Genomic DNA, 1,074,164 nt, shown 5'->3' on the forward strand with positions numbered 1-1,074,164 from the left:
AAATTAAAACAGTTTTTGCAGCCCTTCCCAGGGAGACTGTAGCATCAGCTTGTTCGAGGTTCCAAAGCAGAATTGAAGCTGTGATCGATGCTAATGGTGGTTATTTTGAGTAAATCTTGTTGATAGTATTGTAATTAACTCTGCCTGTAATGTTTTTTTGTCAATTCATTAAATTTAATAGATACAAAGAAGATTTTCTTTTTCCTTACGAAACTGTCAAATTTATCCCGAACACCCTGTATATAGCAGAATCTTAAATAACAAACTAATGAAATATTCTGAAAACTTTATTCTAGAGGTACAGAATGGATTTAGAAAGGGATGATCATGTAGAGACCCACCCTTTTGCTTAAAATTAATAATAGAGAAAAGAAGAGAATATAATTTAGAAACACACATTGCAGTTATTGTCTTTGAAAAAGCATTTGACAAAGTTAAAAGAAACATTATTTAACTAATTAAAAGAAAGACAAATACCAAATAATATCCTAAAAGTTATCACAAGTATATATGAAAATAATCAAATACAAATAAGATTAAATCACGAGCTATCACAAGAGAGATAAACCAAGGGGTCCAACAGGGATGTCCCCTTTCAGCAACTCTTTTTAATATCTACTTAAATGAAATAATAATAAAATGGAGTAAAAATTTACATCAAGGAATTAAACTTTCATCTACAGTTAACTTAAACACACTCCTCTTTGCAGACGACCAAATAATAATTACAAATTCTGAAGATAACTTACAGAAAGCTATTTTAAATTTAAATGAGATATCCAAAGATTATGGTATGATAATATCAATGGAAAAATCAAAAACTATGGCCTTTAAAGGATAAGATCCAGCAAGAACTAAAATAGTAATAGATAACAAGATCTTTGAACAGGTGAATTCATTTAACTACCTAGGATGCATGATCACATACGAAAATGAAAAAGATATAAACGTAAAAATAGCAAAATACTTAAAAATAACAGGTGTAATAATTAACTCTATATTTAAACCAAACCTAGTTCAAAAACAAACCAGACTAAAAGTATACAATACATTAGCCCTACCAGTCTTATTGTATGAAAGTGAAATCTGGACAATAAAACAAAAAGACAAAGATTAATAACAGCAGAAATGAAGTTTATGAGAAAAACTGCAAGTATACTCTAACTGACCACAAAAGAAACGAAGAAATTATGAAAGAATTAAACCAAGAATCAGTAATAGAAAAAATTAAAAAATATAAACATAAATGGATGGAACACGTTCAAAGAATGAAAACAGAAAGATTACCAAAACAAGCCTTAAAGTACAAGCCATTAGGAAAAAGAAAACCAGGATGTCTTCTTAAACGATTCAAGAATGACTTCTAAGGCTGGAACAGGCCATGCTAGGCCTAAATCCTTGATGTGATTTAATTCTTGGGTGAACACCATTTTAGTGGAGTTTTATGTTATTTGTTAAGTACAATCTTTCTTTCTTCTTTAATAGCAAAAAAGGAACCAACACTGATTTTGCAAAGCATCTTAAAAATGGAAAATTTTTGAAAGTTTCATTAGACCATTTGTAGAATGCTCTACAAAAGAATCAGACTCTACTAGAGGACATAAAAAAATTTAAAAAAAATCAGGGAAGAAGAAGAGACAATAAGTAAACAAAGCTCTTTGATTATTCAGGCAGAAAATGTGGGTTGTTGAACATGCTAGTGAGTGTATAAATGTGAAAAAAAAAAAAAAATGAGAATATATGAAAAGATAAGCTGAATAAATTGGCACAAGCCATCCTATATTCTAGTGGAATCCGTGGTATGCAATCAGTTCAGCCACAGTAGTGTACATGCTTTGACCATGGCATTGGTTGTTTTGGCCATGGTCAAAGCATGTACACTACTGTGGCTGAACTGATGAGGCAAAGTGTATTATGAAATTGCATATGTTCTGGTTGGTTTGCCTATTTTATAGGATGAAAACCTTTCCACCTTTGTATGAAGACCTGCTAATAGTTCGACTGCTGTTAATTCCCTACCCTGAAATTGAGTTATCTGTCTCAGACTGGTTGTATGTTTGGTTTTCCCTTCACAAACATAAAGCCAAATTTGAACATGTTTTGATTATAATTACATATATACATCCTGATATAAAATGAATTTGAGTATTTTGTAGAGTTCATACTGCTGTGACATATGATGCTGAAAATGTTTAATTGATCCAGTTTCCAATGTTTGGTTTTATTTCTTAGAGTCAATGAAAGCTTACTGCACTAATATGAAACCAAAAAAGTAACAAATATTTCAGGCAAGGCTGAAGAATTAAGTACTTTAGCAAACAAAAAAGGAGAGAAATTAAAATTTTTGTGCTTCAAATTTTATATCCAATATTATCACATTTTGAAGATTTTTTGTAAAGTTAACAATTCACCAAAGCAACCAATCCTTCTCAAACCCATTTCTGTTGTATTCAAATAAATGAAACTTCTTATTGAAGAAGTTTCATTAAATACTTAAAAGTCTTTTGTTTTAGAAGCAAATATGTTGTTGATTTTGACACTCTTAAGTATTACTTTAAAAAAATATTAAAAAACTGATGATTTAATCTTTTTACATATATAAAACTAGTAAAAGACAGAATAGATAAAAGGAAAATGAATTCAATTAAAACTGTTGAAAGATGGCCTACCACATTTAAGTTTGTATAGTTATTTCATTAAAATAGATAGCAGTTTTGGTATTTTCAAGACATTCTAAGCACAACAGCACCTACAGAAAGAATATTTTCTGTTGCAAAGAACCATTTTTCATCATACAACCAATGAAAGGGACAAGAATGTCTTTTCAGGGATTTTCATGCAAATAATTCCTATACTTTTGTTTCCAATGATCCCAAATTTCTGCAAGAATAAATTTCTTGCAGTAATTTGTAACATGACAAAATACTGGATTGAGGAGATACGTATATGGTATGTTTAAAGTTTGTTAAGGCTTCTGATAGACTGCCACATGACAAGTTGATAAGTGGATCAGATAGGCTAAATAACAGATTAGCAAATTGGATATGGGATTAACTGTCAAATAAAGGTCAGCATTGTGTATGGGAATGGTATCCAAAAGGAGGAAGGCCACAGCATTGATCTGTTTTGGGGCCCTATTGCTGTTTACCTTGTGTGTTAATGGTTAACTTGAGATGTGCATATGATACAAAGTTGGAGAGAAGAATATGAGGAGTGGAGCACTGAAGTTGTGGCTATGCAAGGATCTGAGTAAATAGAATGGAGCTGCCAATTCAACATTACAAAGTAAAAGATTTTGAGATATCATAGATAAGGACAGGATGTCATGTATACAACTGGTGAGGAAATCTTGGAGGGAATCTGAGTGGTAGCAGAGGGATCTGATATATATGACTGCTATAATTATGATAACATTAAAACAGATTATGGCAGTGATAATGAGGATCTTGACATGTAGAAGAAAGGTTATGGATCCAGTGAATAAGTTCAGGATCATGCCCAGTATGAAGTAAACTAGATAATTGTTCATTCAGTGCAAGCAACAGATAACTGTAAACAGTTATCTGATTTTCTGAGATAAAAAATATTGTAGAGAAGATTGATGAGTGGTGTTAAGTTTCTGGAATGTCAGGTATTGAAAATAGAATGAGAGAGTGTCATTTGCTAAATAGGAGCAACAGAGTTGATATGACAGACACTTGATGGCTAATGGAATTGTTATCAGTTAAATGCAATGAGATGTTCATAAAAGAGAAGGAGAAAGGACCAGAACAAGAGACCATTCTTGGAAACTTTATAAGAAAGGTGTAAGCAGGGGAATGAAGGGTAGGTTCTTTGCTTGGAGAGCAGGATGCATTGCCTGAGAGTGTGGAAGCAATGCGAAAGGTGAGTTTAAGGCATAATTTATTGAGTTTTATATGACAGTGAGACTTTCTGCAATGAGGACTCAATGGAGAGTTCTAATGTCAATAATTTATTCATCCCAAAGTACCAATATTCAACAAATGAGGAGAAATCAGCTCCTTAAACAATAAGCAAAAATTAATTGCAAATAAAATTCTGTAACTGTTAATGAAAACATTTAATCAAATTATATACATATAACCTCAGCTGTTAATTTAGATAACTGGTATATGGCCCAGTGGGCAAGTACTACCCAAATGGTTTTTAAAGATAATTAAAATTTTCTTTCTCAGATTTCAGATATCCAGTTTTTTCCCTCTTCTCTCCTTTTCAATATAAAAATCTAATCATCTTAAACTATGCACTATCTCGATCACAGGAAATTAGTTTCTCTAATACATCTGTAATTTGGAAAATAAAAAAACTGACAGAAAAGGATTTTTGTCGAGTATAATAAGCCAATAAATTTTTTTCAATTCATCCATTTTCCACCAAAGAGGGTTTCTCCTGTGTATGTATCAAAACATGCTTTTTTAGATTATCAGATCTCGAAAAGGATTTTCCACACACATCACAACAAAATGGTTTCTCACGACTATGAACTAATAAATGCTTTTTAAGATCATATGATCGCGAAAAAGATTTGCCACATATTTCACAAGTGAAAGCTTTCTCCTGAGTATGAACTAAAAAATGTTTTTTTAAATGATCAGATCTTAAGAATGATTTACCACATATTTCACAACAAAAAGGTTTTTCTTCATTATGAACTAATATATGTGATTTCAAATTACGTAAGTGAAAAAATGTCTTTCCGCATGTTCCACAAGAAAAGTCTCTTATTTCAGTATGAGTTACTAGATGTTTTTTGAGATCACGGGATCGGCAGAAACTCTTTCCACATGTTACACAATAAAATGGCTTCTCCTCAACATGAACTAATTCATGAGATCGCAAGTTATGTGAGTGAGCAAAAGTCTTTCCACATGTTTCACAAGAAAAGGCTTTTTCATGAGTATGAATTGTTAGATGTTTCTTTAGATCACTTGATCGTGAAAAGCATCTGCCACATACTTCACAAGGAAATGGTTTTTCCTGATTATGAACTAATAAATGTGATTTCAAATTATCAGGCCTTGAAAATGCTTTGCCACATAATTCACAGGTATAGGGTTTTTCTTGACTATGAACTAATAAATGTTTTTTTACATCACACGATCGTGAAAAGCATTTCCCACATATTTCACAAGCAAAAGGCTTCTCCTGAGTATGAACTAAGTAATGTTTTTTCAAATTATCAGATCTTGAAAATGACCTAGCACATATTTCACATGCAAAGGGTTTTTCCTGAGTATGAACTAATAAATGCTTCTTCAAATCGCACAATCGTGAAAAAGACTTGCCACATGTCTCACAAGTTGATGTTTTGTTCTGAGTATGAACCAATAAATGGTTTTTCAGCCAAACAGGAGAGGAATATGTTTTGCCACATGTCACACACTGGAATGTTGGTTTTCTTTTTTTAAACTTTTCCATTGGAAAACACTTTTTAGAATTTCTTCCAGTAATACCATCATAAATGATTTGGCTATTTGGTTCTTGTGACATTGAATTTTCCTCTTGTTCACCACTAACATTTATGTGAAAGGATTCTACTTCTTGCAGAATATTTTCTTGGCATGGTTCCTCAAACACTTCCATGCTGTGAAAGGTCATCATTATGTATTTTTCAATATGCACTTTATGTTGAAAATGATTGATTTTTGTTTTGCTTAATATATACACATATATTTTGTTTAATGTAATCTAAGATATATTCTTCATGCAAAAAAATATACATTTATGTTTGAATACAGTCAATGTGCAGCACTGCTACTGATGGGATGATCATCTGCATTCTTTACCATGGATTAAATGTTATTCCTTATATCCTGAAATGGAAGAAAATAAACATACATTGTAGTATTACAGATTAGTGATTAAATCATCCATCCTCTCTCACACAATTTATATACAGAATGAATTTCAAAATATCAAATTTGTGGTTTATGGGAGAATATTCAACCTACAGCGTGGACACCACTACTGAATTTAATCGATCCTGCCAGAATATGAGAAAATTAGTTTTATAAAGTGAAGCTATCCAACATGATCAGGAATTCAAATACTCACTAGAAATGGTACACATATTTCTATATATGTACAAAATTCGATGTTCACATTAGCCAGTTGCTATTTAGGAAAGTCTTATCCTTATCAGGCTAAACAATTTTTAATTATTTTTTAATTTAATTTTTTTTGTGTATATATACCGAACTGTGACTGTGCTAGCATGCAGTTTGTTTCTCACTTACGAAATCCAGTTTCTTATTCATTTCTTTAAACAGTTAATTACACTGAAGATAATCTTGCAGTTAGCTTTAATGCAACTCAGGTAGTTTCAAAAAAGTGAAGAACAGCGATTTCAGAGCAAAATATTTAGTTATTTCGAATACTAATAAACTTTCTGATATCTGTGTTCTTATAAATTATATATTTAGTTTAATCCTTTATCCAAATATAAGCAAACAAAGTTTGCGCATGAAGTATCTTCAGAACTAGGGTAACTTGTGATAAAGGTGGACAAACCTTCACATCACTTGTCTTAGTATCCCATAATGCAAAGCACATCTTTTTGCAGACATGTATAATGGTATGCATTATGGGAAGGGTCACTACCCAGACCAGTTTCGACCTTTATTGAGGTCTCTTCAGTGGGAGCCACACCCAGAGGTGATACCAAGGTTGAAGCAATGAAGTCATATCTACCTATATGAGTTGCCAAAAGGTGTCACACCTTATTACCTGAAGGGACCACAATAAAGGCCAAAACCGGTCTGGGTAGTGACCCTTCCCATAATGCATAGCATTATATATGTCTGCAAGGAGATGTACTTTGCATTATGGGATACTAAGGCATGTGATGTGAAGCTATGTCCACCTTTACCACAAGTTGCCCCAGTCCTGAAGATACTTCAGGCGTAAACTTTGCTTATACTTGGATAAAGGATTAAACTAAATATATAATTTACAGTCTAACCAAGTGAAAAAATCTTCCATCTTCTTCTAATCCAGAGTAATTTAATAATGTGTGACACCTTTTGGCAACTCATATAGGTAGATATGACTTCTGTATTGCTTTAACCTTGGTATCATCTCTGGGTGTGGCTCCCACTGAAGAGACCTCAATAAAGGTCGAACCCAATCTGGGTAGTGACCCTTCCCATAATGCTATGCATTATGGGAAGGGTCACTCCTTGCACATCCCACAAGGAGATGTGCTTTGCATTATGGGATACTAAGGCAAGTGATGTGGAGCTTTGTCCACCTTTATCAAGAGTTTCCCCAGTCCTGAAGATACTTCAGGTGCAAACTTTGCTTACATTTGGATAAAGGATTAAACTAAATATATAATTTATAGTCTAACCAAGTGAAAAAAAAACTTCCAACATATGTTCTTATAGTATACACAATGTTACTTCTATTTTAGTACTATTCATTACTGTATTTGTCATATTATATATGACAATGTCATGGACATATGACATCTTCACTTTATTATTGCAATAATAACATCTCTAAAATCCTAGCTAAAAAAAAAATTATGAAATACACATCTCTAAATATTATTATTTCACTAACCTCCATGGAGTCAACAGACTCATCATGGGAGACACGTTCAACCAGCTACATGTCTATTATAATTAGCTTTGAAGTTATTTACACTACCTACATTCACAATGCACTGCAGCAATGCAGTCCACTAAGCTCTCCACAAAAAATCTATTCCTCATAACCTTCTTCACTTCACTACATCTTCCAGGGATGGCGCTCATTCTTAACATGCACTCTTTTTATAATTTTTTCTGTATTAATCTGACAGAGACCTTCAAGTTAGTTAAGGATTCTATCATATCTCCTTTTCTTCCTATCCACCAACTTCTGTAATCCACAGTCCCTCAAATGCTCTTCATAACACTTGAAGGGATCCGCAAGTGTTGGTCCATGTGTGGTTGTATCAACATCCTATACATCTTGGTACTTGAAAATTATATCAAAGTGAAAATTTTTTTCACTTGGTTATAAATTAAATTTGCTGAAAAATTATATTCTTGAAATTATATTAACCTTTTATCAAGTGTAACAAAGGAAGTTTGCATGTGAAATATCTTCATGAATATATTATTTGTACATAGCAGATAATTTCATCAATTGTGTCTTATAATGCAAAATACATCCTTTTGGACATGAATAATGTTAAGTATTATGGAAAGGGGCTGCAACCCAGTTTTGCCCAATATTGAAGTCTCATCAATAAGAGCTAGATCCAGAAGAGATACGAAAGTTGAATTAATGCAGAAAGTCATATTTCCCTTATACAAGTTGCAAAAAGGCGTATTACCTTATTAAAATTCTCTGGATTAGAGGCTGATATAGCAAGTTTTTTTATTTCACTTTTTATTGGTTACAAATTAGTTTGTGAAATTATGTTCATGTTTAATCCTTTACCGAAGTTTAAGCAACCAAACTTTGCATGTGAAGTATTTTCACGACTAGACTACTTGTACATAGAGACTGATGTCACATCAATTGCCTTAGTATCCCATTGCAAAGCACATCCTTTTGAATGTGTATAATGTTATGTATGATACGAAGGGTCACTACTTAGTTGGTTTCGACTTTTATTGAAGTCTCAAGCAGAAAACCAGGCAACCAAATGTGCAAGTAGCAGTCCACATGCAGCTTGACACAAGGGAACCACAACCTCTTTGCTTCTATATGTTAAGGTCCTTGCCATAATCTGTTATGATGTTCTTACAATTTCAGGAATGTAACCCACAAACTTCAAGTCTGTTCAGCATCACTCTCACCCTCCTTCAAAATTTCTCCATTAATTATATATTCTGCATCCCAACTGTGTTACCAAATTTCAAGACTTTGCAACATGACACTCATTACACTCACTTGCTCATTCACACAGTTTATAGAGATCTTCCTGCTAGGCCACACTGCTCTGCTACTCATAGCTCTTCCAAGCAAATAATTATCAGCAAACAACTGTATATCTCAAATAACTTATTTAATAATTTTAGTGTATTTTGCTTGAATTTTAATAGTTACAGGTTGAGCCCTCCTTGCATTAAACATGCATTATAACAAGCTATAATTTCAACTATTATCTTATTTTGTCTAACTATATGTTGAAAAGCCTTGAAGAATCCAGACTGATGTTAAATAATTTACTACTAATGCAATGGAATTCCGTATATTAACCTGATTACATGATGTCCACTAAAGTATTTATATTCCATATTGTAGTACTGGATCTAGAACAATTCAGCTAGCTATTGCATTCAATAGCTAGGTGTCGTATGAAAGTACTACAGATTTCAAAAACACAATATAACAGAAGTTCTAAAAAAATATGCATTTTTTAAATAATTTCTAAAAGCATTTGTCATTTTGTTTTTCATTGTTATTTTTTTATTTTAAATAATTATGGTCACAGGTTTACAAGATAAACCCAAATCCATTATGTTTAATTGTGCAATGCTATACATAATACATGTTTTCAGGCAACATGCTCCACTGCTCTAACCTAATTAGTTTTGCAAGTGGTCAACACAATGGTGTAAGTTTAGTTTCACCATTTATTAAGACACCACTTAGGAAGTAAATGTATCTTTACATCTATAAAAATATAACTTAACAGTACTTTATTATGCCTAAACTAAAAATTTTTGATTACTGTTATGACAATCTTTCTAATAACTGAGAAGGCTAGATTTATTATTCTCTATAAAATGTTAAATAAGAAATTACTAATCAAAATTACTAATCAAATTAATCAAAACTCATTAATATATTTCTATTAACTTAAACAAAAACAAGATATTATTATATTAAAGCTGATAATATAATTGTATTTTTAGGTTACCAAAAAAAAAAAAAAAAAACTGTTTTTCTATATTTGAATTTCATTACTTCATTGAAGCTCAAACATTCTTTTGAAGCCTACACAATATACTTATACCTCTATTTAGGCCCTTGAAGTGAGTCATGAGATAGGACAATGATTCAATCTAATTCATTCACCAGTTGCATCCACATTTCTTCTAATGACTTTTAAACTTCCAACAGAACTACACACTAAAATGGAATTCACACAGAAAAGAATGCAAGGCCACAATGACCACATCTGACAACTTCTCTCCTGGTAAATGTTTAATGGAGATATAAAACACACTGAATTAAGGCAAAACAGTACTGGCAGATATGTTACCTTTAAATGTAGATTCCTGCTAACTAATATTACCCTAAACCTCTGTGAAGCATATTCTTCATTGTTTACATTCCAAATAACAGTGTCAGGTTAGTTGATTGATTTAATCAGTCATCATCAAATTCCTGCCATGTACCCTCAAAGGGGTGTACAGGATATGATAGTACTACATGAAAAAATTACATCATTACTAACTTCCTATCTATAATTTTCCTCCAAATCAGTCTGTTACTTGTCAAGACTCCAACATTATCAGATCTTATATTTCTATCATCTAAGGCACTTTGTACCGTATCAATCCACCTATATCTTGGTCTTCCTATGGGTCGTTTTCCTGCCAACCTGGCAGAGAACACTTGTTTTGCTAATCCTTTCTCTCCCATTCTATTTAAGTGACCATACCACCTGAGATTAGCTCTGCTAATGCATTCCTGGATGCTGATAATGTCAAGTTCTTTCCTAATATCCTCATTTTTAATATGATATTGCCATTGATGCCATCTGTTCACGCCTCTAATCTTTCTCAGGACTCTCATATCTGCGGTCTCTAGTCTTTGGTCAAGTGTTTTACTTCTGACCTAGCTCTCAGATCCATAAGTTAAAACTGGTTTGAACACTGTCTTGTATACAGCTAATTTAGTGTTCTGACTAATTTCTCTCTTATTCTATATGAATTTATTCAATTGACTTTCCACCATACCAGCTTTGCTGATTTTGTTGTCTATTTCTATATTTAATTTACCATCTTCACTAAAAATCGTGCCTAAGTAGCTGAAATGTTTTACTTGTTCCACAGGGTCTCAATTCACAACATAGTTGACATTTTCAACGATTCTGCCTATTTTCATTGTCTTTGTCTTTTTAATGCTGACCTTCATACCATATCTATTACAACAGTTATTCAATTTAGTCAGGGAATCTTGCAAACTTGTAGTGGATTTATTTAGAAGTATATCATCGTCTGCAGAAAGCAAAGAGCTAACATTAACATCTCCAATTTTGATATCATGTTTAATACCACTTTCCTTCATAATGTGATCCATATAGATAATGTCTGAAAAATGGCTTATAAGCATTTCAACTAGGTCCTTCACTGTCAGAGGCATGACAGTCCAGGTGTTTCTCCTGGTATGTACTGACCACATATGCCCTCAGTTGGGCTCCCGAAGATTTCATGGATCACGGACAGGATTCCCAATCAAGCAGTGGTTTTGGTGTGCGTGTGAGGAGACGGTACGGCGTACCGTCAACTTTATCAACAGTAATAGATAACATAAGGATGCGGTATCGTTAATTCAACTTTTCCTGCTGGCTAAACATGCATACTGGCACCCATCGTTTTTACAAATAAAAAAACGCTGCAGTCAAGTGTACCCAAGTGTTACTAACTAAAACTGAACGTTTTCCTTTCGATAAAATCGGATCGTCGTCATCACCCGCAACGCAAACTTGTCTGTTTGCGCGTCCGCACACACACGTCAACCTTCATGTATTCTAAATCTACCGCTGGTTAACGCCTACTTCCTTTCCTAAGTGTGCCATTTAACAGCGGTTTTTACAGCACGCCTAGGAGATTAAAGCAAATCATAGGCGCTTTTGTTCATTTTTTATCCACCAGGATAAAGAATGAACAAAATCCACATTTTATTCCATTAATTCAGTTTTTATCCTGCTGGATACAGCGCCATTAATAGCAATAAATTGAAATTTAATGTGTGTGTGTGTTGGGGTAGGGGGAGTATCATGCCATTGAGTTAATTTTTCCTCAAAAGCTTACCAATGTTTTTCGAACTGAGATACAATTTTTCAACTTTCATATATTGCTCTGTAGCTTTCGGGAAAAGAAATCAAGAAAAATGTATCCTGGTAACACTACAAAAGTCAAGTTTATCGTTTAGCAAGATAGGAGATTACGATTTACAAACATACGCAAGGGCATGCTTAAATGATCGCAAAATGTCACATATTCTCACAAAGAACATATTTAATTACAGAACAGATAAACAAACTTACAAAACACGACTGGGGTGATAACGCATTATCACGAAGTATGCAATAAAAAGCTGCGAAGAAGTATAGATTAAACAAAATAACACACAATCACATTTTCCAAACACATCACCATACTCCAATCTGAAACGCGTAAGAATTACCTGTTTAAATGGCAGCGCCCTCACACTTTTTTTAAATTTCAGCTGGGAATCAAAGAGAGAGAGAGATGTAATCAACTTCAGAGATGTTCAGACAGACAACTACTCTTGAACTAATAAAGTTTATTCTTCCATATGGTGCACTGGATTGACGCTAAACTATTTTGTGCTTTATTCATAGTTCTCTTCATCGATGATCGGACTCCATGACGTTGCTACTTGCACACTACCCCTTGATTTTTCAAGAATTTTAATCTAGATTAATGCCAAACTGAATTATATAAAGAAGAACTACTGAAGGTATTCCGGTTTCAACCAGACATCTAAGGAGTGCTCTACAGTCAGAACAATGCTCTTTCTGGACACTAATAAAAATAGCACTTATAACTTCTTAATTCTGGATTTTACAAAAGGCATTTGAGAGGCAACCACATAAACTGGTGTATAAGTTAGTCAAATGTCATTAGAAAATCAGTTGGTTGGTTGGTTGATTGGATAGCAAACTGGCTTTCTAATAGATATCAAACGGTAGTTTATAGATGCTACGTCTCCCAGGAGGAGAGTTACCAGTGGAATCCCACAGGTAACTCTTCTAGATCCACTGCTGCTCAATTTGTTAATGATATTGTGAGTGGTCTGCAAGATGATATTCAGCTGTTTGCAGATGATGCTAAGCTGGGAAAAGTTATTAGAAATGATACAGATGTACTGGTGCTTCAGAGCGATTTGAATAAAGTGGGTATGGGGAGAGACAAGTGGGGATATCAATTTAACACCAGTAAATGTAAGGTTTTGCATTTTGGATCTCAAAAAAAGTAAAGCTCCGTATCATATTGGAGACGTTCTATTACAGGAGGTGGAAGAAGCGTGTGATAGAGATAAGGATGTGTCTCATTCCGTTGTGCAAGGCTTTGATTAGACAACATCTGAACTACTGGCATGGATTTGGTCACCAGAGTTCCTTGGCGAGAAGCAAGCTGTGGAAAAAGTTCAGAGGCGAATAACAATCGTAAATGAATTGTGGAATACTGACTATGAGTCTATGTGGAATACTGAATACTCCTCCCTTTAGCTAGTCAATAGCGGAAGAGAGGCGATATGATTGAGATACACCCTCTCTCCAAAAAGAAACAGAACTTTTCGAAAATAGAAGAAACTAGTTGCGCCACCTGATGTATCTTTTTGTTGTCGAAAGCAGCAACCTTCATTAGTGTTGTGTCAACTGTTTATGACAGTGGTTCTTAACCTGGGGTGCACACACTCCAGGTTAAGAACTATACTATCGAGAAAGCATTTCCAGGGATGCGAGAGAAGTTTCTAAATTTTCGATGCAAACTACCGCCTGTCAGAAACTAGCGAACGCTACGTCGACTTTTGGGACCCCCACTCCTACCCTCTCTACCTTTGCCTCAGCGCATTGCACTTACCAGCACATACATTACAATAAGAAACTGGTTGATACGCGCACATGTTCGCATACTCTGAGTACGAATGTTAACGTGGTAGTTTGACGCAGAAACGAATACTCATTTTCTTTAATTTACCAACAGTAATCAGTGACTAAAGCCCATACCTGATACGAACAATTGATTACATAAAGGTTTTCTGCAAATTTTGAAAAATTATAATTCTTATTTTATTGATTGTCGTAACTCTCGTTATATCGAAAAAACGCCAATGGAAAGACGATTATTTGGATTCACTTGTACAACAGAAAAAGATGGTTATGCAACGACCACAAAGCATTTTATGTTGCAAAATATTTTCAAACTCCAATCTTAAACCGTCAAAGTTGTTAGAGCATTTCAACAATCAGCATGGTGGTGAATCTGCAAGACATACTCATAACATCTTGAAGTATAAGAAGGCACAATTTGATTCCAGCGGTACTATCACAAAATTTGACGTTGCGGCAGTTCAAAAGCCCTTGTTAGAAGCTGCTTATCAAGTAACATATCTGTGTGTTAAGAAAGGAAAAGGTCATACAATAGCTGAGGAATTGATAAAACCATGTGTACTTGATATTGCAAAAACTGTATTGGGTTCTGAAGCACAAAGGAAAATTCAGCAGATTCCGTTATCGAACGATGTGATTCCAACGCGCATTCAAGATCTCAGTGTTGATATTTTACTGCAAGTAGTAGAAGATATCAAAGCCAGTCCTCTAAAAGTGAGTATTTGTACTGTATTTATTATTCTGAATTCGGTCCTCTTATAAATCATTTTTTTAATGCGGATTACCTAAGGTTGGACAGACCTGGTGTAGATGATGCAGTTTGTTGTAGTTGGTGGATTGAGTGGTGGAGATCTGTGGAGTAGGTGCCCTCCCTTGATGAGTCTTCGGCTCCATGGAGGTGTAATATCAACACAGCAAATAACTGTGTTTAGTGTCACCTTTTATTATTATTATTATAAAAGGTGACAATAAACACAGTTATTTGCTGTGTTGATATTCGTTTTCCAGCAGTAAACAAAAGCAAAGGAAATCTCAGAAGAAACGTATTTTTCTTTCCATTTAAACCAACTGCTTCTGCCATTTCTGGTGTCTTAGTTTTTCCCATACTTCTGTCTTAGTATTATACTTGACATTATATTCTTGTTTTAATTATATAACCAAGCCTAAAAGAAAAAAAAATGAGGTTGAAGTATCTACCCGACTAGTCTCTTACATATAATGCATAATATTTTGAGAGAGAGTTATATACTGAGCCAGGAAAACACCCAACTTAAATAAATGCAGAAGTTATTTATTTTCCATGTATAAATATTAAAATGGTGTATTATTCTAATTGTTAAATTCTATGAATATACGCCGCTTTTTTTTGAAAAGAAGTCAACTGATGCCATAGTGTGAGGAACAAGAATGGCGCCCACCTCAACAAGATGTAGGACCTCCATTTGCTGCGTTGACTGCAGCAATACAATGGGGCACACTTTCCACAAGCATACGATACCAGTCAATGGAAATTTTGGAGACCATTCTTTCTATATTCATGTAATAAGGTCCTGGACTGCTGTGGGGTGGCAGTTCCTTGACCTCACCTGAAGCTGCAATTCACCCCTCAGATGTTTAATAAGGTTGAGATCAGGGGTCTGTGCAGGCCAGTTAAGTGTGGTGACGTTCAGTAGCAGCCTTATGTCATGGTGCATTGTCATTCTGAAAGAGACAATGGTCATTTCCATAGAAATGCCACAAAGTAGGAAGCAATGCATTGTCTAGAATGTTCAGATATCCCAGGGTGTAGTCGGGCGAGGGCGACGCCCTGGTACTTTTCTTAAACTTTCTATAATAAAGTATAATAATGAGACTTATAAAATGCATTTCCAGCTTTCAGTTAGAAAATAGCAGCTTGCTGCTCTTGTCATTTTCCTTTCAGAAATCAAGGCAATCTCTCTGCCATATGACCGTCGCAATAATAATAATAATGCCGCTTACTACGTACTACGGTCGATTTTCTTGTGTTTACGGGATAAAAAAAAAACCCAAGTTTCCGGGAGGAAAATCTCCCTTGCCTGTGCCAGAGATCGACTAACTCTGGAATCGGTCGAAGAAAGACTTAGAAAAAGTTCCTCCAGTCGAAGACTCGATTTCAACTTAAGTTTGACTTCGAGTGACCAAGCACAGAGGACGCAAGCGTCACTTCCACTGACAACACAGGCCTCTTTTTGATTTCTGTATTGATTTAATTTAATGTAATGTGACGTACAGGAATGTTAAACATGATGATTAATAAATAACATAACACGGATTTACCTAATGTATATATTTAATTAGTATAAAATGTTACCGTAATATCAAATGAAACAACAAGAACCGAAACCTGTATATATTCAACAATGACCCCGCGAACGTTGTAAGGCGTCATGGAGTAATTATATCACGTTTCTAGTAAAGATAGCTTCAAGAAAAAAAAAATCAGCTATCTTTACCAAGATTAATTTAATTATATACAAAAACACATGTAAAGTGGGTTTAACTGGTCGGAGACTATTACTTTACAATAAAAAAAAAAAAAACTCCAACCAGTTAAACATAGTTTAAATTATTAATTTAAGTTAATTCTGGAATTAGAAGCACTGTTTCCCATTTAATTCATTCCATTACACGGTTTAGATTTTCTCGATGCTACAAGATCTCAAAACTCTCTTTTGTATAAAATTTACAAAAGATTATTACTTTCATGGAGAACTTTATTTTTTTTTTCAAAGAACTCGTTGTCTAGTGGCGAAAGCATGCTCCGCATGTCCCGGTTGCTATGACTTGTGGAACTTAACGTAGTCTAAATGCACATGACAAAGAACAGCTGCACATTTACCTGTTTGGCCAAAATACGATAATCCACTGGCACGGAATTTGATAAATTTCGGGGTGATCTAATGGCAGACGTTTATCTTTAAATGAGCAAAGAAAAGTAGATATCTTGTTGACTAGGACAAAAGGACACTTGCAGCCCATGGAACTAAGTGATTTGACTATATCTTCTGAGACGACTTTAAAATAAGGAAACCCTCGATGAGTCTGTCGACTCCTTGGAGTTGCCTGAAATAATAATAAGGAATGGTGACAAGACGGACCACCTGTGTAACAGTTTCGGTGAGAGGCAGATAACAATGAAACTCTATAATTATCTGTCGACATATGATTTCGGTAAAACTATTAGTAAGGAATGAGGACTTGTGACTGACTTCTTGGGAGAGCAGCAATTCAGTGGAGAATAGAGATGGAGCTCGATGTACTCAAGCCTTAATGACACCTGTTTTTTGACAATTGTTATGCATGAAAGATGAATGTAATGTCCGGTATGAATTTTTTTCTGAATACTGAGAAGTGAGGGCTACCATCTAAATGTTGAAGTAATAGAATATTTAAAAATACAATCCGATTGTGCTCTTCTAACTCACAAGTGAACCGATATGATGCACAGGATCTTGCTCTTTTTGACAAACTCTTGTACTTTAGACTGTATGGGACCCATATCAACAGCAAAAACATCATTATATCTGTACCATGCCTGTGTAGTTCAACAGAAGGGACCCTTGCATGCTCTGCGCTAGACCGCACAAAGATAGACTTAAGTTCAAGTATAGTCTTATTCGAAGAACTTATTCTATGCCTTTTTTGATCGGTTCTCAAATTAGTCAATCTTAGGCAGGGACAATTTTTTTTTTTTCGCCCTGTAAACTCAAGAAAATCGATTACGGAACCCACATTATTTCAGACAAAAACATATCCTGTTAGGTACCAAGAGATGGTAGCACATGTTTGCCTGTCTCTTCATCGATAGCCACTTATTATTAGTGATAGTCTTCAGCCAGCTATATCTGATTGGCTACCAGTTGAGATTGAACTGCTCAATCAGTCTCTAAAAACTAGGTAGCATTAAAAGGGCTCGCCTTCCTATAAGAGAATAAAAGGCATTAGCTGATTTATTTATATTTATTTACATATGTGCCATAAGGACGACTTAGGATGTTATTCAGTATTTTGTTCAAATATTTCCACGACATAGTTAGGTGGTGAGGGAGAAAGAGGACTAGCCATTCCTGAGGGCCCTCAATTTGTTGGTAAAGTTTATTTTGGAATGTGAAGCCAGAATGAATGCAAAGTCAAACAGGCTGTCAATATCTGCCAGAAAATAATGCTTGAGGAAATTAAATGTTTAATCTAAAGGAATACTGGGAATAAGGACACAATATCTAGGACAAGGTGATCACCTGGACAAAGAAGAATCTCTAATTTCCTTTCTTTTAATTGAGAACTATTTTTGACAAACGAAGAGGACTTTCCCGTGAATGCCAAAAGCAATTTGGAAAGGTGTTTCCCAATTTTGTAACATGGAAAACTAATGTAGTTTTATTCCACCACAATGGGAAAAATATACTAATAAATATATATACATAAGGTAAATCCATTATATGTTATTCATTAATCTTGGTATGTATGAGGTCATATTCCTACTAGGACATATTATATTTACCAATTCATACTTCAGCAATTCGATATTTTGAGTGAAGCTGAGGGTAATTGGATCTTCTAAATGCAAAATCACAGCAGTATTCCCTATGCCATAGGGCTTATGGGTTTCACTGTTATCTCATTCGATTTTCACCATCTGTGTGTGCACCTGACATAGCACATTGCTGCCACCAAAATGGTTCTATACACTGACGATACAGCAAAGAATGGTATGCTCTCTCTTTAACATAGATTAGCAATCGAAAAAATGAAAAACGCAATCTCGGATCAAGAAAACGATGGTTGACAAAATGGCAATTTGAATTGATGACAATGCAGATATGAGTAGTGAGCCGCCCTTCACAAGTTGGACATCCCTAGAAGGTGAAGTGATCATGCTTGTCATCCCCCATTCTACGGCAAACAGTAACCAAATACTTATGGATATAATCAGATAAAGGGCCTAGCTTTACGGATCGTGTCGATCATGTCTACTCGAAAGTAAAGAGGGCAATAGAACAACTATACCCATTTCTTAATTGGCGTAGAGTTTACGAACCTAACTTAAACTCCTCATTTACAAGATGCTGATCAAGCTAGTTCTGACACAAGCTCACCTACCTGGAGTTACATGGAAATATTCAAATGCCATCAAACTACAGATATTCCAAAACAATTCCTTACGAATAGCGTTCAACGTATTATGTTGTTTGTAAGAAACGTGCAGCTTTTACGATTGAGCACTTCGCTCGTTCATTGTGGATTACTTCTTCTCCTTAAGCTTCACAAACCCTTAAGGTTTTTAGCTGCACCACCGTTCTCGATTTTTTCCCTATCCTTTAGCTATTTCATGCGCATTTTAATGTTATCCATCTTCCATTTCGGTGATGTAAAATGGTTCTCCTCACTGGCCTGTTATCCTCCATTCGTTCCAGGTGATTTAACCATCTCATGCGACTAGCTCTGATTTCATTTACTATTAGTGGCTTCTTATAAAGTTCTTTATTTGTTTGCCTTCTCCACAAGATCATTAACTGGACCAAATATATTTCTTAAGATTTTGTTTTCGAAACGTTGCAATTGATCTTCATCACCTCTGTTATATTCCATGTCTCTGCACCATATAATACGACTGGCCTAATTAGCATTACTTTCAGATGAGAGGAGGTGCTGAAGTGAGAAATATGATTTATTACATGCTTGGATTCTATCTTTATTTCTGTTTTGATCTTATTATTATTATTATTAAGAGAGACCTCCAGGGCATCAGAGACTCATCGAGGGAGGCATCTACTATACACACCAGCTATCGTACTTAATTCTTGAATTCATTTACACTGCTTGCACTCCAATGGCAATCCATTCCAATCACGCACCACTACCACTCTATGAGAGGTAAACTATCCCTCACTCTCTTCTTGGCGGCCTTCATTCTGAGCTTCCAATGCCCTCTTGTCCTTTCCCCACCCTCCATAAATTGAAATCCTGTATGACCCTCTCAGAAGTTTGTAAGTCTCAATCATATCACACCTTTCTCCAGTTTGCTAGTCTCTGCAGTCTACAAGTTCTCAATCTGTCTTAATAATCAGTATTCCACGATGCTGATATCATTTTTAACTCATTTGTCTCCAATATATCAGAATCGCGATGGAAACCAGGAGACCTGACCTGCACACAATAGCCCAAGTGAGGTCTTATCAAGGCCTTGTAAAGAGACAAAATAACATCCTTATCTTTACTTGTGAACGTTCGTTTCAGCATTGCAATTATCTTTTGAGTTGTATTTGCAATCTTTGCCACATGGCCGCTAAACTTCAACTTCCTATCCATTAACACTCCAAGATCCATAGCCTCATCAGTTTCATCTATCCTTATACCACCAATATAACACGACATTCGATACCTAATCATGCCGAAGTGAATGACTTTACATTTACTGACATTGAACTAACACCCATTTTCCCATAGACACAATTCCATACTATTCAAATCATTCTGCAAAGACTGCATATCAGCAGCATTCCTGATTACCCTACCTATCTTTGCATCATTGGCAAATAACTGTATGCCACTTGTCAACTCCTTCCCAGTAACTTAATGTACAGATTGAATAACAGTGGACCAAGCACTGATCCTTGTGGTACACCACTTGTTACCTTAAACCTTACAGACTCAGATCCCCCATATACCACATTTTGATATCTGTCAGACAGCCATCCTCTTATCCATGCTAATATTGTATAACCCAACCCATTTTCTCCAATTTATGCAGCAGTCCTACCATTATCTTTAGTTATTAGATCCTAGGTATTTAAATTTTATTGAGGTTTTCAATATCATGTCAGTAAATTGAATAGTTGATGGCTTATTGAGATCATTATGTGTAGATACTTTTAAATATTCTGTTTCATTTTGGTTAATATTATTAAGACCTATTTTTTGTTATATGTTTTTATGTATAAAAGTTTGTTATATCATCTGCACTTTCTCCTATAATATCAATACCGTCTGCATACCCTAGGAATGTTGCAAAGCATGATACAGTACTTTTCGCTGTTTCTCGAATTACTTTTTCTAAAGCTATGTTGAACAGTATAGGTGACATTGTGGAAGTGTTTATTTACCTCTTCTGTGCAGTTTTTGGAACGCTTGTCCAGAGATATTTGTTAATTGTAATCCAACACCATGCAGTAGACAACAGATTTGAGATTTTTTGAGCCATTACCTCTCCCGATTTGGGGTTCTACCGGTTTGGTATGGGGTTGGGAAGGTTTGTGTATAATTATCAGAGTCATGTCTACTATAATTTACTGCTTGGCACATTAATTAGGATCGATGGAAGCATTTGCAAAGAATTTTGTAGTCCTAGTAAATATTTGTCCTGAGGAACATTGGCTTCTTGGTGAAGCTGTATGCCTTATGAAATTCTTGGTACCGTACGAACCATAACGCCTTGGGCATTATTCGTAATGCCCAAGGCGTTATCTCCAGGAAGATGAGCGTGATTGATCAGCATCTTATATACTAGGGGGATACGGCCCCCTAGTATATAACAGGGACTATGCCCCTAGGATATATAAGAAGCTGGCGCCTACAGCGCCCCCCCCCCCCCGTATTCCGGACTGGTAGGCTGGTTCTCCTTGAATTCTGATGACTCAAAGGGGGTGGGATCCTTCCCCCCCTGGTGCCTACAGCGCCCAACTCCCCAAGAAAAGCTAGCAGGAAAAGAAAAATATTGATTTTGGAAACAAAACTCAACATTATTAAGAATTTGGAAGGCGGAATGAAAATTTGTGAGCTAGTAAAGAAGTTCGTTCTACATGAATCCACAGTAAGAACAATCATAAAAGAAAGGTTTACAGATTTTGGAGGACGTAGTTTCTAACGAGGAACGAACTGTAGCCACAAGCAAGGAATAAAAAAAATCATTAGCTTGCTATGAAGAAATTTTGCTTGACAAGATAAAGACATTATGCCATCAGAGGAATCTATTAGTTTTTATGAAACCATTGACATCGAAATAACTAAATCAGGCCTGTGCAGTGGAAGTGGCACTTGCATCCTCTGTGCTTGGTCGCTTGAAGTCAGACTTAAGTTCAAAATAACTTTCTTTTTTTTTTTTTATGTACGACAAACTTCAATTATGATTATATTTCTTAAAAGACATAGGTGTTTTTGTAAACCTTTGTCCCAATTAACTAATATTTTGTATGTTTGTTAATATAAATTACATGCAAAATTATATCCCGAGTTACGCGAATTCGATTTACATGCTTTTTGTTGGTCCCATCTACCACGTAACTTCGGGGTATGACTGTGGGGGTGGGGGGGAAGAGACCTGTGTAGCTCAGTGGAAGTGGTGCTTGCTTCCTCTGTGCTTGGCCACTCGAAATAAAACCTAGGTTCGAGTATAGTCGCCGATTGGAAGAAATTTTTCTAAGCCTATCTTCGACTGCTTCCCGAGTTAGTCGATCTCTGAGACGGGCAGGCAGGTTTTTCTCCCAGAAAATCAAGTTTTTCATCCAATAAACTCAGCAGAATCTATCATCGATTTGAACTTAGGTTCAAATCGAGTCGCCAACTGGTGGAACTTTTACTAAGCCTTTCTTCGACCGATTCCCGAGATAGTCGATCTCTGGCACAGGCAAGGGAGATTTTCCTGACGGAAACTCGGGTTTTTCGTCCTGTGAACTCAAGAAAATCGACCGTCGTGCTTGTCTCTCCATCAGTAGCCACCTACAATTAGTGATAGACATGAGCCAGCTATCTCTGATTGACTACCGATGATTGAACTGCCCACTCAGTCTGCAAAAACTAGATAGGGTATAAAGGTCTCGCGTACTCCCTATTAGGGAATAAAAGGCATTAGCTGATTTACATATATATATATATATAGATAGAGAGAGAGGTGTTTAAGCTTTATAAGAAGGCATGATCGGCATGAGTGGTGAAGTGGAGCCATTTATTTAGTAGTATCCCACCTAATTACTATTTAGCACCCCATTTCATGGCAAACAGTAATTGGCTACTGTTTACCATGGAATGGGATGCCAAACATGACCACTACACCCAACAGACATGTAGCACACTTGTTTTTGCAGACATCAATTGTCTATTTTTTGTACTATTTTAGTTCTAAGATTGGATTTTGGAATTTTTCAGTTGCTAATACATGTCGGAAGGAGCATTCTTCCTTTATCGTACTATTGTCTGCGTGTAGTGCTGTTGTAATGGCGATTATACATAGCTAGGGCCATACTTATGCACAAGCGCATGAGGCTCTAGTTGGAGAAAAAAAAATTAAGGCCAATTCAAGGTCCCTTGAGCCTCTGGAAAAGTATAAGTATGGCCCTGTGCAGTGTGGCATGTCAGCCACAAAGATGACGAGGAACAGAAGAAATAACATGGAACCTTCAGGAATGCCCGATGTAATTTTGCCTTCAAACAATCTGATTCCCTCTAGCTTCATTCAGTTTATGATCGCTTAGATAAGATTAGGTAAGTGTAACAAAGAGTGGAATTTGGCCTCCAAGAATTCGAAAAGAAGCTCATTGTCATACGTTATCAAAGGCTTTGGAGAACATCATCCATAAATATCGGCTCTGTGTGCTGCTTCTAGATGATCTTATGCTGATGTTTTGAGAATTCGCTTTTTGGAGGAGGAAAATAAGCTCTCTTGCATATTTATCCTAGGCATGAAAGTAAGCTGATTGGGTGATTTATTTATTTTTTTTTTGGGGGGGGGGGGTTGTACTCCATTTCCTGGTTTTGGAATTATCAGCTACATTCCATCGTACAGGGAAGTAGTGGTAATATGATATATGATAGCAATAGTGTGCATTACGGTTTAATACGGTCATTATTTGATGATTTGGTTGGAAATTCCTTCTGAGCGTGGTGATGTCTATTCTTACGTTTAATGATTTTCTTGTATCTCGGTAGTGGGATGTCATTCTGATTAGGTTTTCGTACTCTGTTTTAGCATAGAACGTATCCTTATGTGTACTTTGTTGATGAAGTTTGAATCACGTGTGTGTGTGTGTAGTCTAGGCTGTCGGCAACAGCCTCTGCTTTTTATGGGCCACTGTAAACCATACCATGTTTTTGTTGTGCGAATGGTTCTAAAAACGTTTCACGCAACAAAAAGTTTTAAAATCATTTTAAAACTCTTATTCAGGTCGAATAAGAGTTTTCTGCATAGAGCAGTAGTAGGTCTGCACAACTGTAATAAAAATAAATAAAAAGAGGGAATGTTGATCACAGGGAATTAGGAGTGAAAGTACTGTGGTGGTTTATAACTTTACATACAAAGTCATAATCAGGTTATTGTTATTAGATAGGACAGTCCACTGACATAATGAAGAAAGAGACTGAGTGCAAGGGGGAAAAATTGATGGTAGAGTAAGGGAATAAAAAGACAATGAAATTTACAGTTAATGAGCAGCAAGAGGGGGAGCCTATGTAGCTAAGTGGATGTGGCGCTTGCACACCAGGGCGCTTGGCCACACGAAGGAAGACTTGGTTTCGAGTCTAGTCGCCGACTAGAGGAAACTTTTCTAATCCTTTTTTCGACCGGTTCCCGAGTTAGTCGATCTCTGGCACGGGCAAGCGGGTTTTTCGTCCCGTAAACTCAAGAAAATCGACATTAGAACCCACATTATTAATCAGGGTTACGGACCACGAGATGGCGGCACATTTGAGCCGTCTCTCTTCACTGTGTACTGCTTAATTAGTGATTAAGCAGTACACAGTGAAGATATTAATTAGATAGCCTTGGGCAATCTATCTCTGATTGGTACCAGTGGAGATTGAACTGCCCACTCAATCTCCAAAAGTTAGATAGGGCTAAATGGCCTCGCCTACTCCCCGTATACGGGAATAAAAAGGCGTTAGCTGATTTTTTTTAATGAGCAGCAAGAGGTGTAACTGGAAATCCAATTATAACATCCATGATTGCTCAAGATGTCTGTGCTCTACGCGATCGAATATTTTGAAAATATCGATAGATGAATAGGCAGATGTATGGAGATAGAAATATATGGAAACATACATTTTTATAGAAAAATATAGAAACAACTATTCCTTCACAATTTCCCAAGCACTAGTGATATCCCTGCCTTCCATGGAACTGCCCCAACTTGATATCCTAGAGTATTACAAACCTGTCCTTATAATTTCACATAGATTCCCTTTTCTTTGTTACTCTTGCATGTCTATTCATCTTCCAAGTCAAAACCACATGCTCTCTCTCCAACTGGTGGGAGGGGGATGTCATCTCATTTATTATCAGCTCTTCTGATGCTATAACCAAATCCACAACCTATACTACTGTAGTTAAAATCTCCCATAACAATCATTCTTCTTGCACTTGCCAAGCTCAACTGCCTAAACATCTCCTGCTCCTCACACTCAGTACTCCTTCACTTGTAGCAACACCTTCCCTAAACATCCTGTCTTGTCCACGTCTACCTCACACCATACGCTTTTAAAACCATTAGTGTCACTGCCTTCCAAAGTCTCCACTCTTAGCGATATAAGTCATCACTTATCACAAGAGTACTCCACCAATGCCTTTTCCCTTCCTATCCTGCCAAAAAATGCAGTACCCCGCTACTCCTATTCCTGTTATTATATCATCTTCCCTCAACCACGTATCAGAGATCCCAATAATATTTGGCCAGGCTGAGCTACCAGCACCACCTATTCATTTCCTTTATTCTGGAATTAATATAAAGCATAAAAATGTCACTGTTTCTATACCTATCATTATCCCCTCAAGGCTCCACTGGACTCAGCATTACCTGAGGTCATCCCCTGTTACCACCACCACCCAGGGAATTCTAGTTTCTCTGCATTGATACATCAACTCGTTCAGAAAACAGCACTCTCTCCAGATGTCTATGCCCTTCCTCATTCAGATGCAAGCAGTCTCTCGCATACAGTTCCTTTCTGTCCTCAAATGTCCTCCATGTATCCACATATCCCAATCCTCTCTTCTGACACATTCTGGCTATTCATTATTACTGCTCTTCTACTCAGCTGTCATTATCATACCTGGGCAACATACACTTTCTTCTGCATTTTCTTTTGTACAACCTCAAGCATGAATCAGATCTCATGCCACCTGATTTACACTGCCTCTCAAGTCATTCATGCCCAATATCACAATCATCTCATCCATCCTTCCACCTCACTTAACTGCAATAGCCACACTTTCTATCGTTCTTCCAGGTAAACACTCCTCGGGCATCCTTATCTTGCATACCACGGATCATCAAGTCTCCATACATGACACCTCTTACCAATCTTCCTTGATTGCTCACCTGCATCACTCACCCTCTCCTCTAACACTTTCTCTGTGTTCCGCTACTTACTTGCCATCTCTCTCGCATCCTTCTCATTCTCTCTCCCCCGACTGTGTCTATTCTCTCCTTTTTCTATCATTCTCATAACTCTCTCTCATCCCCTCTCTTCTCTCCTTTTCTATCGTTCCCATAATTCTCTCTCACTCCTACTCTGATTCGCCTAGCATTCATCTCTTCCATTTTCTTAATATCTTTCACACTTCTCATCTCATTCCTGAGACATTCCACCTTCTCTTACAGCTCATTTATCTCTCTCTGCAAGTTGGCCACTTTTGCTTGCCATTCATCCTCTAAATTAAGACCATCTTATTTCTTCATTCGTATTTTGCTTGTTATTCTCACCCTCTATCACGCTACTCATCTCTCTCTAGGTTGAAATTCTCCCAACTCTGATGCAACGAGGTTGGTTATGGTAATCTCTAACTCACTAAATTCTACCCATGGCCTACATTTTGCACATATATGTACTTCCCCCTTCTCTCACCACCATATACCCATGCCAGGACGCATACATACCAAAATATCCTGTAGTATGTTACACAAAATATAGTCCTTAAATAGAGGGAAGACATTGTGACATGCCATTTGTAATTGGAACTGCAGCTGCTGCTATCATTCAAATAGTGTCGAGGAACTACTATAATCATAATCAGTGCTGTTACAAGAGCCTGATCTTTCCTAATACTTTCAATGGCCTTCCAAATGGTGGGATGGTTATGACCCACAAGCCCCTGGAAAGAAAAATTCCAACTTTCACATAGGTTGGCGCGATTTCTCTCATCAATGGTTGCTTGATGAACATTCAATAAGTGTGGTGGAAACAAGGGAGGAATCTTTCTTATGCGAACTGAAAGAATTTTTCCATTAGGAACAGTAGAAGCAACAGCCATACACGTAGGTGTTACTGAAATGGTCCACAAGTGCTTCTAGACCTTCAACATCAGGTTTTGTTCATCACATAATCCATTCCATTGGGAAATTCGTGTATCGGCAGAAAAGCCAGTCCATCTAATATTCTACAAAAATGTTTACCCACTATCATTCCTGTATGCAGCAGTTGGCGCTAAACTTTGCACCTTTCACCATGTACTTTGGGTCAGTCAGATGGCAGAAACAGCTACAAGATGATATGTGAAGACTAGAAATAGAACTGGAGTTGTTTATAGGTTGACTGGCACTTTGCAGACAGAAAGGCATGCTGATATTATAGTAGATAGTCAGATGACGTATAATTGCTGAAACAGTCAAGACTATTGCAAAAGTGCCATATAGAAATCATGTGTTATTGCAGGTCAAAATTCAAATGCCTGGTGTGTTGCAAAAACTATAATTCTGTCAACTTAGGTCTGTTGTCATAGATTAGGAAATTTTGCTGTTCTGGAGCCTTGTTGCTTTTCCATTCCCCACTTATAAGTTTCAATTCTCGTAGGGATGATGGATCCTATGGCGATATCTCCTTTCTGCAGACGACGAACATATCATTCAGTACAGTCAACCAGTGGCACAACAGACTTCAAGGGCTGTTGATATATTGCTGCAACAATATATACAGATCTGGCACTTTTGGTCAAAGCAGATTTTATTTTGGCTGCTTTAACGTTGTAAGGATGTAGGTCATATCGGTGTTTAGTCACAGAAAGTAGTTGCTTCACCTCCAAATCAGTATATCTTTCACAAGAAAGTGCATTTCTCTGTGAACATTCCAAAAGGTATTCGTGTACTGTTGAAGCTTTTCTTCCTGTATAGGTAGCCATCTACACAGTTTATACTCCCTTGTTTTTGATTATCTCCATGGCGACTGAAACAATTGATTTTTTTGGTAACAGAGAATATAACAAAATTATAAAGAACACTAAAAACCTCAAAATAACATATTGTCACTGAAGTTATATCAGGGCGATTGAAGTGGAATGATGCCTCAGATTTCGCACCCGACTTGACATTAGGTAGATTCTGATTTTATCACTATTACGATATAGGTGTAGGCTACATGATCACTAAATAGTAACCTGAGAGCTACATTGAGACAATTATATTTTTCAGGAGCAATTTATTTCATTTAATTAATTATAGTATAATATTATATTTACAGAAAATATAACATATTATGAGAGCCTGTGTAGCTTAGTGGATGTGGCGTTTACACTTTACAGTGCTTGACTGCACAAAGGAAGACATTGCTTCAAATCTAGTCATGAACTAGAGGAAATTTTTTTAAGCTTTTTTTCGACCGGTTCCCGAGTTAATCGATCTCTGGCACTGGCAAGCGGGTTTTTTCTCTCGGAAACTCAAGAAAATCAACAGTAGAACCCACATCATTTCACATTAAATATATTGTTAGGAACCACGAGATGGCGGCACTTGTCGAGCCATCTCTCTTCCCTGCGTTGTAATAGCAGGCATGTATGTATGGTAGTGGTTACAGGTTTGTTATTTGTGAGAATTTTAAAAATTTATTGTTATTCTGAATTGTTGTGCGAACTATTTAGCATTGCTAATTTTAGAGGAAATATGGAAACTTTAAGATGCCGATAGTAAGGCTAATAACTTAGAATAAAACATAAATTCGGATTCGAAATATTAAATATGGATGCAAAGAGATTAAATAAAAAAATGGAGGACTGTTTGAAAGAAACAGTCATATTGCAGAAGTTGATATTTTAGGTCATAACTGTCACAAGAAGTCTAATTGAATATTGCAACATACCAAAGTACTTAGATTAACGTATGTTAAGTGCTGAACAATTGAACAATTAATGCAGTGATACAGGTCTTAAAAGCGGGTAGTCTGGCACCCATTTAAATTATATCGCTGGTATAGAAGTCAGGCAAGGTGTAAGATTGCTGAAGAAGTTAATACAAGGAAGTAATGCATCCCCCATCCTCCTTTTTGATATACATTAAGAATGTGATAAACAAGTCGCATTGCTTCCAGGATGTTAAGCGTTTCCGTTGTTACTAGAATGAACCAGTGTAAATTCTGATGTTAACTGATATCAGTTCCTCTGGTTGTAGCAAATTTCCTTGGTGGTGGAAACAGAGATGCTACCATGCATGCAACTAGACTTTCACTTGTGTGGAGTCTCAGAGGTTACTCTCACAGCAATGCAGTTTTAGTGACAACATACCCATAATAGCACATGAAACACCAATGCAGTTTTTAGATATAAGAACTGGTATTCGCAGCACAAGCTCTGCAGATGAAAGGAGTGTCAGCCTTTTGTGGACTCTCAGTGTAATGATAATTACGAGATTTTCAACATTTAGAAAAAGGCGTTATTTACATGATTATGGACTAACACAACTGGGAAAACTTCCTGTTAATAATAATGGACATATATAAATAACTGCCAACATTAATTTTTCAGTATTTTAATCAATGAGATCCCTGACGTTTTCTTCCATCGCTTTCTTAAACCAGCACCAGAAGCGATTTAAACTGAAAGCAGAGTTAATTCGTTTCTATTATGACTTAAATATCCATTTCTAATTTAAAGAGCAGTATCTGAAGAAGTATAACATAAACAGAGAATCATTAGGTTCAATCAGCTAAATATAATTAAGAATATTAACTGAGACACAATATGCAATAAAATGTTAGGTTTACTAATTAAATGAATTACAAATATTATTTCACAGATGTGAAATTCAAATACAGTGGCTGTCACGGGAGCATGATTATGCAAAATGATCTCAATATACAGCTGCAGGATTCAAAATAAAATATTCAAAAATAAATCTCACTCCAATTTTCATAATAGCACTTTGAAAAGCCTCAAATATGACATAGAAATAGGACAAATCAGTGCGTAGCAAATATCGAAAATTTACAAAAAATAAATATTTCTAAAAGAAATTATGTACTGATGTATGAAACTTCAGTTTATAAAGACGAAATAAATTAAGTTTTGTGGCACATTTCAGTAATAAATTAGGAAATCCTGTTTTGCCACGTCCGATCTTTACAAATATATATGTTACAGCAGAGATGAAGTGAAAAGCTCTGAGGAATCTCAGGTTGATTTGACAGTGTGTAAAAATAAAAGAATCTACCAATGCCTTTTTGGTAAAAAGAAAAATCAAAACCTTAGATTGAGAATTACCAGAAAATAATTTACGACTGGCAGAATCTCACCTATTTAGAAGAAAAGGTTGCACGACCACGAGTTGAACAAATGCTTGTTGTTAAAAGAAAACTTAATTTTGCACTATATTATTTTTAGAAAACCTTTCCTTTGGCGTATGCACTACTAAATGTCGTTTTAAATTACGTAACTGTGTGTAGGTCTTGCCACAAGTTTCACAAATAAAAGTTGCCTTCTCGGTATGTGCGATTACATGTCTCTTCAAAACATTCGCTCGAGAAAAAGTCTTCCCACAAGTATAACAAGAAAACGGTTTTTCTTGTGTATGAAATAATAAATGTGTTTTAAGGTGATCTCTTCGCGAGAAGGCTCTTCCACAGGTTTCACAAGTGAAGGGTCGTTCCTGAGTATGAACTCGTAAGTGCAGTTTCAATTTGGCTGATCGCAAAAAGGCCTTTCCGCAGATCACACAATTATATGGTTTTTCCGTCGTATGAACTAATAAATGACTTTTAAGACCACTTAATTGTATAAATTGATTTCCACATATATCACAGCAAAATCGTTTCTCTTGAGTGTGAATCAACAGGTGTGTTTTCAGATTACTTGATGACGAGAAGGCTTTGGCACAAATTTCACACGCGAATGGTTTCTCCTTGGTGTGAACTAATAAATGACCTTTTAGATCACCTGATCGTAAAAACTTCTTTCCACAAGTTGCACAAGTAAAGCGTTTCGCTTGAGTATGGATTAACTGATGTGTCTTAAGGTATCTTAGTCTTGAAAATGTCTTACCACACGTTCCACAAGGGAAGACTTCTTCTTCCGTCTGATCCAGTGATTCTGTTTTCAGTGTCGTGTTACAAGTACATGTTTTACCACATGCTTCGCATTTAACACATTCAGTACCAACCTCAGAAACATTCGATACTGATTCATCATTTATTTTGCAGGATGAGATACTGATTTCCTGTGGTTCGCTCTTTGCACATGATAAGAGTTTCTCTTGAGTATGAATCAACTGGTGCTTTTTCAGGTCCCTTAGCAGGGGAAACGTCTTATCACATGATTCACAAGGGAAGATTTGTTCCGGTGTTTCCTTACAAGAACACGTTTTACCACATGTTTCACATTTAATACGTTTAACAACTTCAGATAAATCAGGAGGCACTGGGTCATCAGTTGTTTCACTGGATGAGGATGAGTTACTATTTTCCTGTGGTTCGCTCGTTGAATTCTGCTGTACATCCATTGTATTCTTACCTTTTCCTAAAAAAATAAATAAAAAGCGTTGTATTTTATAGACATTGCACACGTACAACAATAAAAAATTAGGCATTGTTGTATGCTTCATTTACAAGGCATTAACTTAAATCAGCATGATTTAGAATGCAATTTAGAAACGGTTTCACAGAAATTGTAGGGTTATGTTCTGAAATCGTTATATATATAAAACGATTTCGGAACATAACCTTTATAATATCTACTCCATAATATAAAATAAGCCTTTTTATGTAACGTTTTTTAAAACTCAGGGCTACCCTGAGTGTCGAGTCATCAGAATTCAAGGAGAACCGGCCTACCAGTCCAGAAATAGAGGGGGGAACCCTTTCGAGTTATCAAAATTCGAGTCATCAGAATTCAAGGAGAACCGACCTACCACAAGTCCGGAACTCAGGGGGGGGGAGGAACCCTCTTCCGATCATCAGAATCCAAGGAGAACCGGCCTACCAGTCCAGAACTCAGGAGAGTTGGCCGCCGTAGTCCCCAGGAGGGGGAACCCTCCTTTCGAGTGATCAGAATTCAAGAAGAACGGCCTACCAGTCCGGAACTCAGGGGGTTACGCCGCAGTGGGAGCAGAATCCCCTTTCGAGCGTTCAAAATTCAAGGAAAACCGGCCTACCAGTCCGGAACTCGGGGGAAAGGGGGCTCCCGTTTGAAGACTCGACACGACAGCGAGGAAATGATAGTAAACAATTAAAAAGTGGGTCTCATAACTGCATTCTTGTCTAACATCACAGCTATTGAAGTAAATAATTTTGTTTTTCCATTTTCAATCGGACCTCATTAAAGAGGTCCGATTGAAACTCATTGAGAAATGTTTATTGATCTTAAATAACAAATTTCTTTAAATTTATATCACCCAGTAATCATTTTGAATTGTTTCGCCAATAATTCTGAACGATCCGGTATATAATAAAGCAAAAATTTAGCTAATATTTATTCCCCAGTAATTATACGGAGCTGTTTTATGAAATTCGCAACGCAAAGAAGAAAACATTTTCTTTATAATTAGCTTAACAGTTTAAAGATACTTATGTAACGAAATGTAAGCAAATTTTTCTTTTTGGCCTACATATTATTATGATAAAGAAATTAATAATAATCGAATAGTATTAATCGTAATATTAGTCAGGTGTATTAATGTTATAATAAAATTCGAAAGAACAGAATATATATTATAGATATACAACTCCATGTTGCATTAAGACCGACGTAATACAGTGAACTGCGAAAATATGAATGGTGTAAACGCCATTCATATTTTCCCTTTATATGAAATTAAATTTTTGAAACTGCTTAGATGATTTGTATACACATGTGTCATGAGGAATAATAATTTATTGCCTTTCTTCTCACCAGACGGTTACCATTCTAATTGCTTTTAAAAAAAAAAGTTTAAGAAATAGTACGATATTAAATTTGTTGCGATGGCCACGGAATTATTTAAATAAAATATCGCCAGTTTTTTTGCAAGCATATTGTGAAGAAAATAATAACAACAGAGGCTAATCATAAAAAAAATTCTTACCCCGTTTCTCATGTTTTCATGAGAAACGAGTACATATATCTCAGTTACAAGTTATCACAAAGGATTGCAATTAATTGATAAAGTTATTCGATTCATAACCACACTAAAGCTGATGGTGGCTCGGATGTGGCCTAGGGAGTCTTCAGTTGGATGTCTTTGGTACGTGCTGCACCAACAACTCTCAATGCATCCTGGTAGGTGGAATTCATGGCCGACCATTTACACCCATCATGAATCCCAATGGAGATGGCATCTACCAACAAGACAACTGTTCATCTCATAGGTCCAGGCAAGCTACTGCTTGATTCCAGGAGCATTCTGTTGACTTTGAAATGATGAAGTGGCCATCTAAAAGCCCTGATTTAAATCCCATCAGAAATCTTTGGGATACCGTTGAGCAGTGTTCAGGTCCGTGCCCCATTCCCGCTGAAATTGAGGGAATTGTGGACAGCTCTGGAGGATGCATGGATCGCCATACCTGTTTAACATTTTTGCAAGCCTGTGGAGTCTTTGCCTCGACGTTTGGTGTTACCGGGCCCAGAGGGTGCTTCCAATACGTTAATAGGCAGCTATTCCTAATTCAATGGCACACTCCATTGTATATATATTGCATAAATGTGTATGTACAACAGGTTTACAACCTTTCATGAATGAGTAGGGCAAAACTGCAGCAGACCCGTTTTACAACTGGTAAAAATTTTCGTTATGAATAAGCCCTTTACCGGAAGTTGCTGACTGAGATCAAGAAACAAACGAGAATAAAAGATTTTAATTAGTATGAGTTTTAAGTCACAAAATGTTCCACAGATGAGTTATTTTTTTAACCGTCCTTATGAGTATGTGCAGATCACTTCACAAGTGCAGAAGAAGGCTAGAGTTATGACTACTGTAATTTGCCTCGCGCTTCAAATTTGCGTCAATTTTCAATAAGCGCCCAGGGGGTTTGCTGTATACACAGTATATTATCTTTATATTATTACATATACTGCATATTTAATGTATATATATATAAAATAATTACATTGTATTGAAATAACATGTCAGAGCGCATAGCTGCAATTTTATCAGCTAGGGGGAGAGAGGGAACGAACTGTTAGAATGTTAGTTTAAACACACCCGTGTGATTGAAACATATTGATTAGGAGTGAGTGTGTGTATACACATACAGGATGATTCAAAAAGATGGACTCAATTTTGTAAGGTCTATATATAAAATATAGAACTAATGACAAATATGATGTAAACTATATTTGATTATACTCACAATAAAGTTTATAGATGTTCAATGTGCCCCCCCCCACCACGGACAACATCAAGACGGTAGCTGAATTCGTCTCACGTTCTCCTCCGATACACGCCGTACCGAGCTTTTTCCCTTACACAGACCTGTTTGCTCAAATTGATAATTCCAACGACAAATGCTCTTCCTCGTTGGGGGTTTAATGTTGAACCGATGACGAAACGCACTCCGCACCACAGTCGCCGACTCGGTTTTAATGAGCTCACGAACGGAAAAAAATTTGCGCTGCATAGTAGCCATTTTGCTCATAACTGACGCTGCTGCATACGGCTGTGCGCTCTAGTGGTAGTATTTCAAAGTTTAGGACTTCCTCTTTCAGATGTTATGTAGATCGTCGTACGAAACTGAGTTTATCTTTTAGAATCACCCTATATATATTGTGTGTTAAAATTGGCCAATTTATGAAACAAATATATACACTAACTCAGTTCACAAACTTATTACAATCGTTCTAACAGTTCGTAACCCCCCCCCCCCCCCCCAAACACACACAATAACGGAACTGTTGCTATGTAGCAGCATGGCACGGAATTCAAATCTGGCGAAAAAAGATACCCCCCCCCCCCTTTTTTTCCGCCTTCAACGAATGAAGCGATCTCCTCCTCTCTCAGATACAAAAGTATAATACACTGAGCGTCTACTTAGGGGATTATACAGTGAAGAGTTCATTGGATAGTCTGGGGAACTGCCATTCGTGTCCTACTTAAATTCCATAGGCTGCTTTCCAGGTTTTCGTGTATGGACTGCTCAGAAAAAACAACTCGTGTTCACTTCCAGCATTCTGACCAATGCACCCAATAACAGAACTGGTAATGATTATGTACAGAAGGATGAAAATTAGTGTAATTAACATAAATAGCTGTGCATTTATTTCTGAAATTTACTCGAGCATCTAATTTGCTTGATAAGAGAAACTTATAACAAAGAAGCTTTAAATTCTCATTGGAAACCAAGGAAGATCTAGAGCGGTTGATTCTAATTGGTTAGGAGGGAAAGTAAAATAGCAATATTTTACTCTCAAATTAATTACTTCATTATTAATTAATACTCAAAAAACCTCAGTTTAATATAAAATTAATAAAATTTGCGATTTAGAACACAATGTTCACATGATTCCATTTAATGAATTTCGGTCATTAGAATACATGTCTCAAGATCCGCCCAGTTTATTTCAATTTTGGTTTTAATGAACACGTAGTGGGGACAATTGATCGAAGCGTAGAACTCATAACTTGACCTTACTCGAATAATACAGATACACAACTCGATAGAGTTCCCTGAATGACATAACTATTGCAAACATGGTTTCTCAAACTGCCAATAATTGAAAATTCTGATGTCAACAATATTCGGCTGAAAAGCATCAATAACCGTACTGAGAGACCACGTAAGTCTAATGATATTTTGTGCATTGAGTATCAGGCAATCGTTTTCTTTATTAAACTACGTTCGCGAATACATATTTCTAATTAAATAATCTAGACATTTTTTAAATCCATACATTTGCTGTTTCTTTAATTCCAGCATTCAAGTTTTAACAAATTTTCCACATATATATATATACATATACACACATTCACACACACACATATATATATATATACACACACATACACACATCTTATTTTTCTTGTATCTTTTCATTTTCTACTTGTGTTTCAAACGTTCGGTAATCACGTACCCCTTTTAAAATTTTAGAAATACTGGCATATCTCATCACAGGCAAACGCAATTTTGGAGCAGGTATAACAGTATTTCATTCAAACTCTGATAATTATAAAAATAATAATTTTTTGGGTTATAATGAACTACAAACATGTGAAACATTTTTAGTTATATGCATACAAAATACATATAGTAGTTTTAATGAAGCGGAGAGTTGCGAGCCTTAAGTTCGGACTACGAGTTTAAACTTTTAATGCAGTTCGAACAAGATCGTGCTGTCAATCAAACTAAAAAATGTCTGTCATGCTAAGAAACTTATTTTTTTATTATTACTTTGTGATACCTCCAAGGAGTCCAAAGACTCGTCGAGGGAGGATACCTACTCTACAGCTTTCTGTCTCCATCCACCAACTACATCGAACTCCTACTACCATCATCAACGCCATCTGCCTGCCCATCACAACTAGTATTATTTGTCTGTAAATTGTGTGTCCTAAAGGCCGATTTGTCTGTATGCGGGTTGAAAAACCCAAGTTTCCAAAAACTTAACCACTGCTCCTGATATACTGATTGGCCTATAATTTGCTACTTCTGTCTTGACGCCTCCATTATGCAGTGGAATTATTTTACCATCTTTCCACCCTATTGGAACCTTAACAGACTTATTATTATTATTATTATTCCTGATACCTCCAAGGAGTCCGAAGACTCATCGCGGGAGGACATCTTCAACTGTCTCTACACCTTACCTCTACTACCAATCAACGCCATCTACCGACCACCTCCAACACCACCACAACTAGTAATTTTTGTCTGTAAATTGCGTGTGTTCTGAAGGGCCGATTTGTATGTATGCGGGATGAAAAACCCGAGTTTCCGGGAGAAAAAACCCTGCTACCTCCGTATGAGATCGGCTAACTCACCATCGATTGAAATCGACCAGATAAAGATTCCTCCCGTCGCGACGAGAATCGAACTTAGGCCTATTCAAATCGAAGGGCGCAATGTACCGTCGTTCTTCCAATTGCGCTACGGACTTAAATATATATACGAGTATAATGGATTTTTTTTTTGCTTTACTTTATAAATTCAAATCATTACTCAGTGTTTCCTTCTCTGCTACAAGTGATATATTAGTCATTTGTGTCCTTTCCCTTGTTTAGGTTTCCTTTATTTAAAGCTTTTATGTAATTTTTCTTTCTTATCGCTACTTCCAATCTTCCACATCACATATTTGATCCCACACACTTTTTTTATTTTTATTTTCATAACTCATCTTTTCTGTTTAGGAGTTTCTGTTCAATTTAGTTCTGCGTCATTTGAAAAGTAATTTCTAGTATACCTACGTCAAGTTATTAACATGATGATAGGTATATCCCAGTGGTGAACTGCTGCTAACTTATGATCTACCTAAATAGTAGGTTCGTGTTTTGGAGAAATGAGAGTTTACTTGTCGTACTCACCAATGAGATTCCCTGAAAAATCTTGTTTTTAAAATTATTTATTTTTATTAACTATTTTTCTCTTAACTGCTTTTTCAGTAAATTCTCTTTCAACCAAATTGGCTCTCAGAAGACAGTTGTCGAACAGTAATTGCTCATACAATGCTGACTAGTACTAGAGCCTACCAATCATCGTGCATCACTGTTTATTACACGTTCACTGGAAAAATCTTTATTGTGAATTGCAAAGAAAGCCAAGTCATGCATATATGAAGACAGAAGCATGTTTGGTGCAATAAATTACTACCCTTGCGATCAAATTACACGTTATCCCATGAACTAGTTATGCATACGTGCATTTATGAGCAGCCTTGGTTTTTTAAAAAAGCGGGATGGACTTGTGAATAAATAGTATAGTGACCCCTTCCCATTGCATAGGTGCAAGCATATTGTACTATGAATTACAGTAAATTACCTTAAAAATCCACTTCAAAATCACGGATAAGGAAAATTTTTTTCTAAATAATGAAATAAAATGTCACAACCAAAGGACCATAGACATTAAAATAAATAGGATATGAGAATTTAAAGAATACTGGAATGAAAAATTTGGTATGATTAAGAAAGATAATAAAGCATTATGCATTTTATGTTCCAAATCAGTTGTTTGTAGGACTTATTTTTAAAGAGACATTTTGAAACTGTTCATAAGAACTTAAGCAATAAAAGTAAGCAAGAACAAAGAGAATTAATTTCTCGTAAAGTGAGCAAAAAAACAACAACTGATACTTGGATGAAATTTATTCCACGCAGGCCTAGTACTAACTTAGTTGCTGCTAGTATTAAGGTTTCAGAAGTTAACTACTGGCCAGGACGTATATATACTTCCAAGTTATCATGGATGCAAAGTGCATATTAAAATTGTAATACCATTGATATTACATTGAAATATATGATGGACACAAAGATATGAGGATGTGTATTTGATCCGTAATGGCCGGTAAGGTGGTTAATGCACCACATGGAAAACTACTCAGTGATGGGAGTATATTAAAGATGCATGGCTAGAACGTGTTCCTTTCCTTTTTTTTTTTGACAATCTTTCACAGAAAAGGTGAAAATTATTCAGCACATTAAAGGTTTGTCTGTGAATAGAAAAACAGTTAATGATAGGATACTTAAGTTGGAAAGGAATACAGCAGAACAATTAACAAAAGATTTGGCTTCATGTAAGTTCTTTTCTATTTGTGTTGATGAGAGCACACACATCACATCATCAGGCTAGGCTAGCAATCTTTGTTTGATTGTGTAGGGTTGACGACGTATGCAAAGAAATGATTAACTTCGTAACACTACCTGATCATATCACTAGGGTAGAAATATGTAAAGCAGGTATGAACAAATTATCTGTTCGGCAAACTGATATTTCAAATGTGGTATCCGTTACCCAGCATGACAAGAAGCAGGATTTGTAAATCTCTTTGCAAAACATGTTGGTCATCCACTGATAGGTTTCATTGCATTACATGTGCAAAAGCTGACCTAAAGAAACTATAAGAAGTGATGCAAACAGTAACCAAGATGGTTAATTACATTTCTGCACATGCTTTGAATAAAAGACAATTTCAGAATTTATTGAATGAGGTGGATTCGGTATACAAAGGACTAACAATGTTCATTGGCTTAGTCGAGGTCTTGTTCTGAAACGATTGTTGAATGCCTGGATGAGATAAATCTCTTTTGACTAATCAACAAAGGATGATTTGAACCTAAAATTACAGGGCTGTGGGAAGACTCTTGGTGTTATATTTGATGATATAAAGGCATTTGAAATGAAACTGGAGTTTTTAAGAGGGATGAAGACAGTGAGAGATTTAGATATTTTCCAAACCTAAAGAAATACATCAATGATCTCCAAAAGGATGACAAAACTCAAAAAGCTATTTTTAAATGTCATTGTGTCAACTGTTGAGAAGCTCTCGAAGATTTGTTAAGTTCAGAGAATTAGAAGAGACTGCAAAGTTCATTAAATTTCCAAACACTATAAAACTGGATGAATTAAACTTGCAGATGTTTTTGTGGATAAATATGGATGATTTTGAAATGCAGTTGATTGATTTTCAAAGTAGTTCAATTTGGAGGCAGAGATTTGTTGACCTCAGAGTTGATTTGAAAAATATCGAAAAGGAGCAATTAAAGATGGGAGTAACAGAGCGAAGTGCAGAAAACGAGGTATTCAGGACTTGGAATACTATTCCAGAAACTTTTGTATGTTTAAAAACCCTTGAAACAGCATTACTATCCATCAGTAGCCTTACAGATGAAGCTAGTAGCTGAAACTAAGGTTACAAAATATAAACTAGTCATCAGTGATGCAGCAGCAGCAGAAGTCTAACTGATGCTAAATAAATAAAACATCCACTATTTTTCTTTCTCTACTTTTGATTTGATGTTTTCTGCTAAAAATCAACTTCTGTTTAACATATTATATAGGTAAAATAACATTTTATTTTATTTTATATGTAATTTAATAAAAGAATATCTTTAATTTCATTTTTTTTTATTGTGCTTTAGTCAAGTAAAACAATTATGAGATTGTTCACTGTAGTTGGGGGAGAGTTGTATAGTAGATGCCATCCCTCGATGAGTCTTTGGGCTGAAGGTGTTATGTAATAATAACAATAGGTAATTTTGGAAAAATATTGGAAAAACTTATGTCTGATTGATCTTTATAAAAAAAAAACAAAAATATTCAGGATTGTTTACTCTTTTGCTGATGTTAAAAATTGTGTACCTGTATATGGCAGCTAGAATTCTGCATGAAAGATTTGCCAATTTTGGCATGCATAATTAAAACGGTTGCCCATCCTGGTCTAGGAGGACTGATTCAGTCAGAACTGCCTTAGAATAATGAAATGTTAGATATGACAATATCAGAGTACTTACAAGTAATAGTCTAATTTGGAAGAAAATTGTGGAGAGGATATTAATAATAATGTAAACTTAATTATGTAGTGCTCTCATAGTAGCCTGAACACCCTTGGAGGAATATAAAGAAAGTGATGATGACAATTCTCAATGCAATGCTTTATTAAATTAAAAACAATAAATGGAGAAAATAAAAGTAAAATTATATATTCCTGGAGATTGCGGGCAGAAACTATTTCGACTCATGGTTTGTGACGAGTATGCAGTTGCTAGTTGATTTAACTATTTAGATTATCAGGACCTATTAAATTCAGTGTCATTATCTTTTGAACGATGGTTTGTAGATGGTGTAATCATAAAATAGAAATAACTAGTATTCTTATGTACTTCACCTGGCACAGAAACTAACTCATTTATGTAATACATATTTTCGATACAATGAACTGTTCAGAAATATTACCTTTAAACAAAAATTCTACTGAAAAAAAAAGTATCAATATATATGATTCATGAATGAGTAAAAATGTGAACACCACAAGCGAAAAGGGCTTGTTACCTGATCTAGCGCATGATCACAAATACATGTGAAACACAACTAGGAGTGAATAATGGGTTGCAGCTGTAGGCTACAATCCATTAATGTTCACGTGAGCACTAAATTAGTTTCTAATTTTTAATTTGTTGGTATGTCATGTTTTTGTCTTGATCTCTTTCATGCCAAAAAGCTATTTGGAATTCCTTGTTCAAAATCACATTCTCATTTTGTTTTTGCAATATTATTATTATTATTTTCCAAGACCTCATGGAGTCAAACACTCATCTGGGAGGTCCTTTTATCACACACACATCTCATCATACTGAGTCTTAAACACACTCAAATTCCTGCAGACACCACACTCTCAGGCAAGGCATTCCAATCATTCACAACTCTGCATGAAAAAAACCTGCCTCTCACTCCCCTACTCACACCCTCTTTATACAGTTTCCAGGGATGACCTCTGGTTCTCCCCTGATCTCCCACCATTCTCTGTAGAGCTTCTCCACCATTGATCTTATAACAACCCCTTACCAACTTGTAGGTCTCTATCATATCTCCCCTCTTCCTCCTCTCTACCAGACTCTGCAAATTACATCTTCTCAATCTTTCCTCATACTCAACATTCCAGAGGTCAGAAACTACCTTAGTCAGTTGCCTTTGGACCCTTTCCAACATCTCTTCATCCTTCTGAAAACCCAGTGACTAAATATGGGCACAATAGTCCATGTGTGGCCTAATCAAAGCCTTATACAACGGAACAAGAACCTCCCTACTTCTACACGTCAGTGTGCTCTGCATCATCCCCAGTAGCCTTTGTGTTGTCTTCACAATTTTGGCAATGTGTCCTCTAAATTTTAGATCCTTATCCACTATCACCCCCAGATCTCTTATTTCCTCTACCTCCAACAATATATTCTCACCAAGCATAAATTCTGCATCCCATCTTTGTTTTCCAAATTTTAAAATCTTACATTTTGCAACATTGAACTCGCATCCCCATTTCCGTGCCCAATCACTCAATTTATTCAAGTCTTCTTGCAAGGCCACAACATCTTCACTACTCTTTATGGTTCGTCCCAACTTTGAATCATCTGCAAACAAGTGAATATCTCCATCCAAATCTTTGCCAATATCATTAATATACAAGTTAAATAGTAATGGCCCTAAAACAGACCCCTGAGGCACTCCACTAGTGCCTTTCATTTTCCTGGATATTGCACTCCCATACACAACTTGTTGATACCTATCAGATAGCCAGTCTCCAATCCAATGCACTAATCTAATATCCAACCCCATCTGCTCTAGTTTGACTGTCAACTTATCATGAGATACGCTATCAAAAGCTTTTGCAAAATCCAAGTATATTACTGTGCATCCTTCTCCACTGTCCAAGGAAGCAGTCACTTTATTGTAATAAGTAAGTAGATTACTAAAACATGACCTCCCTTTAGCAAATCCATGCTGTCCATCAAAGATTATACCACTGTTGTCTACCCAACTCTGGATCCTAGTTCTCACAAGCTTCTGCAACAACTTAACCACAACACCTGACACACAGATAGGCGTGTAGTTTGATGCTTGAGTTCGATCACCTCCTTTATGACATGGCACAATCTTGCCCTCCTTAGGAACTTGGCCAAGTGCAAGACTCATATTAAAAAAATATGTCAAGGCAGGTGTCAACTCTCTGGCACTTTCCTTCAGAATATGCGGTGATATATTATCAAGTCCCACAGCCTTATTTACATCTAGTTTACTCAACTCCCCAAACACCTCTTGCTCACTTACAGTTAGTCTCTCTTCCCCATCAACAACTGCTCGCAACTCCATGAAGTCACATTCACAAGACTGAAAGATCTCTATGAACTGCTCATTAAGTATCTCCACCACATATTCTGCAACAGCTGTCTTTATACCATTTTCTCCAATCAATGTCATCCTTCCATAATCATTCTTTCTTTTGCTGGCTACATATCGAAAGAACTCCCTAGGATTCTTTTTGGCTTCATTAGCTAACTGCTGTTCATACCTCTCTTTAGCTACTCTCACCAGCCAAGTCACCCTCCTTGCCTTGTCTTTGTAGACCTCATGAAATTGGTTATTTCCACTTCTCTAATGCTGCCTCCACAATGCCCTTTTTCTCTGTATCACATCTGCTAGATAGTTTTTCAAAATCCCCCAAGCTGCAATGATCTCTTTTCCAGCTAACTCCTCATTCCATGCTACACCCGCAAGCTGTCTCCTGAGCTCTTCATAATCACCCCCCCCCTTGTAGTTCCCCACATACCCTTTTCTCACAGGGGTTCTCGCACTGCTGGCAACCACCCAGGTAATCACCTCGTGGTCACTCTCACCAATTGGTGGATGATTTGACACCTCATTTATAATTACATTCTCTGATGAGATGACCAAATCCAAGACCCTTAATCCTCGTGTGCCCTCTGTTACATACTGTCTGAGGTAGTTATCCCTCAAAAACTCATTCTCTTTACATCCAGTTGCTATCTCATCATTCCAGTCTATATTGCCATAATTAAAATCACCCATAACGATCGCCCTTTTCTTATTTGCTTGGCTAATTTGACTATACATTTCACTATCACCACCATCCACATTACCTGGTCTATAACAACATCCCACCAAGTATTTGATTCCATTCACCTCTATCTCACACCATACTGCCTCAAAACTACTGGCACTATTTCCGTCTTGCCATCTTCCGTCTGTATGGACATAACTCTTTCTCTATCATCAATAGCTTCTTCCAATCATGTCTCACTGATTCTGACAATCTTTGGGTGAACAGACGCAATTAGTGCAACCATTTCATCTGCCTTCTTTCTTATACTTCTAGCATTGGTATAGAAACACAACAGCTCATTTCTGGATCTACAGCTAGTTCCAATGATACCACTCACTCGATGTGATCTCTCCATACTAGACTGGGGTCATTTCCCTTTCTGCTTCTTCATTTTAGAACCCTTTTCAATTCCAACTGTTTCCTCTTGATCTCTGGTCATCCCATTCCTTTCCTGCCTACATATGCTCTCACCTCCTCTTGGAGCATCCACCTTTCTCATGTTGTGTGCCCCTGTCCACCCTGAGCCTCCCCGTTTCCCTGCTCCTCTTGCACACCCATTCTCTCATTTTCTATACTCATACCACTCACTTCCCCATTCATATCCACTTCTTCAATCTCTCCTGCTCTTCCACATCACTCCCCTCTCGATCTGATTCATTTTCTCTATTCACTTCTCTACCTTCCAGCAGCAGTCTCTCCAAGCGGCTCACACCATAACCACTCAAATGCAGTCCATCGCTCCCATACAGCTCACTTCGTGCCTCAAACTCATTCCACATATTAACAAACTGTCCTCCCATCTCCTCACACATTTCAGCCAGCATATCATTCATAATCCTTGCTCTCCGCCTCATTTCACCACAGTCATACCTAGGCAACACGCTATTTGGAATTCCTTGTTCAAAATCACATTCTCGTTTTGTTTTTGCAATAACAGCTTTATATATTATTATTATGTGACACCTCTAGGTAGTCCAGACTCATCAAGGGAGTGTGCCAACAGCAAACGATTGTTCCCTTCCAACTACTAACTGCACTCAAACTTGCTTAACTTTTTTCGTGAGCCATTAGTAGAAGAGCCTCTACTACCATTAGTAGTAGAGGCTATACTAATCGACCAACCTTTGCCACTCTCTGTCAAAAGACAATCACCCATATGCACTGAGATCAGTGGTTTAGTACAGTTCATATTCTGTTTTTCCTTATTCTTAACATGTTCCAATTTTTTTTTTTTATATCTCAAAGTTACATTTTGAAAAGTGCATATGCTAGCCTGCAATAACACATCCAATTACAAAATCTATTAGACTGCATACATGAAATCTTAGGCAAACATGTGATAAAAATACATGCTCACAATAAAGACCATCTAGCAACTAGTAAATTATTATGGTATTAATTTCTAGATTTCTTTATTCTAACCACCCAACAATATTCTTATAGAAGTTCAAGTGCTCCCTGATCAGATTATAAAGGTGGCTATTTAAGATTTCATTGATGCTTTCGGATTATATATATGTCTACCTTTCTGCAGATGTATGCACCTTTTTTTGAATTTTACAGTTTATCTCTAAGCATCAGACTATTCACACTACACTGACTTTCATCTCTCTTTAAAATAATTTGTACTAATATGTAAAGTTCCATGTTAAATCCATTGATTAATCTTCTCTGAATGCTCCAAAATGTTAATAATTCATCTCTATTAGAAATGTTTGTGAAGAAGCTTTTTAAAAAGTCAATCCCTCCACACTTTTTTTTATTTTTTAAAACAGGTTCTTATTCCTAGGTCTTATATGGTGTTTCATTTCACTACGCTTGACATTCAAGATTACATTTTCACACATTTAAATGAATCAGAATGAGATGTCTTTTAGTATATCAAAATGCGTGAATTCATTATAAACGGAAAAGTATAAACTATACAGAATGATGACTCTTTTACTTAAAAACATTTAAGTTTTTTCTAATATTTTTAAATTGTCTGTGGAAGTAAAAGTTAAGATTTGAATCCATAAATCAAACGCACGCAAAAGCATCCACAGGTTAAAAGCTTTGATGGATCTTTTTAAGCTTAAAAGTTTACGCTTGAAGTAGGAGTTTTTGGACAATCTGATTTAATAAAGGTTTCTGGAAGGGAAACGGGAAAACAGCCACAGCAAAAGTTTTTGTACTTAGTCATACAAATCAATAAAAACCCACATCTGTACATTCCGGTATATCTTACTATAAATATATTTAGTGTCTGTTCAAGCAGAATCCAATGCCCGAATGATTATTCTCACAAGAAGGGTTGAATATCTGGAGATAAATAAGAATAATTACCGTATATTTCCGTGTATAAGACGATCCCTATTTTTTGAACCCAAAATTAAATCAATATTTTAAACATAAAACATTCGATAGTTTTTAAAATATTCAAAGTATATGTAGTAATTAGATAATATTTTTAAGATACATACTAAGATGAATTTTCTGTGTTCTCATGGACAACCCTTCTCTCCTCATGAAGTTGAAGCACCATTTTGCCTTTCCTGTGAAATCAACAATGTTCATTTCTCTTGCAAACCTTTTTGCCTCATATTGAATAAGCTTGGTTGATACACATATCCCACTCTGGAGCTGCTTCATAATCCAAGTTTTAAGCCTCTGCTCCAAGTTTGGCCATTTTGCTGGTTTTCCTCTTAAGGCCCTCTTTTTTTCTGGCATCTCGAGTAGTTGTTTTTCCTGTTTTCTCCACTGTCTAATCATACACTCAGTGGGAGGAGGGCCAAACTGTCTCTCTGAAGCTTTATTTCCATGTTCTTTTGCGTAATTGACGACTTTTAACTTGAATTTTGAAGAATATGACAATCGTTTTTTATTTTGGGACATTTTTATGGGCTACTGTTGGAAATATTGTTAATGTATTAACTTACCTCGGACAACGAGTTGCAGACGAATGAATGCCTTCGGAGCTCTGATTGGTTTATTCAGAATCAGCCATTAATGACGCTAATCGACAGATTTAACAAAGGCTAGTGATTGGCGGAAGCCTGTTCGCTGAGACAAGATACCTGCAGTTTCGTCACGACACCGGCGGGTTTCTCAACCCGTTACCCCCTCCCCCCCGTGTATAAGACGACCCCCAATTTTTGGTCTAAAAATTTTAGAAAAAAGTATCGTCTTATACACGGAAAAATACGGTATATTAGAAGGTTCCCGTGTTTCTAATTTGACAGTCCGTAAATACCACTGTGGTTTTCCTTTCAGCTGCCACAAAAAGTTCACATTTACTACTAAGATGTCAATTAATTTATCCATAAGAACTCATATTCCTTTCTTGTATTTATTTTTTAAGATCTTAATAACTCTCACCTCTCTATTTGCATGCTTTTCATCGGGTTCAACTGCAATTATCGTCTCGCATTACAGTAATTTTTTTTTCATCAATGCGACTGCGCAAATGACGTCACGAAAGCAGAATATACCCAGCATCATGGCAGATAGAATTATAGGGAAGACTTCTAATTCACTTGATGCCTATTTAATATAATTTGCAGAAAAATACCTAAGGGTAGTTTAGTTTCAATGATGTTAAAAGGTATGTATACTTTGCTTATTCTTACTACTGCTAAAGTGAAAGGTTTCCTATCAGTGATTTACAAATAAGCGTGTTTAGGCTTACCGGTGTTGCTATTTTCTACCGACAACGAAAATGCCATTGCTGCTTCATTCTCTTTAGAGTGGAATATTGTTCTGACAAGATAGTTTAAAAATGTATCAACATTCCAATATTTATAAGCATCATTTCTTATTATAAAATAACAACACATTTTTCCCACAGCAAATTATGGAAGATGTTTAAATATTTAGACGTCTTTACTGGGACAGTATCTACTAATTACTTATGTAAAGGAATGTTTCTCACTTACGAATTATTGGATTTTTGGTTCCAAACAGCAGATAACTTCATCCAGAATTCAGTAGTGGTGGTGTCCTTATATCAATTTTCATAACTGAATCACTAAATGGTAATTTTTGTAAATTAAGTACTCAGCAATGCGAGTGCAAATAAAAATCTTCCATCTTTCTTACCAGTTCATGTAGTGGCGTAGATATCATCGGAAGTGACGTTACCCGTAATCTCAACACCAGGCCATATTCCGGTCTTGGTGGTGGATGTGTGGTTTGACGCAATATGCCATCATCCACTCGCCGGTGACATTTCGATGAGGTCCTCTCTCCTATGTATCCCCCCCCCCCAAAAAAAAACAAAAAAAAAACGGATTTATGAATAAGAAATATTATTTTCTGAGGGGACAAAGAGTAGTAAGTTATCTCCATAAAATGGTTTGCATATATTCACATGTATTTAATCTAATGTGCCGTGTTTTTTAGTGGAGTAGAATACCTTACCGCGATGAGTTTGGACTTCTTGGAGGTGTTACAAAATACAATTTCGACTCCGAGTGCTAACCGTTTGCTATACACAGTAGCTATTCCACAAATGCCATTGTGCATATGCCAATAAGATTAGATGGATAACTAATTCGATTAATTAATAAAATTTCAGTTAGAAATTTTCTCTTTTTAAATTAAACAATGTGGAATCATGAGCTGATGTATGAGAATTTTTATTTTTATGAGATCCCAAATGCAAAATGTAGTGGTATTTTTTTAGTATATTAGCTAAGGATTAGGCATCTCAGAAACTTCTATAAACTCTAAGAGTGGAACTTTTTCCAGCTACTTCAGGCCTCCATTGTGGTGGTCTCATATCGACCAATGAAATTAATCCTTCACCCAGAGATATTTACAACACCTATATGCATACAGGCTTATTAAAGCTGACAAAACAATCCAGAGGATCACTTTGATGTTCAAGAACACACTGAACAAGTAAAAATAAGGAAGCTATTAACCTCTTTACAAGGCTATGATTAGGACACATCTTGACCACTGTGTTCAGATTTTGTAACCTGGGTTTCTTGGGGATTAGGAAGTAACAGAGCAGATCCAGAGATGAGTGAAAAAACCTGGTGACAGGTCTATGGGATGTCCCATGTGAGGACAGACTGAAGATAAGAGAGACAAATTTCTTAAAGGGATTCTAGGAGATTGCTACAAAATAAGTTTTTCAATACATGAACAGAGAGAGAGAACTAGGAATAACATCCCTCAAATTGTGTACGAGTGTGATTAGTAAGTGTGTGTGTGTGTGGTGATATATATATATTTTTTGTTTGTTTGTTTGGAGAGTGATTGGAATAGATTGCCATAGGCAGTTGTTAGTGTTTTGACAGGAATGAGTTTAAGACAAGGTATGATAAGTATTGTGTAAATAACTGTTAGTGTAGGTCTCCTGTGATCAATCTTATGACGCCCTGGAAATACCCATAGATAGAAATCTTTTTCTTTCATCAATGTGCATCTTTTCAGAAAGAGAAATTTCTTACCAAACAATTTATAAGGTAAAATGCTCGTTTCATGAGTAGGTATGTTGAGTCATACATGAGTGGTTGGTTGGTTGGTTACATTATAGTATATTTGGAAGAGATTTGGGAAAGGAGGAACTTGTTCACATTGCATTTGATGGCCTATTCATTGGAGTTAAACTGTGAAGGGATGTTGGACAGTAGCTGCACATAGTTCAATGGATTTAGTATAAACAAGGAATTTTTGATGAAAATTTACCTATGGATATATTTATAGAAAATGCATGCACTAGGTACAGTACTAAATGCACATGCAAGAATGATTGGATAAGCGATGAGTCGTTAATCATTTGATTGTTCTATTCTGTATTTTGAGTATTTTAAGAGAGCTCTTGGGGACACCTCCCAGATGTGCAAGCAGTTCTAGATGAATGGATTTGCAATTTATATAGGGTTAATTGCTGTTCAGAGGTAAAGAAATGCCTCAAATGATAGAGGAATCTTAGGTTTTTGGATGGTGAGGAGGGAATGGTTCTAATACATTTATGCTGAGAAAGTCTTCATGGCAAGGTAATCCCAAGTAGAGATTTCATCTTGTTTAGAGATTTGGGTGTTGTGAAAGTTAAATCTAGAATTTTTTTTTTTTTTAAATGGGAAATAAGGTAGAATTTATGCAGGTATTGAATAGGGTAAAGATAGGGAACTGTCCACCATCATGTGCAGTGGGCATCCATAAACTGGCAACTTAGTTGCAGAAATTATGGGACACACTAAATGATGAGAGCTTCTTAATGTGCTGTTTGCCACACTCATTTGAAAGCCTTGGAAATACAGGGTGTTCGGGATAAATTTGACATATTTATAATTAATTATATTTTTCCGTAAGTTACATGTATTAACACACACTTCTCTTCATTTAAAAGTTTGGACCCTTCTTCATTCATATACAAGATGTCAGAAAGGATGGATAGCTGGAACCCACCTGAATCATGGAAGAGAATAACTTGTATCATGATGATTCGTGCCCGCCATCAAAATAAGGATATTACGACTGCTGCCCAATGCTCCCTGAATACAGTAAAAACAATCAGGCATGAACTAGAGACTTGCAATGGTGACTACGAGGATGTAGCAAGAAGAAAGATCCCTAGCAGACGATCTGATTGCGTTCGTACAGCAGAATTCCTCGCAAATCTGCAGGAACAGGTGTTGAAGAACCCTGGCATTGGAATTCGGGCTTTGTTCGTGGAGTTGCTAACTGTAGTCAAGCCCTGGATAACAAGGGTAGCCAATGGTAGGCCATATGTATGGCAGCAGGATTCGGCCCCTTGCCACACCTCTGGGAAAAGTCAAAAATGGTTGTCTGAAAATTTCTACGACTTCACCAGTCCAAATGTTTGGCCTCCAAACTCCCCAGACCTTAACCCCATGGATTATTTTGTATGGGGCACAGTTGAAAAAGACACCAATTGCACTTCCAGTAATACAAAAGCCCAGTTAATGGATAAAATTAAAACAGTTTTTGCGGCCCTTCCCAGGGAGACTGTAGCATCAGCTTGTTCGAGGTTCCGAAGCAGAATTGAAGCTGTGATCGATGCTAATGGTGGTTATTTTGAGTAAATCTTGTTGATAGTATTGTAATTAACTCTGCCTGTAATGTTTTTTTGTCAATTCATTAAATTTAATAGATACAAAGAAGATTTTCTTTTTCCTTACGAAACTGTCAAATTTATCCCGAACACCCTGTATATAGTGCATCCACTTGAGATTTGTCAAATTTTTTTTAGTATTTATCCAGAGGTGGGTGACATACATGAGCAGATCTCCTGTTTAACAGCACTGGCAGAACATATTGGCAATGTGTTGAAGATTCTCTTCATTACTATGGAGAGAACTGAGGTGAGATAGATTGAGTGACACTTTGATGGTAAGGATCTGTCAACCTTCTTGGGAATAGGTTAAATATGGGCTAATTTACAGGGTATCAAGCAGATGCTAGTGAAGTAAAGAGAGCATAAAGAGGTGACATGGAATAGGAGTCAAATCTTTAGAACAATTACAGGAATGCCATCAGGGCCAGGGGACTTCTTTGGTATCTGATTTGAACAGGATTTTTCTAATAATTTCTTGGTGAAAGATCAAATATACATGAGCAGTTTTTGTAAAATGTTCGTAAATGTCCCAAAGTAAAGAATCTTTATCGAATTGAATAAAATCTTGAAAGTCTAATTTTATCATTGATTAATTTAGATGATTAGCGATAATTTTCCCAATGATACGAATAGCTGGTAATTCGGTGTCCAAAAATAGTAAATGATTATCAATGTCGTACATTTTTGATGAAAATCTCTCAGCTTCTTCACAACTAATAGAGAAAACTTTACTTCCAACAACTCCTGTATCATCGAGTCTTAGTTCCCCATCTTGGCATTTCAGAATATAACAGTCACCAAGGTCCATTTTGTAGTCAACTCTTCTTTGCAAGTAGTTGTTTGGAGTGGTTGGAGGACATTTACCAAAATCATCTATGCAGACATTTAAGGAAAAGTATGATACAGGAGATTTTTCTGTTAATAATGATGCTGAAAGTTTATTTTTCACTTGGTTAGACTAACAAATTTAGTTTAATCCTTTATCCAAGTGTGAGCAAACAAAGTTTGCGCCTGAAAGTATCTTCAGGACTTGGGTAAGGTAGTACAACACCGGGAAACTCGTTGCAAAGGTGGACCAAGGGGACGGGAATTTAGCATCAATGGGGAAATACATGCTTCCATTCTGGAGAGGATTACTGTGATGCATTCAGAGCGTGTGCTTGGGGTGGATGACTGAGAGCAACAATCCAACCACGTGAATAAGGCATAGAAATCTCAATCAACCCACCTGTTGAGAATGGCTTTGTGAGTGTTGCTGAGTGGGGGAAGAGATTAGCATAAGGTTGTAGTCTGAATTTAAGGGAGATACAATGTTCACAGTATATTTGGAGCAATCACTAGTGAGGAAGTGGTCCAGCATGAACAATTGCATAAAGTCATTTGTGACTGCAAATGTCTCAGTAGTATGGTGTATAGAGTACTCTTGATTATTCAGTTTGAAGATTATCTGTGCAAAATTCTTCAATTTTACCAAGTATCTTATAAAATTATGCAGCATAAATATACAAAACATTTGGTTCTTAAAAATGAATGTGTGCCTCGTCCCAATGGTGTTTGCAGAAGCACACGATTGGGAGGTATTTGAGAAGAGCATTTTTCAGTCTGCATCCTAGCTAAAAGAACAGTCTGTGTATTCCTAAGGATCATGAAAATTTAATGACATAATTTTGCCCACTATACTGCTGAAAATGTCTCAAAAACAAGCAAAAATTATGGATTATCTAGTAGGTTATGTACAAATATGCTTAAGAGCCATCATTGTTAAAATTATAGTTGAAAAACAATGTAAAATTTTGATTCTCAGCCATGAAAGGATTAGTATAATTGGTAAGAATCCCCCCCCTTTTTTTTTTAAATATGATTTGGAAAGCTGCTCTAAAGATCTACCTCTATTTTACAAACCACTTCATGAGGCTCCAATAATCAGGGTAATGGTCCCATATGGACAACGAAATTCATCTCCTACCTAAAGACAGTCAGTCATTCATGCCCATAGTGGGATTCAAACAACAGTCTAACCACTCAGCCAACCAGACCAGCATGCCTTAAGAAGTTACTAAATGAAATGAGAAGTGACAGAACAATGATAAAAAAGTTTCAAGAGGAATGCAGTCAGAAGTACATATCAATTCTTTGAAGTAGAAAAAGCCATCAACCACCTAAAATATGGAAAAGACAGATGTAACAGATGATATTCAACTAAAAATGCTTAAATATGGATGTATAAATTTTTGGTAGCTGCACTGCACAATTCAGAAGATTGACTTCAGACAACTACAGTTGAACTTTCATAGTACCCACATATATATATATATATAATATGTGTGTGTGTGTGTGCTTGGGAAAAAAAAAAAAGAGAAATGAATCCGAATGTGAGAATTTCAGAGGAATTTCTCTCCAGATTTGTCCACGTGAGATTATATCTTGAAATACATAGTGATATGAGGTGTAAGTCAGTAATTAGAATTGAAGAAGGTACCACTATTGTTCATCATCTAAGTGGATTACATCATGAAGTGGCATTAGGCCCGATATCAAAACTGGAGATGTTAATCTTAACTCTTTCTCCTTTGTATAGATGTTTTACTCTTAAAATCTGATATAAGTCTGCAGAATTCCTTAACTCAACTCTATAACTGCTATAACAAATTTGGTATGAACACCAGCAAATAAAAACAGAGACCATGAAAATAGGCATGAATGTTGAAAACATCAACTGCATCTTGATTGAGAAAACTACAGAACATTTCAGCTATTTTGGCACAGTTTTTAGTGAAGATGGCAAAAATTAAATATGAAATAGACAACAAAATAAGCAAAGATGGTATGGAGTCAACTGAATATATTTATATGCAATGTATATTTTAAACAAAACACTAAAGTAGCTGTATACAAGGCAGTGTCTAAACCAATTTCAACTTAGGGATGTGATAGCTAGGTTAAAATTAATCAGACTGGAGACCACAGATATTAGAGTTTTGAGAAAAATTAGAGAAATAAAGAGATGACAGAATCATATTAAAAATGAAGCTATTAGGAAAGGACTTGACATTGTTAGTATTCAGGGATATGAGAGCAGAGCTAATCTCAAGTAGCATGGTCACGTAGAACTGGAGAAGAAATCTTAGTAAAACTGGTGTTTGAAAGAATGAAAATAACCAAGAGGAAGACCATCCACCTAGATTCACAGAATCTAGGTGGATTGATGCAGTTCGAAGTGCCTTAAAAGATAAACATTTAAGATCTGATGATACTGCAGTTCTGACAAATAACACTAATTTGGTGGGAAACTGTTGACAGGAAGTTAGTTCTACATAATTATTATTATTATTATTATGTAGAACTAACACAGCATAGAGGGTCATAGCAGAATCGTTCATGTCACAACTGATGATACTTCATGTCACAACCCCTCGGCTTGTTTACAAGCCATGAATTCTGCTACCAGAGATCTACAGTATAGCATAGTGCAATACAGTCTTCTAGTTTTCTACAGTTTTATAGTGCTTCTAGCATCTTCTTTATCAGAGACACAATTACTAAAACTCATTGCCTCTTATGGGAACTGACCCTGACAATCATCTCGCACAATACCGAGGGTCTCTACTGTGTAAAAGAAGATCTTATTGCAAAAATGTGTAAAGAATAAAAATGTGATATTTTATGTCTACAGGAGAGACACAAAGGACCTCAACAAGCCAGACCTAAAATTGCTGGAATGAAGCTCATAAAAGAAATACCGCATGAAAAGTATGTAAGTGCTATTTTCACTCGGCAGGAACTCCAGGTTACAGGATGCCTAACCACAAACTAAAATAATATAGAAATCCTTGAAATAGATGTGGGTAACATCAGTGTTTTCTCAGTATATAAACCACATAGTATAACCTTTGCTTTTGAAATATCCCAGTATTTGACACAAAGGAAATTGCTATTATTATAGGTGGCTTTAATAGTGATAGCACACAGTGGGGTTATAGTGAAACAAATCAGGATGGAGAGTTAGTTGAACAGTAGGCTGAAAGTAATCAAATGCCTTATACACGATCCTAAACAGCCATCATCATTTAACAGTGGAAGATGGAAAAGAGGTTATAACCCAGATCTTGGATTTGTTAGTAATAGAATAGCTAATCTGTACACTAAACAGGTACTTGCACCAATCCCAAGTTCACAACATAGACCAATAATGCTGCAAGTTTTCCACCAGTCCGACTTAAGGAGATCCCACTAAGAAGATGCTTTAATTTTACTCAAGAGAATTAGACATAAACCTGACCAACATTTCACTCAGACCAGAAAATTATGTAAAGTTCATCAAAGCTATTAGATGGTCTGCTACCAGACCATCTTAAAGCTTAGATATGAAGATATCTAAAAGCTTACATATGAAGCACATTAGCAGGAAAGTTGGCTCTTACTCAAAAATTATCTGGTGACTCCACAACAGCAGCAACCGAAGTTAATATAAATGCAAACCAAATTGCAACTCGGCTATCTCTGAATGGTAAACCAAGTACCGAAGGCAAAATACCTAAAGATTATATTAAAAAAGTTAGGGATTCAGAAAATAATCTCTTTGAAGTACCATTTACTAAAGAGGACCTAGAAAATGCCCTAAAAGAGTTAAAACCAGGAAAAGCTGCTGGTATAGATGATATCAGAAATGAGATACTAAGGAATCTGGGAGAAAAGGCAACAGAGTGGTTGTTAGAATTTTTCAACTTTTGTTGGAAATTCATATGGAGGCAAACGAAAGTAATACTTATCCTGAAACCAGGTAAACCTGCTGAGGACCCAAAGAGCTACAGGCCTATAGCTCTCCTATGCACAACACTGAAGCTCTATGAGAGTTAATCTTGCTTGCTTCTGAACAGACTAAGTTCAGAAATAGAGAAAGTGCTGATAAAAGAACAGACAGGATTTAGAACAGGACGATCAAGCACTGGACAAGTATTAAACTTAACACAGTTTATTGAGGATGACTTTGAAAGGGGGGGTTAACAACAGGAGCTGTATTTATAGATTTGACAGCAGTATATGACACACTAAATATTAGAAAGCTTATAGTCAAAATTTACAGCATGGCAAACATCTATTGGTCAGTGGAGATATTTAGGTCGCTGCTGTTCAGCAGGAGATTCTTTGTTGATTTCAAGGAAAAAAGAGCAGATGTAGTATCCAGAAAAATGGTCTACCTCAGGGAAGTGTGCTATCTCCCCTCTTCAATATATATACTAATGACCAACCTATAAACTCAGTCAAGAACATTTTTATATGCAGATAACTGGGCAATAGCTTATCAAGCAAAATACCTGGATGACATTGAGAAGCAGCTCACACAAGAGCTAGAAGCCCTTACAGTTTACTATAAGGAAAACCAGCTGAAACCAAATCCCAGTAAAACCCAAATGTGTGTTTTCCATCTCAATAATTGGGAGACAAGGAGAGAGTTGAATATAGAATGGAATGGTGTGAAACTGGTCAATTATCCATATCTAACTTACTGAGGTGTTATCCTAGCTAGGACCTTAAGTTATAAGTGAGACATAGAGAAGATAGCAACTAAAACTCAAACACATAATAATATTCTGCGCCGATTAATATCTCGGTGGGGTGCAAATACACAAGTACTGCACACCTCTGCTTCTCGACAGCTGAGTATGCTAGCCCTGGTTAGGAAAGATCATCACGTCAAAATTATTGATAAGGTTCTTAATGAAACATGTCGGCACGTTACCGGCTGCCTTAAGCCTACAAAAATTGACCATCTATACTCACTGTCTGGTATTGCACCTCCTCACATCAGAAGGACTACACAGAATAGATATGAGCAGAAACAACAACTAAATGATGAATAGTATTCTTTGTATGGACATGTTGCAGTACATAAGCTAAAATCAAGTAAAAGTTTTATTCCCTCAGTGGAACCGTTGGTTGATTCCATAAAAGCTACAAGTTCAACAATGTGGCAAGAACAATCTCTAGAGGCTCTGAACTTAAACGAATCTCTTCCTTCTGACTTACACCTAGACTGGCAAAGATGAAAGACATTGAATAGACTTCGTTCCGGAATGAGCAGAACAAAGCAGAATATGGCCAGATGGTGCCACACAGACAATGACAGCTGCTAATGTGGTGAAACACAAACCATGGATCATCTTTTGCAATGCTGCTTAATAGACGTTAATATATGTACCCGAGAAGATTTAATGCAATGTAATGAAACAGCTTTAAAGTATATTAGTCACTGGATGAGTGAAATTTGATATTTTATGTTTTTGCTTAATATTCATGTAAGTGGCATTTTTGTCTTTTAATGTATGCTTTTAATAATTTATATGTATGCTCTTACATTTTCGGTAGTTTGCACACGAAATTATTATTATTATTATGTGACACCTCCAGGGAGTCCAAAGACTCATCGAGGGAGTGTGTGCCAACAGCATCGACAATTGATCCTTCTAACTACTATCTGTGCTCAAACTTGTTTAACTTTTTGCTTGAGCCATTAGTAGCAGAGGCTCTACCAATCGACCAACCTTTGCTGTCAAAATAAATAAATTATTATGTGGCACCTCCAAGGACTCGCAGGAGGGCACAATACTACAGTTACCATCTCCCTTACTCCAAATACGTGACACCCATCAACACACACCACCACTAGTATATGCTCAAGAAGGTACACTTCCCTTCGTGCATAGTTGCATTTAAAGTTGTATCTTGTCAAGAAATCATTGCCCAGAATTAGTTTTATGTGTCGGAGAGACGTTCTGAATAGAACCAGAAACTCATGCCAAGCACACAGCTTGAACTCTGGGAAGTAAACTTTCAGACATACAGACTTTGTGACATGCGTTATCGAGGTTGAGACTCCATAAATTTTCACCGAGTCTTTGAGGTTTGTGACCTCGCTCTTCATATAAGGTTCTTCCACATCAGTTGGTAAAGTGGAATGTTGGTAAAGGGCAGTGTCTGTGGAAGATATTCCACAGACACTGCCCTTTACCAACATTCCACACGAACGCGCTCTCATTCTTTGCTCCTTGCTCCAGGTCCTAATCATACATATGAGACCTAGAGTCCTTGTTTAGATTTCTATTAGAGTGCCTCCTTTTGCTAAAACAATTTTGGGCAAGGTGCCCAATCTTATTACATTTGTAGCAGCTGGGAGGCTCTCTCCTGTCCTGCTGCTCACTGTTTTGTCTAGAATTTGATGGGAACTCCTCAGTCTCATTGGAGGTTATCTCTGCTAGTTTCTGCATAACTATATCCAGTTTAACAAGGAGGGGCTTCTGTAATTTTTCTATCTCCTCTCTGATTATCCTTGTGGTATCTTCAGTCATGAGGCCACTAGTCTTTAGGGAACCTTTAGCAACAAGGTTCCCATTTGTCTCATCATGTCGTCCAATCTTTCTATGATTGGTTTTTGAAGAAGTTCAACTTCTTGCTTAACAATTGATCGTACATTACATATCTCGGAGAAGGCTTCTGTCAGTTTATTGATTGCTTCGCTGCAGGCACCCTCATTCACCCTTCTTACTCTTTGACTTTTCCTTGCATTCTCTTTCGCGTTCGTGCTGCCTGAATAGACTGCAATCATCAACTAAGTTGACAAGACCAGGAACAGTTGTGGGACGGATATCTCCAAGCATTAGTTCCCGTTCCTTGACTGCATTATAACAGTAGTCTAGATTCAATATATATATTTTTTTTTCTCTAGAACCGAAACCTACTTGCTTGTGAAAAGAAATAATATATATATATATATCTTAATTCACAATCCTGTCGGCTGCACCACTTATGTTGTGTCCCAATCTCTTAAACTGAAAATTTTGTGTTCTGACTTTCTATCTTCCCTAAAGAGTCACGTGGTACCTTCAAGACACAAAGGGATTGCCTCAGAAGTGAGCCAAAGCCTAAGTGGCAAAGTTCTTGATATCTATCTTCTCATAGAGTTTCTAGGAATATTTATTTTTTTTCTGTGCCACCTAAAACAGTTACAATAAGTAAAGTTATCTTAACGAAGAAGAGTGATTTCAAGATGTACACAAGTGACTAATGTTTTTGGTCGTGACCCACAATGTAACTTATTACATAGACAAAAGAAATTTTATCGTTACCATACACTAAGGCTTTTCATACTCGTTCCTTCAATTTGGACTGCCTTCCTTTGGTCGGTCTTCCTTTTTGTTTACTTAGACGATTAGGTACCTTGGATTCTCCGATCATTCTGTAATCTCACACGATTCTGGCATAACTGTGGCATAGGACGATTTCTCCTTCAAGCTGAGTGTTTCCAAGGACTGCTAAAACTCTAGCATTGATGTACTCCTTCATTATACGGTCAGGAGCCTAAAACATCGCCAGCACGTGGATGGCATTTCCTGCTATCGTTGACCGGACTTTGAACATAGCTTACTGCTCTTCCCAGTCCGAGCACTCCGGGAGAGAGCCTCTCCTCCATGCAACTTTCTATCTGCCAGACGACCTCTGACCACCAGCCAAGGGAAGAAAAAATATATGAGAGCGATGCGGGGGGGTGTCCTAACTCTTTTAATACTATCTCCCCTACCAGTAATTACTGTAACCTTTGTAACACACCCAATGCGTAGCACTTCGCCCACGTGAGTCTCACTTCATACTGTTTGTTTCCGATTTTCTTCTGACCCTGCTCCGACACGTGCGGTGAGCATGCAATTGCCTGAAGCCATCTCTCCTTCTGTTGGCACACCTTTGTTCACAATATTTTATGCAAGTCGTTCCTCAGACAAGTATTGTAAATTTTAGGACATCTTTGTTCAATTTATACATTATTAACAGCCTTGAAAATCAAAAAATTATTATTTCCTCTAACAAATTACAATATCTTTCCTTTATGCTAACAATTTTATTTTATATCACATGTATATAGCACATATTTAGAAGACAAGCATATTTTTTATATTTCTTATAGGGTATTAGCTCTGTTAAACAATGATAAGTGGAATCTTAATATTCTAACTTATCAAGGTTTAACAATACACACACGAGGGTGGTCCGAAAAGTTCTAGGCTTCGACCATAGATTATTATTATGGGCAATTTCAAGGAGTCCATAGACTCATCGAGGGAGGCCCTAAACATCATGACAAGAACAACTATTCAACATCCACACAGTGTCCATTATACTTTGCCTTGAACTCATTCACAGTCATGGCACCCACAACAGACTCTGGCAACTTATTCCATTCATTCACCACTCTCGAAGTAAAAAACCTAGTTCTAACACCCTTTCTAACTGCACTCTTGCCCAGTTTCCATGGATGGCCCATAGTCCTCCCACCACCAGTCCTGTTCTGAAAAATATCCTCTGAATTAATCTTATAGGAACCCTTCAGTAATTTGAATGTCTCAATCATATCATCCCTTTTCTGCCATCAACCCACAAATCTTCATCCTGTTCTCATAAGGTACATTCCATAGACCTGCTATCAGTCACTCGTCTCCGGATCCTTTCCACCTCCTCCCCATCAAGAAGTAACCCTGGCACCCAGATCTGGGTACAGTAATCAAGATGGGGTCTTATCAAGGCTCGATACAGAGGAACAATAACTTGGTTGTCTCTGCTCATCAACGTATTCTTCAGTAACCAAGTGACTTGATGTGCTGATTTAGTAACTTTTGCAATGTGCCCTCTAAACTTCAACTCCCTATCCACCAACACTCCCAAATCCCTGTCCTCGTCAATCACCTGAAGTATAGTTCCACCAATGTGGTATACTGCTGCTAATCTTTTCACCCCAAAATGCATAACCTTACACTTTGCCACGTTAAATTGACATCCATTCACCTTAGCCTAGTCCTCCAGTCTATCCAAATCATCCTGCAAAATTTTGACATCATTATGCATTCACTATTGCTCTACCCCAACTTCACATCATCAGCAAGCAAATGAACAGTTCCTCTCAGATCCTTTCCTATATCATTAATGAACAAATTAAATAGTAGTGGTCCAAGAACAGAACCCTGCAGCACACCACTAGTCACAGGCTGTCTTTTGGACTCTACTCCTGAATAAACTGCTCTCTGATATCTCTCCATCAACCACTCTCCTATCCATCTCATCAACCCTATATACATCATCATATGCTGCAGTTTACTGATTAGAATTCCATGTGGTATCCTGTCAAAGGGCTTAGTAAGGTCCAGCAGTATCACTGTAAACCCATTACCTTTATCCAACTCAGCCATCACTGTATTATAAAATGTGAGCAAGTTATTGAGGCATGATCTATCTTCACAAAACATGCTTCCCCCACCCTCCATATCCATTTCCATCTATCCATTCCTGTATTTTTCTTTTGACTACTTTCTTCAAAATCTTGACAACGACTCCTGATATTTCGATCGGTCAGTAATTTGCAACAGCAGTCTTGGAACCTCCTTTATGCAGTGGAACTATTTTCCCCTCTTTCCACTCCCTCAAGATTAACCCAGACCTGAACTCAAACAAAATGGTCAAGGACACTGACAATTCTTTAGTCGCTTCACGTAAGACTTCACGAGCTGGTATACCATCCAATCCCACAGATGTATTCACATTAAGGTTTTGTAATATACTATTCACCTCCATTTCATTCACTTCAATTCCCATATAAGCTGTTGGTTTCTTCATTCTTGCAATATCATCACCTGGATGATATACACTTGCAAAGTGCTCGCTCAGTAATTCCACTATATCAACTGATTCAGTTACCTCCCTACCATTAGCATTCCTTAAAATCATTCTACCATATACATTTTTTCTTTTACTTGCAGCATATCGAAAAAACTGTTTGGGATTCTCTTTGGCTTGCGTGACTAATTTCCTTTCATAATCCGCTTTTGCTTTTCTTACCACGCTTGTTACTCTTCTGACCTATGCTTTATACTGTTCATGGTCATGCAGGTCACCTTTCTCCTTAAATTCCCTCCATAGTTGTTTCTTTTTTTGCAGCTGAAGCTTAATAGTGTTATTTATCCATTTAATCCTCTACTTGATTTACTGTCTGGACTCTGGGTGTACGGTCAGCCATTACGTCCTTGAAACGCTCATTTACTGCTTCCCATGCACTATCAACCTGCACCCCTTGCAATTTTACATGGCATTGCACTTATCCAAGCAATCTCCTAAGCTTGTCATACTTACCAGCCTGGTAATTCCACATGTACCCTTTCTTAATTGAAAATTCCACTCATTTAGCCACCTCCCAGGTCAAGAACTTATGATCATTCTCACCAATTGGTGGCAAAGTGGTCATATTCGATACAGTCAAATTCCCAGATGCAATTACTAGGTTAAGCACTCTCGAACCCCTAGTATATTCCATTACATGCTGTCTCAGATCCCTTAATAACTGCATAAAATCCATTTCCTTCCTTCCATGTGTCCTCTCCTCCTTCCAATCAATGTTACCATAGTTGAAATCCCCCATAATTATTACCCTTCCTCCACTCATTGCATCTATTTGCTTATGCATACTATCTCCACTATCTATTCCATCACCTGGTCTATAGCAGCACCCAATTGTATATGTTGTTCTGCTAGTCTCAATCTCACACCAAATAGCCTCAAATGTGCTCTTTTCACTATCCTGCAGTTCAACTTGTATTCTCCTTGGCTGCAGTTCATCAGCTATCATCAATAACACTTCTTGCCCCATTTTTTTTCTCTCTGTCCCTCCTGAACAGACTATACCACTTCACATTCTATCCCACTAGCAATATCATCTTTTGTCAGCCATGTCTCACTAATGCCAGTAACCTGTGGCCAGGAAGAGCCGACCAAGGCCAAAAATTCTTCCTTCTTGTTCCTAATACTCCTGGCATTAGTATACATGAAGTGCAGAAGACCGTTAGTCCCACCCCTATCTTGATGCCTTATACTAACTGTCCCATTCTGATTTGTTGTCCTTTGTACTAGCTTGGGCATATTATACACATTCTTACACTGAACTGCCTCACTTATGGCTGCATATAGATGGAAACACTATCGGCATGAATTTTTTTTTTCCAAGTTAGTATATCTGTCATAAGCATCCATGTGAAATTGCAAGTTATTCTCTCAAGTAGTTTGTTTTATTCAGCTGTCTGAAACAAAAGTGTTGTCTTATCCCTTGAAATGTATAAAATTGAGTATTGAGCGGTTATAAAATTCTTTGTAAAAGAAGGTTTAACACAAAAAGAAATTCATTTGAAGTTCATAAAAGTTTATGGACACACTTCTCCTTCATTTTCGACAATTAAGAAATGGACTGCCGAGTTTAAAGTGGCTATACCAGCCTTGAAGATGATCCACGTGAAGGACACCTGAAAAGTGTAACACCACCAGAAATCATTGATCAAGCACGATATGGTATTGGATGACCATATCGTGCACTCTTTGAGTACACACCAGAATCCACACAATAGTTACAACAGTGGATAGAAGCTGGTTGTTCAGTGCAAAGAAGACAAGGTCATGGCATTGGTGTTTTGGGATGCTAAAGGCATTTTGTGTATTAATTATCTTGAAAAGGGTAAAACAATAACCGGAGAATATTATTCCGATCTTTTAACCAGTCTAGATGAAAAAATTCGTAATAAAAGACAAGGTTTGCAGAAGACAAAATTATCTTTCATCAGGACAATGCACCTGCCCACAAAGGTGTTTTGGCAATGGGAAAATTAAGGGATCTGCACTATGAATTGTTGAAACAATTCATAGTGCAGATTCCACCCTATTACCCAGATTTGGCTCTCTCTCTGACTTCTATCTCTTCCTAAAACTGTTCCTCGCTTTAGAACCATTACAGGGACGGGATAATTGGGTGAATCAGGGAAGAATATTTCCACTGAAATATTCTTTCCTGATTTTTCTATTACTACCTTACATGAGTTGCTTATCTCTCAGAAGTTGTCTCTAAGACAGTTTCATATTATTTTCACATTGATAACCACAGAGAGCCAAAAATTCTTTATATTGTGAAGAATTTTTTTGCTCTCCGTGGTGGCTGTTGCAGTTATACATATGAAGTTATTTTTGTTGAATGGGGCTGACTTTCTTATGCATTCTTACTAATTCTCTATCCTTCTCAAAATTTGTTTCCTATCAGTAAAGATGTCCATGAAGTTTGCTGACAGAAAATATCATGGAAACTGAAGCATAGGATCTTCCTTTCTTGATACTCTGAGAGGACTAAAGGAAGAATAATTGATAAGCACTGCATCTAAGTGCTTAGATCATTTAAGAAATTTTTGGAATTCCTTTACCGAATGTGTACATGGAATGTCCTTGTACAGATGTGGTAGAAAACTCGAATTATTAACTCTCAGCACTACCAAATGCCTCTCAAATGCTCTTGCTGTGTATTCGGGAGGCATTTATTTGCTTCAGGAATAATTAATGGATGATATAATTAACATTTCACTGTTATTATGTAACCATCCATTTATTTTTCTGGAGAAACTTATGGAGATCTCAGATTCATGATTGATTTTTGACCTCTTCATATGACTAAGTAATGTCAAAGTTGGACCTGAATGACTACTACCAGGTAACTTTGAGAAAAAATAATAAACATTATTTTGCCTTTTCTACACTTTATTCTGGGTATGACAACCAGATAACCTCATGGTGCAAAGAACTCAGCAGAGTCTTTTTAGGCACTAATGAATTTAGTTATCTGGATTTCTAGGAACCAGTATTCTAGTACATCAAGATTCTTTATGATTCTTGATTTATTCAGTATTGAAAATCACATACTAAACTAATGAAGGTGTAATTCAGAAAATTCATGAAGCAAAACTGAAATTAAATACTTCAAAATGTAAGCTATTTTTTCATAAAGTAAATGAAATCAAACATGTTAGACACAGGTTATTAGACCTGACAAAAAAAAATATCATGATGATTATTTTTCTAAGTAACTAACCTTACTAATTTTAGGAAAATTAAAATATTATAGGCATTTTATCCCAACCCAATTGTTCAGTCTACCTCCATCCTCTTACTTTACAAAAAAAAAAAAAAAAGCAAAGTTTTCTCTTGAAGAAACATGCAACAGAAAGACACTGATGAACCTGCCTATTTCAATTCACCCTAAGTATGAATTAAAATTTATTATTTTGTTTGAACTTACGCTTCACAAAAGTGCATAGTTGCTGTGGTGGAGCAATTTGAAGGTAAATCGAAGCCTGTAGTATTCCTTTGTTGGAAGCTTAGTGGTTCAGAGTGGAATTCTAAGAGAGGAAGTATTGGCTCTAATTTATCCACTTAAGAAAACTGAAGAATTTATTATATAGCTAGCATATCAAGTCAGAACATAACCTCTGGCAGTTTTAAAAATATCAAGGATAACAACCAAAGAATGACCAGATGGATTTTGTAAGCTCAAGATTGACATAAGAGTGTCCTAGTCACCTGATACAAAATATAGATTACACTTTCTTTCTAGAGCTGACATGAATGATGCGAACAGGCATGATGCTACAAACAGTGTAGATCTTTTTCATTTTAAAGCTGGTAAGACACACTGGGACCTTATCCAAGTCCCTGATTAAACAAAAACACAAAATTCAAAAGTGGAATATTGATTCAATCAAGACTGCTCAGCATAAAGGTTTATTCTGGACTCCTATATGAAGTACAGATTTCAAATACAACCACTTGTACTGTACTTGTGTTCAATGAAATTTGATCCTACTTGATTCTTCTTGAATGAAGAACTGTTGTGCATAAAGGACAAAAGAAATATGATCAAATTACAGAGTGGTGGCTCCTTTTGAGATGATCCTGTGATATAAGTTAATATCATTCATTAAATGATGATGTCATCTTGGGTTTGAGAAAAGCTTAAAGCATATTAAAAACTTCAGAAAAATTGCATCCCCTGCAAAATTTGAAATTTCCAGGGAATTTTTTACATTAAGCAATTCTCTATCTTTAAACATGCCAGAATAGTTCATAAAAAAAAAAAACACTCATGGGTAGTTTTTATGGTGATATTAAGACATTCATTCAGTGCTCTTTTTCTTGAAAACTAAAAAAACCCTTTTCAAGGAAAAGCTCCTTTTTCAAGTAGTGCAAATGTCTGCAAGATCCTTTTCAGCATGTCGCAGCTGATGTGTTGGGACCTTTTGAAAAACTAACAAATGATTTTCACTTGTTGATGTTGACCTGGTATACTGAACTTTTGCTGTTCAGAATTATAAAACTTTAGCTGTGTGTTTTGTTGATGGTATAATTTGTATAGCTGTCCAGAAACACTTCTGACAGAATGCTACAGATTTGTAAGTTTTTTTTAATGTCACAAAATTATTTGCAACTGCTTATAAATCTTCATGCAATGGACTGTGTGAGAGAACAAACAAGCCACAACAACATTTTCAACCCCAGCATATGGCAAAGTAAAAGACTGGAACTTGCATTTATGTGGTGTCCTCGTTGCTACACTACACTACTCTCCAGTTCTGACATCAAAAAGAAGCATTGTTTGGATTTGACATTTTATTTTCTAATGACTTGCATTCTGATTATGTAAATACTGGATTTTAGGACATTTAATATTTGTTAATTGTAATAGAAAAATTTGATACCACTGGAGTCTGTTATTAAGAATGTTACTGTATGCATGAGAAGATTAGATAGTCAAAAGAAAGATTGTTGGGAGTAGGCGATTATGTGTTACTTCAAGAAAGACATGATGGGAGAAATAAAAGAAAACTGGATGTAAGAGCAACTGAACTACATAGAATTTCAGGAAAATGTCTCCACTAACAAAAGTGTAGATGATAAACATCCAGATTTTTTATTATAGCATCAGGCAGACTTAATCAAGTATTATGGTAAGGTACAGCCAGAGCCAACGCTAGGGTCTTTGCTGCCCGCATGCAGTTTCTATCCAAGCGTGCCTGTAACGATCCGGGAGTGTGTGGTTCTTTTACGATAATAAAAATTTTAATTATTTGAAATTTCTTAAATAAATTTTGACAGAACAGCCACACGTTGGTTCGCTAAATGTAATGAACCGGGGGTGTTGACTAGGCAGGATAATCATTAAAAACCTTCAGAACTATTCAAAAAATTCTCAAAAGTTAAAGCAAATTTTGATAAAGCCACTTCACTTTAATCGTTGAATATAATGATGCAGGGATTATAGCCTTCTCACCAACCCGAATCGCTAACAAAATTAAAATGAATTTTAAAGTTAAAATTTATTTTTATACACTCAGGGGCTCACTTTAGTGAGTACGGGTGTAGCAAACCCGAGGTACCTGATGCTGGACCATGCCTTACTTCATGTAATATAAATCTGTTATATTATCTGTAGACTAGTCCCTCCTCTTCCTCCCTTGATTCTTTCTTTCTTCTCTTCTTGCTCCTTCCCAAGAATGCTATTAGAGTATTTGAGGGGAATCTCTCCTATTTTTCTGTGTCATTTCGTCTTGTGCTAACAGGACATTATCAAACACTAACATGATCAGGCCATCAAAAAATGTTCATACCGCATCGTCTGTCGTGCGGGTTACCAAGGGACGCATTCGAGTTTTAGGCAGAGGGACCCGTTCGAAAAATATGTTACAGTCTCCCTTGGACACCACTCCTCAGCACTCTGCTAGAGGAAATTTCATCAATGGGCCCGCTACCCATTTGGGGAGGTGTTTAGGGGCAGTGCAAAGAAATGGTTCTGCAAAAGGATGGAAATGGCAACGACAACAGCACCAGACTATGGCTTTAGGCAACTGGAACATCTTCTCTCCTACAGGAAAGGAGTTGGAACTGGTTGAGGAAGCCAAGCGCTACTGGCTAGACTTAGTCGGGCTTTCTTCAACCAAGAGGAGAGGCTCTGGAACTGTCGACCTGGATAAGGGGTGGAAGCTCTACTACTCTGGTGTGAGCCCGACAATGTCTGCTCAGCCTGGTGTAGGGATACTCACAAGCCCCCAGCTGTCAGACTGTGTTGCTGAGTGGATCCCATTGAGGGGATGGGTATGTGTGTTAAGGCTTCAGATGAAAAACCATGATTTGGCTGTGGTGCAAGCCTATGCACCTAATCAGGGGTCAGAATACTCTGCCTTCCTAGAGGAAGTGGATGATGCTTTTGACTGGGTGCAGACATGGAATCAGTCCTGCTAATGGGTGACTTCAATGCACATGTTGGAACAGATGACCAGACATGGAGGGGTGTGGTTGGGAGGAATGGTGCCCCTGACCTTAATGCGAATGGGCTGAAATTATTGGACTTCAGCTGTACTAACAGCTTGTCCATAATGAATACCTTCTTCCAGCACCAAGAAGTCCATAAGTATACCTGGTACAGGGATACACTAGAACAAAGGTCTCTGATTGACTTCTTTATAGTCTCAGCAGACCTATTTTCCTCAGTGTTGGACGTTCGTGTGAGAAGAGGGGCAGAACTGTCAACTGACCACCACCTTGGTGTGTGCACTATACGGCTTCAGAAACCGGATGCTACCATCAATGCTGGTAGGCCTAAGCAGCTATACCGCATGAAATGGAAGACATTGGAAAATGAGGCCGCGAGGAAGAATTTTGCAGATGACATTTCCTCCAGGTTCAAAGAGATTCCCAAGCATACTGCAGATGTTGAGGAGGAATGGAAGTTGTTTAGAACAGCTGTCACTGCCTCTGCACTCTCATAGTGTGGCAGAAAGCGGCTCGGCGTGGCAATTGGCAGTGAGTAAAGGACACCTTGAAACCAAGAAGTCTGAAAAACTGTGGGCAAAAAAGGAGTCCTATCTAACATGGCTTAGAGTCAGGTCACCTGAGATGCGTTTGCAGTATGCTGAGGCACAAAAAGCTGCTGCTAAGGCAGAGACAGCAAAGCAAAAGGCTTGGGAATCCTTTGGAGAAAGATTAGACTCATCCTATGCAAATGCAAACAAAGTATTCTGGCAGACCATCCGTTGCCTTCGAGGGAGGAATTCGTGCACAGCAAGGGCAATTAAGGCCTCTGATGGTGACTTTTAACAACCAAGAAGGATATCCTCCATAGATGGAGGGAATACTTTGAGAGCCTTCTTAACCCAGGTGGCCCAGCAGTTGTGGACATCCAAGAGGTGCAGATCGGGGCAATGACTAGTCTCACAGCAGAAGACTTCCATTTAGCAATAAAATCGCTAAAATCGGGCAAGGCTGTTGGCAATGATGAAATTCGGCCCGAAATGCTAAAAGCCTTAAATCGAGACGGTGTTCTCTAGCTGACTCGAGTGTGTCAGGCTGCTTGGATATCTGGGCGAGCACTAAAGCAATGGCAGACGGGCATAATAATACCAGTTTTTAAGAAGGGAGACCAGAAGGATTGCAGTAACTATCGTGGCATCTCTCTGCTCAGCCTTCCTGGGAAAGTGTATGCTAAGTGCTTGGAAAGACGGTGCAGGAGCATAGTTGAGTCAAAGTTCCAGGAAGAACAATGTGGCTTTCATCCTGGTAGAAGCACAACTGACCAAATCTTCACTTTAAGGCAAGTCTTTGAGAAATCTTGGGAATATGCCAAGAATGTCTACACATGTTTTGTGGACTTGGAGAAGGCATATGACCGGGTTCCTCAGGATAAGCTTTGGCAAGTAGTACAGGAGTATGGAGTGGATGGTCAACTATTAGCTGCCATCAAGTCCCTGTATGAATGCCCAGAGTTTTGTGTCAGGGTAAACAGCACAAAGTTTGAACCTTTCACAGTCTCTGTTGGCCTCTGCCAAGGGTGTGTTCTCTCACCCCTCCTTTTCATAATATTTATGGATTGGACTGATAGGCACAGCCGAGGCAGTGAGTGTCAGAATTGGAAAATGTAGCATTGGACGTCTGCTTTTTACAGATGACCTCCAGCAGACCCTGGATAGGTTTGTAGCTGTTTATGCAGATGCCGGAATGAAGATCAGTGTGGCTAAAACTGAAACATTTGTGGTCTCAAAACAACCATCCCAGTGCACTCTAAATGTAAGTGGAGTCCCAATGAGGCAGGTGGAGAAGTTTAAATACCTTGGGTCCATATTCACGAATGATGGAAAATGGGACGTAGAGCTAGATACTCGAATTGGCTTAGCAAGCTCAATATTGCAGGAGCTTGGCCGTTCAGTAGTATTGAAGCAGAAGTTAAACCAGAAGGCAAAGCTGGCTGTCTTCAATAGTCTTTGTCCCCATCCTCACCTATGGTCATGAGAGTTGGGTAATGACCAAAAGAATGTGGACACGAATCCAAGTAGCTGAAATGAGGTTCCTTCGAGGGGTTGCGGGGCTGACAAAACTCGACAGTCAGTAGCTCTGCAATTCCGGAAACCCTCAATACTCAACCATTGCTTCTCCGTGATGAGAGATCACAGTTACGTTGGTACGGTCACCTGGTCAGAATGCCACAAGAGAGGCTCCCTCAGCAGGCCCTCTTTGCCAAGCCAGAGGGTGGGAGGCCACGCGGAAGGCCTAGGACTTGCTGGATAGATTATATCCAAAACCTTGGGTGGACACATTTGGGAATCCCACCAGAACACCTGAGCTTGGTGGCAGAGGATCGTGACCATTAGAAGTTCCTCTTGCAGCTGTTGCCCCCACAACCCAATTAGGAAGAGTGGGCCTTGAAGATATATGTATGTATGTTATTTGAACTTTATTTATTTATTTTAGAAATTTATTTGAACTAAAGTTTAAAAAATTCTTGCATTTTACAAGTTACTTGTAAAATGCAAAATAGTAACTTGTAGCAACAATAGTAACATGTAAAAAATTTTTAATAATTTTTATAATTGGAACTATCTTTCAGGAAAATAAAAGAAACTCAAGATAGATGAGAAAATAAGAAAAGAATTCAGAAATAATTAGAACATTTAATATAAGTATTCAAAAAATAACATCTTTACAGAATAACAGAAAAATTAAATTACATAAATATACTTGAAATTTTTTTTATTAAAATTTTAATGTTTTTGATTTCATATTCACAAAATTAGAAATAATGGTCTTAACGTCTAATTCCACACATATATCCTTTTCAATAGCTTAACGCCAAACTAACAAGCCTTTTTTGTAATATACTTGTTAAGCAGGTTTTAATCAAATTTTCAACTTGGAAAAGGAACGTTCACCGCTCGCTACACTAACAGTTAAGGTTAATAGTATTCTTAAAGCAATTGAAAAGTTAGGGAAAGATGAATTATTGGACACAATAAAATTAAGAATATCGAAAGGAATTTTGAATATTTAAATTATCCTTCCGAAAAATATCCCGGAAAGCACATAACTCGTCATATCGTTCTATTGCATTTATGTCTTTATTGTCGCAGTCCTTCAAGAGAATCTCTAAATCGTCACAATTTTTTAGTAAATCTTCGTTATTGATTTGTAGTAATCTATACAAGAAATTAAAATTAATATGTTTTTAGTTGTTCAAAACGTTCTATTAATGAACACATTGCAACGTCTATAAGTGTATAAAACATTCACTCTAAATTTATCTTCTGGCGATTGTGGCGTTCCGTCATGATGCTTGTACTCTAATTGTCGTGTCTTCTTTCGTCGTCGAACTTCCGTACCAGTTTTAAATTCTTGTTCTACATCCACCTCTTCACTCAGTTATTTTGCCGTTTTTATAACTTCTTTAAAATTTGTATCTGATCGATACTCTTGTAAGAATATTTTTAAGTTTTCGATAGATCCTAAAGCAAGTGTAATGTTCATATTTTTGTCTTGAAGCAGTTTACTCAGGGTTTATTTTGTTAAGTAAATCATGCCAAGTTATAAGAGAGCAAATAAATTTGTAGTCCTTTATTTTAGCACATAATTGTGCTTCATGCTGAGTTTATTAAAATTTTCATTATTTAAATTTCAAAAAGTGCAGCATAAATTTCTCCTAACTGATATCGTAGAGGGTGGATTGCATTAATTTTACTTTCCCATCGCGTTTCTGATGGCTGTTTCAATGTTAATTTTTTACGAACTTTAAAATGATTGCCCACCGTTTGTAAGAGAATGAAAAGAAATTGTATATTTCTTGAATAATTGCAAACTAATCGTATCTGCATTCACTTTGGCTGCATCGTTAATGATTAAATTTAGAGTATGAGCAGCACATGGCATGTAAAAAGCTCGAGGATTTTTGTTCAAAAGCAAATTTTGGAGCCCATATTTTTTCCGTTTCATATTTGCCCCATTGTCATACCTTTGACCTCGCATGTCTTCAATGGGAATGTTCCATTTTTCCAGTTGTTCCATTATTGTTGCATAAACCACGTCCTGTGGAATCTGATATATCTGCAAACCTAAAATGTTTTCTCTGATCATGATAATTCCATTGTCACAGGAAACAAAGCGAATAATAATGGTCATTTGTTCTGTTTTACTTGCACCAGGTGTGCAGTCTAAAATTATGGAATAATATTTAGATTTTCGAATTGATGATAAAATTGTATCCCTGATTGCGTTACTTAAAGTTTCCAATATTTCATTTTGACTTTCTTTACTCAAATAGTGTACACTATTGTTTCGTTGTAGGGCCCTTTCAACATGATTTTCCATAATGGGATCAAACATAGTAAACAGTTCGACTAACTTTAAAAAATTGCCATTATTTCTTTCATATAATTTATCAGATGATCTGCAAAAAAGCTAAATTTCGACTACCAAGGAATTTTATAATTTCAATCAAGCGTTCTAAAACACTTGACTTGTTTCTTTTCCATTTCATGCATGCTTTGAGTCTGGAAATCAATAGTAGTTTTGTTTTTTTAAATTTTTATCTAGTTCCTTCCATTTTAAGAAATTTTTCATGTGAGTTAAACTAGTCTCATGTCTATGTGAAGTTGTACTTACATTTTTCCAATAGTTGTAACCTTCAAGACTCAGTAGGTGTGGCAAGTTTGCCAAAAACAGAATTTAAAGTTTCGGAATAAATGAGCCATGTTCTTGGCATGAGCTCCTGTTTTCCATTTTTCTATTATAATACGTGTCGCCAAATTTATGACCATATGTATCTCTGGGATATATTATATTTTTATTTTGAACAGGCCCCATTTCAATTAAAACGACTCGTAATTTTTCATCAACATTTCCCCATTCACCTGGATCTTCTAAATTTACAGACACTAACAATGTGTTAGTTTTGTGGTCAACTACAACTAAATCTTGTTGTAGTTGACTAAATCCTAACTATTTTCACTTAAATCATGTTCAATTATCTTGTTCAATAGTTGCAATAGTACTTTCATGAAAACTGGATGATGTGCACGGTTCTTCAACTCTGATTTCTGATGTATCGAGTTGGCTACAATCTGCATCATAATATTTTAATATTTTAACAAATTTATTAAGAGCCCCAGTTTGTTTCTTAATATCTGACGATTTTGTGCACCGAATAACTTTTTTTTAAATTTTTGATTCCATTTCTATTTTATACCCACAAGAAATTGTTACACAACACGACAAAGAGACGAAATAATAGTCGGCACTGTGCTACTGTCAGTAGCCTACTGAGATACATACCATATGACTGGTTAGCAACAAATATTTTGTACGAACTGATAACTTCTGTGGCTTGATGGATATCAGTCCCGTGGACTCCGATCCCTTCATCGCTATGAATAATTCCCGGTTTAAAGGAAGAAATTTTTGAACACTTGGCTCGCCCTAATTACGGCTGTGTTGAAAGATTTCAATCTGTGATCAGGACCGCCTTTGGGTGTTTATGTTTTCATCTATCTTTTTCATCGTAATCTGATGACTCATGAATGAATAGGTTGGGATGGAGTGATGCCTGAGCAAAGTACTTGGTTGCTATCTGGAGGAGAAATGTAGGTAAGTCTTGCAGGTTTCCATCTTGATGGAGAATAGTGTTCCTTACAAACCACGGGGCATCAAAGATCATTTGGAGGCACTTGGTTTGGATTAATTGTAATCGTTTGATGTTGCTAGGAGAGGTGTGGCTCCATGCTGGCGAACCATAAGTCAGTATAGATCTGATGATTGCTTTGTTTTCTGGACTGACTTTGCTTCTACGGTTGAGTAGAGGGTAGAGCTGACTTATTGCTGAGTTTGCTTTGTTGCAAGCATGAGAGATGTGGGAGTTGAAGTTGAGATGATTATCTAGTTTGATTCCCAGGTATTTTACTTTTTGCCATGGGATATCAGTATTGAACATCGTGATTGCTCCATGATGGTCTGCTTTCTTCCTTGTAAATAGTATGGCTGTACTTTTATCTGCATTAACATCAATTCTCCATAACGAAACCATTTTTCAAGATTCTTTGCTGCATTTTGTAGTCTTTGTGTGGTCAGGTATGGTCTGAGTGATCTGGTCAGTATCGCCATGTCATCTGCATAAAATGCCATGGTGGTTGATGTCATGCTTGGGACGTCTGAGATAAAAATGTTAAAGAGCAACTACAAGAAGTATCACCTGCTGTGATCCTTCTTGTAGTTGATCTGAGCCCACGAAGTTTCACTTGAAATTTTTGGTCTTTTAGGTAAGAGTCCATGATTTGGATGAGGTTTAGTGAGTATTTTGCAGTAATTAGTTTGTGGATGAGGCCTTTGTGCCACACTTTATCGAAGGCCTTCACCACATCCAGGAAGATTGCACCTGTATGCTGCCTCCAGTTAAATCCGATAGTTATGTATTCTATAAGTCTGTGGAGTTGTGCAGTGTGTCAAGTTCAAAAACCAAATTGTTCTTTTGGGATTAGACCTAGATTGTCCGTTTCTCTTTGTAGACGTTTTAGAATTATTTTTTCAGCTATTTTCCCTAGGCCTGACAATAGGCTGATAGGTCTAATTCTGGGGGAACTGAGGTGCTTTTCCTGGTTTGTGGATAAGGATTACATCTGCCTGCTTCCAGCGAGCGTGAAGTAGTTGAGTCTTACCATTGCATTGATGATAGCCACTAGATGCATTATTGTTTTGTGAGGGAGTGCTTTTATACTTTTGTTTGAAATCTGATCAGAACCTGGTGCTTTTCTGTTATTGAGGTTCTTGATGATTTGGTATATTTCATTTGGCGTGGTATAGTTTGAGTTGTCACGGGTGGTAGAACGACGAAGTACATAGCATACTTGCTTGTGGATTTTTTCAATGAAGCGCAAGTCCACACAAGTGTAGTTTGGTTGAAATTGCAGCTCCAGAGAGTCTGCAAAAACTGCTGCTTTTTCATCATCTCGGTAGACTATACCTTTTTCTCCATGTATTGGTTTTATGTTGGGGTGATCGCTGCAAAGGGCTTTAGTCATTTTCCGTAGTGAGTTAACTTCAGTTTTTAAGGAGCTTAGTTTCCTCTCCCATTGCTGATTCTTATGGTCTTTGATTGCATATCGGACTAGGTTTGTTGCCCTGTTAAGCTCTTGTTTATCCTGAGGTGATAATGTTGCATGGTACAGACGTCTAATCCTGTTTTTGTTGCAGATAAGCTTTAGAATCTTCTGGGAGCAGGTTAGTTTGAGCTGGAACAGTAACGGTGGAGGCTGTTGCAAGGCCAGTTTGGATTGTGCTTTCCAGTTTATTGATCGCTATGTCTACTTCTTTGGGTGAGGAGATAGTTGGGACAGGGCCTGTGATGTTGCTGAGAGTTGAGTTGAGCTTCTTGAGATTTATGTAGGATTGTCTGGGGATGGTTTCTGCTTCTCTGCCTAGGCTAAGCAGAACTGGATTGTGGTCGGAGCTAAGATCATTAATAACCTGTAACTGGAATCGGTGTGGGGTGTTCCTGAAAATGGTGATATCCAGCACGTCAGGTTAGCCCAGTGGTCCGTAGTGTGTTGGTTCAACAGGACCTGCTATGGTGATGTTTCTTGTCATAGCGAATTTGTGTAGGCTCATCCCATTATTATTGGTGTTTCTACTGTTCCACGCAGGGTGTTTAGCATTTAGATCTCCCGCCACTATTGTTGCTTCGTTTGTGTTAAGGAGCTGGGAGAGGTCTGAGGCTAGAAGTGATTTGCCTGGAGGGTTGTAGACTGAATATAGTTTTAGACTGCCTGTGTTTTTTGTATGTATTTCAATTCCTGTTTCTTCCAGGTTTGTGGTTGCTGATTTCTTGATCTCATTGTATCTTATGCTTTTTTTAACAAATATTACTTATTTTAATATAACAGTTCCGCTATATTAAAATAAGTAATCCTTATTTATTTTAATATTGATCATTCTAAGAATTTTTTGTTTTTATGATAAAAATTTTGTTTCTTAAAAATTAACCTATGAACCGTTCCCTGGCGGCAGTGCCCACATGCTCTGCATGCCTGCTTCCACCAGCCCTAGGTACAGCAATCCCTCGATTAGTGCGTCATTTTTTTTTCGATACCCAAATTCGATTATTGTGCCTATATACATCTTAAAAATAAATGTTCAGGATTTTAAAAATTTTCGATCTATACATTTTTTATGGCTAACCATTTTAAAAAATCGCTCACAGGATGAAATAATTTAGTTTCCGATTTGAAACAGTTATAAAGTTATTTTTTAATGGCATACTACACTATTTCCATGTACATTATGTTCCAAATTTATGGCCAAAATTTATGTCGTCTGCTTTACATAGCATTTGGCTGATCATATCTTGTGCAATGTTTTCCTTATTTTTTTAATTTAAATTATTTTCCTAACCTTTAATCATAGTAAAAGAATTAGTGAGCAAAAAATAGAAATGTGAAAATTATTCGAAAAGTAATCTGAAATAATTCAATTTTCTGTATTATTGCAAGAAAAACTTGAAATAATACAGAAAATTGAACAAGGCGAGTCCAGAGTAAAGATAGGATGATATAGGAGCCTGTGTAGCTCAATGGATGTGGCGTTTGCACACCACGGCGCTTGGCCACACTAAGGAAGACTTGGTTTCGAGTCTAGTCGGCGACTAGAGGAAATTTTGGCATCAGCATTTAGACCTTTTCTGAATAATTAATTACAGACTATCATTGGTGTCCCCCATCAAATACACACATATACGTTTTTCTTCTCAATAGATGAGTATTGGAATTCTCAGTTTAGAGTCAAGAATGGCGACAGCCTTCAGAAATAAAAAGTTCTTATTTGAATGAACATCAAACGGCATTTTTTTAAAATAAATAAAAGGAGATTTTAATGGATTACAAGAACTTTTGTATGTAGTATAGAAAATTTTAATGATAATTTAAATTAACTTACATTCTCTCCAGAATGGTCTTCTGAATGCCAATAGATATTTCAAAATAGTTGAATTATAACCTTATATCCACAGCACAATGCACAAAAACACGTAGTTGAAAGAACGAAATTTCTGAGAATAACCTGAAAATCAAAATCTAGTTGACTACTTGTGTCCGTTTTGCCAAACAGACTGAAATTCACATGGGGATCATGCTAATGTTTCTTTTCCCATGGTAGTGAGCATAAACTCAACGTGTCTTTTTCATGTGTAATATCCGCCAGCGACCGGTAACTTTCCATCTCTCGATGCGGAGTTTTTGATATGTCCCTCTATTTTTTTATTTTTTATTTTTTTCAAATTGATTGGTTATTTTTCTCTATTTTACTTTTAAAATTCACTTAACTACATATTTAACTGAGTTAACTGAGCAAAATAAATAGATAAATAAATTGTGTGTGAATTTATATTTCCCACACTGTAGATTTTTCATTAGTGTTATCTTAAAGATGTGTCTCATTTCCAGTTGCAAGTTTGTTGTACATAGGTGAGAAGTTGTGTGTTTGGTTTGGAACTCTTTGTTAGCGTTTTCTTATATTTCAAATGAATATTAGCTCTGTATACTTTGTATAGTATACTTTGTTAATTTCTATGTTAACTTTTATTTGACTGAAATATATTTACAATATTGTATTTCTGAATGTAACATACAGAAACTAAATAAAGTGGAAAAAGACTTTTTTTTTAACTTTACTGGATACACAAAACACTACAACACACACAAACATTTTTTTTCTTTCTATCTTGTTCACATTTTCTAAAATAATTAACTACAGGAATATCAGTTTTACTGCTTTTTTTTTCTTTCACGTGATTTTCCCGTGTGACACACACCTGTGAAACTTTATTCATTCTGATCATGTTGCTGTAGTAAAATTAATGCTTACATTTTTATTTTTTCTATCAATACATATAATTCTAATCAGAATAAATGAGCAAAAAAAATGATTTTCCATCTCTGACTATTAATTTTACCTTCGATTCCTTGTGCTCTTAAACTATTTCTGTAACTGAAATTTATTTTATTTTATTTTTCAATTTAAGTTTAAATAACGGATATGAGACAAGGTTTTGAACTCTCTGTTAGCATTTTCTTTTAGAAACTTCTTTTGCCAGCACAACAAATAAATAGCTATTTCTTATTATTTCAAATGAATATTAGCTCTGTAGTATACTTTGTAATTAGTTTAATTCCATATTACCAAGTTCCAATCTTTTAAAACTTTAGACTATGTGGTGTGTTAAGGTGAGCATACAACTCCATGTGTCTTTTTCATCACTGATATCCTCCTTTTTGATGTTTTGTGTGGTCCTTCTGTGTTCTAATGACACCAACATTCTATTAAGAGATTATGAGTATGTGAATGAAATGTTTAGAGAAAAATCAAACAATGTCAATAGGTAGCATTAGACAATTTTTTAAAATAATTAATTACAGGATATCAATTTCCCCTTTTTTTTAATAAAGAAAGAAAGAAAGAAAAATTGTAAAGAAAAATAACATGTTTACCTTCAAATAAATATTTATGATCACAGGAAGCAAGAAATTCATTAGTTTTTCAAAGTTTTGAAATTCATACCCATATTGTTTCCATCATTTGATATCATTTAAATCAATAACAAGTCTGACTATAAAGTATGTTAATGTTTTTGATTTTTCTCTTCCTATGGCGAGCGATATTTGCATGTTGATTCACTTGTTATTCGCACACTACGATAACTTTTTATTTTCTACAGCAAACGTTTTAAGTTTTTGGTAATGTGATGGGTTCAAATATCTACTGTTTCTGTAAAATAACCAAATTCTAACAGTCATACTTAAAGTATGACTTTTTTCCTAGTCTGGTGGAGGTATCTACAGATATAGTTACAAAATTGTCACTTTTCAGGTGAAAATTTCACTAAAAATTCTGACTATTAATTTAATACCTAATTCCTTTTGCTTGCAAGAATTGCCACAGTTTCTTGAAATATTTGAGCTCTTACATGAACAAATAAGACTTTTAATTCACTGAGGGATTTTCAAAAAAAGTCTGGTTAGTTTGTGGCAAGAAATTTCACCAGGAAAAAAAAAAAAAAAAAATATATATATATATATATATATATATATATATATATATATATATATATATATATAAGGTCTTACTTAAATTTGCATAACACACCAACAACACCCATTTTCAACTCTTCCAAAACTAAGATCAGTTCTAATTCACCCAAAACAGGCTCATAACTATCTTCAGTTCCCTGGTGTATATAAGGTAATATGTGATTGTGGGAGGCCATAATATGGCCAGACTGAGAAGTCAATCCTCCTACGGCTAGAGGAACATCAGAAAGACATTTCATATAATAGAGTCAGAGCAAGTGCACTCCCAAGTCACGTCTTATTTTCAATGAACACAAACGATGAAAGCCGCCAACACGGAATTGATTGGGATGCAACATCGAACGTTTATATTTGTCATGATGAAGTGGAACGGCGCATAGTTGAATCCAAAGAAATTGCTCTAGACTCAGGGGCGAATGCTGGTCTTGAAATTCACGCTTGCTCTTATCATTCAGGGAGTGAGAGGTTCGATTAAAGTCGGATTAGTGGAATAATGAATTACTGACCATTTAAAACTATATATTTAAAAATGTATCTACGTTTAATCATACAAATAGAATATCATTTATAAAATAAATGTATCTTTTTCAATTTAGCTACTTGAATACAAATTCTACCGTACAGTTCTTTATGGACTGATCAATAACATCGGCATAAAAAGTTGGTTTTTATGCCAATGTTATTGTAACTTGATTTTCCCAAGCAACACACACTTGAAAAGGCTGGCTGAAGCTCATCGGCTAGAGCTACTTTGACTGCGTATGGCCTTGTGTTGAAGCAACAGAGTGAGAGGACGTGAAATGGCTCTGGGTGCGCATTATGAGGACCGGGAAGCTCCTGCAACCGAGCAAGCCAAGGTAGCTTTGACTAGACGAGCAAGCATCGGCCTTCGATACACAATGCAAAGCTCAATTATTGCCACGCAAGCCTAAGCCGTCTTCTGTCTACAAAAATAAATGCCTAAATGGAAAGCTTATAAATGGATGCATTTATTAACAAATAAATATTACTTCTTGCTCAATTAAGCATGGAGAATTCTCCCCTGCTTAGACTCGTCTCATATCTACAGCAATTTTAGTTATAGTCTACCAGACTCGCATAATTTTGCCATTAGGTACTGGCGTACGTGTGATCTGATACGCTCGCATTTGAATAACAGTGGAACTACAGAACGGACTATAATGACAATTCAAACCTAACAAGTCTGTTGTTATGGTTTTTGAGGCTTTTTAATTTGGTTTAAGTGTTACCACACCTGAAGAAGTCATTTTTGACTAAACATGTTGTGTGCTCCATTAAATTAACTTATCTATTTTCTCGGTTTCAGTCAGTCAAAAAAAACATGAATATATATATATATATTTTTTTTTTTTTCTCCTGCAAATACCTCCAATTCCGTTTATTCCAAGGCTCAGCTTCTCCACCGAGTCGCAGTCTACTTAAACAGAGATACAGTCTGTATATTTTTAAAATGGTGAGAGAAATTAAGTATAAAAAGTAAAATATAAGATTTCGGTGCAGATTATCGTATTTGTTATATTCAAATATTTTTTTGAAATCTACTGATAATTTTGTAGCGTATTTGGTAAATTACTACACTATATGAAAACAAAACACATTTTAAACCAAGATTGTTTATTAATCACAATATAATAACAAAAATGAAAACACAGAAATATGTTCACAGAAACAACTGTCTTCTTAAACTAAGGATATATAAACACTAAATAATAATGAAGAGTTACAGGAGATTTCTCAGAATGATATTATCTATTACAGAATATTAAAATATCATATAACTACCAATCACTTGTAGTTAATAGAAAGAGAATGAAATTAGAAACCATAACATGAATTGTTCGTCAATTAATAAAATCATAAAATGCTATGCAAATTAAGAAACAGCAACAAATTAAGAACAGAATTTATTCATTGTTTGAAAAATCAGATGTTTACTAAATGTTTTATGATTCGATTAATACTTTCAAAATATGAGGCTTTTATTTAGGAAACTCTTTCCGTAAAAACAAACTCTATTTAGAACAGAATCAATGCATTTCTTGGATGATTTACAGTAACATCTGAAAAGAATTCACCCACAGTTAAAATACACTAAAACATTCATTAGCGTAAAAAGGCCATAAAGGTGAACTAAAAATGTACTCTCAACGTTACTAATCCGTGAAAATCATGCGACACGTTAATTAACCAAGATAATATAATCTACTTAAAGCGGAAATTCTTATGACTTTTCAGTTTATGCGTTTTCGAAAAATGTCTGACATAAATTTTTATGCCAGACATTTTCAATTTATGCCAGACTTTTCTCCTTATTTTGTACTATCAAATGCCTTTCCAACTAAGTTATTGTATATTAATTAATAAATCGCTTTCAAATTGGGTGATTGCGATGATTAATAAAAAAATACGAAAGATACATCATGCATAACTAACATCCACTTGAAGTTTTTTTTTTTGAACACTAAAAATGCATTAATATAAATAACCACAGGGTCAGCAAAGATTTTCTGAAAACAATATTAAGTAATAATTAACATAATTAAATTACGATTAAAGATTGCTAAACAGCTGAAAAGAGAAAAGAAATACGTGTATAACTAACATGTACTTGAAGTTTCAAAAATATGATGGTGAATTGCAAATCATAGCATGCATTGTCTAAGATCGGTTCAATGATGAATTGTTCAGATTTAAAATCTAATCGATATTTAACAATCACAGCAACAAAATCAAAACTAATTCTTTTTTGTTTGAAAGATCAGATGATTACCAAATATTTTACTATTCTATAAGTATTTTCAAAATATGAAGCTTTAATTTCAGAACCTGTTCAGAAAAATGACGTGATGTAGAACACATCACGTCATTTTTCTGAACATTTGATTCTGAGCATTTGATGGTTTTCTAAATTGAGTCATTTAATTTTGAATATGTCTACAGTTAAAATATAATGAAAGAGAATTGGTTGGAATAAAACGAGTTAATTTATTGATGATGGAACACACCAATTACATATAATTCGCGACGGAATTGTATTTTGTAAGACTATGAAGGGATTCTCTTCATTTGAATTCAAAACATCCTACTGATTTTCCATAGTAGAGAACGTTGCTGAATGGAAAATCAGAAATTTTCCAGTTTGAATTTTAATAGCAAAACATTTAATTCCTGTTTAGAAGTAAAATGATTTATCGCAAACAAAGGACAAAACATCTGGAGAGATGAAATATGCGATCAAAATAAACATAGAAGGCGTTCATTGGTACACGTGCATGTAGGTAACCAGATCTGATTTACAAGGTTTCTGAACATATACAAGCAAATGGCTTATGCAAAGTATAGTATGAAAACGAAGCGTGATATTCCGGCTCCAATTCTACCGAAATATTTCTTATCATAATAATTTCTTTAACATTTTACACCTTATCATAATAACATCTATTTTTTTTGCAATCCTTCATATGTTGCGCATAAGAATCATGTATGCTGAGGATGTATTAAGAAATGTATTTTCAAGTTACTCACCAGTGAAAGTAACGCAACAAGATACAAAAGAGAAAATAGCCAATCTCAAGTGAATATTATTGTTTTCTGTTTATATATTTGGGAAAAACTTTGCCATAAACGTTCACACGAATTCTCTCCAGATTTTGAACTCATAAATGCCTTTCCAACTAATCTGTTCATGAAAACTTTTCCATCATGAAATACTTTCTTATTAGAAATCTTTTGAGAAAAATTAAACGCAGCAAGGCAAGAGTTTATGAACTGATAGATCGCTTTAGGATTTACTAGCTAGTCAAAACAATACACCTCATACATCAGAGAAAGACGGATTTTACTGAGTTTGAACCAGAAAATGGTTTTCCAAGTCGCATGATGTCGATAATGATTTACTGCAAATTTCACATTTCTCCTGAATGTGAACTTACCAATGGATTCAAGATTACACTCAGAAAATAACTTGCCAGTATCTAACAATATAATCATTTTCTCTGATTATGGATAATGATCTTTTGTTCAGGTTGGATGAATGTGAATATGCCTTTGCACAAAACTCAAAAGATCCTAGTATTTCTTCAGTGTGAACTCTTAAGTGGGATTTCTAGTGGCTTGTTCGAGGAAATGCCTTCCCACAAGTTTAACTGGGAACGGTTATTCTTGTGTGAACTAACAAATGGGTTTTCAAGTTGTACGACTGTGAAAATGCCATCCCACAAGTTTCACATCAGAATGGTTTTCTTTAGTGTAAATTAGCAAATGGATTTCTAAATCCCTTGAATGTGAAAATGCAAATATCTCCAATAACATACATTTATTCCTAGGCTCAGCTTCTCAACAACGTCACAGTCTACAGTCTAATAAAACGTAGATACAGTTTGTATATTTTCTTTATTGTGAACTATCAAAAGGGTTTTCAAGTTCCATGAATGTGAAAATGACTTCCCACAAATTTCACATGGGAATGGCCTTTCTTGAGTATGTACTAATAAATGAGATTTCAAGTGACTTCTCTGTGAAAATGCTTTCTCACAAATTTCACAGGAGAATGGTATTTCTGCGGTGTGAACTAAGAAATGGGTTTTCAAGTTGATAGACTGTGAAAATGCCTGACCACAAGTTTCACATGAGAATGGTTTTTCTTGCGTATGTACTAATAAATGAGATTTCAAGTGACTTTTCTGTGAAAATGTTTTCCCACAAATTTCACGAGAATGGTTTTTCTTGAGTGTGAACTAGCAAATGGGTTTTCAAGTTCCTTGAATGTGAAAATACCTTCCCACAAGTTTCACAAGGGAATGATTTTTCTTTAGTATGTACTACTAAATGGGATTTCAAATGACATCTCTGTGAAAATGCCTTTCCACAAATTTCACACGGGAATGGTCTTTGTTGAGTGAGAACTAACAAATGTCTTTTCAATTTACTTGATATGGAAAAGGCTTTGCCACACGTTGCACAAGAGCAAGACTTCTTACTCTTAAGGAATAAGTGATTTTTAATAGTACATGGTTTTGTAAATGTCTTACCAGAAATGTCATAAGATATTTCTTGTGGATGATTATGAAGTAATAAATGTCTTTTCAAGTAACCTGATTTCAAATATATCTTTCCACGGATATTACAAGACATCGTAATTGCTAATCATGATCTATCAATAGGTGTTTTCAGTTTACTTGATTTCGAAATCTTAATGTAAAAGATAAAAGAGGAAATTGAAAGGTTTTCCTTCTTCGTTCGAATTAAATCATCCTGTTTCTAAAATCTATTTCAAACTTTCCAACTAAATGATTTTTTAAGCATGCTTCATTAAACATTTTCTCCTTAAATTTTGAAAAATAAACTATTTTGATAATATATTTTGCATTGGATATTTTCTAGATTTAGGTTTGCGTAACTTATTTTGAGAATTTATTTTTTTTTTGAAATTCAGTGAGTCCTCATTTTTATTCTGGTTCAGTTTTCGAATTAAGCTTTTAACAATAAGAGCTACTTGAGGAATAATTTATACATTCGTGTTGACAGACGTGGAGCACCTTCAGGTTTTACAGTTGGCTTGTATCAGCTAATTGATTTCTTTTCCTAAAAAAATTAAATATGAATTGTAACCGACAGTTGATGCAGAGAAAAATATTACTTATATCAAAAACATTCTTTGGAATAGTCTTCATTTTACACAAAGTTGTAGCATATAATGTTCTGAATATATTAATTAAACTAGGTGCAATCCATTAATTATCGGAACTTTTGGACATAATTATACCCCATTTATAATAATCAAGTTTAGTGATTATTAATCTATATAAGAAAGGATTTATGGCATTTGCGTTTTAGCAATGGAGTGACTGTTTTTTATCGACGTAGTTTTGTTAGAGTGATAATTTGCTTCACTCTTTCCTTCAGGAATTAATGCGAAATTATAATGCAGAATGATAGGCTATAAATGATAAGCCTTATATTTATTTAAAACCTTGGGTGTATAAAAGCGTAAAGCACATGACTGCAAAATTTTATTTTTATGTGAAATAATGAGTCTTTTTACAAGATTCTTTTAACAATTGAAATTATTTTTATGCTAAATTCCTGGATATTGCTATGTGCAACGCCTCCAAAGTGAACATTTCTATACTTTTGGATGTGACATGTCTGTTCTATGCGATCTGTCATGGCTGTCCTATCCAATCACAGGTAATACGTCTCTGCGATATGGAGAAGCCTATCTTATCATGAAATCAGCACTCTCATTAGCTCTCTTAGATAGTTATTATTATCACGTGATAACTCGAGAATCTAACATATCATCGCGGTAGGAAACTCCATTCTGCGCAATCTCTGTCCATGCGACTTACACCTCTATCTAACCAAGCTACATTCTAAGAACTATACCATCTGCTGTCATGAATATCATTTTGCACTAGGTACGAATCTCCCTCCAAGCGAAATTTTAAAGAATACAGGAAAAATAATAAACAAAATAAAACATTCCGTATATGATCAGTAATGTCGTCTTCTCTTCAGAAAACTCACTAAAAGATTCCGCTCGTTATAACGAAAATCGGGGCCAAGTCTTTTCCAAATGAAGAATTCAGTATTACGTGGTTCTTCCAATTACACTGCAGAATCTATTTCCAGTTGTTGTTGCATAAATTCTATATTCCTCTCTCACATGTTATTTCGTCCTTTCTTTAAAGTGCTAAGTGATAATTTATCGTCCTGTGGTCATTTGAACTAAAATGACAAAGCCTGCTAACATCCTCCCTTCCTATTCGCACAGCACCGGCTCTCGACTATTTCTTTTGCCAAATTTACATTTATCTCACATAAGTAAGCCTGAAAAGCACTTCTGCTGTCATGTGAAGCCTCTAATTTTGATGGATATAATTTTGTATTGACAACAATACCATCTCTTCTGTTTGATGTTCTCTTCATCTTATCTGAATGAAATGCAACGTTGCATTTCATTCAGATAATATAAAATGCAATGAAAATGGAATAATGTTCACACAATATCCCTATTATCCCTATTTTCGACTTATTTTGTCAACCAAATTACACTGACGATATTTCTCAAGTTGAACGTTTATTTGCGCTGACGAAGTAGTCCAAATGAATCGAATATTGATGATTATACAAAGTGATGAATATGGAAATAAAAGTAATAATGGCAGATAGCAAATGCAATACTACGTATATTATAAAAATACTACAATTACTGTTGAAGAAATAATACAGAGAAGGATATGTTTAAAAAAAAGAAACTGGAAATAGGCTAGAAAATACTGTGCAATGTTGGTAACCAGGTGCTGTAGCTATACTGGTTACAATAAGAATGCAAAGGTAGTCACAGCAAAATTAAACTTCTGTATCTACACTTAACACGGCACGTACACGTAACAATATATAACATTTAGAGTGTTATCTGAAAATATACGTTTAAAATAAATATCAACTTTATTTATTGCCGTGAGTTAGTATGTATGTTAACGTTTTTTGTAGTAGTATTTCTTTAGATAGGCTTTTACGTTGGTAACAAATGACTATTAATTTATTTAAGGAATATGCAACGCATACTGGAATATTAATCAAAAGAAACTTGAATGAATACTTCCTATATCTTGCAATGTCACATTGCCATCTTCATGGGAACATAGAAATATGACACGTGCACGCAGAAACTACAAAAAGCAAATGAGGCAGAAGATAAGAAAGTAATTCTGTTCCTGAAGTCTTAACGGTGCCCCCCCCCCCCCCCAGCGGGATGTATTGGGTTGTCTTGGCCGTTGGGCTGATGTTCTCACGATGTAAGTCTCCAAAATTTGGGGAAGTCTCATGTACCCAAATTTGTTGAGGATTGAAACGTTTTTTTAGAGCTGAGGTTGATTCTATGAAGTCTTTCGTACTCGAACTTGCTGGGGTGTATTACTTTGGCTTTCTTCCAACTTATTCCGTGGCAGGTATCCAGAGCATGGTCTGCAAGCCCAGAGCGGCTGTACTGGTGAAACCGGATGTAGTCTTTGTGTTCTGAAATCCTGATATTCGTTGTCCTGCCCGTTTGGCCAAAGTAGGACAGTTTACAGCTGCAAGGGAGCTATTATATACCCCAGGTACGTCCAGGGGAAGTCATTGTCTTTGGTACAGCGGATAAGGGATGCCATATTTTTATATGGTTTGTAACAAGAAGTCAGGTCATATTTTTTTAAGGATTTTGGTTATTTCTTCCGAGGTGCTCCGGATGTAGGGAATGGTGATAGATTTAGTGTAATCTTTATTGTGAAGGGGGAGGGAGGTTGTGGTTTACTAATTTTAATATTTTTTGGATTTTTTGTGGGTTGTAGCCATTGACTAAGAAATTATTAAGGATGTGGTTTAGTTCCGTAGTTAGGGCATTGTCATCTGAACAGTTTAATTTTGCCCTGTTGCATAGTGTTTTAATAACTCCATATTTTTGTGAGGACTGGGTGAGATTGCTGGTGAATGTATCTGCCTATATGGGTGGGTTTTCTATAAACAGAGTAAACCAAGTATCCATCAGGTTGGCAAGTGATTAGAGTGTCTAGGAAAGGGAGGCTGTTGTTTTCCTCCTTTTCCAAGGTGAACAGGATTCTGGGGTGTTGGTTGTTTAAGTGTTAATATTCTAGTATACGTTGCAAATTCCTCAAATAATTTAATAGTATGTTCTGATGACATTTCTGTGTAGGTATTTGCAATAGGTATTAAGTACTGAAAAGCTTTGTGAAAAATTTCTTTGTTAACCTTGGAAACTGCATCATATACAAGGAAATTTATCATGCGATTCTTTCATATGCTATTATATTATATAAATAGATTCCATAATGGCAAACAAGCCTCAATTTGAATATGATAAGTAAGGCCATAGTAAGTAAGGCTTTGATTAAGGCACAGTTACAATTTTGAAAACCAGTACAATTCATTAAACGCCATTTAAGAGTTGTATTGTGACTTGAGTTATCTGTTAATGTGAAATCATAACACAACTATTGTGTTGTATACGACGCACGTCTAGAAAGAAAGTTCCCTTTTTAAATATTTTCACTGCAATGCTGTGATCGCAACGGTGCTCATTAGTGCCGATTTTGTTGATTTCTTAGCAAGGTGTTTGTGCCATTTTCAGACATTTTCGCTGTGCATATGCTTCTTGCTGTGTGTGTTTATAATATCTGAGAAAATGGAATCGCCCGCTGCATGTGCAATTAGGTTAGTGATCCGTTTTTGAATGCGAGGAAAGTTAAAGCAGCTGAAATTGATCGGCAAATTATTGTGGTTTATGGAGAACACGCAATGAGTGATTCAAACACAACAACTTCTCGCCACCTTCGGCTGGGATAAATTCTATCATCCCCCATATAATCATGACCGCGCGGCAAGCGACGTTCACCTTTTCAAACATCTGAAATCTTTCCTTGGTAGCCGAATGTTTCAAGACGAAGAGGAGGTCAAAGAAGCAGTCAATACGTGGTTTGCGTCACAGGCGGCAACTTTCTACGACGAAGGTATACAACTCTTGGTGCCCCGTTATGATGAGTGCCTGAACAATGGCGGAAATTATGTAGAAAAGTAGTGAAAGATGCCTACTTTAATTTCCAATATTTTTTTTTTTTTTGGAAGTATATATTTTTCTTTCTCTGACAGCCCATCGGAACTTACTTTCTGGACGTCCGCCGTATATTCATAGAGATTTTACGTCCAATAATTATAAACCACTGATTCAGTTGGACATATCATGGTTAGTCGGATTTTTAAAATCCTCAGAGGTTGTTTCTGTATATATTAATGCAGTTTGATCAGCGAACGATATCATTTTACCAAAACGCTTGTGCTTACTCAAATCATTAACATACAGGGTGATCAAAATAAAAATATCGATGTTTAGGCCTTGGGCAGCGCTATCCGTTAAACGAAATTTTGTTTGAATGCATTTATACACTGTCCATCATGCGGAAGTGAATATCAGAGAAAAACATGAGTCCAAATTTCACCAAACGGGCCACTGTATGATGTACCGAATGTATTTATGATAATATTTCGGTACATCATACAGTGGCCCGTTTGGGCCACTGCTCTTCCCAGTATGCCACAAACTACATTCTTAGCAGTGCGCTCAACGACAGAATTCAGCTGGACGGGAACTGATGATGCGCACATTATGAGTTATTCTGTATTTCAGAGTTGGCAAGTTATGATCACATCGTGATAAACCCTATCTTTGAGAAATCCCCAGAGCCCGAAGTTACGGGTGGCGATCAAATCACGTGAACGAGGCGGCCATGCAGTGGGCAACGAATGGTTGATTCCGCTGGCTTCCGTGAAATGCTATCAATGAACCTCTTGTACCGATCGACTGATGTGTGAAGGCACCCTATCCGATGTGATAATAACTGAATCCATGCAAAGCTGCGTCAGAAAAAAATTGTTTATGATATTGTCGGGTCCTGTGACCTTCTCAGTAACTGAGCAGGTCAGAGAATCCGACAGGTGAATGTCCTGAAAGAAGAATAGTGCGGGTTTATAGTTTCGTTTATCATTGCACCATTCTTCTTTGAAGTGAATGCATTGGATTTTTTGGATTGCATCCTGGTTTTGTGCAGCCCATAACCAACAATTGTGAATACCGACAGCTCTGTTCATGTAAAAGTGAGCCTCATCTCCCAACAAAAGCATCGATGGCCACGTAGCATCCGCACCACTCAAGCAAATGATGTTAAACCGAATGTCAATCGAATTTAAATGTCTGGCGGGTGGAACTCTTCTGTCGTTGTTATCTTGAATGGGTAGAAATGCAGAATCTTCCGTAGAATTTTCCACACAGTTGTCTACCGCTCATCCATGTGTCTTGATATAGCACGTGCACTGTAAGAACCAATGCTGTTTTTCATAGCCTGCTCCACAACGGGACTAGCAGCTCCATTCAATTGCTGTGAAGTGTCTGAGTTTCGATCTCTGCTACCTCTGATCCTGTTCCACCAAAATGATTAATCATTCATCGCAGAGCATGTGGAGATAGCGGTCCTCGTCAACATTTGTTAAGGCAACGACATTCGTAGAGTGCAGCAACAACGTTGCAATTGTTTAAGTAATACAGCTATACGACCGAAGAATATAAGGGCTAAGTTAGCGCCATCACTGTGTACAGTATTAACCACAAACAAGGGAAAACTCCATGTCCATCTTTTTAAACCCTACGGGCACTTGCCGAGTTGCATGATATGCGAATTCCGCGGATCTGCTGTTTACAACTCCCATGGCGAATGAATTTTGGGTTTATTCTATTTTATTATTTTTTTTTTGTGTCAGATATCTCTTCTGCACAATGTATTCCTGCAAAGTTTCGCTTCATTTGGGTCACTGGATGTCGCTTCACAAGGAATTAAACAGGGATAATTTAATTTTGATCATGCTGTATATTGAAAATAGAATAGGTACTAGCATTGAACTTTGAAGTACTCTGTATTTTATTATTTTTATTACACTATTGAAGTACCACAGCTTGTATATTGTTTTACTCCTATTCAATAGAATTTGAAACAATCATTATAATCTATTATAATACCATATCTAGATATTTTAGAAGGAATAAGAAATGATTAATCGAGTATCTTAGATATATCAAAAAAAAAAAAAAAGACTGAGTGCCTGCCTTTATTTTTACAACTTAACTGCTTTTGGGAACTCCAGCTTCCCTTTTTCCGTATCGAATCTGGATCTGAACCAGTACTGATTAGACGCATAAAAGGAGATGTAGTTCAGCTAGCTATTTAATCTTTTTTTTTTTTAATTAGCATTTCAATAAACTTTGAGGTTATTGATAATATAGATATTGGCCAGTAATATCTGATTTCATTTCTGGTATCTAGTTTCAATAACGAAAGAACTGAAGCAATCTTTAAGCTCTCTTTATAGAGAAACATTCTATGTTCCAAAGATGTATTAATATATATATAAAGAAACTTGAATTGTAGTGTTGTACATTTATGTGAATATATTCCCCCTCCCCCTTTTAATCCGATTAATACATTCAATACTTCGACCTCATTTATTTTTAAGTATTGAATGATTTTCGCTTAAAAATAAGTATTTCTAAGCGAAAATCTATAGTATTGAACACTGCTCAACGATTCTCATTTAGATCACTGCCTAAGAACCAGAAATAAAGTTACGTGCCAGATTATAATAAGTTAGCTGAATATCAGCAATGCAAAGCATCACATTAGTGTTTTTATTTATTTATTTATTATTAGAAGCACATACTTAAGTTTGTAAGTAGAATTTTGTATTAATAAATTGATTTAAAATAAATATGTACTGAATGTGCTTTAAAGTTACAACTTCCAATCCAGCAAAATTAAGGTTATGTGAAATTTGTCATAAGCCAGCCATCTGTTGTGCCCGTTTTATTGAAAACGTTGCAGAGCTCTAATATACAGCTAGACACATATATCTCGGGCAATTAGAACTCAATCTCTCACCACAAGACAGCAGTAATTTATAGTGACTTGCACTTTAAATCAGCATTTCATGTCCTTAACTGAAACAAGCTCTATCGAGTTATGCGCACTTTCAAAATACATATATATTCTGTAATTAATATTAGAACTACTTACGTCTTAGTTTCCACTGTAATTCCTTCAATCAATACAAATTGCAGAAACCAAAATTACGACTTTAAGACAACCTTCACGACGGTTCGCGCATCGCTGACCTTAAAACAAACACAACACCATAGTCAGACATTCCAACTTCGTATTTTTTTAAACAACATTACAGCGCCCCCTGCTAAGGTAAAATATAAGAATACGTTTATTAAAAATAACAAAATTAGAAAGAGAAGAAACCGGTACATATATATTGTACACGTAAATTGAGTTATAAAATGAGGGTACAAGATTTACTTTTTTTAGATTCATTACAATATTATTACTGAAATAAAGAGCCAAGAGGCTTCAATTCGGATACAAAATTATACAAATTAAGTGGATATTGAATCCAACATTATTTCAAAGCCACTGCGGACATTATTACATGTCTGCAAGCAGATGTGCTTTGCATTATGAAGAATTCTAAGGAAAGTGATCAGAACTTACTCACCTTTGTCACGAGTTGCCCCTGTCCTAAAAGGTTGCTTACGCTTGGATCCGCAGAAAGTTTTATAGTTTCTATATATATTCGGCACGAAAGTCTTGTAGTTTATATATATATATATATATATATATATATATATATATATATATATATATATATATATATTCGATTTCGAAATAATGTTGGATTCAATATCCACTTAATTGTACAATATTATTATTATTATTTATTAAAATATAGTACTATTGTAGTATATAGTTATAACAAAGTAACTATTTAGTGGTGTAGTAGTTGTACTGTATAATTGTGACAACTAGCACTGCATGAAATATTCCGAATAGTTTCCCGTGGAAGATAAGCTCTGCCTGTAACCCTACAGTATCCATTACACCGAGTCTAAATCCATTCATGTTGACCAGCATTTGTACCCTATCCAAAGAATTCAGATCACCGGCAACATACAAACTGAAAATACTTCATTTGGTGGTAATGCGCTGTAGATGGCGTGATAGCAGTAGTAGTATTGTCGTTGTGCGTATTTGGAAAATTTATTAGTAGGGTAGACCGTGATGTGTGTGTGTGTGTAGTGAATAAGAACACTAGAGTGTCTTCTCAAAATGTTTCCTTGGTGTGCTTGGAGATGTTTGCATGAAAAAAAGAAAAAATCATGCTTCCTTATTCACCAAATGTGGACTTCATTACACTTTAGTGGGAATGAATCATCGCTGTTCAGGCATACATATATTTATATGCAGTATACTGAATTCATTTAGAAAACAAATTTATTACAGAAGTATCCATTGCTATTTTAAAATCAATGATAACAATATCACTTGTACAATTTCTAATATAATTTCGCACAGCTTATTATTTGAAATAAATTCAGAATGATAATGGCAAGTGAAGAGAAATAAATACCTAGAACTTTGCATAGCGCTTCTCTAAGAACGCATCCTCATAATTTTAGAAGAGAAATGAAAGGGTTAAAGGTTTTAAAATACTTAATGTTAAATATATTACTCTGCCCGAATTACCAAAGGGTTTTCTGCAATAAATGACATTTCTTCGAATGGTGAAACTTTTATATTCTAATTTATATAATATCTAGTTTATAATTGGATATGAAACGGTTGTTCGAAGAAGCGAACGTTAAGACTAAGAAAGTAAAAATCCTCATTATTGCTAAAAACGTATAGTGTAAAGATAAAGGACACACGAAATTAATATTATGCATAAAGAAAATAAACGTAGCACAGAGCTATCTATAATCCAGCTAGCTTCGTTTAAAAGAAATGCGTCCGTTAATTATGGGATGTTTGTTTTTCTCATAACGCATTTTTTCGCTAAGAAAACGCGCTTTCAATAAAACTTTAATTCTCCCCGAAACTTCCAACATTAACATCATAATCTGTTGTAATCAGCGCAACTGCTGTTCTATTTTCTCTCATTAAGTCAAACTTATTATTCGTATATATCAGGGGTCTGCAACTTTTTTCAGTTTCGCGGGCAAAATTTAACTTTTATTTTTAATAATCAGGCCGCAAGCGTTTAATTAAGATAAAATAGTGAGTGAAAAAAAAAACATAAGTTATCAATTTTTATTATATCAATCTAAAAATAATAAAAATAAAAAAATCTAAATAAAAAACAATCTAAATAAAATAAACACAGAAACATTCAAATTACGAGTTACAAGATAAAGTACGACAGTCTAGTAATTACGTCTGATATATATTCTTTCATAACAGCAACACTTTTATACAAATAAGATAAAGGAGTTTATCTCAATCTTCAACAAAGAAGTCCTGCCTGTTCCATTCATCATTAAACCTTCTTCATCAGCAAATTTACGTTTGCTTGAACCCATTTTTTAAATTATTTTTAACAATTATATCTCCTCTGAAAATAATAGTTAATGTTATTAAATTATATTAAAATATTAAGCTGACCAGGGAACTCGACTGCAAAAGTTCGCCAAAATCTCGGTTGTCGTCGGATGAAGTCGCCTTTGTTATCCCTACTCGTGATGACTCACACGGTTGACTCGCGTCAAGTTGCACGGCGTATAGGTATAAAATTATTTTTAATTTATTCATATTATAAAATGTATTATTTAAATTTTCAATAATTCAACACATGGGTCATGTGCCATCTATGGTCAACCTTTTATGGGCAACCAAAAATGCACATTTGGGCAGCCGGTTGCCGACCCCCTGGTGTATACAAACGTTGCACAAGCGCATTACTGCCTGCCGCCTCAAATAACATGGCAGAGAAACGAATTTAAAATACTTCTATGTTGCTTTAAGCTATGAATGTGAAATCCTCGTCGGAAAGCTGAATAATTTCTTTTCTGAAGTTTTTTCAGTTAACAATTAGCTAATTTTGGAATGATATCTTTTTAAAAATAAATATCCTCATGGGCTCACTTTAGTGAGTACGGGCATGGCAAACTCGAGGTACCTGACGCTGGACCATGCCTTACTTCAGATTGACTGCATTTTGACTAGAAGAAATCATCTTAAGGCAGTAACAAATTGTAAGGTAATTCCAACAGATCAAGTTGCGCAGCAACACCGGCTGCTGTGCGCAGACTTTAAAATAAAGTCGAAAAAAAAAAAAGAAACTTTGGAAGCCATGGGATGAAGAAAATTAAGTTGGTTCGTTTAAAAGAAGAGAGTGTGAGGAACCGTTCCAGGGAGAAGTGTTAGAGAGGATTTCAGATGGACTGTAAAGTGTACAAGATTAGTGTAGACATAATTCCAAAGCATTCTAAGCTGTGCAATTGAGATGCTTGGTGAAACATCTGGAAAGATCAGAAGGAGGTTTGGTGGTGGAATAATAATGTACAAGAAGCAGTGATGGCTAAGAGGAAGGCAAAGCAGAAGTGGGACAAGTCAAGAGTGGAAGCGGATAGAGAGAAAAAGCGAGAAGCCAAGAGAGTTGTTGCAGAGGTGAAGGCCATGGCATATCAAGACCTTTATGATCAATCAGAAACAAAGGAAGGACAGAGAAAGATTTATCGATTGGCAAAATATAGAAATAAGGAATTAAAGGACATTGTAAATGTGAGACAGATCAAGGACTCTGGAGGAAGGTATTAAGGAGGGATGTGGATATACAGATGGAGAATATACTTTGAAGGGCTTTCGAATGAAGAAACTGCAAGGACTCACAGAGAAGATAGGGAGCCTTATGAGGGGAGGATGCAGAACATTAGTAGAGTGGAAGTGAAGGAAACCATGAAGAGGATGAAGAGTGGAAAATCGGTGGCCCATGGCAATATCCCAGTGGAGGAATGGAAGGCATTGGGAAAGAGGGAATTGACCTGCTGTGAGACCTGTTAATAAAAGTTTGTCGACAGGAAAATATACTTGAGGAATGGAGGGAAAGTGCTCTTGTCCCCATCTAGAAGAGTATAGAGGATGCACAAGACTGTAAGATTTACAGAGGAAAAAAGTTGATGTCCTACACAATGCAAATCCTACAGAGAGTTCTTGAAGGAAGACTGGGGAAAGAGGTGGAGATTGCACAGGAGCAATTTGGCTTCATAGCTGATCGATCGACGATAGATGCTATCTTTGGTTACAACAGATGATGGAAAAGTTTCGAGAGAAGCAACGAGAACTACATCTGGTATTTATTGATCTGGAGAAAGCGTATGATAGAATGCCAAGGCAAGAAGTCTGGAGGTGTCTGAGGCAGAATAAGGTACCAGAGAAATATGTCAGGTTGGTGCAACAGATATACAGAAATGTGAAGACAAGAAGTTCGAACCTGCCTGGGAGAGACAGAAAGTTTTCACTGACAGTATGAGACTGATCAGACAGAAGACTCCTTGTGGACATATATAATGGTATGCATTATGGGAAGGGTCACTACCCAGACTGGTTTCGAGCTTTATTGATGTCTCTTTAGATACCAAGGCAAGTGATGAGAGGTTATACGACCTTCGCCACGATTTTGCCCTATCCTGATGATATTTAAGGTGCAACTTTTGTTTGCTTAGTTAATCCTTGGATAAAGGATTAGCTAAGTATATAATGTCTTGTGTAACCAAGTGGAAAAAAACAAATATAACTTCCAACATATTTCTCCAATCCAGGGGATTTTAATAATAAAGTGAGACACCTTTTGGCAATTCATGTAAGAAAGAATGATTTCTGCATGACTTCAACCTTGGCATCACCTCTGCGCCTAGCTCCCACTTAATAGACCTCAATAAAGGTCGAAACCGATTGGTGACTTGACTCTGGGGAGAAGAGTTCCTGCCTAGGGGTAACGGATGGCAATGCTATAGCCTATGAAATTTCAACCGAGGCTCGGCTGCTGCTGTTGTCCCTCAAATAAGAGATGAGATATGAGCGGCTCTGCTCAGTGGTTGGGATTGGCCTTCCACTCGGTAGATCCAACCCTGAGCGATCATCTCGGTAACGGGATGATCCTGTTGCTGAGTGGAACAACGCTGATTTAAAAGATCCTTCGGGACATTCGTTGAGGGATCACGAGTTTTTGGAGAGGTACACGCACATAATTCAAGGGAACCGGTCTGGGTAGTGACCGGTCCCAAAACGCATGGCATTATACATGTCCGCGAGGAGATGTGCTTTGCGATATGGGATACTAAGGAAAGAATTTGCCACGAGTTGCCCTTGCCTTGCTCTTGCAATGTTTTGCACCTGACAATAATTCAGGCGCAAAGCTTTGTTTGCTTACACTTCGATAAAGGAATAACTAAGTATACTATTTATTGTTTTGTTTGTTAATTGCATGTACACTGCTTGGAAAGAGGTCAGACAGTCATCATATTGCGAGAAACAAACAACCATAACTCCAAACGTAATACAATATAGGAACTTCCATTCGCTGCTATGACTGCAGCAATCCTGAGTAGCATACTTTCCATAAGGGTATGATAGCGATCAAAAGGAATTTTAGACCGTTCTTCCTGTACGTATGTAATGAGGCCCTGGATTATTGTGGCACTGTCGTTCATTAACTTCACACATGTTCAATAGGATTGAAATCAGGGATCTTTGGAGACCAGTCAAGTGCAGTGACGTTCATGTTCGCAATTGACCGAGTTACAACAGCAGCCTTATGACACCATGCATGGTCTTGATGTAAGAGGCAATGGTCAGTTTCGTAAAAACGCCACAATATAGGAAACATTGCAATGTTCACATACCTATCGAATTTCACTATGCTTGACACTGCACACGGAGGTCAGAGGCCAAACCAGAAAAAACAGTTCCATGCCATCGCAATGGCAACACGTTCGAATTTCGTAGCTCAGCTCACTCACTTTGGTAGGAGATGTTCACCGAGCATCTGGTATACCCAAATCCGACCACCTGCTCGGTAGATGGAGTAATGTGATCCGCTCCATGCTACGTTCTTTGTATCACCAAAGAAAGACGACGCTGCATGTTGTTTCTGGTAATGTGGAGGTTGAATATTGCGGTCCTACCATGGAAACCCATGTTGTGAGCCGAAGTTTGGTGGATTCGGTTTCCAGTGAATGTCAAGAATTTCGCATTCAACGTGCCTTTCAACTAATGGTGGTTTTTATATATTATCCTTCAGAGCAACTTATGGTCATGTTTAGTGACTGTTTTGGGTCGTCCATTGCCGGCAGCAATTGCAGTTGATTCCCTGCCCGTCCATCCCGTTACTGTATCACTGATTTTTGACCTTGCATGGCCTAATCAACAATTTGCGCAACAAATAGGTCCGCCACATGGCATCCTATCACAACGCTTCTTTCAAACTCCGTCATTTCCCTTCTCGCAGCCATTTCACCTATGCTTACCGAACTGACTTTGGAGCATCTGATTACTTTAATTTGTATCCGCTACAAACACGAGATTCATTACATGGCACGATGCATCATGCTCATAGGGGTATTCCTTGACTTCATTCCAAGGAGTGTATTTTCTTAGGACATTGCATATCTGTAGGGCGTTGAATTTTCTCTTAAATTTAAAAATTCATTTATTATATATATTTAACTAAGGCAATTGTACCATCAACAGTACGATGTTTCTTTACGAAAGAAAGTGCTTATTGATAAAGTAAGGTAAGCAAGAATCTTAAACCTGAATGCGTGTAACGTTTTTCCTGCTTTCCCACCAGATATATCCCTAACGTTCTTCTTTATTAATCCGACATTTTTAAGACTTCATTTCTTCAAGATATTCCTCCTAATCATGTCGAAAGAAACTGGTGTAGAAGATTTATGTTCTGCGTAGATGTAATGAGTAGAGAGTAAGGGAAGAGACAAGTTTGAGTAAAACTCCTGGGAAATATGTGCTGATTGTCCTTTGTTTAGAATGAAACCACTCAAATGAATATTTTTCCTATCTGTCCAACATGTAATCCTAAGAAGCCACACCGAGCTTTTGTTTGAGAGAATTCGTTATATAGAAATTAAATGACGAGAGCTTAACTGTACCAAAACTAACTGGAATCAAATGCATGTTTGAAAATAAAGATGGTTTAGCAATGCACGTCTGACGCACTTGCATTATTTCACTATATAGGGAAGTAAGATTAAAACATCTCACTTCCCTATATTCATAATATTCGCAATGGTTTCTTTATGCAGGGATACATTAATCTGTATAAATAAATAATGTTTTTAACATCTTCTGGTTTATAGAAGGGAAAAAGCACGGAAAACGACATCTTATTGTCTACAATAAAATTTGTCGATAGGCAAATCAGCCTTGAGAACACACTTGATTTCTAGAGAAAAAATATTGTAATGGTGGTGATTGGCAGTAGATGGCGTTGTATGTAGATGATGATAATAATAGCGGTTCTGTGTAGTTTGTTTAGTTCTGTTGGATTAAATTGTGGAGACAGAGAGTTGGAGAACAGAGTGCACTTTCTCAAAGAGTCCTTAGACACCTTGGAGGTGTGTCCCGTAATAATAATAATAATAATAATAATATATTTATTTATTTATCATTATTATTTTTTTGTTTCAGATGAATTGCATACATAGTTGCTGTAGTAATTTATATATATATATATATATATATATATATATATATATATATATATATATATATATATATATATATATATATATATATATATATATATATATATATATATGTAGAAAGTATTTTTACCTTGGGTATAAATATATGTTAAAGATACCAAGCAATTTTAAACCTGGTTTTACTCCATTTCCCAAGTAAGCAAACAGACTAAAAGTCAAGTTTGCGCCTGCAATTGATGCAAGTCTAACTGATCCCACAGGTAGTGCAGGAACAGGGCAACTCGTGGCAAAGGTGGAACAAGCTCCGATCACTAATCTTAATATTTACCTTTAATGCCAAAACACATCTCCAAGAAGGGGATGTATGATGTTTTGTATTAAAGGCAAGGGGCCCCTACCCAGACCGGTTTCGACCTTTATTGAGGTCTCGTCAGTGGGAGCTAGGCTTAGAAATACCAAGATTTAGTAATACAGAGCTTGTAAGTATTTCGCCAAAACAAGTTACCATAAGGTGTTTTAACCTTATTAAATAAAAATCTCTGGAGGAGATATCAATGTAGAAAGTATTTTTACCTTGGGTATAAATATATGTTAAAGATACCAAGCAATTTTAAACCTGGTTTTACTCCATTTCCCAAGTAAGCAAACAGACTAAAAGTCAAGTTTGCACCTGCAATTGATGCAAGTCTAACTGATCCCACAGGTAGTGCAGGAACAGGGCAACTCGTGGCAAAGGTGGAACAAACTTGCATCAATTGCAGGCGCAAACTTGACTTTTAGTCTGTTTGCTTACTTGGGAAATGGAGTAAAACCAGGTTTAAAATTGCTTGGTATCTTTAACATATATTTATACCCAAGGTAAAAATACTTTCTACATTGATATCTCCTCCAGAGATTTTTATTTAATAAGGTTAAAACACCTTATGGTAACTTGTTTTGGCAAAATACTTACAAGCTCTGTATTACTAAATCTTGGTATTTCTAAGCCTAGCTCCCACTGACGAGACCTCAATAAAGGTCGAAACCGGTCTGGGTAGTGGCCCCTTGCCTTTAATACAAAACATCATACATCCCCTTCTTGGAGATGTGTTTTGGCATTAAAGGTAAATATTAAGATTAGTGATCGGAGCTTGTTCCACCTTTGCCACGAGTTGCCCTGTTCCTGCACTACCTGTGGGATCAGTTAGACTTGCATCAATTGCAGGCGCAAACTTGACTTTTAGTCTGTTTGCTTACTTGGGAAATGGAGTAAAACCAGGTTTAAAATTGCTTGGTATCTTTAACATATATATATATATATATATATATATATATATATATATATATATATATATATATATATATATATTATTATATATATATATATATATATATTATTATATATATATATATATATATATATATATATATATATATATTATTATATATATATATATATATATATTATTATATATATATATATATATATATATATATATATATAATATTTATAACGCATTGCAATTGTGTATAACAGATACTTGCAAGTTAATAATTTTCTTCTTCGAAGCTTAGCAGAGCTTATCTGAGGAAGATAATAGATGATAGATGGTGGTGGTTTCATGGTTATGTTCCTATACTGGACACAAGCCAGGTGTTGATTTTACTGTTAGTTGGTACGTGCTTGGAAGACTTCGACTGCTATTACAGTTTAACTTTTTTTTTCTTTTTTTGTGCAAATAGGGTTGGATTTAGATATGGTGTGTTTGTTTCTTTGTGTTCTTGTAGTGATAGTTTTTGAGAGGGGGGGTTGTCATAGGTTTGTGTGTGTGCATGTGTAGTGGGAGAGAGAGAAACAGGAATTGCTCTAATTTTTATTCTCGCTATAATATTTATATAGTACCTGTTTCAGCTCTCTGTATGTTCCTAGGTTTCTGTTGTCGAACGGCAGTTTGTTTATCATGTCAGGTACGTAGAAGTTTCGGGTGGCTTTGCCGTGATGATTGTTGTACGTATATGTTATGTAGTTTGTTGACTGTGGTCTTGTTATTTGATATGTTGTTCTGGTTACTCTATATGTTGGGCTGCAGTAGTGTTTTAACATGACTGTGTAGTGACATAAGTGTTTCACCTTAAATATTTTGTGTTTTGTCCATGCTTCCTGCATAAGAGTGGGTTGTTCCCAGAATATCAGTTTTATCATTTTATCCTGCAACCATTGTAGCCTGTCAAGTCTGTAGTCTGTGCAGAATGCGTATGATGTGATTGCATATCTTAAAATGCTTTCACATAATGCTTTAAATAGTATTTTTATGTGGGTTGGGGCAATGTCTTTTAATCTGTATAGTTTGCTTGCTATTATCCTAAGCTTGGTATGTAGGTAGTTTGTATGGCTATTCCAACTTTGATCAGCATCGAAGTGAAGTCCAAGATAGCGTGTTGTTTTCACCTGTGTGATGGTTGTGATTTTAGGTTCTGCACTTTGTGTATAGGAGGATGAATGTTTGATAGTGAGATATTTAGTTTCTGTGGGCAGGGTTTGGGGGTTTTTGAATATCGTTAGCTTTGTTTTTCCAGGGTTTATATATATGTCGTTTTCGGTTAACCAGTTAGTGATTTGATTGATGTCGTGTTGCATATTTGTGTAAGCGATATTTGCATTGGTGTGAATGGATACTATGGCCGTGTCGTCTGCATACTGGAAGATTTTACTTTTTAGGAGGAGTCAGCTTATGTCGTATGTGTATATGTTAAATAGAATGGGAGATAGGACAGCTCCTTTTGGTACTCCACAGGTTACATGTACCTCTTTGCTGTATGCTGATTCTATACGTGCGATGTGCTTTCTGTTTTTCGTGTATGCTATATGTTTAACTACTGGAGTAGACGACCTCCTATTCCGATATGGGTAAGTTTTGTTAACAAGGTTTTATGTGTTAGTGTGTCAAATGCTTTTGTTAGGTCAATGAATACCACTAATGTTATTCTGTTTTTATCCAATGCAGCATTTATTAGATCTGTGAAATCTTCCAGGAGTGTTGCTGTTCCTTTATTTTTTTGAAAGCCATATTGTGTTTTGGGTATGATTTGAAATTTTTCAACGTATGTGGAGAGTTTCTGATGTACAATGCGCTCCATGATTTGGTTGATTACAGACAGCGTGGCGATAGGTCTGTAATTACTTATTATGTTTCTTTTTCCCTGTTTGGGTATGGGTGTGATTAATGCAGTCTTCAGTGTTTCAGGTATGTGTCCCGTTTCGAAGATTTTATTTAACAGTTTTTGTATAACTGGAAGTAGGTCGGTTGAGTGTTTCTTGAGATCTTTTGGTCTGATTCCATCTATCCCCGGTCCTTTGTTAGGATTAATTTGTTAAATTGCCAGTGATAGTTCTTCCTTTGTTACTGTGGGGAACCACATCGACTGGGTTGCTCGTGGATCTAGTGGAGAATGGTCGATTGTGTGAGGAAAGGTTGTTTCTTGTAGCTTTTGGACAGAGTTTTCACGAAGTGCTGATTAAAGTTGTTTGCCAACTGTTTGAGGGATTTGGGATCGCAGGTAAAGCTGTGTTTTATTGTTTCTGAGGCAGTGGTTCTGTGTATATTGTCCAGCATTTCATTAATCAGGTGCCAGGTTTCCTTTACGTCATTCTGAGCTGTTGTTAATTTGTTACTGTAATAGTTTCTTTTTGCCGTTCTAATCTGGGTTGTTAGGAGATTCCGTTTTCTTTTGTATTCAGCTTTTAAAGCGATATTGTTCGGTGACTTCTTGTTTCCATAGGGCATCTTTTCTTTGTATGTCTGTTAGTATGTTGTCTGTTATCCATGGATTTTGTTTCATTTGTGGGCGTAAATTTATTTTTGTTAATGCTTTGTTATATATTTTGTTAAATGCAAGTTTAAGATTATTATATGCAGCTTTATCAGAGTCTAAAGATGCTATCTGCATCCAGTCTGTTTTTCTGATTTCATCGTTCACTATTGTTTCGTTTACAATGCTATGATACTGTTTTGTAGTCTCACTGATTTTTATGGGTTCTGGTTCAGTGTGTAATTGCAATGGTGTGAAATAATGGTCTGCCAGTTTGCATGTTATGACGGCTGCTGTGTGACTGTTTGGAGGGGCCCTTATGTTTATATGATCAATGCAGGTTGAGGTTGTTGTGTTTCCGACTATCTCTTCTCGTGTATACGACTGTATGGATGAGGTTATGTTATATGCCAATAATAGGTCTAGGTATTGTTCTGTGTTGTTATTTATGTTTCCTAATGTTTATATTAATGTCTCCTATTATTATCAAGTATTTTGAGGTGGCTACTTTCGTGGCTGAAAGCCATTTGTTTAGTTCTAGGAATTTTGTGGGTGCTTAAGTTGGGTAGTCTGTATATTGCGTTTAATATCAGGGCGTTTTCTTGTTTGAGGTTTTTAATTTCGATGCATATATTTTCTGCGTATTCTAATTTATAGTTTATTTCTGTTACTTCTAGTTTATGTTTGGTAAATATTATTATACCACCGCCTCGTTTTGTCTGTCTGCAGTGTTTGTGTTGTTGGAAGTGTGGCATTTGGTAGGAGGATGCCTCTTCGTTTGTCGTAGATACTTCAGTCAGTATTAAAATGTCTATTTCGTCTATATCTTCCTTCAGATAAGCTTGCAGGGTCAGCCAGTATTTTTGAATGTTTCTGATATTGATGTGGAGAATAGATAGTCCTTTTTTGGGGATTGTCAGTTGTTTCCATTCTGTTATTGATTTCAGAATGTGGCATTTATCATGTTCCGGGTGATTACGTCTGCTTGATGGTCTGCATTCATGTTGGTTGGTGTGCTGTTCCTTCTTTACGAGTTGTCAATATTCCTTTCAATGTGGCAGCCTGTTGAGGTCATCTACGGATTTTATTTCGATTGGTTTTGCGTCTCGAGTCTTTCTAAGGAATATTTTGCTGTCTCTTATGCATATAAACTGGTAATTGTTTTCTGTTTTTACTTTCCTTGCTTGGTAGAATATTTTCTGATAATATGGCGTAAGGTATTCGGACAAGTATATTGGGGTTTTGTCGTGGTCTCCTTTCAGATCCGGCTAGCTTTTATAAGTGTAGTTTTTGTTAGACTGTTGGTGAGTCGCACTACGACGGGAGAAGAACGGGTATTATTTTCTCTTTTCCTTTTTTGTGGTAACCGATGCACTGACTGGATGTCTCTTGATTCAATGGGAGAGTCGATTTTTTGGCTTAGTTGTATTACAGTGTCTCTTAGATGTTCCGTAGCTATTTCTGGGAGACCATTTATGAGGAGGTCATTTTTGTGCTGCTGTTGGTTTGTAATCTCGTACTGTTGCTTTAAAGAGTTTAGTTCTTGCCGTAGGTCCGTTGTCTCTTTAATTAAATTATGCTGTCTTTCAGTTAGCCCTTTGACGCAGTTTCTAATTTTCTCTAACGGTCTGTAATAATAATAATAATAATAATAATAATAATAATAATAATAATAATAATAATAATAATAATAATAATAACACATTATTATTATTACATCAATTCTGCTGTAGTCAAAGGCTAACAAATGTTTACGGAAAACCCTCTGTTGCCTGTAATATATGTATCATATTGAAGCTAAAAGTCATTCACTCTCTTAGCATTCTAAACATACTTCAGCAATGCATTCCACTCACCCACACTCTCCACCTAAACAAAATAATTCTCATCCTCTTATTCACCACTTCCTAGTGCAATTTCCAAGGATGACCACTAGTGGTCATCCTTGGAAACCTCGCCCCTTCCTTATTTTCACATTCTGAAGAGTCTCTCTCTTATCAATCAGGTAAATACATCTTAATCATATTGCCCTTTCGTCTTCTTTCAGACAAACTCTGCAGATTACTTGACTTCAATCTATATTTATATCTAACATTCCGCAGATCTGAAATCATTTTTGTCAACCACCTCACACCTTCTCCAAAATGTATCTTCATCCCCTCTAAACCCTGCTGACCACATTTGAGTACAATAGCCCTGATGCGGCCTGCTCATGGCTTTATACAGTAATGGAATCACCACTATTTTATCTCTGCTGTTCATAGATCGTCTTAACCCGGCGTTAGTAAGGTGGGGTGTCAGAGATCCCAAAGATATTAAATTGACTATAACTTTTTAACGCGTAGCAGTGAGTCATGCCTCAAAATAGCTTCCCCTCCCATAACCCGCTACTCGACACCATAGACGACAGGTTGTTGTGCGCAAGCAAGTTTAGTGTGCAGAGGTGTAAAGTGTGCTTGGGTCCACCAGACCCCACATTCCTAAAGTGTGAACTATATTTACATCCGAAACGTAAGTTGTTTTCATGATTATTCTACTAAAACATTATCGTTACTGCTGTGTCTTCTATATTTTTACATATATCAACTATAAGCAAATACGTTTTCGTAAATATTTAGAGGGTATTTTGAGAACAATATCTTTTTGGCAGATGAGTTACGAGCAGGAAGAACAGAGGTTACGTCAACTTATAGATGACGCTAAAAATAAAAATAAAGATGTTTAATTAGTTAAGTATTTTTGGGTAATAAAAATTTAATTTCGTGGATCTGCGTTTTTATTCTGTCAAATTACAGAACACGTAAACAACACGTAATCTGATATTGGTTAAAAAGATCAGATTTTTATAATACACTACATTATATGGGTGGGTCTGTGGGACCACACCTTACCACGTTTGTTACATTTTCCCACCTCACCAGCGCCGGGTTAATATTACAGCAATCCTCTGAGTTGTCTTAATCACTTTTGCAACATTCTCATTAAATTTCAAATTTGGATCCACCAACACTTTAAGATCAAGTGTTCCCTCAATGTACTCCAGCATACTTCCACATATACACTATGTCGTATCCTATCTACAGTTCCAAAAATTCAAAACCTCACAGTTAGCAATAAAATGCCAGAAGTACGAAGATAGTAGAGAATCTCGTTTTCCTTACGCTTAAAAAACAAATTAATTACAGTTGACTGTAGATACAACTGCTTTACAACACATGGATGCAACTATTGCAGTATTCACTTAGGTACTTACTGAGGGAACATAAACACTTCGTACTGTATTGCGTTGTGTGTTTGGTATTTCTGCAAATGTGCTTGAAACATCAAGACTCGGAAAACTGAAACCAGATTAGTTAACATAGTTTATGTATTTTATTAGAAAACTTAGCAGAAATGCTGTGTGGGAGGTAACTTGAATGTTGAACTTCCCGCAGTGGTACAAGTGAAAAGAAAAGAAAAAAAAATTGTGAAAAGAAAAAACTTTATCCGTTACAATATATCTTAGAAAAAGAAAGTTCAACTCACTTGTACGCTAAAAGAATTATATGCGAATTATTATTATTATGTGACACTTCCAAGGAGTACAAGTACTCATGACGGGCAGGCACTTCGCAACCCACATCTGACCGTCTTCCTGACGACTTAATTCTCGTATTATACACAATTATCGTCAACGCCATCTACCGCTCATTACCACCAACAAGAGTATTTTTTGTTTGCAAATTACATGCGGTCTGAAGGCCGATTTGCTTGCAAGCGGGATGAAAAACTCGAGTTTTCGGGATTAAAACACCCTGCTTCCTTCGTATGAGATTAACTCCCTCATCGTCAAATGAAAAAGCCCATTTTCCAATATACCGTCGTTCTTCCAATTGCACTACGGAGGCGCTTAATGTGCGTTCCTATAACAAAAACAAATCGGTTGTGATTCTTACATGCAAGTATGTATTACATACGAATAATCATTATGCAATTAAATGTTAGTTTATATATGCTTATGCAACAACAACACTCGAAACTTGATGTGTGCAGTCTACAACAAAAGAGTTAAACCTGCAATTTCGCTTTTGCATCGCACAAATATTTTGTTCATTTCAATATCATAAGATTACACAAGTTGAGAAAATCCAATATGCGCTAATTTAGTTTATTTCCAAGAATAAAAAAAAAAGACTTCACACACATCTGACTGAAATTAACAGATGAAATATGCTGTCGTATTTAGATTATGAAGTCCAAAATATTACTGGGGTTAATAAAAATCCATCTTATCAATAAACACCTATGTTGATTTTAGAAATGTATTTCTTTATTCGTAATCTAAGTTTAATCTAATAACTTTAATCAAAGATTCTTATATCGTCTTTTAATGCAAAATAAATTTAATTTACTAAAATAATCCGAAAGGCTTCAGTTCGGCGAAGCAAAATTATGTACGTAAAGTGGACATTAGATCCAGCATTATTTCAAAGCCGAATGTAGAAACTATGAAAGTATCGTAAAAAATAAGTTGACCAGAGAACTTACGGGAATCCGCTCACCGGCAATTACGGGTTGCCTTAGTGCGGACTACTTAGATAACAGAGGCGCCGCTCAAGCGTCTATATATTCGCTTTCGATTATTCAATTTTGATTATGTCAATTTTTCATATACATACATCTTCAAAGCCCACCTTTCCTAATTGGATTGTTGGGGCAACAGCTGCAAGAGTAACTTCCAATGGTCACGATCCTCCGCCACCAAGCTCAGGTGTTCTGGCGGGATTCCCAAACGTTTCCACCCAAGGTTTTGGATATAATCTATCCAGCGAGTCCTTGGCATTCCACGTGGCCTCCCACCCTGTGGGAGGCAAAGAGGCTTGGCAAAGAGGGTCTGCTGAGGAGCCTCTCTTGTGGCATTCTGACCAGGTGCCCGTACCAACGTAACTGTGATCTCTCAACACGGAGAAGCAGCGGTTGAGAATTGAGGGTTTCCCGAATTGCAGAGCTACTGACACTGTCCAGTCTTGTCATCCCCGCAAACCCCTCGAAGGAACTTCATTTCAGCCACTTGGATTCGTGTCGCATTCTTTTGGTCATTACCCAACTCTCATGACCGTAGGTGAGGATCGGGACATAGACTGTATTGAAGACAGCCAGCTTTGCCTTCTCGCTTAACTCCTGCTTCAATACTACCGAACGGCCAAACTCCCGCAATATTGAGCTTGCTAAGCCAATTCGAGTATCTAGCTCTACGTCACATTTTCCATCATTCGAGAATATGGACCCAAGGTATTTAAACTTCTCCACTTGCCTCATTGGGGCTCCACTTACATGCAGAGTGCAATGGGATGGTTGTCTTGAGACCACAAATGTTTCAGTTTTGGTCAAACTGATCTTCATTCCAGTATCTGCACAAACAGCTACAAACCTATCCAGGGTCTGCTGGAGGTCATCTGTGGAAGAGCTAAGCAGAACTAGGTCATCTGCCAAAAGCAGATGTCCAATGCTACATCTTCCAATTCTGACACGCTCACTGCCTCGGTTGTGCCTATCAATCCAGTCCATAAATATTATGAAAAGGAGGGGTGACAGAACACACCCTTGGCGTTGGCCAACGGAGACTGTGAAAGTTTCAGACTTTGTGCTGTTGATGGCAGCTAATAGTTGGCCATCCACTCCATACTTCTGTACTACTTGCCAAAGCTTATCCCGAGGAACCCGGTCATATTACTTCTCCAAGTCCACAAAACATGTGTAGATATTCTTTGCATATTCCCAAGATTTCTCAAAGACTTACCTTAAAGTGAAGGTTTAGTCAGTTGCTCTTCTACCAGGACGAAAGCCACATTGTTTTTCCTGGAACTTTCACTCAACTATGCTCCTGCACCGTCTTTCCAAGCACTTAGCATACACTTTCCCAGGCAGGCTGAGCAGAGAGATGCCACGATAGTTAATGCAATCCTTCTGGTCTCCCTTCTTAAAGACTGCTATAATTATGGCTGTTTGCCATTGCTTTGGTGCTCGCCCAGGTATCCAAGCAGCCTGACACACTCGAGTCAGCTAGAGAACACCGTCTCGATTTAAGGCTTTTAGCATTTCGGGCCGAATTTCATCATCGCCAGCAGCCTTGCCCGATTTTAGCGATTTTATTGCTAAATGAACCTCTTCTGGTGTGAGACTAGTCATTGCCTAGATCTGCACCGCTTGGATGTCCACAACTGCTGGGCCACCCGAGTTAAGAAGGCTCTCAAAGTATTCCCTCCATCTGTGGAGGATATCTTTCTCGGTTGTTAAAAGTTAAAAATTTTTCATATTATAAAATTAATTGATTGAAAAATGCTGAAGTTCGACTTTCTTCGTTACGAGAGGAATATTTATATCGACTTTTCGTATGAAGACGAGTTAGCCGATCTCCTGCAGAATCAGCAAGGATTTCTTCTGGTGATAGGATGCTAGATGGCATTGATGGTAATTGTGTGTAGTAAAGGGAGTGGAATTGGTGTCGAGGCTATATGGTGAAAAACATGCTATTAGAAAGCTAATGAAAGATCTGCGATTTTTGTTGATTTATTAAGTGTTTTCATCGATTTGATTGTGCATTTTTAGTATATCATTGTAGTTGTTTAGTGTAATTATTATACAACAGCATTCAATAACATAATTGCAGAAATATTATTAGTTTTACTACTTTAAGAATGGCGCCGAAGCTCGCCACAAGAGGGCGTTGTCTAAAGTTGTTACTACTAAGGTGAGCGTTCGTAGTAATGAACAAAAGTACAGTTGCAATGATGATGATATTTATCTAAGGATACATTGCCATTAAAAATATCTCAATTAAAAGAAATTATTAGAAAATCGACCAGAGAATTGGAAAAGGTGTTAAAATATTTGACTAAACTTAGACGAATCAAAACAAGAACGTTCAGGAAAGTACTGAACATTGTAATCATAATATTAATAAAAACAAGTCAGTTAAAGGTAAGTCAGTTAAAATATCACTGAAATTTGCGCTTGCCGAGGGAGTCACCGCTTCTAGTTTTCTGGGGGAGAAATTTGAAAATATTACAAACGCAATTGAAAAGTCAAAAAACAAATGCAAAAGATAAGGTACTTCTGGTAGGTATTAATAATTTAAGTAGTGACAAATATAGATGAGATTAGATACGAAAGGTCTGTTGGAAGAAGGGAGAAACAAATGCGACAAAGCAAAAATGACAGGACTGCTACCCAGATATGACAGTACCGAGTTAAGGAGGGTAATGATGGCAAATGATTTCACACGCAGACTGTGCAGAAGTGGATGCGAGTTTTTATATGTGCGGAGCGAGTTTGATGGCAGAAAAGATTTGTATAAGAGGGATGGCCTGCACTTTAATTCATTTGGCATCAGGAACCTGCTAAATTACTTCTTGGCATGAGACCTAATGCAGAGAGTCAGGGAAACTAGTCAAGGAAGAAATGGGGGAAAATGTGTGTGAATTTCAGCTGTGGTATGCAAACATGCTAAAGATATGATTGTCTTCGAACATGGTTATGTATGTGGGAAGGGGTGAAAAATATGCTTTGGATTATGACGTTTTGAGTATATCTCGGACGGAAAAAAAGAATGTTCTAGAACAAGGCCAAATAGATTGCATATCTAATTAAAAAATAGGTTAGGTGGTAATTTATTATGTCTCTACACAAATGCCAAGAGCTTCAAAAACAAACGGATTGAGTTCGTTGCCTTATTCAATATGTTGTGGCATACGATTGTTGGCATTAGTGAAACCTGGATATCAGAATCAGATGCGGTAAGTGGGATCGAGTGTGATGGGTATACTATTTTTAGGAATGACAGAAGAGTTACTAGAGGAGGAGTACTACTAATGATATCAGATGACTTAAGTCCAGTTACGGTAGAAACAAAAGAAAACAATGTTGGTAACAAAGTCCCCTGTAGCCATGAGTTTGATTCTATCTGATGTCAAGTGAAGTTTAACAATATGAAACATATAGTGGGGTATTGCAGCAGAGCTGGCGGCTCAGTTGCAAGGATAGAATAAATGACAATTTACCCTTTGAGCACCAAACGAGTGATAATTTTGGGTGAATTTAGTTTTCCACACATTGATTGGGCAGTAGAGACATCAGGATAAGAAAGAAGAGGAATTTACTGATTTGTTGTGAGAGTGTTGGATTATCTCATAGTGTCAGAAGGGGCTCTCTGGTAAGAATATGTATATTTTACGACCAGTTGGTGACATTGATCATGCTGTGCTTTCCTGCGAAGTATGTAATAGTATTCATGCTTCGGTTAACACAGGTTAAATGTTAAACTACAAAGCTGCAAATTATGACCAGCATAGGAGAATACTATCTTTGGTCCCACAGTATCAGTGACTGACTGGGAAAAATGTCAGCAATGTATGAAAATCTTTGAAGGAGTGCTTAAATAACGCAGTATCGGAATGTATCTCTAGTGTTCGAAGAATAAATACGTTGGGGGTGAAATGGATATACAACTTTGTTAAAAAAAAGAGATGCACAAGAAGAAGAAGTTGATGTGGAAAGAATATCGCGAGAATAAGAATGAGAGGAGTTATGAAATATATAAAACGCAGGGCAGAAAATAACGAGTATTGTGCCGAAAACTAAACCGGAATAGGAAACGAAATTGACCTCGTGAGCTAAAGGCAATCCAAAAGAATTTTATCGTTACGCCGCAAGCAAAGAAATAATGGATGTGAAGGAATTAATTTATTGAATGCAGATGGTATTCTAGTGTCGGAAACTAATGAGTTCGTTTCTGTTAATGAGTGCTCACTTTACTAAGATATATCAACCGGGTATTTGAAACATGTTGCACAGTGCTACTGCTACATTGGATGAAGAGTTACAGGTCCATGAAAATGAGTTTGAAGAAGTGTTGCATGACCGATAAGATTTTGTCTATAGGGACAGATGTAATATTAGCCCGTTTGCTAAAGGAATGTTCATTCAAATTGGCTAGGTTTTAACATGTTTGTATAACTTGAGTCTAAGCTCATGAATAATATCACAGGAATGAAAGCAATGTATGGTAGTCCCATTGTACAAGGGTGGTGCAAAAATTGATGTGTCTCACTACCGACCTATCGGTATCGCTGACGTGGTAGTGAAGATTCGCATCTTCACATGCTTCGTATCCATCATATATTTCAAGGTAATATCAAAGTTATTACAATTTTAATAGCTATTTAGCATCCATGAAAACCTTGATCTCCATAGACGTATTGGCCTGTAGCGTGGCTAACGAAGTGAAAGCGTCTTCCATAATCCATAGACTGATTTTTGTTCTAGCCAGGGATCTATGGAAGCGTTATACCTCTTAAAAAGCCGAGCAATTGAGTCACAGCTTCCACAGGTATAGCCTGGGCTGCCTCAGGTGTCTTGTGTTTCGCAGCGTTCGTCCCCTGCATTTGCATCAACTGCAGCTGTCATTATTCCGCTTCCTGGTATCTAGACAAATCAGTAGATTAAACTATTGAATAAGAATAAACAGGCGATATGGTTTTCTTACAAATATGGAAATTACTAAATATCTGTATTTCTGAAAATTCTTCAAATTACTTATATTGAAAGATGTTAATGTGATTACTTTCATTAATTTGAGGAAAGGAGAGAAAATACAACCCGTAGCACTCAGCATATTTCGGATGTATTATGTTATCAAGATTTCACTTAATACACAAAAGCCACCTTACCAACCCACTTAATTATGCCACACTTTTCTTAAATAAGGTGTGTGTGTGTGTGTGTGTGAGAGAGAGAGAGAGAGAGAGAGAGAGAGTGCGCATAAAATCTTCACGATGATCTTCATTCTTACATGTGTCATCACTTCAGTGAAGTTTATTTGCTGAGATAATTTAATTCTATTCTTTCTATTCAGAAGGTCTGTGTGTGTGTAAGATTCCAATTTTCTTTGTACAGTTGTTCTTTAAGAAAATGGCGTTTAAGAAGGACCTTTGTCTTTTTCCAAATGATTGGGAGTTTGATGGGGACGGCAAGTTCAGCAAGTAAAGATTGTTCAGCCACTAATATTATATTGCAATCGATATATTTGTTACGACGAATATGCTTGCAAGCTTAGATAAAGTAAGATTAACCACAAGTCGCAGTGAATTTCATGAATTCTGAATGAATTTCATAAATTCATTCAAAATGCTGTAGGCGGACGTTTATTCTTTGTACAAAGTGGGATTTCCTTTTGGTTCAGAATTGGATGATATTTCTGCGGCATAGCTGTTTTTCTTTCTGGACTTCGTGTTTTCATCATAAAGATTACAGATAATCATCCTGGAATTCCACTCCTCCTGAAGTAGAAAAAGATCATCCTCATTGAATTTCCTTTTATTTTTGAAAGGAAATTCAATGCCATTCTTTGCCAGTCAGATGGATGAACCCTTCAAATTTCCATCTTCCAAAAACTCGCACCGGACTTTAAATCCAAGATTAATCAGATTACCTTTCCTGTCATACATTTAGCACTATCAAGAGTTAATAATTATTCATCTTAATACTCATTAATCCTTATTAATATCTTAATGTCATTTTGGAGGTTTCATATCACCAAACTCAGAAAAATATCAACGGTATTGTCACGGATGTTTATGAAGGAATCTACTCAAATCTGTTGTTTTTCTTCACGCGACTAATAAACTTCTATTCTAAGCTCTACCAATTACGTATTTCTGTCTTAAGTTGGCAAGAGATTATTATACATACTCTGTTTTCGAAGTTTTTTTTTGTTTTTCATTCCTCTCAAATAACAAAAAAATATAATTCCATTTATATTTTTATTTAACAAACCCCTGCTACTGTCAGATAAAATGCGTTCAACACATTTTAATTATATTTTAATGCTTTTTCCGTACGAGTTTTATATTTCGTTTATGTGGAAACATTCGCAGTAATGGAGAAGTGGTTTTGAACTACGTCGGAAGCAATTATCTTATATTTTATCTGTTCATTTATCGTATTCTGTTTTGTGGAATCTTTGTTTGATTTTAAGAAAAACAATTCGTTTTCGGTTTTAGAAAATGCGATTTCTATCCCTAACAATGTATTTGCTTTTTCTCGACGTTTTCACAAATCATTTCTATACTTCTGGTATTCATTTCTCTGCCGCTGTTTGAATTGGCAATAGGAATCGAATTTCCAAATGACTCATATTTTCCCACTCTACCTTAGTAGAGCAGCTCGGAGTCCTTAGCCTAGAATGAGAGCAAATAATCTTCTTTATACATTGGTTGAGTTTGTGTCTATGAACTCATAATTTGCGTCCTATTCAAGAAATTTATCATGGTGTTTGGTATTAGACGCTACAGTTACGTTTTACTTGTCGATATCACTATTACTACAAAATTATGTCTATATCTACTCTGTACTATAAAATGATAAGCTGAAATTGGAAACGGATGTGACGTCAGCTTCAGACGGATGTAGGCTGTAACGTTTTTGTGTAATAATGTTTTTGTCAAGTTATTTGAAACGTTTTGAAACTCAGAGGCTACCCTGAGTGTCTTCAAAATTCAAGGAGAACCGGCCTGCCAGTCCGGAACACTTTTGTGGTTATTTTGTAGTTACTGATAATTTTGTAGCATATTTTGTAATATATATATATATAATAATGTTTGTAGGGAATTGGCTATTTCATGAATAAACCATTTCCTGTATTTGGTAGATTAAAACTATTCCTGATGTGTAGTGAAAATAGGAATACAGCATTTCTGTCGGAGATTTTTTTTCCATCGCTTCAAAACCATACTTAGTATGTTGTTGATATTAAACTTATTGTCATTTCTCCTGCAAGTATATCCAATAATTGAAGTTTATTCCAAGGCTCAACTACTCCACAGCGTCACAGTCTACAGTACATATATTCTACATATAAAGATATAAATGTAGATATAATCTGCATATTTTTAAAATTGTGAGAGAAATTAAGTATAAAAAGTAGAATGTAATATTTAGGTGTAGATTATTGTATTTGTTATATTCAAATATATTTTGAAATCTACTGATAATTTTGTAGCATATTTTGTAAATTATTACACTGTATATGAAAACACAACACATTTTAAACTAAGATTGTTTATTAATCACAACATAATAACATAAATCCAAATACAGAAATATGTTTACAGAAACAACTGCGTTCGCAAACTCTAAGGATATATAAACAAATAATAATCAATAGTTACAGAAGATTTCTCAGAATGATATTATCTACTACAAAATATCAAAATATCATTAATCGTAAGTAGACAAAGAAACTAGAAAAATAAATACACACATATAACTACCAACCACTTGTAGTTAATACAAAGAGAATGAAATCAGAAACAATAACCTGAATTGTTCGTCAATTAATAAAATCTTAAAATGCTATGCAAATTAACAAACACAGCAACAAATGAAGATTTAAATTTATTGACTGTTTGAAAAATCCAATATTTTATGACTAGATATATATTTTCAAAATATGAAGCTTTTATTTAGGAAACTCTTTTCGGAAAAACAAATTCTATTTAGAACGGAATCAATGCATTTCTTGGATGATTTACAGTAACATCAGAAAAAAAAATTCCCCCAGAGTTAAAATACATTAAAACATTTGTTACCATAAAAAGACTTTAATTCGTGTTTTCGCATTTTTACGAAAGGAAGTGGATCGTTTCTTTTCAAATCGATAGAACTCTGCTGATTTTCTGTAGAAAAGAACGATTCCGGATGCATATATATATTTACTTAATAATCCGATTTACGTTTCTGAAAGCATTATTCAAAAACGTGTGGAATGACCCGCATTAGTAGAAAAATTCCTTCTTAAAATTTTATAAAAAAATGATATTTAACAAAATGGGTTGATTAATAATTTCAGAAATCGCATATAACACAATAATGAATTAAAAATGTGTTTTCAACGTTGTTTATCCGTGAAAATCTTGCGATACGTTAATTAATCAAGATAGAATAATCTACCTAAAGTGGAAATTCTTACATGACTTTTCAGTTTACATATTTTTTAAAAATGTCTGGCATCAATTTTCAAAAGCAGTCTCCTTATTTGAAACTATCAAATGCTTTCCAAATAACTTATTATTTATTAATTAATACATCACTTTCAAATTGAACGATTGCGATGAATAATAAAAAAATTCGAAAGATACATACTTTTACTGATTATTAATAATAAATGTCATTTCATACTATTTGATGTAAAAATATCTTAACGCAGCTTTCAAATAAAAATTATTATACTTCAATGCGAACGAAATATGACTTATCACGTTACTTCATCGTGAAAATGAATTTCCAACAAGTTACTCAAGAGAATGGTATCTCCTATGTGTAAAGTAATAAATGTCTTTTCAATTTACTTGAAAATGAAAGGCTTTGCCAAACGTTGTATAAGAGAAGGATTTTCTTATTGCGAAGCAATAAGTTTTTATTAAGATTAGCAGACAACGTAATTCCTTACCCCATCCTCTAATTGAGTATTTTCTAGCGTAATTGTAAATTATTTCCCTGAATAAAAATACGATCAGTTTTAAAATAAGATTATTTATTAATCATGTGCAATAAGATCAATCAGAACAGCTTTACAAAAAATACGTTTAGAAGAGCAAATGCCTTCGAAAACTCTAAAAATGCATAAACGTAAATAATAAACACAAGGTAGTGGAGAAGTTTCTGAAAATAAAGTTAAGTGGATTAATTAACATTAAAATTAACATTCAATTAAAATTGACGTTTAATTAACATTAAAATACCATTAAATGTGACAAAACAGGAAAAAAGAGAAAAGAAATACATGCATAACTAACATCCACTTGATGATTTTTGAACATTAAAAATGCGAAAACATAAATAATTCCCAGAGGGTACAGCAGAGGTTTCTGATCATAAGTTTAAGTAATAATTGACATAATTGAATTACGATTAAAGATGACAAAACAGGTGAAAAGAGAAAATAAATACATGTATAACTAACATGCACTTGAAGTTTTAAAACACTAAAAATGCGAAAACATAAATAATTCCCAGAGGGTACAGCAGAGGTTTCTGATCATAAGTTTAAGTAATAATTGACATAATTGAATTACGATTAAAGATGACAAAACAGGTGAAAAGAGAAAATAAATACATGTATAACTAACATGCACTTGAAGTTTTAAAAAAGATGTAGCGTATTGCAAATCATAGCGTGCATTGTTTAACAACGGATCAATGGTGAATTGTTCAAATCCAGAATGCTAATCAATATTTACAATGACAGCAACAAATACAAAACTCCAATTCTATTTTTGTCTGAAAGATCAGATGATTACCAAATATTTTGCTATTCCACTAGCATTTTCAAAATATGAGGCTTTAATTTTGGAACCTGTTCCAGAAAAATGACAAAATGTAGAACACAATGAAATACATTTGATTGTGTTCTAAATTGGGTCATTTAATTTTTGAATATGTCTACAGTTAAAATACCATAAAAGAGAATTGATTGGAATAAAACGAGTTAATTTATTAATGATGGAACACCCAAATTAGATATAATTCGCGAAGGCATTGTATTTTGTAAGACTCTGAAAGGATTCTCTTTATTTGAATTCAAACATCGTACTGATTTTCGATACTAGAGAACGTTGCTGAATGGAAAATCAGAAATTTTCCAGTTTGAATTTTGATAGAAAAATATTTAATTCCTCTTTAGAAGTAAAATAATTTATCGCATACGAAGGGCAGAACATCTTGAGAGATTAAGTACTATCATAATAAACTCAGAAGGCGTTCATTGGTACACGTGCATGTAGGTAACCAGATCTGATTTACAAGGTTTCTGAACAAATACAAGCAAATGGCTTATGCAAAGTACAGTATGACAAACAGGTGTAATATTGGCGCTTCAATTCTACCAAAAATATTTCTTATCATAATGATTTCTTTAATATTTTAAACCTTATCATAATAACATCTATTTTTGTAATCATTCATATGTTGCGCATAAGAAAGACGTATACTGAGGATCTTCTAAGAAATGCATTTTCAAGTAATTCACCTGTGAAAGTAATGAAAAAAGATACAAAAGAAAAAATAGCCAATCTCAAGTGAACATTATTGCTTTCTGTTCATATATTTGGGAAAAACATTGCTATAAACGATCACAGGAATTGTCTCCAGATTTTGACTCTTTCCTTTTCCAACTAATCAGTTCACTAAAATCTTTCCATCATGAAATACTTTCTCATTAGAAACCTTTTCAGAAAAAATGGTCTTGCCTTACTGCGTTTAGGAACTGACAGATCGCTTTACGATTTCCTAGATAGTCAAAACAACAATACACCTCATACATAACAGGAAAACAGATTTTACTGAGTTTTCCAAGTCGCATAATGTTGAGGATAATTTGCCGAAATTTCACATTTCTCCTGAATGTGAAGTAATGGTTTCAAGATTACACTCAGAAAATAGCTTGCCAATATATAACAATATAATCATTTTTCCTGATTATGGACTAATATTATGTTCCGGTTGTATGCACATGAATAGGAATTTCCACAAAACTCACAAGAGAATAGTATTTTTTTTAGTGTGAACTCTTAAATGGGATTTCTAGTGCCCTGTCCGAGGAAATGCCCTCCCACAGGTTTGACAGGGGAATGAATTTCTTCAATGTGTCATAAAACATGAGTCTGAAATGCTTTCCCTCGTATTTTTTATGGGAATAGCTTTTCTTGAGTATGTACTAAAAATTGGATTTCAAGTCACTTCTCTGTGAAAATGCTTTCCCACAGGTTTCACAGGAGAATTGTTTTCCTTCACTGTGAACTATCAAATGAGTTTTCAAATTTTGTGATTGTGAAAATGCCTTCCCACAAGTTTCACAGCGGAATGGTTTTTCTTGAGTATGTACTACTAAATGGGATTTCAAATGACTTCTCCGTGAAAATGACTTCCCACAAGTTTCACATGAGAATGGTTTTTCTTTAGTGTGAACTAGGAAATGGATTTTCAAGTTCCTTGAATGTGGAAATGCCTTCCCACAAGTTTCACATGGGAATGGCTTTTCTTTAGTATGTACTACTAAATGGGATTTCAAATGACTTTTCTGTGAAAATGCTTTCCCACAGGTTTCACAGGAGAATTGTTTTCCTTCACTGTGAACTATCAAATGAGTTTTCAAATTTTGTGATTGTGAAAATGCCTTCCCACAAGTTTCACAGGGGAATGGTTTTTCTTGAGTATGTACTACTAAATGGGATTTCAAATGACTTCTCCGTGAAAATGACTTCCCACAAGTGTCACAAGGGAATGGTTTTTCTTTAGTATGTACTAATAAATGGGATTTGAAATTACTTCTCTGTGAAAATGCCTTCCCACAAGTTTCACAGGAGAATGGTTTTTCTTCAGTGTGAATTAACAAGTGGGTTTTCAAGCTGCTTAACTGTGAAAATGACTTACCACAAGTTTCACACGGGAATGGTCTTTCTTCAGTGTGAACTAACAAATGTCTTTTCAATTTACTTGATATGGAAAAGGCTTTACCACACGTTGCACAAGAGAGAGACTTCTTTCTCTGAAGGAATAAGTGATTTTTAATACTACATGATTTGGTTTTACCAGAAATTTCATAAGGTAATTCTTGTGAATTATTGTGAAGTAATAAATGCCTTTTCAGGTCACCTGATTTCAAATATATCATTCCACAGATATTACAAGACATCGTTTTCGCTAACCATGTTTCAGTTTATTGATTTCAAAATATCTTACTGTAAAAGAGGAAATGGAAAGGTGTTCCTTGTTTGTTCGAACTAAGTCAGTTTATAAAATCTGTTTCATATTTTCCAACTAAATGATTTTTTGAGCATGCATCATTAAACTTTTTATCCGTAAATGCTGAAAAATAAACTATTTGTCATATTGTCATATATTTTGCATTTGATATTTTCTAGATTTAGTTTTGCGTAACTTATTTTGAGAAGTTCTTTCTTAAACTGCAGTAAGTCCTCAATTTTACACTGGTTCAAATTTCGTATTAAGCTTTTAACAATAAGAGCTAGTTGAGGAATAATTTATACATTAATTTTGACAGACGTGGAGCACCTTCAGGTTTTCCAGTTTGCTTGTATCAGCTAATTGATTTCTTTTCCTAAAAAAATTAAATATGAATTGTAACCGACAGTTGATGCAGAGAAAAATATTACTTATATCACAAACATTCTTTGGAATATTCTTCATTTTACACAAAGTTGTAGCATATAATGTTCTGAATATATTAATTAAACTAGGTGCAATCCATTAATTATAGGAACTTTCGCACATAATTATACCACATTTATAATAATCAAGTTTAGTGATTATTAATCTATATAAGAAAGGATTTATGGCATTTGCGTTTTAGCAATGGAGTGACTGTTTTTTAATGATGTAGTTCTGTAAGAATGACAATTTTCTTCACTCTTTCCTTCAGGAATGAATACGAAATTATAATGCAGTATGATAGGCTATAAATAATAAGCTTTATATTTATTTTAAAAACGTTGGGTTTATAAAAATGACTGCCAAATTTCATTTTGATATGAATTAGTGAGTCTTTTTACAAGATTCTTTTAGCAATTGAAATTATTTTTATGCTGAATTCCTGGATATTGCTATGTGCAATGCCTCCTTAGTGAATAATGTTACACTTTTGGATGTGACATGTCTATCCTATGCGATCTGTCATGGCTGTCCTAAGCAATCACACGTCTCTACGATATGGAGAAGCCCATGTTATCGTGATATCAATACTCTCATTGGCTCTCTTAGATAGTTATTATTATCACGTGACAACTCGAGAGTTCAATATATCATCGCGGTAGGAAAGTCCATTCTACGCATTCTCTGTCCATGCGACTTAAACCTCTATCTAACCAAGCTACATCCTCACAACTATAACATCTGCTGTCATTTTTGTCATTTTGCACTAGGTACGAATCTACTTCCAAGCGAAATTTAAAAGAATGTAGAAAAAAAAATATACAAAAGCTAATTCCGTGTATGATCAGTAAAATCTTATTCACTTCAGAAAAACTCACTAAAAGATTCCGCTCGTTATAACGAAAATCGGGGCCAAGTCTTTTCCAACCAAAGAACTCAGTATTACGTGGTTCTTCCAATTACACTGCAGAATCGATTTCCGGTTATTGTTGCATAAATGCTATATTCCCCTCTCACATGTTATTTCGTCCTTTATTTAAAGTGCTAAGTGATAATTTATCGTCCTGTGGTCATTTGAGCTAAAATGACAAAGCCTGCTAACATCCTCCCTTCCTTTTCACACAGCACCGGCTCTCGACTATTTCTTTTGCCAAATTTACATTTATCTCACATAAGCAAGCCTGAAAAGCACTTCTGCTGTCAGTTGAAGCCTCTAATTTTGATGGATGTAATTTTGTATTGACAACAAAACCATCTCTTCTATTTTGATGTTCTCTTCATCTTATCTGAATGAATGCATTGCATTTCATTCAGATAAGATAAAATGCAATGAAAATGCAATAATATTCACACAATATCCTTATTATCCGTATTTCTACGACTTAGTTTGTCAACCAAATTACACTGAAGACTAATATTTCTCATGTTTAAACTTCATTTGTGCTGACGAAGTAGTCGAAATGAATAATATACTGATAATTATACAAATTGAGTACGTTGTAAGTATGCCTCACAAAATTGTAAGGCATACTTACAATTTTGAAAGTAGGAAAATAAAAGTGATAATAGCAGATAGCAAATGCAATACTACATATATTATCAAAATGCTACAATTACCGTTGAAATAATAATACAGAGATTGATATGTTAAAAAAAAAAAAAGAAACCGGAAATAGGCTAGAAAATCCAGTGCAATGTTCGTAACCAGGAGCTGTAGCCTTACTAGTTACAATAATACAAAAGTAGGCAGTCATTGCACAACTTTTGTTAAACTTCTCTATCTACACGTAACAGTATATAACATTTAGAGTGTTATCTTATGATATGCATTTAAAATAAATATTAACTTTATTTATTGCCCTGAGTTAGTATGTCACCCTTTTTTTTTAGTAGTATGTTCTCATGTCATTTCTGTGTAGGTATTTGCAATAGGTATTAAGTACTGAAAAGCTTCGTAAAAAATTTCTTTGTTAACCTTGGAAACTGCATTATATATAAAAAAATTTATCATGTTATTCTTTGGTATGCTATTCCATTATATAAATAGATTCCCTAATGGCATTAAGAATGGCAAACAAGTCTCAATTCGAATATGAAAAGTAAGGTCATAGCTCTGATTATTCGATTTTGTGTTCGTGTCAAAGGAAGAAGATTGTTGCAGTAATCTGCACCCAACAGGAGTACAATACTGCCGTAATGATTTTACTCATGAATAGTATCAGGTTCTTAATATACATTCCATTAATTCCGACTTTCAATTTGTTAAAAATAAGATTATGGGAGTTTTATTTGGTGTTGACTGTCGGTATGTAAACATTATATATATATATATGAAAAATATACGAGGGACGTCCAGAAAGTAAGTTCCCTCTTTAAATATTTTCACTGCAGCGCTGTGATCGCAATGGTGTGCATGCGTGCTGAGTTTGTTGATTCCTTAGCAAGGTGTTGGTGCCATTTTCAGACATTCTCGCAGTGCGTATGCCTCTTGCTATGTGTTTATAATGTTTAAGAAAATCGAATCGGCCGCCGCTTATGAAATTAGGTCAGTTATCTGTTTCTTGAATGCGAGGAACGTTAAAGCAGCTGAAATTCATCGGCAAATTATTTAGGTTTATGGAGAACACGCAATGAGTGATTCAAACACAACTTCTCGCCACCTTCGGCTGGGAACAATTCCATCATTCCCCATATAGTCCTGACTTTGCGCCAAGCAACTTTCACCTGTTCAAACATCTGAAATCTTTCCTTGGTGGCCGGCGGTTTCAAGTCGACGACGAGGTCAAAGAAACAGTCAACACGTGGTTTGCGTAACAGGCGGCAACTTTCTACGACGAAGGTATACAATTCTTGGTGACACGTTATGATGGGTGCCTGAACAATGGCGGAAATTATGTAGAAAGTTAGTGAAAGATGTCTACTTCAATTTCCAAGAAAGGTTTTTTTTTTTTTTTTTTTTTTTTGTATATATTTTTGTTTCTCGGACAGCCCATCGGAACTTACTTTCTGGACGTCAGTCGTATATATTAAATTTTATTGACAGAGATTTTAAGCCAAATAATTTTGAACCACCACTTATTTAGTTTGGACATACATATTTAATCGGATTTTTCAGATCCTCAGAGGTTTTTTCTGTATATATCATTGGCGCACCCAGGGAGGAGGCCATTGGGCCCTTCCCCCCCCCCCCCCCAAAGAAAAAGGGAAAAAAAACCACTAGAAAAATTTCCAAAAATCTTTTCCTAATTAAAATTCTTCTTTTTTTTTTAATTTATGTTCTGTCGCGTCTTCTATTTCTATAGTACTTATGAATTAGCGCTTCACATAAGGTGGGAATATCCTCTGGCTCTTGGGAATCACGGCCGCTGTGAACGCAAGGCGAACGAAGTAGTTCTCGGGCGATACTTTGTTTGTCCAAGCCGGGCCAGAGATCACGAGTATCATGTATTGGCGATTGTTGTGTCCCCTCAATATTATTCCTTGAATCACTATATCAAGCCGCTAGAAGTGAGGTATCCTCTACATGGGTCACGTGATATCTCTATCACAAAGAAATAGCTTCAGGGTAGAGCCAAAATTCCATGAGACAGTCCTCAAACCTTACCACTCTTAATCCCAAGAAATTCATATTTTTAGACTTTTAGATATTTTTAGATTAAAGATAATAACTCAATCAAGAAGTAAGTTAGAAGATCCTCATGTGACCTAGGGTTGCAGTCGTGTCCTCAAAATTATTCAATTAAATTTCCGCTCAGATCCGTAATGAGTTTCACAAGTGGTGCATCGAATTCTATACACAGAGTGATATATTTAGTTAAAGTCAAGCAACGTTTATTTGTTTCTAAATTTACAGTTTAATATACAAAAATATTCATCATTCCAAATAAGACACATTCTAATTAAATCAATTAATAAGCTTTACTTCATCAGATATGATCTCTGAACACATTTTTCCTCAAATAATTCACAAAAAAATAAATGAATCTATATCACTACTAAATTCCATTATTTAATTTCTATGCTAACAACTGGTAACATTAGCGATTCTCCAACATACATAGATTCAGATTCAGTTAGTAACCATTCACTCATGACCTCCTATAAGACACACACGCTATAGTCCTAATCTTAAATTGTATCTCAGTCCTTCACTAATAAATCTTCACATATCAATACACATTCAGATTGCATCCATATAAATAACAAATTTTACTTATCTCTACGCGATGGTACCTCTATCCGTCTGCATCTGCTTTAGTCTATCTTCTACTTCGTTCAGACATTTCCTTGGTTCCCTCAATCTACCTCAGGTCAAGACTTCATAGTGATTATCAGCTTAAACTTCGGGACGCGTGCTTCTGCTGACCCTTCAACGGCATGGTCTGCCGCTACTTTCCGGGAATCTAGGACAGGGTTACCCGCTGTAACATTGTCCTAGTCTTTAGGTTCGTTCGGCCATCCTCGAACCTGCACCAGGTTAAACCTTCACTACTCGAGGAAAACGTGAGAACTTCCACACGACGACGGACTACGAGTGTCTTGGGGGGGGAGGGGTAACTGTTTTATAGGTTCACGCTATCGGTAAACACGCAAACTCCGCTGTTCATCCGGCACCTTGATTTTCTATGTCACATGACCTCACGACGTCCGTTCTCTCCCTGCTTGTTCACTCCACGAGCCAAGCACGCGACCGCCGGGGGAAATCGTCAGCGTGTCCTTGGACATTGGACTATATTTCACACAGAATACGTTCTAGTGTTCCTTCTACAAATTATCCTTACATCCAATTTAACATCAACACAAAACCATAACTCTTAATTTAAACTTTGTCTCAGGCAACTTTCCTTTATACATATCTAATTCCCCTCTCCTTTTTTCTATTTTTTTTTACACTAAAATTTTCTATTGAGCTAATTAATTATTTCTTTCTTCTTAAATCAATGTATTCAATATTTTCTAAAGTTTACAACGGTACCTACTTAGAAGCAAGCATGTTTACTTCATTATTATACTGGGTTTTTACTTCTTTGCTCGTTAAACCAAGATAAGTGGAATTTTAACATTCTTAATTTATCATGGTATAACAAGATCACTGCAGATGCTCAGTCATAGGTTGTATGCAATGAGTAGTGTGTATTCTCAAATCATCTACTCAACTCCCCCCTCCCCCCAAGATTAAATCCTCAGTGCGCCACTGGTATATATTAATGCAGTTCGATGAGCGAACGATATCATTTTACCAAAACGCTTGCGCCCACGCAAATCGGGTGATCAGGGTGATCAAGGTGAACAAACAGGGTGATCAAAATAAAAATATCGATGTGTAGGCCTTGGGCAGCGGTATCCGTTAAATGAAATGCTGCGAAATTTTGTTCGAATGCATACATACACTGCCCATCAAGCGGAAGTGAATATCTGAGAAAAACGTGGTAACAAATTTCACCAAACGGGGCGCTGTATGATGTACCGAATGTGTTTACGATAATATTTCGTAATATTTACGATAATAATATGTGTGTGTAAGGAGAAAACCGACAGCAGCATAACCAGCATATTCACTTCCATTAAGCAGAACATCAAACAGCACAGTGGGCTGTGCTGTTTGATGTTCTGCTCTTCCCAGTATGCCACAAACTACATTCTTAGTATAATAAATTTAGTTCAATCCTTTGCGCCTGAAAGTATCTTCAGGACTGGGGTAAGGTGGTGGTACAACACCAGGGTACTCCTTGCAAAGGTGGAGCAAGCTAAATCCAGAGTAATTTATTAAAAAAGGGTGGCACGCCATTTGGCAACTCCTATAGGTAGAGATGACCTGCTAATGCTTCTGCCTGGTATCTCCACTTGGGCCTGGCTCCCACTGAAGAGACCTCAATAAAGGTCGAAACTAGTCTGGGTTGTGGCCCTTCCCTTAATGCATAACATTAGACATATCCGCAAGGAGATGTGTTTTGCATTATGGGAGATACTGAGATAGGAGTGTTGGTAGCTTGCTCCACCTTTGCAACGAGTTGCCCTGCTGTTGTACCACCTTACCCCAGTCCTGAAGATACTTTCAGGCACAAACTTTATTTGCTCACACTTGGATAAAGGATTAAACTAAATTTATTATACTCTAACCAAGTGAAAAATAAACTTTCTACATTCTTAGTAGTGCGCTCAACGGCAGAATTCAGCTGGACGGGATTGATGATGCGCACATTATGAGTTATTCTGTATTTCAGAGTTGGCAAGTTATGATGACATCGTGATAAACCCTATCTTTGAGAAATCCCCAGAGTCCGAAGTTACGGGTGGAGATTAAATCACGTGAATGAGGCGGCCGTGCAGTGGGCAACGAATGGCTGATTCCTCTGGCTTCCGTGAAATGCTATCAATGAACCTCTTGTACCGATCGACCGTTGTGTGGAGCACCCCATCCTGCGTGAAAATAACTGAATCCATGCAAAGCTGCGTCACAAAAAAATTTATGATATTGTCGGGTCCTGTGACCTACTCAGTAACTGAGCAGGTCACAGAATCCGACTGGTGAATGTCCTCAAAGAAGAATAGTGAGGGTTTACAGCTTCGTTTATCATTGCACCATTCTTCTTTGAGGTGAAGGCACATGATTTTTTGGATTGCATCCTGGTTTTGTGCAGCCCATAACCCGCAACTGTGAATATTACCAGCTCTGTTCATGTAAACGTGAGCCTCATTTCCCAACAAAAGCATCGACGGCCACGCAGCATCCGCACCACTCAAGCAAATGATGTTAAACCGAATGTCAATCGAATTTAAATGTCTGGGGGGGGGGGGTGGAACTCTTCTGTAGATGTTATCTTGAATGGGTAGAAATGCAGAATCTTCAGTAGAATTTTCCACACAGTTGTCTACGGCTCATCCATGTGTCTTGATATAGTACGTGCACTGTAGGAACCAATGCTGCTTTTCGTAGCCTGCTCCACAACGGGACTAGCAGCTTCATTCAATTGCTGTGAACTGTCTGAGTTTCGACTTCTGCCACCTCTGATCCTGTTTCTCCACAATGACTAATCATTCATCGCAGAGCACGTGGAGATAGTGGTCCTCGTCGACATTTGTTAAGGCAACGAAATTCGTAGAGTGCAGCAACAGCCTTGCAATTGTTTTAGTGGTACAGCTATACGAGCGAAGAATATAAGGGCAAAGTTAGAGCCATCACTGTGTACAGTATTAACCACAAACAAGGGAAAACTCCATGTCCATCTTTCTAAACTCTACGGGCGGGCACCTACCGAGTTGCATGATATGCAAATTCCATGGATATGCTGTTTACAACTCCCCTGGAGAATGAATTTTGGATTTCTTTTTCTCTCAGATATGGCTTCTACACAATGTTTCGCTGCATTTGGGTCACTGGATGTCGCTTCACAAGGCATTAAACAGGGATAATTTAATTTTGATTAAGCTGTTTATTGAAAATAGGATATGTACTAACACTGAACTTTAAAGAACTCTTTATTTTATTATTTTTATTACACTATTGAAGTGCCAAAGCTTGTATATTATTTACTCTTATTCAATAGGATTTGAAACAATCATTATGAACTATTATAATACCATATCTAGACGTTTCAGAAGGAATAAGAAATGATAAATCGAGTGTCTTAGATATTTCAAGAAAAATGACTGTGTGTTTGCCTTTATTTATACAACTAAACTACTTTTGGGAAGTGATTAGAGTAAAAGGATATGTAGTTTAGGTAGCTATTTAATGTTTTTTTTAAAATTAGTTTGAGGTTATTGATAATATAGATATTGGCCTGTAATTTCTGATTTCATTTCTGTTATCTAGTTTCAGTAACGAAAGAACTGAAGCAATCTTTAATTAAGCTCACTATAAACTTACTATGTTCCAAAGATTTATTGATATGTACAAAGAAACTTAAATTGTAGAGTTGGACATTTATGTGAACATATCCCCACTTTTAATCCGATTAATACATTCATTACTTCGACCTCATTTATTGCATATAGTTAAGATGAATTATAATTCATTAATAATTATTAATCACGGGAGATGACTTACGTACATCTTCCCCTCTGGAGGCCTAAATCAGAATTACCATAGTTGGTAAAGTCGATTATTCATTTCTAAAAAAAAAAAAAAAAAAAAAAAAAAAAAAAAAAAAAAAAAAAACTATTATTGGATGAGCCTTATTTCAGGCTCATCCAATAATACACATTTGGATGAGCCTGAAATAAGGCTCAAACAGCGGTGTCGTCACTATCCTCTGGGAATTCACGTGAATTTTGTTTGGTATTTGCAGTCACGGTGTTTACCAACCTCCATTCTTTACATTTTTTTATTTTGGGTATTTTTTTTATTTTTTATTTTTTATTTTTTTTTATTTTTGCTTTAAGTGATTACTGAAATTTTTATAGGCATTGTCAAAACCTAAACTGTAGGGATTCTTCGACGCTATGCTTATTGTATAATTTTACTTTAGTCCTAATCATTTTAAATTCATCTGTAATGCACCTTACGTGATTATCCTTTTTTTTTAGACTTCTTTTAATATATTATGATTTGCCATCTGCGTATTTAGTTATTTTGATGAGTTCCTCATATAATTTATTTACATTTAATAGATCATCTTCTGGTAGTTTTCAAATTTTTATATATTTCTCAAATATATTCAAGTTATCGCTACTTTCGATGATATCAACACAACCAGAATTGCTCATATCACTACTGTCCGGTAGATATAGAGGTGGTTTGTTATATTAGATAGACCGAAGACGGGTACCTCATAGGACAGTTCATTTCTTATATATATCTAGTTAATACAATTTTGTGAATTCTTGCTCATCTCGTATTACCTTCTGTATATGCAAGACACCCATGCGAAGATACTTTCATATTCTTCAATTTTGCTATTGTCCTTATTTAAATGCAAATTTATATCCCCTATATTATAATATTCTTATGTTTTCAATGTCTTTAGGCCATTATTTAACTCAGAGTAAATAAATCAACTGTTCCATCGTGTGCACGATATACAGCAATACACGCACTTCGTATAATGGATGTAATGCTGTATTTATAACGTACAGGATTATTCTACCTGGACGCTTATAGTCCCAACTGCCATGAAATGTATCGTCATTAACGTGAGAATATCCACCAATATCAAATTATTGGATTCATATCTCACTTAATACCAGTATATTTATACATCGTTCAATTTCTGAGGAGAGCAACATAAAGGGATCTAAATTTGCCCTTCACCACATAGTATTTGCATGGTATAAGTTTCCATGGCTTGAGTTGGAAGTAGTATTATAAAGAAGTTTTTATACAGGTTAGATTATATTTTTACAGTTGTCAGTCGCAGCTAATTCCAATGTATTCAAGTGATATGTAATACACATTTGGATGAGCCTTATTTCAGTTGGGCAGAGTTAGTTACCATTACTATTCAGCTGTCTGCCACCAACTTCTTTGATTTCGTTCGTTGAGGTAGTCTGGTGTTAATCCGTAATGTGTTTGTGAGTTGTCCTTCCGCATCAATAACTTACCATCTCTTAACACAAATACTTAACTGCACCCTTCTGCTTTTGTTCCCTTTTCCTTTGCTTGATAAAGAAGTTGATTGTTTAGTTTGTTCAATTACTCGTTATATAGGAAGTCACTGACTTTAAGTTGTTCATCAAACTGTTCGGTTGCAATCTGGTTGACATTTTTTACCTTAGCCATCCATTTGCTTTTAATATTTGTATCTCATTAGATAAAAACTGGGATTAGGCCAACGAATGCTGACAGTAATGTACCGGGTGATTATAAAATAACGTCAAGTGTTCAGAGCCCTCTAGCGAGTAATGAATTCGACGAAACACACCATGTTCCACTGTGTACGGTAGACGTACACAGTGGAACATGGGGATTCGATTTAACGAAACAAAAAAGTACAAAAAGTCGCCAACAGGGATATTTTGAGGCTGTTTACCGAGTAAAATGCATTAATTAGCATTATCACGTTTCTTGTGAGCGATCATGCAATAAAAGGTGAGCCTGTGAGATTTCTTATCATTCATAGACGAACTGCTTTTCGATTCCTCTTACCTTACGTGAGCGTGCTTTGTTCGTCAAACTCTATTATCAGCAGAACAATAATGCCAGTGCTTGTCTTCGTGATTTTCGGCGTATGAAAAATTTACGAAAAGGACCGATTAGCGAAACAAACTTACGAAAACTGATTCGGCGATTTGAAACTAGTGGAACTCTAGCAGCGCAGGTAGGCAGGGGACGCAAACCAATCAATCACCAAGTTGAACAAGTTGCAACTGCTATTGTGGAAGAGGAGATGACGAATGTGCAGGGTACCGGCAGCGCACGAGCAATATCTCAGCAAATGGATATCGTATACACAACGGCGTGGAAAATCCTACATCAGATGTTGAAGTTTTACCCCTATAAAATCAGTCATGTTCAAGAATTGCGCCCTGGTGATGCGACCGCACGAATCGACTTATCTTTGAGATTCTTAGCGCGCATGGAAGTGGATGATGCATGGCCGTGGCAGATTTTATGGAGTGACGAAGCGCACTTTTATCTGAACGGCGATATTAGCACACGCAACTGTCGCATTTGGGCGGCAACTAATCCGCACGTGTGCCTGCAGATGCCTATCCACTCGCCCAAAGTCCCAGTGTGGTGCGGATTTACGGCATCTTTTATCATCAGTCCATACTTTTACGAGGAAAATCGCCAAAACGGATCAGTGACCTGTTCCGTCAATGCTAACAGGCATGCCAATATGCTACAGAACTTTGTGTGGTTCCACAACTCAAAGAGGATGTCTCGATTCGACCATCTTCATGCAGGATGGTGCACCACCCCACATCGGACTTCAGGTACAGCGTGTTTTGCGACAACATTTCTCTGACAGAAGAATCATCAGTCGTGCATTTCCCACGCCATGGCCACCGAGATCGCCTGATCTCAATCCTTTTGACTTTTGGCTGTGGGGATTTCTTAAAAGCATTGTGTATCATGGACATGTACCTGATATTCTAACGTTGAAAGATCGAATAACGTTACACGTGCGACAAATCAATTCCTATATGTTGTGAGCCACTGTGGAAAATGTCGTGCACCGTATGCAGTTCCTGGAACATCAGAATGGTGGTCATATTGAACCTCATTTGTAATTAACAGTAAACGTCATGAAATTAATGTGTGCTGTCTCTCATTTGCCATTTACTCATTCATTAGTCACACCTACTAAAATTAATTTGGAAGCGCCAAATTTTCCCCTGTTGGCGACTTTTGGTACTATTTTTTCCGTTAAATCGAATTCCCATGTTCCACTGTGTACGTCTACCGAATATTGGTGTGTTTCGTCCAATACATTACTCGCTAGAGGGCTCTGAACACTTGAAGTTATTTTATAATCACCCGGTATATCAGAGCTATACTACCATTGATATCGCACGCTGCACCTGATTGGAAAGATGCACCAAAATCAAAGAAAAAGCAAGAAAACTAAAAACAAAGTTCACACCTTATTGACAGTTAGAACGCAGCTTATGCTATTGCCCGTCTAATACCAATCTTCCTGAAAATGCAAGAATTTTGTCTTATACATAAAGTCACTTCCGGAAGATACAACGGAAACGTCACTATATTATTATTATGTCACACGTCCAAGGAGTCCAAAGACTCATCGTGGGAGGGCACACACTATATAGATTCAAACTGCTACGAACTTTCGCTTCGCTATGATATATGACCTCATCCAGCAAAGAACACATATCTGAAGGACAAGGATATCTCCGAAAGCTGATGAAAATCAAATAATCTCTGACGGAAGTAAAATAAAAGGAAAAATCGGTTGTTCTTTCACAGTATATTACAGACAGGCCATTATATCATACAAGAACACTGTTTCAGACAGCATCCCGTGTGTTGTTCAAACAATCCACCAGATCAACTTGATACAGTTCAGGGGTCGACAACACGGGGCTCAGGGGCACCCAAGTACGCGTGAAGCATTTTGAAAGTGCTCGCCACTGTGCCCGATATTGGAGCGTAGAACAACCTTCCAATTTTTTCGTGCACACGAGAACCACTCACCACCAGTTATGGGTGAGGCACGTCTGTCGCACTAGGCTACTAGCCTGAATCCTGTTCTAGAGTGACAAAGTGACAATCAATTATATATTTGATATGTTTCTAATAATGCTATATATATATTTTACAATCCATAATGAATAATATAAACAAAAATATTTATTACTTTAATATAGATGGGGGAGAACAATTTGATTATATTTATTTTAAGCGAAAATCTACGTATTGATCACGGCTCAACGATTCTCATTTAGATCACTGCCTAAGAACAAGAAATTCAGTTACGTGCAAGATTATAATAATTTAGCTAAATATCTGCAATGCAAAGCATCATATTAATGTTTTTTTATTTATTATTATTAGAAGTACATACTTAAGGTTGTAAGCAGAATTTCGTATTAATAAATTGATTTAACACGTTCATTGCCAATCACGCGATGCGAGTCCTCACCAAACGGCCGATCACGCGTTATCGCGTGGACGTCGTTAACTAAATAAAAAAATAAAAAAAAATTTGCCCACCACACGAAATTCCAATTTTCAGCTTGGCAATGAAAATGCTAAAATAAATATGTACTGAATGTGCTTTAAGCTTACAACACTCCCCGCCAGCATTAAGGTCACGTACACTTCGTCTTCAGCCAGCCATTTCTTGTGCCCGTTTTATTGAAAACGTTGCAGACCTCTGATATACACCTAGACACATATATCTCGGACAATTACAGCTCAACGTCTCTCACCAAAAGGCAGGACAGCAATAATTTACAGTGACAGTAGAAGAGTTATATTTAATAATCTTATAAATTAGAGAAACACTGCACTCAAAATTGTCGTTTCAGCATCTTGCATAAAGTGTCTAATAATAATCTTATAAATTAGAGAAACCATGCACTTATAAATCAGCATTTCATGTCCTTAACTGAAACAAGCTCTATCGAGTTATGCGCACTCTCAAAATTCATATATATTCTGTAATTAATATCCGATCTACTTACGTCTTAGATTCCACTGTAATTCCTTCAATCAATACAAATTGCAGAAACCCAAATTACGTCTTTAAGACACCCTTTACGACGGTTTGCGAATCGCTGACATTAAAACAAACATAACGCCATTACCAGATATTCCGACTTCGTATTTTTTTTTAAACAACATGCTATACAGCGCCCCCTGCTAAAGTAAATTATAAGAATACATTTATTAAAAAATAACAAACTTAGAACGAGAAGAAACCGGTACATATATACTGTACACGTCAATTAAGTTATAAAATGAGGATACAAGATTTAATTTTCTTGGTTTAATTACAATATTTTAACTGAAATAAAGAGCCAAGGGGCTTCAATTCGGATACAAAATTATACAAATTAAGTGGATATTGAATCCAACATTATTTCAAAGCCACTGCGGACATTATTGCATGTCTGCAAGGAGATGTGTTTTGCATTATGAAGAATACCAAGGAAAGTGATCAGAACTTACTCTCCTTTGCCACGAGTTGCCCTTGTCCTGAAAGGTTGCTTACACTTGAATCCGCAGAAAGTTTTATAGTTTCTATATATATTCGACACAAAATTCGTGTAGTTTCTATATATATTCGATTTTAAAATAATGTTGGATTCAATATCCACTTATTTGTACAATAGTATTATTATTTTTTATTAAAATATAGTATTATTGTAGTATATAGATATATCAAAATAACTATTTAGTGATGTAGTTGTTGTACTGTATAATTATGACAACTAGCACTGCATGAAATATTCCGAGTAGTTTCACCTGGAAGGTAAGATCTGCCTGTAACATTACAGTATCTATTATAGAGAGTCTAAATCCATTCATATTGACCAGCATTTGTACCCAAGCCAAAGAATTCAGATAACAGGCAACATACAAATTAAAAATACTGCATTTCTTGGTGGTGCGCTGTAGATGGCGTGATAGCAGTGATTGTATTGTCGTTGTGTGTATTTGGAGAATTTATTAGTAGGGTAGACGGTGATGTGTGTAGTGAATAAGAAGAATAGGCTGTCTTCTCAAAATGTGTCCTTGGTGTGCTTGGAGATGTTTGCATGAAAAAAGGAAAAATCATGCTTTCTTATTCACCAAATGTTGACTTCATTACACTTCAGTGGGAATGAATTATCGCTAATAAACACACGCACATATTTATATGCAGTATACTGAATTCATTAGAAAACAAATTTATTACAAAAGTATCCATTGCTATTTTAAAATCAATGATAACAATATCACTTTTACAATTTCTAATATAATTTCGCACAGCTTATTATTTGAAATAAATTCAGAATGAAAATGGTAACTGAAGAGAAATATATACCTAGAACTTTGCATAGCACTTCTATAAGAAAGCATCCTCATAATTTTAGAAGGCGAAATGAAAGGGTTAAAGGTTTTAAGGTACAAAATGTTAAATATATTACTCTGCCCGATTTGCCAAGAGTTTTCTACAATAAATGACATTTCTTCAAATTAAGTTTAAGGGGATAATACATCCCTCATTATTTCAAAGCATAATAAGAAACTCAAAGACCGAAATCTAAGAGTTTCATGTCGAAGAACTTCCGGCGAATCCAAGCCTACCCAGGTCTACCGACTCACTGATGAGACCTCAATAAACGTTGAAACCAGTCAGTGACCTTCCCTCATAATGTAAAACAGTAATACATCTCCTAGGAGCTGCGTTTTACACTATAAGAAAATATTAAAAATAGTGATCGAAACTTGCTCCACCTTTGTTCCGAGTTGCCCTAGTGTTGTACTACCGAGTGATGACTTACGCTTGGACTCGCCTGAAACTCTTAGATTTCGATCATCGAGTTTCTTTTTCGGCATTGAAATAATGAGGGCTGTATTATCCCCTTAAATTTAATTTACGTCGCCGAAAAAATAGCCTCTTGGCTTTTCATTAATTTCTTCAAATTGTGAAACTTTTATATTCTAATTTATATAATATCTAGTTTTATAATTGGACATGAAAAGATTGTTGGAAGAAGCGATCGTTAAGACTAAGAAAGTAAAAATGGTTGTATATTACCCAGATATGATGAAAATGAGTGACGAAGAAGGGCTATGAGGAAATTGATTCGATGCGTACCTATATAGAACGAATGGATGCGAGTTTTTGGAGGTCTGGAATGTGTCTGATGAGTCTGATGGAAGATTAGATTTGCGTAAGAGGGACGGCTTACTCTTAAACGCGACTGGCATCAGAAGTCTAGAAAAAACGGTCAGGTAAACTGATTTGTGACGGGAGGAATGGTGAAAATCTGTGGGTATGAGCGGCAATGTTAGCTTACTGTGTTAATGATGGGAATGGTTATTATTATGGAAATGATTATAAAGAGAGACCGATTCTGTGTTCGCCAGGTTTGTACCTTTCAAGCATGTGTAGAACTAGATTGTAATAGAGATCTACAAATTGTCAAACAGAGTCATGCTGCCACAGAAAATAGTAATAATAATAATAATAAGAGCATACAAGTACCTTATTATGTCTGAACATGAATGCTAGGAGTTTCAAAAACAGATCTTTTGTAGGCATTAGAAGATTTAAGTGATTTTATTGAGCTGTTGCGGACCACTTCCTCAAGCAGTATCTGAAGGAACTCCTGCTCAAAGAATGTTAGATCTGATTATTAGTGTCAGAGAGAGTTTCAATTAAAAACTATTCAGCGTCTTTTTATGCGAGTGATCATGCGGTACTCACTTGGAAAGTGACCACGTTTATGAATGTTCCATTCAGTAAAGGTTACATGCTGAACTACAAAGCAGGAATTGATTACTACCTGAGAAGTATGCTGTGGTTCTTCGACATGGTATCCGTTGTTGGATGAGAAGGATATGGACAGTACATGGGAAGTGTTTAAAAATACCTAAATTATGTGATATCAGAATGTGTCTCTAGACCTCGAAGAATAAACGGAGTAGAAGTGAAATGGAGGTGTAATGTAATCTAATTAAGCACAAGATTCGTAGCAAAAAGTCGATGTGTGAGGAATATTGTTTGCATAGGGATGATGTCCGTTATGAAGATCATAAGCAGCATAGCAGAAGAGTCACAACTGTTCTACACAAAGCTGTTTCAGTATGATAAGAAACTAGCTCTGCAAGATAACGACAATTTTAAATTATTCTATTGATATGTGGCAAATAAAAGATGAATTTGAAAGAATAGCTCTATTGGAAGCTGATGATACGCAAGTACTGAAGCAGAAGTGATTGTAAACTATTAAGCAACCATTTTGTAAAAGCTATCAACCTGGTATATATAAAGCTATCAAATTGGTATATGCAACATTGAACTCGCCGCTATCTTTTCAATGTATTAGGAAACCCATGAGTATCAGAAGGAAGTACTAGGGCTGTTACACAAACAGAATAAGAATTCTGCAATAGGAACTGATAAGATATCAGCACGAATACTAAAAGAGTGTTCAGCTGAACTGCTATTCCCTTGACCCAGCTATATTGTTTGAGTCTCAGAACAGGATAGATTCCATAGGAATGGAAAGAATTTAGGGAAATCCCATTGCACAAAGGTGGTGCAATGACCGATGAATCCAACTATAGACTAATCAGGATCTGAGGAGTGGTGGTGAATATTTTGGAAAAGTTTATTAAGGCTGGTATTCAGAAATGGGTTGACAGTGAATCTCTACATTGGAATGAATAGCATGGCTTTACTAAGGGAAGGTCATGTTTTAGAAAATTGCTCACATTCTTAATAATGTTACCATTGAACGAGACAAGATAATGGATACACGATGATACTTTTCAATTTTGCTAAGGCTTTTGACAGAATGCAGAATGGATACTAAATTGGAGAATATCTGACTGAATTATAAATTATTAGCTTGGATAGAAAGATGGAAGACGGACTAATATTAAAAGGTCGTATATGGGATGTGAATTTTCAAGATTCAAGGTAATCAGTACTTCTAATATGCTGTATTTGCAAAATGATTTGAACAATTTAGAATTTTGGGCATCGGAAAATAGTTATCAGTACAATGTTAATAAACGTAAGGTGTGCACTTTGGTGTGATTATATATCCAATGTCGTATTATGTTGGTGGGATTATGCTAGGAGAAAGTGATCATGCTAAGAATGTTGGAGTTTTAGGAGACAGAACGTTGAAATTTAAGGGTCATATAGCGAAAAGTGTACACACAACTTAAAGAATAAGTGCAATGCTGAAACGAAACATATATAACGATAAAAAAGTTATTTTGCCTCTTTCCAAGGGCTTGATAATACTTAGCTTATAATATTGCGCACAGGTCTGGTCTCCTGGTTTCCATGGAGATTCTCATACATTGGAAAGAGTGCAAAAGAGTGTCAAAGGATGTCAAAAATGATATCAGGATTGTGGAATACTGATTATGAGGATAGGTTGAGTATTTGTAAGTTGTAGATAATAGCACACAGGAGAAAGAGGAGTATATGATTGAGACTTACAAACTTCTGAAAGGGTGGTACAGAATTTCAGTGGATGGAATTTTTCAATTTAAGGAGTTTTGGAAAAGTACTAGGAGCCATAATTAAAAGTTGAGAATTAATGCTGTCAAAATAAGGGGGGTGGACTTACATTTTCTCTCATAGAGTGGTGCGTGATTGGAATGGATCTGCCGTCGTATGTTGTGTGTGTGTGCGGGCAAGTAGCATGAATGAATTTAAGAACAGGTATAATAATAATAATAATAATAATAATAATAATAATAATAATAATAATAATAATAATAATAATAATTCTGTTCATTCGTCACGTATAACTAGTTTCTTCTAAAATTCACTGAAGAATATGGCAAATTTCGATATTTAGTGTTTATTGATGTAACAATAAATTACGATTTCTTATTTTAATTAAGGTATTAAATACGGAAAGTTAATTTTTTTTCATCATTTTAACGTTTTTGTGTTTAATTCATAAATAATTAAAACAAATTATTGCAGGGGTGAAGTATGGGTGTCAAATGAAATAGTTGGCCTGCCCTCTAGCGATTTAAGATGGAATCAGGGATGACAGAATTCCTCCAATGCCATTTCGGGAAGAAAGAATTGTTAGATGATTAATTAGTTTATTTATTCCGCGTATTGCTGTAGTAAAAATATAGCTTAACCCTTATTGTTGGAAGGAATAAGCTATGGGCGAATCACTCATAATCGCGAACACCTGCGCGTGGTGTGAATTTAAACGAGGAATACTGATCCATTATGTTATTTAGGTGGGAAATCATTCTTCTGGTGGAGAGTGCTGTGTGGGTTAATATGGGTGCAATTTCTCCTAAAAGATCTCAATTTTATTTTTTTAAAAAAAGAGGTAGGCTTTTATATTGTGTACTTGAAGTTTTTTTTTTTAATTTTGACTTTAGCAATGCATATACGCGCGCGTGCGTGCGTGCGTGCGTGTGTGCGTGTGTGTGTGTGTGTGTGTGTGTGTGTGTGTGTGTGTGTGTGTGTGTGTGTGTGTGTGTGTGTGTGTGTGTGTGTGTGTGTGTGTGTGTGTGTGTGTGTGTGTGTGTGTGTGTGTGTGTGTGTGTAACTGACTTTAACAACGAGAAAATAAATAAGAGATTTAATAAAGTTTCACTACTAGTTTCATCGGAAATGCCGACTTCATCAGGTGAATTGAATACAGTACCAGGGAGTAAACAACATCTTAAAAATATATTGTACTTTAGACACAGAGTTTAAAACAAGTGGCAGTTATGTTTGAAATTGATTCCGAGCGTTAGTTCTGGTGTGAAGCACTTTGCGTGTGAATGATATCACGAGTACACCAAAACTGGATTACAATTACAGTGCTATGTTTAGCGGGTAGGCTGTAACTGAGATTGCTGTTTAGATGGGTAGGGTCGACAGCTATTTCTTGGGATTCCAAGATACGTCTTTCTAATTGATCGGAGCATTTATGGATGTTTGAAGTTAAGTTCCAGTCTATTTGTTGTTGTCGTCCTTCAACATTGGTATTGGCAGAGAATAAAAGGTGGCTGGATAGGGCACTAACACGGGTTCTGTTGTAAGAATTGTCACGTTGGTGTTCTTCTAGGAGGGGAGAGAGAGAGAGAGAGAGAGATGGACTTTCTGTCTGGCTGTAATATGGTTTACCGCAACTGCAAATGATTTTGTATACTCTCCTGGAAACTGAAGAAGGTTGTGTATTATTTAGGTTGACTGAGGGAAGATCGGAGTTTTGAAAAGGTTGAGAAATATGTTTTAACATTAAATTTCTTCAGGATATTCGCCAGTTTAGGAGAAAGAGAACTTATATACAGTAAGGAGATGTAGGATGTGGGGTTTTAGTTATCTTCATTACTATGTTGATTATGTACACTGAGATGATTATAGATACGCTTAGGAAAATAACCGTTATTTAAGAAAGTCCTTTTGAGGTAACTAAGTTCTTTTTGAAGTTCCTCTTATTCTGAAAACAAGGACCTCGCCCAATGAACTAGTGTGGAAATAATTCCTAATTTTTGAGGGTGTGGTGAGATGAAACATGTAGGTATCTATTGGTGTGTTTTGGCTTTGTGAAGATAGAAATCTTGAGACCATCAGTTGTTCTAGTAAGTTTTATATCTAGAAAAGCCAAAACACCATTAACTCCTGGTTCGCATGTGAAGTTTATATTTTGATGAAAATGATGAAAATTGTTTAAATGATCCAGAAAGGTTTGTAAGTTTTCTGGGCCGTGATCCCAAATTAGGAAAATGTCGTCCATGTAACGCAGCCAGATTTTGGGTTTCAGTGTCGGAGAGAAAATGGCTTTTTCCTCAAAATCTTCAAGTAAAACGTTGTCTAGCACGGGATACAACGGACTACCCATTGCCAAACCGCTGTTCTGTTTGTAGATCTTGTATTCAAATAAGAAATAGCCTGATTCCACACAATGAACAAGTAAGGAGAAAATCTTTTTAGATAACTTGTTTTTTTAAAGACTAAGGACTTCCTGAATTGAAATGTTGGTGAATAGTGAGACTACGTCGAAGCTGGCCATTCTCCTCTTTCTTATTTCGTTAAGTTGGATGTTCTTGATCTTCGAAGCAAAATCAGCCAAGTTGTTGATATATGAAAAGGATTTTCCTATGAGATGGTTTAATGAGGAAGCGAAATATTTCGAAATATTTTATGCAAGGGAGTCAATGCCTTCAACCATTGGTCTGAGAAGATTGTTTTCTTTGTGGATCTTCGGAAGGCCATATAAACGGGGAATACCGTGGCGATAGGCAGATATTCCTAGGTAATTCTGAGGTGGATTTGAGAAGATTATTTGTTCGGTTATGTAGTTCTCTCGTGGGGTCTCTTTGAAGTTCAGAGTAAGTATTTCAATCTAATAATTAGATTCTAATAATTCACAGAACTTCAGGCGAAACAGTTCTATTCAGGATGACAGTGGCATTCCCTTTGTCAGCTGGCAAAATGATGATATCTTTATTATTCTGCAGTTGATGAATAGCTTTTCTCTCCGAATGGGAGCCGTTGTCAGTGGGAGTTCTACTGTTGTTGATTGCAAATGTAGCTTCTATCGTAAGTAGGTTTGTGTCCTATGTTGGTAGATTAGAGGCAGAATTTTGTATTTTGTTAAGAAAAAGTTCTTTAGAAATAGATCTAGGTGAAGGGACGAAATTAAGCCCTTAGTGCTAGTGCGCTATCCAGCTAAGTTTTATTCTCTGCCAATATGAATGTTAAAGGACGACAACATCAAATACACTGGAACTTAACGTCAAACATCCATAAATGCTTTGATGAATTATAAAGACGTATCTTGGAATCCAAAGACATAGCACTCGACCCTACCCATCTAAACAGCAATCTCAGTTACAGCCTTCCCGATTTACATTGCGCTGTATTTGTAATCCAGTTTTGGCGTACTCGTGATGTCATTCACAAGCAAAATGCTTCACGTCAGAACTAACGCTCGGACTCAATTTCAAACAGAATTACTACTTGATGTAAACTCTTTATATGTCTAAAGTATAATATATTTTTAATTTGTTTACTCCCTGGTACTGTATTCACCTGATGAAGTCGGCATTTTCGAAGAAACTAGTAGTGAAACCTTATTATATATATATATAATAAGGTTTATAATCCTAATTTATAATAACCCTATATATATATATATATATATAATATTAAATATATATTATATTATATATATATATATATATATATATATATAATATATATATATATATATATATATATATATATATATAATATAATATATAATATATATTATATATATATTATATATATATAATATAATATATAATATATATTATATATATATTATATATATATTATATATATATATATTATTTTACAAAAATAAAAAATAAATACACTGAAAAATCAATTTTACTGAACATTAGTTATGGTATAATCACGATACATTAACTTCGTACAGTATAAAATATTCTGAATCTGATCGATGCTTGATTGGTAAGAAATGTAGAACAAGAAAGATTAGTGTTTAGCACTTCTTGGTTTGTATTAGATAATCGATATTGGTATTAGTAAGGCGTGGTTGACTAAAGATGATGTAACCTTAGGAATAGAAAATAATAGCTATAGTTCTTTTAAGGCAGATAGTGCAAATAGTTATTACTTACTGATAAAATATCAGATGACTTGCAGCTGAAAAGAGTGCTCGCTCAACAGGAAATCAGTAGAACAGAAAATGGTGCTTTTGAGGTTGTCTGATATTAGATATAAGATAACATGGCCAAGTATTTGGTTGGCTACCGCTATAGGCCAAGGAATACAAAAGATGATGTGGGCGATATGTAACAGTAAATACATTCAATAAATAGAGGGAAGGTATTTATTTTTGGTGACTTTAATCACAGAGGAAAGGTCATGGGAGCGGAAGAAATTGGACTTCATGCAGCTTCTTTGGAATAATTACCAAAGCAGCTTGACGTGGAAGGTACAAGGGGATCTAGAATACTGGATCCTGTGGTTACATGTGAAAGTTTGTGTAAACCTAAGATGGATATATTGCCGCTAATCGGTGACAGCTCTGATTCAGTTTTTACCTAGGAGGTGGATAAGCATGTGTAATTTTCAGCAAAAAACCGTTTGATGGGGAATTACAAAGCTGGTAACTACGAGAAACTTGGAAAAATTCATTCGAAAAGTACCATAATAGGATATACTTCAGGAAAAAGGTGTCAGCAATGCTTGGAAAGTGGTAGAAGGATGTTTGAAGGAACAACTAGCTAACTGCATACCAGGAATTAAGATAATGAATAAACTGGGAATTAAATGGATGCGTTACAGCATTAAGTAGGATTTTAAAAGAAAGAGTAGCATGTGGAAGAAATTCATAGATATAGGTGGTAGAAAAGTGAATAAAGCAGACGAAGTCCTCGTCGTTGAATTATTGAATAACCATTTGTGGAAGTTTGTATCATCGAGGTGATGATATTACAGCAATATAACGACGAGGACTAATGTGGAAGTGAGGATAGAGGAATTCGAGATACACAGGACATTACAAGATCTGAATGCCGATAGTACTATGGATTTGGACTGTATAACAACTCTTGCATTACGAGAATGTGCTAGGGAATTAGTAGTCCCTTTGACTAGATAATTTAATCGGAGTATGAGATCATACAGTCCCTAGGAAAGGGAGAGAATTTAAAACTATTCCAAGAGTGGTTCCAAGACCTACGTAACTTATTTCTGACCAATTGGTATTTCAAGAGTGGTGCTCAAAGTAGTGGAGAAGTTTGTTCAAGACAAAATTCAGTAATGAGTGGATGGGAATGGGATATTGAGTAAAACACACATAAAATACGGGAAACGCGTATACTGACTGAAAGGAATATCCGTCAGAAATAATTGCCAGACAGGTCTACATAACATATATAAAAGGAATATCATGTTACGCTTCAGGGCAAAAGTAGGTAAACATGTTTTCGAAAACATCAAAAGAGTTATCGTTGTGTGGGATGCATGTAATGGAATTTATACTTCGGATAACTGCTATGATTTGTCAAATTTCAGCGTTCGTTTCAATCAAACCATTTTTTCTTGATAAACTTAGGTAAAAAATGTAAACTGTACAAAATTATACAAAAAAAAAATCAGCTAACGCATTTTTATTCCCGTATACGGGGAGTAGGCGAGGCCATTTAGCCCTATCTAACTTTTGGAGACTGAGTGGGCAGTTCAATCTCCACTGGTACCAATCAGAGATAGATGGCCCAAGGCTATCACTAATTAAGCGGTACTCAGTGAAGAGAGACGGCTCAAATGTGCCGCCATCTCGTGGTCCCTAACCCTAACACAATATATTTAATGTCTGAAATAATGTGGGTTCTACGGTCGATTTTCTTGAGTTTACAGGACGAAAAACCCGAGTTTCCGGGAGGAAAAACTTGCTTGCCCGTGCCAGAGATCGACTAACGCGGGAACCGTCGAAAAAAGGCTTAGAAAAATTTCCTCGAGTCGCCGACTAGACTCGAAACCAAGTCTTCCTTCGTGCGGCCAAGCGCCGTGGTTGGCAAACGCCACATCCACTGAGCTACACAGGCTCTACAAAATTATACAATGAGAAAAATAAAGTTTTGTATATATTATATAACAAAAAATTTCTAAGTACATAATATAATATAAAATAAATAAAAATCGAGAGACCTCATTTTACAAGAATGATATTGCAAAAAAAGGCTTTTTAATTATTGTAAAGAATCATATTCATACCTGAAATAAAGATAAAGAGCAAAAAGGCTTCAGTTTGGTGATGCAATAATTATAAAAATCAAGTGGATATTAAATCCGGCATTATTTTAAAGTCGAATATAGAAACTATGAAAGTTTCGCAAAAACAAGTTAACCAGACAGCTTACGGGAATATTTACGAATATAGGAATGAGAGACAGACCGAAGATTCTAAGCATTCTTAATATTTATTGTTTTCGCCCCAGAGCGGGCCACCTTAGAGAACATGAACGACAAGGGAACGATATATTCGCTTTCTACTTTGTTCCATTTTTGATAAGGTTTCACTGGCCTGATAGCTGTTTCGAACTGGTTGGTTCTCTTCGGAGACCAGGTAGAAACCTTATGAGAGAAAAACTCTCTTTCAATACTAAGGGGTTTGAAACGTCCGAGAGATGTAAGCTCTCTGGTCAAATTGCTTTTACGAAAGTTTCATAGTTTCTATATTAGGCTTTGAAATAATGCTGGCCCTAATATTCACTTGAGTTTTATAAAATTTATAGCCGTTTCCATTCTCTAATAAAATAAAGAATTTTTCTTTTTGATTGCTGAACCTGATACTCAGTTTTCCCAATATCTTCTGAAAATTTGAAGTTCCACATATGACTCTAAATAGAATCTTTTGAATGATATTCTAAGATAATTTTAAATCATTCACTTTCATTTTAAAATGTATAAATATCAAAACAGTATATATTAAGAGTCTGTGTCGTTTTAGAATCTTCGGAGTCTGCTGAAAATCCCATTGCCGGAGGAATAGGTCTCATTCTTCTATGGTGACCCACTCCATCTTCGGAGAGTGTTATATAGATAGTTGTATGAATGAATGTACGAAAGTGAAGGAGCACAATCTCAAACATCCATGCCCACGGCGAGAGTCGAACCCGCATCCTTTTTGTTGCAGAGCGGAAAAGCTGACGACTCGGCCAACCAGGCAGAGTGGTTAGAGTATCCGTATTATTTTTTATTTTGCTATTTTTACAATGAGAGATGATACCGCTACGTGATTGCTGTGAGTTTTAGCAATGATGTAGTGGTATAATCCCAGTTCTTGTTGCTTAATGAATTTTTATAGAGAGAGAGAATATTGATCTTTTTGCGATATTATATACGGTGTGCGAGTGTCCTTATTCTACTCTTTAGTCTTAGTACGACTTCAGTAATTCATGGAAATTTTACCAACACGTATTCTGTAGCTGTTAAGAAATCTTTAGTTTAGAAGGTTGTAGTATCGTATCTGCCATGGAGTACAACTTTTTTTTTTAACATGAATCTCATCACGAAAATTGTAAATCAACTGCACATTAGTACTCTAAGTAGACTAAGGGTTAAATAATCCGAAAACCTGTCTATGGATGGAACATTGAACAACGTTTCTAGCCGATTGCACTCTGTTCTCAGAGTAAGAATTATGGAAATAATGCTTATTTTGAACTGGCAGTGCCTCGGAACTTTTTTTTATGCCGCGGATTGAGTTTCGGTTATAGGCTGACATATATTAGGCCTCTGTAGCAATGATGAATTTCTCTGTGTAATGGTTCTTATTTTAGTGAACGTTTCTGCTATGCTGTCCCTTAGTAGTGATTCACAAATCCAATTATACATTGTTGTTGTTGTTGTTGTTATTCGAGTACTTCCCTAGAATACAAAGACTCATCGAGGAAGATCTAAACTATCCACAATATATCTGTCATACCTCTCGCTGGACATTATATTCTCGTTGTCTACAATATAATAATCTCAAACCATGACTGTAAAAAATGAAAGTGTTGAAAGCGTATCTCTTCAAACGCATATCTATTCACTTGCAAATGCACACAAATTTCTTGCATCTCTATAGATTATTCATTCGTAGTAAGAACACAAATGTTCCTTTTAAAATGTGCCTTTATTAAATCTACCCTGTTTGTCAACACGCAAAAACTGAAAAACAAAATTCAGTTATTATGTTGAGCATATCCCACCAACTTAATAGTATATTAGCTCATCAAAATGTGCATGCATGAAGGCATGATTCCCCTCTATCACGAGCACCTTTGACTTAGTTATAATCTTTAAAAGGATTAAGGTTTGAGCACCATTCCTTATTACGTTAAAAAAATCAAGGTTAGTTTCATGATTTTGGTATTCAACCGCCTAAAGTGTCCCAGGTGAATGACAAGTGCCCATTGGTTAAAAAGACCTGTTTTGAATCTCGTGAAGGACACGAAGATTATTTTGTAGACCATTAAACTAAGTTTTTAAGCTCTCTCGCACTAAAATGGAAGAGATCTTTTTCCCGCTTGGAAACTCCGATTTGTCATCCATCGAAATAGAGAATCTAGACGCTGAACGTAAAATTGAGCGACAATAATGACACACACACTTGCCTCATGGCCTTTTATTCGGCGTTCATTCAAAGTGCGGTGAGAATACAAAAGAACTTACTAAATGACTCACGCAACATATATATTTTCCTTGGAAATTATTTCGTTGTCTACAATTTAATCATCACAAACCATGACTGTGTAAAAAATGAAAGAAAATATCTTCAAAATTTTAAAATGGAAATAACCGTAATTAAATGAATTCCGTTTTCCCCTTTCGTGTTGGACAAATAAATTCACATTTAAGAAACCTGATGCCATCTATGATTAGCGAGGTTAACCCCACCTGCATAATTTATTAGCTGTAAATTCCCTGTATTTTCTTCTGGCCTTATTTCATCCTTTTTTGTAGGTAACTCACCTTCAACTGAAAAATCCCTGATAAAGGTTCTTAGCGCTGTAGATAGGATTCGAACCCAGATCCTTTGAACCAAGAAAATTCGTCTGTACCGAAAATAAACAGGTTTTCCGTATCTCCCTCGGTATAAAGGAATAAACAACTTAAAAATGAAATACTTCATTTATAGATCCAAATAGAAAAGTATTTACCAATACTGAAACTGTTGTCGTTTGATGCAGGATATCAAGTTTTGATGTCATTCCACCAAGGCAGTGGTAAGAAACCATAAGACAGGGTGTTATGTCTGTCCAATACTTGGGTGGATGTTTGTTTATATACTGCACAAAATTGCTCCATTAACTGTTATTGATACTTCACACCTGCATTACTATTATTGATGCAAAGAGCATGCTAACTTTAGGCCCTAAGTGCCAACTCGTTCCAATGAACATCTGAAGGGTTAGCACTAAGGGAGAAAAAATCTCCCGTCGCCAAATTAAAAGAAAAGTGAAGATTTTGTAAAATAAAATAAAATAACGGCAGTAAATTAATTCTGCGTGACTCAAACAGCACCCCCAGCTATGCAACACCTCAAATTTTATGTCACACTGTCAGGATAGCACGCGACACTAATATCGTCCGCTGGCTTGCTTGAGGTGGCTTAAATTTTGCACTTCAGCAATTCTAATATAGAATGATTTAATATACTGCCAACTTTCATTTTCTGGTTTCTTAATCAAATATGCTCTGAAAATTGGCGTTCATACTGAAATATACTCAGAAAATTGGCGCGTTCGGATTACAGTTATGTCGAGTTTCCGGTGATGTGTATTATAAAGATAAAGAAATGAACAACCAAAATAACTGTTTGCCGAGGAATTCACATAGCTATATAACTAGCAAAATGTATTACTTTGAATTGATAAAAATTCACCGATAATGGATATGACTGCTTTCATACTATACAGTAATAATTATATGTACACTACGTTAACCAACATATTATATAATTATCCAATAATTAATTCTTCCAGTAACAATTATGTACTTTTATATCGACTTATTTCAGATGCAGAATAACAGACAACGAACAATTATCCATCGCACTTTCAGCTCAACCCTTTTGTTCGAACGTTTCAGCAATCTTTGACTTTGCTTCACAATTACAGAAGCCATGCGACGGTGTGTTATGTCTGCCCAATACTTGAGTGTATGTGCAGAGGCCAGTTTGCTTGTTACTGTGGATCAAAGATCTGAGTTTCGAAAAAAAAAAAAGGAATTTGAAAACTAAAGTCTTTCCAAACAAACGGTACTTTTCGGTCTTCCGACTGCACCACAGAGTCGTCACTTCGGCTTCATGGTATTTTGCGATTGATTTCGGTGAAAGTGGAGGTAAATGAGTGGATAAACTTCCTCAATAGGGCCGGCCAGCAAGGTGTTGCCGACGAACTGTGTACGACATTCTGTCCTTCTGGCTATCTCTTAATCTTCATTCTGCATGGTTCCAGTATCCACTGCATGAGAACTTAAATGAAGAAAAGAAATTCCGATTATTCCACTTGATCCCTCAATGGGATTACCTATACGGAGAGACGCCAGTGCAGAGTAGTCGTTGACAGTGCATCGTTTCACCTCCCCTCTAAGCGGCAAATATCTGCAGCACTCGTGTCCACATCGACATCCTCGGGAACCAATTGCTCTGCTTTATTTTTGGCCCAAGATCGCTTTATTTTGAACACCCGTCCTCAATTGTGTTTCTCTCCTACTGATGATCTTTCTTTACATAGATGTTCAGATTTCAACTACGCAATCCCTGAGTAGAAATAATGGTGCAGTCCTTCAACCCTTCCGATATTCATTATTCTCTACAGCAGTGTGCTGCTCAGTTAGAATCGAAAGCATTTATCACTCATCCCTTTTCCTAAGCTGCTACTTACTTGACACCAACACGGAAATGAAAATGAAAATCTTCATCTGAATCTGTTAAATAAAAACATTCTTTATTGGACTATATCCTTCTTCTAGTCACTGATATCCGTGGACGGATGCGAATTATTATTGAAAATTAAAGCCTCTTAAAATACACTTATGTTCGTAGATACACCGTTGAATACCAAATGTCATACGTTGATATTAAAAGTGCCAATAGCGTGTTAATAGCAGATGGACATTGTTAGCATTATGATGTCAGCAGATGATGCTGCATTTAATAAACTGAGTGTGTAACCTTTTCAATTTTCGTATAAAAATGAACGCAGGAATTTTTTTAATAGTGAAACGAAGTCTACCTTTAAAGTATATGGACATGCTGAACAAACAACGAAAGGAAAATAAAAAAAAACCTTTTCCTGCTAGTTTTTTAATGAATTATTTAGTTTCTATTTAAGGTAGCATCTGACAACTACATGGGTTCGCTAAAATTAGAGGGAACACTGCTTGTAATCAACTCAAATTTCCTCCCCCCTCCCCCTTTGAATAGATGGAGGGAGGGAATTTCAATTTTTCAAATTTAGGAGTATTTTTCAATTAAGAGTACTAATGAATAACGAAAATTAAAAAAATAAATAAAAAATTCTACAACTTATTTATGGCTTAGGATTTGTAACCAATATGCAATTAATTATCAGCCTAATTACCTCAGTGATTAACATCATCTTCTTCTTGCTCTACAGCTTAAATTGAGCTTGGTATCCTGGATTTGTTGCCTTTAACCTTGCCTATCCAAAACCTAACTTCTCCAGTTTGGACATTGCAAAATGATGCATGCAACCTGACTACTGGTATCTATTAATCTTGTTATTGGTTTTCCTTCGTGGTCTTTTACCAAAAAAAAAGTGTACAACTTATGGTCTTTTTATAGTCATTTTCCATTGAAAAACATGTCCTTCCCACTGTAACATTTTGAGCTTGATTGAACTAGACACTAGGTCCTGTGTTGAAAATATGAGGTTCCACATCTGTAGGTAACTAATGAACAAATTCTTTATTTGTATATTTATATTTTAGTCTTCCAATGAATATCTTTTGTCCTAAATGACCAGGACGGCTAATAGCGGCCTGGTTAGCCGAGTGGTTAGCGTATCCGCTCTACAGCCAAAAGGCTGTGGGTTCGAATCCCGCCGTGGGCATAGATATTTGTGATTTTCTGTGAAAATACTAGTGGTGGTGGACAGTAGATGGCGTTGGTGTAGATGATGCGGTTAGTGAATGACGGGTGGATGAGGAGACGGGGAAATTTAGAGCATGTGCCCTTCGTAGATGAGTCTTTGGACTCCCTGGAGGTGTCTAATAATAAATAAACATGAAAGAGAATGAGAGTCCTGATTACTGTTCTTTATTCACTTCTACACTCTCATTTGGTTGGCTTGTAATAATTTCTCCTAAATATTTAAACTGTTCCACTTTCTCTATTTCTATATTCCCGAGTTTCACACTTGTATCAGATAAATCATTCCTCCTGATATTGATCATTATTTTGAATTTGTGCTTATTAATTTTGAATCCTGTCTTATGTGCTAATTTATCTAATTCCAGATATGTTTCTTCTTTCTGTTTGGTTAATGTCATGATGTCAATGTCTGCATATAGTGTGATTAACATGAGGATGGTTGTGAGTCTTTATTGCAGCACAAGATGTACACGGCCCACGGTGAGACCGCTGTCCTGTTTATTAGAGGCATGAAGTGGTTTGAAAGGTTCCAAGATTGGTCTCCATAACAGGGTTTCTGAACTATGTAAAAAATTAATAAAAATTAAAAAAAAAAGATGAAAGATAAACAGAAATCATTAACCCTCCAAAGAACAGCCTTACAAGCTTGGCTGAAGTAAGAATACCCACAGTTGCAGGGAATTTCCTAAATTCATTCAGAATGCTGGATTATACTGGAGTCGTAATTTTATTCTTTATAGAATCTAGGCTTTCCTTATAGTTCAGAATGTTGATGATACTTCTGCGGTATATTAAATTTTCTTTGTGGATTTCAGGATTTCATCCGAAAGATTACTGACATTCATCCTGGAATTCTACTCCTCCGGAAGTAGAAAAGAATCATTGCATTTCGTTTTATTTTTACACCTTTTTCATATTTTAAATACATATTATCTGTATTATCAAGAATGCTTAGGAAGGAATCTACTCAAATCTGTTAAGTATATTTCTTCAATTTTTCACCTGCCTAATAAGTTTCTTCCAATTTAGGTTCTAAGAGGTATGAATTTCTGTCTTAAGGTGAGATTTCTTTAGATTCTCACAACTATGAATTTATCTGATTTATATAAATTTTTTATATATATATATAAATTAGCCAAAATAACATTATATTATAAAATGAATGTACTACAGTTCAGACGCTTTTTCACGCCAAGGACAATTAGACTACGATAGATTTCTTGAGGAAGATGAAACGGGACTTGCGGAACTGAGGTTTTCCCCTAAACGTCGAATCCTTTGGAAAAATGTACTTTCCTACGCAAAAAAACGTTTTTCGTGTACACCAAATGTACAAGGAAAATATTCTACTCCCAGGGGCATAGAAAAGTACAGAGGTTATCCCTCCTATGAAAAATTATTCTTATCCGAATATCGTAGATTGACCAAGTCATTTTTTTAAAAATAATGTTCTTAATATTTCTTTAATAATTTTTAACATGAATTGTTTAAAAATGTCGTTAGGATTTCAAAGTACTTTTTATCGCCGTTTGCGTGTAGCTCACATGGTCTCATTGATGAGTCTTTGTTTTGTGACTCTATATACTTAATTTAATTTTCAGACTCATGAACCCCTTTGTACTTTGTCGGAAATTTATGGCAATAAATTCTCACATAAGTACTTAGTTTTTAATGGTTGTGTTTGTTACAGGTGTTTTTATGTGCAAAAAGTATTTTTGTGGTGCATCTCATCAGAATAAATTTAAATATCAGTTTATTAACTCGCAAAATCTCATTTGTTCATAGTTATTAGTTCTACGTCTGGTCACAGAAAGAAACTCATTGCGTCATGAATATCTTTATGTTAATTTTTATATGGAGTTTATTATCGTTGATTTTCTTACAGTATAATTCCTGTCGATTGTAATTTTTTGTATAGCTTTAGAATATTTAGTCACCTTTAAGAAAATTATTGTATTTATTCTTAACAATTCTTCCCACTTTTAACACTCGGTATTCAAGGTCATGTTTATTAGTTTCCAACTTTTTCATTTCTTTTGCAAAAGAACTTCAAATCATTTGTCCACAGCAGGGGCTGCTTCGCTTTGATTGTTTTTAGGATTATCATACACAGCATTTCATAATATCATATCATACATTTAAGATTATCATACATACTCTTTTTTCGAAGTTTTAATTTTTTTATCCGTCTCAAATAAAAAAACTTCCAGTTCCATTTATATTGTTATTTATCAAGTCGGTGCGACTGTCAGCTAAAATGGGGTCAATAGATTTTTCTTATAATTTTCCAGATGATTTTTTGTATTTCTTTTCTGTCGAAACATAGTCTATAGACTGGACTCTGTTTCGACGGAAACATAGTATGACTATGTCCGAAGCAAGTGAAACTATATCACAGTTACTATCTTATATTTGTTCATTTATTGGATTGTTATTGTGGAAATTCGTTTTCGTGGGAAACAATCAATTTCCGATTTCGAAAAATACCATTTCCATCATTAATATTTATCACATATTCCGAATGAAAATCAGGAAGGTATTTGCTCTTTTCTAAATAAAAGTAGAAATGTTTTCACAAAACATTTCTACACTTCTGGTATTCATTTCCCTTCGGCTGTATGTATCAGCAATAGGAATCGAATTTTCAAATAACTTATATATTTTTCTACTCTACCTTTGTAGTGCATGTCGGAGTCATTCGGAAGAATGAGACCAATTTGTTTTTTACATTGGTTGCATTTGTATCCATGAACTCATAATTTGCTTGCTATTCAAGATATTTATCGTGGTGTTTGGTGTTAAACGCGACAGTTACGTATTACTTTTCAATTGTCGTATTACTATTGCCTAAATATATTATCTTTTTAGTTATTTTATTTATGAAAAAGTATGCCGATTTTTTTTGCTTGTTTGGTTTGTTTTCTTAAGAAGAATTTCGTAGACAATACATGTACATTCAGATGAGGTCGACAGTGTCCATCCTGGTTTTTTGCCATAGACAAAGGGCCTTATTAATCCTAACGAGGGCATAGTACATTACGCATTGTTTCCTCATGTTGTAACATCATTTTATGTTTGGGTACCCAACACTGAATCTATTTTTTTTTTTTTGCTATACATTAATTACCTGCTGATCTTCTTTAGTCAAATATTTATTTACATCATAATTACGCAATACCATTACAAGGTGAAAATCACAGGATGATAAGCTTCGGTTGGTTCACCTGCAGTCCGTACAGGCCACTGCAGATTCTCCCCAGTTAACTAATTTTGAAACTTAAGCGAGTTTAGCGATATTCACAATTGCTAAATTTCTGAGAAAATGTGGATAATTGACCAAATATGCAGAAATATCTAGCTGCAGCCAGTCGATGGATATCCGTGGTTTATTACGGCAGTTCTTCATCCATAGAATATGACTGAAATAAAAGAAATCGAGAATTTACTTCATTTTTTCCTTTCAACTTGAATCAGGACTGCCAATCAGCAATCTTGATGGTCTTATTTCGTTGAAAGTTAATCTAGAAGAGGTAAGAAGTAGCAATTGCAATGCTACAGGTGCTAGTCAGGATGTCGAACTTGATTACTACCTAATACATGAATAGATTTTCACTTGCCACAGTTACATTAATTTGAATATATTCGTCGTCAAATATAGCAAAATAAATCATTTTATACAAAACATGAAGATCTCTTTAAATAGCCGTTCATTTAATAGTTCTTAAACATTAAGGAAATTGCCTGTTAAACAAAAACTTAAAAATCACGAAATCGGATACTTCTAGAAGTGGAAAGAAAACAAGGAAGAAAAAAATAGAAATTATTAGCTACGAATATCAAACCACGACTGACAGTTACACTAATAAACAGAAATTTCCGCAGAGCAGAGCAGATACTTCTTGAAAAAAAGATTCTTAGTCCACCCCCCCCCCCCCCCACCCCCCCCCCCCCCCACCCCCCCCCCCCCCCACCCCCCCCCCCCCCCACCCCCCCCCCCCCCCACCCCCCCCCCCCCCCACCCCCCCCCCCCCCCACCCCCCCCCCCCCCCACCCCCCCCCCCCCCCACCCCCCCCCCCCCCCACCCCCCCCCCCCCCCACCCCCCCCCCCCCCCACCCCCCCCCCCCCCCACCCCCCCCCCCCCCCACCCCCCCCCCCCCCCACCCCCCCCCCCCCCCACCCCCCCCCCCCCCCACCCCCCCCCCCCCCCACCCCCCCCCCCCCCCACCCCCCCCCCCCCCCACCCCCCCCCCCCCCCACCCCCCCCCCCCCCCACCCCCCCCCCCCCCCACCCCCCCCCCCCCCCACCCCCCCCCCCCCCCACCCCCCCCCCCCCCCACCCCCCCCCCCCCCCACCCCCCCCCCCCCCCACCCCCCCCCCCCCCCACCCCCCCCCCCCCCCACCCCCCCCCCCCCCCAAATCAAAGTAAGGTTCTTTTAAAAATACTATCTACATTCAAATAAAACGCTACATCAACATTTAATATCATTAAATACTATAATAGTATATTTATTATATTTGTTTCGTGATATCATTCTGAGTAATCGAATCAATATGTTTGTCCATCCAGTTGTGCATTTTAATTTGCAGGCAAGCAGACAGCTCGTTCTGCTTGCCTGCAAATTAGATGATTCATGCACTAACATTTCATGTGATATTTATTTCATTTTGCTTCCATCTCTGTAAATAGCAACTAATAATTATTTATTTAAATTTCTTAACCTTTTTTACAATGTATTGAAAAATGTTTCATTCTTATTTTAAAGTTTGCTGTAAGCAGTGAACGCTAATGCTAACAGCAAAGCAAATTCCTAAATATTTTTCATACCACTTGTTATCATTATATTTCGAGTTAAATAAACATCTTCAGCATTTTGTATAACATGTGTAATAATGCAACTGCAATAATAATAATCTCATAAATTGAGAGAAACCATGCACTTAAAACTTGCATTGCATGTACTTAACTAGGGGAAATCTCTATCGTGAGCTCTATATGCACACGTTAAATATATATATATATATATATATATATATTATTATTATTATTATTCCTGATACCTCCAAGGAGTCCGAAGACTCATCGCGGGAGGACATCTACAACTGTCTCTACACCTTACCTCTACTACGAATCAACGCCATCTACCGCCCACCTCCAACACCACCACAACTAGTAATTTTTGTCTGTAAATTGTGTGTGTTCTGAAGGGCTGATTTGTATGTATGCGGGATGAAAAACCCGAGTTTCCGGGAGAAAAAACCCCGCTACCTCCGTATGAGATCGGCTAACTCACCTTCGACTGAAATCGACCAGATAAAGATTCCTCCCGGAATATATATTTGGAAATAAATATCCAGACTACGCTTAGATTATACTGTAATTCCTGCCACTAATTCAAATTGCCAAAACCGAAATGACGTCTTCAAGACACCTTTTCCACCGGTATACATTATGTTTCACTTGAAACAAAAATAAAACCACTATCACCCAAAACGACTTCGTATTTTTTTTGAAGAGTATGCTGCACAGCGCCACCTGCTAAGTTAAAATTTAAGACTGCGTTTATTACAAATAACAAAATGAGAAAGGGCAGAAACCGCTACACATATATTATCTAATTGAAGTTACAAAATGACCGTACACTATTGACTTTTCTTACATTCATTATAATATAATGATTTGTTATTAAAATATGGTAGTATTATAGCATATAATTATACAAAAGTAATTATTTAGTAAGGTATTAGTTGTACTATATAATTATATCAAACTGCACTACTTCAAATATTCTTAGGGGTTTCGACATGGTAGGAACGGCCTGTAACCTAAAAGTATCTGTTATACAAGAGCTAAATTCATTCATACTGACTAGCATTAAAACCACATGGAAGGAAATGATAACAAACGCAATTTACAAACAAAAAATACTGTAGTCGGTGGTGATGGATTTTAGATAGAGATGACTGTAGTTTTCGTTACAAATTTCACAACATGATACCGAAGCCATTTTTTTAAAAAAATCTGCAGCAGCTTTGCTTGTGTGTTTGAAAATTGAAAGCGTATTAATTATTCCTATTAGAGTAGTAACACCCATTGCCATCCATCATGATATAGCGAGGATTATTGAGGTTGTTTGACAAGAGCTAAAAGGAAAACAGAGTCTGTGCTCGATAATGGAATGCCTTTTTGAGACTTGCAGTGTGCATGTGTTGGTGGCTTTTCTTAAATATACTTCTTCCAGCCTCTTCTACTTTTACTATGGGGCATAGTTAAAGAGCAGATAACGTCTAAAGTTTGTCCAGTACTGTAACAATGTTATAATCCAGTTCGTTTCCTGTCTGTTTTGATCTTCCCATGCTTTCTTACTTTCAATGCCTTCTTTGAATAATTCTAATTCAAACTTCTGTATGTACAAACAAATTGTACTGTTTGTACATAACAAATCCATTCTGTATGTATTTGTTATGTACAAATCATTCAAATTGTGGTTCAGGAAAAATTCTTACAAGTGCTTTAAGTTTTACCCGGCTTCAATGGTCTTTAAAATGGTGTTGGTTAGCATTGACTCTTGTTTTAATGATTTCGGAAGAGAATGTACGAATTATAGTCAATTCAGCAGGGCACTCTCCATGAAATTATCTGTAGAAGAGGCACAATGAACCTTAACGTCTGTGAAACAGAATTGAAGTGTGGGATGTGAGTGAGTGAGTGATATTCAGTAAGGCGGATTGCCCTCTTGTGAATAGAATCGGGCAATCTTAGGGAGCGGTTTGGTATAACAACCCCAAATATTATTATTATTATTATTATTATTATTATTATTATTAAGAGAGACCTACAGAGAGTGAGATACTCATTGACGCAGGACACATACTACACTCACCAGCTCACATACTTATTTTTCAATTCATTCATGCTACTTGCACAACTTAACATCCAATGGAAATCCATTCCAATCACGTACCACTACTACCGAATGAGAGGAAAAGCTACCCCTCACCCCTTCTTAGGAGAATTCCTTCTCATCTTCCAAGGCTGGGTAAAGGCAATTTTTCTATTGCCATCCTCCATAAAACGAAAACTTCCATCAATTGAAATCCTGTATGAACCTTTCAGAAGTTTGTAAGTTTGCAAATTCTCAATCTCTCTCTCTCGCTTCATAATCAGTATTCCACAATCCTGATATCATTTCAACACTCTCCTTTGTACTCTCTCCAATATATCAAAATCCTAACGGAAACCAGGAGACCAGACCTATGCACAATAGTTCACGTAAGGTCTTATCAAGGCCTTGGAAAGAGACAAAACGACACTTTTATCTTTATATGTTAAAGTTCATTTCAGCATTGCAATTATCTTTTGAGTTGTATTCGCAAGCTTTGCTACATGGTCGTTGAACTTCACCTTCCTATCTACTAGCACTCCAATATCATTAGCCTCATCCGTTTCTTCTAGCATAATCCAAATATGATACGACATTGGATATCTAATCAGGCCAAAGTGTATGACTTTACATTTACTTACATACATATTCCCATTCCCACAATTCCAACCTATTCAAATCATTCTGAAAGTACTGCATATCAGCAGCAATCCTCATTACCCTACCTATCTTCTCATCGTCAGCAAATAACTGTATTTTGCCTGTCAAATCCATCCCAATATCACGAATGTACAAATTGAATAGCAGTGTATCAAGGACTAATCCAAGTGATACACCACTGGTTACTGGTCAGTCCTTATTGCTGAATTCTTATTTAGTTTATGCAACAGCTCTAGTATCTCCCTTGACACACCTGAGTTTCTTCAGAAAATGAAGCAGTGAACTCAGTTTTGGTACACAAGGTTGATAGATTTTAGCAAAATGGACAATTTTTAGTTGAACCTCCTCTGAATCTCTACCCTTGCACCATCTGAATTCAGAAGAGTTGTTCTTTCATACTTATTCTTTCTTTTCTTGCAGCATATCGATATAATTCTCGTGGGTTGCCTTTAGCTCTAGAAGCTTATGACAACCCACGAGACTCATAACGAGATTTAGCTTCCCATACAATACATTGCATGAAACGAAATATTGTACAATACTTGTACAATATTTCGTTTCATGCCATGTAATAGTTGTATTGTGATTTAAGTTATTTGATAAAGTGAAATATATATAGAAAGTCTTGATATTGATTTTAAAGCCATTAATTCTGAACCACTGATTTATTTATAACGTATTACGGTTAATCCGATTTGTCAAATCCGCAATGGTTGTTTCTGTATATATTAATGCAGTTTCTTCAGCGAACGATATCATTTTGCCGAAACCTTTGGGCTCACGGAAATCATTAACATAAAGGATGATCAGTATAAGAATATCGATGTATAGGCCTCATGGAGCGCCATCTAGTGAACCAAATGCTGCGAAACATTGTCGGAATACATTGTCCTTCACGCGGAAGTGATACGTGAGAAAATTTCTTTTCCAAAATTTACCAACGGTCTGAGATGTGCCGAATGTATTTGTGATATTCCTCTGTGTGTAAGGCGCCGCAAAGCGACAGAAGCAAAACTAATATATTTTTAATTACTTCCATTTCATTATATTCACAAGCATTCCCGGCTGTGCTGCCCTTCCCAGATGCCACCAAATGCATGGTTAGTGTTGAACGGCAGAATTCAGCTGGACGAAACTGATGTCAAACACATTACGTGTTATTGTCTTTCAGGATTGGCAAGTGATCAGGATGATCCCGATAAATCCTATCTTTTGATCACCGAATGGCGAATGTCCTCAAAGAAAAAGTATGCAATGATAAGCGAAGTTATAAACCCGCTCCAGACAGTGACTACGGGTGAAGGCAAAGGAATCTGTTGGATGGCGTGCGGGTTTTGCGCAGTCCGTACCTAAACTGTGAATATTTCTCAGCTCTGTTCATATAAAAGTGAGCCTCATCTCCCAACAAAATAATCAATGGCCACGCAGCGTCCTTTCCACTCAAGCATAAAATATTAAAGCGAATGTGAATCAATTTTCAAGAATAGCGGGCGGAACTCGTGCTTCTTGATATTGCACGCGCACTGCAGGAAACAATGCTGTTTTTCTTGGCCTGCTCCGCAACGGAAGTTGCAAACTTCATTCGCTTGTCGTGAACTGACTGGTTTTCGACCTCTGCCACCTCTATCTACCAGCGAAGCTGTTTCTTCAAAATGACCAGTCACTCATCGCAAAGCACGTGGAGATAGTGGATCTCATCTTCATTTGTTAAGGCAACGAAACTGCCCTAGTGCAGCAACAGCAGCATTTGGGTCACTAGATGTCGCTTCACAATGACTTAAATAGAGATACTTCACTTTTGATCACCCTGTATAATGAATAAGATATGCAGTTATATATTTATTATACATATTACTAATTCTTTGGAAAATTTATAGAAAGCTTAAAGATTGCTTCACTTCTTCCGTTATTCAAAAGAGATAACAGAAATGAAATCGGAAATTATTAATCAATATATTTGCCATCTGCATATTTAATTATTTTGATGAGTTCTTCATATAATTTATTTCTTTTTAATAGACATCGTCTGGTAGTTTAAAATTCTTATATATTATTCAAATATATTCTAATTAATGCTAATTTGGATTATATTAATATTAACAGTATTGCTCATATCACTACACTCCGGTGGAGACAGATATTGTAGTATAGGGAGGTGAGCTGTTTTATTAGATGGATTGCAGAAGGATATCTCATTGGACAGTTCGTTTCTTATAAATATATAAATAATCAATACAATTTGGTAAATTGCTTGCTTCACTCGTATTACGTTCTGTGTATGCAAGAAACCCCTGTTAAGTTAATATACTTTTATATTCTTAACGTTTGCCAGTATTCTTATTTGAATGCAAATTCATATCACTCATTAGTAAAATACAGCAATCCCACGATTAATGCGTGTCCGATTAGTGTGTCATTTTCTTTTATACCCAAATTCGTGCGCCAATATACATCTTAAAAATAAATATTATGGATTTTAAATATTTTCTATCTATACATTTTTATGGCTAACTATCTTAAAAAATCACTCATCAAGATGAAATAATTTAGTTACCGAATTAAAACATTTTACAAAGTGATTTTTTTAATGCCCATACTACGCTATTTCGACAAAATTCATGTCGTCTGCTATTTACACAGCATTTTGATGACCATATCTCGTGCTTCCTTTCAATTGTTTTCCTTACTTTTTTTTATCATTTCATCTGGCGAGTACAGAGCAAAGATAGGACAAGAACACAAAAATCGGTGAATCAACTATACGAGAAATTTTAAGCAAAGCTGCTGAATATAAAGAGAAAGGTAAGGCTGCTTCAAGTTCATCAAGCATTGATCGAAATCAAAGTATTATAATGATTGAATTAGACACTTCTTTCTACATGGATCGAAGATTATAATCATAAAACGGATCTCACATAGCACTGACCTTATTAAATCAAAAGCATTAAGTCCCTTTGCAACCTTGAAAGAAAGGGCTATCTATGATGGAAAAGGCGAAGAATTGCACGCTAGTGCTGGGCGGTTTGAGCGTTTCAAAAATAGAAATAGCCTACATAATATTCTAATCACAGGCGAAGCTGCGAGTACAGATAAGGGGGTGGTTGCAAATTATCCAGAGATATTGAAGAAAATTGTGGAAGGCGTGGGTGGGGTGGGGGGGCTATTGTGACCAACAAATATTTAATGAAACGTTGATGAAACCAGCCTTGGAAGCAAATGCCTTCCAAGACTTTTCTGGCTAAACCACAGAAATGTCAGCCTGGTTATAAAGTCGCAAAGTCGAATGCAATTACTGCTAGCAATATGTGAACCGTTTGCTCGCATATTCCTCATTTTTGAAGTACGTTTGGGGTGAATCTGACCTGCTAAATTTACATGTACAGCGGGAAGATCATGAAGAACATGAAGATAATGTAATCGCCGACAAGCCCAAAGAAATTTCACAGAAAACTGAAACAATTGTTTCACAGAAATATTTTGAAAATATTTTTCGTACAACCGAAGTTTTTAAGCAGCAATGTTTAGAGACTGACCCTGATGAAGAGAGAAGCAATAAAATTTGCAGAAGTAGTAAAAGGAGGCAATAGGGCAGATCGTCAGTTCTATGAAAAAAATGAAACAGCATGCCGCCAAACTACGTTAGCTCAATTCTTTGTTAAGAAATACAATAATAAATTTATATTCTGAATATGTTTAACCGTCTTTCAGCTTCATAGTTTTCCTATAACTAAGCCCTGAGATATATCCTAATTCTTTTATAAAAATAAAATTAAGGGTCAAAAAGGAAATTTGAGGAAAGAATTATACTTTCTCGCATAGGTTATTATATTGAATTAGCGGTTTTCGATTAATGCGCCTATGCCTATTTTAAAGAAGACATGAGGCGCATTAATTGAGGAATTGCTAAATTCTAGTTTTAATATCTTCAGAACATTATTTTACTCAGAAAGAATAAATCAACTGTGCCACCGTGTGTACGATATATAGTCAATACAAGTTTATTTCTTACTATATCATAAATGATCACAGTTTGGCACTACGTATGTGATTATAGTGTATGTAGTTGAACAGTATTTTATTTTTAAAGTACAGGATGATTCCACCTGGATGCTTATAATCCCAACAGTCGTGAAAGGTATCGTAATCAACGTGACAATATCCACCAATTTCAAGTCATAAGTTTCATATCTCAAGTTTCATATAAGTTTCAAGTTTTTATAAGTCTCAAGTTTTCATATAAGTTTCATATCTTCTGAGAAGAGAAACATAAAATTATCTAAATTTGACCTTACCAAAATAATATTTGTATTGTATGAGTTGGAAGTAGTAACAAAAAACGTTTTTACACAGGTTACATTACAGAGGTTTTTTTTACAGCTGTCAGATGCAGCTGGATTAAAAGGTATTCAAGTGCTAGGTAATATTATTATTATTGTTGTTGTTGTTGTTAAGAGAGACCTCCAGGGATCAGAGACTCATCTAGGGAGGCCACATACTACAAGCACCAGCTATTATAATTATTCTTGAATTCATTCACATTGCTTGCACTCACAACATCCAATGGCAATCCATTCCAATCACGCACCACCCTATGAGAGAAAAATCTAGCCCTAACCCCCCCCCCCCCTTCTTAGCTCCCTGGGATTCCCTCTTGTAATTTTCCTATCCTCCATAATTGAAAAATTCTATCAATTGAAATCCTGTCTGACCCATTCAGAAGTTTGTAAGTGTCAATTATATCAACCCTCTTTCCCCTTTGTGCTAATGTCTACAGTCTACAAATTCTTAACCTGTCTTCATAATCAGTATTCCACAAACCTGATATCATTTTTAACACTCTTTCTCCAATATATTTTGCATGAGCATTGTTTTATTTATCCCATTTAGTTAACATTCAGCTTTCGGCTACTGATTTATGGTATCGTCCTCCTTCATGAAAAATTTACTATCTCTTACCATAAATAGTTAACTGCACCCTTTTCCTTTTGTTCTCTTGATAAAGAAGTTGTTTGTTGAGTTTGATGAAGTACTCGTTATATAGAAAGTCATTGGCTTTAGTTCATGAAACTGTTCGGTTGCAATTTGGTTGTGGTTTCTTGCTTCCAATACCATTTACTGTTAATATTTTTGTCATTGGATTAAAACCGGAATTAGGCCAACGAGCGCTGAGTGCATTATAATTATTACCTGACACCTCCAGGGAATCCATAGACTCATCGAGGGAGGGCACCTGCTCTACAACTCTGTCTCCACGAACTACAATGAACCGCAACTACAACCACGCCATCTACTGCCCACCAAGAACAACACTAGTATTTTCACAGACAACCAGAAACATCCATTCACACGGCGGAATTCGAACCAGCATCCTTTTGGCTGGAGAGCGGATATTACTACCCACTCGGTCAATCAGGCCGGCATATATAGCAGAGCTATACAACCATTGATATCGCATGTTGCACCAGTTAGGAAGAATGAACCAAAAAAAAAAAAAAAATCGGAAAACCTTAAAACAAATTTCAACACTTTACGTATTATTGAAGGATACTAGACAACATCTTTCGAGGCATCTTGTGCTATTGCCAATCTGATACCAATCTTTCTTCTTGAGAATGCTAGAATTTTGTCTTATAGATGAAGTCACTTCCGGAAGATACAACGCAAACATTAATATAGATTCAAACTGCTACAACTTTCGCTTCGCTACGACAATTGACTTCATCCAGAAAATAACACTTATATGAAGAAAACGGACATCTCCGAAAGCTTACCTAAATCACAATATTCCCTGACGTTGTTTGTTGTAAAATAGAAGGAAACATTGGCCGGTTGTTTTTTCATATTATATTACAGACAGTCCATTATATCATACAAGAATGCTGTTTCAACAGCATCCCCTGTGTTGTTCAAACAACAAAGCAGATCAACTGGATATAATTTGTTCAATTACATATCTGTGGCAATTATAACGTAACACGTCTCATCAAAAGGCAAGACAGCAATAATTTACACTGATAGTAGAAGCACTACAGATGGCTTAATATACAAATATAACAAATACTAGTTTCAAGTTTTACTCCTGTAACATATCGCGCGCGACATCCTAAATTCCTAACATTGCATTTTGTAATGATAATATATCAAGCTCAGTGTTTCTGATGTTTCAAGTATATAATATATATTTTCCCCCTGAATGATAAAAGCTGAATTTGATTTAGTGTTAATAATATTATAAATTGCAGAACCCTTCAAATGGTCATTTCAGAATCGTGCATAATATAATAATAATCATTATTATTATTTTATAAATTAGAGAATCCATGCGCTTAAAATCAGAATTCCATGTCCTCATATGCAATCGAGTTATGCGCACTTTAAAATTGCATATATTCTGTAATTAATATCGAAACTACTCACGTCTTAGATTTCACTGTACTTGCTTACACAATACAAATTTCAGAAACCAAAATTACATCTTTATGATACTCTATAGGGCAGTTTGCACATACGGCGCATCGAAAAAAACATAACGCAATTATCAGATATCCTGACTTCGTATTTCTTTAAAATAACATGCTGCACAGCGCCACCTGCTAAGGCAAAATTTAAGAATACATTTGTTAAAAATACCAAAATGAGAAATCACAGAAACCGGTACATATATAATGTATTGGGTAACTGAAGTTATGAAATTAGCGTATAGTATTCACTTTTCTTGCGATCATTACAATATTATGATTTTTTATTTAAAACATAGTAGTACTATAGTATACAATTCTAAGAAAGTAATTATTTACTAGTATAGTAGTTGTACTATACAATTATCACAACTGTCTAGCACTCCCTCAAATACTGCAAGTAGTTTCACCGCGAAAGATAAACTCTGCCTGTAACCTCACAGTATCTGTTATACAGAATCTAAATGCATTTATACTGACTAGCTTTGAACCATAGCTAAGCTGACCATATTTTGATTTTCCTAAACCGGAACGCTTCTATACAATAACCGGTATGACAATATATTAATATTGACTTTTAACTTTAAATTGTTTAATTGGCATCAAAATAATTGTGCATTTAAGCACGGTTCTTCCAAGAAAAGCAAACAAAACATGTTTACTGTTGACTTAAAAAAATTAAAAGTATTTTATTAATTATGTATGTTTTAAATGTCAATTTTGTTTTATGGAATAAAACTGTTACAACTTTAAAAACAGTTTTTATTCTATGAATGTTGATGAGATTAATGATAATTTTAAAATTTTAAACACTGTTCGTAATATTTTTATCCACTGTATTTCTTCTGGGCTGTAGTATACCACTCATATTTATCACTTGAATGAACCTTCTTTAAAAATTGTGTTGTTTTTTATTTTGTCGTAGAACTGTGTGCGGGTGAGTTCAATATTAATTTTACAATACAACAAACTCTTCACAGTTGATTCCAATATTCCGCTTTTTTCTTCTGACCATTGTTTATCATTGAAAATATTCTTTCGACTGGAGCAGAAGTACCAGGAAAGCAGAATATGTACTCTATGACACGAGAGGCTACACAAATTTATCTTTTGCCTCTTGAAATGGGAGAACAATCCAACCCATTTTTCTTCACTAGTCAAGTTTTCTTCTGTTTGCCCCTTATTTTCTTTTAAAATCTTCTCAGCAATCGCCAACTCATTAAAAAATTATCCAAATCTATAGCTTCAAACTCCCAACTGTCTCATTAACGTTTTCTGCAGACCTTTCTACATCAGGCATGATAAGGTGTTATTGTTGACCCAAGCAAAGGATCTGGTGTCCTCACCAAAGCTTTTTTGTCACATTTTTGTGTAAGAGATGCATCTCTCATAAAAGACAGTAACTTCTTGCATGACAACTGTACCATTAATCTGTCTTTCGTCTTGAAGTGATTGTAATAATTTTTTGGCTCCCTGTGGGAAAAATCTACTTTCTAGCCTTTCCTGAATGTTTGTTCTTAGTTTTCAAAGCTCAATGGTCACTTCAGTTTCAGTCACCTTCGTTGTTCTCACAGTCAAAATGGTTTCATGGCAGACACGGAGCTGTCCACGCACAAACCACAGGTACATTTCTCCACACTCACTGTCGAAAATATTACTTTTAATCACTGGACAGTGCTCTAGTGAGCAGAAGTAAGACTTCATACATATGAAGAAATCGTTCAATAGCTGGGAGGAGGGATAAGAATATTGTATTTCCATGTTTCAGTAATTTCTGTTTTTCACTAGCGCAAAGTCACAAGAAATCTTTCAGCTGAGATACGCGAACGGTATAAATGTAAAAATACTTGTACACGTTAACGATCAAAGCTTCAATGTCTATTGGAAAAACATCTACTGCATTTGTTGAACAATTGTGGACAATATGTACTCCACAGCCTTTCTTCAAACGTGCAAACAATTTTTGTTTTTTAACGACAGCGTTAAGTGATTCCGTCACTATTTCCGATGTCTCACCAGGGAGTGTTTCAACATCAAGAAGTTTAATCTTTATTCCATATTCAGCCATGAAGTACCTTACAAAGACTGTCAAAAATATAATTTATTTCCTGTTTGATGTGTCTGTTATAATTGTGACAAAATTACATTTTTCTAAGTCCTTGTAGAGTTCATCAATTACCATGGGTCCAATTACATTCAAGATGATAGCCTCACATTTTGTTCTGGAAAGTGCAAATTTTGGTTCAAAAAGTTTCGAAATCAGTCAATCAGAGGTAGTGATGGGCAGTAGATAGCATGATGGCAGTGGTATCGTTGTGCGCATTTAGAGATTTTAGTAGTAGAGAATACGGTAAGATGTGTGTAGTGGATAAGAGTAGAATAGAATGCCTTCCCACAATGTGTCGTCTGGTTGCTTGGAGGTGTTCACGTGATAAAAGAAAAAATCACACTACCTTATTCACCAACCAGATTTCTTCGTCCTGTTTTATCGTTTGAAAAATCTTTCCGATATCTTTTTCATAAATAACTCACAAATGTTTAAACGTCTCAGTTATCAACGCAACTGTAGATTCCATGTCTTGAATCTACCCTTGCCCTAGTAGAGAGAATCTAGGAAGAATGGATATGAATATGATATCTGTGGGGGAGGGGGTAAACATGGTTTTCTTAAAGATCGGGATTGTCTTAATAATTTGTTAACTTTTTACTGCATAATTGAGTGACAGCTGAGTTGCACAAGGGGAATGGCTATACTGCTGGTTTTTGTTAAGATTTTTGACAAGATCCACATGGAATACTATTACTCAAATTAGAAGAAATGGGGGTGGATATTAAACTGGTGATGTTGATATGGGAATGGCTTATGGAGTGGTACAAAAACGTAGCATATGGAGAAGTAGTGTACAGGATGAAGCAGGTGACCAGTGGTGTGGTGCAAGACTCTGTGCTAGGACATTACTGTTTAATTTGTATCTCAACGATATACGAAATAAGTTGACAGGAGATATTCAGTTATTTGCTGATGATGCAAATTTGGGTAGCATAATAATTAATTAAGCTTTTGTAGAGAGTTTTCAGGATGATTTAAATAAGCTGGCAGTATGGACAAACGATACTGGATTTCATATCAATCTGGAAGTGTAAAGATATGCATTTTGAGATTAAAAGATTACAATCTGTGTTACACAACCTGATGTGTAACACAGATTATATATACTCCACGAGATTGAAGAGGCTAGGGACTTGGCAGTGTGGTTGAATAGAGAGTTGAAGTTCACAGTTCATATTACTAAGGTGTCCAATATAGTGCATAAGATTGCTTGGCTATTGAATAAAATAATAACTTGTACAGAAAAAAAGATATTATTCTTCTTTATAAGTGTAAAGTACGTCCACATTGTTATGTCCACATTTGGATTAACGTGCTCGGGTCTGGTATCCTGAATTCATTGGGGATGAGGAAGTGGTAGAGAAGATTCAGAGGCAAGAGACCAAGTTGGTAAATAGTGTAAGGAATGTTCCTTATGTTGATAGATTGAGAGTTTGTGGATTACAGAATTTGGTTAATAGAAGGAGAATAGTGGATATGATAGAAACATTTAAGTTACTGTAAGGTTTTGTACGATTGATGCAGGGGAAATGATTCAGAAGTGAGCTAGTGGTGGAAGAACCAAGACGTTATCCCTGGAATCTAATTAAGAGTTTAATGAACAAGGGTATCAGGACTAGATTTTTCGTTTTGTAAGTAGTTATTGAATTAAATGCGTTGCCTCACGGTTATGATTACTTCGTCTATCATTGAGTTCAGGGAGAGGAATGATGGACATTGTATAGCTGTATTGTGTCACCGTATTGAGTCTACTGACTCCATGGTGATGTCAGTATAATAATAATAATAATAATAATAATAATAATAATAATAATAATAATAATAATAATAATCTGCAGCCGTACGTTGCGTTGAGTCAGCGGATTTCTGAATATCATTAATTTTGTCTTATCTGAGCTTAGGTGTATGGAGGTTTTCGTGAACCTGTCTGTGATCAGATTTATGTCATGTTGCATATTTGTTTGGGTTATGCTTGCTTTATTATGGATGGATATTTTAGATGTATCTTCTGTGTATTGGAAGATCTTGTCTTTGAGAGGTAGCTGGTTAATATCGTGCTCATAAATGTTGAATAGAGTTGGGGAGAGTACAGCTCCCTGTGGCACTCCATAGGTTACTTGTAGCTCGCTACTTCGGTTTGACCCGATACGTGTGATATGCTTTCTATTTTGAAGTTAGTTTGTAAACCACCTGACCAGAGGCCAGACTATTCCAACGTGCCTCAGCTTTTCCGACAAGGTTTGATGTGTGAGTGTATCAAGTGCTTTAGTTAGATCAATAAAGACTACTACCATGGCAATTTTGGTTTTGTCTAAGGCGGTATTAATTACTTCTGTAAAGTCATCCAAGAGAGATGTTGTTCCCCTATTTTTCTGAAAACCGTACAGAGTTTTGGAGATAATATGAACGTTCTCTGTATATGTTGCGAGTTTCCTTAATGCGATGCGCTCCATATTTTGATTTATAATTGGAGTGTTGCTATAGTCTGTAATTATTTATTAACCACGCTACCGGCCACAACGTATATATACGCCCACATTGCCATGGATGAGAAGTGCATATTAAAATTGTAATACCATTGATATTACATTGAAATTTATGATGGATACGAAGCTTTTGAGGATGCGTATTTGATATTTAATCCGGCAAGGTGGTTAAATTTCTTTTTCCATGTTTCTATATATGGATGTGATTATGGTAGTCTTAACGACTGCCATAATCACATCCATTTTTGGTATTTGTTCGATTTTTAATATTTTATTTATGATTTTGGTAGGATATGGCCTAATCTAGTGGCGTGTTGCTTGATATCCTTCTGTCTTGTGCCATCGACTCCTGCGCGTTTGTTTGGTTTGATTTGAGATATTACAGATAGAATTTCTGCTTCTTTTATGGCTGCTAACCATAATGTTTGTTTTGATTGCTGTCCAAGTGGAGGATCACGTTTAGTGATTGTAGGCATATTTCGGTGTAGTTCTTGGATGGAGTCTGCAAAGTATTGGTTAAAGTCATTTCCTAGTTGTTGGATATATTTTGCGTCTTTCATGAAGGTGTGTTTTATGGTTTCAGAGGGGACGGTATTGTGAATACAAGCTTGCATCTCGTTGATCTGATGTCAGGTTTGTTTCATGTGGTTTTTTGCAGAGGTTAATTTGTCTCTGTAGTAGTTTCTTTTTGCATTTCTTATTTGCGTTGTAATGCGAATCCTTGTTATCTTATATTCGGTTTTAAAGCTGCGTTATTTGGATATCGCTTTAATTGTGTCCACAGAACGTCCTTTCTGTGTATATCTTGGATTAAGTTTTGCGTTTTTCAAGAATTTTGGCTTGTTTTTGAACGAATTCTAACTTTCTTTGCAGCATTCTTGTATATTTCCTCCAGTGTTTGTTTAATGTTGTTGTGCAAGATACCTGGTGATGGCGTGTGTTCCCTGTTGATTTTTCTTATTTCATAGTTGATTATTTCTTGCTCTATTATCGTTTTTTTTTTTTTTTTCCATGTGTGCAGCATTGCATGGATATTGTATTAGTAGGCAGGTTTAGAGCCGTGAAGTAATGGTCTGATACTTTGCACTTTATGACTGCTGTAGTGTAACTATTTTGTGGTACCCGATATTTTATATGATATAGGCAAGAAGTAGTGATAGTATTTCCCACTATTCCTTCCATGATGTATATGATGGTATGGTTGTTATTAGGTTGTACATGGATAGCATGTCTAGGTATTGTACAGTGTTGTTCTGATTTTCGTTTGCAATATTTATGTTTATGTCACCGATTATCATTAGGAATTCGGTTGAGCATGTTTCTTGGCGTGAAAGCCAGCAATTGAGTTCGTGAAAGAATTTTATCATGTTTAAGTTTGGTGGCCTGTAAACAGCATTTAGCATTATAGGCTGCTGTCAATTGGCGGTATTAATTATTTCCATGCAAAAGGTTTCAGCATGCTCAAAATGATACATAGTCTCTTTAGCTATTAATATATGTTCGGTAAATTTTAATATTTCAACTCATCGTTTTGTTTGGCGGCGTGATCTATGATTTTGAAATCAATAACACCGGTGAAATTCTTCAGATAAGCTTGTAGCATTAACCAATATTTTTTAATGCTTCTGATATTAATATGCAGGATGAAGAAACCTCTCGTTTATACTGTGTGTTGTTTCCGTGTATCGAGAGAGTAAAAAGTACAATTGCTGATGTATTCTGGTGTTAGGACATCTACTGATGGTTTACATTCATTTTTTTGTGTTGAGGTTTTCTTTTTCATCTAATTAGGAGTCTTTTGTTTCACTATACTGTGGCAGCCTGTTTTTGTCTTCAAGGCTGTTGATTTGTTTCGAATTTGAAGTTTGTGACTTCCTCAAGAATATGTTGCTCTCTCTGATTAACAATAATTGATAATTTGTTTCTGTTTTTGCTTTCCTTGCTTGTTCCAACAGGTCCTGGTTGAATGGTATTAAATACTCAGATAGAAGGATTGGTGTATTGTCTTGAAATGTGTTTAAATCCTTGGAAATAATAATAATCATTTTGTTTTTAAAAATATATTTTATTGATTGCTAAAATATTTATACATACAATAAACATCTTGTGCGACATTGCACCTTATAATTTTACAGAATTCAGCACAAAGTGCTGCAATTCCTACATTGGATTTCAATTAAAATTTTAATAATACTTTTTTGCCTTTATATTATGTATTTACAACACATGTTCTTCTAATATTAACAACGAAGATTATACAGAAATTTCTGTATAATTTTTTATTATTTTATTTTATTTTTATTTTATTTTATTTTTAAGTTTGAGAAAGAGTGATTATACATACACATTTCTGCATTTGCTTATAAGGATTACTTCTAGATGAGTTAGGCAAGTTAATCCTACCTACTTCGAAGCTTGGGTTAGCTTTTATAAAGAGAGTGGGATTTAGCCTTCACTATTTGTGTTGTTGCTACTGTTTATGTATGGGATGTAGGCATTGGATGCTAGTGATTTGTGATGTGTATATTAGTGTTAATGGTATCTTAACTTTGTTGATATATTTTCCAGAGTTCGTTTTTTAATGTTCTGTAGTTATCTACGTGTTTTAACTTTCTTGGTAGGTTGTTGAGTTCCGTGGGTATCTGATGTGATCTCACAAAAGAACCGTATGAGTTGTTGAAGGGTGTGGGGATGTAGAGAGTTGTTGTAGGTCGTGTTATACGATATGTGTTTCTGTTGTTTCGATAGGTGATGTTGAAGTAATTCCTTGTTAATGTCATGTAGTGTTTCAGGTTTTTAATGCTCAGAATTCTGTGTATCGCCATGTGCTTGTCGGATATTGTTGTTACGTGTAAGGTGTCAAGATCACTGTTGACACGATTTTCTTGTGTAGTGTTTCTAATTTGGTTAGGTGGCTGTTTGATGTATTTGCATAGACTATTATTCCGTATCTTAGTAGGGATTCGCAGATACCGTGATATAGGAGTTTTTTTTATGTTGGGTGGAATAATGTCTTTAACTTGGAAGAGTTTTGCTGCGATGCTCCGGAGTTTGGTGTGTAGGTATTCTATATGTTTTGTCCATTTAAGGTGGGAATCTATATAGAGACCGAGGTATTTTGCGTGTGTTACAGGTTTGATTTCGGAACATTGACAGGTATTTTTGTTGTTAATGCAGCGGTGTGTGTGACAATGTATCGATAGTGATGCGGGGCGTATGATTCTTGGGTTGTGTATTATCAACATCTGTGTTTTGGTGCCGTTGATTAGAATTGCGTTTTGGTGGAAGTATGTTGTTATTTCGTTTAGGTCTTATTGTGCTTTGCAGAGAGCTGTTTAATGTCTGTGTGGATTGCTAGTAGTGCAGTGTCATCTGCGTATTGAATATTTGACTTCTTATGGATATGTTATGAACATCGTTAATGTATATGTTATGAACATCGTTAATGTATATGTTGAAAGAGTGGCTGATAATATGGCTCCTTGAGGTACACCGTGCTTTAATTGTATACTCCGACCGTGACATATACCTATTTTTGTTACTTGTGTTCTGTTTGAGAGGTAGTTCTTGAACCATGTATGCAGTGTTCCTCTTATACCTATTGAGTATAGTTTGGTGAGTAGTATGTCATGTTCAACTGTGTCAAATGCTTTGGTTAGGTCCAGCAGTATAAGGACGGCGTACTTGTTTTTGTGGAGAGCTTTGTTTATTGTATCGGTGATGTCTTCTAATAAAGTAATGGTGCTTTTTGTTTTCTGAAAGCCGTATTGGTTTCATGAGATGATGTTGTACTTCTGTAAATAGTTCTGTAGTCTGGTGTGTTGTTATTTTTTCTAGAATGTTTGAGATGACTGGTAGTGTAGCTATTGTCTGTAGTTCTGAGTATCGTTTCTTTTGCTGTGTTTGTATATTGGCGTAATTACTGCAGTTTTTAGTTGTTGTGGAATAATGCCTGTGTCGAATATATAATAATAATAATAATAATAATAATAATAATAATAATAATAATAATAATAATAATAATAATAATAATAATAATAATAATAATAATAATAATAATAATAATAATAATAATTTGTTGCTGGAAGAAAAAAAAACAGAGTTTTCAGGATAAAATTCCCTGCTACCTCCGTGGTTGATTGGTTACCTCACCTTCAGTTGAAAGAAGAAGGGGGAAAAAAAGAAAAAGCACGTAACGTATCCTAGGCTCGAACTTAGAACTTTTACCAATCTAAGAACGTAATGTACCGTTCGTTGTCCATATTACCTCCGTATGACATTTATGGAAATAGTAAGAGTCTTGGACACTTCAGGGAAAATATTAAAGACTATTGGCGGTCATTCGATATTTTGAAGGGCATTAACAACATCAAGGCAGCTTGGAACGAAGTGTCAGCAAAGTGTTTAAAAGGCGCATGGCGAAAATGTCTTCCAGCATTTATGCTTGACTTCGAGGAATTAGAGCAAGAGGAGAATGTTATTGAAGACGTTACCAAGCTTGCTCGAGAGGTGCGATTGGACGATATTGCAGTTGACGATGTGACAGAAGTCTTGGAGAGCGATGATAAACTGCTTTACAATGAAGACTGAAAAGAATTAGCCCAACAATTAAGTCAACAACCAAAGGAGGAGAAAGAAAACGAAGATTCTCTGAGAGAGATATAGAAACGACCGATTTACAGTGTATCCTTGCAAGCATAGAGACATTGACTGAACTTTTCGAAATGGACCACGATTGGGAAGGGAGTGCGAACGTAAAAAGGAGTGTAATCACATCTATTCGACCTTACACTGAACTCCTTAAAGAAAGAAAAAGAAAATCTAGGCAGTTAACAGTGGATACTTTTTTTTTTTCAAAAAAAAAATTGCAGGTGATCCGAAACCAGGAACTTCAACATAGAAATATCTTTTTGAAGGTTCATATTTTTTGTATATAATTTTGTTTTGTTTTCGTTATTAATAATTTTATTTGAACAAATATATGTGTATGTATTATCAAAGCTTTAAATATAATAATGTTACAAATTTTCATGTGCATATTATTCGACTGTGCGGAACAAAACTTTGTACCTCCCATTAAAATTGGGTTCGTTTTACGCCGGCTTTTTTTAGGAACGCGGAAGTGAGGCGTAAATCGAGGGCTGCCTGTACAGTGCTTACAGGAAACTATACACAGAGACATTTCGGTATGGAATATGCCCACCTCGGATCGCGATGTAGCTCAGGGTGACATATGTGTACCAAGTGATTCAGGAATTCTTGAGTAATCTGTCCCACTCCTGCTGCAGAGAAAGGATAACGGTCAGATTTCTTTTCAGAAGGGGGATTCCGATCAGCAATGCGTCTGCCTATGGCGTCCTAAACGTTTTATTGCGTTAATATCTGGGCAGCGTGCTGATTCGATTAATATCCTCTGTCTCCACTACTCGTCTGCGATATGTTATGGCAATATCGTCCATAAAAGTGAATTCTTCGCCTACAGAATTACGGAATAATCGAAGATGACGATGAAGAACTTCTATGCAATATCGTTCACCACTCATAGTCACTTTTTCCAGCACATGTTGCGCGATGCATCCATTACACACAATTCCTTCCCACAGCAAGATCCCAGCACCGCCGTATCCATCCCTTTCAAGAATATTCTAGCGTTGATGTGCAGTACTGCTTTTACGCCAGATCGATTGTGGTCCAGATTAGGGAGTAAAATCAAAAACAACTCTCATGTGTAAAGAGTGCATTACCCACTGGTGTCTTGTCCAATTAATTTTTATGGATAGAACAGCACTGCAAACATGCTCCACGATGTGTTGTGGATAAAGTGATGGAGCAGTCAGGCCTTCAGGTGTATTGACCTACCTGTCGCAGACATCTTGTACAGTTTGTCGAGAAATCCTGGTACAAAAGAACCAGCTTTTACCATGACCTGCCGTAGTACATCGATTACATTTTGCTGTTATAACCAAAATTCTCAATAGAATTTTCATGCTCAATGGAAGAGCAAGGGCAACCTCAGAGCAAACGTTTGGAACATATTCCATTGGGATCGAACGCTACTCAGAGGCTGAATACAATTCTACGAGAGATTCCAGACTCTCTAGCAATATCAGTAATTCTGTGCCCTTCTTCACGCTTTACAATAATTCACCCGCCGTGAAATTATCCAAATTACATCTTTGAGACACTATAAGACATTTTAACTTGCAACCTCTATTCTTTCATGCAAAGAGCTTCCTTTAAACACAATTCGTTTAGCGGAGCCATTTGCCTTTATCCTATTGAGTGCCACCACCTCGTCCATTTGCGCGCGATTCGAAAATTTGGATGTGTATCAACTTTCTATTCGTAATCATCACTTATTCAAATTGCCACATGCTAATTCGCCTGAAGTTTGCTGTTATAACTTGTAGAAACAGTGTTAATATTTAGCTTTGGTGAACTGTGTACAACATCTGCTCTATTTCTGGCTCCACAACGTTGCCTCATCTCCTAAAAACTGAATATCACCGTTTAAGCCCTTTACAATATTATAGAAGTAAATTTTAAACAACAATATCCTCAAACCGGATACCTGCACACCACACAACTTGCTGATACTTATAACACAGACAACCTCCGTTACAACTCACTAATCTATTTTCCATTCCCATCTTTTCCCATTTAAATAGTTTCTAACTTGGCAATCTATCGAAAGGTTTCGCAAAATCTAAATTTCCTACTGCATACGCATTCCCCTTGTCCAATGTATTTGTCACTTTGTTATAATATACTGTATAAAGGCAGATTGCTAAAACGCGATCTTCTTTAGTAAACCATGCTCTCCATCAAATAGATTTCTACTGTCTACTGTGATATGCTATCAAATTTCATCGCCATGTTGACAACAAGATTACTCAATTCCTTATATACCTCTCCTTCTCACTCACCATCAGTGGTTTGTCTCACATTCCCACTGCTTTGAGAGTAATATGCAATATGTTGCAATTACAAGGATGGAATAATTTAATGAACTGCTCAGTAAACACCTCTGCTATATCCTTCTTAGCGTTTAGCATTCTGCTATTATCACTGACCAATATCATCCTCCCATCACATTCTTCTTTCTACTGACCACTTATTAAAAAATCTCCTTAGGATTTCTTTTTGCATCGTTTGCTCACTGCTCCTCATATCGCACTTTTAGTACTCTTACTGAGTAGGTTTCCTTTCTTGCTCTTCGTATTTTTCATATAACTGATTATCTGAACTCATCTTGTGCCACCTCAACAATGCCTTCTTTTTCTTCCAGATTGTAAGCTTCACCTCTTTAGTCACACAATTTACACCTGCCTTATTTAAACTCCCGACCTTGGGAATACACTCAATCATTTCCTCTCCCAGATAGTTGCTTCATAAAGACCTAGGGTTTCTTTCAATCCAATTGCACATTCCAGAATATCGCTGCAAGTCGCATCATGATCTTGAAGCAATCACCTGCATATAGTTCCACATATAAACCTTCCCTCAAAAGTCTTGAAATGGATGTCCATCAGCGAAGTGATCAGATCACGGTCACTTTCACCAACTGGAAGAATGTGGTACACGTCATTTACAACAATCTTCTGAACGATAATCAAATCCAAGATCCTCGGTTCACGTGTGGCCTCTTTTACGTTCTGTTTAAGGTAGTTATACCTTAAAAACTCACAGAATTCATTCTCTTTGGTTCCTGATGCTGTCTCTTCATTTCAGTGTATTTTACCATAATTGAAAGCGCCATAATGATCACTCTCTCTTTTATTATGAGACACACCTATCTATCTAAACATATCCTTTTCATTATCTTCCACATCGCCAGATCTCTAGCAGCACCCTAATAAACATTTCATCCTGTCCACCTCGCTTCACACCGTATTGCTTCAGAAACCATTGTCAGTATTCGCTCCTGGAATCCGCACCCTAGATGAGCACAATATCTCTTCCATCGTTAATCGCACTCCTCCTCCAGTTTTGCCTTGTCTGTTTTCACGAAAGACCACACATATCCCACCATTTGTATTCATGTAAGAATGACATCTTCTTTCAAGTATGTCTGACTTATACCAACAATTTTTGGACGAATGAACTCTACGAACGCTACAATTACATTGCATTTGCTTCGAGTACTTCTGGCATTTGTAAACATAGGTACTAGCTCATTTCGTTTTCTATAAGCAGTCCCACTAACCCCACTTCTCAGATATGACCGCTCCCCGCTGTCTCCTGTCAATTGTCTATCATTACTGATATTACACCCGTCGCCATACCTAAATGTCAATTCCACATCCTCGACTATCTTAATACTTTCTTGCGCACTCACACATCTACTAGTGAAACAGTGGTCTGCACTTTTCACGCACTGTACACCCTGACTTCTCGTTTTTACTGGCCACTCTGGATTGATTCTCTCTCATTCTCTTCACCCGTGCCCTTCATCCCACCATTCAGAAACTTGCCTGCCTTACTCTCCTGCTCTTTCGCAACACTTCTTGCTTCATCACGTCTTCAATTACCTTTAGTCTTTCAGTCTTGCAAGAACAGTTTCTCCGACTGACTCACACCAAATCCATTAAAATTTTGCACATATCTTTTATACAGCTTATCCGTCCCTCAAGCTCATTCCACTTATTCACACAATGACTCCTTTCTTCTCAGACCGCTCTGTAGCATACCATTCGTAATCTTTGCTCGCCTTCTCAACTCATCATTGAGCAAAATGCTGACTACCTTGCCTATCACATAGTTATCGTTAACTTTCCTTAATATCATTAGGACATCCTACCTTACATATTTCTTGTTACCAGTCAAATCATTCGTGCAAACATCCGCTACCAATTCCTTTGCTTGGGTACCCCTCTTTTGCAATCCATCAACCACCCTGATCATTCTACTTTCTGGTAAACAGACCTTCCGTGCTTTTTTCCTCACCTCATATCTTATCATCGAATCTTCGTATATTACCATTCTCAGATCATTGGATATTTCTTTCCAATCTTTGGCCCCATTCTTCTTCACATTCCCATGCAAATCCGTTATTCTCCTCAGTTCATTCTTCTTACGTTTAATCTCTTGCCTCATCTTTACCAATTCCACCTTCATATTTGGTTCCACGAAAATTCATCAAAGACCAGTTAATCGAAAGACAGTTTATCGAAAAAGCAATTCGCAGAATAAACAATTAACCGAACAATTCATCGAACAACAATTAACCGAACAATTCATCGAACAACAATTCGTCGAAAATTCAATTCATCTAAAAAAAAAACAATTCACTTAAAAAGTTTCGATGAATTCTTTAATAATTAACCGAAAGGTAATATTTCTTGCAAACCATTGTTCAAAAGTGTTCGCTAATAATACCGAACGTTACTCAAGATACAAACCACATATGGAAGTGGTCAAATATGAGTAAAATTCATCCCATAATAATTACTGTATTGACGTCGCATATTACTACTAACAGTGATAATAATAATAAAAGAACCTTCGCAGTTCAGTTACTATAAACGAAGCCATTTAGTTAAAAAGACCTCTTCCTCCGGGAAACAGGCAAATCAGTCCCATGAACACACATATATACAGACATGAAAGAGTTATTGGATAAGAAAGACAATAAGAAACCATATTGTTCAATAATTATTCCGTAGTAAAATAGCATTGCTGTCCCAACAATCATTAGGTTTAGGAGGATGAGGAGGAATAGCATTAATCATCATTATTTTTACTACTACTACTACTGCTACTACTACTACTACTACTACTACTACTACTACTACTAATAATAATAATGATAATAATGCACGTTCTGTTACTACTAATATAATACACCTACTGTTTTTTTTTTTGAAGAATAATATTTTTATTATTATCATACTAAGTATTTACATATATACTCTGTATGATATACTGATTAAAGCATATTACATTTTTGCTCTGTACAAAACACTGTACACAACTCTAATCTTAATTTCTTTTAATATTTTTTCTTTGAATAAATATACATGTATTTTTTTCATTTATTTATTATTTATGATTATTTATTATTATACACTGTATTTACATATAAATTACAAGACTGCAGTCTATGATTATGAGGATTAGTTGATTGAGGCGGGCTAATCCCATCTACTTCGAAGCTAGGGTTAGCTTTTATGAAGAGAGTGGGATTAGTCTTCACTTCTTATGTTGTTTGGTACTGTTTAAGGATGGAATGCAGGCGTTGGATGCTGGTGATTTCTGATGTGTATATAAGTATTAAAGCTATATTCACTGTGTTGGTATAGCTTCAAGAGTTCGTGTTTTAATGTTCTGTAGTTGCTATCTGTTCTAAATTACTTGGTAGGTTGTTGAGTAGCATGGGTATCAGATGTGATCTAACAAAAGAGCCAATATGTGTTGTTGAAGGGTCTAGGGATGTAAAGAGTTGTTATGGGTAGTGTTGTGCGATACGATGGGTATTGTTCAAGTAATTCCTTAGTAACATTATGTATTGTTTCCGAATTTTAATGGTCAGGATTCTGTGTGTCGCCATAAACGTTTCGGATATTTGCTGTTGTATATAAGGTCTCCAAATGACTGTTGACACGATTTTCCTATGTAATATTTCTAATTTTGTTAGGTGGTTGTTTGATGTGTCTGCGTACACTGTTATAACTAGACTGATATATTTGAGTAGACTGCGAATCTCTACTCAGGTACGGTGTATATCGTATTCGAGTTCAGATTCGCAATTTTTTTTTTATGTTATATGGAATCATGTATTTTACTTGGAAGAGTTTTGCTGCAGTACTGCCGAGTTTAGTATGTAGATATTCTATGTTTTGTCCATTTAAGGTGGCAATCTATGTAAAGGCCAAGGTATTTTGCATGTGTAACAGGTTTGATTTGGGGACATTGGCAGCTATTTTTGTTGTTAATGTAGCGGAATGTGTGACAGTGGAGCGATAGTGTTGCGGGTCGCATGATTCTCGGATTATGTATAATTAGCATCTGCGTCTTGTGAAGTGTATTATTGCAGTCTTGTTGTGTTTTGGAGAGAGCAGTGTTGATGGCTGTGTGGACTGCTAGTAGCATCTGCGTACTGATATATTCGACTTCATGTGGCCAGGTTAGGAACGTCGTTAATGTAATAATAATAATAAAACTAATATTTTTGTTTAATAATAATAATTTTTTATTACATATGATACATACATTACATACATTTGGTTACACATGATACATATTTTTCTTTTAAAAAAATTGAACCCTTTTTTTATTATTAAAATTATGATTAATATGGCGATTACATATTTACAACACATAAGATTACCTATTTACAACAGGTTTGATTTTTTTTTTTTTTTTTTGTAACAAATGAAATTCGTACAGTTTTTTTTTATTTTTATTTTCTTTTTTCCCTCAGTATAATGTATTAATAATAGTAATAATAATAATAATAATAATACAGCATTTATTCATTGAACAATTAGTTATATATATTTACGATTTTGATTTTTTTTTTTAGTTTATTTAAGGGCTGCAACTACAGCAATGAAATGTGTATATAGGTTTGGATTTTTTTTTTTTTTTAAATCTTGGATGAGATGTAATTTCTCAGCTTTCATCCTCGAAGCTTATTTGTAACCTTATCTGAGGATGATACCAGTTAGTTATTATTTATTGGTTTGTTTGCTGTGTTGGGAAGTTACGAAGTCAAACCTATGTTTAATAGTCCTCATATTTATGAATTTAGGGACACAAAACACATGTGTTAAAAAGATGATTTTACTGATTAATAATAAAATAATAACTTTACGTTTCGACCCCTGTATGGAGGTCATCTTCAGAAGGATACATGTGTATAAGAACCAAGCTACATGCTGTTGCACTCTAAACAGGTAAATTACATCTACGTTGTTAACTAATCTTTTTTCTTAGCCTGCCCTCTAGTGATAAAAAAAAAGTAAAATAAAATAAAAACTACAATAAACTCTGCTAAAGTCCTCACGTGCTAGGATTATTCTGGAACTATACAGTTTATATTGTTATATTACGATTATCTTCTAAATTTGCAGGAGAAAAAAAAAAACACTTCACCAAGTCTTATTGTATTGAGATTTTTCTTCGTGGTTGCTATGAAGGTTGTAGATGGGTCCTCCACATTCTTGGAATGGTTATACCATCATTTTTATTCAGATTCGGATCATGTTTGAGCATTTCACATGCTTCCTTGAATTTCTGCTCGAACCAGGTTTTGGTGCGGTGTAGGGACTTGGTACCTTTTTTCAGTCAATTCTGTGGTATGCTTGGAGTGCGTGGTCAGAAAGGCATTTTTCTAAAATGGAGGTATTTTGTGACGTTTGTGTTCATCCTTTCTGATTGGGATGGTTCTCCCTGTTTCTCCTATGTATGGTATGTTGCATGTGCAATCTATTTTGTAAACCCCTGGGTGGGCTAGGTGTGGCAGGGGATCCTTGGAAGAACTGAGTAGGTGTCTTAATTTTGTCGGGGGTTTAAAGGTGGTTTTGATGTTGTATTTGTGTAGTGTTCTGTCTATTTTTTCTGAAATGTCTCTAACATATGGTATAGCAATACCATTCTTGAAATCTTTTTTGTTATTAGTGGTATTTTTGTGGAGGATCTTGTGAATGGTTTTTATACTGTATCCATTTTTTATAAAGGTATGTTTGATGGTCTCATATTCATGGTTAAGAGCTTGTTCATTTGAACAAATGGTTTGAGCTCTGTGTTTAAGGGTGCTTATGACCCCTAGTTTTTGTGTTGGGTGATGATAAGAAGTTTTGTGTATGTATTGGCCTGTGTGTGTAGGTTTACGGTAAACTGAGAAGGAGAGACAGCCTGAAGGAAGACGTGTGACAAGTGTGTCTAGGAACGGAAGAGAGTTGTTTTTTTTTCCCATTTCAATGGTGAATTGGATGCGTTTGTGTTGTTTGTTCAGGTGGCTAAAGAATGTATCTAGTACTTGGCGGCCGTGGGACGCCAATGACGAAAAATGGCGAAAATATCGTCGACTTACCAAAGCAAAATTTTGGGCTTTAGGCACGCCGATTTTTGAGCTCGTTGCTCAAAGTCTTCTATATAAAAGTTCGCAATTGCGGAGGAGAGTGGTGAGCCCATGGCTATACCCTCTTTTTGAAAGTAAAAATTGTTTTGCCACACGAAATATCCGGAGCTGAGTAAGTGGGCAAAGAGGGCCGTGATGTCGTGTGGAAATATGTTCTGTAAGAGTAAGATAGTATCATTGATTGGGACATTGGTGAAAAGGGAAGTTATGTCAAAGCTGACTAATAGATCTTGGTCGTTGAGTGTAATGTTTTTAATTTTGTTTATGAATTGTTGTGTATTTTTTATGTAGGAAGGGGAATGACCAACCAATTCTTTGAGTGTGGCCGCTAATTTCAATTCCTTCCAGAATTGGACGAAATGGCGTGTTTGTTTTGTGTACTTTTGGCAGGCCATAAATTCTGGGCACAGGCGCGCCCAGGATTTTTTTTTTCTTCTTTTTTTCTCCTGAACATTCAATAGCAACCTGTACTGTACAAATCCAGAAGATAATCCTAATATAAAAATATAAAATGTATAATTCCAGAAGAATCCTAGCACGTGAGGACTTTAGCAGAGTTTATTGTAGTTATTATTTTATTTTACTTTTCTCTTTTTTTTTTATCACTAGAAGGCAGGCTAAGAAAAAAGATTAGTTACCAACGTAGATGTAATTTTCCGACAGGGTTCGGAACGTAAAGTTATTATTTTATTATTAATCAGTAAAATAATCTTTTCAACACGTGTGTTTTGTGTCCCTAAATTCATAAATATGAATGCTGATCACCGTGTAACCTTAAAAGAAAGAATCACTATGTTTAATAGGTTTGATTTTCACTGCAGCGACGTTGATTGAAAAATTCGCGCACTCCATACGCACGCACGCACGCACGCACGCACACGCACGCACGCACACACACGCACACACACACGCACGCACACACGCACACACACACACGCACACACACACGCACGCACGCACACACGCACGCACACACACACGCACGCACGCACGCACACACACACACACACACACACACGCACGCACACACACACGCACGCACGCACACACACACGCACGCACGCACGCACACACATACGCACGCACGCACGCACACACACACACACACACACACACACACACACACACACACACACACACACACACACACACACACACACACACACACACACACACACACACACACACACACACACACACACACACACACACACACAATAACTTGGAATGTATTGATGCGTCGCTGAACTGAAAGCCTGAGCGAATATATTGTGTTTCATTAAGTTTGTATGGTATTTTGGGTGCGTGTTTCTTGTTCATAGTATGTCCTTAGAGCTCTTTTCAGGCTATTGTAGTTTGTAAGGTTTTTTGTAAGGTAATTTGTTTATCATGTCTGGGATGTAGAAGTTTCGCGTGGCCTTTCCGTAGTGATTATTGTATTTACATGTGATGCAATTAGTAGTCCGAGGTCTTGTTATACGGTATGTATTTCTAACTGTCCTGTAGTTGGCATCGAAACAATGTTTTAGCAAAGCTGCATAGTGACATAAATGTTTTGTTGTCAGTATTTCGTGTTCTGACATTGCAATGTATATAAGGTCGTTATTGTCTCTTTGTTCCCAAAAGATCAGTTTTATTATTTGATTTTGTACTGTAACGAGATTAATCTATTTAGTTTGTATGGTGCACAGAAAGCATACGTTGTTATAGCGTATCTTAGTATATTTTGGCATAGTGCTTTGTATATTAGTGTTTTTAGACGTATGGGGACTATATCTTTTAACCTGTAGAGTTTGCCACCACTTATTGTTCGAAGTTTGTTGTGTAGATGGTTTATGTGGCTATTCCAGTTCATATCTGCATCGAAGTAAATTCCAAGGTATCGTATTGTTTCAACCTGAGTGATTGTATTGGTTTTACTGTTCTGTGTGTTTTTTATGTTGGAGATTAGATGTTGGATGGTTATATGTTTGTTATAAACTGGTCAAGTCAGTAGATTTCTGAATATCATTAATTTTGTCTTATCTGAGTTTAGGTGTATGGAGTTTTTGGTGAGCCAGTCTATGATCAGATTTATGTCATGTTGCATATTTGTTTGGGCTATGCTTGCGTTATTATGGATGGATATTATTGCTGTATCGTATGCGTATTGGGTTATCTTACCTTTGAGTGGTAACTGATTAATATCGCGCGTGTAAATGTTGAATAAAGTGGAGAGAGTACAGCTCCGTGTGACACTCCACAAATTACTGGTAGCTCTGTACTTCGGTTTGAACCGATACGTATGATATGCTTTCTATTTTGAAGGTACTTTGTAAACCACCTGTGCAGAGGCCCATCTATTCCAACATGGCTGAACTTTTCTAACAAAGTTTGATGTGTGAGTGTATCAAACTGCTTTAGTTAGATCAATAAAGAATAAAGACTACCATGGCAATTCTGTTTTTGTATAAGGCGGTATTAATTACATCTGTAAAATCTTCCAAGGGTGATGTTGTTTCCTTACTTTTCTGAAAGTTCTCTGTATCTGAGTTTCTTTAGTACGATCCGCTCCATAATTTGATGGATAATTGGTAATGTTGCTATGGGTCTATAATTGCTGATTAAATTTCTTTTTCCATGTTTGTATATGGGTGTGATTATGACAGTCTTTAGCATACTTGGTATCTGTCCTGTTTTAAATATTTTATTTATTAAATTTAGTAGGATAGGGCCTAAACTAGTTGCGTGTTGCGTTATATCCTTAGGTCTTATACCATCCTTATAACATTCCCGGACCTTTTGTTTGGTTTAATTTCATGTATTACAGAGAGAATTCAGTTCTGCTTCTTTTATGGTTGGGAACCATAATGTCTGTTTTGATTGTGGTCCAAGTGGAGGATCTCGTTTTGTCATTGGGGGAATATTTCTGTGCAGTTCTTGGATGGAGTCTGCATAGTATTGGTTAAAGTCATTTGCTAGTTGTCGGATAGGTTTTGCTTCTTTCATGAAGATGTGTTTTATGGTTTCAGAGGGGGTGGTTTGGGGAGCACAATCTAGCGTCTCGTTGATCAGATGACAGGTTTGTTTCATGTTGTTTTGTGCAGAGGATAATTTTCTCTGTAGTAGTTTCTTTTTGCATTTCTTATTTTTGTTGTAAGGCGATTCATTGTTATCTTATATTCAGTTTTTAAAGCTGTGTTATTTGGATATTGCTTTAATTCTTTCCATAGAGCGTCATTTCTGTGTATTTCTAGTTTTACGTTTTGTATTATCCAAGGATATTGGGTTGTTCTCGAACGAATTCTGAGTTCCCAGTCGGTTTTTCTTATTTCGTGGTTGACTGTTTCTTCGTAGATTATTGTTTTATGTTGCTTTTCATCTGTGGGGGCATTGCATAGATATTATCTTAGCGCGCAGGTTTAGAGTCGTGAAGTAATGATCTGCTACTTTGCACTTTATGACTGATGCAGTGTAACTGTTTGGTGGTGCTCGGAGGTTTATATGATCTAGGCAGGAAGCAGTGATAGTATTTTCGAATATTTCTTCTCTAGTACATGATGTTATTGTTGGTATTAGGTTATAGATGGATTCTGTGTCTAGGTATTGTACAGTGTTGTTCTGGTTTTCGCTTGCAATATTTATGTTTATGTCGCCGATTATCATGAGGTATTCGGTTGAGCATGTTTCTTGGCGTGAAAGGAAACAGGTGAGTTCGTGCAAACATTTTACCATGTTTAAGTTTGGTGGCCTGTAAATAGCATTTAGTATTATTGGATGCTGTCTATTGGTGGTATTAGTAATTTCGATGCAAACTGATAGACAGCTTCTTTTGCTATTAATTTATGCTGTTAATTTATTAATTAATAATAATATTTCTAATTAGTTAATTCTTTGATGTAAAGGATTTCTCGGAATATAATAATAAAATATACAGGAATACAGCTTTAACAAAGCTGTATTCCTATATATTTGTCTCGAATGTATTCCAGAACACATTCGAGACTTCCCGTGATGAAATCGTGAATGTTTCCGAAAGGCCAATACGATTCAACAGTCTGTGCAATAGTGCCAGATATATACAATTTTCTAAAGATTTCATGACGTGTTTAAATTTGTGTGAATATTTAAAAATATCAATTCCTTTTTTTTTTTTTTTCTTTTAGTTTTGCTAACTTTTATGGGTTTTGTCAGAGTCTCAACAGAAGTGCAATGGCGGAAGGTGGAGGCACATAGGTTGAGAAACACTGGTGTTGTACAAAGAAAACATCCTAATCCCATTCACATAGAAAACGAGAAAAGTTATCTCTCCTATGGAAATTTGTTCATATCCATATATCATAGCTTGATGAAGTCTTTAAAAAAAATTAATGTACATGCATTGTTTAAAAAACTCGTTAGGACTTCAGCATATTTTATATCGCGAATGTCTTGTCATATGCGTATAGCTCACATGATCTCATTGATGAGTCTTCGTTGTGTTACTTTGCTTACTTAATTTGAATTTAATAGTCAGGAACATCATAGTTTTGTCGATAAAAGTTTGGCAATAAAATTCTCATGTAAGTCCTTCATTTTTAATGATTACGTTTATTACAGGTGTTTTTCTATGCCAAAAGTATTTCTCTGTGTTTCACATCGGATGAATTTTAAGTATCTGTTGATTTACTCACTAAAGCTCATTTGTTCATAGTTCTGTTTCTTCTGCTGGTCACAGAAAGAAACTCCATACGTCATCAATATCTTTACATCGATTTTTATACGGAGTTTATAATCGCCGATTTCCTTACTGTATGCTTTCCACTATTGAAAGATTTGTGAATAACTTTCAGAACATTTAGTCACCTTTACGAAAATGATTCTATTTATTCTTAACAATTCTTCTCACTTTTCACACTCGGTATTCAAGGTCATGTTTATTAGTTTCCAACTCTTTTATTTCTTCTGCAAAAATACTTCAAATGATTGCAGTCTACACAGAGGGTTGCTTCACTTTAATTCCGTTTTTAAGATTATCATACATAGTTCGCTATATAATACGTTTTCATTTTTTTATCTCTCTCAAAAAAAAACAAAATTCAAACTTGATTTACATTGTTATTTAACAAATCCGTGCCACTGTCAACTAAAATATGGTCAATAAATTTTTCCTATTTTTAATGCTTTTTCTATGTGATTTTACGTATTTCTTTTCTATCGAAACATACTCCAGTAATGGACAAGGTTGTTTTGAACTATTTCTGAAGCAAGTGAGACTATGCCGCTGTTATTATCTTATATATCACCTGTTCATTTATTGTGTTCTGTTTTCGTGAATCTTAGTTTGCTTTTGGTTTTAAAAAATGTAATTTCCATCATTAATATTTATCACATGTTACTAATTAAAATCGAGAATGTACTTGCTCTTATTTTGATGTTTTCACAAAACATTTCTACACTTCTGATGTTACTTTCCCTTACCCCGTTTGCATTTGCAATAGGAATCGAATTTCCAAATCATTCATATATTTTTCTTCTCTGTCTTTGTAGAACATGACAGAGTCCTTAAGCTGAATGAGACCAATTATTATTATTTTATTTATTTATTTATTTTTCAGGTCGGTTGTATTATTTGTGTCAATGAACTCATAAGTTGCGTGCTGTTCAAGAAATTGATCATGGTGTTCGGTATTAAACGCTACAGTTTATTGCCTAAATATATCTTCTGTTATTTTATTTATGAGTAACTATGCTGATTTTTGTTTTTGCTTGCTTATTTTGTTTCCGTAAGAAGAATTACGTAGACAATGTAGGTAAACTGAGATGAGATCGAAACTATTTGTCCTGGTTTCCTGTCCAAAACAGAAGGCCTTATTACCCTAACAAGGTGAATGACGAGGTGGAAATCACCGGATCAGAAGCTTCGGATGTTTCATGCAGTACTTAGAGGCTATTGCAGATTCTCTCCATTCAACAAGCTTCGAAACTTAAGCGACTCCAACAATATTCACAGACTGCTAAATCTCTGCTCTGCGAAAATGTATATAATTAGCCAAATATGCAGAAATATCGAGAAGCAACTGGTGGATGGGTGACCTGCATTGATTACAGCGGTCCATCATCTATACCAGCGTTTCTCAACCTTTCTAAGCCCAAGGACCAGTAAAATGCCTAAAACAATTCTACAGGCCACTAAGTTATGTAATTTTTTAAACAAACCTATGTTGGTAACACCCTATATTGGTGTTACCAATATAGGGTGAAAAACTGTGCCATTTATAACGTAATAAATCTAAAATCATGTTTTGAATACATATGGAAGCATAATTAATTAAATTGGAAGTAAACGATTAAAAGTATATCATCATAGAACAAAGTTTTAATTTTTATTAAAAAAATAAACAATGTGATATAGTTATGTGACTAGTTATTTTTAATGAGATGGTTGAGCTTCTCGGCTCTTGCAGAGTTGCTGGATATCTGGCTCAATATTGGTCAACTTCAGTCGAAGATCAGCACACACACTAAGACGATTTCTGTATTTTTATTTTTATTTGAAGGAGCGATGAAAATCCTTTCTCACAAAGATAGGTTGTAGAAAACTGCATGAGTATTTTCAATGCTTCTTCAGATAATTCGAGAAATTCACTTCTCACTGAAGGCGAGATCCAGAATCGAGCTAAACCAAGATCACGGAATTGCATTTTAAGCCCACTGTCACCTGAAAGCTCAATTAACTGTTCTATTTTCCATAACGAAAGGTCGTTCTCATGACTATAAGCCTGAAATGGATTGCGAACCCACAGAAATTTCTTATAAAAGTTATTCGCAAAATATGTTTCCAAATTCTGTTTCAGATTTTTAGGTGGTCACAAATCCTTTCTAGAAACTCAGAATGAAGAAAAATATCATTTTCCACTAAAAAGGATTCCAATGTCGGAAAAGGTGCAAATTGCCTATCTTTTACATAACTAATCTACAACACCAGTTTTTTTCTCGAATGCCTTTATTTTGTCGTAGGCATCAAGAACAGTTAAAGAATTTCTCTGATGGGAGAGATTTAGTTCATTTAATTACGAAAGAATGTCTGAAAGATAGGATAATGTTGATAACCAGGCTTCGTCAACAAGGAGTGATGCAAAATCAGAATGATGTTCATTTACAAACAATAAAACTTCATGCCTTAATTGAAATGACATTGTTAGTACTTTGGTCCTGAAAAGTCAGCAAATTTCAGAATGAAGCAGAAGTTGTATATATTCAGTGCCCATTTCATCGCAGTATACCGAGATTAACCTGTTAACGGTCGAGTCTTAATAAAATTAACTAGCTTTATGGCGTTGTATAGTACGGTTTTAAATTCTGGTGCCATTCCTTTGGAGGCTAACGCTTCCTTATGTATGAAACAATGTACCCAATTCATATCCGGAGCCACTTCCTTGATCTTAGATTCAACCCCACTATGCCTGCCTGCCTGTAAGAGAGCGAGCTCCATCTGAACAGAAGCCCATATACATGTATATTTCCCACTGGATTCCTTTGTATATTATGTAATTATTGGGAGTGTGAAATATTGCTTCTCCAGTTGTTCGGAATGACAAAGTTCTACAAAACTGAATATTGTCATGAATGTTGTTATCATGCGCATATCTTGTGTAGCATATTAACTGTGCATCATTTGAAGCATCAGTAGTCTCGTCTATTTGTTAAAGCATAATAAGGGCTGTTCTTACTCTTTCAGTTAACTGAGATTCTACGTCATCTGCCATATCATTTATTCTGCCACCGACAGTGTCATGAAAGAGGAATCAAATCAATATCTTTTAGTAACTTGTTGCCAAACATAGTTTTAAAAACATCTTTTATAGCTGGAAGTAGTAAATTTCCCCGATAGAATGAGGTTTTCCTGTTTTCGCTATGCGCAATCTAAAGAGATAGGATGCTTTCAGTGCCTTGGTATTAATCGAACCCCTGGCCGAAACTATATCTTTCCCATGATTAACTGCCGCTAACTGTCGCTGAAAAACTTCAGTTGGCTTATTTTTCATATCATAATGTTTGGTTTCTAAATATCGTCGGAGTTTCGCAGGTTTCATGGTAACACAAAACACATTGAATTTTCTGTTCACATTCATCGCCACACCAAGTAAACCCGAAATCCAAATATGAACTGTTGTATTTCCTACTGCATTTTTTCTTTGAACTTCAATATTAATAGTATTAGATTTACTCGCCGTTACAATAGGTGTATCGAAATTAGGGTTAGCATCAATTGTTTCATTTTCTTTTCTTTTCAAAGTCCTAGTTCTAAGCCACTTTTCCATTACTAAAAAAACCTTTCGAGAAATATATAAATAATGGGGTTACCCCAAAACAAAACAGCAAGGGAAGGCAGAAACAATAAAACCGTATCGTTTTTCACTTCACCCCTCTTTTATTACTCATCATCCTATCACTATTTGTAGGTTTTTTGAAGTATTTATTTTATTTCAATAATTTTTACTTATTCAATTTTAATTTGTTTTGTGTGGATAATTAAAAAATATATATATATTTGTTTATTTTTAGCTGCCTGCGGATCACCTGTCCCATCGTCGCAGACCATCTGTGGTCCGCGGACCACAGGTGGAGAAAGACTGATCTATACAATACCAGTGAAATAAAAGAAATCGAGAATTTTTCATTTTTCTTTATTTACTGGAATCATAATGCCTGCCTGCTAGCAATGTTGATTGCGTTATTTGGTCGAAGGTTAATCTAAAAGAGGAGAGAAGTAGCAATTGTAATGCTGCATGTGCGAAGGAGGAAGTCAAACTTGATTACTACGTAATACATGACAGGTTATCATTTACTTACAGTTACATTAATTTCGATATACTCTACTTCAAATATATATCCCTTCAGCAGAGTATATCATTTTATACAAAATATGAGGTTGCCTGTAAATAATCTTTCGTTTAAAACTTATCGACGTTAAGGAAATTATCCGTTAATCAAAGACATTAAAATGACGTAATCGGATACTTTCATAAGTCAAAGGAAAACAAGAAAGAAAACAATAGAAATTATAAGCTTCGAATATCAAAGCATCAGTGACTGTTACACTAATCAACAGAAATTTTTACAGAGCAGAGGAGATATTTCCGAAAAAAAGATTTTTAGTAATGACATTTCTCATGGGAAAAGCAATAATTAGACCGAAAGAAGAAAAGCTGATTATTCATTTGATTTTTCTTAATATACATTGATATTATTGATACTTTCTGTAGCGTATTTTGTAAATTATTGCACTGAATAACAAAAAGCAACACAGTTTAAACAAGAATGTTTATTAATCACAATGTAATATGATAAATCAACATGCAGAAATAGGTTTACAAAAGCAAACTGTATTTGTAAACTCTAAGGATTTATAAACACAAAACAATAATCAAAATGTACAGAAGATTTCTGAGAATGATATTAAATAATAACTAACAATAAAATATCATTAATCATGAATAAACAATAAAATTAGAAAACGAAATACACGCACATAACTACTACCCACTTGTAGTTAATACAAAGAGAATGAAATTGAAAACCATAACATGAATTGTTCATCGACTAATAAAATCATAAAATTCTATGCAAGATTAACAATCATGGCAACGAACTAAGAATTAATATTTTCAAAATATGATGCGTTTATTTATGAAAGTCATGCCGAAAAAAAAAAGATTCAGTTTACAACAGATTCAAAAGCATGTCTTGAATGATTCACAGTTATATCTGTAAAGAATTCACATACAGTTAAAATACATTAAAACATTCCTTAGCATAAAAAAGACTTTAATTTGTATTTTCGTATTTTGAGCTAATATTTGTTATTTTGCAATACAATGAACAGAATGGCTTCTTTTCAAATCGAAAGTACTGTGTTGATAAAATGTACTGTAAAAAAGTACGATTCCGGATATAAACATATTTACTTAATAATCTGATTGAAGTTTCTGAACGCATTATTCAAAAAAGTGTGGTATGATCCGCATTAATAATAAACTTTCTTTCTTAAATTCTACAAAAATGATATGTAAAAAAAAAATATTAATTATTTCAGAAATCGCATTAATAAAGTCATTTTATTTCATACGAAAATGTTTTCACTGTATATAATAACGATTTCTCTTGAATGTGAACTAAGAAATGTGTTTCCAATGTTATTTAAGCCGTGAGCATCATGTGACAAGTTAATTAACTAAGATAAAATAATCTACCTAAAGTGTAAATTATTATACGTCTTTTCAGTTTACATGTTTTTGATAAATATCTACTATTCATTTCAAACGTCTCCTCGTTTTGAACTACCAAATGCCTTTTCAATTAATTTGACCACGAATACGTTTTAACAAAAAAAAATGGTTTCTACTATGGGACAAGCAAGAAAATATTTGTTTGTGAAATAAACGTAATAAATGCTTTTTAAACGAAACTGAAAATGATTTTACACTCCAATTCGCTTAATCTAGAAAATAATCTGGTAAAAGTTTAACGAAAAATAATCATCTATGAATATGAATTAATAAATCTCGTTCAACAGAGTAATTTCTAAAAATTTAAAAAAATCGAAAGATACTTTTACTTATTAAAGTAATAAATGTCTTTTCATATTATTTGCATGTAAAAATACCTTCCACACCTTTCAAAAGAAAATTGTTTTTCTTGAGTGATTAAAAAATGACTTATCAAATTACTTCATTGCAAAAATGTTTTCCGACAAGTTATGCAAGACAATGGTGCCTCCAATGTGTAATGGAGGCACCATTTATTTAATTTTTTCATATTGAAAATTTCAAAATTTATTTCATATTGAAAAGGCTTTGCCATACGTTGCGTAAGAGAAATATTTCTTATTTTGAACCAATAAGTGGTTTTTAAAGATTAACAGATGAGGTATTTCCCCTAGCTCATCCGTTAATTGAGCATTTCTAGCGTATTTTTTTAAAAAGTATTTCGTAGAATAGCAATACGAAGGGTCAATTTTTAAAACCGAATTGTTTATTAATCACATATAATAAGATAAATCAGAACAGATTTAGAAATACGTTTACAAGAATAACTGTCTCTTTGTTAGCTATAAAATTACTTAAGCATTAATAAAAACAAGGCAGAGCAAAACTTTCTGACAATAATATCTGATAATTAACATTAAATAGTATTAATCGTCACAAAACATGAAAAAAATGAAACGAAATATATGTATAACTAACATCCAATTGAAGTTTTAAACAAGAGAATGATAAATTCCACATCATAGCATATATTGTTTCAATCATGAACTGTTGAATTAACGCAAAGGGCAAATCGAAAATTAACTATCATACAGTAATACAAATAAATGAGACTCTAATTCTTTATTATTCGAAATACAGGATGATTACCAAATATTTCTATTGATTTCCCCTTAGCTTAGCGTGAACTGAAAAAAAGCTTCAAGATTACCAAGTTTCGAAAATAGTTTCCCAAATTTGCAAGCTATTTGATTGAAAAAAAAAAGATTTTTGTAGAATATGAAATAAAAAATGATACTTCAAGTCACTTTTCCTTGAAAATGCCTTCCCACAGGTTTCGCAGGGAAAAGGTTTCTCCTTAGTGTGAATAACCAAATGAGTTTTCAAGTTGCATGACTGTGAAAATGTCTTCCCACAAGTTTCACAGGAGAATGGTTTTTCTTTAGTGTGAACTAGCAAATGGGTTTTCAAGTTACTACTTTTTGAAAATGCCTTTCCACAGGTTTCACAGCAAAAAGGTTTCTCCTTAGTGTGAAGAAACAAATGGGTTTTCAAGTTGCTTGACTGTGAAAATGTCTTCCTACAAATTTCACAGGAGTATGCCTTCTGTCCAGTGTGAACTAGCAAATGGATTTTGAAGTTCGGTGACTTGAAAAATGATTTCCCACAGGTTTCACAGGAGAAAGGTTTTTCTTTAGTGTGAACTAGCAAATGGGTTTTCAAGTTACAACTCTTTGAAAATGCCTTTCCACAGGTTTCGCAGGAAAAAGGTTTCTCCTTAGTGTGAACTACCAAATGGGTTTTCAAGTTGCATGACTGTGAAAATGCCTTCCCACAAGTTTCACAGGAGAATGATTTTTCTTTAGTGTGAACTAACAAATGAGTTTTCAAGTCATGTCTGTTTGAAAATGCCTCCCTACAGGTTTCACTGGAAAAACGTTTCTCCTTAGTGTGAACTTTCAAATGAGATTTCAAGTTACATGACTGGGAAAATGGCTTCCCACAAGTTTCGCAGGAGAATGGTTTTTCTTTAGTGTGAACTAACAAATGGGTTTACAAGTTACTTCTATTTGAAAATGCCTTCCCACAAGTTTCACAAGAGAAAGGTTTTTGTTGTGTGTGAACTAACAAATGAGATTTCAAGTTACTTCTGTTTGAAAATGCCTTTCCACAGGTTTCACAGGAAAAAGGTTTCTCCTTAGTGTGAACTATCAAATGGGTTTTCAAGTTACATGACTTACCACAAGTTTCATAAGAAAATGTTATTTCTTTATTGTGAACTAACAAATGTCTTTTCAATTGACTGGATAAGTAATATTCTTTGTCATACATTGCACAAGAGAAAGACTTCTTACTCTGAACGAAAAAATGCTTTTTTCAGATTACCAGGTTTTGTGAATGTCTTAAGACAACTTTCATAATACAACTGTTGTGAATGATTGTGAACTAATAAATTTCCTTTTAAATTACCTGATTTTAAATAAGTTTTTCCACAGATATCACTAGACATCGTTTTCAGCTCATTTAATTTCAAAATATCTTGCCGCAAAAGAGAAAATGGAAAGCTGTTCCTTATGTATCGGATATAAGTTCATTTAAGTAATCCTGTTTCTAAAATCTCTCTCAACGTTTCATACTTTAAATGATTTTTTTTGAACACCCGTCAGTAAACGTTGCTGTAGTTTTTTACAAAATCAAATATTTTTACCATATGTTCTGCAATGAATATTTCTAGATTTTGTTTTGCATAAATATTTTGAGGGTTTCTTTCAGTGAGCCTTTGTCTTTATACTGGTTCGATTATTACTATTAAGCTTTTAATAATAAGAACAATGAGAGGAATTTGTAGATTAATATGGACAGAAGGGCAACTCCTTCAGCTTTTCTTCTTTGCTTGTAGGAGTATCTGCAAATTTTTAATTTATTTCCTTTCCTGCAAAAAATTAAATACGGATTGTGATAAAAATTGTAAAATTTTATAGACATAGAATTAACTTATACCAAAAATGTTCTTTGGAATACTCTTCATTTCACACAACGTTGTAACACATAATGTTTTGAATATACTAATTAAACAATGTTCAGTCCATTAATTATATGAGTGTTTGCACTTGTTTACATTACAATTATAGTAATAGATTAGTAATTATAAATTTATATAATAAATGATTTTATTACGGGTTTTAGTAAAGGAGTCACTGATTTTTAATGACGTAGTTCTGTAAGTGTGATAATTTTCTTCGCTCTCTTCCCTTCAGTAATGAATACAAAACAAAATTATAATGCAGTATGGTAAGCTATAAATATTAAACCTCGTTATATTTATTTATTTTTAAAACGTGGTGTTTATAAAAATATAAAAATAAAAGTTTATTTTTATATCATTTAATGAATGTACTTTCACAAATTCTGTTAGCAATTGAAATTATTTTTATGCTGAATTCCTGGATACTGTTATGCACATCGTCTCCACTGTCAAACGTTTTAGACTTTTGGACATGTGACGTCACTACTGTGCGATCTCTATCCAATGAGATGTAAAACATTTCTCTCTGATATGGATAAGCATAAGGCTCTAAATAGAATAAATGAACCAAATACTGCGAAATATTGTAGGAATATCTTGTCCATCATGCGGAAATTAAATCTGAAAAAAAAGTGATTCCAAAATTCACCAACCGATGCGCTGTAGTATGTGCCAAATGTATTTATGATAATATTTCTGTAAGATAGAGAAAAGCGACAGAAGCATAACATAACTATTTTTATTCACTTCCATTAAGCATTCACTGGCTGTGGTGTTCAATGTGCTACCACAATCTGCATTCTTAGCAGTGTCTTCAATGGCAGAACTCAGCTGGACGTGACTGATGTTGGGCACATTATGCGTTATTCTGTCTTTCAGAGTTGGAAAGTTATCAGGATGATCCCGACGATGAAGGCAACAACGATTGAGATAGTGAATTTAGTCGACATTTGTTAAGGCAACAACATTCGCCCAGTGCCACAACAGCATTGCAATTCTTTCGTTAGTACGAACAAAGCACGTATGGCAGAGGGGTACACGACAACTGGGCGACGGCGACAGGGCGATGGACAAATGGGCGAACGGAATAAAAGATCAAATATGCAATTCTATTCTGTTGATCTATTACCAGGTAAATTTAAATATTTTTTTGAGAAATGAGTTAAAAGAACGGTATAAACATAAATTTGAAAAAATCTCACTTATAATTAAGTTTATTTTTATTGTGTAAAATTACGAATTGTATAGCAGTTATATTGAAATTTCCCATACAAAAAAATGAATCATTTTTTGTCTTTTTTTATATAAATATTTTATTAAATATTTATATAATATAAATATTAATAAATATTTATATTATATATTTTCGTTTATATCATATATCAAAATTTGTAGGATCGTTTACGAAAGAGATGGTTAAAAGAGTGGTCCGAAAATTATTTAAAAATGAAAAGTCATAATTGCACAGTATTAAAATAAAGAAAAAATATAGTTTTTTTAAAAAACTCATTTATTAATATTATTTTGTAATTAACAAACATATTTACAAATGTTACATATATACAATAAAACAAAAAAAGCATATGAAATTCAAAAAAATTTTTTGAATTTATTAATTCATATTATAATTATATGCAATACCACGTAAATATTCTATTATATTTTCCCTATCGTTATTAATAACATTTTCAAAATTCTTTGGTCAGCTTCATCGTAACGTCTGTGTTTGTGCTCATGTTGAAAACCTGCTACTGCTCTTTCATAATCAACATCATATGTTTTTTGAATTTTTTGTAGTCCATTTATAAAAATGCATAAATCTGGATGACTTGCGCTGTCGCCAAAGCTCAATTGCAGTTTTCGATGAGAGGCTTCTGAAAAATTATCTGTCCTATCGGTTCCATTTATTGTTCTTTGGTACACAGACCAAACGTTTGAGGGAAAAATCGGTGGAGCCCTGGTTCTGTTATTCCTTAGACGACCTATGCATGTGTTTGTAAACCATTCTAAAATTGGTTCAAATTCATTGGATAAATGATTCTCAAGTTCAGAAATAGCGTAAATAATATCTTGTTCTGGGACGAAAGCAAGCGAAGTGATCATTTTTGAATTTAAAGCGAATTGCGCATCAGAATTATATTTGGTTAAAAGACTGCATGAAGCTAAATTCTTACGAAGATTTTGTACGAGATGATAAAAGCAACCATGTATGTTAGCTTGTGGAAATACTATACGTAACGCTTCATGAATGGCAATTTCAAAATCAACATTTATATTTTCGGGATCTAGTAATGGCCACATTTCATGTATCATATAAAATAATTTTGTGTATGTTTCAAGAGTCTTATTAGTTAATAAACAATATAAAACAGGGAAAACAGGACCTCCATCCTTTCTAGCCAAAATAACAAAAATTTGAGCAAAAGGAGGGGGAGAAAGTAAAAATGTGCCATCCATAAATAATTCTTTCATGCTTTGGCTCCACACTGCATGGCTTTCACGACCAAAAATTAATATTCTCATGGGGTCGACCTGTTCTCATCCAGAATCAGTCAATAAAAAACGTTCAAATTGTGATGGACTGAATTCATAATTTAAGTATTCTTCAGGAATAATTATTGTTTCCCTAAAATCAGGATTAATTGGGACATTTAAATTTTTTTAATCTTCTTCTTCTTTGAATATTTCTGCACAGACTGCTATGTTTTGGAAGCATTCCTTCTACCGCAGAAGAAACATTTTGTAGAACTTGAGTTCTGATTTCTGATGAGTTGCTCATAGTCGTATTAGCTAATTTTTTGGCTTTTGTACTAATTTCTTGCGTTATTACTCTGGCAGCATTTCCAGACCTGCTACATGTGTGTTCCTGTTTTTCAGAAATTAGTGATCCATCACTGACACTTGTCCAGATTCTACCATTGCATCCTTTGTTTTTATTTTCGCATCGCCAAAATTGCAATGAACCATCCTTATCAATCTTGTCTTTAACATAAAGATACCCATTCCAAGCATATTTTTCCTTGTCTCTTTGACTTAATATTCTTGAATTATCCATTTCTGAAGAATAGAAACAAGAAATATAAATATAAAAATAAAATTAAAAAACGGTTTTCACTATTGATATAATTAAGAATTTTTTTAGTACTATTTTTCACTTGTTGGGACACAAATAAAATATTCATCATAATAATTGTACATAGCAATTTGTTTCATTTGAGAGATAATCAAGAGTTTGAAATTTATTTAAATTAATTTAGATGTAACGTATATAATTCAGTATACGATTAAGCTTATATGCTGGGAAATTAGTGATTATTATGGGGGATTTAATTATGGTGATATCGATTCAAAGGAGGAATTATCACGTGGCAAAAGGGAATTGAAATTCATACATCTTCTAAGAGATAATTACTTGAAATAGCACATAACTGAAGGGACTCGTGGTATGAGTGTGTTGGATCTGGTCAGAGGTTCAGAGAGCATATGCATAAGAAAGGTGTCCTCATCTCCAATTGGTGAGAGCGATCATGTGGTACTGACTTGGGAGGTTGCAAAATTTGTGGATTTCTCTCTTAAGAATGGATATTCAAAACTACAGGTTAGGTAACTTTAAAAAGCTTCGGAGTGAGCTTACAGCCGTCCCATGGCAGAAAATATTGCAGGGAAAAGATGTTAGCAGTGCATGGGATATATTTAGCGGTATCTGAGGGAGGCAATATTAGAATGTATTCCCGTGGTTAGGAAGATTATCTAGGTAGGCGTTAGGTAGATGAGTAGTAGTATCAGGCTTGATCTACAAAATAAGAAAACGTTATGGAGAATTTAAAAGGAGAAAGGTGATCAGTACACTCATGAGCAGTACAATCCTCAGGCTAGAAAGGTTACCATAGTAAGAAAAGCAAAATCCGATTATGTGAAGACCTTAGCTAAGGGAATGAGGGGTAATTCCAAACAGTTCTTTCGCTACGTGGCAAATAAAAGGAAGAATGATTTTGAAAGGATAACCTTAGTGGGTGCCGATGGTATCGAGGTGACCAAATCAGATGTAATAGTAGAGTTACTGAGTGAGCACTTTTCAAAAGTCTATCACCCAAGTAATGATATCTCTGTACCTGTAGCAATAACTAATGTGAGAATTCAAGTTAACGAACAGAGGTACTTAGAATATTGCATAATTTAAACGCAAACACTGCTCTTGGTTTAGATGGAATATCAGCTCGGGTGGTACGCGAATGTGCAAGGGAATTGGCAACTCCTCTTACTTGGTTATTTAACTTGAGTTTGAACTCTGGTATGGTCCCTAGGGAGTGAATGGAAGGCAAAATAGTTCATTTGCATAAAGGAGGCTCCAAGACTGCGGTTGTAAATGTCAGACCAATTACCATCTCTGGAGTGGTGGTAAAAGTACTGGAAAAGTGGGTTAAGGTCAGAATTGAGGATTGGGTGGATTAGAATATGATACTCTATAAGGGCCAACATGGTTTTGTTAAAGGTCTGTCCTGCCTTAGCAATTTATTAACTTTCTTATAATAGAGTGGCATCTGAGTTGGACAAGGGGAATGGCTACACAGTGATACTTCTGAAATTGCAAAGCTTTTGACAGGATACCCCATGGAAAACTGTTACGCAAATGAGAACAAATGGGGATGGATACTAAACTGGTGTTATGGATAAGAGAATGGCTTATGGAGAGATACCAGAAAGTAATGTATGAGGAGCAGAGCCCAGGATGAAGCAGGTGGCTAGTGGTGTGACTCATGGCTCTGTGCTTGGGCCGTTATTGTTTAATTTGTACATAAATGATATAGGAAATGACTTGAGATGTTTAGTTGTTTGCTGACGATGCAAAGTTGGGAAGCGCAATAAGAAATCAAGCCGATGTTGAGAGTTTGAAGGATGATTTAAATAAGCTGGCAAAATGGGCGAAGGGTAATGGATGTCAGTTCAATCTGGAAAAGTGTAAAGTTATGCATTTCGGGGTTAAAATATTACCAGCTGTGTACCACATTGATGGAACGGTACTCCAAGAGGACACATTGCTGAGGTGTCCAAGATTGCATAGGATTACTTGATTATTGAAGAACATACTAACATACAGAGATAAAGAGGTTATTATTCCTCTTTATAAGGCGTTGATACTTCCAAATGTGGATTACTGTGCTCAAGTTGGTCGCCTGGATTCCTTGGAGATGAGGAATTGGTGGAGAGGGCTCAGAGGAGAGTGACTATGTTGGTGAGTGGTGTAAAAAATGCTCCCTACATTGACAGATTGGGAACTTGTGAATTACAGAGGTTGGATGATAGGCAGAGAAGAGAGGATATGATAGAAACATTTAAATTACTAAAATGTTTTTATAAGATTGATGCAGGGGAAATATTTCAGCTGTGTGATAGTGATGGAAGAACAAAAGGTCATCCCTGGAAATTAAGTAAACGTGATTAACAGGGATGTCAGTACTAGATTTTTCGCTTGAATAGGGGTGAATAAATGGAATGCATTGCCTGGCTCAGTTGTCAGTGCTTCGTCTGTAAATGAGTTCAAGAGGTATGATAGATATTGTTCTGATAGTTTGGGTCTCCCGCGATGAGTCTTCTGACTCCATGGAGATACTCATATAATAATAATAATAAATTTTGAATACATACCTTTTATTTACTTAAAGTTGTTCTTTACACGTTGTAACTGTAACGTTGACACAAATATTGGAAACGATATAAAAAACAAACAACTAGTCTTACTGTTTAATAGAAGTCAAAATATCTTGCGAATGCGTATTGAACTAAATAACCGCACACAAAAGTGTGTGCGGTTATTTAGTTTCTCAACGTTTTTTGGATCATGCCCCACATCAATGTCTTAAAGATTTTGATGCCCCCCCCTCTAGCATAATAGTCAGCCAAGTTCTGAAAAAGTATAATATAAATATGTACATGTACATTTTCTAATTGCCCCCCAAAATATTCAAATTGCCCCCTGTGGGGCGTACGCCCCACGTTGCGAAACACTGCCTTACATAGTGAAGCTCAGAAATACTTCCTTACAAAATAATATTAATAAATGAATTAAAAAACTGCACTTTTTCTTTATTTTAATATTGTGCAATTATATCTTTTCATTTTTAAATCATTTTTGGAACACTCTTTTTAACCATCTCTTTCTTAAATTATCCTACAAATTTTGATATATGATATAAACAAAAATATATAATATAAACATCTATTAACTAGCTGACTAGATGGGAAATTTCAATATAACTTGTATACAATTCGAAATTCTACACAATAAAAATAAACTTAAGTATAAGCGAGATTTTTCAAATTCTACACAATAGAAATAAACTTAAATAAACTTAATTATAAGCAAGATTTTTCAAATTTTATGTTTATACCGTTCTTTTAACTCATCTTTACCTGGTAATAGATCAACGGAATAGAATTGCATATTTGATCTTTTATTCAGTCGCTTAGTTGTCCGTGGGCCAGTTGACCATGTTCCGGGCAAAGTTAGAGCCATCTCTGTGGACTGTATTAACCCGAACCAAGGGAAATATCTTGTGTCCATCATTTCCAAACCTCTTTGCACCTGCCGAGTTGTATTATATGGAAATTCCATGTATTTAGTGTTTACGCCCCTGGTGTGTGAATTTTGGATTTTTTTTTCTCAGATACCGCTTTTGCACAATGTATTCCTGCAAAGTTTTGCAGCATTTTGGTCAATGGATATAGGTATAGTTTAATTTTGATCACCCTGTATACTGAAAATAGGACAGGTACTAACTTTGAGCTTTGTAGGATTCAGTATTTTATTATTTTGTTACACTATGGAAGTGTAATAAAATAATAAAAGCTGATATGTGAAGCTGATCTATTGTTTATTCGTATTCAAATAGGATTTGAAACAATCATTAAAAACTATTATAATACCGTATCTACACATTTTCAGAAGGAATAAGAAATGATTAACCCAGCCGAATGCCTTAGACATTTCAGGAAAAATGCCTGATGTGTGAATTCCTTTATTTATACCAATAACTTTTTTTATGGAACTCTATCAGCACTTTTTGATTATCGAATCCGGATTTGAATCAGTACTGATTATTTGCGTAAAGTGGTATGTAATTTAGGTAGCTGTTAATCGCTTTTTATTAAAATTTCAATAACCATTGAGACTGTCGATATTATAGATATTGGTCTATAATTTCTGATTTCATTTCTGTTATCTCATTTGAATAACGGAAGAACTGAAGCAATCGTTAAGCTTTTTATAAATTTCTAATCTCCCAAAGGTTTATTAATATGTATAAAGAAACTTTGACTGTAACGTTTGGATATTTATAAATATATCTCCCCCGCCCCCACCTTTTAATCCCATTGATACAATCATTACTTCTTCCTCATTTATTGCATATAGTTAAGATGAATTATTACTTGACGGGAGATGACTTACGTACTTTGCCCTGTGTGCACTGCTAATTATCCTAATTAAAATCCTAATTACCATACTCGGCAAAACTGACCTTCATTTCGAAAAAATACAGCGGATTCATCACTGCCTTCTGGGAATTCATATGATTTTCTTTGGTATTTGCAGTGGTGGTGTTTACCAACCTCCATCCTTTACTTGTTTTTTTCTTTTGCGTATTTTATTTTTTGCATTGAGCAATTACCGAAATTTTTATAGGCCTTTTCAAAAACTAAACTTTAGGGATTGTTCCTATGCTTATTGTGTAATTTTACTTTAGTCCTAATCATTTTTAATTCGGCTATAATCCAGCGTATGAGATTATTCTTTTTTTTTTTTTTTTTTAGACTTCGTTTAATATGTTACAATTTACCACCTGCATATGTAATTATTTTGATGAGTGCCTCATATAATTTATTTACATTTAACAGGCATCGCCTGGTAGTTTGCAAATTCTTACATATTTCTCAAATAAATTCCGCTTAACGTTAATTTCGATGATATTGATATTAACAGTGTTCATATCACTACTGTCGGGTAGAGATAGATGTAGTAGTATAGAGAGGTGGTCTTAGATGATTGCAGAGGGATACCTCATTGGACAGTTCATTTCGTATAAATATATAAATAATCAATACAATTTGGTAAATTGCTTGCTTCTCTCGTATCACCTTCCGTGTATGCAAGAAACCTATGCGAAGATAATATACCTTTATATTCTTCAATTTTGCTATTATTCTTATTTAAATACAAATTCATATCACTCATTAGTAAACGTTTTATCTTTTAATGTCTTTAGAGGATTTTTTAACTCAGATAAAATAAATCAACTGTGCCATCGTGTGCAAGATATGTAGCCAATGCAAGTATATTTCTTACTATGTCATAAATTATCATCATTTCAGCTCTGCGTATAATGTATGTTATCCTGTATTTATAACGTACAGGATTATTCTGCCTATATTCTTAAATTCCCAACAGTCATGAAAGATATCGTAATCAACATGAGGATATTCACCAATTTTAAGTTATTGGATTCATATCTCACTTAATACTAGTATATCTACACATCGTTCAATTTCTGAGAAAAGCATATTAAAATTAACTAAATTTAACTTTAATCATATAATATTTGCATGGCATAAATTTACCTGATATGGGTAGAAGTAATATCAAATGTTTTTACACAGGGTAGATCACATTTGTTGTACAGTTGTCAGTAACAACTGGATCCAAGGTATTCAAGTGTTGGTCATATACATTTGAATGAGCCTTGTTTCCGTTGTGCACAGTTAGTTGCCATTCAGCTTTCGGTTACTGATTTCTTCTATTTCGTTCGCTGAGGTAATCTGGTGTTTTGATCCGTAATAGGTATCGTCCTTCCTCATGAAAAGTTTACTACATCTTAACATAAATACTTAAGTGCATCTTTTGCTTTTCTTCATAAAGAAGTTGCTTGTTGAGTTTGATCAAGTGCTCATTATATAGAAAGTCACTGGCTTTAGTTTTTCATCAAACTGGTTGACTTTTCTTGCCTCCGACATCCATTTACTTTTAATATTTTTGTATCATTGGATGAAAACTGGGATTAGGCCAACGAGCAATGATATTTACAGGGAGTTCATAGACTCATCGAGGGAGGGCATCTGCTCTACAACTCTACCTCCACCAACTACAACGAACCGCAACTATAACTACGCCATCTACTGCCTACCACCACCACCACCACTAGTGTTTTCACAGACAATCATAAACATCCATGCGTACGGCGGAATTCGAATCCGAAGCCTTTTGGCTGGAGAGCGGATATGCTAAATTTACACTCGGCCAATCAGGCCGGCATATATACCAGAACGATACTATCATTGATATCGCAAGCTGCACCCGCTTGGAAGGATGCACCAAAAAAAAAAAAAAAAAAATCAAGAAACCTTAAAACAAATTTCAATACCTTACGGGTAATTAAAGGATACAGGACAACATCTTTCGAGGCAGCTTGAGCTATTGCCGGTTAGATACACATCTTTCTTCCTGAAGATGCAAGAATTTTGTCTCATTCATGAAGTCACTTCCGGGAGATACAACGGAAATGTCAATCTAGATTCAAACTGCTATGAACTTCGCTTAATATGTGATCTCATCCAGTAAAGAACACACTTATGAAGGAAAAGCACATCTCTGAAAGCTGACGAAAATCACATATACTCTGACGGAAGTAAAACAGAGCCCTGTGTTGTTCAAACCACCAAGTAGATCAACTTGATATAATTTTTCATTTACATATCTCTGGCAATTAGAACTCAACACCTCCCATCAAAAGACACACCGTAATAATTTACAGTGACAGTAGAAGCAATACAGACGTATTAATAACAAATATATCAACTACTGGTTTCAGGTTTTAGTCGTATAAATATCGCGCGCGATATCCTAAATTCCTAACTTTATAGTTTGTAATGATTATATATCTAGCAATGCACGCCAACGTGTATCTAGCATATATGATATTTTGTCCTGAATTGAATTTAGTGTTAATAATGTTATAAATCACGGAAATCATACTCTTCAAATTGTCATTTAAGCATCGCGAACGAACTGTGTAATATAATAATAATAATCTTATAAATTAGAGAATCTGTGCACTTAAAATCAGCATTTCATGTCATTATCTGTAAGAAGTGATATCGAGTTATGCGTACTTTAAAAATACACATATTCTATAATTAATATCCAAATACTCACGTCTTAGATTTCACTGTAACTCCTTACAGACACCAAAATTACGGTTTAAGGCACCCTATACGACGGTTTGCACATCGCTACACTCAACACAAACATAACACCATTATCAAATAAACAGACTTCGTATTTCTTAAAAAACAACATGTAGCACAGCGCTACCTGCTAAAATAAAATTTAACAATATATTTATTAAAAATAACAAAATGAGAAAAGGCAGAAACCGGTACATATATATACTGTTTGCATAACTGAAGTTATAAAATGAGCGCACAGTATTCACGTTTCTTGCATTTATTACAATATTATTATAATATTTTATTAAAATATAGTAGTACTGTAATGTATAATTAAAAGAATGTAATTATTTAGTAGTATAGTAGTTGTATTATACAATTATGAGAACTAGTACCACATAAAATATTCCAAGTAGTTTCACAGTGAAAGGTAAGCTCTGCCTGTAACCTAACAGTATCTATTATACAGAATCTAAATTCATTAATACTGACTTTGAAAAATAGCCAATGAAACCGGAACAAACGCAATGTACAAACTAAAAATACTATATTTGGCTGTGATGAACGTGGTGGATAGCGTGCTGGCAGTAGTGTCATTGTGCTCATTTGGAGAAATTATTATTATTATTATTATTATTATTATTATTATTATTATTATTAAGGGCAACTCCAAGGAGTCCTTAGACTCGTCGAGGGAGGCCCTAAACATCATGTCAAAAACAACTATTCGTAGGTTGACCATATTTCCTTGAGACAAAAACGGGACATGGAGATGGCAAAAGCGGTACGTGGTATGAATGAAAAAGTAAGATGGTAAAAAACGAGTTTTATTACATAAACATATTGAGCTTACCATTATTCTTGGATGACAGAACCCATACAAAAATGTAGGTATACATAGATGGGGGACTGCATTTCACCATGATCGTACCATGAACGTTTCTCCGATGAAGTTATCTTATGTGTTTAAACGTCTCAATTATCTACGAATCTGTAGATTACTTGCCTTCAGTCTTCCCTGGTCCTGGTAGTTAATATTTCAAAATACCGGTTTTCTTAAGAGTCGGGCTTGGCTTAGTAATTATTAACATTTTACTGTATAATAGAGTAACAGCTGAGTTACACAAGGCAAATTGCTATACTGCTACATTATGGTAAGGAGTTTTGACAGGATCCGCACAGAATACTGTTACGCAAAGAACAAATTGCAATGGATATTAAACTGGTGATGTGAATTCGAGAATGACTTATGGAGTGGTACCAAAAAGTAGCGTTTTTGAAGAGCAGTGTACTGGATGAAGAAGATGACCCAGGTGTAGCAAAAGGCTCTATGTTTGAATCATTATTGTTTAATTTGTAGATAAAGGATACACGAAATAACTTGAAAGGAGATATTCAGTTATTTGCTGCTGATGCAAAGTTGGGTAGCATAATAATTAATCAAGCTTTTGTACAGAGCTTTCAGGATGGTTTAAATGAGCTGGCAGTATGGACGAACAATACTGGATTTCAGTTCAATGTGGAAAAGTATAAATACATGTATTTTGATTAAAAGATAAAAATCTGTGTTTCACACCATGATGGAACTCTACTCCACGAGATCGATGAGGTTTGTGACTTGGCATTGTTGCTAGATAGAAAGTGAAAGTTCAGAGGGCACCTTGCTAGGGTGCCTGAGATAACTCATAAGATTACTAGCCTATTATGATTATTATTATTACCACCCCAAGACCTCATGGAGTCAAAGACTCATCTGGGACACAATATCATGCAGCGAAAAGGAAATGATTATTCTACTTTATAATGCTTTGGTACGAACATATTTGGATAACTGTGGTCAGGTTTGGTCGCCTGTACTCATTGGAGATGAGGAAGTGGTAGAAACGATTCACAGGCGATTAACCAAGTTGGTGAATTGTGTAAGGAATATCCCTACATTGACGGATTGAGAGTTTGTGGTTTACAGAAGTTGGTTGATTTGCGGAAAACAGGAGATATGATAGGAACATTAAAGTTACTAAAAGGTTTTGTAGGAATGATTCAGGGTAAATATTTCAGAAATGGCCTAGTTGTGGAAGAACAAGAAGTTATCCCTGGAAATTAACTAAGAGTGAAGTTAACAAGAGTATGAGGACTAGTACGCTTGGAGAGTGTAGTGAATGAGTGGAATGCTTTGCCTGATGGTTATGAGTTTTTCGTCTATCATTGAGTTCAGGGAGAGATGTGATAGACATTGTGTGGCTCACCGCGATGAGTCTATAGATTCCATAGAGACGTTGTTATAATAATAATAATAATAATAATAATAATAATAATAATAATAATAATAAGAAGAAGAAGAAGAAGAAGAAGAAGAAGAAGAAGAAGAATTACTGAACGAGATTGTCGAACATGTAGTCAGTGCATTCAGCAAGATAGCTCAAACTGACTATAAATACCACCATGATCAATTGGCCAAAATAATTCATTGGCATGTATGCAAAAAATATGGCTTTTCTGCATCTGATAACTGGTGGTAACATAAAATCGAGACAGTATTGGAAAACGAAAGAGCAAAAATTCTCCGGCACTTTAGAATATAAACTGATCTGTATTTGGAACACAATAGATCTCACATTACAATTATCGAACATCGACAGGTTTGGATTATTGATATCGCAGTACCAGTGATAACAACATTAAAAACAAAGTACTGGAAAAAATTACTAAATATCGAGATCTGGCAATCGAAGTTGTCAAGCTGTGGCTTAAACACACCAAAGTTATTCCAATAGTTATCGGTGCACTTGGCACAATTTCAAAGATGCTATCCAACTATTTACAGCAATTAAACATCAACGAAGTGAACCCATATGACCTACAAAAAAAAACACCATTACTTGGAACAGTCCATATTTTACGACGCTACCTTACTGACTATTCTTAGATTCTTGGGTAGAATCGGAATTGTTCTGTATCACCAGTCAAATTGTTGTTTAAATAATATATTTTGTTTAAATAATGTTGTAAAAATCTTGTTTTGACTGTGCGTCAATTAGGTGAATAAATATTTATTTATTTATTTTTATTTTAAGTTTAATAATACTTTATCTTGTCTCTGATAAATTGGATACATATGATATATAATTTAAGCAATAATACTACATTTTATTTCATGTGTTTCGAGAACAATTTCTAATTAATATCATAATTTGCATAATGTGCAATGCTATAACAGGATAATACATGTATTAGTTACAATTATAATACCACCATCATTTACGTGTACTATTGTTAAAGTTAACATTGCAATGTAGTAACATTGCATGTTGAAAGTTAAAGTTTTTTTTTCTTTCAAAGTTTGACAAAATATGATCATTAATTTAAGGGGATAAAAAACCCTTATTATTTTACAGCTGTATGCGAAACTCTGATATCGAAACTACGATCTAAAAGTTTCATGCTGAAGAACTATCGGCGAATCCAAGCGTAAGTGAACACCTGGTAGTACAACACCAAGGCAACTCGGAGCAAAGGTGGAGCAAGCTCCCTGACTATCCTTGATATTTTCTCATAATGTAAAACACAGCTCATAGGAGATGTAATACTGCCTTACATTATGAGGAGAGGTCACTACTCAGACCAGTTTCAATATATGGCCACACCTTTCTGGCATTGGTAAAGTGAAGGTATGTAAGTTCTTTTCACTTAAACTTTGATATCATCCAGGTCTACCTACTCACTGATGTGACCTCAAAAAAGGTTGAAACCGGTGTGGCTAGTGACCTCTCCTCATAATGTAAGGCAGTATTACATCTCCTAGGAGCTGTGTTTTACATTATGAGAAATATCAAGGATAGTGAGGGAGTTTGCTCCACCTTTACTTCGAGTTGCCTTGGTGTTGTACTACCAGGTGTTCACTTACGCTTGGATTCGCCGATAGTCGTGAAACTCTTAGATCGCAGTTTTCGATCTCAGAGTTTCGCATACTGGCTGTAAAATAATAAGGAATTTTTATCCCCTTAATTTAATTAACTTCACCAGAAAAAATAGCCGTTTGGCTTTTTTATCTTAAAATATGATCACATATATACATATTATGGTCATTCATATGAATAATATATCAGCTAACGCGTTTTGATTCCCATATAGGGAGTAGGCGAGGCCATTTAGCCCCATCTAACTTTTGGAGACTGAGTGGGCAGTTCAATCTCCACTGGCAGCCAATCAGAGATAGCTGGCCGAAGGCTATTGCTAATTAAGCAGCACGCAGTGAAGAGAGACGGTTCAATAAGTGCCGCCATCTCGTGGGCCCTAACCCTAACACAATATATGGAAAAGATTGACATCAACTGGGTTTATATAGGTCGAATTTATTTGATTCTGAGTAAGAAATACCAACAAGTCGCCAACTTAGCTGTTTGGCTTCTTCAGGGTGAAAATAATAGATACAAAACAACTTAAACACTAAAACTGTTCATGAAGGAAAGAACCGAATACAATTGTATTTTTTACAAAAAACAGAAGAACGCCAACATCACACGTGATGTACGCTTTCTTAAGATCTCCGAACGAAAGACAGTCATGCTTTCTTCAAATATGCCAGCGTCTATAACATCCCCTGTTCGTCAGGATTAAACTATATTGGTCAGACCTCTAGAAGTTTGGAAATCAGAAAAAAAGAACACGTAGGATATATAAACAACAACAGAGGAGCCAATTCGGACTTGACAAACCATAATGGGACAAAAGCTCCATGCCCTATTTGGAGGAAGATTTCCTCTCCCGAATCATAAAAGAAGCCAAAAGAGTAATTCGTTCTAAACACAATCTCAATAGAAATCAATGATTAATTCTTCTTGATATTTGAAGACCCTCATAAGATCTTTAAGTGCGCCAGAGTTAAATCTCGCTGCTAATTACAGAACGGTCCTACATAACAACAGTTGACATCACACACGCTCCATGCGTGTGATGCACGCGTTCTTCTGTTTTTTGTAAAAAATACAACTGTATTCGGTTCTTTCCTTCATGAACAGTTTTAGTGTTTAAGTTGTTTTGTATCTCTTTTATTCACCCGGAAGAAGCCAAACAGCTAAGATGGCGAAACTTGTTGGTATTTCTTACTTAGCATCAAATAAATTCAAACAAATTCAAACAAATAAACGCCCTATATAAACCCACTTGATGTCAATCTTTTCCATAGTTCATATGGTCGAAAATAACATTAAATCATTACCTCACACAATATATTTAATATATATAATATCAGTTCTACGGTCGATTTTCTTGAATTTACGGGACGAAAAACCCTAGTTGCTGGGAGAAAAAACCCGCTTATCCGTGCCAGATAATATATAAGTAGGTTTAATATCAATAGTTTTTTTTTTAACTGTAACAATATTTTGTTTATCATATACAGGGTATTTACATGTATACAATAAAGCATACTATTAAAATTTCTCTTCAGTACAAAATATAGCGTACAGTGATTTTTTTTAATATACATAGACTTTTTTTTCTGTATCAATATCATAGTTTATTTTTATACAGCCTATATACATATACACAATTAATAATAATAATAGTAATTGTTTCTTTTGTTTCTTTGCGAGGCATTTCTGATTTCTTCCTCGAAGCTTTGCAGAGCATATCTGAGTAAGATAATAGATGGAGGTGGTTTCGTGGTTATGTTTCTTTACAGGTCGCAAGCCAGGTGTTGATTTTACAGTTTTTTGGTACATGCTTGGAAGACGTCAACTGCTATTACACAGTTTAACGGTTTTTTTTTTTTTTTTGCAAGTAGGGTTGGATTTGGACATGGTGTGTGTTTGTTTGTGTTCTTGTAGTGGTGTTTTTGAGAGGGGTTTGTGATGGGTTTGTGTGTGTGTGTGTGAGGGAAAGAGAGGGAGAGAGAGAAACAGGAATTTCTCTAATTTTCATTCTCGTAATGATATTTATGTAGCGCCTGTTTCAGCTCTCTGTATGTCCCTAGGTTACTGTCGTCGAACGGCAGTTTGTTTATCATGCAGGTATATAGAAGTTTCGGGTGACTTTTACGTAGTGATTGTGGTTGGTTGTGGTACTTACATGTTATGTAGTTTGTTGACTGTGGTCTTGTTATCTGATATGTTGTTCTGGTAACTCTATAGGTTGGACTGTAGTAATGTTTTAACATGACTGTGTAGTGACGTAGCTGTTTCACCTTAAATATTTTGTGTTCTGCTGTTCGTGCTTTCTGCATAAGTGTGGGTTGTTCCCAGAATATCAGTTTTACCATTTTATCTTCAACTATTGTAACCTACTAAGTCTGTAGTCTGTGCAGAATGCATATGATGTGATTGCGTATCTTAAAATGTTTTCACATAATGCTTTATAGATCAGTATTTTTATGTGTTGTGGCAACGTCTTTTAATCGGTATAGTTTGCTTGCTATTATCCTAATATTGGTGTGTAGGTAGTTCATATGGCTATTCCAACTTTGATCAGCATCGAAGTGAAGTCCGAGATGGCGTGTTGTTTTCACCTGTGTGATGGTTGTGGTTTTGGGTTCAGTGCTTTGTGTATAGGAAGATGAATGTCGGATAGTGAGATATTTAGTTTCTATGGGCAGGGTTTGGGGGTTTTTGAATATCATTAGATTTGTTTCACTTAAATTAAGGGGATATTAAATCCCACATAGTTGGATGTGGAAAAAAAAAATCATTAGATTTGTTTTTCTAGGGTTTATATATATGCCGTTTTCGGTTAACCAGGTAGTGATTTGATTGATGTCATGTTGCATATTTGTGTATGCAATATTTGCGTTGTTGTGAATGGATACTATGGCCGTGTCGTCTGCGTACTGAAAGATTTTACTTTTTAGGGGAAGGTGGCTTATGTCGCGTGTGTATATGTTAAATAGAATGGGAGATAGACAGCTTCTTGTGCTACTCCACAGGTTACCAGTACTTCTTTGCTGTATGCTGATCCTACACGTGTGATGTGCTTCCTGTTTTATATGTATTCTTTAAACCACTGGAGTAGACGACCTCCAATTCCGATATGGGTAAGTTTCGTTAACAAGGTTTTTTGTGTTAGTGTCTCAAATGCTTTAGTTAGGTCAATGAATACGACTAATGTTATTCAGTTTTTAGCCAATGCAGTGCTTATTAGGGTTGTGAAATCTTCCAGAAGTGTTGCTGTTCCTTTATTTTTTTTTTGAAAGCCATATTGTGTTTTGGGTATGATTCTAATTTTAATGTGGAGAGTTTGCAATGGGGGTGATTAAGGGCCAAAGCTGTATAACTGAGAGGACACCTCCACATAGCCTTTAAAGGAATGTGTAGAACCGACCAGGGCTTCTGATCTAATGTGCAATCCTCAACTTCTCGTGGTGCACCCTGTTAGGTATCTACCTGGATACTGAACGAACGAGGATAGGCTGGAAATTTGGGATTTAGCTGACCAAGTTGTATTCTTATTGGCTTAAACCACAATATTAAATGATGGAACAACATGACATTTTTTCATGCCGGCTGGGGCGATTCCCGGTTAAACAAGACCCCCGTTGTTTTCGCCAGGGAACCAGGGGAACAGCGAAAAGACAGCTACTGGATCAAATCTGAAAGCACACCCCAACTAAACATCACCAGAGTTAAAGATCGGTAGTATCAACTTACGAAGCTTGAATGGAAAAGAAATGGAGCTAGCTGAGGAATTAGATAAGTATCAGATCGACAAATTAGGGTGCTTGAAAGAAAAAAGACAAAAACTGCTGAGATCTTTCTGAGCAACAAATACAAAATATTATATTCAGACAATGACAATCAAGGAAAAGAATGAGTAGCCATATTGTTCAACACAAAATACGATACGAGGCTAATCTTCTTAAATGACAGGCAATTTCAAGTAGAGTAATGTGGGCAAATATCAGAATGGGGAACTAGACAATGAGATTATTTGTGCCTATGGTCCCACAAAAGGTTCTCCTAAGGTAGAAGTGGAGGAATTTTTTGACGCTTTAGAAAAGGCAACTGATACAATGAAAAAGGAAAAGTTGGTCCTAGTTGGGGATCTAAATAGCAGAGTAGGAAATGATTGTGAGACATACAAAAATATTTTGGGAAAATTTTGAGAAAAGAGCAAAGCTAATAATAATGGCAAATACCTGTTGGATTTCTGCTAAAGACACGGACTGGTTATTACTAACACCATGTTCCAACATCAAAATATGCACAAATTCACATGGAGAGAAGAGGCAAGGAATAAGAAAAGTCTCATTGACTATATTATTGTTGATAGTGATTGTTTCCTCTCTGGTGCAGGACACTAGAGTGTAGAGGGAATTTGAAATTGGAAATGATCACCATTTAGTCTTAAGCAGGATAAAATTGAATTTAATATTGAAAAGAATGGCATGTAAGAAAGTTTTAAAACGATTAAAAGTTGAGCAGCTCTCAGATATGAACTGTAGACTAAAATATACAAACATTATTCAAGAAAAAATGAAAGAGTTTGAGAATAGGAATCAAACCTTGGGGATTCGGTGGCAAGCTCTGAAGAAAATCCTGATTGATTTTGCCAGAGAGGAATGTGGTAAGGTTGTCTGCAAGGATAGAAAAATCAGAACTCCATGGTGGACAAGAAGTTAAAGAGGCAATGAAGGAAAAAAAAGAAAGCATATCAAAAGTTCCTGGAAAATAAGTCAGCTTTTGCTCTTAGAGAATACAGAGAGATATGTAAGAAAGCTAAACACTGTGCAAAACTAGCTAAACAAAAGTCATGGGAAGACTTCGGTAAGAACATAGAAAATAAATATTAAGAAGATGGCAATATATTCTGGAGGTTGTTGAAGAAGCTCAGAAATGGAGGAAAGAGTGCTGTAAAATCACTGCTCAGTTTCATCATCACTGCTAGTATCATTTAGCAATTTTTACTTTGAAAAATTGCTAAATGAAACTAGCAGTGATGAGAGCACAGTGATAAAACAACACTGACCAGGCATGCAACCGGTAAGAACATAGAAAATAAATATTAAGAAGATGGCAATATATTCTGGAGGTTGTTGAAGAAGCTCAGAAATGGAGGAAAGAGTGCTGTAAAATCACTGCTCAGTTTCATCATCACTGCTAGTATCATTTAGCAATTTTTACTTTGAAAAATTGCTAAATGAAACTAGCAGTGATGAGAGCACAGTGATAAAACAACACTGACCAGGCATGCAACCAGGAATACATATCCATGCTTGAAGTAGAAAAAGCCATCAAAAGTCTGAAATGTGGAAACTCAGCAGGAGTAGATGATATTCGACCAGAAATGCTCAAGTATGGAGGTATAAACGTTTTACAGTGGCTACACTGCATAGTTCAGAGGGCCTGAACAGAAGGACGAATTCCCGATGATTGGAGTAGAGCTCTCATAGTACCCATATATAAAAAGGGAAATAAAACTGAATGTGAGAATTACAGAGGTATTTCCCTACTGAGTGTTCCTGGCAAGATCTATGCAAGTATACTTGAGAAACGGTTGAGAAGAATTGTGGAAGAAAAGCTTGGTGAAGAACAAGCTGGATTCAGGCCAGTTAGAGGCTGTAAGGATCAGATCTTCACTTTACGACAAATAGTGGAGAAATCATGGGAATATAACAAAGATCTGTATTTAAGTTTTGTAGATCTGGAAAAAGCATACGACAAGGTGCCAAGAGAAAAGCTATTCAAAACGCTACAGTTGTATGGTGTAAGCGGATCATTATATCAAGCAATACTTAGTCTTTATTTGAGTTGTAAGTCAGCAGTTAGAATTGAAGGAAGTACAGGAAGATGGTTTAATGTTAAATCTGGTGTGAGGCAAGGATGTACATTATCCCCTCTGTTATTAATTATCTATATGTATCACATTATGAAGGAAAGTGCTATTAAACCTGATGTGAAAATTGGAGATGTTAATGTCAGCTCCTTGGATGATGTTATACTTCTAAATAAATCCGTTACAAGTCTGCAAGATTCCCTGACTAAATTGAATAACTGTTGTGATAGATATAGTAAGAAGGTCAGCAATAACAATACAAAGATAATGAATATAGGCAGAAGCCTTGAAAATATCAGCTGCATTGTGAATGCAGCTGATTTTTTCAAGTAAACTTGTAGAACAAGTAAAACATTTCAGCTACTTAGGCACGATTTTTGGTGAAGATGGTAAATTAAATATGGAAATAGACAACAGAAACTGGTATGGTAGGAATCAACTGAATAAATTTATATGGAATAAGAGAGATATTCATCAAAACACTAAATTAGCTGTATGCAAGACTGTGTTCAAACCAGTTTTAACTTATGGATCTGAGAGCTGGGTCAGAAGTAAAACACTTGACAAAAGATTACTGACCGCAGATATGAGAGTTCTGAGAAAGATTGAAGACTTGAACAGATGGCAGCAATGGCAAAGTCATATTAAAAACGAGGTTATTAGGGAAGAACTTGACATTGTCAGCATCCGGGAATGCGTTAGCAGAGCTAATCTCAGGTGGTATGGTCACTTAAACAGAATGGGCAAGGAAAGATTAGCAAAACAAGTGTTCTCTGCCAGGTTGGCAGGAAAATGACCCAGAGGAAGACCAAGATATAGGTAGATTGATACGGTAAAAAGTGCCTTAGAAGATAGATATATAAATATAAGATCTGACAATGTTGTAGCTTTGACAGGAAACAGATTGATTTGGCAGAAAATTGTAGGTAGGAAGTTAGTAATGATGTACGTTTTTCATGTAGTACTGTCATATCCTGTACACCCCTTAAGGGTATATACTGTATCAGGAATTTGATGATGATGATGATGATGATGATTAGTTTGCAATGCACGATGCGCTCCATCATTTGGTTGTTTACAGACAACGTGGCGATGGGGCTGTAATTACTTATTATATTTCTTTTTCCATGTTTGTGTATGGGTGTGATTAATGCAGTCTTTAGTGTTTCAGGTATGTGTCCCCTTTCGAAGAATTCATATAACAGTTTTTGTATAACTTGACATAGGTTGATTCAGTGTTTCTTGATGTCTTTTGGTCTGATTCCGTCTATCCCCGGTCCTTTGTTAGGGTTAATTTGTTGAATTGCAAGGGATTGCTCTTCTTGTGTTACTGTGGGGAACCACATCGACTGGGTTGCTTGTGGACCTAGTGGAGAATGTTCGTTTGTTTGAGGAAATGTTGTTCTTGCAGTTTTGGGATTTAATAATAATAATAATAATAATAATAATAATAATAATAATAATAATAATAATAATAATAATAATAATTTTAATAGAGTTTATTATCTTTCAAAGAAATTACATGAATATAGGGTTCATTTTGTCACATATTATTAAAATTATTATGATTAGGACAATGTAATATAATTAATGTTAAAATTAATAGTAACACTAACAAAAACAATTTACAGTTACAGTTTTACATTAAAACAGTTAAGCAGCTATTTTTGCATTTTGTTATTTACATTTTAATATTACAATTCCTTTTAATTCAAAATACACATTAATAATTCATTTTAATTCACAATACACATTAACAATTACTTTTTATTAACATGCAACAGATAATGATAAATGTTTTCATTTCACTTTTCACAATAATAATTAAAATAAAAAATCAACAGGAAAATGAACAATGAAAATTTATAATTTTACAACTTTACAAATCTGTACTGACCATGTTTCCAATTCGGTATATATATATATACGGGGTGTTCGGGATAAATTTGACATATTTATAATTAATTATATTTTTCCGTAAGTTACATGTATTAACACACACTTCTCTTCATTTAAAAGTTTGGACCCTTCTTCATTCATATACAAGATGTCAGAAAGGATGGATAGCTGGAACCCACCTGAATCATGGAAGAGAATAACTTGTATCATGATGATTCGTGCCCGCCATCAAAATAAGGATATTACGACTGCTGCCCAATGCTCCCTGAATACAGTAAAAACAATCAGGCATGAACTAGAGACTTGCAATGGTGACTACGAGGATGTAGCAAGAAGAAAGATCCCTAGCAGACGATCTGATTGCGTTCGTACAGCAGAATTCCTCGCAAATCTGCAGGAACAGGTGTTGAAGAACCCTGGCATTGGAATTCGGGCTTTGTTCGTGGAGTTGCTAACTGTAGTCAAGCCCTGGATAACAAGGGTAGCCAATGGTAGGCCGTATGTATGGCAGCAGGATTCGGCCCCTTGCCACACCTCTGGGAAAAGTCAAAAATGGTTGTCTGAAAATTTCTACGACTTCACCAGTCCAAATGTTTGGCCTCCAAACTCCCCAGACGTTAACCCCATGGATTATTTTGTATGGGGCGCAGTTGAAAAAGACACCAATCGCACTTCCAGTAATACAAAAGCCCAGTTAATGGATAAAATTAAAACAGTTTTTGCGGCCCTTCCCAGGGAGACTGTAGCATCAGCTTGTTCGAGGTTCCGAAGCAGAATTGAAGCTGTGATCGATGCTAATGGTGGTTATTTTGAGTAAATCTTGTTGATAGTATTGTAATTAACTCTGCCTGTAATGTTTTTTTGTCAATTCATTAAATTTAATAGATACAAAGAAGATTTTCTTTTTCCTTACGAAACTGTCAAATTTATCCCGAACACCCTGTATATATTGAAATTTTCAGGTATGTGTCCCGTTTCGAAGAATTTATTTAACAGTTACTAACAGTTATTGAGTTCCAAACAAACGTATACTACGCGCTGTCGCGAGTGCACTAGTACTGAACAGAGGCAACGTGTGCGTCAGAGAGATTGAAACTCGGGCTGTTGTTGATATGAGAGGAATCTAGAGAAATTTCACTGGATTCGACAATCTCTCTCTCTCGAGTTCATCATAGCACACATGGATGTTAGAAGCAGAGCCGGCGCTAGGGTCTTTGCCTCCCGCATGCAATGTCTATCTAAGCGCCCCTGTAACGATCCAGGCGTGCGTGGTTCTTTTACGATAATAAAAATTTAAATTATTTGAAATTTCTTAAATAAATTTTGACAGAAACACGTTGGTTCGCTCAATGTAACGAACAAGTGGGTGTTGACTAGGCAGGATAATCATTAAAAATCCGAATATTCAAAAAATTCTCAAAAGCTATTCTCAAACGTTAAAGCAAATTTTGATAAAGCCACTTCACTTTAATCGTTGAATATAATGATACAGGGATTATAGCCTACTCACGACCCAAATCGCTAACAAAATTAAAATGAATTTTAATTAAAGTTAAAATTTATTTGAACTAAAGTTTAAAAAATTCTTGCATTTTACTAAATTCTTAGCAAGTTGTAAAAATTTTTTAATAATTTTTATAATCGGAACTATCTTTCAGGAAAATAAAAGAAACTCAAAATAGATGAGAAAATAAGAAAAGAATTCGGAAATAATAATTAAAACATTTTATTAATATTAATATAAGTATTAAAAAAATAAAATCTTTACAGAATAACAGAAAATAAATTAAATTACATAAATATATTTGAAATTTTTTAATTAAAATCTTAGGGCTCTTGATTTCATATTCACCAAATTAGAAATAATGGTCTTAACGTCTAATTCCGCACATATATCATTTTCAATAGCTATTAACGCCAAACTAACAAGCCTTTTTTGTGACATACTTGTTCTTAAGTAGGTTTTAATCAATTTCAACTTGGAAAAGGAACGTTCACCGCTCGCTACACTAACAGGTAAGGTTAATAGTATTCTAATAGTATGCTTAATAGTATTCTTAAAGCAATTGAAAAGTTAGGGAAAGATAAATTATTGAACACAATAAAATTAAGAATATCGAAAGGGTTTTGAATATTTAAATTATTCTTTCGAAAAATATCCCGGAAAGCACATAACTCGTCATATAGTTCTATTGCATATACGTCTTTATTTTCGCCGTCCATCAAGAGAATCTCTAAATCGTCACAATTTTTTCGTAAATCTTCATTATTAATTTGTAGTAATCTATACAATAAATTGAAATTATCATAATATATTTTTAGTTGTTCAAAACGTTCTATTAACGAACACATTGCAACGTCTAGAAGTGTATAAAACACATTCACTGTAAATTTATCTTCTGGCGATTGTGGCGTTTCATCATGATGCTCGTAGTCAAATTGTCGTGTCTTCTTTCGTCGTCGAACTTCCGTACCAGTTTTAAATTCTTGTTTTCCATCCACCTCTTCACTCAGTTCTTTTGCCGTTTTTAGAACTTCTTTAAAATTTGTATCTGATCGATACTCTTGTAAGAATATTTTTAAGTTTTCGATAGATTCTAAAGCAAGTGTAATACTCATATTTTTGTCTTGAAGCATTTTACTCACAGGCTTTATTCTGTTAAGTAAATCATGCCAAATTATAAGAGAACAAATATAGTCCTTCATTTTAGCACATAGTGTTTGTGCTTCATGCTGAGTTTCTTTATTAAAATTTTCATTATTTAAAATTTCAAAAAATGCATCTTATATTTCTCCTAATTTTACTTTCCCATCGCGTTTCTGATGGCTATTTCAATGTTAAATTTTTTAAGAACTTTAAAAGGATTGTCCAACGTTTGTAAGAGAATGAAAAGAAATCATATATTTCTTGAATAATTGCAAAGAAACTAATTGTATTTGCATTCACTTTGGCTGCATCATTAATGATTAAATTTACAGTATGAGGGCACGTAAAAAGTTAGAGGATTTCTGTTCAAAAGCAAATTTTGGAGCCCATATTTTTTCCCTTTCATATTTCCCCCATTGTCATACCCTTGACCTCGCATGTCTTCAATGGGAATATTCCATTTTTCCAGTTGTTCCACTATTGTTGCACATAAACCACGTCCTGTGGAATCTGATATATCTGCAAAACCTAAAACGTTTTCCCTGATCTTGTCAATTCCACTGTCACAGGAAACAAAGCGAATAATAATGGTCATTTGTTCTGTTTTACTTGCATCAGGTGTGCAGTCTAAAATTATGGAATAGTATTTAGATTTTCGAATTGATAATAAAATTGTATCCCAGATTGCATTACTTAAAATTTGCAATATTTCATTTTGACTGTCTTTACTCAAATAGTGTACTCTATTGTTTCCTTGTAGGGCCCTTTCAACATGATTTTCCATAACGGGATCAAACTTAGCAAACAGTTCGACTAATTTTAAAAAATTGCCATTATTCCTTTCATATAATTTATCAGATGATCCACGAAAAGCTAAATTTTGACTACCAAGGAATTTTATAATTTCAATCAAGCATTCTAAAACACTCGTCCAATGTTTCTTTTCCATTTCATACATGCTTTGAGTCTGGCAATCAATAGTAATTTTGTTTTTTAAATTTTTATCAAGTTCCTTCCATTTTAAGAGATTTTTCATGTGAGTTAAACTAGTCTCAAGTCTATGAAAAGCCCATATGTATCTTCATATTTATCAAGTTCCTTCCATTTTAAGAGATTTTTCATGTGAGTTAAACTAGTCTCAAGTCTATGAAAAGTCCATATGTATCTCTGGGATATATTATATTTTTCTTTTGAACAGGCCCCATTTCAATTGAAACAACTCGTAATTTTTCATCACTATTTCCCAATTTACCTGGATCTTCTAAATTTACAGAGACTAACAATGTGTTAGTTTCGTGGTCAACTACAACTAAATCTTCTCCTAACTGTTTTTCACTTAAATCATGCGTCTTGTTATCTTGTTCAACAGTTGTAATAGTACTTTCATTCAAACTGGATGATGTGCACGGTTCGTCAACTCTGATTTCTGAAGTATCGAGTTGATTACAGTCTGCATCAGAATATTTTAACAAATTTATTAAGAGTCCCAGTTTGTTTCTTAATATCTGCTTCTTTCGCAGAATGACGCTTACGATTTTGTGCACCGGGTAACTTTTTTTTAAAATTTTTGATTTGATTTCTCTTTTATACCCACAAGAAATTATTACACAACACGACACAGAGACGAAATAATAGTCAGCACTGCGCTACTGTCAGTAGCCTATTGAGATGCGTACTGTTATAAATCTACTGTTGCTATCCTGTCATTACTGCGACATTGTAAAATTTTATTATTATTTTAACTTTGTATACTTGTAATTTCTATTAATTACTTGTGATGTCTTTTTTCTTTACTTTATACTTTATTCTCCGTTATTCTAATGTAGCTGTGCGCGCTTTCTCTCTCTCAGAATCTCTCTTGTTTATATTATTACGTGCTATGTTTACAAGAAAGTCAAAGAACATTTATTTACATTACTATGAAATGTACACGAATTTAAACATTAGGGAGATTGCTTTCTCTATCCTTCTATAAAAACTCTTCAGCAAAATTTAGAACCTTTTTCCTTCAACTTTAAAATACTTTCTTTAACACAAAACGTTATCTACTCTCAGTTTACAAATTTTACTTATTAAACTTCAAGCTTACTCGCAAACAGGGTACATAAATCTCTCTGTTAAGTTATCTTTACAAATTTGATATCGTCTTATAACCTGCCAATTGATTCTCTTAAGGACTCTTCTTAACCTTATTAAACATTGAACATATATCTTAAAAGTGTTTCTAATACAACTATAAGAAGAATTATATAAAAGTTTTGAACTTACAAAGGCTCTGTATCTCACAATTAGTCAAAAAGTCTTTCACTAAAAGTTCTATGGCAATTCTTTCATCTCAGATCTTCATCTGGAATTTTGGCTTCGGCTATATCAATTGGGAATGTAGCGGGATTCGTACAGTTCCGGAAAAATGTTATTGTACCACGGCGAAGAGAAACACTTACGACGAAGGTACTTCGGGAAATTTGTCTCGCCTTTTCTCCTCTACTCGAGCTCGCCGAAAATGCCTGGACGACTGCCGTCTCAAGTAGCTTGAATTGCCGCCTCTAAGAAACTGAAAATGCTACCTCCAAGAAAAATGAAACTGTTGTCAACTGTCAATCAGGATCCCTCTGGACTGGAAACTTTTCTCTTCTACGGCGTTTGGGACTTCCTTTCGGCAATTCGAAAGCCCTGTCTGTGGCCTAGAAGTTGTTTCTCTATAGCGACGACTCGAACCGAGAAGCTCCTTTCTGGAAGTGGAAAACTCCTCTCTCAACCAACGTCTGGATCTGGGATGCTCTCTGACGATGTCTGGAACCGAGCAGCTCTGTCTCTCTTCGGCAACGTCTGGGACCGGCAGCTTTAGCAATGTCTGGAACCAAGCTGCCTCCTCTTTGACAGCATCTGGAACCGGGCAGCCTCTCCTGTCTCTCTGTGGACATCTCTGGAACCGGCCCCCCCCTCTACTTCTGCAGCATTCTCTGGATCCGTGTAGCCCCTTCTGTTTGCTTCAGTCCCTTTTTATTATACCTCCTCTGAGACCTTGCATGAAGTTTGGCAACCCCCAAAGAATCTAAGATTCTTTCATTTTAAGTTTCAAGTTCGGCACACCTTTTGTTCTCCTCCGCTTTCTTTTAATTGTAAGTTGCCGGCCATCGGAAAGTTGTTTGAACCTTTCTGACTGACTTAGCAGATGTTTACACTTAGAGCCTGCAAGCCTTTCTCATACGAACAAATTTTAATAACAACCTTTCTAATGCGGCCATATAGATCTATTACATGCAGCTTCGGCGATATAAACATTGCCTCTGTTTTTAATACTCTAACATATTCTTATTAAAGCAGTATATACAGTTAACTTCCAGAGTGTTATTTACAATAACATCTAAAACAAACTATACAGACACAAAAGTTTATTTTTACAATATTCACATGGGACTTAACTTAAATAAACAATCGAATGTAATGTGCTTTGGAATATTTAAGCTACAATCGAGTTTTTACAGTACCATATGACTCGTTACGTACCAACAAAAGCTTTGCACGAAAATTCGTTTCTGCGCATAAAAACCGTTCACCGTTTCACTTTAGATTTTGGAGGAAAGCATATAGCCTGCTCTCGCTGCAAAATTGTAAACAGCCGGCAATATACAATTTTTTTAAAATTTTCATTCGGTGTATCCGGCCTTATTTATTTTAATATTGATCATTCTAAGAATTTTTTGTTTTTATGATAAAAATTTTGTTTCTTAAAAATGAACTTATGACCCGTGCCCCGGCATCCCCTTCGTAGCGACTCCCGCATTCACCGCATACTCTGCATGCTCGCTTCCGCCGGCCCTGGTTAGAAGTTTGAGTCCAGTTCACAACGTGTCGGCGGCCTTCGTCTGAGTGAGCTGAAAAGAGAACGTGGCTAGAGAGAAATTTTTAGAAAGCCTACTCATACTGATAGATATCTTCATGCTTCCTTCCATCACTGTCCCCCACAAAAATTTGGTATATTTGGTATAATAGCTAGGGATAGCTATTATGAAGAGTGTGTGATCAGCAGATATTATTTATGTTTGCTATTTTTTATAGGTTCTATAGGTTTTATAGGTGGAAGGTTCTTGAGTAGCGTGGGCCTGAGAAGTAATCTCACTGCAGAACTGTATGAGTTGTTGAAGGGTATTGGGGTATGAAGAGTTGTTGTGGGTCATGTTATGCGATACGTGTCTGTATTGTTACGATAAATGTCGTTGAAGTAATTCCTTAGTAACATTAAGGGAGTGTTTCAGATTTTTTATGCTCAGGATTTTGTGCATCGCCATATAGGGTTCTCTTATTGCTGTTATATGTGGGTCCTCCAAATCACTGTTGAAATAATTTTTAGATGTAATGTTTCCATTTTCGTTAGATGACTGTTTGATGTGTTAGCATAGATTGTTACCTCAGTAGCGATTCGCAGATACCGTGATATAGGAATTTTCTTACATTATACGGAATCATGTCTTTTACCTGGCAAAGTTCTGCTGCAATGATGCGGAGTTTAGTATGTAGGTATTCTATATGTTTTTGTTCATTTGTAGTGGCAATCGATGTAAAGGCCACGGTATTTTGCATGTGTTATGGGTGTAATTTCGGGACATTGGCAGCTATTTTTGTTGTTAATGCAGAGATATGTGTGTCAGAGCAGCAATAGTGGTGTGGGGCGCATGATTCTCGAAGTATGTATATTTAATATCTGCGTTTTCGTAGAAATAAGTTGCGATTTCATTCAGATCGTATTGTGCTTTGGAAACAGACGTGTTGATGTCTTTGTGGGCTGCCAGTTGTGCGGTGTCGTCTGCGTCTTGATATATTTTACTTCGTGTGGTCAAGTTGTGAAAGTCGTTAATATATACAGTATATGTTGAACAAGGTAGGAGATAATATAGTGCCTTGTGGGAATCCGTGTTTTATCTGTATATCCCCGCTGTAATGTGTGCTTATTTTTGTCACTCGTGTTCTGTTTGAGACATAATTCCTGAATCAGGTATGCAGTGTCCCAGTGTTCCTATTGAATGTAGTTTGGTCAGCAGTATATCATGTTCAATGTATCAAAGGCTTTAGTTAAGTCAATAAGGACAGCAAACTTGTTTTTATCGAAGCTATGTTCATGGCGTCTGTATATTTACAGACAAAAAATACTAGTTGTGGTGGGCGATAGATGGCGTTGATAGAAATGATTCGTAGTAGAAGTTCGATGTAGTGGTTGAGACAGTTGTAGGTATCCTCCCGCGATGAGTCCTCGGACTCCTTGGAGGTGTCAGGAATAATAATAATAATAATAATAATAATAATAATAATAATAATATATCTTCTAATAAGGTGATGGTGCTTATTGTTTTCTGGAAGCCGTATTGGTTTTGTAATATAATGTTGTACCTTTGTAAATAGTTGTGTAGTCTGCATTGTGTGCTATTTTTTCAAGAATTTTTGAGATGACTGGTAGGATAGCTATTGGGCTATAGTTCTGTTTATCGTTTCTTTTGCCATGTTTGTAAATTTGTGCATCGATTGGTGGTAAATGTTTGGCATGATTATTGCAGTTGTTAGTTGTTGTGGAATATTATTGGTATCGAATATTTGTTATATTCACGAGTCTCAGAAGTATAGCAGTTATTTGTTCAAGGTGTGTTGAAAGGTCTGCGAGTTTTATTTTTTCTATTCCTGAAATGTTTTTTTTTTTTTTTTTTTAAACTGTAAGAGCGTTTCCTTCAGTTCCTGTTTTGTTATTGGTGGAAAATATATGCTTTTCTGTTGATTTCGTGCTGGTAATTTTTGTTGAGTGTTGGTAGGTTATCTTTATTGATTTGTGTGATATTGTTTGTGAAGGGGTTGTTAAATAGGTCTGTTAGTTCCTTTTCGTTCATATCCTAACCAAAGCTTTTTACGATAAAATCTTGTGGTGAAGTTTACTTTTTCCTAGTTTGTAATTCTTTAAGTGTATCCCATATTTTCTTCATGTTTTCATTATATTTCATAAATGTTTGAAAGTAGTAGTAGTAGTGTCTTTTTTACCCAATTTTTGTTGTTAGTTGATTCTTTGTAGTCGAGTGTACTGGGTGACTTTTTTTAGTCTTTTCCATAGATCGTTCTTTACACTAATACTATTTAGAATGTCTCCATTTATCCATGGATTATAATTAGTTTGTTACTTCGTTTGTGATATTGTTTCTTTCTTCTTTTTTTTTTTTGTATATTTCTGTAAACATTAGTTGGAAGTTCTCATATAAAGTTACAGGCTCATTTATTTTAAATAATGAAACGAAGTTGAGAGAAAGTAGTGATCGGCAATTTTAACGTTAATTTCTGATAATGTATATGTATGGATGGGAGCTGTATGTTGATATGGTCAATGCATGATTGTGTTAGTGTATTGTCGAATATTTCTTCTCTTGTTGGGGAGTTTATGGTAGGGTTTATGTTGTACTTACTTAGTATATCAAGGTATGTGTTAGTGGTTGAAGAAGCGTGGTCAAGAGTATATCTATGTAAATGTCTCCTATTAGGATGAACCTATGTGTAGTACGGGGTTCAATGCAGCTTAGCCATGATTCTATTTCATGTAGATAGCTGAGTGAATTATTATCTTGGGGCTGTATATTATGTTTATTGTATATTTAATGCTCTGTTTGTGGCTATTTATGATTTTCGAAAATTAGTGTTTCCATCTGTTCGAAACGAGTTTGTTTTTCGGTCACACTGTATTTTATTTTTATAAATGCTACGATCCCACCTCCTCTTTTGTTTGGTCTACATAAGTAGTTGTAAGTCTGGTAATTATTAATGTTGTATGCATTAGTTTCTGTGTCGTTTATGAAACTTCGGTCAGTATTAATACATATGTGTTTGTTAAGGTGTAATTGAGCAGTGTTATCAAAGTAAGCCAGGATTTCTTTATAATTCTTATGTTTCTGTATGTGATAGTGAATTCGGTATTGGTGGAAATGTTGTCTGTCCATTTCTTCAAAGAGTCAAAGATTTTGAAGATTTTATTTTCTGACTGGATATGTTGGCCTAGATGTGAGATCTCGATGATATGGTTTGAAAGTAATTTTAAATCTTGTTCTTAAGGATGAGGAGAATTAATGTATTATATTAGTGTCGAATTAGTGCTAATATGTCGAGAGCGATGTATTTCCCATGTCCCCCCCCCCTCCTCCTTTTAATATAAGACTTGTGCTTCTAATGCCGTACGACAGTCGGATTGCGATAATTGTCTGGTTATGCATTTATTTATTTATTCATATGGAGTTTCCTCCCTTTTCTCCCCCGTCCCTATTGGGGCGAGTTGTGCCCCCACATGAGGGTTAAGTATTTATGGGTGTAGATCCGTGTGTGTTCATGGGACCTGTTTGCCTACTTGCGGGATGAAAAACCCTGCTGTACACACCCAAGACCGGCTAACTTGGCTATGGCTGAGGAAGATCCTTAAGCGCCTCACGTTGGCGACGGGAATCGAACCCAGGACACTCCTTCCCCAGGGATATGGTTGCGAAGCGCAAAGCCACTAGGTTAACCGCGCGGACTCTGGTTATACAGAACCGTAAAAATTGACAATTTTTATGATGTTGTGTAAACAGATGCAGTTTCTTTTGTTTTTGAATATAGGCATGTTACGCGATGTACAATAAATACAGACAGACTTGATAGAAGAGGATCATACGATTCTTCAGAAATAATCCGTAAACTTTATGCTACTTCTGATTTTTTTTCTTCACGAAGCGTGTCTTTTTTTTAATAGTTAGTTCAATATGTTTAGGAGCAACATCCCTTCTGTTAAATTCGTGGACTTGAATCGTGTAGATTTTTTAGTCATTAAAAACATTAAAATAATCGAATTTGTAAAGTAGATAGATAAGTAAAAAATGAGAGATGGATAATTTAATTCAGAAATATATATTATGCAATCATTCAGAAATATACGAACACACCATAGGGAAAAATTTTCGAAGTATGCCTCATTTACATTTTTATTTCCATTTGTGGTGACGTTAACACCATTTATAAAACACATTTCAGAACAAGTTCCTTTACTAAGGTTCTTAATTCGTGGTGTGATCAACTGCGAAATGAGGACTTCATTACAGTGCAGTGCCAATAAATCATCGGTGTATACACGCACGAATATTTATACATACCGAATGTATCTATTTATTTATTTCTTCATTCGTTTAGAAAATAAAAGAAATTTATTACAAAATTATCCATTGCTCTTTTCAGATCAATGATAACAATATCGCTTGTACCACTTCTATTATAATCTCGCCCAAAGTATTATTTGAAATAAATTCAGAACAAAATTAACACCTGAAGATAAAGAAGTACTAAAACTTTGCAAAACACTGCCCTAAGAACGCATGCAAAACAAGTACTTCAAAACCAAATAGAGGTTTTGAAGTACTTAATAATGAATATATTACTCTATGCGAATAACCAAAAGGCTTTCTTCGGTAATCTTTCGTTTTTTTCTTCAGTTGGATACGAAAAGGTTGTCGAAAAAGCGAGTGTTAAGAGCAGTGGCGGCTCGTGGCTTGAAATCGTGGGGGTGCTGCAACTTTCGAAATATACATACACACTGTAAGTACAGTGTTTACGTGTTTGGATAAAATATCAAAATTATTCAACTTAAGTGGATAGTGAATCCAATATTATTTCATAGCCGAATATAGAAATTACAAGAGTTTCATGCCGAGTATAGAGACTATAAAAGTTTCCGTGGGTATAAGCGTAAGCCAAACGTAAGGGAAACTCGTAGTAAAGGTGGAGTAAGATCCGATCACTGTCCTTAGTATTTTCCCATAATGCAAAACACATCACCTGGGGGGGGGGAGATTACTACCCAGACCGGTTTCGACCTTTTTTGAGGTCTCTTCAGTGGGAGCTAGACCAAGAATACTCAAGATGAAGTGATGCAGAATTTATGCTTTACGATACGAGTTGTTAAAAAAATGTCACCAAAGGTGTCATCAAAATTATAATAAAAATTTTAAAAAAAAAATAAACATGAAAATATATTGTTTTATTATCTATAAAATTATACAGTTTGGTATAATTCAAAATTACTTACAAATAAAAACCATTATCATAACCCCAATAATGTTCTAAAATAAACACTATAAAAAATGTCTTTAATTGTAATGTCCAAATACTTAAAGAGACGGAGTAAACACGATAAGCACCACGAACACTCTACTAAGACTATTTCTGTATGCGGAGACAGACTGTGGAAGAAGAAGAAATTAGTTTAAGAAGTTTACATCGACAATAGCTCTGAGCCAATGCTTCAAGCAATTACAGAAGAGGGCCTTCTAAAAGCAATAGGAAACAAATCCGATTTAAAAAAAAAAAACAGCAAAATAACCGATATGTGCGCTGGAAAAATAAACCCTTGCATGACGAATTTCTTCGAGATACTGAGGACAAAATTGATGTGAACAAGACTTGGCAATGGCTACAATACGGATACATTAAAAAGAAACAGAAGGATTTATTCTAGCAGCTCAAGAACAGGCATTACAAGCTAATTCAATCAAAGCAAAAATTTTGAACATTAATGATAACAGCAAATGCAGATCAGAAAATATGAGACTGTCGAACATCTAATCAGTGCCTGCAGCAAAATAGCTCAAACTGACTATAAATACCGCCATGATCAAGTGGCCAAAATAGTTCATTGGCATGTATGCAAAAATATGGCTTTTTTACTTCTGATAACTGGTGGCAGCATAAAATAGAGACAGTATTGGAAAACGAAACAGCAAAAATTCCCCGGGACTTTAGAATACAGATTGATCGGCATTTGGAACACAATAGACCTGACATCACAATTATCGAACATCGACAGGTTTGGGTTATCGATATCGCAGTACCTAGTGATAACAACATTAACCACAAAGAACTGGAAAAAATTACTAAATATCGAGATCTGGCAATCGAAGTTGGCCGATGGTTTAAACACACCAAAGTCCTCCCAATAGTTATCATAGTTATCGGTGCACTTGGCGCAACTTCAAAGAAGCTATCCAACTACTTACAGCAATTAAACATCAACGAATTGACTCCATATGACCTACAAAAAAAAAAAAAAAAAAAAAAAAACAGCATTACTTGGAACAGTCCATATTTTACACGCTACCTGACGGACTATTCTTAGATTCTTGGGTAGAATCTGAATTGTTCTGTATCAGCAGTCAAATTGGTATTTAAGTGATATCTTGTTTTGACTGTGTATCAATTATGTGAATAAAATAATAATAATAATTACAACAATAACAACAGTAATAATTAAATAGCATACAAGCCGTCTTCAAAAAACACCGAACTTTTGATATAAAGAATTTATTTCTCATTTTACATTTTAAGCACTTTACCCTTCAATGTGGTCCCCCCTCTACAGTCGCTACACCGTTTGCAACGTTTCTTTCATTGTTGGAATGCTTCCTGGAACGCACTTTCTATTATGACGCTCGGTTCTCTGTCGCAGTTTCCTGAATCTCCTCTATGGTTTGGAAACGACATCCTTTGAAAGTGGTTTTAAGTTTTGGCAAAAACACAAAACAATCTGCTAGGTCTACTGTATGTGCGGAGAATACAGTAGACCCAGCACAACGGACGTCTGATGTTTTTGCTGTGTCGCATTGTCTTGGTGATTTCGCATTGTCTTAATGAGAGTTTATTAACATTGATTAGGAATCTATCACTTCGCTTCAGAAAAATGAAAGTGAATTTATTAAGCTGTTGCGTGACAACTTCCTCAAGCACTATGTGACAGAAGGAACTCCTGGTGCTATATCTGATTATTAATGCAGAGGGTGGTTTCAGTTAATGACTGTTCTTTCTCCGGTTGGTAACAGTGATCATGCGGCACTCACTTGGGAAATTGAAGGTTTTGCACCATGAATTTTGGAACATCCATCCTAATCTCCAGATTTGGCTCCCTCTGACTTCTATCTCTTCCCCAAACTAAAACCTTTCCTAGCTGATCAGCGTTTTACTTCGAATCAAGAGGTGATTGCAACTGCAGAAGGTTATTTTGCAGATTTAACTGAGTACCACTACACACGGACAGGATAATTGCGCTGGAGCATCGCTGGAATAAATGTATTAGTCCTAAGGGAGATTATGTTAAAAAATAAAAATAATTTTGAAATTATAAATTCATTTTTTCATTGTTAGGCCCAGAACTATTCAGACCGCCCTCGTATGTTGGGTGGTGAGAGCTATATCATCAGTAAATTTTATTGACCTAGTTTTCTGTAGATCAGATGTGTATAAGTTGAATAAGATTGGTGTTAATACTGAGCCCTTTGGTAGAACCCTGTTCAGCTTTCTCAGTTTGCTCATTTTGTGTCCCGGTACCAGATGAAAGAATCTGTCAAAAAGCATGTTACCAATAAGTTGTATGATGGATTGGCATGGTACAACTTGTATAGCAACCCCTCTTTCCATACCGTGTGGTATGTGGCAGTAAGATCAACAAACACAACAGAAGTTGTGTTTGTTGACGGGAATCCGAATCCCCGTCTTTCCGACCAAAGTGCTTCATCTGTACCCACTGAGCTACCGATGCTCGACTGTCATATGTCAGAACCTAATTGACGCTATTCAGGAGTCTGGAAAATGTACTTTTTGAAATCTTTAATCCGCAAACTCATGATTTTTCTTCCATGACATTCAAACATCTCTGAAAGCCTGCTTCGACATGACTAGTAAGGCTTAGAATTTGGTACATACAACTGCGTTGAACCCTAAAGCCTGTTTGTTCAACAGGGATAACTTCAGATATTTTTTGACCATTTCTGTTAAGGAAGAATCTTCCAAGGAGCTTATAACAGCAAATGAGGAGTGCAATTGGGCAATAGCTCTTTGCTTGATCTTGAGGCTTTTTTGATATTAATATGGTTATTGTTTTGGTTTTCTTAAAGGATGTTAGAAAGTTACCAGTCTTTAAAATGTGAGAAAAGAATCTTGTTAGTCATCGACGAACATTTTTACCATAATTGACCAAGAATTCAGGATGAATACCATCGAAGCCCGATGCTGTGCCGGTTTAACCTGCTTTAAGGCCTCAGTTATTTCGTCTGTGGTAAATAAATTCTCTTGAAAATTGAGATCTATCAGCTGCACTTTGTTGTAAGTGATAATATGGATAATATGCACAACATCACACATGCAAATAAGGGGAGTTGGGAACAAAACTTCTGCATAAGAGCTAGAATTTTTTTAACACGTTCATTGCTAAGCTGAAAATTGGAATTTCGTGTGGTGTCCAAATTTTTTTTATTTTTTTATTTAGTTTTTATTGTGCTCAAAATAAGTTAAATATATTATGCTTTTATTATTATGTACATAGGATTTATGTACTCTAAATATCTATTACGCGATATCGCGTGATATGTAATTCGGTCAAATAAGTTATATATTTTACAAATAAAAAACATTTAAATATAATAATTATAACTTTAATTATCAGTCTTTTATAATCACATAGAATTTTTATAAATAACGTACAAATAGAAAAAAATAATTATCAAAAATCAACATTTATAGGGAACTTACTAAAAAAAAAAAAAAAAAAAACAATACTCAAAATAAATAAAAACCAAACTTTAAGCACGCTAAATAATAACTAAACAAAATCGTCGCATCGTCGCCTTGTCCGAACGCCGCCACTGTGCGCACTGGCTAACATAAACAATAGACAATGGCTGGCGGCCATCCCCATTCCACGAAAGTCGATCCCTTCCCTAGTGGCCAATATAAATATTACGCGCCGTTTCGCTGTGGCCGCTATACTATTCCGCTTAGAAACTTGATAGCGACGTCCACGCGATAACACGTGATCGGCCGGCAGATGAGAACTCACACCACGCGATATCGCGTGATTGACAATGAACGTGTTGGCGCGTTCATTGCCAATTTTGTCTCAAGACAAAGTAGCCTCAGCATTGTCTTGAGACAAAATGCTTGAAGAGAGCTCAACTGTGATTCCTAGCTGATTAACCAACTCATTACTCTGTTTTATGGATACGTTGCTTGGTCTTTTTCACATTTCCATGCTTTACTTGGAAGACAGCTGCTAAGGCATGGAATACAAAATGTCATAATTGTTAACTGCGTATTGTCTGGCAGTTTTTGTTTTCATCTGAAATCGAGTTATCCAATACCACGATTGGATAATATAATATAATACCAGATGAAATCATTCTTATAAAGGTTCTTCGCTTATGGAGGTTCTTCGTTAATGGAGGTCCACTGATGAGCAAACCTGATGCACACGTGCAGTGTTTTAAACTCTAGTATTTTTTAATGGAGAATGAATCCAAAATAATACAACACAGGGTCATTTTACAAGGTATTACTTCTCGAAAACGTAATCTACAATTTTCAAGTAATCAGCAACCGATGCAGCAGATTCTACTCTATCTACACCCAGCACAGCTGTACTATTTGCAGTAGTATCATCTGGTAGTCGGTGTGAAAAAGAATTTTGATTACATCTCGTAGATTTTAAAACGTCATTTAGCATTAAAATAAGGAATGCTCTACATTCTTAATTTTTAACAGAATCAGTACATAAAATCGCTATTACAATGGCTAAGCAGTAAACACAGAATACTTAGGATTTCGATTCACATCTGGAGCCACACCCGAATAATTTCCAGTACTCCCTGAAGCGCTCCACGTATCTATGAATGGAGATTCTCTCATGGCACTTACTTCATCCAGGATATTATTCACAATATAAGTGGATTTTATTTTTATTATTATCGTGCGACTTTCTGAAATCATTTAAATAATCCCATCTATTGGTATCAAATATTGCACCAATACTGTTTGGAGCTTCATTAACTAATGTAATAATTTTTGTACCTGATAATGTTCGAGTTTAGAGGAAATGGTCCTTGACGTTCTATCCACGTTAACTTTCCATCTTGAAACAATGACTGATTTAATTTCCACCTGTGTCGTAAATTATTTCACATCCTAATTTAAATCAGATGACCTGAAATCAAGTTTAATACTGGACGTAAACATATTCTCAATATTCATTTTCAACTTACAAAACTAGACATATTCTTATGGAAGTAATTACACTAACACAGCAATAAACTGCAGCCATCATCCATTGATATATGAAAGTCTACCGCAGTACAGTGTTTGGTGCAGTTGATATTATTACATATGAATAAACATCTCCTGTGCTGAAGGAGTAATTTCCCTTGCAGCAGTATGGATAGCAATGGATTAAACAAACGTCAAAAACACATTTGTAAATGCAATGAGAACAGGAGATATCCTAATATTCTTATCTCAGGTAATTTCTGATGAAAGGCAATACACAACATTGTATCAATTTGGATTCGCTTACCTTGAATCAAATGCAAGGAAAACGAATTAACTTAGTTATCTTTGAGAAGCAGTACTTTAATCCATAAAGGTCAATGCAATGCTGAAACTAGAAAAAGTCAAATCATATCAGTTTATTTGATTTCGATATATATATTTTTTATTTCGTAAAACCAACCTCAGATACTACTCAGGTTTACCGATTGGCAAAGCCATTTGATAATCTTTAGAATTTCTTCGATACAACTCGAATGTTTCGAAATGAAATTCCCACCCACCGCAATTCCACTTTTCAATATTTTTACACGAATTACTTTTTAGTGTTTTTCTGTTTTTCTGTTCGCGTAGTTTAACCCACGCGGTAAAACGTGGTATTTACGTGTGTGAATTGAATAACAAAATATCCTGCCTGAAAAGCCCATCCGAATCTTCAGGGAAAGACTCAGAAAGGCGATGCTTTCTCAGAACACACGGCCGAATTTTCCAGTACCTCTCCCTTCTTCATAGAAAAGCGTGCACGTGCGGAAATCAGTAGAGAATACGCCTTCGGTTACCACACCTCACCACAACCCAACCAAAATAAACCATCCTCGCCTCACCGCCGCAGGGTTTTAGCGTATTCAAAAGTCAACCTCCCAAGTGTCCGAAGTTGGTCAACGACTCCAACGCTTTGTTAAGCCTATGAAATAAAAGAAAAGAGATAGATATTCTCTTACCCAACCGTCAAAAAGTGCCTACACGATTCAGCATTTTTTTAACTTTCATGTTGATGAACCTTCTGAGTTCCCTAGTGAAACAGACACTTAAGGCAAACCTCACCAATTGAATTCCCATCGGAGGTAAATATATCCCTTAAAAGCTACGCATTTCCGCTCCACTCTCAATTTATGTACTCACACTCGAACGGTCTAAAATAGGCTTTGAACCTATGCCAGAGCTCAAAATTAAGGATTGTCCCACTTCATTTGTATTCTCAGAGGAATCTGGGATAGCCATATAAGAGACTATCACTGAGTTGCTGAACGAAAGGCTTTTTATATGTTTCCCGGCTCAGGTCATTAACAATAGTAGAAAACATGCTATTGTTTATTGTTGACGTGTTTAACATCTTTAGACCACTGTTTATATCTAAACAATGAAATGTAATTGTTCGTATATGCATACGTCATAAACCATGTGATCGCGTATCTTATTGCAATGACAAATGATTAAGGGGAAATTAATATATTGTTGAAATCGTAAAATTGTATTATTATCTGTAGAAATGCATTTTAATCACAGTTAAAACAACATCATACTTAATTCCTATCCAGATTTACGCTCACACGTAGACCTACACTTTTTACCATGTAGGCATTTGGAAACGAAATCCTACGGCATAGGTTGGTTACTCCTTATTCCTGGAAGTGTCCTATGTCTGTAGAAGAGTGTTCACGGGACAGGCTCCCCCGTTCTGGGGGACGAAAAACCCGTGTTTCCGGTTGAAAAAATTCCCTACCACCTTATGAATCCGCGATGCTTACACAACTTTCGTGGAAAGAGACCTGATAAAAGTTCCTCACGTCACTGAGGGGATGAGGGGAATGAAACGAAGGTCTTTCCGAACATAAGGCGGCTTCGTCTATACTGACTGAGCTATGGAGGCTCTTAAAAACACACAAACAGATATTTCATGATGTAAGAAGTATTACTAAAATGGAGGGTTTCATGCAGAATGGACGTTCATGTGCCGTCTTGGTGAGTTGCATTAGTTTTCTAAATAAGATTGAAACTCTAGTTGGAGAAAAAAAAATCATAAAATCAAAAAAAAATCAGCTAACGCCTTTTTATTCCCGTATACGGGAGTAGGCGAGGCCATTTAGCCCTATCTAACTTTTGGAGACTGAGTGGGCAGTTCAATCTCCACTGGTACCAATCAGAGATAGATGGCCCAAGGCTATCACTAATTAAGCGGTACTCAGTGAAGAGAGACGGCTCAAATGTGTCGCCATCTCGTGGTCCATAACCCTAACACAATATATTTAATGTCTGAAATAATGTGGGTTCTACGGTCGATTTTCTTGAGTTTACAGGACGAAAAACCCGAGTTTCCGGGAGGAAAAACCTGCTTGCCCGTGCCAGAGATCGACTAACTCGGGAACCAGTCGAAAAAAGGCTTAGAAATATTTCCTCTAGTCGCCGACTAGACTCGAAACCAAGTCTTCCTTCGTGCGGCCAAGCGCCGTGGTTGACAAACGCCACATTCACTGAGCTACACAGGCTCAGTGAATGTGGCTAGTTGGAGAAAAGTTCCAAAAATATTTTTTTCTTTCCAAACTAATTTGATTTAAAAGTAATCTAATCAGGAATAATCAGTTTCAATTTCAAGAAACAAAAACTGCCATGCAGATAATGAATTCGAACATGTACATTCAGTTTACGTTACCGGGAGTGTTTAATAAAAACCACTTTAAATGTGGTGATAGTGAAACGTGGACGTTTATGACCTTAGAAGTAAACAGCATAACACCACATTAGAACATTACGGTGTCGGAATGGAAATAAGCCTTTTATTCCCTGCTTGGAGGCCTGTAAAATCAAAATCAAATGACAGAGCACTTAGCTTATGTCGTTCAAGACGGTTGAAGCTCAGAAATGAATTAGAAGCACGCATGTGTGTGTGTGTGTGTGTGTGTGTGTGTGTGTGTGTGTGTGTGTGTGTGTGTGTGTGTGTGTGTGTGTGTGTGTGTGTAAGATATACACATTATTTATAAGTGGAAAACGCGGTTGGTGGTAGTGAAGAAAATCCAGGGCGAAAAACTAATATTTATAGATAATATATTATTAGTGTCTGAAACTGTTAGAAGCACACATTTCAAAACATACAATGAGTAAAACAATTCTAATATTAAGCTTTTAAAATTTAGCTGTCTGATGGAATGTTTTCTTGTAAAATTCTGAAATTGATACAAGTGGACTGTAATTAATATTGGCACTTAAAGAAAAATTTCATTAATTTCCACCGAAACTTTTCTGAAGGCTTGTATTTCGCATTTAATATTAACAGTCATCACACTCTGTGGAATTACAATAATAATGATGGAAATGGTGGACCATTAACAAACTGGGCTGATCAAAACAACCTTAATATTTGATCTAAAGGACAAAACAATCCTTTAATGCTGCAGCATGGAATAGGTAATAAAAACTGGACCTCTATTTTGTTACCCAAAGTTTGCAAAATCAGCTCCTAAACACATTAAAGAAGAGTCCTTGAAGATTTTCCAGACAGCCAACATCGCCTAATATTAGTAGAAATAGAAAGACAAATACCAATAATACGGTCATTTCCACGACTAACGTGGAATTTTTGAAATCGAACTGCAAGATTTTTCTCTAGAACTGGATAAAATAGTAAGATTGATACCACCTGTGAGTGAAAACTCCAACAGATTCATTGGAGTATGATATCAACAGCGAAGAAGTATATTCCAGTAGGTTTCCGAAGGGAATACATACCTGGCTGGAATAAAGACTGGGAACAACTCTATCTATTCTATTTATAATCTGGTAACTGCGACATGGCTAACGAATTACTCCAGAAGCTTGAAAAGCAGTGCATATGAAATCAAGTTGAAAGCATGGAGCCTATTAAAGAAGTTAGGTGGAAGAAACTCAGTCGCTCGTAAAGATCTTTTGCTGACTGTAGTAGTGGGGTCACTCTGAACCAAATAGGAGTTGGTTAAATGGTAAGGGAAATGACAGCGGAAACCTGACGTCACTGTCAGCTGTTCCCACGAAATTCCAAGCATTCGTACTGATGATGTTACTGGTATGACACTGTGAACCAAATAGGGGTAGGGTAAATGTTGGTGGGTGTGAGGTAGGACCCGTTCCATCATTGGTCGGACAGGCTGAAGCAGATCAAGATAAGATAAGGATTCGTGTCGTGATTGGTGGGTCACTATAAACCAAATAGGGCTAGGGTGAATGGGGGAAGAGGCTTCAGTGTCATGGGTGTGTGTGTGTATGTTGTTATGAACTGTAAATAAGTGACATAATTTGTTAGTTGTAAATAAGTGATGTCATTGTTTGGAAGTGGAAAAGGAAATTATATTAGTGGATAAGGATTCGTGTCGTGATTGGTGGAACACTTTAAACCAAATAGGGATAGGATAAATGGGGAAGCGACGTCAATGTCATGGTTGTGTGTTGTTATAAGATGTAGAAAAGTGTCGTAATTTGTTGAAATTATAGTAATGGATAAGGATTCGTGCCATGATAAGTAGGACGCTATGAACCAAATAGGGGTAGGATAAATGGGGAAGTGGCATCAATGTCATGGTTGTGTTGTTATAAGATGTAGAAAAGTGATGTAATTTGTTAATTATAAATAAGTGACGTTGTAAAATTCAACGTAGCTTAAAAATAAGAGATGGTGGCAACATTTAGATCTTTTCTGAATAATTAATTACAGACTATCGTTGCTTCGCCCCCCCCAAACCCACACACAAACACATACGTTTTTCTTTTCAATAGATTAGAATGGGAATTTTTAGTTTAGAGTCAAGTGATGGCGGTAGCATTTAGACATGTTCTGAATAATTAATTATAGGCTGTCATGGCTATCCCCTCAAACACATACTTTTTTTCTCATATACATAACTCATCTGAATATTTGATTTCCCTAAACTTTTAATATCTCAAAGTTCATTACGTTTTTCTAATTAATGTTATCTTTATTACAAAGAGTTTTGGCTATTGGAATTTTTAGTTTAGAGTCAAGAGATGGAGTCAGCATTTAGAGATAGAAATGAGTCCTTTTTTTAATGAAAAACCAAATGGCATTCTTTTTAAAAAATAAACGGAGATAAAAATGGATTACAAGAACTTTTGTATGTAGTTTAGAAAAATTCTAATGATAATATAGATTAATTTACTTTCTCTCCAGAATGGGTCTTCTTGGAACTAACGAATTTCTAAATGCAAATAGATATTTCAAAATAGTTGAATTATAACCATATATTCACACCGCAACACACGCAAACACAAGGATGAAAGAACGAAATTGCTGTTAATAACCTGAAAATGCAGGTTATTGACTCTGGTTCCTTTATTTTTCTGTTTCATTAATTTCATTCGGCCTGTGGGTTATGTTATGTTTTTCCCATGGTTCCTGTCCAAAGTGACATCCCAGAGTTGAATTGGAAACGCGTTTTGTCCTGGCTATGTGGGACTTTGCTGTGTTTGGGTTTTTTTCGAAATCTCGGGTAGCGATTTCTTATATTTCAAATGAATATTAGCTCCGTAGTATACTTTGTTAATTTCTATGTTATATTTTATTTGACGGAAATATTATTTACAATATTTTATTTCTGAATCTAACATACAGAAATTAAATAAAATGAAAAAGACACTCTATTTCTGTTTCTTACTCTTCTTATTTAACATTTGCGCTGATGTTCAAAGGGTATGATTTCCCACGGGTGAGTATGTGGCATTCACTTGATTTTCTCCATTTTGACATTATTTTGACATTTTGAAACAAGTTTAACTATGATTTTTGAGGAGAATCAGCAGTTTACTATTAAGTATGCACAAATGCAAAGAATGAAAGGTGATAAATCCCATGTTTGACTCATTTCCGTTAGGCACAGCTGACTGTTTGTCCTCTCAGCTGGGCATTTATTTCATTGTTGTGATATTTATATATATTTTAATTCAATTATTATATTAGGTATTTTTTCCAACACAAATAAATAATTATTTATTCTCACTTCAACTGAATATGTCATCTTTATTGCAATTCTATACAACTTCCAAAGATCATACCTCAGAATCCCGTATTTTTCTTTTCCCTTACTTCAGTCAGTATTGAGTAGAAAGGAAATGAAAAAAAATAAGGTTGTACGTAAACTGGTTGGTGGTTTTCTCTATTTTACTTTTAAAATTCAGTTTAACTACATATCCTAACCAGAATAACTCAGCAAAATAAATAAATAAATAAGTTGTGGTCTTACTTAAATTTCTGTAACACATTAATGACAAGTTGTTTATTTAAATTTACCCATTTTATTTGAGTGAAATATTGTTTACAAATTGTACTTACTGAATCAAACATACAGATAATAAACAAAATGAAAAATACACTCTATTTTTTGTTCCTTAATCTTTTTATTGTTAAATATGCACTGTTGTTCAAAGGAACGATTTCCCATGGTTGCACAATTGTCATCACGTGGTTTTCAACAATGTGACACTCATCTGAAAGTTTGCTCATTTGTGATCATCGGAATTTGTTACTGTAGTAAAATTAAGGGTTACATTTTTACTTTTTTAAAACCAATACATATATTTTTGAGCATTGATATAAGCACAAAATCTTTGGGTATGTTTCCAAAACATATAAAAGTACACAGAATATTTTCATATTTAGGGCAACCCAGATCATTTAAATTAACAACAGGAGTGCATATTAACATGCTAATGGTTTTCATTTTTCTCTTATTTGGCAAACAATATTTGATATTTGCATGTTGATTCTATTATCTAATCTCTTAGTTTGTCCAGAGATAGTGAACCAATTTCCCAGTTCAGCTGATGATTATATTTTATTAACCAAGAATTCTGTTTTTGCTCTTTCCGGTAATTCTTTCCTATGGGGAGATTTTATCAATGCATTTCTCACAAGAATTCCGTCAGAAATACAAATTTCTTTAGGAAATAAAGTTGAAGTCTTATTCAATAGAAATTGAATGTCAATAATACAAGTGATAAGTGAAACTTCGTATTTTTTATGCACTGTAGATTTTTCATTTTCTTTTTCCTTCATTCTTCTTATGTTACTTCATTTGTCACCACAAATAAGTAGTTATTTATGATTATTTCAGTGATTATTAGCTCTGATCTTATACTTTATGTTAACTTTCAGTTACAAGATTGCAAACAATTAGAACTTTACACAAAGAAAATTTCAAAGACTCTTAAGGCTCACTTGTTATTGTTACTTCACCAGACACAAAACACCAGAAAACAATAAAATAGTTGCAGTGAATGAATGATTGCATTAAGTTAAAAGACACTCGACTCAATTGGTTTTCCTTATGGTACTGTTTAACCTGAGTGTTTCTTCAAAAAATGTAACATTTGTGTAGATGACTCATGGAGATGTTCACTGCATACTGGTGATTATAATGTAGATGAGATCTTTCTTACTTTGTGACATCATAGGGCAAAGTCTATCTAGCTCGAATGGTTTTCTTTATCATTTATCCTTATTATGTTACGTCACATGTTTTTAAACTTTTATCATGTACAAATGAGTGAAAAGAAAAGAAAATGTAAATTCTCTTTATTTTTGAAACAACCATAAAATGTTCTGCTTATTTCTTTTTGTTACTTTGTACAAACAATAATTTATTCTGTCTTCTCACTCCCAAAAATTTATATTCATGTTATCTCCACATACGATACTTTTTATTTTCTATAGCAAACTTTTTAAGAGTTTTAGTAACATGATGGGTTAAAATATTTACTGTCTCTCTGTAAAATAACCAAATTCTAACAGTCATGCTGTTAGAATTTCGTATGACAGTTATATTCTTGTCTTGTGGAGGTATCTACAGATGTATTAACACGTTCGCTGCCAACTGCGAGTATACTCGTAGTTGGTCAACCAGCCACACAAGCCAGCTACGAGTATACTCGTATAATGCTTACCGCCGGCAACGAGATTACTGTACTGACCTTGAAGAAATGAAAATGCTTGGCTTGTGGAGCTAGCATCAAAACTGTGTATTCTCACAGATGGTATATGCTCTGCACAAGCCAACTACGAGTATACTCATATGACGCTTAACACCAGCAACGAGATTACCATACTGACCTTGTAGAAGTGAAATTGCTCACGTATGGGAACAGACTATGCCAAAGTAGCGTGGCAGCGAACGTGTTAACAAAACATCACCTTTCAGTTCATTTGTACTTGATTCACAAAACTACAATTCTGTTATTTGTTATGCCTATGTTTTTAATTCCCCGACACTAGAATAGTATGGGTGGAAAAGTTGTGAAATAAGTTTTGACTTGCAGTCCCTTGATTTTCATTTTTATCATGTACAATTGTGTGAAAAGAAAAGAAAAAAAATGTACCTTCTCTGTATTTTTGAAAACAGCATAAAACGTTTGCCTATTTCTTCTTGTTACATTGTATTTATCCTGTCTTCACACCCCCAAAATTTATATTTGTCTTATATGCAAAGCACAATACCTTTTTATTTTCTACTACAAACATTTTACGAGTTTTTGTAACATGATGGGTTAAAATTCTTTTGGTTTTTCTATTCTTATCTAATGGACACATCTAATATAGTAACAAATTGTCACTATTTAATTAATTTTGTACTTTATTCATTAAAAACCTACAATTACGTTATTTGGTAGGTTCCTGAACTTTTAGTAATGGAAATGAGGCAAAAAATGTTTTGGAACTCTCCATTAGTGATTACTTATTAGAAAATTCTTTTGCCACCATAAATAATTATTTCTTATTATTTATTTCAAATGAATATTAGTTCTGTAGTCTAGTTTGTTAATTTCTATGTTACAAAGGTCCAAACATTTAAAACTTTAGACTATAATGCTATGTTTAGGCGAGCATAAAACTTAAAGTGTCTTATCATGACTCAGTCCTTCTCTATTCTAATGACACCAACATTCGATTTGAGAATATCAGTTCAGGTTTTGAAGTATGTAAATGAAATTTTACAGGTAATTCGAACAATGTTTATTTTCTGAAACAATTAATTACATGATATCAGTTTTTTTCCCGTTCCCGGCACTAATTTGATAGTAGTGATTTTTTTACAATACTTAATCACTTAATGCACTCAACCGAGTGAACTCAGGTCCAAGAAACTGAATATTTTCCAAGTACCAGAGTTAATACGTGTGACCGTGAATATTGGTTTCACATATAAATATAACCGAATATACATGCTAGACAATTTTTATGTTATATTTATTACCCTATCATGGATAGTGATCGAGATTGGTTATTTAGTTCAGAAGATGAAAGTGGGAAATGCTTCGAGGCCATAAAACAATTTCTACATTTTTCAAATAATGATGAATTTGATCCAGCAAAATCCCTCGTCCAAAACTTACCCAAAGGAAATAGGCAGAAAAACAACCGCTCTCTGATTTTTAATTGGTGCGTTAAAGGGTTAAACAGAATTGCATTAAGGGATAAAGTTATGGATTTATATATCAAATTCCAAACAGAATAACTGAGTTCAATTTCATTGTGGAAAACACAAACACACATCTTTGTTCATTTAAGTTTAAAAAGGCATATTTATTTTGCTGAAATATTATTATTTACAGAGAAAAATTCGGATCATGTAATTCCAAAGAGTACAATGAAGGAAGTGTTTGTTGCTCACTGTTTCTTGGTTATTTTACATCAAAATAGCTGCTCATGCCAAAGAGTCTTAAGATCAGGTACCATAGGAAGCAGAGCTCCATACATTTGATATGGCATGAGTCTGGAAATGACACCATGGCTCCCTAAACTTTCCATGCATTTTTTGTCACCAGATATACACAATCAGTTTTTGCATAATGTTCATAAATGTCCCAAAATAAAGAATCTTTATCAAATTGAATAAAATCTTGAAAGTCTAATTTTACCATTGAAGAATTTAGATAATTAGCAATAATTCTTCCCATGATACAAATAGCTGGTAATTCAGTTTCCATAATATTAAATATTTTAATATTTTGGAATATTATATTTTTCCATAGTTTCCATAATGATAGTAAATGATTATCAATGTCATATATTTTTGGTAAAAATCTCTCAGCTTCTTTACAACTAATAGAAAAAACTTTACTTCCATCAGCTCCTGTATCATCAAGTATTAGTTTACCCATCTTGTCATTTCAGAATATAACAGTCACTGAGGTCCATTTCATAGTCAACTCTTCTTTGCAAGTAGCAAAGATATCAGACCACTTCCTGCATCCATTTTCCCAAATGGTCCTGGATAACCAGATTAGAATATACATATATTTTAAAATAATAGCTGTTTCCAACCTTTTAGAGATATGTGAAGAGTTTTGTCTCGTGCTATTTTCCTGAAGAAAGAAAATTTCAAAGACTTTTGTGGCTCACCCATTATTTTACTTTACTGGACACAAACACCATATCACATAATAACTGCACTGGATTAACGAATTGTAGTAACTGAAAATTCACACGACTTGATAGTTTTCTATCTTATAGTACTGTTTACTCTGACCATTTCTTCAAAAATGTAACTATTGTGCAGATGACTCATTGACATGTTTTTGTATGCTGGTGCATATAATGTTCATGTGATTTTTATCTTATTTTATGATGTCATGTTGAAAACCTTATCTCCGTGGCTCAAATGGTATTGTGTATTATTAATCCATATTATGTTAAGTACTTTTATCCTCAAACAGTGTTTTTTTATGTAAGAGCATGTGACTGGTTCTGTCACTCATATGTCTACAATTGTTGGGGTGGAAAAAAATATACAGCATTTGGTGGTGTAGAGTGGAAGGGTAGTTGAGAGGTTGATGGTGGTCTTCCCTGCAATGCTCCCCCACTCCCCACCCCACCTGTTTCCTCCAGAAGATGTCTTCTCAGAAAAAAGGGGATATGACTGACCTTCCCCATTTGCAGATATCTTTTAGTGATGTCACCTCAAACTGATACTGATAACTTGAGAGCAAAAAAATGCGTTTTTTATTAGGAGAAGCCACACATCTCCCTGGTTATCAGCTATTTATATGATGGGAAGAATTATTGGTAATCATCAAAATTCATCAATGGTAAAATTAGATTTTCAGGATTTTATTCAATTTGATAAAAATTCTTTATTTTGGGACATTTACGAACATTATACAAAAACTGCTTGTGCATATGTGGTGACAAAAGAATACACGGATAGTTTCAGGAGCCATGGTGTCATTTCCAGACTTAGACCATATCAAATATATATCGAACTGTGCTTCTTATGGTATCTGATCTTAAGACTCTTCTGCATGACCAGCTATTTTGATTTAATGTAACCAAGAAATAGAGAGTAATGAACATTTTCTTTATTGATCTCTTTGGAAAGTGTTAACAGTGTAAACAAAATATTGTGAAATATTTTAGGTAATTACATGTTTTGAAATTTTATCTGCAAATAATAACATTTCAGCAAAATAAAATATGCATTTGTAAACTAAATGAACAAAGATATGTGTTGTTTTTGTGTTTTCCACAGTGAAATTTTAACTAAGTTATTCTGTTTAGAAGTTGATATAAATCCATTACTTTATACCTTAATGCAATTCTGTTTAATTATGGTAAAAAAATTGCTACTGTGAAATTAATGCCGGGAATGAAAAAAAATGATATCATGTATTTAATTATTTTAGAAAATTGTTGAATACTACCTATTGACATTGTTGAGTTACCTGTAAACATTTCATTTACATGCTTGAAAACCCAAACTGATAATCTCAAATAGAATGTTGGTGTCATTAGAAAAGAGAAGGACCGTGCAAAAACATTAAAAGGGAGGATATGAGTCATGATAAGGAGTTTTATGCTTGCCTAAACATAACAAAAACAATATAAACAATCAGCTAACATCTTTTGATTCCCATATATAGACAAGTAGATGAAACTATTTTTAGCCCTATCTAACTTTACTAACAAAAACATTAACGTTCTAATATGTACTGCTGTTTTTGATTTAAATGATCTGGGTCATAGATTAGGTGTACAAATTTAAGTAAGACCATATATATATATATATATATATATATACATATATATATTAAGTCACAGTGAATTCACACACAATTTATTTATTTATATATTCTGCTCATTATTCTGGTTAGAATATGATTAGACTGAATTTTAAAAGTAAAATAGAGAAAAACATCCAATCGGTTCGAAAAAAAAATTGACTAGTGCAAATACCAAGTCTTAGTACAAACTGTCGCACTACATTGTGAAATTAGCAGAATGGAATAGCGGTGATTTTATTTCCAACCCTAGTTTTTCTCATTTTTTTCCCACTCAATATGTACTAAAGCAAAAGAAAAGAAAATACGGGATTCTGAAATATAATCTTTGGAAGTTGTATAGAATTGTAATAAAAATAACATATTCAGTTGAAGTGAGAATAAATAATTATTTATTTGTGTTGGAAAAAATACCTAATATAATAAATGAATTAAAATATATATCAATATCTCTACTGTGAAATAAATTCCCGGCTGAGAGCACAACAGTCAGTTGTGTCTGGCGAAAATGAGTCAAACAAGGGACTTGACACCTTTCATTCTTTGTATTTGTGCATACTTGATGGTAAACTGCTGCCTTTCCTGTAACGCCATAATAAAACTTGTTTTGAAATATCACATGGAGAAGATCATGTGAATTCCACATATGCGCCGTGGGAAACATGCACAACCCTGGGAAATCATACCCTTTGAACATCGGTGCAAATGTTAAATAACAATAAATTTAGTTTAATCCTTTATCGAAGTGTTAGCAAACAAAGTTTGTGCCTGAAGATACTTCAAGACTGAGGCAACTCATAGCAAAAGTGGACTTAACTATCACCACTCCTATCTCAGTATCTCCCATAATGCAAAGCACATCTCCTTGCAGATAGGTATAATGCTATGCATTAAGGGAAGTGTCACTACCCAGACTGGTTTACCAGGAGTGATGATAACTTGGTCCACCTTTGCTACGAGTTGCTTCTGTCTTGAAGTATCTTCAGGCACAAACTTTGTTTGCTAACACTTGGATAAAGGATTAAAGTAAATTTATTATAGTGTAAGCAAGTGTAAATTAAACTTCCAAAATGTTAAATAAGAAGAGTAAGAAACAAAAATAGAGTGTCTTTTTCACTTTATTTAATTTCTGTATGTTAGATACAGAAATAAAATATTGTAAATAATATTTCAGTCATATAAAATGTAACACATAAATTGACAAAGTATACTACAGAGCTAATATTCATTTGAAATATAAGAAATTACTAACGGAGAGTTCCAAACCCAAAAACAGGAAGTCACGCATACCATGACAAAAACGCATTTCCAATTCAACTCTATGGTGTCACCTTGGACATGAACCATGGGAAAATCATAGCATGACCCACAGTACGAATGAAATTAACGAAACGAAAAGAAAAATAAACGAAAAAGTGTCAACTACATTTTCAGGTTATTAGAAGCAATTTCGTTCTTTCACCTTTGTGTTTGTGTTATCATTCAACTATTTTGAAATATCCATTTGTATTCAGAAATTCGTTAATTTCAAGAAGAGCCATTCTGAAGAGAAAGTAAGTTAATCTATATTATCATTAGAATTTTTCTAGACTACATACAAATGTTCTTGTAATCCATTTTTATCTCGGTTTATTTTTTTAAAAAATGGTATTTGGTTTTTCATTAAAAAAGAACTGATTCTTCTCTCTAATGGCTTACCCCATCCGTTGACTGTAAATTAAAAATTCCAGTAGACAAAATCTTTTGTAACAAAGATAACATTAATTAGAAAAAGTAATGAACTTCAAGAAATTAAAATTTTAGAGAAATCAAAATATTTGGATGAGTTATGTATATAAGAAAAAAATATTCTGTTAGGGGACAGCAATATTAGCCTATAATTAATTATTCAGAAAATATCTAAATGCTGCCTTTATCTCTTGACTCTAAACTAAGAATTCCGATATTAATCTATTGAAAAGAAAAACGTATGTGAGTGTGAGTAGTGGCGCACCCAGGGAGGGGGAAGGGGGCCCTGGTCTTTCCCAAAAGAAAAAGGAAATAAACACTAGAAAATTTTCCAAAAATCTTTTCCTGATTAAAATTAATTTTTTTTATTTATGTTGTGCCGTCTATTTCTATACTACTTATCATGTAGTGGCGATCACTGCAGATGCTCAGTCATAGGTCATATGCAATGCGTAGTGTGTATTCGTAAATCGTCTACTCAACTCCCCCTCCCCCAGATTAAATCGTGAGTGCTCGGGCTCCACCAAGATTAAATCCTGAGTGCGCCACTGAGTGTGAGTGTTTGTGTTTGAGGGTGGGGGGGGGAGACAGCAATGATAGTTTGTAATTAATTATTCAGAAAATGTCTAAATGCTGCCGCCATGTCTTGACACTAAAACTGAAAATTCCCATACTCAATAACAGGAATGAAATACCACAAACCTATATTGGAAAATTCGTACTGCCAACTATAGACAGCCAAAGACAAAACTTGATGTCAATGACAGATGTTGCCCCCAGTGAAATTCCATGCCGTATCTTATCTCTAACCATCACCCACATTCCCATATGCAAACCATTCACTTATCTATATCTCATAACAACACACACCCATGACACTAACGTCTCTTCCCCAATTTACCCTACCCTTATTTGGTTTAAAATGTCCGACCAATCACAGCACGAATCCTTAACCACTACTATAACTTCCTTTTCCACTTCCACTCAATGACATCACTTATTAACAAATAACAAATTACGTTACTTATCTACAGCTGATAACAACACAAACCAATGACACTGACATCGCTTCTCCATTTTACCCTGCCTCTATTTGGTTTATAGTGTCCCATCAATCACGACAAGAACCCTTATCTTATCTTGATCTGCTTCAGACTGTCCGACCAATGACGGCACGGTTCCTATCTCACCCACCCCCCCAACATTTTCTCTACTACTATATGGTTCACAGTGTCTGATCAGTGACGTCAACAGTATGGAATGCTTGGAATTTCACGGGGAACAGCTGACGTCACGTTTCCGCTGTCACTTGCCTGACCATTTAACTTACCCCTATTTGGTTCAGAGTAACCCCACTACTACTGTCATCAAAGGATCTTTACGAGCGACTGGGTTACTTCCACTTAACGTTTTTAAAATAGGCTCCCTGCTTTTCTACTTGATTTTTTAAAGTCTAAGTCCTGTGTACTTTTTATCCATTTTATTCTTCGCTCATTTTCAAACTTCTGGAGTAATTCGTCAGCTATGTCGCAGTCACCAGATTCTATATAGAATAGATAGAGATATTCCCAGTCTTTATTCAAGACAGGAATGCATTCCTTTGGGAAACCCACTGGAATATACTTCTTCGCTATTGATATGACTGCTCCAGTGAATCTGTTGTAGTCTTCAGTCACAGGTGGTATCCATCTTACAATTTTATCCAGTTCTTGTGAAAATCCCTGCCAGTTCGCTTTCCTAAAATTCCATCTTGGTCGAGGAATGGACAGTATTATTGGTTTTTGTATTCCTACTTTTACCAATACTGGGCGATACTTGGTGTCTGGAAAATCTTCGATGACTCGTCTTTGATGTGTTTAGCAGCTGATTTTGAAAACTTGGGATAACAAAATAGAGGTCTAGGTTGAATTACCTCTTCCATGCTGCAGCATTAAAGGATTATTTTGTCGTTTAGATCAAATATTAAGCTAAGTTTGTTTTGATCGGCCCAGTTTGTTAATGGTTCACCATTTCCATCATTATTATTGGAATTCCACAGAGTGTGATGGCTGTTAATATTAAGTGCGAAATACAAACCTTCAGAAAAGTATCGGTAGAAATTAATGAAATTTTCTTATAAGTTCAACCTTGTATATACACTAACACACACACACATGCTTCTAATTCATTTCTGAGCTTCAACCGTACATTAAAAAAAGGGCTCTGCCCTTTATTTTACAGGCCTCCAAGCAGGGAATAAAAGGCTTATTCCCATTCCGACACCATAATGTTATAATGTGGTGTTATACTGTTTACTTCTAAGGTCATAAAGGTTCACGTTTTGCTATGAACACATTTAAGATTGTTTTTATTAAATATTCCAGTAACGTAAGCTTATTGTATCTATTCGAATCAATTATCTGCATGGCAGTTTTTGTTTCTTGAAAATAAAACTAATTATTCCTGATTAGATTACTTTTAAATCAAATTAGTTTGGAAAGAAAAAAATATTTTTGGAACTTTTCTCCAAGTAGAGTTTCAATCTTATTTAGAAAATTAATGCAACTCACCAAGACGGCACAAGAACGTCCATTCTGCATGAAACCCTCGATTTTAGTAATACTTCTTACATCATGAAATATATGTTTGTGTGTTTTTTAAGAGCCTCCATAGCTCAGTCAGTATAGACGAAGCCACCTTATGTTCGGAAAGACCTTCGTTTGATTCACCTCATCCCCTCAGTGACGTGAGGAACTTTTATCAGGTCTCTTTCCACGAAAGATGAGTAAGCATCGCCGATTTCATAAGGTGGTAGGGAATTTTTTCAACCGGAAACTCAGGTTTTTCGTCCCCCAGAACGGTGGAACCTGTCCCGTGAACACTCTTCTACAGACATAGGACATTTCCAGGAATAAGGAGTAACCAACCTATACCGTAGGATTTCGTTTCCGAATGCCTACATGGTAAAAAGTGTAGGTCTACGCGTGAGCGTAAATCTGGATAGGAATTAAGTATGATGTTGTTTTAACTGTGACTAAAATGTATTTCTACAGATAATATTTTGTAAAATAGTGCAATTTTACGATTTCAACAATATATTAATTTCCCCTTAATCATTTGTCATTGCAATAAGATACGCGATCACATGGTTTATGACGTATGCATATACGAACAATTACATTTCATTGTTTAGATATAAACAGTGGTCTAAAGATGTTAAACACGTCAACAATAAACAATAGCAGGTTTTCTACTATTGTTAATGACCTGAGCCGGGAAACATATAAAAAGCCTTTCGTTCAGCAACTCAGTGATAGTCTCTTATATGGCTATCCCAGATTCCTATGAGAATACAAATGAAGTGGGACAATCCTTAATCTTGAGCTCTAGCATAGGTTCAAGGCCTATTTTAGACCGTTCGAGTGTGAGTACATAAATTGAGAGTGGAGCGGAAATGCGTAGCTTTTAAGGGATATATTTACCCCCGATGGGAATTCAATTGGTGAGGTTTGCCTTAAGTGTCTGTTTCACTAGGGAACTCAGAAGGTTCATCAACATGAAAGTTAAGAAAATGCTGAATCGTGTAGGCACTTTTTTACGGTTGGGTAATAGAATATCAATCTCTTTTCTTTTATTTCATAGGCTATTACCCAATAGCGTGGGAGTCGTTGACCAACTTCGGACACTTGGGAGGTCGACTTTTGGATACGCTAAAACTCTGCGGTGGAGAGGCGAGGATGGTTTATTTCGGATGGGTTGTGGTGAGGTGAGGTAACTGAAGGCGTATTCTCTACTGATTTCCGCACATGCCCGCTTTTCTATGAAGAAGGGAGAGGAACTGGAAAATTCGGCCGTGTGTTCTGAGAAAGCATCGCCCCTCCAAGTCTTTCCCTGATGATTCGGATGGGCTTTTCAGGCAGGATATTTTGTTATTCAATTCACACACGTAAATACCACGTTTTACCGCGTGGGCTAAACTACGCGAACAGAAAAACTGAAAAACACTAAAAAGTAATTCGTGTAAAAATATTGAAAAGTGGAATTGCGGTGGGTGGGAATTTCATTTTTAAACATTCGAGTTGTATTCAAGAAATTCTAAAGATTATCAAATGGCTTTGCGAATTAGTAAACAGTAGTATCTGAGGTTGGTTTTACGAAATAAAAAATATATATATCGAAATCAAATAAACTGATATGATTTGACTTTTTCTCGTTTCAGCATTGCATTGACCTTTATGGATTAAAGTACGGCTTTTCAGTGATAATAAATTAAAAAGAATAAGTTAATTCGTTTTCCTTGAATTTGATTCAAGGTAAGTGAATCCAAATTGATTCAATGTTGTTTACTGCCTTTCATCAGAAATTACCTGAGATAAGAAGAATATTGGCTAAATTAGAACATCTCCTGTACTCATTGCATTTACAAAGGTGTTTTTGACGTTTGATTAATCCATTGCTAACCATGCTGCTGCAAGGGAAATTACTCCTTCAGCACAGGAGATGTTTATTGATATGTAATATCAACTGCACGAAACATATATAAGAATATGTCTAATTTTGTAAGTTGAAAATGTACATTGAGAATATGTTTTAGTCTAGTATTAGAACTTGAGTTCAAGAATTGCCATTTCATTTAAATTAGGATGTGAAATAATTTACGACACAAGTGGAAATTATTTCACTGTTTTATCATTGTTTCAAGATCAAAAGTTAAAGTGGATAGAATGGAAAGGACTGTGTTCTATATTGAAATATTATGTGGTGCAAACATTTATTACAGTATTTAATGGATCTTTAAACTGTATTGGTGCAATATGGTGTCAATGGATGATTTAAATGATTTCAGAAAGTGTGCAAAATATTTAATAAAAATAAAATCCACTTCTACTGTGAATAATATCCTGGATGAAGAAATTGCCATGAGACGATCACCGTTCATAGATATTTGGAGCACTTTAGGGAATACTTTAGATAATTTAGAAAATTATTTTAGTGTGAATTTCCATGAACTATTAGTGTGGCTATAGATATGAATCGAAATTCTATGTATTCTGTGTTTACTGTTTAGCCATTGTAATAGATATTTTATGTACTGATTCCAGGAGTGTTTAAAGAAAAAGAATGTAGAGTATTATTTTATATGTTGAGAGATGTTGGAAATTATGCGAGACGTAATCAAAAATATTTCCACAACTACCAGATGACACTACTTCAATTAATACATAGCTTTGCTGAGTGTGGATAGAGTAGAATCTGCTGCATCGGATGCTTATTATTTCAGAAATTGTAGACTAAGTTTTCAAGAAGTAATTCATTGTAAAATGACCCTGTGTTGTATTATTTTGGATTCTATCTCCATCAGGGCCGGATTAAGAACTAGAGGCCCTAAGCACTTACAAGATTTTGGTTCCCCATTTATATATATGTAATTCAAAATATAAACAATAATAAACCATAAAATAAATTTTTATTTTTCAAAATGAAACAAAAGTTATAGTAAGATGGAATATAATGTTTATTTTTGTATAATTCAACTTTATTTAGATTTGAAAAGTTTTCTCCTACTTTTTTTTAATTGCCAAGTATTTGATCAGATCCTCAAAATTAATCTTACGTAACACATCTGCTTCTATACTTAGTAGAGATAAGACATTCTACCTGCCTTGTTGCATAGTTGTTCTGATGGGATTTTTAATATACTTCAACTGAGAAAATTAACGCTCAGCTGAGCAATTTGTGACCATTATGTTAAAAATAATATTAAAAATATACGAAATGCAATGTCCACATTTGGAAAGGCACACTCCATATTGTCTTCTACAATTATTTTATAAAGTTCAGCATGAATAAATATTGTTTTTACATATTTTGTTTTATTGAACTTATGGCGCACACATGAGTGAAACTGCTGAAGCTCAGCTGAGAAATTAGTGTCCACGTCCTCTGGGTAAGCATCAATCAGCTTTTTATAACACTGAGAATACCTTTCAATTTCAGTAGATGATGAAGTCACTGAAGTAGCATTATGTGGCACATCACTTCGAAAAGAAAATCTCTCTGATATTTCTTTGTATATCTATCCTCTTCTTCTCATCGCAGTTTCAAGTTTATCAACAATTGTGTAAAAGGTGGTGATACGAAATTTATCTCTGGCATTCAGATATACTTCTGGAGCATCTCCGTCATTACGTACCTTCCTTCTGATATGTTTGCTAGTTTGAGCTGCCTTGTAATCAACATCTGGTAGCACTTCCTTTGTAGCTGCTTCATATCTTTCAAATTCATTTCGTGAAGTGCCCAATTGGTCAGCTAATGATCCATACAGATCTGCACATATTTTTCAGTTGACATTCTCATTCTATAGAACTTGGCTTACTCTATGAAACTTTTACAAAATCTCATCCCAAAAATTCAACATAAAAACGAATTCTAGCTCTTGCATCTTATTTGCAATATTACCTGCTTCTCTTCTAGTGTCTCCCTTTTGTGACTGATCTTCGGATATACAGTCTAACGCTTCTAAAATTTGAATGAAATGTTTCAAACTTTCTGCTGTTGCCACAGCATGTGCCTCCCATCTGGTATCAGAGAGGGATTTTAAGACATTTTCATTTCTAATACAACCTTTAAGAATTGTCCACCAGCTGGTTGAGGCTGAAAAAAAGGTATACAGCAATCGCACTGTAGAGAAGAAATTAACCGCATCTTGATAGCAGTCAACAGGACTTCAGTCTACCGAATTTAGTGAATGAGCTGCACAGGACACAATATAGCAAACTTGTTTGTTTCTAAACTTTTTGGCTATATCCCCCTTATAACGCCCAGACATATTAGCAGGGTTGTCATAAGACTGACACCTACATTTTGAAAAGTTTAGCTGACAAACTTTAACTAAGCACTGCACCACCTGATTTGCCATTTTCTCACCGGTATGGCTTTTCATTTCCAGAAAGGTCAAAAAGCGTTGAATAGGCTGTACATCTTTTAAGTACCTAAGTACAACACTTAACTGGTCGATATATGACAGATCTGGTGTTGAATCAACTGACAAACTAAAATAAACAGAATATTTTACTTCATCAACAATAAGCACGTGGAGCTTTTGGCCCATCAGTTGAATGAGTTCCTCACCGGTGGCTTTGGACAGATAAGAAGGATTTCCTTTTGCCACAATTTCCATATTTCGCATTGTGACCTGATAGAAATGGATCAAACTGACTTATGACCTCAAGCAGCCCTAAAAAGTTCCCATTTTTCAATGATCCAAATCTTTCTTCTGTTCCTCGAAAAGCCAAGCCACGTTCAGATAACGTGCGAATAACAGCTATGACATACCTCAGGATATGTTCTCAGTAAGCACACTCTTCCTGAATTTGTTTATCCAACTGTGGTCACGACCCTACACCCTGTCTGTGAGTTAAGTATGTTAGCATAGATCAGTGGTTCTCAAACGTTTTGAAGTAGGCGCATTTAAAATCCTACAAATAATTGCAGGCGCACTATATACAAATTTCTGAGAAATATGTTATAATAATTAAATCAAATATTACAGAAAAAAAATAATGCGATAAAAAAAATAAAATGAAACATGCCTTAAGTTTATTCATTCTTGTGTTTATGAGAAACATGAGCCTGATGTGTCCTAGCGATTGCTTCAATGTTTGAGCATATATTTGAAAGGTAAACTCTCATTTCTTCGTCAATACATTGAAGAGTTCCTCTCTTTTTACACTTAATTGCGGTTAGGGTAGAAAATCCTAATTCACATAAATATGATGTTGAAAATTGCAGTAAAATGTTCAAAGCTTTTTTAGATATTGACACATATTTTTCTTTTATAGAAATCAAGATGGCATCAAGAGACAATTCCTTATGTTTAATCATCAATCCACGATCAGTGGATATAGTTGCCAGTCCTTCTTCTTCTTCTGTTAATGTTAAAGCAAAATCACTTGAAGTTTCCATAAATGGATTTCTAATCCAATCGTATTGTTCAGTGTTAAGTGATGGAAAATAAAAACTCAATTTTTCTTCTAAACTTGTTAAATGTTCAACTATTATTGGAAGTGTTTCATTTATGCAAGTGTTACCTACCAAGGGAAACATTACCAAATTACCTTGAACAGCTTTTCTTTTCCAAATCTGTAGTTTTCTTTGAAGCGCTTTCATTTTGTCAGTGGGTGTGAGAATGTTTTCTTCTTTCCCTTGCATGCTAGTATTCAAAATATTGAGCTGCTGAAATATATCGGCCAAATACTGTAACCTGGCAATGCAAAATTCACACCGAAGGAGAGAATATTTTCTTCTTTCCCTTGCATGCTAGTATTCAAAATATTGAGCTAGAGGTTACAAACGAAGGAGGTTACAAAAATGTAATTTGCGTCTCTTCACAAAGCGCAAGAAGTTCTTGTCGTAGCTCGTGTACACGGGTAAGTACTTTGCCCCTTGACAGGTACCTCACCTCAGTGTGTAAAAGCAGCCGTCTGTGTTATGAATCCATATCGATACAAATCTTTTCGAATAATCGCGATTTGACAGGTCTTGTTTTAATAAAGTTTACCATCTGAACAATTTGATCTAAAACTTCACTTAATTTTTCTCCCAATGTTTTTGCCATTAAGGCCTCCCTATGAAGAAAGTAGTGGGTTACGATAACATTCTCATTTTGTTATTTTACAAAAGATGTAAGGACCTTAACACAGCCTACCATGGAAGGGGCTCCACCTGTACAAATGTCTATACACGACTTCCATGTTTACTGCCATTTATCAAGATAGCTATTAAAAATGTTAAAAACATCCTCACCTTTTGTAGAAACACTTAATTCTTTGCAAAAAAAGAAACTGATTTACTATTTGATCTTCATTAATAAAACGCACGAATGCTAACATTAACAACAAGTTGCTCCTCGTTGGTAATGTCTGTTGATCAACTTGCAATGCAAAATTTGAATACTGAAATTTATTACTGCATACATTTTTCTTGATATCAGAAAATATTTCTATAATACGCCTGTGAAGTGTATCGTTGGACAGAGCAATCTTGCTTATTTTCATTGCTGCTTCATTTCCTAGCATTGTCATGACCATTTTTTTGCATGCAGGCAAAATAAGTGACTCACCTAAAGTATAATCTTTCATATTTTTTGCTATCAGTTCTCAGACTTAATCAGAAGCGATTTGAGCTTTATCAGGAACAGTCATACTTTTAAAAGAATTTGCCGCTTTTGTTAGCTGTTCAGACAATCTCTTATGTTTAATCATAACAAGATAAATCTGAAAAAATTTACAGATTTATCTTGTAAATTAGAGTGTATAGTTTTAAAATGTTTACTCAATTTACTAGGAAACAATGATTCATTTGCCATTTTACATCCACATACTAAACATAGCGACAAAGGATGATCTTCACTTCCGGTCCAAGTGAAACCAAAGCTTAAATAACTTTCATTATATTTGCGAGTAGGCCGCGATTTTGCTTTCTTACTTGCACTTACTTTTGCTCACTTCCAGAATCTGATTCTTCAATATCACGCTTCTTTTTGAGAAATCCATCCATTTTATTTGGGTGTATTTATCTGAAAATAAGTAATATGCACATAACATCCACTTCCAACACTTTTAAAATAAGTATTATATACAACAAGAATAAATCATACTCTTGTTCTCTTTGCAAGAAAAACCGCTGTTATTAACGTAATAAAGATGTGTTGACAAAAAGAGCAGTATATCCGTAATGAAAAGGTATAATAGAGTAACTTTATTTATTTTTATATCTGGACACATATTTCTCTGGAATAAAACAGGGCGCACCCGGAAATCTTCTAGGGCGTACCCTTTGAGAACCACTAGCATAGAGTCTCGGTGAGTAGTGCTTTTTTCATGTTGATCAATTACAATAGTATTTTGGAAGTCACTGAACCCTTCTCTTGTAACAAAATGTGAGAATTTTTTAGGAGCAAACAGTTTACAAAAAAAAATCAAACATTAAACTGATCCCGTTGATGGTGAATATAATAACCTGTCTCTCTTGTATTCCTCACCTTTGGCTTTTGTCCCAACAAAACGTTTCTGCGAACAGTATCGTACTGGTTTGCCACTACTGAAATGTCGGTAAGAGTTTTCAAATGGCCCATTGTGGTGTTGGCAGTTACTGGGTCCACAAGCAGTCCAATAACCCATATCATCAGTAGAGAAATCAAGCCACAACCCTGGATCTTTTGTTATATTTACTTCATCTTTTACAGACTGAATCATTTCACCACCATCACCATGGCCCAATGAACTTTCATTTTCAACAATTATTTCAACCTCAGATTGTTTTGCAAAGCAACTTGCATCAATATTTGCAGTAGAGATATCAAGAGAATTTGCAGACAAAGTGAGGTCAGTAGTGAGACGTGCTAGATGAACCTGCTTGTGCCACCTTGATGATTCAAACATCATCATATTTTGGTTTTAAAGTGATCAAAGTGGTATTTATTTCCACTTCTGATGACGGAGATTGGCTCTAATCAGGAATTGGTATATAATGTTGTAGTACTTGTGTGAAGAAATCAGTCAGCTTTGCAGTCTTGGAATTTAATTCCAAAGTCTTCTCTTCTTTCTTTTTTGATAGTTTTCGCTTTTGTGCACAACTTAACTGAACACATTTCATCTTGGTTCTTGTAATCAGTTAAATGCAGCAATAAAAAGATTATTTTGTTGAATATTAGGTGGAAATCAACACAGTTACACATATCACAGGCAAAATCATGCGAACAATTTAATTTTCGGCTTACAGCTGAATCTTGTGATTTCTTGCTTTAATTGACTCTTATTTTACCATAGTCGCACTTCTGCAACAGCTGGGCCTTTTACTGGAGGCGCGTTTCTGAGACAACCATTGTTTGTCTCAGAAACGATGTGACACCTTGGCAAATATAAAACACGTGATTTGTTTTATATTTGCTTCTGGAGCCTTTTATAAGACATAACTTATTAAAACAAGATCTAAACCAAACAGGATAATAAAAAATAAAATGGTTACGTCAATTATAAAAAATTACCTCATTTGACTCAATAGTAGTGTCAGAAAGCGAAGTGAGCGATAATGCGGTGTAAACTAAAAGTCATTCACGTGGTTAGTGTTTTCTTAGGCCTTCTACACGTCATTATTTATTGAAACAAAGTTAGTAACAGTAAGAAAAGATAAAAATAATGAAAAACTAATTAAAATTTAATTTAAATTAAATTCGTCATCTAACTAAAGCAGAAATTCTGTGGTGCCCCCTTTCCATGATGCTCTAAGCACGAGCTAATTTTGCTTAATGGTTAATCCAGCCGTGATCTCCAATCAAAAATACCAGACTTTAAAAAAGCGTAAAAAGCGTGTGCATCAGGTGTGCTCGTCAATTGACCTCCATTAATTAGTAAAGCAGATATTTCATAGCGATACGTTATACTGCTGATAAAAACTAATAAAAAATGTCTTTGAAAATGTAATGTTTTATATTTTATAATAGTTTGAGATTGCTTGTTTATTAACAATGTTTAGCTCATATATTAGACTTCTTAAAGGCATAATAAAAATACAGAATTCAGCAGCTAATAATTAGGAAAGCATAAAATTAAATACGCTCGCCTGTGTAAGTCAAAAATAAACCTTCAATAAATAAACCATTACAGCTATCAAACAACAATCAATTCTGACCACTAAAATATATTTGGGTAGTCAGTTTTCTCCATTTGGTTATACTATAAATTAAAGATACCAAGAAATCATATACTTGGTTCAATCCTTTATCCAAGTGTATCCAGTTCATTAAATCCCAGTTGTTATCCGGTTCCTTTGTTAGATTCCAGTTCTTTTGTTAGTTTATCGTGTGTGCAATCCAAATGCTAATATTTTGTGATGATTTCTACAAAATATTGGATATTGGATTTCGCGCACGATAAACTAACATAGGCTTGAGTTTAAATTCGCCTTGTACATTGGCTCTTGCCAAAAGCGTAAGACGATCGTTAGATGCTTTGCATTGTGGTTGAGATGCTTCAGTTCTAGATTGGAAAGTTTTTGTAGGCATACGTTTCCAAAAGGGACCAATTTCTTTGACGTTCCGTATTTTCCGTTCGTCATCATCACTCTCCTGAATTATCCTTTGCAATTCTTCACGAAACGTGAGTGTTTATCAGCACTAGCAGTTTCCCCAGTTATTTTTAGTTTATGCAGTGCAGTTCGAATTTTAAATCGGTGTAACCATTCTAAACTCTCAGTAAAGCTTTCACAATCCTCTTGAAATTTGAAAGACCAAACGATCTCTCCGAGTAGTCATATACGAATTTCCATAGTTTGCACCTGAAATATAATCAGGAGTGGGAGAACTGGTATATATAGAAGGTAATGAATTTGAATCACTTGCCTTAGTCTCCCATAATGCAAAGCACATATACTTACGGGACTTATAATCCTGGGCGTTGTGGGAATTGTTACTACTCAGACCGATTTTCCTAGATAAAGGATTACACCGAGTATATAATTTCTTCGTATCTTTAACTTAAAGTATATCGGTGACCTGGATAATTTCGTCTTTCATTATCCATTTCTCATTTCTAAACTGATTCAGTTTAGAAATGAGATATTACTGTTTATTTAGATTCTGTCACTGTTTGGTTCGTTTAATAGTCAGTCAAAGTTTTCTTTTTATAGTTTAATTGATTCTGGAATAAATGAGCAAAATCCATTACACTACCGTGACAACATTATCTCATTATCCTGAGTAGAAATACATAATCGCAATAATTCCACCATATACCACCTTCTTAAAAATGTGCCTCCACATTAAATGCCACGTTATGTGACATTTTAAATTCCCACCAAACCACCCCATTATTCAATAAAGAAACATTTTTAGATCAACAGATGCCTTCTGGAAGCACTCAGATGATAAAAAATATATTCCACACAGTTGAAACCACAGAGGTGTGTCCAATATAGAAATGTTGCAGAATAATTTCCTTCATGAATTACACCGCGACCGGGACGAAACCTTTCTATAACCAGTTTAAAATACACTAAGTACTTTGCCCGTAAATTATCCACTCTCCCACTCTTTTTATACAGTGACAACAATGATATGCATAACAATTAGTTTTGTTTGTAATCATGGAAAGAAAACGTCTAGAATTTATTCATGCTGCAATGTTTGTTTGTTCTTTGTGACATAATAAATGACATCAGCACTGTTAGGTCTCGTGCAGGATATCATAGTCAACTGTATCAGCTATTGCTTTCCCCCAGTTTTGCATCATCAGCAATCAACTGAAATATCCACTCCTGAATCGTTCCCTATGTCAGTGATATACAAATTAAAGTTCGTTTTCTAGAACTCTCAGTTAACGGAGTAGTCACCATCAATCTCCTAGATCCTATTCTCCCATATACTACTCTCTGATGTATGTCTGTCACCCACTTCCATTCGTGCTGCTAATTTCATATCCATTTACCTTTCCTGTAGTTTTTGTAAATCGTTTTCCATTTAGCATTCTTTCAAATACCTTGGCAAAGTCGAGCAGTATCATGGTGTATCCATTACCTGAATCCAATTCTGCTGTCACTTTAATATAAATTGGTATATTTAAGGACCTTTGCAAATTCATCTTTCCCGCTATAGAGTCTTGCATTCTTATCCACCCACGGTAATATTTTACATTTCACCAACTTTTCAAATACTTGAACAATGACTACCAATATACTCATCATCAAATTCCTGCCATGTACCCTCAAGGGGTGTAGAGGATATGACAGTACTAAATGACAAAATTACATCATTACTAACTTCCTATCTACAATTTTCCTCCAAATTAGTGTGTTATTTGTCAAGACTCCAATATTATCAGATCTTATATTTCTATCGTCTAAGGCACTTTGTACCGTATCAATCCACCTATATCTTGGTCTTCCTCTGGGTTGTTTTCCTGTTAACCTGGCAGAGAACACTTGTTTTGCTAATCTTTCCTCTCCCATTCTATTTAAGTGATTATACCACCTGAGATTAGCTCTGCTAACGCATTCCTGGATGCTGGCAATGTCAATTTCTTTCCTAATATCCTCATTTTTATTTTTTTTGATACTGCCATTGATGCCATCTGTTCACACTTCTAATCTTTCTCAGGACTCTCATATCTGCGGTCTCTAGTCTTTGGTCAAGTGTTTTACTTCTGACCCAGCTCTCAGATCCATAAGTTAAAACTGGTTTGAAAACTGTCTTGTATACAGCTAATTTAGTGTTCCGACTAATTTCTTTCTTATTCCATATGAATTTATTCAATTGACTTCCCACCATACCATCTTTGCTGATTCTGTTGTCTATTTCTATATTTAATTATCGAAATTTAATAACTGGCGAAAACAACGCGCGCCTTGTTTAACCGGGCGACGCCCCAGCCTGCATGAAATTTTGTCATGTTGTACCATCATTTTTTATTTTGGTATAACCAAGAAGAATACAATTTGGTCGGCTAAATCCCAAATTGCCAGCCCATCCTCGTTCGTTCAGAATCAAAGTAGATACCCAACAGGTTGCACCACGAGAAGGTGAGGATTGGACATTAGGTCAGAAGCTCTGGTCGGTTCTCCGCATTCCTTTAAAGGCTATATGGAGGTCTCCTCTCAGTTATACAGCTTTGACCCTTACGCACTCCTACCAATATACTAAATGGTCTTGAAATATACTATCTGGTCTACCAACATACTAACACTGTCTTGAAACCAACTTTACTCAACGGTACTATCTTACATTCTTTCCACTCCTTTCGAAACTTAAGAGTTATGAACACCGTCGTCAGGAGGAATGCCAATTCTTTTACATATTCACGAAATACACTAGCAGGTACCCATCCAATCCCACCGCTGTGTTCACATTCATATTTTTAATAAGTTGAACACCTACTGATAATCGATCGCAGTGCTAAATATGCTACAGACACATAAGCGTTTTTGTTTCTGTTGTATTTATAACACAGAGAGGACCCTACATTAAGGAATTCAATTCCGCTCTTCTATACAAGGAGAGAACTGGAGCAGGTCCTGTACATATATCGAGTACTCTTCTGGTGATCAGTCATTTTCTTTGCTATCATGTCAACATTTATATTGCTCTGGAAACATAAGGTCACTTAACTCAGGAATTTCTTATTAGAGTATGTTCAATTTATTTGCCACTGAGTTGTGAGATAAATGAAAGGGAATTTCATAATCTTTTGTTTGTTGCAATGCTTGTGCCTATTCTTTTTATTAGTGACATTAAAAGTTACGATACTGTATGGGCTAATGTCATAAGGAATGAATGTACAAGGCTTAGAGAAAATGTGCAATGAAACATTTCGGTATCGAATGTGTTCACCTGATCGTCGACGCAGGTTTCTCAATGTTTTACCACGCTTAACACCAAGTGATTCCGCAGTTCTTGAGGCAAACTGCCCAACCCTCCTTCATAACAAGCACAATGACTGGTTTGTTTTCTGGAGGGAAATTTGAATGCATCTTCCTATTACGTCCCAAAAGTGTTCTATGAGGCTGAGATCTAGGTAGAGTGTCGGCCACTCGATTGAATTAATACCCTATGATTCCAGAAGTATCTCCACTGCTCATGTACGATGTGTTTTGGCATTGTCATTCATAAAATGATTTCTTCACCTACAGCAAAAACGATAAATCGAACACCACGTCGAAGATCTTCGGCGTAATATCGTTCATTAGCCATATTCACTTTTCTAGCTCTTGTAGCTTGGCCCTCTATTAAGCATAATACCTACCAACACCAACACCAATACCACCGCGGCTGTCCCTTTCAAGAACATTCTCGCGACACTAACCAATACCAATTTCACACGAGATCAAGTGCCGCGCAGAAACGGGGGAAAGACAATAAAAAGATTCTCATCTGTAAAGAGTCCATTAGCCCATTAGAGTCTCGTCCAATTGTAATGATTACAACACTATTGAAAACGTGCACTACGACGAGCTTTGGATAAACGGAAACACACTACAGTCCTTGGGCCTTATATGCCTAACTGTCGCAGTTATTTTGCCACAGTTGGTCAAGATATCGTTGCAACTGTGTTGAACGGAGGCAACTTGCAAGGTTCTCTGCCGTGCCTGATCGATTACATTTTGCTGCTATAACCAAAAATGTGTCTTCCATGTCAATGGTTTCAAGTTAAAACAAAGTTAACGTCACATGTTTAACTTACGACTGGGCTACTTGTACATAAAGAATAATGACTTGACATCAATTGCCTTGGTAATCCGTAGTACACATTATACACATATAACATAATGCACCCAGAAGTGAAAATATCCAACCTGATATATAGTTCTTCTGTTGAAAATAATTCTATTGTCTTTTAAGCAACCACATATCTGGCGAAAGAATCGTTACATATATCCAAGGTAAACATTGATCAATCCAATACATGGGTGGCCATCCTATACATACATACATACATACATACATACATACATACATACATACATAAACGTGTGTGGTCTGTACGTCTTTGGCCTAGACCATAAATGGCAACACTATCGGAACGATTTTTTTTCTTAGTTGGCACATCTGTCTCAATCATTCATGTTACATTGACTGGTTTATTTTATACGGCTGTCGGAAGCCAAATGTTGTCTGTGGCTTTGAAATAGACAAAATTGTTCGGTTATAAAATTCTTTGTAAAAGACAGTTTAACGCAAAAGAAAAAATTCATTCGAAGCTCATAAACCTTTATGTGCACACTTCTCCTTCGTTTAAACGTAACCGTATCATCCTTGAAGATGAACCACGTGACGGACGTCCAAAAACTGTGACAACATGAGAAAGCATTGATCAATTGCAAGATATGGGATTGTGTGAAATTGCTGAGACTATAGGCATTTCAAAAGAACGTGTAGGATATTTTGCATGAATAATTGCAAATGATAAACCTTTGCGCAAGACAAGATAGCTGCTGCGCTTGCTCAAGGCAGATTAAAAACGCACTCGCATGAAAATCACTGAAAACAGCTTGGGGGGTTTAAACGAAAACAAAAATGATTTTGTGCGTCGAATTATTATTATGGATGAGATTTGTATCCATCATTAAACACCAGAATCCAAACAGCAGTCAAAACAGTGGACAGAAGCAGGTTGTTCAGCCTATACCATGACCTTGTCCAAAGAAGACAAGGACAGGGTATCTTTATGATGTTAAAGGCATTTTGTTGATTATCTTGAAAAGGGTAAAACAATAACCGGGGAATATTATTAGGATCTTTTAACCAGAGTAGACGAAAAAATTCATGAGAAAATACCCTGTTTGCAGGGGGAAAAATCATCTTTCACTAGGACTCTGCACCTGTCTACAAAGGTGTTTTGGGAGTGGGAAAATTAAAGGATCTGCACTATAAATTGTTGTTACATCCGCCTTATTCTCTAGATTTGACTCCCACTGATCTTTATCTCTTCTCACAACTAGCATTTCCTCTCTGGTTATCGTTTCTCTTCAAATCAATGAGTGATTGCAGCTGTAGAGAGGATTTTGTAGATTTTACTGAGAAACACTACAGGGACGGGATAATGGCGCTGGTGCATCGCCAAAATACATGTATTAATCTAAAGAGAGATTATGTTCAAAATAAAAGTAATTTTGAAATTATAAATTCGTTTCTTCATTCTTAGTCTGAGAACTTTTCAGATCTGTAGTACTCTTTTCATGCACTGTAATTAATTTGTTTTAATTGTTTTGTAATGAGAAAAATAAGCCTTGATAAATTGTTAAAAATTTGTTTTTGAATGACAAAATTTGAGTTTGGGTAAATAACGAATTTGTCAATAACAGCTCACGGTACATTTCGTTTTCTAGATTTGCTTGTTCTGTAGGTATTTAAAAATTGAGAAATTTAAATTAAAATTAGCGCCACACAATCGCTAGTTTTAGAATTTTTTTTTTCTTCAAGTGGTGCTGTCTATTCCTGCTATTGCAAAATGGTCATTAGTTGCACCCCTTCTCTATCGTTGGAATAATAACTAAAATATGAATAACTTACAGAAAAGTGGCAATCTTTTGATAACTTAGTGCGTTACGTTACATTAGACCACCAGAAGAATGTCATAGTTTCGATTTTACCATCTATAATATGCAAATAGTTTAATAATATGTATAAACAATATTATATTTTATATCAGATTTTATAGAATCTTCTTAAGTAAATAAAATTTCACGGGTATAGTTACCAATTATATATGATATGAAATTACTATTCCTATGGATCCAATTAAAAATCATAATTTTTTTTTCTTCAATTCAAAAACTTCCTAACATCCAAAGGGATTCCATCCTGTCCATATCTTAAACCTTCTTCTAAAATCATTTGAGTGGAAAAAATGTATAATTTAAAAATATTCTAGACGACATGAATTTGCTGGTAAAACTATAGCCAAGGAAATAAATATTGAAAATCTATATTCAATCAATAATCAATATTTTGTACAAAAATGTTAAAAATTTTATATTCAATTTCATTTTAGACTGCTGATAAGAACTAATAAAAAATGTCTTTGAAAATGTAATATTTTATATTTTATAATAGTTTGAGAATGCATGTTTATTAAAAAGGTTTTGCTCATATATTAGCATAGATTTTTTAAAGGCATAACAAAAATATAAAATGCAGCAGCTAATAATTAGGAAAGCATAAAATTCAATACGCTTGCTTGTGGAAGTCAAAAATATATCTTCAATAAATAAGCCATTACAGCTATTCAACGACAATCAATGCTGATCACTACATTATATTGGGGTTGTAAGTTTTCTCCACTTGGTTATACTACAAACTAAAGATACCAAGAAATCATATACCTGGTTGAATCCTTTGTTATTATTTCCACAAGTTTATTCAGTTCAATATATCCCAGTTGTTTTCCGGTTCCTTTGTTAGATTCCTGTTCTTTTGTTAGCTTCTCGTGCGCGAAATCCAAATGCTAATATTTTGTGATGATTTCTACAAAATATTGGATTTTGGATTTTGCGCACGATAAACTAACATAGGCTTGAGTTTAAATTCGCCCTGTACATTGGCTCCTGCCAAAAGCGTAAGACGATCGTTAGATCCTTTGCATTGTGATTGAGATGTTTCAGTTCTAGATTGGAAAGTTTTTGTAGGCATACGTTTCCATCAGAGACCAATTTCTTCGAAGCTCATTGTTTTCCGATCGTCATTATCACTCTCCTCAATTATCCTTTGCAATTCTTCACGAAACGTAAGTTTTTATTTGTCAGCATTAGCAGTTTCCCCAGTTATTTTAGTTTATGCAGTGCAGTTCGATTTTTAACTCGGAGTAACCATCATAAACTCTCAGTAAAGCTTTCACAATCCTCTTGAAATTTGAAAGACCAAACGATCTTTAAGAGTAGTCATATATGAACTTCCATAGTTTGCAGCTGAAATATAATCTGGTATATATAGAAGCTAATGACTTTAAATCACCTGCCTTATTCTCCAATAATGCAGAGCACATACACTTACGGGACTAATGCTGTGCGTTGTGGGAATTGTTACTACTCAGACCGATTTTCCTAGATAAAGGATTACACCGAGTATATAATTTCTTCGTATCTTTAACTTAAAGTATATCGGTGACCTGGATAATTTCGTCTTTCATTATCCATTTCTCATTTCTAAACTGATTCAGTATTACTGTTTAATTCGATTCTGTCACTGGTTGGTTCGTTTAAGAGCCAGTCCAAGTTTTCTTTTTATACTTTAATTTATTGTGAATAAATGAGAAAAATCCATTACACTACCGTGACAACATTATCTCATTATCCTGAGTAGAAATATATAATCACAATACTCCCACCATATACCACACTCTTAAAAATGTGCCTCCACATAAAATACCACGTTATGTGACATTTTAAATTCCCACCAAACCACCCCATTATTCAATAAAGAAACATTTTTAGATCAACAGATGCCTTCTGGAAGCACTCAGATGATAAAAAATATATTCCACACAATTGAAACCACAGAGGTGTGTCCAATATAGAAATGTTGCAGAATAATTTCCTTCATGAATTACACCGCGTCCGGGACGAAACCTTTCTATAACCAGTTTAAAATACACTAAGTACTTTGCCCGTAAATTACCCACTCTTCCACTCCTTTTATACAGTAACAACAATGATATTCATAACAATTCGTTTTGTTTGTAATCATGGAAAGAAAACTTTTAGAATTTATTCATGCTGCAATGTTTGTTTGTTCTTTGTGACATAATAAATGACACCATCACTGTTAGGTCTTCCTGCAGGATATTATCATCAACTTCACCAGCTATTGCTTTACAATAATTTTACATCATCAGCAATCAACTGAATATGCACTAGTAAATCGTTCCCTATGTCAATGATATACAAATTAAAGACTATTTCCCCTGGTACCCTTAGTTAATTTACTTGTCTCCGTCATTCTGCAAGATTCTATTCCACCATATGCTACTCTACAATGTCTGTACGAGATATAAATTTCTTCCATTCATGCCTCCAATTTCATATCCATTTACCTTTGTTCTAGTTTTTTTTTTAAATCGTTTAGAATTCTTTGAAATGCCTTGGCAAAGTCGAGCAGTATCATGGTGTAGCCATTACCTGAATCCAACTTCGCTGTCACTTTATTATAATATATGAATAAATAAGATCCTTTGCAAAGCCATCTTGCCCGCTGTGAAGTATTGCATTATTATCCACCCACTGTTGTATTTTAATTTTCACCAACTTTTCAAATACTTGATCAATTGCTACCAATATATTAATTGGTCTGTAGTTTGCTAACACTGTCTTGAAGCCAAATTTATGCAACGGTACTATCTTACCCTGTTTACACTCCATTGAAACATAACGAGATATGAGCCTTAGATTGAATCCCTTCGCAATGAGCAATGCCAATTCTTTTGCATATTCACGAAATACCCGAGGTGGTATGTCTTCTAGTCCCACTGCTGTGTTCACATTCATATTTTTAATAAGCTGAACACCTACTGATAATCGACCTCAGTGCTAAATATGCTACAGACACATAAGCGTTTTTGTTTCTGTTGTATTTAAAGCCTAGAGAGGATCCTACCTTAAGGAATTTCGCTGTTGTCTTGAAGGACAGAACCGGAGCTGTTCCTTTCCATGGCGGAGTATTGTTGTAGTGATCAGTCATTCTCTTTGCCAGCATCTGCAATTTAATACTGCTCTGGAAGCATACGATCACTTATTTGAGGAATTTCTAATTAAATTGTGTTCGATTTATTTACAACTTAGTAGTGAGATAAATGAAAGGGACGTTCATAATCTTATATTTATTGCCATAATTGAGCTTATTCTTTTTATTGGTGATATTAAAGGTTGCGATACTCTATGGGTTAATGCTATAAGGAATGAATGTACAGGGCATACAGAAAATGTGCAAAGAAACATTTCAGTATCGAATATGTCCACCTGATCTTCGAAGCAGGTTTCTCAATGTTTTACCATGCTTAACACCAAGTGATTCCGCAGTTCTTGAAGCAAACTGGCCCACACCTCCTTTACAGGTACAATGATTGGTTTGTTTTCAAGAGGGATATTTCAAGCAATAATCTGTTGCGTCCCAAAAGTGTTCTATGATGCTGTGGTCCGGGTTGAATGCCGGCCACTCGATTGGATTAACACCCTCGGATTCCAGAAGTATCTCCACAACACATCGTGTACGATGTGTTGTAGCATTGTCATATTGTCATTCATAAAAATGATTTCTTCGCTAACAGCTCAACGGTACAATCGAACATCACGTCGAAGATATTCGGTGCAATATCGTTCACTAGCCATAGTCCCTTTTCCAGCGTGTGTAGCTCGGCCATCTATTAAGCATAAGCCTACCCACACAATGACCCCTACAATACCACATCTCTCCCTTTCTAGAACATTCTCGCGATGGTAACCAATATCAATTACACACGAGATCAAGTGTCGTGCAGAATCGAGGGAAAGACTATAAAACGATTCTCATCTGTAAAGAGTCCATTAGCCCATTGGTTTCTTGTCCAGTTGAAATAAACTCAACACTACTGTAAACGTGCTCTACCATGAGCTGTTGATAAAGGGGAACAGACTACAATCTTTCGGGCATATATGCGTACCTGTCACAGATACCTTGCCACAGTTGGTCAAGATATCTTTGCATTTGTGTTGAATGGAGGAGAATTACAAGCTGATCTGCCATGACACGTCGATTATATCTTGCTGTAAATACGAAACATCTGTCTTCCATGCCACTGGTTTCAAGTTAAAGCAATGTTTGTTCGTTAACTTCACATGTTTAACTGATGACTTGGCTACTTGTATATAGAGAATAATGACTTCACATCAATTAGCTTGTTATTCTATAATACATATTATGCACATATAACATAATGCACACAGACGTGAAGATAGCCAACCTGATATGCTGTTCTTCTTTTGAAAATAATCATTTTCTCTTTTGAGCAATCTGGTGAAGGAAGTGTTACATATATCCAAGGTGAACATTGATTATTCCAGTATATGGGTAGCCATCCTACATACACATACATATATAAACGTGGGGGGTCTGAAACGTTCTCGGCTCAGACCATAAATGGGGACACCATCGGCATGATTTCTTTCTAAGTTAGGACATCTGTCATAAGCCTCCATGTTAAATTTCATAGTTTATTTTATAGAGCAAAAGTGTTGTCTGTAGCTATGAAATGGATAAAATTGTGCGGTTATAAAATTCTTTGTAAAAGAAGGTTGAACGCAAAAGCGTTTAAAACGAAGGAGAAAAACATTTCACCTTCGTTTTAAACGTGAGCCTTGAAGATGATCCAAGTGAAGGACGTCCACAAAGTGCAAGAACACCACAAATCATTTATCAAGTGCACGGTATGGTATTGGATAAAATTGCTGAGACTATAAGCATTTCAAAAGAACGTGTAGGATATATTTTTCATGAAGAATAGAATATGAAAAGCTTTGCGCTAGATAGCTGCTGCGCTTACCCACAACAGATTAAAAACGCACTCGCATGAAAATCACTGAAAAGAGCTTGGAGAGTTATAACAAAAACAAAAATGAATTTGAGCGTCAAAGTTATTACTATGGATGTGATTTGAATTCTCCATCACACACCAGAATTCAAACAGCTGTCAAAACAGTGGACAGAACCAGGTAGTATAGCCGATACCATGGCATTGTTCAAGGAAGATAAGGACAGGGTATGGGTGATTTGGGATGCTAAAGGCCTTTTGTTGATTATCTTGAAAAGGGTAAAACAATAACTGGGGAATATTATTATGATCGTTAACCGGCGAAGACCAAAAAATTCGTGACCAAAAAAAGATCAGGTGGACATATTCGATACCGAAATGTTTCTTTGCACATTTTCTCTAAGCCTTATACATTCATTCCTTATGGCATTTGCCCATAGAGTATCGTAACCTATGAAATACCTCTTTACGGGCATTTCAATTACAGGTGAGTTTGATCTTGACAGGGTTTTTCCGCCAAGAATCTCGGGTATATTTTACAAAATTCGCAAACTAGCTTGAAGAAATATTCACAATTAGTAAACAGGATATACACCGAGCTTTTAGTCTGCGTTCGCTATAATCCAAACAACAACAAAATTGGCCCGTATACTACGTCATCATATATTATCAGTGATTTAAAAAATCCTTTTCGTCATCTGTTAAAAAAATCATCTTCGCCTAACCATTAATCATTTAGATCTGTCTTGAGACTCATCCTGCAATCTGGAAAGCGTGCGTTCAAAAAATTATTATACAAATGTTGTAAAGATTTAAAATACTTACATTAAAACAAAAATAGTTTACGTTTTGAACCTCAAAAATACCGAAGGATTTTTCTCTTTTGGACTCATAATGATGAGGATACATTCTTTTGCACATAATTTCCAATCTCAGTTTCAGAAATTTAATATGCCAATCATGCCAAAAAACATGGATAAAAACATGGATAATGCTAAAATAACGCACGCATATAAGAGGAGTTGGAAACAAAATTCATGCATAAGAGGTAGAATTTTTTTAAACAAAGTAGCCTCAGCAAAAGCATTGTCTTGAGTCAAAATGCTTTAAGAGGACTGAATGTGATTCGTAACTTATTAAGGAACTCGTTAGTCAGCTTTTATGGTTGGTTCTGTTCATTGATCATTTTCACATTTCCATGCTTTACCTGGATAAGAGTCGCTGAGGCCTGGAAGACAGAATATCATGATTGTTAATGCGTATTGTGCGGCAGTTTTCATCTGAAATCAAGTTATCCAACACTACGATTGGATAACTCGATTTCAGAAAAGTTCTCATAAAGGTTCATCGGTATTAGATGGGATTCAAACCCAGGTTCATACCTTATACCGACTAAGCTATGAAATATCGGCTTTACTAATTAATGGAGGTCAACTGACGAGCACATCTGATGCACACGCTTTTTACGCTTTTTTAAAGTCTGGTATTTTTGAATGGAGATCAGGGCTGGATTAACCATTAAGCAAAATATGCACGTGCTTAGAGCATCATGGAAAGGGGGCACCACAGAATTTCTGCTTTAGTTAGATGACGAATTTAATTTAAAATAACTTTTAATTAGTCTTTCATTGTTTTTACATTTTCTTCCTGTTACTAAATTTGTTTCAATAAATAATGACGGGTAGAAGGCCTAATAAAACACTATCCACGTGCATGACGGTTAGTTTACACCGTATTATCGCTCACAAAGCTTTTTGGCACTACCATTGAGTCAAATGAGATAATTTTTTATAATTAACGTAACAATTTTATTTTTTATTTTCCTGTCTATTTTAGATCTTGTTTTAATAAATTATGTCTTATAAAAGGTTCCAGAAGCAAATATAAAACAAATCACGTGTTTTATATTTGCCAAGGTGTCACATCGTTTCTGAGACAAACAATGGTTGTCTCACAACGCGCCTCCGGTAAAAGGCCTACCTGTTGCAGAAGTGCGACTATGGTAAAATAAGAGTCAATTAAAGCACGAAATCACAAGATTCAGCTGTAAGCCGAAAATTAAATTGTTCGCATGATTTTGCCTGCGATATATGTAACTGTGTTGATTTCCTCCTAATATTCAACAAATTAATCTTTTTATTTCTGTACTTAACAGATTACCAGAACCAAGATGAAACGTGTTCAGTTAAGTGGTGCACAAAAGCGAAAACTATCAAAAAAGAAAGATGAGAAGACTTTGGAATTAGATTCCAAGACTGCAAAGCTAACTGATTTCTTCACACAAGTACTAAAACATTATATACCAATTCCTGATCAGAGCCAATCTCCGTCATCAAAAGTGGAAACAAATACCATTTTGATCACTTTAAAATCAAAATATGATGATGTTTGAATCATCAAGGTGGCACAAGCAGGTTCATCTAGCACTTCTCACTACTGACCTCACATTGTCTGCAAAATCTCTTGATATCTCTACTTAAATGTTGATGCAAGTTGCTTTACAAAACATTCTGAGGTTGAAATAATTGTTGAAAATGAAAGTTTAGTGGGCCATGGTGATGGTGGTGAAATGATTCAGTCTGCAAAAGATGAAGTAAATATAACAAAAGATCAAGGGTTGTGGCTTGATTTCTCTACTGATGATGTGGGTTATTGGACTGCTTGTGGACCCAGTAAATGTCAACACCACAACGGGCCATTTGAAAACGCTTACCGACATTTCAATAGTGGCAGACCAGTACGATACTGTTCGCAGAAACTTTTTGTTGGGACAAAAGCCAATGGTGAGGAATACAAGAGAGACAGGTTATTATATTCACCATCAACGAGATCAGTTTATTGTTTTTTTTTGTAAACTGATTGCTCCTAAAAAATTCTCACATTTTGTTACAAGAGAAGGGTTCAGTGACTTCCAAAATACTATTCTAATTGATCAATATGAAAAAAGCACTACTCACCGTGAGTCTATGCCAGTGGTTCTCAAAGGGTGCGCCCTAGAAGATTTCTGGGTGCGCCCTGTTTTATTCCAGAGAAATATGTGTCCAGATATAAAAATAAATATAGTTACTTTATTATACCTTTTCATTACGGATATACCGCTATTTTTGTCAACACATCTTTATTATGTTAATAACAGCGGTTTTTCTTGAAAAGAGAACAAGAATATGATTTATTCTTGTTGTATATAATACTTATTTTACAAATGTTGGAAGTGAATGTTATGTGCATACTACTTATTTTCAGATAAATACACCCAAATGGATTTTTCAAAAAGAAGCGTGATATTGAAGAATCAGATTATGGAAGTGAGCGAAAGTGCAAGTAAGTAAGCAAAATCGAGGCCTATTCGCAAATACAATGAAAGTTATTTAAGCTTTGGTTTCACTTGGACCAGAAGTGAAGATCATCCTTTGCCGCTATGTTTAGTATGTGGATGTAAAATTGCAAATGAATCATTTTTTCCTAGTAAATTGAGTAAACATTTTAAAACTATACACTCTAATTTACAAGATAAATCTGTAAATTTTTTCAAGAGATTGTCTGAACAGCAAAGAAAAGCGGCAAATTCTTTTGAAAGTATAATGACTGTTTCTGATAATTTATGCAAGTGTTACCTACCAATGGAAACATTTCCAAATTACCTTGAACAGCTTTTCTTTTCCAAATCTGTAGTTTTTTCTGAAGCGCTTTCATTTTGTCAGTTGATGTGAGAATATTTTCTTCTTTCCCTTGCATGCTAGTATTCAAAATATTGAGCTGCTGAAATATATCGGCCAAATACTGTAAGCTGGCAATCCAAAATTCGCACCGAAGGAGGTTACAAAAATGTAATTGTTTCATCTCTTTAAAAAACACAAGAAGTTCTTGTCGTAGCTCGTGTACACGGGTAAGTACTTTCCCCCTTGACAGCCACCTCACCTCAGTGTGTAAAAGCAGCCGTCTGTGTTGTGAATCCAGATCGATACAAAGCTTTTCGAATAAACGCGATTTGACAGGTCTTGTTTTAATAAAGTTTACCATCTGAACAATTCGATCTAAAACTTCTCTTAATTTTTCTCCCAATGTTTTTGCATTCAAGGCCTCCCTATGAAGAAAGCAGTGGGTTACGATAACATTCTCATTTTGTTTTTTCACAAAATATGTAAGGCCCTTAACACAGCCTACCATGGAAGGGGCTCCATCTGTACAAATGTCTACACACGACTTCCATGTTTACTGCCATTTATCAAGATAGCTATTGAAAATGTTAAAAACATCCTCACCTTTTGTAGACACACTTAATTCTTTGCAAAAAAAGAAAATGATTTACTATTTTATCTTCATTAATAAAACGCACGAATGCTAAGAGTTGCGCCTTGTTCGTAATGTCTGTTGACTCATCAACTTGCAATGCAAAATTTGAATACTGAAATTTATTACTGCATACATTTTTCTCGATATCAGAAGACATTTCAATAATACGCCTGTGAAGTGCATCGTTGGACAGGGGAATCTTGCTTATTTTCATTGCTGCTTCATTTCCTAGCATTGTCATGACCATTTTTTTGCATGCAGGCAAAATAAGTGACTCACCTAAAGTATAATCTTTCATATTTTTTGTTATCAGTTCTGAGACTTGATAAGAAGCGATTTGAGCTTTATCAGAAACAGTAATTATACTTTTAAAAGAATTTGCAGCTTTTGTTTGCTGTTCAGACAATCTCTTGAAAAAATTTACAGATTTATCTTGTAAATTAGAGTGTATAGTTTTAAAATGTTTACTCAATTTACTAGGAAACAGTGATTCATTTGCCATTTTACATCCACATACTAAACATAGCGCCAAAGGATGATCTTCACTTCCGATCCAAGTGAAACCAAAGCTTAAATAACTTTCATTATATTTGCGAGTAGGCCGCGATTTTGCTTTCTTACTTGCACTTTCTTTTGCTCACTTCCAGAATCTGATTCTTCAATATCACGCTTCTTTTTGAAAAATCCATTTGGGTGTATTTATCTGAAAATAAGTAGTATGCATATAACATCCACTTCCAACACTTTTAAAATACGTATTATATACAACAAGAATAAATCATATTCTTGTTCTCTTTGCAAGAAAAACCGCTGTTATTAACATAATAAAGATGTGTTGACAAAAATAGCGGTATATCCGTAATGAAAAGGTATAATAAAGTAACTATATTTATTTTTATATCTGGACACATATTTCTCTGGAATAAAACAGGGCGCACCCAGAAATCTTCTAGGGCGCACCCTTTGAGAACCACTGGCATAGACTCACAGTGAGTAGTGCTTTTTTCATATTGATCAATTAGAATAGTATTTTGGAAGTCACTGAACCCTTCTCTTGTAACAAAATGTGAGAATTTTTTAGGAGCAATCAGTTTACAAAAAAAAACAATAAACTGATCTCGTTGATGGTGAATATAATAACCTGTCTCTCTTGTATTCCTCACCATTGGCTTTTGTCCCAACAAAAAGTTTCTGCGAACAGTATCGTACTGGTCTGCCACTATTGAAATGTCGGTAAGCGTTTTCAAATGGCTCGTTGTGGTGTTGACATTTACTGGGTCCACAAGCAGTCCAATAACCCACATCATCAGTAGAGAAATCAAGCCACAACCCTGGATCTTTTGTTATATTTACTTCATCTTTTGCAGACTGAATCATTTCACAACCATCACCATGGCCCACAAAACTTTCATTTTCAACAATTATTTCAACCTCAGAATGTTTTGTAAAGCAACTTGCATCAACATTTGCAGTAGAGATATCAAGAGAATTTGCAGACAAAGTGAGGTTAGTAATGAGACGTGCTAGATGAACCTGCTTGTGCCACCTTGATGATTCAAACATCATCATATTTTGATTTTAAAGTGATCAAAGTGGTATTTGTTTCCACTTCTGATGACGGAGATTGGCTCTGATCAGGAATTGGTATATAATGTTTTAGTACTTGTGGGAAGAAATCAGTCAGCTTTGCAGTCTTGGAATCGAATTCCAAAATCTTCTCTTTTTCTTTTTTGATAGTTTTCGCTTTTGTGCACCACTTAACTGAACACGTTTCATCTTGGTTCTGGTAATCTGTTAAATACAGAAATAAAAAGATTATTTTGTTAAATATTAGGTGGAAATCAACACAGTTACACATATCACAGGCATAATCACGGGAACAATTTAATTTTCGGCTTACAGTTGAATCTTGTGATTTCGTGCTTTAATTGACTCTTATTTTACCTTAGTCGCACTTCTGCAACAGGTAGGCGTTTTACCGGAGGCGCGTTTCTTAGACAACCACGTGATTTCTTTTATATTTGCTTCTGGAGCCTTTTATAAGACATAATTTATTAAAACAAGATCTAAAACAGACAGGAAAAAAAATGGTTACGTTAATTATAAAAAATTACCTCATTTGACTCAATGGTAGTGCCAGAAAGCGTCGTGAGCGATAATACGGTGTAAACTAACCGTCATGCACGTGGTTAGTGTTTTATTAGGCCTTCTACACGTCATTATTTATTGAAACAAAGTAAGTAAGATAAAAACAATGAAAAACTAATTAAAAGTTAATTTAAATTAAATTCGTCATGTAACTAAAGCAGAAATTCTGTGGTGCCCCTTTCCATGATGCTCTAAGCACGTGCTTATTTTGCTTAATGGTTAATCCAGCCCTGATCTCCATTCAAAAATACCAGACTTTAAAAAAGCGTAAAAAGCGTGTGCATCAGGTGTGCTCGTCAATTAACCTCCATTAATTAGTAAAGCAGATTTTTCATAGCTTATTCGGTATGAGCTATGAACCTGGGTTTGAATCCCATCTAATACCGATGAACCTTTATGAGAACTTTTCTGAAATCGAGTTATCCAATCGTAGTGTTGGATAACTTGATTTCAGATGAAACTGCCGGACAATACGCATTAACAATCATGATATTTTGTCTTCCAGGCCTCAGCGACTCTCTTCCAGGTAAAGCATGGAAATGTGAAAAAGATCAATGAACAGAACCAACCATAAAAGCTGACTAACGAGTTCCTTAATAAGTTACGAATCACATTCAGTCCTCTTAGAGCATTTTGACTCAAGACAATGCTTTTGCTGAGGCTACTTTTTTAAAAAAAAATTCTACCTCTTATGCAGGAATCCCCTTATTTGCATGTGTTATTTTAGCATATTAACCATGTTTTTTGGCATGATTGGCATGTTAAATTTCTGAAACTGAGATTGGAAATTATGAGCAAAAGAATGTACGGTATCATCATCATTACGAGTCTAAAAAAGAAAACTCCTTCGGTAAATACTTGTGAGGTTCAAAACGTAAACTATTTTTGTTTTAATGTAAGTATTTTAAACCATTGCAACATTATAATAATTACTTTGAACTCACGCTTTCCAGATTGCAGGATGAATCTCAAGACAGATCCAAATGATTAATGGTTAGGCGAAGATGTTTTTTTTAACAGATGACGAAAAGGATTTTTTTAATCACTGATAATATATGATGACGTAGTATAAGGGCAAATTTTGTTGTTGTTTGGATTATAGCGAACGCAGACTAAGAGCTCAGTGTATATCATGTTTACTAATTGTGAATATTCCTTCAGGCTAGTTTGCGAATTTTGTAAAATATACCCGAGATTCTTGGCGGAAAAACCCTGTCAAGGTCCAACTCTCCTGCAATTGAAATGCCCGTAAAGAGGTTATTTGCTTCCTAAATGGGATTCAAACCCAGGTCTTCCTAACCAAAGGGCATTGTCGATACTGATTTCGACATGGACTGCAATCTTCATGTGTGCGTGATAGTAATTATATTCCACCCAATGAAAGATCCAATGAACGCCGTTTCAATTATAGGCAGTTTACATTTGAACTTTCTAAACGATTGGTCATGCTTATTTATAACTATGATCCAGGAATGACAATTCTATGAACTGTTGTTTGGAAAGAAAGAAATAATTAGTTTGTAAACAGTTTTATGGTTAAGAGGAAAGACAACATGGCAATAAAGCGAACGAAGGAAGAAATCCAACATTAAGAATGGAGAAAACACTGGTTGTAGAGGCAGTAATTAACAAAGGGGAATAAAAGATATGCACAAGCAATTGAAAGAAGAGTTTCGATTGTTTACTAAAATTACTGGAAAAAAATAAGATACAATTGATGAGGAAGATAAAGTGAAGCTCAAGAAATTTTTTAGATAAGCAGCAAGTTAATGGAAGAGGAATGTATGATTTGTTGTAATCAAAAATTAAACGATTGTGAGCGTAATTTTGATTTAAATAATTAGTGTCTTATGGTCATGGGATTCAAGTTTTAAATAACTTGCAGGAAGAAGTAATGCAGTGTTTCCCATCCACTATTTCGTTGACGTTTGTAAAGGATTGTATACAATATCTTGCAATTCATCTTTCACGATAGCCGCCCCGTGCGTGTGTGCAGGTTGTACCAGTATAAAGGCGCCTGATCAGGAGGACGCCATTTCATTGAAAATTTCATTTTTATTTGCAAACTCTATTTTATTGAGGCGCTGATATATAACTTTGAACAAAGGCGACTTTTAATCTCCTGGGCAGCCTTTGTCTTTCACTGTTTCTTATCTTGCATAGCGTGTAAAATTAGCAACAATTTTTTATAGGTGCCTGTGCGCATCAGTGATAGCATCAGTAACCTCCTTACTTATTAATTAAAAATAAAATTATTAAAATTTTTATTTTCAAAATAAATCAGTTTGCGGCTCAGCCACTAATTGCTATGGGGGAAGACTGGTTGCCTGACACTTTTCAAAAAAAAAATGCTAATCATGGCAGGGCTCGATCATCCTGTTCTCTTTCGAAGTGAAAAGCTTTCGAGGATTTATTTATTTATTTAAAGAACTACTCATATATTTATTTTAAACATATAAATGTGTTCATCACAAAACTTAACCTATTCCTGCAATGTAATTACCTATCCTCACTGCTCCGTGCCCAAAATCCTGTTAACAGAAAATCCAGTAGTCGGGAAAACTGAAGTGAAGGATGATGTGGGACTAAGAGAAGCACAAGACATGTCAGGTAAAAAAGAAGGAAAATTATAATATTCCACTCGGAATAGAACGATCAACGGAATTAAAAGACAATTAATTCCGTTACTAATTAAAAGACAATCTGTGTATGACACACGTCTTAGATGATTTAATCATGAAATGTTTGTGGTTCATTATGGCAAAAGGTCGCCATGTTAAAAGTAGATTTTGTTTTAATCTATTTGTTGTTATTTCATGAGAAAATTGATTAATCTTTTCATATGCTCTCGTATTATAATTCAGCTTTTTTGGATTTTCTAAATAAGTCCTTGAGGGTATACCGTAATGAAGTATTTTTATCATGAGAATTTTTAGATTGATGGGTGGCTAGTTGATTGAGTAGTTAATTAAGAATAATGCGATCTCAGACAAAACGGGAATAACTAATCTCAAGGATCAATTTTTGGTGTCCTTCCTTTTAATAAGACGATTGAAGTTCTGAGTGATATGCAACTATGCCAATAATGCAATGATTAGAAGGATGGTTAAATATGAGGTAAGTAACCGTTTTCTCCATGAGGTGTCCATTTGTGTGATTGATGGATAATTACTGGACAAGGTGGACTAGGCAAAGCGATTGAGCAGCTTGATTTTTTTGTGGCTCCCACCCATAAAAGGCTTCTATAAACCTACTGACCTCCGTTCTGTCTGTGAGTTAAGAATTTTGTTATATATATTTTTATTTATTTTATTTAGTTTTGGCCAGGTCCGGAAACCCCACTCTAGCGACCCAACATGGCACTTTTTCAAGCCATTTCAGTCCTCCACTAAGCGGGCACTGGTTTCACACCAAACGAGGGAATCCATTTCCCGCTTGATAGATACCAGGTTGAAATGACTTACATGTAAGACGTTACCAAACACCGAATTCTGGGATAAGCAAGTGCTGACTCTACTACACACAGATTTTTTTATCATTTGGATTATTATATCCCAATATATATTCCTTAGTTTCGCGATAGAATGCAGTGCATCTAAAAAAAAAAAAGAATGAAAATATAGCTAAGGCTATAGGTGCAGTAAGTTGCTTTTTTAATTTCGTTAATGCACTACGTGCATTTTTTTCCAACTGTTATACAAGGAAAATAGTTACACTTTAAAAACTACAATGTTCGTGGAAGAAAAGCTAAATTCTCCGACCTGTAATGATAAACAAACTCATCCCAGAAGACGGATTGATTACCCAATTATCCGCATGGATTCTCCTTCTTGTGACATGCGCAGAAGTGTCGAAGCGTCTCGCATCTGTGATCGTGCAGTAATATTGCTCCAGAACATAAGTTACACATCTCGAAGCTATGTGCGATTTCCAAATTGATAAAAAAGTAATTAATAAAATAAAAATACAACTAAAAGAGTACTTCTCCCTTCGGAGAATGTAATCGTAAAGGTGATAGTGGATATATTATTTATGTTTTGATTCTAAGCGTTTCATGGAGATTACTAAATATTATTATGGAAAACACCTTTTAATTTCCATACCAAGGAAAAGCAACGGAAAGTTTATCTGTTACTTGTCGCATTCCCGAAATGTTGATCCTCAAATGCAATAAGTACTCAGTGTGGAATTAGTCTTTCGACACCGCAAGCTGCTGTATACTGAATGTCATACTATAATTAATAGGAGCGATCTAAGAGACCTGTGTTAAATTTTGAATGAAAAGTTTATTATATTGTAAAATATTTCATTCAGATTTAACAGGTACAAAAATTCCCGGAGAAAATGCTTGTGTATATAAGTATAAGTTGACAGAAGTTACAAGATAATCATTTAATTGTAAATTCTCCTATGTATTATATTATAATGTTAAATGTCCTTGTAAAACCGATAATGATTTGAATTTTAGTGAAAGTTATGTTAACATGAGAAAGTTAGATCTAAGTATACAACGAGATTATCCGCTTAAAGAAATCACCCCTGGCAGTCACGTTTGCGAGGTCCAAGTTGAACGCAAGGAGGAGAGAATGGTACCGAGTGCAAGAATTTTAAGTGCTGGCCGGAAAAGAGTGACGTAAGAGGGAGAACAGCTCAGCAAGGATATAAAGAGCTTGGCGATGCTAACTCGTGTTTTTTTTTTTTTTTTTTTTGTTCGGGATTCCTGTTCGAGTCGTTCCCAGAGACGTTGCGTGAGAGTCTTCGAAAAGAGCGATGTCCAGTGGCAGCCATGCGGCCAGATAGCGATCCAGTGCGGGCATAATCATCGGTACAGTGGAAAAGCTGGCACAAACCGATCAGAAGGTGGAACCACGTTGACCGAACCCGGAAGAGCAGCTTCGTCAACATCGGAAAAGGTGATTAGTGATCGTAATCGCTAGTTTGCCTATCTGAAGATGACTGACCGTAAGAGAGGGTAACAAGCATTGTGAATTTTTTGGAAGATCGAGAAAAAAGGCAAGAGAGATCCTGATGCTCGGTAATGTAGTAACGTTTCAATTCCTTTGTATGCAAGAAACAGTTAGTGTGCAATAATGTGTGGATATGCTCAGTGACTGGACGTACAAAACTGAACCAGGACTTTAGTATTTAATCAACTGGTAGATTGTCTTAGCTCTGAGTAAGAATTCATGTACAGTGTGATATTGAATTACTAAAATGTGTTATAGCCTGATAGTTCTTGAATCTAGAATAAGATAAATGCTTGTACAAGAATGTTAGTTGAATAAGATCAAGTCAGAAATTAAACTGGTAGTAGATATTGTCTCATATTGTTTATGACTAGGAGTATTTAGGTTACGTCTGGTTAATCATTTTCAATTTTGGAGGAGAGACTCAGTTTTGTTAAGTGATCTTATTATTTTTATATCGTATTAGAGTAATGAATAAACCTTTCTTTTTCTTACCTAACAAATTGCCTGATCTGTGAATTCAATGCATCACACATAAAAATAGAACCAGTGCGAGTTAACTTGTGGGGATAACTACGACTGCAGTAAGAGTAAATATATATAAAGTCTTTGTAATTGGGAATTTTAATTGCTTGATTATCGAATAGTGTGTCATTCTGAGTGTTAACTCCCTATGGCCTGTACACCACGCTTGTTTGCCCACCAAAATATGGTGCACAGCGAAAGGGATCCCTCTTCAAGGCCCCGCCAGATGTTATTTTTTCCCCCAACCAGAAACACTTTACCACTTAATGATGTACTGTCCTCACACCTCCCGAATATGGAACACGATTCAAACATTCATAAAACACAAACAACCCATTACAGAACACACATTATACGGGTTAAACGAAGGTAACGTTGTACTCGATTTGGACATACAGATGCGACAAAATTTACGGAAGGGAAACAGGACCAGACATACTCAAGAAAATAAACAACATATTAAAAGACACAATCACAGATACCATAAACAGAAACAAAATAACAAAACACCAATGGCGGCAAATAGGTCTCATCTCAGAATTCGAAGAACAACTGCAAATCATAGAAATAAAGGACCCACCATAAAAAGCGTATTGTAAACTTTTACATTAAACTGTATAGCCAATTGTACATTAATTGCTTTATGCTATAATTAGTTGTAGTTCTGTGCATAATATTTGTCAACTATAGAGGTTGTAGTTTAGTTTTATGTATCAAAAATGTCAATGACAGTTTATATAGTTGAAGAACTTGATGACATTTTACTGATCCGGTGGGTAACTCAAATCTCTGCCAAAATGTAACCCTCTCCTTCTATGTTAAAACAAACACTACATATGTAATATAGAGAGTTGCAATCTGAAAATGATAATAATGAAGCAATAAATCATGTAATGATATGCAAAACAAGTTTTAGTAAATTATATGTTAAGAATATTTATGATATGTAAAGTAACTACATGTGTATGTATAAATGTGGTATATGTAAATAGCACTCCCTATGGCCTATGTAGCTCAGTAGAAGTTACAGCCTAGGGAGATGGGGGAGGGGTGTAATAAATAACTTCCGAAACCCAACCAAGAGATGATATTCTTGGTTTCATCCTTTATCCAAGTGTGAGCAAACCGAGTTTGCGAGAGAAGTCACTTCATTACTGGGCTATTTGTATATAGAGGCTAATGACGCCACATCAGTTGCCTTACTATTCCATAATATAACGCATATATCCTGTACATGGAACTTGAAATACAATATTTAGAGTGCTTTTATTCATCTCTGGTCATAACGATGTATCCACCTATGATAGTTTATAATTTCAAATAATTTCAAAAAACTTGAAAACTACAAGTATGTCTATGCATATATATATACTCTATATATAAATCCTCCACTGGGTTTAAGCCTATAAAACACATTGTTTAGTACTTATTCTTGCCAACAGTCATATGACGTTGAATACACCCGCTGTCAAATCAGAGACACTTTCCGAATTCTTTACCCTACAATAAAAGAATACACACACTATTCTCCCACCAACGCTTCACGGTTAGACCGGATTTACGTTAGCGAACATCTAAAATCCACTGTAAGGGAAGTTTGTCACATAGCACTAAGCTTTAGTGACCATCATCTGGTCAAGGCTAAACTCTCCCTTGAGACTCACGACAGCCACACATACACGAACAGAAATTACCCGCTGTGGAAATTAAACAATAGCATCCTCCACACAGACAAATTTACTACAGACATAAAACAAATATTAGACAGCATAACTGACATTAAACATCCAGTGGATGCTTGGAACAAGTTTAAAGCACAAGTCAAAAAAGCGGCTATAAACATAGGGAAACACAAAAAATACAACACAAACAAAGAAAAATTAAACATAATAAAAGAACTCACAAAAAAATACAACACAGATAGATCCCTTCTACAAAACAAAACTGATATTAACGCCCTGAAAGCCAAATTGAGACAAATCGAAATTAAAGAGGCTGAAGGGGCATGGATTCGGGCGAAGACCAAAACTATGGAACAAGATGAAGGTAAAACTAAAGCTGGGTTTCTGTTTGAAGACTTAAGAAAGCAAAAAACCACCTTTCGTAAAATCAAACACGAGGGGACAGAGGTCGAGGGAGACGCAAATCTCCTCCGCCACTTCCACTCGGAGTATACAAAGATCTTCGCCCGAAAAGACAGTTACACAACAGAGACACAAAAACTACTAAAAAACTTCCCCACACTCAAGGAGACAGAAGCAGAACAAATAGACTCACCAATCACACCAACAGAATGCAAAAACACCATTAAAGCCCTTCCATTACACAAATCACCAGGACCGGATGGCCTCACTTCGGAATTCTATAAAGCGTACTACCCACTTTTTGAGACACTATTTGTGAACATGCTTTACGAAATACAAAAATCGGAAAGCATCCCAGACTATTTCAACCTTGGATACATAACACTTGTACCCAAAAAGAAAGACAACACAAACAATGGAAACACACAATGGCGAGGCATAACACTTCTCAATACAGACTTTAAAATCATGTCAAAAATATTGTCACACAGAATACAAACACACATTCATAAATTAATATCGCCATCCCAAACCTGCGGTATAAAAAGCAGGAAAATATCAGACAACATCCTACTGGCTCGTTGTGTATATGAGCATTATCAGACTACACAGCAGCCTTGTCTGATGATAAGTCTTGATATTGAAAAGGCCTTCGATTCAGTTAGCCACCACTATCTGAACGAAGTCCTTGTAGCTGCAGGCTTTGGGAAGACATTCCAAAACATAATATCTAACATATACAACACAGCACAGTCACGCCTCATAATTAACAATAAACTGTCAGCACCTGTTAAAATTGACTGTTCAGTCAGACAGGGAGACAGTTTATCTATGATTCTTTTCGCTCTTGCCTTAGAACCGGTGATACGCGCAATCTCAGAACATCCCGGCATAGCGGGTACTCACATAGGAGGTGAAGGACAAACAAAAGTGCTCGCCTATGCCGATGATGTAACATTAACGTTAACAACAGCCGAGTCCTTCGAGCTGGCTCTCGATATATTCCACACATTTCACAAAGCTTCAGGTCTAAAGTTAAATCTAAACAAATGTCATGCGTTGTTCGTCGGCAGGTGGGCAAATAAGCCAACCTTGCCGAACGAAATAAAAATCAACGAATATCTCCCACTCCTGGGAATCACAGTAGGAAACCAACAACAACAAAACGCACTATGGGAACTAGCCCTTAAAAAAATAATAGAGAAAATATCACAAATGAAAACCAGACAACTTTCGGTTAGGTCGAGAGCAAAAATATGCAACCAATACCTATTATCAAAGGTATGGTATCTGGTGGAAAACATTAATTATAACGGGAGACAAGTAGGAAAAATACACCGAGAGTGTGCAAAATTTATTTGGGGTTCAAAATACGAACCCCTAAGAAGGACCACAATTTTCCATGACGTTGAAGCCGGAGGACTTGGCCTGATCAACGTACACCTGAAAACTCTAAGTGCAAGAGCAAAGCTCATAGAGAGAGCGTACTCCGAAAGAAAAGCATGGAGCACATACATCATACATTATACACAAAGAATAATGCCAGACAAAATAATCTGTACCCTTCCCCAGTCGCATGGCAAAATACCCAAAATGTTCTATGAGATTGCGGAAGGATATAGGTTCATTAACAATTACATAACAATAAATGAATTCCTAAACATGAAACCCAAAACAGTGCAAATCAATCTCACGCGAGCCGTAATACCACCCCCTCAGCACCGTGAGATTGAAAGAGGACAAATAAAACAATCCCCAGTACTAAAAAAAGTATTCACACTACCCATTAACCCTAAACTTAAAACATTCTTTTACAAAGTACATCACGCCTGTTTACCCACAAAACTATGGTGCATAGGGAAAGGCATTCCACTGCACCATCCAGCCAAATGTCATTTTTGTCCCCAACCAGAAACACTATACCACATAATGCTCTACTGCCCTCATACGTCTAAAATATGGAACACTGTACAGCCTCATACACACTACAAACTACCCGTCACAGAACACACACTTTTCTGGCTAAACGATGGACACATTAAAAACACCACAGCAATAATCATCATTTCAGCGATGTATGCTATCTGGACCTGTAGATGCGATAAAGTTTATGGCAGAGAAGCAGGCCCAGATATAATTACAAAGCTGAACAACTACCTAAAACAAATCATTACAGACACTATACACAGAAAAAAGATTACAAGAAACCAATGGCGCAGAACAGGTCTCATAACAGAAGATGTGGATGAACAAGTAATTATACAAGAAATAAAAGACCCACCGTAAAACAACAAATCAAGCCCATCCCATATATACGCATACATACAAGAGATAATGATGTAGCAACAACCCAACTAATAAAAATACAGCCAAAAATACATGAAAGAAACTATATGTATAACAGGTAGAGAATATATATTATATGTATAGTAGTAACAGGTATATATGTATGTGTGTGTAAATATGTTTATATGTATATACATATATAAATATAGTATACAAAAGATATGTTATATTAAAAGAAAAAAATACTGCTCAGCTTATGTTAAAAGGACTTTAGGAAGAAACAGACACTGAGCAGATTATGATGTTAAAAAATATGGAAGAATAAATTGTTAAAATATACATATTGCTAAGATATATATATATATAAAAAAAAAAATGTAAATCAAAATGCCTAATAGAAAAAGCATTCTATGTACATGTGTATATATATTGTAAATAGTTGTATATATATTTATTTTGAATGTACTTAGACGCTTTGGTGTGAATAAAATATAATGATGTTGAATACACCGGTTCTCGTCTGATCACCGAAGTTAAGCAGCGTCGAGCTTGGTTAGTACGTGGGAGGGTGACCACCTGGGAATACCGAGTACCGTTGGCATAAGGTTTCTTTTTCCCCCGCTTCCTTATGAATTTAGGTAAATCATGATGTCATAATGTGTAATTTATTCTTAATTATTATTTAAGCTATAAAATAATATATTAGTAGTATAGCCTTTTGATAACGAAAGAAAATTATGTATACACTCACAAGCCAGAACATTATGATCACTTGCCTAGTAATGTGTTGGACCTCCTTCGGCGAGATAACTGCTTCCACCTGCCACGGAATCCTAGAATTCCACGAAAACTTGTAGGTGTTTCCCTTCAATGACTGTGAACGGACTTCAGTGAATGTGTAAAACAGTGATTTTTATTAAATGGACCTATTTCTAAAAAAAAAAAAAAAAAAAAAAAAAAAAAAGCTCAGTAGAAGTGGCATTTGCACCACATGGCGCTTGACTGCATGAATAAAGGATTTGGTGGTTCAAATCTAGTCGCCAACTAGAGAAAATTTTTCTAAGTTATTTTTGACCGGTTCCCGAGTTAGTCGATCTCTGGCACGGGCTGGTGGGTTTTTTCTCCCGGAAACTCGGGTTTTTCGTCCCGTAAACTCAAGAAAATCGACCGTCGAACCCACACTATTTTCAGACATTAAAAATATTGTGTTGGGGTTAGGGACCAAGAGATGGCAGCACTAGCTTGCCACCTTCTTCACTGCGTACCGATGAATCAGTGATAGCCTTGGGCAAGATATTTCTCTGATTGGCTACCAGTGGAGATTGAACTGCCCCTCAGTCTCCAAAAGTTAGATAGGGTAAACGGCCCGCCTACTCCCTATACGAGAACAAATAGGCGTTAGCTGATTTTTTTTTTTTTTAGACATCCTGACACAGAAGATTCTTCTGTCTAAGAATTTGGATGGCACAGCTTCAACAAACAAATTTTTCAATATTCTGACAAGGAGTTAATTCCAGATTTTTATCAAAGAAATTTGGCTCTAGCCGTGGGCAAATTTCTTTGTGTACTAAGTTTTGCACACGTGAGCAATTTAAATAGTGGCCACAGAGCAGAAAGGGTGAAAGAAAACGTGAGCAATATCAAGTAATAGGATTCACTAAACATAACAATCATTAGCTTTAACAATAACAAATTAAAAAGACACACACAAGGTAAGAATTTAAAGCTAAAGTAAAGAAATTTAACAATGGTACAGCCGACAGGATTTGATTTACTCGATTAATCAGAGTGTGGTAAATCAAAGTGAGTACGTTTTGGGTTAAGATTGGCAATTTAGGTACAAGGAGTTTTGATAACAGAAATTGTGTAAGAGGGAAAAATATAATGTGAACTTATATACAAGTATGGCTCAACCATCAAGTTCTGGAATGGATGATAGCGAATTCTTTCGGACCATTAATACATAGCAAGTCTTCCCGCAATTTTCTGAAGAGGAAGCCAACGACGTTTTAGCTTTCTTTAGCCATGTCGAAGAGTTAAGGAAGGTGGAAGGTGGACTGATTTTCAGCTCCTCATCTTACTGCATAGTAAACTTGTGGGGAAGGCAAAGAATTTCCTATATTCCTCCCCTATCTTGAAAGAAACTCTAGATTATTCTAAATTTAAGGAAGTGCTAATTTCCCAGTTTTCAAGATTGCGAAGTTTAGGGCAAAATTTATGGAAATTCCCGAGACGTACGTAAAAAAAACAGAGAAACCGTAACAGAATTCTATAATAGGTTGTTGACCCTTACTAACACCCTGAGCGTCTCAAACGAGGATAAGCCCCACCTAGACGGCGGTTTTTCATCAATTCAGGCTGGGAGTGAAGCAAGAGTTGAAGGAGACCACGTATAAAAAAATCACAAACCTTGAGGAATGTTTCATCACTGTAAAGGAGAAGGAACAAATGCTCAGAGACATTCGTCTTGCATCTACTTCCAGCTACATTAACGTAATTAAGGGAGCGAATAGTTCCACCTGCGAGAACAAAGCTGAGGAGGAACATAGCTCATATAAAGGGAAGACTATAGATCATAGGGATTATGAAGAAGAGAGATCACTCAACATCAATCAAGTGACTAACAATTAGACCAACACCACAAGAGAAAAGGGGCTAGCTAACATGGAAGAAGTGCGTTCAATTATCAAACAAGAAGTTGAACGACTACAACAGCCCATGATGGATCGTCTTGATGCTGTACTGAAACACCTGCCGGCAGTCACAGTTAAATCTTCGGAATCATCTATCCCTCAACCAGAGAGGACTAATGGATTTATCAGACAAGAGGTTGAAAGACTTCAAAAGCCTATGTTGAACCGTCTTGATGATGTAATGCAAAAGTTGGCGGCAGTGAATAATATTTCCCGGTTATTGTTTTACCCTTATCAAGATAATTAATAAACAAAATGGCTTTAGCATCCTAAAACACAGATGCCACGACCGTCCCTGCTGATGGAACCGATTTTGTCTACTTTGGCTCTGAACAACCTGCTTCTATCCACTGTTTTGACTGCTGTTTGGATTCTGGTGTGTTATGGTGAATCCAAGTCTCATCCATATTAATACATCGACGGACGAAATCAGTTTTATTCTTGTTCAAAAGCTCGAAGCACTGTTCAGAGATTTTCATGCGAGTGCGTTTTTGATCTGCTGTGAGCAAGCGCGGTATCCATCTTGGCAAAGCTTTTTCATTTGCAATTCTTCATGATAAAATATATCCTGCACGTCCTTTTAAAATGCCTATAGTCTCAGCAACATCAAGATTTCCCTAAATATATCTTTGGATAGAACATATGGAAACATTTCAAAAAACATCCGAAGAATAACCATTTAAAGATCAGAACCCGTAATAGCATCATATAAAAACTGTGTGGTTTTGCATAGGATTCTTCTGCTACTGCACTGCGATGTTCCACGTGAGCCTAGTCTACTCTGCAGCAGAATATTGTTCACTAGTATGGCTAAATAGCCCTCATATCAAGAAAATCGACATGCAAATAAATGCAGTGATGTGAACAGTAACACGCTGTATTAAATCCACTCCCATGTACTGGCTTCAAACTTTGAGCAGCATTGCGCCACCAAACCTGCGTAGACAAGATGGTCTCATAAAAGAGTACAAAAATAAATAAATTAATTAATTAACATCAATCACTTGTTACCAATACATGAAGACCTCCCACATTTAACCACCTTATTGGACATTATGGATCAAATATGCATCCTCATACTCTTCGTATCCATCATATATTTCAATATAATATCAATGGTACTACAATTCTAATATGCACTTCGCATCCATGATAACCTTGAAGTCTATATACATCTTGGCTGGTAGCTTGATTAATTATAACTCGCCTTAAATCCCGACGGGATTCCACTAATACTAGCTGAAGAACTAGTAAATAGCGTTTTCATCGTTATTTACTAGAAACGGGGAAAGAAAAATCGCTATCAGAATTAAACAAGTATGTCCTTCCCAACAAAATCCGAAAGGGATTGAGCTTCCACGTCATCTATGGAAAAGCTTAAATAGGATACGCACAGGACATGCTATCTGCATAGACAGCTTACACAAATGAGGAAGATCTGGGTCTGGCTCCCAGATCGACCTTTATTGATGAGACCTCAATAAAGGTCGAAACCGGTCTACGTAGTGGTTCTTCCCTTAATATATAACAGTATACATGTCCGCAAGGAGGTCAGCTTTGCATTGTGGTTTTTTTTTTGTATCTGATCACTAAGGCAAGTGATCAGAACTTATCCCACCTCTATCACCAGTTGCCCCAGTCCTGAAAATACTTCAGATGCAAACTTTGTTTGCTTACACTTGGATAAAGGATTAAACCAAATACTGTATATAACTGTGTATGTCAGAATCGACGAAACCGGGAACCGGTGGAATTAAGGCTTAGAAAAATATCTCCCTTGTCGGCGAACTTAGAAATGAACTTAAAATGGCCTTTCTTCCGGCAGCTTAGCGTTGAATGTAAGTGCATTTCCACAGGGCTACTCGAGACACTACCATAGAATTGATGGTTTATATAAAAGCTTTAAATATGTTGATTTTGCATTTCTATTATGCATGTATCCTGAAGAAGAATCATTTTGAATCAATAGTGATAATAAATCCTAATTTAATCAATAAAGCTTAACCTATAAAATTTAATCAATAAAGCTTAACTTAAGTATAACCCAGTATTAGTTAACAACTTTATTGTGAGATGCAGACAGCTCAGATGTCCATGAAAAGAATAATGCCACACTCAATTTACAGACAAACAAATACTGCTGACGGTGTTAATGGGCAATTGAAACCCATTGGTGCTAGTTGTGTGTAGTAGGAGAATTAAGTAGTAGGGGGACAGTTTCTTATACTTTTATATGTTTTGGGAAATATAACAAAAGATTTTGTGCTTATAAAAATGCTCAAAAATATATGTATTGGTTTAAAAAAATAAAAATGTAATCCTTAATTTTATTGCAGTAACAAATTCCCACGATCACAAATGAATAAACTTTCAGATATGTGTGTCACATTGTCGAAAACCACGTGATGGCAATTCTGCAACCATGGGAACTCCTTCCTTTGAACAACAGCACAAATTTAACGATAAGAAGATTTTTTTTTTCTACCTATTTTTCTACCCACTACAGGGTGAAGGCCTCTCCCATTGTGGGATGTTTGGGGTCTACTGCTCCCATGATGACCCAGTCCATATTGGGAGAGGACATAACAAATATCCATGCCTATGTGGGATTCGAACCCACAGCCTGTTGGCAGGGAAGCGGATATGCTAACCACTCGGCTAGCCAGGCCGGAAATAAGAAGATTAAGGAACAAAAATAGAGTGTAATTTTCACTTTCTTTATTTTCTGTATGTTAATAATTTCATTAATAATAATTTCGTTAATAATAGATTCAGTAAATACAATTTGTAAGTAATATTTCACTCAGATTTCACTAGAGAGCCTGTGTAGCTCAGTGGGTGTGGCGTTTGCCAACCACGGCGCTTGGCCGCACGAAGGAAGACTTGGTTACGAGTCTAGTCGGCGACTAGAGGAAATTTTTCTAAGCCGTTTTTCGCCCGGTTCCCGAGTTAGTCGATCTCTGGCACGGGCAAGCAGGTTTTTCCTCCCGGAAACTCGGGTTTTTCGTCCTGTAAACTCAAGAAAATCGACCGTAGAACCCACATTATTTCAGACATTAAATATATTGTGTTAGGGTTAGGGACCACGAGATGGCGGCACATTTGAGCCGTCTCTCTTCACTGAGTACCGCTTAATTAGTGATAGCCTTGGGCCATCTGTCTCTGATTGGGTACCAGTGGAGATTGAACTGCCCACTCAGTCTCCAAAAGTTAGATAGGGCTAAATGGCCTCGCCTACTCCCAGTATACGGGAATAAAAAGGCGTTAGCTGATTTTTTTTTATTTCACTCAAAATGTGTAAATTTAAATGAACTGGGTGTCATTGATGTGTTATACAAATTCAAGTAAGACCATATATATATATATATATATATTTGTGTGTGTGTGTGTGTGTGTGTGTGTGTGTGTGTGTGTGTGTGTGTGTGTGTGTGTGTTTTTGAAGTCACAGTGAATTCATACACAATTTGTTTATTTATTTATTTATTTTGCTCAGTTATTCTGATTAGAATATGCAGTTAAATTGAATTTTAAAAGTACAAAAGGCAACATAGAAATTAACAAAGTATACTACAGAGCTAATATTAATTTGAAATAACTGTTTATTTGTGGTGGCAAAAGACTTTTCTCCGTTATCGATTTCTAAGAAATCGATAACGGAGAATGAGATCAGAGGATGTCACACGTAGGCACGACAAAATTGCGAATGGAAGCGAGATATCTTAAAGATAACACAAATGAAAAATCTACAGTGGACGAAAAATAAATTCACACACAATTTATTTATTTATTTTGCTCAGTTATTGTGGTTTGAATATGTACTTAAACTGAATTTTAAAAATAAAATAGAAGAAACGAACCGATCAATTTGAGAAAAAAAAATAGTACCATATCAAAAACTCCGCATCGAGAGATGTGAATTTTCAGATCGCTGGCGGATATGTCATGAAAAGACACATTGAATTTTACGCTTACCGCCATGGGGAAAAAAACATTGCTTGAACCACACAGTGCGAATGAAATTAACGAAGAGTACCAAATGGACAGAAATCTAAAGGAAGAAGTAGTCAACTAGATTTTCAGGTTATTTACAGAAATTTTGTGCTTTCAACCCATGTGTGTTGAGCTGTGTATATATGGTTATAATGAATGGTGAGCTATGGAAATTTTATTGCATCGTCGAGCAAAAAAATCCGTATTTCACATAAAAACGTTTATTAATACAGCTTGTGTACAAATGCCAATCAAAAAGAGGGGACAATCAACCTGTAAAGGCTAAACAAATATTTCATGATCTAAACATGAAATATTTGCACACAACCATCTGTATTAATTTATCTTACATAAGAAAAACCTTTTTTAACTATCAAAATACAATAAGAATAAAATCTTTTATAATCGCACATATGAAACTCCACATTTTTTATAAACAAAATAAATTTCATTTGTTTGCGATAGAAGTTTTTATGACAAACAATCTATAAATAATAAATAAATATTATCTAAACACATTAATATTGAAATACGTTATATTTCTCTTTTGTTTTTATACTTCAAGTGATAATCAATGATACCAATCAAGGGACATTATTTTATAGCCCTATTTATTTATATGCAATCATCAAAAGTGGATTCTTATTTGTAAAATGGTAGTAACAGTAACTATAATATTTTATTTAATAAAATCACTTTGTTAGGTTATCGCATGAGTTTTTTGCTTAATATATTTAAAATTGTGTTTTTTTTCTTTTTTTTTTTAAAAAATAATAAAAAAGTAAACAAGAAGAACAAGGGGCTCGCAAAGTTGAGAAAAATTTAACAAAGGGCTCAGGCAAGCCCCCGTGAGTCCTTTATAGCTCACCACTAGATATTATTCAACTATTTTGGAATATCTATTGGTATTCAGAAGAGCCATTCTGGAGAGAATGTAAATTAATCTAAATTATCATTAGAATTTTTCTAGACTACATACAAAAGTTCTTGTAATCCATTAAATCTCTATTACGTTCTTTTTTTATTTTTTTAAAATGCCATTTGGTTTTTCTTTCAAAAAAGAACTCATTTTTTATCTCTAAACCCTGACGTCATCTCTTGACTCTAAACTAAAATTGCAATAGCCAAAAACTTTTGCAATAAAGATAACATTAATTAGAAAACGTAATGAACTTTAAGTTCTTAAATTTTAGACAAATGAAAATATTTGGATGTGCTATGTTTATGGGGGGAAAATTGTGCGGCTGAGGGGAAACTAGTAATAGCCTATAATTAATTATTCAGAAAAGGTCTAAATGCTACCGCCATCTCTTGATTCCAAACTAAGAATTCCCATACTCCTCTACTGACAAGAAAAACGTGTGTGTGTGTGTGTGTGTGTGTGTGTGTGTGTGTGAGAGAGAGAGAGAGAGAGAGAGAGAGAGAGAGAGAGAGAGGACACCAATGATAATTTCTAAATAATTATTCACAAAATGTCTAATTGTTGTTGCCATCTCTTTACTCTAAACTAAAATTCCCATACTCTAATGAAATACCCCAAACCTATATTGGAAAATTCGTGCTGCCAACTATAGAAGCGAAAACACAATGTGACGTCAATGACGAATGTATGTCACCCTGGGAAATTCCAAGATATCTTATCTGTAACCATCACCCACAATCCCATATGCAAACAAAAATTCATCACGTGATGTCACTGAAACATATGTTCCCCAGAAATTTTCAAACTCATAACGTCATGATTCCTTATCTCTAACCATCACCCACAATCCCATAAGCAAACCATTTACTTATCTACATCTTACAACAACACAGATCCACGACAGTGATGTTGCTTCCCCATTTACCTTACCCCTATTTGGTTTAAACTGCTCCACCAATCACGCCATGATTCCTTGTCTCTAACCATCATGCACAATACATATGCAAACCAAAACACACGACGTGACGTCAATGACATATGTTTCTCAGAAAAATTGCAAACAGTCCAAACTCATGATGTCACACACTGCATCACACACAATGACGTCAATATCTTATGAACCAATGACGTGATGATTCCTTATCTTATCTTGATCGTGACCTTGTTCAGAGTGGCCAGTATACTATGTATGCCATCTTTCTTTTGGATGATCACCTATGCTGCAAACAAAAGAAAGATGGCATCATCATATTTTGATAGAAATCAGTAAATTAAATTGTACATATTGAAATTGTCTTTTTCAAAACTTCGCATAGAAATAAATACCTTGGTCCTGTGGCTCTCGAAAGCTAGCTAGACAGTTTAAAATCAATGAAATAAACATACAAATGAAACACTATCAAAAAAGCCATTATCACAAACCCCACATCTAGATGTGAAGGGCCCATGGTCCTTGAAATGACCTGATCATTTAAAGCCTATGAAATAAACAAAAAATCATACTACCAAAAAAAACAAAAAAAAAGCCATTACCAGAAATGTGCATATTTAGAACGAAATACCTCAGGTCTGTGGCTCTCAAAAGGTAACCTGACCATCTAAATTCAGTGACATCAACATACAAAAACAAACGAAACACAAAGCAAAAAACAAATAATGTAATAAACATGTACACTACAGAAAATAAATAAAAGCCAACGCCAGATGAACCAAACGAAAAAATACAAATCACATTTTACAACAGAAAATAAAAAAAGCCCAGTTCATAAACGAAACAAACCCACCTCACAAACGAAGAAGCCTCGAAACCTAACCTGACACCATTTAGAGGCAGTTATACCAACAGGAAAAAATAAACGCGCATAAAAAATCAAATCACGAAATGAAGAAAAATATAAAATTCAAATAAAACACAAAAACAATATAAATCATTTTCTAATACTAAACGGGAAAAAAAAAACACATCACATTTTTCAAAACCAAATGGAACAAGCCTCTGGGTCCAGCACTAAGTTTTTACTTTGTTTCATACGCTGACGCCAATGTCGTTATATAGTTTATGTATTAAACAATCTATTATTTGATTATAATTATGTAACGAAAATTACAATTCTGTTTACGTAATATTTCCTTTTTAGACCTTATTTTACTTAAATGAATATAAAACAGTAAGAAATTCACAAATTTCTTGTTACTATTTCAGTGTGCAATAATTTAGTCAACAATGGCATTTATTGCTGATATTGGATAAAATTCGAAAATATTTATCTTAAAATAAATCCACTAATAGTTACTGCTTTTGAAGATTAGTAAATCTTCAAAATTGTGGGGGGGGGTTGAAGGGGTCATCTCCACTCTTAGCCAATCATGATAGCTAGATCAAGACTATCAGTGATTTTTTTAATTGGCATCCGGGTAAGAGATACAACAGACATGGGTCGCCCATTCTCAGTCCCCCTAATGCAATATGTTATAATCTAGAAAATGTGGATTACATGGAAGAGTTTTGTGAGTTGTAGGATTTAAAATCCGCGTTTCTGGTTTTGAATACCAAGCATTACTTGCTAGTGCCTAAGATTGACTAACTCAGGATCCAGTCAAAGAAAAACGTCGGAAAGTTCGTCTAGTCAGACTAGAATCGAACTTAGAACAATCTTTCTTTAGAACAGTGCGAGGGATACAAAAGCCACTTCCTCAGGTTACACGGGCACATTGCTTGACAAAAATAATTCACTAATAATAACATACATGTGAAATTAGCCGATAATGGAGGATTGTTTACCATGTATTGAGTCCTATTAATTACTTTGTGCTGAGTGAAAATGGCACCTAAATCATGTCTTTTAAAAATGTGATTTTTTGTTTGTACAGTAATATCTAATAGAAACAACTTAGAAAAAAACATTTAAAAAGAAAAGGAAAAACTGCATTTAAGTTTGTGTAGTAAACCATGAGTCTTCATAACTCAGCTGGTTTAGATGAGTCCTTCGATTAGAAAGACTGGGTTCGAATCCATTTTAAGACGTCAGGAACCATTCTTAGGCATTTTCAATCAATTGGTGAGTTAGGTCTCATACCACAGTGGAGAGGTTTCTCCTGGAAACTCATGTTTTTCACCCTTCGACAGTCAAACCTGCAAGAATAACACACACTCAATATACAAAATAGGACATTTCGGAAATAAGGATTAACCAACCTATTCCGATAGATTTGGTTTCTATCACCTTCACAATGAAGGTGGGTCTACGCGCTAGCTTAAATGAGAGAGGAAGTAAACCATAAGTTTATTAAGTCTTTAATTTTTCAGTTTTTAAATAATTTCATTTTTGAGATTCGAAATGTGCTCAGCCTCTATTATTGTAATTGAAATAAAGTAAGGGGCATCAATGATGTTAAAGGTTGCTAGAATGAGTAACACTTTTGTTTCTTAAAAACTCTATAGTGGAATAGGCGAATGCATTGATGCATAAATTTGTTCAGGTAAAAATAATGGGTTAAAATACACTGCATGGAAAGAAGCTAACGGACACAATAGTGTGACGAACAAACAGCCATGGCACCCACCTTAATAAGATGTAGGACCTCCTTTCGCTTCAATACCTGCAGCAATCCTACAGGGAATAATTTCCACAGATGTACAATAGCAATCAATAGGAATTTTGGACCATTCTTCCTGTAGACATGTGATGAGGTCCTGGATTTTGTAAGGCGTACGTCCTTTGATCTCAGCCAATGCTCATGTTCATCCCACAGATGTTCAATAGAGTTGATCAGGGCTCTTCAGAAGTCAATCAAGTGTGGTGATGTTCATGTCCATAGACCAAGCACTTACAGCAGCAGCTTTATGACACAGAGCAGTCTTGCTTTGAATGAGACCATGGTCATTTCCGCCAAAAGGCCACAAAGTAGGAAGCATTGCATCGTGAAGAATGTTCAAATACTTCTTGGAGTTTGATGTTCATGGCACCACAAACAGAGAAATGAGGCCAAACTAGCTAAAAACCAGACCATACCATCACTGTGCCAACTCTGCATTTCATAATTGGAGTTACACACTCTGGTAGGAGACTTCGACCAAGCATCTGCCACACCCACACCCATCTATCTGCTCCATAGAGTGTGCAGCATGATTCGTCACTCCATGCTTACAACTTTCCAAGTGTTCACACTCTTTGCACCACTCAAGATGACGCTTCATATTGGTTCTGATAATAAGGGGTTGTGTGCCTCTATTCTGAATGTTGTGCAGATTCATGTTCCAGCCAATGGCTGGAACTGCAGATTCAACGTGGCCACAGATGAATGGCAATTTTTACATATCCTTCACAGCACCTTACGGTCACGTTTGATGTGTGGGTCATCCACTCAGGATAACACTTGCATATGACTCCCTGTGTTTCCATCTCAGTATGGTATCACCGATTGTTAACCTAGGATGGCCCAATTTGTCAACAATTTGCCAAACAAATAGGCACCCATCATGGCATCCTATCGCAACGCCTCTTTCAAACTGTGCACTGACTTGGGTGCATCACCATCCTTCAGTTTATACTGACTACAAACAGGTGACTTATTGTCATGATGCACCTTCCTCATGGGGTTGTCCATTAACTTCTTTCTAAGCAACACATACACAAAACAAAACTCTACAGAAGATAATCGTCACTATTTATTTACGATTGAGTTAGCCAGTCTCATACAGAGACAAAAAGTGTTTTCCTCAGATAAAGTCAAGTGTTTAACCTTGAAATAGGTTAGATTCCAGTGAAGCAACTACACCTGAGATGCCTAAGTCTAATCACCTTGGACTCTGCATGATCAACAACCACCTCATGTAATTAGCTGTCAAATATATTTTCTTTTTTCTGACATGAAATGCATATTTTTGCCATCAATATGCATATCCATAATATTGCTAGATGACTTTTCTCAATGAGTATTGAAGAGACTGAGGTATTTTATTATCATGGTTATTTTATTTATCAGTGCGGCCAAAACTGAAACATTTGTGATCTCAAGACAACCATCCCAGTGCACTCTACATGTAAGTGGAGTCCCAACGAGGCAGGTGGAGAAGTTTAAATATCTTGGGTCCATATTCATGAATGATAGAAAGTGGGATGTAGAGCTAGATAATCAAATTGGCTTAGCAAGCTCAATATTGCAGGAGCTTGGCCGTTCGGTAGTATTGAAGCGGGAGTTAAGGCAGAAGGCAAAGCTGGCTGTCTTCAATACAGTCTATGTCCCCATCCTCACCTATGGTCATGAGAGTTGGGTAATGACCGAAAGAATGCAGACACGAATCCAAGCGGCTGAAATGAGGTTCCTTCAAGGGGCTGACAAGACTCAACAGAGTCAGAAGCTCTGCAATTCGGGAAACTTTCAATACTCGACCACTACTTCTCCATGTTGAGAGATCACAGTTACATTGGTACGAGCACCTGGTCAGAACGCCACAAGAGAGGCTCCCTCAGCAGGCCCTGTTTGCCAAGCCAGAGGGTGGGAGGCTACATGGAAGGCCAAGGACTCACTGGATAGATTATATCCAAAACCTTGGGTGGAGACGTTTGGGAATCCCACCAGAACACCTGAGCTTGGTGGCAGAGGATCGTGACCATTGGAAGTTCCTCTTGCAGCTGCTTCCCCCACAACCCGATTAGGAAAGGTGGGTCTTGAAGATGTATATTTTATTTTTACTTCAGGCTGCCTTGTGTAACTTTCTGGCAAATGTTTCTACTTCCATAATGCTAAACTATCAAGAATAAAGCTTGTTATAAGTTTAATTTTACTAGTCAATCAGAGGCATTTTCCATTTTTATTTTTAGCTAGTTTCCAATTTCGTTGATCTTTGATGCAATGAAGTCAATTATCTTCTGCCAAAGGTATGTTTTTAATGTGTTAAATCAGAAAAACTGACAACAGAACACTATATTTCAGACAACAATATATCAGTTATATTATTTGAGATAACATTCATTATTATTTAAGCGGCCACTCCATGGAATCTTAAAAGACTCATTGCGGGACACCCACTCTATACATATACCAGTTACGGTTTAGAAATTCTAATGACATCATTTATTTTCCATAATCTCCTTCCCAGTCTACAGAATATTCCATAGCCATGAACTCATTCACCTGTGACTACTTGAGACTGGCCGTCTATCACTTCCTAAGCGTTAGCGCTATGGATTTCATCCACCTCTTTTCGGAAGAAAATGCATTAGAAGAATTATATTATTTAACCTTACTCAGGTGAACTGTTTTAAAAGTTGTCCATGCTCTTAAAATTCATAATCCTTAATGTATGTCACTTATTCATAAGAGATTACTGATGTCCATGTTTTTTTACGTCACACATTGATGGTGGCATATAATTAAATTATTAATCTATTTGTAATATATTAATATTTCACTTCAGAATATATTAATAAGTATTAATAAAAAATTATAAAAAAATATATATAAAAAATTATACCCGAGTTACGCGAATTCGACTTATGTGCTTTTTGTTGGTCCCACCTACCGCATAACTTCAGGGTATGACTGTATATATATAGAAAGTTTTTTTACCTTGGGTATACAGGTTAAAGAAACCAAGCAATTTTTAAAACTTGGTTTTAATTATTTTTCCCAAATAAGTCAAGTTTGTGCCTGAACATAGTTCAGGTCTGAAGCAAATCATGGGAAAGGTAGAGTAAGCTCTGATCACTTTCCTTAGTATTTCCCCTAATGCAAAGAACATCCCCTTGCGGAGATGTATGATGCCGTGCATTAAAGGCAAGGGCCACTACCCAGACCGGTTTCGACCTTTATTGAGGTCTCATCAGTGGGAACCAGACCCAAAAATGCCCAGGTTGAAGTAATGCAGAGCTTATAAATTTTACCTAAACAAGTTGCCAAAAGGTGCTTTGACCTTATTAAATAAAAATCTCAGGATGAGAAAAGGATGTAGAAAGTTTTTTACCTTAGGTATACTATATGTTAAAGATACCAAGCAATTTTTAAAACTTGGTTTTAATCCTTTTTTCCCAAGTAAGCAAACAGACAAGTCAGTCAAATTTATGCCTGAATATATATATATATATATTTTAAATATTGAATGACTAGAAACCGAGAAAAATGAAAACAAAGTTTGATAGCACAACTAGTTTCAGCCTTCTTCAGGTGCACATTACAAAAGAAATAACTAGTAAAACATAGAGGAAATAATGTAAACATCACAGAAAGTTAGTGTGTATATCTTCTTCAATATTTGCAATTGAGCAGTTCTTCTTTTAGTAGCAAAACCTTTTCTTCTGTTCTGAGCCTTCTCTTTCAAGGTTGTGTACCTGTTTCCATTCAGCATGTCATCTAGCATTGTGTTCCTTACTCTTCGTCTGGGTCTATTTTTCCTTCAATGGCATCTCTGATGATTCCATTCCCTCTCAGAATATGTCCAATTCAGTTTCTCTTTCTTCTTTTTATCCTCCTTAACAGACTTCTTTCTTCTACTACTCTTTTTAAGACCTCCTCATTAGTTATTTTATCTGTCCATTTGATTTTTTTCATTCTCCTCCAAATCCACATCAGTTTACAAAATCTTAATTTCTTTTTTCTTCAATGTCCAAGTTTCAGCTGTATAGAGGACAACAATCCACATATAGCATTTTATTAGTCTTTTCTTTAGGTTTCTATCCATTTTATTTCTGAATAAATTTTTTTCTATTAAAGGAATCTCTTTCCGTCTTCCCATTGAAGTCTTTGCATTCAAAATTGTTCTCTCGGCTTCATTGTTGGGCATATGCATGCATATAGCATCTCGTGAACGCCGGTATTTGATTGTAGCACAATGACAGTCTGAAAGGTTGTAATTCAGGTTATTGTTGAGATCTAGGGGGCTGAGAATGATTTGTTTTGATTCTATTATCTTTCTAATTCATCGTGGCAACAGAAAATGATATTAGACTTGTCCCATAGGACTGTATGGCTAAGGTTTTCTTCGTTAAAATCGGCCAAGAACAGAACATGACTAGGCAAAGCACTGTCTCGTGTTCTCCTGTAACTGATGTTCTCTCTTATGTTCTTCAATGCGTAACTCGATCGATTTCTCTGTTTGGCCAAAGTATGGTATATCACAGTTGCACCAAATCTGATAAACACTGGGATATTTAAAGTTGTGATGTCTAGGTTTCAGACGGCTCACTAAGGAGCAGATTTTCGGAAGAGGAATAAATAAAGTGCTTATGTTGCATTTCCTAAGAACCTTGGCCAATTTGGGTGAGACAGAGCTTATGTATGGTATAGATATATTACCTTTCACCCTATTGGTCTCTTCATTATTGCAAGTGGGTGGATTTAATAGGAGTTCATCAATTTTTTTTTTTTTTTTTGAATAACAATTTAGTTGAAAAGTAGACCTGAGAAAATTGAGTTCTTTGTTAAGTTCTATCTCATCATCAAGAAGAGAGCAAGCATGATGTCCTATTGTAGAAATGATTCCAAACTTAAGAGGAGGATAATGATGGGATTGACCATGGAGATATGTTGGTGTGAGTAGCTTTTCCGATTTGGAGCCATGGCCATGAATCTCTCCTGAACTTCCTAGAACATCTAAATAATCAACATCCGAACATAAAATTTACGGCTGAGTTTGAAGCTAATGGCTCTCTTCCTTTTTTTGGACATCAAACTGACCTGTTCCTCAGAGAAATTAAAAATCTCGATTTACAGCAAAGCTACCCACACCATCAGATATCTGCACGGTAAATCCCACCATTATCCTCCTCAAAAGTTTGGAATCGTTTCTACACTAGGATAAGATAGAACTTTATTAAGTTCTATCTCTTCTTGATGAAGAGATAGAACTTAATAAAGAACTCAATTTTTTTCAGGTCTACTTTTCAACTAAATGGTTATTTACAAAAAACAACTGACAAATTCCTTAAACTCATTCACTGACAGTGTACTCTTAATTCCTTCTGGCAACTCATTCTACTTCTTTAGAATTTGACAAGAAAAAAATGTAATCCTCACTGCTACATACTATAGTACATGCTAATACTATCAAGCTGAGTTGTATCAATTACTTCATACTTCCAAAACAATTTGGTGCACAAAATAAAACTTTACATAGAATTAAAAAAAAAAAAAAAGAAAAGGCATCTGTACCATATCAATTTGTAACAACAACAACCAAAAAATACTTTTATTTCACAAATTGTATTTTACATAAAAACTTTAATACAGAAATACTGATCACATTCATAATTATTGTATTAAAAGAATATTCAGTGTTATCTATGTACTTCTCGTACGCTTAGAACCATCTTTTTCTTTTCTAATGAGGCCAAAAGTCTTATGGTGTCTTCAACAAGAAGATCAAATATTGAATTAGACAGCTGAATTTTCACTGATACTTCATCTTCATTATAGTTTACCCATTCGGGTTCTTCTTCCTTTAGCTCTTGAATAAGAATGTTATCAAGGAAGTCTCGCTTTTTACGACCAAATTTAAAGTCACAGGAGAAACTTCCTTTGCGGTCTGATGCTTTAGTAGCTGCCATACCCAGATGTGCAGACACTTTTTTCTTTACCACAGAGAGGAACTTTTCAGGATCATGGGGTAGAGGAGGTTTTTGGGTAAGTTTCCAGGCTTTTGACCATGTAGGCAATTGTTTTTGCTTTTCACTAGGAAATAAAAATGACACTAATTATTCAATCAAATCAGCTAATGCATCATTATTAATTATTATCATAATTAAATAGTATTTATTCATTTTTGCAAATAATTTGGCTTAAAATTAAACTATTTACAATAAAAAAAAAGACCATCTGTTACATGTTAAGCAATCTGTATTCTTGTTGAGTATGAAAATACTATTTTTTCAAAATGTTAGGATTTCAGTATTTAAATGTTTGAGAAATATGCTATTTAGTAGACTGAATAATATAATAAGAAACTTTATTATATGAGATTAAACATTTCCTGAAGTAATAAAGCCTCAAATGCCAGTGAGGCTTTATTACTTCAGGAAACATACAATAAGTCTACCTTCATGTCTAAAGGTTTCAATGGGTCTTTCATCAAGAAAATCATCAGTAATTACAGGAATGTGTCTTATGGAATTGAAAAGACAATACATCTCAAAACAGTAAGGGAGGGTAAAGTTCCTGGAAAAGGGAAGCGGTACATCTTCAATGAGATGGTTAGATGATTTGTCTGGGATGACTGGTCTTCAGGGATTTTAAGAGTTAAGAACATGAGTAGATGATCCTTCACCAGGAATACAGAAATTCACGTTCACAGAAAATTTTGTTAAAAAGCCAGAGTAACTGACTCATGGAAGATGGGGGGGGGGGCATGTTTAATCTCATAATTGGCATTATCTGGTCCTGCAGCAGCTGGATGACATTGAAGCAAAGCAGTTTTTTGTTCTTGTTTCATGAATGGGCCACTGCATGGTCCCAAACCATATGATGTGAACTTAATGTTTTTTCTAGTTTGTATTTTTCTAAGGCTAAGAACTTGTGGAGAGAGAGGGAGAAGAATTGCTGATGTTTTGTTGTAACTCTCCTGAGAGTATCTACAGTTACTTACAGATCAGCAACTGCACATGAATCGTGTTCCAGGATTGAAAGCTGGTGGTGATATATTTTCATTTTCTGAATTTTATCTCAGATCTACTTAATGATGGTTGATTTGGTTATAAAAAATGTGTACTGGATCCAGGAGTCATTTTATCTCTGACAGCAATATATATCACACTCAAGTCCAAGCATATTTGAAAGAAATTAGGTTTGATGTTGTGTGGTATCTGTGGAACACGATTCATGTGCAGTTTGTTCTGAGCCTTCCTGGCTCTTGTGCTTTAGCATTCCACCATGGTTAAGGAAAGGGTGAAAAACAATTAGAAGTTATGGGTACTGCAGCTTCTGTTATAAACTCTGTAACAGGTTCACTGTGAACTGATACAAGTTGGCTGTTACGAAATCACATTCTACTACGGAAGAAAAGGTGACCCATGTCAGTTTGCTCTATTTCCCATCATGATATCTGTGATAGGGTGCATGGTTGCTCATGCGGAAGAGTGGATATCATGGAAAAGTGATCACTTCCATACATGTTGTTATCAACTGATAACTTCATCTATCTTCTAACTTAAACAGTCAGAAGAGAGGTGGCAAACTGGCTGTGAAGTTAATGGCAGTGAATATTTGGTAGGCATATGAAAGAAGGTGTTGTTAATACTTACCAAGAAATCATGTTCTTTTTAATTCTTCACACAAGCATACAAAGTTTGCTTATGTTTCTGTCACCTTCCTATCACCAGCATTGATTAAAGTCATCCTTCCTCTGACCTGATACATAATGAAAGCAGCTTTTGCTTTATATCATTATTCATCCACTTAACCCTCACTTAGTTTATCTTCCTGACTGTAGGAATGCAGTCTGATACCACTTCTCAAGCTAAGTTCCCACGTGAAGTACCTTCACAACTTGTATATAGTGGGTGCTAACTTGACATTAATTGACTCAGTATTACACAATGAAAAAACTGAATGGAAAGGGTCTTTCTACAAAAAAACTTTTTACAACTATCTCTGATTCAGAATATTTTAATATGGTGATAAATCATTTTACTACTTGTATATGGAAAATATATGACTTATGCATTGATTTAACTCATCTTCTTGAGTCTAATTCCCACTGATGAGACTTCAATAAAGGGTGAAACTGGTCCAGATAGTGACCCTTCCCATAATGTTTATGAAATGCTGAAACAAATGGAGTGAACTCCACAGCTCTGTATACAAGTAGACTAGTTGTGAAGATACCTGTTCAAGTTTTGATTGCTTACACTTGGGTAAAGGATTGAACAAGAATATAATTTCTTGTTAAGTATAATATATTTTGTAACTAAGCAGAAAAGCTTTTTTATAAGAAGGTGATGCATCCTGTTTTTAAGATAGATTATTGTTGAGTATATGCTCTACAACCTTTTCCCTGATGTCAATACAAGCGTTGTCATGGTCATCTTGGGAAATATCTGTACCAGGTGGTAAATAAACACAGCATGTTGTAATAAGAGATCCTAGTGAGAGGAGTGGATGGCAACTCCTCTGTTGTCAGGTCCTTTCATGTCCTTACAGATGATGGTAATGTTCCATAATGCAGGAGGTTTGCCAGGCTATAAATATGTTTACTGTAGGTAAGAGTACATTGGTTTATACTTCTGCAGTAGAGCTTTGAGGTCATCAATATGCTTGTAGAATTCACAACATTCCACTACTACTATCTTCACTGGGCATCTACAGATGCCGTATGGTCACTCCGATGCTCGGTGATGTGCCACACCAGGCCTCACCATGTAGTCCTGTTGTTTGCTTTTCTGGCAGCATCAACTCTCTGAAGATCATTCAATCAATCAGAAGATCAGTCAATCCACACACGCCATCCATCCATCTCATTGATAGTCTACCCTGCCTCTTTTCCCAGGAACTTTACCTTCTATTACTGTTCTGAGAAGTCCCCCTTTCATCCTTTCTATGTGTCCAAAATATTTTAACTTTCTTCTGTCAATATCCTTAAGAAGCCTTAAAGTTCTGCTGATCTTTTCTAACACCCATTCATTTGTACACCTTTCAGTATATGATATCCTCAACAGCCTTCTGTAACATCACATCTCAAAAGCAACATTCCACTGCAGGAATAATTTCATTACTCCTTTTTTTAAAGTTACCTTTAATTAATATACTTTATATGCGTTGTTAATTCCGTAAACTAATTGCCAGTTATGTATGACCAACGCCTTGCTACTAGAATTACTCCTTTTTTGTGGATCTGTCTTGCTTCTGGATTTGTGGTCACAATTGTAGATAGCTTGTATAAATCTATTCCTCTTCAAGAAAAATATCCAAGACACCATCAAATTCTATTCTGTCCTTCTATTCTATTCTATGACACTGGATAGTTTATTATATTTTACTCTAGTGGATAGAGGAATCCTTCTCATCTATCAATTGTTCTGCAGGTGTGTCGTTTATTCTTTGAGGTGTATGGTCCTTTTTCTAACTAGTGCGGTTTCATATAGTGCAATAATTTTTGTGAGGTTTTCAAGAGTGAGGCCATATTCATTTTCTTTCTCTCCTTGATTCCATTCAGAATGCGAGTATATTAGTGTTCAGTTAGAAATTTTTTTTTTTTTTTTTTGGAAGAAGAAGGTTGGTTGATTGACTGATTTACAGTTTAACCACTCAAATGATCACAGAGATAAAATAAATAAAATATATAAGCTTTGTATCCATGTTTTTTCTAGTGTCTGAATGTTACATTAACTTCAGGGGACACCTCACATCTATGCAATTATTGATGTGTCAGCATGTCAAGGCCAGTTCGGTGGTTAATGGTACAAGGAGTACTCAAGGTTCATGTTGAACTTTAATGGAATAAATTATTATTATCTAAGACCTCCAAGTAGACAAGGACTCATCAAGGGAGGCTATAAATCATCCAAACGAGCTGCCATACCTGCCCTTAAATTCATTTATACTAGATGCACTCACTAACCCCAAAGGCAAACTATTCCACTCACTCACTGCTCTGTGAGAGAAAAATATAGCTCTTACCCCTTTCCTGACTGTCAACAAACTTAACTACCATGGATGTCACGGTGTTCTCTTCCCACCTTCCATATAACAAAAAATTTCATCAGACAATATCCTATAATATCCATTCAAACGTTTATAGACCTATATCATATCACCCCCTCTCTTTCTCCTGTTAACCAGACTCTGTAATCCACATACTCGCAATCTATCCTCATAATCTAAAACCCCATAATCAGGTTATAATCTTTGTAACTCTTCTTTGCACCCTTTCCACAGCCTCTTTATCCCCTTGGAATCCAGGAGACCAAATCTGTGCACAATAATCCAGGTGTGGTCTTATCAAAGCCTTATAAAGAGGCAAAATGACTTCCTATCCTTGCATGTCAAGGTTGACTTCAACATCGCAATTATCTTCAGAGTTGCATTTGCAACTTTTGCTATGTGACCTTTGAACTTCAAATTCCTATCCACCAATCTGCCAAGATCCCTTGCCTCCTCAGTTTCTTGTAGCATAACCCTGCTAATATAATATGCCCCCTGGAAATCTCATCATGCCAAAGTGCATAACTTTACATTTACTAACATTAAACTGATAGCCACTTTTGTTTGCCCAAATTTCCAGCCTATTCAAATCATTTTGTGAGTGCTAAATATCAGTAGCATTCTTGATTGCCCTGCCTATTTTTGCATCATCAGCAATCAATTGTACATATGATGTTAAACCTTGCCTGATGTAATTAATGTATGGATTGAACACTAATGGCCCAAGGACTTAATCCTGAGATACACCACTGGTCACCTTAAATCTGGCAGATTCATACACACTGTATACCATTTTATGATTTCTGTCTGTCAACCCTGATCCAAGTCAATAGTATATATTTGAATCCCTCATTCTCCAGTTTATGCAACAGCCTTTCGTGTGGTGTCCTATCAAATGCCTTACAAAAATTCACCATTATCATAGTGTATCCATTCCCTTCATCCAACTTGGTCGTAATATTGTTATAAAATATGAGCAAATTGCTAAAACATACCTTCCTTTATTAAACCCATTCTGCTCCTTGCACAGTATCGCTTGCTTGTCTACCCATTTCTTTATGCAAGTTCTTACCAACTTCTCTAAATCTTTTTTGTGATCTAAAATCACTATCACACCAGAGATACTGATAGGTCAGTAGTAAGAAACATCAGTTTTCGCACCACCCTTGTACAATGGAACTATCATACATTCCTTCCATTCCTGTGGTATCATTCCTGAGCTGAGACTCAAGTTATACAAACATGTGAAAGGCCTAGCCAATTCGGCTGAACATTCCTTTAGCAAACAGACTGATATTCCATCTGTCTTGATGATAAATTCTTATCCAGGTTATGCAACAGCTCGTCAACCTAATTTTCATGAACCTCTAACTCTTTATCCATGTAGCACTGTGCACCATGTTACATACACCTGGTTGATAAATCTTAGCAAAGTAAGCACTCATAAACTGAACAATCTCATTAGCTGCAAACAACAGAGTTAAATTATAATGGGAGGAGTGGTGAGAGTATTAGTATAAGAGAGACAATGTTATATAATTGTGTTAATGAGGGGAATGAGCATAATCATGGAAATTATTACAAGGGGAGAATGATTTCAACTTTATGTTCATCCGATTTGGACCTATCAAACATGTGCAAAGATGTCTACACATGTATAAGGCAGTAGAAATCTTTGCACATATTTGAGGTCCAATAAATAATATAATCAAATAATCTGAGGTCCCAACATATTGATCATGATAACAAACTCTATCCCTTTGTTTCTGATAATTCTGGCATTCATATATATAGATATAATAAGCTACCTGCACCTTCTTTTGTATACTCTTGTCTGCAGTCTGCATGACACAGTTGGACAAATTGCAGATCTCTGTCCTGCAGTCTGCAGACAAGAGTATACAAAAGAATGTGCAGTTAGCTTATTACGAATGACATAAGTATCAGAAACAAAGGGGTAGAGTTGGTTGTCATGGTCAATATGTTGTGAACTCAGATTGTAGATATTAGTGAGACCTGGCTATCAGATTCAGACATACTAACTGGTGTCAAGAGTACAGTATTTTTAGGAAGGATAGAGAGGACAGGATAGGAGAGCATACTGCTAATGCTATCAGAAGACTTGAATCCAGTTAGTGTTGAGAACTATGATTGTGCTACTAGTAACAGTATTTCATGTTGCAGTGAATTTGAAGCCATCTGGTGTGAGGTGGTATCTAACAAGATCAATTACATAGTGGGGTGTTGTTACAGACCTGGTGGATAGGATGCAAGTGATGAAGAAATGCACCACCAAATAGAGATGATGGGTGTGAAAAGAGTAATCATAATGGGAGACTTTAATTATCAAACATTGACTGGGTAACAGTAAAATCTCATGAGAAGAATGAAAATAAATTTATTGAGCTGTTGCAGGACAACTTCCTCAAAGCAGCATGTGACAGAAGGAACTCGAGGTCAAAGAGTGTTAGGGTCAGAGGGTGTTTCAGTTAAAGACAGAACTATTCTGCCTCCGGTTGGTGACAGTGATCATGCAGTACTCACTTTTCTTTGCAGTTTAGCATCTAACCTTTTCTAAATGAAAATTATGAATAACTGAGGAGTATATTGAGTTCAGCTGAAAGGTATTACTTGCTGGATGGGAAGAATATCAACAGTTCATGAGAAACATTTAAAAAATACTAAAATGATGCAACATCAGAATGTATCCTGAGAGTTTGAAGAATAAATAGGGTTGGAGTCAAATGGATGTGAAATTTTATCAAACAAGAGATTTGAGAAAAGTACAACATGAAAGAAATACCATGTGCATAATGATGATGACCATTATGAAAATTATAAGCAGCAGGCCAGAAAAATTGGAACTATTGTATGGAAAGCTAAGTCTGAGTATTAAAATAAACTGGCTCTGCAAGCTAAAGACAACCCACAAGAATTCTATCAATACGCTGCAAGTAAAAGAAAGAATGAATATGAAAGAATAACTCTTCTAAATGCAGATGGTGAGAGGGATAGAGATGCAGAAGAGGTTGTTCAACTAATGAGTGTCCACTTTGCTAATAGTTATCAACCTGATATATGTAACACTGAGTTCACTGTTACTGCTTCTGAAGAAACTCAGGTATATGAAGAGGAGGTATTAGAGCTGTTGGACAAACTGAATAAGAATTCAGCAATAGGGACTGATAGGATTAAGAAATGGGTTGACAGTGAATCGCTACTTTGCAATGAACAGCAGGGTTTATTAAGTGAAGGACATGTGTTAGCAACTTGCTCACATTCTATAATAATTCTTGTTGAGAGGCTTATACGCTGGTTAGACATAATAACTAATATTTAAGGAATTGACAGCGTATACTGGAAATATAGATTAAATAAACTTTAATATACACTTTGTATATTAAAGTTTATTTAATCTATATTTCCAGTATACGCTGTCAATTCCTTAAATATTAGTTATTATTCTATAATAATGTTACCATTGAATTAGACAAAGGGAATGAATTCACCATGATATTTTTAGATTATGCTAAGGCCATTGACAGAATACAGTATAGAAGACTGTTGCATAAACTGGAGAATATGGGTTTGGATTATAAAATATTAACATGGTTAAGAGGATGACTAACTGACAGATATCAAAAAGTGGTATACAGGGGATGTGAGTTTCCAAGATTTATGGAAACCAATAGTGTACCACAAGGATCAGTCCTTGGTCCACTGTTATTCAATCTGTACAATAATGATATTAGAAAGGATGTGAAAGGTAACTATTTGCTGATGATGCAAAGATAGGTAGAATAATCAGGAATGCTGCTGTTATGCAGTACTTGCAGAATGATTTAAATATGGATGTCAGTAAATGTAAAGTCATGCACTTCGATGTGATTAGATGTCCAATGTCTTATTATTATTACACCAAGATCCTATGGAGTCAAAGACTCATCTAGGAGGTCCTTTTATCACACACACAGCTCATCATACTGCACCTTAAACACTCAAATTCTCTGCAGACACCACACTCTCAGGCAAGGTATTTCAATCACTTAAAATGCTGCAAGCAAAATATTGCATCTTCTAAACCTTTCTTCTCATATTTGACATTCCAGAGGTTAGAAACTAGCTTAGTCAGTTGCCTCTGGACACTTTCCAACATCTTTTTGCCCTTTTGAAAACCAGGTGACCAAACCTGTGCACAGTAGTCTATGTGTGGCCTAATCAAAGCCATACACAATGGAACAAGAATCTCCCTACTTCTACTAGTCAGCATCCTCCGCATCATTCCCAGAAGTCTTTGTGCTGTCCTCACAATTTTGGCAATGTGTCCCTAAATATCAAATCTTTATCCACTATCACTCCAAGATCTCTTATTTTCTCCACCTCCAACAACATATCCCAACCAAGCATAAATTCTACATCCGATCATTGTTTCCCAAATTTTAAAACCTTACATTTTGCAACATTGAACTCGTATTACCATTCCCATTCACTAAATTTATTCAAGTCTTTTTGTAAGGCCACACTCTTCATAGTTCATCCCAACTTTGCATCATCTGCAAACAACTGAATATTTCAATCCAAATCTTCGCCAATATCATTAACATATAAGTTAAACAGTAATGGCCCTAAAACAGACCCCTGAGGTACACGTACACCGCTAGTGACTTTCCTCTTCAGGGATACTGCTTCCAACATACATAACTTGCTGATACCAATCAGATAGCCAATCTCCGATCCAATGTACTAATCTAATATCCAACCCTATCAGCTGTAGTTTGACTATCAACATATCATGCAGTAATCTATCAAAAGCCTTTGCAAAATCTAAGTATATTACTGTGTATCCCTCTCCTTTGTCCAAGGAAGCTGTCAACTTATTGTAATAAGTAAGTAAAACTAAAACATGACCTCATTTTAGCAAATCCATGCTGTCCATCAAAGATAATACTATTGTTGTCAACCCAATTCTGGATCCTAGTTCTCACAAGCTTTTCCAACAACTTAACCACTACACCTGACACACAGACTTATATTTAGATGCTTGAGTTCTATCACCACCCTTATGAAGCAGCACAATCTTGCCCTCCTTCCACTCCTTTGGAACTTGACCCAGTACAAAACTCACATTAAACAAATATGTCAAGGCAGATGTCAACTCCCTGGCACATTCCTTCAGAATATATGGTGATATATTGTCAAGTCCCACAGTCTTATTAACATTAAGTTTGCTCAACTTCCCATACACCTCTTGTTCACTTACAGTCAGTCTCTCTTCCCCATCATCAACTGCTCTCGATCTCTCCATGAAGTCACATTCACAAGAATGAAAGATCCCTTCTGAACTGCTCATTAAGTATCTCCACTATATCTTCTGCAAATGTCATCCTTCTATAATCTTCTTTTTTTTTTTTGGCTACCTACATATCAAAAGAACTCCCTAGGATTCTTTTTGGCTTCAATTAGCTAACTGCTGCTCATACCTCACTTTTGCTACCCTTACCAACCAAGTCACCCACCTTGACTGGTCTTTGTAATCCTCATGGAAATGATTATTACCACTTCTCTTATGCTGCCTCCATAATGCATTTTTCTCTGTATCGCATGCTTAATATCTTCATTCATCCATTTCACACCTATCTTATTTAACCTTCTGATGCTTGGAATACATTTAGCTGTTACTAGATAATTTTTGAATGTCACCCAAGCTGCAATGATCTCCTTTCCAGCCAATTCCTCATTCCATGCTACACCTGCAAGCTGTCTCCTGAGCTTCTCATAATCACCAGCCTTGTAGTTCCACATATACCCTTTCCTCACAGAGGTCCTCACACTACTGGCAACCACCCAGGCAATCACTTCATGGTCACTCTCACCAATTGGAGGGTGATCGGACACCTCATTTATAATTACATCCTCTGAGGAGATGATCAAATCCAAGACCCTCAATCCTCGTGTGCCCACTGTTACATACTGTCTGAGATAGTTGTTCCTCAAAAACTCAAACTCATTTTCTTTACTTCCAGTTACTATCTCATCATGCCAGTCTATATTGCCATGATTAAAATTATCCATAATGATTACCCTTTTCTTATTTGCTTGGCTAATTTGATTATGCATTTTATAGTCACTACCATCCACATTACCAGGTTTATAACAACATCCAATCAAGTATTTCATTCTATTCACCTCTGTCTCACACCATACTGCCTCAAAACCACTGGCACTATTTCCCTCTTGCATCTCTACTTTGCATGGACATAACGCTTTCTCTGTCATTGATAGCAGCACTAGCCCCCCCCCCCCTTTACCCTTTCTATCCTCACAAAACATATCATACCCTTCCATCTCTATTCCTGTCAAGTTGTTGTCCTCATCCAACCATGTCTCACTTAATCCAACAATTTTTGGGTAAACAGACTCTATTAATGCAACCATTTCATTTGTCTTCTTTCTTACACTTCTAGCATTTGTATACAACACTGTAGCTAATTCCTGGATCTATAGCTATTTCCACTGATACCACTCATTCGATGTGATTTCTCCATGCTCAACTCAAGCCATATCGATTTCTCCTTATTCATCTTAGAACTTGCTTCAAATCCAACTGTTTCCTCTTGATTCCAGATCATCCCCCCTTCCTTTCATGCCTACACTTGCATTCACATCCTCTTGGAGCATCCATCTTTCTCACGGCATGTTCCCCTGTCCACCCTGAGCCTCCCTGTTTCCCTGTCCATCTTGCACACCCATTCTTCCATTCTCTATACTGATGCTGCTCACTTCTTCTCCTGCTCTTCCACATTGCTCCCCACTTGATCAGATTCATTCTCTGCACTCACTTCTCTACCTTCCAGCAGCAGTCTCTCCAACCAACTCACATAAAACCACTCAAATGCAGTCCGCTCTTATACAGTTCACTACGTCCTGCAAACTCATTCCATAAGTTAACAAACTGCACTCCTTTCTCCTCGTACATTTCCGCTTACATATCATTCATAATCCTTGCTTTCTGCCTCATCTCATCACTGTCATACCTAGGCAATACGCTTACTACCTTTCCTATCACACTATTCTCTTCCATCTAAGCAATCTCCTGATACCCAATCTGACGTGTTCTTTGTTCACAGTCAAGTCATTTGGTACCTATTACAAGTACCAACTCTTTTGCTTGCTTACTTCTCATATCTAATGCCTCAATCACTCTACTCATTCTACCTCCAGTAAAACATACCTTGTGCATTCTCTCGTCCAGCACGTCTTTAATAATTGAATCACCATACAATGCCACTTGCAGGTCTTTCATTACCTCTTTTATACCAACATTATTTGCTTTCATCATTTTCACTCTCTCATTTTATATTGGCAGGATTATGCTAAAAAAAACCAAACTGATCAGGCCAGTGATCTTGGAGTGTTAGTAGAAGTTCAGGGGACATGTAGCAAAGATTGCAAATACAACTCAAAAGATTTTCAGAATTGCAATTCTGAAATGAATTTTAACATGTAAAGATAAAAGTGTCATTTTGTCTCTTTACAAGGCCTTTATAACCTCACTTCTACTACTGTGCACAGGTCTGGTCCCCATGGTTTCCATTGTGATTCTGATACAGTGGAGAGAGTGCAAAGGGGAATGTTAAAATTGATAGCAGGAATGTGGAATACAGATTATGAAGACAGACTGAGAATGTGTAGACTGCAGACACTAGTAAACAGGAGAAAGAGGGAGGGTGATATGATTGAGATGTACAACTTCCAAAAGGATCATAAAGGATTTTAGTTGATATTTTTCATTTTATGGAGGGTGGGGAAAGGACAAGCAGGCATACTTGGAAAGCTGAGAATCAATTCTGCTAAGAGGTAGGTGAGGACTAAATTTTTCTCTCATAGGGGGCATGATTAGAATGGATTGCCATTGGATGTGGTATGTGCAAGCAGTGTGAATGAATTCAAGAATAAGTATGACAGCTGGTATGTGTAGTATGTGGCATCCCTTGATGAGTCCCTTAATCCATGAAGGACTCTAATAATAATATTCATCAGTTCTGTAACCAGGAAGATTACTAACAGGATGCACTATAGCAAAGTGGAGGATGGACACCAACGTAAATATCCTGCTTGGTTCTCCACATTTCTTACAGTCCATGTCAGCATTCTCCAGCTTTGATTTGTGACTCATGTTAAACTTTTGTTTGATATTAATTTATTAAATTTTTTTATGTAACATTACATAAAGCACATAACATTTCAAGGTTTCAGAATTATTTTTTATAAGTTCTTTTTTTTATTATAAACATGCTCAAGCTTTGGCCTGCATTTAAAAATGAAAATATTTATTGATGAGATAAAGATGCCATGAAATTATTTTCTTTATCCATATTTTGTCATGAAGTATCTTCATGACTGGGCTACTTGTATATAGAGTATATAATGACTTCACATCAGTAATAATATTAATAATAATAAAAAAACCCTTCAACATTTGTTGATGAGATTGTACTGCTAACAGCAGAAACACGTACTGTTAACTCTGCTACCTATAGACATAAAAAGAGAACTATTATTGGTACAGAAACAAGGATGCATATCTGTCACATCATGTCAACATTAAACCAAAACTAGTGTATCCAGGAGAGTCTGTCTGTATACAATACAGACAGACTTTCCTGGATCGATGTTCCACTAAACATTGATAAATAGATGTTTTCACTTCTTCCACCAAAAATTCCAGTCAATGTGGAATTTTTGGTGGAAGAAGTGAATGTAGTGAGGTTGTTGGTTGAGGGTGAGACTAGCACATTCAAACATTTAACTTTTTCCAGACATGCTTGTAAGGTTCACATCATGACTATGCCAATCTAACTTTTGCATTTACATTTCCTCAATTTCTTTGCAGTCGATCCTCAACTGAACTGCTTGCATAAAACTTCCATGGTACAGAGTTTGTTGAATAATGATCATTCATAAGAATTATCCAAAACATTAATTTTTTCAGGTAACGTGACAAGGAGTCTTATTTCAAACTCAGAGAAGAATCCAGGAAATTAATAACATCATCAGTACCACAATTAACAGATGGAATTATATATACGCACACAAGGGGTGTTCAAAAAAGACTGAACTTTTTAAATAGTGTGTGTCAATCGGCACAGAGAGCATGCTGTGGCAGATTTTGACAACAAACTGCCGTTTTCCCAATTCTGCTATGAGCATTAGATGTCAAGTTACATCCGCTGGAGTGAGCACATGCACACATTCGTTGGCTTAGTGCCAAAGTGACAATGAAAGAGCTTTAAAGAACATGTGTGTGTGTGTGTGAAATTTTGCTGCAAACTCAGTAAAAATTTTACAGAGACATTTCAATTGCTAAACCAAGTATACAGGAAGGACTGGATGAGCCAAATGCAGTGCTATGATTGGTTTAAGTGTTTTAAAAAGAGCAGAACGTCGGTCAGTGAAGATCCCAGGCATGGATGGCCTTCCACATCAACAGACGATGACCATGTCGAGAGAGTTTGTGCTGTGATTTGTGGAAATCGTCGTTTAACTGTCCGAGAGGTTGCAGATGAAGTGGGCATCAGCATAGGATGTTGACATCAAATTTTGACTAAAAAAACTTCAGATACATTGTGTCAGTGCAAAATTCCTGCTGTGTTTGTTGAGTGATGATCATCTGTTGTGCCTCATCCACTCTATTCTCCAGACTTAGCTCCAGCAGACTTTTTCCTGTTTCCCAAACTTAAAACCAACTTTGGAAAGGACATTGCTTCCAAACCATAGAGGAGATTCAGGGAAAATGCAATAAGAGAACTGCACACCATCACAACATTCCAACAATGGAAGAAACATTGTGAACACTGTATCACCAGTAAAGGAGGGGGATGACTACTTTGAAGGTGCTTAAAATATTGTAAAATAAGCAAAAAAAAGTCTTTATAGCAAAAGTTTGGTTTTTGAATACAATATTTTTACAATATTGTATTCAAATTCAACAGAATACAATACATTTACAATATACATATATATATATATATATATATATATATATATATATTGTATATGATGTTTTTTCTACAAACCCCAAATCCACACACACATGCCCATTACATCTGAAGATTGTGTATTGTATCTCACTGCTTCATACCACAGCTTGCTAACCTATTGGTAAATTTCTGTAAACTCTACACTACACTACGTTATGCTGCACATTAAACTCAAGAATTGTTTCAGAGTGATGTTTAGCTTATATAAGCACGTGTTCATTGTCTTATATAAGGGCTAAGGCTAAGGAGTTCAGTATGTAATAATGTTCTGGCACAAATCTCTATAGCTATGGACTCCTGGTTGAGAGAATCTAAAACTTTTATAATCATCAATGACAGTTGATTTCAGATGTTTTGATTGTGCAGCAATCATATAAACTGACTGATAACTAACAAACTGACTATAATATCAACTCAATAGAAGTTGGTTAATTCTAAACCTGGTTCCATTTCTAGATGCCGAATTCCATAAATGACTGTACACAATTACAGTCATTTAGTATGTATTTTATTTCCTTTATATCTTGTGACACACTTTGCCACTGGCACAAGCTAATTTTCATAGTGAATTAGAAAACTGAATTCAATTAATACAAAAAAAAAAATCTGTTGTATGATTCTTTATTATATATATCAGATGGTGATATTATTACTCGATTAAAAAATGAAATAAATATTTGTTAGGTTATGAACAATCTATAGATTGTTCATGACAATAAACAGATTATTGTTCAGAATAATAAAATGATTATTTAATTAGAAGTTGGGCAATAAATCACATTCTATTCATCATAAAAAGATGCAAGCAAATCATAATAAGAGCTTACCTATATAGGCTTAGGGTAATTTCTTTAGTTAGATCAAATAAGAAATGTTTGTATTGCTTTTGAATTTCTGTTTCCTCTTCCTCTAAGTAACCATTATTTGGTATGACATCTGTGAGAGAGAATCCATTCTGATAACAATCTAGGAGTGCTTCTGCAGCTTTAGTAATTATATCATTTAGTTCTTTCTCAGTATGTGGAATTACAAAGAAAGGTTCCTGAGGCAATCTAATTATAGATTCTGCAATAGTAGCATTAGATGTGGTAATAACAGTTGTACTAGCCGTGGATTGTGGCAATGTATAAGGAGGTGGTGGCTTGTTAGGGATCTGACGATAATATAGATGATGCTGTTGTAAAAATAACTGTTCTTGTTGTTGATTAGCATTCAATACAAAATCATCTTCAAACCATTCTGGTTCTTCTACTGAGAGTCCAGTTTCTTGATCTGCAGTTTTTAGGAATATTCCCTATATGTAATAATCATATATTAAAAAAAGCACCAGAGATAGATTAAGTACAAGGTTATATATGTATTATATAAATTAATAAATTATAATAATTACATATATATCATACAGTTCCTTCAAAAAATAAATTTTACAGAGAAAAAAAAATTGCTGAAGTAAGAATTTTTTGAAACAGTGCACAAAAATTACTATGGACAGTGATGCAATTTATCCCATCAAAGTTAATGTAGTACATGCACTGCAGACAGACAACTCAAATACACAATAATACTAAGCATATAATATACAACAGTGGTTCTTAAGCTGTGGGTCATAACCCCTCCATGGGCAAACATTGATAAACACAAGTAAAATAAATATTTATTACAGAACTATTCAAATTATTACAAGCTACATTTTATATTCTATTCTATTAATTCTATATATTCTATTAATTGCAGAAATAAACATTGTAAAGGATAATTATACTGATTACATGATTTAAAAAGGGTTGCAGATTAAAAAAAAAAAAAAAAAGTTAAGATCCAGGAGGAAATGGGCAGAAGATTTTTTAAAGCCTTGAAAACATTACAGGCAAACAATTGCCTAACATGTGAAGCCAAGAAGAAGAAGAAGAAAAAAGTTAAGAACCTATGCTATACAAGATTGCTTCTTTCCTTTATATAATATATATTATGTGGCAAAAATTATATGAAACCTGAGTATTTCACAAACCTCAATAAACTGTTGGCCCACCTTTGACTATGAATATTGATGCCATACTCTTAGGATGACTCCAATAAATGTTCAACAAACAATTATTTTTGCTCATTCCTCCACCAAAATAATATTTAGTTTTTATATAGCAAATCTAGACAACAACCTGGTCTTACCTACAACCAGCATTCTAGCTGCTCTCAAATGTAGCCTACAGAATAGAGCTATGTTGCTACAGCACTTCCCATAACACAAAAAAAGCATGAGCATTTTTAATACTCAATTGTATTTTCAATAGAATCATCACAGCATATGCAACACAGAATTTCAAAATGTCAATAACAGTTTTGGGTGTTCAAATTTTTAATCATATGACTTTATTCCAAAAACAAGATGTATCACACCATCAGCATCACCAACCACCACATGTGGTGGTGATGATGTTGATGGTGGGATATATCTCGTATTTCTTGTATCTTGAACAGCACACAGGGTGATAGAGTTTGGTAAATAATATATTCTGGAAAATGCCACACTCTAACATATGGATCTGAAGAATGTGTACTGATCTGTCCCTCCATACCACAGCTTTTTCAACAGAATTTGTTTGTAATGCTTTTCATTCCAGCTAAAATATTCAGAGATCATGACAAACCTAAACAGATCCAAAATATCTGATGGAAATTTTGAGGATAAAAATTCTAAGGTGTCAGCCAGATAAGCATTATATACAATGGTAATCTTGTCTTTGTCAGTACTGGTAATAAGATTATTATTAATAATAATGAAGAGCCAAAGGCTTCAATTTGGCAACATGAACTTATTTAAGTTAAGGGATATTATATCCCATATTGTTTCTTAGCCGAATAAGAAACTCAAAGAGTTTCTTAAATAAGTTCATGTCGCCGAATTGAAGCCTTTGGCTCTTCATTATTATTAATAATTTAATAGGACACCTCTTGGCAATTTTCATAGAAGGGATGTAAGTTCTGTTCACTACAAACTTGCTATTAACTAGGTCTACCTACTCACTGATGAGACCTCAAAAAAGGTCGAAACCGGTCTGAGTAGTGACCTTCTCTCATAATGTTGAACAAAATACAGCTCCTAGGAGTTAAGTTCACATTATGGGTAAATCAAGAATAGTGATCGGAGCTTGCTCAACCCTTTACATGAGTTGCCTCAGCTTGCACTACCTTCAAAGGTTAGGTGCTGCACTATCCAGGTATTTGCTTATGCTTGGAATCGCTGAACTTTATATAGTTTCTATATTCGGCATAAAACTCTTTGAGTTTCTTATTCAGCTAAGAAACAATATGGGATATAATATCCCTTAACTTAAATAAGATTTTTTTTTTTTTTTTTGAAGATCACAAAGCTTTCAATTCTGCAAATGGTATATTTAGAGGTGGCAGTTTTGGATTATAAATAATTTTAGCAACTTCAAAATATAATTTATTTAGTTGTCATAAGAGAAACAAGAAATGTTGGATTCCATATTGTAAAAAATCCAAATCGTTTTGGGACAATTGAGAATTTATGATCTCAAACATTAAGTTTGTCATCCACTAGCAGAGAATTTGAGAAATTAATTATCCACTTTTCATCTGTTAATCATCTGAACTAATTCAGAAAGAAATTTCTATAATCAAAGAATATACTCTATAATCAAAGAACTACTCTCAATGGCTAAAACTCCAAAACAATATAGAAAATTATCAACTTCTTAACAATCCTCCATTAGAAGAGATGACATGACAAGTTCTCCATCCCATGCATTAAAGGTACTTCAGAACCTAACTATCTTGAAGAGGTTCAATATCTCTACCACATTCAAGGCTTTTAATTCCATTAACTCTATAATACCATCTTCAAAAGATAAAATTCAACCTTTACTGCTACTTGGAGTTATCCTACTTTGGACTTACAGGCCAATCTATGTCCAAATACATCTATGAACATCAGAGAAACATAGGATCACCAATACTAGCTAGCCACAGAATCCTCTGAGATCATACTAAATTATTACACAGATTACTGAGATAAAGAGCCAAATTATCCCCTAGGAGATGTTTTACATTATGGAAAAATACTAAGGACAGTAATTAGAGCTTACTCCACCTTTACTGTGAGTTGCCCCAGCATGAACCAGGTGTTGGCTTATCTTGGATTCGCTGAAACTTTATAGTTTCTATATTCAGCATGAAATTCTTAGATTTCCTATCTTAGAGTTTCTTATTCAGCTTTGAAATAATGTTGGATTCAATATCCACTTAATTTAAATAATTTTGCATCGCCGAAGTGAAGCCTTTTTGGCTCATTATCTCAATAATTTATTGGTGCACCTTTTGGCATCTCGTATGGTAAAGAATAACCTCTGCATCACTTCAACCTCAAAAATGGGTATCCAGGGAGGGTAATGGATGGCAATGCTGTAGCCAATGAAGTTCTAACTGAGGCTCAGCTATTGCTGTTACTCTTCTGCCATGATCAGAGCTTTATATAGCTCAATAACACCCTATCCTTACACTGTCCTCTACAGATAACGGGGAATATGAAAAACATTCTTGCTTCGCCCATCTAATCAGTCCTTTTAAGGATTTTAAGGACTCAATATTTTACATCTGGGTCTACCTACTCACTGATGAGACCTCAACAAAGGTCGAAACTGGTTTGAGTGAGGGGGGGGGGTAATGAATGGCAATGCTGTAGCCTGTGAAGTTAACTGAGGCACAGTTGTCGCTGTTACCCTTCCAAATGAGCACATCAGCAGCTCTGCTCGGTGGTGGGGGAGCCTGCCATGGTGCAGAGCCAAACAGTTCTCAGAGTCCTTCTCAGTGGCAGGGTGAGCCTATTACTGAGGGGCACAATGCTGAGTTTCTGACTTTCTGATCCTGCGGGTCGCTCATTATTGGATGATCCAGGGGATTTTATGAGTTTTTGGAGAGGTATCCTGCACTTAAACAGGGAAACCGATCTAAGTGGGGGATAATGAATGGCAATGTTGTAGCCTGTGAAGTTAACTGAGGCACGGCTGTTGCTGTTACCCTTCCAGATGAGCAAATGAGTGGCTCTGCTCGGTTGTGGGATAGCCTGCCATGGGGTAGAGCCAACCGGTTCTGAGTTTTTTGAGTTTGACCTGTACTTGAACATGCAACAAGGGCTGAAACTGGTCTGGGTAGTGACCTCTCCCCATAATGTATAACATCATACATCTCCTAGGAGATGTTTTACATTATGGGAATATATTAAGGACAGTGATCAGAGCTTACTCCACCTTTACTATGAGTTGCCCCAGCATGAACCAGGTGTTGGCTAATGCTTGGATTTGCCGAAACTTTATAGTTTCTATATTCGGCATGAAACTCTTAGATTTCTATCTTAGAGTTTCTTATTCGGCTTTGAAATAATGTTGGATTCAATATCCACTTAATTTAAATAATTATCACACAGATATGCACATAAATACAAAAATATTTTTAAAGAACAAGCCCAAGTTCTTTTATGTTACCCTCCTTAACCTTAATGATGGACTCTGCACCAAACTTTGGGAAGTTGTTATCAAGAACTATACCTCTTAATATTATTATTATGGGCAACTCCAAGGAGTCTTTAGACTCATCGAGAGAGGCCCTAAACATCATGTCAAGAACAACTATTCAACATTCACACAGTATCTATCATACTTTGCCTTGAACTCATTCACAGTCATGGAACACACAACAGACTCTGGCAGCCTATTCCACTCATTCACCACTCTCCAAGTAATTACATGTATTATAATAATAATTATTATTATTAATATTTGACCTCTATGGCTAGAGACTGTATTCAATATGTCTACATTCACAAACCACTCTCAGGCAATGCATTCTCCTCACCAACCATTTCATGCAAAGAACCTTCTCCTTATTCCTCTGCTCACACCCTCCTTATACAGTTTCCCTCTCCCATGTCAACCCAATAACAATCCCTGACCAGATTATATGCCTCAGTCATATCACCCCCCCCCGTGTCCTATTCACAAGGCTAGGCTTTCAATTTGCATTCTTTCATTTTGTCCTCACACTGTGCATTCCAAAGATCACTGACCACCTTTGTGAATCTTCTCTGAACCCTTTCTAACATATCTTCATCATGATGAAAACCTGGCTACTAAATCTGTGCACAATAATCCATATGAGGCCTGATCAAAGCCTTATACAATGGCATCAAAACCTCCTTATTTCTATCCAAAGTTTACCTACCCATTGTATACTTTGGATCCCATCATTGCTTACCAAATTTCAAAACCTTACAATTTACAACATTGTTGTAAATTGTAAGGTTTTGAAACAACTAACACTGTTCTACTTACTTGTCTAAGGTACTAGGACCTTTCAGGAGGACCCCATTCAAGTCCTCCTGAAAGGTCTTAACATCTGCTTGACACTGAATTGCTCTCCCCAGTTTTGCATCATCTGCAAACATCTGCATATCGCTAGTTAAACCCATCTCAATATTATTAATTGCACAATAATGGTTCCAAAATTGATCCCTGCAGCTCATCACTTTCCCTTTCACGAAATCCATCCCCCACATATACACTTTCTGATGCTTATTCGAGAGCCAGTCAGTGATCCAACTCAGAAGTCTGTTATCGAATCCCATTCTTTTTTCAATTTGTTTAACAGCTTGTCGTGTGGAAGTCTATCCTTAGATTTTGCAAAATCTTCTGCTTCTCACCAATCTCTCTAGTACCTTATGTGTACTAAAATGTAATCAACCTTTAGCCAATTACATATTTAACTATATTTAATGTCTAACATTATTTAAATGAATAGCACACAGTTATCCCTTCATCATACTTTGAAAATGTTCCTTTTTTGGTGCACAGAAGCATTCCAAATTTTTAGCCTGCCAGAATATGATCTTTGTAAATAAAATTTACATGAAGAAAAAAAAAATAATAATCAATTCCTGATATGTACTCTAAAGGGGTGTATCAGATCTAGATAGGGCTACATGAAACATTTATATTATTATTGACTTCTTATGAACATTTTTTTCAAAATCAGTGTCATTTGTCAACTTCAATGTTCTCAGAACTTATTCTAATGCCCTTCTAATTGTATCAATCCACTTAGATGATCTGGGTTTTTTCTATAGGTCTTTTTCCTGAAATCTTGGCATCAAAAACCTATTTTGCTGACCCTTACTTCTCCCATTCTGTTTAAGTGCAAAACCACACAATGAAGTACTCTACCCACATTTTCTTTAATTGTAACAATGTTACATTCCTTCCTAATAGCTTCATTTTTATATGATTCTGCCATTCATGCTATCTGTTCACTTTCCAATATTTCTCAGAACTTTTATATCTGTGGCCTTCATGCCTTGTTATTATAAATGAGGCATCAAATCTTCCTCCAGTTGGTGAGAGTGACCATGAAGTGATTACCTGGGTGGTTGCTAACCAGGTGAGGACTTCCATGGGGAAAGGGAATATATGGAACTTCAAGGCTAGTGATTATGAGTAGCTCAGGAGACAGCTTACAGGTGTAGCATGGAATGAGGTGTTGGGTGGAAAGGAGATCAGTGTTACTTTGGTCAGAAAGTTAAATAAGATAGGTGTGAAATGGATGAATGAAGAGATTAAGAATGCAATACAGAGGAAAAAAAAGCATTATGGAGGCAACATAAGAGGAGTGGTAATAATCAATTCCATGAGAAATACAAAGAACAGGAAAGGAGGGTGACTCAGTTGGTAAGGGTAACAAAAGTTCAGTATAATCAAAAGTTAGCTAATGAAGCCAAAAAAACATTCAGGGGTTTTTCGATATGTAGTCAACCAGCAAAATTAAAAATGATTAGGTAGAATGGCAATGATTGGAGAAAATGGTATAAAGGCAACTGCTGCAGAGGATATAGTTGAGGTATTTAATGAGCAGCTCATAAAGATCTTTCTTCCTTGTGAATGTGATATCATGGAGAGTATGAGAGCAGTGCATGAGGAGGAGAGGAGAGACTGACTGTGAGTGAGGAAAAGGTATATGGAAAATTAAGCAAGCCTGATATTAATAAGGCTGTGTGACTTGATGATATCTCAGTGCGTATTTTGAAGGAATGTGCCAGGGAGTTGATGTCTGCCTTGGCATATTTGTTTGATACGAGTCTTTCACTGGGGCAAGTTCTAATGGAGCAGAATGAAAGAGATTCTATCACTTCATAAAGGAGATGACAGAACTCAAGCATCAAATTATAACCTCCCTTTATCAAATCCATACATAGCACGGATTTGATAAAGGGAGGTTATGTTTATCTACTTAGGTAAAGGGAAAAAGAGCTGCACTGAATGAGGGAGTTGGATACACAGTGGTATACTTAGATTTTGCAGAGGCTTTGAAAGATTATGATATAAGTTGATAGTCAAACTAGAGGGGATGGGGGTTTGGATATCAGATTAGTGCATTGGATTAGAGATTGGCTGTCTGATAGGTATCAATAAGTTGTGTATGGGGTAGCAATATCCCAGAAGAAGAAAGTCACTAGGAGAGGGGCCTCAGGACATGTTTTAGGGTGCTGTTTATTAGTCTGTTATCTCTCATAACTCCAATACAATCAGTTCTTATGCTTGAAGCTTTTAATGTACTTCTAACTGCATCACTACACGTAGATCCTGGACTTCCTCTGGTTTCTTTTCCTGAAATCCTGCATCAAACACCTGTTTTGCTAACCTTACCTCTCCTAGGCTGTTTAAGCAACCTAACAACCTGAGATCAACACTGCTCACACCTTCTTGAATGCTAACAATGTCGAGCTAATATATCTTCTCCCTTTTTAATGTGATTCTGCGATTGATGACATCTCTAAAGCTGGATAATAATGACCTTTCCTTAACAATAACTTCTCTATCTCTGCTTGTTAGTGTATTCTGGCTATCCTCACAATATGCCGTTTAAATTTCAATTCCCTGTCTGCAATCATTGCCAAGTTCATGGTCTCAGTTTCCTGCAGTTTAGTTTCATCAATATAATACACAGTTTGTGATATCTTCATCCCAAAGTGCATCACCTCACATCTGACATTACTGGTATTTTTAATCATAAATATTGAATAGTTCATCAGTAAACTGACCTCGGCAGTGTTGTAACAGAGGTGGGAGAATACCAATCTAGAGAGACAAGGTGAGCGAAAGAGAGTAAGGTTAACGGAGCAGAATGTAAATTAAAAAAATAAAAGTGGGGTGTATGGTAAGTTTAAATCTTTGTGAAGTTTTCAGAGATGGAGTTAGTTGGAGGGATTTATCAGCCTGGCTGGCTGGCCGAGTGGTTAGTGTATCTGCTCTCCAGCCAAAAGGCTGCGGGTTTGAATCCCGCTGTGGGCATGGATGTTTGTGATTGTCTGTGGAAATACTAGTGGTCATGGTGGTTGGCAGCAGATGTCGTTAGTGTAGTTGCGATTAGTTGTAGCTGGTGGAGTGAGTGGTGGTGACAGAGAGTTGTAGAGTAGGTGCCCTCCCTCGATAAGTCCTCGGACTCCCTGGAGGTGTCATGTAATAATAATAATAAGGATGAATGGCAAGCAAGAGTGGGTAGCTTGCAGAAAGATAGATGCACTGAAAGAGGAGGCGGAATGTCTTGGGAATAAATTGAGAAGGTGAAAGAAGTGATTAAGTGATTGGAGACGATAAATGCAAAGCGAATCAGAGTAGGAGTGAGAGTTATGGGAATGACAGAATAGGAGAGAATAGAACTAGTAGAAGAGAGGGAATGAGAAAAAAGCAAGGGGGTGCTAGAACCAGGGAAGGAGAGATGGTGGGAAAAGGTAAGTAGGAGAACAAAGAAAGAAAGTGTTAGAGGAGAGAGACAGAGAGTGAAGGATGCAGATGAGCAAGGAAGGAAAAGATAGGTAAGAGGTGTGATGCATGGAGACTCAATGATCTGTGATGTGCAAGATAGAATGTCTGAGGAGTGTTTACCTAGAGGAATGATAGAAAGGGTGGCCATGGCAATTAAGTGAGGTGAAAGGGTAGATGAAATGATTGTGATGGTGGACATGAATGACTTGAGAGGTGGTGTGAATCAGGTGACAAGGGATCTGAGGTTCATACTAGAGATTGTACGAAAGAAGACTGAGAGAGGGAAGATAGTGTGTGTGGTGTCCAGGTATGATAATACAGAGCAGAGGAGAAGAGCATCAATAATGAATAGTATAATAGCCAGAATGTGTCAAAACACAGACTTGGAATATGTGGATGCTTGGAGGGCATTTGAGGACAGAAAGAAACTAAATGCGAGAGACTTTGCATTTGAATGAGAAAGGACATAGGCATCTGGAGAGAATGCTGTTCTCTGAACAAGTCAATGGAGGGAACTAGAATTATCAGGGTGGCCTCTCGTGTAATAGGTATAGAAACAGTGACAATGCACTGATTCTTTATACCATTGTCAGGAGTATCCAAAATAAAGAAGATTTATTTATTTTATTTATTTAGCATTTGGCTAAGAAGAATACATGCACATGCTACTACACACACACATACACACAAAAAAAGGATGTACGAGACAATAAAATGCATAAAATATGTATAAAAGAATACAATAGTGTGAAAGGTCATATGAATATAAAAATATACAAATAAGCATAAAATTAAAATTGAATGTGTAAGTTTGACAGCCAATCAATAGCATCTGTAGAAACTGTAATAAAGTCAGTTACAGGTCCAGTGTAGGCTCTGTGAGGACAGTCAAATATGATATGTTGTATAGTTTGGTTATCCTCATCACAATCACAAGATGAGTTTGGTCTTATTCCTCAAGTAAACAAGTAAGCTCTGCACCTACCATGGTTGGTGCTAACCTATGTAGGGAGGTCCATATTTTTCGAGGTAGGTCAAACTCTGATGGAGGACTGTTTAGGTTAAAGACTGTTTGCCAGATTAATGGTCTATTCTATGTGCTATGCTATTCTTGAATCATAGCCCTCAGTGACAAGTCACTTATAATAGGTGCCTCTATGATGTAAAGTTGTCAATATCAGAGTGTATAGAAAGCAATGGATTCCAGCAAATTTTGTGACATTTGCGAATTAGGATGTCTTAGCATTTTAGTTGTGGTGGTTGTATGTGGCTCAAAACTGGTAGCCAATATGATGGAGTTGTCTTGCACTGTTCAGCCAGACAGCTGAGCAGTATTCAGCAGTTGAGTAAACGAGGCTCAGGGCAGTGTCTTTAATGTGAGAGCACAGTCCCCCAGGTTGTTCAGGCAAGTTTATGCAGTATGTTATTTCTAGACTTCAGTTTGGCAGCAATATTGGAGAGATGTTTATTAAAGGAGTGGGTTCTGACCAGATTCTTCAGATTAAAATTGTGCAATAGCATGTTCCCATTTAGTGGCACTCTTAAGATGTCACATGCCATGCTATTTTTCAAATGGAAACAGCATGTTTCAGTCTTGGTAGTGCTTGGAATAAGACGGCACTTCTCAAAGAAGTGATTCAGCTCCTCTAGGTCACTAGTTAGTATGTGACCTATAGAATATATGTAGTATAGAAGTTCTGGTATTGGGATGTGATGCATATATCATCAGCATATGCAAAATTTCTATAGGAAGTCCTTGGAAGGTCATAAATATACAAATTGAATAGAACCTGAGTTTCTGGGAAAAAAAAACCCTACCTCCATATGAGACTGGTTAACTCACCTTTAGTCAAAAGAGACCAGATAAATGTCCCTCGTGTCTTAGACAGGAATCGAACCCGGGTCTTCTGACCAAAGCGCTTCGTCTATACTGATTGAGCTACAGAGGCTCTAATTTATTATGTTCATACACAAATGCCAGGAGCATCAGAAACAAAAGGGTTGAGTTCACTGCTTTATTGAATATGATGTGGCCTAAGATTACTGGCATTAGTGAAACCTGGCTATCAGAATATGGTAAGTGGGATCGAGTGTAATGGGTATACTATTGGTGGATAGGGAGTTGAAGTTTAGGGGGCACATTGCAAAAGTAACTAAAACAGCTCACCAAATCACTTGGCTTATGAAAAATACTTTAACATGCAGAGAGAAGCAAGTTGTTGTTCCTCTGTATCGAGCCTTGATAAGACCCCATCTGGACTTCTGTGCCCAGTTATGGGCACCAGGGTTTCTTCGTGATGGGGAGGAAGTGGAGAAGGTCCAGAGACGAGTGACCAAGATGATAGCAGGTCTGTGGAATGAACCTTATGAGAATAGGTTGAGGATTTGTGGGTTGCACAAATTGGATGATAGGCGAAGGAGGGGTGATATGATTGAGACATTCAAATTACTGAAGGGTTTTTATAAGATTGATCCAGAAGATATTTTTGAAAATATGACTGGTGATGGGAGGACTAGGGGCCATGCATGGAAGCTGGGCAAGAGCATGGTTGACAAGGGTGTTAGAGCTAGGTTTTTTACTTGGAGAGTGGTGAATGAGTGGAATAAGCTTCCAGAGTCTGTTGTGGGTGCTAGTGGGTATCTTGCCTTGAATGAGTTCAAGGCAAGATATGATAGATACTGTGTAAATGTTGAATAGTTGTTCCAGACATGATGTTAGGGCCTCCCTCGATGAGTCTGTCGACTCTTGGAGTTTCCCAGAACAATAATAATAATAATAATATTTTTAGGAATGACAGAAGAGATAGGAGAGGAAAAGTACTAGCAGTGGCGGCCCCGTGAAATTTTAAGTGAGAGTGCTGCCTATAAAAAATAATTTAAAAAAAATTCATTTTTTCCTAATCAGTAACCTATTAATAAATAAATTTACAGATTTATTAATAAATTGGTTACTAATTAGGAAAAAAAATAATTTTTTAAAAATTATTTTGTATAGGCAGCACCCCCATTTCAAACTTCATGGGCCGCCACTGAGTACTACTAATGATATCAGATGAATTAAGTCCAGTTAGGGTAGAAATGCAAGAAACCAATGATGGTAACAACAATGTCCCATATAGAGGTGTGAAGCGGAGGCCAACAAAATAAAATATATGTTTGGGTGTTAATACAGACCTGGCAGCAAAGTTGCAGGGGAAGAAGAATTGCATTGCCAATTTAGCCTTATGGGTACCAAATGAGTGATCATTATGGGTGACTTTAATTTTCCAAACATTGATTGAGTAGATGAGAAAAAAGAAACTCGAGATCAAAGTGGGTTGGATTTGTTCATAGTGTCAGAAGGGACCTCTGTTAAGAATATGGCTATTTTACCACAAGTTGGTGACAATTAACATGCTGTGCTTTCTTTGGAGATATCAAATTGTATTGATGCTCCGATCAGAACAGGTTACATGTTGAACTACAAAGCTGGAAATTATGATCAACTTAGGAGAATACTATCTTTGGTCCAATGGTATCAGTTACTAAATGAGAAAAATGTCAGCAATGTATGGGAATCTTTGAAAAAGTGCTTAAATGAGGCAGTATCTAAATGTATCCCTAGTGTTTGAAGAATAAATAGGTTGGGGGTGAAATGAACGTGCAACCTTATTAAGCAAGAGATCCACAAGAAGAAGATGATGTGGAAAGTACTGTTAGAATAAAAGTGAGAGGAGTTATGAAATAAATAAAGATCAGGTCAAGGCCATGCAAACTAAAGGCAATCCAAAAGAATTTTAGCATTATGCTGCAAGCAAAAGAAGGAAAGAATGTGACAAAACAACTTTATTGAATGCAGATGATATACTCCAATGTCAGAAGCTAATGAGATTGCTCGATAAATGAGTGTCCACTATGCTAAGATATATCAACCAGGTGTATGAAACATGGTGCACAGTGCTACTGCGACATTGGATAAAGAGTGAGTTAGAGGATTATGAAAATTAAGATGAAAAGCTGTTGCATAACCCGGATAAGAATTTGTCTGTCAGGACAGATGGAATATCAGCCTGTTTGCTAAAGGAATGTTCAGCCAAATTGGCTAGGCCTTTCACATATTTGTACAACTTGAGTCTCGGCTCAGGAATGATACCACAGGAATGGGAGGAATGTATGATAGTTCCATTGTACCAGGGTGTTCCAAAACTGATGTTCTAACTACTGACCTATCAGTATCTCTGGTATGGTAGTGAAGATTTTAGAGAAGTAAATAAAAAACTTGCAAACAGAAATGGGTAGACAAATAAGCTAAACTCTGCAAGGAGTAGAATGGGTTTACTAAAGGAAGGTCATGTTTTAGCAACTTACTCATATTTTATAACAATGTTACAGCCAAGTTGGATAATGGAAATGGAAGATTGGCATACAATGGGTATGAAATGAAAAGTAGCATACAATGGATATGAAATGGAAAGTGGTATACAATGGGTATGAAATGGAAAGTGGAATACAATGGGTATGAAATGGAAAGTGGAATACAATGGGTATGAAATGGAAAGTGGTATACAATGGATATGAATCTGCCAGATTTAAGGTGACTAGTGGTGTATCTCAGGGATGCCCTTGGGACATTAGTGTTCAATCCATAGATTAATGACATAAGGCAGGGTCTAACATCAGATGTGGAAATGTTTGCTACTGATGACACACAAACTGGCCTATAATTAGATACTTCCAGTCTGCTACCACCCTTATACAATGGCACTATCTTACATTCCTTCCATTCCATGGGCGCCTTTCTCGCAGCCAGACTTTCATTGAAAAGCCAGGTCAAGGGCACTGTCAGTTATTTAGCACATTCTCTCAAAACTCGTGGTGAAATACCATCCAGTTCCCCAGCTTTACTAACATCCAGCGTACTCAGTGTGTGGAACACACTCTCCTCCTGCACCTCTAAACCTCGAACCTGCTCTCAAGTATTCAAATTGACTCCTCCATGATGAAATACTCCAATAAAGTGTTCATTGAACAATTCCACTATGTCCTCTGCATCAGTCACTCTATTCCCATTTTTATCCCATGTGGATAAAATCAATGATGCCAAGATAGGGGGAAATCAGGGATGCTACTGATATTTAGCAATCACAAAATGATTTTAATAGGCTGGAAATGGCAATGTCATTCTTCCACAGTCATTTCTCCTCCTACTAGCCACATAGCTAAAAAATTCCCTAGGATTTTCCTTGGATCTAAGGGCCAATCTTTTCTCATATTCCAGTTTCGCTTTCCTTACCAAACTAGTCACTCTTCTGGCCTGTGTCTTATATTCTTCATGCATCTTCTCTTCACCTGTCTCCTTATATCTCTCTTCCGTAGCCTCTTTTTCAATGTAGCTCCTGTTTAATATTGTTTGTCATCCACTTTACTCCAAATTGTGTCCTCTTCTTCACTCGTGGAATACAGCTTACCATTGCTGCTAACAAATATTCCTTCACAATTTCCCAAGCACTAATGATATCCTGACCTTCCAATTCTTCCCTCCACAAAGCATCCCCAAGTTGACATCTAAGACTATTATAATCACCTGCTTTATAATTCCACATGTGTTCCTGTCTCTTTGATACTCCTTTATATATTTAGAATTTTACAATATATCATTATAGAGTTAGTTTAAATAAGAGAGCTTCTTCGTATTCTTCCACATGCATGTCAGCAAATCTTGCCATGAGGTAACATTCAAATTACAAAACCAGAAAAGCAACATTGCAAATGGATTAATTTGAAGAGTAATCATAAAGACTTGTATAAATCAAAGGAAGCATTGGGTCTCAATGGCAAAACACATCTTCAAAAGATGTTTGCATTACTAGTACAGAAACAAGTCCTCTTCACTACATGTACATAATAGTTCATGTACTCTGTACATTATACTATCAAACAGTGTAACAGGCAAAGTATGGGATAATGTAGATATCATAAGTCGATTATATTACATTAAAAAAAATTAAATAAAAAATTCTGCAGATTATGTCTTAAGAAATTATGTAGAATTTTTTTATATCAGTCCTACATGAAAGGTTGCAAAACCTATAACACATCTGTCCCATGTGCGAACAGAAACAAAATAATCAAAGGTTAACTTTCCTACTAGCCCAAGTGGGTGAAATACACATAAAATGTTTAAGATTTTCATGGATAAAAACATGAGCAGCATTCTGCCTTTTATCCTATAATTATCCTGCTCTGCCATTAATCTCTTAATCGCAGTTGTAGAACCATTAACAGATTAACTGTAATGGAGCAACCTTTGTGTTCATCTGACTTAAAATATACCTCTGTTTTACTTGAAATTTCCAAATTTCCTTTACTGTCTTTCAGCTTTTTGCTGTACAACATTTCTTTCTTTTTTTTTTTCTTTTTGTTCCCCAAGATAAAAAGTGAAATAATTATTCTGATGTTTTAACTTCTGTAAATTATGTTGTCCTGACATTTGAAATTTTTTTGGTGATGGAACATCCCTTCAAGAATTATCCAACTAGTTTACAGAGATGCAAAATAAATGAGATAATATTTAAGGATTATTAATTTGACATACCTGTGTGCATTTTTTGAAGATAAGATGATTGAGTACTCTAGATCAAGACTTGATTAGACCGAATTGGAATGTAATTAGCTGTTGAAGATAAAGCGCCAATACTCTGGATTTAAATATACTTATCAGATAGCCAAAACATTCATAAACTAATAATGAAGAAATGAATGAAACAAACTAAGAATTTTCAAGCTTTGAAAATAAAGAATAAAAAGAAACATAAAACCTGTAAACTGAAAAACTCTTCTTTGCTCCTTTTCGACAGCTTCTTTATTCCCTTGGAATCCAGGAGACCAAATCTGTACACAATGATCCAGGTGTGGTGTTATCAAAGCCTTATAAAGAGGCAAAATGACTTCCTCATCCTTACATGTCAAGGTTCACTTCAACATTGCAATTATCTTCTGAGTTGCATTTGTAACTTTTGCTATGTGACCTCTGAACTTCAAATTCCTATCCACCAATATGCCAAGATCCCTTGCCTCCTCAGTTTCTTGTAGCATAACCCTGCTAATATAATATGTCCCTGGAAATCTCATCACACCAAAGTGCATAACTCTACACTTGCTAACATTAAATTGATAGTCATTTTTGTTTGCCCAAATTTCCAGCCTATTAAAATCATTTTGTGATTGCTAAATATCAGTAGCATCCCTGATTGCCCTCTATCTTGGCAATATTGATTTTATCCATATGGGATAAAAATGGGAATAGAGTGACTGATGCAGAGGACATAGGCTGGAAATGAACACTTTATTGGAGTATTTCATCCTGGAGGAGTCAATTTGAATACTTGAGGGATAGAGCAGGTTCGAGGTTTAGAGGTGCAGGAGGAGAGTGTGCCACATACTGAGTACTCTGGATGTTAGTAAAGCTGTGGGACTGGATGGTATTTCACCACAAGTTTTGAGAGAATGTGCTAAGGAACTGACAGTGCCCTTGACCTGGCTTTTCAATGAAAGTCTGGCTGCAGGAACGGTGCCCATGGAATGGAAGAAATGTAAGATAGCGCCATTGCATAAGGGTGGCAGCAGACTGGAAGTGTCTAATTATAGGCCAGTTTGTGTGTCATCAGTAGTTATTAAGATCTTGGAGAATGTAGTGAGGGACCACATATAGCATTGGGCAGATGAGGGTAATGTTATCAGTGAGAGTCAACATGGATTTGTGAAGGGGCGCTCTTGTTTTAGCAATATGCTAGCCTTTTATGATAAAGTTACAAGAGCATTAGATGAGGGAAAGGCATATACTTCCATTTTTCTAGACTTAGCAAAGGCATTTGACAGGGTGCCACATGATAAGCTGATATTCAAATTGCAGCACATGGGTCTGGATGTCAGATTGGTCAACTGGATTAAGGATTGGCTGTCTGATAGGTATCAGAGAGTTGTGTATGGTGGAGCAATATCAAAGAGACAGAAAGTTACAAGTGGGGTTCCACAGGGCTCAGTATTGGAACCTATATTGTTTAACCTTTATATCAATGACATTGTCCATGGATTGCAAGGGGATATTCTGTTGTTTGCAGATGTGGTAGCCCTGCAAGAGGATTTGAATAAGCTAGATAGATGGACAAATGAATGGGGGGGGTATCAGTTTAATGCAGCAAAATGTAAGGTCTTGAGGTTTGGGACACATCGATGGGATGCTGCATACTCTATGGGAGGAGTTAAACTGGAGGAAGTAGGAGAGACAAAAGATCTGGGGTTGATGATTGATAGAAACCTGAAATTTAGGGGACATATTGTGAAGATAGTGAAGGTAACACAGAGGATTGCTGCAATAATGAGAAGGACACTGACCTGCCGAGATAAAATGGTTATAATTCCGTTGTATAAGACTCTGACCAGACCACACTTAGACTATTGTTCTCAGATCTGGTCTCCAGAATTTGAAGGGGATAAATTAACTGTGAAAAGGGCACAAAGGCGGATAACAAAGATAGTGTCGGGTCTGTACAATGTTAGTTATGAGGATCGGCTGAGGGAGTGTGGACTGCAAAGTTTGGTGGATAGAAGAAGGAGGGGTGATATGATAACTGTTGTGAGGTGGTTACAGGGTTGACACTGGGGAGTTCTTTTGCTTGCTTGGAAGTTACGAAAGGAAACTGTAAGAAAGAGAGTAAGGACTGGTTTCTTTGCATGGAGGATGGTTGAACCATGGAATGCATTGCCTGATGGAGTGGTGAGAGTGAGAACGGTCAATGCATTTAAGGAGTGGTATGATAGACTTTGTGTTTCCTAGGAGGGGACCTCCCTCAATGAGTCTTGATAGACTTGTGTTTCTTTGAAAGGACCTCCCACGTCTTTATTCAGGCCTCCATGAAGTCTTTTGACTCCATGGAGGCCTGAATAATAATAATAATATGTTGTCTGCGCCATTTGTAACATTCTTATAACTGTGCCTAGAAATCTATCCTGCTTTGTCTTTAACTTATTTATTATGATCAGCAGGGGCGGCTTGTGCATAGGCACTGCAGAACTGCAGCACCTCCAATTTTTCTCGATATATAAATATATTTATTAATTTATTTATATTTGCTTGTAATATTTAATTTTATCATCAACAATCCTATACAATTCTCTTATTTTGTATTAAAAATAATAAAAATCTATCTTGTAGCACTTAGGAGGGCGAAGGATGCTACTGACACTGAGTTTTCCACAGTGTCATATCGCTACGCACGAAAGCGTATGCACATCATAGCGAGATGAGAGCTATTAGCGTAATGTGGTACTGTCTGTCACGCAATTCCACTGTTATTTATATGCAGTTTGTGCCAGTAGTAGAATCTTCGCAGTGCTTACTGTGTTCACTCCATCAATTTAAATATTTGGACATTACAATTAAAGACAGCATTTGTTATAGTTTTTATTTTAGAACATTATTGGGGTTATGATAGTGGATTTTATTTTTAAGTAATTTTGAATTATACTAAACTGTATAATTTTATCGATAATAAACAATATTTTTTCATAAAACAAAACAAGAAGAATATATTTTATTTTTAAATAATTTTGAATTATACCAAACTGTATAATTTTATAAATAATAAACAATATTTTTTCATGTTTAATTTTTAAAAAATTTTTTACCATAATTTTGATATTTTATCCAAACACGTACATATTGTACTTACGTGTGTATACACTGTAAGTACATACAGTGTGTGTGTATATTTCGAAAGTTGCAGCACTCCACGATTTCAAGCCACAAGCTTTCACTGATGGTCAGCCTTCTTACTTTCTGACTGCTGCCATGTATATGTTTATGCTATGCCTTATCTCTCATGCTCTATAGTCTAGCAAATTTATTTGTTTATCAATTGCACCAGCTAGACTATGTATCGAGAGAGTATAAGATGTTATTCAAAGACAATACTGGTTTCTGAAATCATATGCGCATTCCCCGTTTTACTTAAATTTTACCCCTTTTTGTCAGTTGTGGCATTAAATAAAATCATGCATACTACTTGCACACAGGTACAGAATTTTTTTGGAGATAGTGCACTGACACAACTCACAGTTCAGTGCATTGTTTACGAACTATTTATTAAGATCCAAAGAACATTTACGATATACACACTAGATAGATAAAAATCCCTCATTCCTGTGAACCTTGATTCTGAATTATCATAGCACCTAAACTTAACATTATATGATCATGAGATATACACTGGTCTAATCTAATTAACTAATTTCTATACAATATCCCCTTGCACATCACATACAACAGATTCATGCAATATCTACACATACTTTCAGAAATACAGTTGCTTACACGTTTCCCTTTCACAAACAATCCTTTGCATTAATCAAATGTTCTACAGGAATCTTCCTAACCTTTCTTTCATTCACTGTGTTGATCTATTCCTTCCTAACGTCTTGTCACAATGTGTCCTTCATGTAGGCGATTCACGACCACAAACAGTTGAGATCTTCAGATACCAGCAAGCAGTGAGAATCCTGAAGGTAAATCAACGAAGTTTCTCTTTCTTTTTCCAGCCAAGGATGGTGATGATCACAGGCTAGAGTAAGCACTGAGAACCTGGGATAATTTTGCTTATTGCTGTGGTGCCTTATGTGTGTCTTAGCCTTCTTTGTTTTCTCTTTCGCATGCTTTTCGAACTTGTCAAGTACTTACCTCTGGGCATGTTGATGTCATCTTCGCATGCTTTTCGACTTCTTTGTCTTTCGTACTTGCTGACCTTTATGCGATGATGACGCCATCTTTTGCAAGTCTCTTTAACTTTTTCTCTCATGCTAATCCTCTTTGTTCTTTATTAATCTTACCGTATATTTGCCTGTTCATGTGTGACATTATAGTAACAAAGGAAATTCCTTTTTTTTTCTGAACACAATAACTTGCAGGGAATAATATTTCATTGAACATTTTGCATACATATCCTGAATTAAAACCATTGTAAAATCGAAAATGATAAGTGATGGAATTACTTATCACGAGAGATTTTACAATATTATTATTATTATTGCATCCTCCATGGAGTTGGCAGACTTAATATGGGAGTTTCATTCATATCCTTAACATTCCTTGCATTAACAACACTTTCTGGTAATGTGTTCCATTCACTCACAAATCTCCATATAAAAAATCTACTCTTCACCACACTTTTACATAACTTCCAGGGATGACCTCTGGTTTTCCCCCCACCTCTCATCTACTCTTTTTATAAATCCTATCTGGATTAATCAGATAATATCTTCTCACTAACTTAAATGTCATTATCACATCACCTCCTTTCTCCTATCCACTAAACTTTGCAATCCACATTTCTTCAACATCTCTCCATAGCCAGCATTTCAAAGTTCTAATAGTTACTTGTCGCTGGAACCTCTCCAATGTTTTCACGTCTCACTGAAAACTAGATGACCAAATTTGAGTACAATAGTCAGTGTCGTCTGACCAGTGCATTATACAGTGGCACGATGACTTCCTTACATGTTTGAGAACTTCTCATCATAGCAGCACAGTGATATGCATCCTTTGCAACACTTGCTAAATTTCAGTCTGTGTCAACCATCACTACCAAATCTCTAATCTCATCCACTTCCTGCAGTACAGCACAGTCAATACAGTACACAGCCTTATATTTCTGCACTTCAAAGTGCAACACCTTGCACTTACTAATATTAAAACTACAACTCCACTCCTCTGTCCAAGTGAAGAGTATTCAAATCATCCTCATGGGAATTAACATTAGCAGTGCTACTTATAATAATCCCCACCTTTGTATCATCAGCAAACAACTGAAGATCCAAGTCAGTCCACATGATATATCATTTACCATAAGTTAAACAGCAGAGGCCCAAGAACAGAATCCTGGGACAGACCACTGGTTGCCCTCCTTTTTTCGAGACACTCCTCCATTATACACAACTTGCTGGTATCATTCAGAGAGCCAATCTCCAATCCATCTAAATATACTATCTATTCCCATCCTTTGCAGCTTGTACACCAACTTATCATGTGGTAATCTATCATACGCTTTTGCAAAGCTTAAGAATATCACCGTGTACGATTCTCCCTCATCTAACACACTTATCTACCTAAAATGCAAATCAATTGCTAAATTTCCTTTATGTTGGTCAGCATACAAATGCATGCTGACCAACATAAAGAATGCCATGTCCATCAACCTAATCCTGTACTCTATTCCTACTAATCCCCCCAATACCTTGACTATAACTGCAGTCATACAGACTGGACTATAATTTGAAATTTCTTTCCTTGAACCATGCTTGTGGAGTGTACTATTTTATCTTCTTCCCATTCCTTACAAAGTCTACCCATTGCAGGACTTTCATTAAATAACCAGGTCAAGAGCATAACCAACTGTTGCATACCTTCTTTAAGAATACATGGTGATATGTTATCCATTCCCACAGCCTTATTGCCTAACCCAATCAACACCTGATACACTTCGGATCTTTCACTTCCAATTCTCCCAATACCTGCCTCCCTTCTATATATTGCACAGCATCACTTACACCAATATGATATACACTGATAAAGTGCTTGTTCAATAATTCTGCTATATTCTTTGCAACTGTTATTCTGCTGCCATGACTATCCACTAGCATCAAGCTGCCATAATTATTCTTTCTCTTGCTTGCCATATAGTGGAAAAATTCCCTTGAGGTAATCTTGGCCTGACCAGCCAATCTCCTATCATACTGTATCTTTTCTTTCTTTACTATGTTTGTCACCTTCCTAGAGTGCACTTCATAGATCCAATCACCACCAACTGTCTTGTACCTCCTCCACAACATTTTCTTTTCCAACACGGCTTGCTTGATTTCACTGTTCATCCATTTCATTCCTATTCGACAGGGTGGCCATAAAATAACTTTCCCTCTTTGGGGCATCTGTAGCTAAAACCAATAAACAGAATGAGACCAAATTTTATATTGAGAGTTTTGAAGGCATGGGGAGATGATTTCTGCAAAAAAAATATTTAGTACCAAAAGTCGTGATAGGGGAAATTTTGGTGCTGGTGGAGCCAGAAACAAGCAGATAATTACATTAAAGGCAGATAAAATGAAATAATAACATTTCAATGGTGTAAGCGACAGCCACGTCACTCATTCCAGCTGGATATGTGGTGCGTTACAATGATAATAAGAATAATAATAACAACTTGCGAGAGAGAAAGAAATTAATGTAGTGATCGAACTCACAAGAAATAATGTTTTATTCATCAGAATCAGGGTCCCCTGGACCACATACACAATTTTCAATGTGCTGACCTTTCTTGTGTACAACAAATTGCATCCGGTGTGCGACATGCTCTACAGCTGAGCATAAGGAGTCGGATTGGATGTTCATAACGGCCTGTTTTATGTTCTCTTTCAAGACATGCAAGTTTGGAATGCCACCAACATACACAACGGATTTCAAATATCCCCCACAGCCAAGAGTCACATGGAGTGATGTCCGGGGATCGAGATGGCCATGCCGTCAGAAGAACTGACTGATAACCCTCTCATTACTGAAATGCTGGTGTAAAAGGTGTGTACTGAACGTTCAATGTGTGGCTGTGTTCCATCCTGCATAAAATTTATGGAGCCTTCTAAATTCCTGAAGGGCCGCTATGGCATTGCACTGTTTAAGGTAAAACAACTTAATAAGTAAAGCACACTGAGGCAAGGTTGGATGTATATTGCGCAGAATTCGTCAGTCATTCTAATAACTGCCTGAACGTTCCCAATCCCTTTTTAAGTGGAATTGGTGGCGATGCTGTCACGTACACAAGTAAAATTTGATCAATCCTTTTTACCTGCATTTACTGAAATATTTGGCTGCTTTCGGCTCTGCCGGCTCAAAAATTTCCCCTATCAGCGACTTTTGATACTAAATCTTTTTTTCACAGAATTCATCTCCCCATGCCTTCGAAAGTCTCAATATAAAATGTGGTCTCATTCCGTGTATTAGCTTTAGCTACAGATACCTCCAAAGAGGGAAAATTAATTTATGGCCACCCTGTATTTACTTGCTTAACCCTTTGTTTGCAGTTATAGATTGCTTGTGTCAGATACTGTTTTGTGAATTTCCATGTACTGTCAACATCTTTTCTGCCCAGCCTCATCTACCCAACATATTGATGCTAAATGACTACAGAGATTCCTGCTTTATGTTTCCATATATATTCAGTTTTGGCAATAACCTCTTCTTGTTTCACCACTTCCTAAACAAGTACCTCATGATCACTTTCACTAATCGGCAGCACTTTACACTTTATTAACAACTACATCTTATTAAGTTATCACTAAATCCAAAACATTAAAGCCTCTAGTTGCTTCAGTCACATGCTGCTTAAGATATTTATCTCTCAGAAATTCAATAAACTCACTTTCCTTGTTCCCATACGCTATCTCCTCCTTCCATTCTATAATTACAGAAATATAGAATTCTCTTCTGTATTCCTGTAATTAAAGTCTCCCATTAGAATCACCTTTTTATATGCCCAACCAATTTGCCTAAATATCTCACAATCAGTATTCTCTACATTCCTGGCCTATAACAACATTCTATCAGATATACTAGCCTGTTAATTTTAACTTGACACCACACAGATTCAAAATCTGTGCATGCACTATCAACTTCCACACTTTGTGGACAGAATTCCCCCAAATCATTAACAGCACTCTCCCTCCTCTTTTCATATTTCTATCCTTCCAAAAATTATGTATCCCTCTATTTCAATTCCTGACATCATATCCTGCTCAGACATCCACTTTTCACTTCTTCCAATTATAATCAATGCCACATACTCAGCTCTCGTTTTGAATACTTCTTATATTTGTGTACAAGCATAACAATCCCTGTCTTTGAGGCCATTGTACCAGCACCAGCATTCTCTATTCTAGCTACTATACCACACCTCTCTCTTCAGTCTGACCATTCACATTTCCCTGATCATGACTCTGATTCCTACCTGTCTCATCCTCACCTTTATGCATTCCATCATTTTGTGCTTCTGCAACTACATCTTCAAGCTCGTATTCATCTCCCCCCTGTAGTACAATCCGTTTAGTTCCGCTATTTTGCTTCAAAAGTAGACTCTGATCATTTACTGCATTAACTTTTTAATTCTGTGCTTTCTCAGAAAATAATAGCCTTTCTAAATGTCCAATGTCAAACCCATTAACTTTAAACCATTCTGAATTTCCTTTAAATTCACTCCATAGATTTACATATTGAACCCCTTTTCCTCACAAAACTCAACCATCCTACATCTAGAAAGATGGCTGAGTTGTGTGAGGAAAAGGGGGTTCAATATGTAAATCTATGGAATGAATTTGAAGGAAAGTCAGAATGATCTCAGAAGTTCTGTGCGAAAAATGCAGAAACGAGGGGGAGGGGGAATTAGAGGGGAAAAAAGGAAACAAATAAACTGCTAATGATGTATCTATTACTGATGCAATTTTATATTTCAGACATGATAAATATAAAGAATTAAGGAGATGTTATGTACAGCCTACTCTCACTATAGCAAACAATGCTACAAACTTGCTCACTACAACATGGACCTATAGGTACATTAAAAAATTCGCTAACAAACTATCTAGTATAACAAACTATTCCTGTGGTCTCTACGAATTTGCTTTAGTGAGAGTCAACTATATAAATACATTTTCCCAATTTGAGGATGTATTTTCCTGAACTGCATCCTCAAAGGGCATACAGATTACTATAATTCTCCAACAAAGATTTCATACATTACGACTTTCTTACTAAGAATTACAAAATATAAACTAATGGTAAACTAACCTGATTTAACTGTTTATCTTTCATGGATCCTACAATATCATCAAGAGATGGTGCAGAAGGTTCTAGTGGCCATCCAAAGTCTCCAGCATCATCCATACCAGAAGCCAAAACCATAAGTTCTGGACGATAGGGTTTTTCCCAAGGGCACTTTTTGTCTTCAAGGCTTGCTAAAATACTTGTTACTTTCTGACTGACATCTAATGGGGAATGATGATATGAACTCTGTACCTTATCTGTTTCGAATTGTTTCTGTTTCATTATTCCAAGAACACAGTTTAACCCATCATCAATAAATTCTTTGCACAACACTTCTGATATGTCATTTACAGTTTTTGTTCTAGACATCTGTAACATACTGTCAACGGTAAACATATCCTGAACAGTGCTATTTTTTTCTTGTACTGGAGGCAGTTCTTCATGATTTTTAGAAATTACTTGAGGCAATAATGGTATATGATGAAATGCACTTAGAGAATCCTTTAATAAAACAGAGAAAATGCTGTTTGCCAACTGATCCACCATTTGTGTTTTATTCCGATTTCTCCAAGAACTAGGAGGATCTGAAATGCTAATTTTCTTATAATCTTCCTCTGTTTTAATAGGAATCACATCTGGTTTTCTGAATTCTTGAACATCAGTATTTAAATTGATTTTTACAGATGAGAAAGATTCTTGAAGTGATAATTTTTCTTCGTTCTCGTGAATTAGGTTAGATTCACACTGCAGAAGTTCATCAACTTCAAGAACAGGACTTTGTGATTTTTCTTCATCATCAGTAAATGAGGACAAAGACTGATCTTGTAGTTGTTTGCTGTCAGTTTCTGTAGATTCAGTAATACTTTTGACAATTTCAACTATTTCTGACAAGTCTCTACATTCATTTCCTGCTTCATTTTCAGCAATATTATCATGCACAACTTTATCTAAACTACTGAGATGCTCCAAATTGTTTTCATGCAGGACAGGTGATGCTACATTCTCTTTAGGACTCTCATATTTCTCCAAATATTTTTGTGAAAGTAATGAATTTTCCTGACAAGAAGGTGCTGTACTAATCGTAGAAGTAGATGGAGAAGAGACTGTATCACCTTCTGAAGTTGTATCTCTATTACTAGATAACACAGTTTCTTCTAACACTTCTTGTGAAGTATCTGGTTTGTTTTCTGCAATGAAATAACATAACATGAAACATATTTAAAAACATAGTAATTTTCCTTTACTATCATTAATAGGATCTTAGATTCAATAAAAAAATAGATATTTGTCAGAATATTGATTTCTCTTAAGTATAAATTGAGGATAGGAAAAAAAAATTGTCCTTTTTTAAAATAAATGACTCCTCTAAATGCCTTTTTATTCACCAAAGGGAGCAGATGAACCTGTTTTGTCCTAAATACTCCCTCCCCCAGAATTCATTGGACAGCTACTATCCATCCTCAGCCATCGCCAGCAGCTGAACTCACAGCTGCTGATGATTTTCAAGGTATCAGAACAGAAGTACCGCAGACAACTGCTGCCATCTTAAACCCTAATTTGGTATTATTGTCTGGAATAGTACGAGTTCTAAGATCAGTTTTTCTGAATGTGGAGTAAAAAACCCGAGGTTCTGGGAGGAGAAATCCAACTGTGGGTCACTTACAGAATCTGCAGAAAAAAAAGGCATAGGTAGAGTTCCCAGGCAACTAGAATCAAACCTATATTAATCTTCTTTTTTTTTTTTCCTGAAGCTCTAGCCTTATAGAATCAGAATTGTTGCCACATGAATTAACAGGAATAGAAATGATAAATTAGAAACCAATAACACTTCATATCGAAAAAATTTAAACACGAGATGTATGGTTTCTAATTTAATGGTTCTATTCCTAATAAATCTTTTAAAAATTTTAATCTTGTTAAGTTGTGTGTTTTCAGTTATTAAAAATAACCCAAAAAGTTGTGATAAAAACGAATACTTCATTTATTTAATAAAGCATTTTAATAAATCGTTATCAAACAGATACTATACTATAATGTCATTCACAAATACCACTGAAGGGAAACTCTCATAACCAATATGTTATTTAAATTTTTCATGCTTTTTCTTAAAAACTGGTGCAATGCACCTTCAGTTCCAATTCAATATATACTTTATCAATTGCTTTTATTAGAAAAATTATGATAGAATTTTCAGATGGATATAACAATTATATAATTTTTGAACAACAATTTTTAAACAACAAAAAAAAAAGTGATTAGAAGAATGGAGAAACTCTTGTAACAAACAATATGGTTAGGATTAGTCTTTCATCAAAAACTAGTAAATTTTCAATAATGACTTGAAAATGAAGATATAGTACGCCCACAGTTTGTAGATCTCTGCTTGGTGATTTGCCAAGAATAGTCGATTCATGCTGAAGGGGAGAAAGAAATGAAGGACGTAGGTCACCAACACGTGAAATCAAGTGCTTTATAGGTAAACTTTTCTTTTTGTAAGGACACAACATCTTCTCTACTCTTCATTGTTCATCCCAACTTTGCATCATCTGCAAACAACTGAATATCTCAATCCAAATCTTCACCAATATCATTAACATATAAGTTAAACAGTAATGGCCCTAAAACAGACCCCTGAGGCACTCCACTAGTGACTTTCCTTTTCCTGGATATCGCACCCCCATACACAACTTGTTGATACCTATCAGATAGCCAGTCTCCAATCCAATGCACTAATCTAATATCCAACCACATCTGCTCTAGTTTGACTGTCAACTTATCATGAGGTACTCTATCAAAAGCTTTTGTGAAATCCAAGTATATTACTGTGTATCCTTCTCCTCTGTCCAAGGAAGCAGTCACTTTATTGTAATCAGTAAGTAGATTACTAAAACATGACCTCCCTTTAGCAAATCCATGCTGTCCATCAAAAATAATACCATTGTTGTCAACCCAACTCTGGATCCTAGTTCTCACAAGCTTCTCCAACAACTTAACTACAACATTTGACACACTGATAAGCTTATATAGTGTGATGCTTGAGTTCGATCACCTCCTTTATGAAGTGACACAATCTTGCCTTCCTTCCACTCCTTAGGAACTTGACCAAGTGCAAAACTCGTATTAAAAAAAATGTCAAGCCAGGTGTCAACTCCCTGGCACATTCCTTCAGAATATGTGGTGATATATTATCAAGTCACACAGCCTTATTTACATCTAGTTTACTCAACTCCCCAAACACCTCTTGCTCACTTACAATGTCTCTCCTCCTCACCGTCAACTGCTCTCAATCTTTCCATGAAGTCACATTCACAAGGTTGAAAGATCTTTATGAACTGCTCATTAAGTATCTCCACCACACATTCTGCAACAGCTGTCTTTATACCATTTTCTCCAATCAATGTCATCCTTCCATAATCATTCTTTCTTTTGCTGGCTACATATCGAAAGAACTCCCTAGGATGCTTTTTTGGCTTCATTAGCTAACTGCTGTTCATACCTTTCTTTAGCTACTCTCTTTATTCTAATCTCTTTATTCATCCATCTCACGCCTACCTTATTTAACCTTCTCACCCTTGGAATACATTTAGACATTGCAGCTACTAGATAGTTTTTGAAAATCCCCAAGCTGCATTGATCTCTTTTCCAGCTAACTCCTCATTCCACGCTACACCTGCAAGCTGTCTCCTGAGCTCTTCATAATCACCCCACTTGTAGTTCCACATATACCCTTTTCTTACAGGGGTCCTCGTATTGCTGGCAACCACCCAGGTAATCACCTCATGGTCACTCTCACCAATTGGTGGATGATTTGACACCTCATTTATAATTACATCCTCTGATGACCAAATCCAAGACCTTAATCCTCGTGTACCCTCTGTTACATACTGTCTGAGGTAGTTATCCCTCAAAAACTCAAGAAACTCATTTTCTTTACTTCCAGTTGCTATCTCATCATTCCAGTGTATATTGCCATAATTAAAATCCCATAATGATCACCCTTTTCTTATTTGATTGGTTAATTTGACTATAAATTTCACTATCACCACCATCCACATTACTTGATCTATAACAAAAACCCACCAAGTATTGATTCCATTCAACCTCTATTTCACACCATACTGCTTCAAAACCACTGGCACTATTTCCGTCTTGCATCTCTACTTTGTATGAACATAACTCTTTCTCTATCATCAATAGCACTCCCCCTCCCTTATTACCCCTTCTTTCCTCACAAAACACATCATACCCGTTCATCTCTATTCCTGTCAGGATGTCATCCTCCTCCAACCATGTCTCACTTATTCAGACAATCTTTGGGTGAACAGATCAATTAGTGCAACCATTTCATCTGCCTTGTTTCTTATACTTCTAGCATTTGTATACAAACACAACAGCTCATTTCTGGATCTAGAGCTAGTTCCACTGATACCACTCACTTGATGTGATCTCTCCATGCTCGACTGGAGCCATTCCCCTTTCTGCTTCTTCATTTTAGACTCCGTTTCAATTTTAACTGTTTCCTCTTGATCCCTGGCTACACATGCTCTCACCTCCTATTGGGGCATCCACCTTTCTCATGCTGTGCACCCCTGTCCACCGCGAGCCTCCCCATCTCCCTGCTCCTCTTGCACACCCATTCTCTCATTTTCTATACTCATACCACTCACTTCCCCATTCATATCCACCTCTTCAATCTCTCCTGTCTTACTATCCTGCTCTTCCACATCATTCCCCCCCTCTTGATCTGATTCATTCTCTCTATTCACTTCTCTACCTTTCAGCAGCAGTCTCTCCAAGCAACTCACACCACATAACCACTCAAATGTAGTCCATTACTCCCATACAGCTCACTTCGTCCCTCAAACTCATTCCACACGTTAATGAACTGTACTCCCATCTCCTCACACATTTCAGCCAGCATATCATTCATAATCCTTGCTCTCCACCTCATTTCACCAGTCATACCTAGGCAACATACTGATTACCCTTCCTGTCACACTATTTTCTTTTATCCTTCCAAGCAGCTTCCTGATATCCATTCTGACACGCTCTTTGTCCTTCTATGGAAACAGTAGTCTGACTATGGAAAGGAGCATAAAAGTCTCAGAGATCTTCCTACTTGACACTGTTGAAGTGCCAAAGACATGGGGGTTGTGAATAGCTGAGAGAAAGGTGTTCAACTATAAATGAAACTTGGAGGAGATAGATCTGAATTACAAAGAAAAGCTATCATATTAACAGTATCTGGAAGGAGAACAAGTTAAGAAAAGATCTAAAGTGTTGGATGAGTGAAGAGGACTGTAAGAAATCCTGGCTGGGAAATAACAATCTGCTTCAGGTCACTGCTTATAGAAAATACCTCTGCTTCTCTTATATGGCATGAGATTTGTAAAGAAACTTGAGATTTGACAGTGGAATTGAAAAAATAGAGCCAGTAAGAGTTGTATATATCAAAATCATCAAGGAGGAAGATTCACTATTAGGGAATATGGTAATCAATCTTCATGGATAAGAAGTCAAAGATATCAATGATTTTCAGACTTAGGGACACAGTAGAGATAGCAGATGAACAACACATAATGAGGGAAGTAAATCTTACATACAAGGAAAAAAAAAATCAAGATTAAATATCCTCTAGCAAGGAATATTGAATTGCACAAAAGTGCAAATACCACCCTTGTGGCGGAAGGAATCTCACAGGTTGTAGTTAAGGTGAGTTAACATGAGCTCTGGCATGACAAAGATTTGAAGTTTGATCAAAAACAGAAAATCAGGTTTGGATGCTTGCAGGTAGTGCATATCATTTAATTTGGAAATGTTGAAGTAAATATGAAACAAATTTTTTCGTAAGTTTTTTGAAATATTTTAATATTTAGGAGTTTTTTGAAGGAGGTTTATGTCCTATTTTAACTGCAGTAACACTACATTTATTTAAGTTTACTGTTATGTTAGTACTTCAAAGTGAATGGAAGAAGAGTGGGGGGTAATGTACTGTGGGAGGATATCAACTCTTAGACATGTCATCTATACATCCAATCTCAATGCCATAACATGGCTTTGAGAGCACCCTCCCCTTGCATACCATTTCTCTCTCTCTAGGCACAAGCTGGCAACACAGATAACAATAAGATTGTGCCAAATCGTCAATAAATATCCTAAATGCATTATCATCTGATTTGACCCTGTATACTATCTGGCATTCTATGGAACTGCTTTATTACTGTACCCTAAAAAATTGGGTTGGTTCTGGATGTCCACATTATGCTTAGCATGCCCCTGATGGGCAATGAACATCATCTACCACATAGTAGATGTTGGCATTTCCTCCAACTATGAATGATCCTTTTACAGTGGAAAGCTTGCAGGATTTTCTATCCTATAGTATTTCACACCCCTATAGTTACTCTGAGGGTTGCTGACAAAGTTTTTATGAGAATATCATCCAAATGTAATTATTTTAGTGCTTTTGTGGATCCTGCTAACCCTTCTAAATCCTTCTCTATAAAGAAAGGTGATATTTTCCTTTTTGAAAATTCACTTGTTGCATGTATGATGAGAAAATGGTTTACATATAAAGCTAATGTTTTTCAGTTTCTACTTTTTTAACTTATGTTTCTATGGTTTATGTACTTGGTCTATGAGGAGATCCCTGATAAATTTTGAAAATGTTTAGTGCTTAAAGGAAGTTTACATTCAATGCAGACACCCTTATCTATCACAGTGCTACACATGGATGACAACTATCTGATAAGCAATAAATGTGCACTGAAATGGGACACAAATGTCACTCCATACATAAAAAAAAAAAGAATGCAGCAAGCCTTAAACCTTCCCCAGATCATTAAGAAAGAGAATTACTGAAATAGTATTGATTCCTTGCAGATGAGCTCACCAGCCAAATGATTCACATCATGCTGAAGCAAGACATTAGATTCCAGTGATAGTAGTTAAGAGAATAGGAAAGTACAGCAGATAGAAAAATAAAGAAAAATTATTATTATTATTATTATGTAACACCTCCAGGGAGTCCAAAGATTCATCGAGGAAGAGTGTGCCAACAGCATCGAACAATTGATCTCCTTCCAACTACTAACCGCACTCAAACTTTCTTAACTTTTTGTGAGCTATTAGTAGCAGAGGCTCTACCAATCGACCAACTTTTGCTTATGAAGGATGAATATTATGTGAAAGGCTACTCTGCCATGAACAGGTGTCTCACATGGAGGACATAATGGACAGAAGGGTTTTCGATTTGACTGTAGGATCAAAAGATGCAATTCTTACAGAAATAAGTGTATAATGGGTGTTGTATGAGTGTATATCAGTTGGGTGTATACTGTTCTAACTCGGGGGGGGGAGATTGAACTGGAATGCAGTAGCCTCAAGTAGGAGGAAAGAATTCATGCAGAATTACAAGGAAGATGATTATGATATTTAGGTGGGTGTTGCTATAGACCTGACAATATGGTGGACAGTGAGTAAGAAATGATGAGAATTGATTTGGAGCAATACTATGAATGAAAGAATTTAAAAAGCAGTGGCAAATTGTATATCTAGACTGAGAAGATAAATAGATTTCAGGAGAGGAACATGAAAATCAAACAGAAATTGCAGAAGAAGAAAGAGACAGATATAAAAAAAGTGGAACAGAATTACATAAAAAGTGCAATGCTCAAACTAGGCAAGTAACTGACAAAAGTAAGGAAGGAGAAATTAGAATATGGGAAGAGACTGGAACTGCAGTACAAAGAAACTACCAGAATTATTTTGTTCTGTAGCAAGCACAAAGACAAATAACAAGAGAAGAATGATCTTATTCAGTAGAGAAAGTAGGTTGAGATGCAGATGACACAGTAGAGCTCTTTAATGATCATTTTATCAGAATATTTCATTCTACTAAAACAGTCTACTCTCAGGAGGGAAGGTTGAAAGATTATAAACAAATAAAACAACACAATAATGATTGCAGTGAAAGAAGATCTGAGGAAGTAAGAAGTAATATGGAAGAGCAGGAAAGTAGGGTGGAAGAACTTATAAACAGAAACATAAGACAGATAGGAAAATAAGGATTCAGGATGGACAAAGAGACACTGTATGAAAAGTGTGGATACCTATTGCAGAAGTGGAAGTGTGGGATAGATGAGAAACGGCTGAGATGGCCTGGGAATAAGGTTTGGGGAGGGGTATAGGATCAGTGGTTAAAGAGAGAAATAACTTAAGGGAGGGTATATGGAGGAGTCATATCTGAGAAGTGGTGTCAGTGGGACTTTTTACAGAACCAGAAATGAGTTGTATTTATAATGGATGTCAGAAGCATCAGGAAAAATGGGAACACAATTATCATTGATTGATTAAGCTCATATGTCCAAACATTGTTGGAATAAGTTAGATATGGTTGGATAAGAATGACATCCTGACAGGAATATATGGAGGGATGTCAGAGGGAAGAAAGGGAGGAGGCATGCTGTTAATGACAGCAGAGGAGTTCTGGCCATCCAAGGTGGAAATACAATGGACAGATAGTAGCAGGGTTTTGAGGCAGTATGGTCTGAGGTAGAGGCAGATAGGATGGCATATTTAGGTGGGTGTTGCTATAGACTTGACAATATGGAAGACAGTGAGTAAGAAATGTATAAGAAAAGGGCGATCGTTATGGGTGATTTAATTATAATACAGACTGGACTGAAGAAATGATATCTGGAGGCAAAGAGAATTAATTTCTGGAGTTCTTGAGAGACAATTACCTTAAACAGTTGTAACAGAGGGCACATAAGGATCAAGAGTCTTGAATATTATCATCTCATTATAGAGGATGTTATTATAAATAAGGTGTCAAATCTTCCTCCATTTGGAGGAAGATTTGACACCCTGGTAGTGGCTAGCTATATGAGAACTTATGTAGAAAGGGATATACAGTCATACCCAGAAGTTACGAGGCAGGTGGGACCAACAAAAAGCATGTAAGTCAAATTCACGTAACTCGGGGTATAATTTTGCATGTAATTTATATATATATATACAAACATACAAAATATTAGTTAATTGGGACAAAGGTTTACAAAAACACCTATTTTTTAACAAATATAATCATAATTGTAGTTTGTCGTACATAAAAAAAAGAAAGTTATTTCGATGTCAATGGTTTCATGAAATCTAATAGATTCATCTGATGGCATAATGTCTTTTTCTTGTCACGAAAAATTTCTTCACAGCAAGCTAATGATTTTTTTATTCCTTACCTTGTGGCTACAATTCGTTCCTCGTTAGAATCTATGTCCTCCAAAATCTGTAAACCTTTCTTTTATGATTGTTCTTACTGTGGATTCCTGTAGATCGAACTTCTTTACTAGCTCACAAATTTTCATTCCGCCTTCAAAATCTTTAATAATGTTGAGTTTTGTTTCCAAAGTCAATGTTTTTCTTTTCTTGCTAGCCGTAGAAGAATCAGACTTGCTTCCTTTGGACGACATTATTATTTTTTATGTGATAAAATTTTTATCAAGAACATAACATTAAAACAATCGCAAGGTTTGTAGACTATAAAAATCATGTATGAATGGAGACCACACGAAACACATCAGTGCTTGCGACATTGGCGAATGCGGCCGGCGCCGGAAAGATACGACTAGTGGTGAGGCGTGAAGCAGGACTGGAATATGTACATATAAGAAACCACGTAACTCCGGATTTGCGTAAGTCGGGGTACGACTGTGTATGTGTGTATATATATATATATATATATAAAAAGGTTTAATGACTATTACTGAGAGAAAAGACGACAAGATATATTTAACAAGATACTACTAGTTTACTAGTTTCGTTACATGAACATCCTCAGATATCATAATCAAAGAAGTATATAAAAAATTACAGAGACTTAAAATTGTACTAACAGAACAAGTATAAAAAACAGTAGTGTGTTTGAAAAAAAAATGCAAGTATGAGTTCCAAACAAACGAATACTACGCGCTGTCGCGAGTGCGCCAGTACTGAACAGAAGCAACGTGTGCGTCAGAGAGATTGTAACTCAGGCTGTTGTTGATATGAGAAGAATCTAGAGAAATTTCCCTAGATTCAACAATCTTTCTTTTGAGTTCATCGTAGCACACATGGATGTTAGCAGTTTGAGTCCAGTTTACAATGTGCTGGCAGCCTTCGTCTGAGTTAGCTGAAAAGAGAACGTGGCTAGAGAGAGCGCTAGCTCTAGTCCTGTTATAGGAGATATCTCTACGGTGTTCATCCAAACATAGAAGGATGGATTTAGCAGTCTGTCCATAGTATGCTTTCTGCAATCACACAAAATCTTGTATACTCCTGGAAACTGAGTAGGAAGATGTTTCTGTTTATGTTTGCAAAGTAATGAACGAAGTTTTGGAAGCGTAGTGAAGCACGTTTTGAAGTTGAATTTCTTGAGAATCTTTGCCAGTTTTGGTGAAAGAGAGCTGATGTAAGGCAAGGAGACGAAGGCTCTTGGGGAAGAGGGATCTTCAGAAGTAGTTGAGTGCCTGGGGGAAAAAAATTTGTCAATTTTCTTTGGAGAGAAACCATTGTTAATAAACGTTTTTTTAAGAAAACAGAGTTCATTTTCAATTTCTGTTTCTTCTGTAAGTAATGATTTGGCTCTCGGTGTTAAAGTGGAAATAATACCACATTTTTGTGGGGGATAATGATGGGAGGAAGCATGAAGGTATCTGTCAGTATGAGTAGGCTTTCTAAAAATTGAGATTTTAATGCTCTCAGCACATCTGGTAAGTTTGAGGTCTAAAAAGGGAAGGCAGTCATCTGATTCCAGTTCGAGGGTGAAAGAGATTTTTTCATGGCACTTGTTTAGGTGGTCTAAAAAAATTGTATATACATACATATACATATACATACATATACAATTCTCTTCCCCAAGAGCCTCCATCTCCTTGCCTTACATCAGCTCTCTTTCACCAAAACGGGCAAAGATTCTCGAGAAATTCAACTTCAAAACGTGCTTCACTACGCTTCCAAAACTTCATTCATTACTTTGCAAACATAAACAGAAACATCTTCCTACTCAGTTTCCAGGAGTATACAAGATTTTGTGTGATTGCGGAAAGCCATACTATAGACAGACTGCTAAATCCATCCTTCTATGTTTGGATGAACACCGTAGAGATATCTCCTATAACAGGACTAGAGCTAGCGTTCTCTCTAGCCACGTTCTCTTTTCAGCTAACTCAGACGAAGGCGGCCAGCACATTGTAAACTGGACTCAAACTGCTAACATCCATGTGTGCTACGATGAACTCAAAAGAAAGATTGTTGAATCTAGGGAAATTTCTCTAGATTCTTCTCATATCAACAACAGCCTGAGTTACAATCTCTCTGATGCACACGTTGCTTCTGTTCAGTACTGGCGCACTCGCGACAGCGCGTAGTATTCGTTTGTTTGGAACTCATACTTGCATTTTTTTCAAACACGCTGCTGTTTTTTATACTTGTTCTGTTAGTACAATTTTAAGTCTCTGTAATTTTTTATATACTTCTTTGATTATGATACCTGAGGATGTTCATGTAATGAAACTAGTAAACTAGTAGTATCTTGTTAAATATATCTTGTCATCTTTTCTCTCGGTAATAGTCATTAAACCTTTTTTATAATATTCCAACCGAGTAAAAATGAATTTTGAAAAAAAAAAAAAAAATATATATATATATATACAGTAAACCCTTGCTGAACGTGGGGTTTACGTCATTAATATATTGCGCACGGCAAAATTGCGTTCCGCAAAGTAAACTTTCTATTGAAAAAAATGTGTTAGGTATAGTCCAAATTAAGAAAGTATGTATGTATAATTTAAACTAACCTAAATATTGTTGTAATTAAAAGGGAAAAATGAAACAAATGCTAATTGAAAGGATTTTTATTACTGCTTAACAAGTAGGTACATGATACAATTATTTTTTTAAAAAGCTAGTGATTTTTGCTTGGGACAATGACTGACGCAACTCTTTAAAAGTTTCGCGGTATGGAGTGCAGAGTTTTTCAATGCCTTTCATAAAGTGTCTTCTTCTTTCTTCATTTGGGTCAATCTCCATTGCAAAATCAGACAGTTCCTGTGCCTTTTTTAACAATTCATTTAACTTCTTGTAAGTTAAAGGTGCTTTATCATCTTCTTCACTATCGCTGCTTTCATTGTCGGCTGGTGTTACAAGATCATCCAATTCTTCATTTCTCGATCATCATTCTAAATTAATTCTTTGACTTCTCCTTCTTCCATATCTGAAAATCCTTTGCCGCCAATTGCTTTTGCAATTTGTATAATTTCTTTGGCTTCATTTTCAATCGATGGAAATCCTTTAAAATTGTTGACAACTTCTGGCCAGAACTGATGCCAGCAAGCATTCAATGTTGATGAATTCACTTGTTCCCATGCAAGTTTAATAATTTCTATGCAGTGGCTTATGTTGAATCACTTCCAAAATGCCATTAGCGTGTCGTGCTTTCCTTCGTCTAGTGCTTTATTTGGAGAGGTGGTAACATGCCTGACATAATAGGCTTTGAATGTTTTTATGATACCTTGGTCTTGGTCCATTGGTTGGATTAAGGAAGTGGTGTCAGGTGGGAGGAATAAAACCTTTACATTTGGATGCAATGCTGTGAGGGCTTCAGCATCGTGTCCTGGAGCATTATCGAGAATTAGGAGAACTTTAATAAAGCACAGGTTTTGCTGTTCTAAGTAATGTTTGACTTCTTTAATGAATGAATTTTCAAACCAGTGATTAAAGAGGGCTTTTGTTACTCAAGCTTTTCTATTCCACTTCCACACAACGGACAAAATGCTCAAAAATTTTTCCCTGCAATGCACGAGGCGTTTTAGATCGATAAACGAGCAGAGGCTTGCACTTGAAGTCGCCTGATGCATTTCCACAAAAAAGCAAAGTGAGTCTATGCTTAAAAGCTTTAAAACCTGGGGCAACCTTTTGTGTCTTTGTGATGTAGGTACGTTGTCCCATTTGCTTATAAAATAGGCCAGTCTCATCGACATTGAAAACTTGTTATGGAATGTAACCTCTCTCTTCAATGAATTTCAAAAATTGGGGTTTGAATTTCTCTGCTAAACAATGCTAGCACTGAATGGACAGCACAGCAGATAATGGTAATGATACAGAGGATATGACATGCACCGTGCAGGATTTGTTCATCTGGAAAAACCAGGTGAAAAAGGATGAAGAAATATTGGAAAGGTTCCAGTGGTGATTGACCAAGGTTGGTTCTGGTCTTTGGAATGCTGAATATGAAGAGATTGAGGAAAATGCAATTTGCAGAGTTTAGTGATTAGAGTAAGTGGGAACAGCTTCGATTAAAAACATATTGGAAAGCTCAAGTCAAAATGCAACCATACAACTTATAAAATTCAGACTTAGTTTATGGCATATATATATGGTTTTCTTTTTCATCATAGGTGAGTTAGGTTAACAAAACTGTAATATAAATTTCTGTAGGCATTTCATGAAATGTTTTTACAGTTGCACAGAAGAATATATTTAAGAAGAATTGGTAATAATCATTCTATTAAAATAAATATATTGTTCCATTTTGTACTATTTTTTCTCAGGATGAAAGAGAGTTGCACTTTAACATCTGATGTGGCCAATTAAGAGAAACAACTATATGATGTGGTTTAAGATTGAAAACATTTTTCATTATTATATTAACATCATTAGTTTATTGATATGAATGTCAATAACATTCTCAGAAAATTTACATAATTCTTAATCATGCAAAAGTACAACTGAGAAAAAAAAAACTATCTATATCCAATCTATTTTCATCCAAATACTCAGTTATTACCCTGCTGTCATTACTTCAGACTAGGGTTTTCTGAGTCTTAGCTATTTTCCCATTTGTGAGACCCTAGACATTTTTCCCAATACCCAGAATTATACGATTTCACTCACGAAAACGATTTTAAGTATATTTACTATTTATTTGATGATTAATATACAGTTTTTTTTAAAAAAAATGCATCAACAACTACTAAATGAATAGCATGATTAAGTTTTGATAAATTTTCAACTGAGCATTAACATCCAAATTTCTGCATCTTTCTCACTCCATCTGCTGTTGAAAGTTTAGGTAGACAGGAGTTTAGGACTTAAGTTTAGGTAGACAGGACTGTAGGTAGCTTGCTCCACCTTTGCAAGGAGTCGTCCTGGTGTTGTACCACCTTACCCCCAGTCCTGAAGATACTTTCAGGTGCAAACTTTGTTTGCTCACACTTGGATAAAGGATTAAACTAAATTTATTATATTCTAACCAAGTGAAAAATAAACTTTCAGCATCTTTCTCTAAATCCAGAGTAATTTATTAAAAAGGTGGCACACCAATTGGCAACTCCTATAGGTAGAGATGACCTGCTAATGCTTCTGGCAAGTATCTCCACTTGGGCCTGGCTCCCACTGATGAGACCTCAATAAAGGTCGAAACTAGTCTGGGTAGTGGCCTTTCCCTTAATGCATAACATCAGACATATCCGCAAGGAGATGTGTTTTGCATTAAAAGAGATACTGTGACAGGAGTGTAGGTATCTTGCTCCACCTTTGCAAGGAGTCACCTGGTGTTGTACCACCTTATCCCCAGTCCTGAAGATACTTTCAGGCGCAAACTTTGTTTGCTCACACTTGGATCAAGGATTAAACTAAATTTATTACACTCCATCTGTTGTTATAACAAAAAAACACACACATTTTTTGAAAATTATTCTAAATTCTTACATTCTTAAGGCCAGAACAAAAATTAAGAACATAAAGGAAGCAATTCAAAAACAGAAAAGAAAAGTAAACAAGATCGTAATTGTAGTAGGTACTAATGACTTAACTAGCAATAAGTTCAGTATGAGAGAGAAAATTAAAAGGCTGATGGAAGAATTGAGAGTGAAGAGTGATAAAGCAAAATCATCAGTATTTTACCTCAATATGATAAAAATGAATTAAGAAGAAAGGCTACAATGGCAAACAATTCAATGCGTAGGCTGTGCAGAAGGAATGGAAGCGAGTTTTTGGATGTGTGGAGTGAGTTTGATGGAAAATTGGATTTTCATAAGAGGGATGGCCTACACCTGAATGCATTCGGTATCAAGAATCTTGAAAAACTAATAACTGGTATGAGACCTAACACACAGAATCAGGGAAACTAAATTATAAAGGGAGGAATGGTGAGAATGTGAGTGTAAGAAAGAGAATGTTATATAACTGTGTTAATGATGGGAATGGGTTTTATCATGGAAATGTTGACGAGGAGAGAACAATTTTGACTTTGTGTTAGTCCAGTTCGGATTCATCAAACATGTGCAAAGATGTCTACATGTATAAAGCGAGAAGAATAGAGATCTGCAAGTTATTCAACTGTGTCATGGAGACTGTAGACAAGAGTATACAAAAGAACATGTAGGTAGATTATTATGTCTGTATACAAATGATAGGAGTATCAGAAACAAACAGTAGAGTGTGTTGCCTTGGTCAATATGTTGGGACCTCAGATTGTAGACATTAGTGAGACTTGGTGATCAGAATCAGACCTATTAGCTGGTATCGAGTGTAAAGGGTACAGCATTTTTAGGAAGGATAGAGAGAATAGGAGAGGAGGGGCATGCTGCTAATGTCGAGACATATAATTAAAGTACCTACTAACAGTATTTTGTGTGGCAGTGAGTTTGAAGCCATCTGGTGTGAGGTGGAATCTAACAAGATCAATTACACAGTGGGGTGTTGTTACACACCTGATGGATCAGTTGCTAGTGATGAAGAAATGCATCACCAAATAGAAAAGATGAGTGCAAAAAAGAGTAATCATTATGGGACACTTTAATTATCCAAATATTGATTGGATAGCAGTAGAATCTGATGAGAAGAATGAAAATGAATTTATTGAGCTGTTAATGGACAACTTCCTCAAGCAGCATGCGACAGAAGGAACTCGAGGTCAAAGAGTGTTAGATTTGATTATAGTGTCAGAGGACATTTCATTTAAAGACATAACTATTCTGCCTCCAGTTGGTGACAGTGATCATGCATTACTCACTTGGGAAGTGACTAAGTTTATGAATGTTCCATTCAGAAAAGGCACATGCTGAACTACAAAGCAGGAAATTTTGACCAACTGAGGAGTATACTGAGTTCAGTGGAATAACTGGATGAAAAGAATATCAACAGTGCATGGGAAGCATTTAAACAAAACTTAAATGTGTCCTGAGTTCGAAGAATAAACAAGGTAGGAGTCAAATAGATGTGTAATTTATTAAGCAAGAGATCCATAAGAAAGGGGTGATGTGGAAGGAATACTGTGTGCATAAGGATGATGTCCATTATGAAAATTATAAGCAGCAGGCTAGAATATTCACAACTGTTGAATGGAAAGCAAAATCTGAGTATTAAAAGAAACTGGCTCTGAGTGCTAAAGACAACTCATAAGAATTCTATCAACATGCTGCAAGTAAAAGAAAGAATGAAATTGAAAGAATAACTTTTCTAAATGCAGATGGTGTGAGGGTTACAGATGCAGAAGAGGTTGTTCAACTAATGAGTGCCCATTTTGTTAAAACATTGAGCTCACTGCTACCTCTGCACTAGATGAAGAAACTCATGTGCATGAGGTATTAGAGCTTTTGCACAAACTGAATAAGAATTCAACAACAGGGACTGATGGGATATCAACATGTATGCTAAAAGAGTGTTCAGCTGAAAACTGGCTATTCCTTTGACCAGGCTATTTAATATGAGTCTCAGAACAGGGAAGATTCTGCAGGAATGGAAAGAATGTATGGTAATTCCATTGCACAAGGGTGGTGCAAAGATTGATGCATCCCACTATTGACCAATTAGTATCTCAGGAGTGGTGGTGAAGATTTTAGAAAAATTGGTGAGGGCTCACATTCAGAAATAGGTTGACAGTGAATCTCTACTTTGCAATGAGCATCATGAGTTTACTAAGGGAAGGTCATGTCTTAGCAGCCTGCTCACATTCTATAACAATGTTACCATTGAATTAGACAAGGGGAATGGATACACCGTGATACTTTCAGATTTTGCTAAGGCTTTTGAAAGAAGTTGGAAAATATGGGTTTTGGTTATAGAATTTAGTGTGGATAAGAGGATGGCTGACTGACAGATATCAAAAAGTGATATTGAGAGATGTGAGTCTGCACGATTTAATGTAACCAGTGGTGTACTACAAGGATCAATGCTTGGTCCACTGTTATTCAATCTGTACATTAATGATATTGGGAAGGATTTGAAAAGTAACATGCAGCTATTTGCTGATGATGCAAAGATAGGTAGCATAATCAGGAATGCTGCTGATATGCAGTACTTGCAAAATGATTTGAATAGGCTGGAATTGTGGGCATGGGAAAATGGATGTCAGATCAATGTCAGTAAATGTAAAATCATTCACTTCGGCATGATTAGATATCCAATGTCATATTATAATGGTGGGATCTTGGAGTGTAAGTAGATAGGAAGTTGAAGTTTAGGGGCTATGTAGCAAAAGATTGCAAACACAACCCAAAAGATAATTGCAATGCTGTAACGAATGTTCACATGTAAAGTTAAGGATGTCATTTTGCCTCTTTACAAGGCCTCACTTGGACTACCGTGAGCAGGTCTGGTCTCCTGTTTTCCATTGTGATTCTGATATATTGGAGAGAGTGTGCTAAAAATGATATCAGGATTATGGAATACTTATTATGAAGACAGATTAAGAATTTGTAAACTGTAGACACTAGCAAACAGGAGAAAAATGGGTGATATGATTGAGACTTACAAACTCTGAATGGGTCATACAGTATTTCAGTTGATGGAGGGTTGGGAAAGGACAAGAGGAAGCTGAGAATGAATGTCGCTATGAAAGGGGGGGGGAGGGCTAGATTTTTCTCTGATAAGGTGGTGCATGATTGGAATGATTTGCCATTGGATGTTGTGTGTGCAAGTAGTGTGAATGAATTCAAGAATAAGTATGATAGCTGGTGCATGTAGTATGTGGCCTTCCTGGATGAGTACCTGACTCCCTGGAAGTCTCTCTCTTAATGATGATAATGATGATGATAATAATAATAATAAAATTAAACAACAATACAATATCTTTCATTTCCGATACTGGTCCTCTCCTCCAAAGTGAGACTAAGACTGTGATCAGATACTGTTAATTCTTTAATTTATAATATTTGCTCTTTTGTTTTTTTTTAATGTTCATAAAGTTCATATTTACCTTTAAGATATATGACTTGTTATTTGGTGAAGAGTATTTCGGTTATGAAACTGATTTGCATATAAAAACACCAGTCGCAATTGTTTAAATTGCAGTTACATCTTTTGAGGCAAACTGAGATAAAATTTCATTTAATTTTCTTGTTTCACAAATTTAAAATTTACTGATCAGCTTGAATCTCTTTGAGCTATTTGAAAGCTCCATATTTTCCTCAGCACTTCTTTTAAAATGTGATTTGTGCATACATTCTAATTGCTTAATCAATCCATTAGTGTTCTGCTTATGTTAAATCTGCTTTCGACAATAACTGCACTGAGTTGCTGCCTCATTTCTACATTTAGTAAAGTGTTTACAAACTTTGGATTAATTATTTTCATTTTGAAGCTAAATGAAAATATTAACATTATAAAATTAAGAAAAATTTTAATTATAAATAATAAATTTTATGCTACCAATGTGTTATCAAATGTGATCTGAATTTAAAAAAAAAAAAAAAGGAGAAAAGAAACACTTCACCATGCATTACAGCATGAAAGTCTGTTGACGACTGCTAGTGAGTCTTTTGTTTTTGTTTAGCTAACAAAATATCCTATGGCCTAGTGGATAGCATACCTGCTCTCTAACCAACAGGCTGTGGGTTTGAATCCTGCAATGGGAATGGATGCACATGACTGTCTTGAATTAGTAAGATTGTCTTACTAATTCTGTATGGAAAGGGCTGTGACCTTACCATTTCTTCAAGCAGAGACTTCACTCCCCAAAATTCTATGAGGTATGGGTGTGAACACACAGTGTCCAATAAGGATGTCAAACTGAAAACAGTTTTACATCCTTATTTGCATGGTCATCATTTGACATGGATGAAAAAGTAACAAATGATCTGATAAAAGGGGGTAATTCTGTGAGCAAACCAACTCAAAGTGGCTAAGTAATAAAAATATAAAAATAACTAATTAAAGTGCGCTGAAAGGCATCTGTTTCAGTGCATATTGCAGTCTTTAAACAGTTTCATTAATTTGTACTAAAATTTTAATAATCATTTATAATCTATATGATACAATACTCATTTTACTAAAATTAAAAATTATAAAAGATTTGCAAATTTAAATTTATGAAATGTCTCGAGCTGTTTTTTCCAGGATTTCAGATAAGAGAGATTCAAAAATTTCTCCAGAATACATTTAAAAAAAATGTTTTTTTAAAATTTTTTTTATTTTAAATGCAAAATGTTTATTACTCACCATCTTGGAATGAATATGAAGCGAGTGTTGAATGTGAGGGCAACTCTCTTTCATCAACACCACCAGAAGATTCTGAGCTAAGCCCTTCTTCAGTTTTCTTAAGGGTAGAGCCATTTTCGTTTCCCTAATAATACATTATTACAATAGAAATTTAGTCATATATTAAACATAATGATATTTGTGATATTGTTGATGATAATATTGAACAATAATAATATTAACAAAGTATAAAAGTGATCTAAGTAATCTATTTTTTTATAGAAGCATATAATAGTGCATGAAGTGTTCCTTTCCCAGTCCTAAGGCAAATCTATTTCCATGAAAGATTTGCCTCTCATCTTCATTGCCATATACTACTGAATTGCCCTTACAGTTCTCAAATCTAGTCCCTAAATTTCAGGTTCTTGTCTGACATCACAGGGAATGCCACATAGCTTACTAATATGCCTACAACCAACCTATTTATAATATGCTATGAATACTGCAACATCAGTTAACAATGTTACATATTCAGCCACATATTACTTCATATGTAGGTAGTCAAGTAGAGTAGAAGAGTAGAGTGTCCTCTTGCAATGAGTCCTCAGACTCCTTAGAGGTGTCATATAATAATAATAATATTATTATTATCATGAGATTTCCACAGATAAAAGTCTCACCATGAGAGGATCTCAATATCAAATTCAGAGCTAACTGATTTACTGTTTCTTTCAAAACTCTCACCAGTGCACAAAGCAAAAATTTGGCCATATATGGCCTGTACAATGGAACTATCACTTCTTTATTTTTTATGTATAAACATTCTCATTTTCATTGCCAAATCTCACTGAATTGTACTCACAATTCTCACATTTTGTTCCTAAATTTCAGATGCTTGTCTATCATTATCTTCTGGTCTTTTATTTTCTCCACCTCCTTCAATACATCCCCCACATATTATATACACAACATTACAATCCTTGCCTTCCAAATTTCAAACTTTACACTTTTGCAACAGTCAATTGAGAACCCTCTCATGTCGGCCACACTCATCTGCTCAAAGTGACAGACTATTCAGTTTCTCCTAGAGCCATATATCAGCTTTTCTCCTTCCTCTCTCCCATTGTATCTGCAACTGTAAATGAGGGGGGGGGGTTCTGGAAAGTTCTGATAAACATCCAGACAAAAATGTTATTAAAGCAACTGATATAACCACAAGAAAGAACTTACTAGTAGCAGAGTTATGTAGGTAACTTATGTTATTATATTCTTATATCCTTGTGGTCATATTAGTTGCTTTAATATCATTTTTGTTCTAGGTGTTTATCAGAACTTTCCAGACCGCCCCCACTCGTATATCTTATTTAAAGCTTTCACAAACAGACCCCCAACCATCATAACCCAATAGCAACTTTTGTCTTCTAGGTACTTTCCCATACATTGTCACTGCTGATACAATTAGAAAGGCAATCTCCAATCCAAATGACTAATCTATATCTATTACCAAGCCTAATCTTTCTCAATTTAAATACCATCTCGCCATATTGCAGTCTGTTAAAGACTTTTGCAAAATATAGATATACATGCATCTCTCTCTCTTTTATCAAGTGTGTTTCTATTGCTGTATCGAAATATATAAGTAAATTGCTAAAATATGAACTCGTCTTAATGAACCAGTGCTGATTTTCATAGGGAATAACCACGAAGATCTTAGCCCACTCCAATCTTTACCAATAGAGTATATATCTATATATGCATCCTGCAATTTGAAACATATCTTGACACCTCCCCTTTGTGATCTTCTCTTGTTAAACAAACATGCCAAAGTTGCTGCTAACTGTGTGCTCTCTCTCTCTCTCACAATGTGCAATGAAATATCAAGTTTTATCAACAATATCAACATTGGGTTTTTTCAGCTCCCACTTTCATCCCCACTTTCAATCATCACTTAAACATTATAGCATATCATTCTGCATAATTTGGATACTAACCATTTAAACAAAAATGAAAGTATAGCATATATTATTCTGTATAATTTAGATACCAACCATTTAAACAAAATGAAATTGAGTAATAGAGTTAAAGATTTTAAACAATTTAATCAAAATCCAGAATAAACTTGATATCAATAAGGCCAGGAAACTTGATGGTATATCACCGTATGTCTTGACGGAATGTTCCAAGGAGTAAACGATACTTTAATGTACATTTTTAACATGAGTCTTAGATTAGATTTTGTTAGAGACCTGGTAATGTGTATGGCAGCAACCATGAAGTGTATAATCAAATTAGCCAAGCAAATAAGAAAAGGGTGATCATTATGGATGATTTTAATTATGACAATATAGACTGGGATGATAAGATAGCAATTGGAAGTAAAGAACATGAGTTTCTTGAGTTTTTAAGGGAAAAACTATCTCAGGCAGTATGTAACAGAGGGCCCATGAGGATTGAGGGTCTTGGATTTGATCATCTCATAAGAGGATGTTATTATAAATGAGGTATCAAATCATCCTCCAGTTGGTGAGAGGGACCATGAAGTGATTACCTGGGTGGTTGCCAGCAGTGTGAGGACCTCTGTGAGGAAAAGGTATATGTGAAACTACAAGGCTGGTGTTTATGAGAAGTTCAAGAGACAGCTTGCAAGTGTAGCATGAAATGACGAGTTGGCTGGAAAGGAGATCAATGCAGCTTGGACGATACTTCAAGAATTATCTAATAAAAGCTAAATGTAGTCCAAGGGTCAGAAGTTTAAATAAAGTAGGTGTGAAATGGATGAATGAAGAGAATTAAGCATGCAATACAGAGAAAGAAGGCATTATGGAGGCAGCATAAGAGGAGTGGTAATAATCATTTCTATGAGTTCACAAGAAGGGTGATTTGGTTGGTAAGGATAGCAAAAATGAAGTATGAGCAGTAGTTAGCTAATGAAGCCAAAAAGAATCCTAGGGAGTTCTTTTAAATATATAGCCAGCAAAAAAAAAAAAAAAAAAAAAAGATTATGGATGGATGCCATTGATTGGAGAAAATGGTGTAAGAATCACTGCTGCAGAAGATATAGTTGAGATATTTAATGAGCAGTTCATAAAGGTCTTTCATTCTTATGAATGCTACATCATGGAGAGCTTGAGAGCAGTTGATGATGAGTAGGAGAGACCGACTGTAAGAAGTATTATGGGGAATTGAGAAAACTTGATGTTAATAAGGCTGTGTGACTTGATAATATATTACCATGTATTTTGAAGAAATGTGCTAGGGAGTTGGCATCTGCCTTAACATATTTGTTTAATATGAGTCTCGCACTGGGTCAAGTTCCAAAGGAGTGGAAGGAAAGAAAGACTGTGCCACTTCATAATGGAGGTGACAGAACTCAAGCATCAAATCATAGGAATATCTATGTGCCAGTTATTGTGGTTCAAGTGTTGGAGAAGCTAGTGAGAACAAGCATCCAAAATTGGGTTGACAACAATGGCATTATCTTTGATAGACAGCATAGATTTGTAAACAGAGGTCATATTTTAGTACAATAAGGCAATAGCTTCATTGGACAAAGGAGATGGATACACAGTAGTATACTTAGATTTTGCAAATGCTTTTGATAGATTACTGCATGATAAGTTAATAGTCAAACTAGAGCAGATGGGGTTGGATATTCAGACCTAGTTTTGGATCAGAGATTGGCTATCTGATAGTTATCAGCAACCAGTGTATGGGGAGCAATATCCCAGGAGAGGAAAGTCACTAGTGCTGTGCCTCAGGGGGTCTGATTTTGGGGCTATTGCTGTTTAACCTGTATGTTAATGATATTGGGAAAGATTTGGATGGGGGATATTCAGTTGTTTGCAGATGATGCAAAGTTGGGAAAAACTATAAGGAGTAGAGTAGAGTAGAGATGTTGTGGCCTTACAAGAATACTTGAACAGATTGAGTTAGTGGGCACAGAAGTGATGATACCAGTTCAATGTTGTGAAATATAATGTTTTAAATTTGAAAAACAAAGATGGGATGTAGAATTTATGCTTGGTGGGAATATATTGTTGGAGGTGGAGGAAATAAGAGATCTTGGGGTGATGGTGGATAAGGATCTAAAATTTAGAGGGCATGCTGTTAAAATTGTGAGGACAACTGAACAAATTCTGGGAATGATGTGGAGGACACTGACTTGTAGAAGTAAGGCGGATTTTTGTTCCATTGTATAAGGTACTGATTAGGCCACACATGGACTACTGTGCACAGATTTGGTCACCTGGTTTTCAAAAGGACGAAGAGATGTTGGAAAGAATCCAGAGGTAACTGACTAAGGTAGTTTCTGATCTCTTGAATGTTGAATATGAGGAAAGGTTGAGAAGATGCAATTTACAGAGTCCAGTGGATAGGAAGAAGAGGGGGTGATATAATAGAGACATACAAATTGGTAAGGGGTTATTATAGGAAGTTATATAAGGAGGGTGTGAGCAAGGGAGTGAGAAGCAGGTTTTTTGCATGAAGAGTTTGTAAATGATCGAAATGCATTGCCTGTGAGAGTGGTGTCTGCAGAGAATTTGAATGTGTTTAAGGTGCAGTATGACGAGCTGTATGTATGTATGACAAAGGAACCTCCTTGATGAGTCTTTGACTCCATAGGGTCTTATAATAATAATTATTATTATCCCAGGTCCCAAAGTAGTGTAAAGATGGCAAAATTGTTCTGCTTCATAAATGGGGTGATAAGACTAAGGCTTTGAATTATAGGCCAATCTGCTTGTCTGTAGTTGTGGTCAAGGTGTTGGAGAATTTAGCGAGAAGAAGGATTCAGAACTGGGTGGATAGCAGTAGTTCTCTTTAATGGACAGCATGGGTTTGACAAGGTTATAACAAGGTGACGAACACACTGCACAAGGGGGATGCATATACAGTGTATATTTGGATTTTGCAAAGGCTATGCCACAACAGCACTGTCATGTCATAGGTCTCGGGATCTCTTGTGTGTGGAGCTGATATATATAAAATATTTGTTTCACATATTTGTAATTTATTATAATCAAATGTTAAAAAATAAATACCTTTATAATTATTTGTGTTTGAATGAAATATTATAAATTCTTCAAATTGTCTTTGCCCAAGAAGGGGTATACCGGTGTTATGAAATTTTAAAAGAGGATGCATGGGTACTGCAAGTTTGGGACACACTGATCTAAGGCAATATAAACTTCCTGTTACATAATGTTGAATTACAGTGACTTCAAGCAGCTAATGAAGATTTTGTATACTTCTCAGTATACAAAATCTGCAGAATCTTAGTATAAAAAAAAAGTAAATGACTTTTAAATGAAGGTTACTGCTATCTTTTTTTTTTTTTCTTTATGTCAGAATAAAATACAGATGAAAACAAGAAACTATTCTCTAATTAAATCAATGCAGGAAGAGAAAGAAAATTGATCTGATCAAATGAACTAATTATAATAATAAAACAAAACAAAACATATAATCCACACATCTTAATCAGTATAATTCATTATGAAAATTTTAAGTACCTCAATTAAAGAGAGAGAACTATCTCCTGAAGAATTAAGATTCCTCCGAAGGCGCTTTGATTCAGCTACTCGTGGCTGTTTAATTTTTGGCTTTACAAGAGTATTATCAATACTGAGGCATGGTGAAGATGCCGCTTCAAGTTGTTGTTCTAAGTCTTGCTTAGTTTGTTGAATATACTGGTCATAAGCCTGATAAATAGATTAATATCAAAATATTATCAAAAATGGGAATACTTAGTACTGTATTATATAAATAAAAGTATAAAATATTTAATCCCTCTCATTTATTATTTACTATTCATATAGAATGATCAATCTTTATTAGGTGTGAAAATATTATAAAAAAATAATTAAATGTACTAAAATAATAAATAATTCTGAAATTTAAAAAAAACAATAACATTTCAGGATATTTATTTATCATTTATCTAAACATGTATGTACTATCAACAGAGAGTAATGGTTAATAGGAAAAAATAAGTCTTGTTGCTTAAAAATATGAAAAATATAATTTGTATTTAATTTATATATATATTATATAAATTATAATATAATAATAATATATAATATATATAAGTAATTTCATAAGTTGAGCCACATGAGCAAAAACTATGGCTGTTAAAATATAACTTATTAAGAAAGTAAATACTAATGTTCTACAAAAAAAAACAACTGAAGTCTCAATTGTTTTAGACACTATACAAGACACTATTGATAGTTTAAAATCATTAATATCAATGCATTAATAAGAAGAAATATAGCTATCCACGAAGCATGAGAAATGTATGATGCACAGATATACTGCTTACTTACTACACATTTATATGCAAACTATGACAATTAGCAGTATATACTTCCCACATAAAAACACCGATAAGCTTGCCTGACAATTATCAGAATGATAATTTCATGACTCACAGAATGCATATATTAGATGTAATGGATCTCAGAAGTTGCACAGATGCAGACTGTAGTAATGACTATTTCACAGTGCCCATGCATTGAATTCCCTTATGTTTTCTCCCATACCATACCCTTCATTTTTTGAAATCATTTGTCCCAACCAACACAATCATTTCTTTCAACTTTGCATGCTGACTTACTTATATCACAAATTTTTGTACCAGAGTGGTATGCTATTATCATTTGCTTGTCTAGCACATCCCCTAATAAGAATCAATCTAAATAACCATGTCCTTTTTTTTATCTTCCCATATTTTGTCTCTCATTTTGTCTTCTCTCTTAGTAATTCGAATATCAGGTTTGTTACCGCCCTACATCAGCATTTTTAAAGTCATCCTTCCAAAAGAACTCTTTAGAATTTCTTTTGGCCTTATATGCTGGCTTTCTCTCATAATTAGCTTTGGCCTTCCTTATAATATAGATCACTCAGTCTTCTTGTCTGTATCTTATATTGCTCATGGGAATGCTCATTAACTTTTTCTTTATAATTCCTCCAACCCCTTTCTTTGTATGCAACTCCTGCTTATTGAAAATATTCATTCATCTAATTCTTACTTGATTTATCTTTCTAACTCTAGGTATACACATTCTTATACTGCTTTCTTCAAACATCCCATGCTACTAAAATCTCTCCCTGCCAAATTCTACTATGGTGCTGCTGCAAGTTGACTCCTCAAGCTTGTCAAAATCACATGCTTTGGCTTTGTAATTTTTCACACATACACATATCCTTTCTTAACAGAAAATTCTGCATTTCTAGCAATCTCCAAGGTCAAGACTACATGATCACTTTCTCCAAGCAAAGGCAGCATAACTAGATTGTTTACGGTTATGCAGAATTTCAACCTGTACTCATTGTGTAATTTGTAAGTGCATATCATCCATCAACATTCTCCCTTATACCCCTTGAATTATAGCAGCAACCAATTACATATTTTGTCCTGTTGGTGTCTATCTCACACTAAATGGCTTCAAATGAACTGTCCTCTGCATCCCTATCCTCCTGATGTACTTCTAGTCTGTAAGAAGATTCGAGATTGAAACCACATTATGATGTAAATAAAGAGTTTAATAAAAATAAACAATTAAAACCTAACAAGTTTCTTAAGTCGTAAGGCTTACATCATGAGGGGTACTGGTACATCAAGAATGTCACAGACAAAGTGGCTATGTTGCTCTGAGAGTACAACATAAAAGTGGCTTTTTTACATTTACAAAAAATATCAAGATTACTACATCTACCAAAACCTCCACATCACCCCATGAAAAAACCAGGCGTTTATGGGATTCATTGTGGCATTTGTTAAGTATGACAAACAGGCAGGGCAGGAGAGATCTGCATGTCTGATCTCTATCTTCTTTTTTATGATGTAAAAGACGTCATAAAAAAGAAGAGAGCATAAATCAGGACTGGCATTCCACACAACTACTGCACGCCATCAAGTACTTTGGCTACAAACAAAAATGTCATATATTGATTGATCGTAACTGTTTTACAAGAAAATTTAACGAAACCTCACAAATGCTTAGGATCCCTATACAATGCAATAAAAATCAAGGCTTAATTTTACATCAAGTATGGTCTGCTTTCATCAAAAATTTAGCTGCCATGAACCTAGGATATAGAATGCATGATACCACAGAATGTGATAGCAACAGCTAGCAATGTTCAAGCATGAATACAGTAACGAATTTACCGTTTCTATTCTGGTTTATCAATTATATGTAACAGTTGTGAAGTTATCAAAAATATCTAAGATGTGCAATTAATTGTTAACAGGCTTTTGTTGTGTAAAACTTTTATGTACCAGTATCCCTGATGTTGCAAGTCTTACAACCTATGAAACTTGTCGAGTTTTAATTGTTTATTTTTTATTAAAAAAAAAATTATTTTTTATTAAACTCTTTATTTACATCATAACATGGTCTCAATACTGAAATCTTCCCACAGAAATTAATGTTTGTACTTTTATTCTTTTTGGCTTCAACTTCTCTACTTTCTTTAGCAAAACCCCTCCCCCCCATCCTGTCTTCTGTCCTCTCTGAATATATATCCTTTGAATTCTATTCTTATGACTATATCATCTTCAGTCAACAAAGTCTCTCACTAATGCCTATAATTTCTGGCCAAGTTGTGCTAACCAATGCCAAAAACTTCTCTTCCTTATTTTGAAGACTTCTTTCATTAATATACATAAACTGAAATATTTCCTTTAACTTGCAATCTCCTTTACACCTCATGTTACTTAGTCCACTAAAATTATGAAGCTGGGTGCTACATTTTGCATCATGTGATAACTTACCTCTAGGTTGCCTGGACCTATGCTCACCTGTATCCTCCCTACACATTCTCATTTCCCTGACTTTGAACTTCTGAATTCTCACTGAACAAAACTTTCTCAAAACTCCTAACACCAAATTCATTCAGATGCAAACCGTCCACCTTATATAAATACTTCCTGCCATTAAACTCACTTCACACATCCACAAACTGCACAGCATTCCTCCTGCACAATCTGTGCACTGACTCATTTGCGGTCATAGCTCCATCACAACTCACCTCCATCATACCATGGCAACAGACTCCAACTTTTACTTTCTCACTCTTCTTTTTCACATGCACTAGAAACTCTTTCACATACTATTATAATTACGGCTATTTTGCCTGCTTCGGTTTAGGAGTGCTCCTGTTTAAATGTCATTGGCTATTTACTCGTGGATTATTAGGGCGTTGTAGATGTAAATTTACCAAAAAGTATATGTAGCATAAGGAAGAGAAATTTATACATACCTTTTTCTGGGTGTTGTGGCTTTTCTTCTTTCTGCGATGTCCGAAAACTACTGAGTGTGCGTGGAGGGTAGGCAATTTGGGAGAATTAAATTAGAAAAACCCGTTTTTTATTCAGCAATATATATATAAACATATATATTATATTATTATGTTATATAGGATGGGGAAAGGTGTTGATTTGTTGTTGTTGATGGGGAAAGGGTTGATTTTTTATATAGGGAGGGGGAAGGGGAAAAGGGGGTTGACGGGGTGTGGTCCGTTACTAGCATCAACACATGACCGGTAGGACACGTGTTGATGCAGTCAAACAAAATGGCCGAGGCATGATTGTCGTTCAAGGAATGCAAGACCATTTTAAAGTGGTATTTCAAATTTGTGAATGTTGTTGAAATTCAATGACAATGGTGGCATGAGTTTGCAACACAACCTCCAACACGTTTGACAATTGCACGTATTCGTGATAAGTTTGAGACCCATGGTACCATGTGCACCAGGGAAGATCCAGGAGCCCTCACACAGCAACAAGTTCTGCTTCCTCGGCTGTGGTGATGAAACAGTTTACATGCTCACCACAGAAGTCTACCACACAATGTGCATGTGAGACAGGAGTTAGTACTGCAAGCATATGGTGCATTCTTAAAGCAGCTAAATGGAAAGTTTACATCCCAAGATTATTACATGCAATGAATGAAGATGATCCTGATCAAAGAATGCAGTATTGTAAGTCGTTTTGACACATGGTAGATGAGGATGACGAATTTGCGAGGAAGATGGTTTGGTCTGATGAAGCATGATTTAAGCTTAATGGAATGGTGAATCAGCATAATTGTGTTTACTGGGCTCTAGAAAATCCAGACGTTCATGTGGACAAGGCAGTCAATTTACCAGGGCTCAACGTCTAGTGCGGATTGTCGTCTAGGGGTTTAATATGACCATTCTTCTCTGAAGGTACTGTTACACAGTGACAGTGTACTTAGACAAGTATGTCTAAGTACACTGTCACTGTGTACTTAGACATGCTACAAACATCCATTTTACTTGCCATTCATGCACTTTATGGGAATGATCAATTTCTCTTCCAACAAGATGACACACCTTCTTCCTATCCTATTCCTAGAAATTGATAGGACAAAGAAGTGCAGTTGAGTTGCCCACACATTCTCCTGATTTAACATCCTTGGACCTATGGAGGACTAAAGGAAGTAGTGTATCATAGAAAACCAGCTACACTGGTGGCCCTACGGAAAGAAATTCAAACGGCATGCACAGCAATCCCACCAGACACTTTGGCCAATGTTGCCCAAGTAGTAGTTAGCTGTAATATACCCTCTGTCCAAAAAGAAACCAAACTTTTCGAAAATAGAAGAAACTAGTCTTGTTAAAATGCTCCAAGCACTGTTCAGAGATTTTCATGCAAGTGTGTTTTCTTTTTCATTCTGCCTTCAAAATCCTTAATAATGTTGAGTTTTGTTTCCAAAGTCAATGTTTTTCTTTTCTTGCCAGCAGTAGAAGAATTGGACTTGCTTCTTTTGGACGACATTATTATTTTTTTGTGTGATAAAATTTTTATCAAGAACATAACAATAAACAATCACAAGGTTTGTAGACCATAAAAATCTTGTATGAATGGAGGCCGTGCGAAACACGTTAGTGCTGGTTCACAGCATGTACGACACTGACGAATGCGGCTGGCGCCTGAAAGATACGACCAGTGGTGAGGCGTGAAGTGGGATGGGAATACGTACATTTAAGAAACCGCGTAACTCCGGATTCGCGTAAGTCGGGGTAGCATAAGTCAGGGTATGACTGTACTTGCATACTTTACTATATTGAAAAAAAGTAAGAAAATAGCAAAAATACACAAAATTTAAAAGTGCTTGTAAGTACTTAATTTCCTCTTGTATGCAACTTTATTTTGTCTCTATTTGAAGAAGCCAACAACAGTCTCCCATTATAGTAGCATTCTATTTTTCAAGGTACTATTCTCCATTACCATGCTATCCTGGTGGGAGTATTCATCCTACTCATCAATGACTGAACCAATTTTCACTGTGGTATTATATTAAAGGTTTATCAACCAGCTCTTTTATCATTTTGGATTTCTTGTTGCTAAAAAACCCTTCAACAAAAACTCTCTTCTAGTTTTATTTTAGCGAGACTATTTTCTCTTAACGTTTTAATACTTCCCTTAATCTGAGGTCCACAAATATACCTTCCTTAAGTTGAACTTTTGAAATGCATCCACTGCAATTAGGATCTGGAATGCAGGTCCATTTTTGGACCTGCATTCCAATTAACTAGCACTGAAAAGTTTTTTTAAAAATTTAATTACAGGTCCTCTAACTAAAGTTAAAAAAAATCACTCATGAAGTAGTATAAAACATTCTCAGAAAATTGTAATGACTTTAAAAGTGTTATACAATAATTTCTGTTAAGGTTAGAAAATCAGAGACAATCTCAGAGCTTCTTTGCTTGTATGCTAGATTTTTTTCTTTTCACATGACAACACCCAAACATTCTGATTGGTGATATGTAGTCTCTCTGCTCTTAGCTATGAATCTCTGTGATTTTTCCAGTTGACCAAAATAAGCACAGCTGTATGAACAGCAAATGCAATAAACACCTGGAGGAGAAAACATTCACAGATTTCTTTTGCAGGTACAAAGAGGTGAAAATAATTGTAATACTAATCAGAATACATTTATGTAGGATGCAGTTATTTAAAAATTCTAGAGATATTTTGATAAAACCTTTAACATGAGGAATCAAGATACACTGGATATTCTTTTGAGCACTAGTTATGTGGAATGTACAATGGCTTAAAATACTCTATATTCAGATGTATAACTATTAAAAAGAATTAATCCAATCATATTTTTTGTGTAAGAGAACTTCAGTTGAAGAAAGGTGTCACCTCTGTGTAGAAGTGTTCTAACAGTTCTTGACAACGTGAAAATAATATAATTAATTTCTTTAGACTCAGCCATCAGAAAGCAGCCATCAGAATGCCTTCATAAATGTGTCCAAAAATGTTAGACTATCACCATAGAGCAGCATGAATTTTTTTCGATTCATCATATTGGATTATTAGTATTATGTGTAATCCAAACCTCAAGGCTCACTTTAGTAAGTATGGAAGAGGCAAACCCGAGGCCCCTGATGCTGGACAGTGCCTCACTTCATGTAATATACATCTGTATATTATCTGTAGACTAGTCCCTACTCTTTCTTTCTTGTCATTCCTGCAGGCAGGAACGACAAGAAAGGGTCAATTCCGATAAATTCCATCCTATTTTTCTTCTTCAGAGCTTTGCGAGTAATTGTAAATTTCCCCTGGATAGGCTACCAACCTTTTGCAGGGGAGTTCAGTGGTGGGGCTGCCACCTTAAAGCCTCCAAACCTGCGTTTTGGGAGGGAAAGTAGACTCCCACTGCGTGAGAAGGAAAAAACATGGTATAATAGGAAAGATTCACCCCTAGCCCTCAACTACACTAATAGAATTGGGAGGAAGGAGTCGAGGGCTAGGGGTGAATCTTTCCTATATTCACCCCTAGCCCTCGACTACTCTAATAGCATTGGGAGCAAGGAGTCGAGGGCTAGGGGGTGAATCTTTCCCATTATACTATGTTTTTTCCATCTCATGCAGTGGGAGTCTACTTTCCCTCCCAAAACGCAGATTTGGAGGCTTTAAGGTGGCAACCCCACCACTGAACTCACTCTGCAAAAGGTTGGTAGCCTATCCAGGGGAAATTTACAATTACTCGCAAAGCTCTGAAGAAGAAAAATAGGATGGAATTTATCAGAATTGACCCTGCTAATGGACAAGGACTTCTTTTTGAGAAATTAAAAATAGCTACTCGGAATGTCCGTGGAATTAGACAAAATTGATGAGTTAAACCGAGAACTAAAAAATAGAAACATTGATATAGCAGCAGTAACTGAGACAAAACAGAAAAAGAAGGGATCTCAAATTTTGGAAGATTATGTCATGATCTTCTCTCAAGTTCCAGAAGACAAATGGGCTTCATCTGGGGTTGCAATTTGGATTAATAAAAAATGTAAAAACAAAATTTTAGATTATACTTGGGTATCAGAGAGAATAATCAAAGTTAGAATGAAAATTATGAATCAAACATTCAATATTTTTGGAATTTATGCGCCAGTAGATGGAAAAGAGGAAGAGACAGAAGAATTTTACGGAAAACTTCAGGAATGTATTGATGAAACAAATAAAAATGAAGCAACAATCTTGATGGGAGATTTCAATGCTAGAGTGGGAAATAACTCAATAACAGGATGCATTAGATTAAGGGAGAATCAGTAATCAATAACAATGGAATTTTATTAAGAGACTTATGCATATTTAACAGTCTAAAAATCAGCAATACTTTCTTCAGGCATAAAAATATACATAAGTACACATGGGAAGCAAGAGGAACTAAATCAATAATAGATTACATTATTATTAACAACAAACTAAATAATAATATCAAGGATACAAGGGTTTTTAGAGGAAGCAAAATTGATAGATCATATGTTAGTTGAAAGCAGATTTGAATTCATAATAAGAACCATATACTACAAAAGAAAAAAAGATAATGTACCAACATCTAATAAACAGTTTAAAATTCACCTCCTAGAACAGGAGAGTATCAGAAACTTATATAAAAGCAGAATAAGAGATAAAATAAAACCAACTACAAACCATATTGAAACTGACTGGAAAAATACCAAGGCAATCATATTAAAGCAGCAGAAGAAAATTTAGGATATAAATCAAGGAAAAACAAAAGGCTCAGAAGTTGGAATGATAACTTAAAGGAATTAACTGAAAGGAAAAAACCAGCTTTTAAAATCTATCTGCAGAGTAAAAACACTGCTGACTATATAGAATATAAGAAACTACGGACTGAAGTCAGAAAGCTTTCTAGAATTATACGCAGAGAAGATTGGAGTAAATATGTTAAATCATTAGAGCAGGATATCACTGGACCACAAAGAATAGGTTTTAAAATTTTCAGGCAACTATAAACAGCAGAAAATGACCAATTAAGAAATAATCTAATTTCCAAAGCAGATTGGATAGAACACTATAAAACATTGTGGAATGAAAAACAAAGAAATACAAAACGATGATAAAACACAAAATTGAAGATATCAATACACAGGAAAGTACAGAAGATATAGCAATGGAAGAATTAGAAAAAGAATTTAAAAACTCAAGAAATAGAAAAAGCCCAGACCTGGATGGAATACGCATTGAGCTCTTTAAATATGCAGACAACAGCTTAAAGAAAACCTACTTAAACTCTTCAATAATGTCTGGAAATATCAAAAGATCCCAAAAGAATGGGAAACTGGAACAGTAATAAATATTCACAAAAAAGGTCCCAAGAACAAATGTGGAAATAACAGAGGCATTACTCTCTTAATAACATATCTAAACTATATGCAAACATTTTAAAGAACAGACTAATTAAATATACAGAAAATTATTTAGAAGAAGAACAGTGTAGTTTAAGAAGAGGGAGAGAATGCACAGATGCTGCTTTCACAATGCAACAGATCATAGAAGAAAAAAAAAGAATTTAATCTGCTCACTTTACTTCTATTTATTGACTACAAAAAGACTTATGATAACTTGAACAGAAATCTACCCCGGAAAATATTACAAGATGACAAAATAGCTCCTCAATTAATTAATGCAATAAAAAGCCTATACAGAGAAACAAAAATTTGCATCAAATTTGCGGATGGAACATTATCAGAACCTACAACTATAAATACCAATCTTATTCAACATTTATATAAACAGAATCCTAAAATAATGGAAAATAGCTGTCAAAGATGGAGTTAAACTAACAAATAATATACAGCCTAAATACAATACTTTATGCAGATGATCAAGTACTAATTTCAAATTCAGAAGATAAACTCCAAATTGCAACTAACCATCTAAATGAAATAGCAAAAAAAATTTTTAATGAAAATCTCTGAAACAAAAACTATGGCGATGTGTAGAAACACCATTCAAAAAGATCCCCAAAAGAATGGAAAACTGGAGAAGTAATCAAAAGATCAAAATAACCAATTAAGAAATAATCTATTTTTCCAAAGAGGATTGGATAGAACACTATAAAACATCGTGGAATGAAAAACAAGAAATACAACACAATAACAAAATTCACAAAATTGAAGATATCAATACACAGGAAAGTACAGAAAAGTCAAAATTATGCTTAACAATAAAACAATAGAACAAGTTACAGAATTCAAATACTTGGGAAATATAATCTCGCATTACAATACTGATTCACAATTGGAAGCAAGAATACAAATTTACAACAGAATAAATGGCATAATTAAAAGAAATTTTGGAAAACAGATGACTAAAGAAACTCAATTAAGATTACATAACATGACCTCTAAACCATCTCTCAAATTTGGAAGTGAAACTTGGATTCTAAAACAAAGAAAGAAACAAAGACTAGAAGCAGCACAGATGAAGTTTCTAAGACCTCTCCTGGGACTCACTAGGTTAAATAAAAAGAAAAACAGAAATAAGAGAACGATTAGATACAAAAAAAATCATACAAGAAATAGAAGAATATGAGCAATGAATAACAATAGGATCCCCAAATTAGCATATAAATATAAACCTACAGGAAGAAGAGACCGTAGATGTCCAAGATTAAGGTGGAAAGATCAACTTCATCTGCAGAGCAGGAACAGGATATAAAAAGCCTATCCTGAATTGCTCAAATGACGACACTGTGTAATCCAGTCGTTTCTGACTCTTAGTGATCTTATGAACGAACGCTCTCCATCTCACTCAGCCTCCTGTCTTTTCTTTCAGCACTTGTAAGTTCCTTTATGTTGAACATCCAACTCTTTTGTGGTCTTCTCCTTTTCATGCCCTCAATCTTCCCCAACATAACTACCTTTTCCAATGATTCATCCACTTACATAATATATCCAAAGTACATTAACTTCTTTAGTGATCACTGTTTCAAGGAGCATTCTGTCTTTATATATTCTATAAAACCTTATTAGTCATTTTTCACAGTCCATAGGATTCTTAATAGTCTCCTTCAGGCCCACAATTCAAATGAATTAATTTACTTTCTGTCTTTCTTCTGAATGACCAGCTTTCACATCCATGCATCACCACTGGAAATACCATTGCTTTGTCATTTGACAATTCTAACTTTCATGGCCTTACTGACATCTGTATTATTATTATTATTACACTCTCCATGGAGTAAGCAGACTCATCTTGGGAGGTTCATTTAACTGACAACATATTTATCATACTGAATCTTAAAATCCTTAACACTTCTTTCATTAGCAACATATTCTGGTAATGTGTTCCATTCACTGACAATTCTCAAAATGTAAAAAATCTATTCCTCACTCCCCTTCTTCATCACATTCTCATACAACTTATAGGGATGGCCTCTGGTTCTTCCTGTCTTGCTTTCTACTCTTTTCATAATCCCCTCTGGAACATCTTTCATAATTTTTGTCAGGTTTAATATACTTTTTCCCCCCCATGGCTATCCTTTTAATTTCACCTTCACATTTGTCATCATTTCTTTTTCTGGACCCAAGTAAACCATAACTTTCAACCATGTCTATTTTATCTCACTCAATTATAAATATGTTTTTTTTTTTTTTTTTTTTTTTGATCGAAGGTGAATTAGCCGGTCTCATATAAAAGGTAGCAGGGTTTTTTATCTGGGAAACTCAGTTTTTCATCCTGCATACAGACAAATCAGCCTTGAGGACACATGCAATTTACAGACAAAAAATACTAGTGGTGGTGGTGGGCAGTAGATGATGGTAGTGGTGGTTCGCTGTATTTGGCATATTAAGTGGTGGAGACAGAAAGTAGCAGAGTAGGTATCCTCAATGAGTTTCTGGACTCCTCCAAGGCATCACATAATAATAATAAATTTATCTAAGTTGCCAGAAGCCATCATTTTTGTTTTATTGATGTTTAAATTAAACTGGTTTTATTGTTTTCCCTCTTAACCAACAGAAGCAACTGCTTCAGATATTCCTTAGTTTCTACTATTGTCTGCATATCTTAAATCATTTATTTATTTATTTATTTTTGCCACCAATCTTAATTCCTGCTGGGTCTTTGTCTAAGTCAGCCATTCACTATTTTGGTTGCTGTCTTAAAAGGTGGGATCCTGAAATAGATATAAAGACAAGGATTGAAGTTGCATGGCAGTCTTTCATGTAAATGAGAACCTTATTCTGCAATAAAGATCTAAACATAAAAGTCAGGTGCCAAATGCTGAAATGTTATGTCTGGTCCATTCTGCTCTATGGAGTTGAGACATGGACATTGAAGGCGATGACCATCAAGAAAGCTGAAGCTTTTGAGATGTGGCTATATAGACGAATGTTAAAGATATCATAGACAGAAAAAAATAACCAATGAAGATGACTTAAAATCCATTGGCAAAGACAAAGATCTCATACAAACATTCAAGAAATGAAAAACATCATATCTTGGCCACATCATAAGAAACAGCAAATATCAGTTTCTACAAACCATTTTGTAGAAGGAAGAATTGACAGCAAAGGAGCTAGAGGAAGAAAAAGAATATCTTGGCTTGACAACATCAAGACGTGGACAGGAAAGAGCAGCGTACAACTGCTCAGATCAATACAAGAACGTAGTTTGTTCGCCAAGATGGTTGCTGACGTTCGATAGAAGATGGCATCATCATAAGAAGAAGAGCAACAGTATACAACCCGGCTGTATCTCTATTTCCACTCGAACATTATCTGTTTCTCCAGAGACTGTTTTTAGCGCAGCTTTTTGGTTGTCATACAGCTCTCGAATCAAGAAAATTAGATGCTCAGGTATTCCCATTGTTTCATCATATTCCACAGTCTGTTGTAATCCATACATTCCTTCTACAAACCATTTTGTAGAAGGAAGAATTGACAGCAAAGGAGCTAGAGGAAGAAAAAGAATATCTTGGCTTGACAACATCAAGACGTGGACAGGAAAGAGCAGCGTACAACTGCTCAGATCAATACAAGAACGTAGTTTGTTCGCCAAGATGGTTGCTGACGTTCGATAGAAGATGGCATCATCATAAGAAGAAGAGCAACAGTATACAACCCAGCTGTATCTCTATTTCCACTCGAACATTATCTGTTTCTCCAGAGACTGTTTTTAGCGCAGCTTTTTGGTTGTCATACAGCTCTCGAATCAAGAAAATTAGATGCTCAGGTATTCCCATTGTTTCATCATATTCCACAGTCTGTTGTAATCCATACAATCAAAATCTTTCTTATAATCAATAAAACAAATAAATACATCCTTCTGAAATTCTCTTGTTCTTTCCACAAATCATCTTATGTTTACTATCTGGTCTCTGGTTCCTCTACCTCTCCTAAAGCCTGCCTGTTCTTCTGGCATTTCTCTATTCACATATAGCTTAAGCTTTTTTTTTGGATCACCTGCAGCATCAACTTTACTTGCATGTGATGCAAGTGATGATTCAAAAAAATCAAATTCAAAGAAATCAAAGTGATGGTTCTGTAATTCTCACAATCTCTGGGATTTAATTTTCTTGGAAATGGGATGAATATATTTCATTTAATATATTCACTACTTCATCCCCAGCTGCTTTCAATATCTCAAGTGACACTCCATCAGCTCCAGGAGCTTTTCCTTTTGGCAGCTGTTCTGTTGCTGATATCACTTCACTTTTCATTATCATGCGTTCCTCAACAATTTCTCTTCTTTCAAATTCTCTTTCAATATTAATATCCTTCTTGTATAAGCCCTTTATACCCTTTCCATCTTTTTTACACTTTTTTTTCTTCGATCAAATTTTTCCCTATTCCTAATCTGCAATAAAGATCTAAACATAAAAGTCAGGTGCCAAATGCTGAAATGTTATGTCTGGTCCATTCTGCTCTATGGAGTTGAGACATGGACATTGAACACGATGACCATTAAGAAAGCTGAAGTCTTTGAGATGTGGCTATATAGACGAATTAAAGATATCACAGACAGAAAAAAATAAATGAAGTTACAAGGGATAAACTTCCTTGTAACTTCATTTTCCTTTCTAAATAGATCTCTTGTTCTACCTGTGTTACTTTCTTCAATTTTCTTGCACCTTTTATTTAGATGTTTATTTTTCCTAGCCTGTCTCTGGAAATCTGCACTGAACTGTCTAACCATTTCTTTGTTTCTCTGAAGTTTCATTTTTCTTCTTTCTTTTGTTCTTCTGACACCATTTATCATCTTTCTTTCTTTCTTGTTGCTTTATTTAGATTCTTCTTTGCTTTGATTTCATTAGCTCTTCTTTATAGTTTTTAAAATCAATGTCCAATCAATAAATTCCAGTATATTGGGATGGATAAAAAGTGGATAAGAATGTGGTTGATATATATATATATATATAGAGAGAGAGAGAGAGATAACAGACAGCAGTTTATTAAAGAGTAGAATTCAGTAGAAGGCCTGTGACTAATGAGGGCCACAGATCTCTGCTCTCTCTCAGTCCATACAGTTTAATTTATACATGAATGATATAGGAAATGATCTGAGAGAAACTATTCAGTTGTCTGCCAATGATGCAAAATTTGGGATGATGTTAAAATTTTGCAGGATGATCTAAATAGTCTGGTAGTATAGGCAAAGGAGAACAAATATCAATTTAATGTGACAAAGTGTAAGGTTATGCATTTTGGGGTGAAAAAAATTACCAGCTGTGTACCATGATGAAACCATACTCCAGGAAATTGATGAAGCTAGGGATTTAGGGGTGTTAGTGAATACGGAGTTTAAGTTTAGAGGGAATATTGCAAAAGTGACTAAAACAGCTCATCGGATTATTTGGTTACTTAAGAACATCCTGACAAGCAGGTTATTATACCAGTTGTCAAGATGGGGTCTTACCAAGGCGCTGTGCAAAGATCTGGTCACTTGGGTTTCTTGGGGAAAAGGAGGTAGAGAGGATCCAGAAGCAAGTGACTGAGATTGGCAGGTTTATGGAATGCACCTTATGAGAATAGGATGAAGATTTATAGGTTACAGAAATTGGTTGAGAGGTAGACTGAGACACAGAAATTACTGAAGGGTTTTTACAGAATTAATTCAGAGAAAGTTTTTTGAAATAGATCTGATGGTGGAAAAACCAGGGGCAATCCTTTGAAACTGAGCAAGAGTGTAGTTAGCAAGGGTGTTAGAACTAGATTTTTTGCTCGGAGAGTAATGAATGAATGGAATAGGTTGCAAGAATTTGTTGTAGGTGACTCTGAATGAGTTCAAAGCAAAGTATGATAGATACTGCACAAATGTTGGATGGTGCTTGGCATGATGTTTAGGACTTCCCTCGATGAGTGTAAGGATTCCATGCAGTAGCCAATAATAATAATAATAATAATCTCATGATTTCTCAGCTGTTTGTATTAATGTGAAAATCTGATCTTAATGATTACTGCTTGTCCTGAATCCGGTCTATACTTCTGTTTCTGATCAACAATTTTTCTTAGCCTTTTCTGAAGTATGCTTTCATAAATCTTACCTGGAATTCTCAGTAGGAAAATTCCTCTGTAATTCTTGTTAACAGTTTTTTCTTTTTAGAATTGGTTACTATTGAAAGTTTTACTCCATTCATTTCAAATTCTACCTGATGATTAGGTCTTCAAAATTATTAGTGCAGCCACTGAAAAACTTTTTGATCTCCATATTTTAGCTTTTCTGGTTGAATGTCATCTACTCTTGCTGTCCTTTGACATTTTAGATTGTTTGATAGCTTTTTCTATCTCAAGCATTGATATATATTCCTGACTGCATTCCTCTTAAACAGTTTACATTCCCATTCTGCCACTGGTTTTTTCATATAACAGTCTTTCAAATTACTCCCAACAAATAGAATGCCTTTATTTTCAGCTTTTATGTAACAATTCTCATCTCTGATTCCTTTTACAGTATACTCTTTCCTCCATTTCTCAGCTTTTTCAATTGCTCCAGAATATTTTGCCACTTTCTCAATATCTCTCTATTCCAGGTTCTCACCAAAGTCTTCCCATGACTTTTTTAAGCCACTCGAACATATTGCTTTGCTTTCTAATTGTTTTCTGTATTCTCTGGTTGAGCATGCTGACTTACTTGCAGACAACTTCCAATAAGTCTACCATGGAGTTTGGATTTTTCTGCTCTTGTTCACTACATATCTCCCTGGATGAATCAATCAATGTTTTCTTAATAGTCTACCACTGAGTTTCCAAGCTTTCTTTTCATTCTTGTTTGATACGACTGATATAAGTATGATAGATATTATGGAAATGTTGGATAGTGCTTGACATAATGTTTAGAGCTTCTTTGATGAGTCTAAGGACTCCATGGAGTTGCCTGTATAATAGTAATAATACAAAGAGAGCCAACCAATAGAAGGCAAATATATGGATGCTTGAGCAAGCCATCATGTTTTCTATAAGGTCCATGCTAGGGCAACTCATAAATGCTGGCAAGTGTATTCCTGTAAGCTCTCTGGTCAAATTTCATATGAAACTTTCATAGTTTCTACATTCAGCTTTGAAACAATGCTGGATTTAATATCCACTTGATTTATATAATTCTGCATCGCCGAACTGAAGCCTTTTGGCTCTTTATTTTAATAAATACTTTATGCACTGACTGAGAGTTCGCTTATGAAAAATACACCTTTCCCACACTTCAAGTTCTTTAGTACTGAACAAGAGTTTTTACTCTCTTAAGGTTTCTGCCTGGTCTCTAAGGAGAACCAGACATCAGACCAGTGAAACCTTATTAAAATGGACCAATGGAAGGCAAATATATGGATGCTGCGGCAAGTGATCATGTTTTCTACAAGGTTCGCACTAGGACAACTCATAAATGCCGGCAAGTTTATTCCCATAAGCTCTCTGGTCAAATATATGAAACTTTCATAGTTTCTACATTCGGCTTTGAAATAATGCTGAATTTAATATCCACTTGGTTTATATAATAAATAATACAAAGTTTTGTAATTTGGAATATGAAGTTTTTGAAACTCTGCAAACAATATCTTCAAAGCAGAGTCATATAGACAGGTACACATAGAGTGAGACAGAGAGAGAAAGTGTGTGTATTTAATGTTGTTCTTATTCAAGATTCTTCACAAAACAGCTGGGATCAGCAAACCTAGCAATGCTGAGGAAAACATTATAAATTTTGTCTCTACAGTATAAACAGCCAGAATCGATAATAAAAATAACCATTATCATTTTCTGATGAAAATTTGCCAGAGATGTGCACCAACATTAATAGCCTAACATAATATTTCATAACTAGGTCCCAACGAGCCTCCGTGGCTGAGTCGGTATAGACAAAGAATGTTGGTCAGAAAGACCTCAGTTTGATTCCCGTCCATGACAAGAGGAACCTTTATCTGGTCTCTTTTGACTAAAGGTAGGTTAGCTGGGGGGGTGGGGGTTCAACCTGAAACTTGGGTTTTTCATCCCTTAGAACAGGCAAACCAGACCCATAAACACATGCAATGATAGACACAGGGCACACCAGGAGGCATAGGGCCAACCACCTTATCCTCAAGACAGTCATGGTTGTGAAGTCCCTCCCCAGCTAAAGAACCTCAATGGTTCATGAATGAAAAGTTTAAGAGAAGACAACTAGGTCCCAATAATTTTCTTCCAAACTTGTCTATTATTTATCATGTCTCTGATTTGTTCAAGTAGTATATTTTGTTTTTTTTTAAGTACTATATCTCATTTTCTGTTAAGATATTTTCCGTGTCACTTTTGTCAACAAAAGTTTTGCAGTTTTGTTTTACATCATTCTTTTCACTAGATTCCTGTGTTTTTGTGATTTCCATCTTGCTTGCTTATATTCCTGTTTTTTGGATTAAAAGAAAATGGTCTAAATATATGAGGGGGGGGGGGTACTCAAAAATAACTGGAATCTGAACTTGGAATGTGTGCATTTTCTAGGTACGGATGCTGCTGCTGCTAGGCTTTGCGAGTGTGCTAGGTTTTGTTAGAGCTTACAAGAAAGTTTGGCGATTTTGTAATGGTTGACCACAAGGAACAAAGAGTGTGCATGAAATTTTGTTTTCTATAGAGTAAAACTGCAGATGAAACTATTGTTATGCTTTGGCAAGCCTTTAAGGATGATGCATTAAGTAAAATGCAGGTCTATGAATGGTTTTTTCCATTTCAAAAATGGGGATATGTCAGTTGAAGACCAACCACGATCTGGCTGACCTTTGACAAGCAGAAATTATTATGAAAACATTGAAAAGCTATGCTAGCCAATCAATGAAGATTGTCAAAAGACCACTGAGCAAGTTTCTGATGAGATCAATTTGTCATGGAGTTTGTCAGCAAATTTTAACATAAGATTTGCAAATGAAATGTGTGTCCGTGAAATTTTTATTTTTGCCTCGTTTGCTCACAGAGGATAAAAAAAGAAAAAAAAATCATGTGAATGTTTGTCACGATTTGAGGGAGAAAAGTTCTTAATAACCAGAACATTCTTTCAAAAGTTGTGACCCAGAATGAGTCTTGGTGCTATGGTTATAATCCAGAAACAAAACAAGCATCAAGTCAATGGTTTTGAACAGTTCTTTATTTGGCACCTTATTATATGACTCTTTCAGATCTATAGACTTACATAAATAGAAGCTCTTGTTATGTTCTCAGAATTTCTCAACTTGTGCTTCCTCACATTTCTCTTCCACAATTTTTCTAAAAACATTCAGTATGGAATAGATATATTATGCATATATATGGCCTAGAATTCAGGAGTTGCCAGAACAATAGTCACTATAATTTCATTATTATTAGTTAGATTATTGAGTTTTGTTGTATCCAAATATTATTATTATATAGATATCTCGTTAGAGTCAAAAGATTAATCATGGAAGAAAACACTGATTGATTCAGCCAGAGAGGTATGTGGTGAAGTTGTCTGTAAGGATAGAAAAATCAGAACTCCATGGTGGACACAGGAAGTTAAAGAGGCAGCGAAGGAAAAGAAGAAAGCATATCAAAAGTTCCTGGCAAATAAGTCAGCTTGTGCTCTTAGAGAATACAGAGACAAATGTAAGAAAGCTAAACTCTGTGTAAAACTGGCTAAATAAAAGTCATGGGAGGACTTTGGCAAGAACATAGAAAATAAATATCAAGAAGGCAGCAAAGGAATTAGAGATGATAAAGGTGACATGAAAACAGGAGAAAAAGATATCCTTGAAGTATGGAGTAATTACTTTGAAAAACAGCTAAATGAAACAAGTAGTGATGACAGCACAGGTAAAAAAACACTGACCAGGCATGCAGCCAGGAATACATATCCAAAAGCCATCAAAAGCTTTTTGATGACTTTTGATGAAAGGCAGCATCAGTAGATGATATTTGCCAGAAATGCTCAAGTATTATTATTATTATTATTATTATTATTACGGGCAACTCCAGGGAGTCATTGGACTCATCGAGGGAGGCCCCAAATCATATTCATCACAACTATTTGACATTCATACAGTATCTATCATACCTCGCCTTAAACTCATTCACTGTCACAGCATCCACCACAGACTCAGAGAGCGCATTCCACTCATTCACTACTCTAAAAGTAAAGAACCCAGCTCTAACACCTTTACTAACCACACTTTTGCCCAGTTTCCATGGATGTCCCCTAGTCCTCCCACAACCAGCCCTGTACTCAAAAATATCTTCTGAATTAATTTTATAGAAACCCTTCAGTAATTTGAATGTCTCAATCATATCTCCCCTCCTCCGCCTATCAACCAATTTTTGCAACCCACAATTCCTCAACCTGTTCTCATACGGTTCATTCCACAGACCTGCTATCATCTTGGTCACTCGCCTCTGGATCCTCTCCACCTCCTCCCCATCAAGAAGAAACCTAGGTGACCAAATCTGAGCACAGTAGTCTAGATGGGGTCTTATCAAGGCTCGATACAGAGGAACAATAACCTGCTTGTCTCTGCTTGTCATCGTATTCTTCAGCAACCAAGTGATTTGATGAGCTGTTTTGGTCACTTTTGCAATATGTCCCCTAAATTTCAATTCCTTATCTACCAACACTCCTAAATCTTGTGCCTCATCAATTTCCTGGAGCACGGTTCCACCAATGCAGTAAACTGCCGCCAATCTTTTCACCCCAAAATGCATAACCTTACATTTTGCCACATTAAACTGACATCCATTCTCCTTAGCCCAGACCTCCAATCTATCCAAATCATCCTGCAAAATTTTGACGTCATCTGCATTCACTATTGCCCTACCCAACTTCGCATCATCCGCAAACAAATGAACTGTTCCTCTCAGATCATTTCCTATATCATTTATGAACAAATTAAACAGCAGTGGTCCAAGAACAGATCCTTGTGGCACACCACTAGTCACAGGCCGTCTTGTGGACTCTACTCCCGAGTAAACCACTCTCTGATATCTCTCCGTCAACCACCCTCCTATCCATCTCACCAACCCTATGTCCATTCCCATATGCTGCAATTTACTGATTAGAATTCCATGTTTGGTATGGAGGGATAAAAGTCTTACAGTGGCTGTACTGCATAGTTCAGAAGGCCTGGACAGAGGGACGAATTCCAGATGATTGGAGCAGAGCTCTCACAGTACCCATATATAAAACAGGAAATAAAACTGAATGTGAGAATTACAAAGGAATTTCTCTACTTAGTGTTCCTGGTAAGATATATGCAAGTATACTTGAGAAACAGTTGAAAAGCATTGTGAAAGAAGAGCTTGGTGAAGAATAAGAGCTGGATTCAGGTCAAATAGAAGCTGTCAGTATCAGATTTTCACTTCACGACAAATAGTTGAGACACCATGAGAATATAACAAAGATCCATGTTATTTAAGTTTTGTAGATCTGGAAAAGGTATATGACAAGTTGCCAAGAGAGTAGCTATTCAAAACGCTACAGTTATATGGTGTCAATGGAGATTATATCAAGCAATCCTTAGTCTTCATATGGTGTCAATGGGGATTATATCAAGCAATACTTAGTCTTTATTTGAGTTGTAAGCCAGCAGTTAGAATTTAAGGTAGTACAGGAAGATGGTTTAATGTTAAATCTGGTGTCAGCCAGAGATTGTTCCCCTCTGTTATCTATATGGATCACATTATGAAGGAAAGTGGTATTAAACCTGATATCAAAATTGGATATGTTAATGTCAGCTCTTTGCTTTATGCGGACGATGTTATACTTCTAAATAAATCTGCTAAAAGTCTGCAAGATTCCTTGAAAAAATTGAATAACTGTTGTAATAGAAGGTCAGCAGTAACAAGACAAAGACAATGAAAATAGGCACAATACAGTTTGAAAATATCAACTTTATTGTGAATGGAGAACCTACAGAACAAGTAAAACATTTCAGCTACTTAGGCACGATTTTTAGTGAAGATGGTAAATTAAATATGGAAAAAGACAACAGAATCAACAAAGCTGGTGTATGGTAAGAAGTCAACTGAATAAATTTATATGGAATAAGAGAGTAATTTATGAAAACACTAAATTAGCTGTATACAAGACAGTTTTCAAACCAATTTTAACTTATGGATCTGAGAGCTGGGTCAGAAGTAAAACATTTGACCAAAGACTAGAGACAGCAGATATGATAGTCCTGAGAAAGAGTAGGGGCCTGAACAGATGTCATCAATGGCAATATCATATTAAAAATGAGGATATTAAGAAAGACTTGACATTGTCAGCATCCAGAAATGCATTAGCAGAGCTAATCTCAGGTGGTATGGTCATGACTCACTTAAACAGAATGGGTGAGGAAAGATTAGCAAAACAAGTGTTCTCTGCCTAGTTGGCAGGAAATAAAACCCAGAGGAAGACCAAGATGTAGGTGGATTGATATGGTAAAAAGTGCCTTAGAAGAGAGAAATATAAGATCTGATAATGTTAGAGTCTTGACAGGTAACAGACTGATTTGGAGCAAAATTGTTGATAGGAAGTTAGTGATGATGTAAATTTTTCATGTAGTACTATCATATCCTATCCACCACTTGAGGGTATATATCAGGGAAAAAAAAAATTGATGATGATGATGAAGGGCAGCTATGGTCACACTGTGCCATAAACATGTGTAATAAATAAGGGCTTATATAGGTCTTATTTATTACACATGTTTATGGCACATAAACATGTGTAATAAAAACTATATATAAAAGTCAAAATAACAAAAATCATGAATGTAACATTTCTTAGAAGTACACTATTCAATAAATAAATAAGGCAACATAAAATCAGTGTCGAAAAACAAATGTAAAAGATGTGTAAGAAACAGATATAAAAAAGTATAAAAAATATTAAAATCCATAAAACGATCATAAATTCGAGGTTTTTTTTAAAACATATTTACAAAATGCAAACTAAAAAGGAATTAGATAAGTACCAGATCGACATAACAAAAAATGACCAAAACTGGTGAGATCTTTTTGAGCAATAAATACAAAATGTTATACTCAATCAATCTGACTTCATGATCAACAACAGATGCTATCTTTGGGTTACGGCAGATGATGGAAAAGTTTCAAGAGAAACAATGGGAGCTACAGCTGGTGTGATAGAGTGCCAAGGCAAGAAGTCTGGAGGTGTCTGAGGGAGAAGAAGGTACCGGAGAAATATGTCAGGTTGGTGCAAGAGATGTACAGAAATGTGAAGACAAGAGTTCAGACCTGCCTGGGAGAGACAAAGTTTTCAAGTGACAGTTGGCTTGCATCAAGGGTCAGCATTAAGTCCATTCCTATTTAATATTGTGATGGAGGTGAGAGAAGATGCGCCTTCAACAATGTTGTATGCAGATGACATCATGCTGTGTGCAGAATCAAGAGAAGAAGTGGCAGCTAAACTGAAAAGATGGAGAAAAGTACTGGAAGAGAGATGTATGAGATGTATGAGCAGAAGTAAGACAGAGTATATGTGTTGCAAAGTGGATGGCAGCCAGAAGACAGATCTGGAGCTGGAAGGAAATGTCATCAGGAAGGTTAGGGACTTTAGATTAGGTTCACCAGTGGAAGAGGGTGGAGAGGCTGAGAAGGAAGTAGGATGCAGGATACAAGCAGGATGGAGGAAATGGAGAGAGAGAGATGGCTGGAGTGCTATGTGATAAGAGGATGCCAATCAATCTAAAAGGCAAAATCTATAGGACGGTATTGAGACCAGCTATGATGTAAGCTATGGAAACTGTGGCCCTGAGGAAAAATAATATCAGCAGGATGGAGGTAGCAGAGATGAGAATGCTTAGGTGGATGTGCAATATGACCAGAAAGGTTCATCTGAGAAATTATTATGTGAGGGGAACGCTGATAGTTGCAAACTTAAGAGCGAAGATACAGGAGGCAAGGTTGAGATGGTTTGGTCATGTGATGAGGAGGGAGGATGAACATGTGGGAAGAAAGGTCATGCAGATGGATGTGCAGGGAGGAGGAAGTGCGGGTGGCCAAAGAAGAGATGGAGGGAGCTGGTTTCTAACCTAATTTTCTCTTCAATGCTACTAAGGCAGCTGCCATCCATACCTTTTATATAAAAAATGCAAGAGATAACCAGCAGCCAGGAGTCAGATCAACACTTCATATGGAATTAATGATGAATGCTGAATAACCAAATATTCTTTGAAGTTCATCACCAGAGAACAAGAGACATCAGCTAATGCAATGAAGAGTACAACGCAACTAGCATCTACCTCTCACTTTTCTGAGGAAAGAGATTTATCCTTTAAGCAAAGGGGATAAAAATCCCTTATTGTTTTTCAGCCAGTATGCGAAACTCTAAGATCAAAAACTACAATCTAAACGTCTCATGCCGATGAACTGTCGGTAGATCCAAGCGTAAGTGACCACTTGGTAGTGCCACACCAAGGCAACTCGATGCAAAGGTGCCGCAAGCTCCCTCACTATTCTTGATATTTTCTCATAATGTAAAAACACACAGCTCCTAGGAGATGTAGTACTGCTTTACATTATGAGGAGAGGTCACTACCCAGACCGGTTTCAACCTTTTTTGAGGTCTCATCAGTGAGTAGCTAGACCTATATGATATCAAAGTTTAAGTGAAAAGAACTTACATACCTTCGCTATACGAATGCCAGAAAGGTTAGTAAGTTCTTTTCATTTAAACTTTGATATCATCTAGGTCTAGCTACTCACTGATGAGACCTCAAAAAAGGTTGAAACTGGTCTGGGTAGTGACCTCTCCTCATAATGTAAAGCAGTACTACATCTCCTAGGAGCTGTGTGTTTTTACATTATGAGAAAATATCAAGAATAGTGAGGGAGTTTGTGGCACATTTGCATTGAGTTGCCTTGGTGTGGCACTACCAAGTGGTCACTTATGCTTGGATCCGCCGACATTTCGTCGGCATGAAACATTTAGATCGTAGTTTTCGATCTTAGAGTTTCGCATATTGGCTGAAAAACAATAAGGGATTTTTATCCCCTTTACTTATCAACCTCGCCAGAAAAAATAGCTGTTTGGCTTTTCATCTTAGATTTATCCTTTTTTAATTTTTTTTTCTTCTTTTTAATTGTATATTATTTAACATATAAGTATAACTGTAGACAGGCTATTGTTACACTTGAAAATGTATATTACTACTAAGTTAAATAAGAAAATAAATCACTGAACTATCTGTCTATCTATTTATATCTCTGTAATCAGTGTAGCTACCTCCAACTGTTTTTGTAAAGACACTTCTGTTTCTTTCAGTTGCTCTCTGTAACGTCGCTTTTGCTCCCGTTTTAATTTTTGTGCTTCTCTTTGTCGTTTTCGCAATTCATCTGTTAAGGCATGGATACGACCTTCAATATCACTTTGATCTGAAGCAGTTTCTAAAAGATAAATGAAATAATTACTTCAATGAAAAATCAGAAATCAAATGAATTTAAAATATTGAAGCACTGTCTTTTCATTTATTCAATGAATATCCTTCATCCTCTCTCCAAAGTTGAGGAGCATGTCATGCATGAATATTTTACATATTGGAAGCTGAAAATCAAGTATCAATAGTAAACTCACCATAGTATTATCTGACATATAATAGGCCAAATGAAAAAACATGATAACCACAGTAATAAATTTTAATGAAAAGAATAGATATTTCTTACTGAAATTAAGAGTAGATCATGATCAGTATGTGGAAACAACAAGTAATTCAAAGAACAAGAATATAAGGTAAATACAATACACTTTATCAAATAAAACAGTTGCTGCATGCTAGAGAAATAATACAGAAAAATAATCTACTTAAGATGAGATGAGAATCTCATCTTAAGTAGATTATATAAGATGAGATGTTTAGGAGATTCTCATACATAAGATGAGAATCTCCTAAACTTTCGGACAATCATTCCAATTCAGTATAAAAGGGTTTCTTTGAAAAGTTGTTCCTATTTAAAACTGCTTCTATGGACAAGATAAGCTTCATCCCACAGTATACAATGTTTAATATTAATAGTATGATGTGCCAGACCAGACCTTTGAGGTTTCAGGTTTTCAATTTAGCACTGATGTTCATTAATTCTTTTTTCCTTCAAAGTTGTTTGTTAGTATCATCACTTGAATGACCAGAAAGATTCTGTTCATTATTATGGAAAAAATTAAGATACAGAATGGGGTTAAGTATGAGAGCAAAATCATAACCTTTCCCTAGCACACCAGTCTCAGCATCAGTCAATGAGCATCCGGAAATGTTAATTAATCCACTTATTAGTAGAAATGTTTCTAGTGGCATATTTTTGCTTACAATATAACATTTCATATTATTATTATCCTAAGACTCTATAGAATCAGAGACTCACCTAGGAGGTCCCTTTTATCATACACAGACACCACACTCTCAGGCAATGCATTCTAATCATTCACAACTCTCTATGCAAAAAAACTGCTTCTTACTTATTTTTCATACTCTCCTTACATAGTTTCTAGAGGATGACCTCATGTTCTCCTTCATTTCCCACCATTTCACAAAAAAAAATGCTTCAGCATTAATCCTATAACAACTCCTTACTAAATTGCATGTCTCAAAGATTATTGAAAAGAAAATGAAAGAGTTTGAGAACAGGAATCAAACCTTGGAGATTCAGTGGCAAACTCTGAAGAAAACACTGATTGATTCTGCCAGAGAGGCATGTGGTGAGGTTGTGTGCAAGGATAAAAAAAATCAGAAATCCCTGGTGGACACAGGAAGTTAAAGAGGCAGTGAAGGAAAAGAAGAAAGCATATTAAAAGTTCCTGTCAAATAAGTCAGCTTTTACTCTTACAGAATACAGAGACAAATGTAAGAAAGCTAAACAGTGTGTAAAACTAGCTAAACAAAAGTCATATGAGGACTTTGGCAAGAATATAGAAAATAAATATCAAGGTGGCAAAATATTCTGGAGGTTGTTGAAGAAGCTTAGGAATGGAGGAAAGAGTGCTGTAAAAGGAGTTAGAGATGATAAAGGTGACATGAAAACAGGAGAAAAAGATATCCTTGAAGTATGGAGTAATTACTTTGAAAAACTGCTAAATGAAACAAGCAGCGATGACAGCACAGTGATAAAAAGCACTGACCAGGCATGCAGTCAGGAATACATATCCATACTTGAAGTAGAAAAACCAATCAAAGGCTTGAAATGTGGAAAGGCAGCAGGAGTAGATGATATTCAACCAGAAATGCTGAAGTATGGTGGTATAAAAGTCTTACAGTGGCTGCACTACATAGTTCAGAAAGCCTGGACAGAGGGACGAATTCCCGATGAATGGAGTAGAGCTCTCATAGTACCCATATATAGAAAGGGAAATAAAACTGCATGTGAGAATTACAGAGGTATTTCCCTACTGAGTGTTCCTGGCAAGATCTATGCAAGTATACTTGAGAAACGGTTGAGAAGAATTGTGGAAGAAAAGCTTGGTGAAGAACAAGCCGGATTCAGGCCAAATAGAGGCTGTAAGGATCAGATCTTCACTTTACGACAAATAGTCAAGAAAGCATGGGAATATAACAAAGATCTGTATTTAAGTTTTGTCGATTTGGAAAAGGCATATGACAAGGTGCCAAGAGAGAAGCTATTCAATACGCTACAGTTATATGGTGTCAATGGGGCATTATATCAAGCAATACTTAGTCTTTATTTGAGTTGTAAGTCAGCAGTTAGAATTGAAGGAAGTACAGGAAGATGGTTTAATGTTAAATCTGGTGTGAGACAAGGATGTACATTATCCCCTCTGTTATTCATTATCTATATGGATCACATTGTGAAGGAAAGTGGTATTAAACATGATATCAAAATTGGAGATGTTAATGTCAGCTCTTTGCTTTATGCAGATGATGTTATACTTCTAAATAAATCCACTACAAGTCTGCAAGATTCTCTGACTAAATTCAATTGCTGTTGTAATAGATATGGTATGAAGGTCAGCAATAAAAAGACAAAGACAATGAAAATAGGCAGAACTATTGCACCCTGTTAGTACCCATTAGGGGGAAGCTAAAGCTGCTATCAACCAAATGCAAGTGATCAAACGAAAATGCTCCCAAATTTCTGCCCTAAAGGAGCCTACCTGTGGCCATGCCTAAAAATAATATCATTTAATATTGAAGGTTTCTCCAGCATCAAGCAAGATCTCATTGCAAATATTTGCAGAGGTAATGACTGCAATGTGCTCTGCCTGCAAGAAACTCACAGAGGAGAAGGTGCTACAAGACCTCATCCATGGCATGAAACTTATCAAAGAAATACCCCATGATAAATATGATAGTGCAATATTTACAAAAGAGAACTTGATCCCATCATCCATTGACTCAATGAACAACAGAAACATTGAGATTATTACAATCACATTTAAAAATCTCAATTACCTCAGTCTATAAACCACCAGAAAAAAGCTTTTTCCTTCCCTGACATCCTCCTCAATAATAATGCACACATAACTAATGCTGTATTAGGTGACTTCAACAGCCATAGTGTTAACTGGGGTTACACAAAGTCCAACAAAGATGGAAAACATGTTGAAAAATGGGCTGAAAACCTTTCTCTAAACCTGATACATAATCCAAAATTCCCTGCTTCTTTCAACAGTGGCAGATGGAAGTGAGGCCATAACCCTGACCTCATATTTGTTAGCTCAAAATATCCAACATTTGTGTTAAAAAGGTCCAATTCCACATACTCAACATAGACCTATAATGCTTCAATTCAACCCAGCAATTATGCCTAACACAGTCCCTTACAGACGACAATTTAATTTCCAAAAAGCTAATTGGAAGGGTTTCATGGAAGATCTCGACCACTCCATAGAACAAGTCCCTCCAAACCCTCAAGAGTATCCTGAATTCATAAAAATACTGAGGAAAATCTCCACCAAACACATCCCCCCCGAGGGATGTGTTTGGTGGTTTGATGTTTGATGCCACACAAACTACATTCCAGGCCTTTTCAGTGACATACAAGCCCAGTATGCTGATTACTTACAACTTTACAACACAACCCCTTCTCTCAAGAGACTATCCAAGCAGGAGAAAAATTATGCTCCAAGATGGCAGAGGAAAGGCATTCCTCATGGAAAAAAAAATAGAAGCCCTTGATATGACCCATAGTAGCAGAAAGGCATGGAACTTTATCGACAGAATTAGGAAGGATTTCACTAAGTTATATGCGCATCTGCAGGTAATAGCTAATCAAATTGCTCACCAGCTGCTGCTGAATGGAAAATTCCCTAAAAAGCACACAAAAAAGAAGATACTTAGAACCCAAGTGAGGAACAAAATATCATTAACTCAGATTTCACCATCACTGAACTCAACGCCGTCATAAACCTATTAAAATCTAGAAAATCTGCAGGCCTTGATGATGTCTGTAAAGAACAGATTAAACATTTTGGAAACAGGACTAAAGAGTGGTTATTAAACCTATACAACACTTGCCTCAGAACCCTAAGGATACCAACTATCTGGAGGCATGCCAAAGTGTTGGCCTTTTTGAAACCAGGGAAAACTCCAACAGAAGCAAAAAATTACAGACTCAGCAAGCCCTTTAAACTCTATGAACGATTAATTTTGAATAGGCTACAACCCCTAATCGAACCCCATCTTATTGCTGAGCAGGCTGGCTTTAGACCAGGCAAATCTTGCACATCACAAATTCTCAACCTCACTCAAAATATAGAAAATGGTTATGAGCAAAAACTAACCACAGGAGCAGTCTTTGTAGATCTAACTGCAGCATATGATACCATAAACCATCTCACACACAAATAAAATGTACAGAATAACTAGAGACAATCGCTTTGTCCTCCTGATCCAATCACTCTTGGAAAACAGATGCTTTTACATGGACCTGGGGGGTAGAAAGAACCTGCTGGCACCTCCAAAAAAATGGCCTCCCCCGGGGAAATGTGTTATCATCATTACTTTTCAACATCTACATCAATGATCTCCCCATCTTTCCAGGAACTAGAAATTTTATCCATGCTGATGACCTTGCCATAGCTACTCAATCAAAAAATTTCAAGTCCATTGAAACTACTCTATCACTTGCCTTAAATAGTCCAACCACATACTATACCAGCAATCAACTAAAACCAAACCCCTTGAAAACCCAGAATGGCCTTTTCCACCTTAATAATAAAGAAACTAACAGGAAGCTACAGATTTCTTGGGAAGGCTCTAAAATAGGATATTCCTGGAACCCAATCTACCTCGGTGTGACGCTTGATTGCACCCTCTCATATAAAACACACATAGAAAAAACAAAGGCAAAAGTGAATGCAAGAAACAATATACTAAGAAAGCTTACCTCCTCCAAATGGAGTGCAGATCCTAACACACTGAGATTGTCTGCCTTGGCACTTTGCTATTCTGCTGAATACGCCTGCCAAGTATAGTCTAGATCCTACCATGCTGAAAAACTTGATCCAGCATTGAATGAAAGCTGCCGCTTAATTACAGGATGCCTAAAACCAACACCACTAAAAGACCTGTATACTTTGGCTGGTATTGCACCCTCTTCAATTCGAAGATCTGTATTCTCAGCTGATGAAAGAAGCAGATAAATGATTGATGAATGCCACCCACTATTCGGGTAGACTGCAGTGTCCCAAAGACTAAGGTCCTGACATAGCTTCCTGGCAACTGTTGAACCACTTAAAAACCTCCCAGAGACAAGAATTCAACAATGGCTTGTACTATATCCTGAAAATAATACTGGCATTCAAATAGCCGAACATCTTCCATGTGGTGCCCACTTGGACTGGAATACTTGGAAAAGCCTCAACAGACTGCAAACGACAGGACGATGCAAACAAAACCTCATCAAACGGGGCTATCTCACTGGCCCAGACAATTGTGAGTGTGTGGGACAACCTACTCCATGGAACATCTTTTTTCTTGCCCCTTTCTTCCATCACCTTGCACAAAAGAGGACCTTATATCCTGCACAGAAAGAGCAGCTGATTGTGCAAGATACTGGAGGAACATCTGACTATATTTATTGTATATAAGTTATGAACAGTTTCCTATTTTTCATATTTAATTATTATTTCCCTGTATAATTCACCTACCAAATCTAAGCTGATCTCATTGTAATGTATCCTAATTTGTTGTAAATCATGTTGTACCACTTACTTACTACTGTACCACTTGTGTTTGGATATGAAATAAATAAATAAACTTTCTTGTATCTACAGTACCGACACTCTTCATAATTTATTTATTTAAAAAAATTTTTTTTTTCTTTTTAAAAAACACCAACTAGAATGGATGTAGTATTTTACAGGTGTGACAAACCAAGTATTTCAGAAGGGAAAGTGGCTTTTAGAGTGTCGATTCATATTATTTTGATAATCAAGGAAAAGAAAAAAATCTGTAATGTGATTTTTTAAAATAAAAACACAAACTTTACAGTTTCCTTTATAACATCTAATAAATACCACTTACCTGAATGAGATATGGTATAAGAATCTTCTGATCCACTGGAATCGTGGCGACGATGGGTGTGAGGAATAAGAGGTGATCGTATGATGACACTATATTTTATCCTATTATTTTCCTGTTTTGTAATGCTTTCTTTTGAAAGTGAAGGACTTCCAGATGTGTTATGTTGATCACTGGTACTTAGTTCCCCAGATTCGAAGGATTCAGAATAAAATTCAACAGCTGAGCCTGATACTTTGCTTTGAGGGGTGCTAATAAACATGAATAATGTAAAATGAAACATTAAGAGAAAATTGGTAATGTAAATATTTTAATGAATAAATAAGATATTTAAAAGTCACATCAAATGGAGCACATTGCTTGCACATTAAATTTGTTCTTATCTTGTATATGAATAAATATTACTATACACATAAAGTGAACTTACACACAAACACACATGGATATCTCTCTCTCTCTCTCTCTCTCTCTCTCTCTATATATATATATATATATAGAGAGAGAGAGAGAGAGAGAGAGAGATATTTAAAAAATTATATATATATATATATATATATATATATAATTTTTTAAATAATGGCTTCGCACATGTAAACAATTGATTGACCTGAGGTTTTATGATGTAAGGGCAGCAAAGATCATACTCTGCCAGGACATGGGTTATAGTAGTACACAGGATGTTGATGGATAAATAAATAGTTACAAGGAGATATATTAGCAAACAATATATGTTTAGTATCTACAATGTGGTATCTAAAACGTCTTTCAATAAATTAATGTTTTATAAAAATCTAAAAATCTCATGCCCAAGTCTGATAACAGATGTTATCAGACTTGGACAGATATACTAACATTATAACATCAGTCAGTATAGACAAAGCCCTTTGGTTGAGAAGACCTGGGTTCGATTCCTGTCTATGATGTGAGGAACCTTTATCTGGTCTCTTTCGACTAAAGGTGAGTTAGCAGGTCTTATTCAGAAGTAGAGGGTTTTTTCATCCTGAAATTCGAATTTTTCATCCCTCAGAACAGGAAAACTGCCCCATGAACATACATGGATTTACATTCATAAAATATACATATGCAATACCTCATTAGGAAGTTCAACCAGCCCCTTCAAAGAAATGAAGGGAGAAAGGGAGGAACTCCATACAAATAAATAAATTAGATTTTGGAAAGTATAGATGACCAGTGTCCATCTCTTTCTTTGGAAAAATATCCAGTACATCTTTGGAAGTGTCAGGATCACTGGGTAAGTTCAAGTTGCTTTCAGTGGTTACTGAAGTATCCTTTTTTTTCTGTGAAAGGGTCTGATTGTTTACCTTTAGGTGATAGCCTTGCCATAATTTTGTTCACTAGTAGGTTCTAATCGCATGGAACCATTTTCGGAGTTGGACCATATATTGTGTGATTCACTCAACAGAGAAACAGTTACAATGTAGAATAGACATACTATGAGCTGTTGTTGATATTTTCTTAATTGTTTTCTTTTCAGCATAAGAGGATCTCAGAGAAGGTGCAGTGATGGCTAATTTTCTTTTTGCATCCTGATATGGTATATTTTGTTCGGTTTTCATTTTTTGCATTTCTATTTGTATCTTATCTTTCCGTTTCTGACATGCACAGGAGCATGCTGGATAATCTCCCTGACAGTTTACATATTCAGTTTTCTTGGCAGAGCAAGAATGGTTATCATGCTTTTTTTTACTACCACATTGGGCACAGGTGGAAGAGTCATGACAGGCAGTTTGGGTGTCTGTATTTATGGCATTTGAAGCATCTTAGTGGATTAGAGATGTACAGTCTAATAGGACAAATGAGATACCCTACTTTAACAGATGTTGGAGGCTTAGAAGTATAAAAGATAAGGATGATTGATCTGGTTGATAGGATGAGATTAAGATGTGCCTCATACCTGTCATCCCCTGATTTTTCAGTTTCTGAATATATCTCCTCATCAGGAACATCTAGGAGATCCTATTCTGATATCACTCCTCTACAGAAAATTAGTGTTTAATGGTGTAACTTATTGGTATTCAACCCATTGATCTTGCTCTGAGTAATTTTTTTGAATGTTGTTTCTACAAGAACATCGTAGAAACAACATTGGGAGAACAGGGGTCCTTCTAGACCCTTTTGAATGAAGAAGGATGACATTTTCACTATTGGCTTTTCACCTGTTGCACAGATGATTAGAAAAACTAGTACATTTGTACTGGTATTACATGTCTTTTGTTTCTTATTTCTGTTATCAAAAGGTGTGGCATTATTTGGTTGGGATTTAGTTAGGGCACCTCCTGAAACAATTAATTCATGCTTCAGAGGTTTTCTGTCCAGTACAAGAGCTCCCTACCCACCATGGAGCCAAACATCACTGCACACTTTCCAGCAAGTAATGACTGCGCTGTAAAGTGGAATGCCAAGGTTACCCCAGACACTATAAAGCACCACAGCAAGCCTTGGGCCCTGCCCTAGACCATTTACTGCAACACCTTTGACACTTGCAGGCAAACCCACTGGTTGATTGATCCTGTCAGGGCCATCGAGGGCTGCCCATTTTGCCAAAGCAGAGACGAAAGTAGTGCAAAACTACCAGGATTCTCCCTTCCAGATGTCCATGGGTCAACATTGCATGGCAATCATGGCAGTAAGATGCTGGATCTAAGCGATGGTCTGGAAGATAGGATAGTAAAAGAGACTCAGAAAAAGTAGCACAAAGAATATGTGAAGGAAAGCAAAGAAGAGAAAGAATGAAAAGGGGCCAGTGCTATCATCACTGGGAGGTCCCCTCCACCATGAACAGGTGACTCACATGTGTAAGAGAAAACTATATAGAATTTATTACAACTATATATTTTGCTCAATGTCACAAGCTTATTCACACAGAAAGCAGAAAAACTGATAACATTTAATTTCTGTATACAATGACTCATTATTGTTATTTAAGTTACTGAAGATGTTATTTAAAATCATATGCTATGTCTAATGCATGTCTCTATTAAATGTCTTGTAATCTCTCTCTCTCTCTCTTTCCGAGTTATTTTTGGGTTTTTGGATATTTGACTAGTTTCCAGTTCAGAACTTGCACTTATCGGGTTTGTATTTCACATTAGATTTTGGGAAGTATGGACAACCAATGTCTATAGATAAATAATTTTTTTCAAATTTTTGTTAATAATACTAAGATAGTTTATTGTATTTATTGTTTTATAAGTGTGTGAGATAGACTGAGTTATTTAGACATAAGTCAAATGTTATATGTCCTTAAATTAGATATATTGTGGGTATGGCACCTATGAATAGCGGAACAATGGCAACCAAGATGTTTTTGTTGAGTGAGCTAAATTTGCATGATTTTATGATGTGTAAAATTTGTGGAAAGGGATTTAAACTGGTGAGAGACTGTGTAATAAATGCTTTGAAAGTGAATGAGGAGAGAGCAAATTATGTGATTGTAGGATAGAGCATTGATACAGGACTGGAAAATGTAAATATCAGTGATACTCCCAAGAGTGCATAGCAGAAGTTCAAGAGAACATAGAGGACCTGAATAAAGAAACTGTATAGGACAAAGTGCAACTAAAAACAGAAAAAAACTAGAGATCTGATGCCGAAAAGAAAACTGTAAGAATTATCAAGAGAATGAGCGTAAGCAAATAATTATTTATGGTGATTCTATAATAATGGGAGTTCTTCATGAATGCACTAAAAATCTTGTTTCCCTGGTGCGAAAATTAATAATATTAACAATGCTGTCAGAATGCAGAAAGGGAAGGTGAAAGAATTGATTGATTTGGTTGGAACCAATGACCTGAGAGATGAGAAATATTTTATGAGGGAAGATGTGAAAGAGTTGCTAGAAGCAAAAAAGAACAACAATGATAACAAATGATGCAGTTTTGTGGACCTAGGTCTGAGTTTGAGGGATGGAAAGATTTGTATAATGCTGTGTTGATGGATTGCACTTAAATAGATTTGGAGTTAGTTGTTTCAAGAGAGCTTTGTTCACTGAGAGTGTAGAAGCACAAAGTCAAGAAACTAAAGCAATTACAGCAGACGCAGTCATGTGTGCGAAGGCACCCATGAAGCAAATGTGCATAAATGAACAAAAAATGTGGAATCTAGTCTCGCAGGCAATAATATTGAATGTAGCAGTCAATTCAGGATGTAAAGGTATTAATGAGACTTGGTTAACAGCAGATAACATAGTTACAGGGAAAGAATATGATGGATTTAGTATTTTCAGGGATAATAGAGCAGACAAGACGAGGTGGAGGAACTGCTGATGATAGCAGATGAATTACAGCCAACAAGACTAAAGTCAATTGTGCAGATAGCAGTTGAAGTCAATCTGATGTGAGATCGAGGTCAATCGGATGGAATATAAAACTGGTTCCTGCTATAGGTCCAGAAGGTGACAGGAATGATGTGGAAGACGTGCATCAGCAGATTAGTACAGTGAGTGCAAGTTGAGTAATTCTTATGGGAGACTTCAACTTCAAAGACCTAGATTGGAAGGAGGAAAGATCACGTGGTAGGAAGGATATGGAATTTAAGTATTTACATAAAGATAATTACTTGAAACAGAATGTGACAGAGAGGACTTGGATCCTATCATAAGCTCAAAAGCTGTCCCTAACTAAGGTGGCTCTAAATGGGGAAAGTGATCATGTAGTGTTGACTAGGGATATAGCAAAACATGGAAATTACAGTTCAGAAAGGGTATATGTGGAACTATAAGGCAGGTGATTATAATATACTTAAGAGGTACGTTGAAGCAGTACGATGGCATGAAGTTCTGCTAGGGAAAGATAAGTTCACGGTGTGTTGGATTATCTGGTGTGTTTTGAGTGTGTCGTCAAGGGATATCTGGAGGAAACAATATCACACTGTACACCCATGGTCATGAGGGTAAATCAGGTAGGAGTTAGTTGAATCACTAGTATCATTAAACATGAGCTACAAAAATACAAAATGTTGTGAAGGGATATAAGTTGAAAGGCGACCAGTATGGTAAGGAAGGCAAAATCAGATTATGAGATTATAATCAGATTATGACCATAGTATCTGGCTTTGAACCATATCGATTTTGTTGCACTTCAATTCTACAAAAAATCTATGAATCTATTTATTTATGAATATGCAAGTTATAATGAATAACAAACTTTTTCAACAGTTTTACAATTCTAATGTTTTCAGATTGTACATCATGTAAACAATATCCTACCAAAAGTCATGGAAGTGGGGATATAAAGGAAATATCTTCATTGACAGATATTATCATGTTATCCCATATTTATTATTATTATTATTCAGGCATCCATGGAGTCAAAAGACTCATTGCAGGAGGTCCTTCCTAAGAAACACAAAGTCTATCAAGACTCATCGTGGGAGGTCCCTCCTAGGAAACACAATGTCTATCATACCACTCCTTAAACCAGTGGTTCTCAAAGGGTGCACCCTAGAAGATTTCCAGGTGTGCCCTGTGGTATTCGAGAGAAATATCTGTCCAGATATAAAAATAAACATAGTTACTCTATTATACCTTCTCATTACGGATATACTGCTCTTTTTGTCAACACATCATTATTATGTTAACTAACAGCGGTTTTTCTTGCAAAGAGAACAAGAATATGGTTTATTCTTGTTGTATATAATACCTATTTTAAAAGTGTTGGAAGTGGATGTTATGTGCATATTACTTATTTTCAGACCCAAATAAAATGGAAAGATTTCTCAAAAAGAAGTGTGATATTGAAGAATCAGATTCTGGAAGTGAGCAAAAGTTAAGTGCCGCTATGTTTAGTATGTGGATGTAAAATGGCAAATGAATCATTGCTTCCTAGTCAATTGAATAAACCTTTTAAAACTATACACTCTAATTTACATGATAAATCTGTAAGTTTTTTCAAGAGATTGTTTGCCTGCATGCAGAAAAATGGTGATGACAATGCTAGGAAATGAAGCAGCAATGAAAATAAGCAAGATTCTCCTGTCCAATGATACAGTTCACAGGCGTATTATAGAAATGTCTTCTGATATCGAGAAAAATGTATGCAGTAATAAACTTTAGTATTCAAATTTTACATTGCAAGTTGATGAGTAAACAGTCATTACCAACAAGGAGCAATTCTTAGCATTCGTGCGTTTTATTAATGAAGATCAAATAGTAAATCAGTTTCTTTTTTGCAAAGAATTAAGTGTGTCTACAAAAGGTGAGGAGGTTTTTAACATTTTGAATAGCTATCTTGATAAATGGCAGTAAACATGGAAGTCGTGTGTAGGCATTTGTACAGATGGAGCCCCTTCCATGGTAGGCCGTGTTAAGGGCCTTACATCTTTTGTAAAAAAAAAAAATGAGAATGTAATCATAACTCACTGCTTTCTTCATAGGGAGGCCTTGATGGCAAAAACATTGGGAGAAAAATTAAGAGAAGTTTTAGATCAAGTTGTTCAGATGGTAAACTTTATTAAAACAAGACCAGTCAAATCGCGTTTATTCGAAAAGCTTTGTATCGATATGGATTCACAACACAGATGGCTGCTTTTACAAACTGAGGTGAGGTGGCTGTCAAGGGGGAAAGTACTTACCCGTGTACATGAGCTACGACAAGAACTTCTTGCATTTTTTGAAGAGATGAAACAATTACATTTTTGTAACCTCCTTTGGTGTGAATTTTGGATTACCAGGTTACAGTATTTGGCTGATATATTTCAGCAGCTCAATATTTTGAATACTAGCATGCAAGGGAAAGAAGAAAATATTCTCACATCCACTGACAAAATGAAAGCGTTTCAGAGAAAACTACAGATTTGGAAAAGAAAAGCTGTTGAAGATAATTTGGAAATGTTTCCATTGGTAAGTAACACTTGCATAAATGAAACACTTCCAATAATAGCTGAACATTTAACAAGTTTAGAAGAAAAACTGAGTTCTTATTTTCCATCACTTAACACTGAACAATATGATTGGATTAGAAACCCATTTATGGAAACTTCAAGTGATTTTGGTTTAACATTAACAGAAGAAGAAGAACTGGCAGCTATATTCACTGATTGTGGATTGATGATTAAACATAAGGAATTGTCTCTTGAAGCCTTTTGGATTTCTATAAAAGAAGAATATGTGTCAATATCTAAAAAAGCTTTGAACATTTTACTACAATTTTCAACATCATATTTATGTGAATTAGGATTTTCTACCCTCACCACAATTAAGTGTAAAAAGAGAGAAACTCTTCAATGTATTGACAAGGAAATGAGTTTATCTTTCAAATATGTGCCCAAACATTGAAGCAATCGCTAGGACACATCAGGCTCATGTTTCTCATAAACACAAGAATGAATAAACTTAAGGTAGGTTTCATTTTATTATTTTTTTATCACATTATTTTTTTTTCTGTAATATTTGACTTAATTATTATAACATATTTCTCAGAAATTTGTATATAGTGCGCCTACAATTATTTGTAGGATTTTAAATGTGCACCGACTTCAAAAAGTTTGAGAACCACTGCCTTAAACTCATTGACCATTCTCGCTCTCACCACTCCATCAGGTAATGCATTGCATGGTTCAACCACCCTCCATGCAAAGAAACCACTCTTCACGCTCTTTCTCACAGTTTCCTTTCATAATTTCCAGGGATGGCCCTTGTCATCACTCCTTCCTGCCGTTCAACCAAACGAAAGAATTCCCCAGTGTCAATCCTGTAACCACCTCCCAACAGTTTAAAAGTCTCAATCAGATCACCTCCCCTTCTTCTATCCACCAAACTCTGCAGTCCACATTCCCTCAGCTGATCCTCATAACTAACATTGTACAGTCCTGAAACCATCTTTGTTATCCACCTTTGTACCCTTTCCACAGTTAATTTATCCCCTTCAAATTCTGAGGACCAAATCTGAGAACAATAGTCTAAGTGTGGTCTGAACAGAGGCTTATACAATGGAACGATAAATCTTATCTCTACAGGTCAGTGTCCCTCTCATTATAGCAGCAATCTCCTATGTTACCTCCACCACCTTTGCAATATGTCCCCTAAATTTCATGTTTCTATCAATCATCAACCCCAGATCTCTTGTCTCCCCTACTTCCTCCAACATAGCTCCTCCAATAGAGTATGCAGCATCCCATCATTGTGTCCCAAACCTCAAGACCCTACATTTTGCTGCATTAAACCGAGACCCTCCCATTCATTTGCTTCCCATTCATCTAGTTTATTCAAATCCTCTTACAGGGCTACCACATCTGCACTATTACTAATAATCTTTCCCAGCTTCGCATCATCTACAAACAACTGAATATCTCCCTGCAATCCACTGACATTGTCATTGACATAACGGTTAAACAATATAGGTCCCAGTACTGAGCCCTGTGGGACCCCACTTGTAATCCTCTGCCTCCTTGAAACTACCTAACCATACACAACTCTCTGATACCTATCAGACAGCCAATCCTGAATCCAGTTGACCAACCTGACATCTAGACTCATGTGCGGCAACTTAAATATCAGCTTATCATGTGGCGCCCTGTCAAATGCCTTCGCTAAGTCCAAGAAAATGGTAGTATATGCCTTTCCCTCATCTAATGCTCTTGTAACTTTATCATAAAAGGCTAGCATATTGCTAAAACAAGAGCGCCCCTTCACAAATCCATGTTGACTCTCACTGATAACATTACCCTCATCTGCCCAATGCTATATGTGGTCCCTCACTACTTTCTCCAAGATCTTACTAACTACTCATGACACACAAACTGGCCTATAATTAGACACTTCCAGTCTGCTACCACCCTTATGCAATGGCACTATCTTCCATTCCATGGGCACCTTTCCTGTTGACTTTCATTGAAAAGCCAAGTCAAAAGAGCTGTCAGTTCTTTAGCACATTCTCTCAAACTTCGTGGTGAAATACCATCCAGTCCCACAGCTTTACTGACATCCAGAGTACTCAGTATTTGGAACACACTCTCCTCCTGCACCTCTAAACCTCGAACCTACCCTATCCCTCTAGTATTAAAATTTACTCCTCCAGGATGAAATATTCCAATAGTGTGTTCATTGAACAATTCCACTATGTCCTCTGCATCAGTCACTCTATTCACATTTTTATCCCACAATGTTATTCTTCCACAGTCATTTCTCCTCCTACTGCCCACATGGCTAAAAAATTCCCTAGGATTTTCTTTGGATCTTAGGGCCAATCTCTTCTCATATTCCAATTTCGCCTTCCTTACCATACTAGTCACTCTCCTGGCCTGTGTCTTATATTCTTCATGCATCTTCTCTTCACCTGTCTCCTTATATCTCTTCCATAGCCTCTTTTTCGCAATGTAGTTCCTGTTTAATAATGTTTGTCATCCACTTTACTCCAAATTGTGTCCTGTTCTTCACTCATGGAATACAGCTTACTATTGTTGCTAACAAATATTCCTTCACAATTTCCCAAGCACTAATGATATCCTGTCCTTCCAATTCATCCCTCCATGAAACTTCCCCAAGTTGACGTATAAGACTATTATAATCACCTGCTTTATAATTCCACATACATTCCTGTCTCTTTGATACTCCTGCATGTCTATTCTTCTTTCAAGTCAAAACCATATGGTCACTCTCTCCAACTGGTGGGAGAGAAGTCATCTCAGTTATTATCAACCTTTCTGATGCTATGACCAAATCCAAAACTCTTGCACCTCTTGTTCCCTCTATTACATGTTGCCTAAGACATTTGTCCCTCAAGAATTCTAGAAATTCCATTCTCTTATTGCTACATGCATCTCCCTCTCCCTAATTTATACTGTTGTAGTTAAAATATCCCATAACAATAATTCTTCTTGCACTTACTTGCCAAGCTCAACTGTCTAAACATCTACTGGTCTCCACCATCTGTGCTCCTTTGTCTAGCAACACCCCACTAAATATTCTGTCTTGTCCACCTCTACCTCATGCTATATGCTTTCAAAATCATTAGTGTCACCGTCTTCCAAAGCCTCCACTCTTAGAGGACATAAGTCTTCACTTACCATAAGCAGTACTCCACAACCACCACCACTACGCTTTCCCCTCCTATCCTGCCAAAAACTGCTGTACCCTGCTACTTCTATTCTTGTTATTATATCCTCTTCTGTCAACCATGTCTCAGTAATCCCAATAATCTTTAGCAATAAAGAATAATTTATTATGTCATGGAAGATTTTCTATTTATTATAGTAGAAAGTTGGTGGTAATGTGCTCCATTCCTTACTGATTGAAGCATTAATAATTTTGAAAAAAAAAGTCATGGAAGTGGGGGTATAAAGGAAATGTCTTCATTGACAGAAATTATCATGTTATCCCATATTTAGCAATAAAGAATAATTTATTATGTCATGGAAGATTTTCTATTCATTACAGTAGAAAGTTGGTGGCAATGTGCTCATTTCTCATTGATTGAAGCATTAATAATTTTGATTAATAAAGAGAATAGCTTTCTTGATAGTTACCTTAATTCTGCATTCCAGTTATCCTACCGATGAATAACATTCAGATTAGCTACGAAGTAGTGTATTGCATGTGTTGTGTTGTTATTAGCACTGCCAAAAGAAAGTCATTTTTTTCATATTTTAGTTAATAATATTAGCTTAACTCATTGTAGTTTATGTTTTAAATGGATGTGTGATTGACTGAGTTACTTAGATTGTAAATAAACTTTTTTTTTAATATGATTTTGTACAGCGCACTCTGTGTGCGTGTGTTTATGTATGTGAGATGTATTCATTGTGAAATGTGAAGGATTTATTGAAGGAGAGTGAAATTGGTAGGCAAATATCTATTAAGTGTTTCGAGAGCGAGTACCAGTTGAGTAGTGAGAACGAAGCAAATGTTAATAGAGTAAACAATATTGATGATAGAATGGAAATACAAGAGAACGATGGACCTAAATAAGGAAATAACACATACTTGCATGTTATCCTTCACAACACAAAGCATGAAATCAAAAAGTTACAGATGCGGCAAGAGATTATTAGCAGGGTCGAGAAGAGATGGTCCAAGGTAAGAATCAAATTCATGTGAACAAACGAGAAAAACTAAGAGAAAATTATGTATGGAGATTGGGATTAATAGGTCGTAATATAGTTAATTAAGCAAACTAGTTTTGTCAGACATACTAGTGGCTTCTTCTAGGTCAGGAAGAACAAAAAGTATACAATAAGCGGTAAACATGAACCATTACATAACTAAATCTGAACTTGTAGGAACCATTACATAAAAGTAAAAACACAGAAATACATGGAGCATAGAAGCTGGCATGGATCAGTCATTGTTAAGTGAGCATGCATGATAGTTGGCAGAAAAGTTGAAGTCTGATATGTGTGGAAAGATTTAATAAGAAACACTGAAACACTGAAGTTGTTGCAACTTCTATGTAAGTCCCATTCAATATTTTGGTGAGTGTGGGAGAAGTAGAAAGCTAGGCCTGAGCTGTCTTCTCTGTTGTTATTAATGTCTCCAATATGCACTTTTTTTTGTCTAATTTCCAAACTTCTAGATGTTTGCCTTACATAATCAAGGCCACAAAGAATAAGGAATATTGTAAACTCCAGGATGTTTGTTGAAAGGGTTGTGATCCTTAGGTGAACATAACAGAGCTCATATAGTGTCACAATGGGCTTGAAAGCCACTCTTATGCCACGAGATTGGTGATTTTGAGAGAAAGTTTGCCAATATAAGGGATGAAAACCAAGGCGCTATAGTGAATGTCAGGGATCTGTTGTGGAGAACTGGTAGAGAATAGTATTTGTACCATTTTCTTAGATTATCCATTGCTCCCCAATAGCTGGAGAAGAGAATGTAATTCTTCTTTTAGTGTTTCTTCATCTCTTGTAATAGAGATTGCCCTTTTTTTTTAGTGTATGTATAATACCTAATTTTTGCAATATATGGTGAAATGATGATAACCTGAATGAGTGGGCTTAGAGTATAGACTAAGAGAGAGAATCCTCCTGTTTTTTTTCATATATTTTTTTTTAAATGAAAACATCCAGGAAAGGTAATTTTTCTTTCATTTTCAAATTCTAAAGTGAATTTAATAGATGAAAGAAAATTGTGTAACTCAGCCACACTGTATTTCCAGATTCTAAATATGTATAGAGATGCAAGAATGCTAAACACTGTGTAAAACTAGCTAAACAAAAGTCATGGGAGGACTTTGGCAAGAATATAGAAAATAAATATCAAGAAGGTGGCAAAATATTCTGGAGGTTGTTGAAGAAGCTTAGGAATGGAGGAAAGAGTGCTGTAAAAGGAGTTAGAGATGATAAAGGTGACATGAAAACAAGAGAAAAAGATATCCTTGAAGTATGGAGTAATTACTTTGAAAAACTGCTAAATGAAACGAGCAGCAATGACAGCACAGTGGTAAAAAACACTGACCAGGCATGCAGTCAGGAATATATATCCATACTTGAAGTAGAAAAAGCCATCAAAGGCTTGAAATGTGGAAAGGCAGCAGGAGTAGATGATATTTGACCAGAAATGCTGAAGTGTGGTGGTATAAAAGTCTTACAGTGGCTGCACTGCATAGTTCAGAAAGCCTGGACAGAGGGACGAATTCCCGATGATTGGAGTAGAGCTCTCATAGTACCCATATATAAAAAGGGAAATAAAACTGCATGTGAGAATTACAGAGGTATTTTCCTATTGAATCTTCACTTTGCGACAAATAGTTGGGAAAGTATGGGAATATAACAAAGCTCTGTATTTAAGTTTTGTCGATTTGGAAAAGGCATATGACAAGGTGCCAAGAGAGAAGCTATTCAATACACTGCAGTTATATGGTGTCAATGGGGAAATATATCGAGCAATACTTAGTCTTTATTTGAGTTGTAAGTCAGCAGTTAGAATTGAAGGAAGTACAGGAAGATGGTTTAATGTTAAATCTGGTGTGAGACAAGGATGTACATTATCCCCTCTGTTATTCATTATCTATATGGATCACATTATGAAGGAAAGTGGTATTAAACATGATATCAAAATTGGAGATGTTAATGTCAGCTCTTTGCTTTATGCGGATGATGTTATACTTCTAAATAAATCCGCTACAAGTCTGCAAGATTCTCTGACTAAATCGAATAACTGTTGTAATAGATATGGTATGAAGGTCAGCAATAAAAAGACAAAGACAATGAAAATAGGCAGAATCACTGAAAATGTCAACTGTGTTGTGAATGGAGAACCTGTGGAACAAGTAAAACATTTCAGCTTCTTAGGCACGATTTTTAGTGGAGATGGTAAATTAAATATGGAAATAGACAACAGAATCAGCAAAGCTGTTATGGTGGGAAGCCAATTGAATAAATTCATATGGAATAAGAGAGAAATTAGTCGGAACACTAAATTAGCTGTATACAAGACAGTGTTCAAACCAGTTTTAACTTATGGATCTGAGAGCTGGGTCAGAAGTAAAACACTTGATCAAAGACTACAGACTGCAGATATGAGAGTCCTGAGAAAGATTAGAGGCATGAACAGATGGCATCAATGGCAATATCATATTAAAAACGAGGATATTAGGAAAGAACTTGACATTGTTAGCATCCAAGAATGCATTAGCAGAGCTCCTCTCAGGTGGTATAGTCACTTAAATAGAATGGGAGAGATAAGATTAGCAAAACAAGTGTTCTCTGCTAGGTTGGCAGGAAAATGACCCAGAGGAAGACCAAGATATAGGTGGATTGATACGATACAAAGTGCCTTAGACGATAGAAATATAAGATCTGATAATGTTGGAGTCTTGACAAGTAACAGACTGATTTGGAAGAAAATGGTAGATAGGAAGTTAGTAATGATGTAATTTTTTCATGTAGTACTATCATATCTTGTACACCCCTTGAGGTTACATGGCAGGAATTTGATGATGATGATGATGAAATATGTCATCTACATACCTCCATAAAAGTGACGGTTTGGGTTTTATAGATAACAGGAAATCTTTTTCAAAGTTTTCCATGAATAAGTCAGAACATGGAGGATATAAAGGGTTTCCATTGCAAGGCTAGATTAGTTGTTTGTAGATTTTCCCATTCCATCAGAAATAATTTGAGTTGAGACAATGACTAAATAGTTGAGAGATATCAGGAGAGAACAGATCATCTGCAAGTGCATAACTTAGCCTGTAGATGAAGGCAACTCAACTTTTCTTCTCCAGAAGCAGTTTTAAATATGAATGCCTTTTCAAAGCAAGTTGTGAAGCCCTTTTACATCTGCCTAACCTGGATTGGAATGATTGTCTCTCTCTCTCCCATAAGTTTGGGAGATTCTCATTTTATGTAAACATCAAAAATAGTTTTCATATTATTTATTAATATTAATTTCTAGCGAAAACTGTTTTTAATTGATAAACTGATTGTTGTATGTACCTAGTATTCCTGTTCTTTGGTTTACTTGTTTCTATACACTGATGATCTACTACTATTTTCAGTGCAAAACATTTGTACTTTCATTAAAGTATATTACTGTAGTTATTGTGTAATTTTGTTATTTATAATTATTCCACAGGTATCTTTAATGATTTGAATCTATGCTGCAAACATTATGGGATCAAATTTTTGTAATATCTGTATACAAACATCATGCAAATCTGAAGAATGTCTATTCCAGTTATGATCAAGAATGGTGTGTGCATGCATGTGTGTACATGATGCTTCTGTAGCAATATTAAATCATCTCACCTTGTCTTTGATCTACTAACTGCAATATCTTCTGGGACATTTGTTGTGACTGATTCTTCAGTTATATTTATCTCTTCTGCAACAGAGTTACCAGAGCTATAAAGAATCATATTTGAAATTTAAAAAACAAAATTGCTTATAATATTTTCTCATAAATGAAAACTAATAGCAAAGCAAAGAAGATCTAAAAGCATCTATTACTAATAATATTAAACTTAGAAGAACTACCTAACATTGCCTAGTGAAATTAAAATGTAATAGTTCAACATTTCACACATGACCAATTGGGAAAGAAGAGAAGCCTTGTGATATTATTTCCAATAAGTTACTATTACTGGATGCCACAAATCTTTGAAATGTCACTCCTTCTAACCTCTATAGACCTCAAAATGTGCACATCCGTTAAAAACTAGAAGTTAAAAATTTTTCTGATTCCTTTGCACATCCTTTCCTCCTCATATTTTAATATGGGATGTGGTAATGTGGGGAAGAGCACAAAGCTAAAAAGATTAATGTATCATAGACGAGAAAATTGTATGCTTTAAAAAAAAAATTCATGCTTAAAATTATTAATGTAATTTAATAATGTATGCTGGCGATTTTTGAATTTTTGAAAAATCGCCAATCATGTCATGACAATTTGATTGTTTCGGGTCAGATGTACTGTGTGGCGCATTATGACATTGGTTGTATTCTGTGATTACAATCAAAGGGATCACTGTAGTTGGACAACAATCAATAATCTGAATCCCTCAAATAAATTTTGAATTCAAGTGTTTTATCCAATTACAGACAGATTAATAAAGGAGCCCAATAAAGGATGAGCTGCCTATAATTCTCTTTAAGACAGATTTGACTTTCTTATTGACAAATCAATGTCAGAAAGCGTAACTGTTTCCAAAGCAAAGACTCTAGTCCACATATATAATCAAGATTTAGAAGATTCTTTTGTGGATGAATTTTCATTATTTTTAAAATTTTCCAGAGTGTAAAACAGTTTCAGAATTATTGTCAGCACAAATTCAATGAAATCTGGCTTCACAAATACAAATATTGCACTTTGAATTTACTTATCAATTTCGGGGATGAATGCAGAAGGTGAATGAGCACTTTCAACATTAAATAGTATAAAATTCATTTGCGATCTGGATTATCTCAATCAAAATTATCACCTTTATCAGTACTTCCTATAGAAAGTGAAATATTAAAACAACTGCCCATTGATGAAATTATAATAGAATTTGTGAATAAAAAATTCAGCAAAGTAAATAAGCCTTAAGAATTAATCTTATATGTTGAATGTGATTTTTATGTAAGAAATGTAATTGTTTGTTTGTGTCTTTTTTTTGTTTGTTTTTTAGAAAAATGTGATCCATGATTGTTTGTTTTCAAGAATTGTTGTTTAATAAACCTATTTCTCTTTTTAACAACTTCTATTTATAATTTTTGTGGATGAAAATATAGGCACTAATACTATTTAGATCAATGAGCATTACCTGCAAATTAATCATTCCCATATTAGTATTTATTCACAATACTTATATAAAATAATTTTATCCTTGGAAAATAGCATGTATTAGGACTTTTCAAGTGAAATGTGGAAAACTCTTATACCTTGGTAATTAACGGACTGATTGTTTCATTATTCACAATGGTATCGACTTTCTTATTGAAATGTCACTGTCCCAAGGGTCATCTTTGTAAACGTATACAAAGGGATTTCATCAGCACTAGTATCACTAATGATACTAATGCATCACTAATAATGAGCAGCTGAAGCACAAAACGCAGTTGTCCTTGTCAGTCAGATGTCAATCCCACCTTTTCATGATGTGGTCTCTCTCTCTTTTAGCAAGTATTTTTACAGCAAACAATACCTTTTTTGTTGGAAATGAAACCCTTGCTTATTAGAAACCTGAAATGACTGATGGCATGTTTGTTCTACAGAACAGAAGTTTGGTTTTCATTCCTCTTTCTTTTCTATGAAGTAAAAGTAATATCTTTCCAGAGCAAGTCAACCATACTGCAGAAAAAACCATTTGGGGATACAGCAGTAAAGCAGTTCCACAAGCTAGCAGTCAAACAGTACACATAACCAAACCTGGTCAAGAATCTTCCCAAACAGCTAGTGTATAATCTTCTGTGATGCACTCTGTCAATGCCTGGAGGATAATTCAAGCAGTGGCATGAGTGAGTTATTCTCAACCCACTCAAGAATGGCATATATAAAATTTAAATAACTGGTTGTGAAAATCACATTACTTAGAATGTTTGAGAGTCCAAATTTTATTAAATGAAGAGGAGGAATGGCATATGCAGTCATTAGTGAAACAAAAGATAGGATTTGAGGATGAGTCTCAATAGACTGCAGTATGGTGGCTGCTCTTCTAAGCATGACGACCAGACCAGTACCTAGGTCGTCTGCAGATGATTTGGTCAATATAGAATTTATGTATAGGAAAAAAACTCACAAAGCATTAAACATAGATTCATGTGCAATTTTTTTTTTTAAAAAAAACATGCTCTTGAATTTAGCATATAGAATATAATTATACATTATATAATATCAAATGAGAATGAAAATACAAGGATCATCTTTGCATTATTGTATGACTGGATCACCCTTCAGTAAGCCTTCTAGGAAAGACAGAAGGCTCACTCATCACTCTTAACCAAAATAAATATTTTCTGGAGCTATGTAAGGAAATCTTCTTTCAGAAAAGATTTATTTTGGTTAAGAATGATGAATGATCATATGAGGTGTGGTAATAAAGTGGTGAATGTCAGAAAACGTGTGAATACAGTCACAGAAGTGAGTGAATGAAATATGAAGAGTCTGAAAAAAACATAAATAAAGTGGTGGAAGCCGAGGAGAATGGTGAGGTGATCACAATGATAGAAATAGCACATTTATGCAAAGTCATTCACAGGAGAAAGTGTGAACCTAACCTGTGAAAGTCGAGAAGCAACTGACAAGTGGTATTGCAGATAAGATAAACAAAGAGCAGGTAAGAGGAAAAAAGCAGAAGAGTATGAAAGAATGAGAAATGCAGAGCAAAGAGATAGTATTGCGTGATGATTCTAGAATAAGAAATGTGCTTGATGAGATCATGACAAAATCATGTTTTTCTGTGCACCACAATTAAAGATGTTAGTGAACCTGAAGAAATATAGAGAGAGAGAAAGTGAAAAGAGTTGCTAGTGTTGACAAGTATGGGAGGGAAAAGTTACTAGAAGAAAATAAAAAGACTGCAAATCTGATGTTGCCGTGGTATGACAGGAGTGAAATAAGAAGACGACTTGAGATTGCAAATGAATCACTGTGCATGTTGTGCAAGAGGAAGTCAGCAGTTTGCTGATATTCTGGAGTGAATTTGATAGATGAAAGGACTTAAAGATATGACTGATGGACCACTTGAACTGATCTGGAATCAGGTGTATAGAGAAAATATTGTTCAGTGTAAGAATGCAAGTGCAAAATTAGGGAAACTAGGGTAACTGAAGTAACGTAGTAGGTGTGTGCAAGCACTCTTGAGTCGAGGGAGTGTGAGAATGGGAATGACCAAAGAATGCTGATTGTAGTTTATCAGGTCTCAAATCTGAAGGGCACAATAATTGAAAGATTCAAGCGTGCCTGTGGATGACCAAGGAGGATAATGAAATTCTAGTATATTCTGGGATCCCAGCAAGAATTCCCACTGCAAAAGGATTCCTAGTTGGAGAAAATACAACTGGATCCACTAGGGGAACTATAACCACTTGGATTACTGGAGGCCTGAAGTGGCAGATGGCATGTTTGATCTCCAGAGCAGGAGTTCTGGTTTCTGTTCCCCTCTCTTTTCCATACAGTGTGAGTGATATCCTTCAAGAGCATGCCAAACATACTCAGAGCCTATTTCGAGAGTACATCAGTAAAAATGGTGATGGCACAGGCCAGCCACCCGATAGTGCATGAGGCTTGAATCTGTTGGTAATGAATTGGAGGCTTCCCAGTCAAATGGTACATATCACTGCCACATACTCTGCCAGGTCATGCTTGGAGAGAGAGAGAGAGAGAGAGACAATTCAAGAAGTGGTATGTGGAAGGCACTGTTAAGAGCATGGTACAGGAAGGAGACTGGTTGCTCTCTGTATGGTGTCATGTCCAACAGTCTATCTCTTCTCACTGCATGTCCCTACTCCATCATTCTATCTAATCATAAATGAATGTATAATGAAACATAAACACTGATAGTGCAACAAAGAAATCTCCTTCAGACACCAATAACAGTATATTGATACAAACCATGCCAAATCTCTACAATAAAAACTCACTTTCACATTCGCTTCACTAGCATCTAAGGCATCAACACACATAAAGGACATTCACTCAGACCAAACCTATTACTCTTGACAGAAATCCAAACTGCACTGACATCTACTGTTGTTCATCAACCTAACAACATAATTCACTGTCTAAATTTCACACTTCACAGTTTCTTTTGCTACAAGAGTGGCATCTGTGCCTCTGTGAGATCTGACACAGCTTGCCAGAGGATGGCTAATTTAGTATCCCAAAGGTTCCTTGTCATTAGCAGAGCTAATCTCAGGTGGTATGGTCACTTAAACAGAATGGGAGAGGAAAGATTAGCAAAACAAGTGTTCTCTGCCAGGTTGGCAGGAGGAAGACCAAGATATAGGTGAATTTTGATACAGTAAAAAGTGCCTTAGAAGACAGAAATATAAGATCTGACAATGCTGGAGTCTTGACAGGTAACAGACTGATTTGGATGAAAATTGTATATAGGAAGTTAGTGATGATGTAAGTTTTTCTTGTAGTACTATCATATTATGTACATTCCTTGAGGGTACATGTCAGGAATTTGAGGTTCCTTGTCCCATTTAGCAATAGTGAACTGCTGCATTTATCAATCTTTATCTCAAACACCACCTTTACCTCTTGACCTTCCTCTTTGTGAAGCTTGGCCATCTGCAATCCGGTTATCCATATAATGAAGTCTTCTCCCTAGGTAACATTAGCATCCACAATTCCAACTATGCATTATGGGAAAGATCACTACCCCAGACTGGTTTAGTCCTTTATTATAGTCTCATATTATAGTTAGACCCAGGAAGATACTAAGGTAAAATCAATGCAGAAGTCTTTCTTTTTCTCTCTCATCTGTCAAATGATGGCTCATCCCTATGAACAAATTTTTGCCATCTAGCTCTATGTGTGGCTATTTCTGTCTCTGAAGCTCGACAGTTGTGACCTTTTTTTTTTTTTCCAAACACTGTAGCCAAGTTCTTTCTGGTCTGCCTCCAGTGATTCCGTTTAAGGATATGTTCAATACTCTCTGAAAGGATATTCTCTGGAAGTGTCTAAACAATCTTAATTGTAGTTTAAGAATCTGTGGTTTAATTCTTGCATGACTTGCTCATTTATTTTGTGTTCTGACGAGTGAATCTTATTTGTTTTTTCTTAAGTATTTCATTTTGAATGCTCTGATTTTCTGTATTTCTTTCTAAGTGAGTCCCCATGTCTTAGCTTCATATGTTGTTGTAGGTATAATAATGGTTTTGTAGTTTCAGCTTGAGTCTTTTTGAAATGCAGTTATTTTAGAATATTTTGCTTAATTTATAATTTATTCATATTAAAGCATTCTATATTAAGTCTGTATTTTACTGTTTCTGTGTTATTGAGGTTATGAGTAATGAGACTGCCAAGATATGTAAATTTCTTTACCATTGCTCAAGTATACGATTTTTTAGCTTTATGGAAATTTTTTCCTCATCCCTCCGTATTTTAATTTTTTTTTTTTTTTTTTTTGCTTAAATTGATTTTCATTCCAAAAGTTTAGCATTCTTCATTTAAATTTTTCATTGTCTTTTCTAATGATGCTCTCGATTCTGCAAGAATAATCATATCATCAGCACATTTAATATGGTTGATATTCATGGTATTTCATTGTGAACACAGTTCTTCAGCTATATTTTTGGATATTTTTTCGTGATAGATAATAATAAATAAATTTGATGAGAGGGCACCCCTGCATGACACCTTCTTCTACTTTGAATTTGTCTGTTTTTAATTTATGAAAATTGAGAATTGATTTGGAATCTTTATAATAATTTGTAATCAAGGTTTTTATTTCATAATCTAATGTAATAGATTTTAAGATGGTTATCATTTTGTACCTGAAGTCTTACCTTTTCCATATTATCCATATATTTTATATGGAAAATATGACTTCTGTATTACCTGCAAACTTTATTTATATATACATATGAGGGTGTGCTGAAAAATTGTGATAATCACCATGAAGCAACTGAAGTAGAACAATGTAACTTACAACTTAGACATTATTCTACATATTCCCCATGAAGTGTTATACACTTCTTACAATGCTGCTGCATCATTTGCAATCCTCTGAGAAAAACAGGAAACAAGTTTTTCAACTTGTTTATGGAAATATATGACCTATGCATTAATTCAACCTTTGTATCTCTTCTGGGTCTGGCATCCACTGATGATCCTCAATAAATATTCAAACCAGTCTGAGTAATGGCCCGTCCCATAATGCACAGTATTCTGAACATTTGAATGGAAGTGTGTTTTGTATTATGGGATACTAAGGCAAATATGTGAAACCATTAGCCTCTATATACAAGTATCCTAGACATGAAGATACTTCGCTTGCAAACTTGCTTATATTTGGATAACAGATCAAACAAGAATTTCTCGGCAAGTTTAATTTAAGAAAGATGGATGGATGATAATAGAATATGAGGGTGGACTGAAAAGTTCTTGGCCTAACAACGAAAAACAAATTTATTAATTTCAAAATTGCAGGCGTAGACTTCTGTGGCTAACTGGTTCAAAAGACATATTTCGGTGATTACACCCCATTTTTTATTATTCAGTTACACAATATGCTGAAATAATAGTTCCCGACAAATTTCGTAAATTTCAGATGGTTATGATTTGTATTTATTAATTTCTCTTGTTTAAACTTTAAGTTATACTATTTACCCCTGAAGATGTAAATCCTAAGATTTACAAAACTTGTCGGGAACTATTATTTCAGTATATTGTATAACTGAATAATAAAAAATGTGGTGTAATCACCGAAATATGTCTTTTGAATTTCAAAATTATTTTTATTTTTCAACATAATCTCCCTTAAGACTAATGCATTTATTCCAGTGATGCTCCATGCAAAATACCCCTCTACAGCTACAATCTACTTGATTTGAAGAAAAACACTGACTAGCAAGGAAGAATTTTAGTTTTGGGAAGAGAGAGAAGTCAGAGGGAGCCAAATCTGGGGAATAGGGTGGATGTTCCAACAATTCATTGTGCAGATCCCTTAATTTTCCCATAGGCAAAACACTTTTGTGGGCAGGTGCATTGTCCTTATTATTATTATTATTACGGGTATCTCCATGGAGTCAGTAGACTCATCGCGGGAGACCCAAACTAGCAAAACAATATCTGTCATATCTCTTCTTGAATTCATTTACAGACGAAGAGCTCACAACTAAGTCAGGCAATGAATTCCACTCATTCATCACCCTCCAGGCAAAAAACCTTGTTCTGACATCTTTGTTAACCACACTCTTCTTTAATTTCCACAGATGACCTCTTGTTCTTCCATCACTATCACACAGCTGAAACATTTCCCCTGCATCAATCCTATAAAAACCTTTTAGTAATTTGAATGTTTCTATCATATCCCCTCTTCTTTGCCTATCAACCAATCTCTGCAATCCACAAGCTCTCAATCTATCAATGTAGGGAGCATTTTTTATATTACTCACCAACTTGGTCACTCTTCTCTGAACCCTCTCCACAGCCTCCTCATCTCCAAGGAATCCAGGTGACCAGACCTGAGCACAGTAATCCAAACGTGGAAGTATCAATGCTTTATAAAGGGGAATAATAGCCTCTTTATCTCTGGATGTCAGTGTGTTCCTCAACAACCAAGTAATCCTATGTGCAATCTTGGACACCTTAGCAATGTGTCCTTTGAACTTCATCTCCCTATCTACCAATACCCCTAAGTCCCTAGCCTCATCAATCTCTTGGAGTACCTTTCCATCGATGTAGTACACAGCTGGTAATCTTTTAATCCCAAAATGCATGACTTTACACTTTTCCACATTGAACTGACATCCATTTTCTTTTGCCCATTTTACCAGCTTATTTAAATCCTCCTGCAAACTTTCAACATCAGCTTGATTTTTTATTGCACTACACAACTTTGCATCATCAGCAAACAACTGAATATCTCCCTTTAAGCCGTTTCCTATATCATTTATATACAAATTAAACAACATTGGCCCAAGCACAGAGCCCTGAGGCACACCACTGGTCACCTGCCTCATTCTGGACTCGGCTCCTCCATACACCACCTTATGGTATCTCTCCCTGAGCCATTCTCCTATCCATATCACCAATTTAATATCCATTTCCATCTGCTCCAATTTGCGTAACAGTGTTCTATGGGGTATCCTGTCAAAAGCCTTAGCAAAATTCAGAAGTACCACTGTGTAGCCAGTTCCTTTGTCCAACTCGGATGTTATCCTATTATGAATAGTTAATAGATTGCTAAGGCAGGATCTACCTTTAACAAAACCATGTTGGCCTCTATAGAGTAGTTATGAAAAATGATTTTTTTTTTTCTTCTGCAAACTGGGTCTTTTCTCACGAATTTTTTCACCTAGTTTGGTTAAAAGATTGGATTAATATTCCCTGGTTATTGTTTTACCCTTTTCAAGATAATTAATAAACAAAAAATCCCAAAATATCGATATCATGACATTTCCTGCTGATGGAACCGACTTTGTCTTCTTTGGCACTAAATAACCAGCTTCTGTCCACTATTTTGACTGCTGTTGGGATTCTGGTGTGTTATGATGAATCCAAGTCTCATTCATAGTAATAAATTGAAACACAAAATCAGTTTTATTTTGTTAAAACATTCCAAGCACTGTTCAGAGATTTTCATGCAAGTGTGGCACCCATCTTGCACAAAGCTTTTACATATGCAATTCTTCATGCAAAATATATCCTACACATTCTTTTGAAATGCCTATAGTCTCAGCAATTTCAAGCACTTGGACTCACCAGTCATCCAATACCATATTGTTTACTTGATCAATGATTTTGGGTGTTGTTACACTTTTCAGACGTCCTTCAGGTGGATCATCTTCAAGGCAGGTACAGCCTTGCTTAAACTCGGCAGCCCATTTCTTAATTGTTGAAAACGAAGGAGAAGATTGCCCATAAACTTTATGAACTTCAAATGAATTTCTTTTCAAATTAAACCTTATTTTACAAAGAATTTTATAACTGCATGATACTCAACATTATCCATTTCAAGGGAGATAAGACAACACTTTTGCTTCAGGCAGCTGCATAAAACAAATGACTTGCAATTTTACATGGATGCTTATGACAGATGTACCAACTTAGAAAAAAAATTGTGTCAGTAGTGTTGCCATCTATGGTTAAGGCATAGAACTTTTCAGACCACCCTCGTAAATGTAACCAACAATGGTGAAGTTCAGCAGGAAGATAAGGTCATAGAAGACAGCACATATCAGGTTTTGGGAAATGAGATACAGAGGATAACAGGATGAAACATACAGTTAGTTGATGCTGTATGCAGCAATTGATTCCTTTTTATAAATGAAAGATGCCAAAAAATTATATTCTTGGTTTTGTCCTTTATCCAAGTGTAAGTAAACAAAGTTTGCAAGTGAAGTCACTTCACGACCCGGTTACTTGTATATAGAGGCTAATGACTTCACATCAATTGCCTTAGCATCCCATAATTCAATGCACACATCCTTACGGACATGTATAATGCTAAGCATTCGGAGAAGGGCCACTACCGAGAAGTGCCAAGGTTGAAGTAATGCAGAAGTCATATTTCCATATACAAGTAGCCAAAAGGTGTCAAAAGCATTAGAGACAGATGTTGAAAGTTTTTTCACTTGGTTATACTATAAATTAAAGATGGCAAGAAATTATATTCTCGGTTTCATCCTTTATACAAGTGTAAGCAAACAAGTTTGTTCGTGAAATCATTTCACGACTGGGTTACTTATATATATATATATATAGGCTAATGACTTCACATCAATTGCCTTAGTATCCCATAATTATTAATGAGACCTCAATGAAGGTCAAATCCAATTGGGGTAGTGGCCCTTCTCATAATGCATAGCATTATACATGTCAGTAAGGATATGTGCATTGAATTATGGGATACTAAGGCAATTAATGTGAAGTCATTAGACTCTATATACAAGTAACCCAGTCATGAAGTGATTTCACGTGCAAACTTTGTTTGTTTACACTTGGATAAAGGATGAAACTGAGAATAAAATTTCTTGGCATCTTTTATTTATAGTATAACCAAGAGAAAAAACTTTCAACGTCTATCTCTGATCCCTTTTTACTTCAAATACTTCCTTTATGTTCTCTGGAATACAAAAGAAGATGGCATGTAGTGGTAAATTATGTTACTGAGCATAGGGAAGATAATTATTCTTGGGGATTCAGCTACTGGTGTACAGATAATGGAGAGAAACAGAATTTATTCATTACTTATTTACACATTTGTGTAAATAACTAACACTATGGCACAATTTTCTCTAAAAGAACAAAGAATTTATTTAGCTATTAAGAGATAATGACTGGAAACAGTGTGTGATGAAAGATATCAGAAGTTTTCCATAACTAAGATGGCCATTTTGCTTCTGATTGGGGAAGATCGTGCATTCTTGAACAAGGAAGTTGCCAAGGAATTTTCAGGTCAGAAGGGGTATATGTAGGATTACTGATAATGATAAACTTATGGGGAAACTTGAGAGTACTTCAATAGAAACTGTAAAAAAGACATTAGAAGTAAATGGGAAAGTAATAATATCTAAAAAGCATTTGAGGAAAGCAGTATAAAACTGCATACCAAAGGTCAGGAGTATAAATTGAGGGACACGGGAAGGCTGTGTCTCAATCACTTCCCAAGGTGCCAATTTCACGGTGGTGGCCTACAGGACATCCACAAGGTGAAAGATGAGGCCTTGAATTGGCTTTCCAGCATGGACCTTGACTTATAGTTGGTATGGTGGTGGCAGTGGTTATGGAGGAAACAGAAGATCACAGTTCTGTCTCACCACGAAGACGTTATTCTAGTAGTCATGCTCATAGTCCTCGTCATAGTATCAGCAGAACTCCTCATGTTAAAAGATGATGATACAGTGTGAAATGGGTCTCCTCTAATGGATCAAGTTTTCTCACACAAGACACAACTGCTCTCTACTTAAACCTTGGATACAGCCACTTTTATGTTGTGAAGTGTTGTGAGAACATGCAGTCTTGTCATACTTGGTGCAGCAGGACGATAATTGCCCCTGGCTTAATTATGACAAGTTACTTTTGCTTTATATTTAAACTTATTAAAAAAAAAAAAGACTTAGTAAGCAGGTTGTGCCTTTTATGTAATGAACTTTTATATGTTAAGATTTTCATCATTTGTTTCTGGAAATTGTGATTGTATTTTTCACTTACCAGTTTCATGTAGCCATAAGAATCAATAAATAAATCAGAACTTTTCAGACCCTCCCCATCTCATATATGTTATACTATACAGTTCCTCATACTTCAAACAAAAGGCAATCTTTTCATGTATGAATATAGTCATGACCAATGTAGCATTAGTAGAACTTCTCAAAGGAAATTCTACTGACAATATTATTGATTTGTCAGGCTATTAAGTTTGTAAACTTTATAATGGCAATAAAAAAATGGTCACACCTCAATTTTGAATCTTTTAAAGATGTAGCTACTTCTTCTGGTACAGTTTCAGAATCAGGAGGCTGTTGACTTTCTGTATGATATTCTGTTATACTAGTTTGTTCATTTACAAAATTCTCTTCAGTTGGTGTCAAAGTTCCAGAAGATATTCTTCTTACAGCTTGTGCTGGCATACTTTCCTCTGATTTCAAAGCTAAAAGAACAGTGTTTTTATTGAGTAAATCATTTAGTTTTCTTTGTTCAAAATAATTTAAAAGGATTTAATGTTTTATCTCTGAAAGACTTATGAATACTACTGCTAGTGCCAGTAAATAAAGACCACAATCAATAAGGTATCTGATGTTTAATTTATTTTATTTATTTACTGCCAACATTTTTCATCATTAATTTACCTGTGCCATCATCAATGGCATTCATAAAACAATATTTATATAAATGTACATATATTATAATTTAAATCAGTTCAGTCATTTGACCAGTATATGATTATAATGCATTTTATATCTTGTGCATTCAATGTAGCATCTGTGCTGTTTCTTCATTGCTGAGTTATGTATATGTTTATTTTTCACAAAAACTAAGTTCTGATGTCAGTGAAGTCTTAATGAATGAATTCCAGACTAGAGTTTCATTCTTTGTTTCCTGTTTATAATATGAAGTAAATTATCTAGTTTCTGATAAATTTATGGAAATATGTTCAAAACCTCAGCTATCATCCAACCTAACTCCTACTCATCCTGCCTAACTGAATTAGGTACTATACAGTTCCTTCAGTATTGGCTTAAATCGTACAGGCAGCACAATATAAATGTCATGCTGCTAGAGCATCACCCATTAAAATAAGAATCCTATAACTTTTGTCAGAGAACTGCAGTCAACAGTGAAAAGTCAACTACAGTATCAGCCCAAAACTCAACAGAACTGAAGATAGGCAGAATCAACATAAGAGCCCTTACTGAAAAAGGGGTGCAACTAGTTGAAGAAGTACAGAAATTCCATGCTGAATAACTGGTGTTCTCAATTCATCATAGTGAGAATTATAAGATGAATTGTTTGAATCCTGAATTGAAGTCATTACAGAATACAGAAAAAAATGTAAGAGTCATGGAAAGATGTTTATGAAGAATGTAGGAGACAGACATTATGAAGGATGTCAAAATGTTCTGGAGGCTACTGAAACTGATCAGAAATGGAGACAAGTGTACCATAAAAAGAATAATTGATGAAAGAAGTAACAAAACTGAATTTAAGATGTCTGGAATAAAGGATATAATGCAGTTATAGAAATCCACGAGGAATGGACCCAGAAGTAGAAATTGAAAATTTGAGTTAGAAAAGCCTATCAAAAAGTCAACTGGAATAGATGATATATGACCATTTATGTTCAAACATGCAGGTATAAAACTTTTACATTGCATGATTCAGATGGTTTGACAACAATGAATTCCAGGAAACTGGAGTTCCAGGAAAACAATGAATTCTAGGAAGCTCTCATCATATCCATCTGTGAAAAACAGAACACAGAAATTTCAGAGGCATTTTGTAATGAGTGTTTCAAGATTTACAAACACACTTGAGAAAAGAAAGGAAAAAAAAAAAAATATATATATATATATATATATATATATATATATAATTATTATTATTTGACTAAAGTTTATAAGGCAGAACACCGGAATAAATTGATAACATTTATTTTAATTGGCTACACAATGTTTATACTAGGATTTAGAGAAAGATGTTGAAAATTTATTTATCACTAGGTTAGACTATAATAGATTTAGTTTAATCCTTTATCCCAGTGAGAGCAAACAAAGTTTGCACCTGAAAGTATCTTCAGGACTAAATATAGTGTTGTACTATCTTATCGTAGATGGCCAATCTACGATAGATGGGGTAGATGGCCAATCCCTTTAATGCATAACAGTATACATATCCACATAGGAAATGTGTTTTGCATTATGGGAGATACTGGGTTAGAAGTGCCTGGTAGCTTGCTCCACCTTTGCCACGAGTTGCCTTGGTGTTGCACTACTTACTGGATAAGATAGTACAACACTATATTTAGTCCTGAAGATACTTTCAGGTGCAAACTTTGTTTGCTCTCACTGGGATAAAGGATTAAACTAAATCTATTATATAATGTTTATACTAATTTCACAGAATTTTTTCAGATGTAAAAATACAAACAAGTAGACAAAACAGAAAGAACTAACATTCTTATTATTACTATTATATGTGCAACTCTATGGAGTCCATAGACCCATCATTGAGAGAGGCCCTAAACATTATGTGGAACACTATCCAATATTTGTGCAATATCTGTTGTTTCAAGGATACTTGCGACATCTTATGTCGCATAAGATGATATAATATATTATGTCGCATAAGATGACATAATATCTTATGTGATATAATCACGTAATCACATTCTTGTGATTACGTGATTATATCATTTGTGCAATATCTATCACACTTTAATCTGTTCACAACAGACCCTGACAAAGTATTCCACTCATTCACCACTCTCTCCAACCAAAAATTCTAGACACTGAAAAATTTCCTGCGTATTAATTCTGTTAACACCCTTCAGTAATTTGCATATCTCAATCATATAACCTTTTCTGCCTGTCAACCAATTTCTGTAACCCACAAATTACAATTTGTGGGTTATAAATTGTAATTTGTAACCCACAAATCCAAGAAACCCAAGTGAACAGATCTGTGCACAATACTAAAGTGGGGTCTTACCTAGGTACTGTAAAGAGGTATAATAATCTGCTTATCTATGCTTGTCAATGTTTTTCAGTAACCAAGTAATCTGATGAGCTGTTTTAGCCACTTTTGCAATATGTCCTCTAAACTTAAACTCCCTACCCATTAACATTCCTAAATCCCTGGCTACATCATTTTCTGGAGTATAATTCCATCAACATGGTACACAGCTGGCAATCTTTTCGTTCCAAAATGCATAACCTTATACTCTGCTACATTATCTTTTCAACATCCAAATTTTAACAATCTTCCTTGACTATTGCTCTATCTGATTTTTCATCATCGGCAAACAACTGAATAGTTCCTCTCAGATCATTTCCTATATCATTAATATATAAATTAAAGAGTAGTCACCAAAGAACAGAGACCTGTGGCACCCCACTACTCACAGGCCTTCTATTGGATTCTTCTCCTGAATAAACTACATCTGGTATCTCTCCATCCCTAAGTGCTGAAGTTTACTGATTACAATTCCATGCAGTATCCTGTCAAAAGATTGCATAGTCCAGCAGTACAAGAGTGGTTCCATAAGTTTCTGGCCTGACTAACTTTTAAAGGTGATAGGAAGAAAACATGCATTTTTCAACATAATCGCTCTTTACTTCAACACAATTTTCACATCTTTGAATTAACATTTCTATGCCCTTGAAAAAATAATCTGTATTTTTGTCTGCAAAATGGCCTAAAACTGCATCTTTCATCTCAGTGTCATCTGCAAATTTTCTTCGTTGAAGGTCTTTCTTCAGTTTCGAGAAGAGATAGCAGTCACTGGGTGCTAGATCTGGGCTGTAGGGTGGTTCAATCTCCTGGAAGCCACAGTCCACTGCAGCCTTTTGCAACAATAGCTATATGGACTGTAGCACTGTCGTGAAGCAGGAGAATCCCATGACTCAGCATTCCTTGTCTCTTCTCCTTTATGGCATCACACAGTTTGTGCAGGAGTGAAGCATAATATTCTGCATTCACAGTGGTATTCCTTTCCTTGAAGTCAATCAGGAGAATTCTCCAGCAATCCCAAAAGATCCTTGCATGATCTTCTTGGTGGACTGAGTGACCTTGACTTTTGTCAGCAGTGCTTCGCCTGGTTTGGTTTGATATCCAAAAGGTAATCCACTCCATGGATTAACTTTTGGAAAGAGGATCATAATATAGGACCACAGTTTCAACCCTGGTGACAATGGATTCCAGCACTTCTCTCTGATTCCCTCAGCAAAGTTCTAAAAACTCATGGGAACAGGTCACACGATGCTCCTTCTGAATTGAAGAGAGAAGTCAGGGCATCCACCTCACACTGACCTTCATCATGTGAAGTTTCTCATGAATGATACAAAAGACATTATGACAGAAAGCTCCAACCTTACTGAGATTTCTTTGAACTTCAGCTGCCTGTCATTGAGCAGTTCCTCCTCAACAAAAGAGACATTTTTTTCAGTCATCACTTCCACAGGCTGACCATCATGAGGATCATCAAAGATGATCCTCATGATCCTCTTCCAAGGTGAAACTGTTTAGCCCATTCCTTCATGGTGAAATATGAAGGAGAAGCTTCCCCATAAACACCATCCAACTACTGTTTGATGGCACTTGGAGAAAGTCCTTCTTTGGTGAAAAACTTAATATTGGTACACTAAACTCACCATGCACTACTCAATGTTTAACATTATGGCTACTTAGCATGCAACATGTTAGTCAAATGAGTTATTCCTCCAAATGAATGATGCAAGTAGAGAGTTGAAATTGGTACACTAAACTTCCCATAGATGGTGGCATCTGTCACACATGGCATTTTAAAATTGGCGTGAATTTTGTATGTTAGGCCAGAAACTTTTCGAGCCTACCTCGTATCACCGTATTATAAAAGGTTAGTTACTGAGGCATTATCTTTTGAGGCAACAAAACTGTGTTGTCCCCATATAGTATCCTGGTACTGTCTACTAATTTCTGTATTTTTCCTTTAACCAATGTCTCCAATACCATGACCACAACTACTCAGATTCTGATTGTTCAGTAATTTGCCATCTCATTCTTGGAGCATCCTTTATGCAATGCAACTATTTTAACCTGTTTCCACTCAACGGCTCCCCTCTCCCCAAAAAAAGCTCCAGCTTCCCTGATTTTGTACATCCACTTTCACTCATTCAACAACACTTTTTCCAGAATCTGAATCCATTGGTTTGTGAGTACGGAAAAAGTCAGTGAACACCAAATACATTCAAATGCAGATCATCTTTCTTGTAAAAATCCTTTTGCCTGTCAAACTCACTCCACACATCGACAAACTCCACATTTCATCCTGCATAAGTTACACATTGATTCATTTGTCATTATGACCCCTCCCCCCTTCTCAACTCAATTATGTCATACTCTACTCTAGCAACAGATTCACTATCTTAACTTTCTCTCTCACTCTTTTCTTTTGCTACTTTCAGTAACGCTTTCATCTCTTTCCTCATACCATACTTATTTCCTTTCAAATCATTCATTCCAACCAAAACAATCAACATTTTACCATTATGCATTCTAATAGCCTAACATCGTTAATCTGTGCACCTAGAAAGCACAAAATCATCACTCTCTCGTCAAGCTCCCCTGTTATAACAGAAGACTGTCTCCTTACTTTTTCTTTCTCTTTTCTTGCACCTCTTTCTTTGTACTTAGCTGAACCACTCATGAGATTTCTGCATTCACATTACCTCACATTTCATCCTGTTGTGGCAGTCAGAGTAACAGTGTTATCTCCCTCATATGCCAGCTCTTCATTCTTCATCCTCTTCAACTGCCAATATTCATCCTCTTCAATTCCCTGCGCATAGTTTGGTGAGATATGGGTCAGGAATAGCCTTCATTAAATGTTATGGTCAATTGCTGCACACAGTTCTGTTTGTCCATAGAAGCCTTCTCATTTCCGAGAGATTGTCTTAGGACCACAGTTATGCCTCTCAGACAAGCAATATGGGTTATTTTTTATACTGATTCAACATCCAGGATAGCTCACCTTTTAAGAAACCAGTCATCTCTATTATTTTCAAAATCATGGCACTAGCCAGAGGGACATGCACAAAAAAAGTCCTTTATCAAACTCTCTTGTTTTTCCCATTGTGATCAGCATTACTGACTAGCAGCATTCTTATATAGTTGCCTAGAACATGTAGTAATGCACATGACAAAGTATTTTGCATATACATTGCATAAGATAAGAATGTCACCTGCTTAAACAAGACCACTGCTGTTTTCACCAGGGAGCCAGAGTGAATAAAAAGTAAGCTACAGGAAAAAACAGCATCAGAAGAATTAAAGATATGAACCATCAACATAAGAAGCATCAATAGAAAGAAAATTTGAGCTTGCAGAAGATCTGGAAAAAGTACAATGTAAATATAACTGGTGTTACTGAGACAAAGCAGACAAAAACAGTTGAGATCCTACTAAATAATAAATATATGATGTTATATTTAATCAATAACAGTCAAGGAAATGAAGGAGTAGTGATATCATTCAGACCAAACACAGAAATAAATTTCTTGGTGGAAAGTTAATTTTTGTGAATTTTGTTTTCAGCAAACTTCAAAATGCAGAAATAGACAATGAGACTTATTTGTTTGTGCCCATGAGAACCTTCTGTAGCAATAGAAAGTTCTCCTAAGAAGTGGGGAATTTCTAGAAATTTAGATAAAGCAGCTGATGTGAAGAAAAATAGAAAGTTGATCCTACTAAATAGCAGAGTAAGAAATGAATCCCACCTGGCATACATAAAAAAAAATTGGTAAAATTTGGAGAAAATGACAAGGCATAATGGTAAGTAAGTACTTGCTAGATTTCTGTTCAGAATATAGACTAGTCATTACTGGCACCATATTCCAACATAGAGATGTACAGAAGTTTATGTTGAGATAAAAACAATGGAAATAATGAATGGCTCACTGGCTGTTACTATCAATAGTAGTGTCTTCATGCTAGTTAAGGATACAAGAGTATGCAGAAGTTTTGAAATTAAAGTGATTATTACTTAGTTTTAAGTAGGATAAAGAAGAATATCACACCAAAAAGTTTTAAAAAGGATTAAAGTTTTTTTTAAGGGTATACTGCTATGCAAACATTATAAAAAATAAAACAGTTTGAAAACAAAAAACCAAACCTTAGAATATTAGTGGCAAAACTCTGAAGAAAACATTCAGCCATGGAGGCATATGGTGTGGTTGTATGTAAAGAGCAAAACAAGAACACTGTGGTGAACACAAGTTTAAAGAAACTCCTGGAAAAGAAGAAAGCATACAGAAAGTTCCTAGCAAATAAGTCAGCAGATACCCTAAACAACACAATGAAAAATATAAGAGAGCTAAGATATATGTAAAAGTTGCTAAACAAAAATTGTAGGAAGATTTTGGTAAGAATATAGAAGTTAATATTTGAAAAGTGGCAAAATGTTCTGGAGGCTACTGAACAGCTTAGAAATGGAGGAAAGAGTATTGTAAAAGGAATCAGAGATGATAAAGGTGACATGAAAACTGAAAATAAGGATATCTTCGATATCTGGAGTAACTACTTTCAAAGACTGTTAAAATGAAATAAGCAGTGACAGAACAGTAGTAGAAAATTTTCAAGAGGAATGCAAACAGGAGTACATATCAGTACTTGAGGTAGAAAAAAGCTGTCAAAAGCCTGAAATCTGGAAAGGTAGTTGAGCTCAAATAGAAGTTTAGGCTTGGCTACACTGCATAAATAAGAAGGGCTGGTCAGAAGGTTTAAATCTAGATGATTGCAGTAGAGATTTCTAGTTCCCATCTATAAAAAGGGAAATAAAACTGAATGGGGTCACTTAATGGTCAAAGCCAAATAACTGGGAGGAGATCTCTATATTACTGAAAAAAAAATGTTGGATTCAATATCCACTTAATTTGAATGGTCTCTATATTGCCTTTCAGGAATGTGGAGAACTGACTGAGGCGTCTAACCTCTCCAATCCCTGCCTGTCCAATCCTCACGTTCACATGATGCACTGTTAAGTAGGTATCTACTGAGCACTGAACAAACAAGGATGGGCTAGGACTTAGCTGCCCAAATTGTACTCTCTATTTTTGTTTAAACCACAAACACATATGATAGTACAATATGAAGGCATTTCATGCCAGCTGGGGGTGTTACCCAGTTAAACAAGGCCCTGATGTTTTCATCAGGGAACCAGGGCAAATAGCAAAAAGTTAGCTAGTGGAACAAGTTCCATCTCAACATCTAGAAAAAGAAGAATAAACCAAACATCAGAAGAACGGAAGATAGGAACCATCAATATAAGGAGTATTAATGGGAAGGAAATCAAACTTGCAAAAAAATTGGATAAGTACCATGTGGACATAACTGGCATTAGTGAGACAAGGAAGACAAAAATCATGTGAGATCTTATTAAATAATAAGTATAAGATGTTATATTCAGGCAATAACGATCAAGGAAAGGAAGGAATAACAATAGCATTCAACACCAAACATGAAGATGAACTTGACTGAAAGGCAGTTTCAAGTAGTTATGTATGCAAACTTCAAAATGGGGAAACAGACAATGAAACTTATTTGTGCCTATGGTCCCACAGAAGGTTTTAAGGAAGATGCAGAGGAATTTCTCGAGTCATTAGAACAGGCAGTTGACATAAAGAAAATGTGGTTCTTGTTGTAGATCTGAAAAGCAGAGTAGGAAATGAATCCCACTAGGCATATCAGAACATTTTGACAAAATTTGGAGAAAAGGGTACAGCTGATAATAATGGTAAGTATTTGCTGGACTTCTGCTCAGGACATGGACTAGTCATTACTAACACCATGTTCCAACATAAAGATGTGCACAATCTTTATGTTGTAATCAATAAGATATGAAATAAATAAGATGATATGTAATAAATAAAACATGAAATAAGAACTGCCTCACTGACTACATCATTGCTGACAGTGATATTTTCATGCTGGTTCAGGATATGAGTGTACAGAGGATTTGAAATTGGAAGTAACCATTACTCAGTCCTAAGGAGAATAAAAATGAATATCACATTGAAAAGACAGTATGTAAGAAAATGTTTAAAATAATTAAAGTTGAGCAGCTTTTACAGATAACCTGTAGACTCGATTATACAAATGATGTAAATTTTTCATGTAGTACTATCATATCCTGTACACCCCTTGAGGGTACATGGCAGGAATTTGATGATGATTATGATGACACTGAAGAAAAAAATGAAACAGACTGAAAACAAGAACCAAAACTTGGAGTCTCAGTGGCAAATTCTGAAGAAGACATTGATTGATTCGGCTAGGGAAGTATGAAGTTATGTGGTGAAGTTATCTGCAAGGATAGAAAAATAAGAATTCCATGGTGGATACAAGAAGTTAAAGGAGTCCTGGAAAAGAAGAAAGCATATCAAAAGTTTCTAGCAAATAAGTCAGCAGATATCCTAAAAGAATACATAGAAAAATGTAAGAGGGCTAAGGTATGTGTAAAAGTAGCTAAACAAAAAAGTCATAGGAAGACTGGTAAGAATATAGAGAATAAATATCAGGAAGGCGGTAAAATATTCTGGAGGCTATTGGAAAAGCTCAGAAATAGAGTAAAAAGTACTGAAAAAGAAATCAAAGATGACATTAAACTGGAGACAAGGATAAAGTAATTACTCCAGCCTAGATGGCTGGAGTAATTACTTTAAAATGTTAAACAAAACAATTAGTGACAGAACAATACTAGAATATTTTCAAGAAGAATGCAAAGAGAAGTACAGTACTTAACATCTGGAAAGGAAGATGGAATAGATAATATTCAACCAGAAATACTTAAGTATGAAGGTATAAAAGTTTTGCAGTGGCTACACTGCATAATTCAGAAGGTCAAATTACAGGTGAACTGGATTAGCGCTCTCATAGTTCCAATCTGTAAAAAAAAAAGGGAATAAAGTTGAATGTGAGAATTACAGAGAAATTTCTCTACTAAGTATTCCATGTAAGATTTGTGCAAGGATACTTGAAAAGAGGTTGAGAAAGACCGTAGTAGAGAAACTTGGAGAAGAACAATCTGGGTTCAGGGCTGACAGAGGTTGTCAAGATCAGATTTTTAACTTTATGACAAACAGTTGAGAAATCATGGGAATATGATAAGGATAAGTAACTAAGTTTTGCAGATCTGTGAAAGGCACATGACAAGGTGCCTAGAGAAAAGCTTTTTAAAACACTACAATTATATGAGGTAAATGGAACATTATAGGGCAATACATAGTTTATATCAGGGATGACCAACTATGTGTCCTTTTGGAACCAAAATAATTCCATTAAGACTTAAGAAGAGCTGCAACCTTTGACTGAAGCAATTGTATGGGAGTAAGTGAGTGTGCACATGGCGAGGTGGTAATGAGCTTGTAAGAACTGCTTTCACTAATTACACACCTAATTTTAAGGAGCTTACTAAGAAAATGGATATAAGGAAGACCTATACTAGTAAATAAGTAATTATTGTGTTTTGACTTTAAAATTATTTTAATTGTTCAAAGTAAACTTCATTTAATGTTTCAGATTAAACTTTTTTATTGCAGTAATTTTTATTAATCCTGTTTTTTTTTCTCTCTCTCTCTCTCTCTCTCTCTCTCCTCTCTTTTTTTTTTTATTTTGTTCCTCTTTTTTGTTGTCTCCTCTTCTCTTTTTGTTTATTCCTAGTAGATCGTGAAGAGCTGGGTGACGCGTAGATGTGAGCCGCATGCAGCTCACGAGCCATGTTGTGAACCCCTGGTCTATATTTAAGTTGTCAGTCAGCAGTCAGAATTGAAGGAAATACAGGAAGATGGTTTGATGCAAAAATCAGGGGGTAAGACAAGGTTGTACATTATCTCCACTCTTATTCATCATCTGTATGGATTCCATCATGAAAGAAAGTGGCATTAGAACTGGACATGTCAAACTTATTTCTCTGCTTTATGCAGATGATGCTGTACTCCTAAACACATCTAGTGCAAGTCTCCAGGATTCTCTAATTAAATTGAATAAAAACTGTAACAAATTTGGAATGAAAATCAGCAATAAAAATACAAAAATTATGAAAATAGGCAGAAACACTGAACATATCAACTGCATTTTGAATGGATAACCTATATAGAACAAGAAAATATTTCAGCTATTTAGGCACAGTTTTTAGTGAAGATGGGAGGTTAAATCTGGAAATAGACAACAGAATAAAAAAAGCTGGTATGGCGGGTAAGCAGCTGAATAAATTTATATGCAATAATAGAAAAATTAGCAAAAACATATCAAACTAGCAGTATACAAGACTGTGTTCAAACTAGTTTTAAGTTATGGATCTAAGAGTTGGGTTAGAAATAAGGCATTTGATCAAAGACTACAGATATGAAGGTTCTGAGAAAAATTAGGGGAGTGAACCGATGGCATCAATGGCAGAATCATATGAAAAATGAAAATATTAGAATGAAACCTGACATTGTTAGCATTCAAGAATGTCAGCAGAGCTCATCTAAGGTATAGCCACTTAAATGAGCTCTGCTGACATTCTTGAATGCTAAAATAGCAAAACAGGTGTTTGATGCCAAGATGGCAGGAAAGAATCCCAGAGGAAGACTAAGGTCTAGTTGAATTGATTCAGTCAGAAGTGTATGAGAAGCCTGAAATGTTAGATATGAGAGTATTGGAGTGCTCACAAGTAACGGACTAATTTGGAGGAAAACTGTTGATAGGAGATTAATAATAATCATGTAGTGCTGTCATAGTAACCTGACCACTCCTTGAAGGTACATATCAGAAGAAGTGATGAAATGATGTTTATGTACATCTGCATAAAGGTTTCTGATTTAGCAGAGAGAGAGAGTATGTGTATATCAGTTAATGATCACAATTTCTTTTGCAAAGAGATGGTATCTGTTTGGGAGCACTTTTAGGCTCTATGCCAGAAGTTACCTAATCCAGAATCATAATTCCCATCTCAATCTCTCCCATTTTTGATTTCTTTGGCTAAATGCTTTAAGTCAAATACTCAATTTTTGAGTGTTCAGCTATTCTGTCAAATTCCATAATAGTCCTTCAAGGCATCAACAACAAGCAAAAGAAAGCAAATAATTAATTATTGAACTTAATTTACTAATGTTTTGCTGGATTTTTAACTGGCATTTTCAGAGCACAAATTAGAAATGTGGTAAGATATGTAGCACTTGATTAAGTTGTTGCAGAAACAATTCAAACTGCAAATGAAAAGCAACCAGTGTCCTAACAAGGCATCCTCTCATATCATGACAAACAGAGTTAATTCAGAGAAGTCAAGCTAAATATAGTCTAAGTATGATTGTTTTCCAGATCTTAGGACAATTAATGCAGCCATACTTATTGAGGTCAGGAGAAATGTTTCATACCTGAAGCTGATTCTAAAAAAATTTCAGACTTTTAGTGTATTCTATACAGTAGTTGTTTTCTTTCATTTAATCCTGTGTGAAGGAATATATATTCCAGAGTATGGTTTGCCAGTCCTGTCTTGCCTTACAGATGATCACAAATGTAGTTTTGATGTTTTCAAGGAAGATGTAAACAGATCTACTAGTCTGTTCAAAGTAGGCTAAGTTGTAAACAGAAGGAACCTTATATACAGATATAGGGATGTGAACAGTTTTGTTGTGATCTTGAGTGTCAGGTGTGGCAGAGGTTGTGGGACATACAGCATTTTTCATATTTTGTAGGGGGTTGTAGCCATTGACTTAAAAAATATTAGGAAGATAACTAAGTTTTGTGGCAAAGGCTGTGTCATTAAAATAAACAGCTCTAGCTCTTTTTTTGTATAAGTGGTTTGAGGATACCATACTGTTGGGATGGATGGTAGTGTTGCTTATGTAACTATCTTCCAGTGTGTGTAGAATTACTATAAATAGAAAAAAGATAATGGATATTAGTGATGCAACTAGTGCATGTGTCTAGAAAAGTATGACAATTGTTTGTTTCTTTTTTTGTGGTGAAATATATTTTTTGGATGTTAGCTGTTTAAAGTATTTAATATGTGCAAACATATTTAGTTTGTACAACTGTGGCACTTAATTACATTGTTTCCAAAACAATTCAGATTGTAACTGAAAAGGAACCAATGTCCTAACAAGGCACCCTCTAGGAGTAGGATTTGGAGAAGTCAAGTTGAATGTAGTCTCAGAATGACAGACCACCACACACACACACACTTCTTCATCCTATAGTTGATAACATAGATAACTTACCCATAAACTTGCCAAGCAGTTAGCAAAATGACTTTTCTCCATCACTGGCAACTCATCCTTCTTCATTAAAAAATTCTACTTGCTTTAAATCCTCAATAATAATAATAAAAACTCTTAACCTAAAAAATTCAAGCATCATTATCAGCTTTGATATTACTTCATTATTTACCAGTGGACCTCTGATAGAATCTGTGCTCTGAGGAAGCTTGTTTTTGAAATCCAGACAGGAATATCTCTTTATAATGGTCAACATTGTTGAGAAGGAGTAAGTCTTGACTTAATAATCTGCTCACATTTTATAAAGTCCCAACTGAGTTAAATGAAGGAAATGACTACTCAGTTATACTGCTGAACTTTGCAAAGGCAAATTGAGTTGCCTGATGTACAGATATCAAAGAGTGGCATATGAGGGAGGTAAGTCTGGGAAAAGGTTGATGACTAGCGGTGTACCACTGGCCTCAGTACTTGGTCCTCTGTTGCTTAATTTGTACATCAATCATATAGCAAATGATTTATGTGGAAATATTTGACTGTTTGCTGATGATGTAAAGCTAGCATGATAAAGTGGAGATTCTGCAGGATGACTTACATGGACCTGCAGCATGGACAAAAGTAAATGGCACACAGCTTAAATAATCAAGTGTAAGGTCATGTACTCTGGGATGAAGAGATCACAAGTCAGTTGCAGGAAACTGATGAGACCAGAAATTTGGGAGTAATTGATTGTGGACAGGGAGTTGAAGTACAAAGGTCACATCACAAAGGTGGCCAAATCAATTATCCTCAATTATACAACATTATCCTCTACACATGACAAGTAGAGGATAATGAGATTGTAGTCCCCTTTATAAGGCTATATTGGATCCTCTTTATTACTGTAGAGAGGATAGGTCCAGAGGTGAGTGATGAAGACTGTGAAAGGTCTATGGAATGCTCCCTAGAAAGTATGTTAAAGGTTTGTGGGGTTCAAAAACTAGCTAATAAGGAAAAAATAAAATAAATATAAGTGACTAAAGGGAGTTTTATAGGATTGATGCTAAAGACTTTTTAAAATACATGGGTAGGAAGGAAAATAACAAGGGGTCATACCTGGAAATTGTATAAGAGTGTAGTTAGGAAGGATATCAGGACTAGATTTTTGCTTGGAGGATGGTGAATAGGTGGAATGGATTGCCAGAGGTGGTTGTGAGCACTTCATTATTGAATGAGTTCAGGGAGATGTATGATAAGTATTGCATAAACAACAGAGTAGGTCTTCCATGATGAGTCTTTGAATCTGTGGATATACCTGAGAAATAATAATAAAAAATGATAATAATAATAATAATATTATACGAAAGTAGTGGTTCTAAAGGCTGAAGCAAGATAAGCTAAATTTTATATTTATTGTAGTGATATTGTGTAGATTTAAAGTGAATTTCATTGTCTGAGAGCTGAAATTAATGCAGTGTTCAATAATGCTTCAATAAGGCTAATTTCTGTGTATATTCACTGTTTCAAGACAAGATGCTTTGAGAATGAGGTCATCATATACTGTAGATTGACACGAAAGTTAAATAATATAAACAGAATGGATTTTTCAAGAACGAGATGTTGCAGATGTAGGAAAGGCTCACTTCTCCCTTTGCAGATGCAAAGGGAGAAGTGAGCAAGTAGAGACTGCTTCTGTATTGCATATTGCACTCTTTTTATATACTTTATGACTACTGCTAGTTGGCATTCTTAGATAAGGTCCAACTTCAAACTGACTTTTCTACCTCTTTTATTCCTTTTATGAATGTGTAATGAAAATAACTCACAATTCTGTGATCCTGAAATTTTATATAACTAAATTCAAACAATTACCAGGTATTTATTCAAAAAAGTTATATCTGAATAATACCTGACAAATATACTTTTATGTTACAATGAGAAAAGTGGTGTTAAACACACACACACACACACACACACACACACACACACACACACACACACACACACACACACACACACACACACACACACACACACACAGTATAGAGAGAATATGTTTATTAATGCCAAACTTACAAATAACTTTTTGACTGGAACTGTTATAGACATATTTGTTTTTTCTCTCAGAGGAATCTACTATTTTTAAAGCTCTTTTTTCCATTTCTCTGACAGTTGCTTCTTCTTCATCCAACTTTTTCTGCCAGTTCAAAAGATGTTCTACATCTTTTTTTCGCTGCAACAACTTCTGTTCTCTTTTGGTTAAATACCTGTAAACATTTGTATAAACAAAATATATAGGCACTGATTCACATGGAACATGAATCATTTTAACCACTCAGTTATATATATATATATTGTGTAGAGTATATTTTATTTATTTATTGTGTAGAGTATATTTTATTTATTTATTGTGCAAAATATTTCTATTTCTAATATTTCAACAGGAACTAAGAATTCTACAAAAGTAATAAAGTGGTATAAAAAGTTTTAAGGTCACTTTAGTTTCAAAACCAATAATTAAAAGTTAACTCTATAATTCAGAGAACAGAATGTAAATTTTAATGTTCTGCATGGTGTGCCCCATTATTCCTTAGATATTCCATAGGTATTGATTTGTATACTGAATGAATAAGGATGGGTTAGCAAATCTGGGACATGTCCCTCCCCATAAAATTTTAATCTTATTGATGGAAACTATACATAGATCATGATAGCATAAAAGATTCCATTAATAAGATTAAAAGTGATAGAGGACCAAAATTTAAAACAAGTTAGGACAGTGTCAGGTTAGATGCTTCTGTTATTCAAGCAACCTTACCTTAAACGAATTAAGTTAGGCAACATTAAAGTAAGCATTAAAAAAGAAATGAAAAGAAGTGGAGCTCACAAAGGAATTAGAGAAATACCACGTTGATATAACTGGCATAAAAAGCCTAAAACAGATGGGATTCTTCTAAATAACCATGAGATAGTTCTTTCAGGCAATAGGGTTCAATCAAAGGATAGGATTCAATATGATACTAAATATGACAACAAACTTCATGAATGGGAGCCAATTTCAAATGAAGTAAGCAAAATTTCAAAATGGGAAACTAGATGAGAATTATTTGTATCCAAGATTATTCAGAAGGTTTTAGTAAGAAAGAAATCAAGGAAATTTTCAAATCATTAGACAAGTAGCTGTATAGAGAAAAAGCTGGTTCTCCTTAAACACCTAAATAGATGAGTAGAATATTTTCTTGTTTAATTTTCTTTTTTTTTTTATAAGAAACACTTTTACTTATAGAAAATGCTCCTCACATGTCTCACTTTAAGTGAGATGTGAGGAGCATTCCCTATAAGCGAAAGTCAGTTTTTAATGGATGAAGTTCTTCAGTATTTTCGTTGTTTCATAAGTAGGTCAGAGCTGCCTTACTTATTTTGGAAGGGGAAACATCAGAAGTTGCCTGATCTTCTGATGTTAGTGTCAGCATGCAACAAACAATGTCTTTCACAGCTAACCATGACAATATTAAATTTGCATACAATATCAGTCACACATCACACTGCTTTCAGTTTGTTCAATGATGCAAAGTTTCATAATTAAATCCTTTCCTTTATGGTTTTATTTGTATGGGGTTCCTCCTACTCCTTGACAATCCCTTCATTTCCTAACCAATCTCTCCAACCCCAGGTGTTGGAGAGATTGGTTAGGAATAGAATACAGGATTGGGTTGATTGACATAGCATTCTTTATGATGGTAAGCATGATTTGTAAAGGGCAGGTCCTGTTTTAGCAATTTACTTGCATTTCATGATAGGGTAATGGGTGTGTTAGATAAGCGAGAATCATATACAGTGATATTTTTTGAAAGTTTTTCCATTGGTTATACTATAAATTAAAGACGGCAAGAAATGATATTCTCAGTTTCATCCCTTATCCAAGTTTAAGCAAACAAAGTTTGCATGTGAAGTAATTTCACAAATAGATTACTTATATACAGACACTAATGACTTCACATCAATTGTCTTAGTATCCCATAATACAATGCACATATCCTTATGGAGATGCATAATGTTATGTATTATGGGAAATGCAACTACCCAAACCAGTTTCGACCTTTATTGAGGTCTCATCAGTAGGAGCCATACCCATGTGTGATATCAAGGTTGATGTAATGCAGAACTCATATTTCCATACATACAAATAGTCAAAAGGTGTCACACCTTATTACTAAAATACTCTGCATTAGAGGCAGACAGATGTTGAAAATTTTTTTAACATCTGTGATAATGAAGATTGTGATTGGAGATTGGCTCTCTGAATGATACCTGCAGGTTGTGCATGATGGAGCAGCATCTCAAAACTGGAGGGTAACTAGTGATGTACCCAGGGTTCTGTTTTTGGACCACTGCTGTTTAATTTGTTTGTAAACGATATATCATGTGGACTGACTGGGGATCTTCAGCTGTTTGCTGATGATGCAAAGTTGAAAGGAATTATAAGTAGCACCGCTAATGTTAATTCCCTTCAGGAAGATTTGAATAGACTTATACTTGGACAAACGACTGGGTTATTATTTTTATATCAATAAGTGCAAGGTGTTGCATTTTGGAGTGCAAAAATATAAGGCTGTGTACTACATCGATGGTGTCATACTGCAGGAAATGGATGAGATTAGAGATTTGGGAGTGATGGTTGACAGTAGACTGAAGTTTAGAGGACATATTGCTAGTGTTGCAAAGGCTGCACATCGTAGTACTGCTATGATAATTACTCTAACATGTAGGGATAGGAAAGTGGTTGTGCCACTGTATAAAGGTCAGATCATGCTTGGACTATTGTGTGCAAATCTGGTCACCTGGTTTTCAGTGTGATGTGGAGACAACGGAGAAGGTCCAGAAGCAAGTGACTAAGATAATATCAGGGCTTTGGACTGCTGGCTGGAGAGAAGTTGAACAAATGTGGATTGCAGAGTTTTGTGGATAGGAGGAAAAGAGGTGATATGATAGAAACATTTAACTTAGTGAGAAGAATTTATAAGATTAATCCAGATGAGATTATAAAAAGAGTAGAAGGTGAGAGGGGAAAAACCAGAGATTATCCCAAGTTATGCAAGAGTGTGGTGAAGAGGGATGTGAGGAATAGATTTTTTTTACATCTAGAATGGTCGGTGAATGGACCACATCACCAGAATGTATTGTTAATTCAAGGAGTGTTAAGGATTTTAAGATCTGGTATGATAAATATGTTGTCAGTTAAATGAACTTCCCACAATGAGTTTGTCGACTCCATGGGGAGAGTGCAATAATGATAATAAAAGTGGTCATAAACCTGAATGTTAATCTCAGCTCTTGCTTTATGCAAATAATGTTATACTCCTAATAAATCTGGTAAAATCTGCAGGATTCCCTATCTAAACTGAATAATCTGTAATAAATTTGGTATGAAAATCAACAACAAAAACACAAAGACTAAGCATTTTTGCTAGGATGGTGGGTAAAAGACCAGAGGAGGGCCAAGATGTAAGTGGACTGATACAGTAAGAAGTGCCTTAGAACAGTGTTTCTCAAACTTTTCTGGCTGTGGTCCATTTAGACAAGGTATATATATATATATATATATATATATATATATAACTCAGCAACCTGCTAGTTCCTATATCTCGCTCTTTAATGATAGGTCATATATTTTTACCACTAAAGGTGAGACTTCATATGCCTCTTAAGTGCAAAATTGTGGGGCAGATATCACAACATACAAAACCTTAATCTTTTTAGTGAAAAGTTAAGGTAGGAATGAGATATATACTATGAATTATGTCAAAAAGTGAGCCACTTCTGAAGTATTTAATTCTTTATTCAAGCATTTGTTCAGACATTCAAGGAATTGTCCTGGCAGGGATGGTATTTTTTTGCTGGCCTGGTTGGCCAAGTGGTTAGCGTATCCACTCTCCAGTCAAAAGGCTGTGGATTCGAATCTCGTAAAACAAAAAAAAGACTAAATGGTAAAAAAAAAAAAAAAAACTGAAATGCATGCACCTGTTAATTATAGGCAATAAAAAAAAAACCAACATATATCATAACAGACACAATCAAAATAAAAGGCAAATAATAATATTAATGTGATATTATTTTCAATGGATGCATTACTAAGCTAATAAATGATATAGCACTGAATTAAAGCTCAATGTTGAGAGGACAGCAATAACATTTGAAGCTGAAAGATAAGTTGTGTTCAGAAAATAACTGGTGATAGTGGATTAATTTTTAGTTGCTTACTGTTTATCAGTGCTTGTTTTTTTTCTAAGAGTTCCTTGTGTAATTACTAGAAAATAAAAGCTGTTTATCAGTGCTTATTTTTTTTCTAAGAGTTCCTTGTGTAATTACTAGAAAATAAAAGCTGTTACTTGCATTATATATTGTTCATTATGGTACCTGCACAAAGTATAACAATGAAAGGCAAATTCAATATATATATATATGGGTTTTGTTAGCTGCAATGCATGTGAGAGATGCATTCATTTCATTGGAAAGGATGAAAATTTACAGTATTAGTGAGTCTTTATGGATGTAGGATGATATAGTTATAAACATAGAATGCAATGGGTATAGTATTTCAGAGAGGACAGAGGGAACAGGATAGGAATGGAGTTGCTAATGACAGAAGAATTGAAGCCAAAGAATAGGAGTTCAGAAGAAAAACAGGATTGAAGAAAACAGAGCATTCCAGACTATCTGTTGTGAGAGAAGCCAATATAGGCCAGGGAGAATGAGGATGAAAAGCATTGGCAAATTAACACAATGAGTGCAAAGCAAATAATTATTATGGAAGGAGGAATAGTTACAGAGAAAGAGAGGGAAATGGAATTTATACAACTGCTAAGACATAATTACCCGAGACAGCATGTAATAGTGGGGGGGGATTAGGAGTTTTTGAAGAAAGCCGAGTCAGAAAGATAAATCAAGTAGGAGTTACATAGATGAACAGCATCATTAACTGAGATCTGAAAAAAAAAAAAAAAGGAGAAAACTGTGCACAGTATATAAAGCTTATGAAGAGCTCATGAGCAGTATAAGGCACAAGCACAAAGTAAAGACAGATAATAAGATGAAGCTAAGTGAGTAGGTCAAAGTAAGTTCCAAAGAGGTTGTTTTTTTTTTTTTTTCAGTGTGGCAAAAAGGAAGAATGACTAAGGAAGGATAATTTTAATGAATGCTGATGGTAAGGAAGTAATAGAATACTGAGTGAGATATTGCAGTGCCAGATGTAAAAATGACTGATGTACAAACAGAGGTAGATGAATTGGAGGTATTTTAGGACACTGCAAAACTTTACTGCAAATATGTATATGAGATTAGACAGGATATCAGCCTGTATATTACAAGAATATGCAAGGGAACTGAAAGCTTCTCAAACCAATCTGTTTAATTGGACTATCAGCTCTGGGGAAGTGCCAAGGGAATGGGGAAGAGGGTAAAACTGCACTGCATAAAGGAAGCTCCAAGACAGAGAATTCAAATTACAACCATCAGTAACTGAGAAGTATTAATAATAATAATAACAGTAATAATAGAACTATTGGAGAAGTTGGTAAAAGGCAGAATTGGGAATGGGTGGAAAGGGATATAATACTTTATGAGGGGGCAGCATAATTTGTGAAAAAAAAGGGACTTACTTGAGTAATTTGCTCACTTTTTATGGAAATGGTTCCACAGCAAAAGCATTTTGCTGTAGAACCCTTAGCTTAATGTGGCAAAGTGTAAGGTCATGCAATTTGGGAAGATATCATGAGCGGCATACTGCATGGATGTTTGTTATATAAACTTGAGCAGATTAAATTGGATATGAAACTGGCAATATGGAAAACATGTTGGCTAATGGATGACATCAAAAATATATGGGAGAAATTAATTCAAGAGAAGGTAGGTGAGAAGTTACAAATGATTCTGTAATTGGGTCACTATTTAATTTGTACATCAATGCTACAGGAAATAATTTAAAGGAGGGGAGGGTTTCTGGTTGTTTGCTGATGATGCAAATCTGGGAATAGCAACTAAATGTTACTCTTCCCAGATACTTGAGGATGATACCGAGATTCTGCAAAATGACTAAGACTGGCAGCATGAGCAAAGAATAATGACTGCTAGTTTAATGTGGCAAAGTTTAAGGTCATGCAATTTGGAAAGATATCATGAGCAGAATACTAAACTGATCAAAATAGAATACAGGAAATTGATAAGGCCAGGGATTTGGGTGTGATTGTGGATAGGGAGAGTAGAGGATATATTGCAAATGTGGCCAAAATGGCTCATCAGATTATTTGGATGTTAAAGAACACACTGGCAAGCAAGGAAAGGGAGGTCATTATTCTTCATTATAAAGTTTTAATAAGAACATGTCTGGATTACTGCACATAGAATCTGGTTGTCTGGATTTCTCAGGGATGAGGAGGTGGTGGGAGGATCCAGAGAAGAGTGACCCAGTTTTTGACAGGATTATGAGATGGCCCCGTGAGGACAGATCGAAGGCCCAAGTACAAATTTTGGTCAAGAAATACAAAAGAAAAAGGGAGATATGACAAAAACATATTATTATTACCATGTTATTTTAACAGTATCCAAATGTTATTTTAATTTTAATGGACACTTCACATTCATATAATCACTGACGTTTAAACATATCAAAGCTGGTATGGTAATTAAAAGGGTTTTACAGGGTTGACATAGATTTTCTTTTTCCAATACATGGGAGAGGTAAGAGCATGGGGGAGGGGCATCACTTCTGAAAACTGTTCAACAGTGTCATTAACAAGTGTATGTGTGAATTAGATTTTTTTTGCCTAGAGGGTGGTGAATGGGTTGCCAGAGACAGTTCTGAGCACTTCATTGGTGAATGAGTTCAAGAAGTACAATAGGTATTGGGTGAATAATGTATTGGGCCTCCCTGAGTTTCAACACCATGAAGATGCCTGAGAAAATAATTGTAATAAACAAAGCACAAAAAATAGGAGAAACCCTAGAACAAATCTAAAATTAAACAATCATTATTATGTATAAATAAATTTTGGACATTAATTCTGATATCATAAGCTATAATTCCCCTAAGTGAATCCCATCCTTTTATATCAGAAGAGTGTTTATTGTTAAGCAATCCACAAGTTGTTTTAGTTATGTACCGTTTACTAGCTTCAAGTCTTTTCAAGCCTTGCAAGATGGATTCTAATGAATGGCTGCTATGTTTTGAGAGGTGAGATGAAATTCCTTCTGCAGATTTAGATTTTATGGATGACTGCCTGCTGCTCAAAGAAGTGACAACTTCCTGGATTTGATTGGATTGTGAAGGCACACTAATATGAGTTTCAATAACAGATCCTAAAAAAATATATATAATATAAAATTAATAATAATTAAAAAATAAATTAATAACCATATGAAATTTCAGCTTACTAACAACAAAACAAATCTAAAATATAAATAAAGAGAGAGAGACCATGAATATTTTTGATGGTATGATATTTAATATGCATTTAAATTATGGGAGAGTCCAGCAAGGCTATATTTGGTTTTCCTAATTTTCTTACAATTTTATTTGTTGACCACTAATCTTTAATCAAGTGTGTATAATGAACATAATTATTCTCTTTTCTTGGTAATTATCTTGGTGCAAAGATAATTATTATTATTATTATTATACAGGTATCACCATGGAGTCCGAAAACTCATCACGGGAGACCCAATCTATCCACACAATCTATCATAACTCTCCTTGAACCCATTAACAGGAAAAGCACTCGCAACTGACTCTGGCAACCCATTCCACTTATTCACAACTCTCCAAGCAAAAAATCAAGTCTCACACCCCTACTAACTACACCTTTATTTAACTTCCAGAAATGACCCCTTGTTCTGTTCCCTCTAGCCAAGTGCTGAAACATCTCTCCTGTATCTATCCTATAAAACCTATTAAGCAACTTAAATATCTCTATCATATCCACTCTTTTTCTCCTTTCATCCAACTGCAATCCACACATATCTTAATCTATCCTCATAGGGAACATTCCAAAGGCCACTTATTCACATCCATGTTATTTTAACAGTATTCAAATGTTATTTTAATTTTAATGGACACTTCACATTCATATAATCACTGATGTTTAAACATTTGACATTTAAACCTCTGAATCCTCTTCACTGCTTCCTCAATCTCAAGAAACCCAGGGGGACTAGACTTGAGAACAGTAGTCCAGATGTGGGCATATCAATCCCAAAATGCATAACTTTGCATTTCTTAACATTAAATTGACACCCATCATTACCATGACACACACACACACACATCAATACCGTTTAAATCCAATTCAACAAACTAACACCCATTAACTTTTGCCCATACTGACAGCCTATTTAAATCATCTTGCAAACTCTTAACACTGCCTTGATTAACTATTACTCTACCTAATTTCACATCATCAGCATATCAAATAAGCATTTATTTACCACTAAAAATGGAAAAAAAATAGACTTATTTAAGTAATCATGATACTTAAGAATCAGTCCTGTTGACTTTAATTATTCCGAGGTTATTTCACAGAAACCATCAGCAATTTCCTGATATGTACCCCCAAGGTTACTATGACAACACTACATAATTAAGTTTACATTATTATTAATCTCCTATCAACAATTTCCCCCCAAATTAATCTATAACGTGAGCACTCCAATATTGTTATATCTAACATTTCATGCTTCTAAGGCAATTCTGGAGAGTGAGGCAAGTCCACGTCCCCATCGTGCTCCTTGGGACCTTCCATAGGGTACACTCCCTACAAGGATGCTAACAGACCTCTGTGAAGAACAACGGACAAATCAGCAGAGGAGGATTCATATCCCGGTGGTGAAATGTGCGGAAGAATCTTCAGAGGAGCAGACCTCTATAAACAACCCGGGCTCAGCTGGCTCCGGCTGTCAGTACCTGGTTAGGGCCCCTACCTAGGGTTACAAGGAAAATTAAAGGATTCAATCCTCTGACAAAGGGAAGCAGCTTTGTCAGTACTGACACAAGGTCGAAGTCTCATGATGATGGTAAAGCTTGTGATTAGAAAATTGCAGATGGCAATGCAGTTCATTGTGTCCATCTGTAATACTGTGAAGCAGAAAGCAAATGGAGAAACTACTGCTCTATTCTCTTCAGACTAACCACCATGGCGAGCAAATCTACACAAATGAACCCGAGTTCCTGGCATCCCCTTAAATGGGACAGGGGTGCGAAGAATCTCTGGGCTCAAAATGGTGCGTTCACTAAAACTAGGAACTTGGAATGTCAGAACCCTGTACGAAGCATGTAACTAAGAAATGCTATTCAGGAAATGAAAAGACTTGAAATTGAGATTTTAGGAATGAATGAAGTTAGGTGGCCAGGATCAGGCAAAACTCAAGTTAATGACATGACAATGTACCACTCTGGAAGTAGTGAAAACAAATATTAAAAGACCTAATGAAAAACACAAAAAAATATGATATTAACATTATCATGGGTGATTTCAATGCTAAAGTTGGGAAAGGTAGAAGTGAAGATATAGTTTGCGAACATGGACTGGGAACAATGAAATAAGAGAGGAGACTGTCTTAATTGATTCTGCCAAGAAGAGGAGCTAACAGTCACAAACACATGGTTTAAGCTACCATCCCGAAGGCTATATACTTGGGTGATCACCACAAGATAATAATACAAAGATAGTCAGAAACCAAATTGATTACTTGCTAATTAATCAACGATTTCGAAGTTCCATAAAGAGCACAAAAACCTATCCTAGTGTGGATATTGCTTCTGATCATAATCTGCTGGTGACAGTGTTAAAAATTAGACTGAAAGCTATACTTCAGAAACATCAACAAAAAAGGTTTAATTTAGGAAAGTTAAAAAACTCAGAGATAGGAAACAAATTGAGTCAAGATCTGAATCAAGAGACAAATTAAAATCTGTCTTCATAGAGAAAGGTACCAATACCTTATGTCCTGATAGAGCAGTAAAAAAGAAAGATTGGATAACTGGCAAAATTCTTTCTCTCATGGATCAACGCAGATCATATAAAAATCACAGTTCAACAAAATATAAAGAGGTTCAAAAAATTATTAAAGGTAAGATCAAAGAAGCAAAAGAAATCTGGATGAATGAAAAATGTAGAGAAATTGAAATTATACAAGAAAAGCATGACAGTTTTAATCTACACAAAAAGCTGAAAGAGACCTCAGGTATATTTAAGAAAAACAACTATGTGTCCTTTGAAACAAAAAAGGGAGAAATAATATCCGAAAAAGATGACAAAATACAATGGGTGAAATATGTAGAAGAACTCTTTTCTGATAACAGACAGAACCCAGAAAATACTTATGAACAGATGGACAGTCCATGCATTCTAAGATCAGAGGAAGAATGTGCACTGAACTCAGCTAAAAATGGTAAAGCCTTAAGCCCTGATAGAATACCAGCAGAAATAGTAAAGGTATTAGAAGATGACAACATTGCTATATTAGTAAAGCTATTTAATAAGGTCTACGATACAGGCATATTCCCACAAGACTGTTACAGTCGATCTTCATCATGCTACCTAAAAAAGCAAATGCGAAAACTTGATCTGACTATAGAATGATCAGCCTAATGAGTCATGTTCTCAAAATGTTCCTGAAAATAATTCAAAAAAGAATATACAGAAAATGTGAAGACACCATCAGTGATACCCAGTTCAGCTTTAGAAACAGTTTGGGAACAAGAGAGACTCTTTTCTGCTCTCAAATCTTATTCCAAAAATGTATTGATCAAAACAAGGAAGTATTCATTTGCTTCATTGACTTTGAGAAAGCATTTGATAAAGTCCAATATACTAAAATGATTGCACTATTAAAGAGAATTGGATTAGATGGTAAAGACATAAGGATCATTCAAAACTTATATTGGGACCAAAAGGCATCTGTTCAAGTTGATGACATTATTACAGACCCCATTAATATCAAACGAGGAGTAAGGCAAGGATGTGTGCTGTCACCTCTTCTTTTTAACATATATTCAGAAGCCATATTTCAAAAAAATCTTAAAAGGAAGGGAGGAAGGGATTAATGTAAATGGTGAAATCATCAGTAACATCCGATATGCTGATGACATAGCTCTCCTGGCTGACAATATTCAGGATCTTCAAAATCTTCTGTAACTAGCGAATAAAGAGAGTGAAAAAATGGGATTAAAAATAAATATCACCAAAACTAAATTCATGGTCATAAGCAAGAAACCAATTCTTAAAATCATTACTTTCTTTAAATGGGAAACGAATAGAAAGAGTGACAAAGTTTAAATATCTCGGATGTTGGTTAAATGAAGAATGCAATCCAGAAATGGAAATAAAAGTTAGAATTGAAATGGCAAGAAAAAATTTTCTCCTGATGAAATCAACACTATGTAACCACAACTTAAACTTGGAGCATGCATGGTTAAATGCTATGTATGGTCTATACTGCTGTACAGTGCAGAAACTTGGACCTTGAAGACAACGTCAATAAAAACGCTTGAAGCCTTTTGAGACGTAGTTATACAGACGAATGTTAAAAATCCCATGGACAGCAAAAACGTCCAATCAGGAAGTACTGGAACAAATGGGGAAATCACGTGAACTTTTAGATACCATAAAAAGAAGGAAAACTGCATATCTTGGTCACCTACTTCGTAATGAAAAATATAAAATACTTCAATTGTTTATAAAGAGGAAGATAAACAGAAGAAGAGGACAAGGAAGATGAAGAAAATCTTGGCTGGCAGACATCAGACAGTGGACTGACACGAGCTCTGAGGGACTGTTTAGAGTAGCTGAGATCGCTCAAAATTTGCCCAGGTGGTCGCCAACCTTCGATAGGAGATAGCACTCGAAGAAGAAGAAGGCAATTCTAACTTAATCAATCCACCTAGACCTTGATCTTCCACTGGGTCTTTTTCCAGCCATCTTGGCATCAAACACCTCTTTTGCTAACCTTTCTTCCTCACTCTATTTAAGTGGCATCTTAGACTTCTTGAATGCTAATAATGTCAAGTTTCTTTCTAATATGATTCTGCCATTGATGCCATCGATTGGCTACCCTAACTTTTATCAGAAACCTGATATCTGTGGTCTCTAGTCTTTGATCAAATGCTTTATTTCTAACCCAACTCTCAGATCCATAACTTAAAGTTGGTTTAAACACTGTTTTTTATACTGATAGTTTGGTGTTTTGGCTAATTTCTCTCTTATTCCATATAAATTTATTCAGCTGCCTATCCATCATACCAGCTTTGCTTATTCTGTTGTCTATTTCCAAATTTATCGCTCCCATCTTCACTAAAAACTGTCTAAATAGTTGAAATATTTTAATTCTTCTATAGGATCTCCATTCAGAACACAGCTGAAGTTTTCTATGCTCCTGCCTATTTTCATAGTTTTTGTCTTTTTAATGCTGATTTTCATGTCAAATTTATTACAGCTGCTATTCAATTTAGTAAATGAATCCTGCAGGACTTGCACTAGATGTGTTTAGGAGTGCAACATCGTCTTCATAAAGCAAAGAACTAAGTTTGACATCTCCGATTCTAATATCAGGTTTGATGCCACTTTCTTTCATAATGTGATCCATATAGATGATGAATAAGACTGGAGATAATGTGCATCCCTGTCTTACCCCTGATTTTACATCGAATCATCTTCCTGTATTTCCTTCAATTTCTAACTGCTGACTGACAACTTAAATACAGACTATGTATTGCTCTGTATAATGTTCCATTTACCTCATATAATTGTAGTGTTTTAAAAAGCTTTTCTCTAGGTACATTGTCATATGTCTTTCCCAGATCTACAAAACTTAAGTACTGATTCTTGTCATATTCCCAAGATTTTCCAACTATTTGTCTTATAGTGAAAATTTGATCTTTGCAACTTTTATTTGGCCTGAACCCAGCTTGTTCTTCTCAACAGAAATCTTATGTCTTATTTCTCACAAAAAAAAAAAAAAAACATTTTCTCCCAGTATTATTTTCAACAACACTCAAATTTCCAGACAAGATGAGATTTCTCTTCTTGGAATTACCCTGACATCAAACTTCTCCTGGTATCACAACCATTGCATCTTCAGTTCTAAAAAACTAGGATTTCTCTATCACTCAAGATGTTACTTCACCTCTAAACAGCTGTTAACCTTATACAAATCACAAATCTACCCAGCTATTGAATACTGCTCTGACATTTGGAGTGGGGGCCCCTAAGAGCTCCCTCAAAATGCTTGACTCAATACAGAGGAGAACAATTAGATTGATTAATGATCTCCATCTCTTAGCAACTCACTCTTCTCAATTCTGCACAGATGTTTGGTTTTTGCAATTTGTGTATACTACAAATATTTCCATGCCAAATGTTCATCTGAAATAGCATCAATAATTCCACCACTTAGCACCAAGCTCGTTGGAAATATGTGCAGCTGCCACTCAACATCCCTTCACAGTACACCTTGAAACCCATAGAACAAGTTTCTTTTTCTCCTCCTTCATCCCTGCTACTATTTTTGTATTTTTCCTGTATTGTGGAAAAATCTTCTCACTGATGTGTTTCCTGAGGAATACAATAAAGCTTTTAAATCAAATGCAAACAAGTCCAATCCATTACCCATATAGGTTGGTAATGGATTGGACTATAATACCTAGCGTACTATAGGTTGATCAACCAACCTCTCGTGTACGAGCTCAACATAAATAACACAAAGCCTATAACTCTTACTAGTGGCATGCAGACAGTATTTTATTTTTTTACTAAGGTTTAAAATACTATTTTTTTTAAGTGAAAAGATTCATATTTTAAATTAACTTTTTATATAACTTTTACTTGGGCATAGGAATATTTGGCAGAGAAATACTTAAGTGTACTGAGAAGGCAAACCTTTTAGATGCAGTGCATGACACTTCCTCTCCCTTATGTCATAATTAGCAAAGATTGGAGAATAGTACAAATAAAATGATGAAATTCCTTTGGTATTTGTAAATGCTATTATTTATTGTTATTATTACATGGGTATCACCAAAGGGTTTGAAATTATTTCATTTTAGGAGGCAGACTACTTTAAGGAGAAGTGTTATATGTCTCCTTAAAGTTGTTCACAGCAAAGTACTCATTATTACCTTTAGCAACCATTTCACTTATTTACCAATCTCCAGGCAAAAAAATCTAGTGTTCTTACATCTTTATTAACCACACATTTACAAAACTTCCAGGGGTGAACTCTTGTTCTCTCCTATCAAGTCATGTGTTGGAAAATTTCTTTACCATCTACTTTATAAAATCCCTTTGTCAGCTAAAGTTTTTTCTAACCCACAAACCTATCTTCATATGGAGCATTTCCCAAACCAGTCACAATTTTGGTCGCTCACATTAGAATCTTCTCCATTTTTAAGGAGAAGATTCTAAGATGAAAATGTGTGCACTTCAGCTCTCCCCATATTAGCATCACTGGCAAATAACTGGATTGGATAGTTCCCATCATTCCCAACATCCTTAATATACAAACTGAACAGTATGATCCAAGTACAGAGCCCTGTGGCACACTAGTGCATGTGCCTTCTCTTTGATTCCACCATATAACTCTCTGATATCTATCCACACCAAGCTATACATAAAATGAATTTCATGTCCATTGCCATCTGCTCCAACTCACATTACATGGTTTCATGCAGTATTCTGTCAAATGCCTTTGCAAAGTCCAAAAAGTGAGTAGGTTACTAAGATGAGACCTTTCCTCTACAAAAATTGTGCCGTTCTTGTCTTCCCTTCCCAACCAATCACAAAGTATCACATTCTTATCTTCTCCATTCCCGAATTCTACCCTTAACCAACTTTATCCAATGTCATAACAACCAGTTCTGAGATACTAACTGGTCTATAATTTGCTATGTTGAAAGATTTTCCACTTGGTTATATTATAAATTAAAGATGCCAATAAATTATGTTCTTGGTTTAATCCTTTATTCATGTGTAAGCAAACAAAGTTTGCACATGAAGTAACTTCACAACTGGGCAACTTGTATATAGCTAATGACTTCATATCACTTGCATTACGATGCATTATGGGATACTAAGAAAAGTGACGTGAAGTCCTTAGCTATATATGAGTTGTCCAGTTGTGAAGTTACTTTACATGCAAACTTTGATTGCTCACACTTAGATAATGGATTAAACCAAGAATATAAGAATATTGGTTGGCCGAGTGGTTAGTGTATCTGCTCTCCAGCCAAAAGGCTGTGGGTTCGAATCCCACTGTGGGCATGGATGTTTGTGATTGTCTGTGAAAATACTAGTGGTGGTGGTTGGCGATGCCATCCATCGCCAACCACCACCACTAGTATTTTCACAGTATGATGAAGGTAGTTGCGACTGGTGGAGATGAAGAGTTGTAGAGTAGGTGCCCTCCCTCGATGAGTCTTTGGACTCCCCGGAGGTGTTAAGTAGTAATAATAATAATAATAATAATAATTTATTGGTATCTTTAATTTATAGTATAATCAAGTGGAAAATCTTTCAACGTCTATCTCTAATCCAGAGAGTGATGTTAAAACAATCCAGAGTATTTTAGTAATAAGGTGTGGCACTTTTTGGCTACTTGTATATGGAAATATGACTTCTGCATTACTTCAACCTTGGTATCACTTCTGGGTCTGGCTCCGATTGATGAGACCTCAATAAAGATTGAAACTGGTCTGGGTAGTGATTCTTCCCATAATGCACAGCATTACACATGTCTGTAAGAATATGTGCTTTGAATTATGCGATACTAAGACAAGTGATGTGAAGTCATTAGCTACATATGAGTTACCCAGTCGTGAAGCTATTTCATGAGCAAACTTTGTTTGCTTACACTTGGATAAAGAATTAAACCAAGAATATAAGTTCCTGGCATCTTTAAATAATTTGCTATTTCAGTCTTGGAGTCTCTTTTATATAATGGAATTATTCTGATCTCTTTCCATTTCCATGGCACTTGATAGTGTTGAGATTTAGAATGGTTAGAGATGCTGTCATTACTCTTGCACTTTCTAGTAGCATAAATGCTGATACCTAATCCAACCCCATTGCTGAATTAATGAAAATTTCTTAAAAGAACACCTCAGGTTCATCTACTTCTATCACAATAGCCACTATGTCAATACAGAAAAATTATCCTTTAGTAATTCAGATATTTCTTCTGCTTCTGTCACCCCCACCATCAGCATTAAATTATATTAACATTATATAATAATTACTACAATGGTACACTTACATCAGAATTTTAATTGCATATAATTTTTACCCAAGTATCGAGAGCATCTTCGATATGAATTTAAAATCGAACAAGGTGGATGTAACAAAATGAAGAATCACAATAACAACATGCTAGTCATATGTGAATAAGGAAGAGAAGCATAGTTCAAACTGTTCTAAAGGCTTAATGACATTTTTATATGCAGTTATTTCGCAATTATTTGATTTTCGAATTAATAAAGATTTAATTAACTGAATCTTGAATGGATTAGTGTGCTAAATAACTTCTGGTATAGCACCATGTATTTGTACCTTCAGTTATCCAATCCTTAAATAATTCAATATGTTTCAGAAGTAAAAAATACATTAACTATAAATAGCTTTGTGAAAAAGAAGAACAATTTCCCATAAATTGGATAACTTAATCTTGTCACACCAATTTGGATTGGGATTCAGATTGAAGCAATGTAGAAAAGTTTCACAGCTATCTTTATACAAGTGCTTTATAAGAAAACAGCTTTTATGTAGGGCTTAGTCATTTTCCAAAGAGTCCTACATTTGGAAGAGTTGATATTCAGCAAATACGGATTTTTCTAGCTTGTGGAATCTAATATAATCTAGATGTTCATCAGGCTTGAAGAACTGATAGTTTGAACAAAGAATGATACAACACCCACCCACACACACACGGAATTTTATAGAAACCAGGTAGGCAAAATGGGGAAGTTTGTCCTTCACTGAGCTTAAAAAAGGAGGAAGTTTATTAATCAAGTGAGAAATCACTCTAAGAGTTTAAGTAATTTGGAGATTCATTCTGAGGCGCCTTTAATATATGGGATGGTGATATGACTGGTAACTTGGGAGAAATGATGAAGATACTCTATAACTGTTAATGGCCTTGTTTATAAACGACTCAGATATTCTGTCATGACATTGCCATCTTAGAAGGATGTGAAGCATCTCTCTAATTTGTGAAAATCATTCACAGGTAAATCCACATCCTTTATTAAAATAGTTTCCATTTAAATAAATCTTTGTACAAATGTCTTCTTAATTATCAAATTGGAGGCTTAATGGATTGTATATACAGCACTCAGAAAGGATTAAAACAGAATTTAATACTTCCTATGCTGTCAGTGCCATAAGCCTTGGCCACAATTTTGCGGTCGCTCCTAAAGAAGTGCCGGTGCATGACGTACAATATCGAATGCGGCATCTGTCGCTTAGCACCAGAGATAGCTAATAACATCAGACTTGTCGCCAAAATCCTTGCCCAGTCTCTGCGTCCAAAAAGTAATTTATCGTCCGCCCAACGCACTGCTCTGATAAAATTATGAAAAGAAAAAAGTATTGTCATCACCAGAGCAGATAAGGGTAATACCACAGTCGTTCTTAATACTATGGAATACAATCGGAAAATAGGGATTATCCTCCAAGATCGCTCTACCTACACCCTGCTAGAACACGACCCCACAAAAACACAAGTTAAAAAATTAAAAAACTTACTTAAAAAAGTGTCTTCCTGGCCTCCGGAAATCACTAAAAAACTCAAACCTTTCCGTCCCCCCCCCGAAATGTTCAGCTGAATTAGCTACATCTTTGACATGTTTGTGTAAGTTGCATCTTAGCTCAGGAAAGATACCACTGGAATAGAAAGAATGTATGATAGTTCCATTGTACAAAGGTCATGCAAATCTAACTACCTATCAGTATCTCTGGTGTGGTGGTGAAGATTTTGGAGAAGTTGTTAAGAACTCACATACACAAATGGGCAGACAGCCAAGCTATAATGTGCAAGGAACAGCGCAGGTTTACTAAATGGAGATCATATTTTAGTAATCTCTTCAATTTTATAACAATGTTATAGCTGAATTGGATAAAGGGAATGGATACACTATGATACTGTTGGATTTTGCCTAACGCATTTTGATAGGATACCATATAAAAGACTGTTGCATAAACTGGAGAATATGGGTTTGAAATACAAACTCTTGGATAAGTGGATGGTTGCCAGACAGGTATCAAAAAGTGGTATATGGTGGGTGTAAATCTGCTAGATTTAAGATCTGGAGTATGGTCTTTTCTGCTCCACCTCCACACTTCCCTGATTATGATGACCAACCTATGATATTGAGGTCCATTCCTGCCCTTCAAATATACCAGCCTGCCTCCATCCAGGAGATTAAAGCAGCTCTTCCATCCAATTTCTCTGCCTCCAGACCTGATGGCATTCCTGCGTCTAGGCTTTGGAAGGTGCCGTTGAAGATTCTTCAAGACTTAGTGGACATTCTCCTTTCCGGTAAAGTAATACCATCATACTTACGTGCTTCAAGAACTATCTTCATTCCGAAGAAAGAAACTTCAAGATGTGCATCAGACTTTAGACCTATTACCATCTCCCCTGTGTTACTTAGACTCTATCATAAAATATTAGTTAAACGACTTCAGCAACATATACAGCATGATTATAGACAGAGAGCTTTTGCCCCTTCAGATGGCTGTGCCGAGAATACATACCTTCTTTCTTCTCTTCTGATTCCCGATGCCACCTTAAGCCTCTATATATGGTGTCGCTGGACCTCCAAATGGCCTTCGATAGCGTCTTCCTTCCTGCTCTCCTTTGAGTGCTGTCTATTGCTGAATGTCTAGATCCCTTTCTTTCTTACGTTATGGAACTACACTTGGGTAGCTCCATCACTATCACTACAGGGTCAACTTCTGTTCCCGAAGTGCAGGTTGTTCGCCAGGGTGATTTTCTATCTCCCCTTTTCTTTAACTGCATCATAGATGAGTTTCTTCATTCTCTTCCTAGCCATATAGGCATTAAAGGAAGAAGCTCTCTAGGTGCTTCTTCCTTTAATGCTATGGCTTTTGAGGATAATCTTATTTTCGTAGTGTCTACTAAGATAGGCTTGCAGGAACTCCTTGACTGGGCAGTTGACGACTTCTCTATTCGAGGCCTTTCTATTAATGTAAAGAAGTCCTGCTCTTTAGTTTTTGTCCCCTCTGGTCGTGACAAGAAGCTTAAGTCGAGACTATAGAGTTTTTCCTGCATGCTTTGACCATCCTGGAAGAGTGGAGATACCTCGATATCATGTTCATCCCAAAGGGAATGTCTTCTGTCCCTTCTATCCTAGAAGATGGGATCTCTTTGAGGAAAGCTCCTCTCAAGCCCCAGCAAAGACTGTTTCTCCTTTCCTACTATCTCCTACCTCGCTTTTACCACAATTTGGTGCTTGGTAAGACATATATCTCGGTACTGTCCCGAATGAACAGGGCTATCCGTTCAGCCGTGAGATTATGGCTCTGACTGCCGCCTTACACTCCTACTGCATATTTCCATGCAAGGGTGAAGGATGGTGGGCTTGGGGTTCCATCACTTAGATGGCTGATCCCACGCCTGCAGCTGTCAAGAATCGTGCAGTTAGAACTATCTTCTTCCCTCATCTGCAGAGAGGCTTTCTATAGCCCATTAATACAAGAAGACTTTAGGTAGGCTAAAGGCTGGTTCCATTATCAAGGTACTTTAATCGAGTCAGCACCCACAGAACACAAAAGATGGGCATCTCTGTTGCACTGTTCTGTAGATGGTGCTCCTTTAAAAGAGTCATATCTGGTGCCTCCCCCAGCATGATTGGGTAAGGGATGGCACCAGACTCCTCCCTAGGTTTGAGTATATTGACCTTATCAGGATGAGGATCAATGCCCTGCCTACTCGAGCCCGCACAACTCAATGGGGTAGTGACGGCTCCAACTGTAGGGCTAGCTGCCACTACAGTGAGACATTGTCTCATATAGCCCAGTGTTGCTTCCTTACCCATGGGGTTCGCGTGAGGAGACATGATGCTGTGGTCTCCATTCTAAACAACCGCTTTAAGAACAAAGGTTGGGAGACTGCGGTGGAACCACATTATAGGACCTCCGTGGGTTTGTGTAAGCCGGACTTATTGATTAAAAGAGATGGTGACGTTTGGGTAGTTGATGCCCAGGTGGTAGGAACAGGGGCACCCACTAGCCTATAGCCATAATAATAAAGTAAATTATTATAAAAATAACCAAGATCTAGTTTGTAAGATATGGGAGGAGCATGGGGCAACTCCGAGGTTTACCAGCGCCACCATCTCTTTACATGGTGGATTGGAGTGCAGATAGTTATAAGGAAATATATAATATTTCCTTATAACTTATATTATATTATACTTTATATTACCTTATATTATATTTCCTTATATATATTATAAGGAAATAACTATATTTCCTTATAATATACATAAGGAAATATAGTTATAATTAAAACAGCTTGCGCTTATGCAGAAAGATATAAAAGTTCTTTCGTTGAGGGCCCTACAGGGCACACTGGTGGCATGGCGTTGCCACCAGAGAATGACTACAATGATAACTAGAACAGGCATAGGGTAAAACACGTGTAAAGGCTTAGGCCTATATCAAGTCTCGATGAAATGTCTGGACATGATATAAGGGTAGTACTGCCCATAACCAGTACAAAGATTAATAAAAAAAAAATTAAAAAAAATTACCAATGAAGTATAACTCAAGGGTTCAGTACTTAGGCCATTGTTGTCCAATCTAGAAAGGTTCTAACAGGATATGTGCAATTGTTTGCTAGTGATGTAAAGATAGGCTGGGCAATCAGGGATGCTATTGATCCAACACTTACAATATGATTTGAAAAGGCTGGAAATTGGGGCAAACAAAATGGCTATCAGTTTAATGTTAGTAAGTGCAAAGTAATATTATAATTATTAACCCAAGATCCCAAGAAACATTTCAGCTACTTAGGCACGATTTTTAGTGAAGATGGTCAATTAAATATGGAAACAGACAACAGAATCAACAAAGCTGGTATGGTAGGAAGTCAGTTGAATAAATTCATATGGAATAAGAGAGAAATTAGTCAGAACACTAAATTAGCTGTATATACAAGACAGTGTTCAAACCAGTTTTTTAAACTTATGGATCTGAGAGCTGGGTCAGAAGTAAAACACTTGACCAAAGACTAGAGACTGCAGATATGAGAGTCTTGAGAAAGATTAGGGGCACAAACAGATGGCTTCATGGTAATATCATATTAAAAATGAGGATATTAGGAAAGAACTTGACATTGTCAGCATCCAGGAATGTGTTAGCAGAGCTAATCTCAGGTGGTATGGTCACTTAAACAGAATGGGCAAGGAAAGATTAGCAAAACAAGTGTTCTCTGCCATGTTGGCAAGAAAACAACCCAGAGGAAGACCAAGATATAGGTGGATTGTGCCTTAGACGATAGAAATATAAGATCTGATAATGTTGGAGTCTTGACAAGTAACAGACTGATTTGGAGGAAAATTGTAGATAGGAAGTTAGTAATGATGTAAATTTTTCATGTAATACTATCATATCCTGTACACCCCTTGAGGGTATATGGCAGGAATTTGACGATGAACCCAAGATCCCAAGGAGTCACAACTCATCTAGGAATATTATGCACTTTGGTATGATGAGATTTCCAGTGGCATATTATAATAGCAGGTTTATATTAAAAGAAACTTATTTGAGACTAGGGATCTTGGAGTAATGGTGGTTACGGATTTGAAGTTGAAAGGTTACATAGCAAACACTGCAAATGCAACTCAGAGAATAATTGCAATGTCAAAGTGAACCTTGACATGTAAGAATAAAGAAATCATTTTGTGTCTTTAGGAGAAAGATGGGAGCTATAACAGCAATTTATAAACTTCTAAATGCGTTATAGGATATCATCTGATGAAATTTTTCATTATATGAAAGACGGGGAGAGAACATGAGGCATCCATGGAAGTTAAGTTTTTTCACGGATAAGAGCTAGATTCTTCTCTCACAGAATAGTGAGTGAGTGAAATACTTGGTCTGCTGAAGTGGTGAGTGCATCTAGTGTGAATGTGTTTAAAGGAAGGTATAACAGCTGTTTGGTTGATGTATAGCTTCTCTTGATGAATCCATGACTCCCTGGAGGTCTCAGATGATAATAATCATAATAATAATCCTCTTTCTTTGCAAATTACTTTATGGAATGGTCTGAAGTAACTGCTTTGTAACATTCATCCTAGACCCTGGGTATACATCCAAACTTCAAGACTTTCTCGTAAAGATGAATTCCATTCATTCTTGCATACAATTTACTCCAGAAATTGAAAACAATCAATGCATCCCTTCTTAGACCTGCTTATGCTTTGTCAATTAGATGGTTGACCAGGATTTTCTGTCTTTCCACATCACCATCCAAGTCAAAGCTTTAAGGACAGAGACAATACAATAATAATAGGAGATTGGAATGCTATAGTGGGAGAAGAGAGCAATGATAATGTTTCAGGAAGATTTGGAATGAAAGAGGAAAGCAATTAATAGAATTTTGTAAACAAAAACAGTTAGTTATAGCAAATACACTATTTCAAGTTCCAAAAAGAAGAAGATACACCTGGAAAGCGGAGATTCAAATAGATTATATATTAGTCAAGAAAAGATACAGAAACCAAATAAAAAATTGCAAAAGCTATCAAGGTGCAACATTAGTAGTGACCATAACCTTGCTTAATGAAAACAGAACTGAAATATAGGAAACAAATCCAAAGATACAAATCAATAAGATGGAACCTTGAAAAATTAAAGAGTAAAGAAGTAAAGAGAGGATACCAAAAGGCAACTGATCATAACATTCCAGAAAACATAAATAGTCAGAATAATATTGTATGATTAAAGAGTTAATTACAAATTCATCACATCAATTATTGAAAAATGCAGAAAAAGAAAAAAGAAAACACTGGATAACAGATGAAATACTTGGCCTTATGGATGAAAGAAGAAAATATAAAAATGCTGTTAAAGAAGAAGATGTGGCCAAATATAAATATCTTAAAAATCAAATAACAAGAAAATGTAGACAATCCAAAAAAGAATATCTAGAAGAACAGTGTAATAACATAGATGAATTATTTAAAAAAGAAAACATAGAGAAAGCCTATAAAGAAATTAACAAACTGACTTTCAAATTTAATGAGAACAGCAAAAACAATGCCATCAAAGATGAAAATGGAAAATTACTAATAGAATCTGAGGATATATTAATGGAATGGAAGAATTATCTTGAAAATCTCTATAATGGCAACGAACTTGATGTTGATATCAGCATAGAAAATCAAAATGAAGATAATCTAGGACCCCCAATAATGCAGGAAGAATTGGATAAAGCACTGTCCGAATTGAGTATGGGAAAAAGTCCAGGTGTAGATAATATTCCTATAGAACTGTAATAAGTTTAGTTTAATCCTTTATCCAAGTGTGAGCAAACAAAGTTTGCACCTGAAAGTATCTTCAGGACTGGGGTAAGGTAGTGCAACACCAGGCAACTCGTTGCAAAGGTGGAGAAGTTGCCTGGTGTTGCACTACCTTACCCCAATCCTGAAGATACTTTCAGGCGCAAACTTTGTTTGCTCACACTTGGATAAAGGATTAAACTAAACTTATTATAGTCTAACCAAGTGAAAAATAAACTCTCAACCTATAGAACTGCTACAAAATCTAGGTGATGAGACAAAAACCTTACTCTATCAATTAATAGCCCAAATCTATGATAGAGGAGAAATACCAAAGGAGTTTATGAAATCATAATACCAATTCCAAAAAAGAATAATGCAAGCAAATGCAGCCAATTTAGAACAATAGCTTTAATCCCACATGTTAGCAAAATTCTGCTAAAAATTATTCAAAATAGAATTTAATAGATTGTCTATTGGATGAAGACCAATTTGGATTCAGAAAGAATAAAGGAACAAGAGAGGCAATACTCTGTTTAAGAACAATAATAGAGAGAAGATTAGACTTTTGTCATTTGTTTCCTTGATTTAGAGAAAGCATTTGATAAAGTAAACCAGCAAATACTCCTAAATTGTCTAACTAATATCGGCATAGATTTGAGGGATAGGAAAATAATTTATCAAATTTAAAAAATCAAAATGGATGGATTAAAATCAATGATAAGGAGAAAATAATAAATATAAGGAGTGGAGTAAGACAAGGATGTATACTTTCACCACTTTTATTTAATTTATATATTGAAAAGACCATTCAGAAAACTAAAGATAAAATAAATAGTGGCATAAAGATAAATGGTGAGCAAGTCATGTGTATGAGATTTGCTGATGACATAGCCCTTGTAGCAGAAAACAGAAGAACGTTAAAAACAATGCTAGAATTACTAAATAATAACCTTGAAAAATATAAAATGAAAATCAACACAGATAAGACTAAAATCATTATTAAAGGCAAAATCCCTATCAATATACAGCATATAGACATCAACGGGAAACAAATAAAACAAGTGAAAAGCTTTAAATATTTAGGAAGCCTAATAACAGAAGATGGCAGAACAAGGGAAGACATCAGATCAAGAATAAACAATGCAAAAGCCCAATTCTCTAAGATGAAAAGCATTTTAACAGGAAACCTCAACCTACAATTGAAAAAAAAAATCAGTAAAGACATTGATATGGCGCATTGCACTGTATGAATGTGAAACCTGGATTCTAGGCAGAGAAGATGCAAGAAGATTGGAGGCTTTTGAAATGCAGTGCTGGTGCCACATGAACAAAATAAAATGGACAGAAAAAAAAAAAAAAAAACGAACAAGTCCTGAGAGAGATAAATGAAACAAGAACTCTAATTAAATTGATATCGATCAAAATTAGAAGGGATAGGTGGCTTGGACATAAACTTCGACATGGACTTGTGAAAAGAATAACTGAGGGCAAAATAGAGGGGAAAAGCTTTCTTGACCAAGTTAAAGACAGCATGGGTTTGAGGAGTTACCAGGAGGTTAAGAAGAAAGCCAATGACAGAGCGGAATGGAGGAAATTGCTACTGAGCTAACAGTCCCAAGACTGATGCAACTGATGATGATCCAAGTCAAAAATCAGGTATCACTAAAACTCTTATTTATCAAGCTCACCCACTGAGCATTACTAATATGAAATACATCTTGTCAAACTATGTCTATCGTCTCCTTGTCTAATGACGCCACTGAATCTTTTATAGACAAGTTCATTAATGGTTATGGAGTTGCTCTCTTGCTAGTCTCCCAAGTGGTTGTTAACTGTATCATTATCCAGTATGTCAAAGGCACATCTGAAAAAATCTCTTCTTAAATCTAATGATCTTCTCAGAGTGATTTTTAACCTGATTAATAAACTTTCCTCTTTTCTAAGCTTTGCAAAAGACAAACTTCCCCTTTGGCCTATCCTGATGTCCATTAAATTCTCTAGGCCTGTGGTTTATCACACTTCGGCCAAACTTGTAGATCTGTAGTTGTCTGTTATGATGAACATCCAAACTATATTAGATTCTATAAGCTGGAATGATCATAACTTGCTGAACCAACCAGCTGCAGGTCTGCCAGTTTGGCCGTGTGATAAACCATAGTTGCAGTGAATTGAGTCATCCTTCTTGCCTGCTTTGTGTTGCTCATGGGCCTGAATAACAGATAATGGATAATGATTCTGGCAAGATGGACTCAACCGGTGCTTTATTCTTTTATCAGTTTCTGAAAGAAAAAATGTAAATTAGTTACTTAAATATAAAGAGCCAGCAGGCTTCATTTCGGCGATATAAACATTAATTAAATTAAGGGGATATTAGATCCCACACTGTTTTAAAACCGAATAAGAAACTCAAAGATTCCAATCTTTGAGTTTCTTATTCGGTTTTAAAACAGTGTGGGATCTAATATCCCCTTAATTTAATTAATGTTTATATCGCCAAAATGAAGCCTGTTGGCTCTTTATATTTAAGTAACTAATTTAAGTAGGTGCACCTTTTGGACAACTGATATAGCAGAATATCGCTATACCGTTTAGTATTAATTTGGCCTAGCTACTCACTAATGAAGCTCAATAAAGGCTGAAACTGGTGTGGGTAGTGACCTCCCACCATAATGTAATAACAGCATACCTTTCCTAGGAAATGTGTTTTTACATTATGGAAAAGACCAAGAATAGCGATCAGAACTTTACCCACCTTTGCAACGAGTTGCCTGTGTTTGTACTACGTTCTAGGACTACTTGCATTCAGCTCATGCTAGTATTCGCAGATACTTTTATAGTTTTTTTATACTATATTCGGCATGAAACTCTCTGATTCCAATCTTTGAGTTTCTTATTCAGTTTTAAAACAATGTGGAATCTAATATCCCCTTAATTTAATTAATGTAAATTAGGTATGTTTAGTGAACAGTTGGCTTGCCCATTGTGGGCTGATTAGCAACATATTTCATACTTACCTGCACAGTATGTTTTGGAGCATTTGTGCCTTGAGGATGTGTTTTTCATAATCTGGCAGGTTACTGAATTCGCCAAAAAGTTTGGGCTGTTTGCATAGAGAAGTTGCAATATCTGGAATATCGGCTTCTCGGTGAAGTGTATTCCTCAAGAATCATTGGGCACTGAATGCCATGCAGATGCACTTCTTTTGTATAACTTCTATTTTCTTGCCATTCAAATATGCCATGTCACCAGTTTGGTGATTCACACATTAGTTCAGTAATAGGTAAAGTTGCTTTGTACTACTTTTTAATAGAATGCTAAGTTAATAAATATTATTATTTTCGTATCATTCTGTGTTGTGAATAAATATCATTGGCATGGTGTTGGACATACTGCGAGATGCACTGAGTGCAGTTTGGGAAGCAGCGTGGCCATTTCTGGTTCAGGACCATCTTAGCCAGTTCATGCATCTTCAGCATCTGTTTATAGTCCAGTTGATCCACCATTCACTTCTACTTTGATGGAAATGGTTAAAGTTAAAAAAGGATACTTTCCCAATACTTACCTACATCCGAAGACTGGAGAGTTAATCAAATGTTGAATCACGATCAAAAAGTGACTCCAATAGGATGTAATGAAAAGTCTCATGAGTCTGCTTATCACCTTTTCCCCAATAACATTTCCATTTTTTGGAGCTTTTGTTTAATGATGTTATTCATTATTCAATTCTCTTTCAACCAAAATACCCAAATCCTTGTATTCATTAACTTAATTTGCCTTCATGTTTCATTATCAATTAGAACATATCTGATAGATTCTACACTGGTGTCCAAAAACTAAGGACAAACTACAATTTTACCTGTACATGAAAAAAAAAAAAAATTTTCATCACTACAGCCAAATATGAACATAAATTTATTGTCAGCATACTAATAAATTATATTACACAAAAAATGTGTTATAAATTTTGAACAAATTTAATTGTGATACATTTTTTGCAAAAGTTTAAAATTTCCTAAGGACGTACCTAAGAAATTAATGTATATTGTTAATAGAAAACTATGCAGAGAAACATTTTCATATGGAATATGTCCACTCTGAACTGTGATGTAGCTCTCACAGTGTCATGCCATACTTAGCACCAAGCAATTCAGGAATTCTTAAAGCAAACTGGCCCATTCTCCTTCAGAGCAAGGATAAAGCCTTGTTTGTTTTATGGAGAGGAATTTCGAGCAGCAATGCATCTCCCTATTGTATTCCAAATGTGTTCTATGGAGTTGAGATCTGGGAGTGTGCTGGCCACTCAATTTGATTAATATTCTTGGTCTCCAGAAGTATCTCCACTGATCGTGTATGATGTGGTGTGGCATTGTCATCCATAATAATGAATTCTTTGCTTACAGCACTATGGAACAACAAAAGGAAGTTGAAGAACTTCGATGCAACATTGCTCGCCAGTCGTAGTCCCTTTATCCATCACTTGTAGCTCGGTGCATCCATTAAGCATAATGCTCAATGCAGTGGTAAGCAATGCCACTTTCATGTCAGATCAAATGTCATCTAGAATCAGAGGACAGATGAAAACGACTCTCATCTGTAGAGAGTACATTAACCATTGTGTCCGGTCCAATTATTATGGATACAACACCACTGAAAATGTGCTCTATGAGCTGTGAATAAAGGGACACAGACCAGGCCTTTGGGCATATAGGTCTACTTATCATAGATATCTTGCCACAGTTTGTCAAGATATCTGCATACCCATGCTTAATGCAGCTAACCTGCCATAGTGTGTCAATTAAGTTTTGCTGTTATAACCAAAAATCTGTCTTCATGCTCTGTAGTAGAGAGGGTGACCTCTTAGCAAATGTCTGGAAAACATTCCATTGGTTTGAAATGCTGCTGAGAGCTTGGATATAATGATGTGTAAGGTTCCAAACTTTCTGGAAATATCAGTAATTCTGCAGCCTTCAAGCTTTCTAATAATTCTTCCTCATGTGAAATCATCTAGATGATGTCTTTGAGATATTACAAGGCATCCAAGTTTGCAACTTTATTCCTTCAAGAAAAGAGCTTCCTTCGAACACAGCCTTTTATCTTGTTAAATGCTACCATGTGACTCTTTTGCGTGCGATTTAAAAATTTGAATGTGTACCTGCTTTCTACTCAAGATTGTCAGTTATACAAATTGTCACAAGCTGATTTGACCGAATTTGCAGTTTTAATCTTCAGAAATAGTGTTCGTCCTTAGGTTTTGTACACCAGTATATACAATAATTAGGCCTTCATATACTGCTAATGAAGAAAAAATTTAGTTTTATTAAGATATCTGGTTTTCCATATATTATTTAATCTTTTGAAAGCAACATTTTCTTTTGTCAATCTGTGTGTGTGTGATGCAGTCCACTTTCAGCATCAATTAGCTCATAATTATGTAAAATTCTTAAAAATTATTCTTAACTTCTTGTATGCAGGTCAATTAATTGATCTGCATACAAGAAGTTAAGAATATAGTATTTGTTATTCAATTTCAACTTTTGTTTTATTCATATTCATTTTAAGTTCAACTTTTTCAGCTGTCTTATACAATGTTTCTGATTCTGTTTGTATATCAGTGTATTTTGATTATATTAAATGTATGTCATCTGTAATATCAGAATCCATTTTATTTCTCTTTTTTATACTTGTAACATTTTTCCTAATCTAATCAATGATTATGTTAAAAATATTCCAGACATTATGCCACCATGTCTCATACTACGTCCTTATTCCAAATCATACTGATACTGTTTTGTGTGTAATAACAAAATATTTATTTTCTATATACATTTATTGCCACATATTTATTAGGAATTCCATTCCATTTTGATAGTATTAACTCTTTATCAAAACTCTCAAGAGCATTGACAAAATATATTAATTTAATTATAACAAAGTTCTAAATTCTATACCTTGTTAAATTATTTAAAGTAAAAGTGTGATGAACAGTACTTCCACCTGTCCTAAATATATTTTCTATTTCATTTTTAATTAATAATAAATATTATTTTCTTATCATTCTGTGTTGTCAATCAATACTGCTAAATAAATTAACACCTATATATAAAAATTAAAGTGGCTATTGACAGTATCCTAATTATCCTCCAATTTTCTATTTAGTGAGACTAGCTTTTGAGCCTCCATAGCTCAATCAGCATAGACGAAGCCATTTGATTGGAAAGACCCGGATTCAATTCCCGTCAGTCATGTGAGGGACCTTTATCTGGTCTCTTTTGACTAAAGGTGAGTTAGCCAGTCTCATACAGAAGGGAAGTTTTTCATCCCCCGGAACAGGCAAACCAGCTAGTGAATACACACATCTACAGACATAAGATTAACGGGAGGCATAGGGCTAACCATCTTATCATCTAAATACAGTTGTAGTTAAATGAATAGAAAAATCCTCGACATAGCAAGGTAAAAGAGGAGGAAAGGAATAAGAAGAAAAGACTGGCATTCTATGAATTTATAGATCATTATTTCTTTCCATTGTTCTAGGTATGTTTTCACTCTCTGACACTTTATTATACACTGCTTGCAATTTACCAGTAGCAATTTCTTTAGTCATCTTAAGTATGCAAATTGACAAGTTCCTGTAGAGTGTATGGAGGATAAGTTAGTGCCATTGCATAAAGGTGGTAGTGGAATGGGGATATCAAACAATAGACCTGTTTGTGCATTTCTATAGTTAGATTTTGGAGAAATTGGTAAGAATTCAAATGCAGAATTAGGCAGATGAGGGCAATATTATTTATGCAGGTTAGCATAGATTTGTTAAGTAGGAAACTCTTGTTTTAGTAATCTGTTTACCTTTTACAATAGAGTAACAAGCATAGTGGATGGGGGCAAGCATACACTGTCATTTTTTTTTTTTTTTTTTTTTTTGGATTTTGCAAAGGCATTTCACAAGGTGCACATGACAAGTTGGTTTTTTTACGTTGCAACACATGAGTATGGATATCAAGTTAATAGACTGAATTGGTAACTGACTTTCTGATAGATATCAAAGAGTTATATATGAGGGAGCAGTATCAGGGAGAAGGAAAGTTAAAAGTGGAGTTCCACAGGGTTCAGCACTGGGACCATCGCTGTTCAATCTTTATGTCAATGATATTGTCACAGAACTACAGGATGATGTTCAGTTGCTTCCAGATAATGTGAAGATTGGGAGGGTTATTAGGAATATAGCCAACCTGGTTGGCCAAGTCATTAGCATATCTGCTTTCTAGCCAAAAGCCTGCTGGTTCAATTCTTACCATGGGCATGGAGTTGGTGTAGATGATGATGATCGTAGTTGCAGTCATTGTAGTTGATGGATTGAGTGGTGGACATGGAGAGTTGTAGAATAGGTACTCTCACTCGATGAGTCTTTGGACTCCCTGGAGGTGTCACATAATAATAATATTGCTGATGTTTTGAATAAGCAGAAAAGGTAGGGAAACAAATAGGGATATCAGTTTAATGCAACAAAATGTAAGGTTTGAAATTTGGGATCCAGAGATGGGATGCTCCATACTCACTTGGTAGAGTTATACTTGAAGAAATGGAGAAAGCAAGGGATTTTGGAGTGATTCTAGGCATAAATCTGATGTTTAGAGAACGTATTGCAAAGGTACAGAGAATTAAAAAAAAAAAAAAAATCAGTTACAGAGATGGATAGCAAAAATTGAATCAGGAGTGTAGTGTTGATTATGAGGATAGACTGAGAGCACGGACATGAAGGAATGCACAGTTTGGAGGACTGAAGACAAAGGTGGGGGGTAGTGGTGGGGTCACATAATAATAATAATAATAATATTGCTGATGTTTTGAATAAGCAGAAAAGGTAGGGAAACGAATAGGGATATCAGTTTAATGCAACAAAATGTAAGGTTTGAAATTTGGGATCCAGAGATGGGATGCTCCATACTCACTTGGTAGAGTTATACTTGAAGAAATGGAGAAAGCAAGGGATTTTGGAGTGATTCTAGGCATAAATTTGATGTTTAGAGAACGTATTGCAAAGGTACAGAGAATTAAAAAAAAAAAAAAATCAGTTACAGAGATGGATAGCAAAAATTGAATCAGGAGTGTAGTGTTGATTATGAGGATAGACTGAGAGCACGGACATGAAGGAATGCACAGTTTGGAGGACTGAAGACAAAGGTGGGGGGTAGGGTGATGGAGATATTTCAGCTGTTGAGAGGTTATTAAAAGATAAACAGTGGGAAGATTTTTCATATAGTAGAACAAGAAGAAGGAATAAGGACAAGGCAAAAGGAAGTAGTAAATAAAAGGGTAAAAAGTAAGTGTTTTGTATGGAGAGTGTAGGAGCATAGAATGCATTGCTTGACAAGGTGGTTAATGTGCAAACAGTGGATGAGTTTAAGGAGTGATATGATAAATTTTTGTTTGCTAGTATTGATCTCCCATGATGAATCTTTTGACACTCCATGAAGATCAAAAAAATAAAATAATAATTTCTATTGCTATATTTTCATTACTGCATGCTTTTCCACTCTATTCCACTCATTATTCAGTTTTTCATTATAAACCATCAAGAAAAAGACTAGGTTGTCTGCTGAACAGACTTGCTTCTGAGTACACAACAGGCCAAAACTATTGAAGTATATGATGATGAGTTCTGGTATAGTATTTAAATCCATAATTATAGGTGGCTTTACCATTATTGTATACTTCTTATTATGCCAGTTCTATTGTTGAAGATTGCCGAAAGATGGAGAGAGCACTGTGATGAGATTTTAAATGTAGAAAACAATACAACTAAGAAGACTTACTAGTCTATAATCTGCCACTTTATGTGATGAACCACCATTATGAATAAGAATAATCCTTGCAGACTTTCAGTCCGAAGGTATTATTCCTAATCACAGCAATTAATTAAAAGTGATTAAAAGTGGATTAATTATCCTGATATAACATCTGAAAAAATATCTTCCTCCTGTATTATGTCATTAGGTAAATCTGAGCAGTATTGTTCCAAATGAACTAGTTATGTGTAATTCATTTTTACAGGAAGATCCAAAAGTCATGCACACCATAAAATAATTAATTAATTTTATGGATTGCATGAATATTAGTGACAAACTTTATAGAACTAAATTGATACAAACAAAGCTTCTAACCATATCTTTATAAAGCAAAAATAGATAACATTACATAAAAAACAAAGAGAGAAAATGTTCAAATGGCTGCTTCATTCTTGAATGTGATCTTTTTACCAAATTGGAGGCAACTCTTCAAAGCATGGAATTATTGACTGCTCCATTTGCTTCAGTGATGTTTGTCTTCAGTTCAGCAATTGTGTGAGGATTATTTTTTCTGATTTTAGGTAACTCCATAAGAAGAAATCTGGAGGTGAACAAATCTGGTGACCTTGGGGACCAAAGTCCTTTAGAAATCAGTTTGTAACCAGAAAACTCTTGCAAAAATTGCATTGTTTCGTTTCATGTATGGCAAATGGCACCATCCTGCTGAAAATAGCAATCGCATTCTTCAATCTCAAGGAAAGTCACAAAGTGGATGAAGTCTTGGTACAGTGCACTGTTCAATGTCATCTCAAAGAAAATGGGTCCAACAATGCAATGGCATGATAGTGCACATCACACTCTGAATTTCAGAGAATGCAAGGGTATTTCATGGAAAACATCAGGATTTTCTGATGACCGAATTCTTTTATTTTGGCTATTGATGATGTATCCACTTAGATGGAACCATGCTTCATCACTGAAGAAAATACTGTCCAGCTTGTGAACTCTATTTTCTTAAACAAATGATAGAAACCACCTGCAGTACACAATGTTTACTTATTCAGTGGTTTCAATTCCTGAACCGAGTGTTCACTCAGTTCAGAACGTTTTTGTGATGAAGCTTTAATTATTTGATGGTTCTCCAAGTGCTGCCATATGACATAGCTGTTTGTGCAGAGTTTATTAATACTCTTTGAAGGTGAATGTTGCAATACATCATCTACCACAGTCACTTTATCCTCAGTCAAAATGGAAGGTCTTCCATGCTGCTGTTTGTCTGTGACTCCATCATCATCATCATCATGCATATCAAGGATTTAGGCCTAGCATGGCCTGTTCTGGCCTTAGAAGTCATCGTTGAATCGTTTAAGAGGACGTCCTGGTTTTCTTTTTCCTAATGGCTTGTACTTTTAAGGCTTGTTTTGGTATTCTTTCTGTTTTCATTCTTTAAACATGTTCCATCCATTTATGTTTATATTTTTTAATTTTTTCTATTACTGGTTCTTGGTTTAATTCTTGTCTGCTACTCATAATTGTCAAATTCTGAGGAACAACAGAGTCAGGATACTTCTGATGAAACTGCACCAAAACATTTGCATAAGAATGATAGGCAAAATAAAATTCTAAAATAACTCATTGCTCCACGGAAAGTACGAGGGAAGGGGTCTGGAAAGTTCTGATTACACCTAGAACAAAAATGATATTATTCAGAGTTATGAAGGTAACTTACGATCTTACAGCCTCGTATGTACTTTCTTGTGGTTATATCAGTTGCTTTAATATCATTTTTGTTCTAAGTTTTACCAGAACTTTCCAGACCCCCCCCCAGTAACATTTTACTTTCCTTATAAACAAAATTATGCAGTGGCTGCTCAATACCTGACATCTGACAGATAGATAATACTGACCAATAATCCTAGGGTGCCATCTACAGCCGGAATGGATAACTGGAATTGAACACACTTCGATGCAGCTCAGTTTCAATTTTGATATGCATGACTTTTGGTTTACCCTGTATTATGCTCCTTTTTAACACATCTATAAACTTTTCAGATTAATCTTAGCATTCCCAGCTAGTCATAATTAGATTAGATTTTGCATTACAACTTTTAGCTAATGTTTAGTTAATACTAGTCATTGCTTATAGCCATCATCTACTTATCTGATAACTGATTTATCAGATTGTATCTCTTTCCATAGTTTTTCTCATAACATAGTTTAATCATCCAAGAGATCCCAGGTTTATTACAAAGTTTATTTCTAGGGACAAACATTAGATTATGTAAGATGTCCCTTGGTACTATCCATTTGGTCTCTTCCATTTAATATCTCTCAGTTACAACTTTTAATTCTATTAGCATATCATCAAAGTGTTAAATTGTGAATGAAACTATGTTGTGTAATTTATTTTTTTTCATTCACATTTAACATTGCTTATAATGTATTAATCATAATTTGTATAAAGATTATTTATTGTTCCTTAATTATGGATTACTATTTAAATATTTATTCTAAACTTAACCTACTATTAATTTATTAAATAATAATATGTGTAGAAATTTATGATAACTAAATATATATGTAAAGTAACGAAAAGTGTATTATAAATAATTGTATACGTAATGAAAGAGCGCTGATTAAGTAGCTCAAATATTCTGTTTATTCTTATTTGTGAAAATTTAACGTTATGTAATCACTTATGTAAGAGTAGAGCGTCGTATTACATTAGCGAAATGTTTACGTTCATGCGTTGTCATGGAGACGCATGAAATAAACAAGCACGAGTCGAAGAGTTCGTGACCTTCGGACTGAAAGGAGAAAAAAAAAATAGAAGATTTTTAATTAGAGAAGAGAGAGGAAGTTTTTGCGGAGCGGGAAGGAAGGTAGGATACAAGCAAAAGAAGTGGAAGAAAATTATAAGTTCTCTAGGGCAGAAATTCATGAGAATAGTGTTTAGAAGTGAGCCAAAACATAGTGAATCATATACTTAGCTGCAAGTGAAGTCAGCTGTGTTGTAAAGGAAAATTAATGCCATAACCGGATAAATAAAGAACTGGACATTCAATGGAAAATTCTGATTAGTTCCAGTTAGTCTAGGATTGCATCTTAATTCTATGTTGCCCTGAGAAGAATTATATTGAAATTAACTAGTTTCAGAGAAGTAAACAAGGAAAGATATCAGTGCCTTATTGATGTGTTTTTTTTTTTGAGTAGTGAAGCGCAATTAACAGTAGTTCAGTTAAAATAGTTGAAGAATTTTTATTAATGTGTTCCGCTAACGTAAATAAGTTAATTCATAAGGGTGCTCACAATTAATAGATGTATTGAAGATTGTATCTGGTAAGAGTAGTCATACTTGTTTGTTTATTCTAACATTAACATATCTTCGAAGTTCAAAGTCCGAAATAAGATTGCTTGGAATATTGTCTACCTTGATTAGTGCTTCCTGTGAATTTAAACATTAAGTACAGCTGATAGATATGTGGAGACTGATTAAATAAGAAATTTTGTTTTATTAACTTGAGTTAAGAAAGCTTGTGATTTTGAAGCTGTGAATTGTATGTGAAAGTTTAGAACATTGAATTGGCATGAGTGACTTAGCAAGATGTATTAAGTTGATTGTACTGTTTCATTTTAAAGCAGAATTCTCATATTTGTTATATATATCATATATTAAATGTTTTATTTTGTTAATCTAAATATTGTGTTTGCCTGAATTCCCTTTTATTGCACCGTTCATAAATATTCGAATCTTGCAGGAACCCCAAGTGGAATAGTAAATAATTCGGCCTAAATAAATGAGGAGACTGCTAACTTAATTAAGAATTGATCCTACTATTTTGTATAGACTAATCTAAAAATAGGGTGGCGCAGTATATTCTCTACTTTTGGATCGGTGATCAATTTGCAATTAGTTGTCATATTGATAAGAGTGACTTGAACCAAGATGGCGGATTTAGAACATAACATGAAAATAGAACGTCACGACAAAAGTTAGTTCTTTTGAAATTCTGCTCAGCTTTCTGATTATCATTTCTCACCTTATCTTAATTTACCTTTCAAGATTAAATGATCATTGTTACACAGGAAAATTTAAAAAATTAATATGATCCATCATTAATTTCTCACCACCAGTTAAGATCTGATCCAAAATCTTATCTGGAGTGGATAAAATGTATGGGAAATAACAACTTACCCATCCATGAGAACCTTCAAAATCTACCACCTATTTGCTTAAAGTCCCACAACCTGATCTGGAAAAATCAGCAACCAGATACATATTCTCCTGAATTGCTCTGGATTAGAGAAAAGTTGTTGGAAGTTTTTTCACTTGATTATGTATAAATTAAAGATACCAAGAAATTATATCCAAGGACTTTATCTAAGTCCTGAAGTATTTTCAGGACTGAGGCAACTTGTGATAAAGGTATTATGACTTCACATCACTTGCCTTAGCATAGCATTAAACATGTCTGCAAGGAGATGTGCTTTGCATTATGGGATACTCAGTCCTGAAAATATTTCAGGTGCAAACTTTGTTTGCTTACACTTGCATAAAGGATTAAACCAAGATATAATTTCTTGGTATCTTTAATTTATATTCTCCTGAAACTGAATGGAAGAATCACTGGCTTACTTCAATAATAAAAAAATCAGGCCATGCCAGATATGCTACCCTGATGTACAAGTGGAGCCTGCATCAATCCCCAACATGTGACTGTGTTGCTGATCAACAGACCGTCAATCATATTATTCAGAGTTTTCAGGGCACATTGAAGGACCTATTCCAGGTTACCCAGGATGCAATCCAATGGATTAGAGACAATCTGAACTTAAATTTGTGATTTTTAACATAAATAAGTTTTAGTATATGTATATATTTACTTTTCTATTTTTATCTTTCTATTTGCACAAACCCAACCCATACAAAATGTATTTTGTATACATATTGCTTTGGATAACTATTGGAAAGCTGCTCCAGAAATTTACTTTACTTTTCCTTATCTTTTTAAGTAACCGGCCCACAATATTATCGAATTTTCTCCACTAGCATAACGTACTTCTACCCTCACCAGTAAAATTCCATAAGATCTACAATGAAATTCTTGTCCTGAATAGGAATTCAATGTGTCAGTGTCTAAATTTTCTCTGATAAGCAATAACACACACCACCTCTTTTGCCTATTCGATCTCTTCTAATAACATTATAATTGCCATTATGCACTTTAACATCATGAATATCTTTATTAAGCTGAGACAGAAATCCACACAATATGTGGCTTAATTTCTCCAATTAATAATTTAAGTCACATAATCTTATTCTTTAAGCTTTGTATATTAATATATAAAGGCATGACTCCACTTAAGGCTTTAATGTTGTTTTTCCTCTGCATCCATCACTGTATTTTTAAGGATATTACATTCATCCATCTACTCACTGAACATCATCAGATGCCATACGATCACTCCTTTCCTTGGTGAGGTTCCACCAGTCCTCAACAGGTGTTCCTGCTATATGCTTTTCTGGAGGCTTCAACTATCTGAAGATAAGTTACTCCAGACACACCATCCACAATTGAAGGGGTAGACCTCAATTCATCTCACTGAAGGTTTACCCCATCCTCTTTCAGGAACTTTACCTTCTATTACTGTTTTGAGATAAGAAGTCCTATTTCCATCATTTCAATGTGTCCAAAGTATTTCAGCTGTCTTCTGTCAATATCTTTAATGAGATTTCAAGTTCTGCTGATCTTTTTTAGCAGCCATCCATTTGACTTCCTTTTAGTACATGATATCCTCCACAGTCTTCTGCAACACCACATCTCAAAGCAACTATCATTTTCCTATAAGACTTCTTCAGTTTCTATGTCTCACATCCATAAGTCACTGTTAAAAAATAGCTGCATCTGGAATCCCCAACTTTGTTATTGGAGATAAATCTATCCTTCCAGATTTTAGACAAGTGTCTGACTATTGTTTTAGCCATTTCTAGTCTTCTTCTCATGTCTCCTGAACAACAATTCTTCACATTAATAATGGATGGAGCCCAGGTATTTGAACTTGAGGACTTCCTCAATCCTTTCTCCATTACAGCACGTGTTTCTCAGAATCTTTCCTGTCTATATTTCCTTTCAGAATATCTTCGACATGCTAGGATTGAGTTGAAGTCCTTTGTTCTTACTGATTGTATTAACTTTGTTAAGGATTTCTCACAGTTCTTCCTTGTTATCACAAAGGAGTACTGTATCATCAGCATCCCAGATTACTGATCAATCTGCCACCTATCCTAATTCCTGTGTTAAGCTAATCCAATACTTCATGCATGATGTCCTCAGCATAGATACTAAAACAGTTGAGGAGAGAATAGGCATCCTCACCTAACTCCCTTGCTGACATATAGACTAATTATACCAAATTTAATTAATATTGAAAAAATATAAAACATGTCATTATGCTTTTTTGTGAATAGCACCAATTCACCCACACCCAAATCAGTCAAAGTGTTCTCCCAATATACTGTAAAAAACTCAGTGCACTTTAATTCCAGTATAGAAAACCTCACACTGATATAATGGTTGGTTTTGATGTCTCCTCTTTATTCGCCAATGTCCCACTTAAATATACCTCAGATCTCCTTCAAGTTGAATTTCTTCCCAATATCTCTGCCCAGTTTAAGTTCATCACGAACGCTGGTTATTTTTTCATTTGGCAAAGAAAATTCTACAATACAGACAGAGAGGACAGTCATAGGCCCTCTGCTTTCTTTCTCCTGACCCTCTCCCACCCTCCAGCTAACTATTTAACCCAGTACATTTGCTTAACACATCTAAACAACCAATTCTGTTCAAACCAGTTCACCTTAGAAGGGGAAACAACCACAGTCTCCCCTTCCTGGAGGCTTTGATTATATGCCAGCCTAATGAATCCCTAGCATTCTCAGTCTACACAAAACACCACATACTAGCAGATACATTCACCAACAGTCACCCCACCATCCCCCAGCCACATGGGATTATAAAAACCTATATAAAAGTGCAAAATAATCAGTTCTTATAACAATGCCCTCACTACTGAACTTGAGAGCATTTCAACACTTTCTTAGTCAATGGCTAAAGTCCCTTTCAAAAAATATTACCCCCAGAACAGACTGCACCAAATCTATAATCATTCCATATATTTGGGATACATCATGAAAAAAAACTAATAAAAATTCTAAAAAATAAATACAACATTACAACTACTTACAGACCATATTGGTAATTGGTGTCCTTTATCCACTTCAAAGACCAACCATAATTCCTAGACCTGCCAGATGTTTACCAGGTTCCTTGCATTTGTAAATTGTCTTATTATGGCCAAACAGGCAGGATAGCCAATCTCAGATTATTATTATTTTTTCTTTTGATTCACTATGAGTCAATTTGCTTGATTGATAATAACCAGGTTTTTAAATCATATGCAACTGTTTATTTATACAAGATGTATTTCCTCTTAGAGGAAATAGGTCTAGTTTAATAAACAACTGCATATGAGTTAAAGGAGGAAATAATCTAGCAAATGATAATTATTGAAAAAAGATCCTAAAAAGATTTAAATAGAACTGCAGGTTTTTGTGCTGATAGTTTGTATTTTTGCAAACTCTCAGTCATTTTCAAAACCTTTTACATTTCAAAGATAAACACTGTTTTTAAGTAATTGACTATGAGCAGATTTATATCAACTTTTAATGATTAATCAGTTTAATTCTTTTTTTATTCATTAAAACTGAACATTTCTCTGACATATTTTGCTGTCTGAAATATTTGAGTTTTTTGTGTTAAATATCTTCACAAAGATGCTGTCAGCCATACAGACAGCAAAGCATGCTGGAGAAACATTTCATTTTGATGAATAAAGAAGTCTATGAGTCAAATCTGGTTAATCATTAAGAGTTTAATCCTCTCTGAACTGTGCAACTGATGTAAATTGTGGGTGTTCTTTTGGGCAGTTTGCCTGTTTTGCGGGATGAAAAACTTGAGTTTCGGGAAAGAAAATCTTGCCAAGAGACAAAATAACTCACCTTCAGCTGAAAGGTTCTTCACATCATTGACATGATTTTAATCCAGATCTTTCCAACTAAAGGGTTTTGTCTATAGCTACAAAGGTTTGTATTTATTTAAAACATTTATTTAAAATCAACATTTTGTCAACAAAAATTAATGTTGAACATTATTCTGAAAAATACTTACGCTGAGATGACATATCTGAACTTCCTGAACTTGAAAGTACTTCAGGTATATCAGAATTTGAGATATCTTTCTGTTTTAAAGAAGACAAAATATTTGAAATAATATGAAAGCATGAGTAGAAGAAAAACCTGCATCTTAGAAATACTTTCAAATTCAACAAAATATTTTAGTACAATAAACCCTCATTATAGAAAATAATGTTACAGAACACTCACTAACTATTGTAATAAGAAAAAAAAAAATCCTACTAAGTTCCCATAAAGATGTAAACAAGAAGGTAGAACAATCACAACTGAATACATACAAGTGCATCATTAATATACTTGTATGCATTCAGGCAAAGAGACTTTTCTTGTAAATGTAAAGCACTCAACACAAATCTTTTGAAAAGAAACATCTTGATATTAAATATTTTTAAATCAACTGATTCTAATTATCATTTTTGTTTAAATATGATTTTATGAGGATAAAAAAACAATCTGCTATTTAATATATTATCTTCATCAAGGTATACAGCTTTTCTTTTAAATAACTCTTTCCTAATATGTTTTTTTAACATCTGATGGTTTTCTAGGCTGGCTGCTAAATAGTACACAAGAATGAATCGCATAGTAATGAATCGGGTAGCTTCCCAACTAGCTAGTAAATAATCCATCTACCAGATCACACCTGGAAAGAGAATCTATGTAGGATATATATGCACTGGAACATATCAAAGCCATACATGGACAGGAGACTGGATTGTTCTGTGTGGGGAACATGTTTATGAGTCTTTCACCTTCCATTATATACCCCTACTCTTCATTCAACTTCCTCTACAACAATGAAAAACAATATTATTATCATTATTATTATTATCAGACCTCCATGAAGTCCAAAGATTTTTTGTAGCACGTCCACAATCTCATGCAAAAAAATAAATTGTGACTTAAATGGATTCACCATCTATGCACTCTTACCAACCACTCTCCATGGAAAGAACCTAATCCTCACTTTCTTGCTTACACCTTCCTTATCCAACACACAAGGACTCATACTCTATCAGATTAATGTCTCTTCCAGATTAATCTGGTAACAATCCCTCACCAACTTATACAAAGTGTGTTCAAAAAAGCATGAACTTTTGCTATGAAGACTTTATTGCTCATTTTACAACATTTTAAGCACTGTCCCCCTTCAAATTAGTCTCCTCTGATAACTGATTTATTACTATGGGTGAGATTTGGATTCACCATTACACATCAGAATCCAAACAACAGTCAAAACAGTGGACAGAAGCCAGTTGTTTAGCGCCAAAGAAGACAAAGTCAGTTCTATCAGAAGGAAAGGTCATGGCATCGGTGTTTTGGGATGCTAAAGGCATTTTGCTTATTAATTATCTTGAAAAGGGTAAAACAATACCGGGGGAATATTATTCCAATCTTTTAACTAGACTAGACGAAAAAATTTCGTAAGAAAAGACCCAGTTTACATAAGAAAAAATCATCTTTCATCAGGACAATGCATCTGCCCACAAAAATGTTTGGCAATGGGAAAATTAAGGGATCTGCACTATGAATTGTTAGAACATCCACCCTATTCCCCAGATTTGGCTCCCTTTGACTTCTCTCTCTTCCCAAAATTAGAACTCTTCCTTGCTGGTCTTTTTTTTTTCGAATCAAGAGGTGATTGCAGCTGTAGAGGGGTATTTTGCAGATCTTACTGAGAACCACTACAAGGATGGGATAATGGCACTGGAGCATTGCTGGAATAAATGTATTAGTCTTAAGGGAGATTATGTTGAAAAATAAAAATAATTTTGAAATTATAAATTCGTTTTTTCACTGTTAGGCTGTGAACTTTTCAGACCACCCTCATATGTTGAATTACAAAACTGTTAAGTATACCAACTCAGGAAAAGACTAGTTGAGGCAATGCTATGGCATAAGAAACTGCAAGAGTTAGGTGTTGATAGTGCACGGATGATGGTAAAAAAAAATGTTGGGGGCAATTCAAAGAGAAAGGTGATGAGCAGTATAGAGCACAGGCTGGAATGATACCAGTATAGTAAAGAAAGCAAGATCTGAGTAAGAATATGAGAGGAAATTAGACATGCATGCCAAAGGCAATTCCAAAGAGTTCTTTCAGTATGTAGCAAGTAAAATGAAAAATTATGGAAGAATAATTTTTTCAAATGCCAGTGGTAGGGAGATAACTTAAGCAGACAAAATAAGTGAATTACTAAGTAATCACTTTTGCAATGATATATCATCCAGATGGAGATATTGCAGTAACAAGAGAAGGGCTGATGTATAAATAAAGATGAATTAGAAATGCATAGGCTATTACAAAACCTCAATGTGAATACAGCTACGGCATTGCATGGTATATGAGCTTGAGTATTACAAGAAAGTGCTATGGAATTGGCAGTGCCTTTGACCACATTGTTTAATGTAAGTCTCACCTCTGGATTAGTCCCAAGAGAGGAAAACAGTTTTATTGCCTTAAGGTAGCCCTAAGACAAGTAGCGAATTATCAGCTGATCAGCATCTCAGGAGTGGTAGTCAAAGTATTATTATTATTATTATTATTGTTGTTCTGGAAAACTCCAAGGAGTCGACAGACTCATCGAGGGAGTCTGTCGACTCCCTCGATGAGTCTGTCCCTTAACATCATGTCAAGAACAACTATTCGACATTCACACAGTATCTATCATACCTCACATTGAACTCATTCACAGTCATAGCACCCACAACAGACTCTGGCAGCTTATTCCACTCATTCACCACTCTCCAAGTAAAAAACCTAGCTCTAACACCCTTATCAACCACGCTCTTGCCCAGCTTCCATTCATGGTCCCTAGTCCTCCCACCACCAGTCATATTTTCAAAAATATCTTCTGGATCAATCTTATAGAAACCCTTCAGTAATTTGAATGTCTCAATCATATCACCCCTCCTTCACCTATCGACCAATTTCTGCAACCCACAAATCTTCAACCTATTCTCATAAGGTTCATTCCAGAGACCTGCTATCATCTTGGTCACTCGTCTCTGGATCCTCTCCACTTCCTCCCCATCACGAAGAAACCCTGGTGCCCATAACTGGGCACAGTAGCCCAAATGGGGTCTTATCAAGGCTCGATACAGAGTAACAACAACTTGTTTGTCTCTGCATGTTAAAGTATTTTTCAGAAGCCAAGTGATTGGTGAGCTGTTTTAGTCACTTTTGCAATGTGCCCCCTAAACTTCAATTCCCTATCCACCAACACTCCCAAATCCCTGGCCTCATCAATCTCCTGGAGTACAGTTCCACCAATGCGATATACTGCTGCTATTCTTTTCACCCCAAAGTGCATAACCTTACACTTTGGCATTAAATTGACATCCATTTTTCCTAGCCCAGTCCTCCAAACTATCCAAATCATCCTGTAAAATTTTGACATCCTGTGCACTCATAATTGCTCTACCCAACTTTGCATCATCAGCAAACAAGTGAACCCTTCCTCTCAAATCCTTTCCTATATCATTGATGAACAAATTGAAAAGCAGTGGTCCAAGAACAGAGCCCTGTGGCACACCACTAGTCACAAGCCATCTTTTAGACTCCACTCCTGAATAAACCACTCTCTGGTATCTCTCCTTCAACCACCCTCCTATCCATCTCACCAACCCTATATCTATCCCCATCTGCTCCAGTTTACTGATTAGGGTTCTATGTGGCATCCTATCAAAAGCCTTGGCAAGGTCCAGTAGTATTACTGTAAACCCATTACCCCTATCCAGTTCAGCCGTCACTGTGTTATAAAACGTGAGCAAGTTACTAAGGCATGATCTACCCTTCACAAAACCATGTTGTCCCCCATACAATATCCCATTTTCATCTATCCAATCCTGTATTCTTTTCTTGATTAATTTCTCTAAAACCTTGACAATGATTCCTGATATGCTAATCGGTCAGTAATTTACAACAGCAGTCTTGGAACCACCTTTATGCAGTGGAACTATTTTCCCCTCTTTCCACCCCCTCGGGACTAACCCAGACCCGAGACTCAAATTAAACAAAATGGTCAAGGGTACTGACAATTCTTTAGCTGCTTCTCGTACAACACGAGCTGGTATACCATCCAATCCCACAGATGTATTGACATTGAGGTTATGCAATAGACTACTCACCTCCACTTCATTCACCACAATTCCTGTATAATCTACTGGTACATTCGTTTCTGCAATGTGACCACCTGGATGATATATTCTTGCAAAGTGCTCACTCAGTAACTCAACTATCTCAACTGATTCAGTTATCTCCCTACCATCGGCATTCTTTAAAATCATTCTGCCATGTACATTTTTCCTTTTACTTGCTACATATCTAAAAAACTGTTTAGGATTCTCTTTAGCCTGCATGGCCAATGTTCTTTCGTAATCCTTTTTTGCTTTTATTACCACACTCATCACCCTTCTGGCCTGCGCTTTATACCGTTCATGTGCCTGCCAGTCACCTTTCTCCTTAAATTCCCTCCATAGTTGTTTCTTTTTTAGCAGCTCAAGCTTAATGGTGTTATTCATCCATTTAACCCCTAGTTGATTTATTATTCGGACTCTAGGTATACAGTCAGCCATTGCTTCATGCAAACTTCTTAACTACCTCCCATGCACTATCGACTTCTAGTCCTTGCAGTTGTACATGCCATGGCACTGAACCAATCAAACTCCTAAGCTTGTCATACTTTCCAGCACGATAATTTCACATGTACCCTGTCTTAATTGAAAATTCTACACCTTTAGCCACCTCCCAAGTCAAGACCCTATGATCACTCTCACCGATTGGTGAGAATGTGAAGTTGGTTAAGGGAAAAATACAGGAATGGATAGATAAGAATGGGATGCTATATGAAGGCAACATGGTTTTGTGAAAGGTAGGTGTCATGCCTCAGTAACTTACCTTTTTTTAATACAGTGATAGCTGAGTTAGATAAAGGTAATGACTATACAGTGATGCTGCTGGACTTTGCGAAGGAATTCTGATAAATAAATTACAGCAAATAGGGATTGATATGATGTTAGTGATATGGATAATAGGGTGGCTGATGAAGAGATACCAGACAGTAGGTTATTCAGAAGCTGAATCCATTAGAAGGCCTGACAAGTTACATGCTGTGGAGCTCTCTACTAGAGCTATTAGTATTCAATTCCTGTTTGGTTAAGTTCTGTTAAGTGGAAGTTTGTAATCAATACAAACATTAGTTTACATTACTAGTATTTGTACTAATTCTCCAGATATTAGTGAAATAAATGGATGTGGAAGTGTGTTTTATTGGATAAAATATTAATGTTATTTTTTGCTTTTTCAGGATGTATTTTTGTTATTTATTTATTTTTATTTTTTGTAATTTTTCATTTCTTTTGTGCTTTATTGCTTTTTTTCTGGAGATTTTTTTAATATATTCAGTGACACTCTGGTATTTGTTTGGTTATTTTTCATAGTTGAAATAGTGCAAGAATTTATAGATGTATAAATAAAGATGTGAATATTACATTTACAGAACAGGGATATGCATCAGAGATGAGGAATTTGTGCATGACTGCCACACAGGAAATGTCCAGATCCCATCCCAGAAGATCTTCAACAGTGTGTTGCCTGCACACCATCATATTTGGACTTTCTTCAGGTGCAACATGGCAGAGTAAGCAGTAGCTTCAGTAGGATTATTGCCAGCTGATTAGGAAGCCTCCACACATTTCCATTGAGTTTGGTCCCCTGTACAGTCTGTCTGCCAAACTGCAGAAACTGCTTTATTTCACATTGCTAATATTTGGAAATGAAAACATCACAATGGATTATGGCAATGATGAACGCTCTAAGCACTGTTCAGAGATGTTCATGCGAATGTGTTTTTGATCTGCTGTGAGCAAGAGCAGCACCCATCTTGCTCAAAGCTTTTTCATTTATAATTCTTCATGCTCTTTTGAAATGCCTATAGTCTCAGCAATTTCACGCACTTTGACTCACCAGTCATCCAATACCATATTGTGCACTTAATCAATGATTTTTGGTGTTGTTACACTTTTTGGATGTCCTTCATTTGGATCATCTTCAAGGCCGGGATGGCCACATTTAAACTTGGCAGCCCATTTCTTAATTGTCTAAAATGAAGGCAAAGAGTGCCCATAAACTTTTATGAACGTCGAAAGAAATTTCTTTTGGCATTAAACCTTCTTTTACAAAGAATTTTATAACCACACGATACTCGATTTTATCCATTTTAAGGGATACAGACAATACTTGCTTCAGACAGCTGTATAAAACAAACCACTTGATAGAATGACTTGCAATTTCACAACTTAGAAAAAAAAAAAAAATCTTGCCGATAGTGTTGCCATCTATGGTCGAAGCTGAGAACTTTTCAGACTACCCTTGTATGCATCCACTTAACTAAAAAAAATTCCACACATTTAGAATTTATAGATGTATAAATAAAGATGTGAATATTACATTTACAGAACAGGGATATGCATCAGAGATGAGGAATTTGTGCATGACTGCCACACAGGAAATGTCCAGATCCCATCCCAGAAGATCTTCAACAGTGTGTTGCCTGCACACCATCATATTTGGACTTTCTTCAGGTGCAACATGGCAGAGTAAGCAGTAGCTTCAGTAGGATTATTGCCAGCTGATTAGGAAGCCTCCACACATTTCCATTGAGTTTGGTCCCCTGTACAGTCTGTCTGCCAAACTGCAGAAACTGCTTTATTTCACATTGCTAATATTTGGAAATGAAAACATCACAATGGATTATGGCAATGATGAACGCTCTAAGCACTGTTCAGAGATGTTCATGCGAATGTGTTTTTGATCTGCTGTGAGCAAGAGCAGCACCCATCTTGCTCAAAGCTTTTTCATTTATAATTCTTCATGCTCTTTTGAAATGCCTATAGTCTCAGCAATTTCACGCACTTTGACTCACCGGTCATCCAATACCATATTGTGCACTTAATCAATGATTTTTGGTGTTGTTACACTTTTTGGATGTCCTTCATTTGGATCATCTTCAAGGCCGGGATGGCCACATTTAAACTTGGCAGCCCATTTCTTAATTGTCTAAAATGAAGGCAAAGAGTGCCCATAAACTTTTATGAACGTCGAAAGAAATTTCTTTTGGCATTAAACCTTCTTTTACAAAGAATTTTATAACCTCACGATACTCGATTTTATCCATTTTAAGGGATACAGACAATACTTGCTTCAGACAGCTGTATAAAACAAACCACTTGATAGAATGACTTGCAATTTCACAACTTAGAAAAAAAAAAAAAAAATCTTGCCGATAGTGTTGCCATCTATGGTCGAAGCTGAGAACTTTTCAGACTACCCTTGTATGCATCCACTTAACTAAAAAAAATTCCACACATTTAGCTATTGCCCAAGTAAAGACCAGATTATCGTTCTCACCATTTAGCAGCAATGTGGCCTTCTGATACAGACAAATCCTCTGATGCACTAGCACTTTCAAACCCCTGGTATCGTCTATCACATGCTACCTCAGGTAGTTATTCCTTAGTAACTGTATAAATTCCATTTCCTTTCTTCCAAGTTATGCTCCATAGTTGAATCCCCTCTCCCCATCCCCACAATAATTACTTGTCCTTCACTCATTGAGCTTATTTGCAAGCTAATGCATAGCATGCACACCATCCTTTACATCCCCTGGTCTATAGCAGCAAAATTTTGTATATATTACCCTGTTGACCTCAAATGCACTATTTTAAATGACTTCCAACTGAACTTGTATTCTTTTTGGCTGCAGTTCATCAGCTACCATCAACATCCCCCCCACACACACACCCAATTCTTTTCACTCTGTCCTCCCTGAAAATACTATAAGTTTCAGATTCAGCCCATTAACCCAGACTAATGTCCTCCTTTAATTGGCTTAATTATGTTAACTTGTCAAGTTCAGCCTTGTTCTGCTGTGTACATCACTTCATTAAGGGCTAGTCCTTTTTTCCTTCAAATATATATTTGGCCATTAATGGGCTAGTGATGCACAACACAGTCTTCCCCAGCCAAGTCAATCCTATCTTCTTGTGGTGTGGCCTGTTTCCATAAACAGTGTTCTCGTGAGTGGTGAGATGACTACTACTGCCTTAAAAACATATCCTCCCTAGGTGGAAGAAATGCCATCTAAGTGGGAGATAACTGGGCCAGTCACATGTGCAGAGATAGACAAGGAAACATGTTAACAAACAAAGAAGAAATAAAGAAACATTACTTCTGCAACTCACTATTATATACCAGCTGTAGAAGATGAATCTATTGAGTTACCATCAAGACAAGAAATATAGTACATTTATTCAGGAACATCAAATCCCCAAGAAATAAATAGAATCCTGGGGAGTTACTAAAAGCAGGCAGAAAAAAACTAGAAAACAAAATATGCAAATTTATTTTAACCATATGGAACAAAGAGCAAATATCAAAGCAACACACAAAGTATTTACTTCTATTTTGAAGAACAGATTAAATCCCATGTGGAGAAGATAACTGGTGTCTACCAAGCAGGTTTTCAGGAAAAACAAATCTACAATTGATCAGATACATATAGTTAAAACATTAGAGAAATGTGGGAATTTGATATAAATATTCATCAGGTTTTTGTTGATTTCTGACAAGTATATGATAGCATTAATAGACAAAATTTATAAGAGATTATAATATACTTTAGAATACCAGATAAGCTAGTAAGACTTATGAGATTAGCAGTGGAAAATTCAGAAACACAGGTTAAGCTATTGAAAGATCCTATTCCAATAACTTAAGAATTAAAACAAGGAGAGTCTAGCTTCAATACCTTTTTAAGTTAGCTCTGGAATACATTATTTGATCATTGCCACTAGACACTCCAATAAACAAATCAGTGCAGATTGTAGAATATGCAGATAATATTCACATCATGTCAAGAACCAAACAGAAAAGCATTTGGAATTAGAAAAACTAGCATATGAGATAGGGCTAAAATTTATTCAACAGAAAACTAAGATAATGATTAATACCAGCTAAAATCAATTAACTGATACAAGCATGAAAACTGTGTTGTGTTGTGTTCCATCGAGTCGTTTTCGACTCCTGGTGATTCTATGATTCTATGAACATACGCTCTCCATTCAGATTTGTCCCTGGCCATATCTTTCAGAATTTCCAGGCACATTACAGTTGCTTCTTTAACTCCATCCACCCATCTAATTTGGGTTTTCCTCTTCTCCTGCTTCCATCAACTTTAGCAAGCATCATTATCTTCTCCAGACTGCCATTTGCTCACATATCATGTCCAAAGTATGACAATTTTTGCTTGATGATAATAGCTTTGAGGGAAGAATCTGGCTTTATTCTGTCTATCGCTGATTTATTGGTTTGCTTTGCAGTCCATGGTATTCTTAGTAAGTGTCTCCAAACCCACAATTCAAAATGCATCTTCCTTCTTTCACTCTTTCTCAGGATCCAACTTTCACATCGATACAGTACTTACTATAGGGAATACCATTGCTTTCACAATTCTGATTTTTGTTGGAAGGCTAATATCTTTATCTTTAAAGATCTTGCTTAAATTTGTCATTGCTTTTGCATGAAAATTGGGAACCATTAAATAGAAAAAGTGGATCAATTTGCAAATTTAGGAGTAATGATCACAAGTCAACCAAATGAGATGGTATAAAGTGGAGAATTGAATAAAGAGGGGTAATCAGGCTTTTTATTCTCTCTTTTGTGTATTAAAAAAAAAAAAAGATATCCACTGCAAGACTAAATATATAAATATATAAATCAAAATATATAAAGTACAAATATATAAATCAACAATTCATCCAACTGTTACCTACGGATGTAAAATCTGGATATTTACAGTGAGGATAGAGAATTTAATTTCAGTTTTTGAAAGGAAAATTCTTAGAAAAATATTTGGCCATGAATGACAATAGTCTCTGGAGGATCAGATACAACCATCAGTGATATCAATTCTATAAAGAACCTACAATATCTGGTATAATCAACCTCAAAAAGAAGCAGTGGGAGGGAAATGTTTCTCGTAAGGAAGATGACAGTATTCTTAAGAAGACTAAAATGCTTAGTAAAAGACCAAGATACCATTAGTCAAGATAACATCATACTGCAGGTCCAAATTGGGGAAAGTAAGGTCCTGGGCAGACAGGATTGAATGCAACAAATCCAGGAGGCTGAAGAGCCATAGAAAGGGGGGGGGGGGAAGAAGATATACTCAATGGCTTGAGTCAAAAACTCCAACTTCTCATTTAGTTTATGATACAGCCTAAAACAAGTTTAAGAAAATTATCAATAAATCCAAAGCAGACTTTGTAAGTGTCAAACATAATAAACTTGTCTCCTGCTCAACTGCCATCAAGCTTTTTGGTCCCTTGCTAAGGCTGTTGCACATAACTTCTGTCCTTCCTTGTGTCCACTTCTCTCACATCATGATGGTACTATGGTATGTTATCCAAAGATAAAGCAGACTTCTTGGCATACGTCTTTTCCTACAGATCTTGTACAGACATGCTGTGAGCAGGTCATATATGAACTGATCACAGCATGTCTCCTCTGATTTTTAGCCAGAAAAATTCTCATTAGTCCTGATACTAATAAGTCTCCTAATCCAGATAGTATCCCTCCAATTGCTCAAAACTTGTGCTTTAGAATTAACACTCATCCAGTATCACCTAAATAAGATGTCATATTCATCTAGTATCTAACTAACAGCATGAAAACAAGCTTTTATCCAGCCTATACCTAAACAAGGGAGATAAAAGTCAGTTATCAACCTATCATCCCATTACATTCACCTCAATACTCTTGAAAGTGATGCAGAAAGTCAACAACCAGCTTCCTCACTACCTGGAGATTTATTAGCTATTCAGTGATCACTAATATGGATTCTGCTATTCTCTTTCTACAGCAGACCTCACTTAATTGCCTTCGGATACAGGGTATGGAAAGATTTGGAGAAACTCATGTGGTTGTTCTTGATATATCCAAGGCATTTAATTGCATATGTCATTAAGGGGTTTCTCAATAAGCTACCAGAATCTTCCCCTGTCCTCTGTGATTGGATTACCAGCTTCCTCTCTCTCTCTCACTCTCGTCCTCATTGTTCAATTTCATATCATGGTGGATGGCTTCCCCTCACTGGATTACTTTATTAATGTTGGAGTATCAGGGTGATATACCCTCATCCACACTCTTCCTCCTATTACATTGATGACCTTCCCTCTCTAACTTCAAATCCTATTCACAGTTTTGCCTCTATTCCTCTTCTTCATTTCTGTAGAACAGGAGTAGAATGTGCAAAGAATACAGAGCCCTGATGCAATTTTGTATTGATGGATAAATCTGAAGAGAGGAAATCATCTACTATGACACATAGTAAGAGATCAGAGAGAAAATTGTTGGAAGTTTTTCCACTTGGTTATACTATAAATTAAAGATACCAAGAAATTATGTTATTATTATTTGACACCTCCAGTGAGTTCAAGGACTCATCTAGGGAGGGCACCTGCTCTACAACATCGTCTCCACCATTCAATCACCAAATGACCACAACTACACCAATGGCATCTACCACTGACCACCACCACTAGTATTTCCACAGACAATCCATACCTATGGCAGGATTTGAACCCGCAGCCTTTTGGCTGGAAAGCAAATAAGCTATCCACTCGTCCAACTGGGCCACCCAAAAAAGTTTGGACTGAAGAGCCATGGAAATTCGCTTTGCTCTTGACATTTCTAAAGCATTTGATCAGATCAGGCATAGAAGCCTGTTCTCCAAACTGTCATGATCTTCTTTCTAGAATTTGTGAATGAGTTTTTTTTTTAAAAAGTTTGAAATTATATATTGGTTTTGAAATTATATTGGTTTAATCCTTTAGCCAAACATAAGCAAACAAAGTTTGCACCTGAAGTATTTTCAGGACTGGGGCAACTCATACAGACACCAAGGCAAGTGATGGGAAGTCATTAGCTTCTATATACGAGTTGCCCCAGTCCTGAAAATACTTTAGGCACAAACTTTGTTTGCTTACACTTGGATAAAGGATCGAATCAAGTACATAATTTCTTGGTATCTTTAATTTATTTTTAGAGAGAAGTCTCTAAAACAAATTAACTTATCTTTGTTGACAATTCAATTGCAAAGGCTAGAAGGAAGATCATGACAGCTTGGAGAACAGGATTCAATGCCTGATCTGATCAAATACCTTAGAAATGTCAAGAGCAAAGTGAATTTCTCATAATATTTCCATGGCTCTTCAGTCCAAAGGTGGGTGGGATAAGCTATACAATCAGCTGTGGATCAAGAGTGGCAAAATTCACAATGTCAGATATTAATAAGTTTTAGATTTGCCTTCAGGTGGTGAAGAATTTGCTGTTGATGATTTCCATGATTTTTGAGAGAACTGAGGTGAGAGCAACTGGATGATAGTTTGATGGCTGACTTTTATAATTTTATTGACTTTCATCCCCTTGTGCCTACATGGTTTTGTTCAGGATGTTTCATTAGTTTGTTATTGTGAGTGGGTCAGAGTCAACTGTATTTTAATTCTTTATTCCAAAATGTCATTTGATCTAATCTATCAAGTTTTTTAACTAGTCATTCCATGATTATATCAAATTCTTGATATAAAATGGGAAACTGAATAATCTCTTAATAATAGCAAGTTTTCTATAGCAACTTTTTATATATATATATATATATATATATACCTTGTCTTTAAAAACTGTCTACAGAAATGTTGCACACATAAAATTACTCTAACATGCAAGGATAAGGAAGTGGTTGTGCCACTGTATAAGACACTGGTCAGACCAAACTTGGAATACTGTGCTCAGATCTGGTCACCTGGTTTTCAATGTGATGTGGAGACATTGGAGAGGGTCCAGAGGTGAGTGACTAAGACAATATCAGGAGTTTAGAATACTGGCTACAAAAAGAGGCTGAAGAAATGTGGATTGCAGAGTTTGGTGGATGAGGTGGACGAGGGGTAATATGATAGAAATGTTTAAGTTAGTGAGAGGATTTTATCAGATTAATCCAGAGGGGATTATAAAAAGAGTAGAAGGTGAGAGGGGAAGAACCAGAGGTCATTCCTGGAAGTTATGTAAAAGTATGGTTAAGAAGGATGCAAGGAGTAGATTTTTTACATGGAGAATTGTCAGTAAATGGAATGAATTACCAGAATGTGTTGTTAATGCAAGAAGTGTTAAGGACTTGAAGATTCTATATGATAAATATGAAGTCAGTTGAATGAACCTCCCACAATGAGTCTGTCAACTCCATGAAAGGTGTAATAATAATAATAATATGTAGCTGTTCTAAAGTTAATTCTACACTCTAGTTCATATAAATAATAAAAATAAATCAAATTAACTTATCTTTTTTTTCATTCACAAGCTAGGTAAAGGGCAAACTACAAAAAAGGAAAATAAATAAAAATCAACTTATCCTTTTTTTTATTCTACAAACTACATAAAGGACAAACTACACAACAGCACCAACAACATCCAAAAAATTAAGCTACCATGCAATATGATACACCGCAATTGTAATGAGATATCTAATTTATCTGGTGGAAGCAATGGAACAGATCTTCCCAAAAGCAGATTTCATCCACACAGCCTTACAATTTCTCTTTATACTATATTAAATAATATCTAGTATGATCAAGGTAATGATGCCATACTTCTGAAATGAAATTCTTCAATAAAAATATCTAAAAATATGAATTTTCTCAGTGAAAGTAAATGTTTTTTTGTTCATTGAAGCAGCATTCACAGAAACCTAAGCAGTTAATTTCATACCATAGCTATGCTACAAATTACAATAAATCTTCTCTCAGAATCTAGCCCAAACGATCTACATACTGATATATATTATATGACAACTATTTATAGAATGTGGTTTCAGTATTGTTCTTTTTTAAAAAACAACACTTACTTTTGGATTCAAATCTTCATCAGTTGGCAATGATGATGTGGTAGATAGAGATGGTAAAATTGAAGCAACAGATTGTGAGCGCTCTTCTTTGCTTCTTGCATGTAATGGCAACTTTGGCTGCATTTGCTTATGTTCTAGATTATAATTGCAAAAATAAAATAAAAAAATAAACATATTATTTTATTAAATGAATATGTAATGCTAATGACAATATTTGTCGCTTTAACTGCAATACTTGGTTTATGCTTATGTGCCAATCTAATAAAAATGAAATGTGAAAATATATATAATATAATAAAACTTATATGGATAATTAAAATAACTTCTCCTTTTGAATACTAAAATTAAAGAAAACATTGAATAAACAACTAAACAAACCTAAAAGCATAATAAAATTAGTTTAATCCTTTATCTGTGTGAGCAATTAAAGTTTGCGCCTGAAAGTATCTTCAGGACTGGGGTAAGGTGGTACAACACCAGGACAACTCGTTGCAAAGGTGGAGCAAGCTACCAACTCTCCTATCTCGGTATCTCCTATAATGCAAAACACATCTCTTGCAGATATGTCTAATGTTATGCATTAAGGGAAGGGCCACTACCCAGACTAGTTTCGACCTTTATTGAGGCCTCTTCAGTGGGAGCCAGGCCCAAGTGGAGATACCAGGCAGAAGCATTAGCAGGTCATCTCTACCTATAGGAGTTGCCAAATGGTGTGCCACCCTTTTTTAATAAATTACTCTGGATTTAGAGAAAGATGTTGGAAGTTTATTTTTCACTTGGTTAGAGTATAATAAAATTAGTTTAATCCTTTATCCAAGTGTGAGCAAACAAAGTTTGCGCCTGAAAGTATCTTCAGGACTGGGGTAAGGTGGTACAACACCAGAGAAACTCGTTGCAAAGGTGGAGCAAGCTACCAACACTCCTATCTCAGTATCTCCTATAATGCAAAACACATCTCCTTGCGGATATGTCTAATGTTATGCATTAAGGGAAGGGCCACTACCCAGACTAGTTTCGACCTTTATTGAGGTAGAATGGGAGTTCATATCTCATCATCATCATTGGCCTCTTTAGAGTCAAAAAGTTGTGCTGAGAGCCAGCTTTGATAGTAAGAGAGGAGTAGAAAAGATAGAGTTGATAGTAGTAGGTAGTTAAAAGAGGCCTCAGTCGATCTACTTGGCCACACTCAAGAGTCATCGCCAAGCAGATCTCTGACATTTCCTCCCTCCATCCGTTCTTTTCAGCTCTCAACAGCCAGTCATCTCTTCAGATGTCTGGCCGGCGAAAGGAGTGAAAAACAAATGAAAGAGGACACTTAAAAAGAAGAACTGAGAAAGGACACAAGAAGTTACATATCACTAATAGCAAAGACAGAACGAAAAAAAACAACAACAACAACTGGGTGACATGAAAGACCAATTTAAACTGAGGAGAGTGAGGGAAGAGCCTGGCCTGGGTGATGCAGCCCACAAGGAGATGCACTGCCTCGGTGTAAGCCTTTTTTTTTTTTCCCCTTCCCTGGCAGATCGATACTAGGAGTCGACTGACTTGTTAGGCGAGGTTTAAATCCTCCTTCTGTCTATTGTTGTGGGTTTTAATGATGAGATGTGCTAATTTGTCTCCACGGACGTGGTTTAGCATGTAGAGGCCTCTGTGCAGTGCTAGTCCCACGTCATCCTCTGCATCGATAAAATCATTGATCTCTTCAGGAGTGATTTCATCTGTATTATCGACAAACATGTCGTTCCATTCTGCACTGACGACTCTTGGCCCATTTTGTCCTGTGATTATCAGCTGAATGTCTCCGAACGTTTCTATTGCTGTTCGTAGTATCGCCTCCTCCTCGGTGAAGTCCTTTAACAGATGCAATATGGGTGCATTGGCTTTTGCATGAGGAAACTTTGTCGGTTCTGATATTGCCTTTGTTTCAGCTTTGCCTGGAAATCCTCTATGAGATTTTTTTCCAGGATTGTGGGATTCTCCTATGGGTCTTAGATCGTCTCTTTGTTCCTGTTCATCTGTTTCTAAATGGGTGTCTGTTTTATTTCCTTTTTCTTCCTCCTCCTCTGAACTTGACGTTTCTGCTGGGCTGTCATAATTTGGTTTGGTTCTTTTATTTTCTTCTTCTTCTGGTGTGATAGGTCGTTTGGTGGCATTGGTGTTAGTCTCCGTTTCCATTTCATCCTCGGTTTCGATGATTTTTCTAGCATTTCGTTTTTCTTTTTTCTCTGTTTTTCCTTCTGTCTTGTTGCCAGTAGGTGGTTGAATTTTGTCATTTGTTATCACCATAACTGGGGTTGTAAGTGCTGGGAAAACGTCAGGATCTATAGTGGTAGTTTCTGTCACTGTCTTATCTGCAGTCAGGTAGTCATGACTTGTAGGCTCTGAACTCTTGGTTGAAATATTTGCTGGGATTGGCAAAATGGTGCCTCCTATTCTCTTGGCGTGTGTCCTGCTAGGACAAACGTTGACTTTGTGGGTAGTATCCTTGCATTTCAGACAGGGAGCTTCACACTGAGCTAGCACATGTCCTGCCCCCATGCAGTTCCTGCACTTGTTCTTGGGGCAGTCCGCACCTAAGTGTTCCAGTGATCCGCACCGAAAGCACTGTCTTTTTACGCCCGGGTAACTGACCATTACCCTGGCTGACCCGATCATGACAAAGTTTGGGATTTCTGCCTTCATCATGATCGAGAACGAAACTTCTCCTGACTTCCACTGAGGAAAATCAGCGTCCGTGCCAATTTTTATATCCCGGACGGCTCCCCATTTCGAGAAGACTTTTACTATTACATCCCTGTTTTCTTCTAAATATTCGAGCGGGAATCGATCAATTTTAACTGTTTTGGAAACGCTTCCCACCACAAAAGGATGATAAAGTTTCCCTTTGCATTCTACTCCATTCAGCAGTTTCTCCCATGTTGCAATGTCCGTGCAAACAACCTGAAATCTTCCACCCCCATAAGGTGTGAAACCGGAAATTTTGTCTGCCCCTACTTTATCAATAATGGTTCTAGCAAACGTTCTCTTCTCGATCTCTGTATCTATTTCGAACCCGAGGGTTCTTACCCTCGGTAAAACCGAAGACATTATTTAACGAAAGAAAGGAAGAAGACTTTCCAAGGATAGTCTATTCCTATAAAATAGCGGAATGCCGTGTATAGGCCTAAAAAAAAACCACAAAAAGAACAAGGGAATCTTACCAAGGCAGGACTTCAATCGGAGCTCTCTTTTTGGTTCTCCTAAACTGTTGCTGGAATCCGCTGGAACAGGTTTGAAGAAGGACTGGAACATGGAGCTTTCTCTTGGGGCCGCTGAAAACAGGTCTCATCAGTGGGAGCCAGGCCCATGTGGAGATACCAGGCAGAAGCATTAGCAGGTTATCTCTACCTATAGGAGTTGCCAAATGGTGTGCCACCCTTTTTTAATAAATTACTCTGGATTTAGAGAAAGATGTTGGAAGTTTATTTTTCACTTGGTTAGAGTATAATAAAATTAGTTCAATCCTTTATCCAAGTGTGAGCAAACAAAGTTTGCACCTGAAAGTATCTTCAGGACTGGGGTAAGGTGGTACAACACCAGGGCAACTCGTTGCAAAGGTGGAGCAAGATACCAACACTCCTATCTCAGTATCTCCTATAATGCAAAACACATCTCCTTGCGGATATGTCTAATGTTATGCATTAAGGGTAGGGCCACTACCCAGACTAGTTTCGCTCTTTATTGAGGTCTCTTCAGTGATAGCTTGCTCCACCTTTGCAACGAGTTTCCCTAGTGTTGTACCACCTTACCCCAGTCCTGAAGATACTTTCAGGCGCAAACTTTGTTTGCTCACACTTGGATAAAGGATTAAACTAATTTTATTATACTCTAACCAAGTGAAAAATAAACTTCCAAAAAACCTAAAAGCCTGCTCTGGCATCTATAGGACTAGACTATCGTTCCATTCTAGGTCTTCCTACATCTCTTTTCCTTTTAGGTTTATACTCACTTCCTTTAGTGGCCTTCCTTCTTCCATTCATTGTATATGTTCAGTCCAATTTTTTTTTTGTTTTATTTTATCGTTTATTGCCTGTATTTGTAATTTATTCCCCATTTCATCAATTTGTATTATACGAATCCTTGTACTTCTTTGGCTAACTAAAATCAACTTTCTTTTTGAATACTAAAATTAAAGTGAGCATTGAATAAACAACTAAACAAATCTAAAATAAGCAATGTGGTTTTTTTCTTTCAAAATATAGGCTAAAAGCCTGCTTTAATTGCTTTAAGAAATTCCATTCGTTAAAGTTATAAATTATAAATTCCATATTCTAAAAATTATTCCCCTTCACTTCTGACCATTTATTTATTTATTTATTATTATTTTGTTTCGTGACTTTAACTTCTTACTATTACAATTTATTTCCCTTACCCTTTGTTGGTCAGATACCTTCAGCTTTGTAGTTTTTTGGGGATTAGTGCACTGACAAATCAGCCTCTGTGTTGTTCCACAAAATTTAATGAAGCTCAAAAAGTATTTTACAATGTTTGATCTAACTCTACACATAGATACAAAAACAGTCATAGACAATTCCGTGAGAATCTATTTTGAACTTAAGTTTCCAAAATTCCTCACAATTCTTTTTCTAATATCCCATCTATAGTCTAGTACAATTTACAAGTCATTTCTACTTATAAAAACTTAGACATGACAAGCATGAGCTCAGTTAATATCAATTTAAGTTCACTATACATAACAGTCTGCTGACTCTTGTATTAGGCACTTATTAACGAATATGACATTAAACATTACTGAATAAGGAACAAGAACACATATACTTGAAATATCCAAGAACAATTATACATCCTTATAGGTACTTCAATGAGCTAATAGTCTACAGAATTCCTTCTTGCAAGACAGTCATTATTTATTTCTTTGTCTGTGCAATAATTCCTTTTTTTTTTTTTCTTCTTCTTGTCTTTCTGTTTCGTCCTTCCTGCCAATTTCTTTGTCTTGGTCACTGATTTCCTTTAATCCTCAGAGTTCCTTTTCTGGGTAATGTGTACAAGCTTAACCGAATGCAACTGCCTTTTCAGCTGAAAAACAAACTCCTCGCCGACAAATTTTTCTCTTTATTGCCAAGCTCCCACTGACGACATTTGGATTTCCTTGTGTGAGATGCTCCAACAATGATCAAAGGGAAGAAAAACACTTCCTGATGATTGACAGTAGACCCTACATGCTGACGATCCCAGGGAAGAAAAAGATCTTCCCTCCCTAAATGGCAAAGTTTTATATCTCCTTTCTTGCACCTAGTGTGCATGCGGGTCTCACAAGATTCCCATCTCGGAATCACGTTAACCATGAGATATGCTGACGTCACAACTCACACGACACTAATTTGAATAACACAGTGTTTCATAACAAAGTTATTACATACCAAAGAATTTAGCAATTTTGTAAATACTGACAATCTTTATACATATTTTCCTACTAGGTAAAACTTGTAAAAATGAACATGATACAACAACATTCATGTGATGTTTTACACTACCAACCTCATATCCATTCTCATTTGTTCCAATTTATGTAATAATTTTCAATGTGTATTCTGTCAAATGCCTTTGCAAAGTCCAGCAGTATCATGCTGTAGCCATTTCCTTTATCCAATTCCGCCTGTCACCTTATTATAAAATGTGAATAAATTACTGAGGCAGGATCTACCTTTTAAAAGCCATGCTGCCCCCTATACAGAGTATCATATTCCTATCCACCCATTCCTGAATTTTACTTTTAACCAACTTTTCTAATACTTTAACTACCATTCTAGAGATACTAACTGGTCTACTTCTGTCTGGGAGCCACTTTACATAATGGAGCTATCTTACTCTTTTTCCACTCCCTTGAAACCTTGCCAGAGTGGAGACTTAGATTAAACAACTTTGTCAGAGATGCTGCCAGTTCACTTACACATTCTCATAGCACAACACAAGCTTACATACTTTCCAGGCTGAGTGCTGTATTCACACTGACATTTTTCAATATACTGAGTACCTCCAGTTCACATACCTCAATTCTCACACCTGTCTCTGTCAAGTAATCACTTAGTAATTCAACTATTTCTTCTGCTTTTGTCACCTTCCTACTATCAGCGCTCAGTAATGTTATCTTTCTATAATCATTCTTTCTCTTACTTGCTACATAAGCGAAAGAACTTTTTTGGATTTACTTTGGCCTGCTTAGCTAATTTTCTCTAATAATCTGATTAAGCCTTCCTTACCATACTAGTTACCCATCTTGCACTTTATACTTCTCATGAGTATGCTGATCACTTTGTTTACATTTCTTCCACAATCCTTTTTTTTTTTTTTTGCAGCTCTTGCTTTATTCTGCTTACCCTGGGTATGCAGTTTGAGCCTTGCTCAAACAATTCCCGACTGCTTCCCATGCACTAATGACACCCATTCTACGTAGCTTTATGTCATGGAAGTACTCCAAGTTGGCTCCTAAGTTTTTCATAATTGCCAACATTGTAGTTTCCTTTCTTGACTGAAAATTCCACATGTTGATTTCACATTCATCATCATTAACCTAATATGTACTATCAAGGGGTGTACATGATAATATAATAGGATTAAGTTTACATTATCACTAATTGCCAATCAACAATCCACAAATTAGGCTATTGCTTGTCAGCACTCCAATACTGTCAGATCTTATATTTCTATCTTCTAGAGCAGTGCTTCCCAAACTTACAGATGCCAAGGCCCACTTTGTAAAAATTAAAATATTTCATGTCCCCCCCCATTGGAAAAAAAAATCTTAATACAGACAACAGACATATTATTGTAATATTTATTGTATTTATATTCAATACAATTTATATTCAAGATTTTGGTTTGTAATCTTTCTTGTGTTGCTTATCAATACTTTTGAAATTAAAGTTATATGAATAAGCATATATTTACTAATATTCATTAATCGCCAAAATACTCAAGAAGCAAAATTTGTTAACCAACACCAATGTGTGATTTTTTCCATTAAAATATAAAAACGACCAAAAAAGAAATAATAAATAATAAAAATTAGATACGTTTTTTAAATACGTTTTTTTTTTTAAATTTAAACATTTTAAATTTTATTTCATTATTTCACGGCTTCCCCTCTAAAAAAAAACTTACGGCTCCCAAGGGGGCCCGCAGCCCACAGTTTGGAAAGCGCTGTTCTAGAGCATTTCTAACTCTATCAGTCTACCTAGATCTTAGCCTTCCTCTGTGATGTGAGTCTTTAAGGATATTTGTGACATTAGGATTATAAAATATATACACGTTTCCACAAGAATATTATTTAATTTGCCAAATATTTCAGTCTGAATATTACAGACCATCTTTTTTTAAAAACTATTCCTATGTAGCTGAAGATGGTTTAGAATATTCCTCTGTGATAGTGAGTCCTCTCCTACTATTGGTATCAAAAACCTATTTTACTAAACTTTCCTATCCTGTTCTGATTAAGTGATGACACCATCTAAGATTTACTCCACTCACACATTCTTGAATTCTAACAATGTCAAGTTTCTCCATAATATCTTCACTTTTAATATGATTCTGCTATTGATGCTATCTGTTCACTTCTCAAATTTTTCTTAGAACTCTCAACAGTAGTTTCATCCACCGTTTTATTTCTAATCCAAATCTCAGATCTGTCTTGTATACTGCTAGTTTAGCTAAATTCTTTCTCATTTCATACATTTAATTCAGCTGTCTCCCAATCATACCAGCTTTGCTTATTATATTTGTCTATTCCCACATTTAAACTGCTATCTTCACTAAAAACTGAGCCTAAATACCTTAAATATTTCTTGTTCTACAGGTTTTCCATTGAGAATACAGTTGAAGTTCTCTATGTCCATGTCTATTTTCAATGTTTTGATCTTTTTATTGCTAATTTTCATGCCCAAATTGATGCAGCTGTTTTTCAATTTAGTTTAAAGAATCCTAAAAGCTTGCACTAGACTTATAGAGATGTACATCATCATCATATGCAAAAAGCAAATAACTCTTACATTTTCAATTCTGATATCAGGTTCAATTCCCCTTTCTTAAATAATGTAATCCATATAGATGATGAAAGAGTGGAAACAGAATACTCTCATGTCTCATCTAATTTTACATTAAATCACCTTCCTGTATTTCTTTCAATTCTAACTGATGACTTACAATTTAGACTATGTATTTGTCAACTATTTTTTTTGTAAATAGTTGACAAACTGAAGATGAAAAATACATCTTCAGTTTGTCATTGAGACTGCAAGGTTTGGTTCTAGTTTTTGAAATTTTTTATTTTTTTACTGAATAATATTTGTATTTTTAGTCAACGCTTCACTGTAAAAGCTATTTTACTTTAATTCTTTATAAAACTGTCTTACATATTTTTCTTTTCAGCATGATATTTATTTTTATCCTGCTTAAAACTAAGTGAAACTCTGCCATAGATGGAGCTTATGCTCATGCCTATGCTGGTCCTAAGCCTCATTAAAAGAGGAAGGTTGAGAGATGGGCTAATCACCTATTCTCATAAAAAATCCATAATTACAGAAACCACAAGTGAAGCAAAAAATCCATCGGGGGGGGGGGGGGTGCTATGACTTGTGGCACACCCAACAGACGAATATTTACAGGACCTTAGAAAGGAGCCGACATCTATGATGCAGGTGGGGCAAAGCTTTATGGAACCTCACTTGCAGATGAAGTTAATCACTCACCCTAAAATTAAACTTAAAATCAGAACATGGAACATTCACACAATGTATCAAATTGGAAAAACTAGGCAGATAGTCAACGAGATGAGTAAACATGGTCTTGATATCTTAGGAATTGCTGAAACAGGATGGACAGGTTTTGGTGAGATAAGAGCAACTGACAAATATTGCATATTGTATTCAGGAGATGATGAAAGATAAGAGAAAGAAGTTGCAGTGATTGTAAGTGAGAAAGCAAGGAAAAGTCTGATGGAATGGAACCCAATAAATAATAATCGAATAATTAAAGATAGATTTTTCTCCAGGTTCATGAAATTGACCATCGTACAAGCATATGCACCTACAAATGATGCAAAAGAAATAGAGAAAGCACAATTTTATGATCAACTCCAAAACGTGATTGATCAAGTCCCTCAACACGACTTGTTAATTTGGATGGGAGACATGAATGCTAAAGTAGGGAAAAGAAAGACGGAAGATGAACATGCTATAGGAAACAAAGAGAGTGGTGAACAAAATGAAAATGTAGAACTTTTTACATCCTTGTGTGAATTAAATAACCTCATCATAGGAGGTAGTATCTCAAACATAAGGAAATTCACAAACTAACATGGATCTGCCCTGATGGAAAAACAAAAAACCAGATCGATCATGTTGCTATATGTAATACTTTCAAGAGGATATTAATGTAAGGGTTAAAAGAGGAGCTGATGTAGCTTCAGACCATTTTCTGCTAACTGCAGTAGCTAAATTAAACTAGCAAGAAATTCAAAACTAAGAGAGAATAAAAAAATTAAATATAACATTGATAAACTGAAGGGAAAGAAAATAAAAGAAAAATTTACCAATGAACTGAAGAATAGATTCTCAGTTTTGGAAGAATCAAATGAAAATGAGATTGAAGCCAACTGGAAAAAGTGTAAAGAAGTCTTTAATAAAACTGCAGAAGATATTTTAGGAGTGACAAGTGGGAAGTCACACAAAGAATGTATTACAGGAAATACATTAAAACTAATTGAAGAAAGGAAGATGATAAAAAAGAAAATAATCAACTGCAAGTCAGAAAGATTATGTGGAGAATATCAGAAGCAATACCAAGAAGTACATAAGATGGTAAAGCGCTCCGTCAGAAATGACAAGAGAAACTATTATCAGGTGTTGGCTGAGGATCCTCAAAGAGCAAATGACACTGGAAATCTTGGAGAAGTTTATAAAATTATAAGGCAACTTGAAGGAACCTATCAGATGAATGAATGAGAGGTTAAAGATAAAAATGGTCAACTAGTAACTCAAGAGCAAGAAGTCCAACAAAGATGGAAAGAGCTTTCAAGAATTATTAAATGTTAAACATGACTGTATAAATCCAAATATTGTCCCTTTCGAAGAGATACCAAATCAATTCGAATTTCATGTAAACATGGGAGAGATCACAGAGAAAGAAATCATAGAAGCAATCAAGATCCAAAAGAATAGAAAAGCAAGTGGAAATGATAAACATTTGTGATGAACTGCTCAAAGCTGACCTAAAAACATCAGCAACTATACTGTATAAACTGTTTAATATCATATGGGTATCTGAGAAGGTTCCGAGTACCTGGAAAGAATCACAAATAGCCAAAATTCCAAAAAAAGGTGATCTTACAGAATGCACCAATTGGAGAGGAATCAGCCTATTGTCAGTACCATCAAAGATCTTCACTAGAATCATAATAAACAGAATAAAAAATAGCACTATAAAATTCTGAGAATAGAACAAGCAGGCTTTAGAAATGGAAGAAGCACAATGAATCAAATTTTTATTCTTAGAAACATAATTGAACAGAGTGTTGAACTAAATTCAACTATGTATCTCAATTTTATTGATTTTGCTATGCTTTCGACAGCATAGACAGAGAATGTCTAAGAAAAATTCTGAAAATTTATGGATTTCCTGACAAAATAATAAATATTATTATTTCAGAACACACGCAATTTACAGACAAAAAATACTAGCTGTGGTGGTCAGTAGATGGTGCTGATGTAGATGAATGGTAGTAGAGGTTCGGTGTAGTGGTGGAGACGGAGAGCTGTATAGTAGGTGTCCTCCCACAACGAGTCTTCGGGGTCCTTGGAGGCGTCATGAATAATAATAATAATAATAAATTTGTATGAGGGAAGTAAAGGACAAATTCCATTAAATGAAACCGCTTCCAAAAGTTTTTACATCAAAGCTGGTGTTAAGTGAGGTTGTGTCATGTCTGGAACACTTTTCATCATTGTCATAGATTGGATAATGCGGCATACCCTGAAAAACCTGAAAACTGGAATAAGATGGAACATTGACACCACATTAGAAGATTTGGACTATGCTGACGACATTGTACTACTATCATCTAGATTTGAAGACATGAAAATTAAGACAGCAAAGTTAGAGGAAACTGCTAAACAAATAGGCTTACATATCTCTACAGAAGGACTACATTTCAGAACACGAGGACTACATAGAAAATTAAAACATTAAAAATCAACAGTAAAAAGAATGACCCAATCTTTATAAATGGAATTCAAGTAGAAGTGACAAACACATTTAATTATCTCGGAGCAACTGTCAACATGGAAGGTGGTACCAACGAAGATTGCAACAAGAATAAAAATATCTTGCTATGCATTTAAAAGTTTACAGAAAATTTGGAAATCATCCAATATAAAACAAAACTTAAAGGTACAAATTTTTTACTCAACCGTTAAATCTATATTACTTTATGGAAGTGAATTATGTAAATTAAGCAAACAACAAGAAAATAAAATTGATGCCTTCCAAACAAAATGTCTTGGTAGAATTCTCAAAATTTACTGGCCAAATAAAATCTCAAATATTGAAATTTACAACAAAACAAAAACCAAACCCATTACAACAGAGTGAAAGAAATGCAGATGGACATGAATAGGCCATGTATTGAGAATGCCAATATCAGAACACACAAGAATAGCAATAAAAATTACCCCTTCACACAAGAGTAATCTTTGTTGTGAAGGGGTAAACAGGGCTAAACTTATATGTTCAAATGACAATGTCCAAGCTACAGAAATAAACCCCATTCTCAACACTTTCTCAGCCAATGGCTACCCCCACCAACCCCCCAAAAAAATCCAAAAAATATTGAAACCAATAAACCACAACACCCCCTCCCCCCCCTTCACAACAAGGATTACTCTAAATCCATCACCATTTCCTATATCCGAGGCACCTCGGAAAAAATTAACAAAAAATCCTAAAAAAACATGACTTAACTTCTTGTTACAGACCTTATAAAAAATTGGCATCCCTTATCCGCTCCACTAAAGACCAACCTCCCCCCCCCCCCCAGACCTACCTGGTGTATATACCAAGTCCCTTGCTGCTGTAAACTGTCCTACTTTGGCCAAACAGGCAGGACAGCTAATATCAGAATTTCAGAACACAAGGACTACATCCGGTTTCACCAATACAGCCACTCTGGTCTTGCAGAACCATGCTCTGGATACCCGCCATAGAATACGGTGGAAGAAAGCCATGATAATACACCATAGTAAATTCAAATACGAAAGGCTATTCATGGAATCAGCCTCAGCCCTAAGAAACAATCCAAACCTCAACAAATTTGGTTGCATGAGACTGCCCCAAATTTGGGAAACCTACATCAGAAGACCTTCAGCCCAATCGGCCCAAGAATATCAACATTGCCCGCTAGGGGACACCATCAGGACTTTTAGGAGAGAGAATAGCTTCCTGCTTCATTTCTCATTATTTGTTTGTTGTGCTTGTGTGCACGTGTCTTGTTTTTAAGTTCCTGTGATAATGGCAACGTGACGTTGCTGAAATATTGGAAGTGTATTAAAATTTATTTTAATGTATTTTCTATTGTACATTGTAATTTCCTTAAGCTATTTAGTAAGAACATAGTGTCAGTATTGGCAAGCCCATGTCGAGCAGAAATCCAGCAGACACTTACCATTATTAACTTTGCCCTTTTCTCCAAATTTTCTCAAAAACATTTCTATATGTCTGGGATTCATTTCCAACCCTACTGTTTAGATCTCCAACAAGCACCAAGTGTTTAATTTCCTTAATGTCAATGAACTGCCTTCTCTAATCAATTGAAAAATTTCTCTGCTTCTTTCTTAGTAGAATCTGAGTCCACAGGCACAAGTAAGTTTCAATGTCTAATTCTTCATTTTGAATACTCATACAACTCTTCTTGTAACTGCCAGACATCAAAAAGTTTATCTTCATGTCTGGTGTTGAATGCTATTGCTACTCCTTCCTTTCTCTGATGAATATTGTCCAAACATCATTATTATCATCAATTTCCTGATATTTATATAACCTGAACCTCCAAAAGATGTTCAGGTTATATAAATATTTGTATTTATACTTGTATATTGCTATGAGAGCAATACAAGATTAAGTTTACATTATTATTAATCTCCTATCAACAATTTTCCTTCAAATCAATCTATTACTTGTGAGCACTCCAATTTAATTATTTTTAATTATTAACTTTAATTATTTTTAAACTTTCTTACATATTGTTCTTTTCAAAGCAATGGTCATTTCCAATTTCAATACCTCCCTACCCTCTTGTATCCTGATCAAGTATGAAGATATCCATATCAACAATGACATAGTCAATGATTCTTTTCTTATTTTCTTCTCTCCATGCGAACTTGTGCATATCTTTGTGTTGAAACATGGTGTTAGTAATGACTAGTCCATGTAATGAACATATGTCCAGTAAATACTTACCATTATTATTAGCTTTGTCCATTTCTCAAAATGTTCTTATATGCCTGGTGGGATTCATTTCCTACTTTGCTGTTCAGATTTCAAGGACCACTTTTTCCATTTTCTTTATGTCAAATACATGTTCTAATATAACATTATATTTATTACTTAGCTGGATCTCACCTGTTTCAGTCTTCTCTATAACACTAATTATGTCCGTGTGGTACTTTTCTATATTTTATGCTTCTAAGGCACTTCTGAATCAATCCACCTAGACCTTGATCTTCCTCTGGGTCTTCATCCTGCCATCAAACACTTCTTTTGCTAACCTTTCTTCACACATTCTATTTAAGTGGCCATACTATTTTACACATTCTCAAATGCTAATAATGTCAAGTTCCTTTCTAATATTTTCATTTTTAATATGATTCTGCCACTGATGCCATCAGTTCACTACCCTAATTCTTCTCAGAACCCTCATATCTGACCTCTAGTCATTGATCAAGTGCTTTATTTCTAACCCAACTCTCAGATCCATAACCTAAAACTGGTCTAAACACTATTTTGTAAACCGATAGGTTCGTGTTTTGGCTAATTTCTCTCTTATTCCATATAAATTTATTCAAGTGGCTATCTACAAAACCAGCTGTGCTTATTCTGTTGTCTATTTCCAGATTTAAGCCACCATCTTCACTAAAAATTGTGCCTAAATAGCTTAAATATTTTACTTGTTCTTTAGGATCTCCATTCATAATGCAATTGAAATTTTATATTTTCATAGTTTTGGTATTTTTATTGCTGATTTCCATGACAAATCCATGACATGTTACAGGGTGTTATTCAATTTAGTAAGTGAATCCTGGAGACTTGCAAAGAGCTAAGTCTAACATCTCCAATTCTAATATCAGCTTGATGCCACTTTCTTTCATAATGTACATCCTTGTCTTACCCCTGATTTCACATCAAACCATCTTCCTGTATTTCGTTCAATTCTAACTGCTGACATACAACTTAAATATAGAATATGTATTGGTCTGTATAATGTTTGATTCACCACATATAATTGTAGTGTTTTGAAAAGCTTTTCTCTAGGAACCTTGTTATATGCCTTTTCCAGATCCACAAAACTTAAGACTTAAGTATGATCCTTGTTATATTCCACAATTATCTGTCTTAAAGTGAAAATCTGATCTTGACAACCTCTATTTGGTGTGAACCCAGCGTGTTCTCCAAGCTTCTCTTCCACAATGTTCCTCAACTTCTTTTCAAGTATGCTTACATAAATCTTATGTGGAACACTTGGTAGAGAAATTTCTCTGTAATTCTCACTTTTTTTTTTTTTTTTTTTTTTTTTTTTTTTTTTTTTTTTTTACAGATGGGTGCCATAAATGCTCTACTTCAATCACCTGGAATTTGACCTTCTGACCAGGCTGTCTCAATTATTCAATTATGCAGTGTAACCACCACAAAACTTTTATACCTCCATAATTAAGCATTTCTGGTCAAATATCATATATTCCAACTGCTTTTCCACATCTTTCCTCAAGTTTTCATATGTACTTCTCTTTGCATTCCTCTTAAAAATTTTCTAGTATGGTTCTGTCACTGCTTGGTTAGTTTAACAGTCTTTCAAAGTAATTACTCCAGACATCTAGGATATCCATATATTCAGTTTTCAGATTTCCTTTATCATCTTTGATTCCTTTTACAGTACTTTTTCCTCCATTTCTAAGCTCCTTGAATAGCTTCCAGATCATTTTGCCACCTTCCTGATATTTATTTTCTATATTCTTACCAAAGTCTTCTCACAATTTGTTTAGCTACTTTTAAACACAGCTTAGCTCTCTTACATTTTTCTCTGTGTTCTTTTAGGGCATCTACTGACTTATTTGCTAAGAACTTTTGGTATGCTTTTTTTTTCCAGGACTGCTTCTTTAACATCTAGTATCCACCATGGTGGACACAAGAAGTTAAAGAAGCCACCACATACCTCCATAGTTGAATCAACCAATGTCTTCTTCAGAATTTGCCACTGAGACTTCAAGGTTGGGTTCATGTTTTCAATTTGTTCATTTTTTTTCTTCAATAATGTTTGTATACTCAAGTTTGCAATTTGCTTGTAACAGCTGCTCTTAAAACTTTCTTATATACTGTTCTTTTCAAAGCAATGGTCATTTCCAAAGTAAATGATTCTTTTCTTATTTTTTGCATCTTCTCTCCATGTGAACTTGTGCACATCTTTGTGTTGAAACATGGTGTTAGTAATGACTAGTCCATGTGATGAACAGATGTCCAGTAAATACTTACCATTATTATTAGCTTTGTCCATTTCTCCAAATTTTCTCAAAATGTTCCTATATGCCTGGTGGGATTCCTTTCCTACTCTGCTGTTCAGATCTCCGTGTCATGAGCAGAATCCAGTAAATACTTACCGTTATTATTAGCTTTGCCCTTTTCTCCAAATTTTCCCAAAATGTTCTTATATGCCTGGTGGGATTCATTTCCTACTCTGCTGTTCAGATTTCAAGGACTTTTTCACTTTTTCCATTTTCTTTATGTCATATGCATGTTCTAATATAAAATTATATTTATTACTTAGCTGGATCTCGCCTGTTCCAGTCTTCTCTGTCTCTGTAACACTAATTATGTCCATGAGACATAATTAGTGTTACAGAGACAGTGTTACTTCTCTATTTATTCTGCCAGTTTGACTTCATTTCCATTGATACTTCTTACACTGATGGTACCTATTTTCAATTTTGTTGATAACGAGTGTGAATTTGTTCCAACAGCTGATTTTTCATTATTTTTCCTAGTTTACTCTCCAAAACAGCCAGGATCTTGTTTAACTGGACAATGCCTGAGAGCATGAAATTTCATTGTATTGTACCATCGTGACTGTTTCTTTCTGGTTTAGGTGAACACAGTTACGATCTGTTCAGCTAAGTCCCAAACTGCAAGCCCATCTTTTCTTGTTTAGTATCCAGAGGATACCAACTAATAAGGTGTACTACATGACAGTAAGGACTGGACATTAGGACAGAAATCCTAGTCATTTCTCTGTATTTCTTAAAGATTATATGAAGGTCTCCTCATCATATCTACCTTTGACCATTAAGCAAACCATTTGTTTTTCTTTTATGAATTATTAGGTTCACAAAGCTGATGCTTCTGTAAAGTATATGATGTGAGATTATATCAATGTATAGTTTAATCACTCAATTTTGCTGACAGAAATGGCATTATTTACTTGATAGCAATGGTTATTAATATTACTGTTATATAGGATTTTTTTTTTCTTATGGACTTTTTCTTATGTACTTTGCTTTATGGGGTACTAAGGCAGGTGATGTGAAGAGCCTCTATATACAAGTTGCCAAGTGCTGAAATTACTTCAGGCACAAACTTTGTTTGCTTACACTTGGATAAAGGATTAAACCAAGAATATAATTTCTTGGCATCTTTAATTTATAATATTTTTATGTTATACAGGAAACTGTAGGGAGCTAAAGGATTAATGAAGGAAGCTTGCTCAGTTCACAAATCCACCTAACATATTTCTTACACCTTCATCCTATAAAATCATTTTATCAGTTTGTCACATTATTTTTCTTCTTCTAATTCACCAGGGAATGGGAGCACACCTCTTAATGTGGCTGTCATTTCCAACTTGTAGTAGCAAAGATTTCACTGGTTCTTTCCTCCTACAACATAATGAAAGATTTCACCCATCTCCAAAGTCATTTTAACAGTTTATTTCCTTATATTATATCTCTCCCACCAAATTAGGGGAATGTGGGCTGCAAAACTATAGTTTGCAGCCCACATTCCCTTAATTTGGTCAACCAACATTCCACAGTCCCAAATTAATCTGATCACCAACTACAGAACAATTTTCACTGTTTCCTAATCCTCACTAAAATCTCTGAGATCAAATCTGAGCCAGCAATTTTGATGCAGCCATCAAAGGCCTAGTAAACAAACACCATAATTTTCTTATTAATACTGATCACTATTCATCTCAGTATTGCTGAGAAGAATTACTTAGAAATGCAGTGTACCTTCCAAAATTTTTCATCCAAAATGCATAACACTGCATTTGTCAACAGTAAAATGACATTCTTAAATTAAGCTTGCCAAGAAATTATATTTTTGTTTTATCCTTTACCCAAGTGTAAGCAAACCGTTTATGTACAAACTTTGCTCAAACTTGGATAAAGGATACAACAAGAATATGATTTTTTAGCAAGTTTAATTTAATTTGCAACCAAATGTAAACACTTTCTATGAAATGGCATTCATCATTGTCTCCAAGGATTTCACAACCTCAAGTTTCAAAAAATACATTAATAGGGCTCTTCTTTTTTTTTTTCTAAATCACCCACAAATAGCACTGATCTCATCTCACATGTGTGGAGTTAATTTAAAAAACTGCACACAGCAGAAGTCATGAATGATCATCAGAACTAATCTTATCTTCCTACCCAACTTTGCAACATTAGCATATAAGTGAATCATCTCTAAATTAAAGATACCAAGAAATTATACACTTGGTTTAATCTTTTATCCAAGTGTAGATAAACAAGTTTGTGCCTGAACTATTTTCAGGACTAGGCCAACTCGTATATAGAAGCTTATAACTTCACATCACTTGCCTTAGTATCCCATAATGTAAAGCACATATCCTTATGGGTATGTATAATGCTATGCATTATGGGAAGGGTCACTACCCAGATTAGTTTCGACCTTTATTGAGGTATGTCAGTAGGAGCCAGATCCAGAGGTGATACCAAGGTTGAAGTAATGCAGAAGTCATATTTTCACATACAAGTTGCCAAAAGGTGAAGTAATGCAGAAGTCATATTTTCACATACAAGTTGCCAAAAGGTGAAGTAATGCAGAAGTCATATTTTCATATACAAGTTGCCAAAAGGTGTCACATCTTATTATTAAAATACTCTGGATTAGAGAGTTGTTGGAAGTTTTTCCACTTGGTTAATTTATAATATAACCATTCTATATTATACATAAATATAATATGGAAGTATAAAAGTCTTACAGTGGCTAAACTGCATAATTCAAGAAAGCCTGATGAGAAGGTCAAATTCCATATAATTGGGAGCAGAGATATAATAGTACCTATATATAAAAGGGAAATAAAGGTGAATAAGTAAATTCGTCTGTAATTCTCACATCTGAAATGTGGAATTACAGAGGAATATCCATAGTAAGTGTAAGGTTTATGCAAGCATACTCGAGAAGAGGCTAAAAACAACTGTGAAAGAGAAACTTGGTTCAAGCTAAATGAGAGTTTTCCAAATCCCAGTATAGAGAACATTTTAATAACATTTAATTAAAATTTAGTGCTTTTTGCACAGAGAACCATTTATAACAATAAAAAATAAATGACAAACCAATTTAGAAAACTTTTTCTAATTAACTAATAAAATCTTTCATAAAAGTTTTTAAATATCTTCAAGATATACATACTAAGAATTTGATAAGCCAATGAACCAGGTCCAACTATATTTTCGTTAAGAGATGCACCTGTCCGATGTCTTTGAATAACAGCTCGGTATGTTTCTTTCATACATCGCAACTGGGCACGTTCCTGCCGAAATTGTTGTAATAATATATGCTGTTGTTTGCGCACTATTGGTAGTTTATCACTGGCTCCTTTCTCTTGCAATTTTCTGAAATAACAATTTTTAAAAAAATTAGCTGCATAAATTGAACAAAATATAATGGGAATTATTGTTCTTTGATTCATCAAGTGGTGATGCATCCCCCTCCCCCAACAATTCTTTATCAGAAAGAGACATTTAATATGAAAAAGATCTAAGCAACAGTAAGCAACAAGTACACAAACAATGGCAAACTCAAGCTTCTATATTAAAAAAGCTACATTTTTGGTTGATTTTGGTGTGATTTTTAGATTCTTGTTTAAGTATTATTTAAGAATTGTTACTTAAGTGCTCAATATAGTTAGAAGTAGTCTTTATGATAGTATTAACAGTTTGCAATTTTTCATTTTTGTTATTGTCATTGTTTCCACTTGGTGCTTAAATTCAACCTAAATTTCCTCTTCACTACATTTTAGACTAACATAATTCATCAGCTCAGCATTTCTCAGTCTGCTAGATTTGCTGCATGAACTCTGAAGAATGACCCAACTGTATCTGATGGCAGAAACAAAAGCTAGATTGACCACATTAAAAAATAAATTCAAGTTCTTTCCTAATATTTTTATTTTAAAATAATTTTAATACAATTCTGCCACTGATGCCATCTGTTCACTCTTCTAATTTCTCTCAAAAATTTTTTGATCAAATGTTTTATTTTGAACGAGGTTTGCAAATCCACGAGCTAAAATCTGTTTGAACACCGTAGCTACTTTGGTGTTATGAATAATTTTTTTATGTGACTTCCACTCATGGAAAGTTGTAAGCCTACAGTACATTAGTACAGTGAGTGGGCTAAGGATTTTTTTTTTTTATATTTCTTAGGAATTTTATAATTTTTTAAAATTATTTTTACATGATGATGATCCAGAAACCATGCTCTAAATACCAATGATGGAACTTTTTCAAGCCACTTCAAGGCTCCAATAAGCAGGATGGTGGGTGATGAAATTCATTCCCCACCTAAAAACTCACCAGCATCTGTGCCCCATGGCAGAATTCAAACTCACAGCCTGTTGGTTGGAGGTGCTATATATATGCTAACCACTTAGCCAACCAGGCTGGTTAATTTCTCCTTTATTCCATATAAATTTATTCAGTTGACTCCTATTATACCAGATTTGTTTATTTTGTTATCTACTTCCATATTTAATTTTCCATCTTCACTAAAAATTGAGCCTAAATAACTGAAATCATTTACCTGTCCTATAGGTTCCCATTCTGGATAATGTTTTCAATATTCCTGCCTAATTTCATAGTCTGTCTTTTTATTGCTGATTTTCATACCAAATTTGTTAGTGCAATTATTCATTCTCAACAAATAATCCTAAAGACATGCACTGAATTTTTTTTAGGAGTATATATATATATAATAGCTGCAAAAGGCTATATTTAATATCTTCAGTTTTGCTATCAGGTTTAATGCCACTTTTTTCATAATGTGATGCATATAAATGATAGATCATGTGCATAATTGTTAAACTTGATTTTACATCACATCATCTTCCTATAACTCCTTCAATTCTAACTGCTGACTTAAATACAAATACAGTCTATGTATTGCAAATATAGACTTTCTCTTGATTTCGTCATATTTCTTTTTCAGATCTACAAAAACTCAAATGAAGGTCTTCATTATATTCTGATGATTTCTCAACTATTTGTCTTAAAATGAAAAATCTGATACCAACAATCTCTATTTGGATTGAACCCAAATTGTGGAAGTTTCCTTTCCATAATTTTTCTTAGTCTCTTCTAAAGTATTTTTGGTTAAATCTTACCTGAAATTCCTCTGCAATTCACACATTCAGTTCTATTTCCATTTTTATAGATGGATCATATGACAGCTACACCTCAAATCATATGGAAGTCAACATCTGACCAAGACAAGCCATTCGAATTATGCCATCCAGCCACTGTTAAGCATTTATATCTCCATATCTCAATATTTCTTGTTGAATTTCATCTATTCCAACTGCCTTTCCATGTTTCAGTTTTTTATAACTTTTTCTATCTCATGTATTGAAACATACTCCAGATTACATTCCTCTCAAATATTTTCAATGAAAATTCCTTTATGGTCTCTTTCATTTAGCAATTCTATTGCCACGTAGCAAGTAAGAGGAAGAATGACTATGGAAGAATAACCTCAATGAGTGCTGATGGTGACAAAGTAACAGAAGCAGATACAACAATTGGGTTACTGAGTGACCAATCTGGATAACTAGGTATATCATCCAAATGAGATTACTGCTGTAATATATGTGACAGACACTGATGTGGGAATTGATGAATTGGAGGTTCTTAGGATATTGCAGAATCTCAATGTAAATACAGTTGTGGGATTAGATGGGATATCAGCTCAGGTTTTGCCAGAATGTGCCAGAATTTGCCAGAACTGGCAATGCGACTAGGGTCTTTAATTTAAGTCTCAGCTTTGGTAGAGTGCCAAGGGAGTGGGAAAGAGGGAAAAATAATTCCCTTCCATAAGGGAGGCTCGAAGACTGCAGCAGCAAATTATAGACCAATCAGTATCTCAGGCATGGTGATAAAAGTACTGGAAAAATTGGTCAAAAAGAGAATTTAAGAACTACTATTTAATTTGTATGTAAATGATATAGGAAACAATCTGAAAGTAAATATTTAGTTGTTTCTGGGGGACACAAAATTAGGTAGAATAATAGTTAATCGAGGTGATGCGGAGAGCTTGCAGGATAATTTAAATAGGCTGTCGGTATGGACAAAAGATGGCTCAGTTTAATGTGGGAAAAATGTAAAGTTATGCATTTTGGGATAAACAGATTGCAAGCTGGGTACCACATTCATGAAGTGTACTCCAGGAATAGATGAATCTAGAGAGTTGAGGGGTGGTGGTGGTAGACAGAGAGTTCAGAGGACAAATTCCTAAGGTTCACAAATTGACAACCTTGAGAGGATATATTGGACATAACAGAACATAAGTTTTCAGGACATATTGCTAAGGTTGCTAAAGTAGCTCATAACATTACTTGGCCATTCAAGAAACTAACAAGTAAAGATAAGGAAGTTATTATTCCACTTTATAAGGCCCTGATATGTCCACATCTGAATTACTCTGCTCAGTCTGGTCTCCTGGATTTCTTGGTAATGAGGACGTGGAGAGAATATTCAGAGGCAAACAACCAAGATGGTGAGTGGTCTGTGGAATGTTCCCTATGAGGATAGATGGAGATTGTGTGGATTGCAGAAGTTGGTTGATAGGAGAAAAAGAAAGGATATGATAGAAACATTTAAGTTACTTAAAGAGTTTTATAGGATTGATGCAGGGGAAATGTTTCAGCATTTGGCAAGAGGGACCTAAACAAGAGGTCATCCTTAGTAGTTGATGATTTTTTGGAGTGCTTATTAGGGGTGTGAGGACTAATTTTTTTCTTGAAGAGTTGTGAATGAGTAGAATGGGTTGCCAGTGAGTTATGAGCGCTTTGTCTGTTAATGAGTTCAAGAAGAGGTATGACAGATTGTGTGGGCAGTTTGGGTCTCCCACGATGAGTCTTCAGACTCCATGGAGGAGCCTGTTCAATAGAAAAATAATAATAACTGCATACCAAGAGTTAAGGGAATAAATAGAGTAGGAGTGAGATGGATAAAACAGTGAGATCAAGCAAGCAGTATTAGAAAACAGATTATGCAGGGAACAGATGCATGAAAAATATAACCTGCAGGCCAGAAAAGTGACAAGCATGGTTAAAAAAAAAAGGTAGAATATGAGAGGACATAAGCCAATTAGGTCAAAGCTAATTCAAGGGAATTTTTCTGCTATGTGACAAGCAAGATGAAAAATAATTATGGCATTACTGGATAGTTATAGTAGTAGAGTAAGCCTAGCAAATGATATAAGAGAAATTATTTAATGAACACTTCATCAGTGTATGTCACAGTAGTGTGAATAATGTTGTGCAACATGTAGAAGGGAGGCAAGAATTAGGAGAATTAAAGGTGAAAGAATCAGAGGTGCATTAAGTGTTGCTTGGGTTAGTTAATAAAGAATGTGCAAAAGAGTCAGTCAAGCCCTTTTGATCAAGTTATGTAATGAAAGTCTTGCAGTGAGGAAGATTCCTAAGGAGTGGATAGAAGGCAAAATAATACCTCTCCACAAGCATGGTTCTAGAATAGAAGTTTCTAATTACAGACTGATCTGTATATCTGCAATAGTGATCTAAGTATTGAAAAATTTGGTTAGAAATAGAATACAGAATTGAGTTGAATTGACATAAGATTCTCTATGATAGTTAGCATGGGTTTGTGAAGGGCAAGTCTTGTTTTAGCAATCTGCTTATATTTTATAAGATGACGAATGTGTTGGATAAGGGAGAATCATATATAATGATATTCTTGGACTCTGCAAAAGCATTTGATAGCTTATCACATGATAAGATGGCATACAAGCTGCAGAAAATAAGAATAGATAATATGTTGGTTAGATGGACTGGAGATTAACTCTCTGAAGATACCAGCAAGTTGTGTAGATGGAGCTGTTTCAGAAAAGGAAGGTGACCAGCAGTGTGTCTCAGGGTTCTGTTCCTGTTAAACAGCCCCCTGCTGTTTAATTTATTTATTAATGATATTTCGTGTGGACTGACTGGGATCTTCAAATGTTTGCCGATGCTGCAAAGTTAGGTAGAATTATCAGGAGTAATGCTGATGTTAATTCTCTACAAGAAGATTTGAATAAACTTTTAGCTTGGACAAATGAGTGGTGTGCAGTTTTAATATTAATAAATGTAAGGTGTTAGACTTTGGGATACATAGCTTTATATCTCTGTATCCCAAAGTCTAATGCCTTACATTTATCTTGGGATCCTGTGGTAGACAGTGGACTATAGTTCTGAGGGCATCAAAAGTGCTGCAAAGACTGCATATTGTATTGCTGCTATGATAAAAAGTACATTGATACGTAGGAATAAGGAAGTGGTGGTGCTTCTATATAAGGCATTGGTTAGACCACACGTGGACTACTGTGCTCAAGTTTGGTCATCTAGTTTTCATTGTGATGTGGAAACACTAGATAGAGAGAGATAAATTACCAAAGTGATATCAGGAGTCCGGAGTATTGGTTATGAAAAGTATTTGAGGGATTATAAGAAGAGTAGATGTTAGAATGGGAAGAACAGGAGGTCATTTCTGGAAGTTGTATAAAGAGTAGATTATTTACGTGAGGAGTTGTTAGTGAGTGGAATGCATTGCCAGAATGCATTGTGAATTTCAAGGAGTGTAAATAACTTCAAAGTTCATTACGAAAGACACATTGCTGGTTGAGTGAGCCCCTCTCATGATGAGTTTAATGACTATGGAGGTTACCAAAATAATAATAAGAAGAAGAAGAAATATTTAATCATGATCTCAAGTTAAATAAGAAATATAATTTAAAAATTACTTGAATGATAAATCATATGCCTACTTTTTGAATAAATCCAGGCATGAAAGTTCTGTTTTTGCTTTATCAATGAGAGCCTTCTCCTGCAACTGTAATAGAGCTAACTGGTGACGAGCTCTAGTATGCTCTTCATGCGTCATATGCCTTACCATATCAAGAGTGAAATGTGTGAAAGAGTCATCAGAAAATAAAGAATGAAGATCATCAGTATTGTGACTTGATTCGCTAAAGCTACTTAATTCATGAGATGAGAGCGTATCCTATAGGTTAGAGAACAAAAAAAAAAAAAAAAAAAAAAAAAAAAAAAAAAAAAAAAAAACACTTTTGAAATACATGATCATAATGTATTTTATATACATTAAGATTTATGGATTATAAAGGGGATGATTAAAAAGTAAGAATACACAGTCATTTTATAGGAAAAAAAATTTCATTTGAAAAAAATAAGTGGTAATATTCATTCATACAGATGGGTGTGCATTATTTTTGCATATAGCAACTATGGTGATTAAACACTTGTCAGCAAGATCTGACCGTAAACATAGAATTCCAGATCTTCTGCTCTCGGTAATTGTTAACCAACTTGTTGTTCTGCAAAATCTACTTCAAATCTGCAATAACCAAGATGCTTCTTGAAAAGATTAAATAGGTGGGAATCATTAGAGAAACAAGTCAGAGTTGTCAGTGGTGGCAGTTAATAAGGGAGAAGGGTGCTGTAATGCCATCTAAAATTAACAAGCAAGTTTGATAGCACAGAAAGCATAGGACTTGATGAATTTTGAATTAGAGCATTAGAAACATCCTTTACTTCCCTAACCTTTTGTGGATGGAACTGACACAGAAAAAAAAATAAGAAAAAAACATGTTGCAACTACTGTAGTGACCAAGGAGGAAAATAGTTTACAAGTGTAAATGTATATTATGTTTCAAAGTCACTTTTTTGTGCAAGATGACTGTGTTCTTACTCTCCCATCATTCATAATATACTTGTTAACTTAATAAATAATTTAATAATTATAATAATAATAATATATATATAACAAATAACCTTGATGTTTTACATATAGCATATGTAACAGCAAGTTCCGACATGTATTTATTATTATTATTTTGTGACACCTCCAGGGAGTCCAAAGACTCATCGAAGGAGGGCATTTACTCTACAGCTATCTATATCCACCACTCACAATCCACCAACTACACCAACGCCATCTACCACCCACCATTCGTATTTTCACAGACAATCACAAACATCCAAGCCCACGGCGGGATTCAAACCTGCAGCCTTTTGGAGAGAGAGCAGATACACTAACCACTTGGTCAGCCTGGCTGGCCGAGTGGTTAGCGTAATTATTTTTGCAATGAACATTATCCCTAGTAACATTGTCTCCTTAAGTGATGCTGCACAGATATATGGTAGTAATGGCTTTTGGTATCATTTGGCAGATGATATTCTATACCACATTACTGATGACCTGTGTTATGATGACATGTTTGGATTTCAACATCTCTCTTTTGGAGTGATTCACTGAAATTTAACTGCTAGTTAAATTTCAGTGAAGATTGTTTCACTGAAATTTAACTGCTAGATCATATGTCACTTTCATATTCTTCAAATCCCAACTTATAATTCACTGTGAGGAATTGTAAATTGAATTATACTTCCCAAGAAATTATATTCTAGATTTTGTTCTTTACCAAGAATGAGTAAGGGCAATTTGATGTAAAGTCATTTGTCTCTCTCATATATATAAGTAGCCTTGATGTGATGTTTCGTTTCATGCAAACTTTTTGTTTGCACATACATGGATGAAGTGTGAGTCAACAAAACTGTGAAGCTACTTCAAATGCAAAATTTTGTTTGCTCATACTTGGGTGAAGGAGAAAAACAAGAATAAGATTTCGTAACAAGTATATTTTCCAACTAAGTGAAAAAGTTTGCCACAGTCATAAAATGCATTCTAATGGCATCAACTTGGAATTTTGATATTATCTTCAATGTTTTCTACATGCCATTTTAAAACGAATAAATAAGTTGAATTAACCAAACAAACTGGAATAATATTGTGATATAATTTCTTTTCATCGTTATAACCTCATATTGAAGGAAGTACAGGAAGATGGTTTAATGTTAAATCTGGTATTAGACAAGGATGTACATTATCTCCTCTGTTATTCATTATCTATATGGATCAGATTATAAAGGAAAGTGGTATTAAATCTGATATCAAATTGGAGATGTTAATGTCAGCTCTTTGCTTTATGCAGATGATGTTATACTTCTAAATAAAATCTATTACAAGTCTGCAAGATTCCCTGACTAAATTGAATAACTGTTGTAATAGATATGGTATGAAGGTCAGCAATAACAAGACAAAGACAATGAAAATAGGCAGAAGCATTAAAAATATCAACTGGATTGTGAATGGAGAACCCATATAACAAGTAAAACATTTCAGCTACTTAGGCACAATTTATAGTGAAGATGGTAAATTAAATATAGATATAGACAACAGAATCAACAAAGCTGGTATGTTAGGAAGTCAACTGAATAAATTCATATGGAATAAGAGAGAAATTAGTCAACACACTAAATTAGCTGTATACAAGACAGTGTTCAAACCAGTTTTAACTTATGAATTTGAGAGCTGGGTCAGAAGTAAAACACTTGACCAGACTAGAGACCAGAGATATGAGATTCCTGAGAAAGATTAGGGACGTTAACAGATGGCATCAATGGCAATATCATATTAAAAATGAGGATGTTAGGAAACTTGACATTGTTAGCATCCAGGAATGTGTTAGCAGAGCTAATCTCAGGTCATATGGTCACTTAAACAGAATGGAATAGGAAAGATTAGCAAAACAAGTGTTTTCAGACAGGTTGACAGGAAAAAGACCCAGAGGATGATAAAAAAGTGCTTTAAAAGATAGAAATATAAGATATGACAATGTTAAAGTCTTGACAGGTAATAGACTGATTTGGAGGAAAATTGTACATAGGAAGTTAGTAATGATGCAAATTTTTCATGTAGTACTATCATATCCTGTATACCCCTTGAGGGTAAATGTCAGGAATTTGATGATGGACCATCAAATATCTGATTCATGATTTTTTCCAAATTCAATACAAATTTTACGTTTGCAAGTATACAATGTAGCATCTGTGAGTGTGAATGCTAAGCTGATGATCTGTGATTTTTTTGTACTGCCTAATGTATAGCTAACTGAGTGGGGGAGATACTTTTTTGATAAGCCTTCACAAGTGCATGTGGGTCAGCTGTACCATCTCTGTTCTGCTTCTATTTACTAACAAATTCAGTAATTTACATCATCTCATCAATGTTGCCTGCCTGCCTGCCTTGTAGCTCAGATGGTAAAAGCACTGCTTATTTGCTAAAATAGACTGGATTCAAATTCCACATAAAACATTCATAGATCTTTAAAAGCTGCTCTGGATGAGCTTATATAGCAGGGGTGGGTTCTTCGGTAATAAGAGTCGCATATAATACATTTTTGAATGTTCAAGAGCCGCAGAAAATTTTATTTTAAAATTGTATTTATAAATAATAAAAAATGCAACTATATAGTAGTTCTACTCGCCAAAGAAGAATATGTTTAATCTCTACTCATTGATGGCTTTGATTGATTCTTCATTTATGCAGTTAATAGTTTAAAATCTGGCTGGGAGGATATCAAAGCTGTTTTAAGAAGATCGGTGAGGTGGCTGTTAATGAGGATTGCATGATGTTTTGACTTGACAAATTTCATTATAGAGAAGAGAGATTCACAGCAGTAAGTTGTCCCAAAAACAGAGTACTTAGAAGCCAGTTTTTTGAAGAGTGGGATACTTTGCTTCTGCGATTTGTTTCCAAAAGTCAGTTACAAAAGAGCTTTTATGTACTAGCTTCAAAGTCATATCGTCCTGCAGCTCAATAAGCTCTGTCTCTATTGAAGCAACATCTGCAGTAAAAGGTGCAACAACAGGGCATCCATTGTTGATGACATCAATCACAAAAGGATTCACAAGAAATTCAAAACATGGTTTTAACTTTTTTTTAGTTTCTCAAACGTATTCTCAAAATCATTCTAAAGTGTTTCTAAGTTTCCTTCGTATTGTTCGTATTTCTCTTCTGTTACTCAGTCATTTTAAACAAGGTTTTTATAACTTTCACTAAAAATCAATCTTAATTATTTATTTATCAGAAAACTACTTATCTACAATAAAATTTACTAGTTATGTTCCGCTATCACCACAAGCATGTAACTTGTGTGAACTGCATGAAGAGTGATGACGCAGAGTCCAGGCAACAGAGGCAGTGGGTAATGCAGTGATCATAGTAGTCACTTTTGGAACTAATTTTGGCAGGAGCGACACAGGCCATAAAATGTCAAAACACTTTTTACCAACCAAATATGATAACAAAATCCATACTAACAACCCTTTTAGCCGGTACCATTTAAAAGCTAAAAATGTAAAGTTTCAAAATATATGTTTTTTACTTATCTTTAAAGCATTTATGAAATAAAATATTCTAATATTGGTACATACTATACTACTATAGATTATTAATATAAAAGTTTAGAAAAAATGACGATGAAAACCAATATTGTCTCGGGAGCCACACAGAGTAGCTTTGGGAGCTGCATGCAGCTTGCGAGCTGCAGTCTGCCCACCTCTGTTATATAGCTCCTTGAGTTTTTAAGGATTAAGTGTTTAAGATATTATTTTAGTTGCATGCTTCTTGACCTTCTCCATGATCTCATCATTTCATCAAATTCTGTTTTATCAAATATTGTACAGAAATTCAGAGGAAGTCTGATCAAAATTCAATATAACAAACAATATCTTCTTTCTTCCTATTCATTGGGGTCCTCATTTTTGCAGTAATACTTTTGCAATGTGTCTCCTGAATGTTGTCTCCCTATTTACTATCATCTCTCTCTCTCTTACTTCTTGCAGCAGTTCCATCAATACACTATGCACACTTTCTATCTCTTCAGTTAACTGATGCTAAAGGATAAAGCATAAAACTTGATACTCAATACCAATTTCTGTTTGTAGAGTCACTGTATTCATATTCTCATTAGGGAAAACATGACATATGACTTTTTCTAACTTTTCACAACTAGTACTATTAGCAAAGAGTCGAATATTCTGCTTAAACTATTAAAAGTAGTGATCTCAAGAAAAGAATTTTAAGGCATCTTTTTCTTAAGTATTTCTCAAATCCCACTGTCTTGATTAAAGTCATTGCTTTATGTTTCATAAGATGTAGTTCATTAGAGTTTACTCTTTTGAATACAAACGAAATATTTTTGGTATTATGAAATATCCTGAAAGTGTTCTTTTAATAATTCTACTAGTTTCTTTGAAATGATCAATTTTTTCACTATTTCCATTCATTCTCCATTTATTATTACTTTATTTATATTTACTTAATTTTTTACTGGCCATGTAAGGATTTCAAACAAAATATATTTTACAAGGTATCGTTTGTCATCATCATAACATTAAATACAGATATAGACCACACTGATCTTTTCTAGTCTCATTTTCCATTTGATATCCTATTCTGAGGTCTACTGGCCTTGTCTTGCCAGATGGTTTATATTTTATTAATTGTTTAGGATATCAGGTGTTGGCCATTCAGTTTACATGTTCTATCCAATTTTGTTTGTAATTGTTTAGTTTTTCTTCTATTGATTTTATTTTTAGTTCTTTTAAAATATTTTCATTCCTTTTTTTTTTGTCTAATTTTATTTGTTTATTTATTAACCAAATTTTGCTGCCATATATTAATGTTGGTGCTGCTGCAGTATTGTATATTTTCAAGTATGTTTCTTTTTTGTACAATATTCAGATTGAGAATTCTATTTATTAGGCCTCTAATCTGTAAAAATTTGAAGGCTTTAATTTCATGCCTTTTTCTCCTTCATACAATATTTCACATCCAAGATAATTAAAAGCATTTATTTGTTCTATTATTTTATTATTATCTGTTTTACTTCTAACTGGAGTTTGTCCATAAAATGTCATTATTTTAATTTTATCTATGGATATTTTCATCCCAAATTGTTCTACTATAAGGTTTAAATTATATATTACTCTTTGTACATTGTCTTATCTGGTACTATTACCTGCTCATCCCTATAAATAATTGCATAATTATTTTATTATTCTGGAAAATTTCTATATCTAGGTTACTTAAATTGTTCCACTTTATTAATATTTCATTAATACAATATTAAAAAGTGTCAGAGACAGAGGACATTCCTGTCTTACTCTTTGGTTTATAGATTATTTTTCAGACATTTTTTCATTTATTTTTATTTCATTATCTTTGTACGTATTCAATTCTGCCTGCAGTAAAATATCAGGTATATTTATTCTTTGTAATATCATATCAAACAATATGTCTTTTTACTTTATCAAATGCTTTTTTCATAATCTATAACCAAAAAGTGAGTTTCTAAATTAAATAATCTTCTTTTTCTCTCTTTAGTAGTTTTAAACAAAACAGCTGCATCCACTGTAGAGTGTCCTTTTCTAAATCCATTCGGACATTCTAATAATATTTTTCACTGTATATTTTCAATTTTTCATGAAGTATTCTACTACGAGGTGTGGCTATTAAATAACGAGACTGGTTGCAAAAATGTGGTTTATTATTACAATTGTACAACTTAATTGTTATCCCCTTCAACATACTTCCCTCCTCTATCTATACACCATTGTATACAGATTTTCCATTGTTGGAAGCAGTGCTGCAAGTCATCAGGTGTTATCTGCTTCAGTAGCACTGCCGTTTTCTCCTTTACCTCATCCACTGACTGAAAATGGGTGCCCTTCAATGTGGATTTCAACTTTGGAAAAAGGTAAAAGATTTTCCAGTATGATTCAGAAACAAAGAGACAATCGATGCACTGGAAAATTCCCACGTCACCGAGAATGAAAAAAGCAAGAATGAGTCAAAACTGAAGGCAATGTTGATCATTTTATTTTTTTATATCAATGGCGTGGTAATGACTGAATGGGTACCAGAGGGTCAGACAGTTAACCAACATTATTACCTTGAGGTTCTGGCCAAGATGAGAGAACGAGTGAGGAAGAAGAGACCAGATCTGTGGAAGAACAATGCTTGGATTCTCCATCAGGACAATGCTCCAGCCCACAGTGCACTATCTGTAAAGCAGTATCTGGCTGATAAGAAGATCCCAGTGTTGGACCATCCACCTTACTCACTGAACTTAGCTCCATGTGACTTTTACCTTTTTCCAAAGTTGAAATCTGCATTGAAGGGTGCCCATTTTCAGTCAGTGGATGAGGTAAAGGAGATAATACCTGATGACTTGCAGCACTGCTTCCAATAATGGAAAATTCGTATACAACGGTGTATAGATAGAGGAGGAGGAGAGTATGTTGAAGGGGGATAACAATTAAGCTGTACAATTGTAATAATAAACCACAATTTTGCAACCAGTCTCATTATTTAATAGCCACATATATTTTGCAACACATATTCAATAAACTAATACCTCTGTAATTCGCAAGCAGGTTTTCTTTTATCCCCCTTTTTTTTTTTAAAATATAGATTAACATATTACTATACCTGTATTCTATTGGTATTTGTCCATATGTATATATTTTATTTAAAAATTTTAATAATCCCCGATGAAATTTTTTTTCCCAGCAAATTTATACAGTTAGGTGTTTGTCCCATCTTCTCCTGCTGATTTACTATTTTTTATTTTACTTAGCTTGTCCTATAATTCTTTCAACGTTTCCAAAGATCCATAAAGTAATGTAAAAATTCTTTTAAATCTACTTTGAAATTATATTTAGTAGCATTCAGTCCATGCAGGATAATAGCCAATTATGTTTTCACTTAAAACTTGAGGCAGCTAAATGGCATTATGATCCTCTATAGATATGATGAGGACAGTGGTGTGAAAAGAGATGAGACAGATAATACGGAAGTAGCAAGAAAAGTGGCACATTATGTGCCACTTTTCTTGCTACTTCCGTATTATCTGTCTCATTATTTATTTATTTTCACTATTTATTTTCAAGTTATAAATCTCATTTGACAAGTTGACAATACTAAATGAAAAATAGGATGAAAATGAAATGGGCCTGGTAAGTATAGCAAAGGAGAGGCAGTTATTCTGAGTTATATATCACATAAACTTGAGGCAGCTAAATGACATTATGTTCCTCTATAGATATGATGAGGACAGTGGTGTGAAAAGAGATGAGACACATAATATGGAAGTAGCAAGAAAAGAATAAAAGTGGAGCATAATGTTAGAAATCTCATTTGACAAGTTTACAATACTAAATTGAAAAGAGGATGAAAATGAAATGAGAGTTATTCAGATATTTAAATTCAGATTGTTCACATTCTACCTTGTATTCAACCAGTCTTATCCAGCCTTATGCTTGTGATGATGACCTATTTATTTTCAAGTTGAAATACATGACTATTAAAGTCTAATACTTGATTCATCCTTACCCTTGCGTTCACATGTTAAGTTATGCTACATTTATGGCACAAGTATCTCTAAAAAATGAAAATATAGTTCAATTACTAAATTATACTAAGATTTCAAAGGATATAGATATAGTGAAAAATTCTTTCCACCACTTTAATTTTTTTTTAATGCGTCGCCAAAGTAAAAGATATCAAATTTCTTTCCTATGTTGAATATAGATACTTAAGAATGAGCAAGGACAGAAAAATCTAGAATAGTAATTGTCAAACTCAAATTCTGTTCTCTTTAATAAACGAGCACACACACATAATGGAGATCAATAATAATCAATAAACTGCATTTTTCATACCTGAAATACTTCATATAAATTCATTCTCCCCATTTTTGCTAAATCTACAATAACAACAGTTGCCCAACATCCATTTATAATTCAATCTAGTCTACTGAACTTTCTATCCCATTTAACTTTCATTCCATCTACATCTTTTCTCTGCAACAGCACCTCCATGAAATATTCCCTATGGGTACAACCTCCAGTTCTTCAAAAAGAGAATCAACAGTAACCTTCTTTCTTTGCCCCTGCTGCATACTGCATCAGTATCTGTTATTAGTTCTGCAACCACTAATGTATGAGGAGAATACATATATACATGCACTCCTTGGTTTATGTAAATTCAACTTATGCAAATTAACCTGAAAGGGGTATGAAAAAATTCAGGTCATAAAAATTTTACTTACCATGCATATGGCATTGACATGCTAAACAACAGTCATCCATAAGACAGATAGCCTATGATGTGCATGTGTGCACCTTCCTTATTATTAAACATGGTTGTGCTGTGTATTTGCATTCATACTTTTTCATAATATACTTTCATAATTTTTAATGTTTGTGTGCATGACTGGAAAAAGGAAACAGAAGTGGAAAAAGTGAATCCATGCATTAATGCACCAAATGATCTAGAGATGAAAATGAAAATTACAAAGGAGAAAAAAAATCAAGTACTTATCTGATAATTATCTTTTAAAAAATTCTGCACCAGGTACATAATGTTTCCTGCTGCATATTTAGAAGTCTTCAAAGTTGATTTAGTGTTGCAGCAGGCATTAAAGGGAAACTTATGGTAAAGCATCTTTACCATAAGTTTCCCTTGCTATGTGTGTGTGCACCAAGCTCTTGAATAAGACAATCCTGTAGCATTTTTTGTGATGAAAATTTCTGGATAATGCCAGTAAAAGAGATGTTAATGTTAATATGAAAGTTGCCAAATCAACTGGAGAGGACAGATCTTAATACCTCATGGTCTTAAAAAGTCCAAAGAAAAATATGACACTTTCATCCTGTTAGTTATGGAGAATTTTATGAAAAGAAGCCACTGTTCGGTCATCTCTTCATAGTTTCATACAGAAGGTTGAATGATGAAATCATTATTATTATCCTAAGAGACCCATGGAGTCACAGACGAGGTCCCTTTTGTCAGACACACAGCTCATCATACTGTGCCTTAAATACATTCAAATTTTCTGCAGATACCACACTCTCAGGCATTCCAATCATTTACAATTATCCATGCAAAAAACTTGCTTTTCAGCTGGAAGCAGGTTTTTTTGCATTCTCCTTATACAGATTCCAAGGGTGACCTCTCGTTCTCCTCCATTTTATGAAAAACCTCTTCAATGTTAATTCTATAATAACCCCCCTACCAATTTGTATGTCTCATATCACCCCCTTCCTCCTATCCACTAGACTGCAAATTGCATCTTCTCAACCTTTCTTCATACTCAACATTCCGGAGACCAGATACTACTTTAACTCATTTTGCAAGACCTCCTAGATTTTATGGCCTTCCAAAAATCCATAAGATTGACTATCCTCTTCGTCCAATAGTAGATTGCATTGATTCTCCTACTTACCGTATAGCCAAATATCTAGCTAAATTACTGAAATCTTACATTGGCAACTCCAGTTCGTTTTTAAAAAACTCCTCACATTTCTTAGAAAAATTAAAAGATGTCTCATTACAACCTACAGATCTTATGGTTAGTTTTGATATAGAATCTTTATACACCGATGTACCTCTTAAAGAAACTTTAAAACTACTTGCTGACATCTTTCCTCAAGATATTATAAAACTATTCGATTTCGTTATACATTCTGGTTATTTCATATGTCAAAACAAATTTTATAGCCAAGTAGAAGGAACAGCCATGGGAAGTCCTCTTTCTCCAGCTTTAGCCAACTTTTATTTAGAACATTTAGAAAAAGTCCTCTTCACATCTAGTTTCCCTCAACCATCTTTTTGGGTAAGATATATAGATGACATATTTGCTATTTGGCCTCACAGTAAAAACACTTTATCTTCCTTTTTAAACAGTATTAATTCCTTACATCATCGCATAAAGTTTACTATGGAATTAGAAGAAAACAACCAGTTATCTTTTTTAGACGTTCTCCTCATCCGATCATCTTCAAATATTCTTACAACTACAGTATACAGGAAACCAACATTCACAGGTCGTTATATTCTGAAAGAATCAGCCCATCATCCATGTCATAAAACAGGAATTATAAAATGTCTCATCAAAAGAGCCAAAACTAATTGTTCTACTTTTGATTATCTACAGAAAGAACTTTCTACTATCCAGCAACACATGAAACTCAATGGCTTTTCTGAAAAAAGTATTCAACGTCTTCTTACATCTTATAATCCTCCACAAAACAACAAAGATTCAATACGTCGAGTACCTATTCCTTATATCTCCGGTATTTCAGAACCTATCGCAAGAATTTTGAAGAAATATGATTTAACAGCTACGTATTCTCCTATTAACAAATTGTCTTCTCATTTTCCTTCTCCTAAAGACAAACGCTCAACTTTATCTCTTCCTGGAGTTTATCAAATTCCTTGCAACTGTGATCTCTCTTACTTTGGACAGACTGGACGTTCTCTTGAAAAAAGAATCCAAGAACATCAATCATCCATTCTTCACAATAAACCTGAAAAGTCTGGTTTGGCTCAACACGGGATTGAAACTGACCACAGCATCCTTTGGTCCAAAACGCGCCTCTTACATAGATCCCGTTATAGGTTCGAACGTTTGTTCAAGGAAAGCGTGGAGGCCTTGCTGCATCATCCCAACCTGAATCGTAATGACTGCATATCTATATCAAAAATCTGGGAAAGCCTAATCAAGATTACTCATTAATTTTTTTTTTTTTTTTTTTTTTTTTTTTTTTTTTTTTTTTTTTTAATAGCAAATTCAATCATGTTTCTACTTCAAAATATTTCGTTTCATACTTAGTGATATAACATCACGCGGCATGTTCTAATTTCAACGATCTATTGTTAGTATTCTAGCTTGTATATTTTTTAAACTGTTCTTGTAATACCACCGACGATGGTCTGCTATTTCCAGACCGAAATATTTGGTTAAATAAATATCTTTCTTGTGATTACGTGATTATATCATTCAGATACTACTTTAGTCAATTGCCTCTGGACCCTTTCTAATATCTCTTCATCCTTTTGAAAACTAGGTGACCAAATCTGTGCACTGTAGTCCATATGTGGCCTGATCAAGGTCTTATACAAGGGACCCAGCATCTTCTTAGGTCTATAAGTCAGTGTCCTCTGCATCATTGCTCAAATTCATTGTGTTGTCCTAATAATTTTGGCAATGTGTCTTCTGAATTTTATATCCTTATACACCATTACCCCAAGATGGTAGATAAGGATCTAAAAGGAGGTAGAGGAAACAAGGTCTCTTATTTATTCAACTCCCAACAATATATCACCACCAAGAGTAAATTCTACATCCTATCTTTGTTTTCCAAATTTGAAAATCTTACACATTTTGCAGCAATGAACTGGTATTCCCACTCCTGTGCCATTCACTCAGTCTATTCAAGTCTTCTTGTAAAGCCACAGCATCTGCTCTATTGCTCATAGTTCTCAACTTCGCATCATCTGTAAATAATTGAATACCATTCAAGCCCTTCTCGGTATCATTTACATACAGGTTAAACAGAAAGATCCCCAAAACAGACCAATGTTGCATACCACTAGTGACTTTCCTCTTCTGGGATATTGCTTCCCCATACACAACTTACTGATACTTATCAGATAGCCAATCTCCAATCCAATGAACTAGTCCCACAATGCAAAGTACATATCCTTACAGATATGTATAATGCTATGTATTATGGAAAGGGCCACTACCCAGACCAGTTTCAACCTTTATTGAGGCCTCATCAGTGAGAACCAGACCAAGATTGGAAAATGGAAAATTTATTACACTTAGATAATGGATTAAACCAAGAATATAATTTCCTGGCATATTTAATTTATAATATAGCCAAGTGGAAAAACTTTCAACATCTATCTCTAATCAAGAGTATTTTAATAATAAGTTGTGACACCTTTTGGCTACTTGTATATAGTACTATGACTTCTGCATTACTTCAACCTTAGTATCACTTCTTGGCATCTTTAATTCATGAAAATTAAACTAAAAAAAAAAGAGAGTCTTCCCACCCTCCAAACCTTGACAAAATCTACCAATTTCTCTCCAAGAAGCAAACAAAATTACAGAAAAAAAAAAAAAAATTCTGCCAAAACTGAAATCAAAGTTGTTGTATTAACCCATCTCCACAAATTCAATAATAAAATTAAGTCCACAACTCTGAAATAAAGAAACAACTGAACATCCCTTTTAGATAACTACACACAAAAAACTTGAAAGTAGCCCTTGGTTTCTTTAAACTGTTTTAAGGTCTCCATCTTATCAAATATAAATACAATCAAAAATTAATATGTCAACTAAAATTTTAAGATCTAAAATTATGAGGTTTCTGAAACTAATCCTGCCATTTATTAAGCCTCTTCATATCCATTCATTCAGTTCAAAAATTGCATTATTTGTAAAAGTGAGGTATACAATGGAAAATTTATTTATTTTATAAAGTAATTAATCAGTTGCATTTTTCTTATGGTATAATAACACAAAACAAAAGAATAACACAGATGTTAAAATGTACACCAATTTAATTAAATAATATTATATAGGACAGCTGTAACACATACAGATGGTCTTGAATTATTTTTCTCTTTGGATTGAAGATAATCATATATTCCAATTTTTATGAATTCACACAATTCTCTCTCTCTCTCTCTCTTCACATACACACATTACATAGAATTACCTGATCTGAGAGGCTAGGTGGGGAAAGAGATGATTCAGTCTTTGCAGGATAATGTTCTTTAATATTATGTCGGCGTTTATGTCCTTCATTTCGAGAGTTCTGTAAAAAAGTTTTTTCTAGCACTTCATCTTCTGTTAATGATTCTTCTGTGCTGGGATGAACACTTAGGCTTTCTGAAATAAAATTTATGTTATGATTTCAAATATAAATGGTGTTAGTCACTTTGACTATTTATTCATAGAATTCCAATTACATGTCCACTGTTAAGTACAGTAATCAAATACTATTAAGTGATACATGGATAAAAGAAGGAAGCTCGAAAACCAACAGAAATCCAACCAAGGTACTTTTGGTTTACTGATATTCATGCAACTTTCTTCCAAAAAGAAAATATGTTCAATATTTTTATTTAGAAAAATCAAGCAAACTGAGATTCTCATGAGAGCCAATTTCTCTAAGCAGAAGTACCATGCTATTAGTAATGCTACACGTTTGTCATGACCTATTAAATTTAATAGGTCATGACAAACAGGTTACTGTATGGGAAAGGAAGAAGATAGAAAGAAGACTAAAGAATGAAAATAGAAAAAAGAGCTTGTTTAAAAGATGGAAGAAGCTTGATGAAATCAGATCTAGGATTTTTTATCAATGCAATAGTGCAACATAGACTTCTTGTGCATTCATGGATATTTCTGTTTCACTGGCACAGGGCAGTTTTGATTTTGAGAATAATAATACAGGTGAATTTGTGAACATGCCTATGAGCTTTGAGAATGTGTATCCTGATATAGGTATTTTCTTTATTATAGGTAATTATCAAGAGAGAGAGAGAGAGAGGTTTGTCTTATATAAAAAAGGCTGTACTTTACTTGATGTGTTTCACATAGTAGAGGTGAAGCACAGGTGACTGATCTTTATACAGCTAAGTTCTCATTTCACTGCAAAAATCTCTGTAGGGTGATGGTGCAATGGACATTTTTTATATTACAGTCAACTCTCACTACAGCAAACACTACTATAGCAAATTCCCTCACTAAAACAAACTACTGAAAACTCTCTACCAGAGTCTTAAAGCAGCACTATACAAAAGAAATTCAATGTAACAAACTATTCCTGTGGTCCCTACATATTTGCTATATCAAAAGTTAACTGTATTTCTGTATACCACATTTTTGGAATGTGTCTGTCTTCTGCTACATAGGTAGAGGCTGGTGATTAGATGTAAATTATGTTGAATAATTCCTTGCACATCATTCTTTACATTATATTGTTTAGTGCAGAGGCGTGTCTGTTCTACTATTGTGGAACTTTCAGTTTTTAAGATGTTTATTTTAGAATACAGATTAATATGCATATAGTAACTCTCTTGATACTGTGACTCTCAATATCGCTCATTGGCATGACAACTCTAAATGTGCAATTTTAAAAGGAATGATTAAAGAAAAAGAAAATTTATGCACTAGATTTTTTTTTTTTTTTTAAATCAAGAAAATCCCTATAAACTCAAAGAGCTATCTTGCTCGTCTAGAGCAGGCTTTGATAAACACCCATGCCCAAGGTAGCATTTGAATCTACAACCTGTTGGTTGGAGAATAGGTATAATCAGGCCAGCATTCCCAGTAGCATTTTAAAATCTGAAGTATGCTTCTGGGATATTGTCCTAGAAGTAGCCAAATAATCTTTTAGTTACTATGATGTTCTTGAGACTTCAAAGAATTGGTATAAACTTGCCATTCTGTCTCACTTTTTTAGTTTTTCTTTTTATTTATGTCTTTCAACACCACCAAAATGCAGTCTTGCCATTTTTCTTGTGAAAGGGATCTCAGCTAACCTATTCTTATACTCAGTAACAAATCACCTAACGGGATCAGATCTCTCTCTACACTTGGACTAAGCATTCTTTTCTGCTCAAGATGCAATTTTTCATCTACCCAGCTATCAGCTCCATAAAACTTCCAAATCCATCTATTAGAATACTGTTCACATGTTTTGGGAAGCAAACCTAAACCTGCCTAAAAATTTTCATGCTGTCCATAGGAGAGCAATTCAGCTCACAAATGACTGCTCTTACAAACATGCTTCAACTATCTCACAGATGCACTGTTTCAGCTTTGTTTCTCTTCTATCATCTATTCCACCTAACTCTTCTCCTGGAACAGTCATCCTCAAGAAGTATTCTGAAACAAATACAACCTCCAACTCTTCAATAAAAACGTCCACAGATTACATCTTTCTCAATCCTCACCAGCACACCATTCACAGCACTGATGTTTTCTACCTATTGTGCATGCGTGCATGTCCTGTTCTGCATGTACTACTGATCTGTTCAATAAATATTCCATCTGTTCAACAAAAAAGCTATGTTATGTAAAACTATGTTTTACTAGAGTTATTTCTTATTGCTCTGCCTGCAGGAAGAACAATAACAATTGACTTAGTAACTACATATATCTCATATGTACACATTTTGATAGGTCCAAACTGTCCCTATCAAATTTAATGGTGTATTATTCCTGAATGAGGAGGCATACAAATCTCATCCAAAGTGTATTAAGATCTACTTCTTATGCCATTTATATTACAACATGTTCAATATGTTTACCTTCAACAACTACACTAAAACCTCGATATAACAGACTAATTCAGGCGAGTGGGGTGTCCTTAAATCCGAAAGTCTGTTATATAATAAAGTAGATTTTCCGAATGTGTATGTTTAAAAATTGACAAATGCGTACATACATAAACCATTCATCGTGAGTAAACAAATGCACACTAATGCGTGGCTTAGCACACATCGGAACATCGGCTGGCACGCGTTAAAACTGCTGAAGAAAGTCACGCCACGTGACAAAAGAACCAAATTACAGTGCTATTGGTGTGATCACGTGCTAATCATTCGCCGAACATGTTTTATGAGCAGTGACTCATTTATGTCGGCTAAATTACTACAGTATTGTTCCAATTTGGTGGCCTATTTGCCAAAATTTGTTAAAAATAACAGGAAATTAATAGCAAAAAATAACCTGTTAATTTAATTATAAGTAAATCTTGGTTTAAAAGCATTTTAAAATTAACAGGGTGTTAATTTTCATGTGACATATGGACCAGAAAGTTTGTCCATTAAATGTGAAGTCCGTAAAATAGAGGGTGTATTACTGCCCTCCCTAGTTGTGCATCATCGGTAAACAACTGAATACTTCCTCCCTCAAATCTTCCTCTATATCATAAATGTTCAAATTAAAGAGTAGTGGTACCAGTACAGAGCCTTGGGACACTCCACTGGTAACCCTCATTTGTCCTGATTCCACTCCATGGAATGGTGGTGACTGATAGACAGATATCAGAGTATGGGATATCTGTCTATCAGTCACCACCAATCCATGTTACCAACCTCATAACTATTCTCATTTGTTGGAACTTATGTACTACTAATTTTCAATATGGTATTCAGCCAAATGTCTTTGAAAAGTCCAGTAGTGTCATGGTGTAGCCATTTCCTTTATCCAGTTGTACTGTCACCTTATTATAAAATGTGAATAAATTAAAAGCCATGCTGCTTCCTATAATATTCCAATCCACCAATTCCTGAATTTTACTTTTAACCAACTTTTCCAATACTTTAACCACCACTCTAGAGATATTAATTGGTATGTAGTTTGCTACTTCTGTCTTGGAGGCATCTTCATGTAATGTAACTATTTTATCCTCTTTCAACTCACTTGGAACCTTGCCATTGCTGAGACTTAGATTAAACAACTTCTTCACTTCCAGTTCACCTGCACATTCTTGTAGTACACGAGCTAACACATGCATCCAGTCCTACTGCTGTATTCACATTGATATTTTTCAATATATTGAATGCCTCCAGTTCATCTACTTCAATGTTCACACCAGTCTCTGTCGCCCCAGTAACTGCAAAGTCGCCACCTGGATGATATATACCTTTGCAAAATGATCACTTATTGGCTGAACTATTTCTCCTGCTTCTGTCACTTTCCTCCATAATCATTCTTTCTCTTATTTGCTACGTAGTAAAAATTCTCTTCTGGATTTACTTGGTCTGCTTAGCTAATTTTCTCTCATAATCAGATGTAGCTTTCCTTACCATACTAGTCATCTTTCTTTCTTGTGCTTTATACTGCTCATGAGCATGCTGATCACTTGTTTATATTCCTACCACATGCTTCATTTTTTGCATCTCCTGCTTTATATTGCTACTCATCCACTTAATCCCTACTTGTTTTATCCTCCTGACCCTGGGTATGCACTGTGATACTGCCTTGCTTAAACAATCCTTGATCGCTTCCCATGCACTAATGGCATTCATTCCATGTAGATTCTTATGCCATGGCACTGCTCTAAGTTGCCTCCTAAGTTTACAGTTAGAAATAAACCTATCTTGACTGAAATTTCTGCATGTTGAGCAAACTCCCAGGATAAGACTGCATGGTCACCTGTTATATTTTTTATCGTCAGGTCTGTGCCATTGTTATATCTTTTATCTTTATTCCTATATCTTATTCCATGGCGATTTACTTTCTTATGTATACTTTGGATTCTATCTGCTATCTTTAACTTCATGTATCCCTAAGTCGTCTATCTTACTTGAACATGTGATCTTATCGCTTATCTAGCAAATTTCTCAATTTTGGGCCCCCCAGAAATACCTCTTCCCCTGATCACTATACGCTATCCTTATTCACTCAGGCAAATTTATTTACTGTGCCAGCCTGGCCTTAAGGGTAGAGTTAAACTCAGCCTGAGGATAGTTATAGGGTATCAGGTGCTACTGATATCATTTACTATAATTCAGAAGCCTAAGGTTTTCTAGTTTATTTGCAGTCGTGCCCCTTTTCTTTCTTAATTGGGATATCTCCGTGCACATATACGATCACAGGTTCGAAATTTTATGAAAGGTCAGTCAGCATGGTCAGAAATACAGGCATGAAAGGTATCAAACAATTTTAATGAATTCACTATCTAATATAATACAGGAACAAAACAATTTTTAATACTAAGTTAAACTCTTATTTTCCTCTCACTCTCTCATTCTTTAAATAAACATTGATTTCTAAATCTTCACAATTCAATTTTCTCAGAATCAAAAATTTGACATTTTTGTTTACAACTCATTAGGCCAGCTAGGCATTTAGCACATTAATATTTTCCCTCGAGTGGATCACGACAAAACATCTAATAAACTAATAGTTCTTAAAATCCAGTCCAAAGATATAGAGTTATTCACATAAATTTCAATTCTTCATACTTTCTTTTATCACATATTTGAAATACAGTCTTTTCCGTACTGTTAGTCAATTTCTCTAAAAGGGGCTAGAGCATATGAAAGTACTTATCTACACTGTTTCGGTTTCTCTCCATCCTTCCTTCTTTGTGAAGATTCTGGCTATCTTGATTCTACCACCACGTGGGATTCATGTGTTCTTCCTGAATCGGGCGCTGTTTCTTTGCTATGGATTTACATCAAGGCTTCTTCTCATTGACAGCCTACATTCGATCTTGCCGTGCTCTGTGGCGGTGCCATGCTGGAGCTTCTCGAAGGTCAGCTCTTAAAAAACCACGCTAACACTTGTAGCACAGGGTGAGAATACAGGAACAAACAAAACGGGGCTGTTTCTCTCCATGTTGCAGGTTTTATACGCTCCCCAAGAGCGCCACCTTTCCGAGTTTGATTTCTCCTATCGTCCTGCTGATTGGTCCTCGACTGGGTGACCTCACCGATCCTCATACAGGGCTTTCTAATTCCGGGAATGCATGCATCATGATATTTTCTCAGATGTAACACCCGTGGGCGCTTCCGCTCCTCTTGCAGCATTAGGGTGACCTTTGCCCCATCTTGCCGAATAATTTGCATTCTTTTAGGTATAGAATATCACTAATAATCTCTCTTACAATTGCCCCTTTTTGTTGACTTACAGTTACATTTGATATACAGATACATTAACTTCAATTCAAACAGTTCAAAATTTAATTTACAAGATGTTATTTCCTATAAAACATAGTCACACTGTGCTAAATGATAAGTATGCTTATTTAATTTATGTTTACTGTTAGACTCTGGAAGGGTAACCTCATTTAGAATGAGGTAGCCCATTTCAGATCTAACACACTCCAGTTGGAGGTAGAAATGCTACTGCAGTTATAAATAGATCTTCTGATGCTATTACCAGATCCAACACTCTCAAACACCTGGTCCCTTCCATCACATGCTGTTTCAGGTAATTATTCCTTAGTAACTATATAAATTCCATTTTGCCACGTGTCCTTTCCTGCCTCCAATCTCTTTCATCATAGTTGAAGTCTCCCATGATAATTGCTCAGTCTACACTCATTTTGCTAATCTGCTGTTAAATGTCACAAGATGGAATATGGTATATCACATTGATTGTAATGGTTTGCAGGAAATTGATGAGGCTAGGGACTTGGGGATAATGGTGGACAAAAAGTTAAAGTTCAAATGGCATATTGCAAAAGTTGGTAAAATAGCTCAATGAAGTACTTGGATGTTGAAGAGCACACTAACAAGTACAGATAAGGAAATTATTATCCCTCTTTATAAAGCCATATTATTATTATTACGGGCACTCCAGGGAGTCCTTAGATTCATCGAGGGAGGTCCTAAACATCATGTCCACACAACTATACGACATTCTCACAGTATCTATCATACCTTGCCTTGAACTCACTCACCATCATAGCACCCACAACAGACTCTGGCAACTTATTCCACTCATTTACCACTCTAAAAGTAAAGAACCCAGCTCTAACACCCTTGCTAACCACACTCTTGCCCAGCTTCCATAGGTTTCTCCTAGTTCTCCCACCACCAGTCCTGATCTCAAAAATATCCTCTGAATTAATCCTATAGAAACTCTCTAGCAATTTGAATGTCTCAATCATATCTCCCCTTTTCCATATATCAACCAATTTCTGCAACCCACAAATCTTCAACCTGTTCTCATAAGGTTCATTCCATAGACCTGCTATCATCTTGGTCACTCGCCTCTGGATCATCTCCACCTACTCACCATCAAGAAGTAAACCTAGGTGACCAAATCTGGGCACAGTAGTCGAGATGAGGTCTTATCAAGGCTCGGATCCTCTGAATTAATCCTATAGAAACTCTCTAGCAATTTGAATGTCTCAATCATATCTCCCCTTTTCCATATATCAACTAATTTCTGCAACCCACAAATCTTCAACCTGTTCTCATAAGGTTCATTCCATAGACCTGCTATCATCTTGGTCACTCGCCTCTGGATCATCTCCACCTACTCCCCATCAAGAAGTAAACCTAGGTGACCAAATCTGGGCACAGTAGTCGAGATGAGGTCTTATCAAGGCTCGATACAGAGGTACAATATCTTGCTTGTCTCTGTTCATCGAAGTATTGTTTAACAACCAAGTGAGTTGATGAGCTGATTTAGCCACTTTTGCAATGTGCCCCCTAAACTTCATCTCCCTATCCACCAACACTCCCAAGTCCCTGGCCTCATCAATCTCAGCGAATCCAAGCATAAGTGACCATCTGGTACAACCAAGTGGTCACTCACGCTTGGATTCACCGATAGTTCGTCGGCATGAAACTCTTAGATCGTGGTTTTCGATCTTAGAGTTTTGCATACTAGCTGTAAAATAATAATGGATTTTTATCTCCTTAATTTAATTAACTTTGCCAGAAAAAAAATAGCCATTTTGCTTTTCATCTTAGTTTAATATATTATATGTGCACACCTTTCTGGCATTCGTATAGTGAAGGTATGTAAGTTCTTTTCACTTAAACTTTGATATCATCCAGGTCTAGCCACTCACTGATGAGACCTCAAAAAAGGTTGAAACCGGTCTGGGTAGTGAGCTCTCCTAATAATGTAAAGCAATATTACATCTCCTAGGAGCTGTGTGTTTTTACATTATGAGAAAATATCAAGGATAGTGAGGGATCTTGCTCCACCTTTGCTTTAAGTTGCCTTGGTGTGGTACTAACAGGTAGTTTTCTTATAATTTATATTACATTTTAATGTGTTTACATGGTTATATAATTTACAAAGTATGTAGATTTAGATTATGCTAATTTATACTTCGTAATATTAATTAGTAATATAATTATTTTCTATGCAATAAATTAGAATTGCAAGTCATCATCATCATCATCAAATTCCTGCTATGTACCCTCAAGGGATGTACAGGATATGATAGTACTACATGAAAAATTTACATCATTACTAACTTCCTATCTACAATTTTCCTCCAAATCAGTCGGTTACCTGTGAAGACTCCAACATTATCAAATCTTATATTTCTATCTTCTAAGGCACTTTTTACCATATCAATCTACCTATATCTTGGTCTTCCTCTTGGTCTTTTTCCTGCCAACCTGGCAAAGAACACTTGTTTTGCTAATCTTTTCTCTCCCATTCTGTTTAAGTGCCCATACCACCTGAGATTAGCTGTGTTAATGCATTCCTGGATGCTGACAATGTCAAGTTCTTTCCTAATATCCTCATTTTTAATATGATATTGCCATTGATGCCCTCTGTTCATGCCCCTAATCTTTCTCATGACCTCATATTTGAAGTCTCTATTCTTTAATCAAGTGTTTTACTTCTGATGCAGCTCTCAGATCCATAATTTAAAATTGGTTTGAACACTGTCTTGTATACAGCTAATTTAGTGTTTTGACTAATTTCTCTCTTATTCCATATAAATTTATTCAATTGACTTCCTACCATACCAGCTTTGTTGATTCTGTTGTCTATTTTTTGTTTGTCTATTTGTTGTCTAATTGCACATCATTCAACATTTTCTTTGATTATTCTAATTTTTTATATTATTATAAAAATTATTATATCGGAGATGTAATAATAATAATAACAACAACTTCACACACCAGCAGTTAAAAACCCATAACACATCAGGACTGTGTGGAGACAAGTAATTAAGGAGAAATCTGAAACATGTTAATATCTTTCCTAAACTGGAGGTTAAGAGTCCTCAATAAAAACAGTGTAAGGAAAACTTTTTAGAGAACAGATTTTCTTTGATAATTCTAATTTTTTGATTCGGAGGTACAATATGAATTTTTCTTGTCATCCATATTTCACCTTATAGAAAGCAGCAAAAGGCTTGTATGTGAAGTATATTTACAATTATGCTAACTGTATAAAGATCAGATGACTTTGTACAAAGTTACTATTGGTAGCCCATAATTCACAGCATACTCCCTTAACTAATAATGTACATTATGGTGAAAGTCACTACCCAGATTTCTACATTTACTGAGGAAAAATTTATTCGGTATCCAAAAACTATTATAGTACATTGCTAGTGTTTTAAGAACCTTGTGAGTGATCAAAAAAGATATTTCAGTGCTCTATCTTCATTTATCCAGGATACTGAGTATAGTTCTACTGCCAGACAACATTATTTCAAACCTTAGTTTTCCTCAGCGACTGGTAGGCAAAACCTGCTTGCCTCAACAGTAAGCACCTTCTGGATAACCTTCATTAAGTTTTTTCATGAGAAGCAACACATGGAGACACTGAGAACTGAATGACTGCAGAAGTCTCTTATTTCTCATTACAAGTAGTAAAAAGGTGTATCATCATTATTACTGGAGAGAGTTGTAGCAAGCTTTTTCTGGATTTAACATATATTATACTTAACAAGAAATTACTTTTCTTTTCACTTATATTTTACCCAACTGTGAACACCAAACACTTAGACAAGTATATCTTCTGCTATTGAAAAAAGCTCTCAATTCTGCTCTACCAATAAAACTTCAATGAAATTGAAAACTGATCTAGGAAGTGTTTATCACCATAATGTATGGCATTATAAATGTCTTGTTCAAGGAGTGTTATGAATTATGAGATACAAAGAGTAATTTGATGTGAAGTCAACTTCTTTTTCTCTATGTGTGTGTGTGTGTGTGTGTGTGTGTGTGTGTGTGTGTGTGTGTGTGTGTGTGTATAAATACACACACACACACACACGCACATTTTTATGTGATGTATGGCAAGGAGATATAGCCTTTGGGGTCGTCCTGTATTTCTACATTGTTTTGTTGATGGTGGTATAGTTGTTTATTGATATTTTTTGAAGAGTAGCCATTGTTATTGAAGGTCCTTTTAAGATGTTGTAGCTCATTTTTTAGTTCCTCTTCATCTAACAGTACAGATCTAGCATAATGCACTAGAGTTGAGATGATGCTCATCTTCTGTGCAGGATAGTGATGTGAGGACGCATGGAGGTATCTGTCTGTGTGTGTATGTTTTCTAAAGATGGAGATTTTTATGGACTCAGGAGTTTTAGTAAGTTTAACGTCCAGGAAACATAGAGATCCATTTACTTCCATCTCCATGGTTAATTTGATGTCTTGATGGAAGTTGTTTAAGTGATTGAGAAAAGTGCGAAGATTCTCAATACCGTGTTCCCAGATGAGGAAAATGTCATCCACATATCTAAGCCAAATTTTTGGCTTAAAAGTAGAAGAGGAGATTGCCTTTTGTTCAAAGTCTTCAAAAAAGATATTCACTAGTATTGGAGAGAGAGGGGGCTGCCCATTGCTAATCCTTTATCCTGTTTGTCAAGTTTACCTTCAAATTCGAAATAGCCAGAGTTAACACAATGAGATAGCAGAGAAAACATCTTCTTTGAAATCTTGTTACTTAAAATATGGAGAACTTCTTGCGTTGGAATGTTTGTAAAGAGGGCTACTACGTCAAAGCTGACAAGGGGAATGCAACTGTAGTTCTAAATAAAACAGACCACCAGGAAAAAATCTTAACATTGTTAGAGTCGGATACTTATTCGGAAATTGATAGAGACCCAACAAGAGAAATACACAACAAAACTAATAACCTTCTACAAAAAGCTGCAGAACTTCCAAGAAACATATGCCTTTCTATTTGTTCATTACATCCACTCATTCCTAGGTTATATGGCTCCCAAAGGTACACAAAGAAAACTACCCACTGAGACCTATAGCAGATAGCATTGACTCACCCACCTATAGGTCATGAAAATATCTTGCATCATCCTTAAAAGCTTTTGCAGGAAATCTTCTCATAAAAAACTCAACAGACTTTGTCTCTAAAATTAAGAATATAGAACTCAAGTCTTCTGACATCATGGTGAGCTTTGACGTAGTAGCCCTCTTTACAAACATTCCGACGCAAGAAGTTCTCCATATTTTAAGTAACAAGATTTCAAAGAAGATGTTTTCTCTGCTATCTCATTGTGTTAACTATGGCTACTTTGAATTTGAAGGTAAACTTTACAAAGAGGATAAAGGATTAGCAATGGGCAGCCCTCTCTCTCCAGTACTAGCGAATATCTTTTTTGAAGACTTTGAACAAAAGGCAATCTCCTCTTCTACTTTTAAGCCAAAAATTTGGCTTAGATATGTGGATGACATTTTCCTCATCTGGGAACACGGTATTGAGAATCTTCACACTTTTCTCAATCACTTAAACAAACGGTATTGAGAATCTTCACACTTTTCTCAATCACTCAATCTTATCTCAATCACTTAAACAAACGGTATTGAGAATCTTCACACTTTTCTCAATCACTTAAACAAACTCCATCAAGACATCAAATTAACCATGGAAATGGAAGACAATGGATCTCTATGTTTCCTGGACGTTAAACTTACTAAAACACCTACGTCCATAAAAATTTCCATCTTTAGAAAACATACACACACAGACAGATATCTGTATGCGTTCTCACATCACTATCTGGCACAGAAGATAGGTATCATCTCAATTCTAGCACATCATGCTAGATCTGTACTGTCAGATGAAGAGGAACTAAAAAATGAGCTACAACATCTTAAAAGGACCTTCAAAAACAATGGCTACTCTTCAAAAAGTATCAATAAACAATTATACCACCATCAACAAAACAACATAGTAACACAGGATGACTGTCAACAAAACAACGTAGAAATACAGGACGACCCCAAAGGCTATATCTCTTTGCCATACATCAGCACGCTCTCCAAGAAACTGAGTAGAATTTGAAGAAAGTTTAACATAAAAATGTGCTTCTCTATTCTTCCCAAACTAAGATCAAGTTTAAGCAATCACAACCATCTACAATTCCCAGGTGTGTACAAAATCGTATGTGACTGCAGGAAACCATACTATGGCCAAACGGAAAAGTCCATCCTCCTAAGTCTCGAGGAACACCAAAGAGACATCGCTTACAAAAGAACTAGAGCTAGTGCCCTCTCATGCCTTGTCCTGTTTTCAGTAAACACAAATAATGAAGGCCGCCAACATGAGATAAACTAGACAACAACTTCAAACCTGCACATATGCCACGACGAGGTAGAATGCCACATAATCGAGTCTAAAGAGATTGTCATGGACCCTCTTCATTTAAACAGTAACCTCAGCTCTAATTTGCCTGACTCTTTTAGCTCTGCTGTCAGATATTGGCCCACTCGTGAAATCACACACGCACAGGTTTCTAGCAACAGAACTTTAACACGGACTGTAACTCCAGTTCAAAATAACTGTAGTTTATAGTCGATTTTATAGTTTATGGTTTTATAGTGACTCAATGTTTCTTTACAGTGTTTTTTATTGGCTCTGTATGTTCTATCACGCCTGAAAAAGTCGGCCACCCCGATTGAAACATGTTGCATATTTTAATAAATTTCATTACTTATTCTAATTTTCAGATCTAAGTCAGTATATAAAAAGCTTAAAGATCTCCCAATTCCATAAGTCATATATATATATATATATATATATATATATAAGAAACATGGCTCTGAATATATTTCGTGTACAAACTTTTGCTTGCTTATGCTAGCCATGGATAAAAACAAGACAACCCTTTCAGAGGACTTGCTACAACTATCTTAAATCCAGAGTAAAGTAATAATATAGTCATACACTATTCTGCTACTTATATATTGAGCAATATGACTTCTGCCATCCTGATAGCTCTCAAGCTAACTTCCATGTCTAGTTCTCACTGATGGAATTTCAATAAAGGTAAAAACCAGACCATGGTAGCAATCTGTCCAGGAGCCAAGCTCCTTATCAAAACTTGTGCAATGTGGTGCACTGTGTTAATGTAGGCTAACATTTCCCCTTACTATCATCAACCAGTCTTCTTAGGGCAAGTCAATCTTCTGCATATCACGTAAGTTCTTGGTCAACCAAGACAAGGCTGATCAGATATTATGCCACATTACGGTCATCCACGCAGGCAACTCCACACACATATATACACATGAAGTTGCCTGTAGATGTCTCAAGACAATTTTTTCTCCTTCAATAGAGCATGTTTGATTAAATGAGATGCAGCAGCCATTTTACCACAGTAAATGTTGTGAATGTCACAGCATGTAATGTGTTGAACTTGTGCTGCTACCTTCATATATTTAGTATACTATAACATTTAGCTCAATAAACATAAAAAGGCTTAGGTGGTGGCAATTATTCGTGTCACTATTTAGTGTCATAAATACAATATCACAAGAAATACAAAAGAAATAAGATTATTTATTAAATTAGCATCTTCAGCAAACAAAAAAATTGTTACAGTACACTAACAATCAAGTAGTAATGGAAGTAATTCAATTTGTGACATACACTAATCCAGTCCTATCTTGACATCCTCTAATGTTGGATCATATACAGAATTGGATAGATAAGGGCAATATTATTTATGCAGACCAGCATGGATTTGTTAAAAGGCACTTTTGTTTTATAATTTGGGTAACCTTTTATAATAGAGTAACAAAAGTAATGAATGAGGACAAGGCATACACTGTCATTTGTTTGGGTTTTTCAGAAGCATTTGAAAGGGTGCCACATGACAGGCTGATTTTTAAGTTGCAATATATGGGTATGGTTATCAGGATAGTGGATTGGTGACTGGCTCTCTGGTAGATATCAGAGAGTTGTATATGGGGGAGTAGTATCAGGAAGTAGGAAGGTTACAAGTGGAGTTCCACAGGGTTTGGTATTGAGGCCATTGCTGTTCAATCTTTATGTCAATAATATTATCACAGGACTACAGGGAGATGTTTAGTTATTTGCAGATAATGTGAAGCTTGGGAGGATTATTAGTAATAGTGCTGATGTTTTGGCTCTTTAAAAGGATTTGAACAGGCTGAAAACATGGGCAAATGAATGGAGATATCAGTTTAATGCAACAAAATGTAAGGTTTGAAATTTGGAATCCACAGATAAGATTCTTCATACTCACTTGGTGGAGTTAAAGTTGAAGAAATGGAGGAAGCAAGAGATCCTGGGGTGATTACAGACATAAATTTGATGTTTAGAGGACATATTGCAAAGACAGCTCAGAGAATTGTGGCAATACTGAGGATGACATTGACCATGAGAGATAAAAGAGTAGTGGTCTCATTGTATAAAGCTTAGGTCAGACCACATCAGGATTTCTGTACTCAAATCTGGAAACGAGGATTTGAAGGGGATGAAGTAACTTTGGAGAAGGTGCAGAGATAGATAAAAATTATATCATGACTGTACAACATTAATTATGAGCACAGAATGAGGGCACGCAGAGTTTAGTGGAGAGAAGACAAAAGTAGTGATATGATCAAGACATTTAAGCTATTGAAGGGTTATTATTGTTTTAACACTGCAGATTTTTTATATAGTAGAATGAGGGAATAAAGCCAAGACAAGGGAAGTTGGAATAGAGAGTGGCAAGTAAAAGGATAAGAAAAGTAAGTTTTTGCATGGAGATTGGTAGGAGCATGGAATGCACTGCCTGAGAGGATGGTAAACGTGTAGACAATGGATGAGTTTAAGGAGAATATGATGGACTATGTGTTGACCTCCCGCAATGAGTCTTGCAACTCCATGAAGGTCAGGAAATAATAATAATAAAAAATGGCTCATGACTCACTACCGTCTGCCTCCCAGATTTTTGGTAACTTAATGGAACCATACTTATGAAGTTTAGAGAGGTGCTCATTGCTATTGGTGACTACAAAAATGGCCACCTAGCATATCTGCTCCCCAGCCAAAAGGCTGCGGGTTCAAATCCCACCATGGGCATGGATGTTTCTGATTGTCTGTGGAAATGCTAGTGGTGGTGGGCGGTAGATGCCGTTGGTGGAGACAGAGAGCTGTGGAGCAGGTGCCCTCCCTCGATGAGACTTTGGACACCCTGAAGGTATCACGTAATAATAATTATCTTTTTCAAAGTAGATGTCAATAGATCTTCCTATAAGTTCACAGCAGGTTACTTTACAGGCAGATTACTTTATATACCTGAATGGATTATCTGATCTTAGGTGAATAGATACCTATTATATATTTAGGTTTAAGTTCTAATTGAAGCTAATTTTCTGGTTTATGGAATGAAGACAGCATTATAGATGAATTAAACATTGGTTTAATGACGATACTTCATCACTGTTAGATACCTCATTTCATATACAATATGAAAATTGCAATGTGCACACAAGCAATAAGTTGAAGTGATAAAACCAAAAAGTTTAGAGTATAATCACTTTCACTTGTTTATGCATTACCTGTGGGTGCATTGCAATTCTTATACTGCATCTCAAAATATACTCTTCCTCCCCTCCCTCCCTCTCAAAAAAATAACTATTTTCATCTCTGTGGCACACATGAAATATCTCGAAATGAAATATCATGAAATATTGGTCCTGTTACATGTTCAACTTGATGGTCAAGTAATTTGGCTTCAAAGAATTCCGATCTAATGTTCTGATAGGACATTTAATAATATTTGCATAGCATGCTATTTCTATAAACTGTATTTAATCTCTGGCTAGTTTGTCTGTATATTGGGATCAAAGATCCAAATTTCTGAGAAGGAAAATCCTTACTTCTATATATCATAAACTAACTCACCTTCAGTTGAAAAGTCCTTGCAAAGGACTCATTCTCTGTATTCTAGACAGAATTTGAACACAGGTCTTTCCAATCAAAGGCCATCATCTGGACTCACTGAGTTATGGATGCAATATTGTCTGAATTTTGTGCTGTCTTTGTTCTATTAAATTATGATGTGTGTGGCTTAAAAGTGGTATGGAGATTAAGAATTTGACAACCTTTTTAGATATATGTGGAATATAGGATGATATTGGTTTTGTATTGTTGTGTGATGGGGGAGGACATGTAGTATTCCATCTCTATTTTATAAGGGTTGTAGACATTGGCTAAAACATGTGGTGAAGGCATGTATTCTGAGTCAACAGCTGTATCAATAGATAGCTATCTTGAGAATACCATATTGATGGGATGAAAATGTGTTGGATTTCTATAAATAAAAAAAAGATATAACAGGTCACTTGATTAAGTGGTACATCACCTAGGTTACATTACCCTACTTATCAGAGGTCTGAAGATAAGTGCGAAGTATATTTTAACATGCTGGTTATTTAAATACATTAAAAATAAATGTAATGTATCTGGACCATGCGAAAAATAAACATTTCATCTACTTAAAACCAGATTATGGGTTGTAGTGTGGTTGTGTTCTGTTTTCATTATCTTTTTCTATTTATAGAAAGTCAACACACACACACACACACACACACACACACACACACACACACACACACACACACACACACACACACACACACACACACACACACACAGAGGATAAGACTATAAAGATGTCCCTATAAAATATAAAAAATGTACTCCCTCCTCATCCTCCATCTCAAAAAATAACTATTTTCATCTCCTAATATTCTGGAGTACATCTTTTCAGATGTACTCCAGAATACAGAGACAGAGGAAAACAGCTTGTTATGGTGGTTCATTTGGTACAGCAAAATTTCTTTTAGCATAGCATTGTATCTATGTTGCATTCACTAGACTTTTTAGTGTTATAGTGAGAGATGAATATATACAATCCAATTCATTCATCTAAGGGAAAAAACTCAATCCTATAACACATCCAGGAATGTAAAGTGCCTTGTACTTGCAGAATACAGAGAAAGGAAGATTTATTATTATTTCAAATCAATCCTACACACAAGAAGACAAAAAATCTATAACATAATAGTGCCATGTGAGAGCAGATGATTGGGAAAAAAGAAGGAATCTGCTAATGTGTTTCTTGAAGGACTGAAGGTTGTAGTCATTGGAGTAAATGGAGGAAGGTGGTTCCAAAGAACAGAAGTAGACAGAATGAAAAGAGATGAAAAGAAGTAGGTATGATAAGTTTGGATAAGTATGATAAGAATTGTTGACCAGCTGCTGGTCAACATTCATCGTGTGATAATCCAAAGATTACAGCAGTACACAAGGTGATAAAAAATAATAATAATAACTAAAAATAAAGAGATAAATATTCAGTGAATTACATGTTATGCACAAAAATCAAATTAAAATAAATAAGTTAAACAAAGTGGTATCTACACCACATAAATAATATTTATGATCAAATGCATTTGCATAAATTAACTTTTTGTAAAAAGTTAAAATTTCATCGAGTGTCAGTCTGATAAGATCTGCCTATGTGTATATATGGCTCACACAGATGTCATTCCTTTCTCTAATGAAGTAGCACTCCACCAGAACGTGACAAATGGCAAGACGCGTGTCCATTGTTCATAAACAGGTGGGTCATCCCTCAATACAAAAGTTGACTATGATCTGCAGAACCTAGCAAGAACAACTTCCTCTGTTCTGTTTCTAAGTTGAGTTGACTGCTAATGCTTAATTTCTAACTTAATCTCATGTAATTTATTTATCGCTGCTTCCTGCCATGAACACTGCATTGTTGAATTAGCTCTGTTTTTAATGTGTCTATAGTCTGTATGGGAGACTGACAAACACTACAAAGTATGGGATGACTTAGTGGGAGCCTCTGTAGTCTTATTTCCCTTAATTCAAATGGGAATTCAGCATAATCAATCACATATCAAAAGATGAATCCTTATTTTAAACAATAGCTGTTGAATATCACAAATCGACAAATCACTGGATGTAGATCACAGACATGAGAATGAGAGGGTTACTCACCACATACTGTAGAGGTGAGTAACCCTCTACAGTATGTGGTGAGAGGGTTACTCACCACATACTGTAGAGGGCTCAGATCCTCCCCCACTTGATGGTAAAGCAGTAAAACTATTATTTCGCAGGCTGGCACTGGTGGAAATGCACAGGACCAAATCAGTTAGTAACAAATCAGGAGGAATCGCAATCATCTAGTGCCAAATTCTACCACCAATTACATTGCCAATTTGTGATTGAGACTGAGCAGCAGCTACAAGAGGAACTGTTGAGGCCATAGGTGGAAAGGAGGTTTTCACTTCTAGCTGCATGCCACCATTCCTTATTAAATAAATAAAACATTAATTCTTATCAAAAATAAAAAAATAAAAAAATTCTGTACCCACTTCTCCAGAATTTGTGGCCTAAACAGCAACACAAATAATGTTCATTACCACCTACACATCTAAATCATAATTATTATTCCTAACAGAACACTAGCTGGCAACCATGGATTACCTGAACTGCCCAAACTACAGATCATACTTCCACCACAAGGGTGGCATTTATGCATTCATCAGAACCAACATTCCATGTCAGAGGATGCAAAACCTTGGCTCCTCCCTGTCTGAATTACTCTGGCACAAAATCTTCTTACCAAACGAACCTGTCTCTTTTGTCTGCTGTCTTTATCACTCACCAAACTCTAACAACCTGCTCTGACCTCTTCAACTAGCTATTTCTAAAGCTCAATTTTTTGCAGTCAGAATACCCTAATGTTGAGGTCATCCTTCTTGGGGACTTCAATTTTTTGCAACTCAAATTAGCTTCCCTTCTTCAACTTCACCAAACAAGCAAGGAGGTTGAGGTATTTGCAATTAGCAACAACCTATCACAAATCATCACTCTCCATCACTCCTGATCTCATCTTGACAAGCTCCCCTTCAAAATAAGCTATTCTCTATCAGTTCTCTTGATAGAGAACAGCATAACTCAAATAACTCAGACCACAACTTCATAAGTTTCCTTTGCCATGGAATGACCTTCATCTGACAGGTTTCCAGTCTTGTGTCTTTTGGTGCTAAAAGGATGCCAAATAGGATGATCTCCACTGCTTCAATTCTTCTGATCTGAATATCTGCTCAGACTGAACAGAATCATCCTCACTCCTCACAGGAATGAAGACCTTCATCCCTGATTCCATCCCAAATCCCCAGCCACCATCCAAGCCTTGGTTCTCAAAAATGTATACCAATTCAGTAAAAGAAAAACATACTCATGACCAAAACTCCAGCAGTTCACTCTGCCTATATCACAGCTCACAACAGCTATAAAAGAATATTAAACAAATCCAAATCAGGTTTTGAAAGAGTCAAATGGTGCAAACTTGTCTCCAAATTGTAGATGAGCCTTCTGGACTCTTTCCAAGTCCACTGGGTGCAAATTTTAACCACAAGGTTTGTCTACTCTCGCATCCAGATGGTACCATAGCCACCTCATCTAAACACAAGGATGACTTACAGGCATCACTCTTCTCTTCCAATTCCTGCACTGATGACTAGGATAAAGTTCCTCAAACCTTACCACTCCATGTCACCCATAGTCTTCAGGCAGAAAGAAATCTAAAAGAATCCTTAATAACTTGAACACAAATAAAGCATTTTTATTTGTGTTCTTTATAGTATTTCTATTATCCATGGATTCTATCCAGTTAAGGAGCATATTTTTATTTTTGTTGTTGCTTTGTTATATATTTTATTAAACATAAGTTTAAGATTGATATATATAATAGCAGAGTCTGATGGTGCAATCTGCATCCAGTCAATTTTTCTGATTTCATCATTTATTGTATTTTTGTTTATGATGCTATTATGCTGTTTTGTAGTCTCCATGAATTTTAAGGCTTCTGGTTTAGTATGAAGCTGAAGTGACATAATGGGCTGCCAGTTTGCACATTATGATGACTGCTGTATAGCTGTTTGGAGGGGCCCATAAATTTATGTGGTCAATACATGATGAGATGATTGTTTTCAACTAACTCTTCTCTTGTATACAACTGTAGAGATGTAGAATTATGTTGCCAGGGAGTCAAGGACTCATTGAGGGAGGCCATATATCACCCAAACCAGCTATAATAACTTCCCTTAAATTCATTCACACTAGATGCACTCACTACCCCTAAATGCAAACTAATCCACTAACTCATGCTTTGTGAGAGGAAAAACCTAGCTCTTATCCCTTTCTTGACTGCAAACAAACTTAACTTCCATGGATGCCCCTGTGTTCTCTTCTCACCTTCCATATAACAAAAATTTTTATTAGACAATATCCTATAACATTCATTCAGAAGTTTATAGACCTCTATCATATCACCCCTCTTTCTCCTGTTAACCAGACTGTAATCCACATACTCTCAATCTGTCCTCATAATCTAAATTCCATAATCCTGATATAATCTTTTTAACTCTTCTTTGCACTCTTTCCATAGCTTCTTTATCCTTTCTAAATCCCAGAGACTAAATCTGCACACAATAATACAAGTGTGGTCTTATCAAGTGCTTATGAAGAGGCAAAATGACTTCCTTATCCTTACATGCCAAGGTTCGCTTCAACATCGCAATAATCCTCCGAGTTGTATTTGTAACTTTTGTTAAGTGGCCTGTGAACTTCAAATTCATATCCATTATTACACCAAGATCCCTAGTCACATCAGTTTCTTTAGCATAACCTTGCTATTATAACATGCCACTAGAAATCTCATCATGCCAAATTGCATAACTTTACACTTACTAACATTAAATTGACAGCCAGTTTCATTTGCCCAAATTTCCAGCCTGTTCAAATCATTTTGTAAGTGCTGGATATCAGTAGCAGCCCTGATTGCCCTGCCTATCTTCACATCATCAGTAAACAATTGCGCATCTCCTGTTAGATCTTTCCTAATGTCATTAATGTATAGATTGAACAACAATGGCCGAAGGACTGGCAGATTAACACCCACTGTATACCACTTCTTGATATCTTTCTGTCAACCATCCAGTCATTCACGTCTTGAGTTTATATTCCAATTCCAGTTTATAGATCAAATTTGGCTGTAACATTGTTACATTGTTAAGTGTTGGCCAGATAATGAAGAAGTTGGCTGTTAATAACTATCTTCTTTACTTTTGAGAGAAATGAAGTGAAGGAAATAGGACATTATTTTATGGCAGACTTTTTATCTCCCTTTTGTAAGCGCAGGCTGGATAAATTCTTGATTTCATGCTGTTGGATAAATGTCAGATAAGTATGTCAACTTACATAAGGTGATACAGGATGGGTGTAAATTCTGAGACACAAGTTTGCAGCACAGCTGAATGGATACCATCTGCATGAGGATTCTCGAGGATTTTTTAAATTTCTTTCTAGCAAAAGACCAAAGGAGACATACAATGAATAGTTTGTGGTAAAAGCAGAATATGATTCTTCTTGGATGTTTATACAAGAGTTGAAGAAGACTGATGTCAGCATTTAGGTCAAGGGTCTTCAACCTTTCAGATAGTGCAGGCCGCATTAAAAATTTTAATGAAGCCCGAGGGTAACTGAGCTATACTGTGGTATTTAGAATTGTACGATGCTTTCCAGATTCGCAAGGAATGCTGTGCATTTGATACTTTACATAAAATCATATAAAAATAAACAAACTCAGCTTCAAGAGCATAGGTAGGAGTCGGATTCATGATAAGTAAATACAATCAATACTTGAAAAAATATAATTTAATGAAACATTCATTTTTTACCATGTCAATAGGCAAGTTGGCATCAATGCTGGAAGTCCCTATGCACAGAGTATTCTCCAGATGTTGGTCCGTAATCTGAATTCCTGTCTTGGACTTCACGTGCTTCATTCTGGAGAAGAACTGCTCACATAAGTATGTGCTTCCTAACAAAGTGCACATCTTCAAAACATGCCGGCAAAGATTAGGGAATGCGTCTTCAGAAATGTAGTCTTTGTAAAATGTAAGCAAGGGCAGATTGAATAATTTTTCACTCAAAGAAGAGTTGTTTTGGAGTTCAAGCAGCTCCATTTGTACTGAGCTTGGCATTTTGGCAGCATTGAAAATAAATCTAAAGAAGGCTGTTGGTTACGAAAATCACTAAATCTCTCTTTGAACTCACTTCGCAATACGGCTAATTTTATAGCGAGTTCATCAAGAGATGAACAATTTAGAAACACATATTGCATTTATTGACTTTGAAAAAGCATTTGACAAAGTTAAAAGAAGCATTTTATTTATTATATTAAAAGAAAGACAAATATCAAATAATACCCTAAAGCTATCATAAGTATATATGAAAATAATCAAATACAAATAAGATTAAATCACGAGCTATCATATATGAGAGAGATAAACCAAGGGGTCCGACAGGAATGCCCCCTCTCAGCAACTCTCTTTAATATTTACCTAAATGAAATAACAATAAAATGAATAAAAATTTCCATCAAGGTATTAAGCTTTCTCCTACTGTGAACTTAAACACTCTCCTTTTTGCCGACAACCAAATAATACTTACAAATTCTAAAGATAACTCACAGAAAGCTATTTTAGATCTAAATGAGATAGCCAAAGATTATGGTATGATAACATCAACAGAAAAATCAAAAACTATGGCCTTTAAAGGACATGATCCAGTAAGAACTAAAATAGTAATAGATAACAAGATCCTAGAACAGGATGTTCTAGGATCTAGATAACAAGATCCTAGAACAGGTGAATTCATTTAACTACCTAGGATGTATGATCACATATGAAAACGAAAAAGATATAAACCTAAAAATTGCAAAATATTTAAAAATAACAGGTGTAATTAACTCTATATTTAAACCAAACCTAGTTCAAAAACAAACCAGACTAAAAGTATACAATACATTAGCCCTACCAGTCTTATTGTATGAAAGTGAAATCTGGACAATAAAACAAAAAGACAAACACAGATTAATAACAGCAGAAATGAAGTTTATGAGAAAAACCGCAAGTATACTCTAATTGATCACAAAAGAAACAAAGAAATTATGAAAGAACCAAGAATCAGTAATAGAAAAAATTAAAAAATATAAACATAAATGGATGGAACACATTCAAAGAATGAAAATAGAAAGATTACCAAAACAAGCCTTAAAGTACAAGTCATTAGGAAAAAGAAAACCAGGACATCCTCTTAAAAGATTCAATGATGACCTCTAAGGCCACGCTAGGCCTAAATCCTTGATATGCATGATGATGATGATGATGATGACGAAGAGTTGGACTCAGCGAGAAGCTGAAAATAAGTTAAGTCTTTTTTTGCGAGTTGTGCCTCCCAAAGTTTGATTTGGCCATAAAAGCTTTGATGTGATCAAGCAGAGTGTGTACCAGTTGATCTTTGCATTGTAGCTGCGCGTTTAGGTCATTCAAAGGCAAAGTCTGTCATCCACTTCGGATCGTTAAATTCCGCAATCAGATTCCCCTTGGTTTGCATGTACTGCTGTATTTCACTCCTTCCTTAAGTCAAAGACTGTTTTAAGAACCTTCCCTCTGTTCAACCAACACATCACTATAATAAACCACATCATTGTGATCTGCTTCGCACTCTTGGGTAAAAAACTCTTGGAATTGACGATGAGTCAATCCTCTTGCCCTAATAATGTTGACGACAGTCACAATAACTTTCATGACATTCTCAAATCCAATAGTTTTCGCACACAAATTCTCCTGGTGGATTAAACTGTGGCAATGGACGAAGTCTTTTCCTTCTAGTTCTTTCCATAGCAGCACAACATACCCTTCGTTCTTTCCCACCATAGCAGGGGGCACCAACAGTTACCCTACCCTCGAGGTTGGTTAAGCCTCAGGTCGAACGCTGGAGCATTTTCTTGACTGCTTCAAGAATATCAGTGCCTTTTGTCATTCCCTTCATAGGTACAAGCACTAGCAGTTCTTCTGTCACATTGAATTGTTGATCAATGCCATGGACAAAGATAGCCAGTTGTGCTGTATCCTTCACATCTGTGCTCTCATCCAAAGCAAGTGAATATGACGTAAATTCGGATGACCATTTTTTTAAAGTTCCTTCAATATCATTGGCAAGTTCTTTGACACATCGTGCTACAGTTACCCCAGACAAACTCGGTCTTTTAAACACTTCCTTATTATTTGGGCACAGAATTTCTCCAGCAGCGATGAGACACTCTTTCACAAACTCGCCATCCAAGAAGGCTTTTGATTTTTTAGAAATTTTTTCAGCTATTACATAACTTACTTTTGATGCACACTTTGGTCTCTTCCCTCTGCCTTTTAAACGTATCCTGCTGGCATTTTAAATCAATTTGGAGATGGTTCACTTTGTCCACACGAAGCTGCCCTTGAAGGTGATCGAAATTGGATGCATGCTTTGTCTCATAGTATCGATTTATATTGTATTCTTTTGATATTGACACTGACTCACGAAAAATTAAACACACTGGCTGATCATCGATCGATACAAAAAAGTACAAATTGATCCACGTTTCATTAAAATCCCAACAAGAATCACTTGATTTAGGCTTTTTACTCATAGATGGCATAGCGATGGAAGGTGAACCCAAAAAATCCAAAATGGCCATATAACGGTTATTATCCACTGAATATGTCTCACACTAATGAAAAAAGTCTGGTAATATAAAACCACAATAGGCTATGGCTACATGACGAACCTGCGTGCGCTTATACATGAATATTACACTGTTCATGACTGACTGACTATGAATGAGATCCTCTTGTATTTATATGAAAATAATGAAGTATCGAGAACCTTTGAGATGTATCTGAATGGCACTAGACAGCGTGCTCGAATGAACTACTGCTTCAGCCATCTACCTGCAACGTTAGTACTAGTACTTAAGTATCGCTTGGCGCTGGTATATGGCTGAAGAAGCATGTCTATTTAATATTTATTTTTATAGGATTTATGTAAAGTATCAAATGCACAGCATTCCTTGTGAATCTGGAAAGATCTTACAATTCTAAATACTGCAATATAGGTTAGTGGCCAGCGGTCTTCATTGAAATTATTTTTTATTTAATCAAGTTTTAATGTTAAGTAGTTATTTTTTCAAAATGGCTGGCAGGACACAGGTGGCCCGAGGGCCATGCACTGAAGACCCCCTGATTTAGGTAAATGTACTATCTGGATTGGAGCGAGAGAAATGGAAGCATGAAAGAGCAGAAGTTGCATCCAACAGCCTTAACAGGGAACCAAGACTTGGCTGCCATTCGAGCAGCAGGCAATTTGTTTTTAATGCTTACAGTGTATGCTTTTGAATATTTTATTTTATTTATTATTATCATTTCTAACAAATGGTAGATTATATCATAGACTAAGTGTGAAACTGTGGTTACTGATTTTAGCCATTTAAAGGTATGCTGAAATTTTTTTTCTTAGATTGATATGTCACACTTGGAGAACCAAGGCTTGATATTGGTCAGGAGGTTTTATGAGGAGTATTAAACGAAGGCCCTCATTCCAGCAAGGATTGAGGGCCTTCGTTCTCAATCCAACCCACTCCAATATTCAATTGGAGTGGGTTGGATTATCAGGAGAACAGAAAAGAAACAGTAATCAGACCATGAAAGATCTCAGGAATTCTAGAGGTCATTACAATTGACATAATCACTGCAATGCATAAGGCTGAGACTTTATGAGGACAAGCTAATGTGTAGAAAAGGATTATGGACAAATTTATGGTTGTAGTTGTCCAACCTCAGGAAAATGGCTAACAATTACAGTGTAAATGAAAGGGGAAATGGTTAAGGGAAGGTTCTGGGTGTTGGGCAAAATGATGAGAATTATCTGATACTGGTTTGTAGGTGAAAAATATCTGCAAGATTGTTACATTGAAGTCTCCATGGAAGCTGATCTCACTGTTGGACGCATTAGATTTCATTAAATTAATCTTCAGCAATAACTAATCAGAAGTTCAATGTAGTCCTCAGCATTAGGACAGCAATAAAGGCAGAAGCTGAAAGCAATAAAATGAGGTAGGGAAATCTTACGGCAAAGCAGGTCATATGGAAAGAATTCAATGATAAATAAAAAATTCAACAGTGTTATTTTGAACTTTCCAATGGAAAATCATTAAAAGAGGACATAAAAAAACTAGATGAAGAATGCAACATCGATTCTAAGAATATCGTCAGGTGGCATCATTTCAAGCCTATAAATAAAAGAAAGGACAGAATGAACTTTCCATGCCTCATAAAAGTGACTTGCGACACTCCGACAAGCACAGCTCAATTAATATCAGAGATCAACAACAAGTTCAAAGGCACTTGCTCCAAATTGCGCATATGTGCTCAACCAAACCAAATGTTTGCACAGATGGAACAAGATCATCAGCTTCGAAGAGAACTTAAAGAAAAACGCCAAAATGGAGACACCAGTTGGATCATCAGCTACAAGCAAGTCAAACTGGTGCAAAAATCAAGTGACTCCACTAGTAGCCACCATGGAAACCAGTATGCAGGCACTGCATAGGAAATGTGCAAGACCCTTGTGGTCAAATATATGCTTCACAGAACCTTGCATATCCACTTCACCAAAATCCGTGGCCTAAACTCCAAACTTAATAGTGTCCACTACCACCTTCAGTCTACCAAACCCCACCTCCTTTTTCTGGCAAAAACTCAAATCTCACCTCCCCCCAGCACTATTTATCTCAACCTCCAAACTACTCACTCTTTAACAACTTTCATCCCAAAGGTCTGTGCATACATCCGCTCTGACATACCTTGCCAGAAAGCACCCAACCTAGAATCACCCAACTTTGACCTTCTTTGGTTGAAAATATCCCTTCCCCTAAGTCAAATTCATTTGCTGTCTCTATTGTTCCCCCCAACACAACCAAACACTCTGAGCTCTTTAATTGCCTCTCTTTAAAAATTGATTTTCTCCAATCTAACAGCGAAATTATCCACCTAGGAGATTTTAATGTTCACAACACCAGCTGTCTTTCCTCCTCCAGTTGTACAGATCTTTCGGCAGAGATGCTGAAACATTTGCCATCACTAACGACCTTACATAACTTGTTCAGATGCCAACTAGAATAAAAGATAACTCGAACCACTACCCAAACACCCTAGATCTCTTCCTCACTAATGACTCCTTCAAATACACAGTGAAAGTAGTGAGCCCCTAGAATTCTGACCACAATCTAGTGCTCATCTCCTCTCCCATGCAACAATGCTTACACAGACACTCCCATACAAGAGTAGTTTGGCATTATAACAGTGCCAAGTGGGACAGCTTCCACAACTTCTATGCCACATTCCCATGGTTGGACTATTGCTTCTGGCCTCCCAACCTAAACACATGCACCAAACTTATTACCAAAGTAATCCTCACTAGCATGGAAACATACATTCCACACAACTCTGAACTGCTATTCCCTAACTAAATCCTGGTTCTCCAAAAGATGTGCCATGGCTGTACAGATGAAACACCAGACATACCATAACTGGCTGAAATCAAAAACCCCATCCTCCTTTAGAGATTATGCCAAAGACTGAAATAGATGCAAAAAAAACAATCAATGCTTCCAAAGCAGAGTTTGAAAGAGCAAACAGCAGGAAACTAGCAGCCTGTCCAAATGGCTGCCGAGCCTTTTGATCTCTCACCAAAGCAACTGGCCATAACTTCTGCCCAACACTATTCCCACCTTTATCTTACCCAGATGGCTCTATTGCATCATCATCACCCACAGAAAAAAAAGTCAATCTTCTGGCTTCACACTTTCGATGCATGCATAACTGATGATAGTAAATGTCCCCCAACCATTCCAGACACCCAACATACAATGCCCCCTATATCCTTTTGCTAGAAAGAGATCAGAAAATTACGTCCAAATAAGACACAGAAAGGTTTCCTGGCCCTGATGGCATTCCCCCAATTATCCTGAAAGTTTGTGCATCAGAAATGACTCCTATCCTATGTCACCTACATATACTCTCTCACTCCACTGGAATCTATCCCACAAACTGGAAATTGGCCTATATTCAACTCATTCCCAAGAAGGGTGACAAGTCACTGCCATCCAACTGCCGCCCTATCTTGCTTACCTCTGTCCTCTCTAAAGTAATGGAAAAAATCATCAATTCCCAACTCCTACACTACCTTGAAGACACCCACCTAATAAACGACTGCCAGTATGGATTCCGTCACTGCCGATCAACAGGAGATCTGCTCAGATATGTCACCCAGCTCTGGACAAATGCCATGGAGAAGTTTGGTGAATCTCAAGTAGTTGCACTTTATATCTCCAAAGCCTTTGACCAGGTCTGGCACAAAGGCTTACTAAGCAAACCGCCATCATTTGGTCTGTCCCAGGATGTCTGTACTTAGATTGACAGCTTTTTGTCTGGACACACTCTGTGTGATGGCAGATGGTTCCCTATCCTCTCACTATTCAACTAATCCTGGGGTTCAACAAGGTTCTGTCCTCTCACCAGCCCTCTTCATGCTATATTTCAGTGACCTAGTTCAGTTGACCTCCAAGCCAACCCACTACCCATACATGGCACAAATGTACTATAGGTTGATCAACCAATCCTTTGTATATGGGCACAACATAAAAAAAAAGTGCTGTTCTTCTTATGGAAGAAGTGAAGTAGAATGTGGTTTGGACAGCTGAAGAGTTATAAAAGATACCAGTTGAGGTTCAGTAAGGAAATAGAGATCAAGTTTTCATGTGTGCAAGTGGTGAAGATCTTGTACATTGGAAAGGGGATGTGAATGAACGATGGTGAGAGTGAGGTGGTGATGGATTTAACATCATATAACATGAATAGAGATGTAGTAATTCTGATAGTATTGAATGTTAGTGAATGCTGAGTAAGGATAGAAAGGGGAAGAAAGAGAGAAAAAAAAATCAGGAGACTTAAAAGGCTAAGTGATGTGAAGCAAACAATATTAGAAATGAAAGAAAATGAGAGTGGGGACAAAAAGTAAAACCAGGGAATGAGATGCAGTTAAGAGGGAGATGGAAGGAAAGTAAAGGAACAAGATAAGAGGAAGGCAGGTAAAGTCAGAGAAAAAGGAAGGAGAGTATTAAGGGGGGGGGGGAAGACGCAGGTGAGAGTGGAATGAAGAGAAATGGGAGGAGTGCTTGCCTGCAGGTGCAACAAAGAGTGTGAACTATGGAAGCGAAGTAAGGTGAAAATGTGGATGAGGTGATAGTATAATCATGTAAAGGTTTCTGTGGTTAAGAAGTTCAATCAAATCATTTCGGTTTTGTAACCACATTTTTATTAAAAAAGGACTGTTTTTTAAAACTAAACAAGTACTAAAAAACAAACCTGGCAAGTTTCGTTGGTGGTCAGACTAATATCTTCAGGGGTAAAGATAACTAACAGTTTAAAGCACAAACTATAAGAAATTATGAAAAAAAAAAGTTCATTTATTGGTATTATGAACAACAAAAAAGTTCGTTAAAAAACCGAATAACAGATCTATACAACCATTAATACGTGTTAACTGGAAACAATGCTATTTGATGTCGCATTCAGTGGTTCACTTTCACTCTATCCGAGGTCTGAAATGGGTAAATTTTTAATAAACGCTGACCAAACTTGATTTAAAATTAAGCCTTGATTTTTGTTGCATTGTGTAGGAATTTTAATCATATTTGCTACCTCTTTGAATTTTCTTGTGAAATAGTTTTTTTTATCAATGTAGGACATGTTTTTTAGTTTTAAAAACAGTCTTTTTTTTAATAAAAATGTGGTCACAAAACTGGAATGATTTGATTGAGGTAATAGTATATTTGATAAGAATGACCTGAGAGGTAACATGAATTGAGTAGCAAGTGAGATTTGAAATTAGTGTTAAGAGGAATAATTGTGTAGCAGATTTATGATTTTTTTTTTAATGGCACAAGGACAGCAAAGGTCATACTGAGCCATATCAAAGGTTATAACAGTACACAAGGTAAGACGATCACAAACATTCATGTCCACAGTGGGATTTGACCCCACAACCTGTTGTCTGGAGAGAGAGAGAGTACAGTAATCACTCAGCTAACTAGGCAGGCTGTGTCGCAGAAAAGTCTAATAGAGAAGACAACGAGCATATTGCCCAGATAAGATAATGCAGATTTGAAGAGAAGAGAAGCAATACTGAATGACATGATAACAAGAATGTTTATTTGGAGTTAGGACTGAAGCAGCAACTAAAGACTATGATGTCAGTGTGTTATACGTGTTAATTGAACATGTTCTTCTGACTGGTTCATTCTGTTTTGTGAGCTGAAAAGATAACAAGAATGTGTCAAAAGAGAAAAAATATGTGGATACTTGAAGGATATTTGATGATGGATGGAAGCTGTGTGCAAGAAATGGATTATATTTCAATATGGAAGGATGAAGGCATTTCAAGAGACTGATTCTCTGAGCAAGTGAGATTGTTAGGGTAGAGAAACTAGAGTTGGGTGGATGGTAGCAAGTGTGGTTCTTGTGTGGATAATTACTTGGGAAATAGAAACATGTCATATTATGGCAGAGATAAATGGAGTCTGGGAGGAATAATAATAGGCATAAGGATAATGATGCACTGATGTTTCTTTTTACAAATGCCAGGAGCATCAGGAATAAAGAGAATGAATTGGGGAAAGTTACAGCTTAAACCAGTCCAGATTACTGAAAGCAGTGCAAGTGCTTAGCATAAAGTGTGCCAAAAGGTATAGAAGCAGAAGAATACAGCATATTTTGGTAGGATGAGAAAAATAAATGGAGTATTGGAATGTTACTTATAAGTGAAAAGTTGTATGAGTAGAGAATGCAGAAGAAAATGGCATTGATGATGAGAGTGCATGTGCAATAGAAGCAGGCAGAGCAGGATATTTCTATAGGCCACAGAACACACAGAGAGTGATGAGAAGGAAGAGCAGGAAATATTTAGACTGATTAATTTAGGTGGATGATCATTATGGGAGTTTTTAACTATGGTAATATAAATTAGGCAGAAAAAGAAACAATACCATAACAGAAGAACTGAATTCCTTGAATTCTTGAGGGAAAAATGTCTTGGGCAATATGTGATAGAAGTAACAGGCCAATCAAGAGTATTGTATTTAGTGCCAGCATCAGAGGATCTGATTTTAATTCAGATATTATGTAAGCTCCAGATGGTGAGCGACCATGTAGTTTTGACTTGGAGGATGAAATGGCATGGAAAAGTATCAAGGAGATAGGGAGAGTTTATGTGGAATTATATGGCAAGTAATTAATATAGTCACAGAAATCAGCTTGGGGTTACATGCATAGAATTTGAAGAGAAAGACATCAGCAGATACCTTTTTCACGCAGTTTGCAATATCAAACTGCATATGTCAGGCGAAAAAGATAATACAATTTGGTGTAAAGTGGATGACCAATGAAATCAAACAGGAATTGCAGTTGAAAAAGAGATTATGGAAAAAAGTATAAGGAGAGAGAAGTGGAGAGCAATTGCATGAAGAATATAAGGCTCGAGCTAGAAAGTAAGAAAGACAAAACTGAAATAAGAGAAGGATCGCTAATGCTGTGATCCAAAGAAATCCTTTCATTATGCAGCCAGAAATGCAGTTAGAAAGAGAAATGATTCTGGATGACACTGTTAGATTGGAATGGAATGAAGTGCACAATGCAGATGATATAGTGGAATTTTGTAGAAAATCTTCAGTAATGAGACTACATGTTTTTAGATATATAATAAGTTCTTGTTTGTATGTACCATTTGTGAAGTTCTGATAGCAACTGTTATGTGTAATTAATTGTCTGGAGTTTTTTTTTTTTTTTGTGTACAACTTTTGTTAGTACCCCTGATGATGTAAATTCAATAACTTATAAAACTTGTAGGGAATATGTTGCTTATTTTATTGAACTTGTTATGTGTGTAAAAACAGGTGGTCTCAATACCAAAAATTTTCTACAGAACTGCTAAACCATAGAAACTTACATATTCATTGCTATAGTGATTTAATGATCACTTTATTGGGATATTCCATAGTGAAAAAGATTTTAATCTTAGAGAGATGGGAATGATTGAAGATTTAGAAGTGCAGAGGAGAATGTACTTTGAATGCAAATATTCTGGAAGTCAATAAAATAGCAGGAATAGATGGGATGTATTTTATGTGCCAAGAAACTGACAGCACCAACAACATGGCTGTTCGATGAGCATCTGGCCACTGGAAAAGTCTTCAAGAAGTGGAAGGTGGATAGCAAAGTGTCAATGCATCAGGGTGAGGGTAGAATGGAGACATCTCTCTATGGACCAGTTTGTATTTCTTCTCCACCTGTTAACATTAAAGTAAGAGATAATATACAAAATTGAGCAGATGAGGGAAATATTATCTATGAGGGTTAGCATGGATTTGTTAAGGGACAGGATGCTCTTGTTTAAGTGATCTGGGTTGCCTTTTATAATAACCATTTTTTTTAATTTTTATTTTGAAAAGGCATTTTACAGGGTGCTGAACGATAAGTTTCTATCTAAGTTGAAATGAATGGCTTTAGATATCAGGTTAGTGAAATGGATTGGAAATCTAAAGCCATTCTCTGTGATATTTGTCAGACAAATATCACAGAATACTGTACTGGAGAGAGCATTATGAAGGAGAATGTAGGTTCAAAGCCGAGTTCTACACGTCTCAGTACTGGGACCATTAATATTCAATGGTCAGTGGAATGTAGAGAGAGAGAGATTAGTTGTTTGCAGATGATATGAAGCGAAAGGTTATTAGTATTAAAGATGATGTTGTGGCCCATTCAGGAGGATTTGAATAAGCTGGCAAAAGTGAGCAAATGAATAAGGATTCAGTTTCATGCAAATAAATGTAAGATCTTGAAATTTGGGATATACCAATGAGAAATTGCATACTCTATTGGTGGAACTACTAGAAGAAGTGAAGGAGGAGGCAAGGGATCTTGAGATGATGGACGATATAAATTTAAGGGACATATCGCAAAAAGTGGTTAAGGCAACCCAAAGGATTGTAGAAAGTTTTTGTTCACTTGGTTATAAAGTAAATTAAACTCAGCAAGAAATTATATTCTTGTTTAATCCTTTATCTAAGTGTAAGCAAACAAAGTTTGCATGTAAAATATCGTTTGAGAGGCTACTGACTTCACATCAATTGCATCAGCATCTATCTCATTATGAAGATCATACTTCCTTTTGGATATATGTATTGATTTGAATTATAGAAAGGGTCACTAAACAGATCAACAGACCCAGTAAAATACCAAGGTTGAAAAACATGACTTCTGCATCACTTGAGATACAAAAGTAGGCAAAAGTTGTGTCACTTTAATATTAAAATACTCTAAATCAGAGAACACTGTACTGTAGGAGAAAAACTAATTGCAGTAAAATAAGCCTTTTTTTTTTTGCTACTTGTTTTTCTTTATATCTGAAAGGAAATGTGATTTGCATTATGTGATGCTAAGACAACTAATAAAAAAAACAAAATATAATTTCTGGTCAAGCATAATTTACTTATTAACCCAAAGTATTGTTGCAATTCAAGAAGGACTTTGACCAGAAAAGATAAAAGCGTGAAGGTGGTACCAATGTATAAAGCACTTGTCAGGCCACATCTGGATTAATCATTGTGATCAGATCTGGTCACTGTGATTTGAAAGGGATGAAGTAATTTTGGAGAGGGTACAGAGGCAAATAACAAACATGGTATCAGGACTGTACAATATTGTTATGAGAACAGACTGGCAAAGTGAAAACTTTGATGGATATTTTGAAGATGAAGAAGTGACAGAATTGAGACATTTAAGGATTGACATTGGAAGATTTGTTTATATGTAGACCAAGGGACCATCCTGGAATTTTCAAAAGAAGTTGTGAAATCTATAACACCACTCCCTAAACTTATTCAGACAGAGAATAATTTTAGGGAGTGGTGTTACAGATTTTGTGTTGACTAACTTCGGACATCACATCAGACCACTTCCGATGAGATGCGATTTGGTGGGAGATACTGAATATTCCCCCCCCCCCCCCAAATTTTGAATTGGATGATTTTAGACTGTGATGCTTTCCTTAATATTCTTTCAAAATTAGAAAATTACTGAGAAGGTCAAGGTTATTTTTGTGTTGTGTCAATCTGAAGTTGGCTTTCACTTGATTTTATAATTACAACCAATTAACTGTACAATTCAGTTTTAATACAGAGGGTGAGTCTAAATTATTGTCGAGGTTTCTGTGGCCTATAATTTTCAAACAAGAAAAAAAAAAAATAATAAAATTGCTTACACAATATGAAAATGTAATTCAAAAAGTTTTATTCAGCAACACTATACTCGCCACATTGATGTCTGGGACATAATATGACGTTATATTTCAAAATGGTAACTGTTCAAGAGAAAGCAATGTGCATACTTTTTAATTTTTCAAAACAAAGTCCATTATCACAACACAACATCATTACAGAACTCAGTATGGAAAACATTAACCTCCCAAAAATTATATCTGATGTTGGTTAAAGCAATTTCAAGAGACTGGTAGTATTCAGCACCAAAAAGGAGTGGTTCGCAAAATGCTTCGCAGGAAGCATTTTATGCTTCCTGCGAAGCATTTTACATAAATGATGAATGGAGGGAAACTGATTATCGCTTGGACATCTTATGTGCCACGAAAGACTTGCACGCTGAAGTTACGTAGCATTCTGCAGTATTGAGTATTAAAAATTTTTTTTTTCTGCTTACAGAATATGAAAGTTACACTTTCATATTCTGTAAGCAGTTTTATTTTGTTGTTTCTGGTTTGAAAATTATAGGCAATGGGAACAATAATTTTGAATCGCCCTGTAGTTTGAATATAGTTTTAATTAATAATTGCATAAAAACAAGTCAATTTTTTGCTTCTTGTTTTTCTTTCCATCTGAAAGGAAATGTGATTTGCATTATGTAATACTAAGGCAACTGACACCCCCCCCCCCAACCGGCCATGATGTCCATAGACATCAAGCTAAATCTGGATATGATTCTGTAACACGCGTTGAATAACATGGATAAGTGCAATTTGGTCTCACTATTTCATCTACCTCAGCCAGTAGGGAGGTTAAACAAAATATAATTTCATGTCAAGTATAATTATTGTTGTTGTTGTTGGCAGGTCTTCCATCCTCCTAAATCAAAAGACTAAGGAAAGAATAAAAAATCACTATTGATTGAATAGGATAAATAATAAACTCACGTTCATGAGAATACTTTTGAATAGATAATTCTTCTGCAACTTCAGATATTTCCTGTACTGCTGTGGATCTATCTTCATCTAAGCTGTTATGATTGTAAGTCAAATGGCCTTCCTGTATGGACACCTCATCTGGAGTAAGCGTTTTGTTTTCTTTATCATCATCAGCAACAGAAAAGAAAGTTTCTTCAGGAACACTGGTAACTCCTGATTGATTCAAGTTTTCTGGTACACTTTCGATAGTGGAGTAAGGAGCATCTTTCATTTGACCTGATGACTCAAAATCACTGCTGTAGCTATATTTCTTCTTCTGATATTCAATTTCATTTGGCTTTCTAGATTCATGGTCAACAGAGTCTGAAGTATGTTGGCTCCTGATTATCTACAACACCAAATATTAATATACATCAATAAATATTACACAATGTAATTTGGAAAGGGTTTATATTTTCAGATTTTACTAAATTTATCTACAATTACGTGCATATAGGTTAGGAATGCAATTCAACAAAAATTATTCAAAATTAATTTGATATTACTTTGTGATAGTGTTGGATGTTGAACAATGTTCATATTGAATGTTTATAATGATTAACAATACTTGCTGAGTAACAACTATTTATTAACAGCTACACACTCATTATTTAGGTATGCCACTGTACATTGCTAAGGATCCATAAATTTCTGTATCGATAGCAATGTTTTGTGGTATACCTAAACAATGAGTGTATAGCTACAAACTTCACAAATAATCTGGTTGTATATAGGCTTGCTTCCATGCTATCAGACTGAGTCAGGTAAGTACAACAAACTAATCTAAATATTGAGACATAAGTGGAAGAATTCATTATAACTAATTCACTTTATATGTTAGATAAAGAAGAATTCACTTTGTGTTAGTGTTAGTTGTTGAACAATATTCATATTGGATCTTTCTTTTAAGGTTACATGGTGATCAGCATTCATATTTCTGAATTTAGGGACTCAAAACGCATGTGTTGAAATGATTATTTTACTTATTATTAAAAAAATAACAAGTTGACGTTTTGACCCCTGTATTGAGGTCATCATCAGAAGGATACATGCGTATAGGGAACCAAGCTATATGCTCTTGCACTCTGTACTGGTAAATTAAATCTACACTGTTAATTAATCTTTTTCTTAGCCTGACCTCTATCGATAATTAAAAATAATAATAATAAAATAAAATAAAAGTTGAAAGAAAGAAAAAATAAATAAATATATAAATATAAAAAAAAATTAATAAAAATAAAAATTAAATTATAATTAATAAATAACATAAATAAAAAACTACAATAGACTCTGCTAAAGTCCTCGTGTACTAAGCTTCTTCTGGATTTGTACAGTTCAGATTGTTATACTATGATTTTCTTCAGGCCTTGTACAGTTCAAGTTGCTATGGAATGTTAAGGGGGGAAAAAAAAAAACCACTTCAAGTCTTCTTGTATTGGGATTTTTCTTTGGCTTGTTCTGGTTGCTATAAAGGTTGCAGATGGGTCCTCCACATTCTTGGAATGGTTAGGCCATCATTTTTGTTCATATTTGGGTTATGTTTGAGCATTTCACATGCTTCTTTGAATTTCCTCTCGAACCAGGTTTTGGTGCGGTGTAGGGACTTGGTATTTTTCCAATCAGTTCTGTGGTATGTTTGGAGTGTGTGGTCAGAAAGGCCGGTTTTTCCAAAATGGAGGTATTTAATGTGTCGTTTGTTTTCATCCTTCCTAATTGGGATGATTCGCCCTATTTCCCCTATGTATGGTAGGTTACATGTGCATTGTATTTTGTATACCCCTGGGTGGGCTAGGTGTGGAAGAGGATCTTTGGAAGAACTGAGTAGGTGTCTTAATTTTGTTAGGGATTTAAAGGTGGTTTTGAGGTTGTATTTGTGTAGTGTTCTGTCTATTTTTTTCAGAAATACCTCTAACATAAGGTATGGCAATAGCATTCTTGAAATCTGTTTTGTTTTTACTAGTATTTCTGTGAAGGATCTTGTGAATAGTTTTTTTACTGTATCTATTTTTTATAAATGTATGGTTGGTGATCTTGTATTCCTGGTTTAGAGCTTGTTCATTTGAACACATAGTTTGAGCTCTGTGTTTAAGGGTGCTTCTGACACCTAGTTTTTGTGCTGGGTGGTGATAAGAATTTATGTGTATGTACTGGCCTGTGTGTGTAGGTTTGCGGTAGACAGAAGGAGAGACAGCCTGAGGGAATACGTGTGACAAGTGTATCTAGGAATGGAAGAGAGTTGCTTTTTTCTATTTCAATGGTGAATTGGATACGTTTGTGTTGTTTGTTCAGGTGGCTAAGGAATGTATTTAGTGCTTCGCGGTCGTGGAGCCAAATGACGAAAATACTGTCACCATATCTGAGCCAAATTTTGGGCTTTAGGCACGCTGACTCTAGAGCTCGTTGCTCAAAGTCTTCCATATAAAAGTTAGCAATTTGGGGGGAAAGGGGTGAGCCCATGGCTGTACCTGCTTTTTGAAGGTAAAAATTGTTTTGCCACACGACATATCCGGAGCGGAGTACGTGGGCAAAGAGGGACGTGATGTCGTGTGGAAATATGTTCTGTAGGAGTAAGTGGGTGTTTTTCTGTAAATGTTTTTTTTTTCCCTTAACATTCCATAGTAATTTGAACTGTACAAGTTCTGAAGAAAATCATAGTATAACAATCTGAACTGTACAAATCCAGAAGAATCTTAGTACATGAGGACTTTAGCAGAGTTTATTGTAGTTTTTTATTTATTTTATTTATTAATTATAATTTTTTTATTAATTTTTTTTTAATATATTTAATATTTATTTATTTTTTCTTCCTCTCAACTTTTATTTTATTTTATTTTATTTTTAATTATCGATAGAGGTCAGGCTAAGAAAAAGATTAATTAACACATAGATTTAATTTACCAGTACAGAGTGCAAGAGCATGTAGCTTGGTTCCCTATACACATGTATCCTTCTGATGATGACCTCAATAAAGGAGTCGAAACGTCAAATTATTATTTTATTAATAATAAGTAAAATAATCATTTCAACACGTGTGTTTTATGTCCCTAAATTCGGAAATATGAATTCATATTGAATGTTTATGGTGATTCAAAGTATTGCAAAGACTGCATATCGTAGTGCCACTATGATAAGAAGTACTCTAACATGTAGGAATAAGGAAGTAGCTGTGCCACTGTATAAAGCACCGGCCAAACCACACCTGGATTATTTAGTCACCTGGTTTTCAGGGTGATTGGGAAACATTGGAGAGAGTCCAGAGACAAGTAACTAAGACAATATCAGGACTTTGGAATGATGGCAATGGACAGAGGTCGAAGAAATGTGAATTGAAGAGTTAATTGGATAGGAAGAAAAGTGGTGATATGACAGACACGTTTAAGTTAGTGAGAGAATTTTATCAGATTAATCTAAAGGGTATTATAGAAACAGTAGAAATCAAGAATGGAAGAACCAGTGCCAATCCTCAGACATTATGTAAGAGTGTAGTGAAGAGGGGAATGAGGAGGAGATTTTTTACATGGAGTGTTGTCAGTGAATGGAGCGCATTACCGGAATATGGTGCTAATGCAAGGAGTGTTAAGGATTTTAAAATTGATGATAAATATATTGTTAGTTGAATGAAATTCTCGCAATGAGTTTGCTGACTCCATGGAGGGTGTCATAATAATAACAATGGAAATACATGAATTCTTTTTTTTTTTTATTTGTAGAATTTTTAGCTATGTTTCATAGCCATTATCAACACAATTATAGAAAAACAATCACAAAAAAAAGTGAACAGCAATTCAATTGAAAGTGCATGATATTGTATGCACTATCAGATACAGGAGAATAGCTCCATCTGTATTAATAGATATCCAAAAATAAATTACAATAAAATAAATTAGTTAATAAAATATTTTTAAATATAAAATCGATTATTTACAATTTACGGAACACGTCAATGGTGAGTATTAGTCATTATAGCTTCCCCAAATTAAGAAAGTTTAAGGCAGTCATTTTTGTTAAGGTTTGGTTTACGAAGGTGTGCTTCACAGCTTTCCCTGTAAGATCTTTCCAAAGGAAAATAGCATTTATGTATCACTTTGGTCTCTTGTTCCAATAAATCCTGCATTTTGTAGATAATGCATGGCTTGCTGAACCAGATTTATTGGGTTCTTTAAGTGAAATATATTCTTGATGCTCTTCCAGACGAATTTATGTAAACAACCAGTCTGTCCATAATAACATGAGCCACAGGAGTAGGGATTCTGTAAACTCCAGGATAAGAAAGCAAATGATATTTGTCTTTAGTAAAGATAAGGAAGGTTTTAAATTTATGAAACGGATGTAAAGAGACTTATAAGTTAATCTGTCAAAGTAATCTTGCTATTTTTTCTGAAAGTCCTTTAACATATGGAATATAAATTCTGGTAACTTTTTCTTGCAGAAGGTTAAGATGACAACTATAATTATTGATAATTTTATCAATCAGTTTTGCATTTAAATTTTTTTTAACTATTAGAGACAATGGCAGCTCTGATAATAGATAGTTCTTTGTTTAGAAGAGAATCTGGAGAACATATTTGATGAGCTGTCTACTACAGATTTGACTACACCATTTCTGACAAATATGCTGATGTGATTTAGAATCAATGTATTAACCAGTATGAATTGGTTTTCTATGTACTGAGAACTGTATATTCCCATTTGGTTGACAGAGAATGACAATATCCAAAAAAGGAAAAGAACTGTTATCTTCTACTTCCCAGGGGAATTTAACTATTGGGGTTATTGAATTAATTTATTTTCAAGAAATTCATTATGAAGACTGTACAAGGAGTTTCCATACAGCAAAAACATCATCAACATATCTGTATCAAATCAATGATTCTGGTGGAAAACACGTCTAAAATATGTTGTTTGAAATGTTCCATAAAGTAATTAAAGTAATTTTTATGAAAGAAGCAGAGTTTCCTGTAAATGCAGAGAGAAGATGGATAGACATACAGAGAAAAAGTTATAGAAACTTGGTTTGAACACAGCCTTGTATACTGCTAATTTAGCATTTTCACTAATTTCTTTCTGATTCCATATAAATTTATTTAGCTGACTTTCTACCATACCGGCTTTAATAATTCTGTTGTCCATTTCCATACTTAATTTATCATCTTCACTAAAAATTGTGTGGGTAAATAGTAGAAATTTTCATTTATTCTTTAGATTCACCATTCAGGATGTAGCTATTGAAGAAGTTTACAGAGTACCCATCTATGTGAACCCATCTGGGCTCACATAGTACCTCTCTATAAAAAGGGATTAAACCTGAATGTCAGAATTACAAAGGAATTTCTTTACTAAGTGTTCCAGGTAAGATTTATGCGAGCATACTTGAAAAGAGGTTAAAAAAGATTGTGAAGAAGAAACTTGAAGAACAAGCTGGGTTCAGGCCAAAAAGAGTCAGATTTTCACTTTAAGACCAATACTTGAGAAACGGTGGAAATATGATAAGGATCCGTACTCAAGTTTTGCAGATCTGAAAAAGGCATATTTCAAAACATTTCAATTATATGGGGTGAATAAACCATAATACAGAGCAATACATAATCTATATTTAAGTTGTCAGTCAGCAGTTAGAATTGAAGGAAATACAGGAAGATGATTTGAAGTAAAATCAGAGATAAGACAAGGATTCACATTATCTCCATTCTTATTCATCATCTATATGGATCACATTAGGAAAGAAAGTGGCATCAGGCCTGATATTAGAATTGGAAATGTCAAACTTAGCTCTTTGCTTTATGAAGATGATGCTGCACTCCTAAACGCATCTAGTGCAAATCTCCAGGATTTTCTAACTAAAATGAATAACAGATGAAAACAAATTTCGCATGGAAATCAGCAATAAATAGAGCAGAACTATGAAAATAGGCAGGAGCATAGAAAACTTTAGCTGCATTCTGAATGGAGATTCTATAGAACAAGTAAAATATTCGAGCTATTTAGGCACAGTTTTTAGTGAAGATGGCAGGTTAAATCTGGAAATGGACAACAGAATAAGGAAAGCTGGTACAGTAGGTAGCCAGCTGAATAAATTTATATGGAATAAGAGATAAATTAGCCAAAACACAAAACTAGCAGTATACAAGACAGTGTTCAAAGCAGGTGTAAAACTCGATGTAGCTTGGAATTTTACAAGCACCTTATATCGACTTTTACAGAGGTCACGTCTAAAAATATTGTAATATAAAGATAACATTTTATAAAAAGAATACATTTTATTGTATGATAAATATAACCTGGCAAAAACAAAGTAAACAAAGAAAGGGTAAAGTTTGCAAAAAACAAAACAAAATGCTATGTCACTCCAACCTATATGTTATTGTTTAACAGAGGTTTCAAAAGCTCTGTGTATGCCCACCGTCAAGGTCACTCTGAAAAGGGACAGCAAAATTCACAAGTGGTTTCGGTGTCTGTCTGTCTAATTGGATTTGTGTAGTATACCAGGAGAAGAAAGAATGGGTCGGTCGAAACAAAAGATCAAAGAGTTTCTCCAAATTCTTCGGGGGTCTCAACCCTTTGTGCAAGGCCCCGAAGACGATGGAATAAAAGGGGATTGAAGATCGACAGAAATCATTGGCAGTTAGAGGCAGAAAGGATCCAGAGGACAGGACATTACGGCGAGCCATGCCAGAAGCCAATCGGAATGACGAAAGAATTGCCAATGTAAATACCCAAAGCCAGTGTTGGTCAGATGTTTGTTTTTTTGCTGCGGGAGGTGAACCGAAGCCAAAAGCTGCAGAGCAATCTTCAAGCACCGGAGAATTTGCCCGTATGCTGAAACCGCTTGCCTGAGCTATTCAAGTACTGAAAAACTGCAGTCCAAAGTCCACTACTATCCCGACAAAACACCCCAAAGCAAGACTCTCAAAACGGAAGCCTAAGGCCCGTGATGAAAGGAAAAGCATAGGGCCTCTGTAAGTTTGATCCATCTTTTGTTATGCATTCCTTTTTTGTAATCTAGGAGTTAAGTTATAGATGGACTGATAAGAATTAACTTAATAGATGTGTCTATAAGAGAGTCATTTGGCATGTTAGAAATTGGTATGAAATTTGTGAAATAACTTAACATAGTTAGCTAACCTCTTTGCAAGTGGATTAGAATTTTAATAAGTTGATTTTTGTAAGCAGAGAGTAAATAAGTATTTGTGCTAAAGAGTTATTTGAAGTGGAAAAGTTCTATTTTTATGCTAAAGATTTAATAGATTTTAAAGAAGAAACTTGAAGAAGATGTACTTTTCATACTAGAAATTTTCTAGTATGAAAAGTACATGAATCAACCTTCCTATCGTTTGATTCATGTACTTTTCATACTAGTGTAAAAAAATGTGTTTTGTTTATATGTCAATGGAGTGCTGCCTGATCTTTCTAATTACAATGCACTGTTCCTAAATAAATGCGAGAGCAGGAACCAAGTAAGATAGCAGAAGCGTGTAGTCCAGTGTAAATAGACCCTGACTGTTTGGTAAAACTCAGTAATACCTGACGCATTACTGAGTTTTATGCCAATTAAAAGATACTAGTGGCGCAGTCTTAACAAACAAATTTCTAGTATCCATAGGCATAAGACTCATAGTGCGAAAGGTAGATAAACCTCTTACACAATAGCGAGATAGAATAAGAAAGGAATATATATAAAAATAATAAAGGTATTACAAAGGCACAGTAACCAAGCAGGCTTATAATACAGTAATAAATAGCATCCATTTACACAGGTTTAAGTTATGCATCTGAGAGTTGGATTAGAAATAAAGCACTTGATCAAAGACCACAGATATGAGGGCTTTGGAGAAAAATTAGGATAGTGAAATGATGGCATCAATGGCAGAATCATATTAAAAATGAAGATATTAGAATGGAACTTGACATTATTAGCATTCAAGAATGTGCAAACAGAGATAATCTAAGATGGTATTTCCACTTAAATGGAATGTGTGAGGAAAGGTTAGCAAAAGAGGTGTTTGATGCCAATAAGATAGGAAAGAGATCCAGAGGAAGACCAAGGTCTTGGTGGATTGATTCAGTCAAGAAGTGCATATGAAGCACGAAATGTCAGATATGCAATACTGGCATTCTCACAAGTACTAGTTTTGGAGGAAAATTGTTGATAGGAGTTTAGTAATAATATAAACTTAAATAAGTAGGTGCTGTCACAGTAACCTAAACACCACTTGAGGATATTCAGTTACTGATGATGATTATCTTTATTGCTGATTTTCGTACCAAATTTATTAGAACAGTTATTCAATTTAGTATCTTTCAGACTTGTACTGGATTTATTCAGAAGTATAACATCATCTGCATAAAGAAAAGAGCTATGAATAACATTGCCAATTTTAATATAAGATTTAATACCACTTTCATTCATAATGTGATCCATATAGATAATGAATAACAGTGCAGATAATGTACACCTTTGTTGTGCATTATCTGCACTGAATTTATATCAACCCACCTTCCTGTACATCCTTCTGAGTTACAGCTTAAATTAGAAACTATATTTTGCTCGATATAATATCTCATTTACACCACATAACTATAGCATTTTGAAGAGATTTTCCTCTTGGCACCTTGTCATATGCTTTTTTTCAGATCAAGATTATAAATCCTTGCTATATAACCCAGATTTCTCAACTGTTTATCTTAAAGTAAAAATCTGATCCCAACGATCTGAATTTGGCCAGAATCCAGCTTGTTCTTCACCAAGCTTCCCTTTCACAATTTTTCTTAGTAGTTTCTCAAGCAAACTTGCATAAATTTTACCAGGAACACTCAATACCTCTGTAATTCTCACATTACATTTTATTTCTCATTTTAGAGATAGGTACTACGAAGACTGCTCTGCTCCAATCATCCAGAATTCGACCCTCTAACCCATAGGTTCCCAAAGTGGGCGGTACCGTCCCCCCCCAGTGGGCGCTGAAGCCTTCTGGGGGGGGGGGGGGGGCTATAGTGGGATCAGAAGCATTTGGGGGCGTGCAGGCAGTCTAAGGGTCGGTGGCTCTTTATAGAAGAAATTAATAATATATATTTAAAAATTAATTATTTTCGTGATTTTACGATTAGATAATCATTTAAAATTTAAATATTGCATTTTAATTTTATGTCCGTCTCACATGATCAATTTTTTTATATCAATTTTCTATTTCAATTATTTAATCATTTGAAAATTTACCATGTCAGAAAGAAATAGATGTAAATTTTCTATGTCAATGAGAAAATAGAGCATGTATATATGTGTGTATAATAGGGGTGCGTTACAAAATTTGTCTTGCAAAGTGGGCGGTGGCCCGAAAAAGTTTGGAAACCTATGCTCTAACCCAAGCCTTCTGAATTATGCAATGCAGTCACTGCAAAACTTTTATACCTCCATATCTGAGTATTTCTGGTGGAATTTTATCTTCTCCAGCTGCCTTTCCACATTTCAGGTTTTGATGACTTTTTCTACTTCAAATATCAATATGCATTCCTGACTGTATCCCTGTTGGGAATTTTCTACCACAGTGCTGACACCTTTGATTCCCTTTATAGTACTTTTTCTTACATTTCTAAACTTTTTTAAATAACCTCCAGAATATTTTTCACCTTCCTGATACTTATTTTCTATGTTCTTACCAAAATCCAGTCTTCCCATGCTTTTGTTTAGATACTTTTGCACAATGCTTCAATTTTTTACAATTTTCTCTGTATTTTCTAAGAGCAGAAGCTGATTTACTTGCCAGGCACTTTCAATATGCTTTTTTCTTTTCCTTGACTGTCTCTTAAACTTCATGAGTCCACCATTAAGCTAACAATATTGATTTTTCTATCCTTAAGAATCCAGTTAAGAATACAGTATGATCAGCTAAATCCCAAATTGCCAGCCAATCCTAATTTGTTCAGTATCCAGGTAGATACCTAACAGCATGTATCAAGGTGAGGAATTGACATTAATTTAGAAGCCCTGGAAACCCAGTTCTCCAGATTCCTTAAAAGGCTATGTGAGGTCTCTCTCTCTCTCCACCCAGTTATACAGCTTTGACCTTTAAGCATCCCAATGCAAGTGTTTCTGTTATTAATTAGTTATAATGAATTCTTCCACTTATGTCTCAATTTTTAGATGAATTTGTTTGCTTCACGGAGAGCATATTTCCAAGTTAATATCTTTGTTAGGAAAAGAAAAATACCTATTAAAGAGAAAAAAATTTATAAATGGAATAGTTTTTCCCTCCACAAGAGAGCACAGCTAATTCCAAATTACTGTAAAGTTTTCCACTCATCTTAAGCACATTGTATTTACAAGTATGCAAGTTTTTCAAAAAGAAATCTTTGTAATCCAAACCTTAACAAAAATGACTGCCTTAAATTTTTTTAATTTTGGGAAGTTACAATGACTAATACTCATCATTAATGTGTTCAGTAAAGTGCAATTAATTTTATATTTAAAAATATCTTATTAACTAATTTATTTTATTGTAATTTATTTTTGGATCTCTATTACCACAGGGGGACCCTGTAACCTCTAGAGAGTGCGTACCCTGGGTGGCAGATAGGGGAGCCCACCATGTATGTATGTGTATATATATACATCTATGTGTGTGTGTGTATATATAGGTATATATATGGTGGGGTGGTCTGAATATACTGAATAAGGACTTGTGGACTAACAGGGTCAAAAGGGGCCAATCATCTTGATCATAAGGGAAGTGGCACTCCCGTGGTCCCCCAGCTGGATCTATCCACTTCTTCTTCTACTTTGAGGAAGATCCACTCACTTTAATCTTTCCTATAAGGCCTTAGCCAACTCTTCTTAATTTATGACCCTTATGCTATTAGAGTACTCGAGGGCCATAAGGTCTTTCCATTTCTGGCCTTAGAACCATGTCCCCTCTATAAACCTTTACTATAATTCTACTCTATTCTACTATAATTTACTCTTTCCCCCCTTCAATATCCCTATTCCTCTTATGGGTTGAAATTTGGAAGAAGCCTTAAGTTAGCAGCCCTACCATTGAACTATCCATCATCAGGCTAGTCACCTGACATGGAGAACATAATTCTACTTTTAAGCTGACAGAAAAAGGTAATCAGAATGAATCTATGGAAAACGACCCTGGAAAAGGAATGGAAAAGGTAAAACAAAAATGGAAACGACAAAATATAATACATATAGCAAACTGGAATGTAAGAAGAATAGCATATAAAGAAATAGAATTAGACCAAATATTTAATGAAAGAAATCTGATAATAGCAGTAATCACTGAAACAAAAAAGAAATTAAAAGGAACCATGAGAACCGAAAATTTTAATGTGATATACAGTGGAGTTGACAGAGACCAAAGAGCACAAGCAGGAGTCATGATTTGGATTCATAACTCCCTTTCAAAACAGTTAAAACATTATAAATTATGGAATGAAAGAATAATAGAAGCTAGAATAAAAACAGATAGAGGTTATTTAACAATACTTGGTTTATATGCTCCAGAAGAAGGAAGAAAACAGGATAATATTGATTTTTATAATCAGCTACAAAACATATATAATAAAATAAATAAAAATATTTATGTAATTTTAACAGGAGACTTAAATGCAAGAATTGGAAGCACGAAAATTAATCATAATATAGGAATACATGGAGAATATACTCTAAACAGGAATGGTAAAAAATTGATTGACTTTGTAGCTTATAATAACCTAAAAATTATGAATTCTTTCTATAAACATAAAGACATACATAAATATACTTGGGAAGCAAAAGGATGGAAATCAATATTAGATTATTTTATCTTAAATGAAAAGACATCAAAGTTTTCATTAGATGTTAGAGTTTGCAGAGGATATGAAATAAGTAGTGACCACTTCCTCATTAAAATAAAATTAAGATTACCACCTAAATGGCTACAAGTAACAAGGACAGAATGAAAATTTAAAACGTTTGTTTATAAAACTAGATTATTAAATGACACAAATATACAATGGCTATATGAACAAAGAATTAACCAGTATCTGGATAAAATAAAACAAAATGAAGAAATGGAAATAGAATGGCTTAATATAAAAATGATACTAAATGGAGCAGCACATGAAAGCTTAGGAAAGACCAAAATATTCAATAAAAGGAAAAAAACTGAAGATATGGGATGATACAACCAAAGAAATAATCGAAATGAAAAAGCCTATCATAAATAGTTAACCAGTAAAAGATTAGAAGATGAAATAGAATATAAAACAATAAGCACCATAGCTAAAGGAGAAGTCAGAAAAAGACAGAAAATCATGGAACAAATTCGTTTCTAATTTAGAACATGATTTATATAAAATAAGACCCAATGTATATAAGATTTTGAAACACCTATATGCAGATACTAAAGAAAACATAAAATTAAACACTGAATTGAAATTAGAAGAATTTCTAAATTTCTGCAGAATTGTGGACAGATAAATATTTTAAAAAAGACAACTGGCAAAAACATTTAATGAAAATGAAATAACTAAAGAAGAATTAGAAATCAGCCTGAAAGAAACAAGAAACGGAAAATCACCTGGAGAAGATAAGCTAGGTATAGAACTATATAAATATGCAGGAACAGAGTCAAAGAAAGACTCCTATTATTTTTAAATAAAATTTATACAACTGGTAATCCCCAATAGAAAAGGAAAATGCAATTGTGATTCTTATGTTTAAAAAAGGTAATAGTGATGACTCTAAAAACTATAGAGGCATAAGTATACCAAATTCCTGTTACAAAATATATAGCAGAATATTAAATATCAAACTAATGAAATATTCTGAAAACTTTATTTTAGAAGTACAGAATGGATTTAGAAAAGGACGACATTGTATAGACCCAGCCTTTTGCCTAAAATTAATAATAGAGAAAAGAAGAGAATACAATTTCGAAACACATATTGCATTTATTGACTTTGAAAAAGCATTTGACAAAGTTAAAAGAAGCATTTTATTTAACATATTAAAAGAAAGACAAATACCAAATAATATCCTGAAAGCTATCATAAGTATATATGAAAATAATCAAATACTATGCATTAAAGGAAGGGTCTGGATAAAGGATTAAACCAAATATATAATTGGTAACATAGCCAAAGAATGTGAACACAAGTGAAATACAAGTGAAAAAACGTCCATCAACTATCTCTAATCCAGAGAATTTTAATAATAAGGTGTGACACCTTTTGACAACTCATACATGGAAATGACTTCTCCATTACTTCCACCTTAGTATCACCACCTCTGGGTCTGGCTCCCACTGATGAGACCTCAATAAAGGTCGAAATCAGTCTGGGTAGTAACCCTTCCCTTAATGCATAGCATTATATATGTCCACAAGGAGATGTGATTTGCATTATGCAATACTAAAGCAAATGATGAGAAGTTATACCACCTTTGCAATGAGTTGCCCCAGTCCTGAAAATACTTCAGGCACAAACTTTGTTTATTTACACTTGGATAAAGGATTAAACCAAATATATAACTGGTAAGCTGCAAGTTGTTGAATTGTTGAAATCTTCTTGATAACAGCAAGTGATCTGCAGCAGCTGTCTATACAAGAAGATTGATGCCAGGAGTTTAGTCTTATCTACAGTAGTGATGCTACAACAGACCATATCTGGATGTGACCAGGGTAGAATGGAAGAAATTGCCTTAACCCGGCGTCAGTAAGGTTGGGTGTCACAGATCCCAAAGATTTAAAATTGACTATAACTTTTTACCAACGTGTGGCAGTGAGTAATGCCTCAGTATAACTTCCCCTTCCATAACCCGCTACTCGACGCCATAGATGACAAGATGTTGCACGCAAGCAAAGCAAGTTTAGTGTGCAGAGGTGTAAAGTGTACTGGCATCCACCAGACCCCACCTTACCAAAAGTGTGACTATATTTACTTCCGAAATGCAAGTTGTTTTCATTTATATTCTACTAAAATATTATCGTTACTACTGTGTCTTCTATATTTTTACATACCAACTATAAGCAAATACATTTTCGTAAATATTTAGAGGGTATTTTGAGAATAATATCTTTTTTTTTTTTTTTTACCAGATGAGTTATGAGCAGTAAGAACAGAGGTTACATCAACTTATAGAAGACGCTAAAAGTAAAAATAAAGATGTTTAATTAGTTAAGTATCTTTGGGTAATAAAAATTTAATTTTGTGGATCTGTGTTTTTATTCTTTAAAATTACAGGACACTTTACCAATATGTAATCTAACATTGATTAAAAAGATATGGATTTCTATAATACACTACATTATTTGGGTGGGTCTGTGGGACCCCACCTTACCATTTTTGTTGCATTTTCCCACCTCACCAGCACCGGGTTAACAACAGACCAGAAGATTTAACAGCTACTTAGGCAGCAGGCATGTTTTCTGCATTTGGCCCTTTCAAAGTTGAATTTGTTGATTTTTTATTTCTTTATTATTATTTTTAAGATATATTTTTGATATGAAAGCTGCCATTACATTTTGCCAGTGATGGAAAGGAAGTAATCTTTTAAAAATATTTTACCATAGGGTTTCATAAGATTAACTCTTCATTTTTATTTTATATTCACGTGTAATTACAAACTTTTTTTTTTAATTACATAATGTTAATGGCTAAAGTATGTTATGTTCTGATATACCAGTATGATTCCCATTCTGCCAAGTATTAGATCAGATACTTGAAAATCTGGGCACTGTATGTTAGGCATATTCCTCATTTTGATTTCAATGATATGCATAATCTTTTACTTTACAAATAATATAATCATGACACTTCTGTTTTCTAAATGGCAAATATCAACTAACTAAAACATCTGCTATATAAATTAGGAAAAACAAAAACACTCAGCCTTCCCTCTAGCAAACTCATAAGATATTGGTTGTAATTATGACTAGAGAGAGAGAGAGACTAAGGCTATGATGCTAACATGTTATTCTGTTAATTGCCCATATTCTCTAGATGGTTTGCATGCATGTGATGAACAACTCAGAAATTCTCCCAAAAACTCAAGACTGAAAAAATTTCCATATAAAAGGAGCTCTTAGGATGGATTTGTAAAGGGTAGGTCCTGTTTTAGTAATTTACTTGCATTTTATGGTAAGGTGACGAGTGTGTTAGATAAGGGAGAATCATATACAGTGATATTCTTAGACTTTGCAAAAGCATTTGATAAATTACCACATGATAAATTGGTGTACAAGCTGCAGAAGATGGGAATAAACAATATATTGTTATATAGATCATTGGCTCTCTGAATGATACCATAAGGTTGTGTATGACGGAGCAGTGTCTCAAAAAAAAAAAAAGAAAAAAAAAGTAACCAGTGGCATGCTCCAGGGTTCTGTTCTTGGGCCCTGCTGTTTAACTTATCATGTGGACTGACTGGGAATCTTTAGTTATTTGCTGATGATGCAAAGTTGGGAAGAATTATAAGTAGCACTACTGATGCTGAATCTCTTCAGGAAGATTTGAATAGACTTTTTATTTGGACAAAAGAGTGGGGTTGTAGTTTTAATATCAATAAGTGCAAGGTGTTGCATTTTAGAGTGCAGAAATATAAGGCTGTGTACTATATCGATGGTGCCTTACTGCAGAAAGTGGATGAGATTAGAGATTCGGAAGTAATGGTTGACAGTAGACTGAAGTTTAGAGAGCATATTGCTAGAGTTGCACATCATAGTGCTGCTATGATAAAAAAGTACTCTAACATTCAAGGATAAGGAAGTAGTTGTACCACTGTATAAGGCATTGGTCAGACCACACCTGGACTACTGTGCTCAGATCTGGTCACCTGGTTTAAATTTGATGTGGAGACATTGGAGAGGGTCCAGAGATGACTGACTAAGACAATATCAGGAGTTTAGAATGTTGACTACAAAAAGAGGCTGAAGAAATGCAGATTGCAGAGTTTGGTGGATAGGAGGAAGAGGGGTGATATGATAGAGACGTTTAAGTTAGTGAGAGGATTTTATCAGATTAATCCAGAGAGGATTATAAAAAGAATAGAAGGTGAGAGGGGAAAAACCAGAGGTCATTCCTGGAAGTTATGTAACAGTGTGGTGAAGAAGGGTTTAAGCAGTAGATTTTTTTACATGGAGAATTATCAGTGAATGGAATGCATTACCAGAATGTGTTGTTAATGCAAGTAGTGTTAAGGACTTTAAAATTCTATATGATAAATATGTTGCGAGTTGAATGAACCTCCCACGATGAGTCTGTCGACTCCATCGAGGGTGAAATAATAATAAATTAGATGTTGGCAATTTTCTCATATGATGTCTTCTGTTTCACATTCAGAATACTAGACAAAAGAATACTCTTTTTTACTTTGGAAGGGGCATATTAATCTATATTAATCTCCATCAACAGTCAGGACACATTTACATATGCAGAAGACAGACAAATAAAAATAGGTACATACTATATTCCACTATTATCCAACTGAGAAATACAGCATCATCAGCACCCTGAGGGACAGAATATAAGTTATACTGAGTGACAATGAGAAGAAAAACAGGAGCTTAAATAATGTAACTAAAAATGATTACAATACAAGACAGTTATGATGGTTTTTGGTGTTATATTTTCATGAAAGAGAGATGCATAAAGTCCAACACCTGAACTGGTTTACATGATTATAATATAAAAATTATAATCAAGTCTTACAAGAAGCACCCAGAGAGGCATGCATTCAAAAGTCAGGAATTTTATGGATTTCATTAATAACTAATTATTGAATCAAATATATTTGGAAACTTATGTTTCATAAATCATTATTATTATAAAATATTCACTTTTATTTATTTATTTTTACCTCATTTCCACTTGAAATGACTATTTCTCCAGTACTTATGTCTACGTTATCTGTAGCTAAAATTGTCTTTTCTATTATTTTATCATTTGAACTTCCTTGCAACACTGGGTTTTCAATTTTGTTAACTGGCTGACGACTTGAAACAAGGGTTCCTTCTTGCTGTAATTTCTGATGTCCTTCCTGATTCTAAAGGTGAGGAAGAGCAATGATTAATATTTATTGTATATATTTATGTATGTATAATGCATATATGTATTTTATGTAATTTATATGTATAATATTTATAGCATTAATTGTAAAATTAGTTTAATTGCTGATTGTAAGATTAGTGCTATAAAGTATTATTGCTTCAAGAACAAAATCATCACTAATTTTTAACAGATTTTCCAAGGGTAACTGATAAATTAATTTACAGCAAGACAATTTAAATTATACGTACTTTTGGTCATAAAATGTTAAAAAATATAAGACTTATTGATAAACTGACCATAGATATTTAATTCGTACGTATGTTCATACAATATTGCCTACTGGTTTTGCTAGTAACTGACTAGCTTTCTCAAGACTTGCACAGTACAAAAAAATGGTAAATGCAAAAAAAGTTTTAAGAATACAAAAAATGTTAGTACCTGTTAGGTAGCTAAGGTAACACTTTCGCATGACGTCTGTATTATCTAATAAGTATCATGAACATGCGTTACATGCAAACGCGCAATATGATTATTTGCGTACTGTAGTTCTGTTGGACTGAGAGAATTAATTAGATTTTTCCAAATATCTTTCAGTATGGCCCCTTGATTTCTGCTTAGGTTGCTGCTTGTACGTAGCACTACTGCTGCCTCTTTGAATAATCGATGTCTGTAATCATTATCTACGTAGGGCATAGAGCTGTTATCCCAGTCTATAGTGTGGTTCAAAGTTGAAAAGCGATGTGCTAATCCAGAGGTGATTGTTCTGTTGTGATTTACATCACCAACATGTTCTTTCTGTCTTATTTCAAGGCTTCTCGAAGTTTGTCCAATGTAGGAAAGACCGCACATGCATGGAATATTATACACACCTGGATATTTATAAAATGAACACTGTCCTTAGGAGATCTTAGAACCTGTCTGATGCTAGTAGTTGGTTTAAATACAACCCTGATGTTATGGGCTTTTAACAATCTCACAATCTTGGTGGAAATGAACCCATAAAGGGGACGACTGCTGCTGAAATTTGCTGGGAGACTGTTCTTTCTTGCTGGTTATCTTTGTATAGAAATTTGTTGATGATGTTTCGATGATAACCATTTTGCGATAGTGTTATAGTGATTTGCGACAGTTCTGTCTGAACTTCTTCATCGTCGGAGATAAAATTTCTGACTCAAACTGTTGCAAATTGCTATAACACTATCACAAAATGGTTATCCTCGAAACATCATCAACGAATTTCTATACAAAGATAACCAGCACGAAAGAACAGTCTAACAGCAAATTTCAAGCAGTCATCCCCTTTATGGGTTCAATTTCCACCAAAATTGCGAGATTGTTAAAAGCCCATAACATCAGGGTTGTATTTAAACCAACTACTAGCATCAGACAGGTTCTAAGATCTCCTAAGGACAGTGTTCCATTTTATAAATATCCAGGTGTATATAATATTCCATGCACGTGTGGTCTTTCCTACATTGGACAAACTTCGAGAAGCCTTGAAATAAGACAGAAAAAACATGTTGGCGATAAATCACAACAGAACGATCCCCTCTGGTTTAGCACATCACTTTTCAACTTTGAACCAAATTATAGACTGGGATAACAGCTCTATGCCCTAAGTAGATAATGATTACAGACATTGATTATTCAAAGAAGCAGCAGTAGTGCTATGAACAGGCAGCAACCTAAACAGAAATCAAGGGGCCATACTGAAAGATATTTGGAAAAATCTAATTAATTCTCTCAGTCCAACAGAACTACAGTAAGTGAATAATCATATTACGTGTTTGCATGTAACGCATGTTCATGATACTTAATAGATAATACAGACATGTCACGCAAAAGTGTTACCTTAGGTACCTAAGGGGTACTAACGTTTTTTTTGTATTCTTATACCTTTTTTGCATTTACCATTTTTTTTATACTGTGCAAGCTTTGAGAAAGCTAGTCAGTTACTAGCGAAACTGTACAAACTGTAATATTGTACGAACGTACGTACGAATTAAATATCTATGGTCAGTTTATCAATAAGTCATATTTTTTACAGCAAGACAATCAGACATATTTCTGCATCTGGTGGATTGTATTTTAAGGTATACAATTTAAAAATAGAATAACAGGTAGAATAATCCATATATAAATTTGGACAGGTAGAATAATCCATACATAAATTTGGGCAGGTAGAATAATCCATATAAATATCACTAAACCATATTTTTGGTTTAGTCTTCCTTTCAAATAAAATCTTCTTTACTTCCTAAAAAACAGTCTTGCAGACCTACAATGATATCTACACAGCACAGCCGTCTTCTTCCATTTAATTCTATGTGAAGAAATGGTAAGGCGTATGGCAATTCCTGATTTGCCACACAGATGTAATTAAATGTTAAGAGATCTACCAGTCTGCCCAAAGCAGGCTAAGTTGTAGGCACAAGGAACTTTATACACTCAAGGATGTTCACGAGGATGAAGATGATCCTCAGGAAAATGGATTAAGGGTGCTAGTTGGATGTAATTTGAAAGTGGTACAGAAATTATATTTGCAGAGAACTTTTAGCTATCTTTTCTGACACACCTTGATTATAAGAGTTGTTTTACTCTGACCATGTGTGTTAGTTTCAAGAAGTGTGTATGAGATACAAAATGTTTTATAGGAGTTGTATTGCGAAGGTACATTAATTCGGTAGCAAGGGCTGTGTTAGTTTTGAAAAAATATCCCTGACTCTGTGTAATGGCAAGATTGCTTATGTAAGTACTTTCAGCACGCACGTGTATGTGTGTCATTGAAAGAGAAAGAGAGAAACAGAGTATGGGCTTCTTATAAACAGAAAAAGACAACAAACTATTTGGTTGAGTAAATAGCACATCTAGGAATGGATAGACAGTTTGTTAGTCTATTTTTGTATAGTAGTGTATTTTTGGATTATGACTGTTAAATTGTAGACACTGAATATCAACGTATTCAGTGTCTAAGCACTTAAGGCCAAATAACAAACACATCACAACATATTGGAAGTTTATTTTTCACTTGGTTAGACTATAATAAATTTAGTTTAATCTTTTATCCAAGTGTTTTATCCAAGTGTAAGCAAACAAAATTTGTGCATAAAAATATCTTCTATCGTAAGGTGGTGCAACACCAGGCAACTCGGAGCAAAGGTGGACCAATCTCTCATCACTCCTTGTCTGAGTATCTCCCATAATGCAAAGCACATCTCCTTGCAGACATGTATACTGCTAGAATGATATATTCACATAAACACAAAAAAAGATATTTATTTAACCAAATATTTCGGTCTGGAAATAGCAGACCATCTTTAGTGGTATTACAAGAACAGTTAAAAAAAATAAATAAATAAAAAAATACAAGCTAGAATACTAACAATAGATCGTTAAAAATAGAACACGCGCATGATGTTATATCACTATGTATGAAACGGAATATTTTGAAGTAGAGACATGATTGGAAAAAAAAAAAAATTAATGAGTAATCTTGATTAGACTTTCCCAGATTTTTGATATAGATATACAGTCATTACGATTCAGGTTGGGACGATGGAGCAAGGCCTCCACACTTTCCTTGAACAAACATTTGAACCTATAACAGGATCTATGTAAGAGGCGAGTCCTGGACCAAAGATGTGGTCAGTTTCAATCCCATGTTGAGCCAATCCAGACTTTTCAGGTTTGTTGTGAAGAATGGAGGATTGATGTTCTTGGATTCTTTTTTCAAGAGAACGTCCAGTCTGTCCAAAATAAGAGAGATCACAGCTGCAAGGAATTTGATAAACTCCAGGACGAGATAAAGCTGAGCGTTTGTCTTTAGGAGAAGGAAAACGAGAAGACAATTTGTTAATAGGTGAATACGTAGTTGTTAAATCATATTTCTTTAAAATTCTTGCGATAGGTTCTGAAATACCGGAGATATAAGGAATAGGCACTCGACGTATTGAAACCTTGTTGTTTTGTGGAGGATTATAAGAATTGATAAGATGTTGAGTACTTTTTTCAGAAAAGCCATTGGGTTTCATGTGGTTGGATAGTAGAAAGTTCTTTCTGTAGATAATCAAAAGTAGAACAATTAGTTTTGGCTCTTCTGATGAGGCATTTTATAATTCCTGTCTTTTGACACGGATGATGGGCTGATTCTTTAAGAATATAACGACCTGTGAAAGTTGGTTTCCTGTATACTGTAGTTGTAAGAATATTTGAAGGTGACTGGATGAGGAGACAGTCTAAAAAAGATAACTGGTTGTTTTCTTCTATTTCCATAGTAAACTTTATACGATGATGAAGGAATTAATACTGTTTAAAAAAGAAAGTAGAGTTTTTGCTGTGAGGCCAAATATATAGATGACATTAAAGATGTCATCTATATATCTTACCCAAAAAGATGGTTGAGGGAAAATAGATGAGAAGAGGACTTTTTCTAAATGTTCTAAATAAAAGTTGGCTAAAGCTGGAGAAAGAGGACTTCCCATGGCCGTTCCTTCTACTTGGCTGTAAAATTTATTTTGACATACGAAATATCCAGAGTGTATTACAAAATCAAATAGTTTTATAATGTCTAAAATTTTAAAATTACTTGCTGACATCTTTGAGGAAAGATGTCAGCAAGTAATTTTAAAGTTTCCTTTAGAGGTATATTGGTATATAAAGATTCTATATCAAAACTAACCATAAGATCTGTAGGTTGTAATGAGACATTTTTTAATTTTTCTAAGAAATCTGAGGAGTTTTTTAAAAAAGAATTAGAGTTTCCAATGTAAGATTTCAATAATTTAGCTAGATATTTGGCTATAGGGTAAGTAGGAGAATCAATACAATCTACTATTGGACAAAGAGGATAGTCAATCTTATGGATTTCTGGAAGGCGATAAAATCTAGGAGGTCTTGCAAAATGAGTTTTAAGTCTTTCAATTGTGTCTTTATCTAAACTGATGACTTCATATAAGAGAGAATTTAATTTCTTTAGTTGTCTGTTGGTTGGATTATAATCAATTTCTTGATATGTGGAGCGATCTCAAAGCAAAAGAGAAAATTTTCTTCTGTAATTTGCTGAGTCCATAACTACTGTTGCTTTTCCCTTGTCAGCTTTGGTGATAATGAGGTGATTTTTTTTTCTCAAGGACTGTAAAGATTTCATTTCAGAAGGAGATACGTTGGAAGAAGGAAGTTTGGCCTTAAGTAGAGAAGAAGCGACTTCTAGGCGAAGAGCATTAGCTTTATCACTAGTTAGATGACTGAGATTCCTTTCAATGCTAGCTAGGAAATCTAGATATGGTATCTTATTTGGAACAATAGAAAAATCATGTCCTTTTGACAGGATGAGGGTTTTGTTTTCAGTCAAAGGACGTCCGGATATATTTACAATCCAATTATCTGGAGTTATGAATGGCTTGGATGGTCTAGACGAAAGAGCTTCATATTTAAGGTTAAGATGTTGACTTAGTTTATTATAAGCATGTTGAGTAGAACATTTAGCCACATTTAGAACTGTTTGAGAAAGATGTGGATCCAAATTTGTGGAAATATAGGTACGTAGATCAGAAATGTGATGAGTGTGAATAGCAAGGTCACGTTTAGCAGCTTTAAGTTGATTACAGATTAGAGATAAACTAGTGTTCTGGTAAATATTATGAGCTCCAGGAGATTTTATTGTTTCTTTAATCTTAGCGAAATTGGGAATAATCTTGTTGTCGCAGCATTTTTTAAGAAATTGATCTTTGCTCGTAACCTACCTTGTATAACTAAAAGGTTTCCTAATTTACCGGTTATTTTGGCAGCATTTTCCCCGTGAAAGATAAGAATTTGCTGTTTTAAGGATACTTGTGACATAAGATTGAATGATACATTCATGTAAACACAAGAAAGATATTTATTTAACCAAATATTTCGGTATGGAAGTAGCAGACCATCTTCAGTGGTATTACAAGAACAGTTAAAAAAAAAAAAAAATACAAGCTAGAATACTAACAATAGATCGTTAAAAATAGACACGCCGCGTGATGTTATATCACTAAGTATGAAATGGAATATTTTGTAGTAGAGACATGATTGAAAAAAAAAAAAAAAAATTAATGAGTAATCTTGATTAGACTTTCCCAGATTTGATATAGATATACAGCCATTACGATTCAGGTTGGGACGATGGAGCAAGGCCTCCACGCTTTCCTTGAACAAATGTTCGAACCTATAACGGGATCTATGTAAGAGGCGAGTCCTGGATCAAAAGATGCTGTGGTCAGTTTCAATCCTGTGTTGAGCCAATCCAGACTTTTCAGGTTTGAAAATTAGTATTCTAACTTGTATTTTTTTTTTTTTTTAAACTGTTCTTGTAATACCACTGAAGATGGTCTGCTATTTCCAGACCAAAATATTTGGTTAAATAAATAACTTTCTTGTGTTTACGTGAATATATCATTCAATCTTATGTCACAAGTATCCTTAAAACAGCAAATGTATACTGCTATGCATTAAGGGAAGGGTCACTACCCAGATCGGTTTCAACCTTTATTGAGGTCTCGTCAGTGGGGGCAGACCTAAACATGGAGATACTAAGGCAGAAGCAATAGAAGAGGGCATATTTACTGATACAAGTTGCCAACAGGTGTACCACCTTATTATTGAATTACTCTGGATTTAGAGAAAGATGTTGGAAGTTTATTTTGCACTTGGTTAGACTATAATAAATTTAGTTTAATCCTTTATCCAAGTATAAGCAAACAAAGTTTGCACCTGAAAATATCTAGATCTGTTTCTAGATCTGTATGAACAAAAGTAATTTACAGATTTATTTGTTTAAGTTTGTGTTTTAGATTTTTCCAGATCATTCATCATCATCATCATTGACCATGGGTCCAATGCCTGTTGGTGTCTGATTGGTTTCACCATCCCTTACCATTTCCTTCTGTCAATTGCCAGGTGATTCAAATCCTGCAAACTCTTTCTGCACTACTCCTTTATATCATTTGTCCACTCTTGCCTTAGCCACCCTCTTCTGTTTATGCTATTCATTGTACCAAGCATCAAGGTTTGATCTTTCTAATGTTATCCATTCTGCAGATGTGTCCAAAAAGAAAGCGTTAGTTTTTTTTTTAATTATTCTCTGCATTAGATTCTTTTGGCAGTTTACTTTGCTACACAGTTCTTCATTTGTTACTGTTTGCACCCATCAAATTTTTAGAATCATTCTATCATATGTTCTTTCGAAAGCCAATATTTGCCTCACAAATTCTTTAACCATTACCCATTTCTCGCAACCATATAGAGTGTTTGTGAATAAGCATGTTTCCAGCAGTCTCAGCTTTATGGGAAGGCACACTGATTTATTTACTTTTCTATATCTTGTCTACTGTCTGTAGGTTTACTTTCCCTTTTGTTATCTGAGATCTTATCTCTTTTTTTTTCAGTTTAAATCATGCATCATACTGCACTGTAAGTGCATGAAGTTCCCAGCTTCTTTATTTATATATATATATATATATATAAATAAATAAAGAAATAAAAATATATATCCAGTGATCTTTATTTTTATCTTGCTTTTTTCATCCACTTCTCTCTGAATATCATTGTTTTAGATTTTTCAATGATTAATATTCAAGCCATATCTCTTTCTTTCTGCATTAACTTCAGTACTGTTCTTTCTAGTTCCTCTGCAATAATGAAAATGTCATTGGCAAATTGTAAATAATTTAATTTTATTCCTTGAAATGAAATTCCACTTATATTATGCTTCATGACATCTATTGTTCTTTCCAAAAGCAAGATAAAGATGATTAGGTACATTGAATCTCCTTGTCTCGCACCTCTTGTTGTCCAAAATCATCTTCCTATTTCTCCACAATTTCTTACAGCAGCTTCTGAATTGTCATCGATGTCTGTAATAGACACATCTGTTCAATCCATAAGATTTGAGTACAGCCCATGCCATTTTCTGATCTATACTGTCAATGCTTTCTGAAAGTCAACAAAGCATGCATAAACATTTTCATTTTTATGCAGAGCTTTCTCCACAATTATTCCTAACAATCTCTATCTCTTTTAAATCCTGCTTGCTCATCTTCTAGATTTTCTTCTATTAGTTTACTTATTCTTATGGTTAACATATGATCATAAGTACTTTTCCCACATGACTCATTATTACAGCAATCGTGGTTTTGAAGTCCAGTTTGCTTCCTTTTTTTGCGTGAATGGGTATGATCTATGCATATGATCACCTCACTACCATGTTTCAACATCCCCCAGGGATCTCATAATTTCTGGGGCTTTTATGGCTCAGATGTTTTACTGCCTTTAAAACAGCATATATAATTCACTCTCTCTCTCTGTGCTTGGTGCTGATATTTCCCTCAAATCATCAATGAATAACTTCTGCATCTCAGCATCTCTCTCTGTGTCTTATATAACTCTGAACAGTATTATGTCTGTCGCTCTCTCTCATACTTTTTCTGTGTTGATCAAGATTTCTCTGCTTCGGGTTCCATTTCATGCTATGTTTCTAATCATCTTATGTACTTCTCTTTTTCTACATTCACCATAGCATGTATTGATATCATTATGCCATTTCTGTAGCTATTGGGATTTGTCTCTTCTGACGTCTTCATTTTTCTCTGTCTTCTCTGGGACTGTTTGTTCTGTCTTGATTGAAGATACTACTTCATTGTTCCTGTCTTCCAGTTCCTTTTTCTAATGGATTTCAGTTCTTCCTCGAGCACCTTCATATACATTTTCCGTGATTTCTTAGTTCAGTGTCCTCATGTCTCTGTGACTATAAACCTGTGCCTTCACTTATTGCTTGAGTTTCAACTTGATATTAGCAATCACTAATATCAAGTTGATCTGATTCCATGTCTCTTCCTTAAAATGTTTGCTAATGATGAACTGACATTGTCCATCTATTGCTTATAAGTATCATGTTGTTTGTTCCTTCATCAGGTGACCACCATGTCCACTTCCTGCAGTCTTATTGATGCAATTTTGTGTTGCAAATTATGCTTCAAGGCAAACGTAGCATTCTTTCTCCTCTTTCACTGCTTTCTCCATATCCATCTTTGCCCATTATTCTTTCACATCCTTCATTGTCTTTTCCAATCTCTTGCAATTATTATTATATGTTTCTTTGGTACTGATTTCAAGATTATTTCCAAGTTGTTAGAGAATAACTCTATTTCTTCTTCAGTACTTTCTGAAATGAGTGAATGGACCCAGACCACTATGATGTTAAATGGTCTTGCTATTATTATTCTTTCATTTACTGGTTTGTATCCTAATAATGATTCTCTTCTTCTTTTACTAAGAAGAAATCCAACTCCTGCCTTATGTTTTATAATACTGTCAGACCCGACGATTCTCCCATCTGTCATCTCAACTGACTCTGTCTAGCACATCTCTGATAACCAAGGGTGTTGCATAAATACTGCTCCATCTCCTTGCAAAGCACATCTAGCTTTCCAGGAGTCCATAAAGTACAGGCATTCTATGTTCCTACTGAAAACTAGCATGTCTCTTTTGGTAGCTGACGTCGATTTAACTCTGATCACTCAGTTGGGTATATGGACCTTCTTTATCCAGGCAATGTCCAAGCCAGCATGTTGTACTTTGTATGTTGCTGAAGATTCAATTCATTTATTCTCACCACATTCTTGAAAACCTTGGTGCAATGAGTGACAAACCAGGATGAATGAATAACGTATTTACTCAAATATAACTTGTCCGCATGTATAACTCTCACCCCTGATTTTACTTTACGAAAAAATAAATTAAAAAGTTTCACATCTACCTCGCACATGAAAAAAAGTTTAAATGCTTTCACGTCGAGGCAATAATAACTCGCTCACCGTGGTAAACACGCCCTCCCCAACAGTTACTATACTGCAGACACAAGAAAAACAATTAGTTTTATTGTATCACTGAATAAGGTACAGAGACATCTGCAGTCTGTGTAATGTATTTGTCAATAGTGCAATTAGAGACAACTGAGATAAAAACAGCACTAACTAATGAATAACATGTACCCTCCCACAGAAACTATGCTGTATAGACTTAAGCAAAACTGTGTGTTGACCACCAAACACAGCATCTAACTAAAAACTATTGTCCAAACATTTGTCCAAATTTTCAATTACATGAAATAAGTGTTTGTTTGATTGCATTTGAAATTTTTAATGTCATTAAGACAGAATACAAAGGCTAAGTTCAAACTTAATAAATTCTACCACAAATTGTAACTAACATGCCGATAATGTGTGTGTGTGAGTCTGCCAGCCCAACGTAGAAGCAGCACACAAACAAGTAGCAATAAAATTCAGCCGAAGGGTTGAAACTTTGTGTCAGCTGAGCCTGCCTGTGCGATGTGGAAGTGGTACACAAACGATAACGAGAAGTCCCGTTGGAATGATAAATGGGAGAAACACTACCCCGATGTGAACGTGTAAAACTAAGAAATTCTAGTGAATGTTGTTATTCAGATATTTTCGAATTTGGTTGAAGAAAATCAGCATTTCAACTCAACAATCATTGGCTTGCCTTTATTGTTAAGTCGCACAATCTTTTGTTAATATCATACCAATGATATGCACATCTTCATAGCTACTCTTTCTCTACCACCCTACCACTGCTGTCCATTTCGAGATCTGCTTTCACTTCTCATTAGTCATTTGCGAAGGATTGTTCATTATGTATCACAAGTCTTGTAAATTACTGGTAATTTTTGCTTGAAATATGGAAAAACGTTCATGATACAGTGCTGGTTTTGAACTTAAAGTTATGATAAACTTAAAGATCTCATTATTCTGAAATGATAAAAGGACAAGCAAGAATGAAACTTTTTGTTTTAATTTAATTACAGAAGCATTGTTGCTAAAGATTCAAATAAATCATGTGATGAAAGTGAGAAGCCAATCACATAAATAACTTTGATAATTATAATTTAAATGCATTCATTTTATAAATAATGTGAGCAATTATAAATTGTAATGAATACTGAGGATTTAATTATAAATGTCAATTTAGTTTTTGCTTAAAAACTTTAGCTTCTGAAAATAGCTGCATATATCTTGTACCACAATTTTTTAACTTTAATTTTGGGGAAAAAAGTGTGAGTTAGATTTGAGTAAATATGGTAGTCCTAGCCAATCTCCTATTGAACTCATTAATCTATATTATCCAATCCCATCAGGCTTAATTTAAATTGTGGTAATTTGTCAAAGACAATTACAGATAAAATACTATAAGATAACAATAAAACTGCAGATAAAATAAGTAAATGAGATTTTAATAATATTGTATTGAATGCAATAAAAATAAAAAGAAACATTGAAATCCATTTAAAATTTAACACATAACAAAAGAATACCTGAAGTAACTGTGCAAGGGTAACATTATTCTGTTGAGCCACTGATACAGCATGAAGATGATCAACATCACTTAGCTGAAGGAGAGAATCGTGAAGACTGTCCAGATATGTTAGCTCTGTGCTTATTCTTAACCCCAAAACAGATGGTGACAAGCATTTTCCAATCTATTAAATAAAAATTTTGTAAAAAATTAAGTTATTAAATAATTTTCATTATTAAATGTTATATACCTAATCAAATCATTAAACAATTTACTAAACAACTTTGAATGATAAGACAAAAGCCACAAATCTGCATACAGAATACTTTACACCAGAGGGAGTGGCCGACAACACTCACATAACAAATCCTGATAAACTGAGAAAACAATTTTAAAATAAATAAATAAAAATTATAATTTAGCATTATTCTATTTATCCATTCATTCATCTTTCCTCTCATGTTAGGCTCAATGGCTTATTATATATCATATCATATTTCGGACTTTTCCTTTATCAAGAAAAAAACACATAGAAAGTGGACATGAAAAAGTCCAAATGGAAAAACTAGTTAAATTGACTTTATCCTCAGCAATAAGAAAAACATCTTTCAAGACTGCTCTGTTATAAACACTTTCAACATTGGAAGTGTTTATAACATTGGAAGTGACCATCGCAGGGTATGCAGAAAAATCCAAATAAACTGCCAAAAAGAAAGAAGAAAAATGTTTCTGAGATCAAAGCAAAACATAGATGTACACAAACTCAACATTAAAAGATATATTCCAACACAAACTAACCATTAGATTTAAACATCTTATTATAGATGACAATGCTGATCTATCAGAAAGTAATGACATTATTACTCAAAACCTTTTACAATGCTCACTTGAAATAGCTGGTAACACAGAACAGAAACGAAACAAAATCTCTGAAGAAACAAAACAGCTTATGAAGAAACCAAGAGAAATGAAACAATCAATTAACCTACAGAATAAAATTGAATACAATGAATTGTGCAAAACGATCAGAAAACGTAACACAGAAGAAATAAGAAAATTCAATTGTAAATTCATACAACAAACAATTGAAAACAACTGTGGTCTCAAAAAAGCCAAACAGCAATTGATGAAGAGCAACAAACAGATGGTTGCAGTCAAACTACAAGATGGGACCATCACCAGAGATAGATATGCTATAGCAAAAAGAGTTGAAGAATTCTACTCAATATTATATCAGGATGATGAATTAAATGAAGAAGAAGACAACTACGACACAGCTGAAGTACACAGATTCTACCAGAAGAAGTTATGTAAAGCATCCAAAGCTTCCAAAATGGAAAAGCTGCAGGTGAGGATGGTTATAGCTGAACTTCTAAAAACAGGTGGAGAAATAATCTACAAACTCATAGCAAAACTATTTACTTTATGCCTGAAGAAAAATTATGTACCAAAAACATGGAAGAAGGCTACCCTAATTCTGATACATAAAAAAGGTGAGATAGAAGACTTGACAAACTACCAACCTATCAGTCTACTATCAGTGGTCTACAAAGTGTTTACATAAGTCTTAGCTCATAGGCTTTGTGCAACTCTAGACCTAGCACAACCAAAAGAACAGGCAGGCTTTTGAAGGAGCTTTAGTACAATGGACCATATTACTTTATGCCTGAAGGAAAATGATGTACCAAAAACACGGAAGGCTACCCTAATTCTAATACATAAAAAAAGGTGAGATAGAAGACTTGATGAACTACCAACCTATCAGTCTATCAGTGGTCTACAAAGTGTTTACATAAGTCTTAGCTCATAGGCTTTGTGCGCTCTAGACCTAGCACAGCCAAAAGAAAACAGGCAGGCTTTTGAAGGAGCTTTAATACAATGGACCATATTCAAGTTGTACAGCAGATTATTGAGTAGTGTAATGAATATCAATTACCACTATGTCTTGGTTTTATTGACTATGAGAAAGCCTTTGATTCACTTAAAACTTGTACAATACTTGAAGCATTAAGAAACCAACAAGTGGAGGAGCCATACATCAGAACCATCAAATCAGCATACACCAATGCCACAGAAGTAATTCATTTCAATGGAAACAGCTCTACTGTGGAAATACAGAGGGGTATAAGACAGGGTAAACAATCTTCCCCAAATTATTCACAGCATGCCTAGAAGAAATATTCAAACTTCTTGATTGGGAAGGGAAAGGTCTGATGATAAATGGAAGATATTTAAGCCATTTACACTTTGCAAATGACATAGTTATCTTTACTTAAAGTGCACATGAATTACAGACTCGTATCCGTGAACTCTCAATTGCTAGCAAAACAGCTGGCCTAAAGATAAACCTTCAGAAGACTCAAGTTATGTTCAATAGCTATGTCCAACCAGAAATAATAAAAAATCAATAATGAGGAAATTAAACAAGTAGACCATTATATATACTTCGGATAACAGATATCAATGGAACAAAATATCATGGACGAAATTAAAAGATGCGATGTTTAGGTGGAAATCACTTGGAAAATGACATTCAATATTCAAAAGCCAACTACCATTATTCCCCAAGAGAAAAGTTTTTAACCAGTGTATTCTTCCTATACTGACATATGGTTGAAACATGGACACTGAATGCAAAAGAAATTAAAAATTAAGAACAACACAATTTAGTATGGAAAGATGCATGCTTGGTATCACAAGATTGGATCACAAAAGGAATACATGGATAAGAAATCAAACCAAAGTCTATGACATCATAGGAAGAGTGAAACATCTGAAGTGGCAATGGGCTGGGCATATTGCTCGAAGATAAGATCAACGATAGACAAAAGAAGTAATGGATTGGATTTCACGAGAGGAAAAACGACCACAATGGCAACCTAAATCACAATGGATTGATGATATCATCAGATTTGCAGGAGTAACATGGAAAAGGAGAGCCATGGACAAACAGTTTTGGAGTAATCTTGGAAAGGCCTTCATCCAGCAGTGGATCGACAATGGCTGATGATGATGATTTTGGACCCATCCAGTTTGTAGAAAGATTTTACAAACTGGGTGGGTGCAAAAGGTAACAAATGAAGAAATGTGTAGCAAAGTAAACTGCCGACTGAATCTACTGGCCATATAACTTGGTTTCTTAGAAACCTAATTACTACATAACAGAGCAGGTCCTATCTGCATTGTCTGCTATGTTATTGTAAATTGCACGTGTTTTTCTGATCAGTTTTTGACTGTTTTATGCGATGAAAAGAAGACTGGGTTTCTGCCAGGTAAAAACCCTACTATCTCTATATGAGACAACTAACTCATCTTCACTTGAAAAGATTGATAAAGGTTCTTCATGCCCTAGACAGGAGGCTCTTCTTTTATTATAATATAGTGCTTTATGCTGGTTTAGTCTTTTTTTAAGAGAAGCCAAAAGTAAGCTAAATTATATAATTTAGAAAAAATTATACATACTCAGCTTAAAATTCTTCAAACTAATTAAGGACTCAGCTTCCTCAAAATTTTCACTATATTCCTGTTCTGGTTTACAGCAACCACTTTTAGCTTTATGTTATGACTTATTGTTGTAAACAATGGCAATAGTATGGACACCCTCATTCACTCTTAAGCATTGCTAATAAATTGTGATTTTCATTGATTTATTCATCAATATATCATCTTTGGTAACAAACCTAGGCAAAAATGTCAAGTCAGCATAGCTAATATATAAATGACATTTTTTACTTTAGCCATTTTTTATGGTTGTATTGTACTTCAAATATTCTATCCAACCTTATCAGCAAAAGTTATGTTGAAGAGTGTGAGAACATTTAGTACCAGTTTTAATATAAAGAGGCACATACAATCAAGTTCAATTTTTTTTTTTTTTTTTTAAAATAACGAAACCTGTGGTGCGTTCATAATTAGAAGAAACACACGTATAAACCACAGTGAAAATTATTTAATTGTAAATATTTCATTCTAAGTATCTTAGGACATCATCAGTACAGTATTTAAACAAAAATGAGGAATAACATACAGTTAGGGCGCATGATTACAATAGAATCTCATGAAAACGTGCATAACGTGCTAAAGTAGTACAAAAAAAAAAAAAAAAAAAAAAAAAAAAAAAAAACGTTAATTATTTAACACAGTTTTGTATGATAATTTCCCATACTTTAGGAATAGTAAGAACGTCGTTGCGGTTTAGGTTTGGTCTGTGTAGTAAGGCTTCAGAACTTTCTTTGTATAAACGTTCATGTTTAAATAAAGATCTATGTAAAAGTTTAGCCTTTTCCCAATGGATCCTATGGTTTGGATTTTCAATTCTGTGTTGAGAGAGGCCAGATTTCTGCGGTTTAAGAAGACGAATGTGGTCTTGATGTTCATTTGTTTCTAGAACACCTTGAGGAAAAAATATTCACTTTTGAACCCAAACTAAAAATTTGGCTAAGATATGTCGATGACGTATTTGCAGTATGGAATCATCCCGAACCTGAATTACAACTGTTTCTAGATAAAATTAACCTTCTTCATCATCGCATCAACTTTACGTTAGAAAAAGAATCTCCACAGGGTATCTCTTTTTTTGATTTACACATCAAAAGAAAAGAAGACGGTTCCATCGCCACTTCCGTCTTTCGCAAGCCTACATTCTCAGGTCGCTACATTCAAAATTCTTCTGCTCATCATCCATCTCAGAAATCTGGCATTATTAAATCACTAGTTTCCAGAGCACACAAATTCTGCTCCTCTGAAGCATCTTTAAACCAGGAATTAGAAGTTATCAAAAATACAGCCATCCTAAATGGATATAATCCCAAAACAACTCAAAAAATCATCAGTCACTTCTGCATACATCAAACCAGACAGGAAGAAGTGCATAGGATTCCCATACCTTACGTTAAAGGCATCTCAGAACGTCTTTCTAAAATTATGAAGAAATACAATTTTGCCACTACTTACAAACCTATCAACCAAATTTACAACTTATTACCTTCTCCTAAGGACAAATTTTCACCCTTGATGTTACCTGGTGTTTATGAGATTCCATGCTCATGCAAATTATCTTACTTTGGACAGACAGGTAGATCTGTTCAGAAACGCATCTCGGAACATCAAGACCACATTCGTCTTCTTAAACCGCAGAAATCTGGCCTCTCTCAACACGGAATTGAAAATCCAAACCATAGGATCCATTGGGAAAAGGCTAAACTTTTACATAGATCTTTATTTAAACATGAACGTTTATACAAAGGAAGTTCTGAAGCCTTACTACACAGACCAAACCTAAACCGCAACGACGTTCTTACTATTCCTAAAGTATGGGAAATTATCATACAAAACTGTGTTAAATAATTAACGGTTTTTTTTTTTTTTTGTACTACTTTAGCACGTTATGCACGTTTTCTTGAGATTCTATTGTAATCATGCGCCCTAACTGTATGTTATTCCTCATTTTTGTTTAAATACTGTACTGATGATGTCCTAAGATACTTAGGATGAAATATTTACAATTAAATAATTTTCACTGTGGTTTATACGTGTGTTTCTTCTAATTAATCAAGTTCAAATCCAAAGAATAGATTTCAACCTTTTGTTACAACAAACTGATCTGATACCTGGACTCAGTGAAACCTATATAGCATGACAAGTGGGTATTTCCAGTGCTATAAACAACTTAGACCTATGATATAAATAGCTTTATTCTGACATGCCGCTGGACACAAAATGTGAAGTGGAAATTTAAAATTTGTACAGTTAAAAGTATTATACAGAATAAAAAAATATTTCATTAAACAGTGGAACTATATTTTGTAAAAAGAAAACAAATAAATATGTAATTACAATAAAATTTTCTTATTTTTGTCTTAGTTTTGTTATTATTTCAGTTTGTTTGAAAATTCCTTTGTATGATGCTTGCAATTTGGATTTGCTACTCTCTTTGATTCAATTATCTGTTTATTTAATGACTCTGATTCATGGTAAAATGTGCATTCACACACACACACACACACACACACACACACACACACACACACACACACACACACACACACACACACACACACACACACACACACACACACAGAGAGAGAGAGAGAGAGAGAGCAATAGTGCACACAATATAAACAGAGAACTTAAGGTTATGACATACTTCACTTTGACCTAGAATTTTGAAAACCTGTGCACTGGGGATAAAAAGCTTAGAATAAAATCTCCTGTTGTGCAATAAATGAATTAACATACATAACTGATTGAGAAAACAACTCAGTGAGTTTATCTGAAAGATGACTGTTAATGATTGAAAGGATGATGCACAAATGGAACAAAGATGATCAGTAACATGTTGGGACAAGTATTTTTAAGGACCTATCAAGAACAACTGAATTAATGGACATTCACGTAACCAGGAAAATTTCAGTCTAAAAACTGCACTGAGAAGGAATAAATGGATTAAGCCTATTCCACATAAATAAGAAAATAACAAGGCGCTTGTAAACCTGATCAGGCTAGGAAGTTGAACTGGTTGGTAAAGACAGCAATAGCGAAGTACCAGTAGAAATTGGTCAATCAAGCCAAGAAAAATCCTAGTGAGTTTTTTCAATATGTGAAAAGTAGAAGAAAGAATGACTATGAGAGGATGATGTTAGTTAATTACAATGATAGATTGATAACTGATGCAGAGGATATAGTTGAAGTATTTGATGAGCAGTTTATCAAGGTATTTCATCCTTAAGAAGGCAACATCATGAGAAGCTGAAGTGTAGAGAGTATGGTGGAGTAGGGACTGATGGTAAGTGAACAGAAGCGATATGAGGAATTAAGTAAACTCAATGTTGATAAGTCAGTAGTAGGACCTGACGATATACCACCACAGCACCCTTGACACACGTTTAACATGAATCTTGCAACAGCATGAGTCGTAGAGGAGTAGAAAGTGGGAAAAATTATTACACTTTCCGAGAGGGGGGGAGGGTGACATGACTGAGACTACAAATTAGATAGAGGACAATCTGTGTGTGTGTGTCAGGAATTGCTGTTAAGAAGTCAGCAAGGAATTAGATTGGGTTTACAATAGCAGTATTCTCTATGATGCTCAGCACAAATTTTAGGGAGGGAATATCCAGACGTTTCCTGTTATTGTCATGATCTCATCTCTCCACCTCATTCTCCGTATCTCTTGCTTGCTCTCTCTCTCTTTCTCTCTAGGCATCCAAATTATGGTAAGACCTGTTTATCTTTCATCCTGGTTACATGGACAGCCATTTTATTACTGTTTGGTTTTACTGGCTAACTTTTGGAATAATTTTTGTGACCTGCCTAAAGTCTGGATTTTTTTTTTTCAACCTTAAAATTAAAATAAAATACTTTTCTCCATTGTGTGTTGGCATATTATTATTATTACTACATAACACTTCCAAGGAGTCCAAAGACTCATTGAGGGAGGACACCTACTGTACCTCCATCTCCACCACTCAATCCACCAACTACAGCAAACTGCACCACCTACACCAGGGTTTCCCAAATTGTGTTCCACGGAAAGTAAATAAGTGTTCTTGAAAAATTATCAAAATGAATATGAGCCTGGAATGGTTTTAAATGCTGCAACAAGTTCAAACATGTTTGAAAATCAGGCGCTCCTCACAGCGATAGTGGGCGCTTAGCTTTACATTGAATACGAGACTGATGATACTTGACTCTAACCAAGGTGTTCCGTTAAAATTTCAGTGTTTCGTCGTAGGAAAAATTTGGGAAACGCTGATCTACGCCAATGCCATCTACTGCCCACCACTAGTATTTCACAGCCAATCACAAACATCCATGCCCACAGCAGGATTCGAATCTGCAGCCCTTTGGCTGGAGAGCGAATACATAAACCACTCTGCCAAAAAGGCTGACATATGCCGTTTTTTTCGGGTGATATGGTCATCTCAGATGGTATGGTCACTTAAACAGAATGAGAGAGGGTTTTTTAAAAGACCTCTGGGTCTTTTACCTGCCAACCTGGCAGGTAAAAGACCCAGAAGTCTTTTAAAAAACCCAGAGGAGACCTATATCTTGGTCTTCCTCTGGGTAAAAAGCCTTAGCAGACAGAAATATAAGATCTGATAACGTTGGTGTCTCTTGACAGGTACCAGACTGATTTGGAGGGAAATTGTAGATTGGAAGTTAGTAATGATGTAATTTTTTATGTAGTATTATCATATCCTGTACACCCCCCTTGAGGGTATACATCAGGAATTTGATGATGAAAAAATATATAAACAAATGAATGCTGAAAAACTGTAACAAGAAAAATAAATAAATTCATGCTAACAAATAAATGTGAAATCATGTAGCAGGCATTAGGTGTCTACAGTTAATGACAGAAGGTGATTGTTGGTGAAGATGAAGTCACCTGATGTTAAAAGACTTAAGCGGTTTCCATATGTCACTAAGCATTAGTCCTTAGTTTTTATTCAGTGATCAGCACGAAGGCCTCCATAGCTCAGCCAGTATAGACGAAGCCCTTTGGCTGGAAAGATCTGGGCTTGATTCCCGTCAATGATGTGAGGAACTTTTATCTGGTCTCTTTCGACGAAAGGTGAGTTAGCCGGTGTCATAAGAAGGTAGGGATTTTTTCATTTGGAAACTCAGGTTTTTTGTCCCCCAGAACAGGCAAACTGGTCCCATGAACACACGTCTACAGACACAGGACATCCCCAGGAATAAGGAGTAACCAACCTATTCTGTAGGATTTTGGTTCCAAATGCCTACATAGTAAAAAGTGTAGGTCTTCATGTGAGCGTAAATTAGAATAGAACAGAATCAGCATGAATGGATGACCACAACCAATTCTTCCAGAAGTCTGGAATAAAAATTTCCTTCTAAACAGAGCATGGTTGAAATGTTTCTATCAACTGATATCTTCAACATGTTCCTTCCTTCTCACCTCAACTCCACAGCTTGTCTATCCTATGTATGTATGTAGAGCATGAAATTCTATATATATTCCTGTGTACTTGTAGAGAGGTGGTATCTTTAGGAGACCTCAGGAGGATGAACATTTTGAATAAGTTGAAAAGTTACTCTGATGTTGTGATCTTTGAAAAAAATGCTGTTTTCATCAATAGGCTGCCAATATATGGAATTATAATTGAGTCTCTATGCTGTATATTATGGTTACTGAGAGAGGCAGGGTCATCATCATCATCATCATCATCAAATTCCTGCCATGTACCCTCAAGGGGTGTACAGGATATGACAGTACTACATGAAAAAATTACATCATTACTAACTTCCTATCTACAATTTTCCTCCAAATCAGTCTGTTACTTGTCAAGACTCCAACATTATCAGATCTTATATTTCTATCGTCTAAGGCACTTTGTACCGTATCAATCCACCTATATCTTGGTCTTCCTCTGGGTCGTTTTCCTGCCAACCTGGCAGAGAACACTTGTTTTGCTAATCTTTCCTCTCCCATTCTATTTAAGTGACCATACCATCTGAGATTAGCTCTGCTAACACATTCCTGGATGCTGACAATGTCAAGTTCTTTCCTAATATCCTCATTTTTAATATGATATTGCCATTGATGCCATCTGTTCACGCCTCTAATCTTTCTCAGGACTCTCATATCTGCGGTCTCTAGTCTTTGGTCAAGTGTTTTACTTCTGACCCAGCTCTCAGATCCATAAGTTAAAATTGGTTTGAACACAGTCTTGTATACAGCTAATTTAGTGTTCCGACTAATTTCTTTCTTATTCCATATGAATTTATTCAATTGACTTCCCACGATACCAGCTTTGCTGATTCTGTTGTCTATTTCTATATTTAGTTTACCATCTTCAGTAAAAATTGTGCCTAAGTAGCTGAAATGTTTTACTTGTTCCACAGGTTCTCCATTCACAACACAGTTGACATTTTCAATGATTCTGCCTATTTTCATTGTCTTTGTCTTTTTATTGCTGACCTTCATACCATATCTATTACAACAGCTATTCAATTTAGTCAGAGAATCTTGCAGACTTGTAGCGGATTTATTTAGAAGTATAACATCATCCGCATAAAGCAAAGAGCTGACATTAACATCTCCAATTTTGATATCAGGTTTAATACCACATTCCTTCATAATGTGATCCATATAGATAATGAATAACAGAGGGGATAATGTACATCCTTGTCTCACACCAGATTTAACATTAAACCATCTTCCTGTACTTCCTTCAATTCTAACTGCTGACTCACAACTCAAATAAAGACTAAGTATTGCTTGATATAATGCCCCATTGACACCATATAACTGCAGCGTATTGAATAGCTTCTCTCTTGGCACCTTGTCATATGCCTTTTCCAAATCGACAAAACTTAAATACAGATCTTTGTTATATTCCCATGCTTTCTAGACCATTTGTCGTAAAGTGAAGATCTGATCCTGACAGCCTCTATTTGGCCTGAATCCAGCTTGTTCTTCACCAAGCTTTTCTTCCACAATTTTTCTCAACCGTTTCTCAAGTATACTTGCATAGATCTTGCCAGGAACACTCAGTAGGGAAATACCTCTGTAATTCTCACATGCAGTTTTATTTCCCTTTTTATATATGGGTACTATGAGAGCTCTACTCCAATCATCGGGAATTCGTCCCTCTGTCCAGGCTTTCTGAACTATGCAGTGCAGCCACTGTAAGACTCTTATACCACCATACTTCAGCATTTCTGGTCGAATATCATCTACTCCTGCTGCCTTTCCACATTTCAAGCCTTTGATGGCTTTTTCTACTTCAAGTATGGATATGTATTCCTGACTGCATGCCTGGTCAGTGTTTTTTATCACTGTGCTGTCATCACTGCTTGTTTCATTTAGCAGTTTTTCAAAGTAATTACCCCATACTTCAAGGATATCTTTTTCTCCTGTTTTCATTTCACCTTTATCATCTCTAATTCCTTTTACAGCATTCTTTCCTCCATTCCTTAGCTTCTTCAACAACCTCCAGAATATTTTGCCACCTTCTTGATATTTATTTTCTATATTCTTGCCAAAGTCCTCCCATGACTTTTGTTTAGCTAGTTTTACACACTGTTTAGCTTTCTTACAATTGTCTCTGTATTCTGTAAGAGTAAAAGCTGACTTATTTGCCAGGAACTTTTGATATGCTTTCTTCTTTTCCTTCACTGCCTCTTTAACTTCCTGTGTCCACCAGGGAGTTCTGATTTTTTTATCTTTGCACACAACCTCACCACATGCCTCTCTGGCAGAATCAATCAATGTTTCCTTCAGAGTTTGCCACTGAATCTCCAAGGTTTGATTCCTGTACTCAAACTCTTTCATTTTCTTTTCAATAATATTTCTGTATTTTAGTCTACAGTTTACATCTGAGAGCTGCTCAACTTTTATTCGCTTTAAAACTTTCTTACATGTTATTCTTTTCAATATGAAATTCAATTTTATCCTGCTCAAGACTAAATAGTGATCACTTCCAATTTCAAATCCTCTGTACACTCTGGTGTCCTGCACCAGGGAGAAAACATCACTATCAACAATAACATAGTCAATGAGACTTTTCTTATTCCTAGCCTCTTCTCTCCATGTGAATTTGTGCACATTTTTATGTTGGAACATGGTGTTAGTAATAACCAGTCCATGTCCTGAGCAGAAATCCAACAGATATTTGCCATTATTATTAGCTTTGCTCTTTTCTCCAAATTTTCCCAAAATATTTTTGTATGTCTCACAATCATTTCCTACTCTACTATTTAGATCCCCAACAAGGACCAACTTTTCCTTTTTCATTGTGTCAGTTGCTTTTTCTAAAGCATCAAAAAATTCCTCCACTTCTACCTTAGTAGAACCTTCTGTGGGACCATAGGCACAAATAAGTCTCATTGTCCAGTTCCCCATTCTCATATTTGCCCACATTACTCTACTTGAGACTGACTGCCATTCAAGAAGATTAGCCTCGTATTTTGTGTTGAATACTATGGCTACTCCTTCTTTTCCTTGATTGTTATTGGCTGAATATAACATTTTGTATTTATTGCTCAGAAAGATCTCACCAGTTTTTGTCTTTTTTGTTTCAGTCATCCCTATTATGTCGATCTGGTACTTATCTAATTCCTCAGCTAGCTCCATTTCTTTGCCATTCAGGCTTCTTACGTTGATAGTACCGATCTTTAACTCTGGTGATGTTGAGTTGGGGTTTGTTTTCAGATTTGTTCCAGTAGCTGACTTTTCGCTGTTCGCCCTGGTTCCCTGGCGAAAACAACGGGGGCCTTGTTTAACCGGGCGACGCCCCAGCCGGCATGAAATTTTGTCATGTTGTACCATCATTTTTTATTTTGGTTTAACCAATAAGAATACAATTTGGTCGGCTAAATCCCAAATTGCCAGCCCATCCTCGTTCTTTCAGTATCAAAGTAGATACCCAACAGAGTGCACCACGAGAAGGTGAGGATTGGACATTAGGTCAGAAGCCCTGGTCGGTTCTCCGCATTCCTTTAAAGGCTATGTGGAGGTCTCCTCTCAGTTATACAGCTTTGACCCTTAAGCACCCCTCGAGAGGCAGGGTTTGAAAATAAAATCCTGAAAAACTTTCTTTTCTCTCTCTCTTTTTTTTTTTTTTTTGAATAGCCATTGAGAACAAAAAATTTCAACTCAATACCAAACTTGAGAGAGTCAAAGTTTGGTATTGAGTTGGTCTTCATTTTGTATAATAGAAATTGTTAAATTTTTTATGATGTGGATTATGCCTAATTTTTGAGAAGGGATGAGGAATGAAGATAATGTTCATATGTGTAGGCTAATGATACACCTCAAAGTAACACCATTGTCACATTTTAGTGATGAGAACATCATGAAAAGAGTTTTTCATCATTTTCAAGTTATAATGTAAATTTTACAGCAGTTTTGTAAGATTTAAGAGAATGAAGAAATTGTTGCAGACTTTTGGGAGGTCATATTTCCAAATAATAAAAAATATCATCCATATATCTCTGCCAAACCAATGGTTTTAGACTCATTTCTCTTAGCAAAGTCTTCTCAAAGTTCTCCATAAAAAGATCAGTTGAACGAGGGGAGGGAGAGAGAGAGAGAGAGAGAGAGGTGGGGGGGACTGCCCATCACAATTCCAAATTGTTGTTTGTAAAACAATATTCCACTGAAAAAAATCTGGGCTAGAGACAGTGGTCAAATAAGCTAGTGTTATAACGTGTGTTGTCGTAGTATAGGTAATATTTACTTAATATGGTTTAACTCCTTTACTTAACTATCTCTTGAATAATTTGTCCTATCTCAACAGCGCCTATAATATGTCTGTCTTTGTCTTACTATTATATACTTCAGCCCCTTAGATTATCACGTGTGCGAGTCAGATCTACAAAGAGATTGTCTCAAGGTTAAGCCAATTGGTAACAAAGCTTCTGAAGTTAACTTCTCCTAAAGTTCTGGGAAAATTTATTTGTTCCGCTGTGCCACCCAGAACCTTTAGATTGGAAAAACTTCTCAGTCAAGAAGTGAACCTTCAGATATGCACATGGTTAATCTAATCTATTTCTATAAGTTAACAATCACCAATACCTTCTTATAATCAACCATGTTTGCAGTCGTGGTCTTAATTAACAATTATCTCTCACTTAGATCTGAATAATTTATGAGTGGTGCATCGGATTCTTAGATACAGGCAACCAAATTAATAAGAGCAAAAGATTTATTTAATATAATGATCATCTTACAGAATAAAGAACTTTCAATTATCACTGTACTACTAGATTACAAAGTAAAATTAATCAGTATACACCACACAGTAATTAATACTACAAAAACATTATGTTCAAAGATTCAAAGCTCGCATTCTTAGATTATAAAACCAATAATGACTTTTAGGTGTTAATCAAGCTGTCTGAATTAGACATCTCAAAGCTCTTAAACATATCTAGCAATCAACACAAGTACAATTATAATACATAGTACATATTGTTCACAGACTACAATTAAAATATCACAGTTCTGTCTTAATTTTAGATAGCATCTCAAAACTTTATGAAGATTTATGATTCTTAAGTTACAATTACCTTCCTCTCACACATTACTTGATTAAAGGTTTACTATACCGAACTCGAGGATTCCTCATGCTTGTCCTTTTGATTCTTGGATTTCTTTCCTTCCGAACATTTTTTTCCCTCTATGTTAAGGCTAAAACTCCTGTCAGCTTAGGTTGTTGGACCTCATGGAGTCTGCATACTGATCATCTATGCCTAGAATATTCTTAGCGCGAGGCGATTCTGCATTCATAAGGCATGCTACCTGGCCACTATCTTTTCCGGGAGTTGCTCATTACTTCGAAAATCCACTATTTGTTCATCGTAGAGCTTGGAATCCGCGATCCCTCTAATCACGACCCGGCGCCTCCGACTTCTGCCACCAAGAGAGAACAGAGACTCCAGACAAAAGGCCTTTTTGTCTGGAGTCTCTGTTTTTTTTTGGGAGGGGGTTCCAGCCCTTTTATATCAACCCCAACTGGGACTCCTTGTAACCCTAAATTTTCACCCGACACATTATTCCTTTGCACTCATGGGTCTTGCCTTTTCATAGCGTCTTCCCCCAAAACTTGGGTCACCACGTGCTGTATGCACGCGTGACCGCTTGAGGCAACTTACTAATCTTGCCCGCGTACTTTGACCTTATAATCTCAGTTGGTTATGTGCAATTTACACAGTAATTCTTTTATATCAATTCTAACAGAAAATATGTATGTAATAAATTCATTGTCTAACATACAATTTAGTAGGTATTTTACATGGGAATATTCACAAGTTTTACACTAATTACGGTATCCAATATTTGTCAGGCTATATACAACTTATACTAAAATACAAGCATATCCTTTTCAAGGGTTTTAACTTGTCAAATTATGAATGAAACATTCCTTAGTGAATTGTATTCATTCACAATTTGACACTAGTGACATCTGGTGAGAAAAGGTCTTCAGTGAGGTTTACCATATCATCTACAGGAACATTAGTAAACAGGGATACTATGTCGAGACTAGCAAGGATGTCAGTGAATGATGCATGTAAACTTAATAGTTTACAAAATGAGAGGAATTTTTTTTTTTTTTTTAATGTAAGAGTCAGATGACTTTATGTGATATCCTAATAGAGTAGCATGATGTTAAAAAATGTTTCATTTTCTTGACCAAAAAGCTCTGGAAAGACTTTTAATGGGATTATACTGATCAAGTGCATATAATAAACAACTATGTTATACCAACTGATACTGATGTAAGTACATAACTGATGTAAGGCACTAAAAAATAAAAAACTGTTACAAACTATAATCAACCGATTCCAATTATATTAAACAAAGAACAGAGTGCGTACAATACATGCATAGAGTGTGCATGATATCACTTGTTGTTATTTAGGAACGTTCTATAGTTGGCACTATAATTCGGTTCTGGCGAGTTGAAGGATCTGATAAGGGTCTTCCAGATCACAGGCAAAATTAGTCCTTGTTCCTGTTAAGGTTTTGTATACAGCAGGGAACTGTTGTGGCCTCCTTAAAATTTCGAGAGTGGAAGTCCTCCTCCATGTAAGGAATTGTGCTTCTATCCCACTCTATGGTATGGTTTGTTCTTAAGAAATGAAAAGCTAACCCCGATTTTTCTTCTCTGTTATTATTGACGTCACCTATGTGTTCTTTGTTACTAATTTCAAGGCTCCTTGAAGTTTGGCCGATGTAATTCAAGCCGCATGAGCAGGGTATGTTATAAACTCCAGCATATTTGGAGAAAGGATGGCTATCTTTTGGAGATCTTAAGAATTGTCTAATCGTTTCTGTGGGTTTAAAGGCCACTCTTATTTTATGTGGTCTAAGGAGTCTAGCAATCTTATTGGAAACTGTCCCTAAGTATGGAATGACGATGGTAGAAACCGTGCCTCTCTCCTTACAACCGATCAACAAGACCTCCAGGAAGAACTATCCCTGATATCCACCAACCTTACCACGAATGGATTTCCTCGAAGACTCGTCCACAAGATACTTTTCTCTGAACCCCGACAAAGACAACAAGATATGTTATATTTCTAATCGTCATTCCTTACTTAGGGACAGTTTCCAATAAGATTGTTAGACTCCTTAGACCACATAAAATAAGAGTGGCCTTTAAACCCACAGAAACGATTAGACAATTCTTAAGATCTCCAAAAGAAAGCCATCCTTTCTCCAAATATGCCAGAGTTTATATCATACCCTGCTCGTGCGGCTTGAATTACATCGGCCAAACTTCAAGGAGCCTTGAAATTAGGCAAAAAGAACACATAGGTGACATCAATAATAACAGAGAAGAAAAACTGGGGTTAGCTTTTCATTTCTCAAGAAGAAACCATACCATAGAGTGGGATAGAAGCACAATTCCTTACATGGAGGAGGACTTCTGCTCCCGAAATTTTAAGGAGGCTACAACAGTTGCTCACTGTATACAAAACCTTAACAGGAACCAAGGACTAATCTTGCCCATGATCTGGAAGACCCTTATCAGATCCATCAACTCGCCAGAACCGAATTATAGTGCCAACTATAGAACGTTCCTAAATAACAACAAGTGATATCATGCAGGCTCTATGCATGTATTGTATGCACTCTGTTCTTTGTTTAATATAATTGGAATCGGTTGATTATAGTTTGTAACAGTTTTTTACTTTTTAGTGCCTTACATCAGTTATGTACCCTGAAGATGCCGACAGCCTTAGTTGGTGAAACTAGTTGGTATAACATAGTTGTTTATTATATGCACTTGATCAATATAATCCCATTAAAAGTCTTTCCAGAGTAGCATGATGTTTACATAAAGCATAAGATGGGGAACTTATACCATCTATTATCAGTTATAAAGGAATGGCAGGTTTGTGAATTTTATGAGATCTGTAAAGTCATGGAGGAATGGAATGAAGTAACTTGAACGTTCATAAACAAATCGGAGATAGCATCAGTCCCACTTATATCTTATCTAAACATCTAGGTAGTCTAATAGGGAGGTCATGAGGTCAGCTGACTCTTATGTCAAAAATTCATCCCATTTTGCAAAAATTTTATGATTAAGGATTGTTTTTTGATGTGAAACTTCTAAGTCTATCCTAACCATCTGGCTTGTAATTTCCCATAGATTCCTTTTTTCTTGCAAGTGATGCATGCCTGCTAACTCCAGACAAATGATGCTCAATTACACATGAATAACCTTTACAGATAGCCATGTGGATAATTTTATGCTCCTTTTCACTAACACATACAGATTTCAACAAGATTCATCTTGTTAGTAAACAAAACTTTACTAATAATATGCTTTTGACACGTATGCATTTAAAATCAATACAAAGTTTATATGAAACAAAAAATTTACCAGACTTGAATTTATCTGAAGAGATGTCTGTTGGGTAAGAGCTTCATTCACTACAGAAGATTCAGGTGGTACATCTACATTTCTCAATATGTTTTTGTTTTCTGGTAAACTGCTCCTATGAAATAAGTATGAAATAAGCAAATATAATTATTATATAATTATTATATAATAATATAAATATAATTATATAAATATTAATTTTTTTTCCCCTTAAATCTTGCAACAAATATGCATTTCCAATTGAATCAGAATGGAAAGAAGTTACCTTCTAAATGTTCCTACATTTTTATTTTTTATTATTATTATTATTTTTTTTTTGCAAATATGAAAAAATAAAAATTAAATAAATAAACAACTTTACATTACCGAGGTAACATAAAGTTGTTAAATAGTATTTTTGTACATTGCATATTTGTAAATTATTAAACTGGGATAAGTCTCTTTATTGGAAATTGTGATTTTTTGCATTCACATCAAGTTACAAATTTTAACTTGACAAGTTGTGAATTTAATAATGACTCAGCCATAACAGATACATGAAACAGTTTCACATTTAAGGAGATAATAGTTTTTTCCTGCCTAATTCTAGTGAATTAACACCAACCAAATGCAATTAATTGTATTGAATTTTGGTAATAATTAAAGAAAAGTTTAATACATAGGTGTTATTTCTTGAAAATTTTCCATGTTACTCCTCTAAATAAATATTAACTTTATGGCTATTTTGTCTTTTTTGTTTAGGAGTACCCCTTTTTTGACTTTTTACTGGCTTTTTACTCAATTTAGGACATAATTTTGGACATACCTTTGTAGGATGTGCTAGTTGTCTTCTTGTTGAGCGACATTTTGGCGTATGACGATATTACTGAAGAATGACTGAAAGGAAGGGTGGGGGAGTGGAGATGGGGAGATGTGGAAGAATTGCGGATAAGACAAAAGGTATGTGAATTTAAATTCTGGGTTTTAAGGGTAAGTTGTGAATTTTCTGAGGAGAAGGTGAAAGATAGACATTTTTGGGAAAAAGACAGGGTATGATGAAACAAGATCAGGGGTGGGAGTAACAGGGCATAAGTCGTTTCAACTGTGTATGGTCTTTGGAGCTTGTGGGAAAACTCTTTTCATGAGAATTCTTTTCCCATGAGCCCTGAAGGAGACAGATACAACAGAGGCTGTTCAACTAATGAGCGCCCACTCATTGTATGGATGCTAAGTGATCAGCTAAGTGGCTATTTCTTTGACTAGGCTATATATGAGTACTCAAAAATAACTGGAATTATTTTTTTTTTTTAAATTAAAGTTTATAATACCATATTCTTGTCTCCTTCAAAGTACTCTCCATGTGAGTCAATACACTTGTCCCAACATTTTTTCCACTGCTGGAAACAGTTCTGGAACTATTCAGCTGGAATACCATTTATGGCTTCATGAGACTTTTTTTTTTTTTTTTTTTTCACTTTGTCCACATTAATAAATTGCTGCCCTTTCATGGTTTTTCTTTATCTGTGGGAACAAAAAAAAAGACATGGAGAGAGATTGGGCAAGTAAGAAGGGCGGGGAGCAATCACCATGTTGTTTTTCATCAAGGACTGTTGACAGATTGTTGGGGTGAAGCAACCAATCTCTGCTACTCAACATTCATGGCCATTTTTGTTGCACACTATCATGTAGTCTTCTCAAAACATTGAAATAAAAATGTTGGTTCACTGTCTGTCCTGGAGGAACAAATTCTTTGTGTACAATTTCATTCCCATCAAAAAAACAAATCAACATTGTCTTAATGTTTGGTCAAACTTGATATGCCTTCCTGGATCTCAGTGAATTTTCATGTTTCCATTAGCTTGATACTTGTTATCTTATTTCTGGATCATAACTGTAGTACCATGACTCATTCCCAGTCACAACTTTTGAAAGTTTCAGTCATTAAACACTTGTTCCCTCAAAGTTGCAGCAAACATTCACACTTTTTTCTTTTTTTTTTAATCCTGTGTGAGTAAACGAGGCACAAATTTAGTGGACACACATATTTCATTTGCAAATCGTCTGTTAAAATTCGCTGGCTGGCACAAACTCCATGACAAATTTGTCTCTTCAGAAACTTGATCAGTGGTCTTGTGATGATCATTGATTGCTTGGCAAACCTTTTCAATGTTTTCATAATTTCTGCTTGTCCAAGGTAGGTCAGTCAGATCATAGTTGGTCTTCAACTGACATGTCTCCATTTTTGAAATGGGAAAATCACTTGCAGACCTGCATTTTATCTGAAGTCTCAACCTCAAAGGCTTGCTGAAGCATAACAATAGTTTCAACTACAGTTTTACCCAAAAGGTAAAAATAGTAAAATTACAGGATCGACACCAAACTTTTTTCATTACATGACAAGAATGGAGAGAATAAGGGGTCACCAGTGGAAGTTGTATAATAGTGTGGTTAGCAATGTGTTAAGACTAGGTTTTTTTGCTTGGAGGATGGTGAATGGATGGAATGGGTTGCCAGAGGTGGTTATGGGTGCTTCATCAGTGAATGTTTAAGAAGAAGTGTGATAGGTATAGTGTGAATGATCTAGTGTGTAAATAAACAGATGTCCCATGATGAGTCTTCTGACTCCATGGAGATACCTGTATAATAATAATAATATGCAGAATTCTTGATGAATGATCAGAATTGTCCAATATGAGTAGTTAATAAATATGAAAGAAACTTTATTCCAGCAATTCTATGTCAATACAATTCAGAATAGGTTTTACTGGACACCCTTCTTTGTGAATTTTTGGTAGACCATATAAATAATGAGTCCTTATAAAATAAGTGCATAACTTATACAAAGTATTTTGATCTCATCTAACAACTTCATCAAGGAGGTTATTTAACTGTTAATCCATGTAGAGTTATAGCTAATTTCTTGATAGGTAGAGGTCCGTTTTTGATTAATTGTAATCTTACAAAAACACAGATTAAACAATTAAGTAAGCTCCTTGAAGTTATTTGAGATCAAAATGGTTTGGATAAGTTATGCATTTCTTTTGGAAGGGCATCTTGTTTATATGGTTTACCAAAAATTCATAAAGAAGGTTGTACAGTAAGACCCATTCTCAAATGTACTGACTCTGAATTAAAGATACCAAGAAATTATATCCTTGGTTTAATCCTTTATCTAAGTGTAAGCAAACACATACATATTAAGTGTCTAAATGACTTAAATGACTAGGTTACTTGTATACAGAGGCTATACCAATTGCTTTATATCCTATAATTCAAAGCACACACACACACACACCCTTTCAGATGTGTATAATGCTAAGCATTATGGGAAGGGTTACTATCCAGACCAGTTTCGACCCTTATTGGGGTGAAAAAGTAAGGCGGAGTTCATCATAAGCATAAAATACTTAGTATAGGAGTGCACGAGAGCCTGATAGCAGGAGAAAGAAAAAAAAAACAGATGAATAGTATGAAAGAGAGAGAGAAAATACCTCAGATCTGTAATATCACCATGTGGCCAAAGGCTATTGCTTTTTTCTTTTTCATTAGTCTTATACAGATGAACAACCAAAAATAACTTTGCACTTTAGTAAGTGCAAAAATGACAGATACCCAGGTGGTTAGCCTTAAACACCTTAAGTTGGCCTTCTCTGTTTGGGTTTACTCTCCAGTCATTCCTGCTGCAATTGACCATACGACCACAGTGAACTAAGAAGATGGAACCATTTAAAAATCCTCTCATTGTAAAAATAGACTGAATTTTTTTTTTATCTCCCCACCCCTTCCTGGTGAATACTGCATAATGTGGATGATCTACATCACCTAGCCAAAAATTTTGTATCTTCTAGAATGCTTCTTTCTAAATACAAAAATCACAATAAAATTTCCATAAGAATGCTGTAGGGCATTTGAATATCATATTGCTGGTTTTCATTTTTTTTCAAATCCATGTTTTTTCCTAACTTTCCAAATTCTAAATTCTCTTCCCATTGCTTACATGTGGGGAATACTACAAAAAAAAAAAAAAAACTATTTTGTTGTAAGAAGGAAGTGGAATGCCCAACACATTACATAATCTGTTCCAAATACACGACAGCTGTAGAATGCATGTTCTACTGTTTCCAATCTGTAATGGATTGGATCTCCAATGTTAAAGTACGTCTACATTTGCTGGAAATTACTGCAAGGTGACCATATGCAATTCTCCAAGCAAGATCCCTTCTGTTAGCGTATCTTCTTCATATAACTTCAGTAAGTTCATGGCGAAAGAGTTAAAGATTTGTTTACACAAAGTTCTGCTTTTATTAATGGAAAGCATGTCAATGGCAGAATGTTGTAATAATCTTAGAGTTAAGCACAGAATGCTGTAGTATTCAGGAACAATCTCAGCTTTGGGACCTTTATAATCACTTACTCCACACAGCAGGAGATGAAAAATCAAGGTAGTACTGAAGAAGGTCTGCAACATTTTATAGATTTTTGAAGCTGTATTGCTTAAATGTTAACAGTGGAAGACCAAAGCCTCCATGCTTCCTTGACAGTTGAAGAAATTCCCTTATAACTTTCTAGTAGCAAGGCTTATAAGTTGGTCATACATAACTGGTAATTAGCTCACGGAATTAACAATGCATATAAAGGATAAATCCCTTATAACTTCTTGGTATCAGCTGAACCAAAAAAAAAAAAAAAAAAAAAATTGCACAGATTACCACATAATTGCATTTCTTCAGCTTCTGTAATATTCATTATGTACAACTGAGCAAGGAAGTTATTTAAAGTACTGTGGCTTTAGAATAAAAGGAAAGCGGCTGAATTTTCAGGTCTTCAAAGCTTTCAAGGTTTTTGTATATATGTTCTTGAACTGGTAATATTGGATAAGTGGAGAAGGGAATTCCAAGTACAGTGAAAAGTTCTCTCTTAGAGATTAGTCCGAAGGGAATGCTTTTGAGATCCCACTTTCCAAAAACTTTTAATTTTGTCTTGTCAGCACCGGCAGTTATTCCACTAATTTTGCTGAATTTTTTCAAAATACCAAAAAAAGGATGTTTTGTGTGGTGGGCATGTCTTCCCCATCCATGCAGATTTGAAAGTCCTTTCTTCATGGAATTTGGTGAACTGTCAATAGACAGTTCACTAATATTGGGTTGGTTTCAGTGGCTGCCGGTGAAATTTTAAGTGGGGGTGCTGCCTATACAAATAAAAAAATATTATTTTTTTCCTAATCAGTAATCAATTTATTAATAAATATTTATTATTTTTTTTCTAATCAGTAATCAATTTATTAATAAATAAATCTACACATTTATTTATTAATAAATTGGTTACTAATTAGGAAAAAAAAGAATTTTTTTTTTATTTTGTATAGGCAGCTCCCCCACTTAAAATTTTACCAGCCTCCACTGGTTGGTTTGATATGAATCAGTGTCTCTCTTTTTTATACAGATCTTTCAACTTTTTTTCTTTTGAGGAAAGTATGTTCCTCTCCTCATTCAATCATATTCTGCTTTACTGCTTGTCTGAATTTTAACCACATGTCCTAGTCCAGGTAGCATTATTCTGGTATGAACAGAGGATCAAGGATGTGGAGTTCATTCAGTTGAAAAGATCAACAGGAAATTTGGTGGAAGTTGCCATGGACAAAACTGATCTCTTGTTCCATGCTGCAAAATTTAAGTACAATTGGGTTATGATTTGACATGTTAATGTCAAGATGTTTTATCTGAATTATCTTATTTATATGAGAAGAAAAGATATAAATTTCATCAAGATACCAATACCCTGATTCATGTGCATGTAAGCCTGGAGATTAATATTCTAAATTCTCCATATATCTGCAAGTTGAGCATTGTCAAGACATGTGTTAGGCATCTAGTTAACTGTCATCATTCCACTTTTCTACTTCTCAGGTGGTGTTCTGTTTTATCTAATGTGGGGTTTCAATACAATTCCAATCTCCAGTTGCTATGATGCAGTGGGCCATATAAATGTGGCTGCAATTCCTGAAAGAGTTTTTTTTCTAACTGTTTCACCGGATGTAGCATAAACATTTATAACACATCCACAGCATTTCCAGTCTATTGTCTCTGCATCCCTTTGGATATTACAGAATGACCCAAGGGGGAGGGGGAGTCAAAAATAAGAATCCCTACTCCAGCCCTGTTAAATCTTCCAAAGCAACAATAAGAAAGAAGCTGATATCTATATGATAAAATTTTTATATCTGCAGAAGTAAGTTTCTTGGAGAAACAAAAACCCAATATTATCACATAGCATAAGTTTCATACAGTTTAATAGGCCTGTGGAATCCTTATGCATTTAATGAGAAAAAAAAAAGGAGAAGATATGATTAGTGAAGTGTCACTAGTAAGTCTTGAACTTCTAGACTTTGGATGAACTTGATGAGGTCTTTAAATTGTAAAGAAGCAACTGTGTAGCCTGCTTCTTGTAAACTCTTTGCCTGCCATTATTTCAATTTCACAGCTACCATTCTTGATTTGGAAGCTAGTTATTTTTTTTTCATGTAGATGATAATCATACCAAGAAAACTTTGTATCAGTAAATTGATTTTTTATTTAATTGTATCTCTCTCTCTCTCTCTCTCTCTCTCTCTCCCTCTATCAGCATGAGATATTTCTCCATAGCCCATAAACTCTTCTGAGCCTGATGAGTCTTCATTTGATGATCCACAACCTTCTTCATCTTTAGATTTTTTATCATTTCTTCTCCTTTTAGATTTTGTTCATTTTTTAGTTAATCTTTTAGTTATTTGTGTTTATTCTCCATTTTTTTATTAATTCATCTTTTCTTTTTGATGATCTTGTCTGCATATCAAGTTCTTTCAGATGTCTTACTTGCTTTTTTGTTTCTTCTGCATTTCTCCTTGGATAACAATTTCATTTGTTTGCGTTTGGTCTTGTATATGTTCAGTTGTCATACTAAATTCATTATTGTTAACTTCAACTAATGTTGTTCACATTTGATATAATGTGGCTGTTGCAGTTCTGGAATTATTTGAACTAATTTCTGGCTGAGTTTGTCATGCACTTTTGTGATTTTACCAAGTAGTTTGTTTGAAAGCACCATCCTTATCAGACCAAGTTTGAAGATCCAGGAACTCTGCTTTATGCATCTCAGATGTATATACTTGTCTGTTTGGCTCTATCCATGCCCCCACTCTTTTGGGGAAAATTCTAAAAAGGCAGGTATTAATGCGATGTTCAGAACTTTTGATTTCAAACAAGGTCTTGAGACACTGATTAGCAATATGACTGAACTTCATATGGTTAAAATGTTTAGATTTGGGGAGTTGCCATCCAAGTATTCATATGAACCACAATGCACTGCCTCTGTGCTGTGGGATAGTTAATCATAACTCGATCTGTACAAATGTTGACAAAATTTGGTTTGGGTGTCTTTATATCCATTGTGAAGGCAACCTCACCAGAAAGCAGCTTGGATCTTTGCCTGGTATATCCCATTTTGAGAATGTATGGATTAGAATTTCATTACTGTTTTCTATATATTTCATTGAAAATATCTCAATTTTTACTGTTTTAATATGGCTTCCTACCATTACAGGAATCATTCTGCTACCTTGGAATAAAACTCTATAGTACTTTATCCCCGGTTTCCACATCTTTAACTACAATTCAATATTTCTCTCTGCCATACAGCATGAAAGAATAAATCTTGCTAGCCCCCTACTATCTCTTTTAAAACCTTAGTCACTTGTCTTGCTTCTTCACATGCTGGAATTTCAATTCCTAGAGTTTGCAACCTTGAAGGAATTGATACCATTATCTTTGGGGGAGGGGAGTGGGACTAAAACCTATGTGTTTAATTATAAGAAACCTTTCAGTCATAAGATAGAAAATTAAATAACCCCATGATATAGAAATAATTTAACACCACCAGCAAATGCCATAGCTGAACTACTATAAAATGGCAGCATTGATATGGCCAAAAGTAATCCTATAGTGCAGATATTAATTGCACTACCAGAAATCTTAATATTCATTTAAATTATCCAATGCTAATGGAGGGGGAACTGCAACTAGCATCAGTAAAATAAAATTAAAATATACAAGTGAAAAACAAAGGAAACATAACAAAAGTCCTTATCTTGCCAACATTCCAAGGATTTTTACAATTCTAATCTCCAGCTGCTATGATATAGTGGGAGTCATCAGCAGGAGCCAGACCCAGAAGAGATACCAAAGTTGATGTAATGTAAATTCGTATATTTCCCATATACACGTAATGAAAAGGTGTATCACCTTATTATTAAAATACTCTCGATAAGAGATAGATATTGAAAGTTTTTCACTTGGTTATGCACTATAAATTAAAGATGCCTTCTCATAGTGTTATACATGTCCAAAAGAGCGTGTGTGCGTCACATTATGGGATACTAGGCAACTGATGTGAAGTCACTGGCCTCTACATGCAAATAGCTAAGTCATGAAGACACTTTACATGCAAACTTTGTTTGTTTACATTTGGATATAGGACCAAAAATATAATTTCTTGACATCTTTAATTTATATTATGACCAAGCAAAAAAAAATTTTCAGCATCTATCTTTGATCCAGTGTACTGATTCTCCCAGATATAGAATTGCTAAATTTCTTTCACTTTTAATAACTATCCATAATGGACAATCACGATCACTGATCAAGAATTCCACATATTTACATAAAAAATCAAGGAAATTCAAATAGAAGAGTCAGATATGTTAGTCAGCTTCTACATTGTTTCTCTATTTCCAAACAATTCATTATCTGATACTATTAGTTTACTGTTATGATGACTGACCTCCTGATATTGTGAAGATTTTTGAATTTGTTATACAATCAGGATATTGCAGCTGGAAAAATAAGATCTATAAACAGACTGAAGGCACAGCCAAGGATAGCCCTCTGTCTCCATCTTTGAAAAACTATTTTTTTGAACCATCTGGAAGTCACCTTGTTCTCATCTATTTATCCCCAATTATTCTGATTTTGTAATGTCAATGACATTTTTGCTGTTTAGCCTCATTCTGAAGATGAATTTACCACTTTTCATCAACTCAACAGTCTCCATTTGCGCATTCAATTAACCTGGAAAAAGAAAATACTAGTAGTTTATACCATTTTTGAACATCCTTGTTACTAAGATAGCCTCCAGTACTTTGTCAACTAATGTTTATTAGAAACCTACCTTTACTGGTAGATACATTCATCAACAGTCTGCTAATCACATTTCCCAAAAAACTGGTGTTATCAAGGTCATTAATTATTAGAGCACATAATGTGTACTCCTCTTTCACAAGAACTTCTATCAAAATTTTAATGGAATTAAAATGGTCACAATGCTAATCAAATCCAACAGGTAACTGACTCCTACATTCCAATGCCTAAGGATTTTTTGACAGACTGCAGGATTCTAGTCTCTTACATTTCTGATATCTCTGAACCTCTACTCATAGAATTTTGAAGTAGTATCACCTTAATCCCACATATTTTCCCATCAACAAAATGTTACATATTTTGAGCAGAACCGTTCCAAGGAAAAAAAAGAATTAATGAACATCAATAATACATTGAATACATGAAACCTTAAAAGTCTAGTCTGGCACAGCATAGTATTGACACTAAATATAGTATCCTGTGGGATGAAGTTTGCCTTCCCCATATGAGCAGTTTTAAATATGAACAGCTTTTCAAAAAAGTTGTGAAACTGTTTTACAGTCTCCAAGACAAATCAGAAAGAATGATAGTCCATCTCTCCCAAAAGTTTGAGACACTCTCGTCTTATGTAAATATCAAAATTAGTCTTAATATTATTGATTTCTAGCAAGCAGCAACCATTTTTAATTGGTTGATTTTAACTGATTGCGGTATGTACCTTATATTCCTGTTCTTTGATTTGCTTGTTATATTCACACACTGATGATGTACTGTTATTTTCAGTATGAAATATTTTTAATTTCATTAAAGTTTATTACTGTGGTTATTGAGTAATTTTGTTGTCATGCAATCATTATTTCTTTTTGAATGCAAACTGCTCTTGTTGGCCACTGAAACAAACAAATATCACACCCACACACACACACAAAAAAAAAATAAGGAAATAAAATTGATTGGTATAATAGTCACAAATTTTCTTTATGAATGATCAAAGAATTATTGGAAAAATTTTTGACAAATATTTGTTGAAATAGGTTGTTATAGGATCAATGTTGAAGAGGCTTGACAGAAAATGGTGAGAGATCAGGGGAGTGAGAAGAGGTTTTTGCATGCAGAGTTGTGAATAATTGAAATGCCTTGCCTGATAGTGTGGTTCTGCAGAGACTTTGAGTGGGTTTAAGACGCAGCATGATGAGTTGTGTGTACGACAAAAGGACCTCCTAGATGAGTCTTTGACTCTAAGGGGTCTTGGGATAATAATAATAAAATATATTTTATTGCAATATAAAGATTGTGATTTTTGACTTGCAAATTGTAACACCTATTGTACAGGCTCTGTTCGTTCCGGGGTTTTATTTTGGAGAAGCTGTTCCAAAAAAAGTAGATGGAATGAAAGTGAAGGAAGAGATGTTGGTTTAGCATGTAGAAGGCTTGCTGCTCAAAGGGGGCTTATGACTCTTTCATTAGTCTTAATGATGGTGGCCACTTCAGCAGAATGCTGTTCATGAAAATATTTATAAGAAATGAATCAAGCAGAAGCACATCTATGAGAGTGTGGAGTGAATCTGTGAAAGAGAGGTCACCCAGATGGGTCTATTGCATTGTTCACACATACACACACAAAAAAAAAAAAAAAAAAAAAAAAGTCAATCAGATGACATCCTAGTTTTCCTTAAATGCATGAATGCACAGATGATTTTGGTAAATGTCTCTTAATCATTGTAAACATTCAACACTCCCATTAACCTTCCATCAAAAAAGTGATAAAAAATCCTATTCAATTTAGATACCAAACCATCTCCTGGTCCTGATGACATTCCTACAATTGTCCTGAAGATTTGCAATCCAGAGTTAACTCCTATTCTATGTCCTTTTTCATGCTCTCTTATTCCACTCTATCAAACTATCACCACAATTTCTCTCTCTCACCCCAATTTTCTCCAAAGTAATAGAAGGAACAACCATCAACACCAACTCATATGTTACCCTCAATGGTACTTAACTAATAAATGATTGCCAGTATGGACTACACCAATGATGATCAACAGGGTATCTGGTCATTTATGTCACCCACCTCTAGATAAATACCACTGAAAAGTTTGGCAAATCCCAAGTGGTTGCACTTGTTCCAGTCTGGAAGAAGGGTCTATTTAGTAAGTAAGCTCACATCAATTGGTTTGTCCCATGACTTCTGCAATTGCTTTGCCATCTTTCTTACTGTAATGACTTGCACATGATGGTGTATGGTTGTTCATCTTCTAACTACACAAGTAATACTGGGGTGCTGCAAGGTTCTGTCCTCTCACCCCTCCCTTCTTCCTTCTATATATCAGTGATCTGCTCCAGTGACTGACCACCAATCCAATGCACAGTTTTACTGATGAGAGTATGCTACATTTCTTCTTCTCACTTAACAAACCTTGCACTACAAAAATCTCCATAACTGACAGTGCAGCAACAAACTCTGTAACTCTAAATTATGATCTCCAAATTCATTTTTGAAATTATGGATTCTACAACCGTTTTAAAATAACTCTTTTTATTATCCCGACGTTTCAATTTTCATATCAAGATCATCATCTGGAGATCATTATCAAACATAAGAGTTTCTTTGGCTAAAGGTTTCCTTGCTGCATTATGTATCATTCATCTACTCTCCCTAAAACTCCCCTAATCTGAATTCTTATTCCTAAAGCTTGATTTCCTGCTATCCATTTACCTATATGTAAAAGTGTTTTTTTTTTTTTTTCAATTACACTAACCAAACTGAAGTACGGGCTGTAAGTAATGACATTATGCAAATCATGCATCTATTAACCAGAATACCAGACAATCCTCTCCAATCACCCAACACTCTAGATCTTTTCTTAATTAGTTCTCCTTCTAAGCACACTGTTAAGGTTACAGTAACTCACACCATAATCTTGTACATTTCATCTTCAAAGGAATCCTTTCTAGCAGCCATTCTCAACCTTCTATCTCTTGGTATCACAACAGCACCAAGTGGGATGACCTCCTAGACCTCTCCTTCCATGGTCAGACAACTGTTAAAAAAACTCAAATAAATAAATAAATAAAAAAAGTGAAAGGAAATGAAACCATTATGTTTAATGTGATGGAATAAAAGAATGTGAAAATAAATTTATCTTGAAGTGAAATTCAACCTTCTACATTATTTGATTCTTCATATTTTTTTCATTCTGCAAATGAAATTAACCTTTCTTCATAAAAATAAAATTAACAGAATTAAAAATGTATAAGTGAAGTTAAAAAGTCTTTACTTACTTAGCTGAAGAACTGAAACTGCTATCTAGAAAACCAGAATTCTCAGGATCAGCAGATGTCACACTGACTGACTCATCAGCTATAAAGGAACTTTCAGTATTAGATTTCAATATGGATTTGTTTGGTACAGGTCCTTCTTCCATATCATCTCCTTTTGAAGTACTTAATTCAGAATGAAAAGATGAAATGGTACTAGGAATGTTAGATGATGATAATTTTTCACTAGTAGGTTTTTCATGCATTTTAGCAGAGTCCAATTTTGTGGGCACAAAATTTTCGGAGATATCACTAGTATTAAAAGAATGAGAATTACTTTGCTCTAATGGCAGAGAGTTTGTATTCTGTGATAAAGGTAAAGATAGTTCTGAGTTTGATTTTGTAGTGTTCTGTGATGTTTTTCTATTCCTCTTGGCTTTTCTGTTCATGGATGAGATTGATAACTTAGATTTTGCAGATGGATTTGAATCAGAAGATTGATTCCTTTGCAACCAATTTTCAGATGCAGATATTTTATCGCCTTTTGAACTAAGACCGCTACCAGCATGCATCTTAACACTTACAAAATCTTCTGAAATATCATGATTTGAGGATGAGTGATCAGTTGTTGAACTAGTAAAATCTGGAGAATATGTCCAAGGATTATTTTGCTGTGATGTATCACCAATTACATTCTGTTCTAATATTGCATTTTCTGATGTGTTAACATTAGAAGTTTCCACTTCACTTTGATTAGCATTGGAAAATCCTATAAAATAAAGTGATTATTGTTATTACAGTTAATTTCTATAGATATATTTCTGAAGAATAAAGCATATACAGAGTACAAATCTTGAATAAATTTAGGTAGAAAAAGATATACATTGTTTCTACATAACACTAATATCTTTTCATACAAAGAAGGATTTATAAGAAACAGTTGACATCAAGAGTATTTTGTATTCCATTAAACAGTTTTGAGAGAGAGAGAGAGAAAACTTCTAGCATATAAATAATAATTTTGGATCTGCAGTCCAGTCCCTTGGCAACAGCAACATGTAGATAAGAAACCTCAGTAGCATAACTCAGCAGGCTGCTAAGGTCAACTTTTTCAGTGAAGAAAGTATTATAAAACATGCAAATTCTTACAAAAAAAAAAAAAAATAAAATATTCCAGCAAGTATGAAACTTTTATAGGCTTTTCAAAGCCCTTATGGGGGGGGGGGGGGAGCAACACTGCAGTTAGAATAAATGTTAATATGTTCCTTCTCATAAACTAATGATCATTACTGATCAACTTATACATAATCCATAAGTCCACGTCATTAAAAATTAAAAACAAAGAATATACACATAAAGAATACTAACTGGATAACAGCAGATAACAATACACAGAAACATTTCTTGATGATAATAATAAGAGTGAAGATTAATAATTAGATCAGAACTATAAAAATTTTAATTTTTTAAAATTTATTTTATTATTATTATTATTTTTTTTTTTTACACTAAGTACACATAGCAAAGCGCATTCAATCTCAAATACATGAGTATCAGGAATGTGCAGAAAGTTATGGAAAATGGACAAACCTGCTAATTGGATTTGAAGACCAACAGAATATAGTCATCAAGAAATACATAAGAAGGGAGGCTGTTTCCAAAACATAACAACAGAGGGAATGAATGAGGAGAAAGATAAAAACTGTCCATTTGGGGATTAAACTTAAACGCTGCATGTTTTTGCAGATTTTGAGAAAAGCTAGAGAATTACTTATGCCAATTCTAATCAACAATAATCTAGAAAATGTAAGCAGCAGAAACTTAACATTTGTGAGACAGAGTGTATACTGAATTCATGAGAGACAAGTCATCAATGAATATAACTACTTTCGTCTGCTCTGGGTCAAGAATTTTTTCAGGAGAACTTAAAGACATAAGTTGAAATGCGAATGGCATTTGCAATTTCGTACAGAGTCAATAACTGTTCAGAGATAAAGAAACACCTTGATGAAAGAGAAATCACCTTATTTTTTGAATGTTTTTTTTTTCTTTTTTGAGAAATAAGACAGGATTAAGTTTATGAACAAGATTATCCGACTCTCATCACAGAATGGTCTGGAAATCATAATTTAAAGTTGCAAAAGCAGATATTCTAGAAATTTTGGTGCTTGCAGAGCACAAGGTTTGTCAAATGACCATCAGAAAAATTGTGAATTAAATTTTCAGTTAATTTTTTATTTTTAATTGTGAATGGATTCAAGAACAGATATGATAGACAAATTTATGAACAAAATTAAAAACAATACTCAGCAAAGATGATTTATTAGTTAGTTTTGGCATTTCTGCCCTTTTCACAAATGTTCCAATCAGTGACAAAATTCTTCTTCTATGGAACAAATTTCTACCCGACATTACAGCCCTCTTTGTCCATGTACTATGTTCCGGTTACTTCGTGTAGCAAAATAAATTTTACCTACAAAAAGAAGGTACAGCCATGGGCTCAACACTATCCCCGCCAATTGCTAACTTTTATATGGAAGCTTTTGAGCAAAGTGCTCTTAATTCCTTTACTCTAAAACCAAACGCGTGGCTTAGATACATTGACGATGTTTTCGTTATTTGGCCACACGGTCGACAAACATTAAACACATTCCTTAGCCACCTAAACAAACAACATGAAAGCATACAATTTACTATCGAAATTGAAAATCAGAACTCGCTCCCATTCCTGGATATACTGGTCACACGTCTTCTCTCAGACAGTCTATTGTTCATGGTTTACCACTAACCTACACATACTGGCCAATATATACATGCTAACTCATTTCACCACCCATCGCAAAAATTTTGAGTCATTAACACCCTTAAAAACAGAGCTATAACAATTTGCTCTAATCAGCAAGCTCTTAAACAAGAATTAAAAATTATTAGCAAAACATTTATAAATAATGGATATAACAAAAATACTATTAATAAAGTTCTTCATAAAACTTCATCAAACAATAATATAGATTACAGTAAAACCATAGCCGTCCCATACATTAAAGGGTTATCAGAAAAAATCAACAGGATCCTTCACCATTATAATCTTAATGCCACTTTTAAACCATCTACTCAGATCATGCTCTCAACACCCTACACTGATTGGAAAAGTACCTGCTCTTTACATCACACAAAAAGCTGGTATGAAAGAAAATTTAAAGCCTGCCTGTGAAATTCTGATTAACCACCCATATCTCAACAATAATGGTGGCATAAAAATTCCAAAGCTAATAATAATGGCAAATACCTGTTGGAATTCTGCTCAGGACATGGACTGGTTATTATTAACATCATGTTCCAACATAAAAATGTGGACAAATTCACATGGAGAGAAGAAGCAAGGAATAAGAAAAATCTCATTGACTATGTTATTGTTGATAGTGATGTTTTCTCCCTGGTGCAGGACACCAGAGTGTACAGAGGATTTGAAATTGGAAGTGATCACTATTTAGTCTTAAGCAGGATAAAATTAACTTTCATATTGAAAAGAATGACATGTAAGAAATTTTAAAGCGAATAAAAGTTGAGCAGCTCTCAGATGTGAACTGTAGACTAAAATACACAAAGATTATTGAAGGAAAAATGAAAGAGTTTGAGAACAAGAAGCAAACCTTGGAGATTCAGTGGCAAACCTTGAAGAAAACCCTGATCGATTCAGCCAGAGTGGCATGTGGTGAAGTTGTCTGCAAGGATAGAAAAATTATAACTCCATGATGAACACAGGAAGTTAAACAGGCAGTGAAGGAAAAGAAGAAAGCATATTAAAAGTTCCTGGCAAATAATTTAGCTTTTGCGCTTAGAGAATACAGAGACAAATGTAAGAAAGCAAAACACTGTGTAAAACCAGCTAAACAAAAGTCACTGGAGGACTTTGGCAAGAACATAGAAAATAAATATCAAGAAGGTGGTAAGATATTCTGGAGGTTGTTGAAAAAGCATAAAAATGGAGGAAAGAGTGCTGTAAAAGAAGTTAGAGATGATAAAGATAACATGAAAATAGGAGAAAAAATGTCCTTGAAGTATGGAGTAATTACTTCGAAAAATTGCTAAATGAAACAAGCAGGGATAGCACAGTGGTAAAAAAAACACTCAACAGGCATACAGTCAGGAATACATATCCATACTTGAAGCAGAAAAAGCCATCAAAGGCTTGAAATGTGGAAAAACAGCAGGAGTAGATGATATTCAACCAGAAACCCTGAAGTATGGTGGTATAAGAGTCTTACAGTGGCTGCACTGCATAGTTCAGAAGGCCTGGACAGAGGGACGAATTCCTGATGATTGGAGTACAGCTCTCATAGTACCCATATATAAAAAGGAAAATAAAACTGAATGTGAGAATTACAGAGGTATTTCCCTACTGAGTGTCCCGGTAAGATTTATGCCAGTACACATGAGAAACAGTTGAGAAGAATTGTGGAAGAAAAGCTTGGTGAAGAACAAGCCGGATTCAGGCCAAATAGAGGCTGTCAGGATCAGATCTTCACTTTACGACAAATAGTTGAGATAGCTTGGAAATATAACAAATATCTGTATTCAAGTATTTGTTGATCTGGAAAAGGCATACGACAAGGTGCCAAGAGAGAAGCTATTCAATACACTACAGTTACATGGTGTCGGTGGGGCATTATATCAAGCAATACTTGGTCTTTATTTGAGTTGCAAGTCAGCAGTTAGAATTGAAGGAAGTACAGGAAGATGGTTTAATGTTAAATCTGGTGTGAGACAAGGATGTACATTATCCCCTCTGCTATTCATTATCTATATGGATCACATTATGAAGGAAAGTGGTATTAAACATGATATTGGAATTGGAAATGTTAATGTCAGTTCTTTATGCGGAAGATGTTATATGATGCTTTGAAGGTTAGCAATAAAAAGACAAAGACAATGAAAATAGGCAGAATCGCTGAAAATGTCAACTGCGTTGTGAACGGAGAACCTGTGGAACAAGTAAAACATTTCAGTTACGTAGGCACGATTTTTAGTGAAGTTGGTAAATTAAATATGGAAATAGACAACAGAAATGGACATAAACAATGGACAATAGAAAAGCTGGTACTGTAGGAAGTCAATTGAATAAATTCATATGGAATAACAGAGAAATTAGAACACTAAATTAGCTGTATACAAGACAGTGTTCAAACCTGTTTTAACTGATGGATCTGAGAGCTGGGTCAGAAGTAAAACACTTGACCAAGGACTAGAGACTGCAGATATGAGATTCCTGAGAAAGATTCAAGGCATGAACAGATGGCAATATCATGTTAAAAACGAGGATATTAGGAAAGAACTTGACATTGTCAGCATCCAGGAATGCATTAGCAGAGCTAATCTCTGGTGGTATGGTCACTTGAACGGAATGGCGAGGAAAGATTAGCAAAACAAGTGTTCTCTGCCAGGTTGGCAGGAAAACAACCCAGAGGAAGACCAAGATATAGGCGGATTGATACGGTACAAAGTAGCTTAGACGATAGAAATATAAGATCTGATAATGTAGGGGGTCTTGACAAGTAACAGACTGATTTGGAGGAAAATTGTAGATAAGAAGTTAGTAATGAGGTAAATTTTTCATGAAGTACTATTTTATCCTGTACACCTCTTGAGGGTACATGTCAGGAATTTGATGACGATGATGATAAAAATTCCAAGAATTTGGATGGCACATATTCAGCCCACTTAGTATCTAGCATACTTTAGGAAACTATTCCATACCAACTGGTTGAAATTTATATGTATAGTGTATATATATATATATATATATATATATATATATATATATATATATATATATATAAAAACATGTTGCTCTCCAGTCCAACTCTTAGTTTTGTAATCTAATAGAATAGATAATAATAAGACTCTAGCTTTGATGTAGTAAAGGTTTTTTTTTTTTCCACCAGAGGTCAGGCCAATAATTGTAGTAACGGTTGGTCAGTAACTTTAGCAAACCATGTAGATTGTAGTGCAGCTTGTTTCTCTGTACATATTGTGCAGAGGATGACCTTAATATGAAGGTTGAAACGTTGAGTGGTGATTTTGGTTTTTATTAAACTAAAGTTTTACTCTATAACACAGTAGTTGTCTCCATAACTTTTCAAAATGTAACAGATATGATAGCTGGTGTATGTATTACGTGGTCCCCCCTCAATGAATCCTTGACTCCCTGGAGGTCTCTCTTAATAATAATAATAATGTAATTCCTATCCATAAAAGGCTGTAAACCTATCGTACATAAGCATTGTAGATACACTGAGATTTAAAAAATATATAATATATTATAATTGATGTCTTTTTTGGTTATTTTTAGATAATCCAGAAAGATTGCCACTAAATACCAAACACAGAACCTTTGTAAGGTTATTTTAAGCCTTGAGTAAGCGGGACACCAGTCTTGTGGTAAGCAATGACATGGCAAGTCGAAATCTGGATGAATTTGTAATTCGTACAGTCAATAGCTGTTCCAAGATAAAGAAACCAAGACACAAGAGAAAATAGTGTGTTTTTTTATGTTTTTTCTTTTTTCTTTTTTGAGAAATAAGACAGGGTTAAGTTTTACATAAAGTTAACCAGATTATCAAATCTTCACCACAGAATGGTTGCAATCAAATTTAAAGCTGTAGAAGTAGATATTCCAGAAATTATGGCACTTGCACAGTGTAAGGTTTTGTCAAATGATTATCAGGAAAGTTGGGAATTAGGAATTGGGAATTACATTCTTTCCCTTAGCTAAGTCTCACCAGTACCTATAATTTTTGGGAAAGGTTGCAATAACCAATGCCAAAAACTCTCCTCTCTTGTTCCCAATACTTCTGGCATTAGTATATAGAAATTGCAACATCCCTGTAAGCCTCTAACCACCTTTACTTCCTGATTTGACTACCCTATTCAATATTTTTGCTTGAGAGACTAGATTCTGCACTTGTTTGTCATTCTCACACTCATTTGCTTCATGGGTGTTCTTTACACACACTTATCTGCATTCGTTCTAATTGTTTTAGTTTTCCTGACTTTGCACTTCCACACTCTCAGTGAACAAAGCTCTTGCTAGACATCTAACTCCAAATACATTTAAGTACAGTCCATCAGCATTGTACAAATCTTTATGTCCATTAAACTCAGGTCATAGGTCCACAAACTCTCCAATATTCCTTCTGCACAATCTGCATATTGATTTGTTAGATATCATCGCCCTCCTTCTCAGTTCGCCTCTATCATAGCATGACAGCAGACTCACAAACTTTACCTTCTCACTCTTCTTTTTCACTTCTTCCAATAACTCTTTCACATCCACCCTCATAGAATACTTCTCATCTTTTGGTCCTAGTCGAAACAATAATAGAAAGGGAGGGTGAAATTCTTTCACCTTCCCTTTCTGCATTCTAACAGCATTACTATTATTATTAAGTATTACCATATTATTCATTTTCACACCAGGGAAACAAGATTTTGTAATGCTTTTGTGAAGTACTCCCTTATCAGAATTGCCACAGAAATTATCTGCTTATGCTCTTTCTCTCATTTATTCTTACTTTTTTTTTTTTTTTTAATGCTTTGGACTTCTTACTGTTTTCTGTTCTCAGTTTGATTAATCTCTTGTTTCTGCTGTGTTTCAATCTCGTACTTTGTGCTGTGAAGGACTACATGCAAGTGAGCTATATCTTTATTCAGGTCTTCTATATTCTCCTAAATTTGTGTCACCACAACTTTCACATACACTATCTTACCACTAATTTTACTCCCCTCATTTATACTTTCTTTCACCATCGTTTAAACCTTGGTTTCATGGCTTTCAGTATTACCTTTTGCTACTTCTGGCTTGTAAAATACCTACCACAATCCATTTTCTCTTGGCAACAAATACATAACATGCACACAAGTCACAAAATCCCCTACACAGTGATGTTTTAGTCACCACTGTTTCTCATTTGCATTGCCACCATGAACAACATGGTTTATCTATCATACACAGTATAAATATATCAAAAATAAATAAATATGCTCAATGACACAGTCACACAAAAGAATGGTACAATTGATAATTATCAAAATATTATTAAATCAATATTAAAACAAACAACAACTTAGCTGAGAGATCATGATTATGTGGTTTGTCCAGTATACAGCACCTGGCATAACTTTAATATTGTGTGTAGGTGTGTGTGTGTGTTTACTATTTAGAAAATTTTTCTGTTTGGTGTTAAGATTAATTTACACACTTTTAGAAAGTAATCCAATGCCAAACGAAAATTTTCTACAGTATATAATAAGCCAAAAGGCTAAAAGGCTGTTTTACAAGTGACATAAGTTAAGTTTAAAGGGAGATGGTAAATCCCGTTTTATTTTATAGCCGGGTACGAAACTCGGATTGAAATCCATCGAATCCATAGAGTTTCATGCCGAAAAAACTATCGGCGGACCTAAGTGTAAGTGATCACTTGGGTAGTACAACACCAGGGCAACTCCAAGCAAAGGTGGAGCAAGCTCCGTCACTAACCTTAATATTCTCTCATAATGTAAAACACAGCTCCTAAGAGATGTATATACAGGGTGTTCGGGATAAATTTGACATATTTATAATTAATTATATTTTTCCTTAAGTTACATGTATTAACACACACTTCTCTTCATTTAAAAGTTTGGACCCTTCTTCATTCATATACAAGATGTCAGAAAGGATGGATAGCTGGAACCCACCTGAATCATGGAAGAGAATAACTTGTATCATGATGATTCGTGCCCGCCATCAAAATAAGGATATTACGACTGCTGCCCAATGCTCCCTGAATACAGTAAAAACAATCAGGCATGAACTAGAGACTTGCAATGGTGACTACGAGGATGTAGAAAGAAGAAAGATCCCTAGCAGACGATCTGATTGCGTTCGTACAGCAGAATTCCTCGCAAATCTGCAGGAACAGGTGTTGAAGAACCCTGGCATTGGAATTCGGGCTTTGTTCGTGGAGTTGCTAACTGTAGTCAAGCCCTGGATAACAAGGGTAGCCAATGGTAGGCCGTATGTATGGCAGCAGGATTCGGCCCCTTGCCACACCTCTGGGAAAAGTCAAAAATGGTTGTCTGAAAATTTCTACGACTTCACCAGTCCAAATGTTTGGCCTCCAAACTCCCCAGACCTTAACCCCATGGATTATTTTGTATGGGGCGCAGTTGAAAAAGACACCAATCGCACTTCCAGTAATACAAAAGCCCAGTTAATGGATAAAATTAAAACAGTTTTTGCGGCCCTTCCCAGGGAGACTGTAGCATCAGCTTGTTCGAGGTTCCGAAGCAGAATTGAAGCTGTGATCGATGCTAATCGTGGTTATTTTGAGTAAATCTTGTTGATAGTATTGTAATTAACTCTGCCTGTAATGTTTTTTTGTCAATTCATTAAATTTAATAGATACAAAGAAGATTTTCTTTTTCCTTACGAAACTGTCAAATTTATCCCGAACACCCTGTATATATATATATATATATATATATATATATATACTGTTTTACATTATGAGAAGAGGTCACTACCCAGACCGGTTTCAACCTTTTTTGAGGTCTCATCAGTGAGTAGGTAGACCTGGAATATCAAGGTTTTAAGTGAACCGAACTTACATATACCTCTACTATAGAATTGCTGAACTGGTGTGCTCCTATACTGTTATTACTACTAAAATAAGCCAAAAGGCTATTTTAACGGCAGCATAAGTTAAGTTTAAAGGGAGATGGTAAATCCCGTTTTATTTTATAGCCGGGTACGAAACCCGGATCGAAATCCATCAAATCCATAGAGTTTCATGCCAAAAAAACTATCGGCAAGCCCAAGCGTAAGTGATCACTTGGGTAGTACAACACCAGGGCAACTCCAAGCAAAAGTGGAGCAAGCTCCATCACTAACCTTAATATTTTTCTATAGTATAGTTTTTGTACGATTTCTTCCTCCTCATCCTCCATAAAATACAAAACTTTTGTGTACTTATGACTTCATAAAAAAAAATAAATAAGAAGAAGAAAAAATACACATATGTATATTTAAATTTATTCTAATCCTGCTTTTCACATGCACATATAGATTAACAAGGAAAAACTAAACTGGTTTCAACAACAAAGTTTTTAATTAACAACAGACTGATATGAAATACAGATTCATCTTACCTATTTGCTTTCTCTTCCAGGAATTAATAAAATTATATGGGTCAGGATGAAAGTTATATTGAAATGGAGGACTGTTAAGAATTTCATCATGGACAGCAATAATCACACTAGGTAATGTAAGATTAGGTGGAGCCTAAGTGAAGAGACAGTGATAACTAGTTAAATTAATAGTGTAATATGGATTTTTAAAAAATCCATATTACACTATTAATTTTTTTAAGATTTCAATCAAACTGTATTTTAAATTGAATATATATATATATATATGTTATGGATAATGTAATAAATCTGGTTATTATTAATAGTTACCGGCTATTATTAATACAAACCAAATAACGAGGTTAAAGTAACTAATTTATGAGAATTAATCACACGAACCGGTAATTATTAATAATTCCTAGAGGAGTCTGGTGAATGTAATAAAAACATTTTTTATAAAAAATATTTTATTTATAGCAGAAAAAATAGGAGATAAATACCTTATTATATGATTATATTGTTGTCCAGTTAAAAACAAATTACTTATTTTTGCAGGAAAGACCTCTGTGGCACTTGGAATTACAAAGGATTTCTGACTTTTTATATTTGCAGCGATCTGAGTTACAATGGGCTGTACAACTGCAATATTGGAAACCTTGATCACCTAAATTAGAATTCTTGCAGGCACATTCTCTTAGACTTATCTAAATATCAGGAACTTCATTAACTGAAATAAAAGTTTCCTTACAAACGGTAAATTTGTTCCTCGAAGAGAGTTGGTTTAAAATACCATATATTTTGTACCTAATTTATATAGGTTTTCATTCTCAATAGACATTATAACAGCTATAATATTCCATTATCTGTCTTAGTCCTATCTACATCTGGAATTCTTAAACGAACATTTTCTCCTACATTTGCAATTGGAAATTTAGTCATTGAAAGCGGTAACATTTTTTCACCTTGCTTCTTAAGTGACTGCTTAGCAGAGTTTCGAGATTCTTAAATTTTTTCTGTGATTTCATTGAGCGCAAAGAAATACTTTCCTTACTTTTTTCATTTTCTAATTCAACATTAGTTATATTTTTTATTTTGTTCTTCCTTGTCGGTTGTTCCTGTTTCAGAAGAATGTTGTTTCCTTCAATTCGGCTAACACTCTCACTTCTGTTTTTGTTTGGATCTCCAACAGATAAGTTGGAGATCCTTCACTCGTATCATCTATTTCCACTTCCACACTGTCATCGTTCTCTGTCCTAATACCGTTTTCCTTCTCTGAGATTATCTTCTGACATTCAACATCCTTATTAGTTTGATCTTTTAATATCATCTGAAGATCTTCTTCACTCGTGATTTCTGACAAAGTATCAACTGGTAAGCAGGGGCGGATTCTCCATGCTTGTTATGCTTGCTGCGCAAGCTCATTACTTGAGAAAGAAGTAATATTTATTTGTTAATAAATGCATGCATTTATAAGCATTCCATTTAGGCTTTTATTTTTGTAGATAGAAGACGACTTAAGCTAATGCAGCAATAATTGAGCTTTGTGAAGGCCGATGCTTGCTCGTCTAGTCAAAGCTACCTTGGCTTGCTCAATTGTCAGAGCTTACAGGTCCTTGCTACAGCACTGTGATTTCATGCGTGCGCATAGCCATTTCTGCTCCCTTCACGTCATCTTAAACACAGGTCATGTGCAGTGAAAGTAGCTCTAGCCAGTGAACTTCAGCCAACCTTTACAAGTGTGCATGGTGCTTGGGAAAATTAAGTTACAACCAACTTTTTAGGACAATGTTATTGACCAGTTCATAAAGAAGAACCATAGGGTAGAATTTGTACACAAGTAACTAAATTGAAAAAGATAGAATATCATTTGTAAAATAAATGTTGTATTTGTATAATTAAATGTACATATATTTTAAATATATAGTTTTAAACGGTCAGTAATTCATTATTCTGCTAATCCAATTCAATCACACCTCTCACTCCCTGAATGATAACAAGAACAAGCGTGAATTTCAAGACCAGCATTTGCCCTTGCTGGTAAGTATGTTTTCAAACCTACCTTAGCTTTACAGCCAAACATAGCTTCATAGGGACTGCGATTTATCCCAGAGTGATGTGCTCTGTTTTTCATAAATTGAATAAATTTTATCCCTTCCAACAATTTTGTTGTTTTATTTGTTTCAAGCCATGTGGATAACATTTTTTCTATGTCTTTGCTCTTTCAACTGAACCTTATGATTGACTTTGCCATGGTTTTCCATGAACAATCTTAAGCTCATTCCCGGCCATTGTCACTTTGCAAGATGCATGGGGCTCCAAATATTGTGAACACATTCAAGAGATGATATGCAACTTCTTCAGCTTGTTTTGTTTTCACAGCTCTAAGTTGAATAAATTTCATAAGATGATCCTGATAAACCATTATAAATTTATAATTGCCATCAACTTGTGACTGCATATCAATTGAATCAATCTGACATCTAGAATTAAATTCACTGTTTTTAATTGGTTTAACATCGAGCCCTTTTTTTGGCAAGGTTCATAAAGAAACCTGTTCTTTGATTATTCTGTTCCGTCCTCCATGGCCGATGGCAATATGAGTGTCATGAATTAACTGAAAATTTTCCTCCAAGAAAGTGTATTATATAATCGGGTCTCTTTCATTTTTAACAGGTACGACGAGTTTTTCAACATTTCCAATTTTTACAATATCATATCTTGATAACCGTAGATAATCTGCGGGTATTTTGCCGGAAACCTTCTCTTTGTTCTTTTTAACTTTCGTTAAAAATGAATAATACTCTTCTCTTGTAAATAACTGATTATTTTTCTCTTTTTTCGATCTCAACATATTAACTTGGTCGTTAAATCGCAATTCTCATTATTTCTAAATCTCCCATTATGCTTATGGGTATGCAAAATTAATGAAAATGTGGAGAAATGTATGCACTTACTAGCAACTGACGTAAATAAGAAAAAGCAACCTTTCCCATTAACAGAGTAATCAGTACTAAGCTTCTTCCAGAGCAGGGAGATGAAGCCGGGAGTCATGTGTAATTTGTAATTTTCTCTGAAACCCATACGCAGAATTTCATAATGAAAACAGCCAATCGATAGAGGGAGCTCACAAAATTATGATCAATGCATAATTAGATTAATTGTTCACAATGTTCAATGGGTTTAAGTGTACATCAAAAATCAACAGAAATAAATTTCCAAAAGTCACGTGGTACTTTCCCACCCTCCCGCAAACTTAGCGAATTGAAAATTATTACATTTACCATCAATAGTTGGGAAGTATTAATAATTACCGGTTCATGTGATTAATTCTCGTAAATGATTTACTTTAACCTCGTTATTTGGTTTGTATTAATAATAGCCCGTAATTATTAATATAAACCGATTAATTACTTGGACCGTAACACACACACACACACACACACACACACACACATACAGTGGTATCTCGCTAATCCGAACTAATAAAAACTGTGATCGCTCGGATTAGCAAATTTTCCCCCAAGAGACAACAATAACAAGCATTTAAGCCAAAAATAACAGGATTCTAATGGTACATCAATTTAATTCTGTAAATAAATGAAGTAACTGATAGAAAAAAAGCTTCTGAACTGTAATGTAAAACTTAAAAAATAATACAGTGCACAAGTTTTATTTAAATTAAGGGCATATTAAATCCCATATTATTTTAAAACCGAATAAGAAACTCAAAGATCGGAATCAAAGAATTTCATGCCGAATATAGTAAACTATAAAAGTATCGGCGACTACTAGCGTAAGCTAAAGCATGTAGTCCAAGCTAGGGCAACTCATTACATTACATTATGTAATGTAATGTAACAGTACACAAGTTTATTTTAGTAAAAAATTTAGTTTTGTAGTAGCTATATTGTTGAGGATTCTGATTTAATAAAATTGCATAGGTCAGTACATAACTTAATTTGGGTAAAAATTATCAATTTCTTGTACACAACACAAAAAAACGTTTCACAAAATAACACACAAAAAAGTTTTTTTATTTCGTTGTAAAAAAGTCACTGATTTTATTTTACTTCATGAAAGCTGAACTTTTTTCGAATGCTTCTCGGAGCTGCATTAGCAATAAAATTTTGTGGAATGGCATATCATTCTGCTTAGCCCATTCTATACACATGTTAAAACTGTCAACTTCATGTTTTACTTTTTTTTCTTCGAGTTCTTTATCGTCATCATCGTCTTTTAACTCATTCTGTAGCATCACATTTATAATTTCAGCATCTGATTTGATTTCAAATTCGGTGATTCATGCCAACAATACAGTACGTACTGTACAGTATAAAAAAGCAAATGTGAACGCACACAATAAATCAAAATAGGCCTACAATATAACCATACAATCGACAGTATGAAAAAAATACTGTACTGTAATAATAATAATAAAATAAATAATAATAGTTAAATTAATAGTGCACAAAATAATAATACGTAATAAATAAAACTTTTTTTTCTTTCAAATCGCAGTTCGGACTAAGGAGGTTCGGATTAGTGAAATACCACTATATATATATATATATTCAAAGGAAACAATACTTAGCAACAAGGATGACTTTAAAATAGCTGTCAAGTCAGTGAAATCTTTAAAGAAATAATAATAAATTAATAAATAAACATGCACTCAAAAAGATGAAAATGTGGTTCTCCTTCAGAGTCAAGTCATTTCGAGGAGTGCAACCAAAGCTGCTTGTGGTAATTACACCATACACTATGCTGGTTTCTTGCACAAGCATTTGACATGCTTAAGATATATGGGTATTTTCTCCTACCTCATTAAATCTAGACTTTACTTGACATAAGTATTTATTTCATCAAAACAATAACAAATTTTAAAATATTACAGCAATAAATTATTATCTGTGGAACACTGCTGCACAAAGTGAAAAATTTTTTTTTTTGTTTTTTTCTTCTTCACGTTAGTAATTTAGGCAATAATGTGCCATGTCACTGGTTAAAATGTAATAAAAGAAATGTTATAAATTATAAATCAAGCTAAAATTGTATACATAGACAAAAAGTTGTATATGACTCTCTTTAAAAATTCTGTTTATAATAATCATCATCAAATTCCTGGTATATACCCTCAAAGGGTGTACAGGATATGATAGTACTACATGAAAAATTTACATCATTACTAACTTCCTATCTACAATTTTACTCCAAATCAGTCTGTTACTTGTCAAGACTCCAACATTAAAAGATTTTATATTTCTATGGTCTAAGGCACTTTTTACCGTATCAATCCACCTATATCTTGATCTTCGTCTGGATCTTTTTCCTGCCAACCTGGCAGAGAAAAATTGTTTTGCTAATCTTTCCTTTCCCATTCTATTTAAGTGACCATACCACCTGAGATTAGCTCTGCTAATGCATTCCTAGATACTGACAATGTCAAGTTCTTTCCTAATATCCTCATTTTTAATATGATATTGCAATTGATGCCATCTGTTCAGGCATCAGTTTATCATCAGTTTATCTTAATCTTTCTCAGGACTCTCATATCTGCAGTCTCTAGTTTTTGGTCAAGTGTTTTACTTCTGACCCAGCTCTCAGATCCATAAGTTAAAACAGGTTTGAACACTGTCTTGCATACAGCTAATTTAGTGTTTTGACTAATTTCTCTCTTATTCCATATAAATTTATTCAGTTGCCTTCCTACCATAACAGCTTTGTTGATTCTGTTCTCTATATCCATATTTAATTTACCATCTTAAAAATCGTGCCTAAGTAGCTGATATGTTTTATTTATTCTATAGGTTCACTATTCACAATGCAGTTGATATTTTGAATGCTTCTGCCTATTTTCATTGTCTTTGTCTTGTTATTGCTGAGCTTCATACCATATCTATTACAACAGTTATTCAATTTAGTCAGGGAATCTTGCAGACTTGTAGCAGATTTTATTTAGAATACGACATCATCTGCATAAAGCAAAGATCTAACATTAACATCTCTAATTTTGATATCAGATTTAACACCACTTTCCTTTATAACGTGATTCGTATAGATAATGAATAACAGAGGGGATAATGTACGTCCTTGGCTGACACCAGATTTAACATTAAACCACCTTTCTTTACATCCTTCAATTCTAACTGCTGACTTACAACTCAGAAAAAGACAAAGTATTGCTTGATATAATGCGCCACTGACACCATATAACTGTAGCGTTTTGAATATCTTCTCTCTCTCTCTCTCTCTCGGCACCTTGTCATATGCCGTTTCCAAATCGACAAAACTTAAATACAGATCTTTGTTATATTCCCATGATTTCTCAACTATCTCTCATAAAGTGAAAATCTGATTCTGATAGCCTCTATTTGGCCTGAATCCAGCTTGTTCTCCACCACGCTTCTCTTCCAAAATCTTCAATAATTTCTCAAGTATACTTGCATATATCTTACCAGGAACACTCAGTAATGAAATACCTCTGTAATTCCAACATTCAGTTTTATTTCCCTTTTTTATATATGGGTACTATGAGAGCTCTACTCCAATCATCGGGAATTCGTCCCTCTGTCCAGGATTTCTGAACTATGCAGTGCAGCCACTTTAAGACTTTTATACCTCCATACTTAAGCATTTCTGGTCGAATATCATCCTCCTGCTGCCTTTTCATATTTCAGGCTTTTGATGGCTTTTTCTACTTTAAGTATGAATATATAGTCCTGACTGCATGCCTGTTGAATATTTTTTACCACTGTGCTGTCATCACTTGTTTCATGTAGCAATATTTGAAGAAGCTCCATTTCTGAGCTTCTTGAACAACCTCCAATATCTTGCCACCTTCTTGATATTCATTTTCTATGTTCTTACCAAAGTCCTCCCATGACTTTTGTTTAGTTAGTTTTACACAGTGTTTAGCTTTCTTACAGTTGTCTCTGTATTCTCTAAGAACACAAGCTGACTTATTTGCCAGGAACTTTTGATATGCTTTCTTCTTTTCCTTCACTGCCTCTTTAACTTCCTGTGTCCACCATGGAGTTCTGATTTTTTTATCCTTGCAGACAACCTCATCACATGCTTCTCTCGCTGAATCAATCAGTGTTTTTTTCGGGGCTTGCCACTAAATCTCCAAGCTTTGGTTCCTGTTCTGAAACTCTTTCATTTTTTCTTGAATAATATTTGTGTAAGAGTTGCTCATCTTTTATCCACTTTAAAACTTTCTTACATGTTCTTTTCAATATGAAATTCAATTTTATCCTGCTCAAGACTAAATTGTGATCCCTTATAATTTTAAATCCTCTGTACTCTCTGGTGTTCTGCACCAGGGAGAAAACATCACTATCAACAATAACATAGTCACATTTTTATGTTGGAACATTGTGTTAGAAATAATCAGTCCATGTCCTGAGCAGATATCCAACAGGTATTTGCCATTATTATTAGCTTTGCTCTTTTTTCCAAATTTTCCCAAAATATTTTTGTATGTCTGACAATCATTTCCTACTCTGCCATTTAGATCTCTAACAAGGACCAACTTTTCCTTTTTCATTGTATCAGTTGCTTTCTCTAAAGCCTCAAAAAATTCCTCCACTTCTACCTTAGTAGAACCTTCTGTGGGATCATAGGCACAAATAAGTCTCATTGTCCAGTTCCCCAGTCTCATATTTGCCCACATCAATTTACTTGATACTGCCTGCCATTCAAAAAGATAAAAAAGATTAGGCTTGTATTTAGTGTTGAATACTATGAATCTTTCAAATAAATATGTGTGTATATATATATATATTTTTATATGATAGAGGAGCTTAATTAAAAACTACAATATGTATTAGAAGTCAAATTAAATCTGCCTTAATGCATAGGGCTATTGAGCGATTATTAAAAGAACTATATATGATAATGGTGCTCATAGTTGAAATGAGGGTAGTTGTCTGGTGTGAATGAAAGGAACATAAAGGCTCATGGACACAAAGAAATACAATTAACAGCTAACATAAAGAAAATGGGAAACAGTGATCCTTTGGAGACGTAAACAACAGAGTAGGAAATGAATCCCACCAGGCAATATAGAAATGTTTTGGGAAAATTTGGAGAAAGGGGCTAGGCTAATAGTAATAGTATCTGCTAAATTTCTGTCCAGGATATGAACTAGTAATTACTAACACCGTGTTCCAAATAAAGATGTGCTCAAGTTCATGTGCAGAGAATCTACAAGAAATAAGAAACGTCTCACTGATATGTCATTGTTGATAGTGATAATTCATGCTGGTTCAGGATACAAAAGTGTACAGAGGATTTGAAATTCGAAGTGACTATCATTTATTTTTAAGTAGGATAAACAAGAATATCACACTGAAAGAACAGTATTAAGGGAGAGTTTTAAAAAATAATTAAATTTGAGCAGCTTTTACAGGTAAACTGTAGGCTCAACTACACAAACATTATTGAACAAAAAAAAAATGAAACAAGAACCAAACTGTTCAGTCTCAGTGGTGAACTCTGAAGGGAGAACTGACTGATTCAGCTACTGATTCAGAAGGTATGTGGTGAAGTTGTCTGCAAGGATAGAAAAATAAGAACACAGTGAAGACAAGAAGTTAAAGAGGCAGTCCTGAGCAAAGAAGAAAGCATGCTGAAAGTTCCTAACAAATAAATTGGCAGATACCCTAAAAGAGTACAGAGAAAAATGTTAGAGCCAGTCTACATGTAAAAGTAACCAAACTAAAGTCATGAGAAGAATGATAAGAATATAGAAGGTAAATATGAAGAAGGTGGCAAAATCTTCTGGAAGCTATTGAAAAAGCTTAGGAATGGGGAAAAGAGCACTGTAAAAGGAATCGGAGATGGCATGAAAGCTGAAGATAAGGATAACCTAAACATTTGGAGTAATTACTTTGAAAGGCTGTTAAACAAAAGAAGCAATCAGAACACCAGTAGAAATTTTCAGAGGAATGCAAACAGAGGTACATATCAATACTTGAGGTACTGATATGTATTAAAAAAAAACATTTAAATATGGAAAGACAGCTGGAGGGGATAATATCTGACTAAAAATCCTCAGGGGGTATAAAAGTTTTATAGTGGCTACACTACATAATTCAGAGGGCTGGGTCAGAGAGTCGAATTCTGGATGATTGGAATAGAGCTCTCATAGTACCCATCTACAGGGTGTTCGGGATAAATTTGACAGTTTCGTAAGGAAAAAGAAAATCTTCTTTGTATCTATTAAATTTAATGAATTGACAAAAAAACATTACAGGCAGAGTTAATTACAATACTATCAACAAGATTTACTCAAAATAACCACCATTAGCATCGATCACAGCTTCAATTCTGCTTCAGAACCTCGAACAAGCTGATGCTACAGTCTCCCTGGGAAGGGCCGCAAAAACTGTTTTAATTTTATCCATTAACTGGGCTTTTGTATTACTGGAAGTGCGATTGGTGTCTTTTTCAACTGCGCCCCATACAAAATAATCCATGGGGTTAAGGTCTGGGGAGTTTGGAGGCCAAACATTTGGACTGGTGAAGTCGTAGAAATTTTCAGACAACCATTTTTGACTTTTCCCAGAGGTGTGGCAAGGGGCCGAATCCTGCTGCCATACATACGGCCTACCATTGGCTACCCTTGTTATCCAGGGCTTGACTACAGTTAGCAACTCCACGAACAAAGCCCGAATTCCAATGCCAGGGTTCTTCAACACCTGTTCCTGCAGATTTGCGAGGAATTCTGCTGTACGAATGCAATCAGATCGTCTGCTAGGGATCTTTCTTCTTGCTACATCCTCGTAGTCACCATTGCAAGTCTCTAGTTCATGCCTGATTGTTTTTACTGTATTCAGGGAGCATTGGGCAGCAGTCGTAATATCCTTATTTTGATGGCGGGCACGAATCATCATGATACAAGTTATTCTCTTCCATGATTCAGGTGGGTTCCAGCTATCCATCCTTTCTGACATCTTGTATATGAATGAAGAAGGGTCCAAACTTTTAAATGAAGAGAAGTGTGTGTTAATACATGTAACTTACGGAAAAATATAATTAATTATAAATATGTCAAATTTATCCCGAACACCCTGTATAAAAGGGGAAATAAAGTGAATGTGAGAGTTACAGAGGAATTTTGTTACTGAGTGGTAAGATTTATTCAAATATATTTGAAAAAAAAGATAAGAAAAATTTGGAAGGTAAGCTATGCAAAAAAAGTGGCATTAAACCTAATATTAAACTCAGAGATATCAAACAGCTTTTTGCTTTATGTGGATAATGATGTCCTTCTAAACACATGCAGTGCAAGTCTCCAGGATTCTCTAACTAAATCGAATTACAGCTGTAACAAATTTGGCATGAAAATCAGCAGTAAAAAGATGTAAACTATGAAAATAGGCAAGAACATAGAAAACTTCAGCTGCAATCTCAATGGACAACCTATTATTATTGTTATGGTATATTGATCTCCATGGAGTCAGAAGACTCAGCACAGGAGATAATTATTCACAAAATACCTATGATACCTCTCCTGGCTTACTATGGACAGACAGGAAGAACTGTTGACATCCGCCTTGGTGAACATAATAAATACATCCAGAACTATCACTGTGGCTAGTTGGATCTAGCAGACCATGCCTTGGATACCCCTTCACACAGGATCAAATGGAAGAAAAGACAAGCTACACAGAGGTTGTTATAAGTCAGAGAGATTGTTTTTGGAATCAACAGCAGCTTTAAAATATACTCCACACCTCAACAAATATGGCTGTATAATATCAAAACTCTGGGAGACAGTCATTTTAAATATCCTTTTCCAACATAGATGGCACCTAATTAGGACTTTGGTTCCTTGTGTTGTCCATTACAATTTTTTTGAACTGGTCCCACTGTTATACCAAATTGTTGTTGTTTTATGTACTGTGACAAACTTTCTTGCGTGCTCTGAAGATGCTGGATAAAATACCAGTGAAATATCAGCTAAGTTAATAAGTATTAATTATTTTCTTATCATTCTGTGTTTAATCCGAACTGTAAAAATAGATTAGCATGTCACATTTAATTTAGCCCTGCTTACATATTCTCATTCAAGAATATGTAAGCAGGGCTAATTAAAGGTGCTATGGTCACTTAAACAGAATGGGAGAAAAAAAGTTAACAAAGCAGGTGTCTGATGCCAAGATGGAGGATCAATCCACCTGTTCAGTCACACAATTCAGTCAGAATCAATCCACCTGGATTGATTCTGACTGAATCAATCCAGGTGGATTGATTCAGTCAGAAATGCCTTAGAAGAGCAAAATGTTAAATACAACAAGATTAGAATTAGACAAGTAATAGACTAATTTGGAAGAAAATTGTAGATAGGAAATTAATAACGACATAATTTAATCATGTGGTGTTGTGCTTTCCTAGCAACCTAACCCCCTTGAGGGTATGTATCAGGAAATTGATGATGACATTGATGATCAAAAACAAGTATCTGAAGCTGAAGAAAAGAAATGGTACTCTGACCATGGAGAGAAGGAGTAAAGTTTCAGAGATCTTCCTACTTGGCACTGTTGTGCCAAAAGACACAATTGAGAATTTCTGGGGGGGGGGGGGTATTCCACTGAGGAAACTTGGATGAGATTACTGAGATTGTCTGACCTGAATTCTGAATTACCAAGACAAGTAGTCACCTCAACATGTACCTGGAAGGGAAATTGGTTAAAAAAAGATTCAGTGTGTTGGGTGAGTGGAGAGAATTACCAAGAACAATTAGTTTTGATCACTATTCACAGCAAATATCTCAGCTTGTCTTCTAGCATGGTCAGTGGAATTGGAAAACAGAAGCCAGTTTGGCGCTGTGAACATTAAAAAGGAAGTTAATCTTAGATTAATTAACTATTAATCTTATTAATAAAAATAGAAAAATACTTGGCACACCTATGGGACAAATGTACTATAGGTTTACAAAAAAGCCTTTCATGTAGTAGGAGCCACATCAAAATAAAAAAAATAATAAATAAATAAAAACCATGTATCTAATTTAGTAAGGTTCAGCATGCTGGTATTTTTGTGATCACGGTAAAGCACTAGAAAAGTTTGTTAAGGACGGAATTCACAAATCGAAGGATAAAAAAATGATATCCCCACAGAGAGAGACCTTGCCTTAGTAATTTACTCACTTTCTATAATAAAATGAGAGATGGGTTGAAAATACCTACATCATGTCACTTTGGAACTTGCAAAGCCAAGTTTGGAAGTATCATGATGAAGAAGACAGGATGCTGCACAGAGCCGTATTACATAAGTTGGAGGAAAGAAGAATGAACAGGAGCTGGATAACAGGGTAAATGATGAACAGATATCAGGTATATTTTGACTGCTTGCAAATGAGCAGGTGCATCGTGCCTAAGTAACAAATCATGTGTTTGAAGCCAGTATAAATTGGAGGAATATGATGCTTTTCAATGGGAATTTCAATGTCTTGAAATTATTTCTGAGAATAATACTGAACAGATGCCATAAGCAGATAAATAAAATAATAAAAGAACAATCTGGATTAAAAAATGGAAAACGCACAAGCAATGCAATACTATACCTCAGAATGATATGTGAAAGACTGATTGCTGTAAAAAAAACAGGTCTATCTGTGCTTCATATAATTTGAAAAAGCATTTGACTGTCTCTTAAGATAAACTTAGAGGAATCTTAGAAAACACTGGTCTGAACTCAAAGGAAAGGAAAGGATTTAAAGATATCAACATTTAACTGATATCAACAACCTGCAATAAAGATAAACCTACATTTTAAAACAGATAGATATAAAAAGAGGAGTACCAACAGAGATGTATATTATCATCATTGCTCTTTGGGATCTTCTCAGAAACGATCATGCAAAAAATCAAAACAGAGAGAGGCATTTCAAGTGGTGTATTGTAAACAAATAACCAACATGCAGACAACTTAGTACTAACTATTGAGAATGAAGAGGATCTACAAAATATAGTTAATAAACTAACAGAGAGCTGTGATAAATTTGAACTAAAATAAACATGCCGAAAACAAAAACTATGATAATCATAAGTAAAGTGATGAATAAAAGCCTAAACATAACTTTAAAAGGCCACCTCATAGAAAAAAATAGACAGATTTACCATTCTGGGAAGTCTAATCACTGATAATGGAAAATGTGAGCAAGAAATCAAAAGAATACGCATAGCCAAACCAGCCTTTCCTAAATTGAAACAAATACTTAACAAATAGAAAAGTTAAGACGGATACAAAAATATGACTCTTGACTTATGAATATTCTTTATTACTGTACATCTCAGAACATGAACTATTGGAAAAATAAATAGAAACAAAGAGTGCTGGCTCAAGAAATGTGGTTACCAAGAAAAATTATGTGGATTAGCTGCATAGAAAAAGTTAGAGACAAGAGAAGAAGGACTGACCAATATGATCATTGCAGGAAAATTATAGGGAAGAGGAAAAAGCTGAACAAGACATCATTACATGAAGGACATGGGACACAAAAGTATTATAGAGATCTTTAGAGATGCACAAGATAGGAAGAAGTGGAGAGTCATGGATGCCACCTCTGGATCAGAAATGGTACTTGAAGGAATGCCAACAAGTTGTACAGATTTGACCAAAAACAAACAAATAATGCAGATGAGACTGGAACAATTATTAAGAGTGTTTTCTACTCATAGTAATCAAATCTATATTGCTGATTATTTGAGAGAATTTTGTATGGTGATTCTTTGATAACAGCAGTGACTGACAAGAAAGTGATGATAAAATCATGTTTTTTATGTGCAAAGATTAAGAATACTAGTCAGGCTGTTAGTATAAAGAGAAGGTAAGAGATGATTGTTTTGGCAGATGCCAATGTGCAAATACACAAAATGAGTAAAAGGAATAATATGCAGTTTGTAAATGTGTGGAGCAAACTTAAAGAATGGGAGGACCTATATATGAGTGATAGTTTGTCCTTGAATTGGAGTCAGGATTCTGGAGGGAGGGAGGGAGAGAGTGTGTTGTTTAGTGACAGTTTGGAAGCAGAGCTATCAGGGGGAGGGTTGTGTGTGCGCACACATGTGCAGGTACCCTTAAAGCAAGTGAGTGGAAGAATGATCAAAAAATAAATGTCAAATGTAGCTCCTCAAGTCACAAAAGTGAGAGTCAATACAAGGTGTGAGTGTAGGCCAAAGTGAATTCTGCAATTTTTTCTGGAATAAGGGGAAAGAGTTTTGTTGGGTTAGTTCAACTTTGACAAAAATTATAACTATTATTTTTCAGGAAAATCATATACTGCCAATATTTTCGCATGTTACATTGCCATCATCAGGGATCACAGAACAACAATATGTGCACGCAGACATGATGGGTAAATGAGGATAAGGAAAGGCAACCAAAGTCAGGTGTAGAGCACTAAATAGTGTCCCCATAGTGGACTAAAGTGGGTGGTCTTGGTTTTTGGGTTGAAGATTCGAGGATGATGTATCCCAAATTTAGGGCAGTTTCATGCACCCAAATTTGTTGAGATTTGGAAAGTTTCTCAGGGCTGAGGTAGATTCCAGGAAAAGTCTCTCATATTTTAATTGGTGTGGTGCAATACGGTGCCTGCTAACAGATTATCCTGTGGTTAGTGTCCAAAGCAAAGTAAGCAAGTTCAAATTGGCTGTAATGGTGAAAATAGATGTAGTCCAAGTGTTCAGAAATTCTGATAATGGCTGTACTGCCTGTTTGGCCGTAGTAGGACAGTTTGCAACTGCAAGGGACCTGGTAGGTCTAGGGAATGTGGCTGGTTTTTGGTGGAAAAAACAGATGGCAATTTTTAATATGGTCTGAAATTGTTGTAAGGTTGTATTTTTTTATGATTTTTGTCAATTTTTCAGATGTGCTCCTGATATATGGAATGGTGATCGATTTTGTGTAATCTCTGCTCTGAAGGGAGGGGGGGAGGGTCTTAGAGTTACAGGGTTTTAATATTTGTGGATTTTGTCAGGGTTATAGCTATTGGCTAAGAAAGTGTTGAGAATGTGGTCAAGTTCAGTAGTTAAGGCACTGCTATCACAATTGATTATTTTGCTGTTATATAAGGTTTTAATAATCCCATTGGGGGGGGGGGACTGCTAGTGAATGTGCCTGAATCTACCTGTATGTGATGGGATTTCTGTAAACAGAGAATGACAGGGATCCATCAGGCTAGCATGTAATCAGTATCTAGGGGAGACTGTTGTCGTCATTTTCCTTTTCTAAGGTAAACTGGATCCTGGAGTGTTGATTGTTTAGATGTGTTAAGAAAATGTAGAATGTATCCAGGCCATGTGGCCAAATTGAGAACACATCATATATGTAGCATAACCAAACAGTGGGTTCATGTGAAGCATAGTTTAAAGCCTTTTCTTCAAAGGTCTCCACAAAGAAGTTGTCTAGGGATGGAGAAAACAGAGAAGCCATGGCTATCCCCTGTATCTGTTTGTAAAATTTTCCTTACCAAACAAAATAGCCAGAATTCATGGTGAATTGAAACAGGGCTGAGATATTGTGAGAAAATATAGCTTGGATAAGGTCTAAGGTGGAAGAATTGGTGAATAGAGAGGAGACATCAAATGTGACCAAAGTATGTTGGAGTGCAAGGTTTTCTATACTGGCTTTAAGGTGGGCTGAGTTTTTTTTATGTGTGAAGAAGTTTTGTCAATACACGGTGAGTGCACTATGGCTAATTTGTACAGGTGAATCAATGCCATCCACAATGGGACATCATGGCAAATTTTGTTCATGGATTTTTGGTAGTCCATATATTGGGGAGTGGGGGAGGGTGTCTAGTAGAGCTTCATATTGTTTCCTTGAGAGATTGCTTTTTGGTGGTTTTGCATAAGTTAGTATACACTGGCTAATCCAGTCTGATGTGTTGCCAATATGTGTAGGAAGGCTGAGGATATCTCGTTCTACTTGGATCATTATTTCTGCAGGAATTTTCCTTAGATGCTAGTGTGTAGTTGTGGCCACAAGCGAGTGCACTTATTACTTCATGGTAAGGGATGATAAGTTTACAATGGTGTTTTTTTGAGGTAGTCGAGGCTTGAAAGCTGAACTTTTTAGTATATTATCATCCTTCTTGATGTACCGACATCTTACTCTCTGAAACTCTTGTCTGCTGAAGCATTCAAAACATCGGAAGGGCTCATCCAAAGGTCAATGTTCAGTGTAGTGGTGAGCTCCTCTTCTAGAGTACAAATTAGCTGTTTGTGTCAGCAAGAGAACATGAATAACAGCAATCTGTTCCCACAAAAGATCAAAGCTGGTGCATCTATATATGTGGAGAACCTTTGGTGAAGTAAACCGTTTTTCAATTTAACACAATTTGGGATGACATTATTATCCAAGCAGCATTTTAAAAAGGCTAATCTATTCAGTTGTCTAGATATCTTCAGCTGAAGAATTCTAGGACTAAAGGATTTAGGACTCTAGGCCTGACTTTGGTTACCTTTCTTCAGCATCATTTACCCAGTGTTTGTGCCTGTGTGCACATATCACTATTCTGTGATCCTTGATGATGGCAATGTAATAACATTGCCAAAATATCAGAAGTATTAATTAAAGTTATTATAATTAATACTTAGTATATGTGGTAATTTACTGAAAAATAATAGTCATGAATAACTAACATATAAGCCTTTCTACCAGAATATGACAAAAATTATAGGCATGAGTGAGACTTGGCTGAGAGACACCATATAATGCTGTCAGGTGACATATGGTATTTGGAGAGCTCCGAAAGCTAACTTGTTTAGTTTAGAAAAAAAATAGTGATAGAGTTAAAAAAACTGTGTTAGAATAAGATTATATTGTGGTGTTAATTAGATTTAAATTAGATAGTGTATGGCACCAATGTGAAGCAGAACAATGGCTTCCAAAGCATCACTGTTTAAGGAATTCAACCAAAGGGACTTTGTACAGTCTGTAAGATGTACGCACGCATTACCAAGGGAAAATTAAATTTGGTTAGAAAGTGATAGTGGTAGGAAAATGTGCTGAAAATGCTATGAAAGCGAGGGTCAAAAGTGCAGGTGTCAGGTTGCTAGATTGAAGTGATGGACAGAATGGAGAATACATGTGAAAATGTCTGTGAAGGTGCAAAGGCAGATAAGATTGAAATGGGTGAAAAGTCACATGAGAGAGAGAGAGAGCAGTAAAGAATAAAGAGTTGGCTGTAACGTGGGGGGGGGGACTCAGTTATGTGGAAGGATACACAGAATGAAGCAGGAGCTGCAACGAATGCAGAAAGATCTGGCGAATGGGTCAGCTGATATCAGAAAGAAAGAGGCAATTCTATCATAAGAGGTATGACTGGCAAGAGAGTGGCAAAATCATGCTTCCTGGGTGCAAAAATTAATGATTTTAGTGAGGCCATTATAGCACAAAAGGGTAAAGTGAAAGAGTTGATCATTATGTCTGGAACAAATGATTTGAAAGGAGAAACGGATGGCATAAGGGAAGACATGAAAGAATTACTGGAAGTAGCAAAAGAAAAGAGTGAGAAAGTTAAGACAGTGAGTCTGTTGCCATGGTATGACGAACAGAGCTGAGAAGGAGGGCCAAAATAACTCAATGCATAGGTTATGCAGGAGGAAAACGTGGAATTTGGGGATGTGTGGAGTGAGTTTGATGGGCGAAAGGATTTAGACAAGAAGGATGGTTCGCTCTTGAATGGATTTGGAGTTGTTGTTGAATGAAATGAAGTGAAGTGGATGTGGAAAATCAGGAAAACTAGGACTTTTAGTGAGGAAGCTGTTGAATGGATATACAGGGTGTCCCATAAGTTCCGAGATATTTCAATAAATCATAAAAATTAGAAAAATATACCAATATACCATTTTTTCTAATTTTTATGAATTATTGAAATACTCAGAACTTATGGGACACCCTGTACATATATCAATGAGGCAATGCATAGCTAGAGTCAGGAGAGTAAATCAAGTGGGATATCAAGAAAAAAATTGTGGAGGGAATTCAAAGAGAAAGATGACCAACACGAAGCACAGCCAGAAGGGTAACCAGTGTGGTAAGAAAGTCAAAAGCAGAGTATTTAAAGAAATTAGTGTATGAGAAGAAAATTCCTTTCCTTCTCATACCCTCATTCTTCATCAACATACAGGCAAACCGGTCCAGTGAACACACACAAATTACAGTCAGGAATACTGACCCAGCCATAGGTCTGATTCGTCAGCTATGCTTGTTCCTGAGCCCGGATAAAATTTGGGGGGACTGAGATGGTGCCATACCTCTCCGTAAAGGGGTCTCACAGTCGTGTTTCATCATACGATTATTATTATTATTATTATTATTATTATTATTTATCAACATAACTGCATTTTTCAGTGATTCATTTACTCATAATATGTCATGTACAGGTGTGCTTAATGGTCAAAGCTGTATAACTGAGAGGAGACCACCACATAGCCTTTAAAGGAATGCGGAGAACCGACCAGGGCTTCTGACCTAATGTCCAATCCTCACCTTCTCGTGGTGCACCCTGTTGGGTATCTACTTTGATACTAAACGAACGAGGATGGGCTGGCAATTTGGGATTTAGCCGACCAAATTGTATTCTAATTGGTTAAACCAAAATAAAAAATGATGGTACAACATGACAAAATTTCATGCCGGCTGGGGCGTCGCCCGGTTAAACAAGGCCCCCGTTGTTTTCGCCAGGGAACCAGGGCGAACAGCGAAAAGTCAGCTACTGAAACAAATCTGAAAACAAACCCCAACTCAACATCACCAGAGTTAAAGATCGGTACTATCAACGTAAGAAGCCTGAATGGCAAAGAAATGGAGCTAGCTGAGGAATTAGATAAGTACCAGATCGACATAATAGGGATGACTGAAACAAAAAAGACCAAAACTGGTGACATCTTTCTGAGCAATAAATACAAAATGTTATATTCAGGCAATGACAATCAAGGAAAAGAAGGAGTAGCTATAGTATTCAACACAAAATACGAGACTAATTTTCTTGAATGGCAGTCAGTCTCAAGTAGAGTAATGTGGACAAATATGAGAATGGGGAACTGGACAATGAGACTTATTTGTGCCTAAGGTCCCACAGAAAGTTCTACTAAGGTAGAAGTGGAGGAATTTTTTGACGCTTTAGAAAAAGCAACTGACACAATGAAAAAGGAAAAGTTGGTCCTTGTTGGGGATCTAAATAGCAGAGTAGGAAATGATTGTGAGACATACAAAAATATTTTGGGAAAATTTGGAGAAAAGAGCAAAGCTAATAATAATGGCAAATATCTGTTGGATTTCAGCTCAGGACATGGACTGATTATTACTAACACCATGTTCCAACATAAAAATGTGCACAAATTCACATGGAGAGAAGAGGCTAGGAATAAGAAAAGTCTCATTGACTATGTTATTGTTGATAGTGATGTTTTCTCCCTGCTGCAGGACACCAAAGTGTACAGAAGATATGAAATCAGAAGTGATCACTATTTAGTCTTCAGCAGGATAAAATTGAATTTCATATTGAAAAGAATAACATGTAAGAAAGTTTTAAAGTGAATAAGAGTTGAGCAGCTCTCAGATGTGAACTGTAGACTAAAATACAGAAAGATTATTGAAAAGAAAATGAAAGAGTTTGAGAACAGGAATCAAACCTTGGAGATTCAGTGGCAAACTCTGAAGAAAACCATGATTGATTCAGCCAGAGAGGCATGTGGTGAGGTTGTGTGCAAGGATAAAAAAATCAGAACTCCCTGGTGGACACAGGAAGTTAAAGAGGCAGTGAAGGAAAAGAAGAAAGCATATCAAAAGTTCCTGGCAAATAAGTCAGCTTTTACTCTTACAGAATACAGAGACAAATGTAAGAAAGCTAAACAGTGTGTAAAACTAGCTAAACAAAAGTCATATGAGGACTTTGGCAAGAATATAGAAAATAAATATCAAGAAGGTGGCAAAATATTCTGGAGGTTGTTGAAGAAGCTTAGGAATGGAGGAAAGAGTGCTGTAAAAGGAGTTAGAGATGATAAAGGCGACATGAAAACAGGAGAAAAAGATATCCTTGAAGTATGGAGTAATTACTTTGAAAAACTGCTAAATGAAACAAGCAGTGATGACAGCACAATGATAAAAAACACTGACCAGTCATGTAGTCAGGAATACATATCCATACTTGAAGTAGAAAAAGCCATCAAAGGCTTGAAATGTGGACAGGCAGCAGGAGTAGATGATATTCGACCAGAAATGCTGAAGTATGGTGGTATAAAAGTCTTACAGTGGCTGCACTGCATAGTTCAGAAAGCCTGGACTGAGGGACGAATTCCCGATGATTGGAGTAGAGCTCTCATAGTACCCATATATAAAAAGGGAAATAAAACTGAATGTTGAAATTACAGAGGTATTTCATTACTGAGTGTTCCTGGTAAGATATATGCAAGTATACTTGAGAAATTATTGAAGATTTTGGAAGAGAAGCTTGGTGGAGAACAAGTTGGATTCAGGCCAAATAGAGGCTATCAGAATCAGATTTTCACTTTATGAGAGATAGTTGAGAAATCATGGGAATATAACAAAGGTCTGTATTTAAGTTTTGTCGATTTGGAAAAGGCATATGACAAGGTGCCAAGAGAGAAGCTATTCAATATGCTGCAGTTGTATGGTGTCAATGGGGCATTATATCAAGCAATACTTAGTCTTTATTTGAGTTGTAAGTTAGCAGTTAGAATTGAAGGAAGTACAGGAAGATGGTTTAATGTTAAATCTGGTGTGAGACAAGGATGTACATTATCCCCTCTATTATTCATTATCTATATGGATCACATTATGAAGGAAAGTGATATTAAACCTGATATCAAAATTGGAGATATTAATGCCAGCTCTTTGCTTTATGCGGATGATGTTATACTTCTAAATAAATCCGCTACAAGTCTGCAAGATTCTCTGACTAAATTGAATAGCTGTTGTAATAGATATGGTATGAAGGTCAGCAATAAAAAGACAAAGACAATGAAAATAGGCAGAATCATTGAAAATGTCAACTGTGTTGTGAATATAGAACCTGTGGAACAAGTAAAACTTAGGCACGATTTTTACTGAAGATGATAAATTAAATATAGAAATAGACAACAGAATCAGCAAAGCTGGTATGGTGGGAAGTCAATTGAATAAATTCATATGGAATAAGAGAGAAATTAGTCGGAACACTAAATTAGCTGTATACAAGACAGTGTTCAAACCAGTTTTAACTTATGGATCTGAGTCAGAAGTAAAACACTTGACCAAAGACTAGAGACTGCAGATATGAGAGTCCTGAGAAAGATTAGAGGCGTGAACAGATGGCATCAATGGCAATATCATATTAAAAATGAGGATATTAGGAAAGAACTTGACATTGTCAGCATCCAGGAATGCGTTAGCAGAGATAATCTCAGGTGGTATGGTCACTTAACTAGAATGGGAGAGGAAAGATTAGCAAAACAAATGTTCTCTGCCAGGTTGGCAGGAAAACGACCCAGAGGAAGACCAAGATATAGTTGGATTGATACGGTACAAAGTGCCTTAGACGATAGAAATATAAGTTCTGATAATGTTGGAGTCTTGACAAGTAACAGACTGATTTGGAGTAAAATTGTAGATAGGAAGTTAGTAATGATGTAAATTTTTCATGTAGTACTGTCATATCCTGTACATCCCTTAAGAGTACATGGCAGGAATTTGATGATGATGATGATGTCATGTACATTAACTTAAGATAACAGAGATTAGAAAGAAAAGAATGGGGGGAGGGAGTATTATTATTGATGATAGCTGATGAACTGCAACAAAACAGAGTAGAAGTTGAACTACAGGTCAGTGAAAATAGCACATTTGAGCCCATCTGGTGTGACATGGTGACCAGCAGAACAAAATATACAGTCAGATACTTCTATAGACAGGGACGGAAAGGATGATCAAGATAGTATGCATCAGCAAATAAGCTCAATGAGTGAAGGGCAGGTAATTATACGGGAACATAAATTGGAAGGAGGAGATGAGGACAAATGGGAAGGAAATGGAATTTATGTTACTAAGGAATAATTACTTGAGACAGCATATGAAGGAATATACTAGGAGTTTAAGATTGCTAGATCTATAAATGTATCTGATTATTTGTCTATAACCAATATGATCATGTTGCCAACAACTGGTGAGAGTGATCATATAGTCTTGACCTGGGAGGTGGCTAAATGTGCAGAATTTTCAGTTAAGAGGGAATATACATGAAATTATGATTTTTGAGGGCAGGTGCATTGTCCTGATGAAAGATGATTTTTTCCTTCTGCAATCCAGATCTTTTCGCACGAATTTTTTTGTCTAGTCTAGTTAAAAGATTGGATAATATTCTCCGTTATTGTTGTACCCTTTTTCAAGATAATTAATAAACAAAATGCTTTTAGCATCCCAAAACACCGATGCCATGACCTTTCCCTTTTAATGGAACTGACTTTGTTTTCTTTGGCACTGAACAAGTGGCTTCTGTCCACTGTTTTGACCGCTGTTTGGATTCTGGTGTGTTATGATGAATCCAAGTCTCATCCATAGTAATAAATCGATGCACAAAATCAGTTTTATTCTTGTTAAAACACTCCAAGCACTGTTTAGAGATTTTCATGCGAGTGCGTTTTTGATCTGCTGTTAGCCAGTTCGCACATCTTGTGCAAAGCTTTTTCATATGCAATTCTTCATGCAAAATATACCCTACATGTTTGAAATGCCTATAATCTCAGCAATTTCATGCACTTTGACTCGCCGGTCATCCAATATTGTGCACTTGATCAATGATTTCTGGTGTTGTTACTTTTTAAACATTTTTCATGCGGATCATCTTCAAGGCTGGTACGGCAACGTTTAAACTCGGCAGCCATTTCTTAATTGTCAAAAATGAAGAAGAAGAGTGCCCAACTTCGAATGAATTTCATTTGCCATTAAACCTTCTTTTACAAAAAATTTTATAACTGCACAATACTCAATTTTATCCATTTCAAGGGATACAGACAACACTTTTGCTTCCGACAGCTGTATAAAACAAACTACTTGACAGAATGACTTGCAATTTCACATGGATGCTTATGACAGATGTACCAACTTTGAAAAAAAAAATCTTGCCAATAGTATTGCTATTTATGGTTGAGGCCAAGAATGTTTCAGACCACCCTCATATATATATATATATATATATATACTGTGTGTGTGTGTGTGTGTGTGTGCACATGCGTATGTGTGGATTTAATTATAAGCAACATTTTCAGATTATCATCAGTTATTCCAAATGTTGCATGATCAATGAACAAGGTGGCCTGAAACCTTTTTATATCATTCTTTCTTTATTGATAATAACAATAATAGTTACTTGAATTTAATTACTTAGAAGTTGACAAATTAATAATGCAACTAAAATTACAATAAACTGTTTTTCAAAATAAAACAATTTGTTTTTTATAATTAGACAACAAAATTAATTGCCTGTTTTAAAGTGTCACCTTCTTCTTCTTCGGAACTTAGTGGACCTTCACTCAAATGGTCCTCAGAAGATGAAAACTTTTGATTAGCTGCATTCTCTTCAGTTTCAGATAATGGCCCTTCACTTAAATGATCACTATCATGATCAGACTGAAAAGAGAATGAGTTTATCAATAATTAAGTTCAGCAAATCATCAAAGCTATACAGTACATATACTCCACATATTATACTTGACAATAAAATTATATTCCACATATAATGGAAGTTTAAATTACAAGATATCAAAGAGGATTTCACTAGGACCGGGGTCGGCAACCTTTTGAGTCGGAAGAGTCAAAAATTACAATTTACAAAATTTCAAAGTTTTTAAAGAGCCACAAAATTTTAAAAAGTTTTTAAAGAGCCACAAGATCTTATTGTCTTCAAGGCATTTTTGCACGGCATTCGCTATATCTTCCCCTCTAGTTTGTCCTGAGAGCGGTAGCAATCCTAGAAGTTCTTCTTTTGTACCTTGGGAAGACATATACCTGACAAAAAGGGCAACTTGTGCCGTGTCTTTTATGTCGCAAGACTCATCTATAGCAAGTGATAAGGCAGAAGAAGGTTGAATATCTTCCACCTGCAAATATGTTACATTTGAAGACATTTTAGCTATTCTATCTTGTACTGTTTTAGCGGATACGAGAAGCTGGGCATAATGAAATATAATTTATCAAAAAACATTTTACAACGATATTTCCCAATTAAAAATACCTACCTAAATAAAATAAATAATTCTCTAATAATTTAATTATTAAAATAAATAATTTAGACATGAAACACTGTTTGTCTCACTCTCTCACGTACTGATTGACTATAAGTACATAGTTTCGTCGCATCTGTGGTCGCCTCCCGTGTGCGGTGATCGCCGACTGGCACGAACGGACTTGTCAGAATGTGTTTATCACGGCGCAGTCTGCACATTTTAGTTTTTTTTTTTTTAATTTTGGCAAATATTAGATACTTAGTTTACGAGTAAAGGTGTTATGCCCAGCTATGCCGAAATCAATGAAAATTGCCAAACATATAAACTTCCGAGAGCTTCCAACGGACTGACGACGGTGACGATGCATGTCACGGGGGAGGGGTGCGGTGAAAAGCGAGTACAAGTGGCTGAGAGATAGAATCGGTGCCTAATCCTCGTTAATCGATTCAGTACGATTTTTAAATTTTTTTTTTGATAAAATAAATAATATTTGTGTATGGAACTAAAGAGCCGCAGCTTCACATCCAAAGAGCCGCATGTGGCTCGCGAGCCGCAGGTTGCCGACCCCTGCACTAGGACAATGCATTTCAACAGCATAAGGTGTAAACGTTCGATTTAAAGAAATTCTTTTTTTGCCTGTTTTGTCTTATGCAGTGGAGACACAAGACTAAAAACATAAGCATTTTTACTCAGTAATTTAAGGAAATTACGTCACTAGGATATACATTAAAATAAATTTTAATATACTTCAATATTTCGGCAACGTCACATTGCCATTTTCAAGAAACTTAAGAACAAGACACGTGCATGCAGGCACAACAAACAGTAAATGAGGAAGAAGCAGGAAGCTATTATTTCTCCTTAAAGTCCTGATGGTACCCTCTAGGCAGGCAATGTTGGTATTCTTGGGCGACTGGGCTGAAGTTCTTCTGATGTAGGTTTCCCAAATTTGTTCGGATTGTTTCTTAGGGCTGAAGCTGATTCCATGAAAAGCCTTTCATACTTGTATTTACTATGGTGTACTGGTGAAACCGGATGTAGTCCTTGTGTTCTGAAATTCTGATATTGGCTGTCCTGCCTGTTTGGCCAAAGTAGGACAGCTTACAGCTGCAAGGGACCTGGTATACACCAAGTAGGTCTGGGGGGGGTCTTTAGTAGAGTGGATAAGGGATGCCAATTTTTTATATGGTCTATAACAAGAAGTTAAGTCATGTTTTTCTAGGATTTTTGTAATTTTTTCCGAGGTGCCTCGGATATAGGGTATGGTGATGGATTTAGAGTAATCCTTGTTATGAGGGGGGGGGGAGTTGTGGTATACTGGTTTCAATATTTTTTGGATTTTTTGGGGGGGTTAGCCATTGGCTGAGAAAGTGTTTGAGAATGTGGTTTAGTTCTGTGGTTAGGGCATTGTCACTTGAACAGATAAGTTTAGCCCTGTCGTGTGGTGTCTTAATGATTCCATATTATTGCAAGAAGGGGCGGTGGGATTGTTGGTGAATGTATCTGCCTGTATAGGTGGGTTTTCTATAGACTGAGAAAACCAAGGTTCCATCAGGCTGGCGGGTGACTAGTATGTCTAAGAAAGGAAGGCAGTTGTTTTTTTCTTCTTCCAGGGTGAATTTGATTGTGGGGTCTTGGTTGTTTATATGTGTTAGGAAGGAGAGGAGTGCATTGGGGCCATGTGGCCAAATAGCGAACACGTCATCAACATAGCGAAGCCAAATGGTTAGTTTTTGTTTAAGGCTTTCTCTTCAAAAGTCTCCATATAAAAGTTGGCCAAAGGTGGGGAGAGTGGAGAACCCATGGCTGTCCCCTCTATTTGTTTGTAGAATTTTCCTTGCCAAACAAAATAGCCTGAGTTCATTGTGAACTGAAAAACGGCTGTGATATTGGGAGGAAATTTAGCTTGAATTAGCTCTAAGGATTCTTTGAGTGGGACATTTGTGAATAAGGAGGGGACATCAAAACTGACCATTATGTCAGTGTGTTTGAGTGTAAGGTTTTCTATGCTGGCTTTGAAGTGGGCTGAGTTTTTTATGTGTGAAGGTGTGTTGCCAGTATAGTGTGAGACAGAGCTTTGGCCAAATGTTTAGCTAGTTTGTATGTGAGGGAATCAATGCCATCCGCTATGGGACGTAATGGCACATTTTCCTTATGTATTTTTGGGAGTCTATAAATACGGGGTGGGGGTGGGGTATGGATTAAATGGTTTTAATTTGTTAGTGATTTCCACAGGCCAAGAAGTGACCTTCTTAAGAAGCCTGTGGAGTTTTCTAATTTGTGAGTTGGTGGGATTGTACTTGATAGGGAGGTAAGTAGCCCGATCTAACAATCAAGCTGAGTAATCCTTTTGGTTAAGCAATACTGTGCCGTTCCCTTTATCAGCTTTGGTGATTATTATTTTCTTGTTTTTCTTTAATTCCAGTAGAGATTTAATTTCCTTACTGGGCATGTTGGCTTTTGGTGGTTTAGCTTTGGTCAGAACACAAGCTACATCCAGTCTAATATCGTTGGTGATGTGGTCTGGAAGGTGTCATATCCTGCGTTCAATTCTTATCATAATATCTTCCGCAGGTATTCTTCTGGGCGCAATGGCAAAGTTGTGGCCACGTGCGAGGGCGTCGAGTGCTTCAGGTTTTACACTAATTGACAAAAGGTTGACTACTGTTTCGGTAGGAAGTTGTGGTTTCGAGATGGAGTACTTTTTTAAATTTTCAAATTTTTTTGCTGTGTCGATCTCATACTTTTTTAAATTCTTTCTCCGCTGCAGTGCACGAGATGTCGTATAAAATACACCAAATTTCATGGCTTAAGGTGCTTGAAAGGTCATCTTCGAGTGCCTGTATAGGTAAGTTAGCATCATTCAGGAAACGGTGAGTCGCGGCAATTTGTTCTCTGAGTAAGGCTTGGCTGGCACAGTTATAAATAAGAAGCGCCTTTTGCGAAGAGAAACGGTGCTTAAATTTCACACAGTTAGGAATTACCTGGTTATCCTGGCAGCGTTTTAGGAAGGCAAGATGATTCAGTTGTCTTGATAGCTTTTACTTCATTTTACCGTAATGGAGTGCTTTACGTGCGATATCATCTCTGTGGATTATCGTAATTCTCATGGAAAGGCTTAGACGTTGGTTATGCATTTTTTACTCAGTAATTTAAGGAAATTACAATGTCACTAGGATATACATTAAAATAAATTTTAATATACTTCAATATTTCGGCAACGTCACATTGCCATTTTCAAGAAACTTAAGAACAAGACACATGCACGCAGGCACAACAAACAGTAAATGAGGAAGAAGCAGGAAGCTATTATTTCTCCTAAAGTTCTGATGGTGCCATCTAGCAGGCAATGTTGGTATTCTTGGGCAACTGGGCTGAAGGTCTTCTGAATGTAGGCTTCAAAAAATTTGAGGCAATCTCATGCAACCAAATTTGTTGAGGTTCGGATTGTTTCATAGGGCTGAAGCTGATTCCACGAAAAGCCTTTCATACTTGTATTTACTATGGTGTACTATCGTGGCTATCTTCCACCGTATTCTATGGCAGGTATCCAGTGCATGGTCAGCAAGACCAGAGTGGCTGTACTGGTGAAACCGGATGTACTCCTTGTGTTCTGAAATTCTGATATATGGCTGTCCTGCCTGTTTGGCCAAAGTAGGACAGCTTACAGTTGCAAGGGACCTGGTATACACCAGGTAGGTCTGGGGGGGGGGGAGTTGGTCTTTAGTAGAGCGGATAAGGGATGCCAATTTTTTATATGGTCTATAACAGGAAGTTAAATCATGTTTTTCTAGGATTTTTGTATTTTTTTCCGAGGTGCCTCGGATATAGGGTATGGTGATGGATTTAGAGTAATCCTTGTTGTGTGTGTGTGGGGGGGAGTTGTGGTTTATTGGTTTCGATATTTTTTGGGGGTGGGGGTGGGGGGGGTAGCCATTGGCTGAGAAAGTGTTGAGGATGTGGTTTAGTTCTGTGGTTAGGGCATTGTCATTTGAACAGATAAGTTTAGCCCTGTTGTGTAGTGGTGGGATTGTTGGTGACATAAAACATAAGCAATAAATAACGAATGGAAATGAAAGTTTTAAACACAATGTTGGCAAAAAAAAAAAAAAAATCCACACGATACAATATGAAATGTGGAATCAGAAATGTATTGGAACTAGAAATTAATGAAAGTTGGGGGATAAGACCAGCAAAAAAAAAAAAAAGGCAGAGTCCAGATAAGAAAGATTTAGAAAAAAGAAACTTTAGATAAACCAATGTTCATGGAGAATGATTATGGGAAGAATAGAGCGAAACAAGGAGCTTTGATATGCTGGGCCAGACAGATTCTGCTAGAGCATTTGTTGATGATGAATAAACTTATATTCTTGTTTTCATTTACTTTTACTGAAGCATAGCAAACAAACGTTTGCACGTGAAATATATCTTTGTGACTAAGTTACTTGGATATAGTATTGTGAGCAGGTAACTTCACATCAAGTTGCTCTATGCATCTCATATTGCACAACACTCATTCTTCTCGGTACGTACATACTGCATAAATTATGATGAGAGTCACTACTAAGACTGACTTGATCTTTACTGAGGTGTCATAAGTGAGAAAGATCCATGGACATAACATATATGAGAAAACATGAGTTGTCACTGATTACATCTGTTGGCATTTCCAAGGATCTACATTCCACTGGAAAATGATAAGACCTCAACAAAGGTTGAAATGACTCATTCTGTTCAGTAGGAAGGTTGATATGCTGATATAGTTCGCTAATTTTAAATGTTGTCTTCTGCTCTGTCATTCAATTGCTATGAAGACAGACTGTTTCAAGCAAGTTTCACTATTATTTGTCAGGCTGCAACTCTAATCCACACCCAGTGAAATGGCAATTATTATTTTTTGAACATCTGTATGGAATCAAAAACTGATTGTGGGAGACCCACTCTAACCACTGTTCAAACAATACCTATAATGTCTCTCATTGATTACATTCACTGATAAACTCACAACTTTCATTGGCAACTCATTCACCATCCCAAGCAAAAAATCTAATCCCACGCTTGCTAACCACACTCTTATATTTTCCATGTACTAAAAAAAAGTCATTTGTGTCAATCCTATAAAACCTTTAATAACTTGCATGCTTCTATTATGTCCACTCTTATTCACCTATCATCTAGTTTTTGAGCACCCCCCCCCCATAGACCTTCAATCTCTTCTCATAAGGTGCATTCCATAGATCTACCACAATCTTGGTCACTTGCCTCTAGATCCTCTTCACCATTTCATTCCCACAGAATTCAGAGAATCACATATGCCCATAATAGTCATTCTGATGCATTGATTTGTCCACTTTGCAACATGTCCTCTAAGATTCAACTCCATGTCCACAATAACCCCATATTCCAGTGTCATCATTTTTCTGCAGTTCAGTTCTGCAGATCACACTGTATGTGACCTCTCTGCATGACCATCTGGCCATGCTAAACTGACAGCCATTTACCGTTGTCCATACTGCAAGTTTAAGTCATCTGCAGTATCTCTATTCTTCTTCATTGACCATTGCTCTTCCTAGTTATGCACCATAAACAACTTGTTCTATACATTCCCCATTCATTTCCTATATCACTATTAGTGTTGTCCCTGGAGAAGGCAGGTGACAGGATCAACACTCTTCTCCAGGACGCAACATCAATAAACCACTTTATTATTTGTGCAAAAATCTCTAACAATGAAACATTCTTTAGTCCCAAGAATTTATGGAGCACCCAAAATCCACAAACAGGATATTCCATTATGTCCTATGTAGATGGAAAATATTCTCTAACTTGGAGAAGTATTTGTCAAACCTGCTAGTCCCACACATATGAATGACAGAGTAATATGTGAAGAATAGCTTACATTTTATTGAAAGGGTAAAAGATTTAAAGGACCTTCAGACACCCTAAGTAGTTTAGATGTCAGTCTGTTCAGCAATGTCCCTTGGGATGACATAGTGGATCTTCTTCAAACACTTTTTCTGCCGGACACAAACTATTTAAACACTGCGTAGAAAACTTTCTTCATATTTCAGGATAAATATTTGGAACAAAAGGACTTGCATAGCAAATCTCTTTATGAAGAACTTTGAAAAGAACCGTACTGATAATTATCATAAAAAAACAAAACTTGGTTGCATTATATTCATGGCATTTTTGTTGCTTGGTCAGAAAGAACAGATGATTTAATTAAATTTACAGATTATCTGAACAACTTGCACCCACACATAAAATTCACTCTTGAACGGAATAATCACAAAAAAATTACCATTCCTTGACATTCTTATTGAAGTAAACAAAGAAAAAAGGATCTTTTCAGGATACAGAAAACCTACTGCAACTGGAAGATTTTTTTATATGCTGCTTCACACCAGCATTCATTACGAAAGATAGGCATGATTAAACCATTACAAGATAAGAGCCTACAACATTTCCAATATGTCAGAAAAAAGAGTGAAGAACTGAACTACTTGAGACATTATACTCATCCCCAATGGACATGAACTGAAGATGATTAACAAAATTCTTGATATGCCTCCAACAGCTCCTTTAAATAAATAAGATTTCAAAAATGCAATTGCTTTATCTTACATCAAGAATGTTGCACACAAAGTTGCAATGTCACAACATTAAAGTTTTTTTTTGCAAGTGTATAAGATCTTAAAGTTCTTATATCTACCAAAATTGCCACATCCTCCCATGATAAAAACAGCTTACAAAATCTACTGCTCTTGTTGTATTTGCTATGTAGCCAGAGGGGCAATCTGGAAATATACGCATGCCTGAACACATAAGATGCTGAAAAAAGAAGACAGCACAAATCAGGATTAGCCTTTGCCACAACAAACACAGGCCATCAAGTAGTTTGGCAAGAAACAGAAATGCCATGTATTGATCAAAATTAAATTTGGTATGAAAATTAGAAATAAAAAGACAAACACAATGAAAACTGGCAGAAGTATTGAAAATATTAACTGCATTCTGAATGGAGAATGCACAGAACAAGTAAAGCATTTCAGTTATTTAGGCACAATTTTGAATGAAGATGATAAATTAAATATGGAAATAGTCTACATAATTTTGAATGAAGATGACAAATTAAATGTGGAAAGAGACAACATGATTAACAAAGTTGGTATGGCTGGAAGTCAACTGAATAAATTTATATGGAATAAGAGAGAAATTAGTCAAAACACATAACTAGATATATACAAGACAGTGTTCAAACCAATCTTAACTTATGGATCTGGGAGCTGGGTTAGAAATAAAACACCTGACGAAAGACTAGAGACCACAGATGTGAGAGTTCTGAGAAAGATTACGGACAAGCACAGATAGCATCAATAGCAACATCATATTAAAAACGAAGATATTAAGAAAGAACTTCACATTGTTAGTATCCAGGAATGTGTTAGCAGAGCTAATCTCAGACGGAATGGTCATTTAATAGGAATGGAGAGGAAAGATTAGCAAAATAAGAGGTCTCTGCCAGGTCGGCAGGAAAAATACCCAGAGGAAGACCAAGGAAGATGACTCCGTATCTCTACACAAAGTTTGATCTGACTTCATCAAAAATCTAACCACCATGAATCTGAGATATGATGTGTCATACCACAGAATGTGATGGCAACAACTAGCACTCCCACTCGTATATAGTAATTAATACAGCGGTTTTTTGGTCACTTTGTTTCATCATCATCAAATTCCTGCCATGTACCTTCAAGGGGTGTACAGGATATGATAGTACTACATGAAAAATTTACATCATTACTAACTTCCTATCTACAATTTTCCTCCAAATCAGTCTGTTACTTGTCAAGACTCCAACATTATCAGATCTTATATTTCTATCGTCTAAGGCACTTTTTACCGTATCAATCCACCTATATCTTGGTCTTCCTCTGGATCTTTTTCCTGCCAATCTGGCAGAGAAAAATTGTTTTGCTAATCTTTCCTTTCCCATTCTATTTAAGTGACCATACCACCTGAGATTAGCTCTGCTAATGCATTCCTGGATGCTGACAATGTTAAGTTCTTTCCTAATATCCTCGTTTTTAATATCATATTGCCATTGATGCCCTCGGTTCACCCCTCTAATCTTTCTCAGTACTTTCATATCTGAGGGCTCTAGTCTTTGATCAAGTGTTTTACTTCTGACCTAGCTCTCAGATCCATAAGTTAAAACTGGTTTGAACACTGTCTTGTATATCATAAAACACTTAATTTAGTGTTATGACTAATTTCTCTCTTATTCCATATGAATTTATTCAAGACTTCCTACCATACCAGCTTCGTTGATTCTGTTGTCTTTTTTAAAATATTTAATTTACCATCTTCAGTAAAAATCGTGTCTAAGTAGTTGGAATGTTTTACTTGTTCAACAGGTTCTCAGTTCACAACACAGTTGACATTTTCAATGTTTCTGCCTATTTTCATTGTCGTTGTCTTTTTTTGCTGACCTTCATACCATATCTATTACAATAGTTATTCAATTTAGTCAGGGAATCTTGCAAACTTGTAGCGGATTTATTCAGAAGGATAACATCTTCTGCATAAAGCAAAGAGCTGACATTAACATCTCCAATTCTGATATCATGTTTAATACCATTTTCCTTCATAATGTGATCCATATAGATAATGAATAACAGATGGGATAATGTACATCCTTGTCTCACATCAGATTTAACATTAAACCATCTTCCTGTACTTCCTTCAATTCTAACTGCGACTTACAACTCAAATAAAGACTAAATATTGCTTGATATAATGCCCCATTGACACCAAATAACTGTAACATATTGAATAGCTTCTCACTTGGAACCTCGTCATATGCCTTTTCCAGATCGACAAAACTTAAATACAGATCTTTGTTATATTCCCATGCTTTCTCAACTATTTGTCGTGAAGATCTGATCCTGACAGCCTCTATCTGGCCTGGATCCAGCTTATTCTTCACCAAGCTTTTCTTCCACAATTCTTCTCAACCGTTTCTCAAGTATACTGGCATAAATCTTGCCAGGAACACTCACTCTGTAGGGAAATACCTCTGTAATTCTCACATGCAGTTTTATTTCCCTTTTTATATATGGATACTATGAGAGCTCTACTCCAATCATTGGGAATTCGACCCTCTGTCCAGGCCTTCTGAACTATGCAGTGCACCTACTGTAAGACTTTTATACCACCATACTTCAGCATTTCTGGTCAAATATCATCTATTCCTGCTGCCTTTCCACATTTCAAGCCTTTGATGGCTTTTTCTACTTCAAGTATGGATATGTATTCCTGACTGTATGCCTGTTGAGTGTTTTTTTCCACTGTGCTATCACTGCTTGTTTCATTTAGCAATTTTTCGAAGTAATTACTCCATACTTCACTATCTTTTTTCTCCAGTTTTCATGTCACCTTTATCATCTATAACTCCTTTCACAGCACTCTTACCCCCATTTCTAAGCTTCTTCAGCAACCTCCAGAATATCTTACCACCTTCTTGATATTAATTTTCTATGTTCTAGCCAAAGTCCTCCCATGACTTTTGTTTAGCTAGTTTTACACAGCGTTTTGCTTTCTTACATTTGTCTCTGTATTCTCTAACAGCAAAAGCTGAATTAATTGCCAGGAACTTTTAATATGCTTTCTTCTTTTCCTTCACTGCCTGTTTAACTTCCTGTTTCCATCATGGAGTTCTGATTTTTCTATCCTTGCAGACTACCTCACCACATGCCTCTCTGGCTGAATCAATCAGGGTTTTCTTCAAGGCTTGCCACTGAATCCCCAAGGTTTGGTTCCTGTTCTCAAACTCTTTCATTTTTTCTTCAATAAACTTTGTGTATTTTAGTCTACAGTTCACATCTGAGAGCTGCTCAACTTTTATTCACTTTAAAACTTTCTTACATGTTATTCTTTTCAATATGAAATTAAATTTTATCCTGCTCAAGACTAAATAGTGATCACTTCCAATTTCAAATCCTCTGTACACTCTGGTGTCCTGCACCAGGAGAAAACATCACTATCAACAATAAAATAGCCTATGAGACTTTTCTTATTCCTTGCTTCTTCTCTCCATGTGAATTTGTGCACATTTTTATGTTGGACCATGGATCAGTACATGTCCTGAGCAGAAATCCAAACAGGTATTTGCCATTATTATTAGCTTTACTCCAAATTTTTCCCAAATATTTTTGTATCTCTGACAATCAATTCCTACTCTGCTATTTGGATCCTCATCAAGGACCAACTTTTCCTTTTTCGTTATGTCAGTTGATTTCTCTAAAGCATCAAAAAATTCCTCCACTTCTATCTTAGTAGACCCTTCTTTGGGACCATAGGCACAAATAAGCTCATTGTCCAATTTCCCATTTTGATATTTGCCCACACCACTCTACTTGAGACTGCTTGCCATTCAAGAAGATTAGCCTCGTATTTTGTGTTGAATACTATGGCTACTCCTTCTTTTGCTTGATTGTCATTGCCTGAATATAACATTTTGTATTTATTGCTCAGAAAGATCTCACCAGTTTTTGTCCTTTTTGTTTCAGTCACCTCTATTATGTCGATCTGGTACTTATCTAATTCCTCAGCTAGCTCCATTTCTTTCCCACTCAGGTTTCCTATGTTGATAGTACCGATTTTTAACTCTGGTGATGTTGAGTTGGGGTGTGCTTTCAGATTTGTTCCAGTAGCTGACTTTTCGCTGTTGCTCATGGTTCCTTGGCGAAAACAACGGCGACCTTGTTTACCCAGGCGACGCCCCAGCTGCCATGAAATTTTGTCATGTTGTACCATCATTATGTATATTGGTTTAAGCCAATAAGAATACAATTTGGTGGGCTAAATCCCAAATTGCCAGCTCATCTTCGTTCGTTCAGTATCCAGGTAGATACCCAACAGGGTGCACCACGAGAAGGTGAAGATTGGAGAGTAGGTCAGAAGCCCTGGTTGGTTCTCTGCATTCCTTTGAAGGCTATGTGGAGGTCTCCTCTCAGTTATACAGCTTTGACCCTGAAGCACCCCTTTGTTCACTTTGTTTATAAGTACTAATTTTGAAGTTCTGATAACATCTGCTTTGTGTAAATAATTTTTTTCTAGTCTTTTATTCAAGTTTTTTTATGTTTAATGAAATTAGTCTGATAATTCACAAAACCAGTCAGGTTATATAGTTTATTTTAATAAACTTGTTTTATGTTTAGAAACGTGGTCTCAATATCAGGAATTAAATTTAGATAGCATAATACTCTCTAAATGTCAATTAAGAATGACAGTGTTATGTTATGAATCTGTCAATCTTAACATACAGGAATATAAATTGAATTTTTAACAATGCAGTAAATGGGTAAATTTGATTCTAACTATGATCCATCTTTCAGGAACTAACTGTGTGTGAGGATTGCCTGTATTGTAAAACAAATTAGAGATGATAAAGAATGCATAAAGCTGAAGAAATGACTATTGTGATTGTCTGTAGTATTTTGAAAAATTATTAAATGAAATAAGCATTAATATAACAGGGCAGAAAATATTCAAGAGGAATGCAATTAGGAATATACTTCAATACTGGAGAGAGAAAATGCCATCAGAAATTTGAAATATGGAAAGTAGCTAAAATATTATATATTCAATAAGAAATGCTCAAATATATATATATATATGTGTGTGTGTGTGTGTGTGTGTGCGTGTGTGTAAAATCTTTACAGTGACTGAACTGCATAATTTAGAAGATCAAAATCCAGATGATTACAGTAGAGCACTCATGTACCCAGTTAAAAAAAATAAATTAAATAAAAAAAAAATAAATAAAACTGAAATAAAACAATGTGTGAATTATAGATGAATTTCCCTACTGAGTGTCTAAGTAAATTTTAGTTAGGTATGTATTAATTTTATGCTTGCATAAAACTATTTAGTCACTTCTCAAGAATGCAAGTAAACTTAATGAGAGGCTAAGAAAAACTACTGAAGGGAAATAAATATAGAGAACAAGCTGAGTTCAAGTCAAAATAGGCATTGTCAGGATCAGACGTTTGATTTCAAACAGTCAAGAAATCACAAGAATAAAACAATTTCCATGCATATTCCCATGATTTTGATAATCATGGGAGTATAACATGGGAATATATCCACAAATTCGTATTTTAAGTTTCACAGAAAAAAGCATATCATTCAAATTATGTGATGTAAATAGGATATTATACAGAGAAATATAAAGCATATATTTAAATCAGCTGTTCAGAACTAAAGGGAGTATAGGATGGACATAACATCAAGCATAAGCCAGTCTGCTGCCTTATCTGTTATTAGATATCCATACGAATCACATTTTGAAGTAAGGTGATATTAAATCTAAAATATTAACTCAGTTATTTACTTCATGCAGATAATGATGAACTCCTAAATATATCCATCATTAGAACTCTTTGACTAAACTGAAAAACTGCTGTGACAAATTAATATGAAAATGCAGTAAAATAAAAACTGTGAAAAACATGCAGGAACACAGAAATCATCAACTGTATTCTCAATGGTGAACACTTCAGTTATTTAGGTAAAATTTTGAATGATGATGGCAATTAAAGATGGAAATAAATAATAAACTAAGTACAGTTGGTATGCTAGCAAGCCAGTTGAATAAAGAATTTATATAGAATAAGAGAGAAATTAGCCAAAATATTAAATTAGCAATATAACAACTGAGTGTCTAAATGAATTTTAAGTCATAGACTGAAAAGTTAACTTACAATCCATAGGAGAAAGTGTGCACTATGTTAAAGTATGAAATGACTTGGATGGGGATGGAATGATTTGTTCTTGCAAGATGAATTGCATTTGAATGGTTTCAGTGTTAGGTACTTGGAGAAATTCTTGTACAGTGAAAGAATGCATGTGAAGAATCAGAGAAACCAGATATGTCTGCATGAGTGCATAAAACTATGGATATATGCATTAATTTAAGTGATCAAAATTGTGAGTGCAATGAAAAAGACAGAGAAAAAAAATGACAGCTTGTTGGGGATGACACCAGAAAATGCAGGACTAGTTTTCTTAAGTAACAAAACTGTAAACTTGAAAATGGGGAGGGAGTTTCGTTCAAGATGTCATTCATCAGCCTGAATCGGAAACTTCTGCCATTACTGTATAGAAATTAATGACAGAAGTTTTCAGAATAAAGACAATGCAGATGAAGCTAAACCAAAAATTATAGGCAATCAATGATACCTAGTTGACAAAGGAGGATATTGTTACAGGAAAAATGTGATGGGTTCAGTTTATTCAGGGAAGACAGAAACATAAGAAAGGGCTAGAGACTACTACTGACTGCAGAGGAATTATATTTAACCAGCACAGAAATTTCCAGTGGTGGTGCATGAGTAATTTAAGAAATGCATTTGATACTATCTAGTATGAGATAGAGGTTACCCAAACAAAATACACAACTGTTCTACAGACCAGGACTACTGAATACAAAGAGGACTATCATTATGAGTGATTTCAACTATAGTGACATAGACTGCAGGAAGGAGAAAGCATGCAAAACAAGGGAAAATTAATTTATAAATTACTTTGGGATAATGTTCAATGCTGAGACCACTGCTGTTTAATTGTACATAAATGATATAGGAAATAACCTGATAGGAAATATTCAGTTGTTTGCTGATGATGCAAAATTAGGTAGAGTAATAGTTAATCAAGGCAATGGAGAGCTTGCAGAACAATTTAAATAGACTGTCAGTATGGGCAATAGACAATGGGTGTCAGACCAGTCAATGTCTCTGCTATAGTTATCAAGGTATTGGAAATGTTGGTTAAAATTCACATTCAAAGGGGGATAAGACAACAACAGAATCCTCTATAGAATACAGCATGGTTTTGCTAAAGGCAGGTCTTGATTTAGCAATTTACTAATGTGATGTAATAGGATGGCAGCAGAGTTGGATAAGGGAAATGAATATACTCCAGTATCTCTGGTTTTTTCAAGGCATTTGACAGAATTTCAAACTAGAAGTTGTTATACAAATTCAGAGTGATGAGTTTGTAAAATAAACTTGCGACATAGATTGGAGAGTGGCTAACTGGCAGGTATCTGAAAGTGATATTGGGGAGTGTAATATGGGGAGAGTCTTGAGCATGATGTGGCTATGTGCTGATGATGCTAAGCTAGAGAGTGATAAGGAATGTAGCCAATATACAATTTCTGTAGACTGATTTGCATATACTGGTTGTATAGGCAAATGACAATGAATGTTATAAGTTCAATGTTGCTGAGTGTAATGGAGGATATTGAAAGCAGAGTGTTACATTAATAGGAATTTGTTGAAAGTAGTCAATGAAGTTACAGGCTTTTTTTTAATGTGACTCCCATCCAAAAAGCTGTAAATATACAGTACATTAGTATTGAGGGAGGGCTAAGGATTTTATGCAATTTTTTTAATTAATTTTTTAAATATTTTTGTATGTTTTTAATTTTTTACATATTCTAGGAATCCTGCTCTAAAGGCCCAACACAGAACTTTTCCAAGCCACTTCATTTCAAGCCATTAGATCAACATTAAATTCTAGAATGAATATGACTCTGTTGCAACCATCAACAACACAGAGACAGTATATCTCTTTCAATTGTAGAAAAGTCTTTACTAATCCAGCAGGCCTGAGTATGCATCAGCATGCAAAACATTGTCACCCCATTGAACCCTACTGCAACTTTAAATCTTCCTATAACATTGACTTATCAAATCAAAATATCTTGGTTCAACCAGGACCATTATCTCAGAGACTCTTTGTCTGTTCAGATTGTCAGAGAGCTTTTGCCACTGCTATGGTCTTGACATTCACCATGATGTAAAATAACCCAATGCTGAAATTTATACTAAGTGGGTAAAACAACGATGGACTACTAAAGAGGAACATTCTGCAACTTCCAATGTTCCTACAAATCCAACTATTAAATTATCTTAGTCTAACCAGGAACATCATCTCAAAGACACTTTGTTTGCCCAGAATGTCAGCAAGCCTTCAGCACCTCGATCATTCTTGGTATTCACCACCATTCAAAACATCTGTTGCTATTAATGCTGATATTTGTACTGAAGGTGCAAAGACATGAACTGTTGAAGAGGAATATCTTCTTGCTTTCTGTGATGCATCATTAGCTGCAGAAGATATAGCCTCACATCGATGAGGTTTTGGCAGAGGTGCTTCCTAAGCAAACAAACAGCTGTAATTAGATCAGATCATAAAGCCAGTACACAATTCCATCTCTTCTTCGAGTATGACTTACAAAATATTGGGATCTGTCTCTCTCTCTCCCTCAGTATAATCACACGATTTTAAAGATTATTATTAGATTGTCACTCAATAAACTATCTATTACAGCAAAGTTGAATCATTATTTAGAGATGGAATTTTGAGGGTAACATCCTCTTTCCTGGTTAGTAGAACATCCCCCTGCAATATCAGTTCAATCCAAACAGAAAGAGAGAAAGTTTCTTTATGCCCAAATGTAGGCATCATATAAGAAGTACAGAAGCATTTGTGCTAGAACAAAACTGGATAGAGCATCTCCTCCTCCTACAAGTGAAATGCACAAGAAATTGTCTGCTTTTCGATGGATGCATTTTCCACTCCACCACCATACTTATCTGATTTAGTTGTTCCTTCTATTTCAAGGTCCATTCCAAAAGCAGAACATTTCCATCCATCTTCTTTTGATAAAATAAAGTCTTCACTTCCAGCTACTTCATTAGATGCAGGACCAGGTGGCTTTACTGATGAGGCTTTGGCAGATTCCTCTGACTATCTTGTGGAATTTAATTGATCTACTTCTGTTTAGCAATTTCTACCATTGTATCTTCACCAGAATACTGTCAAAATGAATCTTTGGAATGAATATTGTCAAAAACAGTATTCATTCAAAAGAAGGATGCATCTGTACCTTCTGATTATCATTCAATTACAGTTGCTTCTGTTCTCTTATATCTTTTTCATAAAGTGTTAGCAAAACGTCTTCAGTCATACATCCAACATGATTTTAGGCAGAGAAAGCTCTTATCCCTGAGGATGGCTGTGCTGAGAATATCTTTATTCTTTCCTCTCCTTCTCTCTGAATCCCGACAACTTTGACCTCTTTATGACATCCTTGGATCTCAAAAGGCCTCTGAGAATGTCTCTCTTCAAACATTACCATTGCAGGATCCCCAAAAGCTTTCCTCACCTATATATCAAAGATTTACTGTGCAAATTTCCTTACTATAATCTCTAGCTCCATATTGACATCCATCCCAGCACTCAGGCATGTATGCCAAGAAGACCCTAATCCTTGCCATACTTCTCTCTCCCCCTCTTTCTGTCTTCCTCCCCATTTTCTTCAAATGTGCCACTGATTAGTCTTTGCTCTCTTCCAAGCTATATTTTGCTACTCTCTTGACATAATCACTCTTAATGCTATGGCATTTGCTGATGACCTTATACTCATAGCCTTTAATACAAAAGGCTTGAGCAAGAACTCCTCAACGAAGCAGTCCAGTTCTTTCAAGTTCAAGGACAAAACATCGTGACAAAATCGAGTACATTTTCTCTTGTCCTCTCAGGTAGAGACAAGAAATTAAAGTCTGAATTATTTCTTTCTTCCTAGACTCCATCATAGGTTAGTTGTAGGTAAAGTCACACTCTCAGTACTGCCCCAGTGGATGAAGCAGTTTGGTCAGCAGTCCATTCATGGTTACATCTTCCTCATGATATACCACTAGCATTTTTTCCATGCTACTGTAAACCATGGAGACCTTGGGATTCCTTCATTGTAATGGTTCGTGCCTAGATTGCGTTTATCCAGATTACAGAAAAGTTCTCTCTCCTCTTCAGAAATATGTCTTGCTGTCTCTAGGACTTCAAGTATTAAGGATGAATATCAACTTACTTCTGAATGTTTGCTTGATAGGATACCAATTACAACTGCCTTGGCTGAACAAAAGAGATGGGATTTAATGTTGCACCATTCAGTCAATAGAGATGCATTACAAGAATCTGAATGCATTCCCTTTCAGCATCAATGAATCAAGATTGGAACTCATTTCCTGTCTGGTTTTGAATATACAGATTTAATTAGGACAAGAATCAATGCTCTGCTGATTCGAGATTGTACAACTCAGGGGAAAAAAAGTGACGCAAAACTGCAAAGCAGGCTGTCAGAGTATAGAAACTTCGGCTCATGTTGCTCAATGTTTTTATCCTCATGATGTGTCACTACAATTTTTCCATGCTACTGTAAACCACAGAGGAGACAGAAGACACAATGCATTAGTGAGAGTTATAGAGAATAGGTTGAAGAACAAAGGTTGAATAGCAGCAGTATAACCCCACTACAGGAATAATATTGGATTAAGGAAGCATGAACTTGTAGTAAAGAAAGAATATGAGTTAGTCATTATTGAAACACTAATAATGGATGCTGGGTGACCACCCACCACTCTCCATGAGAAAGCTGCCTACTATGCTAAAAACTAAGACTTTGTATGGTGACTTCAGGAAGAACACCACATTGTACCAAAATTTACCTCTACAACTGTATCCTTTAAAGGTGTATAGTGTCAGCAGAGTTATATGGACTTGTTAAGCTTTGAACTCTCTCAGGCTGATTTCAAGATACTCTCTTTACATGCCTTGCAGGACACACTGCCTGTGGGGGGGGGGATGTTGTGGACAGCACGTTAAAGTTTAGGAATCATGTTGATAAAGTAGTCAAGTCATTACATCAAATAGCAGCACTGTTAAAGAGAAACACTAATTTGCAGGAATAAGGAAGTTATTCTTTTGATTTACATGACTTTGATGAGACAGTGTCTGAATTATTATGCATAGATATGTTCATCTGGGTTCCAAGGCAATGGGGAAACAGTTGAAAAGTTTCAGAAGCAATAACCAAGAGGATAACTGGTTTAAGGAATGGTGTATATGAGGAAATGCTTTAGCAGTAGATTGACGAGATATGACAGGAACATAAGTGAGTAAGGGGATTACATAGTACAGACATACAGATCCAAGTGAGATTAATAGAATGCAGATTATGGGGGATGGGGGTAGAACTTGGGTCATTCCTGGAATCTGGCTAGAAGTGTATGTGAGGTCCATTTCCTTCTCATGGTGTGCATGCGTGCGTGCATGCATGTGTAGTGAGTGTGAGAAATGGGCTAATACTGGATGTCGTGAAAAAAATCTTTGGGGAATGTGCTCAAGGAGACATATGATGGTCATATAAATGTGTGTGGGCTTCCCTCAGTAAGTCCTTGGATTCATTGGAGGAGCATTCATAACAATGGATAATGGTTGCTGATTTGATGTGAAATTTAAATACAGTGTGAAGAAATTTATTTAGCACTTCAGTAAACTTTTCAGATTTATCCTGGATATAAGGGATGGGTATATTTTGTTATGATCTTGCATATTATGGGAGGATGGAGACAAGGAAAGATATGTATTTTTTCTTTTTTTAATTTTATTTTATAATCCACTTTACAGGATAGGGGTTGTAGGCATTCACTAAAAGTGTAATACACATAATTCTGTAGTAAGTGTTGTGTCATTGGAAGAAACAGTTCTGGATAATATGGTATGACTATTTATGTCTCTTACATTGTGTGCAGCTTTCTATAAGCATTAAATGCATCTCTTAACTGTGTCTATCCTAGGCACATATGTTTTTCAAATAATTCACTATCTTTTTTTTTTTTCTCAAGGGGCATTTGTTGCCATGGTAAATGCCCTTCAGTACAAATACTGTCTCCTCTCCTAGAGTGCTCGATGTTTCTTATCCTCTCCTGCTAGAAGGACTCAGATTACTAATATGACTAATAGTTTTAGAATCCAAAATCAGCTCTTATGGGAATAATACAATGCAATGAATTGGGCTTCCTTGAAATTTTGTGTAAACTTTTCAGAATTTTATCATTTTGAATCTAAGGACATTTATACATAAAGTATCATTACATAAAATTATTTGGAAATGCAAACAAATTTCTGTTTTACTTACTGATTCATTCTGTTCAGTTGTTTTAAAAGTAAGCCGCTCTTCCAATTTTTTTTTTCGTGTTTTATAGCGACGATAAAAAGCTTGAATTTTAGTTGCTGCAATTCTTTGTTGTTCATTAGAAACATCTGCCTGAAGAGGCACAACTGAAAATAAAAAAATCATAAAAACCTCAAAGCCTACAGTAAAATAATGAAAGGAAAAATAAGCCAAATAGCTAGTTTTAATTATATTTGAAGATGCGTAAAATCAGTTCTAAAATTTTACAAGCAGGATAACTGTAGTTTGATAAAAGCTTTTGATTAATAAAATATGGCATTGAAAGAAGACATTCTTTCAACACCATATGTTGAAATTCTTTCAGATTATGTAACTACAACAAAGATGAAATTTATGCAACAGTGAATTTTGCTGAAACTATACAAAAGATTACTTTAATAATGTACATAAACTATAAACTGAAGCTGATTGCAGAAATTTTAGAATTAAAAATAAAATAAAAGCTTTTTGCAAACACAAAAACTTACTTGATGCCTCTGCATTATATTGTGATGCAGCTGACAATTTCTGCTCTATTCTTTCTTTTTCCTCACTAGTAGACAGCAATTCAAATACATCTTCTTCTATAGTTGCCTTGCAAGGTGAATTGGAATTTGGAGACCGTTTTTCTTCTTCTTTTTCTTCACTGACAGTCTGTGAGGTTAGGAGAAAATCCTGTAAACGCAAAGTTTCCTGTTCTATTTGATTCTGAATCAATGTGGCAAACTCCCTCAATGTTTTAAATTTATCATGGTGCAAATGCATACCACCTGTAAATTAAAAAAAAACAGAACTTTACACAGAATAATTTTTTAATAATATATATATATTAGGATAACCAAGCAATTTTATATGCTTGGTTATTTTAGCTCCTAATCCCAAGTACGCAAACAATTAAGTTTGCGCCTGAAACAAAGTTCAAGTCTAAAGATGGTACAACACCAGGGCAACTCATTGTAAAGGTGGTTAAAGCTTTGATCACTATTCTTAGTATTTTCCCATAATGTAAAGCACATCTCACTAAAAGATGTATACTGCAATGCATTATGGGTGGGGTCACTACCCAGACCGGTTTCGACCTTTTTTGAGGTCTCCTCAGTGAGTAGCTAGACCCTAAATACCAAGGTTTTAGTAATACAAAGCCTTATCAACTTTACCTATATAAGTTGCAACAAGGTGTATTAAGTTTTAATAAAAATCTCTGGAGGAGATATTGATGGGAATAAATTTTTAACTTGGGTATATTGTATATTAGGATAACCAAGCAATTTTATATGCTTGGTTATTTTAGCTCCTAATCCCAAGTATGCAAACAATTAAGTTTGCGCCTGAAACAAAGTTCAAGTCTAAAGATGGTACAACATAATGCATTGCAGTATACATCTTCTAGTGAGATGTGCTTTACATTATGGGAAAATACTAAGAATAGTGATCAAAGCTTTAACCACCTTTACAATGAGTTGCCCTGGTGTTGTACCATCTTTAGACTTGAACTTTGTTTCAGGCGCAAACTTAATTGTTTGCATACTTGGGATTAGGAGCTAAAATAACCAAGCATATAAAATTGCTTGGTTATCCTAATATACAATATACCCAAGTTAAAAATTTATTCCCATATATATATATATATATATATACAGAGATTGATTTTTTTTTTTCAATTTTATGATTTGTGCTGTTTAAAAACTTCCAAATTAAATCGCAATTAAAATACTATAAATAAAGCAGTTAATTATAACTCTTTCATAGATAATGCATATAGAAATAACTCTATATTTCTATATGCATTTTATGCATATAGAAATATAGAGTTGTATAGAAATATAGAAATAATTATTATAATTATATATATAGAAATATAGAAATAATTATTATAATTATATGTATAGAAATATAGTAATAATTCTATATAATAAAATGCCTATCGAAATAACAAAATGCAATACAATATAACAGAGATCAGAAAATTAATACACAGTACAATTCTTCATAAGTTTTTAATGGCATTTGTGGCATAATAGAGTTTATTAGACACACACACACACACTCACAAGAATATAATCATTTTATTATTGCAAATATTTCAACCAGAAAGTAACAGTCATCATCATCAAAATAAGATTACAATTAAGAAGGCTGAAATGATTTTATTGTAACCACCCATTAGGTGGCATAGCTCTGTAAATAGGATTAACATTCTTTGGTCGAGTTTCACCTTGTGATTAAGCTAATGCACTAATGATGACCAATTAGTTTCTATTTAAAATGTCACTAATAAAATTCTGTCCTTGTGAATACATGTGTCTAATAAACTAAAGAAAATAATTACTTTCATTGAAAATGCTGTTACAGCATTTTCAATGAAAGTAATTTCAAATAAGAGATGCATACTTTTCCTTTTACTCAAATATAAGAATTGATGTGGTACTCAGTATTAAGAGTGTTTAAATACAAGTGATCAGTTAATGCTGATGTTTCTTGTTGCAGAAACTGTGTTTCCTTCTAAACCAACTGTTCTTGATATTCTAGGTCAAAAAACTGGATTTAATATAGGCTTTCTTAATGACTTCCTATCTTAAAGCCGTTCTTCTTGAAGGTGAGTGGCCAGTTTCCTTTTCTGCCACTAACTACATGGCTTGGTAGATAGCTTTCTATCTTTACATCTTTCTAGCTCTCTCTCTGCTAATAGGGGAGTATTCTTTTAGCTATCTTCTTTCTTCTATACATGAACGAACACAACAATGTAATGACATACAAGAGATTAAGACATTGATATCTAGCTGAAAATCAGAATTTTCAGCTAGATATCAAGGCCATATTCTGTGCTATTTATTCAAATTAAAATGAACAAAGCAAAATTAGTATAACAGTGCATCATGCAGCACAATAATTTAGACTCAGTGAATTGAGTCAATATTTCCAGTAGAGACTAAATGGTTGATAATATAGAAAGAGTGATAAGTCTTAAACAGAATCACTTCCCAACATCAGGAAAACCTTAGATTATCATTTCCATCAAGTTTGTAGAGAAGAGTTTCACAGTGTTCTTTATAGTCTTTCCATTAAGAAATGTTTTTTGTAAAGAGCCTTAGTTCTAGTCTACATCTAGGAACAGATAACCTGAGTCTGATCTTGCTGTGAAAGAAAGGACTTGTTTGACTCTTGGTAACTGATGTAATACTGGTTTTCCTCTGTGAGAATGGATGTCTGATATCCATTCTCACAGAGGAATATCAAAGTAAAAGAGATCACAAGAGCAACAGACCTGCGAAACTTCTGCATGATATAATAGTTCCAGCCTATCTTTTGGAGAATGCAGTAAAGAAAGATAACTTGCTCAATGAGTAAAAGGAGACTTGTAGGCCTTCAGTGCAAAGAAGTGCTCTGGACATAATTACAGAAATTCATAGATATCATGGGGACAAGGAAAATGATGTTTGACATTTCTCATTATTATTTATTTTCTGAAATTGATGTTAGAGCCATTCAAAATGGAATGTGGATTTAATGAAATTCAACTTTTGCTGTTTGCAAAAATTTCTTAATGAAACCCTTTACAAAGAAAGCTGTGAAGCTCATCTTAGCAAGCTAAATTTAAACAGAACTGATTGTTTTCAGGCTTTCCCAATTTTGTGAAGTGATTCTGTTGAACACTTGCTGTTAGTACAAAAATCCAAAATCTAACAGCTGTCTGGACCCAGTCACTGCCTGAAGTGTCACATAAATCACATCAAATGATCATCACTTTAAACAACTTTAAACATTCTATTTTATTTTGTTCATTTTAACTCATGCAACTAGTACAGAAGATGGCTTTGATACAAAGCCAATAATGCAACTTTGAATAAACACACACCGAAGTTGTTTTATTTATTTCAATGTTCAATATGTAGGAATGGCCTTCTTTCACCAATCACAAATAAAATACTGTGGATAACCCAGTCCTGAGTTATCCACAGTTTCACTTATGAGACTATCTTTCAATCTTCCTTTCATTTGGCAAACTACTTTTTAGTACTCAAACAATCAAGACATGTATCTTAAATTACTTCCCAAACTATTCTCCAATGAGTTAAAAGCAATCTAAATACTAGAATATTACTTCTCAAATGAACAATCATTCTCTGAAAATACAAATCCCAAATCCAATCAACCTTAGAATATCGTTTCCACATTGTAAGTAGTCCAGAAGTTTTGAGAAGAAAATTAACTGATAATTCTCTCTCACTCTCAGTGATACATTTCACTCCCAACTGCACAGATAGTTGATTTGTCTCATACCATTTCTATAAATATTTCATATGCTATTCAACCAAACTAGAATTTATAATAATAAATTCTAGTTTGGTTGAATAGCATATGAAAAAAGTTTGGTTGAAAATAACTACTTTCTTTGTTTCTAATTCTTGCTATTATGCATGGTGCTAATGTTTTGTAATCTTTCACACAAAATTATTTAACATTCCTTCAGAATATAATAAAAAATAACTAACGCAAGATTTAATAGATCAAAATAATTAGCTTAGTTGTTTACATCATCTGCAAACAACTAAAATACACCTACTACGTGATGGAAGTTTTTCCACTTGGTTATACTATAAATTAAAGATGAAAAGAAATTATATTCTTGGTTTAATCCTTTATCCAAGTGTAAACAAACAAAGTTTGCACCTGAAGTAATTTCAGGACAGGCAACACATATATATCGAGGCTAATGACGTCACATTAATGCACTTAATATCACTTGCCTTAGTATCCCACATAATGCAAAAAGCGCATATCCTTGTGAACATGTATAATGCTATGCATTATGAGAAGGGCCACTACCCAGACTGGTTTTTAACCTTTATTGAGGTTTCATCAGTCGGAGCCAGACCCAAAAGCAATACCAAGGTTGAAGTGATGCAGAAGTCATATTTCCATATACGAGTAGCAAAAAAGTGTCACACCACCTTATTATTAAAATACTCTGAATTAGAGATAGATGCTGGAAGTTTTTCCAGTTGGTTATACTATAAATTAAAGATGCCAAGAAATTATATTCTTGGTTTAATCCTTTATCCAAATGTTTGCTTTGTTTACTTACACTTGGTTTGTTCTCATTTTCTCCAACAATATATCCCTAGTAAGAGTAAATTCTACATCCCATCTCTGCTTTCCAAATTTTAAAACCTTACATTTTGTGACATTGAAAATTGGCATCCCCACTTCCATGCCCATTCATTCAATTTATTCAAGTCTTGTAAGGACAAACTATTCCTCATAGTTTGTCCTAACTTTGCATCATCTGCAAACAACTGAATATCCCCATTCAAATCTTCCCCAATATCATTACCATACAAGTTAAGCAGCAATTGGCCCTAAAACAGATTCCTGAGGCACACAACTAGTGACTTTCCTCTTCTCTGCTCCCACCCCCCATACACAACTTGTTGATACCTATCAGATAGTCAATCCCCAATCCAATGCACTAGTCTAATATACAACCACCATCTGCTTTAGTTCGACTATCAACTTACCACATGGTAATCTATCAAAAGCCTTATCAAAGTTTTAAGTATACCTTATAAAAGTTTTAAGTTCCATCTCTCGCATTATCTGCTGTCACCTCATTGTGATAAGTAAATACATTACTAAAACATAGTCTTCCTTTAGCAAATCCATAATGCCACTGTTGTCAACACAATTCTGGATCCTGATTCTTGCCAATCTTTCCAACACTTGAACCATAACAACTGACACACAAATTGATCTATAATTTGATGCTTGTTTCCTTCCACTCCTTTGGAACTTAACCCTCTCCATGATGTCACACTAACAAGAATGAAAGACCTTCATGAACTGCTCATTAAATATCTCAATTATATCCTCTGCAGCAGTTGTCCTTCGACCATTTTCACCAATCAATGCCATCCTACCATAATCATTCTTATTTTTGCTGGCTACATATCAAAAGAAGACCCTGGTTTTTTTTTTTTTGGCTTCATTTGCTAACTGCCGCTCATACTAAACTTTTGCTACTCTTACCAACCAAGTCACCCTCCTTGCATTCCTCATGGAATTGATTATTACCAATCCTCTTATGTTCTGTGTGCAAGAACATAAGCAAATTGGTAATGCTCCATAATGCCTTTTTTCTGTATTGCATGCTTAATTTCTTCATTCATCCATTTCACATCTACCTTATTTAATCTTCTGACCTTTGGAATACATTTAGAGATTGCTTCAACTAGACAGTTTTGGAAGATTTTCCACTTGGTTATATTATAAATTAAAGATACCAAGAAATTATATACTTGGTTCAATCCTATATCCAAGTGTAAGCAAACAAGTTTTCGACTGAACAATTTTCAGGAATGGGACAACTCATAAAGAGGCTAATTGAACAACTTTCTCTAATCCATCATGTTGGAGGCTTAATGGATTTTTTACAACACTCAAAAAGAATTAAAATAGAATTTAATACTTCCTATATTTCGTCCTAGTCACTAGGACATCTACGGGGATTACAAAAACAGTTAATGTAACATACACACAAATAATAAACAATACTGAGCCCAACCACGTGGGTGACACTAAAGTCCTATCTAGTTGGAGCGCCCTCTAAGGGCAGTAGTAGGTGGCCTGGAATGTAAGGTGGGACCCTCTGGTGATGAGTGTTTCCCGAATCTTCGGAAGCTTAATACAACCGTATTTATTCAGATTTGGTTGGTTTTTGAGAGCTGCTGCTGCTTCCAAGAAAAGTCTCTCTTTCTTGAATTTGCTGTGGTGGAGCATGGTGGTTTTCTTCCAAGATACCCTGTGGGTGGTATCCAAAAAATGGTCAGCCAAGCCTGAATGGCAATAGTTGTGTTTGCAGATGTAAGACTTGTGTTCCTCTAAGCGGATGGATGCTGATCTGCCTGTCTGTCCAAAGTACACCAGCTTACAGGAACAGGGTACTTTGTAAACTCCAGGCAGAGAGAGAGGAGGGAGCTGATTTTTCGTAGAACGGATAAGGGTAGCAAGTTTGCGGTGGGGCTTATATGCTGTGTGTAGGTTGTACTTTTTTAGTATCTTGGCTATTTTTTCAGATGTGCCACGGATGTAGGGTATGGTGATGGAATTTTTAAATTCTTGTTGACGAGAAGGACGGGGAATGGGAAGGGAGTTGATTATTTTTTTGATACTGTGATCACTGTAGCCATTGGAGAGGAAAGTGTTGTGTATGTGGTTAAGCTCAGTAGTGAGGGCGGTTCCACTGGAACAAAGATTGTGGGCTCTCTTGGTAAGAGTTTTAATAATGCCAAATTGTTGAGAGGGGTGGTGGTGGGAGAGTTTGTGAATGTATCTGCCTGTGTGTGTGGGTTTTCTGTATACAGTGAAGGCAAGTGTATCATTAGGCAGGCGTGTGACTAAGGTGTCTAGGAAGGGTAAGTAATTGTTTCCTTTTCCATAGTAAACTGGATTCTTGAATGTAGGTTATTGAGATGACTGAGGAAGGAGTCTAACATGTCTGGGCCATGTGGCCAAATAGAGAACACATCATCTACATATCTTAGCCAGATAGAAGGTTTGAGTGGGGCTGAGTCAATGGCTCATTTTTCGAAATCTTCCATATAGAAATTGGCAAGGGGGGTGAGAGGGGGGGGGGAACCCATGGCGGTTCCCTCTATCTGCTTGTAGATTTTGTTCATCCAAGAGAAATACCCAGAGTTAATGGCAAAAGAAAAGAGATCTAAGATGTCGGGGGAAAAACATTTTCTAAGAGAGATAAGGTGTCAGTTAAGGGAATATTGGTAAACAAAGAGGAGATATCAAAGCTTACCAATATGTCTGTCTTATTCAAGGTTAAATTTTCTATGAGAGCTTTAAAGTGGGTAGAGTTTTTTATAAAGGAAGTGGACCTTCCAGTGAGGGGGGGGTCAGAGAGTTGGCCAGCTGTTTAGACAGTCTATAGCAAGGTGCATTGGTGGCATCTACTATAGGCCTGAGTGGGGAATTGCGTTTGTGGATTTTTGGTAAACCGTAAATTCGGGGGGGACGGGAGCGGAAAGGTTTAAATTTTTTTGTGACGTCAGAGTGCCAGTAAGATACTTTTTTAAGTAAGATTTTTAATTTCTTAACTTGTGTTTTGGTGGATTCGTGTTCTAGCGGGATGTAAGTAGCGCGATCGCGGAGTATAATGTTCATTTTACGATTGTATTCACTGGTGTTAAGAACGACTGTGGCATTACCCTTATCCGCTCTAGTGATGACGCTACTTTTTTCTTTCCGTAGTTTCAGGAGAGCAGTGCGTGGGCATAAGATAAATTACTTTTTGGCGGCGATGAATGAGCGAGGATGTTAGCTACGTCAAGTCTGATTTTGTTGGCTATCTCCGACGGTAAGCAACCGATCCCCCGTTCGATGTTAACCATTACGTCAAGCACCGGCACTTCTTTCGGAGTGAGGGCAAAATTACGTCCGAGGCAAAGGGGGCTGACGGCATCGTCGTTGAGCCTTTTGGAAGAGAGGTTTCTTACTGTATGGAGAGGTTGAATTTGTGGTTGTGGTTTGTCTTTAACCAGGTTGTTATATTTCTTGATGTGTTTATTTTTTATTTTTTGAAATTCTCTCTGTGCGGAAGTTTCCGAAATACCGGAGAGAATCGACCAAAGTTCAGGGTTAAAAATGGTGGAGAGCTCTGAATGTAAGGAGCCAATGGCGGCGTTTGTCACTGAGAGCGTAGCATGAGTAGAGGCGATTTGCTCGTGTAGTAATGCCAGGCTGGCCCGGTTATATATACGAAGTGCTTTTTTGGAATGGAAATTTATCTTCATTTTAACACTGTTCGGTATCACTCTTGTATCCCGACATCGTTTTAAGAAGGCCAGCCTATTTAGTTGCCTAGATAGTCGTAGTTTTGACTTACCGTATTGCTTAGATTTGCGTGCTAAATCTTCTCCATGAATGATTAGAATTCGTGTGTAGAGGCTTAAGTGCTGTGAGGACATCATGTTGGAGGCTTAATGGATTTTTTACAACACTCAAAAATAATTAAAATAGAATTTAATACTTCCTATATTTCATCCTAGTCACTAGGACATCTACAGGGATTACAAAAACAGTTAATGTAACATACACAAATGAACATTATACTCCGCGATCGCACTACTTACATCCCGCTAGAACACGACCCCACAAAAACACAAGTTAAGAAATTAAAAATCTTACTTAAAAAAGTATCTTCCTGGCCCCCTGACGTCACGAAAAAACTTAAACCTTTCCGCTCCCGTTCCCCCCCCCCCGAATTTACGGTTTACCAAAAATCCACAAACCCAATTCCCCACTCAGGCCTATAGTAGATGCCACCAATGCACCTTGCTATAGACTGTCTAAACAGCTGGCCAACTCTCTGTCCCCCCCCCCCCTCACTGGAAGGTCCACTTCCTTTATAAAAAACTCTACCCACTTTAAAGCTCTCACAGAAAATTTAACCTTGACCTTGAATAAGACAGACATATTGGTAAGCTTTGATATCTCCTCTTTGTTTACCAATATTCCCTTAACTGACACCTTATCTCTCTTAGAAAATGTTTTTCCCCCCGACATCATAGATCTCTTTTCCTTTGCCATTAACTCTGGGTATTTCTCTTGGATGAACAAAATCTACAAGCAGATAGAGGGAACCGTCATGGGTTCCCTCCTCTCACCCGCCTTGCCAATTTCTATATGGAAGATTTCGAAAAATGAGCCATTGACTCAGCCCCACTCAAACCTTCTATCTGGCTAAGATATGTAGATGATGTGTTCTCTATTTGGCCACATGGCCCAGACACGTTAGACTCCTTCCTCAGTCATCTCAATAGCCTACATCCAAGAATCCAGTTTACTATGGAAAAAGAAAAGAACAATTGCTTACTCTTCCTAGACACCTTAGTCACACGCCTGCCTAATGATACACTTGCCTTCACTGTATACAGAAAACCTACACACACAGGCAGATACATTCACAAACTCTCCCACCACCACCCCCCTCAACAATTTGGCATTATTAAAACTCTTACCAAGAGAGCCCACAATCTTTGTTCCAGTGGAACCGCCCTCACTACTGAGCTTAACCACATACACAACACTTTCCTCTCCAATGGCTACAGTGATCACAGTATCAAAAAAATAAGCAACTCCGACCCCCCATTCCCCGTCCTTCTCGTCAACAAGAATTTAAAAATGCCATCACCATACCCTACATCCGTGGCACATCCGAAAAAATAGCCAAGATACTAAAAAAGTACAACCTACACACAGCATATAAGCCCCACCACAAACTTGCTACCCTTATCCGTTCTACGAAAGATCAGCTCCCTCCTCTCTCTCTGCCTGGAGTTTACAAAGTACCCTGTGCCTGTAAGCTGGCGTACTTTGGACAGACAGGCAGATCAGCATCCATCCGCTTAGAGGAACACAAGTCTTACATCTGCAAACACAACTATGGCCATTCAGGCTTGGCTGACCATTTTTTGGATACCACCCACAGGGTATCTTGGAAGAAAACCACCATGCTTCACCACAGCAAATTCAAGAAAGACAGACTTTTCTTGGAAGCAGCAGCAGCTCTCAAAAACCAACCAAATCTGAATAAATACGGTTGTAAGCTTCCGAAGATTTGGGAAACTCTCATCACCAGAGGTCCCACCTTACATTCCAGGCCACCTACTACTGCCCTTAGAGGGCGCTCCAACTAGATAGGACTTTAGTGTCACCCACGTGGTTGGGCTCAGTATTGTTTATTATTTGTGTGTATGTTACATTAACTGTTTTTGTAATCCCCGTAGATGTCCTAGTGACTAGGACGAAATATAGGAAGTATTAAATTCTATTTTAATTCTTTTTGAGTGTTGTAAAAAATCCATTAAGCTTCCAACATGATGTCCTCACAGCACTTAAGCCTTTACACACGATTTCTCTAATCTAGAGTATTTTAATAATAAGGTGTGACATCTTTTGGCTACTCTTGTATATGAAAATATGACTTCTGAATTACTTCAATCTTAGTATCACCTCCTGGTCTGGCTTCCATTGATGAGACCTCAATAAATGTCGAAACTGGTCTGGGTAGTGACCCTTCACATAATGCATAGCATTATACATGTCTGCAAGGAGATGTGCTTCGCATTATTATGGGATACTAAGGAAAGTGATGTGAAGTCATTAGCTTCTTTATAGGAATTGTCCCAGTCCTGAAAATAGTTCAGGGGAAAACTTGTTTGCTTACACTTGGATAAAGGATTAAACCAAGTATATAATCTCTTGGTATCTTTAATTTATTTTCCATTAGATAGTTCTTGAATATCACCCAAGAAGCACTGATCTCCTTTCCACCGAACGTATCATTCCATGTTGCAGCTCCAAGCTGTCTCCAGAGCTTTTAATAATCACCAGCCTTCTAGTTCCACATATACCCTTTCCTCACAGAAGTACTTACATGGCTGGCAACCAACCAGGTAATCACTTCATGGTCACTCTCACCAACTGGAGGAAGATTTGACACTTCATTTATAACAACATCCTATGATAAGATGATAAGATGATGTTCCAAGCAACATCATCATCCTATGATGATGTTGCTTGGCTAATCTGCTTAAACATTTACTGGTCACTACCATCCACATTACCATTTCTATAGCAGCATTCAACAAGAAATTTCATTCTATTCATCTCTATCTCACACCCATACTGCTTCAAAACTATTACCACTATTTTCCCCCTTTGGGTGAAATAGTGGTAATTGGATGGAGTGCTATCATCAATAGCACTCCATCCCTTTTTTTATCCTTTCTATTTTCACAAAAAACATCATACCCTTCCATCTCTATTCCTGTCAGGATGTCATCCTCACCCAACCATGTCTCACTTATGAGACATAGTTGGCATTCATATACAAACATAACAGCTGATTTCTAGATCTATAACAAGTTTCACTGATACCACTTATTAGATGCGATTTCTCCATACTTTCCTCGAGCCATTTCTTTTTCTCTTTACTCATCCCAGAACCTTCTTCAAATCCAAATCCAACTGTTTTCCTCTTGATCCTAGGTCATCCCCTTCCCTTTTTGTCTATACACTCATTCAACCTTTCTCATGCGGTGTTCCCCTGTCTACCCTGTCTCCCCATTTCCCTGTTTGTCTTGCACACTTGTTCTGTCATTCTCTACACTCATGCTACCCACATTTTCATTTATAAGCACCCCTTTAATCTCTCCTTCCTTACTCTCCTGCTCTTTCATATCACTTCTTTCTTGCTCAGATTCATTCTCTACACTTATTACTCTCCCTTCCAGCAGCAGCAGTCTCTCTAAATTGCTCACACCAAAACCATTCAAATGCAGTTCATCACTCTTATACAGTCAGTTCTTCCTTCAGACTCATTCCACACATTAACAAGCTGCACTCCTTTTTCTTCACACATTTCTGCTAACATATATCATTCATAACTCTTGTTCTCTTCCTCATCTCATCACTGCCACACCTGGGCAATACACTGAATACCTTTCCTACCATATTATTATTTTTTATCCTTCTCAACAACCTTCTGATACCCAGCCTTACATTCTCCTCGTCCCCAGTCAAGTCATTTGTCCCCAATACCATCTTTGCTCGCTTAGTCCTCATATCCAACACCTCAATCACTCTATTCATTTCACTTTCAGGAAAACAAACCTTGTGCACCTTCTCATTTATTACATCTCTAATAATCAAATCACCATACAATGGCACTCGCAAGTCTTTCATTACCATTTCTATACTGTCATCATTTGTTTTTGTCTTCTTCACTTCTTCCATACATGTCTACAATTCTCTTCATTTCACTCCACATCTGCCATATCTTCAACTCAGCTTTCAAATCTTGCATCCTTTTTTCACTATCATCTATCTCACTATTTTATTGCCAGAACACATGCTTTTTCGCCATTGATCCCTCTTGTCACCTTACCGGCACTTTGTTTCTTGATGTCATTACTGCACACTTTAAAAAAACAGAGTGAAATTAATGATAATGTTATATAAATTATTAGCCACTTTATCGTCAATCAACCATGCTATTGTTTCCACACACTCTCTAAATATTCACACAATCTTCAATTACCATGTTAGTTATGACATCATGTTCCCTACTCCAAGCTTCACGGTCCATCAGAATATCGCACTTCCTACATACCCATACTCATTCTTTCTCTTATTCAGCCTCTCCATAAACATTCGTGACATCTCCTCATGCATGCATACTACACTCACAGCACAGTATCAATTTTGAGAAATCTACACTATCCTATTTGCCTCTTGCACAGACTTATGCAACGACTTGCCTTTCACCGCCATGTTGTATCAGCATGCTAGTTCAACGAATCTGTAAACAAACGCTTAACTTAAAACTCAACTTTGGAAACAAATAAGTGCACAACTTCTACCCCAAGTCTTACATATAAACACACACTTATTTACAATTAGTTAAAAAAACTTATCTGAATCCAGGAGCCTTCTTTACAGAAACCTTCTAGCAAAATGCCACCTGGCATACTTCAATCAATTGTTAATTGATTCAACAAAAGCATTTGAAAGAATACAGTTAAAATATATAATAACCACATTAAAAATTAGAAAAATACCAAAACAAAGTTTAGAAGTAATTAAAAATATATATACAGATAACAGTTACATCATAAATATAGAACAAGGACAAACTGGAGAAATTAAAATAATCAAAGCAATTAGACGAACTGATTCATTAAGTCCAACTTTATTTAATTTAGTGATGGATGAAATAATAAAAGAATAAACAAAATGGAAAAATATGGAATACAAATTAAAAATAAAAAAACAAGAATAATTGGATATGCTGATGATAGAATCTTACTAGCAGAAAATGAAGATGACCTACAAAAGTTTACTAAATACATTCAATAATGCAGCAGAAAAGAAAAATAAGAAGATATCAACAGAAAAAACTAAAACAATGACAGCTGCCAAAGAACACCCATGCTAATTAGAAATTAAAAGGAGAATAACTGAACAAGTTAGTAAAATTAAATATTTAGGAATAGAAAAAACAGTTATGGCATCACACAAAATGAAGTACAAGAACAAACAATAAAAGCTAGTAGAATATCTGGTTGTCTCAACAGCCTCATCTGGAAGAATAAGAACATAAGCAAACAAACAAAAATAAGAATCTATATAGGAGTAATCAGATCAGTGCTGGCATGTGCAGCAGCAACTACAAAAATTAGACAAATCAATGAAATTACTGACATGAAAATATCAAGAAAAACTGAAAATGTAACATTAAAGAAAATCCAGAATTCACAAATCAGAGAAAATTGTAAATACAGCCAATAAATGATTGGATCCAAAAATGGAAAGCAGAAAATGGAATAATAATGTAGTAAAGAATGCAAAATAACATATGGGCCAAAAAAAAAAGTAAAGAACTGGATACCAGAGGGGGGAAAAGAGATGAAGACCATGGAAATGTCACGGGATGGTCTTTGAAAGTAGAGTCACTACAAGCATTTATGCTTTATAGTGAAAAGAAGAAGCATTTTTTTATTACTTGGTTAATAGTGCGAATATGATCTATTGCAGAGAATCTTTCTCTGAATCCTGCTTGTTCACATCTGTGCATCATGCCAAAATTCTTGTGGTTCCCATTAATATAATGGATATAAACATTTTGTACAATTGTGATAGCCAACTGATTGGCCTATAGTTATTGATATAATCTGTACTGTCATTTTTATGTAATAAGATATTCAAAGATTTATGTCATTGTACTGGAATTTTTTCTGTAGTTAAAATATCTTTGAACATATCCAATATGACTTTATAAAACTGTAAACCTACTGATTTGATGTGTTCTTGTAATACACCATCTTCTCCAGGACTTGCATGATTCTTTGCTGATTCGAGTGCTAATATAGTTCTTCCATTATGATTGGTGGTTCTGCCTCATCTAAATATAATGGAGGATTTGTATCTGTTTCCTTTCCTATGTTTAGGTCCCTACAAAACTCACCACATATTTTCTTTATTTCTTCTCTGTTGTACTGTACTATTCCTTGCTTATATTTCAGTTTTGGAATCATGTTTTCCTTTCATATGACCCTTGTTTGATCATTTTTAAAGATTTTTTTATTTTCTTTTATTGTTCTTAAATTATATTTTCTGATGTCATTTTTTATTTCTTTTCTAACTTTCACATTTCCACAAATTTTTATACTTTCTGTGTCTCATTTTTCCTTAATTCCCCTTCCCCACATTCTTTTTTTATCACATCATCATAACACTTAATATGGGTATAGACCATATTGGTCTGTTCTGGTCTCATTATCCATCCAATATCCTTTTTTTGAGGTCTTTATTACATCAAGTGTTTATAAAGTTTTTTTTTTTTTTTCTAGAAGTTACATTTGCTGGTAATGATTTTCTTAAAGTTTTAGTAACTTCTATTATTGTATTATTATTATATTATTATTTCCTCCATTCTATCAGATAAGCCTGATTCATTCATACTTCTTCCCTTCAACTTTCCTTCTATTATTTCCTCAAATTTTTTGTTATGGTTTATTATGTCTTCACCTTCTAGTGTGGTTTTTTTCATTAAAATTTCAATCTCTCACTCTTGATGTTTATTTTTATCCAAGCTCTCACTAGCCTGTGATCACTACCATAATTAAAGTGATTGATAACAAATACATCTTACAGTATTTCCATGGTATTTACCATAATATTATCAATTTCTTCTCAATTCGGTGATCTTCAAAAACTTCTCCATCTGGTGATTTCTGAGTCCATTTATGTTTAGTTCGCTTTTTAAAACAAGGATTTCCTGCATACAATCCCTGGCTCTCTGCAAATTCAGCAAGTCATTGTCCTCTATCATTTCTTTGGTTCATGACTTGTATCTAAAGCACTTTTGCCATGCTAATTTTTCTTGCCTACTTTATAAGTAAAGTCTCCCATTACAATTTTTCAGTGACATGTGCTATCTCTGAAAGTGTTAGAGAGATCTTTATAGAAATTATTAATTTCTTTATCTGAACAACAGGAAGGGGGTGCATATATTTGTATTAGACTACATTATTTGATTTTCCACAAGTTGTAATTCTTAAAGTATAATTCATCATCATCAAATTCCTGCCATGTACCCTCAAGGGAGGTACATAATATGATAGTACTATGTGAAAAATTTACATCATTACTAACTCCTATCTACAATTTTCCTCTAAATCGGTCTGTTACTTGTCAAGACTCCAACATTATCAGATCTTATATTTCTATCGTCTAAGGCACTTTTTTTACCATATCAATCCACCTATATCTTGGTCTTCCTCTAGATCTTTTTCCTGCCAACCTGGCAGAGAAAATTGTTTTGCTAATCTTTCCTTTCCCATTCTATTTAAGTGACCATACCACCTGAGATTAGCTCTGCTAATGCATTCCTAGACACTGACAATGTCAAGTTCTTTCCTAATATCCTCATTTTTAATATGATATTGCCATTGATGCCATCTGTTCGTGCCCCTAATCTTTCTCAGGAATCTCATATCTGCAGTCTCTAGTCTTTGATCAAGTGTTTTACTTCTGACCCAGCTCTCAGATCCATAAGTTAAAACTGGTTTGAATACTATCTTGTATACAGTTAATTTAGTATTCTGACTAATTTCTCTCTTATTCCATATGAATTTATTCAAATGACTTCCTACCATATTAGCTTTGTTGATTCTGTTGTCTACTTCCATATTTAATTTACCATCTTCACTAAAAATCGTGCCTAAGTAGTTGAAATGTTTTACTTGTTCCACAGGTTCTCCATTCAGAATGCAGTTGACATTTTCAATGCTTCTGCCTATTTTCATTGTCTTTGTTTTGTTACTGCTGATCTTCATAACATATCTATTACAACAGCTACTCAATTTAGTCAGGGAATCTTGCAGACTTGTAGAGGATTTATTTAGAAGTATAACATCACCTGCATAAAGCAAAGAGCTAACATTAACATCTCCAATTTTGATATCAGGCTTAATACCACTTTCCTTCATAATGTGACCCATTCTTTGTCTTGTTATTGCTGACCTTCATACATATCTATTACAACAACTACTCAATTTAGTCAGGGAATCTTGCAGACTTGTAGCGGATTTATTTAGAAGTATAACATAATCGCATAAAGCAAAGATGCTGACATTAACATCTCCAATTTTGATATCAGGTTTAATACCACTTTCCTTCATAATGTGATCCATATAGATAATGAATAACAGAGGGGATAATGTACATCCTTGTCTCACACCAGTTTTAACATTAAACCATCTTCCTGTACTTCCTTCAATTCTAACTGCTGACTTGCAACTCAAATAAAGACTAAGTATTGCTTGATATAATGTCCCATTGACACCATATAACTGTAGTGTATTGAATAGCTTTTCTCTTGGCACCTTGTCATATGCCTTTTCCAGATCGACAAAACTTAAATACAGATCTTTGTTATATTCCCATGCTTTCTCAACTATTTGTCGTAAAGTGAAGATCTGATCCTGACAACCTCTATTTGGCCTGAATTCAGCTTGTTCTTCACCAAGTTTATCTTCCACAATTCTTCTCAACCATTTCTCAAGTATACTTGCATAAATCTTGCCAGGAACACTCAGTAGAGAAATACCCCTGTAATTCTCACATTCAGTTTTATTTCCCTTTTTATATATGGGTACTATGAGAGCTGTACTCCAATCGTCAGGAATTCGTCCCTCTGTCCAGGCCTTCTGAACTATGCAGTGCTACCACTGCAAGACTTTTATACCTCCATTTCTGATCGAATATCATCTACTCTTGCTGCCTTTCCACATTTCAGGCTTTTTCTACTTCAAGTATGGATATGTATTCCTGACTGTATGCCACTGTGCTGTCAGCGCTTGTTTCATTTAGCAATTTTTCGAAGTAATTACTCCATACTTCAAGGATATCTTTTTCTCCAGTTTTCATGTCATCTTTATCATCTCTAATTCCATTTACAATTTCTCTTTCCTCCATTTCTAAACTTCTTCAACAACCTCCAGAATATCTTTCTACCTTCTTGATATTTATTTTCTATGTTCTTGCCAAAGTCCTCCCATGATTTTTGTTTAGCTAGTTTTACACAGTGTTTAGCTTTCTTGCATTTGTCTCTGTATTCTCTAAGAGCACAAGCTGACTTATTTGCCAGGAACTTTTGATATGCTTTCTTCTTTTCCTTCACTGCCTCTTTAACTTCCTGTGTCCACCATGGAGTTCTGATTTTTCTATCCTTGCAGACAACTTCACTACATGCCTCTCTATCAATCAGGGTTTTCTTCAAGGCTTACCATTGAATCTCAAAGGTTTGGTTCCTGTTCTCAAACTCTTTTATTTTTTCTTCAATAATCTTTGTGTATTTAAACAGTCTGGGAGACCGTTTAAATTCAAGAATGTTATTTTTGCATCTTTTAGAAATCGTAATTCCAACTCTTCCTTGATGATCTCCCTCAGCACTACGTAAAGTATAACTGCTTATTTCAGTAATTATTTCTTCTATTCTTCTTCTTTCAGAAAGTCCATTATATCTGAATTTATTTTCTCCAGTGATTTACACAGTAAGTTGAAACCAACCAAAAATAATTAAAAGAAAGTTACCATCTCTCTTTATAAGGCTCTGATATGCTTATATCTGGGTACTGATTTGGTTGTCTATGTTTCTTAGGAATGAGAAAATGGTACAGAGGATTCAGACATGTCATCAGGGTGGTGATAAATTGTGGAATGCTCAGGATAGATTGAATTGAAAATTACAAAGTTTAGCTGGGACAGAAGAGGAAATATGACAGAAATATATAAATTACTAAAGGAGTTTTATAGGATTGATGCAGAATAAATGATTGATGCAGGTCCTTTCCTTCATGCTTACAGTGATCAGAATACATTACGCAAATTATGGAAACAACTACCATGTTAGAGTAAAACTTTAGTTTTACTGTAACACTTTTTTCTTGTAAATTTATTTTTTTGTAAATTTGTAATTTAAATTTACATTTAATTTTACAAAATTTGTAAATTTTGTAAATTTGTAAAATGTTCTGTAAATTTTTAGTACTTGACAAGAAGGGGAAAGAACAAGCAGTTTCACATGGAAGTTGTGTAAAAATGTGGTTTAACAAGGATATGAAGACTAGATTTTTTTTGCTTGAAGAGTGAGAGTGATAAGTGAGTGGAATAGGATACCAGAAAGGATTGCAACTGCTTTATCAGTGAATAAGTAAGAAAAGGCATGATACCGTACAGTTTGAACAACAGCTCACACTGCACTAGCTTGGATGGCTGACCGGTTAGCATATTCACTCTTCAATCAACAGGTCGTGGTTTGACTCTTGCTGCAGGCATGGATCACCAGTGTGAGACCACTGCCCCACTTAATGGAGTCTTGAAGTAGCTTGGAAAAGTTCCATGTTTGGTCTCTCTATAGAGCAAGGTTTCCGAAGCCTATGTAAAAAATAGATTTAAATAAAATACAAAAAAAAAAAAAAAAATCCTTAGCCTACCCAAGATACAAAGGCACTATAGGTTTGCAAATAACCTTTTGTGGGTGGGAACCACATCAAAATAGTTAGTGGTAAACTTTGTAATATCTTTGGATTGATTTATTGATTGGTTTGGGGTTTATTGGTACAAGAATAGCAAAGATTACTACACATAATTGTAAGTTACAGGACTACAATGGGTAATAAAAATAAATAGTTAAATAAGTAAACATATCATGTACAAGAGAAGAACTTTTAAAGATTGGGCAATGCTGTTTTTCATAGCATTCCCACATGACTCCCTAAGGTCTATAACAAATATCATGTATGGCCTAATCAACATATAAATTACATTTATATAAATTAATCATTTGAAAATCAGTAAAAGTTCATGCAATTTCATCAAAGCCTGACATGATCTGCCTGACAGTATATGGCTCAGCAAGATTAGTAAAAATTGTGTCTTTTGCTCAAGCAAAGAGCTGGTTACTCCACCATTCTAGATACCACAGATGTCTAGCATTAACGATTTCCTACAATATCTTATAAAAACAGCTGGTCAGAGCAAGAGATTAGTAACCCTCACTTAGTACTAAGCTCGTTGGAATACGTGCAGCTGCTGCTCAACATCCCTTCACAGTGAACCTTGAAACCCACAGAACAAGTTTCTTCTCCTCCTCCTTCATTCTTGCAACTGCTATACTATAGAACAGTCTTCCCCTTGATGCGTTCCCTAAGGAATACAATATACAGTCATTCAAATCCAATGTGAACAAGTACCTTCTTTCACAATCCATACATGGTACTAATGTACTATAGGTTGATCTACCAACCTCTCGTGTATGGGCTCAACATAAAAAAAAAACTGTTTGCTTATATTGGGTCTTTTCCAAGTTACAGGAAGGCAATAAAAATTTATGTCACGAATCCTGAAACTCTTTCTCCATAAGTATTTGGTTGTACAGTAAAAGAAGAAGATCCATGGGATGTTTCATCATCAAATAATGAATGTCATCAGGCCCTGCAGCACTTGCATAAAAGTGCCCCTTTCAGTTTCCTCTTTTAAAAAATGGCTGATTGTATGGTTCTAGTTCATTTCTAGAAACATTAAGCCATCGTTTTTCTCTTGTCGTTCTTTCAATATCAGAAGTCCAGGAGGATATGAAACTGTCATTGAGATTCTAGCAAAAATTTCCTCCTAAAGTATGGGCAACTATTTTAAGCTCAGCAATGCATCCATTACACTCCATGATAGATGATAGTGTGTTCTATATTTATCATTAATTTTCTGGATTTCATCCTATTCAATTTTCACACTGGTTGCAGATAATAGAGGATATAAACTGGATTCAAGATTGTGTTGAACTCTATGTATAATGTAACATGCTTTGGTCTGAGCACATTTAAAAGCTATGAGATATTATGTGGTAGGATATCACTAAAATGGACAGCATAGAAATTGAGATGTTTTTGGAATTGCAGTTTTTTTCTCCTGCACAATACAACCTGTTATATATACTACCGATTCAATGAAAGTTGTTTGGCTGACTGCCACATTATTAAATTTTGCAAGATGGGAAAATGTAAATCCACTCACCCCTGATCAATTTCTGTGTGGGCAGACAGGTAGACAGACATGGTTACTGTAAGGATGTATTAGTGAAAAGTGCAGAGAAATGATTACCTCTGTATATGTTAAAAGTAAGAATGGCAGGGAAGGAGACTATAAGTTCTACTGGAGAGTATAAGCAAGTTGTCATATGAAAAAAGGTAATGCATACCTTATTAAGAAGAAACAGGTCATTACTGTCTGGTATATGTTCACCAATCTAGCCCCTCCAATTCATGTTAGAACTCCAAAAGTATTGTGTCCATAAGAAGCATAGGCCATGGCTGTTGGAATATGAGATTATCAAGCTGACCTGAGGACCCAAAAGTAAATAACTGACATTTACTGTAATAAGAAATTCTACTAAGAGATAGATGGCTTTCGAGCCTGTGTAGCTCAGTGGATGTGGCGTTTGCCAACCACGGCGCTTGGCCGCACGAAGGAAGACTTGGTTTCGAGTCTAGTCGGCGACTAGAAGAAATTTTTCTAAGCCTTTTTTCGACCGGTTCCCGAGTTAGTCGATCTCTGGCACGGGCAAGCAGGTTTTTCCTCCCGGAAACTCGGGTTTTTCGTCCTGTAAACTCAAGAAAATTGACCGTAGAACCCACATTATTTCAGACATTAAATATATTGTGTTAGGGTTAAGGACCACGAGATGGCGGCACATTTGAGCCGTCTCTCTTCACTGAGTACCGCTTAATTAGTGATAGCCTTGGGCCATCTATCTCTGATTGGTACCAGTGGAGATTGAACTGCCCACTCAGTCTCCAAAAGTTAGATAGGGCTAAATGGCCTCGCCTACTCCCCGTATACGGGAATAAAAAGGCGTTAGCTGATTTTTTTTTTTTTTTAGATAGATGGCTACAGCTTCAATATGTTCAGCTTAACATTTCCTGATCAGGGTTAAGCTGGACATGCTGAAATTGGGTAGCGTTGCCCACAAGAACAATTACTCGACTCCTCCATGAACAGTCCATCACCAGTTCTGTTCTTATGAATAATAGTGAAATAACATAACATAGGGTCCTCATTGCATTCTGAACATGCCTCCTGCAAACAAAAACAGACAGGTTTATGTTTCTGCAAAACATCCATGATATCAAAATTTTGGCAGAATTCATGGCAGTTCCACTGTAAGTATTTTTCTATTCTTTCAGCTTGGAAACCTTATTATTATATTGGAGTTCAAAAGCTAAGGAATGAACTACAATTTTAATTATACACGAAAAAAATTTTCATGACTACAGCCAAATGTGGACAAATCAAATTTATTGCAGCATACTAATAAACTGATGTAGATAGATTGAATAGATTGAATTATATTACACAAAAAATGTGTTATAAATTTTGTACAAATTAAATTGCAATATGTCTTTGGCAAAAGTTACAAATTTCCTAAGAATGTAATTAAGGAATTAATATACAGTCTTTATAGAAAACTATAAAGAAAACTGAAGAGAGACATTTCAGTATGGAATATGTTCACCCCCAAATTGCAATGCAGCTCTCACAACATTGTACTATGCTTACCACCAAGTGATTCAGGAGTTCTTGAGGCAAACTGGCCCATGTCTCCTTCAGACCAAGGATAATGCCTTGTTTATTTTCTGGAGGGGAATTTGGAGCAGCAGTGCATCTCTACTGCATCTGAAATGTGCTCTATGGGTTGAGATCTGGGGATTTCAAGGATGTTAATCGATTTGATTAACATCCTTGGTCTCCAGAAGTATCTCCACTGCTTGTGTACAATGTGGTGTGGCAGTGTCATCCATAAAAATGAATTCTTCACCTACAGTACAATGGAAGAGCCAAACATGACATTGAAGAACTTTGCTGCAATATCATTCACCAGTCATAGTCCCTTTATCCAGCACTTATAGCTCGATGCATTCATTAAGCATAATGCCTCCTCACACCATGACCGCAACACTGCCATAGTTATCCTTTTCAAGAATATTCTTGTGATTGTAAGCACTTTCATGCCAGATCAAGCTTCATCTAGAATCAGAAGAAAGACTAAAACGACTTATCTGTAAAGAGTATATTAGCCCATTGATGTCTTGTCCAATTTTTATGGATACAACACCACCACTGAAAACGTGCTCTACAATGAGCTGTAGATACCTGGACAGACTACAGGCCTTCAAGCATATATGTCTACTTGTCACAGATGTCTTGCTACAGCTTGTTGAGATATCCATGTATCTGTGTTTAAATGGAGCCGACTTGCAAGGTGACTTGCCTCAGTGTGTCAATTATGCTTTGCTGTTATAACCAAAAATCTATAAATTAAAGATGCCAAGAAATTATATTCTTGTTTCATCCTTTATTTATACCATAACTAAGTGAAAACACTTTCCAACATCTATTTCTAATTCAGAATATTTTTGTTATAAGGTGTGACACCTTTTGACTACTGGTATATGGAAAATATATAACTTCTGCATTACTTCAACCTTAGTATCTGGATTTTGAATTAGATTCTGATTGATTCATTCAATCCAATACTCTTGGAGGGTAATGGATCGCCAATGCTGTAGCCAATGAAGTTATAACTGAGGCTCGGCTATTGCAGTTACCCTCCTGCCATGATCAGAGCTTTAATTGCTCAATAACACCTTATCCCTACACAGTCCTCTACAGATAACGGGGAATATGAAAAGCATTCTTGCTTCGCCCCTTTAAGCCAGTCCTTATAAGGACTATAAGGACCTTAGTATCTGATGAGTGAAATATTTGCTACCGATGCTGGTAGATCGATTTGATCTACGGGATATTTATATATAGAGGTAAGCGTTCTTCATTTTGTGAAATATTTGCTACCGATGCTGGTAGATCGATTTGATCTACGGGATATTTATATATAGAGGTAAGCGTTCTTCATTTTGTGAAATATTTGCTACCTATGCTGGTAGATCGATTCGATCTACAGGATATTTACATTGGGCTCTAGGACACATTTCTCAAACTTTACTCTAATAGAGTTGTTGCCTTCTATCAGACATGACAAAACCTCTCAATGAAAGCATATTCAAAGAAGTTTACAGAGAATTCCTAAGATTAGGAAAACTATTGAACGACAACTGGCCAGGGAAAGTAAAGCTGTTAGATACATTCCCCCCTACAGCAGTCACAGAAGATAGGATGGATGATTTTAATGAAGGAAGTATGTTGACTGAACCAGAATTAAGTCACTCCACGAATATAGAGGATGCTGCATCTCTGGATAATACTCCGCAGTTTTTGGAAACCAACACAGAATTCCAAACAGTCAAAAAGAAAAGGAAAATCTCCTCTACTGCAGATACACCCAAAACAGCGGCGATAGAACCAGATAATGTAATTAAAGAAAGAGTACCCCCAGTCGTCCTAAGAGCCAAGGAGCACTGGATGTCCGTTGCATCCACACTGAAATCTTCAGATATCACCTTCATTAAAGCCACAAACACAGAAGAAGGGATTCGCATACAACCTAAAACATCATCAGACTACAGAAAAATGACCAAACTTCTAGACAACAATTTGCCATACCACACTTTTGCACTCAACAGTGAGAAAAATTTAAAAGTAGTGTTAAGGAGAGTAACTGAAACATTACAAATAGAAGACCTCACTGCAGACCTCCAACTTACGGAATTTAGCCCAATTAAAGTCAGCCGCATGCAGAGAGCTGATAAAACACCCTATCCCCTAATTCTGGTGGAAATAAGTAAAGACCAAAAACATATATACAATCTCCAAACCATCTGTGATCTAATCATAAAAGTTGAGGCATTGAAACATAAATCAACTACAACCCAGTGCCATAGATGCCAGAAGATTGGGCATGCACAACGATGCTGCAAGGCTGAATTTTGTTGCGTGAAATGTGGTGGCAAACATGCATCAAATGAATGCCATAAACCTCGTACACTTCCAGCAAAGTGTGCAAACTGTGGAGGACCACACCCTGCAAACTATAGGGGCTGTATAGCATTTCCCCAAAACCAAAAGATACAAATCAAAACCAGTAAACCTCTTCAAGAACAAGCGTCCTCCCATCAAACCATAGTCTCCACAACGGATGGAAGATCGTATGCTGAAGTTACAAGATCAACCTTCCAAAAAGACCCAAAACCAAAGCAGTCACAGCAAACCAACAAACCTATCCTACTGAACATAACAAGCCACTTAGGTGAAATGCTTGCTGAACTCCAATAAACCAACCCAACTCAAGAAGCCAAAGATATCATCTTAAGGCATACACAATCACTCTTTATGGAAATTCTTAATGGATAAGTCTAAAAGAAAACCGAAATCTTTACAAATTGTTTCATGGAACGCAAATGGTTTATCTATCAAATTACAGGAGCTGCAGGAGTTTGCAGCAGAAACCCAAGCAGACATCATCCTCATAAATGAAACACATCTTCGTCCAAGTGACAAAATCAGAATCGACGGTTATAGCACTTACCATACAGACAGATGCTTTGTTAGAGGTGTAGGCGCTGCCATCTTTGTGAAAAGAAACATAAAACATAATTCAATAGCAGAACCCCAAACAGTACACATGGAAACTACAGGAATAGAAATACATATGGAAAACACAAGCAGCATTACGATATATGCAGCCTACAATCCCCCAAATAAAAAACTCCTTGAATCTGACTTATATGTGATACTAAATACAGGCAGAGCAGTGATTATAGCCGGAGATTTTAATGCCAAACATTCAGTCTGGAACAGCAGAAACTCAAATATTAATGGAAGAATACTCAACTTTTACACCACTTCAAGAAATATAACAGTAATAGGACCCACTGAACCCACACATTACGGAGCTACCAGACGTCCTGATGTACTAGATATAGCTATATTAAAAAACATAGCGCACAGCTATCAGATATAAGCAATCAAACTTAAGTTCTGATCATAACCCCATCATATTACAACTAGGTACCATACAAAATTTAACAGAAAACACCACCACATTTATAAATTGGAAACAACTTCCCTCAGCCTTCCAGGAAAACCTTGGTCCAATACCGCATATAACATCTGCCGAAGATGTAGAAAAAGCAGTGAAGACTCTTGAAAAACATCTGCTGACAGCTATAACACAGGTAACAAATATAACCAAATGTACACCATCAAATAAACTTCCACAGGATATAAAACGTCTTATCCAAGAGAAAAACAGATTAAGAAGACAATATCAGAGAACAATGGACCGAGCGGATAAACAAGCAGTCGATAAAGCAACAAACCAGGTTCGATATGCCCTAAAGGACCACCGTAACCAACTCTGGAATAACAAAATTCTCCAATTAAACACAGAGGATCAATCAATATGGAAAATGATGAAATCACTCTGTTCAAAGCGTTTTACATTTCCTCCAATCCAAAGTGAATCTAATGTGGTCTACAACGACGAGGAAAAAGCTGAAGCATTTGCTGACAGTTTAGAAAAAGTTCCAATTATATCAATACAGATATAAATTTCATAAGTAAAATTCACACCCAAGTGCGTAAAATTACTCAAAATGCCTCAATCCAATCCAATAACAAATCCGTGTCACCAACAGAAGTATATGAGATTTTAAGAAAACTAAATAACAAAAAGGCTCTGGGTCCAGATGGAATAACAAACAAGGTACTCAAGTTACTTCCCCGCAAAGGGGTTATGCATCTAGTAGCCATCATTAATGCCATCCTCCGGCTAAATTATTTCCCACAGCGATGGAAAATTGCTGACGTTTTCCTAATTCCCAAACCTGGGAAAAATACACAGTTTCCTGAAAATTACAGACCAATCAGCCTTCTTTCATGCATAGGTAAGATAGCCGTATGTGCTATTCTCACACGGGTTCAAGAGGCAACAGATATCAACCATATAATTCAAGATGAACAATTCGGCTTTAGGAAATATCACTCCACAATGCTACAAATTTACAGAGTTATCGAACATATAACCCAAGGGTATGAATGGCACCAACACTCTGGCGCAGTTTTTCTAGACATCACTCAGGCATTTGATAGAGTGTGGCATCATGGACTAATTTTTAAACCTACACGAAGTTGGTATTCCATTGCCACTAGTGCTACTTATCAAATCATATCTAAATAACAGAAAATTTAAAACAAAACTCAATGGTATCAGATCCACAGAGAGGAGAATCACGGCCGGAGCACCTCAAGGGTCTCTACTATCTCCCCTACTCTTCTCCATATACATGGCAGATCTCCCCAAACTGTCTCCAGCTATCACTGCTCTGTATGCCGACGACACAATCATTATAGCCAGATCCCTCCGTCCACACCTGGCCACAATCAAGCTGCAGAGAGCAGTCAATGAATTGGAGGATTGGTACACCAAGTGGCGTATCGCAATTAATCCAAACAAAAGCTCTGCAGTACTTTTCACCAGACGTAAAGCAGAACCGAATACAAGCATACAAATGTTTGGTAAAATCATCCCTTGGCGCAATTCTACCAAATATCTGGGAATTCATCTTGATAGATGTCTAAACTTCAAGTCACATATGGACAGTGTTGCCACTAAGGCAAGTCAGACTATAGCACAGCTATATCCACTTTTGAACAGGAACAGCTTCCTAAGCATAAGCAACAAAATCCTCCTTTTCAAATTGGTAATCAGACTGCAACTAACTTACGCCTCTCCAACCTGGGGTCACACGACTAAAAGCAACATCAACAGACTTCAGATAATACAGAATAAATGCCTAAGAATGGCATTTAATGCCCCATGGTTCATCAGAAACATCCAGTTACATCAAGAAGCCAATCTTCCAGATATTAAGACCTAAATGACAAGCATTGCAGAGAAATTCTTCACAATAACAGATACTCACCCAAATCAGCTAGTTTGACAGGCAGTGGACTACAAGCCCTCAGATCGTTTCAAACATAAAAAACCGAAATCCTCCATTGCAAGAGAAAGCTGATACAGCCTCAATGCTCACAATGAGCGGGTAAATTACCCACAATAATCTCATCACCCACAATCTAAAATCCAGATGAAGGGATAAAGAGTCAAGGACTCAGTCCATCAACCAATTAAGTTCAAAGTTCAAACCTTAGTATCTCTTCTGGGTCTGGCTCCCACTGATTAGACCTCAATAAAAGTCAAAACTGGTCTGGGTAGTGCATAGTGCTCCCATAATGCATAGCATTATACAAGTCCATAAGGATATGTGCCTTGCATTATGGGATACTAAGGCAATTGATGTGAAGTCATTAGCCTCTATATGCAATTAGCTCAGTCATGAAGTAACTTCACACACAAAGTTTTTTTTGCTTACACTTGGATAAAGGATGAAACTAAGAATTGGCATATTTAATTCATAGCATAACCAAGTGAAAAACTTTCAAAACCAAAAAATCTGTCTTCATGCTCTGTGATAGAGTGAGGGTGAACCTCTTAGCAAATGTCTGGAACACATTCCGTTGGTCTGAAATGCTACTCAGAGCCTACAATTCTATGTGAGATTCCAAACTCTCTGGCAATATCAGTAATTCTGTGGCCTTCTTCAATTCAATTCTATAAATGAATTGAAGAATTGATACAATTCTATGCAAGATTCCAAACTCTCTGGCAATATCAGTAATTCTGTGGCCACCTTCTTCTTCTTCAAGCTTTCCAATAACTTCCCCATGCGAAATCATCTAGATGACGTGATGATTGAGAAGCTACAAGACAACCACGTTTGCAACTTTATTCCTTCATGAAAAGAGCTTCCTTTAAGCACAATTTGCTTAATGCAGCCTTTTATCATGTTGAGTGCTACCACATGACACCTTTGCACATGATTCAAAAATTTTAATGTGTACCTGCTTTCTACTTGAAATCATCAGTTATAGAAATTGCCACAAGCTGATCTGTGGTTGTAATCTTCAGATATAGTGTTTGACCTTAATTTTGGACACCAACATATTATTAACACCAGACCTCCATGGAGTCCAAAGACTCATCATGGGAATCACCCCCTGTTATTACACACAAAACCCATCAAACCGCCCCATAAACTCATTCAATGTACTGGCATTCACCACAACATCAACACTATCCTTCCCAAAATATTATGGGAAGGATAGTGACCCTTACTAGAATGCATAACAATATTCATTCTAGTAAGTGAGTGAAAGTAAGTGTACATTATGAGATGATTAGGCAATTGATGTGAAGTTAACAGACTCTGTATACAAGTAGACCAGTTGTGAAGATACTTCACATACAAATTTTGCTTGCTTCTTACACAACAAGAATCCAATTTCTTTTTAAGACATTGGGTTCTTGTTGTGTATACACATACATATATACAAGTGAAAAAACTTCCTACTTCCACCTTCATTTCAGTCCAGTTGTGTCAAAATTCTTATGTTTCTTAAAGAAACATAAGAATCCCCAAATCTTGAAATCAGCAGAAAGTTGCATCGTGTTGGGGTATTTATTTAAAGTTTATTTAGAGGTGCTCAGTTCAGTTCAGTTGGACTGAAATTCTTAGAGAGACTTAAAGTGACATATGAAAGCAGTATATTCCAGATTTGGTGAAATGTATTTAAATGATAATAGCCTGTAAAAGTGTCTGCAGAGGAACGGTCCTGCAAACCTATCCCAAGGACTGAATTTCTCAGAACATCTTAATATGAAGCAACTATATTCCAAAATTTGACTAATTTTTTGTGCAAAGCAACCTACAAATGTGTCAAAGGAGAAAAAGTACACAATATTTGTAAACTTTTTATTATTTTCAAAGTGACCAAATGAAATTAATAAAAGTGGTCAATTGATAATATGCAACTTAGAATCAGAGTCAGATGCAGGCAACAATGATATTTCTAATAAACGACTCACAGACACCTCTGTGAATCTCAATGGACAGTGCCTAAAGCAAACCTATGTATAGAAATAATATAAGGATGAGTATTATTTGCATCCTCTGCCTTAGCACTGCTCATCACAGAAAAGATTAATTTTTTTAAAAAAATAATAAATCTTCTAATGCCTTTTATTCCCAAAGGAAGAAGGAGAATATTACGATACTAAAAATAGGACTAACATCAGCATCATACAGGATGCTGTTAGTATCCACCTGTATCCACCTATGAAAGGGTGGGAGGGAGATAAATAATTACTGAATGAATATCATATCAAGTGACTACAGTAAATACTACTACTACAACTAAAGAAAGATGAACAGAATCCCAACAGAGACATGCGATCTTATAAAAGTGCAGCAACTTTACCTAATATAAAAAATATTACAGCAATATTACCTATTATAAAAATGTCACAGATGCAGCAACAACACTACCGACATTAATAAAAAACGTTACACATAAAACTGCATCAGTAATCTCAACATACAAACTGAATAACATCAAAATGACAGTTACCTGAATCAGCAAAATTACACACCTTTTCAGAGGTCTCCTGATTCTTCATATCCTCCAGAAAAAAAACTAGGAATATATAAAACAATCTACTGCCTGTATGAGAAAATGCTGCATATATGGCACACATGGGCATCATGTAAATTACATAAGAGTATTTACAAAAAAACAGAAGTATTCCAAAAATCTAAACACAGAGATTCCATACATTTCCTACAAGAACTTTGAAAAACAATGCAAGAAATCCTGAGGAAATCCAGAAGGCTGAAAAAATAATTTAAAAAAAAATATGACATGATTTTTGAAATTTGGCCAACTCATTTGCTATTAGCAATTACCTATCACAGAACATCAATCACCCTACCAGAATATCTTGATATCTTCTTCATAGTTCCCCTTCCAAATATACTGTGGATGTCAGTTCTCCTCTTGGTAACTATGACTACATCCTGATGCTCCTTTGATATGGAACACCTTTTGCCAAACAATTCTTAGTCCTATGTCCTCCTTTGACACTACAAGGATGCCATGTGGAATGATCCCCCTGTCTTTTACTACTTCCCATGGTATGACCACTGCTTCAATTCTCTCAATCCAAATACCTGCCCAGACCAAATTACAGAAACTATTTTCACATGAATGAAGGCTTTCATCCCTCATTCCACCCAAAAGCCCTGGTCATCATCCAGATCTTGGTTCTTGAAAGTGTGCCAATGCAGTACAAGAAAAAAACTCGACATACAAGTAGCTCAAAACCAAATGGATCTAAGGAAATGACCTATGAATCACAGATATAGCCAATAACCAAATAAATACTGGAATGAGAAAAAATGAGCATAGAATAGAGAGAGAGACTCTTTAAACATCAGATTGCAAGACAAGGCAAAATAAGGAATGAGGAATGAGAATAAGGCAAAATAAGGAAAAAGAAACAAAAGTGTTGGATATATGAGAAGAGATTTTAAATTTAAAATAGAGATGGGCAGGACATATACTGCACATATCAAAAGCAACAGATGGACAAAGACAATCACCCAATGGCATCCATATAAAGAAAGATGAATGCAGGGATGATCAGGGAAAAGATGGAAGGATGATCTAATGGAGATAGCTGGAGAATGTTGGCATCGGAAAGCCTTCAACATAGAAAGATTGAAATGGAAGAGGCTTATAACTGTTAACATATATAAAAAGTAAGAAAATTTTTAGCTTTTATATATGTATTCCTTGTTACAAGAAGATTCAAAGCAGATGCAAGTCATGCAGCACGTGTTTACTCACTTGTGTCTCTTGGTTACAGGTGACTAAACAAGAGGATATACCATTCCAAGGGAAACAATAGTTAGTTTTGTAATTCCAATAGTTATATAATTCCTTCATTATTTCAAAAAAATAAAATAAAATAAAAATTAAAAAAGTTAAATCTGTTTTTTATTTTTTTAATCTCGTACATAAGATGTCAAGAGACCTATAAGCACATCAGTGCTGAGGACTGAGATAGAAGTTCATTGAAGAGCTGCAGGTTGTAGTTGTTTGGGAATAGTTCATGAGGAAGGCTGTTACTGAGGACAAGATGCAGATGGAATAAAAGAGAGAGGAGAAGAAGGTTCAGTGTTTGCAGATGCACAATAAAGGGATGTTGAGAAGGTGCTGCTTTTGTATTAGCAGGTGCAAAAGTGAAGGAATGATGGTAGCCAATTTAGCAGAGCAATGACCATTAAGGTACCTATAGAACAGACACAGTGCAGAAATATTGTGTTTGTGAGATAGAGGTTGAAGTGAATCTGTAAGAGAGGGATCATCTATGAGTCGAATTGCTCTTCTATAAGTGGCAAGAATTTTTAGGGAGATTTTAGGTGCACCACCACAAAGCAATATTTTCCACAAAGCAATATTTTAAGGACAGGAATTTGTATAAAGTTGGGAGTTGGTTGGGTGTAAAATAACATCTTGAATGAAAGAGAATGCCTAGTTTTTTGGATGCTGAGGAAGATATTGATATCATGTGCTTATGGCAGGAGAGACTGGAGGTAAATGTTAGTCCAAGCAGAGAGAGATCTTGTCAGGTGATGTGTATTACTGAAGGTAAGGGTAGGTGAGCTGAGATCTCTTTTGTGAGAGAAGAGAATGTCTTTTTATTCCAAACTTTGAGATAGGTATGCAATCAGAAAAGTTAAGATTAAGACAGTGTTGTCAAGTTTCACATGTTTCATGGAAAAAAGCTTTCACAAGTTTTAAATTTGATCATGTGTTTCTTAATGCCTGTGAAACTTTATGACACTGTTTGAATCTTAACATTCTGCCTGCATGCCTACATCAAAATTTTAGGAAGTAATCATGATTAACTGTTCATTTTCTTTTTCTTTCTTTTTTTCCCCCTAATAATAAAGGGGTCAAGTAACCCTATATATTTTAAATTACAAAAACTAGGCATAATTTCCCTTGAAATGTAATAGTATGTTTGTTCTCAGCTATAACCAAGTTTTTATTTAGTCCCAAATGTTGTTAACCCATCTTCTCCTATCTCCTTGATGATGTTCTTGTAATAAGGAAGAAATATACATGGGCTAATAGATTATATTATTCTGCATGAGTTAACCATTATAACTACATAATGTGAATGCATGTGATGTATATATAAAACTTTTGTTCTGTTTACATATTATTAAATATATTTTGAATTAAGGCTACTCTATTCTGATATTAATTTAGAAGCTATCCACACATAACAAATGTAGGTTAATGGATTATCCAATGATAATTTTTCTAAGATTCTGATGCATACGAAATGTAGTAGTTACAACTACTGGGTTTTGTATAATTGATCAATATTTAAGTGTTATTATACAATGGCTATTCTAGCTCTATTTTGTACTACCGATTTTGTAACTTATTTTATTTAGAAATTCATATTCCTAACAACTAAAAAAAATACCGAAGTGCTTTGGAATCTGTATACATAGAAAAGCTAGCAATATACTTTGCTGAATTAAAAATCAGCTTCATTCAGAGTACTCTGATAGCTAAATACTTTAAAGATGAAAATAGAAGCAATAAATTAATACCTGAAATTTCATTATTCTTGACAAAATCAGAAAAGTTATGGTCACCAATGATATCAGATAGCGTTACAAGCTTCTTTGAATAATGGTGATCTTCCTGGGGCAGATGCAGAGGTTGATTAATATTTTCTTTTAACATATTTTTATCTTCTGATGGTTTATCTTGTGTTTTAGGTTCTGATGAAACTTTTTCTGAATTCAGTGATACTGAAGCTTTGTACCTCTCCTGCAAAACCGCAGAACTTGAATAAGATTTTTCTTCCTCAGAAATGTATGGTGATTCATCGAGTAATGGAATATGATTAGTTGATATGGTATCTGTGATTTTTTTGGATGTCCACAATACCTCAGGCATATTCTGCAAAATAATGCAAGAAAATACTACAAAAACCGTTAACTGCTTAAGAGTACAAAATAAATCTGCACAGTAATCAATTCTGAAAACTTTCTTCAATCTTTGCATGTTTTGGAAAATCATGAGGAAATGGCAAGTAACTGCCAGAAAAATGAACTAGCCATTACTAACAACACATTCCAAAATAAAAATGTGCATAAATTCACATGCTGTTTCTTTGTTTAGTTTTTATGGTGCAAGGATAACTATGGTCATACTGCACCAGGAAAGATCATATCAGTATATAATGTAAAAAGACTTGATAACTTAACAAAACTGGAAACTCGTATAGATTAAATAAATAAAAAAATGTAAATGTGGTGTTCCCACCCACAAAAGGTTACTAGTAAATCTATACTACATCTGAACTGTGCATGAGCTAAGAATTTTTTTTATATATTACATTATCACTTTTATATATTATTTATTCATTTTTACATTTCAAATAAGAATAGAATAAAAAAAAAAAATGGTAAGTAACAATAGTATAATCCTATACCCAAGTATAAGCAAACAAAGTTTGTGTCTGAAGTATCTTCAGGACTGAGGCAACTCGTGGTAAAGGTGGACCAAGCTCTCATCACTCCTAGTCTTAGTATCTCTCATAATGCAAAGCACATCTCCTTGGAGACATGTATAATACTATGCATTAAGGGAAGGGTCACTACCCAGACCAGTTTCGACCTTTATTGAGGTCTCATCAGTGAGAGACAGACCCAGAAGTTGTGATACTAAGGCAGAAGCAATGGAGAAGTCATATTTACCTATACGAGTTGCCAAAAGGTGTACCACCTTATTATTAAATTACTCTGGATTTAGAGAAAGATGTTGGAAGTTTTATTCCACTTGATTAGACTATAATAAATTTAGTTTAATCCTTTATCCAAGTGTAAGCAAACAATAGTATACAAAAAAGTGTAAAAAGGTGTGCAAAAGATTTATAAAAACAAGTATAAAAAAAGTTCATGAAATACAGATGAAAACAATCAGGTATTAAAATACTATATACAGGGACATAAATAATCTATATACGGTGAAAAGTAGTGATTTTCTTAAATAATTAAACAAAAGAGACCATTAGTGACTATAATAAAATCTAAGCGTATAGGGCTCAGACTGATTATGAATATGGCTAAAATAATCACTGAACTCATTACTGAAATGAGGGGAATAAATTAAAATATGACTAATGGTTAATCTGGCACAACAGAACTCACACCTAGATATGTCATCACCTCTCAACAGAAAGGAGAGTGTCAGATGACTATAACCTATGAACAGCTGAGAAGGAAAAACTTCCTCTTTACAGTCCCTGCATAGACCTGATTACCTCAATTAAATATCAGGCTTGATTCGATAGAACTCATGTCTCTATTCCATGACGACTGCCACTAGGATAAAAGTCGATGTCTAATGATTTGCCAGTAATTGGTATAAAGGGCAGACAGATGGCAGAAGCTTGAGATATAAGCTGACCTAGCTGCAGTATCTGCTGCCTCATTTCCCTTAATCACATTATGGCCCAGAATTCAACAGAAGCATGCATCCAAGTGTAGCTTCCATAAGAGAAAAGGGGCACTGGATTCAAGAGAGCACTGGATGTTTCTGTACCTCTAGTCTGATTGCTTGTAGAGAACTTTGAATATGTATATAATATGCTCCTCATCTTATGTAATTTAAAATAAACTCTATAGTATACAGCTCAGCAGTAAAGTTGTTGCATTCTAGTAGGATCTGAGCAGATATTGCACTGTCTAGGAAAACAGAATATCTAATTAACTCTTCTGATTTTGAACTGTCATTGTGTCAGGGTGGCTGCAGGACAGTTATCAAAAAAGTAGGATATGGAGAGACAAAATCAAGGTGAAAACAGGTGACTAGTGGTGTGGTGTGGTGTGGTGTGGTGTGGTGCAAGGTTCAGTGCTGGGACCAACCATTGTTTAATTTGTACATAAACAATATTATTATTATTATTATTATCATCATCATCAAATTCCTGCCATGTACCCTCAAGGGGTGTACTGGATATGATAGTACTACATGAAAAACATTACATCATTACTAACTTCCTATCTACAATTTTCCTCCAAATCACTCTGTTACTTGTCAAGACTCCAACATTATCAGATTTTATGTTTCTATTGTCTAAGGCACTTTGTACTGTATCAATCCACCTATATCTTGGTCTTCCTCTGGGTCGTTTTCCTGCCAACCTGGCAGAGAACACTTGTTTTGCTAATCTTTTGTTGCCCATTCTGTTTAAGTGACCATACCACCTGAGATTAGCTCTGCTAATGTATTCTTGGATGCTGACAATGTCAAGTTCTTTCCTAATATCCTCGTTTTTAATATGATATTGCCATTGATGCCATCTGTTCACGCCTATAATCTTTCTCAGGACTCTCATATCTGCAGTCTCTAGTCTTTGGTCAAATGTTTTACTTCTGACCCAGCTCTCAGATCCATAAGTTAAAATTGGTTTGAACGCTGTCAACATACAAATAGAAATAGACAACGGAATCAGCAAAGCTGGTTCTGTTGTCTATTTCTATATTTAATTTACGATCTTCACTAAAAATCGTGCCTAAGTAGCTGAAATGTTTTACTTGTTCCATAGGTTCTCCATTCACAACACAGTTGACATTTTCAATGATTCTATTTTCATTGTCTTTGTCTTTTTATTGCTGATCTTCATACCATATCTATTACAACAGCTATTCAATTTAGTCAGAGAATCTTGCAGACTTGTAGCAGATTTATTTAGAAGTATAACATTATTAATATTAATAATAATAATATTATTATTATTATTATTATTTCGGGCAACTCCAAGGAGTCAACAGACTCGTCGAGGGAGGCCCTGACATCATGTCAAGAACAACTATTCGACATTCACACAGTATCTATCATACCTCACCTTGAACTCATTCATAGTCATAGCACCCACAACAGACTCTGGCAGCTTATTCCACTCATTCACCACTCTCCAATTAAAAAACCTAGCTCTAACACCCCTGCTAACCACATTCGTGCCCAGCTTCCATGTATGGCCCCTAGTCTTCCCACCACCCACTATTCCCACTATTCTCAAAAATATCTTCTGGATTAATCTTATAGAAAGCCTTCAGTAATTTGAATGTCTCAATCATATCACCCCTTTTCTGCCTATCAACCAATTTTTGCAACCCACAAATCTTCAACATATTCTCATAAGGTTCATTCCACAGACCTGCTATCATCTTGGTCACTTTTCTCTGGATCCTCTCCACCTCCTCCCCATCAAGAAGAAACCCTGACACTCATATCTGGGCACAGTAGTCTTCTTATCAAGGCTCGATACAGAGGAACAATAACTTCTTTGTCTCTGCTTGTTAAAGTATTTTTCAGAAGCCAAGTGATTTGATGAGCTGATTTAGCCACTTTTGCGATGTACCCCCTAAACTTCAACTTCCTATCCACCAACACTCCCAAATCCCTGGCCTCATCAATCTCCTGGAGTATGGTTCCACCAATGTGATATACTGCTACTAATCTTTTCACCCCAAAATGCATAGCCATACACTTTGCCACATTAAATTGACATCCATTTTCCTTAGCCCAGTCCTCCAAACTATCCAAATCATCTTGCAAAATTATGACATCCTGTGCGCTCACAATTGCTCTACCCAACTTTGCATCATCAGCAAATAAATAAACAGTTCCTCTCAGATCCTTTCCTATATCATTAATGAACAAATTAAATAGCAGTGGTCCAAGAACAGAACCCTGCGGCACACCACTAGTCACAAGCTGTCTTTTGGACTCTACTCCTGAATAAACCACTCTCTGATATCTCTCCATCAATCATCCTCCTATCCATCTCACCAACCATATATCTATCCCCATATGCTGCAGTTTACTGATTAGAGTTGCATGTGGTATCCTGTCAAAGGTCTTGGCAAGGTCCAGTAGAATCACTGTAAACCCATTACCCTTATCCAGTTCAGCCGTCACTGTGTTATAAAACGTGAGCAAGTTACTGAGGCATGATCTATCCTTCACAAAACCATGTTGTCCCCCAAACAGTATCCCATTTTCATCTATCCAATCCTGTATTCTTCTCTTGACTAATTTCTCCAAGACCTTGACAACTATTCCTGATATGCTAATCTGTCAGTAATTTACAACAGCAGTCTTGGAACCTCCTTTATGCAGTGGAACTATTTTCCACTCTTTCCACCCCCTCAGGACTAACTCAGACCCGAGACTCAAATTAAACAAAATGGTCAAGGGTACTGAACAATTCATTAGCCGCTTCACGTACGACATGAGCTGGTATACCATCCAATCCTACAGATGTATTGATATTGAGGTTTTGCAATGGACTACTCTCTTGTAAGAGCCTGTAACCTCTAGAGAGTGCATCCCCTGTGTGGCGGATAGGGGAGCCCACCAGATATGGCAGGGTGGTCCGAATATGTTGAATAAGGACTCGTGGACCAACAGGGCCTATCATCTTGATAGCAAGGGAAGTGGCTTTCCCATGGTCCCCTAGCTGTTTCTATTCTCTCTCTTCCCTCTTCTTTGAGGTAGGCTCCCTTGCTCTTTAACCTTTCCTATATGGCATTCCTCGCCCAACTCTTGTAACTCACGACCCTAATGCTATTAGAGTAATCGAGGGCTATGGGTCATTCTGTTTCTGTTTCTAAATATACTCTCGCAGAAAAGTCTGTTGTAAAGGTGCAACAGTTATTTCATGGATGTTTTACCATCTCATTATGGATATTATCTGGTTTAACAGCAGTTGGGTAGTACTTCAGCAAAGTAGCTTTTATTTCTTCTTTAGTGAACAACCTGTTATATATATATATATATATACATATATATATATATTATGTTGAGCCCATACATGAGAGGTTGGTTGAGCAACCTATAGTACATTAGTACCGTGTACAGGTAGTGGGTTGGGAAAGCAGGAAATTGTTCATATTTGATTTAAATGACTATATATTGTATTCCTTAGGGAACACAACAGAGGGAAAAGTGTTCCATAATGCAGCAGTTGCAAGGATGAAGGAAGAGGAAAAGAAACTTGATCTGTGGGTTTCAAGGTGCACTGTGAATGGATGTTGAGCAGCAGCTGTACGTGTTCCAACGGGCTTAGTACTAAGTGGGAGAATTATTGATACTATTTCAGATGAACATTTCCCATGGAACTATTTGTAGAATACTCATATCGCAGAGACCAATCGTCTGTGCAAAAGTGGATGGGAGTGAGTTGGTAAGAGGCGGGTCATTAATAAATCTAATTGCCCTCATATGGGAGCAGCATTCAATAGCTGGGCAGATTTGTGATTTGTATAAGGTTAACATCTTGAGCAAAAGAGAAATCCTAGTTTTTTAGAAGCTGAGGATGCAATGGTTGTGATGTGTTTATGCCAGGAGAGGCTTGATGTCATGGTAATTCCAAGAAAAGTAATCTCAAATTGTCTGGAAGTTTGGGTGTTGTCAAAAATAATACTGAAAGAAAATGGTTCTTTTTTTTATGAGAAATAAGAGTATTGGGTTTTATTAGCACTGGAAATGATTAGCTTATCTGAACCCCAATGGAGGATGGCTTGGAGATCAGAATTGAGGGTGGTGGTGGTGGTGGTGGTGGCTGATGTTCTGTAGGTTGAGGTGAGTTGTGTAGAGTAAGGTTTATCAAATTAAAGGAAGGAGTGCAATGTGCTGTCATCTGCAAAACTGCTTATTGGGTTGGAGGTCAGCTGAAGTCGGTCATTGATATATAGCAGGAAGAGGGTTGGTGAGAGGACAGAACTTTGTGGAACCCTGACATTAGTTGAATGGTGAGATAAGGAACCATCCACCACCACACATAGTGTGCGTCCAAACAAAAAAGGCTGGCAATCAAACTACACAAATCTTCAGACAGACCAAATGAAGGCAGCTCTTAGTAAGCCCTTGTGCTAGACCCAGTCAAATGCATTGGACACATGAAGTGCAACCACTTGAGATTCACTAAACTTCTCCATGGTATTTGTTCAGAGATGGATTACATATGTGAGCAGGTCTCCTGTTGATCGGCAGCGACGAAATGCATACTGGAAGTCATTTATTAGGTGGGTACCTTCAAAGTAGTGTAGGAGTTGGGAATTGATGATTTATCCATTACTTTTGACAGGACTGAGGTGAGCGAGATAGGGGGTAGCTGGATGGCAGTGACTTGTCACCCTTCTTGGGAATGGGTTGAATATAGGCCAATTTCCAGGCTGTGGGATAGATACCAGTGGAGTAAGATACATAAAAATATAACGGAAAAACTCACGTAGAAAAATTATTTAATGGTATAATTTTCGCCCGTGTGTCACAGGCATCTTCAGTACAATTAGGCACAAAAATTAAACATTAACTGACAATTCCAAAAAGCGCCACCTAAGTAGCTGGTGTAAGATAACTAAAAAGGTCAATAACTTTCCTAAAAAAAAAAAAAAAAAAAAAATTAATACAATAAAAAGTTAGGAAAGATTAGCTGATTTGTAAAGTACTATCTCCCATAAAGGGGACAGACGTAAGCCGTCGGATCTGTTTAAGTTAGGAGAATGAAGTAGAGTTTCACATGCTTCTTTATAAAGGCGTTCCATGAGAAACTGACTTTTGTGAAGAACTCTTGTCTTTTTCCAATGAACTCTGTGTCTAGTGAAGATGGCATGTTCTGCAAGTCCAGACTTTTCAGGTTTAAAGTATTCAATATAAGATTGGTGTTCTTCTATGTATAGTTATGTCTACTCACGGTTTACCTCTTTTAAAACTTAGTGGAGTAAGATGGTATATACATGCAACCAAGGATAGGAGTCAGTTCTGGTGCACAAGCTTTCAGGACAATTGGAGGACTGCCATTGGGGCCAGGAGACTTTTTGTGTCTAATTTGAAGTATTTTTCTGATCTCTTTCTAGCAAAAGGATATAGTGGGCATTATATGTTTGGTACCTGGAATGATCAGGGGAAATTAACCATTGTCAATTATGCATGCATTGGAAGCAAAGTGTGAGGCCAGGAGATTAGCTTTTTCTGTAAGTAATGATGTAATAAAGCCATCTGGGTATGAAAAGGGTGGGAATAGTGTAGGGAAGAAGTTATGGCCAATTGCTTTGGTGAGAGACCAAAAAGCTCGGCTGCCATTTGGACAGACTGCTAATTTCTTGCTTTTTGCTCTTTCGAACTTAGTTTTGGAAGCATTGATTATTTTTTTGCCTCTATTTCAGGCTTGAGTATAAGCTCTAAAGAAGGATGGAATTTCTTCATTTGAGTCAGTTATATGTTTGGTTTTTCATTTGTACAGCCTTGCAACATCTTTTGGAAAAACCAGGGTTTAGTTAAGGAATGAAAGACCAGAATACTGTAGGAAATGTACGTTTCCATGATGATGAGGATTACCTTGGTGATAAGTTTGGTGATATGTTTGGGTTGGAAGGCTGGAAGATATAATCCAACCATGGGAATGTGGCATAGAAGTTGAGGAGGCTGTCCCACTTGGCACTGTTATAATGCCAAACTACTCTTGTATGGGAGAGTGTCTGTGTAAGCATTATTGCATGGGAGAGGAGATGAGCACTAGATTATGGTCAGAATTCTAGGGGCTCACTACTTTCACTGTGTATTTGGAGGGGGTCATTGGTGAGGAAGAGATCTAGGGTGCTTGTGGAGTGGTTCGGGTTATCTGGTATTCTGGTTGGCATCTGAACAAGTTGTGTAAGGGCAATAGTGACAGCAAATGTTTCAGCATCTCTGCCTGCAAGATCTGTACAGTTGGAAGAGGAAAGCCAGTTGTTGCGGACATCAAAATCTTCTAGCAGGATGATTGCTGTTGGGAAAGTGGGACTGGAAAAAATCAATTATTATCATCATCATCAGCAGCAAATTCCTGACATGTACCCTCAAGGAGTGTACAGGAAATATGATAGTACTACATGAAAAATTTACATCATTACTAACTTCCTATCTACAATTTTCCTCCAAATCAGTCTGTTACTTGTCAAGATCCCCAACATTATCAGATCTTATGTTTCTATCGTCTAAGGCATTTTGCACTGTATCAATCCACCTATATCTTGGTCTTCCTCTGGGTCGTTTTCCTACCAACCTGGCAGAGAACACTTGTTTTGCTAATCTTTTGTTGCCCATTCTGTTTAAGTGACCATACCACCTGAGATTAGCTCTGCTAATGTATTCCTGGATGTGACAATGTCAAGTTCTTTCCTAATATCCTTGTTTTTAAAATGATATTACCATTGATGCCATGTGTTCACGTCTCTAATCTTTCTCAGGACTCTCATATCTGCAGTCTCTAGTCTTTGGTCAAGTGTTTTACTTCTGACCCAGCTTTCAGATCCACAAGTTAAAACTAGTTTGAATACAGTCTAATTTAGTGTTCTGACTGATTTCTCTCTTATTCCATATGAATTTATTCAATTGACTTCCTACCATACCAGCTTTGTTGATTCTGTTGGCTATTTCCATATTTAATTTACCATCTTCACTAAAAATCGTGCCTAAACAGCTGAAATGTTTTACTTGTTCCACAGGTTCCCCGTTCACAACACAGTTGATATTTTCAACAATTCTAACTATTTTCATTGTCTTTGTCTTTTTAATGTCTTTGTCTTCATATCTATTACAACAGTTATTCAATTTAATCAGGGAATCTTGTAAACTTGTAGCAGATTTATTTAGAAGTATAACATTGTCTGCATAAAGCAATGAGCTGACATTAACATCTCCAATTCTGATATGTTTAATACCACTTTCCTTCATAATGTGATCCATATAGATAACACTGGCCAACAAAAAAAATTTTTTTTCTGCTGATTATGATCTGACACTTGTTTTTTACTAATTTGGGTGCGCTGATTTCTAATATCAAACCCATTTTTCTCTGTCACATCAGGTTTTTCCTATATGGCATTTTCTTTTTGCTAATTTGTAAGTTTTTGATAGTTTTAAGGAGGCAGTACTATTTAGAGGATCAAAAAAATCGATTTTTTAATATTATTTTCTGAAAGTATGTACTTTAAAAATCTGTTCCTAACTGTTTATCATGAAATTCGAAAAATTCCCGAAGATATAGCCTATTATTCAAAGCGGTGCGCAGATCAGAATCGGAGCACTCACTGCTCTTGCTTGTTAGTAAACGAATAAATGCGTAAGAACCTGCAACGGCACGTACTGGCGCTTTGAATGCGAGACAGGCCGATAACCGACCTAATACATTTAGGTAATGAAAAGTAGGCGATGACAACTGCCTAAAACAAATGAATGCTATATGCATCATAGCAGACAAAGAACGATCGAAATCAGTCAATCATTAATCGATCGTGAAAGTATGATGAGCGCTTATAACGTTTCAATAAAGTCTCTGGTTTTTTTTTGTCTTGTTAATTGCATGTTAATCGGCAGTGAAGAAAATACATCATGTCTACTACTTGAAAATGTGTCAATAGTGTAGATTCCTTCTGCTACATTTGTGGCAGCTTTACTGTTCCCAGTCAAAGGACAAATATGACTGATTTCGTTAAGAAAGTGTACTTTGCATACTTTGACGTAAAACTTGCAGATCAGGACAATTCATGGGCTCTAAATAAAGTGTGTAAGTCATGTGTAGAAAATTTACGACAGTGGAGCAAGGGAAAATGCCAAAAATTTGCTTTTGGCATTCCAATGATTTGGCATGAACCGAAAAATCACGTATATGATTGCTATTTTTGTTTAGTTCAAACTTCTGGTTATAATAAGAAGAATAAGAAAAAAATTGTGTATCCAAATCTCGACTCTGCAATTCGGCTAGTTGCTCATTCCAATGAAATAGCCGTGCCAATTTATAAAGGACTTCCTTTACTTGAGAACGAGAATGATCAGGATATGCCAGATGTTCTTGAGGAGCAAGACCCGGATGTTGATTTAGACAATGAAAATTTAATTTCTAGTTCTGGACCGCAACATTTTACTCAAGTTGAATTGAATGACTTAGTAAGAGATTTGGGCCTATCAAAGGAATCATCGGAATTGTTAGCTTCAAGATTAAATGAAAAAAACTTACTGGAGCAAGATACGAAGATAACTTTTTATCGTAGCAGGGAAAGTAATCTTGTACAATATTTTAAACACGAGTGTGGATTTGTTTACTGTAACAATGTGTCAGGTTTACTAACTGAAATGAGTGCTATACAATATCATCCAAATGAGTGGCGTTTATTTATCGACAGTTCAAGCAGCAGTCTCAAGTGTATCTTACTACACAATGGGAATGTATATGGCTCAATTCCTATTGGCTATTCAGTCCACTTAAAGGAAACATATGAGGACATTAAAAAGGTTCTGAAGTTATTAAAATATACAGACCATAACTGGATCATCTGTGTGGATCTTAAAATAGTGAACTTTTTACTTGGCTTTCAAAGAGGATATACAAAGTTTCTGTGTTTTCTATGCTTCTGGGATAGTCGAGCTAGAAACCAACACTGGAGTCAGAAACATTGGCCTCTTAGAATATCCTTAAATGTTAGAGAACAGAATGTTATAAATCAACCTTTAATCAACAGAGAAAAAATCATTTTTCCACCTCTACACATCAAACTAGGTCTTATGAAGCAGCATGTTAAAGCTTTAGATTTACAAAGTGACTGTTTCCAATACATATGTGAAAAATTTCCACGACTTAGTTATGAAAAATTTAAAGCTGGTGTATTTGATGTGAATTAGAACTTTAATGAGAGACCCAAATAATGAACGAAATTGAGAAAGAGGCCTGGACTTCATTTACGATGGTTGTGAATAATTTTCTTGGAAACAAAAAAGAGTGCAATTACAAAGATCTAGTGGAAACAATGCTTGAAAATTTCCAGCGCCTAGGTTGCAACATGAGCATAAAGCTTCATTTCCTATACAGTCACCTTGTTAGATTTCCTGAGAATTTAGGTGCTGTAAGCAATGAACAAGGCGAAAGATTTCATCAAGACTTAAAAACTATGGAAGATCGGTACCAAGGAAGATGGGATTCTCACATGATGGCCGACTACTGTTGGAGTATTCAAAGGGATGGCCAAAACAGAACACACAGCAGAAATTGCTACAAACAAAAATTTATTCCCTGAAACTCATATGTAAGTAAAATTGTTATTTTTTTATAAATATTCTTGTAATTTTTAATGAATATTGTTAAGTAGTTATGAATCTAATTATCAGCCTCTCTCATCAGTACGTGCCGGCTGCAGGTTCTAACGATTTTATTCGTTTACTAACAAGCGAGAGCGGTGAGCGCACTGATTCAGATCTGCGCACCGCTTTGAATAATAGGCTACATCTTCGGAAATTTTTCAAATTTCTTGATAAAAAGTTAGGAACAGATTTTTAAAAGTACATACTTTCAGAAAATAATATTAAAAAATCGATTTTTTTGATCCTCTAAATAGTACTGCCTCCTTAAAACTATCAAAAACTTACAAATTAGCAAAAAGAAAATGCCATAGAGGAAAAACTTGACGTGATAGAGAAAAATGGGTTTGATATTTGAAATCAGCACACCCAAATTAGTAAAAAACAAGTCTCATATAAAAGTCAGCAAAAATTGTGTTGGACTGTGTAATGAATAACAGAGGGGATAATGTACATCCTTGTCACATCACCAGATTTAACATTAAACCATCTTCCTGTACTTCCTTCAATTCTAACTGCAGACTTACAACTCAAATAAAGACTAAGTATTGCTTGATATAATGCCCCATTGACACCATATAACTGTAGCATATTAAATAGCTTCTCTCTTGGCACCTAGTCATATGCGTTTCCAGATCGACAATACTTAAATACAGATATTTGTTATATTCCCAAGCTTTCTCAACTATTTGTCATAAAGTGAAGATCTGATCCTGACAGCCTCTATTTGGCCTGAATCCACTTTGTTCTTCACCAAACTTTTCTTCCACAATTCTTCTCAACCGTTTCTCAAGTATACTTGCATAGATCTTGCTAGGACCACTCAGTAGGGAAATACCTCTGTAATTTTCACATTCAGTTTTATTTCCCTTTTTATATATGGATACTATTAGAGCTCTACTGCAATCATCAGGAATTAGTCTCTCTGTCCAGGCTTTCTGAACTATGCAGTGCAGCTACTGTAAGACTTTTATACCACCATACTTAAGCATTTCTAGTCGAATATCATCTATTCCTACTGCCTTTCCACATTTCAAGCCTTTGATGGCTTTTTCTACTTCAAGTATGGATATGTCTTCCTGACTGCATGCCTGGTCAATGTTTTTTACCACTGTCCTGTCATCACTGCTTGTTTCATTTAGCAATTTTTCGAGGTAATTACTCCATACTTCAAGGATATATTTTTCTCCCATTTTCATGTCACCTTTATAATCTCTAACTCCTTTTACAGCACTCTTTCCTCCATTTTTAAGCTTCTTCAACACCATCCAGAATATCTTACCACCTTCTTGATATTTATTTTCTATGTTCTTGCCAAAGTCCTCCCATTACTTTTGTTTAGCTAGTTTTACACAGCGTTTTGCTTTTTCACATTTGTCTCTGTATTCTCTAAGAGCAAAAGCTGAATTATTTGCAAGGAACTTTTGATATGCTTTCTTCTTTTCCTTCACTGCCTCTTTAACTTCCTGTGTCCACCATGGAGTTCTGATTTTTCTATCCTTGCAGACTACCTCACCACATGCCTTATTGGCTGAATCAATCAGGGTTTTCTTCAAGGCTTGCCACTGAATCTCCAAGGTTTGGTTCCTATTCTCAAACTCTTTCATTTTTTCTTCAATAATCTTTGCATAGTTTAGTTTACAGTTTACTTCTGAGAGCTGCTCAACTTTTATTCACTTCAAAACTTTCTTACATGTTATTCTTTTCAATACGAAATTCAATTTTATCCTGCTCAAGACTAAATAGTGATCATTACCAATTTCAAATCCTGTGTACACTTTGGTGTCCTGTACCAGGGAGAAAACATGACTATCAACAATAACATAGTCAATGAGACTTTTCTTATTCATTGCCTCTTCTCTCCATGTGAATTTGTACACATTTTCACTTTGGGACATGGTGTTAGTAATAACCAGTCCATGTCTTGAGCAGAAATCCAATAGGTATTTGCCATTATTATTAGCTTTGCTCTTTTCTCCAAATTTTCCCAAAATATTTTTGTATGTCTCACAATCATTTCCTACTCTGCTATTTAGATCCCCAACAAGGACCAACTTTTCCTTTTTCATTGTGACAGTTGCTTTTAGAAAAAGCAACTGTCACAACGTTTACTTTAGTAGAACCTTCTGTGGGACCATAGGCACAAATAAGTCTCATTGTCCAATTCCCCGTTCTATATTAGTGCACACATCACTCTACTTGAGACTGCCTGCCATTCAAGAAGATTAGCCTCGTATTTTGTGTTGAATACTATGGCTACTCATTCTTTTCCTCGATTGTCATTGCAGTCACCCCTATTATGTCGATCTGGTACTTAATCTAATTCCTCAGCTAGCTCCATTTCTTTGCCACTCAGGCTTCTTATGTTGATAGTTTAATTATACCAATCTTTAACTTTGGTGATGTTGAGTTGGGGTGTGCTTTCAGATTTGTTCCAGTACCTGACTTTTCGCTGTTGCCCCTGGTTCCTTGGCGAAAACAACAGGGACTTTGTTTACCCGGGCGACGCCCTAGCCGGCATGAAATTTTGTCATGTTGTACCATCATTATGTATATTAGTTTAAGCCAATAAGAATACAATTTGGTGGGCTAAATCCCAAATTGCCAGCCCATCCTTGTTCGTTCAGTATCCAGGAAGATACCCAACAGGGTGCACCACGAGAAGGTGAGGACTGGACATTAGGTCAGAAGTCCTGGTTGGTTCTCCGCATTCCTTTAAAGGCTATGTAGAGGTCTCCTCTCAGTTATACAGCTTCAACCCTTAAGCACAAGGGGAGGAAATTAAAGAGCTCAGAGTGGTTGGTTGCATTAGGGGGAGCAATAGAGACAGCAAATGAATTTGACTGAGTGGGGAAGGGATATTTTCAACCAAAGAAGGTCAAAGTTGGGTAATTCTAGGTTGGGCACTCTCTGGCAAAGGTATGTTGGAGCAGATGTATGCACAGAAGCCACCCTTCATTCAAAAGGAGAAAGAGTGTGTGTAGTTTGGAAGGTTGAGATGAATAGTGATGGAGGGGGAGGGGGTGAGATTTGAATTTCTGCCAGAAAGAGTAAATGGAGTTTGGTAGCCTGAAGATGTAGTAGATACTATTAATGTTATAGTTTAGGCCACGGATGTTGGTAAAGTGGATATGTAGAGTTCTGTGAGGCATGTTTGACTGCAAAGATCTTGCACATTTCCTATGCAGTGCCTGCATACTGGTCTCCATGGTGGCTGCTAGTGGCATCCTTGATTTTTGCACCAATTTAATTTGTCTGTGTTTGTATTTAACTTGTATTTGTCAGTGATGTTCATTAAAAAGAGAATCTGTTGTTTTTTTGCTCTGCTTTTTCTTTTGGGGGAGGGGATGCTAAGAAGGGGTTGCTTATGTTTTAGCAGGAATTTCCCCAAGTGTGTTGGCAATTGCTGTTCAGTCAGCAACTGGTATGTTCTAGGATAGAGACCTAGTGAGTTGCATATCTGTGAATTCATTTTCTATATTTTTTTTCCAATACTTCTTTGCAGCTGGTAGATCTTGTTATAGAAGATATATGTATACTGTCTGACTAACAGATGTGTCTTGCTCGAGATCAAGCATGCTCGAAAGCAATTAGGTTTGTTATTGTGAGGTATCTGCTGAAAATACCCAAAGCTTTCTTCTGAGCATCTTTAGCTGAAGTGCAATTTCCATTCCATCGTGGCTTAGAAAATCTGGAAACTGAGTAGATGTTTTTAGGACTTGTAGTGGTGACAGTTTGTATAATACACTCTGTTAGATGATTCATTGCATCGCAAATAGGAGATGAGCTGACAGTTACAAGATCAAATTCTGGTAACAAGGAAAAGTGGATCAGTCAGCTTCTTCAATTTTTCCATCATGATATTCATGATGTAGTAGTACATGGTTGCCTGTTCGTGCAGGTGGATATAGTGGAAAAATGATTACTCCCAATGCGATTTCCCACAGTGAAGAAAAAAAAACTGAGAGTGAACAGACAGAGAAATCAAAGGTGGTGAATGTTCTGGTAGACATATGGAAGAAGGTGTTGCTTCCCGTGTTTAAGAGTAAGAGTACTGTGTCCATTTAAATACTCCATTAAAAGCAAAAGGAATGATAATTGCAGTATGATGTCATCAAGGTCATCTTGATAGATATATGCAGTAGGATGAATGAAGATGCAGCATACCATTATTAGAGTTCTGACTGAAAGTCAGATGGCAACTGATTCTAAGTTCATATTGAGTGAGACTTGCTAGAAGGGGATATGGCTGCCCACAAGAATGGTTATTCCTCTGTGTGCAAATCTATTCCCTGCCCTGTTCTTATGATGGCAGTATTTCACAATGCCAGATGGTGAACTTGGCATTAGGTTGTATCCTGCAAGCAGAAGCGTATCATTTTATCTTTCTGGAAGAGGGCCTTGATATCACTGATATCAAGGCCCTCTTCCAGAAAGTTCAAGGATGTTTTGACAGAATCCATGACAATTCATAGCTGTAGGAATGTTTTCATTATTTCTTCTTGGTGATATCATCTGGTTTCTTGTTCTAAGGAGATGATAAGCAAGTCATATCATATCGTTCAAGGATGTTGTAATTCTGAGAAGTTAGGATTGACATACAGGTTTGGATCTCTATTGACACTTTCGTTACAGCTGCCTTCCTAGTAGAACAAGGTTTACTAGATGTTACTATCACTTTTCTGTTTTTATTATTTGGATGTAATCATCCTTCTACCTTTGGCACAATCGGGAGTAAACTGGATGATCTCACAAAGGGTTCTGACTGTAGAGCCTAATTGGACAGCTGAGGTAGACTACTTTTATAGATGCTAGTGATTTTAGTATGTTGAAGGTAAGATGCTTGTTGACAAGGAGGTCCCACTCTGATATTATGACTAGAAAAGTTTAAGCTTTGTGTGTGGGGGGGTAACTGTAATCGGGATTCCCCAAATAGCTATTGCACAAAGTAATGTTTCTGATTATTGCTTAGTTCAGGCTTCAATAAGTATCTCCTGAATAGAGCTTTTTTTTTTCTTTTTATGGACTTTGGAGACCTTGCCACCCTTTCCTAATGAAGAAGGGCAACACTTTTCCAAGAAGACATTCCCCTGTTGAATGTATTATCAAAGAAAATAGTGTACTACTTGTAGCTTCTCATGTTTTCTGCTTCATATTCTGATTTTCTGTTGGTGTTGCTACAGTTTCATGACATGGTTGGGACTTGTTGAGGGCCTTAATAAACAAGAAGATGAAGAAGTATTGATTCTCAGGAGGAGTTTAGTTCAGCAACAGAATTCCCCATCCACCATGGAGCCACAAATGAATGCCAATTCTAGAGAAGCTGCACTTGGGAATGGAAAGGTAGGGCTACCCTGGACACTGTACTGGTACCAAAGAAGCCTTGGGCCCTGTTCCCTGACCATGAGGAAGAAACTTATTGTGACACCCTTTCCCCTTGCAGGCAAGCCTACTAGCTGATTTATCCTAGCATGGCCATCCAGGACTGCCAGTCTTTGCCGAAGCAGAGACCAAAGTAGTGCAAGACTACTACAACCTCCCTTTCTGGATGTCAATGTTTGCTGCACAGCAAACATGGTGGCAAGGCATTGGATCACAATGATGGTGGTTTGGAAAACAGGATAGGTAAAAAGACTCAGGAGAAGTAGAGCAAAGAATATGGGAAGAAAAGCATAGAAAAAGAGTAGGGATGAAAAGGGCCAGTACTATCACTTGGAAGTTCTCTCCACCATGAACAGGGGCCTCACATGGAGGAGGAATTCAGTGATTAATAGTTTGGAATCATCATTACACCCAGCCTATGCTGACAGGAAACAATACACAACCATATCTGCCAGAATATTTGGTTAGCATTGCATTTTAGTTAACCTATATGACAATTATTTCACTGCCTTACTGAGGCTTAGTTGTAGTGAGGCAACAACACCTTAAACCTTTGCCTATATTTGTTTATTCCTAGGCAGTCTCCTCTAGGCCTATAAGAAGCTTCACTCATGTAGTTAAAAATAGAGAATTCAGTTACTGAAGATAAATGGACAACACGGTTTGATGTGGTTTCCAAAAATATACCATATTATTTTATTATCCTATAAAATTTTATTATCTATAACCCAGTTATACTAGTAAGCTGCTACCAGTATACCTATAAAAATTTACACACACCTCAGAACACAGTTTTTAAATTTTTGTTCATTCTCGAATGTAAGATGACAATCTCAAAAACACCTAATGTAACCCTAAGATTGTCATCTTACATGCTAGAAGAAATGTTGAGAAAAAGAAAGCCAGGGCTGTACTCCAGAATCCAAAGATTATTTTAGCCACTTCATGCTTCCAGTAAGCAATGCAGTGGTATAGTTAATGGTATCATTAACTATACCACAGGGAACAATAAACCATATTCACTATATGACTAATTTCAAATAAACAGAGAGCACAATGAACACATGAGCAATTAAATAATGTTTACATTAAATCACTGTAAGCTATAGTGGTGACAGTTAACTGACTAACATATAATAAAGTATAACATACCATTAACTATTAAACCATATTCACTATATGACTAATTTCACTGCCTTACTGAGGCTTAGTTGGAGTGAGGCAACACACCTTAAAACTTTGCCTATATTTGTTTATTCCTAGGTAGTCTCCTCTAGGACTATAAGAAGCTTCACTCATGTAGTTAAAAATGGAGAATTCAGTTACTGAAAACAAATGGACAACATGCACATGGATTGATGTGGTCTAAATGTCAGTTTTATTTGTGTTTTCAACTTGAATGTTAGCACAGGCAGGTACAAGAAAGTACATATTCTTCCACAGCTATATCATCAAAGGCAGTATATGCAGTCCTTTTTTCAGAACAAAGAGATACAGCAATAACATTATAAAAAGAATTATATTATTATTTTTGTTGGCCCATCACAATATTTTATACACTCCTTTGGGGTAGTGGTATATGGCAGGAAATGAGACTGAAAATTAGAACAAATGACTAATGAGTAAGCATTTGAAGAAACTAAGTGCTACTTGGCACTTAGTTTCTTATAAATTACAAATTATAATAATCGGTATTTTTTATATGTAAATCCCACCTACAAAAGATTGTAAACCTTTAATGTAATAGTAATATGGGTGGATTAAAGGTTAGATAATCTGAAATCTCTGTTCTGCCAATAAGCAATGTGATGGTTTTACACCAGCAAATGAATCTTCTAACCCCCTTTTTTTTTTCCAAATCAATCCCACATACGAGAGATCCCAAGATCTATGACATGACAATGTTAGATGTGACCAAGTTAGAGAGAAGAAAGGAATCTGTTATGCTTCTTGAAGAGCTGAGGCTGTAATCACTGGAGAAAATAGAATGGAGAAAACTGTTCCAAAGAGCAGAGGTATTGGGAATGAATGTTTGGAGAAACCACTTGGGTTTCTTCAAACTTTTTCATGGCCTGTGTCAAAAAGAAAGTGAGATTCACAGAGATGTACTGTGGATTGAGAATGCCAGACTATATTGATGATCACTAAGTTACTGGTAAAAGTCTCCAAGTAATGAAGCCATTGGCTGTTGATGACTTTTCCATTATTTTTGAAAGCAATGAGGTCAAAACAAAGATGGTCAACTTTTATCTCCCTCTTTGAGAAGAGGTTGGATAAAAGCTTTCTTCCAAGCTGTTGGATAGACCAGATGAGTATGACAGCTTGAAGAGACAATATACGCTGGATGTGAGTTCTGGAGCAAAAATATTTTGTATACCTGAAAAAGCTAGAGTATTTTTCTGATGAGGAAAAAAATCCAGGTCTTATCTTTAGGAAATGTTGCCACCATAAGGATGTGAGAGAAATGGAAACATGGAAGGGTAGAAGTTGCATCCCACTGCCTTGGTGAGGGACTTGGAGGCTCAACTACAATTTGAGCAGGATACAAGTTTAGTGCATTTGATGCCCTCACAAAGTCTACTTTTGAGTTGTTGATGTTTTTTGTTTGGTTTTTTTTTTGCAGTTATTACAGATTGTAGTCTAAGCTGATTGAGAGGTTGTGGTTTTTGACTTGAGCACTGGACATATTTGACATAGCCACTGGACAATGGGCTGCTTTGGCACAACTGTTGGAAAATCAGAGCTTGGATAGAAGTTGTGTTTTGAGTAGAGTGGGAAATAAAAGGAGTCATCCCAGTGAGAACAATTTCAGTTGTTAGATCAGAACAGGTACTAGGATCAGAGGAGTGGAAACAATAATCAAATAATTCATGGAAATGAGGCAAAGAAATCCCAAGGTCATTTCAAATGGCATCTTTGTGGTGCCATAGACCAGCGCTTCCCAAACTGTGGGCCGCGGCCCCCTTGGGGGCCGTAGGTTTTGTTGAGGGGGCCGTGAAATAATGAAAACAAATTTAAAATGTTTTAAGACTAAGTAGATTTTTTTTATTTTAAAAGAAACGTATTTAACTTTTATTATTTATTATTTCTTTTTTGTTATTTTTTATATTTTAATGGAAAAATTCATGCATTGGTGTTGGTTCACAAACTTTGCTTCCTTCGTATTTCGGCGCTTAATGAATATTAGTAAATATTGCTTATTCATATGTTTCATTTCAAAGCAGTGGTTAATTGTATTTGCTTCAAATGCTCTCTAGGGAAGCTCCAAATCTTCCTGTCCCTTTCATCACGCGTTCATAATCAGGGACTGTTGATATTGACTTTATATACATATCAAAACTTGTTATATATTATCACTGTCATCCGAGCTAATTTTCTGTTACCAATAAAAGTTTCGCATATACTTCACACATGAAAAAAAGCTTAAACAAGTTCATGTGGGGAGATAGTAACTCGCTTGCAGTGGTAAACAACATGCCCTCCCTAACAGCCACTATACTGCAGAGGCAATAAAAACAAGTACTTTTATTATGCCAGTGAATAAGGTATGAGGAGTCTGTGTAATATATTTCTCAACAAATAGTGCAATTAGAGACAACTGGGATAAAAACACACCAATTAATGAATCATGTCCCCTCATACAGAAACTATGCTGTATACACTGAAACAAAACCATATGTTGCATGGGCAAACACAGTACTAACTAAAAACTATTGTTATTAATTAGATGTGTGTGAGTTCGATTTCCCAAGGCAGCAATAAAATTCAACTGAACGTGTTAAAATTTGTAAAAGTGTTAAAACTAAGTAATATATATATATATATATATAATGAATGTTATGGCAGTTTCACATATGGAATTCGGTTGAAGAGAGTTAGCATTTCAACTTAATCGTCAGCTATGCTTTTATCTTTTGGTTGCACGATCTTTTGTTAATACCACACTAATCATAAGCACGTTTTAATAACCTCCCTTTGCTGTCTGTTTCGCTTTAGGCTTAATTACCATAAAGGAAGAAAAGTCACAAAAGAGAAAAATGTTCCTGGTCCGGGGATTCCCTTATTCAGGTAATATTCACTAATTTCATGTTATCAGTCTGTGCTGTGCCAGTATCGGTAAGGGTGATATTATTTGATCTATTCTACGTTAAAAAATTTAACCCTGAGATGGATAAGTGACTGATAAAAAATAAAAAAAAAAATCCCGCAAACAATCAGAAGAAGCAGAAACAGACTTAAAAAAAAAAGGACAGTATTTCATATTTTACCAGAACAGCCTGCATCGTCTTCAGAACCAAACGGTAAGAGGCAAAAAATGTAATATATGCATTTGATTTTTGCAATATTCGCTGTCTATGTTTTGTATTGAATATAAATACAATAAATATTATAATAATATATATCTCTATTATGATTTTTTTCGAGGGGGGCCGTGAGATATTTTAATTTTTGCAAAGGGAGCCCTGACATCCAGAAGTTTGGGAAGCACTGCCATAGACTATGAAGCTGAGACTGACTGGGAGAGGGACTCTCTGTATTAAATGAAACATGGACAAGATTATGGTCAGACTTGCCAAGAAAAAGAGCTAACATGAAGAGTATTTTTTTTTAAGTTGCTCTCACCTACAAAAGGCTATATGCAACCTATAATGCATTTTGTAACATGGGTTGGCTAAGAATTTTTTTTATCAATTTCAATTTTACATAATCTGGAACCCCTCCTCTAGAGACCAAACATGGAACTTTTTCAAGCCTCCAATAAACAGGCCAGCAGTCTCACACTAGTCAATGAAATTCATCTCCCACCTAAAGACAATCACAAATATCCATGCCCACAGTGGGATTCAAACCCGCAGCCTGATGGTTAGAGAGTGGGTGTGCCAACCACTCAGCCAAGCAGGACAGCCAATTTGGAGGGAGAGTTGGTTAAAAGATCCAGGGTATTGGGAGAATTATGATATAGTTGCAGAGGCTGCCAGTTAATTTTTTTGAGACATAAAGACAATCTCCACAGATATTCAAAAATATCTACATCCACTGCAGGATTCTAAACCTACAACCTGCTGAGTGGAGAAAGAGAGGGTACACAATTCATTCAGCCAGCCAGACATAACTTATAAGCAAAAGAGAGTTATCAAAAATTCATTAGATGTAAAAAAAACAAACCAAGTTAAGAAATCAAAATAATGAAATGTATATTTGATTGTTTCAAATCATACCCTTTCAATTTCTGCTGCTTTTCTTTTAACTCCTGGTTTTACACTAAGATGATTGACTTTTTTTTGGTAATTGTACAGCTGTTGTAGTCTCTCTGTTTTGGTCTTCTGAGCCTGAATTCTATTTATCTTTTCTTCTTCTTTCATTTGCCTTCTTTTTGTTCGCTGTATGATCATATATTTTCTTATTACACTGGGATTGTAGTGTCGAACTTTTGGAAGCGGGGACCTGTTTTCAGATGATTCTAAAAAAAATATCTTTTTAATTTTAAGAGTCTAAAACATTTATAAGATATAAAAACTATTTAATTTAATCTAGTTAAAAATGAAGAAATAAGAGCCACTATATCTCAGTCAGTAGCAAAGATGCTCTTTACTTGGGAAGAAATGAAATTTTAATCTTGTGCACAATTACAAGAAACATTTATAAAGCCTTTAAAATTGAAAGTGAGTCAACCAGTCTTGTATAAAATGCATAGGTTTCTGTTTTTCTTTTCTTTTTTTTTAATTACCTGGAAACTCATTTTTTCTCCCACAGCAAAAACAAATTGGTCAGAGAATATATACACAGTTAACAGACATCGTAATCACATAAACAGGATCACATATACAGCAAAACTGTTACATTTCTATAAAGTTCAAATTTATAATATTGTAAAATATATATGCATATCATGGTACTATACAGAATACTGACAAGAGGAACCAGAACAACACAGTAGTCAAGGATCGTAACTGGTGTGCCCCGATTTTGTCACCTGGATTTTTGGGGATCAGGAGATTGTAGAGAGGATTTGGAGATAAGTAGCCAAACAGGTGAGAAGTCAGTGACATACTCCATATAAGGACAGACTGAAGGTATATGGATCACAGAGTTTAGTTAACAGAGAGAAGAGGGAAACATGAGAGAAACTTATAAGTTACTAAAGTGATTCTATAACATTGATACAAAAGAAATTTTTAAAGTAGGGAGAGGACAAGGGATCATCCCTAGAAGTTATATAAGAGTGTGGTTAGTAAGGATGTGTAGACAAGATTCTTTGCTTGGAGAGTGGCATGATTGCCAGAGGTAGTTGTGAGTGCCACAATGGTGAATAAGTTTAAAGAGAGGTGTGATAGGTACTGTGTGAATAATGGTTCAAGTAGGTCCCCCCACAATGAATCTTTTGACTCCATGGTTATACCTGTATAATAATAATAATGAAAATAAAGTACCATTTTAAAATAGATTTTTTTTTTTGAAGAAATGTATCATTATCCCTCTTTATAAGGCTATGATTTGGCTGCATTGTGACTACTGTACACAGATTTGGTCATCTGGATTTTTTGAGTATCAAAAGGTGATAGACAGAATTCAGAGATGAGTGACCAAGTTTGTAACAGGTATGTGGAATGCTCCTTACAAAGATAGGTTTAAGGTGTGTGTGGATTGCAAAGTTTGGTTGCTAGCAGACAAGACATGATAGAAGCTTATAAGATATTAAAGGGTTTTATAAAATTCACGCAATGGAAATTTTTCATTATATGACAAATAATCAAAGAAGTAGGGGTCATTAGTGGAAGTTGTGTAAGAGTGTGGTTAGTAAAGGTGTGCAGACTAGACTTTTTTGCGTGGAGAGTGGTGAATGAGTGGAATGAATTGCCAGAATTAGTTCTGAGTGCCCTGACAGGGGCACTCAGATATATCTATCTCCATGTAGTCTGGAGAGCCAGACTACATGGAGATGCCTTGTAATAGTAGTAGTAATAATAATAATGATACTGCTTTGGTAGTAATGACATTAATAATTCTATTGCATGTCATATAGGGAACTTAGTTGAAACAAAATTCATTTAATAACTGATGGAAGTTTTTTCACTTGGCTATGCTACCAATTATATATTTGGTTTAATCCTTTATCCAAGTGCAAGCAAACAAAGTTTGCACCTGAAGTATTTTCAGGACTGGGGCAACTCATGGCAAAGGTGGTATAAATTCTCATCACTTGCCTTAGTATTCCATAATACAAAGCACATCTCCTTGCAGACATGTATAATGCTATGCATTAAGGGAAAGGTCACTACCCAGACCAGTTTCGACCTTTATTGAGATCTCATCAGTGGGAGCCAGAGGTGGTGATACTAAGTTATACCACCTTTGCCACCTATAAGAGAATTTAGATTAATACCACCTTTCTGCAAGACCTCTTTGAAAAAATACTAATCAGGAGGATGATTTTTTTTAAAAATATATTTTTAACAAATGGTGCCAGCAATATTTTATTATCGTGACACCTCCAAGGAGTCCGAAGACTCATCGTAGGAGGACACCCACTGTACAACTCTCCATCTCCACATTACACAGAACCTCTACTACCAATCATCTACATCAATGCCATCTAAGACCCATCACCACCACAACTAGTATTTTTTGTCTGTAAATTGCATGTGTTCTGAAGGGCCAATTTGACTGTATGCGGGGTGAAAAACCCGAGCTTCCGGGAGGGAAAAAACCTGCTACCTCCATATGAGAAAGCTAACTCACCTTCAATTGAAAAAGCCCATATAAAAATTACTCCCGTCACGACGAGACTCGAACTTAGGCCTTTTCCAATCGAACGGTGCAATGTACCATCATTCTTCCAATTGCAGAGGCATTTTCTACTTGCAAATCCACAACTGACAACAATCAACGAAGGCATGACTTGAAATCTAGTTGAAATGATTGTTATTTAGAAACAATGCACATTGAACCCATTGTATGTGCAATTCATGTACTTTATATCAGGGGTGCTTAAGGGTCAAACCTGTATAACTGAGAGCAGACCTCTACATAGCCTTTAAAGGAATGCAGAGAACCGAATAGGGCCTCTGACCTAATGTCCAATCCTCACCTTCTCGTGGTGCACCCTGTTAGGTATCTACCTGGATACTGAATGAACGAGGATGGGCTGGCAATTTGGATTTAGCTAACCAAATTGTATTCTAATTTGCTGAAACCTAAATAAAATGATGGTACAACATGACAGCATTTCATGCTGGCTGGGGCATCGTCTAGTTAAACAAGCCCCCCCCCCCCCCAATGGTGTTTTCGCCAGAGAACCAGGCCAAACAGTGAAAAATCAGCTACTGGAACAAATCTGAAAACCCACCCCAAATCTACATCATCACCAGAGTTCAAGATCGATACTATCAACACAAGAAGCCAGAATGGCAAAGAAATTGAGCTACCTGAGAAAATAGATAAGTATCAGATCAACATAATAGTGGTGACTGAAACAAAAAAAGTCAAAAACTGGTGAGAGCTTTCTGAGCAATAAATACAAAATGTTATATTCAGTAAATGACAATCAAGGAAAAGAAGGAGTAGCCATATTATTAGACAATAAATACGAGGCAAATCTTATTGAACAGCAGGCAGTCTCAACTAGAGTGGTGTTGGCAAATATCAGAATGGGGAACTGGACAATGAGACTTATTTGTGTCCATTGTCCCACAGAAGGTTCTACTAAGATAGAAGGGGAGGAATTTTTCGAGGCTTTAGAAAAAGCAACTGACACATTGAAAAAGGAAAAGTTGGTCCTTGTTGGGGGATCTAAATAGCAGAGTAGGAAATGATTGTGAGACATACAAAAATATTTGGGGAAAATTTGGAGAAAAGAGCAAAGCTAATAATAATGGCAAATACCTATTGGATTTCTGCTCAGGACATGGACTGGTTATTACTAACACCATGTTCCAACAACATAAATATGTGCATAAATTCACATGGAAAGAAGAGGTAAAGAATAAGAAAAGTCTCATTGACTATGTTATTGTAGATAGTGATGTTTTCTCCCTGGTGCAGGACACCAAAGTGTACAGAAGATATGAAATCAGAAGTGATCACTATTTAGTCTTCAGCAGGATAACATTGAATTTCATATTGAAAAGAATAACATGTAAGAAAGTTTTAAAGCAAATAAAAGTTGAGCAGTTCTCAGATGTGAACTGTAGAACTAAAATACACAAAGTTTATTGAAGAAAAAATGAAAGAGTTTGAGAACAGGAACCAAACCTTGGAGATTAAGTGGCAAGCTCTGAAGAAAACCCTGATCAATTCAGCCAGAGAGGCATGTGATGAGGTTGACTGCAAGAATAGAAAAATCAGAACTCCATGGTGGACACAGGAAGTTAAAGAGGCAGTGAAGGAAAAGAAGAAAGCATATCAAAAGTTCCTGGCAAATAAGTGGTCAGCTTGTGATCTTAGAGAATACAGAGACAAATGTAAGAAAGCTAAACACTGTGTAAAACTAGCTAAACAAAAATCATGGGAGGACTTTGGCAAGAACATAGAAAATAAATATCAAGAAGGTGGCAAAATATTCTGGAGGTTGTTGAAGAAGCTTAGAAATGGAGGAAAGAGTGCTGTAAAAGGAGTTAGAGATGATAAAGGTGACATGAAAACAGGAGAAAAAATATCCTTGAAGTATGGAGTAATTACTTCGAAAAATTGCTAAATGAAACAAGCAGTGATGACAGGACAGTGGTAAAAAACATTGACCAGGCATGCAGTCAGGAATACATATCCATACTTGAAGTAGAAAAAGCCATCAAAAGCCTGAAATGTGGAAAGGCAGCAGGAGGATGATATTCAACCAGAAATGCTTAAGTATGGAGGTATAAAAGTCTTACAGTGGCTGCACTGGAGTAGAGCACTCATGGTACCCATATATAAAAAGGGAAATAAAACTGAATGTGGGAATTACAGAGGTATTTTATTACTGAGTGTTCCTGGTAAGATATATGCAAGTATACTTGAGAAATTATTGAGGATTGTGGAAGAGAAGCTTGGTGAAGAACAAGCTGGATTCAGGCCAAATAGAGGCTGTCAGGATCAGATCTTCACTTTACGACAAATAGTTGAGAAATCATGGGAATATAACAAAGATCTGTATTTATGTTTTGTAGATCTGGAAAAGGCATATGACAAGGTGCCAAGAGACAAGCTATTCAGTATACTACAGTTATATGGTGTCAATGGGACATTATATCAAGCAATACTTAGTCTTTATTTGAGTTGTAAGTCAGCAGTTAGAATTGAAGGAAGTTCAGGAAGATGGTTTAATGTTAAATCTGGTGTCAGACAAGGATGTACATTATCCCCTCTGTTATTCATTATCTATACAGATCACATGAATGAATTCAAGAATAAGTATGATAGCTGGTGTGTAGTATGTGGCCTCTCTTGATGAGTCTCTGACTCCCTGAGGTCTCTCTTAATAATAATAATAAACTGGTATTAAACCTGATATCAAAATTGGAGATGTTAATGTCAGTTCTTTGCTTTATGTGGACGATGTTATACTTCCAAATAAATCCGCTACAAGTCTGCAAGATTCCCTGACTAAATTGAATAACTGTTGTAATAGATATGGTATGAAGGTCAGCAATAAAAAGACAAAGACAATGAAAATAGGCAGAATCACTGAAAATGTCAACTGTGTTGTGAATGGAGAACCTGTGGAACAAGTAAAATCATTTCAGCTACTTAGGCATGATTTTTAGTGAAGATGGTAAATTAAATATGGAAATAGACAACAGAATCAACAAAGCTGGTGTATGATAGGAAGTCAACTGAATACGTTTATATGGAATTCGGAACACTAAATTAGCTGTATACAAGACAGTGTTCAAACCAATTTTAACTTATGGATCTGAGAGCTGGGTCAGAAGTAAAACACTTGACCAAAGACTAGTGACCGCAGATATGAGAGTCCTGAGAAAGATTAGAGGCATGAACAGATGGCATCAATGGCAATATCATATTAAAAACAAGGATATTAGGAAAGAACTTGACATTGTCAGCATCAAAGAATGTGTTAGCAGAGCTAATCTCAGGTGGTATGGTCACCTAAACAGAATGGGCAAGGAAAGATTAGCAAAGCAAGTGTTCTCTGCCAGGTTGGCAGGAAAAAGATCCAGAGGAAGACCAAGATATAGGTGGATTGATACGATACAAAGTGCCTTAGACGATAGAAATATAAGATCTGATAATGTCGGAGTCTTGATAAGTAACAGACTGATTTGGAGAAAAATTGTAGATAGGTAGTTAGTAATGCTTTAAATTTTTCATGTAGTACTATCATATCCTGTACACCCCCTTGAGGGTACATGGCAGGAATTTGATGATGATGATGATTTTACTTTCATTATTATCAGGTTAAAAAAATAAATAAATAAATAAATAAAAACAGTAAAAGTTATAGCTGCAAAAATAAACACAGCATAAAAAATAAAAACACCACATAGTTAAAATTTAACAGAATACATTATGATATCCTAGTTAGATTTGACAAAATACACCAATCTCTAATAGTGCCGACTTCAACTTCAAGTAGGATATCCAGTAATACCATGGTAGCTCAAAGCAAAAGATGGAAAGATCTTAAACATGGCTTCATAACATAGGAAAAATATTCAACACAGGATGAATGATAAAAAACCTGAATCCATGCAGAAGAATTAATAAGGTGAGGTGATGTCACACTGACAATGTGTCTGTCTGTAGTGCAATGTAGGATACTCAAAGTAAACTTTGAGTAGGAGACTGAAAATACTATTACACATCAATGAATAAAAACTTTACTCACATGGTGAGGACTGCCTCTTTTCATTATAAACCAGAGGACTAAGATAACACACACACTTTACATGATGTGAAACAATATTGATGAGAAATAATGCAGAAGGTAAATGCCATGAAGATGGCATGCTCACCCTGCCATCTTCACGACAACTGCTTAACATGATATCTGATTATGAAGTATTATTATAATTGGGCAAAATAATTCCCTTGCATAAGGATATTCTAAGACTGCAGATGCAAATTATAGACAATCAGTATCTCAGGTATAGTGATAAAAGTACTGTTAAAATTGGTCAAAAAGAGAATGCAAGAATGGATTGATAAAAAATATGATACTGTATGAGGGGCAACATGGCTTTGTGAAGGGTCATACTTTAGTAATTTACTAACTTTTTATATTAGAGTAACAGCTGAGTTGGATAAGGGAAATGGCTAAACGATGATTTTGCAAAGACATTTGACAGAATACTCCATGGAACTCTGTTACACAAATTACAACAAATGGAGATGGATATGACACTGGTTAAGTGGATAATAATGTGGCTGATGGACAGATATATCAGAAAAGGGTTTTTGTGGAGGGGCAGATTCAAGGCAAACAGGTGACTAGTGGTGTGCTGCAAAGTTCAGTGTTGGGACCATTATGAATATTGAATCAGAAGTTTGGTCACAGCTTTACATTCCTTATACACTGTGTGAAGGTCTCCTCCCAGTTATTGATTTATGACCTTCATAGTGCCCACTGGTACCATATTCTATTATAATTTTAATCATTAGTTTCATTCTAGTTTATGTCCATTGTATGTAAACTATGGAAAAGTCACAGCCTAATTCCCACAGAACCAATATCACTTTAAGTTCACTATTACAAACAGTAAAACTGAAAAAACTAAACTGAATTTAATTTCCTAACAAATAACATCACAATCAAGAAACAAAGGAAATAGCAGTGAATATAACAAAAGAATATCATGGGAAATATAAAAATGGAAAGTCACATCACAGGAAATAAAAGAAAAGAAAATCCATGAAACAGAACAAAGGAAATGCCTGAAAATCATACACAGAGGACCGAACACAATGGAACCAACTATAAAGCACATAAAATGACAAGAAAAAGTGTAAATGTTAAAAATAACAGAGATATAAGACAGAACTAGAAGGGCATAAAATTATAAAAATCTTTTTAATGTTTTTAAATTTCAAAAGGTTATATCAGCATAATTAATGTTACACATCTGAAATCTTCATAATGAACTACTGTAAGCATATGCTGACTGTAAAAATTTATATTTTTACAATTCAAATCAAAAATTTATAGTAAAAATTTTAAAATTCTAAATCACAAATTTAGAATATTTTTTTTTTACCTTATAGATAACATGTCTTTCAAACACAAAATGAGCTGCTACCCAATAACATTCATAATTTGTTTATATCAAAACTTCAAATTAAACAAATACTGTACAGTGTGCAATATTTCTTTCATTTACAGTTCTAAGAGAAGTATCAATTATGTCAGCTGCATATCATTTGGTCTCTCTATCTCATCAGAATGGTGACAATGACACTAGGCGTGTATCACTTTTTCTCCTCCCCTCAGATTGACTAATGCAGATAATGTTCATTACTCCTGTTCCCTTTCTCTTTATAAGTTGAGGTTACCAAATTGACTACTAAAGCTTTAGCTTATTTTTTATTTTAATGGTACAGATTGCATGTGATTTCAATAATATTATGAAGATTGTAAAAGACATTAAGTTAATACAACATTTTGAAATTTCAACACTAATTCTCAATTTTCATTTTTATAATTTAATACTCATCTAGTTTTTTCCTTTGTTTCCCATTATTGTGTGTAATTGCACTTTTTCATGTTGTCATTTTATGCACTTTATGTATGGTTTTTTGACAACCCTTTGTGTTTGTTGTCAATGTATGATTTCCCACCATATTTGTTTCCTGGGATTTCCAGGAAACAAATATGGTGGGAAATTAGTATCCCCCCCACAATAAAAAAAATTCAATATAGCAAACCTTGCATTACAATGAACTATGGTTCTGGTCCCTAGAGATTTGCTATAACAATCATCTCCTGTTTGAAAGTTTTTTACTTGGTTATATTGTAAATTAAAGATATTATATTCTTGGTTTAATTCTTTATCCAAGTGTAAGCAAATAAAAATTTTGTGTGTGAAGTAACATCATGACCTGTATATAGAGGCTAATGAACTTCACATCACTTTCCTTAGTATAACACAATGCAAAGCACATATCCTTACAGACATGTGCAAAACACGTGTCTATAAGGATATGTGCAAAGCACATGTTATTGCTTTTCCAAAGCCCTGCCTGGCTTTGGAAAAGCAATAACTGTCATTTACCATGAATCCAGAAATGTGTGTTCATAGAATAATTCTGTTAAGGAGCAGAGTAATTGATTCATGAAAGATGACAACAGATATTTAACCATCTCATAATGGATGTCATCTGGTCCTATGGCAATTGGCAGGCAGTGAAGCAAAGCAGCTTTAAATTCTTGTTTCATGAATATCCTTTGTGCGATTCCAGGTCATTTGAAGTGAACAGAATTTGATGTTTTCCTCTTTGGTTTTTAGGACTAGATACTGGGGGGAGGGAGATATTGCTGATGTTTTGCAAAAACTCATTTGAGTGCTTCAACTGATTTTAGGGAGCAACTGTACACACACTGTGCTCCAGGATGAAAAGAAGGTGGATGATCTAGCTACCCTTTATTTTTCGAATTTTATCTAAGACTGCTTGGGTGTTAGGCTGGTTGATCTGGTCAGAAAAGATCTGTATTAGATCCAGGGGGCCCTTTTGGTTCTGATGATCAATTCATTATGCTCAAGTCCAAGCACATTTGAAAGCTACATTTTTTGTGTAATATCTGTGGAAGATACCCTGAGATTTGTTCTTAACTTTTTTTTTTTCGGCTGCTATGCATTTAGTATTCCATTGTGGTTTTGGGAAAGATGAAACCAGTTGGATGTTTTCAGTACTGCAGTTATGGCTGCTTTTATCAAACACTGTAACATGATTGATTGCTTCAATGATGGAAGATAAATTGACTGCCACAGAGTCGAATTCTCCTTGAAGCAGTCATTCTATCATGATATCTGAGATGGAGTACATGGTTGTAAATGAGTGGATATCATGGAAAAATGATCATCCCCATATAAGTATTATCAGTCTCCCACTTAAAGAGAGAGAGAGAGGGATGGGGGTGAGTTAATTCATTGCAACTGACTTAATAATCTTCTTAAACACAGGAAGGCATTGCTTCCTATGTTTAAGAGGGTGAGATTATTGTTGTCGAGCATATGCTCTAACAACCCTCTCACTGATGTTAGTAAGAGCACTACTCCATAGAGTGCTGTGGCCATTTAAATCCTCCTATTACACGTATAGGGGGAGAGCAAAGGGCAACTGCGATATGAACCAGGTGGTAAATTGTAATAAGAGATCTAACTGACAAACAAATGGCAGCTGTTGTCTCTATATATTGAAGAGATTTGGTGGAAAAGAACATTGTTGCCCATGAGGATGCAACTCCAAAGAGCAGGTCAATCCCTTATCATGTCTTTATGAATATGTTAGAAACAGCATTCTGTAATGTAGGATCTTTGCTTAAAATTACATGCATTAATTACAAAAGCACACTGGCTTATACTTCTAGAGAAGAGGCTAGATATTGAACACATTCTTTCAGAATTCATGACAATTCCATTGTAGGAACAATTTCATTACTTATATTTGGTGACATCAGAAATTGGATGGATCCAACTTTTGGTGTCACAAAGTCATGTTTCATTAGTTTGGGATTTTCTTCTTTTTGCAAAATCCTAACTTTTAAACTTGATAACAGACAGTATACATATCTTCCTCTTCAAGTAAAACATCTGAGATGTCAAATTCAACTTTGTCCAGGACACTGGCAATTTAATGATTTTAGTTTCCTCTTGTTGGGAGGGGGGGGTGTCTATCCCATCCATAATCCTCACTGAAGGCATGTCTTTTATTTTTTTGAGGTGCATGGACAATTATTTTCTAACTAGCAGGCTTTGATGTAGTGGAATCATTTTTGGTGAGTTTTCAAGAGGGAGGCCAATTCACCTCTAATGAGACTGCATCCAAGGAAAGTGTAGTTATGAGAGGGTGGGAAAGTCATGTGTGTTAATGGCCACTTAGATACGTTTTTAGTTACCTTCTTAGAATAAGAAGATTTTCCACTAGATATTGTTGTTATGGTATACCTCCTCTTATACAGCATGCTCTGTGCTCTCTCTCACCCATCCACTCTTGGCATGCTCAGGTGTATATTGGACAATCTCCCAAACACTTAGCACATTTGGATATTTTAGTTTGCAGTTTTTATTTTCATGCTTTTTACAGACACACTGGGCAGATCGCAGAACCACAACAGGACATCTGAGCAAGCATATTTCCTGCCTTTGAAAAAGCACAAAAGTTCAGGACGTAGAACTTAAAATGGTAGATGATATAACAGCTTTCACTGATATTGGGAGGTTTTGGTCTGGTCAGTACTAGGATATATTTTTATTTTCATGCTTTTTACAGACATATTGGGCAATGGCAGAGCCACAACATCTACATATCAGAATTCTTCTTTATGGCTGCACTCCTTGATTTTTTTAATTCAGAACAAATTTCTTCATCAGGAACATCTAGGAGGTCTCACTCTGATATTAGTAGAGGTTACCATGACTAGTATTCCTCAGATTGATGTGGCACACAAAGGAGTTGCTCTGATTGTTTCTGGATGGTTTCAACAATCTTGAATTGAGTTTTCTCACAGATTTTAGGGATCCTGCCAGCTCTTCTAAATCCTTGAAAGAAAGGTGACATTTTCTAAATGAGACTGCTGAATGCTCACACAGCCATTCTTAGTCAAGAGTAGTCTAGCATTATAACAATGCAAAGCAGGGTGACCTTTGTGACTTCTATGCCTCATTCCCCTGGTTAGACTACTGTTTTCAGTAGTCCAACCTAAACATATGCACTAAAAGTATCACTGAAATAATCCTAACTGGCATGGAAACATATCCTCACACCACTACAACATTATCTCAATAGTCTGCTAGATTTTTCATTATCTCAATTCTGTAAGCTATGTGGAATGAAATTTCATATTCACTGGAATTTCATTGTATTCACGCAATACAATGAAATGAATGTTGGACATACACTGTTTTGAATACATACATCTTCATCTTCAAGGCCCACCTTTCCTAATTGGGTTGTGGGGGCAACAGCTGCAAGAGGAACTTCCAATGGTCACGATCCTCTGCCACCAAGCTCAAGTGTTCTGGTGGGATTCCCAAACGTGCTCACCCAAGGTTTTGAATATAATCTATCCAGCGAGTCCTTGGCCTTCCACGTGGCCTCCCACCCTCTTTGCCCCCTCTTTGCTGAGGGAGCCTCTCTTGGCATTCTGAATGTTTTGAATTTAAAAATAAATTAATACATTTAAATATATAAATCAATTTTAATAACAAAAGTGAGTTTGAAAGCATGGAAGACAGAACAAGATAAAAAATAAAATTTACATGCAAAGATATCAGTTTTATAAAATTAAATGATAAATATACACAAATTTTAATATGAAAAAAATTCGACACAGCAAATACCATTATACAAAATTTATTATTTGTAACCACCTACCATAACATTTAGGTTAATGCCCAATTAGAGCAGCAATGCTATGTTCAGTTTGCTATAATGAAAACTCATAGCTAACTCTAATGTACTGCATTACATTAGAGCTAGTCAATTCAAGGCTGATGAGCCACAAAATAGCTTGATGTTGTGTTTGAAATGGATTGTCTAATGAACAAGTAAAAAATAACAACACACACTAAATAATTATGAATAAGCAGAATGGGACTTCACTAAAATTACAAAATACAAGAACATGCACCTTCATATCATTAAAATAAATTACAACTAACTGAAATGCTTTTTAATATTTTTGAAGTAACTATGAGTTATTTCATATGGGGTTCCCTCCTTTCCTCTCCCCATCCCTTAGGATGGGTTGAGCCCTCCTAATGAGGGATTAAATATGTATTTTATGACTGCAGATCCGTGTGTGTTCACGGGGCGAGTTTGCCTGTTCTGGGGGACAAAAAAAAACCATCCCTCAGAGATTTTTTCACCCGAGTTTACAGGTGAAAAAACCCCTGACCTTTGGATGAGACTGGCTAACTCATTTTTAGTCAAAAGAGACCAGATAAAGGTTTGTCATGTCTTGGATGGGACTTTGTCTATACCGACTGAGCTATGAAGGCTCACAGTAACTATGAGCAAATTTAATAAAACTGTAATGTAAACAAATGTACCAGTAGGATTCAGCTATATAATAGGATTTGGTTACCTAGGTTCTGAATCATGCACAGATATCTGAGTGGGTTGAATGATTGCAGAGCTCTGCAATAATCCATTACACAGTTTGCACCCATAACTAGCAAACCAGAATAAAAAAAAAGTTAATTGGTAGCCTCTACTATCTGCAATGCAAAAACTGATTTTAAGTAGAAAGAAATATAATTGAAGCATACAAAAGTGAGTGTTTGTGGAATTTAATAAAATGTAAGGTGAAGATGAATGAAAATATTTTACAGATGACACTTAGCAAACATTTATATCTTATAAACATAGTATGACTGGAGGGGAGGACCATATAATACAAGTTAAAATGAATTTTTAATTTGCATTATACGGTTTTAAATTGAGAAGACTTATAAGTAGTACTGCTAATGTTAATTCCCTTCAGGAAGATTTGAATAGACTTTTGACTTGGATAAAGGAGTGCAAGTGTAGTTTCGATATTAATAAGTGCAAGGTGTTGCATTTTGGAGTACAGAAATATAAGGCTGTGTACTATATTGATGGCACTCTACTGCAGGAAGTGGATGAGATTTGAGATCTGGCAGTGATACTGAGAGCAGACTGAAGTTCAGAGGACATAATACACGTGTTGCAAAGGCTGCATATCATAGTGCTGCTATGATAAGAAGTACACTAACATATAAGGATAATGAGGTGGTTGTGCCAATGTATAAAGCACTGGTCAGACCACACTTGGACTACTGTACTCAGATTTGGTCACCTAGTTTTCGATGTGATGTGGAAACATTGGAGAAGGTCCAGAGATGAGTAACTAAGACAATATCAGGGTTCTGGAATGTTGGCTATAGAGAGAGGTTGAAGGAATGTGGATTGCAAAGTTTGGTGAATAGTAGGAAAAGAGGTGATAGGACAGAGACATTTAATTAGGAAAGAGATTTCATCAGATTAATGCAGAGGAGATTATAAAAAGAATAGAAGGGAAGAACCAGAGGCCATCCCTGTGTTTCATGTAAAAGCGTGGTGAAGAGCCATGGAGAGTAGATTTTTTACATAGTGAATAGTGAATGGAACACATCACCAGAATATTCAGTTAATGCAGGGTTGTTAAGGATTTTATTGCATGTTGTTAGGTAAATAAACCTCCCATAATCAGTCTGCTGATTCAACAGAGGGTATGATGATAATGATAATAATGTATAAACAAAGGAAAGCCCATGGGAAAATCAGTCAAACTTTCCCATTAAATTCTCTAAAATATTCAGATAAATATATCTTATAAATATTTAAACAATGCATTTATTTTTTGCTCACTAATTATGATACATATATATATATTATTTGGAGTATGAATAAATATGAATAAAAATGTTAAGTGTATAAAGCAAATTGCAATTACAATTTGAATAAATATGTAAAATAAACAGCAGAATATATTATTTGAAAGTGCAATCTTCTAATACATTGAAACTTTTTTTTAAAATAAGAAAATTACCTATTTGTTTTGCAGCTTTTCTCTTTTTCAAAGGTGGAGATCGAGACTTTTTAGAGTCATCTTTCCTTAAAGCCACAAATGAGTCTTCATTTTCAATTTGTTCACTATCTGAAATGTATACATTATCAATAAAATTAAGAAATATACACTCTACAAGCTTTCTAGAATTAAAACTCTTTGGATTAATAAATCAAGTGAGATAAAGGAGGACATTGCAAACAGAAGTTTCAGGTGTCAGTTTCTCATATTACCTAAAGCTACTTTCACTATAAAAGGACTATAAATAGACTTTTGCTATAAATAGACAGTTTTCAAAAGCAGTTTCAACTAGGGCATTTAATATACAGATAAAGGCAGCCTAAATGGCAAGGTTAAAATCAATCAGAGAAAGTAATAGAGAGTTGAGTAATGAAGCTGGGAGAGTCATGCTGAATAGTGTAGAGAATGAGTCCATGAGTGTGAACTTGAATGAAGTTAATAGTGGTAAAATATATGGTGATTCTATGATTAAGGGTATGGAGAGTGGTATGCATGAGGAGTGCTTGGCTGATGGTACAATAGAAAGAGTGGCTTTAGCAATAAAGAGAGGGCATGAAACAGACAAGATGATAGTTATGGTGGGTACGAATGACCTGAGAGGTAGTATAAATCGGGTAGGAAAAGATTTAAGAACATTATTAGATATTGTGAAGAGGAAAAGTGTCAATGGGAGAATAGTGTGTGTGCTGCCTCGTTTTGACAATTACGAGTTAAGTAGACGAGCAATGATAATGAATGATATGATTGCAAGAATGTGCAGAAAAAGAGGTCTGGAGTTTGTTGATGTTTGGAGTGTGTTTGAAGGAAAAAGGCAGTTGTATGCTAGAGATGGACTGCATCTTAACATGGAAGGACATAAGAGATTCAAGAAGTTATTGTTTTCTGAACAGGTTGAAGTTATTGGGCAGGGAAACTAATATTGAAAAGGTTGAGTGTAAGAGAGAGAAACTTTAGCACTGATTGTGTATTTATTGATCCTTATAGGCAGAATAAATTGCAGAAGAGAGGGGAAAAAAATCGGCATAGGACTACGGTAGTTAGTGACTTATATATCAGTTCTAAAGCCGGTACAAGATCTAGAGGGAATCTGCAATTTTTGTATACCAATGCTAGAAGCATTAGAAATAAGAGAGAAGAATTTTTGGCATTAGTCAGTGAAATCTCACCAAAAGTTGTAGGCATTAGTGAAACTTGGCTGTCAGCAGAAGATGTGGTCACTGGAATTGAATGTGATGGGTACAGTATTTTCAGGGAGGATAGAGAAGATAGAACAGGAGGAGGAGTACTGTTGATGATAGCTGATGTGTTGCAGCCAAAGAAAGTAGTATATCATGATGATAGACATGTGAATGAGAGTTCATTTGAGGCAGTCTGGTGCGAAATAGTGACCAACGCAACCAAATATACAGTTGGATGCTGCTATAGGCCAGGGAGTACAGGGGGAGATATTGAATTCATGTATCAGCAACTTAGTGCAATGAGTGAAGGCTTAGTGATTATTATGGGGGATTTTAATTATGGTGATATCAATTGGAAGGAGGAAATATCACGTAGCAAAAAGGAAATGGAGTTCATACATCTGCTACAAGATAATTACTTGAAACAGCACGTAACTGAAGGGACACGTGGTGTGAGAGTGTTGGACCTGGTTATTGGTTCGGAGGTTATATGCTTAAGTAAGGTGACCTCGTTACCTCCAGTTGGTGAAAGCGATCATGTGGTATTGACTTGGGAGGTTGCAAAATCTGTGGATTTTTCTATTAAGAAGGGGTATGTACGAAACTACAGGTTAGGCAATTATAACAAGCTTCGGAGTGAGCTTGCAGCCATCCCATGGCAGAACATATTGCAAGGGAAAGATGTTAGCAGTGCTTGGGATAAAATCAGCGGGTATCTGAGGAAAGCAATATCAGATTGTGTCCCCATGGTCAGGAGGTCAAACAAGGCAGGCATTAGATGGATGAGCAGTAGTATCAAGCTTGAACTACAAAAAAAGAAAATGTTATGGAGAATTTACAAGGAGAAGGGCGATCAGGACACCCATGAGCAGTACAAGGCTCAAGCTAGGAAGGTTACCAGCATAGTAAGAAAAGCTAAATCGGATTATGAGAAGACCTTAGCCAAAGAGATCAAGGGTAATCCCAAAGAGTTCTTCCGCTATGTGGCAAGTAAGAGGAAGAATGACTTCGGAAGGATAACCTTAGTGGGTGCTGATGGTATTGAGGTGACAAAATCAGATGTAATAGTCGAGTTACTGAGTGATCACTTCTCAAAAGTCTATCACCCAAGTGAGGATATCTCTATACCTATAGCAATACCTAATGTGAGAATTGAAGCTAAAGAATCAGAGGTATTAAATATATTGCGAAACTAAAATGCAAACACTGCGGTAGGCTTAGATGGAATATCAGCTCGGGTGTTGCGTGAATGTGCAAATGAATTGTCAACCCCTCTTACCTGGATATTTAATTTAAGTTTGAACTCTGGTATGGTCCCTAGGGAGTGGAAGTTAGGCAAAGTGGTTCCTTTGCATAAGGGTGGCTCTAAAACTGCAGTATTGAATTACAGACCAATCACCATCTCAGGAGTAGTGGTAAAAGTATTGGAAAAGTTGGTTAAAGACAAAATTCAAGAATGGGTGGATCAGGATATGATACTCTATAGAGGCCAACATGGTTTTGTTAAAGGTAGATCCTGCCTTAGCAATCTATTAACTATCCATAATAGAATAACATCAGAGTTGGACAAAGGAACTGGCTACACAGTGGTACTTCTGGATTTTGCTAAGGCTTTTGACAGGATACCCCATAGAACACTGTTACGCAAATTGGAACAGATGGGAATGGATATTAAATTGGTGATATGGATAGGAGAATGGCTCAGGGAGAGATACCATAAGGTGGTGTATGGAGGAGCCGAGTCCAGAATGAGGCAGGTGACCAGTGGTGTGCCTCAGGGCTCTGTGCTTGGGCCAATGTTGTTTAATTTGTATATAAATGATATAGGAAACGGCTTAAAGGGAGATATTCAGTTGTTTGCTGATGATGCAAAGTTGTGTAGTGCAATAAAAAATCAAGCTGATGTTGAAAGTTTGCAGGAGGATTTAAATAAGCTGGTAAAATGGGCAAAAGAAAATGGATGTCAGTTCAATGTGGAAAAGTGTAAAGTCTTGCATTTTGGGATTAAAAGATTACCAGCTGTGTACTACATCGATGGAAAGGTACTCCAAGAGATTGATGAGGCTAGGGACTTAGGGGTATTGGTAGATAAGGAGATGAAGTTCAGAGGACACATTGCTAAGGTGTCCAAGATTGCACATAGGATTACTTGGTTGTTGAGGAACACACTGACATCCAGAGATAAAGAGGTTATTATTCCCCTTTATAAAGCATTGATACTTCCACATTTGGATTACTGTGCTCAGGTCTGGTCACCTGGATTCCTTGGAGATGAGGAGGCTGTGGAGAGGGTTCAGAGAAGAGTGACCAAGTTGGTGAGTGATATAAAAAATGCTCCCTACATTGATAGATTGAGAGCTTGTGGATTGCAGAGATTGGTTGATAGGCGAAGAAGAGGGGATATGATAGAAACATTCAAATTACTAAAAGGTTTTTATAGGATTGATGCAGGGGAAATGTTTCAGCTGTGTGATAGTGATGGAAGAACAAGAGGTCATCTCTGGAAATTAAAGAAGAGTGTGGTTAACAAAGGTGTCAGAACAAGGTTTTTTGCCTGGAGGGTGGTGAATGAGTGGAATTCATTGCCTGACTTTGTTGTGAGCTCTTCATCTGTAAATGAATTCAAGAAGAGATATGACAGATATTGTTTTGCTAGCTTGGGTCTCCCGCGATGAGTCTACTGACTCCATGGAGATACCCGTAATAATAATAATAATAATAATAATAATAATAATTTCAAACATTGAATATCTGTAAACATTTTCCTGGTAGCCATGCATAGACTGGCAAAATACTGGGTAATGACTTATAGAATGTCAGATTGTGAGGAACTGCTTTAAGTTTAAATTTACTATTTCTTATATATTCTTCGACATCTTCCCCTCTTACTTTTTTTGAGAGGAATATTCTCTGTACAAAAGTGCTCTATTTCCAAACATGATATGGGGAAATTAAAAAATGTATTTTTAGTATAGAAACCACCAATAGAGTTTCCCTGCAAAATCAGGGAAACTCTATTGGGGATGAAGAGCAATCAAGCATGTGTCTAGCCACACATGGGACAAATGAATGTAAGTGCAGGAATGACTGGGCAGAAACAGCCACCACTGGAATAGATAAGTATGAGTGCAGGAATAATTATGAAGAGCTGGGTGCAGTTTCCCAGGTATCAAATCTGAATGGGCATTGGGGCAATGGCATTATGTAAAGGGTAACTGTGAGCCCAAAGTGATGTTGAAATGCATATACACAAATGCCTGAAGTATTGTAAATAAATAGAAGAGTTTTTGGCATTGGTTAGCTCGACTTGGCCAAAAATTATTGGCATCAGTGAGACCTGGTTGTCAGAGATGTAGTTACAGGGATAGAATGCGATGGATACTGCATTTTCAGAGAAGATACAGGAAATAGGGCAAGAGGGATAGGTATTATTGATGATAGCTGAAGAACTTCAACCATGAGAAATGGTTCATGTCTTGTATGAGATAGAGGCCAACAGAACAAAATATATTGTTGGCTGCTGCTATAGACCTGTAGGTTCGGAAGAAAATGTGGATGACATGCATCACCAGACTAGCACAATGAGTGTAGGCAGAGCAATTATCATTGGAGACTTCAACTATATTGATATAGACTGGAAGGAGGAAAGGACACATGGCAAAATGGAAATGGAATTTAAACACATACTAAGGGATAATTACCTGAAATAGCATGAGAAAAAGGACCACCAGTCTGAGAATGTTGGATCTGGTAATAGCATCAGAAGATCTATCTGCAACTCTAACTTCAATATAATACTCTAGATTAGAGGGAAAGTGACCATACAGTCTTATCCTGGGAGGTTGCTCAACATGGAAATTTCAGTCAAGTAAGGGTTTATGTGGACAAACTACAAAACTACAAAGCTTGCAATTAGGATAAACTTACAAGGCAACTTGCAGCAGTACCATGGGATATAAAGACTACATGGAATGAATGTCATTAATGCATGGGAAACAGTCAAGGATTGTTTGAGCAGGCAGTACCAGAGGGCACACCCAGGTTCACGAAGATAAACAGAGTAGAGATTAAATGGATGACAAGCAATATAAAGCAAAAGCTCCAAAAAAAGAAAGCCTTATGGAAGGAATATAAACAACAAGGTGATCAGCAAGCTCGTGAGCAATATAAAGCGCACTAGTATGGTAAGGAATGCTAAATCAGTAAGTAAGAGAAAGAATGATTATGGAAAGATAACTTTGCTCAGTGCTAATGGTAGGAAAGTGATGGAAGCAGTAGTTCAAGTACTAAGTGATCACTTTGCAAGGGTATATCATTCAGGTTGTGACTTTGCAGTTACTAAAGTGACAGAGACTGATGTGAGCATTGAGGTATATGAACATGGGATACTCATTATATTGAAAAATATCAATGAGAATGCAGCAGTGCACCTGGATGGTAATGGCTACACAATGACACTGCAGAGGTATTTGACAGAATACTGCACGGAAAAATATTACATAAGTTGGAGCAAATAGGAATGGAAATGAGGCTGATGGCTTGGATAGAGGGTTGGCTAATAGGCAGACATCAGAGGTTGACATATGATGGAGTGGAATGAAGGTGAATACAGGTGACCAGTGGAGTGCACCAGAGCTCTGTACTATGACAGAACCACTATTTTTTAGTTGTTGAAAGTTTTTCACTTGGTTATACTATAAATTAAAGATACCAAGAAATTATATACTGGGTTTAATTCTTTATCCAAGTGTAAGCAAACAAAACTTACACCTGAAGTATCTCATCAGTGGGAGCCAGACCCAGAGGTGATACCAAGGTTAAATTAATGCAGAAGTCATATTCTATACGAGTTGCCAAAAGGTGGCACACATTATTATTATAACACTCTGGATTAGAGATAGATGGCTGTTGAAAATTTTTCACTTGGTTATATTATAAATTAAAGATACCAAGAAATGATATATACTTGGTTTAATCCTTTATTCACCTTTTGACAACTCGTATCGAAAAATATGACTTCTGCATTACTTCAACCTTGGTATCATCTCTGGGTCTGGCTCCCACTGATGAGACCTCAATAAAGGTCAAAACCGGTCTGGGTAGTGACCCTTCTCATAATACATAGCATTAAACATGTCTGCAAGGAGATGTGCTTTACATTATGGGATACTAAGACAAGTGATGTGAAGTCATACCACCTTTACCACGAGTTGCCCCAGTCCTGAAAATACTTCAGGCACAAACTTTGTTTGCTTACACTTGGATAAAGTATAATCAAATTATCTTTAATTTACACTATTTTTTAATTTGTATATTAATGATATAGCAGAATATTTCAAGGGGGATATTCAGTTGTTTGCTGATGATGCAAAACTAAGAAGGGCAACGGTTGATAATGGTGATGTAGATCTTCCAGGATGATTTAAATAAATTGGCAGCGTGGTCAAAGAATAATGGTTGTCAATTCAATGTTGTAAAACGTAAGGTAAAATGCACTTTGTGATGAAAAGATTACATACTTAGTATCATACTGATAGTACTAGTTTACAGGAAGTAGATGAGGCTAGAGATCTGGGGGTGATGGTCGATAGAGATTTGAAATTCAGAGGACATATTGTAAGAGTTGGCAAACTAGCCAACTCTTACACGCTCAGAGGATTATTGGATGCTAAAGTAAAGATAGAGAGGTTATTATCCCTTTTTATAAGTTTATGATTTGGCACATGTTGACTACTACACACAGATTTGGTCAACTGCATTTCTTGGGAATCAGGAGGTGGCAGAGAGGATTCAAAGATGAGTGACCAAGATGGTGGATCTATGAGGATAGATTGAGGGTGTGAAGTTTGCAGAGTAAGGTAAAATGCACTTTGTGATGAAAAGATTACATACTTAGTATCATACTGATAGTACTAGTTTACAGGAAGTAGATGGGGCTAGAGATCTGGGGGTGATGGTCGATAGAGATTTGAAATTCAGAGGACATATTGTAAGAGTTGGCAAACTAGCCAACTCTTACACGCTCAGAGGATTATTGGATGCTAAAGTAAAGATAGAGAGGTTATTATCCCTTTTTATAAGTTTATGATTTGGCACATGTTGACTACTACACACAGATTTGGTCAACTGCATTTCTTGGGAATCAGGAGGTGGCAGAGAGGATTCAGAGATGAGTGACCAAGATGGTGGATCTATGAGGATAGATTGAGGGTGTGAAGTTTGCAGAGTTCAGCTGATAGGCAAAGGACAGGGGATATGATAGAAACTTATAAGTTACTAAAGGCATTCTATAAAATGGACACAGAAGAAATTTTTCAATACATGGGGAGTAGTGGGAAAAAGGGGTCACACTTGGAAGTCAGAAGGGTGTGTGCTGAGTGTGGTAAAATGAGTAGAATGGATTGCCAGAGGTGATTGTGAGTGCCCTAACAGTGAATATTTTTAAGGAGATGTATGATAGGTATTGTATTAATGGATAGATTGGGTGTCTCTGGCTAATTTATCTGTATGTGCTTGAAAAACTCAAGTTTCCAGGAAAAAAGACCTTGCTACCACTGTACATGTTCAGCTAGCTCACTTCAATTGAAAAGAGTTCATATAACAATTCCTCCCATCATGACAAAATTTGAAGGACATATCGTCCCATTATTCTTCCAAACTACAAAGTGAATTATGAATGAGACCTTTAATTACAATATATTTAAAACTTAATGTAATTTCCTACAGAAAGCATGAAGCAAAATTTTTCTATTATGCAGACACTTTTAAGTTAGTTTGATGTTCAGCTTAATGCTCATTAATCAAATGTTGCTTTTCAATATTCTGTTATCTTTTGTTATTGCTTTTATGTATTTAAAAAAAAAAGACTTAGTTTTGTTCTGAATGTTTGCACATTTTGCATTACATCCATGTTTTCAAAATAGTAATGTGAAATTGCACTAATCAAAATGAAAACAAACAACAAAAAAATTGATGTTTATGATAAGTATTACTCTGATGCCTCAATTCTCATGTAAAATAATTATAAATACTGGTACAACATGACAGAATTTCATGCTGGCTGGGGCATGGCCTGGATAAACAAGGCCCCATTGTTTTCACCAGGGAACCAGGCCAAACAGAGAAGAGTCAGCTACTGGAACAAATCCTAAAACCCACCCCAAATCAACATCACCAGAGTTCAAGATCAGTACTATTATCAACATAAGAAGCCTGAATGGCAAAAAAATGGAGCTAGCTGAGGAATTAGATAAGTACCAGATCGACATAATAGGGGTGACTGAAACAAAAAAGGCAAAAACTGGTGAGATGTTTCTGAGCAATAAATACAAAATGTTATATTTAGGCAATGACAATCAAGGAAAAGAAGAAGTAGCCATAGTATTCAACACCAAATACTAGGCTAATCTTCTTGAATGGTAGGCAATATTAAGTAGAGTGATGTGGGCAAATATCAGCATGGGGAACTGGACACAATGAAACTTAAGAGAAAGCAACTGACACAATGAAAAAGGAAAAGTTGGTCCTTGTTGGGGATCTAAATAGCAGAGTAGGAAATGATTGTCAGACATACAAAAATATTTTGGGAAAATGGGAATCATGAGGAACTTAAGTGTAGCAGACATAGAAGAGGATGGCTTAACTGTGAGTGAGCAGGAGGTATTTGAAGAAATAAATAACCTTGATGTCAATAAGGCAACAGGATTTGATGACATATGCATCTTAAGGAAATGTTCTAGGGAGTTGGCAGTAGCAGTGGCATGCCTGTTTAATAAGTTTTACAACAGCACAGGTTCCAAGGGAGTAGGAAAGAAGAACAAATTGTTCCACTGCATAAAGGTGGTGATACAGCTATGGCTTCAAATTATAGTCCAATCTATATATCTGGAATTGAGGTGAAAGTACTAGAGAGATTGGTGAGAAGTAAAATACAGAAATAGGTTGATAACAGCAGTATTCTCTATGGTTATTAGCATGGGTTTGTTAAAGGGAAATCATGCTTTACTAACTTACTTATGTACTATAACAAGGTGACAAATAACTTGAACAGGGGAGATGCATATACAGTGGTGTACTTGGATTTTGGAAAAGCTTTTGATAGACTACCCACAACAAGCTGTTAAATAAATTGAAACAGATGGGAATGGATAATAGACTTCTGAGTTGAATTAGCAACTAGCTATCAGATAGATATCAGAAAGTTGTATATAGGGGTGCAGTATCCCGAAAGAGGAAAGTCACTAGTGGTGTACCATAAGGGTCAGTTTTGGGTTCAGTGTTGTTCAATTTGTATGTTAATGATATTGGGATGGGTTTAACTAGTGATATGTAGCTGTTTGGATAATGCAAAATTGGGGAGGGCAATGCAAAGTCATGTAGATGTTATGCCCTTACAGGAGGACTTAAATACATTGTATGAATGGGCAGGTAAGTGGAACTGTCAGCTCAATGTTGCAAAGTGTAAGGTTTTGAGATTTGGTAAGCAACAATGGGATGCAAAGCATACACTTGGTGGGGAAACTTTAAAGGAAGTAGAGGAGATGAGAGATTTAGTAGCAGTGGTGGACAATGACCTGAAATTTAGGGGCCACATTGCACAAGTTGTGAAGACTTGTGCAATGTGGCATTCTGCCATTATCGATGGTTAGAATTTTGGCACTACTGAAATGATGTAGAAATCTCTGGGTTAGATGAAGCTGGAAACCTCTGGGTTTTTTTTTGTTGTTGTTTGTTTGTTTTTAAGAGAGAGAGAGAGAGAGTTGGGAAAATTCCTTTCTAACTTCTATACATTAGTTGAACCCAAAAAATTGCCCACATTTACTATATAATTGCTTTTCTTCGATATCTGTGATTTCTGTAATATTAATTATGCACAGCTGAGTAAGGAAGATTATGAAGTTAAGTATTGTAGCTTTAGAAGAAAAGGAAAGCAGCCAATTTTCCAGTATTTTAGGGCACAATGCTTTTTTTTTTTTTTTTCCTATAATTTCTTAAACTGATAGCATTGAATAGGTGGAAAAGGAAATTACAGGTATAGTGAGAGATTTTTACTTCGGGGTTAATACCAAGGAAATGCCTCTGAGGATTAATACAAAGGAAATACCTAGATTTTTAATTTCATCTTGGCAGCATCAGCAGTTAATCCACTGACTCAGCTGAATTTTTAAAATTCAAAAAAAAAAAAAAAAAAATATCTTCAAGTGCACACTACATCAACTGCATATGGCACTTTATTTTCCTTCATGGTTGATGCAACTGCTACTCCTTACACAGCATATGAATTGTCAACTTCCCATCAAAAATTTTCTAGAAAAAGTGCTAAAGGTAAGGGATTTAGAGGTCAGTCTTATTGTCTTTTTGGATTCTGACTGGGTCTGAAAGGAAGGCAATGACTAGAAGGTAGGTATCTGTATTAGCATAGCTTTCTTTGATAATGGAGATGAAAGATGTTTGCTTACCCCAGTCTGTTGGAGGATGTGAAATGGAAAGGAATACCACTGTCAAATGCCTAAATTAGATCCACATGAGAGTTCTGCTACGGGATGGTTTTCATATTAACCAGACAGCAGAACATGTGGTAGGAAAAGATTAAACTTTACAACTCAGCCTGAAACTTCATACATCAGTGTGCTTGTGATCTCATTTCTACTTTGAGTATGTTGTTAATAACGTGAAAAGAATGTTGTAGTCAGTATTATATAGAGAAATAGGCTTCCAGTTGTTGACTGAGAACATTACTTCAACTGAAAGTATCTTAGTCCTTGGGATGAAGATTGTATGATAGGTGACAAATTCACATATGTGACCATTGGTGGGGGAGGAGAGAAAGAGAATAATCAGAATGGGGAGAATAATATCACGGGCTTTGCATCACTAAACTGTCTAGTCCTAGGATTTCCTTGTCTAGCATACTTTACAGTCTGCAATAATTTCAGCTGCTGTAATACATCTATTGAACAGATCTTGGATATTAACAGGATAAGCATTAATGTTTCAGGAGTCATAAGTTTCTAGTGCTACTATCTTAAAACAGATTTCATATTTCTGAAAGGAGTCAAAGATGTCATTTGCGATGGACAGACATGTCTTCTCTATTCAAAAAGATTTGAGTGAGCCCTTTATTGTGGACTTAGGAGAACTGTCTGTCGAAAAATGTAAATCTGCTAAACATTGTGTTATTCTATTTTAAAATTCCTTTCTTCTACTTGTTTCTCTCTTTCCAGTTCTTTAATGTTGATGTTTCTAATCTGTCACTACATTCTATACAATTGCATTGGTCTGCTATGAACCAGCATCTCTCTCTCTCTTAAATATAGGTATTTTACCCTCTTCCAACTTTACTCATGATTCATCAATGAGAAGTTCAACCTGTATTATATTACTATAATTATTACTGAATGACACCTCCACACCTATTATTATTATTATTGAATGACACACAACCCACTGTTTCCACCACTTAATACTCCATCTACACACAAAACGAGATCATCCACCACCACTGTGCCATCTACCGCTCACTAACAGTATTCTTGGCTGATTTGCCTGTGTGCAGGATGAAAGACCAGAATTTCTGGGCAAGAAACCTACTATTTCCATATGAGATTGGATAACTCATCTTCAAATGAAAAAAAGCACATATAAAGATTCTTCTTGCAATGACAAGAATCAAGCTCAGGTCTTTTCCACTCTAACAGCAAAATGTCCTCATCCTATCAATTGCACTATTATTATTATTCCAAGATCCTCCTCCATGGATCCAAAGACTCATTCTGGGAGATCCCTTTGTCATACCATGCCTTAAACACATTCAAATTCTCTGCAGCCACCACACTCTAAGGCAATGCATTCTAATCATTCACAACTCTCCATGCATAAAACCTGCTTCTTACTCCCTTGCTCACACCCTCCTTATACAGTTTCCAGGAATGACTTCTTGTTCCCCCCCCCCCAAATCCCACCATTTTATGAAAAACCCCTTCAATGTTAATCCTATAACAATCCCTTACCAACTTGTACATCTCTATCATAGCACCCCACTCTCCCTCCTATCCACCAGACTTCAAATTGTATATTCTCAACCTTTCTTCATACTCAACAGTCCAGAGACCAGAAAGTATCTTGGTCAAATGACCGGATCCTTTCCAGTATCTCTTCATCCTTTTGAAAACCAGATGACCAAATCTGTACACATTAGTCTATACATGGTCTAATCAAGGCTTTATATAACAGAACCAGAATCTCATTACTTCTATGAGTGTCAGTGTCCTCCAGATCATTGCCAGAATTCATTGTGTTGTCCTCACAATTTTGGCAATATGCCCTCTAATTTCAGATCCTTATCCACCATCACCCCAAGACCTCTCATTTCCTCCACCTCCAACAATATATCCCCATCACAAGTAAATTCTACATCCCATCTTTGCTTCCAAATTTTAAAACCTTACATTTTGCAGCATTGAACTGGCATCCCCCCATTCCCATGCCCTCAATCTATTAGAGTCTTCTTATAAGGCAACAACATCCGCTGTACTCCTCATAAATCTTCCCAACTTTGCATCATCTGCAAGCAACTGAATATCTCCACTGAAGCCCTTCTGAATATCATTTACATACAGATTAAACAGCAATGTCCCTAAAACAGATCCCTGAGAAACAATGCTAGTGACTTTCCTCTTCTGGGATATTGCTTCCCCATACACAACCTGCTGATACTTAGCAGATAGCCAATCTCCAATCCAATACACTAGTCTAATATCCAACTCCCATCCACCTCTAGTTTGACTAACTTATGTGGTAATCTATTAAAAGCCTTTGCAAACTCTAAGTATACCACTGTGTATCCATCTTATTCTTCCAACAGCTATCATCTTATTGTAATAAGAAAGTAGATTACTGAAGTGTGACCTCTCTTTAGCAAATATGTGCTGTCCATCAATTAAAGATAATATCACTGTTTCATCCCAATTCTGGATCCTGGTTCTCACTAGCTTCTGCAACACTTTGGCCACAACACTTGACACATAGATTGGCCTATAATTTGATGCTTGACTTCTGTCGCGTCCTTTCTGAAGATATATGATTTCCACCTCTATGGAGTTGGAAATCATATATTTTCCATATACAGGTAGCAAATTGTGTATCAGGATTTTATTAAAATATTCTGGATTGCAGGTGGTTATGAAAAGTTTTTTTTTTTCTTGATTAAAAAAAAAAAAAATTGAAGCAGATGGGTTTGGATAACAGACTAGTGAGTTGGATAGGTGACAGGTATCAGCAAGTTGTGTATGGGACCACACTATCACAAAAGTAGTGGTGTGCCACAGGAATCTGTTTTGGGACCATTATTATTTAAGTTGTATATTAATGATATTGGAATAGGTTTAATGTATGATACAGAACTGTTTGCAGATGATGCAAAACTAGGGAGAGTGATAAGAATCAAGCAGATGTTGTGACCTCACAGGACAGATTTTGTAACAGTGGACAACAGTATGAAACTGTCAATTCAATGTTGAAAAGTGCAAAGTTCCGAAATTTGGTAGGCCACAATGGAATGCAAAGTATACACTTGGTGGGGAAATTTTGAAGAAAGGTGATGAGAAGAGACCGCAGAGTGGTGGTGGGGACGGATCTGAAGTTTAGAGTTCATTGCACAAGTTGTGAAAACATCACATCAAATTATGACAATGATGCAGAAGTCATTAACTTGCAGAAATAAAGAGGTTCTGGATCCATTGTATAACGTCTTGTTCAGGCCTCATATGGATCATTGTGCATAGATTTGCTTCCCATGTTTTTATGGTGATGAGGATATACTGGAAAGGGTACAGAAAAGACTGACTCAGGTGGTAAGTGATCTTTTGGATGTGGGATAGGAGGACAGATTAAGGGAATGCATTTTGCAAAGCCTTGTGAATAGAAGGAAGAGAGGAGATATGATATAAGATAGGCCTCATATGGATCATTGTGCATAGATTTGCTTCCCATGTTTTTATGGTGATGAGGATATACTGGAAAGGGTATAGAAAAGACTGACTAAGGTGGTAAGTGATCTTTTGGATGTGGGATAGGAGGACAGATTAAGGGAATGCATTTTGCAAAGCCTTGTGAATAGAAGGAAGAGAGGAGATATGATTGAGACATTTAAATTGATAAAGGATTGTTATCAAGTTAATGTGAAAGAAATTTTTCACAGAATGCGAGAAAGGGGTAGAACAAGGGGACTATCTGGAAGATGTATAAGGAGAGTGTGAGTAGGGGCATAAGGAGCAGGTTCTTTGCAATGGAGAGTGGTTGGTGAATGGAATATACTGACTGACTGAATGAGTTTAAAGCATGGTTTGATGGGCTTTTTGTGTGTACCTAATAACAGTGGGTGCCTTCTGCAATGAGTCTTTTGACTCCATGAAGGTCTTGTGTTAATAATAATAATAATAAAATAAACCATACTATATAAGAAATTATGTTTTAATCAATTACTCAAACATGATCAAACCAACCTTTGAGCATGAAGCATTTTCATGACTACACAACTTATATACAGACTTAAGTTTAAGGGAGATGGAAAATCCCGTATTATTCTACAGCCGGGTACGAAACTTGGATTGAAATCCTAGAGTTTCATGCCGAAAAAACTATCGGCGAGCCCAAGTGTAAGTAATCACTTGGGTAGTACAACACCAGGGCAACTCAAAGCAAAGCTGGAGCAAGCTCCGTCACTATCCTTAATATTCTCTCATAATGTAAAATGCAGCTCCTAGGAGATGTATTACTGTTTTACATTATGAGAAGAGGTCACTACCCAGACCGGTTTCAACCCTTTTTGAGGTCTCATCAGTGAGTAGGTAGACCTGGAATATCAAGGTTTTAAGTGAACTGAACTTACATATACCTCTACTAACGAATTGCTAAAATTAGCAATTCGTGCTAAGATATATTGTTAAGTTTTTAATGCATTCCTAAAATAAATTACCTTAATACAAAGATAGCAAAACATGAATAAGTCAAAAATAATTTATTCTAATTAAATTAACTGCATTAACACGTTCGCTGCCAATTATGAGTATACTCGTAGTTGGTAAACCAGCTACACAAGCCAGCTACGAGTATACTCATATGACACTTACCGCCGGCAACGAGATTACTGTACTGACCTTGAAGAAGTGAAAATGCTTGGCTTGTGGAGCTAGCATCAAAACTGTGTATTCTCATAGATAGAATATGCTCTGCACAAGCCAACTACGAGTATACTCGTATGACGCTTACCGCCGGCAACAAGATTACCGTACTGACCTTGAAGAAGTGAAATTGCTCGGCGTACGGGAACAGATTATGCCAAAGTAGCATGGCAGCGAACGTGTTAATTAGAATAAATGTGAAAAGTGGTCTTAATTTCCACTTTCATCACAAAAAAAAAAAAAAAAAAAACTGCTTCTCACCCTATTATTACTTATCAACCTCACTGGAAAGTCTCTATACTTTCCCTTATTCTATCATATGAACAATCTCCCCAATGAGATTCATCAAATAATTATCTCTCAATACCTTAAATGTTTCAATCGTATCACCCCTTCATCTTCTAGCCAGAAAATGGTACAGATTACATTACTTGAGTAATCCTCTCATTTTTGTTATCTGAAGAAGTGTATTCTCTCCAATGTTATTTATCCCACTTGTCAAATCCTAATAACCAGATCCAGGCACAATAATCCACATAGTCTGATTAGGACTTTAGATAATGGAACCAGTGCCCTCTTATCTTTGCTGATCATTGTTCTTTTCAGTAGTGTAGCAATCCTCTGAGCTATCTATCATCACCTCCTTTACAATATTATTATTATTATGAAGAGATACCTCTAGGGTATCAGAGACTCATCAAGGGAGGCCACATACTACAATACATGCAACAGTTATCATACTTATTCTTGAATTCATTCACATTGCTTGCACTGACAACATCCAATGGCAATCCATTCCAATCATGCACCACCCTATGAGAGAAATATCTAGCCTCCACCCCCCTTCTTAGCAGTATTCATTCTCACCAAGGATGCCCACTTGTCCTTTCCCCATCCTCCATAAATTGAAAAATTCAATCAATTGAAATCCTGTGACCCTTTTCAGAAGTTTGTAAGTCTCAATAATATCACCCCTCTTTCTCCTGTTTGCTAGTGTCTGCAGTCTACAAATTCTCAATCTGTCGTCATAATCAGTATTCCACAATCCTGATATCATTTTTAACACTCTCCTTTGCACTCTCTCCAATATACGAGGTGGTATCAAAAAGTTTCAAGACTAGGTTTGTAACATGCCAACAGATGGCAGCACAAGGCTGCATGCACAGTCACAGGGAGCACCTACCTATATAAGTCAGTGTGCCAAAAGACATCGTCCTGTGTACATCGGGAGCTGTGCAACTGATGCTGACCACTTGCATTACCACATCTGCGATTTCATCATGGACAGCAAGTTAGAACAAAGAGCAAACGTGAAATTCTGCATGAAACTAGGCAAATCTGCCAAAGAAACGTTTGACATGATTTGGCAAGTTTACGGCGATGCTGCAATGAGTCATTCGAGGTGTTTTGAGTGACATGCGTGCTTCACGACCAGAAGAACATCACTGAAAGATAATGAGAGACCAGGAAGACCTTCGACGAGCTCAATCCCCAAAAATGTCGAAACCATTCGGCAACTTGTGCATGAGGATCATCGGAGAACACTCCACAACATTTCTGCCATTGTCGGTGTGTCATACAGAACAGCCCAGGCAATCTTCATGTGTGATTTGAACATGCACCGTGTTGCTGCCAAGTTCGTCCCCAGGCTGCTGACCCAGGAGCAGAAGGAACCACGTCGAAATCTGCCAAGAACTCCGTCAGCGTGCTCTGGATGATCCTTCCTTCATGTCGAGGATCATTACCAGTAACGAAACTTGGGTGTACGTGTACGACCCTGAGACGAAGCAAGTCTTCACAGTGGAAGAGCCCATCATCTCCACAACCGAAAAAGGTGAGGTAGGTCTGCAGCTCGACCAAGTGCATGCTCATCGTCTTTCTCGACATTTGCAGCATTGTGCATCGAGAATCCATCCTCAGGGGCCAGACCGTCAATAGCGAGTTCTACTGCCAGGTTTTAAGGCATCTGAGGGAGAACATTCGCCGAAAGCGACCAGATCTGTGGCACGCGGAAAACTGGATGCTCCACGACAATGAACCCTGTCACCAAGTTCCTCACGTGTGAGTTTCTTGCCAGAAACAACATGATCTCACTTCCGCACCCACCCTACTCACCTGATTTGGCTCCTGCAGACTTCGGCCTCTTCCCGAAGATGAAGATCCAGCTCAAAGGTCACTGTTTTGACACCATTGCGTAGATCCAGCGTGAATCGCAGGAGGTGCTTGATATGCTTCGAAAAGAAGACTTCCAGGACACATTCCAAAAGTGGCAAGAATGGTGGGAGCGTTGTATTCATATGCAAGGGGATTATTTTGAAGGTGATAGGGTGTAAATGTAGATAAATAAAGTCATTTCTCATAAACAGAGCTAGTCTCGAAACTTTTTGATACCACCTCGTATAAGAATCACAACAGAAACCAGGAGACCAGACCTGTGCACAATAGTCCAAGTGAGGTCTTATCAATGCCTTGTAAAGACGCAAAATGGCATCCTTATTTTTACATGTGAATGTTCGTTTCAGAATTGCAATTATATTTTGAGTTGTATTTGCAATCGTTGCTACATGGCCCTGACCTTCAACTTACTATCTACTAACACTCCAAGATCCCTAGCCTCATCAGGCATAATCCCACCAATATAATACGACATTGGATATCCAATCACGCTGAACTGAATGACTTGCAGAATTCACTTCATCAATTCTGCAAGTACTGCATATCAGCAGCATTCCTGATTACCCTACCTATCTCTGCATCATCAGCAAATAGCTGTATGTCGTTTGTCAAATCCTTCCCAATATCATTAATGTACAGATTGAATAACAGTGGACCAAGCACTGATCCTTGTGGTACGCTACTGGTTACCTTAAATCTTGCAGACTCACATCCCCCATATGCCACTTTTTGATATCTGTCAGTTAGCCATCCTCTTATCCATGCTAATATTCTATAATCCAAACCCATATTCTCCAATTTATGCAACAGTCCACCATGCTGTATTCTGTCAAAAACCTTAGCAAAATCCAAAAGTATCATGGTGTATATCCATTCCCCTTGTCTAGTTTAATGGTTATAGAAGGTGAGCAAGTTGCTAAAACAAGACCTTCCCTTAGTAAACGCATAATGCTCATTGCAAAGTAGAGATTCACTGTCAACCCATTTCTGAATGCGAGCCCTAACCAATTTTTCCAAACTCTTCACCACAACTCCTGAGATATTAATTGGTCAATAGTTGGATACACTGGTCTTTGCACCACCCTTGTGCAATGGAATTACCATACATTCTTTCCATTCCTGCAGAATCTTCCTTGTTCTGACTCATATTAAACAGCCTAGGCAAAGGAATATCAAGATCAACTGAACACTATTTTAGCACAAGTGCTGATATCCCATCAGTCCCTATTCCTGAATTCTTATTCAGTTTGTGCAACAGCTCTAATACCTCATCCTCATACACCTGAGTTTCTTCATCCAGTGAAGAGGTATCAGCGAGCTCAATGTCACATAGACAAGGTTGATAGCTTTTAACAAAATAGGCACTAATTGAACAACCTCTTCTGCATTTGAAAAGTTATTCTTTCATATTCATTCTTTCTTTTACTTGCAACATATTGATAGAATTCTTGTGGGTTGTCTTTAGCACACAGAGCTAGTTTCTTTTCACACTCAGACTTTGATTTCCATACAACAATTATGACTATTCTAGCCTGCTTCTTATAATTTTCATAACGGACATCACCCTTATGCACTGGGTATTCCTTCCACATCATCATTTTCTTATGAATCTCTTTCTTAATAAGATTACACATCCATTTGACTCCTACCCTATTTATTCTTTAAACTCTCTGGACACTGTTATAATCGATGTTTCTATATGATTTACTTTAATTCATTGTTTACTTAAATCTATCCTTTCTTACCTAAATCCTTATACAATCAAAATCCTACAAGCTGCACTTTTGTTAAATAGTTATCTTTTGTGATTTATTCTCTTTATTCACTTACTTTAATCTTATTCTTATATCTAGGATTGTTTCCTCTTTGGATACTGGTGAATTTATATTTTGCTGCGCCAGCCAGTATCCTATAGCAGAAAAGATTCTTACTCAGGGAGACAATACTAGATTCTTAGTTTTCTTACACAGTATCTTACTTAAACTGCCGTATAGATTTAGATTATTGCAGTCATGACCTAAATCTATTATTATATTCACTCTCTAAATCCTTCCCACCAAAATAGGTTCTATTTTTATAAGTGGCAAGTTGGAATCGTAATCAGGCATGACTCAGGTTCAGGTAAATATGACATGTTTATTAGAATATCTAAAACTCGATACAAAATTCATACACTCAATTATGCTCAATACTAAATAAAACTCGAACTAAGAGATTAACACATTCTAAACTAATTAAATCTTATAAGGCATGCTAAACACAGTAACTGCACATTGGGATTTATAGCAAATGATATGAAGTTAAGCTAAATTCCTTTCAGTAGTATTACTCGTAAGAGCAAACTAACAAACATTCTAATGTTACTGGGATACTAAATTCTACTATTCTTATCACATTAAGTTAATCCTATCACATACAAAAAATTACAAAAATCTCTTCCAAACAATTCTTCTTACTCTCAAAGGAGGTTAACTTTCTAATTTGAGACTGCCCACAGAGTTCATTAGAATACAGTTCTTAATTTCGTATTCGTAAACAATCTTCTCTCTTATAATGAACTTTCACACAAAATAGAGTAATTGCACCTTACCGAGCTTTTTCCGCGTCGTTCTGCACCACGTGTATGTCTGGATACTTCTCATCTATTGGCTGTCCATATGCCAACGTAGGGGTTATGCTATCTTCATTCCTTCTGCCAAAAACGGACCCAAATCTTTGCGTTTCAGGAACAACTCAATGGGACTTTTCAGCGACAACTGGAATTTTTACCTTCAGCTTTGCATAGAATCCTACTTCATTTTAAGAATGCTCACAGTCCGACATCTTATCACACACTTCACCCCCATCTTTGCACGAAACTGCCTGCTAACTTCTGAACCACCAAAACAGGAAAACGTTACGACCAGAGAGAGTCTTCCGATACGGGCTCAACCCCTTATATTCTTCTATAGAGCACCCTCTTTTCTCTGTCCCCTTTTTGCACATGGCCCTTATCTTTTCACCCTTTTGGATTCATCCTTCGCTTTTATGACGCTGTTATACTTGGATTCACAGAATTCATGGCAACGATTTTTTCAAGTAAGCTATAGCCGCTAGCGTTACGCTGTACACGTGTAGCTTTATGCCTTCCAGGAATTATTACTTAGCAACTTTTTAGATGACTCACAGTAAATTTTACATAGCTAAAGTGAGGCTTAAATTTAAATCAGATTATCTCTCTTTTTAGACATACTTAAAAATGAAATCTTAATATAATCACATCAGCTTAAATATAAGGCACTTGAAATAAAGAATACAAATTTTTACATAGAAGAAGTTTCACTTTTAATTACAGCTGATGTGTAGGTATTTCTCTTTGTCAGCAAGTTTTATATGTAAGATTCCAAATGAATGATTTCTTTCCAAGATTCCTTCATTTAGGATCTAACAACACACTCTGATATCACATCATTTAAGTATTGTTTAAACGATTCCCATGTACTGTCAATATTCTTCCCATCCATCAACGGATCCCATTCCACTGAACTCCGTATACTTCTCAGTTGGTCATAATTTCCACTTTGTAGTTCAGCATGTTTTCTGAACTATGATTATATAACCACGTTTTTACATGGTTATATAATCTACAAAGTACGTAGATTTTGATGATGCTAATTCAATATTTAGTAATAATTATTTTCTATGCAATAAATTAGAATTGCAAATCATATATACATTTTCTTTGATTATTGTAATTTTTTGATTTGGAGATGTATTATTGCAAGGGCACCTCCATGAAGCCCTAAGACTCATCATGGGAGACCCAAACTATCCACACAATATCTATTGTACCTCTCCTTAAAACCATTAACAGACAAAGTACTCACTACTGACTCAAGCAACCGATTCCAGTCTTTCACCATTCTCCAAGCAAAACATTTAGTCCTCATGCCCTTGCTAACCACATCCTTACTTAACCAACTTCCAGAGATGATCTCTTGTTCTCCCCCCTCCCCGTTCTAGTCAAGTGCTAAAACACGTTTTCTGCATCAATCCTATAAAATACTTTAAGTAACTTAAATGTTTCTATCATCTTCCCTCTTTTTTTTGCCTATTAACTAATTTTTGCAATCCACAAACTCTCAATCTATCTTCATATGAAGCATTCCACAGACCACTCACCATCTTGGTCACTTATGTCTGAATCCTCTCCACCACTTCATCTCCCAAAGAAACCCATGTGACCAGACCTGAGCTCAGTAATCCAGATGCAGTCCTATCAAGACCACATAAAAGAGGAATGATAAATCCCTTATCATTGCTTGTTAGTGTGTTCTTCAATAACCAACTAATCCTATAAGCTACCCAGGCTACTTTAGCAATATGCCCCCTAAACTTCAACTCTCTATCTACTACTATCCCAGATTCCTGGCTTCATCAATTTCTTCAAGTACAGTTCCCACAACATGGTACAGCTTGCATAACTTTACCCTTTTCCCACTTTAAATTGACATCCATTAGGTTATGATCACATTGTCAGCTTATTTAACACGTTCGCTGCCACGCTCCTAGGGCATAGTTTGTTCCTGCACGCCAAGTGCTTTCGCGTCTTCAAGGTCACTACGAGTAATCTCGTAGCCGGCTTATCAGACAGAATTTTCTTTCATACGCCAACTACGAGTAATCTCGTATCACCCCACCCATATATTACATGCGCTGACGAAAGTGTTTATTGTATCTAGTCTCTAAAAATCTTGAGTTTCGCCATGACCAGTAAAAGAAAACTTACTGATAAAGAATTAGAAGTTTACGCTAATATGAGCGATGATGAATTTAACGAATTCATCATCGCAAATGGAAGGATAAGAGGAAAGTTCTTTCCATTTCAAATAAGCATAAATTTTAAATGGTTCAAGCAAAACATCGGAATGGTAAAATTCAATTAAAACCAAATATCGTTAGGGACTATAATTTGGGTATGCCAGGCATCGATCTTTCTGATCAAATGCTTTCTTACTATTCCCCCTTACGAAAGACAATTAGATTGCCAAAGAAATTGGCAATATGCATTCTTGATATATACATTCAAAATGCGCATAAATTTTATAATATAATTACTGGAAACGCAATGACCGCGTTAAAATTTAGAGATCAATTTATCACAGTTTTTGTTGGAATGGATAAGCTTACAGCATCACAGATTATCAGCAGGATTCGGGATCTTCATTATTTGGAAATTTTACCACCTACAGAAAAAAATATTCGCCGACAAAGCCATGCTGAGTATGTGCATGAAACAAACAACGATGCGGAACGTGTTATTATTGTCCTGTTTGCCAGGAAAAACCACCATTGTGCGTGGAAAACTGTTTTAAAGTGTATCATTCGTAATTTGAATAAATTGGTTTTTATTTTATTGATTTCATTTTATTATTTTTATTCATTTTTATCAGTTTTAAATTGATTTACAAATTACGTGTTATACTACAGATTAGCTAGCGCTTGGAATGGGAGGTTGGTAATCGACATACGAGTATACTCGTATTTGCTTCTGAGGCACATACATAATATACTATATTTCAGTTGAAATTATTTCCCTTCTATCAAGCCCCCACACGTGCTCTCCACTTTATTCAGAATCCAAGGGTGCAAATTAAGGTAATTATATGATAAATAATATTTAAGGAATTGACAGCGTATACTAGAAATATAGATTAAATAAACTTCAATATATACTTTCTGATATTTCGGCGAACGTCACGTTGCCATCTTCTTGGGAACTTACTACAAAGACACGTGCACACAAGTACTAATAACAGCAAATGAGACTGAAGCTAGCGTTTTCCTAAAGTCCTGATGGTGCCCCCTGGCGGGCTATATTGGTAGTTCTTGGCCTTTGGGCTGAAGTTCTTCTGATAAAAGTTTCCCAAATTTGGGGCAGTCTCATGCATCCAAATTTGTTGAGGTTTGGCATGTTCCTAAGGGCCGAGGCTGATTCCATGAATAGTCATTCATACTTGAACTTGCTGCGGTGTATTACTGTGGCTTTCTTCCATTTTATTCTGTGGCGAGTATCCAGAGCGTGGTCTGCAAGCCCAGAGTGGCTGTACTGGTGAAATCGGATGTAATCCTTGTGTTCTGAGATTCTGATATTTGCTGTCCTGCCTGTTTGGCCAAAGTAGGACAGTTTACAGCTGCAACGACCTGGTATACACCAAGTAGGTCTAGGGGAAGTGGTTGGTCTTTGGTGGAGCAGATAAGGGTTGCCAGTTTTCTATGTGGTCTGTAACAAGTGGTCAAGTCATGTTTTTTTAAGATTTTATTGATTTTTTCTGAGGTGCCTCGGATGTAGGGAATGGTGATGGATTTAGAGTAATCTTTTTTGTGAAGGAGAGGGGGTGGTGGGTTGTGGATAACTGGGTTAAGTATTTTTTGGATTTTTTGGAGGGGGTAGCCGTTGGCTGAGAAAGTGTCACGGATGTGATTTAGTTCAGTGGTTAGGGCTTGATCATTAGAACAGATTATTTTTTCCCTGTTGAATAATGTTTTAATAACTCCATATTGTTGTGAGGGGGGGGGGGGATTGTTGGTGAATGTATCTGCCTGTATGGGTGGGTTTTCTATAAACTGAGAAAACCAAGGTTCCATCAGGTTGGCGGGTGACTAGTGTGTCTAGGAAGGGGAGGTTATTGTTTTCCTCTTTTTCCAGGGTGAATTTGATTCTAGGGTGTTGGTTGTTCAAGTGCGTTAGGAAGGAGAGGAGTGAATCCAGGCCATGTGGCCAAATAGCGAAAACATCATCAATGTAGCGAAGCCATATGGTAGGTTTTTGTAGGGCTGAGTTTAAGGCTTTCTCTTCAAATGTCTCCATGAAGAAGTTGGCCAAGGGTGGGGAAAGTGGTGAACCCATGGCTGTCCCCTCTATCTGTTTGTAGAATTTTTCCTGCCAAACGAAATAGCCCGAGTTCATTGTAAACTGAAATAGGACTGAGATATCGGGAGGAAATTTAGCTTGGATTAGCTCTAAGGTTTCTTTGAGGGGGACATTTGTGAATAGGGAGGAGACATCAAAACTGACCATTATGTCATTATGTTGGAGTGTAAGGTTTTCTATACTGGCTTTGAAGTGGGCTGAGTTTTTTACGTGTGATGGTGTATTGCCAGTATAGTGTGAGAGCGCTTTGGCTAAATGCTTGGCTAGTTTGTAAGTGGGGGAATCAATGCCATCCACTATGCGACGTAATGGCACATTTTCTTTGTGTATTTTTGGGAGCCCATATATGCGGGGGGGGTCTAGAGTTATAGGGTTTTAGTCTGTTGGTAATCTCCACAGGCCAAGAAGTGACCTTCTTAAGGAGCCTATGGAGTTTTCTAATTTGTGAGTTGGTGGGATTGTAATCAATGGGGAGGTAAGTGGAACGATCTAATAATAAAGCCTTGAGCTTACCTGTGTAGTCTTTGAGATTGAGTACCACAGTGGCGTTCCCCTTATCCGCTTTGGTGATCACTATTTTTTTGTTTCTCTTCAATTCTTGTAGTGCCTTGTATTCACTAATGGATATGTTGGATTTTGGAGGTTTTGCTTTATTGAGAACACAGGCTACATCCAATCTAATATCGTTGGCGATGTGGTTTGGAAGTTGGCGAATCCCGCGTTCAATTTGGATCATTAATTCCTCGGCCGGTAATTTCTTAGGAGCAATGGCGAAGTTGTGACCATGTGACAGAGCGTGGAGTGCTTCTGGCTTTAAGGTAGCTGACGAAAGGTTAACAACTGTGTTGGTTTGTAGTTTAGGTTTGGACGCCGAGTTCTTTATTAATTTATCAAACTTGTTGATATGTCGGCTCCTTACTCGATCAAATTCTTTTTTAGCTGCCGTACACGAGACGTCATGTAGGACCGACCAAAGCTCGTGATTCAGCGTAAGTGAAAGCTCATTTTCTAGCATTGAAATAACTCTGTTTATGTCGGCTAGGGAACCGCGTGTAGCGGTAATTTGCTCCCGAAGTAATGCCTGGCTAGCACGGTTGTAAATACGGAGAGCTTTCTGTGAGATGAAACGGTGTTTAAATTTAACACAGTTCGGGATGACTTGATTATCCCGGCAGCGTTTTAGGAATGCCAGACGGTTAAGTTGTCTGGATAATTTCAGCTTCAGTTTGCCGTAATGGCGGGCCTTGTGTGCGAAGAGATCTCCGTGGATGATCATTATTCTTGTTGAGAGGCTTATACACTGGTTAAACATGATAACTAATATTTAAGGAATTGACAGCGTATACTAGAAATATAGATTAAATAAACTTTAATACATACTTTCCGATATTTCGGCGAATGTCACGTTGCCATCTTCTTGAGAACTTACTACAAAGACACGTGCACACAAGTACTAATAACAGCAAATTAGACTGAAGCTAGGAAGCTGGCGTTTTCCTAAAGTCCTGATGGTGCCCCCTGGTGGGCTATATTGGTAGTTCTTGGCCTTTGGGCTGAAGTTCTTCTGATAAAAGTTTCCCAAATTTGGGGCAGTCTCATGCATCCAAATTTGTTGAGGTTTGGCATGTTCCTAAGGGCCGAGGCTGATTCCATGAATAGTCATTCATACTTGAACTTGCTGCAGTGTATTACTGTGGCTTTCTTCCATTTTATTCTGTGGCGAGTATCCAGAGCGTGGTCTGCAAGCCCAGAGTGGATGTACTGGTGAAATCGGATGTAATCCTTGTGTTCTGAGATTCTGATATTTGCTGTCCTGCCTGTTTGGCCAAAGTAGGACAGTTTACAGCTGCAAGGGACCTGGTATACACCAGGTAGGTCTAGGGGAAGTGGTTGGTCTAATAGTACACAAGTACACAATTAGTACACAAGTACTAATAACAGCAATTGCTGTTATTAGTACTTGTATGCACGTGTCTTTGTAGTAAGTTCCCAAGAAGATGGCAATGTGACGTTCGCCGAAATATCGGAAAGTATATATTAAAGTTTATTTAATCTATATTTCTAGTATACGCTGTCAATTCCTTAAATATTAGTTATCATGTTTAACCAGCGTATAAGCCTCTCAACAAGAATAAGGTAATTATACTAAGGGTTAACTCGTGTTTGGCATAGGAGGTCAGTAAATCTACATACGAGTATACTCGTAGTTGGCTTGTGAAGCTCATATACGAACTACGAGTATACTCGTAGTTGGCAGCGAACGTGTTAAATCATTCTGCAAGCTCTCTACATTACCTTGATTAACTATTACTGACCCTACCAAAACTCTGCATCATCGGCAAACTGAATATCTCACTTCAAATTACTTCCTATATCATTTATGTACAAATTAAACAGGAGTGGTCTAAACACAGATTTCTGTGTTCACCTGCCTTCTCCTGGATTCTGCTCCTCCATATACTACCTTTTGGTATCCACCCTTTTATCTATATCACCAGTTTCATATCCATCCCCATTTGTTGCAGTTTGTGTAACAGAGTTTCATGTGGTATTCTGTCAATAAGTCAAAGGCATTGCCATTTCCCCTACACATTCTCTTAAAATGTGAGCCAATATCCCATTCAATCTCACAGCTGTATTTGCATTCAGATTCTAATTCCTACCTAAGTACCTCCAAATCATCAACCTTTGTTCTCACATCAGTTCCTCTCACTTCTGTCATAACAATATCTTCACTGGATCATCCATGCAAAATGATCACTCAGTAACTCAACAAATTTCGTCTGGCTCTGTTACCTCTCTACCATCTACACTCATTAAAGTTATCCTTCAATTGTCATTATTCCTCCTACTTGACACATAACGAAATAAAAACTCTTTGGCATTTCCTTTTGCCTGTTCAATTAATTTCTTCTCATAATCCAATTTTGCCTTCCTTACCATGCTGGTCACCTTTCTCCTTATATACCCTCCTAAGCATTTTATTTGTTTGCAGCTTAAGCTTAATGATACTACTCATCCATCTAACTTCTACCACCTGATTTACCTTTCTGACCATGGGTATATAGTGTGATATTGCTTTCTCCAGATATCCCTTGTCTATTCTGCATGCACTGTGGACATCCTTTCCTTGCAGAACTTTATGCCATAGTACTGCTTCAAGCTGCCTCCTTAGTGTATTATAATCAATTGCTTATAGTTGCATATCCTTTCTTAACTGGAATTTCCACACGTTTTGCTACTTCTCAAGTTAAGACCACATGATTACTTTCCCCAGTTGGAGGCAATGTAGCTACCTAAGTTATGGACAGGTTTTCTGATCCTATAACAAATACTCTTGAACCTTTAGTCCCCTCTGTCACATTCTACAAGTAATTATCTCTCAGTAAGTGTATAAATTGCATTTCCTTCCTGCCACATGATCATGCATAGTGGTGTACAGTGTTCCACTTTAGACTAGACACTGATAAGTGAATGCAAGTGTTCTGATATTTATTTTGATAACATAATAACAGAAGAGTAACACTTTCGCCCAGAAGTCACAGCATTTTGAATCGCTATGGAGTGGTATGAACCTACATCAAAATTTGATGAAAACTAGAGCAACAATCAGCCACTAACAACAAATACACATAAATACAAAATACATTGCAAATGATACACCTTGATAGCAGTCTACAATTAGCATTTTCATTTGAATAGACAAGCAACTGATTAGAAAGAACAAGGAAAATTTTCAAATCAATGATTAAAAAGATTAAAAGATTATAAACACACATACCATCATCCAATATCTTTTTCCAAATCTCACTTTTAAAAGTACATTTATCTTCTTTATCACTCTGTGAATCTTCTTTACTGGAAACTATTAATTCTGGACTATGTGGTGAAGTATTATCTAATTTTTCTGGTGGATTATCTCCATCTGTAAAAACATTAATTAATGTGTGTGTGTGTGTGCATGTATATACACACACACACACACATACTTTTTTTAAATTTCATCTAGAGACTACATGAATGAATGTATGGAAAGTGTGGTCAATGTAGAGACAGAGTGAATGCATTTAAGTCATAGTGTGATGAGCTGTCAGTGTGAGCTCCTGCAATGAGTCTTTTGACTCAATGCCTGCATTTACCATCCATGCAGTTAGCCTGGTGGCTATGCGCTTTGCAACCATATACCTGAGAAAAGAGTGTAATGGGTTCAATTCCCATTGCCGACATAAGAAGCTTAAGGATCTTTCTCATCCAAGTTAGCCAGTCTTGGGCATGGACAGCAGGGTTTTTCTCTTCAGTTTATCTGGGGCTTTTCCCTTCCATAAGCAGGCAAACCGGCCCCTGTGAACACACGAGATACAGCCATAGGATATACCAAGAGGAATAGAGCTAGCCACCTTATCCTTGGGATGGGTACGACTTAGAAGAGCTCAAGCCAGCTCTGCAACAGGCCAGTAGGCCTAATACGTAGTAGGGAGAAGAAGCCTGCATTTACCACACTCTCAAGGCAATGCATTCTAGTCAACCACTGTCCATGCAGAGAAGCTGCTCCCCACCCCCTTGCTCACATGCTCATACAGTTTCCAGGATGGTCCCATCTCATCATCATCATCATCTTCTCATTTCTTCTTTGTCGCATTTCTCTTACAGTAATAACCCCTTACCAACTTGTGTCTTAATTGTATCCCTTATATATATAAGCACAGTAAAACCTGGGAACACTGAATGTGGTACAAATATGATGGATGATACAGTTGAGAGTGGTGATACAGAGGAATATGCAAAAGATGGTGGAATGAAATGACAGATAAACAAAAGGCAGAATGATAAAGAAACTAGTATGAAAGATAAGAACATGAGTGAAGATATTAGAAAATAATTAGGTAGGTTAAGGAACAAATTAAGGCATGTGTAGTATGAGATAGGACATTTAGAGAAGAGATCGGTGGCAGGAGGTAAGAAGGAAGATACTAGTTTGTAATGAATGGTGGAGAGTAGTGGAGTGCTGTATGAGGACTCTGTAGTGAAAAATGTGAAAATGTAGAAAGTGTGTAAGAAAAGTATGCCTGATAGAAGCAACAATAGGAAGAGTGACTAAGGCTGTGTACAAGAGTTGATTGTGCTGAAAGAAACAAATGATTTCTGAGGAAATGTGAATGAGGTAGCAAGATATCTGTGAATGTTGTTAGAGACAGTCAAGTGGAAGCATCTGAGAGGCAGAATTGTGAATGGGTTTACAAAGTTTGATAGTAGGGAAATGAGGAGAAGAGCAACGATTATGAATAGTACGATGGCTAGAACAGGCAAAAAAGATAGCACACTTGAGTATGTGAATGTATGGTTAATTCCGGAAGCAAGAGAAAGAGCTGTTTGCAGTTAATTGAGAGTGGCAGTGTCAAGCTGGGTAAATTGATAACAGGAGGAAGAGAGTGTGCAGCCAGTCAGAGAAACAAAAATTAGATAATAGGATCAAGAGTGTAAGATAGTAGGACAGGTGCAAGATAAATGACAAAGGAAGACAAGATACGGATGCAGGGATGGCCTTAATGGGGCCAAGAGAGTTTAAGGAGTTGAATGGGATGAGCAATTATGGGAAGAAAAGGGCTATCAGGGGAAAGTTACTGTGCTTATATACCAATGCAAAAAGAATTAGGAATAATGGTTCAGAGTTTGTGGCACTGACAGCCGGTTAGTCTGCATAACACTGGGGTGTCGGTGAGATGGTGTTGACACAGGGTACCGATGTACCCATGGGAATAAAATATGATGATTACAGCACTTTTTCAAAAAGAGAGAAGGTGGGATATTCATGATGAGTTTGGAAGACTTGTGATTCCTCGATGTGAAACATGAAGCAGCAGTGATAATGGCTCTGAGGCCATTTGGTGTGAGGCTGAAGCAAACATGAATTTTAGATATTTAGTGGTGTTGCTACAAGCCAGAAAAATTTGGGGGAAAGAATTCTGAAATGTTCAGCCAGATGAATGACGGGGGGGGGGGGGGGGGGTAATAATAATAGGTGACTTTAAAAAAAAGTGACAAGTGTGTTGAGGAAGAATTGACTAGAAGCAAGAATTAACATGTAAGAATATTGAATTCCTTCAGCTACTTAGGGACAACTACCTTATGCAGTTGATACATAACATGGGACATGAGTGTTGGATTTAATAACTCAGTGATAATAGAAAACTTCAATATGATGCCACCAGCTGGGAAGAGTTAACATGTGGTTTTAATGTGGAGAAGTGGTCTACAGCAGGGTCTATGATAAATTAAAGAAACAGAGGTGATGTGTAGTGGCTTTATCAGATGATGGAAAGAGAAATCAGCAATGTCTCGGAACTTGGTACAATCAGTTATGGCAATGTATAGATTGTATTCCTAAATTTCAGAGGATAAATGAAGTGGGGGAGGGATACAATGGATGAATAAGAAATTATATAGCTGCTACTGAAAAGAGAATATTATGGAGAAGATATAAAGTATAAAGCACAGGGTATTTCTCATGAGCAGCAACCAGTGTAGTGAGGAAGGAGAAATTGGTTATATGAGAGAAGATTGGCTGAAACAATAACGAAAAACTACAGAGAATTCTATAGTTATCTTGTCATGTAGGCATCTGTAGGAATAGAACATTTTTAGAACTATTTTTTTCCCTGTATAAAAACCACAAAGATGTCAAACAGAAACTATGTTTTAATTTTGGCTAGAACAAATGCTATGTTCACTTCTTCAGGAAATAACATGAACAAACAAAAAACTAGAAAGCAAGTAATAACAGTTAACATCTCTAAGTTGTTTAAAAACATTTAAACAATAGAAAGCATGCATTCGCTATTACACTGGCTGCTAGTTTTTTTGCTGTATACTACTGATAGATACAAGTGTGTCATGATGGATTAAGAGCAGATCTGATGTAAAATCATTCCTTGTTTTTTGCTGCACTGTAGAGGATGTTTCATCACTTCAGCTAATTCCTTGAATGCTTTTGAATAAAAACAGTAATCAATGTGGAGCATTTCAGTTTTTTGCCATTCTACTTGGTGTTTTATACTGGAAAAAATAGTTCTAAAAATTCTGCAGTTATTTCACTAGTAGAAGAATGAGTGAATGTGGTAGATTGACTTTAGTTGCTAGAGAGAGAGAGAATACAGGTCACTTCTGCTGAAGATGTAGCAGAAATGTTCAATGAGTATGTCATTAGTGTATTTCATGAAGGGGAATTAACAATACCTGAATAACAATAGTATGGATAACAAAAGACTGACAGAAAAGAATGGGAGGAGTTTTGAATATTAAGTAACTTATTTTGATAATGAAATACTGATAGATATTTGTTTGGTGATATCAATAGTTGGATATTGAAAAGAATTATAAAACTGGAGAAAAACTCACTCATTTTTTAGCACAGAATTTTCACCTAAGTAGGCATCATCAGTACAAGATCACAGAATGGAAATTAAACATTAATAGACAATTCAAAATGCCTAAGTAGCTAATGTAAGATAACTATAAAAGGTCAATAATGTCCTAATTTATTCAAATTATATCATCATCATCAAATTCCTGCCATGTACCTAAAGGGGTGTACAGGATATGATAGTATTACATGAAAAATTTACATCATTACTAACTTCATAATCTACAATTTTCCTCCAAATCAGTCTGTTACATGTCAAGACTCCAACATCATCAGATCTTATATTTCTATTTTTTTTTTTTTAAATAACGAAACCTGTGGTGCGTTCATAATTAGAAGAAACACACGTATAAACCACAGTGAAAATTATTTAATTGTAAATATTTCATCCTAAGTATCTTAGGACATCATCAGTACAGTATTTCAGTATTTGTTTAAATACTGTACTGATGATGTCCTAAGATACTTAGGATGAAATATTTACAATTAAATAATTTTCACTGTGGTTTATATGTGTGTTTCTTCTAATTATATTTCTATCATCTAAGACACTTTGTACAGTATCAATCCACCTATATCTTGGTCTTCCTCTGGGTCGTTTTCCAGCCAACCTGGCAGAGAACACTTGTTTTGCTAATCTTTCGTTGCGCATTCTATTTAAGTGACCATACCACCTGAGATTAGCTCTGCTAACGCATTCCTGGATGCTGACAATTTCAAGTTCTTTCCTAATATCCTCATTTTTAATAAGATATTGCCATTGATGCCATCTATTCACACCTCTAATCTTTCTCAGGACTCGACTCTCATATCTGTGGTCTCTAGCCTTTGATCAAGTGTTTTACTTCTGACCCAGCTCTCAGATCCATAAGTTAAAACTGGTTTGAACACTGTCTTGTATACTGCTAATTTAGTGTTCTGACTAATTTCTCTCTTATTCCATAAGAATTTATTCAACTGACTTCCTACCATACTAGCTTCGTTGATTTTGTTGTCTATTTCCATATTTAATTTACCATATTCACTAAAAATCATACCTAAGTAGCCGAAATGTTTTACTTGTTCCACAGGTTCTCTGTTAGCAATGTAGTTGACATTTTCAACGATTCTGCCTATTTTCATTGTCTTTGTCTTTTTATTGCTGACCTTCATAAAATATCTATTACAACAGTTACTCAATTTAGTCAGGGAATCTTGCAAACTTGTAGCGGATTTATTTAGAAGTATAACATCGTCCACATAAAGCAAAGAGCTGATATTAACACTGCCAATTTTGATATCATGTTTAATACCACTTTCCTTCATAATGTGATCCATATAAATAATGAATAACAGAGGGGATAATGTACATCCTTGTCTCACACCAGATTTAACATTAAACCATCTTCCTGTACTTCATTCAATTTTAATTGCTGACATACAACTCAAATAAAGACTAAGTATTGTTTGATATAATGCCCACTAACACCATATAACTGTAGTGTATTGAATAGCTTCTCTCTTGTCATCTTGTCATATGCCTTTTCCAGATCGACAAAACTTAAATATAGATCTTTGTTATATTCCCATGCTTTCTCAACTATTTGTCGTAAAGTGAAGATCTGATCCTAACAGCCTCTATTTGGCCTGAATCCAGCTTGTTCTTCACCAAGCTTTTCTTCCACAATTCTTCTCAACCTTTCCTCAAGTATAAATCTTGCTATGAACACTTAGGAGGGAAATACCTCCATAATTCTCACATTCAGTTTTATTTCCCTTTTTATATATGGGTACTATGAGAGCTCTACTCCAATCATCGGGAATTCGTCCCTTTGTCCAGGCTTTCTGAATTATGCAGTGCAACCACTGTAAGACTTTTATACCACCATCTTCAGCATTTCTGGTGGAATATCACCTACTCCTGCTGCCTTTCCACATTTAAAGCCTTTGATGGCTTTTTCTACTTCAAGTATGGATATGTATTCCTGACTCTATGTGTGTTGAGTGTTTCTTACCACTGTGTTATCACTGATTGTTTCATTTAGCAATTTTTCGAAGTAATTACTCCATACTTCAAGGATATCTTTTTCTCTCATTTTCATGTCATCTTTATCATCTCTAACTCCTTTTACAGCACTCTTTCCTCCATTTCTAAGCTTCTTCAACAATCTCCAGCTTCTTTCTAAATATCAAGAAGGTGGAAATATCTTTCCACCTTCTTGATATTTATTTTCTATGTTCTTGCCAAAGTCCTCCCATGATTTTTGTTTAGCTAGTTTTACACAGTGTTCAGCTTTCTTACATTTGTCTCTGTATTCTCTAAGAACACAAGCTGACTTATTTGACATGAATTTTTGATATGCTTTCTTCTTTTCCTTCACTGCCTCTTTAACTTCCTGTGCTCACCATGGAGTTCTGATTTTTCTATCCTTGCAAACAACCTCATCACATGCCTCTCTGGCTGAATCGATCAGGGTTTGCTTCAAGGCATGCCACTGAATCTCCAAGGTTTGGTTCATGTTCTCAAACGCTTTCATTTTTTTTTTTTTAATCATCTTTGTGAATTTTAGTCTACAGTTCACATCTGAGCGCTACTCAACTTTTATTTGCTTTAAAACTTTCTTACATGTTATTATTTTCAATATGAACTTCAATTTTATCCTGCTCAAGACTAAATGGTGATCACTTCCAATTTCAAATCCTCTGTGCACCAGGGAGTAAACTTCACTATCAACAATAACATAGTCTATGAGACTTTTCTTATTCCTTGCCTCTTCTATGTGAATTTGTGCACATTTTTATGTTGGAACATGGTGTTAGTAATAACCAGTCTATGTCCTGAGCAGAAATCCAACAGGTATTTGCCATTATTATTAGCTTGGCTCTTTTCTCCAAATTTTCCCAAAATATTTTTGTATGTCTGACAATCATTTCCTACTCTGCTATTTAGATCCACAACAAGGACCAACTTTTCTGTTTACATTGTCAGTTGCGTTCCCTAAAGCATCAAAAAATTCCTTCACTTCTACTTTAGTAGAACCTTCTATGGGACCATAGGCACAAATAAGTTTCATTGTCCAGTTCCCTATTCTCATATTTGCCCACATCACTCTACTTTAGACTGCCTGCCTTCGCAACCATATGACTGGGGAAGGAGTGTCCCAGGTTCGATTCCCATTGAAGATGTGAGGAATTTGAGGATCTTCTCAGCCATAGCCAAGTTAGCCAATCTTGGGCGTGGGCAGTAGGTTTTTCCCCGCCAGTTTATCTGGCTTTTTTCATCCCACAAACAGACAACCGTCCCTGTGAACACACATGGATCTACAGCCATAAATACCTAACCCCTATGAGGGGGCTCAACTCACCCCAATAGGGATGGTGGAGGAAAAAGGGAGGAAACTCCATAAGAATAAATAAATAAAGAATAAACAAATTGCCTGAATATAACATTTTGTATTTATTGCTCAGAAAGATCTCGCCAGTTTTTGTCTTTTTTGTTTCAGTCACCCCTATTATGTCGATCTGGTACTTATCTAATTCCTCAGCTAGCTCCATTTCTTTGCCACTCAGGCTTCTTATGTTGAGTTGGGGCGTGCTTTCAGATTTGTTCCAGTAGCTGACTTTTCATTGTTGGCCCTGGTTCCTTGGCGAAAACAACGGGGACCTTGTTTACCCGGGCGACGCCCCAGCCAGCATGAAATTTTGTCATGTTGTACCATCATTATGTATTGGTTTAAGCCAATAAGAATACAATTTGTTCAGCTAAATCCCAAATTGTCAGCCCATCCTCGTTCGTTCAGTATTCACGTTGATACCCAACATGGTGCACCACAAGAAGGTGAGGATTAGACATTAGGTCAGAAGCCCTGGTTGGTTCTCCGCATTCCTTTAAAGGCTATGTGGAGGTTTGTCTGAATTTTCATCCCACAAACATTAGGTCAGAAGTGAAAGGTGGAGATTTTTCTGATGGGGGCACAAAAGGCAGCAAAAATATTGAGTGGTTTTAAAACTTTTGCTATGCATTCACTAATGCCATGCATATGGGATAGGAATGAGAGTTATTTCTTTTGTATTTGAAGCAGTAGAGATACCATAATTGATAAAAACTCTTTTGATGAAAGAATTCTTAAAACTATTACATGGAAAGGTGGAATTCATATGTTATGATTCTTTCTGTATCAGTTTGTCTGAAGAATATAAAGAATGTGCATGATGTACTTCATTCCTGGATCCAATTCACGTTAGAAGTAAATAAGAAATTAGTTTTTTTAGATCTTTTAATTCTTCATCAACAAGATGGCAGCTTACATTTTTCAGTTTTTTGGAAGAAGACTCATACAGGCCATTATATCCATGCTGAATCTCATCATCATCCTATTAAAGCATTAACACATTGCACCGCCCATTCTTGATGTTCTTTAGATGAACTGTTACAGATAGAATTACAACACATTAGTTCAATTAATTAATATCAATTTAAGTCACAAGGAACCTGGTAGATACTAGGGAGAGCTAGACTTGTGACTTGGATTCTCTGTGGAAAGGAGAATACAAGAACACCAGTCTTACATTAGCAACAGCATATCTAAAAAATCTGGCTTGGCACCGTATGGAATAGATATAGACCACAGTACCCTCTGGTCCGAAACATGCTTGCTTCATCAGTGTTGATAAAAATTTTAACGCTTGTTTACAGAAAGAGCTGCGGCTTTACTTCACTGTCCGAACTTAATAATTGGAACAACTTCTCTCTCTCTAAGATATGGGAAAGTCTTATTTTAATTGCACATTAATCATTTTTTTAATGCAATATTCTGTTTGTTGTTTGGTGATAGCAATAGTTTGTAATTAAATTCTGTTGCATGATGACTGAGATTGAGATTGTGTGAGAAAGTGATTCAAGACATGAAAGCAGAGTTGATGAAAATGAGGCAAAGAGATGAAGTGTATACAGAGTAAAACTAAGAAAATTACAGATATGCATGGAAGAGTGAGGAAGAATGGAACAAAAAGATGACTATGTGAATGTTGAAAGTTTTTTCCCACTTGGTTATTTTAATTTTATTAGAAATGGCCCCGAGTCCTGCGCGGCCCACACTCACCGTTCTACAGCGAGGGTAAGGCACCGAGTGTGGCCAGGGGTGCTTAGAATCTCGCAGATGAAAACAGGACGCCTCTTAAATCTATGAAAATGGCAATCAGTACCCTCAATACTCTAACTTTGGCAAGAGACTACAGAATAGATTTACTAATCAAAGAACTAACCAATATCAACTTGGATATCCTGCTAGTGAATGAAACAAAAAGATTGAAAGAACTGGCAGCAAGATTGAAAGATGACAGCTCTAAGGAGCATCCTCAAACAATGGCAAACAAGGCAGAGTGGGCTTCATTGTTAAATCTAAGCTCACCAAGTCGATACTTTCTTGTAACATCATATCTGAAAGAATAGGTGTATTCGTAATTGGAATAGAGAACAATACAACAATAAAATTAATATCTTGCTATGCTCCAACATCTGTAGCTGATAATCAAGAAATAGAAAATTTTACATGAATCTTGAACAGGAATTAAATTACAAGTCAATATACACATTCGTTGGTGGTGACTTTAATGCCAAAATAGGATGTGGAAAAGAAGATGAAAAGTTTATAGGACCACATGGCCTAGGAGAAAGAAATAGAAGAGGAGAGAGAGAGAGATTAGCTGAATTTGCTGCAGCTGAACAACTCTTTATCATGAACACTTTTTTCAACAAATGCCTAGGAAGAAGATGGACTTGGCAATCACCGAATGGAGACGCAAAACATTTAATTGACAGTATTTTAACATACTGTAAAAGACTGGTACAAAATGTTGGTACAATAGGCAAAACATACTTCAACATAGATTCTGACCACAGACTCCTCAGAGCCATTATAAAAATAAACCACAAAAAAGAACAACATATCAGGGCAACATCAAACCATAAAAAACAACCCAAACAAATAGACTACCACAAGTTCAGGAAGTACATAGAAGAGACCGAATGGACTATTAAAAACTGTTACATAAATGATGACTATATTGACTTTATTAATAAATTCAACGAGTGCAAGAAAAAATCAGAAATTCCTGTGAAACAAAAGAAAACGACTCTCACCTCAAACTATAGAACTACTGAAAAAGAGAAAAGAACTGAAGAAATATGAAGAAAATTTTCTAGAATATAAAACTATCTGTAAGTTACTAAGGAAAAGAATTCCAGAAGACTACAAAGCTTTCAGGATACAAAAATTAAGAGAAGCAGTGCAGGCAAAAACCAGCCTGAAAAAAATAGAGAAAGACTCAAATTTTAAACAGTCAATTCCATCTGCTTTACAGGATCAAAATGGAGAAAAACATACTAATAGAAAAAAGATAGAAGATATTGTGCAGAATTTTTATAATGATCTCTATGCAACTTAGTGCCAAGTTTCAGAACCTATCATTCCAAAACCAAGCAATATACCAGATGTACTAACAGAATTAATAGAACATGCCCTTAAGAAAATGAGTAAAGGTAAAGTCTCAGGACTTGATCATGTTAAGGCTGAAGAAATCCAACAAGGTGAACCGATTATTTTCAAACTTTGGCTGCCCGATTCATGTGGTACTTCAAAGAAAGAAAGATTCCAGAGGAATGGAAAACCTCAAAAACCATACTTCTATTCAAAAAAGGGAACAAGGAAGACAAAAAACTATCATCCAATCTGTCGACTCTCTCGCATATATAAGATCATGAACAGAGTAATACTGAACAGAATCCAAGACACTCTAGAAGACAACTCCAGCAGAGAGCAGGCAGGATTCAGAAGAGGCTTCTCCACAACAGATCATATCAGGTCATTTCACAACTAACAAAAAAATGCAGAGAATACCGAATCCCTCTATGTTTCCTCTTTATTGATTTTAAAAAAGCATTTGATACCATAGAACACAATGCAGTCATCAGTGCCCTACTGGAAATAAAAGAAATTAACAAAAATCAGACCACACAAATAACCCTATTTGATCAACCTATAAATATAGATATAAAGAGAGGGGTCAGGCAAGGCGATGTGATCTCCCCAAATCTATTTATCAGCACTTTAGAATATATTCTGAAAAAAATAGAGCTAAACGGAGGAATAAGCATAGGTGGTGAAATACTACAAATTCTTATGTTTGCCAATGATCTAGTACTGATATCCCACAACCCAAAAGACCTAGAAGAAATGGGTGAAAAAGTATACAAAAACAGCAGTAAGATAGGCTTAGAAATGAATCTAGAAAAAACAAAATGGATCGAGAACATTTACACAAGTGACAGTCACCTATGTATTGATAAGATCCCTATAGAACAAGTTGACTGATACAAGTACTTAGGACAAACAATAAAAATCAATAACGATTTATCTGAAGAACTAGCAAAAAGAAAGAAAGCTGCATGGATATCATTCAACAGACTAAAAGAAACACTTACTGATCCAAATCTTGACATCTCTCCGAAGACAAAGCTATTTAATAGTGATATTCTACCATCACTCACATATGAATCAGAAACATGGAACACAACAAGAAAAGAAGAGACTCTCAGAATAAACTCAGCGTGCAATAGAATGCAGGATTTGTAACATCAGCAGAATGAAACATGTTAGAAACATGGAACTAAGAAAGAGATCAGGCATAAAAGATGTGGTAACTGCAGTATATGGAAGCAAGATGAGATGGGCAGGTCAAATGGCCAGACTCAAGGATAACAGATGGACATATAGAATACTCAACTGGCAACCAAGAAAACCAGGAAGACCTACAAGATGGAAAGATTCACTAGTGAAATCTATTGGTATAACATGGAAGAGAGAGGCTCAAGATCGAGATCGCTGGAGGCATCTTTGTGACCTGCACTCATGGAGAAATCCTGAGTGAAACACAGATCCATCAAGATCAAGATCATTTATTATTTTAAGTTAAGGGGATAATAAATCCCTCATTATTTTACAGCCGAATACGAAACTCGGAGATCGAAATCCATCGAAATCTAAGAGTTTCATGCCGAAGAACCATCGGCGAGTCCAAGCATAAGTCATCACTTGGGTAGTAGAACACTATGGCAACTCGTGTCAAAGGTGGAGCAAGCTCCGTCACTATCCTTAATATTTTCTCATAATGTAAAACACAGCTCCTAAGAGATGTATTACTGTTTTACATTATGAGGAGAGATCACTACCCAGACCGGTTTCGACCTGTATTGAGGTCTCATCATGAGATCTCACCAGTATATGGATACACTGGTCTGGTAATTCGTAAGTAGGGGTAAATGCAAGTTCGATTCACTTAAATTTTGGTATTCCAGGTCTACCTACTCACTGATGAGACCTCAACAAAGGTCGAAACTGGTCTGCGTAGTGACCTCTTCTCATAATGTAAAGCAGTAATACATCTCCTAGGAGCTGCATTTTACATTATGAGAAAATATTAAGGATAGTGACGGAGCTTGCTCCACCTTTGACACGAGTTGCCACAGTGTTGTACTACCCAAATGATGACTTACGCTTGGACTCGCCGATAGTTCTTCAGCATGAAACTCTTGGTTTTGGATGGATTTCGATCTCTGAGTTTCGTATCCGGCTGTAAAATAATGAGCGATTTATTATCCCCTTCACTTAATTTATGCCGCTGGAAAAATAGCCTATTGGCTCTTTATCACATTTATTATTTTGGCTATGTGAAAGAGGTAATGACTGATTTGAGAGTGGCTCCAGTGTTGGTTGATTTATGGTTTATTGGTGCAAGGCCAGCAAAGATCATACTGCATTATATCAAAGGTTACAGCAATACACAGGAATAAATAAATAGTCAAATAGATAAATTAGTAAATAATATGTTACATACAAAGAGAAAATTAAGTTACTCAATGCAGTAACTACATATAAATAAAATTTATACCTGAATGCATTTGTATAAATTAATTCTTTGTAAAAAGTTAAAAACATCATGCATTTTGTTCGAGTCTGATAACATCCATTTGAGTATATGGCTCAGCTAAATGAGTAAAAATTTTATTTCTCTTTTCTGTGAAGTGCTGCATATGTCACCAGCATATGTCAAATGTGTGATGCATTTTTCATAAATAGGTGGGTAATCAGCCTTCATTAAATAAGAATGTGTAAAATGACTGACCTATGAACTTAGCAAAAACAACTTCCTCTCTTCTGTTTCTATGTGGACTAGACTGCCAATGCTTCATGTCAGGCTTAATCTCATGCGATTTGTTTGTCAGTGCTTCCTGCTATGACAACTGCCACTGGATAATCACCTTCAATCTTATAAACTGTCTTTAGTCTGTATATGGGACTGTCAAACAGTACATCAAAAAAGTGTGCGCTAATCTAGCAGCTGTAGTCTCATTTCCCTTAATTCCAATGTGGCTGGGAATCAAGCACAACCAAAACACCAAAATTAAGGATCATTTTGTGCTACAGCTGTAAATTCTTACAAAGCTCTGGATGTGGATTATACACAGGAGAACAGATAGTCTGTAAAGAACTCATTGAGTGAATAAAAATCACATGTTTTGGTAACTGTTTTCTTTTATATCCACAACTTCAAGCTGAATGGCATGCAACTCTGCTCTGTGATTACTGCAATCAAGTGGGATCTGGATGGATATAGTAATGCCAGGAAACACAGCAGCACAGCCAAATGAGATCTCATAACTTGAACATTTCAGGTAGACAGATAATAGAGGATGAGACTTCTGTAGTAGTTGACAAAATGAGACTGCAAGATGTAGGGCAAATCTGCCATAGAAGAATGATGTTATGTTTGGTGCAAGTAATGTTGTCAGTATTCATGCCAATAGTTTGCATAATCTCTTTAACATGCATACCAAATGGACATAAGGCAGTCTGATGTTTGTGATACTGAGCCTCCCAATGGAGAAAAGATGCTAATCCACATAGGATTCTATGGCAGAGATTATTTTTAGGACATAGTAAAGATTAATTGTTTCTGTATAAGTGACAGAGACAGTGCATTTGCTTCAACATAAAGATTTTAAGTGAGCTATATGTAAAAGCCACCAGATGATAGATGGGATCCAACCATCGCAGGCTACTCTGCCTTGTAGAAACACAGACTTCAGACTCATAATAGCTCTGAATGTATAAATAAGTAAGTACATGATAAAGATGAAGCAATGAAGATCGATCTACACTCCATTCAGTAGAGGATAGAATGTAAAAGAGATTCAATGCTCTCTCTTGCAAATTTTCTCTTAGCTGATGAATGTGTACAAAGAATGTAAGTTTTCTGTCACAGATGAATCCCAAGAACTTGATTTCATTGCTAGTTGATTAACAGTTTTTCCTAACTCAGGATCTGGGTGAAGAGTGTGTTTTCAGCAGAAGAAGATACTTTTTTCTCTGAAAACCTGAACTCATTACTAAGGGCCTACAGAGGGATACAATCATTTGCTTGCTAAGTCTTTCTGTTACCCTCGTGTTACAGAAATGACAGCAAATTGTGAAGTCATTAACATACAGAGTATTGCCTGTAGCGAGAGAAAGCTATTCAGTGATTGAATTAACTTCAGCAGCAAAGTGTTACATGTAAAGCCTTGTGTTGTGTTCTTCTGTTGAATCCTTTCTGGTTTTGAGATGGTAATGACAACTGATTTCCTCCTCTTGATGATATGGCCAAGATAGCAAACTTTCCACTTGCACTAGGAAGACTCAGACAGAAAGTACTTTCTCTGAGACAGAAGTTACAGGTCTTTTAATATGCCATATCTCCTGGCTATCGGGCTATGTCAGAAGCTTTTTTCCATGTCAAAGAACACTGAAACCAGATGTTTGTTTTTTTCAGGAATGCATCTCATACATATTTCTAAACAGACTATATGGTCCAAAGTTGAATGATGTCTACAAAAACCACATTGTGAGTATTGGAGAGAAGATGATCACTTTGTTAATATCACAGAAGTTTGAAATTGACCATCTGCCATATTTTACAAAGACAGCTAGTCAGAGCAATAGGTCAATAATTGTATGGGATAAAAATATCCCATATTTTTTATGGGACTGTATGGTTCTAGCCAACTGGTAGAAAAGCTGAGCCACTATTTCTCTTGTTGCTTTTTCAATATTAAAAGTTCAGAACAATATGAAGCAGTTGCTCATATTCTAGCAAAAGTTTCTCCCAAAGTGTCTGCAATAGCTTTGAGATCACCAAACACATCCATTATATTCCAAGGTAGACAAACAGTGTGTTCTGTATCTACCTTAATTTTCCGTATTTTATCTCATACAATTTTTGCACTAGTTGATTGATTAATCAATAATATAAATTGGATCCAAGGTTATTTTTAATTCTGATATCTCACATAACACATTTTGGGCCAAGAACATTAAAAAGCTATTAAGTTTGATGGTAGGGTGCCTATAAAATATACCCCATGTAAAAAAGAACTTTGTCTTGTTCTTTGATTGTCATTCTTGCTTTTTGATTGGCACTCTGGGTTCTACTAAGGCTTTGGATAGAATGGAAATCAAAATGATGTTTTTGGAATTGCAGCTGTTGTTTGCTGGACAATACAATCTGTTACATACTTCTCTGCTTCATTGATAGGTGTCTGACTGATGGCTTCAGCATTAAATTTTACAAGATGAGAAAAAGTATTCCAGCCAACTTGGTCCATTTTTTCACATGGGTATCTATGGAGAAAATTTTGTCTTCACGGTTCCCGTGAAGACAAAATGCAAAAACTGGAGAATGATCACTTCCATTTATGTTCTCTTCAACATCCCAGAGGAGCAGTTGATACCACAGCAAGGGGAGACTGTAAGATCTACTGCAGAATACAGGTAAGTAGGCATCCTCATCCATTTAAGCAGTTGCATAAAAAAGATGGCTGAGTTTAATCTCATTTAACTCATAATCCAGTCAAAAATATATGGAACATACCGTAATAAGAAATCACACAGATAGGCATATCACTACTACTTTCAGAGCAGTAATAAGCTGGACATGATGGATGGATGGATGTATCATTGTCCACTGGGATAGCACTACCATCTTCATTTCTGTCCTTACAAGCAGTGAATTCTGTAAAGGGGGGGGGGGTTCTCACTGGGTTTTAAATATGTTTCCTGCAGACAGAAACGGAAGATCTTGATATCATTGATATTCTGGTGAAATCCTGAACAGATCCACTGTAAAAACCTTCCTATTGTTTTGTAAACTTCTTTTTTTTCTTTTTTCTTTCATGGAGAACGCATTTAACAAATAATTGGTCAACCTACAGTACCCTAGTACTGTGGACAAGTAATATGGAACTTTTTTTTTTATGTTGGGCCCATATACAAGAGGTTGGCTAGTCAATCTATAGTACGTTGGTACTGTATATGGGTGGTGGGTTGGGAAAAGAGAAACTTGTTTACATTTGATTTAAACGCCTGTATGTTGTATTCCTTGGGAAATACGTCAGGGGGGAAGACTGTTCCACAGTAACAGGAATGAATGAGGAGGAAAAGAAACTTGTTCTGTGGGTTTCAAGGTGGATTGTGAAAGGATGTTGGGGGCGGCAGCTGTATGTGTTCCAATGGGCTTAGTACAGAGTGGGGGAATTATTGATGCTGTTTCAGATGAACATTTCCCATGAAAATATTTATAGAATATACAGATTGCAGAGACCAAGCATCTATGTGAAAGTGAGGGGAGAAAGTTGGTAAGAGATGGCTCATTTATTAGTCTAATTGCTCTCCTCTGTATTGAGTCAAGCATTTTGAGGGAGCTTTTAGGAGACCCACCCCCAGATGTGAGAGAGCAGTATTCGATAGCTGGGCAGATTTGTGATTTGTGCTTGTTCACATCTCACTTGAAAAGCTGTGGATTGTATTCCTTGGGAAGTATGAGATGACAGACTGTTCCAGAGAGCAGCAGTGGAGGGGGTGGGGGGGTTGAATGAATAGAAGAAATTTGTTTCGTGAGTTTGAAGTTGAACTGTGAAAGGGTGCTGATTGACTGCTGCACACATTTTGATGGATTTAAGATAGTGATGGAATTATTGATGTCCATTCTGATGAACAGCAGCTATAAAAGTATTTATCGAAGATGCAATGTGCCAAGACTGAATGCTTGTGTGAAAGTGAGTGCAGCATATTAGTGAGTGAGGGGTCAGCAATCAATCTGACTGCCCTTTTCTGTATAGAATTCAGTATTTTTAGGGAGATCATCCCAGATGTGAAAGCAGTATTCAATGATTGGATAGATTTGTGATTTGTATAGGGTTAGGAGATGTTTGGAGTTAAAGTAATAACTCAAGCAAAAGAGAAAACGTAATTTTTTGGATGAAGAGGAAGAAATATTTGGATATTTGGATAAGTTTGTGCCAAGAGAGATTTGAGGCTAGAGTTATCCCAAGAAGGTAAATCTTTTCCTGAATAGAGAACTCGATATTGTAAGGCAGAGAAAAAAAAAAATTTTTTTTTTTTTTTTTTTTTTTTAGAAAATAATGCAGAGCTGTATTTTGCTAGAACAAGGTTAACAAGGTTATTCAAACCCCACCGATGAATGTATTGAAGATCAGAATTTAAGGTAGTAGAAGTTATTCTGCAGGATATGGTGATTTATACATTGCAAGGTTTGTCAAATGAAAAAGAGGAGAAGTGCAGTGTACTGTTGTCATCAGCAAAACTGTGTACCGGATTAGCAGTCAGCTGGAGTAGAAGGAAGAGGGTGGGTAAAAGAACAGAGCCTTGTGGGAGTCCAGCATTAGTTCTATAGTTAAGAGATAAGGAACTATCCACAATCACTCAAAAGGAAAGTCAGAAAGTTGGCTATCCATATCCAATGGCAGAAGTCAGGGGATAGATCAAATGATGAGAGTTTACTTAATAGACCCTTGATATCTTAAGATTAGCCAAACCTTTCATGGTGTTTGTTCAGAGATGGGTGACATAGGTTAGTAGATCTCCTGTTGATTAACAGTGTCTGTCATTTATTAGATGAGTCTTCGAGGTAGCATAAAAGTTGGGGGAGGGGGGGGGGTTTGATGGTTCTTTCCATTACTTTACAAAGAATTGAGGTGAGGGAAATTAGACAGCAGCCTGAAGGTAAAGATTTGTCACCCTTCTTAGGAATAGGCTGTATATGTGCTAATTTCCAGACTGCAAAAGAGATAGCAGTGGAATAAGAAAGTAAATAGGTGGCATAGAGTGGAAGCAACTCTGGATCACAGACTTTTAGAACTGGAAGAATACCATCAGGTCCAGGACTCTTTTTGGTATCCAATTTCAGGAAAATTTTTCTGATCTCTTTGTGGCAAAAGGTCAAACATGGCATTGAGCATTTGGAATGGTTGGGGGATATTTGCCATGATCAGCTATGCAAGAATTGTAGCAGTAAGAAGCCAGGAGGTTGGATTTTTCTGTGAGTGATGATGCAGTTATACTATCTAAGTGTAATAGTGGTGGGAGTAGTGTTAGACACAAGTTACAGCCAAGAGCTTTGGCTAGAGCCCAGAAGGCATTGCTGCTGTTTGGGCAAGATGCATGTTTCCTTCTATAAGCTCTTTCAAAGTTAGATTTCAATGTAGTGATAATTTTCTTGCAACTATTCTGGGCTTTAGCATAAGCAGTATAGGAAGACTGAGATTTGTATGCAAGATAATTGTGGTATGCCTGACTCTTTTTTTTTTGTACAGCACTGGCACACCTGTAGAAGAACCAGGGTTTAGATACTGGATGAGAATTTAGGATGGAGTGAGGAATAAATATTTCATGCTGATAAGAATTACTTCTGTGATTTGCATAGGTTTGGTTTGGATGGCTGGAAACAATAATCCCAAGGAAAAGAAGCAAAGAACTTGAGAACATTGTCCCAGTTGGCTTTCTTATAATGATGCACAATGTATGGATACAAGTGATTTTGTATGTGTTGCTCCATGGGGGAAGAGATCTGCAAGAATGTTCTTGAAAGGGACAGATACAGCTGGGATCATGGTGTGGGGAGGCAATTATGCTTAGTGGACACACCGAGCTACAAGTGCTGTAAAAAAGGGACTATGAGTGGTGACCGATACTGCAACAAAGTTCTTCAATGTCATCTTAGATTGTTCCATGGTGCTATAGACAAAGAATTCATTTTTTATGGATGACAATGCCACATCACATCATATATGAGCAGTGGAGATACTTCTGGAGGATATTAATCAAATCAGAGTTGTCAGCATGCTCCCAGATCTCAAGCCCATAGAAAATGTTTGGGAGACAACAGGAAGATGAACTGCTGCTCAAAATTCCTCTGAGAAACAAACAAGGCCTTATTCTTGCTCTGAAGGAGGGAGGGGGGGGGAACAATTTGCCTCAAGAATTCCTGAATCACTTGGTGATAAGCATGGTACGACACTGTGAGAGTTGCATTGCAGTTTGAGATGGATATATTCCATACTGAAATGTCTCTCTGCATAGTTATCAGTAAGCTATACATTAATTTCCTAACTATATCCTTAGGAAATTTGTAACTTCTGTCAAAAATGTATTGAAATTTAATTTGTATAAAATTGATAATAAATTATATTACACATTTTTTGTGTAATATAATTTATTAGTATGTTGGCAATAAATTTATGTTCACATTTGGCTGTAATCATGAAAATTTTTTCATATACAGGTAAAAATGTAATTCATTCTTAGATTTTGGACACCAATGTGTTTGTCTTAAAGTGAAGTTCTGTTCCTGACAACTTCTATTTGGCATGAAGCCATTTTTTTCTTCTCTAAGTTTCACTTGCATCTTCTGAATTATGTTTGCCTAAATTTTACCCAGAACACTCAGTAGACTAATTCTCACATTCAATTTCATTTCTCTTTTTGACTGATGGGCACTCTAGAGTGCTACTCCCATCATCTGGTGTTTGACTCTAACAAAATTATCTCAATTATGCAGTGTAGCCACTATAAAACTTTTACACTTCCATATTTAAACAATTTTGCTCAAATATCATCTACTCCCTCTGCCTTTCCACATTTCAAGGTTTCTGATTGCTTTTCTATATTGATATTGATAAATAGATACTCCAGGTATTGATAGATTCTCTTAATTGAATTCCTCTAGAATATCTGACTAGTTTCTTTCTTGTTCTATATAAATTTATTCAACTGGTTCCCCACCATACCATTTCTATCACTCGTCTGTAACTGCATATTTCATCTCGCAATCTTTCAAGGTAATTACTCCAGAAAACTAGAATATCTTTATCTTCAGCTTTCATGTCACTTTTATCATCTTTAATTCCTTTTATAGTATTGTTTCCTCCATTTCTTTTTAAATAGCCTCAAGAATATTTTACACATTTCTGATATTATCTTCTCTATTCTTCTCAAAGTATTCACACAATATGTATACAACTGGACCATTTACATAATAAAATTAGTTTAATCCTTTATCCAAGTGTGAGCAAACAAAGTTTGTGCCTGAAGTATCTTCAGGACTAGGGTAAGGTGATACAACACCAGGGCAACTCGTTGCAAAGGTGGAGAAAGCTACCAACATCCTATCTCAGTATCTCCTATAATGCAAAACACATCTCCTTGCGGATATGTCTAATGTTATGCATTAAGGGAAGGGCCACTACCCAGACTAGTTTCGACCTTTATTGAGGTCTCTTCAGTGGGAGCCAGGCCCTAGTGGAAATACCAGGCAGAAGCTTATTAAAAAAGGGTGGCACACCATTTGGCAACTCCTATAGGTAGAGATGACCTGCTAATGCTTCTGCCTGGTATTTCCACTAGGGCCTGGCTCCCACTGAAGAGACCTCAATAAAGGTCGAAACTAGTCTGGGTAGTGGCCCTTCCCTTAATGCATAACATTAGACATATCCGCAAGGAGATGTGTTTTGCATTATAGGAGATACTGAGATAGGATGTTGGTAGCTTTCTCCACCTTTGCAACGAGTTGCCCTGGTGTTGTATCACCTTACCCTAGTCCTGATGATACTTCAGGCGCAAACTTTGTTTGCTCACACTTGGATAAAGGATTAAACTAATTTTATTATACTCTAACCAAGTGAAAAATAAACTTTGGACCATTTACATTCAACCAGATGGAAATTATTATAATTTTGAATTGACAAAACAGTTCAAAATTATAATAATTATTCCTGTCTGGATGAATGGAATATTGGTATTCATGATCTCTTCCAAATTGCAGGTCACTGCCATTTTGGCTTAAATCGTACAGTTTTAATATCAACATTATGCAAACTAAAATTATATTAAACAGGAAATATATGGCTTCTGCATTACTTCAACCTTGGTATCTCTTCTAGGTCTGGGTAGTGACCCGTCCCATAATGCATAACATTATACACACTGAAAAGGATCTGCTTTGCATTATGGGATATTAAGGCAATTAATGTGAAGTCATTAGCCTCTGTATACAAGTAGCCTAGTTGTGAAGATACTTCACATGCAAACTTACGCTTGGATAAAGTATTAAACAAGAATATAGTTTCATGGCAACTTTAGTTTATAACCAAGTGAAAAAAAAATTCTAAAATTATCATCTTTGCCATGAATATAGTTTCATGGCAACTTTAGTTTATAACCAAGTGAAAAAAAAAATTCTAAAACCAAAATTATGTTTACATTATGATTGTTTTAATAATGAATGGTGTCATTATAGAAGAATTTATTATAAAATACAAACCACTTACTGAATATCTGCAAATGTTTCTTTAACTACTTAATTCTATTATATCTTCTTTTCCTAATTAGGAATTATGATCACGTACTTTGCTTTTTTTATAAATGTAATCTAATGCATTGGAATGAGTGGTTGTCCTCCATAGTTTATCTCTGGCCAGTTTATTTGTTGTGTGTGTGGATATCGAATCTTCAGATCCATGTACGAGAATAGCTAACTCACCTTCAGTTAAAGTCTTTATAAATCTATCTCATGTATTAGAACTTTGGTCTTTCTAACCAAAGGTGTCTCTGTATTGGAGTGGAATTACATTTTTAATGTATATATTATTATTACTTTACACATATCCATAGAGTCTGGACACTCATCAAGAAAGACCCAAATCAACATCATACACACAAATCTTATCATACCTCTCCTTGAATCCATTTACCTTCAGAGAGCCCACAACCATTGCTAATCCATTCCACTCACTCACCACTCTTCACAAAAAAAATCTGGTCTGCACACCCATGCTAACAACACTCTTACACAACTTGCATGGATGGCTCCTAGTTATCTATTTGTCATATATTGAAAATTTTCACTTGCATCAATTTTATAAAACTGTAATATCTTAAAAAGTTTCTATCATGTCCCTCTCCTCTGTCTATCAACCAAACTTTGTAACCCACAAACCTTCAACCTATCCTTGTAGCGAGTCTACACAGGCCTGTCACTATCTTGGTCACTTGTCTCTGAATCCTCTCAATGACCTCCTGGTCCCCAAGAAACCCAGGTGACGAAATCTGTGTGGTAGTCAAGATGTGGCTGAATCATAGCCTTATAAAGAGGGTTAATAACTTCCATATCTTTACTTGTTAGCATGTTTTTTTAACATCCAAGTGATTCGTTGAGCTATTTTACCATTTTTTGCAATATGCACTCTCAGATTCAAGATTCAACTCTTTGTCCACCATTATCTCCAAGTCCCTATCCTCATCAATTTCCTGCAATCCAATACCATCAATATACTACACTATATGCAACCTTTTCAACCTGATGTGCATAACCTTACGTTTTGCGACATTAAATTGACAATCATTATACTTTGCCACAATGCCAATTTATTTAAATCATCCTGTAAGATATCTACATCACTTTTATGAACTGTTGCCCTCCCTAGTTTTGCATCATCAGCAAACAACTGAATATCCCCTTCAAATCTCCTGCTATATCATTAATGTACAAATTAAAGAATAGTGGTTCTATCATAATACAGAGCTCTGGGGAACTTCTCTAGTCACCTGTATTCGCTTTGATTCCACTCCATCATATGCTACCCTCTGATGTCTGCCATCAGCCACCCCCTATCCATGCCACCAACCTCATAATCCATTCCCATTTGCTCCAGTTTTTGTAAGTTTTCCATGTGGTATTCTATCAAATGCCTTGGCAATGTTGAGCAATATCATGGTGTAGCCTTTGCCTTTATCCAATTCTGCTGTCACTTTATTATAAAATGTGAATAAGTACTAAGACAAGACCAACCCTTTACAAAGCCATGCTACCTGCTATAAAGTATAGCATTCCTCTTCACCCACTGTTGTATTTTACTTTTAACAACTTTTCCAATACTTTAACAACCACTCCTGATATATTAATTGGTCTGTAATTTGCTACCTCTGTCTTGGAACCCCTCTTTGTGCAATGCTACTATCTTATCTTCTTTCCACTACCCAGGAACCCTACCAGAGCTGAACTTAGATCAAGCAACTTCATCAGGGGCAATCAATGCCATTTCTCTTGCACATTCACATAGTAAACACTTTGATATGCCATCCAGTCCCACTGCTGTGTTCACATTCACATTTTTTAATATGCCAAACACCTCCTCTTCATCTACCTCAATGTTGATATGCATCTCTGTAACATCAGCAACCACAAATCACCACTAAGATGATACACCTTTGCAAAATGATCACTCAGCAACTCAACTATTTCTTTTGGTTCAGTCACCTTCCTACCATGAATTTGTTAAAAGTCACATGAGCATTGTTAAAAGTCATTCTACCATAGTCATTTTTCCTCTTACTTATTACAAAAACAAAAAAGACTCTTTGGGGCTTACTTTGGCTTGTTTGCCTAATTCTCTCTCATCTGATTTGGCCTTCCTTACCATACTAGTTACCCTTCTTGCTTGCACTTTGTACTGCTCATGAGTATGCTGATCGCTTGATATTTTCTCCACAATGTTTTCTTTTTTTGCAGCTCTTGCTTTATAACCCTACTCATCCACTTAATTCCAACTTGGTTTATCCTCCTGACTCGGATATGTAGTCTGACACTGCAATTCTCAAGTAATCTCTGACCACTTGTCATGCACTACTGACATTTTTTCCTTGTAGCTTCTAAAGCCATATCACTGTTCCAAGATGACTCCTGAGTCTTTCATAATCACCAGCTTTATAGTTGAACATAAATCCTTTCTTGACAGAGAACTCCACATGTTTGGCAACTTCACAGAACAAGACTGCATGGTCACTCTCCCCAATTGGAGAGAGAGTGTCTACCTTGGTTATTGATACATCTTCAGATTCTATTATCAAATCCAACACCCTCAAACCCCTTGTGCTCTCTATAACATGTTTCATGTAATTATCCCTTAGCAACTGTATAAGTTCCATTTCCATCTTGCCATGTCCCCTTTCCTCCTTCCAATCAATGTCCCTAAGTCTCTCATAATAATTGTTCATGATACACTTATTGTGCTAATCTGCCAATACATGACATCTACATCTTCCTGTGGGGCTCCTGGTCTATAGTAGCACCCAACAACAGATTTTCCTATATGTCTCTATCTCACACCAGACAGCCTGACCCATCTCCCTCAGACCTAAATTCCTCTTTAACTTCTAATTTTGTTGGTTGTAATTCTGCAGCTATCATCAGCAATATCCTCCTGTCCTGTTTCTTCTATCCTCCCTGAAAATACAATACCCTTGACATTTTATCCCTCTAACTAAATCATTTTCAGAAAACCAGGTCTCACTGATGCCTATAATTTTTGGCCAAGTGAAGCTTACCAATGCCAAAAACTTCTCACCCTTATTCATCATACTTCTTGCATTCGTGGACATGCATTTCAACACCCCATTGTTCCCATAGTTACCCTTATGTAATGTCGTTACCAACCCATTCAAATTGGAGACCTATGAAATCCCATTCGGCATTGCATAATTATCGTACACATGCTCATTTATCACGGACGTATCGAGCATATGTCTGGGGTGGCCAGACATATGCTCGATTTCATCCTCCCTAATATCACTAGTTTAACTGTTGATATTAGGGAGGATGAAATTAACACATTCTCAATAAATAACACTTTCTCCAAATATCTAACTCCAAAACCATTTAAATGTAGTCCTTCAGGCACATATAAGTCCTTTTGTCCATCAAATTCACTCCATACATCAATAAACTGCATACCATTCTTCCTGCACAATCTTCTCGTTGACAATCATGGTGCTTCTCAGTTCTCTCCTATTATACTGAGGCAGCGGACTTACAATCCTTACTTTCTTACTCTTCAGTATTCCCTAACTCTTCAATATGCCCTAACTTTCGTAAATGTAAAAGAATAGAACCTTCATTTGGTTGTTTCCATGTGCATTATGAGATGAATGCATCACATTCTTTTGCATTGTGCACATAATTTCTACTGCTCACAACAGACTAAGAGCTAATGGGATTCTACATAATCTTTGAATTGTTCTGCGAGCAAAAAGGAAATACGTCAACTGCAGCAACAATTATTATTACTATTTAATATTATTGATGGACTTTTCAATTAAAAATGCATCTTTAATTGAAAAGGAAATCCCTCCCTTTCAAATTTCAACTTGAAATTTTCCAATGTAGAAATGTAATGTATTCAAGATTTACAGCATCTCTAACAAGACACTTGAATTATGCTCAGTCAGCTGTTGGTACTTTGACTGTGTGAAGAGCAACACTGTCTCATATTTTTTAGCCATATTTTTCCCATTACAGCATTTTGCCTAAAAATCATAAGTGGAAAATAGTGACACTACAGAAACCACTCATAACTGAAAAAGAAATCAATTTAGAGAAGAAAGTGATACTTATAAGGTATGTGAAACTCAAGTCTTAATTGAAACAACAGAATTACAAAATGACCACAGTAATAAACTTTAATTAAAGTACAGATACTTTGCAATGAAAATAACAGTACGTCATCAGTGTGTAGAAACAACAAACAAATCAAAGAAAAGGAATACAGAGTACATACAACAATCAATTTACCAATTAAAAAGGGTTGCTATGTGCTAGGAATTAATATTAATAGATAATATATTAAAACTCTGGTGTTTACATAAAATGAGAATCTCCCAAACTTTTGGGAGCAAGAGACAACTGTTCTGATTCAGGTTAGACTGATGTCAAAGGGTTTCAAAACTTTCTTTGAAAAGGCATTCATATTTAAAACTGCCACAGGATATAATGTTTAATGTCAATACTATGCTGTGCCAGACCAGACTTTTGAAGTTTCATATAGTCAATGTAGAATTGATGTTCATGAATTATTTTTTCCACAGAACAGCCTGTCTGTATTGGACAGACAGGCTGTTCTGTGGAAAAAAGAATTAATGAACATCAATACTACATTGAATCTGTGAAACTTCAAAAGTCTGGCTGCACAGCATAGTATTGACACTAAACAGTATCCTATGGGATAAAGCTCATCTTCTTCATTGAAGCAATTTAAATATGAATGCCTTTTCAAGGAAAGTTGTGAAGCCCTTTTACACTGGCCTAACCTGAATTAGAACGAGTGTCTCTCTCTCTCCCAAAAGTTTGGGAGATTTTCGTTTTATGTGAACATCAAAAATAGTTTTGATATTATTTATTAATTTCTAGCACCAGGCAACCATTGTAATTGGTAAACTGATTGTTGTATGTACCTTGTATTTCTGTTCTTTGATTTGCTTGTTGCTTCTGCACACTAATGATGTACTGTTATTTTCAATATGAAATATCTGAACTTTCATTAAAGTTTATTACTGTGGTTATCACATAATTTTGTTGTTTTATAGCTATGCCACAGATACCTTTAAAGATTAGAATTAGTCTAGTTGGTTAAACAGTGAATATGATTTTGAAGTACAATGCAGACAAAAAACATGTGAAAGGTTTGGTACCTTAAATTTTTCTTTTTTTTTTTAAATCTGATTTTAAAGGTACAGAACAAAGTAGGTATTCTAAGAACACCTTTGTTTTTAATACTGAGACAGAAGACTTACTGATAACATAAATGGTGACCATAATGGGTTATGGTGACAATAACCCATTCTGTGTGGCATAGATGATTTAAAAGAAGTGAGTACTGTACTGATTATGATAATGTGAGAGTGAGTGATGAAGTGCTAGTGCTTATCCAAAAGTAGCAGAAATTTTTCCTGATGTGTAGGAAGAAGTTACTGATAAAGATAGTTATAATTATGGAACAGTAAATCAGTGTTTCCCAGATTTTTCCTACGATGGAACACTTTACAAATCCTGAAATTTTCACGGAACATCTTGGTTATTTTGTAATGTATTAATAATTAATTATGGCATAATCATAAAGAGTATTAGTACACATATATATATAGTGTGACATGTTGACAAATATAAAATTACATTTAAATCAGTTATCAATCAGTGGACTAATGAAATTTTGTAGCATATTATAGTTTCCTCAGGCCAACATCATTAAAATAATTTGTGCTGATTTTCATTGACATATCCATTCTGATCACCAAAAATTTATAATATTATCATAAGTACCGTATATTATCGCATATAATGCGAAAAATTTATGGTAAAAAATACTACTTAAAGTTAGGGGTTCACATTATATGTGGATCCTAAAAAATATAACATCTTATTAGACTTGCACACACAATATATACTACCTAATGCCTATGCAACCAAATCTACTTGACTCACTTGCATTTGGCGACCGAGCGCGCATCGTATCTGCACATGCGCTCCCCGTCGCCGAATGATAGAGCACAATGAGATAGATAGAGCACAGTTAGGTATATCGGTTTAACCACAGTTCATTTTAAATATTATTCGTTAAACAAACCTAGCCTGAAAATGAGCCAACAGAAACGTAAACGTTCATCTTTTGAAGCAGGATTTAAATTGCGTGTCGTGCAGTTTGCAGAAGAACATAATAACAGTGTTGCTATGAGAGAATTTGGTGTAGCGGAGAGTAATATTAGACTTTGGCATAAGCAAAAAAGACAGTCTTGAAAAAATCCCCAAAACGAAATGCCCATCGTGGAGATGTAGCATCCTTTCCAGAACTCGAAGAAGAGCTAAATGGGATTTTGACGCAACGACAAGATGGCATTATAGTAACAAGAAATGCAATTCGTTTTCAAGCTCTACAACTCCATTACTGAGTATTGTACTGTATGGACAACATTGTGAATATTACAACTTACATAATCAGGTTAATTTATGTAATCCAAGGAACTACTGTACCTTGAATCAGAATATTTCAAACTTAACATGCATGATAAACTGAATGTTTCACAATATTACAGGAATTAGGATATTCCAAGAAAAAGTCATTCTTTGTAGACATCAGAGTACTACATAATTACAAAAAAACACAGTAAATATATAACAGTTGGAGGGAGAGAGAGTGTGTGTGTGTCTAAAGGCTTCATATAGCAATGTGAACTATTAAATAAAATAGTAATGAGAAACAATAGTTTAAAAAAAAAACTATCAGACCAGCAAAAGCATTTGCTTTTGATTAAGGTTTTTATTTGCCAATTAAAGCAAACATGAACTCCTGAATGTTCAGCACTCCTGCATGGCAAAATTTATTCCCTTGGTGGTGCTGCTTAAAGAAAGCAGTGCCACATCAAGGGAACTCTCCAATGCAGAAGGTTTTATTCTCAGGTCAATTTAGAAGCTTTTAAGTTTCAAATATTTAGCTTTGCAATAATGGTGGATTGTTAATATCCTTTCATTTAATACAGTAAGAATATTTTATTTCACTAGACTAAAATGTATTATTTAGACTTGTAAGTCTAACTTCTTAATAATAGATCTACATGCGCAATTATGAAAAAGAAAGTTATATACTAAAAAGAGGAATTATTTATTGTCATTCATTCAGGCAAATAATCCAAAATTCATATAATTTTTTATTGTTTAAATATAATACATATATCAAATCTTTCAGTGCCAAAAGTATACATTACATTGTTTGTGCACAGTCTTCTCTTTAGCTTGAAACACAGATTCATTTCCATCCTCCACAAACAAAGATCTTTTGACTTTTTCATTATTACTTGAGATAAATTTATCATCCCTCTTCACCTTCTTGGATGACAACACAGGAGGTGGGCCTAATGTTTTTAAAATCAATTTCTGACCTTCTCTCCATGAAGATGTTGTGATCACTGTAAGACCAAATCAATATAAATATACTGTATTGTAATATATTAAAATAATTTATAACATGTCAGAAATATATATGCATACATGTAGAGAGGCTTTATATTTTGATACTAAGTCACTCACATGCATAAATTTATTATGGTCTGTTGATATTTCAATGGGTTCAAACTAGTCTACTCAGAGCACAAAACATTTTTCAGAAACACAAAGTACTACAATCAAGTACATTGTCATAATACTACTACTACTACTAATAATAATAATAAAGAAGTCCTAGCAAATGACTGCCTAAGGTTAGAAATACAGGTAGCCCTGACAACTGGGCTGAAAGTAGTCTTAAAGTTACAGTCCCCCAAAATTTGAACAGATTAATGCAACCATTTCTTTTTAAGATTAAGAAAATGTTTCATTGTGTTGCTACCCAGTATGGCCTTTCAAATTTGTAACAGCTTCTATACTGATATTACTGAAGAAATGGTAAATACCCTAAGTGAGGTAACAACTTTGCACTTTTCCAGACAAGTGTATAAACTGAAATTATGATCAACATGGAACATGAAATCTATACCTACTTTCATTTGTATTAACAATGTTCAGGATGGATAGGGGTGTGTGTGTGTGTGTGTGTGTGTGTGTGTGTGTGTGTGTGTGTGTGCGCTATTTGGGAGTATAGTAATATATATATATATTACTATGCTCCCAAAACTTCGTTCAATAGTAAACCTAAAGAGAAACATCTTCCAACTCAGTTTCCAGGAGTGTACAAGATTTTATGTGATTGTGGAAAGCCATACTATAGCCAGACTGCTAAATCCATCCTTCTATGTTTGGAAGAACACCATAGAGATATCTCCTACAACAGGACTAGAGCCAGCACTCTCTCTAGCCATGTTCTCTTTTCAGTTAACTCAGATGAAGGCCGCCAACAAATTATGAACTGGACTCAAACTTCTAACATCCACGTGTGCTATAATGAGCTCGAGAGAAAGATTGTCGAATCTAGAGAAATTTCTCTAGATTCTTCCCATATCAACAACAGCCTAAGTTTCAATCTCTCTGATTCACACGTTGCCTCTGTTCAGTATTGGCGCACTCGTGACAGCACGTAGTCTACGTTTATTTGGAACTCAAGCTTGCATTTTGTTTTCAAACACGCTACTGTCTTTTTTACTTGTTCTGTTAATGCAATTTTAAGTCTCATGTCATCTCTTTATCTCTCAGTATCAGTCATTAAAACTTTTTAATAATATTTCCCACCGAGTAAAAAGGAATTATAATAAAAAAAAAAATATATATATATATATATATATATATATATATTACAAGAACAAAATTACTTTTGAACCACAGAAATCACTAACTGGACCTATTATGCAAAATAACCTCCTTCCAAATACAAAAATCCAATATCATCTTTTGCCTAGTAGTGAATATCATTAACAGCGCTATTTACAACATTGTCAAGCAGCCAACTCATTCTTCTTGAACACAATAAATGTCTCTTTATTATTATTTTTTATATATATATATATAATAGTGTAGTACTGTCAGTATGTTGCACACCTCTTGAGTGAGTGAGTGTAAGTGTGTGTGCATGCGCACACACACAAGGTGTGGCTATTAAATAACAAGACTGGTCACAAAAATGTGGTTTATTATCACAGTTGTACAACTTAAATATTATACCCTTCAACATACTCCCCTCCTCTACCTATACACCGTTGCATACGAATTTTCCATTGTTGGAAGCAATGCTGCAAGTCATCGGGTGTTATCTGCTTCAGTTGCGCTGCCGTTTTCTCCTTTACCTCATCCATCATGGAATAGCTGACAGCAGAGCTGGACTTGAAGGAGATCATCACATGTGATGAGATGTGGATTTTCCAGTATGATCCAGAAACAAAGAGACAATCGATACACTGGAAAACTCCCACGTCACCGAGTATGAAAAAAGCAAGAATGAGCAAGTCAAAACTGAAGGCAATGCTGATCGTTTTTTTTTATATATTTCAATGGCATGGTAATGGTTGAATGGGTACCAGAGGGTCAGAAAGTTAACCAACATTATTACCAAGCTGAGAGAACGAGTGAGGAAGAAGAGACCCGATCTGTGGAAGAACAACACTTGGATTCTCCATCAGGACAACGCTCCAGCCCACAGTCTGTAAAGCAGTATCTGGCTGATAAGAAGATCCCACTGTTGGACCATCCACCTTACTCGCCAGACTTAGCTCCATGCGACTTTTACCTTTTTCCAAAGTTGAAATCCGCATTGAAGGGTACCCATTTTCAGTCAGTGGATGAGGTAAAGGAGAAAACGGCAGCGCTCCTGAAGCAGATAACACCTGATGACTTGCAGCACTGCTTTCAACAATGGAAAATTCATATGCAACGGTGTATAGATAGAAGAGGGGAGTATGTTGCAGGGGGTAACAATTAAGTTGTACAATTGTAATAATAAACCCCATTTTTGCAACCAGTCTCTTTATTTAATAGCCACACAAAATACATACATATCAGGAACCTAACAATATATAACTGTTATCTATTTCAAAACTAGTTTGAAAGTCTCATCCTCAAAAGAAATACAATATCATGATTACCTCAGTTTTTTACAAATGCACCTAAAACATCATATTAAGTCCCACTTCCTATCTGACATTTTTGTCGAAATTCACTCTTCATGAAAATTATTAATTCATGTGGAGGAAAATAAATGGTACTGTAATGGATTTCACAGCTTCTCGACCCATGTAGCTAATTTCTTCACTGAACACTTTGGTTCTAAGTTCTCAATAAATCCACTTGGTTTTTGAAGTGTTTGATATTTGGCCTCATGGGCAAGACACATTTGTATTTGATTGATTTTTGGTGAATTTAAACAGTCATCATTCATCATCAAAATTCTGACATTTTTCTCAAGGGATATACACAATATTATGAAAGTAATAATGTAAACTTTTCATGTAATACTAACTTACTGTCAACAGTTTTCTTCCAATCAGTCTGCTGTATGTCACGGCTGCATTATTGTCTCAGGCACTCCTAACCATATCGACCAACCTAGATCTTCTTCTGGGTCATTTTTCTCTCAACCTAGAATCGCACACTTGTTTGCTAAACTTTCCTCCCCCATTCTTTTTAAGTCCCTGAGATTGATTTTGCTCACACATCCATGAATGCTAAAAAAAGTCAAAGTCTTCACTAATATGTTCATTTTTAAATTCTGCCATTGGTGCCACGTGTTCATGCCCATAATTTTTCTCAGAACTCTTATAACTGTGGTCTTCTGTTTTTGATTAATGACTGTTTTATTTCAAAGAAAGATCTCAGACCCATAAGTTGAAACTGGTCTGAATACTGTTGTCTTATATATAGCTGTTTACTGTTCTGAGTAATTTCTCTTTTATTTCAAGAAAATTTATTCAGTTGATTACCAACCCTACTGGCTTTGCCATTCTGTTACCCATTTCCATATATTTAATCTCATCTTTGCTAAAAATTGTGCTTAAATAGTTGAAATGTTTTGCTTGTTCTATAGGTTTCTCATTCAGGATGCAGCTAGTGTTTCGATGTTCTTCGATTATAAGAGAAACAATGGTTAGTCTGTCCAAAGTAGCAAAGATGACAAGAACAGGATAATCAGAATTGAAGAATATCAAGATTATATAAGATTTCTGGATTCTGAAGGTTCAGGCCTTGCTTCTCATGCCATCAACACTAGACACAGAGTTCACTGGAACCATATCAAGATGCTATGCTACAGGAGATTCAAAATTTCATAGTCTGTTGTTTTGAATCATATGAAGCCCTATGCCACTGTCCTAATTTTAATCAGACAGACAGCATGCCTAGTTCTAAGATTTTGGAAAGTAATTGCTGTTAACTGTTTATAATTTTTTATATTTTTATTTCTTTATTATTTTAAAATTAATTAATTAATTATACATCTATTCCCACACTTCTAAACTCTACTAGTGTTTCTTCCTACTGGACAGCTGCAACCGAGACAAGTGACTTATATGAATGTTGCATGACTTGTTCTTGGTTCAGAATTTAAATGTTGTTAACAGTTTTTCTGTCTCAATGAAGCTCATGATATACTGAGAGAAATATATAGGAGTAATAAATTCTATTTAGTTCTCTCTTACATGTGTGAAGCCGATATTCAAAAAATATAGTATGTCTAATGCATAGACACAGAGTTCACAACTACCAACCCATTTATGAAATACATATTTTCAAAAGCAGGAGGCTCAATATTACCAACGTCAGACTGCCTCACATGTTTGATATGTTGTCATTATGCCACTAGTAGATTTTGAGTTAATAATAATAATAAATTAATAATAATAATGAATATAATTCATTATTTTAATAATTTATAATTAATAAAAATTAATATTTAATTAGCAATCATAATATTATTAATATATATATTAATATATTAATATTAATATATATTAATATATATATAAACTCAAAATATACCAATGATATAATAGCACACATACAAAACGTGTGGCAGTTTGAAGTGGATAATAGTGAGCCTCCCAAATGCAAAGAAAAGATACTAGTCTACAAAAAGATGCTCTGGAAAAGACTATTTTTAGGGCATAGGTAAGACAACCGTTTTCGTCTAAATGAGAGAACCTCACTTACTTCAACAAAAAGACAGAGTGGGTGATGTGCAAAAGGCGCCAGTAACTATCTACATATCCTATCTGCATATCCTGATGATGGATGGAATCCAACCATTGCAGGCTACTCTGCCTTCCAAGAAGACTTCAGACCCATAATCCAGCTTTCAATGTATAAGCACATAATAAAGAAGCAATGAAAATCAATCTATACTCCATTCAGCGGAGGACAGAATGTGAAGGAGATTCTACACTCTTGAAATTTTCTCTTAGTTGACAAATGTATACAGTTTTCTGTCAAAGGCAAGTCCTAAGAATTGGCCTCAGTTGCTACTGGAATAACAGTTGGTCTCCTTCTTAACTCAGGATCTGGATGAAGAGTGCATTTTCAGCAGAAGAGTACACAATTTTTTTTTTTCTGATGGAAATGTAAACCAATCACCAACAGAGCCCATGGAGACATATGATCAAATGCTTGTATTTCAATTTCCTCATGTTAAAAGAGCGACAGTAAATTGTAAAGTCATCAATACAGGTATAACTAGTTAATGTTACCTCTGGTAACAAAGCTTCGATATAACGAAGTCTGCAATTTCAAGCCCCATTTTACATAAAAATATTAAAATTTTAAGGTCAACGCCAGCAATCATCCGACTGCCGAACGACGGCAACTCGTTACGTACTCCTAAGCTGTGGGTGTGTCTGTTTTAACAGTTTCGCGTGTCATCCACGTTAATTTAGTTATTGCTTACACTTCATAGGGTGTGTTTCAGTGTGGTGCACTGCAATAAATGACATATGTTCTCTGATAGCATTACTGTATATTTTGTAAATATTAATTGATATTTTGTTTTTCTACCCATTTAGATAAATGTCAGAATCAAGGAAAAGAAAAGCAATTTCTTTAGAAACTAAATTAAATATCATACAACGTGCTGAAAGGGGTGAAAGAAAATCTGATGTGACACATTCTTTAGGATTAGCGCAGTCAACTTTAACAACCAACTTAGTCAATCAGAAAAAATAAAACAGTCTACTCAGAATTGTACAGATGTTACAGCAGCAAAATTAACTCACTTAAGGAGTCCAATTTTTAAAAAATTGAAGAAAATGTTAAGTTTGTAGATAGATGACATGTCACAATGTTATATGCCTTTAACTCAAATGGTGATTCAAGAAAAAGCATTATTTTTGTTTAATCACCTGAAATCTAAACAAACTGAAGAAATTGTGGGAAATTTTGCAGCTTCTCATGGTTGGTTTGAGAAATTTAAAAAACGGGCCAGAATTCATAGTGTAAAACTATCAGGAGAAGCTGCAAGTATAGGTGTAAGCTGTGAATAAGTTTCCAGAAAAACTAAAGTAATTGAACGTGAAAATTTTTCACCAAATTTGGTGTTGAATGTTCATGAAAGCAGCTTGTGTTCTGGAAATGGCTACCATCAAAAAGCTTCATTTCTATTGAAGAAAAATCAGCAGCTGGGTTCAAAACAGCCAAAGACCGTTTAATGTTACTCTTTGGATCAAATGCCTCTGGCAATTTTAAATTAAAAAATTCTTATCAGTTTACCATTCAGAAAATCTGAGGGAGTTAAAAGGCAACATAAAAACAAATTTACCTGTAATATGGAAAGCTAACAGAAAAGCGTGGATTGCCAAGGAGTTATTTACTGATTGATTTGTTAACCATTTTTGTCCAGAAGTGAAACGGTATTGCCAAAGAAATAATTTTGAAGAAAAAGCTCTTTTGTTGTTGGACAACACTCCGGGACATCCTACTGATCTTAATAAGTTAGAACACATGCATTCCTGTCACAGTTGTCTTTCTTCCAGCAAACACAACTTTCCTGATTCAACCGACGGATCGGGGAGTAATAGCAACATTTAAAGCTTATTATCTACATGGTACATTAAGCAATTTAACTGAACTATAAGATAAAGAGCAAATGCCAATTAAAACGTTTTGAAAAATTACACCATTAAAGACGTAATTGAAAACATTAATAGCTCTTGGAAAGAAGTCACTCAGAAATACTTAAATGGAGTTTGGTGCAAATTATGGCCAGAAGTTGTACTAGAAAAAGAAAATAACATTCAAGAGATTAGAAATGAAGTTATCCAGATGGATCAATCAATAGGTTTCGAAAATGTCAACGAAGAGGATGTAAGAAATTTATTAAATGCAGAAGATGATGGTTTTTCAGTGGAAGATTTAGAAAAACTTGTTAGCAACAAAGCCAAAGAAAATGAAGACGAAATTAAAGAAGTTTCTACCGAAAAAGTGTTAGCAACCAAAGATTTAAAAATTTGCTTGAATGACATTGAAAATATTTTAAATTTTTTCAGTGAAAATGATCCTGATTTAGGAAGAAGTGTTATTGTTAAGCGATCAGTGTTAAATGCAATAAATCCACATAGACAATTGTTAAATGAAAAAGAAAAAACACATAAATAATCAACTTTAGATTTGTATTTTAAAATGTCGTGATTTTATCTTTGTTTGGTATGTCAGAATCAAGGAATTGACTTTTTATTGACTTTGACTTTGACTACATATTGACTTTTTATTTAATAAAGCTTTTCTTTTTTCAAAAAAAAAAGTCTTTCATTTTCTTTACGTACGAAGTATCCCTATTATGCCCATAGTATTTTTACCTCTGAGAATGAAGTTTCGCTTAACAAAGTAATTTCGTGGAACGCATCCGCTTCATTAATCGAGGCATACCTGTATATATAAAATCAGCATCTAAACCAACACACAAAAAAATTTTTGATTGGGCAGAAGGTGCTACACATGATGATATCCAGTGCCAAAAAATAAGTTCTTTTTGAAAGTATTTAATGATAATTAACTCATTTGTTTTGAATTATGAATGTTGGTTTGATTAACTTTTCGGTAGTATGCTTAATTTGTGGTTTTCGAAGGATTTCTTTTTGTTTTATTGTAAGCTGCATTATAGCACCAATGTGTTATAATGCAGCAAAATAATGCAGCAATAATGCAAAATTTAACATGCGTGATTTTGTTCAGTGCAGCATAATGCAAAATGTATGCGCTTCATAGAATGGTGTAAGAGAGGGTTTGTTATAAGTATTTCATAAGTGAATGCCCAAAATATACAGAGAGTAAGAAGAATGACAGCAGTGAGTTGAAAGACAAAATGCATGATAACATGACTGGTATGGCTGATGTTACAAGCTGTAGGAGTGATTGTAAAAATGGAGAGAATGAACACATGATAATGGAAAAGAAAATGCATTTATATGAAATTCTCCGGAGAACAAAATGTAAGATTGAGTGATTGGAGAAACAAGTGGTTGATGGATGGACACAGAAGTAAAAGAAGGAGAAAGATGTAAGGGGAGAGGTAGTAAAGTATGAAGGAGCGAAAATTTATTATTTATTATTATTACGTAAGACCTCCAGGGAGTCCATGGGCTCATCGAGGGAGGGCACCTACTTTACAACTCTCTGTCTCCCACTCAATCCACCAACTACAATAGTAGTAGTTGGTGGATTGAATAGTGACCTTCCCTTAATGCATAGCATTATACATGTCTGCAAGGAGATGTGCTTTGCATTATGGGATACTAAGGCAAGTGATACGAAGTTATACCACCTTTGCCACGAGTTGCCCCAGTCCTGGAAATAATACTTCAGGCACAAACTTTGTTTGCTTATACTTGGATAAAGTATTAAACCAAATATATAATTGGTAGCATAGCCAAGTGAAAAAACTTCCATGTCTGCAAGGAGATGTGCTTTGCATTATGGGATACTAAGGCAAGTGATACGAAGTTATACTACCTTTGCCACGAGTTGCCCCAGTCCTGGAAATAATACTTCAGGCACAAACTTTGTTTGCTTATACTTGGATAAAGTATTAAACCAAATATATAATTGGTAGCATAGCCAAGTGAAAAAACTTCCATCAACTTATATCTAATCCAGAGAATTTTAATAATAAGGTGTGACACCTTTTGGCAACTCATATATGGAAATATGACTTCTCCATTACTTCCACCTTAGTATCACCACCTCTGGGTCTGGCTCCCACTGATGAGACCTCAATAAAGGTCGAAACCTCTGGGTAGTGAACCTTTCATTATACATGTCCACAAGGAGATGTGCTTTGCATTATGGGATACTAAGGCAAGTGATGAGAAGTTATAACACCCTTGCCACGAGTTGCCCCACTCCTGAAAATACTTCAGGGGCAAACTTTGTTTGCTTACACTTGGATAAATGATTAAACCAAATATATAATTAGTTGCTAGTGCACATGAAAAGGAAGAGTGAGAAAGTAAAACTTGTGTCTGTTGACACAGTATGATGAAGAAAGCTGAGACGAATAGCTATGATCACAAATGAGTAAGTGTGGGGATTGTACAGGAGTGAGTTTGATGAAAGAAAGGATTTAGAAAGAAATGAAAAATGAAATTTTGAATAAAATGAAATCAATGAAAAAAAAATTTTTTTTTTTTTAAATTAAAGGATGGCTTGCATTTAATTAGTTGAAGTCAGGAGTCTTGAGAAAGTGTTGTTCAGCAAGAGTTCAAAATTGCAGAGTCAAAGAAATCTGTGTTCGCATCTATATTGTTAAAATCCAACACTTAAGAACACATAAGCCTTTCCACACAATTAACAGAGTCAAAGAAAGTAGATGTTTAGAGCAGATGAAGGTGAGTGGAAGTCCAGGCAACCTACAGGTTAGTGAGGAAAGTGATCACATAATACTAAGTGCATTACCCATTTGTATTTGAAATAAGGGAGAGAAGTATTTGGCATTGATTAACTCAACTGGGCCAAAAGTTAGCGGCATTACTAAGACTTTGATTGATTGAGGATGATATTAGTCATAAGAACAGAATGCAAAGGACAAAATATCTTCAGAAAGAGCAAAAGGAACAGTACACCAGGGACACAGGAAAGCAGATAGCAGTTCAATTGAGGCTATGTGGTGTGAGATTCAGGCCAACAGGATGAAATATACAGGGTGTTTCAAAAAGAATGTCCCGATTTGCAAATTGTATATCTCTGCAACCATGAACCACAAATGAATGCGACTTATACCATGTGAACGGCCTTGGCCCAGAGTTTGATATGATGACCGCTAGATGCCACTACTAGCACTCAAATAGCCACTATGCTTAGTTAATGAGAAGATGGCGTCTCGTCAACAGAAGGCGTTTTGTGTTTTTGTGCATTTTCATTATTAAATATAATTATTTGGAAATCGGATCATTCTTTTTGAAACACCCTGTATTGCTGTTATAATCCATTGAGTAAAAAAAGAAAGAGAGAAGAGAGAATGCAGATAACTTGCATTGGGAAATGAAAGCAATTAGTGCAGGTTGAGTATTATTATTATTAGGGATTTCAACTATGGGGACAAAGACTATGAGGAGGAATGGTCACAGGGAGGAAAGGAAACAGAATTTATAGAGCTGCAAAGAGATAATTATCTGAGTCAGAATGTAATGTGAGGGACTCAAGGTACAAGAGTGCTGAATCTGATCAGATTCAGCACTGTCCCCACTTGGAGAAAGTGATCATATAGTCTTGTCATCCAGAGATTGCCAGACATGCAGAATTTTCTATTAAGAAGAGATATATGCAGAATTACAAAAAAAGTAGGAGTCAGCTTTCAGCAGTGCTATGACATAAGAACTTGGAAGTGAGATTTCTTGGTGCATGGAAGATGGTCAAGTGGCTACATTCTGATACTAAACCGCTATGGTTTCCCCCCCCCCACCCGGTCTCACTCAACTTGCCAATTTTTACATGGAAAATTTTAAAAGACAAGCCACAGACTCAGCTCCTCTCAAACTTTCTATCTGGCTAAGATAAGTAGATGATGTGTTCTCTATTTGGCCTCATTGCCAAAACACATTAGACTTGCTCGGTCACCTCAACAGTCTACATCCAAGAATCCAGTTTAAAATGGAAAAGGAAAATAACAATAGTTTACCCTTCCTAGACACCTTCTGAATGATAATCTCTCCTTCACTGTATATAGAAAGTCTGCTCACACAGACAGATAGATCCACAAACTCTCCCATCACCACTCCTCTCAACAACATGGCATCATTAAAACTAACCAAAAGAGCCTATAATCTTTGTTCCAGTGGAACCTCTCTTTCAAGAACTCAACTATATACACAACACCTTCCTATCCAATCGCTACAGTGATTACAGAATTAAAAAATTAATCAGTTCCTCCCCCATTCATCAGCCTTTGCTTCAGAAGGATTTCAAAAATGCCATCACCATCCCTTACATCTGTGGCACATCAGAAAAAATAGAAAGGTCTTTAAAAAAGTACAACTTCTACACAGCTTTTAAGTCCAACCAAAAACTTGCTATCATATCCGTTCTACCAAAGATCAACTCCATCCTCTCTCTGTGCCTGGAGTATACTCTAAAGTACTCTGTTCCTGCAAGTTGGCTTACTTCAGAGTGACAGATAGATCAACCATTCTGTTTAGAAGAATACAAATCGTACATCTACAATCATGACTATGGTCAATCTGGTTTGTGGGCCATGTATTGGATACAATTCACAGGATCTTCTGGAAGCAAACCACCACGCTCCACCATAGTACATTTAAAAAGGAAAGACTGTTTTTAGAATCTGCAGCAGAACTCAGAAATCAACCTAATTTAAATAAATAGATAAATTCAAGTTCACTCTACACATCCATACTCTGCACATCACTCCTCGTGCACAATCTTCTCATTGACAATCATGGCCCTTTTCAATTCTATCCTATCATACTGAGGTAGCACAATCTTCTTTTTTACTCTTCATTTTTTCTTCATCTAACAACTCTTTCATATCTTCTCCAATTGCATATTTCACACCTTTCAAATCATTTGTGCCTGCACAAAGTGATTAATTTGTTTGCTTCTTTCTTCTGCAAAAATATAAATACTTCTGCCACCACTATTGCTGCATTAAAAGTATCAAAAGATAATATGAATTTGGTCTTTGACCATATTATAAAAAACATGATACAGTTTTGATGTAGGATTTTTTTTTTCTTCACTATAGGTCAGGGAGTTTTATCACCCAGAAACTTTCCTAGAACAGACAACTGGCCCTGTACATACACTTCTACAGTCATAATTGTCCCCCCCCCCCCACACCAAACACACCACACACCACAACCAATACCAGACTCTGCAACAAGTCAGTTGTGGGTTTCCCACAGTTGCATAATCATAGCAGATCCTGCACTAGGTGAGATGAAAAGCACTATAAAGAGGAAGAAGGTTCAATTGTTTGCTGATGGAAAAAGGTGGATAGGGCATTATTTGATAAAAGGTGATAAAAATGAAAACAAAGGATAAGGACTGTTAATGTTGCAAATGTAAGTTTATGCACTTCAGATTGAAAAGGTTACATAGTGTGTATCACACTGGATTAATAAGGCTAGGGACTTTGGGATAATGGTGGACAGGATATTAATATTCAGAGTAGATACTGCAAAACTTAGTAAAATAGCTCAAAAGATTACTTGGATGTTGAAAAACACACTAACAAATAAAGATAGGGAGGTTTCATTTCTCTTTATAAAGCTGATTTGGCTGCTTCTTGACTACTATGAACAGATTTTGTCACCTTGGCTTCTTCTGTATCATGAATGGCAGAGAGGATGCAGAGAAAAGTGACCAAGTTGACGACTGTCCGTAAAATGAGGATAGGTTGAAGGTGGGTTGGTTGCAAAGTTCAGTTAGGCAGGAAAGAGGGGACATGATAAAAACTAATGATTTATTAAAGGGGTTCTATAAAATTGGCATACCGGAAATTTTTCAATACATGATAAAAAAAGAGAGCTAAAGGTAACCATTGTGTAAGTTGTGAAAGAGTGTGCTAGTAAGGATATGAGGAGTAGATTTTTTGGTTGAAGAGTGGTGACTGAGTGGAATGGATTGCCAGAATTTGTTTAGTGCCCTGTTGGAAGTTTTTCCACTTGGTTATACTATAAATTAAAGATACCAAGAAATTATATACTTGGTTTAATCCTTTATCCAAGTGTAAGCACACAAAGTTTGTACTTCAAGTATTTGCAGGACTGATTCTCATCAGTGGGAGTCAAACCCAGAACCTTAGTATCACCTCTGGATCTGTCTCCCACTGATGAGACCTCAATAAGGGTCAAAACCGGTCTGGGTAGTGGCCCTTCCCATAATGCACAGCATTATGGGAAGGGCCACTACCCAGTGGCCCTTCCCATAATGTATAATGCCATATACATTATTTATATACATAATTCCCATATGTATAATGCCATAAGGATACATTATGTATAATGCCATAATGTATCCTTATGGCATTATACATGGCCATAAGGATACATTCCCTGCATTATGGGATACTAAAGCAACTGATGTGAAGGTCATTAGCTTCTTTATACGAGTTGTCCCAGTCCTGAAAATAATTCACATGCAAACTTTGTGCTTACACTTGGATAAAGGATTAAACCAAGTATATAATTTATTGGTATCTTTAATTTATGTTTAGTGCCCTGACAGTAAATGAGTTTAAGGAGAGGTATGATAGGTATCAAGTATATAAAGGTTAGTGTGGATCTCCCATGATGAACCTTCTGATGATGAAGACTCATCATGGGCTAGCTTCATGCAGTCATGAATGAAGATACCCACCCATGTAATGATAATAACTTCTTTCAGATATAGTTTTTTAATGATTTCTTCAGTAATTGAAGAACTTGATTATTTTGTGTATTAGTAAATGATATCGTAGAAGATCGTGCACTTTGTTATCACATTCTGTTCGAGTCATTATAACAGCAGTGTAAGCTTTATCTACTTTGGTTATAATAAAGGTCTTGATATTATATAACTTTTTTTAATGATGAACTTTCTGATGAAGGCTCATCATGGGCTATCTTCATGCAGTCATGAATGTAGATACCCACCCATGTAATGATTATTATTTATTATTATTATTACGGGCGACTCCAGGGAGTCCTTAGACTCATCGAGGGAGGCCATAAACATCATGTCCACACAACTATACGACATTCTCACAGTATCTATCATAGCTTGCCTTGAACTCACTCACCATCATAGCACCCACAACAGACTCTGGCAGCTTATTCCACTCATTTACCACTCTAAAAGTAAAGAAACCCAGCTCTAACACCCTTGCTAACCGCACTCTTTTCCAGCTTCCATAGGTGTCCCCTAGTTCTCTCACCACCAGTCCTGATCTCAAAAATATCCTCTGAATTAATCCTATAGAAACCCTTTAGCAATTTGTATGTCTCAATCATATCTCCTATCAACTAATTTCTGCAACCCACAAATCTTCAACCTGTTCTCATAAGGTTCATTCCATAGACCTGCTATCATCTTGGTCACTCGCCTCTGGATCCTCTCCACCTCCTCCCCATCAAGAAGAAACCTAGGTGACCAAATCTGGGCACAGTAGTCGAGATGAGGTCTTATCAAGGCTCAATACAACCAAGTGAGTTGATGAGCTGATTTAGCCACTTTTGCAATGTGCCCCCTAAACTTCATCTCCCTATCCACCAACACTCCCAAGTCCCTGTCCTCATCAATCTCCTGGAGTACAGTTCCACCAATGTGGTATACTGCTGCTAATCTTTTCACCCCAAAATGCACAACCTCACATTTTGTCACATTAAATTGACATCGATTCTCCTTAGCCCAGAACTCCAATCTATCCAAGTCGTCCTGCAAGATTTTGACATCTTCTGCATTCACTATTGCCCTACCCAACTTTGCATCATCAGCGAACAAATGAATTGTTCCTCTCAGATCCTTCCCTATATCATTAATGAACAAATTAAACAGCAGTGGTCCAAGAACAGAACCTTGAGGCACACCACTAGTCACAGGCCGTCTTTTGGACTCTACTCCTGAATAAACTACTCTCTGATATCTCTCCATGAACCACCCACCTATCCATCTCACCAACCCTATATCCATTGCCATATGTTGTAGTTTACGGATTAGAATTCCATGTGGTATCCTGTCAAATGCCTTAGCCAGGTCCAGCAGTATCACTGTAAACCCATTACCCTTATCCAGTTCAGCCATCACTGTGTTATAAAACTTGAGCAAGTTACTGAGGAATGATCTACCCTTCACAAAGCCATGCTGTCCCCCATACAGTATCTCATTTTCATCAATCCATTCCTGTATTTTTCCCTTGACTACTTTCTCCAACACCTTGACAATGACTCCTGATATGCTGATCGGTCTGTAATTTATAACAGTAGTCTTGGATCCTCCTTTATGCAGTGGAACTATTTTCCCCTCTTTCCACACCTTTGGGACTAAACCAGATCCGAGACTCAGATTAAACAACATGTTCGAGGGCACTGATAATTCTTTAGTCGCTTCACGTAAGACCCGTGCCGGTATACCATCCAATCCCACAGATGTATTCACATTAAGGTTCTGTAATAGACTATTCACCTCCACTTCATTCATCACAATTCCCATATAAACTAATGGTTCCTTCATTTCTTCAATGTCACTACCTGGATGATATACTCTTGCAAAGTGCTCGCTCAGTAATTCCACTATATTGACTGATTCAGTGACCTCCTTACCATCGTCATACCTTAAAATCATTTTGCAGTGTACAGTTTTTTTTTTTGTTTGCAGCATACTGAAAGAACTTTATTTTCAATGGAATTCTCTTTAGCTTGCATAGCTAGTTTCCTTTCATAATCCACTTTTGCTTTTTTTACCACACTCGTTACCCTTCTGGCCTGCACTTTATACCATTTGTGTGCCTGCAGGTCACCTCTTTCTTTAAATTCCCTCCACAGTTGTTTCTTTTTTTGCAGCTCAAGCTTAATGGTGTTATTCATCCATTTAACTTGTTTTACTATTCGGATCCTAGGTATACAATCAGCCATAATATAAATGCTCCTTGACCACTTCCCATGCTCTATCGACATCCAGTCCTTGCAGTTGTACATGCCATGGTACTGATCCAAGCAATCTCCTAAGCTTGTCATACTTGCCAGCACGGTAATTCCACATATATCCTGTCTTAATTGAAAATTCCACACCTTTAGCCACCTCCCAGGTCAAGACCTTATGATCACTCTCACCAATAGGTGGCAACATGGTCATATTCATTACAGTCAAATTCTCAGATGCTATTACCAGGTCAAGGACTCTCACATTGAATAAAATCCATTTCCTTCCTCACATGTGTCCTCTCCTCCTTCCAATCAATGTTATCATAGTTGAAATCCCCCATAATAATTACCCTCCTTCCACTCATTTCATCAATTTGTTTATGTATACTATCTCCACCATCTATTCCATCACCTGGTCTATAGCAGCACCCAACTGTATATTTTGTTCTGCCAGTCTCAATCTCACACCAAATACCCTCAAATGAGCTATTTTCACTATCCTGCAATACAACTTCAAGCAGCCCAAGTAGGTGCAACCATTAAGTTACTTAAGTATAAAGAGCTAATAAGCTTCATTTCGGCAATGAAAACATTACTAAAATTAAGGGGATATTAAATCCCACATAGTTTTAAAACCGAATAAGAAACTCAAAGATTGGAATCATTTGTTTATGTATACTATCTCCACCATCTATTCCATCACCTGGTCTATAGAAGCACCCAACTGTATATTTTGTTCTGCCAGTCTCAATCTCACACCAAATACCCTCAAATGAGCTATTTTCACTATCCTGCAATACAACTTCAATTCTCCTTGGCTGCAGTTCATCAGCTATCATCAATAACACTCCCTCCCTCCCAATTTTATTCTCTCTGTCCCTCCTAAACACACTATAACTTATACATTCTATCCCACTAACTATATTATCTTCTGTCAGCCATGTTTCACTAATGCCAATAACCTGTGACCAGGAAGAGCCAATCAAGGCCAAAAATTCTTCCTTCTTGTTCCTAATACTCCTGGCATTAGTATACATGAAATGCAGAGGTCCCTTTGTCCCACCCCTATCTTGATGCGTTATTCTAACTATCCCATTCTGATTTCTTGTCCTTAGTACTGGCTCGGATACATTATATACATTCTTACACTCAACTGTCTCACTGATGTCCGCATATCCACTCCCCCCCCCCTCCTTGGTAGTTCTAGTTTCCCTGGTTCTGCACATCCATTTTCACTTCATTCAGCAACACTTTTTCCAGTCTCCGCACACCAAATCCATTCAAATGTATAAATCCTTTTGCCCATCAAACTCATTCCACACGTCCACAAATTCCGCACCACACTGTCTGCATAACCTGCGCATAAAGTCATTTGAGATTATGGCCCTCCTTCTAAACTCCTCTCTGTCATACTGCAGCAACAGACTCACCATCCTAACTCTGTCACTCTTTTTCTTTTGCTACCTTTAACAATACTTTCAAGTCCTCTCTCATAAAAAATTTATCTCCTTTCAATTCATTTGTACCCGCCACAACTATCAATTCTTTCAGCCTCTGTTTTTGCGCTCTAATACTCTCACTTACATCCTTAAACTTCGCACCCGGTAAGTACAATTTAGTTAAACTCCCATCCATCACTCTTCTTAATAACAAGTCATCATACAACACTCTTTCCTTCATTTCAGAAACTCTCCCACTCTTATGCTTATTTTTCCTTTCAAACACTTGTTTATTTCCGTTAGCCAAGGCACTCTGGAAAGAGTTTTGCAGGTGCTCTAATTGCCACTGCGCATTTTGTATCACTGCACGCAACCTAGCGATCTCACTCCCTACAAATCATTCCTCATTTTTTTCATCATTTAAACCATTTTCTCTCTCTGTATAGTTGCTTTCACTCTCTCTTTGATCACCGTTCTCATTGCCATTTTGTATAACATCGCAATTCCCTATCAATTTTCACTCACATTCTAGCTTTCTTCAACCATAACTATCTCACGACCTGACACATACTTCAATTCCTCACTTTGCTTACACTTTCTGCACATTCTCTCACCACTATCACTTTCCATCCAAACTCCAGCCTCATTCGGGAATGCATACATCCCACACACATCACATTGGACAAACTCCCTCACATTACAGTTTTTGAACAACGATGCCATTATCTTACGTCGCATTGGCACCATGTGCTATTCTATGAAACGTATCGGTAAAATACTAAATTAAATAAAATGAGATTCACACCAAAATCACACAGACACAACAAGCTACCAAAATTAGACAATATTACGTTATGATTTAAATCAATATTCCAATTTTCACTCAAAATTATACTTAGCTTTCAGGAGCTCTCTGAAAACACTACACACTGTGTAGCCCTCTGACACGCAAAAGTCTATCATGATATCATGATAATAACTACTTTCAGATATGGTTTTTTAATGACTTTGTTGAGTAATTTAAGAACTTGATTATTTTGTGTATTAGTAAATGGTATCGTAGAAGATCATGCACTTTGTTATCACATTCTGTTTGAGTCATTATAACAGCTGTGTAAGCTTTATCTACTTTGATTATAATAAAGGTCTTGATATTATATAGCTTTTTTTTAAGGTTTTTTTTTTATTATTATTTTATTTTATGTGTGGAATAATGCTTTTGAAAGATTTTGATCTGGTCAAGATGTTTCGAACTTCCAATGAATTGCTGATTGTCTCATGAGGTAGGCCATATATCACATGTTCGATGGATATCATTACTTCCAATTTCAGTACTTGCCTATGCATAACAGCGACTTTAACTTAACATACAGGAAGCCTCTTCCATTAAAGTTATCAATGAGCAACACAATTCTGTCATGATTGCAGTAAACCAGTTTTACTATGTTGGATAATTTCAAATTTCTTCTGGTACTGATTTTAACTTTTTTGAATTCCTTATCTGATGCAGCTTTGCAGATGATGAGAATAACTGCCCACATTTTAGAATTTAAAATTTCACACAGTTTCTTACAAAGAGCATCAACAATTATATTCATTTTTGACACAGCTTTATTTTTGATAGCTCACACGAACAGCACTAATTTCTTCACGTATTAATGCTAGGCTAGCCCATTTGTAAACATGTTGGGCCTTGGATGAACAAAATGTCTGTTTAAATTTGACTCATTTAGGGATACTATTAGTGTCTAGGCATATTTTTAAGAAGGCTATCACATTAAAGTTAGCATGGCAGCTACACAGTAAATTGTGTAGCTACCATATTAACTTTCATTTCCACCTACTTGCAGTGATCAGCATACAATGTAATCTCTGTGAAGTATCTCACACATGTAGGAAAGCTTATGGATTGGCAGTTGGTATCTCATTTTTTGTGATTTAACACAAAAAACTCACAACACAAAGGAAAAAAATTAGAAATAAATAAAATTTAATTATTTTGCTACTAATATTTCACTGCTTTATACCTAGCATCTTCAGAACACAAGCAGTTTGTCACATTATGCAAACAATAACAATTAGATAATAGTGGCAATGGTTTAAGATTATAATGCCCAACAAAGAACTCAAATCCTAACCTGGCACCATCTATTACTGGACGTAGAGAAGTTTTAAGAGGTATTTGCTCCTAAAATGACTGTTTTCTAAATTTTTGGCAAATAGATGAAGTCATACTTGAGATTTGGAGAATTTCTTATCTACTACTGACTCCAAAACAGTTTCTCTCTTTCCCTGACCTGTAATAATGTTCATAAGAATGTAAGATTCATCACAGACTGTGATGAACATTCCTTTAGACATTACGTTCTGCTGTTGAGAATGCTGTGTACAGGATGCTATTTCTGGTCCATGAGAACAGTGGCCACATTGAACGACATCCTGTTTCACGTGGATGAACTCAATCTGCTCAAGTTGTGCAGCAGGTCTGTGCTAACACTTATGCTCCAGTGACTGTAATACCATAATTACTGTGCTAAATTAAACTGATATTAAATGTCTTATTGTTACGTTATCATAAGTGCAGCACATAAAAGTAATCTTTGATTTCTGTTTAGTCCGTTATTCAATTTGTCTGTCCATTTCAACACATTTTTTTTTAATTGTAAAGCACCATATTCCCCACTATCAGCAACTTTTCTAACTTTTTTTTTTTTTCCAGAATCCTTCTTCCCACGTCTTGAATACTTTCCCTACGAAATATGGTGACATTCCATTGTTAGATTGAGCGACATAAGGCTCTGAATAGGGGAAGTTTAATTATGGCCACCCTGTATATTTTTTTCCAAATTATTAAATGTATAGCAACGGTTAGTTAAAATTAAAGATGATGATGATTTATGGTTTTAATGGTGCAAGGAGAGCAAAGGTCATACTGTGCTATATCGATGGTTATTGCAGTACACATGATAAAACAATCACAAACATGCAAGCCTGGTGGGATTCAAACCCACAATCTGTTAGATGGAGTATGCTCTCCATCTAGCATCATGCGATCAACCAGGCCACTAGCATAAATTAAAGATGCCTAAAGTTGTAGAATTAAAGAGTTCTAGTGTGTGTGTGTGTGTGTGTGTGTGTGAGAGAGAGAGACCAGGATGATAATGAATTTTCAACAAATAATAGCAATTATATGAGAAAGCTACATAATTTAAAGAAGATATCACCTTTTTTATTGTTTACTGGCACTGCTTTTCTCACTCTTCTTGGTTTATTTTCTGCCTGTAGCCTGGGCCTTTCAGATTTTAGATCAATTGCATTAACTGAAATGAACAATGTAAACTGTTATTTTTTCAAATCATTACTGGTGGCTTATGACAACAAAGGTTATTATATTAAAACTGCTTCCCATAAAACTTCAATGTATACAAACAATTCTCACTGTAGCAAACACAGCAATGGTTTGTTATGGATAATTTGATATAGTGATCCTTTAGCACAGCATTGTGCTTATGGCAGTTTTGGTGGAGCCTTTTAAGTAGTTTCAGTCACAATGAGCAGGCTTGTTATAATGCTGTTTACTATATTGAGAATCGACTGTACCATTTTATTTTTGAATAAAATTCTTAGTTTTCAAATCGACTCCAGCCAAAAACTTAGCTTTCAAATGAAAAGCTAAGTTTTTACATGCTATTATCACACTCACTCACAGAATCATTCATTCATTCACAGATAAAATATTTTCATCATCCAATTGAGACAATTATACCTGCGCATATTTTTAATTTACAAAAAACACACAAACCACAGAATTCAGTTTAATAGTCATATTTTATTATGTTTACAGGACCATTTATGAGGCTAAAATTGAACTATGTGCAGTATCAAGTGCCCAACCAGGAAATAATGTGATATATGTTGGCCAACCAACTACTCATGTCTGGAATCAACATAAAGAAAAGTACTAACTTTGGTATATATGAGATATAGTGTCATTGAAAGAATAAAGAGTGAGTGAGTGTGTGTGAGAGAGAGAGAAAGGAAGGAAGGAGTTCATAAGTTCTAAATTCACTGCTTAGCAAGTGGAACTTATTAGGAAGTACATCTGTAGTTCCAAATACTTCCACTAGATGGCTCATCACAGTATAATGATTTATGCTTTTTATGCAAATTACAGAAAACTTCAGAGAAAACTTTTCCCAATTGTTGATATGAGGGAAGCAGTTCAAAGGCAGTGGTCTTTTTACATTCTGATGCTTAAGATTACAGCACCCTTTCCATTACCAGAAAATGCAGAAATTGAAGATACAAATTAAAATCTCTTGAAATAATTAAATAATAATATCTAATAATTATTAATAATCTAATAAGAATAATACTGTATAGTCTCTGGAAACCCATTCCACTCATTCATAACTTTCCAAACAAGAAATCTAGTCCTCATACCCCTACTAACCACACCTATATTCAACTTCCAGGGATGACCCCTTGTTCTGGTACCTCTAGCCAAGGGCTGAAACATTTCCCCTGCATCAATTCTATAAAACGATTTAAGCAACTTAAATGTTTCTATCATATACCTTCTTTTTATCCTATCAACCAACTTCTGCAATACACACATCCTCAATCTATCCTCATAGGGAATATTCCACAAGCTGCTCACCATCTTGGTCACTAACCTCTGAATCCTCTCCACCACTTCCTCATCTCTAAGAAACCCAGGGGGACCAGACTTGGGCACAGTAATCCAGATGTGGTTGTATCAAGGCATTATAAAGAGGAATAACAATGTCCTTATCTCTACAAGTCAATGTGTTCTTCAATAGCCAAGTAATCTTATGGGCCACCATAGCAACATGTCCTCTAAACTTGAACTTTCTGTCTACCACCATCCCTAAATCTCTAGCTTCATCTATTTCCTGAAGTACAGTGCCATCAATGTGCTACAGGGCTTGCAATCTATTTTTCCCAAAATGTATAAATTTACACTTCTCCACATTAAACTGACACATATTATCTTTTGCCCTTACTGACAGATTATTTAAATCATCCTGCAAGCTCTTCACATCACATTCATTAACTGTTATTCTACCTAATTTTGCATCATCAGCAAACACAATATTTCCTTTCAGGTTATTTCCTATATCATTCATGTGCAAATTAAACAGTGGTCCTAACATTGAACCTTGCAGCACACCACTAGTCATCTTTTCACTTTGATTCTGGCCTTCCATATACCACCTTTTGATATCTGTCCAGCAGTCGCCCTTTTATACACTTAATCAGTATCATATTGATCTCCATTTGTTGTAATTTGCGTAACAGAGTTCCATGTGGTATTGTGTAAAATGCCTTTGAAAAATCGGCAAAATCATCATCTAACAACTGAGTTGGATAGCCTTTATCCAACTCAGTTGTTAGTCTATTATAAAAAGTTAGTAAATTACTTCACAAAGCCATGTTGACCTTCATACAGTATCATATTTTATCTACCCATTCTTAAATTCTCTTTTTGACCAATTTTTCTAGTACTTTTACCACCACAACCTAGTAGCTTATTGATCTATAATTTACTACTGCAATCTTAAAACCTCCTTATGGAAGGGAATTATTTTGTCCTCTTTCCACTCCCTTGGAACTTGACCAGAGCTGAGACTTAAATTAAAGATCCTTGTCAGAGGCATTGCCAGTTCCCTTGCACATTTCTGCAAAATGCAAGCTGATATCCCAGAACTGTATTTATATTGAGATTCTGCAATATCCTAAGAACCTCCAATTCATCCACCTCTGTTCCCGCATCAGTGTCTGCCACATATGTTAAAGCCGTAACCTCTAAGATGATATACGCGTGCAAATTGGTCCCTGAGTAACTCAACTATTTTATCTGCTTCTGTCTCCTCATTACCATCATCACTCATTAATGTTAATCTTCCTTAGTCATTCTTCCTCTTACTTGCCACATAACGAAAGAACTCTTTGGAACTTGACCTGCTTCACTAGATTCTTCGTATAATCTGATTTTGCCTTCCTTTCCATGCTCGTCACCTTTCTCTTTATATACACTCCACAGCATTTTCTTCTTCTGCAGCTCACAGTTAATGATATTACTCATCCATCTAACTCTCCCATGTGATTAACCCTTCTTATCTTAGGTATACAATTTAATATTGATTCCTCTAGATGACCCTTAACTATATCCCATGCATTACTAACTTTATCCTGCAGTGTTTTATGCCATGGCACAGATTTAAGCTTTTCATCTAAGCTTGTCATAACATCTGCCTTGTAGTTCAACATAAACCTATTCTTGACAGAATATTTCTATGTTTCACAATCTCCCAAGTCAAGAGTGCATGGTCACTTTTGCCAATCGGAGACAATGTGGTCACCTTAGTAATGGGTAGTTCTTCTGATCCTATGACCAGGCCCAATACTCTCCCACCCCTAATCCCCTCCACCACATGCTGCCTTAAGTAATTATCTCTTAGTAGGTGAATAAATTCTATTTCCTTCCTGGCATGTGATCTTTCTTCCTTTAAGTCTATATCTCCATAGCTGAAGTTCCCCATAATAATAATCACTCAAAATGTACTCATTGTACTAATTTGGCAATGCATGTCTTCTAGATCATCTCTAGAACTCCCTGGCCTATAGCGACAACTGACTATATATTTTGTCTTAATGGCCTTAATCTCACACCAGACTGCTTCAAATGGATAGTCTCCCTCCTGCCTCTCCTATTATTTTTGGCTGCAATTCATCTGCTATCATCAGCAGTATCCTTTCCCCATCCTATCTTCTCTATCTTCCCTGAAAACACAAAATTCCTCCTCACATTCCATCCCTGTAACTACATCATCTGCTGTTAGCCACGTCTTACTAATGCCTATAACTTTTGGCAAGGTTGCACTAATCAATGCGAAAAAACTCCTCCCTCTTGTTCCTGATGCTTCTGGCACTAATGCCCCCCCCCCACCCACTCAATGCTCTCCTCCTCAGCTCTCCTCCATTATAGCATAGTAGGAGACTTACAATCTTCACCTTCTTGCTCTTCAATTTTGCTTTTCTAAAAAATCCTTTACACTCATCCTCCCTCATAGAATACTTCACCTCTAACATCATTTGTACCGATCAAGATAAGCATTTCCTTTGACTTGCCTTTTTTGCAGCCGGATGGTGTGGCTAACATTGTGAATTGTTGTACCCAGAAAACATGATTTTGTCATACTTTCATTAAGTGCTCCCCTGATCATCGAGTCTCTGTACATAATATTTTCATTAACTTGTGTTTTTGTTTGTTCGGTAGGTCTTTATTATTCCTTCAGCCCACCTGCTTCTCTCCCTTTTCAGTCCTGCTAATCTCTTGCCACTTCGGCAATTTTTCAATTCACGCTTTGTCCTATGAAGGATAACATTTAAGCATGCAATTTCTTTGTAAATGTCCATTTTGCTCCCTTCTATTTCTATGTCCACATATTCAACATTAATAACATCATTTTCCATCCTACTGCTGATACTGTCCACTCTACTAATATTTGCTGCATTCTCATCACCTAACAAACACTCACTTTTGAAATACTTAATACACACTCTATCTCTCTCCAGTTTCAATTTTCTTCGGCATATCATTTTTTTTTGATGAATACATTTCACACACACTGCACTAATAAAATCCCACAAATTCAATTCACCGGCTGAGTGATCTTTGCTGCCACTGTTCATCCATGCATTGGTCCATGTCAACAATATTGTATTTAAATTGTTTTAAAAAATGTTTACTTACAAACTAACTAGTTCAAGTCAATCCCACACCCATTTAAAACTACAATAAGTTAACCTAATATTCTCAAATAAAATACAAAAAAGTTACTTATTTTTCAGGAGCGATAATTCCACTCCACACACACAATACGCCACCTGGAGTATTGCTTGTGTCATATAGAGTCTATATTTAAGATGTAAGTCAGTAGTCAAGAATGAATGAAGTGTAGAGAGAGATAGTGTGATGTAAAATCCAGAAATAAGACAAGGGTGCACACTATCTCCACTCTTATTCATCATCTATATGGATCACATTATGAAATAAAGTGGTATTAAACCTGTTATCAGAATCGGAAATATCAAATTTAGTTCTTTGCTTTATGCAGATGATGTCATAATCCAGCAAGAACTAAAATAATAATAGATAACAAGATCTTAGAACAGGTGAATTCATTTAACTACCTAGGATGTACGATCACATATGAAAATAAAAAAGATATAAACATAAAAATTGCAAAATATTTAAAAATAACAGGTGTAATTAACTCTATATTTAAACCAAACCTAGTTCAAAAACAAACCAGACTAAAAGTATACAATACATTAGCTCTACCAGTCTTATTGTATGGAAGCGAAATCTGGACAATAAAACAAAAAGACAAACAAAGATTAATAACAGCAGAAATGAAGTTTATGAGAAAAACTGCAAAGTATACCCTATTTGATCACAAAAGAAATGAAGAAATAATGAAAGAATTAAACCAAGAACTAGTAATCGAAAAAAATTAAAAAATATAAACATAAATGGATGGAACACGTTCAAAGAATGAAAACAGAAAGATTACCAAAACAAACCTTAAAGTACAAGCCATTAGGAAAAAGAAAACCAGGACGTCCTCTTAAACGATGACTTCTAAGGCCGCAACAGGCATGCTAGGCCTAAATCCTTGATACGTATGATGATGATGTCATATTCCTAAACAAATCCAGTGCAAGTCAGCAGTATTCTTTAACTAAATTGAATAACTGGTGTAAAAGGTCAAAACTATGAAACATGGAGGAATATAGGAAACTTCAAATGTATTCTCAATGGGGAAATTAATGAAGATGGCAAATTAAATATGGAAACAAACAATAGAATATTGAAAGTTTATTTTTCACTTGGTTAGAATATAATAAATTTAGTTTAATCCTTTATCCAAGTGTGAGCGAACAAAGTTTGCGCCTGAAAGTATCTTCAGGACTGGGGATAAGGTGGTACAACACCAGGTTGACTCCTTGCAAAGGTGGAGCAAGCTACCAACACTCCTGTCTCAGTATCTCTCTTAATGCAAAACACATCTCCTTGCAGATATGTCTAATGTTATGCATTAAGGGAAGGGCCACTACCCAGACTAGTTTCGACCTTAATTGATGTCTCTTCAGTGGGAGCCAGGCCCATGTGGAGATACCAGCCAGAAGCATTAGCAGGTCATCTCTACCTATAGGAGTTGCCAATTGGTGTGCCACCTTTTTAATAAATTACTCTGGATTTAGAGAAAGATGTTGAAAGTTTATTTTTCACTTGGTTAGAATATAATAAATTTAGTTTAATCCTTTATCCAAGTGTGAGCAAACAAAGTTTGCACCTGAAAGTATCTTCAGGACTGGGGGTAAGGTGGTACAACACCAGAGTGACTCCTTGCAAAGGTGGAGCAAGCAACCAACACTCCTGTCTCAGTATCTCTCTTAATACAAAACACATCTCCTTGCAGATATGTCTAATGTTATGCATTAAGGGAAGGGCCACTACACAGACTAATTTCGACCTTCGCCCGGAGATATCCGGGCCATGTGGCCAAATAGCAGATTCACTCCTCTCTTACCTAACACATTTAAACAACCAACACCCTAGAATCAAGTTCACCCTGGAAAAAGAGGAAAACAATAACCTCCCCTTCCTAGACACACTAGTCACCTGCCAACCTGATGGAACCTTGGTTTTCTCAGTTTATAGAAAACCCACCCATACAGGCAGATACATTCACCAACAATCCCATCACCCCCCCCCTCACAACAATATGGAGTTATTAAGACACCATTCAACAGGGCAAAAATAATCTGTTCAAATGATCAAGCCCTAACCACTGAATTAAATCACATCCATGACACTTTCTCAGCCAATGGCTACCCCCCCCCAAAAAAAAGAATTCAAAAAATACTTAAACCAGTTATCCACAACCCCCCTCCCCCCTTCACAAAAAAGATTACTCTAAATCCATCACCATTCCCTACATCTGAGGCACCTCGGAAAAAATCAACAAAATCTTAAAAAAACATGACTTGACCACTTGTTACAGACCACATAGAAAATTAGCATTCCTTATCCACTCCACTAAAGACCAACCACTTCCCCTAGACCTACCTGGTGTATATCAGATCCCTTGTAGCTGTAAATTGTCCTACTTTGGCCAAACAGGCAGGACAGCAAATATCAGAATCTCAGAACACAAGGATTACATCCGATTTCACCAGTACAGCCACTCTGGGCTTGCAGACCATGCTCTGGATACTCACCACAAAATAAGATGGAAGAAAGCCACAGTAATACACTGCAGCAAGTTCAAATATGAAAGACTATTCATGGAATCATCCTCAGCCCTTAGGAACATGCCAAATCTCAACAAATTTGGATGCATGAGACTGCCCCAAATTTGGGAAACATTTATCAGAACAACTTCAGCCCAAAGGCCAAGAACTACCAATATAGCCCACCAGGGGACACCATCAAGACTTTAGGAAAACGTGAGCTTCCTAGCTTCGGTCTCATTTGCTGTTATGTAGTACTTGTGTGCACTTGTCTTTGTAATAAGTTCCCAAGAAGATGGCAACGTGACGTTTGCCGAAATATCGGAAAGTATATATTAAAGTTTATTTAATTTATATTTCTAGTGTACGCTGTCAATTCCTTAATTATTAGTTATCATGTTTAACCAGCATATAAACCTCTCTACTAGAATTAATTTAATAATTATGAATTATAATTACTAATTATATGAAGCCTTTGGCTCTTCATATAATTAGTAATTTAATAAGTTAATTTCTTCATAGACTTTGTCCCTGTGAACAGTTAGTTGGCATGAACATACTATTAGGAGGCTTGAGGATCAAAGCTGCATAACTGGAAGGAGACCTCCATAGAGCCTTTTAAGGAATGCAAAGAACCAACTGGGCTTCTGACCTAATGCTCAATCCTCACCTTCTGTGGTGCAACCTGTTAAATATCTACTTGGATACTGAACAAACGAGGATGGGCTGGCAATTTGGAATTTGGCTAACCAAATTGTATTTTTATTGGCTTGAACCACAATGCAAAATAATGGTACAACATGACAGAATTTCATGATGGCGTAAATCACCCAGTTAAACAAAGACTCTGTTGTTTTTGTGTAGAAATCAGGATGAACAATGGAAAGTCAAATACTGGAACAAATCCTGAAACACATACCAACTCAACATCATCAGAATGCAAGACTGGTACTATCGATGTAAGAAGCATCAATGGAAAAGATATGGAACTAGTAGAAGAATTGGATAACCAGATAGACATAATAGGCCTGACCGAAACAAAGAAAAACAAAAACAGGTGAGATCTTTCTAAGCATCAAATACAAAATGCTATGTTAGTGCAATAACAATCGAGGAAGAGGAGTAGCTATAGTATTTAACATTAAATATGAGGATAATCTTCTTGAATGGCAGGCAATATCCAGTAGAGTGATGTGGATAGATATCAGAATAGGGAACTGGGTAAAGACTTATTTATTCTTTGATCCCACAGAAGATGCTACTAAGGAAGAAATGTAGGAATATTTCAAGGCATTACAGAAGGCAGCCGACAGAATGAAAAACGAAAAGTTGGTCCTGTTGGAGATCTAAACAGCAGAGTAGGTGATTACAAGACATATAGAAATGTTTGGGGAGAATTTTAAGAAAAGTGCAAAGCTAATAATAATGGTAAATGTCTGTTGGATTTCTGTTCAGGATGTGGTTAGTTATTACTAACACCACGTTCCAAGATAAAAATGTGAGCAATGTTTTCCCACTGGTTCAGGACACAAAAGTATACAAGGAAATTGAAATAAGAAGTGCTCACTGCTTATTTTTGAATAGGATAAAATCAAATTTGGTATTGAAAAAAAGATTGTGTAAGAAAGTTTTAAAACAAATCGAAGTTGAGCAGCTTTCAGAGGTGAATTGTAGATTCGAATACACAAATATCATTGGAGAGAAAAAGTTAGTTTGAAAATAAGAACCAAACCTTGGAGATTCATTGGCAAACCCTGAAGAAAACATTGATTCAGCCAGAGAGGCATATTATTATTATTATTATTATTTGACACCTCCAGGGAGTCCAAAGACTCATCGAGGGAGAGTGTGCTAACAGCATCGAACGATTGGTCCCCTTCCAACAATATGGTGAGGTTGTCTGTAGAGATAGAAAAATCAGAACTCCATGGTGGATTCAGGAAGTTAAAGAGGCAGTGAAGAAAAAGAAGAAAACACACCAAAAGTTCCAATCAAATAAATCAGCTTGTGCTCTTAGAGAATAAAGAGAAAAATGTAAGGAAGTGAAGCACTGTGTAAAACCAATTAAGGACATGAGCATGTTGTTACCAAAATCATGGGAAGACTTTGGTAATAACATAAAAAATAAATATCAAAGTTGGCAAAATATTCTTTAGACTATTGAAAAAGCTTAGAAATAGAAGAAAGTACTGTAAAAGGAATCAGATGATAACAGTAACATGAAAACTGAAAATAAAGATATTCTAGATGTCTGGAGTTACGTGGAAAGATTACAAAACTAAACAAGCAGTGTCAGCACAGTGCTAGAAAACTTCCAACAGGAATGCAGTCAGAAATATATATCCATACTTGAAGTAGTAAAAGTCATCAAAAATATGAAATGTAATAAAGGCAGCGGGAGAGGATGAAATTTGACCTGAAATGCTCAAACATGGAGGTATAAAAGTTTTACAGTGATTTCACTGCATAATTCAGAAGGCCTGGTCAGATGGTCAAGTTATGGATGACTAGTGTAATATTTATTCTTTTCTCTCCTAACGTTGTGATTTATGATCTTAATCCTGACTTATTCCCTCATATAATTTCCTTAGCATAATTTCAATAAAAGTTCTTTGCTCGATGCATCAAGTTAATATACTATAATTCCTATGCAGTCTCAATATTTAATCTGGGTCGTTAAACTTTCTTAAGAGTAGTGCACGTGGATTGAAGACAAAGGGATTGCCACTGGATAGTGCTAATTCCTTTGTTTCAGTGCTGGTGCCAGTTCTTTTTCAGATTCAGAGAAAATTTCTATTATACTGCGCCACCTTAAATCCTAGACTACTGAACAATGCAAAATCAAGGAACTAGAACACAGTTTAGTACACTGTCTAATATCCCTTAAGCACTGTCATTAAACTCTAAATTCACCAAATACCTAAAATTCATTTCACAGTCGTAGCCTCCCTTGTATTTTACCTCGGTTCTAATTTAATGAGCAGTGCAATAGAAAGGAAATCAGGCAAGACATCAATTAATACTAAAGAAAAACATTTAATTACAAAATCAGACAATTTACACTTTATAAACAAACTCTGACATAGAATTGCACTAACTTTAGGGAATGAGTATACTCAACTAAAATTTCTAATTCTCCCGTAATATGTAAAAACATTATTTCAAGTAGGACAATTATCCATTTTACACATAACAATGCTAGAGGTCATTCATTTATCAATAACAGAGTTATCTCAAAGAGCTTCCAAACAATTCCTCTATCCAAAACTCAAAGTTCCTCTACTTCCTTTAGCATAATCTCCAAAGTCCTTTCATTAATCGAAACATTATAAACCTTAAGTCCTTTTTACAATTACAGGTTGTTCCCCTCAATACAATTATATAACAGATCAAAATTCTACATTACCAAACATTCTACATTACATTACTAAAGGCTGGGGAATTATTCAACCTTCACATACATCTTGACAGAACTTCGTTTCCTTGATCCTTCTCTTAATTGATTTCATGTACACTATTCGACTGATGGACTCAGACTAGACACATCTCCGCCAAAAGGTAAAACTGGCTCGGCATGGCGTATCGATCTCCGTGGTGCTCGAGAACTCCAATCCACTGGGCTATTCGTTGACCGGCGAACTTGCCATAGACACTTCAGCGTGCTCCAACGACCTCTATCTCGATGACCACTCCAATTCAAGGGGAAGAGAAAAAAGCCACAAACTAGCACCGCTACGCTTTTTAAATCACGCGCTCGATGTTTCCTTCCTACGTCATCCTGCTCTCTCTCACTTTTCCCACGACCTAGCGACACACTCTCCCCTAGCGTGTTTTATGGAGGGAACCTGTGTGCGCATCCTACTTGGTACACGTGTTTAGCTTCAGGCCATCACTATCTAATCCAATTATCTTTCTCTTGACAGTACACAAGTACATGCACAAAATCCACATAGTTTAAACATCAGAAAATTTACAATAATTATTTACAACATGATGCATACACAAGTTTTACTTAAATTACTAATGTTGCTTATAAATTACAATTAGCTTTATTTCTTCTGATATACCAATATTGGCCCCGGGAATGTTCTTGCATGTTAAATCTGAATAAAACATAAATGGAATTAATTTCTGTTTCATTCAGAATTTAACGCTAGAGTAGAGCTCTCATATTAGCTATCTATAAAAAAGGGAAATAAAAGTGAATGTGAGAATTACAGAGGTATTTCCTACTCAGCATTCCTGGTAAAATTTATGCAAGTATATTCAAGAAATGGCTAAGTAAAAATTCTGGAAGTGAAGCTTAGTGATGAACAAGCTGGATTTAGGCCACAGAGGTTGTCAGGATCAGATTTTCGCTTTAAGACAAATAGTTGACAAATTTTGAAAATATAACAAGGATTTGTATTTAAGTTTAGTCGACCTGGAAAAGGGATATTAAAAGGTGCCAAAAGGAAAGCTTGTCAAAAGGCTACAGCAATACAGTCTTTATTTAAGCTGCAAGTCAGTGAGAATCGAAGGGAGTACAGGAAGATGGTTTGATGCTAAATCAGGTGTGCGACAAGGGTGCACATTATCTCTAGTGTTATTCATTGTGTATATGGATCATGTTATGAAGGATAATAGTATTAAATCTGATATCAAAATTGGCAATGTTAATCTTAGCTCTTTATACAGATGATGTTATACTTCTAGACATTGTTAGCATCCAGGAATGTGTTAGCAGATCTAATGTCAGGTGGTATGGTCATTTAAACAGAATAGGAAAAGAAAAATTAGCAAAATAAGTGTTCTCTGCCAGGTTGGCAGGAAAAAGACCCAGAGCAAGACCATCTGTATCAATCCAATATAATTGGATTGATACAGTAAACAAGTGCCTTAGAACAGTGCTTCCCAAACTTATGGATGTAAAGGCCCCCTTGGAAAAATTTAAATATTTCACGGCCCCATCGAAAAAAAAAATTCTCAATACAGATATATATTATTATAATATTTATTATATTTATATTCAATACAAAACATACACAGCGAATATCACAAAAATCAAATGCAAATATTACATTTTTAACATCTTACATACACATTTTGATATGGCACACTTAGTCTTAAAACATTTTAAATTTGTTTTCATTATTTCACGGCCTCCAAGGGATCCGTGGCCCACAGTTTTGGAAGCACTGCCTTAGAAGATAGAAATATAAGATCTGATATTCTTGGAGTCTTGACAGGTAACAGATTGATTTGGAGGAATATCGTAGATATAAAGTTAGTAATGGTGTAAGTTTTTCATGTAGTACTATCATATCCTGTACACCCCCTAGAGCTGGGGTCGGGAACCGGCAGCTCCAGAGCCTTATGCGGCTCTTGGCTGAACAAAGTGTGGCTCTTTTATATTGAATTAAAAGATACATAATTAATGTAAACAACCAAATATTGTTTTTTGATACGGCCTATTCGTGCCGCTAGATACTATGCATGTGACGTGTGTTATGCATGAAATTTTATGCTGACAACTACGTTACATTTGAAATACAGCTAAATATTAACCATGCCTAAGGTAACTAGTCCACGGCGAAAATTTGAACTAATTGTTCAGCTGTCCTGTCAAAAACCACGGTTTTTAGATACATAGGAATTTTAATTGTCAAAATAAATATCCTGTTAGTTAACTTATTTATTGTGGTACTAAACTGGTGTTTAATTAATGTCAGATAATGTTATGCACAAATTAATTTTTATTATGTTATTATTATTACGAGAGACCTCCAGGGAGTCAGAGACTCATCGAGGGAGGCCACATACTACACACACCAGCTGTCACACTTATTCTTGAATTCATTCACACTGCTTGCACTCACAGCATCCAATGGCAATCCATTCCAATCACGCATCACCCACTGAGAGAAAAATCTAGTCCTTATACCCTTCTTGGTGGCCTTCATTCTCAAATTATATTGAATTTGTGTTTTTACTTGCAGGTAAATTTGTGATAATAACACAAATTTACTTAATATAAGTTCAAGAAAAAGAAAAATAATTGAAGAAAACAGAGGATTCAGCAAAATGTGGATAGAGAAATTTGCATTTATTGAAGTAAATGGAAATCTGCAATGTTTAATTTACCATCTACGACTTCAAAATAACAAATCAAGTAATCGAATGACATTTTTGAGGAAAACATTTAGACTTCAGTAAAAAATATCCTGAGGGTGATAATAGAAAAAAAGCTATTGAAGAATTATAAAAGAAAACATTGCTTTGGCAAAGAAATTTGTCGACTTGGACGAAATCTTCGTCGAATACTACTGAAGCAAGTTTTTTGTTATCCCTTGAAATAGCAAAAGCGAGAAAATCTTTTACCGATGACGAATTTCTAAAAAATTCAGAGACATGTATCATGTCTCTGAAATTCTATTTAAGGATATGAAAAATAAGGACAAGATATGTAAAAAAATTAAAGATTTACCTCTCTTGGCTAGAACTGTCAAGGAACTGATTGTAACAATTTCTGCAGAAGTTTCAAATATTTCAAAGATTATGGATATTAATTCTGCCGATTTTATATCCATTGCGGTTGCTGAATCAAATGATATTTCTGATATGGCACAATGCTGTGTGATGATTAAATATATCACATCTTCTGGTATTCGAGAAGAACTTCTTGATCAGCTAACACTTAAAGGACACACTACAGGTCAAGATATTTTGGAAAACCTTCCAACAAGTTTACAGAAGAAAAATATAAATATTGATAATGTAGTATGCATTGCGACTGATGGCGCGCTTTCTATGATTGCGAAAAATAAGGAGTTTGTTAAATTATTCTCCACTCATATTCCACATGGAGTTATTTCATTTCATTGCATTTTGCATCAAGAAGCTTTAGTTAAAAATTCTTTGGGATTATTACCACAACTAAAAAGAGTGATGGATGTTGTTGTTCCAATAATCAATTTCAGGCATTGAATCACAGACTTTTTGACATTTTTAGAGGAAACTAGGTGGTCAACATAAAGATTTTGTGACATTTACATTTATACGATTGTTATAAAGAGGAAAAGCTTTGAAACGTTTTTTTTTGTCAGTGCTTAAAAGAAGTAATAGTTTTCTTAACCACCACGGGCGAATGCTGGTCTTGAAATTCAAGCTTGCTCTTGTTATCATTCAGGGAGTGAAGAGCTGTGATTGAAGTCTGATTAGCGCAATAATGAATTACTGACCATTTAAAACTATATATTTAGAAATTTATGTACATTTAATCATACAGATACAACATTAATTTGACAAACGATATTCTATACTTTTCAATTTAGCTACTTAAATACAAATTCTATCCTACGGTTCTTTATGAATTGGAACTTAATTGGTTGTAACTTAATTTTCCCAAGCAACAAATGCACATTTGTAAAGGCTGGCTGAAGCTCACTGGCTAGAGCTACTTTGATGCATATGGCCTGTGTTTAAGACAACATGAAAGGAGCGTAAATGGCTATGCGTGTGCATGAAATCGCAGTGCTGCAGTGAGGACCTGGAAGCTCCGACAACCCAAGCAAGCCAAGATAGCTTTGACTAGACAAGCAAGAATCGGCCTTTGATACACAACGCAAAGCTCGATTATTGCGCACAAGCTTACGACATCTTCTGTCTACAAAAATAAAAGTCTAAATGGAATGCTCATAAATGCATGCATTTATTAACAAATAAATATTACTTCTTTCTCAAGTAATGAGCTTGCGCAGCAAGCATGGAGAATTTGCCCCTGTTAACCACTAAAAATTATAATGTAAATCATGTGGAACTTCTCAGTAATCCCAAATGGATATAAAATTTTTGTTTTTTGCTTGATATGACAGAACATTTTAATAAGCTAAATTTGAAGTTGCAATGGAAGGGAAACACAGCCTTACAACTAGAGGAAATCCTTACCATTGAACAGAAACTAAAGTGTTTTTCAAAGATGTTACTGAAGAAAAATTTATATATTTTGAAAATCTAAAAAATTATAGATTGAATTTAAATCAAGAAAAAGTTGATTGCAAAATATTTGCTGAAATGATTACTATAATTTTAGATTCATTTACAAGCAGGTTTCAGAATTTTAAAAAACATCAGGAGATGATGAAATTTATATTACATCCATTAAATTGCAATTTAGATATTGAAGCTTTTCCTGGAATATCAATTGCAGAACTACAAATGGGGCTTATGGAAATTCAGAATAAAAACATCTGGGTACAAAAACTTCAGGAAATGGTGGAACAAATTGAAGAAAATTAGGAAACTATGAAAGAAACATCACAGGAAATTATATTTAAATGTTGGAATTCTTTCCCAACTAATTATTCGAATGCAAGGCAACTTGGTTTTGGTGTTTTGACTCTTTTCGGTTCAATGTAGAATTGCGAACAATGTTTCTCTTCAATGAATTATATTAAAAATAAGTATAGGAACAAATTGACTGATGAAAGTTTGAAAGCCGAATTACTATTAAAGTGCACGAAATACAATCCAGATTTAAGTAATTTGGCTGAGAGGATGCAAAATCAAAAGTCTCATTAGTGAATTTTAAATTAAAACAATCAAATATCTATTAAAAAACATAATACTGTATTGTATTTTTGTTCGGACTAATTCATTTTGCAATACAAATTGTGATTTTTTTGCAATATTATACTTAAGCATGTTTTGTGATTAAAGACATAATCAAACCTAATGTTGTTTTATTTATTGAACATATAAAAAATTTATATGCAAACATAAACGTGGTATTTGATATCTGGAACTACTGAATTAAAAAGAAATTTACTTAAGTTTGAACTAATTGCAACTTTAAGTCACCAAGAAAAATCAAATTGAAGTTGCAGCTCCCAAAATTTTGTTTTAATTAATTTTTTTGGTGGAATGGCTCTTTGGTTCAAAAAAGTTCCCGACCCCTGCCCTAGAGGGTACTTGTCAGGAATTTGACAATGATGATGATGCCATACTTCTAACTAAATCCAGTACAAATCTGACTACATTGAACAACTGTTATAATAAATTTGGTATGAAAATCAGCAATAAAAAAGCAAAGACAATGAAAATAAGCAAAAACATTGAACACATCAACTGTATCCTGAATAGTGAACCTATAGAACAAGTAAAATATTTTATATATTTAAGGCATAATTTTTAGTAAAGATGACAAATTAAATATGGAAATAGACAACAGAATTCATAATGCTGGTATGGTAGGGAGTCAGCTGAATAAATTTATATGAAATAAGAAAGAAATTAGTCAAAACACTAAATTAACTGTATTCAAGACAGTGTTCAAGCCAATTTTAACTTCTGGATTGGAGAGCTGGCTTAGAAATAAAATATTGATCAAAGACCAGAGACCACAGATATGAGAGTTCTGAAAAAGATTAGCAGAGTGAACAGATGGCATCAATGGCAGCATCATATTAAAAATTAGGATATTTCATGGGATTTTATTAAAGAACTTGCCACTATTAACATTCAGGAATGTGTTAGAGCTAATCTCAGATGGTGTGGCCACTTAAATAGAATCGCAGAGGAAAGATTAGCAAAACAAGTGTTCTTTGCCAAGTTGGGAGGAAAACATTCAAAGGAAGGGCAAGATGTAGGTGGTTTGATAGCATTAAAAAGTGCCTTAGAAGAAAGAAATATAAGATATGAAAATTTAGAGTCTTAACAGATAACAGATTAAATGGGAAGAAAATTGTTTATCAGAAGTTAGTAATGGTGTAACATTTTCATGTTACACCATGAAAATGTTGTAGCATGAAAGAATAATAAGGAAATGCATACTGCACTTTTTTAGTTTTGTGAAACAGTGCAAAACTAAAGGTAAAGGACCAGAGAGTATTAAAACAACAGACAAAAACACTTCTGTTGTGTTATCAATAAAAACAATAAGTGCTTTTTAAGACAAATGGCTCTCAAAGAATTAGAGTAGTGGGGTGCTATGAAGGCTAAGTTACAATGTATATAAAATATCCTGGGACTGGTAACAAAAACTCTAGATTAATACAAGATTTTTTGAGACCCTTTAAAATTGGAGTCATTTAAGCTTCAAAAGATGTTCATTTTGCAAAAAAAACTTTGAATTAGACTTAACCAGAAATCAACTGAGTAACATCTAGCTTCTTTTCAAAAAATGATGGATTCTAAAACATTTAAACATGTGTGGTACCTTTTTTAATATAGATGATTATAAAGCTAAATTCAATAAACCATTCAACTAAAAACTTCATAGTCTCATTAGTAGAACAGTATCAAAATGACATGAAATATAAAGAATCTGTGTAAGTTATTGCCGACTTGTTAAACAAGAATTAGTTAAAGATATAAAAAATTCCATTAGTGAGTCTTCTACATACTTCTATAGGTATATGAAATAAGGAGAATCTCATCTATTATTGAGGTGCATAGATAAAAATCAGAAGAGACATTTGTTTACTTAATTCCCCACCAAAACTCAGTTACACTGTGCATTGATAGTTAAACCATTTTGTTTCATTATATATATATATATATATACGAGGGACGTCCAGAAAGTAAGTTCCGATGGGCTGTCAGAGAAAAAAAAATATACTTACAAAAATAAACTTTATTGGAAATTAAAGTAGACATCTTTCACTATTTTTCTACATAATTTCTGCCATTGTTCAGGCAATTATCATAATGGGGCACCAAGAGTTGTATACCTTCATTGTAGAAGGTATACAACTGTGTACTGTAACGCCTGTGACGTAAACAAAATATTGACTGCTTCTTTGCCCTCATCGTTGTCTTGAAACAGCCGGCCACCAAGGAAGGATTTCAGATGTTTGAACAGGTGAAAGTCGCTTGGTGCGAGGTCAGGACTACATGGGGGATGATGGAATTGTTCCCAGTCAGAGGTGGCGAGAAGTTTTGTGTTGAATCACTCATTGCATGTTCTCAATAAATAAATCTCAATGATTTGCCAATGAATTTCAGCTACTTTAATGTTCCTTGCATTCAAGAAATGGATAACTGACCTAATTTCACATGTGGCAGGTGATTCGAATGGCACCAACACCTTGCTAAGGAATCAACAAACTCAGCATGCATGTGGACCATTGTGATCGCAGTGCTGCAGTGAAAATATTTAAAAATGGAACTTACTTTCTGGACGTTCATCATATATATACACACACATGCACGCATTCACACATCTGTGACAAAATTCATACTATGAGCCGAGTAAAATTTTTTGTAGATTTAAGTGGTATTTTTGGAGCCCTGTATTATAGCATATATCCTAAATTTCACATTTTATAAATTCCATTCAGCCAAAACAAGTTATTGCTACATACTCTTTATGTATCTACATTTCGAATTGTTCAAATGATCTAGTTTGAAATAAAAATTAAGATGGCATGACAAATGCCATCTTATTTTTTTTTATAAGAAGTCAAAATCCTGAATTTTAATAAAATTCATCCAGTTAAACTTGCACACAAACATAACAAAATAAACCTAACAGATAGGTATACATGTATATGGAAATATGACTTCTGCATTACTTCAACTTTGGTATCTGGCTCCCACTAACAAAACCTCAATAAAGGTTGAAACTGGTCTGGGTAGTGGCCTTCTCATAATGCATAGTATTATACATGTCCACAAGGATATGTGCATTGCATTATGGGATACTAAGACAACTGATATGAAGTCATTAGTCGTGAAGTGATTTCACGTGCAAACTTTGTTTGCTTACACTTGCATAAAGGATGAAACCAAGATTATATTCTTGGCATCTTTAATTTAAAGAAGATTGTCCTTTACAGAAATCCCACCAAAATTAGAAGACTTTTACATGCTGCTTCACACCAGTATCCATTACAAAAGACAGGCATGATAAAACATTACAAGATGTCCAGTACATCAATTAAAAGGAATGAAGAACTGCACTACTTGAGGGATAACCTCATCTTCAGTGGTTATGAACCCAAGATGACCAACAAAATTCTTAAATTACCTCCAATGACTCCTGTACTTTAACAAGATTTTAAGAATGTAATCACGCTACCTTACATCAAGAACAATACAGACAAAGTGGCATCAAAATTGCTCCATGAATACAACATACATTAAAGTGGCTTTTTTTTACCATTGCATAAAATCTACAGATTCTTACATTAACCAAAACTTCCACATCATCACATGAAAAAGCCATGCGTTTAGTAGATTCATTGCTCTTGTGGCATTTGCTATGTAGGCCAAATGGGAATGTTTGGTGGAGATCTGAATGTGTGAACACGTACGAAACTTCGAATAAAGAAGACAGAATAAATCAGGTTTGGCATCCCATAAAACTACCACAGGCCATCAAGTAGTCTGGCAACAAACAAAAATCCTTATGATGATTATAACTGTTTTACAAGAAAATTCAAGGCGGCCTCTCAAATGTGTTTAAAAAATTTATTTTCTGGTTATTTATTTATATGTACCAATTGTAAAGTTCCGATAACATCTGCGTAATTAATCATTTCTAGATTAATTACAATTAATCTTTAGATTAATTAATCTCTTTTCTGTAAACATTTTGCTATACCCCTGATAATGTAAGATGACAATTTACAAAACTTGTAGGGTTATATTTTATTAAATCCGTTATTTATCTTAAAACATGTGGTCTCAATACTGGAAGCTGTCTACAGAATTGCTACACCACAGAAATTTAAGTATTCAAGATTCTCAAGTGTAAATTGCAATACAGATATTACAAACCTCATCTATCACAAATGCACATGATGGTACAACATGAGTTTTCAATGTAGCTGGGACATCACCAAGTTAAACAAAGCCACTGCTGTTTTAGTCAGGGAACCAAGTGAAGAGTCAATAATTGAAACAAGCTCCAACTCAATATCTAGATGAAGAAGTCCAATGCCAGAAGAATTAAGATAGCAACAATCAATATATTGAGAACAGAAACCAAACCTTGGAAATTAAGTGGCAAGCCATGAAGAAAACATTGAGGATTCAGCCAGAGAGACGTGTTGAGGAGAAAGTTAAAGAGGCAGTGAAGGAAAAGAAGGAAGCATATCAAAAGTTCCTGCTGAATACGTCAGTTTGTGCTCTTAGAGAATACAGAGACAAAGGTAAGAAAGCTAAACACTGTGTAAAACTAGTTAAACAAAAGTCATGGGAAGACGTTGGTAAGAACATAGTAAATAAATATCAGGAAGGTGCCAAGATATTCTGGAAGCTGTTGAAAAAGCTCAGAAATGGAGTAAAGTGTGTTGTAAAAGGAATTAGAGATGATAAAGGTGACATGAAAACTGGAGAAAGATATCCTTGAAGTATGGAATAATTACTTCGAAAAATTGCTAAATGAAACAAGCAGTGACAGCACAGTGGTAAAAACACTCAACAGGCATGCAATCAGGAATACATATTATCCATACTTGAAGTAGAAAAGCCATCAAAAGCCCGAAATGTGGAAAGGCAGTTGGAGTTGATGATATTCGACCAGTAATGCTCAAGTATGCAGGTATAAAAAGCCTTATAGTGGCTGCATTGCATAGTTCAGAAGGCCTGGACAGAGAAACGAATTCCACATGATTGGAGTAGAGCTCTCATAATACCCATATAAAAAAAGAAAATAAAACTGAATGTGAAAATTATAAAGGTATTTTATTTCTGTACTGACTATTCCTGGTAAGATTTATGCAAGTGTACTTGGGAAACAGTTGAGAAGGATTGTGGAAGAGAAGCTTGGTGAAGAATAAGCTCAATTCAGGCCAAATAGAAGCTGCCAGGATCAGATTTTCACTTGACAACAAACAGATGAGAAATCATGGAACTATAATAACAAAGATCTATTCAAAACGCTACAGTTATATGGTATCAATGGGACATTAATCAAGCAATACTTCGTCTTTATTTGAGTTGTAAGTCAGCAGTTAGAACTGAAGGAAGTACAGGAAGATGATTTGATGTTAAATCTTGTGTCAGACAAAGATTATCCCCTCTGTTATTCATTATCTATATGGATTACATTATGAAGTGGTATTAAACCTGATAACAAAATTGGCGATGTTAATCTCAGCTCTTCACTTTATGCAGACGATGTTATACTTCTAAATAAATCCAGTACAGTCAACTTATTTGTGTCTATGGTCCCACAGAATGATCTCCTTTTTGAGTCACTAGAGCAGGCAGCTAACATAAAGAGAATGGATAAAGTAGTACTTGGAGTCTAAACAGTAGAGTATGAAGCAAATTCCATCAGGCATATAGAAATGTTTTGGGAAAATTTGGAGAAAAAGGCAAATTTAATGATAATGGTAAGTATCTGCTGGATTTTTGCTAAGCACATGAACTAATCATTACTAGCATCCTATTCCAACATAAAGATATGCATAAGTTAATGTGAAGGGATGACACAAGAAATAAGAAAAGCCTCATTGACCACATCATTGTTCATAGTAATACCTTCATGCTGGTTTAAGATACAAGAGTGTAGATAGGATTTGAAATTGGAAGTGACCATTACTTAGTGCAAAGCAGGATAAAAATGAATGTTTACATTGAAAAGAACAGTATGCAAAAAAGTTTTAAAAAGAATTAAAGTTAAGCAGCTTTTACAGGTAAACGGTACACTCAACTATACAAACATTATTATAGAAAATCTGAAGCAGTTGGAAAACAAGAACTAAACTTTGGAGTCTCAGTGTCAAACAATGAAGACAGACTGATTCAGCTAGAGGTATGTGGTGAAGTTGTAGGGATACAAAAATAAGAACACCATGGTGGACACAAGAAGTTAAAGAAGCAGTTCTGGAAAAGAAGAAGGCATACCAAATAATAGCAAATAAGTCAGCAGATGTCTTAAAAGAATACAGAGAAAAATCTAAGACCGCAAAGTTATGTGTAAAAGTAGATTTGCCCCCTCACCAGTCATGGGAAGACTAGTGAGAATATAGAAAATAAATATCAGGAAGGTGACAAAATGATCTGGAGGCTACTGAAAAAGCTTTGAAATGGAGAAAAGAGTACTATTTCAAAGATGATAAAAGTGACAAGAAAACTGCAGATAAGGATATCCTAGATGTCTGAAGTAATCGCTTTGAAATACTTAAATGAACCAAGCAGTCGTAGAACAATACTACACCATTTTCAAAAGGAATGCAAAGAGGAGTACCTATCAATACTTAAGGTAGAAAATGCCATCAAAAACATAAAATGCAAAAGGGCACCTGGAGTAGATATTTGAGCAGAAATGCTTAAGTATGAAGATATAAAAGTTTTGCAGTGGCTAAACTGCATAATTCAGAGGGCTTGGTCAGAAGGCCGAATTCCAGATGATTGCAGTATAGCTCTTATAGTTTCCACCTATAAAAAAAGGGAATAAAGCTGAATGTGAGAATAATACATGAATTTCCTTACTAAGTATTTCAGGTAAGATTATGCTAGCATAATCTTAACTGAGGCTGAGAAAGACTGTGGAAGAAAAACTTTGAGAAGAACAAGCGGGGTTTAGGCCACTGAGGTTGTCAGGATCAGATTTTTACTTTAAGACAAATAGTTGACAAATCTTGGAAATATAACAAGGATTTGTATTTAAGTTTCGTAGATCTAGAAAAGGCGCCAAGAGGAAAGTTCTTCAAAATGCTACAATTATGGGTAAATGAAATGTATATAGAGCAATAGTATATAGAGTAGTCTATATTTAAGTTGTAAGTCAGCAGTTAGAATTGAAAGAGGTATAGGAAGATGATTTGATGTAAAATCAAGGATAAGACAAGGATGTACATTATCTTCACTCTTATTCGTCACGTATATGGTCTGTGCACATTATGAAAGAAACTGGTATTAGGATTGATATTAAAAGATGTCAAACTTATATCTTTGCTTTATGCAGATGATGTACTCCTAAACACAGCAAGTGCAAGTCTCAGGATTTTCTAATTGAATAACAGCTGTAACAAATAGGGCAAGAAAATCAGCAATAAAAACACCAAAACTATGAAAACAGGCAGAAATATTGAACACATCAACTGTATTCTCAATGGAGAACCTACAAAACAAGTAAAATTATTTCAGCTATTTATGCACAGTTTTTAGTAAAGATGTCAAGTTAAATCTGGAAATAGGCAAAGAATAAGCAAAGCTCATATGGCAGGTGCAAACTGAATAAATTTAATATGAAATAAGAGAGAAATTAGCCAAAATATCAAACTAGCAGACCATTTTTGAAGTTATTGATCTCAGAGTTTAGTTAGAAATAAAGCACTTTTTCAAAGACTGGAGATCACAGATACGAGGTTTCTGAGAAAAATTAGAGGAGTGAAAAGATGGCATCAATGGCAGAATCATATTAAAAATGAAGATATTATAAAGGAACTTGACATTGTTAGCATTCAAGAATGTATAAGCAGAGCTAACCTAAGGTGGTATGGCCACTTCAAAAAAGAAAGATTAGCAAAACAGATAAGATAGCAGGAAAGAGACCCAGAAGAAGACCGAGGACCAAGGTCTAGGTGGATTGATTCAGTCAAAGTGCCTTAGAAGCACAACATGTTAGATATGACAATACTGGAGTGATGACTAATAACTGACTAATCTGGAGAAATATTGTGACTAGGAGATTAATAATGTACACTTAAACATGTAGTACACTTAAACTTCCTAACGTCCTAATCAATACTTTTCCAACTGAAAAAAGAAGACCTGGAAGACCAAGAATTACCTGGCTGAAATTAATAAAGAACATCTCGGGATGCAGAACATATAAGGAACTTTTTCGAACAGCAAGGAATAGAGAAGACTGGAAGATCCTGCTCAAGAGAAGAAACATGTAGTGATGTCATAGTAGCCCAAACACCCCCTTGATAGTACATATCAGGAAATTGATGATTATGATCTAACAACTCCTAAAAAAAAGTTCAAAAGATGGGATAATTTGCATAAGATGTTACTAATAAAAGATTGCATTTATACTCATCACCTGTTACTGCTCCAGGTGATGAGTATCCTGTATATGTTCTATTTATTTATAAATGAAAGGATTTTGTCTATTTTTTAAAATATAAAGTATCATAAATACCAAGAAGAACAGAAGTTGTTGTAGAGGAATGCAGAATTTTGTTTTTTTATAACTTTTATATCTGCAAATCCAATATTAATGTATGTGAATATAAGAGTGAACAAAAAGAGCTAATCAGAATAATATACAAGTGATAAACAAATGTATATACTACCTGTGATTGAAATATCTGTATGAATATAATTTTTTTTATCTGCAAGTCCAGCTTCTGGGATGCAATTTTTTTTTCCTGATAATGAAAATCCTTTGTACTCTTGAGGTGGTAAAGCATGAGTCACTTTTCTAGCAGGCAGAACTTTTGTTAGTAAATCATCATTATCACTACTGCATGAATTTTTCGTTGGTTCTAAAGCTTTTCCACTTTCAAATGAGCTGTCATCTGATTTAGATGTAACACTTTCAGAGGGGAGAGAGACACTACCTGAAAATTCCTTTTTAACAGGTGATGGCTTTCTCTGAATTTCTGCATCGACGCCCATTAATGTGTGTTTGGTTTCAGAATCAAAAGAACTACTCAAACTGCTTGAGTCACTTAATTTAGTAGTTTTCTTCAGTAATGACCTTTTAGTAGTATTCTGATGAATTCCTGTCCATTTGATATCACATGGTTTCCAGAATACATCATGCTCTTTTCTTTCCTTCTGTTTTGCCACTACCTCCTTAAGCCTCTGCAGACCATCTATTAATATATATAAAATTAGAAAACAGTTATTACACTTGCAATAAAAATAAGATGCAACACATATTGATATATCCCTGTTTCTTAAGTAATGAATTTTGAACCAGGCATAAGTATAACATACTATTTATAAGCTTGAAAAGCATACCAGTAAACGGTATATAGGAAAAAAAACTATCAATAAGCAGCATATTAAAAATAGTGCCAAGACAGTGCTCAGATAATTTCATATGCTGATTTTTATGTCCAAACACTGGTAAACACAAGATTATATTCATGAAGATAAAATATAAAGGATACAGAATTTGAAGGAAAAAACTGTGTGTGTGCACGTACATGCATGAGAGAGAGAGAGACATCAGAATTATTAATGCCAACAGAAGAATTAAGCATATTACAGATACATGAAAGCAAAAGAGGTGCAGCAATATCTATTGTTATAATATTGCTGCATCTATAACAAGTCATTATGCCAGGGGCGAATATTCCAGGTGTGCTAGGTGTGCAGTGCACATCCATGGAATAGCAATATCACCAATATTATATTTTTCCATTTATTCTTCGCATGATTCCTAAAATTAAACACAGCACATTAATGCTTCAAGAAGACATATTTTTTGACACTTAAACATTGCATCACATTAGCGTTAATAGCTCGGGCGTGCATTCAAAATACATGCACCTTTGAGCCATAAGAACAGACGGCACAGAGAGTCAAATTCTTAGTGTTCCAGTGGTTTTAAACTGCCCAGAAGGCAAGGCAGGGTGAGCACTGAGTCAATAGCACCTAGTGGCTGTGATTTGAAAAACACTCCTCTCCCACAGACTATGTATGCAGCATAGTCTGTGGAAGAGGAGTGTTTTTCCATTCGTTTCAGTGATAAAGAGAAAAACAAAGCTACTTGTTTTTCTTGCTTGTGCAGTATAGCATCTGTTGAGGTTGGAAAGGTTTTTTTTTAATGGTATAGGGACATTTTTATTCTAGTCTTGAAACAACAGACATGGTAAAAGTTTATCTATTCCTGAATAAAAATTAATACTTCTGTGTATTAAAAGAAAGAAGTTCTTGATCTACAACAAAATACTAGCATTTGTGAGATATCTATTATTGATAAGACAGAAGAGCCAGTGACACTAAAAAAAGAAATTAACGAATATAGGATTCCCAAAAGTGAGGATAATTTTGATAATGATCAGATATTATGTATCCCATTATTGTGTAAAATGTATACTGAATCTCAGTAAGCAAAACAAAATTCTTAGAAAACAAAGCAAAATATACATAAACCAGAGAAATACACTTAATATGCACAACAAATTTTATGACGTGATTTGCTGCTCCATCAAACCACATATATTCCTGCCACACCTAAATGAATCACTTGATCAACATTATTAATTCATTGGATTAGCCTCTCCCTATAGTGGCCGTTTATTATTGGTTAGTTATTTATACTTTGCAAACAAATCTCTTTCCCTCTTCTCATAAATTTTTTTTTTTTTTAATTATGCCATCATAAATTCACTTATTCATGTCTAGACTAAATAGGATCACATGCTACCCAGCAACTTATAGGACACACATATCACAAATGCTAATTATTAATAATTCATTTGCCATTAATGAAACTCACACTTATTTTTTCCTTTACATTTTCCATTCTCACATGATTTATTAATGATGTTTCGCATATTTACACCTTTGAGTAATTCAAATATACTAACCAAATATGGCATTTTTCTTCATTATTTTTTTCTAATATATTTTAAAACAAACACATTATTCTTTGCAAACTCCCACTCTACACATATTGGTTACAATTAATTGATAAAATTCATGCTATCATTAATTGCATTTGACCAATTAAGATGAGCGCTGATGCACTATGCACTCTTAAAAATTTCATGCATTCAATAAAACTGTGGTCAAATTGATGTGACTTTTGTAGCATGGGTTGCATAAGCCACACGACAGCACACCCGACCAAAATGGGCATGCAATGCCACTGCATTATACATAACAGTAATTTTAGGAATGAGATGACAACATATGGTGGTGACAGCATTTATTATCAGACAGACAATTTTGCTCTGTTAACTAAAGTTTTCATGATGCATACTGTTGTAAATGATAGTGGATTTTGATTGATGTCTACCTGTGAGGAGGGAAGGTTCTGTACATGCGGAGAACACCAGGAATCCATCCATCCAGGACTAGAGTGCAATCAAGGTATCTAGAAAGGGCAGACTGCTGTTTGTTTTTCTTAAAGTGAACCAAATCTTAAAATGTTGAATGTTGTGTTAAGTGTTCAGAGAGAGAGAGTGTGTCCGTCCGTCTGTCCCATACAGAGAAATCATCATCTACATAGGATAGCTAAACAGCAGGTTTGTGGAGTGGAGTTCAGAACTGTCTCTTCAAATGTCCATTAAAGAAATTTGCTAGGGATGAAGAAAATGGAGAGCCCATGGCTATATCCTCATGGTTTGTTTGTAGAACTTCCCCTGCAAAATGAAACAGTCTGAGTTTATGGTGAACTGAAACAAGCCTAAGATAATGGAAGGAATTGCATCTTGGATTAAGTCAACAGTATAAGTTATTATGCCCTTGAGATAATCTAAATGATGCCCCTTAGTGGGCCAAACTGGGTGGTCTTGGCCATTTGGTTGAAGATCTGAGAATGAGTGTTTCCCAAATTTCATGCATCCAAATTTGTCGAGGTTTGGTAAGTTACCCAGGGCTGGGCAGATTCCAGGATTAGCTTCTCATATTTGTATTTGCTGTGGTGCAATAGGCCTTCTTCCAGCATATCCTGTGGTAGGCATCCAAAGCCACCACAGGATACAGAATCCTGAGATGAAACTGCTCCAAATTTGGGGAAGCACTCATTCTCAGATCTTCAGCCCAATGACCAAGACCACCCAATTTAGCCCACTAGGAGATGGACTTTAGGACTCTAGGCCAGACTTTGGTTACCTTTATTTGGCCTCATTTACCTAGCCTTAGTGTTTGTGTGCATATATCATTATTTCTGTGATCCTTGATGATGGTAATATCAGAAGTATTGCTGCTGAAATATCGTTGCCAAAATATCAGAAGTATTAATTAGTCATTATAATAATTAATATTCAGTATACTTGTAATTTCCTCAAACCCATAATGATTACTTTCGCTGCAGTCATTTAACTAATCTGATGATAGGGCAGAATCTGTTTGTTTGCAAAGAAATTATGTGTACCAGTCTAAGAAACAAAAAAAAAACTGATTGATTATGATAGAAAAATCCAGAAATGGTTAGCTTTCAATGATTGTCAGAATGACACCAAGTACTCTTTAAATAAATAGGTAGTCCTGCTTTTATTTCAAGAAATGAAAGCAAACTACAGAGAAGAATGCACCATCATGAAATTTCTGATAAGTACCTTCAAAGGTACTTATCAGAAATTTCATGATGAAGGAAATTGACACACTATAATGTAAATTTCCTTCCTGATATCTTCACTTTTAATATGATTCTGCCATTGATGTCATCTGTTCACTGTTCCTAATTTTTCTCAGAATTCTCATCTCTGTGTTCTTTAGTCTTTGATCAGCTGTTTATTTCTTCTAAACCAGCTTTAGATCCATAAATTAAAACTAGCTTGAACACATCATACATATAGCTAGTTTAGTGTTTTGACTAATTTTCCCCTATATCCTACATAAATTTACTCATTTGACTGTCACCATATGGATTGGCTTATTCTGTTTTCTACAGACATATTTAATTTGCTATCTTCACTAAAAATTGTGCCTATATAGGCGAGATGTTTTATTTATTCAAGAGACTGTTTCCCCATTCAGAATAATGCTCAAACATTTCCTTTCTGACTGTCATACCAAATTGGCTACAGAAGTTATTCAATTTAGCTAAGGAATCCAGCAGACATTTACTGGATTTATTTAACAGTATAATATCACCTCCATAAAGTAAAGAGCTGAGATACATATCTCCAATTTTGATATTAGATTTCATGCCACTTTTCTGTATAATGTGATCCAGACAGACAATGAATAACAGTGGAGATTGTGTGTATTCTTCTCCTTACACCTGATTTTATATCAAAATCATCTTCTTGTATTTCCTTCAATTCTTACTGTAGATTTACAACTCATAGATTGTCCCATTAACACCATATAACTGTAGTTTTTTGAACATACTTTTTCCCTGCTTGGCACCCTGTCATATGCCAAATCTACAAAACTTAAATAAGAGCAAAAATCTGACCCTGACAACCCCCATTTGTCAAGAATCCAAATTTCTCTTTCACAGTTTTTCTTAGTCTCATCTCAGATATGTTTGCATAAATCATACTGGAACATTCAGTAAAGAAATTCTGTAATTCTCATATTCACTTTTATTTCACTTGTATAGAGATGGGATCTATAACAACTCTACATGAAATCATCTGAGATTCACTATTATTAGCTATATATACTATTCGTTTCCTACTCTGCTGTTCAGATTTCCAAAAGGGATCATCTTTTTTCTTTATGCAATTACTTTCTCTAATGACTCGAAAAATACCTCCACATCTTCCTTAGTAGAAGAACCTTTTGTCTGACCATAAGTACAAATAAGTGTTATAGTCCAATTTCCCATTTTGATGTCTGCCTGCATCATCCTACTTGAAACTGCCTGATATTCAAGATTATATTTGTGTTTAGTATTTAATGCATTAACTACTATAGTAGCAATTATAGACACTTCTTCCTTTCCCTGATCATTATTGTCTGAATATGAACATTGTGTGTAGAAAGGCTTATGTGTTCATCGTACATGTTGTTTAATTTTGACTGTGTTCTGATGGTATATATCAGAATACAGAATTATAAGTAAATAATTATTTATTGACTCATTGCTGATATTTTGCTGGTGAGAGGCTTTTACAAGTCAGAGAGATTGTTCTTAGAAGCAACAGAAGCCTTGAAACATACTCCAAATCTCGACAAATATGGCTGTATAAATTTGCCTAAGATTTGGGAGACAGTCATCTCAAGACATAACTAGTATCTGCTTTCTCGCTCTGTTTTTTTAGGACTTTAGTCTTTGTGTTGTTGCTACAGTTTTATTTTTTTATTTATTGTTTTTATTAATTTTTTTTTTTTTTTTTTTTTTAGATAGAGGGTGCCTAATTAGGACTTTAGTCTTTGTGTTGTTGCTACAATTTTGTTAAACTAGTCCCTTTGTTACACCATGTTGTTGTAGTCTCATGTACTGTGACAAACTGTGTTTTTGTGCTCTGAAAATGCTGGTTATAACACCAGTGAAATATCAGCGATAAGTCAATAAATAATTATTTACTTATAATTCTGTGTTCTGATATATACTGTCAAAATTAAATAACATGAACACTGTATAGTTATTTTGTTATTTAGAAGGATCTAATCTATAACACCAATTATGTACTAACATAGTACTTCACTAATTCTTATGCCCATTATATTTCTTTTCCATCAATACTTCTCATGTTAGGATTCTATCTTGACTTCTGTTGATGTCAAGTTCAAATTTGTTCCAGACCTTTCACTGTTTGCCCTATTTTCCTGATGAAAGCAACAAGGCCCTTGTTTAACTGACTGAAGCTCCAACTGGCATGATATTTCTGTTTGTTGTGCCATCATTGTTTTTTTTTAGTTTAAGCCAATATAGAAGACAATTAGTAAACTCCAGAGAAGAACAACTTCTAAAAAAATCAACAGCAATTGCAGTAATATTTGGAAGGTGTAGAAAGTTTAACAGATGAAAGGACTTATAAGTGGTGGAAGATGGTTTGCACTTGAATGGATTTAGTATTTAGAGTCTGTAAAAAGTGTAGTTGAATGAAGATGAAGTGTTGACATGGCTGACAGAAGACAGCCATGTCAACATTTGATTATTCACATTATTCACATTTGATGTCACTGGATGCATGGTCACTGCCATACCTCTCAGGATTTTGGGAGTAAAATCTTCTGTTAGAAGTGGTAGGGGTCACAGGTTCCCTTTTCGCACCGAGTTAGTAGGAGACAATCACAAAATATCTCTGTCCATAGCAGGAATCAAACCTGCAGTCTCTTGTCTGGAGAGTAGATGTGCTAACCACTTGGCCAATGGCCAACAGAAGATGACTGGATATTCAAAATCAGGGAGACTAGCTATTAGAAGGAAAACTGTTGAGTAAGTCCATAGATACTAATAGGGCAAGTGAGTGTAAGAAAGTACAAAAAAATGCATAAGTTAGTACCACTGGTAAAAACCAGAATGGGATAGTTAGTACAAAACATAATAGTAATGGGCCTCAAGAGCTATTGTATTTTATGTACATTAATGCCAAGAGCATTCGGAAGAAAGGAAGAAAAGTTTTGGGCATTGGTTCGTTCCTTGGCTAAAGTTATTGGCATTAGTGAGACATGGCTGACAGAAGATGATATAGCTAGTGGGATAGAATGAATGACATTGTATTTTCAGGGAGGGTAGAGAGAAAAGAATGGGAGAGAGGTGCATTGTTGATAGCTGATGAACTATAGAAAAAAAATATGAGTTCAGCTAGAGGTTACTGAAAATAGTGCAACTTTGGCCATCTGGTGTGAGACAGAGGCCAACAGGACTAACTATGCAGTTGATTGCTGCTACAGATTAGGGGATGTGAAGGATGGTGCTATAGTATGCCAAATAAACTCACAAGTGACGAGTGAGTAATTATTATGGGGACTAACTATGGAAACATAGACTGGAAAGAGGAAAAGACACATGGAAGGAAGGAAATGGAATATATGCAGTTATTAAGGAATAATTACTTGAATCGCCATGTGATGGAATGTATCAGGGGTTTGAGAGCAATATAGTAAATGCATCAGAGGATTTGCCTGTAACACTTGCCACCAACTAGTGAGAGAGAGAGATCAAGTGGTCTTGATCTGGAATGTGTGGAATTTTCAGTTAAGTGCAGGGGGGGGGGGATTACAGAGCTAGTTAATATAACAAACTCAGGAGCCTGCTTGCAGAAATGCCATAGCAAGAGAAACTACAAGAGTTGGATGTTAATAGTGCAGGAGAAGTGGTAAAGGAGTATTTGAGAGAAGCAAAGGCAGCTTCTGCTAATGAACAGCATCATTAGTAGAAGTTAAAAAAATCTATGATGAGATTTTAAAAAGAAAGGTTACCAGCAGGCACATAAGCAGTACAAAACACAGGCCAGAAAGGTGATCGGTATAGTCAGGAAAGCAAAATCAGAGTATGAGAGGAAATTAGGTAATCCCAAAGAGTTTGTTTGGTATGTGGCAAGTAAAAAGAATGATTATGGAAGAATAATTTTGATGAATGCCAATGGTAGGGAGGTAATGAAGCAGACAAAATAGTTGAATTAGTGATGAGCACATTACATCCAGGTGGAGATTGTGCAGTAACAAGAGAGACAATGGAAATAGAGATAGATGAACTGGAGGTGCATAGGATATTACAGACCCATGATGTAAATACAGCTATGGAGATGTTATACCAACTCAAGTATTAAGGTGCTAGGGAGATGACAGTGCCTTTGACCACATTGTTTAACTTAAGTCTCAGCTCTGGGTCTCATGGAGTGATAAGATGGGAAAATAGTTCCATTGCTAAAACGAGGCTTCGGATAGCAAATTATTGACCAATCAGCATCTCAGGAGTAGTGGTCGTGGTATTGAAGAAGCAGGTTAAGAGTAAAATAAAGAAATGGGTAGACAAGAATGGAATACTATATGGTGAAGGGGATGCATGGGTTTTTGAAAGGTAGGTCATGTCTCAGCAACTTACCTTACATACATACATACATACATGCATGCATGCATGCATACTGCTGGACTTTGCAAAGGCTTCTGACAGAATACTGCATTCCGATAATAAACTGCAACAAATAAATATGGAAATGTAGTTGGTGAAGTAGATAAGGTGGGGAGAGGATTAGATGGAGACACCAGACAATAGTTTATTCAGGTTTAGTGTCCAGTAGAGGGCCTGTGCCTTGTGGTGTGCTGCAGGGTTCTGGACCTGGGCAACTATTATTTAATTGGTACATTAATGATGTAGGAAATAGAGAGGAAATATTCAGTTCTTTGCTCATGATGCAAAATTAGATAGAGCAATAGTCAATAAAGATTATGTTAAAATTTTGAGGGATGATTAAAATAAACTGACTATATGGGCCAATGAGAATATGTCAAGTTTAATATGGCAGTGTTAAGATCATGCATTTTGGGGTGAAAATATTACCAGCTTGTGTATCATACTGATAGAACTGCACTGCAGAAAATTGTGAAGCCAGGAATTTAGGAGTGTTTGGGGATAAGGAGTTGAGGTTAAGAGGTCATATTGCAAAAGTAGCTAAAACATCATCAGATTACTTGGTTACTGAAGAATATCCTAACAAGTAAGGATAAATTATTGATTCTTTGTACGACTTCATCTTGATTAATATGCACAGACCTAGTCCCTGGGATGAGGAGGTAGAGAGGATTCAGAGGCAAGTGACCAAGATGGTAGCAGGTCTATGGAATACACCTTATGAGGATAATTAAAGATTTGTAGGTTACAGAAATTAGTTGATAGTAAGCAAAAAGGGGCAATGTGATTGACAAATACAAATTAATGAAAGATTTTAACAAGATAAATACAGAGGAAATTTTTCATAACAGGTCAGGTTCTGAGGAACTGGGAATCATTCCTGGAAACTGACAAGCATGTGGTTATCAAGGGTGTGATACATACTAGATTTCTGCTTAGAGACTGGTGAATAAGTGGAATAGGTTTCCAGAATCTGTTGTGGGTGCCAACAGATTCTGGAAACAAAGTATGATAGATATTGCACAAATATTGGCTGATGCCTGGCATAATGCTTAGGGAAACCCTAATGATGAGTCTATAGAATCAACTGAGTTGTTCACAAAATTATTATAATAATATAAAGAAATGAAATCTGCTGATTCTTGAAACATCAATAGCTTCTTTTATACCATTAAAGCATTCTACGGACCTTTTTCTGGGATTCATGCCATGCATGAATCCTAGGAAAAGGATGAATCAACCCTACTTAAGGATACTGCCTATTCTAAATCAGAACCCAGCTGTCATCGAGAAGAATGCTTTAAGAGCATTCTGCAAGAGCGAAATAGGAACAACCTCAGTTCTCTACCTCTTCTGGTTGAATCCTTTCTTTCATAGTTACATGGCAATCAGCATTCATTCTTATAAATTATGGAGACAACTACCATGTTATAGTAATAACTCCAATTTAATATAAACAATTATCCATTATTTCTACCTTCATATCAAAGATCAAGGTCGTCTGGAGTATATACACATAACGAACAAAACATTAGAAATACCTACTTAATAGCATGTTGGTTCTCCCTCCTCTAGCATGAATAACAGCCTGTACTCTCCAAGGCATTACTCCACCAGATGCTGGAGGATTACCAGAGGTAATTCCAGCCATGTCTGTTGCAGCATTGTCCACAACTGCACCTTAGATGTCGGTCCCGGATAGATGGATCTGATGTCTTGCTCTACGGCATCCAAGAGGGAGAGAGAGAGAGAGAGAGAGATTCAATTGGATTTAAATCCAGGGACTTTGGCAGTAAATGGTCGCAAACTGAGATACGTGTTCATCTAGTCATGCCTGGGTGGCTGTGGTCTAGTGAGATAAAGCAATGTCCTGCTAAAACAGCCCATCGGCTGCAGGATGTGGGAAGGCCATGAAAGCGTGTAGGTGATCAGTCAGCACATTCCAGTAGTTCACAGCACTTAAGGACTTATACAGACAGACTAAAGGAATTAATGTATCACATGAGAAGGCTTCCCACACCATCACAGAGCCTACCTGCCATGATGGAGCCATGGCCTTGTGCTAATGACGTCACACTCTCTCATCAGCTTGGTACAACTGATAATGAGATTCATCAGACCACAACTCTAGTCCACTCTGCAAAGGTACAGTTTTTATGGTCCCGACACTAGGCGAGGCATTGCACCTGATTACAGCTGTCAACAATGTTTTGCTCTGTGTGGGGGGATGCCAGTGTCTACCCCTATCTCTAATGTTTAGTCCTGAGTGTGTACACACACAAAAATACAAGCTCGTGTTAGAGGCTTAATGGAGTGAAACAGAATTAAGAAACGATTAAAAATAGTATTTAATTCTTCCAATGTTTTGTTTCCATCACTAAGACATCAAGGAGTTCAATATGAGACTTGTAGCACACACAGTCAACACAAAACTAACTAAAACACATGGATGAAAGATTAGTTTTAACTAGATGGGACACCCTCTGTGGGCACCTGTTGGCAGCCTAGGGCATAAACTGGGATCTCAAAGTATTATTGTTTCCCACATTTTGGAAAGTTTAATGCAACCATATTTATTCAAATTAGGTTGATTTCTGAGAGCAGCTGCAGATTCCAAAAAAGATGTTTCTCTTACTGCGATGGAGCATAGTGGTCTTTTTCCAACTGATTCTATGAGTTGTATCTATGATTAGTCTCCCATATTTTGGGAAGTTTAATGCAACCATATTTATTCAAATTAGGTTGATTTCTGAGAGGAGCTGAGGATTCCAAAAATAGTGTTTCTCTTACTGCAATGGAGCATGTGGTCTTTTTCCAACTGATTCTATGAGTTGTATCTAAATACTGGAAGAATTAATAAACCTCTAACAAATTTCTTCCCACAATTAAGCCTTTTAACACACAAATTAGGATTATTCATGGTGTGCAAGGGAAAACATTATGATAAATTGAAACTTTGATTATCTAGAGAATTAAACAGGCTTGCCTTTCTCAAAATATGTCAGGATACAAAAATATTATTAAAGTGCATGAAATTTAAAGTCAAGTTTAAATCAAAAAAGGCCATCCGTATCCACAAATGTGCCAGTTTTTCTCTATTACAAGAAGAACAGATCATTGCTGCACATGCCATCCTCACTACTACCAGCACAGCCAGCAGCTCACTGCAGGCTATCAGAATAGCTGACAGCGTATTCTGAATATTCAGAATTCAGTGTTTAGATTTCTGAATTCTGAACTCTGTTTCCAAAAGACTGTTGTATATTAAAAATTAAAAGTCTTCTGGATTCTAAACCTGTTCCTTCAGTTCAACCTCTTCATACAGTAGTTAACATGTCATAAAAAAAAAAGGCGCTTAGAGATGCTGCCACCAGTGCCCAGCCATAATTTTGCCACTGCTCCAAAGCAAGGACCAGCACTAGACCTAATGTTCAACACTGAATGTGGTATTCGTAATTTGGCTCTGGAAATAGCTAACAACATTAGGCTTGATGTCACCAGCATTCTTTCTCGATCTTCGTCTGCTAAAAAAGAAATCTACCACCTTGCCAACTCGGTACCCTCAAGAAACTATGTAAAGATAGCAGTATAGTAATCACCAGAGCTGATAAGGGGGAGTGCCACTGTTATTCTTAATACCAATGAATACAATAGAAAAATGGACATCATTCTCGGAGAATGTTCCACCTAGAGACCTTTAGATTATATTTCAGATCAAAAAATTTAAAAGTATGCTCAATAAAAGTTTCTTCGTGGCCTCCTGAAATCACAAAAAAAAAAAAAAAAAAAACCTCAAATCCTTCAGTTCTCTTCTTTCTCCTTCCCCATGGATATAGATTATCAAAAATACACACACCATATTCTCCCCTAAGACCTATAATAGATGCTACAGATTCCCCACACTATAAATTAGCAAAACAGTTAGCTAGCTCTTACGTCCCCATCCCCTCACTTCCTATATTAAAAAAACTATCCATTTTAAAACTTCTATTGATAAATTAATGTCAAATAATACAGATATTTTGGTTAGCTTCAATATCATCTCACTCTTTACCAATGAATTAAATGACACTTTCATCACTTATAGTTTTTCCTCCTGATATTACTGATCTGTTTTCCTTTGCTATCCATTCTGGATATTTCTCGTGGAAACAAAATTTACAGACAGAAAGATGGTACCTCTCACTCCCCCCCCCCTTTCCCAATTTTTTTATGGAATATTTTGAAAAACAAGCTCTTGATTCTGCTCCTCTCAAACCTTCAATCTGGTTAAGTCATGATTCCACAGCCATTTGGAATCGTGGCTCAAACACATTTGACTTTTTCCTTTGTTATCTGAATAATCTTCATCCTAGAATCCAATTTACCATGCAAAAAGAAACTAATATAGTCTTTAGCCTTTCTAGACACCTTGGTAACATGCCTACCCAATGGTAACCTGTTTTTTTTTCAATATATAGGAAGCCCACCCACACAGGCAGATACATTTCACAAACTTTCCCATCACCCTCCCCCTCTCAATAATATGGTATCATTAGAACACTAACCAACAGAGCTCATAACTTTTGTTCCAATGAGTTCTCTTTTACAGCAGAACGTAATCACATGTTTAACAGCTACAGTTCTCACAGTATCAAAAAAAATAATTAATCCTTCTCCCAATTCTTGATCTCTTCAGAAAGACTTTAGTAATGTTATCATCATCCACTTTGTCCAAGGCATTTCAGAAAAAATAGCCAGTCTTAACGAAATGCAATCTCTGCACAGCTTTCAAGTCTCACTGAAAGCTTGCTACCTTTATACGTTCTACTAACGATCAGCTTCTTCCTCTCTCTCTCTATGCCTGGAATACATAATAGATTATACATTATATAATAAAAAGATTATATGAAAAATATAATAGATAATGTATAGAATATTAGTATTGTGTAATAGTGATTGAAAGAGAGAAAGACAGCAGGTGCTCATGCAATTCACCATTCATGTGACTGTTTCAAAATGTACTGTGAACATGTGATGAAGGTTTTTGCTAGTTTCAATAAATGTCTTTGAACTATAACAGTTTAAGCTAAGTTTCAGTCCTATTTGGCTAAATGTAATGGAAAATTTGTAATATCCTCTCTATCCATAACTTAAAAATGCCAAATTGAAGCTTTTTAGGTTCCAATTTGACATTTTTAAATTATGATTTTTTACTTATGTTCAGAATATTATATTTTTACTTATAGTCAGAAAGTTATATGGTTCACTTATGAAAAATGAAACTTTCCAATAGGTTTCTGCATAGTTGTTGAAGAGTAACCGCTGTCAGGTGAATAAAACCTTAATTAAAAGCACTAATAAAGGTCAAATATACAGGCTTCTAAGACAGGGTGTGTGTGTGTGTGTGTGTGTGTCTTAAGTAGTGAAAACCAAGAAAACACCAATGCTGAGGGTTATATTCTCACAAACTTTCTGGTAAATTTTGATACTTATGTTTCAGTTCTATTTGGCTATAAAATAATGATGGATCTGTAATATCTTCTATATCCTTTCATGTGAACTTTTCCACAATGATTTTTCTCTTACCTCTATGCATTTTTAGTTTACACCAATTCTTTAAACTTAGGTGTTCATGAACTTAACCTGATATAACATAGTTTCTGACTTTTAAGTTTAAATTAAGATGTCATGTTGTGGAAGTGTATTTTTCTTTAATTATTTTTCTCTGAATAATTAAATCATCTTTAGCTCTTTAATGCAGCATCATCATCATCGACAACCACTTAAATTAAATGGTTACTTCAGCAGGTCAAAGCTCTACTTCTTTAATTATTTAAATGAAAATAAATAACTAGATATGATCATTTATGAAAATCCAGTATATTCAAAATATTAAAGTCAGTTAAAAAAAAAATATATATATGCTTTTCAGATTAAAAGTGTTCTGAGAAAATTACCTTTAAGAAAAGCTGGATCTTTCTGTATTTCACATAACTCATGTTTTTTCTCTGGTACAGAAATATGAATTGGATCATTTAAGCACTGAATTTTGGTATCTTCCTCACCCTGAAGATCACTTGCAATGCTTGAGTCACAAATATCCAAGAGCTCTTTTTGAAGAAATTCTTTTTCCCATTTTGTAAATGTTATTTTTGAATCTGGCTTAGATGAAGATGTATGACCAGCTGTGCTCAAATAATTGAAATTATTTAAGGTCACTTCTTTGGATGGAATGGAATTCTTGTAATCTGATTTAATTGCAGGTTTTACAAAATCCAATATAGACTGTGATGATTTTCCTTGTGATGATTTAGCCTTTGTTGGCTCTTGCATATCAATCCAGGCTACCTTTAGAGTTTTTCTATTCATTTCATCTGATTTTACATCCTTTGGATCTGCTGTAAATAACAAAAATCCAATAAAATGAAATAGTATCTAAAGAATAAAAGCATAAAATAAGTTTACAGGTTCACGCTACAGAAAAATCTTAATATTGCTGCTAAAATTTCAATGTAAAAAAAAAAAAAAACATATTTCTCTTCTAGATATAAGCACCTCAACCTAAAAATCAATCAAGAATGAATAAGCATGGTAGTTCATTAAAAGGTTCAAAGCAAAAATATTCAATGATAATAAATTAATACTGATCCACGTTAATAAAAATAAATGCACAATTAAGAAAATGATTACAAAGTCACAAACATAGAAAGGAATTGTAACTATTATTTTTTTTTTTTTTTTTGCTGGGTCAGAAAGTAAACTATATGTGAAAGTAAATTATACAGGAAACTGTATTCTTGTTCTTTTATGCAAAAGCAAACTGCGTTCTTGTTTATTTAAAATCAACAAGAAATGAAGTTCTTGTTTTAATCCTTTATCTAAGCATGTGCAAACAAAAGTTTTAATTATCTTCATAACTAGGCTACAGATGACTTCATATTAAATTGTCCTAGTATCCCATAATGCATTATGAGAAGCGTCACTACCCAGTCACCGCAACCTTTAATGAAGTCTCATCAATGGGAACTACATCCTGGAGATACAGAACTAAAATCAAACCGCAAACTCTGACGCCACAGAGAAGCTGTAGTGTAGATGTTAGATATATTTCCTATGTTCATCCATTCAAAATGTTGGCTACTCTTCCAGTCTAACCAAAGCATGTTAGGATGCATGAGTAAAGAATAGTGTAGATGCAGGATGATCTAGGTGACCGAGGAACTTTTGGTCAACAGAAAGTTATGTCTGCATATCAGTAACCTTTGTTCCTATGAAAATGCCTTGATTAATAATATCACTTAATTATTATTCCTAGATGTCTGTTTTTTTTCCCCTTAATGCAATAACATGAATGATAATCAGCATCTGAGTATCGATATCAAGTTGTATTCGTAGTACTTGGCTTATATTTTTTTACATATAAGATGTTCATAAAAGACATCATTTTCTCAGGCATATTGAAGTCAAAAAACTCATTGCGGAATGAGTTTTTCCCATACTAACCATTATTCACACAATACCTATTATACTTCCCCTTAAACTCATTCACTGACAAAGCACTCGCAAATGCTTCTGGAAACCCAACCCACTATCTTCCAAGCAAAAAAAAATCTAGTGCTCATATCATTGCTAACCATACTCTTGCACAATTTCCAGGGACGTTCTCTCATTTTCTACCTTGTATTGAAAAAAATCTTCTGTGTCAATCCTATAAAACCACATGTTTCTATCATATCCCTTTTTTTTGCCTATCAACTAACCTTTGTAGCCCACAGCCTTTCAATCTGTCCTCATAGAGAACATTCCACAGATCAGTCATAATTTACTTGTCTCCAGATACTCTTCCCCCCCCCCAATTCCAACAACTAATCTATACAGTAATCCAGATGTGGTCTTATTAAAGCATTATAATGAATAATAATAACCTTTCCTATCTCTGCTTGTCAGCGTGTTTCTCAACAACTAAGCAATCTGAAGTACTATTTTGTCCACCTTTGCAACATGCCTTCTAAACTTCAACTCCTGTCCATAACAACTCCACAAATCCCTGGTTTCATCAATTTTCTGCAGTTCAGATCCATCACTGTAATATATAGCTTGTGACACTTTATTTATTATATCTGATCCACATGAAAGGCCACAAGACCTATAGCACACCAAGTGCTGTGTGTGGGCAAGAGGAATAAAAGAAAGAAGGAGTCTGTTCACATTTTGCTTGAACAGCTGAGGGTTGTAATCTTTGGGGAAAGGCAGAGTGGGGGAGATGGTTCCAAAGGACAGAAGTAGGTGGAATAAAAGAGGGGCAGTGAAGTTGGTTTGGTGAGTTTTAAGGTGTTAGTTAGTAGTGGCTCTTGTTTTAATTATTTTTGGAGGAGAGTGGAGAAATAATAGTAGTCAATTCAGCAGAAAACTGTCCATGAAAGTATCTCGAAGTGCATGACCTTACACCTCACCACATTAAAATGACTGCCATTAACCTTCGCCCATACTGCCAGTCTATTGAAGTCATCCTGCAGGATCTGTATACCATCTTCATTGACCAGCTGTGCATCATCAACAAATAACTGGATATTTCCCTTTAAATCATTTTAATTATGTTCAGAATGTTATATTTTCACTTACAGTTAGAAAGTTATATGGTTCACTTATGAACCATATATTACTATATTACTAATGTACAAACTGAATAGCAGCAGCCCAAGTACATCCATGAAGTACACCAATAGTTACCTGTCTTCCTGGATTCAATTCCCCCATATACTACTCAGCAATGTTTGTCTATCAACTACCCACTTATCCATATCACCAGTTTCACATCCAATCCCATTTACTCCAATTTAGGTAACAGAGTTCAATGTGATGTCTGTGAAATGATTAAGAATGCTCTAAAAACATACGATTATTTCATTAAAAAATAGTAATACTATACTGCTTTCTTTGTGTTAGGTTTAGTTTTATTTAAGATTTAGATATTTAGTAAATATTTTGAGTATTATATGACAACAAGTGCAGTACATGGCACAATGTATAAAAGGACAATGCTATCCAAGATGTGTTTGTTTAGAATTCAACATAATACTTTTTGAGGTGGAGTGTGTGAAATATATTTGTTTGTAGAAAGTGAGAGCAGCAACAGAGCATGTAGGAAAGGTTTTTGAAAGTGAGACAGTGAAGCATTGAACATTAAAGATAACAGGTATAGAAATATGTCAGTAAGAGCAAAGATGGAATGAGAGGATGTGAGAGTGACTGAATCATGAGAAATAACATGCAAGATATGGTGAATGATGAAATAGCTGTAATGAGAGAGATAAGTAATGCACAACAGGTAATATGAAAGTAGTCAAGTTAAAAGCAGAAGAATGTAGTCTAGTAAGATGGCAGAAATTTCACCACTGCAATGACTTATTAAGTATTAGGTTTGTTTGTTTGTTTGTTTGTTTGTTTTGGGGTTTAATATGAATGCTGAGACTTGCAGGTGGTGTAACAAGATTGGAACAATCATGGACAGGTCAGGATAACAATGTCCGTGGAAATACCTATAGAAGATATGTTAAGAGCAGAAACCTAAAGTCAATGAGAGGGAGTGATAAGAGTGAATCTAATCTCTCTCTCTCTCACAGGTTGTGAGAGAAGAGTCATCATTTAATTGGATTGTTGTCTTCTAGGTAGCACCAAGCATTCTTAGAGAGATTTCTGATGCACTATCCACAAATGTGTGAGAAGTATTTCCAAAGTTGGGCACACTTGGAATACATACAGTGGCAGCAGTTTTTTCAGGTGTCTTGAGTGAAAAAGTACACCTATTTTAAAAACTGAAGAAACTATGGCTGAAATGTGTGTATGTGTGTGCCCACACACACACACACACACAAATGAATGCCAGGAAAGGCAAGAGAAGAAAGTTAGTCCAAAGTGTTAAGATTTGGGTGTTATCAAAAAGGGAAATGAAGTTAGGCCTTTCTTGAAAAAAAAAAGACAGGCCTCTGTTTTGGTAGCATTGAAATTCACAAGGTTATCTTCTTCCCATCTGAAAACAATGACAACATGGTCAGACACTAGTCATAGAAGACCTTGAAGCTTTAAATGATTGTGCAGTATAAGGTTTGTCAAATGAAGATGAGTAATGGACATAAAGCTATAGGTGGGATTTGAGGTCAGTGAGAGAAGATCATATATGTACTGGAGGAAAAGTGGGAGACAGAGAACTGGGAAACCCAAGCATTAGTGGGAATATCTGAGAAGATATAGCCATCTACCATGGCATGTTATAAGCAATCATAAAGGAAGCTGGAAATCCAATTTCAAAGGGTTAAAGGCAGACCATAAGATGAAAGCTTGCTAAGGAGGCCTCTATGACAGACCCAATGAAATGTCCTAGAAATGTTTAAAGTGACATGATTTTTTCGAAAACCTTAATATGGCTTATGTACAGATATGGGTGATGATAATGCCAGAAAATCAACTGTGGACTGATGGAAAAGAATTGATTTTTGTGATCACTAATTAACTGGGGAGTCTCTGATTTTTGAAAGAACAGAAGTGAAAGCAAACTGGATGATACTTTGTTGGTTGATTCCCCTGCCCCACCACACACACTTTATTTATTTTTAATTTTTTTATTTATTTGTATTTTTGTGAAATGGGTTGAACACAGACTTGTTTCCAGGCTGAATACATGCCAGTACATTGCTGAGTAACAAGGATTGAAAAGAAAAAAAAAAAGCAATATAGAATAGGAATTAATTCTGAGGGCCCAAGTTTACAGCAGCAGAAAGAGAGATGTCATCAGGACCAAATGATTTGTTGGTGTCCAAGTTATTGAGTATTCTTCTGATTTTTCTGAAGGTTTTCTGAGGATTGGACATTAGGTCAGAAGCCCTGGTCTTTGTAACATGGAAGGAGTTTGCCAATATCATTAATGAAAGGGTTGTAGGAAAATAATAATGCCATAAGATCTGCCTTATCAGTGGGTTACTGCAAATGTACTATCAGGATGAGAGAAAAACACGAATGGCCACAAATTACAACTACTATGACTCTGGCAGGGGAATAGAAAGCTTGATTGCTATTTGAACAGGAGGCAAGTTTTCTGAATTTTGTACTTTCCCATTAATATTCCAACTGTATGGAGTCAGAATGGAGATTCAATGATAAGAGGTGTACTTAATGAGAAAGCATCTTTCTCAGGTGCAAAGATAAAGAATGTTATTAAAGAAGTTATTAGTTTGCAGAGGTGTTTAAGGGTCAAAGTTATATAACTGAGAAGAGACCTCCACATAGCCTTTCAAGGAATGTGGAGAACTGACCAGGGCTTCTGACCTAATGTCCAATCCTCACCTTCTCGTGGTGTGCCCTGTTGGGTATCTACTTGGATACTGAACGAACAAGGATGGGCTGGCAATCTGTGATTTAGCCGACCAAATTGTACTCTTATTGGTTAAACCAAAATAAAAAATGATGGTACAACTTGACAGAATTTCATGCTGGTTGGGGCGTCGCCCGCTTAAACAAGGCCCCCGTTGTTTTCGCCAGGGAACTAGGGCGAACAGCAAAAAGTCAGCTACTGGAACAAATCTAAAAACACACCCCAACTCAACATCACCAGAGTTAAAGATCGGTACTATCAACATAAGAAGCCTGAAGGGCAAAGTCTTACTGACTATGTTATTGTTGATAGTGATGTTTTCTCCCTGGTGCAGGACACCAGAGTGTACAGAGGATTTGAAATTGGAAGTGATCACTATTTAGTCTTGAGCATGATAAAATTCAATTTCACATTGAAAATAATAACATGTAAGAAAGTTTTAAAGCGAATAAAAGTTGAGCAGCTCTCAGATGCGAACTGTAGACTAAAATATACAAACATAATTCAAGAAAAAAATTAAAGAGTTTGAGAACAGGAATCAAACCTTGGAGATCAGTGGCAAGCTCTGAAGAAAACATTCATTAATGCTGCTAGATAGGCATGTGGTGAAGTTGTCTGCAAGGATAGAAAAATTAGAACTCCATGGTGGACACAGGAAGTTAAAAAGGCAGTGAAAGAAAAGAAGAAAGCATATCAAAAGTTCCTGGCAAATAAGTCATCTTGTGCTCTTAGAGAATACAGAGACAAATACAAGAATGCTAAACACTGTGTAAAACTAGCTAAGCAAAAGTCATGAGAGGACTTTGGCAAGAATATAGAAAATAAATATCAAGAAGGTGGCAAAATATTCTGGAGGTTGTTGAAGAAGCTAGGAATGGAGGAAAGAGTGCTGTAAAAGGAGTTAGAGATGATAAAGGTGACATGAAAACAGGAGAAAAAGATATCCTTGAAGTATGGAGTAATTACTTTGAAAAACTGCTAAATGAAACAAGCACAGTGGTAAAAACCACTGACCAGGCATGCAGTCAGGAATACATATCCATACTTGAAGTAGAAAAAGCCATCAAAGGCTTGAAATGCGGAAAGGCAGCAGGAGTAGATGATATTCGACCAGAAATGCTGAAGTATGGTGGTATAAGAGTCTTACAGTGGCTGCACTACATAGTTCAGAAAGCCTGGACAGAGGGACGAATTCCCGATGATTGGAGTAGAGCTCTCATAGTACCCATATATAAAAAGGGAAATAAAACGGAATGTGAGAATTACAGAGGTATTTCCCTACTGAGTGTTCCTGGCAAGATCTATGCAAATATACTTGAGAAACGGTTGAGAAGAATTGTAGAAGAAAAGCTTGGTGAAGAACAAGCTGGATTCAGGCCAAATAGAGGCTGTCAGGATCAGATCTTCACTTTACGACAAATAGTCAAGAAAGCATGGGAATATAACAAGGTGCCAAGAGAGAAGCTATTCAATACGCTACAGTTGTCGATGGGGCATTATATTATGCAATACTTAGTCTTTATTTGAGTTGTAAGTCAGCAGTTAGAATTGAAGGAAGTACAGGAAGGTGGTTTAATGTTAAATCTGGTGTGAGACAAGGATGTACATTATCCCCTCTGTTATTCATTATCTATATGGATCACATTATGAAGGAAAGTGGTATTAAACATGATATCAAAATTGGAGATGTTAATGTCAGCTCTATGCTTTATGCAGATGATGTTATACTTCTAAATAAATCCGCTACAAGTCTGCAGGATTCTCTGACTAAATTGAATAACTGTTGTAATAGATATGGTATGAAGGTCAGCAATAAAAAGACAAAGACAATGAAAATAGGCAGAATCATTGAAAATGTCAACTGTGTTGTGAATGGAAAACCTGTGGAACAAGTAAAACATTTCAGCTACTTAGGCACGATTTTTAGTGAAGATGGTAAATTAAATATAGAAATAGATAACAGAATCAGCAAAGCTGGTATGGTGGGAAGTCAATTGAATAAATTCATATGGAATAAGAGAGAAATTAGTCGGAACACTAAATTAGCTGTATACAAGACAGTGTTCAAACCAGTTTTAACTTATGGATCTGAATGCTGGGTCAGAAGTAAAACACTTCACCAAAGACTAGAGACCGCAGATATGAGAGTCCTGAGAAAGATCAGAGGTGTGAACAGATGGCATCAATGGCAATATCATATTAAAAACTAGGATATTAGGAAAGAACTTGACATTGTCAGCATCCTGGAATGCATTAGCAGAGCTAATCTCAGGTGGTATGGTCACTTAAACAGAATGGGCGAAGAAGATTAGCAAAACAAGTGTTCTCTGCCAGGTTGGCAGGAAAACGACCCAGAGGAAGACCAAGATATATGTGGATTGATATAGTACAAAGTGCCTTAGACGATAGAAATATAAGATCTGGTAATGTTGGAGTCTTGACAAGTAACAGACTGATTTGGAGGAAAATTGCAAATAGGAAGTTAGTAATAATGTAAATTTTTTTTCATGTAGTACTATCATATCATGTACACCCCTTGAGGGTAAATGGCAGGAATTTGATGATGATGATGATGATGATAGTTTGCAGAGAAATGAATGAATGGATTGTTTGGTAGCATGAATGATTTGAAGGGTGAGAATATGCATTGAGAGAATATATGAAAGAGTTATGCAAATTAGGGTGACTACTTCAGGACTTGAAGACTCTATAATAGAGTCACTACTCTTTAATTTGTATATTAATGATATAATCTTCAAATTCATAACATATATCCTCTCAAGGGGTGCACAGGAAATTATGATAGTACTATCCTGTGAAAATATATAATAAATAGTACTATCCATAATATCCTGTGAAAATGGATGAAAAATTTACAGCATAACTTCTGTAATGAATTTCCTCAAATTAATCAATTATCTGTCAAGACTCCAATATTATCAGATCTTATATTTAAGTCTTCTAAGACACTTTTCACTGCAGAAATGTACTAAATCTTTATATTCTTCTGGGTCATTTTTCCTACCATCCTAGTTATTATTATTATTATTATAATAACTGAACACTGGTTATTATTATTATTATTATTATGGGCTACTCCATGGCATCTTTAACCAGAAGCATCAATCATGCTTCGCTTTGAAACTCATTCATTGTCATGGCACCCACAATAAACTCTGGCAACCTATTCCACTCAGTCACCACTCTCCAAACAAAAGTGTAGTTCTAAAATCCTGTCTAACTACACTCTTGCTCTGTTTCCAAGAACTGTCCCTGGTTCTGCCAACACCAGACTTGTTCTGAAAAATTTCCTCTCCATTAATTATGTAAAAACCCTTCAGAAATCATATCACCCCTTTTCTGCACATCAATCAATTTCTGTAACCCACAAATCTTCAACCTGTCCTCATAAAGCTCATTCCATAGACCTGATTCCATCTTAGTCACTCACCTCTGGATCCTCTCCACCTCCTCCTCATCCCCAAGAAACCTAGATGACCAGATCTGCACAGAGTAGTAAGATGAGGTCTTACTAAGGCTATATAAAGAAGTATAACTTGCTTGTCTCAAGATATTCTTCCTAAATAACCAAGGAAACGTCAACTCCTTATCCACTAACAACCCTAAATTCCTGGCTTCATCCATTTCCTGTAATACAGTTCCACATTAATGGAACTGTATTCCAGGAACTGTATTCCTGGAATACAGTTCCATTAATGTGGTACAAGTTGATAATCGTTTCATCCCAAAATGCATAACCTTACACTTTGCCACATAAAAGTGACATCAATTCTTCTTTGCCCAAAAGAAGCCCTGTTATGCTAATCTTTCCTATCCCATTCTGTTTAAGTGACCATACCAGCTGAAATTAGCTCTGCTAACACATTCCTGAATGCTAACAATGTCAAGTTCTTCCCTAATATCCTCATTTTTAATACATTTAATACATTTTTAGTTTCTCATATCTGTAATCTCAAGTCTTTGATCTGCTGGCCTGGTTGGCCAAGTGGTTAGTGTACCACCTCTCCAAACAATAGGTCGGGTGTTTAAATCCACAAATAGGCATGGATGCTTGTGACTGTCTTTAGGAGATGAATTTCATCACCAAGTGTGAGACCACCACCCTGCTTATTGGAGACCTAAGTATCTTGAAAAAGTTCCAACTTCACCATACTCTAAAGCAGGATTTCCAGACTATATAAAAATAAATAATTACAAAAAAAAAATAAAAAGTGATAAAAATGACAAGACAAAAAATGTTTTCTAGCCCATAAGTTAAAACTGGTTTGAACACTGTCTTATCCAGTTTAGAGTTTTGACTAATTTCTCTCTTATTCTATATAAATGTATTCAGTTATTTCCTATCATACTAGCTTTGCTGGTTGCGTTGTCTATTTCTCTATTTAAATTGTCATCTTCACTAAAAAATTGTGCCTAAATATCAAATATGTTTTACTTGTTCTTTAGGTTCTCCATGCAGAATGCTGTATGTTTTCAATGTTTATGCTTATTTTCATGGTCTTTGTCTATTTATTGCTGATTTTCATACCAAATTTATTACAACAGTTATTCAATTTAATGGGAATCTTGCAGACTTGTACTGGATTTATTTAAAAGTATAACATCATCTGCATAAAGTAAACAGCTGAAATTAACATCTCCAATTTGATATCAGGTTTAATACCACTTTCATTCATAATGTGGATCCATACAGATGATGAATAACAGTGGAGATAATGTGCACCCATGTCTCTTACATCTGATTTAACATAAAATCATCTTCCTGTATCTCCTTGAAATCTAACAGCTGACTTATAACTCAAATACAGATTACATATTGCTTGATTAATGTTTCATTTACCGTAACTATAGCATTCTGAACAGCTTTTCTCTTGGCATCTTGTCATTTACCTTTTCCAGATCGACAAAACTTAAATACAGATACTTGTTATCCTTAAATACAGATCTTTTTTTATATTAGTGATGTAGGGAATAATTTAAGATGGGATATTAACTGTTTATGTTAATGTGAAAAGGATAACAAGTTTGGTCTAAAAGACAATTAGGAGTAGAGTTAATGGTAGCAGAATTAAATTTCAAAAAGAGAAAAAGTGAGGAAGATTTTGATGAACATCGAATTACACAATGACCACAGTAATTAGCTTCAATGAAAGCACAGATAATTCATACTGAAAATAACAGTACATCATCTGTGTGTAGAAACAATAAAAAAAAAAAACAAGTATATGAGGTATATACAACAATCAATTTACCAATTAAAAACAGATGCTGCGGGCTAGAAATTAATATTAATAAATAATATTAAAACTATTTTTGATGTTTGCATAAAATGAGAATCTCCTAAACCTTGGGGGGGGGATAGTTCTGGTTCAGGTTAGGCAAATGTAAAAGGACTTCAGAACTTTCTTTGAAAAGCATTCATATTTAAAATATTGCTTCTATGGAGAAGACAAGCTTCATCCACTGGATACTGTGTTCAGTGTCAATACTATACTGTGCCAGACCAGACTTTTAAGGCTTCATGTATTCAATGTAATACTGATATTCAACATTTTTAACCAGTAAACCAATTGATTGTTATATATACCTTGTATGTCTGTTCTTTGATATATATTTTTTTTTTTTTTACACACTGATAGACAGTTATTTTCAATACAAAGTATCTGTACTTTCATTAAAGTTAATTACTGTGGTTATCATGTAATGTGTTCTTTATAGTTATGCCACAGGTACCTTTAAAGATCAGAAGATTTTAGTAGACACTTTGGGAACGAAAAAAAAAAAAATCTGCAAAGATGGTTCTGTGAATTATGATTGAAGATCAAAAGCAGCAACAGCCTTGATGTTTGTTCTGATCTTTTTTCATGTTTGTCTGTTCTCATAGAATATTGTTGGTAATGAGGTATTGAAGTGAGTTATTGTTGGTGCTATCAATACAACACTGAAACAAAACACCAATGCATGTAATAGGATAACATCATCTTCACCAAGACTATAAATAAAAAAATAAAAAAAAATAGAATGAATGTCATGATTGCAGATCAAGTCAATGATTTTTTTTTTTAATCATAAGCTCAGTTCACTTCAAATTCATTAAATGAGGACAAAAAAGTGAACCAACATTGTTATTTAGAAGTGCTGAAAATGAAACAATTGGATCATTCACCACAACAATGCTCCTGCCCATGATACAACAGCTGTCTGTGAATTTCTGCAAAAATAGATCAAAAAATCAAAAAAAAACTTAGCCCCTTGTGACTTCTGGCTGTTCCCATAACTAAAGAATGTCTTGAAAAGATGCAGATTTGCTGACATTTCTGAGATCCGACATCTTGTCATGCAGTAATAAAAAAGCATCCCAGAAGATGAGTTCCAGAAATGGGATGAAAAATGGAAGCATCGTCTATGTGCACTGAGCACAAAGGGATTACTTCAAAGGTGATAGCAGCCACTAGTTTATATATCAGCAAACATAATTTTTACATGTGCATTCTAGAAATTTAATTGCCCCACCTTGCTTATAATTTAATAAAATACACAATTAGAGTATGTATTTTGCAAAAATAAAATTATATATAATAATAAATAATTACCGTATTTTTCGGACCATAAGACGCACATAGAAACATCGACTTACATCGATTTACATAGAAAAATCGACTGAAAATTGGGGTGTGTCTTATGATCCGAAGGTAACATTAAAATACGAATCTTTACATTGCACCGAAGCTGTTAGCAAAGTTCAATTACTGGCGCAATATGTTAATAAAATTAGTAAGTATGCCACTGAAGGTAGGTACCTAAGTTATCTCGCTGCACGTGGGTGAATCACCGATTTAGAGCGTCAATAGTCATTAGCGTGTAAACATATGCACTTTTTGTACGGTTCATTTGAATTCTTTTTTTATAAGTCGTTAAAATTTTTATCTTAAAATTAGAAAAAATGAGTGCAAAACAAAAAAGACTTTCATATAAAGTGAGTTATAAATTAAATGTGATAAATTATGAAAAACAATATGGAAACAGAGCAGCAGAAAGACATTTTGGTCCACCACCAACAGAAAAAATGGTTTGTGAGTGGAGAAAACAAGAGGAACAATTAAAACTGCTATGTAAACACAAAAAAACATTCCATTCGCAACTAGAAAAATGGCCAGAATTAGAAGTACAAATGAAAAATTGGGTAACAAATCATCGAAACATGGGAATAGCTGTTTCTATGAAAATTATCATTTTTGAAGCGAAACGATGGGCAACTGCTAATGGAATTTTAGATTTTACCGGATCACCGTCTTGGTGCTTTAGATTTATGAAAACAATGACACGGGTTATGCATGCGTACAAAAACCACTCTAGCCCAAAACATGCTGGCTGACTATGAAGCTAAAATTATAGAATTCCATAGATTTGTCATATTAAGGAAATTTAAAGCTTAATCAAATTGCGAACATGGATGAAGTGCCTCGAACTTTTGATGTTCCTTCAAATCGGACAGTACATTCAAAAGGCATCAAATCAATAGGGATCAAAACAACAGGTCACGAAAAAACTCACTACACTAGTTTTAGCTTGATGCGGAGAAAAGAACAAAACTACCCCCCCCCCATGTTAATCTTCAAGAGAAAAATGTTACCAAGAGATGAAATTCCCCTTGTGGCATTATTATTCACGTTCAAGATAAAGGCTGAATGGACGAAACAGGAATGAAATTATGGATACAAAAGATATGGGCAAAACGTCCAAGTGCATTGTTTAAAAAGCCTGTGATGTTATTGTGGGATCAATTCAGAGTGCATAAAACAGAATCAACCAAGAAGCTTCTAAAAGAAATGAATACAGAATTAGCTGTCATTCCTGGAGTCCTTACAAGTCAATTACAACCCTTGGATGGATCTATTAATAAACCATTCAAAAATTTTATGCGGGAAGAGTGGAACAAATGGATGGTACAAAAGCCAAATCACGATGTTACAGCAACAAGACGTATGAAACAGCCAACAATTTCAGAAGTATGTACCTGGGTGAAAAATTCATGGGAAGCTGTGAAAGAAGAGATGATTATAAAGTCATTTAAGAAATGCAGGATAAGTAATGCGATGGATGGTACCGAAGATGACGCAGTTTTTGAAGGGAGTGACAATAATAGTTCAGACGAAAGTAATACGAACGTTAACATTAACAAGACGAGTGATAGTACCGAGAGTGAAGATGAATTGAATACTGCTAATGCAAATGATTGTAACAATAAATAAAAATTAAGTAAGAATTTGTAAATATCTTTATATAATAAATATTTTTTTCTAAAAATTGTTTCATAAATTTGGGGTGCATCATATCGTCCGAAAAAAAATGGTAATTCAAAATGAATTTTTAAGAAAAAATAATCTTTTTTTTTTATCCCTAATTAAAATGGAATTATACATACATAATTTTTTAACTGTCCTCATAGGTCTTCTACTTTCCTTTTTGGCAACTTTTTCTGCCAAGTGCTAAAAAATAATACAATAATTTAATATGATCAGACAAATACTCATTCAACATTCGCATTCTAATGATTGTTAAGACTGGAATGTAGGAAAACAATGATATATATAAGAAAGCAGTTATTCTAATCATAGGATGATTTTGTATTTCAAAATCCTGAAACCATTAACAAAACAAGGTAGTAAGTATATTCTTATATAGTCATTCAAACTGCCGTGACCTATATATGCAGTAATGTATGAATAATTCTATGCTTCAGTATGCAAATATGACATTTATCAAGCAGTGTGTGCGTGAGTGGGCACACATGTTTACTGACTTTGCTGGTAATGTTACAATTATTTAGCATTCTCTGAACAAGCAAAACAATTAATAGTAAAACTATAATCTAAGAAAACAGTGAAAACAGTTATTGCTATTATACACTTATAAATAAAATGGTCTGTAGTTATAAGATTTTCAGCAACTGTCAGAATTTCTAATTTTATAAGGCCAAATTAATTTCTTTTGTAGAATAATTAATGTAAAGTATTCTTTTCTATAAAGATACAAGAATGACTGGAGAAAGAGTTCAAAAGTGTAAATAAACTTTGTACCTGTTTAATTTCAGTCAGTCCCTGCTGCTATTCTATTACAATATCTCAGTTATCTGATTATCAAATAATCAAATGCTGAACTAGTCACTGAATGGATTAGGATATTAAATTATTCTTGAAAAGCACTTATTAAATACAATTCTATTATCAAATGAGCAGAAAATTGGTTTTGCAATGTTACTGGATAACTGAGAGATTGAGGTGGATGGAAAGAAAGAACTGTTCAATCAATATATTTGGTATGTGTTTATAAAGTGAAACAAGTTTTAAAAAAACATACATGCCTAAATCATAACCACAACTTTATACTGTATACCTACAACATCTGGGTAACAGTATACCAAAAGAAATTATCTTGTTTTATAATGTACTCCTGCAATTACAAGTTAATTCTAAAAATCCCAAATTATTTCTACAATCTCACGATACAATTCTTTATTCAATAATCATTCCATAAAAGTCTGAGTTTCCACAATTCAGACCACTTATCCCATACTAAATAAAATGAATTAAAGGTTTCTCCAATATTGATAGTGAATATCACTTTAATAGATGTTTAGAAATAGTTGATTACTTCTAAATTGACATTATAAGTCCTGATAGACATACATACTCACCCCTCATTATAACAAACTCATAAGGAACCATAGGACCAGTGTTACACCCTGATAACTTAAGAATGTGAAAATTTCAGTTATCATGATGTAACAAGAGAAGAATTAAAAACCCTGTATAGATAACTAAGCAAGCTTGTTCCTAAGCAGATATCGTTAAGAGCCTTTGAAAGTAACGAATACAAAAAATTAAAAGAAAGAAAAATATGCTTGCATCCAAGTGAAAAATATAGCTGAAATTGTTTGTTGAACTAAATAAAAAAAAAAAGGGAATTTTATTACAGTTGTGATATGATAAAATAAGGTTAATAAAGCAAAGAAGATTAGGCAAAGGATTTTATATGTGAGAGGGCTAGTTTTTACACTTGAAATAAGAGATTAAAGATTATTAATCTTTGTTAATTCTTAGAAAATTTTGGAAAGGGGATTAATTTAGCATAGATGACATAGAGGTTAGCTTAAACAAAAACTAAAGCTCAAGGTCATAATTCTCAAATCAAGACTTCGTCATGTGTCAGTCATGTGCAAACGGACCGCAATGTTTTGGCAGAAAAAAGCCACTCTAATTGGTCAGTGAAATCGATTCCAGTAAGGGGGGGAGAAAAGAAATCGAAGAAGGTGCCGGTAGGGGTCATCGTATAAAAGGGTTAGGAATCCCCCCCCCTGCAGGGCTTTTTTCCTCAGAGTTTTCTTCATGAGTCTTCGTATAGGTCTCACGCGGTTTTCCTGAGTGACGTGTTAGAAGTTTTCTCCGTCCGACGCAGTAAGGAAACAAAGTGTGAGGGATTTCGATTCCGTGTTCCTATTGTAAGAAATGAGGAACATTTTGTTAAAAGAAAGAAGATAATATTAGTGTTTCACCATCCAGTGATTGTAACGAGAGAATGAAAAATCTATAAAGAAGTCAGAGCCCACGTGGTGAGTTTCACAGCCATAGAACAGATGATCCTATGTATGTCCTTAATTGAAGCATGTAAGGTAAAGATTGTGAAAGCCCATCTTAGTGCCAAAGGAACTTAGGAGTGATAAGTTATAGAAGAGTTCGTCCTAGGAAGGTACAATCGGAAAAAGGTAGAGACCAGTGTAAAAGACCCAAGCAAAAGGGTACTGTAAAAACTCGGGTCAATTCAAATCATATGTAACTGTAATCATTGCTCAATTACTGAACAGTTGAAGGGATTAATGAGAATTATACTAGGACTTTAGTACATGTCAGACTAGAATGAAAATGAGCTTGTTACTATACATTAATAAGTATTCATGTGCCTAGAGATTTATGCAGGTACACTATATTTTATTTAAGAGAGTTTTAAAGGTCAAAAGTGTGTATTAGCTCAGTGAAAGGATAAATTTAATCCATATTGTCTTAGTAAGAAAATTAGAGTAACTGAATATATATGTCCTAGAAAATACAGAATTATAGCGTGATCAGACCAGTAAGGGGTTAGACAAAAGAGGTCAACTAGTTCTAGAATTATACATGTTTGTATGTATAGAATCTGTTATGGCGATATGATCACAATTCTTATATAGGATCTTAACCTAATACTTGTGTTTAGCTAGTGTTAATTTGTATTATATATTCTTAGTATTGAATTGAGTTTTATTTGATAAAGAATGAATTGTATCATGTTTAAGAGTTCAATAAACTTTTGTTCGTTGAAAATACAGTTGTCTGAGATTGCCGCTCAATGCACCACTTGTAACAATAACAACGTACGAACCTAATCATGGGGGGGGGGGATTATGCACGACTGCATATTAGTTTCACACTCAGACATATTTTGGTAATTGCTCCTTGTTTTTGAATTTTATATCTTAAACTAAATGTCCTGAAAGGCGCAGTACAAAAATAAATATTTAGGGACACTAAGGGGAGAAGAAGCTTGAATATTTGTATTTGGGTGATATCTCGTATATAGATAAGATTTGAATAAAGATAAGTAGAGTTTCACATGTAAGGATAGTTGAAAGCCTAATAATCATAAATTGTGACACAACACCAGTTTGTTACAGTGGATAATTTGTTATAATGAATTTCTTAAGCATAACATTGTATCTAATCTCAAGTGCTTTAATTAAAATTTGTTATAATGATGTTTGCTATAGTGAGATTTTATTATTTTATTTGAGACCTCTAGGGAGTCAAAAGACTCATCAAGAGAAGCTTTAAATCACCCAAACCAGCTGTCATAACTTCCCTTAAATTCATTCACAGTAGATGCACTCACTACCCTTAAAGGGAAACTATTCTACTCACTCACTGCTCTGTGACACAAAAACCTAGTTATTTCCCCTTTCTTGACTGCAAACAAACTTAACTTCCATCTCTCCCCATCTTGCATATGCCAAAAAATTTCATCAGATGATATCCTATAACACCCATTCAGAAGTTTATAGATCAGAATTTCTAATTTTATAAGGAAGGACAAATTAATTTCTTTTGTAGAGTAATTAATGTAAAGTTTATTTAAAGTTCTTTTCTATAAAGATACAGGAATGACTGGAGAAAGAGTTTAAAAGTGTAAATAAATTTTATACCTGTACCCATACGCATCTCCAAATTCAACATCCTGCAATGGACCATCAATTAGACTTCTATCATATCAGCCCGCTTTCTTCTGTTAACCAGAGTCTGTAATCCACATACTCGCAATCTGTCCTCATAATCTAAACCCCATAATCTGGATATAATCTTTGTGACTCTTCTTTTCACCCTTTCTGCAATGTTTGCTGCAATGTTCCATATTATGGATAAAGAGAAACATCCACAGAACACTATTAATAGAGGAGCACATGCATGTTAGAAACATTGCATATGGGAGATCAGGGTCTTAGCTCTATAATCCACAGAAAAAATTCTTAACCCTGACCATCTGAATGTAAACCTCAATTACAACTTTTCAAAATTTTATTCAACAAATTTAGCTATGCTAAACACAAGAACATGCATGTATTCAACAATGTTAACAAGTCCAGAATAGTTTCGACAAGGAGCAATCCATGTTTAGTGTAATGGCAGTTACTGTATTTCTAATGTTTACTGTGTACCTCTGAGTCTTTTGTGTGCGTGTGTGCTTTTTAATAGAGAGTAATTTATTAAAAATTTGTGTTCCCTTTGACTTTGAAAACAGAAATATATATATTATTATTATCTGACCTCCATGGAGTCAAAGGACTCATCACAGGAGGTTTATACTCTTTCATGCAAAAAAAAACATCATTGAACCATGCCTTACACTCTCTCCTCTCTTTTCTAAAAATACTATACTTTTTGCACTTGATACAAGTTAGCATATCTGCTTCTCATAGCCATGTCTCACTAATGCCTACAATATGAGGTCCCAATATATTAGCCAAGGCAACAAAACTCTACTCCTTTGTTTCTAATACAATCATAAAACTGACTATCATAAATCATGCATTGATGGGCAGGTTACAATGTCAAGTATTCCTGAAGCAAAAATTTAAAATATAGCATAAGTAATTGAAAAACAGAAAAGGCAGCAAAAGAAATCATAATTCTGGTAGGTACCGATGACTTAATTAGTAATAAATTCAGTATGAGAGAGAATATGAAAAGGTTGTTAGAAGAAGTGAGAGTGAATAATGATAAAGTAAATATCGTTAGTATATTACCTTCATATGATAGAAATGAATTACAAAGAAGGACTGTGATGGCAAATGATTCAATGTGTAGGCTGTGCAGAAGGAATGGATCCAAGTTTTTGGATGTGTGGAGTAAGTTTCAGGGAAGAATGAATTTGTACAAGAGGGGGTGGCCCACGCCTAAATACGTTTAACATTAGATGTCTTGAAAAATTATTAATTAATTAATATGAGAACTAACAGAACTTTGTGTTAATGATGGGAACAGTTATTATTATTATGGAATCTATAGAATCCTGATATCTGTGTGTTAAGACTTAAGTGCTGGGAGGACATCATGTTGAAGGTTAGCTGTCACTGAGACATCTTCAGGGAATACAAATAACATAAAGACAACACAATAGTGAATGAAACACATGGGTGACCCTAAAGTCCTATCTAGGTGGTGTGCCCTCTATGGGGTTTGCAGGCAGCCTAGGTTGTAAACTGAGACCTCTAACAATTACTGCTTCCCAAATTTTGGTGACTTTTATGCATCCATAAAATAGGTTGAAATCAACCTATTAAAATAGGTTGATTTCTGAGTGCTGCAGATTCCAAAAACACAGTCTTTCCTTTTTAATTTACCATGGTTCCAGAAGATCCTGTGAGTTTTATCTAATATATTGTCTGCAAGGCCAGATTGACCATAGTTGTGATTGCAGATGTACAATTTATGCTCATCTAAATGGATAGTGGCTGATCTACCTGTCTGTCCAAAGTAAGCCAACTTACTTGCAGGAACAGGGTACTTGATATACTCCAGGCACTGAGAGAGGATGGAGCTGATCTTTGGTAGAACGGATAAAGTAGCAAGTTTCTGGTAGGGCTTAAAAGCTGTACAGAAGTTGGTCTTTTTTAAAGAACCTGGCTAAGTTGACTTACTTCAGACAGACAAATAGATCAGCCACTATCCTTCAACATGATGTCCTCATTCACAAGTTGGCTTAGTGCAGACTACTTAGAAAACAAAGGCACCACCCAAGGCAACTCGCGAATGGTGGCGAGTGTATTCCAGTAAGCTCTCTGGTCAACTTATTTTCACAATCGTCGTTTCTGCATTCGGCTTTGAAATAACGCTGGATCTAATATCGACTCATATAATTTTGCATCACCGAACTGAAGCCTTTCGGCTCTTTATTTTAGTAAATACTTTAATGCACCAACAGAGAGTTTGCTTACAAAAAATACACCTCTCAGACATTTCAAGTTCCTTAGTGCTGAATGAGAGTTTTTTGCTCTCTTAAGGTTTCTGAGGTCTCTGAGGAGAACCAACCAATTCAAAACAGCTGTCAGGCCAGTGAAACCTTATCAAAATGGACTAATAGAAAGCAAATATATAGACAGTTGGGCAGCATCTATGTTTTCTAAGTAGTCACACTAAGGCAACTCATGAATGCCACAGAGTGTATTCTTGTAAGCTCTCTAGTCAACTTATTTTAACAAAACTTTCATAGTTCCTACATTTGGTTTTGAAATAATGCTGGATCCAATACCACTTCATTATATAATTTTGCATTGCTGAACTGAAGCCTTTTGGTTCTTTATTTTAGTAAATATAAATGTTCATGTTCATATACAGATCTATGAAGTAGCTTAACATTTTGCCATTGGATCCTAGCGTTTTCGATTGCATGTTCTGCAAGGCCAGATGTGGTCTTGATGTTCAGAGATACATTTATTTATAGATCTTCCTGTTTGTCCAAAGTAAAACAAGTTACATGAACATGGTACTTCATATATGCCAGGTAGCATTATTGGTGAGAGGTTGTCTTTTGGAGAATGTAGCAAATTGTGAATTTGGCTGATGGGTTTATAGGTAGCAATGAGTTTAGATTTTCATAATTTTTGCCAAACATTAAGAGATGCCTTTAATATATGATATAGGAGTCCTGCGGGCTTCTCCTTGTCTGGGTTGATTTGTAGGAGAGTGGCTAATTTTTTGGGGGGTTGTTACTGGATTATATCCATTTAGTGAAGCTGTTTCTTTGATAATTTCCAATTCTTATTTTAGAGATTTTTCAGAAGAACAAATCGTATGTGCTCTGGATACTAAAGATTTTATGATGCCATATTTTTGAGATGGATGGTGAACTGATTTATTATGGATATAATGACCTGAAAAGGTTGGTTTTTAGTAGACAGAAGTAGAAATGGATCCATCTTGTTTATGCTGGATGTGTACATCAAGAAAGGAAATACTTTTTGATGATTCTTTTTCTAGTGTGAACGATATGAAGATGCAGGGTGTGATTTTTTGTAGAAATTATGATGTCTTATGATGCATAAGATGGAATATTTATATAATAAAAAAGTTATTTACTGTGGCATATGTGTTATTCTATAGTTACGGATACCCCACAAGTCTCACTATATAAAAAAAAAAAAAATATTAGCATTCAGCAATGTGTTAACAGAGCTAATCTCAGGTAGTATGATAACTTAAATAGAATAGGAGAGGAAAGGTTAGCAAAAAGTATCTAGGTGGACTGATACAGTAAAAAGTGCCTTAGAGGACAGAAATGCAAAATATAACTGAAGACCTGACAAATAACAGATTAATTTGGAGGGAAATTGGCAATAAGAAGATAATAATGATGTAACTTTTTCATGTTGTATTATCATATCCTGTACACTGAGGATGCATTCAGGAATATATTTTCTGAAGAATCTTTACATGGTAGAAAAAAAAGCATTCATCTGTTTTGTACCCATCACATCTAAATTTCTAAAGATCTTTGAAATTCCAAAAAAAAATATATTGTTCTATGTAATTCTGCATGGGATTTTTATCCATAAATTCAATACTTACAAAAAAAAAAAAAAAAAAAAAAAAAAAAAAAAATTGTTATCATGAAATCTTAAATGGCAATTATAATCTATATACAGCTGAAGCTCACTATAACAAACACTGTTATAGCAAACTCACACTATAACAAAACTAGTGAATAGGCCTGACCTTTGAATATGATAATCCAGCTGTGGCGACATGTCTGCTCGCAGCTTGAAGTTCTTTAGACTCTTTAAAAGGAAGATGTTCCCATCTCTGGCTAAACATCAACTTGGCTGTTCTATTTAGCTTATCATCAGTCCTATTTATCTATAAATATATTTATATAAATACAAAGTATGTATTTTTATCAATTACTCTGTAACAGACATTGGACACTGTTATGCAGTTTTTCACAATTGATATGTATGACTAAAATGAATGCCTATGCATATTTTGCAGCATTACAGCCAAAGGTAATTCATTATCACTACATGGTTCACAGTAAATTGCATGACTGGAGATTTAATAGACTTTCCAATCTGTTTTAAGAGCTAAATAATTTTAAAGTTACTGTTCAATGTCTCAATCATTAATTACTATCATCATCAGGAGTAATAGAGAATAAGCAAAAGGCACATAACAAATACCAAAACACTGTGACATTTGCATTAACTACTAAATTGTTAAGCTAACCTCTAATGATTAAAAAATAAATCCTTAACCATCAATGACAAAAGAATAGGATATAAGCTACTCACTGATCCAGAATCCTGTTTATTCATAAACATTTGAATACAGATTCTTATTATATTTCCTGATTTCTTGACTATTTATATTAAAATAATAAAATTTGCCTTAATATGCATTATTTGGTTCAAACTCATTTCTTCTCTCAATTTTTCTTTAGCCTCTTTTCAAGAATGCTTACAGAAGTTTTATCTATTAAATAATGAAACTTCTCAGCAAATATTCACATTCAGTTTTCCTTTACTATAGATAGATACCATGAAGCTTGACTCCAATCATTCAGAATTCAACTTTCCAGTGAATCCATTTTTATACACATAATTCTGCAGAAACTTTCCATATGACTTCTTTTCTAGAACTGTCCCTTTAACTTCTTGAGTACATCATCAAGTGTGCTTATTTATTTATTTTATCGTGCACACAGCTTCACTGCATGCTTCCCTGGCTAAAAGATTTCATGTTTTTTTAACTGTGCCACAACCAGATCTCAAAAGTTAAATTCTTATTTTCAAACACTTTTACTTTTTCTCTGATCTTTTTATATTTATCAACAATGAAATTCTGGTGAAAGCTGAACAATTTTGATTTCTTTTTAAAACTATCACAAAGTATATCCAATTAATTGGGACATATCAGGACTCAAACATCTGGCCCAATTAAGCGACTATCCCAATTATGTGAAGCAGCATGTTAATAGTTAAAAAGTTACAAAAAGACAAACAAACATTTCACTGAGCAACAAATCACTTATTCAAATTAATTATAATAGCAAACTATGTATATATTTAAATATTCCTCATCATCAATATCAACAGTGACCTGTTGTCCTTTAATGTAATCCTATTAAAACAAAATACACAATATTAGAAAATATTTCATATTTAAACATTTAATCTATATAACTTGATTTTAATATGCCTACATTTCCACCAAGACAACCAACCATCTGTTGATTTAAAATCATCACGACTCTTAGCTAGCTGCTCTGACTTTTGTTTTTTTAAAAACTGGACTACCGACGCACACTGCTCATCAGGTTATAATTGAGAACCACTGATTTAGGGTATCTTCAATGTCAGGATCTTTACCTTCATACTTCTGTTCTGGGACTGTTTCCTCTTTTCCATGGCATGTCCATTCGTCTCACAGTTTATTTTTCTTTTGTAACAAGCACACAAATCATATTTCAGTATTCCAGTTATCTGCCAGATGATGATAACTGATAGTGGGCAAATGGCATTTGATTTGATCTAGTAAGGCAATTTTTTTTCAGCAAGCAACAAATGTTTATATGGCAACTTGGTAAGAGTCAAAATTTTATAAAATTAAAAACAAAATTATCAAAAAAACAGAGCATTGAAAAATTTCTGATTAGGCACTAGCTCAGCACGAAAGATGACACACATGAACTCAACTCACACTAGTTAGAATTTTTTTTCCCTTAGAAGGTAATACATTGTATACGCTGATGAGTGATGAGTCATTTGTCACCTACAACACATTAAGGAAAAAAAGCTCATGAGTCATTTATAAGATGTGCTTTAGCACAATATGACCTTTGCACTCCTTGTGACAATAAGCCTTAAACAAACTAACCATTTACAAGCAATTACTGCAGAGGGATAACCCTGAGTGCTACATCTCCTGTCCAAAATAAACAACTTGTTGTCCCAAATAAGCAAAGAAAACTCTGGCAATTTTTGCAATTTAGTTTGGTTGTTTAAGATTTGTCTTAAATAAATGGCTGCCCCAATTAACCAAATTCAGCTATGTGTGTGTGTGTGCATCTTTCCAATGTGATACATATTATCAATTTGAAAAACAATCATGAGTATGACATTTACCCTACTCAAAAAACAAACCAGTAGTTACTTCATATTTCAAATCTCTTATATACTGAATGAGTGAGGTTATCACTATTAACAATAGCATAAATAAAAGTTGTTTTTTTTCTTATTATTATTTCTTATTATTTCCTGTGTTCTCTTACTTGAATGTATGTATGTACATCTTTATGTTAGACAAGGTGTTAGTAATGACTAGTCCACATCAGATTTAAGTTAGTAATAAAATAAATAATGAAACACTGGACACCACAGATATAAATCCTGAAGGAAATTAGAGTAAACAGATGGCATCAATGACAGAACCATATTAATGATAAAAACTTCATCATCATCATCTTCCTTATACCCTCTTTTACCTTGCGGTGTCGAGGGTCCATTGATCATCGGACCTCACTCCGTTTACAGGATAAGGTGGTCAGCCTTATGCCCCGGTGTATCCTATGGCCTGCAGTGTTGGGTTCTCAAGGCCAGTTTGCCTGCTTTGTGGGATGAAAACCCCCAGAATAAACTGGGGAAAAAACCCTGCTGTCCACGCCCAAGACTGGCTAACTTGGCTATGGCTGAGGAAAATCCTTCAGCTCCTCACGTCACCGACGGGAATCGAACCTAGGACATTCCTTCCCCAGGCATATGGTTGCGAAGCGCATAGCCACTAGGCTAACCGCGCGGACATTGTTAAATTTAAAAACGTTGTAACCAGAGTTAATCTAAGATGATATGGTGTTACTTAAACAGAATAGGAGATGAAATTGCTAGCAAAATGTGTTTGAAACAAATATAGGAGACAAAAGTTGGTATACATTTAATTAGGAAATCAAATGTTAATAATAAATAATAATAAGCTAATGCCTTTTATTCCCTTATAGAGAGTGGATGAGGCCTTTCAACCCTATCTAGCTTTTGGAGACTGAGTGGGCAGTTCAATCTCCACCAGTAGCCAATCAGAGATAGCTGGCCCATGTCGATCACTAATTATAGGCGGCCACTGATGAAGAGACTGATTATTATTATTATTCGACTTGTACTGAAACCAAAGCACCTTCTTAAAGATTTCATGCTTAAGCTCCACATTCATCCATCTTACATCTACCTTACTCAGCCTTACCAGGAACAAGGAACACTCAGTTACTGATAAGATTTATCAAGTATACTTGAAAAACAGTTGAGAAATATTGTGGAAGAAAAGCTTGGTGAAGAACAAGCTGGATTCAGGCCAAATAGAGGTTGTCAGGATCAGATCTTCACTTTACAACAAATAGTTGAGAAATCATGGGAATATAACAAAGATCTGTATTTAAGTTTTATAGATCTGGAAAAGTCATATGACAAGATGCCAAGAGAGAAGCTATTCAATACACTACAGTTATATGGTGTCAATGGGGCATTATATCAAGCAATACTTATTTATTTGAGTTGTAAGTCAGCAGTTAGAATTGAAGGAAGTACAGGAAGATGGTTTAATGTTAAAACTGGTGCGAGACAAGGATGTACATTATTCCCTCTGTTATTCATTATCTATATGGATCACATTATGAAGTGGTATTAAACATGATATCAGAATTGGAGATGTTAATGTCAGCTCTTTGCTTTATGCGGATGATGTTATACTTCTAAATAAATCCGCTACAAGTTTGCAAGATTCTCTGACTAAATTGAATAACTGTTGTAATAGATATGGTATGAAGGTCAGCATTAAAAAGACAAAGACAATGAAAATAGGTAGAATTGTTGAAAATGTCAACTGTGTTGTAAATGGAGAACCTGTGGAACATGTAAAACATTTCAGCTACTTAGGCACGATTTTTAGTGAAGATGGTAAATTAAAGATAGAAATAGATAACAGAATCAGCAAAGCTGGTATGGTGGGAAGTCAATTGAATAAATTCATATGGAATAAGAGAGAAATTAGTCGGAACACTAAATTAGCTGTATACAAGACAGTGTTCAAACCAGTTTTAACTTATGGATCTGAGAGCTGGGTCAGAAGTAAAACACTTGACCAAAGACTAGAGACCGCAGATATGAGAGTTCTGAGAAAGATTAGAGGCGTGAACAGATGGCATCAATGGCAATATCATATTAAAAATGAAGATATTAGGAAAGAACTTGATATTGGCAGCATCCTGGAATGCGTTAGCAGAGCTAATCTCAGGTGGTATGGTCGCTTAAACAGAATGGGTGAGGAAAGATTACAAAAACAAGTGTTCTTTGCCAGGTTGGCAGGAAAACCACCTTGAGGAAGACCAAGATATAGGTGGATTGATATGGTAAAAAGTACCTTAGACGATAAAAATACAAGATCTGATAATGTTGCAGTCTTGATAAGTAACAGACTGATCTGGAGAAAAATTGTAGATAGGAAGTTAGTAATGATATAAATTTTTCATGTAGTACTATCATATCCTGTACATCCCTTGAGGGTACATGGCAGGAATTTGATGATGATGATGATGATTATTATTATTATTCAGCTTTTTTGGCCTTCAGAATACATTCACACATTGATGCTGTTATACATTTCTTTTCCCAAGCAGTATTTATTTTGTAAGGATATAAATGCTGCTCAACTCCTCGTTCCATGCTATAGCTCCAAGCTGTCTCCTTAGCTTGTCATAAACACCAGCCTTATAATTCCACATATATCCTTTTCTCTTATATCCTTTGCATATGGCTGGCCACAACCAAAATGATTACTTCATATTCACTCTCACCAACTGGATGAAATTGTGAAACCCACTCACAATTACATCCTCTGATGAGACAATCAGATCTAAAACTCTCGGTCCTCAAGTTTTCTCTCAAGAACAGGAGAAATTCATTTTCCTTATTCCCAAATGCTATCTCTTTATTGTAATCTATACCACCATAATAAAAATCACCCATAATAATTACCCCCCTTTGTTCACTAATCCAAGTTGTTTATACATTTCTTCATTACCACCCTCCACATTTCCAAGCATATAGCAACATCCAACTAAATATGTCTTCCTGTCAACCTCTAATGGTCATGAGGCAGTGTTACACCACACTGCCTCATAACCATTGCCACTATTTCCCTCTTTCGTGTCTACCTTATGTGAACATAATTCCCCTATAATCATCAGCATCACTCCCCCTCCCTTCTTGTCCTTTCTATCCTAGTGAAAAATAGTGTATCCTTCCATTTCTATTCCCATTAGAATTTCATCTTCATTCAACCATGTTTCACTTATTGCAATGATTTTGGGGCAAATAAACTCAATCAGTAAAACAATTCCATCTCCCTTATTTCTGATACTTCTGGCATTTGTAAACAAACACAGTAAATTAATTTAGAAGAAATCTATTGACAGAAATCTAGTCATGAAATATTGTGTTGGGTTATTATACTATCTGGTATAATTCTTGTGGGTATGCATCAGAAAACGATAATGATGAGAAAAAATTAACCACTGTTTTTTCATGTCGTAAATGATTTTAAATTGGAAGAAATAAGCTATTAAACTTTTGCATTACTGTGGATTTTATTTTTAAGAGATATTATCATGTTGAAAGTTTATTTTCCACTTGGTCAGACTATAATAAATTTAGTTTAATCCTTTATCCAAGTGTAAGCAAACAAAGTTTGTGCCTGAAGTATCTTCAGGACTGAGGCAACTCGTAATAAAGGTGGACCAAGCTCTCATCATTCCTTGTCTCAGTATCTCCCATAATGCAAAGCACATCTCCTTGCAGACATGCATGATGCTATGCATTAAGGGAAGGGCCACTACCCAGACCAGTTTCGACCTTTACTGAGGTCTCGTCAGTGGGAGCCAGAAGAAATAAGCTATTAAACTTTTGCATTACTGTGGATTTTATTTTTAAGAGATATTATCATGTTGAAAGTTTATTTTCCACTTGGTCAGACTATAATAAATTTAGTTTAATCCTTTATCCAAGTGTAAGCAAACAAAGTTTGTGCCTGAAGTATCTTCAGGACTGAGGCAACTCGTAATAAAGGTGGACCAAGCTCTCATCATTCCTTGTCTCAGTATCTCCCATAATGCAAAGCACATCTCCTTGCAGACATGCATGATGCTATGCATTAAGGGAAGGGCCACTACCCAGACCAGTTTCGACCTTTACTGAGGTCTCGTCAGTGGGAGCCAGACTCAGTAGTGGTGAAACTAAGGCACAAGCAATGGAGAGGTCATATTTACTTATACGAGTTGCCAAAAGGTGTACCAGCTTATTATTAAATTACTCTGGATTTAGAGAAAGATGTTGGAAGTTTATTTTCCACTTGGTTGGACTATAATAAATTTAGTTTAATCCTTTATCCAAGTGTAAGCAAACAAAGTTTGTGCCTGAAGTATCTTCAGGACATGTGCTTTGCATTATGGGAGATACTGAGACAAGGAGTGATGCGAGCTTGATCCATCTTTACTACGAGTTGCTTCAGTCTTGAAGATACTTCAGGCACAAACTTTGTTTGCTTACATTTGGATAACAGATTAAACTAAATTTATTAAAGTCCAACCAAGTGGAAAATAAACTTCCAACATCTTTCTCTAAATCCAGAGTAATTTAATAATAAGCTGGTACACCTTTTGGCAACTCGTATAAGTAAATATGACCTCTCCATTGTTTCTGCCTTAGTATCACTACTTCTGGGTCTGGCTCCTACTGACGAGACCTCAATAAAAGTCAAAACCGGTCTGGGTAGTGGCCCTTCCATTAATGCATAGCATCATACATGTCCACAAGGAGATGTGCTTTGCATTATGGGAGATACTGAGACAAGGAGTGATAAGAGCTTGGTTCACCTATACTATGAGTTGTCTCAATCCTGAAGATACTTCAGGCACAAACTTTATTCACTTACACTTGGATAAAGGATTAAACTAAATTTATTATAGATATTATCATGTGCGCATGAGAATTATAAGGTGCGATTAGAATATAGTTCTTGGACCAGGTAATATATGCTAATCACACCAGGTACTATATAAACTAGTTTTATCAATCAATGACCAAATGAAAATTGAAATATTTGCTGTAAACATGGCTGTATACTGGCCTGGTTGGGTGAGAGGTTAGCTATCTACTTTCCTACCAACAGGTTGTAGATTCGAATCCCACCATTGTGATTGTCTTCAGGTAGTAGATGAATTTCAACACCCAGTGTGAGGCTACTGCCACACTTATTGGAAGTCTGAAATGACTTTAAAAAGTTCCATGTCTAGTCTCTAAAGTATGGTTTCCAGACCAGGTGAACAAATTAAAAAAAAAAAAAATTTTAATCCAAAAGACGTAAAATTTAATAATAAAAAAAAAAATTTTAAAAATGGAAAAAAAAATCTTTATTAATGTACTATAAGTTTAAAACTTTTTGTTGGAGAATGGAGGGTGTCATATAAAAAAAAAATTAAAACACTAATCACTATTTACAGACCAGAAAGTATTCTGCCATTCTGTATATTTTTTTTAACACCTATCTTAATTAGTGCTCCTTCCAAGTATACCGTAGAGATCAGGGCTGTCCAACCTTAGGTAATCCGAGGGTCTCATTAAAAAAAAAAATTTATCTGAGGGCCGCATCCAATGCGTATCTAGTAATGCTCATGTTCCCCATGAGATAAAATTATCATAATCGAGATTATCAATTAGTGATAGAATTAAAATATCTAATACACATTTGATTCAAATGGTTATTTTATTTTTTCGCTTGTGAAAATCAAAACCCTCAGGTGGGCAGCACAAAATCGCACAGTGGGCTGCATGTAGCCTGCGGATCCTGTTTTGGACAGCCCTGCTCTAGATAACTCAGGCCATAAATGTCAACTATGTTGGAATTCCCTGTCATCAGACATTCTCATAGCTTTGTGTCCTTTTTTACAATATTTACAAGTGGGATGAGCTCTCCAACAACTATTAACTATTCTACTTTTTCCATGGTTAAGCAACTGTTTTCATTCCCCTCATCAAAGAAGTTACTCTCAAGTTAGTAAAATAAAGACCTTCATCCTCCATTCCATTCAAAATTCCCACTCACTATGTGAAATCTGTCTTTTTTTTTTTTTTTAATGAGAGCCAAAGTAGTCCAAGAAAAAAAAAATTCAGCCTGTCACAAGCATATCACTCCAGTTTCACTCTTGGCCAAAACCAAAGTTTGCAACAATTAGGAAAAAAATATAAATAAATAACCCAATTCCACTTTTGAACAGGATGTGCAACAAACTCAACTCTTGCACAAATGATAGCTATACCTTCTGATCCTTGATCAAAGGATGCCCAAAACAGCCTCCACATATCTATGCTTCCACAAGTATATCACTACTGTTTCACTCTCACCCAAAACTCATCATCATCATCATCAAATTCCTGATATATACCCTCGAGGGGTGTATAGGATATGATAGTACTACATGAAAAATTTACATCATCATTAACTTCTTATCTACAATTTTCCTCAAAATCAGCCTGTTACCTGTCAAGACTTCAACATTATCAGATCTTATATTTCTATCTTCTAAGGCACTTTTTACTGTATCAATCCACCTATATCTTGATCTTCCTCTGGGACTTTTTCCTGCAACTGGGCAGAGAACTTTTTTGCTAATCTTTTTTCTCCCATTCTGTTTAAGTGACCATACTACTTGAGATTAGCTCTGCTAATGCATTCCTGGATGCTGACAGTGTCTTTCCTAATATCCTCATTTTTAATTTGATATTGCTATTGATGCGATCTGTTCATGCCACTAATTTTTCTCAGGATTCTCATATCTGCTGTCTCTAGTCTTTGGTAAAGAGTTTACTTCTGACCCAGCTCTCAGATACACTTAAAATTGGTTTGAACACTGTACTGTATAATACAGCTAATTTAGCATTTTGACTAATTTCTCTCTTATTCCATATCCTTCTTTTCTAATATCCTCATTTTTAATATGATACTGCCAATGATGCCATCTGTTCGTGCCCCTAATCTTTCTCAGGACTCTCATATCTGCAGTCTCTAGTCTTTGTTCAAGTGTTTTACTCCTGACACACCTTTCAGATCCGTAAGTTAAAATTTGTTTGAACACTATCTTGTATGCAGTGAATTTAGTGTCTTGACTAATTTCGCTCTTATTCCATATAAATTTATTCAGTTGACTTCCTACCTTACCAGCTTTGTTGATTCTGTTGTCTATTTCAATATTTAATTTACCATCTTCACTAAAAATCATGCCTAAGTAGTTGAAATGTTATACTTGTTCCACAGATTCTCCATTCATAACACAGTTGACATTCAAAAGATATATTTCGGTGATTACACCACATTTTTTTATTATTCAGTTATATAAAATACTGAAATAATAGTTCCCGACAAGTTTCGTAAATCATAGGATTTACATCCTCAGCGGGTAAATAGTATAACTTAAAGTTTAAACAAGAGAATTAATAAATACAAATCATAACTGTCTAGCTATTCATAAAACTCAAATAACAGAATGCAGATATATAACGTTACATATCTGCATTCTAATAAAAAATTCTAATAAAAAAACTCTAATAAAAAATCTACCTCAATCTGAGCTCAGACTGTATGAATGAGAACAAGAACACGTGACATCGTCCAGTATTGTTCAAAGTCAATAACATTATATATCTTCATTGTTATTTGAGTTTTATGAATAGCCAGACGGTTATGATTTGTATTTATTAATTCTCTTGTTTAAACTTTAAGTTATACTATTTACCCCCTGAAGATGTAAATACTACGATTTACGAAACTTGTCGGGAACTATTATTTCAGTATTTTATATAACTGAATAATAAAAAAATGTGGTGTAATCACTGAAATATATCTTTTGAACCAATTAGCCACAGAAGTCTATGACAGTTGACATTTTCAATGATTCTGCTTATTTTCATTGTCTTTGTCTTGTTATTGCTGACCTTCATACCATATCTATTACAACAGCTACTCAATTTAGTCAGGGAATCTTGCAGACTTGTAGCGGATTTATTTAGAAGTATAACATTATCCGCATAAAGCAAATAGCTGACATTAACATCTGCAATTTTGATATCAGGTTTAATACCACTTTCCTTCTTAATGTGATCCATATAGATAATGAATAACAGAGGGAATAATGTACATCCTTGTCTGACACCAGATTTAACATTAAACCATCTTCCTGTACTTCCTTCAATCCTAACTGCTGACTTGCAACTCAAATAAAGACTAATATTGCTTGATATAATGCCTCATTGACACGATATAACTGTAGTGTATTGAATAGTTTCTCTCTTGGTACCTTGTCATATGCCTTTTCCAGATCGACAAAACTTAAATACAGATCTTTGTTATATTCCCATGATTTCTCAACAATTTGTCACAAAGTGAAGATCTGATACTGACAGCCTCTATTTGGCTTCAATCCAGCTTGCTCTTCACCAAGCTTTTCTTCCATAATTCTTCTCAATTGTTTCTCAAGTATACTTGAATAAATCTTACCAGGAACACTTAGTAGGGAAATACCTCTGAAATTCTCACATTCAGTTTTATTTTGCTTTTCATATATGGGTACTATGAGGGCCCTACTCCAATCATCATGAATTCATTCCTCTGTCCAGGCCTTGTGAACTATGCAGTGCAACCACTGTAAGACTTTTATACCTCCATACTTCAGCATTTCTGGTCGAATATCATCTACTCCTGCCACCTTTACATATTTCAAGCCTTTGATGGCTTTTTCTACTTCAAGTATGGATATGTATTCCTGACTGTATGCCTGTTGAGTGTTTTTTTACCATTGTGCTGTCACGGTTTGTTTCATTTAGCAATTTTTCAAAGTAATTACTCCATACTTCAAGGATATCTTTTTCTCCCGTTTTCATGTCACCATTATCATCTCTAATTCCTTTTACAAAACTCTTTCCTCCATTTCTGAGCTTCTTCAACAATTTCCAGAATATCTTGCCCTCTTCTTGATATTTATTTTCTATGTTCTTCCCAAAGTCCTCCCATGACTTTTGTTTAGTTAGTTTTACACAGTGTTTAGCTTTCTTACATTTGTCTCTGTATTCTCTAAGAGCACAAGATGACTTATTTGCCAGGAACTTTTGATATGATTTCTTCTTTTCCTACAATGCCTCTTTAACTTCCTGCGTCCACCATGGAGTTCTGATTTTTCTATCCTTGCAGACAACCTCACCACATGTCTCTCTGGCTGAATCAATCAGGGTTTTCTTCAAGGCTTGCCACTGAATCTCCAAGGTTTGGTTCCTGTTTTCAAACTCTTTCATTTTTTATTCAATAATCAGATGAACTATTTTAATCTATAGTTCACATCTGAGAGCTGCTCAACTTTTATTCACTTTATAGATTTCTTACATATTCTTCTTTTCAAAATGAAATTCAATTTTATCCTGCTCAAGACTGAATAGTGATCACTTCCAATTTCATATCTTCTGTACACTCTAGTGTCCTGCACCAGGGAGAAAGCATCATTATTGACAATGACATAGTCAATGAGACGTTTCTAATTCCTTGCTTCTTCTCTCCATGTGAATTTGTGCACATTTTTATGTTAGAACATGGTGTTTGTAATAACCAGTCCATGTCCTGAGCAGAAACAGTATTTGCCATTATTATTAGCTTTGCTCTTTTCTCCAAATTTTCCCAAAATATTTTTGTATGTCTGACAATCATTTCCTACTCTGCTATTTAGATCCCCAACAAGGAATAACTTTTCTTTTTTCATTGTGTCAATTGCTTTCTCTAAAGCCTCAAAAAATTTCTCCACTTCTACCTTAGTAGAATCTTCTGTGGGACCATAGGCACAAATAAGTCTCATTGTCCAGTTCCCCATTCTCATATTTGCCCACATCACTCTACTTGAAACTGCCTGCTGTTTAAGAAGATTAGCCTCATATTTAGTGTTGAATACTATGGCTACTCCTTCTTTTCCTTGATTGTCATTGTCTGAATATAACATTTTGTATTTATTGCTCAGAAAGATCTCACCAGTTTTTGTCTTTTTTTGTTTCAGTCACCCGTATTATGTCGATCTGGTACTTATCTAATTCCTCAGCTAGCTCCATTTCTTTGCCATTCAGGCTTCTTATGTTGATAGTACCAATCTTTAACTCTGGTGATGTTGAGTTGGGGTGTGTTTTCAGATTCGTTCTAGTAACTGACTTTTCACTACTGTTTGCCTGGTTCCCTGGCGAAAACAAAGGTAGCCTTGTTTAACTGGGCAATGCCCCAGCCGGCATGAAATTCTGTCATGTTGTATCATCATTTTGTATGTTGGTTTAAGCCAATAAGACTACAATTTGGTCGGCTAAATCCCAAATTGCCAGCTCATCCTTGTTCGTTCAGTATCCAGGTAGATATTTAACAGGGTGCACCACAAGAAGGTGAGGATTGGACATTAGGTCAGAGGCCCTGGTCAGGTTCTCCGTATTCCTTTACGTGGTCTCCTCTCAGTTATCCAGCTTTGACCCTTAAGCACCCCCAAAACTTCTAATTCAAAAATATTCCACTTCATTCTTCCCCTCCCTCAACTTCTATATAAAGAACCAAAGCAAAGCAAATCACCAAACTATACCAGAAATAGTTCATTATATTTTTCTTCTAATGACTTCTTAATGAATTACCGTGAAGACTTTTGAATAATACACATACTAAAACATTATCTGGTCTAATTGTATGTTCCCAAACTTGTACTTACTAAGTTACAGAAAACACTTGCATTCTACATAGCTGCTTTATTCCTTCGTAATTAACTGAAATTGATCTAATATCATGGATGCAAGTTTTTATTCAATCCATTCCAAAATAAGAAAAAAATCTGTCAGCACACTTTTTTTCTTTTTATAACAACTGTGCCTATAAAAGATTGTCAAACTAATATTAATACTACATATGGGCCGAGGGTTAGATAATTTGAAAACCTCTCTCTCTCTAGTGACTAAGCATGGTGCTCTTGTCAAGCTACAAGTCAGGTTTCCAATAAGTAGGGTGGTGGATCATACTAGGCAATGAAAATCATCAATAACTACCCACCACTAGTAGATAACGTCTCCGCAAATTAGAAATGCTATCCACTCATCTCACCACACTGGCAAGCCACTGCTCTCACTTCAGTTTTTGTTAAAATAAAAGAGATCATTAACATTCAACTTTTTCACTACCTAGAAAACCACCAATTAATCAGCAACGATCATCAATATCATGCCAGCAACAATCTCTACCCACAGCAGATCTCCTTGTCTGCATTCACCCACCTCTAGATACATGCCAACAAAACATCTGGAGAACTTATGCAGTCAGTCACTCTTGACATATTTAAGACGTGAGGCAAGATCCAGCATAAGGGTCTACTCAAACTACCATAAACTAGTGTTCTATTGCCTACATTTCACTTTTTTGTAGCTGAACAGATAGTTTTCTCTCTGGATGTTCATTGCACATCCCAGCAGATTTCTTCTTATCAGATGTCCCTACCAATGCCGAATTACCCTGGAGATTTGTTCTATTGCCTATCCTCATTCTCTTAGATATAAATAACCTTCTCTCACTAAACTAAAATTCTATTCTTGCAGACTCTGGATACCCACCACGGAATACGTTGGAAGAAAGCCACGTTAATACACTGCAGCAAATTTAAATATGAAAGATTGTTCATGGAATCAGCCTCAGCTCTAAAAAACTTTCCAAACCTCGACAAATTTGGGTGCATGAGACTGCCCCAAATTTGGGAAGTTTGCATCTTCAGAATTTCAGCCCAACAGCCAAGACAACCCAATATAGCTTGCTGGGAGGGGGGGAGGGGGGGAGCACCTTTAGGACGCTAGCAACAACAGTAGTTTTCTTTCTTCTGCCTTATTTGCTTTTTATAGTGCCTGCATGCACGTGTCATAGTTGTATGTTCCCATGAAGATGGCAATGTGACATTGCCGAAATATAGGAGGTATTTATTAAAGTTTCTTTTAATTAATATTCCAGTATACATTGTAAATTCCTTAAATAATTTAATAGTCGTGTTACCAAAATCTACAAGAATTCAAATTCTATTCATCATTTTGATAAGAGTACACTTCATTCCTACTCACTTAAATTTGACAATTAAATGATGACTCTCACTCACAAATTATTTTCAACTACTACTGTCAAATAGACAGTAGTTGAAATGTTTCTGTTTTATGTTTATGTCTTTTGTGCAGGTAACTCTATAACAGGTGCTGAGTCTATAAAGAACTACTATCCATCATTTCCTGAACTTTCCTCTAAACCTATAATAATCTAAGCTAATATATATCCATAATATGAGAGAGAAGATCATAGTAATAATGAGGAACAAGTAGATGAGGAATATCGGAGAAAGAAAGAGAGAGAGAGAGAGAAAAGAGCGTAGAAGTTGGGAAAGGTCTTAACCCATCACTGGGATGTATCAATAACTTTTTGGATAAGCTGCTGTACGAACTCTGCCTAGTGTCTCTAATAAGAACCAACAATTTTCAATAGTTATCAAGCCAGTTAAATCCTTAAAAGCACAGTAATACCCAGCTTTAAAATGATCCACTCATATGATGCTTTTCTATTATGATCAATGCCCATTTATATGATGCTGCTGTAAATCAATACACACAGTATTTGTGAACTCAACTAATTTATGATGTTGTTGCTCACTACATCTTTCTGTGTTTTGGTGTTTCGCTGTGAATTATAAACTGTTTATAACTATTCTTTTATTGTCATTAATAATAGCAGATAAAATTCAAAATACGGGTGCTGTTGCTCCAGTGAGAAGAACACACATAAACCTATTAAAATAAAATAAAAATGTAATATATTACATGCTAAGATTTAAATTTATTAAATTAAGTGATGATGGTATATCAAACACTGACAGGGAACACAAGCTGAATGTATCTTGCATTACAGTTGTTAAAAACAAAGATAAAGTTCTAAGTGAAGTGAAAAGTGCTACACTAGTTAATACTACAGTTATTTGTAAATGTAACAATCTTATTGCTGAAATAGAAAACATTTTAATCATATAGATTGATGACCAAACTGGTTGGCATGTTTATTTGCTATGTGACAGTGGTCTGGAACCTGATATGCCATATAACTGGGACATGCCTATGCTAATAAAAAAAAAAAGCAAAATATGAACACTGTTTACATAGTTAGTATAAAATACTAATGGTTGCTTATCATCATTCCATAAAATAAAGGACATTTAGTATAGGACAAGCAAGTAGACTACAAATGCATGCTACTAATCCCACAATAAATCCTAGAAAATAATGAAGGGGGATACAAATCCTTTGATGTTTATCTGAAATGTATGAAAGGTATGAAACTCATAGATCTTAGTCCTAGTTCTTAGAGTTTCGCTTACTGGCAGATACACATCAAAGGATTTGTATCCCCTTCATTATTATTAAGGTTGCCAGAAAAATAGCCTTTTGGCTTTTATTCTATGTTATAATAATATACAGGCACACCTTTATGGTATTCATATAGTGAAGGTATGTAAGTTCTTTTCACTTAAACCTTTTATCTTCCAGGTCTACCTACTCACTGATGAGACCTCAAAAAAGGTTGAAACCGGTCTGGGTAGTGACCTCTCTTCATAATGTAATTACAGTATTACATCCCCTAGGGGCTGTGTTTTTACATTATGAGAAAATATCAAGGATAGTGAGGGAGCTTGCTCCACCTTTGATACAAGTTGCCTTGGTGTTGTACTACCAAGTAGTTACTTACATTTGGATTTGCCGATAGTTTTTCGGTATGAAACTCATCTTAGTTCTTAGAGTTTCGCTTACTGGAAGATAAACATCAAAGGATTTGTATCCCCCTTCATTATTATTAAGATTGCCAGAAAAATAGCCTTTTGGCTTTTAAATCCTAGAAAACTTATGGGAGACAAATAGTAATAATAAATGGTATCTGGAGCCTTAATTCTTTAAGGATGACTTATCTACTTCATGATGGCCATGAGAAATTCTGGTTAATACAAAAAGAACACTCATTAGTGTTCTTTATGTATTAACCAGATTATTAAATGCATTTCTTATGCATTTAATTATCAACTTGCAATAACTAATTTCAAACTAAATTCTCTCTCTTTTTTTACTCATGGAGCTGTGCAATATTAGCATAAAAATATACTCTAGCAGATATTTACCTCTTCTTTAGCATCTTCTATGGCATTTCTTGTTTTTTCAATAGCTAATAAGGGATAGTAAAAGGTTCTATTATTAAAAAAAAATACATAATTTAAAAAAGAAGAAACATGTATTTTTGTTATGCTTACAATGCATAAAAATAATCTCATTTTCTATATAAACAAATTATTTTCCAGTTTCACTAATTATCTCTCATATTTTGAAATACACTTAGTTTAACAGAAAATCTTTTTAGTATGGCTTCATTACAGTGGCGTAGCTGGAGCTTTTGCTGCCCCTCTCAATACACATCAAAAATAATACAAAAAGTCAAAACAACATATAGGGAAATAAATTAAAGCACTATGTTTATTTTTGAAATAAAACTTTAATTCCAACATTCTAAAATGTTATTTTTCTTGCTTTTCTGTTAGCAAAATCAAAGACACTGTCGAAGTCTATTTCATCACTCAGTTGTTGTTCTTCTACTGACAGTATGGCAACATTTCTTAAACGCAAAGTGCTGCCCAGAGTGGACCACCCCTCCCCAGCTATACCACTGCTTCAATATTATAAATAATTGGAAGTAATTTTTCAAACACAACACAGTTTTACAGATAGTTCATTTTTAAACTATATTTATGCAAATGTGTATCATTTCAGTACAAGCATTCATAACTCCCAGTCTGTGTCCTTCAATAATTTTCTAAGACTATTATTTTAAAAGGAATTTATTATTAAAATATATTAAAGATAATATATAAAATATATTATATATATATATTAAAATATATAAATATATTATTAAAAATATATTAATACATTAAAAATGAGGATATTAGGAAAGAACATTTGTTCTTTCCTAATATACTCGTTTGAAACTGTTAGCATCCAGGAATGTGTCAGCCGAGCTAATCTCAGGTGGTATGGTCACTTAAACAGAATGGGAGAGGAAAGATTAGCAAAACAAGTATTCTCTACTATGTTGGCAGGTAAAAGACCCACAGAAAGACCAAAATATAGGTGGATTGATACAGTTAAAACTGCCTTAGATGACAGAAATATAAGATCTGATAATGTTGGAGTCTTGACAGATAACAGATTGATTTGGAGGAAAATTGTTGATTGGAAGTAAGTAATGATATAAATTTTCAATGTAGTACTATCATAATACACTGTACACCTCTTGAAGGTACATGTCAGGAATTTGATTACGATGAATTTATTATTTTCTTGCCTTACTCAAAAGCGAATAAGTTTTTTCAGATTTTTCACTAACTCAACTTCAAAAAAAAAAAAAAAACACTATCCACAGAAACAGAAATGAATGTAATTCTCAGTTCATTTTAGTGAGAGAGAGAGACACTCAGAAAAAAGTTACATATAACAGTGCACTTGGAATAAAAGATATTTGAACAGAAATGTTCAATTACCAAAATATAAAAGTTTTATAGAAGGCTGAGTGCATGAGCGTATAGACATTCCACAATGAGTGTTTTCACTCCATGAAGATAAAATAATCTATTGTTGATAATAATTATTATTATTATTTCTCTTTACTTCACAGCTATTTTGTCAATTTAAAGTTAAATGAAATTTGGAGATACATAGAATATGAGTAATCAGTTCTGTATGAAGCCATATATAGATGGAAACTTTTTTCACTCAACTCCTCTGTAAATCACAGACTCAGCAGTCACCTCCCCCCCCCCCCCCCCTGCAGCACACACACACAAAATTTGGAGTCCAGCCAGCAGCATAATCTGGCAAAATAGTTGAGCAAAATTATTCACTATGTGATTTAAAGTACTCCTAAAGCATTAACATAACATTTAGTCTAGTAGCTATTAGCAGCTAGTCTATGGAATAACCATTTTAAAGCTGTACCCTCAAAATAAAAAAATATTTCTTCATGATGTCAAACATAACTGTGCACAAATCATTTATATTGTGCTAAGAAATCTGGATTAACAAATCAGTGGTATTACACCTTTACAACCTAGGGATGTTGTGAATGGGTAAAGAGTGAATGAGCTAAGACAATGAGGGCATCTCCTGCAATGTCGACTGATACCACAGAGGTCTATTAATAATAGTCTTATATTCTTCTCAAACAGCAAGGCAATATCACCATAATACACTGGTGTCCAAGAGCTAAGGATGAACTACATTTTTACCTGTATATCAAAAAATTTTCATGACTACTGCCAAATGTGGAAAAATTTATTGTTAGCGTACTAATAAATTATATGACACAAAAAATGTGTTATAAATTTCATACAAATTAAATGTCCACCCCAAACTGCAATGCAGCTTTCACAATGTCATACTATGCTTGGCACCAAGTGATTCAGGAGTTTTTGAGGCAAACTGGCCCACTTCTCCTTCAGAGCAAGGATAAGGCCTTGTTGTTTTCTGCAAGTGAATTTCAATTTCATGGGTGCCACAGACATCTTTTCACAGTTTGTTGAGATACTTATGTACCTACATTTGAACAGTGCCGACTTGCAAACTGACCTACCATGGTGTGTCAATTATGTTTTGCTATAATCAAAAAATCTGCGTGGTTAGCCTGGTGGAAGTGTGAAGCACACTGCCACCAGGCTAACCGCGCCGGAATCGAACCTAGGACACTCCTTCCCCATATGCCTGGGGAAGGAGTGTCCTAGGTTCGATTCCCGTCGGTGACGTGAAGAACTGATGGATCTTCCTCAGCCATAGACAAGTTAGCCGGTCTTGGATGTGGACAGTAGGGTTTTTTCTCCACTTTATTCTGGGGGTTTTCATCCCACAAACAGGCAAACCAGAACACGCAGGATACAGCCATAGGACTCAGCACGGCAAGGAAGGCAACAGGAACCACCTTGCTCATAGTCACTTCCCTAGTATGGTAGCATAGCTGCCCCTACCATCCGTAAGGATGAAAGGAAATCATTCCTCTTAGCAAAACATCTGGAACATATTCTATTGGTTTGAAATGCTGCCCAGAGCCTGGATACAATGCTGTGCAAGATTCAAAACTCTCTGGCAACATGAGTAGTGCCAGAGTTTTGCAGCCTTCTTCAAGCTGTCCAATAATTCTTCATGAAATCATCTAGATGATGTTTTGAGACATTACAAGAAATTCAAGTTTGCAACTTTATTCCTTCACGAAAAGAGCTTCCTTCAAATACAATTTGCTTAGTGCAGCCTTTTATTCTGTTGAGTGCTACCATGTGACCCCTTTCTGCATGGATCAAAAACTTGAATGTGTACCCACTTTCTACTTGAAATCGTCAGCTATACAAATTGCCACAAGCTGATTAGTCTGAATTTGTGGGCTATATTCTTCAGAAATAGTTTGCATCCTTAGGTTTTGGACACCTGTATATAAAAGCTTATAAAAATATTTGAATGTTTTCAGATCAGTGTATTGGTTTAGGTCTTCTTGAAGGAATAATTAATAATATATTTACCAGAGATGTCTCAATGTCAGATAGGCACAACTAGGACATAACTAACTTAAAGGATAACAACAACATAAAATTGGAAAACTTTCCATAATGGCAATCATTCATAAATTTCCTACATAAATTAGTACATTACAAAACATAAACATAAAACTCTTATTAGGTACTAACGGGGAAACAAAAAAAGGACTATTGTCCACAATAACTATGCGTCAACTGAAGGTACCAGGAACAAACAAACTGACAGAAGTGTAAAAAATGTGAGTCAAGTGACAAGGCATCATGATGAAGGTTTTATTGCTTACAACTCTAAGGTAAGTTATATTTCAATAACAATATAAATTTACTTCTACTTTACCTTCCCAAGCCAGAGCTTTATTCTTGAGATATTCCATTATATAATTTTGTATCTATAGATCCAGATGATAACATTACAAATGCACACAGCAGGTACATTCACAACCATATTTTCATTACCTCATTAAGTTGATATGCAAGAAAATATAGCAGAAGATCCTATAATGAAAATAAATCATAGAGCATGATTACACTGGGTGGGGGGGGAATCAATATTTCTCAATTTTTTTAAATTAAAAACATATATAATGGAATATGATACTACTTCTGGTATGAACCACTCAAATTCATAATGTAGAAAGATATTTTTTTCCTAGATGTGGAAGTTTTGCTAAATATTTGTACAGAGAGGAGTATGTCTGAGAATGCCTGTTGTCTACACCATAACAAGTGACAACAATAAAAGGAAACCAAAAGTGGATTACCATAGAGAAGTAATCCAAAAGAATGGATATAATCATAAGACTATCAACATTTTACAAAGGCCATCAAATGATTTGGCACATATAAAAGAAAATGTAGATTATGAAGGTGCTTAACCTCACATTAGAAAACCTGATGGATAAAACTATTCAAGTAGTGCAACATAAAAACAGACTTCACATTGATGACAAAACAGTTTCCATAATGCTGAAGTCACCAAACAGACTTTATTCACTACTTAAGAAACCAGGTGTATATAAAATTTTCTGTACATGTGATCTGTTACATCAAACAGATGGGACATTTAAGAGTGAGAGTAACATGAAAGAGTGAGGATGTAGAGAAAAAGCAAATCAAAAACATGGAGTAGCTTTTCATACTGCCAATCATTTGGTACTTTGGCAACTAAAAAGAATGCCATATATTAAATTCAACAGCTAAATATGCAAATTGAAGGATGAGTGCCATTTCAGTTTGCAAATATGCAAACTGAAATGACACTCATCCAACAAAAATCAAGGCCTTATTTTAAACCAACTAGTCAAAAGACCTATGAAGAAGACTTAAAAGACCTATGAAGCTGGGAACTAGTAGTGACTGATATTACATAGCACAGCTCAATAAATGAGCCACATATTTGAAATCTCAAAATGGGATGCATCATCAATTTACAAAAATTCTATATATGGCAGTTTATGTTTTAGAAATCAATCTGTTAACAATGATTATGTATTCCACAGAGCATAGAAAATTTGTTGAATTAAACTATTTTTACTTAGGATTTTCTCGCTGTGGTTCATACCAGAAATAATATCATAAACAATGCAAATCACAGAAACTTAATATTACATACTGAATATGTTAAAACATATTATTATTATTATTAAAACACCTCCAGGATGTCTCTGACTCCCTGAAGGAGGAAGGGAAGGCCACATATTACCTAAACAAGCTGTCATATATATCCTTTCCTTGAATTCATTCACACTAACTGCATTCACCACCTCCACTGGTAATCCATTCATATACTACTCTATGAGAGAACAATCTAGCTCTCACCCACTTCTTGATGGTATTCAATCTCAACTTACAAGGATGTCATCTCATCCTATCCTCCCCCCCCCCCATAAAAATGAACATTGTGGATAGTCAATTTCCTATCATTAAATCACTGATTAAAACTTCATCCATCACAATTTAAATTCCAACTTTTTCAGGAGGAAATCTATCAAAAGCTTTTACTAAATCTATTATTGTATATGTATCATTACATCTATCAACCTGTTACTAATACATTAGCAGATCTTGTTTTAGTAAGCACATACTGATCCATATAGACAATCCTGTTATCAACTCAATTCTGAATCACAATACCTTAATCACAATTCCAGATTATTTATATATATATTAGTGCTATGCAACTTGAAGCCTCATCCACTTTATGAAGTGTAACAATATTATCCTCCTTTCAACTCCTTCAGGACATCCTTTTTGCAATGCCATTAACTCTTCGGACGTTCCCTCAAAACACACAGCAGTCATGAACATACTGATATGTTTCCCTAGTTAGTGAAAATGCCAACTAAACCTTCAGGTGACTGACTTCCATCACCTGGTTAAACACCACCTTAACTTATTGGAGGCCTGAAGTAGCTGCTGCCATGTTTGGTGATGCACGTGACATCCTTCAAGTGCATACCAAATATGCTGTAAACTATACTTGAAAAAAAAATTATATTTTTGTTTCAATCTTTTATTCTGTGTGTGTAAATATATTTAGAAAGAGAGAGAGAGAGACAGGGTTGCCAATAGGAATTTTGCCGCCCCTTCTCCCTTATTTTTCGTATAGTCGCCCCGTGCAGCAGCATATTTTGCCGACCCTTCTCCCTTATTTTTCGTATATACATTAAATGTATCAAAATAATCTAAGCTATGTTAAAGATACCTGGTTTTAATCCATTTCCCAAGTAAGCAAACAGACAATTAAGTTAAGTTTGCGCCTGCAAGTAGTGTAGGTCTTAAGCAACTCGTGGTAAAGGTGAAATAAGCTCTGATCACTATTCTTAGTATTTACCCTTAATGCAAAGCACATCGCCTTGAGGAGATGTATGATGCTATGCATTAAAGGCAAGGGGCCACTACCCAGACCAGTTTCGACCTTTATTGAGATCTCAATAGTGGGAGCCAGGCTTAGAAATACCAAGGTTAAGTAATACAGAGCTTATAAGTATTTTACCAAAACAAGTTACCATAACATGCTTTGACCTTATTAAATAAAAATCTCAGGATGAGAGATAGATGTAGAAAGTTTTTTGCCTTGGGTATAATATATGTTAAAGATACCAAGCTATTTTAAATCTGATTTTAATCCATTTCCCAAGTAAACAAGTTCCTAAGTACTCAAGTAAGTAAGCTTGGTAGTGGCCCCTTGCCTTTAATGCATAGCATCATACATCTCCTCAAGGAGATGTGCTTTGCATTAAGGGTAAACATCAAGAATAGTGATCAGAGCTTATTCCGCCTTTACCACGAGTTGCCTAAGACTTGCACTACTTTGCAGGTCACCCAGACTTGCACTACTTGCAGGTGCAAACTTGACTTACTTGTCTGTTTGCTTACTTGGGAAATGGATTAAAACCAGGTTTAAAATAGCTTGGTATCTTTAACATATATTATACCCAAGGTAAAAAACTTTCTATAATCTAAGCTATTTATAGCAATAGTCAAGCAACTATTTGCGCAAAAAGAAAAATTACTGCCCAATTAAGAAACGATTAAACATTCTACAACTATGCTCGAATACATACATTCAGAAAACGCGAGCTTCAAATCTGAGTGTTTGTTCAGAGAGTGATGAAGTGCTTCTAAATCACCTAAATTTGAACAATAATGACTGCTTTTCTTTACCAAAAATTTGGAGGGTCTTACTCTTATTACTTAGCAGCTTTTTTTTTTAATCACCTCTCATAATCTACTGTACTGTAGAACACTAATATATGGCTTATATCTTTTAAATATTTTGTTGTTACTTCTAAATGAAGATGATCTGTTGGATTCAAATTGAAAATTTGATTTAATAGAGTATTAAACTTCTTCATTCTATGTGTTTCAGTTCTGTTTTCTAATATGTCACAAATGCCACCAAAGACAGCTTTCAAATTTCTACTTACAGTGATGTGCAGTATTTTTTCCCATTTGAATTCTGTGCTGAGTGTCCAAGGCAAGGCTGACTGACCATAATTATGAGAGCATATATACCTTATGTGCTTTCATATGGATGCTGACAGGTTTCCCATGCTATCCATAAATAGAACAAGTAGCAAGTATAAGGAAATCTTGTATACACCTGAAAATGGAGAAAGTTGTTCTTTAGCCAGCTTGATGCTGGGTTGAAAAATTCTGGATATATTTATTTAATTCATTACTAGTGCTGGCTTCTTTCTATTAACCATAAAATGAAATTCTCTGATAGAGAGAGAAAGACAGAGAATATATGAGAACCAGAGGAATACAGATGAAAGACATAATCAAAGGAAACAAGAAAACTCAAAAACTTATTTTGTCCCTAAAGCTTGGGGGGGGGGGGGAATTCTATAATATAAACAGGTGTTCCATATAATAAGCCTCAGCTCCAGCCTGCAGATCTATCATGTACCATTCTAACAGTACTTTCAAGCTTTCTTAAATTTATTTTGCGGAAGAGCTTCATTAAGTTAATGATGTAGCAAATCTCATCTAATGAATTGCTACATCATTAGAGATCTTCAACACTGCTAACGGTAAAATGTTTGCTTTAATCTCATCCTCGCGTTCTACTAGTCTTATCAGCGGACTATAAGAAACAAAACTAAAACATGTAGCACTTTCTAAGAATTTAAAGATTACTCAATGTATCGGCGCAACTGATAGGTAGCGAAATCAAACAATATGGGGAAGGGTTCAGACGATCCGCTGAAAACATTTCGGGGAAAGAGTACTGTCAAGGCTTATGCCTGAGAGATGGAGCGCAACATTCATTCATAGTTACGACTATAAATGTGTCGTTATTCAAAACTTGGTCTACATGATAAAATAATTGTTCTGATCAGGCACATTTGTATATTATGGGTAGTTAAACTCGAGAGATATTTTCAATTATCGCATATTTAATTCGTTCCATAAATATCCATTATCGGATTCAAATATGACGTATACGTTATTTTGTACAATCTGCATTTGCCTGTTTACGCAATTCAGTGGGCATGGCTTAATGAAGAGTATAAGTTATAAAGTTCAAAAGGCATACAATAAGAAAACACTACCACAACAAAGTTGGTGAAACAGTTATGTAAACAAACCTAAATTACAGGAACACACGCGTCGCGACGATCGGATGACACATTACACAGATATTCAAACTGACTCCACATTGACCGGGAATAAGGAAAAGGTGGGATGAATGTTCCTTTGAAAGGAACATTCGTTCATTATGTGTATTGTTGTTTAAATAAAGCTTTTAATAATAATTTCATAAAGCAATGCTACCAGATCTGCTTAGTATGTGAATCGTCAAAGCCAATGAATCTATCTGAAATAATATTTCTTTAGTATTATATATACGTGAAAAATAATATTTATCATCACAATATATAAAGACATGTAATGTAATGCAACTAAATTTTGAACTTTTGAGATTCTGAGAAAATGTAATTGAGAACTGTAAATGAGATTTTGAGAGAATGTAATGCAACTCAATTTTGAAATTTTATGATAACAAAATGTACGAATACTTTCATCCCCTCCCCCTTTGGTGCATTCATAATTTACAGCACTTTAGACCGTGATTATTAATAAAATCTGATTGAAATTTTCTTCCCGTCTCTAACCTCTTGTACGTTCTGCGCGGAAATTGTGAATTATAATGCTAATTGTACTGGTGGTTTTCCAATATCCGTGAACGATAGATCTTCAGTGTGCAAGTTATTCATCGACGGCATACAAATATTTACTGCTCTTGACAAATTAAAAAAAAAAAAAAATTGAAAAAGTAAAATATTCTTAACCATCCGCAAACTATAACATTGGTGAATATTTCTAATTATGCTTTGCCAATCGTTCCCACCAGTCCAACCCAATCTGAAGCAGAGAGTAAAATGTTTTAAACCTACAAGACCGCTTTGAAAAAATCCCCTGGTTTATATTTGATACGATCCTTGTCTTTGAATCTTAATACATCCAGGTTCGTATTTATGTTGAAATTTTGTTCATATTTGGAATCACAACCAAAGTAACTAAGGACTGGATTATTTGGAACTACTCCCAAAGCAAAAAAAAAAAAAAAAAAGCTATGAGGCAGCTAGTTTATTGTGACTGTTAATTGTATGTTACCTTCTGATTACTTTAATTGTTTTATTGGACGAGAAACCCAAGTTTAATATTATTATTATACAGGCACCTCCATGGAGTCCAAAGACTCATCATCGAAGACCCAACCTATCCACACAATATCTGCCATGCCTCCCTTGAATCCACTAACAGACAAAGTGCTCGCAATTGACTCTGGCAACCTATTCCATCTATTCACCACTCTCCAGGTGAAAAATCTAATCCTCACACTCCTACTTTTTTTACTCGCTTTTCCATTTTTTATGCTTTTACTCAAATTTCAGGGATTCCTCCTGTTCTTCCCTCTCTACTAAAATTCTGAAACACTTTCCTTGCATCAATCCTACAAAACCCTTTAAGAAACTTAAAAGTTTCTATCACACCCCACTCTTTCTCGCCTATCAATCAACTTCTGCAACCAGCAAATTTTCAATCTATATCATAGGGAGCATTACATAGACCACTCATCATCTTGGTCACTGACTTTGGATTGTTTCCACTACTTCCTCATCCTCGAGAAATCCAGGTGACCAGACCTAAGCACAGTAATCCAGACTTATCCAGTCCTTATAAAGAGGCATAGCAACTTCCTTATCTCCACTTGTTAGTTTTTCTTCAATAGCCAAGTAATGCTATGAGCTACCTTATCAATATGCATTCTAAACTTCACCTCTCTATCTATTACCACCCGAAAATTCCTAGTTTCATCTATTATTCGATAGGGTACAGTTCCATCAATGTGGTACGATCAGATTGTAATCTATATATCCCAAAATACATTAAACTGGCACATTGTGTTTTACCCATATTGTCGGCCTAGTTAAATCATCCTGCACATTCTCCACATCGCCTTCTTTAACTATTACACTATCCAAATTTTCATCATCAGTAAACAACTAAATATTTCCCTTCAAATTATTTCCTATATCATTTATGTACAAATTAAACAATAGTGGTCCTAGCACAGAACCTTGCAACATACCACTAGTCATCTGCTTTCTCCTGGATTCTACTCCTTTTTTTCAGTATCTGTCCCTCAGCCAGGATCGTATCCATATAACCAGTGTCATATCTATCCCCATTTGTTCTAATTTATGTAATACAGCTTCATGTGGTGTTCTGTGAAGTGTCCTTCCAATATCCAGCAGAATCATCATGTAGCCTTTCCCTTTATCCAACTCAGTTGTTACTCTATTATAAAAGCTAGTAAATTACTAAAACATGACCGACCCTTCAGAAAATAATGTTGCCCCTCATGAAGTATTAAATTCTTATCCATTTATTCCTCTATTCTCTTTATGACCAACTTTTTCAGTGCTTTTACCACCACTCATTGAGATACTGATTGGTTTATAATTTGCTGCTGCAGTCTTAGAACCTCCCTTATGCAAAGGAATTATTTTTTCCTCTTTCCGCTCCCTTGGAACTCATTCAGAGCAGAAACTTAAATAAAAGGGTCATAGGCACTGCCAGTTTTTAAAATTCCTTCCTCAGAGTTTAAATTGCTAACTAACTTTCAGTCGAGAACCTCTTATGAAAGTTATAGTGAAATGCAAAATAGCTATGTTGGTTGACTGCTCGTTTTTAAATTACACAACAGCTAGCATGACATTATAATTTCTGCACAGATAATGTTTCCTCAGTGTAACTAAAAGTTGTGTTTTGGAAAACTAACACCTATTCTATTCTCTCTAGCTCTTTTATATTCATTAGCATATATTACTAACATGAAAACAAGTGTCTATTTAGCCCATGTGAAAACCTTTGAGATTAAAACTTGTCAGCAGCTATCAGCTCTTTGTTCTCTCTTCAATTATTGGAGAAAGCCATCAAAATTTAACTTAGTCGCTAATAGTTCGATTTAACACAACGATCCACCAGTTAACGATTGCCAATATATATCCATCCACTCTGAATAGCCACGTAAATCTTCATGTCTTTATCATACATCCTGGACACATGGAAAGGAAACCAGTTCTACTGCCCTTGATACATTTAGAAGCGTTCGGATCTGGTAGAGAGAGAGAGAGAGAGAGAGAGAGAGAGAAAGGCCTCCTGAATAACATTCATTGTTTTGTCTTCCTTCCACGTTCTGTAACTGGATAGTCAATTTTGTTTCTGGTCGACAATGAATTTCATAGTAGATAGCTCCATTCTGTTACATACCCTCTTATACCCTCTTTCTTCTATACATCTGTGACCTTTTACTGATGAATAACCATATCCATACGTTTGCATTCCTTTCCTCTTACTGATGAATAACGATATCCATAGTTTTGCATTCCCTTCCTCCTACTGCTTTGACAAATCTCGTACTACATAACGATTCTCACCTCGTTTTTGTACAAATAGTGGCTTAAAAAAGCCTTCATGCCACTCTTCAGTGGGGGTGTGTATAACCCTAGTCTTCTTCAATGCTACCAAAACATACTTCTGCCTTTGTTCTTGCACAAAACAAGATCTCGATTCATTTTTAATTGATTTTGATAATCGCCTGCTCGCCAAATGAGATCAGATCCCTCTTCTTGAACTGGCATTTTTGTCTAACTTTTCCAGGCACAAACTCATCATTTTAAAACTTTTCAGACATTCAAAACCCCTGGTATATTTTCTCTTCAAGAGATACTTTCATCTGTCCAGAAAACTCTGTAAAAATGTTAAATTCACTTAAACTTAAAATAATGTTTTCAAATTTTAATCAGTACTGTATAGATTCTCTTTGAGAATTCTTGATTCTTAACAGAAGAGGAACAGTTCGCCTAATTTATGATCCGTTTCTCATCTCATTGAATCATTTCAGCCTTTCACAAACAACTTCTTTCTGCTTTATATCGTTTCTACGGATAATTTCCATTAACACTGTTCTGCTGAACTAACATTCATCATTCCTTTGTGTTCGATTAACTGTGTTAAACACGCGAAGCCGCCACTCAATATCCATTTATTGCCAACTGTAAACCCACTGAATCTGCTTTTCCTCTCTTTTCTCCAATTCTCTATGCCTGTATTCTCTAAAACAATTACAGCCACCAACTGTTTAAGAAAAATATCAGTTGGTTCATTTTCTCCACACGCTTAATTCCCCAAAGAAAGTTGGTGGAACCTCTTTAACTCCAACTTATTTTCACAATACAGATGGGCAGTCAGTCTCCTTTCTTCAAGCCTACAACACCACGTTGTCAATGAATCAAAACTTTTCATAGTAAGAGTGGGTGAGAGAGAGAGAGAGAGAGAGAGTACAGGTGAGATTGGGCACCATAGTAGTACCCTTAACCCTAAAACATATTATTGTATGCAACAATGAACAATGTTTGTGTTCTTAATAGGGCCAATGTTTTTATGTAATCCGTGGTTAAAAACCTCAAGTTTCTAGCCGAAAAATGCTCTATTTACCTGTGCTAATGATTGTCTAGCACGGAAACTTACCAAATAGAGGTTTAGAAAAATTTCCTCTAGTCAACAACTTAAATCGAACCTATCATGACCTTTCTTTAGCTGAGCTAGCTTTATGGATTAAAACAACATTTTCACATGGATAAACAAACTGGGATTGCAAAATGTGCACCTTGTGAACAGGGACATTGTCCTTCTACAATAGTCCAGATCCATCAGGCTACATTGTCACCAAATAGGATAAAGAGATCAGTGTTTACATGGAAAGGGCTGTTTACCAGTTTTACATAAGTGATTTATGATCTGAGTCAAGGGTAAATTGACAAAACATTTTAATATATTTTTACTAATTACTAAATATAGTTTTATGTGGGGGATGCCTGTGAAGCCTTGTAGAATTGGTGTCTTCCTTCATATTGCTAGACCGGCAAAAGAAACACAGTTATAGGTTGCAATCTAGCCCTTTTTTTCAGTTGGTTCCAAAGGTAGTTAATCCTGGTAAAGGCAAGAAGTGTATATTTTCTTACTTGGCTTACAAAATTTTAGAGCTAAACGAAATCGCTGAAATGGGATGTACCGACGCGCATTAGATTTTTTATTTATTTTATTGGGCACCTGTGTAGCTTTTCATAACTTCCATAAAACTAGCTTACTAAACAAAGGCAATTATAAGGTTGGACTCTGACTGGCGACTAGAAGAAGTATTTTAAAACCCCTTTTTCCAGCTTTTTCTAAAATTAACCAGTGTTTTCCACAGGCCATTAGTGCTTTCCAAGTGGAAACTATATTTTTAATCCATCGACTAAGAAAAATGGACTTTTCCATTTTTGACAGCTGTTAATATCAATTAAACTTAGGAACACATGATGGAGACGGTTATCTGCAGTACTCTGTTATATATAGCAAAAGTGAAATCAACTGTAAATATTGACGAACCGATTTCCAAAACTTTAAGGCTAGAAGAGTTTCGTCATTCTCTTTTGAGAATAAAAAATCATTGGAAGATTTCTTTTTATTTTGTTTGTATAATTTTCTACACTTTTTGTTAATAACGCTTCCGATTTTGAATCTGCATTATTATTAAAATGCATATAGACGAATAGGAGTTTTTCTTTACGTTTTCTTTAATAAACTGAAAATTCTGATTTTTTTCCCCTGGTTTATTGCAACTCATGCGGTATCGACGATACACTTTGTTTTACAAGGTTTGAGTAAACTGTTTGGTTTCATATGGAGTTGCCACAGTTTCACCCTCAAGAAATCTCGGGGTTTCCATCCCACAAAACAGGCAAGCCAGTCAGAAGGACTCAAATAATTAATATACATAATAAAGTGTGCTCATATGGTAGGATGCCTGGACTGTCATTCATTAAAACAACAACAACAATAATAATAATAATTTGATTTCTTAGCTAGTACGGTTTCCTGTTTCCTTTTTTCCTGGATCATCTACTGAAACGAATAAAGGAAGTACTGTACAGGAATTGTTTAACTTAATTCTTTGCAAGTTGTAACATATAAAAGATTTAATAGGTGATTTTATAACACAGTGACGGCTGAACTGGATAGGGGTAATGGGTTTACAGTAATACTACTGGACCTTGCCAAGGCTTTTGATAGGATACCACATAGAACCCTAATCAGTAAACTGGAGCAAATGGGGATAGATATAGGGTTGGTAAGATGGATAGGAGGGTGGTTGAAGGAGAGATACCAGAGAGTGGTTTATTCAGGAGTGGAGTCTAAAAGACGGCTTGTGACTAGTGGAGTGCCGCAGGGCTCTGTTCTTGGACCACTGCTTTTCAATTTGTTCATCAATGATATAGGAAAGGATTTGAGAGGAAATGTTCACTTGTTTGCTGGTGATGCAAAGTTGGGTAGAGCAATTATGAGTGCACAGGATGTCAAAATTTTACAGGATGATTTAAATAGTTTGGAGGACTGGGCTAGGAAAAATGGTGCCGATTTAATGTGCCAAAGTGTAAAGTTATGCACTTTGGGGTGAAAAGAATAGCAGCAGTATATCGCATTGGTGGAACCGTACTCCAGGAGATTGATGAGGCCAGGGATTTGGGAGTGTTGGTGGATAGGGAATTGAAGTTTAGGGGACACATTGCAAAAGTGACTAAAAGAGCTCACCAATTCACTTGGCTTCTGAAAAATACTTTAACATGCAGCGACAAACAAGTTGTTGTTCCTCTGTATCGAGCCTTGATACGACCCCATCTGGACTACTGTGTCCAGTTATGGGCACCAGGGTTTCTTCGTGATGGGGAGGAAGTGGAGAGGATCCAGAGACGAGTGACCAAGATGATAGCAGGTCTGTGGAATGAATCTTATGAGAATAGGTTGAAGATTTGTGGGTTGCAGAAATTGGTCGATTGGCGAAGGAGGGGTGATATGATTGAGACATTCAAATTACTGAAGGGTTTCCATAAGATTGATCCAGAAGATATTTTTGAAAATATGACTAGTGGTGGGAGGACTAGGAGCCATGAATGGAAGCTGGGCAAGAGCGTGGTTGACAAGGGTGTTAGAGCTAGGTTTTTTACTTGGAGAGTAGTGAATGAGTGGAATAAGCTTCCAGAGTCTGTTGTGGGTGCTACGACCGTGAATGAGTTCAAGGCAAGGTATGGTAGATACTGTGTGAATGTCGAATAGTTGTTCTTGACATGATGTTAGGGCCTCCCTCGATGAGTCTGTCGACTCCTTGGAGTTGCCCGAAACATTAATAATAATAATAATAGGTAAATTTTTGTATTTCTAAATTATTTTCATGTTCAAAATGTGATATGGATGTGTGTACACCGAGAAGAATTTTCGAATTTTTTTTCGTCCACAAAATTTCTAGGCGGTTTTATTATTATTATTCTGATAGAAGTGTCATCCACAATGAATGGTTACATCGAAGTATTCGTAGTATCTCTAGGATAACTTATCCATACCATAATGCTGCCAGCCTCTTCCTGTTTCTGCTTAATGATATCATGGCGGGGGGGGGGCAATCCTCTCCGTAGATTTTTGCCTAACATTTCATCTTTCATCCACACAGCACATAGATGGAAACTAGTCAGAAACTATATATATATATATATATATACTATATATATATATATATATATATATATATATATATATATATATATATATATATATATATATATATATATATATATATATATATATATATATATATATATATATATATATATAGGTGTTATTGATTAAGCATAAGCTTGAGTACCTACACGGGACATCTAATTTTGAGGCATATACAGAAGAGGGTCCTTTTTTGAATTCTTGCCTGGGAACACCGCTATTCTTCACTTGTTCTGACTACTGAAACAGTTCAGTCAACTTCCTCTGGAGAAACATCCATTACGGGATTAATTTGTTTCATTTTTTCTTGCAGAAGTATGATTTTCTTAAGAGGTATGATTGGTTAAATTTCATGGTCATCCGTTCTATGATTTTTCGAATTTGAGTTTCAACAAGACAATTTGCATTTATCATGCACATCGATGAGCTGGGTACTCACGATAACCCAATGACCACTAATTTGCGCATTATACACTTCCATTTTTGGAACACTTTAACTACATTACTATGCGAACAACCTACAATACTGGTTGTTCGCTGAATACGTCCACCGGTACCCTAAAATCATGCCATTTGATCAGCAACTTGAAGTGAACAATAGCTTGCACACCTCCCATATCATAAACGGTGACTTTATTATGATATGAGTGCAAACTGTGAAAAACAGGGCTATCGTAAAATTTTGATTGGACTGTGTATTTGTTTTATTTGAAGAACATTTAATGGATGCCCGCCTTCTGATTTGCAAAACTAGTTCTGACTAAAACAGTTCGGTCGACTTCCTTTGGAGAAACATCCATTACTGAATTAGTTTATTTCATTTTTTCTTGCAGAAGTTTCAAACTATGTATTCGCCTCTACAGTGAAAAAAAAAGATATGCATATGTTTATCCCTCAAAGGGAGTAGATGCCATTTAGCCCAAACTAATATATGAATAATGGGATACAGCTGATATTCACCCTATAGAGAGTACTACAGACAACTGCCTCAATCTGATTGTCCATAATCCCAACACTATAAACTGTATTCTGAAATATTGTGAGTGCTACAGTATATATATCCTCTATTGACCGCACGAAGGAAGACTTCGTTTCGAATCTAGTCAGCGACTAGAGGAAATTTTTCGAAGCCTGCTTTCGACCGGTTCCCGAGTTAGTCGATCTCTGGCATGGACAAATGGCTTTTTTCTCCCGGAAACTCGGGTTTTTCGTCCCATAAACTCAATAAAATCGACCGTAGAACCCACACTATTTCAGACATTAAAATATATTGTGTTAGAGTTAGGGACCACGAGATGGCAGCACTTGTTGAGCCGTCTCTCTTCACTACATGCTGCTTAATTAGTGATAGCCTTGGGACAGCTATTTCTGATTGGCTACCAGTGGAAATTGAACTACCCACTCAGTCTCCAAAAGTTAGATCGGGTGAAACGGCCTCGCCTACTCCCTATATGGGAATTAAAAAGGCGTTATCTAATTTTGATGAAACACATTATGGTACTATCCAAAAATTATGGTTTTAGAAAACTATCTGGGTAATTTGTAAGCGTTAAGAGCATGTAAACATTACGGATTATATTTTATTTCTCCTTATGAGAATAGAATTGACGGTCTTTAGGCTTAAAATTAGCTGATAAAAGAAAAATAGGAGATAATAGAAGCATTTAAGTTATTAAAGGACATTTACAGGATTGACACTGAAAACTTTTTTCAGTGCATAGCAAAAAGGGAGAGAACAAGGGATTGCCAGTGGAAGTTGTGTACGAGTGTGGTTGGCAAGGGTGTTAGGACTAGGTTTGTTGCTTGGACGGTGGTGAATGGATTAAATGGGTGGCCAGAGGTAGTTGTGGTGTTTCATCACTAAATGAGTTTAAGAAGTATGATAGGTGTGTGAATGATGACTAGTGTGTGAATAAATGGATCTCCCATGATGAGTCTTCTGACACCATGGTGATAACTTTATACCTTTATACTAGTATACTACTACTACTACTACTACTACTAATAATAATAATAATATATGCCGTGTCCATAGCATTCCAGGGCTAATTGTATAAGGTCACTATTCAATACATGATTATTTCACATCTTTTACCTGATACTTTTATATGTACAACTTCATGACTAGTTTGCCTGATTTACAGGATTAAAAAAAAGTAAAAAGGAAAAAAGAAATACGAAAAAAGGAAAAGAAAGGAACATCTACCCAGTAAGATTCATAATAAATTGTTGACTATCCTTGGCCTCCTTCCATGTCAAAAATAAACTGAATAAAACGTATTTTATCGAAATTATTTATGCAATATGCTTTGATTATTTCCAAATCGTCTAGTGATTGTTACTATGCTAGTTATTTCTCCCTTTTTAATCATATCGTCAGCACTCTTTGTGGTTATTTCTCCTCTACATCTGAAGCAATTGGTATGGCATCCCATGAAAAAATTTCCATTGAATTTGTCACATCCCATTCCATTCAGAGTTGAGAATTATCTTTCTGCTTCTGCTTCTGCAGAACTAACAACATTATTCAGAATTCTAGTGGTTTGATCCTCATAAATGCGATTTTTCAAGTATTTTAAGAAGCTTTTATTAATACCTGGAATTTGGCTCAAGTATGTTCACTGTGTCATGAATTCTTTCATTAAGAATTCATGAAATTCTAGTTATTTATCAATTTATAAATTCTTTTATTAAGGACTGTATATTTTCTGTCAATCAATCAATCAATCTGTTTTTCATCCTTTTGATTATTTCATGCTCAGTTTTCAAAACCGAAGGTTACTGTTGACTTAAAAAAAATTACTAGCAACTTTTATTTCTCATTAGTACTAGGTGGGGCTGTTTCAGCCTTATCTAATTGTTGGAACCTGAAGGGGAAGTTTAATCTCCACTAGACATTCAGACATAAGTGGCCTAAGAATATTACTAGTTATAAACTGCTTCCAGTGAAGAGAGAGAAACATGAGCTGCCATCTCTTAATCCCTGACCATAACGGCGTACTGTATATTATTGTCTGAAACAATGTGGGTTCTTTGATCAATTTTCTTGAGTTTATGGCATGAAAAACTCAAGTTTCCAGGAGAAAAACATGCTCTCTCATGCCCGAGCTCGACTAACTCGGGAACATGGCAAAGAAAGGGTTAAAATGTTTCCTGTAGTTGGCGATTAGATTGATTTGATTTTCTGAAAATCAATATATTTAAAAGCATCATTCTGAAAGTGACATATTCTTCAAAAGCATTATATCACCCAAAGAAAGATTGTAGTTATAAATTCAGTTTTAGTTGCATACTAGAGGAACTATTTTCTGGACATTTCTTTAGCTTTTTTCCAAGTTAATAGATTTTTGGAATGTGCCAGTAGAGTTTCCTACCAGAAATGATGGCTTTTAATCCCTTAGCTAAAATGTTAGGATTTACTGATGCCAGAAGTTTAATGGAATGAAACAACACTGGGAAAGGATTAAAAATAATGTTTAATTCTTCCAATATTGCATATCAGTTACAGAGACATCATCAGGGAGTGCAATATACAAATTGTGACACTCACACAGATACAAAAAAACTGACTGAAATACGTGGATAAAAGGCTAGAGTTCTAACCAGGTGGCATGCTCTCTATGGTGACCTGTGGGTGGTCTAGGATGTAAACTAGGATCTCAAAATATTAGTGTTTCTCATATTTTGGAAAGTTTTATGCTTCCATATTTATTCAAATTAGGTTAGTTTTTAAGAGCTTTTGTGCAGTAATTAGAAGACAGTTTTTTTTCTGGTAAACAAATAAATCAACTTTTTTGTTTGAATTTTTCGACCTGTTTTGTGCTCCAGCAATTAGGAAGAAAGGTTTCCAGAAATCCACTCTGGTTTATGCAGCAGTACTGGAAGTGGAATTTTCATTGTGTATTGGTGCTGAATGTTCTCTTGGATTGTTGGTTAAACTCTTCTTTGTAACAATTAGACAAGACATCTAGGATTCATTTACAGAGATAGAAGAGATAAATTTTGAATTATTATAACTGGTAATTGCTTGAGATATCCCCTCAATATTGCATTCCTTATTGCTATGTTATTTTTATGATTTTTTTTATTGTATTAAGGTAATAAAATTATTATAAAGATTATAATGAAATCTTCATAAATATTCGGTTTAAATAAAAAATCATGCACGTGCTGAAAGAATTAAGGACCAGTTCGATAAACTCCGGAAATTTTAGGAACTGATTCGCTCTAGCGAACCGGCTGAATCCTACCATTACTGCTACCATTCCTTCTTAAACCTACATTCATAAATCAGCTAATTTCATTCCCTTATAGGGGAAGCCGTTATAACCCTATCTAACTTTTGGAGACTGAGTGGACAGTTCAATCTCCATGGGTAGCCTACCAGAGATAGCTCTCCTAAGACCCTCACTAATTTTAAGTAGCATCAAGTGAAGAGATGGCAATGAAGTGCCACCAACTCGCTGTCCCTAATCGTTACACAAAATATTCTTCTCTCAATTACGGTTGGTCTATGGTCGATTTTGTTGAGTTTCTGGGAGAAAAAAATCCGCTTGCTTGTGCTGGAGACCAACTAACTCGGGAACCTGTCCAAGAAAGGCTTAGAAAATGTTCCTCTAGTTGGCGACTAAAATAGACTTTAAGCTTGTCTTTGGGCGACCTGGAACTCTCAATGCAAATGTCACTTCCACTGAGCTACAAAGGCCTGCCTACTTTCATATATAGTTAAATTCTGTGGCTGCATATTTTGTAATGCATTCTTCTTGTGTTGGAGAAAACAACACATGGAAGAGTATGCCAAAAATGATCCACTTTTAAAGTTAATGTTATGTGATATGAGAATATACTGTCAGGAAATTTCAGTAGAATATCATTTTGTCAGTTAGCTAGGAATCAGAGTTGCATGTTTTCTTTCACTACGGTATTTTAGTGGTTCATTTAAATTTAGAATTGAAGTGATTCATACATTATAGTGATTCTGTTGCATATTTGGAAATAGCAGTATTAAACTGACTAACGTTGGACGGTTTTGAAAGAATGTATAATGTATGTTCCATGGTTCTATATCAATTAAAAAATTGATATACAACCATGGAAGGAACCACGTTTGAAATAAAAACTTTTAAATTATATTAAAAAGTTTTTCATTGACCAATTGGAATTGACCAATTTAAACGGTATCATTCTGTGAACAGCACTTTATTTGCTATCAGAGTACTTTAGTAATTATGGCCAATATTCTACACAGTTAATGGAAATTCGGTTGTGTGTACAACGGAAACACAATTATTAATTATTTAATGAGTAATTATTAATTATCAGTAACTATTCTTAAAAATTAATTATATTAATAATTATATTAATAATTATTATTAATCATAAATTATCAATAATTATTAACAATTAAGTAACAATAATTATTAATAATTAATTATCAATAATTATTAGTATTACTTAATTATCAATAATTACTATTAACAATTAATTATTAAATAATTATATATTAAATAATTATATATTAAATAATTATTAATTATTGAATAATTATATATTAAATATTTATTAATTATTAAATAATTATATATTAAATAATTATTAATTATTAAATTTTTTTAAAGTTTGAGAAAGAGTGATTATACATACAAATTTCTGCATTTGCTTATAAGGATTACTTGTTGATGAGTGAAGCAAGTAAATCCCACCTACTTCAAAGCTTGGGTTAGCTTTTATGAAGAGAGTGGGATTTAGCCTTCACTATTTGCGTTGTTGCTACTGTTTATGTATGGGATGTAGGGATTGGATGCTAGTGATTTGTGATGTGTATATTAGTGCTAATGGTTTCTTAACTTTGTTGGTATATTTTCCAGAGTTCGTTTTTTAATGATCTGTAGTTATCTACGTGTTTTAACTTTCTTGGTAGGTTGTTGAGTTGTGTGGGTATTTGATGTGATTTCAGAAAAGAACCGTATGAGTTATTGAAGGATGTGGGGATGTAGAGAGTTGTTGTAGATCGTGTTATACGATATGTGTCTCTGTTGTTTCGATAGTTGATGTTGAAGTAATTCCTTGTTAATGTCATGTAGTGTTTCAGGTTTTTAATGCTCAGAATTCTGTGTATCGCCATGTGCTTGTCGGATATTGATTGTTGCATGTAAGGTGTCCAGATCACTGTTGACACAATTTTCCTGTGTAGTGTTTCTAATTTTGTTAGGCGGCTGTATGATATATTTGCATAGACTGTTATTCGGTATCTGAGTAGGGATTCGCAGATACCGTGATATAGGAGTTTTTTTTTATGTTGGGTGGAGTAATGTCTTTAACTTGGAAGAGTTTTGCTGCGATGATCCGGAGTTTGGTGTGTAGGTATTCTATATGTTTTGTCCATTTAAGGTGAGAATCTATATAGAGACCGAGGTATTTTTCGTGTGTTACAGGCTTGATTTCGGAACATTGGCAGGTATTTTTGTTGTTAATGCAGCGGTATGTGTGAAAATGTATCGATAGTGATGCAGGGCATATGATTGTTGGGTTGTGTATTACCAATATCTGTGTTTTAGTGCCATTGATTAGAATTGCGTTTTGGTGGAAGTATGTTGTGACAGATAATTATATATTAAATAATTATTAATTATTAAATAATTATATATTAAATAATTATTAGTTATTAAATAGAAAATTAAAAAAGTAATAGGAAAAGAGTAAAAGAAAAAATTAAAAATATAAACATAAATGGATGGAACACGTTCAAAGAATGAAAACAGAAAGATTACCAAAAAAGTCATCAAGTACAGGCCATTAGGAAAAAGAAAACCAGGACATCCTCTTAAACGATTCAACGATGATTTCTAATGCCATAGCAGGCCATGCTAGGTCTAAATCCTTGATACGCATGATGATTAATTATTAAATTAAAAAAATCAGCTAACGCCTTTTTATTCCCGTTTATAGGGAGTAAGTGAGGCCGTTTAGCCCTATCTAACTTTTGGAGACTGCGTGGGCAGTTCAATCTCCACTGGTACCCAATCAGAGATAGCTGGCCCAAAGCTATCACTAATTAAGCAGCATGCAGTGAAGAGAGATGGCTTAACAACTGCCGCCATCTCGTGGTTCCTAATCCTAACACTCGTATTTTATGTCTGTAATAATGTGAGTTCTACTTTCGATTTTCTTGAGTTTAAGGGACGCAAAACCCGAGTTTCCATGAGAAAAAACCCGCTTGCCCGTGCCAGAGATCAACTAACTCAGGAAACGATCGAAAAAAGGCTTAGAAAAATTTCTTCTAATCGCCGACTAGATTCGAAACCAAAGTCTTCCTTCGTGCGGTCAAGCACCATGGTGTGCAAACACCACAAAATAATAATTAATTGTTATTAATAAATATAGAAGTTCTTAGCTTTACCTTCTCAATAAAGATAAATTGACACAATAGGAATGAAATAAAATGACGATATTCAGATAAGCAGCAAATTAAACTCCCACACCCACCCACCCATTTGGTGAAGCATCATAACTGATGTAATGCTATTCAACTCAATGAATTTTAAATGAAAATTAGTATGTTGTTTATGCAGTTTTGAAACCTTCAACGGTCCTCTTTTTGTATTCAAGATACCAAGTAATTTTATATAAACTCGTTTTTTAATTCTATTTCCCAAATAGGATTAAAAACCAAGTTTATATAAAATTACTTGGTATCTTGAATACATAATATACCCAAGTTAAAAAACTTTTTAAGTCCTCTTTTTTTTCCCATAAATACTCTTTTTTTGTTTTTTAATTTTATTTTTTGTTTCAGTTGTGGAAGTCACTAGTAATATCCTCACTTCAACGGCAGAAATCTAACTGAAATAAACTGCAGATATAATGACGTATGATATTATAATAATTTTCTTTTAATGTTTTTCCAGTTAAATAAATGTAATTTCATCACTAATTTAATTGGGATCAAAATAAATAATTACTACTCATGTGATTTATATTTAGTATGTTTATTCACATATCATATCATGATACATTACATACTAATAATAATGTTATATTTAGTTTAATAAGATGAATTTTGATACAAGTGATGAACATAATACTAATTCATCAAAATATTCTTTATGACAACAGCTATGAACTGAATTCGATGGGCTAATTTATGGAAATTGTCATAATTCTTGTTCACCAAAATACTAATTCCATTTAATTATAATAAGTGGCGTATTTTGTCCATCTGGATTAACATAAACAATAATTACGGTTTAATTTTATTTTATTTATTGTATTTCGTTTTATTTGTGCGTATTTTATTTGTCCATCTGGATAAACAATAATCACTATCACTGCTTCATTTTTTCCTCACTTTCCTTACAAATCTTTCCTGTTTAATAATCTTGTGTTAATTAATTTGTATTCAACTGGATTCACGAATCTGTATAGAGCAATGCTTTTAAAAATCATTTTGCATGGATTCATCTTATGTGATTTTGCATTCAGCTAGTCCCTAGTAATATGATGTGCAAAACATCTGAATATAAGACATTTTATAATTGGAGAAGAAAGTCATTGAGTAGCAACAATACTAAGAAAATTGAAATTGAATTTTAAAAAATTGAAAGAAAGTTAGAGTCGCTTATTCCATATGATACAATATAGGTTATGCCAAAAGAACTCTCTGTTTGTTATGAAAATAATCACTTATTTTTTTCAATTTTATGGAAGCGTTTTCACCATCCAGACTTCATTTAGTCTTTCGTTTTCTTCCCAAGGAGAATCATAAACACACCAATAGTAGAAGTGAGTGTTTACTCTCGAATCATTAGTTATATCAGTTGCCAGGATCTGAGCTTGTTGATCCCATTCGGATTCGTTTCTTATGTGACCACCAAATTTCCTGAAAAATAAATAAGAAAAATAAAACAAAAATAAATAGCAAAAAATGAATAAAAGAACATAAATTAGATTGTAATGAGCAAAATAGTTAACGAACTAGTTCCCCAACTTAAATATATATATATATATATATATTTTTTTTTTTTTCAGTGGAGTTAATAACAACTAAAATACTAAAAAAAAATGATTTGAACCAAAGATAAATCAATAAATAATAAAATTGACACTTGACATCGAACTAGCTTTGCGCTAGTTCATTTTAACTGATCTCTTCAAACACAGAAAATTGTACTTATTATTATTATTATTATTATTATTATTATTATTATTATTCCTGACACCTCCAAGGAGTCCGAAGATTCATCGCGGGAGGACACCTACAACTGTCTCAACCATTACACCGAACCTCTATTACGAATCATCTCCATCAACGCCATCTACCGTCCACCTTATTATACAATTTTTTGTATAATTTTTTATTTTTTTATTTTATAAAATAAAATAAAAATCAGCTAACGCCTTTTTATTCCCGTATACGGGGAGTAGGCGAGGCCATTTAGCCCTATCTAACTTTTGGAGACTGAGTGGGCAGTTCAATCTCCACTGGTACCAATCAGAGATAGATGGCCCAAGGCTATCACTAATTAAGCGGTACTCGGTGAAGAGAGACGGCTAAAATGTGACGCCATCTCGTGGTCCCTCTCCCTAACACAATATATTTAATGTCTGAAATAATGTGGGTTCTACGGTCGATTTTCTTGAGTTTACAGGACGAAAAACCCGAGTTTCCGGGAGGAAAAACCTGCTTGCCCGTGCCAGAGATCGACTAAGTGGGGAACCGGTCGAAAAAAGGCTTAGAAAAATTTCCTCTAGTCGCTGACTAGACTCGAAACCAAGTCTTCCTTCGTGCGGCCAAGCGCCGTGGTTGCAAAAGCCACATCCACTGAGCTACACAGGCTCATTTTTTTTTTATTTTATTTTTATTTTATTTTTTTAAAGTTTGAGAAAGAGTGATTATACATACAAATTTCTGCATTTGCTTATAAGGATTACTTATAGATGAGTGACGCAAGTTTATCCCACCTACTTCGAAGCTTGGGTTAGCTTTTATGAAGAGAGTGGGATTTAGCCTTCACTATTTGTGTTGTTGCTACTGTTAATGTATGGGATGTAGGCATTGGATGCTAATGATTTGTGATGTGTATATTAGTGTTAATGGTATCTTAACTTTGTTGGTATATTTTCCAGAGTTCGTTTTTTAATGTTCTGTAGTTATCTACGTGTTTTAACTTTCTTGGTAGGTTGTTGAGTTGCGTGGGTATCTGATGTGATCTCAGAAAAGAACCGTATGAATTATTGAAGGATGTGGGGATGTAGAGAGTTGTTGTAGGTCGTGTTATACGATGTGTGTCTCTGTTGTTTCGATAGGTGATGTTGAAGTAATTCCTTGTTAATGTCATGTAGTGTTTCAGGTTTTTAATGCTCAGAATTCTGTGTATCGCCATGTGCTTGTCAGATGTTGGTTGTTGCGTGTAAGGTGTCCAGATCACTGTTGACACGATTTTCCTGTGTAGTGTTTCTAATTTTGTTAGGTGGCTGTTTGATATATTTGCATAGACTGTTATTCCGTATCTGAGTAGGGATTCGCAGATACCGTGATATAGGAGTTTTTTTATGTAGGGTGGAATAATATCTTTAACTTGGAAGAGAGTTTTGCTGCGATGATCCGGAGTTTGGTGTGTAGGTATTCTATATGTTTTGTCCATTTAAGGTGGGAATCTATATAGAGACCGAGGTATTTTGCGTATGTTACAGGTTTGATTTCGGAACATTGGCAGGTATTTTTGTTGTTAATGCAGCTGTGTGTGTGACAATGTATCGATAGTGATGCAGGGCGTATGATTCTTGGGTTGTGTATTATCAACATCTGTGTTTTGGTGCCGTTGATTAGAATTGCGTTTTGGTGGAAGTACGTCGTGATTTCGTTTAGGTCTCGTTGTGCTTTGCAGAGAGCTGTGTTAATGTCTATGTGGATTGCTAGTAGTGCAGTGTCATCTGCGTATTGAAATATTTGACTTCTTATGGATATGTTATGAACATCGTTAATGTATATGTTGAATAGAGTGGATGATAATATGGCATCTTGAGGTACACCGTGTTTTACTTGTATACTCCGACTGTGACTTGTACCTATTTTTATTACTTGTGTTCTGTTTGAGAGGTAGTTCTTGAACCATGTATGCAGTGTTCCTCTTATACCTATTGAGTATAGTTTGGTGAGTAGTATGTCATGTTGAAGTGTGTGCTTTGGTTTGGTCCAGCAGTATAAGGATGGCGTACTTGTTTTTGTCGAGAGCTTTGTTTATTGTGTCGGCGATATCTTCTAATAAAGTAATGGTGCTTTTTGTTTTCTGAGAGCCGTATTGGTTTTGTGAAATGATGTTGTACTTCTGTAAATAGTTCTGTAGTCTGGTGTGTGTTATTTTTTCTAGAATTTTTGATATTACTGGTAGTGTAACCATTGGTCTGTAGTTCTGAGTATCGTTTCTTTTGCCGTGTTTGTTGGCGTAATTACTGCAGTTTTTAGTTGTTGTAGAACAATGCCTGTGACGAATATTATATTCACGAGTTTCAAAAGTATTGGATTTATTTGTTCAAAGTGTGTTATAAGGTCTGTGAATCTTATTTTGTCTATTCCTGGAGTGGTCTTTGGTTTTAGTTATAGGATTGCTTCTTTCAGTTCCTGTTTTGTTATGGGTGGAAAATACATCGTTTGTTGTATAATAATAATAATAATAATAATAATAATAATAATAATAATAATAATAATAATAATAATAATAATAATAATAATGCAACATTACTTAATCCTCCATCTATACACACTAATGCTGATCAGTAGCAACCTGAAAATACAACAGGCTCAAACTTTGTTTACTTACACTTGGATAAAGGATTAAACCAAGAATATAATTTCTTGGCATCTTTAATTTATATTATAACCAAGTGGAAAAACTTCCAGCAACTACCTCTAATCTAGAGTATTTTAATAATGAATTGTAACACCTTTTGGTTACTCGGAAATGGAAATATGATTTCTGTATTACTTCAACCTCCGTATCACCTCTGAGTCTGGCTCCCACTGAAGAGACCCCAAATAGGGTTAAAACCGCGGGTTAGGCTTTGAGAGGCCCTCCTTGGGGGTAGGTTTTTGCCTGTCTCTGAGTGGGGCCACCGCTGAGATTATGGCTCTGCTTGGTGGTGGGGTGAGCTCTGCCACTCGGTACAGCCAATGCTGAGAAGTTCTTCTCGGTGACGGGGGTGAGCCTGTCACTGAGTGGAACAACGCTGAGATGGGCGATCTTTCGGGATCGCCTAATTTTTAGAGCCCGCTTCACCTATATAAAGGTCGAGACTCATCTTGGTAGTGACCTTTCCCATAATGCATAGCATTATACATGTCTGTAAATATATGTGCTTTGCATTATGGGATACTTAAGATAATTGCCCTGTCCTGAAAATACTTCAGGCGCAAACTTTGTTTGCTTTCACTTGGATCAAGCATTAAACCAAGTATATAATTTCTAAGCATCTTTAATTTATAGCAACATTTACACTCTGCCGCCCACGAATAGTATTTTTTGTCTGTAAGTTGTGACTTACAGACAAAATTATACAGTTGTTTCTTAGGTCAGAATATCCCCTGAAAAATTCAATTTTTAATCGGAATAAATTGAAAGGAAAATTTGGGAGAATTCTTCCTTGCAAACATCGATCGAGATCGTATCACTCAGAAGATTTGTTTTAAATTTGGAATGTAGCTAGCCATTTCTATCATTGCCTACATTTCTGTGAAAAATTTGACCTAATTCGACTAAAACGAAAGGAAGATTATTCGCGAGATATGCGTCATCATTTAACCGATTTCAATAAATTTTGAATATAGATGTTTCTAATATTACTTAATGTTTCCTGATAACGCTGCACTCATATAAAAATATGAGTGCAGCGTTATCAGGCAAAAATTGAGTGGAACTTTAGGGGGGGGGGGAGTTGTCCTATGCACGTTGAATCGCTCAACACAGTTTTCTTCTATGTTGTTCATTGTCTTTTGACACCCACACAACTGGACCAAATGGATGTTGTAAAGGAGGAAAAAAAGAAAGTAAGATGTAGTAGATATCCACAACAAGTCTCATTGTTCAACCGATTTCTGTAATTCGTTTCTACAGTATACTATAATATCGCATACCTATCGTATATTAGTATCGTTGTGCGATGCACATAAAATAAATTAATAAATAAAAATAGAAAGATATGCAACGTCTGCTATCCATTAGCAACTTCGTAGGGCACTCAGCAGCAACGATGCCGCACTTTTTGATTGGTATAGATTAATATTGGTCATAATTTTCATATTAAATTTTTGATCAAAGTTTATTCAACATGCTTCTTCCATCATATATAAGAGGACCATTACAATGCTTTTTCAACTAACTGCTTCTTACTCCTAACTTTTCCCCACCCACATAAGGTTAGATACATTAGTAATTATACCACAGGTCTACAATTGGAACAACAGGTCCAGAAGCGTAGCTAGGGAGGAGCGGAGGGAGCGATCCTCCCCGGGCGGCACTTTGAACTTTTTTTGAACTTTTGCAATTAATTCTAAAACAGTTTTGAAAACTCATTTCTAAATATCGTCATACTACTGCGAATTTTCCTCACCATTGCTGTAAATGTTGCTAGTTGTGATAGGAGTTTTTCTAAATTAAAATTGATTATGAATTACCTACATTACTATGAAATAGACTTTGAAGATGTCATCGACGATTTTGTTAACAGAAAAGCAAGAAAAATAACATTTTAGATTGTTGAAATTAAGGTTTTACTTCAAAAATAAACATAGTGTTTTAATTTATTTCCCTATACATGGTTTGACTTTTTGTAGTATTTTTGGTGTGTATTGAGAGGGGCGGCAAAAGCTCTAGCTACACCACTGGGTGGACCTTATTTAGAAAGCAGACATGGGGCTTTTAAAAGCCACTTTAGGTATTCAATAAGCAGGACTGTAATCTCACCTGCACGCATTGTCTTTAATGTGCCAATTAGTATTCTAGTTTTTAAATGAGTATTTTTCTTACCTTACAACATATCGAGTAGGTGGTTCCCTTCGAAGAAATACTTCTGGATCTGAAGGTTGAGGTGGATCCGTGGTGTGAGGAATGAGAATTGATAAAGTATAATTATTATCGTTATTGCCTCGAATCTTCTTCGTTCTAACTGGAACCATCATACTAATTTGTTGGTCTGTTAAAGAAAATAGAGAATTAATAGTTCATTTCTTCGGACAATAAATAAATAAAAAAATAAAAATAAAGTATTTCTTTACAGTAACATCATATCTTCAAAAGATATATATCTTCCACATCTGACAAAATTTTTCACTGCTTGGGTGGACCATTGGATAGAACAGCGTTTACCCAAATTTTTCCTACGACGGAACACTTCAAATCCTGAAATTTTAACGGAACACCTTGGTTAGAGTCGAGTATCATCGGTCTCGTATTCAATGTAAAGCTAAGCGCACACTATCTCCGCAGCAGGATGTATAGCATCGCAAAAATGCGACGGCGCACACTACAGGCGTGCCGGTCCGCATCGAATCGCATTGACCTTGCTTGTGACCGCAAGTTTCCTAGAATAGATAGCTCCGTACTTCACGGGCTTGGAGGTGTCCACAACCGGACGGTTGAGTCAAAGCCAGCGCGCGCTGGCCTTAATAGCACAATCCACAAGCAAAATGAAGAGTACCTGATTTTCCAACATGTTTGAACTTGTTGCAGCATCTAAAGCCATTCCAGTCTCATTAAGTTTGATAATTTGTCATGAAACACTTATTCACTTTCCGCGGAACACAGTTTGAGAAACCCTGGGATAGAGGATCGCTCTCCAAACAACATGATGTGTTTTTGCGTTTCATCGTGAGCAGGAATATTTGTGAATGTTTCTAGATGGTAGATGAGCGTTATTGTTATTGGGGTCCTTGAAAATGGTCCATGTTTGATATCAAGAGAAGGGATTCCGAATTATCTAAACTCTTAACTAAACCATAGCACTAATAGAAAAGAGATATAGAACTTTTTGTGGACAGAATCACATACATTTTTTGTTTTTTAAATAAAAAATTGGCCTCCGCATGTCTGGTTTCTCTCAACTAAAGGTAAGTAAACCAGTCTCATACGGTGGTGAGAGTTTCTTCATCCAGAAACTCGGCTTTTTCTTCTCCCTCAGAACAGGCAAACTGGCCCACAACGTCAGGCTCTGCGACAAGTCGATTGGGATCGCGAGAGTGCGGTTGCATCATTTAAAAAAGGTCGACCCAAAAGAGGAAGAAGAAGTTTAACCAAAGTCGTCATCGTAACAACCTACGAGAGATTATGTAATCCAATAAATTGTAACTCAAAGTAACAACAAAAAATCATCGAGCATAGTTGGAACACCGTATGAAATCACTAATCCTTCGATATCATTACAGTAGATTGAAGATAAAGGGGTCACCCTGAATGTCTCTGCTAAAATACGTCTGCCAAGAGTTGAATTCGTCCAAGATTACAACACCGTAAAACTTTGCTAACATATTAAAACTGTTCACAGAACTGTTTTAATCTTAGTTATCATAATTTCGAAATTTAAACGCATCAGTATGTTCATATGTGATCAATCATCATAGAACAGGAGGCATTTACAATTTCATTATTATTTTTTTTTTTTTTTTTTTTTTTTGTGTACCGGGAGTGCAGTGTTAAGAAATGCTTGTAGAAAATATGAGACGATTCTGTGACTCTTGGGAATAACATTAAAAGATACGCTCCTCTTTTTGCCTGGATAATTTAAAAACTAAAATTCTTGATGGCAATTATGTCCATATACATAATTGTCATCAAGAATCATGGTATCTTAAACTGGCTATATGAATCTGTGCCATCTGATTTTAGTTGAAAATTTCCAAAGTTCAGTTGTTTATCAAACACGATGACACTTGGACTAAATCATTCAGAATCGTGATAATAGCCAAGATTTGTTTATTTTTTTTTGTTTTGTTTTGTTTTAGGTTGGATGGACAGATGGTCTCTTGAACTCTTATGATTCACAACTGCTAAACAAAGGATCATTGTTTGTAGATCATTATCTTGTTACACCAATAACTTTTTTGAAAATAAAAATTTTGTATATAGAGGCTGATGACTTCATATCACTTGCCTTAGAATGTATCTCATAATGCAAAGCACACCTCTTTTAGGCGTGTAATGCAATGCATAATGGGAAGGGCCACTACTCAGACCAGTTTCAACCTTTATTAAAGTTTCTTCATTGGGAGCCAGACTCGGGATATTTTGCATTATACACGCCTGAAAGGTGGTGTGTGTGCTTTGCGTTATGGGATAGATACTAAAGCGAGTGATATGAAGTCATCAGCCTCTATATACAAGTAGCTCAGATGTGAATATATTTCACGCGCAAAACTATGTTTTTGCTTACTTGAGATAAGGATTAAACCAAGCATAAAATTTATTGGTATCTTAAACGTATAATACACCCAAGGTAAAAATATTTCTACATATACATATTTTATATATATATATATATATATATATATATATATATATATATATATATATATATATATATATATATATATATATATATATATATATATATATATATATATATATATATATTTAAAATAGCTTGGTATCTTTAACATATATTATATCCAAGGTAAAAAAAACTCTCTACATCTATCTCTCATCCTGAGATTTTTATTTAATAAGGTCAAAGCACCTTATGGTAACTTGTTTTGGTAAAAAATATTTATAAGCTCTGTATTACTTAAAACTTAGTATTTCTTAGCCTGGCTCCCACTGACGAGACCTCAATAAAGGTCGAAACCGATCTGGGTAGTGGCTCCTTGCCTTTAATACATAGCATCATACATCTCCTCCAGGAGATGTGCTTTGCATTAAGGATAAATATTAAGAATAGTGATCAGAGCTTATTCTACCTTTACGACGAGTTGCCCTGACTTGCACTACCTGCAGGGTCAGCTAGACTTACAACACTTGCAGGCGCAAACTTGACTTATTTGTCTGTTTGCTTACTTGGGAAATGGAGTAAAAAAACAGGTTTATATTTAAAATAGCTTGGTATCTTTAACACACGCACGCACACACACACACACACACACACACACACACACACACACACACACACACACACACACACACACACACACACACCACACACACACACACACACACACACACACACACACACACACACACACACACACACACACATATATTGAAACGTTCCTTAAGGATATTGACAGAAAATAAAGTTGAAATACTTTGGACACATTAAAAGATTGGAAGGAGGATTTCTCAAAACAGTAATAGAAGATAAAGTTCCTGGAAAAGGAATAAAGGGTAGGCTGTCAACGAGATGATTGGATGGTGTGTCTTGAGTGAGTGATCTTCAGAGGGTTGAAGCCTCCAGAAAAGCATACAACAGGACCACATGGCGAGGACTAGTGTAGAACATCACCGAGCATCTGAGTGACTACACGGCATTTGTTGATGTCCAACAAATAGATGGATGGACTAAAACTGTACTGATTCACCAATGTTTATTTATATTTTTAAAAGCATAAAGTTATTTTTGTGTTAGACACTAAATTAAAAATGAGAATTTTTTTTTTTTTTATAGAAGCATCAAATCATTTATCCCTCAAGAGTTGAAAAATTCAGATACATTAGCGTTGTGACGAATACTGTTAAACATGAATATTTTCAATTCAAGATTTACTTCACAATAATGCATGGTAGTCTCGAGTTCGTACAGTTTCAGATAGGAATATCATTTGGGATAGAAAACTAATTAAAGATGAATAGATGTTGGAATTTAAATTTACACCAATATCTTAAATTTTAAATTGAAAATGTTGATAAAAAAAACACAATTTTAGAACTCACTTTCTTCATTTTTACCACCGAGATATTCATACATCTTTTCAATTAAATTGACAATAACATCATTTCTTGATCTTGCTTTGGCATTACTACTTATCCAATTTAAGGCTGGATAATCTCGTTCTTCATAATTCTAGATAAAAGACAAATAAATAAAATTTGATATAAATAAATATTACAATTTTAATATATGTTAATGTAGGTATGAGAATACCAACCCTTTCCGAGTAAATGTTTTAACGACACATTATTTGTGTGGATTAAAATCACTGTTTGTGAACTGTTATTCGAGCAGTTATAAAGTGCTTATCGATGATTTGTTGTTGTTTTGGAATGAGGAAGAAGCAGTTAAGGATACGAGACCATTGCATTATGTTTCGGGATTGCGTGTGGTTTTCAGATTTGCTTGAAGGATGAAAAACCCAAACTTCTCCGTATGGGATCAGCTAAGTCACTTTGATTTGAAGATGTCCTGTAAAAGTCTTTTACGTCCTAGACGGTGTGTGTGTGTGTGGCGTGGATCTGTAGACAGCTAAGAGCCGTATAATAGTTTATGAATGATTCAGAGTTTTTTTTATAAGTTTCAAATAAACTGAATCATTTTTTATGAGTTTAAAGCTTTGATCATTTTTAACTCATTTTGTTTCTTAGTCAGAAGAAATTTTCGATAATTGTAGTCAGTATCTATATGGAAATATACAAGAAAGTTTTTTTTTACTATCTGTAGATATCAGCCTATCAAAATAAAATATTCTTATAGAGTTATGATCAGCCAATTTAAATTTCAAATTTAAATCTAAATGTCATGTAGTATATCCTAATTCTGATATCAAGCAGAGCAAAAAAACATATTTATTATTATTATTTATTTATTATTCTATTCAAGGACGCCATGATATGATGAAACTAAATCACTGATTTAGCAATGATAGTCTAAAAATTTAAAGAGATAAAAACTGTTCCTTCAGCTTAATATATATGCTAGAATTAATAATAATTGTAATATTAATATTAATATTAATATTAATAATATTATTAATAATAATAATTAATAATAATACAGTATATATTGGGCTTTGAAATAAGATATATTTATATTTTATATAAATAATATAGTATACTTAAATTATTTATTAAATACCTGATACCTGGAAAGCGTTGACAACAGTGTAAACTGGACAAGCAACTCCGTTGCGCTGACATTTTTCTTCTGCATTTGTTTTCCATAGTACCTATAAAAGTAATTTACGACTTAAATATATAATAATCTAATTGGTTTCTGGGATTCTTTTAAGATTATAATAAATCCATACATTTCATCTTACACTTTATTGAATAGATTCACAGTTAAATTTGGTATTTCAAATGTATTAATTGAGATTATAGTAATACGCGCAGTCTCATATTAGCCTTATGTATTAGAGCCTTCGTAACTCAGTCGGTATAGACGACGGCTTTTGGTCGGAAAGACTTGGGTTCGATTCCTGTCAGTGACGTGAGAGAATCTTTATCTGGTCTCGTCCCCTAGAACAGGCAAAACGGCCGGTGAACACACGCGGATTACAGTCATGAATATTGCCCTTAGGTGATGCAGCAAGGAGTGACGAACCAGCAGCATTACAATTCGTCTTGAACCCCTCATTAGGTGACTTACCCGTCCTAAAGGGATGGATGAGGTTAACCAACCATCAATCCATGTATTAATTTATCTAAACTATTACTTTCTGAGGTGAAATCCCAGTTGCACAAAGTTTGCATATAGAAAACGATAGAGCACGGAAACAGAATAAAAAGAACAAGTCCAAAACCTCACTTCGTACAAACGCAGTGAGTCTTGACATTAAAATATTAATAAAAAAATAATAAGTTGCTATAGTAATAGGACACTAGAGTCCTATTACTATAGCAACTAGGCAGGGGCGAATACTCCATGCTTGCTGCGCAAGCTCATTACTTGAGAAAGAAGTAATATTTATTTGTTAATAAATGCATGTATTTATAAGCATTCCATTTAGGCTTTTATTTTTGTAGACAGAAGTCGTCTTAAGCTTGCGCGGCAATAATTGAGCTTTGCGTTGTGTATCGAAGGCCGATGCTTACTCGTCTAGTCAAAGCTACCTTGGCTTGCTCGATTGTAGGAGCTTCCAGGTCCTCGCAGCAGCACTGTGATTTCATGCACGCGCATAGCCATTTCACGTCGTCTCACTCTGTTGCTTAAACACAGGCCATACGCAATCAACGTAACTCTAGCCAGTGAGCTTCAGCCAGCCTTTACAAGTGTGCGCGTTGCTTGGGAATATTAAGTTACAACCAACTTTTTATGACGATGTTATTGACCAGTTCATAAAGAAGAACCATAGGGTAGAATTTGTATTCAAGTAGCTAAATTGAAAAAGATAGAATATCATTTGTAAAATAAATGCTGTATTTGTATGATTAAATGTACATAAATTTCTAAATATATAGTTTTATATGGTCAGTAATTCATTATTCCGCTAATCAGACTTCAATTCCACCTCTCACTCCCTGAATGATAACAAGAGCAAGCGTGAATTTCAAGACCAGCATTCGCCCCTGCAACTAGGGTTCTGACTCCTACGCAGATGAAGACAAAGTTTGGTCGAAAGGATCCAGTTCGATTCCCGTCTCGTGTGCCAAGATATTTTTGGAGGAAAAGTCCTTTGAATGTAAACTGAAAATATTATTTTCAATTTCCATTGAAAATATTCAAGTTTTAATTTCAAAAACAGGAAACTATATAGAACACACACAATTTAAACGGACATAATAACACTGGATTCACAGTTGCTTCTGTCCGCATTCCAAACCAACCACAACAGTCGCAGCTGGCTTATAGAAAAACAAATGGGGATTAGAGATCTTCCGTAAAGTGACCATAAATGAAGTGGGCCAACCTCTCTTCAGATGGAGAGCAAACATTCTATCGTCCTAGCATGTGGTGGTTTTGCTTATTAGAGCACTTGTAAAACCCTAATTTGAAGCGATCCCATGACAAAAAGATCTTAAAGGAAAATATATAAATAGTGCACAAGAAAGAATCAAAGGAATGAGAAACGTACAGTGTCCCGCCATAGTTCCAAAGTAAAAAGGATAACTCGAATGGATTGAATGGAATCATTATGTAGGAACTACCCAAAAAGAAACATGTTGAGGAAGTATAAGTAAAAGGGCGACAAAGTGAGACATTACCACATAGAGCAAACTATAAAAGTGAAAAGTAGTAAAGAAAGCAACATCGGATTTTAAGAGACGACTACTGTAGACGAGTGATGATGCAACAAATAAAATGCAAAATAATTATAGGACAATAACGTTGGTAAATGCAGACAGCAGGAATGTGACATCACTAAAAAGAAATAGAAGAAATAGTCAAGTTGCTGACCGGCCGTTTTATCTACTTAATACAGGTGAAAATAATGGAATGAAAGAGGATTGCGTTATAAGAATTTGAGAAAGAATTAGTAACACCATTAACATAGTTGTTTACTTCTAGTCTTAACTTTGGCACTGCTATCAAATGAGAGGGAAAAAGAGTAAGAAGCAGTGTGTGAGTAATGATAATGATCATTGCTCACGAGGAAAATGTGGATGTAGAATGCACTCATCCAATTAATGTGTTGTTGTGATAACTACGAGAATATGGAGAACCTAATATGTTTTTTTTTTCCACTAGATTTCATAGAATTGGAGAGAGGAGTAAAACAAGAGGCCATCCCTGAAGACTGTATAAGGAGGATGTGAGCAGAGGAGTGAAGAATAGGTTCTTTACATAGAGAGTGGCTGATCAGTGGAATGCATTTGCCTGAGTGTGTTGTGAATGTAAACATACTGAATCCGTTTAAGGCACGGTTAGATGAGTTTCGTGTGCGATAATATGCACCTCTCACGATGAGTCTCTGACCCCATGGAGGTCAGATGTTAATAATAATAATTAGATGATAGACAAAAAAGAGGATAGAAGTTTTAAGTTATTAAAGGGTTTTATAGGATTGACACTGAAAGCATTTTCCAGTGCAATGGTAAGAGGGAAGAGGAAAAAGGGGTCACTAGTGTATAATAAGTGTACGGGTGTGGTTAGTAAGGGTGTTAGAACTAGGATTTTTGCTTGGAGGGGGTAGTGAATAAGTGGAATAGGTTGCCACAGGTGATTGTGTGTACTTTATCAGTGAATTAGCTTAAGAAGATATACGATAGTATTATGTAATGGATCTCACACGATGAGTCTTCTGACTCCATGGAGAGATACCTGTATAATAATAATTTTTATTTTATTTTATTTTATTTTTTAACATTTTATTATTTCTCAGATAAATTACATACATTATATGAAGACAATTATGCATAACAAATACTTTCTCGTACATAAAAATAAATAATAATAATAAAAAAATAATAATAATAATAACCAGCGAATTCAGCTTTGCTTTTTAACCCTACTCAAAAAATCTACCATAGCACTCGCAATAATATGTGTTATGGTTCAGGATCATCACGACATGGCAAAATCTTTCTGCCTTACTCTTTCCCCTAGGTCTTAAAATCGCAGTTACCGATGGCGATTAACGAACTGTCTTCCTGCTGATTTTCAAACACTTAGGGCTAAAAGAGTTGCGTCAACTTCTTTGGTCTGGAGAATCAAGTATTAGAGAATTTTTATAATAACTAATATATTTATTTTAAATAAGAAGTATAAATGTGAACGATATTAAAATATCTTTATTTATGCCCACCCCTTCCATATATCTGGCAGTAATTTGAAACCGCTTAAATCGTTTGATAATACAGAGGACAGCCAATATATGAAGAATAATATGGTTGTAATTTGTATTTCAGATGAAATGTCTGGTTGAAATAATACGGAAGTTTAGAGATAAACGTTTCTTCAAACATTAAAAACATGGAAGCATTCCCTACAATAATAACTTTTAATAAATACCAGGGTGATCTGAAAGGTTCTCAGTCTAACAATGAAAAAACGAATTTATAATTTCAAAATTATTTTTATTTTTCAACATGATCTCCCTTAAAACTAACACATTTATTCCAGCTATGCTCTAACACCATTATCCCGTCCCTGTAGTGGTCCTCAGTAAGATCTGCAAAATACCCTTCTGCAGCTGCAGTCACCTCTTGATTCGAAGAAAAAGGCTGACCAGGGAGGAAGAGTTTTAGTTTTGGGAAGAGATAGAAGTCAGAGAGAGAGCCAAATCTGGGGAATAGGGTGGGTGTTCCAACAATTCATTGTGCAGATCCCTTAATTTGCCCATTGCCAAAACACTTTTGTGGGCAGGTGCATTGTCCGGATGAAAGATGATTTTTTTGTCTTCTGCAAACCGGGTCTTTTCTCACGAATTTTTTCGTCTAGTCTGGTTAAAAGATCGGAATAATATTCCCCTGTTATTGTTTTACCATTTTCAAGATAATTAATAAACAAAATGCCTTTAGAATCCGAAAACACCGATGCCATGACCTTTCTTCCTGATGGAACCGACTTTGTCTTCTTTGGCGTTGAAAAACCGGTTTCTGTCCACTGTTTTCACTGGTGTTTGGATTCTGGTGTGTAATAGTGAATCCAAGTCTCATTCATAGTAATAAATCGACGTACAAAGTCAGCTTTATTCTTGTTAAAACGCTCAAAGCACTATTCAGAGATTTTCATGCGAGCGCGTTTTTGATCTGCTGTGAACAAGAGCGACACCCATCTTGCACAAAGTTTTTTCATTTGGAATTCTTCATGCAAAATATATCCTACACGTTCTTTTGAGATGCCTATAGTCTCAGCAATTTCACTCACTTTGAATCGCCGGTCATCCGATAACATATCGTGTACTTGATCAATGATTTCTGGTGTTGTTACACTTTTTTGGACGTCCTTCACGTGGATCATCTTCAAGGCTAGTACGCCAGCCTTTAAACTCGGCAGCCCATTTCTTAATTGTCGTAAACGAAGGAGAAGAGTGCCCATAAACGTTTAGGAACTTCGAATGAATTTCTTTTGGCGTTAAACCTTCTTTTACAAAGAATTTTATAACCACACAATATTCAGTTTTATCCATTTCAAGATACAGACAACACTTTTGTTTCAGACAGCTGTATAAAATAACTACTTGATAGAATGAGTTGCAATTTCAGATGGATGCTTATGACAGATGTGTCAACTTAGGAGAAAAAAAAAACTTGCCGATAGTTTTGCCATCTATGGTCGAGCTCGAGAACTTTTCAGACCGCCCTCGTATTTTTACAATTTGTGAGGATAGGTGATTCTGTCCTCACAAATATTAATATAAATTAATTTATATGAATATTTGTATAATATAAATTGTGCAAATACTAAAAGAGATCTCCGTCTCAAATGAGCATATACTGTATTCAGAATGAATAGTATTAATATCTAATTAGGAACAGCGTATTGTAATTTAAATTAACGTTGCATTCATTAAATTATTACAATGTTTAACCTGATATTCGTTGAATATACTGATAGAGTGAATGAGTTTAATCAAATATCTTTAAGAAAAAAATAGGCTGCGAATATCACAGTATGAATTTGAAGTAGCCGGTAAAGGTGTAAGATTCATTCCGTACATTCAAATGAAGCTTATTCTAGAGGGCGTTTTGTATTCATTTATTTTATTTATTTTTTTATTTTAAAGTAAAAATGTCAGGTTTTTAAGGTGGTCAGTAATAATAATAATAATAATAATAATAATAATAATAATAATAATAATAATCCCATCAAGTATATTAATTAAGTTTTGTATATCAATAAACAGTGATGCTTCCACATATCATTAATCTTTCCTTCGCTTTGTAAATACACTGCATCCTTCTTACGTGATTTTCGGTTGTCACATTTTTTTCGTATTAGATAAAATACCTTTATTCTTTCATGCGATAGATACAATATTTATATCTCCTTATCTTCTTTTACGCTTTTAATTTTTCCGGCTTCCTGCATCTTATCTATCAATGTTTATTCAATTCATGTTTATTCAATTTCTTTCCTTTTTTTTTTTTTTTTTTTTTTTTTGTGGATTTCAAAAATATTACGCTGAATTCACGCCTTCCTGTTAATTTTCATTTCTGTCTTTTATTTTATGCGATTTAGTTTTATTCATTATTTTCGTTAAGTTGTTCATATGATATACGTAAACATGGAAGAGTTCTTTCAATAACTATTGAGTGTAGATGAAAATGAAAATAAGGGATTGTAGTTAAATAAAATTCCAGTCAAATAAACATTTACAGCTTACATTAGTTTAACATAACTACGAGCAGTCTCTGTACGAGCATGAACGAGTTTCCGGAAGGAAATACCCTCTAGTCGATGACCGGAAATGGTCTTTCTTTCTTCCTGTGACTTAGGGCTGCTATAGAAGCAAACACCATTTCCATAGAGCTAACATTGGCATTGAAGACTGAGAATTCAAAGTTGCAAATTCTTTGCAAGTGACAAGACTTAACATTAATGACAACTATTTTATATATTTTAGTTGTTTAATTTGATTAAATATCGCTTTTAATGAAGATATCAAATAAAATTAAATAGCTCGGTATGGTAATGAACCAGTTGAATGAATTTATATAGTATTGTTATAATTCTGAGTAAAATAGGAAAAATGAACACGTGATATCGACATTAAAAGCGTGCCTAAATAAATAAAATATTTTGCTTAATCTATAGGTATTACGCTGAGAATGAAGTTTATGTTTTCCATATCCCTGTTTATTTTCGAAGTTTTCATCTTTTCATCGATACTTTTTCATGGAAGATTTGTCACATTAATTTTTCAATTTAGTGAAAAGCACTAAAACTTGTACTGAGTTTATTTATGAGTGTAAGATTACTGATGTGTGGATTAAATACGAATAAACACAGTGTATACACCCTTGTTTTTAGATCCAATTTTACATATAAAAACAATCATATTCTTGAACTTCAATTCTAATTGCTGACTAACAACTTAAGTATGGACTGTATTTAATTATTTTCAGAAGCATTAAAATTAGTTTATTTTCTTTTATTAAATGCTTAGAAGAACAAAAAGGCACTGCGAAAGAATGTGCAAACCTTGTGCCAGTCATAGCACTGATAATGAGAAGAACAGATAAGATGGAGAATCATATTCTTTTCTTCTTCTTTGTAAGTCTTTTTTAATAACCATTTTGGTTATAGGCCTCTGTTGTTCTCTGTTGAAGACGTCCCAATGCCAACAACCCTGAGAACAGTTTGCTTTTGGGAGAGGTTCGACAATAAATTTCATTTTTGATATTAGGGAAATGATTGAGTACCAGAAGTTTCTGGAGTGGAAAATTCGTCTATAGTGAAAACAATTCCAGATGAGTTTTGAAAAAGCATGTATGTATGATCAAAAACATTGGGATAACAAAATTTCTAAATTCGTAACCGTTCATACTTGGAAAAGGATTTTTGCCAAGAGAGTTTTAGAACAGAAATTGGATTGATGCGTGAATATTATTAACACAGTTTAAGTAGAAAAAAAGAGCGAGAGCTTTCTTTACATATCAGCAAGGGCGGCTCGTACATAGGCACTGCGGAACTGCAGCACCGCCCCCAATTTTTCTCGATATATAAATATATTTATTAATCATTTATATTTGCTTGTAATATTTAATTTTATCATCAACAATCCTATGCAATTCTCTTATTTTGTTTAAAAAAATAATAAATAAATAAAAATCCATCTTGTAGCACTCAGAAGGGCGAAGGACGCTAGCGGCACTGTGATTTCCACAGTGTCATATTGCTACACGCGCAAGCATATGCAAGTCATAGTGAGATGCGAGCTATTAGCGTAATGCGGCACTGTCCGTCGCACAGTTCCACTGTTGTTTATATGCAGTTTGCGCCAGTAGTAGTGTGTTCGTAGTGCTTATCGTGTTTACTCCGTCTCTTTAAATATTGGGACATTACAATTACAATTAAAGACCTAACATTTGTTATAGTTTCTATTTTAGAACATTATTGGGGTTATGATAATGGATTTTATTTTTAAATAATTTTAAATTATACCAAACTGTATAATTTTATCGATAACAAACAATAATTTTTCATATTTAATTTTTTTTTTAATTTTTACTAAAATTTTGATATTTTATCCAAACACGTATACACTGTACTTACAGTGCCTATGTATATTTCGAAAGTTGCAGCACCCCCCCCCCCCCCCCCACGATTTCAAGCCACGAACCGCCACTGTACATCAGAAAAAAATCTGCATATACTGTAGAATCAGACAATGTAATCCTAAGATGAGTGATACTTTTAGATATATTGGGATGGATAGTTTTCAGCGATTATGGTTTGCAAAAGATATTGACGAAGATATAATCGGGGACTCAATAGTTTTTAGAGTTATGTGCTTTGGGAAGCTTAAGCTCCAGATTATTTGCTTTGCACATATCTTGGATACACAAACAGAGACGTGGAGAATGAAAAAAAAAAAACAGATTATAGAAAAATAGAGATGACTGTGTTAATGTAGCTAGCGAGAAAAACAAAGAGCACACGAAACGTGGGAAAAAAATGTTTGGGAACAGGAAGCATGGAAGAAAATCATGTACGTTCCAGCTTGAAATGGCTTGATCATCTAAAAATAATTTTGAAGAGCTGCTACAAAAAAGAATGGAAGGAAAGAATAAGATTAAAAAAAAAAAATCATCCCCTGACACTAGAGGTTCCAATCTATACATGGAACCAACTGATTATAATACGTTTCAAACACAGATTTCTGTATTTAGGTGTATGAAGAATAACAACAGCTGCTAACAACTTTAGAGTAACAAACACAAGAGTTCCAAGAACAAGTCGCAAAGATTTTAAAAATAATAATTTATCATATAAAAATATTTATTTCTGTTTTGTACTACCAAAAGGGAAGAAATGTTTTAATAAATAAATGCTATGATTAGGGGCGGCTCGTGCATAGGCACTACGGAACTGCAGCATCCCAATTTTTCTCGATATATAAATATATTTATTCGTTTATTTATATTTGCTTGTAATGTTTAATTTTATCATCATCAATCCTATACAATTCTCTTATTTTCTATAAAATATAAAATAAAAACAAAAATCCATCTTGTAGCACTTAGGAAGGCGAAGGACGCTAGCGGCACTGTGATTTTCACAGTGTCATATTGTTACGCGTGCAAGTATATACAAGTCATAGTGAGATAGGAGCTATTAGCGTAATGCGGCACTGTCCGTCGCGCAGTTCCACTGTTGTTTATATGCAGTTTGCGCGAGTAGTAGAGTGTTCGTGGTGCTTATCGTGCTTAGTCCGTCTCTTTAAATATTTGAACATTACAATTAAAGAACATTACATTACATTTGTTATAGTTTTTATTTTAGAACATTATTGGGGTTATGATAATTGATTTTATTTTTAAGTAATTTTGAATTATACTAAACTGTATAATTTTATCGATAATAAACAATATTTTTCACGTGTTTTTTTTTTTTAATTTTTTACCATAATTTTCATATTTTATCCAAACACGTATACACTGTACTTACAGCGTGTATGTACGCACCCCCACGATGTCAAGCCACGAACCGCCACTGGCCATGATGATTGAAGCCATGTATTATATTCTCCTTCAGATCGCATGATTCTTATCTATAGTATTAGAGTAATCAAAATGGCTTCTAAAACATTCTGAAACATTAATGTTGTATCAGTAAGTATATAAGGAGAGAAGTACTTACCAAAAGGAACCATGTAATTCCCAGAAGATTCATATCGTCACCTTTATTTTCTCAATTTCGCACTTACACCTTCAGTTTACTTAAATTTCACGATAGGCACACACGTATGTTTACTCAACCCTCTCTGATATGTCTTGATGGGATTAATAACGCTACGATGGAGACATGTAATCAAGGTCGCACACCCACAGACGCACACAACTATTTTAACGAATTCCTTTAAGTAATGCCACTGATTTCAAAGTCCATCTTTATAGTAAACTGTTGATTGATGTAGGTCATCGTAAGTTGCTTCGTTTTTCGCTAGCATCCTTCACAAAGATTATTGGAGTTTTTTTTTTTTTTTAAGGATAAAATCACGTGACTTTTTTCTGAATTAAATGTTTACTTTGTCAGTGATTTTTAGATTTCTTTGAGATTAAAAGGGCCTTGAAGGTCAATAAATTATGTTTAATATAACTTGGAAATGTGAATGGAAAGTATCGATCACCAAATTTTATAAATTATTATGAGATTGAAGGGTCACACTTATAGTTTGTTGATACAGCAGGTCTGTTTTGATTCTCCAAAATGCGTTCGAGATGTTTTTATAATATGTAGTTATATTTCACAAAAAAAAATTCTTATCTAAAGAAATATCATTTTATTTCATGAAGAAATTGACAAAATGATGAAATTTATAAAAAGCATCGCATGATTTAAAAGAAATTATCTATTTCGTTTTATGATGAATGATCGGTTATAATTAGTTGCTGATTGATATTATTGCATAAATTCTTCCTAGGGTAATTTATATTTCTCATTTTCATTTGAATTTGAAGGATGTTTATATCACCTTTTCGTGATATATTAAGGGACAAGTTCAAAATTTATTGGATTAATTTATTTATTCAATTTTTTGAACATTATTTTTATTAAATCAATCATCGCATAAATAAAAAGTATTATGAATTCAGCACATAAAAATTTATTTGGGCAACGAATTTGAAATCTGAGCTTAGCTTTTGCTAAATTGCAGAGTAGATGGTGTTTCAACAACCCCATTCTGATATAAATGTGTGCGAAAAGTTTTAAGTGGAAGATGATTTTAATCTCCCGCTGTGAAGCCATGAACTTGGCTTTTTATCAGTTAGTCAAACTTTATTATTCACATAGACTCTTTATATTATATGCATTTGTACAAATATATACACTTGCATAGGTCATGTTACAATCTTTTGTATATACAGTATATTCAAATTTTAAAAGTTTGAATACTTGTATGACCAAATTCTGTACAAAACGTGCCACAAAATATGTCTCACATAATTGTACCGCACATTATTTTTCTTTCTTTTTTCTTTATTTACTTTACCAAATCAAGCAGTGATATTTTATCTTAAATAAATAACGTTGATGTGGCAATGTTAGAAAACTTAAAAAGTAAATTTAAATTTATTTTATTTTTATACCACTCCCACCATTGATTGTAATTGTAAATTTATAGTACGTTAGTATTGTGTGTAGGCTATGGATTTTTTTTATCATTAAACTTTTTTTTTTATTTTATATAATATTTATTCAATTTTATTTGGTCCACCAATAAGCAGTATGGTAGTCTCATATATATATATATAGAGAGAGAGAGAGAGAGTTTTCAAAAGTTTGGTATGTAGGTATTCTATACATACCAACTACTGAATTGGAAATTTTTATGCAAATATATACAAACTATTGACGATTATGCTGGTCAGTAATCGTCAATAGTTTGTGCTACGCTACAATGCCATGTAGCGTAGCACATGGCATTATAGCACCAATGGGAAGCAGAACAATGCCATTGTCTAAAGAATTTAATCAAAGGGGCTTTGTGCAGTGCAATGTCTGCGATATGTATACGTTACCGAAGACAGCTGGTTTGCATCTGAATGGATTTGGTTTGAAAGCGATAGTGGTGAGAAATTGTGCCGCAAATGGCATGCGAGTAAGGATCAAAAGTGTGTCTCAGATTGCGAGATGGAAGTAGTGGATGGAACTCAGAATACGACTGAAAATTGTGATGTAACGCCAGATAACATTAAGAGTGACATTAACTATGACACAGTTAAAAGCGAGAGTAAAAGTGTTGTGTGCTCGGTTGTGCGGAGTGATGGATAGGATCAAAGCGACAGCTGGATTGCAAAAATGTCTATCGAGAGGATCAGCTAATAACAGAAAGAAAGAAGTGCGATGTAAGAAAAATGAGGGCTTGACCGAGAGAGAAAGAAAAATCAAGGAGCTAGTGTTTTATGGCGATTCATTCGTAGAAGGTGTGATCGATGAGAGTTTGACAAAATCGTGCTTTCCTGGTGCGAAAATTAATGATGTTAGTGAGGCTATTAGAGTACAGAAAAGTAGGGTGAAAGAAATGATCGTAGTGGATGGAACGAATGATCTAAATGGAGAAAAGTATGGCATGAGAGAGGACATGTCATACTATTGCTATGGTATGACAGAGTAGAGCTGAGATGGATAGCCATAATTGTGAATGACTCGATGCGTAGGTTATGAAGGGGAAGTGTGGTGTGGAATTTGTAAATGTGTGGAGTGAGTTTGACAGGCGAAAGGACTTATACAAGAAGGATGGTTTGCATCTGAATGGATTTGGTGTTTGGAGACTGGAAAAAGTGTTGTTGAATGAAGTGAAAGTGGATGTGCAGAATCAGGGAAACTAGAGTTTTTAAGGGGGGGGGGGGGCTGTTGACCGGATATGCAGACATTAGTGAAGCAGCAGGGAGTAAGAATGTGTAATATGCCTAAGTTAGTATCACTGGTAACAAACCAAAATGGGGTAATTAGTATAAAGTGGCAGGATAGTGGTGGGCCTAAGGGGATTTTGCACTTTATGTACGCTGATGCCAGTAGTGAACAAGCAGGAGCAAATTTTAACATTGGTTGACTATTCCCGGCCAAACGTTATTGGCATTAGTGAGGCATGGCTAACAGAATATGATATAGTTGGTGGGATAGAATGTGAAGGGTATAGTTTATTCATGGAGGATAGAGAGAAAAGAATGGGGGAGGAGTGTTATTGATGATAGCCGATGAACTGCAACCAAAGGGAGTAGAAGTTCAACTGCAGACCAGTGAAAATAGCACATTTGAGGCTGTCTAGTGTGAGATGAGGCCAACAGAACAAAATATACAGTTGGATGTTGTTATATACCATGGGTTGTATAAGATGAAGATAGTATTCATTGCAAATAGACAGGTAATTAGTTCAACTATGGGAACATAGATTGGAAGGAGGAGAGGAGACACATGGTTGGAAGGAAATGGATTTTATGCAGTTACTAAGGGAAAATTACCTCAGACAGCATGCAATGAAATATACTAGAGGTTCGAGAGTGCTCGATCTAGTAAATGCAGCTGAAATTTGTCTTATATACAGGGTGTTCGGGATAAATTTGACATATTTATAATTAATTATATTTTTCCGTAAGTTACATGTATTAACACACACCTCTTCATTTAAAAGTTTGGACCCTTCTTCATTCATATACAAGATGTCAGAAAAGATGGATAGCTGGAACCCACCTGAATCATGGAAGAGAATAACTTGTATCATGATGATTCGTGTCCGCCATCAAAATAAGGATATTACGACTGCTGCCCAATGCTCCCTGAATACAGTAAAAACAATCAGGCATGAACTAGAGACTTGCAATGGTGACTACGAGGATGTAGCAAGAAGAAAGATCCCTAGCAGACGATCTGATTGCGTTCGTACAGCAGAATTCCTCGCAAATCTGCAGGAACAGGTGTTGAAGAACCCTGGCATTGGAATTCGGGCTTTGTTCGTGGAGTTGCTAACTGTAGTCAAGCCCTGGATAACAAGGGTAGGCAATGGTAGGCCGTATGTATGGCAGCAGGATTCGGCCCCTTGCCACACCTCTGGGAAAAGTCAAAAATGGTTGTCTGAAAATTTCTACGACTTCACCAGTCAAAATGTTTGGCCTCCAAACTCCCCAGACCTTAACCCCATGGATTATTTTGTATGCGGCGCAGTTGAAAAAGACACCAATCGCACTTCCAGTAATACAAAAGCCCAGTTAATGGATAAAATTAAAACAGTTTTTGCGGCCCTTCCCAGGGAGACTGTAGCATCAGCTTGTTCGAGGTTCCGAAGCAGAATTGAAGCTGTGATCGATGCTAATGGTGGTTATTTTGAGTAAATCTTGTTGATAGTATTGTAATTAACTCTGCCTGTAATGTTTTTTTGTCAATTCATTAAATTTAATAGATACAAAGAAGATTTTCTTTTTCCTTACGAAACTGTCAAATTTATCCCGAACACCCTGTATATATATATATATATATATACATTCTTTCTTAAATTGAACTAAGTGAACAGTTTGCAAGAGTATATCATCTGGGTGGTGATATTGCAGGAATGAGTGAACTAATGGCCTATACGGGAACTGAAGTAAATGAAGTGGAGGTGAATAGCATATTATAGAACCTTAATGTGAATACAGCTGTGGGATTGGATGGTACACCATCTCGAGTTTTACCTGAAGCGGAAAAGGAATTGTCAGTGCCCTTGACCATATTGTTTCATCTAAGTCTTAGCGCTGGGTTAGTCACGAGGGGGTGGAAATACAGTGAAAATGCTGGACTTTGCTAAGGACTTTGACAGAATACCACATGGAATTCTAATCAGTAAACTACATCACATGGGGATGGATATAGGTTTGGTGAGATGGATATGAGGGTAGTTGATGGAGAGATACCAGAGTAATTTATTCAGGAGTAGAGTCCAAAAGAAGTCCTCTGACTAGTGATGTGCTGCAAGGTTCTGTCCTTTGACCACTGCTATTTAATTTGTTCATTAACGATATAGGAAAGGATCTGAGAAGAACTGTTCATTTGTTTGCTGATGATGCAAAGTTGGGTATAGCAATAGTGAATGCACAAGATGTCAAAATTTTGCAAAATGATTTGGATAGATTGGAGGACTGGGCTAAAAAGAATGGATGTCAATTTAATGTGGCAAAGTGTAAGGTTATGCATTTTTGTATGAAAAGATTATCAGAAGCATACCACATTGGTAGAACCGTACTCTAGGAAATTGACGAAACCAGAGAGTTGGGAGTGCTAGTGGATAGGGAGTTAAATTTCACGGGCACATAGCAAAAGTGACTAAAGCTTACTATATATATATATATATATATATATATATATATATATATATATATATATACCTAAACATAGATAAATATAGACCTAAACACAATATATATATATATATATATATATATTGTAGTTTCTATTTACTCGGCTTGTAGACATTTTAAAAATAGTAATATACTGACTAAAAACACCGAGAGAGGAACGAAAAACTTTAATAAACACGACTAGTTTCGTCAGAACGCCGACTTCTCCAGGTGTGTAAATAATTATATATATATATATATATATATATATAGGCCTAAACACAAGACCTATATATAGTTTGCATTCTATAGCCCCTATCACCCATCTTTGCATCCTCTACTACTTTTTTTTCTACAAAATCCAGACAACCAAATCTGAGCACAGATTTGGTTGCCTGAATTTTGTTACAATTACTTCTTTAAATTATCCAACGCCATTCCAAGGAAATTTATAATATTGGATACATTTTATAAGCAACTGCGTATTGTCGTATAATTTTCACATACACGATGTATACCATAGGAAAAGCAATGATCCTCTGTTAAAGAATCGAAAAGTAGTCGTCATTCGTTTGGATCCTTGATCAAAGCTTCCATGACGTCTGCATAGAAGCCTTGGTCAATGATTACTAAATTGTTTTAATGAGAAAACTGAATAAGAGAAGACTTTGTGACGTTTTAAAAGGCGTTTTATGGGGGATGAATTTTTAGAGATATTTAAAGCTAATGAAGCTATCTTAAACTTGGAAACGTTTTAAAGGAAACATTTTTGAAAATATAGGCTTACTGGTTGGTTAGTGTTAGTTTATTACTACTATTAGTAGATATTTAAGCCTCCATACCTCAGCCGGTTTGGGCAAAATCATGTCTGGAAAGGTCTGTGTTCGAGCTCTGTTTAAGACCGTAGAATGTTTATTAAGTGTTTTCAGCTGAAGGTGAGACAGCCTATCTCATACGAATGTGGAAGGAATTTTAATCAAGAAACTGATTTTTCATCCTGTAACCAGGCAAACCCAATTACCCCCCCCACACACACACAGACACACATACACACCCACGCACATTTATAAATTGATTTTTAAAAAAGTTCTAGGAAACGAACGACATCTTATCCAACCTGAAAGTCCTAAGAAGTATGGTTTTGCTATTCACTGATGGTTTTCAGTGAATAGCAAAACCATACTTCTTGAGATTTTTTTCTATGAGTATGAAATGAATAACCTGCTGTTGACAACGTTAATATTGTTTATTTTTATTTTCATATAGATACATTTATAAATGCTTCAATAATATGGCATCTTTTAAATGGACTCGTTTTAAAGAAACATAAGGACAAATTAAGGATTTTATTCGAACTAAGCCTTTATCGCAATGTACCATTTACAATAAATTATAACACTTTCAGGGCCGGATTATCCCTTGTATAAAATAAATCACAGTATAGGATGCACATGTGCTGGATTTTTTTAACATATGCCTATTTTCCTGGAGTTAAACGAATTATTCCTTATGATTCTTAATATAAATCTTTTTATTTGTTAAAAATTACATTTTAAAAAAATCGAATATCTGGCCTTAAATAATTGTTGTCTAGGTCCCAAAAAAGTTTTGCCTGTTAATCCGGCACTGAAAATTATCAGATTAATACAGGTTAGGTCAAACCAAATATCATAAAGAACTATTGTTTAAAATAAATAAATAAATAAATAATCAAAAACCACTCTCATCTTTGAAAATACTCACAATAAAAATATTTCATACACAGAATAATATATGGTGTTTAAAATTATTTATGGACAACACAGAAAAATATGTGCGGATCATACAATTGATCTCCATTTCTTTTACAGTATTTACTTATTTACAAAAAGCCACTTTATACAGTATGCCATTTCTAATTTAGAATATAAAATAAAAAATTCTTTTCACTAATTTATTGTGCGATGCTTTTTTTTTCTTTTTTTTTTCTTTCCAAACACGTTGTTAGTGGCGTGACTGCTCCATTCTGTACTTGAGCCTCTACCAAGTCAGTATGCTGTTCTGTGCGTAATTCCTGACAATAGACATACACAAAAGTACGCACATAGAAGTACAATTTACTCTGTCATTGGCACTTAGATGCAACTTAGAGGCTTTAAACTGCAACAGGTATTGACAGAATTTGTAGAAATCAAAAAATTTTCTAAAACGTAACGAAAATGGGTCTTTTAACAATTTGGGGTTGTTCATTTTAATTTAAATAATTAATGAGCTACATGTAAATGAACGTGATATCGATAAAATTAATACAAACAAATGTCAGAAAGTTATGTACCTGTGTTTTCTGAATTATGTAGTTAAAAACTAGGTTTCCAATCACAGAAAAAAAATTCAACTTATGAAGAATTCAGTAATTAAAAAATTGGGGAAGATTTTACAGAAATTTTCTACTAAGATAATTCTAACTCCTTTCTAAACATTGCAATTTCTAAACATCACAATAGTGTGATTTGATGTGTTATATCTTCAAGTTATTCTTCCGAAGATACATTAATCATACCATTTTTTTTTCAACACTCATTTATTCATTTTTTTCTAATTTAACAAACCATATTTCCCAGAAATATGTAAAATCTTTATCCATACCTACACTTTAGTTTAAAAATTTACTTATATATTTCCTTTTACAAAAACGTTGTACCCTATTTATAATTTGACTTGAATTTGTCATTATTTGTGAGTCTCCAAAAACATCCTTTCAATGTTTATTTGAGAAAACCCGGGTTGGAGATTAAAGTTGGACAACAGCTTTCTCTACTCGTACAAATAAGAAACATTTATAATAATGAATGGATATTTTACAGTTGATTAGCTTATGAAAATAAATTCTTTATGTGTAAAAGTATTTTAAAACACACACACACTTCTCTCTCTCTCTCTCTCTCTCTCTCGCTTCCTTGCATTTTTTTTTTTTTTGTTACATTAAACTGGACTGTGACAGCCAATAATCCTTTACTATTCCTGAAATATTTTTATCTAGTGGACTGCTTCTACCACTGTAATATTATTAATCGTTTATAGATATTTATATCATCATTATCGCCATGTTTTTGGTATGGAACGAGATAGTTAGCTCTCTTCTTAGGGACAGGAACCGAATAACAAACTTGGTTTCTTACGAAATAGTTATTGAAGTTATGATGAAGATAACATTTCATGAAGTACTCTGCGGCTCCTCTGTTTTCGCCTTCCTAAACTCCGATGATGTTTAGTCATTTATTATTATTATTTTAGTTCGTATTCTTCCTTGGACCTAGCATCTGGTCGATGTCAATGCTCCAGTGTTCCTTCAGTCTAGATCTCTATAGAAAAAGTTTCGTAAGTCAGAAAGATAGTAGTAAACTATAACAAACATTAATGATCAGATAGAGTGCTGTAGCAAGGCTCTGGTGAGGAAATATAAATGATTATCATTATTTATATTCCATCAAATTTGATGCTTTGCTTGTGCTGCTAGCGTGTTTGTGTGGTTATCTAAAGCGTGTGCAAACCAAAGAAAGGCTTCCTTGCATAAATTTGTGGAAAATAACAAGCAGTGGCATAACTATGATTAGATTCCTTTTTCCAGAAGACAAAAGTTCCCGTTGGGTACTTAAGAGCTTTTACTGGATCCCAAGGGAACTATATTGCTGCCTCCCATCTCCGAATCTCTGTGCCCTATGTTATGGAGTTACAATACGGTAGTTATGCCACTGATACACACCATAAAACTTTCCAAAGTTGGTCAAACTCAGTATACTTGAAACAATGAAAAAGTGTCAGTGCAAAGTGAATATAAATCTAAATGCCCAAAATGAGGAACATTAGTTAATGTCCCTCATGTTGGACAAATAAGCGTGTATAAAATTTTGTGTTTTTTAAAAACAAGATGATACTTTTTTGGCAAGTCAAAATTTGGTCTCTCTCTCTCGACATTATATTATTGATATCGAATAAACAAGAAAAAAGGAAATATATCAAACAATCATTGCATTTCATGAACTGACAATCAGCAACTTACACCATACTTTTTTTGGATTACAATACCATTCTAACTGTACGAAGTATTTAAGACCTTTAAAAGCTGTTATATCTTTTTTATATGGTGGGCAGTGGATGGTTGGTAGTGGAGGTTCGGTGTAGTGGTGAAGATGGAGAATTGTAGGTGTCCTCCTGCGATGAGTCTACGGACTCCTTGGAGGTGTCACGAATAATAATAATAATAATTAACGTATTCCTGATAAAATTGTTCACAATTTAAATCAATGACGCATATTTGAATTATATGACAATTATATAATCAAGCAGTAATTGATAAAGAACAGCAGAAAAACTTCACAGAGTTTGGCTAGTTTTATTTAAATCACGGACGAATTATATGTTACTTGAATGTATTTTTCTGACGGGGTTGCTTGTTTTTCGAGTGAAAGATCGGAATTTTCAGAAGACATCTACATGTGAAGTCGGCTAAACTCACCTTCAGGTGAAACGCCATTATTAAGGTTTTTCGAATCCTCAAATCCACGAATTCGAATTAAGATTTGAATTTCTCTCCAATCAAAGTGCCGCTATGGAGGATCTAATATCACTGACTAAATGATTCACATTACTATATCACCAAAACAGAGTGAATAGATATATAGCTGAAAATGTTAATCAATGTTCACTACTTTTATAGAAAGCTTTCCAAAGAGTTTTCAAAAGCTTTTTGGATTCTTTTCTGTTTTGAAACAGAAAAGAAAAAAGAAAATTGTATGGAACGAATGGATGAAAGAAGGTATCTGGTTTTGAAGTGAATTTTTTGACTATCTTCGAACCTTAAAAGAAAGTTAGATGGATTCAAGGAAAGATATCAGCAAATTCTCTTTAACAATCAATGTCCTCACCCAAATAAATAACTTCAAATCGTAATGAGAATACAAAATTTGTTACAATAAATAATTTATTTGCGTTTCGTACATGAACTTGATTTGAAAAAATCAACGACTGAATACGTTCATTTCTGTTTTAGTTTCTGTTTGGAAGGACTCGTCCAACAACTTACCACAGCAGTTGGAGGTCTCCGTGACTTCAAGATTTCCATCTCAGTTGGAGGTCGATAAAAAGCAGCTTTGGGAGCTGTAGGCAAAGGCTCTTTTCCAGGTCCCATCCATATACCACTATCATATGAATATTTACCTGATTCTGATGTGGTTCGACCAGTGGCTAACAACGAAGCTTCATAAGGAATTTTTTTGTAAGATGGAAGCTTGTTTTTTAGCTAGAAAAAAATGAAATGAGGTAACATAAAACGAACTTGTAAATAATCATTGCTTAGAAAATTAACAAATCACACAAAATCATGCAAATTTTTTTTTTTTAACTCGAGTCTTTGACGCATGAACTTTAACGCATGTTGTTTGTAAATTAGTTTTGTTTTAATTTCAAAATTATGAGACCTGATTAATTCGGATACGAATTGTAAACTACTGAATAAATGAAGGTGTTGTTTCTTAGAGAAAATGAAGATATTGATCTATGTTCATGAGGCAAACATTAAGCCCAACCTGGTAGCGTATTGGACTTTATTTGGAAGAGAACAGCTTGCAGTCTGGTTGGCCGGAAATTGGCTCATTGGCTCATGAGTGTATGTTACTGTATCTTCTATCCTTGGGCGTATGAAGGAAAATCGAAATCCATCTTTCGTTGCCATTTTTTTTAAAATTTAATCTACTGTAGAGTTAAAGATATCTCAGAGTATAGCAAAGAAAGATATAACATTAAAATATTTTAGATCATGGTCTTCAAAGATGTGGAAACACGTTGAGACATTTCCCGTTATTTCACAAGTTTTCAATACCCCTGCCGTAGATTGTTAACAATTGTTCATTGAAGTCAATATAACCAAAAATTTAATTATGCCTCTTCCTATCCTGTAAAACATCATCTGAAATTATCCTTCTTCAACGGTTCAAACAGGCGTAAATCACTGAGAGGTAGGTCAGAACTGAAATGTAAAATGATGAATGACATCTAGTAGTATGGGCTGCACTCTGAACCAGATCAAGATCAAGATAAGATACAGAATCGTGACGTGATTGGTTGTTCATTTGATGGCGTCATTGTGTGTGACGTCATGTGTTCAGAATGTTTGGAATTTCCCTGGGGGTATATGTGTCAATGGCTTCAGTTAATGTGTTTTGGTTCGCGTATGGAATTATGGGTGATGGTAGAGATAAGGATTCATGTCGTGATTGGTGGGACACTTTTAACCAGATCAAGATCAAGATAAGATAAGGAATCGTGTCGTGGGTGTGTGTTGTTTTCAGATGTAGATAAGTGACGTCATTTGTTAGTTGTAAATAAGTGACGTTATTTGTTAGTTGTAAATAAGTGACGTTATTTGTTAGTTGTAAATAAGTGATGTTATTGTTTTGAATGGAAAAGGGAGATATATAAGTGGATAAGGAATCGTGTCGTGATTGGTGGAATACTTCTGATTAGATCAAGATCAAGATAAGATAAGGAATCGTGACGTGGATGTGTTGTTATCAGATGAATATAAGTGACGTAATTTCTTAGTTGTAAATAAGTGACGTAATTGTTAGTTGCAAATAAGTGACGTTATTGTTTTGAATGGAAAAGAGAGATATATTAATGGATAAGCATTCGTGTCGTGATTGGTGGGATACTATGAACCAAATAGGGGTAGGTGAAAGGGGAAACTATGTCAGTTTACTGGATGTGTGTTGTTATGAGTTGTAGATAAGTAAATGGTTTGCATATAGTATTATGCATGATGGACAGTGATAAGATAAAGTTCAGAAATGTTTGGAATTTCGCTGGGGGGCCCTTGTATGTCAGAGACATCACGTGGTGTGTTTTGTTCGCTTAAACATTGTGTGTATGTTTAGAGATAAGGAATTGTGTTTGGAAATTTCTGGGGAACATATGTCTCTCTGTGATATCACAAGGTGTTTTGATTTGCCTATGGAATTATGGGCGATGGTTTTGAGATAAGATATCTTGGAATTTTCCCAGGGTGACACACATCCGTCATTGTCGTCATATTTTGTCTTTGATTATCTATAAATGGCTGTACTAATTTTCCAATACATTTTGGGGTATTTCTTTCCTATTAAAGGGTGGGAATTCTTAGAGTAGTGTTGTGATGGTGGCAGTGATTAGGCTTTTCTGAATAATTTAATTATATGCTGGTGTCCCTCAAACACACTTTTTTTTATCGGACGTTATCACTATCAGTTGGAGGTGACATCACTAGAAGATTATTGGCATATGACAACCTCTTTTTAATTTATGTTATGTTGTTTACAAATGTTTGGGTATTGGTGGTTTTTTAGTTTAGTGTAAAAGAGAAAAACCAAACGGCATTTTTAAAAATAAATTAAAAATAAGCGGACACTTAAAGGCTTACAATAACTTTTTGTATGTCTAGAAATGCTAATGATAATTTAAATTAGCTTACAGTCTTTCCAGAATGACTCTTCTTAATGCAAATAGATATTCTAAAATAGTTGAATTTTTATCCACAGGACAACGTACAAAACACAAGCGTGAAAGAACGAAATTTCTGTGAAAACCTGAAAAGCTATTTGACTTTTATTTTCTTAGATTTTCTGTTCGTTTGGTACACCGTTAATTCCTTAGCATTGGATCGTAATATGTTTTTATTCCAACGTGGTGAATGTAAGCTGAAACTGTCGTTTCCTGACTAATATATCCGCCAGCGATCGGTAATTTCCCATCTCCCAATACGGATAGTGTGTGTGTGTGTGTGTGTGTGTGTGTGTGTGTGTGTGTGTGTGTGTGTGTGTGTGTGTGTGTGTGTGTGTGTGTGTGTGTGTGTGTGTGTGTGTGTGTGTGTGTGTGTGTGTGTGTGTGTGTGTGTGTGTGTGTTATTTTTCCACACGGTGTTAATTTCATTAGTCTTGTTTGTAGATAACTGGGTGACTCATATCCGGTGATTTGCTTTCAGTACTTGTTCTGAGAGTGGGGGGGGAACATTAGTTCATTTAAAACTTTACACTATATGATATGTTTAGGTAAGCATACAACGTGTCTTTTCATGACTCAATTTCCTCCTTTTTGATGTTTTGTATGGTCTTTCTGTGTTCTTATGACGCCAACATTCTATTCGAGATTAGTAGCTCGGGGTTTTCGAACATGTGAACTTAAATGCTTACAGATATCTCAAACAATGTCAATAGTTAACATTAGACAATTTTTAATAATTACTAATTTTAATAATAAAATAATTAATTACAAGATACCAGTTTCCCCACATTTTTTTCCCATTCCCCTAATGGAATATCATCTGTTAGGTTTTCAGAAAAAAAAGTTTCGACTGCCTGTCACATGTTTTTAAACTTTTATTGGATAACGCAACAACAACAGCCCACATGTTTGTTCATTAAGTTACAAATGTATATTTTATATTGCTCAAATATTAAATCATCAAATGCTTACAGTCGCATTTATTATATCCTGGTGTCCCTCAAACACACGCTTTTTTTTCTTTTTCCATAGCGCATACATATTTTATTCTATATTCATATTCTAAAGACATATAGTAGAGTCTTGTGGCGGCATCGTTTAGACATTTCTGAATAATTATATGCTGATATCACTCAACCACAAACATTAGACATGAAAAGTCCCTAATGTAATGGTAATCCTCTAATGTATGTACCCGATGATTAATCTCATGAAAAAAAAGACTATTCAGTATTAGAATTGCGACTGTTAAATAACCAAATTCTAACAGTCGTACTTTAAGTATGACTGTTTTTTCTAGTCTGTTGCACGTATCTACATATATAATAAATAAATTGTCACTTTTCAGGTGAAATATTCTCCACTAAAATTCTGGCTATTAATTTAATATCCTATTCCTTTTGCTTTCCAAGAGTTGACACAGTTTCTTGAAATATTTGAGGGCTTGCATGAACAAATAACTTTTACTTCACTGAGTGGATTTTCAAAAAAAAAAAAAAAGAAAGAAAGAAAAGTCTCTGGTTAGTTTGTGGCAAGAAATTTCACAAGAAAAAATAATAATAATTTAAGTAAGACCACATATATATATATATATATATATATATATATATATATATATATATATATATATATATATATATATATATATATATATATATATATATATATATGTATATGGTCTTACTTAAAATTGCATAACACATCAACGACACCCTTTTGTTCCTTTTAATTTACACATTTTATTTGAGTGAAATATTATTTACAAATGTATTTAATGAATCCAACATACAGAAAATAAATAAAGTGAAAAATACAATCTTATTTTTTGGTCCTTAATCTGCTTATTGCTAATTTTGCGCTGTTGTCCAAAGTTTCTTCCCATGGTTGCGAAATTGCCATCATGTGGTTTTTGACAATGTGCATCTCATCAGAAAGTTTTTTAATTTGTGATTGTTGGGAATTGGTTACTGTGGTAATATTAAGGGTCACATTATTATTTTGTTTGTTTTTTCTCTTCACACTATACTAAAAATAACACCAATATCCAAACATTTGTAAACAGGATGACGTAAATCCGAAAAAGAGGTTTTCATATGCCAATAATCTTCTAGTGATGTCACCTCCAACTGATAGTGATAACGTCCGATCAAAAAAAAAAGCATATATTTGAAAGACACCAGCATATAATTAAATTATTCAGAAAAGCCTAGTCACTGCCGCCATCATGACTCTACTCTGCTCTGAGAATTCCCACCCTTTAACAGGAAAAAAATACCCCAAAATGTATTGAAAAATTAGTTCAGCCATCTATAGATAACCAAAGACAAAACATGACGACAATGACGGATGTGTGTCACCCTGGGAAAATTCCAAGATATCTTATCTCAAAAACATCGCCCATAATTCCATAGGCAAACCAAAACACCATGTGATATCACAGAGAGACATATGTTCCACAGAAATTTCCAAACACAAAATGTTACAATTCCTTATCTCTAAACACACACACACAATGTTATAAGCGAACCAAACACACCACGTGATGTCCCTGATAGACGAGGGGCCCCCAGCGAAATTCCAAACATTTCCAAACTTTATCTTATCACTGTCCATCACGTATAATACAATACACAAACCATTTACTTATCTACAACTCATAACAACACACATCCTGTAAACTGACATCGTTTCCCTTTTCACCTACCCCTATTTGGTTCATAGTATCCTACCAATCACAACACGAATGTGTATCCACTAATATATCTCCCTTTTCCCTTCAAAACAATAACGTCATTTATTTGCAACTAAAAATTACGCCACTTATTTACAACTAAGAAATTAAGTCACTCATATTCATCTGATAACAACACATCCATCACAATTCCTTATCTTCTCTTGATCTTAATCTGGTCAGAAGCGTTCCAACAATCAAGACACGATTCCTTATCCACTAATATATCTCCCTTTTCCATTCAAAACAATAACGTCACTTATTTACAACTAACAAATGTCACTTATTTACACGAACAAATGACGTCACTTATCTACATCTGAAAACAACACACACACCCACGACACGATTCCTTATCTTGATCTTGATCTGGTTAAAAGTGTCCCACCAATCACGACACGAATCCTTATCTCTACGATCACCCGAAATTCCATACACGAACGAAAACACAAGAACTGAAGCCATTGACACATATGCCCCCAGGGAAATTCCAAACATTCCGAACACATGACGTCACACACAATGACTCCATCAAATGAACAACCAATCACGTCACGATTCCTTATCTTATCTTGATCTTGATCTGGTTCAGAGTGCAGCCCATACTATTACCTCCCATCTTCAGTGATCGAGTGCTGACCCCTTTACGTAGTCGGGTTCACATAAACTGGCTGGGTTGATGGAGATTTACAGAAGGCAATTAAGTTTTCAGACCAAGCAGGTACATATCACAATCAAAATAATAATTATCTCCCAATTTTCGAACAAGGTCCTTCATTTACAGGCATTCATCCAAATAAATATTCGATGGTACCTGCATATAATATTCTAAGTGATAATCAGAATAGTTCAGGATTTCATTTTAAAAGAGGATAGCCAACCTCTCGATATTGTGATTCTAATAAAATACTTCCAATTCAGTACATTTCAAAAAGTTATGGTCTCCCTCATAGTATATGGAGTAGGTATGATATATGATGAATACAGAAGATTTCGTATAAAATCGAATTCGTATAAAATTTGTTCTATAATTGAAAGATTCTATTCCAAAGTCGATTCGATTATTTAGTTGCCATCAAGTTCACCCTTGATACATAACCATGGTTGTTCATTGAATATCATAGTGGACGGTTTTCTCTCAATAGATTTCTTCATTAATGCTGGAGTACCCTAGTGCGCTTTGGTTCCATACATTCTTCCTTCTATACATATCAAGGACTGTCTCTCGCTAATCCCAATGTATGTTTTTTTCTTTTTTTTTGATGATGATGTACATTCCGTTCCTCCTTATTTACGAAATCTTATGCTAAATGATTCCAGCCTCTACTACCAATGCCTTAAGCATTGATCTCTTCACCAATCTCAAATTCAATAAAGATAATCTACTGAATTTGAATGCTATCAAAACATGATCTTTTATTATTATTATTATTATTATTATTATTATTATTATTATTATTATTATTATTATTATTATTTGAAGAAAAATAGTGCTTCACTCTCCACTTACTTTTGATAATTTTCCGAGCGAAAATCAAAATGAGGCTTGCTTCTTGTGCTGACAAGAAGTTATGGTCTCCCTCATTATCGGCAGAAAACCTGTTCAAAGTCTGTTCATAAAAGGCGTGTTCAAAAAAAGACCGAACTTTTGCTATAAAGACTGTATTGCTCATTTTACAACATTTTAAGCACAGTCCCCTTCAAAGTAGTCCTCCTCTATTGGCTAAACACCGTTCCCAACGTTTCTTCCATTATCAGAATGCTTCCTGGAACGCATTTTCTGTGATGGCACGCAGTTCATTTATCCCATTTTCCTGAATCTCTTCTATGGTTTGGAAACGATGTCTTTCAAAGTGGTTTTAAGTTTGGGAAACAGGAAAAATGTCTGCTGGGGTTAAGTCCGGAGAATAGGGTGGATAGGGCACAACGGATGTCTGTTGTTTTGCCATTAGTATTGTCGTGGTGCAATATCCAAGTCTCGTTTTCCCACAATTCAGGCCTTTTCCTGCTCACAGCATCCCTCAAACGCATTAAAACTTCCTGGTACAACTCTTTGTTTACCATCTGACCACGTGGTACAAATTCATAATGAACAATGCGTTTTCAATCAAACAACACGGCCAACATTACCTTGATCTTTGACCAACTTATCCGTGCCTTTTTTTTTTTTTTTTATTTTGGTCGAGGAGACCCTTTCCCCACCTAATGCGACGATTGCATCTTGGTTTCAACATCATAGCCGTAGATCGAAGTCTCTCAATTTTTACCAAGTTTCCAGAAAATTTCACTCACACACACACACTTTTTTCTTCAAGCTCTTACATTGTCACTTTGTCATTAATTCAACGAACAATTTGTGCACGTGCTCACCTCGGCGGATGTAACGCGACGACTAATGCTCATAGCAGAACGGGCAAATGGCAGTTTGTTGTCAAAACTTGCCGCTAGATGCGCTCAGTAGCCACAGCGCGCTCTCTGTGCCGGTTGTCATGTTATTTAAAAAGTTTTTTTTTTTTTTAAATAGCGGGTTTTTTTTTTTTTTTTTGAACATGCCTCGTAAATACATTGTAGGTTTATCCTCTTCAGTTTCTAAAAATTTGGTGTTCTTTTTGATTCAATCATTATTCCGCTTTTTTTCATTATTACACAGTTCATCTCCAAATTTATCGAACCAACTTTCCATTCACTTTCTTCGTTTCATTTATGTTTGTATCTATTCTTTGGAACAGCCTCCCTATTTTCGAAATTGAATACACCCTACTGTTCAAGAAACACATTAATAAATTCTCTCTCTGTCTCTCTCTCTCTCTCTCTCTCTCTCTCTCTCTCTCTGACACCCTACTCTTCAAGAAACACATTAATAAATTCTCTCTCTCTCTCTCTCTGACAACTTGTCCACACAAGGCACTGTTCTGTCATAGGTCTTTTGACCTATAACACGATTATGTGAGGATGATTAAAAAAAAAAAAAACCTGTTATGTTCGAAACAATGAAATTTGTCATGTACTAAATATTCAATTTTTAAATCAGAAATAAAAGATGTGAATAAATATACAATTAAAGAGAATAGTAATCATCTGACTTACCTCCTCTAATGGAGAAATATGATTAGATCTATTCATGCACTTAATAATAACCACCGTTATTATTACAACTGTAATAGTTAGCACAAAGACTCCAATAACTACTGCAATGATTATAGTGGTCATGTTTCCATCCTTCTCTATTAAACATTAAAAGAAAACACGAAACCCAAATTTCAATATTTTCTTTATATGTTAATTTTTAAGCATTTCAGTACTAAGTAACATTGCTATTTTTTTGGCAGAGACAGGAGGAAGTAAAGGCTATTTAGTTTGCAATTAAAAATAATAAACAATTATTGTAACCTAATGTAATAATAAAAGTATGCAAAATCCAATACAGTATTCTACATACTCTCTCTCTATATATACTTTTATAAATGCCGTTTCTTTTGGTTTTTAGCGATTTCTTTCTATTTTTTCACATTAGTTATATATTAATATATAAACATATATTAATATTTAACACTTATAAAATTATAACTCACGATAACTTGTGATTATGTAACGAAATTAAAATTTCATAATGTATCTTTCAATAGCTTAGGTACAATGAAATAAATAAAATTCTTTAGTATTATATTACCATAAACTTCAATTTCATTAACGATACTATTTATTTAAATTAAATAAACTTAAGTATACGAGGGGATGGCTGGAAAGTCATCTCCTCTAAAGGCAATGGTGTTCAAGGACGCACCATTTGCCTTTAGACTTGAACATAGATCCGAATCTTCTCTAGGACGTGAGGTGATTTATTAGAGTATGCTAAATGAATACGAGCTAGCTGGCACACACAGGTGGAAGGGTTTTTTCTACTACAAACTCAGGCTTTTATTCTCTAAAACTAGTAGACATCAGGAACACATACACGCAAGTAACAGACATAGTACAGTTTCCTCATGAGCTTCGTTGCTTCGGCCGTAGTTCCAGCCAACCCAACCCAACTGGAAATGGAGTTGTCCAGGATGACTGTGTCACTCCATGGAATAAAAACGATCACGATCCCTTCATGGTTCTTTTTTGTGTGCTATTCTGAATAAGTATAGTCGATAATATTCCTATTGAAGTATGTCTTGAACTATATAGGCAATAATTAGTGAACGTTTACAGAAAACCTCAATAGAAATTTTATGATCGTTACCGAATTTGGCTTCCAAGACTTTCAACAAATCTTTAAGACATCGAGAAGAGCAACTGGAGAGTTATTACTTGCCTAATAATTCTTTTTGCATAAAAAAATTAAGAGAAGTTAATACAAATATATGCATACCACAAGTCATATCTTACGAAACACAATTCAGCTCTACTAAGCATATTTGACAGGAAATGCATGAATCATATTCCCATCCAATGTTAACCATTAGTGAGAGTTTCATTAACAGAACAACATTGATAGAATTTTCTCTGTTTTACACAAATCCATCGAAACAAGAACAAATATCTGATGGAACCCACGGTTCCATCAGATATTTGTTTGACTGATGACGTTAATGAAATAACATGTACTCCGGAGTTATAATAGTCCTTACCAATTTAAACTACCACATGTTCAAAATCATCCATGATTTAGTTGGTTGTCGGAGTTCAAACAAAGAGGTTAATCAACTTCAACAAAGATTTTTCAGGGTATTAATATACGAATATGTTGAAAACAAACATTGTTAATAATAATAATAGTACACACACACACACACACACACACACACTAGTCTTGAATAAAATCGACTAGTTTACAAAGAGAAAAAACAATTGACTTTACTGAGAAAATGATAACGTGAGGTGACTTGTATGAATAGCATATCTCCAATATAAGCATTAACTTGAAATAATATTATGAATTAGTAATAATATATTGTACTCACCTTTAGGAGGAGTCTCATAAGGAACTATTTTGAGTTTCTTTCCATTGAGATCAGTCAAAGACAACTTTTGATCATTTATATTTCTCTTTAAATCTCTAACAGCAGCTTCAAGTACATTCTTATCCACTTTGAAATCACTTGTTTCAGCCGGAACGAGCTCAAAAGACACTTCCACACTTCCTATGGAACATCACATTTAAATGAATTAAATGAAAGAATAATTATCATCGGTAGCTTGCTCATTATTTTATTTACGAAAGTTCCAGTGTTTACAGAAGGTCTAAATTTAGTATGTTTTTGTACATCGGATTACAATTGCAAATAATTACTCAAATAATTACATTTGAGTAATTATTTACGTTTAGGAAATCGGTTGACAGCCGGCTCCACCTTTAGCCATCACCAATCATTATGGATGATTTTCGAGGCATGGCGGCGAGAATTCAGCAGACAATTGCTGCCATCTCGTAAGCCTAAATTGTAAAAATCGCACTGTTATCTGAAATAGTACTAGTTCCAAGGCCGACTGTCCTGACATGCAGAGTGAAAAACCGGAAGGAAAAACCTAACCTTCTCTAAAGATCGACTAATTAGGAAAACGACTGAAAAAACAGAAAATACTGTGTTAGTGAGTAACTGGAGAGGCACCATGAATCGCACGAATACTAATTTAACATTTTCATAATTGTGTGTGTGGGGGGGGTAAGATTTTTTCCTTCCTTAAGGGGTTATTAATCCTGTAAGTGAAGAAAATCGATAACAGAATTCGTACTTTATTATTGTATGAGAAAAAATTAGGATTATGGGCTATTAAATGGAAGAAGGATCCGCTTTACTCTCCTCCCAGGATACCTATTAAAATCAATGACACCATTGGACCAGCTGTCAGTGATTAGATAATGGCGAAGATTGGATGTTTCTTAATCTTTAAAAAGTTACACCCAAAATTGCCTTGTGTACTCCATTTTGGGGAATAAATGTTAGAGGAGATATATTACTATTACTATACTATTATTATTATTATTATGTCCGCGCGGTTAGCCTAGTGGCTATGCGCTTCGCAACCATATGCCTGGGGAAGGAATGTCCTAGGTTCGATTCCCATCGCAGACGTGAGGAACTGAAGGATCTTCTTCAGCCATAGCCATGTTAGCCGGTCTTGGACGTGGCCAGTAGGGTTTTTCCCCAGTTTAGCTGGGGGTTTTTCATCCCGCAAGCAGGCAAGCTGGCCCCCGTGAACACACACATGGATTACACACATGGATTACACACACATGGAAAAGATCAGAAAACCGGTGCCTCGATGTAGGAAGAAATTTTGTTAATGTAGTAATGGCGTATAATAATAATCTATCTATCTCTCCCTTCCGTCTGATTCAGATGGGTAGATTATTATTATACGCCATTACTACATTAACAAAATTTCTTCCTACATCGAGGCACCGGTTTTCTGATCTTTTACATATTTCAGAGAAGAAAAGATCTTCACTGGCCAAATGACGTATACTGATAATACAACATCATAACTATTGGACACTAATACGTTGTTTCGTGTGTGTGTTTAGATCCTGGAGCAGAATTTCCAGATTATATAACATTTAGCTAATTCGGTATACATAAATTTACAATATTTCATGGGTGTAATTTACAATTTAAAAAATTCATTCATTCATTTCGTATGGTGATTCAACCCCCGTGAGCCCCTTTTACGGGGAGGTACGGCACCACCTCAATCAACCCTATTTTTATCCGGGCTCAGGACCGGCATAGCTGACAATTCAGACCTATGGGTGAAGGGATTGTCTTAAGTATTCCTGACTGTATCCGTGTGTGTTCATGGGGTCGGTTTGCTTGCTTGTGGGATGAAAACCCCCAGAAAAACTGGGGGGGAAACCCTGCTGTCCACGCCCAACACCGGCTAACTTGGCTATGGCTGAGGAAGATCCTTAAGCTCCTCATGTCGTCGACGCGAATCGAACCTAGGACACTCCTTCGCCAGGCATAATGGTTGCGAAGCGCATAGCCGCTAGGCTACCCGCTCGGACATTTAAAAATGAATGTGGAAAATGCTGGTCTAAGTAATCTCAGCCTCTTTCAATGTGTTATCTATTTAAAAAAAAAAGTAAGCATAAGAAAAATGTTTTCTAAAATAAAATCTACACAAACAATTCACATAAAGAAATATAGCATACCTCGAGTAACATTAAAATTCTTAAAACACCTCAGTGGAAGTCTCATTGCAGTTGCCAGCTGTTTCTTCATATGTTTCACGAATTTGGGTTTCTTTGTATCATCACCAACAACTTTATCGTAATCGGCATCTATAGTAACCTGTACAGGAATAGGCGGGATCTCTGTATCAGTTTCAGTAGAAGTTTCGTCTTCTTTCGATTTCGCCTCTGACACGTTCTGAACATCTTCATTACTTTCTGCAGACGATTTTGGAGAAGAATTAATTGAAGATGTAGGTGTAGATGAAGGTGAAGATGAAGATGTAGGTAAAGGCGAAGTCTCAATTTCGCTGGTAATTTCCTCTGAAATAGTTGAAGCCAAAAATGTTGATGAACTGTTAGTTGTTTTAGGCGTATCACTTGTGGTGTACTGGCTCGATGTAGCTATAGATCTTTCAGAAAAAGTTGTTGTTTTTAATGCAATCCTTTCGTCTGTAGGGTTTTGAGACATTGTAGTAGATGTATTTAGACTTGTCTTTGTTGTATCGCTTACTGGATCGCTGGAAGAAAATGGAGAGAAGTTGCTTGTTGACGCTCTTGTAGAGACAGAAGCAGAAGTAACTAGAGACGATGTTGTCAAATCAGAAGAAATTTCAAGTGTGGTTGCTAATGTAGTTTCCAGAGAATCAAATTTAGAATATGTACTCTCATCTTGAAGAACTTGAGTGACTTTTTCGGTTGGACTTGGAGTATGGGATTCAAGTGGAAGTGTTGAAGTCATTTCTTTACTGACCTGAATGGAATCTTCACGGGTAGTAGACGAAAACTGTGTTATCACATCAATGACACTAACGGGATTAACATCTTCTGAAGTTGATTCAACTTGTGTAGTCTTCGCAGAATAAATTTCCTTTGTTTCTTCAGTAGTTGACAGAACTTCACTTAACTTCTCTGGTGAGTCTTCTGGGTTAGCACTTTGCACAGTTGAAGTAATTTGGGTTGTCTTTTCAGCGGAATTGGTTGTACCATAGTGGTACGTGGTTTGTGAAACTGTTGTCGTAAATTTAACAGAACCTACTTCTGAAGAGAGGGGAGAAGTCTTTGGAATTTCAGATGTAGAAGTTCCACTGTCGCCATCTTCTTTGGTAACTGATGAAATAAGCATTGTTCCCTCATCAGACTTCACTGTGGTACTTGGTTGGTTGATAGATGAGATCTCTATCGTTGTCTCACTAGAAGTCGTAACTTCATGATGCGGAGTTGACGGTATTTCTGTTATACTTTCCAAGGAATTCTGAGTAGAATGTTGTTGGGAGTGTGTTGAAATTTCTGTTATTGTTCCAGTGAAAGTCGTTGTGGTCTGGTGTTCTGTTATTGCCAATGTCTGTTCTGTTTCTTCGCTAGACTTCGTATTCGCATCTGTTGTACTTTGTTGTGTAGTTAATGGAACTGCCGTAGTGATTTCAATGGAATATGTTATTTCTAGCTTATTTGTCGGTAAATCTTGTGTTGTATCCCCAGAGGCAGTGGTTATGGTATGTTGTTTTGTAACTGGCAAAATATCTGTCTTTTCAGTCATACTTTTAGAATATTGCTGAGTTAATAGACTCTCTGTTACATCTTCAGTGGAACTCACCGATAAGTTTTGTTGAGAAACAGATGAGACTTCCGCTGTTTCTTCTACTAAATTTGGTGCGGTTTCTTGTTCTTGTTTTGTAGTTAATGGAATTTGCGTTGTTTTCTGAATAAAGGATAAAGTACTACTCTGAGTCAGAGCTGGTGGAATTTCTGTAATCTTTAAAGTAGAAATATCCATTTCAATGAGTGCAGGGGTTGATGGAACCGTTGTTTTTTCGTTTTCAACTGAGCTTGAGTCATAGTCTTGTTGTGAAGCTGGCTGTGTAAATGTAGTAATCTTAATAAACTTCGATGTGGATTCTTCATTGATTGTTGATGAAAATTTTGTAATCTCCTCATCTGAAATCTGTGTTGTATATTGTGGAAAGGTGGATGAAGTCGATGTTGATTCTTCAATATAACTAGCTGTAGTATCTTGATTTGAAATTAATGTAATTTCTGATATCGTCCAGGTAGAATTTTGTGTGAAAATATTTTGAGAAGTTGAGGAAATTGGAATTATCTTGTCGGCACGACTCTCCATATTATCATTCTCTGAAGTGGATGAGATTTCCATTGTAGTTTCGAATGAATCTAAAGTAGAATTATGTGAACTAACGGATTTGTCTATTTTAGTGTAATCATGGATGACAGCGGATGAAGTTGCAATAGAATCATGTGGTATAGATGATGACGTTTCGGTGGCTTTATGTAGGACATTGGATGTAGTAGTAGATTCAGACACAACTGGTGAAGGTTCAATGGAATCATTTTGGATAATGGATGAAGTCTCAGCATAATCAGAAATGACAGTAGATGAGGTAGTAGATTCATGTAAGGTAGAATATGAAGTAGATTCATGTAGGGTAGGAAATGAAATAGTAGATTCGCGTAGAGATGTAGTAGATTCATATAGGGTAGAAGATGAAGCAGATTCATGTAGGACAGGGGATTGAGTAGATTCATGTCCGGTAATGGATGAAGTTGTACTGGAATCATTTGAGATAATCAGTAAGGATTGTGAAGTTGTTTCGGATTCCATTGAATCATTATGTGACAGCGATGAAACTTGTGTTGCTTTCACAGTGTGATGTAGTGTGGAATCTTTTTCTTCAGAAAACGTCATTTGTGTGCTCTTTGCAATGGCATCTTCACTGATGCTGTGTGTAGCTGATTGATCTGAAGTGATAATATGGGAATTTAATGTGGTAAATTCTTGTGTAATAGATGGAATGTTTGTTGTCTTTTCGGCAAGGCTTGGAATCATCTGCGTCGATCCATCAGTAGAACAACTTGGAGTATCTTGATTTGCAACTGGCATACTTTCTGATATCATCACAGTGGAGCCTTCTATAACATTTTGGGAAGCTGATGGAACCTGTGTTATTACAGTTGAACTCTCAATATTATTCTCTGAAGTTTTGGAGATTTCGTCTGTAGTTTCGACAGAGGTCATGGTTATCAGGTCGTAGGAATTAACAGACGAAGTTTGTGGAAACTTTTCAGAAATCACTGTGGGCTCTTCATATGAAAATGATGATGTATGTGTTGATTTCTCAGAGGCAGTCAGCGTAAAATCCATTTGTCCAGGTGGTGTAATTTGGGAATTCTCAGTAGAATCTTCACTACTACTTTGAGTATTACTTGTCGTGATTGCTTCAGAACTTACTGTGGTAAATTCTTGCATAACAGATGAAGAGTCTGTTATCTTTTCGATGCCATTAGATGATATTTCGATGCTTGTCGTTTCCTCATTATAAATCGATGGAAATTTGCTTGTCTCTTCAACAGAATTCACTGTTATTTTAGTTGTATTTTCAGTGGGCATTATTGTTTCTCCTTGAGTTGTTGGAACTACCGTTGTTTTTTCCAGAAGGCTTGTGGAATTTTCTGTGTCACTGATAAATGGGATGCTTGTGGCATTCTCAGTGGAATTCAAAGAAATAGTTGTTTGTTGTGAAGTTGGAGGAATTTTTGTGGATTGTTCAAATGAATAAGATGTGGTTTGCTTCGGTACACCTGATGGAATTTGTGTTCCGTGATCAAACGACGCTGAGTTCGTCGTTTGATCATGCCGAAATGAATTTTGCATGTTTGTGGCATTCTCGGTGGAATTCAAATAAATAGTTATTTGTTGTGATGTTGGAGGAATTATTGTGGTTTGTTCAAAGGAATTACCTGTGGTTTCTTTCTGGATATCTGACATGGTTTGGGTTCTGTTTTCAATGGAATTAGTTGTTTGATCTTGCCGAGGAGATGAACTTTGCATGATTGTGGCATTCTCAGTGAAATTCAAGGAAACAGTTGTTTGTTGTGAGGTTGGAGGAATTATTGTGGATTGTTCATATGAATTAGCTGTGGTTTGTTCAAATGAATTAGCTGTGGTTTGTTCAAATGAATTAGCCGTAGTTTCTTTCTGGATATCTGACAGGGTTTGGGTTCTTTTTTCAATGGAATTAGTTCGTTGATCTTGCTGAGGAGATGAACTTTGCATGATTGTGGCATTCTCAGTGGAATTCAAGGAAACAGTTGTTTGCTGTGAGGTTGGAGGAATTATTGTGGATTGTTGAAAAGAATAAGCTGTGGTTTCTTTTGGGATATCTGATGAGGTTTGTGTTCTGTTTTCAATGAAATTCATCGTTTGCTCTTGCTGAGGAGATGAACTTTGCGTGATCGTGGCATTCTCAATGGACTTCAAAGAAACAGTTGTTTGTTGTGAGGTTGGAGGAATTATTGTGGATTGTTCAAATGAATAAGCAATGGTTTGCTTCGGTACATCTGATGGAATTTGTGTTCCGTGATCAAACGACGTTGAGTTCGTCGTTTGATCTTGCTGAAATGAATTTTGCATGTTTGTGGCATTCTCAGTGGAATTCAAATAAATAATTATTTGTTGTGATGTTGTAGGAATTATTGTGGTTTGTTCAAATGAATTAGCTGTGGTTTGTTGAAATGAATAAGTTGTGGTTTCTTTCTGGATATCTGACAGGGTTTGGGATCTGTTTTCAATGGAATTGGTTGTTTGATCTTGCCGAGGAGATGAACTTTGCATGATTGTGGCATTCATAGTGGAATTCAAAGAAACAGTTGTTCGTTGTGAGGTTGAAGGAATTATTGTGGATTGTTCAAATGAATAAGCTGTGGTTTCGTTTGGGATATCTGATGGGGTTTGTGTTCTGTTTTCAATGAAATTCATCGTTTGCTCTTGCTGAGGAGATGAACTTTGCGTAATCGTGGCATTCTCAGTGGAATTTAAAGAAACAGTTGTTTGTTGTGAAGTTTGAAGAATTATTGTGGACTGTTCAAATGAATTAGCTGTGGTATCTTTCTGGATATCTGACAGGATTTGTGTTCTGTCTTCAATGGAATTCGTCGTTTGATCTTGCTGAGGAGATGAACTTTGCATGATTGTGGCATTCTCAGTGAAATTCAAGGAAACAGTTGTTTGTTGTGAGGTTGGAGGAATTATTGTGGATTGTTCAAATGAATTAGCTGTGGTTTGTTCAAATGAATTAGCCGTAGTTTCTTTCTGGATATCTGACAGGGTTTGGGTTCTTTTTTCAATGGAATTAGTTCGTTGATCTTGCTGAGGAGATGAACTTTGCATGATTGTGGCATTCTCAGTGGAATTCAAGGAAACAGTTGTTTGCTGTGAGGTTGGAGGAATTATTGTGGATTGTTGAAAAGAATTAGCTGTGGTTTGTTCAAATGAATTAGCTGTGGTTTCTTTCTGTATATCTGACAGGGTTTGGGTTCTGTTTTCAATTGACTTAGTTCTTTGATCTTGCTGAGGAGATGAACTTTGCATGATTGTGGCATTCTCAGTGGAATTCAAAGAAAAAACAGTTGTTTGTTGTGAGGTTGGAGGAATTATTGTGTATTGTTCAAATGAATGAGCTGTGGTTTCTTTTGGGATATCTGATGGGGTTTGTGTTCTGTTTTCAATGAAATTCGTCGTTTGAACTTGCTGAAGAGATGAACTTTGCGTGATTCTGGCATTCTCAGTGGAATTCAAAGAAACAGTTATTTGTTGTGAGGTTGGAGGAATTATTGTGGATTGTTCAAATGAATGAGCTGTGGTTTCTTTTGGGATATCTGATGGGGTTTGTGTTCTGTTTTCAATGAAATTCGTCGTTTGAACTTGCTGAAGAGATGAACTTTGCGTGATTCTGGCATTCTCAGTGGAATTCAAAGAAACAGTTATTTGTTGTAAGGTTGGAGGAATTATTGTGGATTGTTCAAATGAATTAGCTGTGGTTTCTTTCTGGATATCTGATAGGATTTGTGTACGGTCTTCAATGGAATTCGTCGTTTGATATTGCTGAGGAGATGAACTTTGATTGATTGTGGCATTCTCAGTGGAATTCAAATAAATAGTTATTTGTTGTGATGTCGGAGGAATTATTGTGGTTTTTTCAAATGAATTAGCTGTGGTTTGTTCAAATGAATTAGCTGTGGTTTCTTTCTGGATATCTGACAGGGTTTGGGTTCTGTTTTCAATGGAATTAGTTGTTTGATCTTGCTGAGGCGATGAATGTTGCATGTTTGTGATATAATCGACTGTCGAAATCTGTTGAGAAGCTGATGGATTTTCAGTTCTCTCTATGGAAAAACTTGTTGTGGAATCTTGTAGAAATATTGATGTAAATTCGATTATCTTCTCAGAAGGATAATCCTTTATACCTTTTGAAACTGATAGATCTGATGGGGTAGTATTTTCAGTAGAACTCCATGATGCATCTTGGTGAGAAGTTAATGAATTGTCTGTTGCCACCTGTCGGGTGTTTGTTATTGTTGAATCTTCTAAAGTTAGCGGTGGTTGAGTTGTAGTTTCAACAAAATTGCTCATCGTATTTTGGTGGGATGATGACGAAATATCTGTTGTTGTTATTTTCTTTGGTGTGGTCTCTCTTGCATCTTGTAAAGTTGACAGATACTGGGTTGTTTTTTCAATAAAGGTTACTATACTATCTTGATGAAATGTTGATGGAACGTCCATTACTGTCTCTGAAGTATTCACTATTGCATCAAGTGAAACTGATGAAAGCCCGCTACTGTCAGAAAACCTCGATGTAATCTTCTGGTGGAATGTTGATGTAACGTCTGTTGCTGTCTCTGGAATGCTCATTATCGTAGTTACTTCTAAAATTGATGTACCTTTATTGGTAGATTCTTGCTTGGTAAGGGATGAATTCTGTGTTGTTTTTTTAGTGGAAGTGACAGGCAAATTTTGATCTGAAGTCGAAAGAATATTTATTTGCTTAGTGAAATGTTCCTCAGTATACGTTTCTTCAACCGAGGTTTGTTTTGTCTCTACCTTGGAAATTTCAGCGAGATCTATTGCAGATGACAAAACATTTTCACTTGATTCAGTAAAATTTTCTGAAGTGGTTAATGAAATGGTGGCAGTTCTTTCCTCTCTGCTGTTCTCTTTAGTTTCATTTTGCAAGGCTGGTGATAGTGGAGTGCTTTTCTTAGTTGATGGAAGTAAAGTGATTTTGTGTGCCGTTGGTTGGAAATATGTTATGTTATAATTGCCATCTTTTAGATTCATTTCTTTTGGACTTGATAAACTTTGCGTTGTCATTTCAGCAGAATCCACGATTCCATTCCCATACATACCTGAAGAGATCTTCATTATCTTCCAAATTGATTTTATTGTAATATCTTCTGCACTGATTGAAGGAATGCTTTTTGTTTTTCCAGTTGTATCTGAAATATCACATAAAAGTATAATTTAAAAAAATGGAGACAGAACTAAAATCAAACAAATTTTTAAAATTCTTAATCAAATCCAATATTAACGAGACTTAATAAGATTTAGATTATTACGAAGCACAATTCGTTAGTTTCAGTAAGTTTAGTTCTAATTTGGTATTTCCTGAATGAAGTAAAAAATTACTACAGATTAAAGTAAAAAATAAAATAAATAAATGCCGGTAGGTAGTACAATATCTAGATTATGTTAAGTACCAAATCTGGAAAAATAAGAACAATATAAAGAAGCAGTAGTAGCAGAAATACGTACAGAAGCTACAAAAATTAAGCAAATGAATGACCCATTGAAATGAAAATTTTAAGAAAAACTAAAGGCGTAACAATATTACACAAAATTAAGAACACTTACAGAATCAATCATTCAGAATATTTCAAAAATATCGCCAGATAATCATTATTAATTTGCTTCCTACGTCAGTCATATTTTGGTTTCTAGTTCTTTTAGTTCTTATATCTTAATCATAATTTCTTATATTCATAATATATAAATTATTGAAGTTATTTTCATCTATCTTTTTAAATTGTAGTTTATTATTGTTCTTTAATTGTGATTTGAATGTATCTGAAGTTTGTTCCACTTACATGGGAAACTTAGGATTCATTTATTTTTTTAATGTGGTTTGATCTAAATTCTAGTAGTGGTAAATTAAATTATAAATCAGTTATCGAGGAGAGGTTCTTCATTTTTAAAAATGGAGTTTATTTTTGCTTTCCGTAACTAAAATAATATGAGATCAGGAGTATCAGTGATAAATCATATCAAATAATTGGTTATACAATTAAAAGAAAATAATAGCAGGCATGGTGCACTGAAACTTGGAGAATTTAATACATATTCATATTTCTTACTCATTCATATTTCTTCTGCAATCAATTTTTATTCGTGAGTTATGCATTATTATGCAAACATATCGTTATTGGCCTTTATATCTTTAACTTTAGGAGGATGAGTTGAAACAGAAGTATAGAACTCACCCAAAGGAAGAGTCACGGAGTCTTCGCGCAGTATTGAAAGTTTTTTGCCTTTTAGGTCTCTTATAGCAAACTTGTCGTGATTCATATCCTTTTTTAATTTGCTTGCCGCTAATTCAAGTTCCTCTTTATTTACTCGGTGATGGCCGTCGCTTTTGGAAGGAATAAGTTCATAAGATACCTTCACGCTGCCTAAAAGTGAAAGAGTAAATTTAAGCATTAATTTCAGGAAAATATTTTAGCTTTATAAAAGACAACATGAAAAAGCCAGCATCTAAAAAATAAGAATTAACTATAACGATTCTATATTATTTTAGACCATCTAAATGCAAGAAAAATTGACATAAACTGGGTTGTATATTGGCCGAAGGATTTTAATAATTGATACTAAGTATAAAAATATCAACAAGTTTCGCCAACTTAGCTGCTTGGCTTCTTCAGAGTGACTAAAAGAGATACAAAAAAACTTAAACTGTTCATGAAGGAAGGAACCGAATACAGTTGTATTTTACAAATACACAAGAACGCGTATGATATCAACTGTTGTTATGCAGGAACGTTCTGTAATTAGCAGCGAAATTTAACTCTGGCATGCTTAATGATCTTATGAGGGTCTTCCAAATATCAAGCAGAATTAATCCTTGGTTTCTATTGAGGTTGTGTTTAGAACGGATTACTGTTATGGCTTCTTTCATGTATCGGGAGCGGAAAACTTCCTCTAAATAGGGCATGGAGCTTTTGTCCCATTCGATGGTATGGTTTGTCCTCGAGAAATGGACTAACCGAGAATTGTCTTCTTTGTTGTTGTTTACATCTCCTACGTGTTCTCTTTTCCTTATTTCCAAACTTCTTGAGATCTGACCAATGTAATTTAATGCACCTGAACAGGGGATGTTATAGACACCGGCGTATTTGAAGAAGGTTTGATTGTCTTTCGGAGATCTTAAAAAATGGTGGTAGTATTTAAAGGTTTAAAAGTTACTGGATGTACGTGGATGACATTTTTATTGTATGGAAAAACACAGAAAAGATCTTTTTGATTTTCTAACCATGATTAACTCCTTCCATCACAAAATAAAATTTACCTTGGAACTTGAGAAGTACAAACAATTACCATTCCTAGATACTTTAATAAAAAAAAACAAATGGATGGACATATTAGCCTTGCAGTCTATCAACACAGGTCGATACTTATACTTCACATCTTCACACCACATTTCTCAAAAAGTAAGCATCGTACACATGCTCCGAAATAGGGTCTCTCGCAACACTACAGAAGATAAAGACCTCAAAGATTAATTATCCCATATATCAAAAATCCTGGTAGGCAATGGTTATCCAAAAAAAAAAAAACTGATCCATAAGATACTTTTCTGCGACCGTCCCCAACGTTTTCTCCCCCCCCCCCCCCCAACAACAATCTCAGGATATACGCTACAAATCCACCATTGTTCCTTATGTTGGGACAGTTTCTAAAAAGATTGCTACACTCCTCAAGCCACATGAAATACGAGTGACTTTTAAACCTTTTTAAGATCTCCGAAAGGCAGTCATGCCTTCTTCAAATACGCCGGTGTCTATAACATCCCCTGTTCATGTGCATTAAATTACATTGGTCAGACTTCAAGAAGTTTGGAAATAAGGAAAAGAGAACACGTAGGAGATGTAAACAACAACAGAGAAGACAATTCTCGGTTAGCCCTACATTTCTCTAGGACAAACCATACCATCGAATGGAACAAAAGCTCCATGCCCTATTTAGAGGAAGTTTTCCGCTCCCGATACATGAAAGAAGCCATAACAGTAATCCGTTCTAAACACAACCTCAATAGAAACCAAGGATTAATTCTGCTTGATATTTGGAAGACCCTCATAAGATCATTAAGCATGCCAGAGTTAAATTTCGCTGCTAATTACAGAACGTTCTTGCATAACAACAGTTGATGTCATACACGCTCCATGAGTTTGATGTACGCGTTCTTATGTATTTGTAAAAATTACAACTGTATTCGGTTCATTCCTTCATGAACATTTTAAGTTGTTTTGTATCTCTTTTGGTCACCCTGAAGAAGCCAAATAGCTAAGTTGGTATTTTTTACTTAGTATCAATTATAAAATCCTTCGGCCAATACACAACGCAGTTTATGTCAATTTTTCTTTTAAGATATAACTATTTAGAAACTAGTATACTAGTCTGATGTACACTCATCTAGCCCTATCTTAACCTGTTCCCTCAGCCATACGGCTGGTGGGGAGGGAGATGATTATGAGCAAGGTGGTTTCCCGTTGCCTTCCTTGCCGTAAGTATTTATTACTGTTGCTGTGTGTGTTCACAGGACCGGTTTGCTTGTTTTGAGGGATGAAAAATCCGAGTTACCCGAAGGGAAACCCTCCACAACCCCGTATGAGACCAGTTAACTCACCTTTAGTCGAAAGAGACCAGATAAAGGTTCCTCACGTCACTGATGGGAGTCGACCATAGGTCTTTCCGACTAAAGGGCTTCGTCTATACTGACTGAGCTATGGAGGCTACTCATCTAGTACACGTCAGTAATCATGTTTCCAGTAAATTAATATGGTAGCTGTGTTTGTCGTAATGAGTCGCATAGATTACAATCCCAAGGGACACCAGAATGAAATCTTAAGGGACATTTTTATGCTATTATTTCTTCAAAATACTTGTAAGCTCTCCCAACAATAGGCTGTAATGATAGAAACTCTCTACTATTAGAAAACGTCATCGATAAACTTCTTCAGCGATAATGAGTTGGTCAGAGTTATAAAAGACGTCACGCAAGTGCTGAAGAAAAGAACTGGAGTTAGCAAACTTCCGCATGGAAGGGACTGTGTTCCCAACCCCTATTCACTAGAGTATACATGACGTCACCATGAGTATGGATATATCTTATCAATGATATTGCGCTGAGCTGTGAAAGATATGATTTTGACATAGTTGTGACATTCTTCGAAATTTTATTGAAAATGATCACTTTTTGTTGCAAATATTGTCGCAAATACTTGCGCCGTTTCTCAAGGCGTTCATCTTTGTTCACAAAACTAGGCATATTCCATCCATCATAAAAAGACAAATAACAGTTGTCGATAAAACATGAAGCCTTGAAACACAAACAGCAGGCAATACGCCATAAATATCAAACATCCGTATTATATACCGTAATGTTATCTTCCTTGTCAGGGATATCCTCCCATATTAATTTTAAATCCATCATTAAAAAATTCAACAATATTTTTTCGCAAATGTAAAAGATGCAAATATCCCCATTTGATGGACTTCCAACATGGTAACAATGACACAAAGCAGTGACTTTAAATAGTTTGGCGATGTCATAATTCTAGAAATGCACAATTAAGACTTGGCCAAGTCTTCTCTTTTGATTAGGGGAACTTATGACGCCTTAAAGAAGCAGTAGCGCACAGCATCGTGATTCAGTGTGGAAGATTGGTAAAAGTCTTCCACATTGAAACATCTAGGACAGACCAAGACAGTACACCTGGTATATACTTGTATGTATAAAATTGGTATTAAGTTGAATTTTTTAAATTGGATTATTAAAATACGTATTTGTTTGTATATTCAGCTTCTGCTAAAGTTATAACTGTGTTTCTATGTTTCTAACATTAATACCGAAAAATTATACCTTAAAGATATTATTTATTAATTTTTATTTAATTTTTTTCCCGAAAACAGCTCGATTTTATAATCTTGTAACTTAGGAAAATCTACTCGCTCGTAGGACACACGCAAATGCATACATATAAATACTAATCAATGTTATTAGTATTATTATTGCGTGATACCTCCAAGGAGTCCAATGACTCATCGCGGGAAGGCATTCTACTTACGCCACTACAGACATCTCTCTCTCTCTCTCTCTACTACTTAAATCTCCACCCAAACACAACACTACAACCACCAACACACCATCTACTAGCCATAATCACCACCACCACCAACAACAGTATTTTCTGTTTATAAATTGCGTGTGTTCTCATGGCCGATTTGCCTGTATGAAGGATGAAAAACTCGAGTTTCCGGGCGAAAAAAAAAAAAAAAAAAAAAAAAAAAAGAACTGCTACCTCCGTATAATATCGGCTAAGTCACCTTCAGTTAAAAAGTCTCCACATAAAGATTCGGACAAGAATCGAACCCAAGTATTTTCCAATTTAATCGCGCAATGTTTTCCGTTGTTCTTACAATTGCGCTACTGAGACGCGATGTTAGTGTAATTTCTTAAGAATGAGAGGAAAAAGCTTAGTGCTTGCCGATTTTGAAGGGAAAAAAGTTATGACTCAAATAATAACGCCTTGCTTCTGCTTGGGAGTAAAGGGAACTCTTAACAGCTATAGAAAAGACGATAGCAATAGATCCTTCACTATAAGAGCTTCGGAATAAGACAAAACTGTGTTTTGATAGCATTGAAGCATAATAAGGTTGTCTTCACCTCACTGAAATATCGTAGAAAGAGCTTTGTTTAAGCCATTAGTAATTGAATATCTTTTATCTTGAGATGTATGAGCATTGCAAGGTTGTCAACTGAAGTCCTTTGAACGAGATTTGAGGTAAGCGATAAACGATCATTTATGTCAGGTCAAAATGCGCAGACGAAAGTACAGAGTCCTGGGATGCTCCAGCACTAGTGAAGAATTCTGAAAGAAGAAAGAAAATCATGACATTATCATCTTCAGAGGTTGGATGGTAGACTATAAGATGGTGATTTGTAAGTGGGCCTGTCTATCAGACTGGATCAAATGCCCTATAAATGTCAACAGCGATACATGGGTCTCACCTAACCTTTCCATAGCTTGTGTATCAATAGCTGGGTAATGTTGGCCTGGAATTCAGCTATGGACCTAGAATGGTGGAATGAACATTGATAATCACCAATTAACCGGTGGCCTTCCAGCTGGGGAAGGAGATGGCTGTTGATAACATTACTCATTATTTCGATAGAACTTAGGCGACTGCATTAGAACAATAGTTTTATGGCTGCTTTTCTCTCATTTCTTTTGAATGAATTGAATATAAGCTTATTTACATGCTCTAGGGTAGATGCCAGATGAGTATGAAACGAAGATAGGATGGGTGCTAATTTTGGATCCTAACTTTTAAGCATAATTAACGTAAAACCATGAGCCATAAAACTTGCTGGTATCTAAATTATCCAGGATTCTTCTGATATATTTCATCAGAAAGACTAGAGGAAGCATGCAGTGAGAAGCTCTTATAAAGTGGTAAAGATAGTTGGCTAAAGTATCAAGGTGCTGGGAGGTAGAAATACAGTATGATGCCAGTCAGTCAACTTTGTCTTTATATAATGGTACAATACTACCGATTAGATGCGAGAAAGGTGGAAACATAGACAAGCAGAAGTTGTACTCAGTGGCTTTGACAAAGAGCCCAGTGTCTGGGCTCTTAGTCTGGTCTCATTAGATGATGAATTTTTCAGCTGTTGATTCCTGTAGTATAGACCGAATAGAATATTCGAGTTTCGAATTTGAGCCACGATGTGCTGAATTATTTCCTCAAGACTGGCACACTTGTAAAAACCAAAGTTTAGATTGGTCTGGACCTATGGGTGGAATAGGATATGAACGATTTCATTCCAGTAAGAATTATTTCAGTTATTCGGTTGGCAGAAGTGTTTGAACATAAATACAAAAGAGTAGTTAGTCAGAGGAGCAACACACACACACACACACACACACACACACACACACACACACACACACACACACACATACACACACAATGAAAGTGCGTGTGTATGTTGCAAATTAAAAATCCAGTTTACTTATAATAAGTATATTAACTCTGGATTCGTCTGGTTTGCTTGCAACCTACAATTAAAGCTGTGAGGCTAGTGTATTGTCTGCTAAATATGTTTATTTAAAAACATGCAAGCCGGCCTGTTTTGCAGGAAGAATATACAGAATTCCAGGAGAAAAAAAACTCTGCCATCACCACCACCATCATATGGGTCCAGCTAACCCGTATTCAGCTCATAAGGCCTTATAAAGGTTCTTCATATCCTAGATGGGATTGCAACTCGGGTCTTTTCAACCGAAGAGCAGTACTGTTAACGACTGTGCTATGGAAGCTCCTATTGACTGTACGAAGGCCTAGGGAAAAAAAAAGTTCCCCTAGTCGGTGATCCAGCATCGAACCTATAAGGTCTTTCTTCTGCAGACCTAATCCCGATAGTTACCACAAGATTACACTGTTCATTATACCGGAAAGATACATTTAACACTTATTCTACGAATACATTTTCGAAAATAGGTTTAATTTATGGAACTGCATGCGAAATTTATAAATGCATTTAAATACCTCTTGTAACTTTGAAATTTCTGAAACACGATGAAGGAAGCCTCATTGCGTTCAACAGCTGTTTCTTTATGTGGTTCTCAAATTCTTCTTTGCAAGTATCATTACCAGTGACTTCATCATAATCAACATCTATAGCAAAGCACAGAAATATCGGAGAGACTTCTGTTTTGAATGCAGTGAAGACGTGGCCTCTAAGTGCGTCTGAAGAACCACCAGCAATCTCATGCACATTTGCAGTATATGTTGTCATTTCGTTCATTGATTTTATAGGCAATTTTATACCCGTTGTAATTGTTTTTGTTTTGCTTACCGAGTTTATCGGTACTGCACTCGAAGATGAATTTTGAATCTTATCATCTATGATATACGTAGCAATGACTTCACATAGAAATGGATTGTTCGTTCTCTCGGATAAATCGGCTATAGAAGTATATTCAAGTATAACTGTTGGTGGAATTTCTGCATTTTCTTTAGAAACTGTCTCTGATTTATTTGGAATATGCCTTTTTACTTCTGCTTTATTTACAGTAATTGAAAGTGAAGTTTTGAAAGAATGAATTAAAAAGTGTTTAAAGGTATCTTCATTTGCTGCTTTCTCAGTAATACTAGGAGTCATATCCTGTACAATATTTAGCATGTCTAATGTTTCTTTAGTGGAAATGGATGTAGTATCTTCTTCTTCAGCTGATAATTTCAGGGATATCTTAGTAGTGATTGCTGCAATATCACATTGGAGAGCAGATGCAAACTGAGTTATTTTTCCAGTGAGGATTGGTAGTCCATTTTGTATATTTGATAAAATTCGGGTTATATTCTCAGTAAAATGTGGGGTGGAATCTTTAAAAATGAATGATATGGTCGCTTTCTCTTCATTGTAAAGCTTTCTAATATTTTGCTTTAGATGTGATGGAATTTCAATTGTGTTCTCAGCGAATATCGGTACAGTATATACTGTGGAAGTTAATGAAATTTCAGCTATGTTTTCGAAGTTGATTGCTGTAATATTCTCTAAAGATGGAATCTGGGATGTCTTCTTAGGGAAGATCAGCGCGCTATCTTGTCCGGTTGGTGTATCGGTAAGCTTCTTAGTACCTAGTTTTACAGCAGATGGAATCTTAGTTATATTCACAGTGCAAATCTTCACAGTATTTTGTACAATGGTATCAGAAATAGTGTCGGTAACAGTTGACTTTTTACTAAATTTTGTTGCCTTATTTTCTACAGAAGATGCATTATGAGTAATGATAGATGTGGTGTTTTGCTTTACATCTGATGGAGTCGTAGTTGTATTATCAATAGAGATCGGTGCAGTATCTTGTAAAGAATTTAGTGGCATAGCTGCCATGATATCTTCTAATGAAGTCTGAGTTGCTTTCTTAGTGAAGGTCCACACCATATCTTGTACAGCTGATGATATATGGGTTGTCTCCTGAGCAAAGTTCTGCATCATTACTTGTTTTACAACAGGTTGAATCTTAGTTGTCTCTCCCGTAACAGTGCCTTCTCCGGTTGGTCTAATGCTGTTTAACCAATCACCAATAAGTGGTGTGGTATCTTTTGAAGGTGAAGGTTTAGAAATCAGGGTGTTAGAAAAGTTTGGTGTGATATTTTGTTGTACAGTCGATATAATGGAGGTCATCTCCTTACTGATGGGCAACATCGTATCCTGTTGTAGAGCCGTTGCAATATTAGTTGTTATTTGAATGAGGATAGATGGAATATCTGATGTTTCTGTGGATAGCATCTTGGTTAAATTCTCATTTTCGATAAGCATAAATTCTTCTGTAGGTGATGGAATAAGCAGATATCGTCTCCCAGCGATATCTGCTGTTTCATTCTGTGGTACTGTTAATAGAAACAGGAGTTTCTTTTCAGTTGATTCTGAAACAAAAATATCAAAAAATGCATTAAACAGTACAGTTAACTAAAAATAAGTTAAAATTTCTTTAGTATATTATTTATGAGCATTTAAGATAGAACGTCACAAATTCCAAGAAGAAAAATTTCCTACTTCTCAACGAATTTTTAATAGATTTCAAATATTCATCTCGTCCGATGACAAATGGGCAAACTAAGTATAACAATTTTTTATATTATTATTATTACACCTCCCAAAGACTCGTCTAGGGAGGGCGCCTATTCTACAACTCTGTCTCCACCACTCAATCCACCAACTACAACTAACCGCAACTACACCAACGCTATCTATCGCCCACCACCACTACTATTTTCACAGACAATCAAAAACATCCATGCCCACGGCGGGATTCGAACCAGCACGCTTTTGGCTGGAGAGCTGATACGCTAACCACTCGGCGAATCCCACGACAAGACAGAAACGATAATTAGGATTTGCAGTCCACAGATTCTCAATCTCTCTTCGTAATCTACATTCAACTGTCCTGGTATCATCTTTAAATTCTCATTTACCACTTTCCATTGTATCGGCATCACTTCGAAAACCAGATACCAGATGTATGACAACATGCACAGTATTACTTCCACATAATTTTTTTTCTTAACAATATCTTACTTAATAATGTTGTACACCCATTTTACTACAATCCCGTTTATTTTTCTAACTCTAAGGACGAAAACTTGCAACGATTGTTATATAAACTTCAAAAACTGCTTAGCATCATCGATCATCACAAACAAAAGAAAAGTGGTGATATTTCTCTGTAACACTTCGTCGATCCTAAAAAAAGTGTGTAAAACCAAGATATCAGTTATTCTAATAGTATTAATATCTTAACTGTCTAGTCTAGAGAATGATAATGTATTACTAATACCGGAAATAATAATTTAATTTATTAATCCAATTTAATTTATTTAGTTTTAAGTTATTTAATTTTAATTGAATCTAAGTTAATTTAAATTTAAATTTATTAATCCGAGATAAGAGTTTGTAATTTTGATCTTGTTGCTGTGCATTATGTTGAGATCCGAACTTCATGTGTGAAAATTTCTCCTTTTATGAAATAAGTTATTGCTCAAGGATAAAAATTCTGAGCAATTTGTACACCTCGAATTAAATTAATACTGCTATAGAGTGATCTTAATATGGACCACTTAAATCTGTGTTAACCATTAGATTCTTCTGATCTCTTTGAATGAGATTCGTGTTTGGAATATTCCAAACACAAATGCTATTTATAAAAACATGTCATCATTCGATGCCATTGCAAAAGAGCACAGTAATTTGCGCAAAGTAATATTGCGTGTTATTCTATATGCAAATAGATTCTCTCCCATTACTATCCTTACAGTTTGAGATAAACAGTTGTTTCTCTAATATATGGTTATACTATACTGCATTCCCTTTCATAAAGGATTGGCTGGTATACATAGTTGAGAAGATACTTCACACAGTCATTTGAATCAAAATAAAGAATATTAAAAGACATTTGTATGCAGTACGCTAGTAAATATTACTCTTCACGTATGTTGCTGATAAGTACATATTAGGAATTCTGGAGAATGCTTTCGACGTGTCAGGAGAAAGCCAAATAAGAAGTTTCTGCCAGAATGCATTATTCAGAAACATGGCGTTGAATATATATTTCTATTATGAATTCAGTTTATCACTGGCAACTTAACCACAATGCTAATTCTGAGCTACAACTGTTCTTTAATAGGTAACAAAGGGCTGTCGGGGGGGAAATATATGCATATGAATAGATACACAAAAACGGAGATTTTTTTTTTAATGTTGCTCTCACCCATGAAAGGTTATTAGTAAACATATAGTACGTTTTGTACCGTAGGTGGGCTAAGGACATTTGTTATATTTTTATCAATTATATATATACGAGTATATATATATTGCGTGTGAAGTACTTCACCACTAGGTAAATAAAAATTATAAGCTCTCTAATTATGAGAGAACTTAAAAAATAAATAATGTTCTGAAGACTTTTTTATTTTCCAAAGGGGTAGTTAGAACATTTTTAGCCCTAACTGTTGAAAAGCGATAAACATCCGGCTCCAGCTCTGTTTACCTGTAGTTATGTTAATTTCTACATTTGTACACTTACGGATGACGAAAGTATGTCTAAACCTAATAATGTGTTGGCGCGAAAGATCGGCTAATTCGGATCAGGCTGAAGAAAAAAAAATGCTTTGAAAAATCTTCCTCTAATTTGTGACTTAAATCGAGCTTATTTTTAGTTATCTACAGGATACGTTTGCGTATCCTGTAGATAACTAAAACAATGTGTGCAGGTTCCTACACTCACAAACCTGATGAATATCTGAATTATGTCACAGGCTATTTTGTTTATTATAATATACAATGTCACATAATCTTAAACACAGTATGTGGCATCATCTTTCATTAAAAAATAATTCGAAGAAAAACTTGGAAAGTTATAATTAAAAAGTGATTCTACTAACTAAGCATGCTCAGTTTAATTTCCATTTATTATTCAGATAAGTGCTGTTTTCGTAATTATTTTTGATGACTTGCTTCTTTGAATACTGTGGTTTCTGTTTCGTAACTCCTGCTTTGGAAGACAGTATCGTACTTGACAGGAATATTTGTACTCGTAAGCATGGAGCTTTTAAAGGAAAGAGACTGCGACTAGTATGGGGGGGGTTGAGTTATACTAGTATATATATATATATATATATATATATATATATATATATATATATATATATATATATATATATATATATATATATATATATATACAGTAAAACCCCTTTTTTACACTTTTCAGGGGACTGATGGAAAAAAGTGTAAATAGCAGGATATGTAAAAAAAACATTTAAAAAAGGCTAAAAGATGACTTACTGCTAGTATGTGAATCTACATACTAGATTACAAAATTTAATAACTGAAAATAAATGAATTTGCAATGTACTTACATTTATCTATTTAAAAAAAATCTTTAATTGTTAATTGTTTTTGCTTTTAGTTTTTTTTTTTTTTTTTTTTTGACTTAGCGCCAGATTGCTTTGCATTGAGTTCAATGCTTGCCCTGTTTTTTTACTATCGTGTTCAAAGTGGACACGGAGAGTCCAAGATCTTATGCTAAATGCACACGTGTTCCGGTATGCCAATTCACACGTCGCAGAATTGGCATCTTTTCTTCTACCGAAATACATTTTATGTCTTTTTTTCTCCATATTACTATGGTGATGGATAATCCACCACCGCAACTTGAAAGCAACTTTCACACGCTAAATTCTGCAATATCAATTCGTACTGTGATTGAAAAATCACTAAGAATAGTGATTTTGAAAATAGTAAGAATAGTGATCAGAGCTTTACCCACCTTTACAATGAGTTGCCCTGGTGTTGTATCATCTTTAGATTTGAACTTTGTTTCAGGCGCAAACTTAATTGTTTGCATACTTGGATTAAGAGTTAAAATAACCAAGTTTATAAAATGACTTGGTTATCCTAATATTCAATATCCTCAAGTTAAAAAATTTATTACATCTATATCTCCTCCAGAGATTTTTATTAAAAATAAAAACACCTTGTTGCAACTTCTATAGGTAAAGTTGATAAGGTTCCGTATTACTATAACCTTGGTATCTCCAAGAGTGAATACATGACAACAGGTGCTCGCCCATCATTAACTGAGCCCCTTAAGAAAACGAATCTTCAACGTCAAGTAAGAACATATGCCGATGTGGCCCGCTCCAATCAGATAGTACAAACCCAGAACCGGAATAATCCACACTCAAATCTATCAGCTGTTATCACCTCTTCTCTTGCAAACATGCTGCAGGATTTCAGCAACTCAAATCCATCCTTAAGTGTCACAAAAAGATTCCTACAGCAAACCCAATCCATATTATCGGCACTCTCTGATGCATAGGAAAAAAATCGTCCCAAACTCTCTTAGGATTATCGGTTGGAATGCCAACGGTATAAAAAACAAACTGTTAGAAATCCAGGAATTTAACAATAGATACAACCCAGATATACTGCTAATTAATGAAACTCACCTGAGGCCTGCTGACGCCCTGAAAATCAGAGGGTATCAGATTTACAGAAACGACAGGCTTGGGTATAGAGGTGGAGGTACAGCCACCCTTATCAAAAACTATATCAATCATCACTCAATAACCAACCCTACTACCACCAACCCCGAAATCACAGGAATCAATGTTCTCACAAACTCAATTGGAAACCTCAAAATTTTTTCTGCATACAACCCTCCATTAAAGACATTATTGACCTCAGATCTGGATGCCATCCTTGGAGTAAAAGGACCGGTCATCATTGCTGGAGATCTCAATGCAAAGCATCCTGCTTGGAACAGTAAATCTACCAACAAAAATGGTCGCATCCTTTCTAGCTACACAGGATTAAACCATGCTGTTGTGGCTGGACCTACCGAACCAACTCATCTCAGTACATCTGGCACTGCTGATATCCTGGATATAGTCATCCTGCAAGACATTAAACTACAGTACAACCTTACATCACTAAACGAGCTGTCGTCGGATCACAACCCAATTCTACTGCAATTGGGAGAACAAGAATGCCTGTCTCCTCTTTCTCATTCAGGCATATCGTGGGAAAGATTGTCTAAAGCACTTCGGGCTCAAATAGGGCCCGTCCCTCACATATGCACACCAGAAGATGTGGAATCTGCAGTGACTAGCCTCACCCAACAGATTAAGTCCGCTATAATGGTTGCATCCTACCAGAAACCTGTTCCCAAGCCTGATCGTTTGCCTGAGGACATTATGGACCTGATCAGAGAGAAGAGCAGAGCTAGGAAGAGATTTCATAACACTCGCGCACCTCAGGATAAGACAATGCTTAACAGATTGAATGGAGCAGTAAGAGATGCAGTTAAAACACATAGAAACGAAGTTTGGGATAAAAAGTTAGCCTCTATCTCACCTATTGGGGCCTACTGAGAAATATCAAAAATAAAACTAGATCCCTCTCCCCTATAATATCAAACCAGGTCCTAGTCCACACAGATGCAGATAAGGCAGAAGCCATACTTAAAAATCTTGAGAATCAGTGCAAACCTTCTTATAACAACATTGATTTCAATCATCTGTACAAAATCCACAGACAGGTTAGGCATGCACTAAACCTCCCGGACACCAGTGCCGATCATATTGCACCCGCATCACCTGTTGAATTATATGATATTAAAAAACTTAACAATAAAGCTCCTGGACCAGACAGCATCTCAAACAGGGTGATCAAGCTGCTGCCTCGAAAAGCTATAGTGCATCTGACCAGTATAATAAATGCAATCTTAAGACTTCACTATTTTCCTTCCACCTGGAAAATGGCTGATGTGATTCCTATACATAAGCCAGGCAAAGACCCACACTTACCGCAGAATTATCGTCCAATCAGTCTCATCTCCAATCTGGGTAAGGTTGCAGAGAAGGTCATCCTCTCACGACTCCAAACATCAGTAAATGACCTAAACATCCTCCCTAAAGAACAGTTTGGATTTCGACAACACCATAGTACTACCCAGCAAATCCACAGAATTGTGGAATATATCACCACCAGCTACAACTGGCGCCAGTGCACAGGAGCGGTATTCCTAGAACTATCTAAAGCATTTGACAAAATCTGGCATTTCGGACTCCTGTACAAACTTATCTCAGACGGTATCTCACTAAAAATGGTTCATCTAATCCGTTCATATCTTCAGAATAGATCAATGCAAGTTAAAATTAACGGTTCTACATCGTCCCAGCGCCATATCTTTGCTGGAGTGCCGCAGGGATCTCTACTGGCTCCATTGCTGTTTTCTGTATACATGTCAGACATCCCACACAATCCGATGACTTCCATTTTAGCACTGTATGCGGACGATACGGCAATACTAACCAGATCTCTCAGACCCCACTTCGTTACCAGAAAGCTTCAAGAAAATCTTCTAAATCTGGAGGGTTGGTTCTCCAAGTGGAGATTGGAAGTCAACCCCCTGAAAAGCTCAGCGGTTCTCTTCTCAAAAAGGCCAATGTCTCCTGCAGGAGATGTATTACTATTCAATACTAAAATTCCCTGGCAGAAAGAAACAAATTACCTGGGTGTGATTATCGACAAAAAGCTAACTTTCAACCAACATATCAAGTCTGCATGTACAAAAGCATCTAAACCCATAGCTCAGATCTACCCGCTAATTAATAGAAACAGCAAACTCAGCAACAGAATCAAATTGCAGCTATACCAGATGACGATTCGTCCTATAATCACCTATGCCTCTCCAGCCTGGAGCCACACCTCTAATACTAACATTATTAAGATACAGCGAGTGCAGAACAAGTGCTTGAGAATGATTTTGAACGCCCCGTGGTATGTCAGAAACAGCCAACTCCACAGAGACACAAATATTCCCTATATTCTCTCTTATCTACAATCCTTAGCTTCCAAATTTTTTCTGAAGACGTCCACACATCCCAACGATTTGGTTCAACAAGCTGCAGCATACGAGCCAACGGACATATTTAAATATAGAAGACCAAAAATTATATTAGCCTCCTATAGCAATACATAATCTCCATGCCCATTCAGGGCGAGCAAACTGCTCGTAAATTTTACCCTCACTGTAACCACGACAGATAGCGGGGAATATGAAAAGCATTTTGCTTCACCCTTAAAGAATAAATGTCAATTGTCAATTGTCAACCTTGGTATCAGGAGAGAGAAAAGTCCTTTTTAGGACTTCTAGGGTAACAATTAGCAATGCTGAACTAAGGAAGTTAACTGAGGTTCGGCTGTTGCTGTTATCCTGGGTGATGAGTTTTTGAGTTCGCTCCGTTAGGGTTTTTGCCTTAAGGGAGCACTTTGAGTCTCTGGGGAAGGTGTTCTCCGGCACGGCCCGCTGAGGGGTTCTTGTCGGTGAATTATTTTCCTCGGAATTTGAGCGGTTCTGCTCAGTGGTCGGGGAGCCCGTCGGGGTTCTAGGACGGGGCGGCCGTCACTGAGTGGAACCAACGCTGAGCGGTTCTGCTAGGACGGGGTGCTAGGTCGGGGAGCCCGTTACTGAGTGGAACCAACGCTGAGAAATGACGGTCTTTCGCCCACCATGGAGTGGCCTAGAGATCGTCCGATTTTTTGAGATTTTACCCTTTACTTACTAATCAGGGTAACAAACGGGAATGCTGTAGCCAATGAAGTTTTAACTGAGGCTCGGCTATTGCCGTTACCCAGCCATGACTAGAGCTTTTTAACTCAATAACACCCAATCCACACAGATTTTCTTCATTCAGATGACGGGATAAAGAGTCAAGGACTCATTCCATCGCCCAGTTCTTATAAAAACTATATAAGAACCTTGGTATCAGTAAGAGATGCACTCAACGCCCATAGAGACCAAGTATGGGATGAAAAGTTATCCTCCATTTCACCTACTGATCACTCCATCTGAGGATTACTGAAAAAATATCAAAAACAAAGACAGATCCTTTCCCCCAATATTCTCTGACCAGGGCCTTGCTCACACAGATGTAGACAAAGCAGAAGTTATAGCACTCAACTTAGAGGAGCAATGCAGGCCTTCGTATGGAAACATTGACTTTGACCACATATATAAGATTCACAGCAAGTCAGACACTCACTCAAACTTCCTATCTTCAGCACTGACCATATTGCACCAACATCACCTGCTGAGTTATATGACATTATTAAAAAATTAAAGAACAAAAAATCTCCTGGGCCAGGCGGCATTACTAATCGGGTGATTAAACCTTCACACTGACACAGCAGAAATAGCTGCTGAACTAAATTCTCAGGATCTGCCTCCAATCAAGGTCAGCAGAATGTACAAAGCAGACAAGACTCCCATGCCATTAGTGCTTGTTGAGATTCATAAAATATACAAGAATATCTACAACTTAAAAACAGTCTGTTGTCTCATCGTCACACTGGAACCACTCCATAAAAGCAGTAGTGCACCTGACCAGTATAATAAATGCAATTTTAAGATTTCACTATTTTCCTTCCACCTGGAAACGGGCTGACGTAATTCCTATACATAAGCCAGGCAAAGACCCACATCTACCGCAAAATTATCGTCAAATCAGTTCAAATCTAGTAAGGTTGCAGAGAAGGTCATCCTCTCACGACTCCAAACCTCAGTAAATGATCTAAACATCCTCACTAAAGAACAGTTAGGTTTCAGGCAACACCATAGTACTACCCAGCAAATCTACAGAATTGTCGAATACATCACCACCAGCTACAACTGTCACCAGTGCACAGGCACTGTTTTCCTAGACTTATCCAAAGCATTTGACAAAATCTGGCATTTTGGACTCCTGCACAAACTTATCTCAGCCGGTACCTCAAAAAATGGTTCACTTAATTCATTCATATTTTCAGAATAGAACAATGCAAGTAAAACTCAACGGTTCTACATCCTCCCAGCGCCACATCTTTGCTGGAGTGCCGCAGGAATCTCTACTGGCTCCATTCCTGTTCTCTATATACATGTCAGACATCCCACACAATCCGATGACTTCCATTTTGGTCCTGTATGCGGACGATACAGCAATACTAACCAGATCTCTCAAACCCCATTTAATTTCCAGAAAGCTTCAAGAAAACATTCTAAAGCTGGAGGGTTGATTCTCTAAGTGGAGACTGGAAGTCAACCCCCCAGAAAAGCTCAGCCGTTCTTTTCTCAAAAAGGCCAATGTCTCCTGTAGGAGATGTGTTACTATTCAATATAAAATTACCTGGCAGACAGAAACAAATTACCTGGGTGTGATTCTCGGCAAAAAGCTATCTTTCAATCAGCACACTAAGTCTGCGTGCACAAAGGCATCTAAAGCCATAGCTCAGATCTATCCGCTAATTAATAGAAATAGCAAGCTCAGCAACAGAATCAAATTGCAACTATACCTGATGACAATTCGTCCTATAATCACCTATGCCTCTCCGGCCTGGAGTGACACCTCTAATGCTAACATTATCAAAATACAGCGAGTGCAGAACAAGTGCTTGAGAATGATTCTGAACGCCCCGTGGTATGTTAGAAACAATCAACTCCACAGAGACACAAATATTCCCTATATTTTCTGTTTTCTGCAAGTTTTTCCTAAAGACGTCCACACATCCCAACGATTTGTTTCAGCAAGCTGCAGCATACGATCCAACGGACATATTCAAATATAGAACACCAAAAGCTATATTAGCCTCCTTTAGTAATGCATAATCTCCATACCCTTTCAGGGCGAGCAATCTGCTCATAAATCTTACCTTCACTGTAACCACAACAGATAGCGGGGAATATGAAAAGCATCTTGCTTCATCCCTAAAGTCATGAATGTCAATTGTCAATTATCAACCTTGGTATTGAAAAAAAAAAGTTAGTGTTTCGTGTCGTGTATTATTGATGATGAATTGTAAATTTGATTAATATGTTTTTAGCGATTTATATTTATGTTTATTCATTAGTAATAGTAGTTAATTGCTTGCTACCATAAAGAGTCACTTTATTTTCCATAGTGCTTTATCCAGGTAAGTCATTTGTAATTAAAAGGGCGATACGCTAGGCCTACAGCCGATAGTATCGCCTTTGTTTGTTTCTTATGGTGACATTTTATTGCAGGTAGACACCTAAGAGTGTCTACGGGATTTGCTAGTGGACCCTAAAAAGTCCACAGGATTATCTTTACCTGCTCAGGACACCTGAGAAATCTCTACTCTTTCTCCATCTGTGTCTTAACACATTTTAAGTTATTGAAATGGCAAAACTTCTGAATGAGACCAAATTCGAGGAAGTATACAAGGAATTCCTCAGATTAGGAAAGCTGCTGAGTGATAATTGGCCGGGAAAAGTGAAATTGTATGACACTTTTCCCCCAATGTGTCTCAGTCGTTGTCGCTGAAGATCATTTAGAATCGGTGCCTTCTACTCCTTCAGACTTTGTAGAAGTGCGCGCACGCAAAAAGCGAAGAACAACAGATGAACCGCACAATGACAATACTGAAATGGAACAGGATTCTCAGGGTTCGGACGCCGCTATTTCTCCCCCCAAAAAGGTGCCTCCGATCATCCTTAGAGAAAAGCATAAGTGGGCAGCTTTAAGATCCACAATGTCCAATTTGCATATTGGCTTCATTAAGGCCAAAAACATGGATGAAGGCATAAAGATACAGCCAGCAACAGTGACAGATTATAGAAGGTTGACCAAGGAACTAGACGACGGAGGCATCCAGTATCATACCTTTGCGCTCAGCTCCGAAAAAAACTTAAAAGTAGTCCTTCGTGGTGTCTGTGAAAACACTGACACAGCAGAAATAGCTGATGACCTAAATTCTCAGGATCTGCCTCCAGTCAAGGTCAGCAGAATGCACAAAGCAGACAAGACTCCCATGCCATTAGTCCTTGTTGAGATTCATAAAATATACAAGGATATCTACAACTTAAAAACAGTCTGTTGTCTCATCGTCACACCGGAACCACTCCGTAAAAGATCATCTTCTGGGCAGTGCCACAGGTTACAGAAGTTTGGCCATGCCCAGAATCTATACCGAGCGGAATATAGATGTTTAAAATGTGGAGACAGCCACCCAACCAATACCTGCACAAAGCCGAGAACCACCTCGGCCAAATGTGCCAACTGCAGTGGCCCTCATCCTGCGAACTACAAAGGATGTACTCAGCACCCAAAGAACAGACGGATGGAGTCAATCAATCAGCCCTCCTCCTACAGTACAAGAACACCAGATGCCCAGACATCAAAACCGGAGACTCAGCGGCCACAGTTGGAGACCTCCAATAATAATAGAGACACCCAAAAGCAAACAAGTTATGCCGATGTGACCCGTACAATTAGACCAATTCCAGAACAAAATCAACCAACAGCACCTAAAAACTTAGCAGCTGTTATTATGGCCTCACTAGCAAACATGCTACAAAATTTCAGCCTATCAAACCCTACTGAAACCTCCACTAAAAGATTTCTTCGTGAAACGCAGGTCATCCTCACAGCTCTCATAATTGAATAGTAACAAACTCACTCCATCATCTCTTCAGATAGTTGCTGAACGCAAATGGCCTCAAAAACAAAATTCTGGAACTCCGAGATTTCACATATAGGTATCAACCAGATGCTATTTTAATCAGTGAAACTCATTTAAGACCCTCAGACAATCCTACAATAAGGGGCTATCACCTATACAGAAATGACAGACTACTCTACAGAGGCGGCGGCACTGCCATCTTCATTAAAAACTACATTAAGCACCACTCTGTGAGCAATCCTTCAACCACTAACCTTGAGATCACAGGAGTGGAAGTAGTCACCAGCTCCACTGGCAAACTGAAAATCTACTCAGCTTACAACCTCCCCCAAAAATCTCTACTTCACTCTGATCTAAATGCCAGCTTATGCATCAGAGAGCATACCATTATTGCCGGGGATCTGAATTCCAAGCGTCCTGCGTGGAATTGTACAACCACAAACAAGAATGGTTGCATCCTTTCCAATTACTTAGGATCAAGCAACGCTGTTGTGGCAGGCCCCACCGAACCAACTCATCTCAGTACGTTCGGCACTGCTGACATCCTGGATATAGCTATCTTGCAGGATATTAAACTTCAATACAGCATCATATCTATGGATGAACTATCATCCGATCACAATCCTATTCTACTACAGCTGGGAAATCAAGAATACCTGTGTCCTCCTTCTCACTCCTACATTGCATGGGAAAGACTGTCAGCAGCACTCAAGGATTATATTGGACCTGTTCCTCACATACGCACAAAAGAAGAAGTAGAAACTACAGTTACAAATCTCACACAACAAATTAATTCTGCTATAAAGGTAGCTTCCTCCTACAAATCTGCCCGCAAGCCAGATCATTTGTCTGAAGACATCATGAACTTGATCAGAGACAAAAACAGAGCTAGGAAAAGATTCCGTAACATGTGTGCACCACAAGATAAAATAAATCTAAATAGATTAAATGGGGCAGTAAGAGATGCACTCAAAGCTCATAGAGACCAAGTATGGGATGAAAAGTTATCTTCCATTTCACCTAATGATCACTCCAGATGAAGACTACTGAAAAATATCAAAAACAAAGACAGATCCCTTCCTCCAATATTCTCTGACCAGGGCCTTGCTCACACAGATGAAGACAAAGCAGAAGTTGTAGCACTCAACTTAGAGGAGCAATGAAGGCCTTCGTATGGAAACATTGACTTTGACCACATATATAAGATTCACAGCAAGGTCAGACACTCACTCAAACTTCCTATCACCAGCACTGACCATATTGCACCAACATCACCTGCTGAGATATATGACATTATTAAAAAATTAAAGAACAAAAAAGCTCCTGGGCCAGACGACATTACTAATCGGGTGATTAAACTTCTGCCCCGAAAAGCAGTAGTGTACCTGACCAGTATAATAAATGCAATTTTAAGATTTCACTATTTTCCTTCCACCTGGAAACTAGCTGACGTAATTCCTATACATAAGCCAGGCAAAGACCCACACCTACCGCAAAATTATCATCCAATCAGTCTCATCTCAAATCTCGGTAAGGTTGCAGAGGTCATCCTCTCACGACTCCAAACCTCAGTAAATGACCTAAACATCCTCTCTAAAGAACAGTTTGGTTTTAGGCAACACCATAGTACTACCCAGCAAATCCACAGAATTGTCGAATACATCACCACCAGCTACAACTGGCACCAGTGCACAGGCACTGTTTTCCTAGGCTTATCCAAAGCATTTGACAAAATCTGGCATTTTGGACTCCTGCACAAACTTATCTCAGCCGGTACTTCACTAAAAATGATTCATTTAATCCATTCATATCTTCAGAATAGATCAATGCAAGTAAAAATCAACGGTTCTACATCCTCCCAGCGCCACATCTTTGCTGGAGTGCCGCAGGGATCTCTACTGGCTCCATTGCTATTCTCTATATACATGTCAGACATCCCACACAATCCGATGACTTCCATTTTGGCCCTGTATGCGGACGATAGGGCAATACTAACCAGATCTCTCAGATCCCATTTCATTACAGAAAGCTTCAAAAAAACATTCTAAAGCTGGAGGGTTGATTCTCTAAGTGGAAATTGGAAGTCAACCCCCAGAAAAGCTCAGCCGTTCTTTTCTCAAAAAGGCCAATGTCTCCTGTAGGAGATGTGTTACTATTCAATATAAAATTACCTGGCAGAAACAAATTACCTAGGTGTAATTCTCGACAAAAAGCTATCTTTCAACCAGCACACCAAGTCTGCGTGCACAAAGGCATCTAAAGCCATTGCTCAGATCAATCCGCTAATTAATAGAAATAGCAAGCTCAGCAACAGAATCAAATTGCAACTATACCAGATGACAATTCGTCCTATAATCACCTATGCCTCTCCGGCCTGGAGCCACACCTGTAATGCTAGCATTATCAAAATACAGTGAGTGCAGAACAAGTGCTTGAGAATGATTCTGAACGCCCCGTGGTATGTTAGAAACAATCAACTCCACAGAGACACAAATATTCCCTATATTTTCTCTTTTCTACGATCCTTAGCAACCAAGTTTTTTCTAAAGACGTCCACACATCCGAACGATTTGGCTCAGCAAGCTGCAGCATACGATCCAACGGACATATTCAAATATAGAAGACCAAAAGCTATATTAGCCTCCTTTAGTGATGCATAATCTCCATGCCCATTCAGGGCGAGCAATCTGATCATAAATTTTACCTTCACTGTAACCACAACAGATAGCGAGGAATATGAAAAACATCTTGCTTCACCCCTAAAGACATAAATGTCAATTGTCAACCTTGGTATTTAGGGTCTAGCTACTCACTGAGGAGACCTCAAAAAAGGTTGAAACCGGTCTGGGTAGTGACCCCACCCATAATGCATTGCAATATACATCTTCTAGAGATGTGCTTTACATTATGGGACAATACTAAAAATAGTGATCAGATCTTTACCCACCTTTACAATGAGTTGCCCTGGTGTTGTATTATCTTTAGACTTGAACTTTATTTCAGGCGCAAACTTAATTGTTTGCCTTATCCTTATCAGGACTGGCTTAAAGGGGCGAAGCAAGAATGCTTTTCATCTTCCCAGTTATCTGTAGAGGACAGTGTAGGGATAAGGTGTTATTCAGCTATTAAAGCTCTGATCATGGCAGGAGGGTAATAGCAATAGCCGAGCCTCAGTTAGAACTTCATTGGCTACAGCATTGCCATCCATTACCCTCCAAGGGTATTGGATTGAATGGAATGAATCAATCACCGCATCTCACGGTCGATTGATTTAAATTGTTTGCATACTTGGGATTAGGAGTTAAAATAACCAAGTTTATAAAATAACTTGGTTGTCCTAATATGCAATATCCCCAAGTTAAAAAATTTATTATATATATATATATATATATATATATATATATATTAAGGATACCAAGTAATTTTATAAACTTTTTTTTTTTTTTACTCCTTCTCCCAAGTAAGCAAAACAGTTAAGTTTGTGCCTGAACGTAGTTCAAGTCTAAAAGTAGTGCAACACCAGGGCAACTCGTTGTAAAGGTGGATAAAGTTCTGATCACTATTCTTAGTATTTCCCATAATGTAAAACACATCTCACTAAGAGATGTATACTGTTAAACATTATGGGTGTGTGTGGGGGGGGGGTCACTACCCAGACTGGTTTCAACCTTATGTATACGTGAAACGGGCTCTAAAAATAAGACGATCCCGAAAGATCGCACAACTCAGCGTTGTTCCACTCGATGACAGGCTCACCCCGTCACCTAGAAGGACTTCTCAGCATTGGCTCTACCCAGTGTTAGGCTCACCCCACCACCAAGCAGAGCCATAATCTCAGCAGTGGACCCCACTCAAAGACAAGCAAAAACCTACCTCCAAAGGGAGCCTCTCAAAGCCAGATCCTCCCCACACCAGTTTCCACCCTCATTGGGGTCTCATCAGTAAGTAGGTAGACGCTGAAATACCATACCAAGGTTTTTAGTAATACAGAGCCTTATTAACTTTACCTATACAAGTTGCTACAAGGTGCTTTTACTTTGAATAAGAAACTCTGGATGAGATAAAGATGTGAAACGTTTTTTACCATGGGGATAATATACAGGGTGTTCGGGATAAATTTGACATATTTATAATTAATTATATTTTTCCGCAAGTTACATGTATTAACACACACTTCTCTTCATTTAAAAGTTTGGACCCTTCTTCATTCATATACAAGATGTCAGAAAGGATGGATAGCTGGAACCCACCTGAATCATGGAAGAGAATAACTTGTATCATGATGATTCGTGCCCGCCATCAAAATAAGGATATTACGACTGCTGCCCAATGCTCCCTGAATACAGTAAAAACAATCAGGCATGAACTAGAGACTTGCAATGGTGACTACGAGGATGTAGCAAGAAGAAAGATCCCTAGCAGACGATCTGATTGCGTTCGTACAGCAGAATTCCTCGCAAATCTGCAGGAACAGGTGTTGAAGAACCCTGGCATTGGAATTCGGGCTTTGTTCGTGGAGTTGCTAACTGTAGTCAAGCCCTGGATAACAAGGGTAGCCAATGGTAGGCCGTATGTATGGCAGCAGGATTCGGCCCCTTGCCACACCTCTGGGAAAAGTCAAAAATGGTTGTCTGAAAATTTCTACGACTTCACCAGTCCAAATGTTTGGCCTCCAAACTCCCCAGACCTTAACCCCATGGATTATTTTGTATGGGGCGCAGTTGAAAAAGACACCAATCGCACTTCCAGTAATACAAAAGCCCAGTTAATGGATAAAATTAAAACAGTTTTTGCGGCCCTTCCCAGGGAGACTGTAGCATCAGCTTGTTCGAGGTTCCGAAGCAGAATTGAAGCTGTGATCGATGCTAATGGTGGTTATTTTGAGTAAATCTTGTTGATAGTATTGTAATTAACTCTGCCTGTAATGTTTTTTTGTCAATTCATTAAATTTAATAGATACAAAGAAGATTTTCTTTTTCCTTACGAAACTGTCAAATTTATCCCGAACACCCTGTATATTAAGGATACCAGGTAATTTTATAAACTTGGTTTTTTTACTCCTTCTCCCAAGTAAGCAAAACAGTTAAGTTTGCACTTGAACGTAGTTCAAGTCTAAAAGTAGTGCAACACCAGGGCAACTCGTTGTAAAGGTGGGTAAAGATCTGATCACTATTCTTAGTATTTCCCATAATGTAAAACACATCTCACTAAGAGATGTATACTGTTATACATTATGGGTGGGGGGGTGCCACTTGTTATGGACCTTATATATATATATATATATATATTCATATTTTCATATTTATATATACTGACTAGAACTGACTAGAATAACAATTAAATTTATTCAAAACGCGGCATGTTTCATCGGATTGTCCGACTTCTTCAGACGTGGGAACATAGAAAGCAAATAAACACTATAAGAAACATCGTATCATATAAAAACTACTATTATAATATTCCGTTAACTTTTATAATAGTTAGTCCGTGTTGAAGTTCTATTGTTAGGCAGCTGCGTGCGTCTGATTTCACGAGTGTGCCAATATCAGATAGCAGAGCTGAAAGAGTCCGGTAGATTAGAGCTGAGGTTGTTATTTATGTGATGAGGGTCCATAACAATTTCCTTAGACTCGACTATGCGGCGCTCCACCTCGTCACGACTTATATGAAGGTTTGAAGTTGTTGTCCAGTTTATCTCATGTTGACGGCCTTCATCATTTGTGTTTACTGAAAATAGTGCATGGCTTGACAGGGCACTTGCTCTAGTTCTTTTGTAGGCAATGTCCCTCTGATGTTCTTCCAGACGTACGAGGATGGATTTTTCAGTTTGGCTATAGTATTGTTTCCCGCAGTCACACGTGATTTTGTACACCCCTGGGAATTGCAGATGGTTGTGAGCTTGTTTGTATTTGCTTAAAATCGATGTTAGTTTAGGAATAGAGAATTAGAGAAGAGTAGAAATTCCTATATATATATAGGAATAAGGAAGAGAATAAAAAATAATATGTATTTTTTTATGTGAAACGCCGAAGAGAGAGAGATTGAAAATTTCTAATGTGCTTTAGTATCTTACGATTAGAAAAAGAGAAAATTGCGTTAAAAACCAAAACATGGAACCTTTACAAGCCGCTTCAGACTTTCAATGAGCAAGTTGATGATCACACCCAGACATTGAAATTCATTGACCACCTAAATTCATGTCCCACTGTGGGATTCGAACCTGCATTCTGTTTGTTGAAAGTGGAGACACTGTTCAGTTAGTTGACAGCGTTTCCAGTACGTGATATTTAATCCGAGACGCGAGCTGTTTCTTCAATATATAGAAAAGCAAGTTTGGTGATTATAATCTGATTTCTAACTCCAGTCACATCCAGACTACAGAAATAGCCACGATCAATAGGAGGTTACAGATGTATATGTGTCATATGCAACCTCCGGCAATTATAATAGAATTTTTTACCTCACACACATATACGGGGCAGAAACACCGAAATCAATACGTATCACGTGCAATTTTTGGCAAAATACGTGGTAGTTGGTCGGAACTGAAATAATCGCAGACGAGTTCGATTTTCTGGGCTCTTCAAACTCAGAATTACAATGGCTCTTTCATAAAGAAGAATTGGCTAGTATACATAATTAAGATCATGCTTCACACAGTCATTTGAATCAAACTGGAGAAAATTTATAAATAATATAAATTTATAAATAATAAATAAAAAAATACTTCCAAAGTAACTGAAATTCCATTGAAGTATTAATATTCAGTAAAGGTTATTTTGATTACTTTTCATTTCTTTTTTTTTATTTTTTATGACGTGCACTCGATTAATAGTGAGCAGCTGCGATTGTTTACTGCTATATATATACCAAATGGAATAATTGTTGTAATTCAGATCCATGAAGAGCATAAAATGCAGGATAGAAAGGTGATGAGCATGGTAAAGAAAGAAAAGATGCAATATAAGAGGAAATAGGCTAGTCAGGCCATGATTACCTCAAGGGAATTTTTCTGCTATATAGCAAGCAAGAGAAATAATAATTATGGCAGGCTGACACTACTGGATAGTTATGGCAGCAGAATAACAGTAGCAAAGGATATAGTGGAGTTATTGAATGAGCACTTTATCAGTGTATATCAACTGAGGTAAATGATGCAGTGTAATATATAGAAAGGAGGCAAGTATTAGGAGAATTGGAAGTGAAAGGACAAGCCTTATAAACTCAAGGAGCTATACAAGCTCGTCCAAAACAGGTTTTACAAACATCTATACCCACTGTGGGATTCGAACCGACAACCTGTTGGTAGGACAGCGGGGATGTTATCCATGCAGAGTTTTGTAAAGCTCCTTGAGTTTATAAGGCTTGTCTTAAAAAACAAAACAACAACGTGAAGTCTACAAGACATCTTCCGTCAAGAAGAAATCAGAAAAAGAAAAAGAAAAACGGGAAAAAATATATATAAATCATAGAAACATTTCTAACAGTAAACTATGAAACGTGAACGAATAATAACAAGCTCTGAATATCATTATACTCTCAGAAGTTCCTAAAAAACCTAATGATGGGAGATATGTGTAATACTATGCATTAAGGGAACGGCCACTACCGAGACCGGTTTCAACCTTTATTGAGGTCTCATCAGCGAGAGCCAGACCCAGAGGTGGTGATACTAAGATGGAAGTAATTGATAAGTCCTGAAAGTACTTCAGGCGCAAACTTTGTTTGCTAACATGTTAGTAATTAGTAGCATAGCCAAGTGAAAAAAACTTCCATAAACTTATCTCCCAACCAAAGAATTTTAATAATAGGGTGTGACACCCTTTGGCAACTCGTATGGGTAAATATGACTTCTCCATTGCTTCCACCTTGGTATCACCAACTCTAAGTCTGGCTCCGGCTGATGAGACCTCAATAAAGGTTGAAACCGGTCTGGGTAGTGCCCTTCCCTTAATGCATAGCATTATACATGCCCGCCAGGAGATATGCTTTGCATTATGAGAGATACTAAGGTAAGTGATGAGAACTTATACCACCTTTACCACGAGTTGTCCCAGTCCTGAAAGTATTTCAGGCGCAAACTTTGTTTGCAAACACTTGGATAAAGGATAAAATCCAATATACAATTAAAATATAACTTTTTTCATATTTCTTTTAAATTATAATACTACGCTCTAATCTCATTAAGACTTGTATAATAATAGTATAGATATACTATCATAGTTTAAATGGCAGCTGATCCACCATGAATCTCGTAACTTTGCCATACTTTAAAAGTAGAAACCAACCTAACAAAGGATTACCTAGTTAGAAAAAAATATATATATTTCTTCAAATCTCTAATGGTTTAATTATTTTTCATCTTCTAATCATCAATTAAGTAATAAGTTACGTTTGTACGTAATTTATGATTTTTAACTCAGTAATGTATTATTTTTGATCTGGGCTAGACAATAATTCTGAGCATGTTGCCGTGCTTTAAGAATTCATATGCCACAAAAAGTTGATGAAATACACTTGAAGAGTTAATTTTGATATGTAAAATTTTTTTATTACTTCTCCCCCCCCCATCCAATATAACACAATGCAGCTTACCGCAAATACAAAGATTCATCACCTTGGTTTCACTGTCTTGGACCACCCGCTATGTAGTCCAGACATGGCTCCAAATGACTCCCATATCTTCTAAATAACTGAAGGAGCATTTGAGATGACATATGTCACTTAGTGGTAGAAGATGACGTCAAGATTCCCGCCAAGTTGTCCGGCTTGGGCAACATACCCGTCTCGTACCAATAGATTATTATCGCTTCGAATGTAGCGTAGGTATGGATGTGTGTAAAAGCCTGTTTAGACGAGTTTGTATAGTTCCTTGAGTTTATAAAGTTTGTCTTTAAAGAAAAAGAAAAGAAAAAGGCAACCAGTTCTATCATGGCAAATTCATGAAACTGCCCGATTGCTGGCAGAAGCGCTTTGTGTGTGTGTGTATGTGCGTGTGAGAGAGGGAGAGAGAGAGAAAAAATTAGGAGGCATTACTTTCCCCTCACACTAGATTTATATAAATTTAAAAATTAGTTTCTATTCAACATACTGACTAGTGAAGACTTGAAGAAAGCTTTATAATTCTCACTGGTAAATCAAGAAATTATTACAGTGAAATGGAAGAATTATAACTAAAGTTGAAGAACAATTAAACTTGCCTTGTAGCCTAGCAGACAAAGTTTCAACTGTCAACCAACAAACTATGCATTCGAATCCCATTGAGTAATTTGAAATTTGTGATCAACGCCTTAGATAGTGGCAGTGGCTCGAAAGAGTTAGACATTTGGTCTTTACAACAGAGTTTCAGGATTATGCAATCCTTTACCATCTCAAGGGTACTAAATACGCTAGAGGTTATTATTATTATATATGGGTATCTCCATGGAGTCAGAAGACTCATCGCGGGAGACCCAAGCTATCAAAACAATATCTATCATACCTCTTCTTGAGCTCATTTACAGACGAAGCAGTCACGACTGAGTCAGGCAATGCATTCCATTCATTTCCATTCATTCACCACTCTCCAAGCGAAAAATCTAGTTCTCACACCCTTGTTAACCATACTTTTCCTTAATTTCTAGGGATGAGCTTTTGTTCTTCCATCACTATCACACAGCTGAAATATTTCCCTTGCATCAATCCTATAAAAACCTTTAAGTAAGTTAAATGTTTCTATCGCATCTCCTCTTCTCCGCTTATCAACCAACCTCTGTAATCCACAAGCTCTCAATCTATCAATGTAGGGAGCATTTTTTACACCACTCACCAACTTGGTCAGTCTCCTCTGAGTCCTCTCCACCAATTCCTCATTTCCAAAGAATCCAGGCGACCAGACTTGAGCACAGTAATCCAAATGTGGAAGTATCAACGCCTTATAAAGAGGAATAATAACCTCTTTATCTCTGGATGTTAGTGTGTTCTTCAATAACCAAGTAATCCTATGTGCAATCTTGGACACCTTAGCAATGTGTCCTCTGAACTTCAATTCCCTATCCACTAATACCCCCAAGTCCCTAGTCTCATCAATCTCTTGGAGTACCGTTCCATCAATGTCGTACACAACTGGAAATCTTTTAACCCCAAAATGCATAACTTTATACTTTTCCAGATTGAACTGAGATCCATTACCCGTTGTCCATTTTGACAGCTTATTTAAATCATCCTGCAAACTCTCAACATCGGCTTGATTTCTTATTGTGCTTCCCAACTTTGCATCGTCAGCAAACAACTGAACATCTTCAAGTCATTTCCTATATCATTTATATACAAATTAAACAATAAAGGTCCAGGTACAGAGCCCTGAGGCATACCACTGGTCACCTGCTTCATCCTGGATTCTGCTCCTCCATACACTACTTTCTGGTATCTATAACACCAGTTTACTATCCATCCCCATTTGTTCTAATTTGCACAACAGTATTCCATGGGCAGGGGCGAATACTGGTCTTGAAATTCACACTTGATCTTGTTATTATTCAGAGAGTGAGAGGTATGATTGAAGTCTGATTAGCGGAATAATGAATTACTGACCATTTAAAACTATATATAAAAACATATATTTATAAAACTATAAATTTATGTACATTTAATCCTACATATACAACATTTATTTTACAAATGATATTCTTTTTCAATTTAGCTATTTGAATACAAATTCTACCCTATGGTTCTTTATGAGCGGGTCAATGACATCGTCATAAAAAGTTGGTTGTAACTTAATTTTCCCAAGCAACACGCACACTTGTAAAGGCTGGATGAAGCTCACTCGCTAGAGCTACTTTGACTGCGTATGGTCTTGTGTTTAAGACGACGTGAAGGAAGCGGAAATGGCTATGCGCGCCCATGAAATCACAGTGCTGCAGCGAGGACTTACAACGGAGCAAGCCAAGGTAGCTTTGACTAGACGAGCAAGCATCGACCTTCGATACACAACGCAAAGCTCAATTATTGCCGCACAAGCTTAAGATGTCTTCTGTCTACAAAAATAAAAGCCTAAATGGAATGCTTATAAATGCATGCATTTATTAACAAATAAATATTACTTCTTTCTCAATTAATGAGCTTGCGCAGCAAGCATGGAGAATTCACACCTGTCCATGGGGTATCCTGTCAAAAACCCTGGATATCTACCTGAATGTTCTCATTTTCCCAGTGCATTTCTCTGCATTTTTTAATGATAGTCTAGGTGGACGTTTAGCAATAGGAATTATCACTGTAATTATCAGCGTTTCATGAGTGGAATTCGGATAAAAAAAAAATAAGTAAATAAAAATAAAATCTGTGTCTAACTCAAATAGCGTTTACCCAGTAATGACCAATTTGTGTTTAAAATTAAAATAAATAATTTATTTCCATTTGCCAACATAAAAGCTGAACGGCAAACAACGGGATTATAATCACTCATTCATTCATATATAAAAAAGCATACACACACACATGACAAACAATGTTTATAAAACTCTTCGTAAAAGCAAGCAATCGGTGTGTGTGTGGGGGGGGGGAAGCTCTATTAGTGAGGGTATCCATTTCTATCCATGGAACGTTATTTAAATCAAAGTGTCTATAAAAGATGTGAGCTTTTATTATCCAATATGTACTTACCAACAGGAATATGTTTTTCACTAATCGCCTGTATCTCGTAGATATCTACCTGAATGTTCTCATTTTCCCAGCTCTCTGCATTTTTTAATGATAGTCTGAGTGGACGTTTAGCAATAGGAAGTGTATTTCCATTGAAACCTTTAAAGTGAATATTAGACTTATTAAGGAGATCACGTAGAAAATGCAAAGTATCATCTGAAACCTCAAGTACTAGAAATTTCACGCCGATACTACCTGAAAATTACAAATACACGAATATTATTTAGAATAGTTTTATCATATAAAGTAATATATATTCAAAAATAAATTTTGCTTACCAGGATCAATAAATATGTTAAAAGTAAAAAACAAATCTTTTACGTCTGCTGAAGGTATTGCAGAAGAAAAGCGCGCCACCTGCTCAGATCAAAAATTTATTTTTTAACAATTAAAAATTAATTTCTGAAAACCGCTCTATTTATTTATTTAAAAAAAGAGCGGAAACGCCAATCTTTCTGCATACACAAGAAACTTCATTAAGCTCAACATTTGAAATGCTGAATATTATCTTAAAGTTTTCTTAAATAATTACTTTTAATTTGTAGACACTTCACATAAAAAAGAAAGCCAAATTAAAAGTAAGTATAAAATTGCTGACTACATTTAATTGCAAAGTGTGTGTAGTCATATAAGCATTATGATATTGACACCAGTAATTTTGAAGCAGCTTGTTTCAGCTAACCAAAAAAATGACTACTGCCGAATAAAATTTCACACTGATAAAAATTTTGAAACATATATATATATATATATATATATATATATATATATATATATATATATATATATATATATATATATATATATATATATATATATATATATTATTAGGGATAATATAATATTATATTATATTATAATATATGATATTATAATTTTTTTTAGTTAAAGATATTTAAATTTTCAGAATCGCGTTTGTTATATTATAGTTTATTTTTTCAGTGATTAATGAACATTATAAACAAAAGAGCATTAAGAAACTTTTAATTATATTCTATATTTTAGAACAACATTTTTTTTTTTGGAGTATCAGTAGCTTATTTTTTTTTTTTTAAATTCTTCATATGTACTTGCTAGTTTTGCGAATATATTCTGCACAAAAGAGGGCACCTCTTTGACTGAAGTTGTGGAGCGAGAGAGAGAGAGAGAGAGAGAGAGATTCATGTTCGATATTATTCACGCTGAATAATAAATGATTTATCATTCAGCGTTTTTGAGGAACAACTAAGTTAACCAGCCATAAAAGAAAACTGTATCATAATAATTTGGGTTCTCCTAAGCAAGCTAAGCAAATTCTTCTGATTCTGATTATCGCTAAATTATCAGCCATTTCCGACTGTAGGTGACTTTGTAAGAATTGTCCACAGAGTATTCCTGGTGAGATTTTTACAGGGTAGTTCACCAATGCTTCTCCCCCTCCCCCCCCCGCTTTTATCTGGGCTTGGGACCGGCATAATATGGCGTATTCGTGACTATAATCCATGTGCGTTCAGGGGGAGGGCAGGTTTGCCTCTTTGCAGGAAGAAAAACCTTGCTCTCCACGACCAAGAACGGCTAACTTAGCTATGTCTGAGAAAGATCCTTAAGTTCCTCACGTCGGCAACGAGAATCGAACTCACGACACTCCTTTCTCAGGCATATGGTTGCGAAGCTCACAACCAGTAGGCTAACCGAGCGGAAAAATTCTTCTGAGAGCATGTATAAGACTCAAAAGACTACTGGATTAGAACTGATGATCTCCGCCAATCAAATGATTAATGAAATCCTCGGTGGTTGGGAATATTTTGAACTATGGCCAAAGCAACTAAGACTATAAGTCAAGTGTATTATGTCCATCTGTTGCAAGAATTCTCTGTTCGGTTTGTCTATTTTCTCCCAGAACCTGAGAGAGTCGAGGGGATAAAAAATAAAAATAAAAAGTTATTCCTATATGAAACTGATTAATTCACCTTCCTTCGAAAAGCACTTTTTTAAGGGTAGTTTTTGAGTCCTAGACGGGATTCAAATCCTGGCCCTTCCAGCCAAAGGGACATTATTGAACATAGCAGTAAAAGATAACCAGGTCTACATGTAACTCAAGGAATTCAGATCCTTGTTTCTGATTCAAATATCAGTTCTGAATTCCATAGGATTCCTGTAATTTCTTCCAAGTCGCTTTCTTTCTAACTTGCCCGCAGTTTAAAATTGTGATTCTTACATTTGTACCATCAGATACAGACGGACGTGTTTATACAAATGCAAACGCAAAATATTCAGAAAGTAATGGAGATCAGCTTACCACTGATCTACGAACGCCTATATCTTTCATATCTTTCATTCTTCGCCACATAACCTACTGTAGTCATTAAAGCTTGAAAACATTCTGTCATACTCGTCTTAAACCAACAAAAAAGCTCGATTATTTTATTACATATGAGGAATATTTTTACTGATTTTTAAATTGGGATTTTATAATTTTCCTCTAGCAGTTATTACCTCTAGTAATCTGGAGTTCTCGAATACAGGAGACGGGGATGTTAAATACATTAGCGACCTGATGTAAAAGATGACGTCTAAACTTCGATTCATGACCTTGAACAACCTCATCATAATCTGCATCTAACACGAATGAAACGTGCATGGACTTTTGCGGATGTTTTTTACAGGAACGATGTACTGAAGATCTAATTAGTTTACCGCTCCTTGGAAACCTAAAAAATAACGAGTTATTATTATAGAATGGTAGCAATGCAATTTATAAACTACTTGATATTGGTTGAAAGGAACATTAATAATGCATTATTATTGATCCCTCATCAAAAAATGGAGCTATCCTACCAAAACAGCTAGCTCCGTTCTTTATTTTTGATAAGGGATTTGCAAGTAACCTTTACACGTTCTCATTGAAGATAGATATCATGTAGATCGTAGTGAATATGTTTTCGTATTCAGTGTGATTCACGTGAATATATAGTTGTTATATAGAAGTGTAGAAGTGGTATAACGTTTGCAACCTCTCTCTCATGGATTCACAAGAAATCTATATTATCTTGCTTGCAGAAGTAAATTAATTAGGATTATTTAAGCATCTGTATACTGGCTGTTTTTTTCTTTCTTTTTTTGTAACAAATATTTATCTTCGTATGTTAAATGCTTCTCTTCATCCATCACATATGTTAAATAATTTCCTGGAAGCTCCCTCGTCATTTTTCATTTGCGTTAGGGTTTTTCATATCGCGTTAGGGTTAGGGAGCGCGAGATGGCGACACTTGTCTGCCTCTCTTCTCCTGATACAGTATATAATTAGTGATAATATTGGGACAGATATTTCTAATTCACTTTTGATAAAAAGTGGTCGCTCTTTAAGACCAAACTTGATTTACAAGAAGAGGGAAAAGTTTGTTATAAAGGTGCAAGGGTGACTAACTCTTGCACCATAATAACCCATTGCCAAATGTTTACCGAAGGTGACGTAGTAATGTGAAGTGCTGCCAAGTAATCTCGATATTTTTTGGCCTTGTGTTTTTTATAGAGTCCTCCAATTCTTGGCCTGTATTTAGATGTTTTGGAAATGGCACAACTGATATTCGTTTCGTTTCATGCATGAGATTGCATCATAAGTCTCATTTCATGTTCTTCATAAATGAAAACGTAATGGGAAAAATCCCACGAATATGTTCAGAAAAGAATGAAATACTGCTAACGATAATCTTTTCAGTTCTTCAAAAATAATGGGATAGTTTTGAAATGCATTAAAATTGGATTTCTTCACTTATCAATTTCTGTGTGTGGCTACTGTTAGCTGTTTTTCTTAGTTCGGCCAGTGGTTCACCATCCCTTGTATAATGAGTACGGTAGATGTTGCAAACATATTATCATGTTTATCGAGATGCGATGATGGATTGGACACTGTCTTACTGCTTCCGTCTGTCTTGTGCTTGATGAATATGTCTTTTTCGACACGCTTTGGCATTATGTTTCATGTAAAGTTCTGTGTTTATTCCAGAAGATCAAATGCTGTGTGATAATGATATGAACCTCAAGCCATTTCCAGTCCCAGCATAAACGATTTGACGGCATGAGTAGGAGCTGGAGTTGCAGCCATCGCCTCTTGAAGACCTATAATTCTTTGTACGTTTTGAAAAAAAAAAAAGTATTACTAAGTTGGATATTTACATGTTAAAGATAGCATTGAACCGCGTGTAAAAATTAAACACACAGTCAAAAGCAATGCTAAAACACGACTGTCATTTCAGGAAATCAGTAAAAAATAACCAGAAGTCCGATGGAGTCAAGTCCAAGATGCAAGGAAGATATTTCAACAACAAATTGAAGCACTGCTTATTCTACAAAAATTATTAATTCAGTGTTTCACTTTCTCAAGATCCAGGAGTGAATTTATTATCGTTCCTTGCCAAGCAATACTGATTATTGATACTTTTTCTGTTCGAAAAGACAATAACATGCACTTTCCGTCCAATAATGTATGCTAGTCGTGTTTTGAACTCTTTAAAGTAGGGTGACGTTTTTCCATAAATTGAATATTAAATTTCCTCAGGCCCTTATAACTCTGTGGAAATGCCGTTTGCATCCATAGCACTAGGCCACATGAAGAAAAACGTTCTAGGTTTGATTCTAATCATCAACTACAGAATATTTTCTAACGTCCTGCAACCAGTTCCCCAGTTAGTGGATCTCTGAGACAGGGGGAAAATCGACCGTAGAATCGGCTTATTTCAGACTATAATCTCTCGTGTTAGGGTTAGGGAGCGCGAGGTGGCGACACTTGTCTACCTCTCTTCTCCTGATACCGTATATAATTAGTGATAATATTGTGCCGGATATTTTGATTCACTAACTGTGGAGAATGACTGTTCCCCCTGTCGCTAAAAGTTAGATAAGACGAAAACTACCTCACCTACTCCCTATGAGGATAAATGTGGATTTATGGTTTTATGGATTTATTTTATATTTATATTTTTTTTATGAAAATTCGATTATTGGGCGCTGTTTTACACGCATTGATACAACTTGTGTAAGGCCTCCATTGTGTATGAGACAACACGAGAAATAAAACTTTGTTCATTCACCAGTGTAGTTCAATTACTATAGTGAAGAAGCAGAAGAAGAGGAAAAAAAAACTAGACCCGTTTCAAAACCACTCAGACTTCAACAGTTGCGCACTTATCTTAGCATTAGGACACCCCTCAAATGTAGCAGTGAATTTAAAAAATGAAATATATAAATCATTAAAAACGTTTTATTAAACTCTTTCTAATAAATAAAATAATTTTTGTTGCTGTTTCACTAAAATGCATTCTGAAGAATATTACCTTGTTTGTCTTGAGCACTTAAAAAGTCGTGGATCATGTTTACGTGACCCATGCGTCGGCTCCACATTTCTCCATACGTGCATCCATCGATTCTAAACAAAATAATAATAATAATAACTTCAAAGCATATACCAAAATGCACTCTCTCTCTCTCTCTCTCTCTCTCTCTCTCATACAGAGATCTTACAAGCCGCACTTACACTTTTCCCAAAGCTGGCGAGGTCCTAGGTGCTAGCGTGCTCCGGAACCCACCTCATTTTTTGGACCTTAAATTGGCCCTAATTTTTCGGGGCTCCCAGCTAGAGCTTCATGCGCCTGTGCATAAGTACGGTCCTGAGATCTTGTTATTATGATCAACAATTTTTATTCATTTCGGTAACATTTTCCTACAAGAGATATATTAAATGACTGGGATAACTTTTCTAATAAAATAATATAACCGAATTATACAAAAAAAAAAAAAAACAGATTTCCCGTCAATCTGTACCAAACTAGAGGACAAGAAATTTATCATAAATGATTGAAGAATAGATTCACTGGTAGTATGAACCTCAATGAAATCATCATATAACTGAATGATTCTAAACGAAGACATCCAAATGGGTAATGATATGATGGCTGCATTTCTACTTTTAGTTTTCTGAAATATCTATATTTCTTACAAGAAATCTTTTAAAATAACCTTCTTCCATTATTAAAATAAACTGCCAAAGATTGCAATGAACTGTTAGATAAGCTTTTAGGCAAGAACTGGCCCAAAAGTTCATATAATAACTTAATTACTTTGTTGACAAAGTACTAAAAATTATATAATAAACGGATTAATTCTTTGAGAGAAAAACAGAAGATCATGCAGCAGATTGCTACTCCATCGCAATATACTGTAGTACTGATTACCTCAAGTTTGAAGTAATTGTTATCAATTTAAATTGTTTATGAAGCTATCAACAAACTTCATTAGTTGAACAGAATCAATTAATCGATCCTGATACAGCAGCATGAACTATCTAGTTATTTGCAAAATGTAACTTATTAGTTCCAAAAAAAAATTTAAAGACATGACGTAAATGGACATTTAGGACAAATAAAGAAGCTTATAAGAAAGATGAAAGATTGGTAATTGTTTGTGAATCCCTGCAAACCAAGCATAAAAAATTACGTTGCATAATAGTAACCAGAACCCTTCCTTACTCGTGTAAGCATTACATTCCTGCGTACCACACACATAAACTTTTCTTATTGTAAAAGGACTAAGTATAGAGAAGACTTTTGAAAAGATATCCAAGCAATAAGAAAATATATCCAAGTAATAAGGTACCAGGACCTACTGTTAGAATATTATTTATCAATTTAAAAGTAATTATTTTACTTCAGAGTATACAAGGAATATTTTAAAAAATATAGCTACTTTTTGTACTTAAGGGAAAACTGAATCATCACGAACGTTATGTGAAGAAAGCCTTGCTAAAAATCTTTGCCTTCACCAAGCAAAGGAAACATGCAACATAAGTCCAGATGAAAATATTTCAGCAAATATTGTATATTAAACCGAGTCTCAGCATTCCAACCCCTATCTACGGGATTACCAAAAAATTCAGAAGCCAAACTGTAGGAACAGGACTCTCCATATTTCGTTGATAACGAAAAAGGCGTTTAGATAGGAAGATTAAGGTCTAAATAAAAACTGGTTTCTATTGAATTCAGCTTCTCAAGTTACTGATCGTAATACGTAAGAGTGAGTTGAAGATAAACTTTAGGAAGGTATGTGTGTTGGGTCTGATATTTTTATATCAAGTTAAGAGGTTTCAATATCTATAACAGTACAGTGCCATTCGTAAATTTGTTAGAGAACAGAAAGGAATCTATTAATGTATTTCTTGAAGAGCTGGAAGTGATTGCATTCATCGGGAAAAACAGTATTGGAGAGACTGCTCTAAAAACAAAACAGAATAAAGAAGTTAAAGTTGAACTTCAGAAGTGTAAAGTTGAACCATCTAGGGATGCTAAGCAGCTGTACATGTTTACATCACTAATGTAAAGCAGATGAATGGTGGTGGCCAGTTGAGTGCAGCAGTACCCATGAAAATATCTATAAAAAGACACAATGCTACAACAGGAAGTTTACGGTAAAGCGATTTGACGAAAGTGAGAGATGAATGACCTTTTTAAGCGAATGGCTCTCTTCGCTCTTCATTCTTTGGTATTCATTAAGACATTAGCTACAGAAGAATTTGTATATTAAGTCATAAGCACACTAGAAAGTTTTGGGAATCACAAAGAGGCATGAAATGCACTGCAATAAGCGAAACTATGAATTAGATTGGATGATAGAGGAGGTCATAGTAGGAGGAAGTGTGTACGTGAAGACACATAGCCTTAGGGTAATATAACATTGAGGGAAAAATCAAATAAGAGGGAACCATTGACCTTGACCGCAAAGAATGACCAGAGATGAAGTTGGCGATCACCTCGCAAAGGGTAAGAGGGGAACCATAAGATGGTAGTTTGATAATAAGGCCAGACTCGATCAGAACCCATGGAAATATCAAGAGTGACCACCTGAGTTTTTTACCCTTTTTCTTGGATTCTGTTCAAAGGTGGGTAAAGTTAGCTAGAAAAGTATTTCGATTAAAAACATTCATTTTGAAAAGTTAAGAATTCGAATAGAAAGATTTTGAGGCAACAGTACAGCTGAAAATCATAAAGAACTAGTGTATCAACTTACAACCAAGCACCACAAGATAGAGGGTGGATGGGAAGCAGAATCGTTGATGATGATTCACTCCTTTCTTACCTACATATTTTTCTTTAAAAACTTTGGTCCTGTGGATGACGAGTGGCGGTGAACGATACCACCAGGACATCATACTAACTCAGCAATGATACCAGGAAAAATAGAATGTTAGCATGATGGGAGGTTACTGTTAGCTTCTTAAAGAAAGACGTGAACTTATAAACACTTGTATAAGCTAAGATAAATTTGTATTTGTATTTAAATATTTTATTTTCTTACTTATTGTGAGTATAATAAAATATGCAAGTACTAGGCTTTTAGCAACTTATGTTCATTTTACAAAACACAATCTTTTGACTAAATGATAATTGTTATTATTTTATTATTTTTTAAAAAATTTTAATCATTGAGCAATGATTACCGAAACTTATTTTTCCTGATGATTATTACAATGAACACTGATACTTGGGGAGGAAGGGTTCACTGTTAAATATATATTAATCTGGATTAAAAATATGTTTCTTTGAAGTTTGTAATTAATGTTAAATTCAGCTTCATTTAGTGTAATTCAAAAATAAAGGATTGTGTAGAATCGAAATGCGAACGAAGGATGACTAATGGATAGATTTCAGGAGTAGTTTATGGTGAAACAGTCCTGTGAGCATTGGCGTTCCACAGGGCTCTACTTGGGCCACTGCAATTTAACCTGTGCATTAATGATATAGGATATAGTCTGAAGAGATCTTACGTGTGATTTAAATATACTGACCCATGAAACAAATTACCAGCTGTGTACTACACTGATGGAATTGGACTACAGGAAATTAACGAGCTTAGGGATTAGGGTTAAGGATTAGAACGTCAGTTCGGAGGTTATATTGGAAGGATGGCAAAAAATAGTTCAAATGATTACTTGGTCATTAAAGAACACACTGATAAGCAGAAACAAGATGGATATCTTTCTATATGATATTTTAACGCTGTCCAATTTTGATTATTATTATGTCACTTGGATTTTTTTTAAGGATGTGAGTCATTGAAGAGGATCCAGAGGCGAGTGGTCAAAATAGTAAGTAGTCTGTGAATGCTTCTTATAGGAACAGATTGAAGATTTGCGAGTTACAAAAATTAGTTGATATGAGGGAAAGGGGGGATATGATACTGAAATGTAAGTTACTTAAAGAGTTTTGTACAGAGGATTGGTACGGAGGAAATTTTTTATAGTTGACTAGTGTGAGGAGATCTAATGTCATCCGTGAAAGTTCAGTAAGAATGTGTTAGCAAGGGTGTGGTAACTAAATTTTTTATTTGGAGAGAGGTGAATGAGTGCAATAAGTTACCAGAGGTGGTTGTGAATAGCTTTTTGATCAAGGACTTCTAGGCTAAATAGACATTGTGCGAATGATCGTTAGTGCATGCGGAAATGTAAGTGGGCCTCGCTACCACGATTAGTCTATGGAGGTGACCTGCATTTGTGAAAGAATAGGTCAATTTACATTTCACCGAACAATATAATGAGAGTTATGAGAAGAACAGAGAAATCTGTTTTCAGTAAAATAATTACAAAGAATGATTAATAATTAATTACTAAAATAAAATATGGGTAAATGGCAACAGACATTAGAATTGGGAATTAAGAAAACAAATAAATTTGTCTAAAAATCCTACTAAAACCTTTGTTAACTGTTAACTTCTTTAGTAGACGGACTGAGTCCTTGACTCTTAATCTCTACACGTACTAGTGGCGGTTGGGCGCTCAGCCCGATCCTTCTAAACCTTTAACGGTTGCTGATATTGTTGCCTGTTAGAATGGATTTCGATCTTCTGTATTTAGAGTAGTCTCCAAGGCTGTAATTGGCAGCTTGACGGATTAGTTTGATTATGAAAAAGCCTTTGACAAAATTAGTAGACAAAAATTGTTTAAAATATTAATTGATTTAAATATACCAAACCAAGTATTATTGTTGTTGTTGTTGTTGTTGTTAATATTGTTATTGTTCTTTTTATACCAAACCAACTTTTACAATCCATTCAAGAAATATATACAGGAAATAAAATAGCAATTAAATTAGAACACATCTAGAGAATGGAAAGATATATCAAGAGGAGTACGACAGGGATGTACCTAATCACCTCTGCTTTTCAATACATATATGTATGTATATATATATATATATATATATATATATATATATATATATATATATATATATATATATATATATATATATATATATATATATATATATATATATAATAACCGAAACAAGCCTTAAAGTACAAGCCATTAGGAAAAAGAAAACCAGGACGTCCTCATAAAAGTTTCAACGATGACTTCTAAGGCCGAAACAGGCCACTCTAAGCCTAAATCCTTGATAGGAATGATGATGATGATGGTGTGTGTGTGTGGGTCGGTGGATGTAATTATAACAATCTGTTTCCAGATTGTTATAATTACACTTGGTACACAAATAACTCCACAAATTAAGATAGACACGCTACTATTTGCAGAGGATCAAGTAGTATTAGCTACATCAGAAGACGATTTACAAATATCATTAAAATCATTAAATGATATCTCAAAACAATATGATATGACAATATCTAAAGAAAACAACAACAACAAAAATAATGGCATTCAAAGGAGAAAACCCAATTAGAAGTAAAATAGCGATAGATAATAAAATATTTGAACAAGTAAATACTTTCAAATACTTGGGATGTGATTTATCATACGAAAAAAGAAAAAGACACAGACACTAAAATATCAAACTTTGTCAAAGTAAACGGCATAATAAATAATATATTTAAGCCATCCCTAGTACAAAAACACACTAGAATCAGATTATATAATGTCTTCAAAACCAACTTTACTATATGGAAGCAAAACATGGACCATAAAAAGGAAAGATGAAAAACGAATTTAAACAGAAGAAATCTCAGAAAAACAGCTGGATATACCAAGTGGGACCATAAATCAAATAAAGAAATCTTACAACCCTTGAAAATAAAACCAATTAATTACTACATAAGACAGTATAAACAAAAATAGATAGAACATTTAAATAGAATGGACAACAGCAGACTACCAAAAATATTATACAGATACAAAATAAGTGGGAAAAGAAGAATCGGAAGACCAAGAAAGAGATGGCATGAGACCGGACCATCTGTCCTAAAATCCATGTTAGGAAGAAGAAGAACAAGAAGACGGATTAGTTGGTTGTAGTGGTTGTCAGTAGTTGTAAAAAACTTTTCGGCGGTGGTTTTTAGAGAGGATCGTACGTCTGGTATCATAGCATTACGATGCAATATATATGTATATATAGACACCTCAAATGCCGACCAAATGAAATGCGAACAAGCATCTGTGTACCTCATTCGCGAAGACGATAGAACAACATTTTCCTTTTTCTTTCTTTTACAAATCTACTGAAAGAACAATGCAATTCACAGACTCAATACATTGGCTTTAGTTGCTTTCCTGTACCTCAGATGAATAAGAATAATAACTAAGATTTTGATTTCTTATTTCGAGGAAAACGTTATCTTTTAACACTTTTATTGCCAAGCTGAAAATTGGAATTTCGTGTGGTGGCCAAATTTTTTTTATTTTTTTATTTAGTTAGCGACGTCAACGCGATAACGCGTGATCGGCCGTTTGGTGAGAACTCGCATCGCGCGATATCGCGTGATTGGCAATGAACGTGTTAAATGCTGTCAAAATTCTTAATAGAGACACGCTAAATAAATTGCTTTTTAAATGACTTATTATATATTTTTTTTATTTCAATAGCCATTCGATTTTGATTTAGAATAAAATAATTTTGCAAAACGGAATCCCTGTAACTTTTTATGTCCCCCTACAATCGTAATTGCTTATTATTTATTCATACTTTATTCATAACTTTAGCTTTACGTACAATCGTTGATTGTTGTTAACATCTACATAAAAAGATAATGCATGCATTAATAAACGATGTGAAATACTGAAACTAAAATTAAATTAAAATTTTCAAATCATTTTGAAAATATATACTGAAGGGAACTTTTAATGTATATTGGGAAAGTGTTATAAAAATAACTGTATTCATTTAAAAAAGAATTGATGAAGTTATAGTGTTTTAAGCAAAATCTGAAACTTAATACAGAAATTAACAGTTTTATCCAAAGAAATTTGGACATACCTTATATGATGGACAAACTATCGTTCGAGGTGGTGATGGGATCATTGGACTTGGAGGAAAAGCAACTGGACATATTCGAGTGACACATTCTGTTTTATGAGGAACTGGTAGTAGAAGGCTACATGGACCTAAAAATGACAAAAGATTGGCATAAAATAATTGTGCATATTAATTTATTTTCATGCAGAATTTAACTTGTTTGGATGCACTGTTAGCACGTAAACCACCTTCGTTGTAATTTAATTTGTATTAAACCACTTGAAGTACGATAATGAATTTAAATTAAAAAACATTTTTCCTGTTTAATCCTGTGGGAATGGCATTTGCTTTCATAGCGCTAAGGAGCCTGAAGAAAGTGTTACAGGTTCGACTATAGTCGCTGATACCAGAGAACGTTTTTAGGCGTTTTCTTCAAGCCAATATCTTTGATACTGGCACGTAGGGTATTTCCTCTGGAAAAAACCTTATTATTTAACTTAATAATACTTGTGTAAGGATTTAAGGATATGTGATGGCGGCAGCTGTATGTCATTTCTCTCTCTCTCTCTCTCCCCCCCCCAAAAAAAGTCTTAGTTGATTGATAGCTTGAGCTCAACATCAGTGAACTCACGGGTAGAGAATGACTGCACCTATTTTCAAAAAGTTAGCGAGAGGTGAAGGAGCTTTTATCTTTATATATATATATATATATATACAACGTATACAACGAAGGTGGTATACGTGCTAACAGTGCATCCAAACAAGTTAAATTCTGCATGAAAATAAATATATATATATATATATATATATAAAGGTTTAATGACTATTACCGAGAGAAAAGATGACAAGATATATTTAAACAAGATACTACTAGTTTACTAGTTTCGTTACATGAACATCCTCATGTATCACAATTAAAGAAGTATATAAAAAATTACAGAGACTTAAAATTGTACTAACAGAACAAGTATAAAAAACAGTAGCGTGTTTGAAAAAATGCAAATATGAGTTCTAAACAAACGAATACTACGCACTGTCGCGAGTGCGCCAGTACTGAACAGAAGCAACGTGTGCGTCAGAGAGATTGTAACTCAGGCTGTTGTTGATATGAGAGGAATCTAGAGAAATTTCCCTAGATTCAACAATCTTTCTTTCGAGTTCATCGTAGCACACATGGATGTTAGTAGTTTGAGTCCAGTTTACAATGTGCTGGCGGCCTTCGTCTGAGTTAGCTGAAAAGAGAACGTGGCTAGAGAGAGCGCTAGCTCTAGTCCTGTTATAGGAGATATCTCTACGGTGTTCATCCAAACGTAGAAGGATGGATTTAGCAGTCTGTCCATAGTATGGCTTTCCGCAATCACATAAAATCTTGTATACTCCTGGAAACTGAGTAGGAAGATGTTTCTGTTTATGTTTACTAAGTAATGAACGAAGTTTTGGAAGCGTAGTGAAGCACGTTTTGAAGTTGAATTTCTTGAGAATCTTTGCCAGTTTTGGTGAAAGAGAGCTGATGTAAGGCAAGGAGATGAAGGCTCTTGGGGAAGAGGGATCTTCAGCTAACATCCATGTGTGCTACGATGAACTCGAAAGAAAGATTGTTGAATCTAGGGAAATTTCTCTAGATTCCTCTCATATCAACAACAGCCTGAGTTACAATCTCTCTGACGCACACGTTGCTTCTGTTCAGTACTGGCGCACTCGCGACAGCGCGTAGTATTCGTTTGTTTAGAACTCATACTTGCATTTTTTCAAACACGCTACTGTTTTTTATACTTGTTCTGTTAGTACAATTTTAAGTCTCTGTAATTTTTTATATACTTCTTTAATTGTGATACCTGAGGATGTTCATGTAACGAAACTAGTAAACTAGTAGTATCTTTTTTTAAATATATCTTGTCATCTTTTCTCTCGGTAATAGTCATTAAACCTTTTTTTATAATATTCCAACCGAATAAAAATGAATTTTGAAAAAAAAAAAAAAAAATATATATATATATATATATATATATATATATTTTTTTTTTTTTTTTTTTTTTAAACGTGGTGGAATATCTTGAAATATTGAGAGTCTGTACATTCGTTACTTTGTCATGTGAATAATGATGTCGACTTGTTGACACAACAAAGTAACGTTCAGATTCTTTTGCTGAAAGATGACAGATTTTACAGCAAAATACTTGGCTATAAAAAACTTCCCTTTGATCTGTACGCTTTTCACCGTAACTTGTTGACATTCTTTAGTAAATCCTAGCGAGTTAGTCCCTTTTGACTATAAACACCTGACGACAACATGTTTCTTTTTTTCTTTCTTTCAGTACAATAAAAAAACGAAGTTGACACATTTATCCATTGACACAATAGATACTGGTAAACGGGAAGACACATTTTAAATCGTTTATCTACATGGCAAGTATAATGATCCTGAAGGTATTCTAATGTATTATTTTGATGAGTCTTGCATTGGGTAGCACCCATAATTAGTGCTCATAGTTTACAGGAAATATTCCATATGGTCTTTAATGAAAAAAACCTGTTGATTCTACATCAAGCGATTGGGGACATTTAATGAAAACAAAAGCTTGAAAATTAGCAATATTAATTATATTGATAGGGCAGTATTCGAGGGATTATTGAATAAATTTCAGTTTTTTTTCTTTCTTTTTAGTAACATTATAATACACTGTGTGTTACCATATAAGACACAGTGTATTAAAGTATCCCTATTTAAGGCTTAGTGGAGCACAATCCAGTGATTAGAGCCGCGTAACTTTACAAGAATATATTGTGCTTCAAGCGAAACCGATATCAGAGAAAAACAATAGTAGTTCCAAAATTCACCACGAGGGGAAATGGAAACACCAAATGCTTGGAGTTTGCGTATCATGCAACTCGGCAGGTACCAGGAGGGTTTAGAAAGATGGACACAGGATTTTTTTCGTCATTCTGGTTGTTAATAATGTCCACAGTAATGGCATTCATCTTGCTTCAACGTTCTTTGCTCGTGAAGCTGTACTACCTAAGCAACAATGTCGTTGCAGCACTCCAAATATTTCATCGCGCAACAAATGTCCACGAGGTCCATTCAGTGCTGTACTTACACGTTTCCGGAGGCCCCTTGAATTGGCCTTAATTTTTCGGGACCCATAGCTACAGCTCATGCGCCTGTGCATAAGTACGACCCCAGGTCAACTATCTCCATGTACTCTGAAACGAATGATTAGGCGTTTTGTCATTCACAACAAGTGAATGCAGTTGCAACTGCCGTTGTGGAGCAGCCCACGAATAAGTGTTGGTTCGTGCAGTACACGTACGCTATCAAGACACATGGATGTGCCTTACACAACTGTCTGGAAAATTTTACCGAAAATTCTGTATTTCTACCAATTCAAGATAACCCTGACATAATATGACGTTATGAAACCTGTTGCAAGCAACCGTATTTCCTTTTTCATGATTTGTGGTTCTAATTTCCCGTACGAAACATGAAAAGACATTACCCATGCTTACATTATTAGTGAATCCAGCCTAGTAACTACTGTACGAAACATTGAAAGATGACTTTAGAATTCGAAGGAAGATTATTATTATTATTATTATTATTATTATTATTATTATTATTATTATTATTATTATTATTATTATTATTATTATTATTATTATTATTATTTAACACCTTTCAATCAGAATCTTTTGAACCAAGCAAGAAAAGAAAAAACAGAAAAAAAGTATAATTTTTTGTGGATCAAAGGCGGCAAAATATTCTTGAGAAAGTCACAGACTTCAAAGTCTATACAAATAAAAAGTTCGGAAGATATAGATAGGTTGCCAGAGTGAAACAAAAGACTCCAACTTAGTTCAAAAAAGAAGATCTCGACACAACAAAAATGAATGTGAACCATCAGATTGATGTAATTACACCAGAATACATCAGTAATTGTACTTTCGAATCGCCTTGATGCATGGAAACAACACACAGTACAAGCGAGAGTTCTCTTAATCTTGCATATTAACATCGGAAGCATCCGAAAACATTGGTTATTGTTACAGGCTTATCTGAGGAATTACACTGATATTATTGATTCTAATAGAAGTATCCATAACTAATGACGAAGCGACTGCTTTCCAAATTCCAGGCTTCCAACAACATAGATCATGCCGCCAAACAAAAAGAGGGGATGGAATATTAATATTTATCAAACATAAATTAATAGCAAAAGAAACGGCCTATCAGTTTGAACATGCTGAAATCCTTTGCCTCGAAATCATTAATACCACCAATAGACAACATCTCATAATATAAATGCTATTTACAGGCCACCAAACTTAAACATGATAAAATTCTTGCACGAACTCAATTGCTGGCTTTCACGCCAAGAAATATGCTCAACCGAATACCTAATGATAATTGGCGATATAAACATAAATATTGCAAACGAAAACCAGAACAACACTGTACAATACCTAGACATGCTATTCATGTATAATCTAATACCAACAATAACATCATGTACTAGAGAAGAAATATTCGGAAATACTATCGTTGCCTCCTGTATAGATTATATAAACGTCCGAGCACCACCAAACAGTTACGCTGCATCAGTCATCAAGTGCAAAGTATCAGACCATTACTTCACCTCTCTAAACCTGCACACAAAGAAAATATCCATGCAATGTCCCACAGAAGAAAAGCGACAGAAAACAATAATAGACGAAGAAATAGTCAACCACGAAATAAGAAAAACAGACTGGAAACACCTGGCATCAGATTCAGCAGATATCTTATACAACAACATTAAACTCACAATGGAGGAATTACATAAGAAAGCTGCAAAAAAAGTCAGAATTCGTTCAAAAACAACACAAAATCCTTGGATAACACAAAACTTAATCCTAGAAATACACAGAAAGGACGCTTTATGGAAAGAATTAAAGCGATATCCAAATAACACAGCTTTAAAAACTGAATATAAGATAACAAGGAATCGACTTACAACACAAATCAGAAATGTAAAAAGAAACTACTACAGAGACAAAATAATCTCTGCACAAAACAACATGAAACAATCCTGGCATTTGATCAATGAGATGCTAGATTTTGTTCCCAACACCACCGCCTCCGAAACCATAAAACACAGCTTCATGAAAGACGAAAAACCTATCCAACAACTAGCAAATGACTTTAACCAATACTTTGCAGATTCCATCCAAGAACTGCACAGAAATATTCACCAATCACAAAACGAGACCCTCCACTTGGACCACAATCAAAACAGACATTATCGTTCCCAACCATAAAAGAAGCAGAACTGCTCTCTACCATACATCAAATCAAACCAAACAAAGACCCAGGAATTGATGGTATAAGACCTAAGGATATCAAGAAACATGTAACTAGCTTAAGTCCTATCATACTAAAATTAATAAACAAAATATTTAAAACAGGACAGATACCACATGCTAAAGACCGCCATAATCACATCAATATATAAACATCGAAAAATAAATTTAATCAGCAATTACAGACCCATAGCAACATTACCAATTATCAATCAAATTATGGAGCGGATCATACTGAACGAAAACTCACAGCAGATACAGAGACCTTTCATATTATCTCCCCAAAACACAATACGGTTTTCAGAAAAATAGGGAAACAACATCACCCTTGGAAGATTTTACAGACGTAATTAATACCGCCTTAGACAAAAACAAAATTGCCATGGTAGTCTTTATTGATCTAACTAAAGCATTTGATGCACTCACACATCAAACCTTGTTAGAAAAGCTGAGGCATGTTGGAATAGACGGGCCTCTGCACAGGTGGTTTACAAACTACCTTCAAACCAGAAAGCGTATCACACACATATCGGGTCAAACCGAAGCAGAGAGCTACCAGTAACCTGTGGAGTGCCACAAGGAGCTGTTCTCTCCCCAACTCTATTCAACATTTACACGCACGATATTAATCAGCTACCACTCAAAGGTAAGATATTCCAATACGCAGACGATATAGCTGTAATATCCATCCATAATAACGCAAGCATAGCCCAAAGAAATATGCAACATGATATAAATATGATCACAGACTGGCTCACGAAAAACTCCATACACCTGAACTCAGATAAGACAAAAGTAATGATATTCAGAAATCCACTGACTCGACCAGTTGATAACAAATATATAACCATCCAACATCCACTCTCCAACATAAAAACACACAGAACAGTAAAACCACCACAATCACTCAGGTTGAAACAATACGATACCTTGGAATTTACTTCGATGCAGATATGAACTGGAATAGCCACATAAACCATCTACACAACAAACTCCGAACAATAACTGGCAAACTCTACAGTTTATAATTCATTGTTCCCACAAGCTTAAAAACACTAATATACAAAGCACTATGCCAAAATATACTAAGATACGCTATAACAACGTATGCTTTCTATGCACCCTACAAACTAAATAGATTAATATCGCTACAGTACAAAATGATAAAACTGATCTTTTGGGAACAAAGAGACAATAACGACTTTATATACACTGCGATGTCAGAACACAAAATACTGACAGCAAAACATTTATGTTACTATGCAGCCTTGCTAAAACATTATTACGATACCAACTACAGGACAGTCAGAAATACATACCATATAACAAGACATAAGACAACTAATTATGGAAAGGCCACACGAAACTTCTACATCTCAGACATGATAAACAAATTACCTTTTGAATACAGAAATCTTACAAACTACAATAGCCTGAAAAGAGCTCTAAGGACATACTATGAACAAGAAACAAGCATCCAAAATACCATACAAACTTAATGAAACACAATATATTCGTTCATGTTTCCAGTTCAGCGACGCATCAATACATTCCAAGTTATCGTGTGTGTGTGTGTGTGTGTGTGTGTGTGTGTGTGTGTGTGTGTGTGTGTGTGTGTGTGTGTGTGTGTGTGTGTGTGTGTGTGTGTGTGTGTGTGTGTGTGTGTGTGTGTGTGTGTGTGTGTGTGTGCATGCGGTGCGTGCGAATTTCTCAATCAGGCTGCAGTGGAAATCAAGCCAATTAAACATAGATTTGATTTCATAGCTTCCCAACAGCAAATAAACTAATAAATAATAACCAACTGGTGTCATCCTCAGATAAGCTCACAAATAAGCTTCGAGGATGAAAGCTGAGAAAATACATCTCATCTCATCCAAGATAAAAAAATAAATAAAATAAATAAAATAAAATAATGTATTATATGTAATCAAATGCATGTAATGTACGTCTCACATGTAAACAAATGTATGTAATGTTGTATCATATGTAAAGATAAGTATGTAATGTTTGTATCATATGTTATAAATTATTATAATTATTATTGTGAAAAAAAATATTATTATTATTATCAGAATACATGAATGTACCAAATGTAAAGAAATGTATGTAATGTATCATATGTAAACAAATGTAAGTAATGTTGTTTCATAAGTAAACAAATGTATGTAATGTTGTATCATACGTAATTAACCGCACAAAGGAAGACCTTGGTTTCGAATCTAGTCGCGAATAGAAGAAATTTTTCTAAGCCTTTTTTCGACTGTTTCCCAAGTTAGTCGTTCTCTGGCACGGGCAAACGGGTTTTTTTCTCCCTGAAACTCGGTTTTTCATCCTGTAAACTCAAGAAAATCGACCGTAGAATCCACATTATTTCAGACATTAAATACAAGTGTTAGGGGTAGGGCCAACGAAATGGCGACACCTGTTGAGATGCCTCTCTTCACTGTGTGCCTGTTAATTAGTGATAGCCTTGGGCCAGCTATCTCTGATTGGGTACCAGTGGAGATTGAACTGTCCATTCAGTCTCCAAAAGTTAGATAGGGCTAAACGGCCTCGCCTACCCCCTATATACGGGAATAAACAGGTGTTAGCTGATTTTTTTTTATATGTATGTAATTTATCTGAAGCATATAAAGTGTTAATAAATGAATATGTAATGTGAATGTATATGGATTCATGTACTTGGAAAAAAAAAAGTATTATGATTATTTAAAAATATATGTTAACAGTACATGTAAATACTTGCATGCAGATTAGTGTGCAAGTATTATCTATTATAAATATTATGTATGAATAATAATAAAGTTCGATTGATTATTATTATTATTATCATCACGATAAGTCACTTGACTTCATGGACCTCCATGAAGTCAAGTGACTTATCATGAGAGGTTCCACTATTACACGTGCACAGTTTATCATACCGTGCCTTAAATATATTCATAGTCCTCATTCATAACACTCATTGCATGGAAATTGGAAGGCATTGCATTCCAATTTCCATGCAAAAAAAAATCTACTGCTCATCCTTGCTCACATTGTCCTTATCCAACTTCCAGGGATAGCCTCTTGTTTTATCTTTGTTTTTTCCCATTCTATGTAAAATAGCATCCACATTAATCTGGTAATAACCCCTTAATAACTTATTCATCTAGATCACATTCCCTCCTTCTCTCTCTGTCCACTAGTCTCTGGAATTTGCATTTCCTCAATTTGCCTTCATAGTCAACATTTCATAGACCAGAAACTACCTTAGTCAATCGTCTCTGGACCTTTTCTAACATCTCCTCATTCTTTTGAAAATCAAGTGACTAAATCTGTGCACAATAGTCCATATGTGGCTTAATCAAATCCTTATACAGTGGAACCATAATATTCTTACGTCTACACGTCAGTGTGTTCCGCATCTTTGCTATAATCCATTGTGCTGTCTTCACGATTTTAGCAATGTCTCCCCTAAATTTTCGGTCTTTGTTCACAATCACTCACAGATCTTTCATCTTTACCATTGTAGAGATGAAAGATCTGGGAGTGATTGTGATTAGTCAGTGTATTCAAGTCCTGTTGCAAAAGCTACGACATTGACTTCATTCCTCATAGTTCTCCCCAACTTTGCATCATCTGCAAACAACTGAATATCACCATTCAAATTCCTCTGGATATCATTATTATAAAAATTAAACAGCAACGGTCCCAAAACAGACCCTTGGTGTACACCACTAGTAACTTTCCTCTTCTGGGATATCGCTCCTCCTATCAGACAGCCAATCTCATATCCAAACCAATCTCTTATTAAAGATGCGATGACTTTTATCAGCACCTTTTCACGCATCCCCAAATTTCAACAAGCTGTTATTGTTCACAGAAAGCCATCTGCAAGGATCTTCGTAAACACTTTAACCACATGAAGACAGTTCAGCTGGATATCCTTTCATATCTTTTTCAGCATTGCAAAACATTCCATTGGTAATATTATTAAAAATAAAAATAAAAAAGACTTTTAGCTTTTACCAGAAGGAGAAAACTCAGTCGATGTTTTCTATATGCCTTCATATACACATGTAAAATTTTAATGATCATCTGCAGTTGCTAGCTAATGACACTTCATCATGCCGAACAATAACAATAGTTTCATATTCTCGTTAAATGTCAGAGGGTCCATAAATATCGATGAGTTATCCTCCAAATAGCTTTTGCACCAGTCAATTTCCATCTCTCGATTGTTCTCAGTAAAGTAATCGATTTTTTTTTTTTTTTTTTTTTTGCGCTGATGTTGTGGCGCTTTTTTTTTTTTTTGTTTATTCTTTGTGATTATTCATATCTTAGTGTGTCAGTAGTGTCTTGGAAATCAGCCATACTAGCACTAGCTAGACATACATATCAAGGAGACAAGGACGTTCCATTGACCCAATTACGGTCTGTCTCGAAGGTATCTTAGAACGAAAATAAATTTGTTTACTAGTAGTGAAGAAAAAACAGAAAATGATACACTACACACACACACACACACACACACACACACACACACACACACACACACACACACACACACACACACACACACACACACACACACACACACACACACACACACACACACACAGAGAGAGAGAGAGAGAGAGAGAGAGAGAGAGAGAGATGATAGGGCATCTGAAGGCGGTTTCAGAATTAAAAGACAGAAAGTACTAAAGGTTAACAGCCAACACAGACTGCAGATATTGCTTCCTTTAATAGATACATCTCGTGGAGAACTACTGATGTGTTGATTTAGAGGGAAAAAACTTGTAAACATCGGAGTATAAGTACAGTTGACATTGTTAGCATATCTTTAGCACCCTATCAATATTGACATAACGGAAATATCGAAGTCTTTCCAGTAAACAGAATGTTGGGAATTCTTCCAATATAGACATAAGATAAAGAATGACAGATGTTTGTTATTATTCTTTTTATGTTTATTATCTTATTAACTAATGACATTAAGAGCCTCTGGTTTTTATATTTCGAAAATTTGAAACATTTTTCATATATATATATGAAAATGTCCGTTTATTATTTGCAACGTTATCACTATCCAATTTTGATGGTAGTGGATTTCTGTGTTGTTGATAGATTAAAGTGATGAAGATGGACGGTTGTAGGATAGAGATTAAATGTAACAGGAAATTCAAAAACTAAGAACAACACAATATGAGAAAATGCATGCTTAGTATTACAAAAACGGATAAGAAAAGGAATACTTCGATAAGAAATCAAACCAAAGTTTCTGACATTATACTGTAGAAAGAGTGAAACATTCCGTGTGTCAATGGGTTAAGACAATATCAACGACAAATAAAATAAGTACTGGATGATATTCCATGGAAGGAAAAAGACCACAACACCAGCCAAACAAAGCATGATTTGTTTGGCTGGTGTTGTGAACAAACGCCATTTCCACCGTGATTGAGAAGAAAATCGAAAAAGCTGAGCGGATGCATAGTATCGTTAGGCAAGAACTGCATCTAATAAAGTTGATGAAGGAAAGGGGAAAAGGTGATAGACAATCTAGCAATAATCTACGTTACTTATAGGTCCAAAAGGCCACGACTTTCGGCATTTGGACTTTAGGATAACGTGATTAGTCTCATGTCTCAATATATATTTTTATATATAAACTGCACGTTCTTCTGACTGATTTGCTTGGTTGTTGAAAAGACCTTAATTTTCTGTAGGAAAAACTCTTTTCTTCCCCATATAAAATGGGTTAAATAATCTTCAATTGAAATGGGTTAATAATGATGCGAACCCAGGTCATTCCAAAAGGCGTCATCAGAACCAACTGAGCTATGAAGGTTTTGATGAGCAATATAGAATACAGAAAAAATAACAAGTAGAAAGACTGAAATCAATTAAGAGGAAATTAGAAAATAAATAAATTTGAAGAAAAAAGAAACAAATAAAGATTGTTTAGTAAGATGTGAGTAAGAATAAAAATGCTTATCGAATAATAATTCTGTGGCTGCAGATCGTGGAAGACTCTGTAATGAGAAGTAATTGACTGTTGAACAGCTTGGATCTCGGATATCATTCAGGTAGAAATGGTGTTAAACCTGATACTGAGAAGAGAATAGATTATGAGAAAATGGAAGTGGGTAAGATTTTATATCTTTTATATTAAAGATATAAAACCTCGATTCAAATATGGCATGTGAGATGTTCTTAGAGAAAAATCAAGCTATAAATGATAAAAAAAAAAGTGTTAAAAACGTGTAACTATTGTTTATTCAAGTTTAAACAATAGTTTGCACATTCGCACAGCAACACAGTTCAGGCCTGCAGCCTGAATCATATGAGATACAATACCAATAGAAATATCCTATTTTGTATTACAGATCTGCTTATTTACAGTAATTCAACAAACTATAAACATAAATACATACATGTATGGACCTGAAATGGGAAAAAAAAAAAGTTTTTGTTTGTTTGTTTTCAGTGGAAGGAGAAATGCCACAGCCTTTTCGCTGCACTTTTACCCTGACTATTACTACACTAGTCAAGTGTAGTCAAATGTATGTATATACATATATATATATACATTTAAACACAAACACGCGCGCGCACGCACACACATGGTATTAGTCATTCGACTAGGAAAAGACCGGGATACCAATCTGGGTAGAATCCTTACAAAAGCTTTTTTTTTTCCTTAGGCGAAGGTGAGGTAAACGGAGTTAGCAAGATTTTTCATCCTAAGAACTAGTCCTATTCCTTCAGCCATATGGCTGGTGGGGTAGCTAATATGCTACTATACCAAGGAGATGATTATGAAGCAAAGTTGCCTTCCTTGCACTAAATATATGTATGACTGTAACCGTGTGTGTTCAGGGGATCGGTGTACCTCTTTTGAGGAATGAAAAACCCCAGTTACCAGGAGAAAAAACCTCCACCTTCGTATGAAGCCCGTTAACTCACATTTAGTCGAAAGAGACCAGATAAAGATTCCTCATGTCATGGGCGGGAATCGAACCTAGGTCTTTCCGAGCAAAGGGCTTCGTTTATATCGACTGAGCTACGGAGGCTCCCTCCTAAAAACTCGAGTTATTATTATTTCTTTTTTTTTTTCTCCATCCCACAAAACATTAACAGGAGTACCAAGTATCTGTTGCCTTCCCCATAACAGATATATTTACCATGTTTCTTCCTCATACCGCCTCACCCTATATGCAGAACTTATAAATCTGTAATTTTTTTTATCCCATTAAATGAATTATAAAAAAAATTACACCATAGACTTCAGAACAGAGGAATATTCTTGCAAATGCAAACTTCATTATTGGTTTTAATAAGATATTTGATATATGGACAATAGGACAACATATTATCTAACAGAAATCCAGAGAAGGCAAATACAGGCTCAGTATGATTTCAAATTACATGAAGTCAAAGTAAACATTGAGGACTCATCCAGTCAATTATCAGGAAGAGAATACCTATCTGGAAGAAATTCTGCGGACTTTTTGGAAAATTCTGGAAGCTACTGTGTGAACTAATTCCTCACTGCTTCTTCTATTACATCAACTTGAAGTATTGTCCTTTGAGTCACTACTTCTGTGGACAGATAATACTGAAGTCGCACGTGACCGACAGATATTTGATCCAAAACACATACGCGTTCATGTCAAGAAGTTCTGAGAAAGTTAATGTTTTGTTCTTTTTTAGCTGTTTTCAGCTGATATTATTGCTTTTATGTTAAAAATTATTGCTGTGGTTAACTGAAATTTTCTATGCCGTAGATTCAAAAACAAAGAACAAGTCAAGAATTATTGTGTTAGAATATCGTGAGTGATAGAATTGTGACCAGTGGCGGCTCGTAACTTGACATCGTGGGGGTACTGAAACTTCCGAAATATACATACACACTGTAAGTGCAGTGTATACGTGTTTGAATAAAATATAAAAATTATGGTAAAAATTAAAAAAAAAAAATTAAACGTGAAAAAATATTGTTTATTATCGATAAAATTATACAGTTTAGTATCATTCAAAATTACTTAAAAATAAAATCCAGTCTTTTAACTGTAATTAAAGGAATGGATTTACAATTTTTGGACATTACAATTAATTACGATGCTTTAATTGTAATGTCCAAATATTTAAAGAAAACGGAGTAAACACGATAAGCACTACGAACACTCTACTACTGGCGCAAACTGCATATAAACAACAGTGGAACTGCGTGACGGACAGTGCCGCATTACGCTAATAGCTCGCATCTCACTATAACGTGTACGCGCGTAGCAATATGACACTGTGGTAATCACAGTGCTGCTAGCGTCCTTCGCCCTCCTAAATGCTACAAGTTGATTTCATACAAAACAAGAGAATTTCATAGGATTGTTGATGACTAAATTAAATATTACAAGCAAATATAAATAAATTAATAAATATATTTACATATCGAGAAAAATTGGGGGAGCTGCAGTGCCGTAGTGCCTATGCACGAGCCGCCCCTGATTGTGACTGAATTTTTTTTTTTTTTTTATCATGCTCAAACAGAAATATTTGTCCTTGAGGAATTATGCCTGGTAGGATAAGTCAGAACTAGAACGCGAGGAACACGTAGGTATTTATCAATATATTTTGAGTATAAAGAAAATAACCACATATTTCCAAAATGAATGTGGAAGGAGTATCTCAGTATGTGGAAAGTGTGTGAGATACGAATGCTAACTGAGGAAAGGAAGGGGTTGGATTTCGTGGAATTAAGAGTCGTATAAAACTGTGCCAGGAAATATGTCAAAGTGGAAGAATTAATTGAGACGAATTACAAAACGAATTGGCGAATGGAATCAGTACTGAATGATGAAGTGAAATTATACAGAAGGGAACAAAGATGAACAGACTGGAGATAAAGGAGGAAACACGGTATGACACAACATGATACGGTATGACGTAAGATATGAGGCCAGTATATTACGTTTGTTGAATGTGTGCTCTTCTGCAGATGAAAGAGCCGAGTTTCAGGGAGAAAAAAAAAACACTTCCACATTTGCATATGACCTGCTGACATTCAGTTAAAAAGCTTATATAAAGGTTATTCTCGTCCTAGACAGGATTCGAACCTGTCTTCTGGGCGCGCGCGTGTGTGTGTGTGTGTGTGTGTGTGAGAGAGAGAGAGAGAGAGAGAGAGAGAGAGAGAGAATAATGGGAATTCTAATTCTTTAATGTTAAATTGTTGTTGATTTTGTACGAAGATGACATCCCTATTTATTCATACTTATGTGAATTTTTCACATAAGTATGAATAAATAGGGATGTGATCTTCGTTTGAACAGTGTTGGAACTGGATAATGGAAAATACTACAGTGTTTCCAATAGTGTGAATATTACGTAATATTTACATATTACATAAAGTAGATAAATGATAATGAAATATAAAGAGAATCCATTGTACGTAAAAATGCTTCATTTATCTACTTCTACATATTCATGAAGTTTTTGAGCAGTGGTGGCTCCACAGAGGAGCAATATTAGCGATTTCATTTGTATATTTCAAAAATAGTAATACTAGTAAATGCTAGCAGAGAAAATTTCCTGTAAATTATGTTAAACAAACATAATTATTCAAACTATAGCCCAGTCATTGGCTGTGTATAATATACAAGCCTCAGAAGACTGAAAATTAAATTATTAATCAGCCATTATTAAGAGTGGGTTTATTAATAAATAATATATATATATATATATATATATATATATATATATAAACTATGAAATCGGATCTTTATTGCAAACATAGTATTCTTAACAGTAATGCAAGCGATCGACCCACGCATAGTACACTTGTTGATAGCCATACGTGAACCCATTTGAAGTTAACTTGCAACTGGGACTTAATTAATTCAGATAATGAATTACAAAAGCCACTTACCAAAACTGTAAAAGAGAGAGGTCCATAACCACAGTTTCATAATCTTAAAGACTAACAGTTCTTAAAATTTCAGCCATTATCAATCTGTATTCCAAAATCCATGCTGAGAAGCTTATCCTAGTACGGCCATCGCGGTGGACGATGGCTACGTCATTTGGCATTGATTACCATGGTGATAGGGAAAACATATGAGTTTCGAAAAGTTGGGCACGCACCACAACAAAATATCCATTCTAAAGGACACGCAGATGAAAATGTGGAGGGTTGATAACCACGTGATAAATCCCTAGGACATATCAATACTTTCTATTGAACCAAAAGGCTTCAACCTTCAAGTGTTTCGGGTTGTTATCACTGCGGTTGTTGCCAACACGCAAAACATGTACAAAAACAAATGGACATAGGGACATATAGGTAATAAAAAAAAAAGAGGTTAATTTAGCACTCAGTTCTTTTTTTAGAAAAATCAAAATAATTTAATTTTAAAATATTTAGAATCTCATAGTACCTAAATTCATTATCAATAGGGTGTTCATTGAGAACCAGCTACTGAAGTATTACTTTTAATATTCTAATGTATTGGTTGATAAATAAAATGAATAAATCTGCTAACCTTTTATTAACAAAAGGAAGTAGGAGAGGCCATTCTTTGATTTTGTACGAGTTTATTCGTTCCCATCCGATTAAAAATTTGTAAACAAAGTGAATTACGAAAGCAAATAATTCTATACAAAGTAAGCTATCCATTATTCTTTGTGTGTATTGTGTTGAGAAGCTTATCCTACATATAATATCACAGATATTAGACACAAGACGATGATGATCCAACCGTAAAAGTTGTAACGAGGGATTCGGATTACAGTACTGATATAATCTATTTGTAATAACTTGTAAATATGTAATCATATTAAAATATAAATAGTAATATATATTTATATTAAAATATAAATATTCATAACAAATCTTTCATCACAATGTAATAACAGACTCTTTATAAGGTTTTAATACGTCCATACAGTGGCGTAGCTACAGCTTTTGTGCCCGGGGCGATCCCTGAGTGTGTCGCCCCTCTCAATGCACACCAAAAATACTAGAAAAAGTTAAAACAACGTATACGGAAATAAATAAATTAAAACACTATGTTAATTTTTGAAGTAAAATTTTAATTTCAAGATTCCAAAATGTTACTTTTTCTTGCTTTTCTGTTAACAAAATCGTCGATGACATTGGCGAATCTATTTCATAGTAATTCTTAATCAATTTTATTTAGAAAACTTCCTCTCATAACTAGCAACACTTACAGCAACTGTGAGGAAAATTTGCTGAGTTCTCGAGAATGTATTTTAGAATTAACTGCAAAAGTTCAAAAAGGTTCAAAGTGCCGCCCGGGGCGGACTCCCCCCCCCCCCCCACTAGCTCCACTAGCTACCACTGCGTTCACATCCGCATTACTGTATTCAGGTGTGGTCGCCTGCGTGTTTTGGGATTGAGAAAGTTGCAGATTCAGAAGTGACTGATCGAGCTGGTGCTTGATCTGTAGAATACCCCGATGATCATAGACTAAGGGTTTGTGGTTTGCAAAACTTGGTTGATAGGCGAATAAGGGAGGATATGATAGACATATTTCATTAATTTCTAATTTTTTATATATTTTTATATAGTTCAGAAACTCTGTTATAGAGATCAAACATGGAGCTTTTTCAAGCCACTTTGTATATATAATCGACATGTATGAATGATAGAATCTGTTAAGTTTGAAAAGTAATTTATTATTATTATTATTATTATTATTATTATTATTAACTCAGGGACTCTAAGCAATAATACAAACGTCTTATTTTTTACTCGAAATGAGGTGACAGAGATAGAAATCCGCATGTTAGATTTAGAAATCAAAATTTATCTTACACTACATTGTGTTGTTACTTAAATATTGTTACAAAGATCTTCATTTATTTACTGTAAATATGCAAGCTTAATAAGCCGTCGAGAAGTTATCACGCTCATTTTACACGCGAGTAGTTCTTAGTTGAACAAGCCAGCGTTTTACAAGTATTTTATCTTTATTGTGATTACAATATATTTACATTATATATGAAAACATACTGTATTATTAATGGTCTATCCTGCGCTACCTAGTGGCATGTGTAAGTGTGAACGTTATTCTGAAAAATATGTACATTTGCTAGCTAGTAGGTGATAATATAACAGAAACCACGGTATAGAGGCGATATTTATCTATTGATATGACTCCATGACTACTGTTGTATGTTTCTTACCAACGCCAAGCAGTACAGAATAAAATTCTGAGTACTTAAATCTTTTCCTGGAACTAACAAAATTCTTCGTATCGGCTTCGATAAACAGTGAAATGTAAAAATCCGTTTGCCGAAAAAAAAAAAAAAAGTTTACTTACACTTGGATAAAGGATTAAACAAGAATATAATTTCTTGGCAAGTTTAATTTAATTTTCAACCAAGTGAAAAACATTCTATATAATAATAACACTCCATCTTTTTTAATATGAAATCTTCTGGAAGAATCGTGGCTTAAAACTACATTTAACGAGACTGCTTTGCTACTACAAAATATAATTTTAAATATGTAGGTTACGTTCTTCACATTCCTGATCAAAAATAGATATTATTTATTTTCATGCACAAATTCAATAAAGTGTGAGACTCATTGTCTTATGTTTGCGATTTCGGGGACTGGGACACGATTTTAAATGATATACTCTTTTTTTTTTACACACACATTTTATTTCTAAATAAAGACAGATTGTTACCGACACCTTTACCGGGATTTGCTGCTAGTTTCTCACTCAATGTTTCACAAGATATGTTTATTTAATCTTTGATTTAATTGCTATAAAAGCTCCTAATTAGAAATACAATCCGAGAGGTGAAGTGAAATAAAAAAAAAAAATTTAAAAATCGGGACAAAATCTAGGACAATAATAGACAGTGACACGAGTCTTGTTTCGGAGACTGTACTCGAGAATCGTAGACGAGTAGCTTTACTGATATCTTAACGTTTTCTCAAATAGCAACATAAATGATAAAAAGCAACTTGTCAGATACATTTACAATATCCAGAAAAGAATTATTGTGGCAATGCGTCAGGAATACTCGACAACAAACTTCTTTAGTCTTTTGGAACAGTGAAGAGCCAATGAACTCATTAAATTATTATTATTATACTTCTTGGTATACTGAAAGCAATACTCCAATAATGGTTGGATTTGTTTACTGTCGTTATTATTATTATTTTGAATTTTTAAACAAAAGATGTAAACTACATATTTGATTTTGATAGATATGAAATGTATTATAAAATATTGCACATTAATTTCATATAATTCTAATGATAATTTTATTTTTTATATATTTATATACATAAATTAAAATGATAATTTTATTTTTTATATATTTATATACATAAATTAAAATGAATAAAATTTCAATTTGAAAATTTTATGTTAATAAGATTTGATAAATGCATATGATACATATGGTTCCGTGGTGTAGTGGTTATCATACTCGCTTTACACGCGAGTGGTCCCTGGTTCAATCCCAGGCGGAACCATAAAGTTCCATTTTTTTCACTCAACATGTACTTTACATCGATTAAATGTTAATATATAAAATGACATAGCATCAATTAATGAATATTAAACATGCGCTTAATCATACATATCAATATGTACAAATCGATGTTATTAATATATCTGTTGAAGTGCTAATATTTATTTACAAATTAATTCGTATATAAAACGGCGTATTATTAGACTATGCAGTAAGTATCAGTGGCGCACTCAGGATTTAATCTTGGAGGGGGCCGAGCGCTCAGGATTTTAACCTTGGGGGGGGGGGGAGAGTTGAGTAGACGATTTGAGAATACACACTACGCATCGCATACGACCTATGACTGAACATCTGCAGTGATGGCTAATTCATAAGTGGTATAGAAATAGAAGACACTACACAACATAAATAAAAAAAAAAAAAGGATTTTAATTAGGAAAAGATTTTTGGAAAATTTTCTAGTGTTTTTTTCCTTTTCTTTGGGGGGTTTTCCCGGCCCCTTCTTCCCCCTCTGGGTGCGCCACTGATAAGTATAAATTCAAAACACTCTTATTCTAGAAATTAAGTACTTTTAGGTTCTAAAAGTGAAAAAAAAAATGCAAACAAATCATAAATTAAGAAGATATTCTAAAGAGATCCACTAGCATCTTTTATTGTCTATAGGAAGCAGCAGAGGCTGTTTTAATCCTTTCTGACTTTTGGAGACTGAGGAGGGTGGATAGTTTATATACGGGATACGATGAAGAAAATCAGACAAGTGCCGTCATCTTGTGGTTTCTACTTCTAACCCTAAAGCATTATATTAATGTCTGAAGGAGTGTGGTTCTATGGTCAATTTTCTTCAGTTTACGGGACTAAAAATCCCAGTTTCTAGGAGAAAATACCCTCTTGCTCGTGCTAGAGATCGAGTAACTCGATGAACTGGTAGAAATAAGGCTTAGAAAAAGTTCCTATAGAAGGCGACTAGAATCAAGATTAAGATGGTCCTTCTTTGGTGAACCTAGCGCTATAGATGAATTTCCATACAGCTGTACAGGCCCATCTGAAAAGAAAGCAGAATATAAAAATGAAAACAGAGCATTTAGTATCTTTGCTTCTCTTCTCTTCGCTAAATCAAGCTAAGATGTTTTCTTGTTTCTTATAGTGATATTCAAGAAGCTGTCATTTGGTTTCTTACACTGCATCCATGTGAGTTGCCTCATTTGACGTGATGGAATAACGAGTCGCTCTCTTGCGGGAGCTTACCGTGTGTGTATGGCGCAAGGGCCCCCCCCCCCCAAAAAAAAAAGAAAAAAAAAAAGGAAAAAAAAAAACACTAGAAAAATTTCAAAAATCTTTCCCTATTTGAAATTCTTTTTTTTATTTATGTTGTGTCGTACTATTTCTATACTAATTATGAATTAGCAGTCACATAAGGAATACTTGGTTGGCGCTCACTGCAGATGCTCAGTCATAGATCGTATGCAATGCGTAGTATGCATTCTCAAATCGTCTGCTCCCCCCCACCCCCAGATTAAATCCTGAGTGCGCACACTGCAACAGGTACAAAATCTATCTAATAGATCTCCACTCATATAACTTAATTGGTTCCTGGAAAGCGCTTATTAGGCTTTTTTAAACTGTAAAATACCACATCGAAATAGCCACCAAACTAATATGGTACGCAAACAATGAAATTATACAGAAATTTATTAATTTAATTACACAAAAGTACGTGAAATGTTAAATGTTAAAAATGTTAGAGGATTTGCTGTTCTAAAGGTTCTTAAACTTTTTTTTTTTTTAATCAACATGTAGTTTCTTCTGAACTCGATAATTTTCTCTGTAGTAAGACAAGGCATTCCAGTCTGCGGCTAATATCTTCGAGCTCCTTTCAAAATTTGGATAATTTCCTTCCAGATTCTTCTTCTTATTATTATTATTATTGTGATACATCCACAGAATCCAAAGATTCATCGGGGGATGGCATACTCTTCTTTACACCCAATTCACCGTCTCCGTTATTTCATTCAACAATTACACACATCGCCATCTACTGTCCACCACCACTACAACTATTATTTTTTGTCAGTATATTATGTCTTTTTTTTTTTTTTCCCAAGACGTCTCTAAGTGTTCACAGTGTAAGCTTATATGTATAATTTAGATTGTTCATATTAAATCGAATTCACTCTTCCTCTCTCCGGCTGTTTATGATGGTATAAATATGCACTGTATATATATGGTTTTAAATTAAACTGATAATGATTAAAGTACGAGGCAAATTACAACAATTAGTTAAAAGTGTAAGCTGTAGTCTAAATATGCGTGCTGTGATTTTTATTATTATGCAACATGTTGTAGAAACATGAGCGCAGCCCTACAGCCTGGCATCTGTGCCCGGTATTTCAGACAGTCATAATAGCTGCAAACGACCATCTTAAGCTTAGTATACGATTCTCATCCGGTTACCGAACATTGAACATGGTTAGTACTTTGCATGGCGACCATTGGGAATATAATGTGCTGCTGGCTTTCTTTTGTAGACTGAAAGATGGCATTAAAATGTGCTAATCAATAGCGCACTCAGGATTTAATGTTGGGACGAGGGGGGAAAGTTGAGTAGACGATTTGAGAATACACAATACAAATCGCACACGACCTATGACTGAACATCTGCAGTGATCGCCAATTCATAAGTAGTATAGAAATAGAAGACACAACACAATATAAATTTAAAAAAAAAAAGAAGAGTTTTAATTAAGAAAAGATTTTTAAAACATTTTCTAGGTGTTTTTTTTTTTTCATTTTTTCTTTGGAGGGTCAGGACCCCTGCCCACCCTCCTCTGGGTGCGCTACTGGTGCTAACGGTAGTGAGGTGGCAGAAATAAATTAAATAGTTGAGTTACTGAGTGATAATTTTGCATGTATCACCCAGATGGTGATAATGACATTGACTGAAATACATCAGTATTTCAGGAAAAGTATTGAAGAAATTGGTAAAAGACTGAATTCAGGACAGATAGGAATATGATACTGTATAACTGTATAATGCCTAACATTATACATATCCACAAGGAGATGTGTTTTGCATTATGAGAGATACTGAGATAGGAGTGTTGGTAGCTTGCTCCACCTTTGCAAGGAGTTGCCTGGTGTTGTACCACTTTACCCCCAGTCCTGAAGATACTTTCAGGTGCAAACTTTGTTTGCACACACTTGGATAAAGGATTAAACTAAATTTATTATAGTCTGACCAAGTGAAAAATAAACTTTCAATACTGTATAAGGAGAAATGTGGTTTTGTGAAGGGTAAGTATTGCCTTAGTAATTTGTTTATGTCATTTACTCGCATATGTGTCTGGTATTTCAGACATTCATAATAGCTGCAAACGACCATCGTAAGCTGAGTATACTGATTCTCATCCAATCACCGAAGTATTTTTATAACAAAGTGACAATGGAGTTGGATAAAGAAAATCGCTACTCAGTGGTACTGCTGAACTTTGCAAAAGGCATTTGACAGGATTCTACATAGAACACTTGCATAAATTGGAGCAAATGGGAATAATTGGGAATCTGGTGATTTGGATTAGATGGTGGCTGATGGACGAATATGAAAGAGTGGTTTATAGAGGAGTTGAGTCCAGGAGAAGGCAAGTGACTAGTTGTTTTCAACAGGGCTCAGTACTTTGTCCTCTGCTGTTTCATTTGTACACCAATGATAAATAAATAATTTGAGGGAAAATGTTCAGTTGTTTGCTGGTGATGCCAAGTTGGGAAGAGCAATAATTAATGAAGATGCTGTAGAGATTCTGCAGGATGATTTAAATTGACCTGGCAGTATGGGCATAGGTAAATGGCTGCCAGTTTAATGTGTCCAAATGTAAGGTGATGCACTTTGGGAAGAAAAGATCACAAGCAGAGCACTATAGTGTTTGGTCAAATTGATGAAATTGAACTGCAGGCAATTGAGGCCAGGGATTTGTGAGTGATTATGGACAGGAGGTTGAAGTTTAGAGGTCATTTTGCAAATATGGCCAAAACAGTACATCGGATTATGTGGCTGTTGAAGAACATACGCTGACAAGCAGGGACAGGGAGGTTTTTTATTCCCTTTTATAAGACTTTGATAAGACCACATTTAGACTACTGCATATAAATCTGGTCACATCATTCTGTGGAGAGAATCCAGAGGTGAGTGACAAAGATTGTGGCAGGTCTACATAATATCAGAGAAAATTAAGATAATTGTCAAATCTAATTGCAAAGGATGAATGATAGTAATCTGGTGAGTAGGCATTTGTTCCAAAAATTCAATATAGATTCCATTAAGATTGGTGGAAAATGTGTATTGATGGTTAATAATTAAATGGTAGACTTCAAGATAGTGAAGGAAATGAAGATTAATGACTTCCTCCATTATTTCAAGAGAGCTGATAAGTATACAATGGAATGCTATTGGATGGCTTACTTTTTATCTCCTTTCTTTGAGAGGGATTGAACATAGGCTTGTTTTTTTTTCCCTTTTACAAGGCTTTGATAAGGCCACATTTAGACTACTGCATATAAATCTGGTCACCTGGATTCTGTGGAGAGAATCCAGAGGTGAGTGACAAAGATTGTGGCAGGTCTATCATGATATCAGAGAAAATTAAGATAATTGTCAAATCTAATTGCAAAGGACAAATGAGAGACCATAAGATAGTAATCTGGTGAGTAGGCATTTGTTCCAAAAATTCAATATAGATTCTACTAAGATTGGTTATATAGATTCCACTTTCATGCGGTAGGGTAAATTTCAGATGAGTATGAATAATTGTAGAAACTATAGAGTAGGCATTACTTCTGGATATGTATTTTTTATTTTACTCAGTTGATAGAGCTATAGATCTCAATAATTGGCAAAAACAAGATATATAGACAACAGGAAATCTAATAAATACCAGGGAATAGCAGTAGAGGAAGCTTACCCTATATAAAGAATCACAAATATGATGGATTATGCATATCCCTATTGCAGAAAATATGACTCAGCATTCTCCTTATCCATATTATTATTATTATTATTATTATTTATTCTCGTGGAAAGGCTTAGATGTTGGTTATACATGCTTACTAAATAGCTTAAGGAAATTACAATGTACAATAGAATATACATTAAAATAAATTTTAATACACTTCCAATATTTTGGCAACGTCACGTTGCCATTTTCACAGGAACTTAGAAACAAGACAAGAAATATTATTATTTAAAATTTGTGATAACATAGTCAATTACTGATTTGAATCCTCTGGCTGCCCAAGTATATTTATACATTTCCTTGTGTTTAAACACTGAATTCATTATTCCCATGTTATTATAAATGACAAAATCTCACAGTCTGTGACCATTTTGATTACATGTATCTTTGCCAAATTTACCTATGGTTGTTTGTATTTTTTTGTTTCCTATTCTGGCATTTAAATCTCCTGTTAGTAGTAAATGGTCAGTTTTGTTTGTTTTATCTATGGTATTCTGTTGTAATTCTTTATAAAATATATTACCGTCTTCTTCTTTTCCCTCTTCTGGTGGGAAAAGAAGAAGACATTGCTATGTGACCTCTTAATGTCTTAAGTCTAATTTCTATTAGTCTTTTGTTCAAATATGTACCATAATCATTATACCTGCTTTTGCTCTTTCTTCTTCTTCTTTTACCCCACTGTAGATTTCTATATAGTTGTTTGTTTCTTTTGTACCTTTTTGTTTTTTCTTTGTTTCTGTTACTATACATATCTTTATGTTAGCTTGATTTAGTTGTTTATCAAGTTCCTCTTCCTTGTATGTGATGCTTCTCACATTCCATGTTGCAATCTTCATTATATGTTCCTTTTTCCAATTTCGTTTACCTTTTCCTGAATTGTGGTCTTTTCCCTGATAATCTGTCTGGCTTTTCTTTGGATGAGACTTGAAAGTATATTGAATTTCCACAGGGCAGGTTACTAGCCTATCGCTAGGTAAGTCCAGTAGTAGGGCTGCTACCTAACGCCTCTGGACATGCAGATCTGACATTTACTCTGTTAGAATTATACAGCCCATACTCGGTCACCAGTGCCTCATTTGTACTTTTAGAACAGGATGGACTGTGAGAAGGCGAGGTTGGCATTTGAGTGGGAGAGGCTACGTATTGCGTTTTGCCACAAAGAGCAAGGAAGGTGACTCGCTTAGTAAGGGTAGCAAATGTGCAGTATGAGCAGCAGCTAACAAATGATACTAAAAGAAATCCTAGGGAGTTTTTTTGATATGTGGCCAGTAGAAGGAAGAATGATTATAGGAGGATGATGTTGGTCAGTGATAATGGGAGAATGATAACCACTGAGGAGGATATAGTAGAAGTGTTAAATGAGCAGTTCATTAAAATATTCTATCCTTGTGATTGTAACATATTGCAGAACTTGAGAACAGTGGAAGTGGGAGAGAAACCACTGATGGTGAGCAGGAGGTATATGAGGAACTGAGTAAACTTGATGTCAACAAGGCCTCTTGATGGTATATCACCACATGTCTTGAGAGAGAGTTAACAGCTTTAATGTACATGTTTAACATGAGTCTTAGATTACCCAGGTCCCCAAGGAATAGAAGGATGACAAAATTGTTCTGCTTCATAAAGGAGGTGATAAGACTAAGGCTTCAAATTATAGGCCAATCTGCTTGTCTGGAATTGTGGTTAAGGTGTTGGAGAAGCTAGTGAGGACAAAGATTCAGAACTGGGTGGACAGCAGTAGAATTCTCTTTAATAGACAGTATGAGTTTGCCAAAGAAAGATTGTGTTTTGGTAATCTGCTTACTTACTGCAAGAAGGTGAAGAAAGGTGAAGAATACATTGAATAAGGGGGAATGCATATGCAGTAGTATATTTAGATTTGGCAAAGGCTTTTGGTAGATTACCACATGACAAACTAGCAGTTAAGGAACAGATGAGTTGGATAGTCGATTAGTGCATTGGATCGGAGATCAGCTGTTCTGATAGGAATCAACAAGTTGTGTATGCGGAAGTGCTACTGGTTTTCCAGTAGCATGCCCCAGGGGTATGTTTTGGGGCCATTGTTGTTTAATTTGTATGTAAATCATATTGAAAAGGGCTTAAATGGTGATATTATTATTATTATTATTATTATTATTATGCAGCCAATTTCAATGCATTTCATTTGCTGCATTTCACTGCAGCAAAATGTAAAGTCTTGAGGTTTGGGATCCATCGATGGGAGGATGCATACTCGATTGGAGGAGGTAGGGGAGACAAGAGATCTGGGGGTAATGATTGATAGAAAACTGAAATTCAGGAAGCATATTGCAAAAGTGATGAGGGTAACTCAGAGGATTGCTGCAATACTGAGAAGGACGCTGACCTGCAGAGATAAAAGAGTTATCATTCCGTTTTATAAGGCCCTGATCAGACCACACTTACACTATTGTTCTAAAATTTGGTCCCCAGGATTTGAAGGGGATAAATTGACTGTGGAAAGGGTGCAGAGGCCGATAACAAAGTTGGTTTCAGGACTGTACAATATGAGTTATGAGGATTGACTGAGGGAATGTGGACTGCAGAGTTTGGTGGATAAAAGAAGGAGAGGTGATATGATCGAGATTTTTAAACTGTTGAGAGGCAGTTACAGGAAGGAATGATGACAAGGGGCCATCCCTGGAAGTTACAAAAGGAGGCTGTGCGCAAGAGGGTGAGTAGTGGTTTCTTTGCGTGTAGAGTGGTTGAACCTTGGAATGCATTGCCTGAGAGAATGGTTGGAGTAGGAACGGTCAGTGGATTCAAGGAGTGGTATGATAAACTTTGTGTTTCCTAAAAACGACCGCTCACAATGAGTCTTTTGACTCCACGGACGCCTGGATAATAATAATTATTACATAACATCTCCAGGGAGTCCAAAGACTCATCGAGGGAGGATATCTACTCTACAGCTCTCCGTCTCCACGAACTGCAACTACCTTCATTATCTACCGCCAACCACCATCACTATTATTTTCACAGACAATCACAAACATCCATGCCCATGGCAGGATTCGAACCCACAGCCTTTTGGCTGGAGAGCAGATACGCTAACCACTCGGCAAAAAAAAGAACAACGGGCTTGTCCAGGATTTGAACCCAGGATCTCTCTCTAACTAAGCGAGAATCATACCCCTAGACCAACGAGCCACAATAACAGTTGTTGCAGATGATGCAAAGTTGGGGACAGTTATGAGTAGTAGAGCACATGTAGCTTACAAGAGAACCTAAATAGACTGTCTGAATGGGCAAACGTGTGTGGATGTCAGTTTAATGTTGCAAAGTGTAAGGTTTTAAAATTTGGGTAGCAAAGATGGGATTCAGAGTATAGGATTAGTGGGTATATTTTGGAGGAGAGAGGAGATGAAGGATTTGGGGATTGTGGTGGATAGAGACTTGAAATTGCATCATCACATTTTGCTAAATTTGTGATGACCACACAGCAGATTATGGGAATGATGAAGAGAGCACTGACATGTAGAAGTAAGGATATTTTAATTCCATTGTACAAGAATTTGATCAGACTGCATATGGATTAGTGTGCATAGATTTTGTCACCAGGTTTTCAAAATGATGATAAGATGTTGGAGAGGGTCCAGAGGTGATTGGCTAAGTTGGTCTCTGGAATGTGGAATATGAAGACAGATTGAGAGAATGCAAATTACAGCCTAGTAGATAGAAGGAAGAAGGGAGAAATGATTGAGATGTTTAAGTTGATAAGGGATAATTACCAGATTAGCATGCATGAGATTTTTCATAGAATATCTGGAGACAGGGATAAAATGAGAGGCCATCCCTGGAAGCTGTATAACATCGTTGTGAGCAAAGGGGTGAGGAGTAGATTTTTCTGCATGGAGTGTGGTGGGTGATCGGAATGCATTTCCTGAGTATGGTGAGTGCAGGGACAGTGAATGCATTCAAGTTGAGTTACAATGTGCTGTGCATGTGAGAGTGGGACTTCCCACAACAAGTCTCTTGACTCCATGGATTTCTGTTGATAATAATAAGTAACCATTGTGCATTTTGGTAAGTCACAAAATCTGGCAAAAACATTTAATGATTGCTGCCACATTCCTTTTGAGGAATGTGGCAGATGTAATTCAGAGTGGAAGCACTTAAGGTGCCACAGCATCTCCCTTAAATCATTTAAAACACAAATTATATTACTGTATTATATTATAATCATAGTTCATTAACAAACATATAATTATCAATGTTAGCAATATACGAGTATTCTTAGGTTCCCCCCCCCCCTGCTGCAAAAAAAAAGAAAGAAAGAAATTCTGATAATTTATGTTGTAGTTCTGTTATTTAGATGAAATAACTAAAAGCTCATTTAAAAAAACAATAGCAACATTTATTATCATACTTCAGATTTTAAAATTTTACAGCCACACATATAAAGGTGACAGAAGAAAAGTTGTCATTTCAATAGATTTTTATATTACAGCCATTTAGAGCATTTGTTTTCTTTTAGTCAAAGTGGTTAACTTGTATGGACTATTTACCAAGTGCAATGATGCAAAATACACTGACAGCAACAGTTTTTTACATCAAAATACATCTTTTTTTGTTGGTTTTTTTTTTTTTTTTTTTTGTTCTGAAGTCTTAGGACAATGACTAAACATTGGCAGCATTACTTGTCAGAAACAAAAGTACTGTGTTCTATAAAAATATCAATGAAAAAAAAATAATGCAATGATATACTATAAAATACATTTTTCACCCTAAGGTAAAAAAGTGGCAGTTTTATGTCGAAGTACATCTCATAAATATGCTCAATATATAAACACAATTATATTAAAAAAATTTCCCTTTTCTTTACATACAAATAAGTGCATATTATTTACATAATGATAACTGAACCTTCACTACCAACTAGCTTATCCTAATATTCATATCTATGAATATAATATTATTTTGTATACACAAGGTTATCTTACTGTGAGAAACAATATATAAAATAATATAACAAAAAGCACTTATATTACTTTAATGAGACTACAACTAGAATATTCTAGATATAGTGAGTACCTGGAATTCAACAGTTTAATGAATATATATAAAGCACATATACAGTAACTTTTCGTGATGATCTAGTGTATGTATGTATATATATATATATATATATATATATATATATATATATATATACATACATAAATATATATATATATATATATATATATATATATACATACATAAATATATATATATATATATATATATATATATATATATATACATAAATATATATATATATATATATATATATAATAGAAATTCATCCTCTGATAATATGACTAGCACTTCCAAAATCTGAGAGAACAAATGTGGAAATATTTTACAATGAATCCTGATAAAAATGTTAAAGTTTAACATGTAATAAATGTTAATGACAACAACTTTTTTATATAATCTCTCATGAACAATTTGTGAACAGTTGAAAATAAATTAATGCATATATGCTGATTCAAAAAACATAACAGTATATTTTATATTGATGCAACACATGTGAACTGGACAATAGATTAATACTAATCTTCAAGAAAACAGGACAAGTTTTATATTATGAAGATACATTTTCATTTGTTAGATCAAATCTCTAAAAATCCCACAATGATTTTCTTAGAATCAAAAATCATCACATATTGTCGTATGTATTATATCAAATGCATACAACATATAAACCAAAATGAAGGTTATTCAGTTATTCTGTTTAGCAATGCAAACCCAATAAATGTTTGCATGATCAAGAGAATGTTATTCAGATGTTTATGCTATTTAGAAGTCATGAAAAATGAGTGTATGGGTGGGGGGGGGGAAGAAAGATGTAAATTTGAAGACAGTAAATATATATTGGTAAAGTATTGTTATCACCTCCTGTTAAGATTCACTCTATCAGTATCTTGGTATCCCTTCCTTTAAGATTGTTTAATGTGCATGAAGTCACTGCTCTCTTTTTCTCTTGCAGCACATTCTACTCACCTACCAATTGTTAAATAAACACGGGTGAGTAACAGTGTTAGGAATGGTTCTTCTCAATTTCTTTTTCTCTTGCCTTTTTTTTTCTTCTGAACCTAGATTAAAGTCTGTGTTTTGATGTGCTCTACTCAATATTTTATACTACTTGTGCAGAAGTCAAGAAATGTCTTTCCATTCCTTGGGGTACGAGAGGGTTGGATCTTGTTATAGGATCAAAAGACCTGTCCATAACTAAGGTAGCTACATTGCCTCTGATTTGGGAAATTGAACATATGATCCTGACTTGGCAGGTAGCGATGTGTGGAAATTAATGTTAAGGGGTATATGTGGGGCTACAAGGCAAGTGATTATGGTACACTTAGGAGGTAGCTTGAAACAGTACCATGGTTATAAAGTTCTGCAAGGGAAGAATGGTCACAGTGCAAGAAGGATAGTCGAGGGGTATGTGGAGGAAGCAATATCACACTGTATACCCAAGGTCAGGAGGGTAAATTGGATGGGAGTTAGATGAGTAGTATCATTAAGCATGAGTTGCAAACAAAGAATATGTTGTGGAGGGTATATAAGGAAAAAGGTGACCAGCTAACTCATGAACAGTACAAGAATAAAGCAAGAAAGGGATTTAAGTCTCGGCATAGTAAGGAAAGCAAAATCAGATTAAGAGAATTAGCTAAGCAGGTGAAAAGAAATCCTAAAAGTTTTTTGTTATGTGGCAAGTAGGAGGAAGAATGACTATGAAAGGATAACTATAATGAGTGCAGATGGTAGACAGGTAACAGAGGCAGACAAAATTGTTGAGCTACTGCATTTACAAGGGTATATCATCCAAGTGAAGATATTGTTATGTGGGGCTACAAGGCAAGTGATTATGGTACACTTAGGAGGTAGCTTGAAACAGTACCATGGTTATAAAGTTCTGCAAGGGAAGAATGGTCACAGTGCAAGAAGGATAGTCGAGGGGTATGTGGAGGAAGCAATATCACACTGTATACCCAAGGTCAGGAGGGTAAATTGGATGGGAGTTAGATGAGTAGTATCATTAAGCATGAGTTGCAAACAAAGAATATGTTGTGGAGGGTATATAAGGAAAAAGGTGACCAGCTAACTCATGAACAGTACAAGAATAAAGCAAGAAAGGGATTTAAGTCTCGGCATAGTAAGGAAAGCAAAATCAGATTAAGAGAATTAGCTAAGCAGGTGAAAAGAAATCCTAAAAGTTTTTTGTTATGTGGCAAGTAGGAGGAAGAATGACTATGAAAGGATAACTATAATGAGTGCAGATGGTAGACAGGTAACAGAGGCAGACAAAATTGTTGAGCTACTGCATTTACAAGGGTATATCATCCAAGTGAAGATATTGTTATGACAGAGATGACTGTGAGAACAAAGGTTGAAGAATTGGAAGTACTTAGGATATTGTAAAATACAATATTCTAAATACTGAATATCTGCAATATCCTATCTGAATGCAAATACAGCTGTGGGATTGGATTGGATGTCGGCTTGCATTTTATGAGAATGTGCAGGGAAACTGGCAATGCCTTTGACTAAGCTGTGTAATTTAAGTCCCAGCTCTGGCAAAAGTCCCAAGAGAGAGTGGAAGGATGGCAAAATAATTCCTTTGCATAAAGGAATATTTGGTTCTACAGAGCAGGGATTCTGGGTTATTTAATACTAGTTAATCCATGGTCTTAAAAATGTAAAAACAGGTTTACAACCCTTTCACGGGGGGGGGGGGGGATTTATACACACACACACACGCATGCACGCACGCACGCACACACACACACACCACAAGTGGAGATAGGTTGTTCTTTGATATTAAAGAGTTCCTTGAAGAATTTCAAGAGACTGACACTGGCCAGTTTACAATGCTGCCAAGCAGAAGGATTTTATGTAAAGATTGGATGACTTGCAATTCATTACAGTAGACTGCTGAACTGAAAACAAGCAAATGTTTAGCTCCATTGGTGGATCCTCAATGGTGGCAATATGGAGAAAATTTGAAAATTATTAGTTTCTACTAATAATTCAGAGATAGTGATGGATTAGCATTACTTTTTGTTAAGGTGTTGTCTTTGGTTATTCAGTATATTATATTTGAGATTTTATGAGCCTTTGCAAATACAGAAGAAGAAGGGATATATACGGAACTACAGGTTAGGCAGTTATAACAAGCTTCGGAGTGAGCTTGCAGCCATCCCATGGCAGAACATATTGCAGGGGAAAGATGTTAGCAATGCATGGGATAAAATCAGTGGGTATCTGAGGAAAGCAATATCAGATTGTGTCCCCATGGTCAGGAAGCCAAACAAGGCAGGTGTTAGATGGATGAGAAGTAGTATCAAGCTTGATCTGCAAAAAAAGAAAATGTTATGGAGAATTTACAAGAAGAAAGGCGATCAGTACACCCATGAGCAGTACAAGGCTCAAGCTAGGAAAGTTACCAGCATAGTAAGAAAAGCTAAATCAGATTATGAGAAGACATTATGAGATGAAGTTCAGAGGACACATTGCTAAGTCCAAGATTGCACATAGGATTACTTGGTTGTTGAGGAACACACTGACATCCAGAGATAAATAGGTTATTATTCCCCTTTATAAAGCATTGATACTTCCACATTTGGATTACTGTGCTCAGGTCTGGTCACCTGGATTCCTTGGAGATGAGGAGGCTGTGGAGAGGGTTCAGAGAAGAGTGACCAAGTTGGTGAGTGATGTAAAAAATGCTCCCTACATTGATAGATTGAAAGCTTATGGATTGCAGAGGTTGGTTGATAGGCAGAGAAGAGGGGATATGATAGAAACATTTAAATTACTGAAAGGTTTTTATAGGATTGATGCAGGGGAAATGTTTCAGCTGTGTGATAGTGATGGAAGAACAAAAGCTCATTCCTGGAAATTAAAGAAGAGTGTGGTTAACAAGGGTGTGAGAACAAGGTTTTTTGCCTCAAGGGTGGTGAATGAGTAGAATTCATTGCCTGACTTAGTTGTGAGCTCTTCATCTGTAAATGAATTCAAGAAGATATATGACAGATATTGTTTTGCTAGTTTGGGTCTCCCGCAATGAGTCTACTGACTCCATGGAGATACCCGTAATAATAATAATAATTTTCTGCTTTAAATATATATATGCTATAAAACTAATATTTAAAATACTAACAATTCTGTTATAATTGTGAGTTTTGCTTGAACTTTCTTGGTAATATTAATTTAGATGATTATCTTAATATTGCAAATGACCTATTAAAATGTTATAAATACACAATTTGTAATATTTCATCACAGATGTATTTATCTGACCTTTAATTATCTTATCTAACTTTGATTTGTGTCTGAATCTTTACCTACTTGGATACAATAAGCTATGAGTACTGCAGAAATTTAGTACTGCAGAAGTGGTTCCAAGGAAAATGAATTCCAATAGGCTAGCTTGTTATAAAAAATTTAAAAAAAACCCTCCAAAATATGCTCAGAAAAAAAAATTAATTGGCTATTTTGTAATGATTATTTTAGCTCATTATTTGAACTAAACTTATCCATATAGAAGGTTTTAATTCTCTTTAGAAATAGTGAATGGTACAGTAATTCTGTCAAGGAAAATAAAAATATTCTATATTATTCTTATACAGATGGGTTGGACACATACTGAGAATGGATAGCAGAGCGATTCGAAGAGTAGTTTTCACCTAGATTCCAGAAGGTAAAAGGAAAAGATTAGGGCCCAATTTTACTTGGCAGAGAATGACAAGTAAAATAACAATGAATGACAAATAAAAAGTAAAGAAAAGAAGAATGGCTAGTTGAGAGAGCTGAAGAGAGAGGATGAATTAGTGGCAAAAGACAATAGTACCTGGAAGAAACAGACCTCAGCTTTATGTGCCATTAGGCACAAAGAGGATAAGTAATAAATTCAATTGTTTGCTGATGATGGAAATCTGAGAAAGGAAATCAGTACAAATTAATTTATAAAAATTCCCTCATTTTTTAAATGATAATAAAGTTGTAATTTGCGGCACTGCTGTTTATCAGTTATACAATATTATGAATTGTAGTTAAGTTAGACTAGTTAGTATCTCAGTAGTAGTGGTTAGGGTATTGGAAAAGTTAGTTAAAGGTAGAATTCAGAAATGCGTAGACAGGAATACAATATTCTATGGTAGGTAGCATGAATTTGTGAAAGGTAGGTTCTCTTGGTAATTTACTCATATTTTATAATAGAAGACACTGATTTGGAAGGGAAATGGTTACACCATGATACTGCTGGACTTGACAAAGGTATTTGATGGAATATTGCATGGAATACTATTGCATAAGTTGGAGTAAATGGGAATGGATATGAAACTGGCATTGATGGGAGATGGATAGTTGACAGACAGACAGACATCAGGGAATAGTGTATGGTGAAATAGAATTCAGAAGAAAGTGACTATTGGATTGCCTTAGGGCTCTGTACTAGGGCCACTACTGTTTAATCTATATGTTAATGATATAGAGAATGATTTATGTGTGTGTAGGGGTAGGTATCCAGTTTTCTCTGATGTTGCAAATCTGAGGAGGGCAAGGCAATAAATGAGATGTAGAGGTCTTCCAGATGAAACTATCTGTGTGGGCAAAGTATAATGATTATCAGTTTAATCTGGCCAAATGTAAAGTTGTGCACTCTGGGAAGAAAAGATTACATAGTATGCATTATATTGCAGAATATTGATGAAGCTAGAGATTTGGGGATTATGGTGGGCAGAAATGAAGCCCAGATAGCATATTGCAAAAGTTGGCAAAATAGCTGAGAGTGTTACTTGGATGTTGAAGTACACATTGATGAGTATAGATAGAGAGTTTATTAACCATCTCTATAAGGCTTTATACAGCCTCATCTTGAAGACTGCATAAATTTAGTTACCTGGGTTTTTTAGGAATGAGGAGGTGATGGAGAGGGTCCAGAGACTACCAACTAAGATGGCGCTTCCTGTGAGAACAGATTGAAGGTGTGTGGTTGCAAAATTTAGTTGACAGGAGGAAAAGAGAGGACATGGTAGAAACTTTTAAGTTGCTAAAGGGATTTTATAAAAAATTTTCAAGATATGATGGAAAAGGAATCAGCCCTGGTAGTTCTGTAATAACAGTGTTGGTAGTATTGGTATTAGGACTATATTTTTTGCTTGGAGAGTGGTGAATGACTGGAATGGATTGCCAGAGGTAGTTGTGAGTGCTCTGACCAGTAAATGAGTTTAAGGAGGGTGATAAGTATCATGTGAATAATAGTTAGTGTGGGTCTCATTCAAAGCCTTCTATCTTCATGGAGATGCCTGTAATAATAATAATGTTATGTTGAGACCATGGTTTGATTGCTTTTGTTATCCAATATACCTGCAAGAGTAATTTTCTTTAATATTTAAATACGAAAATTATATTATAGTTCAGTACTTAAGTTATTCAGATGTAAAAGTTTAAAACTTGGATAACTTTAGTTATAAAAGAAGTAAAAACAGCAATCAGTTACTCCATATAGAAAAAAGGATCTTTGTTATTATGCGTTTATTATTATTATTATTATCCAGGCCTCCATGGAGTCAAAAGACTCATCGTGGGAGGTCGTTTTTAGGAAACACAAAGTTTATCATACCACTCCTTGAACCCATTGACTGTTCCTGCTCCAACCACTCTCTCAGGCAATGCATTCCAAGGTTCAACCACCCTCCATGCAAAGAAACCACTCCTCACCCTCTTGCACACAGCCTCCTTTCGTAACTTCCAGGGATGGCCCCTTGTCATCGCTTCTTCCCACCCGTTCCAAAACGTTAGGGTAGAATGAAAGGAGCAAGGATGAGGCACCATCCCTGGTAAAAGTCTCGATCATATCACCTCTCCTCCTATCCACCAAACTCTGCAGTCCACATTCCCTCAGTCGCTCCTCATAACTCATATTGTACAGTCCTGAAACCAACTTTGTTATCCGCCTCTGTACCCTTTCCACAGTCAATTTATCCCCTTCAAATCCTGGGGACCAAATCTGTGAACAATAGTCTAAGTGTGGTCTGATCAGGGCCTTATACAACGGAATGATAACTCTTTTATCTCTGCAGGTCAGCGTCCTTCTCAGTATTGCAGCAGTCCTCTGAGTTACCCTCACCACCTTTGCAATATGCTTCCTGAATTTCAGTTTTCTATCAATCATCACCCCCAGATCTCTTGTCTCCCCTACCTCCTCCAGTACAGCTCCTCCAATCGAGTATGCATCCTCCTATCGATGGATCCCAAACCTCAAGACTTTACATTTTGCTGCATTGAACCGACACTCCCATTTATTTGCTCATCTGTCTAGTTTATTGAAATCCTTTTGCAGGGCTGCCACATCTGCACTGTTACTGATAACCCTTCCCAGCTTCACATCATCCTCAAACAACTGAATTTCCCCTTGCAATCCGTTGACAATATCATTGATATAAAGGTTGAACAATTTTAAATTCCTTTTTTAAAAATGACATCTAATAAAAAAAAAGCAAAGTAAATCCAGATTGACAATATTATATAGATAGAAATTATTCCATTGAAAACATGACAAAACCATTCAAATTAAGCAAACAGAACTTTAGTATGTATACATCATTTACTAATAACAATAAAAATTGTACAATGTTATAAATAAATACCTTTCTGTGAAATGATACGAAATGGCAAAAGGAATTGCATCACAGATATTAATCAGTCGGATTAATTCATTCAGTCATTACTCTGACCTGATCAAAATAAAACAATTATGACTCACAAGAAAAATATGGTCAATGATATAGATAATAAACCATATATGCAACCGTTGACAACCATCAAATAATTTGTAGTACTCATATAATCTAAAGTAAAGCTCTATTTCATAGCCAAAGCAAATCATGTTTTGCATGCTTGAAATAATCCGATTATTTTGAAACAAGATAAATTTTAAAATTTAATGCAAATTAAAAATTTATCTGTAAGCAATGCCTAAAGGATGCTCTTGTTTTAGTAATCTGGTTACTTTTTACAATAGAGTAACAAGAACAGTGGATGAGGGTAAGGCATACACTGTCATTTTTTGGATTTTTCCAAGGCATTTGACAGGGTGCCAAAAGTTTAAAATCAACTTGTATTTAATACAAGTTGATTTTTAAGTTGCATCATATGTGTCTGGATATCAGGTTAGCAGATTGCATTGGTGATTGGTAATAGATATCAGAGAGTTGTATATGGGAGAACAGTATCACGGAGTAGGAGGTTACAAGTGGAGTTCCACAGGGTTCAGTCCTGGGACCATTGCTGTTCAATCTTTATGTCAGTAATATTGTCACAGGGCTACAGGGAGATTATTATTATTATTTGACACCTCCAGGGAGTCCCAGACTCATCGAGGGAGAGCATCTACTCTACAACTCTCCATCTCCACCACTCAATCTATAACTACAGCAAACCACATCATCATCTACACAAACGCCATCTACTGCCTACCACCATTAGTATTTTCACAGACAATCACAAACATCCATGCCCACAGCAGGATTTGAACCCGCAGCCTTTTGGCTGGAGAGCAGATACGCTAACCACTTGGCCAACCAGGCTGGCCAGCTTTGTTCAGATGTTCAGTTGTTTGCAGATGTGAAGCTTGGGAGGATTATTAGTAATAGTGCTGATGTTTTGGTTCTTCAGGAGGATTTGAATAAGCAAGAAAGTGGCCAAATGAATAGGGATATCAATTTAATACAACTAAATGTATGGTTTTAAAACTTGGGATTCGCAGGTGGGATGCTTTTTACTCACTTGGTAGAGTTATACTGGAAGAGGTAGAGGAAGCAAGGAATCTTGGGGTGATTGTAGATAGAGATATGAAGTTCTAAGGACATATTTCAGAGAATTACAGCAATGTTTAGGAGAACATTGACCATGAGAGATAAAAATGTGCTGGAAAGATGGCTTACACGTTGGTTATGCATTACTAAATCACTTAAGGAATTGACAACGTAGATAAGAATATAAATTAAATTACACTTTAATAAATATTTTCGATATTTCGATAATGTCATCACGTTGTCATCTTCAAAAGGAACTTACAAAAAAGGCACGTGCACGTAGGCACTACAACACAGTAACTGAGAATGAAGTGATGAAGCTATTGTTCTCCTAAAAGTCCTGATGGTGCCCCCTAGTGGGCTAAGTAGGTGTTCTTGGCTGTTGGGCTGAATCAGAAAACTTCACAGGCTCCTTAAGAAAGTCACTTCTTGGCCTGTAGAAGTTACCAACAGATTAAAGTCGTTTAACTCTATACCCCTCCGTATTTATGGACTCCCAAAAATACATAAAGAAAATGTGCCTTTACGTCCCATAGTGAATGGCATTGATTCCCCCACATACAAATTAGCTAAACATTTGGCCAAAGTGTTCACACACTATACTGGCAAGACACCATCACACATAAAAAACTCAGCCCACTTCAAAGCCAGCATAGAAAACCTTACACTCCAATATATAGACATAATGGTCAGCTTTGACATCTCCTCCTTATTCACAAATGTCCCACTCAAGGAAACTTTAGAGCTAATCCAAGCTAAATTTTCTCCCGATATCTCAGTCCTATTTCAGTTCACAATGAACTCAGGCTATTTCGTTTGGCAGGGAAAATTCTACAAACAAATAGAGGGGGACAGCTATGGGTTCATCACTCTCCCCACCCTTGGCCAATTTCTTTATGGAGATCTTTGAAGAAAAAGCCTTAGCCTCTGCCTCACAAAAACCAACCATATGGCTTTGCTACGTTGATAATGTGCTCGCTATTTGGCCACATGGCTCTGATACACTCCTCTCCTTCTTAACACACTTAAACAACCAACACTCCAGAATCAAGTTCACCCTGGAAAAAAAGGAAAACAACAGCCTCCCTTTCCTAGACACACTAGTCACTCGCCAGCTTGATGGAACCTTGGTTTTCTCAGTTTATAGAAAACCCATCCATACAGGCAGGTACATTCACCAACAATCCTAACACCTCTCCTTACAACAATATGGAGTGGTGAAAACACTATGCAACAGGGCTAAACTGTTCTGTTCTAATGACAAGGCCCTAAACACTGAACTAAATCACATCCTCAACACTTTCACAGCCATTGGCTATTCCCCCCAAAAAATCCAAAAAATATTGAAACCAACAACCCCCCCCACACACACACACAACAAGGATTATTCTAAATCCATCACCATTCCCTACATCCAAGGCACAAAATCTTAAAAAAACATGACTTGACCTCCTGTTACAGACCATACAGAAAATTGGCATCCCTTATCCACTCCACTAAAGACCAACCACTTCCCCTAGACTTACCTGGTGTATACCAGGTCATCTGTAAACTGTCTTACTTTGGCCAAACAGGCAGGACAGTGAATATCAGAATTTCGGAACACAAGGACTACATCTGTTTTCACAAGTACAGCCACTCTGGTCTTACAGACCATGCTCTGGATACACGCCACAGAATACAGTGGAAGAAAGCTACAGTAATACACCGTGGCAAATACAAATTTGAAAGACTATTCATGAAATCAGCCTCAGCCCTAAGAAACTCTCCAAACCTCAACAAATTTGGTTGTATAAGGCTGCCCCAAATTTGGGATGCTTACGTCAACAGACCTTCAGCCCAACGACCAAGAACACCTATTTAGCCGTTGGGCTGAAGGTCTGTTGACGTAAGCCAAAAAAAGGCACGTGCCTTTTTTGTAAGTTCCTTTTGAAGATGGCAACGTGAAGCTGCCGAAATATTGGAAATATTTATTAAAGTGTAATTTAATTTATATTCTTATCTACGTTGTCAATTCCTTAAGTGATTTAGTAATAATATTTTCATATGGTAGAATGAAAGGAGCAAGGATGAGGTGCCATACCTGAAAGTTGCAAAATAAGGTGGCGAGTAAAAGGATAAAAAGTAAGTTTTTTTTGCATGGAGAGTGGTAGGAGAACATTGCCTGAGAGGACGTGCAGATTGTGAATGATTTTAAGGAACAGTATGAGAGAATTTGTGTTGATCTCCCATGATGAATCTTGTGACTCCATGGAGGTGAGGAAATAATAATAATTTGTTTTAAAATGCAATCCAATTAACCACTTAATTTTAATTAAATAGTTAATAGACCACTGATATCATTCAAAATGATCAAATTGGAATAATAATACAAGAATTTGCATAATCACTCAGAATAGAATTTTTTTTTTCTTATTTAAATAATTTATTTGTAATTTATAAAATGTTTCAGACTATTTAAAACCTGGCATTGTGATTAAAATTATAATTTTTGAACCATAAATTATCTTCCATACTTTTTAGACCAATAGTAGCTAAAATTTAAAAAGTGATCTTTCTATTCCTTCTCAAAGCAAGAAAACATGAAAATACTTTTTTTTTCTTACTATGAGATGAAGCAATAAGAAACAGTTTGTCCTCTAATTTACACTGATGGGTTACATTTAGTTGTTGAAACAGCTGCATTTGGTATAGGTAACATCTGCTGAGTAAGAAAATAAAACCTATTCTTAGCTAACCAGAGCCAAGGATGGTAATTGGTTTTGTAGCTATATATATATATTACTTAAACTGCAGACTCATCTCATTTTTCAACTGTAACATGATTTCTTTACTACTGATAATGAAAATGGAAAATAAATATTTTATTTTCCATTTTCATTATCATAAACTAACTGAAAAGGTTAGTTTATGAGACATCTGACCTTTGTAAACTTTGACCAAACATAAGAAAATCAAACCACTGGAGTTCCATTATTTGCAATTTAATCTATTATTTGAGTGTCAAATCCAAATCACCAATCATAGCATCTGATTTCCTAATATCCCCCCCCCCCCCCAAATCCACACAACCAAACAGAGGATTCTGAAGTCATACAACTCGCTGTGCATATGTTTGATATCATAGTTCTTCCTACTTCTGAAAATTTAGGTAAGAAAAACATTTTTGGGGTGACTAATGAACTGTCAAAAATATCTAAGTACATTTTACATCTTTTGGCTAAGTATGCCTGCCATATACACACAGTTAATAAGATAACTCAGTAACTGTGAAAAATGTCAAATTTATTTAGTTGAAAATTGATAATTTATGGTTTCTTCAACTTCAAATTGACTGGATTTTCACAGTTAATTTGAAAATACATGTGCTTACATATTTTTTGATAATTTGTTAGTCACCCCAAAAATGCTTTCCTACCTAATTTTTTTTTTCAGAAGGAAGTAATATGATATCAAACATATGTACAGTTATTACATTTTCCATCATTCAGTTTAGCCTAGTGGCTGTGCGCTTCGCAACTATATGACTGGGGAAGGAGTGTCCCAGGTTCGATTCCCGTCGAAGACGTGAGGAATTTGAGGATCTTCCTCAGCCATAGCCAAGTTTGCCGGTCTTGGGCACAGGCAGTAGGGTTTTTTCTGCCAGTTTATCTGGCATTTTTCATCCCACAAGCAAGTAAACCAGCCCTGTGAACACACACAGATCTACAGCCATAAATACCTAACCCCACATGAGGGGGGGGCTCAACTCGCCCCAATAGGGATGGGGGAGAAAAAGGGAGGAAACTCCATACGAATAAATAAATAAATGCTACTTGATTCCATGCAGCATGTAGTTTTCAAAAGATATTCTCATGATTTTCATCAATATATTAATGGAAAAAGAATTAGTTGACTGTGCAAAAATAGCTAATGTCAATAACCCTTCATTCGTGCTGTGACTCAAACTAACAAAATAAAGCATTAAAATGCCTTAAAATTGTTTCAAAGGTTTCATTAAAATGATAGTTGTTGCCTGCCCAAAAAATCAATTTTTTTATAATAAATTTAGTTTAATCCTTTATCCAAGTGTGAGCAAACAAAGTTTGCACCTGAAAGTATCTTCAGGACTGGGTTAAGGTGGTACAACACCAGGATGACTCCTTGCAAAGGTGGAGCAAGCTACCAACACTCCTGTCTCAGTATCTCTCTTAATGCAAAACACATCTCCTTGCAGATATGTCTAATGTTATGCATTAAGGGAAGGACCACTACCCAGACTAGTTTCGACCTTTATTGAGGTCTCTTCAGTGGGAGCCAGGCCCAAGTGGAGATATCAGGCAGAAGCATTTTTATATTAAAATAAAATAAAATACCAAACTAAATCAGCAAAATAACCTAAGTGAATGTAATGCACATTTAAAGTACCGAATACTTTAGGAAGGAAGGAAGAGAAACAATGTTATTTGTATGTAATAAAACAGATACTATTTGGAATTTATGCATAAACAGGATTTATTAATATTATTATGCTTGGGAAGTAATGTAATTAGAAACATAGATATGCATAAATATTTATGCATATTTATTTATACTTTCTATCTTCTTACTGTCATTTCCATTTGGTGGTAATATACCACTTTGTCAATTGTCAATCCATTGCCTGCAAGGGTAGCATCTCTATTTTCTAACCAAGCATGGATGTTTTTCTCTAACTGTATTATGGATGTTTGTTAATGTCTGGTATCTTCAAGGTGGTATGTGATGATTTTCAATGTCCATAGTGAAACCATCATCCTCTTTATTGGAGACCCAAAGTAGCAGCTCGAGAAACATTTAATCTCTAGAGTTCCAGAATCACTTAGTCCATCCACAGTACTAAGCTGTGATAGGTTTATATCATTAAGAGAATGTACATAAAATGTATATATATATATTTAAGGTGTTAAACTATCTTTCTAAATTTTCTGAAACAAAACTTGAAGTGTGCCTCTTGAAGAGGAAAAAAAAAACATTTTTATTTATTTATTTTTTTGTCAAGTATTGCAGAGGGTTACAAGTGGGGTCCCACAGGGCTCAGTATTGGGACCTATATATTGTTTAACTTTTATATCATTGACATTGTCAATGGATTGCAGGGGGGGATATTCAGTTGTTTGCATGATGCAAAGCTGGGAAGGGTTATTAATAATAGTGCAGATGTAGTAGCCCTGCAAGAGGATTTGAATAAGCTAGACAGATGGGCAAATGAATGGGGGTGTCGGTTTAATGCAGCAAATGTAAGGTCTTGAGGTTTGGGACATATCGATGGCATACTGCATACTCTATTGGAGGAGATATACTGGAGAAAGTAGGGGAGACAAGAGATCTGGGGGTGATGATTGATAGAAACCTGAAATTCAAGGGACATATTGCAAGTTGATTGCATGTGGTTGATTGGATTAAGTAGGGTGAATTGAGTGGTATAGAGTGGCCCTGTTGAGTCCAGGGGCTCCATAGTGATGTCATGCAATAATAATTCCATGAGAGCTGAAATTATAACTAGCTTGCAGAATGGAGAGAATGATATCATGATCCAACTAGAGTGGATGGGGTTGGATATTAGATTAGTGCATTGGATCGGAGATTGGCTATCTGATAGGTATCACCAAGTTGTGTATCGGGGAACAATATCCCAAAAAAGGAAAGTCACTTGTGGTGTGCCTCAGGGATCTGTTTTAGGGCCATTGCTGTTTAACCTGTATGTTAATGATATTGGCAAAGATTTGGATGAGGATATTCAGTTGTTTGCAGATGATGATGAAGAGTAAAGATGTTGTGGCCTTACAAGAAGACTTGAATAAATTGAATGAATGGGAATGGGGATGTGAGTTCAATGTTGCAAAATGTAAAGTTTTAAAATTTGGAAAACAAAAATGGGATGCAGAATTTATGCTTGGTGAGGATATATTGTTGGAGGTGGAGGAAATAAGAGATCTTGGGATTGACAGTAGATAAGGATCTGAAATTTAGGGGATACATTGCCAAAATTGATATCATGATCCAACTAGAGTGGATGGGGTTGGATATTAGATTAGTGCATTGGATCGGAGATTGGCTATCTGATAGGTATCACCAAGTTGTGTATCGGGGAACAATATCCCAAAAAAGGAAAGTCACTTGTGGTGTGCCTCAGGGATCTGTTTTAGGGCCATTGCTGTTTAACCTGTATGTTAATGATATTGGCAAAGATTTGGATGAGGATATTCAGTTGTTTGCAGATGATGATGAAGAGTAAAGATGTTGTGGCCTTACAAGAAGACTTGAATAAATTGAATGAATGGGAATGGGGATGTGAGTTCAATGTTGCAAAATGTAAAGTTTTAAAATTTGGAAAACAAAAATGGGATGCAGAATTTATGCTTGGTGAGGATATATTGTTGGAGGTGGAGGAAATAAGAGATCTTGGGATTGACAGTAGATAAGGATCTGAAATTTAGGGGATACATTGCCAAAATTGTGAGAACAACACAAAGAATTCTGGGAATGATGCAGAGGACACTGACTTATAGAAGTAAGGAGATTCTTGTTCCATTGTATAAGGCTTTGATTAAGGCCACACATGAACTGCTGTGCACAGATTTGGTCGCCTGATTTTCAAAAGGAAAAAGAGAAGTTGGAAAGGGTCCAGTGGCGACTGACTAAGGTAGTAATGTCTGATCTCTGGAATGTTGAATATAAGGAAAGGTTGAGAAAATGCAGTGTTGGGGAGAGGTTTTACAGAAAACAGTGGGAGATCAGGGGAGAACCATAGGTCATCCCTGGAAGCTGTATAAGGAGGGTGTGAGTAGAGGAGTAAGAGCAGTTTTTTTCTTTAATGCAGAGTTGTGAATGATTGGAATGCCTTGTCTGAAATGTAGTGTCTGCAGAGAATTTGAGTATGTTTAAGGCATGGTATGGTGAACTGTGTGTATGACAATAGGACCTCCTAGATGAGTCTTTGACTCCATGAGGTCTTGGAGGAGAATAATAATAATAATAATAATAATTATTATTATTATTGTGACACCTCCAAGGATGCACCAAGAAAAGGCACTCTACTCTACAACTCTCTGTCTCCACCCTTTAATCCACTAACATAGAACCACTACCATCATCTACTGCTCATCACTAATATATTTTTGTCTATAAATTGCATGTGCTCTCAAGACTGATTGAATGCTGAGTTATGAAGCCAAATTACTTGGTCATGATAGAAAATTAAGCCTAACACATCAACGAAAAAGAGATAAGACTGATAAATTTAGCATTCTTTCCGGCAATAAATTTCATGCACCCACCACTTTTCATCTATGTTCATAATCACCTTTATTATAAAATAAATAAACTAATGAAAACAAAAATGTTTCCAAACCAATATCAAACAGAACTGCATATGATAAACACACATCTAGAACATTCAGTCAAGACAAATTAAAAAAAAAAATCATGAATATTATTATTATTATTACAGGTATCTCCATGGAATCAGTAGACTCATCGTGGGAGACCCAAACTAGCAAAACAATATCTGTCATATCTCTTCTTGAATTCATTTACAGACGAAGAGCTCACAACTAAGTGAGGCAATGAATTCCACTCATTCACCACCCTCAAGGCAAAAAACCTTGTTCTCACACCCTTGTTAACCACACTCTTCTTTAATTTGTGTATAGAGGCTTAAGTGCTGTGAAGACATAATGTTGGAGGTTTAATGGATTTTTTACAACACTCAGAAATGATTAAAAAGAATTTAATACTTCCTATATTTCGTCCTAGTCACTAGGACATCTACGGGGATTACAAAAATAACTAATGTAACATAACACAAATATCATACAATACTAAGCCCAACCACGTGGGTGACACTAAAGTTCTATCTAGGTGGCCTGGAATATAAAGTAGGATCTCTGGTGATGAGTGTTTTCCAAATTTTTGGAAGCTTAATGCAACTGTATTTATTAAGATTTGGTTGATTTCTAAGAGCTGCTGCCGCTTCTAAGAATAGTCTCTCTTTCTTGAATTTGCTGTGATGGAGCATGGTGGTTTTCTTCCATGATACTCTGTGGGTGGTGTCCAAGACATAGTCAGCCAAGCTTGAATGACCATAGTTGTGTTTACAGATGTAAGACTTGTGTTTCTCTAGGCGGATGGATGCTGATCTGCCTGTCTGTCCAAAGTATGCCAGCTTACAGGAAGAGGGTACTTTGTAAACTCCAGGCAGAGAGAGAGGAGGGAGCTGATCTTTTGTAGAACAGATAAGGGCAGCAAGTTTGCGGTGGGGCTTATATGCTGTGTGTAGGTTGTACTTTTTTAGAATCTTGGCTATTTTTTCGGATGTGCCACGGATGTAGGGTATGGTGATGGCATTTTTAAATTCTTGTTGACAAGAAGGACCGGTAATGGGAGAGGAACTGATTATTTTTTTGATACTGTGATCGCTGTAGCCATTGGAGAGGAAAGTATTGTGTATGTAGTTAAGCTCAGTAGTGAGGGCGGTTCCACTGGAACAAAGATTGTGGGCTCTCTTGGTAAGAGTTTTAATAATGCCATATTGTTAAGAGGGGTGGTGGTGTGAGAGTTTGTGAATGTATCTACCTGTGTGTGTGTGTGTGGGTTTTCTCTATACAGTGAAGGCAAGTGTATCATTAGGCAGGTGTGTGACTAAGGTGTCTAGGAAGGGTAAACAATTGTTCTTTTCCTTTTCCATAGTAAACTGGATTCTTGGATGTAGGCTATTGAGATGACTGAGGAAGGAGTCTAATGCGTCTGGGCCATGAGGCCAAATAGAGAACACATCGTCTACATATCTTAGCCAGATAGAAGGTTTGAGTGAGGCTGAGTCTATGGCTCGTTTTTCAAAATCTTCCATATAGAAATTGGCAAGGGGGGGGAAGAGGGGGGGGACCCATGGCGGTTCCCTCTATCTGCTTGTAGATTTTGTTCTTCCAAGAAATATACCCAGAGTTAATGGCAAAGGAAAAGAGATCTAAGATGTCAGAAGGGAAAACTTTTTGTAAGAGAGATAAGGTGTCAGTTAAGGGAATATTAGTAAACAAAGAGGAGATATCAAAGCTTATCAATATGTCTGCTTTATTCAAGGTTAAATTTTCTATGAGGGCTTTAAAGTGGGTCGAGTTTTTTATATAGGAAGTGGCCCTTCCAGTGAGGGAGGAGGGCAGAGAGTTGGCCAGCTGTTTAGACAGTCTGTAGCAAGGTGCATTGGTGGCATCTACTATAGGTCTGAGTGGGGAATTGGGTTTGTGGATTTTTGGTAAGCCGTAAATTCAGGGGGAATGGGAGCGGAAAGGTTTAAGTTTTTTCGTGATGTCGGGGGGCCAGGAAGATACTTTTTTAAGTAAGATTTTTAATTTTTTAACTTGTGTTTTTGTAGGGTCGTGTTCTAGCGGGATATAGGTAGCGCGATCGCGGAGGATAATATTCATTTTGTGATTGTATTCACTGGTATTAAGAACGGCTGTGGCATTCTTCTTTAATTTCCAGGGATGACCTCTTGTTCTTCCATCACTATCACACAGCTGAAACATTTCCCCTGCATCAATCCTATAAAAACCTTTCAGTAATTTAAATGTTTCTATCATATCCCCTCTTCTCTGCCTATCAACCAACCTCTGCAATCCACAAGCTCTCAATCTATCAATGTAGGGAGCATTTTTTACATCACTCACCAACTTGGTCACTCTTCTCTGAACCCTCTCCACAGCCTCTTCATTTCCAAGGAATCCAGGTAACCAGACCTGAGCACAGTAATCCAAATGTGGAAGTATCAATGCTTTATAAAGGGGAATAATTCGATTGGAATAGGCCTACGTTCGATTCTCGTCGCGATGGGAGGAATCTTTATCTGGACAATTTCAATCGAAGGTGAGTTAGCCCATCTCATACGGAGGTAGCAGGGTTTTTTCTCCCGGAAACTCGGGTTTTTCATCCTGCATACGGACAAATCGGCCCTTCAGAACACACACAACTTACAGACAAAAAATACTAGTTGTGGTGGTGGGCGGTAGATGGTGTTGATGGAGATGATTCGTAGTAGAAGTTCGGTGTAGTGGTTGAGACAGTAGGTGTCCTCCCGCGATGAGTCCTCGGACTCCTTGGAGGTGTCAGGAATAATAATAATAACCTCTTTATCTCTGGATGTCAGTGTGTTCCTCAACAACCAAGTAATCCTATGTGCAATCTTGGACACCTTAGCAGTGTGTCCTCTGAACTTCATCTCCCTATCTACCAACACCCCTAAGTCCCTAGCCTCATCAATCTCTTGGAGTACCTTTCCATCAATGGAAACACAGCTGGTAATCTTTTATTCCCAAAATGCATGACTTTACACTTTTCCACATTGAACTGACATCCATTATCTTTTGCCCATTTTACCAGCTTATTTAAATCATCCTAAATGTCATTTTTAAACTAGTTATCAAAAAATGTGTGTTAAAAATATGGTGTCTGAAACTATTATTTTTTTCTAATTAAATCCTCCTTAAGAACTATCATCCAACAAGCAAAAACAATATCAAATTGAAAAAAAAAAAAATATATATATATATATAGTAAGTCATTCTGAACTCTCTTCCTTGGATTTATTTAGATTTGAATTATGGTCGTAGCATTTTGAGGTGAAGCGTATATACTGTCTGTTAATTCTGCATGTTCTTCTGACCATTTTATCTGTTCTGCAGAATGCTTCCTTTCTTCTTTTTGACCTACAGATCTGATATATTAGCTTATTTGCTTATAGAATGGGACTCTCAAATAAAGCAGTATTATATACTTGTCTTATTTATGACAGTTACAGTCTTAATAATTAATGACTATGGATCTATTAATTTCATATTAACATCAAATAAAACATAATCACTGAAACTTTGTGAAGTTGGTAACTGTTAATGAAAGGATAAATATTTCAGTTATATTATATGTTCCATCCATTTGCTTTTGGTGTAGACAGAAATAGGTATATTAAAACATTCAAGTGCTTTGATAAGATAAAAAAAATGCAGTTGTAGGTAACTGAACATAGGAGTAGAAACAGAAACAAAGAACATTTACAAAATGATTATTATAACTGTGTGTAGTGACAGAACAGCCTGTCATTCATTAAGAAAAAAAAATTATCACTACTGAGAGAAGAATTTATTCTAGTTAATCTAATGAAAATATTCATCAAATATAGTAATTTTGTTGTGTTAATACTAATGCCAGGAGTATCCGGAATAAGGGAGAGGAATTGGTGGTGCAGATAGCATCAGCCTGGACAAAAATTATTGGGATCACTGAGACGTGGTTGACAGAAGAGGATATAATAACAGGAATAGAAGTCGCTGGGTACAGCATTTTTCGGCACAGGATAAGAAGGGAAAGTGTGGTGGTGGTGGAGTACTGCTTATGAAAAGTGATGACCTATGTCCTCTAAAAGTGGAGACTTTGGAAGGCACTAATGATTTTGGAAGCATATGGTGTGAGGTAGAGGTGGGCAAGACATGATATTTAGTGCGGTGTTGCTACAGACCCAGGAGTACAGAGGGTGGGGACCAGGAAATGTTTAGACAGTTGAGTTTGGCAAGTGCAAGAAGAATGATTATTATGGGATATTTTAACTACAGTAGTATAAACTGGGGAGAAGATGATGCATGTAGCAGTAAGGGAATGGAATTTCTAGAATTCTTGAGGGACAAATGTCTTAGGCAACATGTAATAGAGGGAACAAGAGGTTCAAGAATTTTGGATTTGGATATAGCATCAGATGAGTTAATAATAACTGAGATGACATCTCTCCCACCAGTTGGAGAGAGTGACCATATGGTTTTGACTTGGAAAATGAATAGACATGCAGGAGTGAACACTTTATTGGAGTATTTCATCCTGAAGAGACGGGAACGTATGTGGAATTATAAGGCAGGTGATTATAATAGTCTAAGATGCCAATTCGGGGAAGTTTCATGGAGGGAGGAATTGGAAGGACGGGATATCATTAGTGCATGGGAAATTACGAAAGAATATTTGTTAGCAGCAATGGTAAGTTGTGTACCACGAGTGAACAAGAGGACACAATTTGAAGTAAAGTGGATGACAAACAATATTAAACAGGAACTGCATGTGAAAAAGAGGCTGTGGAAGAGATATAAGAGATAGGAGAAGAGAAGATGCATGAAGAGTATAAGACACAGGCCAGAAAAGTGACTAGTAGAATTGTTCAATGAACACTTTATTGGAGTATTTCATCCTGGAGGAGTCAGTTTTAATGCTAGAGGGATAGGGCAGGTTCAAGGTTTAGAGGTACAGAAGTAGAGTGTGTTTCAAATACTGAGTACTCTGGATGTCAGTAAAGCTGTGGGACTGGATGGTATTTCACCACAAGTTTTAAGAGAATGTGCTAGGGAACTGACAGTGCCTTTGACCTGGCTGTTGGAATGGCACTATCTTACCTTCCTTCCAGAATGGAAGGAAGGTAAGATAGTGCCATTGCATAAGGGCGGTAGCAGAGTGGAAGTGTCTAATTATAGACCAGTTTGTGTGTCATCAGTAGTTAATAAGATCTTGGAGAAAGTAGTGAAGGACCGTATACAGCATTGGGAAGATGAGAGCAATGTTATCTGTGAGAGTCAACATGGATTTGTGAAGGGGGTGCTCTTGTATTAGCAATATGCTAGCCTTTTATGATAAAGTTACAAGAGCATTAGATGAGGGAAAGGCATGTACTCCATTTTCTTAGACTTAGCGAAGGCATTTGACAGGGTGCCACATGATAAGCTGATATTTAAGTTGCAGCACATGGGTCTGGATGTCAGATTGGTCAACTGGAT

At 35.6% G+C, this 1,074,164-nt stretch overlaps 6 protein-coding genes and 1 non-coding gene across 10 annotated transcripts; 2 read left to right on the forward strand and 5 right to left on the reverse strand.

Annotated features, from left to right (window-relative positions):
* Positions 1-3,952: 3,952 nt before the first annotated feature.
* LOC150098540 (uncharacterized) lies at positions 3,953-12,368 on the reverse strand. 2 transcript variants are annotated; one of them, XM_090405044.1, is made up of 2 exons: positions 12,239-12,368; positions 3,953-5,834 (listed from the first exon to the last, which is right to left on the reverse strand). In XM_090405044.1, the coding sequence occupies exon 2, from the start codon at positions 5,620-5,622 to the stop codon at positions 4,381-4,383; it is 1,242 nt and encodes a 413-aa protein (XP_090261170.1). In that variant the 5' UTR covers positions 5,623-5,834; positions 12,239-12,368; the 3' UTR covers positions 3,953-4,380. The 2 variants fall into 2 exon arrangements, with proteins under 2 accessions (XP_090261170.1, XP_090261171.1); XM_090405045.1 differs by lacking the exon at positions 12,239-12,368 and adding an exon at positions 12,003-12,062.
* Positions 12,369-14,095: 1,727 nt separating this feature from the next.
* LOC150098541 (protein ZBED8-like) lies at positions 14,096-14,593 on the forward strand. Its single transcript, XM_090405261.1, has one exon. It carries the CDS (start codon positions 14,096-14,098, stop codon positions 14,591-14,593), a length of 498 nt encoding a protein of 165 aa, XP_090261387.1.
* A 15,231-nt stretch (positions 14,594-29,824) lies between these two features.
* On the reverse strand, positions 29,825-47,602 carry LOC150098542 (uncharacterized). 2 transcript variants are annotated; one of them, XM_090405043.1, is made up of 2 exons: positions 47,462-47,602; positions 29,825-31,550 (listed from the first exon to the last, which is right to left on the reverse strand). In XM_090405043.1, exon 2 carries the CDS (start codon positions 31,531-31,533, stop codon positions 30,394-30,396), a length of 1,140 nt encoding a protein of 379 aa, XP_090261169.1. In that variant the 5' UTR covers positions 31,534-31,550; positions 47,462-47,602; the 3' UTR covers positions 29,825-30,393. The 2 variants fall into 2 exon arrangements, with proteins under 2 accessions (XP_090261169.1, XP_090261168.1); XM_090405042.1 differs by lacking the exon at positions 47,462-47,602 and adding an exon at positions 46,010-46,139.
* A 70,528-nt stretch (positions 47,603-118,130) lies between these two features.
* On the reverse strand, positions 118,131-119,548 carry LOC150098543 (uncharacterized). Its single transcript, XM_090405262.1, has one exon. The coding sequence runs from the start codon at positions 119,546-119,548 to the stop codon at positions 118,571-118,573; it is 978 nt and encodes a 325-aa protein (XP_090261388.1). The 3' UTR covers positions 118,131-118,570.
* A 183,654-nt stretch (positions 119,549-303,202) lies between these two features.
* LOC150098544 (uncharacterized) lies at positions 303,203-913,447 on the reverse strand. Of its 2 annotated transcripts, none has more exons than XM_090405300.1 (38): positions 913,377-913,447; positions 908,618-908,775; positions 904,831-904,874; positions 888,267-888,407; positions 880,391-880,454; positions 866,534-866,971; positions 852,235-852,759; positions 827,896-827,991; positions 807,462-807,662; positions 778,864-779,007; positions 750,598-750,705; positions 736,109-736,350; positions 713,927-714,281; positions 680,798-681,079; positions 680,274-680,416; positions 660,480-660,626; positions 637,008-637,140; positions 626,841-627,585; positions 614,407-614,521; positions 597,060-597,224; positions 585,513-585,698; positions 568,646-569,024; positions 533,409-533,581; positions 519,734-519,969; positions 514,106-514,308; positions 495,128-495,261; positions 481,147-481,216; positions 447,721-447,916; positions 440,639-440,829; positions 425,592-425,784; positions 413,786-413,881; positions 399,080-399,327; positions 392,833-392,993; positions 368,357-368,545; positions 362,865-362,988; positions 343,413-344,575; positions 318,548-319,014; positions 303,203-303,717 (listed from the first exon to the last, which is right to left on the reverse strand). In XM_090405300.1, the coding sequence occupies exons 2-38, from the start codon at positions 908,652-908,654 to the stop codon at positions 303,324-303,326; spliced, it is 8,928 nt and encodes a 2,975-aa protein (XP_090261426.1). In that variant the 5' UTR covers positions 908,655-908,775; positions 913,377-913,447; the 3' UTR covers positions 303,203-303,323. The 2 variants fall into 2 exon arrangements, with proteins under 2 accessions (XP_090261426.1, XP_090261423.1); XM_090405297.1 differs by having other exon boundaries at positions 866,534-866,974.
* Positions 913,448-928,862: 15,415 nt separating this feature from the next.
* On the reverse strand, positions 928,863-949,745 carry LOC150098545 (heme-binding protein 2-like). The gene is made up of 5 exons (XM_090405534.1): positions 949,558-949,745; positions 939,953-940,036; positions 938,808-938,937; positions 934,917-935,082; positions 928,863-929,773 (listed from the first exon to the last, which is right to left on the reverse strand). Exons 1-5 carry the CDS (start codon positions 949,588-949,590, stop codon positions 929,593-929,595), a joined length of 594 nt encoding a protein of 197 aa, XP_090261660.1. The 5' UTR covers positions 949,591-949,745; the 3' UTR covers positions 928,863-929,592.
* Positions 949,746-1,042,445: 92,700 nt separating this feature from the next.
* On the forward strand, positions 1,042,446-1,042,518 carry TRNAV-UAC (transfer RNA valine (anticodon UAC)). Its single transcript has one exon. It is a non-coding gene; the product is annotated as a tRNA-Val (tRNA).
* Positions 1,042,519-1,074,164: the final 31,646 nt, after the last annotated feature.

The sequence above is a fragment of the Typopeltis vanoorti genome, chromosome 15, assembly GCF_054136105.1.
Source record: "Typopeltis vanoorti isolate ZY-2024b chromosome 15, IOZ_Tvanoo_1.0, whole genome shotgun sequence".
NCBI lineage: Eukaryota > Metazoa > Arthropoda > Arachnida > Uropygi > Thelyphonidae > Typopeltis > Typopeltis vanoorti.

Coding starts and splice junctions, on each gene's coding strand:
- LOC150098540 (XM_090405044.1), bottom strand. CDS start 5,622: ATGATGACCTTTCACAGCATGGAAGTGTTTGAGGAACCATGCCAAGAA.
- LOC150098541 (XM_090405261.1), top strand. CDS start 14,096: ATGGTTATGCAACGACCACAAAGCATTTTATGTTGCAAAATATTTTCA.
- LOC150098542 (XM_090405042.1), bottom strand. CDS start 46,103: ATGAACATTGTTGATTTCACAGGAAAGGCAAAATGGTGCTTCAACTTC. Junction 31,551..46,009: donor AACACAGAAAATTCATCTTA/GTATGTATCTTA, acceptor TTATTTTTTTAG/GAAAAGGTAAGAATACAATG.
- LOC150098543 (XM_090405262.1), bottom strand. CDS start 119,548: ATGTCTTGTAATATCTGTGGAATGATATATTTGAAATCAGGTGACCTG.
- LOC150098544 (XM_090405297.1), bottom strand. CDS start 908,654: ATGGAATATCTCAAGAATAAAGCTCTGGCTTGGGAAG. Junction 866,975..880,390: donor GAGGACAGTTAAAAAATTAT/GTATGTATAATT, acceptor TGTTATTTACAG/CAGATCCAAAGGATGTAAAA. Junction 681,080..713,926: donor CAAGAATAATGAAATTTCAG/GTATTAATTTAT, acceptor TTTAATTTACAG/GTGGTATGCATTTGCACCAT.
- LOC150098545 (XM_090405534.1), bottom strand. CDS start 949,590: ATGAATCTTCTGGGAATTACATGGTTCCTTTTG. Junction 940,037..949,557: donor GAATTACATGGTTCCTTTTG/GTAAGTACTTCT, acceptor TTACTTTTATAG/GTACTATGGAAAACAAATGC. Junction 929,774..934,916: donor CCTACTCGATATGTTGTAAG/GTAAGAAAAATA, acceptor TTTATTTTTCAG/GAAATTTGGTGGTCACATAA.